We start from the raw sequence: 1153433 nt of genomic DNA on the forward strand, positions 1-1153433 counted from the left end.
GAATGAATTCCCAAATCCGAATCCAGCTGTTTCTGGAGAGGCAACCTCTTTTTATCTGAAGCCAAAAGGTGAAGTCCAGGCAGGATAGACCAAGCAAGACCTGGGGAAACTTTAGTCAAGGAGTGGGGCTAAAAAAGCTTTCATACCCATCTAGCAATTGGCAGATGTGCCGTGCCGCATCCACACCTTTCTTGACACTGACAGTCCATTCCCTTAGCAGAAGGAAGGGCTGAGCAGGAGGATCTAGAAAAACGTTTGGCAGTACAGAAGCAATAGTATTTTGCTGCCAAATAAACGAGAGACACAATATCATATAGTCTAAGGCCACTCACTTACAAACAACAGTTACGACAACAACGTTGCAATCCTACTCTGGGAAAAACAAACTAAACTAATCCCACAAAAATAAAACAACCCGCTGGGAAAGAAACGCCATGAACAACTTGTTGAAGAAAAAACGACTCTTATTCTTGAAAAACGAAAGATCAGGGGAGAGCGCGAACGCAGTCCCCCACTACCACAAATTATGCAGTCGAGTTTCCCGCATTTGGGGAAATCGCAGGGGTCAGCCCATCCGGAGTGCAATGGATAAGCCTCGCCCTGGGGAAACCACCTTCGTGATCATGGAATCACCCCTGCCAGGTAAGTATGCTAACCGCCTCCATGCTCACCCACACCCTCATCACGCACTCATATTATAAACATGACAACTCACACAGCACTTCCACTTCACTTACAGGAAACGTAAACCTCAAAAGTCGCAAAAGTAGCTATAATTCCAAACCAGAACAACACAACTGTCACTCTCAAACTCTGGATGTTTACGTATTCAAAACGGAGAAGGAAGGGGGAAAACTGGCCCATAAGTCTCTTCTTCTGCATACTACCTCCCCCTTCGTGATGTCACCCACCAGCCTTCTGGAGACAGCCGGCTCACTCTGGGTATATGCACAGGGACTCCTACAAGGAAATGACCGGGATTATACCGACAACTTGGCATTTCCTCATCCTACTGCCGTGAGACTGGGTTCCGTTTTTGTTTTTCTCCCCCTCCCCCTCTTTAAACGAAGACCAACAGAATTTATAGAGATATTAAAATGAGTTTTCGGTTTGCCTCGATTCTCCTCCCTCTTTCCACAATTCCGAATCTGTCCCAGATGAAGCCACACCTCGTCCAGTAAGCCTTTTCCAAATTCCTCAGCCTCAGAACCAGGCAATGAACTTCGGGCCTGGCCATCACCTCTTCCCTCCTGGTCGGAATCCCCACCTCAGTGCTCTCCCCTCTCCACCTATCTTCCACCCACCTGGCAAGCCGATTTTCCTGACCGGGTTCCTCTCCTACTCGGTCAACTCCAGCGGCTCTCTTCTGCCGCAGGGATAAAAGAGAAACCCCTCTGGGTTTTTTTTTTTTTTTGGCTAGGCAATGGGGTTAAGTGACTTGCCCAGGGTCACACAGCTAGTAAGTGTTATGTGTCTGAGGCCGGATTTGGACTCAGGTCCTTCTGAATTCAGGGCCGGTGCTCTATCCGCTGCACCACCTAGCTGCCCCGAAACCCCTCTGTTTCACATTGAAAGTCCTTCACAAATGGCCCTAATCTATCTTTCTGGTCAAGCTTTATTGCTCCCGTTTCTGCACTCTACCCTTCTGCCAAACTCTCGTTCTTCCTGTTGCTCAGGCAGGACACTTCATCTCCCCTCTGGACCTTTGCAGGGGCTCCCTCTCTGCCACTCTTAATATCCCCTCCTTGTTTCAAGACTCAGCTCTGGCATTACCTTCTGCAGGAAGCCTTTTCAGGGCCCAACCTCTCTCCCCTCCCTCCCCCTTAAAAATGTGTATTGTGTGTTATCATAAATCTGACAAACATCAGTGAATATGAATGCTTTCACACGCAGACAAGAGATGACAGCAGATTGCCCTATACCCTAAATTGTGCTACATTTCATTCTTTTAACTATGTAACAATTTTGACATGCTCCTTACAAAGCTATCTTGCTCCTCCCTGCTTCTGCTGAACTGCCTTCTGTTTTTGTAGCACTGTTTGTTAAAATGTTTCATTGATTCTCTTTTCTTTCTTTCTGGAATCATTAGCTCTACCTTACCCACTTGCCCCATTTCCTCCAAACCTTCCCTTGATAAGCTTACTTTAAACAAAAGCAGACCCCTTTCTTGCTTCCTTCATCCCACTCATTGGTCATGTGGGAAACCTCTATCATACTGTTCTGCCCCTCTACTAAGAGATGGAAGCCCTCCCTGCTAAGATTATCTTGTTATCTTGTATATATTCTGTACATAAGTACCTTTTGCATACTTTGTCTCATGTACAACACATAGTGGCTTAAGAGATACTTTTTGGTTTATTGACTTATGGTTTGAGAATAACCGGAAAGTAAATGAAACTGATTTTTTTTTATACTACAAGAATAGCTATTCTTTTTTTTTTCTTAATAGTATCTTTTCCCAAGTATATGTAAATATAGTTTTCAACATTCATTTTTGTAAAATTTTAAGTTCCAAATTTTTCTCCCTCCATCTCTTCCCTCCTCCCCAAGAGAGCAAACAATCTGATATAGGTTATTCATGTACAATAATATTAAACATATTTCCACATTAGTCATGTTGTGAAGGAACAATCAGAACAAAAGTGGAAAACCTCAAGAAAGAAAAACCAACTTAAAAAAGTGAACATAGTATGCTTCCATCTGCATTCAGACTCCAGAGTTCTTTCTCTGGATGTGGTTAGCATTTTCCATTGAGTCTTCTGGGAGTGTCTTGGACCATTGTATTGCTGAGAAGAGCCAAGTCTATCATAATTAACCATCAAACAATGTTGCTGTTGCTGTGTATAATGCCCTCCTGGTTTTGCTCACTTCACTCTTTATCAGAAACTTTTTTTTTTTGCACAGGTAAGCAAACACATACACAAACAATGTTGTCATATACCACAGGATCAGACCACAAACTATTCACTTCCAAGGGGGTCTTCCCTCTTGCCCATTCCTTTTTGTGTGATTTTTAGCTACTTGCTCCCAGTGTTTTCAGTAAACATAAGATTTCTGACAGTGCAAAGAATTCTGTTCTTCTAAGTTTTCTGACTCATGAGATCTAACAGAAACAACAGTAACGTGGTCTAAGGTTCATGGTGCCAAGTCACATGGTATCAGGGATCATACATTATTAGGAAGACACTAGTCTCATCTGATTATTGCTGGATCCTTGTAAGTTACTGGGATGATAGGTTATTATATTTAGGAAAGGTGAATATTCCCCAGTAGAAATATTTTCCAGTATACCAGCTGCTCAGAAGAGTAGGAGGACAATTGAAGTAACTGAGCCCCAGAGCCCTAGTTTTTTGATTCCTGAGGACACTGACCATACCCTCCACCTGGTCTAAGAGTAAAAGATAGAATTCCTTCCTATGTTTTCCCTTTTGAGTTTTGCTGGTCACAGCAGCATCTCCAAACACTGCCATCCTTGAAGAACAATGCAGAATAGCAATTTTGGATGAAACCACTTAACTAGAAACCCCAATCAAAAGCACAATGAGAACATTTTTGCTACAAAACCTGCCTTGTCCTTGGAATAGGAACATGGGGAGAGGCTGGGCAGGTATGCAGAATTATTCTTCCTGCTATCCAATGTTGTAATGCTCTATTGGGTTTTCCCTGAATGAATTCCCTGGGAATTCCCTATATTGAACTCTCAAAGGGCAGTTGAAAAGTCATCCTCTGAAGAAGGGATTTTTGTGATCAATACTGACACATCCAGGGAAGAAAGAAAGAGGCCTAGACATAGAATTTACAAATCTTTATTTGTTGTGATGTATAAAAAAAGTTTGAGAGACATAATTTCTGGGTAATTAATCATTTTATTTATTATGTCTAGTGAATAATTAATAAATGGATGGTCACTTGGCCTTCTCTTGTAAACCAAAGACCCTTCTTGAAGGTCTCTTGACATATTGCCTTCATTAAGTTGAATTGTAAAGTGTTTTCACATATATCTGAGCCTCAAAAAGAGCCTAGGGAAATAGTATAAATAGGATGGCAGAGTAAAAGCAGTGCCTTGCCTGAGCTCTCCCCCAAAGCCCTCCAAATACCTATAAAAATGGCTCTAAACAAATTCTAAAGCAGCAGAACTCACAAAAAGACAGAGTGAAACAAATTTACAGCCCAAGACAGCCTGGATGGTGGACCAGAAATGTATATCTCGGGGCAGCTAGGTGGCACATTGGATTGAGCATCGGCCCTGAAGTCAGGAGGACCTGAGTTCAAAGTTGACCTCAGACTAAACACCTGACACTAGCTTTGTGACCCTGGGCAAGTCACTTAACCCCATTACCTAGCAAAAAAAAAAAAGAGTAACTAAAAAAAAGAAATTTATATCTTGCTGGGCAGGGACAGGAGCACAGTTGGAGGTGGGCTTGAAGGCAAGGCAGGCCTCAGCAAACCTGGAGCAGGCTGCAGAGGACTGAATCCCCAGCAGCTGTGGCAGTTTCCACACTTCTCAATTCATGAATGCCAAAGACAACTTAGAAGGTCAGTGGGAAAACTCTGAGTCTGTGGTGAGAGAAAAGTGTGGTCCCAGTCCTGGCAAGCAGCCCCGGGGTGGCTTCCAGGCCAGAGAGGAGGGGTAAATGAGTGGCTTATTAGAGGGGGATTGCAGAGATCTCTGTGCTGGTGCAGGATTCTCTTGCTTTACCTCTGCTTGGATCTGGGTCACAGCTCTGGGTGTTGGTCCTGAGGCGAGAAGGAGCACTAATGTGGTGGAGCTTCCAGTGGTGATAAAGAGCAAATCCTCCTCACAGTTCCAAGGCAGAAAAGAGTACTTATGGTCACTCATAGACCAGAGCATGGGTCAGGAAAGAAATAAACACCTCACCCCTTACCATACCACCTTGGAAGAACTGAAAATTTATGTGTCCCTAGAAATATTTCTGAAAACACTTGCACAAAACCCCTGAAGCTTGGGACAGTACATTTTCCACACTGGAAGCAGACCTTTACCTTAACAAAGAGTTTAAAACTCAAGTAATGGACTGGGATCATGAATAAGCAAAGGTCCAAGCAAAGTCAGACTATAGAAATAGTATAAACATCATTATCAGTTCCATTTTATATATTTGTTAAGGAAACAGGCTTTCAGAGAGGGACTTGCCTAAAGTTCCACCTAGACTTACTCAGAATCATAGAATGTATGAGTTAGAAGAGTTCTCAACAATCAATCAAGTCCATGCGTTGCAGATATGGTCACAGGGACCTAGAAATGTTAAGCTACTTGCCCAACATCATATAGCTGCAGATTTTATGTTCTAATCAGACTGTAGATCCTCCTAGGATTGCTTCTAAATTTGTGGGACTCTGACCTAGGTCTCCAGACACTAAACCTTATGCATTTAGCTAGACATCATGAAACTTTCTGTTATTCATTCATCGGCTTGAGTCCATGATCTACTAGGGAATTAGCCAGGGAGCCACCAGTCAGGGAATTGGGAGAAGCAGGGAGCTGAGGTTGGGAATAAGTTGGCTGTCTCCCTCTGCTCTTTCAGCCAGCCCAATTTATTTATCCATCTATGCTCAGTCCTCACTTCAATCATATGTTATCCACAAAGGTATGTGATTATAAAGTGAGTTATACGTGAAAAATGGCCTTCTTTCTTCAGTTACAACTCATGGGGTGTGTGTGTGTGTGTGTGTGTGTGTGTGTGTGTGTGTGTGTGTGTGTGTGTGTATAGTATGTAGTAGACATAATATACTTACTCTTGATCACCTCCTACCATGGAAATGAAGCCAATTTTCCTGAAAAAAATATTGAAAACATCCTCAGATCTTGATTGGCTTGGAGGACTAAAGGTTCTGGGGGGCTACTGACATTACTCCTTGGTCTCCTGAAAAAACAGCCAAGACAAATTCCAGGCATCCACAATACTTGGCTGAAGGATCATGATGGGTAATCATCATGATGAGTTATGGGCAGGGCTGCTTTGCTTAGCTAAATCAACTCTAGGTATCCTCCATGTATAATATCCTAATTATCAGATAAGAGAAAAGAAAACCTAATATTTCTTTTACATAGAAACTTATTTCCCCAGAAGGAGATGTGCTGTTCCTGGAAGTACCACAAGCTCTTATTCTGTCTCCCTGCTCCAAAAATCCATTCAATATATTGTCCTCAGATAGAGGATGTATCAGATATTAAACTAATAAGAACAGATATTTTTACTATATTCAAATACTGTTTATGGTGGACAAATTTATGAGTTATTTCAATGATATAATGTTTTCCCCCAGGTTTAACAGTCAGATACTCAGTGATAATAAATGTGCAAATATACATTATTAGTGGTACCCATACCCAATAACTGTCACTAAAGAAAATTGTAGTCACATTTAATTAGGGCAGGTGACAGGAAGTGGGAGGGCACAGAGAAGTAGTTGGCATACACACACTTTAGTTCCTGGCTCCTGGTGAAAAGTCCCTGGAGTGAGGGAGGATAGAGTAGGAGATCTTTGTTTGTTACTGGTGTTCTGGTTTGAAATCACCAGTCAGGTCAAAGAGCCTCTTACAAGCCTGGAACTCTTAGACACTCTCCTGGCTTTCACTGGCCCAGGATCGTATTGTGTCTGTAGAATATGACATTAAAAATCAGTAGCCAGTCCAATAACTAGCCAGTTCAAAAGCCTCCCCTTCCGGAAAGGGATGATTAACTAGACTGCTCTAATCTTCCTCAGGACCCATTAAATTAGAGAATTATAAATTCAAGAATTCTCAATTTTCAATTCACCAACAAAGCCAGAGAGTCAGAAAGGCTTTCAAGAAGGCAGGCTGAAGAAAAGGGGCAGCTAGGTGGTACAGTGAATAGAGCTATGGCCTTGGAGTCAGGAGGACCTGAATTCAAATCTGGACAAATACCAGACACATGGTACTCACTAGCTGTGTGACCCTAGGCAAGTCATTTAACCCCGATTGTCTCGGAGAAAAAAAAAAAGACAGGCTGGATGTTGAAGGGATAAGGGGAAATGGAAGGAGATTCAGCTGAAGTGAGCAAAATAAACAAAAAAAAATGAAGAGGCTCAGTGAAGCATTTTTTAAAATAGGAAAAAGAAGAATCAGGAGTCACCAATAAGTAAGACAGTTTGGTTACTATTACATAGACTTTTTTCCCCTTAAAACTACATATTCTAATAAGAAATAAATTCAGTAAAGAGCAATAATACTGAGAACAAAGGCACTCGGAGATTTCAAGTCATGCTTTTTTTTAGTTGATCCAAAATTTTGTCAATTAAGTTTTCAAAAGCTTTAGAACAAACATTACTCATAAATGTCATACATGCTACATAGAATTTTAAAAGAAACCTATATAATAGCAGTTAAGCTATTCCATTATAGCATATTCACATACAATCCTCTTTCTCTTCTTTGTATATTGACATTTTTCAAGTTTATCATGAAAAACAAAATTAAATAAAAAACTCTGAAAGTACAGATTCATTTTTGGAGTCCCAGCCTTCAAGAGTCCACATGACCAATATATCACAATATACATCCAGATCTTGTTAACCTGATCTCAGTGCTTGGATTTTTGCCTTGTTCTGGTGTCTGAGGCAGTGTGTCTGCTTTGTTTTTGTTTTTAGGCAATTGGGGTTAAGTAACTTGCCCAGGGTCACACAGCTAGTAAGTGTCAAGTGTTTGGCCTGAGACCAGATTTGAACTCAGGTCTTCCTGACTTCAGGGCTGGTGCTCTATCCCCTGCGCCACCTAGCTGCTCCAGTGTGTCTGTTTTTGAATAGAACTGTTGCATGGATGACTGTGGCTGTCAGTCTTTGGGATGGAAATCACCAAGTCAAGTCAAAGTGCCTCTTTCAGGCCTGGAATAATCTGGTTAATAGGAACCTCAGGCACTCTAAAGAGCTGCACCCACACCTCCTTGTGCCTATGGCTTATGCCAGTGCTTTAAGTGATGATGACAGTGCCACAGTATAGAAGTGTCTCATTCATATGCCTTATACCTAGAACAATATTTGTCATGTTGAACCTAAGCTTCATACATCTACCTCAGCCACTTCATACTTCCTAGCTGTGTGACCCTGGGCAAGTCATTTGACCCTGATTTCCTCACCAAAAAGAAAAAAAAAGGAAAGAAAGAAAGAAAGAAAAAGAAAAACCATCGAGTCTTGAAGAATGCAGGAAATCCCACTCCAGCAGAGAGTGCCTTTCCTGAAAACAAAAAAGTTAAGTCAAGGAGGCAGCGGTTCTTCCAAGTATTCTTCCTTGACCAAGCTTATTAATCCATTGTTGCCTGTAGTACTGGCGATCCATTAAAGTAACTGCCAAGCTGATCTAGCTCTGGCTCACACTTCACTCTGTTCTTTATTGCTCTCCTAAAAAAGATGAGGTGAGAAGTTTTGCACATCCACATACTTCAGCAATTTCAACCCATGAATTATCGGGCTGATGTCAGAAGCTATAGTCATTGACAATAATTAGGCTTTTCTATCTTACAGGGTAGGTACATTTAAAAGTTTAATTTCTAGGAGTCTGAATACATATCCAAGAACTTCTAAATTTTTTCCCCCCACTTTCTGGCCTGTTTTTCTTTTTCCACAACCTGACTAAAATGGAAGTATGTTTTACATGACTGCACATGTATAACCTTATATCAAATTACTTGCCTTCTCAATAAGAAACAAAGAAGGGCAACTAGGTGGAGTTCAAATCCGGTCCCAGACACTTGACACTTACTAGCTGTGTGACCCTGGGCAAGTCATTTAACCTCAATTGCCTTGCCAAAAAGAAAAAAAAAGGCAAAAAATTCCCCCCAAAAAAATAAGAAGCAAAGGGAAGAAGGGCAAGAATTTGGAACTCAAAACTAAAAAATAAAGTCAAAATTTGTTTTTAAATATACTTGGAAAAATAAAATATTTTTTTAATATAAATTTTATTTTTAGTTTTCAACATTCACTTCCACAAGTTTTTGAGTTCCAAATTTTCACCCCATCTCCCCTCCCCCCCCCCAAGATGTCATGCATTCTGAATATCCCTTCCCCTACTCTGTCCTCTTCTGTCTCTCTCCCCTTCTCTTATCCCCTTCCCCTTCTATTTTCCTGTAGGGCAGGACAGACTTCTGTACCCCATTTCCTATGTTTCTTATTTCCCAGTAGCATGTGAAAACATTTTTTTAAACATATTTTTAAAACTTTAGGTTTCAAATTTTCTTCTTCCTCCCTCCCCACCCACCTTCATTGAAAAGGCAAGCAACTCAATATAGGTTGTACATGTGCAGTTATGCAAAACATGTCCATAGTAGACATGTTGTGATAAACTAACTCTATTTCCCTTAATCCTATCCTGCCCTCCCATTTATTCTATTCTTTCTTTTGACCCTGTCCCTCCTCAGAAGTATTTACTTCTGATTACCCCTTTCCCAATCTGCCCTCCTCTCTATCATCCCCCTGCTCTCTTGTCCCCTTCTCCCCCTATTTTCCTGTAGGGTAAGACAGATTTCCATACCCAATTGAATGTGTATGTTATTCCCTCCTTAAGCCAAATCCTATGAGAATAAGATTCACTCATTCCCTCTCACCTTCCCCAGTTTCCCCTCCACTGTAAGAGACTTTTCTTTTCTGTTTTTTTGTGAGATAATTTACCCCATTCTACTTCTTCCTTTCTTCTCCGAGTATAATCCTCTCTTAACCCTTAATTTTATTCTCCAGATATCACCCCTTCATCTTCAACTCACCCTGTGCCCTCTATCTATCTATCTATATATACATACATATAATTTTTTCCTCCAACTACCCTAATACTGACAAAGGTCTCATGAGTTATAAATATCATCTTTCCATGCAGGAATGTAAACAGTTCAATCTTAATAAGTCTCTTATGATTTCTCTTTCCTGTTTACCTCTTCATGTTCCACTTGAGTCCTGTATTTGAAAGTCAAATTTTCTATTCAGCTCTGGTCTTTTCATCAAGAATGCTTGAAAGTCCTCTATTTCACTGAATGACCATTTTTTCCCCTGAAGGATTATACTCAGTTTTGCTGGGTAGGTGATTCTTGGTTGTAATCCTATCTCCTTTGCCCTCCAGAATATTATATTCCATGCCCTGCTGTCCTTTAATGTAGAAGCTGCTAAATCTTGTGTTTTCCTGATTGTGTTTCCACAGTACTTGAACTGTTTCCTTCTGGCAGCTTGTAATATTTTCTCCTTGACCTGGGAACTCTGGAATTTGGCTACAATATTCCTAGGAGTTTTCCTTTGGGGATCTCTTTCAGGAGGAGATCTGTGGATTCTTTCAATTTCTATTTTGCCCTCTGGTTCTACTATATCAGGGCAGTTTTCCTTGATAATTTCTTGAAAGATGATGTCTAGGCTCTTTTTTTGATCATGGCTTTCAGATAGTCCAATAATTTTTAAATTCTCTCTCCTGGATCTATTTTCCAGGTCAGTTGTTTTTCCAATGAGATATTTCACATTGTTTTCTAATTTTTCATTCTTTTGGATTTGTTTCACAGTGTCTTGATTTCTCATAAAGTCACTAGCTTCCAATTGCTCTATTCTAATTTTTAAGGAAGTATTTTCTTCAGTAAGCTTTTGGACTTCCTTTTCCATTTGGCCAATTTTTCTTTTTAGGGCATTTTTCTCCTCATTGGCTTTTTGGACCTCTTTTGCCATTTGGGTTAGGCTATTTTTTAAGGTGTTATTTTCTTCAGTATTTTTTGGGTCTCCTTTAGCAAGCTGTTGACTTGTTTTTCATGATTTTCTTGCATCACTCTCATTTCTCTTCCCAGTTTTTCCTCTACTTCCCTTACTTGCTTCTCAAAATCCCTTTTGAGCTCTTCCAAGGCCTGGGACTGATTCATATTTTTCTTGGAGGCTTTGGATGTAGGAGCTTTGACTTTGTTGTCTTCTTCTGGTTGTATTTTGATCTTCTTTTTCACCAAAGTAAGATAATATAGTCTGACTCTTTTTGTGCTGCTTGCTCATGATCCTGGCCAATTACTTGAGTTTTAAACTCTTTGTTAAGGTAAGAGTCTGCTTCCAATGTGGAGAGTGTACTGTCCCAAGCTTCAGGGGTTTGTACAGCTGTTTTCAGAGATACTTGTAGGGACCTGTAAATTTTCAGTTCTTCCAAGGTGGTATGATAAGGGGCGAGGTGTTTACTCCTTTCCTGGCCTGTGACCACAAGTATTCCTTTCTGTCCTGTAACTGTGAGGAGGGGTTCCTCTCCACAGCCACTACAAGCTCCACCAGCCAGTGCTCCTCCTCACCCCAGCACGCTGCCCAGAACTGTGACCCAGATCCACACACGGGCAAAGCAAGAGATTCCTGCCTCAGCACTGGCAAAGAGATCCCTGCATCCCTCTCTGATCAGCCACTGGATTCCCCCTCAGTCTGTGGGCCGGAAGCTCGGGAAGCAGCTGCCCCCCCAGGCCAGCTCTTGGGGAATGGAGCTGAAACCCGCCTTCCTCTCTGACCACCGACAGAAACAGACTTTTCCCACTGACCTTCTAAGTTGTCTTTGGCATTGTGGATTGAGGAGTCTGGAAACCTCCACAGCTGCCCGAGATTCAGTCCTCTGAGGCCTGCTCCAGGTTTGCTGGCCTGTGCGCCACGCTGTGCTGCTCCCAGCCCGTCGCGATACACCTTTCTGATCAATCATCCAGGTTGTCTTGGGCTGGAAATTTGTTTCACTCTGTCTTTTTGTGGGTTCTGCTGCTTCAGAATTTGTTTAGAGCCATTTTTTATGAGTATTTGGAGGGGTTTGGGGAGAGCTCAAGCAAGTCACTGCTTTTCACTCTGCCATCTTGCTCCGCCTCCCAACAGAATAAAATATTTTTTGAATCAAAGAAAGTTTAATTTCTAGGGGAAAATACCTTGAGTTAAATCTTTGGGGAAGATTTAGATGGCTCTAGAGCCAAGAGACAGAGCACTCTTGGATATGACACAATTTTTTAAATGAAATCAAATGCTTGATAGAATTGAATGTGCCAACAGATTTTGGCCAGGGAACACCCTGGTTGCTCAGTCAAGTCTGATTCTGCCATCCTCTTTGCAATGATATCACTGGCTGAATTTCCTGTGGGGACTCCCAAAGAGATAGAGGCATTTTGCTCGGTCACACCAGAGACAGATTTGTCCTGGACACAAAATTATGTGGGAATTCCATGCTTGTTTGACTGTCAGTCAAGATGCCCCTGAAGTAAGGTCACTCACTGTTTCAAGCATCCAACAAAAGACTGTAGCCAGTAGTCTGCTTAGGCCATGCAGTCCATCTCTAGTCACACAAGTCCATTGTTGCTATGTGGCAAAATGACCAGGCTGCATGTTATTCACACATGTGCACCATCAGGATTTATCCTAAAGCATCTCTATATCTAGATTGCTTCTTGGTTGTCATCATTTGATCATTGTGGCTGTGACCAACTACATAGCAACCAGGATGCCAAAGCTCCTCCTGAACTTTCCTAATGAAATTATTAAAAATTTCCCAATATCTGGAGCAGCTAGATGGTACAGTGGATAGAGCACCAGGCCTGGAGGCAGGAGGAGCCAAGTTCAAATCTGGCCTAAGATACTTCCTAGCTGCAAGTCACTGAACCCTGATTGCCTCAAAAAAAAAATTAGTTTCAGGATCCAATTGCTATCTCATTACAGTTCTTAAAAACATATGAACCAATTTGTCTAAAATGCTCATAAATGTAGAGTGTTACTCTAAACTCTAGTATTGAGATATCTGGATTTTTGGATGTGACTGAGGAAAAATACTCCTATTGATCTGGATGAATTCTATCCAGTCTCCCAAGGGCGCAACCTTGGAATCACAGTGACTCCTTCCTCTCCTTCACCCCTCAGTGTCAGCTGGCTTACCTCGTCATTTCTTCCTCCACAACATATCTTCACAAACCCTTTCTGTTCAGGTGACCTGAATTCAGCACCTCTTACCTGGACTATTTATTGTAACAATTTACTAACTGGTCCTCCTGCTTCCACTTTCTCCCCTACTGATCCACTCCTCACATAGCTGCCAGTGATTTTCCTAAAAACAAGTTTCACAACATCATTCCCTACCCAAATTCCAATGGGAGCCACTCTATTCTCTAGGATGAACTATCAACTCCCCTGAATCACTTAAAGGCATTGCTCCATCCTACCTTTCGAGTCTCATTACACATTACTCATCTTAATTCTATGATTCAACCAAAGTCGCCTTATTATTTTTTTTTAGAGTTAAGTGACTTGCCCAAGGTCACACAAGGTGTCTGAAACTGGATTTGAATTCAGGTCCTCCTGACTCCAGATCTGGTGCTCTATCCTCTGGCCCTTGTTACTCTTCACACATAATAATCCCTCTCTTGTTTCCATGGCTGGCCCCTGTGTCTTTCCTCCATTCTGCCTCTTAGAATTCCTTGTTTCCTTCGAGAATCAGTTCAAGCACCATCTTCTACATTAAGCCTTTCCTTAAGCAAACTTTTCAAATTACTTTGTTTTCATCTTGTATATTCTTCTTCAGCACCAGTGAATGACCAGATAGAATACCAGTCATGCACAACTTTCCAGGGTTCTGATCCTATCAAATTTCTATAGCAACCAACAATGTGAGATATTTCAAGCATTCAGTGAATGTCTGCAAGGATAGCTACAGGTGATGTTAATGAACGATTACCTGAATGCACAGCTCCTGACTGGGGATGATGCATGTACCTAGAAACAATTTCTCCAAAGGAGATGGAGGAGATGAAGACCTAAGAATATTGAGTGAGATACCTGGAATCAGTAGGAGCCTCAGTATTTGAGTGATTAAAAAAAAAAAGATAAATTTGAACTATGTTTTCTTTAAGGGATGGTTGTACACTCCTTATATGTATTTTTAAAAGATAATTTGACAATGCATTAAGTTAAAAATAAGCTTCTATCCATAATACCTCTTCACAGAATAAGATAAATTCTCCTCTCTTCTAAAAGTTAAAGTGTTTCACAAACCTAACACCTAAAGAGAAAATAAGTCCTATAATAGGCCTTAAGTAATTGATAGATCAATTTGTTGTCATCAAGCAATCTTATTGAAAAATCAGACCTATCCACTGTGCAAGAAAGCCAATAAGTAAGCACTACTCTTTACCACAGCTTCTAAAACAAGAGAGAAAAAAGTAAGCAGAGATCTTTAAAAACCCAAAAGACTAACTGAAAATCCCTAAGAGAAATCAAAAAAGTGAAAGCTAAGACAAGAAAACAAAACAAATTCCTACACATTATAACACTAAACTTGCAAGGAAGGAAAAAACAAACAAACAAAAAAACAAAACAAACTTCTTGTAAGCACCTTGGGGCTTTCTTCCAATTTAGCCTTCTCACCCAAGAAGGATATAGTTGGTACACCTCTCCATTACTCTTCAGTTCCTCCTGCCCTTTACTCCCTGGAAACTTTCCACCAGTCTTGTGGGACAAAGTCACCAAGTAAACAATCACAAAAAACACCCAAGAAGAAGCATCCCTAGGAAATGTCAACACTTTTGTTGAGCATAAAATAACTTTTTGGAGACCCTCTCTCCGACACTCACTGCCTCACAGTTGGGTAACAGATGATGATTTACATAGCCCTACTCCTTCAGCACAAAGCAGATTTGGGGGGGGGGGGGAACTGTGAAGATTCACTTAGAATGTACTCTGTGTAATTGAGACCTAATCGACCCATGGTCCCTCTACATTTTTAGTCTTATGGAAGACAAAAGGTGACTGAGGGAAAGAACTGACACAAGGTATAAATGTGACTACTCCTCAGAGAGAAAGTTGAATCTAACAAGAAAATTGACCATAACTTAATTATTGTTCAATCAGGATTATCCAGTTGATTAAGAAATATTAAGTCTCAAAAGGACAACCTGCTCTATATGAATCTAACCAAAGTAATCTGTCTTGGGCCTCTGAGATATGTGATATCCCCTCCATTACACCCCCCATAAAGTGTCCCTTCTTAGGGAACTCATTTCTTATCTTGTGCTTTAAGGTTTGCAATGAATTGTGTCTCCAAAAAGCCCAGGAAGGTAACTCATACAGGTATTTATTACGTCTGTTTCATAGATGGAGAGACTGATGTCCCATTTCCCCAAATCACAAATCTAGTCAATATTGGACCTGGGACTGGTCTTTATGCTACCTGTAAGGCTCTTTCCACCAAATAGGATAAACATACATAAGCTACCCAAAGCATCTATTTTCCTCCTTTTTTCTACTCAGGCCATTTCTTTTTCTTGAAACTCAAATCCACCTGGATAACCCTCCCTCTACCAAGATTTTTCTGATATCAATAGAAAACAATTTTTCCCTGCTCAGTCCTCCATGAGTATTTTCTTTAGAATTATTCCTTGGAGGGGGCAACTAGGTGGCACAGTGGACAGAACACTGGCCCTGAAGTCAGGATGACCTGAGTTCAAATCCAGCCTCAGACCAAACACTTGACATTTACTAGCTGTGTGACCCTGGGCAAGTCACTTAACCCCAATTGCCTTAAAAAAAATGGAATTATTCCTTCGATTTGTATCCTCATTTATATTCTCTTTATGTATTTAGTGTGTATCACTCCTATGAGATGGAAAAGTTTTTTGAAGAATAGCACCATGTTCCAAATATCTATGTATTTCCCCTATTCCCTACCTGGCACAATACTTTGCATAGAATAAGGGCTTAATAAATACATATTTCCTTCATTAAGTGAATTGTAAAAATCATATAGCTGCAGATTTTATGTTCTAATCAGACTGTAGATCCTCCTAGGATTGCTTCTAAATTTGTGGGACTCTGACCTAGGTCTCCAGACACTAAACCTTATGCATTTAGCTAGACATCATGAAACTTTCTGTTATTCATTCATCGGCTTGAGTCCATGATCTACTAGGGAATTAGCCAGGGAGCCACCAGTCAGGGAATTGGGAGAAGCAGGGAGCTGAGGTTGGGAATAAGTTGGCTGTCTCCCTCTGCTCTTTCAGCCAGCCCAATTTATTTATCCATCTATGCTCAGTCCTCACTTCAATCATATGTTATCCACAAAGGTATGTGATTATAAAGTGAGTTATACGTGAAAAATGGCCTTCTTTCTTCAGTTACAACTCATGGGTGTGTGTGTGTGTGTGTGTGTGTGTGTGTGTGTGTGTGTCTATTTCCAGCCCACCAAGGCAACTACCTTGAAGGAAGGCATGAACCTGAAATCCTGTACATAACCGCAACTGATTTCCTTTTCTTTCTCATGGAGTGTCTGTCTCCTGGGCTGAGGAGGTTGGAAAAGGCTTCATGAAAGTAGGATTGGAGGTGTGTTAACAGGATTTTTACTGAACCAGTCTCTAACCTGAGAATGACAAAAGAGCAGGCCAGAGACAAAGTGCAATAATTAGGTACCCACTTAATCAATTAGTTTCATTATAAGGAACAGGTTTGCAAAATCGTGAATTCTCCTGATCCTAATTCCACCTTGCTGAAGTGAAGGCAGAGATTTTATACATAACTCACAATGGAAAGGGAGGGGGGAAGGTGGATTACAAATAATTGTTCCCTAGGGCCAGAGTGGTTTCCCACAGCCAACCCACAAATGGAAGACAATGCAACAATTCTGGAGTCCATTCCTTGGGGATCGTGACTTGGTGGGTCATAGGCCCAGAGTTCTGTGACAGGAACAGGTTCTACAATCTTTGATTCAATTCACTGAAGTTACACAGGCAGTGATTGTGAGCATTGTCAAAGTTGGATTGATCATTTCAAGTTGCATCGTGAGCTCTGACTCACAAGCTGGAATAGGCAATTGCTGAGAATTCTAAATTATTAGTATTTTTATTACCCATATTATATCGATTAATATGAAAATGATAATTCCCTTCACAGGAATATCAAGGAGGGAAATTAAACCAATAGTCTCCATTCCAAGTCAGAACAAGATCAAGAAGCAAAAAAACATACATAGCAAGGCACCTGGTATGATCCTGTTAGGCTCTGGAAACTCGAGAGCCTCACATGGGTTCTCATTCATTTCCTTGTCCAAGGTTTTGTTTGTTTGTTTTTTGGCCTAGGCAGTGGGGTTAAGTGACATGCCCAGGGTCACAGAGCTAGTGTGTCATGTGTCTGAGGCCAGATTTGAACTCAGGTCCTCCTGAATTCAGGGCTGGTGCTCTAAGCCACCTAGCTGCCCCACCTTGTCCAAGTTTTGCTGAACAGCCATTACATGGTGGTCTCCTCCACAGGCTTGGTAGGTGATGTCAGAAAGGGACAGGGCATATACAGATATAAGATTTCTGGTCCTGTTTCCTAGGACCAGGTACTACATGTAGAAAACACTGATTGTAAAGGGCTTAGCCTGGGTATTATGGACTGAATCACTTGGAAGACTATACGGTTTGTGTGACTGTGTGGAGGAGATGTTACATACTTATTTGGCAGGTGTGGTTCCGTGACCATGAAGATAGGTATGTTCTTAATGGGCTAATTCCTGTGATTTTTCTTAATGTAAAGATATATATATATATATATATATATATATTATATATATATACACACATAGGCACGTCATATATTAGTGAAATACTTGGTTTCAAAGGTAAAGTTTCTAGTGTTTTAGAATTGCTTGATATCTGGAAGATGTCATTTTGTCTTTGATTTGACTACCTGGTGAAATTTGGTACAGATTGGTAAGTAGGAGCATGGTAACCCCTGGGTAAGTTATCTAGTTGACTTTAGTTTTTAGGTAGGCCTTTTTTTTTTATTATAACAAAAATTTAATTTTCTCAACCTACCAACTTGCCACTCTGCCCCACCCAGAAAGCAAAAAGCTGTTTTTAACAAGTATGTTTAATCCAGCAAAACAATTTCTCTTAACTGGCCATGTCCTAAAAAATACATCTCATTTAAAACCATGGGTATTTTACCTCTTTGTCAGAAGGCGGGAAGTTATTGTTAGTCCTCTGGAATCCCGGTTAGTCTCTCTGTTGACCAGATTCTTTTGTGTGTTGGTTTTTGATGGTGAGGCATTGGGGTTAAGTGACTTGCCCAGGGACACACAGCTAATAAGTGTCAAGTGCCTGAGGCTTGACTTGAACCCAAATCCTCCTGACTCCAAGGCTGGAGCTCTAGCCATCTAGTTGCCCCTTGTTGTTATTGATTCATAGGCATAAGAAAGATTAATCAGTGAGTAAATAGTTCTTGCCACTGCTGCTTGTTTTGTAGGGCAGGTAGGTGACAAGAGTGTTGGGCCTTGGCATCAGGAAAGACATCTCTCCCAGTTCAAATCTGGCCTCAGACACTTATTGGTGCATGACACTGGGTGAGTCATTTAACCCTGTTTGCCTCGGTTGCCCAATCTGCATAGTGAATTGGACAAGGAAAAGGCAAACCATTCTAGTATCTTTGCCAAGAAAACCCGAAATGGAGTCACCAGGATTTGTTGAGTAGCAGTGTATGCTTAAGCCCACAAGTTCCTCTTACTGTGGTGACCGTCTGCGTCGTTTTGAACGATAACTGTGTTCTACAAAAAAACTTCAAGTGAACACGGAACACAACTACGTAAGTAAAGCAGGCACAATTTCCACGTCCCCAGTTATTCATAGCCGCACACGTTCGTGCAAGTCTCCGCGAGTAGGCCGACGAACATCGGGGCTCGCTACACGAAACAAAACTCTTCCGCGAAACACCCCCCCAGCCCCCCGAGATCCTATTACTACGTCCGCACACCCTCATACCTACGTCTTGCAGACGGTTACTCCGCAGAGCTCCCGAGGTCTGTTTTTCGTGAACACCATTTTTCTCCCAGTGGGAGGTGCACCGTTCCCGGAAGTACTGCAATACCGGGTCGATGCGTGGAGTGGACGGAGCAAGCTCCTATTCCATCTCCCTGCTCCAGAAATCCATTTAATATATTGTCCTCGGATAGAGGACGTATCAGATATTAAACTGATAAGAACAGATACTACACTTGATCTTAGCCAAAAGGCCGAGAAGCGATAAAAAACCTCCCTCACACTCCCCTACCCCTTCGCAACAACACCATTTTACGCATGCGGCGACTAACGAACACCTTTTCCAAGCCTCGCCTTCCTTCCGCACCTCCCACGCCCCAACCCGAAGCTCAGTCTCCCGCTCTGCCCCTCTATGCAACCAGACGGCCGCCTAAAACACGCCATAGAGCGGATCTTTACCAAATTTTAGCACTTTCTTCGCGCGAGAAGCCCCTTGCCTGGCACCCAGAACACCTTGCCTACTCGGCAACCCTATATTTGCATAGCCCTCCCACTTATGCACAGAGCCGACCAATGGCTGCCCTGCGGGGCTGCGAAGGCGCAGAGAATGCACTCCGAGCCCGGAAATGTCTTGGACGCGCCTAGGACCCCCTTCCCTTCGCTCTCCTCTTCCCCGGGCCTACTGGCTGCGGAGAAACGCGCTTCGTAGGAAGTGGAACCAATCGGGCTGCCTGTCCGTTTTCGTGGGGAACTTCACAGACGCTGTCGGTTACTGGCTGCCGGAGTGCCCCACTGCCTTGTCAGAGCCCTGAGCAATAGAGCAGGGTGGAAAAGAAAGATGGCATTTTTTTTACATGATAATTTTGTTGTATATTTGAAAGGAATAGCAAGTTGTGCATAGTAGATTTTCAGTTTCATATACAATCAATCATCTTTTTTATTGTGCTATTATGGAAATGCTTGTTCAATTTCATAAGTTAAAGATAGATTTTTTTTACAAAGAAGGAAACACTTTAATTGTAATCTTCAAAAAGATATTTTCTTCTTCTTTTATATTTGTGAATCATATCTCCTCAAAACTGAAAGCTTCTTGAGGGCAGGGACTTTCTTTAAAAGTGTTTTTTTCACTAATTTTTTTTAATATAAATTTATTTATTTTTAGTTTTCAACGTTCACTTCCACAAGTTTTTGAGTTCCAAATTTTCACCCCTCCCCCCACCCCAAGATGGCATGCATTCTGAATACCCTTCCCCTAGTCTGCCTCTCTTCTATCTCTCCCCCTCCCTTCTCTTATCCCCTTCCCCTTCTATTTTCCTGTAGGCAGGATAGACTTCTGTACCCCATTTCCTGTATTTCTTATTTCCCAGTGCATGTGAAAACTTTTTTTAAAACATGTGTTTTTAAAACTTTAGTTCAAATTTTCTCCCTTCCTCCCTCCCCACCCACCCTCATTGAAAAGGCAAGCAACTCAATATAGGTTGTACATGTGCAGTTATGCAAAACACCATAGTAGACATGTTGTGAAAAACTAACTCTATTTCCCTTAATCCTATCCTGCCCTCCCATTTATTCTATTCTTTCTTTTGACCCTGTCCCTCCTCAGAAGTATTTGCTTCTGATTACCCCTTTCCCAATCTGCCCTCTCTCTATCATCCCCCTGCTCTCTTGTCCCTTCTCCCCTATTTTCCTGTAGGGTAAGACAGATTTCCATACCCAATTGAATGTGTATGTTATTCTCTCCTTAAGCCAAATCCTATGAGAATAAGATTCCTCATTCCCTCTCACCTTCCCCTGTTTCCCCTCCACTGTAAGAGACTTTTCTTTTCTGTTTTTTTTGTGAGATAATTTACCCCATTCTACCTCTCCCTTTCTTCTCCGAGTATCATCCTCTCTCATCCCTTAATTTTATTCTCCAGATATGACCCCTTAATCTTCAACTCACCCTGTGCCCTCTATCTCTATCTATATATATATACATACATATAATTTTTTCCTTCAACTACCCTAATACTGACAAAGTTCTCATGAGTTAAATATCATCTTTCCATGCAGGAATGTAAACAGTTCAATCTTAATAAGTCTCTTATGATTTCTCTTTCCTGTTTACCTCTTCATGTTCCACTGAGTCCTGTATTTGAAAGTCAAATTTTCTATTAGCTCTGGTCTTTTCATCAGGAATGCTTGAAAGTCCTCTATTTCACTGAATGACCATTTTTTCCCCTGAAGGATTATACTCAGTTTTGCTGGGTAGGTGATTCTTGGTTGTAATCCTATCTCCTTTGCCCTGCATCCTTCCTTTAATGTAGAAGCTGCTAAATCTTGTGTTATCCTGATTGTGTTTCCACAGTACTTGAATTGTTTCCTTCTGGCAGCTTGTAATATTTTCTCCTTGACCTGGGAACTCTGGAATTTGGCTACAATATTCCTAGGAGTTTTCCTTTGGGGATCTCTTTCAGGAGGAGATCTGTGGATTCTTTCAATTTCTATTTTGCCCTCTGGTTCTATATATCAGGGCAGTTTTCCTTGATAATTTCTTGAAAGATGATGTCTAGGCTCTTTTTTTGATCATGGCTTTCAGATAGTCCAATAATTTTTAAATTCTCTCTCCTGGATCTATTTTTCAGGTCAGTTGTTTTTCCAATGAGATATTTCACATTGTTTTCTAATTTTTCATTCTTTTGGATTTGTTTACAATGTCTTGATTTCTTATAAAGTCACTAGCTTCCAATTGCTCTATTCTAATTTTTAAGGAAGTATTTTCTTCAGTAAGCTTTTGGACTTCCTTTTCCATTTGGCCAATTTTTCTTTTTAGGGCATTTTCTCCTCATTGGCTTTTTGGACCTCTTTTGCCATTTGGGTTAGGCTATTTTTTAAGGTGTTATTTTCTTCAGTATTTTTTGGGTCTCCTTTAGCAAGCTGTTGACTTGTTTTTCATGATTTTCTTGCATCACTCTCATTTCTCTTCCCAGTTTTTCCTCTACTTCCCTTACTTGCTTCTCAAAATCCCTTTTGAGCTCTTCCAAGGCCTGGGACTGATTCATATTTTTCTTGGAGGCTTTGGATGTAGGAGCTTTGACTTTGTTGTCTTCTTCTGGTTGTATATTTTGATCTTCTTTTTCACCAAAGTAAGATAATATAGTCTGACTCTTTTTGTGCTGCTTGCTCATGATCCTGGCCAATTACTTGAGTTTTAAACTCTTTGTTAAGGTAAGAGTCTGCTTCCAATGTGGTGATGTACTGTCCCAAGCTTCAGGGGTTTGTACTGTTTTCAGAGATACTTGTAGGGACCTGTAAATTTTCAGTTCTTCCAAGGTGGTATGATAAGGGGCGAGGTGTTTACTCCTTTCCTGGCCTGTGACCACAAGTACTCCTTTCTGTCCTGTAACTGTGAGGAGGGGTTCCTCTCCACACACTACAAGCTCCACCAGCCAGCGCTCCTCCTCACCCCAGCACCGCGCCCAGAACTGTGACCCAGATCCACACGGGCAAAGCAAGAGATTCCTGCCTCAGCACTGGCAAAGAGATCCCTGCAATCCCTCTCTGATCAGCCACTGGATTCCCCCTCAGTCTGTGGGCCGGAAGCTCGGGAAGCAGCTGCCCCCCCAGGGCCACGCTCTTGGGGAATGGAGCTGAGACCCCGCCTTCCTCTCTGACCACCGACAGAAACAGACTTTTCCCACTGACCTTCTAAGTTGTCTTTGGCATTGGTGGATTGAGGAGTCTGGAAACCTCCACAGCTGCCTGTGATTCAGTCCTCTGAGCTCCAGGTTTGCTGTGGCCTACGTGCCCACGCTGCGCTGCGCTGCGCTGCTCCCAGCCTGGTGCCATACACCTTTCTGATCAATCATCCAGGTTGTCTTGGGCTGGAAATTTGTTTCACTCTGTCTTTTTGTGGGTTCTGCTGCTTCAGAATTTGTTTAGAGCCATTTTTTATGAGTATTTGAGGGGTTTGGGGAGAGCTCAAGCAAGTCACTGCTTTTCACTCTGCCATCTTGGCTCCGCCCTCCGAAAGATGGCGTTTTCAACCTCATGGGATGCTCCTGGGCAGGAAGACAGGAGGATGGCATCAAGCTAGTCCATCTCCCTCTTCCCAAAACCCGTTTCACGGCTACTCCTCCCCTACTTGGCCTACCAGAGTTTCAGCTGATAACAACACACATAGACAGAATGGGTTCAGAAATGACTGGACACATCCCAGTCAAGTCTTAACCAAAAGTCTAGGATCAAAACACAAGGAAAATACACCAACTGCACACAGACCATCGATCCACATATCACAACTATCTGGGTAGCAAATCACCAATTCTAAAAAGTAAGTATTTTGGTCAAGTGTCAGCCACTGTGGCCAAATCATCTTTGTATACTAGGAGGACTTTTTGTACAAAATAACTTTGTTATTTTTCCATTCCTTAGTTCTGTCCTCATCGAGGTGCGTCCTGTCAGCCCCAGTGTTAAGTTTGAAAAGCTTCATAGAACATTGCCAGGAACTTGCATTGCTTCATAGAACACTGTATATAAATTAACAAGGAATGTGACTATTTTCATTATGACTGCTTGTTGGTAGGATCAATAAAATTGTGGGCTGTAGTGCATTCCAAGGAGTCTGATCTCTGACGTCCTGTACCCCAGGTTCTGCATTGCACTAGGTTGGGTGTGACTCAGGCCAGGTTGCTGGTAGTTTCTCTTGGATTTAAGGTTAAAAGGGAACACTTGCCGGTCATCCCATAGTTCAGAAAAGCAGATTGACTTAGTGATCCCAGGAGGACAGTTCCATGAGGACACACTTTGAGGACACCCCGAGTTGATTCAGAACAAAGCTCTCCTGACTGAATTGTTCATCGAGATCCTCTGGACAAGCGTTAATGTGCACCTCTTGGCTATTCTGTACTCAGGACGCCCAGAAATTATATCAATAGTCTAACTCTAGCCCTTGGAGAAAATCAAGACAAGAGGATATGTTCAGCATCTTATAAGAAAAACCAGCCTAACTTACATGGGGGCAGAGGGAGGTTGGAAGGACAGTGGTGGCAGGAACAAGGTTAGGAGATTATATCCATCACACACAATTTCATAACATTTGCAAGAACAGGTTTGCTTTTTATGATTTTATAAGTGGAATTCTCAACTATCTTCTGTAAACAGGAACAGATTCCTTGCTAGAGAACACATCCCTGCTTATGTAGCAATATTATTAAATTGAGGCCTATTCTGCTTAATGTTAGAAACCTTGTAAAGAACCTTCTCCCATCCAGTCTATGTCATTCCATATTCCTGTGTAGAATCCCAAAGGAAAGATAAATTCCGAGTAAAAATTTGTCTTCTCTTCACAAAAGCAAACCACTAAAAAAAAAATGTAAAAAACCTTACCAGCTAGATAGCGCAGTGGATAGAGCACCTGCACTGGAGTTAGGAGAACCTGAGTTCAAATCCGGTCTCAGATCAGACACTTGACACTTACTAGCTGTGTGACTCTGGGCAAGTCACTTAACCCCATTGCCTAGCCAAATATAAAATAAATAAACAAATAAACAAACAAATAAATAAGGCCTTATAGAAATAAATCCTTCTAGATAAAAATGAAATTAAGCTCAGACTGAGTGAAGAATCATCTATTATACTTCTCAAGAGAGATGCAGGCACAACGCACTTTAGTAGCATGTGGGCACTGGTTCAGTGGTAGAAATAAATTTATTTATTTTTGTCATTGTAACTTCCTGGTACTTTATTTTTTTTAACTTTTTATTAATTTATTTTGGTTTATCAGTAATCATTTTTGTATGCTTTTGAGTTTAAAATTTTTCTCCCCCTTCCTCCCACCACCTACCCTAAGACGGCTTGCAATCTGATATAGGCTATACATTTACGTTCCTATTAAACATATTTTCACTTTAGTGCTGTTGTAAGTAAAAATTAAAACCGGTAGGAGGAACCATCAGAAAGAGGAAACAAAACTCAACAGAAGAGAAAAAAAAATAGCAATTCAACTTCCTTAGTTCTTTCTTCTTTGTGGATAGCATTTTCCACCAGGCCTTTGGAGATGTCTTAGATCCTTCCATTGCTAAGAGGCTCTAAGTCTATCAATGTTAGTCATCACACAACTTGGCTGTTATTGTGTGCAACATTCTCTTGGTTCTGCTCACTTCACTCAACATCAGACCATACAAGTCTTTCCAGGTTTTTCTGAAGTCAGCCTGTTCATATTTCTAATAGCACAATAGTATTCCATTACATTCATATACCACAACTTGCTCAGCCATTCCCCAATTGATGGGCATCCTCTCAATTTCCAATTCTTTGCCATCACATAAAAGAGCTGCTATGAATATTTTTGTACATGTGGGTCCTTTTCCCATTTGTATTGTGTGGGATGTGACTCAAATTAAGAAACACTTAGAGGTATCTCAAGATAGGAACAGAAAGTTTATTTTCAAATCTCGAGATTCAGGTGTCCCTCCACCAGTATGTTCTGATGAAGGAAGACAAATTACAGAAGCAAAAGCCAGGTTAAATAACCCTAACGGGAAAAGCCCCTTCCCACCAACTGACCATTACTTGGCTCACAATCTAAACTCGAAAGTCTACCCTAGAAACAGAAAACAAAATAAAGAAACAATATACATATCTATATTTAGCCCCTTAGTTTGCTAAAGTAATGCCAAAGAAGCAATTAAAAATGTGCAGTCAAGCTAGACCATGTATTGTTGTGGCAAAGTTACCACCATGAGCAGAATATAGCAACAGGTGTAACAACAAGATGTAGGGGGGGTACTTGAGGCTGGATTCCCGTAAATCAGGTGATTTCTAGTAAATCGCAACTTAGGTCTGTTGGGCTGCTATACCTGTCTTGAGTCTCGATACAATTACTGTTTATTCTTCTGAGAAGTCTTCACAAGACCTCTCATCCCACTCAACAAGAACCATTGACCCCCTGAGGGAGGCTTCACTTGTGAGAGATCATCTCTCACAGTATGATCTCTTTGGGATATAGCCCTTGAAGTGCTATTGCTGGGTCAAAGTAGAAACAACTTTTAAACCATTAGTAAGATCCATACTCCACCCATCAGGGCTACTATTGGTCTGGTTCATCTGAGTTATACCCTTCCTGGACAGCCCATTGCATGTTTGTCCATGTTCTGTTAACTCTGCCCACTTCATGGGTCCCATGTTAAAAAATGTCGGCTATCTCTGCCCTTGGGGTGTGTCAGTTCATACTCAATAAGCTCATTAAGCAAGGGCAGTGGAGAAAAGCCTTTGCCCAGTCTAAGCCCCTTCCTTGAACCCAGCTGGTTGCAACTGGTTTAGCCTCTAGGGCTCTTTCTTAAGAACTAGTTGTTTCTGGAGTACTTTCTGATTGGTTGAGGGACCTTCCACAAGATCTTGGAATTTCTTACCCTGCTGTAGAAGCCTAACCCCCTAAAATCTTACTTACAATTTGATGATTAAAAAGGTTCAAGAGATAGTTTCTGGGTAATTTAATCATTTTATGAATAAGGTCAGGATGTTATTAATAAAAGGATAGTCATTTGGCCATCTCTCTTAGAACAAAGACAATCCAGGCAAAGGTTCACTTCAAAGACTAGGTATTGAAGGAGGGACACAGAGTGACAATGGGTTGAAAATATCTCTATACTCAAAAAACACTGGCAGCCTTGGGCTACCTAGGTAAAAAGATCTGTCTCTTCCTGCCCCCCCCCCCCAGCTTGAGTAGAACATAATGGGCTTCCCCACCTTAGATTAAATTCCTTTTAATTTTGGGTGTGGTCTGACCAAGATTGGGGAGACTTAATTCAATCTCATTATCATAATGTCCTTTAAGAGACTGAACTTTTTAAAATCAGGAATTTGGAAGAAGGGGAGAGCTCTGAATCTCCCCAAAATATAGATTGTTATAATACTTTCTCTCAGCAAAGATACTGGAGTGGTTTGCCATTTCCTTCTCCAGCTCATTTGACAAACAAGGAAACTGAGGCAAACAGGGTTAGGTGATTTGCCCAGGGTTACACAGCTAGCAAGTATCTGGAAAAAGATTTGAACTGAGGTCTTCCTGACTCCAGGCCTGGTACTCTATCCACTTGGCCATCTAGCTGCCCAAGACTACTATATTGGCTACAAAAAAAAAAGGCACAGAAAACCAAAAAAAACCCCAAAAAACCAAACCCAAAAAATTCTCACTGGGATCTGTAAATTATGTCCATGGCCTCTTTCTTTCTACTTTAGAAAGTGATTGCTTGCTACTAAAGTAAGGACATTTTCTGCAGATGAAAATGTGCTCAATTCCACTTTTCCATGACTTTTTATGAACTCTAAAATAACCACAAAAATGCTGGTCCTATTGATGTGGTGCTTGGGTGCTTATGCTTGGGTGCTTATGTTTGGGTGCTTGTACTTGGACCCCAATTTCTCCCTAGCTTCAGAAACACTGTCCCTGACAGTTTCTCCCCAGCCCAAGGACCCTGTGCTTAGCAATTACTCATGAGTGGGCCCCAGCAAGACCCTTATCTCTCTCCCTGGTGCAGTTCCAAACAGCACCTGAAGGATTTATTAGTTTAAACTGGCTTTGCACTGGGTCATAAAGACATTCTTACCCACTACTACACTATCTTACCGCCCTACCTTGTTATCTACATCCTGGGCTCCTCATTAACTGTATTTTAGACTTAAGACATATGTATACTCCCTACATCTATCTTGTCAAACAAGACATTGATTGGTGGCAGACTGGACAACCCTCAGTTACCCTGAACTCTAGTTGACTTAGTGACGTAGCAGGCCTAAAACCACACCTCCATGTGGCCCTCCTTATGGGCTTTTCCTAATGAACTCTGGGTAAACCGCCTGCTATCCACAAAGAAGAAAGAACTAAGGAAGTTGAATTGCTATTTTTTTTTCTCTTCTGTTGAGTTTTGTTTCCTCTTTCTGATGGTTCCTCCTACCGGTTTTAATTTTTACTTACAACAGCACTAAAGTGAAAATATGTTTAATAGGAACGTAAATGTATAGCCTATATCAGATTGCAAGCCGTCTTAGGGTAGGTGGTGGGAGGAAGGGGGAGAAAAATTTTAAACTCAAAAGCATACAAAAATGATTACTGATAAACCAAAATAAATTAATAAAAAGTTAAAAAAATAAAGTACCAGGAAGTTACAATGACAAAAATAAATAAATTTATTTCTACCACTGAACCAGTGCCCACATGCTACTAAAGTGCGTTGTGCCTGCATCTCTCTTGAGAAGTATAATAGATGACTCTTCACTCAGTCTGAGCTTAATTTCATTTTTAACTAGAAGGATTTATTTCTATAAGGCCTTATTTATTTGTTTGTTTATTTGTTTATTTATTTTATATTTGGCTAGGCAATGGGTTAAGTGACTTGCCAGAGTCACACAGCTAGTAAGTGTCAAGTGTCTGATCTGAGACCGGATTTGAACTCAGGTTCTCCTAACTCCAGTGCAGTGCTCTATCCACTGCGCTATCTAGCTGGTAAGGTTTTTTACATTTTTTTTTTTAGTGGTTTGCTTTTGTGAAGAGAAGACAAATTTTTACTCGGAATTTATCTTTCCTTTGGGATTCTACACAGGAATATGGAATGACATAGACTGGATGGGAGAAGGTTCTTTACAAGGTTTCTAACATTAAGCAGAATAGGCCTCAATTTAATAATATTGCTACATAAGCAGGGATGTGTTCTCTAGCAAGGAATCTGTTCCTGTTTACAGAAGATAGTTGAGAATTCCACTTATAAAATCATAAAAAGCAAACCTGTTCTTGCAAATGTTATGAAATTGTGTGTGATGGATATAATCTCCTAACCTTGTTCCTGCCACCACTGTCCTTCCAACCTCCCTCTGCCCCCATGTAAGTTAGGCTGGTTTTTCTTATAAGATGCTGAACATATCCTCTTGTCTTGATTTTCTCCAAGGGCTAGAGTTAGACTATTGATATAATTTCTGGGCGTCCTGAGTACAGAATAGCCAAGAGGTGCACATTAACGCTTGTCCAGAGGATCTCGATGAACAATTCAGTCAGGAGAGCTTTGTTCTGAATCAACTCGGGGTGTCCTCAAAGTGTGTCCTCATGGAACTGTCCTCCTGGGATCACTAAGTCAATCTGCTTTTCTGAACTATGGGATGACCGGCAAGTGTTCCCTTTTAACCTTAAATCCAAGAGAAACTACCAGCAACCTGGCCTGAGTCACACCCAACCTAGTGCAATGCAGAACCTGGGGTACAGGACGTCAGAGATCAGACTCCTTGGAATGCACTACAGCCACAATTTTTGATCCTACCAACAAGCAGTCATAATGAAAATAGTCACATTCCTTGTTAATTTATATACAGTGTTCTATGAAGCAATGCAAGTTCCTGGCAATGTTCTATGAAGCTTTTCAAACTTAACACTGGAGCTGACAGGACGCACCTCGATGAGGACAGAACTAAGGAATGGAAAAATAACAAAGTTATTTTGTACAAAAAGTCCTCCTAGTATACAAAGATGATTTGGCCACAGTGGCTGACACTTGACCAAAATACTTACTTTTTAGAATTGGTGATTTGCTACCCAGATAGTTGTGATATGTGGATCGATGGTCTGTGTGCAGTTGGTGTATTTTCCTTGTGTTTTGATCCTAGACTTTTGGTTAAGACTTGACTGGGATGTGTCCAGTCATTTCTGAACCCATTCTGTCTATGTGTGTTGTTATCAGCTGAAACTCTGGTAGGCCAAGTAGGGGAGGAGTAGCCGTGAAACGGGTTTTGGGAAGAGGGAGATGGACTAGCTTGATGCCATCCTCCTGTCTTCCTGCCCAGGAGCATCCCATGAGGTTGAAAACGCCATCTTTCGGAGGGCGGAGCCAAGATGGCAGAGTGAAAGCAGTGACTTGCTTGAGCTCTCCCCCAAACCCCTCCAAATACTCATAAAAAATGGCTCCAAACAAATTCTGAAGCAGCAGAACCCACAAAAAGACAGAGTGAAACAAATTTCCAGCCCAAGACAACCTGGATGATTGATGAGAAAGGTGTATGGCACCAGGCTGGGAGTGCAGCGCAGCGCAGCGCAGCGTGGGCACGTAGGCCACAGCAAACCTGGAGCTCAGAGGACTGAATCACAGGCAGCTGTGGAGGTTTCCAGTATCCTCAATCCACCAATGCCAAAGACAACTTAGAAGGTCAGTGGGAAAAGTCTGTTTCTGTCGGTGGTCAGAGAGGAAGGCGGGGTCTCAGCTTCATTCCCCAAGGCGTGGCCCTGTGGGGGGCAGCTGGTTCCCGAGCTTCCGGCCCACAGACTGAGGGGGAATCCAGTGGCTGATCAGAGAGGGATTGCAGGGATCTCTGCCAGTGCTGAGGCAGGAATCTCTTGCTTTGCCCATGTGTGGATCTGGGCCACAGTTCTGGGCAGCGGTGCTGGGGTGGGGAGGAGCACTGGCTTGGTGGAGCTTGTAGTGATTGTGGAGAGGAGCCCCTCCTCACAGTTACAGGACAGAAAGGAGTACTTGTGGTCACAGGCCAGGAAAGGAGTAAACACCTCACCCCTTATCATACCACCTTGGAAGAACTGAAAATTTAAGGTCCCTACAAGTATCTCTGAAAACAACTGTACAAACCCCGAAGCTTGGGACAATACACTCTCCACATTGGAAGCAGACTGTTACCTTAACAAGGAGTTTAAAATTCAAGTAATTGGCCAGGATCATGAGCAAGCAGCACAAAAAGAGTCACACTATATTATCTTACTTTGGTGAAAAAGAAGATCAAAGCACACAACCAGAAGAAGACAACAAAGTCAAAGCTCCTACATGCAAAGCCTCCAAGAAAAATATGAATCAGTCGCAGGCCTTGGAAGAGCTCAAAAGGGATTTTGAGAAGCAAGTAAGGGAAGTAGAGGAAAAACTGGGAAGAGAAATGAGAGTGATCCAAGAAAATCATGAAAAACAAGTCAACAGCTTGCTAAAGGAGACCCCAAAAAATACTGAAGAAAATAACACCTTAAAAAATAGCCTAACCCAAATGGCAAAAGAGGTCCAAAAAGCCAATGAGGAGGAAAATGCCCTAAAAAGAAAAATTGGCCAAATGGAAAAGGAAGTCCAAAAGCTTACTGAAGAAAATACTTCCTTAAAAATTAGGATAGAGCAATTGGAAGCTACTGACTTTATGAGAAATCAAGACACTGTGAAACAAATCCAAAAGAATGAAAAATTAGAAAACAATGTGAAATATCTCACTGGAAAAACAACTGACCTGGAAAATAGATCCAGGAGAGAGAATTTAAAACTTATTGGACTATCTGAAAGCCATGATCAAAAAAAGAGCCTAGACATCATCTTTCAAGAAATTTATCAAGGAAAACTGCCCTGATATAGTAGAACCAGAGGGCAAAATGGAAATTGAAAGAATCTACAGATCTCCTCCTGAAAGAGATCCCCCCCCAAAAAAAAAGAAAGAAAGAAAGAAAGAAAGAGATCCCCAAAGGAAAACTCCTAGGAATATTGTAGCCAAATTCCAGAGTTCCCAGGTCAAGGAAAAAATATTACAAGCTGCCAGAAGGAAACAGTTCAAGTACTATGGAAACACAATCAGGATAACACAAGATTTAGCAGCTTCTATATTAAAGGACTGCAGGGCAAAGGAGATAGGATTACAACCAAGAATCACCTACCCAGCAAAACTGAGTATAATCCTTCAGGGGAAAAAATGGTCATTCAGTGAAATAGAGGACTTTCAAGCATTCCTGATGAAAAGACCAGAGCTAAACAGAAAATTTGACTTTCAAATACAGGACTCCAGTGGAACATGAAGAGGTAAACGGGAAAGAGAAATCATAAGAGACTTATTAAGATTGAACTGTTTACATTCCTGCATGGAAAGATGATATTTGTAACTCATGAGAACTTTGTCGGTATTAGGGTAGTTGAAAGGAAAAAATTATATGTATGTGTGTATATATATACACACACATATATATGTAGATAGAGGGCACAGGGTGAGTTGAAGATTAAGGGGTCATATCTGGAGAATAAAATTAAGGGATGAGAGAGGATGATACTTGGAGAAGAAAGGGAGAGTAGAATGGGGTAAATTATCTCACAAAAAAAAACAGAAAAGAAAAGTCTTCACAGTGGAGGGAAACAGGGGAAGGTGAGAGGAATGGGAATCTTATTCTCATAGGATTTGGCTTAAGGAGAGAATAACATACACATTCAATTGGGTATGGAATTCTGTCTTACCCTGCAGGAAAATAGGGGGAGAAAGGGACAAGAGAGCAGGGGTATGATAGAGATGAGGGCAGATTGGAAAAGAGGGTAATCAGAAGCAAATACTTCTGAGGAGGGACAGGGTCAAAAGAAAGAACAGAATAAATGGGAGGGCAGGATAGGATTAAGGGAAATAGAGTTAGTTTATCACAACCTGTCTACTATGGTCTTGTTTTGCATAACTGCACATGTACAACCTATATTGAGTTGCTTTGCCTTTTCAATGAGGGTGGGTGGGGAGGGAGGAAGGGACAAAATCTGGAACTCAGTTTTAAAAACACATGTTTTAAAAAAAATATTTTCACATGCAACTGGGAAATAAGAAATACAGGAAATGGGGTACAGAAGTCTATCCTGCTCTACAGAAAAACAGAAGAGGAAGGGGATAAGAGAAGGGAGGGGGGAGAGATAGAAGAGATGGCAGACTAGAAGGGGTATTCAGAATGCATGCCATCTTGGGGTGGGGGGAGGGGTGACAAATTTGGAACTCAAAAACTTGTGGAAGTGAACGTTGAAAACTAAAAATAAATAAATTTATATTAAAAAAAATTAGTGAAAAAAACACTTTTAAAGAAAGTCCCTGCCCTCAAGAAGCTTTCAGTTTTGAGGAGATATGATTCACAAATATAAAAGAAGAAGAAAATATCTTTTTGAAGATTACAATTAAAGTGTTTCCTTCTTTGTAAAAAAAAAATCTATCTTTAACTTATGAAATTGAACAAGCATTTCCATAATAGCACAATAAAAAAGATGATTGATTGTATATGAAACTGAAAATCTACTATGCACAACTTGCTATTCCTTTCAAATATACAACAAAATTATCATGTAAAAAAAATGCCATCTTTCTTTTCCACCCTGCTCTATTGCTCAGGGCTCTGACAAGGCAGTGGGGCACTCCGGCAGCCAGTAACCGACAGCGTCTGTGAAGTTCCCCACGAAAACGGACAGGCAGCCCGATTGGTTCCACTTCCTACGAAGCGCGTTTCTCCGCAGCCAGTAGGCCCGGGGAAGAGGAGAGCGAAGGGAAGGGGGTCCTAGGCGCGTCCAAGACATTTCCGGGCTCGGAGTGCATTCTCTGCGCCTTCGCAGCCCCGCAGGGCAGCCATTGGTCGGCTCTGTGCATAAGTGGGAGGGCTATGCAAATATAGGGTTGCCGAGTAGGCAAGGTGTTCTGGGTGCCAGGCAAGGGGCTTCTCGCGCGAAGAAAGTGCTAAAATTTGGTAAAGATCCGCTCTATGGCGTGTTTTAGGCGGCCGTCTGGTTGCATAGAGGGGCAGAGCGGGAGACTGAGCTTCGGGTTGGGGCGTGGGAGGTGCGGAAGGAGGGCGAGGCTTGGAAAAGGTGTTCGTTAGTCGCCGCGTGCGTAAAATGGTGTTGTTGCGAAGGGTAGGGGAGTGTGAGGGGTTTTTTATCGCTTCTCGGCCTTTTGGCTAAGATCAAGTGTAGTATCTTTCTTATCAGTTTAATATCTGATACGTCCTCTATCCGAGGACAATATATTAAATGGATTTTTGGAGCAGGGAGATGGAATAGGAGCTTGCTCCGTCCACTCCACGCATCGACCCGGTATTGCAGTACTTCCGGGAACGGTGCACCTCCCACTGGGAGGAAAATGGTGTTCACGAAAAACAGACCTCGGGGGCTCTGCAGAGTAACCGTCTGCAAGACGTAGGTATGAGGGTGTGCGGGCGTAGTAATATCATCTCGGTGGGCTGGGGGGGTGTTTCGCGGAAGAGTTCCGTTTCGTGTAGCGAGCCGCGATATTCGTCGGCTTACTCGCGGAGAGTTGCACGAACGTGTGCGACTATGAATAACTGGGGACATGGAAATTGTGCCTGCTTTACTTACGTAGTTGTGTTCCGTGTTCAGTTGAAGTTTTTTTCTAGAACACAGTTATCGTTCAAAACGACGTCGTCGTTCTACCTGCGACGTAAGATGTGGATGCAGACGGTCACCACAGTAAGAGGAACTTGTGGGCTTAAGCATACACCGCTACTCAACAAATCCTGGTGACTCCATTTCGGGTTTTCTTGGCAAAGATACTAGAATGGTTTGCCTTTTCCTTGTCCAATTCACTATGCAGATTGGGCAACCGAGGCAAACAGGGTTAAATGACTCACCCAGTGTCATGCACCAATAAGTGTCTGAGGCCAGATTTGAACTGGGAGAGATGTCTTTCCTGATGCCAGGCCCAACACTCTTGTCACCTACCTGCCCTACAAAACAAGCAGCAGTGGCAAGAACTATTTACTCACTGATTAATCTTTCTTATGCCTATGAATCAATAACAACAAGGGGCAACTAGATGGCTAGAGCTCCAGCCTTGGAGTCAGGAGGATTTGGTTCAAGCAAGCCTCAGGCACTTGACACTTATTAGCTGTGTGTCCCTGGGCAAGTCACTTAACCCCAATGCCTCACCATCAAAAACCAACACACAAAAGAATCTGGTCAACAGAGAGACTAACCGGGATTCCAGAGGACTAACAATAACTTCCCGCCTTCTGACAAAGAGGTAAAATACCCATGGTTTTAAATGAGATGTATTTTTTAGGACATGGCCAGTTAAGAGAAATTGTTTTGCTGGATTAAACATACTTGTTAAAAACAGCTTTTTGCTTTCTGGGTGGGGCAGAGTGGCAAGTTGGTAGGTTGAGAAAATTAAATTTTTGTTATAATAAAAAAAAAAGGCCTACCTAAAAACTAAAGTCAACTAGATAACTTACCCAGGGGTTACCATGCTCCTACTTACCAATCTGTACCAAATTTCACCAGGTAGTCAAATCAAAGACAAAATGACATCTTCCAGATATCAAGCAATTCTAAAACACACTAGAAACTTTACCTTTGAAACCAAGTATTTCACTAATATATGACGTGCCTATGTGTGTATATATATATATATATATATATATATATATATATATATATATCTTTACATTAAAAAAATCACAGGAATTAGCCCATTAAGAACATACCTATCTTCATGGTCACGGAACCACACCTGCCAAATAAGTATGTAACATCTCCTCCACACAGTCACACAAACCGTATAGTCTTCCAAGTGATTCAGTCCATAATACCCAGGCTAAGCCCTTTACAATCAGTGTTTTCTACATGTAGTACCTGGTCCTAGGAAACAGGACCAGAAATCTTATATCTGTATATGCCCTGTCCCTTTCTGACATCACCTACCAAGCCTGTGGAGGAGACCACCATGTAATGGCTGTTCAGCAAAACTTGGACAAGGTGGGGCAGCTAGGTGGCTTAGAGCACCAGCCCTGAATTCAGGAGGACCTGAGTTCAAATCTGGCCTCAGACACATGACACACTAGCTCTGTGACCCTGGGCATGTCACTTAACCCCACTGCCTAGGCCAAAAAACAAACAAACAAAACCTTGGACAAGGAAATGAATGAGAACCCATGTGAGGCTCTCGAGTTTCCAGAGCCTAACAGGATCATACCAGGTGCCTTGCTATGTATGTTTTTTTGCTTCTTGATCTTGTTCTGACTTGGAATGGAGACTATTGGTTTAATTTCCCTCCTTGATATTCCTGTGAAGGGAATTATCATTTTCATATTAATCGATATAATATGGGTAATAAAAACTAATAATTTAGAATTCTCAGCAATTGCCTATTCCAGCTTGTGAGTCAGAGCTCACGATGCAACTTGAAATGATCAATCCAACTTTGACAATGCTCACAATCACTGCCTGTGTAACTTCAGTGAATTGAATCAAAGATTGTAGAACCTGTTCCTGTCACAGAACTCTGGGCCTATGACCCACCAAGTCACGATCCCCAAGGAATGGACTCCAGAATTGTTGCATTGTCTTCCATTTGTGGGTTGGCTGTGGGAAACCACTCTGGCCCTAGGGAACAATTATTTGTAATCCACCTTCCCCCCTCCCTTTCCATTGTGAGTTATGTATAAAATCTCTGCCTTCACTTCAGCAAGGTGGAATTAGGATCAGGAGAATTCACGATTTTGCAAACCTGTTCCTTATAATGAAACTAATTGATTAAGTGGGTACCTAATTATTGCACTTTGTCTCTGGCCTGCTCTTTTGTCATTCTCAGGTTAGAGACTGGTTCAGTAAAATCCTGTTAACACACCTCCAATCCTACTTTCATGAAGCCTTTTCCAACCTCCTCAGCCCAGGAGACAGACACTCCATGAGAAAGAAAAGGAAATCAGTTGCGGTTATGTACAGGATTTCAGGTTCATGCCTTCCTTCAAGGTAGTTGCCTTGGTGGGCTGGAAATAGACACACACACACACCACACACACAACACACACACACACCCCATGAGTTGTAACTGAAGAAAGAAAGGCCATTTTTCACGTATAACTCACTTTATAATCACATACTTTGTGGATAACATATGATTGAAGTGAGGACTGAGCATAGATGGATAAATAAATTGGGCTGGCTGAAAGAGCAGAGGGAGACAGCCAACTTATTCCCAACCTCAGCTCCCTGCTTCTCCCAATTCCCTGACTGGTGGCTCCCTGGCTAATTCCTAGTAGATCATGGACTCAAGCCGATGAATGTAATAACAGAAAGTTTCATGATGTCTAGCTAATGCATAAGGTTTAGTGTCTGGAGACCTAGGTCAGAGTCCACAAATTTAGAAGCAATCCTAGGAGGATCTACAGTCTGATTAGAACATAAAATCTGCAGCTATATGATTTTTACAATTCACTTAATGAAGGAAATATGTATTTATTAAGCCCTTATTCTATGCAAAGTATTGTGCCAGGTAGGGAATAGGGGAATACATAGATATTTGGAACATGGTGCTATTCTTCAAAAAACTTTTCCATCTCATAGGAGTGATACCACACTAAATACCATAAAGAGAATATAAATGAGGATACAAATCGAAGGAATAATTCCATTTTTTTTAAGGCAATTGGGGTTAAGTGACTTGCCCAGGGCACACAGCTAGTAAATGTCAAGTGTTTGGTCTGAGGCTGGATTTGAACTCAGGTCATCCTGACTTCAGGGCCAGTGTTCTGTCCACTGTGCCACCTAGTTGCCCTCCAAGGAATAATTCTAAAGAAAATACTCATGGAGGACTGAGCAGGCGAAAAATTGTTTTCTATTGATATCAGAAAAATCTTGGTAAGAGGGTTATCCAGGTGGATTTGAGTTTCAAGAAAAGAAATGGCCTGAGTAGAAAAAAGGAGGAAAATAGATGCTTTGGGTAGCTTAATGTTTGTTTATTCCTATTTGGTGGAAAGAGCCTTACAGGTAGCATAAAGACCAGTCCCAGGTCCAATATTGACTAGATTTGTGATTTGGGGAAATGGGACATCAGTCTCTCCATCTATGAAACAGACGTAATAAATACCTGTATGAGTTACCTTCCTGGGCTTTTTGGAGACACAATTCATTGCAAACCTTAAAGCACAAGATAAGAAATGAGTTCCCTAAGAAGGGACACTTTATGGGGGGTGTAATGGAGGGGATATCACATATCTCAGAGGCCCAAGACAGATTACTTTGGTTAGATTCATATAGAGCAGGTTGTCCTTTTGAGACTTAATATTTCTTAATCAACTGGATAATCCTGATTGAACAATAATTAAGTTATGGTCAATTTTCTTGTTAGATTCAACTTTCTCTCTGAGGAGTAGTCACATTTATACCTTGTGTCAGTTCTTTCCCTCAGTCACCTTTTGTCTTCCATAAGACTAAAAATGTAGAGGGACCATGGGTCGATTAGGTCTCAATTACACAGAGTACATTCTAAGTGAATCTTCACAGTTCCCCCCCCCCCAAATCTGCTTTGTGCTGAAGGAGTAGGGCTATGTAAATCATCATCTGTTACCCAACTGTGAGGCAGTGAGTGTCGGAGAGAGGGTCTCCAAAAAGTTATTTTATGCTCAACAAAAGTGTTGACATTTCCTAGGGATGCTTCTTCTTGGGTGTTTTTTGTGATTGTTTACTTGGTGACTTTGTCCCACAAGACTGGTGGAAAGTTTCCAGGGAGTAAAGGGCAGGAGGAACTGAAGAGTAATGGAGAGGTGTACCAACTATATCCTTCTTGGGTGAGAAGGCTAAATTGGAAGAAAGCCCCAAGGTGCTTACAAGAAGTTTGTTTTGTTTTTTTGTTTGTTTGTTTTTTCCTTCCTTGCAAGTTTAGTGTTATAATGTGTAGGAATTTGTTTTGTTTTCTTGTCTTAGCTTTCACTTTTTTGATTTCTCTTAGGGATTTTCAGTTAGTCTTTTGGGTTTTTAAAGATCTCTGCTTACTTTTTTCTCTCTTGTTTTAGAAGCTGTGGTAAAGAGTAGTGCTTACTTATTGGCTTTCTTGCACAGTGGATAGGTCTGATTTTTCAATAAGATTGCTTGATGACAACAAATTGATCTATCAATTACTTAAGGCCTATTATAGGACTTATTTTCTCTTTAGGTGTTAGGTTTGTGAAACACTTTAACTTTTAGAAGAGAGGAGAATTTATCTTATTCTGTGAAGAGGTATTATGGATAGAAGCTTATTTTTAACTTAATGCATTGTCAAATTATCTTTTAAAAATACATATAAGGAGTGTACAACCATCCCTTAAAGAAAACATAGTTCAAATTTATCTTTTTTTTTTTAATCACTCAAATACTGAGGCTCCTACTGATTCCAGGTATCTCACTCAATATTCTTAGGTCTTCATCTCCTCCATCTCCTTTGGAGAAATTGTTTCTAGGTACATGCATCATCCCCAGTCAGGAGCTGTGCATTCAGGTAATCGTTCATTAACATCACCTGTAGCTATCCTTGCAGACATTCACTGAATGCTTGAAATATCTCACATTGTTGGTTGCTATAGAAATTTGATAGGATCAGAACCCTGGAAAGTTGTGCATGACTGGTATTCTATCTGGTCATTCACTGGTGCTGAAGAAGAATATACAAGATGAAAACAAAGTAATTTGAAAAGTTTGCTTAAGGAAAGGCTTAATGTAGAAGATGGTGCTTGAACTGATTCTCGAAGGAAACAAGGAATTCTAAGAGGCAGAATGGAGGAAAGACACAGGGGCCAGCCATGGAAACAAGAGAGGGATTATTATGTGTGAAGAGTAACAAGGGCCAGAGGATAGAGCACCAGATCTGGAGTCAGGAGGACCTGAATTCAAATCCAGTTTCAGACACTTGTGTGACCTTGGGCAAGTCACTTAACTCTAAAAAAAAATAATAAGGCGACTTTGGTTGAATCATAGAATTAAGATGAGTAATGTGTAATGAGACTCGAAAGGTAGGATGGAGCAATGCCTTTAAGTGATTCAGGGGAGTTGATAGTTCATCCTAGAGAATAGAGTGGCTCCCATTGGAATTTGGGTAGGGAATGATGTTGTGAAACTTGTTTTTAGGAAAATCACTGGCAGCTATGTGAGGAGTGGATCAGAGTAGGGGAGAAAGTGGAAGCAGGAGGACCAGTTAGTAAATTGTTACAATAAATAGTCTAGGTAAGAGGTGCTGAATTCAGGTCACCTGAACAGAAAGGGTTTGTGAAGATATGTTGTGGAGGAAGAAATGACGAGGTAAGCCAGCTGACACTGAGGGGTGAAGGAGAGGAAGGAGTCACTGTGATTCCAAGGTTGCGCCCTTGGGAGACTGGATAGAATTCATCCAGATCAATAGGAGTATTTTTCCTCAGTCACATCCAAAAATCCAGATATCTCAATACTAGAGTTTAGAGTAACACTCTACATTTATGAGCATTTTAGACAAATTGGTTCATATGTTTTTAAGAACTGTAATGAGATAGCAATTGGATCCTGAAACTAATTTTTTTTTTGAGGCAATCAGGGTTCAGTGACTTGCAGCTAGGAAGTATCTTAGGCCAGATTTGAACTTGGCTCCTCCTGCCTCCAGGCCTGGTGCTCTATCCACTGTACCATCTAGCTGCTCCAGATATTGGGAAATTTTTAATAATTTCATTAGGAAAGTTCAGGAGGAGCTTTGGCATCCTGGTTGCTATGTAGTTGGTCACAGCCACAATGATCAAATGATGACAACCAAGAAGCAATCTAGATATAGAGATGCTTTAGGATAAATCCTGATGGTGCACATGTGTGAATAACATGCAGCCTGGTCATTTTGCCACATAGCAACAATGGACTTGTGTGACTAGAGATGGACTGCATGGCCTAAGCAGACTACTGGCTACAGTCTTTTGTTGGATGCTTGAAACAGTGAGTGACCTTACTTCAGGGGCATCTTGACTGACAGTCAAACAAGCATGGAATTCCCACATAATTTTGTGTCCAGGACAAATCTGTCTCTGGTGTGACCGAGCAAAATGCCTCTATCTCTTTGGGAGTCCCCACAGGAAATTCAGCCAGTGATATCATTGCAAAGAGGATGGCAGAATCAGACTTGACTGAGCAACCAGGGTGTTCCCTGGCCAAAATCTGTTGGCACATTCAATTCTATCAAGCATTTGATTTCATTTAAAAAATTGTGTCATATCCAAGAGTGCTCTGTCTCTTGGCTCTAGAGCCATCTAAATCTTCCCCAAAGATTTAACTCAAGGTATTTTCCCCTAGAAATTAAACTTTCTTTGATTCAAAAAATATTTTATTCTGTTGGGAGGCGGAGCCAAGATGGCAGAGTGAAAGCAGTGACTTGCTTGAGCTCTCCCCCAAAACCCTCCAAATACTCATAAAAAATGGCTCTAAACAAATTCTGAAGCAGCAGAACCCACAAAAAGTCAGAGTGAAACAAATTTCCAGCCAAAGACAACGTGGATGATTGATCAGAAAGGTGTATCGTGCCGGGCTGGGAGCGCAGCACAGCTCAGCTTGAGGGCGCAGGCCGCAGCAAACCTGGAGCAGGCCTCAGAGGACCGAATCTCGGGCAGCTGTGGTGGTTTCCAGACTCCTCAATCCACCAATGCCAAAGACAACTTAGAAGGTCAGTGGGAAAAGTCTGTTTCTGTCGGTGTCAGAGAGGAAGGCGGGGTCTCAGCTTCATTCCCCAAGAGCGTGGCCCTGGGGGGCAGCTGCTTCCCGAGCTTCCGGCCCACAGACTGAGGGGGAATCCAGTGGCTGATCAGAGAGGGATTGCAGGGATCTCTTTGCCAGTGCTGAGGCAGGAATCTCTTGCTCTGCCCGTGTTGGATCTGGGTCACAGTTCTGGGCAGCGGTGCTGGGTGAGGAGGAGCACTGGCTGGTGGAGCTTGTAGTGGCTGTGAAGAGGAACCCCTCCTCACAGTTACAGGACAGAAAGGAGTACTTGTGGTCACAGGCCAGGAAAGGAGTAAACACCTCGCCCCTTATCATACCACCTTGGAAGAACTGAAAATTTACAGGTCCCTACAAGTATCTCTGAAAACAGCTGTACAAACCCCTGAAGCTTGGGACAGTACACTCTCCACATTGGAAGCAGACTCTTACCTTAACAAAGAGTTTAAAACTCAAGTAATTGGCCGGATCATGAGCAAGCAGCAAAAAGAGTCAGACTATATATCTTACTTTGGTGAAAAAGAAGATCAAAATATACAACCAGAAGAAGACAACAAAGTCAAAGCTCCTACATCCAAAGCCTCCAAGAAAAATATGAATCAGTCCAGGCCTTGGAAGAGCTCAAAAGGGATTTTGAGAAGCAAGTAAGGGAAGTAGAGGAAAAACTGGGAAGAGAAATGAGAGTGATGCAAGAAAATCATGAAAAACAAGTCAACAGCTTGCTAAAGGAGACCCAAAAAATACTGAAGAAAATAACACCTTAAAAAATAGCCTAACCCAAATGGCAAAAGAGGTCCAAAAAGCCAATGAGGAGAAAAATGCCCTAAAAAGAAAAATTGGCCAAATGGAAAAGGAAGTCCAAAAGCTTACTGAAGAAAATACTTCCTTAAAAATTAGAATAGAGCAATTGGAAGCTAGTGACTTTATGAGAAATCAAGACACTGTAAACAAATCCAAAAGAATGAAAAATTAGAAAACAATGTGAAATATCTCATTGGAAAAACAACTGACCTGGAAAATAGATCCAGGAGAGAGAATTTAAAAATTATTGGACTATCTGAAAGCCATGATCAAAAAAAGAGCCTAGACATCATCTTTCAAGAAATTATCAAGGAAAACTGCCCTGATATAGTAGAACCAGAGGGCAAAATAGAAATTGAAAGAATCCACAGATCTCCTCCTGAAAGAGATCCCCAAAGGAAAACTCCTAGGAATATGTATAGCCAAATTCCAGAGTTCCCAGGTCAAGGAGAAAATATTACAAGCTGCCAGAAGGAAACATTCAAGTACTGTGGAAACACAATCAGGATAACACAAGATTTAGCAGCTTCTACATTAAAGGACCGCAGGGCATGGAATATAATATTCTGGAGGGCAAAGGAGATAGGATTACAACCAAGAATCACCTACCCAGCAAAACTGAGTATAATCCTTCAGGGGAAAAATGGTCATTCAGTGAAATAGAGGACTTTCAAGCATTCTTGATGAAAAGACCAGAGCTGAATAGAAAATTTGACTTTCAAATACAGGACTCAGTGGAACATGAAGAGGTAAACAGGAAAGAGAAATCATAAGAGACTTATTAAGATTGAACTGTTTACATTCCTGCATGGAAAGATGATATTTATAACTCATGAGACCTTTGTCAGTATTAGGGTAGTTGGAGGAAAAAAATTATATGTATGTATATGGAGATAGATAGATAGAGGGCACAGGGTGAGTTGAAGATTAAGGGGTCATATCTGGAGAATAAAATTAAGGGATGAGAGAGGATTATACTCAGAGAAGAAGAAAGGGAGAGGTAGAATGGGGTAAATTATCTCACAAAAAAAAACAGAAAAGAAAAGTCTCTTACAGTGGAGGGGAATCGGGGAAGGTGAGAGGGAATGAGTGAATCTTATTCTCATAGGATTTGGCTTAAGGAGGGAATAACATACACATTCAATTGGGTATGGAAATCTGTCTTACCCTACAGGAAAATAGGGGGAGAAGGGGACAAGAGACAGGGGGATGATAGAGAGGAGGGCAGATTGGAAAAGGGGTAATCAGAAGTAAATACTTCTGAGGAGGGACAGGGTCAAAAGAAAGAATAGAATAAATGGGAGGGCAGGATAGGATTGGGAAATAGAGTTAGTTTTTCACAACATGTCTACTATGGAATGTTTTGCATAACTGCACATGTACAACCTATACTGAGTTGCTTAGTTTTTCAATGAAGGTGGGTGGGGAGGGAGGAAGACAGAAAATTTGAAACCTAAAGTTTTAAAAACATATGTTTTAAAAAAAAATGTTTTCACATGCTACTGGGAAATAAGAAACATAGGAAATGGGGTACAGAAGTCTGTCCTGCCCTACAGGAAAATAGAAGGGGAAGGGGATAAGAGAAGGGGAGAGAGACAGAAGAGGACAGAGTAGGGGAAGGGATATTCAGAATGCATGACATCTTGGGGGGAGGGGAGGGTTGAGATGGGGTGAAAATTTGGAACTCAAAAACTTGTGGAAGTGAATGTTGAAAACTAAAAATAAACGAATTTATATTAAAAAAATATTTTATTTTTCCAAGTATATTTAAAAACAAATTTTGACTTTATTTTTTAGTTTTGAGTTCCAAATTCTTGCCCTTCTTCCCTTTGCTTCTTATTTTTTTGGGGGGAATTTTTTGCCTTTTTTTTTCTTTTTGGCAAGGCAATTGAGGTTAAATGACTTGCCCAGGGTCACACAGCTAGTAAGTGTCAAGTGTCTGGGACCGGATTTGAACTCCACCTAGTTGCCCTTCTTTGTTTCTTATTGAGAAGGCAAGTAATTTGATATAAGGTTATACATGTGCAGTCATGTAAAACATACTTCCATTTTAGTCAGGTTGTGGAAAAAGAAAAACAGGCCAGAAAGTGGGGGGAAAAAATTTAGAAGTTCTTGGATATGTATTCAGACTCCTAGAAATTAAACTTTTAAATGTACCTACCCTGTAAGATAGAAAAGCCTAATTATTGTCAATGACTATAGCTTCTGACATCAGCCCGATAATTCATGGGTTGAAATTGCTGAAGTATGTGGATGTGCAAAACTTCTCACCTCATCTTTTTTAGGAGAGCAATAAAGAACAGAGTGAAGTGTGAGCCAGAGCTAGATCAGCTTGGCAGTTACTTTAATGGATCGCCAGTACTACAGGCAACAATGGATTAATAAGCTTGGTCAAGGAAGAATACTTGGAAGAACCGCTGCCTCCTTGACTTAACTTTTTTGTTTTCAGGAAAGGCACTCTCTGCTCGAGTGGGATTTCCTGCATTCTTCAAGAGTCGATGGTTTTTCTTTTTCTTTCTTTCTTTCTTTCCTTTTTTTTTCTTTTTGGTGAGGAAATCAGGGTCAAATGACTTGCCCAGGGTCACACAGCTAGGAAGTATGAAGTGGCTGAGGTAGATGGTTTTTCTTTAACTGGTGTATGAAGCTTAGGTTCAACATGACAAATATTGTTCTAGGTATAAGGCATATGAATGAGACACTTCTATACTGTGGCACTGTCATCATCACTTAAAGCACTGGCATAAGCCATAGGCACAAGGAGGTGTGGGTGCAGCTCTTTAGAGTGCCTGAGGTTCCTATTAACCAGATTATTCCAGGCCTGAAAGAGGCACTTTGACTTGACTTGGTGATTTCCATCCCAAAGACTGACAGCCACAGTCATCCATGCAACAGTTCTATTCAAAAACAGACACACTGGAGCAGCTAGGTGGCGCAGGGGATAGAGCACCAGCCCTGAAGTCAGGAAGACCTGAGTTCAAATCTGGTCTCAGGCCAAACACTTGACACTTACTAGCTGTGTGACCCTGGGCAAGTTACTTAACCCCAATTGCCTAAAAACAAAAACAAAGCAGACACACTGCCTCAGACACCAGAACAAGGCAAAAATCCAAGCACTGAGATCAGGTTAACAAGATCTGGATGTATATTGTGATATATTGGTCATGTGGACTCTTGAAGGCTGGGACTCCAAAAATGAATCTGTACTTTCAGAGTTTTTTATTTAATTTTGTTTTTCATGATAAACTTGAAAAATGTCAATATACAAAGAAGAGAAAGAGGATTGTATGTGAATATGCTATAATGGAATAGCTTAACTGCTATTATATAGGTTTCTTTTAAAATTCTATGTAGCATGTATGACATTTATGAGTAATGTTTGTTCTAAAGCTTTTGAAAACTTAATTGACAAAATTTTGGATCAACTAAAAAAAAGCATGACTTGAAATCTCCGAGTGCCTTTGTTCTCAGTATTATTGCTCTTTACTGAATTTATTTCTTATTAGAATATGTAGTTTTAAGGGGGAAAAAAGTCTATGTAATAGTAACCAAACTGTCTTACTTATTGGTGACTCCTGATTCTTCTTTTTCCTATTTTAAAAAATGCTTCACTGAGCCTCTTCATTTTTTTTTGTTTATTTTGCTCACTTCAGCTGAATCTCCTTCCATTTCCCCTTATCCCTTCAACATCCAGCCTGTCTTTTTTTTTTTCTCCGAGACAATCGGGGTTAAATGACTTGCCTAGGGTCACACAGCTAGTGAGTACCATGTGTCTGGTATTTGTCCAGATTTGAATTCAGGTCCTCCTGACTCCAAGGCCATAGCTCTATTCACTGTACCACCTAGCTGCCCCTTTTCTTCAGCCTGCCTTCTTGAAAGCCTTTCTGACTCTCTGGCTTTGTTGGTGAATTGAAAATTGAGAATTCTTGAATTTATAATTCTCTAATTTAATGGGTCCTGAGGAAGATTAGAGCAGTCTAGTTAATCATCCCTTTCCGGAAGGGGAGGCTTTTGAACTGGCTAGTTATTGGACTGGCTACTGATTTTTAATGTCATATTCTACAGACACAATACGATCCTGGGCCAGTGAAAGCCAGGAGAGTGTCTAAGAGTTCCAGGCTTGTAAGAGGCTCTTTGACCTGACTGGTGATTTCAAACCAGAACACCAGTAACAAACAAAGATCTCCTACTCTATCCTCCCTCACTCCAGGGACTTTTCACCAGGAGCCAGGAACTAAAGTGTGTGTATGCCAACTACTTCTCTGTGCCCTCCCACTTCCTGTCACCTGCCCTAATTAAATGTGACTACAATTTTCTTTAGTGACAGTTATTGGGTATGGGTACCACTAATAATGTATATTTGCACATTTATTATCACTGAGTATCTGACTGTTAAACCTGGGGGAAAACATTTATCATTGAAATAACTCATAAATTTGTCCACCATAAACAGTATTTGAATATAGTAAAAATATCTGTTCTTATTAGTTTAATATCTGATACATCCTCTATCTGAGGACAATATATTGAATGGATTTTTGGAGCAGGGAGACAGAATAAGAGCTTGTGGTACTTCCAGGAACAGCACATCTCCTTCTGGGGAAATAAGTTTCTATGTAAAAGAAATATTAGGTTTTCTTTTCTCTTATCTGATAATTAGGATATTATACATGGAGGATACCTAGAGTTGATTTAGCTAAGCAAAGCAGCCCTGCCCATAACTCATCATGATGATTACCCATCATGATCCTTCAGCCAAGTATTGTGGATGCCTGGAATTTGTCTTGGCTGTTTTTTCAGGAGACCAAGGAGTAATGTCAGTAGCCCCCCAGAACCTTTAGTCCTCCAAGCCAATCAAGATCTGAGGATGTTTTCAATATTTTTTTCAGGAAAATTGGCTTCATTTCCATGGTAGGAGGTGATCAAGAGTAAGTATATTATGTCTACTACATACTATACACACACACACACACACACACACACACACACACACATATATACACACACATAATGTTTCAAATTTATGATTTTTTGTAAATAGAAAGCTCTGCTATCTTCTGTAAATGTAAGCAAATTGATATTCTTTGCTAGAGAACATATACCTAAACATGTAGCAATATTGTCAATTTGAAGCCTTTTCTACTTAATTTTAGAATCCTTGTAATATGCTTTCCCTCATGAAATCTGCCATTCTATATTCCTTTGTCAAATCACAAAAAAAAAAGTGATAAATTCTGAGTAAAACCTTTTTCTTTCCCAAAGATCAACCGGCTCCTCCCTACGCTAGCCAGTAGTGGTATTGCCAGGATGGTGTTAATACCTGGGACTAACAGGAGTGATTGTACCTTCTTTCCTCTCTCCCCTACTTCTCCCTACTACCTGATCTGAGACTACAGGCTTTTAATTGTCCAGGGACCTGGTGACAAATCACCTTTGGTGTTGCGACACCTTCTAAGACTCTTGGGAGTGGCCCCCTAACACCCTTCCCCTCTAATCGTTTTGGGCTGTGGTAACCTTCCCCCATCCCCTTTTCTTTTTCCTTCTATGATCTCAAATAGTTTGTGGAACCCTAACACAGGGACCTGCCCTAAGGAGCAGCCCATCTCTTCTCCAGTCATCCCAAGAACTACGATACTGGTTACAAAGAATACCCTTGTAAATTCCATGTCTATGGGCTGCCTTTTTTCCCTAGGTGTGTTAGTAACTGATCACAAAACCATTTCTTTAGAGGGTGCTAAAGGTAGGAAATTATTTGAAGAGGAAAATCTATTCAATTCTACTTTTCAGTTACTTTTCGTGAACCCCCAAAATAAGTTTACCTTATTCAGGAAAAAATGCATAGGTTATTGCAAAATTGGATAGCAGGAACAGGAGTAATTCTGTGATACCTGCCCGGGCTCTCCCCATTCCCTTCTCAGAAGGATTTGGTAGGTTTTGTAGCAGGAATGCTTCTTTTTGTAGTTTTGTGCAATGTATAAAAAGTCTGAGAGACACAGTTTCTGGGTGATTAATCATTTTATTAATCATGCTAGCAATAATTAATAATATGGGTCACTGACACTCTCCAAAGCCATGGAACTCACTCTATGTTTATATGCCCTTGGAAGAGTGGGTGTTCCTCAGGATGGCAATCAACTCTTGGCTAACAAATGAGAGAATGAATATTATAAGAGAGGTGGCCTTATTCTAATGAGGGTCTGGGGAACATGACACCAATCGCTCAGTCTTGGTAAAAGGGACTTAATTTATACATATGACACCCTCTACAGGAACCTAAACAAAAGGGGGAATCCACTTTCCTCCCAGACCTGTCTGAATAAAATACATCGGGTCAGAATCCATCAATTCACCTGAACTAAAATTTCTTTACATTTCGAACAGATCTGAGTTTTCCCTTCCCTTATTAGCTCTGCATTTCAAAGGCTGCCTGAATAACCTACAGGGGCTGATTTCTGAATGAGAAAGTAGAAAAAGGGGAAATCCTTTGTCCTAATTCAATAATAATTGTTATTAATATACATAATTTCTCTCAGTTGATATTTCTACTTAATTGTTTCTATCCAAACTTGCTGTTCTGCATTGTTCTTTAAGACTGGCAGTACTAGGACATGACTCTCTGACCAGCAAAAATAAAAAGAGAAAACATGAGAGGAAGCCTATTATCTGCTTACAGGCCAGACTGCTTTTATAGTCAATGTCCCTAGGAGCGAAAAGGACAGAAGGCTTTGGGGCTTTAAGGATCCATGTTTTTCTCATTTCTGATCAGTTCTTGGGCTGGAAAGGATTTCTGCTGGTTCGGTATGACCTTTCCTAGGTGGGACTGATCCATTATTTCTGTAACACTTAATGATCAGGGAATAATTTATCAGCTGAGAGTAGTAACCTAATGATGCACAATCCTCTGTTATCATGTTACTTGGCATCAGCAACCTACAACCCTGATGTAGTTTGTTAGATTTCATGCGTCAGGAAATTTAAGAAACAAGAATTCTTTGCTCATAGAGATTCTGTGTTCTGAAGCCACTAGGAGAAAGAAGCTAAAAGCCACAGGGAAAGCAAAGAATAAGAGGGAATTACACTCTTTTGAATTACACTGAATAATTTCTGGTTGGGACATGTAGTACTTGACATTTGTGTGTGTGTGTGTGTGTGTGTGTGTGTGTGTGTTTGTGTTTATGTGTTGGTGTGTTGGTGTTTACTGAGGTAAATCAGTTTCATATACTTTCTAGCTGTCAGTGAACCAATAAGCAGATTCTATTAAGTGACATGTTGTACAAAATGTACCCAAAAAAGCATATACAAAATATTATGAAAATTACTACAAGGTAATTTTGGTAGGGCCTCCCACGTTTTAGCAGAAAGGTACTGAATGAAACAAAGGTTTTCATACATGGGCATTGTGTGTGTGGATTGCTTCTGTTTAATCTTATTTGATATAAGGGAGGGCTTTGGGGTAACCAGTTGAGTACTGTAGTGTTAGTGAAGAAAGGAAAGAGAATTAGTGAAGTACCAAATGCAGGGCAGAAGAGAACAGAAAGAAGACAGGCAGGATGAAAGGAGTATAGCGAATTTGTTGGGTACATTAAAAAAAAAACCAAACCCAAGGTGAACTTCAATAGAGATTGAGGTATTTATAGGCAAGCCTCTTTGCCTTTTCTTCTTTGTATATGGAAATGTCCATGGTCCTTAATATTTGTCATTTATAGGAACATAAAATTACAATAAAAATAATTTTGGGAGAGGGTGTGAAATCTGGAAAGGCTTTATGTATGTAGAAGGTAATACCTGACCCTCCTGATGCTAAGGGTCGGAGGTGAAGAGGGAGTGCATTGCAGGTATGGGAGACAGCCACAGCAAAGGTCCCAGAGAGAGGAACTGGAGCGTGTCCTACGTTAAGGGGAGAAAGGCCCGTTTGGCTGAACCATATAGAGTACAGGAAGAGAAGTAATATTAGTGTAATAAGTCTGGAACCAGATTGTGAAGAGCTTTCAGTAGCACAGAGGAGTTTCTATTTTATCCCAAAGACATAATGGGAACCATTGGAGTTGCCCAAGTTGGTAAATGACGTGGTCAGAAAAATTGTTTGGTAGATGGGTGGATGGATGGAGAGCCGAGACCACCAGAGTCAGGGAGAGGAACCAGGAGGCTATTGCAATGGTCCAGGTGGGAGATAAAACGAAACCAACCCAACAGTAAAACGAATCTGTTGTCGACCCACTAGGATGATAAAATGCCTAATGTTGCACAAAGCAGCTCATTTCCTGGTCCAAGTTCCAAGTTGCTAAGAATGTTGGTTTCTTAAATGACAATCTCTGGGAGGTGTGACATCACAAAAGGGGAGGCAGTATGCAAATGAAGAAACTTGTGTGCTTTTTTCCTATGCTTTTCTGCTTCTTAAATACGTAGGTTTTGATGGTCTGAGAGTACTACGTGTGCTTCTCCGATTTGAAATTATAACATCTTTTGTGACTTTTGAGGCTCTTGTTTGATTTAGGTGAAATTGAAGTGCTGCAAGAGTTGCCATATCTGAAATGTCAGTGTGTGTTGATGGAGTAGATGCGTGGGAGTAACCTAGCATACTTGTATAACTGGGATGACTCTACGATCAGGAAGGTGGTTTCCCCAGGACAAGCTCATCCATTGCACTCTGGATAGGAAACTCAACTGCATAATTCATGGTAATTGGGTGATTGAAGGTTCTTGTGCTTTTTTGATTCCTCCATGGTTTTCATGGTGTACTTTCTTTTTTTTTTAGTCACTTGGCCAGAAGTCAAAAGTGCATGGTTTCTGTGATGAAATTATGCTTTGGAATTCCATTGCAGTTCTTGTTCTCTTAATAATGACATGTTTGCATTATTACAGTGGAGCTTTTTTTTTGTTTTGAATTTGCTAGGTGATGGGGTCAACTTAAGATCACCCAGCTACTAAGTATTATGTGTCTGAGGGTGCATTTGAACTCAGGTCCCCCTGTGTCACACCTCTTTTCACATTTTTTTAATGAGCTTTGGCTCTAAATTAGTGATTTTGCAACACTTATGCCATTTTCAAAAGCAAAAAACAGGGCTTTGTATTATTGGATAATTTTATTTCTTTTCTTTTCCCTTGATATGTTGTTGATTCTGGAGGTTTCTGGCCTATTATTACATAAAGTTAAGGTCAATCAAATAGCACAGTGTAAGACACTGGTACGTGATGAGGTACAAAAAACCCGCAAAATATGGTCTCTGCCATTAAAGAGTGCCAACAAATATATACAAAGCAAGCTAAATGAAGAATATTTGAGAAAAAAATTTACAGGGAAAGCACTGGAATTGAGCGGGGTTGAGTAAGGCTTCCTGTAGAGTGGGATTTCAGCTGAGACTTAGAAGTAACTGAAGTTAGTAGTCAAGGAGAGGAAGGTCATTCTGGGCATGAGGGACCCCTGAGAGAATGCCTGGAGTGGAGATGGATTGTCTTGTTCCCAGGCCAGAAGGCCAGTGTCACTGGATGAAAAAATAAGTATTAGGGAGTCAGGTGTGAAACTGGAATGATGGGAGGCTAGGTTAGGAAGAGTTTTCAGTGGGAAACAGAACATTTTATTTGCTCTAGGAGACAACAGGAAGACACTGAATTTATTGAGTGGGAGAAACATGCTCCACCTGCACTTAAGGATAATCATTTTAGTGGCTGAACGGAAGATGGATTGGCATGGAAAGAGACTTGAGGAAGGCTGACCTAACAGTAGGGTATTGCAATAATCAATGTGTGAGGTGATGAGGGCCCTCATTTAAGTGTGATGTCAGAGGAGAGAAGGGAGCATATTTGAGCGATGTTATCATGGTGAAATCACAATCTCTGGCAACAGCTTGGATATGTGGGGTAAGTGAAGAATCTAGAATGACACCTGGGTTTTGAACTTGAGGGACTGGGAGGATAGTGCTGCTCTCCACAGCAATAGGGAAGGTTGGAGGAGGGAGGATTCAGGGGAAAAGATAATGAGTTTGTTTTGGATATACTAAGTTTAAGATGTTTACTGGACATCCCAATTCAAGATGGAAATGTGATACTGGAAATCGTTAGAGATATTGGGTCAGGAAACGTAGATTTGAGAATCATTAGCATAGAGATGGCAATAAAATCCACTGCAGCTGATGAGACCACCAAGTGAAGTCTAGCCTGGCCCATCTTTGTTGAATCCTGTCTTGGGACTCTGGCTAAAAACAGGAAGTTGCCCTTCAAAAACAACTAAAATTTTGATTTTGGAATTCATTTTGCCCCAGGATTGAATTTATTATAAATTATTATTTTTTTTCAATCCAAGTAAGCCTGGAGATCAAGGAGACTATTTCCTAGGCTCTGGCAAACCCTCCCAATAAAGTGGGTGCAGATGAGGTGAAGGGGAGGCTTGCACCACAAGATGTGTCAGATTTCAGGTTGCCCTGACCATGTTCCCTAGCCAGGCACCTCTCTTCTATGGTGCTCTTATGGGTTTTCACTTGCATCTACTATATTTGCTAAAGAGTGTACCACAAATTTGGGGGAGGGGTATTTCAGTAAAGATGTTTGCTTTGAGGTAATTGTATAAAATGACATTTTGTTGTTGTTGTTGTTCAACAATGACAATTTATTTTCACAATATAATCATTTAAAAAAGGTATCAAATAGCAGTTTTCTGAAATTCTGCACCAGTTATCACAGAAACCACAGACAAGTGAACTGTATATATTTTAGACATAGGATCATTTTCTTCCTGTCATATGTATTTAGATGTTCCCTGCTGGCTTGTCCTGAAGTTCCTAAAGAGTTGTTTTTAAAAGCACCAGTAATTTTTTGAGAGATTTGCTTTGGTTTACCCAACAAAGTACACATTTTTGCTGTGACTATTTCTTTTAAAAATTTTATATACATATACATATATATGCATACACACACATTGAAATATTAAATTTGTTGTGCATTTGTTTGGGTCAAAACCAAATATTTTGAGATCTTAACAATCCAAAGAACAATGCTCAGAGTGACAACTATAGGGCACATACCAGTTGAGCAAGTTATACTGTCAAAAGCAGTTACTGTGCTTTTTATAGGAAATAGTGTTTTATTCAGGTACTGTCCAAGATGTACATTATACCATTGTTTCCATTTCTTTTTCCATTAGCAATGCAACTTTCTTAAAAGGACCATTCTGCTAGGGCAAAATATTATGCTTATGTCAATCAGAAAGTAATATTCTGCAGATATTTATAAATATTCTGTGACATCTTATTACGAATCCCAAAAATTCAAAAAGAACTGAGAAGGCAGGAAGAGTATATACTCTGAAAGCAAAGAGAATTGAAGTTGCAAGGTGTGTGTTTAAAAAAAAGTTTCAGTTACATATTTTGTTTGTACAGAAGTTAGTCTAGTTTTGCAAGGTTAATAGCTGCCATTCTTTCAAACATCTCTTATGAGCTACATGATCTACATTGCCTCCCTGGTTGGCCACTGCCCTCAGGTTCTGATGAAATACCTCAGGATCAGCTTGAAAGATCCAGCCAATTGGCTGTACCAGATCTAAAGCTGTATTATAAATCAGCAATCATCAAAGCTACTTAGTCCTGGCTAAGAAACAGAGTGGTGGATCAGTGAATAGGGTAGGTACACAAGACACAGCAGTCAATGACTACAGTAATCTACTGTTTGATAAACTCATAGACTCTAGCTTCTGGGATAAGAAATCACTATTTGACAAAAACTGCTAGGAAAACTGGAAAACAGTATGACAGAATTAAGGCACACACCAACATCTTAGACTCTATACCACGATAAGGTCAAAATGGGCACATGATTTAGACATAAAGGTTGATACTATAAGCAAATTAGGAGAGCAAGGAATAGTTTACTTGTCAGATCTATGGAGAACAGAAGGATTTGTGACCAAATGAGATAGAGAACATTATGAAATGCAAAATGGATAATTTTTATTACATTAAATTAAAAAGGTTTTGCACAAACAAAGCCAATGCAACCAGTTAGAAGGGAAGCAGAAAGCTGGGAAACAATTTTTACAGCCACTGTCTCTGATAAAGCCGCCATTTCTAAAATACATAGAGAATGGAGGCAAATCTATAAGGATACAGTCATTCCCCAACTGATATGAACAGGCTGTTTTCAGATGAAGAAATTAAAGCTATCTATAGTCATATGAAAAAATGCTCTGAATCACTAATAATTAGAGAAATACAAATTAAAACAACTCTGAGGTACCACATCACACCTATCAGATTGGGTAACATGACAAAACAGGAAAATGATAAATGTTGGAGATGTGGGAAAATTGGAACACTAATGTATTGTTGGTGAAGTTGTGAATTGATCCAACCATTCTGGAGAACAATTTGGAATTATGCTCAAAGGGCAATCAAACTGTGCATACTCTTTGATCCACCAATACCACTTCTAGGTCTGTATCCCAAAAAGATCATATAAATGGGAAAAGACCCACATGTACAAAAATATTCATATCAGCTCTTTTTGTGGCAGCAAAGATTTGGATATTGAGGGGACACTCATCAATTGGGGAATGGCTGAACCAGTTGTGGTATTTGAAATGATGAACAGGCAGACTTCAGAAAAACCTGGAAAGACTTGTACTTGCAACACTGTTTGATGACTTACTTTAACAGATTTAGCTCTTCTCAGCAATGCAATGATCTAAAACAATTACAAAAGACTCAAGATGGAAAATGCTATCCACAACCAGAGAAAGAACTATGGAGTCTGAATGCAGATTGAAGCATACTATTTTCTTTCTCATGGTTTTTCCCTTTTGTTCTGATTCTTCTTTCACAACATGACTATTGTGGGCATATGTTTAATATGATTGTACATGTATAGCCTATATCAGATTGCATGCCATCTTGGGGAGAAAAGAGAGGAGGAGGAAAATTTATAACTCAAAATCTTATAAAAGTGAATGTTGAAAACAAAAAATTGATTAATTAATTAAAAAGAAAGATCCAGCCAAAAAGGGGTTAAGATTATATAATGATAAGTGAATACAAACCATCGATAGCTATTCACAGACATTAAAATCGATGTGAAGGCATCAAATAATTATGCCTGTTAAAACAAAACTATACCTCTAAATTACTTCAATTTTTACCTAGAGCAAAATTGATGTAACCTTTTTTCTTTCATAGATAAGAAAAAGGAAGCAAGAAACCAGAGGCTACCTAAGGAGTTGATGTGGCATTTAGCTGTTTTAGTCTTTGTACCAACAACCCCTACAACCCTGGCACAAAACCACTTCCTGTTGGATGAAACAGTGTTTGTTGTTGTTGTTGTTGTTTTTGGGGAGGTGTGGCACTCAGACCTTTTCATGCATGGCCATAACACAGCATCATTGTTATCAGAGGAGCTGTTAAAGCCTTTACAAATATATTTCATTACAAGACCCTACATCTCTTAGATCTTATATCGATCTACTGCCCCTTCAACATTCTTAATTTTAAAAGTGATGAGCACCTTAGTGACAGTGCTTAAATCAGATTCTAAACTGCCTGACTCTGGGTGTGGCCTAGAGGGACTTTCAGGGCTGCTGGTAATTCAGCTGTCCTCTTCCCTAGTTCCAGGCAGGAGTCTCCTTTTTAGCTTCCTCAAGCCTGGCCAGGCCTGGCCCTCAATCCTATCTTCCTCCTCCCATGAATTTATTCTTCCCATATTCATCCATATCCACCTTCCAGAACTGTATGGGCAACACTGTGTGTTCTGACATCCCCAAGTCAGAAAAGGTTTGAATTATTCTCCACTGTGTGGTGGTCCCTGCTGAGGCTGCCGATGAGGCCTCCAGGGTTGTGTTTCTTCTACCCTTCTTTCGAACTGCCTGGATCACAAGCTTCTACTCTCTCTATCTTTACTTCGCTCTGTTGTGCTAGGTTGTCCATCAGCTGACTCAGTATTAATACTGCCACTCCATGATGACTTCTTTAAAAAATATGGCAATATCTGTGCCTATTTTTGTTGTCCACTCAATCATCTGCCCTCTAGATTCATTAAAGCACTTATGAAATGCTTACCATGATACCTAGAATCCCAGATGAAATTTCCAAATAAAAACGTAAATGACCTCCGTGCCACAAAATCACATGATTTTTCCCAATCAGACCTCTACGTAGTATACATTTGAATTTCCTTATGCATTCTTCATGTTCCATTTTGTATTATAATTATTTCTATACATGTGTGATGGTATCTTATTAGATTTATAAATATCTTTGAAGGCAAAGATAATGTCTTATTTATCTATTGTCTCCCCCACCCACCATATAAACACTTTGTACAGCACTGTGTACTTGGTCCATATTAATAATGTTTGCCGCATCAAATAAAATTACAACATACTGTTAAATACTGAAAATATGCTGATTGGGGCTCTGAAGTCAGGAGGGCCTCAGTTCAAATCCAGCCTCAGATCAAACACTTGACACTTACTAGCTGTGTGACCCTGGGCAAGTCACTTAACCCCAATTACCTTAAAAAAATATGCTGATTGGTTTTCCTACTTTATTTAAGAAAAAAAAATCTGCTACCCAGTATGGCTTCCTGAGGTTGGGGTGGGGAGGGGAGGAAGTGGGGGAGGTTTGAGAAATGAAATGTATATAGAAACAAAAGATTCAGTATCAACATACTTGGTGCTTTGGGGTAATAGAGCTGTCCCTTGGTCTCTAGGAATGCAACAAGGGGAAGGGGGTTGTGATAAAGAGGAGAGCCAGAAAAAGCTAGCTCTCCACTCAGTAGATTTCAAAAGGGCAGTAACTGCTGTTCTCCTTCTCTTCTTCCCCTTCCCTTAACTTTAGGCCTGGAACTCTCTTTGGACCTTTCAGCGGTGGTGATGGGCAAGGGGACTGCACCTTCCCTTCAGCTCACCCCACCACTTACCACTGCCATTATAGTAGTGGCTTCTACATAACTTCCAGTACTGTCCTGCCTAGATGAGCCTGAGCCCTGAATCTATGGCTATCTCTTCTAAGAAAGATCAATTTATAAAATTTTGCCGAGAGAGTGATAGAGCATTATGAGCAATATTACCCCAAAAAACAGAAGTAATATAGGATAAAATAGATTTAAAGAACACATAGCTATTGGAGGCCCAAACAGGACCAAAGTTGAAGGATTCTCTAGAGATGGTGAGGTCTTCCAAATCCTCCTGTCTGGAGATGACATTGTGCTGTTTCCAAGCCCTAGCCAATCACAGAACCTTCTAGACAAGCTTTATTACCTTTCCAAAGAATTTGGTCTAGCAGCCATCCACATACACAAAACCAATTGAATGAAAAATATCTATTGCCAGATGATAGTATATCCTTAGACACCCAGCCTTGTAATAGCTGTCCATCAACGTACAGGGAATCTGTTCCAAAAATATTAACTTAAAACTGCACTAAAGCTTGGGGGAAAAACTTGTATATTTGTATTTATCTTGAACAGACACTGCAAATGAAGAAGGTATTGGGCCTGGACTTAAACAAGAAGAGAGCAGGTCAGATAGTCTTTGGGAATCAAAACGCTCCTTTAATGGGCCCAAACTTCCTCCAGAAAAAAAGATCCATCTTTTTAATAGAGATCTTCTAAGTAAGAAAACTTTCTGTACTTAGGCAGGTTAGGAGATAGCCAATGGCACTCAGAACTTAAGTGTCTTATCCAGGTCACAAGTATCAGAAGCAGAACTTGAACTCATATTTCTTAGGCACAGAAGCCAGCTCACTAAGATGCCTGGGGGTGGTGATAGTAATGGAAAATAGAAAAGAAAGAGAAGAGCATCAATTAAATACAAATACATAGAAGATAGCAAAAGGTACTTCGGAAGGTGGAATAGACAGGCAGGGCAGGGCAGTTTGTTAATTTTGTGTTGAATTTACTACTTACTTAAAAAAAAACAATCTAAACATAAAAGAATTCACAGTTTCGTATACAATCCTCTTTCTGTTCTTTTTTAAACTGAAATGTCCATAGTCAAGTTGATTTTTAAAAACTGAACATTATCTTCCTGCTTTTGACAGAAGTGACAGACTGGAGGTGAAGAATGAGAAATACTTATTTGTTAAACAAGGGAGAGCTTCTCTAGTAAGAGGGAATTAGTGGGTAGTGATAAAGATGCAACAATAACAACAAAAGTATCAGTAAAACATTAAAAAAAATAGAGAACAAAACCAAAAAGTTCAGAAAAGAAACTAAGTAAATACTGCAATTTAATTACTACCGAGTTAAATTCAACATGCATTTTTTTAAAAAAGTCATAAAATCCTTGGGTTTTTTTTGTTTTTCTTTCAAACCAAAGGTTTGTTGGTAATTAAATTCATGGCATAGGCACTGGTGAATATAGAGGTCTGTCTAGGTTTGGACTCATTTTGGGGATAGGGACAGTGAATTCCAGGTTTTCTTGGCTTAGAGGTTGTCCCTCTAGCCATCATACTGTCTCTGACACAGACCACAACTGTTAAGCCCATAATGGAAAAAACAAACCAAAAAACCCAATTGTTTTAAATAGAGCAATTTACAAAGGAGAATGTCTGTGAAAAGCAAAGGGAAATATGTTAAACATCCTACAGATGGTGTGTAAGACAAGCAAAACATCTGAAAAAGATCTTCCTTCTCTACATCTCAAGGATCCAACAGAAAAACAAAAAGCAAAAACAAAAACCCTTCCCCAAAGAAAAGCCTCAGAGCTGTCATCCAGTTATTTCACTAACGTCATCCACACAGCTCTTACTATGTACCAGGCCCGGTGCTATTTGCTTTACAATTACTATCTCATTTGACCAGGGAACACAGGCTTATACCCACTCTGTCCTTCCTCCCCCAGGAAATCAAGGATTTTATCAAATCAATATTTATCCATGCTCCTTTCCTGGCAGCCAAAAATTGGGAAGAAAGGAGGCACCTCCCCGGGGGGGTGGGAAGGAGCCGGAATATCCTGGTGCCACAAGGGACGGCCACGGGGACACTCCCAGCCAATGGCACAGACCTTCGCGAGGTGACGCGGGGCAAGACGAGGACCAGGACAACAATTTTCACCATAAAAACATTACACTGAAAAACCACTTTGAAAAGCCTGGGAATGAAGGAAGATGACACAGGCCTCGTGAGGGGGAAGAAAATTAACGCGCAGAAAGACACGCGACCTCTCAGTCACGGCCAGGGTGGAAACTGTTTTCCTAAAAAGCTGTTTTCCAGGACTATTGTTTTCCTGGATTACGCGGATAATAAATATTGAAGTCTTTCTTTTTCGAGTTTTTAAAAAACTGGATCACTATGGTGAGGGGGGTTTGGGGAGGGATGGTCTAACAAAAATGCTTGTTAACTGACAAGAATAATTTTTTTTTTGGCTAAGCAATGGGGTTAATGACTTGCCCAGGGTCACACATCTAGGAAAAAAAGAATAAAAATTTAAAAATTATTAAAATTTTTTTTTTAATCAGCACAGTGCCTGATACACAGTAGGCGTTTAATAATTGGTTGCGGACTAGACTTTTTAAAAAGAAGGCGCACCCCGCGAGGAGGTCCCGCCACTTCCGCTCCCCACGGGCGGGGGCGTGTCCCTGTTCCCCACGGCCCTGGACCACGTGCTCCCCGGGATGAGGACCCGGACAATACTCAACAAAGTTTAAAAGCCTTATTCCCAGTCAACCTCCTGGAACATCCACGCTGCTGAGACCATCATCACCACGGCAACAGTGAGGCAAGAGACTGCAACCAAGTGTCGCAAATCGGTAAAGCCCGCCCTCGTCGGCAGCAATCGCCGCCCGTCAAAAATACGGTAAATCGCCCGACCACACCCCAACAACACATTCGCCCCAAGAAAGGCAGCCCCGGAGAAGAACAGCGCCCCCCTCCCCGAGCATTTCCGCACTTTCGTCAGGAGTTACCAGACCTTCCGGCCTCCCGGCTCGCTTTGTCTCTTGGGTAGCATCCACATCCACTTCCGTTTCCGCTCCGAGCGCGAATAAGACGGCGCCTCGGCCCTTCGGCCCTTCCTCCCCGCGAGTCTCGTGCCGGCGCGCGCTAAGCTCCGCTCGGCTCCCGGCAGCTTCTTCTCTCAGAACTCTCCTCCGCCTCCTCCGTCTCCTCCCGTGCCCTTCGCGGCTCCGAAAAGCCGAAGAGAAGTCCGGCCCCGCGCGAAGCAGAGTTGGGAAGCCCCCCCGGCGCCGCCGCCGCCGCCGCCGCCGCCATGGTGAACGTGCCCAAGACCCGGCGCACCTACTGCAAGAAGTGCGGCAAGCACCAGCCGCACAAGGTCACGCAGTACAAGAAGGGCAAGGACTCTCTGTACGCGCAGGGCAAGCGGCGCTACGACCGCAAGCAGAGCGGCTACGGCGGCCAGACCAAGCCCATTTTCCGCAAGAAGGCCAAGACCACGAAGAAGATCGTGCTGCGGCTCGAGTGCGTGGAGCCCAACTGCAGGTCCAAGCGGATGCTGGCCATCAAGCGCTGCAAGCACTTCGAGCTGGGAGGAGACAAGAAGAGGAAGGGCCAAGTGATCCAGTTCTGAGCCGCCGCGCCCTGGGCTCGCGGGAGAGAAACGATTAAAACATTGAAGCTCTAGCATTTACGTGCCTCGGTGTCGTGTTTGCCGGGGAGGGGGCGGGCAAGCCTGGGGGAGGCCGGCCCGGAGGGGGGGTGAAGGGGGGGGAGGGGTGAGGATGCCGGGGCGGGGGTGCAGAGTTGGGTGTTCCCTAAGTAGGGTGAGGGGGAGCTGGAGGCAGATCGGGAGGAGACTTGGGTTCTGGGGGGGGGGGGTTGGGTGGAGTTTGGGAAGAAGGATCAGAAGTTGTTTTTGGACATGTGGACATCTATCTGTGACATTCGGTCTCTTGTCTGGAGTTAAAGGAGGACGACCCGGGCTGGATGTATAGATGGGGGGAGCATTGGCATAGAGAAAAACGATTGGAACCAGGGCTGAGGTGGTCACCAGATGTGACCCAGATAGCAGGAGGGAACCTCCGAGGACATACATAGTAAGTAGGTGGGTATGACCCGAGTGAACCCCCAGCAAAGGAGACTGAGAAGTAAGTAGATGTGGCTAAGGGAAAAAAGGGCAGGCGGAAGTGACATGAACTTTATGAGAAAAACATGTTGAATGCATAGTTAAGCATCCTCATTTCCCATTTGTGGATTGGGGAAAAGAGACTAAGGAGGAGCAATTAAAGGATAGAAGAACTAGAAGACAGCAGAATCTTGAAAATAGCGTTTTCCTCAGAAAAATAAATTGTTGGAGTTATTGGTATATACCTTGGTCTCATGTTTGCATTTTTAGGGGAGGAAAAGTCTTTGACCAAACCAAGCCTGTTGTGTTAAATTTTTCCCAAATAGAAAGCTAGGTGTGGCATGAGACTTGCAGTCATAAAGACCTGAGTTCAAATGTGGCTTTAGACATTTAGCTGTATGACTATAGGCAATGCATGTAACTTCTGTCCGAGTTAACGTCCTCATCTGTAAAATGGGCATAAATAATAGTTCCCAGCATTGTTATGAAGATAAAATGAGAGTATTTGTGAAGTGCTTTCACCGACTTGATAGTCAATATTTATTAAGTGCCTGCACAGTGCTGAGCACTGTACTGCACTAAGAATACAAATACCAAAAAAGTGCTTCTTTTAAGGAGCTCACAGGTCAGTGGAGGAGTAGGAGAAGGTGTTATCCAAATGTGGGGAAGTCAGAGATCCCAAAGTTGTCCTGCCAGGTGAGAAATGAAATGTCTGAGCTGATCACTCTCCTTAACGTGGAGGTTTCAAGCACATTGCCTCAACCCTCCAGTCAGAAAGTCATAGGGTAGTAATGAAGTAGAGTAGCAAGCTTGATGAGATTTTTGTTGTTTTTTAGTGGTGTCCAATTCTTTAACCCCATTTGGGTTTTCTTGGCAAAAATACTGGAGTGGTTGCTATTTCCTTCTCCAGTTCATTTTACAGGTGAGAAAACTGAGATGAACCATGTTAAATGACTTGGTCAGGCTCACATAGCTAATAAGTGAGGTCAAATTTGAACTGGGGTCTTCCTGACTAGTGGCCTGGCTTTTCATTGACTGTTCCATCTAGCCCAAGATGAGATCTTACTGGATGATGTTGCCTCAAGAATGAGTCTCCTGAGAGAGCCCTAGTGAAGAAATCAGTCCAGAAAATACAAAAAAAGTAATTGACAACAGATTGGATATGAGTGATAGGGTGTGAGAGTGAGGACATGTGGTAAGCTTGGGCAGTTTTGCCCTCTAATAAGTAGTAAGTATGGAAGGGGAGAAGGTTCAGAAATAACAGTGAGTTATATCTGAAATTTGTGGAGTTTGAGATGTTTGGAACATCCAGTTCAAGAGGTCCTAGGGGCAGCTGGTGGTGGGAGACTAGGTGAGAATCAAATGCATAGAGTTGGTAATTGAGCAGATTAGATTATTTGGTGAGAGGAAAGAAGAGGTCTCAGGACTTAGCCTGGGAGGACAAACTGTGCCTTTGACCTGTGTGTTGATCCAGCAAAGATTACAAAGGCACAATCAGACAGCAGGAGAATCAGGGGAGAACAATGTCATGGAAAACTTACATAGGAGAGTTTCCAGAAATGGGTGACAGTGATAAAGACTGGAGAGAGGTCAAGAAGGCTGAGGATTGAAAAAAAAATTCGGTTTGGCAATTAAGAGATCTTAGGTAACTTTGGAAAGAGCTGTCGTGGCTGAATAATGAGGTCAGAAGCTGGATTGTATAACCTATAATTGTATAACCTATAACAAATTATTTACTGTCTCAGGGAGGGAGAAGGTAAGGTAAGGGAGGGAGAGATAAATTTGGAACTCCAATTTTTAAAAAAACGAATGTTCAAAATTGTTTTGACATGTAACTGGGGAAAAATAAAATATTTTAAAAAGAACACAAAAAGTACTAAAAAGCAAATAACATTAAAGGGATATCAGATCTTAGATCAGTGCAATGCATATTGATTCCAAAGGACCAATAATGAAATAAATGCTTTTCTTCTTGGTCAAGAAATATAGGAATACTGGTATGGAATGATGCATATGCTGTCAGGCATGGTCAAAGTTTGTTTTGCTTAACTGTTCTTTGTTAGAAGTAACAGTTCTTTGTTGGGGGAAGAGGGCTGGTATTTGAAGGAAAAAAATGGAAGATCAGCAGTAGCTTTTTTAATATTTTAAATTTCTCACATGCCAAATTTCCTAGGTCTTTTCTTCCTTATTCTCAATGATACCTGGCAAATCAAATGTTTCATACTACTTCCTTAGATAGCTGGCCTGAAGACAGTCCATTAAGCCAGTGATGAAGTGGTAAACTGTTCTTATGCAAACATGTTTATTACTGGATTAATGAGTCTGCTTAACACAAATTTTACAACTAGGCCTATAACAGTTATTTCAGTATTACTGTAATTTAAATGGAAAGGAATTCCTAAATATTTTCAACCAGGAGTAGAAAGTTGCCTTTTGACAGAAAGCAACCAGAATCACCAAATGAACCAGAAAAGTTATGAAAGCCATTCCAGGGTTACCTTTCTCTGTACTGCCCAGTTCCCACTTCAGTGAGCTGTGTTCCAATCCTACAAGTCTATGCCAGTTCTTGGGTGGATATTCTTGTGGCTGTTTTGTTCTTAAGTGACAAAGTGACAAAAACAGCCATAAGTCCCCAGAGTTAACCAAGTCTTGAGGATAGTCTCAGTACCTTTAAGGAAAACTATACTAGCTTTTATGAGAGCTGGAATTAGGATATTCCTATGCTAGAGATGATGAAAGTGCCACTAGGAGGCAAGTGGAAATACAGAACTAGACTTAATGGAAGAAAGGTGCAAATACAAGCTGTGTAAGTCATCAAGGGAAGTAATCATTGAGGCAGGAAAACAGAGAAATCAGGATTATATACTGAGTAGAAGGAATAGAGAGGTGGGTGAAAAGTATCAGATGCTAGAGGTCAATGGAAGATGTGAACTGGCAAAAGACCAATCACTGATGACTTGAAAAAAATTCATGCTATTCACAGAACTCCCTTCTCTGCCTCTGATTCGAGCACTCAGTTCAGATTTGAAGTTGGGTTGAAATGAAGCACTGAAGTCTTTAACAGTTTGCTTTGCATGTGTACCAAGGATACCGTAGCTCTTAGCTTCTCTGGACATGGCTCCCTTCATCTCTATTGAAAATGCATCTAGTGAGTAAGTCATCAAGGTATGGCAACTCCCATGGTGTTGGGTACCCACCAAATCTAGACTAGGCCCATTCTCCACATGGCTGGAACTTTTTATGCTCTTATTACCAGAGAAGCAGGAGAATTGAGTCCCCTGGAGAGGAGCTCTAACTTTTAGATAAGGCTTCCCAATGTTGCCAGTAGGAGGAAAGCAGTATCAGGGAAACCCTAGTCTTATATAGATCAATGGGGTCTTGGGGGCAGAGTTGTCTTTTTTTTTTCAAAAGGTAAAGCCTCCCTAGGTTATGACGTCTCCATCAGGAAAATGTTGATTTTATCACACCCCAGTGTCTCTGTCATCCCTTTCTCATCAGGGTGATGGGGCATTTAAATGATGTGAATAGGTGACATCAGCAAGGAAGGGCATATATAGAAAAGAGAAGGAAACCAAGCAGAATGCTCGGAGACACTAACATTTTGAGGAGTTGGAAGAGAATGAGGCGCCACAAAGCAGAGGGGGAAGTTTTATTTTTTCTCCTGTTACATGTAAAGACAAATTTTGAACATTCTTTTTTTTTTTTTAATTTTGTGTTCCAAATTTTTCCCTCCCTTACCTCCCCCCTCCCTTGAGGTTATATATAGTTATCCCTTCCACGATTTTCCCCATCTGGGTTTCAATATATGGCAGGTCGGAATAGGAAATTAAATGGGAAATTTGGGGGAGTTTTGTAAAAGCTGCCTACATGGTTTAAGAACTCAGACATGCATAAATATAGTACTGTATAATTTCAACATATTTTATCTTTTAATACCACAATACTTCAGTATTCTTCTCTGGTACAAAGGGAGGGCCAAAAAATTTTATGCAGATATTCCAGATAGAGGGGAATGCCACACTCCTAACCCCCAAGATGTGGAAAGGATAACTGTACATGTTCAGTCATGAAAAGCATGTTACCGTATTTGTCATGTTGTAAAAGAAGACACAGGTCCAATAATCTGCCATTTTAAAAAGGGTGAGAAAGTTTAATCTTGATTATTTTTTAAAGCAACTGGGAAAAAGCAATTGAATACATAATGGTGGAGGAATATATATCCAAACAATGCATCAGATAAAAAAAAAATAGAACATTGACCAAGAAAAAAATGGATATAATTTGATATAAATGAAAGAAACCCTCATTCCAGTGTACATCATTAGGGAAAAACAAATGTCTGAATTATTTTCATGGTACAGTCTAATGTTAAAAAAAAATTAAAAACAAAGATCTGATTAAATGAGTGCATGTTAAGCATGGCTGATTAAGATAAAATCATCTTTCTTGCCATTGTTGAATAACTAAGTGTGCCACAGACCAAAAACCTTAACTCCAACTATTTTCCCACAAGAATGAGAATCTTTTAAATTAAATTTGGAAATTGTTAGCAATCACAAAACAACAAAAAAAGACTCCAATTCTTTGTGGAGGAAAAAAGCATTTCTCCAAATGGAGTTTTAAGCTTTAAAAATTCATTGCAAAACTTTGCTTTTCCTGATAAGAGCTGAAACTTTAAGGTTTACATATTATCTGACTTTGCTAAGTAACACATTTCTAATTTGGTTTCTTACTTAACAATTCAAAAATGAATGGGGTGTGTGTGTGTGTGTGGTGTGTGTGTGTGTGTGTGTGTGTTTTAATCAGGAAGCTTTATTAATGACCTGGGAAGACTGGGCATCCCACATGTGTGACAGCATGTGTGGACAGATGCACACTTTTGTACTCCCTATTCACCATTTGAATTTTCCTCCCGTTTACCCATTGGCTGGTTACTGTAGGTAGAGATTACAGCCTATTCCAAGTGCATCTCCCACTCCCCACAGGAATGGTGTATTTTAATTTCTTTTATGTAACTTTGCTTCTAATTTACATGAGCCAAATCAGAGAAAACCACTTTTGGTCAAGCAAACAAACCCTCCACTCCCCCTTATGTTTACTGCCTCTTCTGAGGCAAAGTCTCCTTTGCTTAAGATGATTAAAAAAAAAAAGAAAAGAAAATTTAAAAGAGTACCACCTAGTAGGTTCTTAAGTTCTAGATAAGGCTTGGCTTCAAAAGGACAAGTAGTTCCTCCCTAGGACTACAGCAGCCTCCCTACTGTACTAAATGAAGCAAGGAAGCCCAAATCCCCCGTACTCTGCAGAATGTGGCCCAGGAAGCCTGAACTGCCTAAGCTACCCTGCCCAAGTGAAGCCTTCAATTACAACAGAAAGCCCAAATTAACTACTAGTCCTGCCAAACTCCCCAGGGGTTCCCACTTCCCAGCATAAATTGGCACCAGTCTTCAAACTTTGATTTGCACACCAGGCCCAGGCTCCCCACTCCAAAACCATGTCCGGATAATCCCCCCCCCCTTTTTTTGCCTTTTGGTGAGGCAATCAGGGTTAAGTGACTTGCCCAGGGACACACAGCTAGTGTCATGAGTCTGAGGCTGGGTTTGAACTGGGGTCCCCGACTCCAAGGCTGGAGCTCTATCCACTGTGCCACCTAGCTGCCCCGATAGGAACCCTTTTAAAAGCCACTAGCCTAAACTCTGGTGCTTTATTCCATCAGGGTTCCCAGTGGACTTGACATATTTCTAGCCTCCCCCCCCAATATATTTTCCCCTCAATAAAGCCGCTTTACTTTCTGCCACTCCATTCTTGTGCTGTATTCTTTCTGGCAGTGATCAGCCGAATTCCTTCAACAGATAAAGAAGGAGACTGGCCTTTGAAGGGTCAGTAACACAATCACTTCAGAGATGAAGAATGCATGATCTAAGAGTTATAATACTCTAGGTACTTTAATCGACTTTCTTTAAGAAAGGCCCTCATTTTTCACTACCCACTTTGTTAAAAGGAAAAGTCTAGAAAGGGTTTTAGGTTGGAGAAATTTTTTAGTTTTGCTGAAAAGGAGGATTTCAACAAGCTACCACATTCTCATCTGTCTCTCTCAGCTTTCCTAATCAGGCCAAGTTTAGAAACAGGTAATAAAATACTCACATCCTTAGAAAGGTGCAGCTAGGTGGTACTGTGAATAAAGTGACTAAAAGAACAGGGTCTGGAGTCAGGCACATTCATTTTCCCAAGTTCAAATCTGGTCTTGCTTAGTAGGTGCGTGACCCTGGGCAAGTCACTTGACCCTGTGTGCCCGTTTCCTCATCTATGAAACTTTTCTGCTCACCCTTCTCCTTTGGCAGTTCAGATCAGCAGGCCATTCAACAGTGTTATGACCTGACTCTCTCCCCCTTTACTAGGGATGAGCATTGCCCTATGTTGGGGACAAGTTTCATTCCATCTTCCTCTAGGAACAATCAATAAACATTTATTAAGCAACTACCATATCTATTCCAGGCACTAAGCACTGGGGATACAAAAAAAAAAGGCAAAGATAGCCTCTGCCCTCAAGCAGGCTCACAGTTTAATGGGGGAGACAACATGCAGGCTAAGATATATATAAAGCAAGCTATATATACAGGATAAACAGAAAATAAGGGCTAACGTTTCTAGAATGCTTACTATGTTCAATGTGCTGTGCCAAGTGCTTTATAATTATCTTATTTAATCCTCACAACCACCTTGGGAAGGAGGTACTATTATCCCTATTTTATAGATGAGGAAACTGAGGCAAACAGAGGGAAGTGATTTGCTCAGAATCACACAGCTAGTGTCTGGGGCCATATCCGAACTCAGGTCTTCCTAATTCCAGGACCAGTCTTCTAGCCACCAGCAAATTCTAATTAAAAAGCAGGCACTAGAATTAAGAAGGGTCTGATTCTATCCTCCCTATGGGGAGGGTTACTTTGGGTCTGCACTGTGACTGCCATCCTGTCCTGGAAGCATTGTGGGTGTTCCTACCCCTAGGCTTCAGTCAGTTCTTCTATGGTAGGGCCCGGTGTTACAGGTCAGTGTCATTTTTCTGGCTGGCCCAGATTAAATGAGGTCAGAAGCTACCAACGATGTCTCAGATACTCCAGAGAATGCTGGTGTATCATACGAGGATTTGGGCTCCTCTTCCTGTTAATGGTCAATCTCTTCAATTCAAGAATTCCCTTTTGTTGCCAGTCAGCCTCCACTGAGGGGCTAGGACCTCTTGATATCTCAAACTCAAAGGCTGCCAGGCTGCCACTAAGACTAAAATCAGGCATACCCACCTATGCACAAAAATCAATACAGAATAAAAAGCCAGAGACTGTTTTAGAAAAGTACCTATATTCTATCTGCCGTGTACCAACAGTAGCTAAGACTGGCAGGTTGGGAGAATCACACTTGAGGCATGAACTCTTGCAGAGATCTGATCCCTCGGTCAAGTTCCAGAGGGAAAGGGCAAGTTACATCCATGGTTTGGGAGTAAGAGTAAAAACTTTTAAAATTAACACTTCATTCCCCACCCGGTCCACATCAATTGGAGTGCACTTGGTTATCAGTTACAGAAAGACTAGGCTCCAGGGAGAATTAAATATAATCTTTCAAGTGCCTCCCCCCCCCCAATGGCACTAAAGAAACAGAAAGTTTAAGTGGCTCAATTCTGGTTGGCCTCTCTCAAGAACCAAATAAAATCAAATTGACCTCCTGTGATTTTTATTTCCTCACTTTTGGGATCCTCCCACAACTCCTCTCAATTGGCTGGCTATGTTCACATAATACTGAAGACTGCTAGTTCAAAAAACCACTCAAACACAATTGTTACCCAATCACTTCTCATTCTTTTGCATTAGTCCTTTTCTACTGACAGAGATTGAGGGGTAATAGTATTCAATCCCAATTCATTCAATTACTCCCTGGGTGCTTTGAAAATAAAATGAGTTCTGTGGAACTTTTAGTACAGATGCTTTTCATTTTTTTGTTACTGCAGTCCAGTGAAACCTGTGGACTCCTCAAAATGTTTTAAATGAATAAAATAAAATACAAAGGATTACAAAGCAACAAATTACATCGAGTTATTTAAATACTAAAATAAAAAGTAATCTGACCCCAGGTTAAGAATTCCTGGTGAGCCTAACAGACATTATATCAATTACCTTTAAGGGACAACTTATAAAAAGCATATGTAGAGGTCTCTGCTGAATGCCACAAGCTAATTTACTCTCTAATCGCCCAGGGGAACCTCAGAGTATGCAACTACCACCTCTAGAGGAATCACCAAAAGCAAACAGCCAAATCTGCAAACATGTTAGCTCTTCCTACTTGGGAAAGGGTTCCTGTTCACTTAGGGATGTCAGAGGTGCAATGGGCTAACCTGATCCTGTGTCCCTGATAAATTCTGCATAAACTATAATGAGCCTCCAGGGTGTGTGTAAGTTAAAGTTCCCAATGCAGATCAGCAGTGGAATATTAAGTGCATGTGCAACCCTGTACTTTCTGCCCGAGTGACTGTGAGACCCAATTAGAATAAATAAAAAAAAAAGCTTTGTACCGTTGACAGCAAATGAGACACAATTTATCTATATCTTCAACATTTTTTTTTCCAGGAAAGCAGCTCATGCCATTTTCTGCCTCCAGGTCCTCTTACCTTTTTCTGATTGCTTCTTGGCCTCTTTGGCTGATCTTTGTTCAAGTCTCTTCTACCGCGCAGGTTAGACCTCTTGCTCTCCTCTCTCATTTGGTGACTTGATCAGCTCCCATGAATACAATCATTATTTCTATGCAGATTACTTTTTCCCTCCCTCCTTTAGATACAATAAGCTCCAATCTCCCACCATGAACTTGCCTTTTGGGTAAGACACTGAATTTCCCACGGATATCTGAAACTCCAATTGTCCAGAAACTGAACACCTTGCCTTTCTTCCCAAGCCCTATCTTGTTCCCTTACATCATGGTGAGGACGCTACCATCCTCCCAGGCACCCATCCCCCTATCTTTTCCCCCCTTACCATTCTCCACGTATCCAATATACTGCAAGGTCCTGTCAATTCCACCTTGGAGACATCTCCCCTCTGCACCTGTCCCCCTTCCCCCTCCAAGCATCCATGAGCTTTCTTGCCTGGGAAAAACCTCCCTACAGTCAGGCTTGGATTACTCAATTTTTTTTCCTCCCCACCATAAATGGGAAATGAGGATGCTTAACTATGCGTTTAACACTCTATTTTTCTCATTAAAGTTCACGCCAGTTCTGCCTGCCGTTTCTTCCCTTAGCCACATCTACTTACTTCTCAGTCTCCTTTGCTGGGGGTTCACCCGGGTCACACCCACCTACTTACTATGCGTGTCCTCGCGAGGAACCCTCCTGCTATCTGGGTCTCATCTAGTGACCTCCTCAGCTCCTGGTTCTAGTTGCTTTCCTCTATTCAGATACTCTCTCTCCCCCCATCTATACATCCAGCCCGGGTCTCCCTCCTTTCTTCTCAAGCTCCACCCGACCCCACACCCCTCATTACTGCAGGAAACCAACCCCCCCCGGTCCCCAGAACCCAAGTCTCCTCCCGATCTGCCTCCAGCTCCCCCTCACCCTACTTAGGGAACACCCAACTCTGCACCCCCGCCCCGGCATCCTCACCCCCTCCCCGCCCCTTCACCCCCCCTCCGGGCCGGCCTCCCCCAGGCTTGCCCGCCCCCTCCCCGGCAAACACGACACCGAGGCACGTAAATGCTAGAGCTTCAATGTTTTAATCGTTTCTCTCCCGCGAGCCCAGGGCGCGGCGGCTCAGAACTGGATCACTTGGCCCTTCCTCTTCTTGTCTCCTCCCAGCTCGAAGTGCTTGCAGCGCTTGATGGCCAGCATCCGCTTGGACCTGCAGTTGGGCTCCACGCACTCGAGCCGCAGCACGATCTTCTTCGTGGTCTTGGCCTTCTTGCGGAAAATGGGCTTGGTCTGGCCGCCGTAGCCGCTCTGCTTGCGGTCGTAGCGCCGCTTGCCCTGCGCGTACAGAGAGTCCTTGCCCTTCTTGTACTGCGTGACCTTGTGCGGTTGGTGCTTGCCGCACTTCTTGCAGTAGGTGCGCCGGGTCTTGGGCACGTTCACCATGGCGGCGGCGGCGGCAGCGGCGCCGGGGGGGCTTCCCAACTCTGCTTCGCGCGGGGCCGGACTTCTCTTCGGCTTTTCGGAGCCGCGAAGGGCACGGGAGGAGACGGAGGAGGCGGAGGAGAGTTCTGAGAGAAGAAGCTGCCGGGAGCCGAGCGGAGCTTAGCGCGCGCCGGCACGAGACTCGCGGGGAGGAAGGGCCGAAGGGCCGAGGCGCCGTCTTATTCGCGCTCGGAGCGGAAACGGAAGTGGATGTGGATGCTACCCAAGAGACAAAGCGAGCCGGGAGGCCGGAAGGTCTGGTAACTCCTGACGAAAGTGCGGAAATGCTCGGGGAGGGGGGCGCTGTTCTTCTCCGGGGCTGCCTTTCTTGGGGCGAATGTGTTGTTGGGGTGTGGTCGGGCGATTTACCGTATTTTTGACGGGCGGCGATTGCTGCCGACGAGGGCGGGCTTTACCGATTTGCGACACTTGGTTGCAGTCTCTTGCCTCACTGTTGCCGTGGTGATGATGGTCTCAGCAGCGTGGATGTTCCAGGAGGTTGACTGGGAATAAGGCTTTTAAACTTTGTTGAGTATTGTCCGGGTCCTCATCCCGGGGAGCACGTGGTCCAGGGCCGTGGGAACAGGGACACGCCCCCGCCCGTGGGGAGCGGAAGTGGCGGGACCTCCTCGCGGGGTGCGCCTTCTTTTTAAAAAGTCTAGTCCGCAACCAATTATTAAACGCCTACTGTGTATCAGGCACTGTGCTGATTAAAAAAAAAATTTTAATAATTTTTAAATTTTTATTCTTTTTTTCCTAGATGTGTGACCCTGGGCAAGTCATTAACCCCATTGCTTAGCCAAAAAAAAAATTATTCTTGTCAGTTAACAAGCATTTTTGTTAGACCATCCCTCCCCAAACCCCCCTCACCATAGTGATCCAGTTTTTTAAAAACTCGAAAAAGAAAGACTTCAATATTTATTATCCGCGTAATCCAGGAAAACAATAGTCCTGGAAAACAGCTTTTTAGGAAAACAGTTTCCACCCTGGCCGTGACTGAGAGGTCGCGTGTCTTTCTGCGCGTTAATTTTCTTCCCCCTCACGAGGCCTGTGTCATCTTCCTTCATTCCCAGGCTTTTCAAAGTGGTTTTTCAGTGTAATGTTTTTATGGTGAAAATTGTTGTCCTGGTCCTCGTCTTGCCCCCGCGTCACCTCGCGAAGGTCTGTGCCCTTGGCTGGGAGTGTCCCCGTGGCCGTCCCTTGTGGCACCAGGATATTCCGGCTCCTTCCCACCCCCCCGGGGAGGTGCCTCCTTTCTTCCCAATTTTTGGCTGCCAGGAAAGGAGCATGGATAAATATTGATTTGATAAAATCCTTGATTTCCTGGGGGAGGAAGGACAGAGTGGGTATAAGCCTGTGTTCCCTGGTCAAATGAGATAGTAATTGTAAAGCAAATAGCACCGGGCCTGGTACATAGTAAGAGCTGTGTGGATGACGTTAGTGAAATAACTGGATGACAGCTCTGAGGCTTTTCTTTGGGGAAGGGTTTTTGTTTTTGCTTTTTGTTTTTCTTGGAGCGTTAAGATTTAGAGAGGGAAGGTTTTGTTCAGATGTTTTGCTTGTCCTAACATTTCCTGTAGCTTTTCATATTCTCCTTCATAAATTCCTTTTTAAAAACAATTGTTTTTCCATTATTGACTTAACAGGCTTAGTAAGTGGTGGCTGGAGGGATTGATGAGGGTGGGGCCCAAGCCAAGATCTTCTGCCCTTTGCCCCAAAGGGAATCTGACTCACAGGCCCCAGACCCTCATCTCCCTTGAAAGCCCTAGCTTACCTTTAGATCTTATTCAGATGCACCTTCACCCCTTGCACTGAATAGAATCTGGCTCCCTCTTGTCTATAGGCCCCAGAAAGGCCTTCCTTTGTCTCCTTTTGAAAGTCCTAGCCCCACCTTGATTTTGTGTAGATGCCTTTCAAACTTCTGCCTTCCTGTTCCTCCATTATCTATTCCCATTGTCTATTCAATCTCTCAGACCTCCCCAATTAGAATTGTTACCTACACCCTTTACCCAACCCTCTTCTCTGGCCACCCAAAGTTACTTTAGTATTTAAGATCCACCTTGGCCCTCATTCAGATGCTGAGAATCTCATGCTCAAAAGGCTGAGAACCTCTCATGCCCGCTGGTCCTTATGGGCGTCACCCGGCCTATATGTTTTACCACCAATAAACTTTTCCTCTGGCTGAAGAAGATTTTAGTTGAATTCTTTCAGGCAGGGCCCAGTACCGCGATCTTGGGGTCCCAGCACCCCAAAACCCCTAGACCTCTTCAGGATGACCTCTAAGCCAAGAAGGCCTGGAGTTCACCATCCCTATCCCCAAAACTACTCCAAACCCAGGGAAACTTTTGTGTTCACCAGTGCCTGTCCCAGGGGTGGACCTTCTACGTCCTTGGGTTCAGCCTTTTGATTGAGTCTAAGTTTTACAAAACAAATACTTTTATGGAGAGGATTTGTTCTATGAAGTTTGGATTCAAAGGGTCTCACATTTGGCCTTGAGGCCACAGATACCCCACCTCAGCCTACCCTATTAAACTTAATGACCAACTAACCTTTGAATATACAAAGAAAAATAAATAAACAAGGATTGTACAATTGATAGTTTTTTTAAAAGTGCATATTAAATTTAACAAAGTATTAATAAAATTGCACTGGTTACTTTAGTCCCCTTCTTAACTTTTTGATTTTGTTCTGCATATTTTTTGATGTTTTACTTCTGCTTTTTTTTGTTATTGTTGCATCTTTACCCACTAATTCCCACTTACTGGAGAAGCTCTCCTTTGTTTAACAAATAAATATTTCTCATTCTTCATATATAATCTATTACTCCTTCTGCCAAGAATTGAGAAAGATAATGCTGTTGGGTTAGGTTTTTTCCTTTTTAACTAACTTGATCAGGAGCATTTCAATTTACAAAGAACAACAAAGATGGCATGTGAAAACTGTGGACTCCTTTAGATTTTAGAAGGGATTTTCAAAAGTACATATTATATTTAATATAATATTAACTGTCATGTTTATTCCCAACTTCCTTCTGTTATCTTTTGAGTGATTTTGTTTCTTTGATGCTCTTTTCTTTCTTTTCTTCTTTTCTATTTTTCATTGCTATCATCATCCCCAGGCTATGTAGTATAGTGTATCCCATTGCTAGCTTCAGAGTCAGGAAGATGAATACAAATGACCTGGGTAAGCCTCTTAAATTGTGAGTGCTGTAGCAAGATGCTGATTTGGATTGGTAGAGTAAGTTTCCTCATTAAGGATATCCCTATTGAAAAGATGGGCCTTTGTTTCTGGAGGAAGTTTGGGGCCATTAAAGGAGTTTTTTCAATTCCCTGATGGCTACCTAACCTGCTCTTCTCCTCTTATTTAGATCCAGGCATTGGTACGTTGATCATTTGCAGTATCTGTCCAAGATAATAAATACATACGCACAGATGTCAGCTGAGCAAAGCCTACCCCTCAAAATGCAGAGGAGTCCAAGCTGAGTTGAAAGTAGAAGCGTTTTGTGAGGAGAATCAGACACTAGTGCTGAGGCCCCAGAACAAGGTACAAAGGAACCCACAGTCTAGGACTGGCAGGAGGCAATTTATGCTTGAAAACCACAAAGGGGAGTTTTGGGGAGGGGTTAGGGTAAAGAATGTAAAGTCTTTCCCAGGAACAGGTGGAACATAGAAGCAGGATGTTTTACAGGAACATTTAACCGAAAGGCTAGTTTAGACTAGTTTGGAGGCATGGGGGGACAGCTCAGCAAGGTCAGTACATTGAACACCAGCAAAGGCATCTGGGAATGAGCAAGACTTTGGCTCACTAAAGGCTCCTAATTGGCTCTTTTCAGCAAACAGGCTTATTCTGTGTCTAGTGTACATGCCAGGTAAGGTAACTCAGAAAACAGACATATTAATCTCAAGGGCACTCCCATAGGTTGTCCCAAAAGTCTAAGTTCAGTTTTAAGCTAATATTTTTGGGACAGAAACCCTGTACTTTGACAGACAACTATTACATGCTGGCTGTCTAATCTAATTTCTAAATTCTGTCGTCTGGAAATAGATGTTTTTTATCCACTTGGTTTTGCATATATGTGAGTTATGTGTTATGTGGGTTAGACCAAACTCTTTGGAAAGGTGATAGATCTTGTCTACGAGGTTCTCTGAAATTCCAGAGGTTGGACTAGTTATTGTCATCTGCAGGCAGGTCTAAAAGTCCTCACCATCTGTAGAGATTCTTTCTTCAGATTTGGTCCTGGTTGGGTCTTTGATAGCTATGTTTTCTTCAAAATTGTTTAATCCTTCACTGCTTCTCTCTGTTTCATGAGGCAATATTTCTTAAAATCCTCCATTACCCTCTCTGCAAAATTTTATAAACTGATCTTGCTGGAAGAGAGCCAAGGCCCAGAGACAGGCTTAGGCCCTCTTCAGCAGCACTGTAGGAGCAGCTTCTTTAAGTTTCCTTAACTGTAGAAGGTGGTGGTAGAGTACAAAGAAGAATTCCACTCCCCGTATACCAGCCACCACTACAGGAAGTCGGGAGGGGGACAGGGGGACTGACTGACTCAGTAAGCCATCCTGTGTAATAATTTTTTTAAAAAATAGATTAGGAAAATCAACCAGCACATCTTCAACTTCTGACAGTATACTGTAATTCTGTTTAATGCAGCAAAAACATTATTAAATATGGACCAAATAGTATGTATAATGGATGGGGTGGACAATAAAAAGATAAGACATTTGTGCCTTCTGAGACCTTTGTAATGTAAATGGAGCTGCCAATACACACGCACATAAATAATTATACAAAATGGAATATGAAGAGTACATAAGAAAATTCAAAAAACTTTTTTGAGTGGTTGGGCCTTTTACCTCTTTATTAAAGATTTTATCTGGAATTCTAGGCATTATGGTAGCTACCAGGTGAAACACTTGATACTTTTAATGACAGGCAGGCAAATGATTGAACAGCCACTGAAAATCAGGTCTTGATATGGCTTTGGTTTTTAAGGAAATCATCATAGAGTAAGGGACGCCTGAGAGAAGGCTTTGCAGTTCTGTTAGGGTCTATACAGATGCAAATGGGAGAACAGTTGAGGTACACTTTCAACTGGGGTGGAAATGGGATGTAGTGGGTAAAGACTTTAATGCTCTTAAAGCAGAAAGCACACTGGATTTGGGTTTAGTTTTGCAAAATTAGACCAACTTCCAGGCAAACAAAATGTAATACAATTATCTGAACTTCCACATCAAGACTTTCTCCATTGAGGTTTCAGTATATCTTGGGTTGGCATAAGAAATTAAATAGGAATTTTGGGGGTATTTTGTGGAAGTCACAAATGACACACAAAGGCCAGCAAACAGAAAAAGTTGAAAAACTCAGAAATGCATAAAATTTATGTATATTATTATATGATATCAACAGATTTTATCTTTCAATGCCATAAAAATTCAGACTTTCTCTAGCACAAATAGAGGGCCAAAAAGTTTTACACAGATTTACCAGATGGGGGGTGGGCACCGAGGCTCTAACCCCTGAGATGTGGAAACAATAACTGTACTACAACTTTTATTTTTTTTAAAAAGAAAACACAGGCACCTTGCAGCTTTAGTTCTGTTTGCACTCAAATTCTCTGTTTTTCATATTTCTTGGTTCCCTTGACTTTTTTGGAATTCGAAACGAGAGGTCATAGAATATTCAGAAATATTGGGGCAGCTAGGTGGTGCAGTGGATAGAGCACTGACCCTGGAGTCAGGAGAACCTGAGTTCAAATTCGGCCTCAGACACATAATACTCACTAGCTGTGTGACCCTGGGCAAGTCACTTAACCCCAATTGCTCTTATTCCAAAAAAAAAAAAAAAGAATATTCAGAAATATCTGCAAAATATTGCTTGCTTGCTTTCTTTATTGGCCAGACCCTTAAGGAATCTGAATTATTAGTGAGCCCTTGGCTAGACTCTTAAAGAATCTGGGCACCTTAATGGAGACAAGATGAATCTTACATACCGAAAGACTGTGGGAGGGATCTGGGAGTGGCCGAATAGTTTGGGTTGACTGGAGGGCTAAGGAGGATCTGGATGGGAGTGGCCAGTAAGCTGAGGTGAACAGAACTCCAGGGACCTGGACCACATGGCCAAGGGAGAATGGAGTCTAGATAGGATTAAAGGTGGGAAGTAGCTGGGGGCAGTCGGGAGGTTACCAAATTGAATTGGGATATTGAGTTTAGCCTCAATGAAATGCTAGTTGAATGGATCACAGCTTCAGGCAAAAGCCAGAGATTTTGGGAAGGTCCAAGGATTTTCTTTTTTGGAGTCCAGATCCCAAAGACATGGTCTTTTCCTTTTAGGGGTTCAGATCCTATCCCCATCATTTCCCCCTCAAACAAATGGGACCCAAATTCTTTTGGGGTAAGGGGCGAATATCTTGCCTTCTGAAACTGCTTCCTGCTGGCAAGGAGTGAAGAGTTGTCCCTGCCTTGAGGGGGTCCCAAAGAGGAGGTTGACTGAAACTGAGCACAGGCTGCATCTGGGGACGATGAGGGGACATTGGCTGGTATCCTCTGTTTGCTACCAACAGTAGGTGAATGGGCTGTTGTCTGTAAGACACAAATCTGACAGAAAAGACTGCAGGGCCCAGATAGAGGGAGAAGTAAAAGTGTAAGAGCCCCATTAAAATAATTTACATTTGACCTGCAGGATTATTTGATCTCTTTACTTTTTAAAAAATTTAAGTAGCTTCTGCAAGTAGAAGTTTTCCACCCCGGGTTCAATAGTTACATAATTGAATTTGCTGAGACTGACTTTCACTTCAATTATCATTGAAATTCTCCTCCCTAAACCAAACTGAAGATGTTTCTGATTTACTTTCAGTTGTTTGGGAGTATTGAATGACTATCAGGTCACAACAGCAAGATCTCACACACTTGCATTGATCTTTTACTGACCACTTGCTCTGATTATAGAAATTTTCTATAAAAGGATAAAGCAGGGATTAGTCTATTTTTTTAGGCAGTTGGGGTTATGTGACTTGTGTAGGGTCACACAGCTAGAAAGTGTCAAGTGTTTGGTCTGAGGCCGGATTTAAACTCAGGTACTCCTGACTTCAGGGCCGGTGCTCTCTCCACTTTGACACCTAGCTCCCCCAAGGATAAAGCAGGGACAACATTTAGGGCTCAAATATGACAGGATAAAGCATCCTTAGCTTTGTTTAGATTCTGATAATTCACAGTTTTCCAACCATGCAATATTAAATCCACCTCATAGCCAGTCTCAGGAATAGCCAAGTGGGTAACATTCCTTTTCAAAGGAATATAATGGGGAAACTGAGCCAGGAGTATTCTGTCTTAGACTGAGGCTAAAATTGTCCTCTCAGCTTTTCCCAGGGGCAGACTTCTCACCTGTATTACATTCTCTCTGAGTATCTTGTGGCATTTCTCTCAGAGATGGTGGATTATTGATTATTGATGGATTATTATGATCCATCAGACAACTCAAAATAAAATAATTTACAGACCCATGAGTTTTTACCTCAAACAGTTAAGTTTCACTAATCACAGGTTAGGAAAGACTTTTCCAGGATTTACATTTCAAATTTAAATTTGTCCTGGTGTAAAAAGCCAGTAGGTAGAGATTATTTCTATATACCTGGAAATTCTCAGCAAGCCATAACCCAAACAAGCTTTTTGGCAAATTTACACATTAGAACAATAACCAACAATAGCCAGATTGTTTTAGCGGTAACAAAACTTTGAAAAGTTGCTTGATATAACTGATACAAAAAGTTCACCAATTTGAAACTTGAAACAAATCCATTACCAATCAGGTGACTTCAATTTTGTTAAATGCATTTCCAAATTACTTTACAGAAATCAACACCTCAACATTAATAGTTAAAACTACAATTTTAGAAGAGCATGCTTACCCAAGTTCAGAGGCTAGCTTCTTTACCTTGACCTACCCCCCACTTCAGTCACTCCCCATGGCTACTGGGGATTGAGGTGGGGGTCGGGGTGGGGGGAGTGAGCAGGATGTGCCGAACCTGGGTGATGCTTCCAAGCAAAGGTTGCCGCAGGGCCCAAGGCCAAGTCCATTGCCAGTAGGGCCCACACTGTAGCTGCTGCCCCCCCCTCCTTTCACCACCAGGGAAAGGGCAAATTCAAAGGGGGGAGGGGAGGGTGAAACTCTCTTTTCTTATGAGAGGGATTAATACCCTCTTGACTGAAGGGAAGGAATTGGGAGAAGGGAGTGACCAAGCTTGTAAGGAGGTGTTTCAAAACTCCTTAATGATCAATCACAAAACCTTCAGCATCTGCTAAGATGTTTTTAGCTGTTCTGACTTTTCCCCGTAACCTCTGTGAAGGAGGATTCAAGGGTGTAGAGGGAAGGGAGTAAGTAAGCATCAGGGAACCAAAGAGCACTGGCCGTTTTCCCAATTCCCTAGCACCGAGAGAATTGACAGAATTGGGCATACTTTCTAGATAGGGTGTCCCTCCTTGTCCTCTATGCTGTGGAAGGTCTACCCAGGTCCATGACCTTGAATCAAACCAATGGACCAACAGCCTGAAAGCGTCAGGGCCGAGTTTGAGACAGCCTCATAATTGTCTGCCCAAAAGACATCTCCAAGCCTTCCTAGGTGCTTGGAGAGTGACCGCAGCTGCAGGGTGAAAAAGAAGGAGGAGCTTACATAACTTCCAGTCTTGGCTGGAAAAGAACTTGGGGTTAGCTTCCCCATGCGGGCCAACAAAATGTTCATGTTTAAGGGTGCTGGGACCCCAAAATAGTAACATGCAGGTCCTACCTGAATGAATTGGACCCAAGCCTTTATTCAGCCAAAAACAACGTTTATTAAAGATCTGCCATATTGGCCAGACTATTAAGAAGGGATTTTGAACATTAGTGAGCTATTGGTCAGATTTTAAGAATCTGAGCCCTTAGCTAGACTTGTAAAGAATCTGAGCCCAAAATATTACTTTCTAATTGGCATAAGCATAAGTCTTTTGCCCTAGTGGAATAGTCCTATTTAAGAAAGATGTTATCCTAATAGAAAAGGAAATGGAAACAAGGGTATGATGTACATCTTGGACAGCATCTGAATAAAACACTATTTCCTATAAAAAGCATAATACCTGCTTTTGACAGTATCACATGCTTAAGTAGTATGTCCCCTGTAATTGTCTCACTAATATAGAATTCTTTGGGAAGTTGATATATCAAAAGATTTGGTTCAATATTTTAAAAAAATAGTTACACAGAAAAAAAAAGTTTATTTTTTGAGTAAACCAAAGCAAGTATCTCAAAAATTACTGGTGTTTTTCAAAATTTTATTTAAATGAGGACTATCTGAATACATGTGACCAAGAGGAAAACTAGCAGAAAACTTGTGATACCTCCCCCTCAAAAAAAATGACCATGTTCTTTTTTTATTTTTAAAATTTGTTTTTAGTTTTCAACATTTATTTCTATAAGATTTTGAGTTCTAAATTTTCTCCCCTTCCCCAAGATGGTGTGCAATATCATATAGGCTATACGTGTACAATCATAGGAAACATAGTTCCATGTTAGTCATATTGTAAACAAAGCCAAAAGGTAAAAACGAGAAAGAACAACCAGAGAGAGAAAATAGTTTTGATCTGCATTCAGACACCGTGGTTCTTCTGAAAAGTCGTTGTTGAATAAAAAGAAAGTGCAGTCACTTGACACAACTAAAATTATTTTTTTAAGTTTAGTTCCTATCTCTATTATTTCGTTATCATGCCTTTAAGCATAATAGCTTCCTTATCTCTTACAACCGTATTTTCTGTCATGAATGCCACTCTTAGATTTGCCAGTCAGATCAAATTCTGCTCCAGCTCATTTTAACGGTGTAAAACACTGTTTCTTGTAACAACCTGTTACATTAGTACCCTCCTGTTTTATGGATTTTTGAAGTTAACAACTATGACTATGTTTCTTTTTTCATAATCATATTCTACTTTTTTCCCCAACTGACTTGAAAAAAAGTTAGGTGGGTGTACGATGAAAACAACACACCCTACTAATACGCCATTAACATACTTTCTTATTTCTGAGATTCAGACGTGTACTGTAAAGTCTCAGAAGCGAGTATCACAAAATCTATAATCTTTCTGCGTTGTTTCTTTCAAAAGCACGCAAATACAATTTTCTGTTTTTTATAACTATGCAATCAGGGGAGAGCGCGAACGCAGTCCCCCACTACCATAAATTATGCAGCCGAGTTTCCCGCACTTGGGGAAATCGCAGGGGTCAGCCCATCCAGAGTGCAATGGATAAGCCTTGCCCTGGGGAAACCACCTTCGTGAGCATGGAATCACCATTGCCAGGTAAGTATGCTATGACGTTTAATATTTGCCTTCTCCCTCAATGTGCTCACATATTATATACACGGTCACGAACACAACCTTTCGATGTCTCACGCAGCAAGCTCCAGGCACGCAAACTACAGAAATCTCAAAGCATTTCAAGCGTTGTAACGTAGCTACGACTCTATGACACTCTAATCTATATCTTCCTGAGGGAGTAACTGATGGGAGAAAACGGCCCCAAATACTTCTCATCTGCATATTGCCTCCCCTTTGTGACGTCATTCACTCAGCCTCCAAGAGACAGCCATCTAATAAACCAACGTTCAAAGCAAATTGTTAACTTAGACAAAGAAACGAGCTGCCTGATGAAACATTAGGCATATCCCTCTGGGGCGAAAACAGATTCATTTTACCGTTGAGTTGGTTTCGTTTTATTTTTTATTTTCATACCGAGCCCGTCCTGATTTACAATTATGCTGGTTCTCTATTCGCCTATCTTTTCTCCACATTGCCGAATCTGTCCCTAGCTCAAGCCATGCATCTTCTATGAAGCCTTTCCCCATAACTTTCCCACCCTCGTACTAAGAAGTCTGAGCCCTGGGAGCCTTCTGGTTCCTCTCCCTGCTTCTAGTTTCTCCCTTCTTCATCCATCCACCCACTTGCCAAACTGTTTTCCTAACCACATCATTTCCCCTACTTGGGCAATTCCAGTAGTTCCCTTATGTCGTTCAGATAAAATAGAAACTCCTTCAATGGCACGGAAAGCTCTTCTCAATCGAACTTATTACACCAATATTACTTTTCTTCTGGCACTCTACATGGTTCAGCCAAACTGGCCTTTCTTCCCTTTCTCACGCAGGGCCTGCTCCAATTCCTCTCTCTGGACCTTTGCAGTGGCTGTCTTCCATACCTGCAATGCACTCCCTCTTCACCTCCCATCCATCGGCATCCCTTGTTTGCTTCAGGACTTAGCTCAGGCATCACTTTTTACAAACATAAAGCTTTTCTAGATTTCACACCTCTTCTCAAAATTATTTTTTATTCTGATTTTATATAAACATAAATTATATAAATATATAATTTTATATAAACTTCAACGAACATGACCATTTCTGTATTCAAAGAAAAAACAACAGAGGCTTGCCTGTGAATCCGTGAGTCTTTATTTCAGTCTGCCTTCCCCCCCCCCCAAATTCATAATAAAATTCAACGTACTCCTTTCGTACTCTTTGTCTGTGCCTTCCAATGGAAGGATACCCTCTTAATTTTCAATTTTTGGCTACCAGGAAAAGAATTATAAATATTTTTGCACATTTCAGTCTTTTTTCTGAGTTCTTTGGCATATTGGGTAAATGGTAGTGTAGTGTGATCTTTCTTTTTGTTTTGTTTTTTGTTTGTTTGTTTGTTTTGGCAATTGGGGTTAAGTGACTTGCCCAGCTAGTAAGTGTCAAGTGTTTGGTCTGAGGCAGGATTAGAAATCAGGTCCTCCTGACCTCAGGGCTGGTGCTCTATCCACTGCGACACCTAGCTGCCCCTTGATCTTTCTTTTTGGAAAAAGTTTTTTGGTTTGTTTTGGAATTTTGAGGGAGGCGATCTTGTTAAGCTTTTTCCATCACAGAATTGCTATACTGTAAAGTCCATATTTCCTGTAGCTATTCACAAATAGCTTCATTTAAATTAATTAAATTTATTTAAATTGCTTTATTTAAAAATGTTTTTCAGTATGGATTTAACACAAGTAATAATTGTCAGAGGCAGTGTGGAAAAATCAAGGAGATTTAGGTATCTACTACACCCAAGATACTCAATCCCACTCCCCCCCCACCCCCCACCCTGTGTCCGGGTCCTGACCTGCTTTGGTAGAGACAGTTACCTCCCAGGGAAGCTCCCAATACAAATAAAATAACAGGTTCAAGTCTCTATCCTCTGAACTTAAACATCAATAAACTTAGTAAACAAAGAAAAATTTAAAAAAAGATCATATATCTCCCTTTATTTTTTAAAGTGTATGTTAAATTTAACAAGGGAGGAACTAAATTGCGCAATATATTTGGACCTTCTTCTGCACTTTTTGTTTTGTATTTTTAATTTTATTAACTTATTTTGCTAGAAGATATGGCTAGGGCCCAGAGGACCAGCCTTAGGCTTTCTTCAGTAACACTCTGGTTGGAAGCCAAGTAGGAATAGCTTCTACAACTGTTGGGGTGGGGTGGTGGAGTAGGGGAGAATTAACTTTCTATCTAGGGAAGACTGAGAGACAGAGTTTCAAGACTAAGGTTAAGGAGAAAGGAAGAAGACAATAAAAACAGAAATTGTCTTTTTTTTTTTTAAGGTTACAGAGTGGGTAGCTCCTCTTGGTTCAGTGACCAATTCTCTGACACAAACCCTTCTCTTTGACCAAGAGATTGCTGTGTCATTTCCTATAGTGCTGTCTGTCAGCACTGAGATTTGTTTTTATATGCATTTTACTTCTAAAATTTTCTAATCCCCCTCTTATACACTGTAAGCCATAATGTGTAACAAAGATTAAAAAAAAAACTGTAGGAAAATCAGCAAACATATCTGCAGCATCTGGCAGTATATTGCAGTTAGTTTTGTTTAATGCAGCAAACATTTCTTTATTTAGCACAGACCAAGTGCTTTACAAAGTATATATGGTGGGTGGAGCAGAGAATAGAAAGCTAACAAGACATGGTCCCTGCCTTTCAAGAACTTTATAATCTAATGGGGTGAGAGGGAGAGGAGAGGTGACACTACACATGTATGTAATATATAACAGAATATGAAGAATGCATTAAAAAAATTCAAAAGTATTACTAGAGGTATGACTAGAGAAATATTTTTCCTTTTCATTTAGGGATTTCATCTAGAATTTTAGGAATTATATTAGGCATTCCATAAATAAAGCCTTATTGAAGTTTATGACAAGAAGGCAAAAGGTTAATCAACTATGGAAAATCAGGCCATGACTGACTTGCTTTAAAATATTTTTAAGGGAATCATGAGGGATGTGGCATTTGAGGTGGAGCCTAGCAACTACTTACGGTTTTGATGGATACAAACAGGAGGATAAAGAGTATATGGGCAAAAGAGCATGAGATGGGAAAATAGACAGTGTGGGTAAATTACGTACTTTAAAAGTAGCATTAAGGTCAGGACCGGGTCTTGCACATAGTAGGTACTTAAATTTTTACTGACTACACCCTCAAAAACATTGTTCAGAAATCTAAATTAGACATGGGCTTTTTTCACCAAAATCATCTCAAAGTTCAGTAACATAAACAGAAGACTTTCATTATTAAACTCTCCTAGGCCACAACAGACAACCTGCTAGAAATTAAGCTTCTTAAAACTCCAGACTTTTATCTGGTTACAGAGTAAACTGAAAGCAAACTCGTAAATCTAACATTATTTCAAGTTTTTCAGGGGAGACTGCAAACACAGTCCCTCATTACCATAAAATATACAGTCAAGTTTCCCACATTCAGGGAAATCGCAGACATCAGCCTATCTTGAGTGCACTGAATAAACCTCACCCTGGGAAAACCACCTTTGTGATTATACAATCACCTCTGCCAAGTAAGTATGCTAGAAGAATCAATATTTGCGTTCTTCCTCAATGTGTTCACACATTATATACACGGATCACGAACACAACCGTTTGATGTCCCATGCAGCAAGCTTCAGGCATGCAAACTACAGAAATCTCAAAGTATTTCAAAAGTTGTAACGTGGCTACAACTCTCTGACACTCTATATCTTCCTGAAGGAGTAACTGATGGGAGAAAACGGCCCTAAATACTTCTCATCTGCATATTGCCTGCCCCTTTTTGACATCACCCAACAAGGCTGCTGGAGACCACCTTCTAACTAGAAGTAAGGGAAAACTTGGTTAAGGAAACGAGCTTGACTGTATGATTATGCATTTTCTGATCTTAATGTGATGAAACCAGAATGTTTTTTCGTTGATTTGATTTTTACTTTTTATTCATTCATTCATTTGCCAAGCTTATCAGAATTTGCAGAGCCAAACGAGCTGTCCAGTTTTCTTGATTTGCCTCCCTTTCCACATTTCTGAATCCATCCCAGATCAAATTTCATTTCTTCCAGGAAGCTTTTTCCTTCCCCACCCTCATCCCATAGCCCCAGAACCTGACAATGAAGTCTGGGACTTGGGCATCACCAGTTGCCTAGACTATTGCAATAGCTTCCTGGCTGCTCTACCTGCCTCTTGTCTTTCTCCTTTCCACCCATCCACCAAACTGATTTTCCTGACTATGGCACTCCTCTACTCGGGCAACTCCAGTGGTTCCCTTTTGCTGTTGAGATAAAACAGAAACTCCTCTGTTGGCATTGAAAGCCCTTCACAAACTGGCACCAATCTACCTTGCAAGCCCTATTATACATTATTCTACTTCCTGTTATCTGAAGTCCAGCCAAATTGACTTCTGTCCTGTTGCTCACCTGGGAACTCCATATCCTCTCACTGTGCTTGACTATCGAGCCTGGAATGCACTCTTTTATCACCTCTCACCCCTCTAATCCTTGGTTTGCTTCGAGATTCATGTGAGATATCATCTTCTTACATAAAGCCTTTTCAGATGCCCACCCCTAATTTGCTCATTCCCCAAAATTATTTTTTCTTTTAATTTTGCATTCTTACAAACCCGACAAACATCAGTGAACATAAACTTTCCATATACAAACAAGAAATGACAGATTGCCTATGAAACCATAAATTGCAGTACACTTTTTTAAAAAGTGTAATAAATTCAACATGCTCCTTCCAGTGCTGTTTAGCTTGTCTGAATTTCGTTCTGTTCTCATCTGCTCTCCTTTGGAAAAAAAAAAGTGTTTCACTAATGCTCTTTGGTTGTTTTTGGTATGACTATCACTAGGCTACCTGGCTCCCAAAAGCTGTCCTTTGTATCAAATAACCTTAAACAAAAGCAGCACCTCATACATTGACCATGCCTGGGCCTCTCTGCTATGAAATGGAAAGTCCTCTCTCCCAAAATAACCTGGTAGTTATTTTTTAAAGTAAATTCTGCATGTGCCTATTTTTGTATTATGTGTCATACACAACACATAATCGCTATAAATGTTTGTTGGTTTGTTGACTACAGTTTGAGTACAGCTAGAAAGTAAATGAAGCCGATTTTTAAACAACATTCTGTATCAGAACTTGGAGGTTTCGGGTCATCATTGCCTTTCCAAGTAGTTGCTTTGGCAGTCTTCACATTTATTTAAAAGATGTTTCCATTGCCATCAGAAGTCAGTGCCATGTAGCAGACCTGAAGCCAGAAGATACCAGGTGCCAGCACTTCCTGGTTGTCTCACCTGGAATAAGGCATCTAGTTTCTCTGGGCCAATTTCCTAGTTTGACAAGAGTTACAAGTTCTGCCTCTGAGGATGAGGTTTTGTTACCCTTAAATTGCCATCTAGCCTTAAGTCACTGAGCTCATGGGGTACTGCTTTTGCTTCTAGTTCATGAGACCTGAGCGAAGATCCATCTCCATCCTTTATCGTCACATTCTCTGAATTAATTTACAATTTAATCATGACATTTATTGTCATCTCCTCACAAGCTCACTCTTGCAATAACCTGGAATGGGGGCTAGGTGGAATAATAAGGCCTTGGTTTTTCCCACATTTCCTTCTTGTGAAATGGCTTATATAAATCAGTGGATCAGTTTCTCCACCTCTACAGTCATTTACTTGTTAATCTTTAATAGATGGAGCAAGGAAGGAGGCAGGAGAATTTCTGGCTTAGGCCTCGTCTTGCCACTGTGATAAGAAGGCTATGATAGGAAAGAAAATGACTCCAACTTCTTGAGGTCACTATGATAAGAAGAGGACATTGGTCCAGTCTCTTTTTTTGAGCTTCTAGATATTGTGTCTCAAAGCTTGAAGGTCACAATGCCTGCAAGATCAAGGCTAATAATAAAGAAGCCACAGCTCCTGTTTTGACCAGATAGCAGATGTTCTTACCCTCCCTCTTCTGCTATGTGCTTCTAGTCATGTATATTCCCTTATCTTCCCCTCCTACTTTCTGTAGAATTCCATTTTTCTATGCTGCTTATGTATTCACATTCTACATAAGTTCCTGAAACTCATGCCCTAGGCTCTCTGACTATTTTTTGTACAGATGAGCCGGCTTGAGTGTAATAAAATTCTGCAGATAACTATCTCTGAATTGTTGATTTGGTGATTGACAGCAGTATTTAATCAATGGACCCTCTGAAAAAAAATTTTTTATTTTTTAAAATTAATTAATTTATTTTTAGTTTACAGCATTCACAATATTTTGAGTTCCAAATTTTCTCCCCATCTCATCCCTCCCCCACACCCCAAAATGGCATGCATTCTGAATACCCCTTCCCTAATCTGCTCTCCCTTCTATCTCTGCCACCCTTCTCTTATCCCCTTTCCCTTCAATTGTCCTGTAGGGCAGGATAGATTTCTATGCCCCATTGCCTGTATATATTATTTCCTAGTTGTATGTGACCCTCTGAAAATTTAAAAAAAAAATTTTTTTCATTTTGATTCTCAGTTGTTTTTTTTAAATTTTATTACAAAAGCTTGTGTCAAGGGCTGACTTTCAACAGATTGCAGCGAGGGAGCTGCTCTGCCACCCATGAAACCCTGACGCAGAAGCAGGTTGTCTACGAATGATTACCCTCTGAAAATTTTTACATCAAAGTAAACAAGCATTTATTAAGTACCTTCTATGTTTCAGGCACATAATGCCACACTTCAGGTAAAACTGGAATGTAGGCTCCCACTATCACAAATTATGCTGCTGAATTTCCAGCATTTGGGGAAATAGAAGGTTTCAGCCCATCCAGAATGCAATGATTAAGCCTCACCCTGGGAAAACCAGCTTTTTGCAAGACACTTTACAAGTATTATATTGTTTAATCCTCACAACGACCCTAGTAGGCATATTATCCCCATTTTACAGTTCAGGAAACTGAGTCAGACAACAGTTAGGTGACTAGCCCAGGGTCATACAGCTAGGAAATGCCTCAGGCCAGATTTGTACTGAGGCCTTCTTGACCCCAGGCCCCATCCTCTATCCACTGTATCACCTAGCTGCTAACCTGAGAGGAGTCCTTATAAGCAAAGCTGAAAACCAGTCAAAACTGGCTGGGATTGTGAACTACCTTCCAAAGTTCAGAGTGTTCAGGGGTTAATAACACCCCAGTTTAAAGCCCACTCAGAAGTGCTGTTGGATGTAGAAGTGGATTGGTATCACTCCTTCAAGTTCCTGACAGTATGGGCTAGTGATTGTAAGTACAAGCCTGTGCTTTGAGTTTGGGGACCTGCTTTACTGTAAACCTCAGCCACTTACCTACTATCTGACTTACAAAATGAAGGGCCTACCAGGGGCGGGAACCTGCTGCCTTGAAGCCACACGTGGCCCTCTAGGTCCTCAGGTATGGATGGCCCTTTGACAGAATCTAAACTTCATAGAATGGATCCCCTTAATAAAAGGATTTGTTCTGTAAAAGTGGGACTGGGGGCGTTTGTTTCTGTTTTATTTTGTTCATTCTCAGTGAAGATGTCCACCAGATCTGGGAGTTTGGGCTGTGGCAATCTTGGAGCTAGGATTCCAGAAGAAATGTTGTTAGCCATCCAAGGCCAGCCAAGAAGCCATGGCTGCCACACCTCGCCAGTGTCTACAATCCACAAATAGTTGATATTCATTGCTACTTCTCTAAGTGAGCCTATTTGTCTTCTTGTCCTGATGGGTGAGTTTGTAATTTCATTTGGTTTACCCTGACAGTGCTAGAGGGACCCTTTAGAGAATTTTGGTGTGCCCTGTGTAGAAAAGGACACTTTTGTCCAGACCCCAATTGAATGGCCTTATACACTGAGAGAATCATTTGAAGAGTTTCTATTGGTGATAGTTTTCTCATCTGAGAAAAAAAAAAGTAACCCTTAATTTTCCCAAATGCCTGTGAGAAGAGCTCCATGTAGTTTGGAAAGCTCAGGGTAGATTAGATTTCCTTCTGAGACAGGAAACCAGTTTTTTGTGTGTGAGTGTGAGGCAATTGGGGTTAAGTAACTTGCCCAGTTGCATAGTGAGTAAGTATCAGGAGTCTGAGGTCGCATTTGAACTCAGGTCCTCCTAACTCTATCCACTGCGCCACCTACCTGCCCCAAAACCAATTTTCTTTGCTGTTCTTTTGCTTGTGGATTGAGAAAAGCCCTCAGGTTAAAACTAAGCAGAGATATCTGCTGATAGTTTTAAAAATGCCATTGGTGGGGCTGCTAGGTGGTGCAGTGGTTGCCTTACCAAAAAAAAAAAATGCCACTGGAGATTCACTAGCACAAATTTATAGTGGACCCAGTTGGCACCGGTTAACGAATTTCTCTAGTTGGAGAACAAAGATATTCCAATTCTTCCATTTGATCAGGGAGGGGGAAGGTGTTGAGTGAAGGTATCAGTACTGGGGTATTGTTCAGTACTGGAAAGGATGGCAGAAAGTAGTAGTGTCATCAGGAGGGAGCCAGGTCTAACTGCTCAAAGTCAGTAATAATTACATATCTACCATTGTATAAATTCCATGAAAATGGACAATTAATGAAAGTGGCAATGGCACATGAAATGTTCCCACTGACTGGGGGTTTGAGTAAGTCCTCAATGAGTATGAGAAGATAGAAGGAGTGAGAATGGAAAAGGTTTAGTATGGGACAGGCATTCCAGAGGCACAGTGGAAGAGGTGGGCAGATGTGAAGTAGTACATTGTGGAGACAGAGCTAAGGGGGATGGCTATGATGGAGTAGACAGATCTGGAAGGGAGGGTTGCTTTTTCTGCCTGGAGTTCACCATCATAGGGATGAAGAGAGTAAGAAGGGGGTAGGAGAATGTTAACCATTGGGAAGCAGAGTCAAAGCAAAGTAATTTTGGAATTACCATAAAATTTAAATGATCCACACTATCCTCCTTCAACAAGCTAGCTTTCTGTTTAAATCTAGTCTTTTCATCAGCAGTGACTCTTGTGGGAAGTTCTTGTATTTCTCCTCATTGCCTGAGGTGGCTGACATTAGACTAGCTACCACACAGTTAACAGTTAGTATTCATTTAATTGAAGACTAGGAGGAATTGGATCATGGTTTCTAGATACGCATGGAGTATTCAGAAAGGCTATCTATCCAGTATGTGTTGTGAAAGTCTGTGTGAAGACAAAAGCTAAAATCACAATATGCATTAAGGCTGTGTCCAAATTAGCTTTTATGCATAGTTCAAGTTGGCAGCCATTGGGGGACGCTAGGTGGCACAGTGGATGGAGCACCGGTCCTGGATTCAGGAGGACCTGAGTTCAAATATGGCCTCAAACACATAACACTTACTAGCTGTATGACACTGGGCAAGTCACTTAACCCCATTACCTAACCGAAACAAAAAAACAAGTTGGCAGCAGTTTATATTACTAGCGCTAGAGAAGCTCCTTTGCCATGTAGAAGAAGCAGATAAATTGTATGCTGTAAGTTTGGGAGGAAAAATTTGCTCCCCAGAAAAGTGACCTCTAAGACCAAGAAAAGAGAACTACAGGGTTGTATAAATAGAGACCTTCAGGCTGGCAAGGACAGGATAAACCTGACAAATCCTACCTTGAAGGAGAGGCTTCTATTGTGTTAGGTATTTCCTGTCCCCCACCTCCCCCCACACCAGGATAAGCCTAACCTTAAAGAAAAACATTATCCCACTGGGATAAACCTTGTATTTGACAACTCCTCAGACTCCAAGGTTAATGCACTGGACCCCAAGGTAAATAACCCAAGGTTTATACATTCTCCCCCAAATTACCTGACATCTTTTCCCTATTACTCAACCTCTCAAATAAGGAAAGTGGTTGAGTCGTTTTTTCCTTATAGGTGCCTTTTGCTCTACAGTGATGTCGCCCTAAGTCTGTGTAAAGCCCTATGTATGTGTATATCTCACTTTGTTTGGGCCATTGCTATCCATTTGATAACTGACCATCAGCTGATGCTAATGAAATTTAAACCTCCAGTCTTGCCTTCTGATTTAGTGGAAAGAACTGCTCTGTGGGAGGATCTTGGGACCTCTGGGTAGAGGAATTCCTCAACAGATACTGATGTATCATTGGTATTTCATTTCTTAACTAAGTTGGCCATGGAACTCTTTTGAACTTGAAGTATACTGACAACCCATAAATACTAGTCCTTAAATTTTGGGTTCAAGTAATATCCCTAAGATGAAAGGGAAATTTTGAAGTAATATATTTTTATACTGAAAAGTTGTTCCGTGTAATATGTTAGACATATGTTTTTTAATGATTAAAGTTACAGAGGGAATATATTAATAGCCTCGCAATTCTTATCACAGAATTCCTAGTCATACTACCCCTGGAGTACCCGGGGAAGGGCTAAGGGTTCTGCAGACTAGTCTGGGAAATTCAGAGTTAAGACATTGTTTCCTGTACAAATGCAAATACCCTGGAAGGAGTAGCATACCAAGTAGTGTTAGCATTATAACCTGTGTGAATTAGTTTATTTTTTAAATTGTTGACTGATATACAAGGTATCTGAAGGAGGGAAAGAAATCATATATGTGGGAAGAAAATCTGGAACCTTGTTAATATTTTAAATAATGACTAAAAGAATACCAATAATCCTAAAGCTGCCTTCTCATCTATATAAAATCTTTATGAGGGTCAGCTATTCTAGCAGGAGGTTGGCCAGTCAGTCAATAAGCGTTTATTATAAGCTTGCTATGTCCAGGCATTGTGCTAAGTACTGGGGATACATAGAGAGGAAAAAAGTTCCTGCTCTCAGTTGATGAAAGGTAATTTCAGAGGGGAAGGCAATAGCAGCTGGGGGAGGGGAGGGAAACTGCCTCTTGCCAAGGGCATCTTTGATTGAGATAGTAGTAGAGAAGAAGGGGCAGCTAGGTGGTACCATAGTGCACGGGGCCCTGGGCCTAGAGGCAGGAAGACCTGAGTTCAAGTTAGAAGTCTGACACTTACTAGCTGTGTTACCCTGGCTAAGTTACTTAACCTCTGTTTGCCTTAATCCACTGTAGAAGGAAGTGGCACACCACTCCAGTATTTTTGTCAAGAAAACCCCATGGGCAGGATGGTCCACGGGATCGCAAAGAATCAGACACGACTGTTCAACAACAAGAGAAGAAGCAGAAAGCATATAAAATCATAGAAAGCAAAAACATGTTTCTAATTAAAAATAAGTCAATGATAATAGGTGTTGCTATTGTCGGCCTATAAAGATGGTTGTGTTGGAAGAAGGAAGAGACTTAGGTGTGATTGGGCTAATGCTTTTCTATTTTATATCTTTCCTTGAAAACAGTCTTGTGCCCTGAGTAGTGTTATAAGCTAACTGAGGCTTTAGGCACAAACCTGTACCAAATCATTGGAGTGTAATGACTCTATGTCAAAAGGTCAGTGATACCACACTGCATGCCCACAACTGTGTAAATTCTGTGACAACTAATGAAAGTGGCAGCAATCTATTAAATGGTCCAGCTGATAGGGGTTTGGGTAAATCCACTGCAGGCAGCTAGGTGGTACAGTGGATAGAGCACAGGGCTTGAAATCAGGAAGACTCATCTTTTAGGGTTCAAATCCAGTCTCAGATACTTACTAGCTGTGTGAACCTGGGCAAGTCAGTTAACCCTGTTGGCCTCAGTTTCCTCATCTGTAAAATGAGTTGGAGAAGGAAATGGCAAACACTTCAGTATCCTTGCTAAGAAAACCCCAAATGGACTTCCATTTCTAGAAGCCAAGATGGCGGAGTAAAAAGTAAGTTGCTTTCACCCTCCCTTATCAACCTCTGAAAGCCCAGAAAATATCGCCCCAGGAAAAAACCCTGGAACAGCTGAACCAGAAGAAAGACAGGGTGCAGCAGTCCAGTAGCCCAGGTAGCTTGAGGGATTAACAGGAAAGGTCTCTCTTGCCCTGGGGGAAGGAGAGCATTACCAAAGGAGGCATCCCAGTAAGCTATCCCAGTAAGCTATCAGAAAGCCCCATCTCAGCACCTTAGCATACCAGGAGGAGATCGTGAAACCCAAGTGGTGGAGCAGGCAAACACCAACACCTGGATCCCCAAGCACCTCAGTGAGGGTTGGGGAACCGGTGGAAACCAGCCCAGAAAACCACCAGGTGCCTCCGCATTCTACAGCAACCAGGTCTCCTAGTGCCTCAGCAAAAATAAGGGAAGCAGCACTACAAAGGGCCCTAGGCAGATAAACACCCCACAACATCCATCTGAAAGGAGCTGAAGAAAGTGAAAGGAAAGGAAAAGCAGGCAACCTAGAGTTGCCCTAGAGTTCCAGCCTTGCTGATTCCAGCTGAACACCAGGTAAGCTGCAGAACCCTACAGCCTCCAACTGCCACCATCAGAGGCCCCAGCACACAAAGCCAGTGACCAGGCCCCAGGCTCCCAGCACAAGAAGCTTGGGTCAGTGCCCTCTGCTCCCTAGCAGGAGAGCTCAATCTCTTTAAAGGCCAGGAAATAAGCAAACACCGTGAGCAAAAAGAAACATACCATAGATTCATATTATGAGAACAGTAAAGGTTAAGGCTGAAATTCTGAAGAGGGCAACGTTGTCAACAAACCCAGACTGGAACCTCAGAAGGGAATATGAACTGGTCTGAAGCCCAGAAAGCTTCTCAGAAGAGCTCAAGAAGGATTTTAAAAGTCCAGTGAGAGAGGCAGAAGAGTCCTTAAAAAATATAATTGGTCAACTGGAAAAAAAGTACACTGAAGAAAAAAGTCCCTAAAAAATACAAAAGAAAACCCCAAATGGAGTCATGAAGAATCAGATATGCTTGAAATGACCAGACAACAATAACAAATCCACTGCCAAAATTACCACAGAGTTTAAGGAAGGCAGCAATAGCACAGACACATAATAGCATGATATCAAATAATAACAGCTGATAGGTGTCTATGTGAATCAGGAGAGTGGGGTATATGGCCAGCCTTAAAGCTCACATGTTATTCATGACAGCAGGGTCCCAAGACTTGTGACTATCAGTCCCTTAACACTATTATGGTGTGGGGTTGGCTTCTGTTGGAAAAGCTGCTATATTAGATGGTCTTGTTCATGAAATTTCATGTATGACTGTGGGCAAGTCACTCAGTTTCTTTGGGTCTCAGTTTCCTCATGTATAAGATGATAGAATTGGAGTAGACAATCTCTATGTTGACCTCCAGCTACACCTTTATGATATTATGTTCACATCAGTGGTGGGGTTTGGGGGGGGAGGGCAATAGATCCATATTTAGATATGAAAAAGAGGAGCAAATTGAAGACTGTTTAGACATCTCTGGGACAGTTTGAGCACAGAGGCATGCCATTCACATTTTGCAAAGCCTCTGTAGTAGTTGTTATGTCAGGAGCTGTAGACCATTGTTCCAAAGAAAACTCAACCTTTGACCCATTCTGATGTTGCTTGTAGGTTAAGCAGATTGAGTTCAGGCCCCTGCATTAGCATTTCTTAAACTGCCCCTTAAGCTGATTATGTTGGGGGAGGGAGAACAAAAGGACATGAGACCTAGCTATGGCATAGCTTTGTAGTTGTGGAGAATCTGGTTACCTAGTTGGCTTTTCCTGGTGTTTGTGTGGTGCAGTGGATAGAGTGCCAGGCCTGGAGTCAGGAACACTTATCTTCCTGAGTTCAAATCTGCCTTCAGATACTTACTAGCTGTGTGATACTGGGCAAGTCATTTAACCCTGTTTGCCTTTGTTTCCTCATCTATAAAATGACCTGGAGAAGGAAATGGCAAAACACTCCAGTTTATTTGCCGAGAAAATCCTAAATGGGGTGACCAAGAATCAGACATGACTGAAAAACGACTAAACAACAATGATGGTGTTGTGGGGGTCAGAGAGAAAACTCTTGAGCATTTAGTTTCTGCAAGCTTCTTGGGGTCCTAGGCACTTACTAGACCAAAAGCCAGCCAGGGATGACCTGGTATCACAAGGTCAGTGACTGCAGTATTCTTTTTTTTTTTTGGCTAGGCAATGGGGTGAAGTGACTTGCACAGGGTCACACAACTAGTAAGTGTTATGTGTCTGAGGCCTGATTTGAACTCAGGTGCTCCTGATTCCGGGGCCCATGCTCTATCCACTGCACCATCTAGCTGCTCTGACTGTGGTATTCTTGTCAAAATTTTCTGAGCTCTTCTATATTTTTTTCAGGTGTGCCTGGGTCAGAAGCTGTGGGACCCTGGCCATCAGGAACCACAGGATCCCAACAATATGGTGTTAATTGAGGGGTGTCATTAAAAAAGTATCCTTCCTGGCACCCCCCCCCATTCCTTCAACTCACCTTGGTGACCTACAGAAGACCTGGTTTTTCTGAAACTATCTACTACAACTTATTCAGCCATTATCCAATTGATGGGCATCCCCTCAATATCTAATTCTTTGCCACCACAAAAAGAGCTGCTATAAATATTTTTGTACTTATAGGTTCTTTTCCTTTTTCTTTGATCTCTTTGGGATACAGACCTAGTAGTGGTGTTGCTGGGTCAAAAGGTGTGCACAGTTTGATTGCCCTTTGGGTATAGTTCCAAATTGTTCTCCAGAATGTCTAGACTCGTTTACAGTTCTACCAGCAGTGCATTGATATACCTGTTTTCCCACATCCCTTCCAACATTTGTTATTTTCCTTTTTTGAAATGGTAGCCAATCTGATAGGCATGAGGTGGTACCTCAGAGTTATTTTAATTTGTATTTCTCTAATCAATAGTGGTTTAGAGCATCTTTTCATATGACTTGATAGCTTTGATTTCTTCTTCAGAAAACTGCCTGTTCATATCCTTTGACCATTTATCAATTGGAGAATGGCTATTTTTTAAAATTATAAATTTGGCTCAGTTCTCTATATATTTGAGACATGAGGCCTTTATTAGAGAGACATGCTACCCCTCTTTTTTCTTTTTCTTCTAATTTTGGCTGCATTGGTTTTGCTTGTGCAAACACTTTAATTTCATGTAATCAAATTTTTTTTCATGTTATCAAAATTATCCATTTTATTACTTCCTATGATCCTCTCTATCTTCTGTTTGGGCAAAAATTCTTCCTTTATTCATAGATCTGATAGGTAAATTTTTTTCATGCTCCCCTAATTTACCTATGATGTCATATTTTATGTCTAAATCATGTACCCATTTTGATCTTACTTGGAATATGGTGTTAGATGTTGTTCTATGCCTAGTTTCTGCCATACTGCTTTCTAGCTTTCCCAGCAATTTTTGTAAAATAATGAGTTCTTTCCCTCAAAGCTTGAATCTTTGGGTTTATCACACACTAGATTACTATGGTCATTTACTATTGTATACTGTATATCTAATGTATTCCACTGATCCACAAACTATTTCTTAGTACCAGATTGTTTTGATGATTACCACTTTGTTAAATAGTTTGAAATCTGATACTGCTAGACTGCCCTTCTTTAAGTTTTTTTTCATTGGTTACCTTGATATTCTTGATCTTTTGTTCTTCCAAATGAATTTTGTTATTATTTTTTTTCTAGCTCTGCACAATAATTCTTTAGTAGTTTGATTGGTAAGGCACTGAATAAACAAATTAATTTAGGTAGAATTCTCATTTTTATTATATTGACTCAGTCTACCCATGAGCAATTAATATTTCTTCAATTGTTTAGATCTGTCTTTATTTGTCTGAAAAGTGTTTTGTAATTGTGTTCATATAGTTCCTGGGTTTATCTTGGCATGTAGACTCCCAAATATTTTATATTGTCTGCAGTTATTTTAAGTGGAATTTCTCTTTCTCTTTCTGCAGCTTTTTGTTGGTAATATATAAAAATATTGAAGATTTATGGGGATTTATTTTGTGTCCTGAAACTGCAAAAATTGCTAATTGTTTCAGCTAATTTTTTAGTATTTCTCTAGGGTTCCTTAAGTATACCATCATATCATCTGCAAAGAGTAATAGTTTTATTTCCTTGTTGCCTATTCTCAGTCCTTCAATTTTTTTCTTTCTTGTTGCTATAGGTAGCATTTCAAGTACCATATTGAATAATAGTGGTGATAATGGGTATCCTTGCTTCACCTCTGATATTATTGGGAAGACTTTAAGTTTATCTCCATTACAGATAATGCTTTCCAATGGTTTTAGATAGATAATTCTTATTTTTAAGAAAGGCTCCATTTATTTCTATGCTTTCTAGTGTTTTTTTGTTTTTAGGTAGGAATAGATATTGTATTTTGTCAAAAGCCTTTTCTGTGTCTGTTGAGATGATCATACAATTTTTCTTATTGATATGATCATTTATGCTGATAGTTTCTTTCCTTTTGATTTGATGATTTTTTTGTATAATAGAGGCCTTATAAAAAAAACCTAGCCTAGTTTGTACTCAAAGATACCTCTCTCTGTGCCTCTCCCTTGCATTGAAAGTAAAAAAAAAATCTGATTAGAAACTGTCTCAGGCATACCAACAAAATCTGTGACTCTATGGTCTAGGTGGGGGAGCATATGATGAATTAGTGTTAAATGGGTGATTCAAACAAGTACATTCAGAGGTTGGAGAAAGGAGAGATCAGTGTCAGCTTGGGTAATCAGGGAGGCTTCCTGGAGATGATGAGACTTGATGTAGATCTTGAGAATGGCAGGGCTGATGTCAAGGCTACTGGGGTGGAGGGGGGGGAGTACAGTTGTCCCTTCCACATCTTGACTTTACCCATTGTGGTTTTAATATATCACAGGTCGGCATAAGAAACTAAATGGGAACTTTTTTGGAATTTTGCAGAAGCCACAGATGACATGCAGAGGCCAGGAAATGACACAGAAAAAGTTTAGAAACTCAGAAATGCATAAAATATGTATTTTATTGTATAATATCAACCCAAATTTTAGAATAAGGTATTGAAAAACCTCATAAAAGAAAAATAAAGTAATTCAGACTTCTTCTCTGGGCCAAAACATTTTTTGCAGATTTTCCATATTGCAGAGGGCACCACACACCTAACCCCTATGATGTGGAAGGGATAACTAATATATTTTAACATGTAAACATATACAAGATACATACAAAATAAATACAAGAAGCCCAGATCAGTGAAGAGCAGGGGAGAGGGCATTCTAAGTGAATAACATTTCAGCGAATATGTTCTCATCATTTTTAGAGGACAACAAATCTATCACTCTGGCAAAAGTAAAAGGCCCTCCTGAGGAAGGGTGTGTGATAAGTCAGTAAGACAGGTTGGGCCAAGACTGTAGAGGGCCTAGACCAGGCTGGGGAACCTTCTGCTTCAAGGCTATATGTGGCCCTCTAGGTCCTCAAGTGCAGCCCTTTGACTGAATCCAAACTTCACAGAACAGATCCCCTTAATAAAAGGATTTGTTCTGTAAAACTTTGACTCAGTCAAAAGGCATCACACAAAGACCTAGAAGGCCACATATGGCCTCGAGGCTTCAGGTTTCATACCTCTGGACTAAAATGTTTAGTCTGTAGGAGTTTTGATTTGTTCTCTTCCTGACCTCTACTAGGGAGTTGAAGGTTTTTGAGTAAGGGAATGATATGATGAAAATGGTATTTTAGGAATATTAACCTGTGAATAATGTGCAGAATGGAGAAGCAAAGGGAAAGGAGGTGGTCATTTCAAACAGCTATCTAGTTTGACATCAAATTCACTGAAACCAGATAGTGGGTGTGTAAAGCACTAATGTACAAAAGCAAACAAACTATTGTCTGACTCTATTTTTTACTTCTCACCTTTTGTTAGTGACAAGTCGACCATACCTTAGTCTTACATTAATCAGTCATGTGATCACAACTAAGGGCCATTAGATGCTGTAAGGTATGGGAGCATATTAAAAACGTCCTTTTTAGTCCAATGGAAAATATTAAGAAATAAATATTTTTTCAGCTCAAAATCTTTTCTGAGCTTGTCTGTTCAGGAAAATACATAGGATGTTGAGAATGAAAAAATGAAGACCTGGTATGAGGATTAGGAAGTGGATGAAGGCTGGATGGAAGCAAACTCAGAAAAAAAAGTACTGTTTATCTAGTATCTAGAGAATTTTGTCTCCTTATTCCCTCAAGGAAATACTGCAGCTGTGTGTACTACATTTTTCCATCTAATTACTTTGTTCCTGGCCCTTTGTTCCTGTCATAACCAAGGCCACCTGTATTTACAAAGTAAGTGTTGACAAATGGGGTGCCAGGACATTTGGGCAAATTGATCTTTTTCATGGGTGGAGATGATGCATCTGAAGTAAGTTAACAAAAGCGGCAGAGCCCATGGCCAGGGTACAGTTTGGCACACTGACAGTTCAGAGAAATAAGCATGGAAGAGTCATACCAATAAGAGGTCAACCTACAGGAAGAGGTATCCAAAAGAAAAGCCAAATGGGGGACTTGCCAGAAAATGAGGGGGTTCAGGAAGCTAAGAAAAAATAAAACAGACATTTATGGCAGATTTACATTAGTTAGCCAGAATTTCTTTTTAAAGGGAAGTGCTGTCAGGTGTTTAGAGACAGCTAGGTGGTGCAGTCAGTGGAAGCTGGGCCTGGAGTCAAGATGAGTTCAAATCCAGCCTCGGACACTTGCTAGTTATGTGACCTTGGGTAAGTTACTTAATCTCTACTTGCCTTAGTTTCTTTAACTGTAAAATGGGGATAATAATAGCACTTATTGCCTAGGGTGGTTTCTGTTGTTGTTGTTTATCCTTCATTGTCAAAGAGGACCATGACATCAGAAGAGGAGTTGGCTCTAGTTTTAACAGGCTATCCACTGGAGAGATTTTCCCAAGATTTCTGCACAAGGACTTGAGCCAAGGGAAGTATTAACACAATTGAAGAGATTGCTCAAAACAATGGAATTAGTTGTTTGAACCTAGGAAGGCATAGAGGGTGGTGCCATTCCACCCCGGGGGTAAGCATTCCCATTATGGACTCCCTCTTCTCTCCCTCTTGGAATCCCTTTTCCCCTCAAGACTCAGCTCAAGTGCCACCTAGACGGTACCTTTCCGGATCCCCCTCAGCTGCTAATGCCCTCTTTTCCCAAACTACCTGCTAGTCATTTTATACACTTTATGTGTATGCCTGTCTCTCTGTGCCTCTGTTTCTGTCTCTGTCTCTCCCCCTCCTTGTTGACATACTTATGTGTATTGGGATATTTTAAATATTTAACAATAATTAATAATATTTAATTGAGATAGTGTTACATCTAATGAGATAATATTTGTAAAGCACTTAGCACTTAGTCCATGCCTGGACCTTAGTAGTAGTCCCTATATGAATGCTTCTTCTCTTCTCTTTTCCTTCTCTCACTCCTTTCCTTCCCCATGTATTTATACTTTCTCCCCATTAAAGTGTCAAATTCCTTAAGGACAGGGATAATTTCGCTTTAGTTTTTTTGTAGTTCATCACTTAAGCACAGTGCCTAGCATATAGTAAGCCCTTATTAAATACCAGTCAAGGTCAAAGGATATGAACAGGCAGTTTTCTGATGAAGAAATCAAATTTATCTATTGGCATATGAAGAAATGCTTTAAATCACTTTTGATTAGAAAAATGCAAATTAAAATAACCCTGAGGTCCCACCTCACATGTATTACATTGGATAATATGACAAAAAAGGGAAAATGATAGATGTTGGAGAAGATGTAAGAAAATTGAGACACTACTGCACTGTTGGTGGAATTATGAACTGATCCAGCCATTCTGGAGAGCAATTTGGAGCTATGTCCAAAGGACAATCAAACTGCATACCCTTTGATCCAGCAATACCACTTCTAGGTCTGTATCCCAAAGGGATCATAAAAAGGGAAAGGACCCACATGTGCAAAAACATTTATAGCATCCCTTTTTGTGGTGGCAAAATATTGGAAATTGAGGGGATGCTCATCAGTTGGGGAATGGCGAAACAAGTTGTGGCATATGAATGTAATGGAATACCATTGTGCAATATGAAATTATGAACAGGCAAATTTCAGAAAAACCTGGAAAGACTTGTATGAATTGATGCAAAATGAAATGAACAGAACCAAGAAAACATTGTACACAGTATTAGCATCATTGTGTGATGATCAACTATGAATGACTTAGCTCTTCTCAGCAACATAATGATCCAAGACAAGTATAAAGGACTCTTGAAGGACTATACTTCCACATATGGTTAAAGAACAGATGGACTCTGAATGCAGATCAAAGCATATTTTTTCACTTATTCTTTTTTGTGTTTTTTTTCCTTTTGATCTGTTTCTTCTTTCACAACTGTGACTAATATGGAAATATGTTTTACATGATAGCACATGTATAACCTATATAAAATTGCCTACCATTTTCAGAAGAGGGGAGGAGAGGGAGAAAAATTTGGAACTCAAAATCTTGAAGAAATGAATGCTAAAAATTGTCTTGATATGTAATTGGGAAAAGTAAAATACTGTTAAAAATAAATGCTTGTCAATTAATTTGATTATCATTGACCTTTACCTCAAGGCAGGAGCCCAAGATAGTATTGTAGTTTAACTGATATCCAGCTTAGAAATAAATGCAGCATTTAATGGAACATAAATACATTTTAAGAAAACTTTAATGGAAATGCATTGTAGAAACTTCTATATTAATTAGCTAAACATTTTTCTGAACTTAGTCAACTCTAACACCTGGTCCATGTTCTATTCATTATGGGCTTAAATCAAGGCCCAAGGGTGACATGTGCCAACCTAATTCACAGTGGCCAGTAAAGGGCAATTAATGTCTTGGCTTGAACTATGATGGCTGGTTTGAGCAATTATTGATGCCCTGGTTATCAGCTCGGGGTAGGAGTAGGAGACTCTTTGAACACAAATGTTTACCAAGAAGTCTAAGCCAGGTGCAAGAAGTGGGAGTCACAGGTATGTTTAAGAAATAGCAGGATAAGGAGCAGCTAGGTGGTGAAGTGGATAGGGCACTGGCCCTGGAGTCAGGAGGACCTGAGTTCTGGCCTCAGACACATAATAAATACTTCCGAGCTGTGTGACTCTGGGCAAGTCACTTAACCCCAATTGCCTCACTAAAAAAAAAAAAAGGAAAAAAAAGCTTAAAAAAAAGTAGCAGGATAAGCTGAAACAACATCAAGTAGGATTAACAAAGACAAAAAAGACCCGAGTTCTGGTTTCTGAGTCAAATGGCCAATAGGAAGCCAGGAAAGAAGTGATATGGGGCTATGAGATTTGGGCTCAGAGATCAGATGGGCACTCCAACTGTCCCCAACTCTGGGCCCAAATAGGGCCAGCATTTTCTGTTGCAATCACTTCACCTTCTCAGAGCTCCAAAGTGGTTGAGGCAATTTTCAAGATTGCTATAGTTACCCAGCTGATATTGCTGGGAGCTCAGTTGTGAATGTGCAATGTGGCTCTTTCATGAAGAAATTTCCCTTGTCATGACAAAATTTCCCCCTAGCCTTAGGCCACAATATTTCTAGACATATAACATATTGATGGGTACTAAAACAAACCACAAAACGGTGAAAAATAACACATTTATCACTTTTAACTAGTTGGGAGTCTCCAGACAAAGAGCTATGAGATTCATGGAATTCCCAGAACATCTGGGAGCCATCAAGCTGTTGTTCACAGAGTGGGCCACTGGTCCCAGGTGATCTGCTTCCTGATGCTAAGAAGAAGGTGAGAAAAACTGACCTGTTACTCAGACTCTTAGGATTAGACACAATCTCTGTTGCTATCAGATGCACTTGGTATCACCAGAGTTCTGATGCTGGGTGAAATTGGCTTATTTTCTGAACAGTAGCTGATTTAAAGATTCGAAAGGAAGGGTTTATACTGACATAATATAATAAGGCTTACCATCTACAACACACAAGGTTAGGGGCCACCAAAACTGACATGAACAGTTAAGCACAAATAGATTTGGCCTTTCTCTCAATTGGTTAGATTCTGTGACCTTAATCAGAAGTCAGCGAGGATTGGGGCAGCTTTCCACCTAAAAAATTTCCTATAAGGGCTTAAAAAGTCCCTCACTTTTATTTAGTTGACCATGAAAGTCTTTTGAAGAGAAGAGGTATTAGTCCCGTGCTAGCTTTCCAAGAGGCATAGGAATATGTGTAAATGGTACCATTAAACTTTTTTTGAATATTTTTTCCAATTACACATAAAAACAATTTTTAACATTCACTTTAAAAAGTTTTGAATCCCAAATTCTCTCCCCCGCCTGACTCCCCTTCCTTTTCATTGAGAACACAAGCAATTTGATATAGATTATACATGTGTCATCATGCAAAACATTTCCATATTAGTCATACTGTAAAAGAAATCATAGACAAAAAAAAACATGAAAAAAGAAAGTGAAAAGTAGTATGCTTCCAATATGTATTCAGACTCTATTAGTTCTTTCTCTGGAGGTGGATAGCATTTTTCATCACAAGTCCTTTGAAATTGTATTGCTGATTGATTACCATATTGTTGAGAATAGGTAAGTCACTCACAGTTGATCATCATACAGTATTGTTACTGTGTATGATGTTCTAGATTCTGATCACTTCACTCTGCATCAGTTCATATAAGTCTTCCTAGGTTTTTCTAAAATCATCCTCCTCGTTATTTCTTATACACAATAGTACTCTATTATAATCATATACCACAACTTGTTCAGCCATTCTCCAATTGATGGACATCACTTCAATGTCCAATTCTTTGCCACCACTAAAAGAGGTGCTATAAATATTTTTGTACAAATAGTTCTTTCTCCTTTTTTAAGATCTCTTTGTGATACAGACCTAGTAGTGGTATTGCTGAGTCAAAGAACATGCACAGTTTTATAGACCTTTGGGCGTAGTTCCAAATTGTTCACCAGAATGGTTAGATAAGTTCACAACTTCACTAACAGTGCATTAGTGCCCCAATTTTCCCACATCCCCTCCAACATGTATCATTTTCCTTTTCTGTCATATTAGTTAATCTGATACATGTGAAGTGGTACCTCAGAGTTATTTTAATCTGCATTTCTCTAATCAATAGTGATTTAGAGCATTTTTTCCATCAGACTTTAGATAGCTTTGATTTCTTTCTGTATCTGAAAACTGCCTGTTCATATCCTTTAACCATTTATCAGATGGGGCATGACTTGTGTTCTTATAAACTTGATTCAATTCTCTATATATTTGAGAAATGAGGCCTTTATCAGAGATACTTGCTATAAATTTATTTCTTAGCTTTCTGCTTTCTTTTTAATCTTGGTTGCATTGGCTTTGTTTCTTCCCTTATTCATAGATCTGACAGGTAAACTATTCCATGCTTCCCTAATTTGCTTATGGTATCACCCTTTATGTTTAAATTATGTACCCATTTTGACCTAATCTTGGCATATGGTGTAAGATGTTGCTCTATACCTAGTTTCTGCCATACTGCTTTCCAGTTTTCCCAGCACTTTTTGTCAGAGTACTTGTCCCAAAATACCATTAAACTTTGAAGAGAAAATATTATACTAATAATGTATTCTGAGATTAAGGCTCAAGTCTTCCAGCTGCAATGCTATTTTTAGTGATGTAATGTTATTTAAATATGTTATTATTTAATAATATTATATTATTCTACACCCAAGCTGTTTCTGGTGTGGAGAAAGAGAGAGAGAGAGACAGACAGACAGAGACAGAGAGAGAGAGAGACAGACAGACAGACAGACAGACAGACAGACAGAGACAGACAGAGACAGAGAGAGATCCAAACTGTTACTGTCTCCCAAGCCCGCCAATATGACTCTTCCCAAAACAATTTGAGGTAATATTTATAGGAATTTTAGACAAGGAAAAGATCATAATATTTTAAAATGCAGTTTTATTTATATTTATATTTAAAATGCAGCTCAGTTCTTTTGTGGACTATTTTCCTTAAAGGACTAAAAAAGTTCCTTTTTGTGACCATCATCTTAACCTTGAATACAAAAGAGAGCAGTGCCCTAAAGTGGATCATGGTGCAAATCACTTCAGATGGTAGTGAAGCAACTATATTTTCTAGACAAAAGTCTGGTTATCATCTTAATCCATTTCTTTAGCTTTTGTTCTAACCACTTTCCTGAAGGGATATTCTGGAAAGGGTTTTGGTCTACAGAAATATTAGTTCTTAAAGAGTCTAGGGAAACCAAAATTTTAAAATATGCTTCCACACAAACATAGTGAAAAATAATTTATTAATATAGCTATGAATAATGTATGTAGGCATGTATCCATTCTCTAGTAAGCAATATAAATTCAATTGCATTCTGGAAAGATGGCACTTGCATTTATATAACTTCTAAGAACCAAATATGTCCTTATATACTACATAAGGGTCATGATGATCTTAAATCAGATACTATGAGATAAATCATAGCAGTTATAGTTTAATAAGCCTTGGAGCGATCTACCCTCATGGCTAAGCTGTCTGCCCAGAGAGGGAAGAGTGTCCAGAGAGGGTAATTGACAGAGTTACAGGAAACAGACAGGTCCAGAAACATAAATATTGAGAAAAAGCCATCAGGTTTGGCAATTAAGGGATTATTGCTAACTTTGAAGAGAGCAGTTTCAGTTTAATGATGAGCCTGGAAACTAGATTGCAAGGGGTTTAGAACTGAGTGAGAGAAGTGGTGTAGGTACCAAGTGTTGAGAAAGTTGGGGATAACTAGGAATTTTGAGGAAAGGATCTAGGAAATGAGAGGAAAACTAAGGCTAGGGCCAATTAAAGCAAAGCTTTGCTGATTTGCCAATCTGCTGAGAATTTTGTGCATACAGTGTGATTCCCAGCATGAGGACCCAAAGTCTAACCAATACAGATAGTGGATAATGCTTAGATGTAGGATGACCCTGGGCTGTGAAGTGTTGCTAGTGATGGGAACAATAATGATTTTCTGTGGAGGAATTCAGAGTGAAGGAAACAGAATTTCTTTTCAAGTAAAAATATGTTTCATGGAACAATGGGGTGAAAAAACAATAGCCACACAAAAGAGATAAGGGAACATTTGGAGATACTTTTGTTTACAAGCTTCAAATGAGATAACCTGGAGAAAAGAGACATCAAAATCCTTTCTAAAAAGCAATTTGAATTATGCAAAATAAGGTGATTAAAATGTACTATTTGACTCAGAATTTCCAGTTAGGCATGAAGAAAGGCTCTATATATAACCCAAATATTTGTTATCACTTTTTGTGATAGTAAAGAAAAGGAAGTCTCTGTCAGTTGGGGAATAGCTAAACAAATTGTGGCATGTGGATCTGATGAAATATTACTGTGCCATAACGAGTGATGATCACAGTGAATGCAAAGACCTGGGAAGCCTTATGTGAACTGACATAAAATGAGTTAAGCAGAACCTGGAAAACAAAATACATGATTGCAGTAATGTAAATGGATAGTTACAGCAGTGGGGAACTTGTGGCTCAAGGCCACATGTGGCCCTGTGGCCTCCAGGCTGCAGGTTTCCCCCCCCCCAGAACAATCAATAAAAAAAATCAATAAATATTAAGTACGTACTGCATGCTAGACATTGTACTAAGTGCTGAATAACAACAAAACAACTGAAACTAAATGCTACAAAATTATAATGACCAAGGTTGCTCTAAAAGAAAAGAGATTGGGATTGATTAGTGTGGAACACTGCATATAATGTTGGGATTTTTTATATGTTGATTAGTTTTTTGGAACTTTTTTCTTTCTTCTTCCTTTAAAAAGTTTTTTTATTATAAGGAATAGCTTTCTAGGAAGAATACAGTAGAAATGTAAATGAAAAGGAACAAAGGACAACAATAAAATGTATATTAAAATTAAAAAAACACTTTCTAGAAATCTCTTAAAACTATATCTTCCAAAAGAGGCCTGGGGGAAAAAATCTGAATTCTTTGTAGGTCATATGAATTGAAATGCTTCTAAATCTAATATATAGCAATGAGGAAACTGGAGAAAATGTTATCCATTTGTACTGGGGAGGCAGCCCCAGAATACCCATGTTCTGAGAAGGGGATCTCTCTGATTTTTCCATGCCATGCAGAAACCAACGCTTTCTTTCCAAAGCCCTCTCCTTAGTTTTAGAGATAATTACATTGATTTCAGCTTGGGTCCTGTAGGGAATGTCTGAGACTGTCTTAGTTCTTTTTCTTTCAGAAAACGTTCCCTCCAATCCTCTTTGAGTCCTTCCTCAGTCATAGTTCTTTCCCTAGCCTTTCTTCTTCTCCTTTGGGTTATATCTAATAACAATGACTGTGACAGTACCTTTTAATTCCAGTGCCTTCCCTCTGTTAATTATTTCCTATTTATCTTGCATATAACTTGTTTTGTAAAAGTTTGCTTGTAGTCTCCACCATTAGAATGGAAAGTCCCTCAGCACAGGGGCCTTCTTTTGCCTCTTTTTGTATCCTCAGAATTCACACCAGTGCTTAGCACATATAGGCACTTAATAAATGTTGATTGATTAAGGACTGTTCCAGGTGGCCTTTTAAAAATTAATCTTTCTGTTGCAACTCACACCTTGCGGTTATTGGTGGTACCTATGTATGAATTTGTACCTGTAGAAGTAAGGCTACGTGATGGATTATCAGCATTATTATTCCAGTTACTACAGTGACTGCTATTTATTGAAAATTCAAGTGCAGCCCCCATTAAGCAGAAGAAATATTTGTATTAAGTGTGGCTTATTGTAATTCTCCTTGCTTGCATGTTGAGTTGATAGTTAATCTTTGAAACATAGTTACTTATGGTCACATAAATCTTCATGTCAAAAGTTCAGTAAGTTTTTCTTTCTTTCCTTCCTTCCTTCCTTGCTTTCTTTCTTTCTTTCTTTCTTTCTTTCTTTCTTTCTTTCTTTCTTTCTTTCTTTCTTCCTTTCTTTCTTTCTTCCTTCCTTCCTTAAAAAGGTTTTGTTCCTCTTTGCTCCCTGACTCTATCTGCCCAACTCTAAGATAACTTCTATCTGTTCCTTGACTCTCCCTCCCCCTCCTTACCCCCATGCTCTTCTAAGATAACAGTAACTTCTGCCAAGGTTATTCTCAGGATATTTGCTAGTACCTAAGCTGAGCAGATTTCATATACACTGTTACTTATTTTTCATTAGAGATCTCCGTATCTGTAATAAAATACTTTAATAAACTGCATTGTGATATATATCTATATATCAGTTGAGGTTTTGCTTTCAGTGTTTACTGGTGTGGAAGTAATGTACCTACAATATACCACTGAGAGAACATTTGGGACAAAATACTGAGAAATGGGCAGTAGTTCCTAACCACCTTTCCAATCCTTATTTTAATCACTAGAACATATGACAATGGGACAGAAACACAAATTCCTTGCTTATTCAAAGCTAGAAGGGACCTTGGAAAGCACGCAGTCCATCCCCCTGTAAAGGAGTTTGGGGCATAGATAGTTTCCCTCCGTATAGAACAACCTGCCCTTTCTTGGTGGTAGATAGCCTTCCAGTAGAGTGGTCTAAAATAGCTAGTCAGCATGCAGTTTCCTCATAAAACACCAGGTGGTGCTCCAAACTCAAGCTACCACCTCAGGTCTCTAAGCAAATAGTTGCCTGCCTGGATTTCTGTGCATCTACCAGGAAGTACTTTCTGATCACCAGGGCCTTCCCAGGCTTCTCTTGGCTTGATGTAGGGTTTAAATGTCAAGAAACTTATCATATAACATTTTATATACTTATAAAAAATTGACTTGGTTATCCCCGTCCCAATAAGATTTGTGTCTTCTTTCTCACTTCACATGACCCGAAGGAATACACACACAATCCGTTAGAGTACTGAATATAATTGTAATTAAACGATACAACATAAAAAAATCCCAGCCACTCTGACTTTCTGGTTTGATTGTGGTTTCATGGCAAGACAGACAATTTTATAGTATAAAGATGCTGATTACACAACAGAAATTAGGTAATGGGGAGGGGTCCCTTCTATGTTCTGTGGTCAAACATCCTGGTCATGCTGCTTTCTGATTGGCTAGCTATTGTGGTCCTATCTTAGGTTAGATGGATGATGTGATTGTGGTTGAGTACATGGACACACCTGTTTAAGTATGTGAATTTGATCTGGGGGCAGTCGCTAGCTAGGGGCAATGGCTATATTGAATCTGGGGGCCTGTGATATGGTTAAAGCCAGATTATGTGGTCAAATCAGGACATGCCTGCTGTTCACTTGGGCCCATAAGGAAGTTAGACAATTGGGGCTGGAGGCAGCTTTATTAGGATTCCATCAGTTGTCTGCTTCCTACTTCCTACTTCTGGGCATTCTCAGTATACCTGAGTGACCTTTTAGGTTAGCACCTTTCTGCATTCCACTACCAAAGTAAAGACAAGAAACAGGAAGAATTGTCCCATTAATATTCTCACCAGCTCCCAGAGTCTTGGCAAGCCAGTCATGGGGAGAGAACCTATCTCAGACTTTTCCCAAGGGCAAGAACTTGTCTTCCTTTTCCCCCACCCCATTTCTGCTCAGCACACAGCTCTGCCTTCTCTGACTGTGCTTGGGCAGATCTTTGTGATGTCTCCAGCATCTAGGAGTCCTTGGCCTTCCCAGCAGCTCAGGTACTGCTGGACGACATACTCAAATATCCCAGTTGGGTGATTGGGCTCACAATTCCTAATTCAGAGGCAAAATGGCCTCACTGGGAATCTGCAAATATCAGGCTCACTAGACCTGGGTACCTCTAGAGTGTATTTGTCATGAAATAGTCCATGCTCTTTGTTTTAAATACAACAAGCACATTTTGCCAATTCAATTTACATGAAGAGTTCCCAGAATTTTGCTTTTAGCTCCCTGTACTTGCTGTCTGTATCTGATAGATACTTAAAAGATCCAGGGGCCAAACTGTTTCAAATATAGTTTAGATGCAGATGCAGAAACTGGAACTCAGCAAAGTAATTTCACAAACTTTCAGAGCTGAAGGGAACTCCAAGGCTTGTTGTTGGGTCATCTAGGTGGGCAGTGGATAGAGTGCTGGGCCTAGAATCAAGAAGACATCTTTGTGAGTCTAAATTTGACCTCAGACCCTGGGCAAGTTACTTCACCTTGTTTGACTCAGTTTCCTCATCTGTAAAATGAGCTGGAGAAGGAAATGGCAAACTAATCCAGTGTCTTTGCCAAGAAAACCTCAAACAGACTCATGAAGAATAGGACAAGGCTAAAAACAGTACAGCTTAATAGATTTTTAGAGCTGAAGTGGACTCCAGGGCTTACCTTGTCCAATTCTTTTTTTTTAGGCAATTGGGGTTAAATGACTTGCCCAGGGTCACACAGCTAGTGACAAGTGTTTGATCTGAGGCCAGATTTGAACTCAGGTCCTCCTAACTTCAGGGCTGGTGCTCTATCCACTGCCACCTAGCTGCCTCTCCAACTCATTCTTGAATAATAATAGCTAGCATTATAAAATCTTCTTTGATCCTACCAACAGCTCTGTGAGATAAGTGCTATTATTATCCCCATTGATCTAAAGAAGTTGAGAGAGGTTAATTGCCCAGGGTCACACAGTTGGTAAGAGTTTGGATTTGAACTCAGGTCTTTTTGATTCTAAATCTAGCATTCCACATAACACCAATTAGCCACCTCTTGAAGCTGCTTGGAGCAATGCTTCCTTATAATATACTGCACAAGTGGTCACCTAACTTCTACTTGGATTACCTTCTATGGAGCCTAAATCTGCCTTTTGTGATTTCCACTTACTGGTCCTAGCTTTCATCTGTGAGGTCAGGTAAAACAATCCTAATCATTTTACCTTCAACTAATTGACTGGTCATTTCCTCTGGACAAGTTCCAAGTTTTCAAAGTCCCACCTAAAATATGGCCCCCAAACTGAACACAATGGTTTTGATATGGTCTGAACAGGACAGAGCATATTGGGACTGTAACCTTTGTTTTGGAAACTGCTTCTACTAATACAAAATAAGATCTAGTTAACTGTTGGCAGTCAGCCAGTCACTAGTGACTCATCCACTAAAACCATGAAAGCTTTTTCACAGAACTGTTTACTAATCAGACCTCCCTCATCCTGTACTTCTGCAGTAGATTTTTTTTTTTAAATTCCAAGGTAGGATTTTACCTTTAACCCCATTAAATTTCATCTTATTAGATTTGGCCCATAATTTTAATGTCAACATTTTTTTGTTTTGTTTTTAAATCCCAGTTCTGTCATCTAACTCATTTTTATCCATCACTTTCAGCTTTGTATCATCAGCAAATTAGATAAGCATTTCATATAAGCCTTTATCTAACTCATTGATTAAAAAAATTAAACAGAACAGGTTTAAGGACAGATCCCTGTGATGCTTCGTTAGAGAACTTCCTCTAAGTCTGGGGTTCTTTCTTAATTGTCTGTGTGGTTGTGTGTTTGTATGAGATGGAGTTTCTGTTCTGACCAGAAACTCTGAGAGTCTTTCCGTCCCTGATTGATTCTTTTGTGGAAGCAAAGTAGGACATGTTTTACATCAGTTCTTACCTAGCCTTTAACAAAGGTGTTGCCTAAGACAAACTGAGACCTGGGAAAGATCTCAGTTTAAAAAGGCCAAGGTCTCCCATTGCATCCTGGGCCATCTCTAGTTGTCCTGACCCATGTCTTGTCACTGGACTCCAATGACTCTGGAAGGGAGAGTGGGGCTGATGACTTTGTACAACTCTGCTTCATTTAAATCCAATTCACTTGCAAGTCAAGATGTCTGATCTACTGATAACATTGGTCCTCTTCAAGAATGAAAAATGAACAACAATCTATGTCTTAGACTCCTTTGGCAGTCTAATCTGTTCCTTCTAAGAATAATTAGTTCAGATGCATGAAATAAAATACATAGGATTATGTAGGAAACAATTATATTGAATTACATTTATCAAAATATTTAAAAATAAATAAATTAACAGACCCCAGGTTAACAACCTTTGCTCTAGGTTGACTTCAGTCCACTAGTTAATACTCTTTGCAACCAGTATTCAATTAGTTATGAATGTGCATTAATGCACAGTCATTTAGACCACAATTCTTTATCTTGCTCAGAATTATAGCATAAGAGACTTTGTCATTTCTCAAATGATCATTAGGCATGTTATGTTAGCATTTCATTGACTTTATAGACTTTTTTCATTGAGTTTATAGACTATTCATACTATCAAAAAAGGAAATGTGGTTTATCTAGTGTGACATGTCCTTTTAAAAATGCATTTTTTCTGATGCCTTTTGTATTTATACCACCGTCATTTCTAGGGGGAAAAACTCAAATAAAATTGAACTTTGTTGTAGTTACCCCTGGATCCCAGTGATCATTTAGGCCAGTATAGGAGGCATGGAGGTGATGGATGTGTTTGGAACTGATGATATCCGAGGTTTGCTGAAAGTAAGAAGAGTAATGAATTGTCTAGTGTCTGTCATGCTCAGTGGGATGGTTGGAGGGGTGGAGAAATGAGCAGCCATGATTGAGGAGGAGTAATAGTATCGTGTCTAGAGTTTACAAAGATACACAAAAAATTTATACAGACACAATTACAAAACACTTTTTACCCAATAAAGGAAGATAAATAAGACAGAGATATTTACTTCTTATATTTCATTGTGTAAAATCTGGAGCCTCAAGGTCAGGGACACCCTCTCCTAGTAAATGTCCCCAAGACCTGTACTCACGTGGACCCCATTTAATGCTGGGTATCCCGACCTTTAAAAGAAGGGAGTCAGGCCTTTTTCATGCTCTTTGGGTCATTATACCCCCACACTGAGGTAAAGCTTAGTTGTGGTATCAGAGTTCCTTCTAGAAAGGTACTCAGTGTCCAAGGTAGATCAGACATAGGGCAGTTATTTATTTCTTCTGCCACAAAAAGGATGCTTAAAACACAAATAACTCATATGTGCATATTGACAAGTACTTAATACATGATATAATAGCCCATCACTCCTATTGTAATCTCCTGGGAATTGTTACTTAAAACAGGAAACACATCGTGGGACTGTTAGGATTTTTGTCTTTGCCTTCGACTCTGTACAGTTTAAGGAACTCACTCAAGTGAGTATCTTCTAGCAAACAAGGGCATGGCTTGAGATTATCTTCCTGTTGGTTGGCATCTTCTCCTGTGAGGTGTTTCAGAGGTCACCCCCTATTGGGTAACCTGCATCTGAATCTAGGAGGAGCTCTTAATTTCTTTTCTTTCTTTCTTTCTTTTTTAGGCAATTGGGTTTAAGTGACTTGCCCAGAGTCACACAGCTAATAAGTGTCAAATGTTTGGTCTGAGGTCGGATTTGAACTCAGGTCCTCTTGACTTGAGGGCCAGTGCTCTATCCACTGTACCACCTAGCTGCCCCCAAGCTCTTAATTTCTTGAACTCAGAAGTTTGCCATCAAGACTAGAAACACTTCTCAAGATTGATATGCAGTCACCTGTGTTCAGATTCTTAGGGAAAGAAACACAAAGCAAAAATGGCCACAACGAGGAAGGGGAAAGAGGATGGAATAAGCATTTATATAGTACCTACTATGTGCCAGGCACTGTGCTGAGTGCTTTACAGACACTAATTTTATGAGAGTTCACAAGAGATTTATGGGCAAATCTCAGGTTCACTGAGAGAAGAACACGCATTTGCAGCTGCCACAGCTGTCAGAGGGGAGGGGAAGGAAAAAAAATCCCCTTCCCTATTTATGAGAAGTCCAGCAGAGAGCTGTCTGAATCCCAAGGCTTACAAGAAAGGGAGAAGAGAACAAAAGTAGAAGTTGCTTTTCCTTTTAAAATCCTTTGATCAGGGGCAGCCAGGTGGTATAGTGATAGAGCTCTGGCCTTGGCGTCAAGAGGACCGGAGTTTAAATCTGGCCTCAGGCACTTGACACTTACTAGCTGTGTGACCTTGGGCGAGTGAGTCACTTAACCCTGAATGTCCAGCAAAAACAAAACAAAAAAATCCTTTGATCAGAAGGCTCTTCCTGATCTGCAACCAGTCCTCTTCAATATGGTCTCCTGTCATAGGGCACGAGGTGACTGACTAGAAACTTCTGGTTTCATATGTCCTTTATCAAGAGTCCAAAGCACGGGCCTTGGCGGCAGTGGTTAGACCACAGGCTCAGTACTTCGTGTGGAGTGTACCAGCTAGAAATCTGGAAATCACTTCAGTGAATGCTCAGCTTTATTTTGCAATTTTTTTCCTTTTTAAAAAAAGTAAATTTATTTTTTAGATCTACATTCTCTATCTCTCAAATCTCTTCCCTTCCCTCCCCGCCCCCAACTTGATAAAGTAAGAAAAATAAAATCCCTGTTACAAACATGTACAGTCAAGCAAAACAAATTCCCACAGTGGCCATGTAAATAAAAAAAAAGTCTCTGTACTCTGAGTCAGTCACCTCTCTATCAGAAGGTGGGTAGCATGTTTCATCTTGAGTCCTCTAGAATTGTGTTTGGTCATTGTATTGTTAGAGGAATGCTCAGCTTTGTTAAGGGGCCTTAGCCTGGTGGCTCCTGGAAAGGGTCAGTATGTGTTTAGGCCTGTCATCTTTGTTAAACAACGGATTATACTTCATTCTAGATTTCAGGGGGATTGGATTTTAAATCACAGATGGATAGCAGGAGATTCTAACCTTCATTTTCTTTTCAGCAAAGATTAGGAAAAGGCAATTCTCTGCTCCTAGAGTTTGTAATTTCTTATTGAAAAGTAATATTCTATTGCATTTATATGTCACAGTTTTTTTTCAACTATTCCCCATTGATGGTACCCACATTTCCCTCTAGTTATTTGCTATCACAGGGACTGTTTCTATGAATATTTTGGTATATATTAGACAATTGTTTCTGTTCTGTGATTTCCTTGGGATATATGCCCAATAGTGAGACCAATGTGTCAAAAGAATATGGACAGTTTGGTCACTTTTCTTGCAAAATTCCAAACTGATAACCATTAATTACTGGAATGATTTACAGCTCTACCAACAATGTACTGGTTATGTTTGTGTTCCCACAGCCCCTCCAACATCCACTGTTTTCATTTTTTGTCATCTCTGCCAATTTGCAAGGTATGAATTAAAACCACAGATATCTTTTAATTTGCATTTTTCTACTATTAGTGATTTTGCAAATGTTTTCAAATGATAATTAATAGTTTGTGATTCTTCTTCCAAAAACAGCTTGTTCCCAATAACTTGGAATGATTTAAGAACTCTGATTAATGCAAGAAATCATGATTCCAATGGAACCATCAGGTGGGACCCACCTTTTAACACAGAGGTAACAAATTCAAGATGCAGAATAAGACATGCTTTTTCAGATACAGCCATTGTGGGAATCTGTTTTGCTTGACTATGCACATTTGTTACGAGGCTTTTGTATGTCTTTTTTCTCACAAATTTATGAGAGATTGTTAGAAGGGAGAAGGGGAACAGGGATAGCATTGCAAAAAGAAAAGAAAAAAAAGAAAAGCATTTGATTGAAACATTAAAAAAATAAACAGAATAGAAAAAAGGAAGGGCCAGAAGGAATCACAGACAAGTAGGACAGTTTTGAAAGTTACATGTTGAATTTATTACATTCTTAAACAGTAAACTGCACATAATAGATATAATTTAATGTAAAAAATAAAACAGATTGTTAAATTAAGACAATTATGAGGTTTTTCCTTGTACCCAACAAATTGACAAAGATGACAAAATATTTGAATCACAAAAGGATCTGGAGGTCATGGTTGATAACCAATCAACCATGAGTCAGGAATGTGGTACCATAGTGCTAAGAACCAGCACTGTACTCCATTATCCTTGGTGAAACTCTGACTAGAGTCTAGCTCTGAGGTCTGCAATTGATCAGACATGTAAGAACTTTGCACAGAGGAAGAATGAAACCAGTATCAGTCTTGGGGAAGAGAAGGCTGAGGAGCAAAATAACAGACTTCAAATATATGTAGGGTACTTCTACAGAAAATCACAAGCAAATTTTCTCTATTTCTATTGAGGTTAGAATAAGAGCAAAAGGAAGTGAGCTTAAATTATATTGTAAGGGATTTAGGTTATCAGTCCATCAAAAGACTTTTATCAAGCATCCACTATGTTCTAGGAACTGTACTAGGTATGACAGATACAAAGGCAGGAATTAAAGATTGCTGACCTAAAGGAGCTTATATTTTACTCTATCAGGAAGACAACATGTAAGAATGTTCAATTATATACAAAATATATTCAAGATATATATTTTTTTAGAAAGACACTAGTACCTGAGGGGATCAGGAAAGGTTTCATGTAGGTGATACTTGAACTGAGTTTTCAAGGAAATAAGAAGAAAGAATGCAGAGGTGGGAGTGCCTTATACACATGGGAGAAAGCAAATGCAAATGTATAGAATGAGAGGAAGGAAACCAGAATTTATCAAATGCCTACGATGTGTCAGGCACTGTGCTAAGGGTTTTACAAATATTATCTAATTTGATCCTTGCAACAACCCTAGGAAGTAGGTGGTGAAAGGGAAGAGTAGTGAGTCAAGTAGATCATTTCCAAGCTGGGGAGACTTCTCCAGTTGAAAGCTTCAGGGCTCTATCCTTGGTTCCATTCTCTTTAACATGTTTAATCCATGACTTGAATAAAGGCATAGAAAGTGTGCTTATTAAGTTTATAGTTGACATAGAAGTGGGAGGCTGAGCTAGCTGAAGCTATGTCAAGTATCATGTGACAGTGATCCCAAAGGGGAGTGATAGACTAGAATAACAGGGTAAATCTAAGAAGGTGAAACTCAATGGACATATATGTAATCTAGGGGAGAATGGAGAAGTACATAGTGGGAGTGGGTAGGTTGCAATGTATTACTTGTCAGATGTACAAAAGTGGCATGGAGGATTTCATTAGATAGCTGTATGATTCAAAATGGTATTAGTGGTGGTGGTGAGTCAGTTATGTAGCAAAACCAAGGGCCAGACAATAGATAATTCACATATTTGATGGATGTCCACACAGTGTCAGGAATTTTGGAGGTAGTCTTGCCTTCATATTGAGAGGATCCTTTCTAGAAGATTTGCAGTGAGACATGGATAGAAAGTTGTATGGATTGAGAAAGCATAAACAGGTTCTAAATTGCTTTTGGGGGAAATATTCACATCAATCCTACATTCAGTTTCTAAAAAGCATTTGCAGAATCTAGAACATGAAGGTGGTGGTAGGGGCTGGAGGATAGACAACAGTGCATGTGAAAAAAGACCCAGAATAAGAGCTCAATATGAATCAACAGAGTGACATGACCAAAAAAAAGGAGCTGATGTGATCATAGGTTCAATTCATAGAAGTCTAACATCCAGAACAAATGAGAAGATAATCTTGCTGTACTCCACCCTGGTCAGATCATATTTCAAGTACTATGTATAGTTCTGGACATTATATTTTGGTAAGGTCATTGCCATGCTCAAGCATATCCAGGGGAGGCCAATGAGGATAGTGAAGGGACTAGATACCATACAAGGCTCAGAAGTTTGATCTGCAGTGAAGAAGACTCAGAGGAGACAGGAACTATTTGAAAGGTTGTCATGCAGAATAAAAAGTAGGACTTATTTATTTGAACTTGAGGGAGAAAACTAGGGGCCGTAAGTGGAAGTTGCAGAGAGGCAGATTTTGACCTGATTCAAGGAACAACTTCCAGCAATTAGAGCCATCTCAAAATGGTTGCCTCAGGAGATAGTTCCTCATCTCCAAACATCTATAAGCAGAAGCTGAATAGCCATTTGTTGGGATTGTTGGTATACTAGATTACCTCTGAAGTTCCTTCCTACTCTGAGACCCTGTGCTTCAATATAAGTGATATATTGGCCTCTGGTCTCTTTATATGCAGGAAGGTTCTCTTGGGCTCTCCTGGGCAGAAATAAGCACTGTGTATGTGCTTCACACATTAAATATACTCACTTTCCCCCTGCTGGTACTCCTCAATTTCTTCCTCTAACTACAGCTATGTTTAGCTGTCCAGGAAAACATTTTGCTCCCCTGTGTTTGACAGTGCAGGCTGACAAAATAGAAGTAGGGGTAGAAGGGAGGGGAAGCCAAAGCCCATTGCAAGAATACTAGCATTCCCTCCCTGTGGAGCTGTCTACAGCATGGAGAGCATAAGACAGAACTCTTCAGCCCTTTTGGAACGTGAGATAATGGTAAATATACCGGGGGGGGGGGATACAGGAGCAGGATGTGGAGGAGAGAGGTCTGTGATGCTACATTGCAGAGCGCTCTTAACACGCTTAGAGATCCTCAAGTGCTGTTTTCCATGGAAACAGAAATGGCTGTTGGCATGTTGTGGCGTGTTATGCCATGTTATACTACACGATGTCGTGTCATAGTATACTATACTGCACTATAACATGCCATATCATGACTACGTGAACGTCGCTAACATGTCATGTTGTTAGCATGTTGTTAACATGTTATCGATGTCATCACATGTTGGCATTTTGTGTGTGTTGCGGCGTGTTATACTATACTACACTACACTATGTCGTGTTATAGCATACCTACAATATAACACACAAGACCACGCCACACCACGCGACCACATGTTCTCAGCATGCCATCACATGTTATTAGCATGTCACACCACGTTCCCTAACGACACCATAGGTGCTTGTCGCATGCCATCATATGCTCTCAGCATGTTGCTAGCATGGTCTTAAACATGTTATCAAATGTTCCTAGCATGTTATCACCATGTTATCACATGTTGTTTGCATGTTGTGTGTTTGGTTGCATCTTATGCCATGTTAAGCTATACTACGCTATCCTAGATCGTGGCAGTGCACTACAGTGCACCATAACATGCAGTACCATGCCACACATGTGATCGCACAACAGTAGCATGTTATCACATGTTCATAACGTATCGTTAGTATGTCATAGCATGTTTGTCGGCGTGTTGTCTTTGCTGTGTGTGCTGCGTGTCATGCTATACTTTAACGTTATCGACACCGCACTGTAACATGCCGCACCACGTCACACTATGCGATCGCGCTATCTTAGCATGTCATTAACATGTTATCACAGTCTATAACATGTTATTAGCACGTCACACCAAGTTTTGTCGGGCGTGTTTGTGTCTTTGCTGCGTGTCACGCCATGCTATATACTACGCTATCCTAGATCCTGTCAGTGCACGGCTATCACATGTGGTCAACACGTCCTTAGCATGTTGTTAGCATGTCATAGCATGTTTGTCGGGCGTGGTGCGTTTTTGCTGCGTGTCACGCCATGCTACGCTATACTATGGTATCCTTGACCCTGTCAGTGCACCACAGCATGCCGCACCACGTCACATCACGTCACGCGATCGCATGTTCTTAGCATGTCATCGCATGTTTGTTGGTGTGTCGTGTCTTTGCTGTGTGTCGCGCCACGCTATGCTATGCTACGGTGTCCTTGACCCTGTCAGAGCACCGCAACACGCCACACCACGCGATCACATGTTCTTAGTGTGTCATCACATATTCTTAGCGTGTTGTATGTGGTTGTGGCGTGTTTTGCCGTTTATGCTATACTGCGCTACACTAGATCGTATCATAGTGTATACATTATATTATATTATATTATATTATATTATATTATATTATATTATATTATATTATATTATAATTCAAATCCAGCTACTTTGGTTCCAAAACTAACAATTTTTCATGCGCTAACCTGATATGTAAATGTTTTGGAAGTAATTCTTCCAAAATGATAAAACTTTCAAGTGTCTCACAGAAAATACTGAGGCAAGGAAAGTGACTGAGCCTGATCAGTCCTGAGAAGAGAAAAGAAGAAATGAAGGGCTAGAAGTTTGTTGTCTACATAAGATCTTGTTACAAAAAACAGCCAAAATACTGTATATTTGCATTTAGCCTTTGGTAGGAATGTAACAAGTAGACTCATGTAGTGAAAACTGTAGGAAAGGCCTGGAGAAAGATGGAAAAGCACAGTATAGATATGAAACCTGATCAAGGACCATTAAGGAAAGAACACACTATGATATTTAAGAAGCAAAAGTTATGTAGAATCTGTTTGATCAGTAGTGACAAGAGACATGAGAAAAGAGGAAATAAGAAAGGATAGAAGTTAGATTTTTATCAGAACACCATCTTACAAATTTAATGTCAACTTTAGGCAAACACTTCCAACTCACACTAGCTAGCAGGACTGGATCTAGCAGGTAAGGTTCACAGAAGGAAATGACTGCTTCTCTCTACAGGGATCTAGTGATAACAGTGAAGCTTGGGGAGTTTCTAATACTGATTCTATGCTCAAATTATATGGAGTTATTTTTCTTCTGTTAGGTGTTGTATCTCTCTTACCAAGCTGTTAATTTTCTTTTTAAAGTGGCTCTCAATTTTTTCCCACTTTTTTCATTTCTTCCTCTACCACTCTATTTGCTTTTTAAAATCATTTTTAGTGGAACACTCATTAGCTGTTGATGGAATTCTGAACTACTCCAACCATTCTGAAAAGCAATTTGGAACTGTTACACACAAAGAGCTATAAAAATGTACACACCTTTGACCCAGCAAAATTACTACTAAGCCTCTATCCAAAAGAGATCAATGAAAAGTGAAAAGGAATTAGTTACACAAAATATTTACAGCAGCTCTTTTTCTGGTGCCAAAGAATTGGACATCTTGGAGATACCCATTAATTGGGGAATGTTTGAACAAGTTGTGATATAAGATTGTTATGGAATACTATTGAATTATAAGAAATTATGAGCAAGATGGTTTTAGAAAACTTGTTTTGCGAAATTGACTGATTCATAATCCCAGCCACAAACAGACCCCTCTAGCTTGGACCAATAACCTTGTAAATGCTTGCACTTTGAAGTCCTAGAGGCAAAAGAATGTGGGATCAGTATATTCAGAAAGTAACAATATAGTTGCAGGGGTGGGGGGCAACTAGCCAATGAGTGCCTTGTCTTTAGAACATGCTTGGATTTGCCCTCTCTCGTGGATTATACAGAGCATTCATCATATTCCTTGTCTGGTTTTAATTCAGTACAAGGAGTGTGAGCTTTCTCCCAGCCTTGAGTGATGGGCTGGTACTGTGTAGTGATAAAGAGTTTTCTATGTGGCTAAATTGCTGGAAGGGGCAGCTAGGTGGCTCAGTGGATAGAGTACCAAGCCTGGAATCAGGGAGGTTCATCTTCTTGAGTTCAAATCCTGCCTCAGACACATAACACTTACTAGCTATGTGACTCTGAGCAACCACTTAACTCTGTTTGCCTCACTTTCCTCATCTGTAAAATGAGAAGGAAAATGGCAAACCACTCCAAATGGGGTCATGAAGAGTCTGAAATGACTAAACAACAAAAGTACTAGAAATATTGACAATGTATGAGAGGCTGAGCTGGTATCATGTGTGTATACAAAAGTGTTGGGGTTTTTTTTTTTTTGGCTAGGCAATGGGCTAGTAAGTGTTATGTGTCTGAGGCAGGATTTGAACTCAAGTCCTCCTTGACTCCAGGGCCACTGGTCTATCCACTATGCCACCTAGCTGCCCCTTATACAAAAATTTTGACCAGATGATCTCTTTTCTTTTCCCAGGTGGCTGTTGAGTGATGAGGACCTTGGTAAGAATCTGGGTAGGGGGACTACCTTATCTTCTCACTTGCCAGTCATATGTCTGTGAAAACATGGTGCTTCTGTTTCTTTTGCCTCTTTTATGTTCTTTTCAGATTGTAGATGAGCAGAGACAGAATTGACCAGGTTATGATCTTTTAGCTTTGAAAGGCATGGAGAGCCATCAGAGGTCCCCTCTTGAAGTTGAATTGATAGCAGAGCACCTTGTAGAAGATTCAGCAGAGTTCACTGGGGATCCCACACAGCAGCAACTGAGTTTATCTTTTTTTTTTTTTTAGCCTCTTATGTTTAGTCTCTCATTTGTGTTTATCTTTTTATGTTTCTCTTCACTCCAGTGTTTTAACTTCAATGTTTCCTCATAGTTCTGGTATTTTCATCAGGAATGCTTGGAATGCAGTGTATTTCATTAAAGATCCATTTTCCCCCTTGTATGATTATACTCAGTTTTGCTGAGTAAGTTATTTTTGGTTGTAAGTCTATATTGAAAATTACATTGTAAGCCTTCTTGAATATCATGTTGCAAGGTCTTTGCTTCTTTAGAGTGATGGCTATTGAATCATATTTGATCCTTAGTGTGGTTCTTTGGTACTTAAATTATTTCTTTCTAGATTCTTGTAGTATTTTTTGTTTGATCTGGAAGCTCTGATTTTGGTTATGATGTTCTTGGTTTTTATTTTGGGATTTCTTTCTGGAAGTAACCTGTAAATTTTTTCTATTTCCACTTTATCTTCTGGTTCTAAGGGATATGAGCAATTTTCTTTTAAGATTTCTTGAAATATGATGTCTAGGATCATTTTTTGGGGGTCATGTCTTTCAGGTGGTCTAATGACTCTTAAATTTTACTTCTCCATCTGTTTTCCAGGTCAGTTGTTTTTGCTGTGAGGTGCCGACATTTTCTTCTTTTTTTTCAGTCTTTTGACTTTGTTTTAATATTTTGTGATGTCTCATGGAGTCATAGAATTCTGTTTGGTCCATTCTAATTTTCAGAGAGTTTGTTGCTCAGGCAAAGTTTTGAACCTCATATGCCACTCTGTTGATTCCCTTTCCAATTCTTTCTCTCATGATTTTCATTTCCTTTCACAGTTTTCCCCTCTAGTTCTCTCTTTAATTATGAAAAGGTTTAACTCTTAGAAGAAAACCCTGGCTTCAGCTCTCCCAGGAATTCTAGTCGAATTTGTGTCTAAGCTGTGTTTTTCTTTGCGGCTGTGCTAGCCATTATTAGCCTTTAGTCATTGAGTGGGTGTTGCCTCAGACAAAATAAGGCGCAGAAAAGACCTTAATTTAGAAAAGGTTAAGGTCTTCCATTGCATCCCGGACTATCACCAGTCATCTTGACTTTGTCTTGCCACTGGACTTCCATGACTCTGGAGAGAATGAGGCTAACAGTTCTGCCTCATTTAAATCCAATTCACGTGCAAGTCAAGATATCACCCCAGTGATGTAATGGATCACCTTTGAGAATGAAGGATAAACAACAACAACAAGATGTTTGTAGTCATTCTTTTCTTTTGGGTTTTAATCTTGAGCATCCCTGTCACAATAATGGAATTTTATTGTAGGTTTCTTTTTTGTTTGCTCATTCTTCCAGCCTACCTTCTTGCTTTCACACTTGATGTTAGGGGTTGGCTTTGTATATATATGTGTGTGTGTGTGTGTTTATATATATATATATATATATAAACACACACACACATATATATGTGTATGTATATACACACACATATATATGTATGTATATACACACACATATGTGTGTATACATATATACATAAATATATGTGTGTATATATATATATTAGGCAATTGGGGTTAAGTGACTTGCCCAGGGTCACACAGCTAGTGTCAAGTTGAACCCAAGTCCCCCTGACTTCAGCGTTGGTGTACCCTCTGCACTGCGCCACCTAGCTGCCCTGGCTTCATATACTTCTAAAGGAAAGGTGTTGCTTCTGTTGCTGCTTTCTTGCAGGGTATTGCATTTTTTTATTTTAGGATCTCAGGGACTGCTTAGGTTGCAGACCTACAAACTATCAATGCTCCTAAAGAGGTCTGACCCAGGGCAGTGTGTGATTGCTGGCCTCCTCATCTGATCTCTGCAAGTTGTTGACCTCAGTTTAGGACTTAGCAATAGTAGACTGCTACTGGATTCATCCCTGATCAGCTGAGGATGGAAAGCTCTGCTGGTCAGAGTAATAGAACTAAAGCCTTTTTTTTTTTTGGTTTGGGATTTTTATCCTAAATATCTCTTTGCAGGCTTCAGACTGGGCCAGAAGCTGCAACTGAGATCCCACTTTATTCCTGGGGTATGAGCCACATTGCTACTTCTTGCTTCTAAACTTGGCTAGGCTCTGTGATGACTCCCTATTCTGCAACACCATCCCTAGGCAAAGGTCCCTTTCTTAGCACACTGTGCATGTGTTACCCAGAAGTGGGCAGTAAGTGAAAGAGTTACCAGTTGGCACCTGCACTCTGCATGTGATGCTTAAATAAGTATAGGTTTGGGACTCCTTCTTATTCTGGTACATAACCTCTCCCTGGGCTAGAGTGCCCTCCATGTCTTGCTCCTTGTCAGTCTATCTCCTTGAGGTTCGTAGACATCCTATATGCCTCACTATGGCAGTCCTTCTGGAAAAATGATTCATTATGAATTTTTCTTGGGTTTCCCCACAAGAATTTAATCTAGCGCATTTCTAGAACTGTTTGGAGGAGAGTTTTTTTTTTGGGTGGGGTGGAATCCATCTAGGCTGTACTTCTTTCTACTCAACCATCTTTGAATGAGCATGTCTAGCTCCCAGGTGCATCTACCCTAAGATAATTATTTCAATTTCTAGAGGAAGGAGACTGTACATAGCCACTCCTTATACTCAGATCCATTCTGCTTCATGCTAGTCATCTTTTCAGAGTCAAGAAATTGCACCAGTATTTGTTATGGGAGTTGTAACACAAGATTCTAATTTAGTAAAGGAAAAATATGGTAAATGCTATGTTCAGTCATGTCTGATTCTTCATGACCCCATTTTAGTTTTCTTGGAAAGATACTAGAGTGGTTTGCCATTTCCTTCTCCAGCTCATTTTACAGATAAGGAAACCGAGGCAAACAGGGCTAAGTAACTTGCCCAGGGTCTCACAGCTAATAAATGTCTGAGGCCAGATTTGAACTCAGGAAGATCAGTCTTCTAGATTCCAAGCCCAGTGCTCTGTCCATTGCACTACTTAGCTACCCCAAATGCCATGAAAGAGATACAGAAACATTGCACTGGGGGTTCAGTTGTAGATTCCCACTGTTGTAGATACATTCCATAGCTCATATCATATTGACTGACAGTAGATCAAAGGTGCTATCCAGTTTTTGGTGGGTGATATCCTTTCTCCTTGCCCTTTAACAAAATTCCCCTCCTGCTAGGCATGAATCCCTTGGAATTCTTTCATTTGGGGAGAGAAGAGTTGACTGGGATGAGGGGGCATGATGATGGCTCAGAAGACAATCCACCCCATGGGTGTGGCTGAAGAAGAGAGGGGCTGACCCATCTGCTAGAGAAGCTGGCCTATACTTCCATGCAGGGTTAGAGGAAAGTGGATCCCAGGGTGTCATGGCAGTGGAATTCTAGAAGTGGCAGCTGGGGATAGGCAAGGGAGTAATTGGACCATGCAATGCTGGCTAAAAAGAGGACTGTGAGGGGAAGGACTGTACAAAGATCACCATAGTCTTAGAGCTGGAAGAGGCCTTAGGCATCTTCTAATCCAACCTCCTCATCTTAAATCAAGAAAACTGAAGCTCAGAAAGGCTAATGGACTTATCCAAGATTACTCAGGTAGTGAGTGGCAGAGCCAGGATTTGAATTCATATTCTTTGACCCCAAACTTGGTGCTCTTTCCACTGTACTACTGCTGCTTCCTACACAGACAGTTGATTCAGAAATGACTCCCACATTTCCCACCTGTTGAAATATAATCTATTTTATTTTTAAAAAAATCACTAAAGGAGCATGACCATCTTAGGGAAGAAGGTGTACTCTTCTCCTCTTCTTTCTCTTCCTCACCTATCCACAGATTGGTTGAATACAACAAGATTTCATAATGTTATGATGACGTTTGGTTAAAATGTATTAATAACGGAATTGATAATTGATTTTGGTGGGGCATCATTATGTATGTTAAACCTATACAGTGTATAGGGAAGATAAAAGATACACAAATAAAAATACTGTAATATATAAAAAAAGATATCCCTAGCACCTATGATAGTGCCTTGCACATAGTAAGCACTTACATAATTAAATAAATAATAGTTTAGCACATATATAGTGCTTTAAGGTTTGCAAGGCATTTTACAAATATTGATGTCATCCTCACAAAAACCTTAGAGGATAGGTGCTATTATCATCTCCATTTTACAGATGAGGAAACTGAGAGACAGAAGTTAAGTTGCTTGCTCAGGGTCATGCAGCAAATGAGTTTCTGAATTAGGATTTGAATTCAGGTCTTCTTAACACTAGGTCCTGCACTCTATCCACTGTGCCACCAGCTGCTTCTTAATATATATTTGTTGAATTGAATCAGTCTGAATACCGTAAGGAATTTGAAAGGAGAAAGGTGACTTTTAGATGAGGGAAAGGCAAGATCAAGGAAAACTTCATAACACATCCACTGGTGGCACCCACTGGAAGTTCATCACTAGGAGTTCCCTATACCATACATATACCATATACCATCCTCACATATATAAACACGTATACATATAGTTATATGCATATGTACCATATTCATATATACATATGAACATATGCATATGTGTGCATGTGTATGTCTCACATCTCTTACCTCTGTCCTCTGTGACTTCCTCTGCATGCTATTGACGTCAATTCCATGAAGATAGAGATCTTTGTATTTAGCTTTATACCCTTCTCAGTTCCTGGCACAATGCCTCCTTACTTGTGATATTAGATCTTCCCTCAAGTTTTATTAAATTGAATTCATATCACAAAAATAACCAAGGCTTACAATATAGAGATTATGGTTCACAAAGCATTTTGCTTTACAAATATCTCATCTGATCTTCACAAACGGTCGCATGAGGTACGTTCTACATGTTTTATTTTCTATATTTTATAAATGAAGAAACTGAGACTTAGATGGTTTAAGTGGCCTGACCTGGGTCCTGAAGAAAGGGAAATATTATCCTTTATGGTGAGCAATAGATTTGGGGTTCAAAGCCTACTTTTTATATTTGTTTGATCATGGGTAAATTACATAAACATTTAGAGCTTCAGTTTCTTCATCTTCCTCACTTATACAATTTAACTTAATTCAGCAAACATTTATTAGGCCTATATATACTTCATTCAAGGTACTAGCTGCTGAGTGGTACCTTCAATGAGCATACATTCTGCTGTTTGGATCTCTAAGGGTCCCTTCCAGTTCTAGATCTCATATGGAGGCTGAGAAAGGGGGAATACCTTTAAGGTATGCAGGGGTGGGTAACCTTTGGCCTCTAGGCCACATGTGGCCCTCTAGGTCCTTGGGTTTGATTGAATCGAAGCTTCATAGAACAGATCCCCTTAATAAAAGGATTTGTTCTGTAAAAGGGTGCAGCCTTTTGACTGGGTCCAAGTTTTACAGAACAAATCCTTTTATTAAGGGGACTTGTTCTGCAAAGTTTGGATTCAGTCAAAGGGCTGCACTCCAGGACTTAGAGGGCCACATGTGACCTTGAGGGTGCAGGTTCCCCACCCCTGGACAGGGGAACTATGCAGGCAAAGGCATGGAGGAAGAAGGTAATATGAGAAAGGGAGATTGAGAGTAGTCCAATGTGAAGTTAAAGAAAATGAATTGACACAAGACTTTAAAAATAGGTTGGAGTCATATTGCAAAAGGCTTTGAATGTCAGTCTAAGAGTTTGTGGTTTTATTCAGTAGGCAATGTGGAGGTCCTGATATTTCTTTGGATTGGCACATGAAGAAAACAGTGCTCTACCCCGTGAGATATTTAATCAAGCTGAGTTTAATTGAATAATTTCTGCTTGTTCTTCCATACCATATGTTTGTTCTCACATCCCCCTCTCACGATTGCTGGATCATAGCAGCAACCTCCCACTGCTGACTCACTGTTTCTAAAAGCTGCAGCTCCATAGTAGGGAAGTATGGAAGTAGCAATATGACCAGGCTTCTTTTGACTGAGCAAACAACCACCTTCCATGTCAAACAAACTTCTTTTCTTCTGCTCGCAATTGTATGCATAGGGATGACTGTCAAATACTTGTATAAGTAAGTCTAGTTCTTTCCCTCATACTAGAAAGTAGTTTTATATCTAGTGAAAAATCCAAGCGGCACCTGTTGCCTATTGGCCAGCCATTGCTTCCCTGGCTTCAGACATCCCACACAGAGTCCTGTGTTAGGGGAGCACAAAAATAGCGAACCTCTCCAGAAGCATCCTCTAAAGCAGTCAATGATTAGTTAGGATATATGGGAACACTGGAAGAGTTAATTTAAAAAATGTTTTTTATTTTATTTGAGAATGCATTTTATTTAGGGATTTGAGCTGAATGAGGTGTCAATTTGGTTTAGCCTGGAGACTGCTGTAAAATTCCAGTTCTGTTAAAAATACATACTTCAATAGGACAGAACATTCAATGTAGGTACTCTTTCTGATTATGTAGATTGTAACCTATCTGTGCTTGTCCAGTCAGTATGATATTTTCTTCTATAAATTCACCACAGTAAATCTACCCAGCATACTAGGGGCCTTGTGTCCTCTTGTATCCTCTTAAAATTGCATGTATACTATGGAGCCTAAGGGCTGCCCATCTGTCATTCCTTGCTCTTGCTTCATGATGGGTATGTGCATATGTATGTATATCTATACACATGCACAAATATATACATATATACACATAACTATTATTACCATAAACATAGATTTAGGGGGAATATTATAGATCATTTATTCCAAACTCAATTTTATAGATAAGGAAACTGAGGCACAGAGAGGTTAAGTGACTTGCTTAAGGTTACACAAATATCAAATGGCAGGCTGAGATTTGAGCCCATATCATCTGAGTTCACAACAAGCGCTATTTTCACTATACCATACTCTGCCTTGCCATATATATGCATGTGCATAAATGTATCTATATATATAAGAGTGAAGTTCAGATTAGCATTTTTTTTGGGGGGGGAGGGAATCTTTTGGTTTGGAATTTACAGGGAAAATTATTATTTGGTCTTCTGTCTTGTGGTTTAATACTATGGGAAATGGCCTTCTTTGACTCAACAATCCCATTATTGGGCATATACTCCAAGGAAATCAAATGCAAAAAGAAAATTCCTACGTACTCTAAAACATTGATAGAAGCACTTTGTGGAGAGTTAAAAATTGGAAAAGAAGTGGATGCCTATCTACTGGGGAATGGCTAAATATGCTGTGGTATATGAAGGCAATGGAACTTTACTGTGGAGTAAGAAATGAGAACTATGAGGAATTCAAGGAAAATTGGCAAGGCTATATGACTGATGCAGAGTAAAATAAGCAGACCTGATGAACAAAGTACACAATAACTACAATAATGCAAATAAAAACCAATGTAAAATGGCAACCAAATTAAAAAGAAATGCAATGACCAGTTCCAATTACAAGGTCAGATTACTACAAAAGCCAAATGTGTCAGAAATGGATGGAGTTGTTACATTGGTTAGTTTTCCACTTTTCATTATTCCTAACAGTTTTTTTGTTGCTACAAAGGAGTATTCTAGGCTATTTAGAGGGGAAAGTATATAGAAAAATAATCTTGATATTTAAAAAAAACCATAAAAATAAAGTGACATATCCTAGGGACTGGGGATGCCCTCTCCCACTAAGGGGTACCTAATTCTGATTTGCAAGTCAAGACATCACCCTCATGATGTCATTGGTCTTCCTCCAGTATGAAGGATGAACAACAAACAACATTTCTGAAATTGTATAGGCTGTACTAAATTCTAGGGGACCTGGCTTATAACGAAAGATGTTAGACTCTTTATCATTTTCTTCAGCTCTTTATACCCACACACTGGAACCCTGAGGAAAATTACTTAAAACTTAGGTTTGGCTAAAGTCTAGGTTCTTCCCAAAAGGTATCAGCAGGTACTCAAAGTAAAATGTGAATCAGGTATAGGGTAGCTATTTATTACCTCCATATGAAAGAAATAATTAAAATACAAAGGATTCATAAGGGTATATTTTTATAAAAAAGTAACACATAATTCCTTTCCAGGAGGTTGTCAACAAGCATGACCTACATTCTAGAGAGTCTCAAAGTCTCACTATGCTTGTCAGCTCATGATGAGGAAACTTTCCTGATCAAATAGTTTGTTCCTTTGAAAGGAATTTCATTTTAGGGATGTGATTTATGTGGGGAAATGATCTCTTAGTAGTTCAGAGGAGAGGTCAGGACTAGAAATAAAGATTTTGGAGTCTTCTGCTTAGAGGTAATAATTACAACTATGTGAGTGGTTATCATCAATCAAAGCAGAGAATGTAGAGTGAGAAGAGGGCTCAAGATAGAGCCTTGGGGGATACCCACACTTAGAGGATGAGAAAACGTCACTGAATCAGTGGAGACTGAGAAGAAATGATCAAATAGGATGGAAGAAGCAAACTAGTAAAGAGAGGGGTCAGGGAAGTAAAATAAAAAGATTGTCTAGAAGAGTATCTGCAAAGAGATTAAAGGTGATAAAGATTAAGAAAAAAAACCAGTCTTCAGCATATAAGAGATCATGGGTGACCTTTAAGAAGAGTTTTAGTGGTACAGTAGGGAGGGAACCCATATTACAAAGAGATTGAGAAGAGAGTGGGTTATGAGGAAGAAAGGCAGTAAATGTAGACTGTTTCACCCTTTGTTCTCAAGACTCTTTATCTTGTCTGCTCTGCTTAATTTATCTCTACCTTTCATTTCCTCTTATCTCATTTTGAGCCGCTTCTTCTTCTTATATTAGTTGAATATACTTATTGACGCCAGAATGTTCAACTGAGTGTAGTAGTTCATAACATGACAGTTTGTGGTATCTTAACTTTTCCCTGTAATGGTGATGGTAATGATGACAATAATGTGAGAATGAAAATGACAGTTAAGAGATAAATGATGATTTATTTGTTCATTCAAGAAACATTTATTAAGCATCTACTATTTACAAGGAATTGGGACATATGCTGGTTGGATTAGGAAAATAAATAGGAGTCCTCTTTAATTCATCCTCCACACAGCTGTCCAACTGATATTCCTAAAACATGGATCTGACAATGTCAGTCTCCTATTAAAATTTTTTCACTGGCTCCCTATTTTCTATACTATAAAACATATACTCCTCAGCCTGGCTTCCACCAACTTTTCCAGCCTTATTTAATATGATTCCCCTTCATGAAGTCTCCATGCCAAAGAAGCTTGCTCGTTATTCTCTACATAGGACATTTCATTTCCTGTTTCCCTAATTCTTCATCTCTGCCTCTTAGAGTCCCTATCTTCTTTCTACGCCCTGTATAAATTCCACAAGGCCTTTCCTAATGTTGACATTATCTTGGATTATTTTGTACAGACTTTATCTGTTGTTTTGAATTACCCTTCCCTCGACCCCAGCCCCTTCTTCTTTCCCTTTTTCCTCAATTGGAGTCCTTGAGCCCAGGATTGTTGTTGTTGTTGTTGTTCTTCTTCTTCTTCTTCTTTTCCTCCTCCTCCTTTTTCCTTCTTCTTCTTTCTCCAGGCCTAGCACATTGCATCAATTGTCCCTGAATAAGTATTTGTTCAATTGAATTGAAAAACAACCCCGGCTCATCAAGGACTTACATTGATTGAGGATAATAATGAAAGTTGTACAGTATAGTAAAAGCCACAGTAGTGATGAGGACAATAGAGATGAATCATGTAATCTCAGTCTTGATAGGGCTGTCAGATTTTATCTAGTGCAAGTGTGACCTGGAAAGAGCACTGGGAAAAGGCACAGAGATGGGATAGAGAAGCAAACAGGTCAGTTTGGTTGAAGTACATGGAGTCCATAGAATAAATAGAGGAATTAATGTGTAAGGTCAGAAATATAAAATGGGACAAAGTTGTAAAGAACTTTAAGTGTCAAATAGAGGTGTCTGTATTTGATTATTGAAGTATTAGGGAGTGGCTAGGGTTTATATACTGATGGAAGACCTGGGTTAAAGTATAGCCTCTGACATATACTGGCTGCATGACCCCTGAGCACTGACTTGGTGCCCCAGGCACCTCTGTGAGACTACAAGTTGTAGAGTTGGTGCCAATTTGTATTGGTATAGGCAGTTTCCTCAGTGGGAATTCCCTATGAAAACAACAAATACTACCAAGGACCATACCTACCCTAGTAGGTAAATATATGAAAGATGTAAGTAAATATTTCTTAAAAGAATTACAAACCATTAACAACATTCTGAAAAATTCGCTGTAAATCACTAATATAAGAGAAATGAGAACCGAAATAACTCTGAGATTTCACCTTACCCTCAACAAAGTGGCAAAGATGTTAATGTTGGAGGGACTGTAGAAAGACATGCACACTAATACATATTTTGTGGAGCTATGAATTGTTTCAGTTATTCTAGAGAGCAATTTGGAATCATGCTAAAAAAAAAGTAACTAAAATAGTCATATACTTTGACTCCCAGATTTCATTGCTGAGCATGTAGTACAAGGAGGCAGATACAAAGAAAGGTCAAACATACACCAAAATATTTATAGCAACATTTTTTTGTGTGTGTGATAGCAAAGAACTGGAAAAAGTGGGTTGTTTTCTGTTGAGAGGACAAAAATATAAACAAATTATGGTACAGAAATGTAGTGGATATAATGTATAGTAAAGAATTGCAAATGTGGTGAATTCAAAGAATCATGGGAAACCATATGAACTGATGTAGAGTGAATCAAGCACAACTGGGAGAAAACAGGACTACAACAATGTAAATGGAAAAAATAATAAAACCATTGAATTCTGCTTTTAAAAAAAGAACACTGAACTCAGAATCAAGAGTCCTTAGTTCTAGTCCTTTCCTCACCCTTTCAGCTGAGGATCTTGCCTCATATATCCCCCCCCAAAATTGAGGGCATTCAATAAGAGGTTCCTCTTGTCCCCTTCTCACCTTATGTTCCTTTTACACAGGAATTCTTAATATTTCTGTGCATTGGTGTCCTTTGGCAGTCTGTTTAAGCCTACTGACTTCTCATAATTATGTTTTAAAATACATAAAACAAGTTAGGACTGCAAAAGAAACCACTTATATTGAAATGGTTATATACATATATGTGTGTGTATATATATACACACACACACACACACACACACACACACACACACACACACACACACACACACACACACACACACACACACACACATATATGCACACACACACAGTTCACAGCGCCCAGGTCAAAAAATACTTGCTCTAACTGGAATCTCTGATGAAGAGGTCTCCAGTCTTCTTTAGCAGATTGCCTTCACTGTTATTCTCTCTGTCTCTCTCTCTCTCTCTCTCTCTCTCTCTCATATCCAGTCTCTCTATATTTATTGGTTACTTTCCTGCTGCTTGCAAATATGCTTATGACTCCCCATTCTCAAAAAAAAAAGCCCAAACCCTCACTGGATTCTACCATCCCTGGTCTCTCTTCCCCTTCTCAGCTAAATTATTTGAACAGTCCATCTACGCTTAGTACTTCCATTTATTCTCTTCTAAGCTCTCTGCAATCTAGCTTCAGACTTCAACATTCAAAAGAAATTGCTCTCTCCAAAACCACCAATGATCTCTTAATTGCCAAATTTAATGGCCTTATCTCAAATCTTCATCCTTAACTTCTCTCCACTATTGGTTGACTTTATTCTGGATACTTTAAACTCTCTGAGTTTTTGTGACTCTGCTCTCTTTCGGGTTTCCTTCCACCTGTGTAAACACTCATCAGTCTCCTTCACTGAATCTTCATTTATTTCATACTAAGTGTGGATCAGCACCCAAGGCTTTATCTAGATCCTCCTCCTCTTCCTCCTCCTTCTCTCTTTCTCCATATCCTCTCACTTGGTGATCTCACCAGCTCCTATGGGTTCAGTTATCATCCCTCTTGCCAATGTTTCCAAGATATATACATCTAGTTCTAATCTCTCTCTCATTCCCCACTTTTGCATTACCAACTGCTTATTGGACATTTTGAACTGGATGTTCCCTCATATATCTAATTAGTTGCCAAATTTTGCAATTTCTTTCTCTGCAGCGTCTCTTAGATGTGTTCACTTACATCTGTTCACAAGGGTCTGGACCCGATGACCTCTAAGGTCTCTTCCAGTCCCTGATTTTATGATAAACCCAGGGGACTATGCAATCCCCATGCTTGAAAGTGACTTTCTGAGACATTTTGGTCATGAAAAAAGCAAAAGGCAAAGGAACAAAGGAGCAACGTGGCTGCATCACCACCTGCCTCTCACTCAGCGGAGAAAGGGCCAACTCTGTAACACGAAGCAGTTTGCGTGAGGCGGGGGAGGGGTGGCAAGAGAGCAGCGTGGGGGGGCGCGGAGAGGGAACGGGAGGGAGGAGAAGGTGGAGGGGGAGGGGAGAAGCAGGAGAGGGCGGGGACGGCGCCGGAACCCAAATCCCAAATCCCAAATCCCGCGGTACCCGCAGCGCCGCCGGGGTCGGGTCCCAAAGAACGCTGCTCCCGGAGCCGAGGCTGCACGGCGCCGTGGGGCCGGCAGGGGGCGCAGTCCGGAGGTCGGCGGGCACCCTCCTCCCTTCCCCCTCCCCCGAGGAGGCGGGGAGCGCGCGCTGAGGAGCCGGAGCGGAGGCAGTACGGGTCGGTCCGGCTGGAGTCCGGGCGAGGGTCGGGGTCATGGGAGGTGAGGGGGGGGCTGGGGCTCGGCGGGCACGGGGGATCCGGACCGTGAGATGGACTAGCCCAGGGGAGAGGGGCGGGGCGGCGCGGCGCGGCGGGGCTTGGGTCTTGGGGCGCCAGCCCCCGGGCTCACCCTCGGCTCCTCGTTCAGTTTTGGGGCGCAGCGCGAGGTGGGGGGGAATGGTTCTGTGGGAAGAGGGGCGGGGGATGGGAGGGGAGAGGGGACCAGGGGGGAGGCACGGAGGGGAGAAAGGGGGGCTTGTGGCGGGGGAGGGAACCCGCTGGCGAGAGGCAAGAAGGAACAGGGCGGGGGGGGGGTGAGCCACCTTCTTCACCCCCTCCCCACTCTCTCTCCCCTCCCCATTCTCTTTCCTTCCTTCCTTCTTCTCTCTCTATTCTCTCTCCCCCCTCTCTCTCTCTCCCATTCCCCATTCTGTCTCTCACTCCCCATTCTATATCTCCCCTTCTCCATTTTCTCTTCCCTTTCTATTCTCTTGCCCCCTCCCCATTCTCTCCCCTTCTTCGTTCTCTCTCCCCTTCCCCATTTTCTCTCCCCCGCTCCATTCTCTCCCCTTCCCCGTTCCCTCTCTTCTTCCCATTTTCTTTCCCTTTCTTCTTCCCATTCTCTTTCCCTCTCTCCATTCTCACTCTCCCATTCTTTCTCCCTCCCCTTCTCTCTTCTCCCCTTCCACATTCTTCCTCTCCCCATTCTCTTCCTCTCCATACTCTGTTCCCCCTTCCTGCTGCAGGTGGTAGAGCAAGCTTGTCCCCCAGATTCTGAGGGGCAGGGACGGTTTCTTGGGGGAGGAGTTAGTCTAAGCCTTACACACCTCTCAGTCTGCTGCCCTCCCTCCCCAAATCTTTGCGTCCTTTCTCTCCCTAAACCCCTGCAGGAACGCCTCTTCCTACCCCCCCTTCTAAAGTCCACTTTTCCTCTTTCCTCTGTACCCCTGCGTCCTTCTCTTCCTTTTCAAAACCACGAACCTTCTCCCCTTTTTTTTTACCTTAAACAAACCTTTGCGCTTTCCCCTTCGCCCCGAAGAGCACCTCAGCTTTTTCCTCTTGCCTTCTGTGTCCTGCCAAACTCTTCCAAGGCTTATACTTGCTCTCTCCTCTCTCAAATTTCATTCATCTTCATCTCCCTGCCCCATCATTATTTCCCAACATAGGTCATGGGCATTATTTTAGGAATTGCTTTTCCCCTCTACATGGAAAATTAAGAACCATTTCTTCTTTAGGTAAGAAGGTGGGAATACCATCTCCACTGTGATGTTTTTCTGTTGGTTGCTGTATGTTTTTTTGGGAGGGGAGATGTGTTTTTTCTTTCTAATTGTAAACCAGTTGGTGAGGTAACATTGACTATGCAGGGGGATAAACTGGTTAATTAGAGTGGAGAACTAATTCATAGAGTGTGGGGTTTCAGTTTTTTTAAATCTTGTGTTTTGGCTTTTGAGTCTAAATACTGTGGTAGTTCTTTTGTCAGTAATTTTCTTTGAACAGGCTTATGTAGTCAAAAAAAACTTGGATTCTCTTATGATATTAATTTCTTAAGTATGCTAAAGCTGTGAGGTGGTCTTATACATATTGATAGCTTTGAGTTATTGATAATGGAGGAGAATTTAGAGCCATTATTTCTCTCCAGTTTTTCATTCACTGTTATTTCCCCAGTATTCTGAAGAGAAAGGTTAATTCTGGCTGCCTTTTTAAGTAAAAGGAATGCATTATTGCAAACATTAAATAAGTAAAATCAAGGGGAAAAATCCAGCAGGAGGGCATGGGATGGGGAGAAGAGAATTTAGGCATATTAAAGCTCCAGAATGAACAAAGGATGGTTATTGGTGTACCGAATTTCAGCAGAATGGAACTTGTTTTATTTTTATAATAATCATGAATGTATAATCAAGGTATAAGTCTATCATTAGAATATTAATGAGATATTAACTGAACCTGTTTTGGCAATAAGTTGTTCTTATTCAGTGATATTGTTATTCAGTCATTTTAGTTGTGTTTGACTCTGACCCCATTTGGGTTTTCTTGGCCAAGAGACTGGAGTGATTTGCCGTTTCCTTCTTCAACTCATCTTACAGATGAGGAAACTGAGGCAAATAGGGTTAAGTGACTTGCCCAGGGTCATACAACTAGTAAATGTCAGAGACCAGAATTGAACTCATAAAGATGAAGTCATGAAGGTTAACTCATGAAGATTCATCTTCTTGACTCCAGGTCTTGTACTTTTATCCACTGAGCTGACCTGTCCCTTATTCAGTGATAATGCCCAATTTTTTAAATTTCTGAGAACGATCATGTTTTCAATTACGAGGAAGATGAAAAGCAAAAGCTGTCCTTAGCAGAGAGCATCTTAATTTCTTAATCAGGACAGCTGTTTAAGAGTACAAATGTCATTTCATAAATATACTTTGTCAGATTTTTTTTGGGGAAGGTTTATGTTCTGGATTAAATTGAACAGTAATGGTTTATCTTGGAAGGAGAATCAGTCAACCAGTCAGTAAATATTTATTAAGTGTCTACTCTGTGCCATGCACTGTGCTAAGCCCTGTGAATAACAAAAAGAGGCAGAAGGCATTTCTAGCCCTCAAGGAGCTCAACAGTGTAATGGGGAGGCAATAGATAGAAGATAGGATTTTTAGTAGGACTTATAGGAAGCCAAGGAAGCTAGTAGACAGTGATGAGGAGAGAGAGCGTTCCAGGCCTTGGTAACAGCCAGAGAAAATGCCTGGAGGTGAGAGATGGAATGTCTTGTTGGCAAAACAGTAAGGATGCGGGTGTCACTGGATTAGAGAAAATGGACTGGAGAGGTAGGAGGGAGCTAGGTTATGAAGGACTTTGAATACTAAACAGAGAATTTTTTATTTGATCTTGGAGGTAATAGAGAGCCAAGGGAGTTTCCTGAGTAGGGAGCAAGGATGACAGTTGGATTTGAGTTTTAGGAAAATCACTTTAGTGGCTGAATGGAGGATGGATTGGAATGGGGAGAGACCTGAGGCAGGCAGATCTATCAGCAAGCTATTGCAGTAATCCAGGTGTGAAGTGGTGAGGGCCTGTGCCGAAGTGGTGAAGTGACTTGGGAGAGAAGGGGGCTTGTTGGAGAGATGTTGCAAAGGTGAAATCAGCAGGTTTTGGCAACAGATTGGATATGGGCTTTGAGAAATAGTGGGGAATAGAGAATGATTCCTAGGTTTTAAGAAACTGAGAGGATGATGTTGCCCTCTACAGTAATAAGGAAAGGGGAGGGGAGAGTTTAGGGGAAGAGAGAATGCACTTCATTTTGGACATATTTACTTTAGGGTGTACAGTGGACATCCAGTTCAAGATGTCGAAAGGCAGTTATGCCCTCTAGGGGCATAATTTAATTCCACAAAGATTTATTAAGCTTTTGTCATGTGCAAGACATTATGCTCTGTACTGGGCATACAAAGTCCTTTTTCTGTTGTTCACATTCCATGAGGGGATGCTACATATACTTTAATTATAGTATAAGGCAAATTGTAGAGAGAAAGAACAGTGCCAATTGTGGTGATCAGGGAAAGCTTTACAAAAGAAGTGGCACCTGAGCTGTGTCTTGAAGGGAGAAAAGGATTATAAGAGGCAGCAATGAGGAAGGAATACATTTTCAAAATAAGGGTCAGTTTATGTGAATACCCAGAGGCTGAAGATGAATTATTGCTCCTACAGGGACATTCTGGGGTCCATGTGTAAGATGCTAGTTGAGCATCTAGTGCTTTCTACTTACAGGATGTTTGGAGATGGAGCCTGTGCCGGAAGTACATAGCAAGATGGGGAAATTTGTGTCTCTAGGTCATTGAGACGGAACAGATTGATAAGTCGCATTTGTACAACTAGAAACAACAACTAGTAGTCCAGTTTGGTTGGAATGTAGAATATGTGAAGGGTAGTGATGAGGCCTTAAATGCCAGGCTAAGTAAAGAGTTTTGTATTTTATCCTACAATCATAACAGCTACCATTTTATATAGTGCATACTGTGTGTCAGACACTGTGCTGATTGTTTTGTAATTATAATTTCATTTGATTCTCACAACAACCCTGGGAGGTGGGGCTATTACTATTCCTATTTTATACATGAGGAAACTGAGACAGAGGTTAAGTGACTTGCCCAGGGTCACACAGCTAAGTGTTTGAGACTGGACTTGAACTTAGGTCTTCCTGACTCCAGGCCCTGTGCTCTATCCACTGTGCCACCTAGCTGCCGCAAGGCAAGCTGTAGCGTGGAAGTGACGCTATCAGACCTGTTTCATAGAAAGATTACTTTGGCAGTTGTGTGGAGGATTAATTGGAGAGGGAAGTGACTAAAAGTAGAGAAAATAACTGGAAGGCTATTAAGTAGCGTAGGCAATTGGTGATGAAGGCCTGGTAGGCTGGTGGTCATAGTAGAAGAGGTAAATTGGAACATGTTCGTAGGCAGTGGGAAAAGAGCCAAGAGAGGATGGGATTGATAGAGGGGATGGCCTTGTCAAGGAGAAGGGCCATCTTTTCATCACAGACTGAAGTAAAGAAGGAAAGAATGGATGATGATGTAGAAGGGTTTTGAGGTGTGATATTGGAGAGAAGAAAGATTTTACTGCACGTGATTATTTTCTCAGTAAAGACTATTTTCTCAGGCAACATTTACTGAGAGAAAGGGTGCTGAGAAGGTATGGAACAGTCATTGAAGAAATGGGATAGAGAGACGAGAGAACAAAAGTTTTGCTATACAACAACAGTGTGGGCCCAATTGAGATTAGATAATCCCAATTAGATAATCTGAAGAAGCAGAGAAGACTGGTGTGGGTGATTCAGGGTGTAGGAATGACAGAATATAAATGGAGGCAGAGCAAGAGGACAAAGGAGTCAAGTGTGGAGAACAGTATATAGTTGGACTAGTCATTTATGGGATCAAGACCGTGAAGAAAGGAAAGAGAAGCCAGAGGATGAAGAATTGATCAGGATGGAGAGACTGGAGGTTAAAGGACAGAAGGAAAGGAGGTTGTAGTGAGGGCAAAGAATAGATTTAGGAGCAAAGCAGAGGGGAAGATGAAAGGATAGGATATTCTTATTATGAAGGTGGAATAATTTAGGGTGATCGTCTGGGGGGTATGGCCATCCCTGTGAGTGGTTGAGGTAGATTGTTTTAGATCAGACCTGACAGTATGTATGTATGTATGTATGTATGTATGTATGTATGTATGTATGTATGTATGAGAAGCTGTTGATAAAATCCATCTCTTGACTGTAGCCATGTTCCTTGGAGAAAGGTGAGGTGGTTGGGAGGCCTACTGACTTCTTTTCCTTCTGTTTGATTAATAAAGGGCTATTCTGCTTCACCTTGAAATTTGGGCTAGGCTTGGATTAAAAAAGTTAGTACTTACTGAGAGTTAAATTTTTTTGTTGTTGTTGCCAAACTAACTTGAGCACCACTCATCTTCAAGCTGGAATTGACTTGTAGCCACTGTGTGTATCAAATTACAAAAGGCTGGTGAAAGTCTGTTTTATAAGACTATTGACTATACTTTGGGAAGAATTATATAATTCAATTCAAGAAACTTGTATTGCGTATTTTGTACAAGTCTTTGTGCTAGGTGCTGGGAAGGCACCTTACATGAAATCACAGGATCACAGATTTAGAGCTGAGACAGACCTTAGATATCATCTAGTCTAGACCTCTCAGATGGAGAGATTTGTATGGGCTATAATAATTCACCTTTGTTCAAAATATTTTACAAATGTATAAAGCACTTTCCTTATGACAATATTGTGAGCTAGCTTTTTAAATAGAAGAAGAAACTAAGTCACATTGCTAGTAAATGTTATAGCCATGAATCAAATCCAGATATTTGGAGTCCAAGATCCATGCTTTTTCATCCTATAATCTACTATACTACATAGTTAGGCTTTGGGATAGGAAGACTTTGAGTAGAAAATGGGTCCTGAAGGGTGGATAAAATTTAAGGGAATAGAGAAGAAAGGTATTCAGGGGTAGGTTAGCAATATGAACATAGAGCACAGAATGGGAATGATTACAGGGAGATGTTTAGTGAAGCAACTTGAATAAAACAGGATAGTTACTAAAGGGTAATGAATGAAATGTGAATCTGGAGTCAGAGGATCCAAGTTTGAATCGCATTGTTGTGACTTTATCTGTATGGCCTTGGACAAGTCTGCTGGATTAAATAACCTCTAAAGTTTTTTCTCACTCTGGATCTATGGTCTTGTGATTTTAGAAATGAGACCAGGTTATGGAGGGATATAAAATCTGAAAAGTCCAGGCTGAGATATTTGAACATTTTGTGATAGGCTATAAGAAGTCATTGTAGGATAGTTTGAGGAGGGTGGTATACCTAAGTGAAAGTTTTTTAAGGATTAGGTAGACCTGTTCTTGTTTGTAGATTGCAAGGTAGGATTTTCCCCCAGTGTATTTTTATTTCATTAAATATTTCTCAATTACATGTAAAATTTTTTTTAACATTCATTTAAAAAATGTTGAGTTCCAAATTCTCTCCCTTCTTCCCTTCCTCTGTCCTTGAGAAGGCAATCAGTTTGAAATAGTCTATACATGTGAAGTAATGCAGAACATATTTTGCCCTGTTGGGAAAAAAAACATATAAAAAAACCCCAAGAAAAATAAAGAAATTTTTAAAAGTATGCTTCAATCTGCATTCAGACTCCTTCAGTTCTTTCTCTGAAGGTGGATAGCATTTTTCATTCTAAGTCCTTTGAAATTAATTGTCTTGCATCATTGTATTTATCAGAATAGCTAAGTCATTCATAGCTGATCATCATACAGTATTGCTGTTACTATGTACAGTGTTCTGGTTCTGCTCACTTAATTTTGCATCAGTTCATAAGAATCTTCCCAGGTTTTTCTGAAACCATCCTGCTTGTCATTTCTTACAGCACAGTAGTTTTCCATCACAATCATATACTACATCTTGTTCAGCCATTCCCCAGTTGATGGGTATCTCCTCAATTTCCGATTCTTTGCTACCAGGAAAAGAGTTGCTATAAATAGTTTTGCCCATGTAGGTCCTTTCCCTTCAGACCTAGTAATGGTTTTGCTGAGTCAAAAGGTACACACAATTTTTGCATTGTTAGGGGAGGATTTTTTGCAAATCTCTTACTTCTACAAAGTGGCTTTTGGGAATGAGGTGAGGTGGCCTCCACAGTCCAGAGGCTCTGTGCGTATGTAGGTGTGTAGATTTAGATATCTATATAAGCATTAAATATCAATAAAAAGTCATTGTAGGTTCTTTAGCAGGGGAACAAAATGATAAAAACAGCATTTTGGGGATGACTTCCTGAGCAGTATGTATTAGAAAGTGTATTGGAAGGCAGAACACCTTAGGCCAAGGGACACTGGAGAGGGAATTGAATAATCCAGGCACAGGTGAAGTAGGGTCCTTGATTTTAGTGGGGTGAAAGAAAGGAGAGAATGAGATGTCTTGAAAGAAATGACAGGACTGTGTTGACAGATTGAAAATTTGGGTGAAGGAGAGGTAAGAATTGAAGATGACACCAAGGTTTCCAGTTTGGGAGCCTGAAAGGACTGTAGTGCTACCAATAGAAATAACTAACTAGTTCCCCTCTTCTAGTCCCTTTAGATTTCATTTGACTTTTACAGAGCCAGGGAATAATCTTGAATGTAGAGAGAGGGGACAGGACAGGTGAACAGTGAATTGGAGTCAGAATTTCATCTCTGTACTTTGGAACAGCAAAGTAGCTCATTTCCTCACCTTCCCCCTGCCAGTTCTTACCTGTCAAAATACACTTCTTAAATTATTTTAGAAAACACGTGATCTGCATGCAAAAGACAACTTTACAGGGAACTGTTTAGGAATATACCTATTAAGCAAAGCAAAGGGATTTAATGGAAACACTTTAACAAAAAAAACTATCCTTATTTTGTAGTTGGAGAATATATGATTTTCCATGGCTTTCTAGCTCTTGCACTCTAAATGTTGGTGACTTTTAGAAATGAATGAGTTGAGCTGAGACAAAAAGGAGAGAAATTGAAGCATAGTAGGGACAGTATAGTATAATGGACAAATAGTTTCCTTGAGTATATGAAATGGTAAATGAAGTCAAGGAGAAGGACATCTACAGAAATTTTATTTTAGGTCTGGGTCTGTGATTTTATTGGTGTTAGGATTCCCAGTGTGAAACTGCCTGTACTCATGCAGATGAGTCAGCTGTCATGTAGTCTTAGAGCGCTGCCTGGAACACTGAAACATACTGGATCTGACGAAAAAATTGAAGTAAGTCAGACTTTATGTATTGGTAGTTACTTTTCAGATATTTACACTTGGGTTTTTTGGTTACAGGGTACACATATAGAGTGAAGTAGAGTGGAAAGAACACCAGCCGCAACATCGTCACTCAGCTAGCTGGATGACTTCAGTTAAAGTCACTTGATGTCTCTTGGCTTCAGTTTCCTTTTCTGTAAAATTATTAGGTTGAAATAGATAATCTCTAAGGTCCCTTTCATTTTAAAAATTGTACTATTCTATGATTTTTAACTTCTTATGTTTCAGTTATTTTGTGGAAGTTGTAACAAAAACCAAACTCTAGTTTTCAAATTGCAACTTTTCTTCTTTTCCTCCACTCAGAAAAACCCTCTTTACCTATTGTGGATATGCAATTAAATCCTTACTTACGCCAGTTTCTTAAATAGTGTGAGAATGTGTATTACTTGGTGTGAAAAATGTGCCTTTGCAGGGCAGCTAGGTGGCGCAGCAGATAGAGCAGTGGCCCTGAATTCAGGAGGACCTGAGTTCAAATGCAGCCTCAGACACGTAACACTTACTAGCTGTGTGACCCTGGGCAAGTCACTTAACCCCAATTGCCTAGCTCTCCCCCCAGAAAAAATGTACCTTTGTTTAGTCCATCATGTTGTGTTTTCTGCATTACCCTCAAAATGCAAATAATCCCCCCCAATACCATGTTTTTGTAGTGGCAGCATAGTTTAATGAAAAGAATGCTGGACTTGGAATCAGGTCAGAACTGAGTTCAGATAACATCTTTATCACTAGTTGTTTATAACCATACTATCCTGCACTTCCCCAGCTCTTACCTGACCTTAGAAGCTAAGCAGAGTTGGGTCTATTTATTATTTGGGTGGCAGACCACTGGGATTACATACCGTTAACTTTTTACTTGTTTGAATTCTGGATCTGCTACTTATTACCTTTGTGACTCCTGGAGAAAATTAACCTCTCTGGGCTACAGTTTCCTCTGAAAAATGAAGGAGTTGGTTCTAAGGTCCCATCCAACTTTTAAGTCGGTGAGCCAGTGAAGCTGTATGACCACAGGCAAGGCTTTTAACCTCTTTGGACCCCAATTATCTTTTTTTTTTCTTTTTGGTGAGGCAGGTGGGGTTAAGTGACTTGCCCAAGGTCATGCAGCTAAGTGTTATGAGTCTGAGACTGGATTTGAACTCAGGTCCTCCTGACTCCAAGGCTGGAGCTCTATCCACTGGGCCACCTAGCTGCCCCTCCCAATTATCTTTTTTAAATGTACATAATGATATGTATATATTGTATACGTGTATGTGTGTGTATATATATATATATTCACCCATGCACACACATATACATACATCTCTTATTGAGTTGTGCGGATCAAATTAGGTAATGTTTATATGGTATTTTGTGAGCTTTAAAGGGCTGTATGATTGTCACCTACTATTATTGTCCCTGTCCATAGGATCTCTCATTCATAATGCTATATGGCACAGTGACTGGAATATAATAAAGGCTTAATTCTCTATTTTTCCTATAGGCTTCTATAACAGCTAGAAAGATTATCTTAGTAACACCAAGCATAAAACTTGATTACTTATTCTTATTATGGACCTAATCAAAACATGGTCAAGTCTAGGGGCACGGCACTGAAAATTGTTCACTTTTGGAAATTTTGGAACGTGTCCCATTAGGGTGCTTGCTATCTGATACTCTACTAGAGGACAAAGGTAAGAAAATCAAGAATAACCACCTCATGCTTCGATGATTCTCTTGCCCCTAATAGAATTCTTTTTCTTTCTCGTCATATCAGTACTTACACTAGTCTATAAGGTTCCCAGATTTAGGTTCTCTGGCCTGGATATTAAAAACATGCAATGGCCCAGCTAGAGAGTTTATCACCTAAGTTATTCACATGTTTTATAGGTGTTGTGGCATTTTTATGATTTACTTATGGAAACTGGAATGTTCTTAGAGCTGGAGTTGCGTGTGTAAGTTATAGGTGTTGCTTTTCTTTGTATCCCTAGTGTTTAGCACAGTGCTTGGCACATAGTAGGTGCTTAATATATGTTTGCTGACTGCTGGCTAGGAAGAACTTCCTACCTCTGTGGGCCAAGGGAGCTGTTGCCATTGCATTTCTTGTTTATCTTTGGACAGTGGCTCCAATGGGGACAGCAGCATAGGCATCCTGGCTTGACCAGTACTCACTCACCATTCATATGTGAAATGCATCCTAATGATAGTTTATTTACATGGCTGTGTCATGATTGTTTGTGGAATATCTGTGGTACTCTGTAGTCATAAATAGAATAATTAGTACCCATGTGTTAAAAATTCTTATTTTTTATGTTGCTTAAATTTCAAATGAATGTAATTGTGCTACTTTTTGAAAATATTTCCATATTTATATAAAAAAGAAAAGACACTTTAACTTTGGTTATTCAAACCATGTATTTTTGGGAGAGGCTGTATTGAATAGAAGTAGAGCACTGTAGTTAGGCAGACCTAGGCTGGAATACTTCTTCAGATGCTTAAATAACTGTGATCTTAAGTGAGTTATTTAATTATTACAAACCTTTTCCTCATTTGTAAAATAGGGTTAATACTAATCTGATTGGTTTGTTGTAAATATCAAAAGCACTTTGCAAATCTTAAAGCACTATATGACTGTGAGTTGTGGGTGTTGTTGGAGCAGGAGGCAACTTGAAGAGGGAAGAAAGATCGAAGTTTTGGGTTTTGTAGATGGCTTAACTTTGAATTGTCTTCTTTGCTTTCTTTGTTTTTCTTTAATTCAATGCCCAATTAAAATAAAGATCTGAAAAGTCAGAATATAGTGCATTGTATTTGAAGGTAGGGCACAAATGGATGATTTTATGGATTTCTTTAAGGATGAAAAATCTGTCTGTTATTTGAGTGAGATGATTTATTATAGGGTATAACTTATTCGGCAGAAAAGGGAACTAAATATTCTCTTTCCTTCTGTTCACTTAATTTCCTGTATTCCCAAGTTAGTACATTTTCTTCTTTTATATGTCATATTCTAGTACCCACTGATTATCTTGAAACAGCTGCATTAATTGATAGATTTTAATGACTGTTTACTATAAGTAATTGTGGTTTATTAGGCTAAGTATAGTACATGATTTTTACATGCTTTTTAGTTTGAGGAACATTGACTATCTGTGCAAACACTAAAAGAAGGGAATTTTACCCATTGGGACTCATTTCCTTTCTCCCTACATCTGATTTGGTTCTATTCCCAGGTAGTACTTAGGCTATAAATAGAGGCTGTCACTCGAATGCCAGCAAGTAGTTGGTGAAGAAAATGAAAACTGTCTTTACGCTTAGGGGTGTATGCCAGATAGTTGGAAGAGATTCTGTAGAGCTATGAGAATGGGGTTTTTAAGCTGGTTTGAATTTTTTTTTTCTGTTAGATTTTTATCATCAACTTTGTCTATAAGTACTAGGTTGTCCATACCTACCAAATCAATGATTGTAGCCATGTTGTTACTGAATGTCACCCTACAGGAAGGGGGTAGGTGGAAGGCTAATTAAAATGAAAATTTAGGGCTTAAGTTCCATTTTTTGGTTTTTGCCTTTTTTAGATAATGTCCTATATGCCTCCTTGTCCTTGCCTCTGATGGGCCTCTTCTCTATCTGGTTGGTTGCTTTCTACATTGCTGGACAACATTATCAGGGGTGTAACCCTGGAAATACTGGCTATAGGGAACCTGATGATAATGTATCATGATAGACTGAGGTCTCTAGCCAGCCTTTAGATTCATGGGTGTTCATTCTTCTGTAAAGGGTCAACTCAGTCCAGGGTGTTATTGTTGGTATCTGCCGCAATCATACCCTGAAGAAAATAGTGTGGATATATTATTTATATTTTTATTTTTCTCTCTCTATATGTATATGTACTTAAAACATTCATTTTAAAATTTTGAGTTCCAAATTCTCTCCCTCCCTGAAGCCCCTCCTTCCATTATACATATGAATTCATGCAAAACATATTAACCATGTTACAAAAAAAAGTAAGAAAAATAAAGTGAAAAAAAAAAAAGCTTTAATCTGTACCCAAAGCTCATTAGTTCTTTCTCTGGATGTAGGTAGCATTTTTCATCATGAGTCCTTTGGGATTGTCTTGGTTCATTGTATTGATCAGAGTAGCTAAATCTTTTGCAATTGATCATTATTACAGTGTTTCTGTTACAATGTTCTCCTGGTTCTGCATGCTTACTTTGCATCAGTTTATATAAATCTGCCCAGATTTTTCTGAAGCTATCGCCTTTGTCATTTCTTACAGCATTGTAGTATTACATCACAATAATATACCACAACTTGTTTAGCCATTCCCCCAATTGATGAGCTTATGTGGATACATTTTCAGCAGATTTTTTTTTTTCCCTTTTCAGCAGATTCTTTAGTCCTGTCTTAACGGCTAGATTTCTGAGTTAGTAACTATGTGGTCAGGGCAGCTAGATGTCGCAGTGGATAGACTCATCTTCCTGAGTTCATATCTGGCCTCAGACATTTACTAGCTGTGTAACCCTGGGCAAGTCACTTAACCCTGTTTGTATCAGTTCCTCATCTGTAAAATGAACTGGAGAAGGAAATGGCAAACTTCTCTAGTATCTTTGCCAAGAAAGCCCCAAATGGGGTCCCAAAGAGTTGGACATGACTGAAAATGATTGAACAACAGCAGAGTGTGTGGTCACAGATACATAAATTGTGTTAGAAGAACACACATGGGGCTTGTCCTCCTAGATTCCCCTGCAACTGAGAGGTATATAAGCAGAGCGTAAGACACAAATGGGATGAAAGGTACTTTTGGATCGAAGACTGCCCCAACCACGCATTATCAATGCAGTAGAGGTCCTGAATTCTGAATCATAATCTTGAAGCTGTTTTTAAAGAACACTGCAACATTCCACGCTCCTTAGAGCCACAGTTATGCTCTGAGGGAAAGGATGTGTGCAAATGATTTCTAAATACTCTGGTTCATTGCAGTCCCTGCTAGGAAAGAAGCACTGGTATAATTTCTGGCAGGGAGGGTGCCCCTGTTCCTTTCCCACCTTCAGGTGGGAAAACAGACTTTCTTTGTGCTAATACTTGTAATGAGTGACGTAAAACAAGGTTTCATTCTTTTGCTTACTGTTTGGAACTGTGGAATAGGATTATACAATCACAGGTTTAGAGCTAGAAGGGGTCCTTTAGAGGTCATCTAGTCTAATCTCATATAATTAAGTGGAAAACCTTGGGTTTGAACTTAGGACCTCTGTTTTCAAATCTAGCACTCATTCAGACATACAGTAAGACTGAGCTTATTGCTTTAAGTTAATAGTTACATCACATTGTTGCTTCAGGTAGGTATTAACTTTCTAGTGGCCTGATATAGTCTGGCATAGCTGTATCCATAAAATAAGGAGCCATGTCATAATGGGATTCTACCATGTTTGTCTTTCAGCATTGTTCACTGAACAATGGAATTCATTCGTTTAAAAAAAATTTTTTTTTAAGGCAGTTGGGGTTAAGTGACTTGCCCAGGGTCACACAGCTAGTAAGTATCATGTGTCTGAGGCCGGATTTGAACTCAGGTCCTCCTGACTTCAGGGATTGGTGCTCTGTAATGGAATTCATTCATTCATAAAATATGTGTTAAGAGCCTCTTGCTGCATGATACTCTGCTAGGTGCTCAAGGAGGTAGAAAGTTTAGGGAGGACTTGGTCCCAGTCCTCATAGAGTATATAGTCTAGTACTTGGGATGAGATGAAAACAGATAATTAAAGTGGCACAGTGGAAGGTTCCCTAGATTTACAGTCAGAAGGCCCTAGTTCAAATCCTCTTCTTTTAACTACCTATGTGATCTTTAGGCAAATTACTTAATTTCTCTAGTTCCTTGTCTTTAAAATGAGGTGGTTGGACTAGGTGGCCACTGAAGTCCCTTTCACCTTCAAGTCTGTGATCCTATTGCTTGAGCACGTTAGATTGTTGAAGAAACAAGAAGTCAGTGAGCTTTGAGAGTGGGAATCTGGGGTGGCTTCTTGGAGGGGGTGATATTTGAGTTGGGTTTTAAAACATGCATAGTAATTAACAGGCAAAGCCAGTGAGGGAGGCCACTCCTAGCATTAGGAATAATATGAAGAAAAGGACAGGGTCTGCTCTAGGAGCATATCTTGAGTTTGTAAAGAATGTGCACTGGATAGAGGGAAAGGGAAGGGAAGGATAGAGTGAAGCCAGATGATGGAAGACTTTGATGACCAGGCAAAGAACGTTTGAACTTTACTTGATGGGCAGCTGAAGACTAGATTGTGAATGGGCTGTTAAACTTTCATTCATATGGAGAGCCCCAGAGAAGGAACTTCTGATAATGCAGATTGGCACCTTTTTTTATTTTTCCAATTTATAGCCTAGGGCAGGGCTTCTTAACCTGGAAATTTATTTGTTTATTTATTTATTTTTGGTGGGGCAGTCGGGGTTAAGTGACTTGCCCAAGGTCACACAGCTAGAAAGTGTTACGTGTCTGAGGCCAGATTTGAACTCAGATTTTCCTAACTCCAAGGTGAGAGCTCTATCCACTGTACCACCTAGCTGCCCCTGTAACCTGGAAATTTAAAAAAAGGATATCTGTATTTAAATATAATTGATTTCCTTTGTAATCTCATGTATTTCATTAATTTTAAAAACACTCTGAAAAGTGGCCAGTAAGCTTCACCCACCAGCCAGAGGGTCAAAAGACACAAAAAAGGTTAAGAATACCTGGCCTGGAGAATTGTGGGGTGGGGGGAAGGGGAGAATTATGTGACTTGTTTATGGTCACAAAGCTAGTATGTATCAAGGGCAGGAATGAACCCAGGTCTTCTGACTCTGGGACCAGCTCTCATCTGTTGGTCCATGCTGCTAGGTTTATAGATAAAGATTATTCTGGTTTTGCCTCTTACTCAATGCTGGACAATCTCAGTGCCTCAGGCAATTTGGTAAGACTGAGGTACAGACAGATTGCAGATCTGTATTAGTAAAGGAGCAGGCAGCTAGGATAGAATGCCAGGCCTGAAGTCAGGAAGACTCATTTTCCTGAGTTCAAATCTGGTTTCAGACACTAGCTGTGTGATCCTGGGTAAGTCACTTATCCTGTTTGCCTCAGTTTCATCATCTGTAAAATGAGCTGGAGAAGGAAATGCCAAGAAATGGGTTCATGAAGAGTTGGATACAACTGAAAAGCAGCTGAACAACAACAAATCAGCAAAGGGAATTTTGACATGGGCAGTTTCTCATACAGATGAAATCAACTTCTGTGCCATGAAAGGGAGGGCATGTTCTCCTTTCCTCCTCCTTCGAGCTCTGACCTCCCCCACGGGGGGAGGGGCAGGGAACTGTAGGAAGGCATAAAGGCAGGGAAACCTGTTGAGGTATTAGTCATTCTGGCATGTAGTTATCCACCAGAATAGAAGGGAGTCAGTCATTAGAAAGGTGGACTCTGAAAGGCTTGACAATTAGTGGGACATATGACAGAAAGGGTGGGGCTCTGTGTGTGTGTGTGTGTGTGTGTGTGTGTGTGTGTGTGTGTGTGAAGTCTTGAGATAGACCAGAGTTTTGAACAGGGAGTTGGGGTCCCATCAGCAGAAACACAGAAGAAGGGAACTGATGGCAAACTGTTTTTAACATTCCAGTTTTTAGGTATTGGTCTTGTTTGAGCTGTGTGTGGATAGCTGGAGCTGAGGTTGAGCTCTGCAGAGGTCATAGAGATTTGGGAATCGTCTTTTTAGAGGTAGATTGTAGTTGAAGCTGTGGGAATCAATGAGATTGCCAAAGGAGAGTGTTGAGAGAGAAAAGTTCAGAAAAGGGCACTTAAGGTTCTGTGTTATTCACATTTTAATGATATTCTGCATTGCCTTCAAATATCATGATGGATTTGCCAATTAGTTCAATTTGGTGGCCACTTTTTAAAAGAACAAGTTTTAATTAAAATTTTGAGCTTCACCATAGTTGTCCTCATTATCCCTTTCAGAGAGCCATCCTATGTAACAAATACAATTTTTAAAGACAAAAGAAAGAAAAAAGGAAAAAAAATCAGCATAACTAGTAGATAACAACAAAAAAGTCTGGAAATATGTACAGTGTGCAGTACTTCTGAACCTCCCACCACTACCTAAAGGATGAGCTGGTAATAGATTCTCATTTCTTTTGAGCCAGCACTGCTGACTTTTTAAAAAAAATCTTTTTAATATAAGTAGTATTTTATTTTTTCCAATTACATGTAAAGATAGTTTTCAACATTCATTTTTCATAAGATTTTGAATTCCAAAAATTCCTCCCTCCTTCCCTCCTCTCCTCTCCTCCCTAAGATGGGAAGCAATCTGATATAGATTATAAAGGGGCAACACTGCGGACTTTTTACAGATACGTTTTATTAAATGTCAGCAGGAATACTTGTTAGTGAAGACCTTGGCCATCAAGCCTCTTGCAGTCTGTTTTGGAAATAATGACATAAAACACATGAAAAGTTAAGTTCTGATGTGTGAGTAAATGACATTTAAAATACTATGTAAGAACTTATATAATTAATTGACAAATAAATGGTCTAGATGAACAAATTTAACTCAGGCTTGTGGGGTAGGGGTAGGACTGGAGAAGGGTGTTGTGGAATTAATGCAGAGTTCACAAATCTCTATATGTGTCAAGCATTGTAATTTTGATCTTTAACTCCAGCAAAATATGCGGTATGATTTAGTATAATAAGTGAGCAAATGTACCTTATGTGGACTGAACAAATAATTCTTCACACAATATACATTGCTGTTTTTCAGATGTGTGTGAGTGCTGTTGTGATTAATAACACATAACTTCATCCACAGTCAACAGGTAGTAATTGTAAAATTGTTATCTTGTGAAAGCCAATACATTTTTTTAACATCTTAAAGAATGTCCTTGTACTAGGAATGATTGTGAGCTACTGGTCTAAACCAGTGGGCCCTAAACTTTCTTGGTTGCACACCTTTCTTAATAAAAAAGATTCTAAGTGCCTCCCCTCCCAACATGTGTATGTATAACTTATTTATAAATTATATGTATATGCTACCATACTAATAATTACATACCTTATAAAACGTATACAAAATAGGAATTAAAAAAGGATGAGCTAGAGATGCAAAAATATTTGATTCTAGAGTCAATATAGAGCCACTGGAGTTTATTGAATAGGGTCCGACTTGTACTGTAGGAAAATCACTGGCACCTGGATGGAAGTTTTGGAGAAAGGAGTTACTTGAGGCAGGGAGACCAATTAGGAGGCTAGTGCAGTAGTCCAGGTGAGATGTGATGAAGTGGTGGCTTTGTGAGTAGAGAAGGAGCAGATACAAGAGAGATTGTGGAGACAGAAACAACAGTATTTGGCAAATGATTAGATAGATAGGGTGAGGGAGAGTGAGAAGTTGAGATAACTGTAAGAAGATATGAGAAGATGAGATAACTCATCAAAGTTATGAGTCTGGGTGACTAGAAGTGTGGTGGCGCTGTAAATAGAAATAGGGAAATTTAGAAGAAGGGCAGGTTTTGGGGGAACAATAATGTAACAAGATCTGTTATGAATATTGCCACCTGTCTGTCGCTGCTCATACCGTGAGACTTACTCTAACCACCCAAAATAAAAATGGTGGAGGCAGAGCTCTTACTCACTGGACACTGCCCCGACCCAGAGCCTGCCTTCTGAGGGGTGCCTGCTGTAGCTACAAAGTGATCTGAGGGCTACGAGATGGGTAGCAATGGTGGGAAAATTTTCTGGTGGCGTCTCTGGAGATGGGCTGTGGTTACTCGGTGGTTAGATTATAACTGCCCTGAGACCAATCCTTGACGCAAAAGGGGGGGAAGTTGGGAATTTGAACAGTAGAGAGAATGGAAGAATATTGGGGGACAAGGGGTAGGTATGGTTGTGTTGGAGATAAATTCTGTAACCTATCTTCCCAACTCTCCTTTGGGGTCAAGCCACACCTTTCCAGGGAGACCCTGGGGTCTACTTTGGAGAGGACTGATTCTAAACAATAGATACTGTGGGGCTTTGAAGTTGAGGCAGTGGACCTTAAGCTAGGCTTTGAAAGAAAGGCAGTATTTCAGTAGGCAGAAAGAAGGGGGAAAACATTCCAGGTAGATAGAATGTTCTGAGCCAGCAGTATGGTAGTGGGAAGGCACGAAGTTTGGAGGAATGAATAGACCAGTTTTGCTAAGATGCAGTTTTTTTGGGGGGAGGGGCAGTTGGGGTTAAATGACTTGCCCGGAGTCACACAGCTAGTAAGCATCAAGTGATCACGTGTTTGAGGGCGGATTTGAACTCAGGTCTTCCTGACTTCAGAGCCAGTGCTCTATCCACTGTGCCACCTAGCTGCCCTAAGGTGCAATTTCTTATGCATGGTCGACAAATAAGAATGAACATTTCATGTTGAATATGTGTAGCAGAGGGCCTCAGTATTGAGTAATGGTGAAGCATGAAATTGGAAAAGTTGGTTGGGGTTATATAGCTTTGAAGGCTAGTCTGATTTTTCTTATCCTGTAGGAAGTAGAGAACCATTGAATATTTTTGAGCTATTGAAGATTATTGAAGATTGAAGAGCTATTTGAGATTTTAAGTAATCTGATCAAAGCAGTGTTTTAAAAGGACCTGTCTATTGAATTAGGGCAGGTAGGTGATCAGTGGATAGAGCGCCAGGCCTGGAGTGAGAAAGACTCATCTTGCTGAGTTCAAATCTGGTCTCAGACACTTTCTAGCTGTGTGACCCTGGGCAAGTCACTTAACCCCTCACCTGTAGTTCCTCATCTGTAAAATGAGATGGAGAAGGAAATGATAAACCGCTCCAGCATTTTTGCCAAGAAAACTCCAAATGGGGTCACGAAGAGTTGGACATGACTGAAAACCGACTGAATGACAATAACAGAAATCACTTGGATGTGCTTTAACATGTTAATTTGTGCTTTGATTGCAAATGCAGAGTGTTGACAGTGATCATCTAAAACCTTCCATATGCTGATGTATGTATGTGCTTATGACTCATGATCAGAATAATGTTCAACAATTGTTAGGTTGGTTTGCCAAGTCTGTGTTTTGCTTTAGTTAGTCTTTCTGGCACTGACAGTGTCTTTCTATAGTGTTTTCCTTAGCAGTACCATATTCAGCTTCTGTATTTTCCTTGACTGAATGTTACTGATAACTACCAAGGCCTCGGAATAATCAACCCTTCTAAAAGAATGGCAGTCAATTGACAGAACTCAGTGCTGTTTTCAGAAAGAGGTTATTATGAACAGAAATCAAACCAGTTCTATATGCGTTGATACTCAACCTTTTAGTAAGTGACAGTGATATATGTTGCTCTGTTTTGTTTCATTGACCACTTTGACATATACTACTTGTGTAGCTTACGCAGATGTGACATTTTGGAAGAAGAGATATTGATATTGATCAATCCAGTAGCACTGAGGAGGCAGCATGGTATATACAGTAGAAAGATCATTGGACTTTGGAAGGGAAGGGAATAGGCATTTATATAGCACCTATTATGTGTCATGCACTGTGCTAAGTGCTTTATAATATTCTCATTTGATCCTTCCAACAACCTTATGAAATAGGTGCTATTATTTATTATATCCCATTTCATGGTTGAGGAAACTGAGGCAGACAGGGATTAATTGATCTGTCCAGGGTCACACAGTTAGTAAGCATTATAGGTTGGATTTGAACTTAGTTTTTCCCAACTGCAGGCCCAGTGCTCTGTCCTCTGTGCCGTCTAGCTATCTCTTGTACATTCCATTAACTAATGTAAAAGTTTTCTAAAGTCATGGAATTTGTTTCTTGAAGCGTGATCATTGACATGCTGTACCTTATTGACAGTATGCTACTGCATCATTCAGTTATTGAAGAGTGTAACAATGAGTTTTAAAATGGCACAACACAGGTACAGTGATGGCAGCAGTTTTGATATAATCCCATAGGTACCTTGTATGTCTCTTATTCTACATATTTTGACACCAAAAGAACAATCAATGGAATCAATAGTGTATTTTCACATATGTAAGTGCATTTATATACAATAATATAGTAATATAATACCATTTCAGTGGAAATGCTGATTTTATAGAATGAAAATAATATAGTAACATCATTTATCTGATGACAAGTGGCTGCAAATATATCTCATGTCCAACTGGCTGTTACGTCTGTCAAGACCTGCAAGAGGATTCCATTATTTAAAAAGTTATTTTAAGAAGCAAGTTTCCATCCTGTGCCAGGAAATTTCTGTTTTAAACATTTTCACCAATTTAATGCTATCTTATTTTCCTTTAAATTTAAGGCATTTAAAATAATAGATTTAAAAAAATAAAATAAAATGATAGATTTTACTGATGTATGCCAGATAATCAGCTTTATTTAAAAAAAAACTTGTTTAAAAAGTACATTCAATATAATAAATGACACACACTTTTGTATCATTTTTGCTCTGTATTTTAAAAACAGCTTAAGTTATTTTTGACAGCCTGAAATAGTAAAACTAATTTCAAATGCTTTCATGTAAGGTATTTGAAGAGAGAACTTTGTGAATGGGACAGGCAGGCAGTTTGGACCGACATCCTCAAAAACTAACTGGATGCACCATATACAAGTGATGAACAGCTTGATGAACCAGTAATTAAAGTCTGTTTACCCTGAAAAAGCAAGTCACCTGCCATTATAAGTGGTATGTGTGGTTCAAGGGTGGGCCAGTGTGGCTAGAAGGAGGCCTGGGACCAATTCCTTGAGTGAGCTGTACCACCCATGTTCCTTAGCTGTCATCATTTTAGTTTTCATCTACACTATTCTGATTCCTGTTGCAGCAATTTGCAACAATTATTTCTTTGTTGCTAATTAATTCTTGAATGATTTTTGGTTTAAGAGTAATGACAAGTAGATCCTTTGGTAGAATTAGAACTATTGTCAAATGAGAGAATGGATGATAGCATCATGTGGAGCCTCAGAGATCATCTAGTCCAGGGCTTCTTAATGTGGGGTCCATGAATAGATTGTACTGGGTGGGGTGAAGGGTATCTGTGAATTTGGATGGGAAAATAATTTCATCTTTATTTTAACCAACATCTAACTGATATTCAGTATTTCCTTCAATTATGAATTTAAAAAATATTCTGAGAGGGAATCTGTAGGTTTCAATAGACCACTGAAATTTCTATGACACAAAAAAGGTCAAGAACCCTTTGTTTCATCTAATCCCTGTATTTTGCAGATCAGGAACAGAGAAGTTAAATGACTTTTAGAAATAACCTTTGCTCCCTTTCCCTCCAACAGAACTCATCTTTATGTCTTTGGATTTGGAGTCCCATGCTCTTCTAATATACCATACTTTACAGAGAAAATAGTTTAATATTTTGGAGATCTAAAAACTTTATATCCTATAGCTTTCCATAATATAAAATGTGAAACTAAAATGTCATTACTCAGAATTTAGTTTGGTTATCTTTAGCCAGGCATCTTTGATGTTGCAGTTAAACTCTTCATTGAGTTGATTTTAAAAATCAAGAGCACTCTTCAGAATGTATTCATATGTGCACCTTTGTAGAACACGTTCATAGTCAGTAGACTGAAATATACTGCTGTTACTTGTTACTGCTTAATTATGTGTGATTACAGTAGCATTGCTTATTTTACCTGTAATTAAGATTGTTTGTGGTCTGATGGACTTGAAAATGCTTGTTCCTTGCACTAGATTGCTATCATAGGGAACTTTTTTTTTAGGCAGTTTTATGCATTGTAAAGCACTGTAAAATTATGGAATATTTAAAACATAATCAAGAATGAAGTTCAAAAAGATCAGAAGAAAACAAGTCAGACATAATTCTCGTAGAATAGTCAGGACAGCTAAAGCCTAGTATGGCCTGAGGCTTGTAATAAATGTTAGTGATAATAAAAAGGCCCATTTTAGTTACGTTGGAGGCAAGAGAAGGAACAAGAAAGGGATGGAACTCCTCTTGGTCTGTATAGGACAACCACCAAAAAGATGGAAATACTCAATACCCATTTTACATCTTTTTTTCTACCAAGGAGAATAACCCTCAGATTGGTTATTATAGAGGGAAAAAGTGACTCACTGGTTATTTTGGAAGCCCAAATAAGTGAAAAATACCAAAGGAGCACCTTTCTGCTCTTAAATTTGGCATTTGGCTCAGTCAAATGATATCTCTTAAGTTTTGATGAAAATTTATGAATAAGATGACCACAATACTTTAAGTGATCATTAAGAAATGATAAGAGGAAAAAAATTAAGAAAAGATACATACTATAAAAGTGGAGATATCTCTTTTTTTTTTTTTAAAGGGGAAGAAAATGGATTCTTCAAACTATAGGCCAGTAAACTTAATATAAATTCTTGGGAAAATACCAGAAGAGATTATTAAAGATGTGCTTTATGAACGCATTGGAAGGGAAATGGTCATCACTGTTATCCAGCTTCATCGTCCTAAAAGCTGATAGTGCTTTAAGAGTTTCAAAGAGATTTGCATGTATTATCTAATTTGATCTTCACAACAACTCAGGGAGGTAGATGAATTTATCCATATTTTACAGATCAGAAACTTGAGGTTCAAAGAGATTAAGATTTACCCAGGTCATACAAGGTAGTAAGTGTTTGAAGTGGAATTTGAACCAAGGTCTTTCTGACTCCAAGTAATGTGCTTGAGGATGGGGTCAGAATATTGAGAGGTTTGAAAGCTTAGAAGAGAAATTTATCTTTGATCGGATAGATATTAGGAAGCCATTGAACACTCGAGCAGAAAAATAATGATGAAAGTGGTGTTTTAGTAAGATTAGTTAGGAAGTAATGTGCAGCATGGATTGGAGACGATTATTACGTATAGTAGAAATTTTTTTTTAGTTTGGATTATCTCTATCTGTTAGACTTTCCTTTTGGTTTGTTTACCTTTGAAAACAATTGAACATAGAAAAAGAAGAAAGAAAAGAAAAAAAGCAAAAAAAAAGCATGTATTTTCTTATAACAGTTTACTCACAAGCCTTTGATCTGTCAAACTCTGCTAAATTTAGTTATTTATAGATACTTTAGGACTACAGTTAGCAAAATCCTTTCATTTTGTTGCATGTCACCGTGCTATAATTGCAGAGTATTCTGCCATGCATCGTTTGAAACAAAAATCAGCAAATATTGGTTTGCAGTTTCATTGGAAATGTTAATGAATACTGTGAATTGGTGCAAGCTGTTGGCTGAGGTTTTCAGGAAGCCAGTGGAGTCTGTTGGGGCTTCATTACTCAGAATTGAGATTGGTTGCCACTAGCCCAAACATCTTTGATGTTGCAGTTAAACACCCTTCATTAAGTTGATATGAAAAAAGCATGGGGACTTGTTAAATATGTATTTATATGTCCTTATAGCCTTAAACTATCATTAAAAATTGTAGTAGTGTATTATAAGGATCAAAAATGTATTTTCATTTAATACTATCTTTTATTTACCTATAGTGGTTTAAACTGCAAGAGTGAAAGATAGGTAGATACATATTTCCAGCAATTTTCTAAATGCTTGCAGACTTCAGTTCGCCTTTTTTTTTTTTGCTTCTTGGTGAGGCAGTCGGGGTTCAGTGACTTGCGCAGAGTCACACAGCTAGTAAGTGTCAAGTGTCTGAGGCTGGATTTGAATTCAGGTCCTCCTGACTCCAAGACTGGAGCTCTATCCACTGTACCACCCAACTACCCCTAAATTCACTTATTTTTGAAAGGGATGCTTTATTGTATTGTCTTGGCCATTTCTAGGGGTGGGTGGGTGGTGGAGAGCTGTCTCTTGGTATTGCTAGATAGTTAGACTTTTTGCCCCCTGCTGTATACCATTATTGGAGGATTCCAGTAAACTTTCATACGTAGAACTCTGAGAGCTGCTGTCAATTTGATGACAATGCTATGGATGATTCACATTTCTTTTGCACTTTAAGGCTTATAAAGGGCTTTCTGCATAATGAACCTGTGATATAGGTTGTGATTTATTTAAACCTTTAAAGGCTAAGATCATGTGTACATATAGTGATATAGACACAGTGTTATTGGGAACAAAACTGCCATAGTTAATGTTTCACAGATAGCTGCTGAAACAATGGAAACATTAAAAAAAGGAAACTGATAGTATATTTTAAATCATAGAGCCCTACCTAATAACTCTGCCAGTCCATATTTGTCTGATTTTCAAAAAGAATGAATAGAAAATTTCAAAAATTATAGAAATGTTGATTTTCAATATATTTTTTACCAGATTTTATTAAAAGAGTATGGTAGGATTATAAATGCAATATTGGTTGGACAAGTTGTAAGTCTAAAATATTAAATAAATCTGGCAGAAGTAGTAGTCCTATTGCAGAGACGAAGTAGGACTAATCACCCTTTGTGCATTTAGAGAGATAACTCTTGAAGGCCAGCCAGCATGTCAGATATCAATAGCAATTTTATATGAATATTTCTAAAAAGTATTTGGACCCAAAAGCCACCTTCACATTTTTATGCAAACTGATACCAAATTATGCTGATACAGGAAATTCATTTCTGGATCTAGTCTCTCCCACTGAAATAGGGTACCGTCTGAAACATTGCAACAACATAGCCCCTGGACTGGATGGCATTAGATACTGGATTTTGAAGAAGATTGACCTAGAGGGGCATATTTTAACAACTTTTTTTTTTAACATGTCACATAAATTTAATTATGCCCTGAAGGAGTGGCAGCTGTCTACCACCATTTTAATTCTTAAGGAAGGCAATACAAACCTGCCCTCCGTATCCCTAGGCAGTGCCTTGGGTAGGATTTATGCCTCTGTCTTGTCAAAAAGACTTCATGATTGGAGTACAGGGAATGTACATATTAGCCAGAAGGGCTTCATGCCTACTGATGACTTCAGTGAACATAATTTCTTGCTGTAGTCTGTCTTGGATGATGCCAGACACAAAAAGAAAATGTGTAGGGTAGCCTGGCTTGATCTGACCAATGCATTTGGCTCAGTGTCATACAGTACAGTCTGGCTAGCACCCAGATAAACTGGTTTTCGTGAAGTGGCTATTAGCATTATACGAAGACTCTATCAGGATAGTAAGACTTCTATCCCCTCTAGGGTGACCTTACATCAAGCATTTCTATCCGGGCAGGAGTAAGGCAGAGTTGTCCTCTTAACCCCATAGTTTTTAACCTAACCCTGAAACTAGTAATCACGCTCTGAGAAAGACAGGACTAGTCTTTACATTGTATGGCAGGAAAGTTAATGGCCTTGCCGGCATAGACAATTTAGCTATAGTGGTTGACACCCTGGACTCTCTTAGTAAAGTGTTGAATAACGTGAGTGAAGTTGCCAGATTGGCAGGATTACATTTTAATGGGGCAACATGTGCATCCTTACTAATTGATGGTTGAAAAAAATGTTCTCCCACCTAATTTCGAATTCAAGGTCAGGGTATCTCAGTAATGTCCAAGGAGAATAATTACCTTTACCTTGGAATCCCTGTGGGGTTCTACACCGCAAGTTATGATAAGCATGTGATAATATGACCACAAATTTGGATCTGATATATAAATAGGTTGAAATTGACACCTTGGCAGAAAGTAGATGCAGTTAGTACTTTTATTCTGTTCTGTATTTTGTTCCATCATAAGAATGGCGTGATTCCCAAGAGTACTTTCAGCCCTTTGGATGAAACAATTAAAAAAAAAGCCAAGAGATGGCAATACCTCTCCCAAAGAGCCAGTATTGCAGTCCTATATTTCTCCTATAAAATGGGTGGATGGGGGAATGAATCTATTGCCTCTAGTCAGAGCAGTAGACATTGGACAAAGAGGTTATGGGGTGAGACTACCGGCTTCAGTTGATCTGGGTTGGCTTTCCCACCATTTCCTTAGTGACATGGTGAGGATAGAATCAAGCCTAACCCTTATCCAGAAGACTTTGCCACCTGAGTGGCTCCCTAGAAGGAGAATTTTCAGTAGAGTGCAGCAGCATCAAACATTTGGTCCTGACTTCTGGTGTCTCCTGGAAATTGTCCACAAAAATTTCATCTGAATGGAGGATAAATAAGTGTCCTGTCCCATGACTAAATTATAGACCTTTGATTCCAGGAGTGAAGAGTTTAAAACAGATGGATGCTTAGACGTTTTTATAAACAACATCTAATTTGCAAACCAAATCAGGGTAAAGTGTATTCAGTTACCTCTGTCACTCTGGCCTCTAGGTTTTTTTTATGGGAGAAAGATCCCGTACCTGGTGTGTAGATTGGCATTTTATCCACAGAGCCAAACTAGACTGCTGGGCAGGAGGTTGGTCTCTCTCTGGTGATAAGCACTATTGTCTGTGTTGGTGGAGGGCATTAAATGAAACACATTCACAAACCTCTGCACTCTGGTCCTCATACCCAAAAGCATGGCTTGTTAAATAAAACTAATTAATTACTGGAGAGCTGGAAACCACTGAAGGGAGGATAAATTTGAAGGACTTGGAGAGGCACTACCACTGTCAGTTTCTAGCTCAGGAAGGCTACAGAGTGCATTGCAATAACCTGATAGTTGGCACTTTGGGATCCAGCAGTGACACAGTGTTGTCTAAATTAAAAATCAGTCCATGTTTGCAGACTTAATAAGGAAACTGATGGTGTAGTACTCCGTTAGATGGAGTAGATACACATAGAGAGAACACATCACTGGGGTGAGACAGTATACAGAATGAATTTTTGAGAATATTTCTTTTTTATCTTAGCAAGGTCAGAAAATGTCCTTTTTAGGATCCAAAGAGAAAGCAACTACATTTTTATTCCACATAGAATGTTATTATAGAATATTTCATCTTTATATATATATATGGTTATTATCTTTATGTAAACATATATTTTTGTATACACACATACATATGTGTATATATACATGTATTTAAAACTTATGTTTACATGTTCTTCTGCTAGGTACTTAGGTGTTAAAAATTCTGAAAAGAATCTTATAACAAAAATCCCTGTAAGCCTGTGCACTTTAAACTTTATTTAAATAAAAGTAAAATATCTGTATTTTACTGAGGAGGGCATTGTGCCTTAGAGAAGTAAAATGACTTGTCCAAAGGCATAGATTGATCAGTTGGGATTTGAGCTCTGGTCTTCTGGTTCTAAGTTCTGGGCTCCTTCCATTATTGTCACTAAAACTGAGGTGGACTGGAGGCATGTTTCAAGACACTAGCATTCCTCGTCCTCTTTAGAACTTTAGGCCATTTAGGTTCTTACAGTGTTTAATTTCTGTTGACTGAGCAGTCACCCTCCTCTGCCCACATGCCATACCATCTACTTCCCGTTATACTTATTGGAATCTATTTTAATATGCCTGTTTCCTCCTGAAATTTTAAACATCTTCAGGTCATCTTTAGCTCATAGACTCATTCTATCTTGAGTTATTCTTATTCTGAGTCATTCTACTCTGTCCTTAGATCACCTGTTTTATTATTAGCAAATCTCCCAATGCCCTTGAACTTTTCTTTTAATATTCCTTCCACCTTTTTTCTTTAACTAAAATTTGGCTTTCACTTCAGAATGGCACAGATGTCTCTTCATTAGAAGGTACTTCTATTCTCATCTTTTTACAGAGTCTGGAGGAGAAAGTGATATAATTCTTGTTCCCTATTGCTGTTTCTGAGCTAGATGGCACAAGGGATAGAGAGCCTCTTCCTGAGTTCAAATGTGGCTTCAGACACTAGCTGTGTCACTCTGGGCAAGTCACTTCACCCAGTTTGCCTCAGTTTCTCATCTGAAAAATGAGCTGGAGAAGGAAATGGCAAACCACTCCAGTATCGTTGCCAAGAAAATTCCAAATGGGGTCATGAAGAATATTAGACTAAAATAACAGACTACAACAACAACATTGCTACTTCTGAACCATTCTTTGATGATAACCCCCCCAGTAATCAGTTAGTTAATAAGTAGTGGTGCTGGGGATACAAAGACAAAAGGGAAACAATCCATGCTTTCAAGGACCTGGCATTCTTTTGAACCCACCTCACATCATTCTTGTTGTGGTCAGGCAACAAGCATTTATTAAGCCTCTACTGTTTGCCAGACATTACAGTGATAAGTGCTTTAGATACAATCACAATAAACAAAGCAACCCCTGCTGTCAAGGAGTTTACATCTTAACAGGGACAGGGCACCTCTAGGCAACTCTCCAGATTTCATTAATGTTAGAGTCAGGTTCCTGGTTTTCTTCACTTAATTTTCTGCCGTCATCGTCAGAGATTTCAGGATTCCTATTGATAGCCTTAATAACAATACATTGACCTTAGGATCTCAAAATCACAGAATTTGAGAGTTGGAAGGAACCTCAGCAACCATCTACCCCAACTCCTCCATGAAAGGAGTCTTCCAGCCTCTGCTCGAAGAACTTCAGGGAGATGGAAACCACCATCTCTTGAAGAAAACCATTCCATTTTTGGATAGCTCTAATTATAGGGAAGTTTTTCCTGACATTAACCCTAAATTCTCCTCTTTGCATCTTCTACCCATTGCTCCCTCTTCCAAAATGACACATATTTGAAAATAGCTGTCATGTGTTTCTTACCTTCACTCCTCCTGCTTTGGAGCACCTGTTTTATTATTAGCAAATTAGTCCTCCCCCCACCTCGTGTTCTTTTTTCCAAGCTAATCATGCACAATTACTTCAACCAATCCTCATATAATACGAACTCAAGGCTTAGAACTGAATATAATATTTTAGATGGCATCTTATGTCATTTTATTGTTATTTCTGTACAGATGATTTCCGAATCTGTAACTGTAACCCTGACCTCTCTATGAAACTCTGACTTGCATTTCCAGTTGCTGATAGGATAAATTAGTCCGGGTAGAACTGTTTCAGGAGTCAGGGAAGACATTAGGCAAAGGAAGGGTCTTTGGGGTAGCTTTAATAAGCCACATGATTCAGGGCCACATGGCTTTCAGAGAGGAGGGGATCCTGGTATGCTAGGTGGCTGTTGGAGAAGCTAACTTAACCACAGAGCACAAAATTATCCATAACAATTGGCTAGCAAATTTCCTTCAGTTAAAGTAACTAGGACGGAGAATATGGTAGGAGAGAATTTCCAGCTACTTGAGTCATTGAGAGCTTTAGAGGAGGGTTCTGTATTTATGTAGAAGGCTTATAGTCATATAAATCCAGGAGGCATGGGGCAGGGACAGTATTTTAACAGATCCCATAGCCAATGAAACTAAAGGGCAAGGAAGTGGCTGCAGGCTTGAAACACAGGTGAGGGTGCTGTAAGGCCCATAAAAAGAAATGATTGTGCCACAGAGCAGGGGCCCCGCCATACACCTTGAGGAAGTAGATTCCAGCAGCACTAGTTAAACTACCTTGTCTAAATGCCTACACTGCCCTAGAGCTTGATCTAGCATCTATCCCAGATGAATTTTTGGATGAAACATCAAAGAAAGAAGTTAGACAAGAAAGAGGTGACTAAGAAAATTGGAGGTCCCTATATATTTGCAGTTAGGACTAGATTTAACTTATGATCTTTATATTTACTTCCTCTTTTGTTAACCATTTTCTTTTTCCTGGTAGTACTTACTTGTACAACTGTTAGAATAGTAAAGTTTCCTTGTCATTTTTAGGCAGCAGAGTAGGAGAGAAAAAAATTTCCATTTTTCCTTGAAGGCTAGGAATGAATGATAGTCAATCAGTAAACATGTATTAAGTGCTTACTGTGTGCGAGGCACTGTGAGGAGAAATGAAGGCCATCAGGAGAGTTGATGACAGTAAGAAACCAGGAAGTAATTGAGTAAGCCTAGCCCTGGCAGATCAGCTGTGGTGTCATATATTCTGAAACCAGAGTCTGTCTAGACATGTAATTTTTACAGCTTTGAAAAGGTAAATGTGCCAAGTCTTTGGATTTGGAATTGAAAATTAGCTGTAGAGAGTACTTTTAAAAACATTTCTGTATTTTTACTTTTTCTCGTTTATTTCATAATAGATTGTTAGTTCCCTGTTAGCTAGGTGATGTCTGAAATGTTTTGTCCTTTAATTGTTGGGTTCATTATTGCTGTGGCTCTGAAGTTCAGTGCAGATGAACTGAATTAAGAAAGCAATACTATCAGGTCTTCAGGTTCTTAATTTGTGTGCATTTATGTGGAACTTTGATTTCATTGGTAAAAGGAACCCAGTTGAGAAGACTCCAGTGCAGATCAACACTTTTGCAGTTTATAATCTTGGAGAGTTGCTTGGGGCGCTGAAAGGTTCGGTGACTTGCCCAGGGTCACATGCCACTGTATGTCAGAGGTGGGATTTGAGCATATGTCATTCTGACTAAAGAATAGAAGAGCTTTCTATCCACTATACTTCTTTGTGTTTTTCAAAATAATGCAAAATAATAAAAATAAAATTTCAAAACCATTGACCGCATGAATTCAGCTTAGACATGATAGGTGTTTATTATTTTTAAATGCAAACTATATATTACCATATTTTCGAGCATTTTAATCAAATTATTTAAAATGGCTTACTAGGAGCACCACATTCATTAATAGACTTCTTTTTCATTGTTGAATAAAACACTGAGTGGAATATTATAAAGATCATGATTTCAGTCACCCACATTTACAATCTTAGTGTGATCCTTGACCCCTCACTCTCACCTTATATGACCAGTCAGTTTCCAAATCTTGCCATTTCTACCTTCACAATATCTCTCTCATGTATCCCTTCTTTCTTCTCACAGAGCCACCATCTTAGCTCGGGCCCTCATCACCTCTCATCTGGACTCCCACAATGGCCACCTAATTTGTCTCCCTTCTTCAAGTCTCTGCACTTCAATCTGTCTTCCACACATCTGCAAAAATGATTTTCCTAAAGGTCAGGTCTGTCACTCTCCTAATAAATAAACTCCAGTGGCTCTCAGTCACTTTTAGGGTCAAATATAAACTCTTCTCTTTAGTATTTAAAGCTCTTTACAACCTGGTCCCACCTGACCTTTCCTGATTTATTTCACATTACTTCTTTTTAGACATGATAGTTTAGCCATACTGTTCTCACTGTCCCTCATATGAGATGCTACATCTATTGTCTTCATGCCTGGGCATTGACTATTCCATACCGTACTTGAAAGATATATCTCTCCTCACTTTCACATTTTAGAATCCCTAATTTCCTTCAAGGCTCAGCTTGAGAGCTTCTTCAAGAGGCCTTTTCATGTTTCCCTCTTCCTTAAATTATCTTGTATCTGCTTTGGATGCACATGTTTATGGCCTTGATAGAATGTAAACTCTTGAGGGCAGGGACTATTTCAGTTTTGTCTTTATATTTCTATTGCATGATGTATTGCCTGGTCCATAGTAGATTTGTAACAAGCACTTTTTTGATTCATTGATTGATATCTGGGGATTCTTAGTGACTTACCTTGAAGATAAATGAATAAATGCATATTCTTGTTCCAAAACCAGTAGTGGTTAGATTACTAATAAAGAATTTTGATTTCTTTTTTTTAAAAAAAATTGTGTATTATGGGTATTTGTGTATTTCTTGTTTTAATGAGGGGCTAGAAAACTTGTTCACAGATCATAGGGCATACTTATAGAATGGGTTTGACTTGCTTTTTGGAAGGAGCAGCTGACTCTGGGGGATATGAAACTAGGGACTTCTTTTTAGGGAATAATGGCAAAAATGGAAACATAGGAACTGATTTATAGAAGTAGTTTTTATGCGTTGTAAAACAATGTTTTACTCTACCTGGAGTGCTGAGATTCCAAATTATTTACAGCTGATCAGTAGGACTGGTCGTACTGTTAAATTCCAAAGAAAGCTTGAATAATTGACACAGAACCCAGCAATTTAAGTATGCTGAGAGACTGGTGGTAATTGTTTCCTTATGGTAGAGGGAGGGAGAACATTCCAGGACAAAAACTGTGGAAAGAAATAGTGAAAGAGGCTGAATCAGCCCCCTGCATTGCTGCTGTAGAGGAAACTAGTAATTGTAGTGCTAGTTTAATATACTGAAGTGACTTAGGTATACTGTCACAACCTGAAAGGCAGCCAGAGGAGTGAAGGGGAATGCCAGCTATTCAGTATGTGGAAATGGAACAACTCATTCAGTTGCAACAGCTTGGATAGAATTGACCAACATTATTTAGAGAAAGGCTAGAGCTAGCGCTAGAGTTATAGGCCCTCCTGACATTCCACATAGTAAAATGGGAATAGCACATGTCTCTGAGAGTGTTTTTTTAAAGATAATAATACAAATTTGAGAAATTATAAACCAAAATTCATCTTTTTCCAACTGTTTCTTTTCTAGTTCAGTTGATTGGACTAGTCATAAAACTTTGTAATCACCTTTGACTCCTCCCTCCCACTAAATACAATAATTTGTTTTGCACTATAGATTCTACAGCACTAATAACCTGTATTTTTATAGCACTATAAATTCTTTTCCTTATGACCCTTTGAAATAGGTTGACTCAGAGTAGGTAAGTGAATTGGCCAGGGCCATAGGTACAGTGTCTGTTTGTTTTGTTTTTAGGCAGTTGGGGTTAAGTGACTTGCCCAGGGTCATACAGCTAGTTAAGTGTCAAGTGTTTGGCCTAAAGCCAGATTTGAACTCAGGTCCTCCTGACTTAAGGGCTGGTGCTCTATCCACTTCACCACCTAGCTGCCTCTCCATATGTACAGTGTCATAGAGGGTGGTTGAATCCAGATCTTTTGATTCTAAGCCCAGTACTCTTTCATCTGTGCCACCCTGTCTGAGATGTGTCTGACATCCTTTTTTTTTTTTTTGGTGAGACATTTGGGGTTAAGTGACTTGCCAGGGTCACACAGCTAGTAAATGTTATGTGTCTAAGGTCGGATTTGAATTCAGGTCCTCCTGACTCCAGGGTTGGTACTCTATCTACTGAGCCCCCTAGCTGCCCCTCTGACATCCTTTTTACTGTTCCCACAACCACCACCCTAATTCAGATAAACACCTTTCTTCTGTATTGTTGTAATTGCCACCTCTTTCTCAATCTGGCCTAGATTAGTCTACTGCCAGATTAATTTTCCTATCAATCCCATTAACATCCCATCAATCTTGGTATTTCCTGATAAGAATTAGTGGTTCTTCATTGTCCAGATTGGATTGTCCACTACAAAAAGACCATATTATCTGCTTGGCATTCTTTGATTTTCCCCAGATACCATGTCAGTAAGCATTTCTTAAATTCTTACAATATATAACATAGTAATATATAATATATATAGTAATAGATGTTATATGTACATATATATACACACATGTATATATCACCATGTGTGACAAACACACACAGAAATAAAAACATGAATACCTGATATTTTTTCAAGTCAACTTTACTAAGCTATTACTATGGCATTGTGCTAACAAAGAAAGGTAAAAACGATCACTGCCTTCAAGGAACTCACATTCTAATTAGGGAGATAACTTGCAAACAGCTATGTACACATAGGATATTCAGAGGGAAAGTGTTAATAGTGGAGTTTAGTGGGACCAGGAAAAGACTCTTGTAGAAGGTGGGATTTGAGCCAAGTCTCGAAGAAAGCTAAAGCAGCAAGGTAGAGATGAGAAAGAACATTTTGGTTTACCGTGAAGAGGTATAGCATAGGGAGATAGCGCAACCCCTGTGAGGAGTAGCAAGAAGACCAGCATCTGAACTGGAGAGTAAATGGAGGGAAGTAAAATGTAAGAAGCTAGCTGGCTCACTGGATAGTGTTGGGCCTGGAGCCTGGAAGACCTGAGTTCAAATCTGGCCTCAAACACGTACTATCTGTGTGACTGTGGGCAAGTTACTTAATCCTGTTTGCCTCAGTTTCCTTATCTGTAAAATGAGTTGGAAAAGGAAATGACAAACTGCTGTAGTACCTGTGCCAGGAAAACCCCAAATGGGGTCATGAAGAATTGGACACGACTGAACATATCATTTACTGTATTTTTCCTTTACTATAGTTATTTAGCATCTTCTATTGCAGTTCCCATAATAAATACCTGTGCTCTCTCTTGGACTTTGAAAAGATGGACTAGCGTAAAGCAGAATGGACCAGACTCTAAGGAGGGCCCACACACAGTCTCCTTCTTTTTTATTTTGGTCACGGTGGTGTAACTATAAAATGAGACCAGCTTTCTTATGTGGGTCTGGAAAATGGCCTGTGAAGGTAATTTCAAAATAGAAATTCCAAAAATGTTTTGAAAATGGAAGCATCATTGGAATAAGTTTTTAGTCTTGGAAGGTAAGTTTTTGAAGGAGGAAACATATGGCCGTCTAAGTTCTGGTATGTTTATTTAAAAGAGCAATCTCATTCCTTTATAACCATATTCCATTCAGGATCACTTTTAAGGTAGAGGTAATGACATGGCTCATCTGGTTCATTTCTTTAAGAAAATGATAAATTAAGGTTGAGGTTCTGAATATTTTAGTTGAACTTGGGATCTTGAACTTAAGCTCTGGATTTATATGGACTGTTTTCAATCTTGGTACCTCACATAAATTGCTTTCTTTAATTAACATCCCCATCCAAGTTTTCCCTGAGAACATCAGAATTTGGTCCATTTTGACTTTATCTGTCAACTTGCCTGGGAACATTAGAGTATATGGCTTGTGTCTAAATCTCTAAGAAAAAGTAAAAATGCCCTCATGTAAGCCCTCTCATGTAAGAGAATACAGGAGAGGCTTTACTTTTATCTGACAGAAAGCTCAAAGCACAAGGAGCTTGTACCCAAGGTTGTAAGCATCAAGACAGCTCTCCTTCCTTCTTTAGTGAAGCCCCCTCTCTCCCCTCCTCCCAGAAATATAGTCATCCAGATTTAAAATATTTTTTTAAGATTGAAGCTGCCTCCAAAGGGGAAAGAACTGGGGTCATAAAGAATCAAATACCTTCTCACTGTACACCAGTACAGGTCCAGCCAGCTATACTCCTTAACGTTATGACTGTTTTTCATGATGCTTCTGACTCCTTTTTGGTACTTTGTAGGACTTCTTTTATCTCCTGAAGCCTTGGTCCAGGAACTTGTCTCTTGGGGAGTTCTGCCTCCAGGGAATCTGTTTGTAGTCCTTCTATTCTCTCCATATATTCTCCTTTTAAGCCCAAATCTAAGGGCATAGCACAGCTTTACACAACTCTTGATTTTAGTCATCCATTCTTCTACCAGTGAATCACCTAGCATTGGAGGCAAGGATTCATGTTCCATCTAGTTACCAAAATGTGGTGTCAGTGAGACATTTATATCCTATGTAGTCAGAGGACATCAAACACTTTCACCCTTGTCTTGGTCACACTTAGACACTAGGAAAGTAGCCTTGTAGTTAACTTGGATAATTATGTTAAGAACTCTTTCTAAACAGAGGTGGGATTAGTTTTCTGTAATTGCTAATTTACTAAGTTTTCTGTAATGTTTAACCCTATTTGACTCATTAAAACAATCCCTAAGAAATAAAATGAGTTGAAATCACTTTTAATTAGTTTGTTGCCCAGTTTTATATGAAAATAAAATAAAAAGGGATAAATAAAAATAAACTAAAGGAATTTAAGGTATCCTAGACTCAGTTTTATATTTTATTCAACTTTAAATCAATTTTATATGCTTATTAAAGTTACATAAAACTGAGAGGAATTATTGAGCTGTTGGATGACAACTGAAACCAAGAAGGTAAAATCACATAGGGTGAAATGTAAAATCTATTGTTTAGATTAAAAAATCAACTGCATGGGTATGAATTGGCATAGTTCAATAGTTCACATAAAAAAGATCCAGATTTTCGACTTAAAATTTAATATGTATCACATTGCACAAAGAAGTGACAAAAGTCTTTAGTGAAAAAGAAGTATACTCTGCAGTGCTGGATAAACTATATCTGAACTATTCTATTAAGTTCTGAGTGCTACAGAAAAAATGACCTGTGGTTTAAAAGAAAATACCAGAGGCAAAGGACCCAGGTTTCAGTCTCAGCTCTGCCACTTACTGCCCGTAGGAGCTTGAATAAATCACTTAACCTCTTTAGGCCTCTATTTTCTCATTTGTCAGAGGAAGATTTGGACTAGGTGATCGCTAATTTCTCTTCCAGCTCTAAATTTATGATCCTATTACCCTAATTTTGATCTTATGTAAAATACATTTTTGCACATTGAATTATAAATTAGCACCTCATAGGTCCACCTTCTGTCATCCGGAATGTGGCTTCTAAGCCAGGAAGTGCCCCCCCCCAAAGGCTCCTTGGTAGTAAACATAGATGTTAGAGAATTCATTCTCGAAAGATCTTGCACTTTACTCAAAGGAAGATCCCTCATGGCCTCATTTGTTTTTACTGTTGATACAGAGTTATAACTAACTAGCTTCGCTGTCTAATTTTTCAGAGCTTATAAAGCAAAATAGTGAGTTGAAGAGAGGAGAGCTCACTGCCAGCAAGTAAGAGTAACCTCTTCTGGGGAGGGGCTATTTTCTTTGTCTTTATGCCCTCCAGCATCTGGCACAATACTTTTCACTTGCAGGTACTTAATAAATATTTGTTAAATTGAATTGAATTGAACAAGTACCAGTGATCCCTGAGAGACTTAGTAATGAGGGATGATTCAGAAACATTTTAAAAAGCAGACAAATGAACTGGAAAAGAAGCCTCCTTAAACATCTCATTTCCCATCTGAACGCTGTCATTTTGGACTTCTGGCTGCCCTAATTTTGGATTTCTTTGATTCCTCCACCACAGCCGTGATCTGGGAACTTTTCCCCACGTCTCCCCTCCCCTGCCTCTCTTCCCCATTCAGATTTCTTGGGTGTGTTATCTTCTTCCATTAGTTTATAAACTCCATCAGGCCCAGGACTATCTTTTTCTGAATTTTTATCCTGAGTACATAGCACATTACTTGGCATATAGTAAATTTAATAAATATTTATTGACTGACTGACTGACTGACTGGCTTTTTGTGACTGTTTAGTGTAGAACAGGCAGCCTTACACACTTAAGGTACCCCTTGATGATTTCACTGTATAATGTCAGTATAGAATCTTGGAAGGAACCTTAAAAATATTAAGTTCATTCTGCTCATATTATGGATGAAGAAGAGGAAACTGAGGCTAAGTGAGATTAAGTGATTTAATAAATCACACAGCTGGCTACAAGCAGAATACTTCATCATAATAGGCCTATTTCATCAAAGAAAGGTTAAATTGTGCCAATTCAGCATTTATTAGGTATTTGCTGCTGATAGTCTCTGGGGACACAAAATGTGAAAAAAACATACGCTTTGCCCTTTAAGGAGCTTATAGAAGTTTAGAATTTATTAGTATGTTTATGGAGGCAGGAAAATGTAGAAAAAGTTAAGATTTCTATAAGAAGAGTTAAAGATTAAAAAAAAAATTGAAGGCTAAAAAAGGAAAGTTTCATCATCTGGAAGAAAATTGCTTGTGTAGAGTGCTTTATTCCCCTATGATGCCAGATAAATGTAGGATTACTGCATTTTTATGTATTTTCAAAGTTTTTTCTGAATAGAGCAAATAAAAACAATAAAAGATTTTTTTTGTGGTCAGGGATTAGCTCTTGTCTGCCAGGGCAAAGAGTAATTGAATTTTTTTCAGTCCAGCAGTTGACATGCTTAGTTTTCCAACCTTTCAACATGTGTTTATTGCCTTTTTTATTCCAGGGCATAGTTCCAGTTTAAGGTGAAACCATGAAGAGAAAGTAGAACAAAAAATAATGCTTTTCCGAAATCGTTTTTTGTTGCTGCTGGTCTTGGCTGCTTTACTAGCCTTTTTGAGCATCAGTCTACAATTCTGTAAGTATGTCATTCTGCCTGCTCCACCCCCACCCCCCATTTTATTTTGCCTCTTTATGGCAGAGTATCCTAGTATAGAAGAAATGATTAAGGTATTCATTGTTTATTCCTTTAGTGAATAGTGAGGTGTGGGAAATCTGAGCTCTTTGTTGTATTTATAATGTAACAATGGAAAGTAAGTGAAAGTGTATTTTCTAGTTTGTTTCATTTGTATTTGCATATTGTTCATCCTTCCCTGCTCCCTCCTCATTCTTTTTGGCTAATTGTGACTTCTTTACTCTTCGTTCACCGGCCTGTTAGGAATTTTCTCTGATTGACCCTCATCCCTTTTCCATTTTATCTGTTTCTGCATCTGTGACTCTCTTTTGATTGCTGATAAAACATTATACACTTAGTCATGAATCTTACTGTTATTTGTCCCTCAATAATTCAAACTTGGAATTGCACATATAGATGAGGAACTTTTAAATGAGAGGCATTATCCTTATAATCAGTCTAAAGAAGGATTCATTGGAGTGAAATTACCGCAGCATTATGGGAAAGAGCACAGTGGGATTGTGAAGGGTGGGGCATAGTCTGGGAATATGGTGTAGTTTGGGAGAAGTCACAGTTTAGAATGAAATGACTTAGGTGAGCAAGTTTTTAGCAAGTTTCTTTGTTTAACCTCCAGGCTTATAATAGATGCTTAAGATGTTATTGTTGAATTATTGTTGAATAATTATTGAAATTATTATTTTATCTTTTATTTATTTATTTTTTGGTTAGGCAGTGGGGTTAAGTGACTTTCCCAGGGTCACATAGCCAGGAAGTGTTATGAAGCTGGATTTGAACGCAGGTCCTCCTGAATCCAGAGCCGGTGCTCTATCCTCCTAGCTGGCACCTATTTTATCTTTTTAAAATAAGGAAAAGTAATGGATCTGTGGTTGGTTAATGAATTTAAAAGTGTAATACTTTAAAATGTTTGGGATGACTCAGTAGTTTGTTTATAACTTTTCATTCAGAAATTTTCCAGTCTTTGCTTGGAGAAGTGAACTCTTATTTAGAGTCAACTCCAGTTTTTATTTTGAAAAGTTGACAGGTACTAAAGGGTAGAAGCTAGAATAAGGGTTCATTCTATCTGCTTCATTTCTGTTTCATGAGTTGGTTTCCACGTCATTGAATTGGCTTTGCTTGGTTTGCTTATATAACTCCACTGAAAGTACCTTCTGTTTTAGGACAGTCAATTTTAAGGCATACTTTTATAGGCACATTTTGCAGGGTGAATTATCCTGTGTACAAGGACTTTATTTCTTGGATATACTGGTGATACAGAAGCATCAGAAATTAAGACATGGATATTTTTACTTCATTTCTGCTCCTAGGTAAACTTTCATGGAAACTATTGTTTTTGCATTTCTTCCATTATGTTGGAAATTAGGTTTATCTATTTAGGTAATATTGAGGGCTATGGTATAAGAAACTAAATGGTGAAAGTTCAATTAAGTATGTTCTTTATATGACCTAAATTCTTTAGGCTTGCTACTTCTTAAATGAATTTCACATCACTACTTTCTTTGACTAATTTGTATATAGTGAATTAACAACATAAATTTTTTAAGTTGTATAATCAAATATAACATCATAGGATAATGTCTTATGAAGTAGTATGTTACGATGTTATATTTGTTTGTTCTTGTGTTTTGAAACGATGTTATTTACTATGTTAGTGGTTCTCTTTTTCTGATGTTTTAAACAGAAGTAAGTCACGATGCTGTTTAAAATAAAAAAAGTTTTCTTTTCAGTAGTATTTTTCTTTTAATAAAGACATTGTTGAAATCCATTAGTGAACAAACATTTTAATCATGTATAATATATTTGGTGTGTAGAGGTACAAAGAGTTATAAGATATACTCCATTTTTTGCAAGGTAAACTTTAAAAACTTCCTCTATGATACTGTGGAAATTAGACTTATTTACATACAAACTACTAAGTATTATGGTGTGAGAAAGTAGATGTTGAAAGTTTGATTAAGTGGGTTTTCTGTACGAACTGGTCTGTAAGTGTGTTATTTAAAATAAATGGATTTTGCCCCATTTTTGGACTAATTTTCTGAATATGGAAGTAACAAAAATATTTTTATAGCTTTAAATGATTTTATATTTTAATGTTTTGAATTATGAAATTGCTGGTATTTCTGCTTTTGGTTTTCATTATTTAATACCACTTAATATCTGAAGTCTTCCCTGAGCCCTTTGGGATCAGTGTCTTTCCTAAGATGTCATAAAGGACTTTTTTTTAAAAACCTTTTTTATACAGTTATCATCCAGTTTTGCATATTATAGTTGTCTGTTTTTATAGGTTAGCTCCTTCCTAGACTGTATGCTATATGAGAGCTGGGATGTTATAAAAGCTTTTAATTTTCTCCAGTGCCTAACATACTACTGCTAAATAAGTTCTTAATAGAAGTGTTGAATTCAAAAATTTCTGATTTTAGAGTGAAAAATTAAGGATATATAAAAAAGTATATGCCTTTTGTTATTAGGAGAACATTTCATACTTAATTGGCTATTGCTTGAAAATGTAATTGCTTAAATTGAATTGAGCATTTGAAAATAAAGTTGTGCATGTGGCAAAGACCTTGGAGACTTAATGGATTCATCATGAATCATTGCTTTATTTTTGTTTCTGCTTTTCACTTGTAGGTGATTACCAGTTTCATGACTTAATCTTTTATTTTTGTGTTTAGTCTTATTGTGTTTCAAACATAGATAAGGAAGACAGTCAGTTTTCTTAGCATTAATCATATGTGAGTATGTGGATTACTGTTTAAATAAACCTAGATTGAACATCAATAACCTTAAGTGCCTATTGTGTGCAAGGCACTGTTATAATCAAGTTTATTTTAACTTTTACCTAAAAGAAAGTTAAATAGGTTTATTGAGGGCTATAGGATCCTCTTAAGAAAATTCCTGACCTCAGTTGCATAGACTTTTTGTTTCAGTAAATATCTTTCATGCTTGGTTCTGACTTGTGGTTACATTTTTAATTTTCATCCAGTACAGTAGCCTAATTTTTTTTTTATTAAGACTTGTAGAGTGATGCCATATATAGTTAATATTTTCTAATTATTTTGAAAGAATTGGCCTTCACAGAGTCTGTTCTATGTAAGACACCTTAGTACAAATAGGAATAAGACTCAAAAATGGTTTTAAAACCACTGTCACCAGTAGGAATTTTTATTATAGCATTGTATAAAATCTGTTTTGTAACTAATGATCTCTTAGTAGCCAAATCCAAGGGTCCTTTCTCAATCCTCGTTCTGCTTGACCTCTCTGCAGCCTTTGATACTGTTGATTATTTTTTCCTCCTTGATATTCTCTTCTCTCTAGATTTTTGGGATACCACTCTCTCTTGGTTTGCTTCCTACCTGTATGATACCTCCTTCTCTGTCTCCTTTGCTGAATTCTCTTTCTGATTATGCCTTCTAACCATAGGTGTCCTATGGCTTTTAATTTATTATTATCATTATTTTAGCAATTTTTTTTTGATGAGGCAGTTAGGGTTAAGTGACTTGCTCAAGGTCACACAGCTAGTAAGTGTTATGTGTCTGAGGCAAGATTTGAACTCAGGTCCTCCTGACTCCAGGGCTGGTGCTCTATCTACTTCGACACCTAGCTGCCCCTTATTATCATTATTTTAAAATTTTTATTTTTTATTCTGAATTTAACAGACACCAAAAAAAGAGGACATTAAAAGAATAGAAAAAGAGGATTATACGTGAAACCATGAATCTCTCTCTCTTATGTAAAGCTTTCTTAAAAAAACACTATCAGGGAGGTAGACACATGCCTATTATAATCCCTGCCATAGAGTGGGGCTGAAGCTGTGGATTGCTTGAGCTTAGAAATTCTGAATTTACTTGAGTGTCCTACCGTCCAGGGTTGTGATGAGTAAATGAGATAACATTTGTAAAGTGCTATTATATAAATGCTAGCTGTTATTATTATTATTATTATTATTATTATTATTATTATTATTGTTAGCAATTTAGCAGTGGATCTAGAGCATACTTTTTTTAGGGCAGCCCTGAGAGAAATCCCCTTCTGACAAATAGTGTTGTTAGTTGCCTTTATTGATACCTTAGTTACTTTGGATTATCTTCAGTATTCTTTTGATTTGGGGCTTCTTTGATGCTTAAGTGGATCAATTGATCCACCACTTTTACTCCCAGACCGTTTCACTTCCTCGTGTTCTCATCTTGTGTTACTCTTCTGTCTCTTTCTGTAAATCCCCTAGAAATGATCCCTTCAGCATGCTAGAAGCCTCAGTCGTATTGACTTTGGACATTTCCTTTAATTTTAATATTGAGGAAGATACTGAAACAAATGATCCTGTTATCTTTTAGTTCAGACTTACAGACTGAAGCATAATCCAGTACCTATTTATTTTGTTGGACATGAGTAGTGAAGAATTGGTCTTTAAAAAAAAAAAAAATTCATCTTGAATGGAAAATATCACCTAGAAGAGTACAAGGTACCTGAAAGCAAATACAGTGATTCGTTAAAGAGCAAATTGTGTTGAACAATCTAATATCCTTCTGTGATAAAGTAATAGGAAGTACTGATATGAAGAAGCTGTAGATAGTCTATTTTGTTTAAATCTATCTGGATTAAAGTGAGGCTTTATTTTTATGCTCCATATTATGTTCTTATTAGCAGATAAGTAAATTGTGATATAGTTCTGTGGTTTTTAAACACTCTGCACTTGTATTCTGTGGAGTAGAATTAATAATCTTGAGAATCTAGCCTAAAAGTTAAAAAATGATGGCTAGAGGAGATCATGTTCACATCCTGTTGTTAAACCCACCCTATTTCAGCAATGTCTAGGTGGTTAATTTTTGCAGCTCAGAATCAGTAGTACTCTCAGATATATTAGTTCTGTGACCAGTATTGTTTAATAATAAATGGTTAAAAACAAAACAGCAACCTAAAAAAACAGACCAAACCAAAAGCTCCCCAAACCTCCCAAACCTTTGCTATCAGCATATCAATGAAATGTAAACTTCCTTTGAAAAAATTTTGAAAAAAGATTTCCAATGAAAAAATTGACACTGAAGTGGCTTCATTGAATTAAAGGCACCGTAATTCAGAAAACAATTAAAATATGAAATTCAGAATTACATTGTACAATTATACTTCATGTAATGACTTAATTACATTGAAAACTTTTTTTTAGTCCACCTAACGCCAGTAACACCAGTCAAAAATGGAATGAATGGTAAAAATCGCAAGAGAATAATGCCTGATCCATTGACTGAACCTCCTGTGGTGGATCCTATTCATGAAGCTCGTATTTACTGCAATATCCCAAGCATTACTGAACATAGTGCAGAAGGTAGGTTTTGCACTATCGTGTAACAAATTCAGTAGCTTTAACAAAGTACTTTTTTTCTTAGAGCTATTTTGAAGAGTCACAAGGTTAAAATTCTTGGATTTTCGAGGGTCAGGGAGGAATGATAGTAGGAATAAGTACTCAGCCTTCCAGTTTGTTTATCTACAGTTCAAAATCTTTTTAAAAATAGGAATATGCCCCAATCCTTTTCATGAAAATCAGTGGTTTATGTTGATAGGTGGAGTTTTGCTTTGTAGATACCTTTGAAGGAACACTTTTTTGTATTGAAGTATTTCTGTAAAAGCTAGTATATCTTAACACTGTTCCCAAAACTAATGTTTAAATTATATATTTCTTATATGTAGGTCACGCACCTTATTATTTCAAGCTAGTATCGGTTCATGTGTTAATTCGTCATGGAGATAGATACCCACTTTATGCCATTCCTAAAACAAAGAGACCAGAAATTGACTGTACCTTGGTTGCCCACAGGTAAGCTACATTTTAAAAAATCTTTTCCATAATTATAATCATTTTTGAAAGTAACATGTTTCATTTGTTTTATATCACCACCTGTTGCTGTACTTTGTTTATACTTTTTAAATTTTTCGGAACTATAGAGGTAACATATTCTTCAGGATCCTTTTTTAAAAAAACATGAATGATAATTTTGGTTTGTTTTTAAAAAATAAAATTAGATTATAAGTTCCTTGAGGGCAGAGCTTCATCTTATTTTTTGTATCTTTTGGATGGCAACATGGTACAGTGGAAAGACATATTGATTATGGAGTCTGGAGGCCTGTGTTCAAATTTCGCCTCTGAAGTTTACTACCTATGTAACTTTGGCAATCATTTTGTCTCCCTGGGCCTCAGTTTTATCATCTGTAAAATGAGGTTCTAGCTCTAGGTCCATGATCTTGTGATGCCCAACTAACATGATATCTTACATTTTCAGTAAATATTTGAATGAATAAATGGAGAAATAAATGGAGAAAATATTAAGAATAGAAAGTGGAAAATACAAATATGGAAATTTTAGGATCTTAAAATTATAATGATAGTTAACTACAAGAAAAAGTATAAGCTGCCAAGAATGTATTTAGAGATGTATAGTTTCCACAATATGTAGTGTGGTCATGTGGCTAGGGCTGGTCATGGTGAAGTGAAGACTTTGGTACAAGTTCTGCTTCTGACACATACTAAGCAGTCTGACTGTGACTAATCACTTAACTCCTCAGAGCCCCCCAACACTATAAATTGCAGAGCAAGTATCATTGGTGGAGATAATTTCCTTACCAAAAGTTGCCTTAAACTAATGAGACAATAGATCTGATTTTAAAAAGTCCTAACAGTGGTATTTTTTTAACTTTCATTTATATGGTAGAAATATACTTAGAAATTACCTAATCAAAACAACAGGAGAAAGGATTGTACTTCATCTGGGTCCATATAGGGTAACAGAGTTGAGCTGCTATCAGATTTAGTTCCTTTGGTCATCCACACCTGTTTGTGCAATCTTTGGCCCAAATTAGAATTTTTACCTCTCTCTAATGATGTGACTTGAAATTTCATATAATCACCAACTTGTGTTGATCTCTAATCTGTCTGTACAGTTAGGACTGGCTGTTTCAAATCAATTCATTTTCCACATCCAAAATACTGTGGTATAGGACTTTGGCTTTTTGTTATAGTGAGATTTTTCTCCTTCCACTTATCGTGTCCCTATAGGACAATATTATATTAACTGTTAAAATATCTGAACAAGATTATCAGTTCCTTAATGGTTGGGACCTTTACTCATATGTTTATTTTGTATCCCACAAAGTGCTCAACACTAGGCTAGATATTTAGTAGATACTTATTGAATTGAACCAGATTACCTCTTGAGACTTGAATAGAAGGATATTAATTGATTTTAAGTCTTTATAGAAAAATGTTTTTTAAATTAATAGAATGCTGTTTTTCCAGTTAGATACTTTTTACTCTTGAATAATCATTCCATAAATTTACATGCATCAGCGTTGTTACTTAATTTAAATTCCAGTGTAAACTATTTGAATTTATTTTCTGATAAGAAGGCTACTATTTTTTCCTTAGTATTCTAGTGAAGAACTCATTAATTATACAGTTTATGCTGCAGTATTGTTGACTTTCTAATGGGTATGCAAAATGGCTTTGAGGTCTTATATTGAGCTTTATGCATTAACATTTGTGATATAAATAGATACTCAGAGTGAACTAAGAAAATGAGGCCAATTCTTTGAAGTCTGTAAGAATTTAACATTTTTATTACTTTCAGTATTCAACATGCATAAAGATTTCTGATGAGGCCAGGGTCAGGTATATTTTTTGAAGAATTTATTTCATGGATTTGATTAATAAACACCAAAACTCATAATAATTTTAATGTTTAAACAAAAAGTGTTATGCCTGACGTTTAGTTTTATTAACTATTGTCCAAGAAAAGGACAATTATACAGTTAAATTAGGGTAAAATGAATTTTTATTTGTCCCTGTCTCTATCAGATCCACTAACATCATTATAACATTAAAATTTGTATGAGAAAGAAGCATCTTCTGATAAATAAATACTTGATTAATTGCTTCCTCCACTGAAGTTCTAATTTGATATCTTATCAAAGGGTAGATGTGACCTTGACTTCTTGTAGGTTATGGTAGCAGCAGCTCTGGTAGGTTCAATACCAAGCTGAAAAGTCTTTAATTATGGGTCTGGTGAAAGACTGTATGTCTTTGGTGGTTTTTTTTTTGTCTTTGGTTTGGGGACTAACTCAGTTAAATTCAGAGAGGTTTATCACCAGGTTACCCACAGGTTGATGGGTTGTTGTTTTTTTTTTTCTGTCTCAGCAACTCTTAAAGATCATGTAGAGGAGTCAGGATCTGTGTAAGTGAAAGAAGTACCCACACTAGTGAGATCATAGATCTTTGAAATATTGAAGTAATAATTCCATAAGTGAAAATTTCTGAATATGGATTTCTTTTATGTGGAGATAATATTTAAGATCCACAAACCACCTCTTACAGAAAAAAAACCTAATAGGTAATTAAATTATTTTTAACATGAAAAAGTATTTATGAATAATTATACAGTGAAAACCTGGAGATTTTAGGAAACTATTTCCTGTAACTGTCTTTAGTCATGTAACTTAAATTTAATTTCCAGGTTATGTCCACAAAGCTTTTGCTTAGATTCTTAATCAGAATCCAAAGATACTGAGAGAAGCATTTTATATGTCTTGAGGGGTAACCTATAGTTTATGAAGATAAGTATTAAAAGCTTTGTTTTCATTTTATGAAAATGTTCTAAGATTGCAAACATTTATATGTATTTTTAGGAAAATTTGTATTTTCTGCTCTAGTGAAAAACATAATGTACCCTGTAGTATTTAGGATAACATCATCATTTATATTAGAGTCTTCCAGGTTTAGCTCATTATAATTTTAAGATGTGCCTTTACAAAGTGAAATTTTGAGGTTTGTGTTTTTTTTGTCAGGTTACTGAAATCATAGTATATTTAGAACCATGATTGCATCCATTTGAGATGTCACCGTTGATGGAGCTCAGGTGGTGAGAGTTTGCTGTAGAGCAGTTTGATCTTGGCTTTTTTCTTTGCTGTTTCTTGTTTTTAATCTAGCAGTTAACTTCCCTCTTTCTGTAACTAAGTAAACATCAGTATTTTAGTAGTTAGTTGGAGAGTGTGCATAAATTCTTATTTCATTAATCAGGGGAAATTACTTATTACTAGATATTTTACTTTTAAACCTAATTTTATATTAATATACTGCAAAGATTAACATTTAAAGTTTTACACTGGTTCTTTTTCTTGGCCAGCCAGTGGTTTGACTCAAGGTGCGTTTAAATGTGATATAAACATGCTGAAATGCTTTAGCTTTAGTCATGGAAGTGAAATGCTTGTCTTATGCTTCTATTCACTACAAGGTTAATTCTGTAAAAATACTGCTTTCATTATCCATACACCTGCTGAAAAACCTCCAGTGACTCAGTCTAAGCTCTCTGACATGGCATTCATTGCCCCCTACAATTTGTCCACAGTGTTTTAACTTTATTTTCCTCTGCTCCCCAGTTAAATCCTGTACTGTCTCCTGAATATGACTAGCAGATTCCTACCTTTCAGGCTTTGCTTGTGGCATTCCTGTTGTCTAGAATAACTTCCCCATACTTCCCATCTATCTAAATCCTATTCATCTTGCACCGCATTGCTCAAATCTCATTCATCCATGAAGCTTTTCCAGACCACTTCAGCTTGAAGTCCTTTCTTATTCTTTTGAAATCCTATAGCAGTTTTTGTCTGTATAACTCAATTGATGCAAGGAAACAAATGATCTTGTGCGTATATATTTTACTTTCCTAACTCGATTGTAAATTTCTTTTATAGCCCTACATGATAGGCATTTAGTTGTTTGTTGTTTGTTTCATATCAAGCTGAGTTAAATATTATCATTCTATAAAGTAACTGTAAAGTTGAATTTTCAACTTTACATAAGGGCAAGACACATGAAACAATTAGAAAGTAAGTGTGTATAATAAAGCGCTAAATTATACAGTAAAACAAATATGTGTAATAGAAGTTAAAGGAAAAGATGAGTGTAGTCTGAACTTTCCAAGAAAAGCTTTAAATTAGAAGGTGAAGGACTCAAGCTGGGACTCGAAGAATGACAGTCATTTTTTTGATCAGTGTAAATGGTCAAATAATAATTAAATTTTAATATTAAAAATCTGGTGATCAGTACATCAGTTCATGATCTTATATGACAGCATGTCACACTCAAGTTTCTTCTCTGAGAAATGGTTAGGATTATAACCCTTTATCCTTGGAGCCAGTTTTACCTCTTATTCTTTAAATATGGTCGATGGGTGAGAGGGAATAGTCAGCATTAAAGCCTCAGGAGCCTACTAGACCCAAAAAGCATTTGCTTATTGGCTAGCTAGCTAGCCCCACAGAAGTTGAATTAGAAAACCCTGGGTGGATCTAGGGAGGAGGCCTGGAATCTACAAGAGGAGATAACTCAGGAGCATACAGATAATTGGGAGCTGCCTGCCCTTGAATGCATTTGAAGATCTGAAGCTCATTGTCTTAAGTGTGGATTAAAAATGTTTATGAAGAGAGACCATAGGTATGAAAAAGCATCTAGCTTTGAACAGTATGATTTCTTACAATAAACCATTCAATTTTTATCAGTTTATGGTTTTGCTTTTATATTATCATATAAAGCAATTGTTGGACTAGAATGTATTTTGGTTTGTCCTTTTTAGGAAACCAAACCATCCTAAACTTGAAGCTTTCATCAATCACATGTCAAAAGCATCTGAAGTCTTAATGGAAGGCACTCTCAGTACCCTGCCTCTTTATCCTAGTCATTCACTGTGTGAAATGGGAGAACTCACACAGACAGGCAAGTTTTCTCTTTGTTCTTTTGAATTTCCGAAGAACAGATTTTCCCTTAGAGGTTGTTTTCTATGGTTGGAAATACTTCCTGGTTATGTCTTTACATGATTATTTTAAAAGTTATTTTATTTTGAAATCCATTGCCTTGCATGTAACTTCAATCTTCAAAAAGTTTATTTGGGGCCATTATGACCAAATGAGATAATATATGTAAAACACTTTGAAAATCATAAAACTTCATATAAATGTTAGTTATTACTATGAGTTATCAACAGCTTTTGCTGCATCAGTTCTAGTGGTAACTTCCTGGCATTCACTGGGAAGAAATTTGACTTGAAAAGATTGACCCTATCCTCTACCACATCACTAGGACAAGTGAGGCAATACTTAATCTTACTTCAGTACTTCAAGGATCTGTTGTAGTTGTTGTGGGTACTCTCCCCATGTATTAGTAGATAGTCTTCTAGAGTTAACTGTTTCCATGCAAATGATGAGCCTCTCCAAATTTATCTAGACTGGTCCTCAAACAACAGATACACAGTCACTAAATTCTTAAACTAAACTTTTCCAGCTTGGTGTGGGACCTGTCATATTTGGTGGGGTTTTTTGGGCATAACTTTTGAGAACCCAGTGTCACTTCTTTAACAGAATACTTTAGAGTAGCAGTTAGTCTCTAAACAAAAGAATTGTCATATTACATTCAAACCAGTAGCCCATCCAACTTGTCCTTGGTTGGCTTCTGAGAAGTATCATCAAAGTTGATGATCTAAGAGAGCACAATTTTCTTCTTGAACCCAGTCTCAGTTTCAGATGTTCCCTGTACATTTATTTCCAAGTCCCCTTAATTAATTGTGGATCAAAGAATTTATCAAAAACTTATTTATATAAACTTTGATCTCATTTATATTTTAAATCTGCCATACTTCTTGAGGTTCAATTCAATAACATTTATTAAGTGTCTTTTATGTACAATACACTACATTAGTCTCTGGGGGATAATAAGACAGAATAGAAAACAGGTCCTCTCCTCCATTTGATGTTCCACTCTGCTGCAGATAACAGGTTCCTTAAGTTTATGTTTCACTGTAAAACAGGACTTTCTTTTTTGATCAAAAAAATACTGTTGAGCTCTTTCAAGCATCAAGGAGAGACTCACCTGTTCTAATATTTTAAGATTTGATTACATTTGATTCAGCAAACATTTGTTAAGTGCCTATTGTATGTGGAACACTATGCAATTCACTTGGAAAGAGATGAAATTTAGATAAGACAGGATTCCTTCTCTCATATGGAGCTTAGTCTAGTTGGAGCTATTGCATATACAAAAATAACTAAATCATAAGAAGTTCTAAGGAAGATACAACCTGTGATAAATAAGTCATTTTTGATGTATTTATGCCCTTCTTGAGTTCATGAACTTTAATCATATCCCCTCCTTGTAGAGTGAAGAGTTATGAATTTTTTTTAGTTTATCTTCTAAGAGTTCTCCCACATAGTTTAGTAATTTGCTTTCTCTTCTCTGGCTTTATTACATCTCTTTTTGAGATTTGTATTCTGCATAAAGGTTTTATGCAGAGGTGACAAGTGTTTTCCCCTTTGTTTTTCCCCCATTCTAAGGATGCCTAGCATTTGTTTGTCTTTTTTTGGCTGTAGTCACCAGCACATTTTATACTTCTTCTTTAGTATATCAGTAGTATATACCCTTGACCTCTTCTTTTGATTGTACCTGATAGGTTAGAGCCACTGATTATATAGTTTGGATTATCTTTTCTTAAATATATTACTTTGTACATGCCTACATTAAAATTCATCTCTTGGTTTTCTGCCTAGCCATGCAGCTTTATGAAATCTGTGTGCAGTTTTTCATCATCAGTTCCACATTTCACTACTTGGAATTGCTTAGTGGGTTCTACCAATTTTGAAATTTTACTGTACCCTACCTTTTGAATACTAAGATGAAAAGGTCTTTAAAAGTTTAAATTGTTTCTCTTGAGACAGTAGTTCCCACCAGCTCAGGAATGGAAAGGTCAAATGAGACCAAAAAAGGGAGATTAATGAATGAGAGAATAGTAGCAGATGGGTAGATTTTTAAAATTTATTTACATTGGATTAAAAGACTATATTGAGCAAATTGAAATTCCAATCTCCCCTACAAATTGAAGAATACTTGCTGATAGAGAAGAAAAAAATCATCCCTCTGGACTTTCCAGTTATAGACTTGGTAGCCAGTTGCCTATATATGGTAGCTGATTTTCATCTTCTTGGGTGATTCCCAGAGTAATATAGAAGACAGCCAGGGACTGTTCCCCAGGGAATTTGGGGGAATTGAATAGAAGTTATGCTGTCTAGGAAAAGCAGGTGTGGAACAAGCATTATCACATCACTCCCATAAGTGGAGGACAGAGTTCTCTCTGCCATCTCTGACATATAAATTTGCATGCAATTTTCCTTCATGAATTGATGATGGTTGTACAGCTTGTAGAGCTGAGTTGGGTTCAGATATTTATATTTTACATTCATTTTAAAAATCATAGAATTTAAGATTAATTAAACTTTTATGTACTTGTCCCTCATAGTATTCTCTTTTTTTTATGTTCTCTCTTTTGTATAGTTTCCTTCAACTCTTATATTCAGGAAAACTTTTGTTGTCATTTTTCTTAGGTGTTGTTCAGCATTTGAAGAATGGACAGCTATTACGAGACATTTATTTAAAGAAACACAAACTCCTTCCAAAAGATTGGACTACAAAGCATCTTTACTTAGAAACAACTGGAAAAAGTCGAACTCTGCAGAGTGGACTGGCCTTGCTCTATAGTCTTCTCCCAGATTTTGATTGGAAGAAAATTAACTTTAGGCACCAGTGGAGCACTATCTTCTGCTCTGGAAGTTGTGATTGCCCAATGAGAAATCAGTATCTAGAAAAGGAACAACGTCGTCAGTACCTCTTGCGTGTTAAAAACAGTCAGTTAGAGAACACTTATGTGGAAATGGCAAAAATAGTGGGGATTCCCACGAGGCAGCTAAGAGCTGCTAACCCCATAGATTCTCTGTTATGCCACTTTTGCCACAATGTCAGTTTCCCCTGTACCAAAAATGGCTGTATTGACTTAGAGCATTTTAAAGTTATCAAGACACATCAGATAGAGGATGAGAGAGAGAGACGTGAAAGGAAACTTTATTTCAAGTATGCACTACTGGCCTCTCATCCTGTACTTAACCAGACAGTCAACCGGATGCTGCGTATTGCAGAAGGCAAGAAGGAAGAGATTTTTGTTCTTTATTCTGCTCATGATGTCACTTTGTCACCAGTTCTTAGTGCCTTGGGTATTACTGAAGCCAGGTTTCCAAGATTTGCGGCCAGATTGGTCTTTGAACTGTGGCAAGATGGAGAAAGACCTACTGATCATTTTATCCGTATTCTTTATAATGGAGTTGATGTCACATTCCACACCTCTTTTTGCCAGGAACACCACAAGCATTCCAGCAAGCCAATGTGCCCTCTTGAAGATTTTGTTCACTTTGTCAAAAGGGACATGTTTTCAGTCTTAAATAGTAGTAGTTATTATGATGCATGTCACAGAAAAACATTTTAAAAGAAAATCATTCTGTATTTTATGAAATTTGTGCTGGTATAGAAGATGACCAGTTTGGGTTCTTTCTGATTCAAAAGGTATGACAGTATTGCTTTAAAAATACTTAGAAATCTCAGTTTGGGACCATATAGGTAGATTGACTTGAATAGCAAATAATTTGCCATGATTTGGTTCAAAATCTAGTTCATTAATTTGGTACATTTGTACTTCGTTGAGAAACAGATACTGTGCTGTAAGTTGATGTTGCTTGGAATAAGTGATTTTCCTTGTTATGCCAGAGTAGATAAGTCTAGGTTGCCAATTCAGAATTTTATTCTCTTGACTGCCATGGTACTATAATATGTAACCAACAAACCTCATCCATAATATTTCTTAATCTTGTGCGGATACAAGCACTCCTTAAATGGAAGTATTCCTAAATTGGATATCCAACAGCTCTCCACTGTGATTGTACTTGCAGAAGTAACTTGAATACCAAGAACTTTATGTTGGTTCTTCCAGTTCTTTTACTAGCAAGATACATCTTGGCATAACTATCTGATTACAACACAATATGAGGAAAATGATTGTTAAATCAGGATGAACCTAATAGTGAAATTATTAAGGTACTTTATGTTCAGGATGATAAAAAATACTGTGGTATAAGATCATTGTGTTTTAAATATTTGTCTGCTGTAGCTGGATATGCTGAAACTTTGATATGCAATTTAGTATTTTTATAGTCTAGAAAAATATTTTCTGAGACTTCTGTTAGAAATGATGTAGTACTAATCTCAATTTTCTGTATTTTCTTGATAGTGAGAGATTTATGAAAAGCCAATTTCGGATATCTTCAATGAACATGTTACCAAAAAATAGCATTAATGGGTAATTGTCTTTGAGCAACTGTGGAACTGAATACATTTTTAAACCACTTTTGTCAGTTAGAAATAGTAAAGTCTGATTTGATTTTTAAGAGATATTTAGGGTAAAACTTCATTACCAGAATATTAAATCAATCTTTATAGTGATAGATTTTTTTATACTTTTAGAAAAGATTCTAATTTAATCTCTGATATTTTAATTAATGGTGCTAGTTAAATCAGAGGAAATGTAATCTATGAGTGAGATTCTCTAATATTATTGGCATTCCAGACTCTTCTTTTTATTTTTTGCTCAGTGCTGCATTTGAATACACTTGTTTCTGTCAATAAAATTTTGAGAAATATTTGTATATTCTGTGGTTCACATTATGTATGCTGAGTGAATTAGATGTTTTTAAGATTTATCTTGAATGCTTCTTCTGTTCTTGCATAAAAGCTTAAGTGTTAACACTTGCTGGCATTTTAATGCTGATTAGATTCTTTACAACCACTCAAGATATATCTGAATAAGAACTTCTAAATGTGGCACAACTATTTAAGAATAAAGATGTAATCCAAAAGACTTTTTAAAAAAATCGAATTACAACTATATAGGATAGACAAGATACTTTGGATAATAACCAGCATCTAAGTATGGCAATGGATGTTGCCTCCCCAGACTTCGTATATAAATAAAATTAAAAGACGGTGGCATTAACACATTAGTTCTAAAGTCCAGTGATTGGTTTGAAGCCATGGTATAGTAGAGAGAACACTAGACAGATGTTGGAGTATCAGTTCTGCCTCTTAGCAGCAAAGTTACTCTAGGCATGTCACTTTGCCACAACTCTCCCCCTGCCCCAACTGGAAGAGGACAATACTGGATTAGATGATTCCCCAAAGCTGGTCTCTCTCAGCTTTATGATTTCATGAAGTTTAAATTTGTGGCAGATTTTTTACAAAAAAGTTTTATTAATGATACGTTCACGTTGGAAGTTTAAGAGAACACCAGATATATCTGTGGAATAGTGTGGGATTATTAAGATGTATTTGAGGACTTTGAATTTGACAGAACAAACATATTGTTAACCAAAAACACTATCATAAATCCATGACACATCGTGTTGCAACTAGATTTATTACAAGAGAAATGAACACGCATATGCAACCTAAGCAAGTGCATCGAGTTCACACTTCACACAGAAGTTTGTGTATTTATGACAGTACAACAAAGGAAGGAGGAGAAAACAAACATTTCCTAAAAACTTCCTCCTAAAGGGAAGTATCATGGGAGGGGGAAAGGTGCAGTAAAGGTGGGAAAAGGATGAAACCTCATTCCTTAATGATACATACATGTATACACACATATATATGTGTATGTATTTGTGTGTATGTATGTATATATGTACATACATAATCAGTTTCCTAGTTCAGTTGAACAATTACTGTTTTTCAACTTGAGATTTTATAAATACTTTTGTTTTGATGACTATTTTTTTCCCTAAATCCTTTTTAAATGAAAGAAATGAACATAATAACATACTTAAAGTTATATTGATGAGTCTATAAGTCATGGTTCTCAAACATTTTGGTCTTAGGACTCCTTTACATTTAAAAATTATTGAGGATTCTCCATAGAGTATTTGTTACGTGGGTTTTATCAATCAATATTTATCACGTTAGAAATTAAAACATCTTAGTAGTATTATGAAAATAATTTTGACCTCATGGACTCCCTGACAGGGACTCAGGGACTCCTGGACTACCCTTTGAGAACCACTGGTCTGCAGCACTGTAGTAGAGTTGGCCTGGCTGGCAAGGTTTAGGAAATAGTGTAATTATACAGCAGTGTGCATTGGCTAAGCAATTTATGAGTATAAAGTAGAAAACTTGACATTAAATTTTTGATTTTCATGTTGACTGGTGGCAAGTCAAGTTTTGTTTGGTTTGGTTTTTTTCTTTTTGGAGGTGATTTGGGGTTAAGTGACTTGTTTGGGGTCACACAGCTAGTATGTGTCTGAGGTCATATTTGAATTCAGGTCCTCCCAACTGCAGGGCCAGAGCTCTATCCACTGCACCACCTAACAAGGCATTTTCACCCATATCCCTACTAGGTCATTTAATTTAAAAGTTTGGATTATGCTTTATTAATGTCCATCCAAAAGACTTAACAACAAAAACCAAAAGCGCAAGTCTAAATAAAGAGTGATGTGGATGAAGTCTGGTTAACTAGAATGGTTCTGAAATAACTTGAATGCTTCTGTGAACCTGAACCATTTGATTTCCCTGAGGAATCAACAGTCAGACTTTCCTAGGCCCTGTTGTTCATACATTTCCAATCAGTTCACAGTTTAAATCAGTAAACATTCAGTAAGCGCAGTTGGGCTGATTACTGTACTAGATGCTGGTAGAAATCCTTTTGGGCATTCTACTTTTGGACAACTCTAATTGTTAGGAAGTTTTTCCTTGCATGAAGCCCAAGTTTGTCTTTTTGCAACTTCTACCATTACCTTTAGTTTTGTCCCTTTGGAACTAAATAGAACAAATGAGAACATCTTTCATGTGATAGACCTTCAGATACTTGATGGCAGTCGTGTCCCATCCTACTCCCCTTCCCCCGCAATCTTTTCTCAACTACATGTACCTTATTCAACTGGACCTACTATAGTACGAACTCGAGGACTTTCACCTACCTTTGTCTAGACAATAACTGATTAATCAATGTCCTTCTTAAAATGTGATGTGCAGAACTAAACATAGGTTTTTTTGGGCAGGGGTGGGGTGGGGGAAGCAATTGAGGTTAGGTGACTTGCCCAGGGACACACAGCTAGTATGCGTCTGAGGCTGAATTTGAACTTGGATCCTCCTGACTCTAGGGCTAATGTTCTAGCTAGCTCTTTGTACATAGTATTTCAGAAGTTGTCTGATCAGAGCAGAGAACAGTGGGATTTATGACTCTGTTCCTTGATAAAATGCCTCTCAGTATTGTCTAAGATTGGTAGCTAAGTGATGCCATAGTACACAGAGTACTGTGCCTGGAGTCAGGAAGACCTGAATTCCAATTTGGCTTCAGACACTAACTCTGTGACCCTGAGAAAGTTACTAAACCCCTCTCCATCTCAGTTTCCTCAAATGTAAAATGGGGATCATAATAGCACCCACCTTGCAGGGTTGTTGTGAGGATAACAACAATAATATTAACTAGCATATAGTGCTTTTATGTGTCAGGCACTATGCTAAGCACTTTACAGTGATCAGCGGATTTGATCTTCACACCACCTGGGAGGCACGTGCTGTCATAATTTCCATTTTACAAATGAGGAAACTGAGGCAGACAGGTTAAGTGGCTTGTACAGAGTCACACAGCTTAGTATCTGAGGGTAGATTCGAACTCTAGTCTTCTTAACACCAGACTCGGCACTGTCCACTGCACCAGGATAAATGGGAAAATATTTATAAAATGCTTAGCACAGTGCCTGGCACTTAGTAAGCACCATAATAAACATTTATTTCCAATTCTCCTTCTATATTAGCTTTCTCAGATCTCATATCACTCACATTGTCAAGCTTGCTGTACACTAGAAGAGTTTTCAGATGAGCCGCCCTCTAGCCATGCCTCCCTCATATGTGCGAATGTGATTTTTTGAATCTAAGTGTAAAACTCTATATTTATAACTATTAAATTTGGCTTGATTTTGTTATAGTACTCTAGCCTACAAAGAGCTTTTCAAACTCAGATTGCCATTCAGTCTGTTAACAATCCCTCTTAGCTCTGTGTAATTTATAAATTGGACAAGCATGCCTCCAGACCTTATCTAAGTCATTGATTAAAAGAAAAATTAAACAGAACAGCATCAAGTAGAGATTGCTGGGGCACTCTACTGCAGTTTCCAATATGACATCAAACCATGCACAGTTATCCTTTTGTTCCAATTCTTCACCCAGTTCTGAATCAGCACAGTTGTACCATTGTACGAATATTAAACTCTGGTCAGCAAATCCAAAGACAGCTCCATAGTTGAACTCAATTCACATTTATATAGTGCTTCCTAAGAACAACCTAATGAGTCAAGTAGTTCAAAGATCATACATATCCATTTTACAGATGTGGAAAACAGTTCATATGAGTTAAATGACAAGCCCTGTGGTGACCCAGTAAGTTTCAGAGCAGGATTTCATTCAGGCCTCCTGATAACCAAGTCCAGTACTTTTTCGGTTGTACCATGTTGCCTTTCAAAGCTCAACTTGAAAGAGAATCACACCACTGACCAACCACTCCAACGGTTTCTGAAACTGAACAAAATTTACTTATGAACAGAAAGAAATGCTTTCAAATTGTCTTCCCTTAGTCAGGAAAACTCCTATGTACACGGGAGGTGAGGACCTTAATTCAAATATATATTAAATGCCTAGTCTGAGCTAGGTTATGAGCAGATAGAGACGAAGGGGAGCTCCAGCAAGATGGGTGAGTGAATGGTCATGCCAAAGCCCAGCTCCCGTTAATCACCTTAAGATAGGTGCCAAATAAAGTAAATCCAAAGGGGTAAAAGGAAAGTTTTCACATGGAAAAATCTGCAGGGGAAAAAAAAAACCCATGGCAAATGAGTATACAAAAAAGGCCCAGTAATACAATAGATAGTATGGGGTAAAAGGTGAAATCTCCAGAAAAGGGGAATGATGTTATGATAACTACAAGTTGATTTCCTAACACAGATTGGGTCGACTACAAGCAACCTTAGAGCCATTGGAGAGCTTAATAGAAGTTGTTAAATGTAGACATAAGGTCAAATTAGAGCTCTTAATGAAGATTTTTTTAAAAATTGCTGGTTTAGAATGAAAAGGAATGACTGAAGTCTCCCACCTATCGGCAGAGGTGGTGGGCTATATAGATAGATATGGAATAAGTCATACATTTTTGGACATGACCAGTGTATTGATTTGTTTTTATTAGTTAAAAGGGAGAGTTCTATTGGCAGGGAGTTATTGGAGAAAGACACTGGTATTACAAAAAACAACGCACTTAAAAAGGAAGAAAAGGTGAACTGCAAAAATGAAATTATGTAACAATAAACAATACAATTAGGTCAACAGCCAGCAAAATAGAAGGAATGCTTGAGATCTCTAGGAGCAAGGGTAAGTCACCTTGAAGACAGAGTATGGTAAAATAACCTAAGAATTATCTTAAGATGTAACAAAAGTCTAAATACCATACTCCAGGAAATTGTAACAAAAAATTTCCCCAGAAATATTGGAAGTGGAGAACAAAGCACATAGAATCCATGGGGTGTTGGCAGAAGAACCCCAAATTCAGATCATTCAGAAATACAGCCATCAAGTTCCAGAGCTTTTAACATTAAACAAAGCATCTTGTAAACAGCTTAGGGGGAAACTTTACATTTCAAAGAGAGATATTCTGAATCTCCTGGCTACTCATCACCAGGAGAAATGAAAGCAAAAGCTGAAGTGTGACATCTTATTAAAGCAAAGGAAATCAATTTCTAGCCCCTAGATTACGTTCTGTAAAACCCACCAATGAAAAAAGGATTTTATGTTCAGTATAAGGAAAGAATTTGTATCATTCTTACAGAAAAAAAGATGATGTTGTATATCAGCAACTTGGTATGTAAATTCAAAGAAAAGAAACAAGATGGTAAATAAGTCCATATATCATGACAGTACTGAGCAAAAATAAAGTAAAATCAATGTTTACATGCAGCAAGGAGCCTACAAGGCTAGTAGTGCCTTTTAGAAATCTCCCATGGTCTGAGGGTCATCAAGAGAACAAAGAAAAAGCATTTACTGCAAAGACACTTAGTCAAAATAGTTTTGGGTTTTTTTAGAGAAGGAGCTGGGAAGGGGAATATGTTAATAGGATAATGGACTCGGAGTGGGAGGGAACATTGAGGGTAGTTTGGTCCAGCTCCTTTATTTTATGGATGGGGGTGACTGAGGCCCAGGGTGAGTAGGGGACTGATGAATGGTAGAGCCTGGATTCAGGTATGGGTCTTTTAGATCTAGTGTTCACTTTATTACATGCTGCCTCCTTCATGAATTAATATTCCTGATAATGGAGTGTCATGGGTGAAAGTATTACAAACAGAGTAGGTTGGGGTGGGTTAGGAAGGATCCTAAAATATGTGGCAGGGCTGAGTGCAGGAGGGGTCAAGGCTTGACTGAGAACTCTCAACTTAGGTGAGGATCATTGAGAACAAAAAACATGAATGGAAAAAAGCCCGTGAAGGGAAGTCAGAGATAGGCATCTCCTAGAGGAGGCAAGGAGGGGAAAAAAAAGGACTGAATTATAATTCTGGGAATGGGTCACCATAGTTAAGTATCATTTAAGCAAAGATGTGGGACAGTGGGGTAGCAGGGACCCAGAAGCATGCTAAACCAAGGTAAACGTGAAAAAGAGTAAGTACAAGCAAGGAATCTGCTTGGCCTGGGTGGGAGTGGGGGTGGGGGAAATGGAAGGAGGAGCATCTGTTTGAGAAGATTGAGATCAGATTGTTTAAAGCAAAACAAACCATAGGGTCCTAGTGCTGGTTTAAGAAAAAAAAATTATGCTATAAAATTTGATAAAGAGAAATGATAATTTTGAATGTTAGTGGACACTATAAAATAGAAGAAAGGGAATAAATGGATTAGGAAACAGAACCCAACAATTTGCTGCCTGCAGTAAATTTCTAAAACATAATGATGTTAGAGTTAGAATTAGGAATTAAAATGAAATTTGTTATTATACTTCAGGTCTGGTAAAAAAAGCATGATATGGAATAATGACTTCAGATAAGGCAAAAATAAAGATAAATACTGTCAAAAGATATGCAAAGGGAAACTATGTTATGCTGAAGGATTTCATTGATAATGAACTAATACCAATATTAAATATTGTTGTTGATCAGTTGTTTTGGTTGTATCTGACTTTTTGTGATCCCATTTGGAGTTTTCTCGCCATTGCCTTCAACTCATTTTACAGATGAGGAAACTGAGACAAATGGGGTTAACTTGCCCAGGGTCACAGAGCTAATAAGTGTCTGAGGCATGCACTGAATTGAATAGGCTAAACACCTAAATATTTAAAGGAAAAGCTGAATGAAATAATAATAGCTGACTTGTAGGTAGCACTTAAAAGTTTATAAAGTACTTTACATGTATTATTTCATTTAATCCTCATGACAATCTTGTGAGCTAGGTGCTATTATTATCTTATAACCCCGTGTTAGGGGCAGCTAGGTGGCACAGTGGATGGAGTGCTTGCTGACCCGGAGTCAAGGAAGATTTGTCTTCATGAGTTCAAATGTGGCCTTAGACACTTACTTACTAGCTGCATGACCTGGGCAAGTCACTTAACTCTGTTTGCCTCACTTTCCTCATCTGTAAAATGAGCTGGAGAAGGAAATGGCAAACCGCTGTAGTATCTTTTCCAAGAAAACCCCAAATGGGGTCATGAAGAGTTGGACATGACTGAAACAACTGAATAACAACAACCCTATGTTACAGATGAGGAAACCGACCCAGTGCAGCAGTCCAGAGTCACACAATTATCAAGTGTCAGGTGTGATTCACACCCAGGTCTTCATGATTCCAAAACCAATTTTCTGTTCACTATATCACACGTACTACCATTAGGAAAAAAAAATTTTTTTTGGCTAGGCAATGGGGTTAAGTAACTTGCCTAGGGTCACACAGCTTGTAAGTGTTATGTGTCTGAGGCCGCATTTGAACTCAGGTCCTCCTGAATCCAGGGCTGGTGCTTTATCCACTGAGCCACCTAGCTGTCCCAGGAAAAAAAATCTTGATAGTAAACCTAATTGTTGGTTAACTATTTCTCTTCCAGAACTAGATAGATTTAATAGTATTAAATAAGAAAGAAATCACAGACTGGAACAGAATATTAGAAAAACTACATTTCATAAGCCCTCTGGCAATTATCATACATATTATTAAAGAGTATCTATTTTTTAGTATCACATAGTACCTTTGTAAAAATTCATTTACTAGGTTATAAAGAACTCATATACATAGCAGAAACAATAAACATGTTTTACCAACCATACTGAAATCACATTGATTTGGAAGTTGACTCCAATGATGCAAATCACAACTCATCCATGTTTACCCATTCTTGTCCATGTCCTGCTATAAGGCCATGGGGTCTACCCAATATGTGGAGGCCTTCACTTTCTCCTAAAGCAGGGCGCTCTGTCTACCTATCAACTCTGATCCTTGCCACAAGACCAGCCCATCTTCCATTCCTATAATAACATTCCTTGATGATCCATCTTTCATTCTTATTTTTCACTGGAAGTTCCTCATTGGTTATATGTTGCAGTGTGTTCACCCTCTATCACGTACCTTTCCATTGTCCTCTGTGTGATATTAATTTTTAATTCTTAGGAGACTATTGTATTGTATGTTTTGTTGCCATATAATAACACTGGTTGAACATTGATATTAAAAAAGGCAGCTTTTATTTTCACGTGAAGCTTAGGGTTACTAAAGAAGACCTGCAGTTTCCAGATGTGTATGTGTGTGTGTGTGTGTGTGTGTGTGTGTGTGTGTGTGTGTATGTAATACAGAGACATGCAGTTTGTCTGGATTTCAGAGTATGAGAAGGGTGGTAGTGTCCAATGAGACTAGAAAGATAGTTTGGGGTTAGGATATAAAGGGCTTTAAAAGCTAAACAGAGGGGTTTACATTTTATTCTAGAGGAAACAGGAAACCAGTGGAGTTCATTGAGTGAAAGAGTGACATGGTCAGAGCTGTGCTTAAGGAAAATCACATTGGCAGTACTGCGAAGGATGGATGGAAATAGGGCAACACCAAGACAGGGAGAACAATTGGGAGGCCATTAACAATAATATAGACGAGGTGATGAGGGCTTAAACTAGGACATTAACTGTGTGAGTTGAGAGAAAAAGCAATATTTGGCAACTGATTGGATATGTAGGGGCGAGGGAGAGTGAAGAGTTGAAGATAATGTCAAGGGAGACTAGAATAATTTGTTGTTCAGTTGTGTCCAGAGATACTACAGTGGTTTGCTATGTCCTTCTCCAGCTCAATTTACAGATGGAAAAACTGAGTCAAACGAGGTTAAGTGATTTGCCCAGAGTCACACAGCTAGTCTGAGGTCAGATTTGAACTCAGGGGGATGAGTCTTCCTTATTCCAGGTCTGGTACTCTATCCACTGAGCCACTCAGCAGAAATAGGGAAGTTTGGAAAAAGGGTGGAGTTGGGGGAAGGTGAATATTGAGTTCTGTTTTGGACATGTTGAGTTTGAGACATCCAGGACACTCAGTTGGAAATTTCTAGTAGGCAATTAATTGATGGTACAAGACTTCATGAAGCTTAGGAGGGACATTGGGTCTGGATGTGTTATAGATCTGGGAGGCATTGGTATGATGATAATTAGACCCATGGAAGCTGATGAGGTCACCAAAGGTGAAAGTGGAGAGATAAAGAATAGGAGAGGCCTAGAACAGAGCTTTGGAGAATCTCACCAGTAAGGGATGATCTGGATGGTGAATTAGCAAAGGAGACTGAGGAGGAGACAGTATGAGGAGAAGCAGAAGAGAGTATGTCATGAAAGCTCCTAGAAGAGTGAATGTTGAGGAGAAGGTTATTTCTGTTGTTATGTCTTGCAAGGAATCTTGCAGGATTTTAATGTCTCTTCAGAGAGTACCTGTATCTACTTTGCGTTTGATATAATGTCCTTCTTCTGGTTTTGTTTATAGCAAGAATGTTGAGATTGATGTGATTTTGCTCTTCCAGCAGTATTTGCATTCATTGGTCACTGGAGAAGGATCTCATGTTTAGAATACCAATAGTTAAATGAAAGTTTATACAGTATAAGAATTTTGTGACTCTTAGCAACTTCTGTCTCATTTCCTGCCATTCTGACACTGCTGTTGTAGAAGTAAAAGGGACCATGCAGGACTGAAGGCCATTTTTCTTTATTTTATGACTTGCCACAGAAATTAAAAGAAAAAATAACCAAGTGTCTACCCTACTAGTGATGTGCTTCTAGGTTGATACTCAGGAAACAGACTTGGTCAGTCACCAGAACCCTATTAAGGTTACATACTGTAATACAATAAAAATCATAATAGGTAAAGGAAATAAAATGGAATAAATAATAAATAAATAAAATGGAATACATAAATAACTTAAATGGAAACTAAACAATGTCTTAAATGATGAACAGAACAAAAAGAAACAAAATATTTTTATTAAGTGGAAAAACAACAGATGATATAAACTTTATGGGATGAAGTGAAAGCAGACTTCAGAAAAAAATTGTACATCAATAAATTAACAAAAGAAAAATAGGATGTATGAATTGAGTCTGAAATAAATCATAAGGAAAAAATTGAGAAATTCCATTTAAAATAACTACAAAATGCGCAGTATATATGGGCCAAGGAACAAATTCTCCTGGAATTTGGAGATATAAATCTGAATGCCATTCATTCTTTAATTTTTTTAGAAATATACCAAAAAAAAATCCCCACTTCCACCCCAGAAAAGATGCTATTCTCTCATTTACCCATCTTTTTCTTTTTCTTCTAAACCTGATGTAAAGGACATTATTGGCAACTTATTAAACTTCACCAAGGTGTCCAGGTAAGCCGTGTCTGTGAAGTTTTCTGTATTTGCAAGTTGCGTGTGCATGTAGCTATCCATTGATATGTGGTAACTTTTGTACTCCATTCTCCACTTCACCTTCACCATTCCTAGATTCCCTGTTCAGGAATGGTTTGGGGTTGAGGAGAATGTGCACTGTGTACATGCAATTACAGAGCAATGTAAACAGAAGTAATAGAAGAATTAAACAATTGTAGAGAGATTCAGTGTCTATAGTTGGGCTGTACTATTACAATAAAATAGGGAGGCTAGGGACAATATGGATAGAACATAAGTTCAAATCCAGCCTCACTTTCATGCTATGTGACCCTGGGCAGGTCACTTAACCCTGTTTGCCTCAATTTCCTCATCTGTAAAATAAGCTGGAGAAGGAAATGACAAACCACTCCAGTATCTTTGTCAAGAAATCCCCACATGGACAAAGAGTCAGACGTGACTGAAGCAACTGAACAGCAACAATAAATTATGATAAAAATGAAGATACTATCTAAATTAATCTATGGATTTTTTGCCATACCAAAAGGTCATATAAATTAAGGAAGAATGAATGGCTGTCTGCTTATGTCATGGAAAGTCACAAATCAATTTGTGATGCAGCAACCAATATTGGAAGCCTTTAGTACGATGCCTCTCCCCCACCCACCCTTGACACACCTCTTCAGTGTTCAAATACATGGTGCCTATGTATGCTTTCTCATTTCCCTTTGGTTAGATTTTCTTTTTTTCTTTCTTTTTTTTTTCTGGCTAGGCAATGGGGTTAAATGACTTGCCCAGGGTCACACAGCTAATGTGTGTTATGTGTCTGAGTCCAGATTTGAACTCAGGTCCCCCTGACTCCAGGGCCGGTGCTCTATCGGCTTTGCAACCTAGCTGCCCCTTGGCTAGATTTTCTTATTTCAGCCTACCCATAAGAAAGCTTTCCTCTCCTCTGAGTGTTTTTTTCCCCCTTTAGTTGACTCGTCCTTACAGAAGAAGTTTAAACTTAAGTCATCTAGTTCCTCTGATACAGCTGGCAGAGATTCTTTCCTATATCTTTATACTGACTGTAGTGATGTTGTGAAATGCAGATGTGCCAAGTACATGAAAGAAGGATGGTGACATTAAGATCAGAGGATCTGTCTGCCTTCCAGATTTTAAATGGATGACTTTTCAGGGATTACAAATTGCCTGCCTACCTAATGAAAAAGTAAAACTCTACTCTAAAATCAATTCATACACAAATTCACAGGTGGCTTGTGTTTTTTATCTTCCTTCCTTCTTCCTCCCTCCCTCCCTTCCTTCCTTCCTTCCTTCCTTCCTTCCTTCCTTCCTTCCTTCCTTCCTTCCTTCCTTCCTTCCTTCCTTCCTTCCTTCCTTCCTTCCTTCCTTCCTTCCTTCCTTCCTCCCAATAGGCAGGCTGTAATGGTGGATTTCATATATGGAGGGGAGTGGGTTCTGAAATGTTTCTTGGGTAGTTGGTCAACTAAAGAGGGCCTTGGACTTGGGGTCAGAAGATCAGAGTTTAAATTTTGCTTCCAACCTAGGAACTAAAATAATATAATTATAAAACACTTTTTATACAAATAAAGTCAGATTTAAATAATTGGAGAAATATTAATTGTTCGTGGGTAGGCAGAGCCAATGTAATAAAAGTGACAATTCTATCTAAACTAATCTGCTTATTCAATGCCATCCCAATTAAACTACTAAAATTTATTTTATTCAGCTAGAAAAAAAATTTCATTTGGAGGAGCAAAAGGGCAAGAATATCAAAGGAATTAATGAAAAAATGTAAAGGAAGAAGGCTTAGCAATATCAGATTTTAAACTGTATTAGAAGGCAGTAATTATTAAAACTATCTGGTACTGACTGAGAAATAGAAATATGGATCAGTGGAACAGAGTAGATGTACAGTACACAGCAGTACATGATTATAGTAACCTTGTTTTCGACAAATGTAAAGATTTAGGCTTTTGTATAAGAATACAATATTTGGTAAAAATTATTAGGGAAACTGGAAAGCAGTCTGGCAGAAACTGGGTATATAGATCAATGTCCTATACCACTTAATAAGATAAGGCCAAAATGGTTACATGACCTAGATATAAAGGGAGATATCCTAAGAAAACTAGACGAACATGAAACACATTACCTATCAGACTTATGCATAGGAGAAGAATTTATGAATAAACAAGAGAGAGTATTGTGAGATGTAAAATGAATAATTTTGATTACATTAAATTAAAAAGGTATTGTACAAATAAAACTAATGTAGTCAAGATTAGAAGGAAAGCAGAAAATTTGGGGAAAAGTTTGTAGACAGTTTTCCAGATAAAGGTCTCAGATCTCAAGAATATAGAGAATTTTGTCGAATTTATAAGAATATTAATCATTCCCTGGTTGATAAATGGTCAAAGGACAGGGACAGGCAGTTTTTTGATGAAGAAATAAAAAACATAAATATTCATATAAAATGCTCTAAATTGTTATTGATTAGAGAAATGCAAATTAAAACAGCTTTGAGATATCATTTCATACCTATCAAACTGCCTAAAATGATAGAAGGGGAAAATGACAGATGTTGGAGGAGATGTGGAAAAGTTTGGACATTGATATACTCTTGGTAGAACTGTGAAATGATCTAATCATTTTGGAGAACAATCTAGAATTATGCCCAAAGAGTTATAAAACTGCGTAGACCCTTTGATCCAGCAATACCACTATCAGATCTGTTTCCCAAGGTGACTAGGGGAAAAAGAAAAGAATCCGTGTGTTCTAAAATATTTATAGCAGCTCTCATTGTGGTAGCAAAGAACTGGAAATTGAAGGGATGCTTATCAACTGGGGAATGGCTAAACAAATTGTGGTATGTGATTGTGATGGAAGAAATGATGCACTGTAAGAAATGATGAGCTTATTGATTTTAGAAAAACATGAAATAATGAAAAGTGACATGAGCAGAACCAAGAGAATGTTTATTTGGTAACAGCAATATTGTTCAGAGAATAATTGTGAACAACCAAATTGTTCTGAGTACTATATGTACTCAAATCAACTATAAGGGACCTACCTATGAAGGAAGATGTTATACACCTCCAGAGAGACAACTGATAAATAGAAGTATACATAGTATGTTTTTACATATATTTACAAATCAGCATCATACAGTGGCCTTTTCTAGTATGGGGTGGGGAGGGAGGGAAGGACAGTTTGGAATTTAAAATGTAACAAAAAAGGGAAAAAAAAATTGCCTCCACAGTTTATTGTGTGATCTTGAGCAAATCCCCTTATTTCTGATCCTAGTTTGCCTCACTTTTAAAAGGGGATCACATTAGCACTGCCTACTTTACAGCATTACTGTGGAAAACAATTTAAATAATGTATATGAAAACACTTTGAAAACTCTATCGTGCTATATACAAGTTATTGGTAGTATCATTAGCTCTGCACCGGGGCACCTATCCTCAGGGACTGGGGGAGAGAAAGGGTCTGAGGGTTCTAGGTTGAGGAGTCAGCTGTTACTATTCTCCAAGGGTTTCATTCTATCTATAATAAGGACTTTTTGGGGATCTTCTATGCTAGTCTAAAACCAGAGTGCCCTCCTAACCTCATTATACCTTTTTGCAAAAGAAAGTACCACCACATTATTTAGCTGGGGAGTCGTATCACCTGTCCTCAAAGTGCTAGCTCCTAGTCTACCGAGGGGACGTATGGCTCCTGGTCTAGGCATATTTTGGCAATGTTGTTTTAGGACCTGATCCCTACCCTTGGAAACCCCCCAAACTAAAGAGGGCTGCTGGAAACCAGACATTTTAAAAGTGTTGCTGTGGCCAAGGCTGTGACCTAGGTGCTATAGGGGTTTCAAAGAATTGCGGGATAGGTCAGGGAGTTTAGAGTCTAACGGGAAAGAAAGCAAATATACTTAAAAGTAATATATTAGTATGTAATACTATGTTATTACAATATTTTGAATGTAAAGTAGCATGTAAATATGTTAAATGAGTCATAAAAATATAAAATGTCATAAAAATGTCTTTGCTTTACAGAGAAGCGTGAACATGGGGCTAAGAAAGTTTATATTATTTTCTCCTCACTTTCCAAACCTGCTTTCTCAACAAATCCTTGGCCTCAACTCATTGAAAAACTATGTTAGCTCCATGCAAAAGGTGCCAAATCTCATATTTTCTATTTGTTTATTTACTTTTTTGTGAGGCAATTGGGTTTAAGTGACTCTCCCAGGGTCACACAGCCAGTAAGTGTCAAGTGTTTGATCTGAGGCTGGATTTGAACTCAGGTCCTCCTGACTCCAGGGCCTGTGCTCTATTCACTGCTCCACCTAGTTGCCCCAAAAGGTGCCAAATCTCAAGGAAAATTCAATTATGGATCCTTCCTTCCCACCTCTTCATCCTCATTCCAGTATAATCCAATCCAATCCAATCCAATAAATATTTTTTAAGCCCCTACAACAACAAGGTGCCAGGCACTGTGCTAAGCACTAGGAATACTATTGATAAAAAGAAAGACAGTCCCTGCCCTCAAGGAGTTTACAATCTAATGGGAGGAGACAACAGACAAAAAAAATAGGAAGTGGGGGGAGCAATACCAAGGGGTACTGAGCACAGGGACATCTTGTTCTGTGGAGTTTCAACCAGGAAGATGCATAGTAGAATGAGTCAGAGCCATTTCAGTCCTTTATAAAAGAAGGCATTGGGAGGAGTTTGGTACCCCATCCCTTATCCCTCCAATAAGAGGGGAGAGGCCACTGACAGAGGTGGATGGGGTCAGTCAGCGGAGTTAGTAGGAAAGGGGGGAGTTTAGAAGTGACACGCTTAACACGAGAGGGGCATCTTGTTCCCTAGCGTTGAAGCCAGGCAGAGCAGCAGATGCTTATTAAGTACTATGTACAAAACATGTTGCTAGGCACCAGAGATTACAAAAATAAAAATCATCTTCGCCCTCAAGGTGCTTACATTCCTTTAGGGGCATACAACATGTACACAGATAAGTATAGTAAGAGATAATATGAGGAACCAGAGAGCACTGAGATTGGTAGGCATAGTGAATCAGGGAAGGTTTTATAGAGGAGGTGGCAACCGAGGTGAATCTTGGAGAAAGATATTTCTGACAGATGGATATGAGAAGGCAACCCAGTCTTGAGGGACGCTCTGTGGGAATACAGGAAGACAGGAGATGGAATATTGAGTTCCAGGAACAGCTACCCGTTCAATTTGGCTGGGAAACAATGCATGAAAGGGAGAAAAGGCTGGAAAGGCAGATCGTAGAGGACTTTAAAAGCCAAATTAAGCAATCTGTGTTTTACCTTGAAGGAAACAGAGAGCCACTGAGCGGGGAGTGACTGATAGGACTATTTCTTTTTTTTTTTTAATGTTTAAGAAATGTTTTTATTGACAGCAGTTGTTTTTATCCAGAGAGCCTTCCCTTGAAACAAAGAATTAAAAAAAAAGGGGAAAAAAAGCAATTCTGTGAAACTAATGAACACATATACTGTCTGACAAAAGATGCAATATTCTGTGCCCTTAGTTCCCTTCCTCTACAAAGAAAAGATAGATGTTGATTTAAAAAATTGCTCTCTGAGACCAAGGTTGGTCATTATAACGTTACAATGCTAATTTCTTTTTCTCTTTTTGTTATTGTTCTTTCCACTAATATTGGTGAAGTCACTGTGTATTTTTGTTTTCCTGGCTCTGATTTCTTCATTGCCTTAGTTCCTCTAAACTCTTCCCATTCTGCTCTGATTTCATCATGTATTACATTCATGGATTGTCAATTTGTCTAGCTATTCCTTAATTGATGAGCATTTACTTTGTTTCCAGTTCTTTGCTATCACAAAGAATTTTGTTATGAATATTTTGGTTCATATTGTACTGTTATTTTGGTATTTGACCTTTTGGGGACATATGCCTACTGGTGGGATATCAGAGTAAAAAAGGTATTGATATTTCACGGTCACTTTTTTAGCACAATTTCAAATTACTGCCAGAATGACTGAAACAATCCATAGCTCAGTCAACAGCGTTTTAATGTGCCTGTCTTTCTGATGTCCCTGTTTCCATTTGTACTACTTCCATTTTTTGTCTTCTTTGTTAATTTGTTGGAAGAGGTAAAACCTCAGTTATTTTGATGTACATTTCTTTTATTATGATGTAATGCAACCTTTAATATGTTGTTAATTGTTTACAATTCTTCTAAGAATTATTTGTTCATATCCATTGACCACTTATGTAGTGGGGATGGATACATGCCTGTTTAATAGGAAGATTATTGGTGGAGGGAAGGTGCAGCTAGGTGGAGGATACATTGGAGAAAGACAAGAATAGAAGCAAGGAAACCATTTAGGAAGTTATTACAGTAGTTGATGTAAAGGGTGTGAGGGCTGCACCAGTGTAATGGCATTGTGAACTGAGAGAGGAAAACAGATGTGAGAGATGTTGTGGAGGAGGTAGAATCAGTGGGCTTTATCCAGTGATTGTATATGGTGGAATGACGGTGGAATAAAAATTCCAGGGTGGAGTTAATTATGACATCGAGATTAGGAACCTGAATGCCTGGGAGGCTGTTAGTCCCTCAACAGAAATAGCGAAGTTTGAAGGAGGTAAGATGATGAGAGAATCTCTGGAGACCAGTTGAATTAAAAAAAGGATTTCTTGAGTACCGATTCTGTACCCAGTCTTATTCCCATAGCCCATTCTCAGTTAATGTTACCCATCTGATTATCTTGTCACAGAAAGAACTGTATTATTGTTGTTCGGTTCTTTCCAGTCATGTCTGACTCTTTGTGACCCCATTTAGAGTTTTTTTTTGGGCAAAGATACTGGAGTGGTTTGCCATTTCCTTCTCTAGCTCATTTCACACATGAGGTAACTGAGGCAAATAGGGTTAAGTAAGTTGCCCAGGGTCCTACTGCTAGTGTCTGAGGCCAGGTTTGAACTCAGGTCCTCCTGACTCCAGACCTGGAACTGTATCTACTGCATCACCTGCCCCTGGAGAACCATACCATACTTTTACTAGGTACCATGCCATATACAACTAGTAGGGGAAATCATATTCATACATACCAGCATGGTAACATGCTGAACATTTAGGGCATAGGTGATATGACTTTGGCATCTTTAAGTGACTTGGACTGATGGCCATATATTTACCATTGCTAGGTCTTGGTGCATTTTTTCTGTTTTATAAACTCTTTTCTGGGATTTCCCCTTCCTTTTTCCTTCTCTAGTTTCCTGTTTTCAAGTTCATTGAGTTCAAACAGATTGTCCCAAAGTCTTATTACTATGTTACTATTATATCACTTAGTGTGCTCTATACTATTTCACATGGTGATCTGATTGACTTCCATGAATTTAATTAGCAACTCTATGATGATGATTCTCAAATCTACCTATCCTGTCTTAAGCTTTCTGCTGACCTCCAATCTCATATCTCCAACTGTCTTTCAGACCTCTCAAACTGGATGTCCAGTTGACATCTGAAACTCAATATGTCCAAAACTAAACCCATTGTCTTTCCCCCTAAACCTTCTTCTCCTTCTAACTTCCCTATTAATGTTTTTTTTTTTGGCTTTTTGGCGAGGCAGTCGGGGTTAAATGACTTGCCCAGGGTCACACAGCTAGTAAGTGTCAGTTGTCTGAGGCTGGATTTGAACTCAGGTCCTTCTGAGTCCAAGGCCAGAACTCTATCCACTGTGTCACCTAGCTGCCTTTCTTCCCTATTAATGTTAAGGGCAACGCCATCCTCTCAGTTCTTCAGGCTCACAAACTAGGTGTCATCTTCAACTCCTCACTATCTCTCACCTCCCATATCTATTCTGTTACCAAGGCCTGTCAACTTCACTTTTGCAACATTGCTCAAACAATCCCCCTTCTCTTCTCTGACACTGCCACCACCTGCTGCTGCAGGCCCTTCTCATCTCATGCGTGGACTATTGCAATAGCTCGCTAGTGGGTCTGCCTGCCTCAAATCTCTCTTCCCCAGCTCCCCCCAGTGCATTCTTCATTCAGTTGTCAAAGTGATTTTCCTAAAGCTCAAGTCTGGCCATGTAATTCTATTCATTAAACTCCAGTGGCTCTCTGTCACTTCCAGGATCAAATACAAACCCCTCTGTTTGGCATTCAAAGCCTTTCATAAAATAGCCCTCTCCTACCTTTCCAGTCTTCTTATACTTTACTCCTCAACACATACTCTTTGATGCAGTGATGCTGGCCTCCCGGCTGTTCTGTGAACAAGACGTTCCAGCTCTTGGTTTTGTGCGTTTTTTTCTGGCTGTCACCCATGCCTAGAATTCATTCCATCCTCATTTGTACCTACGGGCTTCCTTTCAGCACCAGCTAAAATCCTATTTTCTACAGGAAACCTTTCCTAACTCTTCTTAATTTTGAGTGCCTTTCTTCTTTTAATTATTTGCTATACATCCTGTATATAAGCTTGTTTGTACATATTTCTTTGTTTTTTTTTGTTCCCCCCGTTAAAATTGTGAGCTCTTGAGGGCAGGGATTGCCTTGTACCTCTCTCTCTCTCTCTCTTTCTTTTTTTGGTGAGGCAATTGGGGTTAAGTGACTTGCCCAGAATCACACAGCTAGTAAGTGTTATGTGTCTTAGGATGGATTTGAACTCAGATCCTCCTGACTCCAGTGCCAATGCTCTATCTACTGCGCCACCTAGCTGCCCCCTTACTTCTTTTTTTTTTTTAAACTCCACTGCTTAGCATAGTGCCTGGCACATGGTAGATGTTTAATAAAAATTTTAACCTTTAATAGCTTAAATAATAGCTTTAATAGCTTAAAACTGCACTAAGACTTTTGTTATTATTTGCTATTTTGTTTGTTATTTTAAAGTTATCTGCCAGTATGTTGAGCTCTGGAATGATAAAGTGCCTTATAAACCCAACAAGCAAATGTTGCTTTATTGCAAATAATCATTTCTTTGAAGATGATAATTATATTTGGTTATAGGATATGTTATCAATAATAGTGATTTTTTTCCTATTAGGCCTACTATTGACAGGAGAGAAAAACAATCAGTCACTAGAATTAAGATTTAGGATCTTGCTTCTGCTTATACTTCTTTTATTAAGACTAATGGCTTGAGTAAAAGGTTCTGCTTTCCTGAGTGGCTTTCACAGACTGGTTTCTTTCTAGTAAATGGAATAGGAGAATGCAGCCATTTTCATTTACTGAATTTGGGGTTGATACGCGTTGGAGCCAGGAAGACCTGAGTTCAAGACCATCCTCTGACACATTATTAACTTTGTGACCCTGGGCAAGTCATGGTGTTCTAGGAAACCCTCTAAGACTACAAATTGCAGAGAAGGTTCTGTCCTACATTGATAGGAGGTTTTTTTTTTACTAGAAGTTCCTTATACCAATAAAATTAGAGATATAGTCCTTATTCCTTATTCTTTATCAATAGCGATTAGGCACACATATTATAGATACAGGAAGTGAATTTAAGAGAAGAAGAGTAACAGCTGGTTGTTGGGTACTTATGCTTTGTTGCTGTTTCATTTCAGTTGTGTCTGACTCTTTGTGATCCCATTTGGTGTTTTCTTGGCAGATACTGAAGTGGTTTGCCATTTCCTTCTCTAGCTCATTTTATAAGTTGAGGAAAGTGAGGCAAATAGGGTTAAATGACTTGTCCAGGGTCACATAGCTAGTAAATATCTGAGACCAGATTTGAACTCATGAAGAGGAGTCTTCTTGACTCCAGGCTCGGCACTGTATCCACTCTACCGCCTAGCTGCTCTAGTCATGTATAGAACCCATAAAATCATAAAGGGACTTCAGAGATTATTCATCTAGCCTAATCCCCTCTAAAAATACAAATATGGAAACAGACCTAGAGACAGAACATGACCTAGCAGAAAGTGTGCTGGGACTAGAGTCAAAGGATATGGGTTATAATCCTGCTTCTGCCACTTTTGTGACGTGTGTGATTTAGGGCATCAGTTAATCTCTCTGGGTCTCGGTTTCCATATTTGTAAAATGAGATAGTTGGACTAAATGACCTCTGAGGTTCCTTCCAGTTTTAAATGGATGATATAATTGATTTGCCCAAAGCCACATCATGGCAAGCTGCAGAGCTGTTGATTCCATCTGATATTGTCAGACTAATCTAGTCACCTTATTTTCCCACTACATTATGTTACACTGTCTTCTGTGTGTGAAGGTTTATAATGTAACTGATTTATTTTGCATTTATACCAGTCACTGACTTCTAAAATTCTTTGAAGCAGCATATCAGTTGGAATATGAGCTTTGTCTGTCTTTCATGGGTAGCTTCTTTCTTTTCTTCTATCAGTGTCTGGATTGTAATTGAAGCCAGTTTTTTCGTTTCTTTTTTTCTGGCAGCAGAAAATACTTCAATCTCTGCCACTAGGTGGAACCACAAATCTCTCTATATTTTCCCTGGGCCCTCAGAAACATTGTGGAGGTAAAGAGATGGAGCCCCCGGGCCAATCATTTCTCTATCTTGAATCTAACTTTCTGGTGACTGCCCTCTCCCCCCAACCCAGCTAGTCCTTCTGTTCTTTTTTCCTTTTTCCTATTAAAATCCGCTCCCAGGGAAGGAGCTGAAAAGCCTGCTGTTCAACTGGCAGACAAAGTTTGATGGCTTACCTCTCTACATGGGGGAATTTGCATTTGAACCGATGACAAAGCCTGAAGTCACAGAAGCTAATGTTGGAAATTCAGCTGTCAACAGGTCAGGTGGAAAGAGAAGTATTTGGATGGACAGGGCATTACACTACAAAGGACAACTACTTGTTCCATCCATGTGTGAAGCTATTTCTGAATCTAAGTAATAAGACTAGAGGTAGAATTCCAGAGAGATCTGTGCATCCCTGGCAAGGATGCATTTGTCACAGTTGGTTTGAAATTCCCAAAGAATGGAGCTAACTTGAGAGGGATTCCCCACTCTGCTTTTGGTGCAATATGGGACAAGTCACATCCCCTCTCTGGGCTTTAATTTCTTCATCTGTTGAGTGAGGGGTTTTGACCAGATGATGTCTAAGGTTTCCTACTCTAAGTCTATAGTCTAATGAAGACTTTTGAAAAAAAAATTGGGGGAAAATCCCCTCATTTTCAATATCTTTCCCCACTATTTCCTGAAAAAAATTGAGAAAAAACGGATTTTTTTCCTCCCTATTTTTCTAACTGAGGGATACAGATCATGGACTATTCATAGAGTTAGAGCTGAGACTTTAGAGGTCATATGGTCTAACATCCTCATTTTACAAAGGAGAAAACTCAGGCACAGAGAAAGAGAAGATGCACTGTTTAATTGTGATGACTGAAAAATATAAGTAAACACACAGGAAAAGATATAGAAAAACACACAAAATAGCATCTTGCTATCTGAAGAAAAATTTAAATTATTTGTCAGGAGACTATGTCTTTTTCCATGAATTAAAAACATTAGAACTATTTCTTATATTCTTTTTAATTTAATTAAATTTAGTAAGCATTTATTAAGTGTCAGGCAATGTGCTGTGTGCTGGGGGTACCAGGACAAAAACAAAACACTCTCTACCTCCAAAGACCTTATGTTCTAGGGGGTGTATGTGTGTGGAGGGGGCGGGGGAAGGGGAGATAAGGATACAACATTTTGTTGCTGTTGAGTTGTTTCAGTTATGTCCAACTCTTTGTGACCCCTTTGGTGTTTTCTTGACAAAGATACTGGAGTGGTTTGCCATTTCCTTCTCTAGTTCATTTATAGATGAGGAAAGTGAGGCAAACAGGGTTAAATGACTTGCCCAGGGTCACACAGCTAGTAAGTGTCTGAGGCCCTATTTGAACTCAGGTCTTCCTAACTCCAGGCCTGGCACTCTATCCACTGTGCCACCTAACTGTTCTTTTGAAGATACAACATGCATCTGAATAAATAGATAAATATGAAATAGATCCAAAATAATTTTGGAAGAGGGAATTAATATTTGGGGGGACCAGGAAAGGTTTCATGTAGGAGGTGAATTTTGAAAGGAGCTAAGGAATCCAAGAGTCAGAAGGAGGAAAGAGAGCATTCCAAGCATGGGGGACAGCCTGGACATAGGCATGGAGATAGGACCTTCTATCCTTATTGGTTAAAATTGGGGAAATTGTAAGTATAGAAATGGAAGCACGATTAGCACAGTATGCTCAATGGGCAGTAAGGATATTTCTGCTCAGAGTGAAAGGCTTGTATTAGAGCACAAAAGGAAACAAAACTAAAAAGGTGGGGTTAGTCGAGTTTAGGGAGGATCTTAAAAGCCAGGCAGAGAAATTTTATGCAGTAGAAAATAGGCAACCATTAGAAAGGCTTCTGAGTGGGACATTTCCTTTTTTTTTTTTTTTTTTTGGTGAGGCAATTGTGGTTGTGACTTGCCCAGGGTCACAGAGCTAGTGTCAAGTGACAGAGACTAGATTTGAACTCAGGTCTTCCTGACTGCAAGGCTGGAGCTCTATCTATTGTGCCACCTAGCTGCCCCTTGATTTCCTAATTTTTAAAATCCCTAGATAGAGATGTGATTCCCTAAAGAAAAGTTGGGCAAATGTTACTAAAGGGATGAAGAAAGAGAAATTTCCAGTTTTTGAGAGAGAAAACAAGTTTTTCCCCATGTATTATATATATATATGCATATGTGTGTGTGTGTAGTGTTTAAAGGAAGATGGTTAAGAGTGGGATGGGATCCTTCAATTTCAACTTTGGATTCTCTCCATTCCTTTGAACATAGAGCCCACAAGATAGTCTCCAATATCCGATGTGACCCTTTTCCTGAATTTTTCCTACTTCTTTAAAGGCCCAAATTTCTTGTAGTAAACTCCAGAAACCTCACAGTTTTTTCTGTTCTTTTTTATTTGATGTCCAAATGTATTCTAAAAAGGAAGGTTGTCTTCTCGAAACTGCCAAGCTAGTGAGAGTGTGAATCTGTCCAACTACGGGCCAGCCAGAAGGCTGAACTCAGTTGTTGTTTTGGCCAATAAACAGTTATCAGCTGAAGGGTTGGCTGAATTAATCAGCTGTTTTTTCCTAATTCCTTTGTTTGTGGGTGTTGCTAGCCTTAAGGAAAGTGAATACAGACTTTCTGACTTCAGAAACCTACATCTTTCTTGGCTCACAGTAAGACGTCGCAGTGACAAAAGACATTTCCTCTGACCAGTCTTTCCTGTGTGACAATTTCATTTATCATGAAAACATCTTTGAGTGAATTGTGAGAGCTACGGGTAAACATTCTCATGCAGTATAGTGCAGAGGAGAAACAATGGAATTGAAAGTGGAGAAGTGAGTTCATAGAATCATAGATTAAGAGCTGGAAGGAACCTTTGGGGTCATCTAATTCAACCATATCATTTTACAGATAAGGCATTGAAGCACAGAGTAGTTAAATGACTTTCCCAGGGTCACTCAGTTAGTAAATGCCTGAGTCAAGATTGGAAACTAGCTCTTTTTGATTGAGTCCAGTGCCCTATCCAGTGTCCAGTGGAGTCAGACTCAGAAATGGATCCTTGCAGGTGGCATATTGATTAGAAAGCCACAAATCAACATTACCTATGTTGTATCATATTTTTATTTATTTTGTTAAACTTTTCCCAATTGCATTTTAATTTGGTTCAGCCTTCATCTGGGACTTTTGCAGGCTGCATGCCATCAGAGTTTGATCCCTCCGAATACCACGCTGCCTAGTTCTGTTATTACCTTGGTGTATGACATGGAGTGAGTAATGCTTTAATAAAAAAAATTATAGAAGTACCAACTTTTCCTTATTTTGAGCCAAATTGTCTTTTTTAAAAAATAACTGTCAAGTTACAGAACAAATTGAATCTCTCTTTTACATGCAACTTTTATTGCAAGTCAATATACATAATGGCCAGAATTCTTAGTGTAGTATTAAGCTATCAAAGCTACAGATTTTGAAGTATTTAAAAATTTTTTTTAAAATTTATTTTGATTTATCAACAATCACTTCCATAAGCTTTTGAGTTTAAAATTTTTCTCCCTCTCCCTCCCCCTCCCCAAGACAGAGTGCAATCTGATATAGGCTATACATATACATTCCTATTAAACGTATTTTCACATTAGTGATGTTGTAAGGAAGAATTAGAACCAATAGGAGGAACCACCAGAAAGAGGAAACAAAACAAAACAGAAGAAAAAAAATAACAAATAGGATGCTTCGATCTGCATTCAAACTCCATAGTTTTTTCTTTGGATGTGGGTAGTGTTTTCCATCATGAGACCTTTGATGTCTTAGATCCTTGCACTGCTGAGAAGGGCTAAGTCTATCAATGTTAGTCATCCCACAACATGGCTGTTACTGTATACCAGATTTTGAAGTATTAAAATATATAGGTTTGTATATATGTTTCTATACACATACACAAATATTTGTATAGAACTCTGATTTCATAGTAATGAAGAAATTCCCTCTACAAGTACAGGCTAATTGCTTTGTAACTTATCATTTTATAGGGTTGCCTGGGACTTTAAGATGTTAAGTAACTTGCCAAGGGTCACACAGACATTATGTGACAGAGACAGGATTTTAAAAAAAAAATTTTAGTATGTATATGTGTGTATGTATGTATGTATGTATGTATATATTTCCATACTTCAGATGTGGAATTCTGACGGCTATCAGAACTGGCCATCCCCTCCATCTAGTGCTCAATTGAGGCCTCACACTTGGGTTACTTATTCTCTCCTTGCTGGCTTTGATTCCTGGCTTTTCTGGAGCCTCCAATACATTTTGTACATGGATGCCAGACTATTCATACTTATAAATTGCTTTTATGATCTTATTAATCTACACAAATTTCTTCAATGGCTCCCTATTTCAATTCCAAACTTTCTAGCTTGATTTTGAAGGCACTTGATAATTTGGCCCCATTCTAAATGTTGAAAAGTTTTATTTTTACGGTGTTTCAACATAAACACTACACACCAATCTGATTGGTCTCTATAGTGATATGAACAGCCATCTCTGAGTTTTGATCCCCCTTCCTACAATGTCTATATCCCTCTCCTTACCTATGCAAATCCTACTTTAACCACCAGGTGGCATGGCTAGCCACTAACCTGATCCTATTCAACAAGAAGGATTAGATGATGGGGAAATCCTGTGCTCACTCTTGTGGGTATGCTTTCAGCTCACTTTGAAAAGTGCTGGGAAAATACCAAACTTCAAGACTCAGCTCAAATCCCACCTTTGACAAGGGGGCTCTTTTTGATCCCCATACCCTCTCTCCCTGCTACTGCTAGTGACTTTGCTCTGTAAATTTGGAAGATTACCTTCCATGTACGGCTAGGTGGTACAGTGGATGAGTGCTGGGTCTGGAGTCAGGAAAACTCATCTTCTGAGTTCAAATGTGGCCTCAAACACTTACTAGCTGTGTGACCCTGGGCAAGTCACTGAACTCTGCCTCAGTTTCCTCATTTGTAAAATGATCTGGAGAAGGAAATAGAAAACCACTCCAAATGGGATCACAAAGGGTCAGATATGACTAACAAAAAAAGACTGAGCAATTACACACTGTATGCGTCTTGTATATATAATTGTTTTTGCATGTTGTCTCTCACATTAGAATGTAAGCTTCTTGAGGGCAGGGATTTTTTTTTTTGGTGTTTGTTTTTTTTTGGGCACAGTGCCTGACACATAGAAAGTGCTTAATAAGTGTTAGTAGACTAGTATCCCCTGTTGCTAGAGCCTCCCCACCCCCAATCCCAATGACTTTGTATTTATTTTGTATATGCTTAAGTAGGTACATGTCTCCTCCAATTGAATATTAGCTTCTTGAGGGCTGGGGCTGCTTTATTTTTGTCTTTCTATACCCAATGGCTGGCAAATAGCAGGAAATTAATAAAAGCTTGTTGAATGATTGACTGAGTCTTCTATCTTAGTTTTGGTTTTCCCTAGGTGTGGGGATGTGGTCAGTGTGAATTTATTCAGAGTCAACTCCAAACCCCTGTCTTACCGGAATTGCTTCCACCTCCCTAACTATACATATCTCATAGTTTGCATAATGGAATACTTATCATAGAGCATGTTTAACTATATAGAGCATTTTGTTATTGGTGTAGGAATAACAAAAACAATAAATGATAACTACCACAGAAACTACCATATGACTCTCTTTCCTCAGCTTCTCTTAGTCTTAGGCAACCTTCAAAGGGTATATAGTCCACTCTGAACCCAGAAGTTCTAGGAACCCCATTCTGGTGTGTGCTGTTGTCAGCTTAAACTGTCTGGAGAGAACAAGCAGATCATTAAATCTTCATTGTGAGCATTTATACCTCAGAGGTCAGCAAATGCTATAAATCAGAGCTTGATTTGTTGTACAGACTTAAAGCGATGGAGAAAATGCTAATAATGAAGATTAAACTTAATAGTTTGAACTGGCATGAGCCCCCACCCCCAGCCTGTGAGCCGGTTGTTAAATATTTACCAGAGTACAATTGTAATCAGGCAAAGGAATGTCGACAATCCAAAATAGTTCCCAAATAATTGTCTACTCATACTATCTACTAGGGCTAGTCATTGTGGTTTGTCCTTCGTTCTTGAAGAGGACCATGACATCAGGAAGATGATACCATGACTTGCAAGTGAATTGGATTTAAGTGAGGTACGGCTGTGCAAAGTCACCAGCCTCACTTTCTCCTCCACAGCCATCTGGGTCCAGTGGCAAGATACAGATCAGGACAACTGGAGATGGTCCAGGATGCACTGGGGGACCTTGTCCTTTTTTCAAGGCTAGTCATTAGGTCAAGAGTCAAGAACTTTGGACCCAGGACTTGATTCCCTCCTCCTCAAAGCATGGGACATAGGCTTAGGATCTCGTACAGACTGACATACCTTTTCTGTTCAGGATCCTGTTGCTGTTGGGGACTTCCTTGGCTGGCTCATCACTTTTGGAACAGAATGAATGAAGCAGTGGCAGGCTCTTGCAAGGGCCAGGTTACTTTCTCCATTCTGCCCTGGCTTTTCTTGCTTTGTTCTCTCATTTCTAGTGGCCAGGAGGGATGTCACATCTCTTCCCACTTTCTTCATGTCCAAGGACCTTCCAGGGCATCTCTATCTGCTGCTTCTACCATCATTTATGCTTTCCATTCCTCTCTCATTCCCTCACCAGGCAGCTGAAGACTTGCTGCTGCTCTGTGAAGGGTGATAGAAGTCAGACAGAATGAGAACTACATGACCTATCCTGTGAAGTCCCACTTATGCCCTTCCTGTTTTCATTAAGCCTTTCTTCCAGCCCTTCCTGATTTCTACTTTCTCTGAATTCCTATAGAATTTACTATCTTTGTGCTTAAATTTTGTCACTTATATATTACTTTATCATAAGTCTTGTTTCTCCAGTTAGACTATGAGCACCTAATAAGCTGAGATTGTGTTTTGTTCTTTTTAAAATACTTCAGCAATTTTTTTTTTCAGGGCTGGGAACCTATTATGTACTCAATAAATACTTGTTGAACTGAATTTGAATGGCTGATTTTATTTTCATCCAGATGTTGAGGGTTAGGGTAGATGCAGCCTTGGAGTGTGATACTCACAGAAATGGCCACTTTCAAACCTTCCATAATATGAGGATGTGTTTACACAATTGGGGTTCTATTGTTTCTTCTCCACTCAGACAAGGACATGGACTACCTATACTCAAAATCTGCCAGAAGGAGGTGCTACCTGTCTCAATACATATTCATTGGCTCTCTGCTTGCATAGCCAGCATGGAAAGAGAAAGTCCTTTTTAATAGTAGATTACATTAGTATTTCTGGAAACTCATTAAGCATTTACAGTTTCCTGGAACAGTGTAGGATATTTTCCCTTTGGGTCCTACCACTAGTAGATAGAAGTCTACTTCCTGTGTTTATACATGCAACAATAAATTTTTGATGAATTATACTGGAAATTCTTTGTTTAGCTTATAGCTGGTAAGTAGGAACCTTGTTTTGTTTATTTATTTATTTTTAAAGCAAAACCCAAGTAGGTATTTCCCAGGCTATATTTAACAACTCCCAGAGGGCAAACAATTCCAGAGCTGTGTGAGAGAGAATGCTTCCTTTGGAAAACCCTATGGTTAATGAGGCCTTCCAGGAAGACCACAGCTGTGGCCACAAGATGTGGAAACAGCTGGTTAATTCAGCCAGTTGAAGAAAATAATTAAGTCAAGTCAGGCAAAAACTTAATCCAACTAAGTGGGTGGGTAGCATCAAAGTAGCAGGGGTAGCATCAAAGCAGCATGGTACCATAAGGGGAATAAAACCACCGGACTTGGAATGAAAAGTTATGGATTTTAGTTCTGGCTATACTGACACTTACTTTGTGATCCTCATCCATAATTAGCTTCTCCGGGCCTTGGCTTACTCATCTGTAATATAAGGGTAATACTTGTCATATCTAACCTAACTGTTTAAGCAGGAGTTTAATGCATGCAGTATTTTGGAAAGGTTAATTTGGTAATGTTCAGGACTGATTTGGCAGTCAAGGGAGCTAATGTAATCTTAGTCTGTATTAAAAGAGGTCCAGGATCCAGGAATATGGAGGCAAGAGTTTCTCTGTTCTCTGTGCTGGTCAGATCACGTGTAGAATATTGTGTTGTTGTGGGTACAATAGATTAATAATCCAGAGAGCATCTTCTGCAGGATAGTGGCAAATGGTATGGTGATAGATGTTATGCTCATGATAATGGGACTAGGTGATAGGAAAGGGGATGTTTTGGCTAGACAAGACTGGTGGAACATGATGCTTGTTTTCGATCACTTGAAGGACTTGCATGTGGGTACAAAAGATTAAAATATAATAGGTTCATAGATTTAGAGCTGAAAAGAACTTGGGAGACCATCAAGTCCATCATTTTAATTTTTACAGTTGAGGAAACTAAGGCACAAAGTGATTTGCCCAAAGTCACATAGATAGTGTCTGAGGCAGGATTTGAACTCAGTTCTTCCTGTCTCTAGGTCTAGTGTCCTAGTAAAAAGGATATCCACAGAAAGCAGATCAAGAGCAAAGGGTGAGAGTTGCAAAGATTAAATCTAGGTTTGTGCTTTGTTTGGCCTCATAGCTCAGGTTACAGAAAAGAAAGACCCAGATTTGAGGATTTACAGAAAATTGGTACTCAGGCAGCTAGTGCAAGCTTGATCTTTCTTACTATGCAGTGAATCAAGCAGGTGAAAATGAAGTGCACACGCGCGTGCGCACACACACACACACACACACACACACACACACACACCATATGGGGACACAGATGGAGATTTGGCTGTGCGGGGTCAGGTTCACTAACATGAGGAAAATGAGTATGGTGGCAAAACCTGAGTGGGGTCTTTTTAAGGGAGAGTCATACTTTAAGGGTAGGCTTTTTTGGGATAGACAATCAGGACCAGATGTGGGAAGAGGCATTCTTAATTGGACCCAGACGTGGTAGGGAAATTCTCAAAGGTTGCTCAAGTGGAGCAGTTTCCTAATTGGGACTAGAAATTGGATGAGGATTTGAGTTGGTAATTGGGGCTTCCAGAACTGGGTGTCAATGTACAGCTGCTGCAGTTGGTTGGGAACCTTGGCCAGTCAGGAGTGGAGGTTATTCACAGGATCAAAATGAGTCAGGGCAGTGGAAAACTACAGGCTGTGTCTTATTGCTTACATGTTTATGGTCATTAGGACTAGTTAGCTTAAGTGACTCCATATTGGAGTTCTATCACTTCTGACTGCAACATCAAACAACATATTTAAAAAATCACATTTATTACAACTAGTTGTAAGGAAACTCTTCCCAACAATTAGAGCTATCCAAAAATGGAATGGGCTGCTTTGGGGAGGTGGGTGGGTTCTTCCTCACTGGAAGTCAGCAAGCAAAGGTTGCTTGACCACTTGACAGGTGAGTTGTCAGAGGGGATTTTTTTCTTTTTCTTTTTTTTCCTTTTGTGTTGAGCAATGGGGGTTAAGTGACTTGCCCAGGGTCACACAGCTAGTAAGTATTATGTTGTCTGAGGCTGGATTTGAACTCAGGTCTTCCTGAATCTAGGGCCGGTGCTCTATCCACTGCACCACCTAGCTGCCCTTGGGGATTCTTTTTCAAGTATGGGTTAGAATAGATAGCTATTGAGGTCCCTTCAAATTTGTGATTAATTGGAGGGAGGAGAGACTATGTATTCAGGGATGTCTAAATATTGCTAAGTGCCAATATTTAGGCATGAGATTACAAGATTATGGCCATATAATAGAGTTATAGAGTGTTAGAGTTTGAAAAAACCTTTGAGATCATCTAGTCCAACTCCCTTATTTTACAAATGAGGAAACTGAGGCCCAGAGTGGGTTGAGGTTTGAATGGAGAGGAGAAACAAACACATGCCAATTTCTCTCTTTTCTCTCTATACTTTCTCTTTCTTGGTGACCTCATTAGCCATAGATTTAATTATCATCTTTATGCCAATGACTTCAAAATCTATAAAACCAGCCCTATTCTCTCCCTTGAACTTCAGTCCTGTGTCACCAATTGCCTATTTCAAACTGGGTGTCCTGAAGTCATCTTGAATTCAACATCTACAAAACAGAGCTCATTGTCTTTCCCCCTCAATCCCGCCCCTCTTCCAAATTTCCCTATTTCTGTCAAGAGCATCACCATTCTTCTAGCCTCTCACATTTGTAAACTAGTTATTATCCTCAGATCTTCTCTTTATTTCATCCTGCACATCCAATTAATTGCCAACCTTGCCATTTTTGCCTTCACATTTGTTACATCTGACCTCTTCTCTTTACTCTCACATCTGCCACCGTACCTTTCCATTTCAATCCTAAAGAGATTCAGTGAATTTCTTTAAGTACAGATTTGACCATGTCACTGCTCTACTCAATAAACTCCAGTGGCTCCCTGTTGCCTCTAGAATAAAATATAATCTCCTTTGCTTAGCTTTTAAAGTGATTCACAACTTGGCTTCCACCTATCTTCCCAGATCACTGGAAAGATCACTGGGAATCACTGCTATTTCCATGTTCTGTGATCCAGGTAAACTAGCTTTTTCTTTGTTCCTTACACACAACCCCTGAACCCATGCCTTTTCACTAATTATTCCCCATACCTGGAATGCTCTCCCTCCTCATATCTGCCTCATAGAATTGACCTCCTCCTTCAGGACACACTCAAGCACCACATTCTTTGTTAACCCTATCCTCATCCCCTCAGTTGCTAGTGCCATCTTTCTCAAACTACCTTTTATATATTTGTACTTTTTTGTATTTATTTTCTTATATTTATTCTTTCTATGCTTATATAACCCAGAGGTCAAGCCTGGATCATTTGCATAAGACTCTTTCCATTGTTCAAGAGGATGATGACTCAATGCTACATACCTGTGTGAGAGGCAGAGTTGGCCTTAGGGCTTGTGAGAGAAGACATCTTTTCTTGCTTCAGTTCTGAGAGGAAACACATGTGGTTTCAGATCCTCTGGAGAAACCCAGAGAGAGAGAAAAGGATCTGGGAAACAGAAGACAGGTGGAGGAACCAGTGACTCCACATGTTCCTGATTTCCAGCTTGCTTCCCTAGAAACTTTGGGAAATTCAACTCTCTCTGTCTCTCTCTGTCTCTTTCTCTCTCTCTCTTGCTGAGATATCTCACTCCCATTGGGATTCACTCTGAGTATTTTCTGGTATATTCTAATCTATATAACTTCTTTGAGTTCTGTTTGTTATTGCTTGGATAAATGGATTTATTCACTATTCACTATTTTTGATGGTCTTATGTGTAACTAACATTTGGTGGAAAGGAACCAGGCCTTTGGCTATAAACTTGGGATAATCTTTCCCCTTTAAGAGTTAACAACCAGGGGCAGCTAGGTGGCACAGTGGTTACAGTGCTGGACCTGAGTTCAAATCTGGCCTCAGACCAAACATTTGACACTTACTAGATGTGTGACCCTGGGCAAGTCACTTAACCCCAGTTGCCTAAAAGCAAAAAAAAAAAAAGAGTTAGCAACCAGATAAACAGCTTGAACCTAAAAATCACTTTTCCTAAACTAATAATATCTAGGGTGGGACGGATAGGTATAATTCTAGTCTGGTACCCCTCCCTCTGAGGAGAGTGGAATGGCCAGCCTTGTGGGGACAATTTCCTGTCAGGAACCAAAGTCATCCTTGGAGAGGGGTGGGTGAGATTGCTAGGATATCTATTCATGCTTCCCCTTAAACCATATTTAGACAATTCATGTGGGTTTATATAAAACCTACATAAAAAAAAAACCTAGATGAGAGCACACACCTTACACTCATGCAGCATGTTTGGATATACTATATAGGTACTTATTGCCTCTCCTATTAGAATGTACGCCCTTTGAGACGAGTCATTTCATTCATTGTATTTGCATCCCTAGTGATGGGCGTATAGTAGGTGCTTAATAAATATTTGTTGTTTGATTGTAAAAAATTCATGTTTATAGAGTACAGAGTGCTTTTCTTGTAACAGTCCTGTAGAGTAGGGGTGAGATAAAGTATTATTATTATTTTACAGATGAGAAGCCTGAAAACTCCAAGAGGTTAAGTGACTTTCCCAGGGTCATATAGCTAGTAAGTGTCAGAGCTAGCTTCTGCATATGGGTCTTCTGACTCTCCAAAATAGTACTTGATTCTCTGCACCACCCTACCTTGAACTCAGTGAGCCTATGAGTTTACCAGAGCACTGGAGCATTTCTCCCTCGGAGATCAACTACTCACTGGCCAAATGCTTCTTCCTCACACCAGGTTGTGTTGACTCAGTGACCTAAGCTCTGGGCTGGGGTGATGGGAAGCTGTTGCTATGGGTTACCTCTATCAGCTGCTGCAGATGAGGTTTATAATCCTACTATTCAACTGGCTCTCTTTGTTAACGCAGCATGATCACTTCATCCCTGCCTAGCTGACTGGTGAGCATTGATTCCCAAATTGCTCAAGGAAAGAGAACCATCCGCAGAAGCCCAGTGGTTTGGAAGGGATTAAGATTGGAGCCTGTTGTTTACTTTCCTGCTAGGGTGAGCAGATCAAATTCCAGTCCCTGAGACTAGTATCCTGGACCTTTTGCTGAGGCACTCAGAAATGCCACGGTGAGTAATCTTCTCCTGTTTCTTTCTTAGCCCGCCAGTCAGATCAACAGGGTCTTAGGCAGTGTTTGGCATTCCCAAAGGAAGATGGAGTCAGTCAGTGAAGAATGGTTTATTAAGCATTAGCTCTGTGCCAGTCACTTTGCTAAGTGCTGGAGATATAAAGAAAGGCCAAAAACCAGTGCCTGTTTTCAAGAAGTTCACAGTCCAATGGGAGAGAGAAAACACACATTAAACAACTGTGTTTAAGCAAGATATAGTCAGATTAAATTGGAGAGAATTTTTGAGGGAAGGCACTAGAATGAAGGGAAATTGGGAAAGGCTTCTCATAGAGGGTAGGATTTTAGCTAGACCTTGAAGGATGCCAGAGAAGTCAGGAGACAGATAATATGGAGGTGACTTGGGGTATCTTACTATGAACAGGTACCTTGTATGAGAGAGGGATTTCAGACTGCACTCAAATGATGATTGATCAGAATTTATGACTCCTGGGACAGGGTTTTGAAATTTAAATAAAGTTGGAAAGGATGTTAAAGATTATTTGGTCTAGGGGTTCTTAACTCTGTGTGTGTGTGTGTGTGTGTGTGTGTGTGTGTGTGTGTGAGTGTGTCTGGTGAAGTCTATCAGCCGCTTCTCAGAATAAAGTTTTTAAATGCATAAAATAAAACACATTAGATTACAAAGGAAACCAATTGTATTGAAATAAAGATGCAATTTTTTTCCATTCAAGTTCATGGACCTCTTGAAATCTAATCACAGACTCCAGATTAAGGACCCTCCCCCCCCAATTTAATCCAATTCCTTCATTTAACTAATAAAGAACTGGAGGTCCAGAGAAAGGAAATAACTTTAATGAGTGGATGCAGGAAGTTAAGGAGTAGAACCAGGATTCCAATATAAGTCCCCTGCTTCCACTCCTTCAGCTTTTCCCATAGCACTCTGTCTTACCCAGGAGACAAACTCTGGCATAAATTTTGTATTCAGTGACTCTGTTCTATTTCCATATCAAAGAGAAGCTGACAGACTCTATATTTTAGATGTGCCACTGCAGGGGGGGAAAGTCAGAGCTCCCATTCCCCGAAGTGAGAGCTCAGCCCTAAATAGAGTAACCACTCAAGGGGACTTCCCAGAGTTTCTAACTTCGAGTCAGTAGGGGAGTGAGTTTGCAGAATGTTTCTTTTAAACCACGTTTCTTTTAAAGAAGCAAAACGGAGCCTAGGAAGACACTACAGGACAGGTAGGGATTGTTCTTGCTGGGGTTTGAGAGCTACTTGGAAGTTTGAGGTTTCTGAAGCTTTAGCTCCTCTCTCTGGGATACAGTAACACAACTAGGGAGGCACAGTGCCATCATGGATAGAGTATTGGCCTTGGAATCAGGAAGACCTTCTTGCAGCTCCTGCATCAGCCAGAGTTATGGGATGCTTGGCAACTTAATCTTGCTGCACTCAAGTTTTCTCATCTATAAAATGAGGATAATAATAGGGGATAATGAATAAATAATAATAAATACAAATAATAAATGAGGATATAATGGGAATAATAATCAAAGGATTGTTGGGAGGATCAATTAAGATACTGAACATAAAAGGCTTTGCAAACCTTAACAGACAACATAAATGTGAGTTGCTTTTGTATAGGTCCTCTTTCTACCTCTCCTACACACACACACACACACACACACACACACACACACACACACACACACCACACACACGCACACACGCACACACGCACACACACATGCCCCTACACCCCCCCCCTGTCTCTCTATTAGTACCTAGCTCATAGGATTATTGTTAAGGCTCAAATGAGAATATTGAACACTTGGTAAACTTTTAAGCAGTTGTGTAAACAGTTATTTTTGTTGATGTATCTGTACACTCAAACAATCAGAATTCTCGCTTCTGGGTTACTCCAGAATAATTAATTTAGTAATATAACTATGGTTATGGTGTCATATGGCTATGAAGCTCTTCCATAGACATCACCTTGGATCTCTGAGTGGCACAAGAATTATTTTTAGCATTTTGCAGAAGAGGAAACTGAAGTTTAGAGAGTTTAGTAACGTTCCTGGAGACAGAATTTGAACTAAGGTTTTCTTGTTCTGAGTCCAGTGTACTTTCCACCATACTATATGCCAGTAACTTGAAATATTTAGAAGATGATGTTGTCTGCCTCCCAGGATTTAGGCTGGGTCTACACATGCACAACCAATGTGGTCATTTTGGCTGAGTCAGTGTCTACTTGGGCAACAGAGATATGTGAAATGATTGGATGAATCCAAGACCAGGTTTAACTCATATTGTAGTTGATCAGAACAGTGCGCTTGTGTGTGTGTGTGTATGTGTATGTATAAAGTCATATGGTTTATGGCCATATGGAAGCCAAAGATTTGTGTGATTTGAAAGCAAATGGGTGATTTTAGCCCTCAAAATTTAATGTGAATAAGAAATCAACTTAGGAACTTAGAGTTATGCTAATTAAATAATAAACTAGTTGATAGAGTTTCAGGCAGAAGTATCATTAGCGTCTCTGACTTAGTTAAATCACTTTACCTCTCTGGTCTTCAGTTTTGTTATCTGTAAAATGACAGCATTAGACTACTCACCTCTAAGGCTCTTTCTAGGCTTAATACTATGATCTTATGGTAGACCTTCCAAAGAGGATAGGTTGTGGGTATGACTATGAAGAAAGGCAGAAGATATACCAATATTTGTATAAAGTAATACCATCATCTTAAACTGGGGGTGGTTAGGCTGGAGAAGAGAAGATTTAGAGGGGACATCACAGTGATCTGTAATTATTTGAAAATTATCATATGGAAGAGGGATTAGAAATGTTTGCTTCTTCCTGTAGGGCTGAACTATGGGCAATGGATCAAAGTACTCAATATGAGGAAAGACTTCTCTGTTCTGATTGTCCAAAAGTGGTATGGGCTGATTTGGTCAGTATTATATTCCCATCACTGGAAATCTTCTTCTTATTTATTTATTCATTCATTCATTCATTCATTCATTTATTTGTTTGCTCGTTCATTCATTTGTCTGCTTATTCATTTATTCATTTATTTATCTATTTATTTATTTATTCATTCATTCATTTATTTATTTTTGTGAGGCAATCAGGGTTAAGTGACTTGGCCAGGGTCTCACAGTTAGTGATTATCATGTGTCTGAGGCCGTATTTGAGCTCAGGCAGGGCTGGCGCTCTATCCACTGCACCACCTAGCTGCCCCTGGAAATCTTCTCATGAAGACTAGATGACCACTTGTCTGAGACATTGTAGACGATATTGCTGTTATTGTATGGATTTGGATGAATGACCTCTGAGCTCCCATCTAATTCTGTGATTCTGTGAAATGATTATAAATGTGGGCTTTACAGTATCAAAAGCTCAGCTTTATATAACCCTCTAAAGTTTGCAAAGCTCATTCTATATATTCTTTCCTTTAAGCCTTGCAAACCAGCATCAGGTTCTTGGAGGCTTTTGTGTTATTCTGCGCTATTATTATCTTTGCTGTCACATCTATCTATTTATCTATCTATCTATGCTATATATATTATAGATAAGGAAACTGAGATTCAGAGTTTAAGTGACTTTCTCATAGTCATAGTCATAATCATAGATGGGATTTGAACCTTAGTTGTCCTGGCTACAAGAACAGCACTCTAACCACTGTACCACATTGCTTTTTTTTTTGGCCCATAAAGAAGATAGAGCCATAGTTTCTGATAACTTTGGAAAACAAAGCGGTACTTTGTTATGTTGGGAAATGAGGTGAGGAAGAGCAATGCTTGGTTTAAAAGCTGTTCCTGGTCTTTGTTCTAGGAGGATGTTCACCACTGTCAGGGAGTGTGCACAGCTCTATTTCAGTGTCCAAATTCATCTTGCGTTTCCTTTGGGATTATTAATATTTAACAGTTTCTTAGAAAGCATGCCATCTCTCTTTAAGCTCCAGACCAGGCCTGGAGGGAGGTAAAATATTAGTAGTCAGTTCTACTGGAGGTGATGGGCTGCCATCAAAAAGGGAATGCCACGGGAAATGTTCAGGGCTTTTTCCTTTTCCACTTATTGTATTTGATTTCTCTGTGTTTCTCTGCATTTAAACTATCTTAAAGTTTCATTCAAACTATTTTCTCTGGGTTGTATCATCCTTGCTTATCCTCCCCTTCTCGACTTTCCTTTGTAGTGGGGGAAAAATGCAAAGTATTATGTGTGATCTGTCACTGAAAGGTGGGAACCTAGTGTGGAAGGCAAAAACTTCAGGGAGGGCCCAGATTCGCGGCACTAGATGAAACTCAAGCATCTTCAAGGTAAAAACATGGACCAGACAAGCCTGGAGTCTCTAGCACTTAGAATTACCAGTGCAAGTTCTAGCACTTGATTGGATTCAATTCAACAAATATATATTGAAGGGGTTCTAGTGAGGTTCTAATGTTGAGAGGCTAGAGAAGGAAAAGGCCTAGTTTCTGCCCATAGAGTACTTAACCATCTGATTAGAGAGATTTTACGAACAGGAAAGAGGGTCAGCTTGGTAGAATGGGAAGAACTCTAGGTTTAGAAATACTGGGTCATAGATCTGGAAGGGATAAAAGAAGCCATTTCCTTATTTTACAGATGAGGAAAATGAGACAGAGAGCTTAAGCAATTTGCCCAAAGTCACAATGAGTATTTGAGGCTAGATTTGAACTTAGGTCATTTTGCCTCCAAGTCCACTGTCCTTTCCACTATACTGTCTTGCCTCTCAAATCAAGAGGCCTAGGTTCAGATCTCAGCTTTACCACTTACTGATGGCAAATCCTGGTTTACCTATGAAATAGGTAATATCTTGACTAACTACCTCATGGGCAGCCAAGTGGCACAATGGATAGAATGCTGGGCTTGGAGTCAGGAAAACCTAAGTTCAAATCCAGCCCCAGACACTTACTAGCTGTGTGACTTTGGGCAAGTCACTTCAGCCTGTTTGCCTCAGTTTCTTCATCTGTAAAAGGAGCTGGAGAAGGAAATGGCAAACCACTCCAGTATCTTTGACAAGAAAACTCCAAACGGGGTCACCAAGAGTCGGACACTACTGAAATGACTGAACAACAACGAACAATCTCACAGGGTAAAGTAATATAGAAAAGTGAGCAACTATCCTTGTGGAATACAGAATGGAAAGGGGAAGGGAATAAGGGTTTATATAGTGATTGCTATATAAATATGGTAGAGGCAGCTAGGTGAGAGACAGCACTCACTAGCTGTGTGACCCTGGGCAAATGACTTAATTTCTGTTTGTCTTAATTCATTGGAGAAGAAAATGGTAAACCACCCTAGTATCTTTCCAAGAAAACCCTATGGACAATATTGGCATGCTATGGTCTATGGAGGCACAAAGAATAGGACGTGACTGAACACCAACAATATATACATGCCAGGCACTATGTTGAGCAATTTACTAACATTATCTCATTTGATTCTTACAACAATTTTATGAAGTAGGTGCTATTATTCCCACTTTCGCAGTTGAGAAAACTGAGGCAAACATATTAAGTGACTTTCCCAGAGTCACACAACTTGTAAATGCCTGAGGCCAGCTTTGAATTCAAATCTTCCTGACTCCAAGTCCAACATTCAATCCACTGCACCACCTAGCTACCCAGAAAAATATAAGACATTGGATGAAAATCAAAAGTCCATTGCCTAGCACAGAGTAGGTGCTTAATAGAATCCTTGTTGATTGATAGATTGATGGCCTCCATTGCCCACAGAAGAAAGTTATATTCCTAATCACAGCTTCCAAAGAAGCTGCCAAGATTCTTGCCTTCTAGGTTTTTGTGGTCTATTAGGTGAGAGAAGACATACACAAATCACTATTACACAAAGCAGGGTATTAGTACACTAAGAGATGCATATGGTCCTAGGGGAGCCCAGAAAGGGAGAAGTAACCCTTTCTTGCTTAGGGATCAAGGAGGACTTTACTAGGGAGGTGGATTTTCACCTGGGCTTTGCTAGATGGCTAGGCTTTAGACAGAAGGAGCTTATGGGAGGAAGGCACTTAGGGTTACAAGCATGGTTCTGAGTAAGCACATGAATGAAAAATTGTTTTTGTCCAAATAGGAAAGGGTGTAGTAGGTGATGAAAGCTGGAAAAGTAAGTGGCAGGACTGATAAGTCAGTAAGAAACTGGCTTTGGAATTTTTTTTCTGGAGTCAAGTGCAGATAAAACATAGTCTTGAACTGTTCTCCAATTGCTTGTTACATGATTGTATTTTGTTTTCCCAACAACCCTGGAGGCTTCTCCAGGGCACAGATCCTGCCTTCTCCTTATTTTAACTCCTCCACAGTTCTTAGGTCAAGGTTAGGGTCTCAGTAGACTGACCTAAAAATGGCCACTCTACTATGCAAAGATTGTTATTCCCCAGAAGGGTTTAAAAAAATTTTTTTGGACACATGAATTCAATGAGGATGAAGAAATTTCATTAGGAGAGAAAGAATTGTTCAGGAAGAACTTTAATTTGTTTAACTGTTCTCTCAGATTGATTAGCTGATAGCCCTTTGAAAATTTTCAAGCAGAAAATCAGAGGCGGCTTTCTGATCAGACTACATGAAATATTTTTCAACTCTGAGATGGTAATTTTGTGATGATCAACACATATTTACATGCATGGTGCTTTAAAATTTACAAAGTTATCCTTTGTTCTAGGTCAGTCTCACCTTATGACATTTCAGAATCGAAGACTGTTTCTGCCTCTTCCAAATGAGCTGATTTGAGATTCATGTTCAAGAAAGTAGGAAGCCTGATGCTGTGTTCTTTTCTCCTTTGTGGATGTATGGATCTTAGCCCCAGGAACATGGCTGAAGGGACAGTGCCAAGCCACTTGGGAGGAAAGGCCACCACATTCCAGGTGGAAATTGTTAAACTAGCACCTGCTTTTTATCAGCTTCCGGGTAACTACTCTGTGGAGCTTGAGGAGGCCTTTTGGGCTCTCTTGCCCTCACTCCGCTGGTTCTTCATTCCTTTGACTCTCCTCACCACTGCCACTCTGGCCTTGAATCCCCTTCTCTTGGCCACCATCCTGCGGAAGAAGAAATTCCGGAGTGAACCCCGTTACTTGCTCTTTGCTAATGTCATGTTCTCAGATCTGGCCTATCTTCTGTTTCACGTGTTGGTTTCAACAAGTAACCTCACTGGCTGGACCCTTGGGCGAATTTTCTGTGGCATCCTCACCGACGCTGTATTTATCTCCTATGCAAGCACCATCTTGTCATTCACTGTCATGGTGGCAGACACCTACCTTGCTGTTATGCTTCCCCTTCGTTATCTTTCCCTCATGTCCAGTGCCACTGCCAGGAAAGTAGTGGCCATCATTTGGGTGATGGCCTCCTTTTTCCCCACCTCCCTGGTTTGGTTCAGCAAACGGCAGGATTCTAGTTTGACAGATGAGCCCTCACTGTGTATCTTGCAGTTGAATCTGAGTTCAAACTCACACAGCAATCACTTGATCACCGTTGTCCACATCTTCATCTTCTGTGCTCTCTTTGTCTGTGCAGCTCTAATCTCCTACTGCTACGTGAAGATCTATTACACGGCCAAGACTTCAGGCCTTTGTATAAATCGTTATTCGAGGGCCAAGGGAACATTGCTGATTCAGACGATGTTAATTGTACTGTATATCAGTCCAGTGGTGGTTTTTGCTGTGGACATTATGCTGTCTAAGAATCATCCTATTGGATACAACTCCCGATTATGGTTGATGGCCATTAACAGTGAAATACTGATGCTGCTTCCTAGAGCCCTGTTGCCTTACTTATATGGACTGAGATATCGGCAGCTTCTCCAGACTCTCAAAGGCTTAGTCTTTAGAAGAAGGACCAGTGATATTCAAACAATTTCCCTTAGTTAGTGGAGCTCAAGTTTAAAGAAAGGAGACTAATCGATCACATGAAATGGGTTCAAGGATTAACTTTTCCAGACATCCAAATTATTTTGTTCTGTTACAGTGAAACGTTTTCTAGAAAAGTAAAGTCAATGAGCATTTATAAAGTGCCTACTATGTGTCAAGTACTGTAGTCTATGCTGCTAACTGCATCTCTAGTCTCTGGAGACCAAATATGAAGAAGAGCTGATTCCCAAAAAGCCCTTGATTGTGAATGAACAGTAAAAGAGGGAAGGATAAAGCACCACCGTCATCCTCTTACTTTAATTCCTAGACCTTGTGGGCTTCTATTTCCATTTGGTGACTTTTCCGACTTTGGTGAATAAGATGTGGGAGGCGGGGAGGAATCAGGGAGTATAATTTTTGACTTGATGACAGGACCAAAGGCTTATAAATAGCTCAGCTACTGCTTTGCTTAGCTCTTATCTCTCTGTCCTTAACTTTATTACAAATGACCCATAAACTGGGATTTTCTGTTAAATGTTTAGGCACCAGAAAAAGCATTTGTCAGACAGTTTTATTTGTTACCTGGTCATAAAGTGTAATTATTCTGGGGCATCCACCAGCCCATGGAAATATCTTTGTATTAAATGTTTTCTTTTCTATAATGGTGTTGACTTTATGGATGTTTTAGTTGTCTCATGTCTGAATTCAAGAGTGAGTTGATCATATAGCTAATGCCTCCACTGTCTATCCTTCTGTTATAAAAGAAGGCAGAAACACAATGTCACAGTTAGGAAAACTTGTCAAGCACTCAAATGAGTGGAATTAAAGGGAATTTTATGTCTGCCTCTTGGTGAGCTAAAATGCTTGTCTTTATAATTTCCCATGCCTCTGTCGTCTTTGTTGAAACTGTAAGATCCTAAGGGCCAGAGGTTACGTCCTTTTGCTTGATGGTTCAATCCTACTTCTCTCTGTCTTCTCTCTCCCACGGTCCAGCCAGACCACTGCCTCTAAATATGCCTAGTTCATTCCTGTCTTAAGGGCTTTGTTCATCCAGATGACCCTGCTTAGAATGCCCCTTTACACTTGCTCCATCTGTCCAAATTCTACCCACCCATGAGTGTCAGCTCATGTTGTACCTCCTTCATGAAGCCTTCCCAGACTACTTTGTACTGAACTGTTATAATGCTTCTAGTCCACACTACTTATCTAGTCCTATATTTTCTCATATTATTATTTTTTATATCTGATCAATCAGATTGTGAGTGCCTCCAGAGAATATGCCATGCTTTTTCCTATTTTTGTACCCATTGCCTAGCCCTCTTTCCTACCCCTTCCTTCCCCACTCTGCCAACACAAACACATCTTATAAGCTTAGCACAGGTCTAAGCACATAGTTCTGCTCAGTAAACACTTGAGTTGAACTGAATTGAATTACTTTATCATCTGTACACAAACCACTGGAAACACAGTGAAGGACTCATTTTTTAAAAAACATTTTATTGGTATTTTTTTCTTCTTTGTTTACATCATTGTCACCCCTCTCCCCAAACCCCCCCTTGTTAAAAAATAAGTGTAGTCAAGCAAAGCAAACCAACATATAGATCATTTCTGAAGACATATACGCCTTATTTCACATTTCTGTATCAATTCATTCAAGTCTTCACAAGTTTCTCTGAATTTTCTGTAATTGTCATTTTAAAAAGCAACATAAAATTCCCCTAAATTCAGGTACCTCACAAGTGGGTATTCCTCAATTGTTGGGCACCCACTTTATTTCAAGTTCTTTGCCATTGTAAAAAAGTGTTGCTATAAATATTTTTTGTCTACACTATCATCTCCTTTCTATGTCCAACCATGCACTGGTGTAAATTGTGTTTCCAGTCACATCTCCAGGTTTCAATTACACACATATACCTGTAGGCATATTTGAACAGAAGTACAAGTCCACAGGTAGGCACAGAGAGAGACATACACATTTATAGAAACCCAGACCCAGAGGGATAATACAACATTTTTCCTCCTTCCTCTCCTTTAGAAGTCATTTAATCCAACTCTTAATTTTACAGACAAGGAATAAGAAGACTGGTGATAAATCATTAGTGTAAGCTGGTAGATGTTTAACAATTGGCTCTACAAAAATGTATGCAGGACACATTTTTAAAGTTTAATCTGCTTTTTAACATTTTTCTATTACTTTAAGTCTACACAATCAACAAAACAATAAACCAAGCCCTAATTTGTAATGTTTGTAATTTCTGGGTTTTAAATGCTCACACTAAAAAATTTAACAATTAGCTCTCATGAGCTTGAGCTGGTTCCATCATGTCCCTAAAACATATGTGGCACAAAAATTTGAAGGGATTGTAATTTTGTGTGAATTGCTTCCATCAATATAGATCACAATCTATCTCTGATTTAGTAGGCAAGTCCTAGAGAGTTGCTTGAGATGTAGAGAAATTAAGTGACTTGCCGAGGTCATACACTGAAGGAGTATCAGAGGCTTTTGAATCTAAGACTCTTTGACTCTAAGTCCAGAGGATTTGCACTTAGCATGTTTCAGGTGCTGTGCTAAGCACTTTACAATTATCTCATTTGATCTTCACAACAGCTCTGAGAGTTGCTTTTATCACCCTCATTTTACAGAAGAGGAAACTGAGGCAAACAGAGGTTAAGTGACTTCTTCAAGTTCACACAGCTAGTAAATGTTTGAGTCAGGATTTGAACTTGGGTATTCCTGAAGCTCTATCCACTGCCCACCTTCCTGCCCTACAGATATGTTATGTGTATGCATGGCACTTCTGACTCCAGAAAAGAACAATGTTTCAGAGCTGGCATAAACCTTAGAAGCCATCTTGTCCAGCTCCTTTGTTTTCCAGATAAAGAAACTGAGGCCCAAAGTGACTTGTCTAAAGATCACATAGTAAGTGGCAGAATTAGGATTTGAAGCCAAATTTTCTGGCCCCAGATCCAGTGCCTTTGCTATTATACCACTAATAACTCTACTGATAATGGCTCTGTCCCTCCTGTTGTCATTGTCATTGTGGCCCATTTTCGTAGTGCCCAAGTCTTTTTCTCTTATAGCTGCATCGATATGACCCTGCATTCTGTATGTTTCCTATATCTAACACCAAAGCTAATGACCTCTGCAGCACCATACACATAAGAAATTGAGCTCCTTGTATTTGTTGACTCCTTATGTTTTGCCTTTCTTTGTATTCCTAGAACTTAACACAGTGCCTGACACTTAAATGCTTGTTGAGTGGCTGACTGAGATAGAAATATTTAATAGCACCAATATACGGCATCACACACACACACACACAACACACACACACACACAGATGTCACTATGTCTGATACTGAAGAATAATATTTTAAAATTAGGAAGGACTTTAAAGATCATTTAACTCGGCCTCTTCATTTTACAGGGCCAGACAGGTTAGGTGACTTACCCAAGGTTACATAGCTCTTTAGTGGCAGACCCAGGATTACAACCCAGGCCTTCTGATTCTCAGTTCGATATTCTTTCTTCAATAAGTAGTCAATATAGGCATCTGGTTTGAGCCTAAAGACTGATATGGCATTGCAACTCACACTGAGGGGAGGTGAGCAAAGGACACAAGAGGTCCTTATGTGTATGGGGGAGAGTTGGTGCAAGTTCTCTTATGATAACATAGCTGGTGGCCTCAAATTAGGATGCTTCCTGCCACACAGGAGTCTCAGGGTCTTGGTAATCTCTCTGTAGCGCAGCCCATAGAGGTAAGGAGACAGAGCTTTGGGGAGGACCACCAGGATGTTACAAATCATCAGTGACAACCATAATCCAGTCTCTAGACTTATGCGGTGATTACTGTAAAGCAGTGTTTCAACCACATGTGCCAAAAGTGGGCAAAAGTTTAAGAACAGTACTGTGTGGTGCATCAGGAATGTGATGCTGGCCCGGGAGGTGATGCCCTTCCAGATGCCCAACTGGCGGGTTTTCACATAGAGGCTGAAGTAGCAAAAAGTAATTAGGAAGAAGCAGAGGAAGAGGGAGATAAGTGAAAGCACATAGCAGAGTTTGACAGCATTATCTCCAAGCAGGGCCATTACCAGAATGACTGGGAGGGAACACATTTCCACCGGGCAAAGTGTTGGCTCCTGTGTTGCCCACAGGATTAAGAAGAGTATGGCAGGGAGGAGGCCAGCAAAAACCCAGATGGACAAGATAAGTTTCTTGGTTCGGAGCAAGGTCACAATGGAGGCATAGCGCAGTGGCCACAGGATGGCTATGTATGTGTCTAGCACCATGGCCACAGCGGTGAGGAGGCTGCCACAGTAGGACTGTGAGATCAGGAAAAGGAGGAGGACACAGGCATTCTTGGGGAGTTGGAGGTTAGACACATTCAAGATGGTTAAGAGTGTGTAGAAGAATAGGTAGAGTAGGTTGTAAAGCATGGTGCTGCCCAAGATGAGGTATCGTGGCTCCTGGCGGGCACGGGAGCTGGAGAAGATAGCAAACAAGATGAAGGGGATGACTGCAGCAGCCACCAGCAGACAGATGAGAGGGGGGATGAAGAAGAACTTCATCCCCGCAAACTGGAAGAAGGGAGCCTGGTCCCGTAGCCTGGGCAAAGAGCTTATATTCAAGGGCAGGGTGTCGTTGGTGTCTGGCTCCCTGATGAAGACCACAGTTGTGCTCAGCAGGAAGACGGAGAAGCAGACTGTGATGTTCATCTCTCGGATTGTCCTGGAGTAGCTGGGGAGAAGAAACCAACACCTTGGTTGGGCATTGCTAAGAAGGCTTACATATTTTGGGCTGTCAGTGCTGGGTCATGAGGGACTACTACATGGGACAGACCAGAAGAGGCCAGGACTAAGAGTTCAGGTCATTGGAGGATCCTGCTGATAGCATATGCATAGCAGACACAGGGTTCAAGGTCAAGCAGTCAGTCAGAAAAAGGATATGTAATAATAATAATAATAATAATAATAATAATAATAAACTGATATTTATTTGACATTTTAAAGTTTGCAAAGCACTTTACGTGCATGATCTCATTTAAACCTCACTACATTCCTGTAAAGTGAGTTGTTACAGATTTTTCAAATGAGGAAACTGAGCTCAGAGAGATTAAGTGATTTGTCAGTGGTCACAAAGCCAGCAAATATTAGAGGCAGGATTTGAACTCAGAGTCTTCCAGACTCCAAGTCCATCATTCTACTTTCCCAAACTGATGACCTTGAGTTCATTAGGCAAGGCTACTCATGCAGGCTGGGCATTGCTTAGCGACCAGACAGGGGAGGCAGGGAGTAAAGTCAGAGCAGGCAGGCTGTGGTTGGTATCAGAAGAGCTATAACAAGCAACAGGGACCCCACAGGAAGCAAGGTCTTGCTCTTGCGAGCTGGTACATCCTAGCAATCCAGCTGGTTTAGGACTGTGATCTGGGGATTGGGGCTGACTGTCTAGATTTTATGCTCCTTGAAGAATATGGATAGCTAAGGATGGACAAACATGCAATGAGAGAACTTGCAAGAAGTAAGGCTTACCTTTCAGGTCCTTGGGTGGTTGCAGCAATTGCTTAAGGCAGAGATGGGCCTATGCTGACTTGACATGGCAGTGTTGGATCAGAGGAAATAGTCTGACCCCTTGATCATACTGGTGTCCGTGGTAGAAAGTTCAAGAGTGATCAAATATTAAAGTGTATTTAGCAGGTCCAAGAGATTCTTTCCCCAGCAGAAGACAAGATTCTTTCCTCCTAAGAAATAACCTGGAACAGAAATCACCAATCCTCCCTGAGTGTGTTTAGATAACTGGTGTCCTCAGATTACTCTGTTCAGTGAGTATATCCAGTTATTCATTCCTGACAATAAATCCCAGGGCCTGCACCCATTGCCCAAACACAACAAGGCAGCAGATGGAATACTGACTTGATTAAACAGAGGGAGATAAAAAAGAATGTTCTGGCCAAGTAAAGCCATAAATGGGATCAACTGACCAGTTAGAAATTCTATGCTGGTGCCAAATTTATTGATCAGACAAAATAAATTAAAGGAATATTATAAAAAAAAATCCTTCTGTAAATAGTGTACCATAAGGCAGTGTAATGTAGTAGATAGAAAGATGGCCTTCTAGTTTGAATGACATAGGTTCAGATCCTGCATCTGATACATCCTGATTATGTGATCATGGGTAAGTTATTTAACATTTCAGTCTGAGGCAATTTTCTAAGACCATAAGTTACATAGAAGTTAACTACCTGCATCTGCAAAGAGAGTTGTCACACCAGAAGTTTCCCACACCAATAAAATAATAGGCCTGGATGAAGTCTCTCCATGGCCTCCCTCCATTTCCCCTAGTGTACCAATCTGTGGTTAATGAAAATGGTAATAATGACTCGTGTTGATTTTTCTTAAAATGTTTTATTGACATATTTTGTTTTTACATCACCTTCATTTCTGATTATACTCCTCTCTGAATCCTCTTATCCAATGAGTCATCCCTTGTAAGAAAGAGGATAAAATAAATCAGTTCATCAAAATCAACCAACACATTGACTAAGTCTAGCAGTATATGCAATGTTCCACACCCAGAGTCCCCAGTCTACACAAAGAAAGAGGGAGGCGAACTCTCTTCCCTGGGATGGGGGGGGATGTCGGAGACGAGGTGTCAGTGCTTTATATTTTTCAAAGCATTTTCATATTTGTTATATTATTTGATCTTCTTAATCCTTTGAGGTAGGCAGGGCAGGTATTATTATATCTATTAGGGAGAGGATTCTGAGGTCAAGGGACTTGCCCAATGACAGAGTGAAGATTAGAACCTAGATCTACTGATTCTCAGTTCAGAACTTTTGTGGAGGAAGTCCTAAAAATTACATATCTGTGTGTGCAACCTGAGATCATAAGGGAGATGGAGACTTTTTTGCAGCCATCTACTCATCCTGTTCTCAAAGAGCTCTTCCTTGCTCAGCCAATGCTGAATTCTGCGGGAGGGTCATGTGGACTGGGCTCACTGTGAATGTAGTTATTTAATGTGCACTGGACCCTTGTTGCTTGATGGTAATCCTTTCATTCTTCCCTGATTAATTTTCCATCACACTTTGTACACTGTTGATTATAAAGTTCTCTTTCCTCAAAACTTCCAAAACCTACAAATAAACTCAGATCTTAATAATTGAAATAATATTTATTGTTCATGGATAGGTAAAGCCAATATAATTTTTAAAAACACAATTTTAGCTAACTAATCTATTTATTCAATGTCATCCCAATTAAAGTACTAAAAATTATTTTGCTGAGTCAGGAAAAATAATAACAGAGTTCATTTGGAAGAGCAAAATGTCAGGAACTTCAAAGAAACCAGGGAGAAAGAAGTAAGGAAAGTATATTCAGCAGTATCAGACCTTAAACTATATCATAAGGGAGAGCATTGCTGAAGTATAACAAGGATAATTTTGATAATTTTAAATTAAAATCTTCCTGTATAGATAAAACCTACGTAGCCAAGAAGAGAAGGAATGCAGAAAATTGGAGGAAAAAAACTTTCATAGACAATCTCTCAGATAGGTTGTGATTAGGTTGGAATGTTGCTGTGGCATAGGAAATGATGAGCTGGTTGATTTAGAAAAACATGGAAAGACTCGGACCTATAAGGGAAGATGCCATATGCCTTTGGAGAAACAGATGACAGGTAGAAATAAGTATAATATGGTCTTACGTATATGTGTATGTTTATAAATATCTATGTATATATATCCACATTTAATTGTAGCCTTCTTTAGGATGAGGGGAAGGGAGGGAGGGGAAAAAATAAGGTAAAAAGTACACAGTAAAGAACAAAAGAAAACCAACAAGGAAGCAAAGAAAAGCTGGGCAACTCTGAAGACAGTGTGTAGCATTTATTATATAGATTTTCTTGAAATGGAAATTTATTGTTTTATATTGAATCCTCTCTGCTGTGTAGATGGCAATGTTTTTTCTTTTCTTATTTTGTATTTAAGTTTAAAGTAAAAAAACCCAACACATTTGTTAAATAAGAAAAGAGAGAAAAGGAAAAAAACCCTTCCAAACCACTTCTTCCCTACTCCTTCTTAGCAGAGGTTCTTGTCTCCTACTTTACTGAGAAAACAGAGGCTATTTTTGAGAACTCTCATTTCCCACCCCAAAATCTCTTTTCATATTTACCCCTTTTCTCCTCCTTTGTTTCTGTATTCTGATGGGAGTAGACTTCTCCCTGCCAAGGTTAAATCCTCCACTGTGCTCTTGCTCCCATCTACTCTCTCTCCTCTACATTTGCCCCCTTTATCATTCTCTCTTTCTGTCACCTTCAATCCCTTCTTATTCACCTGTTCCTTCTCTGCCACCTGAAAACATGCTCAGGTCACCCCCATGCTTTAAAAACCCTCATCTGACTCTGACATTTACTTAAGTGTTTATCCTACATCTCCTCCTTTTCATAGCGAAACTCTTAGAAAGAGCCATTTACATTTATTCATTTTTTTTAACCCTTCACTCACTACTCAATTCTTCATAACCTGGCTTTCAATCCCAATATTGACTGAAACTGCTCTGTTCAAGTTACCAATGATCTCTGAATTGCTAAGTCTAATACCCTTTTCTCAGTTCTTGACCTCTCCAGAGCTTTTGATGCTGTGAATAGGCCCCTTCACCTGGCCCCTCTCTTTTCTTTCAGATTCTACAACGCCGCTCCTCCTTTCCTGACTTTTTCCCCCCTTCAATCTCATTTGCTAGATCATCATCACCCTCCCACTCATTCAGTGTGGCATGGGCATCCCCCAAAGCTCTGACCTATGCTCTCTTCTTTCTTTACATTCTCCTTATTTTTGATTTTATCAGCACTCCTAAGTTTAATTACCTCTATGAGGCTAACTTCTAAGTATATCCAGCCATAATCTCTCTCCTGACTTTTAGTTCCATTTTACTAACTGCCTACTAGATATCTCCACCTAGACATCCTTTATGCATTTCAAACTCAACATGTCCAAAATGGAATTTCCAAATAGGAATTTCTCTTAAATTCATTCCTTCTGCAAACTTCCTTGTTTCCGTGTAGGGCACCACCACTACCTTTCCAGTCACTTGTGTTCACAACCTTGCAGTCATCCTAGGTTCTTCCCTTTCTCTCACCCCGTATTCAGTCAATAGGTCAACAAACATTTGTTTGTCTGACCTTTCCAGCATCTCTCCAGTTCATTCTTTTCTCTCTCCTCATAATAGTTTCTGTGTTAGTTCATGCTCTCATTTTCTCTTGCTTGAAATATTGTAATAGCCTCCTCATTGGTCCCTTTGCTTTCAACTTCTCCCCTGTCTAACCTACTCTTTACACAGCTGCCAAACTGATATTCCTAAAACAAATATATTACCATGTAACTCTTCTCCTCTCCACTAAAAAATCCTCAATAACTTCTATTGCCTCTAGGATAAAATATAAGATCTTTAGCTTGGCATTTAAAGCCCTTTACAATCTGCCTCACTTTTCTTTTCCATTTCATTCCATATTATTCCCTTTCTGTTTTTTGGCTACATTTGTTTTATTTGTACAAAAACTTTTTAATGTAATCTAAGTTATCCATTTTACACCTCAAACTGCTCTCTATTTCTTGTTTAGTCATAAATTAGTTGGCTATCCATAAGAATGATAGGTAATATGTTCTATGTTCTTCATATTTTCTTGTAATCTTTCTTTATATCTAGGTCATGTATCTATTTTGATCTTATCTTGGTAAATGGTTTAAAATATTGGTCTATGCCCAGTTTCTGCCAGGCTGCTATCCTGTTTTCCCAAAGATTTTTTTTTAACCAAATAATGAATTCTCAGGGTGGGGGCAGAGGGGAAGGGGTGGAGAGGGAAGAAATAAAAAGAAAAGCAAAGAAACTTTATTGTATATCTAAAAGGAATAGCATGAGTTATACATAACAGATTTATGATATCATGTGCAATCATCTTTTTTTTATGCTACTGTCGTATGGAAATGCTTTTTTAATGTCATAAATTAAAAATAAAATAAATAAAATTTAAAAAAATTGTTCTCCTTCCCTCACTCTGTTACACTGAAATTGGCTTATTGGTTGTTCAAGTTCATGTCACTCTATCACCTACCTCTGTATTTTTGCCAAATCTGGTTTGGACTCTCTCTCCTTATCTTCTCATAGAATACCTAGCTTCCTTCAAAACTCAGTTGAAGTGCTTGCTACCTACTACCATGCTGTTATCACTTACTCCTTCTTGAAGATGTTTTGTATTATTTGGATTTACTTATGTACCTGATTTTTCCCTCTAGTACACGTGCTTATTGACAATCACAAAAAGACTCAGCAGGAGTTTCAGACCATGTTGTGGGCATGTGGCTTGCTTTTTGGAATTGGGAAGAAGTTATTATGGGAGAAATATCTCCTCTCTGAGTTCATGTGGCAGGTAACTGCTTCCAAATATGTATTCACCACAATGCAGAAATTATGGAGAAAAATCTGGGTTTTATTATTATGCTGAAGTATAGGTTCACGTCTCAGAAAATATCTGAACCCTATTAGGATCCTAATAAGATTTCTTATAAGCAAATTACATCAGAGTGACAGAGAAATAATTCATTTACATATTGCAATCTTGTATATTTCTTTTAGGCCATAAAAATTAAAGAGAAGAAAGATCCACAATTCCATACTTCCTTCAATTGTTATAAAAGTTGAACAAACTTAGTTAAGCAGAGTCATAATCTTATACATTCCCTAAAGGAAACAACTTTTGGCAAACAAACTGTAGGTAAACTAAGTCAGGTTACAAATTAAACTACATTTAGAAGATTTACAGATCGGCTGATTGAGGAGGAGGATTTACATGTCACCAAGAAGTCAGGGACATTTGAGATTTTTTCTCTGGCTTCTTATCAAAGGAATGTTTAAGGTTCTAAGTGAATTTTCACATCCCATGGGACAGCTTTTGGTCAGGCAAAGTTAATATTAGGTCAGACTTTTAGTTAACCAAAATTTGAAGGAGGAATGGCCCTGAGTTCCAAATAATAAAAGGAAATAAAAAATTCCCATAACAAGGTGAAAGGAATTTACTCCATCTGCCTCTTGTAGGAGTAAGGAGTCCAGATGTATGTGGCTATGTGATTAGGGAAGATCTTGGCTGTTACCTGAAGGTCTATTTTGAATGTCAGCCTGGTCTGATATAGGCTTGTCTAATAAAAGAGCTGAAAATATATTAATTAGACCTCTACTTGGAGGACATTCCACACCAGGAGTTCCTTATACTATGTATCCACATCAAAAAACCCCCAAACCAATCCCATATCCCCACCTTTAATCTAAGCTTTTGAGGGATTTTGGAGTCAAAAAGGCTCTGTGTTACAATTCCATTAACTTTAATTGTATGTGAAGACACATTGCTCACTCACATGTAGCTTGAAGTTCATCAGAGCCCTTAGGAAGTCAGTTTCTGGCCAGAAAGGTGAGCCAAGGACCCATGGACAATGTATCTCCTGGGTCACCCAGGTAGTGGTTTATTGTAATAATAATAGTTAGCATTTACATAGATTTTTTGGGTTTGCAAAGATTTTTATAAATATTAACTCATTTTATTCTCACAACAACCCAGGGGAAAAGTGCTATTATTATTCCCCATTTTTATTGTTGAAAAAAAAGAGTCAAATAGGAAACAAGTGACTTGCAGGATCACATAGCTAGTAAGTGTCTGAGACTAGTTTTGTATTGAGGAGCTCCTGACTCCCAGTCTAGTGCTCTAACCACTGTACTACTTAGCTGCCTTACCGTAAAGCTTGCATTTATTCATGGCATAATAGAAAGACAAAAACCAAGGCTTCTCTGTTTTCTCTAGGATGAACAATGAAAGGAAAAGCTAATAAGCTGGTTATTCAAGGACTGTTACAAAGACTCTTGTGCAGACTTAACTCAACTGCGAGACTTTGGGCTCCTAACTTAACCTTCCTAGATCTCAGTGAGTACTCACTGTACAGTCAAAGTGAAGCCCATGTGTGCCTTCTCTTCTGATACATTTCTTATACATGTCCTTTCATAAATCCTCCTAAAAGGATCTATAACAGACTAAAGATCTTTCTCTGGGTCTTTTAATATTTCATCAATACTAGTGCAACACAGGCTAGCTTTGCCCCCACCTAACCCAACTTAAGCAGGTTAACCTAACCTAACCTATGTACATAATCATAACATACTACATGATCATACATAACCTAACCCCTTCTCCCACCCCCCCATTCTCCAGTACACTTCAGGAGGATTTAGGGGGGCACTTAGGCTCTCTGTCAATGGCTTCGGCCCTGTTTGATGGTATTCCTTCAATCATAGTGGGTAGCCCCCTGCACCACAGTTCCTTTAGCCATCTCCAGTTGTCCTGATCTATATCTGGTCACTGGATCCAGATGGAGAGGAGGAGAAAGTGAGGCTGGTGACCCTTCACAGCCCTCCAATTCACTTGCATGTCATGACATCACCTCCCTGATGCATTGGTCTTCCTTGAGAACGAAGGATAAAAAACAACAGTCAGATTAGCTTTTACACAGAAATATTTGCTTCAGAAGGTATAATTACAAATATACAAACTTACTCCCCTAACAAATGAGAAGTATAATCCCTTCCATCCCCATGTCTCTCTTTGCACCACAGGTCTCTGGGGAGGGGAATAGGATTAGGTTCATAGTTTAGCTGGTTCCCATAGAGCACAGTCCCAGTTCCAATTCTAAATCACCCTCCCCCACCCCTCCCCGAGCTCCCAGCCCAGGCTTGAGTTCCTGGTCCTGCTTCTCAGGGCTTTTCTGCTGGTCAGGCTGCCTGCAACATCCTGTCTGGAGTCCTGGCTCCAAGGTCACCATGGCTCAAACTCCGGGGTCCCATGGGGATTATTTCAGGTACCTAGAAATCCCCAGGCCCATTTCTTGGAGCAAGGGGGTTAAAAAGGGATGGTAGGGGAAGTCCCTAGGGAACTGCAGCATGCTATGGTGGTTCGGTTCGTGGTGCCCACACTGTGGGTAAATGTACCTCAGTGCCGAAAAAATGATGGAAAGATGGTACCTGTATCCAGAGAAAGAATTGAGAAATAGAAGTATGTCTACAATAAATTTACATATATATGTATATATACCTATTTGTGTCTAATGGTAGACATCTGTAGGGTGGGATTGGGGGAGGGTAGAAAAAAAGAAGAAAAAAGAAAGTCACATGATAGATAGTTTTGTCGTATATTTGAAAGGAATTGCAAGTTATGCTTAGTAGATTTGTGGTTTGTCCTTTGTTCTTGAAGAGGACCATAACATCAGGAAGTTGATGTCATGATTTGCAAGTCAATTGGATTTAACTGAGGGAGGGCTGTGTAAGGTCACCAGCCTCACTTTCTCTGCTGGAACCACCTAGGTCCAGTAGCTGGATATAGATCCAGATGACTGGAGGTGGCCCAGCAGTAGATTTGCAGTTTTATGTACAATCATCTTTTTATTGTACTATGTTATGGAAATGCTTATTTTATTCCATAAATATATATTAATGTAAAAAGATAAAAGGAAAAAAAAGTGGTAGAAAAAAAGAGCTACTGGCTCAGTCTGCCAGTTTTATAGATGCAGGCAGCCAGTCAAAGGAGGCTACCTCTGCCCATGTGGACTGAAGAAGCCTTCATGTTAGGCAATTAGAACATGCTCTGGGGAACCTTCATGTTAGCCAAACTGGGCTAACTCAGAGAAGCCTGGGTTATATTGATGCCACATCTGGGCTATTATACCTTATTATCTCTATATGACTGGCTCATTTCCTTTCTTACTCATATGTCACGTCTTATACCCAAGTCATCGCTGATAATATTCTGCAACCTACTTATAGCCACCATGTATTTCTCCATTGTCACTTGGGTCATGTGAAATTTTGATTCTTCCAAGACAATGAATTTCCATGATTCATAGCCAGATATTTGCTAGGGGAATACTAGCATTAAAAGAAGGACTTTGGTAACAGCAGCATCTAGGGATCACTAATTTCCCAAATCTGATTTAATATGCTCACCTCCTGTTATTCAATTCTATGTGTTGTTTTCTGAGAGAACATATCCAAATGAAACTAATGAAACAAAAAATATCTCAGTAAATCACAACTGTTTTTGTGGTTCTTAGCTCCGGATTGCTTTCTTAGAGTGCATGGTTGACTCTCCTTCATAGCCCCATGGGTTTCTCATTTTTTTAAAAATTTAAAATTTTTTTGTTCATTCACAAGATTACCATAGATTTTAATCTAGAAGGGACCTTAGAAATAATCTAGTCTAACCCCTTAATTTTACAGATGAGGAAACTGAGGCAGACAAGAGGTTAAGTGATTTGCCTAGGGTCACATAGCAGGTGTGTCTAAGAATAGATTTGAATCCAAGTCTTCCTGAGCCCAGATTCAGTCCTCTACCTAGTTGCTTTTATACCTAGAATCATAATAGCTCATATTCTTACAATGCCTTAAGGTTCACAAAGAAATGACAATAAATCTAGGTGGCATGAATATTATTATTCTCATTTTTTAGTGGGAGAAATTGAGATACAGAGAAGCAAAATGACTTTCCATGATCACAAAATTATTAAATGCTTGAGCCAGGAGTAAATCCATGTCTCTTGATCCTATACTGTATAACTACATCACATACTATACCACGTGGCCTCTCAGTCAGAGATATAAGTAGTAATTTTGGCTTCTGGAGCAACCTTCACAAAATGCCTCTGAGGCAAGTAGCAGGAAACCTGCCCTTAAATCCTCTTTGTAATTCATCATTTGAAGATACCGAAAGAAGTAATGAAGACAAATTCAATTGAGCAGGAGGGGGGAAATTAATTGCTGTAGATGTTTATTTTACAATAAATGAGTTGTGTTAAATTTTTGTGCTCTCTGAATCAGTGCCTGGGAAAACCTCACGTTGCCTTGGCCTAGTTATGGCTCTTGCTTTGAATAGTTCTTTAAATTAATTAATCAATCAATCAATCAATTAATTAATTAATTAATGCACATTTACTGAGTGTCTACTGTGTACCCAGCCAGTCTTATGCTACTGGATACAGAACCCTGACCTCAAAGAGTTTAGAGTTTGGTTGAGGTGACAAATCTAATCAATGTGAACAGAAGGAAAATTAAGTCCCTAAAATATAAAGTACTGACTACAAACCATAATAGGAATTTTGAGACGGACTTGTTCATCATGGGACTGAGTAATCAGGGAAGTCTTTTTTGGAAGACAGAGGATTTGAATTGGACCTTGAACGATCAATAAAATTTAATTCAGAGGAGGGTGAGAGGACAGGTGGGCATTGCAGATAGGGGAAATGGTATGACCACTGTAATAGACTTAACTTCTTTGGTTGTGGGAGTGAAAGGAACACAGCTGCAGGGTCTGACAGACCAGGAAGAATCTGTGGGAAGATTCAGATTAGCTGAGTTCTTAGGCAAACATTTCTACCCCTCACCCCTGGAAAAGACAGCAAATGCTGACTCACAGCTCTTTATATGGTAACTAAATGTTTTTTAGTCAGAAAATCGTGCATTGTTGGTTGGGTGGGAGAGAGTCAGTGTAATATTACATATTCAAAGACTGCTACAGCACTGTCAACTTTTAAAAACCCAACCTCACTGTATTATTCATCTTTCCAAAATTAAAAATAGTTAGAAAGAAGTTCAGTTTGTTTAGGACCTCGGGAGGGGTAGCTCGGGGTTGTCGGCTATTACAAGGTCACATTTCAAGCTTTAACTTCTTTTCCATTAGGTGATATCATGAGGGACTAGTAAGTGTTATTTATGTGAGTTCCAAGAGAGAAAGGTCAGGACTCCATTTAATGAAGACTGAAGATGAAGATGAAGTCCTAACAGTTTTTTGTTGTTGTTTATTTGTTTGTTTTTGGTTAGGCAATGGGGTTAAGTGACTTGCCCAGGGTCACACAGCTAGTAAATGTTATGTGTCTAAGGCCAGATTTGAACTCAGGTTCTACTGACTTCAGGACCTGTGTTCTATCCACTGCGACACCTACCTGCCCCTCTTAATAGTTTTTTACAATTCCCTTCCCCCTAGCTGAAAATGTTGCAAGGTGTCTGACCAAGTCTTTTTTCCTGTCACCTTTTTAGTACTTCCAGTAATACTTAATTGTCAATACCTCTTACTTTGTTACTTATTCAGATACCATCCTATTGCATGAGAACTTTTAAGGTGGCATTTGGCTCTATCAAATCTAGTGCTTTTTAAAATGGCCAACAAATAATAAAGTCAGTACGATTTTTTTGTTCCAGTTCACTGCATGACTATAATGATGTGTTCTCTTGGCTAACAGTGCTTTCAAAGGCCTGTCCATGACCTTTTCAAACCTCTATCAAGGGTGTTCTGGATGTGTGTATAGATTGTTTTCATAGATTTTTTTAGAGATAGGAAAGTAGTCATATGGGTTAGCAATTAGTCCATCTGATGCAATAAAACTCAACAAGCAAATATTAAATGCCTAGTGTGTCACAGGCTAGATGTTGGGGATAAAAAGATGAAAAATGACACAATCTCTATCTGTCTTCGAGGAGTCTGTGGTCTAATGGGAGAGGGGGTAGAATGAGGGGATATGACATTCACAAATAGGCATTATATAAGGTAGAATGTGATAGGGTAAAGGAAAGCCAGTGATGATACTATGAAAAATTTGATGAGGGAGAGACCACTTTCACCCGGGGCATGTGATAAGAAAATCTTCATGGATAAGGTGGCCTTTGGTTGAATCTTGAAGGAATGGAAGGACTGCAGAATTCTATGGAGGGATATCTTTAGCAAAGGCACAGAGATGGGAAATGGCAGGACAAGAATAGAGGATAGGAAGGGGCAGCTAGGTGGTGCAGTGGATAGAGTACCAGCCCTCAAGTCAGGAGGACCTGAGTTTAAATCTATCCTCAGACACATAATACTAGCTGTATGACTCTGGGCAAGTCACTTAACCCCATTGCCTAGTCTCCCCCTGCCAAAAAAAAAACAGAGGATGGAAGTTAACCTAGTTTTTGGGAACATAAAATATATGAAGGTGAGAAACATCAGATAAACCTGGACAGGTATATTAAGGTCATATTTTAAAGGATCTTGAATGCCAGTGTCAGTAATTTAAATTGAATTATTTATGTGGCCAGTGGGGAGCCACTGAAGGTTTTTTCAGTAGAAGAGTGATGTGATAATAGCAATGCATTAGGCAAATACATTAATGTGAAAAACTGATTGGAGAAGGCTTAGACTGGAGGCAAGAAGGCCAGTTAGGAGGCTCTTATAGTATTCTAGGAGAGAAGAGATAAGCATCTGAACCAGAGGAATTGCTTAGACACATGGAGAGGACAGCCCGGATTCAAGAGATATTGTAGAGGTAGAAACGTAGGTTTTGGCATCTGCTTGGATGAATGGGATGAGAGGCAGAAAAGAGTTTCAAAGATGACTTCCAGGAACTGGAAGGAGGTACCATTCACAAAGATAGAGAAATTAAATTCAATTGATATCTGTTGTTCAGTTGTTTTTCAATCATCCAATTCTTGGTGACTCCATTGGGGTTTTCTTGGCAAAGATACTGGAATGGTTTTCCATTTCCTTCTCTAGCTCCTTTTACAGATGAGAAAACTGAAGCAAATAGAGTTGTGACTTACCTAGGGTCACACAGGCAGTAAATGTCAGAGGCCAGATTTAAACTCAGGGAGATGAGTCTTCCTGACCCTAAGCCCAGCACTCTATCTGCTGCACTATCTACCTGCCCTGGTTTAAAGAAAGAAAAAGTATGTAGCATAGTGCCTGACACATTTGTTGTTCTTCAGTCCTGTCTGACTCTTTGTAACCCTGTGGGGTTTTCTTCACAAGGATATTGAAGTGGTTTGTCACTTCCTTCTCTGGTAGATTAAGGCAAATAGAGGTTAAGTGACTTGCCCAGGGCCTCAGAGCTAGTGAGTGTCTGAGTCCAAATTTGAACTCAGGTCTTCCTGACTCCAGGGCCGGTGCTCTATCCACTTCGACACCTAGCTGCCTCAATTTCCTTTCCCCAACTAAATTTTAAATTCTTTAGGTACTCAAAAAAAGCTATTTATTGATTGAGGAATGGCCCTGCTTAATTTCTCTCATCCCCCAACCCCGTCGGTGTCTAGCACTGTGATGCACATAGTAGATGCTCAATAAATTCTTGATACATTGAATTATTTACTAAGCACCGATGTGTATTATAGTCAGCTACTGACCCTCTAGAAGGACATACCTCTTAATCTAACAATAGGGTGTATTGGTTTGCATGGAACCATCCACATTGTCAGGAGTTCGGAAAGTGGTGGAACTAGGAAGTAGAAAGTGAATGCAAGAGCAACTGTAAACAGTGTGGGGAGCTCCTTCTCCTTAGAGAGGTGGTGATAGGGAGAGCACCTGACTGTGTTGACCCTTCAATAGTATTTAAGGATCCTTGTGACTAGGAAGGATGCTAGTGCCAGGGAACTCCAGTTGATATAAACATTGGCCATTAGTAGAGAGTATTTGGTTGGAATTAATGGAATACATGTAAGAGAAGGACAGATAAAGACTGGGAGACAAAGTGCAGTGATGCAGGGGAATTTTCCCTTTGTGTTGCCACTCTGATGTCAGTCTACCGAGCTGCTCAAAGGTGTTTTTGTTGGTCTGGGTTATACCTTGTATTGCTGCTAAGCTCACACAGTGAGCGAGCATGCTAGGATAGGAAGCAAGCAATGATTCCATTGTAAAATCTGATCCAGGTTATTTATCTGAAATGTACCAGCTGAACTTGCTTTGGGTTTGCATCCCTTGCACAGGGTGCCCTGAATACTGGGTATTCATACTTTCTTCCTTTCCCTTGTGATCCAAATCGTGATTTACAAAGCAGCCTGAGGATAGAAGTGAAGTTTTTAAAATAAAAAGCTTCCTCATTGCAATATTAACACACCTTGATGTAAATCAAACATAGGTCTTAAGAGAGGAGTAAGGGTAGACAAGATAGGCATCTGTCTAGGATACAACATGGGTGAGAGCAGGGAGGGAGGTACAAGAGCGCTTTTTATAAATAGTGCCAGGGAATTATCCTCTAAATGGTATGTATCTATTTTTTGATAAGTCTAGTTGCATATGATGCAGCACAGTCTCAAAGTTACCATTATATAGGAATGCACAGAGATTCAATTTAGAACCTTGCCTAGGGCACAAAATGCTTTCTTCTGGGCTCTGCCAGGATCTTGATCTCATCAGCACTGAGCTAGCTAACCCCATCAAACTCACACTGCGACATTGTTTGTATACATTAGCTATTGGAGATCAGGAGGCTGATACAAAATATTTTAGTGGACTAGCTTTATGCAGCATGAAGGATCATTGACCAAGAGGTCAGGGGATAAGAACTATAATACTAAAGTCCTAGAGTTCTTTACGTATGTGACTTTAGGCAAGTTTTGAAATTACTGTGAATTTTAATTTCCTCCTCTGTCAAGTGGGGATAGTGATACGTGCCCTGCTTCCTTCACAGGTTGTTGTGGAGATCAAATGAATTAATGGATAAGGAAACACGATTGAAAAAAAGTGAAAAGATATGTTAATTGCCAATTAAAATAGTCATTAAATTCTTTTACTTGGTGTTTTAGAGCCAATGGTAGGAAAAGGTTAGTAGTTCAGCCTTTTTTGAGTGTAAGAATTAGAATCTTGGAGGATGTTCCAACATTTCATTGTTGTTAGAATCTTTAGCTTGGCCATTTGAACTTTCCCTTTTATATAAGAGATCTGCAATCCCCTGCCACTGCAAAGCAAAGAAGAGACTCAATTTCTCCCTTCTCAGATTCTCCTCCTTTACTGAACTCATACCTATTAGAGCGGGGAATGAGTTGGTCTTTCCAATCTACAGACTTGCTGGGCCACAAACCTAAGCATAGGGAGAGACATTCTCACCTTTCTTCCATTACCACTTTGATAGAGTCATGTAAGGATCACTAAGGACATCTCTCTACAGCTTTCCCAAAACCCATTCCCTTTGCTGCCACAGAACAGTGCTTGCTGCTCTGCGGATTAGTCCCAGGCTGTGATTCTACTTAAACTTTCTTCTAGAACAGTGACTTCTGGCCTTTTCTCACTGTGACACCAAATGGGAACCCATGAGATTTTCAAATCTTATGTTCTGAAAAGACTTGAAAATGGTATCTAAACTGATGAAATTCACAAATAACAGTGACAATCATGATAAAGAAATAGCTTTAAATAGCCCTTTGACCTTTGGGCTTCTCCCCAAAACCCACTTCATTCAGTAATTGTCCTGGATTCTCAGAAAGGCAGGCAAGAAGTAAAGATGGTGGTGACATCTACTTCTGAAAAGCTGGTTTATCTCTTAGGCGCTGTTGGTAGGAGAGACTCTGCCATTGTTGTTACTGTGGGAGCCCCATAGCTCTAAAAAGAGCTTCTCAACCATCCCTTTGTTTAACTGGAAGGTTGGGGAGCCGGACAATTTTTTTTTGGGTCTTCTTCACAATCCTGTAGAGATTTGTCATCTTAGGCCAACAGAATTCTAGCTTTCTAACTTGATTTTTCTTGTAGTTTACTGTCTCAGGACCGAATCCCTCATATATAAATGTGTGCGTGTGTGTGTGTGAGTATGTATGTATATATATATGTATGTGTATATATGTATATGAATGTGTATGTAGATATATATATGTGTATATGTATATATATGTGTGTGTGTGTATGTGTATATATATATAAAATCCCAAAAGTCTTCTTGCAATGTTAAGTTTTAGTAGCACATCTTTCTGGTGTCTCAGACATAATACCTTTCTTGTGTCTCAGGGATAAATTTTTTTAAAAATTAGTTTCATTGTTGCCTTTAATTTTTATATCACTCATTTCTCTTAATTTCTTCCTGTTTCCCATCCATATGGGACCCTTCCTGGTTGCAGTATGGAAGAAAGTCGATTTAGACCAACACCACATACCTCATACCAAGATAAGCTCCAAAATATATGTTACCTAGATGTAAAAAGTAATATTATAAATAAATTACAGAAACATGGAAAAAATTACCTATCAAATCTGTGAAGAGAAGAAAAGATCATGACCAAATAAGGGATAGAGAAGATCACAGAAAATAGAATGGATAATTATGATTATATAAAATTTAAAAGGTTTTGCCTAAATAAATCCAATAAAGCTAAGATTAAAAGAGAAATAATTAACTGGAAAAAATCTTTGTGGCAAGCTTTCTGATAAAAGTCTTATTTTCAATATGTATAAGATATTGTATAATATATTATTGTATATTATTTATAAAAATAAGAGTCATACTCTAAGGACATTAACAGGCAGTTCTCAAAGGAAGAAACCCAGGCTACCTAAAGCCATATTAAAAAATGCTCCAAATCACTAATAATTAGAGAAATGTAAATTAAAACCATTCTGGGGTTCCATCTTATACCCATGAGGGAATTTGTTTTGCTTGACTATGTATATTCATACGGCAGCTAGTGGCACAGTAGATAGAGCACTGGCCCTGGATTCAGGAGGACCTGAGTTCAAATCCGGCCTCAGACACATAACACTTAGTAGCTGTGTGACCCTGGGCAAGTCACTTAACCCCATTGCCTAGCCTACCCCACCCCCCAAAAAAAGTATATATGTTCATTACAAGAAGCCAGTTTTGTTATTGGAATGTTTTTCTTTCTTTCTTTTAATGGGATGATGGGTGCTAGGGAGAGAAAATAGATTTCTGTTAATTTAAAAAAAACTTTTAAAAAAGTACGGCACAGTGGATGGAGAGCAAAGCCAACCAACTCAGCAACCAAATCTGACAGTGAATGCTATATTCTTAATCCATAGTCTCTAATCTCTACTGATAGGAGGAAGGTCTGTTTTCTTATCAATTCTCCAAGACTGAAATTGTTCATTATGATTTATCATACTTCAATTGCTTTTTAGAGTTGTTGTAATTTAAATTATTGAGATCATTGTGTATATTATTATTTCAGAGATGATTTTGTGCTGTGGTGGCTACCTACTTCGCAGGATTATTATGAAGAAGGAGATATGTAAACCAGTAAAGCTGTGAACTATCATTATTATCATGATTTGTAATATCCTGGGGCCTGTTTATCTTCCTTATGGCCAAGGCTGCTGAGAGTCCATGGAGGGGTTATTGAAAGCCAACATCATAGATCTATTGAGAACTTTGATGATGGTATAGTTTTATGAGCATTATCTTGGATGTCCTGTTGGCTTTAAAACTGATTTTCCTTTCCACCTGCCTCTCCTTCTGACCACCATGACATATTTATTTATCTCTAAATCTATGATGAATGGTATGGGTAAATAAAACAAAGTTAGGGATAAATTGACAGAGAAAGCTGATTAAGGCAGTGACTACATTGACCAAACATCCAGGTAAAAATAACTTACTTTCAGGCCACCATCTACTTGATTTGTATGATAGGATCATAAGATCATAGAGTTAGAGATGGAAGTGATCTTTGAGGTAATTTTATAGATGAGGAAATGATATACAAAGGGGTTAAGTGATTTACCCAAGGTCACACAGCTAGGAAGTAACGGACCATGGAGCTCAAGTCCGGTGTTTTTTTTTTACCCCCATGCCTTGCTGCCTCTGGATGTTTGAAAACAATCAGATTTTCTCCTAAACTCTGAGAGAAAAAAACACTGGACTTAGTTGGGGGGGGGGTTCAAGGCCTGGTTCTATTATAATCTACATGACCCTAAGGAAATCTCCACTTCTCTGAATCTCAGGGTCCTCATATGTCAAATAGAGAACTAGACCTCTCTACTTGGCAGAGTTGTTGTGAGGGTCAGATAGGGTAACCTAAAGCACTTGGTCAAGTATTATATAAGTATAACCTATTGTTAGTAATAAGTATTTTAGTGTTTTTCTGGATATTTGTTGTTTCATACACCCACAGGTCCAACTTTATACATAGGCAGAGGAGGCAGTTACTTGCATGTGATAGAAATGGTGTCACCAATTCTCTGATGGAGTTGTAAAGTCATAGAATGAAAGAGCTAGAAAGTACTTTTTTTGGGGGGAGCGGGGAAGCAGAGTTAGGACTGGGAACTCAGGTTACTCATTTCCTATATTAGCACTTTTTCCATTGTGCAAACAATGCATTCCTCCTCCTTCTGTGCCCCTCTTGAACATAAATACCACAAAAGTCCCTTGATGCAGAATGATCTCGGAGATGGTAAATTGCATTTCCATATGGCCTGACCATGACCTCACCTCCTCCTGTTCCAGCAGATGCTAGGCCCTAGCACATATGGCAAGGGGAATCTGTATTCTAAGTGGAGAAGCTCAGCTTCATAATAACAGTGAAGAAAGCCTTTCTCCTTTGGGAATCTGTTTTAAGTGCATATACTGCAATGAATATTTGCAATGCCACTTTATCCCTTTTGTTCCCATCCCTCCTTGGTTACATTTATTTAGCTCTTTACATACATTATCTCATTTGATCCTCACCCCTAATGTGTGAAGTAGTATCAGTGTTCCTCACCATTTTTCAGGTGAAGAAACTGAGGCCCAGGAAGGTTATGTGTCTTATCTATCTATGGTCATGTAACAACTCTAACTCCAATCTAGATCTATTGACTTTAGGTCCAGAGATCTTTCAACTACTATGAAAAGAAAGCCAAATTTAGATTAAAAATGCGCTGACATTTAAGGTTAGTGGTACAAGGCACTAGAATTTTCACCAAAGATAAGAAATAAATCATTCATAGGGTCAAGTAGGCCACATTAGTGGATTGTGATGTTACAAGGAGTCCAAGAAATGAGACAGGGCTAGCCTGGGGGTCCTTCTTAAATGGAGGTTCTCTGAGGAGCCATCCAATCAGAAGGAGAGGCCTGGGGTGAAGAACATTTGCAATGTATGGATTCCAACAAGGCTTCAGGATGAAGTGCTGGGCCATGGTGGAGGAAGTCAGGAATGTAAGAATGAAATGTTCCCAGTGTCTGTCACCTGCCAGTGTCTGCCAAACACAATACATATAGACACCAATGAAGTGTCACACACACCTATTTTTACTTGTTATGGTGACAACTTGCAATGGTGTCATTTCTGATACTTTGTTTTTCAGATTTAGGCCTTGTCTAGATCATAAGATCATTGGACTTAAAGCTAGAAAGCACATTCCAGATCATCTAGTCCAAACTCTTCATTTCATAGATGAAGTCATAGGCCCAGAGACCTGAAGTAATTATCCCAAGGTAGAAAGTAGAACAACCTGGATTTGAACTCAGTTGCATTCTATTTTCTATTTTACCACCTATCTAGCCTTTCTGACATTGGCCAGTCATTAGGTCTTCATCATATTCCCCCCACTCTCTCATTCAACTCTGGACTCTGTCCCCCAGTAGCTGCACTCCAGATCACTACTTCTACAGTTTAGCATCTCCTCTTTCTCTAGCCTTTGCTTCTATCCAAACTCCCAGGCCTAATCTTTCCTGCCCCTCCAATAATGGCTGTTCATCTTTTTGCTGCAGTCCTGGTCTTCTTGCTTCATGGGATAGCTCTGGACTCTGCCCACTGTGGGTCATGTTTGCAGCTCAGGCTGAACATGGCTTCCTTTGTTGCTGTTCAGTTGCCTCAGTTGTGTCTGATTCTTTGTGACCCCATTTGGGGTTTTCTTGGTAGAGATACTGGAGTGGTTTGCCATTTCCTTCTCTAGCTCATTTTACAGATGAGAAAACTGAGGCAAAAATAGTTAAATGACTTGCTCGGGTCACACAGCTAATAAGAGTCTGAAGCCAGATTTGAACTTGAGAAGATGAATTTTCCTGACTTCAGTACCAGTTCTCTACCCACTGCACCATCTTGCTTCCCTAAACATGACGTCTGTTAAATGTCAAATGACAAACCTTTTACATTGTATTACAAATGACTCCAGACTGTGGAGGAGGAGAAGGGCATTTCCTTTTAGTGCCCAGCTCTCCTACTTCCCTACAGCGCTCACCTTGACAAGCAGAATATGTTCTATCACTCTGTGATTCCTTTCACAATATGTGGGACAATTAAAAAAGAAGCCACTTGTCAACTGGTTGTCCTGTTTATATAATTACAGATAATTGATTCAACTTGTTTCTTCCCTCCTCCCCAACACTGCCAAAACTGACTGAATTTTAAATTGAAGTGACTGAATTGAGTGGAATGTTTTGACGTTGTTTAGACACACCCTTAAGGATGCCCCTGAGGAAGTGAAAGATTTATAAAATGAAGGAATAAAGACATAAACACCTGATCCCCCAACCTTCTTCTTCCTGATCCAAAGCCTTCTCTCCTATTTTTGACCTGTAACTATTTTCTTTCCTGCTCCAATGTCCAATTATGGATATCAAGTTATTTTTATTATCCATATATTAAACTTCTATTGTACAAGTATTTCTATATATAAGAATATAAGAAAAACGATGACTAAAATATGATTATAAACAATTGCATGTTTTTCTAAACTTATTATTTTCTGATTGTTAATCCCCAAAACAAAAGGTATGTGACTTTAATGTGATAATAACCAAATTGTTTTGTAAGATTCCTTTAGAAATGCTTTTTTGTGTGTATTTAATGTAGCTTTGTTGCTATTAATATTTTCTGAAATTACTTGGCTGTGGTCAGACTACTTTTTGTTCCTTTTGTTCTATATCCCTTCTGTTATATATTCACTATTCGTTATGTTGCAGTAACATTTTATTACATTCATATAACAAAATTTATTTACCCATTCCCCAAACATTGAGTACATCTTTTATTTTTGGGTTTCTTTTTGTTCTTGCTATTACAAATATTGTCTCTAGGATTTTTTGGGGTATTTTTTCCCCATCAATTGACTTTCTAGGGGGTAGAGTCTCAGTACTGGGACCAGTGGGTAACACATTTTGTAACTCATTGTAAAATTCCACATTGCTTTCCAAAAGGTTGAACCAATTCACAACTCTAGCAAGAACAGCAGTTTTAACACTGTTGTGCTTGCATTGAATTTTTTCATCTTTTATTGTCTTTGACAATTTGAGGGTAGAATCTCTAAGATCTTATAGTTTGCGTTTCTCTGTTATTAGAGATTTTGTTGACAATACAGGCTTCTTTCCAGAACTACCTTTCATATCCTTTGACTGCTAGCCTATTGGAGAATGGTCCTTGAACTTGTGTCAGCTCCTTATGGACATTGGATGTCAACTTCTGTCAGAAATCTGTCTTCTAGTTCTGATGGGTATATTCTCTTGGTTTTCAGAAGGTAAGTGAAATATGTGACACGGCAACTGGTTCATTCAGTCCTCAGTAAACTTGTCCCAACTGCCCCCTCACTTCTGCCCCACTGATTAACCCTTCCTGTCAAGGACAAAATGGAGGTGGTGGTTTATATGTCCTGTCCCTGAAGATGCAGCTCAGCCCTTCTGCTGCCGCTACTGTCCTTCAGCATCTGTTATTGCAGCTGGTTTTGATGTAATATTCATGATCTTCCCTAGATCCGTTTCTGTTTCTGTTTCTCTCCTCTGGGTCTGTTTCAGCTTAAGTCTCCTTTTCCCTTTCAGTATTTAATCCAAGGGCTCTTCTCTAATCCTTCTGCCACCTTCCTTTTTTGAAGTCCTCAACTCAATTAGAAGAAGGCTTACCCTCACACAAACCCCTGCCAGTTGTCTAGAAATTGTCGTTTCTGCTTCACTGTTTGTTTTCCTTTTGACTCTAATTAGTCCCTGCAGGTTGACCTTCTATTTGATGAGTTATATATAGACTGTAGATAACATCTGTCACCATTGCAATGTCATTGAACCCCTTACCTACTTTTTTTTAAATTTCATTCTAAGCATAGTAACCATCAACAAAAACAAACATTACTTCTTATAAACAAATACTTGGCTGGATCTGTGATTTATCTTTCTGGGTACATTCTCTAAGCATGTGTCTCACATTCCAACCATGTCCTCTTATCTTGTGCCATTCTTGTCCATCTCCTCCCATAAATCCTCCATAGGAGTTCTTTCCAGTGTGTTGGAGGCTCTTCTCTAGTTCTTTTGACGTGGTATAGATGCAAATAGAGCGTGAGGGCTGTCTGCTGGTTATCTCCCTCTAGGCATATGACTATAGTGATCTCCATTTTTTCCAGTTATTTATCCCAGTAAGCAGAGGATCTAAACCTCTAGTCCATGAACTAGTATTTAAAAAGATTTTGAGAAGTATTTCAATATAACTGGTTTCCCTTTTAATTTAGTGTATTTTGTTTTATGTCAAAGATGATAAAAGATGAAAAAATTCAATGCAGGCACAGAGCAGTGTTAAAACAGGTGTTCTTGCTAGAGCTGTGAATTGGTTCAACCTTTTGGAAAGCAATGTGGAATTTTACAATGAATGAGAAATAATCCCTAGGCTTTACCAGAGTACCAACGAGGGTCCATGACATACAAAAAGGTTAAGAATTCCTCATCTAATGCAGTCCTTTCTGCTGCCTCTCTTCCACAATCCTTGGCTGGCAATGCTTTGCAGACTATTCATTTATAGTAAGAATAAGAACCATTCTCCAATTATTTGAATGAATAATGCCTGGATACAGAGTTTGAGCATGAAATGTCCCCAAAGTCTTAGTATAGTTTTAAGCTTTAATGACTTCAGAAATATAAGCTTACAAAAGCAATATTTGAAAGGTTGTTCAAATGAACATTTAAAAATATTGGTATGTGTCATTAAAATTCAATGTATTTGCTGGCTTGTGCTACAAATTGCTCTGCTTGATTTTTGAGCTTTGTAAAAACTTTCAGAAAGGACTGAATTTGTAATCATAGCCTTAAGATCATCCAAATAATGAGGTTTTGAGGCATATGAGACAGTTTTGACTTGTTGTGAGTCAGTTTTCAGTTGTATCTGACTCTTTGTCACCCCATTTAGGGTTTTCTTGGCAAAGATGCTAAGATGGTTTGCAATTTCCTTTTTCCATCTGATTTTAAAGATGAGGAAACTGAGGTAACAGGGTTAAGTGACTTGCCCAGGGTCACACAGATAATAGGTGTCTGAGGCCATATTTGAACTTGGGAAGATGAGTCTTCCAGATTCTAGGCCTGGCACTCTACTGCATCACCTACTGGTGATGCCACATGAAAAAAATCTAATGGAGATAGACTGGTTGACCAAACAAGATGACCTCCTGTACTGATCTCCTGGTTTGAAGAAGTATCGTATAGAAACTATCACACTAACAATGCAGAATAACAAGGTCCCCCACCTTGTTAAAATTCAAAAAAAGAATTTATTATTTAAAATTTACAAAGCTAAATAAGGATAAAGGAAATTTAAATACTAAAAATTTCAAGTCATGTTTTTTTGTAAGTTTATAACATATCTATTTCAGAAGTTAGGAAAGCTTAAGACCACACTAAGAGTTTTGGGATATTCTATATAAGATCCATTGAGTGTGAATTTTCAAGTAACTCAGAGGTGGGAAGACTGGACACCTATTGGTGGGCTCTGGCTCCTGAAGGAGCTGTAAGTGTATGGTGAGTGTTTATGTTCTCTATTGAAATAGTATGGTATATTTTCTTTAGGGCAACTAAGTGGTATAGTGGATAGAGGGCTAGGCCTGCAGTCAAGAAGACCTGGGTTCAAATCTGGCCTCAGACACTTACTAGCTGTGTGATCCTGGGCAAGTCACTTAACCTTGTTTGCCTCAGTTTCCTCATCTGTAAAATGAGCTGGAGAAGGAAATGGCAAACCACTCCAGTCTCTTTGCCAAGAAAACTCAAATAGGGTCACCAAGAGTTGAACATGACTGAATAACAACAACAACAACAACAACAACAACAAATGTTTTACAGAGGCACATTGGCTATGAGGGGGCAGATCTGGAAGGTTTGTTTTAGGGAGAAACACATGGGAATTCTCGGTTCTTGAACCTTTGGACAAATACCTTGGTGAAGTGGCACTGTTGCAGTTCCTTAAAAAAAAAAAGTGTCGGGGCTGTTGATGTCAAAGTAAACTTCCTGCTTCATAAAGAACAGGAAGTTTGCTTATATAAGTAAAAAAGTCCAGGAACAAAGTATGTGAAAGAAAGAGGAAACACTAAGGAACAGTCTGAGTCTTTCATGTGCAAGGCCATCTTTCTTGTCACAAAACCCTAAAGAAAGTGACATTTTAAAAGTAAACTGACCTCCAGCCTGGGCAGAACCTTTGGTGAACGATGAGCTGGGCTGGGGTGGAGGGTAATAGGATGAGAAGGAAGGGAACAAAGATAAACACACACACAGGTTGACAACCACACAAATATGCTCCCGTAATACCAGAAATGCCTCGCCGTGTCATCAGTAAGAGCACAGTTTGTCTTCTGGATATAATCGAACAAGAACATAAAAGTTACTGAGCCAGTTAATTTGCTTTCAACTTTTGCTGCTGCTTAGTTTAGTTCATTTTTGTTCAAATACAGTAATAACTTAGCCATCTGGCAACCTCACCTGTCCTTTTTGTTAGTGAACAAAGGCCTCTGTGCAGCCAAAAACAACGCCAGAAAGTCCATGCACATAAACTTGTGTACTTTACTCAGGCCGTCATTTAGAACCTATTTACTTTTAGTTTGCACACAATTCTTACAAGCCCCTCACCCCCTTTTAAAGTTTATAACAAATTAGAAGAGAGTGTGGAGTTTGCTAGAGGTGACCACACTTATTTCAGGGAACTGGAATAATTTATATTCTGATAGTAAAGAAGGAGGCAGAAAGCAAACATAACTCATAAAGCGGAACAGTATATGGCCATTTATTATGGAGTCAAACATTTCAACATACATTTATGGTTTCTATTCATTCTATGACAGTACAATATAATAATTCATGTTCATAATCATCTCATGTCAGCTAGGAAAGCTTAGATTATATTCAGCATGCTGTATTTAAGAAAGCAGGGAAGTATGTGAGCATTTAAAAAAAATTTCATCCATAATATCTAAAATTTAAAAGTTTTAGAGGGCTAACCTCTCAGCTTTCAAGGAAATTACTATCTAGAATAATTAATTAATAGGAAACTGTGATATGATGGGAAAAAAAACCCATGAGATTTTGAGTCAGAATACCTGGGTTTGGTTCACAGCCTTTCTAGGTCTCAGTTTTCTCAGCCATAAAATTAAAGATGTTGAGTAAAAGTATCTCTAATGTCCCTTCTGGCTTTCAATCTCATGATCAGCCTTTCCCAACTTAGCCAGGTTGGTCCTTAGAAAAAGACAGAGGTCAGCCCATAGCTTGTCCTTTATTCTAAAGCTTCCTAGTTTGGTAAGGTCTTCTAGACCTTGGGCAGCTAGGTGGCACCATATGGCATAGAGCAGTGGGCCTGGAGTCAGGGAGTTTTGTGGTTGTTCAGTTATTTTTTTAGTTGTGTCCAACTCTTTGTGACCCTTTTTGGGAGTTGACTTGGCAGAGATAGTGAGTGATTTGCCATTTCCTTCTCTAGCTCATTTTACAGATGAGAAAACCAAGGTTTTTTAACTAGGGTTAAGTGACTTGCCCAGGGTCACACAGTTAGTGTCTGAGTCTTCCTGACTCTAGACCCAGCCCTCTCTCCACCGTGCCACCTCGATGCCCTTAATTGAGATAGAGAACCTGAAAGTGTGTTAAAAGAAAGTATAAGGAGCTATACAAAGGTAAATACTTCAGTCACTCAAATATTGGGTACTTGAGTGTTGGAGCTTCCTCTGTCCATGATAATTACAGCCCACTAGAGCTTAGTAGATGGTTTTTTGAGTTGCTGTAACCCAAAGTGTTCATTCTTTTGTAGCTCACTAACCTTCTCGCTCCAGACCAAGGTAGTCTGGTACTTGATTGCCGGACACATAACCTGCCACCAGGCCCCTTCTTAAAGCCTTTCCAACTGGATGGGACATTCCAAGGCTGGCATTCCACTGACATGACCTTCAAGAACCCAAGGGCATGCCCCCACCATGACTGGAGTAGGACCTTAGCAGAAGTAAGATACAGGCATGCATCTATGATTTTGTCAGTGCGAGAACTCCTTTTAGCTATGCAATCGGTTGATAGCCTAGTACATACATCCTAGGGAGTTGCTTGAGGTATAAAGAGATTAAGTAACTTGCCTAAGGTCTTGTACCTGGGACATGACAGGGCTTCCAGACGCCAAACCTCTGTAATGTAATCCACTATATCCTGCTGCCTCTATGGAGGTAAAGTAAATAAATATGATAAAACACTTAGATCCAATAAATCTGGGCGAAATCCCACAAGCTCTTTATTAAAGAAATTTAGAGAGTAATTGGGACAGATAGGTGGCTCAGTGAATAGAGTGCTGGACCTGGAGTCAGGAACACTCATCTTCCTGAATTCAAATCTGGCCTCAGACAGTTACTAGCTGTGTGACCCTGGACAAGTCACTTAACACTGTTGCCTTAGTTTTCTCATCTGTAAAATGAGCTGGAGAAGGAAATGGCAAACCACTCCAATATCTTTGCTAAGAAAACCCAAATGGGCTCATGAAAAGTTGGACATGATTGAAAAATGACTAATCATAAGAGGGTAATAGAATCTTTGGCTTGAAACTCTATATTCTGAGGATCTTGATTTCAGTCGCAGCTCTGCCACACGTTACCTGTTTGACTTTTGGCAAGACACTTTTCCTCTATGGCAGGCCACAAATATTAATTAAGCACTTACTGTGTGTCAGACACTGTGCTAAGTGCTAGGGACACAAAAACAAGCAAAAAGAAAGATAGTCCCTTCCCTAAAGGAGTTTACATTTTAGTGGGGGAAAACAATACAAAAAAAGGAGCTGAAGGAGAGGGAAGAGGGAGGGATGTTTCAGGGTGAAAAGGCAGCTGAAGCATGGTGGAAAAGCCTGGAGAGTCAGAAATAAGGACACTGGGACTCCTATCTGTTAAATTAAAGGGTTAGACTAGACGATTACCTTCAAGTCCTATCTGATTGTAACATTCTTTAATTCTATGCATCATCCCATAATTTATTTATACAGAGATAAACAGGATGGGGTAGTCTGGGTTCTAACCATGGTAACAGTGCTCTGATCACTTGCTGGGAGAGTCAGGATTATATGACTGGTGCCGCCTGGGCTCCCTTTTGGAACCCGGCCCCCCCCCCATCACCCCCTTGTCCATTCACAGCTGCTGTGTAATCTCTGAGTTTTCCACTCTGGCAGCTTCCTATCCCCTGGGGCACTACCTTTCCAAATCCAGATTTTAATTAATTGGAGTTGGAGGCGATGACAGTTTCCATGACTCTAATTTCCCACCGTGGATTAGCAGTAATAACTTCTCCCCCTTCTCCTTGCCTCCCACACCTTTCTTGTGGCTCTGATAGCTTCTTCCCTCCTGCTAAGACCATTTGTTTTAATTATCACCATCCTGATTGCCGCCATTAACATATGATGGTGACTAGGATGCTGCTGCTGCTGTTAACTGTCACTGACACTAGGAGCTTTTGCTAAGCCTTCTAGATGAAATTGCCCTTTCAGTGACCTGCTCTGTGTCTCACCTTCTCATTTTTCTCCATGACTCCCAACCAGGGCTTTTCTTCACACCAGCTTTCTTATGTGACCACATGCTATGTCTGACTATAGACATGCATCACTGTATTTAAATTTTACGTCAATATCTTCAAGTTCCCCTTCCTCCATGAAGCCTTACTTGGCAACTCCTATTCTTTTTCTTAGCATTTACTGTTGGAATGAGGCATTCTGATACTTTGTGTTGTTCATTAACTGTTTCAGGTGTGTCCCTGTTTTGTTTTCCTACTGACATTTTAAGCCATCTGAGGACAAGGCTTCATGTCATCCTGGAGAACCTATCATTGAATAAATAAATGCTCAGTAAATATTTGTTGAAAATTGACTTGAATTTGATCTCCACATTTGCCAGTATTATCTGGCAGTCAAATCTGCAGAAAGCATAGTCAGAGGATGCTTTTTGGGTCTGCTAAATCACATACCCTCTGAGAAAGCTCAGAGAGGTGATTTGGAGCAAAGGGCAGATGCTTCTGCTCTGAACATTGCTGATGCTTACTAGGCAATTGTTTTTAGATTCAGGGCACACTGACTCTTTCAGGTAATACCATGAACATCCCCTTCTGTTAGGCTCAGAGAAACCTTGTTGGACTGCTCTGAAATTGGATGAAATTTAATTCAACAAGTGCCTGTTATGTGTAAGGGACAGAGTTAGACTCTGGGATTGGAAAAGCAAAATGGAAAACAATTCATGTTCTCATTTTTTTTCTAATAGTACTTTTGAAAGTATAAGTGTGTCTGCTTTAAATAAAATCATTTTGTTTTTCTCTTGCTGCGTTGGCTGGTCTCATAAAATGCTGATGGATGAAGCCATTTCTTTACACTTGGTTATAGAGAGGTGAGAAGAATACTGAATTTAGAGCCAAAGCACCTGAATTTGAATTCTGGCTGTGCTTAAATACTAACTGTATGAAATTGGGCAAATCATTTAGCTTCCTCAAATGTATTTAACCATTAGGGTTATTGACTGCCACTCTTCACAGAGAGATCTATACAATACAAGGGCTTTGCAAATAATATCTCATTTTATCCTCACAACAATCCTGAGAGGGAGATATCATTATTGTCCCCATTTTGCAGTTGAGGAAACTGAGGCAGATAGAAGTTAAATAACTTGCTTAGGGTCCCACAGCTAGGAAGTGTCTGAGCCTAAATTTGAACCTAAGTTTGACTCCAAGCCCAGTGCTCTATTTACTGTACCGCCTAGCTGCCTCTAGGCCCACAAGCTGCTGCATAGACTGAATAAACAAGTAAATAGTAGATGCAATCAGTAAAACAATGCATGATAAGACATCTATTCTGTGGCTATACACCCACAAGTCTTGAGAAACTACAGGAATTCTAGAAAATGCATCACTTTCTGCCCTCTTTCTGCCCCACCAAAAGCCACTGGACAAATGATTATGGGTAATACAGCACAGTTCTTACTCAGTGTCTGACTCACAGATTAAGTAGGAGGGAGCCTCAGATGGAGACTCAGGAATTCTGGACCTTAGATCTGCACATGGAATATAGAGTTGGGAGAAGACAGAAACTCCCATGGCTGGGGCTATTCTTAGCTGTCTTGCCATAGGTACGAATTTCCAATGCTTGCCGTCTCAGCTAGTTCATCTTTGAAGAGCAAGGGGAGATAAGGGGATCTAATGTCTGGCCCTGCCAAGGAAGCCTATACCAGCCAAGATTTCTCATGTCCCTCATTTGCCTTCACACCATACACAGTAGCCTTCTGCCACAGTGGCATCTCATCCCTTCCTGTAACGACTTCTCTCACTCCTCAGTCCGAAAGCAAATAGTGAGTGAGTGGGGAGGAGGAAGGTAGAGGAATGTCTACTAAATAAAAGGCGTAAGTAAAAATAGGGATTTCTAAGTTATCTTCTAACTTGTAATCTTCAGTTCTTAATTTTGGTGTTGGTAGCAGCATATAAAGACCTGATGATGTTTGCTGAGTCCCTATACATAGCAATAATAGTAGTTTTTTTTTCTGATAAAGAGATCATGGATAGCATGAGGGAACTATGTGGTATGTTTAGAGGGAGAGGTGGAGACATGAAATGGGGCAGAGAAGGGAAACTACAAGTAAAGAGCCATACACACAAACACACACATACACACAAATATATATGTGTACACACATACACACACAAATGCACTCACATACACAACCTACACACAAATACACGCATACACACCTCCCTTAGCAGAAGAGAATCAGGTATCTAAAAGATTGAACTTATTTTGTCAATTTCATATTTCAATACTCAAAGTCTACCTGTATTTCCCTCAAGACATTTTGTACACATCTCCTGACTGACTATGGAGGATTTGCCATAATAATGGCAGGCAACATTGAGATATGGAGTTAAGAATCTGGTGTTGGGCTTTGGAGTAGTCATCTTGTAGGTTTGACTGAGAAATGGAGTGGACCTTGTGATACAGGACAAACAGTGCTGCAGTGAAGTGGAATGTAATTAGAGAATTTCATTATTCTTAATTGACCTTAAATATGATATTTACTTTTTAAGATAGAGCCATTAAAAAGAGCCATTTCCTCATGAAGTAGATCAGCAGAGAATCACAGAAGAAAAGCCATCCTGTATTGTATCCTTTCATTACATAATGCTTCTAGCTCCTAACTACTTTTTATTATGGTGCTTTAGGCAGCATTGTCACTAACTTTCAAAGGGCACTTCATTTCTCTCAACAATTTCCTTCCTCCTGAAGTGAGGTTAGTAAGTATGATTGCTGATTTTTTAGAAATGGAAGCAATGAATCACACAATCATAGAATCTGAGAGTCTGAAAGAACTTTCAGAGGTCATTTAGTTCAGCCACTCTTGATGCAGGTATCTCTTCTACAAGTTACAGAGAGAGTAAGCAACCTGCCCAGCTCCTCACTGTGAAGAGGGGAAGGTATAACTACAGCAGGGTAATTAAGGCTCTGTCCTGGAATGTGAAAAACTCAGGGGTGGAGGGATCAGGGAGTGCACATTTTGTTTTGAGGATATGTTAAAGCCAGCAGCTTCAACTTGTACATGTTACTTGAACCTAGAACATGCCTGGTTTCCAAACCCAAGGTGGAGAATACACTGCCAGATGAACACCACTTAGACTGGGTTGAGCCTGGGCCAACCCTTCTTTTAGATCAAGCATTCTTAACCAGGGATCTGTGAATTAAAAAAAATAATTTGCTGACAGTATTTCAATATAATTGGTTTCCTTTGTAATCTTAGTTATTTCATTTTTATGAATTTAAAGGCATTATTCCAAGAAGGGGTCCATTATACTTCACCAGACTATCAGAGGCATTCGTGATACAAAAAAGGTTAAGAATACCTGTTCTCGATCCTTTGTTTAGAGTCTCAATTTAGCCACAAACCTCTCTCAATGACTCTTCAGCTCTAATAGAAGTCAGGGCTTGTGTTGCATGAGCTCTTGGCACCAACCATCACATCCTCAGAAGCATCCTGGGGCTAAGATGACCATGTGGAGCAGTTATGACTGCTTAGGGTCACCTTAAGACAGCTAACTTCTCCCTCTACATATCCTTAAATAAAATCTGTACAAGTCTATGGGTTAATGATAAGATTAGTTTAGACTAAGACAAACTTCCTCCTCTTAGCAGTTTTTTGGTACACCATTTCCACATTTTATGGTCAATTTCTGGATCATTGTATATAGCACAAACTCTGCCCGCTCTCCCCTCCCTTTTCTCATTTAGTTCATTATTGCTAGAATTCTGTCACTTCATTCCTGAGGTTTCTTTTCAGCCACTGCCATTCCCTATTCCTGATCTGATTGGGAATTGGAGGCCATTCTCTATGTTACGGAGGGGGCCAAACCCTCTGAAGTCTGAATTACTCCCTCTTTTAGCAAAATTGCACCCAGGGTTGATGATAATGCCCTACCTCTTCAACTAAATTTGCCGTGGGTGTAAGAATTCCTGTTATGCCTTCCCTCTGCTAATTATTTCTTACTTATACTACACATAGCTTGCTTTGTATATATTTGTTTGTATGCTGTCTCCCCCATTAGATTGTAAGCTCCTTAAGGGCAGGGTCTGTCTTTTGCCTCTTTTTGTAGCCCCAGAGCTTAGCACAGTGCTGGTATATAGTATGCAGTTAATACATATTTATTGATTAATTGATAGATTGGTAGGGGGCAAGTCAAGTCAGGGCTGATGACTCTAAGCCCTTGCTAGAGGAAGGCATAGTCACTGTTAGAAAGGCATTACACTTCTACACATAGAATCATAAACTCAGTGTTAGAAGGAACCTCAAAAGTGATCTAGTCCAACTTTTGCCTGAAGCATGAATTCTTTTAGAAATCTCTTATTACAAATTTCACAAATGATATCTACCTGGCCGATTATAGTCTGCTCATTTTTGGCCATGTGACCACAGGCAAACTGATTCACTTTTCTGAACCTCTGTTTCTTATCTGTAAAATTAGGAACCTAGGCTGGATAATCTTGCAAGGTCAAATCACTTTGAGCTCCAAATTTGTGATCCTGTGAACCAAAACTGAAATCCCAGAATTGGTTTTTTTAATTCATATTTATGCAGACTCCACCCTATCCAAGAAAGGAGATGAGAGAAATGCACATTTTGGAGAACCCCGACTAGCTAGCCACAGCCACTGCTATATAACTACTAGTTAACATAGAAAAAATTACAATGCTTATCTTGAAAAACAAACTACGCAGTAAGCAACCCTAAACACAACTATGAGAGAAAGTATGACCTGAACATTTTGTCCACAACTGTAGATGGGTGGTTGGAGGTGGAGGAATTGGGGGAAGGAAGAAGGAATGTATTTAGTCTGATTTTTATTTTCTCTAGGACAATGCAAAGGAGTATCAGGGTTGTGTTCTAGGCTGACAGCTGTCTTAAGATGACAGCATCGAGTGTTTCCTGAAATATCATCTATTTAGGCCTCTCTCCTTCCTCCCCCACCAGGTGGTTTCTTCTCAGGGGGTTCAGCCAGAACTCCATATTCCTTCCCTTCTAATTTATCGAATTCCCCCACTCCAGCTAACTCAGTGCTTTCATACAAGACCCAGAGGGCTTAATGAAATCTCAGCCAAATGGGACAGACCTCATTTCTGGCATCATTTTACTTCATCAAATGACTTTAAAACACTTTTCCCACTTGGTCTAAAGTCTTCTGATTTGATTGACTGAGACATATTCTCATTTAGTTAAGGTATGAGGCTAAAAAGGGGTGGAATAGTTTCAACTCCATCATTTTAAGTATGCACATTATTAAGTGGCAGGCTAGAAAATCTCTCTGGTTTTCTCAGCCTAGACTTTTCTGGGATGGTCTGCCTCTGCTTTGGTTATGCTCACTCCTCCTGCCTAGCATTCTTTTTTTTTTTCTTTTTCATAGAAACTTCTTTTCTTGGACCCTTCCACAACCCTCCTTAAAAATTAGTGCTTCTTTGCCTGTGACATCAGAGGTGCCCAAAGGGGACTTTGCCTCCCTACTAAAAGCCCCTTGGCCTTGTTCAAGTTACTGAGCTATCCTATGGTGTAAGAAAGGACATAGGCATTTCCTGACCATAGCAGGAAGATTTTTCCTGAAAGACCATCTTTCCAGTCTTTCTATTGCCATAGTATGAAGACTGTCTCACCTGCTGAGACTTAATGAAGGACCTCTGACGTCCTTTCTAGATCTAGACCTGTGATCCTTCCCCTCCTTCCCCAACAAACATATCTTCTAAGACTTCAATCTATCTTTGTATAGTATAATGTTCTGGTCCAACTTGTCAGTATTCTTTCTATGATGTGGCACTGAGAACTGACCATAGTATTGCAGATGTGTTCTGACTTGGACAGAATGGGGAAGGACAGAAAGACAAGCACTTCCCTCCTTGGAGAGATTTCAGTTTTTCAATGCATGAAATGTCACTGGTGTCAGCATTCCTTCTAATGATGCAAATTACAACCCATCCCAGCCTTCCCTTCCTGTGAGATTTCTATCCATGTCTTTACCTTAAATTTTTAGAAAGAAAGAAAAGGGAAGGAAACAAGCATTTTTGAAACACCTACTGTATTCCAGGCACTGTGCTAAGTTCTTTACAAATATGATCTCATTTGATCCTCATGACAACACTGGGAAGTAGGTACTATTATTATTCCCATTTTATGGTTGAAGAAACTGACAAAGCTTATAAGTGACTTGCGTAGGATCACATAGCTAGTAAGCTGAGTCCAGATTTGAATTAAGATCTTCCTGACTCCAGCCCCAGCATGTTATCCACTATACCACCTATAGGCATCTGTTAAAAGATACCTACAGAAAATGGGAGCAAGGGCAGATAATAGAAGATGAATATGGCAGCATAGTCTTCTAAGACTAGTGTCAGGAATGCTGAAGCTCAGAGTGAGCTGAGGATAAAACAAGAGTTTGTTGTTGTTGTTTGTTCATTTTTGGTTTTGCTCTGTTGGATAAAAGGGTATAATCAAAAAAGGGATAAGTCCTCTCTGCTCTAAGTGCTAGGATGATGATAACTGACTATAGAGAGGTCAGAGCTAAGAGAATGACCATTGGGCTGGAGAGGACAGAACAAAAAAAAATGACCAATAGAGAATATAGAAATATGTTATGGAGAAAACAAGAAGGAGCCTGACTGCTCAGGATAAGTTTAAATAAATTCTTAAACTATGAACTACATTCCTTGTTGATCAAAGAAGTGGGACATATATGACATGTGAGCCTCTGTTGGTGATCTTTGAAAGATCACAGAGAATGGGGTGGGTGCCATAGAATCAGAGAAAGATATCTGTCCCCATTTTTTTTTTTTGAGATGAAAAAGAATGGAATATGCAAACCATAGGCCACAGGGCTTGATTTGAATTTTTTTATTTGAATTTTTGGAAAGATTCTGGGCTGAGTTATTAAAGAGATGGTTAGAGAACATTGAGAAACAGGGCTTCTGAAGGGCCAGGCTTGGTTTCATGGCACACTACCCTCATTTCTTTTCTTTTCTTTTTTTGGCTAGGCAATCAGGGTTAAGTGACTTGCCTAGGGTCACACAATCATTTCTTTTTTTGGCAGGTAGATTAAGGCAATGCTGTAAATACAGTTTTTCTAGATTTTTTGCAAATCATTTGACAAAATCTCGGGCTATTTTTGTGGAAAAGAGGGAAAGGTATGGACTAGATCAGAGGTATAAAATGGCTGCATGTGGCCCTCAAGCCTCCAGAGTGCATCCCAAACCAGATTAAAATGTAATTGGGAAATGTTTACTAAAATAAATCAAAATATAACAAAAGACAATATTAACATGTGGTTTTCTAAGTCAATATGCACCTTCAGGGATACTTATGTATGGTTGAGAGGATCTCAGTTTCTATCTGGGTTTGACACCTCTGGCTTACAATTAGGTGGATTCAAAATTGGTTGAATGGACATATCCAAAGAATTGTCTTTAATGGTTTGATGTCAGCTTGGGATGCCTCAGGGATCTGTTCTTGACCCTGGGCTACTTGCCATTTTTTCAGTGATGTATAGAGTCATAGATGTATGCTCATTACATTTACAGATGACAGAAAACTGGGAGGCATATCTAACACAGAAGATGGCAGTCAGGATTCAAAAAGATCTTTATAGGCTAGAACATTGGGCCTAATTAAATAAGATGAAACCGAATAGGGATAAATGTGAAATTCTTACACTTAGATCTTAACAAGTCAATTTCACAAGCATGAGAAGGGTGATGTGTGGTTAGATGGTAGTTTACCTGAAAGAAACTCTGGGGGTTTGAGTCCCCAGCAAAAGAACAATGTGATGTAACAGCCAAGAAAGCAAATGTGGTCTTAGATGGTGTTAGAGGGGGATAGGTTCCAGGAATAAGGAATAAGGAATCCCCTTGTATTCTTCGCTAGTCAGACCCCATTTGGAGTATTAGGTTTGTTCTAGATACCACATTTTAGGAATGCTGTCTTCAGTTCTGGGTATTTTTTTTTTTTTAGAAAGGACATTGGTAAGATGGAAGGCATCAACAAGAAGGCAACCAGGATTGTGAATGGCCTTAAATTTATGCCCAGTGAAGATTTGTTGAAGGAACTAGAGATGATCTAGTCTGGAAAAGAGAACATTTAGGGGGTACAAGTAGAAGAGGAATTAGACATTTCCTGTGCAGTCCCTGAACAGTTTTCTATAGATTCACTTTTCCTTCTATCATTCTTTAATATTTTGTGAGATGATACTGCTCATAATCTATTCTTCTATTTAAATATCCTAAGATCTTGTTAAACTATTTTGCCTATTACATCTTTTAAGTACCAACTGTTTCCTAATATGTTCTCCATCTTGTACTTGTACAGTTGATTTTTTGAACTCATCTTGAACTTTACATTTATCCTTTTAAACCTCATTTATCCTTATTAACTTCACTCTCTTTCTTAGTGATCTCACCAGTTCCAAAGGGTCCAATTATTATTGCTTTGTAGATAATCCCCAAATTTGTACATCCAGCTCTAATCCCTCTCTTAAGCTTCAGGGCTCTATTACCAACTACCTCTGTGTATGGACATCTTAAAGGTGTGATTCTGCATATCCAAAAAGGAACTAATTTCCTGCAAAACCTGTCAGTCTTCCAAACTTCCCTCTTTCCGTTGAGGGTACCATCAATCTTTTAGCCACTCAGATTCACAACTTTGGAGTTATCCTTGATTTTTTCTTCTCCTTGAACAATCACATTCAGTCAAGTGCCAAGTCTCATCAACTCAACCATCACCACATCTCTCACATTTAGATCCCTTTTTTCCCTTAGATAAGCTCTATCCAAGTTTGGATCCTCATCACGTCTCACCTAGACTATTGTAATAATCTCTTATTTTGTCTTTCTGCTTCTAGTATCTCTTCTCTCCAGTTCATTCTTCACACAGTAATTAAATTAAAATTAAATTCTAAAATATAGATCTAACTGTGTCACTCTCCAGCTCAAACATTTTTAATGGCACTCTATTGCTTCTGAGATAATATACAAAATCCTCGGCTTGTCATTAAATCCTCCACAAGCTGGCTCTTACCTATCTTTCCCATCCTATTTTGTATTACTCCCTTCACACCTTCATGTCCAGTATTCCATTTCCCATACCTGGGCCTTTGTCCAGGTTTTCCCCTGGGTCTTGAATGCATTTCTGCCTCATATTCACTTCTTAGAATCTGAGCTTCCATCAAAGCATAGCTCAGGCTCTGCCTCTAACACAAGGCCTTTTTTGATCCTTCCCAGTTGTCAGTGCCCTCTTTTTCCTGAAATTACCTTGTATTTATTCTGTGTTTACTTTTCTATATAAATGTTGTATCCTCCAGCAGAATGTGAGCTTTGAGGGCAGGGCCTACTTTGTTTTTAGTTTTTAGCCCCAGCGCCTAGCACTGTGCTTAGCATACAGTATGTTCTTAAGAATGTTCTTAAAAGAACTTTTGGACTCTGTCATACAGTGATAATACAGCTTTGCATCATATGAAATTGTGAAATGCAAGCCATGTATATCCTTATCCAAGATATTGATGAAAGGCCTTCAGGAGAATTAGGCCAATATTGCATTGTAACCTCTCCTCCACAATTCCTTTGATTGCCAACCACCATTCCTGGGTCCAGTCATTCTTTTAGTTCTGCATCCACTTAACTGTATTCTCATTCAGTCCATGTGTCTATCTTGCCCAGAAGGACAGGAGGAGAGATTTTTTTCTATGTGTTTTATTAAACTACACACATTATCATCTATAGCATTCCCTTGTCCTGTAAGTATAGTACACTATAGTATAGTATTCCTTGTCAAAAAGGAAATTAAAGGCTTAGTGTAGTGCCTGGCACATAATAGGTGCTTCATAAATATTGATTGATTGATTGATTGATCTTTGACCATATGGGGAGGTGTGACAATAGGTTGAGGGGATTAGGAGAGATCTTTACCTAGAAGGGCCTCTCCTAAAGAAATGTTCTTCTCTTCTAAAGCAGGTTACCTGGCTGGGGTAGAAGTTAATCAACACATTTTTGTGTGAGTATTGTGTATCCAGTCTTGTATTAGGCCACATGAATGACATACAAAAGTATACAATAAAGAACAATATAGACAGATAAGTATTGAGTGCTCAGCTCAGTAGAGGGGTACAGATTTTAAGTATAGTGAGAGTTAAGAAAAGGGAATAATCTGGTCTGCAATAGACTGTGTGCCTGGTGCCAGGTTTTGAAAGATAGGTAGGGTTTGGCTAAGTGGTTGTTAAACTGATTTGCTGTTGAATTGAGGGAGGACATCCTAAAGGGGTGGGCAGAGTCATGATGAGCATGGACCGACTTTGAGCTTTGATCTAAGTCATCCACATTAGGACACACTCCCTCCCTAGGCGGTTGTGCCTCCTTCCTACATGACTGCCCTCCTGTACCACTACTTTGCACAATGGCCTCTGGGCTGCCATCTTCAATGTCCCATAGCCAGGGTGACCTTTTCTTAGGGCCTACCTCCTAGACCCAACTCTTTAGTGGCATGAACAAGATTCTCTGGACGAGTTTACCTCTTCCTCCAGCGCAATTGTCCACATGGTTGGTCAGTCCTTATGTGCCACCATCATCCTCCTACTCAAACCAAGCTGGCAACTTCCAGATAAAATAATTCCAAGTTATAACTCTGGTTGGGAGTAGGGGAGAGGGAGAAGGGAAGCTCCCAGAGATATGTTAAGAAGCATGACTGTAAAATAAAGCAACATTCCTGAATGTAACCGTATTCTTATTGTGGAACTGGACTCTGCGTTTTATAGTCACAGCTTATACAGTGACTCTTGCTGCTCTCTACCTGCTTTTATAAGTTTGTGGTCTTTCTGTGGTACCCAATATAAGACTCTGGTGAACATATGGAAAGCTTGGTGTTTCCAAATCTCTTCCTGAGTTTATGCATCAATCTCCAAATAGCAATTGTTTGAAGTTTTGATGAGGTTTCATAAAATGTTAAGCTAAAACACCTTATTGAATATTGAGGGCCATCTAGTGGGAAGTGCCATCATGGTTCACAGCCTGAAGCTTCATAACCCACCGTAAGGCAGCTAAGTGGAATAGTGGATAGAACTCTGAGCTTGAAGTCAGGAGGACCATGAGTTCGAATCCAGCCTCAGGCACAGACTAGCTATGTGATCTTGGTCAAGTTACTTTACCTCTCTCTGCCTCTGTCTCCTCATTTATAAAATGGGGCTAATAATACCACCTACCTCCCAGAACTGTGAGGATCAAATGCAATAAGATTTTTAAAGCACTTAGCACGGTGCTTGGCACATAGTAAGTGCTATAAAAATGCTAATTATTATAATTGTTACTGTTATTATTATTATTATCACTATGGGATATGGGATATCTCCTCTAGCTCACTATTTTGAGATTTTGTATGTACTCTTCTGAAAGATGATTAGGTGGTGTTCTTTAGGTAGAAGTTCAGTGTTTGATACGTATTTTCCTCCTCTCTACCTCTCTCTCCTCCATCCCAGAGGCCCAGCATGGAGCTGAGATATTCTAATGAAATTTGCTTCACTTCCATAAAACGACTGTTTAGCAGTGATCCATGGAAATGAACAGTGTCATTTCCTCAGCTGAATGACTTCTTAGGGGTGGATCAGCTCATAATAAGGTATGTCTCCAATCTGTGCTTCCACTTATAAGACAGTCCCAGGGGAGGAAGGTCTGGTTTTGTGGTAGCCAGCTTTGACTAAAAGTCAAAGCTTGAGTGACTTAGTGGGGGAGAACACAGGGCTGGCAATTCAGGACAGTTGGGTTCTAGTCCTGACCACCACTAATTTATGTGTTACCTTTACAAACTAATTTCATCTCATTCATTCAATAACTTTTTTTTCATTTGTTGAGTGCCTGTGAAAGTATTGCCCTGAATATGAAGCTGTATGATCCAGGATCCCTGTTCTCAAGGAGCTTAGAATCCAGGAGAGGAGAGGAGACATGTTGGTATCAGATGCAGGAACAAACTTCATGCTCATGAGATTCCATACCTAGTCATGGGGGAAGAAAAAGCATAACTAGTGGGGAGACACTGTCACCTGGGAACCCAGGCACCCCAAAATGGGCTAATGCCTGAAAATTCCCCAGTGTGGCTCTCATTGTGACCTGCATACATGTGCATCTAAAATAGACAATGACTGATTGAATGAGCCAAACGTCCCTGAGCTTCACTGCCTCAACTGTCCATTGGGAATAATACCTCTGTCCTGGGGTGATTGCATTGATGAAATGAAATGAGAGGATATGTGTGAAAATTCTCAGAGAGGTTAGAATAAAATGCAGGGGATTATGACCAGAAACTCTCCTGTTCATAACCAGGGAGTGTGTCTATGAGAAAGCTTAGGAGGCTGTTTGTTGGCAAGGCAAGGGAGGAGGGAGGAGGACATTCATGTAATCCATAATGGAAAGAATACTAAATAAGGATTTGGGAAGTCTGAGTTCTAGTGCATTCTGCCGTGAATTAACTGTGTGACTATGAGCAAAGCACTTACCCTACTTGAGTCTTCACTTCCTTTCTGTAAGATTGTAACATTATGTTGCCTGCTCTCTGTATAACAAGGATCATGAATATGACTATATAGTTTTAACAGATGAATTTAGGCTACAGAATGAAGAAGTAGTGGGTAGAGTAATACATTTGGAAGGAAGGCTTGGGTTCAAATTCTATCCTTGGCATTTACTATTTGTGTGACCATGACCTGTTTCTTCATCTATAAAACGGCCTGTAAGGTCCCTTCTAGCTCTAAATCTGTGACCCTATGATCCATGAGTCTGCCTATAAAGGTAATGGGGCTAGGCAAATCAATCCTAAAGTAGTTTATAGTGCAATGTTTTTGAATTTCAAGCTCAAGTTTCATTTATTCATGTTGAAAGACTGGTAGATGCTAGGCTTTGACCAAGTTGGTTAAAGACAGAAAAAAACTTCTAAGCATGCATACTAGCATTTTTGGGGTTTAGCAAAGAACTGAAAACAAAGCCCATTGATTGGGAGTAGCTAGACAAATGGGTGTATATACAATGGGATATTTCTGTACCATAAAATGAATTTGAAGAATTCAGAAGAAGCATTGGAAAACACAATGATGTCATTTTGGTCTTCTTCAAGCATGAAGGACAACAACCAATTTCCAACTAAAATTTTATCTTTTACAGGAAGACTTTCCCCACCCCTCTTAATTCTATTTCCTCCCCTCTCTTAATTATTTCCTATTTATCTTATATATAGCTTGTTTTTATATGCATTTGTTTGCTTGTTGTTTCTCCCATTAGATTAGGAGCTCCTTGAAGACAGGGACTGTCTTTTGGCTCTTTTTGTTTTTGCCTGGCACTTAATAGGCACTTAATAAGTGTTTACTGATTGCTTGCTATTAGAATGATTGACACAGCAGGAAACCAGTTACACTGAGGTGCAATCTCAGTACCTTTGCTGGTACTTCAAGTCCTGTGCAGCTCTCCAAAGGGAAGATAGGACTTACCAGGGAAATGATTACTTGGTACCCTCTGAAAAAAAGAGAATTTTCCTTGTGCTCAAACAACTAAAGTTAGAGCCTGCTTGCTCTTTTTTTTGGGGGGAAGGGGAATGGGAGAGTCACTTTAATTATAACTTGTACAATATGTAATGGCTTGTTAGTCTGTGTGCTTACATAAATTTGGTTTTCGGGATAGCAAAGTAAGTCAGCTAGAGACATTACAAGGGTTTTCCTGATATGATACAATTATGATTCTCTCCATTCTCTCCATCCAAGGAAACTGAATCTGAGAGACTTACGTGACTTGTCCTGAGTGACATAGCTATTAAACATTAGAGTCCTAATTTGAACCCAGGTCTTCTTACTCCAAGAACTTTTAAAAAATAGATATTTATCTAAATCTTTCTGAAACCTGAACATCCTTCAGTTTCAGAAATTCATTCTCCACTGTGTGAGGACATCCTGCTTTTGGTTCTTAAATTATTCCCTTCAAGCTCAAATGAAGAATCTGAGACAAAAAAAAACCCATGAAATGATATATACAACTTTAGGCAAGTAGGTGGTACAAGGGACAGGTCCCCCACTCCTGGAGAGTGATGGGCCTGGAGTCAGGAAGACCTGAATTCAAATTCAGCCTCAAACATTTACCATTGTATGATGCTAGGCAAGTCATTTAACCTCTGTCTGCCTTAGTTTCCTCAACTGTAAAATGGAGATCATAATAGCAGAGTTATTGTGAGGATCAAATGAGGTATCTATTAAACACTTAGCACTTAGTAGCCTAGCACTTAGTAGGTACTTGATAAATGCTTGTTTGCTTCCTTCCTTCATTTCCTGATCCACTCAGTTGATCATGGAGCAATTCATATTCCTCTCCCCTTCTGGATATAATCTGTTTAAAGATATGAAATGAGGTCACAAAGTCCACTAAAATTCATCAAATCGAGCTTTTTTTCAAGTAAATAATCATTTATCTTTTTCCCCCCTAAAGATAGTAGATCTAATATTTTAGGACTCAGAGACAGAAGGGGCTTTGGAGATTATCTAGTCCAACATTTTCAATTTACAGATGGGGAAACTGAGACCCTGAGAGAGGAAGTAACTTGCTGCATGACACATGGTTGAGTAAGTAGCACAATTTAGATTTGACTCTAAATACTTTATCTAGTGTTTTTGTACTATACCATGTTCCCTTTTCATTTACCCAGGGTTCTTGAGCAAACGCCCCCTATCCTTCCCCCCTTCCCCATTTTTTTATGCCTAGGACTTGATGAGCATTACTGGGTTTTATTTCCATTTACACTTTAGTATTCAGTAAAATTCATCTTGGCCTCTGTCTTCCCAGAATAAAGAGGCCTAATTTCAGTGGGTTAAACTAGGGAGGCATTTAACCTCAGTATCAGGGGTCAAATAATCACAAATATGCTCTCATTTTCTTTTCATGGAGGGTACGATCCATGTATTGTGATCTGTGGGAGTTAAAAATGAAGGTGCCTCATTTAATGAGGCTTAGGTCATGGGTGTACCAAAAGAGAGGTGGAGATAAATTTCAGCTTGCCTCCCTCCCTGGAGGTCTGCTCAGGAGCCTGCTAATGACCTCCTATCGTTGGATCATAATTCCACCTTGGGGAGCCCTCATTTATAACATCCCCAGGAATGCTGATGAAGCAGGAACTAGGGCAAAGGGAGAGATTGTGCAACAGCAAATATATGCTGGGTAAGTGAAGTGTGTCTGGGCCTTTGGTTTCTTTTTCTGTGAAATTAAGAGAGCAACACAGATGTTGGGAGTAGCTCTGGGATTTGGTTAAGAAAGAGCATGATTTTTTAAACCCTGAAATACTTTACAATCCTTGGAGGAAGACTGATTAAATTGGAATAGGAAAAGTAACTTGAGATAGAGACCTGCAAAGCAGTTAAAAGCTAGACATAGGATACTCGGTAAGGGGAGAGGATGAGCTGGGAAAAGCAAGGATAAGAGCCCTGAGGTGAAGAGTTACTGAACCAAAAGCAAAATTCAGAGTGTTACCAGAGGCAGTATGGTGTAGGAGAAAGAGCTCTTGGATCTAGGTTTAAATCCTAGCTTTAAATTCCATGATTATAAAATCAGAATAAAATATCAATCATGGAAAGGCCTCACAGTTAATGACAAATACATGAATCAAAATTCATTATTGTCTATTGTTACCTAACCAAGGAAATAGGGCAATAGAGGAAAACTTTTTTTTAACATATAGAATTTATTATGTACTTTAAAAAACTTTTTGATTAATATTTTATTCCCCCCAATTACATGTAAAAACAATTTTTAACATTCATTAAAAAAATTTGAGTTCCAAATTCTTTCCTTCCCTTCCTTCATTCTCTCTCCTCCCCCCTCATAGAGAAGGCAAGCAATTTGATATAGGTTATACATGTGCAGTCATGCAAAACATATTTCCATATCAGTCATGTTGTTAAAGAAAACACAGACCAAAAAAAAAAAACCCACAAAAAAACTCAACAACAAGAAAAACCAAGAAAGTAAAAAAAAAAGGTATGCTTTGATCTGCATTCAGATTCCGTCAGTTCTTTCTCTAGGAGGCTCCATGTTGCCTTGAGGCTTGATGCAATCAGTACAATGTCATCTGCAAACAGGAGCATCTGGAAGACCTAACCATCCACAAGAAATCCTTCCTCCAGCATGGATTCTGCACTGGAGCACCTCCATCATAATGGTGAATACCTTTGGTAAGCATACATCTTCTTGTTTTGTGCCTCACCTCATGTTTATTATCAGAGGGTCATTGAATAGAGGTTTTGTTTGTTTTAACTTCCAAGGAATCTCGAATGATCTTTATATATGGCTGTACAAGGAGAGTCTAAGAGGTAGGAAAGAACCTCCAGGGCAGTGTTTAGTTCTTCTCAATTAAATATGTGGTTTTTCTTGGTGAGGCAATCGAGATTAAATGACTTGCCCAAGGTCACACAGCTAGTAAGTGTTACGTGTCTGAGGCTGGATTTGAACTCAAGTCCTCCTGACTCCAGGGCTGGTGCTCTACCCACTGTGCCACCTAGCTGCCCCAAATGTATTTCTTTTAAAACTTAAATGTGGTATCTTGTTTTGTACATCTTTCAATTAATTGTCAGTTGGTAAAGATGTGGTCCATTATTAAATGTCACATGTAAAAGCCTGCTTATTCCCTAATATATCATTGAGAATGCCCTTGATTTGTGTATAATGTCACAGTTTTCAATATTAATAAGATCTGAGATTTTTTTTCCAGCCCTTTGTAATCTTCCCCTCCTTATATATACTCTCAATTCTCTTACAACTTTATCTCCTCCAGCATGGATCTCCTCCATATATACTTGGAATAATCTAGCTGATTTTTCTGTCTTTGTTCTCTTTAGTGCCATTTCTACCTCCTCTACAAGAACCTCAGAGACAACAATATCAGAACCACAAAGTGTAGTGGTTCTACTATCTTTGATGGGGAAAACAATTGAAATAATTTTTGGAAGTTTTTTTCTTTTTTTGCAGTCCTCCTTCCATTTTCATCTTTGAATGTCCTTGGTATGCCTTTGCTTAGTTGGATATCTTGTGAATCTTTCTTTTTTTTTTTTTTTTAAGGCAATTGGGGTTAAGTGACTTGCCCAGGTCACACAGCTGGTAAGCGTCTGAGACCAGGTTTGAATTCAGGTCCTCCTGACTCCAGGGCTGGTTCTCTATCCACTGCGCCACCTAGCTGCCCCTGAATCTTTCTTTAAACCTGTTTTGCCCTTCTCTCCTTGTCTCTGCTTTAAAATGATACTGCTCATAATTATTTATTATTCTTCTTTGTAAGATTTTACATATGAATTTATTTTTTTTAACTCAGTGTTGCCTTTGGCAGCCCATCTCTCCATTTGCCAGGTAAGTCATATCATAAGATCACTTTGTTAGTTGACTAAGTTGCTTTCTAGATTCTTGTGGTCTCCTTATTTTGAAAATTAATTTGTATTTGCTGAAGTTCTAGTTGAAATGATAATAATTGCTTTTAATGTCATTTGATTATATATTTCCCATCTTTTAAATTTTCAACAACTTTCATTTCAACAATAATTTTCATTGTTCACCATATGTTTTTCATTATTATTTCTTCTTTTTGTGGCAAATCATGATCTTAGTTCAGATTGCACACAGACAGCTAACTCAGGGATGACTCCAACACTTGCATGTTAAAATGTAATTAATTTATCTTTTTGTGTGTGCGTGCATGATTTTATTCAGTGCTTGCCATGTCTAGTAACTACCAATTTTTTTTTTTTTATCAAAGAAAGTGGTCATGTTAAGAGGCATGAGGCTTCAGTATAATCTTTGGTCACTCTCATTTCTTTCTCCTGAACCATACTTTCTCACAACATTTATGTCTGTCTATTACGCATATATGTACGTTTATATACATTCTCTCTGTCTCTCTCTGTCTCTCTCTCCCCATATACATATTTCCTCATCCTCACTCCCCCCCCCCGTACTGAGGTTATGAAGCATCAGAATTGTGTTGATTTTATTTGGAAGATCGTATCTTATAGATGTGTCATAGTAACAAACAAGTGGGGGTAAGGGTAGGTAGAAGAGGTGGTGATGAGGTAGATAGGGAGAAAATATGTCCTGAGCAGTGTACTTTCTTGGGAAGGTGGCTGTTGCTAGCTTGGGGGAAATAACAACTGCTATATTCTTCATTGAATTTCTCTACAACTTCTCAGCAACTGATGCTAGTGTACAAGCTGCGATCATTTTCATGATAATATTTTTCCAAATACTTTTCATTAGTACTGTCTGGTGTGTGGTAGGTATTTAATAAATGCTTGTTGGAGTAAGAGTGAAAGACATTAAAGCCAACTTTCCAATTTCGCTGAGGTAGGCATGAATCAGCCAGCTACTCTTTCCTCATAAGTCTGGCATTTATATCTAATAATTAGGCTGCTCTAGATCAAGCTTCACTGAAAGATCCTGGTGGAGAGCACATTTGTCTGGACATTAGGAGGACTGATGTCTGGTCTCAGCTCTGGCGCTGACTTTATATACACAAGCATGATCAAGTCACTTCCCCTCCCTCAGCTGCAGTTTCCTCATCTATAAAATTGTGTGAGTATGAATTAGATGATTTCTGAGGTCCCTTTCAGTTTTAACCTTTTATTAAATTCTTGCTGCAAGAGTAGTAGTGTGGTCTAGTGAACACAACAAGAAAACTTTTGTCATCTCAACCTAGAATTCATAGTTCAATATAATTGGGCCACACCCTGCCTCTCCAACTACTTTTTGGTCATGTAATCTGTCAAACCAAACAGCTCCCAAGTTCTCCATACTAGGACTACTCCAACCCACATACATCAAATCACTATGTACCCTGAATGCCTCTTGCCTGGTTATTCCAATCACTTCCTTGGACACTTATATCTTACTCAACTATATGATCCTTCCCCAGCTACATTTTAAGGTACTGTACGGCAGAGCTCATTTGTTACTTTTCTTCTGTCTCCTCCCAGTTTGCCTGATAAAAGGCTGGGCACTTGGTAGGTGCTCAGTTAAGACTTTTGCTGGAGGAATATCCTTATTTGTATTAAAAAAGCATGCCTCAGGACAAGAAAAGGAAACAGAGAAAAATCCTTGCTTTTCTTAGAAAAACAGTTCGTTTTCTCAAAGAGTGAGGTCTTCAATTATCCTACTCCTCTAGCCTAGGAAGGGAATAAATAGTAAGTTTTGTCACTGTTCAAACAACTTTAAGAGCCTTTTAAGAGTCTGCTGATTGAGTTCCTGAGATTGAATCAGGGGCATACACACACACACACATGTATATATATATATATATATACACACACACACACACATATACACACACATACACACACATGCACACATATATGCATATATGTATATATGTATATGTATGTATGTGTGTATATATGTATATATGTGTGTATATATGTATGTATGAATATGTGTGTGTGTATATATGTATGTATGTATATGTGTGTACACACACACACACACACACATATATTTTGTAATAACATGGTGCTCACATACAGGCAACCTATTCTGACCATTCAGTCTCCTTAGAAGAGTTGTGCACATATCTGACTGGAAGCAGTAGTCTTGATCCCCTCTCAAGAGATTCTTGGAAGTCAAACAGAGTGGAGAGATCATTCATGGTTCCCACAGTAAGTTCCCTCTTCAAACTGAAGCTTTAGGTGTGAGGATGGAGATCGACAAGGTGGTGGAAGAAGGAGGAGGAGAGAGAGCAAAAGAAGAGGGGGAGGAAGGGAGACAGGAGGAGAGCAGCTGTAGTTGACACAGCTCTATTTGAGTCTAAAAATCACCACAAGAACCTGGGACCAAAGAGACCCCAAACCATAGCAGTACTGCCTAAAGAAAGATGGATAAATAGAGCACTCATTTTATTTCCCCGAATGACCACCAAACGGTGGGTTGGATATCTTTGATTTGCTGTGAAGGAATTCCACTGAATGGTCATTTATCTCTGGCAAAAGACCACATCACTTTGTTATTGTTAAGTGCAGAATTATTTACTTCTTCCACGGAAAGACAGCATTCCGCCTTTTCTCCCTCATCCTCCCCCCTCCCCAATACCCACCTCCATCTCTACCATACTCCTCCATCTGATTGGATGTAAAGGCTCCTCTGACAGCGAAACCAGCCAGAAGAGCCCCTGTGCTTAACCCTTCCCTGCCTGCCACAAGAGACTGCTGCAGGTCCCAGCCCTCATCCACCACTCGATGTCTGTAGTCTACTGAAGCAGTGTCCGCCCCAGTTTAGCTGGATGTCAGAGGCAGGAGCTCCCGCCAGGGAAAAGAACTTAAAAGGCTTAAAGCTGGCTCTTGGAAGGGAAAAGTGGGCCAGGCAGGGAGGGCACTGGACAGGTTTTCCTGTTCATGGAGCTCTTTTTCAGCAATAAGTCTTTCTTTCCTCCACATCCCCTCGTTGGCTGCAGAGCTGCCTGGAATTCTGGGGGCTGCGGGGATGGCGAATCATTCAGGCAAGGACCTGGGGCTAGGAGCTGGCCGTTGTGCTGAACTGAAGGGCTCGCTAGGGGAAACGTCGTTGTCTGCGTCCTTTTGCCAGGCGGCCTGCCAGCCATTGCCCGGGCTACCCCAGAGCTGTAAGTAACCAGCTTCTCTATTTCTTTACTCCCCCACGCCCGGCGAGGCGCTGACACTAGCAGGCGTGCTGGAGGAGGCAATTATACCTGCCGAACAGCTGGACGGGTTTTGTTTAAGAATCAGCCCACAGCTAGGGAGAAGAAGCATTTAAATCCCCAGTGCTGTGCCTTCTGGCACTCTCCATTCCTTTTGGAATGACTTGTTTCATACCCTCATCCCCACTACCCTCCACCCACTTCCCACATCCCCGGCCCAATTTCTCAAACCTTTTTGTGTTACATGCATGTGTTACAGACTTGGAGAATGGTTAGCATTATTTCTTTGGTATGTCCAGTGTGGCCACAATAGTTTGTCAGTGGGGCCAGTAACCTAATGTGTGTGTGTGTGTGTGTGTGTGTGTGTGTGTGTATGTGTATGAAAATCATCAGAAACAGCTGTTTGGGAAATTGAATAAGGTAACCTTGGCCAGGCTGCTGTTTCCTAGTCCTCTAAACTCTCCTCATATCCTACAGGTTAGTAATTCAGGAAATACATTCTGTGAGGGAAGTCAGACATAGAGGATTCCTTTTAAAACAGATCCACACTCCTCAAATGAGTCCTTTGTCTCCATTCTGCTCATCTTGCTTTAAGAAATGGAACTGTGTCTCATTCTGCAGGCAGGGCTGGCCATCCTCCCAAGATTTGGGGGTGAGAGAAGGAGATTGATGGTTTAGAGGCTTTCTTGACATGCTGATATTTCTGTCCCTCCTCAAAACTGACCTTAGCTCCACCTGGTGTGTTTTGAAAGCCTATGAACAAGCTGGGGAGAATTGAAAGCTTTTGTCCTTAGTGTAGCCCCACTTTTGAAGGCAATGGGCTGTGTTTTCTGCTGACAAGTAGTCTCAAGTAATTCTTTCATTTTCTTCAGTTTTTTTCCTCATTTAATGTCATTCATAACTACCTGACATAAAGCATGAGCTAAAAAGATAAAACCTTCCTTGTTCAATGTGTCTGTGTCTGAAATAATTTCTGTTGAATTACCAATAGAAAAACTTGGTTATCTTGTGGTTTTACTTTAGAAAGGTATTCCTTAAAAGAGGGTTTTTTTTGTTTGTTTTTCATACCACTTGATTTGGGCCCACGTGAAACCAAAGCATTCAGTTAGTTGATCTGGTTATGATGTGATAGTGGTGGTGGAGAGGAACAACAAAAACTCTTTAAATGGTGGAAGTGAAGTTAAGTAGACAAAAAACCCCACTTAAAACAACTTGCCAGAATAATAGAATCTATACATTTATTAAGCAACCAGAAAATTTTGTGTGCAAAGCACTGGTCAGAGATGGGGTGGGATACAAAGACATAAATAACACATTTCCTATTCTTACAGAGTTTATAGTGTAGCTACATAAAACACATCACAGTGTTTTAATGTCATAAAGACATAATTAGGATGAGATAAATCTAAATTGTGTCCCTGGTTTCTACAAGTTTCACAATCCCAAATTTCGAGCAGGAATCTCAGGATCACTGACATCTGGCAAGCCCATCCTGAAATAATGATACTTCAGCTCAACTCATGAAGGATTTAAAGAGCTTCCATTGAGTGCTCAGCCCTGGGCTAGGCACTAGGAGGGATTCAGAAGATAGCTTCTGCCCTGAAGAAATTTATAATCTTGTCAGGGAAACAAGGCTTACATACATGGAATGGTTAACTAAATCAAACCAAACAAAACAAGGCAGTGTATGATAAATGTCAACATGTGCGGCACAGACAATAAGTGCTAAAGGAATTCGGAGAAGGAAGAAATAGATATATGGTTTATAGCTGAGGAGATCAGCTTCCCTATTTCATGCAGGGTTGTTTCTTGGATGTCTTTGTCCATGAGGGACATAGAGACTAATATCAGTAACTAAAAGATATGGGGATTTTTGGTGCCTCTGCTTAAAGACAGAAACAATGTGATGGTCATAGGAGAGATGATGGCATAGAACATGGATAAATTCTGCATTTTCCCTTGAGATTTCATCATGTATTGTGAAGTCTTCGTCATCTGGTATAGCCAGGCCGTAGGAGTTTCTGGGTAATCAAAGAGTTTGATTAATAGATTTACCACATATATCCTAAATGGATCTAATTTTCAAATAATTATAATATATTAAAGTCTATTAAATTCAAACTCAGCCAAACATAATCTAATCTTTAATTAAGACCTCTGAAAGTAGTTCAGGGCTTCAGGGTCAGCATCTTGAACATCAGTTATCATTCTGCTAGAGGTATGGGGGGAAAGTGCCTGATTAATTAGGAATTCCAGTTAACCAGTCATTAGAATGCCAGACAACCAAGAGTTTAACTTAATTTCCAATTACATCATAGAATAATATTGTTTTTGAGCTTGAAGGCACCCTGGATATCATAGAATGATAGGTTTTGGAGTATAAAGGACTTTGTGGCTATGTACTCAATTGTATAGACAATGAGACTAAAACCCAGAAGTGAAATGCCTCATGGAAGATCTGAAAGCAAGAGTTGGCACTAGAATTTAAGTTTCATAACTCTCAGGTGAGTTGCTCTAGATACTTCTGTTTACAGATGATATTGTGTTGATTACATCAAACCCCAAGATGCTAAAGAGCCTCCTGGAAGAGATCTGCAATCGCTCAAAGGAATTTGGCCTCTTTGTCCAATAGGACAGACCAACTAGATGAATACTATCTACTGCCCAGATTTGAACATGCATTTGAATGGACACCCTTTGGAGCTTGTCCAACATCCTACAGACCCCTGGTACTGTCATCTGACCTTCTGATGTAACTTAAAGATCCCTGGGCCTTATTGTCTGCCCTATAGCTTCACTTTTTAAAAAATGTGTTGTCTTTCCCAATTATAGTGTGTGAACTTCCTTAAGATCCAGGACTATACTGATGTCTCTATTCAGATCCCCAGTTCTTAGAATTCCCTAATGTTTGGCACATAAGTTTTTAATAAATGCTTTTTCACTCATTCATTGTGTGTATTTGGGACAGACAGTACAGTACAACACAGTATAATGTGTTTGGGCAAGACTTGAAAAGGAGAAGTATTGCTTTTGGGAAGTTGCAAAGCATTTTTACTGACTCCAAGTTTTTCATTACAACAAAGGGCCTTCTCTTCAATACAAACATTTTGCTAATGTTGTTGTATATCAGTGAGACCTGGAATAGACCTTTGAAGAACTGAAGATGAGCATCACACAGACGGAAACAGGAAGGAGAAGAATGGGTTTGAGCTGGCTGCAATATGTTACTAAAGATCTAAGAATAAGAACAAAGGACGTCATCAAGGAATTGTATGATAGAAAAAGAAGATGGATTGGTTATGTGGTGTGAGTGAGGGTTGACAAATATATAGCCAGAGTGCTTCACTGGTACCTTTGTGATGTCAGGAGAAAGTAAGAAAGGCCTTTAACATATCGGGTGAATCACCATGAGTTGTTCACTTGGGAGGACACTTATGAAAATCACACAGGATGGGAGGGCATGGATGAGTTGCTATCTGCATCATTGGGGGGAACTCCAAATTGATGAGATCACAAATTCATTTGAATATTTTGGTAACTTTCAGGCTGGTGCTTTTTTTTTTACATCATATTTCTAACAGTCTAATCCATTTACCACAAAAAAGAAATGAATCCTCCTGACATCCATGTGAGGTAGACAGTGAATAATCATAAGTAGCACTCTCCTCTTTTTACATATGTATAAACTGAGGCCAAATAAATTGTTCATAGTGACAGAATGTTCATTGGGAGAGGCCTGCCTTAGTACCAAGCTCTCCTGCCCCCCAATGCTCACTTTCTCATGTTTGGAAGAGGAGGTCAGGGAGAAGTGAATAAGTTTACTCGATAGCGATAGTGAGGAGACAGCTCTTGCTGTGCCCAAAGAACAACCCAGGGTTTAAAACTCAGGCAGGTTTTAGAAGACCTCCTCCTACAGTAGTTAGATTTCTCAGCTCAGAGGCACAATGTTGCTTTCCTATAACACTCTAGATTTTATGTTCCATTGATAGGAGACTAACAACAATAATAAAAGAATAAAAAATGTCTGACATTTGTATAGTGCTTTAAGGTTTGCAAAACATTTATATACATTATCTCATTTGATATTCAGGCAACTCTGTAAGGTAGGTGCATGTATTATTATTTCAATATCTCCATTGTATAGATGAGGAAATTTAAGTACAGAAAAATAGGAAAGGAAGAGAAAAGAAATAAACATTTATGTAGCACCTACTATGTGCCAGACAGATGCTATATAAATACCAGACTAGGTGCTAAGTGCTTCGCAAATATTAGCTTATTTGATTCTCACAATCCTGTGAGGTAGGTGCTATTTTTGTTATCATTTTATAGTTGAGGAAACTGAGGCAGACAAAGGTTAAGTGACTTGTCGGGGATCACATAACTAGAAAGTGTCTGAGGCTGGATTTAAATTCAGGTCTTCTGATACCAGGCCCAGTGATTTATCTGCTGTGCCTCCTGGCTACTTCACATGGAGAATCTTGCCCTAAGTTAGGGGAAATTCTAACCTAGGTCTTTCCAACTACAAATTCAGGATTCTTTTTCTACTCTCTGGATAAATGTTATTTTTGTAAAGAGAAACTGAAGGCTCTAGTCATCTACTACACCTTGTTAGAGAATTTAAAATCTCTGGCTATATTACCTCTGTCTGTCATCTCTGACATTAATGACTATTCTCTGGGCCAGTAGCACAAACATGCCCTCAGTTCAGTTGAATGGGGAATTGCAAAGACTGTAGGATACCTCAAGACCAATGCTAACAAGGCAAGAGCAGAGCTGGGCAGGCCAAGGAAGAGCTCATCTGAGGTGTGGCCACCAGCAGGAGGGACTGTCATCTGTTAGCTTTTTTTTTTAAGGGGAGGAGGGGCTCCAGATTAATGATTTCACTAGCTTAGGGAACTCGATTAGGAAATTCCTTCTACCAATGTAGATTGGCAACTATTTCAAAATTTACAGCCTAAGAAAACCTGAGGCACTGGGAGATTAAGTGACTTGCCTGTGGTGGCAAAGCTAGTATGTGTCAGAGGCAGGATTTGAACTGAAGTCTTTCTTGCTCATCAATTGCCTTACCATCCACACCATAAACTGTTCTTGGTAGCTTCCATTTTTAGGTAATTATCCTTGTGAAGTGCAGTTATTTCTATGCTAATTAAGTAATATAAACTCTGTAGGTACCTTCTAATTTTTGGCACAATGAGACATAGGCCTGATCATCTTGCTCTGTTTTCATCTTATTCCTCCATAGTTCTACTCATGATGCAATGAAGCAACTGGTAATTTCCTTTTCTGAGCAGCTAATATTAGGGTTCTGGGAGATCTTCCTTGATCCTCAATGTATGAACTAAAGTGTCAATACAGTCCTCAGTAAGGAAAAGAAGGAGGGAGGTGATTACTTGTGATATTACAGGAAGGAGGGCAGGTTGGCATTGTTGGACAGAAAAGAAATTTGTAAAAGCGTTTCAAACCATTCCGCAGGGTTTAGGTAGCAGATGGAATCTTTTTACTCAGATTTGGTGTTTCTCCCCTGTTTTTTTTTCTTTTCTTTTCTTTTTTTTTGGTTGTGTTTTCCTGTCTCTCAGTTCTCCAAGCCAAGATTTCCAGGTGTTCTACTATTTGTGAGGTGGGGGAAGGAAAGGCATATGCTCCTGCCAGTACTCAAGGAAGAGGCTATGCCAGAGTGCTCCATGTGGCCCCTTGTATTCCTTATACCTCCAAGCCCAATGATTGTAATTTAAATGCTGCTGACTTTCCCCTGGGAGCTGACTGAATTCAGACTTGGTATTTGAAAAATTCCAGAGAATATGGTACCTATGATGAGCTGATGTGAATGGAAGATAATTTCACATGTGCCTGGGAGAAATCTGAGTGGATGATTCTTGGAGAACTTCCAGATTGGCAGGTGACACCTGCCTGAGAATAGGGTTTGCCCTTGCCCAAACACCTACCAAGTTCCTGTCTCACAGTATGGGGTTGTGGGGAAGAGGGAATGGGAATGATTGGAAATTCCTTCTGAGGATAGCTTCATAATCATTTCCCAAAGGGCTGCCATATAACTAGGCAGATAAGGCAGTCACACAATATAAGGGATGTTGCCAAAAGACCTCCTTGCTCCCAACTCTCCTGATAGCCTGGCTCAGTGTCAGGAATTCCTCCCTTGTCCCTTTGGTTTCAGGCACAACTTACTGCCAGATTCCTCTCTCTCTCTCTCTCTCTTTCTCGCTCAACAAGGTCTGTACGTATGAGGCATTCCCAGTGAGGAAACTCCCTCTATCAATACAGATTAGCATTTTGCCTACAATTTAGAGTCTTATAGATTTGCCTGGGTCACTGAGTAGTTGAACGACTTGCCTATGGCCACACACATTCCTTTTTTTCCAGGTGAGTATATACAATATATATATATATATATATATATAACTCTATTTTTTTTTGGCTAGGCAATGGGGTTAAATGACTTGCCCAGGGTCACATAGCTAGTAAGTGTCAAGGGTCTGAGGCTGGATTTGAACTCAGGTCCTCCTGACTCTGGGGCCAGTGCTCTATCCGTTGTGCCACCTAGATGCCCCCAAAATATAACTCTTAAAAAACTAACAGCACACTAATGCACTGTTGGTGGAGTTGTGAATTCATCCAACCATTCTGGAGAGAAATTTGGAACTATGCCCAAAGGGCTATAAAACTGTGCATACCCTTTGATCCAGCAATACCACTGCTAGGTCTGCATCCCAAAGAGATAAAAAAGGAGAAAGGACTTATATGTACAAAAATATTTATAGCAGCTCTTTTTGTGGTGGCTAAGAATTTGAAATCGATTGGGGAATGGCTGAACAAGCTGTGGTATATGACTGTGATGGAATATTATTGTGCTATAAGAAATGACAAGCAGGATTATTTCAGAAAAACATAGAAAGACTTACATGAAGTGAAGCAAGCAGAACCAGAAGAACACTGTACACAGTAACGGATATATTACAAGATGATCAACTGTGAATGACATAGCTATTCTCGGCAATATAATGATCCATGACAATTCCAAAGGACTCATGCTGAAACATACTATCCACCTCCAGAGAAAGAACTGATATTGTCTGAATACAGACTGAAGCATATTATTTTTTCTTTCCTTCCTTCCTTCCTTCCTTCCTTCCTTCCTTCCTTCCTTCCTTCCTTCCTTCCTTCCTCTTTCTTTCTTTCTTTCTTTCTTCTTTCTTTCTTTCTTTCTTTCTTTCTTTCTTTCTTTCTTTCTCTCTCTCTCTCTCTCTCTCTCTCTCTCTCTCTCTCTCTTTCTTTCATCTTTTGTTTCAGTCTTGTACAAAATGACTAATATGGAAATGTTTTACATGATTGCACATGAATAATCCATATTGGACTGCTTATGTCTCAGAGATGGGGGAAGGGAGGGAGGGAGGGAAGGATAGAATTTGGAACTCAAAACTTTTTTAAAAAGTTAAAAATAGTTTTAACATGTAATTGGGGGAAAATTAATATTATCAAACAAAAACCTACCAACATTTTGCCATACATCAGAAACTGGCACACTTAGCAAGGCCCTGAGGGGTTGGGACACAGTTAATAGACAAAGAATTGAGGAATTTGAGAATTAGAAGGTACCTCAGACGCTATCTAGTCCAACTCATACATGAAATGAATCCCTGCTGTAACACACCCCACAAGTGATCATCCAGCTTATGTCTGAAGACCTCAAAGGAAGGGGAAGCTACTTGGATGCTTTCCAAGCGTCCAACTCTACTTCTGGACAGCTCTAATTGTTAATAAGTTTTTCCTGATATCAAGACTAAATTCTCCTTTTTGTGACTTCTACCTATCACTCCTGATTTTTCCTTCTGGGACAAAACAGAACAAATCTAGTCTCTCCTCTATATGACAGCCCTTTTACCACTTGGGTATTCTCCAAGCTAAATATAGCCAGTTCCTTCAACCTATCCTCATATCAATAAACTCAAGGCCTTTCATGATCCTGGTTGCTCACTATTGACATTTTCCATCTTATCAATGTCCTTCTTAAATCATGATGCTGAACTGAACTGAACACTGGATGAACTCTGGATGATGTTTACCAAATTGTTGTTGTTGTTTGTCCTTTGTTTTCAAAGAGGACCAATGACATCACAAGATGATGCCTTGCCTTGTGTATGAATTGGATTTAAGTGAGCCAGACTTGCACAAAGTTGTTAGCCTTACTGTCTCTTCCAGAGTCATTGAAGTCTGTGGCAAGACAAAAATTAAGATGACTAGTGTTGGCCTGAGATAGTGGATGACTTGGTGTCTTTGATGTCTGACCAAGCTCTGAGCACTTCACAGTACCTTCTTCAACTGCCTTCATGGCTGTTGGAACAAATTGTTCTCTGCACCACCTGGGAGGATGTCCACACATGCTTGGGGTAGACATCTTCCTAACTCACTGATGGGTTTAAGGCCTGTCAGTTACTCTCAATCTGGTTTGGCCTGTATGCCAAGCTGGTTTCACCAGGGTGTGGCCGCTGTGCATGCTACAGTTTCTTGAGCCACAGGTGTGAGTTGGATGACCAGTTGGGCACCAAAGATGGATGAGCAGTCCTGAAAAGGGCTTGGCAAGCTCTCACACCAGAAGTGCTAGTTTTCCCTTAACACTTCATATACCCCAAGTAGAAAATGGTGGGGTGACTGCCTCCTGTTCCTGTTGGCTATGGCCCTTTTAATGTAGCTAAAGCTCACCTTAGCCTATGGTCACACAACTAGTCAATGCTAAGAGGTTAGATCCTCTCAGCTGGCTTTTCTGCTAGAAAGCATTGGATAAATTAACTCATACTGAGGTATTAATGACTAACAAAAAAAGTCACACTCACCACATCCTGGGGGATATTTATCTTTAGACGTACATCACTGTCAGCCCTAAGGAAAGCTCTTTAATCATGGGATTTTAGGTATCAACTTCAGACTGGTAGCTATTTTGGGCCAGGAGAATGTTTGTGGTGCTCTTTAAATACCACATAGGCAGCATCCTACTTATGACCATGGCTGGCTGTGACAGAGGATGATGCAATCAGTCCAACTTTATTGGTCTAAATCTTAAGGCCAACTCCCTGTCTAATGATACTGCACCTGATGATTTCCCGTCTGAGAAGCAGGTCCTTTGCTGGATCCCTTCCCAACTTTCACTGAAATCTAAGAGGCAGGAAACCATATCTGACTTTTCCTTAATAGAAATCAATTCTGGAGGGAAAGCAATTCTTTCTGATAAGCAGGCATGTTGATTAACATTAACAATTCATTGTTCTTGGCACCTGCCAGTGGTTATTACCGCTGCTAAACCTTTATTTGTGCTCTTTTGCCTGTCAGTGATGGCTTTGAATTCTTTTGGACTATTCAAATCCTATACATCCTTAAAGACCCAGCTCTTGGTCCTCTTTGAGAAAGAAGGATGAAGAACAAAAACAAGGCCAGCCTCCTGCATAAAGCCTTCCCTGACTACTCTAACTGCCTCTAACTTATCCACTCTTTGACCTTCAACAGCACTTATTGCCTGTTCCATACTACTTATCATTCATGGTTTGTTGTCAAGTTATTTCCAAAGCGTTAGTCTTTTCTTTCTAACTAGACTGAGGCCATGAAGGCAGGGACCATTTGAAAAATAGAGTATATTTTTTGATAAGCAAAAATATAGTTTCTCTTCCTCTTCCTCTTCCTGAGTTGGAAAAATGAAAATAAAACAAAGCCCTCATAACAGACATACATAGTTAAGCAAAACAAATTCCCACATTGGCCACATCAAAAAATGTCTTTTTCAACATGTACCTTGAATCCATAATCTCTCTGTCAGGAGGTGGGTATCTTGCTTCATCATGAGTCTCCTCTGGAATTGTGGTTAGTTATTGCATTGCCTAGAGTTCTTAAGTCTTTCACAGGTGTTTGTCTTTACAATGTTGTTATTGTATACGTTGTTCTAGTTCTATTCTTTTCACACATAATAAGTTCATACCAGTCTTTACAGGTCTCTCCAAAACCATACCTTTCATGACTTTTATAGCACTATAGAATTACTTTATTTTCATATGCCGTAATTTGTCCAGCAGTTCCTCAATTGTTAGGTACCCATTTGGTTTCTAGTACTTTGCTATCACAAAAAGGACTGCTATCAATATTTTTGTATGGCTGCTTCTTTTTCTTTGATTGCATTGGAGGTATAGTCTTAGATGTAGTGTTGCTGTGTCAAATGGTATACACAGTCTAACAAGTTTTGGGGGCATAGTTTCAAATTGTTTTTTTCTGGAATGGCTGGATCAGTGCACAGCTCCACAAACAATGCTTCAATGTGCCTGTTCTCTCACAAGCACTGCAACAGTTGTCATTTTTCTTATTTGTCAACTTTGCCAATCTGATCAAGTGGAGCCTCTGAATTACTTTAATTATTACTGATTTGGAGCATTTTTCCATACGCCTCTCAATAGCTTGAATTTTTTCTAGAGAACTTATCTGTTTATATTCTTTAATCATTTACCAGCTGGGGAGAGAGCAAGGACTTTTTCTTATTCTTCTCTTGTATATGTATATGTATAGCATAGCCTTGCCCAATGCTGGGCACACAGTTGGCACTTGTGACTGGAACATATTGGTTGCTGAATGCATAGATTGATTGTTTAGAAAATGGGACAATGCCTTTCCTTTTACAGCAGGGATTTCCCTCTCATTAAATACCACAGTACTCATCTAAAGAAGATCTCAATGTTTAATAAGGAAGGAAGGACTATCCTGTCTTTTCTCTAGGTGACTCCCTTGTTCCACTCCCTGATGGTAAATATTGCCCAAGTACACCCAGATAATATTAAGAAACTCTCCCTTCTATGGGTACATGGTAAGGACATCCCAGGGAGCCCCAGCCTTTTGCAAATTGGGATAATGGATGTCTGCAGAATTTGCTTTTGTGGCCTGGAATTCAGTGTGGCAAGATTGAAATGGCAAAAATAAAGAGTTTTCATGTCATACTCCTCTACATCCTTAACTAGCTTAGGCAAGTTACTTTACCTTTAAGAGCTCTCTGATCATTAGAAATTTCTTTTATTGAGGTGAAACACACCTCTCTTTAATTTCTAGTTGATGCATTGGTCATATGCTTTGCACTTTGAAGCCACATGGAGTAAGTCTAATGCCTTATTCATACAACAGTTCTTTAAATATTGAAAGACAGCTATCATATTTCCTGTGGGTCCTTCTTCATGCTAGATATTTGCACCAAATAGCACCAAAATTTGCCACTTTTATAAGTATCTCACTAACCCTATTATACCATTAGCCCCCTAATTATCTGTTCTAATGTAATTTTGTCAGTCCCCATTCTTCTTGAACTTTAACCAGCATCTGATACTATTGACCACAGCTTCCTTCATGGTAATCTCTCCATTTTTGGTTTAGAGTCATAGATGCTTATAGTTAGAAGGGAGCTCAGTAGTCTTGTTATCCTATTATTATTATTAATAATAATAATTATTAATACATTATTAATAAAATACCTCTATAAAATCCTTGACCGATAGCTAAGTGGCCTCTGTTTCAACACTTACATTGATGAAGAGCTATCTCAAAAGGCAACTCATTCCATTTTTGAGCAGCTATAATTGTTAGAAAGTTCTTTTACTGAACTCAAATCTATTTCCCCATTGTTTCTGTCCATTGGGCCTAATTCTTTTCTTTGTAGCCACACAGTATAAATTTAATCTCTTTCCCATGTGATGAGTCTTTATATTAGAAGAAAGCTATCATGCTTCCTCTAAAGTTTTCTCTTATCCATGCTAAATATCCCTAGTTCCTTCAATTGTCCTTCTGTGACAGTTGCTAGACCCATTGCCATCTTGATCAGCCTGCTCTTTGAGTGATCTATTTAGTAAAAGTCCTTAAAATATGGCAACCAGAACTGAATATTAGCAATATTCCAGAGGTTGTCTTACCTGGACAGTGGGATTATCAGCATCTTTACTCTGTACTTCTTTTAGTGAAGCCTGAAATTGTATCCTTTCTCCCTTTTTAAAAGCAAATTTCTCACACTATTATGGCTAACTAAATTTCTCAGTATTTTTGCACAAAATACTGTCAAGTTAGGCACTTCTCATTCCAACCCACTGACCTATGCAATTAGTGATACACTCTGATCATGCCACTTCTCTACTATATAACTGTCAGTAACTTCCCATTGCCTATGACATAAAATATAAATTCTTGATCCTGGCATTCAAGACCCTCTACAATATGGTTTTCACCTTCCTTATACTTTACCCATTCCCCATGTCCTAGCCAAATCAATGTACTTTTTCCATTTGGCCAATTGTGTTTTTTTCTTGTTTTCTACAGCTATTTTTTGTCTTTCCTTTTCCAAGCTATTGACTCTCTCTTGCATACCTCTTATTTCTTTTCCCAATTTTTCTTCTACCTCTCTTATTTGACTTTTAAAATCCTTCTTGAGCTCTTCCAAGAGCTTTTTGGGCTTCAGACCAGTTCACATTACCTTTTGAGGTTTTGGTTATGGGTATATTGACAATGTTGTCCTCTTCTGAATTTCTACCTTGATCTTCCCTCTCCCCATAATAACAATCTATGGTCATTGCTCATGGTGTTTGCTTATTTCCTGACCTTTAAAAAAAACTGAGCTCTCCTGCTGGGGAGCAGGAGCCACTGACCCAAGCTTCTTGTGCTGGGAGCCTGGTCACTGGCTTTGTGTGTTGGAGCCTCAGGTACTGGCAGTTGGAGGCTGTAGGGTTCTGGCAGCTTACCTGGTGTTGGGCTGGAATTAGCAACATTGGAGCTCTAGGGGTAGGTGTGGGAAGTCTGGCCCCTGGAGGATGCCTGCTAACGCAGGCCTTGTGCTCCTTTCTTTGGCTCCTGCTCACCCAGGCCTTGCATAGGCATATTTTACTGCTGCAGGATGTCTCTCAGCCTGGAGCTTTACCTCTTGGAGTTGTGCTTCCCAGAGTTTTGATGAGGCATTGAGAGACTTAGCTGTTGGAAAACATCATGGAATGTGGTGGTTTTCTGAGCTGTTTTCCACTGGTTTACCTGCCCATACTGAGGCACTTGGGGATCCTGGTATTAGTGCTTGCCTTCCACTACCCTGGGGTTTGGGAATCTCCCTCCGGTATGCTGAGGTGGGGCTTTCCACTAGCTTGCTGGGATGCCTCACATTCTATATTGCTCCCCCTCCTACAGAGCGAGAGGGGCCTTTCCCATTAATCCCCCACGCTTACTGGGCTGCACCCCATCTTTCTACTGGTTCAGCTGTTCCAGGGTTTTTCCTGGGATGATATCTTCTGAGCTTTCAGAGGCCAATAAGGGAGGGTATGAGCAACTTACTTCTTATTCTACCATCTTAGCCCCCAGAAGTGGAATTGTCCACCAAATTCAATTATTATCTATTTTCTGTTCTCCTGCCTTCTACCTTTGTGCATGTTGTCCACCATGCTTCCTTCCTCCTTCCCCACCATCTCCTGTTTAGGTCACTTCTTTCCTTCTTCAAGATCTAACTCGGTGTCACCTCCTCTGTGATGCCTTCACTGATACCCCCCACCATCAGCCAAGGTATAACTGATTTCTTCAGATTCAATTTTCTCATTAGAAGACACTGTGCAAATAGATACATTGTGTATATAGAAGGCATATTGTTCTACCATTAGATTATAAAATCTTTGAGGTTGGTGCTGTGCCATATTCATCTTTCTTTCTTCAAACCTTATTATAGTTTTTCACACATAGCCAGTTCAATAAATGTTTTAATGAATGCTCTTTCTGTCTACAAATAGCTTGTATTTCATTATGTGTGCATTTGTACCTCTCCAGTAAAACCCCTGAAGGGACTCATTTTTGTCTCTTTATCCCTTGTGCCTAGAACAAAGTTTTATGCATAGTAGGTGCTCAATAAAAGTTTGTCAAATTGAAGTGATTGCATGAGTGAATTTTTTTCTCAATCTAGATATGGGATATTAGATTTATGCCAGTTGTACATCTTCTTGTCAATATTTGTATATTATTCCCCCATGTTGATATATTTTGAATCTTTATTCATCACCCATCATCTAACATATTAGCCATTCACCCCAGCTTTGTGTCATTTGTGAATTTTATATTCATTCTTTAATGCAGATCATTGATACATATGCTGTATAGTATAGATCCAAGGAGATATTAAGAAAATTCCTATTAACTTCAATTCTTCTGGCCTAGACAAATCACAATACAAGCTGCTGAAAAAAATCCCAAACAAACTTGTAGGTATGATTATAGAGCTACTCTCAGTAATTCTGAAGTACTGGAGAATGAGATAGGACACTAGAAATTATCAAATGTCCTGATTTTCAATTAGGGAAAAAAGATAGATAATAGACACAAGAAATTGGTAGTTTTCATATTGGTCCCTTGAAAAATTCCAGTCAAATAGGTGACCTGTGAGAACTCATAAGAAAGTGTTGGTCCTTAGAAACATGCATGAGTTCACTAAGAGCAAGTCATTTCAAACAATTTTTTTTTTTGGGGTATCACAGAGTTGTTATACTGGTAGATCAGTATAATGCTATTGCCATGGCATATTTTAATTTGAAAAGACATTTGTCAGTCTTTCATGATGCCCCTGTGGACTTTTGTATTATCTCAAAAATATATTATTTCATCAGTGTGGTTACTCTCTTCATCAATGTTAGACTGCAACACCTTAGCACATAGTTTAATAAGTAGCTATGGCAAGAAACCACATCATTTGGTGGCCAGCAAACTTTTATGCAGAAAGCACTCAAAATTTATATCTCTAGTACTGTACTCTTATCCTGTTAAGGACCAGGGAAAATTCTCAACTCTCTACATCCTTCTGCCATGGGGAAACTAGAGCCTTGGGAATGTATCTCATTAACCTGGTGAACATTCAGCTACTTAATCCTCTAGCTTTTGATATTCCATTAGAATTTCAGACAACTCACCCAATACCCCCAAACCTATCATGCAGAGTTGAAAAATCTAGTCCAATAAGTATTTATGAAATACCTACCAAGCATAAGGTACAGTGACGGATAAGCACAAGCAACACGAAGACAGCTTTAAGGAACCCATCTCTATTTGTCTGGAGTATGTCCTGTTGTCCTCCAATTTGGAGTTGGAGAAGGTCTTCCTTCAAACCAATCCTTCTATTTATAGGGTAGAATTGTGGTTGACAGTTTTTCAAGGGATAGCACTTGACAGCAGAACTCTAGAGGTGCCACTTGAACATCTGGGCACCCGTTGTGTTGATTTGGGGTCTGTTCCTGCCTCATACTCGATCAGTCTTGGAATTCTTGATACTGACTCTGGCATCTTCCCACAATCACTCTGTCAGCCCTGCAACCTGTCTTCCTCAGTTTCCATTGCACTTGAATCGTTGGTATGAAACTTTACTCAATTCATCACTGCTATCCTCTTCCTAGTTTCTCCTTTAGCCTTCTGTGTCTGACTCCTTGATACAGAAATCACTTTGGCACTTGGCTACAACCACCAGCATCCTCTGTGGGTTAAATATACTAGTTACTTGCCGCCCTTAGAAATAGAAGTACTCATGTTTTTCCCAGACTTTTGGCAAAACCCACTTCTCTTAGTCCATGTGGTTTAGCTACACTACCTTCTCAATGGTACAAACACTGTTTCTATCCCCTATATCTGTCAAAATTCTACATATTTTTCAAGGCCTATGTCAAATCTCACCTTCTTCATGGAGTCCTCCCTCACCAAATCAACTCCCTTAGCTCCTAATGCACTTGGGGTCTGAACTACACCATTTAGCTTTTTATTAAATGCTGTCTCGTGCTGTTCCATGGGCTATTTCATTTCTATCCAATTAAGCTGCTTGAGAATAGGATCTTTGTGGTAGTACTTAGCAGGGTGGTATTTAATAGGTACTTAATGAATAATTCTTGGATTGAATTAAAATGATTTGATTTAAATTGAGAAGGAAACAAAATAGTGTTTTAAGAATCAGTAGACCTGAATTCTAATGTGTGTGGCTCAATCAACATGTCTGGGCCTCACTTTCCTCATTTGTGATATTAAGGGTTTTGGCTTAGATGATCTTCAAGATCCCTTAGAGCTCTAAAATTCTATAAGTTTGTGACTGTGATGTTTTGTTTTGAAACAACTATCAGACTTATCTTACTCTCTCTTGTAATTTCTTTCCACAGAAGCAGTTGTAAAGGGGAAGCATGGAACTCAGAAGGGGAAAGACCTTCATCAAATCCAGTTTACAGATTTCCAATGAGAAACCAATAGTGGCAGAGGCTGCCTTCCAGAGTAAGGAAGCTGGGGCATTCAGGTCAAGGATAGCAGCAACTGATGGAGGGCCCTTGGAAGAGGAGAGTCAGAAAGCAGGTTTGGCCTCCCATAAACACTACAGGTTCTCTAACAAGGTGACCCATTTGATACCTGATGAAGACATTGGGGCTTCTTGTGGGTCTTCCTACAAACTGGTGCGGAAGAGCAAGACTCATGACTGTGTGATGGGAGCAGACAAGCCTGTAGGGAGGCTGGTCAATAGTATTAGCTTTTCTGGTCTGGGAAGTCATCCAGGAGCCCATGGTAGGAAAGCACCAGCAGGCAGCCCTAGCCCATCCAGTTGCAGCGGTCAGCAAATGATTGATTACCGTCACTTTGTACCCCAAATGCCCTTTGTGCCAGCTGTGGCCAAGAGCATCCCCAGGAAGAGGATTTCTCTGAAGAGATCCAAGAAGGGGTTCCGGGATATATTCCACATTAGGAAGAACAAGTCAGAGAGTCTGGCTATGCTGATGGGGAAAGGCAAAAACTTGCCATCTCCAGGAGGTGAGGGGGAAATACCTGGACGGCTAGGCAAGGCCTTCTTCAAACCTGGGGAGACATTGGCTGCTGATAGTTTGGCTCAGGACTTGTCTGACAGTGAGATTCAGTCAGATTCCTCCTATGACTACTGTGGGGCCTTGTGTGAAGATGTGGCTTCCCTTAAAAGCTTTGACTCTCTTACTGGCTGTGGGGAGATTTTTGCTGATGAGGTATCAGCCTCACTGGAGCTGGAGGGCAGCCAGGAGATTTTGACCCGGAGGCCAAGAGCCAGAGAGAACACATCTGCCATGGGCTCTTTCCAGGGTGGGGTAGAACAGCTGGCCTCACCAGCTCAGAATGAGGCTACTGACTTTGCCAAGTTCTGGGACAACATCAATTGGTCAGTGAGGCGACACCAAAGTGCATTGTTTGATCGAAAGCTAGAGGGCTCCAAGGGTAGTGATGCTGGGAGGCCCAAATATGAGCCGGCCATGCTGCCTGATCTTCCACTGTCTCCTGGTGGTGACCCTGACAGCTCCAAAGACAGCTCCATAGACACCGGGACTCCAAAGAGTGAGCATCAGGAATCCACCTCCACCAGTGATGAAGGCTATTATGATTCCTTTTCCCCAGGCCTTGAGGATGATGGAAAGGAGGCCCAAAGTCCAGGAGCACCCAGTGGCCGGTTCCCTCGGGATAGCTATAGTGGTGATGCCCTTTATGAGCTCTTCTATGACCCCAGTGAGGCCAAGATCAGCCCCATCCTGGACGATGAGCTGTGTGTGTCAGAGAGCCTTTCTGAGCAGGCGGTCGAAATTCCCCTGTCCATTTACAGTTTCCACGTAGGGGCTGAGGAGAACCTGGCTCCTCAGCCAGCCCTGGACATCATCAGCCAAAGCTTCCTGCACAGCACTTGGAAAGGAAAGGAGTGCCTCTTGAAGCTGTGTGACACAGAGCTCTCCCTCACTATGGGCATCATTAACTGGCTCCGCAGGAACCCAGAGCTCGTTTCTCCCTCAGATCGGGTCCAGACCTTGCCGTCACCAATAAAGGCAAGTGGGGACCTTCCTGCCTGTTTGGGCCTCCCATTGGGCCAAGAGGCAGAAGGAGCAACTCTTCCTATGGGATCGCGGAATGAGGGCTCAAGTGAGAGGGAAACTGACAACCCAGAACCACTGTCTCTCTCAGAGCAAGTGACTGACAAGAGACGTTTTAACCATGGGACAGTGGAAAAACATAGAGAAGTACCTCAAAGGGAAGATTTTTCCCCCGGCACCCCCGATGAGGGGTATAGATGTGCCTCAGATGTGTATAGGTCCTGGTTGGCTACTATGCCTCATCCATCAGCTGGTGGATGGCAGATGTACTTGCCTGAGAAGGATCTGGGTTCCAGTGAGAGCAGGACTCTAGGTGAAGCCCCTCTGGCCACTGGAGGTCCATCAAAAGAGCTTCTGCATCACCCCTCACAGGTATCCACAGAAAAAGGAAAAGGTCGATCTTCATCAGAAGCTTCCTCTCAGCCAGTAGAGGCAGAAGAAGTCACTCTGGCAGATACCTTGGATGAACACAAAGCCCAGAGTTCCTCTTCTTACCCCAGTGCCCACGAAAAGCCAAGTCCATCCTTGAGCCTAAAATGCTTCCGAAGCCAGGCCAGCCCTGGCCTTAAGAGGGGTGAACCTGACATAATGCCAGTCCTGGAAAGCTGCATGACACAGGTGGCATCTCTGAAGATAAGCTATGAAAACAAACCCCTGGCTGAGTGGTGCCTCAGGAAGGAAGAAGGTAGCACTCTGTGTAAGAGACAGAAGGTAGGGAGCCACTGTGTCTTGCTACAGAATGAATGCAATTGTATCCCTGCCAGCTCTGGATATCCCCTTCTCTCTCCAACTGGGAAGCTTCAAGAAGTGCCCATGAGCCCAAACCAGGGACTAAGTCCCTGGCAGAATCAGAAAAGCCAAGCAAGTTTTTTAAACCACATGAGGCAAGTCTCATCAAATAAGATCAACTTTGAATATGCTCAGCTGAATGGTCAAGCGCTTTCCTACATCCAGGACCTTCACCTCCAGTTCAGTCCTGGAGACCCCTCTGTGGCCACACAGGAGGACCACCAAAAATTGATACCTCTCTTTGCCCCTAGTGACTCAGTAAGGCCGGGAGCCTTACCTCAGGCCTCATGTGCAGGTAGCAGCTCCCCGCAAAGCTTGTGCCCCTGTTCAGACAAAAATATTTCTGGTCCTACCTCTGGGAGCCCTCTGGAATGTCATCACAACCTTCTGGCCCACGTGGGGCCTCTCCCCTGTCATGCTGAGGTGATGGCTGCAAGCTCTTCCATGGCTGAGACCAACCTATAAGAGCCTCTCTAATGAAAGGAGGTGAGTTTTGGTAACTAAGTTAAGCAAGCAACCTTTTGTGCCTTGTCTTTGAAGGCAGGGCTAGGCAGAAGATGTGGCTGTTATTGCCTTGGGATGAGTGCAACAGTTGGGGAGTTTGCTGGGAATTTTTAAATGCATGTACTTTCTCACATGAAGGCATTTTACAATGAGTTGAGAAGGAAACAAGTATTTTAAAAAGTACTTAGTATATGCTAGGCATAGTGTTTGCAAATATTATCTTCTTTGATCCTCACAACAACCTGTGAGATAGGTGCTGTTATCACCCCCACTTTACAGATGAGGAAACTGAGGCAAATAGAGGTTAGACAATTTACCCATTTGAGGGTGGGGAATATATTGAGTCATTATATGTGGTATGAGCCTTTGGTGGTAATTTTTGGGCGCTAGCTGTCATGTCTATCTTTTCTCAGTTGCTATCTTGCATCCCTGTGCAGTCGCCAGCAATCATGCAGTGGCCCCCCCAAAACCAGACCCTACGTAATTGCCTCAGCTCACCATATATTAGTATTGTACATGTCTCTCCCTGACTGGCAGTATTCAGGGCAGCATGTGAGCATTGGGTGAGAGGGGTGGCATAAAAAGGACATGAGCAGAGCACAGAAAAGAGAGCCTGGGACTATTTAGAGACAAATTTCATCAACTTTCCAAAGTCCTGGCCCTGCTTCAACATGTGAATTTGCAGAACAAATTCAGTTCAGATGATGTCATTGTAGACTACTGTTTGAAGGAAGCCAAATATAGAAACAAAGAAATGAGGGGGTAGTGATTATTTGCATTTTAGCAGTTGGCTTCATTATGTCAAAGCAGGACTCCTTTAAACAGAACCCTCTTTAAAACATTTTAAAACTTGCCTTTGAAGCAATATTCAGCTGACATGAAATTAGAATGCAGGTCAGCCCCACTCTGGGCAATAGGCACACATGTTTTGCCTAAAGCGAGATTTGACTGCATCCACTTAGGCTCCTCTGCAGTTGTCTGGAGCTGCCACCCTCAGTCTACCAGCCCCAGCAGAGTGATGTGCTGTAAGAGGACATTGTTTGCCCTCAGACACTTCCTACTGATTGGCCTCAACTCACAGCTAACTCCCTGAATCCTGCAGGGTCCTTGGCATGATGGGGAACAGCTGCTTGAATGCTGGTGGCAGGTCAGAGGGCATCCAAGTGAATCCATCTGAGGCCTGGGGGAAAGAGATGGAAACAGGGAGGGGCAGTGTGTACCCAGGACAACAGCTAAGGGAAATGGAGAACCAGCCAGTATGTGAGTCAAGAAGAGTTCTGTAGCCAGTGGCTCCTTTATCCTTACTCTGCATTGGTAGGAATGCTATTTAAATAGCTCCTAGACATCAGGGACCTATTCCAGGTAAGAAGATCTGGTATTAGTGCAGTTAGGTTAAAGGGCCCTAATGTAAATGTTTGCACTTAAGATCATTAGATCATAGGGTTTAGCTTGAAGGGCTCATTAAGATCATCCAATCCAATCTTCACGTTTTATAGATAAGAAAATTAAGAGAGGAAAAGTGACTTGCAAGAGCTGGGATTCAACCCAAGACACGGTGTCATAGTACATAGCACACAGCTAATTAGTTGTTAGATAAATATATATTGAAGAGAATTGAATCTGAGAGTCTCTTAAGACTCTCACATTGGTCAATGATGTACCAGAGAGGTTGGCTGTAGTCTAACTAAATGGTAATGGCTCTGCCAGGTGGAATCTCTGTGTCTACAGGTTCTGAGCTACATTCTATACTTCATTGTGTCTCAATGTCAAGATTCTTTGGTTTTACAATGAAAAGTATGGTCAGCAGCAGATCTGGCCCTGTACATAGAAAGGAGAAGTGGTTGCCCACCTGGTGTGATTTGAGGGACACCCAAAGGCCTCCCAATGTCACGCAGGGTCAGCTGTTAGCAAAACTGTCATATGATAGAACCATAGACATAGAAGGGAAGAGGGCTTGACTTCGACTCTGAATCCTGACTCTGACACTTGCTCGATGTGTCAACAAATCAAGTCAACAAAAATCGATCCCTGTCCTTGTCTCCCCCCCCACTTTCCTTGCTGTATTTTAGCTACTTCCTTTTCCTGAACTTGGGAATTGTTGTTTGGTTGCTGCAGTCCCATCCGACTCTTTGTGACCCTATTTGGGGTTTTCTTGGCAAAGATACTGGAGTGGTTTGTCATTTTCTTCTCCAGCTCATTTTACAGATGAGGAAACTGAGGCAAACAGGGTTAAGGGAGTTGGCCAGGGTCACAGAACTTAAGTGTCTGAGGTCATATTTGAACTTAGGTCTTCTTGTGTTCTATCCATTCACCATCTACCTGCCCTGAACTTGGGAGGAGTAACAGTAAATCTCTAGGATCTTAGTGTGAATGAGTTGATGGGGCTGATTTCCTAAGTATATGGAGGAGGCCAGGGAGGCTTTGCCTGAGGCCACTTAGCTCTTCTATACTCCAGCCACCAGTACTCAAGCACATGCCCTGGGTCCTGCAGGATTCACTGCACCAGTAGCACATGACCTTGGTCCAGAAGACTTGGAATTTGAGGTTAACAATACAGAGTCAGCTCAAAAAGTTAGCAGAGCTTGTTTCATTTTTTACTTCCTATGCCCAGTGTCTAGAAGTATGCCTTGCACACAAGGAAGCACTTGTTTGTTAAATTCAATTGAATCTAGTTCCTTCTTCCTGCCTATTGCTTTAAACTAGTCCTATAGCCTCTGTTGAGACCCTTCCAGCAACAGTGCTCACTGCTTCATGAAGAAGCCCCTTCTATTTTTGGACAGTTTTACTTGTTCTACAGTTTATTCCCATTGATCTGAAATCTGCCTCCCTTGAACTTCTACTCTTTGGACTTGGTTATGCCCTCTGGAGCCATATAACACATTTTACCATATAATCATCACACCCAAAATTGGGTTATAACCTTTCATCACGTAATCATTGTGTGGTCTAATTTTTTTCATCATCCACTTAAAAGGTAAACAGAGCAGCAATGTATTCATCAGTGGCATATGGATATGCATTTATCTCTTGCACACTGTGAGCTGAGAGCCTAGATTTCTCAATGCACATGCATTGTCAGTGTATTTCCAAAAGCCAACTTGCATGGTTTATTTAGAGCGCTGGAACGCCAGTGGTATTGTCACTCAACCCAATGAAGAGCTGTAGATGAAAGAGAGCAGGGTTATCTTTATAACAGGCGATGTAGTTAGGTACAGGAAGGAACTATTCAAAATTCTCTCCAACTAACCCATCACTGGGCCATTAGAAATTCATTACTTTGGACCAAGAACTGGTCATTTAGGTTGTGATATAATGGAAAGAGTGTTAGACTTTGAATCAGGAAACCTATCTGCTAATACCAGTTTTTCAGTAAACTAGTATGAGGCACTAAGTCTTTTAATCTCTCTTGGCCTAAGTCTTGACTGTGAAATGAGATTGTTGGATCACATGATCTTTCAGGTTTCTGCTAGCTTTGCTGCTCTATCTAGGATTTTTTTTAAAAGAGGTAGTATATTAAGTTCCTAACAGCTTGTTGTTGTTTGTCCTTCATTCTCTAAGAGGACCAATGACATCAGGAGGGTGATGTCTTGACTTGTAAGTGAATTGGATTTTAAGTGAGGCAGGGCTGTGCAAAGTCATTGACCTCACTCTCTCCTCCGAGATCATCTCAGTCTAGTGGCAAGACATGGTCAGGATGACTGGAGATGACCCCAGATGCAGTGGGAGACTTTGGCTTTTTTAAGCTAAGGTCTTTCCCAGGTTTCAGCTTATCTGAGACAACACCCATTCAGTAATTTAAGGCTAGGTAAGAAATGAGGCAAAAGATGACTTAGTTTGTCTACTCAAAGAAAAAAAATCTAGCTGGGAGAGGAAGACCCTCAGGGTTTCTGGCCAGAACAGAAACAATTGCTATTTACAATCACTCTCAGCCATCAAAACCCAATGACCTAGGGAGGCTTGAGCTGGGACATATTATTGATCAATCAGTGAGAGCCCCAGTGATTTGGGTTCAAGGCATGGTTAAGTAGCTCCATTTGAATCCTAATGGGCTTTATCAAAACCTCTGTTTCAAAAGCTCTATTTCAAAAAACCATAAATGAAATCACATGGGACAAAAGAATTAATTGTCCCAGTTTAAAAAAATGATAGAATAAATAGGGAAGAAAAAATCTAGCTCCCAAACCCCAAAATATCTTGTGAGGTTTCTGTGATCAAAATTTATATTCCTTTGGGCAGAGCACTCACATGTAAGGGTTCAAATGTGGCCTCAAACATTTACTAGCTGTGTGACCCTGGGCAAGTCACTTCACCCTGTTTGCCTCAGTTCCTCATCTATTTGCCCCAATAAAATGAGCTGGAGAAGGAAATAGCAAACTACTTCAGTATTTCTACCAAGAAAACCCCAAATGGGGTTGCAAAGAGTTGGCACAAGTAAACAACAAGTCCCTAACAACACAGTGTAAATGAATATATGAGTGGCTCCTTAGCTGATGGGAAGGATGGAGTGAGGCAATAGGAAGGCTCTGCAGCCATCGGCAGGAAAGCCACCGGGCAGCAGAAGGCAAGGAAGACCTGAAAGGGGGCTGAAAAATTAGAAGTTGGAAACACCGAAGCTAAAAGTGTCCATTTTACACTTTGCACCAGGGCTGGCCCTGATTTCATCCTTTGAGTTTAAGAAGCCACGGGTAGATTTCCTGTGAAGAACAGCTTTATGTGGGAAAGAGGGGGCTTGGAAGGGACAGATTGTACTGCCTCTGCTCATAGAGGCTAATGTCAGACAGCATCCTCCCAGATGCAAGATCTGGATGCTAAATTAAACAATTTTCTTCTTCATTTAACACAGTTCCTGAGGACTCAGGATGATGTTTCCCTATTTCTGCTTCTCCTTGCCCATACAAATCACCGTCAATGAAGGAAAGATACAGAAAGAGATGCCCCCTTTCTGACAAGGGTCCCTACAATGAATGGTCTTTCTGTAGAGATCAGCAATTGCATTCTCTCTAAGGAGGCCATATGAATGGGGACAAAAAGTTTTGCCCCTTAGAGTGAGACTATTCTGTATTTCCAGTTTCTGTGACTACATGGGCCAGAAACTTGGGGATATGCAGGGTAGAAAAACCTCAGCAGCCCCAACTAAATAAAGTTTTGCCCCAATAAAACTGTTAATTCCAATCACTGTCCATTATTTGTAACAAGAGCTACTGTTTACATAGCACTTCAAGGTTTGCAAAATGCTTTACATATATTTTCTCATTTGATTCCAATAACAACCCTCTGAAGTAGGTGCTATTATTATCCCCATTTTAGATAGATGAGGAAACTGAGGCTCATCAAGGTTTAAGTGGCTTATCCATAGACACAGAGCTGGTAGGTGCTTTAGGCAGGTTTCAAATCCAGATCTTCCTGACTTCAAGTCTAGCACTCTATCCACCATGCCAGGTTGTCACTCACTGGGGGACCACACTGTTTTACTAGGACAAATGACGTTTACAGATAAATTCCAAACCTCTTTAGACACTAAAGTAAATACTAATTTAATTCATCAAGGATTTGTTGATTTTTACAATAAATTTTTAGGGTTTAGGATTAGGCTAGATCCTATGGGAGCTTCAAGGATTGTAGAACTATACATCCCAAGGAACTTAAGTAATGATTTTGACCTTTTTACTTATAGATCAGGAAAGTGAGAATGATGAAATGACTTACCCATGGTCACATAGTAAGTCAACAGTGGAGATAAAAATCCTTTGATTTCTGGTCCAGCATTTTTTTCCCACCAAACCATCCTGCCTCTTTAAGAAAGAGGGAGGTCATGGTCCCTGACCTTGAGAAATTTACAGTCTACGTGAGGAGACAAGATTCACATTATGTTCCTGCCAAACTGGACTACACATTGTAGTGACCCTGTCCTGTCCAAAAATATCTTCTCCGTGTAATTCCAACATCAGAATTAATTAATTCCTAATTAAATTAATTCCCAAGAGATAAGGAACGTTCTTTTGGCATTCTCTTTTTCAAGGAGACTTCTTCCTCTCCAATTAAGGGTATTATATTAAGTCCCCAATACTTCAGAATGATTCCTGATTTCTTTGTATGCAAATATACGTGGGTAGGAGATGGGAGGAGAACTAGCTCCCTGTGGCCAAGAATGAGCTGTCCCTATACTTCCACTGCGCCTTCTATTCAAATCTTTCTCTTTCTTTCAGACTCAATTCATGTGCCACCTCTTCAATAAAGTGTTCCTTGAATGCCCCAATAAGAAGTAATCTCTCCCTCCTTAAAGCTCTTATAATCTTCTTATTGGTCCAATGCACTTAACTGTACTCTAACTTGTATTATAATTATCTGTGTACATTTCTCTTCAATCTCCTACCTTAGGCTCCTTGAAAACAGGACTCTTCTTTTTCATCTTTGTATCTCCAGTATATACCACCACTTTGCAGCCAGTCAGTAAGCGTTTATTAAACACTTATTATGCTCCAAATACATGAAATATTAAGTTAAGAATAATAATCTCTTCAATTCAACAAATGTTTGTTAAGTTCCTAATATGTGCAAATCCAGCCTCAGACAATTGTGTGACCCTGGGCAAGTCATTTAACTTTTGCTTCCGTTTCTTCATCTATAAAATGGAGCTAATAATAGATCCTACTTTTCAGGCTTGTTGTGAGGATCAAATGAGGTAATATTTGTAAAGAGCTTAGCACAGTGCCTGGAACATAGTAGGTGTTATATAAATGTTAGCTATTATTTTTATCGTGTTTGAGGACCTATGCTAGGGATACATAGACATAACAAAACAGTCCCTTCCCTCAAGGAACTTAAATCATATTGATTAGATAACCATTTATAGGTGCCTAACTAAATACAAAGTACAGTAATACAAAATAACTTCAAGAGGGAGAGAGTGATAAGAAGGTAGGAGAGCAAGGAAGGCTTTATTTTGGAGATGGCCCTTGAGATGTGCTCTGAAGGAAGCTGAGAATGCTTTGAGGCGGAGGTGAGAAGGGGATGCATCCCATACTTGGGGGACTACTTGTGCAAAGGAATGGGGGTAAAAGAGGCAATGTCATGTGCCATGAATGGCTAGAGGGCCAATGTCACTGAATCAGAGAGTGAACGAAGGGTAGTAATATGAATTAAGACATGAGAGGTAGGAAGGAGTCAGATTATAGAGGTCTTTTAATGCCAGACTGAGGATTTTGTATTTTTTCTTAAAGGATTTTGTATTTTATCTTACAGGCAAAAGAACCTTTGATGATTTTTGTAAGTTGGTGACATGATTGGTGTTTCAGGAATAACAATTTGTCAACTCTGTGTGTGTGAGAGGTGAATTGGGGGAGAGAAGAGATGGGGAGCAGGGGACCAATTAGGAAGCTATTCCAATTAGGAAGTCTAGGTGAAAGATAATGAGTTTGAATTAGGGTTGAGACTATACAAGTGGAGAAAAGGGGAATGGATGCAAGAGATGTTATGGATGTAGTATTCTTGGAGTTGGCATGTGGGTCAAGGGAGAAGAGGGAGTTAAGGATGACTCTGAGCTTGTATGTCTGGATGACTAGGCAGATGGTACTATTAGTGCAAATTGGGAAGTTTTGTGGGGGTTGGGTAACGTAAGTTCCATTTTAGACATGTTGAAGGTGAGATGGTAATGGAACACCTTGGAGGAGATGTCCAGTAGGTAGATGGTAATATGGAACTAGAATTCATAAGGCAGTTGGTAACCTGGAAATAGAGTTCAGAAGAGAGATTAGAGCTGAATATATTTGATTTTGGAGTCATCTACATAGAGTTGATAATTTGCCTTTGGGAGCTGATCATCAAGGGAGAGAATATATATAGAGAAGAATAAAAAGAGTATAGGGCAGAACCTTTGGGGATTCCCACACTAAGTGGGAGAAAGGTAATGATTCAGGGGAGGAACTAAAAAGAATGGTTAGACAAACCTGTAAGAGGAGAACCAAGAGAAAGTAGTGTCACAAAACTAAGGGGGAGAAAGCATCCCAAGGGAAACGGGCACCTAACAGTGTCAAATGCTTCTGAAAGGTCAAGAAAGGTAAAGACTGAGAAATCACCATTTGATTTGGAAGCTGAGATCAGTGGTAACCTTGGAGAGAATAGTTTTGATCAAATGGTGCCATTGAAAACTGGATTGCAAGGAATTGAGAAGTGAGTGAGAAGTAAGGCAAGGAGGTAAGGAGTGTATACCACACTTTCTAGGAATTTGGTTGTTCAAGGAGAAAGAAAAAGGCTTAATGTTTATATAGTACTTTATGGCCACAAAGTTCATTATACACATGACTGCATTTAATTCTCACGAAAACATTTTGAGGTAGGTAGAAAAAACAACATTATTTACGTATGAGGAAATAAACTGAGTGGGGAAGTAACTGGCCTGAGTTAAGTAGCAAGGCTGGATTAAAAAAAAAATCCAAGTTCTGTTCTTTTTCTCTGACATGAGAAAACAACATAATATATCGTAAAACCATAGGACCTGAGAGTTGGAGATCATCTAGTAAATTTCCTCTTCTAAGATGTGCTTAGTATGTAGCCATCCATGCCCTGCTTGAGCATTTGTAGCTACTAGCAGCTGTTTATCTCTTGAGGCAACCCACTGTATTTTGGACAGTTCTTGTAAGACTATTTCCTCTTAGAGTAAACAGAAATCTGTTTTCCTGTAAGTTTTATCCATTTGTTCTAGTTCTGCTTTCTAAAGTCACACAGGTTAAGTTTAATTGCTTGACTACATTGCTTGCTTTGAAATATTTTAACACAGCTGTCATATCTCCCAGGAACTCTTTTAGGCTAACTATTGCCTATTCCTTCAATATATCTTTGTATGACACAATTTCTAAACCTTTCACTAACCTTGATTTCTCTCATGTGGATATCTTTCAGTTCAATAACTTCTCTTTTAAAAGTGGTACCCATAACTGATCATCTGGATCTAGAAAATTAGGGATTACATGGGGATGGGATTGTGGGGGGTAGTGACATGCCAAGTGAAGGGAACAGGAGTTGCAAAGGCATGGAGGTAGAAATGAGCATGCTTTGTATTGAGGATAGTGAAGAAAGATGGGTTGAGCTGGAGTAGAGAGTACTTGTCATAGGGTTGTGGCAGATATGTTGAATAGTTAGAGTGGAGTAAGATTGTAGGTGGCCTTCAGTCCAGGATGAGGAATTTGAAATTAACCTATTAGGAAATAGGAAGACTTTGTAGGTTTTTGAAAAATGGAGGAATCAAATACTACCAATGTATAGCAGGATTGATTGGGGTTGACAGAGTGGCGGTAAAGGAACTGACTAATCACATCATATGCATTCCCAAAATATCTGGAAAAAGGATTTAATTAGTTATCCAGATGTGTTGACTACACGAAACCAAAATGTTTATATATCTCCTCCCTCACCATATTTTTGGTGAGCTATATGAGTCTAACAATGTACATTTCTGTAACTCTAATGTTTGCAAAGTACTTTGCTTACATTACACCAATTGCTCATCACAACCCTGTGAAGTAGGTACTGCTAGTATTATTATTCCCATTTTACAGAGAAGAAGATGGGGACCTAGGGAAGTAACTTATCCACTATCACACAGCTAGTAAATGGCAGAGCTAATATTCAGACCCAGATATTCTGACTCCAAGTCTAGTGTTCTTTCCACTATGTCAGACTGTCTGCAGGATTTAGGTTTTATCTCAGGACCTCAATAATTTAGAATTGTATGTGAATGATCTTCTGACCACTAGGACATTTCACATGGGAGCAAACAAGCTATTCCATTTGGGAGATGGAGAGGCTTCCTATCTTCCTGAATCACCCATCTGTGATTCCTTGGCCTCAGTTCCAGAGGATATAGAGGTCTCTGACTTCCATTCCAATCAAATTGGATTTGGCTCCTGAAGGCCTAAGCAAAATGTTGTTATAGCAACCAACTCCCTGAAACCTTGTTTATAGTTAATGCTTGTTTGAGCACAGCAAAAATAGGCCTAGGAGGAAACATGATATTTAGGGCTAGGAGTTTCTGGCTTGTAATTTTTTACATTCAATTCACAAAATTTTGTTTGTTTACTTTTGATCTGACTGGAGCAGATCTCTGCACTTTTTGTTTGATAATATGGATGTTTTATCAAAAGATATTTTATTATAAAAAGTCAACATTATAGCACCTCGCTCCTTTTTAGCCATCTACAAAGAAATGGGGGGAAAAAAAACCTCATTAGATGGGATGGACTTGCTCTGTCTCCTACAAAATGTAGGCCTTGGAGGTGCTACTCAAAAGCGCAAAGCATTGCTTTGGACAGAAAGCAGGACTCCTCTCTGAGGACTTCCAAATACTTGGCAGACTTATTTATTCATCCAATGCATTTTCCCAGCTTCTCTTGAAAGTCAAAAAGGGCATGAATTATATTTCACAGCCTGGGAGAAAGGCATGGAGCCAGGGATAAGTAAAAATGATCTCTCCAGGGTTCCATGGAGAATTAAATTCAACAGTGGTTTGATAATTTAATTCAATTCAATTTGCTGAATTAAATCATTTATTAAGTGCCTAGCACTGTACTCCAAGCACTGTTATGAACAGTGTGGGGAGAAAGGATTGCTTCCCTCATGAAGCCTATAGTCCAGTTATGGGAATATGATACATATACTTTATATATTTCAATTCTGCAAGTTTCTGTGATTCACTCAGCACGTATTGCAACCCCACTGCATCTTACTAGACCGTCTTTAAGACTTTCATACACAAATGACTACAATACAAAATAATATACAATAAGCACATAAGAAAAGTACAGATAAAGTGCATGTGAGGTGGGTTATTTGTTGGAGAATGGGGAAAGATTCATGGAGTAGGTGGCATTTTAGTTAGGCTTTAAAAAGTGGGCTGTCATTCTACAAGATTGCATGCCATAGAGAGTAGAGATAGTAAGGAAGAGCAGCTTTCTAAGCACAAGCAACAGTGTGAATAAAGGTAGGGAGAGCAAAAAAGTGGAGGATTAAACCTGGAGTGAGAATATAGGAAGAGTAGAATGGGCTAATGAAAAGCGCTCATTCTTGAGCGTTTATCTCAAATCTAGCTCGTAATTATTTCTCCTTCCTCTGAACAACCATATATAATATTTCCTGTCTGTATCATTCAATTTGTCATTGATAAGATTGAAATATCTATTGAGAGATACCTCTTAACATTTCACTTTATCTCTCATGTTGATACAATAATTCATGTCTCCCTGTTTCTCAAACTTGAGACCTGGCCTTTTCTTTTTGAGTATTCCCCAGCCTATGTAAAATTTATGTAAAATAATAAACAATAGACATTCAATTGATAACTACAGAACACATGATTGAATCTACCGATTATAATCCTGAATTGGTCCTATGGTCCGTTTAACCCTGGAACCCAAAAAAACCTTCTTGTTACTGGTTCTGAATTTTCCATTTTTTGAATTCAAGAAGGGCCTCAGTTTTAATCAACAAAACAATCTTCTATCCCCTTTATGATCTCTCTCTCTCTCTCTCTCTCTCTCTCTCTCTCTCTCTCTCTCTCTCTCTGTCTCTCTCTGTCTCTCTCTCTGTCTCTCTCTCTGTCTCTCTCTCTCTCTCTCTCTCTGTCTCTGTCTTCTCTCTCTCTCTTCTCTCTCTGTTTTTCTCTCTCTCTGTCTGAGGGCCATCTCCAGTTATCCTGATTCATATCTGGCCACTGAACTCAGATGTCTCTGGAGGAGAAAGTGAGGTGGTGACTTTGCACAGCCCTCCCTCACTTAAATCCAATTCACTTGCATGTCATAGCATCACCTCCCTGATGTCATGGTCCTCTTCGAGAATGAAGGACAAACAATTATCTATCTATGTATCTATCTGTGTATCTATCTGTCTATCTATCATCTATTTATCTATCTATCTATCTATCTATCTATCTATCTATCTATCTATCTATCTGTCATCTATCTATCATGCTTAAAGAACTGGATAAATATCAGTTATTATTTCAGTTACCACCTGAGTCAGTCTCAGTCATTGTCTTCTCACACTTAACTTTCCCTCTCCCAAGATCCCTAACATAAGTCTCTTATCCCTTTGGTTATTTGGTGAAGTAACATGAAAGAGAGGAAAGACTTGGTTTGGCATCAGGAGTGACCCAGATTTGAATACTAGCTTTCATCCTTATTCGTTGTTAGTCCTGGGGATGTCACTCTTCAAGTTTCCTAGTCTATGCAATGAAAATAAAATAATACTTGAAATACTAACTTTACAGGGTTGTTGTGAGGAAAATGCTTTGTAAACTTTAAAGCATTGCATAACTATGACTGGTGATGCTGATGCTGATGTTTCGAGAGTTAGAAAGGTATAGTGAATAGAGAGTCCCTTGGAATCAGGAAGCCCAAAGACCAAATTTTCTCTCTGACTCATACTGGTGGTGGTTGCTCTGGACAAGTAGCTTAAGCTCTAGGTGACCTGGCCAACTCTTTAAGACAAGAAGTGGAAAAACAGGTGCCAATCTGTATTGGTGGAGGGAGTGTCCTCCCTGGAAGTTTTCTTTAACCTAATGAAATCTCCAAATCTGTGGCATGTTGTAAGTAATACCTACCCTTGAAACTTTACACTGCTTTGAAAATAACTTGACTCACCTAAGTGCAATTGTAAAGGCTGTTTATCTACATGGGGTCCTCCCCAAGGGCAAAGCATTCTGAAGAACAGTCCCCTCCCCTCACCTGCTCGACCTCCCTGATGCAACTTTCTTACTGTTCACTCTTTTTTCTTCTCTCTAGCTTCCTCCTACCACCCTCCAGTTTAATCCCCGTATTTCAGCTCCAGCTCCTGAGCCCCTCTCCTGAAGATTCTGTGCCAACTAAGGATATGTAAACCCAAATCCTCATTCCTTTGGTGCCTACAATGCCTTTGTTTCTTAGCAATAGTGATAATTCTTAATTATTATCCCTTCCTAAGGTTCATTTCCCCTTCTCTGTAACTTTACCTTCACCAGGCTAGCCCCAGATAAATCACTCCCTAGTATGTTGCCACATTCTCTACCAAGCAAAGGCTAGGGAGGAAATAGGAGCATGACCCTTACAATGTACTTTCAGCCTCCAGGTATGTGAGCAGACTTTACATTCTTGGACTTGAGTCATTTCTTATCCTAGTCCTTTAATGACATTAATACCATTACTAACATTGACATTACTAATAATACTAATACTAATCACTTGTATGTATATAGCACTTACTATATGAAGGGCACTATGTTAGGTACTTTACAATTATGATTTCATTTGATTTAAATAACAACCCTGGGAAGAAGGTGCAATTATTACCCTCATTTTATAGATAAGGAAACTGAGGCAAATAGAGGTTAAATGACTTGCAGAGGGTGGATTTGAACTCAGGTCTCTTCCTGACTCCAGGCGGCATTCTCTATCCACTATACCACATTGGTCCCTTACTACTTGGCCACTGTAATACACCACGTTCCTGTGTCTCTTGGTGTGTAATACTCACTGTCCAAGGATCAAACCTAAACATCTCCTTCCAGGTGCACTCCTGAACAAACGTAGTTTAAAATTATCTTTTAACATTTAAATTTGTTATTTATTTTAAACATCCTTTTCTTTTTAAATTTTGATTCTTTTCTTTCCTCTCACCCCCCACCCACTGAGAAGAAAGCAATATATCAATTATTCATGTGAAATCATGTAAAACATATTTCCATATTAGTCATATCTTTTAAAAAGCAAGAAAAATAAATAAAGGGGCAGCTAGGTGGCGCAGTGGATAGAGCACTGGCCCTGGGGTCAGGAGTACCTGAGTTCAAATCTGGCCTCAGACCAAACACTTGACACTTACTAGATGTGTGACCCTGGGCAAGTCACTTAACCCCAACTGCCTAAAAAAAAAAAGAAAAAGAAAAATAAAGTCAGAAAATTATAATTCAATTTGCACTTAGCTTATCATTCTCTCTCTCTTTGGAGGTGGATAGCATTTTAAAATTATGAATCCTTTGGAATTGTCTTGGATCATTGTATTGATCAGAGTAGACAAGCATAGTTGATCATCATTACAACAACGCTGTTATTGTGTACAATGATCTCCTGGTTCTTCCCACTTCACTTTGTATCAGTTCATATAGGTTGTGCCATGTTTTTCTGAAGCTACCCCCTTGTCATTTCTTATAGCACAATAGTACTGTATCACAAATCATATACCACAGCTTGTTCAGTTATTCCTCAATTGATGAGTAGCCTCTCAATTTTTAGCTCTTTGCTACCACAAAAAGAGCTGGTATAAATATTTTTGCATGTATAGATCCTTTTCCTTTTTCTCTGTTTCTTTGGGATACAGACCTAGTAGGGGTATTGCTGGATCAAAGGGTATACGCAATTTTATAGACCTTTGAACATAGTTCCAAATTGTTCTCCACAATAGTTGGACCAGTTCACTCCTCCACCAGCAGTAGTTCATTAGTATACCTATTTTTCCCTCATCCCTTCCAGCATTTGTTATTTCTGATACATGTGAGGTGTCACCTCAGAGTTTTTTTAATTTATATTTCTCTAATTAATAGTGATTTAGAGCATTTTTTGTATGACAATAGATAACTTTGAATTCTTCTTTTGAAAACTGCCTGTTTACATCCTCTGACCATTTAACAGTTAGGGATGGCTCTTGTTTTATTAATTTGACTCAGTTCTTCACAGAGCATATATTTGAAAAATTAGGCCTTTATCAGAGAAATTTGCTATTAAATTTTTTGATAATACTTTATTGTCTATGCAGTTTCCCTGATTGTTTTTTTTAAATTGTTTTGTCTGAGATCGTGGCTGCTACCCCTGCCTTTTTTATGTCAGCTGAAACATATTATAATCTATTCCAGTCCTTTATTTTAACTCTGTATGGCTTTCTGCTTCAAGGATGTCACTTATAAACAACATATTGTTGGATTTTGATTTCTAATTCATTGAGCTAACTGCTTCTATCATATGAGTGAGCTCATCCCATTCACATTCACAATTATAATGATTAATTGTGTATTTCCCTTTATCCCGTTTTCTTCTGTTTTTCTTTCACTCTTTCTTTTTTTTATCTCTGTTACTCCTCAAAAGTCTATTTTGCTTCTAATCACTGCTTCCCTTAATCTACCCTCGTTTTTAATATTCATTTCTCCCCCCCTTCTCTTATGCCTTTTCCTTCCTATTTCCCTGTTGGATAAGTTACATTTCTATTCTCAACTGAGCAAATACATATACACACACATACACACACACACACACACACACACACACTATATATATATATATATATATATATATATAATAATATATACACACACACACACACATATATATATATATATGTATATATGTATATATATTCTTCCCTCTTTGTTTCTTTTTTTCTTTCTTTTTTTAGGCAATTGGGGTTAAGTGACTTGCCCAGGGTAACACAGCTAGTGAGTGTCAAGTGTTTGGTCTGAGACCAGATTTGAACTCAGGTCCTTCTGACTTCAGGGCCAGCACTCTATCCACTGGGCCACCTAGCTGCCCCCTATTTTTCCCTCTTTGAACAAATTGCAATGAGAATGAGGTTCAAGGATTGCCCTCCTCATCTTCCCTTACATTGTAAAGACTATTCCTTGCATGCCTCTTTTATGTGAGAAAATTTTCTCCATTCTACCTCTTCCTTCCTCTTTCTCTCAGTGCATCCCTCCTTCCCAGTCTTCCCAGTTCCTTCTCTCTCTCTCTCTCTCTCTCTCTCTCTCTCTCTCTCTCTCTCTCTCTCTCTCTCTCTCTTCCTCCCTCCATCTATCTCCCTCTATTTCTTTTATTGTGGTATGGATGGTTTTGTCCCAAATGAGGGAATTTAGAACTCAGTGAGCTGGTTGGGTTGTAGGTCCCTCAACTGATTCTACCTAGCCAACCACTGCCTTACCTGTAGGAAAGCCTGCCTTGGACGGAAGTAGGATCCAGTTGCTGTCTGAATCAGCTTACTCGAAGAGAAATCTGGCTATTAATGGGAGAACATTGTGATTCGGGCTTCAGAAAACCACGGAGCTTAAGAATATATCCCTCCCTCAGCCCCAATACTTCAAAGACCAGGCAATCATCTGGCTTGCTCTGTAAAATTTTATTTGTCTTTAATTATTCATGAAAACCCTTGGAAAAAAGAATTGAGAAGTTATTTGACAATATACTAAGATTATGGCAGGCCCAGCAGCAGAGGTCTTTGGCATAATAGTTCAGGTATATGCAGGAGCATGGATCTCAGTCTTGGCTTCCTTTGGCAAACCTTTTGAAGGCCAGCAGCAGGGATGGGCCTGGCTATTTTGTTTCTGTTAGGATGCAGTGCCACATATCCTTCCTGATAGACATGTGGTAGCCAATTATTGATTGTCTGAGGCACTGATTTACATTGTCTGTATGTCTGAGGGAGCAGGCTGGCATGCACATAAAGGGGGATCAAGATGCATTTTAGTATCACCCAGGCATTCCCTATTGGGTGACAGGAATCAGGAGATTTATTTGAAGTGTCATTATGCCCTTCGGGTACAAAATATTGATGCTGCAAGAGCTGGAATGAAGCTGTTGGGAGAGGTGGAAGAAAGGAGATTGGAAAATCTCTCTTGGAAATATCTTTATGGCCCAGTGGCCTAGAGACAGCTTTGCCTGATGCTTTAATTACAGGGACCAAGATATCATTCCATGCTTTCATTTATTTTTACTCCAGATAATTCCACATGATAAACCTATTGCCTTGATGACAGGATACTAATTATGGCTGCTGTCATTTACCAAATCATTGCAGGTTACTTATCTCATAAAATATCATATAACAATAATCCACAGAACATATTTATAAAATCCAAGAAACAGCAACGCAGCATTAATATTACATGCATTTTCTGTTATCTGGATTTTTAGCATTTTAATCCATTGTTAGAGTGAACACAACACAGAAAAATACCTGCAATATAACCCTAACATAAGATTAGAATCTCCTGATTAGACAGAGACACACCTCACAGAAGTAACTAGCCATTTTGATTGATTTTATCAGGGTGATTCCCAAGTCAGTATTAAAACAGGAGTAAAATGGAAGACTTCACACTTATAATTGTTCCTGAAATAGAATATGTGGCTATCATTTCATCATATTACATTCTTTTCTCCAAGTAAGATAAAGGATAAAAAAACCCATCTCCCCATTCATTTAACACTCTTGGTCTTCATTCTCTGCGTTAAATAATTTCCATTGTAAAGACTTTTGCCTCTGCTTGAAATGCTTGGATAGTTGGAAAAAGAGAATTTACATAGGTTTTCACTTCTCTGCTCTGCCTGTATGCACAGATATAATTCACCTGTTAATTCCAAACTTTCTTCTTTTCTTGGGGCAAAACAGACCTGACTTTTGACTATCTCCTATTTTCTGACTTTAGAAGAAATTGTTGTTGTTGTTGTTTTTTAACCCTATAATCTTTGCAGTTTGTACCACATAGTTCATATCTTAATAGTTCTCTAATTGATGTACATGTCAGCTCTGTCTCTCCAACTAGACTATGAACTTCTTGTAGGGGTGGGGTCCCTACCTGCTATATTGTCTGTCTCATAGCACCTTTCTGGGCACACAGTATTTAGAATGTCAGTTCCAATATAGTACCAATAGGAACAATGTTCTTCTAACAGAATGTAAGCTTCTTAAGGGCAGGGTTTTTTTTTTCTGTCTTTATAACCACAAGGCACAATGATTACTGTCTTCTACTGCTTATTGCTTTGTGAAAGTATCTTGGGCCCTATATCTGTTGAACGTGATAATTTTAAGATAGTAAGAAAACAGCTGACATTTCAAAAATGTCTTATAGTTTATGCAATGCTTTATATAATACTATTTTATTTGATCCTCCCAACAGCTCTGTGATATATGTAGAACAGTGTTTATTTTACAGAAGAGGAAACTGATGCTCAGATTGGTCAACATCAGCCCTCAGTTAAATAAATAGAATAGAAGAAGCGTGATCCCTTGATTGTCATGGGTGACTTTGGAAGTCTGGCGAAGCCTACCGGTTGCTTCACAGAAGAATGTTTTTACATGCATAAATTGGAATACATAGGATTACAAAGAAAACCAAAGATTTGTTAGTGAAAATAAAGATGCAGTTTTTTTCCCATCCAAGTTCATAGACCCTCTGAAATCTATTTATGTGTTCTTCAGGGGTTGGGGTCCTGTGGATCCCAGCTTCAGAACCTTTGGGGTAGGGAAATAAGCTTTGGACTTCTAATCAGGAGACCTGGTCCTAATCTTGTCCCTGCCACACCCTATTGATGTGATGTTGAGTATGTCTTTTAATCTCTCTGACTTTCAGTTTTCTTATGAAAGACTTGGACTGGCTGGTCTCTAAAGTCCCTTTCATCATTAAATTTCTATGGGCATTTTAGGGCATCTGGCTCTAATACAGGATGAAAATTTAATGATATGTAATTGATCTATGGACTTAGCAAAAATACAAACAGCTTGGAACAGATGTTTTTGTCATCTGCTTGGGTCAATGAAAGCTTTTTTTTTTTTTTTACCATCTTGCCCCTACCAATTTATCTCTTGCCTGTTGTGAGTAAAGATGATAATCCCACTTAGAGTGTGGTCTCAGGAGAGTAAATAACCATTTTAGGATATATATTGAGCTGTGGCTGCAACAGTAGCAGGCTTGCTGAAAGCTTATTGTCAGTCTGGAATTTTAGATGATTTTGCTATTTAAACAAAAAAAACCTGAAAGAATGGGAACTGAAAGGTGAACAGATTATTACTTGCACTTACATACATTATCCAAATTTTATACCTAAAAATAGCCCTGTGAGATAAATGTGGCATGGATTATCATTCCCATTTTATAGATGAGGCATTATTGGTTACAGGGGTAATAAAGTGTTAGAGGCAGAAGTTGAATAAAATTCTTTGACTTCTAAACCCAGTGTTCTTTCTGCATTGCCATATTCTGATGGAAACTGTACCTACTGCTAAGGAATAGGAAGGCCTTTGTCAGCATCAATAGATTATTTGGCTATCTACTTGGTGTGGGTTTTAGAGTAGGAAGATTCCCCATTCTGCCATGCATCTTCCTATCCTTCCTTTTAGGATGTCTGCATTGCCAGCATTATCAGATTTTTAACCTTTAGGCTAAGCTTTGCTTTCTCCTGATTCCTCTTTTATTTTTATTTTTTTTAAAATCTCATACTGGTGCCTCTTGTTTTCATAAAGCAGTTATTTCTGCATGTGTCACGCCACTCCATGAATTTTCCCATGTGCCAAAGGAAAACCAAAAGACACACAACAACCTTATTTGATAGGGTGGGCACCATTCTGCATCCAGAGCCTCAGATTGAGCCAAGAAAAGAAAGGTCAGACTCCTCTTCCCCTTAGAAAGGCAACATGCCAACTCCAAGTGAATTAAGTACCTTCTCCCTGAGAGACCGAGGTGAGAGAGTATGGGGGCCAGGATACCTGAAGGGAGTGTGTTGTGTGTGTGTGTGTGTGTGTGTGTGTGTGTGTGTGTGTGTGTGTGAAACTAGAAAGAATGAATTAGGGTTGGACTGAAAAGGAGGGGAAATGCACTGAAAAAGGAGGTGGGGAACACACCTTTCATATTGGAGACTGACTCTGCTAGTGGTTAAGTAGCTGCTGCAAAGGAGTCAGTGCTGGGATGCAGAAGGAAGTCCCAAGAACTCATGAAGCACAAAGTTGCCCGAGCCTCCTAAGTAACCTTCAACCTAGCCTAGGCCACATCTCTTTTTGTTGATCTCACCCCCAGCCTTGGACCTGGCCCTTTGTATAGCAGATTAAGGAACACATGGGTGCTGTTTGATCTGTAATTCAGCAGCTGAGAGATAAAGGGATGGAAAAATCCAAGGGATTAGCTTGGACTGATGATGAGTACCCCTTGTGGTATGCATCCAGCTGTAGCTCTTCAGGAGGGAACCTTTGCCTTCTAACACACTTATCTGTAATTCACCGTCTAGCTATTCCTAAAGAGATCCCACAGATTCAAGCCAGGGCTAAATACAGGATTGTTGAGATGAAAGAAAAGTCATCTCAAGATCATTTGCCCACTCAGCAGTATCTAACAATTATAAAGGAAGGCCAGGAGGCTCTTAGCAAGTCTAGGAATGGACCTGGGGAATGGACTAAAGATCATGAACAAAAGACACAGATATATATATATATATACATACACACACACACACATATATATGTATATGTATATACATATATACATACACACACACATATATATATACATACATATATATATATTATATGTATATATATACACACACATATATATGAACCCTGCTTTAAGCAGACTACACTGGTATGAACAGAGATGAAACTAGGGCTTTTTTTATACCTGGGATAAAAATTGTTTAGAAAGTTGAGGGGGGAGAAACTTTAGGGGACGTTCAACATGGTGATGAAACCATGATTATACCAAGCTGGGAGGTGGTTGGGGCATGGTGACAGAAGACTTCAAGGTGGAGTTTGGGAAAAGTGATTTGCCACAGGAAGGAGTGTCCATGCCACTCCCACCTCCCAGTACCCCCCTCCTCCTAGGGGAAAATCTCTGTTCAATCCTTGCTACTTCTGGCTCTGGGTAAGAATAAGTACCAAAATAAATAGGTAGAGTCCGGTTTCCAAGAAGGCCTGCCATTTTGACTAAGTAATGTATTAGATAGAATCAAAGTGTGTTAAGAGCTGGATGAGGTCATAGGATCATAGGTGTAGACCTGAAAGGGACCTCAGAGGTCATCTAGTCTAACCTCTTTATGTTTCTTATGAGGCAATTAAGGACCAGAGAGGTGGTGACCTCTTTCAAGGTCATGCAGTTGGCTAGTGAAAAAACTGGAACTAGAACCTTGATCTTATCATTCCAGTGGGAAGAATATGTAAGGGAGTTAGAATTTCCCCTACTTTGGACTCTTACCCTACAATGTGAGCAGGGTTTAAGGGGTGTTGAGGAAGCAAAAAGGATGATATCATTTTATTGCACTTCAGGACAGGCCCCTACACCTAGCTTGTGCATTACAGCACCTTCTTTATTCCATGTGTTTCTACTTCGTGTACTCTTGATTATAGTTGGATGTATTGATTATCCCTTTGGCTTAATGCAGGCTGTAAACATATTCAGACAGATCATTAATGACTTTTTAAAGGAACCTGGGGTGACCATAATCTTTGAGCATTACGTTTAAAAGGATAGCCAAGGCTTCTTCAAACCAACTCTTGACTTTTCCTTCCATAATATCTCCTGAATCTATAATTTTCTCTCTGTTTATATAACCCCTACCATAGCTCAGGACTTCATCACCTTTTACTTGACTATTGCAAAAGGCTCCTCATTCATCTCCCTGCCTCTAGCTTCTTTCCTCTCTGTCTTCCATGCAGCAGTCATCTCCTTCCTCCATCCTTAGCACTGGCTGTTCCCTATGTCTGGAATGCTTTCCCTCTTCATCTGATCCTTTTGGAATCCCTAATTTTCTTTAAGGCTAAACTCAGCCCACAAAGATTTTTACAATTTCCCCAGTTCTTTTTTTTTAGCAATATACCTCCTAAACTGAAATTACTTTGTGTTTACTTATCTGTTTATGTATTTTATTCCCCCCTCCCATTAGAATGTAACTTCATTGAAGTTAGAGACTGTTTCATTTTTATTTCTGTGTCCCTCCTATATATATAAAACACATTGCTGTGCACTTACTAGGTGCTTAATAAATGCTCTTTGAATTGAATTGAATTGAATTGAATTGAATCCTTTAGTCCTCCAGGTCAGTCTGCCTGAAATGACCTCTACTGTACTTGACATTACTCTGTTTTCTGGAGAGATAAAAATGATGATGGAAACATATGGTTATGGTGGGGACATCAGGACATCCTGTACCTGATGAAACCTAGTCTAGCCTAGGGAAGGATTTTATAGTTTATATAGTGCTGATAGATGTTTCAGAGAAGGTACTGAAGCCTCAATTTGTTTGCTTTGAATCTGAATGATGTTTTTCTTAAGGAAAAAAAAAATCTCTGGGTTGTTTATAGAAGGAGGTTTCCCCACTGTGGCTGTGTTCTGACAGGGGGATTTTGTACAGTGGAACAAGAGGGACTTGAAGGTATCTTCTTAAAAAGCTGCTTGTCCCATGTGGTAATGCATTGCTCTTCCAGAATGGCTTTCATCTGGAGATCTCTAAGTGCCTTGCAAACATTATTTAAGGCAGTTAGACAACACCCTTTTCTAGGAGATAAGTATCAATATGCCCTGCGGTACCTAAACAGCTGTCAGATGGTAACTCAACTTGTCAGGCAACTGCCTGGGAAAAAAAAGGAAGAAATCTTAAGGAAATTGGTGAAGTTTCTGAACAGCAATGAGGAACAGACCGCTTTCAGCCTTAATAGAGCAATGGGCTTTTTGGACTAATGCCAAAGGCAAATGGACACCAAGGCAGTTGCATCAGGGCTCCTACTTTTTCAGAGGCACTAAACTTCAATTTTGCATTAAAAATAAAGTTAAGCTGTAAACAATTTATTGCTGTGCTTCATTATGAAGAATTATGAAACTGTGCTTCATTATGAATAATATAACTGTTCTATAAGAATGAAAACTGCTTGTTTATTTGGTATTTTAATAAAAGGAGTCCTTTGTGATTGAATTGTCCTAGGGCCCTATCTGTCTTTAATCCACTCCTGATGAATGTCAGTCCATTTCCTCTGTTGATATCACACAGAATGATCTCCGTCTGGGAGAAGGAGTCTAGTCGTAGAATCATATGATGACAGAATTTTAGATCGATACCTTCAGAATCTCAGGAAATAGGAAAGCTCATTTATAACCAATGGTATCTACAAGAAGGCCAACTATACTTTTTGTGCAGCTGTTTGCTTTGCTTCCTCCACCCCACCCCCCTTAACAAATCAATTAAATGTTTTTTTTTAAATTTCCTGTTTTAAGATTTCAAGACAATCCCTACTCAGCCTCCACTCTCCTCTATCAATTAATGGATCAATAAATATCATTAAGGTTTTCTATAGGCTAGGCACTGTACTAAAGTGTAGACTAATCCTATTTCTCACCGTCCCCCAACAATCGTATGAAACATGGGCAGCTAGGTAGCACCCTCAATAGAGTGCTGGCCCTGGAGTCAGGAAGACCTATGTTCAAATCTGGCTTCAGACACTTGCTAGTTGTGTGACCATAGACAAGTGACTTAACTTCTGTTTGCCTCAGTTTCCTCAACTGCAAAATGGGGATTACAATAGCACCTATCTCCCAGGGCTATGGTGAGGATCAAATGTGATAATATTTGTAAAGTGCTAAGCCCAATGCCCAGCGCACAGTAGACACTTAAAATCCTTATTCCTTCCTCCATCCATTTCATTCAGGGCAGAGACTGTCTCTTCATTGTTACTGCGCATACCATACTCATCTCTGCCTGTGTCAAAGCTTTGTTCGTGCTATTCTCCCTACCAGGAATGCCTTCCCTTTCTTTCCTGTCTCTATATTCTGGCTCAGATCTGGGCTTCTGTCACCCATACTGATCCCTCTGTCCTCTGAATTTCTGTATACATTATAGCTAGCACCTCATTAATCAAGGACTCAGTCATATTCTATCCTGCATCATTCTTTGATTAGTTCATGGGTGGTATCCTGGAATCCCCAACTTGCCTGTAAACTTGGGATCAGTGACTGATTTCTCCTCTTCTCTCTTCCTCAATGTCTGCCACAGGGTTGGGCACACAGCAGATGATCACATAATGAACATTAGAGTAGGGAATCAGGAGACACTGGTTCCAATCTCAGCTCAGCTGCTAATTTCCTGTGACTTTTGGCAAATCATTTAATAGAAGGAGGCATTATTTTCCTCATAGTTGAACTGGCTGGCCTTTAATCCCCTTCTAACTCCAATGGCCTGGGTGGATCTAATCTGGCCTTCTTGTTGGAATTCAGTAAATGCAAATTGAATGAATCTGAGATAAAAGCAACATGGAGAGTAAAGAACATTTCTCTACAAATCAGCTTTTCTCTGACCCAAGAAATAAATGAAGGTGAGAATTCTTTTTGGCTTATAAGTCAAAGCTTCTTACTTTATTAATGTTTACAATTACAAAGAAATACTATTTAACAATCCCTGAGGATATAAAAAGCCACTATATATATTTAAGATAACCATCTACTGCAAATTATACTTGTTTGTGTAGTGGTAAGTATCTATACCTGTCACACAGGAAACTGGGGTTTGATTCCCTCATGGGGAGAAACAATAAACTGGGGCAGCTAGGTGACACAATGGATAGAGTCCTGGGCCTAGAGTCAGGAAGACTCATTTTCGTGAGTTCGAATCAGGCCTCAGACATTTACTACCTGTGTGTCCCAGAGCAAGTCACTTAACCCTGTTTGCCTTGATTTCCTCATCTGTAAAATGAGCTGGAGAAGGAAATGGCAAACCACTCCAGTATCTTTGCCATGAAAAACCCAACACGGGGTCATGAAGAGTCAGACACAATTTAAATGACTGAACAACAACAGCAAAACTGCAAATTAACATTATTCTCTTAAATGCTTCTTTATAAGGATGGCATGCAATTAGAAGTGAAGAAATTAATATGTAGTCTATAGTCCATGGCTCCAATGATAGCTAACATTTATATAGTAATTACCATGTGCCAGACACTGATAAGTGCTTAACAATTATTATCTCATTTGGTCCTTCCAACAACTCTGGAAGTAGGTACTATTATCATCCCCATTTTACAATGAGGAAATTGAGGCAAACAGAGGTTAAGTGACTTGCCCAAAGTCACATAGCTAGTAAGAGATCATATTTGAACTCAGGTCTTCCTGACTTTCAGGCCCAGCTCCCTATTTACTGTGCCACCTAGCTGCCCAAACTCTGCATTTTTGTAATTGATCCTACCTTGGTGGCTATCTCCCAAATACTACTTTTTCTTCTGCTTGTTATGCCCAGAGGTTATTCTAGGAAAATCTCCAAATACAGCTTATGTCTAATTCTTCACATATGTGGGTTAGAGGGTTCCCCAGATTCCCCCACAGCATTCAAAGTAGCAATGAATTCCTTAGGTATAGGAGAGTTTTTACTCCATTCCAAAGAAAACACAGGCATACTTTGGAGATATTGTGGTTTGGTTCTAGATCAATGCAATCAAGTAAATGTTACCAAAAAGGCACGTCACATGAATGTTTTGGTTTCCTGGTGCATATAAAATTATGTTTATACTGTGCTGTAGTATGTTGAGTGTTCAATACTATTATGTCTAAAAAATTATACATACGTTAATTAAAAGTACTTTATTGCTAAGAGATGCTAACTATTATGTGAACCTTTGGTAAGGGATTTTTTGCTGGTGGAGGGTCTTGCCTCAACGCTGACTGATCAGGGTGGTAGTTGCTGAAGGTTGGGGTGATTGTAGCAATTTCTTAAAATAAGGCAATCAAGTTTGCCACATGGATTGACTCTTCCTTTTGCTTGAACACTTAGAAGCCATTATAGAGTTACTCACTGGCCTAATTTCAGTATTATTGTATCTCAGGGAACAGGGAGGCCTGAGGAAAGGGGGAAAGACCCAGTTGGTGGAGAAGTCAGAACATACACATTTATCAATTAAGTTCACCATGTTATATGGACATAGCTCATGGTGCCTCAAAATAATTATAATAGTAACATCAAAGACCACTGATTACAGATCACTATTACAGATATAATAAAAATTAAAAAGTTTGAAATGTTGTGAGAGTTACCAAAGTGTGACACAAAGATATGTTGTGAACACGCTTTTGGAAAAATGGTAGCAATTGGCTAGGTCAACGCAGGGTTGCCACAAACCTTCAATTTGTAAAAAATACAATATCTGTGAAGTGTAATAAAACAAAGCACAATAAAACAAGGTAGGCCTGTACAGAAAAAAAGGAGAGAGGCTTACAGAAGCCCATAAATGAAATATAGAAAGCAAATAATAAACTCAAAATAACTCTTCTCTCTTGGTAGTATTAGGGGCATGGAACAGTGTCCTACTTTTCATGGAATCCTAAAGTCATCCAGATTGAGTACTACTCCATGGTTTAGCTTTCCTTTAGATTGAAAATGAATTTGGAATTTCCTGAAAGACATTCCAGTTAGTACTTCTTTTACCCTTCAGAACTACACAGAGTTATTAAGCTTCATGCCTGAGAGTTTAGATTTCTTGGGTAGGGAAGGACACTTGGGGCTGCTAGTCAAGTATTCCTCTTCCCACTGGACCAATGCCATAGGTAACTCGCTATAGTGGCAGAGTGCAAAGCCTAGGTGTCTTGTTCCTCCATATTGTGGTTTTAATCTTTTTCTGTTTCTTTTCCTAGCTTGGAGAGAAGTAGGAGATGTGTGATCCTCTTTTCTAAACAAGATATATGCTATTCAGGAAATTCCTCTTTTCAGGATAAGAAGCTAAATCCAAAAACTCTTGAACTTGGGTGTAATTATGAGGCAACTGGATCTTTCTCTGCCTAGAAGAATGGATTATGGAATCATACCACCTCGGAAATTCCCATTCTTTAGCTAGAAGGCTGGATTCCAGAACTACGTAACTTTGGGACTTCTAGAGAGGCATCTCTCATTAACTCTTGTAATTTATCCATGGGTCTTTTCCCTTGACAGTGGTTATGTGGTCTTGACTTGCAAGGAAATTGGATTTGAGTGAGGTGGAGGTGTGCAAAGTCATCTATCTCACTCTCTCTTCTCCAGAATCATCGGTCTAGTGGCAAGACATAGGTCAGGATGACTGGAGATGGACCTGGATGCATGGGAATCAGTGCCACTTAACTTAAGGGTCTCCATATTGGAGTCCTATCATTATAAATATAATATCATACAATATCTAAAGCATCAAACAATAATTATTACATCAAAAATATAAAGTTTACAATTATCTCACTGGCCCTTGATCATGCACAGGGAAATATAAGACACGGTCCCTGTCATCAAGGACCTGCAGTGTTGGTGGGGGACACTAATGACAGGGTGGTGGATGGAAGGAGCACAATATTAGAATTAGGTGACCCTCGTGTCTGCTATTTACCAGCTATGGGACTGTGCCTCAATTTTCCCAAGAGTAAAATGAAGGAGTTGGATTGAATGATCTCTAATGCCCTCTTCATCTGTAAAAGTCCTGGAATCTTTTTTTGTAACAGTTCATATTTCTAAACTGCATTTGTTGTTATTGTTTAGTCATTTCAGTCATGTCGTACTCTTCATGACCCCATTTGGGGTTTTCTTGGCAGAGATACTGAAATAGTTTGCCATTTCCTTCTCCAGCCCATTTTACAGATGAGGAAACTGAGGCAAACAGGGTGAAGTGACTTGCCCAGGGTCACACAGTTGGTAAATGTCTGAGGCCAGATTTGAACCCTGAAAGATGAGTCTTTCTATCTCTGTTTTGTTTTTTTTGTTTGTTTTTGGGCAATTGGGGTTAAGTGACTTGCCTAGGGTCACACAGCTAGTAAGTATCAAGTGTTTGGTCTGGGGCTGGATTTGAACTCAGGTCCTCCTGACTTCAGGGCCGGTGCTCTATCCGTTGCGCCACCTAGCTGCCCCAAGATGAGTCTTTCTGACTTCAGGCCTGGCATTCTATCTGCTGTGCCACCTAGCTGCCCTCTTAAAAGTCCTGTGATCTTAAGGGAGACATAAATGAAAGGCTAATTGATAATGCAAAGCAGTGTAATGAAATTATCGTACAGATTAGGTGCTTGATAATCAAATGAATATGTGATGTCACTGATGTTGCTGTTTCCTCCAGTCTTGCAGGGATTAGTATATCCATACCTGCCCCATCCCTTATAGTCCAACTCTCACAGCCATACATTGTTCCTGTAAAAATCATAGCTTTGACTATATAGACCTTTGTCAGCAAGGTGATATCTCTGCTTTTTAGTATGGCAGATTTGCCATAACTTTCCTTCCAAGGAGTGAGCATCTTTTAATTTCATGGCTACAGTCACAATCTACAGTGATCTTTGAGTCCAAGCATATAAAATCTGTGGGAGTTTTTTGGGGGGTGAGCTAGGCAACGGGGTTAAATGACTTGCCCAGGGTCACACAGCTAGTAAGTGTCAAGTGTCTGAGGCTGGATTTGAACTCAGGTCCTCCTGACTCCAAGGCCAGTGCTCTATCCACTGTGCCACCTAGCTGTCCCCGAGAATATAACATCTGACACTGCTTCCATTTCTTCTCCCTCTATTTGCCAGGAAGTGATGGGACCAGTTGCCAAGATTTTAGTTTTTTTATGTTAAGGTTTAAGCCAGCTTTTACAGTCTCCTCTTTCATTCACATCCAGAGACTTCTTACTTCTTCACTTTCTGCCATCAATGTGGTATTGTCTGCATATCTGAGACTGTTGATATTCCTCCTGGTTTAATTCTAGCTTTTGTCAGCCAGCCTGGCATTTTGCATGATGCACTCTGCATATAAGTTAAATAAAGTGACAGTCTACAGCCTTGTCATACTCCTTTTCCAATCTTAAGGCTTTCAGTTGTTCCATGTTTGGTTCTAACTGTTGTTTCCTAGCCCAATACAGGTTCTTCAGGAGACAAATAAAATGATCTGGTACTCCCACCTCTTTGGGGACTTGTCACATTTTGTTGTTTTTCACACAGTCAAAGGCTTTAGTGTAGTCAAGGAAGCAGAAATAGATGTTTTTCTAGAACTCCTTTGCTTTCTCCATAATCTAGCAAATGTTGGCAATTTGCTCTCTAGTTCTTATGCTTCTTTGAAAACCAGCCTGGTGTTCTGGTAATTCTCGATTCACATATTGCTGAAGCCTATCTTGCAGAATCTTAAACATTACTTTGCTGGTGTGTGAAATGAGCACGCCTGTTTGGTAATTTAAACATTCTTTAGCATTGCCCTTCTTTAGAATTGGGATGTACAATGATTTTTCAAACCCAGTGGCCACTGTTGAGTTTTCCAAATTTGCTGGCATATTGAATGAAGCACTTCAACAGCAATGATCTTTTAGGATTTTAAATAGCTCAGTAGGAATTCCATCACTTCCACTAGCCTTATTGTTAGCAATGCTTCCTAAGGCCTGCTTGACTTCATTCTCCAGGATATCTGGCTCTAAATCAGTAACCACAACACTGTGGTTACTGGTGATGTTAAGATCTTTCTTGTGTAGTTTTTCTGTGTATTCTTGCCACTTCTTATTGCTTTCTACTTCTGCTAAGTCTCTACCACTTTTGTCTTTTATCATGCCCATTTTTTTGCATGAAATATTCCCTTAATACCTCTAACTTTGTTGAAGAAATCTCTAGTCTTTCCCATCCTATTGTTTTCTTCGATTTCTTTCTTTCTTTCTTTCTTTCTTTTTTTAATATAAATAAATTTATTTATTTTTAGTTTTCAACATTTACTTCCACAAGATACTGAATTCCATATTTTCACCCCATCTTGCCCCTGCCCCACCCCAAGATGGCATGCATTCTGAACACCCCTTCCCCTAGTCTGCCCTCCCTTCTTTCTCTCCCCCACCTTCTCTTATCCCCTTCCCCTTCTATTTTCCTGTAGGGCAGGATAGATTTCTGTACCTCATTTCCTGTATTTCTTATTTCCCAGTTGCATGTGGAAACATTTTTTTTAAACATGTGTTTTTAAAACTTTGGGTTCCAAATTTTCTCCCTTCCTTCCACCCCACCTACCCTCATTGAAAAGGCAAGCAAGTCAATACAGGCCATAGATGTGCAGTTATGCAAAACACTTCCATAGTAGACATGTTATGAAAAACTAACTCTATTTCCCTTAATCCTATCCTGCCTCCCCCATTTATTCTATTCTTTCTTTTGACCCTGTCCCTCCTCAGAAGCACTTCCTTCTGATTACCCTTTTTTCCAATCTGCCCTTCTCTCTATCATCCCCCTGCTCTCTTGTCCCCTTCCTCCCCTATTTTCCTGTAGGATAAGATAGATTTCTATACTCAGTTGAGTGTGTATGTTATTCCCTCAAGCCAAATCCTATGAGAATAAGATTACCTCATTTCCTCTCACCTTCCCCTGTTTCTCTCCACTGTAAGAACATTTTCTTGTCTGTTTTGTGCAAGATAATGTACCCCATTCTACCTCTCCCTTTCTCCTTCTAGTATAATTCTCTCAAACCCCTTAATTTTACTCTCCAGATATCACCCCTTCATCTTCAACTCACCCTGTGCCCTTTGTCTGTCTGTCTATCTATCTATCTATCTATCTATCTATCTATCTATCTATCTATCTATCTATCTATCCATACATATAATTTTTCCCCTCCCACTACCCTAATACTGACAAAGGTCTCATGAGTTATAAATATCATCTTTCCATGCAGGAATGTAAACAGTTCAATCTTAATAAGTCTCTTATGATTTCTCTTTCCTGTTTACCTCTTCATGTTCCACTTGAGTCTTATGTTTGAAAGTCAAATTTTGTATTCAGCTCTGGTCTTTTCATCAAGAATGCTTGAAAGTCCTCTATTTCACTGAATGACCATTTTTTCCCCTGAAGGATTATACTCAGTTTTGCTGGGTAGGTGATTCTTGGTTGTAATCCTATCTCCTTTGCCCTCTGGAATATTATATTCCATGCCCTGTGGTCCTTTAATGTAGAAGCTGCTAAATCTTGTGTTATCCTGATTGTGTTTCCATCATACTTGAATTGTTTCTTTCTGGCTGCTTGTAATATTTTCTCCTTGACCTGGGAACTCTGGAATTTGGCTATACTATTCCTAGGAGTTTTCCTTTGGGGATCTCTTTCAGGAGGAGATCTGTGGATTCTTTCAATTTCTATTTTGCCCTCTGGTTCTACTATATCAGGGCAGTTTTCCTTGATAATTTCTTGAAAGATGATGTCTAGGCTCTTTTTTTTGATCATGGCTTTCAGATAGTCCAATAATTTTTAAATTCTCTCTCCTGGATCTATTTTCCAGGTCAGTTGTTTTTCCAATGAGATATTTCACATTGTTTTCTAATTTTTCATTCTTTTGGATTTGTTTTACAGTGTCTTGATTTCTCATAAAGTCACTAGCTTCCAATTGCTCTATTCTAATTTTTAAGGAAGTATTTTCTTCAGTAAGCTTTTGGACTTCCTTTTCCATTTGGCCAATTTTTCTTTTTAGGGCATTCTTCTCCTCATTGGCTTTTTGGACCTCTTTTGCCATTTGGGTTAGGCTATTTTTTAAGGTGTTATTTCCTTCAGTATTTTTTTGGGTCTCCTTTAGCAAGCTGTTGACTTGTTTTTCATTATTTTCTTGCATCATTTTCATTTCTCTTCCCAGTTTTTCCTCTGCTTCTCTTACTTGCTTCTCAAAATCCCTTTTGAGCTCTTTCAAGGCCTGGGATGGATTCATATTTTTCTTGGAGGCTTTGGATGTGGGAGCTTTGACTTTGTTGTCTTCTTCTGGTTGTATGTTTTGAGCTTTTTTGTCACCAAAGTAACATAATGTAGTCTGACTCTTTTTGTGAGGTTTGCTCATGATCCCAGCCAACTGCTTGAGTTTTAAAGTCTTTGTTAAGGTAAAAGTCTGCTTCCAATGTGGAGAATATACTGTCTCAAGCTTCTGGGGTTTGTATAGCTGTTTTCCGAGATACTTGTAGGGCCCTGTAAATTTTCAGTTCTTCCAAGGTGGTATGATAAGGGTCAAAGTGTTTACTCTTTTCCTCGCCTGAGCTCTGGTCTTTGAGTGTCCAGCCACAAGCAGTCTTTCCTGTCTTGGAACCTTGAGGAGGGTTTCCTCTCTACCGCCACTACAAGCTCCACCTCACCAGCGCTCCTTCTCACCTTTAGGACTGCCACCCAGAACTGTGACCCAGATCCAAGCACGGGCAAAGCAAGAGACTCCTGCCTCAGCACCAGCAAAGAGATCCCTGCAGTCCCCCTCTGATCAGCCACTTGATTCCCCCTCAGTCTGTGGGCCAGAAGCTCAGGACACAGCCACCACCCTGGCACCTGCGCTCTGGAACTGGCTCTGACCTCGCTCTTCTCTCACCGCAAAAACAGACTTTTACCACTGACCTTCTAAGTTGTCTTTGGCATTTGTGGATTGAGGAGTCTGGAAGCTGCCACAGCTGCCCTTGATTCAGTCCTCTGAGGCCTGCTCTATATTCGCTGCAGCTTGCACGCCCACGATATGCCTTTCCGATCAACCATGCAGGCTGTCTTGGGCTGGAAATTTGTTTTACTCTGTCTTTTTGTGGGTTCTGCTGCTTTAGAATTTGTTTAGAACCATTTTTTAATGGGTATTTGGAGGGGTTTGGGGGAGAGCTCAAGCAAGTCACTGCTTTCATACCACCATCTTGTTTTCTTCTTTTCTTTGCATTGTTAATTTAAGAAAACCTTATCTCTCCTTGCTATTCTCTAGAATTATGCATTCAGTTGGGTATATCTTTCCCTTTCTCCTTTCCCTTTCCTTTTCTTCTTTCATTTCCTTATTTGTAAAACCTCATCAGATAGCCATTTTGCTTTCTTGTTCTTTTTCTTTGGAATGTTTTTTTTTTGTTGCTGCCTCCTCTACACTATTGTGAACCTCTATCCTTAGTTCTTCAGGTGTTCTGTCTACCAAATTTAATCCCTTAAATTATTAATCACTTCCACTTCATGGTGGATAGATAGCAAGTGTAATTGGAGTTCCAAGGTAGGAAAGATCACTGAGGGCTGGAGTAGTTAGGGAAGGTGTCCTGGAAGAAATGATATCTGAGACAAACCTTAAAGCATTAGTAGAAGCTGAATGGAGTGGGAAGGGGAAAAGCTTTTAAGTGGGGAGAGCAATAGTATGAGAAAATGCACAGAGAATGTGCAAGTATGGTTATGGGACACTAAGGAGTCTATCCTAGTTCAAAGTAGAAGATCTGAATAAGAATATGAGTGAGGACAGAATCTGTTTGATCTCTGGTTAGGTTGAGTTGGTTGTATCTGGCCTGATAAAAGGTGATGAGTGATAGGAATGAATGAAATGAATGAAAATGCATTATTGTTTTATTAAACATTTGCTTTGGGCTAGGTATTGTGCTGAGCAACTGGGGATATAAATATAAAAACAAGACAATTTTTGCCCTTAAGGACCTTATGTTCTAATAGGGGAAGAAGTATGTAGTGGAATGGCGGCCAAAGGAAGTTTTTTTGAGAAGTTACAGGGATGGAGAAATGGAGGGAGAGTCATGGATGGAGATACATGGAGAGGGAAATCAATTGACTATCCTTTCTAGAACTGGTAATACTGATTTGATTGCTGTTCTTAGAAGTAAAGATGGAAAGCAAGGGACAGGGCACATACATGGTTATCTGACAAGTAGATGGGTGAAGAGTAGCCATCTGGCTCTGGGTTGAATTAGATATGGTGAACTCTCACCTATCAGAAGCCTAGGACCCCTTGACAGGGGCTGGAGGACTAGGTGGGAAGTCACTTTTGAGGGCATTTTTAAGTGCTAGGATCTGGTGAGTTTTATCTTTCCAAGTTAATCCTCTAATTAACTACTGGAAAGTCAGTTTCCAACCCTATCTACTCTTTAGGATTGTTACTTTTTAGGAAAGTCACTCTTTAGGATTATCTAAGAAAATAATAAAGTATTAGGCAGCTAGATGGCACAGTGGATAGAATGCTGGGCCTGGAGTCAGGTAGACCTGAGTTCAAATCTGGCCTCAGACACTTGACCCTGGGCAAGTCACTTAACCTCTGTTTGCCTCAATTTCCTCATCTGTGAAATGAGGATAATAATAGCACCTATCTCCCAGGATTGCTGTGAGGATCAGATGAAATAATTATAAAGCACTTTTTTTCCCAACTCATTTTTCAACTCATCCCTGAGGCTGTTCAGTAAAGGCATTTACTTTAGCTTGTAACATAGGGTAAAATACCAGGCTTATGTTTCCTCTCATTTCTGATAGTGTCTAAATTCTCAATGCCTCCTTCTAGGCCTTGAGATCATAACCCTATTCCCCTTTCTCTATGCCTATTTCCCTCTTCAATGTTAAGGCATTGATAGCAACACACACACTCAGGCTGGGTTATGAAGGCAATACTGTCTCAAATGAGAGGATGAATCAGGGCTCAATTGTCCTAACAATTTGTAGTACTTTTATTGTTTAGTCATTGTTTGGTCGTGTCTGACTCTTCATGACCCCTTTTTGGGCTTTTCTTGGCAAAGACACTGGAGCGGTTTGTCATTTCCTTCTTCAGCTCATTTTACAGACGAGGAAACTGAGGCAAACAGGGTTAAATGACTTACCCAAGGTCACCCAGCTAGGAAGTGTCTGAGGCTAGATATGAACTCAGAAAGATGAGTCTTCCTGACTTCAGGCCCAGTGATCTATGCACTGTGCCCCCTGGTTGCTACTTAGAATTTCTTTTCTAGTCCAACATCTCCCACCTTATTTTACAGCTAAGGAAACTAAGGCAAAAAGAAGTTATATGACCTTGAATCACACAGGTAATTAAGTAGTAGTCCAAGATTGAAACCCAGGTGCTTCCTCTTACTCCAAATACAAGTGGTTTTGTTGTTGTTGTTTGGTTCCCACCCACTACATCACGTGAGGGCAGAGATGATCATAGGTTTAGAACTGAAGAAATCTTAGAGCAGTCATCTAGTACAACTCTCTCATTTTACACAGGAGGAAACTGAGGCTCAGAGAAGTGTTCAGTGCTTTGCCTGAGGTCACACAGGTAATACATGACAGAGTTGGGATTTGAAAGCAGGTCCTTTCATTCCAAATCCAACACTCTTTCCACTGTCCATGAAGCTCAAGGTACAATTTTCATTCAAACATCTTTTAGATGTTTCTTCTCTGGCTCTAAAATTTTTCTACTATAAAATGAGGCTAGACAAGATGATCAAAGGACTTTCCCAGCTCTACAGTCTATGGGTTAGGGCTCAGTAGGGGGTTCTGGGTCCTTGGTTGATTAGATAGAAATGACTCCTCAAAGTTCTTGGTCTTGGTATTCATTTTCTTGTATGTTTCCTTAGGTCTAGAAATTTTGATTTTTGACTGGTCCTTGAAATACAGTACCTAGCAGTGTGCTGAGCATGTAATCCCTGATCAACAAATGTTAGCTGATGGATTATTGGACCATATCTTGGAGGGAAATGACCCAGCCTATTAGACCCTAAGTGGGATGGGTTTCAGAGAGCCAAGGTAGTTTGCTGGAGTTGACTCCTGAGACTGTTGGCAAGAATGTTCAGAGGGATTACTGGGGAAACAGAATACCTTTTTACAGAGTAAGACTGAATGGTTAAATTGATTTGGTCAGAAATAGAGGAGAAATCCAATATGAAAAGATGAAGCCAGTCATTTTGTGCTCCAGACAACTGAAGTTTTCATGGGGTCATTTAGGAAAGCACATTACTGAAAGGAATTTTTCTGTCTTTCAATCGGAATGTGTTCACAGTTTGCTAAGGCCAAAAATGTCAACATCTAATGGCCAAACTGCAGAAGAGTCTCTCCATTTTTACTAGAGCTCTTCTCAAGCAATGTACAGGTCCTGTTGCCAGGACCTTACTCAAATTCTTTCCAGCTTGGCAGACTCAGCCAGAACTTGTATGTTGCTATTTGAGGGGATCAGATGAAGTTGATGATTTCAGCTCTGCCTGGAGGGAATGATAGCGGAAAGTGCTGAGGAAGGTCTAGTCATAGAATTATATGTATTGAGGATAGGCAAAGACCTTCGGGATGGTTAAGTTTACCTTTTTCATTTTACGGATGAGGAAGCTAAGGTCTAGAGAGGGATTGTGACTTGCAGGAGGTCATAGGTAGTAAGTAGCAGAGTTGTGATTTGAACCTAAATCCTCTGACTTGATATCTATTGCTTTTGCCTCCAAGCAAATTATTAGAGGCTCCAAGGGCTGGTTCAGATTTTTGATAGTAATCACATATCCCAGCCCTCACAAAACTCCCATTTCCTACAGGCTTCAAGGTTTACCAAGCACTTTTTTAAACTATGTCCCTCAGACAGGTAGTACAAGTGTTATTTGCAGACAAAGACACTGATTTTCAGAGAGATAGTAAGGGGTAACACTGCTTGAAATGAGGGATGATGATTATAATTAAGGTCTTGTAAAGATGGTATTACAAGTTTTATTATTAATATATTTAATAATTTAATAAGTTTAATACTTAATATATTATAGTACTATAATTTATTATGGATAAGGAAACTGATATCCAGAGAGTTTAAGTGGTCCACCTAGGTTCACAGTCTCTAAGCCAGAATTGGAACCTAGATCTCCTATTTCCAAGGCCAGCACTCTTTCCATGATATATTGTTTCCTTTCATTATATCATGAGAGTGTTGGAACAGTACACTTACACAATTCTATTTTATGCTAGCTCTACACTATCCCAGGACTTCCTGATAGGAAATGAAAAATTCAGTCTGTGCTCTGCCAACCTCTCTATATATGAGAAAGTTCACAAAATAGACTACATTCTCTTAGTTTAATACTGAGGTTGGGTTTTGTCTGGGTACAGCTTCAACTTTCTACTCTGTTAAAATAAAAGAAAAATGAAAAAATCCAGTGTTTATTCTATCAACAACTTAGAGAAGAGTGTTCTACTGGTACAAGATAGGATAAATGAATCTAGAAACGTACAAAGATTAACAAAAAACTTAAAGTAAAGACATAAAAAAATGGTTAAATTCAGTCTAAACTCTTTTTTGTTTTAAATCCCAAATGTATTTTGGTTTGGAGCGCTTGCTCCAAATACCCCAGGCAAATAGACACACTTCATAGATTTTACTCCAGAGACTTTGGTACTCCTAGTCTGACAGAGATTCTGGAGTTCATAACACTTTTTGACTAATTCTTAATTGTTAGCAAATTGCCGAAACAGAAAGGAAGCTCATAGGTGTGGGAGTTGGCGATTTACACCTCTCTGACTGAAAGATTTTGCTGTTAGTTGAGGGAGTTCTAGCAAGTATATGTGGAAGGTTCAGAGGCATGGCTTATTGCCTTTGATACCTTCCCAGCAATCTTTCTGCAGATACTTCCTACCCTTTAGTTTATTTCTTTCAAGGCACCTCACACAACTGCCCTGTAGACTCCTCTCTTCTTTACCAGGTCATTTCCATTCTTCAATAGCCTATTTTCCAAAATTAACTTCATCTTTTCACCATCAAAAACAAAACAACCAATCCTATACAAATAGCAACTGGAAACAAATAAAAAACCAACTCTAATCCTCCCATATCTTCAGTTTGGCTATCTCAGATAGGTATCCAAGGAAGACAGTAATTTTAATCATTCAACAAGCATTTATTAAGTACTTACTATGTGCTAGGTGCTAGGGAATAGGAAAACATGAAATAGCCTCTGCCCTCAAGGAACTGACATTCTATAGGGAAGAGAAGATGTACAAAATAAATACAAGGAAATGTTTGTCAGGGAGACACCAGCAGCTGAGGGAGGGATGAGGAAAGGCCTCATGGAGGAGGTGGTGTTTGAACTGAGTTGTGAAGGAGCATTCACACTAAGTTGTAAAAGTGATCAAAGTTCAATCCTCTCAGTGGAATCTGGATTTTAAAATAGGAGCTTGTTAGCACAAGAAATTTCTAGCTGGTTGAATTTCAGGCACTGTCGAAGTGGACTGAAGAATTTTAGTCAAAGTAGGATGTATAAATTGCCTTGAATATATTTAACTCAGAACAACTGAACCTTCTAAAGGACAGGGCCCTGACTGTGGGAGCAGGTGGTTGCTTGCATAATGATTAAGAGCCCTCTCTACCACTAGATCTTTCTCTGTCTCTCTCTGTGTCTCTGTCTCTGTCTCTCTCTGTTTCTGTCTCTCTGTCTCTCTTCTCTCTCTGTTTATATATATATACACACACACATACACATATATATACACACATACATATATATATATACACATAGACACATATCTATATATATCTATATATATCTACATATATATATTCAAGGTAGGATATACATACATACATAGGATCAGTTACGTAGTGCAGTGGACAGAGTGCTGGAATTGGAGTCAGGAAGACCAGAGTTCAAATCTGGCCTCAGACACTTAGTACATGTTTGACCTTGGGCAAATCACTTAACCTCTGTTTGCCTCAGTTTCCTCACCTATAAAATGTGGATAATGATAGCACCTGCCTCCAAGAGTTGTTGTGAGGATCAAATGAAATAATAATTGTATAGCACTTAGTATGTGCCTGACACATAGTAAGTGAGATATATATATATATATATATATATACACATATATATATATAATATACACATATAAAATTACTATTATTAATAGATATAAACATGTACTTATATGTGTATTTATGTATATTTGCATATATATGTACACACACATACATGCAGAGTACCCAGAAGTGCTAGTGAAGATTTAAGCTTTAGTAGATTAAAACTGCTCTAAGACTTTTGGAACATGTGTGAGTATATATGTACATATACACACATACACAGTGTTCCCAGTAAACATATATACAGATATAGGAACACTGTGTGTGAATTTATTTATATTTAGTCATGGAGAGGGCTACCAAACCCCTTAAATTACTGTGCAAGTGACCACCTGATCTGGAGTCAGCCCTTGTCATTTTGAGAGTTCAGTTTCTAGGAGGTATAAGAAGCCATTATTCATGATCATAGTGGCCCTGTTTCGTTTTATTTCTCAAACGATATAGTTGGAGAAGAGGTTTCTAAGGTCCTTTCTGGGAGCAGCTAGGTGGCCTAGTGGATAGAGTGCTGGGCCTGGAGTCAGAAAGTCCTGAGTTCAAATCTGGACTCAGACACTTACTAGCTATATGATCTTAGGTAAATCATTTAACCCTGTTTGCCTCAGTTTTCTCATCTGTAAAATGAGTTGGAGAAGGAAATGGCAAACCACTCCAGTATCTTTGCCAAGAAAACCCCAAATGAGGTCACAAAGAGTTGGACACGACTGACATGATTGAACAACAATAACCAAGTTCCTTCCAGCCTTAAGTTCTACTACCACAATCCTAAAGGTGAAGATCAGAAGATTTGAGAATTTAAAGGAAAATTAGAGATCATCTAGTCTAATCCTCTTGTTTTATAGAGGAAGAAACTGAGTCTGAGAGAAGGGAAATGACCTGCAGAAGATCACACAAGAAGTACCCTGCAGAACTGGATTTGAAGGCAGGTCCTCCGACTCTAGATCCTGTGTTCTTTATACTATCCGCAGTGATCTCCTCAATAAGAAATCACATTTCCATCCTGCTTTCAGATTTACAAAATACTTTTCTTACAACAGAGGCAGCTAGGTGGTACAATGAATAGAGTGCTGGGCCTGGAGTCAGAAAGACCTGAGTTCAAATCTGGCCTCAGATACTTAATAGCTGTGTGATCCTGGGTAAGTCACTTGATGCTGTTTGCCTCAGTTTTCTCATCTGTAAAATGAGCTGGAGAAGGAAATGGCAAACCACTTCAGTATCTTTGTCAAGAAAACCCCAAATGCAGTCAAGAAGAGTTGGACATGACTGAGATGCCTGAATAACAATGATATTTCTCACAACGATCCTTTTATTTCCATTTTATAGATAAGGAAGCAAAGGTTGAGTGGTTAATTGAATTATACAAGGTCATATAGGTAGTAAGGGTTGGTTTAGTTCTTTTCACTCCAAGTCCAGCAATATTTCAAGTACTCCATTATGTCTTTAAGAGGTAGCTAAATAACCATTGGCTTATAAGGACAGACAAAAAACACACTAAGTATAAGAAAATGGAGCAGCTTAGATGAAAATTGATTGCCTACCATGAGTGAGATTGTGTGTCTGTGAAACTAATAAACAGTATCAATAGAGACACACACACATTGAGAAAGCCAATGCTCTTCAAATACAAATTCTCCTGTGTCTCTTGTCTCCTTTCCCCATACTGCCTCTACCCATCTTCTGCCGAGAGATCAGAGGCTCACTGCTAGCCTAGTTAATACGACAACTATTTGTCTATTTCTTGTTTGTCCAGGATGCAACATCCCCGGACATTGAACAAAATGGAATGAAAATGACAGTAGCTATGAATACAGCTAATAGCTTGTTGTTGTTTTCCACAAAGGCAAGTAAGTGGTCCATCACATTGGAGAGGCAGTGTCTTGAAAGAGTAACATTAATTGACCCCAATGTAAGGGAATTGTTTTGCTATAGCTTAACTAACAGGAAGGTGACAAGAATGATGAAGCCACGTGTAAGCAAAACATGGAAACAGTGTGGTATAGTGGAAAGAGGTGGGTTTTGAGTTAGAGAACCAGGTCTCAAATCTAGGCTTTGCTGATCACGAGCTGTATGACTATGGGGAAGCCTAAGCTTCATTTTCCTCATCTGTAAAATTTAAAGACTGGACTACTTGACTCCTAATGTCCACTCCAATTCTAAATCCCATGAAAGATATACATTTTACATATGTATATATATATATATACACATACATACACTTACATATATATGTATATGTATTTGTGTATGGTGGATACAGTGCTGCTGGGCCTGGAGTCAGGTAGACCTGAGTTCAAATAAGGCCTCAGACACATAATAGCTTTGTGACCTTGAGCAAATCACTTAACCTCTGTTTTCTCAATTTAGAATGAGGACAGAATAAAGTCATCTTTCTTTTATCCAGCCATTCTGGAGAACATGAGGACTCCTGAGTAGGAACAGGTCCCTTTAAAACTTAATTGAGTTGTAAGAATAGACTTTCCGTTGGTCAGCTGGGATGACACAGGTGTCAGCTCTCACAGTAACCTAGTTTGTTGACATTCTATAAACTTGGGCTTTATTAAACTTCCTTCTAGGTTACTGATTAATCTTGGCACCAGTCATTAGTTCAGCTGTGAGTACAGTGGGAGGACTCCCAATATAGTTTTCTAAAGGATCATCCAGGGGCTAAAACCAGGATTTGAAGAAGGGCCAAACTTTCAGGGATGGTTTGAAAGCCTTTCAAAAGGTCTTATTCTGCTAGAGCCACCCATAGTTAATTCTAAAATCCTTCTAGGATATATGTATGTGTATATGTAGAGAGGAGAAAAAACAAACAAGATTTTAGAGGTTAGGGCAATACCTATTCATCCCCCACTAGATTTACTTAACAATAATCAAGATAATGAACTTACATACCAATATTTTTATTCATTACAAAAACAATTTTTAAAAAATTACCTGTGCAAAAGAGCTATAAAACTGTGTGTACCTTTTGACCCAGCAATACCACTTCTAGGTCTGTAACCCAAAGAGATCATACAAATGGGAAAAGGACCCACATGCACAAAAATATCTATAGTAGCTCTTTGTGTGGTGGCAAAGAATTAGAAATTGAGGGGATGCCCATCAGTTGGAGAATGGCCAAACAAGTTGTGGCATATGAATGTAACGGAATACTATTGTGCCATAAGAAATGATGAGCAGGCAGACTTCAGAAAAACCTGGAAAGACTTGTATGGACTGATGCTGAGTGAATTAAGCAGAACCAGGAAGAACATTGTACACAGTAACAGCCACGTTGTGTGATGACTGACTTTGATAGACTATCTCTTCTTAGCAATGCAAGCATCTAAGACAACTCCAAAAGATTCATAATGGAAAATGATATCCACATCCTGAAAAAGAATGATGGAGTCTAAACGCAGATCAAAGCATGTTATTTGCACTCTCTCTGTCTCTGTCTCTCTCTGTCCCTGTCTCCCTCATTTCTTCTTTCTTATGGTTTCTCCTATTGGTTCTAATTCTCCTTTACAACATGACTAATGTGAAAATAGATTTAATACAAATGTATATGTTGAGCCTATATCAATCTATATGCCATCTTGGGGTGGGAGGAGGGGAGAGAAGGGGAGAAAATTTGGAATTCAAAATCTTATGGAAGTAAATGTTGAGTACTAAAAATAAATAAACAAATGTATTAAAAATCACCCGTGCAAGAGTCTGCAGAATATTGAATGTTAAAAGAATGATAGAGTGCTGGCCTCAGAGTTGAGAAGATTTAGGTTCAAATCCTGTCTATGACATATACAGCCTAGATGACCTTGGGTAAATCTCTTACCTTCTCAGTGCCCCTGGCAACTAACTTGCTCAGACTACAAGTGGCACAGAAGATGTTTAGGAACATGGGTAGAGGAGGTTCTGCACTGGATCTCCCTATACTAATCAGGTCAGATAAAAAAGAAATAGAAGAGCAACTTGTGGCAGGATTGTTTTCATCTACACTCCATAGAAAAAGATGAACAGAATGAGATCGATAAAATCAAAAGAATGATAGTCATTTCTCACATTCGGGTGTCTGTTGATTTTTGACAAAGCCATTTTATTTCTATTATCTTCCCTGATCTTTAGGACAGCCATTCAAGGTAGGAAAGGCAAGGATGATTATTTCCATTTTACTGATTTGGAAACTGAGGCTCAGAAAGTATAGAATGTTAAAACTGGAAGCTACCACAGAGATCATTTAGTCTAACCCCCTCATTTTGCAGAGATGATTAAATGACTTATCCAAGATCTCTAAGATAGTAAGTGGTGGGGACAAGATTCAGAAGCAGAGCTTCTGACTCAGTCTAATGAAGCCCTCATCAGACTGGATGCAGGGTGGCTTTGTGGCCACAAAGCTGTGCAATATGACTCATATAGCTGCTGAGGTTAGCTCTAAGATTCTGTGATACTATGATTCTGAAGTAGATCAATTCCTCCATGTTGCTGAATTCTCTCTTTTATCGTTAGCTTCCTCCATGGTTTAAAAGGAATTGGATAAGAATGTGCATATTATCTGGCAAATATTTTGTATATTTAGACCTGTTTACAAGAAACAAATTATTGTATGGGGTGTGATTGACCTTTTTGTAGTTTCTATTCTAATGTTGAGGTTACTAGCTAAGAAGCAGTATTTTTCCTGATAATTGCTGTTTTTCTATACTTATGTGCATATCTTTCAATCAGTTTATATTCAAGACTTATTTTTTGGTTTAATTGTGTTAATCTCATCCTTCTTGCCTCAACCATGTCCTCTTCTACATGGTTCCCTGACCCCAATTAATGTTGTTTGATGAAAATAGGAACTCTATTATTGGAAATACATAACTTTTTCAGAGATCAGGAGGTATTTATGTAGCAGCTATTTTTGCTGCAAAAAAAATCATTGGAAAATATAATTTGTAAGAAAGTTTTATTTTTATCTTAGCTTCACATAAAGCAAATGTGTTATATTATATAGAGCAAGAAATTCCTGAAAATCAAATCTTTGTTAAACCTCTTGAACATTAAAAATGCATATTGATCACCTTTCCTTCTGCTTAAATTTCAGGAGCAGCATCAAGGAACTGGCATGGAAATCATCCTGACTCCTCATCTGGGGCCCCACCCAAGGTTGTCATGCCTACACTAGAGTGCATCCAGAGTAGAATACAGTGAATCTTTTAGTAGCCACAAAGAAGCAGAACAGCCTTCTGCCAATTCAAATTCTGTTGCTACCCTGGGTGAAACGAGTCTAGGGCCATCAGATCAGGTCTTCTCAAAACCTGTGCATCCATGAGGCTAGATTGGCTCATGGCCAAGTTTGGAGATTGACTTTGGCATCCGTGGAGGTTTTGTAATCAGTTGTCCTGTTTGAGAATTATCTGTCCTCCAACTGTTTAGTTACATTGCAGACTCACAGTCATACAAAAATGTCATTTTTGTTGAAAATTGTAAATATGGGGCAGGCAAGCACTGATGCTTTTAATGTCAGTCAACCTATTTTTTTTCCACCGGATTCTGTATACCTTGTATATTTCCACCGGAAGTTCACGTGTGACTCGTCTGAGACTGATATGATGAACAGCATTTTGATAACAGCTCTTTTATGGTTTGATTTTATAATAGAGACAGTATTTGTATGTTGACTTACCTCCTTGTCCCTGCCCCCAAACCCTCTGTTCTTCAGAAATGTGTAGTGGAAATGTAAAAACAAAACCAAACAGTTTTTACCAGCATCTCGGGGAGAAGATCATCTAACTTGTTTTCATTTACATGATAAAAAACACATAACAAAGGAAAAAAATCTAAAGGAATGTTCAGATTTCTTATTGTATACAGATTTGTTTGCTTCAGATATTGCCTGGAATATTCACATTACAAGCCAAGACAAATCTGTGGCAGCTTAGTTGTTTGGGCCAGAAGATCACTGCCCAGTGACCACCTGTTGCTAACTGAGGGCAGCTGACCTAAATTGTACGTATAGTGCCTAGGAGGAAATAGTCTCTGAAATGCAAGTCTTGCATACCCAAACCTATGACAGTGACAATTCATTAGTTATTTAGAATTCCTTGTTGTAAAAGAATTTCATCTGGGATCATAGCCAAGGCTTGGAATATTGCCAGTCAGTACAATTCCTGAGTACCTATAATAAATATTGGGGTGGTGGAGTCAAGAGAAGTTGTTGTCTGACCTATTGCTGGGGCATATCTTCTCCTATTTCTCCTCTTCCTTCTCTTTCTCTCCTCCCCACTCAAGAAAATGTTAACTGTTTGAAACTGATCTCGACCATGTAGATATCTGAGTAAAGCAACTGATACCAAGAAATCAGTTAGCCAGTCAACAAGCATTTATTAAGCACTTACTATGTGCTAGGTGTTATGATTAGCTCAGGGGATACAAAGAAAGGCAGAAACAGTGAATGAATTTGTTGAACTCTTGTCAAGGTCTGCATGCTCCCAAAATGTAAGCTATAGTTTATAAACTTAAATGAATCTCCGGTTAGTAGCATTGAGTGAGGGGAGATTTCTTTTTGGTCCAGCAAGCATAAGGAGGAGAAACGTCTTGGTATTCTTGCTCAACCTCCTTGTTCTTCAAATAAGTCTTTTACAAAATGAGCGAGTTGGACTAGAAGATATCCAAGGTCTCTTTTATCTTTAAGTCCAATTATCCTATGATCCTTTGTAAGTAACTACAGGAAGGATAGAATTGCAATAAAGATTAAGTGGTTGCTGGAGGAGAGAGTATGAGTTAGCTGGAAAAATATTCCAATGAAGCAATAGCAAGAATCCAGGAAAAGGGAAGAGGATTTGTACTGAGAGTGACTTTTGGTCTCTGGGTGCCCCTATAGGCCCAGGATGGTTGTCAGAATTCAATTTGGAAAACACTGAACAGAGTGATCTTTTCAGATAGTAATCCTATCCAAGTGAAGAATCATTCCATCACTCTCCTGGTAAATAGGCTTCAGCATAAAGGGACTCCAGAGAGTCAGTTTGGCCAAAGTTTGAAATGAAAATGGTTCTGGAGTGGCTTTAGCCAGATGAATGGTATCATGGCCTCACATCATGACTTGAACAACCTTTTTTTTTTTTTTTTTATTTTTTACTGTGGTTTAGTCTTCGAAGATGCTTTTTAAGCTCAAGGGCAGTTTTTAAATGTGTATAATCTTTGCATGTTTGAACCTGGAACTACTCCATTCAGCAGGGTCTATTACATGGATCTTTGATTTACCATAGTAAATCCAACAAGCTTTGGCCATCCTGGCAGCATTGCTGGGTAGGGTAGGGGGTTAGATTAGAAGCAGATGAAATAGCCTGAAAAGCCAAATGAATTTCTTTCATGAGCTCTATGTCTTCTGAGGCACACGATCTGATTTTTCCCTTAGCATCCTAGATGATAATTATGTAAAGCAGGTTAAGGAAGCTGGGTCTGTCTTTTGACTGCTCACCAAAACATGACCTCTTTTTTGACTTGACTCACTGACTTGGATGATTCTGCTTGTCGTGCTCTAAACTCAGATTGGGACACATTTAAAATTGGCTTGATGGCATAAAAAAAATCTTGCTTTAGAGAGAGTACAGGCCATTGGAAATACTCAGGCCAGGGAAGGTCTTTTGTTGGCCTCAATATGTTGGACCCCTGGGAATTCTTCAGTCCCAATGCATTAACATTGCTTAAGAAACATACATGGGAGGAATATAAATGAGAAGTGTGTACATACAGTTTCTTTGTGTCCCCCTTGAAGAATTCAGTGTTTATACTGGTTTTTATTAAGCCCCAACAGTGCACACCTATTTGCATGTATAGAAGTAAAAACATTGTAAGTACAGCTCATAAAATCACCCCTTGTGTGAGGTAAACACTGCCAGAACCTTTAGCTGTCTCCAGCTTGGTTCCTGACTAAAGGTAGGAACTGCACGTCTTCTGATTCTGTCTCCAGTCTTGTATTCACTCCCAGACACTAATGCATGTTCTAGGAATGCTGGGTAAGTGTGGTATGATGACTGAGGGTCATTTTTGTAATAGATTTTCATTAACAAGATAACAGTATCAAATACCCTTGGGGAATGGACATGTTTTGCTTTTGCTTGCAAGTGGTTTTCAAAGTTGTGTGATGAAAAATAAAAGTGATTTGTAGCTGCCAAGGTTCTAGGGCAAACGGAGAATCAAGCACTCTTTTATTGGTTGAAAAGGCAGTGCAGTGTAGTGGACAGAGAACATTGCATCTGGAGTCAGAGAACCCAGGATTGAGTTCTGTTTTCCACCTTCTAGCTCTGTGACTGTGGGCAAGATGCAAGCTTGACTTCTGACCTCAGTTTCCTCCACTGTAAACCATGGATAATAATCATTTACATTTTGTATATCCCAGTATTATTGTGAACAGCACACTATATAAAAGTGAGCTGTTATTATTTAACCTCTTGGCTCTGATCACCAGATTGTGTGGAGTTATTTTCAATGACAGTAGTGTTGGGAAGAGAACTAATATCTGATTTGTGGATTAGCAATGATATGGCAGGGCCTTTTCTGAGCATAATTGGTATATTTCAAAAATAAGGTGTTTTGAAAGATAAAAGGGGATTCAAGAGGAGGAAGGTCAGATGAGTTAGAGTCTGACTTAGGGTGATGCTGTCTTCTCAACTCCACCCAATAAAACTCACATTCTCTCAGAGGTAGATGTGGGATTAAATTAATCAGCATTAAAGTAGAAGAAATGACCTCTAGACTTAAGCCTCCCTTTTATGATGTCCCCAAAACATGAATTTGAGTTTGCACCCCCAAATGATTAGCCACCTGGTAGAATGTGTTTGGCAAGATGGTGGCAGTGGCGGTGGTTGTGCGGATTCTGATATTCCTTGTTTAGCCTCCCTGCACCATAACTGAGCCCAGGAGGAAAGCAAATACGTTGAATCAGCATTATTTTACACATACACCTCTTGGACCCTTGCAGCCACCATTTTTTCAAGAGATTTCAGGAAGGAAAGAGGCTCAGTAAAAATGAAATATCCCATTGCTGGGAAAGGTGAGTTTTTCTGGCCATAGTTAGTATATATCAGGGGGTGTGTTGCCCCATCTAATACATTTATCATATATTATATTTATCTATCTATGTATGTATTTTCTTATCCTATTGGACTGTCCATGGGGAGAGTGTATTTTAATCTAAACTTAACTTTGTTTCCCTCATCCCCAGAATCTAATGCAGTCTTATGTACACATAGGTGCTTAATAAGTGTTTGTTGAATTGAGTTGATTTCATCTCTATGATATCCAAAGCTGGGTAATAATGATTCAAGTCATAAGAGTTTCCTCTGAATTATACTCTTGCTTGGGAGAGTGAAAGGACTTAAAAATGAAAATGAAAGGTTAATTAATAATGATGATGACCACAAAGGTGACAATAGCCCCCTTTTTAATAGGCATTTTAGGGTTTACAATGCCCTTTTCCTTACACCAGCCTGTGAGGCAGGGTGTAATTCTGTAGCAGTTAATAAAACTCAAGTTACCTTTTCTTCAGGTATAGTTCATTTATTCCTTCATTCAACATATATTCAACAAAAGATGTCCAAGAATCTATTCTTGGTGTTAGAGGAGAGGATGCAAAGATATATAAGAACCCATTCCAGTTCCCCAAGGAATTTATAGCCTAGTAGTTTTTCAGGTGAGGCTTTTGACTCCAGAAGGATGGGGCAGTGTGGTATAGTACAAATAACATGTGACTCAAAGTAATACTACTTTGGGTCCTAGTTCAGCTACTTATTAGCTAAGGGACCTTGGATAAATCTTTGCACAGAATCACTGAAGTGGAAAGTACCTCATTTTACAAATACAAGTTATTATTATTTACCCCTTGGGCTTTAATTACTGGATGGTCTGGAAGGCAGTTTTGTGTGTGTGTGTGTGTGTGTGTGTGTAGGCAATGGGGGTTAAGTGATTTGCCTGGGGTCACACAGCTAGCTAGTAAGTGTCTGAGACCAGATTTGAACTCAGGTCCTCCTGACTTCAGGGCTGGTGCTGTATCCACTGCACTACCTAGCTGCCCCAAGGCTTTCTTTTTTTTTTTTTCAATGACAATGTTGGTGATAGGATGATTATATGCTACATAGATTAACTATGTAATGTCTGGGCTTTTTCTGAGCACAGTTGGTATATTTCAAGGGAAAAGTGTTTTGTAGAAGGAGAAAGTGGAGGATGTAAAGGGAGGAGGGTCAAGGGTCACAAAAGGAACTATTATGTAGTCCAACCTGTACCTGAGAAATATTTCTCTCTACTATATATGTGACAAATGGTCATAGATGCTTTGCTTAAAAGCATTGTGTGAAAGACAAGTACCTTCTAAGATCTTCCACATTTGGACAGCTCTGATTATTAGAATTTTTCCCCCTTTCACCTCTCTGGGCCTCAGTTTCCTTATCTGCAAAGTAAGAGGATTGGCCTATATAGTCTAAGTCCTCTCCAACCCTAATCATATATGATTCTGTAACATGACTGACATTACTCATTGTATTGATGTTGTAATTAAAAGCAATATTGTGTCCATTGAAAGTCCTAAAACATCATGTTGTATAAACACTCCATAAAGCATTTGAATCAACCAGCAATAAAGAAAACCAGTTTCATTAAATATTGTTTTTGGAGGAAAAAAATAAATGCAGCCTTATGTTGATGCCTTTGGTGAATTCTTGCCTTTATGATTGGTCATGATATCCATGTTTATTCTAAGTGTGGGGATAGGTATTACAGAGTGGAGATGTTTACCTTTGCACAAACCCTTCTGGAAGAAAATGTTCTTCTTTCCAATAATGCAGTCACCTCTGAGGGGAAACCTGTCAATTTAACAGTTACACATGATGGAGCCTTTCAAGACAGGAACCATGGAGTAATGGACAGAGGATCAGTGTTGGAATCAGGAGGACCTGGGTTTAAGACTTTCATCTGATACATGCTAGCTGTGTTATCATGGATACATCACTTAACCTCCATGCCACAGACAACTGTGACTCCAAGTTAGAGATGAATTGAGGATCTGCATTGGCAAAGGGGGTCTTAACACTGGGAGCTCTTATACAATGAAATCACAGCTGTCTTCTCTCATTGCTTGCATGTCTCCCCTACCCCCATTCCCTACCACCAACCCTGCCAAGATGCAGTAGTTTCAAGGGCTATAAAAACACAGTGGTTCATAAAGTATTGGCAGAACACTAATTTTCTTTAGTCTCTGCTGTAGTGGCAAGCATACTGGCCATGGATTCAAGAAGAGAGAGATTAAAATCCTGCCTCCAGCACTAATTATCTAGTCAGTAATCCACTTAAAAACTGAGCCTCAATTTCCTCATCTGTGAAAATGAAGTTAATGTTCCTGCAGTACTTACTTCATAGGGTTGTTGTGAGACAAATGAGTTAACATACGTTAAACAGTTTGCAAAGTGCTGTATGTTAGTTGTGATCATCATTTAGAAGTATTGTTATAAATGGGTAGAGATTTAGGCTACCGGCCACTAGGTAGTATCAGAAATGCCAAGGAAGCTTAGCACAATGCGCAGCACATAGTAGGTGTTTAATAGGTGTTTATTGATTAATCGATAGAAGACAGCTAGCCTGAATAATCGGGTCAGAATGTGAATTGTTAGATTAGGTTGTACACAGTGATCAGGCTAACTACATTGGCATATAGCAGGTGCTCAGTAAATACTGGGCAAATGATTGATAACATTCAGACCCTGAAATAGAATTAATTTTTCAGGAGCTACTGATCCATAGAATTTCAGAGATCATCTAGTCCAACTTCCTTATTTGCAGATGAAGAAACTGAGAGCCAGGGAATCCAAGGCAATACAACTAGTAAGTATCAGAGCCGGGATTTGAATCTGAGTTCTGGCTGCTGGTTTAGAATTCTTTTTACTATACTAACATGCCTCTTAAAAATCTCTCTTAAAAAAAAGGAAGACCTGCTTGGTATACACTCATGATAGATTCACATGCTTAATTTAGGATGGACCAATGTTCTATCTATTAATCTCTCTAGTAGGTGGGGCGGGAATAGCTGAACATAGTGCAATCTCTGTATAAGCCACAAGGAGGAGCTCTGAGCTTGAGCTGCCCTAGTTCATAGCCTCATAGATTTTAAAGCAGCAGGGGATTTTAGAGTCATGAAGTCCAAGCATCTCATTTTGCCAGTAAGGAAACAGGCCCAGAGAGGTTAAGTGATTTACTCAGGGTCACACAGCTACTATGTGTCTAAGGTGGGATTTAAACTTTGGTCTTCCTGAATCCAAATGCAACACTCCACATACCACGCCATGCTATTTCTTTTGTTCTTTCTCACATATGGGAAAACAGCACCTTGTCTGAAAGCAGATCTCAAAGCTCTTTGCACATGCACAGACTCCTTGCCTTCTTGGGTTCCCGTGGTTCCCAGTAACCCCAATTTATAATAGTCTAGTGGGTGAATATAAAAATTATAATTTATTTGATTCATATGCCCTCATTACCCCTAATACTCTAATCTTCTTCTTAATAAAATGTGACCTGAAAAGACTACTCATTTCCATTATAGATTAGAGCATATTTATTTAATTGAATTAAAAATAAAAGGTACAAAATTAAAATTGCTAAGTGGCTGAGACCGCTGAGCACACTGAGAAAAGCTGAAAAACTCAATTCATCTTGCCCAGACTTTAGCAGCTATAGTTACACCCTAATGATCTTGCTAGAGGATCAAGTACTTTAAACCCAAGGTTAAGGCTTCTAGGGGAAAAAGAAGGGATCATCTCGTCACTATCTACTCTTTAGGTTGACATGCCAGGTAGAAGTTCTTCACTTCCAATGATTCATTAAGTCCTAGAACATGGGGACATTACCAATTGTTAATGAATCCTGGAAGTCTCCACATCTGAACCAATAGGAAAGAAAAGAGTTACCTCTGGGTTTAGCTCTCTCCCATCTCCCTATAACCCCATCTGGGCCATCTGGGATCTCCCTCTCATATTGAATCAGAGTTTGTGGATTTCCCTGTAGGTAATGAAACACAGCGGCTCCTGTATCTGAATTCTTGCCTTCTGAACTATTTTCTAGCTTGGAGAGTCCCTTTATAACTAGTGAATAGTCAATTCTCCTCAAGTCTGCTTGGCTTACTGTCCATCAGTCCTTTTTCTCCAGCTTACAGAGGAATCCAACTGATGCAGCTATGGTTGTGATGAATTGTCTTTGTAGAACTCCCATTATTCTCTGCAGTATTTTGTAAACAGGCAAGTTGCTCAGTTTCTCAGCTTCTTCACATGCATTTTCCATTGGTCTCCTACCTAACGGTGTTCCTTGAACACCAGTGTGTGCCCACAGGACTCATTACCTTGCTAAAGTTCTTGACGCTGAACTGGAGCATTGTACCATTCTTTGTTTTTGTAGGACTCTTTTGCTGAGACAGTAGGTTTCTTTCAGCTGATGTCTCTGCTTAGAAATGTAAAAATGCACCTGATGTGAATCTCTACTTCCTCTTCACCTTCTGATACTCCAAAGTACAAGTCATTCATTAGTGTGACTCTTACCCAAATTTCAGCAAGTATTCTGGAAAGCTTGTGGTATCATTTCTGGTAGAAATGCTACATTTTGACTCCACTATCAACTGACTCTGCTGAGGCTCAGGCCTTGGGATTCCCAGCATGGATTACAACATGTGATTAAAGCTTTCTGGCTGTGAGCGGGTTACCTCACAATCACTAAGATGTAATTCTAGATTTCTTAATGACTTCCAAAGCCAATACCTCCCTGAACATTTTACTACCTGGATCAGAATGGATGTTGGCAGAGAATTCATGTATAGAAAACATTTTTCCTTAATACTTTAGCAATAGGGAAAAAAGTTTGTTTTTTTTTTAAATTATAGATTGGGTTTGTCTGTCCATAAAGGGTAAAATGGTCAGTTAACATTAAGATATGGCTTATGTCTTTTCTTTATAGACAAAAAGTCAATGTACACAGTCTCTAAAGGATTACTGGTTGTTATTCTCAAATAAGCACCATGAATTGGTAATATTTTCCTTTGAATACAATGACTACTGGTTGAGAATTCTTACTGATATTTATTGCTATCCTGAGCAGATAAAATTGGCTTCTTACCAGTTCTATGACACTCTAGAAAAGCCAAAGCCATAATGTCATGCCTTCTAGGTCACAGAAAGAAACATCTTGGGTAACATCAATTGCTTCTTGGTACGGTGTGTTAAATCAGTTACAGTTCAGTTCAGCATACCACTGCATAGCTCCAAATTCTGCCATTGTTTCAACAGTAGAGTACTCTCTAGGAAATGAAAATTGAATCCTATAGGTTTATTTCCTTTCTTCTTGGTCTGTGTTATTTTTAAAAGTCTGTTAGCGCCAATTGGCTTTTGTCCCTAGTCATCCAAAGACAACTGAGGCAGAGGATTTGTTTAGTGACCAAAATTCACAAACCCTAAAAGCATACCCTCTGATGGAAGTTCTAAACTTGCAGAGGCATTTCTATTCTACAAAGGTCCAACTACTTGGAGGTCACAAGCAGCTTTTATCCCTTCTAAGAATATCACCATAATGTGAGCATCACATAGCTTACTGGACAAATAATCAACATTCATGTTAGTATATTACCTGCCCCGGTATGTACTCCCTTTCAGTGGGGGTCTCCTCCCTCCTTTATATTGAATGTGTCTCTCTGAACCCGATCTCCCTGGATTGGCTTATTCACCTCAAACAATTCTCACTCTATGAGGTGTAGGTTTCTACCAAGCAATTACCAATTTCAAACTCTGTCAGGTTCCTAGAGACAACCCCATGATATGGGGAATATACTCATACTACTTGCCATTGTGGTTCTAGGCTCCTACTGGTTTGTTTCCCACCTACACAAAACCAGTCATTCACAATGATGACGCCTTTGAGTCTTAAATATAAAACATTTATTTGACAATATGGCCAAAGCAAAAATAATCAATATCTTACTTGTTACTCAACATAAGACAAATGTGGTCATAATCAATACAACACAGTTCACACATAAATCTGGCTCACCCTCTCCCATCAATGCATATAACACCAGAGGAGAGTGGAACACACATACATAAACCTGGAAGGAAGACTTATGAGTGAGGACAATTTATGTTCTTAGGGCAACTCATAATTCTTGACTGCAGGCTTTGAGGTCCTTGGTCCTTCCATGAGCAATCTGTACCATATTTGCTAACTGCTCCTCTTTTGCTTCCCACTATTCTCTTTCTGGCCAAATCCACTCCTCTTTGACTCTCATTCTGATGAAGCAGCGACAAGCTCTTTTGATCATCCTTAAAGGACCACTGAAATTGTGATATGCTATTGTAATGATAAGCCAGATGACTACAAAACTCTTCAGATTATGTCAGCAATGCTATCCAGCTCTTCATCAACAGGATACTGGTTGTCTAGTCAGCTCCAACCTGTACTTACAGTAAGGCATCTAAAAAGCTTGTCTTTCCTCTCTTCTTCTCCCTCTCAAACCAGATTTCTCAAACAGAAATCAATCAGGCATTTCTGAGAGATTTCACTTTTCCCAAACTGTAGATATGGATAAAGGAGAGTAGCTGAGTTTGAGGAAAAATTCAGCTCTTTCAATTAGAAGGCCCTCAAGTCCTGCTTGAGTCAAGTCACTTCTTAAGTGAGTATGCTCTTGCTCTTGCTCTGGGTGGGTTCAATACCCTGTTAAGTTGGTGCTGAATGAATCACCTTTCTCTTATGAAATAAAGATAACAAAATCTACCTTTATGTAATTATGAAACTAACAGTCCTTGTTTATTCACCTCACAGACTCCAAAGAGTTATTTGATGTATCACCTTGTGAGTTTTAATCTCCAAATCTCTAAAAATAGATGAGAGATCATAATACTGTATATACTTAGTCATTTCTCTATTCTCTAAGTTCCCTACTCAGTCCTCCTATGTGAGCTTTAAACTAAAAATGATGAGAGTAGAAAACTGTACATCTTCAAATTTATATATTATGCAGAGTAGCTACAAAGAAGGAAGAAGAATAACAGATGAATGCTCTGAAATTCACAGGAGACAAAATCCAAGAAAACTATTTCTTTTCACTTGAATTTTATCAATTTTTCATAATCAAAAGTTCTTTTTCTGCCTCTTTTTTTGTAATCAAATTGCTCAAATACAAAAGGGACAAGACTCTGAATGTTTTTTGGCCAACTCAGAGTTGGCTTGTGCGGCACCATCTTTGGCAGACAGCATTCAAATTGGCACTAGATAAAGCATAGATGAGTCAGTTATCTATATACACTGTAGATATAGTTCCGTAAATATGGTCCTTGAACTTCTCAGTGATAGCCAGCTTCAAAGCCAATAATTACAAATGGTGTAGGGTAATTAGCCTCACTGTCAGTAGATTTTTTTTTTACTGGAAAATAAGTTGGTTTCTGATGACCATGGCCCTCTTTGTATAGGACTTTCTCAAAGCCTTCTAGGCTAGCCTTAGTATGTAGGAGAAAAGGTTTGTTTGGTTCTGCATACGGCAATATTGGGGTGTATGTGAGGAAGCTGACCAAGTCCTTGAAAACTTGTTCACATTCCTCACTCCAGGGAGGTCAAACTGATGTGACTTGCCCTTAGGGTAATAATTTTAAAGATATGAGAGTCACCAAAGTCAAACTTCTCTGGATCTACTCCTGTACTGGAGGAATCAGAGCTCTTATGACATTTTCAGATATTATCTGTTTATATCATCATGCAGCTTCTATATAGATATTCAGGTATTCATTCTCAGCTTTTTAATTGTAGTATTCTACCAATAGCTTGAATAGGCTAGAGTTAATCATAGTCAACGTTAATGTACCAGAAAAATTCTCTGGATCTAAGCATAATAGAACCATGGTAAAGTCTATCTTTTCCTCTCCTTTCCCCTTCTTTCTTTTTTTTTTTAAAAAAAATTTCCCCCCTTCTTTCTGATACCAATGACTTTCTGAAGCAAACTTTAAGCTTACTCTGATGTAATCCATGTTCTTATCACTCAGGCCACAGGGGTTTCTTCCTTCCATAGGCTATAAAAGTACTTTTCTTTAGTATTTTTCAGAAGCACTAGAATATAATGGTCACTTGGGTTGCATTATCCAGTACAGCAAGGCACTTTACATCTTTTTTCTTCATAGTCACCTCATCTTCACAAGGTACTTGGAGTTCCAGGGGAATGGACCCATAAAATGGGTGATAAGATTAGGCTTAATGTTTTGGGTGTTCAGGGTAACTTCCATTCTTGGCTCTATTCTCATTTCATGAAGCTCACTATTTGAAATTTACCTCCTGACTCAACAGTTCCTCATTCTTCTCTCAAGTGTATTCATCATAGGATTATAGCATCATCACTCAAGTGTCTGTCCAGACACCAACTGAGGCAGAAGAAAATTTTGATTCTTTGTTTGTTCATACCTAGTGGCATTCTTACTTCAAGGTGCTGTGATCACTAAGCTGTTTTCCCTTTGCTTCTCCAATTGGAACCTTTTTGTCCTCTGTTCTCAGCAAGCTTTCTACAAGTTCCTGCCTTCAAGCTGGCAGCCAGCGGTGCTCTCCCATTTATTGCATTCTTTTAATTTTTTTAAAAATATATTTTTATTGATATATTTTGTTTTTGCATTTCCTGTTGTATCCTTTCTCTTTCCCTTTCCATAGTTATATTTTATAACAAATAATTTTTTTAAAAGAAAAAAAGAAGGAAAAAAATTCAGGAAAACCAATCAATACATGAAAAAAATTTGACTATATACAAAATGTTCCACATCTGTAAAAACACCTCCCCCTACCCTGACCTCTGCAGAGGAGTAAAGAAATGTGTACTTTCAAAGCTCTTCTTTGGGGCCAAGCTTATTCTTTGTAATTTTGCAACGTATTTCGCAAGATAATTTTTATTATCTCATGGTTGTTCTTTATACTTTTATAGACATTGTGCAGATATTTTTTCCTTGGCTTTGCTTACTTTTTAATTATCAGTTCATGTTAGTCCCCTGTGTATTCATTATATCTGTCATTTCTTACAGCCCGGTAACATTCCATTTTATTCACATATCACAATTTGTTTAACCATTCTCACATTGGAGAACATATGGTTTGTTTTCAGTTCCTCATTATATTGGTGGTTTCTTGTATTTCAACTGTGGCCTATTCAGGAGATGTTTGGAGTATTTGTCTTTGTATCCTGAGCAAGCAGTATAGTGCATTGCAAATGGTAGACAATAAAGAAATACAAATACTTGTTGATTGAGATCAATCTGGAGTTGAATTTAGATTTTCTTGTGCTAGGTTTTCTTTGCAAACCCAGCCAATTCCTCATATAGTTGTACTCTAATAACTCATTATATTTCACACACTTATTTTTTCCCTCTCTAATAATTAGTTGTTCTTTCACCTTGCAATGATGGTGTAGACCTTTGCCCACTTGCTGTCTAACATTGTCAGCTTCCTCTATCAGCCTTCGTAGGACTCTGTAGAATCCTATATATTCAGAGGGATTCTTGCCTTTGTGCTGAATGGCAATTGTACGAAACTTGCGTATACTTCATGTGCATCATGGCCACAGTCACATTGCCTTTCTCTAGCCTTTCAAAGTGTTGATATTATGTGATTTCAAAATTTGCATCCTTTACACTCCACGCAGATGTTAAAGATTCGCTTTAATAGCAATAGCTAACATGTGTATGGTGGTTTATGGTTAGAAAGTGCTTTAAATATTATTTAATCCTCATAACAATTCTGGGAGGTAGGCACTATTTTTTATCCCTCTACAGATGGGGGAACTGAGCCATAGAGCAATTAAGCAATTAATTAAGCAATTAACAACTTGCCCATAGTTACACCTGGTTAAGTGTCTGAGGCTGGATTTGAACTTAGGACTTCTTGTCTTTAAGATCAACGCTGTATCTGCTGCTCTATCTGCCCCATCTAGCCACCTCGTGTAATTCTGGAATTTTACAATGTAAGTCTGTAGTCATTTGGTTGCATTGCTGATTCAAGTATCCACTGGTTCTTCCCCAAGGGAATGAGTCCTTTCCAGAAAAAAATTCCTCACTTGGGCCTATGATTGCCCTGTAGTATAGAATATCTGGAACCAACATAATCTGTTGGTATAAGTATCCTTTTCAAGCTTAGTTAGGCATTTCAGTGTGCTCACTGGTAATTCTCAGCTCATTATAGTTTGAAATTGTCTAAGGAAATCTTCCTCTTTAAAGGAAGGCTTAATGACCAGTTTCCAAATACATTCTCCTGCTTTTACCATATCAGTAAGTTTTGAATACTCACATTTTTCTGGCAATTTAAAGAAAACAGACTAAATCTTTTCTGCCTTCCTTATATTGTTAGTGCTTGCTTATATTCCTATATCTTTTCCTTTCAATTTTTTTACAATGTTCTTATTTCTACATTTAAGATCTATTCTTATAATTTAAAGTCCTCTATGTGTTTCTATGCACATCATTGCGCACCATAATATCTCTATTCAAATTTGAGCTAAATTCTGTTCAGCAAAGCATGTATGGAAATAGTATAGAGCATCTTGCAATAATGATATATTAAAACATAAACCAACAGTTAGCAAGGATAAGATAGACAATGGCAATGATCTCAACTCCATATTCAATTAAAACCCAGCATAATCAATGGCACATAATTTCAAGCAGTATTGATTAGTAAGAGTCAATACCACATTAGGCCAAACAACATTGGCACTCACAGTATACAATGCATTTGGAATCCTATGGGACAAACTGGGTTGTTCAGAAGAAAAAGAGTATCCCCATGGGAAAAACAAATGTCAGATCCTAAGCTAGAAAGAAAATGGTTCCAGTGGGGAAAAGAGAGAAAAAAGGAAAGATGTATAAAAAACTTTTAAAGGAAAATTTAAAAAACCAACAAAGTTATAATGGTGACAATCCTAGCAGAAAAACATACATTAAATTTTAAACTGGCAAGAAAGTAATTCTAGTGAAGAAAGAATGTGAAAAACTGAAAATGAAATAAAATAATTTTCAAAAAATTCAGGTAAAAGGAAATATTCTCAAGCTTAAAACTCACAAATCTTCTAAATAAAAAAAAATATTCTCTAGGACCTGCTACATGAAACACTCACATGATACTCTGTGTTTTACTTTGACAGTGGCAGGAGTGGGATTTCATCTATTTATATCATTAAATGTGCAACTGAAATAGATGATCATCTTTCTTATATTTCCAGTGCTTAACACAATGTTTAGCACATGGTAGGCACTTAATAACTATTATTGACTGACTTAGAAAGGGGAATGGTGATCACTATAACCTAGTCATGCCAAACTTTTCCTTTGTTGACACACTTACTATGAATAAAACAATCAACAAGTATTTATTAAGTGCTTACAATATGCCAGGAATTGCGTTAGATGCTGAAGATAAAAGAACAAAGGATGAAAAATAGTCTTATTCTCAATGGGGTAGACTTCTACTGGGGGGAGGCAACCAGTACTCATAAAGATGTATACTGCAACAATATAAAGTTAATAAATACAAACATATACAAAGTAATTAAATATAAGGCAGTTTGGGAGGGAGATCCGGAAAGGCTTCATGAAGAAGTAACCTTGTCTTAAAGGAAGAAAAGGAGATAGTATTTTGTCAGCAGAATATTTGACAGAGTGTTTCATGCTATCATCGTTGAGAAGATGGAGAGACGTAGGCTGTGCTGGTAGACTAGGGACGTTGGGATGCTGTAGGGCTGGCAGCCGTAAGGTAGCTCAGGGGATGCTGTGCCCAAGAAAAGGGAGTCTTCATTTCAATATTTTTGCCAGCATAGCAAAGCATTGAAACAAGAAGCAGCACTAGCATTTCTGACTAGACTATTAGGAGATCCCAGCAACTGGGGTGGAAACTGGTGGCCTATGTAAGCCAGCCTCAAAGTGGGTATGAGGCAATGTGGTGGTGAGATAGAGTTCAGATGAAAGTCAGTGGAGATACCAGTGAATGTTGTAAGGTGGTTGGTTACTCAAGGTAACTGGTCCTTGTTTTCTCTTTGTGATATCTTTGTGGCACAAGGGAGTTGTCATGGGAATCTCTATCCATCTGTATTTGTAGGTCTTGCTGCTCCAGTGTCCCAGCGCAATGTGTACTAGAATAGGAGAAATCGGCAACAATGAAAAAGGGTGCTCCAATCTTGCCCAGTGTGGTCTACTTGAATTATACTGCTGAGTATATTTCTGGTTTCTATCCCTAAGGAAGGATGCCAGCTGCAGCGGCACCACTGTCTCCATTTAACAGTCTCTGTTTTGATACTGTTAGATGAACTCAGGACCAGCTAATTGATCAGATCTAAAGAATAGCGGTTAATGAATCAATGTCAGCCTGGAAGGGGGCCTCTGCTGAAGTGTCATAGAGATCTGTCCCTGGCTCACTTTTATTCAATGTTCTTACTAATGACTTCGATAGAGGCATAGACGGTATGCTTATCAGATTCTTACAGGGCACATAGCTGGGAGTAGTAGCTAATACCTTGGATAACATAATCATGATTCAAAATTGATCCTGACAAGCTGGAGTGATAGGCTGAATCTACTTAGATGAATTAAGTAGGGACAAATACAAAGTCCTTCACTTACAGAAGGGGGAAAGGCACTTGCTATGTGTCAGGCACCATGCTAAGTACTTAAAAATATTGTAGGGGCAGCTAGGTGGCACAGTGGATAAAGTACCAGCCCTGAAGTCAGAAGGACCTGAGTTCAAATCTGGCCTCAGACCAAACACTTGACACTTACTAGCTGTGTGACCCTGGGCAAGTCACAACCTCAATTGCAAAAAAAACAAAAAAAAATTGTATGTGTTATTTGATCCTTACAATCACCTTGGGAAAGCAAAGTGCTGTTATTGTTCCCATTTTACAGTTGAGGAAACTGAGGCAAATAGAGGTTAAATGACTTGCTTAGGGTCACAGACTCACAAGTGTTTGAACTTATTTAAAAAGTTAAAAAAGTTCCTTTGTGCAAGGAAAAGATAGAAGAGATATGGTTAGACAATTGTGAAAAAAGCATGAGTTTTAGTAGACTGCAAGCTATAAGGAAGGATGGCCAAAAGCTCTGCGATATTCAGCATAGTTTTCAGAAAAGTGAGGTGATACTATTTGACCCTGGTCTGATTTGAAGTACTGTATTCAGTTTTTGGGATCTACATTTTAGCAAGGAAATTGGTCGATTAAAACATGTTGTAGGTAACAGGGAGGTGATCAGGTTGGTGAGAAGGTTCAAAAACATGTCTTACAAGGATGATTTGAAGGAACCATGGATATTTAATCTGACAAGAATAGATTTGGAGGAAGTGGAGTGACATGATTAAAGACTGCCAGTTACATGATTAGAGACTGTCAGTTACGTGAGATGCTCTCAAGGGGAAGAAACATTGGCTTGTTCTGCTTGGGTGCAGAAGAGCAATGGGTGCAATTTTGATTTGACATAAGGAAAAACTTCCTGATGATTAGAGTTATAAAAAGGTGGAGCAGGATGCCTTAGGACAGAGCAAGTTATCCCTTTATTGCAAGCCCTTACACTAAGGCAGAAAGAAACAAGCATTTATTAAGTACTTACTGCATGCCAGAGATTGTGCTAAGCACTTTATAAATATTATCTCATTTGATCCTCAAAACAACCCTGTGAAGTAGGTGCTATTATTGTCCCCATTTTACAATTGGGGAAACTGAGGCAGACAATTTTTTTTTTTCTTTTTGGTGAGGTCATTGGGGTTAAGTGACTTGCCCAGGGTCACACAGCTAATAAATGTCAAGTGTCTGAGGCCGGATTTGAACTCAGGTACTCCTGACTCCAAGGCCAGAGCTCTAACCACTGTGCACCCTACCTGCCCCAGACAGTTTTTTTTTAAAGTAATTTGTCCAGGGTCATACAGCTAGTAAGTGTCTGAAGCTAGATTAGCACCTAGATTGTCCTGACTACAGGCCCAACACTGAGTCACCTACCTGCTGAGATTAGATAGCTACTTTTCTTTTTTCTTTTTTCTTTTTTTTTTTTGGTGAGGCAATCAGGGTTAAGTGACTTGGCCAGGATCACACAGCTAGTAAGTGTCACAGGTCTGAGGCCAGATTTGAACTCAGGTCCTCCTGACTCCAAAGCTGGAGCTCTATACACTTCGCCACCTAGCTCCCCCTGATAACCACTTTTCATAGAGATTTTAGAGGAAATTCCTCTTTAAGTGTGACATGGTTGGGTTGGACTGGATTGTCTTATCCAGCTCTGAGAGCCTATGATTCTAGAGCTATAATTTTATAATTTCTTCCCCAGCACAGAGCAAATTGCTGACAATACTTATTTGTGAAATTGTCAAATGCCACTGAGATTGTAAAAATCCTCCTCTATCTCTTTCTCTTTCACCTAATCAGAAAAAGATATTTTTTTACTTCATTTTTTTCTAGTTTCCATTCTAAACTTCTCTAATCTTAGCTTTTTCCACGGGAGTTAGTTGCTGGCTTAATCTGTATACAATAGATCACTCTTCTACAACAGCCTGTTGCTAGTAGCGATGGCCTGAGAAAATGTTCTTGTTTTGAAAACCTGCCTCAGCCAGTTCTTTCAAAAATACTTTCTTAAAGTGTCGACAACCCATTTTAATTGAATATAACTTTTAAGCAGATTTTGAACAGCAAATAAAACAAGATTCCCATACACTCGGCTTTAGTTTCTATTTTTTCCCATTTTCACAACATCGTTAGGTAACATTTTTCTGGGAGAAGGGAGCATGCAAGCCAGGTCTATGTCTGCTGGAATGGAGGTAGGGAAAGAAAGAGAAGGAGAGAGACAGAGAAAGACAGAGAGACAGATAGAGACAGAGAGGGAGAGACACACAGAGACAGAGAGACAGAGAGAGACAGAGAGACAGAGAGATGGAGAGAAACACAGAGACACAGAGAGAGACAGAGACAGAGAAGAGAGAGACAGAGAGAAAACAAGGATGAGAGGGAATAGATTGATAATTGAAGATGACTACCTAACCCATTTGTCCACTTGTATGTATCAGGTTTGTTGCCCCTCAGAAATCTGTCTGGAACTCCTAAATTTGCCTTATTTTTAACACTTGCCAGGACCAGTCAGTCCTCCATACTCACCCAGTGCAAATGAAAAAAAAAAACTCCTAATAAACATTTGAATATAAAGTATGTTATTACAAAGCATGTGTAGAACAGAATAGGATTTGTTCCTTGGTTCAGGTTGCAAGGAAAGAAGGATGCTTCCTTCTTTTTATCCCAGAGATTTAGTAATTATCCTCAAAGAAACAGAACTTACTAATACTAGAAAAAAGGTCCCAACAGCATGAGTGGCATGGGAAACCTTAGTGATGTCAAATTCTGTCTCATGGTCTGGTTTCTCTAGAATCTCAGTTTGTCCTCTTCCTGTTCTGATATCTGCATGTCTGCTGTGCCCCATCTCTGCTGCTGAACCCCCACCATCTGTCCTCTTTAGCACCAGCAGATTGTGGTAGCTTTCAGGCTCTGCTTGACTCAAGTGTTCTTTGCCACTTGGCCGGCAGTCTGCTTGCCTTGTCTGTCCTGTTCCAAGTTCCTTATCAGGGTACCCTGACTCCTTGAAAGCCTCTGTCATCTTTGAGCATAGTTTTCTCTTTCTCAGAAGTCCTTCAACCTCAGGCTTATGACATTATCTAACAACACATGCTGAAATGTGTTGATGAAATGAAATACTCTCTCAGTTAAAAAATTTGTAGTGCCTGCTAATTACACAGAATATAGGTATTAATATACATATATTAATATGTATGAAGTTGCCATATATCATGTCATATATAAATTATATGTATATGTATATATATGATTTATAGGTAACTATAACGTTGATCAGGTTACATATATAGTCACATGCACATAAATCACATACACATACTGTATGGTAGAACTATTGCACAAGTAGGATTACATGTCAATTATAATTGGCATACACCCTTATCTATCTGCTATCCTTCCTTGAAGGTAGTATGCCCATCAACAGACCATCAGGTTTAGAAGAGTGGCATTCTCATCCTTTACAATTGGTTTATTGGCATGTCAGCCTTCTCATTGGCCAATGTACCAGTTGTAAAAGCATGATTTTAGCGACCAGCTGTCACTTTTATAGTCTTACACTCCTGTTCCTCTGTTTGTGAGCCATTATCCTTTGTCCTACTAGACTGTAGTCTCAGTTATGGGCCCATGATTTTCCCAGAATGAAAGGTTCTGTCTCCAGTCCCTCAGGAGTCAGCCCTTACAGGTATTGCCTTAGAAGGCCCATACCTTGAATGCTAGGCGGGAAGAAATAGCCTTGGTATTTAGCTCCTCCCCTCTTCCTAGGCAGAGGTCCCCTGTAGGTTGGGTCAGGATTGGCAGCTCTCTTCAACACCTCCCAAATGTCAATATATATATAAGATCAACTCAGTTAGGCAGCACAATGGATAGAGTGCCAGCCTGGAGTCAGGAAGACTCGTCTTCTTGAGTTCGAATCTGGCCTCAGACACTTACTAGCTGTGTGATACTGGGCAAATTACTTAACCCTGTTTGCCTTATCTGTAAAATAAGTTAGAGAAGGAAATGACAAACTACTCCAGTATCTTTGCCAAGAAAACCCCAACTGGGGTCATGAAGAGTCAGACACAACTGAAACAACTGAACAACATGAGGTCAACCATAAAGTGTCGTTCGTACTATCCCCATATGCAAATACTACAAAAACTTATTCCAGGGAACCTCTTGCTCAGATCCCAGTGTTCTCAACAGGTTCAGGCAGATGTGATTAAAATGTTCTGGGCACAGGTCTCCTTGAGGATGGCATGATATAATCTTAGACAACTTGGTTACTACTGAGTCAAGAACCTCCTTAAGTAAATTTCTCTCAAAATCTTGACCCTGATCAGGATGGATCCTGGCAGAGAAGCCACAAGGTGGAAAATCCTCCTTCCACAACACTTTAGCTACTGTGGAAGTCTGGTTCCTGGTTGGGTAGACCTATGGGCATCACCACTAGGAAGTTGCTCCTATTCTTCTTACCCATTTTATGCAAGGCCCAGAGGCTTGCTCCTGCTCACGGTCTCCAGGTTAGTAGTTCACGCCACTTTTGTTTGAACACAGCCAGCACAGGTCTTAAACTTCTCGTACATATCCCTTGCCATCCTGGGCCAGCAGAACGTTTTCTGCACTAGATTTATTTCTCTTGGCTCAGATGTTCAAAATCATCATGAATGAATGAACTAATGAATGAAAAACTTATTAAGTGCTTGTTGTGTTCCAAGCACTGTATTAAGTACTGGAGAAATAAATGTAAAAGTAAAGACAACCTCTGCTCTCAAAGGGCTTGTATTCTAATAGAAGAGACGACAAACAAAGGATAGTAGTGGCTGGTGGGGGGGCACTTTGGTCCTGAAAGATATAGGGATTGAAATTGAGGTAATAAGGAGAGTAAACTGACATAAACCATCCAGGAACAGTGTGGTAGAGCTGATTTTATTTTGGTTCCAGAAAGCTTGGAGATTTTTTAGGTTTAAACATACCAAGAACACCGTGCCCACCTTCTTGTGGATGCCTATGACTTCCCTGGAAAAATGAAAACACAGTATTATATAACCTAGATATGGGTTGTCCTTCTTTCTTGTTCCACGTGGGGTATTATACTGAGGGTGTTCTGCCCAGAGGAAGGTAAATTTTGATGGCTGAAACCCACCTAGTTATCTGGGGGTTTACTGGCTAGATTTCTTACTTAAAGACCTTGCCTTAAACCCAATTCACTCTGGCTCTCATTGATTGACCAACAATAGGTCCCTGCCCAAGCACTACTTAATGATTATTTTTTTTGGCCCGGATGGCTCAGAGTGAACGCAAATAGTAATTGTTTCTCTTTTGGCAAGCAACCCTGAGGGTCTTCCCCTCCCAGTTTGATTTTTTTTTTTGGATTAAAAGGGCCATCCCTTGACTGACTTCTTAAACAGGTCTAATCATTGAATAGTCCTTGCCTCAGTCAAAGTGAGAACTTTTAGCTTATAAAGGCCAAGATTTCCAAATGCATCCTGGGCCATCTCCAGTCATCCTGATCTATATCTGGCCACTGTACCCAGATGGCTCTGGAGGAGAGAGTGAGGCTGGTGACTTTGCACAGCCCACCCTCACTTAAATCTAGCTTGATTGCAAATCATGGAGTCATCTTCATGATATCACGGTCCTTTTCAGGAAGGAAGGACAAACCACACAACATAGGTCAAATGTTTGCATAGGCTATAAGGCCTCATATTCCTCATAAAATGTCTGTGATATAATTGGTACTTGGGATACATTGTCCATCAAAATAGGACACAAATTCATTTTTGATCCTTGCTGTCAAAGTTTGACAGAGTTCTAAGTCTAAGTGGAAAGGGCCTGGGAAAGCTCAATGGGACAGAGCCTAATTCTTTAGGGATCTGTGGCAGCCACTATCCCTGATCCTGTCTCTGGTCCCTTATGCCAATCCAGTAAATTGCAACTTCTAGCAAACCACTTGTTGAATTCACATAGTCCACATGTATCTATCTCATTAATTGTAGTAGCAAAATACTGCTTGATTTCTTTGGATGCCATTCCTGAAGAGGAAAACCTTGACCTTTCCTGCTAAACCTTTTTGTCCCTCTGGGAGGGCAGGAACTTGGAATAATGGCCGGGTTTCTAGTAGGTTTGGTTCTTATCTCCTTTAGTGTGGACAGTCTGCTCTGAGTTGGCCTCTTTTTTGGTCTCAGTTCCTGAGTCAGCCTTCTTTAGGCAATGCAGAGCCTGTTTTTTGTTACCATCCAAGTTCTCTTCTTTCCCATACGTTTTGACTCTACTCGCCTGATCAATTAGATCACTCCTGAGTAACTATGGGCACTTCTCGGGACTTGTACAGCTTGTGGATACAATAATAGCAATTGCTCAATTATAGACAGCTGAGAAATTTAGCACAGTTCCTGTACTTCCTGGTCACAGCGCCTTTGAGTTTTGCCTTTGGTAATAGTCTCTCCAATCTTAGTACAAAGCTGGAGTGCTTCTCTCCCTCCTTTTGGGAGGTAGCTGAAAATTTCAGATAGATATTCTCTATATTTTTGGTGCCACTAAATGGGTCCACAAGCATTTGACATCTGTGACCTCAGGGCATTGTATCTTCCAAGTACATATGGTATGGGAAGGTATAGGACTTTCCTCTCCATCCATAGGAGCACCCTTAATATTCATTGACCACAGAAGCAGAAAGGCAGATGGTTGGATTGGCAATGCTCATGTTCTCTCTTAGGGTCGAGATTAAGTTACTCAGAGTATAATCTCTGTATATGCCACGAGGTGGCGCTCCAAGGCAGGCTACCATCCCAAGCTTTTTGGCCAGTGAGAACTTGATAACCACTTGAGTACCTTTAGAATTTGTGCACAGGGACTTTTTAGTACCTTGTCTACGTTCTATCTTGTTTCATGTAGTTTATGGTGGAAAACAAAAAGATTATCAGAATTTATTTGCCTCATACCCTCTTTCTCATATAGGTTTTTATCTCCTAGCCAACTTCATGTGACCCAAAAGCAGTACATGCTCACACCATAGTTTACTTTCAACTGTATTTGCTCAAAGGAATAAAAAAAATATACATCACTGAAATTCCTGACCTAGTCATTCCCAGAAAGGTCGGAAATTTCAGCTTTTCAATGGCTACAGCCATTCCTTGTTAAGCTTTGAAATCTGAATTCCACTTCTGCCAAGGGAACTGATGCATTCAGAGGCCACTAAAAGAAGGAGGATACTGAGCTTTCCCCAATATAAAAAGTCACAAAGATAGGAAAGGAAACCATTTCACCAAGTGGAGGCCCCACTCCAGTTCCAGTTGGAATGGAATTCAATTTCTAACCTACCAACAGGTGAAACCTGGAGTCTGATGATCAACAGAAAGTATTACTGATATATCAGCCTATGTTATCGATGTACTCTGGTATCTAAGATCAATCACACCATGTTGCAATCTCACTGTCCAAAACATTTCTCACTCTGTAAGATTTTCTATTAAACCTTCAAGGCTTGAATCAACTCCCTGACTAGGCTCTCTACTATAGATCTTTCCAACCCCCACTTCTATTCTTTTGGCACATAAAAGACAGAAATCAAAGGGAAAGCACTGAGCACTTTGGTACCCAGGTGTTACATTCCTCTAGACAGTGAACAGTTTTATAGTCCCTGCAAAATTATATTGTATTTGAACATTTGCAGACACACATTATGAAAAGTATCAGAATTTAATGCACTGAAGGCAATTATCTCAACATCAAAGGCAATTAATTATCCCATGGTATCATTTATGTCATCTAAATTAACATTATATGCATAATAAAACACAAGGCAAAGCGTTATTTGACAGACCAGCTTTAATGACTGAACACCTAAATAGCAGACAGACTATATCATATGGACATATAGCAATTGTACCTGTATGCCATTAGAACATAAGCAAATATAAAATGGCAAAAAACCTAGAAAACATACAATCAGAGTTGACATATGTATCAACATATACCAATAGATAAAATTGCATTTAAAGCGTATGTTTCAGGCACATTCATTAGTGTTGTATGGCAACATGTAAAGTCACTTCCATCAATCCTACAGTGAAACGAGGCCCATTGGATGGGGCACTGGACTCAGAGTCAGGAAGGCCTCTCACACTTAATAGTCATTTAATGTCTCTATTCTTCACTTTCCTCGTTTGCAAAATGAGGGTGTTGAACGCAGTGGCCTCTAAGACCCCTTTGAGCGCCAAGTCTTACGCTATTCTATGCTACATTGTTCACTGGCCAGGTAATTCTTGCTCTTCCGTGGCCTGCTGACCATTCTGCACCCATACATGAGCTAGTTGATGGTCTAGGTCCAGGGGTGGGGAACCTGCAGCCTCAAGGTCACATGTGGCCTTGTTGATCCTTGAGTGTGGCCTTTTGATTGAGTCCAAGTTTTACAGAACAAATCCTTTCATTGAGGGGATTTGTTCTGTGAAGTTTGGGTTCAGTCAAAGGGCCACACTTGTGGACCTACTGGCCACATGTGGCCTTGAGGCCACAGGTTTCCCACCCCTGGTAGGATGATTTTCAGCTTCTCCACACCTACAGACCTAGATTCCACCTGCATGAGTTGGTGGATGGCTCAGAGAGGCTATGATCATAGTCAGACATTTCAGATTGTCCCAATTCCCCAAGGTCTCCACAGCAGAAGCATTAAGGAAGGAAAAGAGCTATCCCTTGGTTCAGCCTTTTTGTCCCTTTCACATCTGGACTGAGGTCTACCTCAGGCTGAAGCAGAGTCAGTGGGCCACACTATCTTCTTCATCTGAATCATTGCCTAGTGAGCTTCTGTCTTGTTCATATGATTTCTCTACATGTTAGTGAGTGGTCTGTTTAGTTGATTATTTGGTTCTCCCTTCCTTTTGCCCCTTCTGTTTGTCATGGAGTTCAAATAATTCCTCTATAGGTAATAGGTGGTTGAAATTAATTATCTTTGTAGGCTCTTCTATTTTCTCCCTCCAAACAGTAATCTCTGGGAATGCTTTCTTCACTATTTGCAGTGGAGAAGACCACTATGTAGTGGCTTTCCATACATCCCCTCTGTTATGTATCCCTGGAGCACCAACCTTTCCCAAGACTATCATCTTACAATGACAATTAATTCAAGCATCATACCACCAAAGTAATAGTGAACAGGTAATCATGAAACTCACCTAATGTCATCATTTCTGGTAATATTATATACATGCACCAGCCATACAACAAGTTGACTCCATTGAGATTTCTGTTCAGATCTTAGAATTACGAGCTCACTCAGTAACGTGTGATTAAAATGTTCCAGCTGTGGGTCATCTTGGGGATACTAAGGTATAGTTTCAGATTGCTTGTTTCTTTCCAAAGCTAATGCTTCCTTATTTCTCACCTGGCTGCACTCCTTCTGAATTTCTTAAATTTCTCCACCATGTCCCCATTCTAGGAATCTTTTTCCCCCTTCCCCTCCTGGTTTTCAGCTTCTTTTTTTTGCATGTTGTCTTCCTGTGTTAGATTCTAAGACCTTTGAAGACCGTCTTTTTTTATTTTTATTTTATCCCCTATGCTTAGCGTAGTGACCAGCATACAGTGGGTATTTGATAAATATTTATTGACTATTGACTGACTCCTTCCCTGAATAGCATGTTTTTAAAGTCTTGACTGAGATACTAGATCTTTGTACACAATAATATTTCTCCCCCAATACTTGAGCCTCTTTGGAAACTTTCTATATCTTAGTTGGGTGTGCTTGGCATTCCTGGTGAAATGGTCCTGTGACCACCAGGATAAGGCTTATATATTTTTTATCTTCTTCCAGAGATGCAAAGTCAATGTGCACAAGCTTCAAAAACTTGGTGCTTATACTCCCCAAATATTCAAAATACTACCACAAATTGGTAGTATTTCCCTCTGGATACACTGACCACAGGTGTCACACTTCTTAGTGATGTCTATTGCCATCTTGGGCAACTAATTAGTTTCTTACCAGTTCAAAGGTTCTCCCTTGACCCCAAAGCCCAAAGTCATCATGTAATGCCTCCATGTTTACGGAATAAAATGTCCTTCCTAGTGCCATGTGGGGAATCAGTTACAGCCTGAGTCCAGCACTTTGGTGCAGCTGGTATATAAAGAGAAAGGACTTTCTCAAGTCTGCCTAGTGCCTGAGGATGGGGAACCCAAGGCCTCGAGGCCACATGTGGCCCTCTAGGTCCTCAAGTGTGGCCTGATTCAGTCAAAGGGCCACACTTGAGGACCTAGAGGGCCATATGTGGCCTCGAGGCCTTGGGTTCCCCACCCCTGCAGGCCAATACTGATGTATGTGTGAGGCTGACGACTGTTTGAATTTCTCGTTCCAGTGATCTCCTAATAGTTTCAGAGGGTTTGGACCACGTCGACTTTCTTGGTCTTGTGCTCCTTTGAAAAGATCTTAGGCCTCCATGGGTTTTTGGATGTGGCCAGTTGAGGAGCACTTCTATCTTTTCTGGGTTAGTTCTCTTTGCTGATCCATGTATTGTGGAAATCATCATGTAGGGGGAAAAATTCAGGCCCTTTCACAACCAGGTGTTACAGATGTTAAAGGCAGATCCTTTAGTTTCTCTAGTAACCAATTACATTTCTCTGCATTGATTCCTTACTGATTCTGCATCATATCAGCAGTAGTTTCTAGCCAGGTATCAAAGTCTTCCTCTCTAGTTAAATGTTCACAGCACATTTAGGCTGTGATATTAGTGCTGGCAGCCTAATACAGCCCTGCTAGGGGTGGTTAACTAGAGGGAAAAATAATGAAAGAGTTCAGATGAGTGTTTCCAAACACTTTCCTTTCCAGCCAGTTCTGTGTTCCTAATAAGGGTTATGCCCCTTGAAAGCCCTTGCCATCCCTGCTTTTCTTCTTTCTAGCATCCTCTCCACCTCCAAACAATATTATAGGAAATAAAGTCCTTTCCTATAGGAGCATGTCTACCATCACAACAGAATCGATGAAGGGATCCTCTGTGTTTTTATCTCCTTGTTCCCAAGAACAATATTACTTTATTGGGAAGCACTGTCCAGTGAAGTATTAGTCACCAGATCAGACCAGAGTCGAATCTCAGGAATTTGCAGTATCAACTAAGAGGTTAACTCAGGAGAGGTTTAGGAGCTGGAGCCCAGGCCCAAACCATGGACTTGGCGTCAGGAACAACAAATTGAACAGGTGGTGCAATCAAGCACAGATACCAGACAACAAAGGATCCGCTCCTAGGTCAAATAGAATTAAGTACCTATGTATCAGGTGCAGACATTAAATGTTATGGGTGTCCAGAAAGAGGAGATCAGCAGGACTGGAATTATTAGAAAGGAATTTGTATAAGAAATGAATATGAACTGAGATTAGAGAGGATTAGGAAGGGGATTCCAGGCAGCAGAAAACAGCCTTAACACATGCATGGAAATAGCAATGTTCATGATGCATTCCTCAGATAAGAAAGAGACTGACACAGCTGGACTAGAAGATTCACAGAGTGAGGTGGACAGGTAAACTATAACTATAGTAGGCACTTATTTTACATTTGTTGAATTATGGAAAGTCATCAGTGCCAGGCTAAAGGATTTTGACTTTATCCTGAAGGCCCTGGGAAGCCATTATAAGTTTACTAAGCAGACCACTGATGAGGTCAGGCCTGTGCATTAAGAAGACCCGGAATCAATGTGAAGGAAACTTGTGAGACTGGAGGCAAGGAAACTAATTAGAAGGTTATTATCATAATCTCAGAGAAGGACCTAAGGGCCTGAATCTCTGTCATCAATTAGGCCATCTAGATTTAAATTACTTAATTGGTTAACTAGAGATTCAGTGAATATTTGGTTTCTATATGCAAGGCCCTAGACTAGGCCAGAGGATAACAAGACAAAAAGGAAGAAATCCCTGCCCCCAAGAATCTTATTATCTACTGGAGTAGCTCTTAATTTATTCCCATTCTTTACTGAAGATGTATTTATTGAGCAGGTGCTTTAATAAATATCCTCTTACTAGATTGGACCTGTATGTGCTCTAGACTTCCAGCCCAGTGAAAGGCATATCACTGGTTAATTCATTGATGAGGATACCCAGGAATCAGTTGAGTTTAAGAAGGGGCTATCTCTTGCTAGGGTACAGAAGAGCTGACAAGATTTCTAAGTATAAACTGATTTCCCCTTTAAGGAAGCCTTAAATTGAGGAGTTTGGATGAATAGTGAATACAATTATCTCCTATTAGAATAGAGATAATTTTGCTCAAGTGCACTCCTCAAGTTAACAACTGCCTAAAAGGTTCAGTGACATTGATTTGTGCGTTCTAAGTCTTTAACATTTTCATTCTGTTGGTCATATTATATTTTGTATATAGGGGGTAATGCATTATGCATTTTATTTACTGTTTTCAATGACAAATATCCAGCATAACCAAAGTTGCATATTAAAGTTAGTTAAATCCTGTTCCGTGTTGCTTGTTTTTAATGTTTTCTTCATATATTTATTTTCCTTTTTTTAAACTTACATGTTCTTTACTTAGACCATTATAACACACCATTTTTAGAATTTTGAAATTAGATAAAAGAACATATTAAATGGCAAGTGTACGAAATTTCTCTTCATAAACAATATCAGAACAAAAAGTCTTGAATTACAAAATGTTAAAAAATATGTAGGTACAGTTGAACTTAACATTTCAGTAAAGCATAAAATTACAGATATTGTTTAGAGAAAAATAATTATGTCATTTACCTACGTGAGCTGTTTCTATGAATGTTTTTTTATTCTGTACTGAGGACATTTTGTACAAAATATGAAGTTTACATTTCTATTACTTATTACCATAAACAAAGTACAATGTATGTACTGTGTGTTCATTGTCATGCTACTGGGTCATGATAGCTTCCCTTGGAAATGGACTGGAACTTTTTGCCTTCCAGAATTGCATCCTTATGATCTTTGAACAGTCAATTACAAGCATTTATTAAGGTCTAAGGTGTGCCAGCCACCGGCCTAAGCACTGGGGACACAAAGATAGGTAAAAGATAATCCTTACTGTCACGGAGCTTACAATCTAATGAGGGAGGTAACATGCAAACAACTCTGTAAAACACCATGTATACAAGATAAATTGGTGATAATCGATAGAAGGAAGGCACCAGCATTAGCATGTATTGGAAAAAGCTTCTTGCAAAAGATGAGATTTTAGCTAAGACTTAAAGGAAGCCAGGGAAACCAAGAGGCAGAGATGAGGAGGGAGAGAGCTCCAGACATGGGGGTATAGCAAGAGGAATTGTCCAGAGTTGAGAGATGGCATGTCTAGTGTGAGAAACAGCAAGGAAGTCAATGTCATTGTACTGCAGAGTATATGGAAGGCTATCATCGATGTTGTGGGATGCCTTTAATGAGGATGAAATCAGCATCAAGGTCAGCTACTGCATTGATGATAAAGTATTTAACCTGAAAAGTTGCAATGAAGAATAAAGAGGAGGGAGAGTTGGTATGTGACCTTTTGTTTGCAGATGATTGTGCACTCAATGCAGCCTCTGAGGCTGAGATGCAATAGAGTATGGATTGATTCTCTATCAATTGTGCTAATTTTGACCTGGCAACACCAAGAAAACAGAGGTTCTCCACCAGCCAGCACTGCACCATCCATTCATGGAACCATCGGTTACAATAAATGGAGAAATTCTGAATGCTGTGGATAAGTCCACTAACCTTGGCAGTATATTTTCCAGGGATGCACACATAGATGATGAAGTTGATATATGCATTGCCAGAGCTAACATAGTGTTTGAGAGGCTCCGAAGGAAAGTATGGAAGAGAAGAGGTGCTTACCAAACTGACGGTCTGCAGAGCCAATGTGCTGGCCTCATTGTTGTATGCCTGTGAAACCTCCGCAGTATTCCAGTTCCATGCCAGTAAACTGAATGGCTTCCATCTGAATTGTCTTAGGAAGATTCTGAAGATCACCCGGCAGGATTAAAATATCAGACACTGAGGCCCTTTCTTGAGCTGAACTGTCAGGTATTCACCCTCTGCTGCAACTCTGATGGGCTGGTGGGGTAGCCAGAATGCCAAACTTACATTTGCCTGAAAGGTGATTTTATGCACAAGGCAAGCACTCACATGGTGATTAGAGGAAGCAATATAAGGACACTGTCAAGGTCTCTCTGAAGAATTTTGGTATTGACTGTGAGATATAGGAGACACTGGCACAGAATCACCCAGCATGACACTCCCACATCAAAGAAGGCACTGTGCTTTATGAGCAAAGCAGAATTGCAGTAGCTCGAAAGAAACATCAGATGTACAGATTTAGAGACATCTCCACTCCAAACGTTCCTATGCACTATCTGTGCCCAACCTGTGGTAGAACTTTCTGAGCTCGTATTAGTCTGATCAGCTACAGTCAGACACACTTTATTTTGACCGTAACATAATGATGCCATTTCGGTCTTCTTCAAGCATGAAGGACAACAACCATGTAAAAGGGTATAAGAATTAAGAAGAACAGAAAGGTTCAGGAACAAGCCAATTATGAAAGGCTCTAAAAGCCAAACAGAGCATTCTGTATTTGACCCTGGATGCAAAAGAGAGTTACTGAAGTTGATTGAATAGGGGAGTGGAAGATGTGATATGGTCAAACTGGGGCTTTAGGAAGATTGATTTAACAGTTGAATGGAGGATAGATTGGAGAGGGAGGAGATTGAGGCAAGTTGACCAACCAGCAGGCTACTGTAAAAATCCAGGTGTGAGGTGATGAGGATCTGCATTGTGGTGGTGGTAGTATCAGATGAGAGAAGGGGACATTTTCAAGAGCTGTTCTGAAGGTATCAATGATATATCTTGGCAAGTGATTGAAAACAGGGGATGAGAGTGGGGAGTTGAGGATGACATCTAGGTTGAATGATGGATTTGGACCCAGGTCCTCAGATTCCAAATATTATACTCTTTCTCCTGTTCCTAGACTAGTGATTTCAGAATTTTCAGGAAGCTTTCTAATTCCCTCAAATGACTTCCTCTCCTGTTCTACAGGTTCTTGCTCCACATTCCTTTAGGAGGTTAATCATTACACAAAGAGAAGACTTCTAGGAGCCAGCTGAATTTATATTCAGTAATTTCAGTAAATTACAATTAGTAATTTACATTGATATAGGGTATAAATAACTGACATCTGATCTCCTTGAAGATGAGGTATGTTAGGATTAAAAGGCAGGGGAGCAAGCAGGAGAGTATAAACTGGCTGAGGGGAATGTCCTTAGAAAGGTTGGAGGACGATACAGAAGTGAGTGCTTGTGGCGAGTTGTCACCAGGACAAATTTCTCTGGTTTCACGGTTTTATAAAGGGCCTGCTTAGGCTAGCCGTTTGGTTTGGCCATTTGGATTGAATAAGCCAATTCCAATTAATTAGATTGATTGATTTCTTGTCTGACTTGACCAAATTGGGTGAATTGCTTGCAGATGTTGTTGTAGCGACCCATCAAAGAAGGTTCCCATTTGTCTGGAAAGAAGTCTGAGCCTATAAAGAACAGCTGTGGACCAGGAGGAGGGTACAGATGTAGCTTCTTTTCATAGGAATGAAAGGACTCTAATAATAATACTAATTCACATTTCTATGGTACTTTAATATTTACAAGAAGTGCTTTCCTGGAAATGACTCTGTGAAGTAGATGTTGCAAGTATTATTGTCCCCATTTTCCAGAGGAAGAAATAGAGGTTCAGTAACTTGTCCAAGGTCATACAGGTGGTAAACGGTGGAGCTGGGATTTGAACTCAGGTCTTATCTGACTCCAATTTTAGCACTCTTTTCAGTGAATCACAGTGTCTACAAGAGACAGGCTTATATAGGCCATTAGAAAGTATCATTTGCTCTAAAATTGATTGAGTTTGCCTTGTTCTATCTAGCCCATTCCCCAATTTGGAATTTTGGTTCTTCTCCTCTATTAGTAACATGATGAGTAACCACGAGCAAGTCAACCTCTTTGAGTCTCAGTTCTTAGCTATGAATTGAAAAGGATAGATTAGGTAATTTATAAGGGCACTTTCTAGCTCTAATGATTTGTGAATATATATGAACTTCAAATTACATCTATCCTTCAATGCCTAGCACAAGCTTGCTTCTTCCATGAAACATTCCTCAACTATTCCTGCCATTCAGTATTTTAATTTTTTTGTTATTCTGAACTTGACAACATTAACAAATATGAACATTTTCTTCTACAAAGAACAGAAAAAGAGGATTCTATATGAAACTGAATTTCTATTATATACTAACTTGAATTACAAAGGTTAGTTCTAAAGCTGTTCTACTTGTCTGTCTATCCCTCTGGATTTCCATTTGTTCTCTTCTGTGCATTTAAAAATATTTCATTAGCACTGTGTTTTCCCATCACTATCATTATTCTTCCTCAACAACTCCTTCCTCCTGGAAAAGAAAATTCCCTTATAACAAAAAAGCAAACTAAATCTACATTTGACCATGTCTGAAAAGGTATGTCTCATTTTGCACCTTGGATCACCACCTCTCAGTCAAGAGGCAGGAAGTCTGCTTCATCACTGGTTGTTTGGAGTTATGGTTGGTCATTGCATTGTCTAGAATTCTGAAATCTTTCAAAGCTGTTTTTCTTTACAATGTTATAGATCATTGTATAAAGTATTCTCGTCGTTCTGCTCACTTTACTCAGTAGCAATTCAAAACAAGTCTTTCCAGATTTCTCTGAATTCATCCTTTTCATTATCTGACTCAACCAGTCTACACTAATTTCTAACTTTTCTGAACTCCTGAAGCAATGTCATGTTTATTCATTTGGCTCAGATGCCCTGTCAGCTTTTCTACTTTATCCTTTCCTTCTCATCTCCCTAACTAGACTATAAACTCTATGAGGCCAAATCCTGTGTCTTTAATGCTTTGCAGCCCCCTGTGAGCGCACCAAGTGCAAAGTTATGCACTTGGTGTTCCATAAACATTTTAGTGATTGAAATAAATCATACCACTAGAAACCAAAGACAATGAAGTACCTCCTTACTATACTCATAGAACTAGAACAGGAGATTCTGGCTCATTAACTTCCTCCTCTTTCAGGAAAATGACAAATGTTGGTAGAGGGTATGGGAAAACAGGCCTATAATGTACTGTTATGGAGATATAACACATAATGTACTGTTGGTGGAGATATGAATTGACCCAGCCATTCTGCAAAGCAATTTGGATCTAAAAGCCAATGAATTGTATGTACCTTTTGAACCAGCAGTACTGTTATCAGAGAAAGATGGAAAGGACTTATATGTACAAAAATATTTATATCAACTGTTATCATAATAGCCCAAAATTAGACACTAGGAGTTGTCCACCTTTTTGGAGAATGACTAAATTATGGTATATAAATGTAATGGAATATTGTTATACCATTGGAAATGATGAAATGTATGGTTTCCGAGGAAACTGAGAAGACTTCAGTGAACTTATGCAGAGCAAAATGAGCAGAACTAGAACAATTAATACAATGACAACATTATAAGAAAAACAATTTTGAAAGATTCAAGAACTGGGATCAATGTCATGTCAAACCAGGAATTTAGAAGAATGAAGATAAAATATGCTATCTACCTATTGCCTGAGAAGGAATGGTCCTAAAATGCAGAATGAGGCACACATTTTGGACATGGCCAATGGAGCATTTGCTTTGCTGAACAATGCATGTTTGCTAAAAGGATTTTCTTTTATTTTCTTTTCTTTTAGTGGTTCACTGAGGAAGGGAAATAGGAGAGAAAATAAGTGCCTGTTAAAAAGCCAAACAAACACTTTCCTCCTCTTTCCAGGTGACTGAAGTGCTGACTGCAAAATTTTCTGCTTCAAATGAAAGCCCGTCATCTGCACACCTGGTGGAAGAGTATATAACAGGAGGATGAATCAGCACTTCAAAAGGGTGGTGAGGATGGAAAGTCAGGACAAGGATGATGAGTGACTCCCAACAAATGGATGTGCATATTTTGTCCACACATTACACCCAGCTCCTCTTCCCTAGACAAAAAGGCAGGGCTGGTCCTCTGTGTTGTCAGAGAAGGCCACAGCCTACATGGTTTAATTGGAGGTATGCTATGTCTACCTGCTTGACAATATTTCCTCAGCTGATTAGTCCTGGCACCGTCTTCCCTTATTATCCAGGCTGTGATTGCAACCATTGGAGTCTCTTCTTTGTGGCAAGAAGGATACTATAAAAATACATAGATGTCAGCAAAGGAGGCTTATCCCTTTTCTCTGACACATTAGAGTGGATTAGTCTCCTAGATTAGCTAGCTATCACTTCGGAAAGAGAAGTGGATCCTAAATGGTGGCAACATGGAACACAAGAAAGGTCAGTTTTGATAGGATTTAGGGGAGGGAAGGAGAAAGTCAAGAGATCAGGAAAGATCCAAAGTATGTGATGCTGCTAGAGGAGAGCAGATTTGGGGAAAGTGCCACAGTAGAAGGAGGAGGAGAGGAAGAATGGGTATGCCACTGACAGCACGCGATGATTGGAAGGCAGAAGGGAACAAAACACATGAGACAAATTTAGTCTAGTTCAAAATTTCATCTGGGAGAAGTCCTGGTGAAGCACACATATTTCTGTGAATGGGAACACTCTGACTATGTATGAACCATGAAACTAGGATTTCTTTCATAATGCCAGATGGGTCTGTCAAATTGTTTAACCCTGTATGTGTATTTTTGGCCACAGCACATCTGCATCTGGCCCACCCTTCCCAGCAGTCTTTGGAGTGAATGGTGCCCAGGGCTGCCTATGTGATATGAGTTTAGGGGCACTGGGAAAGCTCCTCTACCCAAGAATATCATTGTAGCACTGACTACTAGATAGAAATACTTCTATTTACTTTTTCACACTGCCTGAAACTCCCCAGTAGGTCTCTTGGCTTAACCACTGTTGTCTTTTAAAGTGCTATTATCCCAGTCGGAGTTAGGGCTAGAAGTCTTTCACATCTTGTTGTTTTTGAGTTGTTGAATTGTTTCAGTCATGTCTTTGTGACCTCATTTGGGATTTTCTGCGCAAAGATACTGGAGTGATTTGTCATTTCCTTCTCCATCTCATTTTATAGATGAAGAAACTGAGGCAAACAGAGTGAAGTGACTTGCCCAAGGTCACATAGCCAGTAAATGTCTGTGGTCAGATTTGAACTCAGGAAGATGAGCCTTCCTGACTCCAGGTCTGGCATTATATCTATTGTGCCTCCTCACTGCCCCTTTCATATCTTAGGGTTTGCCTATAAAAAGCAGAGAGCAACATAGCTAGAATGCACTTTAAAGATCATCTAAAACATCCTCATGCTAAAGATAGGAAAACTGAGGCTCAGAGAGGGGAATTGACTTGCCCAAAGTCACACAGGTAATAAGATAATAGGATTTGAAACCAGGTCTTCTGACTTCAATTTTAGTGTTTTTTCCATTGCGAATTTCCATTCTTCATTTCAGTGTTAGATCTCTCTGGAAGCAGGTTTCTTGAGAAGGGTAGAAAAGTACAGAGGTAATTTTGGCGACTAAACCACAATAGAACTGAGTGGGGAAGCCCAGTGCAGGGCTCTGGGTAACCAGAGAATGTTATGGGACACTGGGTATGCTTTGGGTGTGTGCAGAAGGAAGAAAGAGGCCATCAGGAAGTAGGGGTGATGTGCAGAGTGGGAGGGGTGTAAGTTGTAAGATCATAACTTTAGATCTGGAAGGAACTTGTAGAGGCCACCTTGCCCTATCCCATTGTTTTACAAATGAAGCAAGTGAGGCAACTCAGAAAATCCAAGTAATTTACTTGTCCAAGGTCACCCAGCTGAAATGAAGAGCTGGAATTTCTCCTAAATTAAGCATTCTTCTTCTTCTTTTTAAAATATCACATGGCTTATCTAAGACAAGTTTCACCAGCTTCATGATTTTGTGGAAATGCTCCAGATTCTGGGCTCATCCCATGTCCATAAGTGAAAGACCATGGCTATGCAGGCCTTGGGAGTTTTTGAAATTCTGCCCTTGGCCAACTTGCGCATGAGGGTCTCTAAGGGAGCATAGCACTTGGAGCTTGGAGGAAGAAGACACATGGTTGCAACATTTCACAGACTTCCATTGCAGGCTGACTTCAGCGACCCTCTGGGGAGTGTTTTGGTTTGGCAGGCGTTTCTGAGTCAGTCTCCATAACTGTGTTCATTCCTCATCCCCCTCAACTGTAGGCCTGTCAGTCTTAAAACACTTCCAGAACTTGATTTGTAACAAGTGACATCATTACAAATGTAATGAGAAAATGGGGCCCAAGAGAGGAAGGAAATTGGACAAACACCTTCACCCCTATCCTGATTTCCTGTGCTCAAGGTTTTTGGTCCCACTTATATCTCACTGTCAAAACTTTTCCTGAAGTTTATGTTGATTTTAAACCAGCCAAAAGCATCATTTGATCCAGAGTGAAGTCTCAAGTTGAAATGAATAAGAATGTGCCTCTTTTCACTTTGCAAAGTGATTTACAATCCATTATCTCATTTTATCCTTGTGATGTTAGGAAGTGTAGTAATTATTATCACTATTTAACTGATGAGGAACTTGACAGACACCCAGAGAGGCTGAAACAGCTTGTCTAAGGCCATATGGTTGTTACTGGTTGAACTGAAACTGGAACCTACATCTCTTACTCTGTCCCAGGCTCTGTACTGCATTTACTGACTCGTATGGTAATTAATATCCTAGGTTTCAGTAGCCTTTTGTGGGTTTGACAGGAGCAGAAGGCTAATAACGACAATTTCAAACTAATACTTCTATACAGGGCCATTCCTAAAGCTTATTAATATTCATATTAACATCCTTAATCTTTCTTGTGTCATGGAGCCATTGGACCATCTGGTGGACCTCTTCTCAGAATAATGTTTTTAGATGCATAAAATAAAATACATAGGATTTCAAGGGAAACCAATTGTATTGAAGAACATTTATTAAAATATTTTTTAAAAGTGAGTGGAAGGGTCTCCCGTTAGGAATGCCTACCTAATGGAAGTATTGGTGTCTTAAAAATGTGAAATGTCATAAACAAGAAAGCTTAACAGAAGCTGGTGTGGCTACTTTTGCAGGCTTGTCTCATACTGACCCTTATTATATGTGTTATGATGCTACTAAACTCATTTATTCTTTTCCCCCTGATTAGGCCCTGCACATTTCCACTTCTTTTTTCCCACTAGGCAATACAATTTTCTCATCTTCAAGTATTTGGGTATAGTCCCAGCTTACTGTCAAACTGCAATGACTGTCCAAGATATATATATGAACAAACTGAATGGACTGCACATCCAACTGCATCTCATGATCTGGCCAATGTGCTTTTTTTTTTATCGTTGCCTCAAATGTTTTTCCTCCCTTTCTTCTGCTGAATTTTACCCCATACTTTAAATACTTCAAGGGATTCACAGTCTTCCTGATCTCTACCCTCTAAGTATTCATCCTTTAAGTAAAATCTACTATCTGTCCATGCCTTCTCATTTGGTTCTGCTTTCATCCACGTCCTTCCATAAATCTCTCAATAAAGCATCTGTTCTGGCTAGGTCTGATTCAAACCACTCCCTTGGTAGTTGAGGTTTGATATTTGTACTAAATGAGCCCTAGCAGGTCATTCAATATTTAACAAAATGATGTTTTCTTAATCATAGCAGGAGAAGGAGATTCACCAAGGATTTGCATCGTTGTTTTGTATTGATTCAGAGGAACAAAGGTCTCCCTGCCTCCAAGTTGCCTATTCTGGCCTCTTAGCCAAAGCTGAGAGAAAGCCTGAAGTTATCTTATAATTGTTTTGTACTTAGGTGATCAGGAAGTGATGTCAATAGCCTGGGGGTTTAGTCCCCTGTGCCAATCAAATAACAAGGATAGTTTAAATACTTTTTAAAGAAAATGAACAAGTAGCCCAACTTGCATGGGAAGAGGTTGGGGTGGGGGGAGTGTATTGCTTTCACCACAATATCTAATCAATGCACTGTAGTCCTTCCCTTGCAGGTTTTGAAATAGATATGCGCGTGCACACATACACACACACACACCCCTTTTATCTTTCATTCTCACTACATCTCCTTTTATGGTCAGACATTTCCTTGATGATGATGATGATATTTTTTATGCCTCTTCTTACACACAGGTCATTATTAGTGCATCATTGCTGCAGACTTTATCTACCTATGTTATATCTCTTGATTTCACTTTTGAAAGTCCCCTGCAATATTGATTCCTTGGAGATTGTGGCTTGTTTGGCTCATTCCCTGCCACATAGCATCACTGTGAGAACATGGTGGTAAAAAGATGCATTTTTTTTTCTATCAGAGAGAAGCTTGAGAGCACTGAAAATATTGTGTATTTCCCCTAAAGCAACCCAGCCTTCTTTCCTTCTAAGTATTTACTTACAAAACAAGCTCATTGCTTATTTGCAATGCCCGTCCAAGATACGTGTGCTGATGGACAAATTCATGTGAATTGCCTGGCCAAACACATGTTATACAATATGCTTGTTTCGTTTATTAGTTTTTCCCATGACGATAGTTCAGCTGATGTCTACCATGGCTGCATAATTCCTGAAAGGCCAGTGCCCAATGATTACGGAGTGGATTCTGAACAAGAACTGTTAATGTGGGGGGTGCCCCCTACATTGTGAGGAGGGATTTTTCACAATGCTATGAATTCTATGGGGGAGTGTAAAGTACTGTACTGGGGGAAATATGGAGAAAGGAGGATACTGCAGCTGACTTGCTTGAGGAGGCCCTGCAGGATTCTGGGGCTTGATGTAATCATCACAATGTCATCTGAAACTGAAGTACCAGGAAGTGTCTCAGTGAAGCATCTCAGTATTTATAAGAACTCCTTCTTCCACTTGGACTCTTTCCAGGAATCCTCCATGATTGTGGGAAAGGCCTTTGGTGAGCACACATCTCTATGTTTTATTCCTTGCTCTATCTTGGTAACCAGAGGTAACTTGAATAAAATTATCCTTGTGGTTGTAGCCATTGAAGAATCATGCATCATCTTAACTCATGCGCAAGTGACACTTTATTGCAGAGTAGCATATAAGTCTGCATTTTCTCCTACTGAATCAAGTGCTTTAGGAGGCAATCGATGAGTAATAAATGCAATGTGGTTTCTATATTTTTCAGTATAGCGGCTTCTCTATATTTTCAGTCAATTGTGTGACTGTGAAGATGTGATCAACTGTAGAAAATTTTCTTTCAAAGCCTGGCTATATGAGGGAGAGGACTTTTATCTTTATGTGTGTGTGTGTGTGTGTGTGTGTGTGTGTGTGTGTGTGTGTGTGTGTGAAATTTAGTGATAGGATTTAAAAAAAAAGAATAGAAAAAAAGTGAGTCATTGAAGCATAAAAATGCAGAGAAGGGCCAGGCATGTGTGCACGCTTGTCATCCCTGCTACTGGGGACGCTGAAGCTAGTGGGTCCCTTGAGGTCAGGAGGACTGAGCTGCAGGAGGTCTAAAGTTTATAGGGTGTTCATACTAACTTGGCAACCAATATGGTGAGCTCTTGGTAGTGACAGTGGCAGGACCATTAGGATGTCTAAGAAGGGACAAACAAGTCAGAAATGGGGTAGGTCAAAGTTTTTATGCTGATTAGCAGTGGAGTTGTGCTATGAGTGGACACTGTATTTCCAGCCTGGGTGAGTTAGGGAGTCCCAGTCTCAAAAAAAATGAATAGAAAAAAAGAAGGAAGTTCAGAAGAAAATGCAGATAAGATAGCTTTAAAAATAACATGTTAAATTTATTATATACTTCAAAAAGCAAACTATACATAATAGAAATGCATATTTTCAAATATAATCCTTTTTTCCTTCTAAATATAATCCTTTGTATATGGAAATGTTATTTTTTATTTTGGTATTCATTAAATTCAGAATAAGAAAATAAAATTAGAAACAAAAGACTTTCTGTTCCCCTCTCATATTTTCATCAAGGATGACTTTATGCATATGTAAACCATTTTAATAAAAACTTTATAGAAATTAAAAAGTAGGCATGTGGGTTAGTAGATGTTAATATCTTCTCTGTCGCCTCATATTCTCTTCATTAAGTTCTCTGGTTTTTAGGATCCACTAGAGGAGATTGACAAAATTTTCCCTTTCCTTTTAAGCTATTAGCTCAGACCACAATCTGTGCATGCCTTCTCATCCTGTGCTACTTTTATTCATGTCCTTTCTTAAATGCCCTATAGAGCATCCATTCTGTGCTAGACCTGACTCAAGACTATCCCCTGGTAATTTAGGTAGGATATGCATTTCCTGGTGTATTTTCTATTCAGACCAGCTTCTTTATACTAACTTTTGCTTATGTGGATGTTTATAGTAATCTGTTATAATTCGTTTTACTAGTGTACCCAGTGCAAGTACTATAGCTAATGTGTGAAGTATGGCTTTGCATCTCTAAAATACTGGTACCTCACTCATAAAAGCTCAATTATTTTTCTTTTTCTACCTCCCTCTTCCAGAGAGCCATCCCATACAAAAAAGAATATTTTTTAAAGAAAAAGAGAGAGATGAGAAATACTCCACCCACCTAGCAAAACTGATTGATCCATTGTAAAATTCTGAAAATAAATGCAATGCTTCATTCACCAAGCAGAAGTAGAACTTGCCACAGCTTGTCTTCCACTGGCGTGGGTTTTGAGAAGCCGTGCTGTGCCAATGCATTGAAGGAGAGGTTTCTGGATTCCTTTAAAGCTCAAATTCTACTTGTTCCCTGCAGCTCTTCCTTGCCTTCCCTCCTACAGTCATGATCTCCCTTACAGAGGAGAAGACCCCTATGCAGAACTTTGCATCTTTCTGTCGTGTGTCATTGTGTATTACCTCGACAGGTGATGTTAAAGACAAAATTCAAGACATATATGACTGTAAACAGAGGCGAGTAAATCATGAATCAAGAACATGTGTGGGGATAACAGATGAGCAGTCCAGGTGTTGTATGGGTAGAACGTGAGAAGACTCAGAGAGAGAGACTCCTATTGCATTGGTTAGGTCTTGAGTAGAAAAAAAAATAAAGAAAATTCACACAAAATTGAAAAGATATGTAGGAGGTGAGATCTGCACCTGTGGTGGAGGGAGTGTCCACACCCATGAGATTACGGCTCCTTTGAAATACCAAATACAAATAATCTGAGTATTATATCTGGGTATGTAAAGCAGGTGGGTGGCACCATAGTGCACAGAGCACTGGGCCCAGAGTTGAGAAGACCCGAGTTTAAATATGGTCTTACACACTTACTACCTGCAAGACCCTGGGCAAATCACTTCATTTCTGTCTACTTCACTTTCCTTATCTGTAAAATGGGGATAACAAGAGCACTGGGAGGATAAAATGGAATATTTACGAAGTGCTTTACAAAATTTAAAGCACCGTGTAAATGCTACTTGTTATTATTACCATTAATATTATAACCCCCACTAGATTGTAAGTAAGCTCTATGAAGTCAAGGACCAATTTTTAGTATTCATTAAATTCAGAATACAAAATAAAATTAGAAATAAAAGTTTTTCTGTTCCCTTCACATATTTTCATCAAACTTTTTATTACATCACATTCTAGAACAGCATCTTGTCCAAAGTAGGTGCTTAATAAATGCTAATTGAATTGAATGACCTAAAAGGATGAGGAGAGAAGAAGTAACAGATGAAGACAATAGAAGGAAAACGCACTTTGCGGGAGAAACAAATGTTTCACTTCATTCCTTTGAATTTAGTAAGTTTTTTAAAGCGGCATTTGATTCATTCATTCAAACCTTATGAAGTAATTTCATAGCAAAGTTAGCTTCTGAGATGGAGAAGGCACATGTCATTCATGACCTCCAAACTGCTTATACTTCTTGGAAATGTGTAGAGGGTTCATTTTTCTGGAAGGTTAAAAGGTAACCATCAGTGGTGAGAAAAAGAACCTCTTAGGGTTTTCCTCAAGCACAGGTGCCAGATTCATTGAAACCTTGTTTCTCTCCAAGAATCAGTAACAGATCATAAATAGAGGCAAGAAATAGAAAATAATAACTATAAGGAGGCTGGGAATGAAGGGATCTGCTAAGGGGTTTACATAGCCATAGAAACTAACTCTGTCCTTTGCCAAAAATGGAGAAGAACCTTTTGTAGATCTGAGTATTTTTCTAACTTTATTCCGCCTCAAAATTCCTTCCCATTTTTTGTTACATTGTTGAACTTATTGATTCCTTCTGATGTTTCTAGATATCAGTTAAAGGCTGGAAAGGGAACCTTGGTTAGAGGCATTTCAGTCTTGTAGAGGGAACCAGTTCCATCTATCTCTCTTAGGGAAATTTTTTGCTTTGTTTTAAACAGGAGATAGATTTCTTGCAAATTAAAACAATCCTGAGCTACTATTTCACACCTATCAGATTGACTAATATGATAGAAAAGGAAAATGCTAAATGTTGGAGGGGATGTGGGAAAATTGGGACACTAATACACTGATGGTGGAATTGTGAATTGATCCAACCACTCTGGAGAGCAATTTGGAGTTATGCTCAAAGGGCTGTAAAACTGTGCATACCCTTTGAACCAGCAATACCACTACTAGGTCTGTATCCCAAAGGGACCATAAAGAAGGGAAAAGAACCTACATGAACAAAACTATTTATAGTAGCTCTTTCTGTGGTGGCAAAGAATTGGAAATTGAGGGGATGCCCATCAATTGGGGAATGGCTGAACAAGTTGTGGTATATGAACCTAATGGAATACTATTATACTATAAGAAATGATGAGCAGGCAGACTTCAGAAAAACCTGGAAAGACTTGTATGGACTGATGCTAAGTGAAGTGAGCAGAACCAGGAGAACATTGTACACAGTAACAGCCATGTTGTGTGATGACTACCTTTGATAGACTTAGCCCTTCTCAGCAATGCAAGGATCTAAGACATCTCCAAAAGTCTCATGATGGAAAAGGCTATCCACATTGAGAGAAAGAACCACGGAGTTAGCAGATCGAAGCATGCTATTTGCTATTTTTTTCTCTTCTGTCTTGTTTTGTTTCTTCTTTCTGGTGGTTCCTCCTATTGGTTCTAATTCTTCCTTACAACATGACTAATGTGAAAATATGTTTAATAGGAATGTATATGTAGAGCCTATATCAGATTGCAAGTCGCCTTGGGGAGGGAGGGGGGAGAAAAATTTAAAACTCAAAAGTGTATGGAAGTGGTTGTTGAAAACTAAAAATAAATTTTTTAAAAAATTAAAAAAATTGGAAATTGAGGGGATGCCCATCAATTGGGGAATGGTTGAACAAGTTGTGGCATATGAATGTAATGGAATACTATTCTGCTATAACAAATGATGAGCAGGTGGAGTTCAGAAAAACCTGGAAAGACTTACATGAATTGATGCAAAGTGAAATGAGCAGAACCAGGAGAACATTGTATATAGTATCAACAACATTGTGTGATAATCAACTATGATAGACTAAGCTCTTCTCAGCAATACAGTGACCTAAGACAATTCCAAAGGACTTATGATGGAAAATGTCATCCATCTCCAGAGAAAGAACTGATAGAGTCTGAATGCAGATCAAAACATACTACTTTCACTTTCTTTATTTTTTTCCCTTTTGTTCTGTTTTGTCTTTCACAGAATGACAAATATAGAAATATGTTTTACCTGATTGCACACATAACCTATATCAAATTGCTTAACCATTTTAGGGAAGGAGGGAGAAAAATTTGGAACTAAAATTTAAAAAAAATGAATGTTAAAGTGTATTTGCATGTAAATGGATAAAAATGCTATTAAAAATAAAGAGGATATTTTCTGGCCTATTTTTGCAGATGATGGTGGTTTGGAAAGTTATGATCAGTTTTGACTGAAATATCCAAGTCCACTATTCATGTGGTTTAGACACAGAGTAGGTGCTTATTAATACACATGGATTTTTTTGAGCTTCAGTTTCCTCATCTATGGAATAGACATAATAATAGTGCATGCACTGTCCTCTTCATAGAGTTACTTTGAAGGCCTTCTAAGATAATGTATGTGAAAGTGGTTCATCAGTTGTAAAATGGCATATATATATATATATATTTTTTTTCCTTAGGCAATTGGGGATTAAATGACTTGCCCAGGGTCATGCAGCTAGTAAGTGTTAAGTGTCTGAGGCTCAATTTGAACTCAGGTCCTCCTGACTCCAAGACCAGAGCTCAATGCACTGAGCCACCAAAATGGCATATTATTGACTTGATAAGCTGCTCTGGTTCCCAATCCTTCCCTCCCGCTTCCCCAACTATCAACAAACCTCCCCAAGTCTTGCCTTTGGGATGGTAAGGAGGGGCTGGGCAGTGACAAATCTGGTGTTTTCAGACATTTCTATGAAATAAATGCTTCCATTCATTTTAACTAATTTTCACCACTGAGGCTAGTCAGTCTCTCCATTACTGTCCCAACAAATACAGAACTGCACAATAGTCAAAGTTGTTTCTGAATTGGGAGAGGGGGAAGGTGGTATTTGCCGAAACTTTATGGCACTGTCTGTTTAATAAGGTTTTGTGGAACTACCTCAAATCCAACTAGAAATTATTATATTTTCTATCATTTTGATAGATTTTACATTTTCTTTTCTTCTTTTCTTTTTCTTCCTTCCCTCCTTTCTTCCTTCCTTCCTTCCTTCCTTCCTTCCTTCCTTCCTTCCTTCCTTCCTTCCTTCCTTCCTTCCTTCCTCTCCTCTCTCTCTCTCTCTCTCTCTCTCTCTCTCTCTCTCTCTCTCTCTCTCTCTCTCTCTCTCTTTCTTCCAGTATAGAAACACTTTATGTTAGGCATTATAAATTGGTCAAAGAGCAAGCAATTTATTTGGTCCAGTGTTAGTTTGCTCATATATAAATTGAGGGGACTGGACTAGGTGGTCTCTAAGATATCTTCTAGCTCTCATATTCTAAGATTACATGATTCTGTGATCTCTCTCTAAAATCTCTCCTCTCTGCTTTGTATGTTGGAATAGTTCTACACTGAGCTGAACAGGACCACCCATGAAAACATTGTGAAATAGGAGAAATATCTTTATAGATAAACTACATTCCTTTCACAATTCATGCTTGAAGAAGTCATCTCTGAGGGAAAAAGTACAGAGATGGCAGTCAGAAGACCTGGATTCTAGTCTTGGTCTTACCACTAATTCACTGTGTGACCTCAGGCAAGTTGTTCATTCTCTCTGGGCCTCCGCTTCATCAACTTTAAAAGAAGAGAGTTAAGAAGTAGTCAAAGAATATGAATAGGCAGTTCTCAAAGTAAGATATCCAAGACAGCAATAGTCAAGTGAAAGAAATGCTCCAATTCACTAATAATTAAAGAAATGCAAATTAAAACAGCTCTGAGGTATCACCTGATACCCGTCAGATTTGCAAAGTCAACCAAAAGGAAAATGATAAGTGTTGGAGGGATTGTGGGAAAACAGCTATATTAACACACTATTGGTGGAGCTACAAATTGGCCCAGCCATTTTGGAAAGCAATTTGAAACTATTCCCCCAAATTTATCAAACTGTGCATAGTCTTTGACCCAGTGATATCACTACAAGGTCTCTACTCCTTACTTACCAAAGAAAGAAAAAAGGATTGATATCATAGCAGCTCTTTCTTGTTTTGTCATAGAACTAGGAATTAAGAGGGTACCCATCAACTGGGGAAGACTGCAAATCATGGTATATGAATGTGATGGAACACTCCTATGCTTTAAGAAATGATGAGGGGATGGTTTGAAAGAAACCTGGAAAGGCTTGTGTGATCTGATGTAGACTAAAGTGAACAGAATCAAGAGAACAATTTGTACAATTACAACAACATTTAAAAGACAATTTTGAAGGATTTCAGAACTCTGATTAATTCAACAATCAACCAAAATTCCAGAAGACTGATGATGAAACATATGAAAAATGCTACCAAACCCCTAAGAGAAACATGATGACTCATGGTACAGATTGAGACAAATATTTTTGGATATGGCCAATGCGTGAATTTGTTTTACTTGATCATATATGTACACACACACACCACACACACACACACACACACACACACATATATTTTATTTTATTTTATTTTTGGCTAGGCAATGGGGTTAAGTGACTTGGCCAGGGTCACACAACTAGTAAGTGTTATGTGTCTGAGACCAGATTTGAACTCAGGTCCTCCTGAATCCAGGGCCAGTGCTCTATCCACTGCGCCACCTAGCTGCCCCTATATATATATATCTCTTAACGTACGTTTTATCTTTATTTTCTTTTTTCCCCCTTTCCAATGGCGAGGGAGATGGAAGGAGTAGGAGGGAGAGAAAAGAGATTTTTGTTAACTGAAAAAAATAATTTAAAAAATAGAGATGAGTTTGGAGTGAAAAAAAGGGAGGGATTAAATTAACGAGTTCTAAGGTCCCTTTCAGTTCTGATATTCTATGGTTCTCTATATGTTTCCAGGTTGCCTTCAGCACCTTTTAGTTACACAGTTCAATTTTATCATCTCATGTAACCCTTTGCTCCCCTCTCCATTTGTTTCCTGCCCCACTCTCCATCTCTCCCCATAGGTCTTATCTTTCCTATTCCTTACTCTTTATGCTTATCCTTTTGTGAATGATTTTTAAATGATAAAATTGATAGGGTTGCTCATTAAATTGTATAAAGGATGTTATCAGAGCTGTACATTCTTATGTTGGGAACTAAAAGATTGGACACACAGTGACAGCAATGGATAACTGATACTTATAAGCTCATATTCTTGGCTTGTATTCATCCGTACAATGCCAAGAGATCTAGAGGAAAGGCCCTATCATGTGATAGGGAGGGCCCCCTGTGTCAGATTTATAAGAGGACATGGGTAAGAGTCCTACAGGATGGGCAATCATAGATAGATTGTGATCTATATTTGATAGAGGAAATACTACATTAATGAGATCATAGATTCCTCTAATTATCAAAACTTCTTTCAACAACAAAAATAAGCAAATATAATTAAGACTAAAGCTATACATAAATTTATGGACTCCAAAATAATTACACTTTGTCTGCAGGCTTTACATTTAATTGTGTCAAGTGTCAGGAATCACACAGTTTCCTTCTTCTATATTTCCCATAGCATTATAATGCAATTATTATGTACATAGAATCATTGATTAGTTAAGGGACCTTTCCCATCAAACTGTGTAGTGGATATGAAATAACTAACATCCTCCAATTTGGGTCTGTTTTCAAATGACATTTTAGGACAGAGCCAAGATGGTGCAATAAGTCAGGAACTTATCTGAACTCTCCCAAATTCATTTCCAAACTATAAAATTATGCCTCAAAATGAGTTCAAATGACATTGTACTATGCCAAGTGTGTCTTTCCTGGTCTCTAGTAACTCCTGGAAGAGGAGAAATGAAATTTCATTATGATAGGAGGAGACATGTTATTGCATCCTGTCCTAGTCTCCAGCCTTTGGAGTAAAGGGAGAATTCTCTCAGACTAGGTCTCCTGTCTCCTAGTGGGAGAGGAGAAATACCATTCCATCAAGCGTCCGAGTCCTCCCTTCCTGGGAGGAGGAGAAATACCATCTCCACATGTTTCTAGCATGGTCTTTCTCTCTATCTTTGGGGAAGAGGAGTAACATCATTCGCTCAGCTCTAAGCACCTGTTCCCTCACCTGAACTGTGTAGGGCCCTGAGTGGATTGTGTCTTGAGGCTAAAACCCCATGGACAAAGAAAATCTATCTAAAATTATTCCACAACAATTGGTAAACTACCCTCTAGTCATACTCTCCTCATTCCAGTGATTTTGCACTGGCAGGTGGTCTTCTTTCAAATGCTTTCCCCCCATTACCCACTTCCTTATTCACTCCCACTCCCACCTCAATGTCCCACTCTAAAGCTACCTACCCTTCCTACTCTCTGGAATACTCACTTAATAGGCAACACATTTTATTTTTAAATGGAAGTCTTTTCCTTTCCCACCCTTTCCATTTTCTGCTTCTCACTGAGGCCTGGCTCCATCCTAACCACACAGTCTCCCTGGCCTCCTTTTCCAGGCTTTGCTGTACTTTAACTCATTCCTCCCACTTACTTCTTGAGGTGGCAGAGTTGGAATCCTTACTCCCTGTTGCTACTTCCAGGTTCTCCTTCTACCACCATCACTCAGTAACCTCTCTTCCTTTCAGATTTACTCAATCTGTATCTATCACTCACTCAAAATTCTTATAACCAACTGTCTACTGTCTCCAGGACACTCCTATTCTTTCCTTAATGTGTTTAGTGCTTGGTTCATAGTCCTCCTGTCATGTTAGGGGACTTCAACATAGATATTGATGCTCCCTCAAACATCCTAACATCATAGTTCCTTAATTTCCTGTGACCTACTCCTCCACTCCACCTCAGCCACAAAACTGATCAAAATCTTCATCTTGCCAACACCCACAAATGCGCCACTTCCATATTCTTGAACCCTGAAATTCTTTTATCTAATCACAATCTATTGCCATTCTACTTCTCCCTCCTCTGGGATCCTTCTGATCCCATGTCCCACACTGTGACCTCCAATCACTCAACTTCCGACTTCTTTCCCAGACTATCTCACTCCTGCAATAGCTACATTCTTTTCCCTTCCCCATCTTGATCCTTTGGAGAACCAGTTGATTTCTATGCTGTCTTCTTCTCTGGATTCCTTTGCTCCCTCATAACATTTCTGAACGAGCCTTTCCAAAGCCTTAGTCTTGCATCACTCCCACCATCCACTGCCTTTGCTCCTCCACACATACTGGTAAACAAGGCTGGAGAAAATCACAAAACTATGTTGACTACAAATTTATGTTAGGTAACATAAACTGGTCTCACTACTGCAATGGCAGTCCTTTTATATCTCTCTAGTTAACTGGAGGGAATGGGAAAGTTTTATATAAGAGTTGACACTTGAACTGGGCCTTGCTTTAAGGGATCCAGGAATACCAACTTGAAGAAGTGAGGCAGTAGAGCGATACAAAAGCTTGTAGGTGGGAGATGCTACATCCTATAAGGAAACATGTTATTTAAGATGTCTCCCCCCCAAAAAAAACATTTGAATTATTTAAATTACCTAAAGGAATCAAAATCCTTCAGACCTAGAAAATGACTCTATTGGTGAATTCTAGGCTCCATGACAAGCAATGGGAGAGACGTTTCAGAATACAAGCTCTTTTCTGGGCCCATAATAGCAGTCAGATGGGATATAAATGAATAGGGAACAGCAACTAGGTTAGTTTAGGTGGAATGTAGTATATAAGAGAGGGTGTAATATGAAGTAAATCTAGAAAGTTAGGCTGGAACCAGATTCTGAAGAGCTACAAATGCCCAACTGAAGAATTTGTATTTTATCCTAGGGGCAGCAGGGACTCATAAAAGCTTCTTGAACAGTGGAGTGACATGGTCAGACTTGTGCATTAGGAGCAGCAGTTTGGAATCCCCATGAAGGATGGACTGGGGAGAGGAGAGATTGGATGCTGAAAACCGCCAGTTGAGTGGCTTTGTAATAGACTAGTTGAGAAGTGATAAAGGACCTGAGAATGAGGGCATTATTAGTGAGGGGAGAGAAGGATTCTACCACAGATGGTAGAATCAAAAACACTTGGCTGAATGTGGGCAATGATGGAGAAGAAAAAGTTGAGAATGACTGGTGCCAGGGACACAATACATCTACAACAGAGAAAGGGGAAAATCCCCTGGAGATGGAGAGTGAGGAAGAGGGAATGGTTGAGGGTGACTAGCGCTGAGAACATCACTTATATTTACAAAGGAGGAAGGGAAAAAGGAGCCCTTTTTTGGAAGCCAAGAGAGCATAGATCCGGAGCTAATTTCCCTGTGGAATGCCAAAGTTTGAGGGGTAGCATTGTGAAGCCCAAACCTCTCACCAAATGCAAACACACCCTTGCCCAGGACATGCTGTTATGATTGCAGTGAGTCCTGAATTACTGGTGTTTTGGTGCCAGAGAAAAAGCAAAGCCCTGGAACTGGACTCGTGTTGATTCATATGGTAGGAGGCCCTGGGCCAAGCAAGTGGGGGCCTGGAGAGCTCCTCCAGTGTTAGCACAGAGTGTCCTGGCATGAGGGTGTTGATTTCCTATGTGTATTAGAAATGATTTCTAACGGCAATGTTATGTCTCACACGCATCCAAGGGGTCACCCACAGACTCGCACAGAGGCTTTCTATTCCTTTTATACTTTAACTCTTTTTGCAGTGTCCCAATTCCCCTCAGCAGCTGCTAGTCCCTGCCTTCTGCCTGATGCCAAGGCCTGTCTGCATGAAAACATGAGAAAAATATCACAGGGATGGTCCCTAGATCTATCCAGTCCAGAATTCTGTCTCTGCTATGGGCACATAAAAACCAGTTAGCTTGACACATGGGCCAGCACAGACAGCTATTTTGTGTGTGTGCTCTCAACATTCCTGAGAAGAGCCTATATTCTCAAAGATCCCCCCATTATCTTCCATGGGAAAGAAAATTTGCCATTAGGAAGTCATGTTGGAGGTCTCTAGGACTTAAAAGCCCTGAGTCTCCTTCAAAATACAAATATTTTTCATAAACTGATGCAAAGTGAAATGAGCAGAACCAGAGACCATTGAACACAGTAACAGCAACGTTGTATGATGATCTACTGTGAATGACTTATCTATTTTCAGCAATACAAAAGATCCAAGACAATTCTGAGGGACTTATCGTGAAAGGTGCTGTCCACCTCCAGGAAAAGAACTGGGGGAGCCTGAATACAGATCAAAGATACTTTTTCTTTACTTTCTTTATTTGGGTTTTTTTTGTCTATGTTTTCTTTCATAGAATGACTTACATGGAAATGTGTTTTACATGACTATACATGTATAACCTATGCCAAACTGCTTGCCTTCACAATGAGGGAGAGGAGGGAGGAAACGAGAGAATTTGGAACTCAAAATTTGAAAAAAAAAAAGAATGCTGAAATTGTTTTTACATGTAATTAGGGGAAAATAAAATATTAAATTAAAAATTAAAACAAAAATAAAATGGAACTATCCCTGGCATGGTGATAGTCTCAAGGTCTGAAATCATGTTCCCTGAATTGGACATCTTCTCTTCCATCTCTGTGCTTCTGTTTCCTAGAATTTTTTTCCTCACACCTGTGCCTTTGGTATTCCTAACGCCTTTGAAGACTCAGTTCAAGTGCTACTTCCTATATGGGGCCTTTCCTGATCCCCTAATTGTCAGTGTTCTCTCTGTTTCCCCAAATCACTTTGTATTTATTTGCTTTGTATGTACTTCGTTTCTATCTGTCTATCTATCTATCTATCTATCTATCTATCTATCTATCTATCTATCTATCTATCTATCTATCTATGTTAATGTCCCCTTCTTCCCCTTCCACCTCTCCTACCCTCAGCCCCAGCAGCATGTAAGCTCATTAGGGTCAAGAAATATTTCATTTTTATCATTGTGTCCTCAATGACAAGTACAGAGAGCTCCTGGCACATAATTCCTACTTGAATTGTTGAGGTGAATTGAACGTCATGTCTACTGGACAGTCAGATAACACCAAGGCCCCAAAGGAAAGGGACATAGGAGAGATGTCTAAGAGAGGTAGAGGCAAGAGTGGAGAGAGATTACTAAAAAAGGAGGGGGCCAGATAAGTTTCTATCAGTTTGCTGGGAGAAGGAAGGTTGGAGGGAGATGATATGCCAACCTGAGTTAGACTTTTATTTTCTTGTAGTTTTATGTAGACTAATTTTGACTTTGATTCAATTCAACCAGGCTTCAATTAAGATTTTAAGTACTTGAGATATCAAGACAAAAATGAAATTGTCCCTATCCTTCAGTAGCTCACATTCCACTAATGTCTTCTACTGATCAATTAGGTGGTGTAGTGGATAGAGGGCTGGGCCTATAGTCAGAATGACCTGAGTTCAAATCTAGCCTCAGATACTTACTGGCTGTGTGACCCTGAACAACTCATTGAACTTTGTTTATCTTAGTGTCCTCATCTGTAAAATGAACTGGAGAAGGAAATGGCAAACCACTCCAATATCTTTGCCAAGAAAACCCCAAATGGGGTCATGAAGTGTCAGACATGACTGAAAAAGGACTCAACAATAACAATGAGATATCCTCCACTAAAATACTACTCTGATGCCTCATCATGGTATGAAAGTAACCCTGGATTCTCAAATACTGTGCCAATAGACAAAAAGCTCTAGTTGGAATCAATGTGGTATAGTAGAAACAGCACTGACTCTAGAGTCAAGGGACCTGGGTTCAAATTCTACCTTGGGTACTTTCTAGCTGTATGACCCTGGGTTAGTCACTTAAGCTATCTCAGCCTTAGTTTCTTCAACTGTAAAATAGGGATAGTGATAGCACCTACCTCCTAGGGTTGTGGTGAGCATCAAATGAGGAAATATATGTGAAGTGCTTCCCAAACTTTAAAGTACCATCAAATGTTAGCTGTTATTTTACTATTACTACCTTGTTACTTTAGCCTTACCAGGCATTGATTTTCCCATCTGGAAAATAAGGGATCTAACTAGATAACCTTTAAGGGCCTTTTAGCTCTACATTTTTATAGTTAGGCAACACAGTGCAGAAAGCCTGGGCTTAGTTTCAGGAAGACCTGAGTTCCAATCCTGCCTCAAATACTTCCTAGCTATGTGACCTTGGGCAAGTCAGTTAACCCTGTTTGCCTCAGTTTCCTTAACTATAAAGTGATAATAATACCTACCTCTTATCATTGTTGTGAGGATTAAAAATAAGATATTTGTAAAGTACTTAGCAAAGTGCCTGGCATAGAGTAGGCCCTTAATAAATGCTTATTTCATTCCTTTTCCTTCTTTCTATTAGAATAACTTTAAGTACAGGCTAGCAACTTATCCGAGATATAGCCTATGTAAAATTTGAGACCCTCATTGCCAGAAATCTTGCCAACGATGCATGAATTTTATTTTGGAAATCAATAATTTATCTTCAAACTATTGAAGTCATAAATGGGGCTTCTGTCTCTTGAATAGCATCTGATAGGGTAGCCAGGTAGCATAATGGCTAGAATCTTGTACCTGGGATCAGGAAGACCCTAGTTCAAATCCTGCTTCAGAGATTTATTATCTGTATGACTATGGGCAAACCATTTAATCTCTACGAGCCCCTGTTTCATCATCTATAAAATGTAGGGGCTGGACTTGGTGGCTTCTAAAGCCTAGGTCTAAATTTATGATCATATGATCCTTCTTTGACTATAGGTTTTGGCAGAATTATTTGATTATAATGGTGTATCCTATCTGGATGGCTTATTTTTTTTTTCTCATGGACTAATTGAAGAGAGACAACATGGAATAATTGAAAGAGCTCTAAACCAAGAATCAGGACACTAGGTTCTTCCACTGATTGGCTGTGTAACTTTGGGTGATGCATTTCACTTCTCTAGGGTTCAATTTCCATACTATTAGTAATAATAGTAGACATTTATATAGGGTTGTGAAGTGCTTTACATATATTAAATCATTTGATTCTTATAACAATCCTATGAGGTAGGCATCATTATTTCCATTTTTTTACAGATGAGACAGAGAAGTTAAATGATTTGCCCAGAGTCAACATAGCTAGTAATTGTCTCAGGATTTGAACTCAGGTCTTTCTGATTCCAAGTGCTGAGTTCTGACATGATGTCTAAGATCTCTTTCAAGTCTAAAGTAGAACTATGGTATGAGAGAATGAGATTGTCCTTCTAGTTCCCAAAGCTAACGCTTCCTCATGTGCCTTGGATCTCACCCATTTATATGTCTTTGGTGCAATCCGGTTCCCTTATTGTTTCAGACATCTTCAATCTATTCCTTTCTGCAGACTGCCTCAGCCCACATACATGCTTAGCTTTCCCTCATCCAAGAAAACAAACCCTTCTCTTGATCCTACTACCCTCATAAAACTATTTTCTTATTTCTCTTTATCTTCACTGTCAAACTTCTAGAAAGTAGTCTACTCTTGTCTATTTGTCACCTCACTCATCCAATACCTTATAATCTGGATTCCATCCCCATTGTTCTCCTGAAACTTCTCTTTCCAATTACCTTCTTATTGCCAAACCAAATGACTTGTTTTTCAGTCCATATCCTTGATTTTCCTAAATTTGACACTGTTAACTCCTTTCCTCTAGGTCAAACATTCTCCTCCATGGTTTTCTATTATACTCCATTCTTATGGTTCTTTGCCTATCTTAACCCTGTCTTTGGCCCTGTTCTTTTCTAGATATACCTTCCCTTGGTAATCTTACCCATTCCCATACACAATCACTTGCAAAGTCTTATTAATTCTACCTCTACAATTTATTTTACTCTGTCTTCTTCTTTTCACTCACATAGCCATAACAGTAGTTCAAGCCTTCATTACTTCTTGCCTCAACTGTTATAATAGGTTTCTAATTAACCACCCTTGTTTCAGGTATTTCTGTTTTCCAATCTATTCCACATGGCTTTCAAAATAGTCTTTCTAAATTCAAGTCTGACCACATCATCCCCTTGCTCAAAAATCTTCAAAGGCTCCCTATTGCCTCTAGAATAAAATATAAACTCCTTAGTGTGACATTTATAGTCATTCACAACCTGACTCCAGCCTACCTCTTCAGATTTATTTCCAATTATTTCTCATCATACGTTCTGTGTTCTAGTCAAACTGGTCTTCTTGCTTGCTCTTCCTTGAACTAGGCATTCCATTTCTCACCTCTTTGTCTTTGCATGGACTGTCTCCCAAGGCTGAACACACTCCATCCTCACCTCTGTGTCTTAGAATTCTTAGATATCTTCAAGGCTCAGCTCAGGTGCTACCTCCTGGGAGAAACCTTACCTGATATCCCTAGTTTTCAGTGCTTCTTTCAAACTGAAATTGTTTTCTATTTAGTTACCTGTATTGTGATGTATTCTCCCAGTTTAATACAAGCTTCTGATGGATCCATAGGATTATAGATGTATAGATGGAAGGGACCTCAGATAACATCTAGTCCAAATCAGTTGAGGAAATGGAAACTTAAGAAGCTTAATTGACTTGACCAAGGTTACATAGGTAGTAAGCATCAGAAGTAAGATTTGAATTCAGGTTCTCTGATGTCAGAACCAGTATTATTTTCATTATGTGACATTGATAGCAGGGACACGTCTTTTTTGTATCTCTAGCATGTAGTATACTGCCTTGCACATAGTAGGTGTTTGATAAATGTTCTTTCGGTTAAATTGAATTTAATCACCCCAAATCTACACCTGCAGCCTGATCCTTTCTCCAGAGCTCTAGTCCTATATTTGCAGCTTGAATTACTCACATCTAAATTTGAAGTCTTCAAATCCTGCCTTTCCTCCTAATCTCTATTTCTGTTAGGTTTTTAGACATTGAGCTAGGAAACTGAATGATCTTTGAGTCTTCTTTTTCCCCATAGGCCTTTCAATTCTATCTCCATAGTGTCTCTTGCTTGAATTTTATTTATTCTCCTTCCATCCTACTCATTCTAACTCTGGCCTCTTTTTATAACATCCTCCTTTCTGGGCTTCCTGATTCCAGTTGTTCAAGTCTCATCGTGTCACCCCCCTCCTCAAGAACCTCCTTGTTGCCTTTCTAATAAAATACAAACTTCTTATCTTTAGACCTTCAAAGCCTGGTTCCGTCCTGCCTTTGCAACTTTATATCATGCTACTCCCCCTTGTGTATTCCATGTTACAGTCAAATTGTCACATTCCTTTCTCACTGCACCCTTACTTCTTTCTAATTTTTGTCAATAGAAATTCTTTCCTTCATTCAAAGCCCAAATCAGATCCCTCCTCCTCCATGAAGCCTGTCTTGGTTCTCTCAGCTCAAAGTGCTCTGTTCTTTCTCAAAATGTTCATAGCACTATACCTGTGTCCTAGGTTCATGGAGCTAATCTCAAGGGTTGGAGACGTGATCAAGCTTTCTTGTCCATTCTTGAACTTTTCACAGTAAATGCTCTCTAAGCACTTTGTGGGCCACATTATTACAAATTGAAAGCAAAATCCAACGTGCAATTCAAATATATTACAGAGAGGGACATTGAAAAATTTGCATCATGGTCAGATAGAACTTGGGTGAAAAGAGAATGTGGAAGCCCCAGACTGCCAAGGCCCCTTCAGATACTTTCATTTGAAGGTTATACTTTTCTAGGCTTATAGTGTTTATGTTCTTCTGTTAATCTTTTGGATGTTAATATAAGTATCAGGATCCATGCAACAGTTACAACATGACACTTCAGTGGTAACTGAAGTGACCCAAAGTTAGATTTCTCTTCCTTCTACTTCTGACATCACTCCCTATTGGTAGCCTCCTGCTTATTCAAGTGTTCTTAAAGATTTAAGAGTATTAATTGTCCTTGTCCATGTCCAGTCTTTTCCACAATCATGTTTGGTCTTTGAGGCAACTCAGCCTCGGCACCTATGCAAGACCCTCTGTGGCCTTAGATGTAGACACCTATCATCTAATGGAAATCTGTTTGGTTCTCCTAGTTAAATTAAAGACAATATACAGTCAGTGACATTAAGAGTTCAGTTCTCTCAGGACTGCTAGTTTGCTCAGTTTGGGTATTGATGTGGTAAGGGTGATCAGAGGCACTCCCTAATTTTCTGGGGTGGGGAACCATCCATGGAGCTGTACATGCGAAAGGTCCCTTTTCTGTGGAATGTGTGTTCTGGTACTTTGCTAAAGGACATAAACCCTGCTAAGGTGACAGATCAACTCCTTATTTGTAAATCCTATCATCAGGAACTTGTGTTAAAGATGATTGGTGACTGAACTAGGAAGAATTGTCCACATTCGGAGATGATGATGAGACACCTGCTATGCCTCTTTTGGGATGCCTCCAATACTTTCACTACATTGGGCATCAGGGAAGTGTAATCCTGAAGCGGGGCATGGGAGGGCTGATCCTAGAGACAGTGGGTCAGGTTTCCCCCCCCCCTCAGTTTTTCTGGTTCATTCTGCCTCTGCTCCAGAGTAACCTTGGGGGAAATCTCTAAAACAAAGCTTCGATGTGGCTCTTGTCTAGTGTCCCTTCTAAAAGCGTCCCATCTAGAAAAGGTACTTAACATGAAATAAGTATCATAACATAGAATCCTAAGTTTATTTTAGAGCTGGAAGGAACCTTAAAAGTCATTTAGTCAAACTGGGAACTGAAGGCTGGAGAAGTAAAGGGACTTGTCCAAGGTCACACAGGTAGTAAATAGCAAAGCCAGGATTTGAACCCAGGTCTTTTAGTTCCAAATCCAGAGCTTTTCCCACTGAACCACACTGGCTCTTAGCATTGTTATTTCTTTTGTACAACACAAAAAATATGTGACAAAATAGGTGACACAAAGACTCAGTGGTGCACATTAACAAACTGAACCCATAAAACAATAACCCATCACACTCATTGTACTTTCTTAGAGAGTCAAGATAGCTTTGGGGGACTTCTAGACTAGCTGAGACTAGCTGTTTTGTATTCAGGACCTGCACTCTTTGAGCAAATCACAAGATCCAGATCTCCTGGGCCAGGAAGAAACCTTTCATCCTCCAGGTTTCAGCATGATTCTTTTAGTGGTCACTTTTTCTCCCTAAGTATGTTGGGAAAAATCACCTCCCACTGGGCAACTGGCACTCAGTTCAGAAACTCTTGAACTTTCAAACCTATCGGGTTACCACCAGGGCTAAAAGCATTGATTTCTCAGAATTTTGGGTTGCTGGCATGTGCTCAGGGAAGAAAACAGAAAGCAGAAGTCATATAGGGACTTAAGCTCACCTACACAAACACATTTTCTTTTTTTTTCTTTTACAAATACATTTTCTTGCTGCCTCACCCTCACAGATATAATTGGTATTGGAAGTCCAAGGGAGAGAAATTGTGGTTCTCCTAATCACCCCACTCTCCACCACATTAATATATATCCTGAGAATGACCTTGACCAAAGATATTATTATTTTGGGGGGCAAGGGAATGGTGGCCTCTCTATCCTTTTTAGGATTTGTTTTGAGGCCATAAGGCATGCAGGTGAACCCCCAACTATGTCAGAACTATCTACCACTAGGTCATATAATAATGAAGAATGTTAGTGCTTCCTGGGGAGCACAGACTTTTGTGGCCTTTATGGCCATTAGGTATTCCATGATGACCAGAGTTCTTGAGATGGCTCCTGAAGAAGAGAGCCATCTTTTACTGGACACTGTTTAAAAAAAAAAGTAGGCATTTTAGATTATTAACGGGCTGTTGTTTGGTTCCTTGTTTTTCACAGCTTGCTTGTAGGGGACAAAAATGCATTAGCAGCAGCACTGGGGGTGTCATTTGCATAATCTGAGGAAGGCCTCCCAGAGTCTAACACGATAGAATCTCTCCACTTAGCCCTCCCCTTCCCTTACTGCTACTGTAGACTGCTGACTCTGCTTGAAAGAAATCATACTGTCACAAATTGGGAATTGCTGGCAGTCAAGGTGGTGTTGGAAACTTGGCACCATCTCCTGGAAAGGGCAAAGTACTCCACCATCATTTTGATGCATCATAGGAACTTTGCTTATTTTAAGGAGGACTGTGTACTCTCAGGTCAGCACACATATTGGGTCTTCTTTTTCTTTTTCTTCTTCTTCTTCATTAACAACTTTTAGTTTTACTCTTTCCCATTCCTTCCATGAATTGGAAAAAAAGGAACAAAACCCTTGTAACAAATATGCATAGCCAAGCAAAACACATTCTTGCTTTGGCCATATCCAAAAAATATACTTCTCGTTCCGCATCTTGAATACAACATTTCTCTGTCAGGAGGTGGGTAACATGCTTCATCATTGTTACTCTGGAATTATGATTGGACATTGCATTGATTAGAGTTCTTAAACCTTTCAAAGTTGCTTGTCTTTGTAATGTTGTTATTGCATAAATTATCCTCCTGGTTCTGTTTACCTCAGTTTGTGTCAGTTCATACAGGTCTTCTCAGGTTTCTCTAAAACTGTCATTTTGATGGACACAGCTTTAGTTTGCATTTTTTTTTACCACCACAAAAAGGAGCTGTTATAAATATTTCTGTATACATGGGTTCTTTTCCTCATTCTTTAATCTTTTGGGGGAATAAGCCTAGTAATGGTATCACTGGGTCAATTGTATACACAATTTAGTGCCTTTTAGAACATAATTCCGAACTGATTTCTAGAATGGCTGTACCAATTCAATAGTGCATTAATGTTAGACCCTCCTCTTTTCATAGTTCAAACCAAAAGCAGTTTACAGACCGCCCCCTCCCCTACCTCCACGAATAAACTTTGAAAGTTGCTCTCTCCAATAGCCTTAAGATGGAAGAGTCAAAGGACACTGATGATGGGAGTCTACTCTTCTCATTGACTGCATTTACAATACTGAGACAAGCTGGCCATCTTAAATCTTTTCAGTGTCATGGTGCCATCCCACCTCAGGAAGTATGTTCTTCAGAAGTGCTATGATGTTTTCTCCAGTTGACACTGATCCTAACTTTGAGACCTCTTCCTGATTTTTCTGTTACTATTGAGGGTAACACCATCTTCCCAGTTACCCAGGCTATCACCCCCAATACCTCAGTCTCTTAACCCCCATATCCAATATGTTGCCAAGTATTGTCAGTCCTACCTTCACAGCTTGATATGCCCCCTTCTCTCCTCTAACACTGCCTCATGTCTGGCCTATTGCAGTAGCCTTTCGGTTGATCTCCATGCCCCAAATGTCCTCCTGAGCCAGTCCACTCTGAACTCAGCTGCCAAAGTGATCTTCCTAAAGCATTTCAGATCTGCCCATGCATCTCTCCACTTCTAACTTCCTCCCCTCCCTCCCACATTCAATAAACTCCAGTAGTTCCTTATTACTTCTAGGATCAAATATAATATCATCTGTTTGGCTTTTAAAGCCCTGTATAACTTGAATCCTTTCTGTCTTACATCTCACTTATCTTCTTTCTTCCAACTTCCTGTGTCCTCTTATATCTTGCTGCTTTCAAATTCTCTGTGATACAGTGACACTAACCTCCTCGCTGTTCCTTGCATAAGATTCTCCTCCCAACTCCAGGCATTTTTATTGGGGGCTCCTCATGCCTGAGAAGCTGTTCCCTTCCTTCCACCCCCTCATCTCTGCTTCCTGGCTTCCTACAAGTCTCAGATAAGATCTCACCTTCCAAGAGAAGCATTTCTTGATTTCTCTTAATGCTAACAGCTTCCCTATGTTGATTATCTCCAATTTATCCTGTCTAAAACTAGTTTGTACATAATATTTGCTTCTTATCTTCCCCTGCTTATCCTGGGAACTTGTCGAGAGCAGGGACTGTCATTTACCTTTCTTTGTATCCACAGGGAATTGTACATAGTTGCTGTTTGTCCTATTTTCAAAGAGGATCAATGACATCACAGGTGATAAATCCTGACTTGTGAGTGAATTGGATTTAAGTTAGGCAGAGTTGCAAAAAGTCATCAGCCTCACTCTCTCTTCCAGAGCCACTGACATCCAGTGGCAGGACAAAAGTCATGATAACTGGCAATGGCCTGAGATACAGTGGATGACCTTGGCATCTTTGATGCCTGACTAAGCACTCCATAGTTCTTGCTTCAGCTGCCTTTGTGGTTTTTGGAACAAATTGTTCTCAGCCCATTCCACTGAGAGAAGTCATCGTGTGCTTGGGGCAGACATCAACTTCACTTACCGATGAGTTACCCTCAACCTGGTTTGACCTGGCTGCTAAGTCAGCTTTAATAGGGTATGGCCATGGTGCATGTTACCACTTCTTGAAAACAAGGATGAGAGTTAGATGACAGGTGGACAGCAAATGTAAATGAGCAAGTCTTCTCACTAGAGGTGGTATTCCTCCTGAATACCCCATACACACTAATGTGTGTAACCACTTAATAAATACTTGTTAACTTGACTTTGGCAGCAGGGTCCTGATCCTCCAGTAATAGTGGTGGTCTGTACAGGTTGACAATGTGAAATGACCCTTTCCTCTTTCCCTGAGTATGTGAATTTCGTGTGTCCAGTTCGACATGGAGAATTTTGGTTATACATTGACTCAGAACAGTGTTGTCTTTCCATCCATGTCCCTTGGAGAGTGTGGACCCTCTTTAGGGTCCTGCTGGTTTATAGATTCTTTGGTGGGGAGAGGATTGAAGGTCTTCCAGGGAAGGTAAGACCTTTTCTCCATAGACCTGCATAGACACATAGCATTTTATTTTGCACTGCTCTAGTGTATTTTTTATGTTATGGTGGTCCCAAAGAGGAATGAGCTGTCTCAGGAAGTAGTGGTTCCCTTTTACTTGAGGTCTTCAAGCAGAGTCTGGATCATTATTTGTCAGATATGTTATAGAGAGGATTCTTTTTCAGGTATAGGTTGAACTAAATGGCCACTGAGATACCTTCCAGCTCTGAGAGTTTACGATTCTGTGAGATTTGTGTATGTAACACAATGCCCTGCAGGAAGGTAGGAGCTAAGTTACATCTAAGTTTTGGATTTCCCACAAAGCCTAGTAGAGGACTCATACTAAGCATCAGGTACTGTGCTAAGTGCTGCAGATACAAAGATAAAAATGAGTGAAAAAATGAATGTGTCACAGTCCAGTAAAAATGGTGTCACCAAATACTAAAACTCAGAATGAGCTGAGACTGATGAAGAAAGTTAAGGTCAACAGAAGAAAGTTTTTCTTTCTTTTTTTCCCCTTTTTTAGTTGAATGATCTTTGCACTGGAAATGATGGAACAAAAATAATTAACAGGAGGTTGAGACCCAAGATATATGAAGAGATATTAAGAGAGTACATAAGCTGCCTAGATTAATCCAAGTCACCTGGACCAGAGGAACTACATCCTTGGATTTGGAAAGAACTGGAAGATATGATTGCTTGAGACACTGTCAATGATAATCGAAAAACCATGGAAAATGGGAAAAGTGCAGAATTGAAGAAGGGCAAACTCTTTCTTTCTTTCTTTCTTTTTTCTTTTTTTTTTTTAAGGTGAGAGGAGTATTTAGACCAATGAACTTGACTTCCTTTCCTGGGAAAATTCTAGGAAGGATCATTACATCGATGGTTGGTGGACATTTAGAAAGGAAAATATTGATTACAAAGTGAAAATATCATGGCTTCATCCAAAGCAAGTCCTGCCAGACTAATCTCATTTCCTTTTTTTGACAATTTACTAAACTGGATGATGGGAATTTGTGTAGGTAGCCAGCAAACTGAAGCAACCCCATTTTGTCTGTAGTTCTCAGCTTGTTTGTATTGCAGCTCCCGCCCTATTTGAGACCTTCCCTTCTGCTGAAACAGCAATTATCTGGAACAGTCTTATCTGTTAGGGCAGGATTATGAGAAATAGCTAACCCAAACAAGAGCCTTTCCTGCTACACATGCTCAATCTTATCCCCAAGCCCCCAGTAACCAACCCTGTCTAATTCAAAGGTGCTCTGTTCCCAATTAACCTACTGTTTAATTGAAACCTACATAAGCCCTGCCCCTTGTCCCTTTGGGGAGTTTCCACCTGCCCAGGGGAGGCCCTCTTTCTGGCAAACTCAATAAACCCTCATTGGTTCCTAAATTTCTGGTTCTGGTTCTGGTTTGTTCTGGCTCCAATAATTTCACCCACAGTAGTCTACCTAGATTTTAGCAAAGCTTTTGATAAAGTATCTCATACCATTTTTTAGAGAAGATGGAGAGTATTGATTAGACTGTAATACAATCTGATGGATTTAGAACTAGTTGGATAATTAAACTCAGAGAAGAGTCATTTATGATTCCATGTCAATTTGGCAGGAAGTCTCCAATGGAGTGCCTCAGTGATCTGTGCTTGGTCCTGTGCTGGTTAACATTTTTATTAATGACTTGGATAAAGGCATCCATGGTAGGCTGATCAAATTTGCAGATGACACAAAGCTAGGAAGGACAGCTAACCTAGGGAATGATAGATTAGGATAGGAAAGGATCTAAATAAATTAGAGTACTGGGACAAATCTAATGAAATTAATTTGCAATAGGATTAATATAAAATCTTGGACTTGAGTCCAACGGGAAGGAATGAATAGTCCTAATTTGTTCTTAAAAGGACTTAGAGATTTTAGTGGACTATAAAGTCAATATGAATCAGCAATGTATTGTAGCAGCCAAAAGAAAAGTTAATTTGATCTTGGGTTATGTTAAGAGGGGCATAACTTTTAGGAACAGGGAAGCAATAGTCCTACTGCTGCTTGCCCTGACCTGATGTCATTTGGAGTATTGCATTCAGTTCTGGGGATCATGGTTGAAGGACCATTGATAAACTGGAGAATGTCCACAAAAGAGCAACCAGGATGATGAAAGGCCTGTGGTCCCAGACATAGGGTGATCAGCTGAAGGAACGGGGAATGTTTAGCCTGGATAAAAGAGGACTGGGTGGTGGAGATAGGACAGTTATGTCTTCAGTTGAGTGTCTGAAAGGCTGTCATGTGGAAGAAATATTATATTTTTCTGTTTGATCCCAAAGGGCTGAACCATGAGCAATAGGGGGAAATTGGAAAAAAGCAAAATTTCCAGAAAAACTTTCTACTAATTAGAGCTGTTGAAAAGTGGAATGGGTCGCTTCAAAAGACAATAAATTCCTTCTCACCAGACTTCTTCGAGGAGAGGTTGAATGATCATTTGTCAGGTATGTTATAGTGGGGAATTCCTTTTGAATATAGATTGAACTAGATGGCTGCCTACGTATCTCAAATTCTGTGATTCTGGGAAATAGTTCTTGCCCCCTTAGGAGCTTAATAAATATTTATAGACTGGGACTGCACTGAGACAGAGATTTGTGACCACCTTTACTTGAGAATAGGAGAATTAGTCAGCCATGACACATTTCAGGTCTAAAGGACATCACCAAAGGAAAAAAAAGTGTGTTTTCATGCCTAATTAGTGCCAATGTCTTCCCAATGGCTCCTGTGTACCCAAACCCTATGCCTACGGCCTTTGAGACAGCCTTTTTGGTATTGGTAGTTGGTACTTATGGACAAATTACTTCATCTCTGAGACATATTTTCCTCATCTGCAAAATACAGAATATAATATTTGCACTACCTACCTCAAAGGGTTGTTGTAAAGAAAATATTATTTTAAACCTTAAAGCACTACATAAATGCAAGTTACATTATTATTCTTTAGTTTTGACCTAGGATGAGAATTAAAACTATAAACTTTTCAAGCTCTGTCAAATCCTACAGAGAAAAGCAAATAAAAATGCATGCAGGCTGAGTGAGTGAGGCCCAGCTAAATGTGTGATGCTAATAGTAAATCAAGGTCTAGGGCCAGGGGAAAATGACAATCTCCACTCCCCCCACCCCACATTGGTTAATTCAACCAAAAGAAGGGCCTCTGCTTATCCCCTGTATTGAAAGATTTCAAATCATGGCATAAAAGGTCCCTACTGATGGCTTCCTGGTGTGGAGGGCAAGGAGCCAAATATTCAGTTTCATTTCCAGACACATCTGTTATTGCCTGACTTCCTGACCTTTATCTCTGGCCCAGGTGTGGGACCTCAGTCTGCTTACACCTGCCCTTTGGACTGAATCCCGTTGTTTCATTTTGCTTCAGTCCCATTGGAGGCCGGGAAGAGTTACAGGATTAAAGCAATTCTCTGCAAAGAAGTATCCTGTTTGGCTCTGTTGTGAGGCCTGGGCTCTTGATTTAGGCCTCATGCAGTACAGCTGTCCATAAACAGAATGCTTAGGAAGAGGACAGTGTGGCTGAACTGAATTCTTTCTTTAATCAGTTGAGGGCTAATCAGAGATCCTTTTTGCTTCAGCTTTAACTTGTAGCAAACCCTCTGTTATTTTATTTATTTTTTTAATGATGGCTGAATATTTGCTATACTCAGGCTATACTGAGGTTGTGTGTACTTCATCAGTCCAACCCAATGACTGCAATAGACCTATCTTTGTAAATTGAGAGTTTCTCACACCCCCGAGGTCATTTGTAGATGAAGATAGAGAAGATGGGAGAGACATGACTAGACTGGGCTCAGAAATAATGGTGTTTTGTTGAATAAATCATTCGTTCATTTCCCCTTATTTGCTTCTTTCTCCTAAAAGAAGAGCACAGGAAATTAAAAACAAAAACAACAGCATTGTTGATACCTGGAACACACTCCCTCGTTATCTCAGCCAATGGAAATCCTCTTCTTCCTTGAAGGTCCTATTCAAATGCTACCTCCTTCACAAAGCCTTTCCTGATCTGACCAGTTGAAAGCCATCTCCTACTTTTCTACATTTCCTAGACCATTTTTTTTTCTGGACCTCCCTTTTTTTGCCCACACCATTGTCTGTGCCATTGATTTGTATCACTACAGAGGGTGTGGTTGTGGCACTTTCTTCCTTTTGGGGACAGGAGAGGCTCCTGGGAATTCCCAAATCAATTCATAAACAAGCATTTATTAAGCTTTCATTGTAGCAAAGGCATTATGCTAGGCCATTGGGATGCAAAGGCCAAGAACAAAACAGAATAAAACAGGATTGTGAGACACCAGGCAGCAACAAGAGCTATGTGTGGGAACACAATTCTCAGAGATGTATTTTTCCCTTTCATTTGCTCCTGAGAAATACTTTCTGTCTTCCATGTGGGACACAAGGATCAGAGAGCCGCTAAAGTTGGTCAGACTTCCTGTCCACTATTGGGACTAACTGTAGCTGACTTTGAGAATTAGACTCTTGGGTTGCCATGTGAGACAGAGGGAATGGGAGCCACTACAGTCAGGCTAAGACTTCTGGATAGCACCAGCTGCAGAGGCCTGAGCCTCTATCTGTCAAAGAGCCAATACTAGCACTGGAGGGGACCCAGATCCAGGAGCAGAAGCAGGAACTGGAAGGGAAAGAGGATCTGAATGCCAGAGAATGTCAGCTGTCTCAAGTCCAAGTGTATTGGTGAGCCAGGGGTGGAGAGACCTAGCTCCCTCCTTGTGCTTTCTCTGTCTTCCTTTTTTTCTATTGGGGTTCTGGACACACATATACACACACTCTCCTCACCTCTCACCCACACTCCATCCTCAGTTGCCTCTCCACACCTACAGGTTGGAGGATGGTTTGGAAATCCCCTGACTTTACCCAATGAATGAGAAGGACTTTGGGGAGACATTTGGAATGGATAGCTACGTGGAAGAGCACTTAACATTTCCCCTTTCATCTTCTCAATGTTCAATAAGCTATGTATCCACAATATATTGATTGCCTGTGCCCTGTGGGGTGGAGATCTTTTGTCAGAAAGAAGAGATTTCAGTTGTGGGGTAAGGATGGTGTCATGGATTTCTCAATTCAAAATTTTTTGAGTGATTTTTCATATCATTCTCTACCTAAAATTCAAAAACCAATCATCATGGATTTTAAACTGCTCAGAGTCACCATTCATAGGCATGTAGTATGGAAAGCTACTTCATACATGAACATGAGAGATTTGGACAAGGTCACTAGTCTGGTGGCTTGAGCAGAGCTGTTTGCCTGATGGATACCTCTGATGTTAATGCTAATATAGCGACACACTGCCTTTTTATACTTATAGAAGGCGGCACACCAGCCAATGGGGGTCATTACTGCAGTGTTTCAAATTTCACATAGTACAATGAAAAAAGTATCTCACATACAACTACAGGTGTCATTATATAGGAAATGGGAAGCATCTTGAGGACAGTAATTATAGTTTTGTTTTTTACCTTTTTATCCCTGGCGCAAATGAGATGCTTAATAAATGTTTACAGAATTGAATAGTCATTTAAATAAGGATTCTGATAAACAGTCTTTTAATTAATGGAAACTTTACTATTTCTTGTTCCTAATCCTGCTCTGTTGATTCAAGTATGATTCATCCTTGGCTTGCTGATTCAAAGGACAAAAGTAGGAAAAGCAACCAGATTGGACAATATGTACATAAAGGAGAACTGTGCTGGAAACAAAGGACTGATTCATGAAGCATCTGAAGGAGAGGAAGGTACCAAAAATATGAGGAAAAAAAATCTCTTACTGACCTACATGCATAGAATCCAAGTTGAAGAGGGATTCCCTGTGGTTGGAGAGACTTCATGCTCCTGTTTGAAGATGACATTATACTGTTACATTAATTTATGGAACATAAAGAGAAGAGCTTGTCCTGAACATCCACACAAGAATGAATTAAATAGATGAAAAATATTCTTACTCCAATTCTGGCATACAATTAAACAGACAGCTATGGAACTCCCCATCATCACGTATATCTGAAACAGACAGTACAAATGGATGAGTTGGGACCAGAATTAAGCAGGAGAAACTAAGAGGGGATGAATTGCTTTAAGGAAATTTGCAAAACTCCTTTAATGATCCCAAATGTCTCACTGTATAAAACAAAACAAAACATTAAAAAAAAATCAATGTTCTATTGATTTTATTGTATGACTGTAAAGCATGGAACATAACAGACTCCAAGAAGTGAACATGAATGATACAGAGAGGATAATGAAGAGGCCTATGGTGGGACTGGTTAGTCTGTGATATACAATGAATGAAGAGCATACAAGAAGAATAGGAGTAAAAGATGTCAGACAAACACATGATAGAAAAAGAAGATAGTTTGTTCACAGGGTAAGAGCAAAGGAGGACAGAACTGGGCACTTCAAGTTCTCCATTCATATCCTCCCAATGTCAGAAGAAACTGAGGGAAGGCTCTGGCCCATATTTTGTGGATCGTCTTTGGTAAACTTTGAAATAATATGGACTAGTATCACATAGGTTGGGCAGACATAAATGATGTGCAATCTGCACTGGAGGAAACATACAAATTGGAGAGATCACAGATACCTTTGAGTATTTGAATGATGATTCCTATTCCTGATTCAGAAACTGCCTCCTCCCTCTTACCCCTTAACTTAGCCTCCACATCTCCAGTCCAATGGTCAGTTCTAGCTCATACAGTAAACCTCATACTTCTGATCTTTCCTTGTCCATGAAGACCTTCTTTCTATACCTGCCCTTTCCTTGCTCCCCAGTCTAGTAACTCCATCCTGTTCTCAGCTCCAGATCATGGTAGGCTCTGTCCCCAACCACACCAGGACAAGATCAGGAGGGAAAGCATAGGAAGATATTTGAACATGTGAAACAATTAGAGAATAATCTATAATAGAGGTGCAAGTGGTGGGGTTGGGGATGGGGGAGATACAGTGGAAAGAGGACTGGATTTAAAGTCAAATACTTGTTCAAACCCTGCCTCTGCTACTTAAGACCTGTGTGACCTTGGGCAAGTTGCTTAATCTGGATTCAGTTTCCTCATCTGGAAAATGAGCAGTCAATAAATATTTATCAAGTTCTTTATTATGTGCCAGGTACTATGCTAAGCACTGGGAATAGAAATATAAGCAAAAAGAGAGGCCCCATTCTTAAGGAGCTTAGATTCTTTTTTTTTTTGTAATTTTTAAAAAATTTTAAGCTTAAATACAAAATAAGAAAAGAAAAAAGAAACAAACTTAAATACTGAAACTTAAATACAAAATAGGAAAAGAAAAAAAGGCATTGCCATGTGCACAGTAGAATGTAAGAGAGGATTCAAAATATAAAGTAATAAATTTCCATTTGAACAAAGCCTATATAATAAATAATACACATTGTGTTCAGTGATGTCCATCTTTTCTTTACTTCCTTGTAGGTTTCATTTTGTTCTCTGCTGTGCACTTTTTACTTCATTCTTTTTTTCCTTCTTTCCCCTCCAAAGAGGCTACAATTGTGTGGAGATATGTGTGTGTGTGTGTGTGTGTGTGTGTGTGTGTGTGTGTGTGTGTGTGTGTATATATATATGCATGTATGTGTATATATCTATATACACCTTCACATATATACACACACATGAAACACATAGAGATACATTTAGACATACATACATATACACACATATCTATAATCATACACACATACATACATTCATTCATATTCATCTATGTAAGACTGTGCTATACTTGTTTGTGCTCTTTTTCTCCGAAGGTGGATAACATCATCCTTCATAAGTCCAAGTCTTCCGATATTTTTCTAAATCCACCAACTCATCATTTCCTACGCCATAATAATATTTCAATCTTATGCTGTCTAGTTATTTTAAATAGTCTAAAACAATATTGATTAATATGGCTGACATATAGTGTAGCTTCCCTATTTTTCTCTTTTGAGTAAATCTATTTTAGCTTTAACTTTGTCTGAGATCATGATTACTACCTGTTTTTTTCCTAATAAATTCTACTTCTGATCTTTGTTTTATGTTTGCGTGTATCTCTTATTTCCTATTCCTCCTGACTCCTCTACTTCATTTCTACCTGCTACCTTGCCTTTCTATTATTTAACCTATCCCTCCCCGCTTATCCTCTCCCCTCCCACCCTTTCCCCTTGGCCTCTTATTTCTATCTGAATTTAGAAGACTTTTATAGGCTTCCAAATATATCTTTATCCTATTCCCATTCATCTAGACACCCTTCTATACCTCCCCTTACCCTATTCCCTCACCTCTTATTTCTTTATAAATTTAGAAGACTTTTATTCCCTTCTAAATGTATATATTGTTCTCCCTTTAACCCAGATCTGATGTGAGCAGGGTTCCCCCTAAAAACTCCTCTGCTCTCCCTATCCCTTAGCCTTTTATTTCTTTCTGAATTTAGAAGACTTTTATATCCTTCTCGACACACACACACACACACACACACACACACACACACACACGTATATATTGTTCCCTGTTTAACCCATTGCTGATGAGAGTAGGGTGCCAGAACTACCAGCCCTTCTCCCCCATCTAATTTCTCTGTGTCAGTTCTTCCTCTCATAACTCATTTGTATGAGATAATTATTCTTTTTCCCTTTTCCTAGATGGTATTACTTTTTGGAATCACATCGTATTCATCTCTACCTCAATCTTCTTTTTTTGAACTACCTAATTACTAATTATAATCTTAGACATATAGTTTACATTTCCTCATATAAAAAGTGCTCTGTCCTTATTCAGTCCCTTGTAATTAGTTTTTGATGTTTACCTTATATTTCTCTTGGATCTTGTATGTCAAATTTTCTATTAAGTTCGGGTCTTTTTGCAATAAAATCCTGAAAGTCTGGCAATTCATTGAATTTCCATTTTTTTTTCCCATTCAGGATTATGCTTGACTTTGCTGGGTATAACATTTTTGACCACAAACCCAGCTATTTTGCTGTTCGATATATTGTGTTCAAGACCTGAGGTCTTATAGCTGCTGCTAGGTCTTGTATGATTCTAATTGTGGCTCCACCATATTTGAGTTGTTTTTTCTTATTTCTCATAATATTTTCTCCTTGAGCTGGGGGTTTCAGAATTTAGCTGCTATATTCCTGTAGCTTTTCCTTATAGGATCTCTTTCAGGTGGTGATTGGTATATTTTTTCTATTTCTCCTTCTCCCTCTTGTTCTAAACTTCGGGACAATTTAATTATTTCTGTATTATTGTATCAAGATTCTTTTTTTTATTGCAGCTTTCAGGTAGTCTGATAATTCTTTTTTTCTTTTCTTGATCCATTCTCCAGATCAGTTGTTTTTGTTATAGGATGTTTCATATTCTCTTCTATTTTCTCATTCTTTATATTTGGTTTTGTTATTTCTTAGTCTTTTATATTTATATTTGGTTTTATTATTTCTTGGCTTTCCCTTGCCCAATTTTCAAGGAGTCATTTTCTTCTTTAAGATTCTGTATCATCTTTTCCAGTTGGTTAACTTTCTTTTCATAATTTTCTTGTTTTTCATGGATTGCTATTATTTTTAAAATTTTTTCCCTCAATTTCTCTCATTTGATTTTTAAAGTCTTTTTTAAGTTATCCTGTGGATTCTTTTTAGGAAAGTGACCATTTGACATTACTCTTTGGGGTGGGACAGGCTTTTTTTTGCCTTAGTATCCTCCTCTGAGGACAAATCCCTGGCTTCTCTATTCCCATAGTAACTTTCTGTGGTTGGGTTCTTTTTCCTTTGTCTGCTCATTTTAAAAAAATAGCAAATTGTTGTAATTACCCCTAGTCCTGGGATATGGGGTTGTGCCTCTGGCCTCAGGTCCTCCTTCAGTTCTCTCCTCAGGCCTGACAATGAAACCAAGAATTCCACCCTTCTCTAAGTGTCCATGGCCAACAACATCTGTGCCCTACTGCTTCTGTACTCACCAGGTGTGTACTGTTTCCTTCTCACCCAGAGCCATGTATGTGTAGCACAGCTATGCCAGGCATCCATTATCAGCAGAAGTTTCCTCAATCTTTCCCTGCTCAGACTCCAGACTCCCCGCATTGTACAGAAGGTGAAAATTCCTTTGGCTGGGGCTGAGCCTACCTCCCAACCCAGCTATCCCCAGGGCTCACCTCCTGCTGTTTCAGCAGAACTAGCCTGGAGGTGTTTGTACTTCATAGGGACCAAACCTCAGTCCTGGGATTTTCCTTCTGGTTGTCCCCCGAAGGACTACTGTTCTGCCCCAACTCTGTTTATTTTTACCCTCTCTATGTTAATTTTGTCTTGTTTGTGGGATAAATCTGGAGAGCTTGAAATATGCTGACCTACTCCACCATCTTCCCAGAATCCTCTCAGGGAGCTTACATTCTAATAGAGAAGACAATACATAAAAAGAAGCTAAAAAATGGGAAAGGGAGAGGAGGAAAGAAGTCAGCACAGGGGCGTGATGGAAAAGTCTAGAGGAGTGAAGCCTGGTGCAAAATGAAGAGACAGCTGGCTAGGGCTTCTCACTAAAATGGAGACTGAGAGGAGCTCTCTAGTCTTTAATCAGAGCAAGGGGCCCCAGGGGCCGGGGGTACTTGACTAACGTGGGTTTCAGGACTGACGTGATCTTCCAGGATGAAGAGGTTTCTGGGGCATAATATAGAAGTCTTGAGAAATGCAGCATGGAAGATCTGCAAAGCCATAGAACATGTGTTTCTGATCATCTTTCCTAGGGATTCTGTGGTCCCATACATGCAACACAAGGAAACTAGTGAAGCTGCCCAGGAGACCTACAACACTAGGCTTCAAGCCATATCTGGTTCTGCTAGGGAGTTAATAATTATTAGTGTTACTAATAGCACTAATAATTAATCACAATGAATAATTATCAATGTTATTAATAACACAGGTATTATTAAGATTGCAGCATAAGTCATCAAAGGTTAGCCCATTTGAAGATTATATCAATACTACTGGTCTTCTGCATTTGCCTAGTCTCAGTACTCTATCTACTTTAACTCACCGGTGGGCAGAAGTGCCCAGTTTTCATTTCGGGAATATCACTCCAGCTGTGTTCCATTGACCTTGAATCCATTACCTACACAAGGGAAGAGGACAAAGACAATTAAGAAGACTCAGGATTGAGAATCTGACTAATCAGGTACAGTCTGAAAGATCAGAGGTTGGGTTCCAGGAGAAATAGGTATAGAAGGATCCCATCAATTAAATAAGCAAGAGATAGATGGAATCCAGAGTAGACAACTGAAGCAGAAATAATAGGGCCAGAGAGATAGAGGTCTAGCCTGGCTGGAGTTAAATGTGGGAAGATGGAAATGAGGGCACTGTCAAACAATTCCCCCCTCCCTCCAGAGTGAACTCTGTTTCTAGGACAGAGGTGGGTTGCTTTCTGCCCTATTTCATACAGTTTGCTGGGTGTGAGGGAAAGAAGAGAGGGGCTAAGTTTATATAGGTGTTAAAGGAAATCAGAGGCCTACAGGTGAATTCTGTCACTGATTGAAATTCTTGGATGATCTCACTACCAGTTTTTAACAAGTGGCCAAACTTGTGGGAGATGGATGCAATTTTCTTTCTGAAGGGGCAAGGATGAGTCATCATTAGTTAGAACTGTTCCAGACTCGTGCCTCCTAGAGAAGCAGCAGCCAAAGAGGGAATTTGGGAGAGCAGGGCAGCCCTTGTGCATTCAAAACCAGCTCCTGCAACACGTAGGCACCAACTCTTTCCATTTGTGAGCAGGAGAGCCAGAATGATAGGTGCATAATTCTCCTCTTCTAGGGGATAGGATGGTGTTGTAGAAAGAGCCCTGGATATGAAATAAGATCCATGATTAGCCATGATACTAGCCATGATACACGGACTTCTGGGAGGAAAGAGCCTCATAAACTGAAAAGCACCAGAAAAATATGAGTTTTTCTTGATCCTGGGCAGCCTAGGGTAGAGGATAAAATGCAAAACTAAGAGTCAGAACAGACCTGGGTTCAAATCTGGATTCTGAAACCGAGTGTCAGCTGAATGATTTGTGGGCAAGCAATTTAGCCATTTAATTTCTATGTGTTTCAGGAAACCCTATAGAACTTATAAGTCACAGAGTATTTAATCTACTCTAGTAAAGAAAATTCTTATACCAGGAGTTACTCACATTGCCAAAAACACAGATCCTTCCCATATTGGTGTGTTGTTACTAGGAAAGTTGGAAAAGTATAACTAGTGGTCCAGAAGGGAGGAAGCATTTATTAAGCACCTACTATGTGTCAGGCACCATACCAAGCATTTTACAAATATCTTATTTGAACTCTATAACAACCCTGGGAAGTAGGTGCTATTATCATCACTATTTTATAGTCGAGGAAACTGAGATAGACAATGACTTGCTCAGGGTCATACAGCTTATAAATGTGAGGCTAGATTTAAACTTAGGTATTCGTGACTCCAGGTTCTATCCACTGTACCACCTAGATGCTCCCTCTTGCTCCAAGCCTTTCTCTATCATCCCTGCCTTACTTTTGTTAGTTGCATTTCAGTGGAGTGTTAAAAATTATTGAAGAGATTAGGTTGCCATTTGCTCTGCTATTTAGGAGTTGCAATTAGTAATTAGGATTATTACTATTAGCTAGGAGACATTATCAAGGGCCAATCTTACATATGTCTTGTCAAAAGATTATATGCCTAGATAGAATGCACTGATTGGGCACAACAAACACGATGAAGTCCCTGGCTAATTCAGTCGAAGATTCAGACAATTACTAGATTGTCTGGTATCATGTGACATTATTTGATATTAACAATAACTCAAAAACAGTGAGTTATTATTAACATTGTCATTTCATTGATGTTCAGTTGTTTTCAGTCATGCCTGACTCTTTGTGACCCCATTTGGGGTTTTCTTGGCAAAGCTAATGGAGTGGTTTGCCATTTTCTTCTCCAGTTCATTTTACAGATGAGGAAACTGAGGCAAATAGGGTTAAGTGACTTGCCTAGGGTCACAGATAGTGTTTCAGGTCAGATTTGAACTCAAGATGAGTATTCCCTATTCCGGGCCTGGAATTCTACTGTGCCAAGTAGATGCTACCTTCAATATTGTTACTGAGCATTACTGAAAGTGATCCTTTTTAGTTTTAAAAGTCTGTAATATGAACTTTCCCATCCTTGCTCAAACCCTGTCTCTTTTCATGAAGCCTTTCAAGACCTCCCAGGCACATGGTAGTTTCTGTGACTTTGAACTCTAGTTCTTAGTGTTTGTATCGCTAAGCTGGCACTTACCATATAATGCCTTATCTTATTCATTATCTTTTCTTCTGTGAATTCCTTCTTTTTTCTGCTAGACTCCCAGTTAGTTGAGGGCAGGGATCATGTATATAGACCATGTTCTATAATTTGCTTTCCTCACAGGGTGAAAAGCATTGCTTTATAGATAGTTGCTGCCCCACAGACTCAGAATCACTGGTTCCCTGCTTTACGGGGGACTGGGAAGAGAGTTGGGAGGAAGCTGTTCCTTTTGAAGACCCTTTTCTATATCCCTTTTTGCTAACTGCAGTTCCTCAGAACAAGCCCCAGTTCTGCTCAGCAACAGTGATCTAAGAAAGATTTTTGTACATTCCCCAGCTCACAGGCTTCACAGTCCTTCCTTGTTTGGGAGGCTAATTAATTACTAGTTAATTAGCTTTCTCCCTTACCCTTAAGCAGGTAAGTTTGGTGTTACCATCATCGGACAAATGAGGAAATTGGGACCCAGAGAAGTAAGATGACATTCCTTAGGTCCCCACAAATATCAATGACACATTGGGTACGCGTTCAAGGCACTGAAAAATTTAGTCATTAGTCAAGAACTTGGTCAATCATTCAGAAGTTTAGAGTAGTCTACACATGGTCTTAGCTTATTCACTGACCCTTCAGGATGAGTCTACTGCACTGACTGGTCAAACTCATTGCCAGGACTGTTAGTGCTCACTATTAGGCAGAAATACATTTTACTGGGTTGCGAATTCCATCTAAACGCCAAGGGCTTAAGGGGGTGCCTTACATGGGTGTGAATCTCTCACACAGTCCTGGAAACCGTTCAGTTACAGAGCAGATGCAAGCCATTAATGGCTAAGGAAGCATCTCTTCCAGCTTCTTTGCATGTCGGGGATAAGAGCTGTCTTGAAACATAAACAAGAAATGTTTCTGAACCTGGAGCTGGAAACCACATCCACAGGGCTCCAACGTGCCTCAGTTTGGGCCAGCGGATGGGTCCGCTCCCCATTCCAGAATGCCTTGGCCTCCTTCCACCCCCGAGGCCTCATTTATTCTTTTAAAAAATGATTTAGCCTTCGCAAGCTCAGCATCTGCAGCCTCCTGAACAATGAAGGATTGTAAAGTGTGAGCTGGGGAATGAGCGAAAATCCTCGCTTGGGTTATAGTTGCTCAGCGGAACTGGGGGTTTGTTCTGAGGAAGTGCAATTGGCAAAAGGGGGACAGAAAGGAGTCTTCAAAAATAAACACTTCCTCCCAATTACCCCCCCCCCCAAAGTAGGGGACCAGTGATGCTGAGGCTAGCTCTTTAAATAAATGGACTCCTTCTCCACTCTCTTGGCAACAGCAGGGGTGTTTGTACTCTGGGACGGAGCTCTCTAACCAGCTATATTTATCTTGTAGCTGCATACACACACACACGTACACACACACACACGTACACACACACACACACACACACACACACACACACACACACACGCACATATTCGCGAGCGGTTTGTCAATGAGAGTGGGGCAGTTGGCCAGAAGCCCGTGACTGCAGAAACTTTGTTCCGTCCTCTCTTGACTTTCAGCTCCGAGTGCAGATAACAGGGTCTTGCTGCAGAAGAGCAAGACGCTGGCCCCCTGAGGGCTCCAGGAGGTATTTGCTTCACTCCAGGGGAAAGACAGGGGCTGGGTACCAGGTGCGGGAGCAGATCCCTGGGTGGAATGGAGTTCCCCAGGGGCCCCAGGCTTGCCATGGAAGAAGGTCTCAGGAGATTAGAAGAGGAGGAAGAGGGTGATAATAGCAGCAATGTGGTACCGCAGGAGCTGGATTGGCTGCAATTGTACCTCAGCCCGTTACCTGATGGCTACATGAAGGCAAAATTCACCCTGTCAGCCTACCTGGCATGCTGGCTCATTCTGAAGCTGTGCAAGGTAAGTGATGAATTTCTCTTTGGTGGTCTGTGGCTCTGTAGCAGAGAGAGGCACAGATGTAGATGGGGTGAGAGTGGGGGCAATTCAGAAGGCTCATGGGATCATGGATTTAGAACCAAAGATAGCTTAGCTATCATCTAGTACAACTTCCTCATTTTAGAGATGAGGGAGCTGAGGCCCAAAGGCATGAAGTGACCTGTCCAAAGTCACCAGGTAATTAAGTGGAAGAGCTAGCTTTTGAACTCAGGTGCTTTCTCAAATCTAGTACTCTTTTCACTATACTGGGCTGTTTCTTAAGGCTGGCTTGTGGTGCAATACTGAAATTAGTTTTTGGAACCCTAACAACCCATTTGTTCTGTTCCATTCCTCTAATCTCCCCTTCCCCCTCCCCCCACCCTTTCCCACCTGCCTATCCGTCTTATAAAGCCCTTTTAATCTCTTTCCTCAAGCCAGGAGTCCTTAACCTTTTTTGTCTTGAACTTCTTTGACAATCTGTCAAAGCCTTCAGAACACTTTTCAGAATAATGTTTTTAACTTAATAAATTAAAATATGTAGGATTCCAAAGGAAATCAATTGTCTTGAAATGCAGTTTTCAAAATATTTTTTAAAAGCAAGTTCACGGACCTTAGGTTAAGAACCCTTCCCTATACAAACTTACTCTTAGAAAAATATTTGCTCGCAATCATTTACACCTCAGTATAAAGGTAAGTTGCTGGATTCCTTCTTTTGGGGGCACAAGTTTTATTTCTAGTTATATTATGAAAAGTTTCATTTGATCTCAAAGGAATTTCAGAAATTAGCAGTAAGGTGAAAGAGACTTTAGGGGACAATAACTTTCTTGGTGACACCAGAATCATATCCTGAAGACTACCAATGATTATATCAGTACAGAAGGAACCAGGAGAGGAAATTGCAAAAAAGCAGATTTAGGCTTGATATAAGAAAGAAAAGCCCTTTCCCGACATTTAGAGATATCCCAAAGTGGAATGGTCTGCTACACCAGTGATAGCAGGTTCTCCTTCACAGGTCTTTAAGAATCCCTGGTCAGGTAGGGGTTGATATAGAGGGCTTCTATGTCCCTTCCAGCTCTAAGATCTAAGAGATTAGACTTGTCTTAAATTCTTCAGGGCCACTAGGAAGAGAACTTTAGAGACAGTGCAGTCTAGAACTGAATTCAGAAAAGGATTCCTGGTGATTGCTGAGTCATAAAATCCTACATTTAGGGAAGGAATAAAGGGAACAGGCATTTATTTAGCACCAATTATGTGCTAGGTCTAGGCACTGTGCTAAGCACTTTACAAATAGCATCTCATTTGATCCCCACAACATTTTATATTTTGGAAACTGAGACAAACAGAGGTTAAATGACTTGCCCAGGGTCCCACAGCTAGTAATTGTCTGAAACTGGATTTGAACTCGTATCTTCCTGACTCCAGGTCCAGTGCTCTATCCGGTGCAGGAGAAGTGTCAAACTCCTGCCTAGCAAAACTGAATGAGGCCCAAGACAGATTAAAATGTAATTGGGGAAATGTTGAATAACATAAATAAAAAACAGTACAATATAGTTAATGTTGATGTGTGATTTTCTAAGTCGGTACGACACCTTGCAGAGATCCATTTGTAATTGAGTTTTACGTCACTACACCACTATCTGCTCTAAATTTAGAGCTTGGAAGGAACTTTAGAGATTATCTAGTCAAAGCTCTTATTTTACAGTTAAGGAGACTGAGGCACAGAGAGGTTAAGCAACTTGCCAAGATTATACAGATTGCCCAGAATCCTGAGTAGACACAGGATTCTAATCCACATTCTCTAACTCCAGAATGCAGCCCTCTTTACACTGTGTCATACTGTTTCTCAGGGTACCTGGTACCATCTCTGTGTGATTTCAGATGTCCTAACTTGCCAGGAAATAACTCTGTCACATAGAGGAGCAACTAGAGTGGGTCTAACATATCCATTAGGTACATTTCTGCCATAGTAAGGTAGCAGAGCTCGAAATGGAGGTAGTTAGCTGGTGCAGTAAATAGAACACTGGGCCGGAGTCAGCAAGACCTGAGTTTAAATCCAGCTTCAGACATTTACTAGCTGTGTGACTCTGGGTAAGTCACTTCACCTCAGTCTGCCTCATTTTCCTGAACCATAAAATAGGGATTATAACAATACCTATCTTACAGGTATTGAACACCAAATGAAATACTATTTGTAAAAGTGCTTAGCACAGTGCCTGGCACACATTCAGCACCATATAAATGCTTTTCCCCTTCCCGCAAATGCATACAAAGACTCTCCCTACTGCAAAGAGAACTCCATGTGTCTGTATCTGCAGCCCTTTCCTAAAGGATTCAAAGAAACTTGGGTGAAACCCTGATTTGACCTGACAATGTAGCCAAAAGAGTTCACAATGAGTATCTGTATTCCCCAGGCCATCAAGTTTTCCAATTCCAACTGCTTTGTCCTTTTATTGGTATTGTGGTTGGCAGCTCTTAAGAGGACTCGAAAGTACATACCCTGAGGAAATTAAAAGTCTCATCTAGGAGGCAGCATAGGGTGGTGGGAAGCTATAAGAGAAGTACCAGGGAACTTGAGTTTCAGTCCTGGCTTTGCACCAAAAAGGTGTGCAATGTTGGGCAAATCAGTTAACTTTTCTAAGCTTCAGTCTCCTCACTGGCAAAACAGGGATTACAATCCCTGCTGGGTCTCATTCACCTGGTTTTTTTAGTTGTAGAAAGTGCTTTATGAACTCTGCATCCTATCCATACATGATGGAGGTGACAACACTATTCCTCCTAGTTGTGGCCATTTGTAAATTTCTAGGATATGTTTAAAAAAGTAAAAGGATGGGACTCAGTAGGCATGAGAGTCAAGTAGCAGAAAGAATGTTCAATTTGGAGCCAGAAGACCTTGTTTCAACTCCAGTCCTGGTTCAAATCCAAGTCCTATCACCTGCATAACCTTTAACCTCTTTGGTTTCAGTTTCTTCATCTGTAAAATGCAGGAGTGAGAATAGATAAACTTGGGGCAGCTAGGTGGCACAGTGGATAGAGTACTGGCCTTGGATTCAGGAGGACCTGAGTTCAGATCCCACCTCAGACCAAACACTTGACACTTACTAGCTGTGTGACCCTGGGCAAGTCACTTAACCCCATTGCCTAGCCAAAAAAAAAAAGAATAGACAAATTTTAGCTATAAATCCATGGCCTTGTGGTATTTTGATCCAACCCAATGTCTTGCAGAAGAATGTAATCCACTTGAGGGGAGAGACTGTTTTGTTTTAGTCTTTGTATATTTAAGGCCCACCATGATACCTGGACCATAGGAGGTATTTAGTGAATAGAATTTATCAGAAATGAACTAAACCCAAAGGTCAATGTGATTATTGTAATCATTAGGGTTGAGTTTAGTAGGGAAATGTTGTGGAGAGTTATCTCTATTTTTCAATCAAGGTACAGAATAATAACTATTTCTGTAATTCCATTAATTCAAGAGTCTTGACACCTATGTCATCTCTGTAGGTGGGGGAGGAATGAATACTACTAGCTCCAGAAAATATTGTGAAGTAGGTAAAGTTCATCTTCCTTCTTTCTCCCTCCTCTTCTTTGCTTCCTCTCTTCCTTCTTTTAAGAAATATTTACTAAGTAGTTACTATGTGCAAGATACCGTGCCATTTAACCCAATGATACCTAGTAGAGCTAGACTTATTTCCTAAAGAGATCAAAGAAAGAGGAAAAAGACTCATACATACAAAAATATTTATAGCAGCTCTTTGGGTGACACAGAACTAGAAACTAAGGGTACCCATCAATTGGGGAATGGCTAAATAAATTATAGTAAAGTAGTGTGATGGGATACTATTGAATCTTAGACTATGATGAAGGAGATGGTTTCAGAGAAACCTGGGAAGTTTTTATGATCTGATACAAAGTGAAGTGAGCAGAACCAGGAGGATAACTTATACCAGCTGTTCTCGAAGTTTTTGGTCTTGGGACCCCTTTACACTCCTAAAATTTATTGAAGATCCCAAAGAGCTTTAGCTTACTTGGGATATAGACCCACATATATTACGTATGTGTGTGTGTGTGTGTGTGTGTGTGTGTGTGTATACATGTATATATGTGTATATGTAAATATACACACACACACACATATATATATATATATATATATACACACATATATATTCCAAGTAAGCAAAAGTGCTCTCTCTCTCTCCCTATACATACACAGTGCACTTATTATTAGTAATATATATATTATTAATAACATAGTAATTAGTAGTATATATAGTATAATATAGTAATTTATAGTAATATAATAATATATAGTAATTAGTAATATAGTATTATTAGTAATTAAAATGTCTTAATATTATTATGAAAAAGTTTTGACCTCAAAGACTCCATGAAAGGAGATGTCAGGGACCTCCAGGGGTCCTAAGACCACACTTTGATAACCAATAATTTATACAGTAACAATGCTATAAAGATGAACAGTTTTGAAAGACTTAAGAACTATGATCAATGAAATGACCAAACTTGATTGCAGAAGACCAATGATAAAGAATGCTACATACTTCTTTCAAAGAGGGATGATAGATTCAAGATGCATAATGTGATGTGTATTTTTGGATATGACCAATATGAGAATTTATTTTGCTTGATTATGCATATTTATTATAAAGCCTTTTTTCTTGGGGGGGGGAGTGGGGGAGATGGGAAGAGAAAAGAAAATGCTTGTTAATTGAAAAATGGTAATTTAGAAAAAGATATCGTATGAAATACTGATACCATGCCAAGCACTGCCCTCATGCGACTTACCCAATAAGGCATAAACTCAGATAATCATATTACAAAGTAATACGTGATGAGTTTATTAGGGAAGTTTTCCTTCTCCCTAATGTTCCTCCTTTCTGCTCATCTCTCAGATAACAGTTGAGGCATTTTAGCAGTGACCTTCAACAGCTTGACTTGGAGGTATCCTAGATGCATAGAATGCTAGAAGTGTAAAGAATGCTTGGATGTCAACTACTCCAAGCCCTTCATTTGACAGATGAGGTGTCACTAGCGGGAATGTCAGATGAGTACTAGGCTGATACAGGTTCAGCAGTATTTTTGCATAGAGGAGGCAAAGTTTTTATCTCCCCTCCTCCAGAATTTAGAGCTGGAAAGGGACCTTGGAAATCACCTGGTCCAACCTACTCATTTTAAAAAAAAGTACTCATATCTTCTTTTTGGCTATATTACGTTTATTTCCAAATATATCCTTCTCTCCTGCCTTACCAAGTAAACAATCCCCTCTGTAAACTAAGGGTTAGAAAAGGGTTGATTGAATCAAACAATCAATCATCACCCCACTCTACTTAAAGTAGCTAAGAAGTACTCTAATCCTTATACCTTAACCAGATGAGACCACCTCTATTGAATCAATCAATTAAAAGCATTGAACTTAAGTTTGAATAACCTAGTCAATAAATTTGGAAGTACTGAAGACCACTGGATGGAGAGAAGTGAGGCTGTACAGGAAGTGTTTTGGTATTGGTTCAGAAGATCATCATTCCCTGTGGGTCTTTTATAAAATATCATGTCAGTTTGGAATCTAGGCATTCAAATACCTGGCAGCTTAGAGGAGAGAGAAGTTCTTGTTAAAGTACTGAGAGGATATTGTTGGGGAGCTGGAGGCAGGATGAGGAGAGAAGTGCCTCAATCTCAGTCTTTGGTTCAATTTGACCTTGTGAACTTTGGAGAGTTGGAGGATTTGGACTCTCTGTCAGTATTCTAGCAGCATCCCAGCAAGAGCAATGACTGGCAACAGTGTCTACAAAAGGAGCCAAAGACAAACTAGATTCATTGAGAAAAGGCATCTTCAGGACTCTCTAAGAAGCCTAGCAGAATACTCCATCTTACTTAAATGGAACTTCATGAAGACTCTATAGGAGGAGAAAAGGACTTCCATGAGCTATATGTGACCGTCTTTGATACATGTGCTCTCTAAGCTTGAGCCCACTTTCCCTAGGACTCTGCACATACTTGTGGGACAGTGTCCCACTGGTTTCATGGGGATATTTTCTACCAATTGTTCTTACTATAATACTTCAGGAAATAATGGTTTTTAAAAGTTAATTATGTCTGACTGGATAATTGATATCAACTAATAATCAGTGGGAAGAGCGCATTGGTGGAGGCTCACAGGCTATAGTACTAGAAAACAAACAAACAAACAAAACACTGACAAGCCTTTCAACAGCATCCCAGAAACCTGAAGCACAAAGTAGCAGCTACTTTCTTAGGATACAAGGTGAGTTGAGGTTGGGAGAGTAGCACTGGAGTATATTTACACAAATATTGAAAAAGAACAAGGGGAAAACCAGTTCAGCAAAACTGACAATACTTCAATTGGGTCTGATAGTCTGTGCAATCCAACCTTCTCATTTGTTAAATTGGTAAACTGAGGTCAAGAGTGAGAAAGTGACTTATCCAAAGTCACAGAGGTAATAAGTGGAAAAATCAGGATTTGAACCCAGCTCTCTTTACTTTTTATTGAGTGTTCTTTCTGCCATGTATTAAATGATGATCCATTAATGGTAGTTTGCTCCACCCATGGAAAACATGAGCAAAAGGCTACAATGATCTGGGTAAAGAAAGGTATAATCCGAGGGGAGTAGAAATGGCTGCTAGGAAAATCTCCTGACACTAAAAAAGGAGAAGGAAAGAAGAGAGCTCCATGGTCTTTATTGAGTGAGGCAAGGAATTGACACTAAAAACACAGGCAAAGTAGTTATATACTTTTCTATACCTGCATAAAGGGAAATGTCTTTCCTTTTGAAGGCCAGGGAACAATGATGGAAAACTTTGGAAAGATCTTGTAAGAGAGCTCAAAAATCCAGTGAGGAAGGTATTATTACTATTTTGCTGATGAGGAAACTGAGTCTCAGAGAAGTTAAGTGACTCTCTCAGTTATACAAGGGTCAGAGTCAGTTCTCTAATCTAGGCCTTTGGATTCCAAGATGAGAGCTCTTTGGATTGAACCATCCTGAATTAGGATGCTGACCATCAGCTCTGACAGCCAGTGAGTATGTCCAGAGAATAGTTTCCTCTTCTTCTCTACTTCAATACAAAAAGAAGGTCCCAGGCAGGATCCAAACAGCCCTTGACTTTTGGGAGAAGTGTCTATTGCAGCTGGTGGCTCAAGAAATGTCTACCACTAGCCCAGTGTTGGTGGATAGTAAATACAATGATATCGTCCTTAAGATTTTGCTGTAAACTCTTAGGGGACTCTGTAGAATAAACCTCAAATTCCTCTGCTTGGCATTCAGGTTCCTTCCCCAGACTGGTTCAATCTTACCCATCCAATCTTATCCCCTCTACAAAAATCCTTCTTTCCAGTTAAGCCATTCTAACTGTCCTCTCCATATACCATGTTAATTCCTGCCTCTATCCTTAATCCTACTTTCTCCATAAAGCATAATATGACAACATCAGTCAACACTGGTCCCTGCTTTTAACCTTTTGTAGCATTTGTTATCTCTACCACACATTTAGCATTTGGAGTAGCAGGTTATCACTGAATGACTTTACTTTTGTTTTGTGACTTAGTCTTACTTTCTAATTTACATTTAGATTTAGATTATAAGCTTTTTGAGGGCAGGGACCATAGTTTATTCTTCTTTTATCCCCAAAAGCTCCTTGAATACACACTAGATGTTCAATGAGTACTTGCTGATTTGAGGAGAGGTGAAGCAGATGCTTCTGTCAATTTGTCTTTCAGTCAACAATTGCATTTGTTGAGTGCTCACTGTTGTGACTGCCCAGAACTAACACCATGCATCAGTCGTATTGTCTGGAAAATGGGAATATTTTTAGCTAACTCTTGCTCCATGCAATAGCACCAACTTGTTCTAGTAAAGCCTTCTTAGAAATCAAGGTGTGTGTACAATTATCCCTTGTCTGCCAATCTGACTGAAGCTGGCACTGAGCCGTGTAGGGTGGTACCCTCTATTGGCATTAAGCTGCCTTTATCAATTTGATTCCAAGGAAGCCAACCCACCCACTTGGTGCAACTGCATTCCAAAATGGCAACTCCTCCTTTTTCAAGAAAAGGCCAAGCCTTTGTCTAGTATGAAAAAGCTATGCATGACTGGCACTGAGGGATCCTGACTTTCCAAGATGCTGCCACCACACAATAAATGCAGCTCTTTTCCATAAAGGCAGGGCTGGCCATGCTGTGCAGTCACTCCATTGTGTGAAAAACCTTAGGGGTTTTGGAGGCACAGCAACTCATGTTGATTCAGAGTAAAGACGTCTCGGTCGAATCCTCCACGGAAAAAGGAAAAGAGCAGAACTGAATAGGTCATCAGAGAATTCCACATGCCATGAACCCAACCCCCCCCCAAAAAAAATTTAGATTTTGTTTTAATTTATTATACTTATTCCCCCAGAAATCTCACCTGGAATTTCCTCTCTTTTACTCTACCTAGTTAAATCCTGTGTAACCTTCAAGTCCCAACTCAAGTGCCATCTCTTCCATGTTAAATTTAGAAAATACAGGCAGCCAATAGGAGTCATTTCAGACCCCAGACCTAAAATGATAATGTGAACTGCCTAAGTATGTGCTGGACCTTCGAGGCTCACATCAGTAATCCCAGGTACTAGGGAGGCGGTCTCTGGTGGATCTCTTGAGACTGAGAGTTCGGAATTTCAATGGGCTATGCAAATCAGATGTCCAAACTAAGTTCAAACTAATTGAGCCCCAGGGAGCAGGGAGTCACCAGATGAGCTGGCCCAGATCAGAAGCAGAGTAGGTCCAACCTCCTATGCCAATCAATTGTGAGGGTAACTCCTGTACTTTCAACTTTGGTGAGACAGGGAGACCTAGCCTTTAAAAACAAAACAAAAATAAGGTGGCCAAAAAGCTCAACTACTCCCTTCTCTCCTAAAATTTCTGTTCTAGTTTGACCGACAATGTAAATATACATGAAACAATAAGAGAATGATGAGGTAATGTACAATTAAGGACTAATTCATTTGATCCAGACACTGAAAAAGGACAGAAATTGGTGTGCACTAGAAATTAGTGTGTACTAGAAATTAGCAGACCTCAGGGGAAGTTTCATGAACTGGGCATTGAAGGAAGAATGATATTTATTTTCTAAAAGATAATAGCACATTTGTGTTCCACCTTAAGATTTACAAAGCACTTTCTTCACAGCAATCCTATAAGGCAGGTAGCATAGCTATTAGATATATGTGTGTATATGTATTTACACACACATTATATATATACACATATATACACATACACAATATATATGTACACACATACATACATATATTACATATATATATTTAATGAATGAAAAAGTTTTTTATTAAGTACTGACCATTTGCCAAGAACTGTGCCAAACACAGTATAAAAATACAAAAATCAAAACAGTCCTTCTAGGAGTTCATCTCTTTAAAATAATGTGTGTGTGTGTATGTAAAACATATCTATGAGTATGTGTATATATATGTTTATATGTATGTATTCTCATATACATACATATGCATACATACATCTATATATGAGAGAGTAACCCTTTCTATAAGATTTCAAGTGTCTTAATCTCTTTGTTTTTTTCAAAATCAAGCATTTTTCCCCCCTTCCTCCTGCATCTCTCCCATTGGGGAAAAAAGAAATATAAAGTCCTTATAATAAAGAAGCATAGTCAAGAAAAATACATTTCCATATTGGTCACATCCAAAAATGTATGTTCCATTCTGCGTTTTAATCTATCACCTCTCTGTAATGAGGTGGATAGCAATCTTCATCATTGCTCCTTTGGAATCATGGCTGAGCATTGCATTGTTTAGAATTCTTAAGTCTTCCAGAGTTGTTAAAATATTGATGATATAACAAAAATTGTTTTCTTGGTTCTGCTCACTTTGTACTGTAACCATTCATATGCTTTCTAAGTTTCTCTGAAACTGTCTCTTCATTTCTTATAACCTAGTAGTATCTACTACCTTCATATATCACAATTTGTTCACCCATCCCCCGATTGATGGACAACCCTTTGGTTTCTAGTTTTTTGCTACTACAAAAAAGCTGCTGGAAATATCTATGTACATATGGGTCTTTTTCTGTTTTCTTTTATGTCTTTGGGCTCACTACTGGTATCAGTGGGTAAACATAGGTTAGTAACATTTTGGACATCTTTTCAAATTGTTTCCAGAATGGTTGGACTAATTCACAATTCTACCAGTGCTGTATCAATGTGCCGGTTTTCTTGTGGAACCACCAGCAGTTGTAATTTTCCTTTTTTGTCAATGTTACCAAACCGATGCGTGTAGAGTGGAAGAAAAATGAGATTATGTTCAGTGAAAGATAGAACATTTTAGACAGGAAGAACAAAAAGTTAGACACAAACAAGGTGGGTTCAGGAGACTCAAGCTTGACCATATCAGTTCCCTGCTGAAAAATAAAAAAACAACTCCAGTGATCTCCTGTAACAAGCTTTTCATGACCTCTGCTCACTCACCCCGAAATTGTTAACATTTACTCCCTCATTCTCAAATTACCATGTGTATATTTCTCCATTTTCACATTTATCCCTCACTGATAGAACGTAAACTCATTGAAAGCAGGTATTACTTTTCATTTTGTATTGGCATCCTGATCATCTGCCCCTGTGCCTATAAATTGTAGACTCTTAAATACTTCTTGGATTAGATTAGGTTGGACTGGATTGGGACAGTGAGGAGACTAGCCTGCCTGGCTTTCTCTTGTGTGGGCCACTAAGCTTGTGGATGGCAACTTGGTCTTTTCAGTTACGTAGAGGAGGTTTCAATGAGACAGACGGCATGGACATAGAAAGGTCTGTACAAGAGGCATATTAAAAGAAGAAACATTTCCCTGGTAGTGAGACAAATCTATTTATATGGGTAGCAAATGAGAACTGAATCCCAAGAATTACTAACTTGAGATGGAGAATGGGAAAAGGAGAAATTTGCTTGTCACATTTTTAGTTTCTTTGGTAAAAATTATTCTCTTGGTTTATTAAGCTTCTGCTAGGTGCTAGGCACTGTGCTAAGCACTTTGTGAATGTCTTATTTGATTCTCACAAAAATCCTGAGATGTACGTACTGTTATTATTCCCATTTAATAACTGAGGAAACTGAGGCAGACAGAAGTGAATTGACTTGCCTGGGGTCACACAGCTAGTAAATATCTTAGGTCAGATTTTAACTTAGGTCTTCCTGACTTCAGGCTCAGTGCTATATCCATGGCTCCATCTATCTGCCCCATCTTTATATCAAACTTTTGACTATCTCCAGGCAATTTTTGCATACTTCTCCAGGTTCTGTCTTCTAGGACCAACCAGTATAAGTCTAATACTTATTCCACATAACATTTTGAATACTTGAAGCCAGTCATCACCTACCCTCTATGCCTTCTCTTCCTTAGGCTAAGTGGTCTAATTTTCTTACTCTTCACCATTATCCTCACTGACCTCTGGACATTCTCAAGACTAATGTACTTCCTAAAATGTGACATGGAACTGAGCGAACACTTCCATATGTGGTCTGATTAGGAAAATGCACAATGAGACTATCATTTCTTTTGTTCCCAATATCTCTCCTAAATCAGCCCAAGATGACAGAAGCTTTTTTGGTAGCCATGTTGTATTGTTAACACATGTGGAACTTGTAGTCCAGCCATACCCCCAAGTCTTTTTCAGATCAACTGCTGGAGGCCACTCCTTCTTCATCTTGTACTTGTGAAGTTGATTTTTTAAAAACTCAGTTATGGTACTTTACATTTACCCTAATTTTATTTCCTCATATTTCATTCAGATCAACATTCTAACCTGTCAAGTTCTTTTGAGATCCTGACTCTGTCATTTAGACGATGAGCTGTCCCTCCCAGCTCTGTGTCATCTGTAGCTTTGAAAAGCACACCATCTGTGGCTTCATCCAATGCTTTGCATATTCTAATAGCAGCTCATGTTTCTGTAGTCCTTTACAATTTATGAAGCATTTTCCTTATAGCAACCCTGTAAAGTAGACAGTACTAGAAATATTATCCTCATTTTATTGATGAGGAAGCTGGTCACTTAGTGTCATTGCTGGGATAGTAATTCAGATTTTGCCATTCCAGTATAGTATTCTTTCCACTACTCTGTGATTCTTAATAAATAATGAATTGACCCAAATAGGATGAAAATCACTCATGTTCAGAAATAACACCCTGGGCCCTACAGTATCCTTATTCAGCAAAGTTCTGGTCCCTAGATTATGATCATGCCAAGACAGTACCTTAGAGATTTTAGGAAGATTTTTAGCAGCAAAATGTAAATGGATATTAGGCAAATATTCACTTGAGCATTCTAATTCTTAGAGGTTTATTCTAATAGAAAATAGAATATTTAGCCTTGAAAAGAGATCTTTCGAGGAGGAGGGTAAAGGGTGTGAGGAAAAAGGAAGAAGATAAAGCATGGTAGCTCCCCTCAAATATTTGAAGAGCCACCACACAGGAGAAGAATCAGACTCATTCTGAGTGGTGCCAGAAAGTAGAACTAGCTCAATGTTACAGGAAGCCAGATTTTAGCTAAAAACACGTTTCTGAAAACTGAAGTTATCTGAACATGGAATGGCCTGCTTCTTTAGGCAGGGCACTCCCTATCATTGATGGGATGACCATCTGTCAGCATGTTGTAAAGAGGATTCTTGGATTGGGTGGGACTTTGGACTCCATGACCTCAAAGGTCTGGGATGGTAAGGTTTAATGAACCTGAGGGCCCATCCATGCCTCCTCCTTCTTTTTGCTTCAGTTTCTCCATCTATCAAAATATGACTAATATAAGTTTCCTTCTCAGCAAACTAGGATTTTGTGATGATGTGGAGCATACCAATATACTGCTTCAATATGTATTTCAAGTTGCTCGTTGATTGAAGAACGGCCATACAAGATATCACTAAAACTGACTTATTCTCTAAGTTACTTGTTCAAAGTTTCCCTAAAATGGAGTTCTATCATCTCTATTTATTTATCTTTGTCTGTCTGTCTATCTCGCTCTATAGATAGGTATACAGGTACAGATATTGATAATTATATTTTGATATAATTGATTTCCTGTGTAATCTTACGTATGTTATTTTTATACATTTAAAAGCATTCTGAGAGGGGTGTCCATTGGCTTCCCCAAGCTTCCAGAGGGGCTCTTTACATGCTTAAATCTCCTGAGTTAAAAGGAAGTTAAGAGGTTGAGCCATCACCCTTAGTGAGGGGAGGAGGGAGTGGGAATGTGATCCAAAAAAGCATGCCATCCCACTGTGTGGTAGAACTTCTGGAAGCCTATCATTTGTAGAGAGCATGACCAGGAGGGAATAATGTGAAGCAGAGCAGATTACAGACTTAGCTCACCAGGGAAGTTAGTTCCTGGAGGGAAGCTTTCTGGTTTTAGGATTAGACTGAGATCTCTCAGTTGCTAAAACCCAAGATAAGTGAGGAGATGATAAGAGATTCCCCTGCCTGGGCCTGGCCAGGTCATCCAGATTGGGTACTGAAAAAACCTTGCTGATAGGATTATGGAATCATATTTCTTCTGTATGTCCTTACTTACATCCTAATAGATTGAAACCTCCTCAAAGTCAGGGACTATTCCATTTATGTCTTTGTATCTCTAAACCCTAGCACAGAATCTGGCATATAGTAGGCATTTAATAAATGCTTTTCAATTTATTGCTATTTGAAAAATCATGGAAAACAGGAAAGATGCTAGAGCAGTGGTCTCAAATTTAAATAGAAACTGGGCCACCAAATCATAGTAAGGAACCTTGCTGGCTATATATTGACTTAGAAAATCACATATTATCATCATCTATGTTGTATTGTATTTTTATTTGTTTTGTTAAATATTTCCCAATTGCACATTTTAATCTGACTCAGGTAGCACTAGAAGGGTGTGTTGGAATCAGTCTTCAGGAATTGTTTGACTCCTCTATGCTAGGGAAGAAAATGTTCCATTTATTTAAAAAAATAAAGAGGAAGAAGGTAGGTTGTTGTTGTTTTTTTTAACCTTAGGCCAGTGAATTTAAGTTTGATTTTGGGTAAATGTCTACAACATATTATGAAAGGGAAGCAGTGACCATCATGAGTCAACTTGGGTTCATCAAGAATAAGTCATGATAGACTCGCCCCATTTCTTTAATTTCACAGGGATATTAGTTAGTTTGAGGCAGTTAGTTGACTCAGTGGATAGAGTGCTGGACCTGGAGTCAGGAAAACTGGAGTTCAAATCTGGCCTCAGATCATCTGTGTGACCCTGAGCAAGTCACTTAACCTCTGTTTGCCTTAATTCACTGAAGAAGGAAATGGCAAACCACTCTAGTATTTTTACCAAGAAAACCCCAAAAGGGTTCATGAAGAGTTGAACACAACTGAACAATGGCAAATTAGTGATTAATAGATTGATGCAAGCCTTGAGAGAAGTCTATAGCTGTGTGACACTGGGCAAATCACTTAACCTTTGCTTGGTAGTGCCAGAGTACTGGGCCTGGAAAAGCTGCCTCATAAATTTGTAGAAGAAATAGACCTAGAAGATATGCTTAGATATAGAATGGACTAGATGGCCTTTTCAGTCTGAGATTCTGTGAGTCTATGACTGTGGATCAGGCCATTTATCATTACTAAATTTGGGGTTTTTAGGATTAATGACTGGATACAATTATGAAACAGCTCCAGAAATATTCTATAAATGCTTAAGAACAAGAGAACAGTACTGTACAATGTGTTTATAGAATGGAATTTTAAAAGGTTGGTCATCTTTTATTTGGACAAGCTACATTAACATCAGAACCTTCTGCCTTATTAGGTAGTGAGTCCCCTGTCACTGAGAGTATTCACAGAGGAGCTAGATGACCACTTGCAGGGCATGATATACTGGCAATTCCTACCTTAGAGAGAAGGTTGGACTAGATGACTTCTGCAGACCATTCCAGCCTGAAGTTCTAGGAGTTTCTCCTTTCTTTCACCTGTTCTAGTACAGTTTTCACCACACAATCTAACTCTTCCTTTTGTGCTGAATAGAGTTGTTCTGTTTCATGAGGATGGGTGTCTGTTCTGAACCCCTCAAAGCAGAGAGATCAAACATAGCAATACTCTGAGTACTCCCCCAACCAGATAAAAATGTAATTGGGAAATATTTAACAAAATAACTAAAAATACAGTAAAACATAGACAATGGTAATTTGTGGTTTTCTAAGTCAATATGCAGCCTACAGGGCCCCATTTCTATTTGAGTATGACACAACCACCATAAAGCATACAGTGCAGGGCTCTACACACAGGTGGCACTCACTAAATACTTGTTCAATATTTGCTATTTGCGTTTTGGAAAAAAATGTCATTTCCAAACAGACTTTTGGATTGTGTTCTCTCACCGTGACTTTCCCTAATGCTTCTTTCTTTTTTGGGCCAAGAGGTCTTTTAGTTTAAACAAAAATAATTTCACACTTCAGCTACTGGAGAGTTTAAGCTAATATTGACAGAGTAGTTTTCACCTCAGGCTGCCCCTCTGTAATTATATAGGTCTGCCTCAGGCCAGATCACATCTCACACTGTAGAACCCAAGTGAAGTTGTTGTAAAAAATGTTGAAGCCATTTTCTTTGGCTCTCCTGAGAGTCTGTGCATTCCAGCTGCTCTCAATCTAAAAAGACAAATAAATTCTTGGTGTTTGCACACATTTTTTTGTGAGTGTATTTGGCTGCCCAGACTGACAGGCAGTTCCTATACTGTTAGAAAGAGAAGCAACATTTGCCTTTTTATTATTACATATTTTGTTTAAGACTTGGGTTGCTATCTTGTAGTTCTGGAAAGTTTAAAGGAAGGAAAGAATAAATCACAGAACTTGTCTATAATTCAAAGTCAGAAAATGTAGGTTCAAGTTCTAGCTCTTATACTTCCTAACTGTGTAGGCAAAACCCTTAAGCTCTCCGGGCCTCAGTTTCTTTGTAAGATGAGGATGAATGACACTCCCTACCTCACAGAGTTGTTGTGAAGATAACATTTTATAAACTTTAAAAGTGCTATTTAGTATTGGTGGAGATATGAGTTGGTCCAACTATTCTGGAATGTAATTTGGAATTATGCTGAGAGGTTTCTAATGTCCATATCCTTTGACTGGGAGATCCTATTTCGAGGAATACGCACTAGGGAGGTCAGCGATACATAGATAGAGCGAGTTGAGCATTTACTAAGTGCTCTTTATATACCAACCAGGCAGAGTTCTAAGAAAGGTCTCACATGCACCAAAATATTTATAACAGTACTTTGTTGTATTCGAGAACTGGAAACAAAGAAGATACCCACCTACTGGGGAACAGCCAGATAAATTGTGGTACATTAATGTAATTGAATATTACTGAGGTATAGCAAATGATGAATAGGATGAAAACAGAGAAACATGGGGAGATGGATCAGGTGATACAAAGTAAAATAAATAGAACCAGGAAAACAATATATACAATTATCACAACAATATTAATGGCAAACACGACAACAAAATAATCAAAACGGAATGCTAAAAAATTGTAATGACCAAGTTTGGCCCCAAAGAGATATAAGAACATACTTCTCTTCCTTCTTTGCAGAAGTAGGGGAACTATGAGTGCCAGACTTGGTTGACATGTTGGTTAGTTTCGCTGAACTATTTTCCTTCTCTTTTTTATTTTTTGTCATGATGGAATGTTGTCTGAGAGGAGGAGGAAAAAAGAATATATTGGGAAATAGAGGTGATATAAAGCCAAAAGATATCAATAAAAATTTAAAATAAGTACAAAATTAAATATACATACATGAAAATGTACTATTTAGAAATAATGATTATCAAAAAATAAACAACAATGGCCAGAATTACTGGACTGGACGTCTGAAAATCGGGGTCTCAATAGCCACTCTAAAACTAACTTGCTAGATGACCTAGGCATGTTAGTTTAATTCTCTAATTTTCCCGTTTACAAAATGGAAAACATAATGCCCGTTGTCTGCCTTGTCAATTCTTATAACTCACGGTCTTAAAGATTTTCGTGAGACTTAGGTAAAGGTCAAGAAACTCATCCATATTCAATCAGTAAATAAGCATTTATTAAGAGCTACTAGGTGGCACAATGGATAGAATGCTTGGCCTGGAGTCATGAAGACTTATCTTCCCGAGTTCAAATGTGGTCTCAGACACTTACTAGCTGTGTGACCTTGGGCAAGTCACTTAACCCCATTTGCCTCAGTTTTCTCATCGGTAAAATGAGCTGGAGAAGAAATACGAAACCACTCCAGAATCTTTGCCAAGAAAATCCCAAATGGGATCACAGAGTCAGATATAAATGAAATGATTGAACAACAACAAATGTGCAAACCACTGGGCAAGCCTTTAAATATACAAATATGAAAAAGCAAGATAGCCCATGCCTTCAAGGATCTTACATTCTGCTGGGGTAAGGGTAAATGAAACATGTTCACAGCTAAGTAGATACAAAAAATATACAAAATAAACACAAAATGATGGAGATGCTAACAACTGGGGGAGCCAGTAAAGGTCTCCTGAAAAAGATGGCACTTGAGATAAGCCATAAAGGAAACTAGATGTTCCAAGAGGAGGAGATGAGAAAGGAGATATTTCCAGGCGTGGGAACAGCCTGTATAAAGTCACCAAGAGAGGAGAGGGATTGTTTTATATAGAGAACATGGTATCAAGACTTAAGATATACAGGGAACAGCAGAGAAGCCAGTTTAGATGGAATGTACAATGTATGAGAGTAGGCGTATGTAATTAGCCTGGATATTGTAGAGTCACATTGTGAAAGGCTTTAACTGCTACAATACAATACAATACAATATACATTTATGAAGTGCCAACTATGTACCAGGCACAGAGCTAAGCACTGGGGATAAAAGAAAAAGAACAGACTCTTCCCTCAAGAAGCTTTCAATCTAATGGGGGAAGATAACATATAAAAGGAAGCAGAAAGGGAGAGAGGAAAGAAGGCATAATGATGGTGGACTCCAATCTAAGGAGTACAGCAGGTGGGAAATGAAGAATTGTATGGGCTTCTGAAGCCTCTTAAAATGGTGGCTTAGGGAGTTTTTTGCTCCAATCTCAGTCCTCTAATCAGAAGTTTAAGGCAACTAGGGTACTGAAGAGGTATGAGTACAAAGCAAATGTAACCTCTGCGTTGCTCTTTTCCTGTTGATGAGCTTTTCCTACAAGAGCATGATGATGGTAGAGTTTGTATATTATCCTATAAGCAACAGAGACCTCTGGAAGCTCCATGAGCAGGGAAATGACATGGCTTGATCTGTGATTTTAAAACAGTAATTTTAAAATTTATCTTTGTGGAGGATGGATTGGAGAGGGGAGAGCCTGGAAGCAAGGAGAACAATTAGGACGCTATTGCAATAATTCAGGTGAGTTGCCATGTTAGATGAGAGAAGGATATAGATTGAAGAACCTTGGAAAAAGAATCAACAAAACTTAGAAATTGATTGGTAATGGGGGAAGCACAGTGCCTGGCATATAGTAGGTACTTAATAAATATTTGTGCATCGATTGATTGAGGAAAGAATCAAGGATGGCTCCCAGGTTATGAATCTAAGTCACTAGAAGAGTGGTAACCTATAGAGAAAAATAACAAAAAAGGATGTGTGTGTGATTATGAGTTTTGGATACACACAGTAAGTGTCAGAGACTGGTCTTGAGCCCAAATCTTCCTGACTCCTGGCCTAGTACTCATTCACTAAACCACTGGCAGCCTACCTTGAAGAATGTCTCATAAGATAATATATCTGGGGACACTCTGTTTTTAGCTTTTACAAAGAGCTATTTATTGTGAAGATAGAGCAAAGACAGAAGTACAAACGTTCCACCTCAGTCACTGGGAAATGTGGGCTCAGTCTTACCATTAGTAGTAGATAGATAATTAAATATAGATAGATAGATAGATAGATAGATTAGATTAGATAGATGAATAGATAGATGGATAACTAGATGATAGATAGAACATTTATGCAGGGCATGTGCTAAGTATTGGGGATATAAATACAAGAAAACAAGATGGTCCCATCTGTCAAAGGGTAGGAGAGGTAGATGGTACAGTAGATAGAGTGCTCCTGGAGTCAGGAAGACTCATCTTCCTGAGTTAAAATCTGGCCTCAGATACTTACCACTTATGTGATTGTGGGCAAATAATTTAACCCTGTTTGCCTCAGTTTCTTCATTTGTAAAATGATCTGGAGAAGGAAATAGCAAACCTCTCCAATATCTTTGCCAAGAAAACCCCAAATTGGGTCATGAAGAGCTAGATGCAACTGAAAACCGAGCAACCACTGTCAACGAGATTACATTCTAGCGGAGGAAGACAAATCCTACAGTGAGGCTAGGAGCAGTCCAAAGAGTGATTGAGTTGAGCTAGAAGTAAATAAGCAGCATGACTGGGGCTGCTCAAAAAATGACCAGCAGGGGCTCATCAATCAATGAGCAAGCCTCAGGGCAGAATACTCTTTAGATGGGTGAGGTAGTTGATGGGGAGCTTAGAGTCTGAAGAGTGAATTGAGCTGCAAATGACCTTGGTTGCCATAGGTTCACATCTAATTGCAGGATAACCCTTGGATGAAGGACCGCTGGACTAGGTTCCAAAGGTCATTCATTTAGGTCTCAGTTCTGGACTGGCTGACTGTCACACTTGCATACATTCTATTCCTTGACCTCCTGATGGCTTGCTCTCCGGATCTTTCAGGACTCACAAAGTCATAGCCATTTCCAGGCTCCTTTCCCTAGAAGCAAGAAAGAATGGATACAACACAGACAGAACAAGTAGCAGTGTCATGAGTTCTTAGCACAGGTTCTGAATGAGAGGAGTACAAGGACCCTCTTTGGGAGCTCTTTAAAAGTGTTATACAATGCAAAATATTATTTACTAAGGATTTTAATGGTAGGGTAAATTCTAAGGATGTTGAGTTCTTAGTTGTACTCACTTCCTTTTCTCACTTTTATGTATGTGTACTTTATCTCCCTTTATACTAACCTAAATTATGCAAGATCCTCCCTCCCCTTTCAAATCCACAGCTGTCTCCCCTTCATCCTCAGCCCAACCAAACAGCCAGAAATATCTTGATCCCTGAGTCAGCGCAGTGAGGTGTCTAGAACACATAGTTGGCCAGTTTGTGGTGGAGCTGCTGGAGCAGTAGAGAGTAGTTGATGAAAGGGGTACTTGGTTTGGCAGCCTCTTTCTGGGATTTTAGCTTAGAGCAATTGCTCAACTCACTCCCTGTACATACCTGGCTCAGAGATGGTTGTCTGCTTTAAACTAGGCGTGATCTAAAGGCCAAAATGAGGAGCTACTTCATGCTATCCCATGTGGTGAAGCCTGGGGTCTTGGGAATAAGCCTGAATGAATTCTCCTCACCCTACTCCCAGGGAAAGCATTTTCTAGACCAGAAAGAAGAATCACAGGGGACATTTTGGGTAATACTAGAGTTTGAATAGGCTCATTCTTATGTTTTCTGATGGATTAATCAGGGGGTCCTTTACCTGGAGTCCATCAATTTAAAAAAATGTTTTTTTGATAACTGTATTTCAATGTAATTGAATTTTCTGTAGTCCTATGTATTTTATTTTATGTGTTTAAACATGTATAAATTGTATTTATACACATTATATACACATGTAATTATATTTATATACATATATATGTATTTAAAATATGTGTAATGTATAAAAACATAATTCTGTGAAGGGATCCATAGGCTTTATTAGACTGCTGAAAGGATCAATTACACACAAAAAAGATTAAGAACCCCTTCAATTAGATGTTCTGCTGATACAGGTTATGGCAGATTATTTTTGGCTACTGAATGCCAACAGGTTTGTTGGGAATACACAGAGTTCTGTCCATGCTACATTTCCACTCTTCCCAATCTTCCCAGCTACTAGTTGATGGACCACAGGTACATGTGTACATATGAAGTATACACAAAGCATAGAAAATTAACAGAAAATAATAACATTAAAATGATGATATCATTTAGATAGCGCCTTAAGGTTTGCAAAGTTTACAAATGTTATTTCATTTTATCCTCACAATGACTCTTCATTATGAAGTTATATATACTTTATATGTGTTCATGTTGTCTCTTCCACAGAATGGATGCTCCTTCAGGAAAGAAATTGTTTCATTTCTGTCTTTGTCTACCCAATACCCAGTACAGTGCCAGCACCCACTTCTTGTTGTTTAGTCAATTCAGTCATGCCCAACTCTGTGATCCCATTTGGGGTTTCTTGGCAAAGCACTGGAGTGGTTTTCCACTGACACTCTATAACCTTCACCACTTGGCTGCCTGTAGCACTTATTAAATGCTTGTTGAATTGAATTGAATTCTCCAAACTCTCTGACAAAGGTATACATCTAGCTTTTCTTAGACTTTTCTAGGAGTCCTGTTTCCTACACTGGGCACTGACTTACGATATCTCTTTTTGGATTGCAGAGAATAATTCAGGTCATTAAAGTGAATATTTGATGGAGAACCTACAGTGCTAAGGTCTCACATGAGCTGTTAAAGTTGCAAGGTCAGAACCTGAAAACAGAAGGTCTGTTTTGGGTCCAGATTTTGGGTGCAGAGCTCTTTCTAATGCCCTGAATTTGTTCCCATACTGTGGTTGGTGCTATGCTAGGTTTTATGGTGGAAACTAAGAGGAGGAGGGAAAGAAACAAGCATTTATTGAGCTCCTACTATGTGCTCAGCATTACGTCAAGCACATTAACCTTGGGAGGTAGTAGAAGGAGCTATTATTCTCATTTTACAGTGGAAGAAACTGAGGCAGACAGGGCTTAAGTGGCCTGCCCAGGGACACACAGCTAGTAAGTGTCTAAGGCCACGTTTAAACCCAGGTCTTCCTAACTCCAGTTCTTTGTGTCATCTAGGTCTTGGCTCTTAGGGAACTCCCAAAACGTGAAACAGATGATTATTAAATACTGGATTGTACTGGAATATCTTGGCAAGTCTCACTGACCTGATTCTTCTCCAAGTCATCCCACTCTCTGCTAGAAAGATTTGTTAAGCTCAGAATCTTGGATTCAAATGCTATACATTTATAGTTGAGATGGGGTCATTTGGGGGTGCTTATATACTAGACTTTAGTGTCTTTTGAGTAAAAGTAAAGTTTGGAGGGAGAGAGAGGGAGTGATAGTGGGGCTGGGGAGTTGGAAAGGGCAACTTGGTGTACTAAGTTGTCTTGGAATTTTTAGCTTGGCTTCCTATCAGCCCTCAGCTGTTCTGTTGGGTGTGTGGAATTTTGGGAAAAGAAAGCCAACTATTTTAGTAATTCACCTCCTTTATGGTTCAGTTTACAGTAAATCTGTTAACTACCTTTGAAAAGTTTGTAGGAAGACATGGTGGGGGGAAACAGGGTTGGAGATTGGGGTAGCACCAGATAACCTTCTCTGTTAGAGACCTATTTTGCAATGAATAAACAGTAAAGGGGCCTTGTTTGACATTTCTGCCAAGGGAAGGGAGTGGTAATGGTGTGGGGATGAGGAGACTAAACTGAAACTTATCACACTGAATTTGTTGCTACAATCTTTTTTTGAGAATCTTGCTCCCAAGTCACATCTCTAAGAAAATCGTGAGCAGTAATGTGAATGTTGTTGTCACTATGTCCTGTTCCTATGACCCCCTAGGTTCTTTTCTGCCCTGGTCTACTCGCACATGCATGGTCATGACATCACCTTTCTGATGTCATGATTCTCTTTGAGAATGAAGGATAAACAACACCAACATAATGTATTTTCTGGATTGTAGGAAATGCCATTTTAAACTTCACCTTAATTTTCATCTGTCTACCTATTTAATTTGTGAAAAGCTACTTAGACATTTGATTTAGCCATTCTAGGTATTAGCCCTCTCACCTCCCACAATAAGACCATTTCTGTTCTTCCCCCAACACCATTCAATCTCAGTTTCTGGTCCTTTCTCCCTCTAAAATTAATCTTGAATTAATTTTGTGTTTACTTAACTGTGTAACTGTTGGACACTCACCCCTACCACCAGTAGATTGTCCTTGAGGGCAGGAACTATTGCTGCCTGGTACATAATTTGTCATTAACAACTATTTCTTGAGTTGAATTAAATTGAACTGAATTTCCACCAGCAAAGGAAATAGTAGCCAACCTACTCCCTGAGGAGTGTTGTGGAAATACCAATGTATCTTACCTTAAGCAAACCTGAAATAAGAACAAATAAATGCACACAATTAATAATTGAATGGTAATTACTTGTTTTATAAAGGGATTAATCAGAAGATTCTTTTAAGTGGTGTAGTTGTTAGTGGAATGGGCCTGGAATAGGGAAGACCAATTTCAAACCCGTCCTGAGAAACTTACATAACTGTGTGACCCTAGGCAACTCACTTAACTCTGTTTGTCTCAGTTTCCTCAACTGTAAATTGGGGATAATAAGTCTGACACACAGTAGGTACTTAATAAAAGCTTAGTTCCTTCTTGGAACATTTAAAACAGGGTTCAACTTATTCATTTAAATTTTTTTCACAGAGCCTTTCTAGAGCACATCTATTGTATAAAATAAGATATACCTATAATGGCAAATCTACCAGGGCTCTTTTTGTAGTCTTCTATTGACAATTCTCATCCATTTCATACCAGGAGGGTTTGTCATGACCTTGTAGATAGGAAAAAATTACTTCCTTGTTTTTACTCATCTGTAACTGAAATCAAACATTTCCTTTGATCGTTTAAAACCATTATTCTGAGAAGAGTTCATAGGTTTCACCAGACTGCCAAAGAGATCCATGGCATAAAAACGATTAAGAACTTGTAATCTAGTCCAACCTTGTCATTTATAAAAGATGAGACGGAGGCCCAAAAATGTCTCAGAAGTAACTAGCTATAGCAAACATTAGAGTCAGAAGTCAATCCCAGATTCAGTGATAACAGGTTATTTAAACTCCCCGGTCCTTAGCTTCCTCATCTATGAAAATGGATAGAAGGAGGCACCTTCTAGCCCAAAGTCAGCAAGCTTTCCACTGCACTGTGCTGGTTGTGAAATGCTTTAGGTTATCTTAATTATCTTTCTTCCTAACTTTCCGTATTTTTTCTGTCTTTTCTTATTTTCTCTCTGCAGAAAGCCTATGAACAAAGACCTCATTCATCCAAACAGGTAAGATTTTTTTTTTCCATCATCACATCGCCAGGATTTCTACAGTTGGGTGGTTGAAAATTCAGGAATAGTCACTCCTTGTAACTGGTCAACAGGGGAGAATTAAAGGGCAAAGTGTTGGGTAGAGACCACAGACACCATAGATGTTCAGAAAAGGAAGCCATTACTGTGCACTGGGGTGGTTAGGGAAGCCTTCACTCATGGGGTGAAGCTTGAGCTGGATCTCCTGGAGCTATTGACCCATTGGGTCCTTGCCTTTCTCATCCTTGAGAGGAGACATAGAAAATTTTCTTTTGCCTTCTCCCATCTCACCTCCCGACCTGTTGAGTTTCTGTGATACTTAGAACTCAATGCAAGAGCAGGGAGGCTGCTCTAAGCTCACCAGGGCCATGCTTCTGGTAAAGGGACCCATTTTCAGGAGCTCAAAAAAGTGCTTGGGCAGGGTACTCACCAGGTAGTCCATTCAAAGTTTCCTGTCTGTGTAACTACTATGGGGGCTTAGTTGACAACTAATTTCACTGCAGAGTGCCAATTGGATGTATTTTAGCTGGTTAAGGGCAGAAGAGAGGCAAAATAGAAGAGTGGAAAGTGCCCTGGATTTAGACAAGAAGTTGTGGTGGTTCAGTTGCGTCTGACTCTTTGTGACCCCATGTGGGGTTTTCTTGGCAGAGATACTGAAGTGGTTTGCCATTTCCTTCACTAGCTCATTTGACAGATGAGGAACAGAGGCAAACAGGATTAGGTGACTTGCCCAGAATTACACAGCTAGTAAGTGTCTAAGGTTAATTTGAACTCAAGAAGATGAGTATTCCTGATTTCCAGCCTTTTAGGTAGGAAGATGTAGATTCAAATCTTGCCTCAGATACTTACTAGCTATGTGATCCTGGGCAAGTGACTTAGCCTCTCCACAAAGTATGGGGGATGGATCCGATGGCCTCTTAGATCCCTATCACATATAAATCTATGATTCAATTAGCATTGAAGAGATTATTTGCTGGGGCCCTTTCAGCAGCCCCTTCCTTACTTGTCCTTTCAGGAAAGGGAAGGAGGAATCAGTAAGGACCTGACATTTTGCCTACTGGTGGGCGGTTAGGTGGCATAGTGGACATAATGCTTGGCCTGGAGTAAGGAAGACTCCTCTTCCTGAGTTCAAATCTGGCCTCAGACACTTACTAGCTATGTGATCCTGGGCAAGTCACTTAACCTTGTTTGCCTCAGTTTCCACATTCATAAAATGAGCTGGAGAAGGAAATGGCAAACCACTCCAGTATCTTTGCTAAGAAAACCCCAAATGGGGTCGTGAAGAGTCGGACATGACTGAAAAAATTAATCGTACAGTGATGGGCCTCCACTAGTTCCAATCCAGTTGCATTGGTGTTCACTTGGGCATTCATAGGCCTGCTTGTTCTTTTGACAATGATAATAATAGTTCACAATCATCTAGAGCTTTAACTCTAAGATTTGCAAAGTCCTTTCTTTTCCACAGCTTTGTGAGGTAGACAGTGCAAGTCCATTTTACATTTAGGAAAACTGAACTCTCTTACCTGAGGGAAGTCAAGTGAGTTGTCCAAGATTATATAATTAGAGAGGCATTGTGGCATGGTGAAAAGAGCATTGGCTCTGGTGTCAAAGGACCTGGGTTCAAATCCTTTTTTTTTTTGACGTTTACAACCTTGTATAAGTCAAAGTTGTGGATAAAGCCTCACTTTCTTCATCTCTGAAAGGAGGGGGTTGGAGTCAATGGCCTAGGGTTCTTTTCAGCTCTAAAGCTATGATCCTGATTCTTTGGGTCCCTCCTATTATCCTTATCTCATATCTCTGAAATCATAAGTAATCCCGGAGCCCCCAGGGCTCCCCAAGTAACTTTCCTGGGTCTAGGGACAAACCCAAGAGACGTTCCAGTTAGGATTCAGCCCTCACTCTACCTGTCTTCCCCTCACCCCTTTATCAAAGATCTGTGAGAGAGATTGGTTCCAGTCTTCTTTTGGGGATATTCTCATAGGGAGGAAGATGGGCTGAGAGTCAGAAGACATGGGCCTCTAATCCTAGCTCTGCTTCTAACTGACCTTGGGAAGGTCTCTGGCAAATGAGAGAACTGACAGCCCCTTTCTACTAGATACTATCTTCTTATTGGTCTTCAGGAACACCACACTGTTCTAGGTTATCTCATAGCTCCTTCTCTGTCTCCTTTGCTAACCAATGATACTCCTCTAGACACGTTAGCTCCAGGGTCCTCAGTTTCCTTATCTGTCAAATGACATATTCCAGGAATGTCATAAGGTTTAAATGAGATAATTAATTGAAAACTTTTTTACTTTCTAAAATATTTAAAATTTTGAATAAATGTAATGGGCTATTATCATTCAGTTTTTGTGTGCCCCAAAAGATTGGAGTTGGGGGTGGGGTGGGGTGAAGAAGGATTTTGGAACTGATCTGTTTATCAACTGAATGTTCAGTAAGGAGGGGAGAAGGGGAGAAGGAAGGGAAAAGGAGGGAATGACCAAGAAGCCCCTGGGATACATTACTGACAGAGTGGACACCTTAACAGGAGTGGGGAACCTGCGTTCTTGAAGTCACATGTGGCCCTCTAGGTCCTCAAGTGTGGCCCTTTGACTTCAGAAGTTTGGATTCAGTCAAAGGGCTTCACTTGAGGACTTAGAGGGCCATATGTGGCCTCGAGGCCACAGGTTCCCCACCTCTGCTAGCATATAAAAGCCTGCAGCATTATGTCACAGCAAAGGGAACAGAGAAATCACTCACTTCTACATAGGACTCTAAGGTTTACAAAGCAGTTTTTTCACAGAACCCTTGTTGGGGGTAGATAGAGCTACTCATCATTTCCATTTTACAGCTAAGTAAACAATCTCTACCCACTCAAACTCTTACAGAAAAAAAATGGCAGATTCAGAGCAATAGAGAATGGTTCGGTTCAAGTTCAGTTTGAAGAACATTTTAATATTCCTGGTTTTTTTCTGACTCAACAGATTTTTAAAAAAATACACAGATATGACTCTTGCTTGAAGGAGTTTACTAGGTGTTTTTTTTTTCAAATTAATTTTGGTTTAGTTCACATTTGTATTTTAAAAATTAGGTTCATTTCAGGTTTCAGTAGATTTACTGTGGTTCATTATGGTTTGGGCTTCCTGATCTGGTTTGGTTTAAGTGACCCTGTTTATTGTCATGGCTCATTACACAGCAACCAAATGGCCTCTTCCCCCTGGAAAAGCTAGTCTTTTGAGAGCCAGTCAGTTGAGACTGATGGCTCTTGGAGAGTCAGAGACTATGTTCTCCTTCTTTTGTTTTCCCTACAGTGCCTAGTCTGAGCCTGGGTACACAGTGGGCATTCAGTAATAACTTGGTAAGTGAATAGACAAATGAGTAGATGGATGGATTGATGGAGCTATGCTGGCTGAATGCAGAGCTGGGACACCTAGGTTGCAGTACATGATCATGATGGAGGCTTGATTTTTGTATGCTCCACTTTAGCCTGTATTTGAGACTATTACTGTTAGTTGGACATCATTATTGTTGGGTGCTTCATCCAGGGCTCAATGGTAAAGCTATAAATTTAAGAATCATAAGACAACAGATTATCCTCCATATGACACAAATAGCTAAGTGGTATAGTGGTTAGAGCACAGGACCTGGAGTTAGGAGGATTTGAACTCAAATACTGCCTTAGACATTAACTAGTTGAGTGACCCGTCCACCTCAGTTTCCTCTTCTGTAAAATGGAGGCAATAATAGAAAAACCTACCCTTTAATGTTTATTGTGAGGATCTAATATTTGTAAAGCATGTTGCAAATCTTAAAGTGTTATAAAATGCTATCTATCATTGTTAAAGACTGCTAAAAACATTTTCATTTGCTAAAACCCTTCTGCAGAGAAGGATTTTAATAGGTCTGGTTCCTATTTAAAAAGGTTCACCAAGTGTTTTAAGAAATCAGCTTCAGTTCATGTTTCAGCAATGCAATATTTGGGTTCTGGTCAGCGGGATTCAGCAATTTTAAGTTCAACTCAGGTATTACCTCCTGATAAAGTCTGCCCTCATTTCCTCAGCTAAAGAGTGGTTTCTTCCTCCTTAGACTTTTACTGTATTTTTGTCTAGAACTCTCTTTTACCCATGCTATACTGGAAGGAACACTGGGCTTGGAGTTAAGAGACCTAAGTTAGGACTCACTTTCTTACACTTAAAAGTTATTTGACCATGGACTAATTATATGATCTCTGAGCTATAGTTTCCTCAGGTATGAAAGAAAGGGATAATGATAGTTTCCTTCCCTTTTATCTAAGGTTGTTACGAAGGAAGCATTTTATAAACCCCTAAATTCCATACAAATCTAGAGAGGTGACATACTGTATAAAATGCTGGATTTAGATTTAGGATAGACCTGAGTTCAAATCCTGCTTCAGATACTTACTAGTGAGTGACCCTCAGCAAGTCACTCAATCACTGTCTACCTCAGTTTTCCTCATCTGTCAAGGGGAATAATAGTAGCATCACCCTCTCAGGGTTCTTGTGAGGACCAAATGAGATAATATGAGTAAAATGCTTTGTAAATATTAAGGCGCTATATGTGTCAGCTATTATTAAGTATCAGTTGTTCTATCTTGTATCATTTTTATTTGTATATATGTTCTATTCCCTACTACCCTCCTGAGATTATAAGGTCTTTGAGGGTAGGGAATAGGTAGTGCTTTGCACATAGATGATCAATAAATGTTTCTTGTTGCTTTTTAAAAGGCTACTCATTTTTGAAATCGAGATGGAAAAAAATATTTGTGTTTAATTCCATTCAGCAAGATTTACTGACACAGTGAATGAACACTAAAATGAGGGGAATAGACTGTATGTGTTGTTGTAATTCGGAGAAAGGAAGAAACTATGAGTTTCATGGGCTAGAGAAGTCAGATTAAACTTCATGAGGAATGAGGAACTTGATCTGGACCCTGGGCTGGACTCTAAGTTTTGGGTAGGACTTGGATAGATAGATGGTGAAGAGAAAGGAGGATATTGCAGGAAGGGGACCCAGCATGAGCAAAGATGTCACCACCCTGGCTGAGGTGGCAGTGATGCTGAGCCAGCACATGCAAGGGATCACAATGAAACACTCACAGATGACTTGGACTGTGCCAACATTATGATTGTACTGGGTAGTTGTGTTTTGGGGGATTTGAGGAGGAGGAATTGAGGACCATACAGCCAGGAGTAGTCATACACTCATCATTATCGTAGGGTTTTGTAATAGTTTCAGGTACTCTCAGAAGTTGACTCTGACATTGGGGAGCCTCCAGAATTCAGGATAGGCGTGCATTTCATCATTAAAATGTCCAGGTGACTTATCTTATATGACTTTGTCACTTTTCCCAGAATGCCAACGCCTAGGAAAGGGCCAGGGGAGTTTTGAGTGTATAGCTAGCATGTACGTAGCACCTACTATGTGCCAGATATTGTGCTATGTGCTTTTATAAGTATCTCCTTTGTTCCTCATAACAACCCCAGGAGGTAGGTGCTATTATTATCACCATTTTTTATTTGAGAAAATGGGGGCAAAAGAGGTTAAGTGACTTGCCCAAGGTCACATAGCTAGTAAGTATCTGAGGCCAGATTTAAACTCGGACTTCTTTGACTCCAGGCCCAGTGCTCTAACCACTGTGCAACTTAGCCATATGTGTGTTTTCTCTACCTCTGGGTATTGTGTGTGCTGTTACCTCTCCATGGGCTAGGCATGTTAGTCTTCTAGCATTAGGTGATTCTGTGATTTTTAAGGACTTTCTGAGACAGCCCAGGCTACATCCTGGTTTTGGTTCTGCCTTTAGACTGTTCCCCATCAACCTTAAGGGTGGAGTGGAAAGCTCAGAGGCATAGAGACAGAAATGAGTATGGTATGTGCATGGTGGGGAACACAGGGGACTGGCCTGGTTGGAACAGAAAGTAAATATTGAAGAGCAGTATTTGCCTTTTTTAGCTGGTGAGAATAAGAGTTCCTAACCTGAGACCTACTGACCAGCAGTCATCCAAGAATAAATTTCAGGGTATCTGTGAACATTGACAGGAAAAAAAATCTATCTATCTATCTATCTATCTATCTATCTATCTATCTATCTATCTATATCTACTTATCTATCTTTTCACTAATCTCTAAGTAAAAATTAGCATTCCCTTCAATTATGATTGAAAAATATACAAACATTATTCTGAGAAAAGTTCCATAGGCTTCCCTGGAGTGCCAAAGGGGTCCACAACACACAAAAGTTAAGGAACCCTGAGCTAGAGATTAAGTTCTGAAACCCAACTCAAAATGACCATCGGCTTCTTTAGGTCTTCTTTGAAAATCCAAGAAAATTTAAAGAATGAAACCTCTCTAGCCTAATCCTTAATTCCCCAAAAACTAATTGCTGCCTCCATCTCTTCCAGCGTGTGACAAAGACTCTGTCTGCTAACTGGATATTAGTGTCTTAGCTCACAGGTGCTTGGCTCTCTCTGTGCCTATGTTCTGAACATAGTAGGTGCTTTATCAATGCTTATTGAACTGAACTGATGAATGGAATCTTTTAAATGGGTGCTATTGTTCGAGATAAACTGGATATTGGGGGGAGGGCTTCCCTGCCACCCACTTCCTCAATTCCCTTTTAGAATCTGCCTTTCTTCCACAGGAGCCTCCTCTGTCTTTGGGAGAGGCAGCTGGCAGGAGTGCTGACCTCCCAAGAATATAAACTCAGAGCCAGCTAATCAATATTCCATTGCGGGGGCAGCTCCCAATGTGGTCAGTAATTACCACAGGGATCTGCCTTCTCCCTTAGGAACTGCACCTCCTTTTTCTTTTTCCCTATGTGAGAGAACAAAACATACATACATATAGAACAGTAGAACAACTTTCAAGCTGTTGAAATATTTAGCTTTTCATGTTTCTCACGGAAGACCAAGTCCATTTACCTTTGCCCTGCACCCCCCTTCCCCTAATCTAAAATGGATAAACATAAACATTCACAGACACAGAGATAGACACTATGATTCAATTACATTTAAAGCCCTTTGAGTTTTCTGTTTAAATGCTATGCCCCTCCTTCCTCCCCTCACCTCCCCACACATACACAACCAAGCAATGTCCCTTAATTCTGAACAGCATCCTCATTGTGTGCTCTGGCTGTTGGGAGAAGTCCTGGCTTTTCTCCCCAGGACTACAGAAGGCTGGCTGGCTAGATTGCTTCAGGATCGCTCCGTACATCATGAGGGAATTCAGCTGAGGTCCTTGTTCTCTTAGGGTGTGCTCTGGGTTCCCAGAGGTTCACTCTAGAGACAGAACAGAAGGGGATGCTGGAGGAAATTACAGGTATTGGTGCTTGCTGCAGAATCTACAACTGAAATACACTCCCCAGCAATCCTGGAAATAGGAAAATCGGCTCAAAGAGGCTATTATAATCTCTCTAGGAAGCCACAGTCCCATGGATAGGCTGAATCACCATCTCCCCAGTTGCTGTGCAAGACATAATTAGGTTTCAGCTCAAAGCTATTCATGGGTATAAGCTAAGTTAAAAAAAAAAAGTCCTGATCATAAGCTAGAAATCATTTTGTTCTGGTTGTTTACCCAGAGTTTGGGTTATGACCCTGTAGTGTGATTTCTTCATTCCCAGACAGAATGCAGTCTAGTGGCCAGGTCTACCAATGGTAATGACAATACTAACTGATTTTCCTATATAGCATTTTAAAGTCTGCAGAGAACTTTACATACATGATTTCTTTTTGAGCTTTTCAACAACCCTGTGAGGTGGGTACTTTAGGTATTTATTAATGTGCGATTTCATCTGAAATTCCTGCTGTGTAAACTCCTTGCACTGAAGTAAATTAGTGTCTCACTTGTAATTTATAGGTTCCAGGGGCTGCCTGGGATGTATAGAGGTGGAGCGACTTGCTCATTGTTACTCCATCAATACGTGTCAAGAGTGGGACTTGAGTTTTTCCTGACTCTAAGGATGGCCCTTTATCTACTATACCAGTTTGCCTCTCAATAATAATCACGGTATAATAAAAATTATGGGACATCTTGATAACACAAAACATAGAGTGCCGGGCCTGGAATCAAGAGGACTTGAGTGCAAATCTACCCTCAGACATGTACTAACCATGTAACCCTGGGCAAGTCACTTAAGGCTGCTTTGCTTCAGTTTCCTCATCTGTAAAATAAGCTGGAGAAGGCAATAGCAAATGACTCCAGGATCTTTGCCAAGAAAACCTAGGGGCAGCTAGATGGTTCAATGGATAGAGCACTCACCCTGGAGTCAGGAGGATCTGAGTTCAAATCCAGCCAGAGATACTTACTAGTCACTTAACCCTGATTGCCTCAAAGAATTGTGGTTATATTTTATACTTTCAAAATCTTGGGGTTATCATTAACTCTTTTATCCATCTCATGTCTCATAACCAAGCAGAACACTATAGACCTCTGAAGAACTGAAGCCAAGGATCACCCAAATAGCAATGGAGAGGTACATGGTTGTTGTAATCAGACTGCAATGTGTTATAAATGAGGAATTATGTAGGAGAAACAGTGCAAAGGATATTATTAAAGAAATTTATGATTGAAAAAAGAGGTGGGTTGTGTATATGAAGACAGCAAGGGATAGCTGATGGACCAGCCAGTATGCTCCATTGATATACAAGTTGGGCAAGCATGGATAGGTCGAAATTTGTATCACTAGAGAGAATACCCACATCAATGCCCTTGGAATATTGAAGTATGGATAATAATTCTGCAGAATGAGAATTTCACATTGGGGGAAACTCACATAAATTAAACCAAAGATCCATCAAAGTATCTACTTACTTCTTTCTACTCAAATTCTTTTCTTTTCTTTTCTTTTTTAAATTAATTTATTTTGATTTATCAACAGTCACTTCCACATGCTTTTGAGTTTAAAATTTTTCTCCCACTTCCTCCCTACCACCCTCCCCAAGATGGCACACAGTCTGATATGGGCTATACATATACATTCCTGTTAAGCATATTTTCACATTAGTGATGTTGTAAGTTAGAATTAAAACCAATAGGAGGAACCATCAGAAAGAGGAAGTAAAACTTAACAGAAGAAAAAAAATAGCAAATAATATGCTTCGATCTACATTCAAACTCCATAGTTCTTTCTTCTTTGTGGATAGCATTTTCCATCACGAGGTCTTTGGAGAAGTCTTAGATCCTTGTATTGCCGGGAAGGGTTAAGTTTATCAATATTAGTCATCGCACAATGTGGGTGTTATTGTGTATGACGTTCTCTTGGTTCTGCACACTTCACTCAGTGTTAGATCATATACATCTTTCCAGGTTTTTCTGAAGTCAGCCCGTTCATCATTTCTTATAATGCAAGTATTCCATTACATTCATATACCACAACTTGCTCAGCCCTTCCCCAACTGATGGGCATCCTCTCAATTTCCAATTCTTTGCCACCACAAAAAAAAAAGCTGCTATAAATATTTTAGTACATGTGGGTCCTTTTCTACTCAAATTGTAAATGGAACTGAACTCACTGATGCAGATATGAAGCCTGCATCTTCCATAAACCAGGACATGTCCTCCCAGAAATTCACCACAGGAGGTGCAAACAACATGAGGCTTACACACACATATGTGAAGTTAGATAACAATGTAAGACAGTAAGTGAACATTAAAATGAGAAGTATAGCTGTATGTGTTGTAGAAATTCAAAGAAGGGAAGAGACTATGAATTCTACGGATTGAAATAGGATAGGAGCTGGGTAGAGGAGAGAGAGGATATACCGTACAGGACAAAATCCGATTTTATAGTTTTTAGATCTGTTTTCTTCTCTGGTACATTAATACATAGTGAGGCCGTTGGTTCCTGGAGACTTCTCTGTGCCCTATATAGTCTTTCTTATCCAGGACTGAAAGATTCACTATGCAGCATACACTCACTGAAATCTTGCTCACACATTCACTTTCTACATGTCCTATATGGTCATCCCATGCATTATTTCTCTATCCACTTATAGCTTTCAGGCTGGTCTCTAAGCATCCACTTAACCAAACACCAGGAGCAAAACCATGTCCTGACACTCTTCAACAGGCTAGGAGAATGGCAGGCATCTGTGCCCTCTTGAAGCCTCCAAGGCAAATGCTACTCCTTTCCATGTCATCCCTGAGCAGGGCTCCTGATATATTTGCATTTGTGGAATCATAGATTTCGAGATGGATGAGACTTTTGAGGTCATCTAGTCCAGTCTCCTTATTTTAGTTGAAGAAACCAAGTACTAAGGAACTGCCTAAGGCCATACATTTAGTGAGCGGCAGAGATAACTCTTGAGCCCAAGTCTTCTGACTCCAAATCCAGCACTTTTCCCATTGCACCAAAATGCCCCATTCCACCAAAATGCCCCATTCCCAGGTATTTGTCTATTCTTAGCCTGCTCTTTTCCGATTCTCTACATCCTCCCAGGGCTGGGAGCCCCCACTGAGTGGTCCCCACATTTGTCTTTCCATGTCACTTTTCCCTAGGTCCTCAGGGAAGTGAGGCTTCCCCACTTCTGCTTACCGGAAGCTGGTCATATCTTAGGTAAGTAGGAAGAAATGTCTCTACAAAAGGAAGAGGGAAGTTATGAGGTTAGGCAGTAGAAGCATTCTCCTAGCAGTCTGTGAACACACCCATCAGGAGACCAGGCTCTAATTAAAGAGGAGTCGCAGGATTTGTATTTTTCTGGGAGACAGCAAAGCACCATTGTGTACACTCTGTGGTTGTTGGAATGTGTGTTGTATTTGGTTTCTGGTGTAAGGCTTCTATGTGTGTTTGTATGCTTTCCTTGTATGTCTGTCTGAATTATGCTGTGCTTCATGTATCTTTGTTTATACATGTGTATGAGCTTGGCTCCTGAGTGTGTAAAAAGTTCATAATTTCTCTATGTTTGTATATATTTGTGTGGATGTTATATGTGTATATGGCTGGCTTGTGTGTGTGTGTGTGTGTGTGTGTTGAGTTCTCCTGAGTGTGTAAGGTGTCTTGCCTACTGATGTATAATGTCTGCGTATGTGTGCTGAGCTTTTCCACTCAACTGAGTTTTAAAGCAAAGCAGGTCTTTTAAACCATATTTGTTGGTTTTCTCAATGATTTTGCCTGGGACACAGGTGCTCCCTCACGCCAAATCAGGCAGAATGTCTCAGAGGCCTCCTAGTGCTTTAATACAACCAAACTGTTAAATTATCCCACTCTGACAACATACTACCTATGTAATCCTGGTCAAATAACCCATGCTTCAGTTTCCTCATCTGCAAAATGAGGAATTGATTTAGATACTATCTTAGGTCTGTTCTAGGATTTATGAACCTATGATCCCATGACCACAAAGCCTCTCCTCACTCCCCTTCCATACGCAACCCCATACTCCCAGGTTGGTCACAGTGATTGGACAAAATGGGATGGATTTGGTTATGTTGGCTTTGGGGAGATATGCCCTTAAGCTCTGTCTTCAATTCAGTGTGTATGTGTGTGTGTGTGTGTGTGTGTGTGTGTGTGTGTGTGAGAGAGAGAGAAAGAGAGAGAGACAGAGAGAGACAGAGAGACAGAGAGAGACAGAGACAGAGACACTGCGGAGGAGTCTTTTTCTTTTTCTTGGCTACAGCATATGTAGAGAAGAACCACCTAGACTTTTTTATTTCTGTTTAGTCTTCTGAGTTGGCTTCCATGGAAGTCTGCTTATATGACAATTTATGAACTACAACAGAGAAGAATGTTCTGCACTCAATAAGCTCTTAATAAATGTTCATTCAATGCAATGGGATGACATAGAATCCCGCCTCTGATGCTTACTTCTTGGTGAGCTTGGGCCAGTCACTTAACTAACCTCCCTGGGTCTCAGTTTCCTCATCTGTAAAATGAGCAGGTTAGATTAGATGATCTCTGAGATTCGTTTCCACCCCATGGAACTGAAGTAAACAGAAGAGTGAGAAAGGCTCCTCCATACCCTAGGACTGGTTGGAAAAAGTTGCCTATTCCATGTACACTCACTGACCTGAAGGATTCCATGGATGATAATGGGGAGAAAAGCAACAGCCCTTACATCGGGATTCTTTGTTTTTGTTTTATTTTATTTTATTTTAAAATTCTTTCACCTCACTTCTGGGCCAATCTCATTTATTACTTATTTTTAAAGTCTTTATGGAGACAGCACTGCAGAGGAGAAAAAACAAATAATAGCGGGTCCTATATCCTTTGCTACTTTGAATTTCGCCTCTGCCTACAACCTGTAAGTTGGTTCTCAGCTGTTTTATCTGTCATCAGATGGTTTCTTCAAATAAAACTTTGTTGTTGTTTCAGTTGTGTCTGACACTTTCTGACTCCGTGTGGGGTTTTCTTGGAGAGATATTGGAGTGGTCTGCCATTTCCTTCTCCAGCTCATTTGGCAGATGAGGAAACTAAGGCAAAAAGGGTCAAATGACTTGCTCAGGGTCAGTATATACTAAGTGTCAAGTGGTTGGTACAAACAGTAAATATTTAGGAATTCAGAGGAAGAAGTATTCATGGTATATTGAGGTGATTGGACAGTTTTTTGTGGCCTCTTAGGCTTGAGCTAGTTTTTTGTCTGGTGATCACTTACATAGACACACTTGAGAAAATAGAGAAGAGCTCAGAAGGTGTTGTCAAGATTGGAACTGTGAATTAGAGTCATTTTCACCCAACTATGTGTGTTGATTGATTAATTCTCTGCCTAGGACTTCAAGCTCCTTGAAGCACAGACCAATTGGTAAGACTTCTCCAGGGAAACATACAACACAGGATAAAACAGACACAGACATACAGGAAAAGCCACTTAGGAAACTATTTCCCATAGCTGCATCTCTCTATTCTACTAAGAAAAGGTCTCATCAGATTTCTTACTTTTCCTCCTCCTCCCCTGCTCTGCCACTGAAATATAATTGCAGCCTAAATGTCGCCCCAAAGACCCAGGTTCTCTCTACATATGTATGTTCCCTCTGGGTAGCTTTGGTGGAAGCTGTGTGAGAGCCCAGCACCACACTCCTGCCCCTCTGATTATGATAACCATCAAACGTTAATGATTTGGATCTGAAGGAGAGAGAGAGTATTCTAGGCAGAAAATATAGCATGAGCAAAGATTCAGAGACAGAAATGACCACTGTGTTTTCAAAAGATAGGGTTTGACCTCTTTGGTTAGGGTAACTACTAGGCCAATTTGTCCGTGACAGAGTGGAACACTAGGGGGGTAATAAGAGATATAACACTGGAAAATCAGGTAGGGTCACATTGGAGGGGCCTTCAAAGCCAGTCTAGTGGATATTCTGCAGAAAATAGAAAATAATTGGAATTTGGTAGGGCAGTAGGAACAGCAAGCTGAAAGTAACATTATAGGAAGATGGATCTGGCAGTATTCTATGGAATGGATTGGAGGTGAAGGGGAAGGGGGAAGAGAGACTGGAACTAGAAGAACCCTTAGGAGACTACAGTGGAAATCCCAGTATAGTAATAAGAGCCTAGAATAGGGGAGGGGTGAATTACAGAGGAGCTGAGGAAGAGAATTGATATGATTAATAACTAATCTGTTTCAGAAGCTGAAGGATTGAGACGACTCCATTTATAAGATAAATGGATGTTAGATATTATACACCATATGTGCCTCATTTCACAGATTGAAAAAAAAAATCCAAGAGTTTATGTGACTTGCTGAGGGTTTCAACGGGAATAAGTTGCAGAGCCAAGACTCAAAATCCATCAGCCTTTCCACGATCCATTGCTCTTTCTTCACATGTTGCTTCTGTTGCTTTCACAGAGAAATGGTGCTCCTGGATTTGGGGTTAAAAGTCAAGCAGAATTATAAAGCCTGTTGATTCTCTGAAACCCAAAGCAAATTAGACCTCCTCGTACGCCAAGAATATTAGAAAGACACCTGCAGAACAGTGTGCTCACACTCTCTTTGCTGAACTTTGGTTTCTATTGAGCAGGATACAAGGATGATGAAGGAAAGATAGCCTGTTTATCTTGGCACGTGGAGAAAAAACAATATGGAAAGCAGTTTTGGACAGGAATAAGCTCTTTTTTCATTTTTCATTTTTCATAGTCCTTTTATATCCCATGTTGTTGTTTGGTTGTTTCAGAGGTGTCTGACTCATTGTGACCCCATTTGGAGTTTTCTTGGCAAAGATAGTAGAGTAGTTTGTTATTTGCTTCCCCATTTACCCCCCAGTATCTTATATATTTACACAGATATACATATACATACACCTACCCACCAAGGGTGTTAGGCTGCTTGATGCAATGGTAAAATAGGCTATTTTTACAGTCAGAGGACCCACATTTAAATCATGGCTTTTCCATTTTCTAATTGTATGAACTCGGGCACATCATTTTCCCTTGTTTAGGCCTCATTTTTATCATCTGTAAAAAGAAAAGATTGGACTAGATGATCTCCAGCTATATATCTGTATTCCTAAACAGGGCAGGCATTATTGTCTCTGTTTGGCAGATGAGGAAGTTGACTTCCAGAGACACAAAAGTGACTTGATTGGGACCACACAGCAAGTAAGACAAAGAGGGGTGATGCTGGAAACCAAGTTTCCTGGCAGAGGCCAGGTGGACACTTGCCTGAGGACATTCAGCCAGTAACTGTAGGAACTGGGAATGAGGATAACATGTACTTTTCTAGTTCTGAGGCTGCAATATTAGGAAAGAAATGAGACCAGGAGAATAATTTTCTCCAAAAAAAAATGTAACCATGACCTCTCAAGCTTCTTCAGAAATTTCAGTTGTCCTTTCTAGCCTCATCTAGTGAGGAAAAAGAAGCCTGGTAGAGTGGGCAGAGAGGAGAGAGTGGCACATGTGGTGACACCACATGTAAGAGATGGCTTTAACATGCTTCAGGATTCCCAGTTATTGAAAGCAGCTTCTACCTGAAGGTCAGCTGTTGCCTTTGCATTTCTGCCTGGAACTACTAGTAGCCACAAGTATTGAAGGCAAATAGATTGTGTGGAGTCTAGGGCAGCTAGATAGCACAGTGGATAGAGTTTTAGGCACGAAGTCAAGAAGACTCATCTTCCTGAGTTTAAGTCTGGCCTCAGACACTTATTAGCTGTGTGACCCTGGGCAAGTCTCTTAACCCTGTTTGTTTTAGTTTCCTCACCTGTAAAATGAACTGGAGAAGGAAATGGCAAACCACTCCAGTATCTTTGCCAAGAAAACCCCCCCAATGGGGTCATGAAGAGTTGGACATGACTGAAAAATAACAAAAGATCGTGTTCTTGAAGTAGTCCTGATTTCTGTAGTCTGAAGAGAGTTTGAGTGTATAAATACAGTAAGAGAGAAGCAAAGGGAAGTTTGTAGATATAGCTGGGCAACAGAAATTTAACATTTAGGATTCCGAGGTATATTAGAAGCTACATGATGCAGAGGATAGAATGTTGGATTTAAAGCCAAGAAGACCTAAGTTTGAATCTTGTTTCAGACATTTAATGGCTAGGTGAAAAAACTTTAATTTCTACCTCAGTTTCCTCATTTGAAATATGGGAATAATAATAATAGCACCTGTTTTTCAGGGTTATTGTGAGAATCAAATGTCATAATTTATGGAAAGCTCTTTAAAAATCTTAAAGTTCTATATAAATTCTAGTTATGATGATGATGATAATGATTATGTATGTGTCCCTAGTGGACAGTGTTTATGTGCTTTCCTAGTTGGTCTACCTTTGGGAACAGCCTTAGGAAATTATAGTCTGTTTCCCTAAAATGCCTCACATATATTTCTAGGTATGCTGTCCAACAGCCAGGCACCAACAAATCTACTTCTTAATAGAATGAGGGTGGAAACCTAATTGGAGGGGGTCATGAAAAGACTTAGAGCTGAAGAAACGGAGGCCTCAGAAATAGACAGCTCAGACGATGGGCTGGTTTTAGTTTGTGAGAGACTAGGTGATGACTGGATAGGAGGGAAGGGTTGAGAGGTAGACCCATAGCTAGAGTTGGCAAAACGTTGAGATTGGCAGTTTTCTTTGGTGCCCCGTGTCTTTTTCAGTGGCCCATCTTGGTCCTTTGGTCACCCAGTGCTCCCACCATGGATAATAAAACTAAATTTCCTTCCTCTTGTTTCCCCCGAGAGATAATTTGATAAATTGTGCTTTTTACCTTAATAAAGTGTTAATAATGTTTGTAGATGATAATAGTTTTGTCCATTACCCTTCTCAAATCACATATTCGCATTTCAATAGGGGCCTTCTGTATCTTAGCTCAAAGGAGTAATGTGGGAATTTCTTAGCACTATGACAGGCCATTGGGGGAGATATTTGTGGCTAAGGAGACCCTTGTGGCAACCCTCAAATTACAGTGATATAGGTTAAGGCCAGGTCTACTTGCTGATGTGGACTGTCAGAGAATGCTGATAGCTAAAGATGATATTATCATAGATTTAGATCTGGGAGAAATCTTCAAGGTCATTTAGTCCAATCCCCTTCATTTTACAAAGGAGTAAACCAAGGCAAGGCAAGGAGGCCAGGGGGGTGTTTTGCCCAAGGTCACGAAAGTTAAAAGTAGTAGAGAGGATTAGGAAACAGGTCCTCTGACTCTAGCACTTTTTCCACTGTACCAGGCGAGAAGAGAGGAATGTATGATGTAAAAGGACCCTGGACTAAAAAAAAAAGTCCTGGAAGGGAGGTAGGGATGGGGGTGGGAAACCTAACCAAATCCCCACCTCCTACTCCTGTTGTTAATGCTATCCTGCCGGGAAACTACTTTGTATATATGTTATATGTATATATGTTTTCTGAGTATAAGTTGTTTCCTTTCAAAGCAATTTAAACTCATTGGAGCCAAGGAGCAATATTTTTGCTTGCTTCTTTTTTATCATTGTATTCTCAACACCTAACACTATCTGGCATATAGTGGTAACTTAATAAATGCTTGTTGAAAGATTGAATAAGTGAATGAAGGCTAGGTATTAAAGAAATTACACTTTAACAAGGATGACAAAATGTAAGTAAATGAAATGATTAGAAAATAAGACACAAGTATATTTAAGGTGCTGGGGGCTTGTGAGATAGGTGTAGAGAGAATGGTTGTGGTTTACGTTGCGTTGGAGAAGCACATATTCCACTCAATAAAATGACACTTCTATCAGTTGAATTGCCTTGTAGAAAATTGCAGCTTGGGTCTTTGACTTCTGATGATGAGGAAATAATTTCCCTGGCTGGTTTATATAATTAGCCACCAGACTGCTGGAAGGAAGGGTGGCACTGCTGAAAAAAAATTGCTGAATTTGAAGTTGGAGGACCTAGGTTCAAATGCCAGTTTTGCCCCTTACTTCTGCATAAGCTGGGGGAAGTCACTTCACCCTTACAGGTCTCATCTATAAAATGAGGGGGTTGGACTAGGTAATCTGTAATTTCCCTTCAATTCAATTGGACAAGCATGTATTGTTTTTCTTCCAGAACAATGTCAGGATCCAGAGATACAAAGACAAAACCATAACAGTCTGCTCTCTAGGAGCTAACATTCAATTGAGAAGGGGGTGGGGGAGAGCATTGAGGGACAAAATAAGATACAAGGATAGTAGCTTTGGAGCTACAAGAGATTTTAGAGGTCTAAAGCTACGATTTTATTTATAATAGCTAACATGTATATATTGCTTTAAGTTTTGCAAAGTACTTTACATAAATTATCCCATTTATTATTTAGATTTTGAATGTATTTTTATTTTGTTAATTATTTGTTAATAACATTTTGACATGATTGTATTTTATTATTGTTATTATTATTATCTAGCTGTAGGCAGCTAGGTGGCTAAGTGGATAGAGCTACAGGCCTGGAATTAGGAAGACGTGAGTTCAGGTCTTCTGCTACTTTAGAGCATTAGACACTTACTAGCTATGTGAACCTGGAAAAAAAAATCACTTAACCTCTGGCTGCCTCAGTTTCCCCATCTGTAAAATACGGATAATAATATCACCTACCTGGCAGGGTTGTGGTGAGGACTAAATGAATTAATAACTGTAAAGCACTTAGCAGGTGTTTGGCATATAGTAAGTGCTATATAAATGTTATTATTATCGTTATTATTATTATTATTATTATTATTATTATTATTATTATTATTATTATATCCTAAAATTTGCTAGGGGGTGCAGTGAATACAGCACTGGGCCTGGAGCCAGGACCACCTGAATTCAAATGTGGCCTTAGACATTTACTCCTGTGTGACCCTAGGCAAGTTGTTTAACCTGTCTGCTCCAGCTTCCTTGGCTGTGAAATGAAGATAATAGCAGCTACCTCTCAGGGTTGTTGTAAAGATCAAACAAGATAATATTTGTAGAGAGTTTAGCATGGAGCCTGACACAGAGTAGGTGCTTAATAATTGTTTCCTTCCTTCCTTCCTTCCTTCCTTCCTTCCTTCCTTCCTTCCTTCCTTCCTTCCTTCCTTCCTTCCTTCCTTCTTCTTCCTTCCTTCCTTCCTTCCTTCCTTCCTTCCTTCCTTCCTTCCTTCCTTCCTTCCTTCCTTCCTTCCTTCCTTCCTTCCTTCCTTCCTTCCTTCCTTCCTTCCTTTCCCTTACAACAACCTTGGGAGGTAGGTGCTATTAGTATTATCATTTTACAGATGGAGAGCTGAGGCAGATTGAAACTAAATGACTTTCCCAGGGTCATACAGATGTCTAAGGTGAGATTTGGATTCAGGTCTTCCTGATTCTATGTCCATCACTCTATCCACTGTGCCACTAAGTCTTTATTGAGCACCTGCTATGTGTCTAGACAGAAAAAGCATAAGTCAAGTTTCCTTCCCTCAAGGTGATTATGTTCTTTTTAAAGAGCATGAGACTATAAAAATCCTTTGCTCCATCCTGCTGCTCATTGTTCCCAGCTCAACCCTATAAACCCTCCAATTCAGGGTCCTATTTTGTCCTTTCCTATGCCCAAATTCTCCACCAGGTTTATCAAGGACTCTGCTCTAAGAAGGATTTGGAGGACACAACTGACTCCCACTTACCAGCCAGTAACTCATGGAATCTTTAAGCAGGACACTTGACTAGCCAAACCAGAATCATAGAGTCTCAGGGCTAGAAGAGATTTCAGATCCATCTTATCCAATCCGTACTTGAACAGGAATCCTTTCCCCAACATCTCCAATAAGTGGCCACCTACACTCCACTTGGAACCCTCAAATGAACAGGAATCTGTTATCTCCAGAAGCAGCACATTCAACTTTTGGACACTTGTAATTCTTGTGAAGTTTTTCCTCATATTGAGCCAAAATTGCCCTCCTGAAACTCCTTCCCCTTTCTCCTAGATCTGCCCCTTGAAACCAAACAGAACAAGATTACTCCTTCCACATGAGAGAAAGATCTCCAGTCTCTTCATTTAGTCCTTATATGGCATGCCTTTACTCACCAAATGGGCCTTCCTTATCTTAATGCTTTCCAGATTACGTCCTAAAATATGGTCCCCAGAACTGAAGGTAATATATACACTCTTAGATGTGGTCTGATCAAGCTGAACCTCTGTCAATGTAGCCTAAGATTGCATTAGCTTTTTTTGACTATCCTGTCACACAGTTGATGCATATCTAGCTTGCAGTTTACTAAAACCCACATGCAAACTGTTGGCTAGCCATACCTCCCCCATTCTCTACTTGTAAAGTTGATGTTCTGAACCTAAATGTAGGATTTTACATTTATCTCTATTAAATTTCATTTGATTATATTTGACACATTATTCTAGCCTGTCAAGGTCTTACCAATTGCCATCCAACATGTCAATTGGCTCTTTCAACACTGTGTTATCTGGAGATTTGAGAAGTTTGCCATCTATACCCTCATTTATGCCATTGATTAGAAATGTTGAGCAGCACAGGGTCAAGGACTGATTCCTGAGATACTCCATTAAATACCTCTTGCCGAGCTCACATGGAGCCATTACACAACTTTTGGGACCTGCCCATTCAACCAGTTCTGAATCCAACCAGCTGCTGGATTCTAATTCTGACTAATAACAATAACTAATTCTAGTCCATATTTCTCCATGTTATGCACAGGGATAGCATGATACATCTTGCCAAATACTTTGCGGAATTCTAAGTATGGCATCCTCCTGATCTACCAGTTTAGTAACCCTGTAATTCAAAGGTCCAGTCCTATTCTCTTTTTTTGAGTATTGGGGTAACCCTTGTTTCTCTCCTTTCTTACTCCTGTCTCCCCTATGATTTTCCAAAGATCACTGATAGTGATTTAGCAATACAATCCACCAGTTCTTTCAGTATCTTGGGACTTAGTTTATTTAGGTCTGCTGACAACTTGTTGAAGGCAGGGAGGTGTACTCTAAATACATTTTTTCATTTATTTATTTGTTTGTTCATTCATTCATTCATTCATTCATTCATTCATTCATTCATTTATCTTAGTCTTTAATTCCCTGTTAGCCACTTTTTTCCCTATTCTCCCCACTCTGACTATTAATTAACCAGAGGAAAAAAAAGAAGTAAAATAAGTAGTCGGTAGTTCTGCTTTCTTCTTGATGCCTGTGATCATAGTTTCATCCACCTCAAGTTGCAGTCCTATCCCTTCTTTGATCATCCTCCTAGCTCCAACATAAGTCCCTTTTGTTATCCTCAGCATTTGTCACCAGCCTCAGCCTATTCTGAGCTTTGTTGCTGACACCATGGTTCTTTTTTTTTAAAATAAGCTTTTATCTATGTCTTCTGTTTCTTACATCATCATAGTTATCCCAAGTAATCCTCCTCATTCCCCTCCCAGAAAGCCATTCTATATCATAAATAGTATTTTTGGAGAGGGGAAAAAATCAGCACAACTGATTGATATATTGGAAAAGTCCAAAAATAGATGCAATGTGTAATACCTGTGGACTTCCCACCTCCACAAAGGGGTGAGTTGGTGGGGTGTCCTCTCATATTTCTTCACTCCAGTTCTTTATTATTTTGTTACATTCACTTTCGAGTTTTTTGGTATTTGGTCGTTCTTTCCATTTATATTGTTGTAGTTGTGTATACCGTTTTCTTGGCTCTGCTTACTTCACTCTGCATCAGTTCATGTTGACCTTGCCCTGATTCTCTTTATTCCTTATACACATCATTTCTCATGGCACAGTAATATTCCATTACATTCATTTATCACAATTTGCTTAGACACTATCTAAACAATGGGCATCCACTTTGTTTCCAATTCTTTACTATTACAAAAAGGACTACTATAAATATTGTGGTATATATGAGGACTTTCTTCTTATCACTAGCTTCCTTGAGGTATAAGCCCAGTAATGGAGTCTATGGTTCTAAGGGTATGGACATTTTAGTCACTTCATTTGCATAATTCCAAATTGCTTTCCAAAATGGTTTTATCATTTCACAGCTCCACTGACACCATGGTTCTTACAGAACCACGTCATTCATTTCTATATATCCTCCATTACTTACCCTTGCTTCTATGTATATGTATGTTTAAAATCCAAGCTGGTCACTGACTTCCCTATGCATTCACATCATTCTGACAGACAGATACTTTCTCTCCAGAGGGGAGAGAAAGACATTTAGTGAGAACCTATGAGTTTATAGACTTTCAGAAAAATTTCAAATTTAGTCTGAACAGTCAAATCCATCAAAAATATAAATTGAACATGAAATTTGTGACAGTAATTCTAAAGATAGAGATCTTTCAAATGAACCTGTAACTTGATACATTCGGCATGATCCTTCTAATGATATAGATTACAACCCACCTATGCCTTCCCATCCATTATAACTCTTATCCAGGGCCTCTCATAAGTTCACCATTGAGCATCAGTTAGTCAGTCAAATAGCACATCTACTACGTGCCAGGAACCCAATGTATTAGAGCCCTTCCTTGATTTATTCAGAAATTGTGAGGCTAAAAGAGGAACTCAGGCTGCCCATGTGTCATCCCTTGCCCTCAATTTGTGATAGCCCACCTTCATTTTCTATCATACAGGTCCCTGATGACACACTTTACTCTAATTCTTCTCTCAGGTTCCTAATTTATTATATTATTTGTTGTATATGCCTTGTTCATTCTCACAATTCACTTCTCCATTGAGTTTCAGCTAAAGCCCCACCTTCTACAAGAAACTTTTCCCAGTCCTTAATCTTTGTGCTTCCACTTTGACAACACACACACACACACACACACACACACACACATACATATCTATATTTACTTTATGTATCCCTAGCACTAGCACTTGCACATAGTAGGTGCTTAATATATGCTATTTGATCAATTAATTCCTTCATTCATTTCCAATTCTTTGTAGAACATTGTACTTCATATTTGATAACCATATAACTTAAGGGAGCTCACAAAAGACAAAATAAACAATTTTGATAATATAAAATTGAAAATATTTTTGTACAACCAAAATCAATGTAACTAGAATGAGAGAAATTGCCAAATGGAAAAATCTTTGCATTAAATATCTCTGATAAAAGTCTAACATCCAAGATATACAAGGACTTGAGACAAATAAGGCCAAGAACCATTTCTCAGTAATTCAGTAGTCTAAGGATATGGACAAATAGTTTTTCAAAGAAAAGAAATGAAAACTGTCAGCAGCCATATTCTTAAAATGCTCCAAATCACTTAAAATAGATAAATATAAATTAAAGTAATTTGGAGGTTTTGCTTCATACCTTTCAAAACTATCAAAAGATAGAAATGGTTTTGGAAGAAATGATAGTGAGGAATTCAAAGACATGGAAAGATTTTTATAAACTTATACAAGGCAAAGAAAGCAAAACCAGGAAATGGATATACACAATGATTGCACAAATGCAAATGAAAACAATACTAAAAGGTAGCTGACCATAGATTAAACACAAAGACTAATCTTGGTCCTGGAGGACATATTCTGAAACATCCTTCTCTCCTCTCAGCAGAGAAAAGTATGAATGTACAATGTGCATGTGCTGTCTGATAACAATCATTTTGTCAGTTAGTTTTTGCTTAATTGTTTTTCTTTGTTGAAAGGGAGGGGTATATTGGGCAATGACTAGTTTTCAAAAAAGCCATCAATGCTACTTAAACAAAACAAAACAAAACACCACACCAAATAACCCTAAGTAAACACACAAGAGTAACACCCAACTTAGCTATACCCAGTCTTGGGTAATATATATTCAAACTGTAGCCCATACCCCTACTTGGTATGTTACCTTATTACAGGAATACTAGACACAGAAATTAATGCACGTGTGTATATGTATATATGTATGTATAAATATACATACATACTTAATGAAAACATGAAACAACATCCTTGAAATCTATAACCAAGAAGGTATTAATGTCTTATACCTGAAGGGGGTACTAATCTAATTCTTTAATCTTTCCCCAGTATAGTAGGACACAGTTACTTTACACTCATAAATTAAAGGGTAGATACTTAAGAACACACTGTTTCTGTTTCTTGAAGTCTTTCCTTAGGGTAGGCTTAAAAATAACTGAAAGCTTTTTTTCTTCTTCTTTATCTCTGTATTCATCACCAGCATATTTCAGAAAGAGGATGCTGGATTCAGAATACCATGACCATTGCTGCCCTTCCTGCATGGTCTCTCTTCTTCTGACTACTGTTTTACCATCTCCTTACTCCCGAATATACAACCCCTCTGATTTTCTTTAAAAGGCCAGCCTTTTAAAATATCCCACCCTTCACCCAATCAGATTTCTCAGTGCATGACATCACCATTCTGGGGGCCCATGCAAACCTTCTGGGAAATGTAGTCCAGGTGATTTCCTCCAATGAATGAGGTTCTCTCATCCCCAAGCATTGTGGGAAATCGAATCCATGAATCAGTCCCGAAAACGAACTAAAACTGTATAACTTCTCTTGGACTCTTGGTTAATCTTGGTTAATCCACCTTGACACGAGGCAATTTAGGCTTCCCAGCTCCACACTAAGAGCAAGGGATGGTGGTGGTGGTGGAGAGACTGAGAGGGAGAGACAGGGGGAGATGGAGACACAGACACAGACACATACAGAAATAGAGACAGAGACAGAGAGAGACAGAGACACAGAGATAGAGACACAGAGATAGACAGAGAATTGAAAGAATGCTCTATAAGGTATTGTTTCCTGTTCTTCCACTTGCAATAGAAGGATCTGAGGATGAGCACAGAAATCTTTTGTGTCCTCATGTCCTTCCTACTTCAGTCACACCATGTGTAATTACTTTCTTCCTTTCTAGAGTTTCAGCAGCCAACTCCTCAGCAACAATTGAGGTTCACAAATGCCGTTCCTTTCTGTGAGACAAGTCAATTTTGAATTTAAAAACTCCAAACCTGTTAATTATAGAAAGCCAAGTTTTCAAACAGTCATGTGACTTGTTTCTGCTCCTTCTTTTCCAGAGACTGTTACTCTAGCTGGAGCTGAGCAAGGGTGGAACAAATTGTTATTATCAACTCCCATTCTCATTCTGAGTAGCTAGGAAAAAAATGAAAGAAAAGAGAAATAAATAACTCATTCACACTGAGTTTATAAATTAGATAAACAAGAATCCATCCAAAGAAGAGTGACTAGGATAGTGATCTCAAAATTCACAACTACACTACAGGAAAAAAAATGGTTAAAAGAGCAGGGAATATTTAGCCTAGAGAGGGAGAAAGGCAATGAAGGAAGAAAGGAGGAAAATAAAAGAAGGGCTTTCTTATGATAGTGGGATGAGACTTGTTCTGAATCTCCACAGAGGGCAGAAGAAACAGTGGTTAGAGGTTTTAGAGACACAAATCTAGACTTTCTATAAGGAAAAAAACTTCTTAAAATTTGGCCTGTTATAAAGTAAAATCGCCTGCCTTTGTGAGTTTCCCATCCTTAGAGTTCTTCAAGTGGTGGCTGGAAGACCATTTGTCAGAGATGTTGTAGAGAGGGTGAAGTAATGGCAAGGCTTTGAGAGGACCATTGAAGGAGAACATTCAAAACTCTGAGAGGTTTTCCATGCATCTTGTGGTAAGCTGGGTCCATGAGAGAAGCATCTAAAGACACTTTCCATTTCTTAAAAATTAACCAAAATGTAGAATTTTGAAAGGAAGCCAAAGGACGTCTGCCAAGTGCCAATGCTGTGCCCCAACGTGTCAGCTCACATTCAAGCTGATGATTAAAGTTGTTGATGCCAGACCTTTCTGGCACCGCCAAGTGATGTAGGCCTGCCAGATACAACACCCAGACTCTACTGGAGTCAGGGAGAAGAGAAAAGCTCATTGGATTGGCTTCGAAAGAGCTGGCACCTTAGGACAGAGTGCAAAATCCTAGGGTTCCCATGGGGAAAGAAGGATGGGCTTTGAGCCTTGCAGGTTTCTGCTGTCTGAGAGCAATGCCTAGCAATCACAGCTGAAGACTCAGCTCCTTTGCACTGCTCAAAGCCTACCATATAGTGATTTCTGAATTCCTTTAGCACTTATGTGTGTTACCTGTATGAACACAAATATGCACACACTCTCATTGACAGACAGACATATGCCCAGATGATTATCCTTATGTAGAGGCCAAGAACTGACCACCTACAATGATCTTTAATTTCAAGGCCTTTAGTCAGTCTTCTCTATCCACGGATTACCCCCTCCCCCCCGGCCTGCCACAGGGCTTGAAATTTATTATTCACTCCTTTGAATTAAGGTATGAAAAGGTCACTGCTAATATTCTTAGTTGCTTCCAGGGTTCCCCTTTTGTCACCTTGGAGCATCTAGCCAAGGACACTCCCTTAGATGTTTGCCTTCCAAATATACATTAGTTCTTGACATAGAATCTCAAGACTAGGGATTATGTTCTCTCTTCACAACTGGCCTATTTGTTTCTCCCCAAGCTCTGCACTCCATTTCTTGCCTTCTGTCTTTTTGCATAAATGGTCCCCCACACTTACAATGCACTCCCTCTTTATCTCCCTGTCTTAGAATCCCTAGCCTTCTTCAAGATTCAAGCCTACCCTGAAGAAATTTGTACCATGTCCTATGGGGGAAAGAAATCTTCCCTAATCCTTTAGTTGCCAGTACTCTTTTCTTCTTCCTTAAATTATCCTGTATAAATTTATCAGAGCACATATTGCACTGCCTCCCCCACATCCCTCCCAGTAGAATGTAAACTTTAAAGGAAGGGTCTGGTTTTTGTTTTTGCTTGCTTGTTTTCTTTCTATCACTATCACTTAACACAGTGTTTTGCATTGGAGTAGGTGCTTAGCAAATGCTTGTTGGATTATATTGGATCAGTTTGGATAGAGAAGGTACCAGTAAGCACTAATGTAATGGTAACTATTATCACTGAAAAATTATCTAATAGAAACTTGGTAGAGGCTTAGGAAGGTTGGTCATATAGCTAGTAAGTGTCAGAGGTGGGATGCCAGCTTGATGCCAGCTTCGACATCCTATCTCCTATATCACACTGCTTCTTAATAAAAAAAAGTAATAATCCCTTGTATTTGTATAGCAGTTTTCCTATCTAAAGACCTCTCACACTCATTAGATTCTCATGACAAGGCAAATATTATTATTATTCCCATTGCAAAGATAGAATGAAGTGACTTACCTGTCTTCTCCAACTTCATACCACTTCTCATAGAGAATCAATCAATAGGGAGCTAGGAGCAGAATCCAAGCATCCCATTGATATCTAGGGCCTCTACCTTTGTCCACCATATCACTGCATACCACACCACAACACACCACACCACACCACAGTACAGTGTAACGTGACAGTTTTGTTCCATGAGGCTCTGGTAATTTGTACAGGAGTTGTACTGAAGGCTACTTTATACCATCTGTGAAGAAAGAATTTACTTAGTAAATTAAGAGTTTAAACAAAATGGAGAAAGATTGTCCTCCTTAGAGATCCGACTATTTTCAAGAACTTCAGAAAGACTTATTCACTTGCAAGCAGTTTAATAGCTAACTATAAGCCATTCACTAATACAGGTCTACTTGACAGTCCTTTTATTGTGCATTGAGTTGTGTTAAAGTGTCTACTTGAAAATAACATTGCATTTCTTTTTTTATGAGTTTTTAATTCTGATTGCTCCATAATCCAAACTAGGCCAACTCCCTCTCCACTCCCTAGTCTTGCAGAATCAGTGAGGTTTGCCCAAAGCACCCACTGTTCTAAGGACCCAGGCCAGAAGGTAGCAGGCAGTTTTGGCAGGTATGAGCAAGTTATAACTCGTGCCAGGAAGCACCGGGAGATCAGACACTCATACCAGTGATTAGATTATTGCTCAGAAGGCTCTCTTGGGAGTTTTACAGCAAATACGAATCTGAGAGTTTTCACTGTCTACCACTGCAAGTTCAAATTCCTTTACCTGCCACTCAAAGCTCTTTATGATCTTGACCAAATCTATTTTTCCAACTTTATCTTCTGCTTTATCCAACATATACTTTTTATTTTAGTCAGATTGTTTATTTATTTTATTCACTGTCTTTTAAACATATCAGCCCAATTCCTACCTCTCCTTCTTTGTTCATATCTCATGTCATCTACTCTTCACCAACTCCCATCCCCTCTCACATCTGTAATTCAAGGAATGTAACCTGGGGTTCAAGCCTGGCTGTTGGCATAAGACTTTCCTTATTGGTAGCAAGAATGCTTACTCATTGCTTTTCTACTGTGTGAGAAGGAAGAGTTGGAGATGCTTAGGATAGGAAATTTGTTCTCTTAACTTCTTGCTGGACATCTGGAGGCAGAGGAATGGTTGAAATGATCTTTCCAGTCCAATGGTCCAATGATTCTATTCACTTCTAGTGCAATGGCCTAGTCACTTCATTTAACCTGATAGAAACATAGCCCTTTGACTGTTGGGCCTAATTTCCTTTCGGTGAGAAAAGCTAACTTAAACAAAATGAGTATGTGCATGTGAGTGTGTGTATATGTGTGTGTGTGTGTGTGTGTGTGTGTGTGTGTACTCACACCTATGAAAGATCTGGGCCAGGGGTGGGGAACCTGAGACCTCGAGGTCACATGTGGCCTTCTAGGCCCTTGGGTGAGGCCTTTTGACTGAGTCCAAGTTTTACAGAGTTTTAATCCCTCTTTAAAAAGGGATTTGTTTTGTAAAACTTGGGCTCAGTCAAAAGACCACACCGAGGGCCTAGAAGGCCACATATGGCCTCCTAGGCCTCAGGTTCCCCACCCCTGAGGCTTTTCACTTGATTTCTTTCCCTGTAAATAAGATGTGTGTGTATCTTTTAAATAGTTAGAGATGGAGAGTGAGTATTCCTGCTGAAATCTGAATAATGCAGCTGGTGACATCAGCTTCCCTTTCAGGTAACATCTCTAAGAACTGCCTCATTCATCTTGGTGCCTACCCAGGGCCTATAGTCAGAATGGAAAGGGAAGGAAAGGGAAAAGGAACCGTTAGAGATTTACCACAGCCTTGATCTAAGTGAATGAAAAGTCTTTGACAAAACCTGCATCCCAGGAAGCCAATGTAAGGGTTCAAGGAACTCAGGACCCTGCCGTGGGCTTCAGGAAAGGTGCCAAACAGTATCTCATCCTTTGGAAACAAAGCCCTCTGGTGTTCAGGGAGTTGAATAAAACACATTTATTGCCTAGATTGTAGTTTTCTGTGGGTGTTGAGAGTGGGAATGAGGTTAGGCTGGGGAGTGGAATAGGATTAAGCATTTTTTTATCCTTCTCTTTTTTTCCTCTCTTTTTTTCTCCTCTCCTCTCCTCCCCTCTCTTCCCCCTCTTCCTCCTTTCCTTCCTTGTCCTCCATTCAGCTTCCTTCTCCTTCCCTTCCCCTTCCTTTTCTCTTTCCCTTCCTCCCTCCTTCCTTCCTTTTTTTCTCTCTCCTTTTCTCTCTCCCTCTCTCTCTCCTGTTATATGTATCAAGTTTCCTCAGTCTTGTCACTATGAGAATCCAAAGTCATCCCCTTCCAGTCTCAGTGTCTGTTGCCCATCAATAATGAATCCAGTGGTCGATGTCCACTGCACAAATACCCTGATCAGACCAGAGCTCTATTTGTCATTGAAACGAGGCAGTGGCCAGGAATGATTCTCTGATGGCTAGTATTGCCTAGGTAACAGAAGGCTTTCAGAAGCTCTGTTCATGGTCCTCCCTTCTGTGTCCCCTAGCCTTGAAACTTGGCACCAGCAGTCAGTACTCTGGCTGAGTTTCTATGAAATCTTTGCCTAAGCATGTTACCCTGCTCAGCTCACAGTCTGCAGCAGCCTGGGGAAGGAGGAGGGAAGGTGTTTGAGGGGTGTGTGTGTGTGGGGGGTGGCAGAAAGCTCTAAGAAGACTTTGTTTTTGGTTTTTTGGTCTAGGCAATTGGGTTAAGTGACTTGCCCAGGGTCACACAGCTAGTGAGTGTTTTGTGTCTGAGGCCGGATTCAAACTCAGGTCCTCCTGACTCCAGGGCTGGTGCTCTATCCACTGCACCACCTATCTGCCCTCCCCCCGCTTATTTTGTTTGTTTGCTTGCTTTTGTTATTTAAGAAGATTTTGGCAAAGCTTCAGTGAGCAAAGATTTTGCTAGGGATGAAGACTTAGGTGTCAGTAGAAATGAATTCTAGTCCCAAGTCTACTACTTGTTGAGACCTTGGGAAAATCACTTTTTATAGTTACTTGGGAAAAAACTTCTTTGCAACCAGTATCACTGACAAAGTAATTGTATCTAAGACTTATAGGAATTAATATGACTACATAAAAGCAAGAGTCATTTTCCAATAGATACCAACAAACACTTCTCTAAATAAGAATGGCAAGTTCTCAATAACAATATAAAAGTTATTTAGATCACTGAAAATAAATGAAAATTAAAACAACTCTTAGGTTTCACCTAACACTTATCAGACTGGCATAGTGATAAAAGAAGAAAATTTTAAATACTGGGGGACCTGGGGGAAGATAGGTATACTCAGGCACTCTTGGTGGAGCTATGAATTGGTCTAACCATTTGGGAAAATAAGTTGGAACCATATCCTCAAAGTCACTAAACTGAATGTACTCTTTGAGCCAGTAATACCACTATAAGGCATATTCCTCAAGGAGAACAAAAATAGAGGGAAAGATCCCATACACATAGGAATATAGAAACAAAGTATCTATAGTTGAGAGTAATGACAGCAAATAGTGGAATGTGATTATTATAGAATATTATTAAACCATAAGTAATTACAAATATAAATAATTCAGAGAAACTTAAGAATATTTTAATGAATTGGTGCAGAATGCAGAAATCAGAACCAAAACAACTAATGCAACAATCACAATAACGCAAGGGAAAACGTTAGAAGACCAGAACTCTCATCAATGCAGTGACCAATCATGACTTCAGATAACTGATATTAAAAAGTGCCTCCCATCTTTTGAAAGAGAGGGGTGAACGAGAGGTGAGGAATGGAGCATACATTTTCAGACATGGCTACTGTGTTGACTTACTTTGCTCAAATGTTAGAATGGAGGGTTATTCTAGGGGGTGGGATGAGGTGGGAAAGTAGCAGTGACTTAAAAAAGATTAAAAACATCATTAAAAACTTTTTAAAAAGTTATCTGGGAGCACTAAGAGGTTGATTGACTTGTCACACAGCCAGCATGTCTAGCAATGGGACTTGAATGTATGTTTTCCTGATTCACAGACCAGCTCTCTATCCACTGTGAAAAATCATTCTTCTTGATAAGAAGAAAAGTAATTTTAGTTTTTTTGAGTTACAATTTCCTCATCTATAAAATGAGGAGATTAAGTTGAATGACTTTAAGGTCTCTTCTAGTTCAATAACTCACCAACTAAGTTGGGAGGATTGTAATCATTGGCATTTATGTAGCCTTTAGAGTTCATTGTCTCATTTCTATGTCACAGCAACACTGTGAAGAGGTTCTACAAGAATTATTCTGGATGAGGTGTTTTATAGGTTAGGAAACTGAAACTCAGAAAGGACCTTGGTCCCACAGCTAGCAGGTATCAGAGGAAGGAATCAAACCAAGGTCTTCCTGACTCATGAGTCCAGTATTTTGTTCACTATACCATATGGCAATTTGCTTGAGAAATGAACTACACCTCTTCTAGGGCAAGGAGATGTAGGGGAAGAACATTAAATTGGGAATTAGAAATTCTAATATGATAGTTGTTTGTAGGAAATTGGGGCTTTGAGGGGTTATGCAACTTGACCATGGCCCTACAGCTTGTAAGTACGTGAGGTAAAATTTTGACTCGGGTCTCCTGACTTCTGATTCCCTGTACTATGACTCTCCTAAACTTCTTGCCTGCTTGCCTGGCTTTAACCTGCCTACTCATACCTTGTCCTCTCTAGCCCACTCTAGCACTTACCATTTGGAGTACTCACTCCTGTGCATAGAAAAAGTGTCTTGTTCATGAAAAGGACACAAATTGTTTCTGTGTATCCCATCATTATCTTGGCACTTGAAGGATTTATCTGGAGTGGTTTCCCCACATTTACCTAAATTGAGCCAATTTCATGGGGCGGGGTAACTTATTAAGAAGACAAATTAATGAAGACAATTTTTCAGAGGAAGAGAGGAATTTTCTGAAGAAATGGTGTTTCCTACACACCTTAGGAGACTGGGGGTCTAACTTGGAATGGTTAATGACAGAGTGAACTTGAGAATTAAGAACCAATATATAGCCAAGCTTGGAATCTTTCTCTAAAATACAAATAAACCAGGGCATTTTCTAACACCCAGGGAGTGCTAAGTGTGATTGTGAATCTCATAAAAACCAGACTTCGGGATATGAATTCACATTTTCCTTGTTGTGTTCCCTTTTCTGAAGCTTCCACTTATACCTGGAGCTTAGCTCCCAGGCAAAAATTAAGCAGCCTCTGTGCAGTGTGTGAGTGCATGTTGAAATTTGCCAGTGTGTTTGACTTCAGAAATGTTCCACATTCAGTTAGGGTTCAGAGTGAGGATAGAATTGAATTATTTCATGTGGGCCCTTCTCCATTCCCTTTGCCATCCTCCCCTTATTTTCAAAAGAAAAAAGGAGGCCCTAAGAGAACAGATGGAGCTCCATGGAGCCTTTGGCATAGCAAAACAGGGAATTCAACAAATAGACCTGAGGTCAACCTAAAAGAAGACTAAGAAATGAAAGGCTGCCACTGAAAAGTGGAGCCAGGTTGGCAGCCTCTCTGCAGAGAACTGGAGCACAGCAGGGAGAGAAAGACTAGCTCACTGAGTAGACAAAACCCAAAAAGCTGGAGAGAAAGAGAAGGTCCAGTTAACTCAGAGGAGAATGTCCCACAGGAATGAGCTCATAGGGAAGTCCTTTGGCTCAGCAAGTCATCAAAGGCTCTTACTTCATACTTTACTGGGAAAAGCCTTTTCATGCAAATAGAGGCTATTCACAGCTCCTTCTTCTCTGTTCTTTAACTCAAAACCCTGTGACATCATCCCCCCTTCTCTCCTTTATTTGCTTTCATGGAGAGTTGGCCATTCTCCTCACCTAGGTCATCCTGGCTGCTTGATCCCATACCCTGCAGTAGGTTGCCCCCATATTCATCCCCCTCCTCGCCCCACACTTACCTCTAATCTTCCATTCTAGATGTGTTCAGCACATTTCATTAGGCTGTGTACCCTGGGAGTTTTATTTATTTTTAATACTTAATAATTTAAAAAAAACATGTCTATCAAATCAACAAAAGAAATTAAGCTGTATTAGACAATATCTTGAAGTTAACAACTAAACTTTCAAAATACAAGTGAAAACCAAGATGGAAAATACCAAATTTCTGCTATGGTGATGAGGTATTTGCAAAGATAAAATTCAGTTTTCATGATTCCTGTCTTTAATTGGACAATGACCTAAAGTGATAAAAGGAGATTAAATATCTTCATCTTTCTGTCCTAGAAAAAGATATTTCACCTAAGAAGTATAGTTATATGACACAGTCAGGAAGACCTGAGTTCAAATCTGCCCTCAGATATTAGCTATGTTGACTCTGCCACTTAAACTCTGTCTACCTACATTTCTTCATCTATAAAATGGGAATCATAATATCACCTACCTCCCAGGGTTGTTGTGAGTATCAAAAGAGATAGTAATGGTAAAGTGCTTAGCATTGCTTGGCACAAAATACCCAGCTAATAATAAGCATGATTAGCTGACAAAGCCAATTTTCAGTATAAAAAATCGTGACTGAGTTAAGGCACTATTGGAACAATGCATTTCTTTGTTTATTTTTAACATGTCCTAGTTTCTTTCTTCCTTCTTTTTCTTTCTTCCTTTCTTTTTTCTTTTTCTTTATTTTTGTGAGGCAGAGTTAAGTGACTTGCCCAGGGTCACACAGCTAGTAAGTGTCAAGTGTCTAAGGCTGGATTTGAGCTCAGGTCCTCCTGAGTCCAGGGCCATAACATGAACTAGTTTCAAAAAGGCTCTTTCTCATGATCAGATTGTAATGGATAAGACTGCAAAGAACTGATTTGTAAAAGGCCTGGAACCTTCTAGCCCATCAAGCCATTCTCTGCTAGTATTTGCAGCCCTACCTTCACAAACAGATCCAGTCTAACCCTGAAGCAATCTAAATTCAGTTTCCAACTTATTCAAGGACACTTTGAGTTTGTTGGCAATGATTCTCATCTTGTTCCTGCCGTTGTTGCCTGAACTCAGCAGTTTTCTCACTGCAGTTGCAGTTTTATAAATCTTCTGTCTAAATAGCTGGTCAATACTGGTAGGTCACTGAATCTGGGACTGGGTAAAATGAAGTTGTTTTCTCTTGCTGGGCCTCAAACATGTCATCAGTATAAGTGGGCATTTTATTCCCTTCTTAACTGGAGAAATCCTTACATCATTCTCCAAATAGTCTTTGAAAATAGATTAAAAATATTCTGGGCCACTTCTTGTCACAGCCAAAGAATCACACAAGCTTTTCATCTCTGTCATTGCAGTAAGTTGGTACACAGTGGGCATGTAATAATTAATAACTGATTGATTGATACTGGAGATTGAAGGGCCTTACTTTTAGCATCATTTAAAGTATTGGGTGCATCATATTAAGTGTAAAAATGAACTTGACTGAATTCAGTTCATAGGTAAGGCCCCTGGTTTGTATTTTCTATCGTTATGATGAGTTCTGTTGGTAATCTCTTATAAAGGCTCCAAAATGATGGAGTCATTTTATTCATAGCTGGTACTACTTCTGCACTACATACTCAGTTTCTGTTTGGTGGTGACTTTAAAATTGTAAAGACTTCTCCATTTACTACATGTTACATAAAGCTCCCCTCCACGAAGGCAAAAAAGTCTGAATAACACCAAAAAATTAAAGGCAGTTCTGTTTTTTTTTTTACATGAAATAGATGCATGTACTATGACAGGGTTCACAGAATGCACGTGACAATGCAAATAGAACATTTCATTGTTAGTTTCCTCATTTAATTTGAACTCCTTCAGGGCTTATACAGTAGGCATGCCATCAAAACCAACAGACATTGGCGATGACCAGTCAATTTAAAGAATGCCAAGGACATCATTTACTGGCCAAAAAGCAGACTGAGCTTCTGTTGTTAGTCTTTGAATAGGCCCAAAATGTTCAATTGGACTATGTTTTTCATTGTCAAAGCACCACAACGGACAATTGTTAATGGTGCCCACAGTCAGTAATGTTGTTGGCGGTTATTAGACTATGTTTCTATTTAGTGAAGACGTAATCTTTTGTGGCCCAACTTTGCACAAGACCATGATGAAATCATTTTGGATACTACTAGACAGCTAAATGTAGTAGAAAAGAGTGCTGGGCTTGGAAGGATTTCAGAAACTAACTATGTGGTTCTGGACACGTCACTTAACCTCAGTCTGCCTCTATTTCCTCAACTGTAAAGTAGAAATAATAAAAAACACCTATTTTCCGGGGTTGTTGTGAGAATAAAATGAGTTAACATTTGTAGAGTTCTCTACACGGCTTTTCTTATTATTCAGATAAAGTAGCATTATGAGAGGATAGTTAAACATACTTTATCCTTATAGCAGGGATTTTTAACCTTGGGTCTATGAATATATTAAATTTTTTTGATAGCTGAATTTCAGTATGATTGATTTCTTTTATAATCCTATATATTTTATTTCATTCATTTAAAAACATTGTTGTGGGAAGGTTTCCATAGGCTTCACCAGACTGCCCTCCAAAAGGATCCTTTGCTCAAAAAGGGTTAAGAAGCTTGGCATTACAGAATCATGTTTTTGGAGCACATCAATAAAATGAACAAACCTTTCTCCAAGCTGTGAGATTTTTCATAGTGAACCCTGAATGATCTCTCACTTTTTGCCAAACGCAGAACAATCAATCACTTCATTACGCTTGGGTTATGACACTGTTCTTATTTAGACAATAAGCCTGCATGCTTTCATCAAACAATACATGAGTGGGTTTTCCTTTATTAAAAACTGGCAATCAATAAACATTTATTAAACACCATTATTTGGTAGGCATTGTGCTTAGTGATGAGCATAAAAATATAAAAAAAACTAAATGAGCTGATATTCTAAGAGGGGAGATAACAAGCACATATAACAAGTAAGTATATATAGAATAAATGTAAAGGAAATAAATAAAAATAAGTCCAAATAAATACAATGTAGTTAGAGAGGGAAGGCACTAGTAGTTGGACAAATCAGAAAAAGCTTCATGTAGAGGCTAATACTTGAGCAGATTGGTGAAGGAAAAGGAAGATTCTGTGAAGGCAGAGGAGAAGAAGCACTGCATTCCAGTCATGGGGGACAGTCAGTGCAAAGGCATAACCATAATAATAAGAGTTAATATTTATATAGCACCTTATAGTCTAAAAAGTATCATGAATTTGTTATCTCATTTGATCCTCACAACAGTCCTGAGAGGTAGGTGCTATATTATCCTCATTTTATAGATGAGGAAACAGATAACGAGAGAGCTTAAGTGATTTGCTCAGGGTCACACAGACAGCACATTTTTGAGATGGGATTTGAACTCAGGTCTATCCTAATTCATAACCATTTTACCATTTGGCTGGCTCCAAGATACGACACAGAGATGGGAGAGACAATATCATGTGAGAGGGGCAGAGAGAAGGGCCATTTAGCTCATTGTAAAGTTTAGGAAAACATTGTAAAGTTGGACAATGTAATGCCCAATGAGACTAGAAAGGTAGGGAGGAAGCCACATTATGGAGGTCTTCAAAAGCTAAACAAAAGAGTTTATACAAGATGTGCCTCATTCATGAACCTGTATTCCTGGAGAGAATGCCTGTGTGCCTTGTTGAGTTAATCAATTGATCAAGAAGCCCATACTGATGTAGTCATAGTCATGGAGTGATCCTTGGTTCTTTGGTCTCTTTTCCCACTCACACTGACTCAGTTACCAAACTTTGTTGTTTCTAACTATCATATATCACTCATCTCTCCCTTTTTTCCACTCAAATGGCTACCACTCTAGTTCATTACTTCATCACCTCTTCTCTGGACTGGTGTATTAGCTTGATAATTGATCTCCCTGCTTCCAGTTTCTCCCTACTCCAACTCACTCTTCATACAGCTGCCAAAATAATTTTCCTAAGGTTTAGGTTTGACCATGTCACTCCCCTGCTAAAAAAAAGAAATCTTCTTTGGCTACCTATTGCTTCAGTGAGAAAGTGCTAACTCATCAGTCTGGCATGTAGAGCTCTCTGCAATGTGGCTCTCACCAACATTAACAGACTTTTCTTGGCAGGGGTTAGGTAGATAGGAGGAGGTTGGGAACATGCGATCTTATCAATGTATAGAACTCCCAGTGTGGAAATTCCCTCCACCAAGGCAGAACAGCAATTTTTCTGAAATTCATAGATTTGTCTGGACCCTTAGAAGGTGTGGCTTACCCATTCTCACAAACTGTCAATCGCAAACCCAGAAATTCTTGATTTTAAGAATGATTCTCTAAACACTGAGCCTCATTGCCTCTCTTTTTCCAGGATTATTTCACATTATTCATTATTGTTCCATTTCCTGACTTTTTACATTTGCTCAAGCTATCTCCTTTGCCTAAAGTGGACTTCCTTCTCATCTTTGCCTCTCCGAACCCTTATCTTCCTTTAAAGCTCAGTTCAAATTCTCTGTTCCTTGATCACTCCAATTGTTAATGCTCTTTCCTTTCTCAAATGACCTTCTTTCTAATTATTCATGTACTTTCTATGTCTTCCTCCACTCTTCCCCCTAGGAATGTAAATTCCTTAAGGTCAATGATTGTTTTGATTTTTGCCTTTGTATCTGTAGCACCTAGCCCACTGCCTTGCCACACTAAAACAAATGTTTCTTGAATTGAGAATCTCAATGCTGGAGGGTCCAACAGGAGCAGGCACCATGTTGAGCCCTTTTCCTCAGTATTCCTTCTAGTGCTCCCTTTTCTCCTTTTCCTTTTCTCCTCCCAGCTAGATGATGACCTTGAATCCCCAAACCCCTGGGAGAGATCCTAACTCCCATTCTCCTCTGACCTCAATCCCACTCCCCACACCCAACAATTTTAGAGCAAGCTCTTCCAGCCCTAACTCCTTCTAGGAGATAGCCTCTGTTCTTAAGAAACTCATAGTCAAATGGAGATTTAAGAATTCTATTTTATGACTAACATGAGAATGTTTTGCACGATTGCACATGTATAACCTATATTAGATTGGTTACTATCTTAGGCAGGAGAGAAGAGAGGGAGAGAGGAATAGAATTTGGAACTCAAATTTTTTAAAAATGAATATTAAAAATCATTTTTACATGTAATTGGGGGAAAACAAATGATTATTTAAAAATATTAATATACATATTTTTAAAAAGCCAAACAAGGAAGCAGGTAATAATATGAAATGAGTAGAATAGACAATAGGTGTTATAGGAAGTCAGAGGAGTAGGAGATCACTACAGGCTAAAGAAATCAGGGAAGATTTCATAGAGGAAATAAAATTTGAAGGATGAATAGGATATAGATAGATTAAGAGAAAGAAAATTATTGGGACAGGGGTGGGTTGGAGTGGGAAGCAGTACTGGAAACATAGGCTAAGTCCCTTCCAAAGAGCAAAGTAGTAAAGACAAAATACAAAGGGAGAGTGAGGAAAAAGTTGAATTGGAAGGTACATGTAGGGTAAGAAGAGGAGATAAGATTGGATAAGTAGATTGGGGTCAGTTTGTTGAGAATCTGTTGGACTCCTGCTCTGGGCTCAGGCATGCTTCCCTAACTTGCCTCTGTGATTTCCCCAAATTCCTTTAGTGTACTCTCATCATACCCTACTTACTGGCTCCCTACTTCATCAGCCTAAGAGTATATTAGTGTTATTTGGCTACAGACACACTTCACATTCTTATTCCTACATTTTCTCCTAACTTTCAGTCTAGCATCTCCAACTGCCTAGTGGACATCTGGCACTGGATGTCCTATAGATATCTCAAACTGAAGGTGTTCAGAACTGAAATCATTATCTTCCCACCACCCCAATCCCCAAACTTTTCCCTCTTCTCTCACTTTCTTATTACTCTCAAGGGCATCCTCCAAGTCACACAGATTCAGAACCTAGGAGTCTTCTTGACTCCTCACTCATTCTTACTCCCATATCTAATCACTCGCCAAGTCTTGTCAGTTTGTAGCATGTCTCCTATCCACCCCCTTCTCTCTGACACTGTAACCACCATGGGACAGGCCCTTATCATTTGGATTATTACAACAGCTGGCTGGTTGGTTTTGCTTCAAGTCTTTCCCCACTCCAGTCCATCTTTCATTCTGCTGTCAAATTGAATTGATGATGTCATCCCCTAATTCAATAAACTCCAGTGGTTCTCTACTGCCTTCAAGATCAAATATAAATTCCTCTGTTTGACTTTTAAACTCCTTTTGTAACCTGGCCCTTTCCCACCTTTCCAGTTTTCTTTACCTTGCTCCACCTGCCCCCTCAACCACCCATGTACTCTGAAATCTAGTGGCCTCCTTGCAGCTGTTCCTTGAACAAGACACTCCATCTCTACTCTAAGCTTTTTCCCTGGCTGTCCTCCATGTCCAAAATATTCTCCTTCCTCATCTCTGTCCCTTGGTCCCTGGCTTCTAGCAAGTCTCAGCTAACAGTTGTACCTTCTGTCAAAAGCCTTTGCTTCTTAATCCTAGAGCCTTCTGTCTGAGACTGCTGTCAATTTATCTTTTTTATATCTTGTTTGTACACTGATTTGTATGTTGTTCCCTCCGCCCACCCACATTAGACTGTGAACTCCTTGAGAGCAGGTATTCTTTTTTGCCTTTGTTGTTTCCCTAGCACTTAATAAATTGCTGGTTGACTGACTTTTTGATCCTGGGAACAACAGGGAACCACTGGAGTTTATAGGGATGGCATAGTGAGACCCATGCTTTAGGAAGAGCACTGACAGCTGAACAGAGGAGAGGCTAGAACAGGGAGAGAGGTTTGAGGTATGGTGACCAACCAGCAAGCTATGGTGGTGGTCCAGGCAGGAGGTGATGAAGATCGGCACCAAGGTGGTGACAGTGTCAGAGAAGAAAGAAGGAGGCATGTGGGAGAGATGTTGGGAAGGTAGACACAACAGTTTTTAGCCACTGATTGGATATGGGGTGTCGGGGGGGGAATAGAGTAGGGAGTCAAGGATGACACCTAGGTTGTGAGCCTGGGAATCAGGAGTCATGGTTTATCTTTTGGGTTCTGACATTTACCAACTGTGTACCCTCAGGCTGGTCACCCTCTTTCTCTCAGCCTCAGCTTCTTCACTTTTAAAATGAAGAGCTACACTAGATGGACCTTAACATCCCTACCAGCTCTAACATCTTAGTAGTCTAAGATGTGGGAGTGAAGAGAGTGAGGCATGGTCTGAAGACTGTGGCATTATACATGGGAAGCCTTCCTGTGGGCAGTGTGAGTATCAGAGGGAATAGGCAGGAAAGAGAGACGTACTCAAGAGATACCACCCCAATTTCCCAGTAATGCCTCTAACTGCTTTTGCTATTGACTGAGCCGCTGGGGTGACTCTGAGCCCAGGGGAGCTGAGCACACAGAATCTGCAGGTGCACAGTTCTCTCCCTCCCCTTGTCTTGCCAAAACCAGCAGCAAGCCAGATATGTGCCAGATTGCCAAAAGTGTATTGTTTGGCAATCATGTGTGGAGAGGAATGGAGGAGGTGGAGAAATTAATGGACAACACAGGAGAGGACACATGCTAAATTTAATTTTTTCAATGAACAAAAATTCAATTTCTCTCCCTCTCATCTCCCCCTGCTCCACCATTGGGGGAATATTTCGGGACAAATCTGCATAGTCAAATAAAACAGGAGAAAATGTGTTTCAGGACAACTCTGGGATGGGGGCACACAGATATACTGGAAAATGGGCATGCCCCTCCACCACAACCATGACTAAAAAAAAGCAAATAAAAAAAACCCCACCCAACACAGGAAAATACAAACTTGCTAAAACAGATTAACTAGGTGCTGATTATACTCATCGTAAATGTATTCTTCACTTTACCAAAAAAGATCCCTTTCAGGGTTTCTTCAAATGGTGAGCTCTTGTATTAAATGTTGGCCTTTAGCTTATTCTAAAAAGGTGATGAGAAGGCAGATTAAACCTTAGAAAATAAAGGGCAAGAAACTCATTGAGAAGCCACCTGGGGGGGAAAAGAATCTCAAAACAAGAGTTAATGGTGAACTGAAAATCATTTGATAAGGATTGTTGCCCATTTTTTTTAGGCAATTGGGGTTAAGTGACTTGCCCAGAGTCACACAGCTGGTAAGTGTCAAGTATTTGGTCTGAAGCTGGATTTGAACTCAGGTCCTCCTGACTTCAGGGCCGGTGGTCTCTCCACTGAATCACCTAGCTGCCTATATATATATATCTATATCTGAACTCAGGTCCTCCTGACGGGCTGGTGCTCTCTCCATTGCGGCCACCTAGCTGCCTCGCCCATCTTTTCAAGAGCATAGAGATTGCATAAGTGGGGGTATATCTGAGTACGTATTAAATGTGAAGCTTGACAACATGAGTGAGTCTGTAATAAGAAAAATATGAGGAGGCCCATACAATAGGAGATAATTGCTCCATACATAATAGAGCCACAGAAGAGGTGTCTGCTGTTAGCACATGCCTGAGATAGCATATGGAAGAGGCATCAGATTTGCTCTGCTTGACCTCAGAGGGGGCTGAAATAAGAGCAACAGGTGTGAATTTCAGAGTAGATTTTGTCTCAACTTAAAGAGAAACTCTCTGACAGTTAAGAAGTGCAGATAAAGAACTGCCTCCCTAAGCAGTGAGTTTTTGGTTTAATTGGGTTTCTTCAAAAGAAGCTGGGTGACCATTTGCTTGTTGGGGAAATTGTAGGCTGGCAGCCTGGATGAAGGTCCATGTGTCTCCAGAAAGCCTGCCAATATACTTTACTCCAGCTTTCCTCAACAAAGATGGCTCATCTGTAAAACAGAATGGTCTCATCTATCTATCCTACCTACATTTTTCCTTCTGTTCTCCCTGGCATGGAAGGTCCTTCTCAAACCAGTCCCATTTTACCTCTTCGACTTTTTCACTCAGTATTTCTATAACTTCCATTCCCCATTCTGGTCCAACCAGATCTCTCTCTCTCTCTCTCTCTCTCTCTCTCTCTCTCTCTCTCTCTCTCTCTCTCTCTCTCTCTCTCTCTCTCTCTCTCTCTCTCTCTCATTTACCATGTACATTTCTATCCAGATTTCTACCCTTGCTCAGATCATAACCTTGAGAGCCTTCCTGACCTCTCTCCACTTCTCCAAATCCTATCTGTCATTCTGGAACCATTCTGGAACCATTCAAGTCCCACCCCTCCCAAGATGCCTTACTTTACTTGTCTGTAGCAAGGCAACCACAGGATCATAGCATTTAGGAGCATAGATAGATTTAGAGGCTGTTTAGTCCCATTTCCTCATTTTACAAATGAGAGGGGTTCAGAAAGGTTGAGCAATTTGTTCAGGGTCACACAGGTAGTTTATGGTGGGAATGAGATTCAAACTCAAATCCTGTGTCTACAAATTCAGCCCTCTCCACATTTTACCAGAACTAAAAGACATCACTCAGTTTCTGTGAGTCTAGTATTTTTAATCTGAAGTACTATAGTACATATATCATATTATATATATATATATATATATACACATCTATAGCTTATATATAGTACCATATATAAAGTACTATATAAATGTCAACTACTATTATTGACTTGCCTAAAGCTATGTTGCAAGCCACAGAAATGTGATTTTAACCTAGATATCCTGATTACCAATAAAGTGGTCTTTCCACTACCAGGGGTGGGATTCCCCACCCCTGCACTAGGCTCTATTTATAACCTTTATGATGTTCATAGCCCTCACTAACTAGACTATGCATTTTGACATCGGATTATGTTCTGTTTTGCATTATTTTCTGACTTTTTGTGTGTCCTAATCTTATTTCCTTAACTAGCTTCAAAGCTTCTTGAAGATAGGGATGGTAGTTTTTTATTTTAGGAAGCAATGTTGCATAGTGGAAAGAACACTAGTCTTGGAATTAGATCTGAGTTTAAGACCTACCTCTCACACTTAATAGCTGTTTGACTGTGGGAAAGATACTTCTGAGTCTCAGTTTTCACCTCAGTAAAATGGGGATAATAATATACGCTCTATTTATCTCATAAGGTTGTTGTGAAGAAATTGCTTTATAAACTTTAAAGCCCCATATAAATGTTTATAATTATTATCATTAATGGAAAGGAATGGCTGGTGCCCCTAAACCTCAGAGCCTTGCCTCTGAATGTACCTTCTCTCTTTAGCCTTCCCCCAGAAGGCAGTTGATAAGAAGTCAACGTCATTGTTTTTCTAGTTCTTGCACGATCTATGAGAGTTAATTTGATATTAATGACCTTGACTGAGGCAGGGGACTTTCTAGTGATCAATGCCAATCTTCTGCAACCTTAACTTAGTCTTTGCAAACTGATTTGTCAAAATGTGGAGTCAGAATAATGAGGAATACTAATTTAATCTTCCTTTAATTAACTAAAATTATTAAGTAATTACAAAGATCCATTTTTATATAGGAGGAAAATGAATGTAGTATGAGAGTCTCCAGACAACTCTTGGCTTCTCCTCTTGACTCGGGCCCTAACTAGCTGTGAAACCTAGGACAAGCTGCTTTACCACCTTGATGGGCTTCAGTTTTCTCATCTGTATAATAGGGATAATAATAGCTGCCCTATACACCTCAGGGAGATGATGAGAACCTTTAAGAGATGGAACATAAGATCACGGATTTAGAAGCAGAATTAGCCTTAGATATTATTTAATCCAAATCACTCATTTTTTTAGATGAGAAAATTGATGTCTAGGAAGGTAAATTACTACTAAATTATTACCCAGCAGCATAAAGAGCCAGGCCTTGAACCTGAGTTCTGTGACTTCAAAGTCAATGTGTTGTTCACTTTACCATTTTTTGTGTGATTGTACTATACGATCTGGTAGACTATCAGACTGCCAGCTCAGTATGTGTGAAGCTATTGTGATTTTTTATGCCCCTTGGCTATAGAGGGCAGATTTAGCATCAATGAGTATAAAAGTTGCAAGAGAGGTAGATTTTGGCTCAATATAGTGAACTTCCCAACAATTGGAACTTTCTGAAAGTATGACAGGCTGCCTTAAGTGGTAGTGGGCTCCCAGTCCCTGGAAGTCTTCAAGCAAGGGTATACAGACGCCATCTCAAACTGGCTGCCAGAGACCCAATTGTTAAATTTTTCAGTGTGAACATTTACATTTTAGAAATAAGCAATTGCTACAAATCAGGGATTGGTTTACTGTTTTTCTAATTGTCTGGACTTAAGAAAGTTGATGGAGAAAATGTTAATAATGAAGATTAAACTTAAAGGTGTGTCCTGCTACCCTCCCCCTCCTTTTTTTTGGAGAACTGATTGTTAAACATTAACCAGCACATCTGTGAGCCTTCAGTCAGAGACTGGTTTACAACTTTCAGGAATGTTATAGACAGGATCTTAGTCAGGCTTAAACTACATGATGTCTAAGCTGCCTTCCACCTCAGCTCGTGAATTTATGAAAGGTCTTTGAAAAGTACTGTATTAGAATAAACATATACAAAACGTATAAAGGCAGTGGGAGTAGCAGATAGGATGCTCAGCTTGGAGCCACAGAGACCTAGAGTTGCATTAGATAAGACACTTAAGTTCTGTGTAAGGGGCAGCTAGGTGGTGCAGAGGATAGAGTACCGGCCCTGAAATCAAGAGTACCTGAGTTCAAATCCTGCCTCAGACCAAAGACTTGACACTTACTAGCCGTGTGACCCTGGGCAAGTCACTTAACCCCAATTGCCTCAAAAAAAAAAGTTCTGTGTACCTGGGGTACTCTACCATCTGAGAAGACCAAGAAAGTAGTTACATAGTTTCTTGTCCTGAGGCAGCCAGGTGGTAGAATGGTTAGAGCACTGTAGTAGTGTCAAACTCAAATAGAAGTGGGGACCATGAAACTGCACATAAGGACCCCTGTGGGCTGTGTATTGACTTAGAAAACCACATATTAATATTATCCATGTTTAATTGTATTTTTATTTATTTTGTTAAATATTTCCCAATTACATTTTAATCTGATTCAGGCCACACCTCGAAGTTTTCCAGGCCATATGTGGCTGTCTGTTGGTCAGGCTTGTTTGACATCTTTGGGTCCCTGGACCAGGACTGAGGAAGACCTGAGTTAAAATTCATTCTCATATACTTAATAGCTGTGTGGTTCTGGCCATATAAAATGGAGATATTAATAGAACCCACCTCCCAGGGTTGTGAAGATCAGATGAGATAGTTGTAAACCACTTTGCAAACTTTATAGCTCTATATAAATTCTGTCTATGATGATGATGATGATGATGATGATAATGAAAGTATAGATTCTTCATATTTCTTCCTTATATAAACATCAAAAGTCAAGACATTAAATACAGATATTATCTCTAACTTTAAAGTTTTAAAAAGGTGTCAAGTTACAGATGTTATCTCTAACTCTCAAGTTTTAAAAGTAACAGAACTGGAAAGCCTTAAAACTCTTTAAGATCTTCAAATGGAGATTATTTTGTTTGCTTTCCAAATAAACTTCTATAAGAAAAGTCAGGCGTTTTGCTTACCCAAGGGAGAGGCAACTTTATCTTCATGCTTCCAGAAATCTAGGAAAAATAAGTTTGGGTTTTTATTATTCTTGTCTAGAACCATGCAGAAAATGACTAAGTTTTGGGGAAATCTCTGAGTCTCTGGGCCTCAGTTTCCTTATCTGTAAAATGCAGACAGGATTGTAGTGGAGAATCTGTTTTGTGAACCTTAAAGTGTTCTATCAGGTGAACTGCTGTTTTTTAAACAGTTTCCCATTGTACTCAGAGTAGCATGCAACTGGCCCAGTTTTAAAGTGTTGACAGTTTTACCAGGTTTCACTCACCAACCTTGATTCTCCCATGATCTCTGTGTCCTGTTTATTTGTCAGCCTAGCCCAAAGGTAGAGAACACAAAATCCTTTTACAGCCCTCCTTCAGACTATCTGGGAATCTTGCAAATTGCCTAACCAGAACAATGCCCTATCTAATTCAATTCAACTTAATTAAATTCACCAAAGATTTAGTAAGGGCTCAGAGAGAGGCAGCTTGGTGTGATGGAAAAGGTACTTGGAACTTAGGTTCGAATTGGGTTCGAATTCCAGCTCTGTCACCAGAAGCAGATGCTAAACTATTCAGCCTCAGTTTCCACATCTGCAAAATGAACTTAGAAGATAGAGGGAAGGGGCAGCTAGATGGCACAGTGGATAGAGCACTGGCCCTAGGGTCAGGAGGACATGAGTTCAAATGTGAAGTCACTTAACCCTGATTGCTTCACCGATAAAAAGAAAGAAAAAAAATGATAGCAAATTTATAGGGGTGGCTAGGTGGTGCAATGGATAGAGCTCCAGCCTTGGAGTCAGGAGGACCCAAATTCAAATGTGACCTCAGACACTTGACATTTACTAGCTATGTGACCACAAGCAAGTCACTTAACCCTGATTGCCTCACCAAAAAGAAAAAAAAGGGTGGAGGGAAGAGGTTGGATTGAATAGTTTCAAAGGAAATTCCCTTCACCCTCTAAATTTATGATCCTATATTCAAGGCCTTTTGCTAAGAGCAAATATGCCTAGAAGGTAATTTCCCTAAGTATTCCCACAGAAGAGTTGCCCAAAGTCCCCTCCTTTCCCCCCATATTTGGGATTAACTTTACATGGGGCAGACTCAGTAACTGCAGGTACTGGAGTGGCTACACAGTCTTTGGAAGGGGTCTCCTTGACTTCAGATACAACCACCTGGCTTCACTGAAAGGTATCTCCTCTCCACAGTAAGAGATTCATCCCTGTAGGTTACAGCTGCCTCTGGTTTTGTTTTTTTTTTTTTAATGCAAAGGCCCATGGGGAAGGAGAACACATTTCAGTAAAAACACCTTTGGGTAACAGAATGTATCCTGTCCCTTTCCTTTCGTGTATGTAGGTCCCAGATCAGACTATGAGAGTCCTGAAACCCTAGAAGTGAGGAGGCACTGGAGGAGGAGTAAATAAAGGGTGCAGAGAAGGGGAGGCTGACAGTACCAATGACAGACCACCAAGTCACAGTTTTGCTATGGGCCAGATTTGGGCACATGATAAAATACCAGGGTTGGAAGAAACCACGGGAGATCACATTATCCAAGCCCCTGTTGCCAGGAGGTGAATGGTGGTCTGTATCTTCCCATGACAGAGCATGTCCTCAAAATCCGAGCGCGGTTTTAAGCTGTTAAACTTTTAAGCTGTTAAATCTTGATTCTGCACTAAGACTTTTGGGACACCCTGTAGAATAGTTATCGTTTATAGTCATATATGCTTTACAGCTTTACGAAGTGCTTTCGTCGAAACGACCCTGTAAGATAGCATAAAAGAGGCAATATGATATAGAGTGTGTCAGGCAGAACTTAAACTAGGAAGACATGGGTTTGAATTCTGCTGAAGACACTTAGTAATTGTAACACTTTGCAAGTCACTGAACATCTCAGCGTAAGTTTCTTCCTCTCTGAAATAAGGCTAAGTTTAACACCCAGCTTACCTGGGTGTTAAGAGGCACAAAGAGGCATAAATAATGTGTAAAGGGCTCTGTCACCCTTCATGTCTGTATAAATGTCAGCTATTATAATATAAGTATCATCAGCATTTTACGATGTTAACACTGATCAAGATGAAGTGATTTGCCCACAGTCATATAACTAGTGAAGGCAAAACTTGGACTCTGCTCCCACTCCATCATCCTGCCTCCCATAGGACAGCTTTTCTTGTATTTCCAAGGGAGGATGCCTTGAAGAAGGGCCCCACACCTTGGCCTTTCAGAGTGATTAATTGACCCTTGGAAGTTGGATGGAGGTGTCTAATAGTCTGTGAAGTCCAGAAGAAGAGATCCTAGCCACTAGTCCTATATATTTGGCTGTGCATTCATTGCTAGTAGTCATGGAAACTCATCTACAATGAGCACAATGTAGCAGAAAACACTTAAGGGGCAGCTAGGTGGCACAGTTGATAGAGCACCAGCCCTGAAGTCAGAAGGACCTGAGTTCAAATCTGGCCTCAGACCAAATGCTTGAACTTATTAGCTGTGTGACCCTGGGCAAGTCACTTAACCCCAATTGCCTAAAAAAAAAAAACACCAGAAAACACTTAACCAGGAGTCAACAGATTTTGGTTATGGTCTTGACTATGTCTGTGACTGCATCATTTTCAGCATGTTTCTTGATCTTTCTGAGCCTTATCTTTAAAATGAGAATAATTCCTGTTGTGTTTATATCCTAGGGTTGGTTGGTTGTTCATTTTAGGGTAAGGGGAGGGGCAGACCTGTGTTTTCAACAGGATAGAGAATTCCTCTACCAATGTAGATGAGCTAGGCAAGGCAACAAGAATTTTTAAGCACTTACAATATTCCCGGTTAAGTGCTGGAGATACAAATACAAGCAAAAAGAAGGACAATTCCTACCTTTGAGGACCTTGCATTCTAATGGGGGAAGACAATACACAAGAGAAAGCTTAAAAGGCGGGGGTGAGGGACAAGGTACCTATGCAGGGGCATCCTGTCAGTGTCTGAAAAATCATAAACAGAGTCTGGGAATAAATGGGGACCAGCTAAGATGCCTCTCCAAAAATGGAGACACTGGGATGAACTTACCAATGGGAGAAGGGGGCCAGCATAGCAGAGGGGAGTTCCAGGGTAAAGAAGCTCTGGGGGAGGGGGGACAGAGGGGGAAACTTGTGGCCTTGAGGCCACATGTAGCCCTCTAGGTCCTCAAGAGTGGCCGTTTGACTGAATCCAAACTTCACAGAATAAATCTCCTTAATAAAAGGATTTGTTTTATAAAACTTGGACTTAGTCAAAAGGCTATACCCAAGGACCTAAAAGGCCTCATGTGGCCTTCAGGCCACCAGTTCTCCACCTCTGGCTCTAGATTCTAAAGTGAATTATCCCATGAGGCACACTAATAGTTTGATATTCCTGAAAATGGTGAATGGGTTATGTATGGACCAACTACGAAGGGGTTTAGAGATATGTGCATGTGTCCATCTGTCTTCCAGCCCATGTAGATCATGAATGGCAAAAAAGAAACTAAAAGGAAAACCAATTTCAACTGCAAATGACAAATGCAAAAAAGGATTACATTTAATTAGCACCAAGCAAGAAGTTTGAAGCAGGGATTTACAAGTATTTATTTTTGGGGAGCTCTGGCTTGCTGCTTCATGTCTGCTTTCCAGCCTATAACAATTAATGATAGTTAATATGTGATTTGTTAGTTCTGGAGAAATCTCAATACAATGTACAATTACCACTGACAGTCTAATACTTATGTTGAGAATCCAAGGGAGCTGATGGAGTTGGGGCCACAGCTGGAGAATTAGGCTCCATCTTTCTGCACTTACTGTTATAATTATAGCAACCTAAGAAGCACTATCATGCTATTTACATATGAAAAGCTGATATGAAAGAAATAAGATTTAAATATTTTCCTTTTTCTATGTATCTTTTTCTGCCTACCCCTCCCCTTCTTCCTTTAAAATATGGAGAGCAAATATTCCCCCTGGTATCCAGGGTGGCACTACCTTTGAAGAATTTGCTGAAAACACAAATTAAATCACAGTTTAAGATTCAGAGATACAAGGGACCTTAGAGATGGTCTAATCTAACTCCCCTTTTTTTCCCACAGATGAGGAAGCTGAGGCCCAGAAAAGTTGAGATTTGCCCAATAATACACAGGGAGTAAGTGGCAGAGTCAGGATTTGAACCCAGGTCCTCTGACTCTAAATCTAGCCCTCTCCATTGTTCACCTCGCTCGTAAATGCGGATATTAGAAAATAAATTGCTGATAACACTTCCATTGGACAGATGGATGTGAAACTCTAGATGCTGCATATACTGTGATATCCAGCACATAGAAGAACTCAGAAAGTTCTTGTTGAAGAAATTTCAGATGTGAGTATGGTGTGATGATAAGGTAATGAGAATGAATTTATTAAACACACTGGCACCTATCCATTGAAATTAGTATGGAGACTTTACAAATAATCTCTTGGAGAGCAAAATTGGGTGATATAGTAGTGTAGAATGTTGGACTTAGAGTCAGGAAGACCTGAGTTCAAATCTTGCCTGAGACGCTGGCTATACAACTTTGAGCAAGTAACCTCTATATACTTCAGTATACTCATCTGTAAAATGGGGATAATATTAGCATCTACCTCACCGGTTTGTTGTGAAGATCGAATGAGAAAATATTTGTAAAGCACTTAGACCAACACATTGTTATTCAATTATGTCTGACTCTTCATCATCCAACGTACCATAATGTTACAGCATTTTCTTGGCAAAGACACTGGAATGGTTTGTCATTTCCTTCTCCAGTGGATTAAGGCAAACAGGAGCTAAGTGACTTGCCCAGGGTCACACAATTAATAAGTGTCTGAGGCCAGATTTGAACTCAGGCCTTCCTGACTCCAGGTCCAGTGCGGTCTACTGAGCCACCTAGCTGCCTCCTGACTGGCACACAGTAGGCACTTAATAAATGCTAGTTCCTATTTATTTCCCCATTTCCCTACTTAATTTCTATGTGATTTTGGTCATCTCTTTGGACCTCAGTTTCCTCATTTGTGAAGTTAAGGAGTTGGGCTAGATGATCTCTGTAGTCCCCTTCCAGTTCTAGATTCTATTATCATATGATTGCCTTGAACAGCCAAAAAACTGCTTCTGAAGGTGCTTCCAAAAGAAGAGTCTCTCAAATAGTCTTTCCTTGATAGCCACGCCAAATTAGTTACCTGTTGATTCTCTCTCCACAAGACTTCTTTCATCTACCCTGCCCTTTCCACTCATACAGCTGCAGTTCAGCCCAGACCTTCAACATCGTTTACCTAGACTGTTGTAAAAGCCTTCTAGCTGGGTATCCAGAGGAATACTCTATCAGTTTTTCATACCATCCATAAGATCATATAGGCCAGGCTTTAAATAATCAAATAGAAAAAGCAAGGGACTTTCACCCATAAACAGTCCTCTGAATGTAGAGTATTACCCTAGGTGATAGCCCCTTCTCTCCAAAAAAAGGAAAATATTCAGGACCGAGCAATCTTCCTCTTCAGCGAGCCCACCTCTAAAGGAGCTATAATAATCATCCATGCTTATTATAAACTCCCCTGGCACTGAAATCCCTCTCCAAGGGGAATTGCATTCAGGATTGACAGAGGGTTGGTCTCCTTCCCTTGGCTTTCCTAGTCCTCACATCTTATAGGATCAGTAAAAGACGAGGGCCTGGTTTGTTACTCTATATCTGTATGTACTCTATACCACGTATTGACTCAGAAAACCACATGTTAACATTATTCATGTTTCATCATATTATTTATTTTGTTCAATATTTCCCAGTTGCATTTGAATCGTTTGGGCAGCCCTAGAGAGTGGTGTGGGCCATGTGTGGGCTGGCGATATTTTGATGCCATTGCTCTGCATCATGGTTTTGCTTTTACTGCTCCTCAGTTGTATCATCAGCTTGAATGTGGCCCAGAAATTCCTCTACTTGTTCAAATAACTTGGTATGGTCTGGGATTTTCTCTGTTGAATTCAAAAGGCTTGGTCCAGACTCTCTTCTGTTGCTCTGCCATTGTCTCTCCAATGCTACCAGATTACATTCTTACTGTTCCCATTTTTGCCCAGTAAATCCTCTCTATCCTACAGCTGCCATTTCTGGGGCCATGTAGTTCCCTAGGGTGGTGCTCTCCAAAACTTTTGCTCATATACCCCTTTCAGTTATATTAAAAAATTAGTGTGTATCCCATGATATGTGTGTTTGCTTCTTTATAAATTATATCCATATAGTATCATACCAATTATACATGTTACAGAAATTATACAAAAATATGAAAACTAAAAAAGGATGCAACAAAGATGAAATATTTAGTCTTAGAGTCAATATGGAGACTCTGGAGTAGGAGAGTGGAATGACCAGGCATCTTTTGGCAGCTTTGCAGAAGAAAAACTGGATAGGGGAGAGATGAGAAGTGGGGATGCCAATTTGGAGGCTATTGTAGGAGTCCAGAGGAGAGTTACTAAGGGTCTAAATTAGGATTAGAGAAAAAGAGACAGATACGAGGGGGGTTGTGGAGATAGAAATGAAAAGATTTGGCAACCAATTGAATAGGTGGAGAGAAAAAGAGTGAAGAGTTAAGGACAACACTGAGATTTTGAACCTGTGTGACTAGAAGAGTGGTAGTATCCTCCACTGTAATAAGAAAGTTCAGAAGAGAGGAAGATTTTAGGGGAAATATAATGTAATGAGATTTAAGATGCACATTACAATTCATTTGTTGCCTTGGACTGCTGAAGCCACAAGGTGATTTGGGAGCAGGGTACAGGGATCCTGAGAGAGGAAGGAATAGGAGATTTTGCCTGCATAGCTATCGAAGGTGCTTAGATATAATCATCCTGAAAGGTCAAAGCCCTGCTCCCTGAGACACCAGTAGTAGTAAGGGTTATGGTAGTGGTGATGGGGGGGGGTTGTTGAACCATATTGAATGAAGAGGGTGCTGTAGTTGGGTGGAAGATAAGTCTGTGATTGGCTGTTGCTAGGAGGGTTGGATGTGGCCCATTTTCCCTCCCTCCCTTCTACAACTGGATGATCCCACACCTTTTGGGGTCATGCCACGAGCCCCCTTGGAGTCATGCCATAGCCCTCTGAGGATGCATGGCCCTCACTATGGCCAGTGTCCTAGAGAACAGGGGTCACTATAGCACCTAGTTCCCTGATGAAGCTGTGCAACTGCGTAGACTTCCCTTTAAATTCTGTGTTTGAATTCTGAGGTCTGGCTTTTTGTTGCCTGTCTGTCTCTGCTCTCCCTATCAAAGACTAGAGTGAAGGCGGTTCCCTGGTGTTTAATATAATATCAAGAGAATTAGAGGAAAGCCATTGGGTAGACCACTTGGAAGGGCTTTATGGGAGGACATGGACATGGTAAGTGCATGGATAAGAAGGTATGGTTGGATTTCATTTTACATAGATTGAGGGAGTGCCCATATCAGTGAGATCACAGATCCACCCAAGTACTGATTCATCAAAGTATAACATACTAGGCTTTGCCCTCCTCACCATGCTGCCTATACAGTGGGGCTTTAAATAGGTCCTTTATAAATAAGCCATCAAGTACAGATGCAATCTGATGTTGCCACCCTCAGTCCTCTGTCACATGCATCTGCAGAGGCAGCCTCTGATTACTCCCCAGTCACCTACGAAATTGTTCAGAGTCCTTGATTTGGCATTCAAGGCCCTCACAGCTTGGCTCAAACCTATCTTTCCACAATACTCTTTCTGAAATAGTTTACACTTGTTAAGTTGGACTGCTCATGGTTTCCTGGATATGTCCAAGATCCAGGAAAACCCCACAAAGAAAGGAAATGGTGGAGAAGATTAAACTTATACACATACACATGCTCTTCTACTTTGGAAAGACCCTTCCTCTCTACTACCCAAACCTCCTCGCTGCCAAATCCCTTCCCCACATGTCTTTCATTCTACAACCAGAGATAAAGCTAAAAATGCTCAAACACAATTCACAGTTTTGCTTGTAACTATATTCCATCACCAATACCGACCAAACCCACGCATGGCCTCACATTGCCTCAACTCCTGGCCCAGGTTGAGCCGGTGGCTGAGCCTAGATCTTAGCTATTATTTTAATAGATTCCAGCTGTCCAGCTAGCCAAAAGGCAGTGAGGCCCTGGAATGCAGAGTAATTACACTATAAGAAAGTCCGGAAAAAATTTTCCCAATCCTTGTGCCTCGGCCGAGACCCACCCAGTGGCCCCACAGGCCAGGTCTGCATGAGAATTCCCGCAAATAGTAAAGTAACAGCCATCCTTCACACTTGCATTCCACTTCATATTTTCCAAAGTACTTTCACAGCTACTAGTTCATCTATTTCTCACAACACCCCAGTGAGACAGGCAGGGGAGAGATTATTGTCCCCATTTTCATAGACAAAGAAACTGAAGCCAGGAGAGGTTAAGTGTTTGGGCCAAGGTCACTTGGCTAGTTAGTGATAGAGCCAGAATCAGAGCCTAGAACTCCTTATTCCCATGGAACAGCTCTTTCCATTTTTTAAATAGATACTTTTTTTTTTGTTAGCACTTAATAGCAACTCACATGTCTATGTCCAAACAAATCCAACAAGCATGTGAATGTTGATGATTCTCAAATCTGCCTATCTGGCTCCAGCCTCTCTGCTGACCTCCAATATCACATTTCCAACTGCCTTTCAGACATCTCAAACTGTATGTCCAGTAGACATCTTTTAGTCAATGTGCCCAAAATGTAATTCATTATCTTTCCCCCAAGCCCTCCCAACCTCCTACCTTCCCCTATTACTGTGGAGGGCAACACCATCTTCCCAAACCCTCAGGCTCAGACCTAGGAGTTATCCTTGACTGCTCACTCTCTCTCCCCCACTATTGTCAAGGCTTTTTCATTTCGTCTTTGGAATATCTCTTGGGTATACTTCCTTCTTTCTGACCTACCATCATTCCGGTTCAGGTTCCTATCATCTCATGCTTGGATTATTGCTATAGCCTGCTGGTGGGTCTACTTGCCTCAAGTCTCTCCCCAGTTTATCCTCTATTCAGTCACCAAAGTGGTTTTCCTAAAATGGGGTCTGACCATCTCACCCCTCTAGTCAATAGACTCCATTGGCTCGCTATCATCTATAGGATTAAATACAAAATCCTCTGTTTGGTATTCAAAACCCTTCATAACCCAGCCCCCTTCTACATTTCCAGTGTTCTTATACCTTATTCACTGATATGTACTCTGATCCAGTGACACGGGTCTCATGGCTGTTCTATGAACTAGACACTCCATCTCTTGGCTCCAAGCATTATTTCTGGCTGCCCCCCATGTCCAGAATTCTCTCCCTCCTCTGTTCTAACTACCGACTTCCTTGGCTTCCTTTAAGTCCCAACTAAAATCGTATCTTTTGCTGGAAGCCTTTCCCAATTCCTCTTAATTCTAGTGCCTTCCCTCTATTAATTATTTCTTATGTATATTTCCTGTGTGTGTATATATGTATGTATATATATATGTATGTATATGTATGTATGTGTATCTCCATAAATATTTCATATATACATATATGTATATATTCCTATAAATATTTCCTGTACATATATTCCTATTTATTCTGTATATAGCTTACTTGTACGTATTTGTTTGCTTGTTGTCTTCTCCATTAGATTGCAAACTCCTTGAGGGCAGGGACTATCTTTTGCCTCTTTTTGTATTCCCAGCGCTTAGCACAGTGCCTGATATATAGTAGGTGCTTAATAAATGTTTATTGAGTGACTAACAATATCTTTCATTCTTTGTAGTTTATTTTCCTCTTGATAATCCCATGAGGCAATGTGCTACAGTGGAAAATCCAAAATAATTTAGATTTGGTGTCAGAAGGCCTGAGTTTAATCCTGTCTTTTCTACTTCATATCTGGGTAATCTCAGATAAGTCACTTTACCTTCCTTCTAAGTGAAAGGGTTGGATTGGAGGATTGATCTCTGATGTTCCTTCCATCACTACTAAATCCTTTGATCTCTGGGAGAAAAAGAGTGATTATCATAACAAAAATCTTGCATCTCAACTCTATAAGAACAAAGCCATTTTTATTTCACTGAGAATGATTGGGGTCAGGAGTAGAACTATGAGGACTCCTCAAATTCTCTTTGCTCAGTATAGTTCTTTAAGGCTAGCCCTGTTCGTAGACTTGAGAGGAATTAGCTATATTGAGCACTAGCTATGCTAGATTTCCAGGGAGCCTAGAATGTAGTTGTAGAGACAAGTCAATTCATAAGCATTTATTAAAGGGCCTACTATGTGTGAGGCACTATACTAGGTGCTGGGGATTAGCCCTTAATAGCAACTCACATGTCTGTGTACAATCAAATCTGACAAGCATCTCTTATGTTGATGATTCTCAAATCTGCCCATCTTGCCCCAGCTTCTCTGTTGACCTCCAGTCTCACATTTCCAACTGCCCTTCAGACATCTCAATCAATCAGCAGGCATTGTCTGCTATATTACTAGCACTAGTAGTTTTTCAATCATTTCTCAATTGTGTCTGACTCTTTGTGACTCCATTTGGAATTTTCTTGGCAAAGATGCTGAATGGTTTGCCATTTCCTTCTCCAGCTTATAATACCTGAGGCAAACAGGGTTAAGTGACTTGCCCAGGGTCACGCAGCTAGAAAGTGTCTGAGGCCAGTGTTGAACTCAGGAAGATGAGTCTTCCTGCCTGCAGACCTGATGCCCTATCCACTACACCACCTAGATGCCCCTACTAGGCTCTAGGCCAAAGATAAAATGAAGAAATATTTGTAAAGTGCTTAGCACAGTTTATGGCACATAGTAGGTATTTAATAAATGTTTATTCCCTTCCCTTTGTTAAAACAGAAGAGAATCAAGTGCTAGATTGTGTGGGACTGATGAGTATCACAAGATTTCCATAAAAGAGAGAGATCCCCCTTTTTTTGAAGAATGCAGTGGGGGAGTCCTTCAAAGCTTACTGGAAGAAGATTAGTAGGATTTATATTGCTTCTCACCTTTTCCCTCTAGCCAGTCTTTTATGTACCTTGGCGCTGTTCCACCCCCCCACCTGCTGTTCTGGAATCTCCCTGCCACCATCAGTGCTACTCTGTCAGGAATCTGAGAATATACAAACATGGGAATCTCCCTTAGTTCAGACCTCTAAAATTCTTCTAGCCCAGGTTCCTGGTACATTTTGGACAGACTGTCTGACCTTGGGTAAGTCACTTTCTTTCTCTAGGTCCTCCTTTACTCGTGTGTCAAATCAGACTGTTTGTCTAGATAGCTCCTTCCTGTTCTAAGTCTTATGATGCATCATCCTATGATTTTAATTTATGGTCTCCCAAGTTGAGCCACCATGGGTTGGGTGAGATGGAGGAGCCTCAGGTTCACATCAAATTTATAGTTATCCCTTCCACATCATGGGGATTTGAGGTGCAGTGCCCCCACAATCTAGAAAATCTGTGTAAAATATTTTGGCCTTCCTGTCATGCCAGAGAAGAAGTCTAAATTATTATGGTATTAAAAGATAAAGTATGTTGATATTAATACTATACACACACACACACACACACACACACACACACAATATATATATATATATATATATATATATATGTTTTATGCATTTCTGAGTTTCTAAACTTGTTATGTGTTGTCTGCTGGCCTTCACATGTCATCTGCGGTTTTTACAAAACTCCCCCCAAATTCCTGTTTAATTTCTTATGCCGACCCATGATATATCAAAACCATGATAGGGAAAATTGTAATGTGGAAAGGATGACTGTATATTAGGACAAGCCTTTCCCTGACCCATCCCTTGGATGAGACAATTCCTGAAATTAGGTACAGTCTTCTCTTTCCCTTGTATTCTTCCAGCAGACCTAACATAGTGTAGGGCTTGGCACATATGAGGTTCCCAGTAAACACTTTTTGACTTACTGGCTTTCCAGCTTTTCTTCCATGGCTCCCCATACTTGTAATCTATCTGTTGCCCTACTGGAGTTACTCCTAGATGCCAGAGGTTACAAAGTGGCCACGATGGTCTAGAGTCAACACCAATTATGTCAAACTCAAATAGAAATGGAGGTCACTAAATCATAATGAAGATCCTTACTAGCTGCATATTGAGTTAGAAAACTATATATTAACATTATCTATGTTCTATTATATTTTTATTTATTTTGTTAAATATTTACTAGTTACATTTGGGAGTATTATGGGTAGTGTGTTTGACACTCCTGGTCTAGACAATTATATATTTTTGTTTTGGTTTGGTTTTTTGTTTGTTTGTTTTGGATAGGCAATGGGGTTAAGTGACTTGCCCAGGGCCACACAGCTAGTAAGTATTATGTGTCTGAGGCCAGATTTAAACTCAAGTCCTCCTAAATCCAGGGCCAGTGCTCTATCCATTATGCTAACTAGCTGCCCCAACAATTATATTTTTAAGGTACATACAGTGGTCCATACGGTCAAAGCTATGGTTTTTCCAGCAGCAATGACTGTAAGAGTTGGACTATAAGTAAAGCTAAGGACCACAGAATCAATGCTTTCAAATTGTGGTGCTGGAGAAGACTTTTGAGATGCTCTTGGACAGCAAGGAAATCAAATCACTCAATACTTAAATTAATTCAGGCAATTTACTGGAAGGTCAAATACTGAAGCTGAAGCTTAAATCTTTTGGTCACACAATGAGAAGACAGAACTCATTGGAAAAGACCCTGATGTTGGGAAAGATTAAAGGTAAAAGGAGAGGGGGATGGCAGAGGGTGAGATGGATAGATAGTGTCTTGGGAACAATGAATATGAACTTGGACAGACTTCTAGAGATAGCAGAGGATAGAAGAGCCTGGTGTACATCCACGGGGTCATGAAGAGCTGGACGTGACTGAACAACAATAACACTGGTATCTCCGCAGTTATAAAGAAGGAGGAGATAATACCTATAGACCCCATTTTTCCCTCCCTAGGACAGTATTATTAAGGAAAGGATTATTGAAAGAAAGGAAAAAATGTTTAATGATCAAATGTATGCTGTGCATATGCAAAGTTGATCCTTTAGACACACAGTCTTGTATGATCATCATCATCATCAAAAGCGGCAGCTGTTTTGCAAATGAGAAAATTGAGATTACAGTACTTAGGTGACTTGAACATGATCTTATAGGTACTGTGTGGGAAAAAAGAATTTGAACCCAGGTTTTCTGACTCATATATAATGACAATGACAACTAACATTTATATACTGCTTTAAGATTTGCAAAACACTTTACATATATTTCCTTTGATCCACACAACAACCCTTGTAGCTAACTGCTATTATTTTCTCCATTTTAGATGGGGGAAAATGAGACTGACCAAAGTTAAGTGACTTGCCCAGAGTCGCACAGCTATAAAGTATCTGAGGCAGGATTTGAACTCAGTCTGCCTGACTCCAAGTCCAACAGTTTCTCTGGGGTGCTGGATTACCAGTTAAAGTGGACATTTAAATAGGTCAAACCCATGAGGAATAACTGTGGTTTGGTGCCTGTTCCATGAAAGAACTGGGCAGAGAGGTGATTGCTGGCCAAGGATCCACTCAGAACTCTGTTCCAAGGAAAACGAATCCTTTCTCAAAGTTGGAAAGGAGCTAGGTTATTCATTCTCCAGCCTTTGATCCAGGAAGAGCTTGGCAGCCAGCTAAAGTCAATAGCACTAGGTCCACCAATATAGACAAGTGGGAGGCAGAAAGTGTGTACATTTCTCACACGATCTATGGGCTTGCAACCTGAAGCTCAGTGGCCTGAGCTACATGCCAGAAATCCAGTCCAAGTCTAGCAGTTGAGCATCTCAAGAGGTTAGCTCCCAGGGGGTTCCTGAAGAAAACCCAAGAAGCATACGTAGTGAGCCCTGAGCTGGTGTTCAAAAGACCAGACTTGGCTGTGAACAGCTCACTTTGTGACCTTGGGCCTGACTTCTCTGAGGTTCACTAGCATCTGTCAGATAGGAAAAAGACTAACTGCTCTCCCTACGTTATTTCAAAGATTAAATGAGACAATAGATGTGAAAGTGCTTTAGAAAATTAAAAAGTCCAAAAGAAGGATCAGTTGCAAACCAGTGGTTCTCAAACTTTTTGGTCTTCGGGACCCTTTTTCACCCTTAAAAAATATTGAGTATCCGTGAAAGCTTTTGTTTGTGTGGATTATATTTATAGATATTTATCCTATTAGAAATTAAAGCATGTTGGTATTATTATGAAAAAAGCTTTGACCTCAAGGATTCTCTTGAAAGGGTCTTGGGATCCCTAGGGATCCTTAGACCACACTTTGAGAATTACTGGTCCAAACTTTAACTTAGCTGTTTGATTGTTTTTCCTTGGGTGTGCTTGTGTGGGTGGGGGTCTCTCTTTTCCTCTCCAACTAATCATTTACCCCCTTCCTCACTTCCATCTCTCTTTGAAAAAGGAGATGCAGATCCCTGTGCCCTGACAGAAGGAGGGACAGGAAAGCCTGGTCCCTGAAGCTGAAGGAACTTTCTACTACTAGTTGTTATGGCTGAGCTGATAGAGTTCACAATGCACTTCAACAGTACTGACCACTGTGGATGGATATCTTTTAGACAAGTATTTTTTTAAAAATTAGTCATTATCTCTAAGACAGCATTGAGAAATTGTTCTGATGTATTTTGTCCATTAGTATGAAGAAACACATATAGCTCTATTGTTTATCACATGACTTATTAAAAAATCATTTGCACAGTGACCAGTGACCTAACATTAGCAGACATTTATATAGCACTTCAAGGTCTGCAAAGTGCTGCATCTCATTTGATGCTCACATTAACACTTTGAGGGAAGAGCCATCTTTTGAAGAAACTGACACGGGTTAAATCACTTGTCCATGGTGCTGCAGCTAGCAAGTGTCTGATGTAGGATTTGAAGTAAAGCCTTCCTAGCTCCACATCCAACATTCTAACCTCAAGACCACCTAGTAGCTACAGTGGATGGAGGGCTGAATATGGAATCAAGAAGACCTTAATTTAAATCCCATTACTAATACTAGTAGTGCTGTTATTATTCAATTGTTTCAGTCCTAACTCTTCATTGACCCCATTTGGAATTTTTTTTGGCAAAGACACTAGAGTGGTTTGCCATTTCCTTCTCCAGCTCATTTTACAGTTGAGGAAGCTGAGACAACCAGGGATCAGTGACTTGCCCAGGGGTCACACAGCTAGTAAGTGAATGAGGTTGGATTTGAACTCAGATCTTCCTGACTCCAGCCCTGTGTTCTATCCACTGTGCTACTTAGCTGCTCTGTTACTAGTCATATGTCCACAGGCAAATCACTTCATCTCTCTGTGCCTCAGTTTCCTCATCCATAAAATGGGGATAATGATACCTCTAGTAAATACCTCACAGAGTTGGCTGCAATGAGATAATGCATACCAAGTGCTTTGTAAACTTTAAAGCAATATATGAACATCAGCTATCATCATTACATATTCATTGCCCTAGTAACCCTTAAGACCTAAGTATTATATAAAGTAGTAGTATTACTGTTGCTCTTTTAAAATATCTTTATTCCTTGGACACTATTTGGGCCATCTCAATGTCCTTGTTTCTTGCCCCAGTGGAAAGTTATCTGGGCTTCCCTACACATGCCACTTGGAAGGACTTCAGTGCTCTGCTTAAAGATTTAAGCTGGTGGCTGTCTCCCCTGGGCCCAGTGGCTTGGGTCAGGAGATACTCATGTTGGTTGCTCAGCTGCCAGGACTGTCTCTGCGGTCTGGGTTGTTTACAGGTGAAAGCACAAAGTGAACGGATTTCAGGCTGAAGGAAGCATGTGCCTGGGTCCCCAAGGGAACGCGGCATAGCACTGCTTCTGGGGTCATTCAGCCAAACCAGAGTCACCCTTTTGGTCTCAAGTTCCTTTGTGGTTGGGTTTTTGGTTATGTGTTTTGTGTGTGTGTGTTTTTGTTTTTTTTTTCAGTTCAAAATAAGGCTGGATTATGACTCAGCCCAGATTTAAAACCACTGGAATGCGATCAGAGTAAGGAGGTTACTTATTTAAAGAATAGAAGGAATCTGGCAGATATGGGAAGAAGTTGGCAGGGTTAGGAGGGTGAGCATAGCTCCTGGTGCCTCAGAAAGAATCAGGGATTGGGGGCCAAAAAGAGCTCTGTTCAAATTTCTGTTCAGACTCATTCCTTATGTGACCTCCGGTATGTCACTTAACCTCTGGAGTACTCAGTTTTCTGTAAATGATCTTTATAATCCCTTCCAGTTCTAAACTGACGCTCTTATGAACCTGCCTCAGGGAGTGGGCCTCATTCTGACCTTCCTGGTCCTAATACATATGGCATATCTGGAGAGCAGGGAGGAAGAAAGGCCAGTGTTCCAGTCTGTACGTTGCTTCCTCTGACACTAAACCCTCTTCCCCTTCAGGATTTAGGAGCTCTTCTTTGGGGTCTTGACCTTTGGAACATAGGTCTGATCACTTTAACTTGTCCTAGCACACCCAGGAGTGTGCTGGTAAAATGTTTTAACAATTGGCTCTCTGGGGGGAGGGGGAGAAACATATGCAGGACACACTTTTAAGTTTAATCTACATTAACATTTTCTCCACTACTTTCTTAAGCCTAGGCAATCAACAAAACAATAAATCAAGCTGTGATTTGTACTGTTTGCTGATTTCCAAGGCATAAATGCTTACTGAAGATTTAACAATCTGTTCTCTGTAGCCTAAATGGGCTGTCACACCCCTGCCTGTATTTCCCACACCCTTCCTTTAGAGTGACAACCTAAATAGAAACTTACCCTCAGGCTAGTAAGGAGTGTGCAAGTCAAGTCAACAAGGATTTCAGAGGTCCTACTATGTGCCAGGCACTGTGCTAAGTGATGGAGATATGAAGAAAGGGGGAAGAAAACCAACAGTGCCTGCTCTCAAGGAGTTATAGTCTAATTGGGGAAGCAGTATGCAAACAATTAGGTACAGACCAGATATAGACAGGATATATTGAAGACAATCTTTGAGGAAAGGCATTAGCATTAAGGGGCATCCAGAAAGACTTCTTGCAGAAGGTGGGATTTTAGTTGTGACTTGAAGGAAGTCAGGAGGCAGAAATGAGGAGGGAAAGCATTCTAAATATGGGGGACAATCAGTGAAAGTGGATGGAACCTGGAGATGGACTCTCCTGTTCAAAGAACAGCAAGAAAACCAGTGTTGCTGGATCGCAGAGTACCCAGAGAAGCATAAATTGTAAGAAAAGTGGAGAGGTAGACCTGGGCTAGGTAATGAAGGGCTTTAAAAGCCAAATAGGGGATTTTTTTTATTTGAGTCTAGAAGTAATAGGGAGCACTTGAAGTTTATTAAATAAGAGATTGATAAGTTAAGGACCTGCATTTTAGGAAGATCAATTTCAGTTGTGTGAAGGATGTGGGGAGAGACCTCAGATGAGGAGACCAACCAGAAGGCAGTGGCAACAGTCCAGGTAAGAGATGAGGGCCTGCACCAGCATAGCCAGTCATATGAAAGGAGCAAAGGGAGCATATGAGAGAGATGTTATAAAGGTAAAATCAGCAAGACTTTGCAACTGATGGATTAGATACGGGGAATGAGAGTGAGAAGGAGGAAACAGAAACTCTCTTGCTTTAAGAGCAAGGAATGAAGATATAAATGCTGTACAATCAGTAATTACATAAAGAAGACAGAGAGCCCATTCTTTCCCTGATCATGAGACATATCTTCAACCCTTGTCCACATCCTCCCTGAGCATCCCCTTAAGGGGCTCAAGATCTACTCAACATCTCCCATTTCTACAACTCATATTCACTTCTCCCTCCTCCCAACTCCTTTTTCAATTGCTGTCTGGACCACATGATCTGAGCATGATGAGTTCATGTGCTTTTCTTCTGTCTTCTGATCACAATTTAGTGACTTATCACAACTACAGATTATCCAATACTTGGTAACTGCAGTGCTTCAGCAACCTATGATTAAATCTGTCTGGGGACTCTGTCCATTGTCTCCCCATCATGATGACAAAGATCCTCAAGGGTCCCCATGGACTCCAAATTCATCATCTTGGAGTCAGTCTTGACAATGAGCTTCTCCAAACAGCCAGGCTGGCTCTTGGATGACATGCAGTCCATCACTGGGCCTGGACTTGAAGCCTTTCCAGCTTAGCAGGTAGGGCCTGATGGAGCTTGTGTTTTGCAGCCTCAAAGCCTTTGAGAATCCAGTGGCAGCCCTATACTATCAGAAGGCAGCTGAGTCAAGCTTTAATGGAAGTTTTATGATAATTATAATTTGAGTGGATGTTTTATTATATTGCTAATATGTGCCGTGAGGAAGAATGGAGAGAGGGAGGGGGGGAGAGAGAGGGAGAGAGAGAGAAATGAGCTGGAAGTTTGGAAGACCCAGGTTCAGGTCCCTGCTTCAACACATAATCACTTTTTGACCCTGGAAAGTCACTTTAGCCTCTCAGGGCCCCAGGCAACTTTCTAAAACTACAAATTGCAGGGGAGAGGACAGACATGCCTTGGTAAAGGGAATTTGCTCATCTAAAGTCTTATTCCTAAGAAATCACAGGCCCAATTCAAGGAAAGAACACATACACAGACACACACAGTGTCCCAAAAGCCTTAGTGCAGTTTCAAGTTACAACTGAACTATGATTTTTAGGATACTCTGTTTATGTATTTGTATAGACATACATGTGTGTATTGTGTGTATATATGCACATATACATAGATTTGTACTACATGCATGTATATGCATGCATGTATGACTGCATGGCATATAGAGAAGCCACACTATGTACATCAGGAAGGCTTGGGTCCAGTTCTTGCCTTTGCCACATACTACATGAATTCCACATCACTTAACCTCTCAGTGCCCCAGGAAACTTTCCAACAAAGTTAGTTAGTTGCTAATTGACCTATTGGAGTTTCTTTCTTGGGAGCTTTTCAAGATAATGTAATCATAGGTATGGACAAAACTCACTAGTGTATGGTATATTATAATGTCTTGTTAACAAATCAATTCATGCATTTTATTTGTCTCCGCACTTAGACAACATGCCCCTGAAGGGCGGTTAATTAAGATGCTAACTGGGGTATAGCGGAAAGAGCACTGACTTTGGAGTCTGAAGCCCAAGGTTGGAGTCCTGTCTCTATAACTTACTATGGGCAAGTTCACTTAACCTCATTGAACTTCTATAACCCTCTCTTTGAGATAGCTTGTTGTGGGTATCAAATGAGATAATGAATGTAAACTATAAGACTATTTGGATATCAGCTATCAGGTGGTGTTTTGGATAGAGTGTGAGCCTGGAGTCAGGAAGACCTGAGTCCAAATCCTATGAGAGACACTAGCTTTGTGGCCCTGGATAAGTCATTTAACATCTATGCCTCAATTTCTTCAACTGTAAAATGGGAATAATAATAATAATAGCATCTAATAGGGTTAGTATGAGGATCAAATTAATTAATATAGACAAAGTACTTTGCAAACCTTAAAGTTCTATATAAATGTTTGATATATATAAATCTATTATTACTATTTTTGTTTTTTCGGTTAGGCAATGGGGTTGAGTGATTTGCCCAGGGTAAGTGTTATGTGTCTGAGGAAGGATTTGAACTCAGGTCATCCTGAATCCAGGGCCAGAGCTCTTCCCACTGTGCCACCTAGCTGCCCCAGCTATTATTATTATTAATGATCCTCTGGTATCTTTTAGCGTATCAGGATTGGGTGCATAGAAGATACTCAATAAATACTTGATTTCAGGACTGATATAAGAGAGTAGGGGATAAAAAGATAAAGAGTGGAATAGAAGAAATAGAGGAGTAGAAAAGAAGAAAGAAAGAAACTAATAAAAAGGGCAGGGGAAGATGTTGGGGCAAAGAAAGAAACTTAGGTTGGACCAATCCTTACTTATTGGCTCCGTAACAAACACTTTCTTTTTTCATTACCTGCCTCAAAGGGTTGTTGTGAGAAAAGCACAGACTTGTTGAGGAAAAAATCCTGAATTTTGAGCAGTAAGTCCTTATTTAGATGGATCTGTAATGTTATCCTCGTGGACAGTCCCTTCATTGACGTGGATTATAATGCTCATTGACTATAAAATTTTTAGCTGGTGTTCCTTTTTTAAAATAGATTTTATTGACATTTTTGTTTTTACGTCACTTACATTTTTTTTCTGATCCCTCCCTCAAACCATCCCCTTAAAACAAAGACCTTTTTTAAGGATAAATGAAAAAGGGAAAGAATTTTAAAATCAGCAAAACAGATCAATACATTAAAACCTGTTGAACCAAAGACATAATTTTGTAATAATATGCGTTTTGAAATCTATATTTCAGTTATTGTAAGGGACTAGTAGTTAGTGGCCTTGGAGGTAAGCTTTAGGGGAACCTTTCAAAAGATAACTCTGCCTATACCTAGGGTTGGCCCTCTTTCCATTGTTTTCCCTTGTGTTTTTAAGACCTTGTGGATTTTTCCTCCCAAGAGCTTTCCCCAAATGGCATGTTTTCTCCCTTGCTTTGCCTGACCACACCCTCTGCAGAACCTGCTGGTGGACCACTTCTTTAAGGCCTGTAAGATTAGAAGCATTCCCCACCCCCTCACCACAGTGGCTGAGGTCCCCTGGAGCTGGCAGTTAGCTCTGGGTCAGAGGATGGAAGGAAGCTGTTGAGATTAAATATGCCCTGGCCTTCTTCCAGCCCATCAGGATCCGCTCTGCTATTTAGCACCCAGCCTGGCACTTGGTATTTCCAATGAACTTTTTTCCAGGACAGGGATCTCACTTTACAACATAGCATTCACTTTCCTAAAAAGCTACACAGGAAGCTAGTGTGTTGGACAGCCTGGTCTAGTCAAAAGAGCATTACCTCACTTGTCCAAATCCTCACTTCTCCAAATGAAAACAATATCTCCCTCTTCAATTTTAATAGAGTATTTTTGCTGGATCCATTTCTCCCCATCACATTTTAACTTGTATCATAATCAGTTATGTACATGTTGTATCTTTACCATTAAAGTATAAATTCCTTGTGAGAAGGTCCCATATCAATGTTCATATTTACATACTCAGTGTTTAGCACAGTAGGCTATCTCACACATAGTAGGTACATAATAAATACCTGTTTAATTGGATTCAATTGAATGACTAAAATTTATAGTTTGGTTTGATGGACTATTCATAGATATAGACATATAGAGATAATACACATACACATAATGCATGTTTTCAGCCTTCAAGAAAATAAATCTGTTTTTGTAATTCTTAAAAAAAAAAAGAACATTAGACTTTATGACCTAAATTTGAGTACTGACTCTGGCCCTGCCACCTACTAGCTATGAGACCACAGGCAAATGACTTCATCTCTTCCAAACCTCAGTCTACTCATCTGTAAGGGAGGGTGAGGAAAGGAGAGGAGTTCCTACCTATCTTACCAGGGTAATTCTGAGAAAAGTGTTTTGTATTTCATTATTATCGCAGACTTGTAAATGTACAGTATTATTTCTTGAAATAGTACAGTACCATGAAACAGACTGGACAGTGCAGTCAGGAGACCTGAGTTCATGGTGTTCAGAGCTAGAAAAGGTTATAGGGTTGTAGGATCACAGATCTGGAGCTAAAATGGACCTTAGAGGCAGTGAGGTACCATAAAAAGAGTACTGGCTTTTCAGTCAAAGGAACAGATTCAATAGCTACCTCTGATGTTCATTATTTTGGTGACCTTGGGCTAATTACTTAACTTCTTAGTGACCCAGGAAACTCAAGTCTTTCCTCACTCTGGTCTTTTCTCTACTTAATTGTCAAATTAATTTTCCTAATGTGCAAATCTGACCATGTCACTCCCTAAACCCTTATTCAATAAACTTCAGTGGCTCCCTATCACCTCTAGGTGATACAATACAAATACAATTGAATACAAAATCTGTTTGGCATTCAAAGCCTTCACAATGTGGCCCCTCCCTATCTTTCCAGTCTACTTACACCTTACTCCTCCACCCCACTCTGTGATCCAGTGACACTGGCCTCCTTGCTCTTCCTTGAACGAGACATTCCATCTCTCCACTCTCACAAGATGCTCCATTTCCAGATTCCAGGTGTTTTTACTGGCTATCTCCCATGCCTGGAATACTTCCTCTCTTCATCTCTGCCTCCTTTCTTCCTTGGCTTCTGTCGAGCCTAAAGTAAAATCTATCTTCTATAAGAAGCTTTCCTGATTTCCCTTTAATGGGATGTCTTCCCTCTATTGATTCTCTCCAGTTTATAGGGGTTATAGCTCATTCGTACATAGTTGTTTGCATGTTTTCTCCACTATTAGACTTTGGGCTCCTTAAGAGCAGAGACCACCTTTTGCCTTTCTTTGAATCCCCAGAGTTTAGCACAGTTGTTCACAAATTGGTGCTTAATAAATGCTTATCGTCTGACTGTAAATTTCAAATGAGTTGCCATTCTACATAAATGGCCAGGTCCCCACACCTGGAATCTCCTGCACACAGTTTCCCTCTTCACTTTCACAGATCAGAACTACTTACAATTTATAGTCTTAGAAATTTGCCTGAGTCTCTAACGGGTTATGTGACTTTCCTGGGGTCACACAGATAGTTTGTGTCAGATGTAAGACTTGAACCCAGATCTTCCTTATTATAACTAAGGCCTTATATCCACTATGGCACCATGGAAGAGCCAAGAGAATGACTGGATAGAAGAGCAGCATGTTATAGTAGAAGGAACCCTAGACTGGGACCAGTAGACATATCTTTGTTAGATTGTGGCTCTGACATCGACTGTCTGTGTGACTGTGGACAGGTGACTTCACTCCTCTGAGCTTCAAGCTTCCTTTCAGGTAGAATGGGCCTAATAATATTTGTATTGTTGGGAGGAAAGCACTTTGTAAACCTTAAAATGCTCTTGAAATGTAAGCTATTGTTATTATTCCAACTCTTCTGCTTGGAATGTGCTCCATCCTCACTTTTGTCATATTCCTTGTTCCCTTCAAGACTCAGACCAAGCACTACTTTCTATATAAGGTCTTTCCTGGTCCCTCATGGCTGCTAATGTCCTCCTTCCCCAAACTACCTAGTATTTATGTTGTAGATATTCTGTTTATGCATATATATATGTTCATATCATCTCCCTCCATACAATGCATAGAAACTTTTTGAAGGCAAAAACTATTTCAGTTTTTGCCTTTATAACCCCAACACTTACCACAGTGCCTGGACATAGTAGACACTTAATAAATATTTGTCATCTAATTGATAGAAGAGAATATTTATATTGATGAAATCCTGGATCCATTTGAATATTAAGTATATGATGTATAAAGATAGCACCCTCTCCAGGGGCTACTCTCCAACTTGTCTCATATAGGGTACAAGTTGACTCTCCAAGGTCAGTGGAGTTCATATCCTAAAACTCTTGCTCATAAACACCAGCTGGTAATCTTACCTTTAATATTAGATATAATTAAATCAAAGCAAAGGCAGCTAAGTGGTATGGTGGATAGAGAGCACTAGACTTTGAGTCAGGAAAATTTGAGTTTAAATCTAGCCTCGGACACCTACTGGCTGTATGACCCTGGATAAGTCACTTAACCTCTGTTTCAGTTTTCCCATCTATAAAATATAGGTAATTATAGCACCCACCCCTCAGGGTTCTTTTGAAGACAAAATGAGATATTTGTAAAGTGCTTTGCAAACCTTAAAGTGCTACACAAATGCTAGCTATTATTAAGTTGGCATGGAGAAAGAACTGATAAATAGAAGTATGTATGGAATGATTTTACATATATATATATACACACACACACACACACACACGTTTTGTGTGTGTGTGTGTGTGTGTGTGTGTGTGTGTGTCTAATGGTAGCCATCTCTATGGCAGGGGGAGGGAGAGAAGAAAAAAAAGAAATTTACATGGTAACTTTATTATATATTTAAAAGGAATAGCAAGTTGTACATAATAGATTTGCAGCTTCATGTGTGATTGTTTTTTTTATTATACTTTGTTATGAAAATGCTTGCTTAATTCCATAAATTGGAAACAAAATAAATAAAATATTTTTTAAAAGATGGCATAGTGAGAGCAGCAGCTACAAATCAACACCCCTACTCCCTACACACCTGGATATTCTCTCCATAAACACACATAATGTCAATAGGAAGAATATGTACAAATTCAGAGAACCCTGTTAGTGAGATACACATATATGTGGCTAAGTGAACTCACACTTTGGGTACTGCAAGGTCCTGGTATCTTTTTTCTCTTCTTGTGGTGTCCTCATGCTGTTTCCCTCTGGGTGAAATGTCTTTGCAAGGTAAATAGCTCTGCTGCCTGGTGCCCTTCTCCTAGCTACAATTGGGTATGGTTCAGAGCAGTTTGGTGTAGTGAAGATGGTTATTTGCTTTAGTGTGTGTTTCAGTAGATACCATGGCAAATGTGATGAGGAGAAGAAAGGAATGGATTCCCCCACCTATTGCCTTCTGGTAGAGAAAGCCAGGGACAGACCATACTCCTCAAGCTTCTTCCCTCCAGCGTCTCAGAGCTGGCAAGCTTAGCTTCTGAGTGATCATCGTGGGCATGATGTCAAGCTCCCCTTGCCAGCTCTATCAGGAATTTTTTTCTCATGGCCTCCTATAGGTATATCAGGGTTTAGGCAGGTATTCCTTTCTTTCTTTTTTCTTTTCTTTTTTGCTCTCAGTTTAACATGTGAACACCTCATTACTTCTGTTATCCTGCTCTATAATTCTATCTATCTATGCCCCTTACCTTCTGTGATTAATTAACTGGTGAGGGAAGAAGAGAAGAGGAGAGAAGAGAAGAACTAATTTTCTTCCTCCACTTATTAATAATACATAAAATCACCTACGTGGGTAAATGCACAATTGTATATATACATAGTGGAATTGTAGGACTGTTGTAACACCATATTTAAGGTATCCTAGAAATATGCTTGTAGATGTGGGTGTTGGGTATATTTCTGTAACTCTGGGGGAGGTACTTTTGCTCGTAGTGAGGTCTCAATTAGATTCGCTTTGAATAGATAAGTTACTGAGACTGACACAGGGACACATCCCCACCCCTCTCACACCCCTTACTGCTAAATAGGTTTCAGGACACCAGCTGATTCTCTCCCTGAGGCCTGGCATAGACAGTAAATACAGAGCAACTTCCACCTCCCACACACCTCTTCCCTAATTTGCATTTCCTCAATGGTGCTGAATTCCCTTGCAAAGAACTGGCTGAAGCTTTTAATAAACATGAGAAGGCAGGGCTCGGGTGAGGGGTGGGGAGCAGGATGGTGAGGGAGGGAGACTGGGAATTCTGTACCCACTGCAAACCCACACAAGAGACTCTCACCCATTGACTAGGAGCTCAGAGCTGGCAAAAATTCAGAAGCCGAGTTTGTAGGAGAACATGTGCTTTCCCTGGGAGATTCTCCAGCCACCAGACACTTCGGAAGGGCTCACAAGCAGCCGTCCTTGCGTGAGTTCCTTGGGCATGGCATCATTCCGGGCATGCCTACTCAGACAGCTCTGGGGCCAGTAAACTGTGAACAAACCTGTTTGCTTTGCCTGTGTATAGTACAGTGCAGCTCCGGCAGATAAGCCCTAATTGTTATGCAACTCCTTAGCATAAGCTCCTGGCATGGCTCTTATGCTTCTCTTGGACTAAGACCATCCAAAATAACAACAAGAAAGCATGTAACGAAAGGCCTGGCAGAAAAGGACGAAATCACCCTGGCCTTGAAAGATCTAGGGATCGGACAGCTCCTGACTTGAAGCCTCCAAAATGCTTAGTGTGATGTATTTTCTCCGGAGCTTCTTTAAGGTAAGCCAAGGAACTTTTCCTGGGCTGCTTTGGGTTTCCTTGACTGGGTAAAAAAGGGAGGGGAAGTGAAATCTCAGAAGAGGAATGTGGGAAGTGGCTCATGGGGACCAGTGCCTGCTGCCCTTCTCCTGGCTGCAATTGGGTATGGTTCAGAGCAGTTTGGTGTAGTGAAGGTGGTTTTTTGCTTTAGTGTGTGTTTCAGTAGGCAAAAAAAGGGGGGGGTGAGGAAGGGGATAGGGTGGGTTAGGACTACAGCCCCAATAAAATACATTTGTTGGGTGAGTCGCTGATGTCAAACATGTTGGGATAATAAGAATAGCTGACATTTCTATAGATTTTTAAATTTTACAAAGAATTTTCCTTCTATAGGGGTAGGTGTTAGACCTGCAAGTTTTATTATACAGGTGGGAAAAGTGACATTACCCATCCATGATCCCACAGCCAGTCTGTGTAAGAATCAGAATTGTAAATGAGGCATGTGGACTGAGCCAAGGTCAGGTGTTCCTCTCACTACACCATATTGCCTTCTTGTCCAGTTGTTCTCTGGGTACCTCCAGAATGCCAAGTGCTTTCTCAGAATAGGTGGTTTCTAAGGAAGCAATCAGTGTTCAGATGATCAGTCACCTTTGGTGTTTTCACTTTGGGTATGCCCTGTTTGCCACGCACATGGGTGGAAGCATAGTACAAGATAGAGAGATATTTGGGTTTCCACTAGGGGGTAGTCAGATACTTTCTACGTTAAAACTGAAAGGAACTACAATTTTAGACTTGGCCACAAAGGATGAATTATGCCTACCTAGTGATTTGAATTTTCTGGGAGCTAATTTCAAATCCCAATTCCACCCCTTATTATCTGTGTGACTTTGGGCAAAAATCATAACCTCTCTGGGGCTCAATTTTGATGGCCTCAGGTCCCTCTAAGCTTGAAATCTGTGAGCTGAGGTCGCCCATGGCTCACTTTCTGGTTTTGTCTTTTTTTTGTACTCCCTTTGCTTGGCACAATGCCTGGCACACAGTAAGGACTTAATAAATGCTTGTTAATGGATTATTTGATGGATTTCTACTATGCCCTAGAGGCTCTAACACCTATGAGAAGCTCCATTTCATTGTAGAATGATTAGAGAGGGTTTTTGCTAGATTGCCTGGTCTTACAGAATATTCAATGCCACCAATGAGAGCTGAATTAAATGCTTTTTGGTTCCTAGGTGAGGGAACATTACAACAAAAGGTGGTTCTATTACCATGTGCAAAATGAGAGTGATTGTAAGAATCTTCACTGGGAAAAAGAAAGCCAGCCTCCTGGATTGGTTTGTCCTAATCAGTTGGTCTAACCTGCAATGTGTGATAGAGAAGCCAATGGTCACCCCAGAGCCAGATGTCCATGAAACTGGTTGGCATTTGGAAAACTACTCTTTTTTTCCTGTTTCTACCTCTCCCATCACTGTCCTATCTCCTCCCTTGTCCTTCTTTTCAGCTACTCCTACCCCAACAATGTGTGGCAATGACTACTGACTCATTTTTTTTTTAATTTTAAAAAGTCATAAAAGGAAACTCTCTTGATATTCAGCCACTGTGACTGACTAGGGCTCAGGGGTACAGAGACTGTGAATATGTGAGGAGGATGTGAAAACATCCATTACAGAAAGCCAGGCTAGAATTTCAAACTCATAGATCTGCCAGGGTAAGATGAAGTTCAAAGCTTTCAGGATACGAAAATCCCACACTTGTCCTCTGATCCAACTGTAAGGTCAGTACTATGAGGAGAATGTCCATGAGACAGTTCATCCATGATGTTGTTCTTATTGTCCAGTTGTTTGAGTCATGTCCAACTCTTCATGACCCTATTTGGGGTTTGCTTGGCAAAGACCCTGGAGTGGTTTGCCATTCCCTTCTCCAGGTCATTTTATAGGTGAGGAAACTGAGGCAAACAGGGTTAAGTGACTTATCTAGAGTCACATAGCTAGTAAGCATCTGAGGTTAGATTTGGACTCAGGAAGATAAATCTTTATGACTTCAAGCCAGGCACTCTATCCACTGTGCCACCTAGCTGCCCCATCCATGATGAGCCTTCAACAAAATCATGAAGTACATATATTTGTCATAGCAATATCTCCTCTTCCTGCTCCCTCTATGTTTTTCAGACACTGAGTCCTCTTGTCAAAGAGGCTCTACTGTTAAGATAATGTCTACTGAGCTGTTAGTAATTGCATGTGTTACCTTTCTTGGAATATTTGCAATGAAAAAGATTAGGGAAGGAAGATGCAAAGGATTGCATTTCTAAGGTGAAGAATTTCTAATGGAAGCTCACTTACATAAGCTGAGGGGAGATATTTCAGGAAAGGGAGCCTTCCCAGTGCTCCTTAAGTCACACTATATAGACTGTACCTTATTGTATCTGTGAATCCATCCTAGCGTCCTTTTAAATAGTGAGGGCAAGCCTTCAAGTCCATTTAATGTTACCAATGATCTCTTACCAGAAAGCAGAGAAAAGAACTTTGGGTTTATTTTAAGTAGTAAGTAGTCTTAGCAGAAGGCAGCACTGGAAACAGCAATGGTAAGAGAGATACTGTTAAATTCCACCTTTCTTGAAGAAGCCTTTTCCCTGAGAGAGAAGGTGAATATAGTAACTTAGGAGAAACTTTCCAATAGAGGTAATCCTCACTTATTTGAGTAGCACATATCTGGGATTAAGGACACAGAAAGAGATTTCTGAGAAGTGGACTGAGTCCTTTTTTTACAAAGTAATACCATTAGTATTCTCTTAGTAACATTTTGATACGATCCATTATATTCTCTCCCATCACATCTAATACCATTCATATTTCTTAAGTACATCTTGTCTTGTGCTAGCTGCTGTGATATGAAGTAAGACACTAAGCTTACCCTCATCAGATCATAGAACATTAGGGATGGGAGGGCTTATAGATATCATCTAGTCCAAAACTATCTCCCATTTCATAGATGAGGAAATAGAAGCCTAAATAAGTGAAGTGATAAGCATAATTACACTAACTTTATAAGGCAGGGCTGTAGTGAATAGTGGGACAAAAAGTGAAAGGAAAGACCAGAGAAAGGAAAGATAACTTTGGGTTAGATTAGGCAAGAAGAGTTTCATAAAGGAGATGTGGCATGAAATGGATTTTGTATTCAGTACCAGATATCTGGATAAAAAGCAAGAAAAGTAGTAAATCATCCAACTATTTCCAGATATCACAATGTTTTGGAACTGTATAGAGGTATTCCTTTGGCTTTCTGAGTCAACATGGAAATAAGACATCATTAAGTAACAAACTCAGGACCAAATCTCTTTCTCTGGGGGTTTATAAAAAAGTTGGGAATGGGTAGTACATGAATGGTAGTACAGTGCTGGTACCACTCAATTTGCCTCTTCACATATTTCCTTATAAATATATTTATAACATATAATATATATTTTCTTATAGGGACAAGAACTGGGCCTGTGAGTTCATGGGTACAGGTATAGGTCAATATTGGAAAAAGAAGCTCTCTCTACCAATGCAGATCAGTACCTTCTGTGCAATTTATAATCTAATAGTTTAGAGAGTTGCCTAGGGCATTGAAAGGTTAATTATTTTCCTAGGGTCACACAGCCACTTTGCCTTAGAGGTGGAACTAGAATGTATATCTTCCGGACTTTGAGAAATATTCTCTATTCATTACAACAAATCCACCAATACCCCCCCCATTTCTTTCTTTCTTTCACTTTCTTCCCCTCCTTTTATATACATATGTGTGATTGTACACACATAACTCTGAGCTGGCTGTTTAGAAATTATACATACACCTGTCTTTTCAATTAAATTCTTTAAAGTTCCTTGAAGGTAAGGATTGGTGTTTTTTCCTATATGCCACTGAACCTGGTCACCCAAGTAGGCATTCATTAAATACAAATAAGAAGAGCAAAGAAACCTGCATAGCCAGCTGTGAGTTACTTGGGGGCGGGTTGTCCCTTTTGTTATCTCTATAGGTCCCATGTTCTGCACCTTCTTTCTACTTCCTGTGATTTAGGTACTTTGCTATTCCAGAGAAAACAGCAAAGGGAATAGGAAGGAAATGCATTTCAAAGCCACCCATTCCTCTGTTTGATGATCTACTTAGAAAAGTAGATTGTAACTTGTCTGGGACATATAGTAAGAGAAGGAGTATGTAAGGTAAGGTACTATGATCATCCAGATGTTTCCAAATATCTGAATGTCATATTATTATAATAGTATTTGGAGTGAGAAGAAATGAGTGTTGCAACTAGGGTAGTAGCAGTAGAGATGGAGAGGAGAGACAAGATTTGAAGGATTTCAGGAGCAGATATAATAGATCTTGGCAACTGACTGGATTTATAAGTTAGGGGACAGGGGCAAGTCAAAGATGACTTCAAACGACTGCATTATTGAAAAGATTATGGTGCCATTCATAGAAATAGGTAAGGCAGGAAAAGATTTAGTTGGGAAGATGTTGAGTATTAGACATGTTAAGTTTGAGGGGCTGATGGTACATCTTGGTAAAGATATGGAGTAGTTAGTTGGAATTGTGTGGAGTTCAGAGAGAGGTTAGGGGTTGAGACACAGATTTGGGAGTTATCTACATAGAGGTGATAATTGAAGCTACAAGAGTAAAGAAGGTTCCCAAGGGAGAAATGTTGGAAAGACCACAGAAGTGAGCTTAGGACAGAATCATGGCAAACTCTTACTTTTTTTTTTAGGCAATTGAGGTTAAGTGACTTGTCCAGGGTCACACAGCTAGTAAGTGTCAAGTGTTTGGTCTGAGGCTGTATTTGAACTCAGGTCCTCCTAACTTCAGGGCCAATGCTCTATCCACTGCACCACCTAGCTATCCCCAAACTCTTACTTTCAAGGTGGATAAGGAGCTAGGAAAAGATACCGAGAAAACATAGCTAGACATAGGAGAACCATGAAAGTTCAGTGCCTCAGATGTTAGAGGAGAAGAGGATATCAAATAGGAAGGGTGATGACCCACAGGGTCAAATGCTACAGAGAAATCAAAAAAGAGTAGAAAAAAGACTGTAGGATTTGGCAACGAGGAAGTCTGTAGTGACTTTGGAGAGAATGGTTTTAATAGATTAGTGGAGATGAGAGACAAGATCACAAAGAACTGAGTAGTGAGTAGGTGGTGAGGAAATGAGAGCATTAAGTATAGTCTATTTCTTCTTGGGAGCAGTTAAGTGGCACAGCGGATATAGTGTTGAGCCTAGAGTCAGGAAGACCTGAGTTCAAGTCCGACCTCAGACATTTACTAGCTGTGTGACCTGGGCAAGTCACCTAACCCTATTTGCCTCAGTTTCTCATCTGCAAAATGAGCTGGAGAAGGAAATGGTGAATCACTCCAGTATCTTTGCCAAGAATACCTCAAAAGGGGTCATGAAAAGTCAGACATGACTGAAGAAATGATTAAATAAAAATTGTTTCTTGGAGTCTGGTGAGGAGAGAGATGGAATTTTAGCTTGAAGGGGTGGTAGAGGCATGGACAAGTTTTTTTTTTCTCTTTTCTCTTTTTTTTCTCTTCAGAGTAAGGGAGATTTGAACGTGTTTGTAGGATGTGGAGATGTGGAGAAAGAGTCATTGGAGGAGGAGGGATGTTGAAGATTCATGAAAGGAAGTAATTGATGGGAAAAGTTCATGGAGAAAAATATGATGGGATGGGTTCATGAGTACAGACTTCCTTCAGCTGGGGGGTGTCACCTCTTTTATTGAGTTTGGAGAAAAAGAGGTGATAGATAAGGCTGTAAAGAGATGTTCAACAATAGAACGAGATTGCCTTGTTAAGCTCCTCATGCTCTCTCTGTAAATACAGCTCATGACCTTCTCTGAAATTTATAATTTTAGAGAGTTGCCTAGAATACTGAGAGATCAAATGACTTGTGCAAAGTCATATAACCAGTACATATCAGAAGTGGGATTTGAACTCAGGTCTTCCTGACTTCTAGGCTAGCTCTCTATCCACAAGAAAAACTTTCAATATTATTGTTTTTAAGGCTCTTCTATCACTTCTACCCAATGAGTGTTCATAACGCTTAATATAATTCTCTTTGAAGGAAATCTCTTTCATGACCAGTTCCCCAGGAACCACTGGAATTGGGAGTAAAAAAGGTTAATCCAACAGAAAGTAACATCATCATAATAAGTTCTTTACATTGGAGCCTATGAACTAATCTGTGAAGCAGGTAAGTGGCATAGTGGAAAGAGGACAGGACCTGTAGTCAGGATGACTGAGGTTGAAATCCTAGGTTAGTCGTTTAGCCTGATTCTCAATTTACTTATCTGTAAAATGGGAGAAATAACTGCACCTATCTCACAGAATGGTTCTCACAGAACTGAAAGAGTATATGTCTATTTTTATGGGATTGAAGCTCAGAGAAGCTGCAGCCTATACGTGGTCACACAGCTAGCAAATAGCAAGGGCAAGATTTAAATCCAGGTCTTCCGACTCCAAGGCCAACATATGATTCAATATATCACATTGACCCTCATTTTTTATTAACAAAATAATCTGTGTGTCTGGTACTTATTTCTGTGGCTAATTTGTTATTGGTTTCTCTCTATTAACAAACCAGAAATTCAGCCACATCTATATAGCCTTAGAGAATAATCTCTGTTTTTCCTATGCCTTATAGAGTTAACAGTAATTCTCACCTTTCTCTGATGGTGTTTTCCAAATGCTTAATCCAAGGGGCAATGAAATACTTAGAATTAAGGAGTCGTAAGATGCTCCTCTATTATCTTTAATTCTGAGCTTTGGTGATAATCCCTATAGTGATTTAAGTTTGTCAAAGCACTTTCAAGTCTCTTTTCCCATTGAATCCTCACAACAACCTTTTGAGGTAAGTAGGATAGGATTATCCCCATTTTACAACTGGGGAAACTAAATCTCAGAGAGATGAGATGACTTGCCCAAGTTAGTGATAGGAGTAGAAACAAAATTCGGGTATTCTAACTCCTCTTCTTGTGTTTTTTATTTTTCCACACCACCTTTCCATATGGGAAAATAATCTAGCTTTGCCCCAGATAGCTAAGTTATTTCTTTGAGATTTCCAGGCTCCAATTTTCCAGTAAGATACACAGCTCTTAAACATTTAATACAACTGAATGTACTCAGCATGAATTTTCCCAGATACTGGGAACAATTAGCATGGTGATAGCTTTAGTTCCAGAAGTAACAGATCAACTGGGTAACTGTAGTGACAGAGTGCATTGTACCCAAGGCTCCCCAATTAGTCTGGGAGCAAAGGAACCTGTGAATTAAATATAGAACTGGCAACTCAATGTGCAAAGTTACAGCTGTCTTCCAGCTGTCATGGACCAATGTGGAGCATACAATATGATAGGGAATACCTGAGCTGCCAGACATGCCCTACCATGCCAACCATTCTTCACCATCTTTGCTTAGGTTCAGTTTTATTGCACCAATACTCTCAAATACTCAAAGGCAGCCATGATCTTATTAATGTGGGTATCCCCCTGCAATGGTGCAGAACCCAACTCATTCATGCCTGCTTATTATGTATGACTCTTGTTCATATCCTCTCTTGAGTTTCCTAAAGTGTGTCCACCTAATCAGGAATTGGAGGACCAACCTTCCAGGATTTCCCTGGACATTTCAAAGAATAAACAGGCTAGCTGCTGGATATCTCCCACTCTTGTTGCATGACCAGCCCATCTCTATGTTTTGCTTATATAGTCCTTTAATGACATCTCTTACTCTAGCTCTTCTTTGTAATTCTCCATTTGTAATTTATCTGCTCCCATTCACTTCTCTGTCTCTTTCTATTGCCCTCTGGGTAAAACCCATTTCCAGTTCTTCAGAGACTGTACTGTTCCATTGCTCACTGCCATATGACAATGCCTATAGAATACTGGTTTTAAAAAGTTGGATCTTGGTTTCAGAGAAAAGTTTAGGGATATTAACATTTACAGGTTTTTTGTCCTTTTTAGTATGAACACAGTTAACTTATGGACAGCCCTTTTCAACAGGATGGTAGTGCATCCCCATAATGAAAACTGTGTTTACAGGTAGGATAGGGATCCTCTTTTTTTGACAACTGATTTTTCTCTCAGTTATGCATTATTTACTCACTTAACACCAGCCCTGGGAAAAACTGTGAAGTTGATTCAAATTAGTTTTCAGTGCTCTTCTAGCTCCCTTTTCTGCTCAACTTCCTTCCCTTCCCACCAACCCTGACTTGTCTTCTTCTCTATGGGCAATGGATTCTTTTTAGTCCATAGCAGTAAGTATATAAAGGTTCTGTAATCCAACCCTTGATCCTTCATTTTGCAGGTGAGGAAACTGAGGCCAGTAGAAGTCAAATGACTTGCCCAAGATAATATAGCTAGTTAGTAGGAAATATGGGACTGAAACTCGTACTTCCTGATTCCTAACCCAGTGTTCTTTTCACTATACTACAAATAGGTATCCACCCCATTCCCAAAACTCTCTTGTGAAGGAATCCAGTCTTCACACTTAAATGTGAATGACTGAAAAAAGCTCTGAAAGTCTCCTGGACACTTGGAGAAGGAAGGTCTGAACCTAAAGGAATGAATTTGATGATGTTCCTACCAGGTGGTTTTACCTACCATCACCACCAAGGAAGATGAAATCTCATTGCTAGTTTCACCAAAGACTTGATTCTCCTATCATTAATAGGAATCTGGTCTAATCTTCATCTACCCTTTTACTCCCTAATGCCCAAGACTTAGAAATATAACTGTACCTTTGGAAAAATCAATTGGGAATGGGAAGTGTGGCAAAGAAGACAGTCCCTTCATCAGTACCTTAGGGCTTGAAGGGAATGGGCTATCACCCAGAGAGTTTTGGCTCTTGCTCCGGTGGGGATTAAAAAGGAAGATGAACCCTTGGAAATAAGATTCTGGCGACAGTGCCTATGCACAGCTGTCCATGTGCTACTGAAGGACCACCAAGCAAAATACTAGGATGACAGTTACCACAAGGAGGAAGAATGTTCTGCTACTCAAAGTAACATAACTCCTCAGATGTCAATACCCCTATGCAAACCTCGATTCAGGCCAAATTTCTTGGAGTTCGGCCCAAACCCTTGACTTTGGCCGATGGACCACTGCTAAAGGATCCTCTTCCTACTTCCTGGAATCCTCTTACCATTTCCTGGAATTGTCTCCCAAGACTCCTTTCTAAATGTCTAAGATCCCCAGGAGTCTTGTTGTGACGGTCATAGCCCTGTATCCACCCTCTTCGCTATAGCCATAGTCCAGAGAAGTAACACGCAATTATCTGTGTAGGTGCTACAGCTCCTATCTCCTCAACAACCTCGGCTACTGAAGACCCAGAAAATAAAGTTCTCACCACCAATGTCCTTGGCACAGTCAAATGGTCCATCATTAGAGACAGATATGGTTTTATTAATGGAAATGATGTTAAAGAGTATGCATTACCATTGTTTTTTCTTACTGAAGTCTAAGGATCCTTGGGCCCTTCCATGTGACTTGCAGTTGACAGCTCCTCTGTGTATTGCCTCTCCATTAGAATCCCATCCCCTTGAGAAGAGGGACGATTTTACTTTTCTATTAGTACCTACAGAGCTTGGTTCAGTGCCTGGCCTATAATAAGCATTTCATTCATTCATGTTTGGTACAAGAGTTGATGGACTTATAAACATAAAGCTAGGAGGGACCGTAGAGCTGACTTAACCTAAATCTATCACATAACAGATAAGGAAACAGAGTGACCTGTCTAAGGTCACGGAGGCAGTTAAGTGTCAGAACTGGGCTTCAAATCTGCATCTTCTGACTCCAGACTGAGTCATCCAGATGGCAAAGGAAAGGAGTCCCTACCCTCATCTTCTGGGCTCCTGGGTTGGAACATAGAGTGTATGTGTAAAGAGTAGCATAGTACAAAGAAGAGGGAGTTTTGGCTCTGGTGTCATTGGTCTGGGGTTCAAATTCTGACTCTGTTGCTGACTACTGTTGTGCTCCTGGGTAAGTCTTAACCTCCCTCAGCCTCATTTTGCTTATCTACAAAATAAGGAGGTTGGGCGAGATGTTCACTGAGGCCCTTTCTGACTCTAGGTCTGGGATTGTTGGGCATAAATGATGGTTTGGTTCAGTAATATTGAAAAAGAAAATTGTACTGGACTTGGAATCAGAAAGACCTAGTTTCAACTTTAGCCTCTGACCCTGACTAGCTCTTTGACCATGGGCAAATCACTTAAACTCTGAGCCTTACTTTCCTCCTCTGATAATAACATCTGTAGTACCCACCTCCCAAAGTTGATAATTTATATAAAGTATTGTGTGTCTGTTATTATTATAATAGTTCAGCTACATTATGGGTTAAACAGGCTTTCAGAGTTTTAGTAAGTTAAATCCTTGGCAATTGAGACTTTTACACAGGTTTCTGAAATGTGGGATGAGGGTCCTAGCTGCACTTCCAATCTTTCAACAGCATGGAAGCCACCTAGTGATCAAGAATAATAAGTTAAAATAAGAAGGTACCAGGTCGAGGATTCTCCTACTTACTTTCCTTCTCTCCCTCACCTCCCAGCTCCTTCTTGGGCAGGCCTTCTCCCAAAGCTATCCCTGACCCTCCATACCCTCAGTGACCTTTCCAGCAGCAGCCTCATGGTGTCCCAAGTTCTCCTCTGTAAGCAACCCTTACCTGATTGAGCTACATTGGGAGTGGTTGTCCTAGGGAAGGTTTTTTATTTTAACAATTTATATAAAATCTTTTTATTCCTTGCCCCGGATACTAAAGTTGTTACTTATAGATCTGCTTAGAGGCCAACATCAATGGTCAATAGCGCTAAAAGTAAGGTAAAAGACCACTGAAATGGGGTCTTTTAAACCTAGAGGTACTGACCAGGCAACAGAAGCCATCAGAGAGCTGGTGGAGAAAAAGGCTGACCAGGAGATTTCTTTGACTCCAGAATAGGGTTTCTTGACCTTTTTTTGTGTCATGGCTGAAGAAAGACTCTTTTTCAGAATAATGTTTTAAGTAGTTAGAGGAAATGCTTATTTTCAGTTAGAAGGTATGAAAACACAAATTTAAATTTATTTTTTTCCTATCCAAGGTCACAGATACCCTAAAATCTATCCATGGAGAGTCCATGGATCCCAGGTTAAGAGCCCTCTGCTCTAAACTCTGTCCATGCCTTCTAGACAAGGGGTGGGGAACCTGTGGCCCCGAGGCCACATGTGGGCCTCTAGGTCCTCAAGTGTGGCCCTTTGACTGAATCCAAATTTCACAGAACAAATCCAAGGTTCCCCACCCCTGCAATATTTTGGATGCTACCTTGGTCTTTCAAATTGAGAACTATGCCTCTTCATCCTGGCCCTGCTACTTCATTTCACAGTGACCACTTAAGCCAGCTATTTGACTGACTTGTGTCTAAGAGCTTAACCTCTCATTGCCTGGATACTTCCCTTGGAGATTGTAACCCTTAGCTGGTCAGCTAGTCCAGATGCATAAATGGCCTACAAACCTAACCACTTATTTATAATAATGTTTTAACAGAAAAATATGTTCTAAGCTAGAAACAATCCAGTATACAACTAACCATAATCTAGTTTAGATTATAATCCAGAAAGACCATGATCTATTTTAGGTTATGATCAAGAAAGATCATAATCTGTTTAAAACCAGGGGCTGCCCATCCCTCTAATTGGGCACTTAATTGTAGAGACTGCTTTATTCTATTGTCTTGTATTGATAACTTTTGTGAGGAAGCTTGGCATAGTGGAAAGAATTTTAGAACTGAAGTCAAAAGACCTGTGTTCAAGTCTTGACATAGAGACTTACTTCCTATGTGGCCTCAGGAAGTCACTGAGCCTCAGTTTTTTTTCCCCTCTCATTTATTACATGGGGTAATAATACTTGTACTTGCTACTTCATAAAGTTATTATGAGGATGACATAAACAATGCATGTGAAGGTGGTTTTTTTTAAACCATAAAATGCTACTTAAATGTCAGTTATGGACTTTGGTGTCTAGTATAGATTATGTGACGTTGGGCAAATCTCTTCCCCTGAACCTTAGCTTCCTCAACTGTGAAACGATGGAGGTAGCCTCTTCCCATTATAAACCTCTGTGAGTCTACATGTTCATAGCAGGTGTCCTGAACTAGTAGATAAACTAGAGAGGGGCCATGCCTTTCTTGTATCCTTATTTGCTTACACCTTAGTAGGACTAGTTTACTGATACATGGGAACAAATTCCTATGGGCATGGGATACAGTAGAGGAGCCTGGGAGAGCTGAGGTTTCAAAGGGGCAGCAGGGGTGCCAATGAAGAAGCAGCCTGGCTAGGTATTTACCACTCTAATGAGAGCCAGCCCGGAAAAGGGACAGTAGCAGTCTTGGGATATCCTTTTGGTGAAAGCCTCTGCTGCTTAGATAGCCCTAGGGAAAATGTTAGTCTCAGCTGGTCCACTTCCATTTGGAAACACTTTCTGCTGAAAGGCCTAAGGTATTTTGGCTGTGAAAAAGGACTGCAAAACCAACAGCACTTAAACAAAACAGCTTTACAGTAAATCTAACTTCAAGCATGTCCTGGAAAACTACATCAAAATCAAATTCTATAATGGAATCTTATGAAAAATATTTTGGAAAAGGAAAGATTTGCCAGAAATCTTGAGCAATATAAATAGGACTGTGTATATTGGACTGGCTTAAAGTGAGGTACACCTGTGACTTTGGGGCTTTGTCTTTCAGGCTATAGACTGGAGAAGATACTTTGAAGTTCCTTCTCCTAATAAGAGGGTACCATTTGGATGGGTCCTAAAGAGTATTGGCGCTGGTATCTACTACCTAGGGGATCTCATGGGCAAGTCACTTAGAGGATTATAAATTTCAAGGTGTTGAAGAACCTTAAAGAGCATCTAGTTCCAACCTCTCACCCTTTTTATTGATAAGGAAACTGAAGCCTAAAGAAGTGACTTGTCTAAGGTCATCCAGACATTGGAGCTAGGATTTGAACCCAAGTCTGCTGACTCCAAAACCATTGAGTTTCCTCACTGTCACATGATGCCTCTCAAGTTCATGCATTCCGAATCTCAGTTTCCTCATTTGTAAAGTGAGGATTATTTGCAAGATCTACCTAACAGGGTTATGAAGAAAACGCTATGAAAACCTTCAAGTATTGTTAAATGTGACCTTATTATTACCATTTTCCTCATGCAGTGACTTCCAAACTTGGAGGAAAAATGACTTCTTTGGGGTTTTCTGGTCTATAGCTTTGCACTTTCAAATGCCCCATTTACCTTTCAAACTAGAACCAGGAATGAAATGAATTCAGAACCCTCTAAAAGAACAAAGCCTGTCTGCACAGTGTAAACAAATCTGGCAGTCCCTGACAGCCCAGAGGAATCTGGGACTGGGCCACGTACCTTTGATATCTACCCTGTTAATTTGGAAGGAGCTTGAGTTCTTCAGCCTCAGGCTCTCAGCCATTTGCCTGAGAGATAGAGATCTCAGGAAACAAATACATCTCAGATTTTTTAGGAGGGGAGGAGCTAGGGAGTGAAGGAGAGAGTGCTTTTTGTTGGCTTTTCTAGTTCAGGGAGGGAGGTCCTTATAATTCATGAGCCACTGGTCAGCTCTCCTCATTCCACTGTCCTTCCTTGACCTTTACAAAAACCTGCTCTCAAACTTCACGTTGCCCAGCGATCAGTATCCAGGAAGTCCCCAATCCTTCCCAGGAACTCAAGCCTCCAAAATTAGATTCCAGGAAGTGGAACCCCCTCTTCATTCTAAATGAATTACAGGTTGTGAGAGAATGTGTGTTGTTGTAAACTCATGTAGAGGACAGGTTGTGTCTTCCTTGAACTTCTCTTGAAACCCCCACAACAACTAGTAAAGATCTGGGTGCATAATTTGGTCTCCTTGTCTCCTTTCTCTCTACTTCAGTCTATCCTCCACATAACTGCTGAAGTGATTTTCCTTAAACACAGGCCCTGTCAGTCTCCTCCTCAACAAACTTCAGTGGCTCCCTATTGCATTGAGGCTAAAATATAAACTACCTTTTAAAGCCCTTTCCAACCTGATCTCTACGTATCTTTCTAGGCTTATGGTACTTGTTCTCCTGTCTGCAAATCTAGCCAAATCGACCTTTTTTTCTATTCTTCACACATACCACTCCATCTCTTTGTCACTCTGCTTCTTCACTGACCATCAAAAAAGGCTGTAATGTACTCTCTCCTTACCCTTGCCCCTTAGAGTCTCTCTCTTCCTTCAATTGCATCTCAAGTACTACCTTCTACAGGAAACCTTACCTGATCGCTCCTGCAAGTATGAATGCCCTCCCTCTCAAACTACCTTGTGTTTAACTACTTTGTATTTATTTGAATGTGTCCCTAATGAGAAAGCAGTGTCTTGAGAATAAGAATGGTTCCATTCATCAAATGTATATCCTGTCTGGTTCAGTGCTTGGTTCATAATAGGCATTTAATAATTGAATGCTGATAGATAGGTTGCCACCCAAATAATATTTATTACGTTGAAAATACTTCTTGAAATTACAGTGTGGCAGAAGGAATCCTTACCTGGGAATCTGGAGACCTGGGTTCTAATCTCAGCTTTGCCACTTACCAGCTATGGAACCTTAGGGAAACTGCGAGCTAGGTATCCTTTTCCCCATACCAGCTACACTCTCTGATTCTCATCTGATGCCTAGATAAATTGAGACTGCTTTGAAATTATAGATCTATTTATAGTCATATATGAACTTGAAGCTTAGGGATCATCCAGCTCAACCTCTCTTATTTTACAGATGAGGAAACTGAGGCCAAGAGAGGGGAAGTGATTTATCCAGGATCAAACAGGTGGTTAATAGCAAAACCTGGATTCACATTCAGGTCTTCTTTCCTTGTCTCCTATTATTCACTTCTTCAGTCCTTCCTTCCTTCCTTTCTTCCTTCCTTCCTTCCTTCCTTCCTTCCTTCCTTCCTTCCTTCCTTCCTTCCTTCTTTCCTTTCTTCCTCCCCTCATTCACTCATTTGTTTAACACTTACCAAGTGCTTAATATATAGAAAAGGGCAGCTAAATGTCTCAGCAGATAGATCACTGGGCCTGGAATCAGGACGACCTGAGCTCAAATCTGGCTTCAGATACTCATTGGCTGTGTGACCCTGGGCAAGTCACTTAATCTCTGTTTGCCTTAATCCACTGGGGAAGGAAATGACAAATCACTCAAGTATCTTTGCCAAAAAAACCTCTTGGACAGTATGGTGTACAGGGTCACAAAGAGTTGAACATGACTGAACAACAACATAATAAATAGAAAGCACTGAGGTAGATGAATTTTCCTAGAGTTCTCAGAGGTTCAGAAAAGCATTGATTCTGAAAAAAACATATTTTAAAGAAAGAAACCCTGTCCTCAAGGTGCTAATAATGATAGATTTGAGCTAGAAAAAATTCAGGCTACAGAAAACAATACAATACTATATAAAATTAAATGTTAAATTTTGCATTAGGTTATAAAAGTTGAGAGGAAAGGAAGCTTATTAGGGACTGAAATCATTAGGCAATGTTTTATCCAAAAGGATGAAGGACAGAAGGCATAATAACAATAGAATCACAAACTCATAGAATTTTGGAACTGGATGAGGCTTTAGGAATCATCTATTCCAAACCATTTCTCCATGAGGCCTTCCAGAAATTAGATACTCCCAGGTCAGCTCTACAACTAAAAGTAGGCTCTCTGACCTCAGATTTCCCAAGCCACTTTGACTGCTCCTATATAAACAATCCTTTTTCCAACTTACAGTTATTCTGAACATTACACATAAGTAAGTACCTCATGGCAAAGAACTATGCAATTTTTAATCTTTGTATCACTAATGTTTTGCTTATAGTAGGCATGGAACTAGTGTTTATGGAATTGAATTGAAACTTACCAGCCTATGACTTGAAAATTACAGTCTTCACCCCTTTAAAATAATACGACTTTTATCTGTCTCTAATCCTGGAGTGCTTCTCCCACCCTCTGTATTCCTCAAAGCTCATTGCTGGTGGCTTAGCCAGGTTCAGGCCACAGGTTCTTTCCATACCCCTGGGTTGGATTTCCTCTGGGCCTTGTAACTTGAACTTACTGAGGACAACTGTCTAACCATCTTCTCATCCGGATATTTAATTCTTGGCTATCCATTGTTATAGTCCTTCCAGCTGGAAGGTCATTCTTTTTGGTATAGAAAACAAAAGCATATTTGGAGTTAATGAAAACAGACAAACCCCATTCCATTAAAAAAAAAAAGACCCACAACAATCCAAATGAAGTCACAAAAAAACTAGTCAGTAAAATAACATTTGATGAAGTTGGTTTGGAATATTGACCCCAAACTCTCTTTTTGCATAAAAGAAAATTAGATGGAAGAGTATGGAGAAAGGCATTTAAAACAGATGTAAAGAGCCACTTTAGTTCCGGGGGGGAGGGGGAAACATTTAAAACTCAAGCCAAAAACGCTTGTCTGATGGAAAAGCTAGGACCTACACACAGTGAGGCAACCACCACCTTTCCCAACCCTTAAGTGTTTCTTACAACTTCCTTTGATGCTGGTGGAAGATTATCTGAGGGCATTTGGCGTCCTAGATAAATGCTTGGCTCCCTTCTGACTTGGTGCCATTAACCCTCTTAAATGCCCTGAACATAATTCCACAATCTGCCCACTCACTATTTCTCACCCTAAAAATAGGCCCCATTCTGTTCTTCTCTACCCCACTCCCTCCCCTTTTGGCGGCAAACTCTGCATGGAGAAAACTGTCTCTGAGTTGACAGCTCAACAATACAGTGAATTAGCTGTATTCCAGAGGCCTATCCCTGCTCTTCTCTCTGAGGCCACAGACAGAAATAGTAACAAAGCCTGCCAAGTGTGAGCTCCATCTCCCACAGCTCTGTCTCCGGAAGCTGGGATAGGGGTTGTGGCAGTATTGTACCACAGGGTCTAATTATTCATCAAACCCATTCTGTGAATGGTTCAGATAGTGCAGCCTGCTTAATAGCTCTGGGCTAGTCCACTCTGACCCAGGGAGGGATAAAACCAGTCTGAGGCAAGGGAATGTTTTCTGGGAACTCATTACTCAACTATTCTCTACCTTGTCATCAAATCTCATCTGGTTTACCAAGAGGCCACCCCAAGCCAAGTTGTGAGGTATGTCAGGTTGGGCCTCTGTCTTCCTGTTTCACCATTTTATCATACTCTCTCTTCTTTGAATGTACCTTCCTTCTCTGTAGCTCAGATGCCTCAATATCCTCTCACTGTTCAAGGATGATCACCTAAATCTATCTTCCCTGTACCTTATGCTTCAGTGCCTTATGCTTCAGACTTTTTCTATGCATATAAAGCCCTTGCAGGTAAGAGTGCCCGCCCTATAGTCAGAACGACCCAAATTCAAATCCTGACTCAGACATATACTAGTTGTATGACTCTGGGCAAGTCATTTAACCTTTGTTTTCCTCAGTTTCCTCATCTGTAAAAAGGGATAGATTGTTGTGAGGATCAAACCAGATAAAATTATAAAAACGTTAGCTGTCATGATGATTATTACCTGGTCCGTGCTCCAGTAGAGAGTGAACAGCAGCTTTTAAGCATCAGAAACTGATAATTTAATTTATAAGTCAATTATAATGATATTAATTTTAAAAAATGTTTTACCCATACTTCTAATCTTTATATCATAATCATTTCCCACTCCTATCTCCCACACTGAACCCTCACTCGTAACAAAGAAAAATAATTGAGCAAAAACATCTGATGAGGAAACCTCATATGACAATGTATACAATATTCTGTCCTAGTAGTCTCCTACCTCTCTGTTGTAAGGCAGAACTTCTGTTTTGCTTTGATATATCTTTGAACTTTCTCTCACTCCCCACCCCCATTACTCAGTTCAACAGCTTTTTGGGACTCTTTTCATTTATATTGTTTTAGTCAATATGAATATCATTTTCTTGGTTTTGCTTATTTCACTCAGAATCTTAGATTTCTCTGAATTATTCATGTTCGTTATTTTTATGTATTTATCATTTTACAATCAATATTATACTACATTAATACACCATAATTTTTTCAGCCACTCTCCAATGTATAGGATGTATTCCCACCCTGTTTCCAGTTCTTTACCACAACCATGAATACTATGATGATATTCTTGTCCATATGGGACCTGTATTTCTCCTTTTAACTTCCTTGGGATATATGCCTAACTGTGAGACTGCTGAGTCAACTTCTCGTATAATGCTAAATTGATATACAAAAACGTTAGAATCACATCAGCTCTGTCAACAGTGATAATGAGTTTTCAGTGCCTTTGACAGCCCCTCCCATACATTTTGCCTCTTTGCCAAGGGCCTTTGTAATGTGCAATAAGACAAGAATTTCAGGCCTCCTCCCCAAAAGTCTCCATCAACCTTCTGATGTGAAGATTATCCTGGCTTCTCTAAGGTTGTGTCAAGGAAGTGGTAGCACAGGAACATCCTCCCAAGCTGGAAAAGGCTTCAGATTTAGACCAAGTGAGTCTGTTGGCAGAGGACTGACGTAGCTGAAGGGGAGGCACTAGATTGTATGCATAGATTAAGGAATTTGTCTTGCATCTCTTGATAACCATCTGTTAGGTGGCTGAGGGATTGTAATAGTTTTGTTTCTGTGGAGTGAATATATATATATATATATACTGATGAATAGAATCATAAGATCCTGGAACTAGAGCTGGCAGAGATCTTAGAGAATGCTTAGTCCAATGTCTTCATTTTACAGGTGAGGAAACTGAGACCCAGAGAAGCTCAGCCACTTCCTTAAGGTCCCTTGGGCAATTAAGTGACAGAGTTAGGATTTGAACTCAGGTCTCGGTACCACGTTCCATGAAGTATATTACATTAAGAACAAATCTGTCTGTGGCGGAGAGTTTTATGGGGGTGGTGTCAAAAGTGGCTTTTGGGTGGTCCTCTATAAGTGTGAGATTTGAGATTTCAAGGAACAGAGACATGGCAACAATCAACTGAAGCTAAATTGGTCTAACTTCGGGATTTATTGGATTATATACAAGCCATTAGCATGTACTCATATGGGGAGGGTAGAAGACATGTGCACCAGCCAGTGGGTCCCCTATCTCTGACCCACTGAAATGAAGCTACACATATAACTGCTCCTAGAAGACGATCTTTTCAGACTTGGGCCATGCAGGTTTTACCCTGCGTTAAATAAAGACAGCTGGACCCTCTTACAAATGTGCCATCTGAAATAAGGCAGATGAGGCTAAACACAAGGTTGGTAGAATTCCTTTGGAGTCAGGGACTAGTCTCATGGAGATTCATCATGTTTCTACGTGCATGTCTCCCCCTCTTCCTCTCTATGAAAGCTCCTGATCCAATTGGCCTCCTTTAGCTGATACAAGCTTGTCCCATAGCTTACATTTACATTACAAAGGCCATTCAAATGCATTATCTCTTTTGGTCCTCGATACTAAGCCCTCTGAGGTAGGTAATAGTAACAACTACCCTCAGAACTTTGGACATTTCCCTTAGCAATCACAAAGTCCTTGGGGTTCTTATTTCATTTGATCCTGACTGGGGAGGTGGGTCGTGGAAATTACAGCGAGTTTTTAGACAGGCCAAATAACTGCCTCAGGGTCAGGTAACTAGCCTCAAACTTAGATTTTCTGACTCCTAGTCCAGTACTCATCCTACCATTCCCGCCTTCTCATATGGTTAGTCACTAGTCCATCTCAGTGTAAGGCTGGCTCTGGGAGCCTCCTAAGTTGTTGTTTTGTATCGAGTTTCTTCCTGGTTCGGTTTCAGTTTCTCTTCTCTCTCTGTAATCTCGGGGTTTGATGAAAAGCTGGGTGTGGATTCATTAGGGAAAATACTGGTTTAGACAAAGAGTGGCCCACAGGTAAGGCTCTGCTAAGTACAGAACCAGGGGAAGGAGACATGTAAAAAAGTTCATACCCTGGTACCCGAAAGAACCTGGGGGGTCACCATCTGTCCTTCATTAATATTTATTTCTATTATTAGGAATTGTCACCAACTCTGATTCTAGCATGTTGTCATTCAGCATCTCTTCTATGGCTTAGTGCTTTGGGCTCTGCATTTAGAGTCAGAGGGCTTGGGTTCAAAATTTCCAATTCTGCTACTCACTACCAAGGTGGCCTTAAACAAGTAATTCTTTGGGCCTCAGTTTTCTCATTTATAAAACAGTAGTGGTAGTATTATTGTGTGGGTAATTTTCCACCAACCTAAATCCTATGATGCTATAAAATTACTCAGTATGGCAGTGACTGGGTCATATGGGAGTATCCTAAAGCCTTGCCTGATTCTTTCCCAGGTATCAATACTCTCTCCCTCACAAAATTATTTTGTCTATGCTTCTACATGTATAAGTTGTATTCTCCCCTGCCCCCCTCCAATAGAATGTAAGCTTCTCAAGCGCAGGTAGTGATTTTTCTTGTCATTTATACTTACCACCTAGCAAAGAAACTTCCACATAGTAGGCTCTTTAAAACATGTTTGAATTGGCAGAACTTTTTCTTATAATAAACTGGGCATTGAAAAGAAGTTCTCCTACTCTTCTTGACAAGGCAGGAATTGTGTTTCTATCGATGGTAAGGGATTGCACTCAATAGTCCACAGGTCCACACTATCTTCTGTTGTTCATGTGTGAAGCAGATAGCCAGAACTAATCTAGGTACCTAAGGGTCACTCTGTGGCTAGGGTTGGAAATTGAAGTCTGTAGCTAGGGTTAGCTATGGGTAATTAATGACCCGTGTTCAGTGATAGAGATCATAGGATCATACAGCTGCAGTTGGAAGAGACTTCAGTGGCTATCTTATCCAACCCCTCATTTGACAGATTTTATAATCATGGTGTCCCTTCCAGCTCTAGAGGTCTTATGATATCATAAGAACTAAGAAAAACTAGCTTTTCAGAGGACTAGAAAGAAGTAATCAGTGAGTCAGTTTCGTCCAAGGATCCTTTAATAAGTTGTATTGTTGTTTTAGAATTGTTTTCAGTTGTGTCCAACTCTTTGTGATCCCATTTTGGGTTTCCTTGGCAAAGATACTGAAGCGGTTTGCCATTTCCTTCTCCAGCTCATTTTACAGATGAGAAAAGTGAGACAAATAGGGTTAAGTGACTTGCCCAGGGTCATTCATACAGCTAGTTAAGAGACTGAGGCCAGATTTGAATTCAGGAAAAGGAGTCTTTCTAACTCCAGGCTGGGCACTCTATCCACTATGTCACCTAGATGTATTAGGTATTGTTGTCTTAAAAATCATCAACTCACAAAGACAAAGAAAAACTTAGAACATAGACTCGCTATATTAAAAAATCAGTGAGCCATGAATAAAACTTTCCGCCACCTTATGTAGATAGATACATAGGCAGGATAGGTACAATGGAATTTTATGCAAGGCAGAAGGGGAAGGTAATGAGTTACACATATAAAAATAGATAACAAAAGGGGAAGATATATATTAGGCAAACAGTAAGCCAGTCAGTAAACACCAGGGATATAGTTGTAATTTGCATATTAACCATTAACACCGGAGCTAAAGTTGATGTCTCAACTTCATTTTGCAGATCCTAGCTCATTTCATGACTTGCTCAACTTAAGAAAGTGATAGTAAGAAAGTTAAACCAGAAATATTCTTTTCACAAGCCAATAAGCATTTAAATCTTACTATGTGTCAGGCACTATGCTAAGCTCTGGGGATACAAAGACAGGTAAAAGACAGTCCCTGTTGTCAAGGAGCTCAGAGTCTAATGGGGAGGCAACATGCAGGCAAGTATGTAGACATAAACTACATTTCAAATAGAATATATTGGAAATAGTCAATAGAAGGAATACATCAGCATTAAAAGGATTAAGAAAGTCTTCCTTTAAAAAAAAGAAAGAAAAAAAGGCTTCCTTTAGAAGGTAGGATTTTAGTTGGGACTTAAAGGAAGCCAGGGAAGCCAGCTGGCAGAGATGAGGAGGGGAAGCATTCCAGGCATGGGGTAACAGCTAGAAAAAATGTCTGGATTCTGGAAATGGAATGTATTGCTTGAGGAACAGAAAGAAGGCCAGTGTCGCTAGATGGCAGAGGACATGGGGAGGGATTATGGAGAGTAAAGTTGTTGTTGTTTGTCCTTCATTCTCCAAGAGGACCATGACATCGGAAAGGTGATGTCATGACTTACAAGTGAATAAGGTGTAAGAAAACTGGAAAGTTAGGAGGGAGACAGATTGAGAAGGTCTTTGAATGCCAAACAGAGGAGATAGGGAACCACTGGAATGGGGAGCTGGGTGGCATGGTCAGATCTGTGCTTCAGGAAGATTAATTTGACAGCTGAGTGACTGTTGGAATGGAGTAGAGAGAGTTTTGAGGCGAAGAGACCGATTAGAGAAGTAGGAAGAGAACCAGGATGGTGTAGCTTTGGGAAGCCCAAAGAAGAGTTTTAAGGAGAAGGATAGTGAACTGTGTGGAAAGCTACAGGGTAAGGACTGTAAAAGGGCCATTGGCTCACTCAGAAGGTGCTTTACCCAAGTGGATGACCAGAGTCACAGAACAAATCCCCTTAATTAAATGATTTGTTCTGTAAAACTTGAACTCAGTCAAAAGCTGCACCCGAGGACCTAGAAGGCCACGTGTGGCATCAAGGCCACAGGTTCCCCATCCCTGGTAGAGAATAGGCCTCAAGCCAGGAGTCAGAATCACTTGATACAAGTCCTGCCACATACACTGTGTAGCCCTGAATAAATCACAGCTTTTCAGTGCCCCCAGGCAACCAAGACTACAAATTGAAGTTTGTTCAATCAAAGAGGTAGAGAGAGTTTCTTCATCAGGTGCTCCCAATAGGAATGAAATCACAGGACAAGACAGCCTCCTTTTCTGGTTTGGGCTCATCTCATTGTCCATCTGTATTGTCTTTCTTAGACAGAGATAATGTTGGACAAGCTCTGTATAGTGTCTATTCAGATGGATGGTGAAATATGAGTGACAGATATTTTTCATCCATTTGGTCTTTCCTGTACGGATGGACAGGACAGATTCCTCTGAGTGGTTGCAGATCTCTTCCAGTAGGCTCTGCAGAGTCTTGGGGATTGTGATCTGCAAACAGGAACATCTGGAAGACCTCACTAACCACAGGAAATCTCTCCTCAATCTGAATTCTTCTCAGGATCTTCTCCATTACAGTGGGGAATACTTTTGGGGAGCATTCTACTTTATGCCTTTCCTGATGGTTATTATCAGAAGGTCATTGAACCGGGTTATTTTTGTTGTTCCAAGGAATCTTGAATGATCTGGATATGTGGATGGGAGACACTTGTAAAAGATCTTATATCACTGCAATTTGTTTCATTAAGTCAATCTGCTATAGAATCTGAAATTGTTATGACTTTAAGGCACTGTATTCTAGACTTCTCTTTTAAATTGGAAGGCATAGCATATTAGGCAACTGTCCATTAATACCTTGGTGTGAAATAATTTGTTGTGTCTGGGTATAATTTTGCAGGCAAGCTACTGAGAATAGGGGATGGACACTGCTGGGCTCTGATTAGCCACAAAACTGGGTGCCTTGGAGACACTGGCAACCAAAAGGTGGAATCAGGATAGAAAAGGAGAGGTGAGAATGCAAGGAAGTCAGACTTCATTGGTATTACCAATTTTCCTGTTCCATTTAGGAATATGGTGACTGGAAACAGTTGGAGTAGAAACTATGACTGAAAGAGGGAAAAAGAGACCCTACAATCTCTTAACAGAGGTGAGGAAAGCCAAGGATAAGTGAAGTGCCCTATTAAGAGAGCATTGGAATTTTTCAAATGTGTTAAAAGGGCCAGAAAGCAAAGGGATAAAGCAAGGAGCTGCAAAATTACTTACTGAGAACAGGTCTTCAAATATTTTTACCAGGAAGTGGGCATGGCCAAGGACTCATGGCAGAATTCTTACTAACTGCTGAGGGCAGGATTGGTCCCAGGACAAACTGGGAAGTAAGTGATGTATGTCTTTAATGCCCTCTCCATTTACATACTCCTATCTCTTTCTGGCTTTCTGCCCACTGGTAGAGGAAGCCTTGCACCTTGATCCTCCCACTCTCAAAAAAATCTCCTATATTCTGTATCTATTGATCTCTGATAAAGCTATCATAGTACTGAGCAAACAGTTGGAGCTTGATTTTATTGGTTCTAAAACCCACTATCAGAGATTCATTCCTTTGATTTAAACCTTGTCAATTGACTTTTCCCACTTCCTACTCCTCTTTTAAAATGTAGATACTACCCAAGGGGTGGGTCATACATTAAGTCTCTAACACCCATGATGTGAATATGTTGGTCTGATCTGCTTTATTCCTGACTGAAGGGACAAGTCAACCCTGGATACTGGGAATTGGAGAAGCTGAAAGTTGGGGAGGAGGAGAGATGTGTGTAGAAAGGGGGAAGTTGAGGGGTGCTAAGAACTAACCACCTTGAAGTTTTCCTAAAGACTGACTGTGATGTTCATAGAATCTCAGACTTGGAAGGGACCTTTGCAATCTGGCCTGAATTTTGTCTACAATATTCCTGTAAGTCATCTTCCAGCCTCCACTTGAATACCTCTAGTGATGAGAACTTATTGCCTCCTAAGGCATCCCATTCTACTTCAGGACAGCTCTAGTCTCTTTGACTAAGTGACCTTTTGCTGCAACCCATTATTCAAGACTTGTCTCTTTCATGCTTCTCTATACTACTCCTTTCCCCACCCCTCATTAAAAACTTCTCTACTCTGTTGCCTTCTCAGAGGTCAGTCTGGTTAACCTATCTGTGTTATTGGAAGAAGGCTATCTCTGGAGCAGCTAAGTGATATATTACATAGAATGTTGAGCCTAGAGTAAGGAAAACCTGAGTTCGAATGTGACCTCAGACACTCATTAGCTGTGGGATCCTGCCAAGTCAGGTAACCTGCGTTTGCCTCAGTTTCCTCAGATGTAAAATGGAGATAATAGTAGCACTTATCTTTGCAGAATTGTTTGAGGATCAAATGGTTTAATTTTTTTAAACCTGTTTTCACATTAGTCATGTTGTAAAGAAGAATTAGAACCAATGGGAAAACCCACGAGAGAAGAAACAGAAAAAAAAAGAGAGAAAGCAAATAATAAGCTTTGATCTGCAGACTCTGTAGTTCTTTTTCTGGATGTGGACAGCATTTTCTATCAAGAAGCTTTTGGAATTGTCTTAGATCCTTGCATTGCTAAGAAGAGATAAGTCTATCAAAGTTAGTCATCACACAATGTGGCTGTTACTGTGTACAATGTTATCCTGGTTCTGTTCACTTTACTCAACATCAGTTCATGTATGTCTTTCCAGGTTTTTCTGAAGTCCACCTGCTCATCATTTCTTATAGCACTTATAGTATTCTTATAGTATTCCATTATTTTCATATACTCATATACCACAACTTGTTCAGCCATTCCCCAAGTGATGGTCATCCCCTCAATTTCCAATTCTTTGCCACCACAAAAAGAGCTGCTATAAATATTTTTGTACTTGTGAGTCCTTTTTGCATTCGTGTGATCTCTTTAGGATATAGACCTAGAAGTGGTATTGCTAAGTCAAAGGGTATGCACAGTTTTATAGCCCTTTGGGCATAGTTCCAAATTGCTCTCCAAAATGGTTGGATCATTTCACAACTCCATCAACAATGCATTAGTGTTCCAATTTTCCCACATCTTTTCTGGCATTTATCATTTTCCTGTTTTGTCTGTTAGCCAATCTGATAGGTGTGATGTGGTGCCTAAGAGCTGTTTTGATTTGCATTTCTCTAATCAATAGTGATTTAGAGCATTTTTTCATATGACTATAGATGGCTTTAATTTCTTCCTCTGAAAACTGCCTGTTAATATCCTTTGACCATTTATCAATTGGGGAATAACTTACATTCTTATAGATTTGACTCAGTTCTCTTTGTATTTTAGAAATGGCGCCTTTATCAGAGACATTGGCTGTAAAAAATTATTTCCCAGTTTTCTGTTTCCCTTCTAATCTGGTGGCATTGGCTTTGTTTGTACAAATCCTTTTTAATTTATTGTGATCAAAATTATCCATTTTGCATTTAGTAATGTTCTCTATCTCATTTGGTCATAAATTCTTCTGTTCTCCATAGATCTGACAGGTAAACTATTCCTTGCTCTCCTAATTTGCTTATAGTATCACCCTTTATGTCCAAATCATGTACCCACTTTGACCTTATCTTGGTATAGGATGTAAGATTTTGGTGCATGCCTTGTTTCTGCCATATTATTTTCCAGTTTTCCCAGCAGTTTTTGTCAATTAGTGAATTCTTATCCCAGAAGCTAGAGTCTTTGGGTTTATCAAACAGTAGTTTACTATAGTCATTGGCTACTATGTCTTGTGTACTTAACCTATTCCACTGATCCACCACTCTATTTATTAGTCAGTACCAAGTAGTTTTGATGATTGCTGTTTTATAATACAATTTAAGACCTGGTATGGCTAGGCCATCTTCCCTTACATTTCTTTTCATTAATTCCCTTGATATTCTGGGCCTTTTGTTCTTCTGAATGTTTCTTGTTATTTTTTTTTCTAGCTCCAAAATGGGCTAATTTTTGTAAAAAGAGTTTACCATAGCACCTGGCAAATAGTAGGCATTATATAAAACCTCCTTCCCTCTGCATTTTCAATAGAAGCCTTCTGGAGACAATGCCCCTGCTTTTTTTTTTTGTCTTACTCATTAGTGACTGATAGTAAAAAATGTCAGGCCAGGTAAGAGGGAGAGAAGATCAGTACAGTATGTCACTGGAAAAGAAATTTTGGGGATAAGATGAGCTTTATGTTACCCTTCATATGGGCCCCTAACCATGCTGTGGCATTTCAGGGCATTGCCAAGGGTCACCTGGACTCCAGCAGTACATCATTTCCCCACACATGCCAAATCACTTAGGAAATAGCAAAGGTAGCATTAAGCAGCAGCCTATGAATTTAGGAGTATTTATTGTTGCTTGGCTATTTGCAGAGTAGCATACACTTGGCATACTGGGACCATAGCCAAGGATCTTCTTGTGTGAAAGCAGTAGAGGGGAAGGGCAGAAAAAGAATGCATTTAGTACTTTTGAGTGGGCAGTCAAAGCCAACTGAGCCAGTGCAAGATAACAGATTGAAACCATTGCTCTTGACACCTGCGGAAAAGGAAAGGAGTAATTTCCTTTTATAATAAATATCTTCTATAAATACATTCTATGTATCTTAAAATATTTCTGGGGCACCCATGGTTCAGAATTCTGCATCCAGCCTGCACACATATCACATCACATGGGCAGTCACCTACATTGACTATGTGTGGGTTTAACCCTGATTGTAATGCCAATACCTTAGCCACTAGGCTGGGAGTGGAAGGCTGCAGCTATGTTCACTCTATCAAGCCATAGAATTATAAAGTCATAGAAATGTTAGAACAAGAAGGTTGACGGCTAGAAGGTTAGAGCTAGAAGACCAGACAGAGGTTGTCTGGTCTAAACCTCCTCAAAACAATTTAATTTATCAAACACTTATTAAATACCTACTGTATGCAGAGTACCATGTGCCACAATGAGAGAGTTATAAAATTTAGACATTTCCCTGGCCTCATGGAATTTATAATCCTTTGGGAGAAAAGACATATTGAGAGATAACTAAATACACAGTTGTCTGTGATAAGTATATTAGAGAGGTGCAAAATAGTGTTATGTGAGGAACCATGGAGATCAGGCACGGCTTCCTGGAGAAGGGAGCATTTGAAATGGAGTCTTAAAGGATGGGTAGTAATTTAAGCACCTAGGCAGCTCAGTGGATAGAGTGGGCCTGGAGTCAGGAAGTCCTGAATTCAAATCCGGTCTCAGAACTCTTTAAGATTCCATTTCAAATGTTCCCTTCTCCAGGGCATACTCCCTAAGTATCTATAAAAAAAAAAATCAAAGAAACAAGGAAAGAATAACAGATTAGTTCTGGCCCAGTTTTTAGATAAGACATATGGGTTGATTGAGATTTGCATCAGTCTTTGGATCTGACTGGGTTTCTGGTCGGCATAACCCAGGTCCTTAGTTAAGGGTCTGTAAGCAGCAGGGAGAGGTGGTCCAGCTTCAAACAATGCAATAACGTTTTCTCACAAGACAGAAATTGGACTAGATCCATAATTGAACAGAAAGGGAACTGGGCTAGATCCAGAATTGAGTCACAAGATGGAGTCAGTATGATTCACTGAATTCCACTGCCATTTGCTGTTCTAATCCCCTCAGTTCCCTCAGTTCTAAGCTTAAGGAAAAGTATCAGCAAAAGCATAAAAGGGGGTAAGTGTCTGATTTTATGGATAGTAATAGTGAGCATTTATGTAGTTCATTAAGGTGTACAATGCACTTTACACATAAGTTATCCCATTTGATCCTCACAACAACCCTATAAGATAGGTATTATTATTGTACCCATTTTACAGATGAGAAACTGAGGCTGAGAGAGGATAAATGTCTTGCCCAGTCATAGCTAGTAAATGTTTAGTCAGAATTTGAATTCAGGTCTTCCTGACTTCACCTTGGGCACTCTATTTACTATGTCACCTCTAAGTCACCTTCTAGATACCCAGCCTAAGGGTGTGTGTGTGTGTGTGTGTGTGTTTGATTGCTCTCAAATAAAATGAGCCAGAGAAGGAAATGGCAAAACGACTCCAGTATCTTTACCAAGAAACTCCAATCAAGGCCTGAAGGAAACAAAATATTTACAGGCCATTGAGGAGGTAGAGACTCTAAGATGGCAATTAATGGAATTCTTTTCATCTTAGCCTAATGCTGAATGTTTCAGAACTTTGGGAGTAATCATAGTGCAGGGAAAACAGGGCTGGATTTAGAGTCCCAGGCCCTGGGTTCTAATCTCACCTGTGTCACATACAGTACCATCTACATGATCTTACATGGATAAGTCATTTTATCTTTCTAGGACTCAGTTTTCTTGTCTGTAAAATGAGGAGGTTAGACTAGGTGTCCTCTAAGGTCCCTTTTAGCCCTAAATCTAGGATCCTGTGATCGTTCTTTGAATAAGTCCTATCCCTCCCAGACTACATGTGGAAAGGTTTAGTTATTGATATACAGGTGGGCCTTAAGGGTCCAGAATATTTCAAAGGCTTGACTCTTATTCCAATTCATCATAATTATTCAATAAGCATTTGTTAAGTGGCAGGTAGGTGGTGCAGTGGATTGAGCACTGGGCCTGGAGTCAGGAAGACCTGAATTCAAATCCTGCCTCAGACACTTATTAGTTGTGTGAGCCTAGGCAAGTTACTTATCTTCTACTTGCCTCAATTTCCTCATCAGAAAATGGGGGTAATATTAGCATCTATCTCCCAGGATCGTTATGAGGATCAAAGGAGATAATAATTGTAAAAGTACCTGGCACATAGTAAGTGTTACATAAATGTTGATCATTACTATATTGAGGCAATCAGGGTTAATTGACTACCCGGGGCCATACAACTAGAAAGTATCTGAGGCCAGATTTGAACTCAAGTCCTCCTGAGTCCAGGGCTGGTACTCTATCTACTGTGCCACCTAGCTGCCTCAATGTTAGTTATTAATATAAGTGACTGCAATGTGCCAAGGACTATGCTAGATGCTGGGTATACATAGCCAAAAATGAACAAGGCTCAAAGGTAGCAGGATAATTTCTCCCAGAAGTAATGTAGTAAGCAGGATCCACAAGCATACCTCTAAAAGCTTTTAGGGAACCAGTGAATATCTAAACCATTGTGATCATGTTTACAAAGCTGTATATAAGAATTGAACCATTATGGGGGAGACAGAGAAAGCTAACATGATATCCACCTACAACTCAGTAGGGTAATGGAGGAGATCTGGAATCTAGGCTTATGAACAAGACCCACCTTTCCTAGCAGCTTGGGAAATCAGCTGGGTCAAAACATGAATTTCTCCTTTGGCCTTAAGCTTTATAAGGGAGTCCCTTTGTAAGGTGGGTCAGATACAAAGCTGCTACTCATGTCTGGAGCAGCCCCAAGAGGCTCCATATTCCATTGACAGAATCTTTGACCTTCAAAGCACTAGGTGATGATTTAGAAGACCCAGGTTTGAACACTAGCTAGCTGTATGATATTTAACAAAAAGTCACTTCAGTTTTCCATATCTCAGTTTCTCCATCTGAAAAACATGGATGGTAATATCTATTCCTGGGCAGCTAAGTGGTACAGAGGATGGAGTTTAGGAAGACCTGAGTTCAAATCTGGCCTCAGACATTTACTAGCTGTGTGACCCTGGACAAGTCACTTAACTCTGTTTGCTCCGAGTTACTCATCTGTAAAATGAGCTGGAGAAGGAAATGGCAAACCACTCCAGTATTTTTGCCAAGAAACCCCGGAATGAGGTCATGAAGTGACAGACACAACTGAACAACAACAACAACAACAACAATCTGTTCCACTCACCTCATCTGATTGTTACGAAAGTGAAATGAGATAATGGATATAAAGAGCTTTGAAGAGTGTAAGATACAAATGAACAAAAATGGTGATTTTTAAAAGCCATGCCTTTACTAATTATAAGCCCATTTGCCATTGGAACAGAGGGTACTCATTTATTATCTGAAATTTACAATTTTGCAATCACTAAACTCTCCCGGTAGGTATGAAAACTGTCCTTCCCCTCATAGACTCATAAGATTTAGAGTTAGAGTTGGAGATTGTCTAGCCCAGCCCTTTTATTTGACAGAGTGAGTTAGAGCAGTGAAGTGATCCTGTGGAAAGAACACTGACCCAGCTGTCAGGAAACCTGGGTTCCAATCTTACCTCAGTCACTCACTGTGTGACCATAGTCAGTTTACTTCTCTGTGCTGTCAATTGAGTCATCTATAAAATAGAAATGAAAACTTGGAGACACAGGACCCAACAATTTATTCTTGGCCCTGTTATCTTCGGGATGTTGGCCAAGCATCTGAGCCTCAGTTTCCTTTTCTGTGAAGTGAGGGGGGTGTTGGACTAGGTGACCTCTAAGGTCTTTTCTGGCTCCAAATCTGCAATCCCCCTGATTTCACTGTCTGTTCTCTATATGCAAAAAGATGTTTCTGCTCTAGGAGTTGTGTTTTGGCTAATTGGAAGGAATTGAATTCAGTCATCTATACTCTTGCGCTCTTCTTGTGGGAGGCCTGAACCAGGTTCTTAAGGGTCCATTTGGGGCCAGGGCTGGAGTATGAAGTCTATAGCTGAGGTTAACTCTCTGTAAGTCTATGTGTTCAGTAACACAAATCATAGAATCTTAGATTTACAGTGGGAAGGGGTCTCAGAAATCATCTAAGCCAACCCCCTAATTTTACAGATGAGGAAACTGAGGCCCAGGGAAATTAAACTACTTGCCCAGAGTCATATAGGGAGTATCTGAGGAAATGGAGCTTAGTTGGTAGAAAGCTGGGCTTGGAGTCAAGAAGAACTGAGTTCAAATCATACCTCAGACATTTACTATCCTTAGACAAGTTTTTGAGGTGTCAGGGCTGCTCATCTACCTTTGGTGTCCACCTCTCACCCAACTCTTACCTATGGCTCCAGCCATTGGTGAGTTAGGGGAATATCTACCCCATGTGAAGAACGGGCAGATGAGAACATTTTTTCCAATGACCATGAAGGTGGCTGAAGCAGGCAGGTGCCATGGAGTGACTTACAGATTGATCAAGCATCCACTGCATCCCAGGCCATCGCCAGTCATCCTGACTTTTATACCTCCACTGGGCTTTGATGACTCTGGAAGAGAGAGAGTGAGGCTGATGACTTCCTGCAATTCTGCCTCACTTAAAGCCAGTCTATGCGCAAGTCAAGGCATGGGTGACCATGATGTTATTGGTCCTCTTTGAAAACAAGATATGAACAGCAATAATCTTGGACAAGTCATTTAACATCCCAGCCTCAGTTTCTGTAGCTGTAAAATGAGATGGGGTAGAGGTTGGTGGTTTCTAAGGTCCCCTTTTAGCCTTGAATCTATGATTCAATTTAAATCTGGAATAAATCCTGCCTCTGACACGTACTAGTTGTGTGGCCTTGGAAAGTCCTTTGAATAATACCCGCCACTGCTGCTGCTGTTACTACGACTACTGTCATTGTGGTTCAGTCTGATTTTTTGTGATCTCGTGTGGGATTTTCTTGGCAAAGATACTGGAGTGGTTTGCCATTTCCTTCTCCAACTCATTTTACAGATGAGAAAACTGAGGCTAACAGGGTTAAGTGACTTGCCCAAGGTTACACAGCTAGGAAGTGTCTGAGGCTGGATTTGAACTTAGGTCTTCCTGCCTCTAGACTTAGTACTCTATCCACTGCTTCAGTATTACTACTACTAGCTAGCTAATATTTATAGAGAGATTTAAGGTCTACAAAGCACTTATAGTTGTTGTCTCACTTGGTCTTCACAGGAACCTCACAGGTGCTTTTACTATCCTCATTTTAAAGATGAAGAAATTGAGTCTGAGCGAGGTTAAGTGACCTGCCCAAGGTCACACAGCTAAGGGTCTGAGGCAAGATTTAAACTGAGGTCTTCCTGACTCCAGGTCCAGAAACTATCTACCGTGCCACCTAGTTGCCAATGTTAACATTTACATAGTGCTTTTAATGTCACAAAGCACTTTATACAGACTATCACATTTTTGCTTCACAACAACTCTGTGAAGCAGGTTTTGAACCCAGGTCTTCTTGTTTCTGTTTCCCTGATTCCCAGTCCAGCTTTCTGTTCAATTTATCACCTGACTGCTTGCAGGGATTGCTTGTCCTTTTCCCCTCCCCCTTGGCCAGGCAAGTTTCTAAGACTCTAAGTAAAGCGTAACTAATGAACTTCATTTGTGGGGAGTGAGAGAGAAGATGCACTGAAATCAGAGATCTGACCCTACCACTTCCCCAACAAAAAGTAAGATTCCATTTACACTACCCACTTCACAGAGCTGTTGCGAGAGAAGTGTTTTGTAAACCTTGAAGACTATATAAATGTGAATTGTTATTACAGACAGGAGCTAAATTAGCACACACCCCCATTCCCCTGGACCCTCTCCAGAATCTTTGATCCTCAGGCATAAACTATGACCTAAGAGGAGATGATGGATGTACTTACTGCGGTGGCAGAGCCAATGACATTGTATCTGCAGCTGATAACAGGCTGTGAGTCTGAGGTTGGTGCCAAGATGCAGTGTGTTTGTTTATTTATTTATTTATTTTTGTGGTTGGCATAAAGCAAAGAAAACAAAGTAGGGAGCAGAAAGAAGCGATTTGAACTGGGCCACTGCTTTTCCTGGCTCTCAGGCAGCATGCTACTGGCCCAGTTTCCAAAATCAGGGCCAGTTTGTTTTAGCAGCTTTGATGCTTTTACTCTTTGGAAAGCTCAGCCCTTTCAAAAAGCACCAAGCTGACTGAAATGCTTCTCATTGAGATTCATCGTGCTCAGATAACACATTTAAAAATAAGAAGGGAGAGGCGATGGAATGCTTTGTCTAGGCCAGAAATACAGAGCAGTTTCTCCTCTCTCTCTCTCTCTCTCTCTCTCTCTCTCTCTCTCTCTCTCCCCCTCTCCCCCTCTCCCTTTTCTTTTTATTTCAATCAATCTGTAGTTTTCTTTCTCTTTCTCTGGGAAAATACATCTCCTTCCATTTAAAATATGGACACATACCCACTGTCATGCCAGTAAGAGGTGAATGTGTAGCCAGAACCTGGAGACAGCAGCACCTTAGCTTTGTCTCTGGGGCTCTGTGACACACAAGCATCTGGAGGCTTGGACTGCTTTGTGAGTCTTCACAAAGGAGGTAAAGCTGAAGTCAGAGGGGTTAGATGGCAGGATGCTTGTGGTTTACATCCACTCTTGTAATCAGATCACATAACTCGGACTCAATGTTAATGGAACCTCTGCTTTTCCTCTGGCCTCTAGTCTCATGGAGCACAAGATTGGGAATTTGGAGACCTAAGTTTGATTTCCTGGTTATGACAATCCATTGTGTGATCTGGCCTGTGTCACGGAGCTTCTCTGTTTGTTTCCCCACACATCACCATGGGACTCATCCCATCCTGACAGTCATCACCACTATCATCTTTATCACCATCACTGTCATCAGTATTGCCGTGGCTATTATCATTACCTAAATACCAGCACCATATCATTATCACCATTACCACTATTACATATTAAACACCCTTTGCATGGCAAGGAAGCATTCTATTAGTCCCTGGGAAAGCTACTGTTAGCAACAAAGAGTCAAGAAGAGCACCAAGTGGGTAGAGGACCAGGAAGAGCCTAGGTACCTGGCAATACCACCCTTTAAAGGACGTTAATTAGATTCAGCCTACTTGTTACTGTTTTTATTTTCGTTCAGTCATTTTTCAGTCACGTCTGACTCTTCATGAGCCTACTTGGGGTTTTCTTGCTAAAGATACTCGAGTAGTTTGCCATTTCCTTCTCCAGCTCATTTTACAGATGAGAAAACTGAGGCAAACAGGGTTAAGTGATTTGTCCAGGATCACACAGCTAGTAAGTATCTGAGGCCAGATTCAAACTCAGGAATATGAGTCTTCCTTACTTCAGGCCTGGTTCTATCCACTGTGCCACCTAGCTGCCATCACCCTAGTTAACGACAGGCTTTTGGGGATTGATAAGCTATTGGTATTACAGAAAATGAATGGAAAAAAAGGGAGGGGGAAGCATTTTTAAGCACTTACTATGTGCCAAGCACTCTCCTTGGTACTGAGAATATGAATACAAAAGTGAAGACAATGACGGCTTTTTAAGGAACTTTTACTCTAATACGAAGAAACAACCCATCTAAGGAATGGTGACCAGGGAAGGGTCTTTTGTTTTGGGCTATTGCCAGGATGGCAGTAATAATGACAGTATTGATTGAATTTGGATTCAGAACTAGAAAGTAGAGTGGAGGTGGAGAGAATGGGGTTATACTTCCTCTCATAAATGCTACCTATGTGATCCTGGGGGGAGCTATGTGGCACAGTGGATAGAATGCCAGACCTGGAGTCAGGAAGACCTGGGTTCAAATCCAGCCTCAGATACTTCCTGGCTTTGTGACCCTGGGCAAGTCACTTTACCCTGTTTGCCTCAGTTTCCTCATCTGTAAAATGAGCTGGAGGAGGAAATGGCAAACCACTCCAGTATCTTTGCCAAGAAAACCCCAAATGGGTTATGAAGAGTCAGACATGACTGAAAAATAGCTAAACAACAAAACATGATTCTGAGCAAGTCACATAACTTGGCTGTGCCTGAATTTCTCTTCTGTAAAATAAAGGTGTTGGATTCAGAGGTTCCCAAACTATTTGACCTACCTCCCCCCTTTAAAAAAAATTACTCAGTGCTCCACTGGGGTTAGGTTAGCACTTATTTTTATTCAGTGCCCCCCAACTGCACTGAAGACTACTACTGACTCCCGGGTTGGTCCAACGCCCCCCGGGGGATGGTATCGCCCACCTTAAGAACTTATGGATGATCTCCAAGGTCCCCTTCCAACTTTAAATGGTCTGAAATTGTGACTGGTCAGTGTCATTCTGCAGCTTCAGACTGTGTTACAGTGTGGCTGGGAGAGATTTGGAAGGGATCTCTAATTTGAGTGAATCAGTATAGTGAGGATAGTTTTCAGAGGTTGTGGGCTCCTTCTTTCTCCACAGGTTTTCCATGACTCTTTCTGGTGTCCTTAGCCTCAGGAAGATGCCCAGGAGGCATACTTTTAGTGGGTACACTCCCAGGTATGTAGGGTAGCTAGGTGGCAAAGTGAATAGAGCATGATGCTAGGAATCAGGAAGACTCACTTTCATGAATTCAAATCCACCCTCAGACACTTACTAGCTATGTGGTCCTGGGCAACTCACTTAATCCTGTTTGCCTCAGTTGCTCTTCTGTAAAATGGAAATGACAAACCACTCCAGTATCTTTGCAAAGAAAACCTCAACTGGGGTAATGAAGAGTCAGACATGACTGAAAAAATGACTGAACATCGCAGAGGTATGATCTTAAACATACCACTTGTTTACACTGATTGGGGCCATGGAAGCAAGAAATACAGAGCATACACCAGGGGGAGATCAGTCAGGGACACAACCAGCACTCACTCACAAGCCCAATTATCTGCTGTTTTTCTGAAACCTTCTGTTGATATTTTCTCATTTCTCTACTTCAGACTGTAAGTATATTTTTGAAGGAAGGATATTAGATTTTTGAAAGAGAGATATTTCTTTGCCCAGGGAAATTAAAGAATCATGCTTACCTCTTACTAAGAGCTTCCATGTTTATTTAATAACCAATCAGTGACAGTAAAGAGAAGCACGTCAGCAGTGACCCTACATGTAGGCAGTGTATGAGTACTTTCTACTTGGCATAATTAATGGACAGTCCTCTGCCCTAAATATTCATCTCTGGAAAAAATCCACCATTAGAGATTCTTCTAAGGTGTTGTCCCTTAAACAAGGCAGATATCCTAGATTGAGAATACATAAATCTATAATCAGTTATCTAGAACAGGCATGTGGGAGACAATAGTACTAGGCCAGGGGTTATACTTCTGGGCAGCCAAAGGCTCAGTGGGGGCCAAGGGAAAAAAAGAGTCAAATGCAGATCAAAACTATAAAAGGGCATTAAATACAAATGTCACTAACTTCCTAGTTTGCTTAAGCAGAATTGTGACCAGGGATTCAAGTCAATTACCCAGGAAAAATTCACTTGGGGGGTTCTGGGAGTGGAGAACCCAAAACCCAATCTGTCGAGGTACAGTTGTGTCAAAAGAGGGGTAGTCTGTCCTTGCGGGTTCTGGGGGTCAGGGGGAGGTGGGGAAGACTACTTGAGAGGTTGCACTAGAGCTGCTGAGAATCGTGAGCAGTTTTACCATGTCACTGGGAGGTGAGTGAAAGGGAGGTATGGGGACCACTGTTGCCTCCATGAGAAAATGTTTCCTCCCACTCCCTCTGGAAAGCACAATCCTCAGATGCCAGCTCTCTGGGGCACAGGCCCAGTCCCTTGGCACTATTCGTGTGCTGTATGGAAGACTCGGCTCTAGCCAGGCCTTTGTGGAATACTCACTAGAATTCTTTCAGGCACTTTCTCTGCCTTGCTTTCTCTTTGTCTTGTTTTGGGGAAACAATGGTCATAGCCCACGCACTTTTTGGATGCCCAGGGCATGGAAACAGAAAGGTACTTAGAGAGAAAAGAGCAAAAGCCATGGGAACCAGGATCAGAAATGTCAGAAGTCGCCATGATTGTTTTGGATTCAAAGCAATCTTTATTCTTCCTCTCCTCTCCCAGAGGACCAGGCCACCAAAGCAGCCTCAGGAAGCTTAAGCTTGGTGTGTCCTAGAGGAGAAGCTCTCTCCTTAGCCTTCCTTGCCCTGCCTAACATAGAAAATGAACCAGTTAGGATATAAAGTTGGCAGAGCAATGGGAACGGCGATCTTTCCAACCATCTCCCAAATTGTGAAGTTGGCAAGGTTTGTTTTCTGCGGCCTTTTGTTCTTTCTGCCTTCAGGGACCAGGGCCCTTGTGCTATCTTTCCAAGTCTGCTTCTGTGGGGGAGTCTCCTGCCCCAGACTTTCCCTTCCTGAGCAATAATCTCTGTCCAAAACCTTTTCCTTCCTGCCCCCATCAAGACAAATCTGTCCTTTGTTCTAAAACTTTTGTTTTCTGTTCCTAACTAGAGGTAATTCTATTTGGCCTGGGAAATTAATGGGTGATAAAGTTTCTTATGTGATCCTTTTTATCGGTATACAGCAGATCTATAATATGGCTGACTGTGGCCCCATTCTTTCAGGGCCAGGCCTGTTACATTTGACTCCTCTCCACCCAACTCTTCACAGGCTCCTCCAGTACCCTGAAGGGGTTGGGGAGTCTCTTTCACCTACTATCAGCTTGGCTCCTATCACCTGTGTTCCCAGTACTTTTAAGGGCCCAATGGCTAATGCTCTAGTTTCAGTTAGTTAGGTGGTACAAATGGGTAGAATGCTGGGCTTGGAATCAGAAAGACTCGAGTTCAAATCTAGCCACAGACACACTTGCTAGCTATGTGACCCTGGGCAAGTCACTTAACCTCTGTTTACTTCAGTTTCTCACTAAAAAAAAATGGGGATAATAATAGCATCTACAGCCCAGGGTTATTGTGAGGATCAAAGGACCAAATCATTGTAAAGTTCTTAATGTAGTGCCTGGCGCATAGTAAATGCTATATAAATGTTAGCTATTATTATTATTGTCAGATTCATTTTACAAAGGGTATTTACTTTAAACATATAGTAAGAGCAAGCATATAGCTATTTCTCTCAATACTTCAGGGGCATAATACCCCCTATGCTCCTAAGTATGCTGTGGGGAGTGGCGAACAGGAATTAGGCTCACAGCTTGGCTCAATTCCTACATAGCATTAGTTCCACTAAATTCATGTTCAAAGTTGGCATCAGTGACAGCTTCTAGTAGGCCAGAGTTATGGGACCCTGTCTTTTCAAAGCCTCAGCTGCTCGGCTGGTGCATCCAAACTGAGTACCTGGACCCCCAGATCCCTGTGGCTTTATCCAGGGCCAGATTGGAGACTTTATTTCCTTCACCTAGAATGGAAAAAAATAAACAAAAAGGCCAAAAAACCCCAAGCCCATTTGTGAGGGCCACATGGCCTGGAGGGGGGAAGGAGACCCTAAAGCTCTCCTCTTTTACTTCATGGTTTGAATGGACTCATCTGCACCCTTTGACTTGATTACAAGAAAAGTCACAGCAAGTGCTGAGTCAGGCTGTTTTTAAAAAGACAGCACCAGTTTCAGCTATGTGACCAATGGAAAAATAGTCCTCCCAATTAACAGAATGACCATGTATGGTCCAATTAGCACCAGAGTCTCTCCCAAGCAGGTCTGTAGAGCATCTCAGAGAATGACACCCTATTAGTAAACTGATGGTGTCCGTGCATGCACCTGACCCCCATATCCATGTTAACAGAGGCTTTTTTAGTGCCTTAGCCTGATCCCTTGAAGTCTGGCTTTGTCTCTGACTCTTCTTTAGAAACTTCTTTTTCTAATGTTGTCAATGATCTCTTAAATGCTAAATTTCAAGGACTTTCCTCAGTCTTCATCCTTCATGACTTCTCTGCAGCTTTTGGGAAAAGCAACCATCCCTTCCTCATGCTTTGGCACTGAATAAGTGTCAAGCTTTGTATGGTTACCCATCCCTCAGTTCTACTTGTCTTTCCTGGGTGGTATCACTTTTGATCTAGGGTGTGTGTGTGTGTGTGTGTGTGTGTGTGTGTGTGTGTGTGTGTGTGTGTGAGAGAGAGAGAGAGAGAGAGAGAGAGAGAGAGAGAGAGAGAGAGAGAGAGAGAGAGAGAATTGGTGGATCTACTCAATCAGAATTTTGATTCTATCTCCCACTCATTGGTTGACCTCACCTCCTTTTGAAGGTACAGAATTTCATGGAACACTGGTCAGTCACATGACCTTGGTATAATGGAGTTGGTTCCCCATGGAAGCAGATACTGGAAAGCTGCCTTACATTTTTACTCTTGACTTTATTATTCTTATCAAGTAAATTAACAGTATTTCATAACAAATTGATAATTCATAATAATAAACAATGAAATCTACTACCAATTTCCTAAACCCTAGAAGTCTTTTAATATAGGAATGATCCAGATCTAGGAATTCTAAGATATGAACAGCTTGAGACTTCTCTTGAGCAAACAAGGCAAGGTAATAACACATTTCTCCTGTAATGTAGAGAGATAGGTGGTACAGTGGATAGAGTGCTGAACCTAGAGTCAGGAACACCTGAGTTCAAATCTGGCCTTGGACACCTTTTGTCTTGTGACTCTGGGCAAGTCACTTAACCTCTGTCTCAGTTTCTACATCAGTAAAATGGGGATAATAATACTACCTATTTCCCAGGGTTGTTATGAGGATCAAAGGAAATATGATTGTAAAGTGCTTAGCATGGTACCTGGTACATAGTAAGTACTAAATAAATATTAATAATATTATACTACTTGAGTCTTCTCAAAGCAAGGTAATAACACATTTCTTCTGTAATATAGAGAGCTAGGTGGTGCAATAGATAGAATGCTACATACACTTGGAGTCAGGAAGACCTGAATTAAAATCCAACCTCAATTTATTAGCTGTGTGACCTTGGGCAAGTCACTAAATCTCTGTTTGCCTCAGTTTCCTTAACTATAAAATGAGGATAATAATAGCACCCATCTTCCAGGGTTATTGTCAGGATCAAATGAGAAGTATTTGTAAAGTTCCTTACAAACTTTAAAGTGCTATATAATACTAGCTATGAGTGCTTGCTTTTACGTTCCCCTCAGACTTTCCTTAGAGACTGGCCATCTGTTGTAGATGCAGGAACTCTGGAATCAGGGTCTCAGCTCTCTCATGGCATGAGAGCATGGAGTATAGGTCCCTATTTAAAATAGAACTTGGATGAATTAGACTGAATTAGTCCCTGAAGTACTTCCCCAACTCAGAGGTCAGGTTGCTTACCTTTGACCTCACCTGACTAAAGTGACACTGTCATAGAACACAGTGAGTGGATTAGACAGACAAACCTAACAAGGAACGTTGTACTTCCTGTATCTCTTTCATTGTGACCATGACCATTGCTATATGCTGTCACTGTATACCATATTTCACTGCATAATCATTGCAGATTTTATGCCAATTTTTTTTCCAAAAAAGTGGGTGCAACCACCATATGAAGCTTTAAAAAAAATGTGCTGTTATTACTCAAAAATCATTTATTACTAAACTATATGTGGTACAAGATTAAATGTATGGAATACTTGTGAATATATGTTAGAATTCAGAAGGTGTAAGTCTTACCATATCATGTGACTTACTCATGGAAGCTTCACCTGCCTGGTTCCCCTTGCACCTACTATGACTCTTCATTGGGTTGAGTGATAATACTGTTAATACCGCAGCACTCTGAACTAACCTTGCAATTTAACTTTTGGAAATATACTGAAATGCATGAGCGCTGAGAATTCTAGGCTCAGGGCTAGCAATGTACAAGAGATAAACGTGTATCCATATGACACTGGTGAATACATTGCTGCTCTGTTTACCTTTTAAGTGGGGAGATGAACAGAATTATACCGTGCAATGATTACATGACAAAAGGCTATAAATCAATTTTTGGACTGGAAAAAAAAATAAAAACCACACAGGGTGCAATGATTATGTAGTGGTGATGATTATGCTGTGAAATATGGTAATCTCTTCCTAGCCCAAGTGCCCCAGTGGTGTTGTACAGTGGAAAGAACACTAGTTCTGGAGTAGGAGATGTCGATAAAAATCCTGCCTCTGATACAGAGTGCCTGTGTGACCTTGGACCAGTGCCTTAACCTCCTTAGGCCTCAGTTTCCTTATCTGTAAAATGAGGGGATTAGACTAGATGGTCTCTAATGTCCCTTTGAGCACTCTAGATTTCTGGTCATAGAACTCTCTTCCACATTAATTTTTAGTTCCCCGAGGGCAGAGGCTGTCATTTTTCATCTTTGTATTCTTAGCACCTAGCTTAGAACCTTGTATACAGGAAGAAGCAAATAAGATAATGTATATAAAGTGTTTTGTAAACTACACACACACATACACACACACACACACACACACACACACATATATACATACATATACACACACATATGATATAAACATATGTGAGCTCTTCATCATCATCATCCCTTATTACATATGATTATTGGCAAAAGCATTATGCTTTATGCTAATGTGAGGTGTTACTTTGTATGTGAGAATAATAGGCAACAGATTAACCTCAGTTTTCAGTTGGCACCTCCTGGCCCCTTGCAGAAAGATGGGGGGTGTGGTGGGGTTCTATTTATTGATAATGTCAGCCAAAGTGCAGGTTACAAAGGTATATTTTGTCCAAGTTCCTATCTAGGCTCCTGCATGCATAGACTTGTTTCAAGAAAAGTCAACAGCTTGTTTTATCTTTCCAACTATCACACCCAGGGCTGCATTCCTCACTTCCATATTCTGCATTCCAGGGGAATTAGAACAAAGTGCCCCAACCTTTCCAGGGGAGTGTCATCAGTTTCTGTTTGGTCATGGAGGAAGGCTCAGGGCATCTGCTCAGTAGGCCAGGACTTGCTCCCCTTCCCCCCTGCAGGTCTTCTCAGCAAAGGTTTGTTTGGTGTGGCAGTCAGATAATAAATTGTAAGGTGGCCAGCTGCCAAGAGCTACAGCTGACACCTACTGACCCTGAAGGATAGAAGTGTACTGGCCTGGGAGTCAGGTTCCCGGTCTTCTAGCATTAGCTCTGCCTACCAGTCAGGCACTAAGCATTTATTAGGTACCTACTATTTTCCAGGCACTATAAATTGCTTTGTAACCTTAGGTAAGTCACTTTTCTCTCTGAACCTCAGTTCCCTTATCTGTAAAATGAAGGATAATAGTATTTGAGAGTTGCTGTAAGGATCAAAATGGCATAAAATATTCCCTGCTTTGAGGATCCTAGAATCATCGAACTAGAGAGCTAGAAAGGACTTCAGAGACTACCTGGCCTAATTCCCTCATTCTACAGATGAGGAAACCAAGGTGTGGAGAGGTTAAATGATACTCTCCAAGGTTACACAGAGAGAAACACCATATATAAAGTATAAATCACCATATATAAAGTATATAAATGTAAGGTGTCATTACAGTCCATGGCCAGGTGGCTTTTGGTACCAGTCCTGCTAGTTACTGAATCTATTATAAATAAAGTTATGTAATCAGGTCTGTGCAGTTGTGCTTTCACTCTTTTAATTATTTCCTATTTATGCTTTTTATAGCTTGCTTCATATATATATATATATACATATATATATATGTGTGTGTGTGTGTGTATATGTATATATATATATATATATATATGTTTGCTTATTGTCTCCTCCATTAGATTGCAAGCTCCATGAGGGCAGAGAATGTCTTTTGCCTCTTTTTGTATCCCTGACACTTAGAACAATGCCTGGCACAGGCTTCTAATAAATATTTATTGAATGAATGAATGGAAGAACCATTGAGCTAGGGAAGGAAAACATACATATATTAAAAGATGCCTTCTAAGAAGCAGTGGTGGAATAATGGAAAGTGCTAAACTTGGAAGACATGGATTCAAATCCAGCCTCAGACACTTACTGGCAATTTGACCCCAGGCAAGTCTCTTCATGTCTCTGACCATGGTTTCCTTATCCGTAAAATGAGAGGGTTGGATTCTATTACCTTTAAGGTCACTCACAACTCTAAATCAATGACTCATGATCTTATCCAGTCAGTTAACAACTATTTATTAATGATTTCCTAAGTGCCAGGCTCTGTTCTAAGAGTTGTAGATGTAAATCTAGATAACAAAGCACACAACATAGGTTCCAAATGAGGAGTATGGGCAATAGTTGGTCTAGAGGAGTCTAGAGGAACAAGAGATTAGTGTGGGCTGACACAGTCATTTATTAAATGCCTGCTGTGTGCCAAGCACTGTGTTTAGTGCTAGGGATACATAGAAAGCAAAAGACTGTCTCTGCTTTCAGGGACTGCTTTCAGTCCACAATATAATGGGGGAAGACAACACATACACATATACACACACACACACACACACACACTCACACACACACACACACACACACACACAAGCTACATATAAGATAAATTGGAGATAATCAACAGGGAATGCAGTAATCTTCCAGAGGTGAGGCTTGCGTTGGATGCTGAAAGATGGAGAAGATTTAGGTAGGAGGAGAGTAGTGGGAAGGTATTCCTGGCTGGGATATCCAGGCTCATGACTGGAACAAGGAAAGAGCACACCCCTGCTGTTATTAAAGACTGTTCTCTGGCAGAGAAGTTGTATGAAAAAAAAACTGTTCTTTTGCTGAAGCCTCCCTTTGTAGTGTGTTATTCCTTACTTGCTCCATGTTATCTTCAGCTTTGGACCATCCCTACTCCTGTCTTGCCCTTGGATTTGATGATCCAAGAACTCTGGCTTTATATGGCATGACATATTGTATACTCAATCCAATGACTTGCATTGTACCTTCTTTCCCTAAGAGGGTTCTCTCTCCTTGGGCTCTGTAAGTTATACTTAATTACCCTAGGTGTGGTCCCTAATTCCTTCTAGGAAATAAAGATCCAAGGCCAGGTGGAGTGAAGTTTCTTTCTTCTTCCCTATAGCGATGCTTTCTCTACTCCCCTGTGATTACATCTGCTCTTCCCATTCATGCCTACCTAGGCCTGTCCTCCCTAGAAAGCTCCCCAGCTCCAGGCTCTAAATTCTAATCTAGACCTTTTGCTACTCTTTCCATCCTATAAGGTCTTAACTGTTCATATCTCTTTTTTCTCTGTGTTCTGATCTCTGCCTTCCATTTTTAAACTCAGTTTCATATTTACTAATTCAACTTGAAGAAATCTTAGTGTATTTCCCCTCCCTTTGGTATGTGCATTGTAATGAGGGACAATGTCTTAACTCAAAGTAATAAATCTCTAATGGTAGAATTTTAGGTACATTGGCAGACTGCTATCAAGCACCTTATGACCTCTGACCATTGGGTTCCCTCTCTCTACCACTGGCACAAATATGACTGAGAAAATAGGGATGGTCTCAGAAGCCAGCCTCTGCTGGCCTTGTGACATATTATTACCGACAAGTCCTACTGGCATATATCATGTCTTTAGACTCTTAGCAGTTTGCACTATAGCACCCTGCATATGCCTCTCCCCAGGGATACACAGAGAATCAGGAAAATCAACCACAGATGTACAGTTAAAGCCACCTAGATTAGCAGATTTACTCCTTATAACCCTGTAAGATAAATACAATAGAGTTGTTGTTGGGTTTTTGTTTTTTGTTTTTTTGTTTTTGTCTAACCTGTGATTTCATTGATGTAAGAAACCCCAAGTGTGGAACTTTCCTCTGCTGATGAAAATAAACTATTCATTCATAATTTATATACTTACAGAATCCTCTATGGTGCTGAGAAGTTAAAAGACCTGCCCATGATCACACAGCCAATGTGTCCAACTCAGAACTTGAACCCAGGACTCTTTGACTCCAAGGCTGGCATATGGTCATACCAAAGCCATATGGAAATAATACTAACAGACATTATAAACTCATTTTACAGATGATAAACTGAGTCTCAGAGAAGTTAAGCGATTTGCTCATGAGTATAGAATCTCTAAGTGTCAGAAGCAGAATTCTAACCTAGGTGCCTCCTAATCCAAGTCCTATACCCTTTCTACTATACTACCCTGCCCCTTCCTTCTCTGAAATCCAGATTGTGGTAACAACCAGAATGGGAGACATTTGGGGGATAGGTAGAAATTTTGGTAACTCTCACATTACACCAAATAGACATAAGGCACATATAAGGCCTATAGTTTTCCTATGTAGATATTCAGAACTCTGTTGCCTAGCCATAGCTTAGTTGTGATCACTATCAACACAAATATTGCTGTGGGCATCATTGTAATGGAATGTTGTGGAGGAAAGAATTTCCCTCCAGAAAATATGTTTGATCTTTCATCTACCAGCCTTTACCACTGGGAGTTCAGTGGGATTTCCCTTTAACTGCCTACAGCCAGGAAGATGTTAGGGATGTTAATCTCTGTTGCTTATCCTCTTAGAGGATTAGACATGTGAAAGCCAAACTAATTCTCAAAGGGTTCCAGAAACATTGGTTTGAGAAAACCAACAAACTTCTTGTAGGTAGACACTAAAACATAAACTTCTTGTAGGTAGACACCAAGACACCAAAATCTATTTTCTTGTGTATTACTTTCCTCCCCCAGTATCTAGCCTAGGGATCTAAAATGCATGTTAGAAGGAAGTAAGAACAGTGACATAAGAACTGGGATTAAGCAATCAACCCCTTCCCATACACACTGGTACCTTTCCTCCCTCTCCCACCATACTTTTCAAGCTTCCTTTTCTTCCCCACCCCCGCCAATTAGATTGTAAGTTCCTTGAACACTTAGTAGGAGCCTGGCAGTAGCAGGTAATTAATGACTATTAAGTGACTTAAGAAGCACCTGAGATTGGATTTGAACTCAGGTCCTCCTGACTCCAGAGCTGGTTCTCTAGCCACTGAGCCACCTAGCTGCCTCACACCTTCTATATTCTACAAGGTAGAGCATAGTAGACACTCTTCTCAATCCTGAGGATACAGTAACAAATATAAAAATCCTTGGTTTCAAACAGACAATACGTACAAGTTATACACATATAAAGAGATACAAAATACATACAGTACAAAGAAAATACAACGTAGTTTTGGCAAGGAAGGCCTGAGAATCTAGGGAGATCAGGGAAGGTGACATTGACCTGAGCTTTGAAGGAAACTAGTCATTCTGAAAAGTAGAGCTGAGAAAGGAATGCATTCCAGGTGTGGCAGCCTGAGCAAAGACACAGAGATGGGAGAGGAGTGTCATGTGTGAAGAACTGAGAAAGAAGTCCAGTTTGGTTACACCGTAGAGTATGTGAAGTATGCATATAATAAGATTGGAAAGGCAGGTTAGAAGATCTAGATACTAATCCTGATGGTCACTAACAGGTTGGCTTACTTTGGGCAAATCTCTTGGCTTTTCTAGGTTTGGAGGATTTAGGGTTTGGACCTGGAATGGGCTTTAGAGGTTATTGAGTCGTGCTCTTTCTCTAGGGTCTCTTCTAGCTCTGAACCCTATAGAAGCTGAAAAAAAATGCAAGTGCTAATGGTTATTATCATTGGAAATCGCATGCTACCTAGGATGCTTATTTAATGTGATGGTTTTAGCAATTAAGAAGCAAGGGCAAGATCCATTCAGGGCCATCTGTTTATAGAACTCACCCTTGCTTGAGGGAGATGAGGTAGTTAAACATCTTATTTCTGTTTTGCCAGTAGGTTAATCAGTGAAGGTGCAACAAATTCATTATTGCCTACAGTTTACCCTCCCTCAAAGGCTCCTTGTGTGGCCCAGACAAGTAACAGTTGCTCAGGGGAAGATGAGGGAATAATCACCAAATGGTTCTGTGATTATTGTCTCAGAGCCAGGCACCCCTTGGTCCAGAGTGAATAAGGTGACCCTGGGGAATAGACTCTCCTGGAGAATTCTTGGAGAAGAGAACACCCCAGCTGTGACTTACTAAGAAGGCTTTTGCCCTTTGTGTGAACCATGTACTTATTAGACTATCCATGTATCCTGGTGAACCTTTATTCCAGTAGAATAACTAACTGCTGCCACTCAGACTGTGACTTAGCCAGGTCTTAGCTCAGACAGAACTATCTACCAGCCTAGCAGCAGGAAGAGTTTTCCTGAGGTTTATATTACTTGCACATGTCCTCTGGAAGTGGGAAGGGAAAGGGGAACTGTAACTCCTGATCTCCTGACCTTACCAATCTATTACCCCCAACTCCTCCCCCTCCCCAGTGCATCCTTATGTCAAAGTGAACAGGACACGGGACTGAGAACAGGAAGAAGGTGCTGGGGGCCATCTTTAGCCTAGAGAAAAAAAGACATGAGGGTCAGGTGAAGAGGATGGAAGTCACTATCTATAAATACTGGAGATAGTGGAGGAGGGCTTAGTCTTTTTGGTTGTCACCAGAGGGGAAGACTAGGGCCACTGGCTTGTACTTATAATGAGAAAGAATTCATCTTAATGTAAGGGGGGAAATCTCCCTAATAATGAGAACTGTCCCTACAAAGAATGGGCTGCCTTGGCAGCTAGGGACTTTGCCGTCACCAGAGATTGTCAAGCAGAGATAGATAGCTGGCTGTCGGGAATATCAAAGATTGGTTTCATGATTTTGGTAGGACTAGAAAACCTTTGAGTTCCAAATATAGGTCTATGAACCTCATTTTACAGATGAAAAATGAGGATAAAAGAAATAGAGGGAAATAGAGAAACACAAATTGATACCAAGTCTGATTCTCTAATTCTAGAGAGGCTGGAATGAGCATGGAATGGGTGAGATAATAAATGGAGTCCTATATTCTAGTCTGGAGGTTGTATGAATAGATTGGTAATTTTAAAGCTCTGAGGTACTTCTGGTGGAGGTGAGCCTTGATAGCTATCTCCATGGGCCCCCAGCAGCTGCATGTTGATGTATTTCTCCCTGGGGAGGTCCACATTAGCCTGCAGTCCTCTCTTTGAGGTTGATGCCCTGTTCTACCTCTTGCCACGCTAGATCCCAGAGCAGGAAAACATCCTACTGCAGGACCTGGTGAGCTAATTTTGTTCCTGCTGAGAACCATGGAGCCCCCCCTTAAATATTTAGCTTCTGTCCTTACCATTTGCTACAACAGACACTGAATTTTTCCCTCCTTGGCAAATGAGACCAGGCAAAGCCAAGAGAAATTGTTAAAGGAGTTTCTCATTCAGGGCTGGCCTGATGCATAGATGAAACAACTGATCATATATAGTTAGAGTGATTTCAGAAGTATTAGGAAGGCCTTCCTGCTTCATCCCCAAAACCTCTCACACTAGTTCCACCAATGCCTGAAAGTCATTTAAACAGGAAACAGAATAATAAGTCACATAGAGTCTTATGGTTTACAAGGCACTTTCTTCATAATAAACTTATGGAATATGAGGCAAGCATTGCAAGTATCACTGTCTCCATTTAATTTTACTTTCTTTTTATTTTAAGTTCCAAATTCTCTTCTTCTCTCTATCCCTCCCCTGCTCATTAAGAAGACAAGAAATATCATACTCATTAAACATATGAAGTCATACAAAACACATTTCTGCTTTACCCATATTTTGGGGGGGAAAGCAAGAAAAGTGAAAGGATAGAAAATATGCTTCAATCTGCACCCTGAATCTGTCAGTTTTTTTAGCATTTTATGTCATGAGTCCTTTGGAGTTGTCATGGATCATTGCATTGATAAGAGTTACCAAATCTTTCAAAACTGATCATCTTTATAAAACTGCTGTTAGTATATAGATTGTTCTCCTGGCTTCTCTCACTTCACTTTGTAGCAGTTCATAGAAGTCTTCTGAGGTTTTTCTGAAACCATCCCCTTCATCATTTCTTATAGCACAATAATGTTTTATCATATTCATATGCCATAACTTGTTCAGTCACTCCCCGATTGATGGTCATCCCCTTAGTTTCCAATTCTTTGCCACCACAAAAAAGCTGTTCTAAATACATATATGTGTGTGTGTGTGTGTGTGTGTATTTTATATATATATATATATATATATATATATATATATGTATGTATATATACACATGCATGCATACATACATATATATATATACACATACATACATACATACATACATACATACATATATATATGTCCCTTTTTTTCTTTGACCTTCTTGGGATAAAGACCTAGTATTGCTGGGTCAAAGAGTATGCACAGCTTTATGGCCCTTTGTGTGTTTCTCCAAAATAGTCCACAACTCCACCAATAGTGCATTAATGTGCCTATTTTCACATATCCCTTCCAGAATTTGTCATTTTCCTTTTCTGTCATCTTAGCCAATCTGATGGGTATGAGGTGGTACCTCAGAGTTGTTTTAATTTGCACTTCTCTAATTTATTAACCTTTTAGCACATTGTTATATGACTATTGATAGCTTTGATTTCTTCCTTTGAAAACTGCCTGTTCATAGCCTTTGTCACTGTCTCCATTTTATAGATGAAAGAACTGAGGTTTAGTGATTTGTCCACTGTATGACTTAGTCAGCTTGGATCTTTCAACTTCAAGTCTGATGTTCTTTATATTATAACACACTACCTCTAATTTTATATTCATTTGTAGGTCTGAGCATGCAAATACATCTGAGAGAGAAATAGCTCTGATTTGCTTTCAAGAACTATAGCCACGAATCAATAGTATGATGAAGAAACCAAAAAAATGAACGTGCTTTTAGGCTGCACTAGAAACACGGCCTCCAGAATAATGGAAGTGACCATCTCTCAGTTCTCCTTACTGATTCCACCACATCTGGAGTGTTGTGTTTGGCTCCAAGAGCTGCATTTAAGAAAGAATATTGAAAAAGTAGATGTCCATAATGACACCCAGAGGAAGGCAACCAGGACGGTAGATTATAGAACCATGGAATTCAAACTAGAAGAAACCTTAGAGGTCATCTTGGCTATACTCTCATTTTACAGATAGGGAAACTGAAGACTTAGAAACCTTGAAATACAGGGACCAGCTGGATATATCCCTTCTTTTCTCCTTACTCAGCAAACTGTACTTTGTAAGCGAGTATAAAAGAAAGAGAAAGAAAGCAGCTTAATGAAATCAACCACACAGCAACCAAGTCTGATGGTATATGTTATGTTCCACACCCATAGTCCCCTACCTCTGCAAAGAAGGGAGGGAGAGCTGCAGAAAATCATTTTTTCTATGTGGCATATAATCAGAAGGAAAGCCCTATAATTCTATACTCCAGTCCAGGTATTATTAGCCTAGGGTCCATAAACCGATTTCTGTGAACTTGAATGGGAAATTTTTTTTGATAGTTTGTCAGTATAGTTGCTTTCCTTTGTAATCCTACATATTTTATTTTATGTAGTTAAAAATGTTATTCTGAGAGGGGGTCAATAGACTTTGCCAGACTATTAAAGGGGTTCAGGATACAGAAATGGTTAAGAACCCCTGCTGTAGTCCAAAATCCTAACCAGATCAGTAGTTTTTCTTGCAGAGTCATGGTGTGGGAGTAGAGAGACCACTGGCTTTGAAAGAGGGAAAACCTGGGTTCAAGTCTCATGCCTGACTACCTGTTGATTCAGCTATAACATTTTTATGCCTCTGCATTCTCATCTGAAAGTAGAGATAGCAATATTTATGGTACCACTTCAAAGGGTGACTGTGAGGAAAACATTTTGGAAGATTTAAGGCTTCCAAAGTGGAAGAACCATTTGGAACCATGCCCAAAGGGCCATAAAACTGTGCATACCCTCTGACCCAGCTATACTAGGTCTTTATCCCAAAGAGGTCAAAGAAAAAAAGGGACCCATATATAAAAAAAAATATTTAGAGCAGCTCTTTTTGTGGTGGCAAAGAATTTGGAAATGTAAATGTGGGTTGTTGATAATTATTACAATATCCCTGAGAAAAACAACTGCTACTTGAATACTTTCTGTGATAAAGCATGCACTATCTCATAATGCAGACAATGTAGGGCATCCATGGTTGTTATAAATTGGTTCTTCCTTATATTAAATTTATATTAGAATAGCACACTGGATAGAGGACTGGCCTTGGATTCAAGAAGACCTAGGTTCAAGTCCTCTCTTTGACGTATGTTAGCTGGGTAACCATAGACAGTGCCCAAGCAACTTTCTAAGAGTAGAAGTTGGGGGGCAGCTAAGTGGCATAGTAAATAGAGTACTAGCCCTGCAGTCAGGAGGACCTGAGTTCAAATCCAGCCTCAGACACTTACTAGGCAAATCACTTAATCTAAATTGCCTCAAAACAAACAAACAAACAAAAAATACACACCAAAAAACTAAGAGTAGACTAACTTTACAAAGAAGTGATAATCTACCTTGGTTGGATAGAGTTTCCAAATCAAGAGCTAAATGAATAAATGAAAGAATAAATAAATAAGCAAATAAACAGATAAATGGATAGATAAATAAGTAAAGTGAGTAAATATGCAAGTAAACAAATGAATGAATAGATGCAGAAAGAACTTAGAAATCTTGCCTGTAACTATAAACAAAGAATTCAACCTTTACAATATTAGGGCAAAGAGAACCACAATTCATTAATTTGCTAAATGTTCTCTTCTGCTCATGCTAGAACTTTAACTATGCATGACATTTGAGTAAAGACACATAATGATAATTCATCCCACATGTAGAGAACTCTATAATTTTTTAAGTGTTCTTCAGAGTTTCCTCATCTTTAAATGAGGCATCTAATGTGCCTTCCAGTCTAAGGCTCTGACTTCTTTTTGCTAAGGGTCATGAATTAATGAAAACGTATTTGTATCTACACTAAGCAGTTTAAATTTAACTCATTTTACATTTCCCAGATGGGATCTAGACCAGTCAATAGCTTCCTGTGCAGATAGATACCTGTAGGCAGAGAATGTTACTTAATATGAAGTGAATTCATATTTCTGAATTTGCTAATTGTTCATCTGTTACACACATTATCCTTTTCAGCCTGAATTTCATATATGTATATATATATACACACACATACATACATATATATATATATATATATATATATATATATACACATATACATGTACATATGTATATACACATCCAGTTGAATGAATAGAAAAGTATTTATTAAGGACTTACCATGCTTATACTATGCTAAGTCCCTGGAATACAAATACAAAAGCAAATGATAATAAATAAGCATTTATATAGCTTTAAGCCTTGGTAAATACTTTAAGATTTGCAGAATACTTTATAGATATTATCTCGTTTGGTCCTGACAACAACCTTGGGAGGTAGGTGCTATTATTATTCTTGTATTATAGATGAGGAAACTGAGGCAGACAAAGGTTGTGACTTGCCCAGCATCATTAAGTTTTTAAGTATTTGAGTCTGTTTTTGAATTCATATCTTCCTGACTCAAGGGCCAGTGATCTCGTCACTAAGGAGAGTCCTTGCTTTTAGGGAGCTCACATTCTAATGAGGAAAAGATGAGCACTATAGCTCTCTTAGTGTAAAAGCAGATGGCAACCCCCTAAGCCTTAGTAAAAGGTTTTCCTAAGTTTCTGTGACTCAAATTTCACCATCTGGTAGCATAGCCCAGAAGCTGTGTTTACTGGCGTTGCTTTCAAGAGCCTAAACTCCACACCAAAAAAGTAACTGGGGAGGACCTTGGTCAAGGGATGAATACATGTCTCCACTTAAATTGGGGGATGCAATAATTCTTTCTTCTGATCTCTTGTACCCTGTCATGGGCTGCAGATTTCTGGCTGCCTATGGGATCTTGGCAAGCAATAAGCAGGGCTTTGTCCGACAATACTGCTGTCCCTGGACTCTGCTGTTAGTCATTCCACTCTGAGGCTCCATGGCAGGCACTGGGCTGTGAGCTTAGGGAATGAGAGTCCCTTTTTTGAGAGAAGAGAAGCCAAGACCACACAAGCAGAAAATATGATCAAACTCGCCTATGAGGAACAAAAAACTTAACAAGTGTAAATATGAAATCCTACATTTAGTTTTTTTTTTTAAAAAATAACCACACAAGTACACTATTGGAGAAACTTGGCTTGACAGGAGCTGATAGGAAAAAATATTTGTGGGTTTTAATGGACTACCAGGTCAACATGAGTCAACAGCATGACTTCCTTAAGGAAGGAAAAGAGAGAGAGAAGAGAGGGAGGGAAGGAGGAATGGAAGGAAGGAAGGAAGGAAGGAAGGAAGGAAGGAAGGAAGGAAGGAAGGAAGGAAGGAAGGAAGGAAGGAAAGGAAGGAAGGACTCACTCTTAGATAGCATTGATAAAGTCATAGTGTCCATGTAAAGGAAGGTAATTGTACTGCACCATCCTGCACCACACAGGTCAGATCTGATTGTATTAATTCTTTTTACCACAAAGGAATGTTTATTGAAGTATGCCCAGCTGAGGGTAAATAGAATATTAAGAAGTCTGAAAACCACATCATCAGAGGATTGGCTGATGAAACTGGAAGTGTTTAACCTAGAGAAAAGAAAACTGGCAGGGGTGAAGGGATGGTGCCAGGAGAGACATGATTGATGTTTTCACATATTTGAGAGGCTGTTGTGTGGAAGGAGTAAACTTATTCTGTGTTGTACTAGAAGGACAGAATTAAAACCAAAGAGTAGAAGCTACAACCAGATTTTTAGTTCAGTAGAAAGAACTTGCCAACAATTAGACTTGTCCGTTAATGGAATGGGTTACTTCAATCAATCAACAAGTATTTATCAAGCACCTAACAATGTACGAGAGACTGAGGATTCAAAAACAAAAACAAAAATCAAAATAGTTCCTGCCCTCAAGGATGTTGATTTATAATACTTTAATCATCATTCAGATAACAACAACAATAACAACAATAGCTAACAATGCACTTTAAGGTTTGCAAAGGACCTTTTACATGTTACCTCATTTGATCCTCATAGCAATCTTGTGAAGCAGGTGCTATTATTATTACCATTTTACAAATGAAGCAACTCCATGCCTCAACCCAAGGACTTGTGTAAAGAGGTGAGAAGTATCATGGATTTGTGTCAGTCAGGAAACCTGGGTGCTAGTCCTTACCCTGCCACTAACTCACCATGTGACCATGGCAAGTCTTCTCACCACTCAGGGCCTCAGTGGTTTTTTTTTTTCTGGAGAGGAGGTACTAGATGATTTCTGAGATTCTGTAAGGCATTATTACTCTTTAGCTATCTGAACTGATTTTAATCATTTCCAGCTCAATATCAGGCTGACAGAGAAGACTTGTATGGGTAGGGTGCCTTATTGGGGCCCCTCACATTGTACCTGGTAAGCAATTTGCTTCGTGTCAAATGAATGGTACCATCTAGTAGCCCTGGGGGCCTAGAGCTTAGTTGTCGGCACAGTTCTGTACTGTCCAGGATGAATAGTATGGAAATGTTGGGTTGCCTCTGTAGTTCTCTGTGACTGGAACTAATCAACGAGAATTTGGAACTGGTACAGCAGGGACACAATTTGCTGTCAGTCTCATTCTGGCATCAGCCAAAAGGCCATTATAAACTTCTCATTGCTGCTTTTTCTAAACAGACACAGTGTTTCATTACAGCAGGAACATCCCCTTGGCCATTCAAAAACAATAGTCATCCTTTCCCCATAATTCCCATACAAGGGACTTTAAAAAAAGAATTATATGTTGTTTAGATATGAGGCCAGTGGGACTGCAGATTCACATAGCTCTTCATTTTCCTCTCTCTGTTTCTTGTCCACGCCAGGGAAAAAGCGGAAATCTGGTTTTAAAGGTGGAGGGGAATTGAAGCACTGGACTTAGATAAATGGGGCTCCATGTAGCTTGTCTTGGATATGAATTCACATTCCTCTTAGTACATCTGCATGTTTTCTGTGCATCCAAAAACTGTTGTGGGTACTCTGAGGGGACACGAGAAGGAGAGCAACTTGCATTTATCTAGATAGGGTGCTATGGGGATAGAGCACTTGGTCTGGAGTCAGGAAGGTCTGAGTTCAAATGTGGTCTCAGATCCTAGTTGTGTGACCCTGGGCAAATCACTTAACCCTGTTTGCCTCAATTTCCTCATGTGTAAAATGAGCTGGAGAAGGAAATGACAAATCACTCCAGTATCTTTGCTAAGAAAACCCTAAATGGGGTCATGAGTGTCAGACACAACTGAACAGCAACACAAAAATGGTATTTGTTGGGGAGGTCACTTCTGAGCCACGGATGATACTTCTTTTAGTATGTTAGACATACCTCCTTTCTTTCTTACCTCCACATCTCTGCTCATACTCTCCCTATTCCCTAACTTGTCTCATACTCTGTCCCTCTGTGCCTCTCCCAATCCTCTAGTAATATTCTTATCACAGGAATGGGTTTATTTGTGGAAAGGGATACATCATCATACAACATTACAGTGAACATTTTTGTTGTTGTTGTCGAGTAGTGTCCAACTCTTTGTGACTCCATGGACCATAAGACACCAATGCTGTCCATGGGGTTTTCTTGGCAAAAATACTGTAATGGTTTGCCATTTCCTTCTCCAGTGGATTAGGGCAAATAGAGGTTAAGGAACTTGCCCAGGGCCACACAGCTAATAAGTGTCTGAGGCTAGATTTGAACTCAGATCTTTCAGACTCCAGGCCCAGCACTCTATACACTGTGCTGCCTCCTAGGCACATAAAGGTTAAATGACTTGTCCAGGGTTATGTAACTAGCGTCTGAGGTCAGATTTGAACTCAGTTCTTTGGAAATCCACTGAGCCATCGAACTACCTCATAGAAAACATTTATTAAGGGCTTATGGCTGGGTAGATTGTGTCAATGCTAGGTGCCGAAGTAAATATAACAATAATAACATATAGCATTTATATAGCACTTTAAGATTTGCAAAGTACTTTACATGTATTATCTCATTTAATGTAATGCTCCCTAGGGAGACAAGAGTTGAGTTGGAAATTTAGGAGGAGACCTTGGAGAAGGTGGTGTCTTCAGAGTAGAAGGAGAAGAGCACATCCTATGAAAGGGGTAGCTGTTAAAAGCTACAGCAAACGTCAAGGGGGACGAAGACAGAAAAACAACTTTAGATTTGGCAATTAAGAGGTCACTGATGACTTTACAGAGAACAGAATCGGTAAAAGGGTGGGGATAGAAACGTGATTACAAGAGACTGAAGAGAGAGTGACAGAGTGGAAGCATAAGGTGTAGAAAACTTTTTCAGGAAATTTTTGTGGGAAGATGTGGGATGGTAGCTGGTCATAGATTTAGAGCTGGAAGGGACCTCAGAGATTTTGAAGTTTAACTCTCATTTTGCAGATGGGAAACTGAGGCCCACCAGGAATAAGTGACTTGTCTAGGGTCACACAGCTAGAGTCCAAGGCAGACTAAAAGTCCAGTGCTCTAGTCACTATACCCCATTGAGAAGTCAAAGGAAGTCTTTTTCAGGACTGGGAAGAACCGAGTAAGTTTGTAGGCAGTTAGGAAGGAGCTAATTGTTACCAAAAAAAAGATCAAGGTTGTGTGTGAGAGAGAGGTTACTTAATGGAACAAAGTCCTGTAGAAGGCAGAGGGCAATTGGATCAAGGATACTGAGAAAGGGTAAGTAGTAGGTTTGTCCCATAGCCTTAGTTAGTAATAGCACTACCTCATATTCTCTGACCGGAGGAAAAGAGGAGAGGCTACTAAAAGGCTTAAAGCATGAAGAAAGAAAGTTGAAGGTGTTCAGATTGGATGGCCTCAATCTGCTCAGGGAAGTAGGAGATTGCCAATAAAAAGTAGAATTAGCATCTTTAAATTTTCTATCCCAGGAATCCATGATTTTGGGAAATTATCTCTTTACCTCCATTTTCAACTATGGTCAGGCCTGGCTATCTCTGTGCATTATTCTCATTAATCGTTGATGTGTCAAACTAGCTTTGCGGCCTTGACTAAGTCTCTTCCCCTGAGCTGTCCCCCACTGCCTTTGCTGTGGAATGAGGGGCTTGGACGAGATGACCTTCAGGGTCCTTTTCAACTTGAACATTCTGTGATTGTATGATATATTAGGCGTTTCTTATGTGCCCAGTGCTGTGGGGGATGCAAGACTGAAAAAGAAGACACAGTCCCTGACCTTGAGGAACTTGCAATATTGTTCCGGAAATAAGACTAACAAATATGCGACAGAAAATGATACAAGGGATCATAAAAGTGCTAAACTGTGTCCTGATGATTATAAGGAGAAGAGCAGTGCATTGTCAGCTGGAGTGGTCGGGAAAGGAAGGGCTTCATGGAAGGGGAAGCACTGGAGCTGGGCCCTGAAGAGTGGGTAAGAATTGGACACGTGGGGAGGAGAGAGGAGGCCATTCCATCTGAGGAGGAGCATGAATGAATGCTTGGGGGGGGGAGGGAATGAAAGATAGTGCCTTTGATGAAGATCAAGGACCCCAGTGTACTAGGGAATAGAGGGGGATAAGGTTGAATAAGGGTGTGCATCCAGGTTCTAAAGGTGGATATAAAGCTTCCTATTGGGTCAGCTAAATTGCTGGGAAATTCTTAGGGAAATTCTTTGGTAGAGATTGAGTTTTCAGCTCTCTTCCCCTGCTTCCCCAAGCTCAATCCATTCTGCCAGGTTAGAGGGTAAAAAGAGAGAATGTAATTGCTTAATGGGATTTAGAGCTGGAAGGGACCTTAGAGATCATCTGTATCAAGTTGGTAATTTTACAAATAAGGAAACTGAGAGCTTGGGAGGGTAAGTGATTTGCACCAGGTCTTGTATGTGGCAGAATCAGGATCCAAACCCAGGTTTTATGGCCTCTTTTCTCTAACTGAATGACTGATACTCCTAAGGATTTCCAAAGTTATATTCAACCTCAAGAGAAACATCATAGTACAATGAAAAGGAGGCAGAGAAACCTGAGTTTCAGTTATTCCCTCTAACCCTTCCTACCTGTGTGACTGAAACTCCCTGGACCTCAGTTTCCTCAGTTGCAAAATCAGCGGGTTGCACTGGATGGCCTCAAGAAATATGATCCTTTGACCTAGAGATAGAAGGGGTTTTTCTGTTAGTTGTCTCAGACTCAGAACCCATAATTACAAAGCAGCCAGGTGAGATAGAGGTTCTTCTTTATCTTGACCTGTTACTAAGTCTGAGACTCAGGTATGAAAGAATGCTGGAAGACAAGATGGCAAATTTGACTCTTTGCTCCTGCTTGGACTCTGGCTTTTTGTGTCAGATATCTGTGGAGAAACAGGAGGGATACTGGGCATGAAGACTCGGGGTTGTATTATATACAACCAGCGAATTTAGAGCTAAAAAGGACATCCTAGCCCACCGCCCTCATTTTGTAGCTGTGGAGATCTGGCCAGGCCATTTGCTAGCCCTGTGACCCTGGGCAAGTCAGTTTATATCACTTGTTTTCTTCATCAGTAAAATGGGAGTAATAATATTTGACTGCCTACCCTCACAAGGTTATTCTGAGAAAAGTGCTTTGTTACCTGGAAGCAAGTGCTCTGAAAATGGGAGCTGTTATTGGGAACTGCCATCATATGTGGCCATAGGAAGGTCTCTTGGCCTCTTGGGGCCTTGGGTTTTTTCATCTGAAAGACTGATAATAAAACCTGCCCTACTTTCTTCACAGGAGTATGAAGGGGCTCAAAGGAGGTAATGGATATGAAAGTGCTTTATAAAATATAAAACATGCTATAAAGTTAAAGTACTAATGATAATAATAATAGTAACTGTCATCATCATTCATCATGATGATTATAGTTCTACCTCCTGTGTCAAGGCATAGACTCTTTATCCCATGAATAAACTTGCTTCTCAGAAAGACTGTCCAGAAGCCAGGCCACTCCAGGGGTGTGTATGCTCCAGAATTCTGCTCACTGTGGCACTTAGGTATTAATTTTGTGATAAATCAAATGGCATATACTCTATAGTACAGGCTCAGGGTCTCTAGTGGGAAGTAGCAGCCCAGGATGTAACTTACCAATCTTGTCCTGAGCACAAGAATGCTATGTTCCAACTCTGGTAACTAAAGGGGTCAGTTAAGACCCCTTTAGTCAGAGTCCTGGCAAGGTAGATAGATAGATAGATAGATAGATAGATAGATAGATAGATAGATAGATAGATAGATAGTAGATAATATATAGACCAACAGAAAGATATTCAGACTGAAAGTGTTTATTAAGGGCTTATTACGGGTACTATGGTAAATGCTAGGAATACAAACAAAAGTAAGCCAGATAGTCCCTGCTCTCATGGAGATTACGTTCAAAGGTAAGTTTTCAGAGCTCCAGACTCAAGATCTTCTGACTGAGGCAACCCCCTTACCTCAAGCAAGAAGCTTACATATATTTTCTTCCTTCTGGGGCAAGAACAAGTCCCAGGGCATAGTTTGCCCAGGGGATGAATTTATGAGTATATCAATTAGTTGACAAGTATTTATAAAATGCCCTCAGTGGGGCAGGGAGATTGTGCAGGACACGAAGTTTACAAAGATAAAAATGAAATAGTTTCTGCATTCAAGGAGCTTATATTCTATTGTGGGAGAGATACTTACACATCTTAGTACATGGACACATAGAAGCACATATATTTATAATATGTTAATACAAAGTAATTTCATAGGAGTAGAAACTAGCTGCTTAAGGTAATTAAGAAGACTTCTTAGAGGGAGTGGTACTTGAGCTGGAAGAAAACTAGAGATTCTAAGATATGGTGGTGAAGGAGGAACACATTCCAGGCATGGAAGACTGACTATATAAAGGTATGGAGGCAGGAGATGTGATATCATGTTGTAGACACAACAGCAAAGTTTGGCTAGATTGTAGAGCAAGTCTGCAGCAGCTTGGACAAATGGTCAGCAGGCTAAATTGAATACACGAGGCAGGTGAATATGAGAGAGTATCCTGAATGACATCTCTATCTCCAGTCTGCCTCAGCTTCTGCACAAGGCTGACTTCCCTGGAGTTCAAGTGTTTGGTTCATGTATTCAATCCCACCCTCCACCACCCCTGCCTCACTCACACCATGCATCATGTTAAGGGCTTCCTAAATGTCAAGGAAGAACATGACATAACTCACAGATTCAACTTGTGTGTAGCCATGAAGACTTACTTAGCTGTCTCTTGGACCTCTTGGTTTGCCTTGAGCAACAGAAATATCATTAAGTATTCTTGGATCATCTTGGATCATATGATTTAGATCTGGAAGGAACCATAAGGGTTACTGCCTTCATTTTGCAGAGAGGTAAGGTCATGCCAAGGTCACATAGATAGTGAATAGCACAGTTAGAATTAGAACTCAGGTCCTCTGACAACAATCCAGTCCCTATTCTGCTATAGACAGCCAGAGGAAAGACAACTTTGGGTCTGACTAGGTTCAGGGGCAGCTCTGTTACCAACATAAAGACTCTTGGGGCAAAGTGTTCCTTCCCAGAAATCCAGGTTCCCAGTGGCTGATCCTGTCCCATAAATACACATGAAAGGCTTTTGCTCAAGTTTCACAGACTGACTCTTCAGCCTTTGTCAGCTCTCCGAACAAGGGAAAACTTTATTTCCTTTCCTCAGTCCCCCGCCTTGCCTTTCATGTGGTTTGAGACATCTGGTGGCTCAGGGCCAGCTAGAGAGAGCCAGCCAATAGTTCCCTCCTCCTTCTCTTTCAAGATCCTTGTTCTCATTGCCCAGGGGATTCCCCCAATCCCCAAATCCTGCCTATTTGGGAATCTACCTTCTCCTGCTTAAGAGGTAAGGTGAAAGGGTACCAGGTATTAACTCCTTGCCTGTCACACTGAAGAATGTCTACATGGCTAATAGAAACATGGTATGGTTTGGACTAAAATGCACAGAGATCTTATTTGAGAGACTCCTAGAAAAAGCTAACGATCCATCCCCGAGGTCTGCGGCAGCTTTCAGTCCTAAGACACTGAGAACTTAGAGATGATGTGGCACCCTAGTTCTGGTGGCCACTCAAGAGCTTTGTGACCTTGAGCAAAGCACTATGCCTCATAGTACCTTCATGTTTCTAAATTTGTAAAATGGGGAAAATAAAGCCAAAGTCAAAGGAGATCACATAGGCAAGCGTGTTTTGAAATTTGTTGTTCACTTGTTTCATTCATGGCAAGTCTTCATGATCCCTTTTTGGTTTTTCTTGGCAAAGATACTGGGATAGTTTGTCATTTCCTTCTCCAGCTCATTTTACAGATGAGGAAACTGGGGCAAACAGGGTTTGCCACACAGGCAGTAAAGGACAGAAGTAAGATTTGAACCTACGTCCTCTGTCTCCAAATCTAGTAAGGGAATTAGATTAAGTGACTAATCCAGGATCACATAGCTAGTAAATGTCTGAGGCAAGATTTGAACTCATGTCTTCCTGATTCCAGGCAGATGTTTTATCTGCTGCACTACCTAACTGCTCCATACTTACTATGTTCTAAAAGGTAGAGCATAATAGGCACTATTTTCACTTCTGAGGATATAGTCACAAAAATGAAACAGGGATAGAGCATGTCTAGCACCCTGATGTTATTACTTCTGTGCGGAAATAGTTACCTAGCTAGTAAGTGTGTGAGGCCAGTTTTGAACTCAGGAAGATGAGTCTTCCTGACTCCAGGACCAGCGCTCTATTGACTATGCTACCCACCTATCCATTTTGAAAATAGAAAGTGAGAAACAATAAGTCATAGAATGTTAGAATTAGAAGAATGCCAGGTGCAGAACTCTGTAAATGTCACTTGGTGGAACTAACTCCAGAAGGGGTAGGATAATTTTCCTTTGAGTTTCTTAAGGTAGCCTAAGCCTTGGTGCTTCCAGTCTTTCGAGGGATTCATGGGTGGCAGATTTAGCCCTAAAAGACTGCTTTGGGAGAGACTTCAGCAGGGTTTCAATGTGTTTGCCAACTAGGGAGAACTCAAATGCTTTGCATTTGGTCAGATGTCGTAGTGGTTAGAATTAATGATAGAAGAGAGGAATGCTGGGCATAGTATGATGGGGACCTTGAGATTCGGGAGAACACATCTCAAAGGGTTCAGAGAAAGAAGACCTTAGTCTTAAACACTATCTGAGATGGGGGGATGACCCCAGATCAAATGGGCAGCTTCTGAGAACACAATTCTTTCTGAAGACACAAACAAAACACTGACAAAGAGGAAAAGAGGAAATCATCTCAAGAGATTAATGTGATTGGACAGGGAACTCATTCATCAACTTGGCTTTGAAAAAGTTAGTTAAGGGGCAGCTAGGTGGCACAGTGGATACAGCACCGGCCCTGAAGTCAGGAGGACCAGATATGTGACACTTACTAGCTATGTGACTCTGGGCAAGTCACTTAAGCCCACTTGCTTCACCAAAACAAAAAAAAGAAAGAAAGAAAGAAAGAAAGAAAGAAAGGAAGGAAGGAAGGAAGGAAGGAAGGAAGGAAGGAAGGAAGGAAGGAAGGAAGGAGGAAGGAAGAAAGAAAAAGGAAAAAGGCCGCTATTAGATAGAGTGGAGAACTTATGCTAGGAAGACCTGAGTTCAAAACCTGCCACAGATACTTACTAGCTATAATAACCCTGTTCAAGTTACTTAACCTCTTAGTTTCTTCATACATAAAGTGGGGATAACAATAATACTTTGTAGGACTGTTGTGAGATCAAATGAGATGACATGCAAAGTGTTTTGCAAACTTGAAAGCTGTAAGTAAGTGCTGGCTATCATTATCATTATTATTTTTACGTGTATAGAAGTTGGAAACAAGGAAGATAACAGATGAACACCCAGGTGTGTCATGGACCTGTAAGACTAGTGTCAAAAGTGCTAAAGCTCAGAATAAGTGGAGACTGTTAAGAACTACTAAGGACAACAAAAAGGGGGTGTTATCTTGTGGGGAAAAGAAAGATTAAAGAAGAGATAGGACATATTTAGATTGGATGTGGAGATGATGATAATGGACGACGGAGAGAAAAAGCACTCAATTCATATTCTTCTTCTTTCAATCAAAAAGAATCATTTTTGGCCTGGAAATGACTGATTAAAAGTGATTAATAGGAAGTTGATGGGGCAGCTAGGTGGCGCAGTGAATAGAGCACTGGCCCTGAAGTCAGGAGGACCTGAGTTCAAATCCAGCCTCAGACCAAACACTTGACACCTACTAGCTGTGTGACCCTGGGCAAGTCACTTAACCCCAATTGCCTAAAAAAAATAGGAAGTTGATACCCAAGATAAATAGGAAGATGCTAAAAGGAAACCTAGCTGTCATTATGAGTTGGTCACCAGATAGATATGAATTATGTCCTTGAGTAGTTAAAGAACCAGCATATGTGATTGCTAAGCCACTGTCACTGACTTTTAAAAGATCATAGATAATGAAAGAGGTCCCTCAGGATACAAGAAAGTCAAATATCTCAATTTTCCAAAAATCATGGAAAAGTAGGGTTGGTAAACTAATAACTACATTCTAGAATGTATTTAAGAGGCAGTTAGTGGAAAGTTTGAAAAGGAAGTGACAATCACAAAGGACAAACATGTTTTTTTCAATTTTTCAATAAAAGGTCACGTACTTAGAAGTGATAAAGAATGAAGAAAAAAACAAATATATATATACACAATTATGACAATATAAATGGAAAAAACAAAAGATAAAAAAAGAAAATGAATGACACAATCATAATGACCAGGTTTGGCCCTGGAGAAGAGTTAAGAAAATATACTTCCCTTCTTTATTTATAGAGGTGGGAGATTATGGGTATGGAGTATTGCATATACTGTCAGATATCCCTGATATCCTATGTTTTTGTCAATGCGGACTAATTAGGTGGATTCAATGCTAGTTGAATGCTGGACCCAAAGAGCAACCAGTCATTAATGATTCAATGCCCACATGAAAATAAGTCTCTAGAAGAGTGCTCCCATGGATCTTTTTTTATCTATCATTTTGGTCCTATGCTTGTCAATATTTGTCTCAATGACTTGGATAAAGATATAGATGCTATAATTCTTAAATTCAAAGATGGCATAGAGCTGGTGGGGATGGCTAATATAGATGGCAAAATAAAGATCCCAAAAGATCTTGAATATTGGGCTATACCTAATAAGATTAAATTGAATGAGAATAAATGTAAAGTCCTATACTTGGGTTAAAACATTTTTTTTTACAAATGCAAGATGGGAGTACATAAATGATTACAGAGGAACTTGTCAGGAAAGATATGAGAGTTTTAATGAACTGTAAGCTCAATACACATTAACGTTATACTTTGGTAACCCCAAAAGCTAATGTGAGCTTAATCTGCATTAAGAAAGATATGATGTCCACAATAAGGTATGCAATAGCACCTTTGTACTCAGTCCTGGTCAGGCAACATCTGGAATACTGTGTTCTGTTCTGGGTACCACATTTTAGGAAGAATGTTGACAAGCTGAAGAACATATAGAAGGTGGTCAGGGTTACAAAAGATCTTTTTTTTTTCCATGGCATATGAGAATAAGTAGATGGAAACAGCTATGTTAAGACTGGAGAAGAGAAGGCCTGGGGATTGTGGGGTGGAGATATATGACAGCTCTGTTCAGGTATTTGAAGGGCTGGCATGGGAAAGATAGACTAGATTTATTCTGCTTAGCCCTATAGGGCAGAAGTAGGCTGGAAATAGAAGAAAAACAGACTGAGGCTTGACATAAAGAAAAGCTTCCCAATATGGATTTGGCTGTCTCTTGATGTAGTGGGTTCTCCTTTATTGGAGGTCTTTGGGCAGAAACTGTATGATGACCACACTGAGATATTACAGAGGAGATTTTTGGTCAGGTGTGAGTTAGACTAAGTTGCTTCTAACTCTTGAGATCCTGTGACTCAGTGATTTGTTTCATACTGTGTTTTGTGTTTGTTGTTTTGGGACATTTACTTACATGAGTCCAGCACTTAGCACTGTACCTGGCACATAGGAGGCACTGAATAAAATGTTTATTGATTGATTGGAGGTGGGTACTGGGTCAAACTGTCAGAATTCTAGACCTTTTGATGACTTCTAATGATGTGTACTTTTGTTTGTTTGTTCAACTGTTTTAAAGACTGGCTGTCCCTATATTGCCCAGGCAGGAAGTGTAAGGGCTATTCAAAGGTTGGTTCAGTTCTTATCAGCTGAAATGAGGAGCTGACCTGCTCCATTTCAGACTAGGTCTGGCCACTCCTTAGGAAACCTAGTGCTACCTCTAGGGGCTCACAGTATTAATGTCCAACTTAGCATGGGCACCAAATTGGCTTCACTCAGTGCAAGACTTAGATTAGAACTCCTGAGCTCAAGAGATCTTCCAGCTTCAGCCTCCCCAGGAGCAGGTATTACAAGTGTGTGCCACCACACCCCACGATGACAAGTACTTTTTCAAGTATTTTATAATTTTTAAATATACCCTATTGTTAGTTACCCCCTTTGTCAGTCAAAGAAATTAGGCTTTCTTCTTCCCATGTCTGGTTGCTGGTTCTTAAAGTAATAAGCAGAAACTCTCTGGGTGTGTGCATACATTCAGGACAGGACACTTTGTTCCTCAATCAGTTCAGGCCCATCTCAAAGTCACCAAGCCAATCCAAAGGAAATATACTCTCCTGTAGTGTCCTTCCCTCCCAAAGATGGCCTTTTCATGGAAAGCATTCCTCCCTAAGAGTCCCCCAACCGGAGAATTCTGTCCTCTCAGGCTTAGCTCTCTGCTCTCTCCTCCCCTCCCCTCCCTCCAAAGCCTTGTCTTTAAGGCTGAATCAAACTCATTGTTGTACCTCCCTTTTCTCCCCTCTCTCCCCCATGCCTGCCCTTCACAATCATAAATCTTAATGCCAGGGAAGTTCTTTTGTCCGACTTCCAGCTCTGTTCTTAATGAGGCCTCTAATCGAGGGAGTCAGAAAGGACGCTGTATTCTTGCCAGCCCTGGGAGAGAGACAGAGAGGGAGAGGGAAGAATTTCTCTGTTGTTTTGGGAGTGGGGGTGGCAAGGGAAAAAGGATGAAGGTGGGGATGGGAGGGGGGGTTGGGATGGGGGAAGGAACAAGGTTGGAAAAGAGGGGATTGTGTCCTTTTTGAGAGCTTATGAAACTAAAGAGAATCAAGAACAGAGCCAGGGCACCGCACATTCTGAGGCTGGCGAAATTTGTCTTTGTTGGCCCAACACTTCCTATTTTAGTACCTCTTTCCTACCCCCTGGCACCTTTCTCTCCAAAATGTTCTTTGACAAAGGTGTTTCCCCTCTCAAAAGTATTTGCATATGCTTAGAGGTGGGAGGGGGGTGGGGGGGTGTTATATTAGAAAGCAGTGGATCTGGCATCAGAAAATCTGGGTTCATTTCCTCAACCTGTGTGACTTTGGATAAGTCATGGCACTTCAAGCTTCAGTTTTCTCATCTATATAATAGGAACAATATGTTGCAGCTGGAATTGTGGTACAGTGGGAAAAGCGTAGGATTTGGGGTTAGGTGAACTAGGTTTATATCCTGGCTCTGCCACTTATTACCTAGATGACTTTGGCAAATCAATTTATTTCTTTAGGCCTCAGTTTCCTCATCTATAAAATGAAGGAATTGGAGCAGATGACCTCTGAGTTCCTTACCAGCTCTAAATTATAAAATGTTGATGCTGGAAACTATCTAGTATCCAATCCTTTCATTTTGGAGATCTTCAGACCTTTCACTTCCTTTCCAAAACCTAGGGAGAGAAAATGATTTGCCCATGACTACAAAAGGAATCAGTAAGAGCATCCCAAGTATAACCCTAGTCTCCTGACTTCTTGCTCAGTAATGTTTCTCCCCTGTTCAATAGATGGCTCTGAGAGAACATCTCTGGGAAGCCAAGGGTCAGAATGGGGCCCTCTGTGGCTGAGGGAGGGAACAAGGTAGAAGAAGAGTTACTGAGGGGGTGGGATGGGAGCAGCAAATGCCAAATCCTCCTTTACAATTTTGCCACCTGTTGCACAACACTTCTACTCTTTGTGATTTGTCTCTTATATTTTGAAACTTTGGGGGGTGTGAGATCCATGTGTGCAAAGCTTCCCCTAATACAGATTATGACCTCCTCCTTCCCCCTTCCCATCCTCAGCTTATTACTGAGTCTTCATTAGTTTCCATGGTCAAAAAAATTCAAACACTGGTAATGAGCCTCTCCTCTCTTAGCTAGGATAATCCCAGGCTAGACACTTTCTGGATTGGTAGGTGTCAGAACTGGGCTCTGATGACACAGCTTTTAAGAACTGGGAAAACCCATCATAGTCTTCACATTATGAAGCAATGGGGTAGGGCTTTAGAGGTGGGATCATACTGTTTTTATTATCCTCTCTTATTCAGGGGTTCTTAACTTGGGGTCTGTGAACTTGTCTTAAAAATATTCTGTTAATTATTTTAATATAATTGATTTCCCTTGTAATCCTGTGAATTTTATTTAATGCATGCAAAAACATGATTCTGAGAAGGCTTCACCAGACTGCCAAAAGGGTCCCTGATATAAAAAAGGGTAAGAACTTTTGCTCAAAATTTTCTTTTTTGTACGTCTTAAATCTTTATCTAGACTATAAGTCCCTGGAGCATAGGGATATGTTTTCTCCTTTATCATTCACAGCCCAGCCCAGTCCAAGACAGAGCACAGAGTAGATGTTTAGTAAAAACTTATTGATGTGACTATATTGATTTTTCAGTAACTCAGCTGCCCATCCTCTGACTCTGTCCTGATTCAGTTACTATGTTCTCTACTCCCCTCTAGAGCCCAGTTATAGTTTATCTTGACCTTGTTTCTCAGAAAACAGACTCAAGGGTTCAGCATGTCTTTGAGGTGGAGAGAGTATCTATCAATATCTTTCATCCTGGACTGGTGAGTGGGAGGTTCACTACCTAGGTCATTTACTCCCTACCCACCCCACCCCACCCCTATTCCTCTTATCTCTGAGCTGCATTCCAAAGGTGGTCAGAAAACTGCCCTCCAGAAAACTTCCCTGAGGTTTTTAAGCTCAAAGCTTTCCAGTCCTCTAAGGAATTTTCATCTCCACTACTCACTAGTATGGACTCTGAATTCTCTGCCCGTCCAGGGCACTTTATAGACCTGTCATATTTTCTCCAACAAGGTTTCTGCCAACCAGGAGCATCCTCCTTCCTCTCTACCTATCCAAATTCTAATCATCCTTCCAATCCCAGCTGGATACTCATCTCCTTCATGAAAATCCTTTCAGCTAAATTCCAGCTTACAAAGGGGCTTCCTCTTAATGTCGACTTTCCTTACCATTTCTGCATATTCTGCTCCACATCTTCTCATACGTGTCTATATGTATCGCATAAGGCAAGGATCTTGGACCCCTTGGGCAGAACAATGAAGGTTATGGACCCCTTCTCAGAATAATGTTTGTAAATACATAAACTAAAATATATAGGAATACAAAGGAAAGCAATTATCTTGAAATGTAGTTATCAAAATATTTTAAAAACAAACTCATCATTCCCAAGTGGAGAACTCCTGGTATAAAAATTGTCCTCATGTTCTGTTCATGTAAGCCTGCTCTTGCTAACTTGACTAAACGTTCTCTAAAGGAGAGACTGTGTTTCCTCTTTTTATGGTCTCTCATACTGCCAGGTACAGTTTGTAGCTCCCATTAGACTGTGAGCTCCTTGAGAGCAGGGACTGTTTTTTGACATTCTTTATGTCACTAGTGTCTAGCACAAGCACTTAATAAATATTTATTTTAATTTAAGAAGACCTTTGTTTTCATCACAGTATGCATTTCCTCCATTGATGCAGGCCAACTACCCTTCTCCCGAACCTTAGAATGTCTTTCAAATAAGACATTAGAGTAGGAAGGGATCTTGGAGGTCATCTAATCCAAGCACTTGATTTTTTAGATGACAAAATTAAGGCCCAGAGAAGTAATGCCAAATTACTTCTTACCCAAATTAAGGAAATAGTAAATGATAGAGTTGGGATTTGAACTTGAGTCTTCTGACTCCAAATCCAGATTCTTTCCACTGCACTAGGATAGGATTTCATGAATTGCTGTGACCCTCTCAAATTCCATCACCCAGTGATTAACCTTCTGCTGATGAGAGGACTTAACTAGACTGGTTTCCAGACAACAGATGGGCATTAGGTCTGTGAACCCTATTCTATGCCTTTCTTGCTATGTAGTAGCTGCCTGATTTTGTGCTCTCTGAGCATAGCCTCTGAGAACTTAGCCAGGCTACCCCTTCACACTAGGAAGGAAACAAAGAAGCATTCATTAAGTGCTTACCAGGTGCCAGGCACTGTGCTAAATAATGTAGCACAAATATTACCTCATTTGCACAAATATTATCCCCATTTTACAGTTGAGGAAACGGAGGCAAACAAAAGTAAGTGATTTGTTCAGGATCACACAGCTAGTCAAGTGTCTGAGGAAATATTTGAGCTCAGGTCTTCCTGACTTCGGTCCAGCATTTTATTTACTATTTCACCTAATTGACTCCATTGGAGATGGATGTTAGTGGAGGCTGAGTGTACAGAGTAGATCTTTAATCACACAAATGCTTGTTGAATGAATAAATGAATGTTTGTAAGTTAAGCTATTTTGTGTTTTCTGGATGAGACTTCTGGGAGGTTCCATCACATTTTACAATTAATTATCTGGCTTCTAATATGTACATTCCCCCTGCCTTGCAGATACACCTCATTGCCTGCTCATATCTTAATTTAATGTCTTCACATCACCGTCTGTAAACTCTATATATTTTGTAGTAGAGAAGAGCTCTGGACTATCAGATAGGAAATTCAGACTCTGCCACTAACACCTATGGACTTGATTAACTTTTGGGCCCAGTTTTCTTATTTGTCAAATAGGGATAATAATTTCTGTCTGACCTATCTTAAAAGGCTGTTATGAAAAACAAATGAGATAATAGATGAGAAAGTGTTTTGAAAAGAAAAAAAATAATTTGCAGATGTGTGCTTATAGCAGTGGGTCAGTCTTGGAACTTAAGCAAGCAGCAAGCTCAGGAGAGACATGAGCCAGATGGATTACATTATGAGTAGGCTGCATAGAGATGATATTAAATCCATGGGAGCTGGAGGTCACCAAGATTAAAGAGAGATAATAGGAGAGGACCCACTGCACAGACTTGGGATACAGCAACAGTTGAGGACAGGCTATAGATAGTGACCCAGCAAAGGTGACGAGGAAGGAGCAGTAAGATAGGTGGAAGGAAAACAAAGAGAGACCAGCGTCACAAAAACTCAGAGAGCAGCGATTATTCAGGAGAAGGTCATCAACAGTGTCAAATGCTACGGAGAGGTCAAGAAGGATGAAGACTATCAGATTTGGTGAATAAGAAGAGATCAATGATAACTTTGGAGAAAACAGTGATGAAGTTGGAAGGCAGATTTTAAAAGATCTACAGAGAGACTGCATGTCATAGTAGCCTGACCTCAGATTCAGAAAGACTTGAGATAAGTCTTTCCTCTGACTCATTCTAACAATATGACCATGGCCAAAAATATTTTTATTGAAATCCTAGGGTTTTACATCACCTGGATTTCCCTCCACTCCCAGAAAATCATCCTTTATAACCAAGATTTTTTTCTTAAGAAAAAAGGAATAAAAGGAAAAAGAAATCTAGCAAAACCAATCAAACCATTGGAAAAATGTTGATATTACATGCAGTATTCCATGTCCTTGGACTTCTGCAAAGTAACAGGGGAAAATCTCTTCTCATGCTTTTTGTTGGTGCCAAACTTGTTCTTTGAAATTTCCCACCATTCAGTTTTGATCGTCTCATGGTTGTTCTTTTCATTTGCATTATCGTAGTCAGCGCATATATTGTTTTATCACCTCTGTTTATTTCATTAGTTCATGTAAATCTTTCTATGCTTCTCTATATTAACCAGGTCCAGCATTTCTCACAGCGTAATAAAATTCCATTCCATTCCATTCATGTACCACAAATTGTTTAATCATTCCCCAATCAAGGGGTATATATTTTGCTTCTAGTTCTTTGCTAATGCAAAAACGCGGCCATAAATATTTTGGTGTGTATGAAGTCTTTTTGTCAATGACCTCATATGTTTAGCAGTGGGAACTCTGGGTCAAAAAGGCTAGACACTTTATTCACTTTATTTGCATAATTCGTCATTGCTTTCCAGAATGGTTGTACCAATCCAAAGCTCCACCAACAATGCATTCGTGTGTCTATCTTCTACAACCACTCTGACAGTGATTATTCCCATATTCTATCATCTTTGCCCATTTATCCTGGGAACATTGGAGGAATGAGTCCAAGGAAGCAAGCCTAGAGCTGGAGAGAACCCTTAACCCATCCCTCTGACTCAGGAAAGGGCCCCACCTAAAACCACAAATGGAAATTCAAGTTTAAAAGCCCACCCAAGACTCACTCATTAATTTATCACTTACTGACATTCTGTGCCATCCTCTTGAATTTCTACTGCTGCTCTTTCTAGTAGTTTGAAGTTTCTAGCAATCAAGAATAAGAAGTATTAGGAAACTGGGAAATGAAGCATTCTTTCCTGGTCTAAAAGAGTCACAATGAGTGGGGTTCACATAACAATTCCAATAATTTCTAAGATCAGTTTCATTCCCATCCTGATGGGATGCCAAACATCAGTGAAAAGAGAGGAACAAAATGCTAATTACTCATATGTATGTATTGATTTACAACTTGCAAAAAACCACTTTCCTCAAAAGGCTATGAGACATAGTACAATGTCTGGTACATAGAAGGCATCTAATAAATGCTTGCTTATTGGTTGTTGGAGGTGGCCACCATTAACAGATGAGGAAGCTGAGGCCCATAGAGGTGAGGGCCCTAAAGCAACTAAATAGCAAATCTGGAAGTAGGAATACAACTCTCCTGACTCCAAGTCTAGTTTTCTAGTACATGAAATTGCCAGGTTATATATTCTACATGGTCACTTTCATAGAGAAGGCAAGGCTGAGTTGTGGCCAGAACCAGTTCTCAGTAAAATATGGACATAGCTAAGGTTTGTCTGTCTTCCCTTTAATGGTCTTCCCCCTTTTAATTTCCCTCACATTGTCCCCTGGCTGCCTGTGTCCCCTCCTGCGTTGCTCTACCCAAGCCTTCTCTGTCAGGACAGGAGAGGGAAGAGAAGAGCTCTGACATGATGGATTTTACTCTGTGGTATAGTTTTGGGCTGATCCTTAGCTCCAAACATAGCTAAAAGGATGTCCACATGCTTACCTTGCTGCTTGAAATACGTAGTAGACCACAGGCTTATAGATTTGGAGCTAGGAGAGATGTCTTCCAGATTAGTTAGCACAATGTCTTCATTTTACAGATGAGGAAACTGAGACCTAGAGAAGGAAAGTGATTTGACCAAGGTTACAGAAGTAGTAAATAGCAGGAGCAGGATTTGATTGTGTGATTTTGGTTTCCTTTGTTAGAGCACAAGCTCCTTGAGGGCAGGCACTGTTTTAACTTTATCTTCAAATTCCCAATGCTAGCATAGTACTGAGAGTATAATAAATGCTTGTTGATTGATTGATATCCCCATTAGAATGTAAGCTCTCCAAGGGCAGGGGCTATCTTTCTTTTTGCTGCTATTTGTATCCCCAGATTAGCACAGTGTGTAGTAAGCACATAATAAGTGTTTGCTGATTTGACTGGACTTTATTAATGGATTGAACTTAGATACTTTGAGTTCAAATCCAAAGTTCTTTCCAGTACCTCGAGGAAGGCTTTTCTTGACAGAGAGTATTGTTAAACACTTCAACAGGTATATCAAAGAAGCCTGAATAAACAAATCCACTTTCTGGACATCTTCAAAATAAAATAGATGCTCCTTTGATCAGGGAAGTTTGAATGTTTTTGTACAGAGGCAGAGGTATAGGCTTAATGATCATTCAAGCCTCTTGATTCCAAGAAAAACATTTTTAATTCCTGGGTATTTATTTCCATTCTCTAATGAACAGCAAGGTGCCTCTCCCTTCGGGTGTTTGGCAGCTCACCCAGGTTATACTGTCCTGGAGTTAAGCCTAGATTTCCTGAAAAATCACCCCTTTTCCTCCTAAAATGCCTAATTAAGCAAGCCACACCTCTGCAAAAACAATATTATGTATTCAAGGTCTCCCTCTGCTGGCCACGGACTGGTTATAGCTTCAAGATTTTTTTTGTGTGTCTCACTGTTAGGGACCCTGTTTTGGGGTTTTATTGGCAAAGACATTGGAGTGGCTTGTCATTTCCTTCTCCAGCTCATTTTACAGGTGAGGAAACTGAGGTATACAGGTACATAAGTGGCTTGCCCAGGGTGACACAATTAGTGAGTGCCTGAGGCCAGATTTGAACTCACGAAGATGAGTCTTCCTGACTCCAGGCCTGGCACTCTCTCCACTGTGCCACTTAGCTGCCCCTTCAAGAATTAGATGAGCATATTTTGAAATCATTTGAATCATAGCCAGAGCTAGAAAGGTCCTCAGAGATTTTTTGATCCAAGGCTTCTTAACCTGTTTCAAGTCATGGACCTCTTTGTCATTGGTAAAGTTTAAGGACGACTTCTCTGAAAAATGTTTTTAAATGTATAAATAAAATCCACAGGATTTCTAGGAAGCAAAAAGTTAGTGAAGCCTGCTAACAAGACAGCTGGGGGGGTAGTAGGTAGAGCACCAGCCTTAGAATCAGGAAGTTCAGATTTTGAATCCTACCTTAAATGCTTCTTTGCTATGAAGCCCTCAGCAAGTCACTTTTTCAGCCTCAATTTCCTCATCTGCAAAATGGGGCTAATGATAGCACCCACCTAACAACGCTGGTGTGCTGATGAAATGAAAAAAAAAAAAAGACAGGCAAGAGTTAGCTATTTTTATTCTGTAATTATGTGATCTAAGTACACAGACTCCCTAAAATCTATCCATGGGACCCCTTCTAGTGTTTGTGGATGCAGGGTAAAAACCTCTGATCTAATGCAGTGGCCTCATTTTACAGATGGTGAAATTGAATCCAAGGGAAGTAGCTTTTTTCTATACTATTGCACAAGCAGGAAATCGAGTCTCCTACTTCCCAGGCCAGCACTCTTTCCAAATGGAAACAGGGAAGATCTCGTAGATTGATGGGCTTCAGGACTTGGTGAACCCAAGTCATCACATCACATCCTAGCAAACAGGAAGCTTATGAGGGGTTCTGTGAGGTTTCTGTCTTTAGTTTGTAAATTGTCAATTTATCATGTTCCCGTGAACATCTGGTTCAACCATATGACTCATTGCCAGATTTTTTTTCTTTTGCAAGTTTAGGCTTCAGAAAGCTTGACAGGGTTGAGGGGCCAGGGTGGGTAGTTAGAGGTTAGAGACTTAGCCTTGGAATCAGGAAGACCTGGGCTTAAGTACCTTTTTTTTTTTTTGGTGAAGCAATCCAGATTAAGTGACTTGCCCAAGGTCACACAACTAGTAAGTGTCTGAGGCCAGACTTGAACTCATAAAGACGAGTCTTCCTGACTCCAGGCCTGGCACTCTATCTGCTGTGCTACTTCTTAGCTGCCCCTTCAAGAATTAGATGAGCATATTTTGAGTTCATCTGAATCATAGCCACGATGAACACTCAGCCAAATGTCTATGGCCAAATTTGAACTCAGGTCCTTCTGACTCCAGGGCTGGTACTCTATCCACTGAGCCACCTAGTTGCCCTCTAAGTACTGTTAATATGTGCTAGCTGTATGACCCTGGGGAGGTCACTTATCTTCTCAGTGTCCCAGGAAACCATGTAAAACTCTAAGTTGTAGTACAGTAGAAAGTATATTGATTTATAGTCAGAAGAATTAGATTTTAATCCCACTTCTGATACTTACTACCTGTGACCTTGTGCATGTCACTTAAAGGTCCTGGTCCTTATTTTCCTTATTTGTCAAATGAGGGTGTTGAGCTAAATGGCCTCAGATTTTCCTTTCCAGCTCTATTTCTGAGCCTTAGTTACACAGAATTTGGCAATCTCCACTGGTGATAGGAGTTTCCATACCAAGAAGTCTCTACTTCACTACACTGATGAAATCACAGGTCTAAACAAAAACAAACTGGAGATAAACTTCTAATAGAGAGAAAACTGCATCAAAACCTTAACCCAAACACTAAGGGATTTAACTAGGTCAAGATAATAAGCTAATATGGATTTATTGGGTGTCTGCTGACCATATGCTGTAGTTCAGGCCAAAGAGGCCAATAGTCACCCTGGTCCAAGATAATCTCTAGACAATGACACAAGTCCCTATTACCTCACTTTGTATAGTGATTGGGCTCCAAAAAAGCTATGTGGAAACTGAGTTCTTGTCAATTGAGTCATTACAGAGTACTGGACCAGAAGTCATGGGATCTAAGCCTCTGTCTTGCCTCCATAGCTAACAAATATTATGACCATGAGAAGCAACATGACAGTGGGAAAGAACACTGGATTTGGAGTCAATCAACCTTGCTTCAAATTCCGCTCTGCCCCTTACTACCTGTGTGACCTTGGGTAAATTGTTTTACCTCTCTAGATCTGTTTCCTCTTCTCTAAAATAGGAATAGTGAACCCTACCCTACCTACCTCACTGGGATGTGTGCTGTAGTGCAATCATGTCAAACTCAAGTAGAAAAGGGGGCCACTCAATTGTCCATACGGATCCCTGCAGTCTGCATATTGACTTTAAAAACCTTGTATTAAAATTATCCATATTTTGTTTTTATTTCTTTTTAAAATATTTCCCAATTACATTCTAATCTGGTTCAGGTCCCATTTGGGCCTTCAGGCCACATGTTTGACACCTCCGGATATAGTGGACAGAATGCTGGGTTTGGAATTAGGAAGACCTAGGTTTGAATTCTGCCTCTGTCATTTAACTTCTCTGTTGTGCCTCAGTTTCCTTATCAGTAAAATAGGGGTATTAATACTTGTAGTGCCTACCTCATAGAGTTGTTGGAAGCTCAAATGAGATAATACATGTAGAAAGTCAATTAGTATCTAATGAGATAATGGATATGAAAGTACTTTGGAAAGCATAAGGTAATACTCAAATAATATTATTTACTTATTATTGTTGTGCAGAATATGCAGTTGACTAGTTAAAGACCACCTCCATAAATAATGGAAGAGGCTTTTTTGAGTTACATAGAAAATACTTTTGTAAATCAAATAATCACCTGTTGATTTTCTTTTCTGGACAGCAAATTTTCACATATTTGGTTTGTTTAATGTGAGACCTATATGCAATCATATTCCTCTTTTATTTTATTCTACCTAGTATTGGCAAACCAATGTGAATGGTTCAGCAAAAGGCATTTAAGATCTATGAACCTAACACTGTTTATCATCAAAGAGAAGGAACTTTAGGGGTCAGCTAGTGAAATCCTTTCTATATTTGGTCGATGTCCAAAGAGAGAAATAATTTCTTTTACAAATTCTTAACCCCTTCTACCAACCTGTTCCCCCATAAACCTTTATTTAAGGGGTTTAATTTTGTCCAATGAGAAAGATAGTAAACATGTTGAAGGTGATAGGAGGGAAATCTCATCCATGCCACCATGATGTCTGAAAACTTCATAAAAGTCAAAAGAAATTTGAGATGATCAGCTATGGACCCCTCCCCTCTCTTCGTCCCACCATAGACAACAGCCTTCAGTCCCCCTCTCCTACCCCTTGCACACTCCTACACATAGGTTCTAAGCCCTATGGAACCCTTGCCTCACACACTCCCCAACCCACCATTCAGTATACTGTTCCTCCTCCTCTGGGCCCTCCAGCTCTGCCTTCCTTGTCAAAACCTGTTTTTCCCTAGCACTTTTTAAGGGCCTTGACAAACTAATTCACACTACGGTGTAAATGATGACTAAAAGCTTAGTGTTTGACCCTCCCAGGGCATGATGCTTTAACCTAGAGAAATGAATGTAATTTTGAATACCCAGGCAGGTTGGTGAAGGAATTTTGTTTTTTTCCAATACTGTTTGACTATTCCTTTCATGTTTAAGGCTAGCCCATTCTATAGGTATAAGGGAGCAAAGTAAAAATTTAATTCAGAAACACTTTATGAACTTCCCTTCTCTGGGACTTAGTTTCTTCATCTGTACATTGAAATGGTTGGACTAGACAACCCTTCAGGGTCTTCTGAGCTCTGGTAGTCCATGGCTAGACTGTTCCATCTTACTGTGTTCCAGTTTTACATTCTGTACCACAAGATGGCAGTCCAAGCAGGCTCTATTCACCAGGGAACTTTCTGAGGCCCTGAAAAAATGAAAAGTAGTGAAAATGAGGAGGAAATAGGTTGATTTTGTGAGCTGAACACTGGACTGGAAATTATATTCATAGCATGCTAGATCTGGAAATATATCCTAGGAATGCTCCAGCATGTAAAAGATACTAGTGGTGATCAGGAGACCCAGGTTCTAGTCTAAGCTTTGCCACCAACTTGCTTCTGTGACTTAGCCAATCACATCAATTTCTTCATCTGCAAAATAAAATTAGACTAGATGATATCTTTAAAGTCACTTCTAGCTCTGATGGGTTTTTTTAGTTTTTTAATTTATTTTGATTTATCAACAATCACTTCCATATGCTTTTCAGTTTAAAATTTTTCTCCCCTTCTCTCCCCAAGACTGCACTCAATCTGATATTGGCTTTACATATACATTCTTATTAAACATATTGTCACATTAGTCATGTTGTAAGGAAGAATTAGAACCAATAGGAGGAACCACATGAAAGAGGAAGCAAAACAAAACAGAAGGAAAAATTGGTAAATAGTGTGCTTCGATCTTCATTCAAACTCCATAGTTCTTCCTTTGGATGTGGATAGCAGTTTCCATCATGTAGCTCTAATGTTTGAAAGTTCTATGAAACAGAGGCCCATGGAGGATATGTCTTTGCATTTGTTGCTCCTCATTCATGGCATGGACTCCCCTCCTACCTCTCCATCCCTGGAAATCCTTTCTTTCTCAGACAAGGTGCCAACTTCTCCCTGAAGTCTTCCCTGAACCTCAAATTAGAAGTGACCTTTTATTGCTCACTTCTCCCAGAACTTTTCTATTTGTACCCTGTCTATTATACTATAACTTATTATTATTGTTATTTGTATCTGTCTTTTCCACCATTCTGAGTTATAAATTCCTTGAGGAAAGAAACTGCCTTATTTAGTTTTGGGGTGCCCTCAATACCTGATACAATGTCTTGTTAAATGAATGTTTGTTAAATGGAAGAGAATTGGGTATAATAGAAAGAGCCTTGGGCTCAATAGAGCCAGAGAACCTGGGTTCGAATCCCTGCCACATCCTGCGTGACTTTTGGAAGCTCACCTTCACCTTTCTGGGCTTTCATGTTCTCATCTATGAGAACTATCACAGATAGTTGCTGACCTAGAATTAGAACTCAGGCCTTCTATGAAGCTGGTGCTGTTTCTATCACAAGAATTCTGTCACCAGTTATATTCCAGTAGAAGGACCAGAGGGAAGGAATGTGGCATTTCATATTCAGATTCAATTGTTTTACTAACATGTGTATTAGGTTTTTTTATTTTAACAGAAGAGGCATTTAGGAATTAAAAAACAAAACAGTGTTTGGGAACAATGAGTCACAACTCTTTGGGTGTTCAGGGCCAGAGCATGATTATGAGAAAGCTGCTGGTCCCAGGGATGATGAACCTGCAGGCCTCAACTTGTCCCCATCTGAATGACATTAGTGGGAGAGAAGTTCTTAAGGAGTAGTAGTAGCAGGGTGGGGTGAAGTATTGTGCAGAGCAGTCTTTCCTGAGGTGAGTGGGTTCTGGATCTGGGAACCCAGCCCACAGTGGGTTTCCCAAATAGAGTCTTAGCTCTGGAATAGGCAGAAAGCACTATAAGATCATAGATAGACTTGTAGATTTAGAGGTAGCCAGCACCTTAGGGGTCATTTTGTCTAACTCTCTCATTTTACAAGTGAGGAAACTGAGGCCCAGAGATGTTGTAGCTTGCTCAATGTGAGACAGTGGCAGAGCTGGAATTCAAACCAAGGTTCTCTGACTCCAAATCCAGTGTTTCCCCCTTCACTCCCCCATGCTCTAGCTGTACCATACTGCCTCTCTATAATGAAAATATAGAGAATGTCATCAGTTTCCCTTCTTCAGAGTGCTGGCCTTCTCTTCTCAGGCCAGCCCATTCCATTTACTCACAAATTCATTTTTTTCACTCGATAAGCCTATAATGAACAGTCTATATGTGCCCAGTCTTATGCAAAGTGTAGTGGAAGAAAAAACAAAGTCTGCCAGGCTTGGGGAGCTTGTGGACAAGTAGAGAGACTTGGGATCCAGAGGAGGAAGATGACTTGCTCAAGGTCACACAGCTAGTCTGTCTTAAGAACATCTTAATTCCCTTGACCTTAATTCTCTTCTTCTGTAATGATAATCTCAGAGGTCCTTTCCAACTTTAAATCCTGTGATCATGTAGTTATTATTATCGGCTTCACTTCTCCAAGCCTCAATTATGGGAAGAATGAGATTTGTTCTAGTCAGCATACTACCTGTATCTGGGTCTTGTGTTCCGTTCTAGATGTCATTGACAAATGGCAATAGAAGATGCTAAAGATGGTGAAGGGCCTCCGCATTATCCCGTATGAGGATTGGTTGGAGAGAAGACAAGAACATAGATTCAGAGCTGGAAGGGACCTCCAGTGGTCATTTAGTCTAACTCCATTATAAGAAGTCTAAGTAGGGTTAAATGGCTTGCCCAATGCCACATAGGTGAGTGTTAGAGGCTGGATTTTAAACCCAGGTTCCTTTCAGGCAGGAAAGGAGAGGCAGAGTTAGGCCTGATATGAAATGAAAAGATAGAACAATATGATGTCTAAGGTCCTTTCCAGGTGAAATCCTTGGATTCAGTGATTACAGGTAAAGGAGAGCTTCCTAACAATTGTTGTTATTTATTCATTTTTCAGTTGTGTTTGACTCTTCGTGACCCCTTTTGGGATTTTCTTGGCAAAGATACTGTAGTGGTTTGTCATTTCCTTCTCTAGCTCATTTTACAGATGAGGAAACTGAGGTAAACAGGGTGAAGTGACACAGTAAGTATCTGAGTTCTTCCTGACTCCAAGTCAGGCATTCTATCCACTGCACCACTTATCTGCCCTTCTAACAATTAGGGCTGTCCAAAAATAGATTTTTTTTTGAAGGTAGTGAATTCCCCATCATTAGAGGTCTTCAAGGAAAAGCTGGATGACCACTGGTTTTTGGCATGATGTAGAGGGAGCTCCTGGTTAGGCAGAGAGGTTAGATAACATAACCTCTGAGTTTGGAGAGTTCCTTATTCTGTAATTCAAATAAAAAGTACAGCTACAGATAGGAAGGAATAACTCAACAAATCTGGGAACAACAAAGATACTGTGTGTGTGTGTGTGTGTGTGTGTGAGTGTGTGTGTATGTGTATGAGTGTGTGTGTATGTGTGTGAGTGTATATGTGTGTGCATGTGTGTGCATGTGTGTGACTGTGTATGTGTGTGTATATGTGTGTGCATGTGTGTGACTGTGTATATGTGTGTATACATGTGTGTGTATGTGTGTGAGTGTGTGTGTGTTTGGTGGGGGGGGAGTAGGGGCGTAATTTCATCAGTGCTGGGTCTGTGGCAGCTGCGGAGTGAGGAGGATAACAAAGAAAATAGGAATCATTACATAACACTTTAAGGTTTGCAAGGCATTTTAATCTCATTTGATACTCACAACAACCTTGTGGGGTAGGTGCTATCATTATCTCCACTTTACAGATGAAGAAACTGAGGCTGAGAGACGTTAAGTGACTTGTCCAGGGTCTCACACAACTAAGACGTCTGGGATTCCATTCATTACTATTCAACTATTAATCAATCCATAGCCTGGGATAGGATTTGATTCCAGGTCTTTCTGAATTCATTGGCTCATGTACAGGCCCTGGCTGAAAGTAGAGTCACCCTCCTAAGCTGTGGTGATGAGCATCCTCTTCTCTTTTGATGGGGAAGGAAGGAGAAAAAAAAAGTCTAGCCCTACATTAAATCCCTAAGCCTCTTATATTGTTTCTACTGTAACTGGGGAATAGCATAGGCAAAGGCATAGAAGCAGGAAATCTCAAAGAGTATTCTGAGAATGATGAAACCAACTTGGCTGGAGCAGAGCTGAGTGTTGGGGAGGAGTTGGAGATAGTAACTCAGATTTACATAGGACTTTACAAAGGTTTACAAAGTGTTTTCCTTGCAACAACCCAGTGAGGTAAGTAAGGTTGTTGAAAGAGGGTATATTCCTATGTCCATAGCCACACCTAACTGTGTTAAGATTTTTGTCTTTGCTGCTAAACTAGGTGCAGGGCTTTACTTACCCTGGTTTGATGGAGTAGAGGATCCAAGTTGGAGAGAGAAAGTTGGTTTAAGTGATGGCCAGGACCTCTGATTTTATTGGTCTGAAAATTCCTTCCTCCAATTAGATCAAGACCAATCAGTTTCCCAGAAATGAGGCCACCTGACCTCATAGACAGAGTTTTGGACTTGAAGTCAGGAATACCTGGCTTCAAGTCTTGTCATTGATACATAAGAGCTCTATGACTGTGGGTTTTAATGATAAGGGTCAGAATTTTGCCCGCAATGTTGTGTTGTTAAGAGACTGAGAATGTTCATAAAAGCCCTTGCTTTTGGAGTGAGAGGTGAAAGGTGAATCCATGGACAAAGCAACAGGTTGGAAAGACAGATTTCAGGGTCAGCTCTGAAAAAAATTGGAAAGTTTGTTATCTATCTCCCTTTTCAAGGCCCTTTCTTCCTCTTCCTCCCTCTCTTCTTCTTTCTCCTCTTCTCCTTCTTCCTTTTTCCATTAATGTGTTTTTCTGACGTCTCCTTTCTCCATCTCCCATATCTTACAAACCCTGTAATCTCATGTTGTTCTGGGTCCTTTTTGTCAAGGAGAAAATACCTTAGATCCATAATTAATCAACAACTCATTCAATCAACAAGCTCATATTAAATGCCTTCTAAATGCCAGACAGTGTTGAGAGAAGTGGATTTGGAGTCAGAAAATCTGGGTTCGAGTCCTGACAAGGTAGTTGTGCAGTCTTGGTCACACCACTTAACTTCCCAGTTCCCCAGCTTCCACTGGGTCTTTCCTAGACTATACTTTGCTGAGTCTCTCATCTTCATTGGTAGAGAAAATTCATCATTAGGAGGTTCCCCACACACTTGTAATGAAGTACTAAGTCCAGTCCCACCTCACTTAAAAATTGTGCCAGGCATTATGCTAGGTGTTGCGGGTAGAAATACCAAAATAAAATAGTCCCTGCCCTCAAAGGGTTTACATTCTATAAGGGGAAAGAACATGTTCATATATAAGTATATACAAAAGAAATAAGTACAAGGTAATTTTGTTGGGTGCCAGAGCTAGGAACTGGGAATATCAGGAAAGGCGTCAGGATCAGGAGATGAGTTTTGAAGGCAACTAGATAGCCTAAGAGGCAGAATTGGGGAGGGGAGGGGTGCGCATCCTAAGCATGGCGGACAGTCTGTGCAAAGTCACAGAGATGGCAGACGACATGTGAGGAACATCCAGAAGACATGTCTGTCTGCACCAAAATATTCCTCGCTGACAATTTATTTACACTGAGGTTATTAGGGATTCTTCCGAAGGGATTTGCTATTTTAGAAGAGAAGCCTAGAGAAGGAATTGTCTTTATCCAAAGGAGTGACTTTGTAATGAAGATATTTCAGATGCTGTAGAAATATGGAGGGGGAGGTGCTGCAGATCACATATAGCAGGCAGCCTTGCAATGGTATATGAAAAGTGGATACTACAGCTCTGCTTTTGTTGTGTTGATTTTTTTTGGCTTAAATCATAGATCACAAAAAAGTTAAAGCTGAAAAAAAAGGTAGAGTTTGAGAAGAGGAGTAATTTATAATAAGCTTGGGAAAGTATGTTAAAGGCAAGTGGTAAAGGACTATAAAATCCGAACAAAGGAGTCTGTATTTGACCTTAGTCAAAATAGGGAGCTATTGGGATTTATTGAGCAGGAGAGTGACATGACCAGACCTTTGCTTTAGGAAACTTTTCAACTTTTTGACTGAAGTATTGATTGAAGAAGTGAGAGACTCGAGTTAGGGAAACCAATTAAGAGGCTATTAAAGATGCTGAGAGACTCAACTAGGATGGCAGTCATAGAATGTTAGTGGCACAATGGCCAGTGAAGGTCATGTAGTATAATCCTCTTATTTTATTTAGAGAAAAGGAAACAGAGATAAGTAACACAATGTTACCCATTTAGGAGGAGAGTAGACCTCCTAAGCAGCCTCTCCTCTCTTGGTGGGGGAGGAAGGAGGAAGAAAATCTAGCCCTAAATTGAATCCCTAAGCCTCTTGTATTGTTTCTACTGTGGGGAATAGCATAGGCAAAGACACAGAACCAGGAAATCTCAAGGACCAACTTGGCTGGAGCAGAGCTAAGTGCTGGGGAGGAGTTGGAGATAGTAACTCACATTTATTTAGAGCTGAGGCCCTAGTATTCCTGGCTGATAATTTATTTACACTGAGGTTATTAGGGATTATTCCAAAGGGATTTTCTATTTTGGAAGAGGAGCCTGGAGAGGGAATTGTCTTTACCCAAAGGAATGAATTTGTAATGAACATATCTCATGGATGGGGGGGCGGGCTTCAGATTACATGTAGTAGGCAGCCTTGCAATGGCATAAAAGGGGTGGGTACTATAGCTATGCTTTTGTTGTGTTGATTTTTTGGCTTGAATCATAGATCATAAAAAAGTTAAAGCCAAAAGAAAAATAAAAGAAATTTTACAGCAAAGGAAACTGAGGCCTAGAAAACTAAGGCGATTTGCCCATGTTTAGTGGCAGAGCCAGAACTAAGACCTAGAGATCTTTCCTCCTAGCCTAGTCCTCTTTTCACTAATGTGTGATCATTCTCAGGGATTTCTTACTCTCCCTTCTCCCCCACGTTTTCTTCCCCTACACCTTCACTATCAAGTTTCTTCTTGCCTTTGAGTTGAATGCTTCCTTTCAGAGAGGGTCTGCTATAATGGGGCAAGAGCCACTCCTGTCAATCCTGGAAACATGCTTCAGCTGAGAAGCTGGCTCAGATTTTATATTGTTACTGTCTTCATAAAGGGTCCTCAGCCCAGAAGAGGTTCATGGGAATCAAAAAGGAGGAGCCTACATTTCTTTCTGCGTGTGCCTTAAGAGTTCAGGAACAAATGTCTTTCTGTTTTTCTGCTGGTAGTGAAGTTGGGCATACTGAATCGGGTGTTGACTCAGTGGCTGAATGTGGCTTAGTGTGTGGGGGGCTCAGAATGCTCTTTTAATGAGCTCATTATTCTGCTTGATGTAGTTGGGATTATTGGCTAATATGGTAATGTACTTTTGATTAACATCTGAGCATCTAGTAAATAAACTGGGCTTTCTTTCAGGCGACTTGACTGATGGATTAATTTCTAACATGCCTCATTGTTTGGTAAATATTCTCTGTTATTCCTGAGCCTTTTCCAGATTTTCTTCCTGAATGTTGACATTGTGGTTCAGCCCTGGGAGAAGAGAAAAACAAGCCCTGGGTTTTATGGTCAATCAGTTCTGGCTTTAAGCTGGCAGCAATGATGGTCTCTATAAGGGGGAGGAAAGGAGTTGGAATATGATGCAGGTGGATTTGTGATCCCTTTGTGATTCATTTTCCTAAAACAACAGTTTATCATGTCACTGCCTTGCTAAGGAATCCACAATGGTTTTGTGTTGCTAATAGGATCAAAATCAAACTCCCCAGCACATCAATCCAAAGGTTACCCCCAGTAGGCTTTGGACTTTCACTCAATGGCTCAAGGAGATAGCTAGAGGATTGAACTGCGGATTGGAGGGTTAATGGTGAACATAGGCTTCTGGGTCCCAGAACTTCTTAGCACTTACTTCATGGTATCCAGAGCCATGAATGCTCTCATATGAGAATAGCATTCCTCTACTCCTTACATCCAGAAGAATACTTTAACCTTTCTGGGCCTCAATTTCAATCTCTAATCACAGAGTTGTTGAGAGGAACAAATGAGATAATATATTTGAAAGTAAGCACTTGAAATGTTGTAAGTGCTGTCCAAATGTAGAGTGAGGGCATTATGATGATGATGATGATGATTATTATTATTATCGCCAATACTAATACTAATATTTCATTATCTTGTTATCACCTCTGTCCAACATCTGCCCATTCCTATATGGCTTTCCTTCTTCCTTTCCTCTTTCCTTCCTCCCTTACAGGGAGGAGTTAGGTCATCAGTGGTCTCAGTCCTTTATCCTCCACTCACCAATACTCTAAACTTCTGCTGTCCTGACATTGTTTTCCTCCTTTTATTCCTGGAATGGACTTTGATTGGCATTCGTATTCATCCCTTTCCTTCTGAAGAGACCATGGAGGAGGAAGACAGGAGAGCTGGCTTCAAATGGCTATCTCTGAGCTCCTGATGGTTTTCTCACACAGGGGCAAAAGAACCCACAGACTATCAGATCATATACAAGGCCCATATAAAGTCTAGGACCGGAATTATAGTTCATTCTAAGTAGTCAGGCTCCTGAGATTTAGATGCTATTTAAAGTGATAGAATGTTGCTAAAGGTTAAAGTCAAAAAGCTTGGCAACAAGGCCTATTCCTGCCTGAACCCACACTTGGCGAATAGAGAATGAGACCTGCTATATAGATTCTTTTTTGTTTGTTTGTTTGTTTTTGGTAGGCAGTGGGGTTAAGTGACTTACCCAGGGTCACATGGCTAGGAAGTTTCAAATGTCTGAGGCCAGACTCCAGGATCAGTGCTCTATCCACTGCACCACCTAGCTGCCCCTGTATGTAGATTCTTTAAGAAAGGAATCTATGGACATTTTGTAACTCCTGGAAATCTGAAAGCATGGACAAACCCTGTGAAAAAAATTTTTTTGGTGAGGCGATTGGGGTTAAGTGATTCGCCCAGGGTCACACAGCTAGTGAGTATTATGTGTCTGAGGTCACATTTGAGCTCAGGTCCTCCTGACTCCAGGGCCAGTGTTCTATCCACTGTGCCACCTAGCTGCCCCCAACTTGTGCAAAATTTTGAAGTGATGGAAAGTGAGTTTCAGGATGCCAATCTTTGTATTTCTGTACCTGAAAGACAAATTTTTATACAGTTTCCCTCTGATTCTGTGTCTGCTCATCAGCTCTCCTGACCTTCCCCCTAATACACACACACACACACACACACACACACACACACACACACACACACACACTACCCCAGGTGTTCTTCTGTTTCTGTCTCAAGATAACTAGGAATGTAAGAAGTGTCATTCAGATAATTCACATCTTCCAGGTCTCTCTCAATCCCAGTGGCTAGAAAATGGATAGTGTTTTATGATATATGCTCGATATGATATATGATATAGGACTCAGAGATATAAGACCCTTCCACTCCTGGCTACACAAACTTTTGCCTTAACCTGGAACCTTTTCTCCTTCTTATTTGTCTGGTGGGTGTGTGCATGGGTAGAGATATGTAAAGTCCTGTCAATCTCTAACATGCAATGATTCTCTGTTTCTATGTATCTGTAACTATACATGGAGTTATCGATACATATGTAAGGAAGAAGACTCTATGTGTGTAATGAGGCTCCATGTGTGGCTAGGATGTTGTCTTTGAGTTGGCTTGAAGGAATGCAAAATAGACATCTCTAGCCTCTTCTACCCCAACCCTTCTCCAAGAGAGACTTTTATTCCTACCAAGAGGAGAAGTAGGAAGTTGGGCTGGAGGTTACCACTCTGCCCTCCTCATAGAGAAGGTACCAGGCTAGAAGTAGATCTATCTGCTCCCTTAAGTATTTTTTGTCTCGGAGATAAGATTGGGTTCCATTTAACTTCTGATTACTTTGTCGTTTGGGGAGAAGAGGGAATCCCAAGATCTATATCCAAGGCTTGACCCCTTCCCCAATACCAATTCCATGCTGAACACACATAGCAAAGAGCAAAAAAGCCCATTTAGCTAAACTATATCAAAAGAGAAATCAGAGAAGGTATACATAGGAGAATATGTACCAAACAACAGAGAGTGAAGGAGCTCTCCCATTGGAAGTGAGATAATTATTCAGCTCAACCAAGAAAAGGTGTCCTAGATCTCACCTATGGGAAACTCTCTGAAGTCTCTAGAATAGCAATCTAGGAACAGTGACATGATGGAGACTGACAGCTCTTTTAATGTCATCCCAGAGTTTTTTTCTTCAGAAGCAACCTGAAGTGGGGTTGGCCTCTTCCATCTTCTCTCTCAAAGTTGGAAGCAAACTTGATACTTGAAGAACACTTGAAGCTTGGCCAGTCCCAAAGTAGAGACTAGCCCTGAAGAGTCCTGAAGGGGGACCCCTACCTGAAGAATCCCAAAAGGGGGACTCCAAGAGGACCCTCATTTGGAGGGTCCCAAAATGGACTGAGCAAAGGCTGGAGTTCTTTCTCTTCTCACCAACTCTGCCCTGCCCCTCATACAAGGCTAGATATTCATCTCCACCAATAAGGAAAGTGTCCATTGCCAATGGACCTTGAGACAGGGGTTACGTATAGATAAAACTACTATATACGTGGGGAAATTTTTTTCTACCAAATGTTTATCTTTTCTAGAGTTGTCAATGTCACTCACAAGATAAGACACCTAGCTCTAAAGTCTTTGGAAATGCATAAGCAGATATGGAGAGCTAGCACAGCATAGTGGAAAGAGCATTGGATTTGGAGTAAGATCTTGATTCAAATTGCATCTCTGCTACTTATTGTGTGATCTTGGGCAACTCAAACGACCTCGCTGGGTCTTAGTTTCCACATCTTTAAAATGAAAGATCTGTCCAAGGTCTCTTTGAACTTTAAATACTATGATTCCACATGCAACCCATTTCCACAATCCTGTGATTAAAATATACAACAGATTAGCAAGGTGTGCCCCCAGCTAGTCCTGCCTCATCCTTTCCTATTTTCAGTGGTTCCATTCCCCTACTAATCTACCCCCTGTCCTCATCCTCTCTTCCTTTTACTTATTAGTGCCTTCTCTCAGGAAACATTCTGATGTTAGCTATGTACCATGATAATATACCAATATGCTTCTTCTTCCATGGGGGATTTTCTTTCTAAGCCTTTTCTCTAATAGTGGAGTAGAAAACTTTTTCCCTGTAAAATGAATTTGGGGCATCAGAAAACAGGCAGGGAAGGTACAGAACAGTAGGTAGAGGTTAGAGAGCCTTCTCCTAGCTCCTTTATCTGGAACAGTCGAATCTAAGCTCTTCCTATAAACCCTGAGAAGAAATGTGTATGGGCCTTCTAAAATATGAAATTCCAGGAATTGAAGAGAGAAGATATTCATTTAGATTCAGAAAATATTTGAATGGATATACCCAACAAGATAAGCACTCCTACATTCTCCTACCAAGCTGGCTGAGCCTTCTTTGGCCCCAAAATGTTGACATCATGGTATGTTTTAGACATCACTTCTGGTTCCTATAGCAACAAGAGGCCATCAAGCGTTGAAGTGAGAGGGCCCAGAATGAATCAGTGAAATGGAAAATGAGACTCTTGAAGGAGAAGTCTGTGCCAACTTTGGTGCTGGCAAAAAAGCTTCTGAGAAGGGAAAGCACCTATGGGGTCTGAATGGCCTGTTAAGTGGATACAATAGGCTTTCAACATTTTTTCTAAAAGAAATGTATTGGATTAATTCACAAGTTATTTCCTATTCATTATGTGAACAGTCCTTTGCTAAACTAAGGAGGGCACAATTTAGTTCCTGACCTCAAGGGCTTCAAGCTAGTTGGGGAAACAGGACTAGCACATAAAATATCTGTACAACAGAAAAAAAAAAGTGGGATCTAACTAAAGCACAGTTATCCCTTCTACATCTTGACTTTCCCCACTGAGGTTTTGATATATCATGGGTCAGCATAAGAAGTTAAACAGGAATTTTTGAGGAGTTTTGCAGAAGCCACAGATGACACAGGAAGGCCAGCAGACAACACAGAAAAAGTTTAGAAACTCATAAATCCTATGCATATGTGCACACATAGTATAATATCAATGCAAATTTTAAAATAAGGTACTGTAAACACTCATAAAAGCAAAAAAAAAAATTAGACTTCTTTTCCGAAGGGAGAGCCAAAAAAATTTTATGCGGATTTTCCAGATTATGGGGGTGCCACGCTCCTAACCCCTGTGATGTAGAAGAGATATCTGTACCAGATTCTGTGTTGTGGAAGGGTAGGATTTCATGGAGGAGTAAGAGATTCCTACCGGCTGATGTGGTCAGGAAAGACTTCTAGAGGAGGTAGTGTTTGAGCTACGGTGAATAGAATCTGGATAAGTATTAGGAAGTGGGCGAGCATTTCAGCTGAGGACATTGTGAGCAAAGCAGGGAGGTGGCTATGAATCTAGCACATGAAAGGCCTGGGGTGAAGAAGGAAAACCATGAAGAGGCTCACTGGGTTAATTTATGTTCTGGGAGAGCAGTGGGAGATAGGATTGAATAGGTAGGGTGGGGACATATTATAGAGGACCTTGAAGGCATGGAATAGAGTTATTATTTTGTATTTTTGTTAATTGATTTGGACTGGAATAATTAGTTACGTCTATAGCAAGGGACAAACTCTTCTAGTCTTGGATAGATAAAAATGTTCCAGAAGTTTAGCAGGGAAATGCATTTTGAGCAAACAGCAGGCAATGAAAATTGATTCTGAAATTGTGAAGGCACATGAGCAGACATGATAAACTTTTTTGGTTGCTTTCAAAGTGGGACCATGATTCCAGAACTACTGCTCTGAAATGTTTCCTCAGAAGGGCTAAATTCCTTTATTCTGTTACCTATTGAGGGGCTGATGTACTTGCCAACCAGTAAGGTCTTTCAGCAAAGGACAGAACAGTGATAGGTGTTTTAATGGGGATTTTGATTTCCTTGTGCTTCTCTCCCTATAGCTGTAACTTTTCTTATGTTGCTTTCTTTTTTCTGTTTTAAGTTCCTGACCTGATTCTTAGGTTATCTTAAGCTTCTCATCTGAAAAATGATTGTTATCCTTTACTGATTAGTAGCCTCTGTAAATCCTTGAGAAGTTTTCACAAGAACGGACCTGAGTATTTGGAATGTGACAATAATAATAATAATAATTATGATAGCTAAAATTTATATAACACTTAAAGGTTTGAAAACCATTTTACAGGTATCTTATTATATTCTCAAAACAATATTATTATCCTCATTTTACTGACAAGGAAAGTAAGTCAGACAGAGGTTAAGTGACTTGCCCAAGATTACTAACTAGCAAATATCTGAGGCAGGATTTGAACTCAGGTTTTCCTAACTCCATGTCTAGCACTCTATTTACTGTACCACCTAGCTGCCTCATAAAGTAATGAGATCAGTTCCAGAATCTATGCAGCCAGATGAGTGCTATTATCTTCAAAATAGTTACCTAGGGAGCAAATAATCTTGGTCCCACAATGTTTTTTTGCTGAAAACATATTTGGAGCCTGTCTTTTGGAATTAATTTCAGTCACCCAAAAAACAAAGGAAGTCTTCATAACTTTATATCCATATTTCTTTTTTTGGCCCAAAACAGAACTACCCCAAACTTAGTCAACCACATTGTTCACTAGACTTGGCTCCAAAGAGCTTTGGTCCATCTCTTAAAAAGTCCACCCTTGAGGCAGGAAGATTTGCTATTTCAATAAATCTATCTGGTTTTCTGAGCCTAGACTTTCTTTCAACAGGCTGTTTTTGTTCAGGACATACCTGCTTTTCCTGCCTAGTTTCCTTTAGCCCTTCCTTTTCTGGAATCTTCTATGCCTCCAATCTTCCATGCTCCATGAAATTTCACTAAATTTTAAAGCTTTCTCATGAGATCCTTCTGTATTGGTAAATGTTTAGCATCCAGCTCTTAAACATAAGTGCACATGCTTTTAAGTTTAATTTGCATTATTAATATTTTCTATATCACTTTCTTAAATTTAGACAATCAATAAAGCAATAAATCAAGTGCCAATTTGTAGATTTAGCAATTTCTAAGGAGTAAATGCTCACAATGAAAATTTAACCATCAACTCTTAAGATCTGGTTCAAGCTTTCTCCAGCATACCACTGACTTTACCCTTCCCCTATGGTGTTTCTATGTTGACAGACTCCTGATCATTTTATGCCTTCTGAAATTTTTTTTAAATGGAATCTTTCTTTCTAGGACTTCCTGCCAGGTTTTATTGTTAATGAACAGGAATGCTGATGATTTCTTCGGATTTATTTATCCTATACCTTTGCTGAATTGATCATTTCAATTAATTTTTAGTGGACTTTCTAGGGTTTTCTAAGTAAATCATCATCTGATCTGCAAAAAGTTATAGTTTTATATCCTCTTTGCCCATGATTATATACCCAATTTCACTCTCTTGTCCTATTGCTATAGATAAGGAATTTCTAACACTGTTAAAAAGAGGTAGTGATAAAGGGCAATTTTACTTAACCTCTGATCTCATTGGAAAGGCCTCTTAATTTTTTAAAATTATATTTGTTTTTCTTGGTTTGGGGTAGATGTTATTTATTATATTAAGGAATAGTCCATTTATTGCTCTGCTTTCCAGTGTTTTTTTTTAAACAGAAACTTGTTAGATTTGGTTAAAATCCTTTTTGGCATTTATTGCTATAATCATGTGGTTTTAATTATTTGTATTTCCACATGACTTACATTTATAGTCTTACTTATGTGGAACCAATCCTACATTCCTAAGATAAATCCAGCCTAGTCATAGTATATATTTTTTCTAATATGTTATTGTGGTCTGGTTTTTATATTGTATTTCAATTTTTCATTTAAATATTCATTTGGGATATTGATCTAGGGTTTCTTTTTTTATATCAGCTTTTCTCTCCTTTCTACTAAGACCACATTTGTACCTTAGAGAGAGATTGGAAGGGTCCTTTCTTTTTCCATCATTGTAAATGCAAACATTGTGTAATATTGGAATTAATTATTCTTTGAATGTTTAATAGAATCTATTTAGTCTTAGAAGATTCTCTCCCAACACTCCCCCTCCACCACTTTGGGAGTTTATTTATAACTTGTTCAATTGTTTTTTTTTCTCCCTCTTGATATTAAATTATTTAAATTGTCTATTTCTCTTTTTGTTAATCTGGATATTTTATCTTTTTGTAGGTATTCATCCATTTCCTCTGTTACCAGTTTTATTAGCATACAGAGTATCCGCAAAGTCTTTGTACAGTCTGAAGTTTTAATAGCTTAAAACTGCTACTAAGACAGTGTATAATTGGGTAAAATTGTTTCTGGTAATTTCCTGTATTTGCTTTTCAGTTTTTGTGAATCTCCCCTTTTCTTTTTTGATAGGAACAATTTGGCTTTTGTCATTCTTTTTAAAAAATATAATTCACTGTTTATCTTATTAAATCCCACTCCATTCCAATTCCTAATGTTGCTTATTGATTCAACATTGGTTTTGTGTGTGTGTGTTCTGTTTTGTTCATCTCTTCTTTAATTTCCAGAATTTCTACTTTGTCGCACATATGGAGGATATTGACTTACTGCTGTTGAAGTGTTTTTAGCTGCTTGCCCAATTCACTGATTAGGCATAAATTTGGCATTGATTAGGCAGCTAGGTGGTACAGTGGATAGAGTGCTGGGCTTGAAGTTAGAAAGACCTTAGTTTAAATATGGCCACACTTACTAGCTACATGACCCTGGGTGAGTCACTTAACCTCAGTTTCCTCATCTGTGAAAAGTGCAAATAATAATAGCACCTACCTCCCAAGTTTGTTGTGAAAATCAAATAAGATGATATTTGAAAAGCCCTTGGAACGTAGTGAGCGTTACATAAATGTCAGCTAATATTAGCTATTTTTTATTTGTTCTGTCTTTTGTTGATAGAATCATTTAGAGATAAAACTTTTCTCCTCAGAACTGCTTTAGCTGTATCTCATAAATTTCAGTATGTAGTCTCATTACTGCTACTTTCTTTAATGAAATTTTCTATTGTGTCTATACTTTGTTCTTTGAAACACTAGTTCTTCAGCATTATGTTATTCAAGTCCACATTTTATTTTTGATACTTTTTATTTTTACATTTCATTCATTTCTAAATGCATACTTCTTCCTTTTCCTCCCCTATGCATTGAGCTATCCTGTGTAACAAAGATTAGTGGAAAGGTCACAAAGCATCTGAAGTCACAGGGCCTGGGTTCAAATTCTGCCTTGGGCACTTGCTGACTGTGTGACCTTTGGCAAATCTCTCAACTTCTCTGGACCTCAGTTTCTCATCTGTAAAACATGGGCATTGGAACAATTGGCCTCTGAGGACCCATCTAGCTCTAGTTTCAAGATCCTATGATTAAAAATGAGAAAGAAAAAATGAAGTTTAGCAAAATTAACTAACATTGACTGTCTGACCATACACGCAACAGTTCACATCCATAGTTACACCCCATTCCCACCTCTGTCTCACACATAACCACCTCTGCAATGAAGGGATAGAGGGACATTTTCTCAACTTTTCTTCAGAGTCAGTCTCGGGCATTATGTTTAGCAGCCTTCAGTTTTGTTGTTTCTGTTTACACTGTTGTAGTAATTGTTCCATTATTTTACTTTATATCAGTCCATATGAATCTTTACATGCTTCTTGGAATTCTTTATGTGCATTATTTTTTACTGTTTAATAATATTCCATCACATTCATGTATCACAATTTGTTTAGCCATTCCAAAATTGACCGACCACATCATCTTAAAGTTGAAGAAATGAAAGCTTAGAGAAGTAAGGACTTTGCCCAAGGTCACACAGGTAGTATTTGTCAGAACTGGGATTCCAACCCATCATCTGATTCCAAATCCAGGACTCATTTGATTACCTCCTTTCAGTTTGTTACTTAATAGATGAGGGTAGCCAGATGTTTCATGATCTTCCCATAATCTTTTCAACATTTACCAGCACATGTCTGGGAATGGGCATCTAGTTAATACTAAGTCAACTAAATGGAACTGAGTTGAAAGTCCTCTCTGCTCAGATTCCTCAAGGAAAGCAATTCAAGTCAAATCAACAAGCATTTTTTAAGCACTATGTGTCAGGCACTGTGCTAAGCTCTAGAGATACCAAAAAAAAAAAGGTTAAAAAAAGAAAGTCTTAGCTAGTGGTGCAGTGGATAGAGCATCCAGCCCTGGAGTCAGAAGGACCTGAGTTCAAATCTGCCTCAGACACTTGACACTTACTAGCTGTGTGACCCTGGGCAAATCACTTAACCCCATTGCCAACCCCCCTCCCCAAAAAGTCTCTACTTTCAAGATGCTCCTGGTTCTCTCCTCTGTTCTCTCCATTATTATATAGTCTGGTCCATTGTGTATGTCTGTACAGAGTGGGTCCTAAGCTGGGTGTGGTAGTTAAAGAAAACAGGTGCCTCTTTTTGGATACAGCAGGTTTTACAGCTGCACCTGGTGATTCAGATCACCGGGAATGGGAGCAGGGAGGCACACGTTAGCAATGAAATCACCCTGGAGGCGATCTTCCAATTTCACAGAGCCTTCCCACCAGCTCAGGCACAGGCACATTTCCCTGGCTCTCTGATGGAAGAGGAGCTCCATCCGAGGCAGCCTCTGCAGCTGGATGCAGCAGGTGAGGCGGGCAGTGCTTAGAAGGGGGCTGTGTGTCATGGGCACCACACCAACAGGCTCATGTGTGCACCGTGTGAGTGAGCTGCCGAATTGGATTGGGAAGGGATGACTTTGGAAGATACTCATAAGATCTTTTGGCTAGACAAACCCTGCTTGCTTACAAAGACTACAATTCTCAGTGCTTTGCCTTGAGAGTTGAGAGTATGTTTTCATGGGAAACTACTAACAAATGGGTTAGCCGTCTCTCCTTCCCTCAGTGAGTTGAGTTACTGTCCTACTGAGAGGTACAGAGATGGTCAGAGGTGACCTTAGCGAATCCCTTCTACTCTAAGGAGTCAGTGAATTGATAGGGTCTCTGAATTATGAACCAACCCTTTAGGTTAAAGACTGAGAGGACAAGCGCCAACTTGTTGTGGATGGGATTACTTTCTCTACTAAGTATCTTGTCGTAAGCCAATTTCCATGCTCTTTGAAGACACAGAAATTTAATTTCTGCCTTTCTGCATGACAATGGTTATCCGGACCAGAAACTTATATAAGTCTGTGTTTGTGTATATGCCTACTGTGTATATAAAGAGGAGAAGAAAGTGCCGTTAAGATAAAATTGTTTCCTTTCGGTCATTATGCAAATGGACATAATTTTACACATCCAGACAGGTATTTGTAAGAAAGGTGGACTTTTCTGTGACCATCAGTCTAGGATTCTAAAGTCACAGAGCACAATAGGTTGCTTAGCAAGTTTTAATTCAAAAATCATTTTTCATTTTGTCTTTATGATCCAAACACTGTTGGGGACTTGTTGAATGGATTTTTTGAGCAGCTACAGTGGATGTGTTACTGGTCTAGGTGCTGTGGAGGATGTCATGAAAGACAGGATCCATGCCCTCGAGGAATTTACTATCAAGTTGAAAAGATAAAATACAAATACCTGAAAAGATAATGGATCAGAGAAAGAAGTAAGAGAGCACTTCAGGAAAGATTTCATGGTGGAGGTGGGCCTGGATTAAAATCAGTCAAATATTGTTGTTTGTTCATGTCTGTTATGTCCAACTCTTCATGACCCCATTTGGGGTTTTCTTGGCAAAGATACTGGAGTGGTTTGCCATTTCTTTCTCCAGCTCAATTCAAGGAGGAAACTGAGGCAACCAGGGGAAGTGACTTGCCCAGGGTCACACAGCTAGTTAGTGTCTGAGACCAGATTTGAACAGGAAGAAGAGTATTCCTGACTTTAGGCTGTACCACCTAGCTACCCCTCAACAAACATATTAATGTTGACTATCTTTTGGGCATTGGACTAGATGCTAGAGATATAAAATAAAATAATGGAACATTCTCTACCCTTACGGAGCTTACACTCTACTAGAAGTGAACACGTACATGGATAAGTCAATACAAAATATACATAAAGTAAATATACTGTAGGGGCAGCTAAGTGGCAAAGTGGGTAGAGTACGTAGCCTAGAGTCAGGAAGACTCACTTCACCAGTTCAAATCTACTGTATGTCCCTGGGCAAGTCACTTAACTCTGCTTGTCTCATCTGTAAAATGAGCTAGAGAAGAAAATGGCAAACTGCTCTGGTATCTTTGCCAAGAAAACCCCAAATGAAGTTACAAAGAGGCAGACACAACTGAACAATAAAAACATAATGTAATTTGAGTGGAAGAGGATCAGGAAAGGCTTCCCATAGGAAGTAGAATTTCAGTGAGTTTTGAATGAAGCTGAGGATTCTAAAAGGTGGAAATAAGGAAAGAATGCATTCCAGGTAAGGAGATGTTGCTTATACAGAGGCATGGAAAAAGGAGGTGGATTATTATAAATTGTTCTTTTTTTTTTTTTGTCTAGGCAATGGGGTTAAGTGACTTGCGCAGGATGTCACACAGCTAGTAAGTGTTAGGTGTCTGAGGCCTAATTACATTTGAACTCAGGTCCTCCTGACTTCAGGGCCAGAGCTCTATCCACTGCACCATCTAGCTGCCCCTGAGGTGGATTATTATAAACAAGGAACATTGAATAGGCTAGTTTAGCTGAAACAAAATGCTCGTGAAGGATAGCAATGGGTAATAAATCTAGAAAGGTAGGCTTGACGGAGGAACTAAGGGTGAGTAGGATTCAATCAGGCCCAGAGGAAGAAGAGATCAGGCATTCCAGAAAAGAGCAACAGAATGAGCAAATTTAATTTCTAGTCAAACTCACTTCCGTTGGAATCAGCAGCTGACACATAACTCGGTTTCCTAATTACATTGTGGGCATGCTGAATCTGTTTCTGCTCATGCTAAATTTCATGTTCATGGAGTTGAAATGCATTTTGCATGGTGGTGATCCTGCAGCAGGCTATGCCACAGAGCCTGATGGAATGTGCTGGCTAGCCAAGACCTTCTTGTACCCTTGCATGGTGGGTTCTCCCAGTTTTTCACTGAGGCCCTTAAACTTGCTATTCCTATAAATGACTTGTTGCTCTCAAAGAACTTTCAAATACTAACAAGGATTGAAAACTTGATTCTGCGCAGAAGAGCAATGCTGACTACTGCTGACAGTTCAGTCCCACACTTGTCCATCTTGGAGTACTGGGGACTTTTTTTTTTAACCAATTAAGTCATAGGTATCTTTTACCTTCAAGTCAGTTAGTCTTTCACTAAGCATTTAAGTGCCTATTTATTATGTGTCGGGCACTGTGCTGAGTGATGGGAATACAGAGAAAGGCAAAAGAGTTCCTGTACTCAAGGAGCACCCAGTGTAATGGGAGATATAATACACCAACAAACACAGGCTGCAGGATAAATGGGAAATAATTAACAGAGGCAAGTCTTCTTTTGCCTAAGTAAATAACCACACTACCCATAATGAGCACAGACTCTCAGCTTTCTGGTCAGAAGAGCAGGAGCGCCAAGACTCCAGAAGAGTTCTATCATTTGGGGGTCATGGAGGACCACTTTTACCCAAGTAAGGCTGTATATTTACCAGCACAGAATGAGCTGCAAAAGAGAATAATTTTGCCACAAGGATCCAAAAGCTGGATGGATGGGTCAAAAGGGGGTTAGTTGTGTGTAGTCTTTCAGGTCCAGGGGATCAAAGTAACCTTTGCAATAATTCTACAATGCATGAGCTGCTAGGAGAGTGATACAAGCCCAGGCAGAGAGCCATGGAGAGGCAGACTGACATGAATATGTAAATCTCTTCTTAGGCAAAAGCACATTCTCTTCCATTTATACAACAATTTATATTTTTCAAAGCTCTTTCATATGATCCTTACAACAATGCTGTGAGGCAGGTAGGGCAGCTATTCATAGAAGCCTTTTAGAAAGGTTGTGAGAAGCTTTGTTTGACCACAATAGCCCACAGATATCCTAGGTTCAGAGAAGATTAAGCTGGAAGGGACTTTAGGTGTTACCTTGTCCAGCTGGCTCCTTTAATAGATGAAGAAGCTAAGGTTTAGAGAGGGTAAATAACCTGTCTATGGTCAGATGGCTAATGAACTGGTGGATTATAGGACCACCATTTTTTTTTAAGCTAGAATGGGCCTCCGAGGTCCTCAAGTCCAAACACTTCATTTTACAGATGTGGAAACTGAGGTTTAGAGAAGGGAAAGGAATTGTCCAAGGCCATAAGGGTAATAAATGGCAAAGCTGAGACTAACCTAGTCCTCTGACTGCAAACTCAGTGTTCTTCCAGAAGCCTTGACAGGGGAGAAAACTGAGGCACAGAGGGAACTAAAGAAATCTGCGCAAGGTCACATAGCCAGTCAGTGGCAAGACGGGGAGTAGAATACAGTTAAATCATGGTTTCTGCTTTAGTGTTCTTTCCACTATACCACTGGTTCACTGAAAAAGAAGCCCTAACCAGAGGATCTTTCTTCAGTCATCAAATTTGAGGCAAGGAGAGCATCCAGAAGTGGTGACATGGATGAGTGTAGCAGGAAGAGAGTCATGGCCCTAAGCGGAGGTCTGGTGAAATGAGTGCAGAAAACATGCTCTGACTTGGATGAGACTTCAGGGGTTGCTCTGGGCCTTAGAAGAAGCAGACTCATTAGGAAAGGGTGGGGCCTAGGGAAGAGCAGAGTTCCCACTGGCTGTGGGAATGATCTGGGTGAAGCCAAAGCGAAGATTCCTGGAAAAGGATTGTGTGACTGAAACCAGAGCACATACTTTCTAATCTGTTTTCTGGGTCTTGAGCTGGGGCTAGCTCTATGGATAACAACCAATTAATCAACAAACATTTATTAAATGCCTACTACGTGTCAGGCAGTTACTGGGTGGCACAGTGAATAGAGGCCTGGGCCAGGATTCACGAAGATCTTCTTGAGTTCAAATCTGGCTTCAGATACTTACCAGCTAAGTGACTCTGAACCTGTTTGCCTCAGTTTCCTCATCTGTAAAATGAGCTGGAGAAGGAAATGGCCAGCCACTCTGGTATCTTTGCTAAGAAAACCCCAAATGGGGTTATGAAGGGTCGGACATGACAAAACGAATGAATGGCAATAAGGAGATTCTACGAAGTGGAGGTGAGGGGGAGGGGGTTTAAAGGAATAGCGGTGAGCCGGTACAAAGGCATAGAGACAGAAGTGCTGTGTAAGGAAAAGAGAGAAGGCTGCTTTGTCTGGACCATAGAGTAGAGGGAAGCTGGAAATACAATTGGATCCAAATTGTGGATGACTTTTTTGTTTAGCTAGCCATTAAAAAAAATTCTGAACATACAAACACCAAATGAAATGGGCATTTCCATATCTGATAAAAAGGATTGTATGTGAAACTGCAGGTCTTTATTACGTATAGCTTACTTTTTAAGTATATAATAAGTTCAATTTGCAGCTTTCAAAACTAACCTGCTTGTTTGATTCTTTCTGGCCTTCTGTTTCCTTCTCTGCACTTGTTCAAAAAAGATGTCTCTATGACTCTTCTTTCCTTCCTTCCTTCCATTTTCCTCCATCCATATCTCCTTCTGCCCTCTAACCCCGCCCTCCATTGTGTGTGTGTGTGTGTGTGTGTGTGTGTGTGTGTGTGTGAACTAAACAAAGCCCCTTTGTCAATTATGTATAATCAAGTAAAACAAATTTCCACGTTGGCTGTGCCCAAAAATAAATGTTTCATTCTGTATCTTGAGTCCATCAGTTCTCTCGGAGAAGTAGATAATATGCTTCATCATCAGCCCTCTAGAATCATAGTTGGTCATTGCCTCGATCAAAGTTTTCAAGTCTTCCCAAGTTCTTTTTTTTCATAATATTGTTGTTATTGTATATATTGCTTTCCTGGTGCTGCAAGCATGTTACTTTCTATCCTTTGGGTAAAATTCTTAATTTTAAGTGATGTGTGGCATGGTACAGGGTCGTGTTGCAATATTCTCACTCCATTTAGGAATTCCTATAATTCTGGAATAATTCTGCATCTCAGTATAGCGATTTACTTGTCAGAGTTCATCATTCTTTCAATGAGCTCAAGACTTCAAGGTCCCATAGAGTTTTTTTTTGTGAGTGGATGTTTTACAATGTGATAAAGATGCTCGGGCCTTATAGGCACCCTGACAATAGCTTTGCTCTAGCTGTAAATGAAAAAAAAGAGTCTCATCATTTAAATATACCTTTTTCCTTTCTTTAACTGCAGTGTTCGTATGGTCTTGCCAACATCATGGGTATTTTCTTCATAGTAATGGTCAATAGCACTGCCTATGGTCTTTTCAAATGGTTATATTTCTGAGGTGTTTACAACAGCATCCAACCAAGACACACTGTGGCAAAAGCAATTTATGCCTGTATCTCTTGGTTTGGGAAAAGGATTAAGCATGAAATCCGAACAGGAGCAGCTTTGCTTGAGAGGAAAAAAGAACTTTATTCGGTACAAAAAGCATTCACTTTCAAGAAATACCATAAAATCAATATTACATGGAACATATTTTCTCTATCTGGGATATAATTTTTAACAGGGCAAGAACTGAGCATAGCCTAAGTGATTTCATTCACTCAGTAAATTTTTATTAAGTTAGCTTTGTGTTCAACCTTCTACTAGAGACTAGGATCATAGAATTTAAATCCGTAAGATTAGCTAACTCTCTTCATTTTAAGGATGAGAAAATTAAGGTTCAGACAAGTTGAGGTACCTGAACAAGGCCACGTAAAATAGCTAATATTCATATGGTACTTTAAAGTTTGCAAAGCATTTATATATGTATGTATATATGTATACATACATGCACATATATGTGTGTCCATACACACAGAATCTCACTTGATGATGAAGTTGATGCTATTATTATGCCCATTTTCCAGATGAGGAAACTAAGAGAGAGGTTAAGTGACTTGCCCAGGGTCATTTCATCTGAGGCAAAATTCAAACTCAGGTCTCCCTGACTCCAAGACCCTCACTATGCTCAGTGGCATAGAGCCCAGATTCAACTTAGGTCTTCTGACTTTAAATCGCATGTTCTTTTTACTACACTATGTATGATGCAAAAAATAAAACTATCCCTGCCTTCAAATACTTTATATTCTAGTTGGGGATACAGAAGAGAGACATACATGAATACAGAAATTTGTAGTGATATTTTAGTATCATAGACTTAGAGTATAAGGAGACCTTGGAAGTCATCTTCTTGAACAGGTGAAGAACCTGGAGCCTAGAACAGTTAAGTGATTGAGCTTCATCATATTGGATGTTTTTGAAAGATTTGTTCATCCTAGCCCATGTTAGCTTTCTAATATGACCATGTTAATGCTGAGGTCAGTATTTCTGGAACGCTGTCTCTTATAAAGCAGTGTGGACAGGCCACACCAATTCAGATCCATTACAAATGTAGCTCACACACACGGCAACCCACCATGGCTATCTAGGCACAAAATAGTTCAAAGTCCTCTGTTCCACAAGGCCCAAACTGAGCAATAGAATGCTTTTGCTCATTCACTTGGTACTTTGATTTCCTCCTTTTAACATTCTCTTTGATCTTAAGCAAAGAGCTCACCTGGGGAGATTTTTAACAGTGTCTCGATTATCTAAAGATCAAGGAAAGAGTTATTCCTAATTTGAGAAACACAGGCCTAACCAAGCCAGAGTGAAAAGTACTTATAGGAGCCAGTAGGCAAATCACAAATAATAATAGTTAACATTAAGATGAGACTTTTAAAGTTTGCAAAGTTCTTTATATCCTGATCCTCACAACAACCCTGTCAAGTAGTTGCAATTATTATCATCATTTTATGGATGAAGAATCTGAGGCTAAGACCCTTGCTCAGGGTCACATAGATACAGTGTCTGAGGCAGAATTCCAACTCAGATCCCCAACTCTTAAGTCCGGAGCTCTATCCACTATTTTAGTAGGCTGAGGAGGGAGTGATTTTTTTAAAAATAGGAGTAAGGAAAAAAGAAATTATATTTCTTGATGACTAAAAATTAGGAGCCTAAACTTGATTTTTTGAATTAGATTTTATTTTTTTCCAGTGAACAAAAATCTATTTTCTCTCTCTTTTACTTCCTTTCCACATTGGAAAGGAAAAACAAAATAAAATAAAACAAAACCCTTACAGCAAATATGCGTAGTCAAGCAAAACAAATTCTTGCATTGGCCATTTCCAAGAAGTATGTTTTAATCTATGCCCCCTTGATGACTCAATTTTTAAAACTTTAACATTTTTTATGGAAATTTTTCTACGATGTTACACAGTTCCCTGCCTTAGTAAGCTGAGCACAGCTTAATGTTTCCCTGATAACTTAGGGCCATCATTATGGACATCTTTAACTGTATAGTTCCATAATATAGTAGCATTGTCCAGTATCATTGAATTCTGCCCTTGAAGTGAGTACTTTCACATAACCATTCTGTATGAGGTAGTGTTTCTTCTTGTTCTTTGACCCTTTGTTATTCATTCATTTTCAATCATGTCCTACTCTTCGTGACCCCATTTGGAGTTTTCTAGGCAAAAATACTGGAGTGGTTTGCCATTTCCTTCTCCAGTTCATTTTACAGATGAGGAAACTGAGGCAAACAGGGTTCAGTGACTTGCCCAGGGTCACACAGCTAAGAAGTGTCTGAGGCCAGATTTTAATTCAGGTCTTCCTGATTCCAGGCCAAACACTGTATCCACTGTGCCACCTGACTGTAGCCATTTCTATTTTCTGCTAACACTGCTTGCAAGTATCACTGGTTGATTGTGTTGCTGCCTCCACATTCCTGAATGAGGCCAAACCAGATCAAATATAATTGGGAAATATTTAATAAAATAAATATACAACCTTCCCTGACCTTCCCCCAATAAAACATAGATAACAGTACATTTTAAAACAAAGTCAATTTGCAACCTGCAGGATCCTGATGTACAGTTTAGTGGCCCCTGTTTCTATGTGAGGTTGATACCATGGCTGTCTCCATTTCACTGGAATCAAATCTCCGTGGCACTTTTTGGACCTCTCCATACCAATCTGCCTGACCTCTTGCCATCATCTTCATCCCTCCTGCCAGGACCATGGACTGTAAGCCCTGGGACTCTGGGTTTTGATAGATGAGCTTCTGTCTTATCTGGCCCAGAAGCAGGATTCTAAGTCTCTTTCCAGACATCTCTATACCACTCCATTACACATATGATTCCTGCTCCCTCTGCTTTTCTGCCTTCTCTTTATGTGTTTTATTTCCCCTTTAAAACATAAGCTCATTGAGGGCAGGGGCTGTTTTTCTTGTTTATCTTTGTATATACAGTGCCTGGCATATAGGGAATGCTCAATAATACTCTCTCTCTCTCTCTCTCTCTCTCTCTCTCTCTCTCTCTCTCTCTCTCTCTCTCTCTCTCTCTCTCCCCCTCCAGTGAATGGATAAAAGTGCTGGATAGAGCACTTAACTTATGTCTGCCTCAGTTTCCTCATTTGTAAAATAGGGGAAATAATAGCATCTACCTCATAGGGTCGTCATGAGAATCAAATGAGGTATTGTATTTGCAAAGTATTTAGCACAGTGCCTGGCACATAGGAGATGCTCAGTAAATGCTCATTCCCACTCCCCTCTCTATAACCTACCACTACTTGTGCTGTCTGCTGGTGTCTTTCCAAAGGGTTTCTTTTCTTATAGCTTTCCTTTTTCTATGACTTTTCTTCTGTATTTTTCATCTGCTTTTCCTGTACTCAGCATTTGTGGTGATAGGGTTTGGCACTTTTAGCCTCTGATAACCAATAAGAGCCTGTCTTCATCCTATGAAAAGACTAAGTTCATTGCGTCCTCATTTACTTTTTCTGTCTGCCTCGAATTGGATTAGGTTTATCTTGGTGCCCCTATGATCCTGTTCCCCTTCAGGCATGGGACAAACCAGACACTAGCCCAGGTCTGTAGGTGGGGTCCTCCATGTTACTGTGGTAGAGGTCTTTCAGAGCTGATGGTGCTGTGCCGGCTAGGGGTAGGAGAGTTGCAGCTCACAAGGGGCCAGAACCAAGAAGTGAGTAGGCAGAGATGGTATGTCAGTTACCCAAGTAGCAAGGTGAAAACAAAGCAAGTGGAGGACCAAGACAGAAACTCTATCTGGAGACTGGAAAAGTGGGTCAGTAACTGTGCATCACTAAGATTTGAAGGGTAGAGAAGAAAATGCAATCCCATGTTAAGCTTGAGTTAAAAGAAACTAGTTTTCCCAACAAGTCTTAAGTTTGAGCAAATAGAAGTCACACACTGTTTGTCACTTAACAAGTTCAATGTATCTGCATTCTTTCCAGGCCTGGGATGCTAACCCTAGCCCCCTTGTTCTTCTTTAATGAGCTTCAGCTGGAGACAGCTTCCCACTACCTCGAAAAGGCAGGGAAATGAATGAATAAATGAATAAAAAACATTTATTTAATGATTATTGTGTGTCAAGTACTGTGCTAAGGGAACATATGAGTTTCTTACTGCTGTTTATGTCCTTACTCGGCCAGGGTTTCTGTGTAGCTCTCTACTGCAAAGGCATGGAACTACTATTGATAGTGAGACATCCAGGGGTGGTAAATTGGAGATCATTGCATGGTCTGAATCCAGTCCCTAGACAGTAATATAAAGAATTGCTGCTCCCATCCTACAGATGAACTTTAAACATTCTGGGTCACCTTTATCTTTCTGTCATCAATAATCAAGGCTGGTTTTATATAGTGGATGATTTTAGTGTGTCTGAGGCATCCTAGGAAATCATCTCCCTCCTTGTCATAAAAATATCCAAGTTCTGGAAATTTGAACTTTAGAGACTCTTTTCATTGGTTTGAATTTTATTATTACTTCCAAGATGCTCTGTTAAAACACAAATTCACCTGGGAAGAAGAAACCCCTTGGTATGAAAATCGTTCTGTCCCTTTTGCTATCTGACTGGGCTTGGGGAAAAGCGGAGTCATGAGACACTTCAAGATGTGGGGAAGGGGAAGGAGAAGAGAGAAAGAATTAGAATATGGATAGGGGAATAACAAGGTACAGTAAGGAAGTCGGGAGCTATCTGAGACAAATTTTGCTGGTGTCTTAAATTTGCCAAGAAATGGTCTTGAGAATTGAATCTAAAGAATCATATTCAGAGCCTGACTCCTGAGCAAGTTCCTTTGGACTTTATGAACCTCAGTCTCTTCATCTATAAAATAATGGGGTTGGACAAGATGGATTATTAGGTCCCTTCCAGCTAGCATGACAGTGAAAGCAAAAGCATTCAATAGTCATGGAGTGTGGTAAGAAATAGAGGAGCCAGTCACACTAATGAAGTCACTTGCCATTGTGGAAAGTTTGAGGAAGAATCATCATTTGGGAGAAGGCATTCCTCTCCTCCAATTCCTTTGCAGAAGATGTGGAACACTGTATATTGCATCAGACATTTTTGATGGGATGGTTAGTTTTGCTGAACTTAAAAGAAATTAATTTTTCTCTTTTTATTTTTCATTATAAGAAGTGATTCTCTGGGAGGGAGAAGGAAAGGAAAATGTTGTGAAGTGCAGAGAATGTCAAAACAAAAGATATCAATAAAAATTTATTTTATAAAAATCATCATTCAAAGTCCAGCTTAAGTCCACTCCTCCTCTAGGAAGCCTACAGTGATTTCTCTCTACTTTTTGAACTCCTGTAAGAACTCACTGCCTGTATTGTTCTCAAATTATTGTTGAATATTTCACTTGTGCTGGCCTTGTCTCCTAAAATTATAATTATTAAGTTTTATTAATACTTTTTGTTTTTACATCATGATCATACCTTCTTCCACCCCATCCACCCACTCTCTCTTGTAACAAAGAAAAACAATTTAACAAAACTAACAGACTCAGGCACCAGCTATAACAGCATATATAAAATTCCACACCCATAGTCCTTTACTTCTCCCATGAAAGGCTGTCTCCTCAAATTAGATTGAAACTTACTGAAGGGCAGAGAACTAGTCTTTTCTTTTGTACCTCAAACACAGGTCTGGGCATCTAGTAGCTGCTCAGTAAATACTTGTTCAATCAATGAATGAATTCCTAGAACTGAAAAAACTGTTGCATTAACAGAAGAGAGAGCAGGCCCAAGCAAGTCCAGAGGGTTTTCAAGTTGTGGCCCAGAACTGATTCAAGGGAAGGAAAATGAGGTGGAAGGGATTTAGAGTCTCTCACTTAAGGGTGGGGAAACTGCAGCCTGGAGGCCACCTGTGGCCCTCTAGGTCCTCAAGTGAGGCCCTTTGACTGAGTCCAAGTTTTACAGGAACCCTGAATTTACAGGAACCTAGATCTCCAGGCTGCAGATTCCACACCCCAGCTGGAGGATCTCCCAAGCATTAGATATGCCCCACTCCCTGCACTTCCCACTGTCTCCCTGACTTCTGCTGAGACATTCCACACTTGCCTGAGGGCTGTGTGGGGCTTTGGGTTTCCTTAAAATGGAATAAGCCCCTGTCAAAGGCTGAGTTGGTTTTTCCAACAGTTTCTCCATTGGTGGGGTCTGTGTAACTCTAAAGTCCATGGGGAAATTATTCAGTGTCTCCAGCCTCAGGGATTTCCCATTCAGCTAATCTTTTTGTTTATTTGTTTGTTTTTTGTTTTTTGATTTTTTGGTGAGGCAATTGGGGTTAAGTGACATGCTCAGGGTCACACAGCTAGTAAGTGTTATGTGTCTGAGGCTACATTTGAATTCAGATCCTCCTGAATCCAGGGCCAGTGCTCTATCCACTGCCACCTAGCTCCCCCATCAGCTAATCTTAACAATGCTAATCCCGGGCACTCATATAGCACTTTTACTTTTATTCTGTTTTGTTTTGTTTTGTTCCCGCCCCCACTTCTCAGCCCCACAGATCTTTTACCTTTGTGCTCTCATTTATCTCTCAATACCCTTATAAAGTAGGCAGGGCAGCAGAGGAAAACTGAATTTCAGTTTAGTGGCAGAATCAGGACAAGACTCTAGGGTTCCTTATTCTTGTACTCAAATTATATTCCCCTGGTCTTTACCAGAAGAATAAGAGAGCTCAGAATTTGTAGGATCATAGGAATTGGAGCTGGTGGGAACATGGAGACTTTTTAGTCTCTCTCTCTCTCTCTCTCTCTCTCTCTCTCTCTCTCTCTCTCTCTCTCTCTCTCTCTCTCATTTTATAAAGGAAAAAACCAAAGCCACTCAAGTTTCAGAGAAGGTGAAGGTACCAGTCCAAAATCCACAGTTATTACGGAGTAGGGCCAGCTCCACAGTTCTTTGCCCATAATCAGATTATTTCTGGAGAATTATGAAAATGGGGGAAGGAACAGATTATGAACCCTTAAGAGAGGATTTTACATTTAATCTTGTAAGAGATAGGTGCCACTGGATTTTTTATTTTTATTTTTATTTTATTATTTTTAGGCAAATGGGGTTAAGTAACTTTCCCAGGATCACACAGCTAGTAGTGTCAAGTGTTTGGTTTAAGGCCAGATTTGAACTCAGGTCCTCCTGACTTCAGGGCCTGTGCTCTATCCACTGTGCCACCTAGCTGTCCCTGGATTTTTTTCAAGTGTATGTGCAGTTGTGTGTGACATGGTCTGACCCGCACTTAGAGAGGATGAAGGGGAATAGGGTGAAATTTAAGGCAAGGAGACCAATCAGCAGGTTATTGCAGTAGCTCAGGTATGAGGTGATGAGAGCCTGCACCAGAGTGGTGGAAGTATCAGAGGAGAAAAGGGGTCAGGTGAGAAAGATGTTACAATGGTAAAAATCAACAGGCATTGGCAACAGATTGGATATGGACAATGAGAAAGAGTAAGCAGTGAAGGATTACATCTTTATTGCAAATCTGGTAGACTAAGAGGATGGTGCCCACAACAGTAATAGGGAAGTTTGGAAAGAGGGAGGTTTTGAAAGGAAATATAATGAGTTCAGTTTTGGACATGTTGAGTTTAAGATGTCTACAGGACATCGAATTCTATATGTCTAATAAGCACTTGAAGATGCAAGCCTGGAGGTCAGCTGAGATGTTAGGGCTGAATAAATAGATCTGAGAATCATCAGCATAGAGATGATAATTGAATCCAAGAGAGCTGTTGAGTTCACCGAAGGAAGTAGTACAAAGGGAGAAGAAGAGAAGGCCCAGACATCCCTTTGGGGAGACCCACAGTTAGCAGGCATAACCTAGATGAAGATCCAGGGAAGGACACTGAGAAGAAGCAGTCAGATAGGTAGGATGAGAACCAAGAGGAAGAAGTGTCTTGCAAACCTAGGGAGAAGAGATTATCAAGAAGGGGGTGATTGAAAGTCAAAGCTGAGGAGGGATTGGGAAGAATGAGGAGTGAGCAAAGGCCATTAGATTTGGCAATTCAGAAACAATGGTAACTTTTGAGGGAGCAGATTTGGTTGAATAATTAGAGAGAAGCCAGACTATAGAGAATTAAAAAGAGAGAGAGAGAGAGAGAGAGAGAGAGAGAGAGAGAGAGAGAAATGGAGGCAGCTATTGTCGTGGCCTTCTCAAGGAAACACAAAATTCGGGAGAGATATGGGATGACAGCAGAATGGATGGATCAAGTGAGGGATTATGAGAATAGGGGAGACATGGGCATATCTGTAGGCAGTAGAGAATAGATAGACGTACTGGAAAAATGTAGTGCAGAAGAATCATTAACCTTTTTCCACTTGGCCTCAGAGAGAAGAACTGGAAACAATGTGCAGAGGCTAGGGACTGGAGCGCCCCTCCCAAGGTGTGTTCTTGACTCAGTGTCATCTGCAGTGTCTACAGACCTCCTTGTCCGTCTCCCTATGCCAAGCTGAGCCGTACAAATGACTCACTGTGACTTTTTTTGGATTTCTAGGGTAAGCTAGGTAGTGTAGTCGACAGAGTGCTGGGCCTGGAGTCAGGAAGACCTGAGTTCAAATCCAGCCTCTAACTTTTACTAGCTGTGTGGTCCTGGGCAAGTCACTTAATCTCTGTTTGCCTCGGTTTTCTCATTTGTAAAATGAGGATAATAATAGCAATTATCTCCCAAGGTTGTTGTGAGGATCAAAAGAGATAATAATTGTAGAACACTTATGTGCCTGGCACATAGTAAATGCTCTATAAATGCTCACTAGCTATTATTTTCCTATCAAGATTCAGTCTGATCCATTTTCTAGATTCATTTGGAGGATTTGTGGACCTGAGCCCACTACGCTGCTTCTGTTCACCCATACCTCCATCTAGTCTGTTCTCCACTGATAAGGGAGGAGGCCCTGCTACCTTGAACTTTGTCTAAGATGATAGGATTTCAGAATTCAGTTCCAGGATTCACCGAACTTTTACCCTATTATCGTAGAAAAGTGACTTCAACAGAAATACTAAAATTGCCACTGTCCTCCCATGCTTGAGCTTCGTCAATAATTGAATGAATAGGTATTTAATGAGCACCCACTGAGTACCCAACCCTGAATTAGATGCTCTGGGGAAAGAAGTAAAAATTAAAGGGTGTCCTTATTCATTAGGACACACTCGTGCTCATTCCTGCCTCTTAATTCTTTGTAATGCTTTGCACTTGTATCGAGAGTGCTTTACAATTTACAGAGATCCTTCCTGCATCAATCATCTCAGTTAATCCTTAACACAATCCTGTGAGGTAGGAAGGGCAGCTATAAATATCTCTCACTGACAGTTGAGGAAACTAAGGATCAGAAGGGCTAAGTGACTTGTCTAAAATCACCCAACCAATAAGTCAGATTGCTCAGACAATCCTCTCCAAAAAGTTCTTTTTAAAAAACATTTTTTTTATTTTACATTTTTTCTTTTTCGATTTTGAGTTCCAAATTCTCTCCCTCCCTCCCACCCGTCCCCCACCCACTGAGAAGGCAAGCAATATGATATCAACTATACATGTGAAATCAAGCAAAATGTATTTCCATGCTAGTCATGTTTCCCAAAAAACCAAGAAACATTAAGAAAGTGAGAAAATTGGACTTCCATTTGTACTCTGACAGAGTTCTTCAGTTCTCTTTCTGGAGTCCACAAGTTCTTTCAATACCACAGGATGTTGTTATTCTAGGCCTGGGAACTTAGATCTTCTTTTGCTGTTTCCTCACTTACCTGGGCTTTCATTCCCTGTTACCTGTTTTTTTTTTAAATATTTGGCTTTCTTTGACAGAGAAAGCAGACACAAGATGAGAAGCCCTTCTTAAAGGTTCTAATCCCTATCGATTTCTCCCTTCTCTAATTATTTTCATCTTTGTCCATGCCATCAAATAGGTATGTCATTAAATATATATGTGTGTGTAAATATGTATATATAGATGTGTGTATATATGCACACATACACATGTATATACATATACACACATATATATGTACATGTTATCTCCTCTGATAAAAGTTAAGTTCCTTGAGCACATAAATTGCTTAATTTTTGTCTTTTTATATCCAGTGTTTAACTCAGTGCCTGACACACACAGTAAATACTTAAAAATATTTGTTACTATTGTTACTATCCTCTTCCTTATACAGTCAAATATATCAGTAAGTGATATGTATACTTTACTAATTGGTTCACATTAGTATGTTCTATCTTCTTTCCACAACTGCTCCAGCCCACAGTGGTCTGCTCCTCCTCTGAACTCTCCATCACTTAGCCTATGCTACCTGGTATCAGTTGTCTTTTCATGAATGTCCTGTCCCCTCAATGCTGAACCACTCTACTGTCTCCAGTGGAATTTAAAGTCCTTTTTTCACAAAGACACAAAGGAACATTCCCTGCCTCTTAAGGAGCTCAAGACCAATACGGGAACCCTATGAGTGTGGATTTAAATATGAAATGGATTGCCTTATTGAGTAATGCTTCACCTGACCATAGTTTCCTGGGAGCTCACTCTTAGGCCATTCAAATACTAGCTTATTTTGAATGTCTTTTAACTTAGACTATTTAAAAGCAGGATTAGTGTCATCATTTTAACCACAAACTCCAAGGAAAGCAAACTCCAAGGAAACACTCTTGGTTCTCATCCTACCTATCTGATTGCTTCTTCTCAGTGTCCTTCCCTGGATCTTCATCTAGGTTATGCCTGCTAACTGTGGGTCTCCCCAAAGGGATGTCTGGGCCTTCTCTTCTTCTCCCTTTGTACTACTTCCTTTGGTGAACTCAACAGCTCTCTTGGATTCAATTATCATCTCTATGCTGATGATTATAAATACCAGCCACTCCCCTTCTATCATACCACTCTGAATTCATTACTATTGTCATATGACCCAACCAGGACATGGCAGCCATTGGTAACTGGGAAGCTAACATCAGCTTTCTAAGAAATTACCAGCAAGTTGCTTGGATAAATTGATGGCTTGAATTATCCCCTCCTATCCTATGGAAGACCATAAAGTGAAATCTTAATCATCAACGACATCAGCATTTCCTGTTTCTTATTCACTGGCTCACCACAGCCAGTGATTGATTAGCTACTCAGTAATGCCTCCAGAATGGCTTGCAAAACTAAGGCCTGAGTTCCTGTTGTATAGGCTGGGATTAGGCACAGGAACATGGCAAGGAAAAATAGGGAGATCCATTCTGTGGCTTCATAGAATCCCAAAATGTGGATGTGCTGGTAGAATATCTCTATCTGGATATTTCCACAGGCACGCTGAAGCTCAACACATCCAACCTCAAACCTTGTCCTTTCCTTTCCAAACATGTTCTTCCTCCTAATTGCTCAATTTCTGCTAATGCCATCACCTTTTCTCTCAGTCCACCCTGGCTTGAAATAGCATCATCTGTGATTTTTCTCCCTTATACCCCACATCGAGTCTGTCACCAAGTCCTGCAGACAGCTTTCATCAACATGGCTCCCATTTGTCCTTTTCTTGCCATTACCACTACTGGTGCTGAGGTCCTCTTTTGGACTGTTGTAGTAGTCACCTTCTTCTTTTTTTTTTTCCTTTTCCTTTTTTCCTTTTTTTAATTTCAGCAATTGGGGTTAAGTGACTTGCCCAGGGTCAGACGGCTAGTAAGTGTCAAATATTTGGTCTGAGGTCAGATTTGAACTCAGGTCCTCCTGACTTCAGGGCTGTGCTCTATCCACTGTGCCACCTAGCTGCCCCAAGTAGTCAGTCATCTTCTACCTGGTTTCCTTGCCTCTAGTTCCATCTGCTTTCCAATCTATACTACAGATCGCTGTCCAGATCTCTTACATACTAGCTGTTTGAGCCCAGGTTAGTCACTGTAGCCTCTCTAAACCTCTGCTTTCTCATCTATAAAATGGAGATATTAATATACGTATTGCCTATGTCACCATCAGCCAATGTCAGTCAATAAACATTTATTAAGCACCTACTATGTGCTGGGCACTGTGTTAAGTGCTAAGGATACAAAGGAAGGTGAAAGACAGTCCCTGTACTCCAGGAGCTCACAGTCTAATGCAGGAGACAACACACCAAAACTAAGTACAAAAAAGTTATATACTGGGTAAATAGGAAATCATCAACAGAGGGAAGGCACTAGAATTAAGAGGGGTCTGGAAAGGCTTCCTGTAGAAGATGGGATTTTAGGTGAGACTGGAAGGAAGCTAGGAGATGGAGATAAGGAAGGAGAGCATTCTACAGTGGGGGACAAGCAGTGAAAATGCCCGAGTCTGAAGATGGATGTCTTGTTCAAGAAGAGTACAGTGGCAGGAGTGGAGGAGGGTGGGTAAGATGCAAGAAGACTGGAAAGATAGGAGGAGCTAGGTTATAAAGAACCAAAATGAAGAGAAAAGTGCCTTGTAAGCACAGTGCCTAGCACGTAGTTGTCTTGGGGGGGAGGGGGGAGGAGTGTATGGGGGGTAGATTTGTCATTCAATCAGTCAATAAATATTTATTAAGCACTTACTAGTGCCTGTCACTGTGCTAAATTGGGAAATTTACATGAGAAACTTCTTTTGTCAATGAAGATTGACATCTTCTCTGCAATCTACAGTGTCAGATCACTGCCTGGGGGCACCTCTAGATTAAGTGACTTGCCCAGGGTCACATAACTAGCAGAAGTCAAAGGCGGGACTTAGATCTTTCTGACTGAGAGACTATCTCTCTATCCATTATGCCACACTAGCCTCAAGAAATGTTTGTTGAATTGAATTGTAAATTCTTAAAAAGAATCCAATTAGTTATTATTATTGATCATAGTTCACAGTTGTGATCATGTCACCTGAAACAAGTTCCTCTCAAACCAACTCCTAACCCTGGAATGTTCTCCCCTTATAATGATGACTCATACTTGAGTAGTACCTTAAGTTTTACAAAGCACATCCTTTACAACAACCTTATAGTAGGTAGTCAAGTAATCTCCTTTTCCTCTTTAGAAATACCTCCTCCCTCTCAAGCTGCTCAGCATCCCCTTATCCTTTCCCCCTTTCCTCCTATTATCCACACTCAGCAAAGCCTTGATATCAGTCATAGATACCTTAGCATGAAACTAGCTATGGTCCCTCTCCCAGAAGTATTTACACTTTAAGCCTTTTTAAAAAGTTCAAATTGGGCCATGAAAGGCTCCGACCTCCTTCAAAGAGGCTCCAAGCAGGGTAGTGTGTGTATTGGAGGAAGAGGAAGAAGTCTTCCTGATTGGCCTGAGATTGAACCCAGTAGATAATTGTTTCCTCGGACTTGATGTAAAGCCAGCCAGCTCTGGGTAGGGCACAGAGAATCAGCTCTAAATCATGAGGCCTACAGTAAGGAAGAACAAAAATCCACAGGCATGCAGTTCTGTCTATCTGTTTGGAGAAGTTAGAGCCTTGTTCCATTTTTCCAGCTCCACTCTGCTCAGTTCCATTAGAATAAGCATTGTTAATCTTTTTTTTTTTAATTTGTGCAATGGATTCTTTGACAGCCTAGTGAAGCCTGTGAACCGCTTCTTGGACTAATTGTTTATTAATTTAATAACTGAAGAAAATGCTAAATTTCAGTTAGAAGTTAAAGAAAATAAAGACTTAATTTCCCCAGCCAAATTCACAGGCCCCCTGAAATTTATCCATGGACCCCTTAGGTAAAGAGCCCCTGAGTAAGAGAAGTGGCCAAGGGCAGGGCAGCAGGGTTCTCTTTCATTACAATGCAGCAAACCAGTATCAAGAAAGGTGAGGGTTCCCAGCAGGTTCAGCTTCAGTTTTGACTTAGGGAGTTTGGTGGCTCATTGCTCAGTCAGTTCAGATGACAAAGTGCAGCCTAGTACAAGAGCCCCCAAAAGCAACAAGCATTTGGTAACTCAGAGCAAATGCTCCCTCCAGGGTAGGAGATAATCATCTCCTCCCTTCCTTCCCACTGTTGGCCTATCTTTCAGGCAGTTCTCCTGCTAATCTGAGTGTTTGTATTTTAGTAAACATTCATCTATTTTATTTAAGTGGCTGATTTTGTTGGCATTTTGTTGGGCAAAATACTTCTGCATTCCTTTATGAGATCCTCCCTACAATCCTAGATGGCAGCTCTGAGAGAAATGAGATTTGTTATTGAATAATACATTTCCTGTAGGCAGAGAATAAATCCTGATACAGAGGAAAGAGCTAGATTTAGAGTCCCTGTGAGCACACCTGGGTTCAGACTCTGACTACCCCTTAATACCTGTGTGACCTTGGACAGCTTATTCAGCTCCTATTTCCCCATCTGAAAAAAAAAATGAGTGGGTTGGACTAGAAGACCTATAAAGTCCTGGCTATTATCTAAATCTATGATTTATGGCTTTTCTTTTCTTTCTTTCTTTTTTTTTTCTTTCTCAAATGAGTGGGTTGGACTAGATGACCTACAAAGCACTTGCTATATCTGAATCTATGGTTTTATGACTTCCTTCTGTCCTTCTTTCCTTTCTAGTCCTTCCTTCCTTTCTTCATTCTTCCTTGTGTTCTTTCTTCCTTCCTCCCTCCTTCCTCCTCTTCCTCCTCCTCTCCTCTTCTTCTTCATCTTCCTCCTCTCCTTCCTTCTTTTCTCTCTGTCTCTCTCACTCTCTCTCTCTTTTCCCCCTCACCCCCCACCCCTTGTCCATAACACAACTCCTTGACCAAATAAGGTTTTATTTTCCTTTAGTTGTCCTTTTCTAGGCCATCCTGGCAGCCCATAGAACAGGTAATCAGAATCTAATTGTTAAGGAGAAGAAAAATGCAAGCAAATCGCTCTCAACCCTGTGATCCATATAACCATATGGATCAAGCAGCAATAATATTCAAGACCCTGTCTTAGCAAAACTGAATTTGCCAAAATTAAACTTCAGGCCCCAACTTCCACTTAAGACCTTTCTCTTCCTGTCTTGCCACCAAGTCACTTACACTGTTCCCTGGCTTCCCTATGCCCCTTTCTAAGTCTACTCTCCTCCCTATATTCTGGACCTGTATTAGCCACCTTCTCACCCATTAAAACCTATTCTTTGCCAAGTCTCCAATCATCATGCCCCATTAAAGGTAATTTAACTGCGATGAGCAAAAGGTGACTTGCAGGTTACACTGTTCCCCTGGAATTCCTAGATATCTCTCCTATCAAAGCCCAGCACCTGGGCTCACTGTTTGTCCAATCCAATCTAACAAGCATTTAGTAAATACCTGCTATGTGCAAGGCACTATGGGAGGCACTAGAGATATAAAGATATGATGAAAAGTAGTTTCTGTTCGCAAGGCACTTATAATCTTCTTATCAGAAAATGGTTTTTATTTCATTTTCACTCTACCCATGAGTAGTTTATAGTCCCTGAGAAAGGAATAAAATCCATCATTCCCCCCTACAAAAAAAATTTTTTTAAATTTCCCTAGTGTTCGGGAGAAGTCTGAAAATTCACTGTGTCAGTCAGTGTGAGTATAGAATGTTGGAGGAATATAGAATTGACAAAAGCAATCCTATGCAAATAGAATGCCAATAGCATGAAGACCTCATGGGTCTTCATCAGGGATAGAACCCTTGGTTAGAGGGACCCTGGAGCTAAGGCAGAGCAGTCAACAGTAGCAGTAGTTGGAAAAAGAAGGACCTAACATAATAAGATCATAGATTTGAGCTATAAGGAACTTCAGTGATTGTTTAATATTTTTTCTTTTTTTTTTTGGTCACTTCAATATAAAATATGAAAAAACAAATAAACATCATATGCACAGCACAATATAGGAGAGGATTCAAAATATATAGCAATAATTTTTCATTTCAAGAAAGCCTATATGTTAAATACTATGCAGAATGTTGAAAGCTGTCCATCTTTTCTTCGCTTACTTGTAGGTTTTCTTTTGTTCTCTGCTGTACACTTTTCATTTTGTTCTTTTTTCCCCTCTCCCTCCCCACTACCTACCACCCCAAGGCTACGATTGAGCATTGGATATAGTTATATATAGGTATTGATATATAAATACACTTATACATGCATACACATATGAACATATACTTTCCCTAAGAGATTCTACTCCTAATCTTTGTTTTTATGTTTGTCCGTATCTCTTTTTTCTCCTGTCTCCCCTACTTTACTTCTCTATCTGCTACCTTACCCTCCTATTCTTTAGTCTACAATCCCTCCCTTATCCTCCCATTCCCCTAAATCTAAACCCCCTTCTATATCTCCCTTTTAACCTATTCCTACACCCTCCCCTCTAAAGATCCCTCCTTTATTCTCTCCCTGATTCCTATCCTCTTAGAGTTCTACTTCTTTCTAAATTTAGAAGACTTTTATACTCTTCTAAATGCAAATGTATTTTCCCCTCTTAAACCCATTCCAGGTAAGAGTAGGTTTCCAGAACTAACAGCCCCCCTCCTCCATCTAATTCCTCTGTATTGTATAGTCTATATAGTCCAGGAGTCTTAACCTATTTTGTACCATAGACTCCTTAGGAAGTGTGGTAAAGCCTTTCTCAGAGTGTTTTTAAGTGCCTAGAATAAAATACATTTGACTACAAGAGAAACCATTTATATTGAAATAGAGTTATTATATATATATATATATGAAATATATATATATATACATACACACATACATACATATATATACATATATGCATATACACATATTTAAAGTTCATGATCTCCTAACTTAAATATCCTTGGTCTACTTCTACATAAGAAGAAACTGAGGCCCAGAGAGGTGGCCCAAAGTCATAAAGTAACAGAGTCAAGGTAGGAACCAGTTCCTCTGACTACAGTCAGTGTCCTTTCTACTGCTCCTTGATGTAGTTTGATGGATTGGTAAGGTTGGGACAGTCTGAGCATTTATTTCTTTACCCTGCCTATAATCCTTGCCCCAGGCTGAGGTGTTGTTAAAGGCCAAAGTTGCTGTAATCTTCCAACATCTGTTTCTTCCAAGATTAGCCACCCACTTCTGGGTTGACCTTTATCTTCCCTAGAATGTTTTCTAGGGCCCACTCTTCAGCAGGTGGAGAAAGGACGGTGCCAAGAGCACTGTCACTGCCCTGTGGGTGGGCAAAAACAGAGATCTGCCTGTTCTCAGCACCTGGGAGCCATATTGAGTAATAGGGAACAAAGCCTAGATCTGTTCCTTGGGAGCAAGGACTTAGACAGGGAGGGAGTTCAGGACAGATGAGCTTAAACTGACACACCCAATCCCCAAATGAGGACGTTAAGGTTAGCAAAAGGGCCAAGCTGGGTCACCCGAATATGAAACACAGCTAGAACTGGGGCCTACATCTCAGAGTAAACACTGATGGAAATGGGAAATCCAGAGTCTTAAAGAAAAAGTCCAGAGAATTAGACCACAGGAGTAACTTTGGGCCCTGCCTACTACCCCAAAGTCCTCACCCTTATCGTCTCAATAGCTATTAGTCCTCAGACTATTTGCATAATTACCATCATCATTATTAAGTTATTAAAACTTAGTCTTCCATCTAGATTAACCTGAATGTGTAACTGGAAATTATTAGAAAGGTGTGTGAAGGCCTCTTCTGCTCAAATAGTCCCCTGGTTTTATGTCACGGAGCTTTAGAGAACACCTAGTCCAGGCCACTCCAATTATAGAGGAAGATTGAGCCTAGGAAAGGTTAAGTGGAAGCTGAACCAGTAACAGAGAATGAGAAAGAGCAGTTAGATTGGTAGGAGGAAAACCAGGAGGGAACAGTGTCCAGTAAACTGAGAGAGAAGAGAATATTGAGAAGTGTATGGTCAAACAATATTAAAAGCTGAAAAAAGGTCAAAAGGGATTTTATTATCACACACACACACACACACACACACACACACATACATATCAGGCTAGGTGGTACAGCGGATACAGTGCTGGGCCTGGGGTCAGGAAGATTTATCTCCCCGAATTCAAATCTGACCTAGACATTGCCTAGCTGCGTGTATCTAGGTAAGTCACTGAACCCTGTTTACCTCAGTTTCCTCATCTGTAAAATGGACTGGATGGGTAAGCTAGGTGGTACAGTGGATAAAGCTCTGGCCTTGGAGTCAGGAGGACCTGAGTTCAAATCCGGCCTCAGACACTTGACACTTAACTAGCTGTGTGACCCTGGGCAAGTCACTTAACCCCAAGTGCCTCACAAGTAGAAGAAGAAGAAGAAGAAGAAATAATGGGCTGGAGAAGGACATGGCAAACCACTCCAGCATCTCTGTCAAGAAAACCCCAAACTGGGTCACAGAGAGTCAGACACTACAGAAAGTGACTCAACAGCATCACATACACAGGGTGTACACATACATATAGATATACAGGTATGTATATATGTGTGTGTGTATATATATGTATACATACATATGCATACATATATATGATGAAAAAACTAGAAGGAATAATATATTAAAACAATATATTTTATGTATCTTATTACATATATTTAAATACAAATAAATATAACTACATATTTCCATAAAGCATAAAAACTACATATATATGTCAACATATATGTATATATGTCTTTGCAAGCAGAGACTTTCATTTTTGTTTTTGAATAATCATCCCCTAGTCTGTATAGTACTTGGCACATAATTGGCAATTAATAAATGCATATTGATTGACTGGTATAGAACAATAGTTCAAAGGGCTAGCAGGGATAGGTAAAAGTTTGGGGTTTTTTAAAGTTGGGAATATCTGAACCTTGAAAGCAGAAGGAAAAAAGCTTATCAGTAGGGAGAGGTTGAGTATAATAAAGAGGATAGTTAACGGGAAAACTTTCTAAAGCAACATGAAGGGATTGTTCAAGGGCCCAAGTAGAGATGTTATCCTATAGAAGAAGACAGACTCCCTCTTCATGGAATTTGAGTTCCTGGGTGGGTTGGGCCCATGTTTTTTCTACCTTTCTATCCCCACAGCTTAACCTGTAGTTTAAGCCCTTTATAAACGCTTATTAATTGACTGGAACAAAAGATGAGGGAATGGACATCTACACAGAAAGGTTTTTAAGGTGTGGCATAGGAAAGATGAAGTTACTTATGAAAGACAGTCTTGATTTCCTTGGTTAATCAGGAGATGAAGTTATCTGTTGAGAGAGAGAGCAGAGTTTTTGGAGTGGGGATTGGGGTGAAGGTTTAAAACAGCCTCTGCGAGAAGGGAGCTGGCCAGAGAAGAAGAAAAGCAACAATAAAGGTCCTGTTGGGCTCAGATGACATGAGTCTGTGGTGGGCTCAGTTAGCACAGTTTCATAACTTCTCTCAGTAGCTTTCAATAGCCTGGATATAGATGGTAGATGATTGGGGTGACTCAGGATTGAATAATATTTCTAATGACTGGCAGAAGAGCAAAAGAGCAAGGGATTCAAATGGGGAGGACAGTGCATAGTTGAATAGGTTAACTAATGGGTAAAGATTGTAAAGGAAAGGGGAAAAAGCAAGTTCAGATAAAGGGTGATAAGCTAGGAAGGGAGGGAGAGAGGAACTATTGAAGGAAACTAACTACTCTGACAGAGATGGGGAGGGTATATGTTCCTTCCAGGTGTTAAGGACAGCCAGGGCAAAGTCATGGAGGTGGGAGATGGGATTGTCATGTATGAGAAGCATTAAGGAAACTGCTTTGGCCAGATTAAAGTATGTGTATGTATATGTATATGTGTGTGTGTGTGTGTGTATATATATATATATATATATATATATATATATATATATATATATATATATGTGGGGGCTAGTATGTAATAAGAATGGAAAGGTAGCTTGAGACCAGATTTTGAAGAGCTTTAAATGCTACAGGACTTATAACTGATCCTAGACGTGATAGGGAATCAATGGATTTTATTGAGGATGGAAGTGACAGGGTCATACTTGTGTTTCAGGAAGGTCACTTTGACATCTAAGATCCCTGTGGATTGGGGAGATCAGGCAAGAAGTAGAGGTTGAATTGAGAATAAAAAACAATTTCAGGAGGAATGAGGCAGCAGGAAAAGTGAAGAAACAGGAAATTGTTATCAGAGGGAAATTTCTGAGTTCAAGATCAGGAAAGTGGAATAGTTGTGTGTGTGTGTGCTTGTGTGAGATGTTGAGATCTAAACTATGACCAACCTGTGCATAGCTAAGTGGAGATGGGACTTGAACGATGATGATCAGGTCAAGTACCTCTTTCTACATGAGGCCTGGTCCTGCCGCCCTCAGCTCCTCAGCTGGTACTGCCTTCCTCCACAATTTACCTTCTATCTATTTTGTTTATGCATACACACACATACACATATACATGTATATGTACACATGCACGCATGTATGTATGCATGTGTGTATGTGTTTGTGTGTTTGTGTATGTGCTAGGTGGCAGTGGACAGAGTGCTGCGCCTGGAGTCAGAAGATCTAAGTTCAAATCCAGCCTTAGATACTTACTAGCTGTCTTACCCTGAGCAAGTCATTTAACCTGTTTTCCTCAGTTCCCTCACCTATAAAGTAGAGATAATAATGGTACCTACCTCCTAGGGTTGTTGTTGTAAGGATCAAATGAGATAATGATGTAAAGTACTTAGCACAGTGCCTCTCGAGTAATAATCTCAATAAATGTTATCTGCTGTGATGATAATGATGGTGTTGGTAACCTTGAAAGCTCTTTAAGGGCAGGGATTCCGTTTTGTCTTCGTATCTCTTGTGCCCGGTACAGTGCCTGCCTTGATTGATTTTGACCTTCCCTGGTACTTGCTCTTTATGCAGATGCCGCTTACTTGGCCCTTACCCTGTCCTGTCCCATATGATGACGATGATCAGATGGTTGCTGTCTATGTGAATGTTTTATAACTTCAGAAAGTTATGAGGTTCTTGAGGGCAGGAAACTTTGCCCCTTTTTGTGTCTCATTCCCACCTGCTGCCATAGTCATCGCTGCTTCTTCATCTTTACTCATGTTCTTACCTCTCTAAATCTGTCATCTTTCAGGACCCAACTCAAGATCCGCCTTCTCCCTAAAGCCTTCCTTGACTACTCTAATCTACCCTCAACACTCCCTTCTATGAACAGCTGCCTCATGTATTGTTAGAACAACATAATTAGCATCTAATAATACATTACCCTGTGTTGTTGGCTTACTTAGAATCATAAAAACTATTTTAGGTATTTATGTCTTATATTCCCATCAAGATAGTAAGCTCCTGGGATATAGCTTAGGGGTGTGCAGAAACTGGTCATTAAATTTTCAGTGTGAGCATTTACACCTCAATAATCAGCAAATATCATAAATCAGGGCTTGTTTTATTGCTTTCTTGATTGTTTAGACTTAAGATAGTAATGCAGAAAATATTAATGGTAGCTCAAACTTAGGTGAATTGTTTGTTAAATATTTACCAGCACACCCCTGCATAGAGGAATGGTATTTTCTGCGTTGATATATAATTAATTTAATCTAGCACAGGATGATTTTCTAATCAAACACCACTGAGGCACTGAACTGAGTCTAAAGAGTTGTCGTTGAGTCATTTCAGTCATGCCCAACTCTTCGGGACCCATGGGGTTTTCTTGGCAAAGATGCTGAAGTGGTTTGCCATTTCCTTCTCTAGCTCATTTTACAATTGAAGAAACTGAGGCAAACAGGGTTAAGTGACTTGCCCAGGGTCTCACAGCTAGTAAGGACATTCGTCTTGGAGTCAGGTAGATCTGAGTTCAAAGCCTACCTTAGATACTCGCTAGCTGTATGACTTTGGACAATTCACTTAACCTCTCTGTGTTTCAATTTCCTTATTTGGAGAAAAAGAAAGGAAGGAAACAAGCATTTACTACATGTCAGACACTGTGCTAAACTCTGGGGATGCAAGTATAAGCAAAAAGTAAGACGGTGCCTGCCTTCCAGGGGCTTACGTTTGAGTACAAAATTAAGGAGTTGGACTCCATGGTTTCTAAGATCCTCTCCAGCTTGAAATCTATTATTGTATTATCCAGTAAAGTGGTGTCAGTTCCTGAGGGGTCTGAAAGGAGCCTAGAAGTTCTAAACAAAAACAGCCCCAACATTCTGGGTGAGGGAGCTATGGAATGCTGGTATCAAGTGGCCAACCGGCCCCCTTGGGAAGGACTCCCCAAAAGGACCTTCTTTTCAGAGGGTAGTGAAGTCCTCTTTGACTGAACAAAAGCTAGTCTAGACTATCTAGAGCACAGGGGTGGTCTGGGTAGGAGTTTATGGTGAAGAACTATCTTACCCCTGAAGGGGGAACCACTCAAAATAGTTGTCATGAGTAGAAGTCATTATATTTGTAAGAAATCATATATGTTTCAGTTCAGTTTAGGGGTCAGGGGACCATAGATTAGATATGGGTGGTTATCTAGTTCAACCCTCTCATTTTGCATATGGAAAAACTGAAGCTCAGAAGCATTATGTGATCCTAAAGTCAATCAATCAACAAGCATTTATTAAGCACTTAGTATGTGCTAGGTGGGGGGCACCTAGGTACCACAATGGATAGAGTGCTGGGTCTGGAGTCAGGATGACATCTTTCTGAGTTCAAATCTGGCCTCAGGCACTTACTAGCTATGTGGCCCTGGGCAAATAAACCCTTAAGCCTCTTTGCCTCCATTTCTTCAACCATAAAATGAGCTGGAGAAAGAAATGGCAAACCACTCCAGTATCTTTGTCAAGAAAACCCAAATGGGACCACGAAGAGTTGAACATGACCAGATGACTGAACAATGCATACTAGGTACCGTGCTAAGGGCTGGAGATATACCGAAAGGTAAAATCCTGGTTCCAACCCTAAAGCAGCTGAAACTCTAATGGTGGAGGACAACATGTAAACAGCAATGTTCATATGAGATGTAGAAAGCATAAATGGGAGAGAATCTCACAGGGAAGGTACTACCAGTGCGGGGAGGAGGGGAGGACTTCTTGCAGGGAAAAGACCTCTTACAGAAGGTGGAATTTGAGCTGAATCTTAAAGGAAGTCAGGGAAGCCAGAAGAAGGAGGAGGTGAGGAGGGAGAGCATTCGAGGCATGGGGTCAGGCAGCCAGTGAAAAAAAATTGGCTTCAGAAAATGGAACATCATGTGAATAGAAGGCCAGTGTAGATTGAACAAGGCCAGATTGTAGACTGCATGAAGGGAAGTAGGGTGTAAGAAAACTGGAAAAATAGGAATGGGCCAGGTTGTGAAAGGCTTTAAAAGCCAAACAGAGGATTTTATATTTTATCCTGGAGGTAATAGGGAGCCAGTGGTGTTTATTGAGAAGGGGAGTGACATGGTCAGACCTGCACTTTAAGAAGATCACTTTGGCAACTTAGTGGAGAATAGACTGGAGAGGGGAGATAGTTGAGGCAGGGATACCAACCAGAAGGATGTGTCAAAGTGGCAGAGCTGGGATTAGAATCCAAGATCCATCTGACTCCAAGTTCTAGGTTCTCACAATCTTGTCATTTCTTCAGTTCTTTGTCGATGACGTAAAAGGTGTATGGTGGTTTCATATAATCAGTTCTTAGGTGAAATTGTTCTTCCTTGCTAGTGCAGGGATTTGTGGGGTCCTAGATCACATTCCTAGAGCTCAAAGAGACCTCAGAGTCCATCTAATTCAACCACATCATTCTACAAATTAGCAAACGAAGACCTAAGAAGGTTAATTGACTTGCCTTAGGTTGAACAGGTAGTAAGTGTCTGTAGAATTTGAACCCAGGTCCTCTGACTGCAGAAACAATATTCTTTCCATTAAAGCACACTGCCTTTATAAACATCAGTTTATAAATGTTTGTGTATGTGTGAACAGATTGATCTGTACAACATAAATGACTGAAATGTCAGGCTTTTGTCGAATGGGTTATAGGCCTGATTTTAACCCAATACCTTTTTGGCCCCTGGAACAATTAGACTGTTCCTATGGCTGAAACATCAGTGGCATTCTACCCCTCTCCTGACAGTCCATCTCCAGTTCCATGATAGCAGAAAGTCTTGTTGACATAATGATACTAATAACCCCTTGTAACTGTGTAGGCCTTTCTGTTTTTGAAGGACATTCATATGCATTATCTCATGAATCTTCCCACAGCTCTGTTAGATTATTCCGCAGCCTGAATTTCTTTAAGTCCCAGTTAAAATCTCACCATCTAGGAGCCTTTTCCAATCCTTTTTCATGCTAGTGTATTCTGTGTTGGTTACTTCCAATTTACATAGCTTGTTTGTACATGGTTGTTTGTGTCATCTCCCTGATTAGAATGTGAGCTTCTGAAGGGCAGAGACTGTCTTTCAATTTTCTTTTTGTCCTCAGTGCTTAGCACAATGCCTGGCACATAGTAGGTACTTAATAAATGTTTTTTGATTGATTTGTATCTTCAGTGCACAACAAAATACCTAGCCCATAGTAGGTACTTAATAAGTGCTTTTTGACTAACTTGAAAATATATTTTGTAGGTGAGGCTCAGACAAGCTAAATTATTGTATGTTCAAAATCACATAGCAAGTGGCCATGGGCCAACACCAGTGCTCCTTTGTCTACACTGGCTTTTTTGGGAAAGAAATAGTAGGCTGGCCAAGTCCCAGGTCAATGACTACATTGTTCAGTCACAAGAACAGTGAGATTCTGAGAAGGGAGTAGAATGTAGTGGAAAAGGCACTGAATGGAGAGTTTAAGAACAGGGGTTTGAATCCTTGCCAGTCAACTTACTATGTGCTGAGCACATAGTAAGCATTCAGTAAATGCTTGTTGACTAACACTGTGCTAAGCTCTATGGATGCAAGAAGAAAAAGGCAAAAGTGCTTTCTCTGTTCTTAAGGTGTTCCCATTCTCAGTTCTGACAGCTACTAGCTGTGTGACTTGGCAACTCATTTCATCATCCGTAAAGTGGGAGCAATGCCCCTGCCCTGTCTACCTCACTAAGGTTGCTGAAATGAGAGAAAAGTCCTTGGTGAATGGTAAGGCTCTGAGACCTCCTCAGCTAGCATTTAAGGCCCTGACCTGTCTTTCTTAGTTTGCACTTCCTAAACTCCACTTTCCAGCCAAACCATAGATATGTGCTAGCCCAGACTGGTTTGTTTCCTGATCTCATCCTGCCCTCTCTGCCTCCATGGGTTTTCACAGGTCACTGCTCATGCTTGTTATGCCCTTGTTCCTACGTCTCCCCCTGTTGAAATCCTCCTCTTCTTCTTTTAAGGCCCAGGTTCTCCATGAAGCCTTCCCTGATTTACCCCCTCCAGCTGAAAGCACTCTGCTCCATGTCACATCTTCCCAGAGTAGTCTGGGCACCTCCTTTGCCTTCATCACATTGTTTTGTATCCTCCTTATTTGCGTATATCTTGTGTTCCTGCCAGTCGCTTCTTCAGGATAGACAGACACTGAGTCATTTTTCATCTTCCTATGTTTAGTTTTAACCGAGTGCCCTGCCCAGAGCTGATTCTTTGTAAATGTTTATTAAATTGAATGATGATGACCATTGTCATGATGAATTAGAATCTCTGGTTTCCTGGCCCTCTGGAGTTCACTATAGGAACACTCTGTTCTCGGGGAGCTCTGCCTTCGCTGCCTTTTGGACCAGTCCAGCATCTAAGCTGCGAGTGGAACCTGTGGGAGACTGTGGAGATGTTCTGGAAAAACAAAAGAAAACAAAAAACAACCCTTGGGACTAGAAGCAGGCTCCAGAAGGAAGCCTGCCCCTTCTCAAGCAGCACCCAAGCCAGCAGGCATGGGAAGCAGCAGCCGCTGCCAGCTCTGTGCACTTCACTGTGATCCATCAGTCTCTCTGGTCAGGCCTTGCTTAGTCAGGGTTATTTCTATTTCCCGTGGGTGGAGAGTGACACCCATGACTTCTAATTAGTGTGGGAAATGGCTTGTATGTGTGTGTGTGTGTGTGTGTATCTGTGTCTTTCCAAGATAGGGCTACATATGTATTGCTTATGGCTGGCTGGACAGGTAACCAACCATATGTGACAGAAGAGCTAGGCACAATAGAAATACAAGATTAAAAATAAATGAAGGCAAATGGGACTCAGCTGATTGGAACTCATCTGCCTCATTTCTGCAGGTAGGAGCACTTTTTCTTCTGGAGGAAGAGAGTTGAAGGGGGTATGTGTGAGCTGGTATATAAATTCTATCTTTGAGAGGAGAGGATCTTAATTGTAATAATTAAAAAATCTAGAGTTCTGACCATCTGTAAGATGGAGGGGTTGGAAGAATGTGTATTGGAAGTCCCCTTTGAGCTCTGAATCTATTGGCTGTATCAGTCCTCTTAAGTACAGTCTTTACCATTTACATGGCACCTACATAAATAAGCACTTACTAAGTAACTACTGTGTTCTTGATACTGTTAGCTTTTAGGTATAGAAATATAGTATCCCCTTCAGGGATCTTACATTTTACTCGTTTAAAATAGTGGAAAATAGAGCAAGTTTACTGATAAGTACAGAATGTAGACAAAATAAATACATTTTAATTGACTGAAGGAAATCAGGAAAAGCCTACCAGGCAGCAGCATTGCAACCTTGAAGGGAGCTAAGGATTCCAAGTGGTGAGGAAGGAGAACAAGGGGTCAGGGCAGGGGCAGACTGGACAAAAGCATGACATTAAAAGATGAAATGTTGTTTCAGAACAGCAAAAAAGACAGTTTGGTTGGAGTACATATAAAGTTTAGGATGAAAAGTGATGCATTATCAGTCTAGAAAAATAGGTGAGAGCAGGGATTCTTAACCTGGGCTCCACAGACCACCAAGGGGTCCATGGGTAGATCTCAGGAGTCAGTGAACTTCAATGGGAAAAAAATACATCTTACTTATAATGCTTCATTAGTTTCCTTTGTAATTCTATATATTTTGTTTTATGCATCTAAAATCATTAGTGTGAAAAAGGGTCCATAGCCTTCACCAGATTTCCAAAGGATCTGTAACACAAAAGAGATTAAGAACCCGATTGTGAAGTGATTTAAATGTCAAGCAGAGGTGTTTGAATTTTATTCTAAAGGCAATGGGGAGCCATGGAAGCTTCTTAAGCAAGGGAATGACATGGTCAGATCTCTGCTTTAGGATTATCAATTTGACAGCTATGTGGAGGGTAGGTTAGAGGCTATTTTAGGGTAGAGGAAATAGTTAAGAGGCTATTTTAATAGTGTAGTTGAGAGATGATGAGGGTCTAGTGTAGCTTTAGTGTGAGTGGAGAGAAATGGGTAGATGTGAGAAATGTTAAGGAAGTGGAATTGACAAGTTTTAGCAAGTGATTGGATATGGGGCATGGGAGTATGAGTTGATGATGCCAAGGTTCCAAATTTTGATGACCAGATGAATGGTGGTATCCTATATAGGAATATCTATTGTTAGGGTTTGGGTTTTGGGGATTAAAACTGTTTTTCATGAAGTATAAATTGTTTCCTATTATAATTTCCTATTATAGGAGATCATAGTATTTGTACTTGGATGGAGCCTTAGATGTCTAGTTCAATCCCCATTTTACAGATCAGGTAACTCAGACAAAGATTAGGCAGGCAGAGTTGGGGTTGGAACCCAGAACCTCTTACTCCAATGTTCTTTCCACCGTAACATGTCTTTTAAAAAAAATTATTATATTTTCCCCCAATTACATGTAAAAACAATTTTTAACATTCCTTTTTTAAAAAAAATTTTGAGTTTCAAAATTCTATCCCTCTCTCCCTCCCTCCTTTCCCCCCTCCCTGAGACAGTAAGCAATATGATATAGGTTATACATGTGCAATTATGTAAAACATTTCCATATTAGTCATTTTATAGAAGAAAACTTGAAAGAAATAAAGAAGAAAAGAAGGAAAGAAAAAAAGAAAGTAAAAAATAGTATCTGTCTGTATTCAGATGCCATCAGTTCTTTCTCTGCAGATGGATTGCGTTTTTTATCATGAGTTTTTTGAGATTGTCTTGGATCATAGTATTGCTGAGAAGAGGTAAGTCATTCACAGCTGATCATTGTACAGCGTTGCTGTTACTGTGTACAATGTTCTCCTGATTCTGCTCACTTCACTCTGTATCAGTTCATATAAGTCTTTCCAGGTTTTTCAGAAATTATCCTGCTTGTTTCTTATAGTATAATATTATTCCATTACAATCATATGCCATAACTTGTTCAGCCATTCTTCAATTGATAGGCACCCCCTCAATTTCCAATTCTTAGTCACCAGAAAAAGAGCTGCTATAGATATTTTTATTTAAATAGGTTCTTCCTCACCTCCCCCCTTTTAAAAAAAAAATCTCTTTGGGATACAGACCAATACAGTGGTATTGCTGGATCAAAATGTATGCACAGTTTTGTAGCCCTTTGGGCATAGTTCCAAATTGTTCTCCAGAATGGTTGGATCAGTTCACAACTCTACCAACAGTGCATTAGTGTTCCAATTTTCCCAAATCCTCTCCAACATTAATCATTTTCCTTTTCTGTCATATTGGCCAATATGATAGGTGTGAGGTAGTACCTCAGAGTTGTTTGAATCTGCATTTCTCCAACCAATACAGCATTTTTTCATATGACTATAGGTAGCTTTGATTTCTTTGCATGAAAACTGTCTGTTCACATCCTTTGATTTCTTTTTCTGAAAACTCCGTTTATGTCCTTTTGCCATTTATCACTGACGGATGACTTGTATTCTTATAAATTTGGCAGTTCTCTATATATCTGAGAAATGAGACCTTTTTCAGAGATACTTGCTGTAAATAATTTTCCCCAGTGTTTTGCTTCCCTTCTAGTTTTGGTTACATTGATTTTGTTTGTGAAAAAATTTTTAAATTTTATATTATAAAAAGTATACATTTCACATTTTGTAATTCTCTCTATGTCTTGTTTGATCTTAAAATTTTCCCTTATCCATAGACATGTCTTATCTCCTCAACTAATAGCTTCCTTGACCTTAAGTTATATAAATTGAATAAATATAAGCTTATCATATTTCATTGTCTTCCCAGAATTGCTAGCCCAGGGCTAGAAGCATATTAGGAACTTAGTAAATCCTGGTTGATTGACTGAATGAGTCAGTACCAAGTGAAAATTCACAGAATATTTGAGTTGGAAGGAACCTCAAAGATTATCTGATCCAACCTTACCCAAAGTTTGAATCCCATCCACAACCTCTCTAATAAGTGAGCCCAACCAGACTTAGCCCTGGTTATGCTGGTGGAAGCCCTGGAATGATCATAGATTCATAATATTTAAAACCAGGAGTGACCCTAGAGGTTATCTGGTACAATGTCTTTATTTTATAGATGAGGAAATTAGGAGCCAGAGAGATAACGTAACCTGCCTATATTCACATAAGAACTAAATAGCAGTACCATAGTTTGAACCCAGATCCTTTGATTCTAAATTAATTACACATTCCGTGGTACCATGTTACTTTTGTCCTATTCACTCTTTTTGTTATTTCTATGTTACTGCTGGCCTTGACCCCAGCCCTAGCTTTAGGGTGCCCTAATATGACTTAGGGGAAAGTCAGCTGTACAGCCAGCCCTGCATGGGGACCCAGAGACATTGGGGTAGAAGACTCTTTTTTCAATATCAACTCACTACCTGGTCATTAAAGAAATCCCCGAGAAGCCCAGATAACTGATAAGGTCTCTTTTAGCCATAATTCTACAAAACGCTGGTGCTTTCAGAGACCCTCCTCAATTAAAGGTTATCTCTACTTTTTCCAGTTTTTCTGATTGGTCTAGTTGTCTAAGAAGAGAAGGAGAGAGGAAGAGACAGGGGAGGGAGGGAAAGAGGGGGAGAGAGAGGGTGGGAAGGGAGAGGGTGGGGAGGAGGGAGAGAGAGAGGGTGGGAAGGGAAGGGGAGAGAGAGGGTGGGAAGGGAGAGAGAGAGAGAGGGAGGGGGGAGAGAAAGAGAGAGAGAGGGGAAGGGAGGGAGGGAGGGAGGGAGACAGAGAGGGAGGGAGACAGAGAGAGAGAGAGAGAGAGAGAGAGAGAGAGAGAGAGAGAGAGAGAGAGAGAGAGAGAGAACGAGAACGAGAACGAATTATCCCCTCTCAACCTACACCCAACCCAAACAAATAGGAATATAAAAGCAGCTAGATGGCATAGCAGATAGAGCACTGGGCTCTGCTTAGGAAGTTAGGAATTAGGAAGAACTGAGTTCAAATTTGGTCCCAGACATTTAATGACTGTGTGACCTTGGGCAAGTTATTTAACCTCTGGCTGCCTTAGTTTTCTCAACTGTAGCATCTCCCCGGGTTGTTGTGAGGATCAAATAAGATAATAAATTTGAAGCACTTAGTACATTGCCTGGCACGTAGTCAGCACTTAACAAATGCTTGCTTCTTTCCTTTATCAGTGACATGGAGGCATTTGGATTCCTTTTAAAAATTAGTTTTTATAGATATCTTTTATTTTCATGTCACCTTCATTTCCCAATATATCTCCCTTCTCACACTCAGTAAGCCTTATCACAAAGATATAAAAGAAAGGAGAAAAGAGCAATTCAGTAGAACTCACCAACAAATCAACTGGGCCTGAAAGTATATGCAATGTTCCACACACACCTTCCCCTGCCTCTGCAAAGAAGGGAGGGATGTGATTTTTTTGTGTTGGATTTTAAGTCACTGCTGGCAACAGAAAAGAAACTAGCCAATAATAAGAACTTATTGATCACCAGGGGCTCTGCCTTTTTCTCTCTGGTGGTGCCTATGTGGGATTTAGAAATAAATAAACGGAATCTTTGCTCTCAAAGAATGTATACTCTACCTGGGGAGAGAAGGTTAACATCTGTTACAGGAAATTATAGGAAAAGTAAGTGCTTAACTACAGGGACAGGCCTAAGTGCTGGGGCAGTTCAGAGGAGGGAAGGATGAGAGTGAACCTGAGTAGTCAGAGAAAGTGGCATGTAAGAGGTAGGCCTTGACCTTGAACTTGGGAGATGAAGAGGATTTTCTGTGCATAGAAAAGGAAACAATTACAAGAGTGTGAAGGTGGGGAAAGAGTAGAGAGTAATAGTGTAAGTAAAACTGCTAAATTAGAATTGAACATGGCACAAGATGGGGAAATAATGACGGTGGGGTGGGCAATGAACAGGCCATCCTGACCCGAATAAAGGAATGGATGTGGGAAAGTTGGAGAACAGTGGGTACTACTGTTGGATAGGATGGGTAGAGCCAGGTTATGTGGGCCTTGAATGCCAAACCGTGGAGTTTGAACACAGTTGTCAAGTTGTAAGTCCTCATCATACAGTCCAATGCAGTAGGCAATGGGGAGACTTTGTAGGTTTCTGAGCCTGAGAATGACCACATAAAATCCCTGTGTCATGCTATCCTTTGAAATAAGACCAAAGAAAATCACCTTAAACTGAGGTCCTCTTCCATTGTGGTGTTGTTGTTGTTGTTGTTTATTTTCCTCGTGAGTAGCCTGGGTTTCTTTTCCTGGCCTGGGCTTATACAATATTCTTGCCTTTGGAAATCCTATCTCAGGGTGCAGGACTCTGATGCAAATCTTTCAGTGGAGATGTGTCTATACCATCTAATAAGAGCCCCTTCCTCCATAGGAAGGTCTGCTAGGAACTACTCAGTGTGAGTTAATGGAAAAAGGTACTTGATTTGTACTCAGAGGACCTGAGATCAAGTCCTTTCTCTGCCATTTGTGTGACTTCAGGCAAGTCGCTCAACCTCTCTGTGCCTCATTTTCTCCGTATGTAAAATCAGGATATTAATACTTGTAAAGTTGACCTCATAGGATGGTTATAAGGATGAAACAATATTCTGTATATAAAGTACCCTGTTAAAGCAAGTTAATATTGCTAACAACATGAATATAGTGTGCTTTATTTTCCATTTAACTAGTTTTTTATAGAGAACCTACTTTGTGCATGGCCCTGCCTTAGGAAGAGGGGGATCACAAAGAGAGATGAGAAAGTCATTGCACTTTTAGTCTACAGACGTGACTTCTACATGTGAAAAAGTAAGAAAAATGAAACAAAGTGGGAACCCATCAATCCAGGAACATATGAACCAATCATGGTACATCTATATAATGAAATACTATAAGAAATAATCAAACTGAGGAAGTAGTAGAAACACAGGAATACTTATATGACTAATTGATTTAGAATGAAATAAGTTAAACTGGAGAATAATAGTAGATGATAACTCTAAAAATGTGAACAAAACAACATCAAAAGGCAGCCCAAGTTCTGGTGAATTCTGATGACCAGTCTTGGTTCAGGAGCATGGATGATGCAATACTGCTCTCCTCTCTATAGAGGTGGGGGACTGAGGGTGTAGAATGCTATATATGTTGTCAAAGCTACTCATCTGTTTTTCTCTGCTATAAGGTGAAGTTCAGTTTTGGGATGATAGATATGTTGGGAAATGACTTGAAAAAAATGAAAGGGATCAATGAAATTTTTTAAAAACCCCAATTTTGCAAGACAGGAATGTATATGCCAAGTGCGTAGTGTTCAGAAATGGGGTGGGGGGAGACTTAGGGAGATAAGCTACTGAAGAAATATGTTTTTCAAAGCACTTTGATTTCCTGTCTTATTTGTACTTACACCATCCCTCTGAAAAAAGTAGGCAGGAGAGGTATCATCATTTCTATTCTACAGATGAAAAAATTGAAGCCTAGACAAATAATTTTCAAAGGCTATAGAGCCACTGAGCTGAAGAGTAGAGCTTGGAATTCAGGTCTCCTAACTCCTTGCTCCTCATTCTTTATATCTCTTTGAGCAGCTAGGGGTCCATTTGCTTTTTACTTCTTAATTTCCTTTTTATTATTATGAATTGACAAACACCAATGAATTTTGATGTCCCTCTACAAAGAACAGGAAAAGAGAACTCTATATAAAGCTGTTTACCTCCTCTAAGTTCAGCTTGTTGTTACTGTCTTATATGGTTCAAATTAAATCAGCCCTTCTAACACTTGCCCTACTTGTCTGTGTCCTAAAGGTCCAGTTGGAAGAGATGTCCTCTGGGTTCACAAGTTTTAAAAGTGTCAGATGCCCTAACCCTTTTTTTTCATCAGAGAATAAAATTTTTTTCCTAACCTGATTGGAACCTATCAGCCTTGAGTCCAGAGATGACAGCACACAGAAAGAGGAAGTCATCCATTGTCCATTGTTATTGTCTAGGAGCACTTTCAGGAGAGGATGGTTCCCCAAGCACCCTGCCCCAGGGCCTAGAGAACTATAACCTTTGGCTGTAAATAACATCATTCTCAGAAGTCCTGCTCTCCTCACCCCCTCCCTCAAAACAAAACAAAAACAAAAAAACAAACAAAAACCAAATAGTCCTACTACTCAGCAAGTCACTCAGCCCTGAAGGACTGATTACTGATGAACTTCAAAGTCCCTTCTGACTCTCAGATCCCTGTGATTAGGCCCAAGAAACAATCTGCGACATAGAAGATTTGTCATAAACCATTAATTTCAGGGGAAGGCATGGAGGTGAGAAGGGGATTCTCAGAGGCAGGGCTTCTAATACTTGTGAGGCACCTCCAAGTTCCTTTAAGGCAGAATCTGTGTCTTATCCATGTTTGCTATCCCCAGCAGTACCTATTACAGAGCTGAATACAGAGAAGGTACTCAGAGAATATTTGTTGAATTAATTCTGCTGTTGGGTTTGTCTCCAGCTGTGATGGGCAAATCAGTTAGCCTGGAGCATTCATATTACTTGGGGACAATGGTGTGGGTTAGTGGATTGCTCTGAAATAATCTAAAGATTAATGCTGAATCTATTCATGATCCAAGTACCACTTCCTTATAATGACACAATTTTGGTGTTCAGCCAAACCAATTCCCCCAAAATATGCCCTCTCCATTTTTCAGCCCTTGGGCACTTCAAGGGAAATGAAACTTGTGATTTTGGTCCACAGATGCTGTTGACTCCATCAGTATTGTCCAGTGAGGGAACAGTCTGTCATCCAGGCTGCTGAACCCAGCCTTGAGGTTTCTTATCGGAGATCTTCATTGCTTTGACCTAGTTTCTAGTTGTTAGCCAAAATTTGAGAATTTGAGCAAGGAGAAGTTGGAATCTCATCAAACTCCTGCGAGTGAGAATACTCTTCTCAACTGAGATCATACTGTAGGATCAGAGATTTAGAGCTAGAAGAGACCTCTGAAGTCATCTAATCTCATTCCCTCATTTTACATGAGAGGAAACTGAGGCACAAATGGAATTAAGTGAATTGCCCAAGGTTACATATATAATAAGTGGCAGAAGCAGGATCTGACTCCAGGCCCTCTGACTACAAAACCATGCAGACCGATGGATGGAGCAATACCTCTACCTATATGACCTAGTCCTGAGTACCAGAATGATTTAGAATTTGAGATTTAATCATTCTTTTGGCCTGAATAGCATGAATGCATGGAACTTGTTGCAGACCTCATAGATCTTCTGGTCTAGGTCTGCTATTTGACCTTAGGTAATAATGTAGCTAAAATATGTACAGAATACCTTATACACACAGTCAGGAGATGGTCTAGACACAATTTTAGTAAAGTAACTCAGGATGATTATACCTTTTGGTCAGATAAGGGAGAGATAAGCATTCCAAGAAGCATGTTCATGACTTAGAATGGTCATGAAATGAGTCAGAGGGAGAACTGGGGCTGACCTCCACTATAACACTTACTATGTGCCTTGTACTGTGCTAAGCACTTTACAATTATTTTATTTGATCTTAACAACAGTCCTGGGAGGTAGGTATTATTATTATCCCCATTTTACAGATAAGGAAAATGAGACAAACAGAGATAAAATTACTTGCCCAGGGTCATACACCTAGTAAGTATCTGAGGTGGGATTTGAACTCAGGTCTTCCTGTATCCAGGCTGAATGCTCTATCTAGTGTACTACCCAGCTGCCCCCATAATAATTACTATAGTGGTCTCAATAAAAGCTGTACCTTCCTTCCAAGTTGGCTTATATAAGATCTGAGTGTGATCTATAATTGGTGGTTTGTTATGGTACATACATCTTTAAAAAAAAATACATACCTATATAGAAAGGAAGCATGGTATAGTGGGTAGAGAGCTGCTAACCTCTGATGTCCTTCCAGTGCAAAACTAAAAAGTAATTTATACTGAAGTGGTAATGGCTCATAGGGAAAGTATCATAGCCTAAAACAAGAGAAAAACATTGATAAGGGCATCCTTCCTGGCACCCCCAAACTTGTAAAACTGTATGAAAGTTGAATGAAATGCTATTCCTCATGTCATCCTTCCAATGATATTGTTTCTATTCGAGTTTCACACCACTATGTTAAGATACAGTATGTACAAATTTGGTAATGGCTCTGTAAAAGCAATGGTTAGCGTGAAAGGGTGGTATGAGGATATTCAGTTGGGCAAATCACTGCTCCCAGTGCTTTGATTGTGAGGTAGTAATCCATGGTTGTAAGACAGTCTGCAAATCTAATTGGAACCATTGAGTTATGTCTAGCTTTACTGTAACAATGACAGTAAGTGTGGGGGTAATGCAGAGCCTTCAACCCAGAACTGAAGATGTGGTTTCCAGTCCTGGATGTATCACTTAACTGACCTTCAGTTTCCTCATCCCTAAAGTAGGGAGAATGCTATCCAACTTACTCACCTCCCAGGGCCACTGGGGCCCTGGTTGTGAAAGGCTTTAAAGGCTAAACAGTTCTATTTTATTCTAAAGGCAATAGGGAGGCACTGGAATCAAATGAGTAGGGGTGTAACATTGTCAGATCTGCACTAAAGTAAAATTAGTTTAGCAGCAGCATGTGGGATGGACTAGACTAGTGGGAGACTTGAAGCAAGGAGAACAAATAGGAGACTGGTAAAAATAATCTAGATAAGAGATGATTAATACTTGACCTAAGATGGTAGCTGTGTGAGTAGAGAGAAGAGGTATACGAACAGTGTTATGGAGGTAGAAAGAATATGATCTGGCCATCGATTGGATATATGAAATGGAGGAAAATGAGAAGTCAAGGATAATGTAGAGATTATAACCCAGAGAGAGTAGACAGATGATGGTGCCATCAACAGAAATAGGGAAATTTGGAGGAATGGAGTATTCAGGGGAAAAGATAACGAGTTCAATTTGAATATCGTGAGTTTAAGATATCTCTGGGACATCCAATTTGAAATGTCCAACAGGTTGTTGTTGATATAAGACTGAAGTTCAGGGGAGAGACTGGGAATAAATAGATCTGTAACTCATTAGAAGATAGAGTATCATTAGACCCAATGGAACTGATGAAGTTATCAAGAAAAGGCATGTAGAGAGAAAAGAAAAGATGGCCTAGAACAAAATTTTGGAGAATATCCAACCTAAAAAAATGCTGAAGAAAATAACAACTTAAAAATAGCCTAAGCCAAATGGCAAAAGAGGTCCAAAAAGAAAATGAGAAGAATGCCTTCAAAAGCAGAATTGGCCAAATGAAAAAGGAAGTCCAAAAGCTCATTGAAGAAAATACTTCCTTAAAAATTAGAATGGAGCAAATGGAAGCTAATGACTTCATGAGAAATCAAGACATTATAAAACAAAACCAAAAGAATGAAAAAAATAGAAGACAATGTGAAATATCTCATTGGAAAAAGAACTGGCCTAGAAAATAGATCCAGGAGAGATAATTTCAAAATTATTGGACTACCTGAAAGCCATGATCAAAAAAGAGCCTATACATCATCTTTCAAGAAATTATCAAGGAAAATTGCCCTGATATTCTAGAACCAGAGGGTAAAATAGAAATGGGAAGAATCCACTGATCACCTCCTGAAAGAGATCCCCAAAGGAAAACTCCTAGGAATATTATATAGCCAAATTCCAGAGTTTCCAGGTCAAGGAGAAAATATTGCAAGCAGCCAGAAAGAAACAATTCAAGTACTGTGGAAACACAATCAGGATAACACAAGATTTAGCAGCTTCTACATTAAGAGACTGGAGGACTTTAAATATGATATTCTGGAGGGCAAAGGAGATAGAATTACAACCAAGAATCACCTACCCAGCAAAACTGAGTATAATCCTTCAGGGAGAAAAATAGATATTCAGTGAAATAGAGGACTTTCAAGCATTCTTGATGAAAAGACCAGAGCTGAATAGAAAATTCAACTTTCAAATACAAAACTCAAAAGAAGCATGAAAAGGTAAATAGGAAAGAGAAATCTTAAGGGACTTATTAAAGTTGAACTGTTTACATTCCTACATGGAAAGATGATATTTGTAACTCATGAGACCTCTGTCAGTATTAGGGTAGTTGTAAGAAAAAATATATGTGGATAGATAGGTAGGTAGATAGATAGATAGATAGATAGATAGATAGATAGATAGATAGATAGATGGATGGATGGATGGATAGAGGGCACAAGGTGAGTTGAAGATGAAGAGGTGATATCTAAAAAATAAAATTAAGGAGTGAGAAAGGATTATACTGGGAGAAGGAGAAAGGGAAAGGTAGAATGGGGTAAATTATCTCACATAAAACAGACAAGAAAAAGCTTTTACAGTGGAGGGGAAGTGGGGGAAGGTGAGAGGGAATGAGTGAATCATATTTTCATCAGATTTGGCTTAAGGAGGGAATAACATACACACTCAACTGGGTATGGAAATCTATCTTACCCTACTGGAAAATAGGGAGGGAAGGGGATAAGAGAGATGGGGATGATAGAACACAGGGCAGATTGGGGGAGGGGGTAATCAGAAACAAACACTTCTGAAGAGGGAATAGAATAAACAGGGGATGGGATAGGATGAAGGGAAAAATAGTCGGTTTTTCACAACATGACTACTATGGAAGTGTTTTGCATGACTACATTTGTATAACCTGTATCGAGTTGCTTGCCATCTCAATAAGGATGGTGGGGAGGGAGGAAAGGAGAGAATTTAGAACCCAAAGCTTTAAAAACAAATGTTAAAAATTGTTTTTCCATGCAACTGGGAAATAAGATATACAGGCAATAAGGTATAGAAATTTATCCTGCCCTACAGGAAAATAGAAGGAGAAGGGGATCAGAGAAGGGGAGGGGTGATAGGAGGGAGGGCAGACTAGGGGAAGGGGTATTCAAAATGCATGCTGTTGTGGGGTGGGGGAGAAGAGAGATGGGGAGAAAATTTGGAACTCAAAATCTTGTGGAAGTGGATGTTGAAAACTAAAAATTAATTAATTAATTAATAATAAAAGAATATCCATAGTTAGGGGACATAATATAGAGTCAGGAAAGGAGAGAGAGAAGGAGTTATTAGGCCAGTCAGAGGAAAATCAAGAGATTGGTGCCATAAAAATCCAGAGAGGAAGGAGTATAAAGGAGAAGGTGGTCAATTTTGTCAATTACAGAAGAGATAAAGTTGGATGAGGACTCAGGAAAGACCATCAGATTTGGCAACTAAGAGAATGTTGGTGACTTTGGAGAGAGCAGTTTCAGTTAAGTAATAAGGTTAGAAGCTGGATTGCAAAGGCTGAAGAGTGAGAATGAGAGAAGAGCGAAGTGGAGGCAATGAGTATAGACAGCTTTTTTAAGGAATTTATCTGAGAAAAGTGAGAAAGATACAGGGCAATACTGTGATAGGATCGATAGGAGGGTCTGATGAAGGGATGTTTTAGGATGGAAGGACTCGGACATGTTTGAAAGCAGTAACAAAGTAACCAGGAGAAAGAGAAAGGTTAAAGTTTTGAGAGAGGAGAATAATAGAAGATATGATTAGAAAGATATGGATGTGGGGGAGAATGAACTAGAAAAATCTTGAGAATAAGCTTGTGGCTTGAGATGGTGAAAGGTATCCACGTGTGAGAGTGAATAGGGTCACAATAACTCAATGGGGATTTTTTTCTTTAGTCCATGGGAAATGTTTGACTGATAGAGGATCCTAGGAAACAGCAGAATCAGGAAGTGTATTTTCTGCTCTTCTTATAGCATGACATTATTTGCTCAGAATGGCAAAGGTATTTTGTGAGGATAAGCACCAAATATTTGTATACAGAGAAGAAAAAACAATCACAAAGCATCTTCTCTCCTATCATCCATAATCACCCTCCTTTCAAAGTGTACAGGTATAATAGCTCTGGAGGGGGATTCTTTTTGCAAAATCTTGTTCATGGCCCTGTGGCTTAAACTTAAAACTTAAACATATCATATACAATATACTGATAACTACACATTCAATTCAGTTTTTTAAAATTAATTTTCCCACCACCTACCCTCAATGAGTAATTTTTTAGAGCCCTAAAAATAAAGTAATCAACACATAGCTGCATTAGTGCAACAAAACAAATTCCCACAGTGGTCATGTTCTAGAATATTTTTCATTCTGCATGTTGAGTTCATCACCTCCCTATGAGGTAGCAAATGTTCTGTTTCATTGTCATTCTTTTGAACTAGTAGTTTATCATTGCATTGGTCAGAGTTCTAAAGTATTACAAAGTTTTACACTCCATAATATCATTGTATAAGTTATTCTCTTAGTTTTGATCACTTTGCTCTGCATCAGTTCATATAGATCTTCCCAGTTTCCCTGAAACTGTCCATTTAACCATTTCTTATGGTGCAATAATATTCCATTACACTTATATACCACAATTTATTTAACCATTCCCCAAAAGGAGGAAACCCCACTAGTTTCCAATTTTTGGCTACTACAAAGAGAATTGCTATAAACATTTGTATCCATATAAACCTTTTCCCATACGTGATTTCTTGTGGGACATGGGCCTAGTAGTAGTAGTGTAGTGTGGTTTAAGGATATGTGTAGTTTGGCAATTTGAGGGGCATAGTTCCAAATTGCTTTCCAGAATGACTAGACCAAATCACTGCTCCATCGACAATGTACATGTTTTCCAGCATCCTTTCTAACACTGTCATTTTCCTCTATTGTTAATCTTTGCCATCTGATAGGTATAAGGCAGAACTCTAGAACTGCTTTGGTTTGCCTTTCTCTAATTATTTGTGATTTAGAGCATTTTTTCATATGGTTGTTGATAGCTTGTATTTTTTCCCTTTAAAAACTGTCTATTCATATCCTTTGACTATTTGTCTTTTGGGGAATGGCTTAATCTCACACATTTTAATCAGTTCCTTCTATGTCTTGCCTATGAAACCTTTATAAAAAAAAACTTGATGCAAAATTTTTTTCCCAGTTACCTGCTTTCCTTCTGATTTTTACTACATTAGATTTGTTTGTGCAAAAATTTTTAAAATTTTATACATTTTATCTTGTGTGATCCTATTACTTGTTTAGTTATCAGCTCTTTCCTGTCCATGGATCTGGAAAGTCATTTCTTCTTTGCTCCTCTAATTTGTTTGTATTACCTTTTATATCAATATATATTTATATATAAACATATATATGCATATATATGTGTGTATGTATATATACGTGTGTATGTATATATGTACATACATACATCTTTTGGAGCTTATCTTGGTACATGGCCCAAAATGTTGGTCTAAACTTAATTTCTGTCACACTGGTATCTACTTTTTTGACAACATTTATTAAGTACCTTCTGTATTTTTTTTAACCTGGGTTTAAATACTTTTTAAAAATTACATTAAATTAAATTTTTTTTAATGTTAGTTTCAGTTCTAAACTCTCCCTCTTTCTCCTGCCTGTCTTTTACCTATTGAGAAGACAAGAAATAGGGTACTTATTAATTGTTTGTATGAAGTCATGCAAAATATATTTCCACATTAGCCATGATACAATAGGAAAAAACAACAAGAAGGAAAATAAAGAAAGCATAAAAAATATGCTTCAATCTGCACTCAAGAATCCATCAGTTCTCTTTCTGGAGGTGGATAGCATTTTTTATCATGATTCCTTTGGAATTGTTATGGATCACTGTATTGATCAGAGTAGCTAATTCTTTCACAGTTGATTGTTATCACAATATTGCTGTTACTTTGCACAATGTTCTAATTCTGCTCATTTCACTTTGCATCTGTTTATAAAATCTTCCCAGATTTTTCTGAAACCATTCGCTTTGTTATTTCTTACAGCATGATAGTATTCCATCATGAACATATACCACAGCTTGTTCAGTTGTTCCCCAAATGATGGGCATCCCTTCAGTTTCCCAATTCTTAAGGGTCTTCTAGTTTGAGGCAATGTGCTAGGGAAAACAAATGCAAAAATTAAACTTTCTTCACACTATAAGGAGGCTCTGCCACTTACTATCTGTGTAAGCTTGGCCAAGTCATTTAACTTCTTTGAGGTTCATTTTCTTCATGTAAAATTAGGGAGATTAAATTAGATGCCTTCTAGGGTCCATTTCAGATTTAAAATGATGATCCTATGTATCAAATGGCAAATTCAAATGCTCAGAGAATCACAAAATCATAGACTTTTATAACTGAAGATTTACTGCTTTCCATTATGCAGTAGAAGTAGCTTTCTCAGGTTACACCAGAAATTAATAGTAGCTTTGGAAATGATCCCAGTGGCTCTCTGTTTAACATGTTCCAAATTTTCTGTTTTCTCTCTCCTTTCTTCTTCCTCTGTAACTATGTGCTCTCTGTGGGTGGGCGGAGTAGTTTCACTAGTAGGTTCCACCAGATTTAGGGGGTAGATAGGCACTTCTCCAATGCTCCTGGGGATGTTACTGTGAGGAACTTGGGTGGGTCATATCCTCTCAAGCCAAGTGCCTGCCCATGCCAAGGGGCACAGAGCCAAAGAAGTCAAACTTTCAAGTGACTACCTAATTCTCCATTATCTGGGCTGCTATTCAGAATTGCCAGTGGCTGGGGCCTGAGCTACTTTGGCAACAAATCAGCCCTTCTCTTCATCAGCTTCTGGATGCCTGTAAGGAATTCACAAAGTTAATAAATCAGATTAACATGCAATTCGATACCTATCCTTCAGGACCCACCTCCTCAATGAAGCTTTCTCTATATGTCCCATTTTCTCTTTTCTCAGAGAGACAGCATTTTGTACTGAATTTTGTGTTAAAGAACCTAGTTTAATTCTATTTTTGCCATTTGCTATTTCTGTGACCTTAGGCAAGTGATTTCATTGCTCAGGACTCAGTTTCTTTCTTTCTTTCTTTCTTTCTTTCTTTCTTTCTTTCTTTCTTTCTTTCTTTCTTTCTTTCTTTCTTTCGGTGAGGCAGTGGGGTTAAGTGACTTGCTCAGGGTCACACAGCTAGTAAGTGTCAAGTGTCTGAGGCTGGATTTGAACTCAGGTCGTCCTGACTCTAAGGCCAAGAGCTCTATCCACCACACCACCTAGATGCCCCTTACAACTCAGTTTCTTATCTGCAAAATAGAGAGAATACTAGATAACCTCTGAGATTCTTTCTAGATTTGGATCACATATCTTATCTCTCATTCTAATTTGAGGTCTGCTGTACACATTATAAAGGGCCCTGTAACATTTTTTTCCCAGAGGTTGGATATGAACTCTGGTTTTCTTTTTTCATTTTTTTTCTTTTTTTTATACTGTTTTTTAATTGACTCACAGACCTACTTTTTCTAATTAGACTGAAAAGCCATTAAGGGCCTAAACCATGTGTCTTTTCCTTTTAGATAAGATCATAAATCTTAAAACTGGAAAAGGTATTTTTCCCCTTTTTTAAAGAATATTTTATTTTTCCCTCAGCTACATGTCAAGACAACATTAGCAGTCATTTTTACAAGATTTTGAGTTCCAAATTTTTCTCCCTCCCCTCCTCTGAAAATGGTAGGCAATTTGATATGGGTTATACATGTGCTATTATGTAAAACATATTTCCATATTAGTCACAGTTGTGAAAAAAGAAACAGATCAAAAAGGGGGAAAAAAAACCACGAAAAAGAATAGAGTAGGTAAAAAAATGCCTTAATCTGCATTTAGAGTCCACCAGTTCTTTATCTGAATGTGGATAGTATTTTCCTTTGTGAGTCCTTTCTACCTGTCTTAGATCATTGTGTTACTGAGAAGCGCTGAGTCATTTATCACACAAAGTTGCTGATACTGTCTACAATGTTTTCCTGGTTCTGCTCATTTCACTTTGCATCAGTTCATACAAGTGTTTCCAGACTTTTCTGAAATCTGCCTGTTTATCATTTCTTATTGCATAATAATATTCCATTACATTCATATACCATAGCTTGTTTAACTATCCCCCAATTGATGGCATCCCTTCAATTTCCAATATTTTGCCACCACAATAAGGGCTGCTATAAATATTTTTGTGCATGTAGGTCTTTTCCCCATTTTTTATGACCTCTTTGGGATACAGACAAAGAATACACAGAGTTTGGTTGCGCTTTAAGCATAGTTACAAATTGCTCTCCAGAATGGTTGATTTAGTTCACAACTCTGCCACCAGTGAGTGCATTAGCGTCCCAATTTTCCCACATCTTCTCCAACATTTGTCATTTTCTTTTTTGTCATATTAGCCAATCTGATAGGTACGAGGTGGCACCTCAGAGTTGTTTTAATTTACATTTCTCTAATCAAAAGTGATTTAGAGCACTTCTTCATATGCCTATAGATAGCTTTGATTTCTTCATCTCAACTGGGGAATGGCTTGTATTCTTATACATTTGACTCCGTTCTCTATATGTTTGAGAAATGAGACCTTTATCAGGTCTTTATCAGACCTTACACTTGCTGTAAAGATTATTTCCCAGCTTTCTGCTTTCCTTCTAATCTTGGTTACATTGGTTTTGTTTGTGCAAAAGCTTTTTAATGTAATATGATCAAAATTATCTATTTTACATTTTGTAATGCTCTCTATCTCTTGTTTGGTCATGAATTCTTCCCTTCTCCATATATCTGACAGGTAGGCCATTTCTTACTCTTACAATTTGCTTATGGTATCATCCTTTATGTCTAAATCACATCCCATTTTGACTTTATCTTAGTATATAATGTGAGAGGTTGGTCTATACCTGTTTGTGCCCTATTGTTTTCCAATTTTTCCAGCAGTTTTTCTCAAATAGTGAGTTCATATCCCAAAAGCTGAGGTCTTTGGTTTTATCAAATCCTGGGTTACTGTGGTCATTTACTGTTGTGTCTTGTGTACCTAATCTATTACACTGATCTTTAGTTACTACCTATACACTATTTCTTAGTACCAGATAGTTTGATGATTACTGCGTTATAATATAGTTTGATATCTGATATTGCTAGGCTACCTTCCTTTGTATTTTTTTTCCATTAATTCCCTTGATATTCTTGACCTTTTGTTCTTCCAGATGAATTTTGTTGTTATTTTTTCTAGCTCTATAAAATAATTTTTTGGTAGTTTGGTTGTTATGGCACTGAATAAGTAAATTAACTTAGGTAGCCCTAATACATGGTCACTTTTTGTGTAGGTACCATATGCTGCTAAGAAAAATATATATCCCTTTCTGTTCCCATTTAGTTTTCTCCAAAAGTCTGTTATATTAACTTCTCTAATATTCTATTCACCTCCTTAGTTTCTTTTTTTTTATTTTTTGGTTTGGTTTATCAAGATCTGAGAGGGGACAGTTGAGGTCCCCCACTAGTATAGTTTTGATATCTTTTTCTTTCTGTAACTCACTTAATTTCTCCTTTAAGAATTTGGATGCTATACCACTTGGCACATATATGTTTAGCATTGATATTACTTCATTGTCTATGGTACCTTTTAGCAAGATGTAGTTTCCTTCCTTATCTCTTTTAATTAGGTTTATTCTTGCTTTTGCTCTGAGATCAGAATTGCTATCCCTGCTTCTTTTTTTTTTAACTTCAGCTAAAGCATCATAGATTCTGCTCCAGCCTCTTACCTTTATTCTGTGCATGTCTCTCTGATTCAAGTGTGTTTCTTGTAAATAACATTCTAAGATTCTGGTTTTTGATCGATTCTGCTATCCATTTCCTTTTTATAAGAGTTCATCCCATTCATATTCACAATTCAGTTTACTAACTGTGTATTCCCCTGCATCATATTTTTCCTCCTGTTTGTTCTCTCTCTCTCCTTTCACCCTTTCCCTCCTCAAGAGTGTTTTGCTTCTGTCTGCCACCTCTCCCGGTCTGCCCTCTCTTCTGTCAGTCCCCCCCCCCTTTACTTAATCTCCTCCCCTCCTGCTTTCTTGTTGGGTAAGATAGATTTCTATATTCAACTGATTGTATTTGTTATTTCTTCTTTGAGCCAATACTGATAAGAGTAAGGTTCAAGAGATGCCCATCTTTCCCTCCATTGTAATAGGTTTTTCAAACTTCTTCATGTGAAATAATTTACCCCATACTACCTCTCCCTTCCTGATACTAGAGTGGCAAAGGTAAAGTCTGCAGCTCATTTTCTTCTCCAGCTCATTTTACAGATGAGGAAACTGAGGCAAACAGGGTTAAGGGACTTGCCCAGGTCACATAGCAATAAGTATCTGAGGCCAGATTGAACTCATGAAGATGAGTCTTCCTAATTCCAGAATATACTAAATTCAATCTTGAAACTTTAGCACAAAAATATTAACTATAGGTCATGAAATACTGGGGCAGTTTTAGGATTTAGAAGTATGTTTTTTTTTCACCTACATTGGTTATTTCTTAATCCCCCTAGTACATCTGTGAGGGTTAGATGGGTGCTGAATAGCATCATTCTTCTATTTTACAAACACAGAAACCAGGGGCTCTGAGTGGAGAGGTGGTTTGCTATGATAAATCAGAGGTCTCGAGGTTCTGATCCAAAGATCATGTAAAAACCCCCTCTTCCTCACCTTATTTGAATATTTCTACATATGTCATTTATCTTAAAAGTAGGCAGTAGTTTAGTTTTGTCTTTGTATCTCTGGAACATATCATAGTACCGGACATATAACAGGCACTGAATACATGTTTGTTGAATGGATGGATAAATATACAAATGGGGTCCTTGGATTTTGGGGGGGGGTTTTGGTGAGGCAGTCAAGGTTGAATGACTTGCCCAGGGTTACACAGCTAGTAAGTGTCAAGTGTTTGAGGCTGGATTTGAACTCAGGTCCTCCTGACTCCAAGACCAGTGCTCTATCCACTGTGCTACCTAGCTGCCTCAGGGTCCTTGTTTTAAGAAAATCATTATATAAAAATTCAGACTTACAGAACTTAGAGAGGTCACAGTAATTAATTTCCTCTATAAAAGGTTTCACTTTAAGGTTCCTTTAAAGAAGGAGCTCCTCTAGGGTATTTAAGACTTGATTGTATTTCATTCGTTTACTGCTTGATAAAGGTGGTGGAGGAAAGAAAACCAGACAATTATTTAGTCAACAAACATTTATTAAGCACCTACTACATGCCAGGCACATTGCCTAGCACCTGGAATACAGATACAAATAAGCACCTACTATGTGCCAAGTACATTGCCTAGCACTTGGAATACAGATGCAAATAAAAACAGATAGTCCTTGCTTTCAAGGAGCTTAAAATCTATTGGGAGAAGACGGCACAAAAGGAGACTGAGAAAGGGTAGAGGGGAAGTGGGGGGCAACTTGGAAACATTATGATGGAGACTTCCAAAGAAATTCAAAATCAGTGTAGCGATGAAGAAATGGGGACAAAAACTGCTGAATTCCCTTTTTTAAACAGAGGCCCCATCGCCCATGGTCCTGCTCTTCCAGTCAAAGGGTCCAATCAGAAGAGCAGAGAGTACAGATGAAATGTGAACATCAGGCAGATTTCACCTTATAGCATGAGAGATAGAGACAGGACCTGTGATTTTATTAATATGAGGAAATGTCAGATGAGGAAACTCCCCCTATCAATGTAAGTCAGCACCTTCTTTGCAATTTAATAGTTTTAAAGGGTTACCTAGCACCCTGAAAGATTAAGTAACGTGCCCAGAGCTATGTGGCCAGTATGTGCCAGGGGTAGAACCCACCAGAGATCAGTCAGAAAAAAATCTAACTTGTGCAACATATCTCTGAAGGCATAATATAAAGCAGTGGGAGGAGGGGCTGATTTATAGAGGTCAGTTTATATCACATGTAGCTTTTTCAAGAGTATGGCTATTATATTATATGAGATTTGCCTGTAACATTTACATGATCAGGACAAATGGCTCTTAAGAAGACACTAAAGAAGCATTCCTTCTTTTTTTGACCAAAAAAATAAAGTGGCAATAACTTGGTAGAGTGACCACAGGAGGAAGTGCTTAGGGCCCAGCCAGTCAGGCGAGAAGGGAGATATTTAGTGATGATAGCAGAATCTTCTGAGGGCTCAGCTACTCATCAATTTTCTCAGCTCCATGGTAACTGCCTGCTTGTCACCTGCATACTGATGATGTGTTCTATAGCACATGTGGAAGCTGCACATGGAAAAAAACTGCAAAACAGTCAGCCTTGGCCTTGTCTCTTCATCTCCTTATGGCTCAGACTTCTTAAGACAGAAGGCCAGGTTGGTGTCCCTCAGGGCAGCACAGTACATGATTCAATTCAAAACAAATATTTGCGTCATTTGCTCTGTGTCCACCTCTGTCCTGGGCACCAAATGCAAAAAGAGAGAAAGAAGATCTTTTGAGAAGCTTATAATCCAGTTAGAAGAGGAGATAAAACAGAAATTCCCAAGCAGGTGCTGGAGAGCATTTGCCAGGGAATTTATAGCAGGATTCCTACCCTGAACCATAGGTTGGATTAGATAACCTCTTCAGTGCCTCAAAATTCAAAATTTTATATAAACCAAATAGGAACAACAAGGCCTAGCCTGTATCATGCAGGGGTGGGCTGAGAAATGTTTAAAAACTGACTCTTGGGTGGGGGGGAAGTATATGCAAGACACAGTTTTAAGTCTAATGTACATTTTTAACATTTTCATCACTTTATTCAGTCTTGTTGTTCAGTCATTTTTGTTATATCTGATTCTTCATGACCCCATATGAGGTTTTCTTGGCAAAGATACTAGACTGGTTTGCCATTTTCTTCTCCAGCCCATTTTACAGATGAGGAAACTGAGGCAAGCAGGATTAAGGGAGTTGCCCGGGGTCTCACAGCTAATAAATATCTGAGGTCAGATTTGAACTCATGAAGATGAGTCTTCCTGCTTCCAAGCTCAGTGCTCTATCCACTGCATCACCTAGCTGCCTTCTTCAGTCTATACAATCAATAAAACAGTAAATCAAGTCCTAATCTGTAGCATTTGCTGATCTTGAGACACAAGTGCTCACAATGACAATTTAACCATTGCCTCTTTCCAACATACCTTTGGTATTGTGTTAAATTCAGACTAGAAGAGGTATGAGAAGAAATAAAGAAAAGGGAAGGGGTCAATATGTGATAGCATAGTCAGGGAAAGTGTCATGGAAAAATGGAACTAGAACTGGGCCTTAGAGATATTCTGTTATCTAGTCAGAGTGGAGCAGGGAAGATATTGTGGATAAAGAAAAAAGCATGAGCAACTGTTGGAGGTGGGAATTGATGAAATAAGGTATAGTTTAAAATTAAAAAAAGAAGAAAAGATGATTGTACTGGTATGGAGGGCGCATGCAAAACATTTAAACTCAGAGTCTCAGACTCAGATGACATCTTAGAAACCATGTAGCTCAATTGCATCTGAATAAGAATCCCCTCTAAAATACCCCCAACAAATGGTCATCATATGCTTTGCTTGAAAAACTCTAGCAAGGAGGAGCCAACTATCGCCATTCCACTTTTGGACAATTCTAATTGGTAGGAAGTTTTTCCTTTCGTTAAGCTTAAATCTGCCTCTATGCAGATTCCAACCTACTGTGTCTAATTTTAACCTCTAGTGCCAAGAGGCCAAGTCTATCCTCTGATGCTTAAATAGCTCTTCATATGCTTGAAGGCAGCTATCATGTCTCCTCTAAGTCTTCTCCAAGCTAAAGATCCCCAGTTTCTTCAACCAGTCCTAGTACATTATGATCTCCAGTTCTTTCACCATCTGAGCCACCCTCCTCTGGCCACTCTGCAGCTTATCAATGTACTTTCTGGGATATGGAATCAATGGCAAAGGATCAATCAGCAAGTATTCATTAAGTAACTCCATGTGCCAGGCACCATACTAGTCACTGGAGATACAAGTACAAGGAATGAAATAATTCCTGTTCTTAAGGAGCTAACATTCTAACCAGATTCCAATTAATTCTAATCATTCTAATCAGACCTCATTTACTCTCTTCCCTCTCCTCCTACCCACTTTGGTGGTCTTGGTTACTCCATCTGAAGAATGTAATCATTATCTTTAGAATTATAGAATACGAAGTGCTTTCCTCACAAAGTCTTAGGAGGTAGATAGTTCAAGAGGTCTTATCTCCATTTTACAGACAAAGAAGCTGAAGGATGGAGATGAAGTGACTTGCCTGTAGGCATACAATAAATTTCTGAGCTAAGCTAGAACTCAGGTTTTTTGAGGATATTCCTAATATGGTACAAGAGAGGGAAGTAAAGTTATCCCAACTGGTTATTTTGGCAATTTGTGTAGCAAAACCAGCCAGATGGGGTAATACACATTTGAATCTTTCACTAATGACAGGTGGGATTCTTGTATATTTTGAAGATTGTAAACTTTGTCCTATGGGACTTCCTGGAGCCAAGTTTCTCACTTGCAACATTTTGGTCCCATTGAATCCTGTGCATTCCTTGTGGAAATTCTGAGGATAAGAACTATGCAGGGCCACTGGGCCCCCAAATATAGGTATCCCCACCCTGACTCCTCACCTGCTGCTCTCCCAATAGCCCACAGCCACATTCCTACTGTTATTAGCAATGAAGGGCCAAGTGATGTTTTCTTTAGGTGCCAGGCCTATTTCAGAGCATTTTTATACATTCTTGTTTTCATCCTCACCATCTAATTACTCCTTAAATAACTTTGTTTTGGGGAGGGGACAGATGTTATTGTCCCATTTTATAGACAACAAGTGCAGTCATAGAAAGGCTAAGAAACTCAGCCAGAGTCATATATCGAGTCAGTGTCAAACAACCATCTCCTCACTCCCTGGCCAACTCTTGTTCTACTGTGATGTTTCTCTTTCACTTCCTGGGAGTGAGAACTGAAGCTTTCACTGTAAGAGGAAGAGCTCTTGGCTGTAGGTTAAGGAATCCTGGGTTCTAGTCAAACTCCGCTGCTTACTAGCCCTGCAACAGAAAAGTTCCGGAACTTCTCTGAGCCTCAGTTTCCTCCACTGTAAAATGGGGGAAATACTAGCACTACCTTAAGGAATTGTCATGAAGGTCAAGTAAGATAATGTATATAAAGCACTTTGTAAACCTAGAGCATGTGAGCTGCTATGAACTGAATCCTTTTGACTCCTTTGTGAATCACTATGGCCTGTACCCAACAATGATGGATGGCCTGCTGGTTTGTATTGCTCTCTGCTTGTCCCACGTGTGTACATACTTTGTCTTCCCAACTAGATTGTGAGCACCTTGAGGGCTGGAATCCTGTTCTCTCTTGTATCTTCCATAGGGCTCAGCAGAGAGTTGGTCAATGCAAGTTGGCACTCAATACAACTTGCTGAATTGAATTTAATTCCTCCTGGTAGAGCTCCTGAATCTTCTTCTGCAAACTTTAATTATACTTTGTTTGGTCCTGATCTTGTTCTGGGACTATTAGGAAAAGTACGGCTTCTAGAAGACCTGCTAAAATGTTTGTGGCGCAGTGGACAGAGCACTGGCCCTGAAGTCAGGAGGACCTGAGTTCAGATCCAACCTCAGACCAAACACTTGACACGTATTAGCTGTGTGACCCTGGACAAGTCATTTAACCCTAATTGCCTAAAAAGAAAAAGTTTGTGTACTTGGCTTATCTCTCTTTACTATAAACTCCATGAAGGCAGGATCTGTGGTCCTAGTCATCCCTGTATCTGCCGCTCTAACCAATCAGTTACTATTTGCTGAATAGATGAATGAATGAATGAATGAATGGATGGATGGATGGATCTGGAAGGCTCACAGATTGAATTGTAGATTCTCTACAAGAATAGGTACAATTTGGATCATCTGAGAAGAGACTGTTATGGAAAGCACATAGACCATGGTTAGATCTCTGAATGCCAAGGGAAAGCCTATTCCTTCTAGCTAAACATGTGATTCTGTTGGTCTGATTTCATTCTAGGCCGGTGGCTCCACTTAGATGGTCCCAAGGGGTTTGCACTAAAAAGTCTTTAATGGCACCTTAAGCAGTAAATAATTGCCCACTACGTTAAAAAAATTTCTATTTTATTATTATTATATAGTGTAAATTTTAATTTGGAGTATTTTTGAGTGAAAGTTATTATAATTATTATAAGCACTAAATTGAATAATCCAAAAGACAATCATGAGATCATGTTAAATTATTGGGGGGATTGAACACATTTTTTCTTGTTAAAAGGGGTTCATGGAATAAAAAATATTGGGAGTCACTGCTCCGGCGCAAGAAGCAGTAGTATTTAGAGCCAGAGTTCCTATGCAGGGCTGCTAGCTTCTGGTTTGTGGAAGACGGCCAGTGATAGTCTTGTAAACCTTACCTGTTCCCCTTCCATTCCCTCACCTGAGCATTGGCTTCAGCATCATGAGATGTGCCCACCACTTCTCCCAGGAGAGCCATGACAGCATGAACTCTTAAAATTTTTTTTTAAACTAATTTAATAAATATTTATTGATCACTTTTTTTATGCAATGCATGTACCTACAATTTTTTCTGGGTTTTACAAGGCACTTGTGGCAAGTGGCAAGCCATTAACTCTCTCTCTCTCTCTCTCTCTCTCTCTCTCTCTCTCTCTCTCTCTCTCTCTCTCTCTCTCTCTCTTTCTGTCTCTCAATGTTACCATCATTGGGTTATAGATTTAGAGCTATAAAAGGACCTTAGTAATCTCATCCATTGATGTCTTCTTTAAAATATCACAATTGTTTCCCGATATTCCCCAAACTAGTGATCCTTCCCTTGTAATAAAGAAAAACAATTACATCTAGGTCCAGATGAGTACAAATAATGAATCCCCTGAACTGATCACATGTTTCCATGGGGCTGAAATCAATTATCCTATTTTACATAATTATGACTTCCAATAGTGTGAATTTGAATACATGCAATCACTTCAGGAGATTCATTAATTTGCACTAGTTGGGGCCTGGCTATATGCAAAGATGAACTAAAAGGCAACAAAACCTGATGGCATATGCAACATTTTGTACCAATGGTCCCCCACTTCTCTACAGAAAAGAGAGCTAGATCTTCAGTGCCCTCCTTTGCAGAGGAGATATTCTGAACATTCCCACAAAATACACAGTTATAGTCATATTCAAAATAAGGTTCCAAATCTGACCGCAAATAGCAGATTTGATGCTGTTGGTAAAAGGTATCACAGTAGTCAAGTTGTAACTCAGCCTTCATCCCTTGCCGCTACCACAAATAATTGCTTTGTTGTGTTAAATCAAAATCTGCAGAGCTCAAACTCCTGGCCATTGATACTGAAGCTCTAGTTTTAAATAATAGCAACAAAGGTAATCATAGAAGTTGCTTCCTTCAAAAATCTGACCGCAAATAGCAAAAAACCTCAAAACTATACTTCTATTTATCTTTATATGCACATAGAGATAAATAGATGCTGAACCAAGATACACAAAGTGGCCCCCTGGGTACTGCTCACACACATGCTCTGGTCCCATAGGCCAGATGGGTGCTATGGTTTTCCAAAAAGGGACAGTTTACCACTTGGATTCTCTCCTCAGGGTTATGGGTAAAGGGAAGGTTTTTTTTTTTTTTCAAACATGGCCATTACTTGTTTACTTCTCAGAAAAGGGGTCTTGGGGATGAAGAGCATAGCCAAAGAATTTCTACATCCTGGTGAATAACAATTTTCCCCTCCTCCCAAGTATGTTCCCTGCGAGGGCTAAACCTTGGATCCCTACTCTCCAGTGGAATGGTCACTCATATAAAGTCAGGGAATATGCACATTTGTGGGAACAGGGGAAAAATGGGGGAACCAAGAGGACTGTACAACAGAGGGGTTCATTTTCCTTTAAATAATTTTTCCCCTTTTTTCCTTCTGCTTTTAGTGTATCCATACTATGTACATTTTGTGCTTTCTAACTAATCCCCTCCCCCATCCTATATGGTAGCTTGCACTTGGGATTGGGATGAGGAAGAAGAAACATGGGTGCCATAGATAAAACAAGGGTGGTGGGAGACAGCCAGTCTACATGACATCTCCTTAGTAGCCAATAAGGGTTGCATTGATTTGCTGTAGCCTTTATGTCCACCAGGAAGAAAAAAAACTCAGGGCCCTCCCAGAGTCCCCAGACCCAGAACAACACAGACATGCTCGGCTTCTTCCCCAATTCTGCCACATTCAAAAGGAATCATCTTCTGTTTCCTACAACCCAAATTGGTAATTGTAAATAATCTGAGTTCAGCTGCCTTTTAAAGTTCTTTTCACTTACATTCTTGTGGTCATTGTGCTAGGTACTGCTGAAGACAAAGGGTTAAAGGGAAGAAGGAAACAAGCATTTGTTAAGCCCCTAGTATGCCAGGCTGTATGCTAAGATTTGCAAATATTTCATTTGATCCTCACAAAAACCCTAGGGGACAGATTATTATCCCCATTTTGCTGTTGAGGAAACTGAGGTTAGGTGATTTGCCCAGGGTCACACAGCTTGTGTCTGATGCTGCATTTGAACTCAGGTCTTCCTGACTCTTGACCTAGCTCTCTATCTGCTGTACTACCTAGTTACCTCACAAAAGAGAAAACACAACCTCTATCTATCCTCAAGCAGTTCTGAAAGGGGTCTTACAGTGTACTCTTGTTTCTGCTTTACTTTTCCTGGTCATAATACTCTTCCCATTTTTTCCTAAATTCCTCATTTCTTGTTTCACAATAATATTCCATTACATTCATATGCCACAATTTGTTTAAACTACAACTATAAAACTGCATGAAAGACGACCCACTGCAGTTTTGCTAGATTTTCTGATCCCTCCTCAGGCTGGTGTTCTTCTAAGATCTTTGTCAGAGTAGTCATAGGGCAAGTGAGGCTGTTCTACTTCCTCATGCTCCACCATCTTGGCTGGTTCCCATCTCAGAAAATGTGCTCAGCACTACATATGTCTTATACGCAAGCTTGACCTCTAGTTATCGACCAAATAGGATAGTATTACACAAAATTCATAGCTGTTTATATGATTGAAAAACCAAACTTGTCCATTAAAGGAAGAAAAATAAGCAAATTATTATAGTGTACTGTTTAGTTTTCTGTTCCAAAACTCTTTTGTTAAAAATAAAGACATCTGCCTTTACTAAGGTATTTATGATATGGAAATAGGCTTGCATTTCAAGAAATGCATGTATTTATTTCACATTAGGGAGTCAGACTCAATAAACCTCTTTTCCTGTGCTTAGGGTGCTTACTTAGCACCAAAGATACCCTTGGGTACAACATTGTTTTCTACAAAATTAGCCAAAATTCAGTCTTTAGCCTCTAAATGTGCTGCATAAATACTCACACCTATTCTGAATGCTTTTTATGAGTGGTTTTAACTTGAGGTTTTTTTTTCTCCCCTGTCTATTTGTGTCCAGTTTTACTACTCATTTACTGTGCATTCATTAATTAACCTCTCTGTTTCTTCATCAATAAAATGTAGTTATTAATAGCTGTATCTTGCTTCACAGGAGTACAAGAGGTTGATGAGACGTTTCTGAGTCTCCCTGACCTTCTCATAAAGGAAGGGACTGCATAAGTGTGTCGTGATCTACCTGAGCATCTGCTTATTTCTGAATCCTTTTCTTTTGTCCTCAGACGCCAGAACCAGCAGAACCCTACACAGGTGATGTTGAATTGGAAGACAACCAGCTCCTCTCTGCTACAGTGGATGTAGACAAGCAAAGGCTGAGCCAGGAAACTGATGAGGATTATTTTGAGACCCAGTCTCATCAGAGTGAGTGTCCATCAGATGTAAAAACTGAGCCATTTGAGAGCGCTTCTGATACCGACTCACTGCCCAGTGACATCACAGCAGAAACCTACTCCAGTCCATATCTCCTGGCTTGTGAGAAAGAAGCAGTATGCGATGTGTCTTCAGATGTTGGGGCAGCCAATTCCCCTCAGGAATTTCATCTGGCTGATGCTCAGGGGCTTGGGTCAGAGCAACAGGTGAAATTGCCTCCTGACTTAAAGGGATCTACATGCAGAGGTGAAATTATATTCTCTGCAGGAACTGAGAAAGGACAGACAGAAGAGACAGAATGGTCCAGCCAGAGCAGGACCCCGAGTTGCCTTTTGAATCTCTGCTTGTGACCATCCCTGTACAAACTGACATTGGATCAGAAAGCAGCAAAGAGGATGGTAGCTTCCCACCAGCCAAAGAGGTCCCCGTGAAAGGTCCTACAGGGATCTCAGACAGTCCTCTTGAGGAACGCAAACCAGAAAGCTTCCTGAGTGCTCCAGCATCCCATCTGTTTCCTTTCTGGTCCTGCAAATGGGGCCGGAGTTTGTCAGATAGCTCCCTCGAGAATAACAGACTTGACCCCAAAAGAAACAAAGAAGATTTGGCACCCCATCTTTGGCGTGGGTCAGTGCCCCACATAGGTTGTCCCGAGAGGAAATTCTATAAGAGTGAAACCTCTTTATTTTCAAGAACAAGGAAGAAAATTCCAGAGACAAGAGGAGAAACAGACTTGCCCTTATACCCACCCTGCCTAAGACTGCCGCATTGGGCCTCCATCAGAACCCCTAACTTTCAACGGACTAAGCTATGGCACAGCGTTCCAGAAAATATTGGTTCTCAAAGCAGGGGACCTTCAGAATGCTGCCGTCAGTGTCCAAGTGCACTTAGGAGGACCAGATCTGTAGCAAGTTTTCCTACAGGATGTCCTGAGGGCCCCAGGAGAAAAGAGTGTGGCAAGTTTGGGAGCCATTCTAAGGGAGCAAAAAAAGTGGAGCAAGCTCTAAGAATACTACACATTTGCCCAGACCCTGTGCCCAGCCAGCTCCCACATCCACCCACTGCGGGTGATACTGACCCACAGGATCATCCAGAACTGCATGCTTTTAATTTAGAAAAGGCCTGCCTGGGGAAGACCTCAAGCTGAAAGGCTGGTCGGGGCATGATTCAGAGCAGTGCCAGAATTCTACACATCCCACGTCAGAGTCATTGAGCATCAGTGCTGAGAAACTGCCTGGGCTCACTGATTGCAGGTCTAAACACGACAGAGAAACCCATGAGTTGCTTCGTGGCATTGATGCTACCTCCAAAGCTACCAGTGTGGGTGATAAACAAAAGCATCCCATAGATATTTCTGTCAAGACAGGAAATCAAACCAGTAATTATACAGCAAGGGATGTTCCAAGTGAGAAAATAAGTCTCTCCACTAACCTCAAACAAATTGAGCTTCAATCCTTGAGTCAGTGGAACAACAGTGTGGCCCAGGCAGGGAATAGAGACCCGATGGGTTGTTCTGGACTGAATCTGAGTTCAGATGATCCAGAGACCACACTAAAATCAAGTGAAAGAGATATTGCAAAGGAAGCAGAGACGGTTATGGTACCAGATCCCAGCTGTAGAAACAGGGCATCAGGAGATTATTCTGATGTGACTGGAACCACTTTGCCAGAAGCCAGCACTGAGGATGAAACATATGCTGCTGGATCAGCTGATAGGGCCACACCCCCTCCAGCTTTCCAGCAGCCTGAGAAGACAGGGAAAAACCCCAAGGGCAAATCAGGGCTCATCATTATAGCTGTGGAGCAGAAGGGTTTGCAGAATACCAGGCGGAAACCAAATCCTACAAATTCTGTTTCAGAAATTTGGCCTAGTAAGACCCTTGGAAGCTTCCAGGATGAAAACTCAGGATCATCCAGTGATGCCAGCTCAGCTCTCTGTGGGCTTAGTGGGGTTGAGGAAGTAGAAACTGATGGCACCGAATGCGGGTTCCATGAATCAACTATCTCGGAAACCAAAAATGAGTCTCTGGTTGTGCCCAGAGAGAACACAGACTTGGGGCAACAGGTAGCTGAGGAAACAGCTTTGGAAATAACTCAGGGGCCTGATGCTGCCCCAGAAGAGGAGCCCCTGGGTGATGCTAACTTGCTTTTGGAAGGACCACAAGGAAATGACTCCAGCATCCTAGGGAGTGAGTCCTTCCACTCAGGGAGTATGAAGGGGGATATAGATGATGGACTGGATGACCACTCAGAAAGGGAGTTGCTAGTTGATAGCCAGAACTCAGGGGCCAGACTTGATACAAAGCAAGTAGATGTGGCTCCAGAGAAAGAGAACAAACATGACATCTGTATGACTCATTTGATTCTAGAGGAAACAGATGCCACTCAAACATCTGGTTGTCTGAATCTCACTGATGCAGCTTTGGGAGACACCACTAATGCAGAAGAGACCCCCAAAGGGGGAGGAATTGAAAGGGAGAACAAAGACCTGAGGCCACTGAGCTCTGGTGATTATTTTCCTGATACGGAAACCAACCTGAGGTCTGTCTTAGAAGGAGAAGCTGATGAGCATAGCCATAGCCTTACAGTGCCCAAGGCCTCTCCTAGTCAAGAAAAAAATTTAGATCCAACTGCCCCTGTACTACTTGACATTAGTTTTGGCAACATCAACTATGAAGACCTGGAGGCACCCTCCCTTCATCATTTGGGAAGTAATGTCAGCCACTATAAGACTGCACCGAAAGGGAGCAAGACTGGCCTAGCTGGAAGGCCCTCCAAGTTCCTTGTTTTTCCCAAGATGGCCTCCTTCAAGAAAAATAAAACCTCAGGGGTTGAAAACATTTTAGGTAGCAGCACCCGCATCAGCAAGATGAAGGTAGAGGACCCAGATGTAAGCAAAGATGACGGGGTGCAGCAGAGCCCTCAGGCACTGAACACTGACTTGTCCAGTATCATCACCCCAAGCAAGGAGAACTGCACCTTGGAATGTTCAGATGATGAAGAACTCAATGACAAACGCCCATTTAACAGGATTAGTTTTAGGAGGGCTTCTGGGGCTGGCAGGATTCCTTTGGAAGACTTAGACATGAGTATTCCCCATCCAAAATGTGATAAGGAAGGGGGAAGAGAAAAAGGAGGCAGGTTAAGCTTACCAGAAAATAATGATATGGAGATACCAGAAGATTTCGCTACCAGACGGCTGTCCTCCGAAAGTAATGAATCTAAGCGATTCAAAAGCACAGAAAAGAAAATCAGGACTAGGTTGGCTTTTGCTCATAAATCCTTTTCTAACTTCTTTGAGCCCAAAGGTCTAGAGAAGGAGAATGCTGACCAGAGTTCTAGATGTTCCCTTAAGATGGAAAAGGAAAAGACCAAACTCCGCCAAAGCTCCTGGAAAACACTACTGAAAGGCAAAGAAAGTGATGGAATGAGAAGGCCAGCCTTAGCAAGCCTGGCTCAGTCTCGGGAAATCCTACAATCCCCCAGTTGTCCTCTACAAGGGGTCAATGCTGAGGGTGGGAAACTAACCAATGACAAAGAGGGGCAGTCCAAGGAGCAAACGTTTCTAAGTGCTCCCTGTGTCCCTCTGCAAGTCCCCTGCTTCCCCATGCCAGCCAGGGATTTGGCATCACCAGATCAAAGGAGAAAAAGTGAACCAGTCATCAAATGCATGACTGCCCGAGAAAGTGGAGAATCCCTGCAAACAATGGGGAGTAGTTTGGCTGTCTTTCCTGAAGAAGCCTGGCTGAAATCACCCAGCAGTCCCTCGGTCCATCAGATCACATCCCTTAGCTACCCCCTGCTCCCCTGTGTATGACAGCAAGGACATGCCCTGCAAGCCTATGAGTCCCAAACCCCAGAGCCCCAGGCCCAATGCTCAGCACAGAAGCTTCCAATACTCTGGAAGGGTCAATGCCATCTCCATGATTTCTCTGGGGAACTGCTATAATACAGATGGCAGTTCTGAGGCACCTGAGAGGCCAAAGACCCTCAAACCCCGAGCCACTTTCCTACTTTCCTTGCATGACTTGGACCAAGAATGCCAAAAGGAAGAGAATGGGTCAAGCCCCCTGTCTCAGGGCAGCCTGACTGCAGCATCTTCTGCTCAGGAGGTCCTGGAAAATAAGGTGAGTTCTGTGCAAAATCACACTGGCTAGGTGTGCATCTTTTTTTTTGTTTAGGCAATTGAGGTTAAGTGACTTGCCCAGGGTCACACAGCTAGTACGTGTCAAGTGTTTGGTCTGAGGCCAGATTTGAACTCAGGTCCTCCTGACTTCAGGGCGGGTGCTCTATCTACTGCACCACCTAGCTGCCCCAGGATGTACATTGTTGAGAGTGAGATCTGATTTTTATGAATGAATGACAATTCAAATCTAGACCCAAAGAACATCAAAGATTTCACATAGAGGCAGCCTCATGGACCACCCAACCATGAATTAGGTCGAGTTGCATCTAATCAAATTAGATTTTGAGCAGAGTGGAGTGGAAAGAACATTGGATTTTGAAGCTGAAGATTTGAGATAGAGCCTTGACTCCTTTTCTTGCTAGCTGTGCGACTGTGGGAAGGCCATGTTGTCTATCTGAACCCAGCTCTCCCATCAGAAAAATAGAATAATACTTACATTACCCACCTCATGGGGCTGTTGTGAGGAAAGCGGCTTGTAAAAAGTAGCATATAAATGTGAGCTATTATTATAATTTATTAAGCACTTATCTAAGACCTAACCCTGTGCTAGGTGTGGTAGACGGGTACAGAAGAGTAAATCATTGTCTTTCCCTCCAGGAACTTATAATCTACTTGAGACAAGAATAGCACACATAAAACAATTATGGCCAGTGAACATGACAGATTTCTGGCAAAATTCTATAACATATGATTAAAGAGATTGTGTGTGTATGTCTGTGTGTCTGTCTGTATGTGTGTGTGTGTGTGTGTGTGTGTGTGTGTGTGTGTGTGTGCGCACCCACACTTATGAGAGCTGTGGTCATAAAGAGCCTGGCAGCATGGTTTTACCATTATAGTCTAGCCTCCTTAAGGGCAGGGACTATTTTATATCTGCTTTTGTATCCCTAGGACAGTGACTTACACATAACAGGTACCTAATTAATGCCTATGGAATTTAAAGAACAGGTTATGCCAGACTTACCTTAATTCCTTTTTCAGCCAGAGTAACTAGATTGGTGGGCAACTAGGTGGTGCAATGGATAGAGAACTGGACCTGAAGTCAGGAAGACTCCTTTCCATGAGTTCAAATCTGGCCTCAGACACTTGCTAGCTGTGTGACCCTGGGCAAGTCACTTACCCCTGTTTGCCTCAGTTTCTTCATCTGTCAAATGAACTGGAGAAGGAAATGGCTAACTATTCCAGTATATTTGCCAAGAAAATCCCAAATGGGGCTATGGAGAATAGGACATAACTGAAAAACAACTGAAAACCAGATAGGAAAATTAGGGAAATCATATAAAAAATGATAATAGCACTTTAAGGCTTATAATATATATTTTCTTATTTGATAATCACAATGATCCTGGGATGTAGGTGAAAGACACTGGGGCCAGGAGAAGTTAAATCAATTACCCAGGGTCACATAGCTAGTAAACATCTGAGGCAGAATTTGAACTCAAATTTTTTTGACTCTCAAGTACATTTCCAAGTACCGCCTAGCTGCCTCCTACTATATAGAGTATAAATACCATATACTTTGATTTCAGAAAAGCATTTCAGAATCCCTCATACTATCCTTGAGGACAAGATGTAAAGATACAGGCTATATTAGAGTGCAGTTGGGTGATTCTAGAGCTGATTGGACAACTATATCTGAGGAATAACCATTAAAGGCTTGATGTTAATTTAGGGGGAGCTCTTTTGGTAGAATATACCACCTGTTCTTATTCAATGTTTTTATAAATGATTTGAATGGAGGCAAAGATGACATGCTTGTTAGATTTGCATAATGTTTTACTTCAATCTAAGAGGCATAGCTAACATGTGAAATGAAAAAAGTACAGATTCAAAAAGATATCAACAAGCTAGGACAATGGGGCCAAAGCTGATAAGGTGATATGTAAAAGGGGTAAATGTTAGGATCTAGACTTGGGTTCAAAAAATCAAGTATGGAACGGAAGAAAGATGCTTAAACAATGCTTCCTATGAAAAACATGTGGGGATATTAATGAACTGTATGAATCAAATTACAAATGGAAGTTTAAAAAAGCTAAAGCTTTCCTAGACTGTATTAAGAAAGGAATAGTATAAACAATAAGGAATACAGTGGTCCTACCATACTTTGCCTTAGTCAAACCATATCTGGAATAATCTGGGTTTTGGCACCATATTTTGAGGAATACGTAGAGTCCAGAAAAAGACAACTCAAGATAATGCTGTGAAAATAGGTTGGAGGAAGTAACTCATATAAGATTTAAGGGTGACATGTTTACTATCCCTAAGTATATAAAAGAATGTCATATGAAGGAGGGATTAGACGTGTTCTGTTTGACCCCAGTGGTCAGAATTAAAATCAGAGTGTGGAAGTTGCAGAGAAACAGTTTTAGGCTTGATATAAGGAAAGACTTTTAATGATCAGAGCTGTTCAAAAGTTTAATAGTTAGGGTTGGGGAGGAGATTGCTTTGGGAAATAGTGGCTTCCCATTCAGGGAAAGTCTTTAAGCAAAGGATATAGGACTACATGTTGGTGATGCTGTAGAAGAGATGCTTGTTCAGGTATGGGTTGTGTTAGATGACTTCCGAGGTTCCTTCCAAATATGATTCTGTGGGCTGTGTAATGATAGTATCAATCAACAAACATTCGTTAAGTACTTGCTAGAGGAAGAAGGAAGGGAACAAGCATTTATATAGTGCCTACTATGTGCCAGGCATTGTTCTAAGTGCTTTTTACAAATATTATCTCAACATCCCTACTAGATAAACACAATTATTATCCTCATTTTACAGTAAAGGAAATTAAAGCAAATGGAGGTAAAATGACTTGCCCAGGGTCAAACAGCTAGTAAGTATCTGAGGTCAGATTTGACTCTAGACCCAGCACTCTATCCATTGTGCCACCAGTTGCTTTTTACTACATACCAGCCACTGTGCTAAACACTGAGATAAAAAGAAAAAGAAAAAGCAGCCCATACTCCAAAGGAGCATGCATTCTAATGGTGTAGACAAATATTAATTGGAACTTACAAAGTAAATAGAGAGTGCAGAGAAGGTAATCTTAGAGAGGATGACATTAGGGGGGATCAAGAAAGGCCTCCTTGAGGAGAATTAAATATATACTATAAGATAGTATATTATTTTATATGCTGAGTGAATGATGCAGACTATTAAATGCCATGGGAATTCAAAGAAGTGAAAATTGTTCATAGTTACAGATCCAGAGCTTGAATGGTTTTCAGCGGTCATCTAGTTCTACACATTCATTTTATAGTTGAAGAAATGGGGGTCCAGAGAAATTCTGTCTTGCCTAAATTCGTACAGGTACTGAGTAGCCAGGGCTTTTGGGAGGAGGTAGAGTTTGAGGTAGCCCTTAAAGGATGGGTAGAATTTGGGAGAGCAGCTAGAATGGCCCTCTAGAGAAAATAAAACAGCACAAGAAAAGGCACAGAAGTGCCAATAAGCATACTGATCTGAGAGGATGAGAGAGACTCATTTGGTTACAGTTGAGGATTATTGTCGGAGATGAATAGGAGGTGGTGTTGGATAAGAGAATGGGGACTGACTGCAGTGGACAAAGCTGGCCCTCATCACAATAGTTAATATAGGGACATTGGATAAGGCTCAACCCCAACCTTCAAACTTGATTCCCTTCCATCTCAGTGTTGCCACATTCCCTCCTTCCCAGGGATTCAATTCTCTTCTGCCCTAGCATCTACTTTCAGGAAGGAGTCTAATAAACTGGAGCTGGACTGCTCAGATAGAAAAGAAATGGACAGCCCAATTACTACACTTGAGCCATGGAATGTTAAAAAAAAAAAGTAATAGACCTTGAGAAAGCTTTCTAGGTTGGTTTGCTCCTCTATGGAGGATTTATGGGAAAAATCCCAGAATTAGAAAGGACCTCATAAGCCTAGTAGTCTAACCCATACCTGTACACCTACCTTAAGAATACTCATTTAGACCCCCTACATTTTCATTAGAACACCTCCAGTGAAGGGGAACCTGTTATACCCTGAGGCAGTACATTTTCCTTTTGGACAATTCTAATGGTTAGGAAGATTTTCCTTAACTAAGCCTGAATTTGTAACTTCTGCCCATTTCCTAGTTCCATCCTGTGAGGCCTCTGGGATCAAGCATTACAAGTCTAAGCATTCTTTCACATAACAGACTTCAGATCTTTGAAATCAGACATCATGTCCCCACCCAACTTTTCTTTTTCTCTGGGATAAACATCCCTTAGCACCTTCTACCAATATTTAATGAACTCAAGGTCCTTCACCGTGCTGGTTACCTTCTCTGAGAGTTCTCTAACCTGTCTTTCCCAAAATATGGCACCCCAAACTAGATACAGTCCTCCAAATGGGATCTGACCAGGTCAGAATACATTAACACCTCCCTTGTCATGGATCTTGTACTTCTCTAAATGTAGCCTGATTATTTTCTTTTATCTGATTATTTTCTTTGGCTTCTGTATCACATTGTTGGCTCATTGAGCTTATGGATATTAATACTTTTTTTCAGATGAAGTGATGTCTAATTATGTTCTGCCCTGACCTCCATATTTATAAAGATGATTTTTTGAACCTGTAGAAAACCTAACATTTATTCTCATTAAATTTTATCTCATTAGATTCATCTCAATGTTCTATCCTGCCAAGATCTTTTTGGATATTGGCTCTGCCATTCAACATGTTAGTTATCTGTGCCAGCTGTGTATTATATGCAAATCTATCAAGTCATCTGTGCCTTAATCCAAGTTATTGATAAAAGTGATAAACAAAATAGGTCACACTCAGATTCCAGGGGCATTCCACTAGTTTTCCTTCCAAGTTGACATCAAACCACTGAAGGCTGCTTTTTGATCTAACAATTTGATTACCTCTGAATCTATTTAATTGTATTATCACCTCCACCTTTTACATTAGAAATTCAAAATATTTTATCAAATGCTTTGCTATCATCTAGGTAAACTGTATGTGCAGAATTCTCTTGATTTTGTTTAAGTAACTATCATGAAAAGAAAGATAGTCTAGTGTAACTTCATCTTGTTGAAGCTATACTGGCTATCTTGATCACTGCTTCTTTTTCTAGATGTTCACTAACTGTCCTCCTTTTAAAATTTTCATATTACTCTTTTTTTTTTTAAAAACAACACAATCATTTCCTGATATACTCTTTCCTTGCTAGAAACCTCCCTTGCAACATAGGACAACAGTTGAGCAAAGTCAACTGACATTGTGACCACGCCTGACATTATAGTAAACATTTCATACCCATAGTATTCTACTTCCCTATGGAAAAGATGTATATGTTTCATCATCTTATGATCAAGATGGGTTATTGCATTTAATATAAGTTCAGATATCTTTAGTTTTGCTCACATTTACATCATTTATGTTATTATAATAATTGTGCATATTATCCCCTGCTTCTGCTTTCCCTCTTCATCAGTTTATACAATCATGCCATATTTCTCTGAATTCTTCATATTTGTAATTTCTTGAGGTATAAAAACAATTCATTATATTTATATCCTGCAATTTATTTATCCATTCTCCAATTTATGAGCAGCCACCTTACTTACGGGTTGTTATTGATGATGATTTACTACCATAAAAAGTGCCACTATGAATATTTTGATAAATATAGAAACTTTTTAAATCTTTGACTACCTTAGGGCCAAAAGTACCCAAGAAAGGGATTGATGGGTCAAAGTTTATTAACAGCCTTTTGGTGTATTTACCAAGTTAATTATCCTTTTAATTCTAGGGAAAAATGCATTTCAGAATTTTGCCAGAAATTGAAGTCAAGCTCACTGGCCTATAGTCTGCAGATTCTATTTCCTTTCCACTTTTGACATTGGGTACAACACTTGGAGAAGTACAATACTTGAATACTTCTTCCATTATCCATAATCTTCCAAAGGTCATGGGCAATGGCTCAACCATCACTTCTGTCTCTTCTTTTAGTGCCCTAGATCCCTGTGGGCCTGATGACTTGAACCTGTCAGAGGCAGCATGCGTTCTCTTACAATCTCCCTATTTATCTTGGGTTTCAAATTCCTGTTAACCATTTTGTTGTGTTCTCCTTGGCAGAAAAGAGAAGAAAATAAATTAAGTGATTCTGCCTTCTGTCCATTGTTTGTTATCGTTATCCCAAGCAACCGGGGCAATGGAAGTATTCCTTCTTCTTCCTTCTCTCTTCCCCAGTCTAGCTTAAAACCTTCTCTTTTTTGTCATTGATTTTCCTTACCATCTTCAGTTCATTCTGAACTTCAATACTGCTAACATTCTATCTCTCTCTTTTTTTTAGGCAATTGGGGTTAAGTGACTTGCTCAGGGTCATACAACTAGTAAGTGTCAAGTGTTTGGTCTGAGGCTGGATTTGAACTCAGGGTCCCCCTGACTCCAGGGCCAGTATTCTATCCACTGTGCCACCTAGCTCCCCCTAACATTCTATCTTACAGGACCATGTCATACTTTTCAGTTCATTCACAGTTAGCTACCATTGTTTCCATCTTCTGTACATTTTTTTTAAAAAAAAGTTTTCTTGAGTATGTATGTGTTATGTTACATAATACATATATTATGTCATACTTTAATGAATATATATTATCATTAATGAATATATGATAATGAATTCCTTGTGTATCCAAGTTGGTCTATTGAGACAACTATCCCTTTTTCTCCCTCATTTAGAATGATTTCTCTTTGTATTTTTAGAGTTTCAAATCACTGAGCTTCCCAAGATACTGAGGGACTGATGTCCTCTACAGAATTTTAGTTCATGGGAACTAAATCACGGGAACCTATCCTTTCTCTGAACCCATGATTTCTCCACCAAATCTCTGCATATCAGGCTACTCCTGGCTTTCTTCTCCTTCTCTATCACAAATTACAAGATGGAGTGGGTTTTTTTCCCTGTTAATGCTCCCATCATTTTTAGCTCAGCAACTAAGTACTTTCTTAATGTTAAGAATCAAATGCAGGGGTAGCTAGGTGGCACAGTGAATAGAGCTCTGGCCTTGGAGTCAGGAGGACCTGAGTTCAAATCCAACCTCAGACATATAACACTTATTAGCTGTGTGACCCTGGGCAAGTCACTTAATCCCTATCACCTCATCAAAAAGCAAAAAAAAAAAAAAAAAGAATCAGATCCAGATTAAAAGTGCCTTTTGAAGGATGAAATTATCATTAGAAGGGTCAAAAAAGAACTAATTTACTTCTCTGCTTTTGGCAGATAGTGAGCTTCAGTAAATATACAGATAATGAAAGTCTCCAGCACTGCTCTATCACACACAGGCTTGTGATTTGTTTCCCAAGTGGTAGAATTGTTTTTAGAAAATGATTTTTTGAAAATAATGCTTAATTAGAAATTTAACTTTGGATGTCAATATGTCCACTTAAACTTGTTTAGCAACTATTAATATTTAAATTAGATAATTTCAATGCATCATAACATTTTTTCAGTCATAAAGCCCAAGTCCTCTTTAAGACTCTGCTTTTTCATTCATTTTCATTCTCCTTTTCGCTTATCTAGTTGTAGTTAGTATATATTCCATTCTTCTCTTTCTGCCTTTTTTTTGCCTTGAATGATTTCTTTGTATTCCTCATATGTTGGTCTTATTAAATAATTACACAAAATAACATACAATTTATTTAACTGTTTACACACTGTCTTTACCTTTTCATTCATCTTCATTTTCCTTTTATCTAGCTGTAGTTAGTACTCTTTTTTTTTGTTCTATTGCATTATTTCATAATAGTCTTTTCAGATTTCCTTGTATTCCTTATACATTGCTCTTAAAGTAAAATTGCACCGAAATAACATGATTTATTTAAATATTCATATATTTTTAGATATTTAGGGTACTTCTATTTTTTTTTGCAGTTATAGCTAATACTACCACAATCATCCTCTATAAACATTAGGATCAATCTATTTGTTGTCACAGAAGGAACATTGGATTTGGAGTAAGGTAGACCTAGATTCAAATCCTGACTCAGCCATTTCTACCTATATGATGTTGGGCAAATCACTTAAACTTTGGGCCTCCTTTTCCTCATCAATAAATGTATTGGACTAGAAGTCCTCTAAATTACCTTTTGATTCTAAATTCATGATATTTGAATAGATTATTTTTTTTTACTGTTTTTGAGAACACTTACAGGGTACATTCCTCACAATGGAATCCCTGAGGCAAAGGGTATGATTATTTTTGTAACTTTTACTGCATACTGTCAAATTGCTTTTCAAAAAGATTCTGTAGGTTTGCAACGTCCAGCAGCAAACAATAGGGCTTTCAGTACCTTAACTCAAAAGGATGAAAATTACTGGAACTTTAGGCCCTGTAGCAAGCTACTGGGGAAGATTTAGGGGCACCCCTCATGTCATACCCTGGCTTTGGGCATTTACCCCAACTGTGCACAGGGCCAACACAATAAAAATAGAGGAGTCATGTATTTTTCCAGGGAAATCTAGAAGTTTCCACACACACAGATGAAGGAATTTAGCAAACATATAACTATGTAAAGGAGAGGAGAGAAAAATAAACAAACAAAAATTAACTTGATCAAACAAAAAACCTTTACAGGGGAATAGAAAGGTAATTTGGAGAGTGTGTGAATGCTCCCTCTTGTGGCTGCTCTAAAGAATGCTGTCTGGGAAGGGCTGCCGAGGCCTTTCTGTGGCCCAGGAATGAGCATTCTGTCTATGTGAGGTCCCCGCCCCCCCCCCCCCCCCCCCCCCCCCGTCTGTGCTGTTACACTCTGAAACAGAAGTGAAGTAAATTAGGCTAAATTAAACTGAAGCGAGGTGAGGTGAATTTGCTAAAAATTTATTAGCATATGTTAGGATTCATTGCTAGAACTGGAAGAATTAGATGATACAATCAATACAGAAAGCAGTTTTTTTGAGGACTTTTTTTTTAAACCAGACTTGTGATTTCATTGATATAGAGTGAAGAAGTTTCATTTACCAATGTTCCTATACACATTCAAGAACTTATAATCTTAGAAAGTTGCCTGGGACATTGAAAGGTTAAATGATTTGCCCAGGGTCACTTGGGCATTATGTGTCAGGGGTAGTACTTGAATTTAAGCCTGCCTGACTCACCTCTAGTCAGCTGCCTCTATACTGAAAGCAATCAGCCCTTTATTTATTTAACGGAAAGCCCCAAAGGGAAGACCATGTGGCTTATCTGGAGACACCTAAGGAAGCAGGACACAGGGACAAGAAAGAAAGGGTAAGGGCAGTCCAATAAGCCCCTCACTGTGGAATGACACCTCCAAATCATGGCAGTCCACCAACCCCCTCACACTGCAACTGGGCCTATAGCTCCAAAGCAAGACTAAGAAGATGTAAGAGAGAAATAGTACCAGTGGCATCACCAGGGAACCTCAGATATTATGGTCTTTAGGCATGGCAGGCTGAGGAAGTAAATAAATAATGGTCTAGAACTCCTGGGTCCATGCTTCAGAGCAGCTCTGGTAGCTCAGTGAGTCAGGGCAGCTCCTGAATCATAGCTACTGTGGTATGTTCTAATTAGGTAAGTGCTCCCATTCAAGTGGGTCTGAGTGGTTTTCCACCCCTGAAATTATAGCCAGGGAGCTGTCAATCAGCTAGCAATTTGGTACTTTCTAACTCAGAGTGTTCCAAGTACAAAAGCTGACAGGTAGAGAAAGGGCCAAAACAGAAGGGTGAGGTTGCCAGATAGGAAGGAGGGGCTGAGCAATTTTATGTATTTATCTAGCTATCTATTTAGCTTTTAAATTATCTTTTGCTTTACCTCACCTTCATTTCTGACTAAATCCCTTTTGTCTTCTCTGCCCATTGTACCATCTCTTACAATAATTTAAAAAAAAAGGAGAAAGGTGAGAGGGAAATAGTTCGTTCAACAAAGCTGCCAGCTGAATCTGAAAATATAGGTGGTCTTTCCTACCTGTAGCCCCTCAACTCTCCAATGAAGGGACAAAGGTGTATTTTCTCATTTCTTCTCCAGGGACAAGCTTCATGACAGGAACAGAGAGTCTGTTGGACAAGGCCATAACAGGCAGAGGCTTTTTCAGACTATGACAGTATGTAGCCATTGATACGTTTTAATGAGACAAAGACATTTTCATTAAGATTTTCACCACATCACAGCCCAGGTTTTTGGTTTTTTGCTTTGCTTTGTTCTTATATCGCTTTTATTTTATTTTTACTGTGGGAGAATAGCACGTGTTTGTGAGACAGAGAGCAGAGGACATTTGTAGGTGTTTGAAAGATAGATTTTACATTGGGGAGTTCCTTTAGGGTTTTAAGTCTGGAGTTAAGGCACTTTTGATTCTAGAGGAAGAAGAACCTTCTTTCGGGATTGGAGGTCCACTATATATGGGTGGGAGTGAAAGCCTGATCCTCTCCATAATGTGAACATGGGCAAGTCACTTAAACTTTATTTTGTTTTTTTGTTTTATAGTTGTCAAACATTCTAGGAATGATGAAACTACCTAGATATGTAAAAATGTTTTATTGTTAACATTCACCTAAAATTTTCTGAATTTCTAATTCTCTCCCTTTCTCCTACTCTGCCACTACCCATATGATCTTAATTATACATGTGAAGTCATGCAAAACACATTTCCATATTATCCATGTCGCAAAAAAATAGCAAGAACATTTAAGTGAAAAAAGAGTGCTTCAGTCTACACTCAGAGTTTATCAGTTCTCTCTCTGGATGTAAATAGATTTTTTTTCTCTCTGTGAGTCCCCTGGAATTGTCTTGGATCATTGCATATTGATTAGAGTAGCTAAGTCTTTCACAGTTGAGCATTGTTACAATATTGCTGTTACTGTGTACAATGTTCTCCTGGTTCTGCTCACTTTACTTTGCATCAGTTTATATACATCTTCCCAGGTTTTTCTGAAACCATGATGTTAAGATTCTTATTCCTTTTTGAATACCCATTATTGTTTTGCTCCTTTTCTCATTATTGCAGCTTTCAGTAATGTTAAAATAATTTTTGTAGTAATAATGGCAATTGTGTGAAGACCTGCTTCTACTTAGACATGTTTCCTAATATTTTCCTTCCTTCCTTCTTCCCCTTCTCCCTTTACCCTTCTTTCCTTTTCCCTTCCTCTCTCCTTTCCTCCCTCTCTCCTTTCCCTCCCTCCTTCTCTCCCTCCCTCTTTCCCTTCTTCCTTTCTTTTCTCCCTTCCTTCTTCTCCTCCCTCCTTCCTTCCCTTCTTTCCTTTACCTCCCTTTCCTTCCTTCCCCTTCTCTTCTTTATCCTTCCACTTCCCTTCCCTTTCCTTTTCTCCTTCCCCTTTCTCTTCTCTTCCCTTCCTCCTTCTTTCTCTCCCTCCCTTCTTTTCTAATGGGGGAAGGGGAGAAAACATAAGCTGTGGAGTGAAAAGGGAAACATGTGAGCAAATATAGTTTTATTTAAATTGTAAATTGAATCTATTTAAATTTTTTTTAAAAAAAAAAAAGATAATTTGATTATCTCATAAAGATACAACTAGGGATTTTCTTAGCCTGACCCTTGACAGAAGTAAAATCTGTTATCGCAAACATCATTGCAACAAAAATCTCCAACAGGAGCAATTGCTCATTAATTGGAACAATATCTGATAACAAAACTCTACTTCAACTGCAACAGGATTTGACCTACCCCTATTTTTATTGACTAATGTAATAGTTTCCACCAAAATAGACAGGAATTTCTCCTATACTGCATAGTGTTCAACATTCCATTTCCTGAGGTAGGGATATAATTGATTTTTTAGGCTCTAATTTCGCAACTAGGATAGGAAATTTGCACTGAAAATAAATTCTACAAGGAGAAAGAACTAGCATCCCACTCTTGTGCCAAATAGAGTTTTCCTGTGCTAAAGCAGTTAGTCTGATTTCTCTGAATGCTCAATATTTTTGCAGATAGGATCTAGGCTGGAAATGAATACAGGCCAATCTGGGTGCACCACCTTCCCCATCTTTTCCTGCTTTGCACCCAGAGCCCCCGAACGTGTGAAATCCATTAGAATAACCCATATAAGTCTCTCATCTTTCTACTTATTGACCTCAGGAATCAGACTTTTTTTTCTAAGACAATCAGAGAGGTAATGTAGTAATAACCCTCAAGATCCCAGTGAGAAAAGAGATGGTTAGATCTTCCCCAAAATCTCAGTAGAGAAAAAGAAGTCATGCTATTTTCTTTTAAGCCTGAATTTTTGCCATTGAAATGCTTAAATTGTGGAAAAAGCATCCGGTGACTGCCAAGCATGTTACTAGTGACAGTAGTGACTAATGAAACCACCAGAACCCAGAACTGCTTAATAAAACTGTTATAAGATAGTAAGTTTTGTTATTTTAAAGTAGAAATAGAAAATTTCTTTCTATCAATACTTTATAAGATCTATGATTTCCTGAGCATTCCTATCACCAAGGTAGGTAAAGACCTGTACATAATTTAATAGACAGTTTTTCTTAGTTGTTTTCCTCGCTTCTCCCCTAATCATCCCTTGTTGGGCCAACTCTGTTGTAATGAATCTCTTCATATTAAGCTGGACAAACTAGCAATCCATTGTCAACCTTTACATGAACCTTTCCCAGCTTGGTAGGTCCAGCCAGAGCTTGTATCTGCTGTTATAGCCTTTGAGAAGCTCATGTCATCTCTGCGCTACAAGACATTGCAGTAGGATGTTAGTGGAAGAGTAAGTCCCTTGATAGTAGTCTGATAAAAGAATAAGAGATAGAGTTTGTATTCCTTGCCATAGTTCTCTGAGTAAGCATAGCAGCCACCTCAATCAACATTTAATATCTACTATGTTGTTGAGTATAGGTGGTGTTTGCTTATTAGAGCAAATAAACCAATCAGTTAATAAGCATTTATTAAGCCACAACTATGTGTCAGGCACTATACTAGATATTGGAAATACAATGACAAAAAAAATGAAATAATCCCTACTCTCTAGACTATTGAGAGAGACACTGTGTAGATACATCTATACACATATGTGTGTATATGTATACATATGTATGTATATATGCGTATGTATGGATATACTATATATACATATACATATGTGTATATGTACACACATATATATAGATATATGTACACACACACACACACACACACACACATATATATATATAATGTAAGGTAAACACAAAGTATTCCAGGGATGGAATACACTAGTAGTTAGGGGGATCAGGAAAAGTCTCATGTAGTAGAGTTGAGGATGGTACCAAGGTTAAAAATTTGAGACATTGGAAGAATTGTAGTGCCTTTGGCAGAAATAGAAAATATTAGAAAAGGAATAGATTTGAGGGTAAAATAATGAGTTCTGTTTTGGACAAATTGAGTTTGGGATGTCACCAGTACATCCAGATGGTAATGTCCACCTGGTGATGTAGGACTGAAGTTTAGAAAAGAGATTGAGACTACATATACAGATCAGAGAATCATCTATAAGAGAAGAGGACCCAGGGCAGAGCCCTGAGGAACATCCACAGTTAGGGAACATGAGATGGATAATGAGTCAGTAAAGGAGAAGCAGAAAGAATAGTTAGACAGGTAGGAGGAGAATTGGTAGAAAAGTGTCATGAAAATCCAGAGAGGAGAGGGTATTCATGAAGAGAGGGTGGTCAACACTGTTAAATATAAAAGATAAATCAAGAAGGATGAAGAATGAGAAAAGTGTCACATACAGCAATTGTTGGTTACTTTGGAAAGAGGAATTTCAGGTGAGTGACAAGTTTGGAAAGCAGAGCACATGAGGAAAAAGCACAAATGTGGTAATAAGGATGGTATATTTGTAGGATAGTAGTTTGACTTGAACAAGGAATTAGTGGAAGATAAAGGAAGATAGGTAAGTTGGGGACAGTTATGAAGGGTTTTAAATGCCAGGGTGAAGGGAAGTAAATGGAACTTACAGACTGAATTAGATGATCTCTGAGGTGCCTTCTAACTCATAATCTTGGACTCTAGGACTTAATGATAGGAATAGGTGGCTATTATAGGGTCTTAAACAGTAGATGAAAGTGGTGTCTTGCTTCACTGGTACCATAATGTGTTATACTGACACTGGGCAAGCCATTTGTTCTTCCTGGACCTCACTCCTTCTCCAGGTATGAAGTTGGAATAATAGAGTGAAACTTGGTTATAGTCTCTTTCCTGTTATATTTTTCTTCCAATTAAGCAATTATCCTTTCATCTACCAAGTGAAGGCCTATAAAAAGTAATTTACCATATAGCAATTAACCAAACATCTTCTCTACCTGTAATTGAAAAAGAGCAGTCTTCTGGAAACAGTTAAAAGAATAGTTTCATCCTTTCTCCTAGATAATCTGCATAAAATGCTTTGAGATCCCTTGGATGCCATAGTACAAGTACCACTTGTTGTCTAAAGTGGGTTTCTGAGTATGAAATTGTGGGTTGGGAGGGGAGGAGAGGGCACAGCAAATCTTTTAAGAAAATTGGCTTCTGTAAACTGCCAAGAGGATGATTCTCAAATGTACACAAAGGTTATTTTAACACATGCCCAAAGATCCTCTCAATTTAGGCAGTTCTTTTTTTTTTTAATCAATGTTAAGATGTTTGGTGTCTTGTAGATCAAAAGTCTAGATGTTTAATGGAAATTTGAAATGAATTGGCTTGATAATTTGCCATTCAATAGCTCCGTGGTAATTTCTACTACAGAAGGAAAGAATGAGTAACAAAAATATCAATTATACATGTATTTGTAACCTTATTCCCAAAGCTAAATTTCCAAGTAAGAGCTTTTATGTGGATTACAGGCCAGTAATAAATTAAAATGTATTTGCATAACATATCTGTTAATAAATAGAATTTGGGTAAGTCATTTTGCCTTTCTGGATCTTTGTTTCATTGTAGATAAAAAAATCAGACTAGGGGATTTCTTAGATCCTTTTTAGTTCTAACATTCTATGATTCTAAGAATTCATCATTTCTGTGATTGTATAATTTTAAATTTTGCATTTTATATTTATAGCAAGGAGTCTGGCTCAGCAGTATCTTTCATGCAGTAATGCTTCTGATCAAGGCAAATCTTACTTAAATAATTAGCTTTGGGAATAAAATTGATTTGTCTGCCTCAGCCTAAGAATGTCAGCATTTTCAAATGTACTAGGTGTCTTAACCAAAACACAAGACTGTTGTCTGAATGGGAAAGGGTAAGGGCAAGTAAAACTTGCCCCAAATTTATGTGTCCTCTCTTGATGCTTACAAAACAGGACCCTACCTTCCAAAACAACACGCTGTCTGAAGGAAGACCAGGTGAGAAGCTGGTTTGCCACTATGGTAAGAGGGTGCCTCCCACAGGGTCCACCCAAAGACCATTCTCCACCATTGAGAACATCACCTGGACTTTCCCCTTCCTCCTCTCTGCGGACAGAAACCCCTCGGAGACATCCCACAAGACTACAACGATGTCTAGGAACCACTATGCCAGCTTTGATGACTTGTGGCTGGAGAAGCAGCGGAAAAGGAAATTAAAAAAACAGGCCCATTTGGAGAGGGGGGTGCATGCTGGGACGCTGCCAAAGGACCTGGTCAAAGTAAGACACCCTCCAGCCATCTTTCTTTGTATCTGGCCCTGTGCTTACTCTTCCTCTCCAGCTGTGCCTGTCATTTTCTGCTGTCATCTTCCAGTCTCTCTTAAGCTGTATCTTGTCTCCTCCTGGCTCCTGGCTCCTGGCTGTCTGGAGTAGTGGCAAAGGACTATGTGGTAATCTCACCGTAGGAGAACAGGTGTGTGTTTTGTGGTAGTTGTTTCCTGGTGGCTTTTTGTGGTTGGTGTTTCATGCTGTCCTTCCCCTATCGTGTGTCAAATTTCTCCTTGTGAATGTCTGATCATTGAGTATCCATTATATCCCCAGCCTTCTGTTAGATGCTATAGGAAATAGAGACATGGTCCCAATAATTAACAAGCTTATAGTCTAATTGTGGTGTCAAGAGAATACATGGATAATGAAAATTAATATGAGCATTAAATAACAGCAGAAGACCACAAACAGGTATTCCTAGGGAGTATATAAGTGCCCAATGTGTTGGAATGGGAAGAACAGCATTAAATAGTGGATACATTGTTGGACTTGGATTTCAACCCCACCTTAAACACTTATTAGCTGTATGTTCTTGGGCCTGTCACATATCTGAGTTTCAGTTTTCATCTACAAAAGAGAGCAGGACACTCAGTGATCTCTAAGGGCTCTTCTAGCTCTAAATATTTGATCCCATGAATTGGAGTATTTGAATCCCAGCTCTGCTATTTACCAAGTTTGTGACTTCAGGCAAATTGCTTAACCTTTGTGAATCTCAGTTTCCTCTTTTGTAAAATAAGAGCAGTAGACTCAATGACCTTCTACCTTTAAACTGATGATCCTATGATTTTAAATGTTTGAATCCTATCTCTCCCAAGTACTACCTTGTGATCTTGGGTAAGTTGCTTAACCTCTTTGGGTCTCAGGGACTTCATCTGGAAAATGAAAGGTTGAGCTAGTGTATCACTGAGATGTCTTCCAGCTCTAAATTTGTAATCCTATGAATGGGACAGACACTAAGTGCTATGATTTTGTTGGAGAGGAAATCAGTATAGGCTGGAATGATCAGGATAGCCTTCCTGGAGGATATAGATGCCCTTGAGTTCTGAAGAGTGGGTTGGCTTTGGATAGAGAGACAGGAGATGAGGAACACCTTTTGGGAAGCTGGGAGATATGTTGCGTTGTTGTGGACATATGTATATGTTGTGGACAAAGGGAGGGAGAGAGTGTGGAGGTAAGTAGGAACAAAAATGTGTTTTGAGCCATAACGAGTAATGTCTCGAGGAGAGGGTTTTGTGGGGAGTAATGGGAGAGGAAACTGGAAAGGCAAGTTGAAGCCAGATTGTGGGATTGTGGGGAAACTTGAATGTTGGTCTAAGGAAGGGGTGAAGCACAGACGCATATTTGTAGGTACACTTTCTAGTGGTGGCCATTCCAGGGAAGTGAATGCAATGATAATAATTCACATTCATTTGGTAATTTAAGGACTACAAAACATTCCTCACAACAACTTCTGATATGGGTAGAAAAAGCATTTTTATTTCATATTTATGATTCTTTAACGTCGGATAATGTAGGACATTCCTCAGATAGCAATAACACCGGCTGACACTCATATGCGGCACTGCTGTAATTTATAGTCTTACATAGTTACCTAAGACACCAAGAGATTAGAATCTAATCTAATCCCCTTAATAAAAGGATTTGTGCTATAAAACTTGGGCTCAGTCATAAGGCTGTTCCCTAGGACCTAGAAGGACACATGTGGTCTTGAGGCCACAGGCTCTCCACCCCTGGGTTAGATGATTGGCTCACATAGTCAGTATGAGTCAGAGGCAAGACTTGAACCTAGATCTTCTCGCTAAGGATGGCCCTCTATTTACTATACTATCTTGCTTCTAGTGAGTTTTTATTATATACCTTTTGTAATTAAAAAACCTGGTGCTCAGAAAGGCTTAGTGATTTACCCATGGTCACTATGCTAGAAATCACCACAAAGGGCATTTGAACTGGGGCCTTCTGACTGTCAGCTCCAAATCACTTTCCATTAAGAAGAAATATTTTGACTTTTTCTGCTCCTTCAAGGAAAGCACGTAACACAAAAAATAAAGGTGGTGATTTGGAACCCATGCTAATCCCTTTGTATGGGTCTCAGGTTCACTTGTGTGCTGTAGAATCAGACTCAGAGTCAATATTTGGAAAGTCTAAATACCCCCTGGAAACATAAGGTGATGAAGTTTGGGGAACTGGCTTTTACCAAGGCCATGAAATTTGCAGAAAATATATAGTCAGACTCAGTCTGTGGCTCAAATGTTGTTATCTTTCCAATAAACGTTTGCTCCTGTATCTTGTGGTCTAGTCACTGCTTTTGTTACCTCCTGTACTGAGATTGAGTTTCTGGAAACACTAAGGTTGTGCTTTTGAAGGTTACCATGGTGATAGGATGCTGCCCAGGTGTTTCAAACGGTGCTAAATATGACCTACTTTGAAAGGCTTCAAATCAGGATAAGAAAAAAAAAGTCTATCACTTGTGTCATTTTTCAAAACTTAACAGTAGTACTTCAAAGAGCTGTGATTTCATTGGTGCAGGTATTCAGTCCATCAACACAGATTACAACCCCTCAGTGTCATAGGAGATGTTCTTTAAGGATTGTCCAGGCCCCCAGATTCATCATCCAGTAGCCAATCAAGTGATGAGCTTCTCGGTGCTCAGCTTGTATGGTCCTAGGATGACAAATGTATAGTCTGTTGCTGGACAAATACTTGAGGCTTTCCCACAGTAATAGCACCAGCCAGAGCTTGTACTCTGGTGGCATGACTTCCCAGAGTCACCTCCATGTCATAACGGGGAATCCAAAGAAAGTTTCGGTAGAGATGTATTTTGTCTTGTTTTTAAATTTAAAATCTTAAAAGAAAATTTTAAGAGAGAAATCCTGCAGGCTGTCAGTGTGCCACGGAGGAACTAATTATTTGACAGTTATTATATACTACTTGTTATAGGCCTAAGATTCCATAGATGGTGTCTACACAGGGATGGGCCACACTGCTTTCTGTGGCTAGAGACAGTCATTAGCAACATGATGGGCCCCTTGAAATTCTGCTTTAATACTCTCCTAGCCCATTCCTGAGCCTTCTTCTATCTCTCTAGTACTTGTTCCTTTGAACCGTGCCATTCCCAAGATGTTTATGCCTCCCGCTGTCAGCCATGACAATCTTAATAATAGCTAATAATATAGTAATATCTAACATGTATATGGGGCAGCTAGGTGGCTCAGTATATAGAGTGTCAGGCCTTCTGGATGAGTCTTCCTGAGTTCAAATCTGACCTCAGATACTCATTAGCTGTGTCACCCTGGGCAAATCACTTAACACTCTTTGCCTCAGTTTCCTCATCTATAAAATGAGCTGGAGAAGGAAATGGCAAACCACTCCAGTATCATTGTTAAGAAAACCCCAAATGGGGTCATGAAGAGTCAGGCACAACTGAAAAATGACTGAATGATAACGAAAATAACACTTTGAGGTTTACAAAACACTTTATGCATATTATCTCCTTTTATTTCTCACAACAATCCTGGGAGATAGGTGCTATTATTAAACTCATTTTACAGAGGAAACTAGAGTCAGAGAAGTCAAATGACTTGCCCAGGGTCATACAACCAGCAAGTATCTGAGGCAGGACTCAAGCTCAGATCGTCCTGACTCTAAGACCAGCTCTCTATGTGCTATATCACCTAGTGTCACTGTGACTCTGAAGTCCTCAAGCCCTGCCCTCGCCGAGTAATCCATACTTGAAAACACAAATCCTTTTTTTTTTTTTGTATCATAAACCCCTTTGACAGTCTGGTCAAGCCTATGGATCCTTCTCAGTGTGTGTGTGTGTGTGTGTGTGTGTGTGTGTGTGTGTGTAATAATAGAAGGAAATATTACATTTCCGCTATAAGTTAGTGAGGTTAGTGAAAATAAAGATGTAAACATTTTCCTATCCAAGTTCACAGGCCCCCAAAAATATGTCCGTAAACCCCTACAAGGAATCTGTGGATCCAAAGTTAATCTTAGGTTAAGAACCCCTCCTTTAAAATGATCTCTCACAGTTCTCAACCCACCCACCTTAAAACTCCCTTTCCTTGTGTGACCATATATCAAAAGCAAAGCAATCTAGTCAAACTAAATTATTTTCCAGTGGTCAGCCCATTCTGCCCTATGAAAAGTCAATTCCAGTAGAATTGATGAAGTAAATATTTTAAGCAACTATTATGCTGAAGGATGACTTTGGCTAGGCTTGGAGGAAAACAGTCTGGTTAAACCAATTTACCTAAAGTTTGAATGGATAACTAGTAATACCACTACACATAGACACATACACATAAATATCCACTTATATATACATATACATGTACTCATACATACACATATGTGTGCATATACACACAGACATACCCTCACAACAGGAGCTTTCTTATGATTGTTTTTGAAAAGAATGCTGATGGGGCATTCAGGAATGAGTGGCAGCTGCCTAATAATCTAGTTGAATACATATCTAGCAGTGGAATTTAAGGACAGATTTTTGAGGTGGCCGATGGTACATAGAACTGAAGAAACAAACATTAGAAAAGTTTTTTAATTTAATTTATTGGTGTAATTGACTCTATTATTTGAATTTATGATATATTTATTTTATTTATTGATGTAATTCAATAAATATAACTATTTCTTTTAAAATGATTAAAGGGGAAACATGAATATAGGAAGGAGGCAGAAGGAAGACAAATAAGGAAAAAAGAGATCATCATTCATCTTATGTGAGGCAGTATAGGGCCCTGGATTTTGAGCCAGAAGAGCTAGGTTCCTATCCCAACTATGCTGTCAATCAACCCCTCTGAGGTTCATTTTCTTTATCTGTAAATGAGGGGATTAGATGAGGTTATGTCTAAGTCTCTTGGAGCTTCAGATCCAAGATCCTATGATCCCTGCCTCCTCTGGTGAAGGAGGTCCAAAGCTTCTCAACTTTCAGTTTTAAAGGGAAAGGAAAGCCAAGTCATGATTCAATAGAGGACAACACAACAAAGAAGTTAAACAAAACCACAGTCATTTAGTAAGGCCCGATTCTCTAGGAGCAGGGCAGTGACTGGCATTACCCTTCTAACTCTGAGGATGGATCCTTCATGCCGGGTGTTGGGCATACATGAGCTGCATAGTTTTTAAAAGAGGGGTATGATCCCCTTTTGTAAACTCAAAAAATGTAACTGCTTTGGTAAGGTGGTAGATGAAACCTATCTGGATGTCAGCAAGGCATTTGACAAACCTCCTCATGGTATGACTCTTCTGAGAAAAGATGGAAAGAGGTAGGCTGGATGCTAATACAGTTAAGTGGATCCTGAACTGGTTGCATGACTAGGCCCAAAGAATACTATTAAATGGACCAATGTCAGCCTCTAGTAATTACAGGAAGAAGTCCTTGGCCTTGTCCTGTTCAATATTTTCATCAATGATTTGAATAAAACCACAGAAGGCATATTTAGCAGATTTATGGATAATGTATAACCAAGAGGGATAGCTAGTATGTTGAACAAGAGAATCCAAATTTAAGAGGATCCCAGCAAGCTAGAATCATGGTCCAATACTTATATATATATATACATGTATATATATATACATGTATATATATATACATATATATATACATATATATACATATATATATACATATATATATACATATATATATACACACACACACACATACATACATATATATATACACACACATCTATACATATGTATATATATATATATATATATATACATACATATATATTTTTTAATGAACTTACATATTTTAACAGATGGTGCAGTAGATAGTACACTGGACTGGAGGCAGGAAGACCTGAGTTCAAATCTGGCCTTAGACACTTTATTTGCCATGTGACCTTGGGCAAGTTACTTCATCTCTGCTTGCCTCAGTTTCCTTATCTGTAAGATAGGGAAGACAATAGCACCTGCCTCCCAGGTGTTTTGATGAGAAAATGAGATAATACTTTCAAAGTGCTTTGCACTTTAAAGTGCTATGTAAATGATGACTATTATTATTATTATAATATTTATATTCAAAAATTCAGTTGAATGGGGATAGGAGGAGTCTAAAACACCCATCTTTTTTTTTCTTCCATGAGAAGCTTAACAGCAGTTTATGTTAAAAATAACTAGGGTGTTTTAGTTGACCACAAGTTCAATATAAATCAAACATCAGACATGGTAACTAATAATAACTTACATTTACATACCATGTGACAACTTAAAAAATGCTCTGCTCTTCTTTAAATAATTTTGTCAGGTAGTTAGTACAAGCAATATTTTTATCAGTCTACAGAAGAGGAAACTGAGTTAAATGGTTCACCCACGGGTCACATAGCCAGTAAGTGGTACAGCAGGTACTCACACCCAGGTCTTTTGACTCTAAGTCCAGCAGACCACGCTGCTTTCCATGTAACCTTAGGCTGCGTGAAGATAAGATAGTGTCCAGTTCAAGGAAAGTACTAATCCCACAAACTTTGCACTGGTCACAATATAGCATGTATTGAGATGGACACTAGAATATCTAAAGAAAGGAATGACCAGGTCAGTCAGAGGATTGTAAACAGATCCTGTGATGAATAGTTGGAGAATGAGGAAGAGGATCTTTAGAACATGATAGATGTCTTCAAATATCTGGAAGACCATCATATGGAAGTGGGATTACACTTGTCCTGTGTCACTCCAGAAAGGCAGAACTAGGACCAAGTAATGAAAGCTATAGGGAGGCAGTTATCAGATAAATATAAGGATCAACTATCATTAGAGCTGCTTAACTAAAAAGAGTGAGCCCCGGATCACTGAAAATATTCCAGAGGAGGCTGAATGACTGACCATCTGTCAAGCACGGTATGGTGGGGGAGGAAGAGAAGTGGGAGGGGGGGTGGATTTCTGCATTACGTGGACAGTCGGATTTCTGAGGGTCCTTCTAACTCTAAGATTCTATGATTCTAAAAGTCTATGCAAGTTAGGAAAGAAAATTAGTCTGAGAGTTGGTAGCACCAAGTTCTAATCCTTGCATTGTCCCTAACTAACTGTGTTAACACTAGGCAAGCCGCTCTTAGCCTTTCTGCATGTAGTTTCTTAATTTGTCAAATATCCTAATTTATTTCATTAAATTTTGATTGGGAATCAAATGAAAAAGTGGACCCGGAAGCCCTCAAAAATTAGAAGTGCTATGCAAAGATAAAGAATTATGATTTTTTTCATTCCCTCTCTCTGAAATGAAGAACAAAAGAAAACCTACCCATGTCTAGGGATAAATGGAACAATCAGCAAGCTTTAATTCCTCCTACTTTTGAGATCAATATAATTGTTAGAAAATGAATACTTCAAGAAATGGTTTCTATTGAAATGGAAATTATCAATTGTGTTCTTCATTAAGGCCTGAAAAATGTGATCAGCATCCCACAATTTTATCTGGAGATTTGAGAGGGGGCAGGGGCCCTTACAGAGTCATTGCCATCAGGTTTCCATTTTAAAATTACCCTGGTAGAAATCACTTCATTTCGAACTTCAAATCGATATGGAAATGTAGCTGATCAGCTCTTGATTACCCCCCTGTCTCCAATCCTATATGTTGATCATTCAATCTCATGTATAATCCAGAAGTCATTTTGGCAGAATTTGTTTGTTCATATAATCAATCAGCTAGTATTTTATGGATACAAATTGTGTTCCTAGTCCTATGCAATCACAGGATAATAATGATAAAAATAACATTTATTTATGTCATTTTAAGCTTTGCAAAGCACTTTACATATTTTATCTCATTTTTATCCTCACAACAACCTTGCACAGTAGGTGCTATTATTATCTTCATTATACATAGAGGAAACTGAAGCTAAGAAAGGTTAAGTGACTTGTTTAGGGTCTCACAGCTAATAAGTGTCTAAGTCAGGATTTGAACTCAGGTCTTCCTGATTCCAAGTCCGGTGTACTAAACCACCTAGCTGTCTCATAGAATGTCTGAGCCAGAACAGACCTTAATGGTCATCTAGTAGAATCTCTTCAGTTTTACAGATGAAGAACTCTTTGAGACATTAAATAACTTGGACAGGGTCACAGAAGTAGCAAGTAGCAGAACGCAGACCCAAATCCAAATTGAGTCCATATCTATTCTTCTCTACTCTATACCATGCTGATTGAGAATTAGGTATGTATGGGGATAAAGAAAGGCAAATTAGAAATATGTCTGAGAAGGGGGGGAAAGGAAAAAAATAGTTTTGGAACCCACAAGTAAAGACCAATGCACCATAAATCCAAGAGGATTCCCAAAGCCTCAGTCAGATGACAACAGAGGTCTTAAGGAAGGAAAACGTGGCAACCACTGATGAATATTCCCAGGTGCCTGAAAATCATCTGGATGGCAGACCACCTTTGGCCCATGGAATAGAAATCCCCAATAAGGGATTTGAGGAAAAGGGAAGACAAGGTCATTTTCTTAGCATCAAAGTGTCTAGTTGGGGAGACAAGAAGCAATTAGAACAATTAGAGAACAAGAAGTATATAATATAATAAAGTGCCAAGAGGCCTGGTACAAACAGCAAGAAAAAAGGAGACTATTTAATATGGTGTTAATTAGGCAGCATAGGTAAGAAATGCAAAATAAGTTGGAGGACTTCAGAACCAGAGTGAACTAGAGTCATTAGTGAAATTTTCATGGAACTTGACTTGGGTCTCATAGGATTTGGAAAGGCAAAAAGAATGAGAAAGGACATTTTAAGCAGGGGGGATCAACTGAAAATTTGGACAGGAATGATTTTATTTCTTTTCCATAGTCAACATTCAGATATGGGGATAGTTCTATATCGATAGCCCTTAGAGTCTCCTACCTTCAAGAATGGAAACCTTCTTGTGTAGATGGGCAATCCATTGGCAGCCATTTTTGATATGTGTCAATAAGGTTTGTGAAGATATATATGATCTATATGTTGTATTAAATTAGAAATAAGCTGCATAATGGGAAACACAGTGTTTTTCGAGGCACCTCAGAGAGTGCCTTCCAGGTGTGCTTTTAGATTATTATCGTGATTTAAGTATCACCATTTGTATTCAAAACTAGGAGATATTTTATTTAAGTTAAGGATTTAGGCTTAGAATGTTCCAGGCATCTTTCCAGAGTATCACTGGGTTTACTGGTTTCCCATTACTTTTAATTGAGTATAAAGATGGTATAACTATAAAGTAATTAGATAACTTATTTTGTGGCTTATAGATAATTAGTCTCATGACTTTGTAGTCAGGCTAGTTTGTTTAAAAAAAAAGAGCATTTTCTTAAATCCAAATTCTACTCATTCTTCAAAGTCAAGCTCAGCAAATTACCTTCCCATCAGATCATAGGACTTTTAGGTGAAATAGACTACTGAGGTCATCTAGACCCATCTCTGCATTTTAGAGTAAACTGAGGACCAAAGGGGCCAAAGACACATCTGAGGTCTCACAGATAGTAAGTTTAAGGGCCGAGATTTGGATCTAGGTCTTCTGGTCCCAAATCTAGTTCTCTGTTCTTCTGCTATAACATGGTTTTAACCTCCCTTAGTTAACTTTCCAGGACCAGTACAGCCTGCCTTCTCTGAACTCCATTTGTCTATAGGCTACTGTCTATAGTAATGCTTGTCATACCCTGCTTTGGATTGGTAATTATATTTTCCTGTATGTATATCTTATTTCCCCAACTGGATGAAAGAGCTGTCACTAAATCTTCCCCTGGTCTTATACCTCCTGTAGCACTTAGCAAAGAGCCAGGCATGGGGTAGGCACTCAAACCTTGTTTGAAGTTGATTAAAGGAAGGCCTGACCTTCCAGGTTCTCAGAAGCTTTAGCAAACTGGAGGAGGGCTGCTGTCTGGATACATATGCAAGGTGAGACATATATTCCTATAGTTATATTTGTGTGCTGAGCCTTTAGCAGTGAAGGCAGTGCTCAGCTTTTCAATATGAATAAAGGCAGGAAAGTACCCTGCTCTCATGGAAAGTATACTTACCCAGGAGCTGGGAAACCTGAGGTTAGACCTCGGTCCTATCATAACAGCAATAACATTTACATGACACTTTAAGGTTTGCAAAGTGCCGTATTATACACCACCACATTTTTATCCTTGCAACCACCTTATGAGATAGGTGCTATTGTTATCCCCATTTTACAAATGTGGAAACTGAGGCACAGAATGATTAAATGACTTGCCCACTGTCTGAGATCAGATTAAAACTTAGCCCCCCTCCATGCCAAATTTAGCTTGCTTATCCATTGTACCACCCAGTTGCCTCATTAACTTGCTGTGTAACCTTAAGGAAGTTATTTCCTATCTCTGGCCTCAGTTTTCTCATCTGCAAAAAGAAGCCATTGGACTATGCTCCCTTTCAACTCTAAAATCCTATGATTCTGTGATTTGATGACCTCAAAGGCTCCTTCCAGCCCTAAAATTCCATGATTTTAGAGTTGAGCAATTTAGCCCTGAAGGAAAAGAACCTAAAATCACAACTTATGATAAATTCCCTACTTGTGAGGAATAGTATATCCTGTCTTTGTCACAGTCCTATCCATTTCTTTCCATCCTTTTTTCCTTTTGTCTCTTCTGAACTCCTTTGTCCTAACAGAGCCATTTAAAGCTTTACTTTCTTTCTTTCTTTCTTTCTTTTTTTTTAATACTTTTCTTTTCCATGATGGTACCTCAGCCCTGGTGGTGGTGAAAAGAGGGAGAAATAATTTTGTCTCCTTTCAGAAGTAGGGGACTCTGCCAATGGGACCAGCAGGACTAGACTAAGAAAAAATTGTGAAGGTGCCAGTTGTTGGGGTTTTTTTTGTTTGTTTGTTTGTTTGTTTTGGGGGGGGGAAGTGGTGGGACCTACCCTTGTGTCCTCAGCTCCTCATTCCCAACCAGGCATCCCAGGTCCTCATGTTGTCTGAATTACATTGGTCACGGAGGAACTGACTTAAAATGGGATCCCTCTAAGTTGTATATGCATTAAAAACAACAAAATAAAATAAAGGAGAGCCTGGTAAGAACAATGCTTAACTCTAAGAAAACACCACTAAAATATGAGGCACCATGACAGCCAGTTGGGTAATGATTTTGTTTTGTTTGTTTTGGCAGAGAGTCCTTTCCCACATCCTTCACATCCTACCACATCAATAGCCATTCTACCCGGGGTGGACAAGATTTGAGTGGAGAAGGGAGAGGGCAAAATAGAAATTGGAGAAAAGAAAGTAAATCTTAGTCCACTTTCAACTCTTCCCCTCTCCTCTCTGTCTTCAGGCTCGCATGAAGATGTCCCTTACTTCCCCTGTGCCTTTAGACATTCTTGCTCTGAAGATACAGCCATTCTCCCAGAGCGCACCAACCCGTTTGGATCACAAGTGCTGGAGAGAGCACATCTCATTCTCTGGTAAGTACACAATTTCCTTTTCATTTTGAAGACACTTACTTCCTTTTAGCAGAGAAAGCTGAAACGAGTCTACTTTTTTGTTGGGGCCTGCAGACTGTTTATTTGGTTTGTTTGACAGAAGGATGTGATGGCGATCCATTCCTACTCCTGGCAGAAAGGGACTTAGTGGTTATCAAGAAAAAGGATTAATATCAAATTCCATTATAACAAATGCTATCACAGAAGAAATCTCTGTATAACCAAGTAGATCTTTCAGACAGGATTGCAAATGCAAATTTTATTTTAAGCTCTATTTAATAACTGACATTTCTGGCTCAGCCAAATACCATAGTGAGGTCTTCAGAGTGTGTTATAATTGGGATTCAAGTGGTATTTTAAAAAGGCTATTTCATAGACATTCTTCTTTTATATTTTATGTCCTGAGGGATGAAATTGTGAGTTCTTCCATTTGCAAAGCACTGGCTTCTTAGTTATGTATGGCCATCGCAGGTTTGGACTTGGTTTTTGCTTGGTCTAGTTCAGTCAGAAGGATTTAAATTTCAGCTCAGAGAGATAAAGAACTAAGAATATTCAGCAAAGATTGTAAGATAAGGATGGCAAACTGGACCTTCTAAGTTGGAAACAGTTTTCTACCAGAAGGCATAAAATGTGTGCCCACCTAGGTGCAAAATTTCATTAGGAAAGTAAGAAAAGGAGCATTTTGTGCATCCTTTCCATGGAGGCAAATAGCCAGGAAATCTACAAAATACTTGGCAGCCAGGGTCAGTCCACAAATTATTTGGGAGCCTGGGTCTTGGCCTCCCCCGGTAGAGAGAATTGATTGGAGGCAGCTGAAGCCGTTGGGAGGAAGAAGTTATCTTAGATTGACCAAAAGAGAGAGATGAAGTCAAAGCTCATAGAAACCATGTTCAGGTTCTTCTCTTTTGGAGCCAGCCTCTGCAAAAGCCTGGCTTTGGTGTGAGGATGGGATGGTACTGGAAGAAGAGTGAGGGCTGCTTCCACACCATGCATGTCGGTGTGCCTTTCTCTCCCTACAACTGCCATTCCCATTTGGCCTTCTAAGACTGAAAAGCATCCCCTTTTCCCTCTCACACACCATTCACTCCCATGCCCAGCCTATGAAAGACCAGGGGCTACTTGCCCCTTGAGTGGTGTGAGATGGATGATCTTCCCACCTCTGCCCTTAAGACCAACAGTTGGGGAGAGGGGAGGTCACATTGCTCAAATTTACAAACTTGACCTCTGGATCCATCTCAGCATTCTTTCCTTGCCCAGGACAATAGGAATGAAATGCCACAGCCAGGCAATAACAAAAGCCCCCTTCCTTAGAGAACAGAGACCTCCTCTCAGGCTAAATCCCATGTCCCTCTTCTCCCTTCCCCCATTCAACATGTGACATGCATTTGTCCCATGAGTCTTTGCTTATCAGGGCACTGCCTTCAAGAGAGAGAGTTGATAGCTGTGTTTATTCACTGAGTCATAATAGTCAAAAGAATCAGTCCTTCCTTAAAGCAGGGTCTCTCAAATATTAAACTCTACAGATGGTGTCTATAAGTCCACCTCTTTTTCTTCTCCCTTATCTTGCCATCTTCCTCCCTCCCAGCTGTCATTTCCCAAGGCCAACCCTCAGCAAAAGGATGACACTGGCCAAGTCTGTCCTTGTGAAGGACACACCTTGAGAATTGGAGCATCTTTTCTAAATGACCAATGTGAGCCCTTTTGAATATTATTTACCATGAATACAGTTCAGGAACATGTGGTGCTCATATTCATATATTTGTCTACTCTTACAGGTTTGTAACCTTAATCTCAAATTTGGAGACTGTCAACATTTTTTCCCCAGCAGTAAAGGAGCCACATTTTTATGCTGCATTGGCCAGTTGGTTCTATTCTGTTTTCCCAAATGTAGCTGGGCTCTTAAACTAATACTCGGGAATAATCAATAAAGGATTTTTGACAACTTGTTACTTGTCCAGAGTCACACAACTAGTGTATGAAGCTACATTTGAATTCAGGTCTTCCTGACTCTAACTCTATCACTCTTTCCACTGTACTACCTATCTGTATCTACATATACATACATATACATACACATATAATATACGTATGTGTATATGAGACATTACTTATATATACATCTATGTTATTTACATACATGTAAGGAATTAAATATAAATAAATAGAAGGCATTAGATACAGGGTAGTTGGGAGGAGGACATTAGTAGTTAGAGAGATCAGGAAAGATGTAGAGCTCTACATCTACTTCATGGAGAATGTGACGTTAGAGTCATATCTTAAAATGATGGCCAATGTATTCTGTTAAAGAAGGCAAAGAAAGTATATTTTGGAAAGCTTTCCATTCAAAATAATACAAATAAATAAGTGTTTTGGTGCACGAAATAGTAAACTTCAGTCCTCTTGAAATGTCACATTCATATGCATTCCTTCTTCAGTGATGTTGGATACAGTAGGTATTGACAAATGCTACATTTAACATGGTGCTAAAATAAATATAGATAGCATCATACATTTCTCAGGGTGATAATTCACCATAGTGTCAGGTAGTGGATAGAGGGCTGGCCTTAGATTCAGAAAGACCTGGATTCAAATCCTGTTTCTGACACATACTAGTTGTGTGAACATGGCTAAGCCATATAACTTCTCAAGACCCTAGGTGAGTCTTGGACTACAAGATACTGGCCATATTGCAAATCTGCATTTTTGGAGGGAGTTTCCTCAACAGAAGGAAGGAAGGAAAGAAAGAAGGAAAGGAGTGAGGAAAGAAGGAAGCAAAAAATGAGAAAATAAAAGAATGTTAGAGTTGAAAGTAACCTTAGAAATCATTTCATCTAATCCTCTCATTTTGTAGGTGAGAAATTGAGGCCCAGAATTGTTTAAGCAGAAAGGTCTTAACGAAAGTCACGTAAGCAGAACTCATAATTATGTATCTCAAAAGTATCTAGAATTGTAAAGTGGTTGCAGATCAGTTACTGAGAAAATATTATCCTTTCCTCTTGGAAGAGAATGAAGGAAGAGATTTGGGGGCTCTGTTCCATCTAATCCTGATTGAAGCTCTGGTACTAGGGAAATGTACCTGTTGGAGGAGCTCTGAAGCCCCAAGTTGGGCTACCATGTTACAAATGGAAACGGTATCTCAGAACCAGAGATGGCTAGAAAGTCCCAGTTTTAGTTTAGTGTAGAAATACAGCACTCAGGCCTACCTCACTGAAAACAGCCTTAAGAGAGCTCAGCTCCTGATACTTCAGGTGTATATGTCTGAGAAACTAAAGGTAAGCTATTTGCTTTACCAAAAATTCATAAGATTTCTTTAAGCAGAGAGCTATCTCACAGCATATTTGTAATAGGATTTGGTTTATAGAAATTTATTTTACATGCAACTATTTGGGAATCACATAAAATGAAGCAACACAAAATAAGCCTGCCATCTCTTCTATAGGTCAGTTTAAAAAACATTTAAAGACAAGTATTATGCTCCTCTTTAGTCTTTTCTCCATGCATTTGACACTGGTATCACCCTCTTGTCCTGAATACTCTGTCCCTCTGAGTTTTTGTGACATAACTATCTTCTGGTTTTCTTCCTGTCTGTCCACTGCTACATTTCTTTTGCTTGCTGATCATATGTGTCACAAAGCCTAACTATAAGTGCTCCCCAAGGATCTGTCCTGGGCCCCCTTTTCTTCTCTCTCAACACTCCCTCTCTTGGTGACCTCCTCAATTCCCATGGTTTTGATTGCCATTTCTATGCTGATGATCCACAGATTTATGTACCCAGCCCCCATCTCTCTACTGAGTGTCAATCCTACATCAATAATTGTTGGTTGGATGTCCTAAAGACATCTTAAACTGAATGTGTTCAAAATTGAACTCATTAACTTTCTTCCCACACCCTTCCCTTTTCCAAACTTCCTTATTTTTGTTGAAGGCCCCATCATATTTCCAGTATCATTGCTCATAATCATTTTTTCCTTTTCATTCTTATCCTTCCTATACAATCAGGGGCCCATACCAGCCTTTTCTCCTCTACCTCTGACCTCTGACTCTTCTTTTGCTCATGGGGCTACCACATTAGTTCAGGTCCTCATCTCTTCTTGCTCAGATTATTGCAACTAATTCCTCATTAGTCTTCCTGTCTTAAGTTTCTCCCCATTCCAGTCCATTCTATTCATTGCTACTGCTGCCAAAGTGATTTTCCTTAATTGCAAATTTAACCTTCCCACTCCCCTACTCAGTCAACTTCAGTGGTTCCCTATGGCTGCTAGGATCAGATATAGACTCCTCTGTTTAACTTTTAAAGCCTTTCACAATGTGGCCTCAACATATTTTCCAGCTTTCTTGGATATCATTCCCCCTTCTGACTCTCTGATTTGACCAAACTGGCCTCCCTTCTGTTACACACACACACACACACACACACACACACACACACACACACACACACTGCTAGATTGTTCCTCATACCTGAACTGTACCACCTCCACCTGTGCCCCATAAAATCCTTCATTGCCTTCAAGCCATAGTTCAAGCTCTACCTTCTATAGGAAACTTTCAATTGCCCCTCTTAATTACCTGCTATTTAACTTCTTTGTATTAATTTGTATTCTCTTTATATTTATTCTATATATACTTCTACTTCTTCTATATATTCTATATATACTTCTACTATATATAAATCTACTTCTTGTCTTCCCCTGATCATGAAACTCTTTTGAAGCAACGATAGTCTCATTCTTTGTATGCACAGAGCCTTGAATAGTGCCAGGAATATAGTAGGTGCTTAATAAACCAAACCCTCTGTGTGTGTGTGTGTGTGTGTGTGTGTGTGTGTGTGTATACATTTTGTGTATAAAAATTATGTATTATTTTATATATATACCAAAAAAGCCTTAAAGTACCAGAAGTTCCACCGTTAGGATTTCTCCTTTGGATTAAGGCAAATAAGCTAAAAGAAGACAGACTATTAGAAAGGGGTAAGCTTTTAGCTTCCGTTAGTCCACAAGCATATATTAAGAGCTTATTATATGCTAGACGCTGTGCTAAGCTCTTGGCATACCAAAAAAGGCAAAAAGATAATCCTTCTTCCCAAGAAGCTCACATTCTATTGGGAACGTAACATACAAAAGAAGGGTACATATAAGTGATGTACAGTTTAAATTGAAGGTAGTTGAATACATTAATATAGATCAGCTTATTAAGAAAGTTGAGGAATCGATTTTGATAGGAGGTGGAGGTCACAAAGGTCTAGAGTATGGGAACAGACCAGGATGACAGAACTAAGCAAAAAATGCTGGTACCAGCTGTGAGAGTGGCACAACACAGAGGGCGCTGGATTTCTGTGTATTTACAAATGGGGTGAAGGGTAGAGCTAGAGAACAGAGCAGATGGTTAGTAGGTCACCAAAAGAGAAGGTGAGAGGTGGGGCAAGCCTGTTGACTTCACAATTAAGACACTCTCCTTTAATTAATGTGTCCTAAGGTTTGAGGCCAGCCTGAGAAAGGAATTATATATTTGTACTAATTTGCACTGATTTCTTTGTTTTTTATTTTTTTCTTAAGCCACCTCAATGTATGCTAGGAACTCAGGGGTAGGTGGGAGAGAACTGATCCTCATAGCTGGTATCCTTAAATAGATTTGGGAAACATCAACATAGAGATGACAATTTAAATCCATGGGAGCTGATGAGATCACCAAGTGAAACCTGGCTCCGGTTAAAGTCTTATGAGCACCCATGGTTAGCGGACAGGATCTGGATGAAGACCCACAAAGGCTAAGCAGGAGACGGCAGTGTCATGAAAACCTAGAGGGAAGAAAGTATCAAGGACACGAGGTTGATCAACAGTGTCAAAGGCTACTGAGAGCTCAAGCAGGGTGAGGATGCCTGTCTTTGGAAATCTTAGGGTCCAGGTGGGGAGACAAAACTAGCACCCATGGAAACAGCTAACAGTATAATATCATCCAGGACAAGACTGGTTCACACTCTTTTAAGTGCTATAGGAGTTTAGAGTAATTCTGCTTTTTTAAGAATCTCTCCAATCTTTAGGGATGACCCTGCCTGGCTCCTGTCTGGACTAGCTTGGGGAGGTGTGGTCAGATGTCAGACATTCTCCAGATAGTCCTCCATGTAACCTCCCTATAACTGGGCAGTTGACCTGGGTGGAGTCACAAACTCCAGAAAAGTGATGAACCAAGATCTTCAGAGGCAGGATGTCATCTATATTATGATTTAATTTTCTGCCTGAAGGGAGCTTTCTGGGTTTTATCTGGGCCATCTTTCTCCAGGCCTAAACCCAAATCATTCCAAACAAGGAATTGTCTACCCCTATTTATTGCTCAAGATCTCCAAAGGAGGTAACTTCACAACTTCCCTTGTTACCACATCAGAATTTCTTTTTGCCCTTACAGGCAAGGAAGGCCTTTCTAGGGTCTAATCTAAGTCCTAGCAGCTATAGTTCAAATTCATTCCCTTTTGTCCTGTTCTTAATGGAAACAGGAAATAACTGCTCAGAGTCCATTAACACCCAAACATAAATATCTCTTGGGTAGAAAGGAGCTGTGGAAATTGAAGGTGTTAATCACATACATAGTTATACATATATATGTATATATATAACATATATATATATATATATATATATATATATATATATATATATATGGGAAAGGTAGTTGGTGACACTTAATGTGTCTAGCTTCTCTTTAGAAGATGAGAGGGAAGTATATTAATTAAGAGTCAGCACAGCATAGTGGACAGATATAAGAGACACGGCATTATGAGACCTGGTACGGTTCTGCCTCTGACAAATACTAGTTATGTGACCATGACCACATCACCAATATCAGTTCCTGAGGAGTTTCTCACTTGCATGGCAGAGGGAGTTTCCATATTGGGAATTGCACCATACCAATGAAATCCTAGGTCCAGAGCAAATAGATGCATGTATACATAATTTATTTAACTCCTTAATTTGGAAATTGTAAATAATTTAAATAGGGCTGGGCTAGTTTTCCTTTGCACTAGAGATGAAGAATGGGTTTATGAGTAATAGTAGTCAGCAGCAAGGGGTGTTCAAGTTATTTAATATAAGCTGTTTTCAGTGTGTTGGCAACATCAGCTTGTAGACAATGTACTAATTAACAATAAGTATTCTGTTTATTAAAGCAGGTCTAGCGTGAGTGATTCTTGGAACTATTCAATAAAGTTAATCACAGTTACTGTGCATACTTCAAAGTGAATTAAATAAAAATGCTACAATTTGGAATTCTCAAACTTAGCCTGACTTCTCCCCCTCTTCCCAGAATCATCCCTTTGTAGCAAATCTGAATTAAGATTGGGTAAGTCTATCTGGGAGCTTACTCAGATGTTCATATTGCCTATAGTATTATTAGTGCTATAACTATTACACACTACTTATTTTTTTGACACTCACCAGAAATGTGAACTAATCAAAGTGAGGTCTCTAGAAGCAGTGTGCTGTTACACAGTGGTATAAAACTTAAATAGAAACTAGGCCAATAAATCTTTCATCAAATTTCTGTGGGTACATATTGACTTAGAAAACCACATATTAACATCATCTATGTTCTATTGTATTTTAATTTTTTTGTTAAATATTTCTCAATTACTTTTTTTTTTTGGTGACGCAATTGGGGTTAAGTGACTTGCCTACAGTTACACAGTTAGGAAATATTATGTGTCTGAGAACAAATTTGAACTCAGGTTCTCCTGACTCCAGGCCGGTGCTGTATCCACTGGGCCACCTACCTGCCCCTCTCAATTACATTTTAATCTGGTTAGGACTCACTCAAGAATGGCCCAATGATGGTGTATGTATTTAACACCTCTGGCATATCAGATCAGGTGCTAGGCTTGAGTTAGGAAGAACTGGGTCCCAATCCTGCCTTAACAGTTAGTAACAGTCTGAACCTTAGAGTTAACTCCCTTAATCTCCCTAAGTCTCAGTTTCCTCATCTATAAAGTGAGGATGATAATAAAAGCACTTTACAGTCTTGTAAGGCTCAAATCAGAGGATTTACGTAAAGGGCTTTGCAAGCCTTAAATTGCTACATGAATGCCAACTTTTATTAATATCGTTAAGACTGAACTGGCACACAGTGCCATGGAAGAATTTTGGAAGTGGAAGAATTTTGGAAAATGGAAGAATTTTGAATCCTGTGCACATCTTGGCTCTTCCTGGCCCATGCCATTCCATTTCCAATTGCTTTAATTACCCATGGGAAGAGCCTAAAGAAGACTTGGAGTAATGAGTGAGTGGAACAAGAAAGGGATGAGTAGAAAAGGAAACCTGATTTGCCAGCAACTAGCTCTTTTTTAAACACTTCACTACAGAAACTTGTCTGACACTCATAGCATGCCATCAGTGGCAGAACTGAGACTCCAACACCGTTTAGCATAATGGAAAGGACAGTGGACTGGGGAAAAGGAGGTATAGGTTCTGTTTTTGGTTCTGCCACTAAGCTTTGTCACTTGGAGAAAGTCAATTAACCTCTCTGGGCCTACTACTTCCACTACTTCACATGTCCTTTAACAGTATCCAGGTCACTTCATTCTATTCCGAAGGCTTTAACCAAGGCCCTACTGCCTCCCTCCTTTTTTTTTTAATTACTTTGACATTTTTTATTTTACTATTTTTATTCCTTTCATTCTACAAATATTTGAGCGCCTCCTTAAGGTCAGGAGTGCAGTGGAGAAACAAAAATGTCCAAGACTTGGCCCCTGCCCTTGAGAAGCTTCCTAGTCTAGTTGGGGAGATAAGACAGAAGGAGTATAAATACCTACAAGACAAGGCTGTATATGCTAATTGCTAGTTGCCTAGTAGCATTCTCAGTCTTTGCTGTGTTCCTTAGTCCTTGTCAGTGGGTTGTACCAAGAATGTTCTTTGGTCATTTGGTATGTTTATGTATTCTGTCTCTCCAAACAGGGCCTTCCTTCCTCTCTAGGGAGGCAGGGGGCATCTGTATTTCTCACTACCCCCACCCTCCTCCTATACAGCCTTATCTAGGGCTTTGCAAATACTTCGCCCTAAAGGGAATGCTGTTGCTTGCTTGACTGACTGTCTGGAACGATGAAACTCTCAATACCCTGTAGGTCAGTGTTGCCAGATTTGGATTTTAAATCACTGCCTGGCGTGGGCGCCGGGTGTAGCCTGGTGTAGGACTGCAGCGACATTGCTTTCAGGATTGATACGTCTGACTAATGCGCACGGGCTCTCTTCCGCAGTAGATCCCTGAGTGCTAGAGACTTCTTGCAAATGACAGCCCCGACGTAGGGTACCCCTCCGGCCACAGTGACCCCGGAGGTCTTGGGGTTAGCGTCTGCGCGCAGATAGAGCATGGCTATGGGCGGAGATTGGGGCAAGCACCTGGTTTATCGCTAGGGCTGCTGCTGGACACAACCTTTTGCATTTTCTTCTCAGGGTTCCGCTGGCAGCGAAGCCCTTTTTGCAGCCCCCCTCGATCGCCCCCTCAGCTTAATCCTTTTCTCTTTAAGTGACTTCTGGAAGTTACTAGAAAATCGAACCTCTGCCTGCTAGCTTCGAGTCAGGGCAGCTTTTCTCGGGGTCCCCGGCCTCGGGGTTTTTGGAAGGGATGTCCGAAGCTCCGCAGTTACAGGTTAGACTTGGGCGGGGGAATCCTTAGTGCAGTCGGTCTGCATTTTGCCGACGCCATCATCATCACTATTGTCGATATCATCCTTAATATTATTTTGCAAACGCCATGCACTATGGAAATTAACCACCTCCCCTGACACTTCCAATCCTGGCTCTTCTGCCTGGGTGGCTTTGCACTTGCCTTGCAGGAAACGAGGCTTAGGGGCGGGAGAAGGGGGCACCCAAGCTGCTGAGCAGCGTCCAGATCCCAAAACCCTGTCAGTTCTGCTGACCTCCACCTCTGCTGTCTGCCCTCTCCAAGGACTCCAGGGGCGGTTTCCCCCGTCCTAGGCACTTTGGCAAAGACAGCAAAGGAATACCTCCCCTCCCCCCCAGCTCCCGTCCTCCCCTTCCTCCCCATACCCCCGCGACAGGTTTGGGCACCTCGCCCAGCCGCTGGAGCGGGAATGCAGACCTGAGACGTGCCTCGGTTTCCACCGGTGAGAGCCAACTTTGCTTCCCTTCTGGACCCTCCCCCGCGCTCCCTCCGTAGCCCCGAGCTGCTGTTGTTGCTTCTGCTGCTGCAGCCGAAGCCGAAGGAGGGTTAGGCGCTCAGATCCCGGCCAAGGGAACCTCCTTAGCGGAGCCCCATGATGTCAGCTTGCATCGTGCAGCCGACGGGCGGTGGTGGGGACAGGGACCGGGCTCCGCAGTCCGCGCGGCTTTCCGACGGCAGCGCCGGCCCGGGTTCCGGCGCCTCCTCCTCGTGCAGCCCCGGCTCCTGTCCCGCGACACTGCTACCGCTACCGCCACCACCTCCGCCTCCGCCGCCGCAGAGCCTGTGGCTCGAGTTCCGACCCGCCTGCATGAGGACCCAGCAATGCCCCAGCGAGTCCAGCGGGCAGACCAGCGGCGAGATCTGCACTAGCAGCAGCAGCGGCGGCAGCAGCGCCGGGCTCTCCCCGGGCTCCGATTCCGACAGCAGCGGGGTGGTGTGCGGCGGCCGGGGCGGGGGCGGCGGGGGGATGCGAGGAGTCCTGTCCCGGTACTGGAGCCTGGAGAGTCTGCACTCAGCCACTGGTAAGCTCCATCCCTGCTCTCTCTGGTTCTCCCTTCTCCTTCCCCTACCTCCTCTCCGCTTTCCCATCCTTTCTTCCTTCCCTCATCTTCATTCCCTTCCTCTTTTCGTTTCTCCTTCCCATTCTTTCTTATTCCTTTGCCCTTCTCCCTACTTCCATCCCTCCTTTCCCTTCTTCATCCCCTCTTTTCCATTTTCCTTATTTCCCTTCCCTTTCCTTCTCCCCGCCCCTTTCTTTTTCACTCTCCTTTCCTTTCCTTCTATTTATTTCATTGACCTTCGTGGTTCCGGTCAGCCAGATTAGGTTGGGAGAGCTGGTGAAACAATTTGGGAAAATGAGGAAGCATGTGTATGTTTTTAAGGCGAGATTAGAATTTGGTCAGTTGCATCCTTTATCAGAGTACAGATTGGAAGTGTGGTTGAATGGATTTTGAACCAATGAGCAAAGGAATGGGTTTTCCAAACTCTTGATATGGGTATAAATGTACATGCATACCAGCTACCTAGCCGCTGGGATTCCCTTAGCTGCACGGATGCAACTCTGCTGTTGGGGTATAGCACTCTGTCATAAAGAGAAGCTGGCCAGTTGGTAGATTATCCTTATTTAATGCCTGAGTATGAAACACATTTTATCCTGTCCTAAGAAAAGACAGCTTTCTAGCCTTAGACACACTATCCCAGACAGTGGTTTTCATTCACATTCACGTTCCAGAGGCCAGATTTTAGCTCCTGGCTCTGGTACATGTATACTAGAACCAGAAACTAGAACTGTGTTGCCCCGGGCTGGTACCTACCTGTACACACCATATTCTTTGCCTGTAGAAGAGGGCTTTCTTGTTTGGATTCTAGAATTCTTGGGAAGTGAGAGTAAGAAGAAATCTTGACAAGGGCTGTTAAAGGAGATGATCCTGATAGTGGCTTTTTATATAGTCAATTTCCCCATGGAGTTAAGTGCTAAGCTGGTGTCTTTATATTTAATTTTCTGCAATCAGTCAATCAACAAGTGTGAATAAGGTACTATTATACTAGGAAGAGCATTGGATAGGAGTCAGACCAGATGGAGATCTCAGCTCAGTAGATGTACAAACTTTGGAAAAATCATATAAATATCATCATAATAATTGCTCAGATGTATATATGCTTTAGAGCTTGCAAAATACTTTCTTTACAGCAACCCTATGATATAAGTAGTGTAAAATAGCTTAATCTCCATTTCATAGATAGAATTTCTTGTAGATAGGAAACTCAGTCTTAGAGAGGTTGAGGGAGGTACCCAGGACACTTGAGCCTGAGATTTTTTACTCTATGGCCAGTGTGTTTGCTACTATACCGCACAACCCAGAGTTTAACCTTCTCCAGGCTTCAGTTTCCTCACTTGTAAAATGAGGAGACTGTATTTAGGTGAATTCTAAGGTCCTGAATCTGTGACAGACTGTTAGCACTGTAGCATTCAGATACAAGTATGACTCAAACAAGGTCTATTAATATCTCCAACTTAATATCTCCAAATAAGCATTTATATAGTACCTACTATGTGCTAATCGAGTTACAAATATTATCTCATTAGATCCTCACAACAACCCTGGTAAGTGGTTGCTGTTAATTATCTGTATAATAGATTTTGCAGTTGAGAAAGCTGAGGCAGACAGGTTATGTGACTTGTCCAGGGTCAAACAGCTAGTATATATCTGAGGCTGGATCTGAACTCAGGTCTTCCTGATTCCAGGCCTAGTGCTCTATCTACTGCCACTTAACTGCTACAGAATTTTAAGATCCTAAAAGGATCCTAAAAGTCCATCTAGTCATCCTTGCCCCTTGTACAACTTTGCTGACAAGTGGCTATCTCCTAAGGTAGCCCATTCCACTTCTGGAGAGCTCCCCATGGTAGGAAACTTTTCCTCATTAATACCAGTAACTATAGATTACATTTACATAGTACATTGCATCATACATAATCTCACCTAATCCTCATAATAAAATTAGGAGGCAGGTATTACAAGCATTATCATTTTTATTTTATAGATGAGAAAATCTGAGGCCCAGAGAGGCTGACTTGTTGCTCATGGTCACATAGTAGCTATTCAGTATGAGATGTGGGAAGCTTCTCTGTAGCTTCAATTCGTTGTTCCTAGTTCTTCCCTCTGGGGCCAAACAGAACAACTCTGATCCCTCTTCAAGATGGCAGCCCTTCAAATACCGTTCTAAACAATCCTTCCTGCCCTCTTTGGTCTTTTCTTTTCTGGTAAAGAGTTGGGATGAGAAAGTACATTTGAAAAGTTATCTAACAGCAGAAGAAATTAATAACAATAGTAATCCACACTGATAAGTTTTTTATGGTCTTCAAATAAATTCCATCCCTTCCTCTGTGTTGGAGAGGATGGAATAAGTGGATCCAACCTCCTTTTTTTTTTTTATATGATCAGAGATTTAGAGCTGGAGGGGGTTTTAGAGGCCATTGAGACGAACTCTTTTATTTTACAGGTGGGGAAACTGAGGTAGAGAGAGGTTATCATTAGTAAGTGTCTGAGGCAGGATTTTAGCCAGGCCGAGTTCAGTGGCCTATTCAGTTGCCACGCTGCCTGAACTTATTCATAAACTGTCCTTTATGGTTATTCAGTCGTAAGTCATTTTCATATCAGTCTGTCAGAGTTTATAGAGCATCTCTGGCCTTTCTACACAGACAAGAAAACTAGGGCCCAGAATGGCCAGCTAAACGGACCCAGGTCACATAGCAGCAGATCTGGGCCTCAATTTCTTCCCTTAAAGCTTTTGGGTCCTTCACTGTGGGCCCAAGGATCTTTGTGCCTTGAGATAGGGGACAAACCAGATGTGGGAGAACTGGACTCACTCTCTGGGCTCCAGAGAAATCCCAGGCTCTGTCTACAGAAAAGTGTAGGAGTTCAGAGGGTGGGGGTGAGGGTGAGCACAGGGTCAGGGTCTTGGCTTGACACAGCTATTTCCTTGGAGAGTTCTCTTGATGGAGTGTTTACTGGAGGATGAGGACTTCAAGGTCATCTGTAGAATAAAGGGTTCAGATTGGGAAGAGACCATAGTGATTATCACAGAGAAGCAATACAGGCCTAGAAGAACAAAGTTATGCCCACTTTCACAGAAAGAGTGAGAAGTGGAACAGAGATTGGAACACAGGTCCTCCATTTCTAAAACCACAACATTCCCACTGCCCCGTATGGGGAGGGCGAAGGGTGTGGCCAGCCCAGTGAGGACACCTTAATAGGGGTCAGGGGGAGGAAGCAAGATTTCATGAAAAGAGAATTGGTCTGAAAGTCAAGACACCAGGACTGTCTGTTTATACCACTAACTAGCAGTTTGACCTCAGTCAAGCCACTTCACCTCATTTGTCTCGTTTTAATGTAAAGAGATTGGAATAGATGATTTAAGGCCAGAGGTTCTTAACCTTTTTGTGTGTTCATGAACCCCTTTGGCAAGCTAGTGAAGCCTATAGACCCTTTTTGAGAATAATGGCTTTAAAAGCATAAAATAAAATACAGAAAGATTACAAGGGAAACCAATTTTCCTGAAATCATTACTTTAAAAAGATGTTTATTTAAGTTCACATACACCAACAAGGTTAAGAAACTCTGAGATAGTTTTTTTTTCCAATTTTTTTTTCAGAATCCATAATAATATCTAGGTCAGTCTTTAAACCCAGGGATAGAGCAGGGGAGTATGTGTGAAACATTATTAAAACAGGACAAGGCTAGCCTATATGGCAGCTTTGGTAAATCGATACTTGACAGTGTTTTGATGATTCTGGTGGTTGATGTAGTTGGTTGTTATTTTTAAGCTGCTGGATTGTTTTGAAGTCTCCAAAGGGAAACAAAAAAGGGCTCATGCCTGCAGGCTGAGACTATTTCTTTTGCCTCTGTGGCTTACTGTCAGGGCAGGAGCCTGTTGGTCTCCCAGAGGAAGCCAAGGAAACCCAGCAGAGGGCTGCTTGAACTCTCCTTGGCTCTGAGATACTCCTTGCATTTTTAATGTCAAGTCTCAGCATTTTCCATTGAAATGTCACCCCGCCTCCTTTGGTGGAAGAGACCTACCTTAGTGGTTGAATCACAAAACAAAGTGCTCACTGGATTTCTACTGCCCTTTTTCCTACCTGATCTTCATGCACTTTATATCAATATCCCTCCCGCTGTTGCACATTTTCTTATCCTTAAACCCTCAGTTCTGCCTGGTCCCTTGGCTTTCTCACCTGCTTTTAAGTTCTGGGTGTGTTTACAACATTATTAACAGATCAGTTCTTTGGAATTCAGTCATTCTGGGTTTGTGCCTATATTTCATCAGTTTCCTTTTCAGAGAGGGCTCATAGATGCCCTATGTTTGGCATCAAGGAGGCATTTTCCCCTTCTTCCCCAGGAGCTCCCTTTTTATGTTTGCCCCTTTGTATCAGAGAGAATCACTATAAGTGGGATCAGAACCAACTCATAAACAGAAAGAGAGCAACATGGGTTCTCTCCCAAGTATCTAACAATCTGCTATTACCTGCGCAAAAATCTAGGTGCAAGCAATCTGTGCTCTAAAAACTGTCATATGAATATCACTGTACTATAGTAGTCAGCAACTCTTCTCTCTTTGGGAATACTATCACCAGCAAATGAAAAATTCTCATTGTAGGTACACTGTGGTAGAATGGAAAGAACAGTAGACTTGGAACTAATAGGGTTCTAATCTCAGTTCTGTACTCTAAGTTCAGCTGGTATTTCGCCCATTTCACAAATGAGGAAATAAAGACAGAGTCTGAGTCAGAGTTGGGCTTGGATTCTAAATAACCTGAGTCCAAAGGCAATGCTTGTTGTAAATACAAAGGGCCTCTTAGTGGTAGTCATGCCTTTCATTTTGGGATACTCTAAATCAGAAGTGTCAAAAACATCTTCCTGCAACACTACTATGGTGCAGTCTGAACCAGATTAAAATGTAATTGGGAAATAATTAACAAAATAAATAAAAATGCAATAGAACATAGTTATTGTGTGGTTTTCTGAGTCAACACATAGCCTGCAGGGATCCTTATGTACAGATTTAGTAGCACCTGTTTCTATTTGAGTTTGACACCACTGCTCTAGATTTTTTCTGGAGACCCAAGTCTTGGCTCCAAAATTCAGTGAACAGGATCTTTGCTGTCACAGGCTGGGGTATGTATTGTGTTGTTTGTCCTTCCTTTTTGAAGAGGACCAGTGACATCATGGGTGATATCTTGACTGGATTTAAGTGATCAACCTCATTCTCTCTTTCTGAGTCATTGAAATCATGTGACAAGACAAAAATCAAACTTTTCATGAGCCTTCTGGATTCTACTTACTAAGGCTAGCCTTTTGCTTGGAATCCATTGTCAGAAGAGTAAGCTGAGGGGAGGTCTAGAAGCCTCTACTCAAGATAGCTGGGTATATACTATGTGTCTACCCCTGTGAAGGAAAGACTTCCTGGTTCTGATTCCCTCAGGGAGATTCTATTAGTCTCTTAACCTTGTCCTTCTTCAGTTTCTTCTTTGAACTAAGAGATTTCATTTTGGCTTCTTACTTCTCTTAGAGGTTGATGTGAAGGAAATAAGCAATGAGAGAGTCTCCCTCCCTCAGGGAGCTTACAAAGCATGTGAAACATTTGAGACATTGTATTATTTCTAGATTGTATGATTCAGACTATAATTCTTGTGTATTTGAGAAAGATTTCATGAGGGTATCTGGCCTTGGTGTCATTGGCCTCTGGTGAACACAGAACTCTAGGGCCCTAGATCCTGACCTGTGGAGAGAATCATTCCATAATACAAAGAAACCCTTAGTTTATTGCTAGAGTTATTTCTGCCCTTGGCAGAGGACTTGCAGGTGGATTGTTCCATAAGAAGATCACTTAGAGGACAGTGAAGAATTCTGGTCGCTATGTAGTTTTTTTTATTAAGTTGTTGATTGACCTGTTCAATCAAGCTTCAATTAAATTCCCATCTTATGAGCCTAAGGACTCTCAACTGAACACTAGAACAACCAATGAATCTGCTGGTCCTGAGAAGTGGGTGCTGTCTGTTCACAAGCAGCAATGAAGGGAGGGAGGGGCATTTTCTTAACTATTTTGTGAGGTCAAGCTAAGTCATAATTGTACAGCTCAACCCATAACTTTAGCCAGGTTAATTTCCTAACTGTCCCTTCTACACTGCATACTCATTTCCCAATTACATGCTTTTCCTTATTCTATTTCTTCTGCTAGAAATGCCCTCTTTATTCCTCTACCTATCCAATCAATCTTATCTTTTAAGATCTAATTGAAGTTCCATGGTCTCTGAAGCCTTCTGTGATCATTCTAGCCTGCCTGATCTTTCTTTGATTTCCTACAGCTATTAATCAATCCCATACTTCATTGGTTTCTTTTTTTTTTTTTGGTGTTTTTAAAAAAATTTTTATTTTTAAAATTTTTTTTTCCATATGCTTTTGAGTTGAAAATTTTTCTCCCTTTTCTCCCCCCCACCCTCCCCAAGACGGCACACAATCTGACATAGTTCATTGGTTTCTTATTCCCCAATTATTTTCTCTTGCTTAACCACGTGCAAAGCACTGTACTAAACACCGGAGATACTAAAAAAAAAAAGTAAAACAGTTCTTGCTCTCAAGAAGCTTACATCTTATTGGAGGAGACAGCATATGTGGAAGGTTTCATGTGGAAAGGTCCCATAGTTCTTAAAATGCAGTGGCAAAGTAGATAGCTATGCTTTTTCTTTAAAATTGTATACATTTTTGATGTTGAACCATTTGACAGTGGCAAGGATTTAGTGATAAAAACTTTTCTTCTTGGAGGTCAATAGATATGGCTGTTGTACCTGAAGGATTAGTTAATTGGTATGTTGTGTCTCTGCTAGGTTTACTTCCAAGGATGATAGCTACAGATAGGACCTAAAAGAGTAGGATTTAGATCAATATGCAAAGAGCAGTGGGCATTCCTTGTGGAAACAGAAGCATTAACAAAGGTTTGGTGGTTGGGACGAATACCACATATGTGAAGGGTAATGAAGAGGTTGACCTGTTTGGAATGAAGAATGCACATAGGACTGAGGACCTCTGAGTATAGATTGAAACATATTTTTTCACTTTCTTTTTCTTTTTTTTTTTTTTTGCAACATAGCTAATATGGAAATCTTTTGCATGACTTCATGTGTATAATTGATATCATATTGCTGGCCTCCTCGATGAGTGGGGGAAGGACAGAAGCAAGAGAATTAGGAACTCAAAATTTTATTAAAATTAATGTTAAAATATAGTTAATTTTTAAAAAATACTTCATATAAAGTGGCAATGGGAGGTAAAGTTGTATTAACATTGAATATCCAGTTGGGATAAATTGAAATCCAGGCAGGGGATTTTGGACATAATCTGATAGTCAATAGAAAACCATTATAGATTTTTAAGAAGGGGAGTGACAACATATGGTTTCCTACCAAATTACTGATATCATCATCATAGATTATGTGGTAACTGGATCATCTTGAACATAATCAGAAGCTTTGCCAAGGGGAATATTGAAGTTTTAATGATGGGTTTCCACTCCTTACTTTTGTGACTCAGGAAGACTGAATGAGAAGTATAATGAATAGGACTAGTACATGGCTTCCTGGTTCTGATTCCCTCAGGGAGATTCTCTTAACCTTGTCCTTCCTTTGTTTCCTCTTTGAACTAAGAGATTTCACTTTGGCTTCTTACTTCTCTTAGAGCTTGATGAAATTAATTACAAGTTTGTAAACTTCCCTGAAATCCTTGGAGAAAACATTCCAATGACTAGAAAGCATTCTCTTTCTTCCCTTCCTAGTTCTCTTTACCCGCCTCTGCTGACAGCACTACAACACCACCACAGTATTATTTATTACTCATAAGCACTTCTGCTCATGGCAATGTGTGTATGAACAGCCTTTAGTGAAGATGAGGGATTTTCCTTCCTGCAGCCATAACAAATACTGGTTATGGAAACAACTTGTAGAACATGAAAGCAAAAGGAGATAGCAGACAAAACCTATTTATGCACAGGAAAATGGAGAAATATCCAAGGAGCAGACCATCTGTTAGCCAGTATAAGTCACAAAGTGCTCCAAGGGTCTAAGTAGCCTGCTCTGAATAGAACTCTTTTTACCAGTAAGTCTTCTCCCCTACACCCTTCCAATAGCTCTACACCACCATCTTGATTCAGTCAAAGAGCAGCACTTGAGGATCTAGAGGGCCACATGTGGCCTCAAGGCTGAAGGTTCCCTATCCCTGCACACCTTTGACCTAGGTCTGCTTGGGAGTTACAGCCTCCACCATTGGCCTGAGTTGTGGTTGTGGTACAAGAAGTGGTTCTGTTTGAATACCATATGTTCTAATTGAAAGGGCCTTGGATTGAGAGATGGACAACACAGTCTCAGACTCTCGTCAGTGATCTAGGGAATTAAGTGTCTAGACAAGTCATCTGGAACACATAGGAACCACATTGCTGTTTCCTCCCGCCACCAACTGATTACCAGGAGCTGTACATGGGTTCACAAAGATTGTTTTGATTTTTATGGATTTTGGTAGAATTTTGTTGTCCTCATTCTATTTGTTATCAGTCCCTAAAGCTGGATGTTATCATATACTAAATATTTTTCAATATATTAAAATATATAATATATGCTAATAGATAATATTAGTATAATAAGCAATATGCTGTGTTTCAAAATTAGTATGTTATTCTCTCTGTGATACAGAACACAGTCCCTACACACACTATCATAATGTTTTATGAGTTAATGGTATCAAAAAATGGCATCAGCTGGTAGCCAGCCTTCCAATGATAACACTCTTTGAAATTATCCAGGCTTGTCTTCTGATGACAGACATGCTGTCCATCAATAGGTCCATACCTGGAGTTTTTCCAGCTTGGCAGAACCTGTCTGAGCTTGCCCTCTTCTGGCATGGCCTTCGAGAACCCAGTGTCTCCTCCATGTCATGATAAGTCATGATAATGCTATATAGGAGGATTTTAGTAGAAGATAATTATATAATATATTATATCATATGCTAATGATATATGTCATTATATGATCTACAGTATTCTTACACAATATAATATGCATACACATGAACAATAAGGATCCTAGTGATTTTTTATTTAGGGATCTAGGTGACACAGCAGATTGGGCACCAAGCCTAGAGTTAGGAAGACTTGAATTCAAAACAACCTCAGACATGACCATAAGCAAGTAACTTTCTATCTGCCTCAGTTTCCTCAACTATAAACTGGTGATGCACCTATCTTTCAGGGTTGTTGTAAGGATCAAATGAGATAATATTTGTAGAAAGTACTTAGCACAGTGCCTGACACATAGAAGGTAATATATAAATGTTAGCTATTATTATTACATCTCAAAATTAATAGATCATGTTGGAGTATCTGTTAAATATTTGATAATTAACCTACCTAATGTAACCTTGGTTGAGTTTCTCTAGGTTTTACTAGAAACCCAGGTTATGCTAGGAATACACAGGACCTATATAAATACAACTGTAAAAATTTATAACCCAAATAAAGGAGAATCCAATAACTTGAAGGACATTTAATCTCTATAGATGAGTCAGATTAATACAGCAAAAATGACAGCATTCTCCAATTTAACATACACATTGGGCATAATACCAATTAAAATACCAAGGGGATTCTTTATAGAACTAGATAAAATCATAATGAAATTTATATGGAAAAATAGGCAATGATATAAAAAGTCACACTGAAAAGTGATGGTGGCCTTCTATTTCCAGATTTTAAGACATTAGAAGCGGCTATCATCAGGATATCTGGTACTGGGAATAAAAGAGAGAAATAGATCAGTGGAAGAAGAGCTATGCCAGATGTCCAACCAAATGTATAGAAGAGATTAGTATTAGGTTGAATCTACAGAAAGTTTTTTTTAAAAGGATTTATTATTTAATAAATATACTTGATAAAATTGGTTGCTCCCCCTCCCCCACCATCTTACACAGAATGAATTCCAACTGACTTAAAACAAAACAGAGCAAAAAACCTACAAAAGATGGAAAAGATGGTACAAATATTTCTATCAGTTGTGGAGGGTATGTTTGTCTTGCTTTCTTGATGGTGGGGAGAGATGAGAGGAAGAGAAGGTGGATCTTTGTTTGAAAAAATCTTTAGGAGAAAAAATAATTGTGAAGGGAAGATTTTTCAGTTTTGGATTCAACAAATAGAAGGCATTATTACAGATAAGACAGATGTACTTGACTAGGAAGTTTTTAAAAATTCTGTACCATGAAATTAAAAGAAAAATAGTAGACTGGTCAATTATGATGGATAAAAACTTGACTTTTAAAATATAGAAGGAAGGACCTGTTAAAAGGCACAGTGGTGATAACAGTTCCACAAAAGATAATCAAATCACATGAAGAGAGCTTTAAAATAGGAAATACAGATTGTTAATAACAACTTGGGAAAATGTTCAGTATGACTAATAATTAGAGCTACAAAGTAAAACAATTTTGGGGTGCCCTTTCACACCTGGGAAATCAGAAAGAATTATTAAAAGCAATGAAAATAAGTGCTGGAGGAGTAGTGAAGGAACAGATAAGGACACTCATTCACTGATGATGGAATTGTAATCTTGTACAATCTTTTTGAAGAGCAATCTGGCAAATCTTAGGAAACTACTGATTATGCTTACTTGCTGATTATGAGATGAGCTCTCCTTTGTTGCTTCTCCTGAACATTCTCATTTCCTGTGAAAAGACTACTGGGGACTCAGAACTGTGCTGTTGAACTATCTCATATCTGATAGCTTTGGTCCTTACCATCCCCCAATTTTGCAATTGCTTCACAAGAATAAGCACTAGGACTCAAAAGAGAGGGGTGGGCTGGGGAGAAACTTGTCTTTTTGCCTGACCTAGGACTAACAGTCCTTACATTCAGAATTCACCAAACTCAATTCAACAAATATTTATTAAATATTTTGAAATTATTAAATGTTGCCTTGGATCTTAGATCCAGAGCTGGAAGTGACCTCAGAGGTCCAACCCCTTTTTTCTACACAGGTGGAAAGGACATGGGAAACTAAGGGATTTGCCCAGAGTCACACAGGAAATATCAGAGATGGGATTTGAATCCAAACCATTGGGTTGACTTCGGGACCACTGCTCTTCCTCACTGATCATCCAGAGAGATAATAAATGATTACAAATAGCTGTGTGAATGCTCTGTCTTCTGGAACCTCTGTCTGATTTCCCCACTTCTTCTCTGTCCTAATACAGAGAGATGAAGTAACTTGTACAAGGTGATACAGATAGTAAGTCTGGGTCTGGACTATAACTCCTCGGACTCAAAACCCAGTACACTTCCCACTAAGCCATGCTGTCAGTCCACCCTTTGACTCAGTTCCTACTCTGACCATCCTTGGCACACGTGGTTTGTTGCACCCTTGCAGCCTGATCTTACTCCTCTAATTTCAAAGGAGAATGGGGAAAATGAAATATGGAAGCAGCACCCACGGGCCTCGATGTAACCTGGAAATGGGTGTTCTCCCATTCCACCAGGAAGAGATTTAGCAGTAGGTTAGAAAGACAATACAAAGCCCTTCTATTGGAATTCTCTCACTAGGGTGCCCTCAGGTGATTTGCTCCACTCCCGTGCTGTTATGTGGGCCCTGTTCCCATGGAATTATGCAATCACCATTAGCAACAAGAATAATGCAGTTGGACCCTTCTCTTGTATAATAACTTTAAAGCTTCATGCAAATAAAATTTGGGAAGGAGGAAGGGAATCAGCATGATCAAAAAGGTACCAGAAGAGCAAGGCACGGGAGGCCTAAGACCTCCTCTAGCCACTAACTATGTGCACCTGCTCTCCAGGGAGTATTACATCGACTCAGGGGTTTAGCTCTTTCAGTATTAGTGTGGAAAATGAATCATGAGGCACTGAGTTTCTCATCACTGGAAATGTTCAGGCAGAGGTTGAATGAACATTTAGCTCTCTGGTCCTCAGTTTCCTCTTTGATAAACTGGGGGTACAGATCAAATTGCTTTGAATAATATATAGTACTGTACAAGTGTAAGGCAATCCATTATTAAATAAAATAATGCAGTATAGGAAATCACTAAAATAGCTCTGTCTGGAGTGAATTATTTTGCAAAGCAAGGAAACCATTTGTCATAGGAAAACTAACTTTTTAATGGCCTAAATGTCCCTATCAGCATTTCACATTTATCTTTTAAAGCCAATTTTCTAAGGAATGTTTGATTTTAACTAAGTCTTATCTTGATACACTTTAGTACCAGACTTGGCCTCTTCCTCTTTTCTGTGTTATTGAATGAAGTCTTCTCCTTTTTCTAAGCCCCAGCCTAAATCCTATCTCCTCTGGGAAATCTCCCCTCTCTACCCTAGCTCAGAACACTAAAAACATTTTATTATCAGCCATATTCATTTAGCATAGAATCACAGTCTCCTATTTAAAAAAGAACTCAGAAGCCATCTAGACCTATCATACATTATTAGTAATGATCTGACCATTTATCACTGATAAATGCTCATCTAACCATCACCTAAAAACTCCCAGGAAGGGGTAAATGACCACTTTTAGAGATAGCTCACTCCATTTTTAGTATAGCTTTAATTTTTTTTTCTCATTTAGGATCATAGGATAAGAACTGAAAGGACCTTAGAGATCATGTGGTCCAACATCCTCATTTCATATCAAGTTTCAAACTGCTTCTCTGGCTTTCCACATTGTTCACTTTCATTAACTAAAGCTAAGCCAAACACTTCTAATCTTTCTTTCATCTATAGGCCTTTTGAGTACTCCTTTAAGGTTGATATTATGTCCCCCACTGCCTTCTGATACTAATATAGATGGTCTCTAATTCCTCACCATCATGGTGTTCTTCTTCTGAATACTAAGTCATACATATTCCAAAAAATATGGAATCCAAAACTGAATACAGTACTCTAAATATGGTCTGATCAGGACAGAGTACAGCAGAACTGTTTCTTCTCTTATTTGAGACACTGTAGTTTTCTTCGTGCAATCTAAGACCGTATTAGCTTTGTGGGGGTTTTTTTTGGGGGTGATGGCTGGGCTGCCATGTCATATTGTTGAAAATATTGAATTTGTAGCCCATTAAACTCCCACATCTTCACAGGAACTGTTATATAGCCACATGTGCCCCGTTCTGAACTTATGAAGTTGATTTTTTGAGGCAGGTGCAGAATTTTACATTTGTCCATACTAAATTTGATCTTATTCAGTTTGGCTCATTGCTTTGCTTTGTCAGATCTTTTTGGATTTGGACTCTGTCATCCAGTGAGTTGACTAGATCTATCCTAGCTTACACTATCTGCAGATTTTATTAGTATATTTTCAATGGCTTCACCCAGATCATTGATAGGAATATTGCATTGCACAGAGCCAAGGATACATTCCCAGGAAATCCTACCAGAAGCCTCTGTCTAAGGGCCCATTAGAGATGATTTTTTTTGTGTCCTGTTGTTTAATTAGCTCTGAACTTACCTGCCTGCGCTATCTAGACCACTACTGTCCAACTTGTCTGCAAGAATATCATTAGAAACTCTTGAATGCTTTTTTGAAATCCGATTATTTTATTTCTTTTTGTTTGTTTGTTTGTTTTTTGTTTTTGGCAAGGCAGTGGGGTTTAGTGACTTGCCCAGGGTCACACAGCTAGTAAGTGTTATGTGTCTGAGGCCAAATTTGAACTCAGGTCCTCCAGAATCCAGGGCTGGTGCTCTATTCACTGTGCCACCTAGCCGCCCCCCCCCATTATTTTATTTCTAAAGCACACTTAAAGCCTTCCCTGACCATCCTGAATCTATTTATTTTGCTTACAGGATATGAGGTTAATCTATCATGATTTGTTCCTCATGGAGCCTTGTTCTAGTCATCACTGCTTCTCTTTCTAAATGCTTGAACACAATTCCTTTGATAATATGTTCTCAAGTTTTGTCAGGAAGCTCATTGACTTGGGATTTGCAGACCTCACCCACTTCCCTATTTTGAAAACTGGGGCAACATTTGACTGTCTTCAATCTTTTGGCACTTTTTCTATTTTCCATAATCTTTCGGAAGCCATCAGCAATGTCTCAGCAATAACATCTGCTGGTTTTTTCAGCATACTAGAGTGTCATTCATCTTGGCTCATTAACTCATTAAGAATCGATAGATTCTCTCTTAGCATATTCTCTTTTTTCTTCAGTTTCCACTCCCTAACAATAATTTTCTTTCCCCTTCTGAGTCCAAAGATTATTCTCCTTGGAAGAGAAAAGAGAAGTAAAAGAAGCATTAGATAGTACATCCTTGTCATTCTAGTCCATTTTCATCATCCCATCCACACTGAGTGCTCCACTCCTCTCCATTCTTTTGTTCTTGAAACAGATTAAATAAATATGTTGTTGTGTCATCCTTAACATTCATCCCATTCAGCTTCAGCACATTCTGGGCTTTAATACTTCTAACGGTATTATTGTGGGGATCATGGTACTGATTTGTATTCATCCTCAGTTTCCTACCCTTGCTTTCATCTTCTGCACAGGGTATTGCAAAAGTCTTAGTTTTAAGTTTTAAGCTATCAAAGATTAAAACTGCACTAAGGCTTAGGGGACACCATATATTTGCCTTTTAAAAACTTGAATCTGTTCCTTGTGCATCTCCATTGCTTTCTTTAGACAGCTTTCTCCTTCTTTCCCTTTGGAGTTATATCTGTTTGTGACTACAGAATTTCATTCTTGAGAGCTTTCCATCCCTCCTGGGCTGATTTGTATCATAGAATATAGGCATTTGCATCCTACCTATCCTTTATATTTACCCTTTGACATGTGATCTTGCAAAATATCGAGCCTATTTCTGACTATGCCCAGCTTTCCATTCTCTCTTTCTCTCTTGAATTCTATGATAGAGTGGTCACTTACCTCCAAAACTCCCATCAGTCAATCAGCAAGCGTTTTTACTTATGTAGCTGCTTCTTCTTATTGGTCAAAATTGGACCTGGGAGTCCTTGACTCTTCTTCACCATTTGAAGGATAAAATGATCATTAGTAGATACATGCTTCTTCACATTGTTCTGTGTTTCAGTCATGTTAGAATTGTGTCCCTAACCAGACTCTATATTCCTTGAGGTCAAGGACCATGTTGCTTTGTCTTAGATCCCTCACATTGCTTAGCACAGTACCTGGCATATAGCATCACAGAATATGTGCTTGAGAATTAATTGATAGGCCTAAAAAGGGTTGAGAATTGATAGAAACAATAAGAAGTTTTTATCGTGAGTGAATTCTATGAGTAGGAAAGGGAAGGAAATGCAGCGAGAGTATGTCACTGTATGGGCAGCAATTCCCCAGGGCCATTGGAGATAATACATGAGAAGCGACAAGCCGTCCAATTCTAGGCTGTGACCCATAGTTCTTTACTGGACTTTGCACAGAAAATAGAAAAAGAAAACAACTTCTCAGGAACAAATCACTCTGTCCCTGGTTTGCTAAACAGTGTAGGGAACAATAAATCATTGCCACTAACTAATAAAGGAATAATCACATCAGCTTTTTCTTGGCTTTCTTAATCTCTATTGTGTGTCTCAAACTGGGCAGTATCAGCCCTGAAATCTAAAAGTCTCAGGATTTTTAAATATATCTATAAGGTTCAAGCAGATCTTAGGACTCTTCCAGCCTTGTGATATACCAGAGAATAATGGAATAGCCTACAAATCCAATCCAACCTCAATTAAATGTAGGGTTCAAGGGACAGTAACTCTGCTGAATTTAATTTTCTGGATAACTGGGGAAGTCATGCAGAAAACCCTTTTATCATTGAGAATTGACCTAAAATGCCTCAGGCACAATTGACTTTTTCTTTGGGCCTTGAGTTTGAAGAGCCTTGGACCATATTTCTGTTTAGGACTGGGTGGGGGGGGGGTGGAGAGAGACAGACAGACAGACAGAGAGACAGAGACAGAGAGATAGAGAGGGAAGGTATACTATACTTCTTGCCACTGTGAGGCATAGTCGATAGTGTGCTGATAGAATCAGGAAATCATGGGTTCAAATCCTGCCTCCGATGCTTATTTGCTGGGACCCTAGGCAAGTCACTTAACCTTTCTGAGCTTTGGCTTCCTCATCTACAAAATTGTATGGTTTCTATTTTAATGGTGATGTCTATAATCCCATAAAGCACCTACCTCCCAGGTTGTGAGAATAAAAAGAGATAATGTATGTAAAACGCTTTGCAAAGTTTAAAGTGCCATGTTATTGCATATCATGATCCTGAGCTCATCCAGATGCCCCTGGAAGGATTTTTCATGAATCCGGAGTAGCAACCAGTCTTAGAATTTTTCTTTTTTTTTTTTTTTCCCTTCATAGAGATGGAAGGCTACAAAGATAGTGTTAATTTCAGTAATGATTGGCTGAATTCTGGTTAATCAAGTATTTTCTGTATCTATGTTGTCTAAAATTGTATGTTTTTCATGACTTATCAAGGAGGCAGGTATATCACTGACACCTTGAAATAATCTAGAATAGACATTTTCTTGTTGTTCAAAAGGAGCAAAGCAATTTCCAAAAATGGTGCAGAACAGGGACAAAGCTACCTGATGTCTCTGTTAAAACATTGAACAGATTAGTAAGTCATTTGACTTCTGGTGATCTTTATCCTTGAGGACCTGCACTTCTGCCAGAGCTCTGTGTCCATTGGTGTTTCTGGTAGTGTGAACTGCCCCTCTTCCCTCTTGAAAATAAAGCATTTAAATCAATGACTCCCTTCAATATTTGTTCTCCATTCTGTCACCACCACCGTCATCATCATAAAAGCTAACATTTTATATTGTTAAACACTTTACAAATAGTATCTCATTTGAGCCTCACAACAACCATGAGGGATGTTACTATTATTATCCCCATTTTATAGTTGGGGAAACTGAGTTAAATAACTTGCCCAAGATCACATAGCCAGCCACTCACTGGCTAGATTTGAACATAGATCCTCCTGACTCCAGATGCAGTGCTGTCTCCATTGCACCACTTAGCTGCCACTCCTTCCTTCTGGTCACAGAACTATCCTCATGACTCACCAAGGCTAATTAATGTATCTCCATGTGCTTTTTTTTTTTTGGACCAGGCAATCCGGGTTAAGTGACTTGCCCAGGGTCACACAGTTAATAAGTGCCAAAGGTTCTCTGAGGCAGGATTTGAACTCAAGTCCTCCTGACTTCAGAGCCAGTGCTCTATCCACTGTGCCATTTAGCTGCCCCTCCATGAGCTCTTGATTCCATTCTCTCCTGCCTCCTCTAGAACCTCTCCTCAGGCACCATCCCCTCCCCCACAGGAATTTTCACTTTCTCATACTTACTCCTTTTCATCCCACAAACATATTTAAGTCTCACCAATTTTTTAAGCCTTTTTGTGACCTTTCAATCCCATTGAGCCACCCTCCAGTCTTTTCCTCCACTGCTAAACTTCTTGAAATAGTTGCTTTCACCCAATACTTCCATTTCTGGTTGTTCACTACCCACTCTTTCCTCAGATACTTGAAATCAGACTTCTCCCCTCCTCACTCTACTGTAATTACTATTTCAAAGGTCACTAATGATGAATCACCAAATTCAATAGCCTTTTTTTACACTTAACTCTCTTTGACCTCTAAAGTTTTGTATTGCTGGCCACCCCTCCTGCAGATTCTTTCTCCTCCCTTGGCTTCAGAGAGACCACCCTCTTTTGCCTCTCATGCCTCTCTAGTCATTCCTTATTTCTCCTCTGCTGTTTTCTTACCTTCTTCCCTAAATGAATGTTCTCCAAGGGCTTCCCTGAGACTTCTCTTCTCTTTTCACATTGTGTGAAATCTCGCTGCAATCTCATTTGTCCTACGGTTTCATCAACTACCTATAATGTAGACGATTCCTAAAACTGTATTTCTAGTCTTGCTCACTCTACCTGGATGCCCCACCATAAACTGGGTATGTTTCAAACTGATAAATTCATTACCTGTCCTCTGAAATAGGCTTTTCCTTTTGGACTTTGCAGTATCTATCTTTAACATCATGTTCACTGGGTTCCCATATACATAACTTTAGAACTGTCTTTGACACTTACCTCTTTACTTATCTCTCACATCCAGTCATTGCTACAACATCTCTCTCTATCCTTTCCTCTTCATTCCTACAGGCGTCACCCAATAGGATTTCATTAATATTTACCTGTTGTAATCGATTCCTAATTGATCCTAAAAGGATGACTGTAATATATTCTAACGTATCTTCCCACCACCTTGTGTGATCATTTTTATGCCACTAATACCATAATAATATTTCTGGTCATGTTACTCTCCTCCTCAAAAATCTCCATTGGCTCCCTACTGCCTCCTGAGTAAAGTGCTGTCTCATCCACTTGAGGACCTTCAAAGGACCTCTACCACATGGCCCAATGCTTTCTTTCCAGAATTATCTTATATTATTGCTTTCGATGTGGTATATATTGTAGCCAAACCATATAAATCTTGGCCTTTTGCACATGTACTGTACTTTTTTACCTCTTGGTCTTTGCTTGTTTCTCTGAGGCACCCCCCCCCATATCTAGATGTCTTCCCACCAGACTGTCTCTTCTAGGAAGCCTTTCTTGTTCCCAGTGGGTAGCAATATAGACTTCACATAGCACAGTATTTTTCAATTCATTAATTCATTTATCACATAATACAGTGTATTATACCTGTTTGACATCCTTTCCCCCCTGCAAGACTGTAAGCTCTTTGCTCTTAATAAACTTTTAAGTCTCCCTTCAGGGCCTAGTGCAGTGCTATTTACCTAGTAAAGACTTAAATGTTTGCTATGTATATTATTCCTTCATTGGTAAATGTCTGTGATGAAGAAGACCTTTAGTTTTAGGATAAATGGGTTCTATTTGTTTTTATACAGTGAAAGAGGAGAAATAGAGAAAGATAGAGACAGACAGACATTGTAGCTTAGTAGGTAGAGATCTGGCCTTGGAGTCAGGAAGACCGGGTTCAAGGACCACAGGCCTCTGGTACATGTTGATTGTGTGATTCAGCTCTCTCAGACTCTATGTTGCAAAGTTGTTGCAGATCTGCTTTGGTAGAAGGAATTCTGCCTGGGCCTGGAGTCAGGAAGATCAGAGTTCAAATCCATCCTCAGATACTTTCTAGCTGTGTGACCCTGTTGCAAATCACTTAACTGTTTGTCTCAGTTTCCTAAACTATAAAATGGGGATAATACATAGCACCTAACTCCCAGGGTTGTTGTGAGGATCAAATGAGATGATAATCATGAAAGCTCTTAGCACACAGTGCCTGGCACATGGTAAGCACTGTATAAATGTTAGCTACTGTCATTATTATCAGTAGTGATAGTAGTAATAGTAGTATCTGGGTGCCCAAGAGAAACCAGAGCAGAGGCTTGTCAGTTATGCAGATTTTAATAACTTCAAATCAATAAGACTTTTGTAACACATATATTTTCTAAGATACCTTATCTAAGTCATCAAAAACTGCGACTGTCCCAGTCGGATCCTGGATCCTGGTTGCCTTAACTCAGACCACAATAAGAACCATCCCAAACCAAACCTGGGAACAGAAGAGATCTCACTGCCCTTTATACAAATCTGCAAGCTGTCTTAGCAAGCACACAACTTAGAGTTTAGGAGGTGCTTCTGGAGGATCTGTCTTCTTTAGCCCAAGACTTATTCCATCTCCACATGCATCATTCTGTTCTGTCTTCTTGCTGTGAAGTCACACATCTATATTTGGAACCTCTGAAGCTGTTACCATAGCAATAAGGGTATTGACGGAGTGACTTTGTTCTGTGGAGGGGGATCAGAGAGTGATGTTAGAAAGATGGGATAGGAAGGAAGTAGGAGGAAAGTAGATGGGGAATATGAGTGAGGAAGGCCTGCTAGCAGTGGTCAAGAGGTTCACATGTTCTCCTCTAGACTGTCTAGTTGAGTTTTGAGTGAATAGAAAAAAACCATGAAATTTTAAAAAACAAACTATTTATCAAACCTCCTTTAGTAAATAGTATGCAGGTCCTAAGGTGCCTGAGATGGGGCAGTTTTGAAACTCTCAGAGATGCCACTCTTCCCATGGGCCAGCCAAAATTCTCACATTCCTAATAACAGCATCCATCTCCAATCACTTCTTGAGAGTGTTTTATATCTTTCAGAATATTTTCAAATACATCATCTCATTTATTCCTGAAGCTTTTTCCTGTGATAGTAGGGTAAGATGGCTATTATAATTCTGTTTTGCAAAAGAGTAAACAGAATGTCTGAGAGGTTTAGTGACTTGCCCAAGATGGCACAATTCGTGGTTAGAACAAAACTGCAAGCCAGGACTTTGTAAGAATCATATTATCATACAATGTTAAAACTGAGATTGACCTTAGGGACCACCTAGGTTACTAGGTGTGTCTATATATTGTTATTCATTTTGTAGATAAGTCTAAAGAAAGGAATGACTTGTCCATGGTTACATGGTTAATTAGTCTTCTGACTTCTAGACTAGTGCTTTCTCCATGAAATCATGTCACCTTGATAACTACTTTGTTCATAGGTAAATCAGTGCTCTTTTGTTGTGTCTACAAACAACCGCTTGTAAAGATCTCTCACACACACACACACACACACACACACACACACATACATACATACATGCCTGCTGAATTGAATAAACTAGTAGTTTTAATTCCATATAGGTACCCCATTTCAAGATTAAAGTTTGTAGATTTTTGATGCTATGAGACCTATGCAAAGTCACAAGATAAAATTTAATTTGTATCTCTACAAAGTCTTATGAAGGAACACCCCTGGCTGTCTCTCAGGATAATTCAGGATCCATAGCTAATATACATTATTGATGGAAGATAGCAGAAAATAACAGTTCCCATTTGTAGAGTTTGTGAGGGTTACCAAGTGCTTTTCTCAGAGAAGGTATTTTCCAAAAGCTCCCTGAGGGCAGGGACTGTTTCGTTTCTTGTCTTGGCATCCCCAGGACATACTGAAGTGCCTGAAACAGCAGAACTACTTATTAAGTGCTTATTGATTGACTCCAGAGTCAGAGGACCTGGAGGAATGCATAAATATTGGTTAGCTGTAGTTGGAAACAAAAATCCCCACTCTTGGCATAGGGCCATCACATTCTTATACTTTGAGGAACCATCACTTGGTTAGTAAGGGTAGCCCTTCCATTAATGCAATCTGCAATCCTTTTATCCCTTAGTAGATGGCCATCAAGAAATATGATGGCCGGGGCAGCTAGGTGGTGCAGTGGATAGAGCACCGGCCCTGAAGTCAAGAGGTCCTGAGTTTAAATCCAGCCTCAGACCAAACACTTAAAACTTACTAGCTTACCCTGGGCAAGTCACTTAACCCCAACTGCCAAAAAAAAAAAAGAAAAGAAAAAAAAAAGAAATATGATGGCCAAAAAATCCTTAAGCCAAACTGATGGTGAATCTCTCTAAACTTAGGTTGATCTTTAAACAATGTAGAGTTCCTTATTGAGCCCAATACTCAACGCCCTTCCGATATGTAGGACCTGCCAGCAATTATGCTCTCTTGGCATAGAAAACACAGAATCACCTCCATGACGCTAGAAGACCTTTCATGGAGGATGTGTCAGGTACACAATAGGTTAAATAGTCTTTAGACTTGCCTAGAAACTGACCCCCATCTGCAAGGATGGGATTAAAGCTCCAAACAAGTAAAAAAAATGTGCATGCAAATTTTTGAGATACAACCAATTTGTAAATTGGGAAATGTCTTTAGTTGCCAGGTAACAGGAAATAGCTTCTGGTAGGCTAGAGCTTCAAACACAAAGGTCTTGTCATCTATGCTAATGTCCAAATACTGTGGCCAAGCTGGCACAGTTAGTTTTTCAGGTACATGGTTATGTAGGAAATGTCTTGTTCACTTACCATAGAATGCAGAACTGCCTCCTGATAGATGGTGTGCCTGTGCTTCTACATTCTTGAGAGGGTAGTCAGCTGAGACCAATGTGGTAACTTGTACCTCTCCACAACTGGCGAAGCTATGGCATGATGGAAAGGGCACTGGACCTGAAGACCTGGATTCTAATCACCATTCTTCCGTTCACCAGAAGCTAAGCCATGTCCCTTCCTTTGGCCTTAGTTTCTTTATCTGTGAAATGATGGGGTCTGGCTGGATCATCTCTAAAGTCCCTTCCAACTCTAAGCTTCTATGACTGTAAATTAATCTGAACTGTCAAAGTTGGAAAAAACTTCTAGATAGAATGTGCTACTTGACTTTTTACATAGGGAATGAACAGAGTCAAAGTCTCCAGAAGAGCTCTTAGGAGCTCCTTCTGGAAAGCTAAAATACTGACTCAGGAGAGGAAAGATTAACATGTTAGAGAGCACAGGGTAGAGAGTTTTCAAGAAAATATAGCTCAGTCATTGGAGCCAGTGTTTTCTGTTCTACGTTAAACATGGAAACTCAGGCTATTTTTCCAAATCAGCCTCATTCACTGGAAACCACCTCTGAATCGTCCTCAGACTTCTTCCCAAGATAAACATGTACCTTGGGAACAAAGAAAAGAAACTCCAGACAGTATCAGTCTTGTCTGCATCCTGAGTTTGGGCCCTTTACCCTGTGGGGGGCTCCTTCTGGACTGACGGCATTGGCCTGGTCAGTTTCCCTTTAGCTTCCTGTACATATTGTTTGAGGGTGGCCCAGAGGCCTTGTGCAGGCTGCTGTGTATCTGGGGAACAAAGAACTAAAAGGCAGGTGCTCTCTTCCAATGATCTGAACTTCAGATGAAACAGCTGCCACAGCAAACCTAGGGAGGAGAATCTAGGGAGGAAAACCTGCCTGTGCCTAACACTAGGCATGAATAGTCCCTGAGCTACTAGCCAGATGCCCCAGAATGTTAGAAACCTGAGAAGATTCCCAATTTGTGAACCTGTATAGAGAAAATACATTTTCACTGAAAACCTATTTTAGGATAAATTTGCATCATAGTCTTTTTCATTGAATACTATTAATTATTTCTCTGAGTGGAGCCCATGTGAAGTTTTAGAGATAAAAGTGACCTTAGAGATCATCTAATCCAAATGTTCCACAACACATGAAGAAATTGCAGGGTATGGGGTATAAGTTGCTAGCCCAAGGTCATATGTGACACCTAAGCTAAGATGTGACACCTAGGATTTGAGCCCATATCAACTGATTATCATTACTCTTGGATAGGTGGCCACCCAGAGCTGGGGCTCCATATTTATACTCATTTTAGCCAACGAATAGGATGTGACTTTCTCTGACCTTGTTAATTCTTGAAGAGGAAGAGTAAAGTGACCCTATTTCTGAGAATGGGGGGGAGGGAATTTATTCTTTTTTTTTTTCCAGGGGAAACCACAAGCCAGTGAGTTGGGTTTTTTTTTGTTTGTTTTTTATTTTTTACAAAAAGAGGCTTTGCCATTTCCCTATGAATGATCAAAGAAACACTGGCATTAGCTCTTGATCTACCACCACCTTGTATAACCCTGGACAAGTCACGTATAACCTCTCTGGATATCAGTTTCCTCATCTGTCTAATGGGGATATCTGCCCATCCCTATCACATGAGATGGTTGAAGATCAAGTGAGCTAATGGATGTGAAAGTGCTTTGTAAAGTATAAAATGCTATATAAGTGTAAGGTATGATTGGCTATAACTGACGATAAAGCAGAACCTCATTATTCTGACACTTATTATTAAACAGTGTTCTGAGAAGTGGAGACAGCTCAAAAAAAAATAAAATAAAATAAAAAGAAGACAGCCCTTGCCTTTAAAGGATTTAACCTTATAGTAATACCATATTATATTTGGTCAACTAATTCTCTTTCCTGGATACAGCATGCTATATACAGCCTATCTTCTTTACAGTATACACAGAAAGTATTATACTAAGGGTATTACCCCAGATCCCTGTAACCAGTAGGATTCTACATATTGTTTGTCTCTAAGGAATTACCTTTAGCTTTTTTTAAAGCTAATCAAGGTAGGAAAAGCATGTAGATATTGGGGGATGGGGAGACTATTCTGTAGGGAAGAAACAAACAAGGCAAGGGGTGATATCATAACTAAGTCCGTAGATGTGGATTTGAGCCAATGGCAGAGGCAACACAAGCAGCCAGGATCTTTTTGCCCAGACTGGTACTTTGTCCAAGAAATTATATTTGTTTAATCACAAACAGGTGGCTTTCATTATATACTACATGCCTGTTCAGTATCCTCCACCTGTGGCTTTCACAGACTCATGGCACTGCAGAGCTGGAAAGTTCTTTGGGGGTCATTCCCACATTTAATAAGTGGGGAAACTCAGATGCAGAGACATTAAGTATCTTGCCCACAGACACAAAAGTTAGGGGACCAAGATGTTATTAGAACCTGGATCTCCTCATTACCTCGTTTCTCTTTCCATTACCTCACATTGCTTTATTCTTCCATGTGGAAGGAGAGCCATCCAGCTATAAAACTGTGTTTAAATTAGGTCCTCTAATCAATCGACAATCAATTTTTGAGCACCAGATATGTGCATCTAAGGCCATAAGCAGAACAGCGTACCACAAATTATTATGACAAGTTCATTATGCTTTGAGTTGCATGTTAACTTCTATGGGAAATTGAGGCCACTCTCAATTATTATTGTAGAAGGCATTAAGAGAGGAAGCATAGCATAATGGATAGAGAGCCAGTCCCAAATCCAGGAAGAGCCAAGTCCAAGTCCTATCTTTGACACATACTGGCTGTGTAACCACTGGCAAGACATTTAACCTCTCAGTGCTCCAGGCCAGAGTTGTCAAACATGCAGTCTGCAGGCCTCATGAGGCCCCCAGCACTCTCGAGTGAGCCTGAACCATATTAAAATGTTACCTGGGAAATATTTGACAAAACAAATAAAAATACGAGAAAACAAAGATGACATATGGTTTTCTAAGTCAATGTGGGGCCCACAGAGATCCTTACGTAAGGTCTGGTGGCTCCCATTTTGATTTGAGTCTGATGCTGCTTCTTTAAGCCACTCTCTAGGACCATAAGATGCAGAGAAAGGGCTGACCTGCTGAAGAGGGAATTTTCTCACCAGGGAGTTCCCTATACCAGTGAAAGCACAGGTCAATTCCTTCTCCTAGTCCATAATAAGATTTGTGATCTTTGCCAGAAGTTGTCAACTGTTCTCTGGCTTCCTGTAACCCAGACAGACAGATGGTTTCTGTAGATAAGAGCTGAAAATAGGGTGAAAGTCTGACATGTAAATGGATAATACAGAATGCCATTGTGAGTATTTGATATTGGCAACTGGGCAAAAGCAAAAGTTTTTTTAAAAATTCTCTCACTGGATGATTAAAGAAAACTATGTTTGGCAGGCTACCTTGTAGTATGCTTATTAGTGTACACATACATGTATATTAGTTGTGTTTTTCTTTTTTTATCTGCTTGATCAGTATACCTGCTTTTCCTCCCTTTGATATCATTTCTCAGTTTCTCCTCCCTTCCTCCAGTCTCTGATCATGAGGTAGTGGTAGTCCTTCTCCTTCCCAAGGCTAGCATACACCCCTCTGGTTTCTTCTCCAGTGAATTTTCCCCTCAACATTTTGCCCTTTCTAATCTTCAATTCTTTTCCATCTACTGATTCTTTCCCTACTGCCTTCCAAAATTACAAGTCTCTTCCATCCTTAAAAAAACCTTCACTAGTCATTTTCATCTTCTCAAGCTGTTATTCTTTCTCTCTCCTCCCTTTCTCAGCCAAACTCCTTTAAAAAGTTGTCTACACCTATTGCCTCTGTTTCCCCTCCTCTCATTTCTCAGCTGTTTGCAGTTCAGCTTCCAACCTCAGCACTCCACTACAGTTACTCTCTTCAAAGTTACCAATGATTGGGGCAGCTAGGTGGAGCAGTGGATAGAGTACCGGCCCTAGATTCAGGAGGACCTGAGTTCGAATGTGGCCTCAGAGACATAACACTTACTAGCTGTGTGACCCTGGGCAAGTCACTTAACCCCATTGCCTAACCAAAAAAAAAAAGTTACCAATGATCTCTTCATTGGCAAGTCTGATGGTCTTTTCTCAGCCCTCATGCTTCTTGACCTCTCTGCTTCATTTGACACTGTTGACCACCCCCTCTTCTTGGATGTTCTCACCTCTCTGGAATTTTGTGACACTGATCTTGCCTTATTCTCTTACCTGTCTACTCCAGAGACTTCCTTGGGTGGCTCATTGTCCATATCATGCCCCCAAATGTGGATGTTTCCTAGGCCTACTTCTCTATTCTCTCTACATGACATATTTGGTTCCCATGGATTTAATTGTCTTATCTATTCAGGTTATTCACACATCTACATATCTAGCTATAGCCTCTCCCCTGAGCTTCATCCTTGCCGTACCAACTGCCTATTGGATATTTTCAGATTGGCTATCCCAGAGACATCTCAAGCTCAAAATGCCTGCAACGGAATTTATTATCTTTCCCTCCAAACCTCTCTTCCAGTTGTCCCTGTTGCTGTTAAAATGCACTACCTTGTACTTTTAGCCCATTCATCATTCTCACCCCAATATCGTATCAGTTGCCAGGTGTTGTTATTTCTACCCCCACAACATCTGTCACATCTTGGCCCTTCTCTCAACTCTCATACAGCCACCACTTTGGTCCAGGCCCATATCACCTCTCACCTTGACTGTTGTGACAGTCTCCTAAATGTCCTCCCTGTCACATCTTTCCCCATTCCAAACCATCCTTCAAATCCCTGCCAAAGAAATTCTCTTTAAGAATAGATCTGGCTACATCACTCCTACATCAACTCCATCAACTCTAGTTCCTGTTGCCTCTAGGATAAAATAGATGAACTCCCTTGTATAGATTTTAAAGCACTTCACAACTTCTGCCAAACCTATTTTTCAAGCTATTGTGGACTACGTGACATAGCCAGACTGGCATTCTCTCTGTTCCTCACATATGGTGCTCTATCTCTTATGTCCATGCCTTGGTACTGGCTGTGTCATGCCTGTGATTCATTCCCTCCTCACTTCTGCCACTTAGGATCCCCTTCTTTCTTCAAGACACAACACCACCTTCTACATCAAAACTTTTCTGATCCCTGCAACTGTCCTCCCTCCCAAACTACCTTGAATTTGTACTTATTCTCTCTATAAATGTTTTGTAAACACACATACACATGTATCTCTGGTTGAACATAAGCATCTTGAGAGCAGAAATTATTTCGTTCTTTGTATTTATATCCCTAGCATTTAGCACAGTTCCTGGAACATAGCAGGTGCTTAATAAATGCTTTTAAAATTTATTTGCCCCAGATTATAAACTTCTGAAGGCAAGAAAGATTATATTGTTCATCTTTATAGTCTTTCCACCTGTAATGCCATCTGTTCATTCATTCATTCCAAAAGCATTTATTAAGGACCCACATGTTAGGCATGTAATGTTTAAATAACACATAGTCCATGCCTTCATGGAGTTCACAATATAATAGGATGATAAGAAACTAACATAATAAATAATTTTACATTTTAAGAACAATCAAAGGGTATAATGTATATGCTTTACATGTACATATAATAAAAATACATATATTTATATATGCTTTATATATATGCTATATATATATATATCTGTATATGTAGCAAAGTGCTATGTGACATCTCAGGGAGAAGGAAGTTACTGACAAGCCCAGAGTTAGGGGAAAGGTATCAAGGAAAAGTTTCATGGAGGAGCTAACATTTGGAGTTGGGCTACAATGGATAGATTGGAATCAAGTAAGCAGTGAGATGGTGGGAAGAAATTCCAGGCATATAAAGCAATGCAAGCTAAGGTATAGAGATGGAAGAGCATAGGGAATGTTCAGTAGGCAAAGAATAGTGTATAGGAAGGGAGGTAGTATGAGATAAAGGCTGAAAGGGAGCACTAAGGATTTTTAGCTGAGGAGTAACATTACTAGATCTATACTTAAGAAAGATTATTCTGGAAGTAATATAAAAAGATTGATTGGAGGGAGTAGATAGTGGATTTGGGAAGATCTGTTAAGAAGTTCTAGTAGTAGTATAGACAGGATGTAATGATAATGTATCTATGTTAGATTGGTGGCAGTGAGAACAGAGAGGAGAGGACAGTTGTTAGCAGTGTTGCAGAGGGGTTAACAGGACTTAGTAACTGATTGGGTAGGAGAAGGAAAAATAAAGATAATTCCAACCTTATAAACTTGGAAGACTAGGTGATGGATAGTGGTAGTACTAATAATAGCTGGCCTTTGGGGCCACTTTGGGGCAATCAGGAAGACTCATCTTCATGAGTTCAAATCCAACCTCAGATACTTACTAGCTGTGTAACCTTGAGCAAGTCACTTAACCCTGTTTGCTTCAGTTTCCTCATTTATAAAATGAGCTAGAAAAGGAAATGGCAAACCAGTCCAGTAGCTTTGCCAAGAAAACCCCCAAATGGGATCTTGAAGAGTCACTCACAATTGAACAACTACAATAAAACATAGCATTTTAAGGTTTGCAAAGCAATTTACAAATGTTATCTCATTTTATTCTTGCAATAGCCCTGGGAAGTAAGTACTATTATCACCCCCATTTTACAAATGAGGAAACTGAGGCAGACAGAGGTTTAGTGACTTTTCCAGGTTCACATGGAAAGTATCTGAGGCTAGATTTGAACTTAGGTCTTCCTGACTCTAGGCCTAGAGCTTCATCCACTGTACCACCGAGTTGCAACAATAGATGTTATAGTGGTAGACAGAGGATAGAAATAATAAACTCAAAAGGAAGAACAGATACCAGGGGAGAGATTAATTAAGTTTTGAATATTTTAATGAGGGACTGATGGGTGGAGATATCCTTAAGCAGTTAAAAGATTAGGTCTGGAGCTCAGAAAAGGAACCAGGATCAGAGATAAAGACTTTAATTAAAGTCAGGAACATAGAAGACAGAGTATCAGAGAGAAAACAGAAGTGAGCTCGGGACAGATCCTTGAGGAATACCCACACCAAAGTTTTGAGAAGCAGATGAAGAGCCAACAATTGAGACAGAGAAAGCACCAAGAAGTAGGCGAATTCCTGAGTTTACTGGCATTGAAGCTGAAGGAAGAGAGGGGATCCATTAGGAGGTAATGATCAAATATCAACAACTACACATAGGTTATGGAGCATGAAGACTGAAAAGGGGCTTTGGAACTGGTTAGTAATGGGTCATTGGTGACCTCAGAGAGAATATCTTCAGCAGAGTAACAGGGGCAGAAGCCTGATCATAAGGGGTTGAGGAATGAATAATTAGAAATGGAGGCATTAGGTAGAAACAACATTGGAACTTAAAAAATGTTTGTTGAATTGAATTGACATTTAGATGCAGAATTGACTTTGAGCATGTTGTGGAATTGAGCCTACCAATAATCTAGAACAGAGGTGTCAGAACACATGGCCCACCACAACACTCCCAAGTGACCTGAATCAGATTAAAATGCAATTGGGAAATATTTAACAAAATAAGTGTAAATACAGTAGAATATAGACAATATTAATATGTGATTTTCTAAGTCAATGTGCAGTCTCAGGCATTCTCATGTATATTTTGATGGCCCCCCATTTTTATTTGAATTTGACACCACTGGTTTAGAGCCTAGCTACAAAGATAAGAGTTCCTACTAATACAGGGGATCCCAAAAGTCTTAGTGCAGTTAAAATTTAAGCTCTGATAACTTAAAACATCATTAAAACTTTGGGGACACCTTGTATAGGGTCATGTAATAACAACAAGTACTCACTTTTATATAGCTCTTCAAGGTTTATAAAGTTCTTTCATCATAACAAACCTGCAAGGTAGGTAGTACAACATTAGTATGTCCATTTTAAAATGAGGAAACCAAGGCTCGGAGAGGTAAGGTGACCTTTCAATAACTGCACAGTTTGTATCAGAGAGAATTTGAACCCAGTCTCCTGGCTTTAATTGAAGTGCTTTTTACCACTATAGAGTTGGTTGGGGGGTGGGGGGTGGGGATGGAGGAAAGTAGGGTGTTGCACGAAGCAAGGCCGCCCAAACAAGAAAGTGGTTGCTCAGCATTGCAAACCGTCAATATTTTATGACAACAGGAGTGTTCAAAGGAGAAGGACCAATTCAGGTAAATAAGAAACATCTTCCAGACCAGTTACATCCGCTGAAATTCCCCACCATGTTAAATAAGAGCCCTGGAGCAATCAGCTTCTCTACTGTTGGGTCTGAAATGATTTAGTTGTTGACTCCCAGAATTCCCCTGTTCCTCTGTGATTCCCAAAATAAGCAGTGGGTTTCCTTCCAAGTTTGTCCTACCTTTTCTAGGGAATGATTGCCTTCCTTAGAGTTTACCCTTCTCTTTCCCCTCGTACCCTGTTGTGGGATTCACTTGGTCTGTCCTCTTAGCATCATGCCTGGTAAGCCCTTAATATTTGTCAGCTGATTAACTTGCATCACTTCTGCCCTATTGGAGTTTGCTCGACTTGAGAAATTGGTATTTATATTTTATTCAGGTTTTTTAATTTAAGTATTTCAAGCCACCTGGTAATGCGGAAAAAACAGCTGTTCCCATCTTACCCATTTTTTTCAAAGCCCAGCTGACATTCCTCATCTTCCGCAAAACTTTCCCTGCTAACTCTAGTCTATACTGATCTCTCTCCTTCAGCCCATCCATATTGGGGCGGGGGAAGAGAGGGAAGGGAGCAAGCATTTATTAAGTGCATTATCCATTCCACATGTCAGGGGTTAGGAATGAGGCACCCCCTCAATCTGGAAAATCTGCATGAAAATTTTGGCCCTCCCTTTGTATTAGAGAAGTCTGAATTTTTTGTTTTTCTTTAATGGGGTGTTTACAGTATCCTAATGTGAAATTTGGGTTAAGTATTTGATCATAGGCTATGTGTAGGTCAATGTTAAGTAGAAACGCTCTTTCTGTGTCATCTCCTGGCTTTTGTGGGTTGTCTGTGGTTTCCACAAAATTCCCATTGAATTTCTTATACCAATCTGTGATATATCTAAACCATGATGGAGAAAGATGCAATGAGAGAGGGATAATTGTACCTACTATGTGTGCTGAGTGCTTTACAGATATTAACTCATTTCATCCCTACAAGAACCCTGGAAGGTATTATTATCCCTATTTTGCAGTTGAGGAAATGGGCAAATAGAGGTTAAGTGACTTGCCAAGTTCACATAGCTAGTTAATGCTTGAGGCCAGATTCCAGGCTCAGAGTTCTATCCACTGTACCACCTAGCTGCCTGTATCATCCATTCCTACAATTCAGCTCTCGTTTGCAGTTAATGTATCATGTAATATTATTTACTATCTACCTTACACGTAGTTGTTCTGTGTGTGCTGATACTGAATTCCTGACTGTCAGATCCCTTTTATTAAACTATTAAAGTTCCATGAGGAGCAGGGACAGTGTCTTATTTAAACTTTTGCAGACAACTTTATCTCTTCTTCATCAGGGTTTCATAAGCTCTGACCAACTCAATAACGTCCCCAGTTGTTGGGATACTCTCGTCTCTCCCGTAGCAGTGCTTAGCATTGGGCCGGGGGCAAAGTAGCCGCTGCAGAGGGAATGGAGGAAAGGAAGTGGAGGTGCTAATAACAGCTACCTTTTGAAGGAGAAAGAATGGTATTTTCTTACTTTTCAGTGCTCCCCTTCTCAACATGAGCCTGGCTATCAGACTATCTCTCTCTTTCTGCCAATGAAGAAGGCATATGTGTGTGTGTGTGTGTGTGTGTATGTATATATACATACATATGTATATTTATATATATACAGAGAGAGAGAGCTAGGTAGATATAGACACACATACCTCCATCTGCCTTTCTGTCTGTCTACCTATCTCCCTTTCTCTGTCTGTCTGTCTCTCTCTGTCTCTGTCTCTGTCTGTCTCTCTCTCTATATATATGTGTGTGTGTGTACACACACACACACACACACACATACACACACACACACACACACCCCAATGATTTCTGGTATTCCCAACATCGGATTTCTTGGCACTGTCATCAAGTCAGTCATCTGCATTATAAATCCCTCTCTTCCTTTGCCACTCCACATCCTAGCTGACAGACAGGGATAGCCAGGCTTCAGTCAGTGCTCACAGGAACACCATGTTTTGCACTTGTATGCCCAGGCTGGCTCCAGCAAATCAGGAGTGCCAGCTGCTCTAAGAGATTCAAATAGAGAAATATCCCATAATCTCCGCCACCGTCCTAGCTAGTTCTGTCCACATCTCTTTATGCAACATCATTCTGGAGGTTCTCCCTTACTCTAACTTCTTTTCCTTTAAAGCCATTCACCTGTCAAACATGTATTCCTTCTCCATGCCTAGTGTACTGTATTGATGATAGGGAAGATGCAAAGATCTGATCTGGTTTCTGCCCTCTAGGAGCTTACAGAGTAATGAGGGAGAAATTTTTGGTCATCCTTTATTTTATTTTATTTTGGCCAGGCAGTGGGGTTAAGTGACTTGCCCAGGATCACACAGGTAGTAAGTGTCAAGTGTCTGAGGCCGGATTTGAACTCAGGTCCTCTCGAATCCAGGGCCGGTGCTCTATCCACTGCGCCACCTACCTGCCCCTTGGCCATCCTTTAAATCACACCCAGTGTTAGGTCAGGTCGACCTGTCAGAAGGCCAGAAATAGAAAGCTATTGGACCTCTTTGTAGCAAATAGCTGTCATCCTGGAAAGGAAATCAGATCAAAAGGCCACATGTAGATTTTGTGAGTGCAAAATGACCTAACCACAAAAGAAAGGTAGGTCATTTGAAGTGATTTGAAATTCTGATAGTCAAGAACACTTCATTAGAACTCTTTAAGTGAGGCAGGCAGTGAAATGCAGAGAGTGCTGGCCTTAGAGTCAGGAAGACTTGAGTTCAAATGCAGCTTTGGACACTTATTAGTTGTGTGACCCTGGGCAAGTCACTAAACTGTCTACCTCAGTTTCCTCATCTGTGAAATAGGGATAATAATACCACCAAACTTCTATGCTTGTTGTGAGGAGAAAATGGCATATTTTAAGGCACATAGTAAGCACTTTTAAAATGTTTCTTTCCTTTCTTCAAATGCCATTTTTGCTGCTGAGTTCACCTGTGTGACTGTGGACAAGTAACCTATTGTCTCTGGGCCGCATCTCTTAATTGAAGTAGTTGGACTAGATTAGAGTTATCTGCCATCAGCGCAAACCAGGTTAAAGTGTAATTGGGAAATATTTAACAAAATAAATAAAAATACAACAAAACATAGCTAACATATTTTAAAGCTAAGTCACCTTATGACCCAGCAGGGATCTTCATTATGGGTTAATGGCCTCCATTTCTTTTCTGAGTTTGATGGCACTGGACCAGTTGATATCTAGGAATTTCCCTATTTCTGTTTCTGTAATGCTTCTCACAGTTGACCCTTTCTTTTCATTCCCATTGCCACTGCCCTATCTCAGACCCCAATTAATACCTGTGTTATCTTAGGAGAATCACTTAACCCCTCTGAGCCTCAGTTTCCTCATCTTTGTGGGACTAATCTCTCATACCTTAGTAAGCAAGAAATAGAAAAGAATCATGGACTCAGTGATCCCTGAGGTTCCTTTTAGCTTTAAACATGTGATCCCATCACCCATACTGTGACGATTACCTCCTAACCCTTCTCTGCCTTTATGGTGTCTTCTTCCTCTCTGTCTCCCCCACCAACCCCTCAACATTGCTGCCACTTTAACATTAATCCGCAAAGATTAGCTCGTAGCTCCTCTGCTCAAGATCCTGCAATGGTTTTTCACTGAGGGCTGAATAAAGTCCAGACCCCTTTAGCCTGGTTTTCAAGACATTTTAATGTAAAACTCCAACCAGCCCTTCCAGGCCTGCCCAACTTCAACCTCTCTAGATTCCAGCCATAGTAGACTTCTTGTTATTTTAAGACAGCTTAGTTGGTAAAATGGACAGAGTGCTGCACCTCTATCCAGCCTGAGGAAGGTCTGAATTCAAATGTGACCCACGACAAAATAGGTATGTTATCCCTGGGCAAATTACTTAATTGCTGTGTGCCTCAGTTTTCTCAGCTGTAAAATGAGGATGATAACAACAGCATCCACATTCTACAGTTGTAGTGAGGATAAAATGAGATAAAGTTGTAAAGTGTTCTGCAAACCTTAAAATACTGTATGTTATCAATTATCATGCCTCACATATGCTGTGAACTTTCCTGCCTCCTTGACTTTTCTTACACTTTTCCCTCCATCTGTAGTGCCTTCCCTGGAGCTTCCCATCTCCAATTGTGACTAGTGCCCCATCATTTACCTATTTTGTAGATGTTTAATTTGGATTATTATATACTGGGTTTCTTCTGGTGAAGCTCACTTATTCTGGGGAGTAATTAGGCTGTAGTGATTTCTCTAAGGCTCCCAGGACTTGCTATGTACATCCTTAGTATTTGTCACTGCTGCCTGCTAATTAATTATCTGTGGTTAGTATCATTCAGGCTAGCAACTGGTTGGGAACTCATTGTCTGCGATTCAGTGATCACTTGGCACTTCGTGTCTTTTTGGAAAGTTCATTTTAGACATGTTCCTTAGTTCCTTACTAGCTGGGCAAGTCTGCCTCAATTTCCTTAATTGTAAAATGGAGATAATATCACCTACCTCTCAGGTTTTTGTGAGGATGAAATCAGATAATTTTTGTAAAGCACTTAGCACAGAGCGTGGCATGTAGTAGTAGGCCCTTAATGAATAGTTCTTCCTTTCCCTTCCCCTTAATGTTGTGGTCGGGATTTTGGTAACAGGACAGTTATAGTGCCATAGGATTTCGGAGCTGGAAGAATCCTTAGAGATAGCCTATCTAGTCCAGTCCTCCCAAGTGAAGGTGAAGATGAGGCAAAGTGACTTGCCCAAAAGGCAGCTAGGTGACGTAGTGGATAGAGTGCTGGGCCTGGAGACGGGAAGACTCTTCTTCCCGAGTTCAAATCTGGCCTCAGACACTTACTAGTTATGTGACCCTGGGCAAGTCACTTAACCCAGTTTGCCTTAATTTCCTCATCTGTAAAATGAGCTAGAGAAGGAAATGGCAAACAATTCAAGTATCTCTGCCAAGGAAAACACAGCTGGGGTCACAAAGAGTCAAACATAACTGAAAACAACTGAACAACAAAGTCACATCTCTAACTTTCACAGTTCAGTTCTTTTGGCACTTTTCTTCCCTGAAAGAGGAACCTGTCATTCTCATTCTCCTCAGTCAACAAATGTGTTTTCTGTAATTAATTTCATATGTGCATTTGAGATGGGAGCAAGGACCATGGGAAGGCTGATGGCTGCTAATAGATGTTTTTGGTCTAGATTAGCTGGGTTTTCTTTGTGCCAGAGCCTGGGATAGCCATATCTGCTGTGGAATTTCTGTTTAGAATGGGGAGCTGAGAGAGTGGAGGCTGACAATGGGGAGTGGAGTGAGCCGAGGGAGTATCGTTGTTGAGAAGCACAATTAAAGCTGGAGGTGTCTAGGAACATTTGGTTGCTAAGGAGTTAGAACAGTTGTGTATCTTTCTGGGAATCCACTGGGTGACTCACTTTGGGAACAGAGCCATCCAATGGAGCTGTGAAGCAGTCAGGTGAATGTTTTCTAAGGAAGAAGAGAAAAAGGAATTTTTAAGTTAAAGCTTCTTGCAATGAGACTGCTTTTTTCCCCGTCTTAGTCCCTACTGTTTATAGGATAAGTGTTGTTCATTCATGTCCAACTCTTCATGACTCTGTGGACCATAGTACACCAGTGCTGTCCATAGGGTTTTCTTGGCAAAGATATTTGAGCAGTTTGCCATTTCCTTCTCCAGTGGATTAAGACAAATAGGGTTAAGTGACTTGCTCAAGGTCACATAGCTAAGTAAGTGTCTGAGGCTGGATTTGAACTCAAGTCTTCCTAACTCTAGGCCCATCACTCTATCCACTGAACTTTCTAGCTACCTCCTAAGGATGAGTATAAATTCCTTAAGCCCTCCTTCAGTACCCTCCACAATCTGACCTCCAGACTACCCTTCCAACATTTACCTTCCTCTCTACTACTACACTTCTACTATATATTAGCCCAACTGTTCTCGCTTTACCATTCTAGGTTCCAAGACTTTGCTTTTGCTATTTCCTCTACCTGAAATGTCCTCCCTCTTCCTCTTTACTTATGTAAGTTAAATGTGTCCTTCCAAATATGAATGGAAGGCTTGAATTTGATGATTTTTGAGGTCCTTTCCATGACTGAAACCTCTGATCCAGCTGAAAACCTTCTGTCTTCATGGAATCTGCTCCAGGTTCTCCAGCCCACACTAAATATTTTTCCTTAGATTTGGAGTCAAAAAACCTGGGTTTAAATATCCATCAGGACACCATCTGTATGACCTTTGACAAGTCACTTCCCTTCTCTATAATTCAATTTCTTCATCTATGAAATGAGGGAATCAGGATGATTCCTTCTAAATCCTTTGATCACGTGATGCTTCTCTGAATTCTTTTTGCATCTACTATCAGAACTGGTTACTTGGCAAGTAGTCACATACTGTCTTGTGTTGTTCTTCAACTTTTCATGTGCTTTTGCAGTGAGTTGGTTTCCTAATGAATTAGTAAACAAAAAGCATTTGTTAAGTACAGTAGATTGACACACCCCTTCCAGAAACTAGGGTTCCAGAACTGGGGTAGGGGTGGGAGGAGGAGGAATTAGGGAGTGAAGTGATGAAACATGGTTGGAGTTTGCCTGAAATTGTAGACCAGGTGAGACAGTCAACATTTAGGATTGTAGGACCTGTTTATGAGATCATAAGCTTACTAAGGAAGTACATTCTTCCTTTATTTCTCTGGTATTATTCCAGAGCCCTTAGCAAATCATTTGTTGATTGTGATTGAATGATTAATTGAATGAAATAATCTGGTAAAGAGGACTAGATGTTTCCTAGTAGGGAAGCTCAGGGGTGAGTAGCCTCTATGGTAAATGGTGTTGAAGGGAAATTGTAATAAAAAATTTGGAATCTCAGGTCCTTCTGGCTGAAGGGAAAAAATGAGTCTAAAGTGCAGACAATTTAAATTGGACACTATCTGAATGGATACCAAATCGTATACTAAGTCATACCGACTTTGAGGTCAGTTTCATTTGTTCTAAACTCTGATTCAGGCCACCAATTCACCTAGCTGAATAATTTGTGACAGCAGCTGTTGGAGAGATGCTAAAATGCAGACATTGTAGGGAGATTGTTTGTGACAATTTAGCCTGGATGTCAGAAGGGAGACAGAAATGTCTTTGTGACAGCACATCTCTCTTGGGTTGTTTGCCTCTGGAGAAAAGTTTGGGTCAGCCTTTTGTGACAGTCAGAAATCTAGAAAACTCTGAGAAGTCCAACCAGATATATCACAATTTTGATTAATCAGAATGCCCCCAAAGTGGGCAGTTTTTGTCGGAACTGACTTTTCTGCTAATGGAGGTTTAGCTGCAAACTCTTTGTTTCAAATCTTGTTGAATTCTATCTCAGATGTTTGAGTCTTTTTTTTTTCTTGCCTTAGGAATAAATGCATTTTTTCAGGGATATTTTCCTGTAGTTGAATCAAATTAATGAGCATTTATTGAACACCTACTAAGTTCCCATTACTGATTTTGGCATTGTGGGTGTATATTCTCATTGTACAAGTTAATAATGACAACTTACTATCTGCATGGCCTGGGACAAATCACTTGACCTTTCTGTGTCTGCATTATTGTCTCTCTGACAGAAGGAGAAACCAAAGCCAGGATAGGGCTTTATCTGTCTAAATGCTATTGCCTCTTTTGGCTCACGACCATGTTGTCTGTACTCAAGACAGATAGGAAACAAACCCTGATCTTTGGCTGGGGATGGGGGTTGGAGGAGGCTAGGGCAGACAGAAGAGTGATAGAGGTGTTAGATGACACTGACCAGTTGTATGGTACAAAGGAAACCTGAGTTCAGGCTTGGTCCCAGGCAAAATGGTGGATTAGGGGAAATTTATATTCCACATTTCCTTGCATATTCTCCCAGTATCCACCCCTTGCAAAGTTTTATCCTCATGGCATCCTCTTTCCCCTCCTCCCCAGCTACTCTGACCTATCTGTTATACATGTTCTCCTTGCACTGAAGTCACCTCAATTCTGTACCTAAGGTGTCAACTAGGTAATCTGAGAAGGTAGTCTTAAGAGTATTAGCTCCTTGAAGGGAGAGACTGTTTCATTTGCATCATGCTTATACCTGAAGCTCCTAGCACAGTGTGTGCCTGACACATAGTAGGTGATTAATAAGTGCATATTGATCGATTGATTACTTAGGAGCTAAAGAGAAAGAACAGTGTCAGTTCTAGGAAATAAGACCTTGACCATTTCACCTAGCCCATTATGGTACAGTTTCAGACACTATAGCTAATCCCTGGGGGGATGTGTGAGACAGCAGGACCTTCTTGGCACTTTTCAAATGACGACACATAGGAAACCATTTTTTATGCTTCCACTTACGGCCTGCCTGCCAAGAGAGCTAAATCCCTTTAAACAATTCTCTGCCACAGAGAGGCCTAGCCTCGCTCTATCTCATCATGGGCTGAATCACAGTCATGTTCCTGTACTCAAGTTCATTTCTGAGGATAATTTATGCTTCTGAGATTAGCTGGGCCCCCTCTGCTAAGTGGAATTTTCTTCCATTAACAAAGCCAGAACCTGAGGAGCTCCAACCAATCATCATTTATGGTTGGATGAGGTTCAAGGAGTGCTTTTTTTCATTCTTGATGAAGGGGCTAATTGCCTTACTTCCTCTTCTTCTATGCCTGGACGGTCTGCAGCAGCCCGGCACAGAATCCAGATATGACAGAGAGAGATAGGAAGGCAGCATAATGAGGCAGCCAGTCCTGATGGAACATTGGTGCTAGGGCAGAGAACAGCTGTGGAGCTTTAGGCAGAGGGAGCTCAGGGAGGCCTGCATGAGCAGGGTCTTCTTGGCTGAATGGGAAGAAGGGAATGATCTTTCAGCTGTATCATTGGTGAAAAAATGTTGCCAGTGAGTTAGTCAGTCAACAAGCATTTAGAGTCCCTGCTTTCAAGGAGCTCATGGTCTAATAGGGGAGATGACCTGCAAACAATAATATATAAGCAAGCTATATAAAAAATTAAAAAGTTACTCTTTCCCTGCATAATTTGCAAACATCCCCTCCCCCAACTTCTACTATTGGGAATATAATAGCTTAAAAAATTGTTACCAGTGCCTTTGCTATACTTTCCTTATTTCCCCATTTTCCTCTGGTACTTTTGGAATAACCAGTTATCTCACTAGCATCACTGACTGCTCAGTGAGTTAGAAAATAATGGGGACAACTTTAAACTGCTCTCAGTGTAACCATTAAGGAAAAATACAAAAGACTTTAATACTTTCTGGGATGAAACTACATAAGTATATCTCTTGCTAGCTGGAAAGAAAGCTGAATAATAGTTATAAGAACCACCTGCCTATTATACTTACTTTCTGAAATTAAAATGTTTGATTTTTTTTTTTACTAAGGGTAGATTCCTCCCCACCACACACACACATATCTTTATTAGTTTCACATTCAAACTTGAAAAGAATGCAGTTATGATTTCTGAAAAGATTGCAAATTCAAATAGCATTGACTTTACAGAACAAAAATGAATGACATTCTTTGAACATACCCCCATAATGTTGGAATTTTATTAGGAAAAAAATCAGAGGATAGGGAGAATGTCAACAAAGGCATCCTCCCCCAGGGAGTAACTTAAGGTTTGAGCCAAGCCATTAGCATCGCCCATTGTCCTCTGGGCACTCAGGGTGAATTGCCAAGCAATATGATATAACTGCCATGTCTAGTGCTTAGCCATCACTGGCTGAGGAGCAAGGTTATCAGAAATGGGGGTGCTGATTTGCATCTGAGAGCCATATTCATTTCCAAGTCTTTAAAAAGGAGATCCTTTCTCCAGCTCAACCTTCATTTTACTTCACTGTCTTCTTTTTACTGTGGGGCTTCATGGGGTAGAGGGTTGATTTCTTTCTAACTCCTTTGCTACTCCTCTTCTGTATTGCCCTTAATGCCAGTACAGGTCTAGGCACATAGTAGGTGTTAAAGAAATGTAAGAAGGCAGTGTAATTGCATAGTGTATAATGATTCAGGGAATGGCTGAAGTCACTGGCCATGCCATTTCCCTACAAGTTGGTGCAGGTGAGCCTCACCTTAGGCAGTCTACTGTAGTGATCACGGCTGAATCTTCTTCTACTGATTGCTCAAATCCGCGGAGTCATCCTTGACTTACATCCTTGATTCCTTCCTCTTCTTGCTCCTCTCCACCCTTAATATCCAAGTCACCATGTTTTGTTTAGTGATGCCTCTTGAATGTACCGACTGCTGGATAAAAATGTTACTTTCTGGTATTCTCAGCTAGAGATTCTAGCTCTTCTCATTTTATGGATGGCAGTGTTCGTCTTGTTAGTCTAGGGGTACATTCTGTTAGCGTTTATCCAGTTAGACTCTTGGCTCAGCCCTCACCCCCTCAGGAGTGTTCACTCTCTTCCTGTATTACCTAGCTTAAATGGAATTCAATCATATGAATATAGCATATGCAGCTGACGATGCAAGCATTACTTAACTATATGGTATTCTTTTACTCATATCAAAAGAATCAAAAGAAATTAATCCTACTATAGTGAAATAAGTAGCTCCAGAGCTATGGGTCCTTAGCTCCTCACACTCCCAGGAGATTCCAAACCAGCCTAAAGCAAGGGGTTCTTACCCATTTTTATATCATTGACCCCTCTGGCACTCTAGTAAAGCCTGTGAACCGCTTTTCAGAGTAATGTTTTTCAATGCATAAAATAAAATGCACAGAATTATAAAGGGACCCAATTATATTGAAAATGTCTAAGTATTTTTTAAAAAGTTCTTGGACCCCAGGTTGAGAACTGATGATAAAGGTATGTCCCAAACCCATTAGTACAGGAACATAGTTAGGGTGCATAGACTCGAATCTCCCCATCAGCTCTGTCCACTGGGAGCTAGCAGCCATCCCCTACCAGTTTTTCCACTCACTGCCTCCCATAGGATCAATATCCAGTGTTAAACTCAGAACCTGAGTCACTAACACTGATGCATTTTTTTTCTTTATCTCTTTGTCTGGGACTTCTAACTCATTACTGGCTTCCTGGCACTCATTAATTTAACTGCATAGGATCCAAATCGCTGCTCATAGCTTGGTTCATTGCTAGTGAAGTAGACTCAAGGGTAGGCACAGGCATGAGTGAAGACCTTTCCTGTGCTTTCCTTCCGTCATCTCATCTATGAACTGCCAATCTTCCCATGTCCTAGGTTACTTCCACCTCTTCAGCTGGAAGTAATAATCTTGGCTTTATGAATAAAGATGACTGGAGATGCTGGGATAACAGGTCTTTGCTTTCTTCTCCTCTGCCCCCCAGTAGCACGCAGAGCATGCCCTTGCATCACTGCAGCAGTCTCTTAATTGTCTCCCTGCTTCCAGTCTCTCACCTTTTCAGTCCATTCTAGGTGTGGCCAATGCACTAATCTTGGTGTATTGGTTACTCTGAGTAACCACTCTGATTAAGTTATCCTTCCACATAAAACTTTAAGTGACTATTCATTTAGATACTCTAGACTCCTGGAATTCAAAGCGACTTTATCTGGGCCCCACTAATTTCTTTACCTTACTTCCCTGTACTGTCTCCTCTCCCCTCCCCTCTATTGCAGCTAAATTGGGTTACTCATTATCCCAGAACAGTGATACAGATTCCTACCTTCATGCCTTTGTTCACTACCTTCTAACTTCCTGAAATGCCCTTCCCTTCTTCCTCTACTTGTTTAAGGCTTGTTGTTGTTGTTTGTCCTTCATTCTAGAAGAGGATTTATGACGTCAGGAATGTGATGTCATCACTTGCAAAAGAATTGAATTTAAGTGAGGCAGGGCTGTGCAAAGTCACCAGCCTCACTTTCTCCTCTGGAGTCATCTGGGTCCAGTGACAGTATATGTATCAGGACAACAGGAGATGCCTTAGGTGCTGTTTAAGGCCTACCTTTTCATCAAGGGTTAGCCTGAGTTCCAATTCCCATGAGGCCTTCTAACTCTGAGACATCTCTCCTTTTACCTCCTAGAGGATTCTTGTCTGTACCACTTCTATGCACATAGATATAATTAACAATACAGGGCAGCACATTTTAAGTGTCAAATAAGTGCTACAGAAACGAATTAACATGTATACATACATATATATATATATACATATATATATATATATATACATGTATACATACATATATATATATATATATATATATACATATATATATATATATTTTCTCCACTAATGTGGAGGATGCCTCTCATGCAATGAAAGACCATTTCAGACAACAAAAGCTTTTGTAGGTCTTATCAAGATGGAAAGGTTTCAGGCATAAGATAGCCATGGACTTATTGTTTGGCATCTGACGATCAGCCTAGTAAAACACAGATAGGTTTACCCCCCCTCTCCCCCAAGATTGGACACCAGTTTATAATTTTGGAGCCCACAGCACCTCACAAAGATAATCTACTAAAGTGTGGAAAGGCAATTACCTGCATCAGCAAAGGGAATATCCATAGGAGTGACATGATTTTATATATGTGTGTGTGTGTATATGTGTGTATATGTATGTGTATTGTATATATATACATACATATATGTAAATATGTGTTCATGTATATATGTAAAATATATTGTACATCTATACATACACACATCTCACTTCTAAAGATCTCAACTGTCACTGCTATGGATATATAAATATATGTAACATTCATATTTATATATACATATATGCTATTATTTTATCAATTTATCATATATACAATAATACATATATATAGCCCCCAAAGTTCATAAATATATAAGGTGTTTCAGAAGTCCTAGTACAGTTTTATAGCTTAAACATTAATCTTTAATAGTTTAAAACTACAGTAAGACTTTTGGGACACCTGGATGTCTTCTATCTCTTGGACTCAACTATAAATTTCTTGAGATCCAGATGTTGACTTGTATTTCTTTTTCTCCCTAGTGCCCTCTACATAGCAAGTACACAATACCTATTTGTTGATGACACCAAGGATGTTTTGGGGCCTAAGGGAGTTTCATTCTCAAGCTCAGTGATCAGCATCTAGGCCTGTGGGTAAAAATCCAGTGAGAGAGCTGAAGGTTCTATAAGCTCAGAACACCTCCTGGCATTTTGTTGCCAAAACTAAATCCCTGTTAACTTAATCATTTTTTCTTCTCTTTCTCCTTAAAGTGGAGTTATGGAGAAGAGGGTAAAGGTTGGGGCTGGGAAAGGATGTTCTGGTGTGTTGGGTTGCATTGAAATAGAGTTAATTCAGTTGGTTCAAGTATTTTAGATGTCCTGCTGAGTTTAAAGGCAAAATATTCATTATATGGAAGATTTGTCTTAGTCTTGCTAAAATTCTTTGTGAATTTTGAAATAGTGGTAGAGGATTCACTCCAATCCACCTGTCTTTTCCGTCTCTGCTGTGTGAAAGGCATTGTGCTGAGCACGGGGGGAATACATAGCAAAATAGGAAGATTCCTCATTTCAGGGAGCACACACACATTCTTCTGGATGGTGGAGGGGAGGATGGGAGAATGAGCAATGGCAGGGCTATGACATATACTCAGATAAGCATAATATAAGGTAGAAAGATCTAAATATAGTACTCTAGGAAAAAAAACAAGAAAGGAGAGAATGCTTTTAACTGATGGTGTTGGAGTGAAAGATCAGGGAAGACTTCATGGAGGAGGTGACATCTGAGCAGAGCCTTGAAAGAGGAGGATTCTAAAGGGCAGAGATGAGGCAGGAGGGGAAAAAAAGAGAAAGAGGGGAAAACCCTTAGATACGGGCAATGCTGAATATTGTTCAAAAACAGATACCAAGCACCAGAGAAAAGGCACTGGACTTACAAATGATGAACAGAACACATCTTATCAAGTACACAGGAGAGATTCTAAGAAATGTGGATATTCCAAGAGCAGCTTATACACAGCAGTTACTGAGCTCCCTGCCAGAAGCTGGCTCCAAGAGGGAAGACCCTCATCTTTTCCTTGCACCATCTCTTCACCCCACTACCCTTCCCCCACCCAGTGCCTGATTTCTTAGACACAAGCCAGACCCAGAATCACCACACCCCCTTGCTTTCCTCCCAGATAACTCAAAATGTCAAAGTAGGCCTTATCAGCAGCTCCCAAGAAATCAGCAAGAGCAGACTGTCAAAGGGGGAGACATAAAATATATTCTCAGTAACAGAAAGGAGTAGGAAGTGCATGGCCAGATGTTAGAGTTATAGTCTTTGGAGAAAATAGTCAAAACAACCTCTTCTACTCTTATAGATATTTAGGAACTAGAGGGGACCTTAGAATTCCACTAGTCTAACCCGTCCTTTGATGGATGATGAAACTGTTATATGGTAGTTAAATGGTTTGCTCAAGATACACAGTGGGAGAACAAAGTTAGAACCTGAGTCTTCTAACTCTAAGCTTAGGGTTCTTTCCATAGAAGTGAGAAATAGAGAGGGACAGAAGAAAGCAGTTGAGAATTCAAGTTTCACTTAGGATCATAGATTTTTAGCTAGGAAGGACCTTAAAAGGCATCTAAGTCCATCTATTTCATTTTACAAATAAGGAAATTAAAGTTGGGCAGAGCTGGAGTTCAAACCCAGGTCCTTTGACTCTGCATCCAGTACTCTTTCCACCATACCATTCTTCCATGGGAATGACTCCAAATGACAGCCCCATTGTCTGGATAGCATGGTAAATCTCGAACTTAGGTTCAAAGCTGACATAACTAGTTATGATTTCTCTGACCCTCAGTTTCCTCATCTGTAAGGTGAGGATAATAATGCCTTTTGTGCCTACCTCATAGGGTTGTTTTGAGGCACAAATGTAGTAACGCATATGAAGCTCTTTGCAAGACTTAAAGTGCTATATAAATGTCATAGCTATTATTCTGACAGTTGTGAAAAATGACCCCAAGTATTAAGGAGGAGCCCATGAAAGGAGAGGCAGGCTTTTTTCCTCGGAAAGTCTAGTTAATTTGCAGTTGATTCAAGGCTGAGGAGAAAAGGAGAACATATCTCAAAAGTTTTCTTGGGACACTTAATGAAAATGTATGACTTGAGAGACATTTTCTTGAAATCTGCATTGCTTCAACAATGTTAGTCCTTCATAGTAACAAAAGGGGCCACTCAGTTCATTAGATTGCATCTTTCAGCCACCCTCACTGGAAGAGACCAGAGTCCTTTTGGACTCATTGGAAATGGGCTGTGAAATTGTTCCCTGGGTAGTTGTCTGTCTCACATACTTACTCACATCCATGAATGAGTCATGAAGGCATCTAAACCATGACTCCTTCAGGGACCAGAGAAGATAAATAGCAAAAGAAAAAGGAAGGAAAGGAAGAGCTTCCTAATAGCAATGAACTCTCTGAGGGCCACGTGTTGTTAGGAGATTGGATTCTTTTGAATTAGAAGTTATGAGACCTGATTTCTAGTACCAGCTTCATCACAAACTCCCCATGTGACCTTGTTGTTTCTTGTGTCTGGACTTCATTATAATTAATAATAACGAACATAACATTTACTGTGTGCCTGGCACTGTGCTAGGCACTTTACAATTATGTCATTTGGTCCCTCCCAACAACTGTGGAAGTTACACGCTATTATTATCCCCATTTTACAGATGCGGAAACTGAGGTTAAGTGACTTGCCCAGGGTCACACAGCTAATAATTGTCTGAGGCTGGATTTGAACTCAGTTCTTCCTAACTACAGGCCAAGCACTGTATCCATTGAGCCACCCAGCTGCTTCTACAAAATGGGACAAATGATTCCTCCCAACCTTCTTTAAATGGTTATTGTGAGGATCGAATGAGATAATGAATATGGTTTCCTTTAAAAATAAAGTATGTTACAAATCTCTTCTAGCTAAGAACAAGGTTCATGGTCTTTTAGGTTGATGCCTACACACTCCATAGACACTCAACCTAAATCCATGTGGTAGTTTTGTGAATGAGTGAGAGACCAGCACATCACCAAACATCTACTGCAATGGTGCCCCTGCCAGAACCAGCATCTTTTCTGAAGTCTCTGGACACAGCTGAGCAGAGCTTGCTCTCAGCAAAATCATAAAGCACAAGCTTCAGTGACATGGTATTTTCTTTATACATTCCTTATTCCTTGTCATCTACCTGGTCCAAGTGCTTACTACTCCTGCAGCATCCCCCAGTACTCAAGGGGCCTTGCTATGGCCCTAATTAGTTTTGACTTTCCTAAACAGAACCCAGATTGTTCTCTCTAGATATTTTCCTCCCTCTTTCCCAGTAAAACTTATTTGCACTTGGTCTCATCTCTTCGGGTCAGCTCCCTAAAGACCAATGTGATAAATAGAATTGTACAAAAGTGTTAATGTCTTAATTGCTTACTGTTCCCATTTCATAATTTTGCATACAGACTCAAACAGAAAACTCTGACATTTTTGTTTTTAAATAGAAATTTAGGATGACTTTATTTTATGTAATCTGAGGGTATATGCAAATTAACAGGATTCCTGGAGATGTAGCATTTAGTTCCAAGAAATATTCTAAAGAGTCTTAAACGTAGAGTTATGAAAGACCTGGGTTCAGATCTCACCCCTGACACCTGCCAGCCTTATGGCCATGGGCAAATCATTTAAACTACTTAAGCCTTATTTTCCTCATCTGTAAAATGTTGTACCTTTAATACCAGTCTCAGTGTTTTTGTGAAGATCAAATGAAATAACGTATGTAAAGTGATTGTAAAACCTTAAAGGACTGTATAAACATTAGCTGCTGTTATTATTTATTAATGATGTAATTTCCAACACTGTAGAATCTGGGTTGGGAAATATTTTAGGATAGGCCAGCCTTCCCCTGTCTACCACATCATAATATGTAGTTTTTCTATGATAACTCCAGCCCTGTCTTTGCCATCACTCTAGGTTTCTAGGGCTAGTTATCTTTGAGGATCAGGTTAGGACTCTGTGGATGTAGGGGCCCAAATAAAGGTTGGAATGATCTCAAAATTCCAGAGAAGTTCAAGGACAAGGTAGTTTGGGGGTCATCTTCAAAGTCTCAAGAATATTTTTAGTTCTGGGATTCCCAGGAATTCTCTCTCAGAGAACTAAGACACATCTGCAGGAGCCTCACGATTTAGAGTGGACCTTTGTGGAGCATATGAAACCAATTGCTTTTTCAAGTTTTCAGAAATTCTGAGTCTCTGGAGTCAAGTAGGATGGCCCACCATGAACCGAAGAGCCCTTCTAATCCCTAATCTCTACTAGACTCTGCCAGGCAACTGATATTTTCCAACCTATAACTTTTAGCTAGTGGGAGAGGGGAATGGTTTTTGGCAGGTGGGGGTTAGTTTATAACTCAAAATACCAAATCCAGATTTCCATAAAGGATAAACTGGATGGGATTAATGACTTTATAGAAGGATCCATATCTATAAAATGATGAGTTTGTGCTCAATGGCATCTGAAGTTTCTTCCAGCTTTAAATCTTTGATCAAACAAACAAATTTACAAGACTTCTGATATTCAGCTTGTATCTTATCACCTTAGGAATGTGCCAAAAGGAACTTACGTGAGGTTGAAGAAGAGAAACTCAAAGTGAAAGGCTGTTGACAAGGCTGTAATATCCTAACTGCTATTTGAAAATACCAAACTCCTTAGTCTTTGTGGTTGGGTCAAATCTTGGGCATCTTTTCTTTTGTGGCTTAAGCTTAGAAGTGTTGCTGAAAGTCCCCCTTAATTTTTCTTTTCAGTGCTGTTAAAACCCAAGAAACATGGGCTTCTCTGTTGAGAATGGTGGAATTGAGATCACATTGAAATAACATATCACTAAGGACCTGAACTGGGTCTGTCATTGAAAGATAAATCAATGTTGACATTGCATGGATGTCCTGTCACACCCAGAGATCATTTTTCTCTTTCTGTGTGGGATAAATAAACACACCCAAATGAGGATGCTGTATCTGCATTGCCTTTTACTTGAAACTTCAAAATAGAATTTCAATAGGTAGTGTTGGATTTGCCATATGGCTGCAAGCACGATTTGCCTGCTCCCTCAGGCCCATAGCAGTTAAACTGGCCCCTAGAAATTATCCAGAAGGGCAATGTCATATGTAGAGAAAGGAAGACTGTAGTGGGCACAGAAGGCTCCAAATGGGTTCAGGTCCCAGCTCTTCCACTTATGTGACCTTGGGCAAGTCACTTCATTTTTCTAGGCCTCAGGTTCCCCATCTACAAAACAAGAGAGTTGGACTAAATAATCTCTAAGGCTTCTCCCAGATCTAAATGTTTTTGATTCACTATAATTCTGTCCTGATTGATAATCTCTCACAACGTGATTAACTATTTTCATTCCACCTAAAAGCAAACAAAGGATAGAAAGGTTGGATGATGTGGTCCAGTTCATGCAACAAGTCTTCACTTTTTTGCACTATGAACTAGGCCAAGCTAATGAGTGATGTGATAAAAGTGAATGTATGGATTTCAGAGCGTGTTCTTTGGGGCAATATGTAAGTATCTCTCTTCCACCAAAAAGAGCCCATGTTTCTTACCTTGTTTAGTTTAAGCCAACAAGTATTTATGGAGTAGCTACTATTAGCAGAATCCCAACCCTCGACTTGGATTCAGCCCCTAACACTGATCCAGGAGAGAAATCCAGAAAAGGAACAGTTTTGTGAGGAAGAAGAAATACAGATATATAGCTTATTAAACCCACTAGTTTCATAGGCAACATTGTGAGCCTTTGATCAAGCCAGATGAGGTAACACTCCCTTCCAATGCAAAGACCAAGGGATTTGGGGGATATGGGCTAGGAATCTTTAGCTTCACAAGAATTTTGCTTGCCATAGAAGGACCAATTTAACAACCAGGGTTGTGGGGGTGGGGAAAGATAGAACCAACTCAGTAATGCTGGAAATCTGAGGATTAAAGCCTTCATCTTGTGCTCACTTCTCTGTGGAGCTATCCAGGGTACTTATCTCTCCCCCTAAAAAACTTTCCAACCTTGAAGAGCCCTCTTTATCTGACCACCTGACTAAATCTGCTTGAATCTTGCCTCTTGACTTTGATTAGCCTTGATTAATGACCACTTGCTCCCAAGTTGTGCCTTGTCTTATGTCATTGCCTCCCATGTCAACAATTGCCCCAAATCATGGGTTCTTAGCCTTGTGTTGTGGACCTTCTGGCAATCTGGTGAAATCTATATACCTCTTCTCAGAGTAATGTTTAGAAATTCAAAAAATATAATGCATAAAATCACAAAAGAAACAAAATACATTTATAAACATCTATTTTTAAAAACCAAGTTTATAGACACTAGATTAAGAACCACTGCAAATCATGTCTTACCTGAATTGGGCTGTACTCTGTGCTTGCTGCTTACTCCCACTATGAGTCAGTTACCTAAGCTTTATAATGGGAAAGGGAAGAGGAGGACAGACTTAGATGATTTCTAAGGCCTCTTCTAGCTCTGAAATTTTACAGTTCTTTAATTAGAGTTAGACATGTTGTATGTGATGTCATCTTCCATCAGCCCATGATGGTAGCCCCAGCACATGGAAGTTATCAGAGGAAAAATAAGTAATGCTTAAGCTTAAGGTAGAACACTGCCTTCTCTAGACTTCTCTTTTAAAATGTAAGCCCTGGAAGTGGTCACATACTTAGTCCCATCCCTAATATCACACTATGAAGTTTTATCCGATTTAGGGAGCAGGACCATATGTTGAAATAAGAGCACTGGATTCTGGAGGGGCTGGAGAGAACATTAAAAAAGGTGGAGTAGAGTATGGGGGAGGCCAGGGTGGTATGAGGGTACAGGAATGACTGGTCTGTTTCTGGGTATGACATCATAGAAGGCAACTACCATACTCTCCCTTAGGTTCCCCGTCTTAGACTGGGTAGTCCATGGGCTTGAACCTTCAAAGCACTTCTCATGATTTTCCACAGCAAAGGAAATGTTCAACTGCTTCACCTACCTGGCAGGCCCTGGTGGATATTTGCAGTTGCTAAATCTGCTGGATCTTGTTGAAACTCACACTGTACTTCAGACCCTCAGGTGCTAATGAGCTCAGACAGGCCTGAGAAAGCAAGAACTGTTTTTCTCAGCTACCTCCCATATGTCAGAAGTTCTAAATTGGGAATGAGGTGATCGAGGGAGGGTAGAGGAGGTGACACCCTATGTTTAAATCTCTAGCCATGCCAACAAAAGGTAGGGAGTCAGATATTACAAGGGAACTCATTTATCCTTTTAACCTCTCACTGCTCAAAAGCAGAGATCTGAATATAGCACATTGGCAGGGCAAGTTCTTAGGGAGAAATTCAGCATTAACCTCAGTAAACAACAAATATGTATTAAGTACCTGCTCAGTGCCCAGCTTTAAGCTATGCAGGACATGATAATGATAACTGACAGTTATATGTGTGCAAACTTTAAGGTTTTTAAAGTACTTGACAGATATTTTTCTTCATTTGAGCCTTACAACAAAGAATGTAAAGGAGTGCTATGTTATTGTGATCATCTCCATTTACAAAATGGGGAAAAATGAACTCAGAAGTTGAGTGAATCTCCCAAAGTCACACATTGTCTGACACAGGATTAAAATCCCCTTCTTCCTAACTCCAAGCCCAGCACTTCAGCCACTCTATATATACTCCATGCTATCTCATGAGAGAAAATATAGCCCCTGCTATCAAGGAGTCTATCATCTATCTGGGGAGCTAAGGCTAACTCACACACAGAAGGAACAGTGACTAGCACAAGACAGTGTATTACGTAGATCTCAATTATTCAGTCTGGCTATAAATGCATAGATTTTTTGAGGAAAAGGATCTGAAGACTGAAGTAGTCTCAGAATATTTGATGAAGAAGGTGGACTTCAACTTGCACAAAACACTGTCCAAGAGCCTTGTCTAGCTCCATGATCTTAAAAGTGGTTGGTATTCCAGCATGCTAGTGTGATAGGAGGCAGTTCTCAATTGAGCAAAAATATGGAAAAGTTCTAGGCCTCCAAACCCTTGATGAATAGCCGTCTAGCTCTGTGGTTAATGAGCAAATGACAAACTGCTTCTGTCCAGTAAATGGAGGATGGGGGAAGGGGGTGGGGATAGACAAACAAATGAAAAGTGCTGTAGCTAATCTATAAACCAAATAATCTGCTCTGAGTTGGATGATGGTCTACTTTATTTACCAAAATCTTAGGCCTACAGATATAGAAGTTTCAGAGATTTCCTTCCTTATTTCCTCCCATAGTTCCCTGGCTACACTGCTTATACTCAGCCTCTTTTGAAACCATTTTGCCTAGTTTGAAAAGTGTGCCCCTTCTTGTGCCAGCAAATGCGTTATCTGATTGCTTAATCTGAATGGAAATAAGCCTGGTCATGGAGTTGGCTTGGGAAATAGTTCCAAAAAATAATAGGTCCTAAAGTTACGATTTCTCTAATACCATAAATGATGTGCTCTGAAGTTAAATAATAAACATAACATATAAATATATCTTTTTCTGCTACAAAGAAATTACAGACATTTCTTCACTATTGAAGGGCTACTATGCTTAGGGGACTCAGAGATACAAAGAGTTACAGTGTGCAGCCATCACCTTCAAGGGATTTACAATCTAGCTGGGGAAACAGGCCACACATATAAAATATGACTAATAATATATAAGTACCAAATTAGAGCCAGCCTAATGTAGTGGAATTAGCTGTAGACTTAGGGTCAGAAGACTGACTCTGTCACTCAATTGTTTAATTTTGGATGAGTAGCTTCACTTCTCAGGGCCTTCATTCCTTCTGCTATAGAATAAGGAGGTATGGCTAGATGGTGTCTACAGTCTCTTCCTACTTTAATTTTCTGTAATTATGTGAACGATAAAGACAAAATATGCTACAGGAATAGAGAGGAAGAAGGGATTCCCCAAGAATTTGGGAGGTTGGGGAAGGCTTCATGAAAGAGGTGAGCCTTAAAGTAATCTTTGAGGGATAAATAAGATTTAAACCAGTGTATATGAGGAGGGAGGAGAACATTCTAGTTAGCAGAAGTGGTCTGACGAAGGCATAAAAATAGGTTTACTCATGGTGTCTAAGAGTAGAGGTGGACAAAATGAACAAATGATTTGGACTAGAGCAGGTAGTAGACATAAAGAAACTAGGAAATATATATATGGAAAAAAAATACTTTGGAGTCAGATTCTGCTGGGCCTTGAGTGCCTGATTGAGAAGTTAATACTTTATCCTATATGCCATTGAAGGATTTTGAGTGGGGTATGATATCATCTTAAGCCATATTTTAGGAAGATTCTTTTATAGGTTCCATGAAAGATGGATTAGAGATGGAAAGACTGGAGGCAGGAAGTCCATTGTGCCAATAGGCAATGTGTGTGGTAGGTGTGAAACATTTAATTTTCACAATATCCTATGAGATAGCTAGAGCTGTTATTATTTTCTCAATTTGGAAATTGAAACACAAGGAGGTTAAGTGATTTCCTAAGGTCACACAGCTTGTCAGGACTAAAATTAAGCCCTTTTGATTCCCAGTCCAGTCCATTTTCCAAAACTATGTCTTATGTCAATGCTAAGACAAATTGTGGACTTCTTTCTCCCTGGAATTTTTTTTTTTATGGATAGACACAATGTCTGGCTCTCTCAGAATGACCATGGGATGAAAATTATATCCTGATGAGATTGAGTCCTGCCCTGTGATTCTAAGATTTGGTATCTTGTCAATAATAAGAACTTCTCATGTTGTGGTGTGTGTCACTTTCTATCATAATGCCTATCCAGTGTTATCACTCATCAGAGCATCCATTTTTTGTTGTATGTTAAATGCCTATTCATCTGGTATGGTCAGGGAATGTTTTTTAATCCATTATTTTGGCTAGTTGAGAAATATCACAGATCCTACACATTGATTTCTAATCCTCAAAAATTAGAATCCATTAAAATAAAATTATCACTGAGGCTATAGGCAATACAGTTGACACAGTTAGTTTCTCTAATGTTTGAGCAACCAAGTCAGGATCTTTTATTGCCTCAGCAGCCTTATTAGTTATACATGGATTGAAATTCAGGTCTGCTAGTTCATTGTAATTAATTTCACAGTGGCAGAGGATCAACTGGCCCAGCCTGTATTGGAGCAGTAAACTTCTCCACAGAATCCCAGATAAATGGCCCCAGTAGCCACTCAATAATTGTTCATGGAACTAAATTGAAATGAAATCATTATGGATGTCATTAAATCTTCTTCGATTGCTAGAAAATGCAATTTCTAGAACTGGAAGAGTAAAGATCATCTAATCCAATCCCCTCATTTTATAGATGAGGAAACAGTAGCATAGTGGAGAGTCAAAGTATAGTTGCTTGACCAGAATTACATGGCTAATTAGAATAAAGCTAGAAGTAAAATTCGGTTCTTCCAGATCCCAGTCCAATGTTCTTTATACTACAAATTCTCATTATATGAAAATGTGGAAGAGTCTATTATCAGGGATTTTTGTTGACAGCTTACACTGGATATGGATGTTACAATGATGTTTGGAAAATATATTCCCCTAAGTACGTCAGTTAACCCTCCTTCTAGTCCTACCATGCACTCTTCATGTGATTAACAAGCCATGCTGGCCTTCACAGGATAGAGTGAAGCTTCATTCCCACCCTAGCTGAATGATCACAATTTCCAAATGAGCAGGGTCTGAATTAATGAAATTTGACCGAGTTGGGCTCTTTCCCTCTGTAAGGCTCACAGCATTGCAAAGAAAGGTCAATTGTCACAAACTAGATTTGTCCTTTCACAAAGACTTCTGTGTGTTGTGTCATCAGTGTCTCCTTCCTGCCAACCTACTCAAAGGCTTTCACTATTAATTATGCAGCAAGCTCGTTAGCAGCTTGTTAATTAAAATGAATGACTGAGAGACTGAGATGGCAGAAGTATTACACCTCAGTGAGCCAGAGATCCCAAGGAAACTGTCCCAAGGAATCCTCCTGGGTCATTGCCTTTCCCAGGGAAGTGGCTGAGAGACTAAAGTTATCAGCTTTGTTTAGTTACTGGATTGAGAAGCTGCCCTCTGGGACTTGAACTGCCCCTGTGGGTTTAGAATCTCCCTCCCATCTTGCCAAGAAGCAGGAGCCAAGATCATCTAGTGTGTCAGGAACTCCAGGAAAAGGTCACACACCTCCCCCCAGACATTGCCCCCATGGATACTGTAAGGTTAACATTCTCCAGTGGGGAATGTGAAGGAAACAATTCAAACCCAAACAAAAGAGAAATAAAAAGTCTGTGAGAAGAGAGAGGAGGAAGGGAGAAATGAGAATATGGGTGTGTGTTTAGCTTAGTTTTTTCAAACCTTCTAGGGGTTAGGGGAGAAGGAAGAGATATCTTAGATTATTTAATAGGCTTAAAACTATCAACTAAAATAATAACCTTAGAAAAGAAAATTCTAGGGTGGGGGTTGGGGTTGGGGACAGGGAAGGGGAAGAAATCCTTAGTCTCTAGGGCAGGGATAGCCCCTGACAAAATTATGGAGGAGGTCAAGTTGGTCTTCAGCGGCCCTAATTCTCCCTTCATATATTCTTTTCCCTTTTCATCCTCTTCTCTCTACTCTTCCCCTCCACTAGGGAGCCAGTAATCCAGTGTGACCATAGCCACTGGAATTTTCTGATAAACTCTTTTATACTTCTAGAGTATTAGAGATTTAGAATATAATCATCTCCAAGGTATTTGCATTTTAAATCAAGAAACCACAGAAAGCAATACTTAACCAAAAAGAATGTCTTAAATTTGGAATATGAGGTGCTTTGAATTGTAGGTGAAGGGGGCAGATTTGGAGGGCAGAGTCCTTCATATCAATGCCCTTCAAATCATACTCAGTGCTTACTCTATGTATAGGTAAGGATGGCCCTAGAAATCACTACTAGACTTGGAATCAGATGACTTGGGCTTGAGTCCCAGTGCTACCATTTAATAGCTGTGTGATTTTGGCACCTCATTTCCCATTTCCTAGCCTTAGTTTCCTCATTTATAAAATGAAGGGCTGAACTAGATTATCTTGAAGGTTCCATATTCTTCAGCTTCAATATTCTGTGACTGATGCATGTGACTACATGTAATGTCAGTTGCCAGAAGTAATATTTGTTTATACCCTACCCCCTTCACTCATGGATGGGTCTTCAGGAATCTTTTCCATGCAAAGAATTAATTTTAAACATATAGAGACTTCTGTTTATCCTCCTTTTAAAAGGAAAAAAAATCTATCTTGTTCTCATAAGGCATCATATTTTGATGATTTTATTTTCATCTCTTGTTTTGGGGGCCTTGCTTTGTTTTCCAAGCTAGCTACACAGGCACTATATTTTATTTTCCTAATGATTTAGACAACTATATATAATTTCTTGGTTCCTGTATTGGTCCCTTGAGTCAGGTCCATGCATCTATGCAGCTTTGAATTGGATTTCATTCCTGACATTATTTCAGCCTGAGATTTTCAGTGGAGTCCTGTGAATTCCTTAGAGGCCCTAAGAATCTACTATAACTGAGGATTGCAAAGGTCATTGGAAGCATCTTTTTCCTTCCTTGCTTCACACTCATTTATACAACAATAGCCCCAGGAGACTCTGTAGGAGTCCTCTGAATGATCGTCATCCCAAGAGAGGCAGCCCATTGGGAGCTCGAGGCTGAGTGATAGCCTTCCTGCAGAGGAGCAAACAGTTAAAAGCTCCCTTGTGGATCAGTGCCAGAGAATTAGAGACTCAATTGGCCTTATGCATAGACAGAATAGGTATTTGCACACACAGTGTGACTTGTCACAGGTCAAACTCAAGTCAAAATATTTTCCCCATAGACCTGAAATGGTGCCTGAAATTCCAAATTCATTCCCTTGGTTCCTAAAAGCTTTTGGGTTAAGAGTCTCTTGTTAAAATAATAATTTTTTGTCTAGTCATTTTTAGTCATGTCCAACTCTTCATGGCCCCACTGGGGGGTTTTCTTGGCAGATACTGGAATGGTTTGCTATTTCCTTCTCCAGCTCATTTTACAGATGAGGAAACTGAGGTAAACAGGGTTAAGTGACTTGCCCAAAGTCATGTAATTAATATATCTCAGAGCCAGAATCTGATTTTTAAAATTATTTTTAATTAAAAAAAGCATTTACTTTATCTTTCATTAATGAATAAAAAAATATTAAATACATAAACTAGGACAAAAATGAAAATAAGAAAAACAATAAAAAGCTTCAGGACTTTTAGTCCAGGGTTCCCTCCACCAGATGATAGCTGCCCTTTTCTTTCCTTTGGGTTCATGCTTATTTCCTTAATAAGGAATGTAGATTACAGTACTGTATGTACATAAGACCTTCAATTTGTTATTTACAACTAGCAAATGGCATAATGGCAAAGCCAATAAAGGGCCAACCTGAATGCAGGAACACATAGGTTTAAGTCAAGGGTGTGCTTAGGTTCTTCAAAAATAGGTTAACAATAGGTTCTTCAAAAAAAAGTGTACATACAACACTTAGAAGTTAAATCTGCATTATTAACATTTCCTTCATGACTTTCTTAAGTCTAGATAATCATCAGAATAATAAATCAAGTCCTGATCTGTAGCACAGGCTTGTCTTTTGGGAGCGGTACAGCTGGCTCATGCACACCCCTAGTTTAAGTCTTTTGTGACGTGGGTGTGTCCCAGCTGACTCTAAGACTGTAACTTAGAAGGTGACTTGTAGAGCTTTGTCGAGTCTCCCACACCTATGACATTCATTGTAGACTCATCGATTTAGGGCTGGAGAGGATCTTAATAGTCCATTCCTTTCTTTTAGCAGGTGAGGAAATTGAGGCCCAAGGAAGTTAAGTGATTTGTCATACATTAGGACAGTGGGAGCCAGGGTGCAATGAATTTAGAGGGAATGGTAACTGGTATCTAGGACAACTGATTGATATGCCCTTTGCAGGAATAGTAGTGGTGATATAATTACTTTTCTCAGAATTAGAGTTGAAAATAGGGAGTTTGAAGGTGAGGAGATGCTCACTAATCAGGAGCTTAGAGTCCCAGGAGTGGGAGCTTGAATTCTGGTTCATAGATAAAGTTGGAGCTCTGGTGACATGTCATTTAGATTACTGAGGAGCAACCTGGTGGGCCTGGGTCTAGTTATGTATGTTCTTTTGATTTTTCTTTCTTCCAACTGAATCATATTATATGTCGTCCCATAATTCTTTGGACACTATTTGCCATTTCTTATGGCATAGTATCATTCCTTTCCATCCATATACCAGAATAGTTCTGCCTTTTCCCAATCACTGACAATGAGAATGAAGACTTCAGAATAATGGAGAGGCAAGAACACTGGGCTAAGACTGGAGACCTAAGTTCTAATCTCATTTTTGGCACTAACTTGTTACTTGTTAGTGACTTGTGACTTTTAGAGAAATCACTTAATCTATCAGAGCCCATTTCATCTACTGTAAAATGAGGGATTTGGACCAAATGATCTCCAAGTTTCTGGGTCTGAAGCTGTCTTGATGCAGGAAGAGGGGAAGACAAGGAAGTGGGTGAGGAAGAGTGATCCAAGATCTTCCTCAGACTCAATGGGCTTGGAAGTGACGTTCAAATACTTGTGGTTTGAAAGTTATAGAGACTGTCACTGATAAGCATGTGAGTGTGCTCCTGAAAAGTTTGGTGCAAGTTGCTTTTGAGAGTCAAACCTTTGAATAGTTGAGGAAAGTTTATTTAGCCTGTATCCTGGATCCTCAAATATTCAGGTCCAAATTGTGAGGATTTTCAATGTTAATTTATGTTTATGACTTGCTTTTTGCTTCTGTCAAATTAGAAAACTGGAAACTTTGAGTTAACTCAGGTCTGGATATTTAGTTGTTCACCAAACTAACAGACACAAGCAAGTATAACATTTGAAACATTTAATCAAGTCAGAAACAAATAGCAAAATAAGAGAAGACATTCATTATACTCCCCCAGAATAGTTTGCATCTTGAACCCCTTCAAACTCCTAACAAATAGGAAAAAACAGTCTCTTTCAGCAGTATCTTAGTGTGGACAGACTTTGTATTCCTACTTGAATACTGTTTCTGCCAGTATCTGCGGTTCATCATCCTAGCTCTCTGTTCACTACCATCTCCAGGTATTTCCCAGATTGTCTCACGTCAAGCACTACTTATCAGTTGCCTTGTTGCTACTTACTGGCTTCCTCACATTCTACTTGTTTCTTTTTCCATACCATAACACATTCAGTTAAGCCCTCCATTGCTGATCTATTTTCCTAGTAGACTCCTAACCTAATTAACAATTGCATGCAGACATATGACCTCATAGGAAGTGGAGTACATGCTCTCTGGCAGTGAATGCTTATACTTTGAACCTTGGCATCCTGGGAAATGTAGTATGTTCCCATCTTGGTCATGTATGCATAGTAACACTTGCTATTTCTTTGTTAAACTTTCGTATAAAAAGAATACTTTTCTCTTAACCTCTTATCTTTTGGCATGAGATTTCCATGGCATTTCATATAGCCAGGAAGATTCCTTGGATTTTCCAAGGAATCATTCCTTCTCCCTAGTAAAGGCCTGAATCAAGCATTCTGAGAAGGAGGTGGTGCAATTGGGCATACACATACCTCATTATTATCTATGGATACTTAAAGTACCTGTGAATGAAAAAAAAAAGACAGAAATTTCCCAGAGACAGTTCTATAACAAGACAACAATATTTATTCTTAGTCTTATCATTATATATTCACTGCAATTAACTTATTTGCATGACAAGCACAGGAAACACAGAAAATAGAAGCAGAGCGTTCTTAAAGTGACTTGCAATAATGAACTTTAAAAAATAAAATTTTCTACAATACCAGGCACATTCAGGACACCGAACAAATTGAAATACTCACCTGCCAAACTCCCAGCTGTAGAAGCCTGTAGCAGAAAGGGGCATACTAGCAAAGCCTTCCAAGGCATAAAAGATCTAGCAGCTCATTTTATTTGGATAGATATTTATATATTTTAAAGCAAAAGAGATCATGTAAATGAAAGCACTTGGATGAAAATAAAGCACTAATGTACTATTAATAATAATAAGTAGCATTTCTATAGCACTAATAATACTATTAATTATAACAGGTAGCGTTTATATAGTGCCTACTATGTGCCAGGTACTGTTCTAAGCAGTTTATAATTATTACCTCATTTGAACTTTACAACAACCCCGGGAGATAGATGTTATTATTACCCCCATTTTTTTCAGTTGAGAAAACTGAGGCAAACAGAGACTAAGAGACTTGTCTAGGGTCAAAGAGCTAATAAGTATATGAAATGGGATTTGAACTCAGGTCTTCCTGGCACCAAGCTCAGAACTCTATCCACTGCACCACCTACCTGCCTAAATAAAAGTTTGGTATTATTGTATATCACCTTATTTGAAAGTATTTTTATTTGCATCTTACAGGTAGGGTAACTGAGGCCAAGAGAAATTAAGTTATTTGCCTGAGGTTATATAGCCAGTTAGCAGCTAATCCAGAATGAGTATTTAAGTTTCCTGAATCTTATACCAGAGTTCTTTCCATCATACCTGACTGAATCTACATGCTATCACCAGTATCCAGAGTTATTTCTTATCTCCTCTTTCCCTCCATCTCCCCCTCTTCCCCAGGGAGATGAACCTTTGCTACTCTGCTCCTTTCCCCTAACCCCCTGTGCCCAATCAGAGTGGTCAAATTCAATCCACCCCCAGTCCTCAAGTGTCTATTTTTAAGCTTCACAAATGTTTGAGCCTTGCTTGGGTATTTTATGGGAAATATTTTGACAAGAGAAGAAAGATAGCCTTGAGCACATTTGTTCTCTGCTTCTCTTGAAATGTTTTTTATTTGAAGAGATGCTGTCAAGATTGATGGGGGGGGGAATGGAAAGAAACAAAATGGAATTTCCGGATTGTCTGCACATTCCTGATGATATTCAAAGGCTTTCTTCTCCCCAAACACCATAAAGTATCTGTGTTCACCTCTGAATGAGTATTTCTAGAAACCACTTCACAATGAGTATGTAGATGCAGCACCCACCAGTGTTAGCATCTTGGTCTAAGAGGGGCCCAGGAGAAAAGAAAAAAGAAAATTGATTTCACTGACATGTCTTCTAGGGATTACTAGACAGAATGACTGGGGGTTATTAATATCAGTATTTGCAGAACAACTGCAAACTGCCCAACCCTGCACTATATGTTAGAGGAAGGGATGTCGGAAAAGAAACCATCTCTGCCCTTAAGGAACTGACAGTTTGGTCAGGAAAGCAACAATCAGAGAACAAGATAACATTTAAGTAACTACCAAACTTTGTGATACTATTAAGTGCCATAGAAGTTTGTAGGAGCAAGAGACCACTGTGTACTTGATGACTCACAGAAGGCCTCATGGAGAACCTGAGGTTTCAACTGTGTCTTGAAGGATGGACAGAATTTGAAAAGGCAGAGGGCATGAAGAGAGAACTAGCATAAATGTGGCTGAGGTTGAAAACAAGTAGCAGATGAAACCCACCAGCAGGGATTTTTTCTTTGGAGGCAGTGACATCCACAAAAAGTATGTGTAAATGCAAGATTGTAGCTGAAATCATTTTTTTCCAGTTCTTTACACAAACACCTTCAGCTCCCCCTGGATAATTGTGTTTTCATTATATATAGTTTAGGATTGTATCTTTTTTACAAGATCAGTTCAACCAATGATTTTTTAGCACTTACTCTATACAAGGCACTGTGTAGAAATTATAAAGAAAAAATGAAACAGTATCTACCTCAAAGATTTTACTTACATTTCTACTGGTGGGTGAATAAAACTTAAACACAGAAAAGTATGATGCAAAGTAAAGAGTTGAGTGGACAAGAGCTTTATCAAACTGGTCAAGGAATACTTGAGAAAGGAGATGTCAGAAGTCAGACTTCATGGAATAGTTGGCATCTGAGATAATTCTTGTAGTGAAATGAGAAATCTGAAAAAAGGAGATGAGGACAGGGTACATTCCAGCTGTGGGAGGATTCTGCAAATGCATGAAGACAGAAGTTGGTATATAGAATCTGGGGAATGGCTAGTAGTTCAATTTGTCTAGAAAATAAAGTATTCGGAAAGGAGAGTGTATAAAGGAGGATAGGCTGACCCAGGACCAGATTTTGGAGGATCTTAAATATCATACTAAAGATGTTGTCTTTGATACTAGAAGCAATAGAGAGTTGCTGAAGGTTGTTGAGGAAAAGAATAATCAGACTGGTACTTTAAGATTATTTTAGTGACATATGCATTGGCTGCCCAGCAGGAAGACCACAGAGATTTCACCCAAGTGGTGAAGCTTTGGACAGCGTTGTATCAGATATCTTTCCAGAGGCTCCTTCACCAAATTCACAGTAGAAGTCCACTTAAGTCAGCACAAACATACATTCTTAAATTCCTGAAACCTTGGGCTAGTTTAGCAAAATCAAGGCCTATATAAGAGTCCATCTCTTTTGAGAAGCCTTCTCTGATTTCCTCAACTCTTAATTACCTTCTGATTGGGCTATATCACACATCCTTGGTCTGAGTCTACACAACTCATTTTGCTCTATTGTTGTTTGACTGTGGCAGTGAGCACTAGTCTCTCCTCTCCTACTAACTAGGTAATATACCTCAGGAAAATCATTTTGTCACTCTAGGGTCTTAGTTTTCTCATCTGTAAAATGAAAAAGTTATACTCAGTGGTCTGGTGGAGCCCTGGGAGAGCTCAGGAGAGCTGATTGTTAAATTTTCAGGATGAGCACTTCTAGCTCTGAAATCAGCCAATGCCTAAATGAGGGCTTAATTGGTTGTTTTGTTGATTGTGTAGGTTTATGGTAAGGAAGAGGGCCACCAAGCATTCCACAAAAAAATTTTATTAAACTCCTATTACACATGAAAGCAGAGAACTTCAGAACCCCAGTGCTCTCCCATAGTGTCTTTCACAGTCTGTGATCAGGGAGGCAACCCACCCTCCCCTACCCAATATCCCAACAAGTGGCATCTGCTAAAGACCTCCATTGAGAGGGGAGCCCATGGCCTCATGGGGTATCCCATTCTGCTTTTAGATATCTCTAATTGCTAGATAGTTTTTCCTCACATCAAATTAAAATCTTCCTCTCTGCAACTTACCTCTGCTGCTCTCATTTCAGCTCTCTGAGACCAAGCAAAATGTCCTTAATCCCTCTTTCACATGACATGTCTTCAAATTCTAGAAGACAGTGATGATGTTTCACTCCAACTCCCCACCAAGTCCTCTCTTTTTTCAGACCAGTGCTGATATTCATATGGCCTGATATCTAATTCTCTCACCTTCCTGGTCACCCTCCTTGGGACATACTCAAGTTTGTTCATGTCCTCCCTTAAATATGGTTCCCTAAACTGAAGAGTACTCCAAATATGATTTAAGCAAGCCGGAGCCCAGGTGGAGTAACATGCTTTGTTTCAGATATCATGCCTCTCTTCATGCACCTTAAAATAGCATGCACTTCCTTGATTATCGTATTATATTGTTGGCTCATATTGGTCTTGCGGTCTGCTAGAACCCCAAGGTCTTTTTCACACAGACATTTGCCTAGCCACATCTCCCCCATCCTATTTGTGTATTGTTGGTTTTAGTGTTAGCTTTATTTCCCTACCTAGACCATGAACCCCTTTTGGACAGACACTATGTCTTACAAATTTTTAGTCTCTTCCACAGTCCTTCTTTCAAGTCTGAGAACAGTGAGTTTTAAGCAAATATTAGTGAGTTGATTGGTTACGCATGATGGAAGAAAACAGGCATGCATGATCTCACTGGTTCTAATCAGATGCCCTGAATCAATTTGAAGAGATGCTGAATGAATTGAAACTCAGGCAATGCTTGACGTGGCCAGATTGATAACCGGGGTGAGAAGACCAGTGCTATGAACTGAATAGGCACTAACAACATTTGCAATCCTGTCCCAATGGAAAAAAAAAACAACAACCCAGCAGAGTTTAGTACTTAGCTAGCAAGACTAATCAGTTAAAATGGGAAACTATGGGATAACTCCTGGGGTGAACTCCTCCGTGTCCTTCCCACACACTCACCTGCCTCCCTATTTTCCTGCCTCCTGGAATCTCTGTCTTCATGCTGCAGTGTCTCATGTCCCCCTTCCCCACTCATCCGAGGGTATCTTTCTTTCTGCTTGCCCTGACACGATTTTAGCTCTGCCATCTGCATATGAAGGTGAGATGCCCATGATTTTAGGGCTAGGGAATATATAAGGTATGTCAGAGGAGGTGTAGAGAAGAATAGAGAAGGGTACAAGGGTAACTCAGGGAAGCAGAGAAGGGAAAACCAGACCCTACCACTGGGAGGTATCTCTACATGATCCTTAATGCCAGTGTTTTCCACCCTCGGGGTAGGTGCATTGGCTGACTGTTTGCTTCCGATGAAAGCCTGTGGTATAAATGGTAATGCTACAGCAGCTGGGGTACTTAATTCTATCTTGTCCTAATCAGCTGGAATTTACTAATTAGCAGCCAATCTGGGTTGTACGGCAATAGGGTAAAGAGTGGGATGGGGCTTTGGAGAGCAATCCAGCTTTCCTCCCAGTGCTCACGGGGTCTGGGAGAAAGAAATGATCTGAGTGAGCAAATTCGGCTTTCCACATTCCCCTGAGCCTCACCTACTTTTTCCAGTCTGGTGCCTTGCATCAGCAACCTAAACTCCCTGCCATCCTTCTCTTAACCCTACCCTTTCCAGTTCAGGGGAACTGAGAAAAGGAGTAAGGCTGTTAGCTTGAGGAGAGGAACCTCTTAGCCTTACTAGTCATTTGGCAGTAATGACATAAGCCGAGATTCTCGACTTCTAAGATCTCTATCCATTAGGGTTCCTGAAGTCCTCTGAGTTAAGTCCTCTGAGACAAAGGAACCTGCATATCTGACACACACTGCTCATCTCCCATCAGAGCTGGAAGAAATAAACAAAGGAGTAAGACAGGCCTCAACCATATAGCAATATAATATTTGTAGTATACTTAACATGCCTTATCTGTTTGGGGAGATCCCAGCTCTGGTCAGCCCTGAGGTAGGATCATAGGATTTAGAGCTGGAAGGGACTATAGAAACCATGTAATCTGCCCACTTCATTTTACAGATAAGGAAACTGAAACCCCAGAGAGCTAGGATGATTTTCCTGAGGCCACAAAGCTAGTTATCGAGAGAGGTGAGGTTAGAACCCACTGCCTCTGTCAAGCAATGAGACAACAATATGGATTGTGTATAGAGAGAGCTTTGCTGTGTGGAACAAACAGGTCAGAGAAAAAGGAGATTTATTAAGGGCTAGGTTAGTCAGAGCTGGTTTCCTGAAAGAAGTAGGATTTATAGCATGCCTTGAAGGATTGGTAGAATTGGGATATTGTTCTAGGAATGTCCTTTAGGCTGGGCCCAGGTGAACATCTTTGCCTCAGGTATACTCGTTTAGGGGCTCAGGGGTGCAAGGCACAGGAGAATTGTAATAAACTGGTCTTTGTGCAGCCTGGAAAACAAATACTGGGCTGATGAGAAAGAATGTGAAAATAATCCCATGATCCTGACCCAGAACAAACAATAATATTTTCCAGTTCAAAGATACTAAGAATCTATTAATAGCTTTGTAATTCCAGAGGCTGAGGGATTTGTTTTCATCGGGTTCCATTTTGAAAGGGAGCATCAAAGTTCTAGCAGGAAGGACCTGCAGACGCCACACCAGCCACACACACACTAATAATAGTGCCGGCAGCACGCAGGGTGCCCAGGGACAGCTTTCAACACAGACATCACAGCCTGCCTTGCTCCCAGAGGCCTGAAATCTAGTAATGGCAGCTGCTCCATTCCCTAGGAAAGATGATGAAAGAAAAAGAAGACAGAACAAAATAACAATTACAGTTTGCTTCAGCAAAACAATGTTATATTTTTTAAAGGAAAAATGAGGCTATGATTTCGTCAATCAATCAATAGATTGTCCCTGAGAGCCTGTTCTCTGCCCAGTCTGGTGCTGTGTGGGAAGTAAGGAGGCATACTTTATGCCGTTGAAGAACTTATAGTCTGGTTAAGGAAATAAGACATACATATAGAGAGAGCTATAACTAGACATTTTTCTACCTCGAGCAAAAACAGTTGGGAGTGAGGGGGAGAATGACATTGGTTCAGTCCTTGGAAGAGATGGAGCAGTCCAATTCTCACCCTCAAGGGGTTGGTGGGGAGGGAAATTTACTTCTGAAGAGAGGGTCTCCACAATGGTAGTACTCTATGGGTGGCAGCTGCCCACAGTCACCATATGTAAGAAGCATGCCTCCCCCACCCCCGTCACCACCCTGAGACAAAGCCCTATTTGTTTGTTCCATGCCACTTAACAGTTCTGTACATATGAAACAATTAGACAACAGTATAAGTCAATGCACAATTAAGTACCAAACAGTGTGGTGCGGGCTAAGTACTATAGGAGCTCAGAGAGGGAGAAATCAGTGTGGGATGTGATAGTGAGGGAAGGCTTTCTGGGGTAAGAGGCAAATTTGAGCTGGACCTTTAAAATTCATCTAGGATTTAGACAAACTCACCTCTAGGTGAGAAGAATGGCCTAAGCAAAGACGTGGAGATGAGAGTGGAACTGAACATAGTCCTTTTAGGTTAATCAGTTGTGATGGGCTTACAAAATCCTTAAGTCCAACTTCTTCATTTTACAGATAAAGAAACAGAAGTGCTGAACAGTTAAGGGTCTTACCTGAGGTTACCAAGATTTGAATCTGTGCCCCATGACTCCAGACCCTATACTCTTTTACTACTAGATAGCCTCTTGTGGGAAGAACTTTGTATTGAGAATAAAGAGACTTGCCTTCTAGCGTAAGTTGGACCACTAGAGGTGAAGTGAGAGGTTGGTTGTTTAGTCATTTCCAGTTGTATCTGACTCTTTGTGACCCCTTTTGGGCTTTTCTATCAAAAATAGTGCTGTTATTTGCTATTTCCTTCTCTAGCTCATTTTACAGATGAGGAAACTGAGGCAAACAGGGTGAAGTGACTTGCCCAGGGTCACACAGCTAGTAAGTATCTGAGGCTAGATTTGATGTCAGGTCTTCCTGACTCCAGGCCCAGCACTTTGTCCACTGCTATATAGGCTCTTGTGGGAAGAACTTTGGGATTTGGAATCAAGAGACTTGCCTTTTAATATAACTTGGACCACTGACTAGTTGTGCGGCTTTAAACAAACAAATCATTGAACTTCTCTGGAACTTACCTTCCTCATCTGCAAAATGGGAAGGGCGGGTTATTATATATTACTTTCCCTGCTAATGTCACAAAAACACTGTGGAAAAAATATAGGTATACCTAAAATACCCAATGAAACAGGAGATGATATGTTGCTATTCTTTCATATGGCTGACAAAACAAATAGGAATAATGATCTGGAAGCATTAGTGTGCTTACCAAATAAGCAGCACCTTGGTGGCCCCATGCTGAAGGCACCTGAAGGCATTATAGTAGGTCAGGGCTGGTAGTGGTCGGGATGTAAAATTGCCATCTATATTTCCTCTTATCAAGGATTTGTAACCTTGGATTCATCCCCACTCCCAATTTATTATTTTTAAAAACACTTTTATTTTTAAATTTTGAGTTCCAAAATATCTCACTCCCTCCCATTCCCTCACTCACTCACTAAGAAGGCAAGCAATATATCAATTATATATGTGAAATTATGCAAAACATTTCCATATTAACTATATTGCAAAAAATAAAAATAAAAAAGTGTGAGAAAATAACACTTCCATTTGAGCTCAGAGTTCATCAGTTCTCTCTCTGGAGGTGGATAGCATTTTTTTCATCATGAGTCCTTTGGAATTGCCTTGGATCATTGTACTGATTAGAGTAACCAAGTCTTCACAGTTGATCATCATTACAACATTGCTGTTACTATACACAATGATCTCCCAGTTCTCCTCACTTCAGTTTGCATCAGTTCATAGAGGTCTTACCAAGTTTTTCTAAAACCACCCCGATTTTCACAACAGTATTTACTCCATCACAATCATATGCCACAACTTGTTCAGCCATTCCCCAGTTGATGGGCATCCCCACAAGTTCCATTTCTTTGCCACCACAAAGAGAGATGATAAAAATATTTGTATACATATAGGTCCTTTTCCTTTTTCCTTGGTATCTTTAGGATATGGACTGAGTACTGAAATTGTGGGTCAAAAGGTATGCAGTTTTATAGCCCTTTGGGCGTAGTTCCAAATTGTTTTCCAGAATAGTTGGACCTGTTCACTATTTCATCAACAATTCATTAGTGTACCTATTTTCCCTCATCCCCTCCAGAATCTGTCATTTCAGATAGGAATGAGGTGGTACCTCAGAGCTGATTTAATTTTCATTTCTGTAATCAACAGTGATTTTAGAGCAATTTTTCACATGACTATAGATAACTTTGATTTCTCCTTCTGGAAACTGCTTATTCATATCCTGTGACCATATATTAATTAGGGACTGTCTCTTGTTTTTATAAATTTAACTCAATTATCTATATATTTGAGAAATGAGGCCTTTATCAAAGACTTACTGTAAATTTTTTTTATACTATTTCATTGTCTATGGTACTTTTTAGCAAAATGTAGCTTCCCTGATTATCTCTTTTAAATTAGGTCTGTTTTTGCTTTTGCCCTGTCTGAGATCACAATTGCTTCTCCTGCCTTTTTTACTCAGCTGAATTATATGAGACTCTGCTGAAGACCTTTATTTTAATTCTGTGTGTGTCTTTTTGTTTCAAGTGTGTCTCTTTTAAAGAATATACTGTTGGATTCTGGTTTCTAATCCATTCTGCTATCCACTTCTGTGTTTTGGATGAGCTCATCCCATTCACATTCACAGTTATGATTATTGTGTATTTTCCTCCATCCTATTTTCCTCTATTTCTTCTCTCTTTTTATTCTGTCCCTCTGCAGAAATCTATAACCACTGTGTCCCTTAATCTGCCCTCCCTTTTACCATTCCCTTTCTTTCCCTTATCCCCCTCCTATATTTCCCTATTGGGTAAAGATGAATTTCTATATACAACTGAGTGTGTGTGTGTATGTATGCATGTATGTGTGTGTGTGTGTGTGTATACATATACATATATATATGTATGTATGTATATATGTATATATGTATGTATGTGTGTGTGTATATATGTGTGTGTGTGTGTATATGTATATATGTTCTTCCGTCTTTAAACCAATTCTGATGAGATCGAGATTCAAGCATTGCCCATCACCACCTCTTATTTTTCACTCTACTATAAAAGTTTTCCTTGCATGCCTCTTTTATGTGAGAAAAATTCCCCCATTCTACCTTCACTTCTCTTTTCTCCTACTGCATCTCTCTCACCATTATTTTTGGCAGTTATTCTAACATAATTAACTCATGTACATGTCCTCTTTCTGTATGCACTCTTTTTAAATGTCCTGATAATAATGAAGTTCTTAGGAGTCATATGAATCATCTTCCCATATAGGAATGTAAACAATTTGACCTTATTGAGTCCCTTATGTTTTTCATGTTTACCTTTATATACTTCTCTTGAGATTTGTATCTGAATGCCAGTTTTCTATTCAGTGCTGGTCTTTTCATCAGGGATGATTGAAAGTTCTCTATTTCATTAAATATCAATTTTCCCCCCAAAGCATTATACTCAATTTTGCTTGGTAGGTTATAATATCTTGATTGTTATCCTAGTCCCTTTGCCTTTTGGAATATATTCCAAGCCTTCTGCTCTTTTAAAATGAAAGCCACTATATCTTATGTGATCTTGACTGTGGCTCCACAATATTTGAATTGTTTCTATCTGGCTAGTTGCAATTTTCTCCTTGATCTAGAAGTTCTGTAATTTGGTGATAATATTCCTGGGAGTTTTCATTTTGGGGTCTCTTTCAGGAGGTGATCAGTGGATTCTTTCAATTTCAATTTTACCCTCTGGATCTAAGATATCAGGGCGGTTTTCTTGTATAATTTATTGAAATATGATGTTTAGGTTCTCTCTCTTTTTTTTTTTTTGATCAAGGCTTTTTGTTAGTCCAATAATTTTTAAATTATCTCTCGTTGATCTATTTTCTTGATCAGTTGTTTTTTCAAAGAGATATTTCACATTTTCTTCTATTTTGTTATTCTTTTGACTTTGTTTTATTGTTTCTTGATGTGCCACGAAGCTTCCAGTTGCCAATTTTAATTTTTAAGGAATGATTTTCTTTAGTAAGCTTTTGTACTTTTCCCCCATTTTGTTGATTTTGCTTTTTAAGGAATTAATTTTCCTCAGTGAATTTTTGTGCCTCTTTTACCATTAAACCAATTCTGTTTCTTAAGGTATTTTTTTCAGTATTTTTTGTTTCTTTTACCAAACTATTAATTCTCTTTTCATAATTTTCTTGTATCCCTATCATTTCTTTTCCTGATTTTTCCTACACCACTCATCTTTTTTTAAACTCCTCCAGGAATTCCTGTTGGACTTCAATCCAATTAACATTTTTCTTTGAAGCTTTGGTTGCAGCTATTTTCATGTTATTGTCTTCTTCTGAGCTTGTGTCTTGGTCTTCCCTGCCACTATAGTAGTTTTTTATGGTCAAGTTCTTTTTTTGTTGTTTGCTCATTTTTCCAACTTACTTTCCGACTTTGAACTTTATGTTAAAGCTGGGCTCTGTTCACCTGGGGATGGGGAGGCACTGTCCCAAGCTTCAGGCTTTTTCATGCTGCTGTTTTCAGAGCTGGTTCTGGAGATTGCAAGTTTTTACTGATTCCAAAGTGGTGTGATCTGGGGAGAGGTGTGGTCCCTGTTCTTCTGGTCTGTGCTCTGGTCTTTACCCAGGAAGGATCCCTGCTTCCTTGCAGCTGCAAGCCCTAGCATTCCTCTTGGCCTCTGAAACTGTGTCCAAGGTCCCTGCTCCCTTGTGATGAACTATAAATGCTCCTCTCTGCCCAGGAACTGTAAGCCAGAACTACATATGGGCAATGGAGCTGTCAATCAGTGTCAGCTATACTCAGTGCCAGCAACAAGTCCCCTATAATCTCTTTCTGACCAGTTGTCTGACCCCCTTACTGTCTCTGGGTCAAGAGCTCCCAAAGCTGCTGCTGCTGCTGCCGTGTGTGTGTGTGTGTGTGCGTGCGCACGCTCACTCACGCTCACACATTCTGACAGGCCTCCACCTGAGTGTCATAGAGCTCTCCTGCTGACCATCTAAGTTTTGTTGGCCTGCATCTGGGTTGCTGCCTCTAATATACCATCTTGGTCCCACTTCCACCTTGGGTTCATATAAAAAAATTTGATAACTATATTTCAATATTATTGATTTCCTTTGCAATTCTATGTATTTTGTTCATTTGAAAAACATTATTCTGAAAAGGGGTCCACAGGCTTCATGAGACTGCCAAAGGCATCCCTGACACAAAAAAGGTTAATAGCCTCTAGATAATTTTTCTCCTTTTTAAATTAAATTTTTATTTTTTCAGTTATCAAGAATTTATTTTTTTTCCTCTCTCCCATGTCCTTCTAAAAAAAAAAGGTAAAGAAAAACAAAACCCCAGTAACAAAGCATAGTCAAGCAAAATGCATTCCCTTATTAACCCTATCCAATCTCATTCTGCCTATTAGTCCGTCACCACTCTGTCAGGAAGTGAGCAGCACTCTTCACCATCAGTCTTCTGGAATGGAGGTTGATCTCTCCATTGATCTCTCCATTGATCAGAGTCCTAAGTCTTTCAAAATTGTTCATTTTTACACTGTTGTTGATATTATAATACAAATTGTTCTTCTGGTTCTGCCCAGTTCACTCTGATTCACTCCATATAAATCTTTCCAGGCTTCTCTGAAACTACCATGAACTACATATTAGGATAGGTAGGGTCTCCACCTTAGGGTTCATCATAAAGGGCCCAGAAAAGACTTACACGAACTGATGCTGAATAAAGTGAGCAGCACCAGGAGAGCCTTATATACGGTAGCAGCAATATTGTGCAATGATCAACTATGATTGACTTAGCTCTTCTCAGGAATATGATGATCTAAGACGGTTCCAAAAAACTCATGATGGAAAATGCTGTCCACATCCAGAGAAAGAACTGATGAAGTCTGAATGCAGATTGAAGCACACTATTTTCATTTTGGTTTTTTTCATGGTTTTTCCCTTTTGTTCTGTTTCTTCTTTCACAACATAACTAATGTGGAGAGATGTTTTATATAATTGCACGTGTATAACCTATATCAGATTGCTTGCTGCCTTGGAGGGAGGGAGGGGAGGGAGAAAAATTTGGAACTCAAAATCTTACAAAAATGAATTTTGAAAATCGTCTTTACATGTATTTTAAAAAACACTATTTAAAAGGGGGGAATGGGTAGAGCTCAAATCTTTTGCTTAGAAATTTGTCTCAGTGATGACCAATCCTTGTAAAAACTCTTTCGTTTAACCTAGAATACCTTTGGTACAGTTTTCTCCTTCATTTTCCTCACTTGGCTTAGGCATCTTATTGCATAGTGAAAAGAGCCCAAGATTTGGAGTCAGAGGACCAGGTGTGGAATCTGAACCACAGCTCATCTACTCACTTCCTGTGTGCCTCTAGGCTGGCCACTTCCTTTCTCTTTGACTCAGTTTCTTCATCTGTAAAATGAAGGTGTTGGACTAAAGATGATCTCTAAGCCCCCTTGCAGCTTTAAATAGTGTCATCCTAAGATTTCTCAATATCATCCTACTATTTACTTCTACTCAAACTTCCCTGTTTGGCTATGCTCATGTCTCTCCTTATTCTGACACCTCAATTTCCTCTGCCTTTTCTGCCATCCGCCAGACTGCCCAGTAATGACAACAGATAGTAAATTTGGTTCTGCTGTGTTTTCCACATTAACCTCAGCTGTCAGTACCATTTACCCAGCTGGGCTGCATTAGTAGATCCCTCCAGGCAAGCTTGGCTGCCCCTCTGCCAGTCTCTGTGGGAGTTGCTGGCCAGCTTAACCCCTCACCTGCTGCTACCTTTTGGTTGGGCCCTGACAGCTTTCTCCCTACTCCTGGGTAATTTTTCTTTGTCTGATAGTATGATAGGTAACTCTGGATTTTTTGGATTCACCTGATGCCTAGCAAATTTTGTTTTAGCTCTTTATTATTATCACGTATACATCTTTTTTGTGTGTTTGTTTTTTGGTGTGTTTTCTTTTAAGCAGTAGATTGGGGTTTTGTTATCTTATCCAGTCTGCTGTTCTTTTTGTTTGTTTTACTGGATTGTTTAATCCATTCACATTTAAAGTTAATTTTCCTCTGTTATCTCTCATATTGATTTTTTATTAATTAGGATTTCCCCCTCTTCATCTGTAAAGACAGTACTTTGTTTCTTTAGTTAATTTGTTTAACCTTCTTTAGGCAACCTTAATCTCACTGGCTCTTTTCCTCTTCCCAGCAACACCTCCTCCCCTCTATTTTGTTATCACTTTCCCTAGTTTTGGAGTTTTGCTTAAGTTATTATTTTTTTTCTTCTTTTTATCTACCCATTTAATTCTTCTCCCTTTTTTCCCCTTTCAGTTAAATAGCCAAATGAAATCCCCTTTTCCTCTCCTTCCCGCCCTCGCCCCCCCGCCTTTTTTTTTAGCTTTTTGTTTCATCTTCTGTGCTTGCTTCTAGAAAAAGGTTTTCTTTCCCTTATCCCCTTCATTATTTCTCTTTGCTTTCTGTCTAGTCTGGACTTTTATTCTTTGATTCATGGCCCTATATTTTCTTTCTTTGGTGTCTGTATGCCTCATGGAATTAAAGCTTCAAAAGTACCTATTTTGCGTTTTCTCTTCTAAATAGTTTCTGTGTTATTGCTTTGTAGATCTTTCCCCTTCCCCTCGTTTTCTGTTGTGTCACATTTCACGACATTTCAGGCCTGTTACTCCATCATCACTCCTTTTTGATTTCTGCTTTCACAGACCTCAGTCTCCAAGCCAAATGCTTTCTATGGGGAAAAGACCTAGCCCAGCTGAATGCTGGGCTCCTTCCCTCAGGTTTGGTGGAGTGCCACAGAGCTACACATATGTATCTTCTCTCAGTTCCCTCTGTTTCTCCGTCTCTGGTTGAGCTCTGTTGCAGAACAAAGCACTGCCATGCTGCTATCCCAACTCAAACAAGCTCCTGTCTTTTGGTTTTCCTCCACTGGGAAGAAGGGAAGGAGGAGGTAAGAGTGTGTTCTGTTGCAAGCCCAGGGTCAACATGTACAGTTCCAGGAGCATAGTGGGATAGGAGTGGAAGGGTGCTGAGTGAGCACATTAGGGGTGAGGGATTAGCCTTCTCTGCTGTTAGTTCACTGAATTGTTACCTTGTTAGAGTTCTTGATGTCTTAGACCCAGGAGACAACTTAAATTACTTTATCTCTTGCACGTAATTCCTATTTTTGAGAGGTTTGACAGGTTGCAAGGATCAGAGATAATGCAAAGCTATCTTAGCCTTCTTCTATATTGGGCAATTCATGTTTCATAGGCCTTAGACTTTGCCCCAGGTGACTTTTGGGGGGACAGAAACTGGCCCCAGCTGGATGTCAGTTCCCTTTCCTTCAGGCCTGGCAGAGCCCCCTAGACATGCAGGTACCCTGGCCCCCATTTTCTCTGATCCTCAGTTCTCTGGCTGAACTCTCCTGCAACGTAGTATACTGCCACACTAACGTTCCAGGCAGAGCAAGCTTCTGGCTTTCAGCTTTCCACGGTCAGGAAGGGAACAGAGTTTAAATTCCTTTTACAAGCTAGTAGGTTGATTTGTGTAGCCCTGCCAGATCACAGTTGATTGATGTACTAAGGGAGCAGGTTAGGGATAAGGAATTCATCTCTAATTAATTGTTTATTCATCAGGTTGTTGCTTCATTCAGGTTCTTGGTATCTTAGATCCAAAAAACTGCTGAAATTGCTTTATCTCTTACACATAATTCCCATTTTCGAGAGATTTAAGAGGTAATGTGGATCAGAGAAAATGCCTAGTCTTCTATCTTGTTTGTCATTTGACTTAGATATAAATTATTCTTTGTCTAAAATTCTGCCTCTTAGAATCCCTGATTTCCTTCAAAACTTAGTTCAAATGGCACCTTCTGCAGGAGGCCTTTCCTGGTCTCCTCCTGGTCTCTGCAATACTAGAGACTTCTTTGGTAATTCTTCAAGAGATGTTTACTGAGTTTTCTCAGACCACCTAAAGGCCCCATCAAACACTGCATTGACATACAACTCCCACTTCACACAAACCCTCTAAACCTGTATTAGATCAGTCAGCTGGATTGAATGATCACTAAGGCTTCTTCCAGCTCTAATATTTTATGGCTCTCTGGCTTGGCTTATTGAGGTTTCACTACTCACAACATTCTGGCCTGCAGGATGGAAGCAGCAAAGATTATAGGGAATGAACAAGAGTCCAGATCCGGGGCTGCCACTCCTGCTAGCTGCCTCTTTTCTCTTGTACTTTTGGAGAAAACTCACCCCCACAACACACACACAAACACACCCCCCCTTGCCCCTTTACTGCATTTGAAGAAGAACTTATAATGATTTCAATGCCATCCACTGTACTTTTGATGCAAAGGAACCTTTCCTATTTTTATTTGTTTTTCTGGGATGCCCAGGACTTGAGCTAAGTTACTTTCTGGAAAACTGTTAGAGTCTATGATCTCAGAAGTATCAGTGAACTAGAGGACAAGATGGGCTTCTGACTAAAATAAGATATATTTTGAAAATAATGAATATCCTTCACATGTACATAGTACTTTAATACTTTCCCAAGCATCTTTGTTTACTTTGTTTTATTGGTATTATTTTCTTTTGTTTCATGAGTTGCTATTACTAAAAGATTTACCATCCAGTAGTGTTCCTAGTACTCACCACTCCTCTATATGTGTTATTTCTCCATGTTAGAATGTAAGCTCCTTGAAGGCAGGGACTGTCCCAATTTTGTATTTGTACCCCTGGTGCCTAGGAGAACAATGTCTCACACATAGTAGGTGGTTAATAATATTTTTCATTCATTGTTGAACTTTCCTGCCAGTAGGTAGGCTGGGCAATGTAAAATAATTCAAATAAATCTTATTTAATACTCATAACTGGTATCTAGGGAGATCGCTGAGGCAAAACTTATTACTTCTCTTTTGCATATGGGGAGACAACTGAGCTCCAGAGAGGCTAATTAAGCTTATGGATACATAGCTAGTCAATAGAGCCATGACTAGAACCTAGGCCTTTCTTCCTCCTAGTCCATGTCCCTCCTTCACCCCAAAATTCAGTCACCACTGTGGGCATTTTTGAACACAAGGCACTTAGTTTTCAGCATAAATTCAAGGGCTGTATAGACCTTACACTGATCCTGAGAAATGTGCCTAGAGGAATCTAAAGGTTTCTCCTTCCAGATCTAGCATTCAGTGGTCCTTATCCATCTGGCTGGACAGTTGCCCTGTTTGTGAGACAGCCATGAGAGGGCTCTAGGGGCTTTACAGGCCATAGCTTCCATGATGCTTTCTTGAAATTACCCAGAAACAAAGCCAAATAAAGCAGCAATATTTTGTATGATATAACATCAAAGTATTTTCCTATCCTAAAAAAAGAGGTCAGTCATATTTTTAATACTATAAAAGACATTCAAAGAGCCACTTATGTCTAGCTCTGTGTATCTGTCACATGTTTTGTGGATTATCTTGAACTAGGTTTTAAACTCCATTCCACATCTGTTTACAACTGCAGGTTTTCCTGGCCAGTAACATGTGGTGCTTTCCAGCTCTGGCTCCTTTTAGCAGTGAGGTGGGCTTTTTGCCTTCAGCTTTAAATCCACCTCAGAACTATTTATATCTCAGCTACTGGTGCAATAAATACAGCGCTATGCCTGCAGTCAGGAAGACCTGAGTTCAATCCAGCCTCAGATGCTTCCTAGCTGTGTGACCCAGGGCAAGTCACTTAGCCTTTGTGTGATTCAGTTTCTTCAGCAATATAATGGGGATAATAATAGCACCTATCTCCCAGGGTTGTTACAAGAATCAAATGATATGATATTTGTAAAACATAAAACACTTCACCCTGTTTGCCTCAGTTTCCTCATCAGCAGAATAAGCTGGAAATGACAAACCATCCTTGTATCCTTGCCAAGAAAACCCCAAATGGGGTCACCAAGCATCAGACACAACTGAAATGACCCAACAATAATAACAGCCTTTTCTGATTCTCCCAGATGCTAGTGCCCCCATCCCCTTTACTTTGTATTTATTTTGTATATTCTTATTTAGGCTTTTGATGACCCCTCAGATAGAATATAAGCTCCTTGACAGCAGGGACTGGTCATTTCTGTCTTTGTATAGTGCTTGGCACAAAATAGGTACTTGATAAATACTTGTTGATTGATTGGACAGTTATAGTTTAATTAGAGACAGATGACTAATACATATGGAAAATAGTTAATAATACATGGCGTGGTGTAAAGAGTACTAGTTTTGGTGTCGGAAGAGCCAGGTTCAAATCCTGCCTCTGATGATTACTACCTATGTGACTTTAGCAAGTCTATTAACTCACCCTGGCCTCAAGTTTCTCATTTCTAAAGTGAAGGGATTGGTTTCAATGACCTCTGAGGTTTCTTCCAGCTTTGAATCTATAACCCTATGGCAAGGCAATAGTCTAAGAGCCAAATGAGTGATGAGATAGGAGGAGATCAGAGGAGGAAGAAAGATGGCATGGTGGGGTGGCAAGAGCCCCAAACCAGCAATCAGGAGAATTTGCATTCCAGTTCAGACTCTGGCATCAGCGGGTTGTGTGTCTTGTGGAAGTGATTTTTTTCTCTTTTGGCACCATTTTTTGGCATCATCTGAACAATGAAAGGATTGGACCAGAAGGTGTCTAAGGTCCTTTCCAGTTCTATAAAATTATATGGCCCCATCAATACTGTGTTCAGAGAATGAGGTATGAATAGAGCTGGGCCTTTGACCTAGAGATCACCAGTATTTTGGATGGGCAAATATGTGGAAAGAAAAGAGTTTCAGGTGGAAGGAATATCATGAGCACTGAATTTGGAGCCAGAAGACCTAGACTTGAATCCTGGATGTCACTTAACTGACTATGTGACACTGCAAAAGTTACTTGATCTCTTTGGATTAGTTTCCTTACCAGTAAAATGAAGGGGTTGGACTAGATATATCTCAGGCCCCCTCCACCTCTAAATCTGTGATCCTGTGAGGACAGGAAAAATAATGGCTGATATTTATATCAGCTTTTACTGTCTCCTAAGATTGTACATACACTTATGTATTTATGTAACTTCAGTGGCTCCCTATGCCCTCTAGGAAAATATATATAAATTCCTTTGACATTTCAAGATCTTTATAACCCAACCTCTTCCTATTTTCCCACTCTCCTTTTTTTCTTTTTTCTTTTTTTTGGCTAGGAAATGGGGTTAAGTGACTTGCCCAGGGTCACAGAGCTAGAAAGTGTTATGTGTCTGAGGTCAGATTTGAACTCAGGTCCTCCTGAATCCAAGGCTGGTGCTCTATCCACTGGGCCACCTAGCTGCCCCTTCTCACTCTTCTTACATATTACTCCTCTCCATTAACCTTCTCTATTATTCCCCTCTATGGTCCTGCCATAGTGGCCTGCACACAGAACATTCTATCTCCCATCTTTGCATTTTTGCTCTGGTTGTCATCTATTCTTGGAATCCTCTCCTTCCTCACCTCCACTTCTTAGAATCTCTGGCTTCCTTGAAGGCTTATCTGCTGCAAGAGACCTTCAAGAGCCCTGTACACCATCTTCTACTCCAACCCCACAAACTGCTAGTGTCTTCCCCTTTAATGTTATCTTGTATCTACTTTGTAGGTATTAAATGTGTGTATGCATATATACACATATGTGTGTGCATATACTGTATGTGCATGTAAATATATATATACACGTATATATCTATGTATACAATGTTGTTTTCTTATATTAAGATCCTTGAGGACAGGGATTATTTTCACTTTTTCTTTTATTCTCAGATCTTTATACCATGTTTAGAACAGGAAGTGCTTAATACATCCTTATTGATTGATAATCTCATTTAATTCTCATAACAGTTCTATGAAGAAATTAATTACAGGTAATACACCCATGTTACAGAAAGAGGAAACTGAAATAGTGAGATTAGTAATTTATCTGGGAGTCACACAGCATTTTTAGTAGACGCATTGAGAATATATGGTTTAAACCAGCTTGGCCAGAGTGAAGAGCCCTTATTAGGAAGTAGTGGAGGATACATGCTAGGAAATTTATGTTGCTATCAGAATGTGGAAGGTCTTGAATGCCAGGTAAAGGAGTCTGGACTTTGGGGATGGGAAGGTCCAATGATAGCTCCCACTTTCAGCACACAGATTTGGCAAGGAAGTGATTGTTCTGGGAGGAAGTAAGAATAGTATAGTAGAGATCTTTCTCTGGGTGGTTACTGCCTACTTTTTGAAACTTACTGTTTTGAGTCAATTAATGGCATGATCAGGAAGATGGAAGTCAGAATCCCCAAGTTAGAGATACTTATCCCTCCTTCATTCTACCCTCAATCTTACACATAACCAATTGGAAGGAAGGAAGAAAGGAAGGAAGCATTTATTAAGCATCTACTGAGGCAAACAGGGTGAAGTGACTTGCCCAGAGTCATAGTTAGTAAATGTCTGAGGCCAGATTCAAACTCATGAAGATGAGTCTTCCTGATTCCTAGCCAGTGCTCTATCCACTGTGACACTTGGACACCAAGGTAAAAGCTGCATATGGAAAGTAATGCGTGAACAAAATTCTGGAGGAAACAAAGGGATGCTTCCTTCAAAGCAAACAAGGCAAATAAAGGTGAAATGAGATGAGGAGGTGAAAGACATAAGGAGAAGCCAGTGCAAAGGCAGAGACATGGATGCTGGAGTATTGGGTGTGAGGAGCAGCAAAAGGACCAGTTTGGCTGGTCCTAGAAATGTGGGAAAGAGAACAATATAGAATAAGGTTGGAAAGGCAGGTTGGGACCAGGTTGTGAAAGGTTTTAAAAACCTAACAGAGGAGGGTTTTTTTTTGCTTTCTAGAGGCAATAGGTAAACATTTATTGTAGGCTATGAAGTACCGAGCTACAGTGGTGGCAGTGTGAGATGGACAGAAAATTACAAATGTGAGAGATATCATGGAGGTGGAAATGACAAGATTTGGCAACTGATTTGGATGTGTGACATGTAAGAGAGTAAGAAAACTAGGATGATTCCAGGATTGCAGACCTAAGTGACTGGAAGGTCAGTGTTGCCCTGAGCAGAAATAGGGTAATTCAGAAGGGAGGGTTTTGGCAGGAAAATAATGAGTTCAGTCTTGAGCATGTTGAGTTTGAGAATCCTATAGCTCCAGGGATGGGGAACCTGTAGCCTCAAGGTCACACACATGTGGCCCTCTAGGTCCTCAAATGCAGCCCTTTGACTGAATCCAAACTTTACAGAAAAAAAATGCCCTTAATAAAAGGATTTGTTCTGTAAAACTTGGACTCAGTCAAAAGACCACACCCAAGGACCGAGAAGGTCACATGTGGCCTTGAGGCCACATGAACTTGAAAAGGAGACTGAAAAAGAATCATCAGACCAGTAGAAGGGGAACCAAGAAAATGCAGTGTCAGGACACACCAGATAGGAGTGGTTATCTAGGAGAAGGTGGTCAGCAGTGCCAGATACCACAGAGAGGTTTGAGAAAGATGAAGACTGAGAAAGGGTCATCGCATATGGCAATTAAGAGACCACTGGTAACTTTGGAGAGAGCAGTTTCAGTTAGGCTATGAAGCTGAAAACCACGTTGTAAAGGAGTGAAAGGTGAATGAGAAGAGAGGAGGTAGAGGCAATGGGTATAGACAGCTATTTCTGAATTTGTGAAAGGTTGGAGAAATATTGGACAATAACTACAGGAGATGGTGAATCTAATGAAGGTTTTTTTCAGGATGGGAGAGGTTGGGGGAAGTTTGTAGGTAATAGGACAGATATTAGAGAATGAGGAGAAATTGAAGATTGGAGAAGAGAGATGATAGGGGGGAATCTTTTAACAAAGGCATGAGGGGATAGGGTCAAGGGTACATGGAGAAAGATTAGACTTGCTGAGAAACCTTCACCAGAGACTGTAGTAAAGTTGAAGAAAATATGGAATGATGTTAGTGGGTTTTGAGATATAGAGGAGAGAAGAAGTTCATGGCAAACAACATCTATTTTCTGAGTGAAAACACAAGACAAGCACCATTTAGGGGAAGGAGGAGGTGATGATGTGGGAGGCTTGAAGAAGGAAGAGAAATTTTATAATATCCTCTGTAGGGGGGAGGGTAGAGAAACAGTTAGGGAGGTGTAAAAGGATTGTCTTGCCAAGGTGAGGGCCCAGTTGAAATGATATACCATAAATTTTAATGGGCACAGTTGACTCAGTTGCATGATTTTTTCTAGTTCTATTCAACAGAATGTGAGTAGGAGGAGAGGAGGTGGATTATGGAAGTAATCCAGACTTGGGGCTTGGTAAAGCATGAGCATAGTAGGAGAGTGGACAAGGAATTCAAGAGCAGGTGACAGTACAGAGTTGAACTGGCTAACTATGGGATTGAGATTGAAAAGGGGGGGAAATGAGGTTAGAGCAAGGGTGAAATTGTTGAGGAGTACTGATAGATGGAGAGATTGAAGGATCCAGTGTGGACAAAGAACAGATTTAGGTGGAATAAGGCATAAAGAGAGAAAGGGTGATAGGAAGTTTGATAAAGGTTTTTAAATACTGAAGTATTTTAAATATTGAAGTATCTGAGTTTTTAAATATTGAAGCAGATCAATTACCTTGTGAGTGATTTCAAGATGAAGGGCATCATCCCGATGTGTGAGCAAGGGTGCCATCCCTGTGTGTGGCTAAAACGTAATGGAGTATTAGGTCATGGTTGCTGAACTGCTCCTCAAGGGCAAGATCTGTGTCTTATATTTCTTCATAATCCCTTCAGGTTCCTTGCATAGTGAGAGGTATAAAGAAATTCCTCCAAAAATACTTGTTTGTACAATGTAGGAGAACTCTCTGGAGGAGAGCTTCCATAGCCTCTTCTACAAGGGCAATGGATTCTGTAGTTACAACTTTAAGTGGGACTGAAATCTTGAGAAGTTATGGTTTGACTGTGATCTTTGAAGAGTCTGTGAGTACACAGAGAATTTAACTGTCATTCATGACAATTACCATTTATGGCTGGTGAGAGACTGAGTGAGATACAGAGCAAAAGGACTAAGAAGTTATTTCTTGAGAGACTGAGTTAGCTGTCAAGGAAAAAGCACCCAAAGAGGCATTTCTGGAGAGAACCTAGTTAAATTCTTTTGAAGTAACATTATGAAGAGAATTTGTGAGACTGTTATCCTGGGAGAGCTGAATGGTGGGACTGTGTTTTCTTAATTAAAAAGCCATCAGTAACCTTGATGGTAAAAGGAAAACTCTGACTCTGATCTCTTTCACAGTTGATATATTGTAAATAATATTTATGTCTTTGTTTTACTATTACTTTTTAAATAAATTATGTAACCAGTCACTTCAGTGTTTATTTAAGTCTAAGAGATTCATGGTTTTGATATATGCCACGAGATGTGCAAAAATTTGTGGAGAAAGAGGTTTCTCCAGTTTATTTAATAAATAGTTTTTCATAAACTGGTATGGAGGCTCAGAGTTAATTGGTTAATAAAAGAGATGTTGCCACTTTTATAACTTAGGAGAAAACTGTTGCCCTTAATTGCCTGAAAACTCAGGATGAGAAGGAATAATCAGTCAAGAAGTGGCTAAAGGGTAGGCCTTTATTGTGGTTGTCAACTGGTCACTGCAAACCCTACTTGAACCTACATAGGTTACATGTCAGGGGAAGGGGGAAGGAGGGCAGGTCATCCCTTAAACCCTGCTCCACTTGACTGCTTCACTACCAGAATGTCAGAGGCAGTGGCCATATTATTATGGTAGAGAGCTATGGTTGCACTGCATGCTTTACTGGAACACTGATTCTCTTTTTCTCGTACCTTGAAAAGACAGAGAATTTCAGCTCCCAGGTTAAGGTCAGCAAACAATTTTCATAACATTTTATTCATTTCAAAGTAATTTCACATCCATTCACATCCATATGAGTCTCATAAAAGCTACCCAGTCTGGCAGAACAAAGATGGTTTCCACTTGACAGAGAAAAATATGAGACCCCTCAAGCTCAAGTCACTTGAAATTAATTCAGTTCAGTTCAACAAACATGTATATATCATCTGTTATGTGCCAAGCATATATGCTAGGCACTGGAGATATGAAAACAGAGGAAGGAAATCTCTGTCCTTAAAGAGCTGGGAGGAAACTATGTAGACTCAAATAAGTAGAATTTATATATGCACATATATAAACACACGTAAGTACACGTGCAGTGCATACACATATGCATCTATAAACATACACACATACACATACACACAATGCACACATATACATACATAAGCATACATAGACACATAATATACACATGTGCATGCACATATATAAGCATATATGATTACATATGTATGTACATATATGCATACATATACACATATATACACGTACATATACATACATATACGCACACATATTTAGAGGGGTTGATAGGGAATAATGCAAAATCAATTTGTAAAGATAGGTTAAAGCCAGATTTTGAAGGGCTTTAACTGCCGAATAAAAAGTTTTATTCTAGAGGAAATGGGGGGCCACTGAAGCTTCTTGAGCCTGGAGGTGAAATGGTCAGACCTGTGCCCATTATGGCACAGCTGGTTAGATGCAGAGTCAGGACTAGAATTCAGATTTCCTGATTAATAGTCCGTTGCTTTGGGGGCAGCTAGGTGGCACATTGGATAGAGCACTGGCCCTGAAGTCAGGAGGACCTGAGTTCAAATCCGGCCTCAGACACTTGACACTTCCTAGCTGTGTGACCCTGGGCAAGTCACTTAACCCCATTGCCTAGCCAAAAAAAAACCAATAGTCCATTGCTTTTGCCCCTACCTAAGTTGTAGGAACACATCATCTCAGAGTTAGATGGACCCTTAGAGGCCACCTAATCAAAGCTATACCTGAACAAGTATCCCCTTACAGCATCCTGGATTAGTGGTCATCTAGCCTCCATTAAAAGACTTCCAATAATAGGAAACTTGCTACCACCTGAGGCAGCCCTTTCCACTTTTGTATGGCTCCAATTGTGGTTTAGTCCAGGGGATTGCTATGGAGAAGACAGAGTATGCAAGAAATTACAAAGCACCTCTTTAGTCCATGTGATTAAAGATAGACAAGACAAGGTACAAAGGAAATGGTCCTTCTAGCCCAAAAGCATGCCATACATTTGAATGGAATGTCAGATTCACAAGAGAGAGACTCAGGACATCCCCATGAATAGAAAAATCTGAGAATACTGAGCTCTTCCATACAGTCAACTTCAAGCATGAATGACAAAGGTGAGAAGTTCAAACTTCTGGGCTATGGAGGCCTCTGAGATTCCTAAATTGAAACCAGGAAAGTCTCTTAAGGCACAGATTCAATTGGCCTGGATGCCTTCACACCACTTCCTCCTACTGGTGAGCTGTTTAACGGAGATTTTGAGCAGCTGCAGCTCCATGGATCCTTCCATATCTCTCATCCCTCCAAAAAAGCAACTCTCAGTTGGGAGTATAGAGAGAAAATCACCTTGTTCTTCCTAGTTCAGATATTAGGAACTCAGTGTCTCAGAGATGCTCCTCCAGGAGAGGAGGTACACAGGGTAAGGAGAAGAATGAAAGCCTGGGAACAAGGGGGAGGGTACCTCAGGCCTTGAGGCTGCTGAGGAAGCCTTTCTGCAAGAACGCTGGAAACTGGAAATCTGAGTCTATCCAGTTCTTTTTTTTTTTTTTGAGAAATTGCTAAAGGCTATAATAAATATAGGGGGTACCAAAAGTCTTCATGCACTTTTAAACTATTAAAGCTTAAAACTGCACTAAGACTTGGGATACCCTGTGTAATAGCTGCTCACATTATAGGATACTTTATCATTATCAAAAAGGATGGTCTCAAAGTGATTTAATGTTTATGAGATGCTTTCCCCAAATAACCCAGTGAAGTCAGTAATATAAGTATTATTATCCCCATTTTACAAATAAGGAAATTGAGGCTTCAAGAGGTTCAGTAACCTGTGCAAAGTGACATCTGGGAGAATTAGCAACTCTAACTAAGGGCTCCTGTTTTCCCGCTGCACCATGCATGCTGCCTCTAATTTGAGGCTGACCTCACGCATTGCACAGGTTAATAGGGAAAAAAAGCTTTCCTGGCCTGGCTTTGACAAGAACCATTGCTCACAGAACTGCATTATAACCTCTCATGTGGCTGCAATTCAGAAATTCAGGCACAATTTTAAAAAAATATATCGCAGCAGTTGTAGGTTGAATAAACTGTCAGCACATCTCACTTTGTGGTAAATAGTTTTGTTAAAATAGAGGAGCTCTCCTCCCCTCCCCCTTTGAGAGATGAGACCTAAGAATTATAGGGTGTAACTGATAGGGTGGTTCCATGATCTGTAACCACAGATTGTGCTTATTAAGGAGCTCAGGGAACAATGCACTGTGTGGGGGGTTGTTTACATACCATCCTCCGATGGATTGGAAATTCATTCACCCTTCAGAAGAAGAAACTACAGAAGTTGGACCAGGAATTAAGAAATCTGCATTGCTAGTTACTCATTTGCTTTATGCGACCTTTGACACTTCAGTATCCTGGGTCTGAGTTTCTTCATTTGCAAAATGAGGTGAATGTCATTTACAGAGGGTTGTTGTGAGATCAAATGAGATAATGAATGTTAAGCTCTTTGTAAGTTATAAAGTGCTATAGAAATGTCAGCCACCATGAGTATTAGGCAAGTTAGTTGACAAAAAAAAGATTTAAGGCAGTGTGGTATAGTGGAAGATGTATTGATTTGGAATCAAAGGTCTTGGGTTCAAATCCCAGCCTGCTACTTGCTACCAAGCCTCCATTTCATTCATCATATGTGCTAAATGACCTCTTAGAATGCTTCCAGCTCTAAAATAGAACCTGATCTACAATGTATAAAGCACTAGGCTAAACATAGCAGGGGATATGGAGAGGCATGAAACAACCTCTGTCCTGGAAGAGCTTGTGATTAAGAGGAAAAGATATGATTTTAAAAAAGCATTTATGATGTGTCTTACTTGCCAAACACTGGGCAAAGCATCAGGGATACAAACACAAAAGTACAGACAGGCTCAGCCCACAGTTACATTCTAATGAGAGGGGAACAACACTTTTTAAGGAATAGTGGCCAGGGAGAGTTACTTTGATCTGGAAAGTCCCAGGGATGGTGATTGGGGTGATAGTTGAGTAGATTGGCACAACCCATCTAGGAGCAGTAACAGAGTTCATTTGATCACAGAGTAGTTCATTTGATCACAGAGTTACAGAACTAGAAAGGAGGTGTAGAAGGGTGCTCCAGTGCCTGTAAGACAATTAGTGGTGAAAGAAATGGCTAGAGGTGGAGAGTGAAGTGAAGTGAATAGTTCTTTGAACAGGGCTCTAGGGTAGAAGTTCCTTCAGGGCAGTAAGGGAAGTGGTAAGGCTGTGGGAGAGACAGCAGGATGGTGGGGAGTGAAGACATGAATCATAAACATCATTGCACATTCACATGAGCATATTAAAACTTAGGAATAGTTCAATAATGATTTATAAAAAGTTGGAAGAGCTATCAACAGATTTTGTTGTTGTTCAGTCATGTCCAACTCTTCATGACCCCATTTGGGATTTTCTTGGCAAAGATACTGGAATTGGCTTGCCATTTCCTTCTGCAGCTCATTTTACAGGTGAGGAAACTGAGGCAACAGGGTTAAATGACTTGCATAGGGTCACGCATTAATTTCCAAATAATTTCCAAAATTTCCAAATTTCAGACAATAATTGCTATAGCAGTGACTTAACTTCTCTATGCCTTGGAGTTCTAATATGTCAAATAGGGATACTAGTATACACCCCAGCTGCTCATGTGATAATTTTCTGCACTGGGGTCACAATATCGCAGATGTAGACCTGGAAAGAATATTAGAGACCATCTAGTCCAACCCCCTCATTTTGTGGGTGAGGACAAAGAGGTTCAATGAATTGCCCATGGTCACATCATTAGTTAAGTGGCATACTGTGATTTGAATCTACATCCTTGATTTTAAATCCAATGTGAAACTCACCAGAGATACTAGATATGAAAGTTCCTCAAGAATTGGAAAAGCTGTCCAAATGTAAGGGGTGAAGAGATTATAGCAGTCTATAATTGTGAACAATTATGAAGTGAACCAAAGGATATGATTGTCAGAATGACTCATTTCAAACATTGGGGCAGGAGTATTGCAGAAGGGGCTCAATCAGGAATTTTTAATTATAGTGAAAGTAATAGCTGTATTGTCAAATTGGATGCCATGCCTGAATTATAGACCTGTAGGATGCTTGAGTTGGAAGGAATGTGAGAAAACATCTAGTCTAATCCTCTTATTTGACAGATGAGGAAGCTAAGGACTTTTGATTGGCTACCAGGTTCATGCAAATTTGCCACTATCCCTAGATAAAAATACTCTCTACACTAGTCTCCAAGCAACCAGAAACCAAGTCTTTTGACTTTTGAAAAGGTCTTGGTGTTCTATTTAAATTAGTACAATTTTCCTAGCAAGTACGGTGAGATCCGAGTTGTCCAGCACCCTTATTAATCCATTTCCCCCCTACAATTGACTTGTAGGAAACAGCATCAAAAGAGAAGAGTTTCAAAAATAGGCAGTTTCCCAGGGATCATAGGATTTCGCAGTCGTAGGCAACCTCAGAATTCATGGACTCTCTCATTTTATTAATGAATAAACTGAGGCCTGCAGGCCAGAACTATTCTGCCCACTATCGCATTGGTGATAAGTAACAAAACCAGGATTAAAGCCCATTTATTTTTGACTTTGAATTCAATGTCTTTTTACCTCTATATCCTGTGCTCAAAAGTTGGATATTCAACCCTATTCCCCACACCCTCTCCACCTCCACCCACAGCCCTGGACAGTGAGCATTGATACTCTGAAGAGTACCCCTGAGGCCCTACAGGATCCCTTGTCAGCATAGGAAGAAAGCTTCTATCACTGGCACCAAATTGGACTGATTAACGTGGGCAAGGGAATGCAGACATTTTGGAAAAGGTTTTCGGCGATAAAGGTTGAGATAAAGGTTGAAATAAAGGGCGCTTCAGAGTAACAGTTAGAGAAGTCATTTCCCTGTAAAACTTCAAGAAAAAAATTGAACCTTCTTTTCCTACCAATTTCTGGGCTGGGGGTTTGCTCATTTCCACTGTAAATAAATGCTTCACATTTGATAGGACCTTAAAGGTTCATAAAGTGCTTTTCTCCCAACAGCCTCATGAAGTGGGTCGTGAAAGTGCTATTATACTAATTTGACAGATAAGCTAAGGCCAAGAGAAAGTGACTTGTCCAGGATCACACAGCTAGTAATTGGCAAAGCCAGGATTTGAATTCAGGTTTCCTGAGGTCAAGGTGAATGCTTCTCAGTGGTACCTGGCCTAAAAGTATAACGTATACCCTCCCCACCTCCCCTTTCTCCATCCTCTTTCTTTTTTGCTTCTGGTTAGTGTGTTCCTCATCAGGATCTGTGATTTCTTTTAAAAACTTTGACAGAAATGTCCTTTCAATCAGTCAACATTTACTAGATGCCTACTATGTGTCGGGCATTATGCTAAGCAGTAGACCCTTCACTTTTAGACCATTTTCACTACACTCACTAATCAGACCTTTATTGGAAGCTTCTGTCCACAGGCAGAATCTATAGAAATCAGGCACTGCCTGTGACACTTTGTAAAATAATTCATGTGAACTCTGCAGACAGCTGGGACAGAGACTAGAGCTGACAGGTTCAGCCTGGGTTCTTGGGCCAGATCCCCTGTACACTTGGCACATGTGCAGATAAGATATCTCACCAAGAAGTTTTTTGGTTATGCTGTGCTGTCATGTTTAATGATCTCTCCAGAACAAAATACTACAGTAGGAATACACTTGGCTATTTATAAAATACTGATGTCTATCAGTATAATTGCCTCTAGGTGGCACAGTGGATAGAGCGTTGGACCTGGAGTCAGGGAGACCTGATTTCAAATGTGACCTTAGATATTTACGAGCTCTATGATCCTAGGGAAGTAACTTAATCTCAGTTTCCTCTTCTGTAAAATAGGGATAAGAACAGCAGCTAAGTCTCAGAGTTGTTGTAAGGATAAAATGAGGTAATATCGGTAAAGTGTTTTGCAAGCCTTAAAGTGCTATGTAGGGGCAGCTAGGTGGCACAGTGGATAGATCACTGGGCCTGGAGTCAGGAGGGCCTGAGTTAAAATCTGATCTCAGACATTTACTAGCTGTGTGACCCTGAGCAAGTCACTTAACCCCAATTGCCTCCAAAAAAAACCCAAGTGCTATATAAATACTAGTGGTGATGATGATGATGATGATGATGATGATGATGATTGCATCTTGGGACCTCTTATTCAGTTCAATCTCCTATACTGAACTGTCTTCATATAATCCAAAACTCCAGTGCTCCAGAGATTTTACCAATTTGAGTCATCTCTCCATTGAGATCAATTGCAAACCTTCCATGCCTACCTATCTTGCGTAACCCATTCTTCTGTCACTGGGGGATTACCCAAGGTACTAGGGCCACCAAGTTGCTAGGGGCCTCCCCTGCATTCTTTTGAAATTTTGAAGATTCCAGGGGAACACACAGAATTACTGCACATTTGTCTACATTGATTTTCTTTCATATTTTGGAGGCAATTCGATTGCTCAGTAAGTAGAAGCCTGGGACTTGGAGTCTTCCTGACTCCAAGTATCCAAATTCTGCCTGAGACGCTTACTACCCGTGTGATCTTGGGCAGATCATTTAACTTCTGTCTGCCTAAGTTTTCTCATCTGTGGAATGTGAATAATAATAATAATAACCTCTACCTGCCAGCATTGTTGTGAGGATAAAACAAGACATTTGAAGGCATTTTGCAAACTTTAAAGTGCCATATGAATGCTATTATTGTGGTCATTGTTATTGTAAGGATAAGATAAGATAATGTACATAAAATGCCTTGCAAACTTTAAAGCACTATATAAATGTTAGGTATTATATTCACTGTCTGACTGGTCCATCTTTTTTCAATGATACATTTCTTTGATGACAGCTTTTACTAGACTTTTACATTATTCCTTGCTTAAAATGTATTATGTCCCACAGTGCACCTCTCCATTGCCCTTTGGCTGAGCAACCTCATTCTCTATATTTTACATAAAATGTGTATTAAATTTTTTAAAATTTATTAACTTTATGCAATTTAGTTATATGACCCCTGATGAGTCACTGGTGTTTTCAGGGCTTCAATTTCTTCTTCTAACGCAAGGCTGATAATGTCATCCCTGCCTACCTTACAGAGCTGTTCTGAAGATCAGATGAGATAAAAGATATAAAATTGCTTTGAAAAGATAAAAATGGCCCACAAATAAGATGAATTATGAGAATACCTCAGTACTTTGGGAATCCTTCTACTGATGCATGCTGTATAACCCCTTGATGCCTGTCTATAGCAACTTAGTAAGACTGCCAACTAAGGCATTGAGGCAGGTGTAGATGTCCTGTAAAAGTATCTGTCAGCAGGGCCATATTGACAGCACCGGCAGCTTGTCAGGACAGGGGGAGAGTTTGTGCTCTAATAGTATTGTTTTTATTGTTGTTCGTCCTTCATTCTCAAAGAAGACCAATGACATCAGGAGGGTGATGTCCTGACTTGCATGTGAATTGGATTTAAGTGAGGCAGAGCTGTGCAAAGTCATCAGTCTCACTCTCTCCTCCAGAATCAATGGAGTCCAGTGGCAAGACATAGGTCAAGATGACTGGAGATGGACCCAGTGCAGTGGGAGACCATGGCCTTTTTAAACTAAGGTCTTTCCCAGGTTTCAGTTTGTCTGAGGCAATACCCATTCAATAATTAAAAGATAGGTAAGGATTGAGGCAAAAGATGGACTAATTTGCCTTCTTAAAAAAAATCAACCTGGGAGGTAAAGACCCTCACAGTTTATGGCCAGAACAGAAACAATTTCTAATTACACTCATTCTGAACCATCAAAATCCAAACAATGAGCCAAGTGGGGCTTGGGTTGGGACCTATTATTGGCCAATCAGTGAAAGCCAGAATGATTTGTGTTTAAAGGCATAGTCAAGTAGCTTATACAACCCTTGAGAATGCAGATTCAAACCATGTAAGTCAGTCAGTAAGCATTTATTAAGTGTCTACTATGTGCTAAGCACTTAGGATTTTAAAAAAAAAGGCAAAAATAGCTCCTGTTCTCAAAGTGCTCATAGTCTAATGATGGTAGAAGCAAAAAAACAACTAATTCAGGATAAATTGCAGATAATCAACAGAGGGAAGGCACCAGCTTTAAGTGGAATGAGTAGAAGTGTCTTGTAGATGGTAGGGTTTTAGTTGGGATTTGAAGGAATCCAGGAGGTAGAGATAAGGAGGGAGAACATCAGGCCAAAACTTTAATGTATATTGTTACTATTAACAAGTTCATCAATAATTCAACAGCAACTGTGTTAAGAAAAAGAGTTTGGATTTTCCTTCTTGGCATTCAGGGATCTATTCATTTTGATTGTTTACCTTGCCATTAGGGAACATGGGCAGGAACTAAGGTAGGTTAGAAGCCATGGGAGTTTTCTTAGCTTAACCCCTGAATAAGTCCTTCTCCTCTTCTATACCTCTGATCACTGATCCATCAACCTATCCTTCATTTTAATCTACAAGCATTTATTAAACATGTCTTATATACAAGATACTATGTTCTGTATATACAAAGATGAAAAATAATGTAATCACTGCTCTCAAGAAACTTGTAATAGGGGAAAGAACTAAGATCTATACACAAATAGGTGTCATAGGAAGTAGAATGTAATAAGACTAAAGGTGAGATCCAGACAAAGTGCTGTTAGAAATTTGAGAAGGAGAGATCAGTTTTGGATGGGGCAATCATGGCAAACTTTATGAAGGAGGTGGCAACTAAGGCTAACCTTGATAGAACAGAAAGATTTCAAGTGTTTGAGATGTGGAAGAGTGTCTTTCATTCATGGAAGATGGCCTACATGAATATATAAAGAGGAAGGGCAGCAAAATCTGGAAATAGTAGCCCACTTTGGCTGCAATACAGAGCACATAACAGAGGGAAAGAGTTATATAAAAGTGGAAAGGTGAGTTGGACCTGAATTGTGGAAGGATCTAAATACTTGTTTATATTTTATCCAGTGGGCAGTAGGGAGTCACTGAAAATTTTTGAGCAGAAGAGTGACGTGGTTGGACCTGTTCATTAGATGAATTATTTGGTATCTTGATGAAGGCTGGAAAGAAGAGAGGAAAAACAAGAATTAGCAAAACCAGTCAGCAACTATTACATAAACCAAGCAAGAGATAATGTAGTTCTCAATTAGTGGTGATATCATTGCAAGTGGATGGAAGAGGATGCTTTTGAGAAATATTGGAAAGGGACTGTCAACAGGACTTGGCAACTTAGCAGCTGTGAGGGTTGAGGTAGAGAGAAGAGTCAAAGGAAATGAGGTTTCTTTTTTTGAAAATTAAAAGGATTTTATTGTAAATGTGTCAAGGTAGCAATGCATTATAGGCTGATCACTGAAGATTAGCAATGGCTTCAGGGTGGGGACAGCTTTTATAGGTAACTTTAAGATAATTCAGATGGGTCCACCTCAGCTGAAGAGGTTGGGCCTTTGCATCTCAGTTCCTCTCGAAGAACATGACAATTTGCAAGTAGGCGTACATGACAAAGAACAGGCAATACAAAAAGCTGCAGACTTAGTGTCTCCTTCCCTACTAGAGCCTCCCCCAATACTGGCTGATAAGCAGGGCTGGGAACAATGGGATACTGAGTCACCGTAATAGAAATGAGGTTTCAAAATTCGATTTCAAAACTTGAAACCTCAAGTTAACCTTCAAGACTAGTACTCAGCAGTTTAAGTACCAAAGTCAGTGATACAGATGGTAACTATTCAAGGTGTACAAGAAAATAAACATAATTACCTCTCACAGGACCGAGGAGGTTTATTAAACATATCCTGTGTTCAAGGCACTGTGTTAGACACTTTGGATATTGGAATGTCTGCTTTCCACTCAAGGCCTGAAGCTTCTGACTCAGATGAATTACAAATTTTCCACCTGGAGAAGTCTTTTTGTCCTTTGCTGTCTCTTGCCCCTATACTGGGATATACATCCTATACATCTCTCTTCCACAGGAACCTCAAACCTTGGGCTTCAGCTCCATTACTTTGCTCTCTGAGACAGACAGGCCAGGCCAAGCACAGTTGTCACCACATTGCCTTTGTCCTGGTTACACAGTCTGCTTCTGGTGCCACTAATCAAGTAGGACCCTCCTGCTGCTATCATTTGGGCCTCCCCATGTTCTCCTGAATTAATAAAGCAGCAGTATTTCTAGCACTTAGAAAATTCAATCTCCTCTCAATGGGACAAGTGCCCAAGTTTGACTTACTGTCCAGAGCTCCCACTATTTTCTATCTGACACCAGCAGGGCAATCACTGGGCAAAGTTGTGGCCAGCATAGTTCCTGCTTTGGTCCTCTTCAGTTCTTCAGCACTCCTTCCACTGGTATCTAGCACTGTCATGCTTCATTGGGCCACAGAGAATAGGATATATTTACCGATTTACCCTTAAGTATTAGAGACTTTAATCTATTCCCCTTCCTCGGGTCATTTGTATATTTTAAAAGTAGCATGAAAATGGCGTTGCTTACTCACTAATGCAGGAGTTCCAGATGCCGGTGTTGTGGGAGCTGTTTTGGGGAAGAAAGAATTCTTCATGTTATACCATGGAGGTGGCCACCTTCTCCATCTATATTTAAGGTCAGCATTGAGCACAGTGGTTTTTTGTTGTTGTTTTTTCTGGAGAGAATCCCAGGCACCTCTTATGTTACTGCAGATTAAACAATCATAATGGACAGGGCTAAGGAGGAATGTGTGTGTTACTATGTCTAATTCTTATCCAGGAAGGTTTGAGAAACAGTAGACCTGTCTCTCCTTCATCCATCTCGGCAGAGTACTCAAGGTAAAACAGAGAAATGTAATTCAATACCGATACATTATTGTATTTCCCATAGAGAGTCACTCCTAAGTTCAATAAAAGGAAATGGAAGCAAGAATGAAAAATCCATTCAAATGCACGACAGCCTTCCCCAGTGCTGTAGTCATTAAACCCTGCCTAGTGTGAATACAGGACTTTTTCAGAAGGATTTTACATGTAAGCTTCCTTTCACTCAGTCTCTCCTCCAAATCTGTGTAAAGGGTTAGGGTGCGAAACATGATGTTAACTATGATTTGTGGTTAATATAGAAGGCCCTTGAAGGCAGGGATAATGTCTTATACTTCTCCATAATTAATTTCATTTTATTTTAATAAATGTCCAGTGAATTAAATTTTTGACAAATGAGAGAAATCGAGGCCCTAGCTGGCCACCTGACATGCAGAAAGTCCTGTCCCTGCATCCTAACAGCTCCCTACACAGGGAAGAAGAGGAGAGAGAGTGATAGGTTTTTTTAAATAACTGAGAGTCACAGCTAGACTCACCTCAGAAGAACTAACAGTTATGGTACCTTTTTTGTACAGTTGCCTAATTCACATAGAGTGAGGATAGGAGATCAAAGGGTCATAAATTAAGAGCTAGAAGGATCTCATTTTGCAGAGGAAAAATATACTGTTTTGTGCTAGTAGAGGTATTTTGAAATTAGCCAATTAATTTATGACTGTTCTCCTTAGCCCTAGGAATCTCAGGAATACCACTTTTTTTCCTTAATAATAATAAATACAAAAGGTGACATTTATGTTGTGCCTTAAGGTTTGCAAAACACTTTCTACATTTTCTAATTTGATCCTTATGAGATGTTTGTGGTAAGTGCTACAGTCATTATTGCCCACATTTTACAAATGGGGAAAATGAGGCTTCCAAATGTTAAATGACTCACCCATAGTTACATCACAGAGGTAAGATTTGAACACAGGTTCCTCTAGAGGCCAAGTCTAACAGTGGCCACCTACCACACAGTTTTTCAACCTAAATGATTTAGGTTAATAGATTAGTGCAAGAGGGGACCTTAGAGATTGTCTATTCTAACCCCTTGCCCTTTTTTTAAACACATGAGGAAACTGAGCACAGGTAGTAAATGAGAGTACCAGAATTAGGTCATCTACCTCCAAGCCCAGCACCTTCCAATGTGTCCCAGCGGGTATACATATGTTGTTATGCTATTATACAACCTTTGGCTCGTTAGCCCAATAGTGAGTTGTTGTTTAGTCATTTTTCAGTCGTGTCTGACTCTCCATGACCTCATTTGGGGTTTTCTTGGCAAAGATTCTGGAGTGGTTTGCCATTTCCTTCTCCAGCTCATTTTACAGAAGAGGAAATTGAGGCAAACAGGGTTCGGTGACTTGCTGTCACTTAGCTAGTAAGTGTCTGAGGCCAGATTTGAACTTAGGAAGAGGAGTCTTCCTGACTCCAAGCCCAGCACTCTATCCACTGTGCCACCTAGCTGCCCCACATGTGAGAGCATCATGCTGAATGAAAGAAAGGTCATAAGTGGAAATTCCATGTGGACTATTTAACCTCATCATTTTCCAGGGCCATAAATTAGATCCTAACCCCAACCATAGACTGTGCAACTTCAGAGGTCATATTTATGTACCACTTATGATATACAGAGTGCTTTACTAACACTTTGTGACATAGATCACATTAGTATCTTTATCAGCATTTTACACATGAGAGAACTGATGCTGAGTGACTAAATTTCTTGTCGGTGCTGTCCAATGCGTGAGCCCTATGCCTAACCACAGGCTGACCCTTAATCCTAGCTGTAGGTCGACAACTAACTCCAGTCATAGACTATTGTCCTTGGTCAGAGACTGACCCTTCACCCCATCCTTGTCATAGACTGACCTCAAAAACCAAAGAATATTTTTTCACCCCAGCCATAGACTGACTCCCTAATCTCAACCAGAAATAGACTTCTGATCTCAGCTGATTTCCTAGCTCCAAATACAAACTAATCTCAAACACCAAAGATAGACTGATCTCTAAATATGGCCACAGAAAGGATAGAGGAAGAAGGTAGATTATTGAAACTACAGGCCTTTGATCCTGAGTTATATTGATAGCAAAATTCTGTTACATTATTTGATTTGATGTCTAACCCCTAAACTTAAATATAGACCATCTCATAACTATATATATATATATATACACATATATATATATTTGTGTCTAGCTATACATATGTATTTCTATATATACATATATGTGTGTATATGTATATATGTATGTGTGTATATATGTGTGTTTGTGTGTGTATAATAGCAATCCTGACCACAGACTAATCTCTAGACCCTACATTCTAGTAGAAACTGACCTAATATTGGTCATAGTCTAATGTCAATCAGAGACTGACTCCATTCCCAGACAGATTAATCTTAAATCCCATGGCTGAACCATAGCCCTTGCCACAGACTTACTCCTAATCCAAACCAAACAATGACCTTGGACTACAGTCAGAGACTAACCTAGAACCCTAGCCACAGACTTGACCTCCTTTCCCCAGCAAGAAACTCATCTCTAACTCTGGATACAGCATGAACTCATAGTTCCTAACACTAGTCCTGGCCACAGATGGACCCTCTACCTTAACTTGCTACTGACCCTCAGTCCTGACCACAGATTGACTCTTAAGCCTGGATGTAAATTCATACTTTGCCCTAACTAGAGCTTTTATAGATATGTGTGCTCCTGGTACCAAAGAAGAGGCTCCAGCATGTGGATGTCTCATCAAGGCCCATCCCCACTGCTGAATACATACCTCAGAGCCCACATTGTACTGATGGCGGAGCATTAACATCATCACATATAACAGATGGCATGTTATTTAATGTTGCAGGATTGTTCATTAAAGGAGGACTGAGGTGCTGTGTAGATGACAGCATGATGGCTTGCACAACAGCAAGTGTTCAGTAAGGGTTCATAGATTTAGTGTTTTTATTTGATGATTGCTATTAAATGTACATGGGAAACATCCCATCAGCTCTGAAGATAATTTCAGAGTTCACTTGGATCTTCGGTACTTTTAGTACTGATTGATCATGAAAGCCTTGTCTGAGAGGCCCACATACATACAGGTCCTTGTCTCATCTTGGCTTTTCATGGAGCAGTAGAATAGAAAGAATGCTAGATTTATAATTTGTATCTCACTTCTGCTACTTACTACCTAGGTGATCCTGGATAAGTCACTTAGCCTTGTGAAGTCTCAGTTTCCTTATTTGTAAAAGGAAGGGGTAGGCTAGGAAGATATGAATATCCCTTCTGGCTCCAGAAATGATACTGTGTACTGACTAATGCCTGTGCCACTGTTTCCCATTTGTAAAGTAGTAGGAGCTGCTTTCTAGCTGTGTGGCCTTGAGTAAATTACTCATTACTCCATTCTGAGTTTCCTTATCCATAAAAATGAGAGGATGGAATGATTGCTAATGTTCTTTCTAGCTCTGGAATCTGTGTGTGGAAGGAGCTGGGTTTTTGTCAGATCCCGTCAAGGAGGGAAGCAGCAGAGTTTGCCTATGCCTAAGGCCACATTGATGTTATGTTGGTGTTAATGTCAGTCCTGCCAATTACTATCTGTGTGACCACCATGAGCAAGTCCCATAACCTTGCTGGGTTTCTGTTCCTTCATCTGTAAAAAGAGGGGCATGGATTAAATGACCTCCAGGGTCCTTTCCAGCTCTAAATTTATGATCCTATGTAGTTTGTACTGTGATTTGTTGTTGTTTAATCAATTAATCATGTCACTCTATGTGACTCCATTTGGGTTTTCTTGGCCGAGATACTATGGTGGTTTTCCATGAGGAAACTGAGGCAAACAAGATTAAGTGACTTGCCCGAGGTCACACAGCTAGTGAGCATTTGAGGCCCATTTTACAGAGGAGAAAACTGAGGGAGATAGAGGTTAGGAGACTTGCCCAGCATCATAAAATGCCTTGAATTTAGGTCTTCCTGATTGCAAATTCTGTGCTGTAAGTTTTGTAGAGACTCTGAGGAGGGAGAGATCAACATGGTCTGGGAGGTATCAGGGAATGAGGTAGGAACTGAGCTATATCTTGTAGGATAGGAATGGTAGAAATCAATAGAGGGAATGACAAAATGCATTTTAGACTGGAATAATGATTTGAATGGCACAGAGGGGGAGAAATGGCAAGGGGGGAAGGGGGGGTAGGTAATATACAAGGCTCATGATTGGGGATCAATGAGACCATTCTGACTAAAGCAAAAGGTTCATCAGTAGAAATTAAGGCTAAAAAGGTAGTTTGGGGCCAGATTCTGAATGTTCTTTGGGGAGACAGAACTGATTTTTCCATGCCTTTATGATGCAAAAAGACACATACTCCCTGTGAGATTCTTATGCCCATTGATACAGTTATCCTCTCCTCCCCCCTCCCCTTTACCACACTCCCCTGCCATTTCTCCCTTGGTCCAGGCGCACAAAAGCATAATGGCCTGGCAGAAACAGGGAGGCCTTACAGGGTGGGTGGTGTTCTTGTTGCTGGGAGCAGGGGTAGTTTGAGGATGCTGCAGAATTTTGCTTGGGATCCTGGAATTTTAACTTCTGACATTATTTTTGCCAGCCTGGTCTGTGACTCACAGGTCAGAGATCAGGTGCCTCTATTCATTCAATTTCAGAAGCAAATGCAGAACTCATAGTTCTTGTGAGAAGTGCTGAGTCTCCTAATGAGGGAGGAAAGAGTGGGAACCCAGCCAGGCCGGAGAGAAAAGCACAGTGTGTCACTTACTGTTAAGTGTGGATTTTCTACTTGTGAACAGAGGGGAGGGCTGGCCTTAAGCCAGAGAAGGGTAGGCAGTCCCCTACATGGCGTGATTTGAGGGACACCAATGAAAGACCTGTCTTTCCCCAAGCCTCTTAAGACCCATATGCCAAAAATTCTGTTATTAGAAACATATTTCCTTGGTAGAAGGCACTGGGGCCAGAAGTGGGGAGGAATCTAGGACTCCTGTTAAAAATGCAAATTCCCATTGGGAGTGATAATATATTAAATAATTTTCAGCCATGAATACTCTTGTTAGAATTAATTTGTTAGATCACCTAAGAGGACCCTGATTAGAAGCATCCTAGCCAGTGGATAGAGGGTCCTCTAGTCAAGAAGACCTGATTTCAAGTCCTTTCTGTGACACGTTAGCTATATGACCATGGAGAGCTCACTCCAGACAATTCTGTTCCCAGTTCAGAATCCACTGATATGGATAAAAACTCACAGGTCCTTACACTTAAAAAACAAACAAACCAACAAAACAACAACAACAAAACCACAGTCAGCCAGTATTTATTTATTAAGCACCTATCACGTATCAGGCACTATGCTAAGCCCTGGAGATACAAAAAAAGGCAAAAGATAGTCCCTGCTGGTGAAGCAGCTTACAGTCTAAAGGGGAAGACAATGTGCAAGACCAAATATATACAAACTATATACAGGATAAACTATATATAGGATATGTATACAGGATGAACAGGAAATAATTAACAGAATGAAAGCACTAGACTTTTTTTTTTAGTCAAATTGGGGTTAAGTGACTTTCCCAGGGTCACATAGCTAGTAAGGGTCAAGTGTTTGGTCTGAGGTCAGATTTGAATTCAGGTCCTCCTGACTTCAGGTCCAGTGCTCTATCCACTGCACCACCTAGCTGCCCTCAAAATATAGCAGAGGCTTGCTTTTTTTTTTTTCTGGTGAAGCAATCGAAGTTAAGTGACTTGACCAGGCACACAGCTAGTGAGTGCTATGTGTCTGAGGCCACATTTGAACTCAGGTCCTCCTGACTGCAAGGCTGGAGCTCTATCCACTGCGCCATCTAGCTGCCCCTGGAGGCACTAGACTTAAGAGGGATTGGGAAAGACTTCCTGTAGAAGGTGGAACAGAAACAAAAAACCAAACCCAGCTCTCAACAAGACTCTGAACAGATGAAATTATAGATGGGCAGATTTTGATGGAAAATAATGTGGAAAGAAGGGTCCAGTGTGTGGGCTGCTGCATAGGGAGGCTAAGTCTTGATGGGATCTTATTGACAAAGGATGATAATTTCAAACTTTATTTCACATGCTAAGACCAGGTGAGTATGAACATATAGATTTCCAGGAGATTTTAGGTAGACCAGACCTCACTGGACAGCAGTAAGAGGTTTGCTAATTTATAAATCAATGCTTCTGAGACCCTGGTTTTTCTCCTAGGCAATTCCTTGTTTCAAATAAGTTTTCTGGAAAACCTTTTCTGTTTGATGGGTACATATTGGAAAGCCTGATTTTCTTGGCTCTTGAGATGTGTATGCAGAAGATAAAAGATAATCCACTGAGAGTATGTTTGGAATACAAACCAGCTGCATTTCCCTTGGCCAGATTTACTCTGTTTTATATCTAATAAAAGAGCTCCTTCTGGAAGAAAAAACCCAAATGAGTCTAGCAGGTTTGAACCCTTAATGACAGGGCTTCTGGGGAGAAGCACTTCCCAAAGAGCCTTTAAAAGGTTGCATTAGAGCAGAAGAAAGTGGCCAGACCAAAATCACACGTGGATCAGATTAATTTAAAAAGACAGGGGCAGAGTAAGGTCAGAGGATAGACAGTGCTGTGAGAGAAAATGGAGAATCTTCCAGAGGCTGGAAGGCAGAAGACAGAATTTTCCAAGAGCTTAAAGATTGTATGTTATAGACAAGAAAGTTTGCCTGGGGCCTTCACACCTCAGAGATCCAGGCAAGCAGAATCTGGTCCTTGGGGCTGGAGTTAACAGAAAGAGGCCCTCAGCCTCAGCTAGTTTCTACATTAGATGGGAATCAACATAATAACTAGCAGTTTCATAGATTTAGAGATGGAAGGGACCTTTGGGGTCATCTAGTCCATCCCCCCCTCACTTTAGAGATAAGGAAATTGAGGCCCAGAGGGTTGAAGTGTGTTGCCCAGAGTTACAAGGCTAATAAACTACAGAGCCAGGCTTTAATAATAATAGCTAATAGTTATATAGCAATTTAAGGTTTGCAACAGAGGGAAAGCACACACTCTTTCTCTATGTGTGTGTGTATATGTATGTGTCTATCTATATACATATATATTATATGTATATTTATATATATTTGGTTCCCCACAATAACTTTGGAAGGAAGATGCTATCATTATTATTATTACTGAAGTTTGAGAGAGGTTAAGTAATTTGCTCAAGGTCAAACATCTAATAAGTGACTAAGGAAGTATTCAAGCTCAGATTTTCCTGTTCTCAGGTCTAGCACTTTATCTACTATACCACCTACCTGCCTCTGAAACAGGTCTTCTGGTCCAAATCCAGAGGTCTTTCCACCATGCTCTTCAGTCCCATATATAGAGTATGCCAGAAGTCTAAGTGTAGGTTGCACTAAGACTTTTGGGACACTATATATGTATATGTGTATATATGTAGGTATGTATGTATATATACATATATTTATGTGTGTGTGTATATATATACATGTACACACACACACATATTTAAGGTATACATACTTTACATACTCCAGGCTCCTATTGGAGCCTCATAATAATCCTGGGAGGTTAAGTACTACAAATAGCATTATCTCCATTTAACAGATGAGGAAACTGAGGTTCAGAAAGGTATATGACTTGTCCAGAGTTACACAGGTAGGAAGCATCAGAGGCAAGATTTAAACTTTGATCTTCCTGACTCCAAGCCCACCATCACACTAGGCTGATTTTGTTCACTGATTTCTTAGTAATAATCATGATTCCCAATTTATTTGCATTGTGCCTTGTATTTTGAGAAACACTTTCATATCCATTACTTGATCACCATATGTTTCTTATTAAAAGAGGTTTACACATTGTACATATTTATATTTCTTTACACATTGGTTAGCAAAATAAGACACTCCCTAATCAACTTGATTTCATGTAAACATTATTAGCTCATTTTTTTCCCCTTTACTCTTCTCGAGTCTTCCCATCCCCTTTTTCTATAGTGGGCCTTAACACTTCTAGCTAATTATTTTCCTGACTCTTTTATAGCTTTTCATGCTTCAACACCCTGCTGTTCTTGGCGCATAGGAAATGCTTAATAAATGATTGTTTCCTTCTTCCTTCCTTTCCCCTCCCCTTCCATGCCTTCCTTCCCCTTCTCTTCTTTTCCTTTCCCTTCCTTTTCCACAGGAACCAATAAACTCTTTGTCACTATAACATGTCCATTCTTTTTTTTCTCCATAACTTTTTGCCAAATAACTCTAATAAAATGCTTCCATGAGAGCACTTTCAAGATTTCTTTGTCTCCTCACCACATCCTTCACAGAGGCAGATGTTGTTTCTCTTACTTAGGAAGTTTTCCATGATGTCCCTGTGAGATAGGCAGAGAAGATATTCTCTCTCTTTGCCAAATGAGGAAACCAAGGCATAAAGCAACATATCTAGCCTAAAAGAGCACACTGTTTGTCATTGGCCGGTACTTTTTTTTCCCAGTACGGCAGACCATATGCCTTGACTCTATATGAACTGGAGTCCTAGCTCTTGGACAACAGCCAGGTCCCTAACTATTCAATGAATCCCAGATTAATGAGACCCAGGGTCAAGAATAACCCTTGGGTTCCCTGTTGAGGAATCCAACAGACAAAAAGCAAAGTGGGGACCAGCTCTATCTTAGAAAAATATCACAATTAATAGTTGGGCCTGGAAAAATCCATCACCCTATCAACAAGGATGAACTGAGCAGGGACTTTGTATGCCCAGACTTTTGCTAGGTGCTGTGGAAGGTAAGAGAGGGGGGAAAGAAGACCCCTTCCCTAAAGGAGCCCACAGATCACAACCAATCCTCACCTTCTGTCCTTGTGGAACTCTTCCCTGTGTCCTCCAGTAATTCTTCCAGAGAGGATTGACACTGAAGAGCTTCTTGTAGGTTTTATGGTTGAGTTTTTTTTAAATGTGTTTGTTTTTATATTCTATAGGTACCAGAAGATAACTTGAACCATTCTCCTCCATTGTATAGGGTCTTCCAACAGTCTTTTTGTACTTCTAAGCCATCAAAGATTGAAGTTATCTAAAGACTTTTGGACCCTCTGCCTAAGGCAACAGTATTGTACCAGGGTCAGCCAAAAAAAAAATGTAAAAAACCATTCTTAGCTCACAATCCAGACAAAATCAGGCTTAGACCATGGTTTGCTGATCCCTGGTATGGTGGATAGAATGTTACATTGGGAGTCAGAAAGTCCTGGATTTAAATCCCTAATTTGATACTTTCAAGCTAACTCTGTCAACATGGGCAAGTTGTGTAACATTTTCCTGCCTCCATTTTTCTATGTGTAAAACAGAGATTCTTTGTGTAGTGGCAGGTAGGGGGTGCAGTGGATAGAGGGTGGGCTTGGAATCAGGAAGACTCATTTTCCTGAGTTCAGATCTGGCCTCAGACAATTACTAGCTGTGTGATCTTGGGCAAGTCACTTAACCATATTTGCCTCAGTTTCAAAGGAGGAAATGGCAAACCACACTAATGCCAAGAAAACCCCAACTGGGGTCATGAAGCGTCAGATACGACTAAAATGACTAAACAACAACAAAAACTTTGTGTAGTGATTACCACATGGTTATTGTTTGTAAGGGTCAAATGAGATAATGTATGTAAAGTGCTTTGTAAACTTTAAAGAGCTGGATAAATGACAGTTGCTATTATTTCAGTATGACTAGGCCGCCTCCTGTTGTGAACGTCTATTTCTTGGATGATATCTTTTAGGCCATCTCTTTCCCTCAAGTCATCATTAATAATATGTTGTGGGGGTAGCTAGGTGGTACAGTGGGTAGAGCACCAGCCCTGGAGTCAGGAGGACCTGAGTTCAAAATCTGGCCTCAGACACTTACTAGCTGTGTGACCCTGGGCAAGTCACGTAATCCTCATTGCCTTCACACACACACACACAGTGTTGTGGCCCATGTGAGGCTTTCTTAGTGGCCATGTGGGTTACCTGCAGTTTTGATTTGTTCCAGATTGTGATGCTGCAGGAATCACAGCCATATAGCATCTCACAGGCAGTATACATCTCTATGCCTAATGAATGGTACATATAGTGAATTCCAAGGAGTCATCAAGGAGCGGAACACTCAAAGCTTCAGAAAGCAGGTGGGCCTGGCGAGGACCATGAATGCTTTGGAAGAATTAGAAAGAAAAAGAATGATGAAGATGGCATTCCAAAAAGGGGATAAACACAAAAATATGTAGGCAGGAATAAACATGGCATGTGAAGAAACTTGAAATTGTGGTAATGAGTGATTCCCAGGGCCAGCACTTTGGCTTTGTGAAGACAAATGATCTTCGGCATAGACTTAGCCACGGATGATTAGCCCGGGTCTATTGTGTCACTGTGATGACAGTTAGTCACTGTAGCATACATCTGCTGAGGTCAGCTGTTTCCCAACATAGTTTGCTTCAATTTCCTGGAGCAGAAGACCAAAGATCTCATGTAATTCAGAGGCCTAATGTCTAGGTCCTATGGTAATGAGGAGCGTTGAAGAATAAACATACCCTTCCCTTTCCTCAAGCATTAATGCTGTTTCAGTAAGTATACAGAACTGGACAAATTCCTTAATTCTGTGGCTAATGCCAGCTCAAAAAATGAAATCCAGGTTTGGCTTGGGGTATGTGGGGAGATGAGTCAGGATGGTTTTTAATGGTATTTATTATATAATGAGCAAAGCTTCGGGGGGGGGGATGTGTGTGTGTGTGTGTGTGTGTGTGTGTGTGTGTGTGTGTGTACTACAATTTAGATCTGGAGCTGGAAAGACCCCTGGAGATAAAATGGCCTGACACCCTTTTTTATAGAAGAGAAAACTGGCATGGAGAGAGATTAAATGACTTGCAAGGTTGCAGAGCTATAAGTGAAAGCTGTAATTCAACCAGGGCACAGACCCCAAACCCAATATTCTTTCCACATCAGAGTAGATGGGAGACATGGTTAATATGAACTACAGAAGTTGAGAATACTGACAACGGGTGGGGCTAACTGAGCAAGGTCTATTGACTTGGCCCTGGAAGACCTAATGCTTTTGAAAAAGTTTTCTACCTGCTTATACATGTGTTCCTTTTAGCACTTTGATCTGGAGCACTCAAGGCTTCGTCTGATGGTTAATGCTATGGGTAGCCATGCTGTTTGTTCATTGTTTATAGATTTTCCGAGGCTCTTATACCCTTTGGCAGAGAAATAAATAGACAGAATATGAAAGCTAAGCTCGTGTCCAAAGCAACAGGAATCTCAGTGATGCCAAAGGTGGACTTGGAAATGAGCACACCCTAAATTCTACTTTACCTCTCTGGGGTCTCTGTTTCCTCAACTGTAAAAGCTATAAAAGCTGTAAAAGATCATTTGGACCAAATAATCTCTAAGGCCTTTTTACTCGAACACCCTTTGAGTCAATAACACCATTCAAAATGTCATCTGTGCCTCGGTAAAGCATTAATCCTTGCCCTACCCAGTGTACCTGATCTGTAAATGGAGAGTCTACTACTGACCTGTTGTTGTCATTGTTGTTATTCAGAAGTTTCAGTCATGTCGGATTCTTTTGACCCCATTTGGGATTTTCTTGGCAAAGATATTGGAGTAGTTCGCCATTTTCATTTCTGCAGCTCATTTTTACAGATGAGGAAACTGAGGTAAACAGAGTTAAGTGACTTGCCCAGAATCACACGGCTAGGAAGTATCTGAGGCCACCAGATTTGAACTCATGAAGATGAGTTTTGCTGACTCCAAGCCCAGTGCTGTATCCAATGCCGCACCTAGCTGCCCACTACTGACCTACCTGGGGAATAGGAGGAGAGGGGAGAAGGGGGAGAAGTTGCTGTGCTTCAAAGAAATGTACAGAAAGTATTCAAATACAAAAGGAATTAGTATATAGTAAAAGTCATGCCAGTCTGCCTTTCTTTCAAATCTAAAAATCCCCTTTGCATGCAAAAGTGCTGCTGCTGACTCACTGTCAGTGGGACAGGCAATTTGAGTTGTTTCTCCTTCATTTGGGAAAACTTTCTCCTGAGTCATGCAACCACACTTTTGTATGTTCTTTTTGTGAAAAACCAGTTGCACATATTTACAAGAATTGCTGTGTAGGGAAAGGGATTAGTCTGTGCCTTGAGGGATTTTTGTGTGTAAGAAGCCAAAAGGCCCATATGAGGATACACTTGTGATTTTGGCCTCAGTTAGCACTTTGCTCTTACCATTCAAGTGAACTGGCCACAGGCTTGAGATCAGAAATCCCTGGAAACCTCAGTCATCTTCAGGTCATCAGGTTCCCAGGTGAGGTTTGTCTCAGAGGTCACCTAATCTAGCCGCCATGTCACTACAGACAGAAGGGGTCTTGGAATCCCATGAATCCCTACCCACTGACCCTCACATAAACTGTAGAATAGAAAACTTAGGGAAGTGGGGTGGCTATTTTCAAGTATTTAATGAGGAAGAGGGATTAGACCTGTTCTGGTGTTGGTCCATGAGAACATAGTGTACCCATAAAATCTCTACTGTATCCCATAGTGATGCAATGATTCTCAGCTTAGAAAGAGCTGGAGAGGAAAGAGCAAAATGTTGCATAGGTCTGACCCCATCACTTCCCTCTTCAAGAAGCTTCAGTGGCTCCCTGTTAGTCCAGGATAAAATATAAATTCCCGTTTGACACTTAAAGCCCTTTAAAATCTGGCTCCAGCCTGCCTTCATAGACTGGTTTCTAGTTACTCCCTTTCATGGACTATATGTGCTATTCATACTGGCCTAGTTATTATTTACCATATTTAATATTAAAATTAATTTGATATAATAAACAAAATTAATTTAATATTAATGTTTAATGTTTATTATTATGTAGTATTCTATCTCCTATCTCCAGGCCTCTGCACAAAGGAATCCCCCAAAGCAAAAAATCCCCTGTGCCTGAAATGCTCTTTCTCCTAATCTCAGCCTTTTGGACTCCTTAGCTGTCTTGCAGATTCAGCTTACATACAACATGGAGACCCTTCTTGGCCTCCCCAAATTGATAGTATTCCTCCTCCACAAAATTATCTTGTATATATTTCACATTTATTTATTTACCTACATAATTTCCCCTAATGGGGTGTACTGTTGCATTTTTGTCATTTTATCCCCAACACAGTACTATTTTTAATGAATTGAATTGAACAGAATTTGATAGATTTTGGCAAGGTAGTTGGCAGAGTTCCCACTGATATCACCATGGATGAGATGGAGAGATGTAATTTGGATAAATGTATATGGAGGCAGCTAGGTGGTCAATGGATGGAGCACTGGGTCTATAGTCAGAAAGACCTGAGTTCAAATCCAGCCTTAGACACTCACTAGTTGTGTAACCCTGGATGAAATCGCTTAACCTCTGTTGGCCTTAATCCACTGAAGAAGGAAATGGCAAGCCACTTTAGTATCTTTGCCAAGAAAACCCCATATGGGGTCATGAAGTCAGACACAATTGAACAGCAACAGCAGTTATATAGATACATAACTTAATGAATGATCAACTCATAGGATCATATATTTAGAGCTAGAGGGAGCTTAGAATAATATATGGTATTTTTATAGTGCTTTAAGTTTTACTAAGTGCTTTACAAATATCTTATTTTATCCTTACAACAATCCTGGGAGGTAGGTGTTATTATCCCCATTTTAGAGTAAGGAAACTGAAGCAGAAAGCAGTTGTGATTTTCTGTGGTCACACAATTAATAAGAGACTGAGGCCAGATTTAAATTTGGGTTTTCCAGACTTTTGAGCCAGTACTCAATCTACTATGCCACCTAACTGCCCTTTAGAAGTCATTTATCCCAACTCCCTCATTTTAATATGAGGAAACTGAGTCCCAGAGAGGTCAAGTTACTTGCCCAAGGTCATACAGGTACTAAATAGCAGATCCAGGAATTGACTTCACATCCCCTGACTCCAAATCTAAAGTTGTTTCCACTGTACCACACTGCCTCTTTGACTCAAAGTAATCACTAATGGACCAGTGTCAAAGGTCTTGTCCTTTGATTGGTCTTATGCTCTTCAACATTTTTATCAATGACTTACATGAAGACGTAAATGACTTGATTATCTCTGAGAGAGACAGACACAGAGATAGAGACAGAGAGAAGAGAGTATATTTAAGAGGCAGACAGACAACAAAAATTCCTGCTTAGACATCTTAGACTGTAGCTGTATGGAAGTACAGTTAACCTTGAATCAGTAAGAATTCAAGTCAAGACATTACCTAGGCCAGTAATAGCTAACTCAGTAGCTTCCTTTGTTAGCTTCCCAATACATGGAAAACATCTTTTCTGCACAGATTTCAGCTCTTAATTATTGTGATGATACTTAGAGATAGGAAGGGTTCCAAGGAAGCAGTTTGGAATCAGGAGATTTGGGTCTTTTCCTGGATTTGCCACTAAACCAGCTCTGTGACCTTGAGGAGATCATGTAAGTCCTGTAAGCTGTCTTTCAAATGGAGAAAATAATGCCTATCTCAAATAAGACAATAAATGTAAAAGCATTTTGAACATTAAAAGGGTTATATAACCCTAGGTTTATATTACTTCATGTTTGTCATTTGTCATAGCTGTGCAACTTATTATGAGCCAATTCCTACCCTAAGGATAGTGAAGCACATTTTATAACCCCTTTATAGCTTCCAAAGCAGTTTTATATCCATTCTTTCATTTGATCCCAGCACATGCCCGGGAGGAAATTAAGACAGGTATTATGGTCCTTACTTGATAAATGAGGAAGTTGGGTCACCCCAAAAACTTAATGTCTAGCCAAGCTTAGGTCAAACAGTAACTTGGAGCCAGGATGTAAAGAAAACTGGTCTAGGAGTCAAAAGACCTGTGTTCTAGTCCCAGCTTTGATATTAATGGGTCATGTGACCTTGGACAAGTCATATCACTTTCATGGGCTTTGTTTTTCCAGTCTGTAAAATGAGAGGAATGGACTAGATGATCCTAAAGGCCTTCTCAGCTCTAAAATTCTTCAATTCTAAGATCTTTTTATCCCCATAGTTTTTCCATGCTAATCCATATTACATATTCCCTGGAGAGTGTTTTTATTGAAATGGAATCAGAAAGCATTTATCAGGTGCTTATTATGTGCTAAGCTCTCTTCTGAGTGCTAGGGATACCAGGAGAAAATGGAGATAGTCAGTGCCCTTAAGGAGCTGGCATTCTAAACAGGCAAGATAACACCTAAAGGAAGATTCAGTTTCATGGCAGATGGCAAAGGCTAGGTGGTTCTTAGGTTCCTGGAAGCAAAATAGTACGGGCTGGTATCCTCTGACTGAGAAGATAATGAATCCAAGAGTCCAAGTGGGAAACTGAGATACCTCCAGCTCAAGTGAGATAATAGATGTAAAGCACTTTGCAAACTTTGACATGTTATATAAATGCCAGTTATTATTAGTAGTAGTAGTATTAATATTAGTATTATCCTAGAGTCACCAGATCTCCAGGTTGTTGATTACTTTATTCCTTAATTCTTCTACTGCCTTTCTGCTGACCTCAAGCAGTAGTTATAGGGCAATACAGGGGTATGCTGGGAAATGTCTAACAATTGAGTTGTGGAGAGGGAGTGGAAGAAGGCAGGGAGAAAATGTATGCATCACACTTTAGTTTAATAGCATTACTAACATTTTCTCTATCACTTTCTTAAGTCTAGGTCAGGCAATCAACAAAACAATAAGTCAAGCCCTGATCTGTAGGAGTAGCAGATTTCTGAGGTATGAATGTTAACTTGAATGAACAATGAATGAAAATTTAACAGTGGGTTCTGAATGACTCCAGAACACTCCTTCCTCTAGCAGGCAGTGTGACATAGTGAGAAGAGCAGTAAACTTTGAGTCAGGTGAGATCTCTGTCCTTATTACTTACTAATTGTGGGACTTTGGGCAACTCAGCAACCTCTCTGAGCCTCAGTTTTCTCATCTGTGAAGTAGAATAATAATACCTATGGTACCTACCTCACAGGATTGTTGTAAGGATAATATGAGACCATGTAGATAAGTATTACAATACTATATAAGTGCCATCTGTTCACTAGATATGAGATGTTAAGGAGATAGAAAAATCAAATATAATAGCAAAGTTTTGAATATGGGAGCAGATGGTGATCCCACCAACAGAAATAATGAAATCAGAAGGAGGAATAAATTTGGGATGAAATCAGTCAACCAATTAGTAAACATTTATTAAGGGCATACTATATGCCAGGCACTGTGCTAAGCTCTGAGGATACAAAAAGAAGGAAAAGATAGTCCCTGCCTTCAAGGAGCTTACAATCTAATGGAGGGGACAATATGCAAACAAATATATGCAAAGCAATCTATATATAGGATAAAATAAGAGATGGTTAACAGAGAAGGCACTGGAATTAAGAGGTATTTTAAAAAGCTTCTTGTTGAAGATGGAATTTTAGTTTGTAATTATAGAAAGCCAGGGAAGTCAGTAGTTAGAGCAGAGGAGGGAGAGCATTTCAGGTATGGGGGAATAGCCAGAGAAAATACCTGAAACCAAGGGATGGAGTGGCTTGTTTGTGGAACAGTCAAGAGGCCAGTGTCACTGAATTGAAGATACCTTCAGGGAGTATCATGTAAGAAGACTGGAAAGGTAAGAGGGAGCTCCCTTATGAAGAGCTTTGAATGCCAAACATTTTGGATTTACTTCTGGAGGCAATAGGAAGCCACTGGAATTTATTGAGTGGAGAGGTTGGTGGAGCATGACATGATCATATCTGTCCTTTAGGAAAATCACTTTGGTGACTGAATGGAGGATGGATTGGAGAAGGGAGACACTGGAGGCAGGCAGACTGACTCACTGGCTGTTGCAGTAATTGAGGCATCAGATGATGAGGGTCTTCACTAGAGTAGTGGCAACTTCAGAAGAGAGAAAAAAAGTATTCAAATAATTTATTTATTTTTAGTTTTCAACATTCACTTCCATAAGATTTTGAGTTTTACATTTTCTCCACTTCCCTCTCCTCCTCCTTCCTCAAGATGGTGTACAATCTGACATAGGCTCTACATATACATTCATATTAAGCATATTTTCACATTAGTCATCATGTATAGAAGAATTAGAACTTATAGGAGGAACAAGAAAAAAGAAATAAAACAAAACAACAAAAGAAAAGGAGATCAAATAGTATGCTTCCATCTGTATTGATACTCCATGGTTCTTTTTCTGGATGTGGATAGCATTTTCCATCATAAATCTTTTGGAGATGTCTTAGATCCTTGCATTGCTGAGAAGAGCTAAGTCTATCAAAGTCAGTCATCACACAATGTGGCTGTTACTGTGTACAATGTTCTCTTGATTCTGCTTACTTCACTGCATCAGCTCGTGTAAGTCTTTCCAGGTTTTTCTGAAGACTGCCTGCTCATCATTTCTTATAGCATGATAGTATTCCATTATATTTATATGCCACAACATTTTAGCCATTCCCAGTTGATGGTCATCCCCTCGATTTCCAATTCTTTGCCACCACAAAAAGAGCTACTATAAATATTTTTGTACATGTGGGTCCTTTTCCCATTTTTATGATCTCTTTGGGATACAGAACTAGAAGTGCTAGGTCAAAGAGTATGCACAATTTTATAGCCCTTTGAACATAGTTCCAAATTGCTCTCCAGAATGTCTGGATCAGTTCACAACTCCACCAACAATGCATTAGTGTTCCAGTTTTCCCACATCTTCTCCAACATTTATCATTTTCCTGAAGAAAGTAGATTCAAGAGATGGTGCAAAGGTGAAATCAGCAGGCCTTGGCAACAGCTTAGATATGGGGGTGAGAGATAGTGATATCAGAGAAATATCCAAGATGACTCCTAGGTTGTAAGCCTGAGGGACTGGAAGAATGGTGTTGCCATATATAGTAATAAGGGAAGTTGGGAGAGATGGGGAGGGTGTGAAGGAAAGATAATAAGTTCTGTTTTGGACATATTGAGTTTAAGATGTCTTCTGGGTATCCAGTTCAAGATGTCTGAAAGGTAGTTAGAGAGGCAAAATTGGAGGTCACAGATTGTTTGGGGCAGGATAGGTAGAATTGATATTCATCAACATGGAGATGATAATTAAATCCATGGGAGCTGATGAAATCACCAAGTGAAGTAATATAAAGGGAGAAGAGAAGAGAGGCCAGGACAGAACTCTCAGGGTGAAAGATTATAAGCTCAATCTGAAACATGTTGCATTTATAGTGCAGGAAAAGATATCCAGGTGGCAATCACAAATGCAGAGAGAGCTGAGATCTCAGGGTCCATCTAAACCAATCCATTCATTTTATATAAGTATAAACTGAGGTCCAGAGAGGTTAAGGTTAAGTTAGTGACTTGCCCAATGTCATGTAGGTTAATGTGTCAGAAGTAGAATTTGAACCCAGGGTCATAGGAATGACCCTAGAGTCAGTGTTTTTTTCACTAAACCACACTGCTCCCATTATTTGAGACTGCACAGGTAGTAAGTGACAGAGTTAGGATCCAAACCCAGGTCCTCCATTCTCAAACTCTGTACTCTTTGTAGTTTACCATATTGGCTAATCCTTGAGCTGTTGTCGGAAGCACAGAGATTTATTTAAAGCAACAGAAAAAAATAAAGCCAGAGACCTCTCTTTTTATACTACAAATGTTCTTTTTTTTCCCTTCTATATAAGTCTGGCCTTAAAGATCTCCAGGGAAGATTCTAAAAGCTCTGGGTTAGTATGCAGATTTTATGGGAATCTGTGTTCTATGGGTAGTTAGAAATGTAGATTTGGAGCTCAGTAAAGAAGAGGTCAGGTCTCAAGATAGAGATTTGAGAGTTAGGTGCATACAGGCGATAGGCAAACCTACTGGAGTGAGAAATTGCCAAGGGAGACAGTGTAGTAAGAGGGGAGAACAAGGCCAAGAAAACATCTCTGGATTAATTATTAGCTTCATAAAGACTCAGGTCCCGATTATAGATATGCTGTGGATTTTGTTCTTAATTGAATAGAAAAAAAACCCCAACACATCTGGAGTATTATGTTTCATTCTGGGAGCCACATTTTAGGAAGGTCATTGGTAAGCTAGGAGAGTGTTCAGAGGAAGCCCACCAGGATGATGGAGGACCCCAAGTTCATGCCTTGCAAAGATTTGTTAGTGGCACTGAGAGTGTTTAGCCTTGCTAAGAGAAGTCCCAGGAGGACCTGATAGCTGCCTTCATCGTATAGAAGAGAGATCAGAGTATTCTATTTTTGGCCCCAGAGGGCAGAATTAGAAGCCGCTGGGCAGATGTTACAAAGAGGTAGATTCAGGCTCGATGTAAGGAAGACTTTCTTAACAATGAATACTCTCCAGAAATGGAATGGGCCATCTTCAGAGATGGTGCTTCTCGCACCTCCCCCACCTTCCAGCCCTTCTCACTGGAGATCTGCAGGCAGAGGCTGGCTGGCCGCTTTTGGGTGTGTCATAGTGGGGATGTCTTTCAGAGAATCACTGTGATTTCTTACAACTCAAACCTATGATCCTATGTGAATATAATATTTGGTGAATTTGTAGTTTGATCAAAGTCTGGAGAAAGGCAGGGGCTAGCTGGTACTAAAGAGTGCAATACCCAAGAGTTTGGTCTTTTTCCCAAAAAATAATAAAAGCACTGAAGCCCTCATACTCTATTCTCTCATCTCACCTTCTTAGAATATTTGCTTCCCAGTTATCATTTAAAATTTTTTTTCTGTGAGGGTGCTATACAGAATTCTGTGTCAAGGGATAGGAGGCATTTATTAGATATATCCTTTAGATGACCATCAGAGGAATGGCTTCTTCAAAGCTCTGTCCCTCTCCCCATAAAACTCTTTCCCTCTAACATTACCTGAACTAACAGGATGCTGGAGCAATAGGAAGAATGATGGAGAAGTTGGACAAAGCTTTAAAGTTCAAGAACTTATTTTTAGCACCCTGACTTTCCTCTTTCTACCCCATTCTTCAACTTCCTGGCCCTCTAGGTGCCTAGTTTTTTCATACTATTCCCCACTGTCACCCCATCTTCATCCACAGTGGTCAACTCTTTAAAATTACCCCTTCAATCTTCTTTCCACCCAAACTTCCATCTGCACTAATCTTAGCTAAATGACAGGGGGAAAGTGATCTGACAAACTAATTTACAGTAATGTATGAGTTACCGTAATTAATAAGCTTTATCCATTATACTTCTAGAAAAGGGTTATTAGCTACTCTCCCTCAAAGAAAAACAACCTTTATCTCTTACTATGAAATTTCAGATAATGTGACAAAGTTAAATAAAGAATTTCAGGTGACAGTGAGAGAGATCTTCTCCCTCCTTTTTTCTTTACCTTGTATTACTTCCTATGAGAAACTTGGAGCTTTTGCTGACATTGTAAAATAACTGTTTGCATGCTGTGTAGAACATAATTTCTGTGCATGAGATTTTCCCATTGACCACCATGTGGCAAGCCACCTACATGGTGGACAAGTTCTGGAGAATAATATAAATGCAATAATGGGATTTGCAGGGTAGCAGCTACCCAGGGATCAGAAGAGATCAGGAAGCAAATGAATGAAGAACATAATTCATTCCATAGTCTTGCCAAGTCTTGTCATAGTACTGTCAGAAGCCATTCCCTGGGAAGGAGAAATGATTGGTGCTGCCAAGGAAAATACACAAATTTAAGTGACTCTTTTTTGGTCCACAGTTTGATTGCCTTTTTGTAATGGGCTCATCATATAGGTGCCAGAATCTCCCAACATTTGACATAGACATAAACTAAAGGAGAGGGAATGGCTTTAGAAAGGATGGTTCAGCAAGACTGGACCTACCACATTTAACTCATCCCCTGCCAGTTCCTTCTTGGTGTTGCACATGCCACATTTTAGGACTAACAGCAACTTGGGCTGTAGAACATGACTTACAAAGGGATCCAAAAGAACTTATCCTTGCTGGCATGCATCTAAAAAGTCCTTAGGCTAAATCAAGGGCTGAATCTACTTAATGCAAAGTTTGATTAGAATAAATGTAAAGTCCTGTGCTTGGGTTCAAAAAATCAATTACATAAATACAGGACAAGGAAGGCATTCCTAGATACCAGTTTATGAGGAAAAGATCTAGGGGTTTTAGTGGACCAAACGACATATAAGAAGCTTCTCACAAAGGAAATTGTTCTCAGAGACCTCAGGACATAACAACTCACAGCTTTATTGACTGCTAAGGAGATCCCACGTGATTCTTCTTTTTGCTCTCCTCAAACTCCATTGCTCTAAATTTTCAATATCATGAATATCGTTGTTATCTTTAATGATTACATTACCTATCCCTTTTAAATAATCTGACTTCTCATCAGCCGAGCATGACTGGAAATGTCAGAGTAATTTCTTGGAACAGTAGGCTGCATCTGCCCAGTCTTCCTATGACTCCAGGCACGGCACTCTATACATGGCGCCACCTAGCTGAGAGATGACATAATAACATGTAATTACTATTAATAACTCATATAGTGCCATAAGATTTGAAAAGGGCTTTACACATGTAACCACATTTAGTCTTCATAACAACCCTTAAAGTAGAGAAGCTATAATCATCCTCATTTTACAAATGAAGAAATGGGGATTGAGAGAATTTAAGTTAATTTGCCTAGGATCACACACAGCTAATAAACATCAGAGTCAGGATTTGAACTCAGGTGATCATGACTGCAAGTCCAGCACTCTACTGACTACAGTAACTAACTGCCTATATGTGATCATTTCCATGATGGAGCAGAGTCTAGTTGAGGAGAGAAGATAAACACAAAAAAGCTAAATAACATCATAAGGCAATTTATGATAAGTGCTCAAGTGAATGCTACAGATAATAATTGCTGTGTTAAAAGGAGTTTGGGGTGGAGAGGAGCAGAAAGGATGGAGGGGAAGAGAGAGAGAGAGAGAGAGAGAGAGAGAGAGAGAGAGAGAGAGAGAGAGAGAGAGAGAGAGAGAGAGAGAGAGAGAGAGAGAGAGAGAGAGAGAGAGAGAGAGAGAGAGAGAGGGAGGGAGAGAGAGAGAGAGGGAGAGAGAGAGAGAGAGAGAGAGAGGGAGAGAGAGAGAGAGAGAGAGATTACTTGTGGGCTGGTGGTCAGGGAAGACTTCATGGAAGAGATAAGACTTGAGTTGGACCTTGAAAGTAATAGAGAAATTATGGCATGAGTAATAGCATGAGAGCACTAATGGGGGAGTGTGAGAAATAAGGTGGGATGAGCAGTTTGGAGCCAGATTGGTTGACAGGATGAGAAGGTTCAACTTCAATCTAAAAGTAAATAAGGCAGCTTTCGGAAAGTAGAGTTTTAGGAAGATTAATCTGATGGCAGCATGCAAAATAATTTAAGTAGAAACTAAGTCAGAAGACCAGTTAAAAAGCTATAACAGGAAAAGAGACCTTTCCACTTATCAGATACTGGTTCGATTTTGTCCTGACCTTGACAGTGTGTTCGGGAAAGGAATGAGGTCACAGAAAATGAACTAAAATTATCTTCAGAAATTCTTGGGGCAGCTAGCTGGCGCAGTGGATAGAGTACCGGCCCTGGATTCAGGAGGACCTGAGTTCAAATCCAGTCTCAGACACATAACACTTACTAGCTGTGTGACCCCAGGCAAGTCACTTAACCCCCATTGCCCAACCAGAAAGAAAGAAAGAAAGAAAGAAAGAAAGAAAGAAAGAAAGAAAGAAAGAAAGAAAGAAATTCTTCCATGCAGTGTTGAAACAATGCAATGTCAGGCACTGGGGATACAAAGACAAAAATAAAACGGCCCCTGCCCTCAAGGAGCTTATATTCTATCAGAGGACATAATGTATGTGTATAAATATACAGAATACATACAAATAAATACAAGGTGAGCTGGAAAAGGAAATGGCAAACTACTCTAGTATCTTTGCCAAGAAAATCCCACATGGGGTCATGAAGAATCAGACACAACTGATATGATTGAACAACAACTACTTTAGGGGAAAGCCTCCAGCAACTAGGGAAATCAGAAAGGGTCTCCTAAAAGAGGGAACATTTGAACTGAGCTTTGGAAGAAACCAGAGAATCTAGTGAGTGGATTGACAGTTTAGTCAAGCTGTGGAGATAGCTTTTTCAAGATGTCTTATTAAGAAAGGAAGGAAAGACATAATATAGAATATATAAAGATTTAATATTATTAATAGCAGGAATGCTAAGATGAAGGGAGGTTTTCTTAATGATGAGAAAAAACTAGTTATGTTTGTAGGTAGCAGGGAATGTACCGGTAATCAGGGAGAAACTGAAGATTAGAGAGAAAAGGGAGACAATAAGGGGGGCGATCTGCTAGAGAAGACAGGAGAGGAAGGGATCTAGGGCACGTGAGGAAGAGGTTGGCCTTGATGAAGAAAAAGGCCATCTCTTAGAAACACCATTTAAAATAGGTACATATATCTTCCCATTAGTTCTAATTGTTCTTTACATCATGACTAATGGGAAAATATGCTTAAAATGAATGTTTAAGTGGAGCCTATATCAGATTGTACACCATCTTTGGGGGGGAGGGAGGAGGGGAGAAAATTTAAAACTCAAAATCTTATGGAAGTGAATGTTGAAAACTAAAAATAAATTAATTAATTATTAAAAAAACAAAACAAAATAGGTACATATAAAAAGTAATATTAAAAGTTGTCTCTCATTTTGCCTCCCCCCCAAATACATGCTATATCCTGAACAATTGTCTTATTTTCCTATTCGTCATTTGTCCTTGAGCCTAGTCTGGTCAACATTTGTATCAAAAATTCAAATAAAAGCCCAGGTGACAGGCTTATCAAAACTTGCAGTTGAAGCAAGATAAAGAGGGATAACTAACCCATCAGATGACAGAATCACTATCCAAAAAGACCTTGGCAGCGTAGGATGCAGAACCAAATCCATCTAATAAGAACTGTTCTAGGAATCAATGCAAAATCCTGTGCTCGGGTTTTAAAAATCAGTAACATAAATACAAGATGAGGGAAGCATGCCTAGATAGTAATTCATGTTAAAAAAAAAAAAAGACCCAAGGGGTTTACTATATTTTCACTGTGGGCTTGACAGTGAGTGTGACATGGCAGCCCAAGACAGCTATTGTGATTGTAGACTGCACAAAAAGAGGCCTAGTGTCCAGAATGAAATGAAGAAGGTGATAGTCTTGCTGTACCCTGCTCTGGTCAGGTAGTGTCATTGTGTCCAGTTCTGGGGACCACATTTCAGGAAGTACATGGAGAAAGCAGAGTGTGCCAAAGCGTAGGCACCAGGGTAGGGAGAGGATGACAGTCCATAGGATATGAGGATTAGTTTTTTAGGCTGCAGGAAATAAGACTTTGCAGCAACGTGATAACTGTTTTCAAATGTTTGGAGATCTATATACAAAGAACTATATTCTTCTTGGTTCCAAAGGGCCAAACTAAGTATAAGGGTTAGCTGCAGAGAGGCATATTTTTGTTCCATTTAAAGAACATTTCCTAATGTTTAGTGTTGTCCAAGAAGGCAGTGGGCTATCTGAAGAGGTGGTGAGTCCCCTGGATCAGTGGAGATCTTCAAGATGTCAGGAACATCCTGTTCATGTACAGGTTGGATTAGATAATTTCTGGGAAAGATTGTTCTTTAGTCCTGCTCTGGGTCCATGGCTTATTAACTCTTTGCACCCAGACAGCTATACACCCTCCCTAACTCCAGGCAGACTTTTCAAAGCTGTTCCTGAGGCAATAGTGAGTTCTAGAGTTTCTCTGTCTTTTCTCCTCCCCCAGGAAAGCAAATGCTTTATGACTAAGAAGATGAACCACCAGCCCAGCCTGACACAGTTATAAATTTGCCCTGAGGATTATTTTGGTGACATAAATCCCCATTCCCAGCTCAAATTCATGGCAGTTGAGTGCCACATTTTGACACGTGTGTGGGAGGCCTACTTCAATAAATTCACAGCATCCCCCATACCTGGCATGTAGGAAGAGAAGATTTATGGCCGTGTTTGCTGGAATTCATCCAGTTAGCCAAATAGCCCAGAAGGGAATCTGCCACAAATAAATTATATGGAGTATACTGTGTTTGTATATGAGTGTGTGCTTGTGTATTTTTGTGCTTGTGTGTACATGATGAATATTATTCCTTGCTGCTCTGTGTCTCACCAAGGGCATCCTTTTTGATCTGGGTCCGAGAAGGGAAGAGTTGCCCAGCTGTGTGGCCTCTTGATTTAATGGTGTTCGCCGCAATTGTTTGCTTTGCAGTAAGAAAAAGAAGGAGAGATTACCAGCTTTCTCTTAACAGTCCTCTCCAGGGTCTCATGGCTTTGCCAAGCCAAATGCCAGAAAGAATTCAACAATAGGATCATCAAAGGTGTCTCCTGGTTGGAGCCAGGTTATGGAGGGCCATAAATGCCAAGTGAAATCATTTGGATTTTACCCTATAAATAAGAATTCTAGACTGGGAATCATCAGTCCTGGGTTCAGATCTCATCTTTGCCATTTCTTGCCTGTTGGACCTCATCTGTAAGGTAAAGGGGTGGGACTGAAGGACCCCGAATCTACCCCCAGGCTCTAAATCTGCTCTTAGAAGCCATTACATTTCTAATTTCAAGTGTCTGTCCTACAATACTCCCTGTGCACCTGAAGCAGAATAAAATGCAACTGAGAAATGCATAGCAAAATAAATGAAATGCAACAGAACATAGATAATGTTAATATGTGACTTTCTGAACCAATATGGGGCCCACAGGGATGCTTAGGTAAGATTTAGTGGCCCCTGTTTCTATTTGAATTTGACACCATGAAAAGTACCTCACCCTGACCTACTGATTCATGGCAAATGAATCCCTGGAGGCCATTAGTTCCCAAAGAACTCCACACATTTTCCCCCAAGCAAAGTAAATCTAGTCAAAAATCACTGAAGAAATCTAAGTAGCAGTTGGCTGGTCAGTTAGGTGAGGAATTAGCATGTGTTAGATATTAAGATATGAGAGGCAGCATGAGATAATCCTGGACGTGGTCAAGAAGAATGTGCCTCAGAAATGTCACAGCTGTGTGACCTGAGAAAGTGATAAGATCGTAGGATCCTGGCTGGAGAGCCAGGAGAGAACCTCAGAAGCTACCTAGTCTAACCCATTCTTTTTACAAATGAGAAAACTGAGACAGAGAGAGGTCTCATGGCTTTCCCATGGTTCACAGAAGCAGTAAACATCAGTGACAGAATTTGAAGCCAGACCATCTGACAATTTCTTCTGATAGTTTCTTCCTCTGAAAATTATATAAAAATAAGGGTACCTATTATAAGACTTTGGGGAGAATCATCAATGAGATAGTGTACGTGATTGTTCTAAAAGTGCCAGCTATAGGTACTGAAAATGGTTGGCGTGTAACAGCTGCGGGCTCTGACCTTGTACTGAATCCAAGTGGAAGAGAAAATTTCCCCAGAAATCTATTACCCTTCAGGCTGTTATTTTAAATCTTGCCCTCTTCTAATTTACCTTTTCACCCCAGGGGCCTCTAATTCCCACCTCGGCTCAACACTGAAGCAGACCCACAGCCATCCTGGGGAATAGTGAGCCCTGAATAACCGAGCGTTTGTACAGACAAGTCCTGACCATTAGGGGCCCAGCCTGTCACTGTTCCTCACATTAAGTTCCTGGGGATCCCTACAAAAGCTGGGCAGGGGGACTGAGGGGTCTGTACTCTGGGACTGTGCCGGTTTGCACTGAATTCTGGGAGCCATCTCATCAAACAACCAGAGCACATAAGGCATCCATTTAAACTTGATACCTATTCCAATCAGTAGGGGTTTCAAATAAACCTGTCAAATTGACAGGAACAGTCCATACTTCCACCTGCCTGATTAGAAACTATTGAATTGTGAGCCCCAGGGAAGTGTGGGGGATGGTGGGCGGGTTGACAGATCAGCCTCTACATGCTTGCCTGCTTTGCAGGAATATAATTTATCACGGCAGCAGCCTCTTCAGGCTATGGAACTTCAGTGCAGTTAGATACAATGTGATCCAGAGGAAAGAATTGTGGCCTGAGCTTTAAGTCCTAGCTCTGTCATTAGCAAGCTGTGTGACCTTGGAAAGGATAGTTAACTTCTCTGGGTCTCATTTCTCTCACTTATAAACTATACAAATAATAATAATAACAACAACAATAGCTAGCATTTATATTGTGCCAGGCACTATGCTAAGTGCTTTATGAATATCATTTCATTTGATCCTCATAACAATCCTGGGAGGTAGGTGCTGCTATTATTGTGCTCATTTAACAGTTGAGGAAACTGAGGCAAATAGAAGTTAAGTGCCCAAGGTCACATAGCTAGTAAGTGTCTGAGGTCAGATTTGAACTTAGCTCTTCCTGACTCCAAGTACAGTGCTTTGTCCACTGAGCCATCTAGCTGCCCAAAATGATCCTTGTTCCACTGTGAGGTCATTGCAAGAATAAAATGAGATTGTTGATTAAAAAAAAAACATTTTGAAAGTTAAACCTATTTCATCTCTCCAGTATTCCTGGGCATAAGATCATAGCTGGAAGAGATCTCAGAGGCCCCCTCCTCCAACCTCCTCATTTTACAAATAAGAAAGTGATTTCCCTAAGGTCACTCAGGTAGCAGACATCAGAGGCGGTATCCAAGCCCAGTCCTCTGAGGCCACAGCCAGCGCACCTTCCTTGTTACCATGATGCTCTACTGCCTTTGCCAACATATGTCTGTACGCCTGAAACACTATCATCACAGGGTCAAATATGTCTCTGTCTCCTGGAGACTGTTCTCACCTGTGGCTTGTCCATTTCTAGCTGCCATATCCTTGGAATTCTCCTCACGTTTAGGCTCTGGCCCCGTTGAACTACCCACCATCCGATCCAATTCTTGAAGCGGCCCTTAATGTCAGGGTTTGCAGGCAGCTGCTATAGGCTGAGCAGATTGCTGTGTTGTGCTCTAACATCTCTAGACATAGGACTTTAGAAATATGGTAGTCAGATATCTTTAGGCTGGCAACCATATTTATGTAAAATTATGAGAAGACAGTATGGTAAAAACTACGTGCAAAATGCTACTTTGGGAAGTGCCTCCTTAGCACATCATCTCTTTGATTTCTTAGGATACAGCCCAGACTGAGATTCTTCTTGGTTAAAAGGAATGGTGAAATGAGCAGGAAATTGCATTCTAAATAATTTTACCATATGTTGTAGTGGAAAGAACACTAGATTTAGATTCAAAAGACTTGTGTTCAAATCCTAACTCTGACATTGATTAGCTGTGGAGCCATAGGCAAGTCTTTTACTAACTCTCTCAGTTTCCCATCTGAAAATTGGAATGATACTTGTAGTATCTATTTCATGGGGTTATTTTGAGAAAAGTATTTAATAGAACTCAAGGCATATTATATAAATGTGATTCTTATCTGAATTCATAAGACTGCCTCCTTTCTAATCTACTCTGAGCAGTCAGTGATGTGTGAATTCATAAGCTCTCTGAATTTAGGTGAGTCATAGACCTTCCCAAGAACTTAAAACGGTGAAGGACACACTTTACGTACATCAGAGAATTGGCCGTCTGTGTAAGTGAAACGTCTGAGCTATAGGATATTTTTTAAAGAAATGGAGCTTTATTTGTTTCAAGTTTATACAGCAATAGATTAACTGTCAACAAAAATTTGGGTCTTTTAATGACAAACTTCAACTCATCCTTTGCTATAATTACCTTTTCTAAGTTCTAAATGAGTGTGGTCTCAGTGAGGGAGGCTTTATTTTTATTTTGTATTAAAATATATTTATTTTATTATGGCTCATAAAATGGGGGTCTCAGGAATTTATGGTACCAATTTTCTATATTGTTTGTATTGTCTAATGTGCTGTTATCAGTGTAGAACTGGAGCTTGGAAGAGAGTTTAAGGATGGAGTCACCTGCAGAGAGATTATAATTTAAAAATGAGAGTTGATGAGGTCACTGAGAAAATGTATAAAAGGGAGAAAAGAGTCCAGGACAGAGCCTTGGAGGTGCCCACAGTTAAGATATAGAAGAGACTGAGGAGGGATACATTCATTGATTGTTAGTTGTATGGGCCCTTAGAGTTACTGTAGCCCAACCTCCCCTGCCCCATTTTGAAGATGAGGAAACAGGACCAGAGAGGTTGTGAGTTGCCCAAAATCACAGCGAGTAATAATTCATTGTAAAGCTACTACTGAGTCATTTAACCTCTCTAATTTTTCTCATCTGTTAAAATGTATCTTTCTCAGCACAGGACACAGAGTAAGAAAACCTCAATAAAGACTTGCTCAAATGCAGGGATCTAAGATAACTCCAAAAGACCCATGATGGAAAATGCTATCCACATTCAGAAAAAGAACCATGGAGTCTGAATGCAAATGGAAGCATACTATTTGCTTTCCTTTTCTTTTGTTGTTTTGTTTTATTTCTTCTTTCTCATGGTTCTCCCATTAGTTCTAACTCTTCTATACATCATGACTAATATGAAAATACGCTTAATATGAATGTGTAAGTAGAGCCTATATCAGATTACATACCATTTTGAGGGGGGGGAGGAAAAGGGGGAGAAAATTTAAAACTCAAAATCTCCTGGAAGTGAATGTTGAAAACTAAAAATAAATAAATTTTAAAAAAATAATAATGAAAAAAATAAAGTCCTAAAAAAAAAAACTTGCTCAGTGAATGAATGAATGAAACAGACTAAGTACTAGTGCAAACAAGTGTTTGGATCCCAAGGAAAGCAGAGCAGACCTAAGGGAAATCAGGCAGCATTGCTAATGAAGCCAGACAGTCAGAAATGTGCAGTTGTGCCCTGAGTTTTTCCCCTTGGTTTGCTTATCACAGGGATGTATATTGTGGAGAGAACTCATAAGTGTTTCTGCTACAGGCAGACAGATGTTTATATTCTTCTGACTTCATGAGATGAGCTTTGAGAAATGAGATAAAGGAAAGGGAGACATGAGGCAGGGAATGGTAGAGGGACCATGAGCCAATGTACACTTTATGAACTAGATAAAATTTTTGTGGCCTGTCTGGTTTGGGAAAATACTTCCAAGGTGCCTTCTGTTGGTTTTTAACATGAAAAGATATCCTGGAAGGAGCATTTATAATGAAAACATTGGTCTCCTTTCCCCCTTTCCTCTTTCTTGTGCTTGCCTTCAACCCTGTCCCTCTTTGGTCAAATATAATTCTGTCTTGTTTCAGTGATTCCTGATGGAGCCCTGGATAAGTCAGCCCTTGGAGATGAGCTGGGGAGTGAGGAGGACCTGTATGAGGACTTCCGAAGCTCCACCCACCATTACGGCCACCCAGGAGGAGGAGGGGAGCAGCTGGCCATCAATGAGGTAGGGCAGTACTGCTCCCTAGGGAAAGGCAGAAAGGGAAGTTTTTCCCAGTGATCACTCAGCTGTTAATCAACAAGGGTATGTTGGTCTCCTACACCAGGCCTAGGTAAAAGCAGACAGCCACAGTTTCTAATGCTTTGTATTTTGCTTCATTCCTCCAGTATTATCCAATAAATATCTTTTATCTTTCACCACCTTTATGCACCTGCTAATGTCCAAATAGAGAACAGCAATGCATAAACAGTCAGGATCGAGCCTTACTGTGAGTCACATCAAGACAGTCTCTAGGAACTAACTCAGTGTATGGAAAAAGTGGAAATCCCTCCCATTAGCTAGTTAGTTCCTTGAGAACCAAGTCTGTGCCTTACTTCATCCCTATTTCCATAGCGTCTGGCATAATTCCTTACACTGTTTTTGCTTAAAGGCATAATCGGTTATGTGGAAATTTTTCTTGCACAGAACTCACCCTTTGAGGATGTTAGGTCAGTGAGACACTGTTGCATTATTTTTTTGTTGTTGTTGTGATCTAGGGTCATTGCAAAAGTCTTCCCAGGTCATCTATGATTTCATTCCGGATGAGAATTCCTGACAAAGGAGCCCCTTCTACTAATTCAGATTGGCAACTGTACTGCAACTTTTAGTCTTCCAGTGCTGCCTAGGGCACTAAGATGTTGGGTAGCTGGCCCACAGTCACAAATACAGTACAGTAATATAATACAATAAACATTTATTAAGTGCATTCTGTATTTCAGGTACTGTGCTAAGCACTAGGGATACAAATAAGAAAAACAAATATGGTCCATGCCCTCAAGGAGCTTACAGTCTAATGAGGGAAAGCAACATACCGAAAGAATCTGAAAAAGGGATAAGGCAAAGGCACCTAGCATGAGGATATGATGGTGGTGGAATCTAAACCAAACAGTTCAGCTGGTGGGAAATGAACAGTTGACTGGGCTTCTGAGCCCTCTTTAAAGGACATTTGGGTGGGGGGAGAGTTTTTTACTCAGCCTTCAAATCAGAGGCAACTGAGAGTACTGATGTGGTGTAAGTAGACAAGCTGAAGGAATCTCTCTGGTTTACTGGTGATGAATTGGGGCGGGGAAGGAAGGAGGTATAATGATGGTAGAGTCAAAACCAAGGAGTACAGATGACAGGAAATAAATATCCAACATATATTGAAGGCTGGACTTTACCCCAGCACTTCCTGGCTTCTATCCATTACCCTGGCTGCCTCTTACCTTTTTTACAGTGTTTAAAAAAAATATATTAACTTGAAGATATTGTCCCTTCCCTCAAAGAGCTTATAGTCTATTTTGGGAATCAAATGTCACATATGTGAAGGAATTCTTGATCAACAGGAGAATATAATAAAGTGCTAAATTATGTACTTCGTATTAAAGAGTATTATAAGAGTTAGAAGTTAGTCTTTAATATATTATTATATATTATAATGTATTATATTATGTTATATTAATTTTATATATTATAATATATGTTAATTATATTAACTGTTATAGTAGTAGAAATTCTACTTTCAGTGAATCATTTTAAAGTATGTTAGAAGAGTAAAAGGCTAGTCTTTAATATAGAAGCTATTATAAGTCTATTTTATAATAGTAGAAAGTCCTTTTTGCTGTGGTATAGATTTCTATTTCCCTGGTTAGCCACCAGACCCTCATAGCATCTGTTCATATAGAGAAATAGTGAAGGAGGGAATGGAGGCAATTCATTTTCATGGTGAGATAAAGAGCTTAGGATACTGCTTGTGGGTTGGCATGCTGTCTCCCCTTAAGCTGATATTTGCCCAGCATCCTCACCTAAATGGAAGGACTAAGCAGGAAATATCATCTCTGGAAAGCTATCTCCTGTGCCTTGTTCTCATTTCTGTACTTATGCTTGTGTCTGTGGAGAATAAAAAGAATGTGAAGACATTGACTTTTTTGTTGCTGACCTCATTGCAGTAGTCACAGAAGAGAATGACTGCAATTTTCTGGTAACAAACACATAGTGCTTTTTTTTTTCTCATGGATAGGTGAGATTCTTAAGTTTCTGGCTCTTTTCAAACTAAAATCTTCCTTTGCTTGATTATGCTGAAGGATTTTTCCACTGGGAAAGGGTTGATTTCTGAGTGGTTAAGCCTTCAGTATTTATTGAGATTGATTAACTACTGGACAGCTCAAGAAACAGTAACTGGTGCACCAGTCATCAAACAGTGAGACAGAGTAATTGACACTGAGAGGTTGGAGTGAATGGGCAGGTGTGACCCTTTGGAAGGGACTACAGATCACAGTAAAAAAATAATAATGCACTAGAGCCTCATTGACTCAGCATCTTCAGAGAATGAGCTTTTTTTCGTACAGAAGAAAATTTTCCAGGTAACTGATTATGCCTTTAAGCACCAATTATTTTAAACTTAACAATTTGGAAAGAAATCTTTCTAAAAACTTTCCCTGCTTTTTAAAAATAAACCATACTAAACAGAATTTTGCCTTTTCTTGATGACTCAAGGTCTTCATTATGAACATCACTTCCTGTAACACAGCAATGTCCACAGAGGCTTTTGATACATGTAGACATCTGTATTCAACAGAATTGTATTAAGTACTAGGTGCAAGGTACTGTGACTAGGCTCTGAGTGTTCAGAAGTAAAACCAATACAATCCCTACCCCCAACAAAGTTCCCCAGACTTCTATGGTTTTTAACTTCTGCAGTGACCTAAAAGTTTTAGTGCAATCTTAGGACACCTTGTATATTTTTTCATTTTTTCTTTCTCTTCCCTCATACTTTTTGCTGTTGTCTGTGTGCCTGCCTCCAGCGGTCCTCCCTCCTACTAAGAGAGAGAGAGAGAACGAAGAGAGAGAGAGAGAGAGAGAGAGAGAGAGAGAGAGAGAGAGAGAGAGAGAAGGGAAAGAGAGAGAGGTGGGTAGGAGGAAGGATTGATATATAGATAGATAAGGATTGCTAGAGAGACATCAAGAGAGATATTAAATATATATGTATATACATATTGATCTGCATATTGATACAGATATATCTATATTTATACATCTAGATACATTTACATATAACTACATCTATCCATACCTATAAATATATTTAGGTATCTATAGATACAGCTATATATGTATGTGTAGTTATACCTATATCTAGCTTTATCTATACAGAGAGATCTATAAGTATATATACATATACATCATATATGCGTTGAATATAATATATTTAATGCCTCTATATGCATATAGAGAAATCAACATGTAGCTATAGATATAGTATGTGCATACATATACATACACACACATCCTTGCTTCTAATCTGGTAGTGGGAAACCAGATAACCAAGGCTATTTGACTTGTGTATACAACTGGTCTTGTGCAAGTGTGTGGATTTTGTGATACCGATTTTTGGTTGCCCTGCAGTCTTTCTGTTGAGATAGTTAAGATAGCCAGCTAAATGATTTCCAAAGAAGGCAGAATAACAGAACTGGACTTGAAGACAAAGGACACACCTACTGGGATCCTTCAAACCCTGGCTCTGGCACACTTACTGTGGTACTTTTGTGATGTTGGACAGCTCACTTAAACTCCTTGGGCTTCAGTTTTCTTATCTGTAAAATTTGGGAATTAGACTAGATGATCTCTAAAGTCACTTCTAGGTCCTAATTCCTATCGTCACATCAGAAAGGTGTCAAGATTACACCTGTCGTGCTTTGTACTTTTGGAGCCATTATCACATTATAACTCTCACCTGTCCTTGAGGAAGGTGGAATGGATGTGGAAGGAGAAGGAATTTATATACCTCCTACTATATGCCACTGTGCTTTTTACAAGGTAGATGCTATTATCATCCCCATTTTACAGTTAAGGAACTGAGGCAGACAAAGGTTAAATCCTTACTTAGGGTCAAACAACTAGTAAGTGTATGCGGCTGTATTTGAACTCAGGTCGTCATGACTCCTGGTGTTATCCATAACACCACCTACCTGCCCATCTTATAGATGAAGAAACTGAGACTAATAAGTGGCTCACCCAAAATCATCCAGCAAACTGAGCTTAGAACTCCCTTGGTTCCTAGTCCCATTTTCTGTTCTAACACAGTACCTCACAAAACTCCTGAAACAAATTTACTTTTTCCAAGGTGTCTATATAGAAAACCTTAGAGGTACAAATAAACTTTACCTTTAAGCACATTCATCAGAATTTTGAAACAAAAGATGGCTCACGCATTTAGGTTTTGACACCCAAAACTCCTTGAGCCTTAATGACTAAGGCCCCTAGAAAGACCCTTGAAAATTAGTGAATTCCCAGCCATGTGCTTAATAAAGAATTCTTTGATTGTACTTTTATGTCAGGCTGTAAAAATAATGAGTGGAGGGGGAATCAGAAGGCCTTTTGAGTTCTCTTTCAGATTGAAATCTAGGAACCTACAATCTTTTGGTCTCATTGAAGACACCAACATTTGAGAAACTATGCCAAGAAACTCATCTTGGTGAAGTTACCAATGACCAGGACATACCCTCATGCTGCCCACTGGTGGTATTACAAGACAAGCATTCAGAGTTAACAGCCAGAACTTTTGCGAAGAAAACTGAGCTCACATTGATCAGCAGGTTGGGAATCAAGTCTTCAAATCTTTCCTCCCACCTTTTCCTCCATTGATGGCTTTTTGTATGACTTTTTGAAAAGAAAAAAACCACAAACGCTGATTAGCTTTTGGATCCACAGGGAATTTATTTCCTAGGAACATTTCCTTTTTTCCTGGGTTCCCAGGCAGTCTGTATTGTTTCTTGCATATTGATCCACACAGATTTGCTGCTGTCTGTTCTATACCTAGCATTATGTTGGTTTCTATGGGGGATACAAAAGCAGACTACAGCAGAGAACAATCTTTTAGAGTTGTGGTTTGATATTGTTCTGAACACTTACATTCAATCATATTTATAAAAAGATGGAAATGGGCTGAGCTGCTTTACTCTTTTGAGTATTGACCACACTACCTATGGAACCCTGAGCAAATCACTCAAACTCAATCAGATCCTTAGTGTCCTTATCTAAAAAATGTAGATAATTTATAGCACAGGATTGTTGTGAGGATCAAATGACATGATATAAGTAAAATGCTTTGCAAAACTTAACGTCTTAAACAAAAAATGAGATGTTATTGATTGTCTCTAAAAGGAGACCCTGACAGGAATTCTTTATCAAAAGGAAATGCAGCATTAAGGCCTTTTGAAGAAGCAATAAGGTGTATTGGAAAGAACAATGTATTCAGAGGACCTGTCTTCAAATCTTTGTTCTGATCATCTACTACTAGTGTGACCTTGGGCAACACTGGCCACTTCATGTGTCTGAGCCTCAGTTTCCTCATCTGTAAATGTTCTCAATGGTCCTATCCCACTCTAAATCTGTCACCTTGTGATCCCTGATTCTGATACTTGCCTTCACTCTGCTCATGTGTGGTTGATTCTTGGTTGGCGAATAGAGGAGTCATGGAGAGTTTGGTTTTAGTTGTATCCCCATCACCAACTTTCTCCATAACTTGAGGGACCTCATCACTGACCCTGATGTTACTGATGCTGCCTCTGTGACATCAATTCAATTTAATTCAACAAGCATTTAATAAATGCCTACTATGTGACATACACCTGAAATCCACCTTTTGGAATCCCTCATTTCCTTCAAAATTCAATTCAAATGACACCTCCCTTGGACGTGGGGGACAGCCAGTGAAAATGCTTGGAGTTGGGAGATAGTGTGAGAAACAACGGGGAGGCCAGTGAAACTGGATTGTAGGGCATATGATGAAGAGAAATAGTAAGAAGACTGGAAAGGTAGAAAAGAGTTGGGTTATGAAGGACATTAGAAACCAAATAGAGCTCTTTATATTTGATTGTGGAAGTGGTAGGGAGCCACTGCAGGAGTCTGACATAGACCTACACATTGGGAGAAGGGAGAGACTTGAGGCAGGGAAGCCAGCCTGAAGGCTGTTGCAAGAATCCAGTGGTGAAGGGATGAGAACCTGCACCATACTGGTGACATCAATTTAAAGGAGAGAGAAGGGGAGATATACTAGAGATGCTACAAAAATAGAATCAACAAGATGGCAACAGATTGGATATGGGAGGTGAACGAGAGGGAGGAGTCGAGAATGATACTGAGGCTTTGAGCTTGGGTAATTGGGAGGATGATGACACTTCTGATAATAGGAAAGTCTGGAAGGGTGATGGGGTTTGAGGAAAAGATAATGAGTTGTTCTGGACATGTTAAGTTCAAGATGTTCAAAGGACATCTAGTTCAAGGACATCAATGTCCAATAGGCAGCTGAGTGGAGGTCAGGAGAGAAGTTAGGGCTGGGTAAATAAATCTGAGAGTCATCTGCATAGATGATAATTATTTCTTTGGGAGCTGATGAAATCACCAAGCAAAATAGTATAGAGCATTTGTACTGCCAAAGATTTAACATTCCCCAAATACATCTTTTGTTGCTGATGGTATTCAGTAGTTTCAGTTGTGTCCAACTCTTCGTGACCCCATTTGGGGTTTTCTTGGCAAAGATACTGGAGTAGTTGGTTATGTCCTTCTCCAGGTCATTTTACAGATGAGGAAACTGAGGCAAACAAGATTAAGTGACCTGCCCAGGATCACACAACTAGTAAGTGTCTGAGGCCAGATTTAAATTTACAAAGATGAGTCTTTCTGACTCCAGGCCCAGCACTCTATCCGCTCCAACACCTAGCTGCCCCATATACATCCCCAATTATATGCTTTGGCTTAAATCATTTTGCTAACCTGAAATGTCCTTTCCCATCCTCTCTGTCTGCATAAATCCTTCAAGCTCTGGCTCAGATTTCTTCATTCTCTCTATAAAGACCTTCCCTATCTCAGCTTGAAGGACTCTCTCTCCTCTGAATTCTTATTCTATATCATTTATTTGGCACTTAATGATACATCACTATGTGGCATCACTCTATTGACCTCTTGAGCTGTCATTTAAATATTTTAATATTTATCTTGTTTGTTTCTATCTTGTCTCCTCGACTAGATTGTGAGATCTTTGAGGACAAGGATCATGTTTTACTCACAGACTTATAGAATTTAAGATTGGAAGGAAAATTAGAAGTTATCTAGGCCTAACCTTCACTTTACAGATGAAAATTCTGAGGCAGTTAGTTGGAAATGACTTGTTCAGGGTTGGATAATGGCAGAGCTGGGACCAGCACCCAGATCTCCCGAGTCATGGCCCAGCACTCTTTTCACTGTATCTTGGTACTGATTTGTCATGTGACTTTAGGACAAGCATTCAACAACTCTGTCTCAATTTTCTTATCTGTCAAACTCTTCTTTGTATCCCACTACAACATCATGCATAGTGCCTTGTGCTGTTGTTGTTTGTCCTTCGTTTTTAAAGAGAACCAATGACATCAGGAAGGTGATATCTTGACTTTCAAGTGAATTGGATTTAAGTGAGGCAGGGCTGTGCAAAGTCACCAGCCTCACTTTCTCCTCCAGAGCCATCTGGATCTAGCAAGACATAGATCAGGACAACTGGGATGGCCCTGGATACAGTGGGAGACCTTGGCCTTTTTAAGCTAAGGTTTTTTCCCAGGTTTCAGTCTGAGGCAACACCCAATTCGGTGATTAGGCTAAGTAAGAAATGAGGCAAAAGATAGCCTCTTTTACCTACTGGGGTCAGAGGAGGGGATCAGTCCAGCAGGGGAATATCCTCAGGGTTTCTGACCAGAACAGAAACAAATGCTATTTATACTCATTCTAAGCCTTCAAAACCCAAACAATGATCAACAGAGACTTAGGCTGGGACTTATTAGTGGCCAATCTGTGAGAATTATAATTGGTGACTGGTCAACAGTTTAAAAAAATTTTGAAACCAGAAATCAAAGTCATGACCTTGACTTCAGTAACACTGAACTCATTAGGCAAAAACTGTATCCCTGCCATGTGACCTATTCACACCATCTCCTCCAATGCAATTTCTGTCTCTTATTTTTCTCATAAATCCTCTACAGAGGAGCCATTGAAAACATGGGAGGCTTTCCTCTGATTCTTTTAGTGTTGCATAGAAATGAGCTCAGCACTTGGGCAGTCCATCTGTTCTGCCTCATTCTCTCTATGTAACCTGCCCACCTCCTTTTCCAATTATATATGTCTATGCTCATTCATCCTGGCTCTCTGTTATTTCTTATTAAAAGCTTCTAAGGCCCCAAAACTTCAGAATCACAGAACAAGAGCATCTTAGAGTTGGAACTTTTGAAGTCATCCAGTCAAAGTCCTAACTGAAGAAGAATTGCCCCTTTTTCACCTTCGGGGGGTCATCCAGAATTTACTTGAGGCTTCAAAAGAGAGACAGTCCATTCCATTGGGGTTGACTCAAATTGTTAGGGACTTTTTCTTACATCGAAGCTAATTTTGCCCACCCGTTGCTCCCAGTTCTTCCCTCCAGGGCCAACCAGAACAACTCAGATTTGTTGTCCCATTAACAATCCTCTGAATACCTGAAGAAAACAATCATACCACCACATCCTTCCCTCAAAACTTCTCCTCTGACAAGTAGCGAGTAACATTCCTTCAACCAGTTCTCATATCACTAAATGAAGGCTTCCACCATTCATCTTATCAGTGTCCTTCCTTAAAATATGGTAGACAGCTATATGGCACAGTGAATATAGAGCTAGGCCTGGTGTTGGGAAAATCTGAGTTGAAATCTGGCTTCAGACACTTACTAGCTATGTGACCCTAAGCAAGTCATTTAACCTATGCCTCTGTTTACCTCTATTTCTTCATGTGTAAAATTAGTATAATAACAGTGCCTACCTCCCGGGGTTGTTGTGAGCATCAAATGCAATAATGATTGTAAAGTACTTAGCACAGTGCCTGGCATATAATAAGAGCTATATAAATGTTATTACTGGGGTAGCTACATAATGCAGTGAATAGAGTGTCAGGCCTGGGGTCAGTAAATCTCATCTTCCTGAGTTCAAACCTGGCCTTAGACTCTTACTAGCTGTGTGACCCTGGGCAAGTCACTTAACCCTGTTTGCCTCAATTTCCTCATCTGCAAAAATGAGCTGGAGAAGGAAATGGCAAACCACTCCAATATCTTTGTCAAGAGAACCTCAAATGGGGTCACAGAGAGTCAGACATGGCTAAAATACAACTGAACAACAACAACAACAAAAAAAGGAACTGAACATAGTTTTTTAGATGAGGTCTGGGGAGGGCATTATATAGGGCACCTCCCTAGTCCTAGACACTATGCCCATCTTAGTGCAGGTGAAAAGCCATCATTTCCTGTTACCTCCTCTCAGATTCTCATCTTCATCCTGTCCAGCCCTTACCCTTCTCAGGTTCAATCCCCTTTACTACCCTTTTCCATGGTGCCCTTTGGAACTCCCAGTCTATTATAAACAAGCTTCCTGATATCTTTGGTTTTATTCTCAGTTGTTCTTTGTGTCCTTTAGCACTAATTAAAATTTAATCTGTTTTTAATCATATTACTCCATTGCTGATGACTGTTGCAAGGGTAAAGCTGAAACTGCTCTTCCCTCCTAAACCCTGGGGAAAAACTAGCAAACACAGAAAGTATACTGGATACTTGCATGTGAGAAGTGCCCGTACCTCAAAAGCCAGAGCCCTTTTCTTTTTTTTTTAATTGATGCATTTTGGTTTTACATCCCATTCATTTCTGCATATATCCCTCCACCATTCCTTTTCCCAGCAAACCAAGCTTTAAAAAGAAATGGTAGGGGATGGGGATGGGGGGAGAGAAGTCCAGCAAAACCAAATGGCACATGAGTGACATCTGACAGAATGTAACTAGTCCATGCTCATCATTCCTCCCCCACATCAATGAAAGTATGGACTGCATTTTGCTCAAGTCTTCTCCTAAGCCCTTTTCATTTCAAAAGATCCTAGTTAATTGGGGTCCATTACAGAAAAGAACACTTCCAAGACTCTATTTTTATGAGTAATTCATTCTGTTTCTGGAGGACTAGCAGCTGTGAGAGGAAAATTGTGATCAACACTTCCTCTTATAGTTGTTTAGAGGTAATATGGTACAACGGAAAGAGCCAGACAACTGGCTTTGGAATCAGAGAACATGGGTTCAAATCCTGCCTTGGACACTACCTGTGTGACCTTGGACAAGTAATTTGACTTTCCTGGGCCTCATTTTCCTCATATGTTAAATGAAGGGATTGACCTCTGAGGGTCCTTTCAACCCTATATCCATGATTCTATGATATTTAGGACTGGTTGATCAAGTGCTTATAAACTATTAGCTAAAGACTCCTCCAGATCCATGAGCATCTGTCCATTCACTATGACTGCAAGTGAATCCATAAGGAGAGTCCTCCACAGAGCTTACATTTTAGAATCATAGACTTAGGTCTTCGACGAGACACTACAAGTCCATTAGTCCCCAAGGAGTCAAACTAAGCTTGGAAGAGATTAAAATGTAATTGGCAGATATTTAATAAAATAAACAAAAATATAACACAAACAAGATGATGTTGATTTATGATTTTCTAAGTCATTATGAGCCTGCAGGAATTGTTTCTATTTCAGTTCTATACCCCTGGTCTACTCCATCCCCCTCACTTAAAGACAAGAAAAAAAGAAGGTCTTAGTAATAGCTTTAACATGAATCCTCACTAACTATATGACTTTGGGCAAGTCACTTGACTTCCCTGGGCCTGTTTCATTAACTTCCAAATGGGAATGAGGATGGGGATACAATGTGTCTAAGACACCTTAGAACCAATAGTCTATGACTTATTAAGCCAGCTATAAATATCACCATATGGCGTTGGTACTCTGCATTACTGCTCCTTTTATGAGAAAAGCTTTCTAGTATATTTACCAACATTTTGATTCTGAACATTAACAAGGAAATGATGGCAGATTTAATAATTACAGGTAAAAATGACCAATGGCATAGTCATCCACCTAAACAGTTTGATCTGTAAGAGGGTGCATTTGGGGTATGCTAATAGGAACTTTTGGTCAAAAGATCTCCCCAACAAACTTATGAGGGTACACCAATTCAATTCAGTAAATATGTTTGAAGTGTTCAAGATGAATAAGTCCCTGACTTTGAGTTGCAGAAATTAAATAAATATATTTATAATTTTTATTTTTATATTTCTGTAAATAGTACAAATGCTTTAAGAGACTTAAGACGGTAGGGGTCACTTTGGCTGATAGAATTAGAGAGAATTTCCTGAAGAAGATGAGCTGGAACTGAAGGCCTAGTCTTCCTTTTGCTAGTCCATCTCCTCTGGAATCTATCCTCCACAGGGCTGGCTGAGTAATCTCCCTAACTCTTTGTTCTGATCGTTCACTCTTCTACTCAGAAACTTTAAATGGCTTCCCACTGCCTACTAAATAAAATATAAATTTTTCTACTATTTGGTTCACACTTACCTGACCAGCCTCATCTTATACTATTCTCTTTCACATATCCTACATTCTAGTCAAACTATCCATTTTCATCTTTCTGTATTCTCTCTTCCTATGCTCACATCATTTCCCCTGACTGGAATGGATTCTCCTTTTGCAGCTCATTTCCTCCTGTTGAAAGTCCTTAAAGACCTAAAAAATACCAACCCCTCCATGAAGCCTTCCCTGACCCACCCAGTCCCACCCTGGTGGACAAAAAGTGATATCCTAAAATGTCTCATAACAGTTTTCTTGAATTTCTTCTTTAAACTTATCTCCTCCTGTCTTTCACCATAGTTATTTGTGTACATGCCTTGCCTCCCCATCCCACTCAATGGACATGCACAAATCCATTAGATTGTTAGTTCCTTTTGAATAGGGCTAGATCTTATCTATATTCATACTCCCAGTGATTAGCATTTCATAAAGGCTTCTTAAATTTAGTCTAAACCTCAGAACTATTAAAAATTCAAATACACATAAGCAGAATAACAATATTTATGAATATATTATGTATGTTCATTTTTAATGTGTATATTAATTTTAATGAGTAACAAAAACATTCTATCTGCTTGTTTCCTTCTATGCTCTTTTTCTTATGTATATTTTTAATGTTGCTATTTTTTTTACATAATTGTAAAGTGTGGTTATATTATTGTCCCAATTTGGATTTTTTTCTGCCTCTGCATTCTTCATATGTCTTCCCACATTTCTGTGTATTCTTTAGAGTTGTCATTCCTATGGCACAATAGTGTGTAGTAGTGAATACTGCTAGATTTGGACCAAGAGACCTATGTCCAAATCAATCATTCAATCATCAAGCATTGAAATACTTCTAAACATCTAGAAAAGGAAGGGGTGATATCCACTCATAGCTGTTAAGTAACAAGATTCCTGCCTTTGACACTAACCATGTTTCTAAGGGCAAGTCACTCAACCTTGCCAAGCCTCAGTCTCTTCATCTGTAAAATGAAGTTAACAATACATGTAGTGTCTAAGTACTGAGGTTGTTGTGAGGTCCAAAGGAGACAATATTTGTCAGGTGCTTTGTAAACCTTGAGAAACACACACACACACATACACGCATATACACATGCACACACACACATTCTATTTCATTCATATAAGTTTATTAATTTATTTCCCAATCATTGGATATATGGATTATTTCCAATTTTTCTACAATTATGAATAATGTTGTTATGAATATTTCTATTGAAATAAGTATTATCTTCCTGTCAGTAACAACTTTAGAGTGTAGGCCTAGTAATAAGAGCATTAATACTTCAAAGGGTGAGAATATTTTTGTTGTTTTTATTGCATAATTCTATATTCCTTTCCTAAAAGATTGCACAAATCCAGACCTTTACGGATATATAATAGTCTTCCTGTTTCTCCACAGAATTGTTTTAAATTGCATTTATTTATTGTTGTTTGTCCTTTGTTCTCAAAGAGGACCATGATATCAGGGAAGTGATGCCAGACATTTATTTGAGAGCTTTATTAGAGTGTTCAAATAGCTTTTCCATTAGTTATTGATAATGTGTTTGTCCATTTGAGATGTGCCTGGTCATTTCATTTAGCCACTTATCAGTTGGGGAATAGGTCTTTTCCATATGACATCATGCCAATTTCTTATAGATTTTGTAGAAAAGGTTTTTGTAAGAAATATTTATCACAAAGATTTTTTTCCTAGTCTATTTCTTTACTTTTTCTTCTGGATGCAGAAGGTTCTATACTGTTGTTTTAACAAAGGAATTCTAGGAGCTATCATGGGCATACCTTTGGATTAAGTGACAGGAACAACTCAGAAGCACATCTCAGAAAGCAGTAGTTGGATATCTGAGGCTTGCTGTTTTGGTTAATAGGGTATACTTTCCCCCAGAACTGAAAATACTAAAAGAAGGGGAATTGTCTTTTATGATGCAAAACTTTTTTGTGTGTGCAAGAACTATTTTATATGACCAAATCAATTTATTCTCCTATAATTTTTCTCCTATAATTTCTAATCTTTATTGAATTGATTGGAACTTTTCTTCCCTCCACAATTGTAATAGGCATATCATATTATTTCTTTTAATCTTAATGATTTTTTTTATAACATATTGTAGATTCACTTGGAATTTATTGTTATTGTGAGGATGGTGGTGGTGAACAGTTTAGCTGGAATGGAATCTGTTGGGGTTTTTTTTTTATGATGCAGCTAGGTAGTGTGGTGGATAAAGCATAGGACTAGAAATCCAGATAGATCTGAATTCAAATCCTACCCAAGACATTTAATAGCTGGGAAGGTCAACTTAACCTCTGTCTGTTTCAGTTTCCTCATCTGTAAAGTGGGGATATAATGGTGTCTACATCCCAAGTTGTGGTGAGGATAAAATTAGATAGTATTTGTAAGGTATATTGCAAATGTTAAGCACATTATATAAATTCTAACTAACGTTATTTTTGCCACACTGTTATCTAAAGTTTTAATTGGATAATGAATTATCCAATGTTTGGTTATCTCAGACTAATCACACACTAGAATCTTATTGTATCCTTTGAGTTCTCGTTCTTAATTATCTATCATGTTTCATTGATCTTTTCTGTTTTTTTCTATAATACCAGATATTTATATATTGTTAATAATTACTGTTTTATAGCATACCCTGAGATCTTGCAGCCAAGTCAGAGTTCCTTCTTTTATTCTTCTTCATTGTTCCCTTTTATATTCTTGACGATCTAGTTAGAAACACGTAAGACCTAACAGACTCACATGGAACAATGACTGCTATTATAAGCATGATATAGTGGAACTGGATTTGGAGTCAAGGGACCTGGGTGTGACTCCTGGCTCTGAAGCTTACTAGCTATAAATGTAACCATCATTTAACTTTTCTGAGCCTCAGGTTCCTTACCTGTAAAACTAGGGTAATAGAACTTATACTAAGATTGTTGTAAAAAAAATACTTCATAAACCTTAAAGTGCCACATACACATATACATGCATACAGTAGAGCCTTTTACTCTCTGAATGGCAATTGTGGAAATTCTGAGAAATAGGACTCAAAACCGACTGCTAACATTTTGGGTTTCTTGTTCTAATAAATCTCTGCTCCTGGAAAGAATTCTTGGGAGGGAATTATGGAAAATTAGTGGGACAGAGTGAGAACCATACCAAGGGTGGGGAAGGGGTAACCCACCTCTAGAATATATTTTCCCCACTCCAATATCTATCAAGTACAGGCACCATTTTGCATCTGAGAGAATGTCGCTCCTAATTCCAACTCTTAACACTAAGTGGCATTTGTAAGTCACTCTGTCCATGCTCTAGCAAAAGCCTATTTTTCAACCAACAAAGTTTCTCAAGATAGCCTTGTGGATAAGATGTGCTGTGGGCAAGATAGTATAATTAGGCAGGTTTAGAACTGATGAATTATCAGTATTGGAAGAATATTAATTAATGAATTGATGTAAAGCTTGGGAAAGTCCCTAGTGGAATACTCTAGATGTCCTTAGTCCAGTGTTACAAAGCATTCCTCTCATAAACTCAGGGTGTACTCTCCTACAAAACACATGGTGTCAGTGAGAAGAGTAGGCATAGAATAGACCAGCGGAGAGGAAGATAAGGAACACATATGGCCAAGGCTTCTCATATTTCTGGCACTGCAAAGCCCCAATATCCTTTCTTTTCTCCTAGTATCTTCATGCTGTTCTCCCCGAGCAGGGCAGCTGGGCTTCCTTGGTCTATTACTCTCCACAGTTCAATTCCTGACTGCCAGGGCTAATTCTTCCTTAAATCCATAGCTGGCTTTCTTCTCTGCTGCCAGGGGTGATACTCCCAGACTGTCTCCAGTCTCTAGCCTCTTTTTCTGCCCCTTACTGAAGCAGAAAATCTCTATTAGGTAAGTACTAAGTTTAATCCTGCTTTCACACTGCTTAAAACATTAGAAAAATGCTATCATCTCTCATTCTCTGATTCTTAAAGCATTAGAATAATGCTATCATCTCTCATTCTCTGATTCATTTTCAGGCTAAACATTCTCAATTTCTTCAGCCAGTCCTTCATATAGTTTGTTTTTGAGGTCCTTCACCCTCCTCATCACCCTACTCTTGACAGGCTCCAGATTGTGAATACCCCATCAAAAATTTGGTACAGTGAACTAGATGTGGCAATCCATTTATGCTCTAAGGCAGAGGAATGATCACCAGTCTTGCTGTGGATACCATATTTGAATTAAAGTAGCCTAAGATTTCATTAGCAACTGGCTTATATTGAATTTGCAATCAGTTAAAACCCCTTGGTCCTTTTTTCACATGTACAGCTGTTTAACCACATCCTGTAATTGTATAATAATTTGTTTTTTCAGTCAACTGAATACTTTTCACATTGAACTCTATTAATTGTAATCTTGTTAGTTTCAATCCAGTATTCTAGCCTCTTAAATTTTTTTTGGATCCTACAACTTCTGATATTGGCAATTCCACCAAACGTTGTGTCCTCTGCAGATTGAATAAAGATTTCATGTATGCCATTGATAAAAATGTTGACCAACACATGACTAAGACCAAATCCCTGGGGTGCTCCACTGGAGACCTCCCTAAGTTTCACATCCATTCATTAATCAATATTCTTCCAATATTAATAATTAACCAGTTCCAAACCTGCCTAACTGTACTATCTAGCCCACAAGAATATCTCGAGAGGCTTTATCAGACCTGGTTAAAAAATAGGCCTACTGTGTCTACAACTTTTCTTTGACTTACCAGTCTAGTAAATCTGTCAAAAAAGGAATGAGGGACAGCTAGGTGGCACAGTGAATAGAGCTCCAGCCTTGGAGTTAGGAAAACCTGGGTTCAAATCCGGCCTCAGACACTTAACTCTTACTAGCTGTGTGACCTTGGGAAAGTCACTTAACCCCATTGCCTCACCCCTCCCCCTCAAAAAAAAGAAAAGAAAAAGGAAATGAGTTTAATCTTTCATGACTTTTTCTTAACAAACAGGCTGACTCACAGACTTGTCCTTGAGCACCATTTCATTTTACAAACCATTTCTGTTATAGTTTATTTTAGAATTTTGACAGGAATTTATATCAAACTCACTATTCTATAGTTTGAACTATCTGTCTCCTCTACTCCTTGAAAATCAGGGCGGAATTTCTGTGCCTCCAGTCCAGTGGCACCTGTCCCATTCACAGTTCCTTGAAGATCACTGTCAGCAATTTGGCAATCACATCTACAATTCTTTTCAGTAGTTCATCTACTTCAGTAGTTCAGGCAAGGTGAATTGGGCTCATTAACAACAGATGAGTGATTGTTCCCACCATTTGATGCCTCATTTATTTTAGGTGCCAATTTTCTTTTAAAGGATTTTTGTTCTGTCTTTCTCTTCAGATCATTCAATTGGTAGAGGAAAGAGAAGCCAAATGGGAATTGAGTAGCTCCATCTATTTTCCATCCTCTATTATCCTGTCTACCCCTTGAATCAGTGCTTCTTCTTACTCTTTACATAACTTTTTTAAGGCTATTTTTAGCATTTTTTAAAAGCCACAGTTGAAACTATTTTAGAAGTAAAGATTTTAATTAGATTATTGGTCAGATCAAGTGTATGCCAAGGAAATCTATGTCACAGGGTAGCGCAATCTTGAGAGTATTGCATAATTGCTTTTTAAGGTAATATGGAAGAGGACAGTGAAAGAAGAAGGGGAAACTCATTAATGGTATTATTGATCCCAAAAAAAGTCATTTGAGAGAATATCAGTATCTACCAATCCATATATCTTTCTTGTCTTAATCAAATCATTATAAGACTGATGTGTGCATGTATCCTTGGTGAAAATATGAGGTGGAAAGATGCAGAGAATTCCCCAGTACTGACCATATCTTTGTAGTCACACAATTGACTAAAAGGTATGGTAAATACAAAATCCCTCTATATTTATTGTTTGTTGATTTTTTAAAAACCATTTGACTGGGAAGAGCAGATTTAAAGTATCTTCTTTTATGCATAGGTTAAGATCACATGAAATCCCTTGATAAATACAACCATGTAGGTATTGCTATTCAGCAACTTTCTGATTATTAATAAGGTATAAAACAAGGAATTACATGCTTGCCAAAGCTAATCACCATCATCATGGAGTATATCCTACATAAAATCCAAATGGAAAGCGTTTAGTATAGATGATGAGGTCCTACAGATGTTCTTGTTTTGCAGGTGACATTCACAGGGTCTTCTCATTGAGATCCATGATTATTCAAAAGAGATTGATTGCCCTAACAATCCTGATAGAAAAAACTAAATGGATGAAAAAAATACCCATTAGCCACACTGTAATGCATATGAATTATGAAACCTGAGTTAGTATACCAGTATACATATTTAGGACAACTGTTATAGATATACAATGACTTGGGTTCACAGTTTTATAGGATTACAAATATTGGAATATCAAAATCTCCAAAGAAGCAAGTTTGCAAGTGATCCAAATGGTAATGTAGATGTACATACTAGGCATGAATTTGAGCCATATATCTTTTTCTAAGTAGACATATTTTAGAAAATTTGGAAGTTACAGAATTAGTAGAGTATATCATTAATTCACTTTGTGGAATCTGAATGAGACCTTGAAGCTAGCAAATTATCCCACTTTTGACAAATATCTATTTAGCATCTACTGTGTTCAGTGGAGACCCCGTCTTCCTAGAGGCTACAGTCTATCAGGGAAATCAGATACAAAACCAGATACAAATCCATGATATTCAGTATTACATAAGTGTATTTTTTAAAAGTTCTTTATGAGTGGTAGGTCCCTACCAGCTGGGGTTAAGTGAGGTCTGAAGATCACAGAAAGCTTCATGGACATAGTATCATCTGAGCTGAGGATAATTTCATTTTCTATTACTTCTCTTCATGTCCTCTCTATTCCAGAAAAAAAAAACTGGTCTACTCTGTTCCCCAAATCTTACATGCCTCCCCCCTCTCTCTGTCTTTGTACAAGCTGTCCGCCAGATCTGGAATGTACTCCCTCTTCAGTTCTCCGCTTTGCTCAGCGGGAGAGAATCCCAAAGAAGACAAGGAGAGTTGTGTAGAGACTCAAGGTCATATTATATGATGATACGTTGGGGGAACTAGGATTGTTTAGCTTGGAGAAAAGAAGACTTAGGGAGACTGTGGTAGTTGTCTTCAATAAGTTAATGGGCTGTGCAAGAGATTAGACTTGTCCTGCTGGGCTTCAGAAGGCAGAACCAGGAACAGTGCATGGAAGTAGCAGTTGTCTTTCTGTAAGGGAAAACTTCTTAATAAATAAAGCTGGTCAGGGTAGCTAGGTGGCACAGTGGATAGAGCACCAGCCCTGGAGTCAGGAGGACCTGAGTTCAAATGTGACCTCAGAGACTTGACACTTAACTGGCTCTGTGACCTTGGGCAAGTCACTTAAGCCCAGTTGCCTCCCCAGAAAGCAAAAAAAAAAAAGTTTAGAATAAAACTGGTCAAGAGTGGAGTGGAACGCCTTAGGGAGATCATGTTTTCTTTCCCTGGAGATCTTTAAGCAAAGGCTGACTGGTCTCTTTTTAGGAATGATGTAGAAGGGATTCTTGTTCAGATATTGTTAGAATAGATAGCCTCTAATGTCCCTTCCAAATCTGAGATTCTGTGATTCTGAGTTAGGTTTTAAAAGATGGATGGGAACTCAACAGACTCGAAGGGGGATGACATGCAGTGTTAGATAATAGCTAAGCACAGCTAAGTGGCTCAGTGGTTGAGAGCCATGCCTGCAGTCAGGAAGACTCATCTTTCTGAGTTCAGATCTGGCCTCAGACACTTACTAGCTGTGTGACCAGGGGCAAGTCACTTAACCCCGTGAGCCTCAATTTCCTCCTCCGTAAAATGAGCTGGAGAAAGAAATGGCAAATCTTTGCCAAGAAAATTCCAGGTGGGGTCACGACTGAAACAAATGAATAACAACAAAAAGCTAGTGAAGTGTGATAGTGTGGGCAGAGCATGTGAATCATGGTATGGAAGATCCCGGATTCTTGAAAGTGCTGTAGTGGAAAAGTAAAGTGGCAGATAGTGATAAAAATCCCAGCAGGCATAATGCCCACTGGTGTACTACAGCGTGGAGCATGCCACAGAGAGATGCTCCGTCTTAACCACTTTCTCACCAAAAGTTTTAAATTTGTTTTCATTGTTACAGAGGGGTCAAAGGGTGACCTTGATGCTTTAAATAAGAGGGGTGTAGAGCAGTGCTGGATTTGGACTCAGTGAATCTGGATTTAATACTTGGTTTTGTAACCTACGTGCTGTGTGACCTTGTGCAAGTCATTTCATCTTGCTGATCTTCAGTTTCATTTTCTCTGAAGAGGGAATATTAATATTTGTACTACCTAACTTGTGAAGAAAATATTCTTAAACCTTAGGGTACTTTGTAAGTGGTATTATTCTCACTTTATTGGAAACTTAGCTCTGATTTTCATAGAAAATTGGGAAATAAAATTTACTGTACAGAAATTCACTTTGTAGCCACATTTCTAGAAACGTGACTTTTCCTTAAAATGAAGGTATGAGTAACTTTCTCCCTAGGCCATGGGCAGTGATATAAGAACTTTAGCTTGAAAGGAGTTTGGTTTGGTTTTTCTCAGATCTGATCAATAAAGCCTGGCATTACCCTGGCCCTTCTTTCTTTTTATAAATCTCATTCATCTTTAAATCTTAGCTCAAGTGTGAGGCCTCCTGTTCTTTTTTTGCCTTAACCACCTTAACTCCTTTGGCTGAGACTGATCCCCACCCAAATTACTGGTTATACCACTGCCACTGTCCCTAGGTTCCCAAACTCTAATTCATGCTTTTTCTTTCTCTTATTGACTCCTAGACCCTTTCTTACATAAAGACTCCAAGACCCTATTCACAAGAGAATAGAACATGTAAATTCACAAATAATATCCAGAAACACAGATTATATGTAGATACAAGGGTAATCAAAAGCATACATAAAGAATTCTAGCCAGCCCAAACTTGGCTAAGTTTTCCCTGGGCCTAGTTTGCCCAGGCCAAGCCTGCTGATTCTTTGAAGCCCACTTTCTTTTTTTTCCAACTACATGTAAAAACAATTTTTAACATTTGTTTTTAAAACTTTGAAACAAGTATGTTGAATTTATTGTCTAATTTTAAAAAATAAGTTGTACTTAATAGTGATTCAGTTTCATACACAACTCCCTTTTTCTATTCTTTATATATGGAAACATTTGTGTTTGTGTAGTATTTGTCAAGTTTACAATAATAAAAAGTAGAAAAAATTTAAAAGATGGGTTACCTGTGGACAGCAAAGTCTTCCAGATGTTCCTCTTTTCAGGGGACTTTTTGTCCTGTGTTTGCATTGAACTCCAAAATACTGCAGAACTTTCTGGAAGAAGTCTATAACTCCTCAAACATTTGACCTGACCATTCACACAGCAAAGACCAAATGGATGACAAGTGTCTATTGACTACATGACATGCATTTGGATAGACAGCCTATAAAATCTGCCCATCAGTATGAATATCTGGGACAGACAATGTAAATGGACAATGAGTTGAGTCCAGAATTAAACAGAAGAGCTTCTACCAGAAAGAAAAGCCTATCTTTTTACTAAAATAAATCCAATCAGTCGTGTTGTATGCCTGAAAGACACATGAAACACAATAGTGTCCGACAAATTGCAAAAGAATAATGCACAAAGGACTGGAGAGATACGTGGTAGATATGAGCGTGCTACAACATAAAACCATTAAGAACTTCAAAGAAAAATTGCAGTAGAGAACATTATCAAGGCTAGTCAAGGGATGAGATAGCCTGAATATTCCACAGGCATCTTCTTCATGATCTCAGGAGAAAATGAGAAAGATCTGCAGCACATTGGGTGGGAAAGATTTATGGGGAGACATGGACATCAGTCTCACAAGGTTTGTAATCTGCTTCATTGGAGGGAACATTTAAATGAATGTCATCACAGATCCATTTGTGTATCTTGTATTATGAGTATTACTGTGACACTGGGGCATCATCATAGATAGCGCAGTCAATCTGAAAACAATAAAATCTGGGTTCAAATCCCACTTCTGATGCTGACTCATTTTATAACCATGGGCAAATCACCCTCTCTAAAACTCAGTAAGTGCCCTAACTTTTAATTACTCATATTATGAGATCATAGATCTTTGATGCATTAACTCTGTTTAAACTCTGTGTGAGAGCATAGATGATTTTATCTAAACTTTTATCTTCTTTCGTACTTAGGAAGGAAATGAGCATTTATCAAGCACTTACTATACGCCGGAATCTTAGTAAATGCTTACAAATATTCTTTTATTTGATCCTCACAACAACCTTTGGGAGGCAGGTGCTATTATTATCCCCATTTTACAGTTGAGGAAACTGAAGCAGACAGAGGTTAAGGCACTAGCCCAGGGTCATACAGCTAGTATGTGAGGTTAAATTCGAATTCAGGTCTTCCTTACTCTAAGCACAGCACTTTATCCACTACACCATCTACTGCTTCTGTGCTTACTTAGCACCATGTTTTGCATGTAGTAGTTATTACATATACATATTTGCTGAATTGAATGGGGGCAAATCTTTTTGCCTGGTGATACCTCTAGTACCTGAAATCTACTGGGACCTGACAAGGTAACTTATTTACTACCTGATAATCTGAAAGAATTCATTGGCTCAATCCATAGGCCATTCTCTCCTTGTTTCTGCTGGTAAAATCAGGCCTTATATTCCATGCACACTCTAGTGACTTTGTTTCTGTTTTACCTTTCACACTATAAGGAAACCCCATTTTGGAGCATCAGAAGGAGGACCCAAAATCCTTGTATACTATTCTCACACCTGCTTAGTCACTGAATAACTTCAAAGTCATCCTTTTTCCTGGGCCTTGGGTCCTCTCTTTATAAAATAGGGTATATCTATGGTAGAGTGAAAAGAGTGCTGAAATGGGGGTCAGGAGAGCTCTAGGACTAATTAACTCTGCCCTGAACTCATTAGACAAGTCACTTCAACCTCTGTGGTCTATTTCCTTATACATCTTATAGAAATGAAGGGCGTGGATTAAAGAGAGGCAGTTTGGTGTGGTAGATAGAGTCCTGCAATTGGAATCAGGAAGACCTGAGTATGAATCCTATGTCTGATACTGCCCTTTTCAATGCTAAAATCCCATGATTCTGTGACTTGCTCCACTTCCCACTACCACCCCCAGGATCCTGTGAGAATCGTCTATTTTCAAAATGCTTTGAGATACCACAGAAGCTGAAGAAATTGGGACATCCAAACAAGGCTTCCAAAACTATGCATGCCTTCTTTCAATCTCCAGATCCAAAAACTGGGGACCCCAAATAAAAAGTTTACTCCAGTCCAAATCAGTCCATGTTCCTTCTATTTTAGGTGGCTAAGGAGACAATTATAAAAATCCTATACAAGGGACTCACGAAAGAAAATGCTATCCACATCCAAATAAAGAACTGATAGACTCTGAATGCAGATCAAAGCATAATTTTTTCACTTACTTAGTTCCTTTTTGTGGGGTTTTTTTCCTTTTGATCTGTTTTTTTTTTCACAACTATGACTAATGTGGAAATATGTTTTAAGTGATAGCACGTGCATAACCTATATCAAATTGCCTGCCATTTTTGGAAGACAGGAGGGAAGGGAGGGAGAGAGATAAATCTGGAACTCAAAATCTTGTAAAAATGAATGCTAAAAATTATTTTGACATTTAATTGGGAAAAATAAAATACTATTAAAAAAGTAAAAAAAGATCCTAGTTGGTATAGAACTTGGTTCCTGAGCCTGCCCTGGAACAAACCTAGGAAGCTTTATATTTGCTCTGGAACTGAGCGAAAGAAAGTTCTGGCTCAGTAATGATACCTGTGTCCTCTTCCCAACATTAACCATGATCCTGGGCTGTGCTGTCATGACTAGGGGAGCCAGCCTAGCATTTCTGGGAGTAGGTAAAATTTTCAAATAGGGCCTGCATTTGACAGTATTGTAGTCACTAAGGTCTATCTGAATTGTCCCTAGTCTCCTCCTACCTATCCCCATCTGTTTCCTTTTCCCTCTTTTTCTGAGTCTTCTCTCCCCTGGGACCCAGGGCTCTCATATTGCCCTGAACCGCTCCTTTCGGAAAGGAAAGCTCTTTGGAAAGTTCACTAGGCTTGGTGTCAGAAGTCCTGGCCTTAAGGCCTACCTGGACCCCTTCAAATGCTATACCAGACCAGTGATTTCATAGACAACTCTTAATAAGGAAACTCCCTCCACCAGTGCATATTGGCACTTGTTCTATAAGCTATATTCTTAGTGACTTACCCAGGATCACAAAGTCAGGATGTGTCAGAGGTAGGATTTAAACTCAGGCCTTCCTGGTTTATAGCTGGCTGTGTCTTCTATGCCACAGCTGCTCTCAGCTCTGCCACTTACTAAACTTTGTGAACTTGAGCAAGCCTCAGGGCCTCAGGTTTCCTCATTCACTAATTAGCTCTAATTAGAGGTAATAACCCCTCACACAGGGTTGATGTCAGGCTCAAACGACACTGAAAATTAAATTCAAGTTTACTACCATTATAGATTAATTTATATTGAGGTGCCAGGGATCAACATGATTCCCTTACTAGGATTATTGGTACTTTAAAAGACGATCTCAGAAAGGGCAGTGCTTACCCCTGTGATTGCAGGAAGATGTAATGGTGACAGGTCAACAAGAAAGACACTTGAGGGGCTGGAACAGACCTTTTTTTGTTACTGTTCAGTAGAATTTCAGTTGAATTCAGTCCTACTTTTTATGACGCTATTTGGGGTTTTCTTGGCAAAGATACTAGAGTAGTTTTCCATTTCCTTCTCCAGTTCATTCTACAGATGAGTAAACTGAGACAAACAGGGTTACGTAACTTGCCCACAGTCACTTAGCCAGTAAGTGTCTGAGGTCACATTTGAACTCAGGTCTTCCTGATTGCAGGTCCAGGTGTTCTATCCACTGTGCCACCTAGCTGCCCTAGGACAGACCTCCCTACTCCTTAGGACATATAAATGCCCTTAGACATACGTGTATCTCTGCTTCCAAACAGAATCTCAGAGTGTTAGACCCGGAAGGAGATTTAGATATCAGTTAGTACAAGCCCCTAATTTAGACACAGAGAGAAGTGCCCAAGGCCCCACCACTAGTCAGCTGCAGATCTCCCACTCCAACACAGGTCTGCTGACTCCCAGCCCAACGTTCCTCACACCATCTCAGCCCACGCTTCTCAACAGTGTCTCTACCCTGTCAGAATAAGCTTTGCCAGCCTGCCTCACTGACACCTACCTTCCTAAAAGATGAAATGCTCAGGATGAATAGGAAGAAAGATATTCCAGGTACTGTCCTTCCCCTCCCACTCCCCACCTCCTCCAACAATCTGAACAACGTGTCTATCCATCCATCTAGATGGAGTATGACTATGCTGCATCTTCCCAAACGCCCCTATTAACCTAAGCACAATGACCTGCCTTCTCCATTCATCTGAAGTAAAGGGAGGGGAGTAGAGATTGAAAGTGAGAAACTAATCTATTCCTGAACCTCCTTGAAGACCCTCTTTCCCCTTCCTCCTTCCCCCCCTTCCCCCTCTCCAAACCTCCTACCCCCTCACCCCTGTGCTTTCTCCGTTGCTAGGGCCCCCGCATGTAACCTGGATACCAGGCTCAGCAAATAGCTAGCCGGCTCTTTGGGAATCCAGCATCACAGCCCAGAGCGCCCCCGCTCCAGCGCATTCTCCCTGCCACCCACTATGGCAGGGCAGCGGCCCCATCCAGCTCTGCTTGGAGGGACCTGGGAGCAGCCCCACTAAAGGAAGGTAGGGGGCTTAGAGAACTTAGGGGAGTCTGGTGGAGCCGCATCTGGGACACGTGCGTGCTCCTCTTGGCTGGCTGCGGAAAATGGCTTTGCAGAGAAGACTCAGGTCTCTGCTCCTGACAGCTGCAGAATAGATCTGTTGTCTGGGGCTCCTTCTCCTCGTTCTTCAGCCCCCTCCCTCTCCCCTTTCCCCTCCAGCCAGTCCCTCTCTCTGAACTCTTCTCTCTGCGAGCAGCCAAGGATCTGGAACCTGAAGCCACCCACTCATCTTCCCCCTCCCCCCTCCCCCCTCCCCATCCCAGCCAAGGCCAGCCATGGCGAAGGGCCCAGACTGCAGCCGGCCTCAGTGGAGCATCCTACACACCTTCCTTCGTTGCAACATGAACCCTGAGACTCAGCGTGTGGTGGTCTTTGTCATCCTGCTCTTCCTCATCATCATTAATGTCGTGCTGATGTTCCTGCTAGCTTTCCGCTGAGCACTGAGAGGGGCCACAAAGCAGCCTCCGTAGGAGAGGCGGCCAGCGGTGCCAGGGCTGGTGGCTGGTGCTGGTGGCTGGGGGTGAGCAGCACACAGGGCTTCTGGACCAGCAGGTCAGCTTATCGTTGTCTGATTCTGGTTGCCTGTCTTTCCTGTGTCCCCCACCCTCCCCCCTTCCTCTCAACCTCCCCATCCTCCCATCCCACCACACCAGTGATCAAGGGGTGGGCAGACTGGTCTAATTCTGCTCCGGGCTCTTGGACACTGCTAGTGCCTTCTTCCTGGAAAGGGGCCCAGCCAGCCCTCTGAACTGAACAAAGACTAAAGCCAGCTGTGGAAATTCCCCTTGCCCCCCCCCCCAAGGTTAATCTTCCTGCTGCATTAGCCTCCCAGACTTGTACCCAAAGGGTCTACCTCCACTTTTAGGACCCTTTGAGTGACCCTCTTTGTGTGTGTGCATGTGACTGTGTGACAGTGTGTATGCAGTTGGGTATGTGAGTGAGCATGTGTGTCTGTGTGTAGGACTGGTTTTAGGTGCAGCTGTACGTGACCCTAGAGCTGTGTTGTGAGACTGTGTATAATCATGTGGCCCCCGAGAAAGATCTTTTGCAGATCTCTTAATATTGTTCTGTCTGTGCCTGTGTCTGTGTACACCGGCATCTGTAAATTTGTGTCTGTGTGCATGTATGTGTGTATGTGTGTGTGTATGTGTGACGGTGTTTTTGTGTGAGGGGAGGATGGGGGATTGAGTGGATGTAACTATGTGATTTCTGTGAGTGTGAGAGTGTGACTGTGCCTGTGGGTACCATGTAGGTGGGGGGGGCACATTAACTGCAGCTGCTTTACTTCCAAGCTACACCTGCCTTTTGATGAACTATCAATTACTGCTGTTAACCAAGAGCTTCTGCTGATGGGATCTCAAGCCACACTCTGCCCTCCACCAGCATCTTCCCTAGGCCAGGGCATTAGAAATCATGATGAGGGCAGCATGATGTCCAGTTAACTGGAATTGGCCACAGGGGTTGGGAGCCGCTGTGCTCACTCAGCTGAGCCTGGGGTGCCTTCACTGCGCTAACTTCACTCTTGCCTCTGTGGGCATTGTGGGGATGGGGGTGGGGAGAAGCATGGTGTGACACAGTGACAAAGAGCTGACAGGAAGCCAAGACCTCATCGTAGGGACCCCTTTGCAATGGGCCCAGTGTCAAGAGTCATGCCAATTGTGTATAGGCTGAGAACTGGATTTAAAAGGCCAGATTGGAGCCTGATAAAATGACTGAGGGACCCTTTAGGGCCCTTCCCACAGGACTTCCATGAGAAGGGCTCTGTCTCCTCTTGACATTGGCACATGTTAGCTTCACATCCCCACCAAAAAAGCCTATTGTCAAGTTCAAGGACAGAAATACCTGGATACTATGACTTTCCTGCCATCATACAGTTCCTGCCCTGAACAGCTCAATATACTACCCAGTTCCATAGGGCTGAGATCTTCTCCAAGGCTGATGACAGCAGCCTCCTGAGCCGAACAGTGCCCATCCCCAGACACCATCCCAGGGGTCATCGTTGGCATGTCTCTGTTATGTCATGGGCATGGAGTGTGTCACTAAGAGGCTGTGGACTCACTTTGTGTCTCTGTGATGTCAAGGATATGGAGCATGTCTTGGATGTTTTTGGACGTGGAATGTGTCTCCATGACATCGTGGGTGTGGAGCGTGACTTCGTGGACGGGAAGCGTGTCCCCTGTGACGTGGGGCCTATAGGATGTATCTCTGATGTCATGGACATAGAGTGTGACTCTATGATGTCACAGATGGAGAAGTTCTTTTTCATTCAATAGATGTTAAAAGCACATATGATGATGTTTGGTTTGTTTTTTTTTAAAACGCTGTGCCCCACTCAAACTGTGGGAGTTTCCAAGTGGAATGAAGTCTTGGGGAAGGGAGTGGTAAAAGAAGATGGAGGTTCAGGGTGGAGGTTGGGAGAAAGCCACATGTTTTGTGTTTTAGTTGTGCCATTTTCTAGGCGTAACGTATGAAAAATAGCATAATAAGTTATTCTTTTAATTTATATGGCATTTTGTACTGCTCAGACATCTGTACTTTAACATCTGCTAACACATCTGGTCTCTCATGAGGAAGGTAGAACAAGAATTAACTTCCCCATTTGATAGATGGACAAATTGAGGCCTAAAAAAAAAATTCAAGGGATTTTCTCAAGGTCACACAGTGATTAAAAACAGGACTAGAACCTGTTTTTACTAGTCCCTAGTTTTTCCCACCATTACCACTCACTGTTACATGGAGTGAGCCCTGGACTTAGGGGTGGGAGGATATAAGACCAGGTCTATGGAACATCAAGTAGAAGGGATGTCTCTCTGCCTCACAGAAAGGGAAGCTTCCCTCTAAAGTCCCCTCCCAAGAGGCAAGCCTAATACCTCTGGTCTGGCATTCTGCTCATTTGAGGCCTGCAAGATAGCTAGTTCTGTTCTTAGAAGAATCTCACAGACACTCACAAACATACATGATACCTTCAGGCATTAGTCTAGATGAGGTTAAAATCCCCATCCCAATCCTTCCTTTATCTCTGGTCTGTGGCTGTGGTACACACAGGAAGGGAATTGCTTTTTCATTCTTATCGTTACTGATTTCTTTTCATGGGAAAAACTGACAACACCTTGTCTTTCTGATTTGCCGCCAAGGGTTAACTCACTTATTTCTGATAGCCAGAAGTGGGGCTAGGGTCTCCCAGTGGTGAAAACAGGAGGTCAAGGGGATTGGTCCCTGAAAGATGTCCTCCCGCTCACCCTTCCTACAGTGGGTCCCAGGAGACCTAACCCTGAACTGCTGGTAAGAAATGATCTCAAGACTTGGCTCTGGCACTTGGGAATGAATCATTTAGGCTCCTAGGTACGACAGCTGGTCCCAAAGTAGGCAGGGACGCTCCTAAGACGCACTGGGGAGTGGTTAAGGCTCTTATATATCCTCTGAGGATACATAAGAAACTGGTGGCACTGTTCTATAGGATATCTTCCCAATCCTGTGTTCAAGTATAAAGAAAAGTCTGTTACCCTACTCTGTCTCTCACCCCAGGGCTTGTCATTCCTTTACAGAACAGTTGAAACTTGAAGCTCCTTAACCTTATATCTCAACCATTCAGGCACAAGCTGTCTGCCCTCTCCAAGGTAACAATTAGATAATCTGGTAGACCAATCTGTGGTAATGGAAGTGGGCACAGGGCAAGTAGTTAATTATCCTCACCCTCACTGACTCATTCATGACCTTCATGGTAGGGATTTCAACCTGTGATAAGCCATTTGGGGCCCATTAGAGCCATAGGCATAAAAGATATAGTATGATCTGAGGATCTGGCTCCCAGCAGATTTTTATTTTTGATGGAGTAAAAAGAGCACTTGTCTTGGAGTCAGGAGAAATATGGCTTCAAATCTCACCCCACTTCCAACACTTACCTTTTTGAAGCTCCCTTTCCTTATCTGTTATTTCACAAGCTTGTTGTGAGGATCAAATGGGAAAATGTAATAAAACACTTTGCAGGCCTCAAAGCACTCCCTTTACAAAATGTCAGTTATTGTTATGATTCCCAAAATGCCTTCCTTACTGATGTCTAAAATTCCACCATTAGCACTAATTTCTTTGGATTAAGCACTGTCCTTTCTGCACTCCTGTTTTAGAATGACTAGCCAGTGGTGGGGAACCTTTGGCCTCAAGACCACATGTGGCCCTCTAGGTCCTCAAGGATGGCCCTTTGACTTCACCATGAAGTTTGGATTTGGTCAAAGGGCCACACTTGAGGACCTAGAGGGCCACATGTGGCCTGTAGGCCGCAGGTTCCCCACCCCTAGGACTAGGCTCTTGGGACTAGGAGTGTGTTAATATGTCAGTGTGAATGTGTTTCTCTTGCTGCCAAGAGTAAAGCTAAGAAACATTGGATCAGTGGGTTCCCAAGAAACACAAAAGAAAGGAAGGAAGATAGCACAGAAATTTCATTTCATTTCATTTCATTAATTTCAGATTTTTTCAAGGGCAAATCCTTCTTGCCTCATCCCTCAAATTCCCTCATAATCATAACTCATGTTGTTTAAGTAGTACTATAAGACTAACAAAGTGCTTTCTTCACAATAATCCTGCCCAGGGAGGCACAGTGAGGATATCCCCATTTTACAGATGAGAAAGCTAAAGCTCACAGAGATTAAGCCAAGTGTTGAGGGTCACATGACTAGTAAGGGAAAGAGCCAGTCAAGACTGAAAGCAACAGCCCCGTATATTTGGTTTGTTTAGAGGAAGGTCACAGAGGAAAGGCCACTTGGCCATGTGGCTTAGGTGGAGATACCAAAGGGACAAACAATAGAAGGATTTTAAGTGCTGCCTACTCATCACCACCACATACTTCACACTTGATCCAGGACTGACATCTCTATACTAGAGCAGTCCAACGTCTTCTTCCCACTGGGGCTGGAATGGACACCTCCAGAGTGGCATTTGAAAGGGATTAGGAAGAGAGAAAACCAGGGAGCCTCAGAGTGATGGTCTTCAGACCATGATGGGAAGGTGCTGACAGGGCATGGAGATGGGGTCCACATTTGTCAGTCAAGCAAGAAACTACTCCCAAGGCTTGGATAAAGGTTATGCCACTCTCATACAGGAATTCCTAGGTCTGTGCTTCATGACCGCTCAGCTGTCTAATGTCTCAGCTCAAGCAGGTCAGGAAGGAAGAGGAGAGGATCATGGGAGCACCAAGTATCAGAGCAATTCAGGTGTTTTATAGAGAAGAGAGACCCCACTCAGGTCTGATTGTTTCCCACTCATGAAGTCACAGATAAGGAGCCACCAATAAGCTAGAAAACTGGACATTGCTAGCCTGGAAGCTTCCAGACATAGAATCTAGAGAGAGAAAGTTCCAAAAATTGGGGAGGGCAGGAGGAAGACCATAGCAAGGAAATAGCTTGCTTGACAGGAAAAAAGAGAGGTTTTTCCGGGCTATAACAATATGATGAAAGCCAATGAATAATACAGACAATGAGGGTTATAAAGAATCCAGGGAACAGAGAAGACTGTTCTCTGGATTGTCAGAGGAAAGCTTTGTGGAGAAAATGGTTCTTAATTAAATTGTAATTTAATGCATGGGTAAGACTTGAATAGCCAGAGAAGAATGAGGACATACCAGAAGGAGGAAACAACATAAGAAGAGGTAAAAATTCAGTTAACATGTTTTGGGGTTTTAAATAAGTAGACAAATATGGCTGGAGTTGTTCTTTGGCTCAATCTGCTTACCTGGTGTTTGGTGCCTTAGAGTTGTTCCCTTTTCTCCACCCCAACCACTCACCCCATGTTCCCCAGATGTCCTACTGTTGTAGAGTGGGGAAATACCCCAGGATAGAAGGGCATAACAATGTTTGTCAAGTTCATAATAATAAAAAGAAAACTTAAAAAAAAATTTGGCTCTTTCCTAGTACCTAATGCTACACTATATATAGCAGGTGCCCAATAAATGTTTGCTGTATTAAATTCAATGTGAATAAAGTCTTCTATCCTGACAGCTTACACACACACACACACACACACACACACACACACACACATACACACAGAGCACAATACTTGCTGTTGACAATCCAATCACTCTTTATGAGATTCTTATCTCTAATAGACCCTGCACCCCAGATCTACCCAGAGAAGGCCATACCACTACCATGTACCTTTTCTCCAAGAATATTCTTGATCCCTCTAGTTTTCTAAACCTGGATATGGACAAGTCCCTGAATTCCAGTAGTTCACTTGGGACAAGTTTGGGATTTGCAAAAAGAGCTTTACAAAGTAACCAAGGGATAATTAAAATAAAAGAAAATCCAAAAATATAGAATTGATAAATTGATAATATAGCAAAATTTGTCCAATGAAACTTATAGATTGGTTGGCACCATTTTAAAAGGTACATTAGCCTTGCTTTCTGAGTGAACTCTTGTTTGATTATGGTCTTTGCCTTTCTCACCCACACATTTCTCCCAGAAGATTTAGACCATCCTACATTTACATTATAGTCTCATTTAGTCTATTTCCCCAAAGGCCCTTATGCTTTCTAGCCCTGGTCTCATACCTGATTTATTTCTCTCTGCCCAGGCTGGTTTGCATGAAGTATATTCACTGGCAAATTATTGTCTAGTTCTACCCTTATACAAATCTTAGCTCTTTTTGTTAATATCTAAGGCATAATCTTGCTAATATGAGTAGTATTTGGCTACCACCATTATATCTGGTCGACTTTGGGCATATCTGCTCCCTGCCATTGCCCCCAAAACAAACTCATTTTCTCTCCTTGTTCTAACCTCCTCCTTGAAATCAGAGTTAGTTTATGTTTGCAGTCGGTGGGACATCTCTACGCACATTTCTATAGTAGAAATGAGAGAGAAGGAGAGCCCTGAGCCCAGTGAATGACTTAAGTTACCTGTTCCACCTCCTTTCCAGGTTCTTTTTCCTACCTTAGGTATCTTATTCTCTCCCCTACCCCTACTCCAGGCACTTTCTGTAATACAGTTTTACAGGGTAATATTCATTAATTTAAACATTTCCACTCATATAAGGAAAAGGTCATTTTTGTTGCAGATTTCCCACTCCAGGGGTCCCTTCTCTAGACCTTTTCCTCTCCTAAAGACTGGCCTTCTCAAAATAAAAATAAAAAGACTGTCCTTCTCTGCTGCCAGGTTCCTTAGGGTCCTACTCTCGGCTTTCTGAAATTATAACCTGTTCAACCTGATCAGTGAATCCATGGTAAAAATTTAACTACATAAAAAACTAAAACTACATAGCTATAGCCCTCCCTCTCTTCTCAGATGCCCTCTAAAGGTATTATTCCCTTCCCCCTATTCTGGTCTAACCCATAGGAGTGAAATTCCAATGATTTCCTGCAATTTCATACCAAGAGAAAGGAGCATTTTCACCTTAAGTGGGTGAGGAAATATTTGGGGTACAGTCAAAAAGTCAAGACAGAAAGCATTTCTTAACACGTACTATGTGCCAGACACTGTGCTAATAAGAGCTGGGGTACAAAAATGGGCACACATATACGCAGTCCCAGCTGTCAAAGGGTTTGTGGTCTAATTGGAGAGACAACATGCAAACAACAATATACAAAGATATGTACAGAATAAACTGGAGGTAATCCACAAAGGGAAGGCACTAGTAATGAGGTGGAATGGGAAAGGCTTCTTGTAGAAGATGGGATTTTTCCAGGGAAATCAGGAGAAAGAGATGAGGAAAGGGAGAATTCTAGGTCTGAGGGCCAGCCAGTGGAAAAGCACAGATTAAGCAGTAGGATCTTGTGCAAGGAACAGCAAGGAGACCATTGTCATTGGATTGAAGACTAAGTGGAGGAGAGTAAGGTGTAAGAAGATTGGAAAGGTCAGAAGAAACTAGATTATAAAGGGCTTTAAAATCCAAACAGATGACTTTTTATATTTGATCCTGGAGGTAACAGGGAGCCACTGCAGTTGTTGGTTCAACCTGTACTTTTGGAAGATCACTTTGATAGCTGAGTAGAAGATGGATTGGAGTGCAGGAGACTTAAGGAACTGCCTAAGTATGGGGAGGATAGATTTTGTTCCTAGGAAATAATCAAGAGTGGTATAGCAAAAGCATCAACCTGCCACATTCCTCTTAGAATATGATACTCAAAATCCTCAGTAAGAAAAGCATGCCAAGAAATCTCCAGCTATAAAATGGTCATCCGGTGTGGTTATGCAGCAGACAAGCTGTCAAGGAGCAGGCATCTAAAATTGCAAGAGTAATGGACTTCTGTGGTCTCTCTTAATTGAAAGCTTAATTGGAGCCTGGCTCGGAGCCATGAAGCCAAGGATGGAAGACCTGCGCTTGTCCTTCTGATCAGGGCTAGGGTTCCCATCATGGCGCACAAGCCTCAATGACCAGGGGATTCCCATGCTCTATGCTTTCCCTGCCCTACCTGTTCCTTTGAAGTATCCTTGTTTGTGAGTTATCTTTCCCCTGAGAATACAAAGTTTGAGCTTTTTTTTTTTTCAGGATTGCTTATGAGTGGCTTTCCAACATTTTCACTTTGGCAAAGTGGAATATGCCCATATCCAAGGCTAATATTTTGGCTTCTTACATCGGCAAAGGCAGCAGAAAAGGAATACTTATTATTGTTGCTTTCTTCACTGGCAAACCACATGATGATTATAGTTATAATTACAATGACACAATTACTTTCCTTTCTATTGATCTAGAAATCCTAACTCTGCAAGGTAGGTGGGCAAGGTATTATTGTGCCCATTTGAAAGATAAGAAACCTGAGGCCAAGAGATTAAATCCCTTTACCAGTGTTACATAGCAATGACAGAAGTAAAACTAGAACCCAGGTGTCTGGACTTCTAGCCTGGTGCCCTTTTCATTATTATGCCGTTCCCTTTCTCCCTCTATATTGTTTGCTTTGCCAAAGCCTGAAGCATGGGGGTCTAGGCAATGGGTAACATGTAATGCTTCCCATTCTTATGAAATGGCAACGAGTATTCCTGCCTTCATTCATGCTAGAAAATTGGAACATCTCTTTCTACAAATACTCAGCCCATTTCCCTTGTTTCATGGGCCCCTATGCCTCAGACTCAAAACCAGACCGATTTTCTAAAAATCACTGCATTGTAGAAATTCTTATATCCAGTAACGTTTTTGCAAGTAGTCCAGTTCATTTTACCAGTGTAGCTATCCCCTTGAGATACGTTCAGAAAGAAGTAGGTGCTTATAAATTGTAGGTGTTTAATAAATGTTCACTGATTGATAAGAAGACCACTGGAAAGCTGGACAGAGTCAAAGACTCTGGAAGACAGTAAAACAGCATGGGAAAGGCACTGGATTTGGCTTCAGGAGACCTATACTGGAATCTCTGTTTGGGTATCACATGGCACATAGATATTGGGACCCAGCTCCTGATTCCAGATCCCAAAGCAGATAAAAATTAGCAAGAATATGATAGTTCCCTTTTAATACTTGAAGGGCTATCCCATGTAGGAAATATTAGTCTTGTTCTTTCTTGCCCCAAAGGGCAAAACCAGAAGCAGTGGGCAGATAACTCTGATAGGCACATTTAAGCACAACATAAAGCATAACTTTCTAATAATTAGAGCTATCCAAACATGGAATGGGCCCCTGAAAAGCATTCCTCCCCCTTGATACAAATCTCCAATTAAAATGTACATGACCACTTGTCAGGTGTATAATAGAGAGGATTCATGTTCAGGTATGGGGTTCAACTCGGTGGCCTCTGAGGCGCCTTCAAATCTGAGATTTTATGATTCTATAAGTTATTGTTGTTCGTCCTTCATTCTCAAAGAGGACCATGACATTAGGAAGATGATGCCATGACTTGCGAGTGATGTAAACATCTGTTTAATCCGCAACCCAAACTTTCAAAAATTTTTATTTTAAAGAGATTTTTTTTAATGCAATGCTATGTAGTGTTGTTGAAAGATCAAAGGATTCAGAACCAGGCAAACCCGACATGTTAATTGAGTGACTTTGAATAATATACATTCCCTCTCTGGGCCTCAGGCCCTTCATCTTTAAAATGAAAAGGTCTGATTAGATCATGTGTATCTAATGTCCCTTCCCTAACACTTTCTCAATTCAAGAAGCATTTATTAAGCACCTACTGTGTGCCAGGCTAAATAAACACTGGAGACACAAAGAAAGGCAAAAAATAGTCCCTGCTCTTAGGTGCTCACAGATTATGGAGGAGACAACAAGAAGACCACTATGTACAAACATGATAGCTAGATATAGACAGACATACATATATAGATATATACATATATAGAATAAACTAAAGATAATCTCAGAGGGAAATCGTTAAGATTAAAGACTGGGAAAGGCTTCTTACAGTAGGTATGACTTTAGCTGGGACTAGAAGGAAGCCAAGGAAGTCAGAAAGAGGAGATGGGGAAAGACAGAGTTCCAAGCAGCTGGTGACACAATAGATAGAGTGCTAGGCCTGGAAGACCTGAGTTCAAATCTGGCCTCAGACACTTACTAACTCTGTGACCCTAGGCAAGTTATTTCACCTCTATTTGCCTCGGTTTCCTCAGCTGTAAAATGAGGATAATAATAGCACCTAACTCACAGGGTTGTTGTGAGGATCAAATGAGATAATATTTGTAAAAAAGTGTTAGCACAGTCCCTGGCACATAGTAGGCACTATATAAATTTTATTCCCTTCTGTTTCCCCCAGGTGTAGGGGAGAGCCAGTGAAAACTTCCTGAGTCAGGAGATGGAGTGTTCTGTGCAAGGAAGGTCAAGGAGGCCAGTGTCTGCTAAATTCTAGAATAATGCTCTCAAACTTTGTTTATCCACCTTTCTTGAGGAATGAGTTCTTGTGAGGAAATTAATTTTCTCAGTGACTAATGAGTAACCCTATTTCTTTCTCAGCCCTTATTAGAAAACCTTTCCGAAAATGTCTGATTCACTTTCTTGTTTCATATGTCTAATCTAGTCACAGTAACTTCCCCTTTGCTGACTGAAGATCTTGTAGGAGCTCAGGATCATCAGTGATCCCTCTCTAGAGCTATGGATGGAAAAGATGGAGATTCATTGAATGTATATCAAACACAGTCCAGAACACTTTTTTTGGTAGTACCACAAGTAGTCCCCATAACCTGAGTCTCATTTGCAGCCTCACTTCTCAGCTTCCTAGTTTCCCCTTCAGGTTCAAGCTGCCCCTACTTTTCCTTGTTTACATAGGTCCCTAAAAGCCATATCCCCTTTCCAGAATCAATTAAAGAGTACTCATCAAGTGCCTACTATGTATCAGGCACTCTATTCATTGCTGGGACTAAAAAGACAAAAATAAAAGTCTCTGTTCTCATAACAACATATCATAATCGTGGGTACTTTATGGGGTATGAAAACACTGGAAAAAAAAGGAGGGAGAAAGGACCTAAGATCATAAAGTAAGATCTCAAAAGGAGCCCAGAGGGCATCTGTTCTAACCCCCTCATTTTACAGGTGAGGAAACTAAAGCCTACAGAGGCTCCCATGATCACGTAGCTCAAACCCTGCAGAGCCAAGCTATGAACCCTGGTCATAGCTATAACCCCAGATGCAGTACCTGTCCTCCAATACCACCAATGAGAAAGTTATCAGGCCACTGGTTGGAAAGGTTCCTTTCATTATTCCTGGCCAACTACAGGATATTTTTTATTTACTTTCTTTAGCTCCTGATATTAAATTCCTATTCACAGTCTGGACCTTGATAATTAAGGCAGTTTTAGTTCCATGGCAAGTATGGCTTACAGGGAAGAACACTGGAATCCCAATCAAAAGACCAAGAGTTGAGGCTTCTGTTCTACCATACCTGTGTGACCTTGGGGCAGTGACTTCACTCCTTTGGTTTTCAGTTTCTTCATCTATAAAATGAAGGGGTTTGATCAGATTATCTCTAAGGGCCCTTCTGGCACTAACTTATGAGCCTATGAGTTGTTTGGCCATAGCCTCCCTTCATAGCTTCTGGAGTCCAACACCCCAGCCCAAAATATGGGGGAAGGAGGAAGAAGGGAAGGGAAGGGAAGAAACATTTATTAAACATCTACTTCTTGCCAGGCACTGTGCCTAGTGCTTTGCAAATCTTATTTCGTTTGATCCTCACAACAACCCTGGAAGGTGGGTGCTATTATTATCCCCATTTTACAGTTGATAAATTTGAAGCAGGCAGAAGAGAAGTGACTTGACTAGGGTCACACAGCTGGTAAGTTTCCGAGGCCACATTTGAACTCTGGTCTTCCTGATTCCACACCGCACCACCTTCCTGCCATATGGCAGGTAAAAGTCTAGATCTGGGCCAGTCTTTCTGCTGTCCATCAGCTTAACCTTCTTGAGTCACTTGTTCTTCAGTCCTCTGGCCAAAGTCAGACCTATCTGCTTCCTGCATTCCACCCTAGAGGTCTACATGCTCTAGCCCTACCTGAAGCTGCCTCTTCTCAGCAGAAGACTCTGCAGGCCAGCTCTTTCTACTGGTTCAGCCCACATCATACACAAATCACCTCTTCCATCCATACGACATGGGCCCTGGGCCAACAGGCCTCTTGGGTATGTCCTTCCATATGGCTACTCCATCGCTACTCCCACCAAACCAGCTTGCTTTCTGTTGCTGAACTTGTGCTTCTGTTTGGCCTCACCTATCACTCCCCCAACCCATAACCATTGGCTGACCTAAGTTGATAAATACATCAAGGGCCAATACAGGCTGATTACCTTTCCTTTGTCTTAGTTAGGGATTCAGTCACTTCCCCATATTAGGGTCCTGACTCATTGGTACAACTAATTCCCTGTCCTGAAAACTGTGTTATGATGATCAAAATAAAATTGGAAGGATGGACAGAATTGTCAATGTTTTGTCAGAGCCCACATCTCCCTACAGATAGGCAGTTCTACTTAACCAGTTTTTTAAAATCATTTTAAATTTACTAGCTGTCAACAAAAACAAACATATAAAACAAGAAGTAAACTCTTACTTAAAGCCTTTAGCATTTCAGTTAATAGAGCCAAACATATCAATAATCCAGAAAAAAAGCATTTTCTGTATATCTTTCCAAGTACATTTGAAGTTCTATATACCTTTTACTTTATTTTCTTTGTCTATTCTAGTTCTGCTAACCTTGCATTACATCTCACCAAAAAGATCTTTATGTATTTCCTTGTGTTTCATACTTAAGTTTTGAAAAGCACCATGATAGTCCATTATATTAATATACCATAATTTATCTATTCATTGTTCAGTCATTAAACAGATGAATTGTTGCCAATTTTTTGCTATTATCACTAGAGTAGCTATGAATATGCTTATACAAATAGGTCTTTTTTTTCTGTTGTGATATTTTTTGGGATAGAGTCCTGGAAATGAGATCTCTGGGCTACAAAGTATGATTAATTTTCTGATTTTTTCATCGACTTTCATTACATATCTCCATATTGCTCTCCAAAATGTTTGCAGCAGTCTGCAGGAGAGCCTGTTTCAAGACAGTCCTGCCAACATTGAATTTCATTCTTTTTTTTTCCCTATTTTTTGCCACTTTAGAAGCCTGTCAGAATTTTAAAGAAATCCGTTGTCTCAGCTTGTTTTCTTTGAATCTGCTTCATCCTCCTAAAAATCAAACCTAAGGGCAAAAATTGCCATTAAAAGCTCTAGAGAGTTGAATTCTAGCTAACTAGGGCTATACTGCCAATTATGCTCATAGTAATGACCCTGAGGCACCACAGGATCCTGAAGTGGCTTCTCAATCATAAAGGAAGATTTAGTTATGCTCATTCCAGCTTTATTGCTGAATATATTTTATTGTACATGAGTCTTCGAAAATGGGTAATCCTCGTCTGCCCATTTCCATCCTCACATCTCTGTTCATATCATTATCCCTAGCGAGATTTTCATCTTTCACATTCCACTTCCTCCATTTGGCTTTTCCTTACTTCTCCCAAACCACAGTATTCCTCCTCCTCTGAATTGCCGTAGCACTTACTGTTAGCACCATTCATTTGACACTTAACATATACTAATTTATATGTTATTTATCAAATTATATATGCCATATTGTGCATATAGATATTTATATAGGAGTTGTGTGTATGTATATGTATGTGTGTATATGTATTGTGTGTATGTGTGTGTGTTATGACACACACACACATACATACATACATACGCACATATCTCCTACCTTAGGTTTTAGACTGTAAATTCCTTAAGGGCTAAAATCTCAGAACACTTTGTACCTTTTCCAATTCCTGGCACAAGGCTCTATATAATAACTACTCAATAAATATTTCTTAGTGAACAGGGCAGAGAGGATTCTTGCAGGTTTAAATCTATTTATAGTAGTAGAAAAAACCAAAAAGTTTACCAAACCCAAACCAAAAAATTAAAAATCAGCAGATAATTTTTTAAGGTCAAACTTGTTTCTTTTCCTGTGAAGACGTAGTTAAAGTATCTAATCCAGTTTACCCATCAGCTCCTTGCCCTCATCCATGACACTCAGACAACTGTGAAACATCCAAAGGATTCCTCGGATTTGGGAAAGCTAGAGCTCAAGATAAACTCCAAGGAGCCAACCAGTTCTCCCCACCCTTATCCCTCCTTCCCCAAATCAGAATTGGGTCTACAGTTCTGATAAAGATACTTAATAACAGATTGTCAATATTCAGCTGAAATACGTTCCTCGTCACTCATCAAAAAAGTGGTTTATCCCTTCCTTTAAAACCTTGCAGGACTTTATATGTGCCTTTTGTTTCAAGTATATAAACAATTATTAAGCATCTACTATATGCCAGTTTGGGGCAGCTAGGTGGTACAGTGGATACAGTACCAGGCTTAGAGTCAGGAAGACCTCGGTTCAAATGTAGCCTCAAGTTACTAGCTGTGTGACCTCAGGCAAATCACTTAATCTCTTTTTGCCTCAGTTTCCTGACCTGTAAAATGAGCTGGAGAAGGAAATGGCAAACCACTGCAATATCTTTACCAAGAGAACCCCAAAATGGGGTCATGAAGAGTCGAACACGACTGAAATGACTGAATAATAACAACAACAAAATCTCATTTGATCTTTACAAAAACCCTATTCCCTGTTTTAGAGATGAGAAATGTAGGTGAGAATACAGGTATAGGAGCAGCTAGGTGGCACAGTGGATAGAACACCAGTCCTGGATTCGGGAGGACCTGAGTTCAAACACTGCTAGCTGTGTGACCCTGGGCAAGTCACTTGACCCCATTTCTTAGCCAAAAAAAAAAAAAGAATTGAAGACTATACGTATACATATATACTTATATATGTGTGTGCATGCATATGTGTGTTTGTATATATAATATATATGTATATACATACACACATATGGGAGGAGGGGGCGGTGTTTCAGAGATACTAAGTGATTTGCCTAAGGTCACAGCTAATAAGTTGAAAATCCAGTTATGATGAGAAATCTCATTGGATCTTCACAAAACCATTCCCCATTTTATACATGAGGAATATAAAAATATGTAATAATAATAATAACAGTTAACATTTATATAGTGCCTACTATGTGCCATGCACTGTGCTAAGCACTTTCCAATTATCTCATTTGGTCCTCACAACAACCCTGGGAGGTAGGCACTATTATTATCCCCATTTTACAGATGAGAAAACTAAGGCAAACAGAGGTTAAGTGACTTGGTCAGGGTCATATAGCTAGTATGTGTCTGAGGCCAGATTTGAACTCAGATCTTCCTGACTCCAGGCTTGGTGCTTTATCTACTGCACTACTTAGCTGTCCTGAACATATATGTGTATGTTATTTATAGATATGTATATGTATACATATGTGTATATACACATGTATGTATATTCGGAGATGTTAGGTGATTCACATGGCTAATAAGTTGCAAATCCAAGAATCCTGCCTACTTCTGACTCCAACTTTAGCTCTCGTCTCACTTTCTATACACATCACTTCTCTAAAAGAAGATAGAACCATTATTTAGCCCATACTTCTTGGGTTATTGCCTGCTGTGAGGTAAAAGGAAAGGCAGTAAGGTATAGTAGAAAATATTTTAGACTAGGAGGAAATAAAGAGCAGGGCTTGAAATCCACTGCTAATACCTATTGACCGTATGACCATAAACAAGCCATGGGATCCTCGGAAGTCATTCATCCCAACCCTGTTGTTTTATAGCTGAGGAAACTGAGGCCTTGAAGGGCTAAATGACATATCAAGGCCCACACTGTTAGTGGACAGCACTGACAATGAATGCTCTGTCTCATATCATCTCTGTCTTTTTTGTACAAGCTGCCTGCCATGCCCCGAATGCACTCCTCCCTCATTTCATCCTCTTAGTATCTTAGTATTCCTGGTTTCTTTCAAAGCTCAGCTCAGGCATTGTCTTCTATGTGAAGCTTTTTCTGACCCTACCACCACCTAGTTGCTAGGACTTCCCCCAAAAAAGTCATCTCATATTTATTTTGCATGTGTCTTGTACAAACTTATATCTGTACATGTTGTCTCCTGCTAAATAGAATGTAAGCTGCTTGAGGACAGAAATGGTTTCAATTTTGTCTTTGAATCCCTAGAACCTCGCACTGTATCTTACATACAATGTTGCTTAATAAATGTATGTTGAATGACTAAGATTCAAACCCTTGTCCTCTGCCTCCAAATCAAGTGGTTTTTACAGTATTCTGCATTCCCTTATCTGAGTTTCCATTTACTCGTCAATAAGGGGATACTAAATCTGCAATATTCACCTCATATGTTGTGAGGCTCAAGTGAGACTATATATCATTATATATGCATATATATAATTATATGTTATATAATACAATCATATACATTTATATACATATATTATATATTAAAATATGTTATGTTCATACTATATATACATATAATACATATATACATGCAATTATTATATATGTGTGTGTGTGTGTTTAGGTATAGTGCTTTGCAAACCTATAAATGTCTACCATTATTATTGTTAGTTCTCCCTGGGACTGGATAACCAGCAGTCTGTGAAGGGAGGAGGGAGGGAGGTGCTGAATATTGTAGCAAGGAGTTTATTCAGATGGGATTCAGGGAGAAGAGGCCTGAGCAGTTATAAGAAAGAGAGATGAGTCATACCCCCTTGGCTACTGTTCTGGGCAGAAGCCAAGTCTGATAGAAGAAAATTGAGAAGAGAAGGTGGGCAGGCAATGAAAGAAAAGCAGAGACAGAGTGACTGATGGAGGGCGAAAAGAGAGAAAATTAAAATGATAAGCTGGAGAGATGGACAAAGAAAGCAGAGAGAAAAGGAGAGAGAGAGAGAGAGAGAGGAGCAAGTACGGGCTGGAGAGTAAGAGAATGAAGCTAGAAAGGCATCCTGATTGTGCCTCAGACCCAGGAGATGTTCACACTTGGTGGTGTTACCCTGTGGAAGCCTCCTCAGGAGACTGAAGTAATAAAAAGCCATTGGATTTTGTTGCTGCTGCAAATTCAGTGTAAATGGCACGATCGCTCCCTCTCTTCCCCAGGAACTGTGCTGAACATCTGGGCAGCACAGCCAAGGGCTCCTATTCCTTCCATTAGCGCACGGGGTAGTGGGGAGGGAGGAAGAGACAGACTGCCCAGGGATCAAGTGAGATAATGATAGAGCACTTTGCAAACCTGAGAGGGCTATCTATATAAAGACTAACTATTAAGAGATATGGTTATTGCCAGCAGCCAGCTTTTCAGAAATGACGTCCTCCTTTGAAAACTGCGTAGAGGAAGCAGGCAGGACAGCCATCAAAGCCCATCGACGCAGCTTAGGCTAGTGGCATGGTACCAAGACTATTGAATTAAGCACTGGGGAGCTTGCATTTTAGCCCTGCCTTCTACCGCTAACTTACTATCCTCAGACGTGGCCATTCACTTAGTTTCTTTAGGCCTCGGGTTTCTCATCTGTCAAGTGGGTATAATGATAGCTGCCCACTGTATCTCATAGTATCATGAAACCCCACAGTTGAAAGGTTCATAGGTTGATAGACTTAAAGCTCAAAAGCTCCTTGAAGGTCATCTAGGTTTGCAGATTAAAAAGTGAGGCCCAAAGTGACCTGCTTAAAGTTCCACAGGGATTTGAACTAGAATCCAGCACTCCTTACACTGGAACAGGCTGCCTCCTCAAAGAAACTAAAGAGTCAGCTCCTCTAACCAATCTCCAATCATGAATTTTCTCATCATTACTCATAAATCCCTCCCAGCCTCTGCTTAAAGACCTTAAGTGGCAGAAAACAGGCCTAGCATTTGTATACCACTTTAGCATTTGCAAAATGCTTTCTGAATATTTTCTATTTAATCCACATAACAACCCTGGGAGGTAGATCTTATTATTATCCCCATTTTATAGATGTGGAAACTGAGGCAGCAGAGGTTGTGATTTGACCAGGGTCACACAGCTTGTAATCAATCAAGAAACACTTATTAATAACCTAGGACATGCCAGGGACTGTGCTAGGTGCTGGGGATACATAAAAGAGGCAAAAGACAGCCCCCGCCCTTCAGGAGCTCACAATCTAATAGGGGAAGCAATGGATGGACAAACATATGAAAACAAGCCATATATAGAATAAATAGGAAAAGAGAAGTTAGGCATTAAAATTAAGAGGTAGAAGGGATTTTAATTGGGAGTTGAAGGAAGACAGGGAAGCAGAGATGAGGAAAGAGAGCATTCCAGGCATGGGGGACAGCCAAAGAAAAATGCCAAGATGGAGTGTCTTCTTTGTGGAACAGCCGGGCCAGGGTCACTGGATCAGAGTATATAGTAGGGGATAAGGTATAAGAAGACTGGAAAGGTAGAAGGGGGCTAGGTTATGAAGGACCCTGAAATGCCAGAGGATTTTGTCTTTGATCCTAGAAGCAATAGAACCACTAGAGTTTATTGAATAGGGGATATTATGGTTGGACCAGAGCCTTAGGAAAATCATTTTGGTGTCTAAATGAAAGAAACGTTCAGGTAGGGAGAGAGGGGACATTGGCAGGCCCAGGGCAAGCTATTACAAAAGTCAAGTAGTGAAGTGATCTTATATGGGGTTTTCTTGTCAAGGATACTGGAGTGGTTTGCCATTTCCTTCTCCAGTTCATTTTACAGAGGAGGAAACTGAGGTAAACAGTGTTAAGTGGCTTGCTCAGGTCACATTAGCTAGTAAACGTCTGAGGGCAGATTTGAACTCAGGAAGATGAGTCTTCCTGACTCCAAGCCCAGCACTCTATCCATTGTGCCACTTAACTGCCCCCACAGATGAAGATATTGAGACCTAAAGAGGTAAAATCACTTGTCCAAGATCACACAGCTAGTTAGTGGTAAAACCTAAGTCCCAGTGCCTTCCCACTATGCCATCAACACTATCCATTCATTTATCCCACAGTCACATACCTTGTGCATAACACTGAGGTAGGTACAACAATAATTAAAACACAGTCTCTACTCTCATAGAGCTTATAGTCTAGTAGGGATGAGACATACACAAGTAGACAACATTATACTATGAATATAAAATATGATGTCATGAATATATAATAGCTATAGTATATAGGATTAGAGACTGGACCTTTGATTTCTTTGGTATAGGGAACTCCCAGGTGAGGAAATTCCCTCTATCAATGCAGACTGGCACCTTCTCTGAATTTATAGTCTTAGAAAGTTGCCAGAACACTGAGGTTAAATGACTTTCCCAGGGTCACGGAGCTAGGATGTGTCAGGAGCAGGACTTAGACCCAGGTCCTTGCCTTTGAGGCCATTTCTCTGTCCACTATGCAGATTGTCAGTGCAAAATAGAATATAAAAAGAGCATGCAAATTAGATAGAAAGTGCTCTGCTGGAACAGAAAGCAATTATTTCTGATTTGTAAATCAATAAAAGCTTCCTGGAGGGGGTGGCATTTGACCTGGTTCTTGAAATTGGATAAGATTTTAAAAGATATACAGAGTTGAGGAAGGCTTATGAGGCATAAAGAATGATATGAGTTAAAGCATGGAGGCAAGAAAGCATAGAACCAATACAAGGGCCCTTGAGTAGTCTGCTTTAGCTAGAATACAAAATATGTCCTGCAGAATACAGTTGTGAAGTAGGGAAGTAGCCATTTGTAGAGGTCCTTGAAATGCCAGACTAGGCATTTCAACTTTATTTAGTAGGAAGTAGGGAGCCATTGAAGGGCCTTGAGCAGGGGGGTAGCATGATCACAGCTGTACATAAAGAATTGCCATTGCTATGGTAGTCGTGTGAGGGATAGATTATTAGATGAATGGAACTGGAGTAGCAAGGGGAGACTGTTTCAGTATAGCCCAAGCGACTGGTGGTGAAGGTCTGCACTAGGGAAGCTGAAGTGGGAATAACACAAAGGAGACACAAACAAGAGGCTTGGGGAAGTAGAGTTAACATGAACTGATTGAATTTGGGAGGTAAGTGAGACTGGTTGATTGGCTGTGGTCCTTTGTTTTCGAAGAGGACCAAAATGACATCACTGTGTTGGTTTCAAGGTACAGTGTGTCTGACTGGTAAGGGAGAAGAATGGAAGATAAATATGGAGGTTTCTAGCCTAGGAGCCTGGAAAAATGGTGGTCGTTTCTTTATTTATAGCCATCATGAAATCAGTAGGATAAGTTAGTTTTGGGGAAAAGATAGTATGTTCTATTTGGATACATTGATTTTGAGATGCCACATGGTTATCTTGATGGAATTATCTAGGAAACAATTGGAGATATGGATCTGAAACCCTGGGAGAGTTTGAGGCTAGAAATAAAGATTTTGGAGGCTTCTGCATAGAGATAATACTTGAAGCCTTGAAAATGGATGAAATTGCCAAGAAGTAGTGTGGAGAGAATAAAGGACCAAGAACAGATAACCATCATTGTAACTTTCCTCATCCCCATCAATATTTTCTTTTCAAAAATGTTTTAAATTAAAAAGCATTTATTTTAACTCCCTTAACTGAGCAAAAAAAGAAAAAGATAAAACCCTCATAACAAATCTGCATAGTCAAGCAAAGCAAATTCCCATACTGGCCACATCCAAAAGGGCACATCTCATTCTCCATCTTGAGCCCATCACCTCTCTGTCCAGAGGTTGCCAACCTGCTTCATCTTAGGTCCTGACATTTGAATTTTCAAAGACACTAAGGACAGCATTTGGAAAATTTTGACCTTGGTGGGACTACAGGGTCTGAACTCCTCAAGTTCTTCCTGGCTAATTCATTTCCTACTCCTCCACCATCTCCACCTCCCACCCCCATGCTTCACTCAGTTTTTCTTATATGTGAAAAGAGTGAATGTTATTAGCCCTGCCCCTGAATCTCCATAGCAACTCCAGAACCAGAGGTTGGAATACATAGGGCATCTTGCCTGTGGAAGATTCGTTAACTTCACTGGGTGATAATATTAAATATTAAACCATTGATGGAAATAAGAATTCATGACAATTGGGTGAAGTGATTAGACCTCTTTAATCTGGAGAGAGGGAGGCAGGAAGAGATTATAACTGAAATGTGTACAATTATGGAGACAGGAATATAGCTTTCAATTAAATTGAAAAAAACACCGTCTACTATTTTCAGGGTAGCATGCTAAGTAGGTCCTTGGAGATTCAAAGACAAGAATAAATTGTCTCTTTTCTGGAGTAATTTACGTTCTTCTGGAATGTTCTCTAGATCCTCTAATACCATCCCCTTGGGGCTTGAAAGAGGTATATTTAAGACAAATAAGAGGTAGGCAGGCCTACTTACCCAGAGGGGAATAAACTATAGAACTCTTTATTCCAAAGAATAGTGAAGCTGTTTTGAAATACCTGTTGAAATACCTTTCATTCTTAAAGACCTCCTCTTACCACCTCCTACATGAAGCCTTCCCAGATTCCCTTAACTAAAAGCAATCTTTCCTACCTCTTTGCCACAGTTGTACTTTGCTTGTACCTCTCACAGCATTTATTACATTCTTCCTTGTATTCTAGCTTTTTATGTATAGAAGTGGCTTTCTTAGAACCTTGACATTGGAAAGCACTTCAGAGGTCATCCAATTCAACCAATGACCCAAGTGGTCTACAGGTGTCTCACTGTCTTCTCTCCCTTTAGAGATTTGATAATTCTGTGAGAGCAGCAGCTATGCCTTATTCAGCCTGTATAACCCTAGTATCTTAAACATCCCATAAGTATTTGTTGGATTTAACTGGGATAAATTAAATTTATGTCTATGAGATCTGTAAAGTATTAAAATCAATAAAAATTGAAAAATATTTGTCCTTAGCCTATGAGGAGACGTCATAATAAGTTTCATCAGTAGTACTTTTCCGTTCACTTTCCTCACAAAAATTCTGTGAGTTATTGTTACGTTCCCATTTTACAGATGAAGACAGTGAAGCACAGAGGGTGACACAAGATTTAGAGCTGTTAAGGGAGCTGAAAGGTAATGTCCAACCCCCACATTTTACAGATGAGGAAACTGAGGCCCAGAGAGGGTATGAGCCCCTATGAGGAAGTCATGGTGGCTTTTTCCCTTGCAAATTTATGGAATAAAAGAGACAATTCCATGCCAACCAGGGCCAGCAAGGAAACAAGCAACTGAGGGAAATTTTTCCTTATGTTCAACTTCAATCTTACCTGCTATAATTAAAATCTGTTTAACCTTATGCAAATATCAGAGAGAGATAAAAAGGGATTGGGGAGGATTCAGCTTTCCAGATATATTTAACAATTCCACAGCAAAAAAAAAGTATGGAGGGTATGTTGGAGTAGAGGATAGGGAGGTATGGAAAAGGAAAAAAGGGAGCAGATAGGAACTAGAGGCAGATATAGGGACTTCTCTGCCCTGCTTTGCTCCCAGTAACCAAACAGTATGGTCAAACAGCTAATCAATGGCAGAACTGGGATCAAAACCTCAGTCTCCTGCCTCCAATTCCATGTCTCTTTCCACTACACTGTGCTGTTCTCTCAGGGTGGACAATAATGCCTCTTCTCAAAGCACATCAGTGTGTCCCCATCAGAGACAAAATCCATGGCTGGAAGGACTATGGGACTGGCTTCTAAATGCCATTTACTCAAGAATGAATGGATGAAGGAGGTATTTCTTTTTTAAAAAAAAATATTTATTTGTTTTTAGTTTTTAACAATCACTTCCATGTGCTTTTGAGTTTTAAATTTTCTCCCCTTCCCTCCCAGCTTCCTTCCCCAAGATGGCATACACTCCGATATAGACTCCACATATACATTCCTGTTAAACATATTTTCGCATTAATCGTGTTGTGAAGAACAATTAGAACCAATAGGAGGAACCACAAGAAAGAAGAAACAAAAGAGAAGGAAAAAAAAGAGTAAAAAGTATGCTTCGATCTACATTCAGACTCCATAGTTCTTTCTCTGCATGTGGATAGCATTTTCCATCATGAGACTTTTGGAGATGTCTTAGATCCTTGCATTGCTGAGAAGAGCTAAATCTATCAAAGTTAGTCATCACATAATGTGGCTGTTACTGTGTACAATGTTCTCCTGGTTTTGCTCACTTTACTCAGCATCAGACCATACAAGTCTTTCCAACTTTTTCTGAAGTCTGCTTGCTCCTCATTTCTTATAGCACAATAATATTCCATTACATATAATACAACTTGTTCAGCATTCCTCAATTTATGGGAACCCCCCCCCAATTTCCAATTCTTTGCCACCACAGAAAGAGTTGCTGTAAATATTTTTGTACATGTGGTCCTTTTCCCATTTTTTATGATCTCTTTGAGATACAGACCTAGAAGTGCTATTGCTGGGTCAAAGGGTATGCACATCTTTATAGCCCTTTGGGCATAGTTCCAAATTGCTCTCCAAAGTGGATCAGTTCACAACTCCGCCAACAATTCATCAGTGTTGAAGGAAGTATTTCTTAACCACATACTATGTGCAAAGCATAAGCCCTGCTTCCAAGGACCTCACATCCTAATGGAGAAGACAACCCATATGGAAGTTTTCAGCTACAAGTCAGATGGAAAGGTCCCATGGTCCTTAGGGTACAGTGGCAAAACAGATGGTTATGTGTTTTCTTTAATGTTATTTCAACTGGTAACATAATATCAGTTTTTGATGTTGAGCCATTTGACAATGCCAAGGACTTCAGTGACAAGAACTTTCTTTTCTGGGTCTTTACTACATGGAACCTACAGAACTATTTGTCAGGCTGCATTTTCACAGGGGCTGCTTCTCATGATGCTGGCTGTGGACACTGGGCTAGAAGTATTGCTATTACAAGACTCTTGAGTTCAGGGTCCTGCTCTGTCTCCAGCAGGGACCAAGAAGAGATAGTGGTCAGGATTGTAGTGATGGTTTGACTTGCCTGGCACATGTTGCCACCTGTCTGTCCCTCAGGGGACATCTGGACTGCCTGCCCTGTGGATGCACTTTGTTGGTAGTTGGTGGTAGATGACTGCAGTCCTTCTCCACAGGAGCTGCTTTCCCAGATGGTGAATGTAAGGGCTAGACTAGATGCAAGACTGGTGGCTTAGGGGACATTGCTCTTCCCAAGGCTCTCGGGCTCAGGTTCCTAAACTTTCTTCACCAACATCTAAGGAGAGATGGTGGTCATGGGGGTGGTTTGAATTGCTTGGCACATTGCTGCTTCCTGTCTGTCCCTCAGAGTGCCACACTACTTCAACTGGGCTGGCCCACCTGCCTGTGAGTGACAACTGATTGGCAGTTGGCAGGTAGGTATCACTGGTCGCTTCTGTATAGGCATTGCTTCCCCAGATGATGGCTGTGAGGGTTAAGCTAAAGCAGAACTAATGGACAGGAGAAGGAGGAGCATGCTGCCATTCTGAAGACTCTTGTACACATATCCTTATAGTCCCATGTTTGGAGAGAAAAAATATTATTACTTTTTAAATCTAGAGTGACCTTCTAAGCTCAATTCTCCCAAATTAGAAAGTATGACGCTTTTAAAAGACTGTCCAAAACTTGTCAAGCAGCATTTAATAATAATAGCTAACATTTAGTGTTTTCAGGTTTGCAAATCACTTTACGAATATCTTATTTGTATCCTTTTAAAACCTTGGGAAGTAGGTGCCATTATTATCCTCATTTTACAGATAATGAAACTGAGTCAGGCAGTGGTTAAGTGACTTGTGCAGGGTTACAAAATTAATAAATGCCTGAGATGAGATTTGAATTCAGATCTTCCTGACTCAAAGCCCAGCATCTACCCAATGCTCCACTTAGCTGCCTTCGAGTTACGGAACTGACCACTCGAATGCCTTAGGAAAAGCTCATCAGGTTCCTTCCCTGTCTTTTCCCTTCTTCCCTAGAGGGGCCTGCAGGGAAGCAAGAGCTAGGTCAGGACAATGTGCCTCCATGAGACCTTTGCTACAGAAAAAAGAGCCCCGGCTCACAGAACAGAGCTTCTTGTACTTTCTGCCATCTGGTCCCCTCTGAAAGCACATGGGAAACAGATAATATAAAATTTAGGCAATGTTGATCACTGGTTTGTATTGTTTGATTATAGCTAAGTGAGGAGAGGTCTTGTACTTTGGGTAGAGAGTGGAGATAGGTGAGCCTATTCTCTGCCCTTGCAGATGACATCGTTTCTATGCCTTGCTGCAACTCATCCTTTCATTCCACGTGTATCCATGTGACAATGAGTCAGACAACATCCACACCGAACCTCAACACACAGTGTGTATGTTTCCACCTAGAGGTATGCTGGTAAATGTATCATGACCAGCTCTTGGAGGCTAGGGAGAAGGGGTAGGAATGTGCCCATGACACAATTTTAAGTTTAATCTGAATTAACTTTTTTTTTTTAGTGAGGCAATTGGGGTTAAGTGACTTGCCCAAAGTCACACAGCTAGGAAGTATTATGTGTCTGAGGTCACATTTGAATTCAGGTCCTCCCGACTCCAGGGCCAGTGCTCTATCCACTATGCCACCTAGCTGCCCCTGAACTATTAACTTTTAATCTATCACTTTCTCAACTCTACACAGTCACCAAAACAATGATTCAAGCTATGATTTGTAGGGTTTGCTGACTTCTGAGGTATAAATACTCACATTGAAAATGTAATGATTGCCTATAGCTTTTAAGAGCTAACTCCAGCCAGTCTCTGTAGCCCTGCCTCTCTTCATTCTCTTCCTCCTCCCTGGGATACTCTCTCTTTGCTCTTCTCTGTCTCCTCTCAGCTTCTACCTGACTCTCAGGCCCCTGCTCAAGTTTCCTTTCCAAGAAGACATCCTGGACCCTTCTAGCCCACACAACTCTCTCCCTCCTTTGGCCTTAATTGTTTCAACAATTCTCTTTGATACATAATCATATACAGCATCATGCTGTTATTAAACTTTTATGGCACTACACTTGTTTTCTCAATGAGATTATATATTCCCTTAAAGGCAGGGATTCTGTGTCAACTGTCTCTTTGTCTTTCCCATAATGTTATCTTACCCTTGGTTGGGCCTTTTGGATACTCCTCTGCTTACCTTTCCTAGTTCCTAACTCATATCCTAAATATTCATGACTGTTGGGAAAGATTAGTATTTCATTAGAGTATTCTGTCACCTAAGTAATTATTAACCACCTAGTATATACCAGGCACTGTGCTAAAGTTGGCCCCTAGGGTAAAAATACAAAGAATAAAATAAATTCTTCTCTCGAGGAGTTTACATTCCAATGGGAGACCACAAGTGTATAAAAATATAAAGAATAAATACAGCATGGTTAGGAATGGAGGGTGTTAGTTCAAAGAGTCAAGAAAGGCTTCAAGGAGAAAGTAGTGCTTAATCTGCATCTTGAAAGAAGAGAAGAATTTTAGAGGCAGGGGGAAGAGAATGTATTTTCTACACATTGAGGAAGGCCAGTGTATATTTGCCATGTATGAGGAACAAAGAAAAGGCCAGTTTGCCTGAATGGCAAATGGGAAATAATGGAGGCTGGAAAGATAGGTTGAGACCAGGTTGTGAAGAGCTTTAAACTGAGGAGTTCATATTTTATCTTGGAGGTATTAGGGAGTTTTATTGTAGTTTGTTGAATAGGGGAATGAGGTGGTTCAATCTGAGCTCAAGGAAAATAACTTTGACATCTGTGGGGAGGATGCAATGGAGTAGGAAAAGGCTTGAGGCCGGGAGACCAATTGGAAGGCCACTGCAGAAATATGGACAAGAAGTGATGAGGGCCTGGGCTAAAGTGGTGGCTATGTGAATAAAGAGAAGGAATCCAGGGGGCAGCTAGGTGGCACCAGCCCTGGAGTCTGAAGGACCTGAGTTCAAATCCAGCCTCAAACACATAACACTTACTAGCTATGTGACTCTGGGCAAGTCACTTAACCCCAATTTTTGAGAGAGAGAGAGAGAGACAGAGAGAGACAGAGAGAGAGAGAGAGAGAGAGAGAATATTGGCAATTGATTGGTTATGTGGGTTAAGGAACAGTGAGGAGTGGAGAATAATGCTGAAGCTACAAATCTGGGAGACAAGAGAATTGTGGTGCCATGTATGAAACAGGGAAATTTGGAAAAGGAGTAGGTTTGGAGGCAAATATGAATTGTGTTTTGGATGCGTTAAGTTTGAGATGCCTCTGGAATATCCTAATTTGAAGTGTCTAATAGACAGTTGGTAATACTAAACTAAAGTTTGGGAGATAATGGGGCTGGGTTTATAGACTGATGAGTCATCTGAATAGAGATAACAAAACCCATGGAAGCTGGTGAATTCATCGATGAAAGAGAATAGAGAGAAGAAAAGAGTGCACAGGACAGAGCTTTGGGGAACACCTACAGGTAGGGAATGTGATACATAGGATGATCCCACAAAGGAGACTGAGAAGGTGTAGTTGCATGGTAGAATAACGAGGAGAGAGTAGTATCTTGAGATAGCTAGGTAGGTAGGTAGAGCATTTATTAGATACTGTACTAAGCCATAGGAATACAAATACAAGCCAAAAAGAATCTAATGAGGAGAGATAACACATAAAAAGGGGCTGAAAAGCGGGGTATGTGATAGAGATATCCAAGCACAGTCAACAGTGGAGCCAGGAGAAAAGCGACTGTGGCTGGCCTGGGTTCTTCCTTAAATGGTGGTTCTGGTCAGGAATTCACCAGTTGGAGGAAGGAGATGCAGGGGTGAAGAAATCTCCAGAATGAAAAGGTTGATGAGATAGAGTTGGAAATGTACTAGAAAGAGAGAATAACCAGGAGGAAAGGGTGTTCAGCAGCTTCAGATACAGTTGATAGGTAGAGAAGAATGAGAACAGACTGTCAGATTTGGCAATTAAGAGATGATTGGTAATTTTGATGATAGTAATTTTGATTGAGTGATGAGGTAGGTAAAAAAAGATAAAAGATGGTTTCAAAAAGAGATTATGTCTGGAGACTTGGTTCAGAGCCAAACTCAATCTTAAGCCCTTTAGAAAGCTGAAGAAATTCATATCCTATCACTGGCTTTTGATTTCCCAAATGCATAATGACTACTTTAATAACTTTACAACACTTAATCATTCTCCCTTTCATCTAGCCAGTCTGTGGTCTCTTCTTAGGTGAATAAATACTGTATTTTTCATTTCTTTTCCTCAGTTCTCAAAGTGGTCTTTCCCCTTGACTAAAACAACTCCCCAAATGCCAACAACTGACAATTGGAAAAGTCAAGTTGCAAGTATTTACTGATGGCCTACTATGTTATATTGATTCTCTCTCTGTCTCTCTCTATTTCTCTGTATATATTTATATATACATATAGATAGATATGTATGTATATGTCTATATAAATAATTTCACTGGATCTTCACAACAGCCCTGTGAGGAAAGTAAGGAAAGTACAAATATGCCAATTTTCCTAGAAGGGACACTGAGGTCAAGCTCAGGATCTTTAAGCAACCTGCCAAAGGCCAAACAGGTAATAATAGGTGACAAAGTCTAGACTCAAATGCAGGCCTTCCAACTTGAAGTCCAATGTTTCACACTATATTAAATGGATATATTCTTCTATTTGACTCTACTAAAATTTTCACCATTTTATGCTTAGGAAATCAATTGTTTTTATCAATTAGTCAATCAACAGTTATTTATTAATCACTTACTAGGTTCCAGGGACTGTACTAAGCAAAAAGTTTCAGTAAAATTAGGTTGTAAACTGAGTTCCCCTTGGCTATTAGAGACAAAGAAGAAAATAAGGTCCCTGCTCTTGAGGGGTGAATTCCTCCCACCTGTGACTCATACCTGTATCTCCCCCATCAACACCAGCTCCTCCACTTATAAATCGTGTGATATCCTGTTTCCTTTCTATCTGCATATAAGAGACTTCCTGAAAAAGGTTTTAGTGCTATTGTGCTTATATATTTTCCATGGTGTGTCTCCTGGCCTGCACATACATCGACAGCCAATGTTATTAAATGTTTTATGTAAGTGGTAGGAATAATGGTGATGCTACAATCCCCATCCAGATAACCAAGCATTCTCTAAATTCCAAGTGACAGGGGGTTGCTACAAGACTCCTACCTACCATATTGAAATTTTGCATCTCTTATTCCCTGGTTTGGCTTAAATCATAATAGTGTCTAATGTTTTGTTTTTGTTTTGTTTTTTATCACACTAAAGCTTTCATAAGCATAATGTCATTTGATCTTCATGGCACCCCTGTGTGGTAGAGGGTATAGATATGAATATGCCTGTTTTATTTCTAGTTGGCCAATTGTATTTTTTAAGGACTTGTTTTCTACAGTTAGTTCTTGTCCTTCCTTTTCCACGCTGTTGTCTCTCTCTTACATACCACTCATTTCTTTTCCCATTTTTTTCTTCTACCTCTCTCATTTGACTTTTAAAATCCTTTTTGAGCTCTTCTAAGAAGGCTTTTTAGGCTTCAGACCAGTTCATATTCCCTTTTGAGGTTCCAGATGTGGGTTTATTGACAATGTTGTACTTTTCAGAATTTCTGCCTTGATCTTCACTGTTCCCTAACATGAATCTATAGTATGTTTATTTTTGCTCATGGTGTTTGCTTATTTCCTGGCTTTTAAAGAGATTGAGCTCTCCTGCTCGGGAGCAGAGGGCACTGACCCAAACTTCTTCTGTTGGGAGCCTAGGGCCTGGTCACTGTCTTTGTGTGCTGGGTCCTCAGGTGCTGGTAGTTGGAGGCTGTAGGGTTCTGGCAGCTTACCTGGCTTCAGGCTAGAATCAGCAAAGCTGGAACTCTAGGGGTAGGATTGGATAGTGTGTCCCCAGGAGATTTCCTGCTCATCTGGGCCTTTCTTTCCTTTCACTTTCTTCAGCTCCTTTCAGATGGATGTTGCAGGATGTTTATTCACCTGGCTGTTTTCCTTAGTTTTGCTGAGGCACTGGGAGACCCAGTTGCTGTAGAATGCTGGGGCACCTGGTGACTTTCCAAGCTTGTTTCCAAGGGTGGTTCCTCACCCCCATCCCCACCCCCCCGCCCCTCACTGAGGCATGCAGGGGTCCAGGTGTTGGTGTTTGCCTGCTCTACCACCTGGATTTCAGGATCTCCTCCTGGTATGCTAAGGTGAGGTTTTCTGCTGGCTTGCTGGGTTGCCTCCCATTCTTTACTGCTCCCCTTCCCCCCAGGGGCAAGAGGGGCCTTTCCTGTTAATCCCTCAACCTACCTGGGCTACTAGGCTGCTGCACCCCACCTTTCTTCTGGTTCAGCTGTTCCAGGGTTTTTCCTGGGGCAGTGTTTTCTGGGCTTTCAGAGGTTACTAAGGGAGGGTAAGAGCAACTTCTTACTCTGCCATCTTGGCTCCGGGAAGCAGGACTCCAATATGCCTGTTTTAAATGAAGGGCTTAAAACCTAGAAAGGTCAGATCTTCCAGATTGCCCTGCAAGATAGTGGGGAGGTTTACCTGGATGTAGCAAAGAGCATATCAGTCAGCCAGTTAGTTATTCAACAACTGAGCATTTACAATAGGTTTGACACCATGCCAGGCACTTCAGCGAATACAAAAGGAAAAGGCACAGTTTCTGCCCTCAGGGAGCGTATAGTCTACTTAGTGAAAGGCCTAACATGCAAGAAACCAAGAAAAATGCAAATATAAAAGTCAAGTGCTCAAAATTAGGCACTAAAAGCGATCAAAGAAGAGGGAATCAAAAGGATAGTTGAGGAAGGCTTTATGAAGGAAGCAAGACTTGGCTTAGATCTTAGCTTCTGTTAGGAAAAGGACCATGCTACCCCTGTAGCTTGCTATAGGGTTAGAGGTGAGTTTATTTTTATTTTATTCAGTTCCTGACTTCAAGACTAGATCTCTGTCTACTATGTCAAGTGGATAACCTGCTACCTGTGTGACCATAAGTTAGTTATTTAACCTTTCTGGGCCTTTTTCACATATGTAAAATGTGGGATTGGGACTAGATTGGGGATTCTTAATCTGTAATCTGTGAACTTGTTAGAGATAGATAGATAGATAGATAGATAGATAGATAGATAGATATAGATAGATAGATAGATTTGTAGACAGACTGTATTTCAATATAATTGATTCCCTCTTTAATCCTATGTATTTTATTCATTTAAAAAATAATTCTGAGAATAGATAGGCTTCACAGACTATCAAGAGGGCCCATGATATTTAAAAAAAAAAAAGCTCAAGAACCCCTGGCGAAGATCCCTTTCAGCTCTGAAATCTAGTGTTCTAAAAATAAAGTCTTTTTATTGTAGTTCAAAACCAAATATGGACAAAAGTGGACCTGAACCTGCTCATGACTAAGCAAGGATTCTTATGCCAAGTTGGCATGCTTTTTTGGGTTCTTTAGCTGCTCCAACTCAACGGCAAGGCTAATGGGCAGTTAAATGCTTGCCCAGAACCTGCCATTCAATCAACAAGGTCCTTTAAAGTACTGACTGATTGTGAAATGCTATAAAAAATGCAAGAGATAGGGGAGCTGGGATTCCTGCCTTCAAGTAGGATTATTAACTACACTTGGGTAGTCAATAAGAAAAGATGCAACAGACATGAAATAGAACAACAGAGGACAAAGTTAGTTATAAGACAAATGAGCAGTAAAGTACATACTATGCACAATTATTGTAGCGCTCTAGTGGTCAGGCAAGGCTTCATAGTGGAGATGGATCTTGGCTGGGTCTTGAAGGATGCCTAGAAATTGATTAGATAGAAGGGATTGGGAAGGGAATTTCAAGCAAGAGAAATGGCACATGTAAATAGAGGGATGGACATGTTGTACAAAGGCCAGTGAGAAGACCAGTCTGATGAAATAGAAGCTCCCAATATGGAAAGTGCTATCAGAATATTAAGTCAGTCAGGAAACATTTATTAAGCTCCTATTACATGCTAGGCACTGAGTTGAGCCCTAGGGATACAAAGATACAGTCCCTATCCTCACATACACAGAAGGTGTGCCCAGGAGTATTGGATGGGGTCAATGTGAAGAATAGTTTAGCAAGAATCCTTTTTTCCTGGGGAGTCTTGGTGGTGGTGACATCATCATCATCATTGTCATTATCATCATCATCATCATAGCTAGCATTTATGTTGCATTTACGCTATGCCAGGCATTGTGCTGAGTTCTTTAAAATTACTATCTCATTTGATCCTCACAACAACGCTGGGAGATAGGTGCTGTTATTATTTACATTTTACAGGTGAGGAAACTAAGGCAAACGGAAGCTAAGGGACTTGCCTAGCTAATAAGCTAGTAGACAGCTAGTGAGTGTCTGAGGCTATATTTGAATTCAGATTTTCCTGACTTCAAGACCAGTGTTTTCCATTCTCGGGGGCAATTTTGTACTGTCAGTTGCTTTGCAAGGGTTAGCTTTCTGTTGGTCAGCTAACTTGTAAGTCCTTTGATAAATGAAAGCAGTCATTTCCTCATCTTCCTCAGACGTAGGAATCTGGTAGTATGTACTACATGAGAAAAGAAGAAAATGAGGGTCTTGTAGAGCTGAGGCTAGGTGGCCTTCCACTGGCCAGAGATTCTGTTAAGGAGCAAACAGCTGTGACTATGCTATCTTCCGTGGAAAGTGTCTAGTAGTGGTTCCTACAGGTAATGAAGTAGGCTGGGGGAAACAGCAGCAAACTGACACTACTGAAAATAGAGCTTCATGCCACTATCTTTAACATGCTTGCTATAATAACAATGTCTACATTGAAAATAGTAGTTCTGCATGCTACCATCTTTGATACATTTGCTATAATAATAACAATGTCCACATTGAAAATAGTATTGCATATATCGAAGCATACTATTTTTCACTTTCTGTATTTTTTTAGTGTTTTTCTTTCCTTTGATTTGGTATCCTCATTCACTACATGACTAATAGGGTGATATGTTTTGCATGATTGACCATGTATAACCTATATCAAGTTGGTTACTGTCTCAGGGAGGGGAGAAGTGAGGGAGGGAGAAGGAAAATTTAGAACTCAACAACATTTTTAAATGAACGTAAAAATTGTCTTTACATGTAACTGGGGAAAATAAAATATTATTAAAAAAAAGAAAATGGTACGGCATGCCACCACCTTTGATACACTTTGCCATGGAGAATCATGTTCACTATGGCTGTGCTCTGTATTTCTATCTTCTGAGTATATTTATACCTTTGCTCTGCTCAAAGAATTGACTTTTGCTTTTCTGAAGGTAGCTTTTGTTGACCCCACCTGCTTCCTTGGAGAAATATGAAAAGAGTTTCAATTCAGCTAACCTTTGTTGGGTACCCACTGTGTGTTCAGTCTTGTGTCCCTCTCTCAAAAATAACTGTGCCTGATGTGGTGGTCCACCCCTATAATCCCTACTAAGAGTGGAGGCTGAAACCAATGGATTACTCGAGCTGGAGGGTTCTGAGGTCTAGTAGGAATGAAACTGACCAGTTGTCTGCCTTGAACCTAGTGACAATATGGTGAGCCACTGAGAGTGGAGGGAGCACCAGCTTGCCTAAGGAGGAGCCCAAGTCCGAAATGGAATGGGCCAAAGCTTCTATGCTGATCAGCAGTGAGATTGTGCCCATGAGTGACTGCTGGGTGTCCAGTTTGGATGAGATACTGAGAACTGGTCTCAAAAAAAAAAAAGTGAAATAGTCTGTGATATCTAGAAGAACATTTTTGTTCTGCTGACATTACTTGGCATTGCTTAAGCTATGTAAATCGTACCCATTTTTCAAGTCTTACCTTATTATGAAGCTGTCCTTAATTTTCCCAACCATCACTGCCTCCTTTCTCTGAAATGAAGTCAAAAGCCCCGGGTTCAGATCCTAGCTTCCCTATTAACTAGTTGGATGATGTTGGGCAAGTTACTTAATCAGCCTCAGTTTCCTCACCAGTAAAAAGAGGTAGTTGGAATTCAGGGGTGAGGAACCTGCAGCCTCAAGGCCACATGAGCCTTGGGGCCGCCCGTTACCCACCCCTGGACTAGATGTTTTCTCAGGTTTCTTCCGTCTCCAAACTTGTGATTCTATGATAATCCTACAGCTCTTAGAATCTGAATCAAAATTTAGGACTTCACGATTTTCTTATTGTTTCATGTCCCTACATTATGTCTGTCTAACTGGATCATACATCCCGCAAGGACAAGCATCATGTTTTGTATGTCTTTGTACCCCTACGTTGCCCCTAGTAGTGTCTTACACACAGTAGGTACATAATTTCTTGGTTGTTGTTCAGTCTTTACTCATCATTGTCTCATTGGGTCTGTCCACAGCTTATCAGTGATGGCAGTGTGGTCTATGCTGAGGCACTCTGGGACCATGTCACCATGGATGACCAAGAACTGGGATTCAAAGCTGGAGATGTCATTGAAGTGATGGATGCAACCAATAAAGAGTGGTGGTGGGGGCGGATCCTGGATGGTGAGGGCTGGTTTCCTGCCAGCTTTGTCCGGGTAAGACTTAAACATTTATGTTCACTTGTGGTCACTAGCATCTATCTCTGCCCTGTGCTCTGCCAGTATAAATAAGTCAGGGGGGTGATTCCTTCGGGATATGTTCAGTTTTCAATACACAGGAGATGTTCTTCCTTTAGTAGTTCTGGCCTGAAGTAGGACACACGAAGATTTCTCCTTTTTTATGTTCTTAAATGTTACCACCTGGATTTGTCTTATCCAGGCTAATCTGCAACAAAGTTATAGAAAGTAGATGAAGTTTGCCTCCTGTGCCCCTCATCTCCCTGTTCAATGCTATTCTTTTCTGGTGCCCTCGTGTTGCCCACTATGCTCCCCAACTACCCAGGACTGCCTTTTCTAGTCAGTATTCAAATATCCAGAATTGTCAGTCGGTCACCAAGAAATCATTAAGTGCTTACTGTGTGCTAGTTACTGTGCTAAGTGCTGAATATACAAGAATGAATTGCACTTTAGCTCCTTCTTCCCTAGCCCAAATCACAATGCTCATTGTCTCAGGGCTTTGATCTCTGCTATCAGGGTGGAAAACCGGATCATAAACTAATACACATCAAGAGGTTTATGGCTGATAATGGGTAATATATCACCTTTCTGAGGTGGTTGCATTTAAAATAAGGAGCTTGGTTCCACCTCATACCCCTCAGATCAGCAAAGCTGACAAAAAAAGGAAAAATGACAAATGCTAGAAGGGCTGTGGGAAAAACAGGTGCATTAATGCCCTGTTGGCAGAGCTGTGAATTGGTCTAGCCATTCTGGAAAGCAACTTGGGACTATGCCCAAAAAGCTATTAAAATGGACATACCCTTTGACCCAGCAATATAGCACATCGAGATCTGTACCCCCAAAGAGATCAAAGAAAGAGAGAAAACAACTGTATGTACAAAAATATTTATAGCAGCTCTTTTTGTGATGGCAAAAAAAATTGGAAAGTAGGGAGGAACCCATCAATTAGATAATGTCTGAACAAGTTATGTTATATGAATGTAATGAAATTCTGTTGTGCTGTGAGACATGATAGAGGGAATGGTTTCAGAGAAATCTGGAAAGACTTCTATGAATTGAGGCAGAGTGAATGCACAAAACCAGGAGAACAATTTTCACAGCAACAACGGTGTAAAAACAAACGACTTTTAAAAGAATTAGGAACATTGATCAATGACCAGCTAATGGACAGCCATGATTCCAGAGAACATTCTATCCACCTCATGATGGTGGTGATGGACTCAGAGTGCAGATTGAGGTGTACATTTTTGGATGTTGTCAACGTGAGATTTTGTTTTACTTGACTATACATGTTTGTAACAGATGTTTGGGGGTTTTCCCCTTGTTTTCTTAATGAGGGACATGTCAGGGGAAGGGGGAGATGGAAGAAAGAGAAGGTAGATTTTTATTTTAAAAATAAAATGAAGACCTTGATAACCCAAGGAAATGAGCCCCTAATAAGCATGACTGCAGTTGTTTAGTCATCATTTTAAAGGCCAGACAAGAGAGATATTTGAGGACAAGTTGTTCCCAATGAATGAGATCGACTCTTTTTCCTCTTTCCCTTCCCTTGGACACAGTACCCTGGAATCTATAATCCTCATTCAAATGGAGATAGATTATTTTCTTTGCCACTGAGCCATGTATAAGTTAAGGTCAAAGAGCCCATATATGTCTGTCCCCACCCAATCTCCATCATCCTTTTCTTCCTGAGACTAAGCAATCTTTCCTCTCCACTTCCTAGTGTATCTTGACTGTTGAACCGTTGACAATTGGTACGATTCAGAATCCTGCTGAATCATTTGCCTTCCAACATGGCTGCACCCCCATTTTAAGTAAACACAATCTATGTGAAGGAAAATGATGTTCAGACATTCTCTCCGATGTACCCTTTAGGCACCTAGCACCGTCATGTTTGGACACAGACATCCATTGTTCCCCATTGTTGCTCTTCACTCAGATCCATCTCCCTTCTCAGTGTCTTTACACTGGCTTTCCTAGGGTAATGTTCCATAAATGCCAAGTCTCTTCCATTAATTTATCTTCCTTGTGTCTCACTTAGCTAGGGTGATAAATTTGTTTTGCCATTCTCTAATACATTTTTTTGTTGTAATGTTGCATATTACAGTTATCTGTGTGTTACTAAGAAGAAGGAAGGAAGGAAAGAAGGAAGGAAGGAAAGAAGGAAGGAAGGAAGGAAGGAAGGAAGGAAGGAAGGAAGGAAGGAAGGAAGGAAGGAAGGAAGGAAGGAGAGAGAAAAAAAAGAAAGGGAAGGCAACTCCATAGGAAAGGAGGAAAGAAAGAAGGAAGATTTTAATAGAAATTTCCTGGGCCCAAAGTAAAAACTATCTTGTCTCTAGGCTTGCTGTGTTGAGCAGATTTGGCCACTTACACACACACGCACATGCACACACACATACACACACCTCTTGTGATTCTGTGCCAAACTTGAAACTAACTCTATTAAACATGAGTGATGGATACTTTCCCTGTAGGTGTGGAGAGCATCCTCAACCAATGCATCTTCTTTGCAGTTTTCAGTCTTGGAGAACTGCCTAGAGCACTAAGAGATTCGGTGACTTACCCAGGGTCACTGAGATGTCAGAAGTGGTACTTAAACTCAGGTGTTCCAAGCACTGAGGACAACTCTGTGTCTGACTAAGCTTAATACGGAAAATGCCTGAGACCATCATTTTATGGAAACCATCCTTTACGGAGGATCATTTACTTCTTAGGCACATGTGTCTTAAGAGCCAATACTAAGCAGAACTGTGAAATCAGCAAAGTTTGACTTCGTCATCCTCTCACACCCACTCCATCTCCTCTCTGGGTGTCTTTTCCCTTCATTTCAGCAGCAAACTCATGTTTCTCCCTGGACATTCCTGTTGCTATGAATGGACACAATTGAGTGTTAGGTACTAAATGTATTACCTACCCCCAAAGTATTTGCATTTCAAAAGAGGAGTCTGGAAAGGTTGATTCTCAATCCAAAGAAATGAAGCTATAATGATTTTTAAAAAAATTTTCAAGTCCTGTGACTGGCCAGTGGGGTCCACGTGTTTGGAAGAGAGGCAGGGGGAATCTTCAATCCATCAATTGGGTAATGTCTGAACAAGTTATGTTATATAAGTCACATAATGAAATCCAAGAATGTGTACCCAGAGGTACATATAGTTGCATGCCCGGTGACTTTCCTTAAAATGCCAGGCATTGAAATTCAGCTAAGAAACAGCTTTATTGGCACCAGAATAGCCTGTAATGTTTTCTTCCGGTTTCACAGAATAACATTGTGTGAGCTGGGAATGTAGTGCCATTGTCTCTACTTGGCTGCCACCTGCTGGTCATTTATGAGAAAACATCTGGGTTTTATAGACTAATTTATCCCAAATTTCGGTAACTATCTGACTAAAACCTGTAGCCTCCCTCTCAACCTAACTCCATGGCCAATTTTTTCCCACTGAATCTTTACACACCCTCTGATCTTCAGAGCTCCCCACCACCCTTTATCCCTAGTACCCAACCCCCTCCCTCCCTCCTTTCCTGTTCATATATTTATCTTATAATCCTTGGTCTTTTTTCTCCTATCCCTAGGATTTCTGATTCTAGATCAGTGATTTACAAATCTAAGGGGTATCTGTCAGGGTTGTTCATTAAAAGACTTGTGAAATTCTCTCCTTAAAGATGTCAAAGTAATAATAGATGCATAACTTTAGCACTTTAATTAAAAAATTAAATTAAAATAAGCATCAAGCATATATAACCCTTTCAGGAAAAGGAGTATGAAGGTTGGTGAAATCAAACCAATAACAATGGGACATTCTGCCTCCAAAATGTTTAGTTTTCATTATACTAGTTCTTTACATTTTCCTTCCTCCACTTCCCAACCCCCAATACACAACCCAGGTCCAAGCAGACCTGATCATCTCAGAACCCACAGGGCCTGAACTTTAGATCTAACTATACTGCGGTAAGTTAATTCTCTCAAAAAAGACTCTCTGGGAGACCCTCTACCCCCAAATCCTCCCCATCATCATTTTGATGGCTGATGAACTCCTTTGACCAATCCATAGCCAGAAACCAGGCCGAAAATGCAAATTTCCCCCGGAAAAGAAACATAGAAACTTATGGAGACGGGATTTGGAGTTAGAGGACCTATGTGACCCTGCTCAAGTTACTTCTCTCTAGGCCTCATTTTCCTCAACAATGAGATAAAAGTGTTGGACTAAATGACTTCTAAGATTCCTTCCCTCTCAATCTATCATCCTGTGACTTTAATTCATACTAATACATATCAGATGTCGGATCCTTCCTGAACTGTGGGGTTTTTAATATAAGGGAGGAGGGAAAGGAAAGCAGGAAGAAAGAGTACTAGTGTACATAATGGAGAAAGGAAAGCAGACCAGCAGAAAGGGGAGGGAAAGGCTATAGCAAAGGAGATAGCAGTTTCATAATTTTGCTGAGTTCTGACCCTGCCAAAAGCCTCAGGTCAGACCACTCTAACCTATAGGATCAGAGTATGTCTGGATCAGTGTATGTCTTACTATTTGACTCTCCATAGTACTTATCTACTGCAGTTTAAATAACCTTAAACTCTGTTATAACCTTATGTCATAGCCTCTCTAGAACTGGTACGTCTTCCTGCCTGTAAACTCCAGGAGGGCAAGGACTGCATCCTTAGAGCTTAGCACAGTGCCTGGAACATAGTGAGCTCTTAATAAATGTTTTTGATTTATTTATTGATTGATTACCCTAACCATAATCTTGAATGAGACCAGAGTCAGGGAAATATGAGAATGACAGCCAGGTCTGGCCCTATGCATGGACAGAATAGGTGGCTGCCTACATGGTATGATAGAAGGGAGTCTTTTGAAAGACCCTTAACCCCAAAATATTTTCCCCACAGACCTGCTGCAATATCTGAAATTCTACTGTTAGCCTTTTGCTATATTACCATAGAGGGGTGATCCATTAGTGAACATTAGAATAGATGGGTGTACACACTAATAATTGTTATCAACTAACAGACAGCAGAACCCTATAAGAAGAGGACAGATGAGTTGGGAAAGGGGTGGAGGGTGGGAGTAAATTCCATTCAACTCATTTAGCAAACAAGTTACTAAAGATAAGGTCATAGTCACATTTGGGGCTAGAGAGGCATTGTTAAAAGTCCTTCTCCCTGTCTCCCCACCAAGTATGAGGGAATGAGTGAATGCCAAACATCCATCTATGGATTAAGAATAATATTCACTGCTTTTACAGAAATGTTGGCTTCTGAAGCAGCAGTTTTTTAATTAAAAAATTTTTAGCTTTATGGATAACTTTTATTTTAGCGTCATGGTCATTTCTCAATATGCCACCCTTCCCCCTATCCCTGATAAACATTCTGACCATATTCCATGCCCATATTTCCCCTGCCTCTCTTCTAAAAGTGTTTCTTTTGTTCTCTGCCTTTCAGATAGTCATTATGTCATCCGAATACAACTGTTCTTTAGCATAGGTTTTATTTACATTAGTGCACTAACTGTATATCTAGTTCTCGTGGTTTTCTTAGTTTCTCCTTACATCACTTCAGAGAAGTCCTCCCAGGTTTCTCTGAATTAGTGCATATTTATGGTGTACTTGTGAGTGGGCATGTGCATATGTGTATATAGGAAGGGGTATGGATGGCTGGAGAAAGTTGTCTTCTCCCTACTCCACTGTGCCCCATTTTGTACATGATAGTCCAAGTCAGAAACATACCCAGGGTTGTGCTGGTAAATGTTTAACAGCTGGTTCTCCCCACCCTCAAAAAAAACCAAAACCTGTATACAAGATACACTTTTAATTTCAATCTGCATTATTAACATTTTCCCATCACTTTTTAAAGTATAGACAATCAACAAAACAATAAAGCAAGCCTTGATTTGTAGACTTTACCCATTTCTGAGGCATAAATGCCATCACTGAAAATTTAGCATTTGGCTTTCCTAAGCTGGTTCAATCTGGCTCCAGCATACCCCTGGATATTCCCCAGCATGTGGGAACCCTTGTCCTGACAGCTCTGTGAATTTCAATGTAGCTTCGGGTCAACCAGGATGAGCCCATGGAAGACTACCCTGCCAAGGCCGAGGACGGCAAAGAGGCAGACACTGGCAGTGTCTCCCGGCGCCAAGGCACAGCACAGACCAGCAAGGATCAGATGAGGACCAATGTGATAAATGAGATCATCAGCACTGAGAAGGACTACATCAAACACCTGAAGGACATCTGTGAGGTGAATGGATGGAGAGGTGCACTAGGGGCCAAGGCAGCAGGGCTCGCTAAAAGCTATTAGGAATGTGAGAACAAGCCCTTACACTCGTGTATATTACCTTATATTTTTCAAAGCTCAAGCAGTCTGGGTTCTCACCCTTGCTCTGCTATTAACCATCAGTTTGACTTGACCTTCTGTTTCCTTACCTGTAAAATACAGAGGCAGAGCTAGTTGATTTCAAAAGCTCCTTTTCAAAAAACTCCATATTCATGATCTCATTTTATCCAGCCCTGTGAAATATATTGACTAGACATTATTGTCCCATTTGAAAGATGAGGAAACTGAGTATCTGAGAGATGAACCTGTCCAAGGTCACAAGGCAAGCTAGAGGCGGAGCCAGAACTCAGAATCCTGATCTCAGGATTCACAGTACTGGGCTCTTTCCACAGTATTCCTTTGTAACTTGGAGTTCAAAGTACAGTTACCCAAGCAAACATTCCAGCCAGGGCCCTCTAACCCTTTGTTCTTAGATACTGAGCTAGAAGACAGACCTCCGAGGCCACCTAGTCCATTTTTCCTCATCATTTTTCAGATGAGAAAAGTGCAAAGCAGATTGGCCTGTGATTTGCCCAAGGTTGTATAAGTAGTTAATGGGATTTGAACCCAGGTCCTGTGACTCCAGGACTCTGAGATGAAAGGAACCTCTGTCATTGAAGCTTGCATGGTCTGTGTCCTAAAATGATCTTTAGTGATTCTTGATTTTTTTTTCATTCCAGTCTTAATCTCTCTCACGCTCTTCGTGACATTAATTGGACCATCAGAGAAAAAAGTTGAACTCTACTTGTCTTTAGGAAGGCTTTCTTTGGGGGACTTATCTCAGTTCCTTGATTTACTATATGGCCTTGGGCGAGTCACTTAACTTTTCTATCCCCACTTTCCTCATTTGTAAAATGAAGGGTTAAACTCAGTGTAGGATTATACTCCGTTACTTAAAGAATCAAATATCTAGGGTTAGAAAGGCCCTCACAAACCATCTAGTCCCATCCCCTCATTTAACAGATAAGGAGACTGAGGCCCAAGGAAGTTAAATGATTTATCCAAAGTCACACAAGCTCTAAGTAGCAGAGGTGAGATCTAAGGACCTTTCTAGCTCTAAAGCTCTACAATCCTATGCTTTTCCCTCACCTGGGCAGACAAATCCAAAGTCTAAATTTACAGGCCCTCATCCTTACTACAGGATCTAAGCTCCCTCCCCTTCTGCTATGTTTCATTCATATAGCAAACATTTATTAAGCCCCTACTATGTACCGTGAGAGATATGAGAAAAGGAGGAAGCATATCACTGTCCTCCAGCCATTTGCAGATTAGATGGGGAAACAAGATGTCCAAATGTGAAAAGTTACTTAATAATACTTGAGCTGTCACACAGCACTCTACACATGTCAAAATGAAAAAGGAGTGGTAGGGACAATAAGTCTGCTAAGAGTTCAAAAGAAGGAAGAAATCTTTAGAAGCTGAGGTGGTCAGGGAACGCTTCTGAGGGGAGGGGAGCAGAGCTCTGTCCCAGCGTCTGCCCTGGCTCCCAGGCCCCTCTTGTTCCTCACCTGTCTGTCTTGCCCACAGGGCTACATCAAACAGTGCCGCAAGCGGGCAGACATGTTTACAGAAGAGCAGCTGAAGACAATCTTCGGGAACATCGAGGAGATTTACAAGTGCCAGAAGAAGTTTGTGAAGGCTCTGGAGAAGAAGTTCAACAAGGACCATCCCCACCTGAGTGAGCTGGGTTCCTGCTTTTTAGAATATGTAAGTGTTTGTTCAGAAAGAAATCTTTTCTCTTCTGAAACCAGGCTAACTGGTCTTGTGCTCAGAGGGGTGAGAAAAGATGTGGGATCTGGCAAATTAAGAGAACTCTACAAGCTTTGGAGAGAGTGGTTTCAGCTGAATGACTGTAATGGAACCAGGCACACAGATTTGTGATCTCACCCCGCTCCATTCAGTGGCGTGTGAGTAAGAGCAAAGTGGGGAAAGTGGGGAAGGTGATCCAGGGTTAGTTTCCCTACTCCCCAGTTTGTAGACAAAATGTTTCCCAAAGACTCTGATCTCTGCAGTGGCAATAACACAGAATTGTGTCAGGAAGACAAATGTCAAAAATTATAATAATTAATAATCATATTTTACTTCTCTGTAGTACTTCTAACTTTTTTAAAGTGCTGGCATATTTGTTAACTTTTGATCCAAAAAGTGCACAATGTAATGCTTATTAATGAAAAGCTTACCGATTCTAGAAATATGGCTACGCCAATAGCACAAAATTCTGACCTGGTTCCTTGTGGAGAATACTGCATGGCACATCCTCCTTAGAGTGCCACAGAAAATCAAGAGCCTTGGTGGTCCCCAATACCAATCCTATAATGAGGCATCTTCCTACCAACCACACACTTAGTAATCATAGTTGCATTTATGTAACATTTTAAGTGTTGGAAAGCACTTTACAAATATTTCATTCTATCCTCTCAACAATCCTTGGAAGAAGTATATGCTGTTATATCCCCACTTTACAGATGAGGAAACTGAAGGTGAATGAGGTTGGATGAGTTGGCCCGTAAGTGTCTAAGGTGGGAGTTGAACTCAGGTCTTCCTGACTCCAGGTCCAAGTGTACCCTTACCTGCCTTGGCTCTGCATCTGCCTGCTCTGTCACACAAGTGGGGGACAATTATAATGCACAATATGCTTCTTTTTTTCCTCCCTTGCAGCAAAATGATTTCCAGATCTACTCGGAATACTGCAACAACCATCCCAATGCCTGTGTGGAGCTTTCTAAGCTGGCCAAAGTCAACAAGTATGTGTACTTCTTTGAAGCCTGCCGGCTGCTCCAGAAGATGATTGACATCTCCCTGGATGGTTTCTTGCTGACCCCAGTGCAGAAGATCTGCAAATATCCCCTGCAGCTGGCTGAGCTGCTCAAGTACACCAATCCCCAGCATAGGTAAGCTGACCTTGGGTCCACCCTATTGTATTTGGTGTTGCTTTAATTCCATGGTTCCCCTGTCAGTCAATTCCTGCAATAGAGGCATGTTGCCAACCTTTATCCCACCCCCAAAGCCATGAGAGCCAAGGGAAGCTGGATTTCAAATGAGCATCACTGGAGGACACCAGTGATATGGACCATTTACCTGATGGCCTATAGAGATACTAGCAGATTTAGAGAGGAATGGGGAGATCGCAGCAGAAACCTGAGCTCTGAGAAACTCTCTGCCTGGGGCACCATTTCCCATCCAGAAGCAGCCAGTGGCACAAAGGACAGAGCACTGAACCATAGTCAGGAAGATCTGAGTTCATAGCAAGCCTTAGACACTTACTAGCTGTATGATCTTACACAAACCACTTAACCTCAGTCTGCCTCAACTTCCTCAGTTATAAAATGGAGTTAATAATAACACCTATCTCCCAGGGTTATTGTGAGAATCAAATGAGATAATATTTATGAAGTGCTTTGTAGACCTTAAAGCATTATATAAATACTAGCTGTCATCATCATTATTATTACTTAAAGGCAGCCTCAGTTGAATTGTCTTGCCAATTTTTGACTCGTGGTAAAGGGAAGACATGGTGGTACCCATAAGGTAAAGTGGAAAGACCATATTGGAGTTGTTGCCAAGTCAGCCAGCCTTTTCTGAGTGCTGACTGTCTCTCACCCTCTACCTGTCAAACTTGGAGCAAGGAGTGAGTTCCTAGAGACTTTCTATAGTGATCTTCAGCAGAGTAGATTAGTTAACAGGGGCAGGAAGGAATCCAAGTAAAGGTAAGATAACTGGGCTGGTAATGGGTGAACAGAGCTTTAGCAGAATAGGGACAGCTCTGTGGTATGGGTAATCTGAACTTCATGGTTATATCACAGACCAAAAAAGATTGAGCAGCCCTGGCTCAGTGACCTGACTTTGTGGTGTCATACAGTTCCTGCCAGGAGAGGGTCACCCTGACCTTTGGGAAGCCAAGAGTATCCGCAAGAGGAATTTATAATAGGTAGGCCATGTAGAGGAGTCATTAGGAGCCACAGTGATACCACTCAAACACTGGGGCCCAATGAGGATTTACCTTCTCCCTAGGCTCATGTACACTATTAAATTCTGCTGCCCTGTGTTCCAGCCATATAGCCTAGGCCAAGGGTGAGGAACCTGCAGCCTCGAGGCCACATGTGGCCCTCTAGGTCCTCAAATGTGGCCCTTTGACTGAATCCAATCTTCATACAACAGGCTTCCTTCCATAGTCACATCTCTGTATTCCCTTACCTGATTGGCAGGGATTTTGCTGACAATATTCACCAAGAATTATCAAACTCTTGCTTTAGTTCTTTTATGTCAGTCCAGTTTGGCATTTGTTCAGCTCCCAGTTATCCAAATTATGGGTTATCCAGGTGAAAAAGTTGATCCTCCTTCCTTCTTTGAGGTGACCCCCAGAAAGGAAATATTAATATTACTTGGTAACTTCTCTGCTGAACTGTGTGGTATAAAGGTATCAATTTTAACTATTATCCAGAAAGAGGGTTGGGATTATCTGTGGATTCTGCTGAACTGTGCCTGTCTTATTCCCATTTAGCACGGATAACTGAATCAGTTCTGAAATCACTAAGAATTCCATGAAAGTGAAGTAAAGGTATGAAGGAGGAAGTGAGCATGACGTATTGAGGGAATACGGATAAGAGTAACCCACCTGGAATAGAGTATACATGTTTCAGAGTGGTGGGGCACTGAGGTTAGAAAGGTTGGGGAGGACTAGATTATGGAAGAACTTGAATCCTTACTGAAAAGTTGAGTTTGTATATAGTGTATGACAGAGAGCTCCTGCAGGGTTTTGATTAGGGAACGGATAGATAATGAGAAAGGGCTTGAGGTTTAGTGAAACTTCGCCCAAAGCAGAAAAAATCCTTTTGTTTCAATGGGCTCTGAATTTTCCTGAATTGATTTGGCCGATGTTTCCAGCCAATAAAATCTCTCTTGCTAAAGATCCCAGGAGAGCTTCAAGTTGGAACAGTGAGTAAACTATAAAATATCAGAAAACAGTGTAGTAGAACTCTAAAGGAAGGAAGGAAGGAAGCAAGCATTTATTAAGCACCTACTATATGTCAGGCTCTGTGCTCAGCATTTTATAAATATTTATCTTATTTGACCCTCATAACAATCCTAGGAGGTAGGTGGTATTATTACCCCCATTTTGCAGATGAGGAAACTGAGGAAGATAGGGGTTTATGAGACTTGCCCAGGGTCATACAGCTAGGTAGTGTCTGAAGCTGAATTTGAGCTCAGGTTCTCCTGACTGCAGGCCCCTAGTCTGTCCACTGTACCACCTAACTGCACTACACTTGAAATCAGGAAATCTGGGTTTGAAACCTACCTCTGATACTTACAAACTGGCTGTGGGCAAGTCACTTACCTTCTCAGAGACAGTTTCCCTATCTGTAAAAAGAGTGATAATATGAGGGCAGCTATGTGGCCCAGTGGATAGAGCTCCAGCCTTGGAGTCAAGAGGACCTGAGTTCAAATCCAGCCTGAGATACTTGACACTTAATAGCTGTGTGACCCTGGGGAAGTCATTCAATCCCAATTGCCTCACCAAAAAGCAAAATAATAATAATAATAATAATAATAATAAGTGTGCTGTCTATCTCAGAAAGACAGTATAGCATAGTGGGTAGAGCTAGTCTCAAAGCCAGGAAGACCTAGGTTCAAGTTTTACCTCTGAGACACACTGGCTTGTTGAACTTGGACAAGTCATTTATTCTTCAGAGCTCTGGACAACTCTCAAAGACTGTAAACTGCTGAGAAGGTGCCAAACTGCATTGGTGGAGAGAGTTTCCTCAAATGAGAGTCCCCTGTGGCAATGAAATCATAGGCCTAGTCCCTGTCCCTATCTATCTTGCAAATTTGTTCCAAAGAAATCATTTTGCGAACTTTAAAGTCCTACACAAATATGAGTTATTATCATTGAGGCATTTGGGGAAAAATAATGTTTCACAGATTTTAATTCACGATCCTATGATCATTTATATCGCTGGCATGTAATGCATTGCTAATGACACGTATTTTACTTTAGGGATTTCAAAGATGTAGAAGCTGCCTTAAATGCTATGAAGAACGTAGCCCGACTCATCAATGAGCGGAAGAGGAGACTTGAAAATATAGATAAAATTGCTCAATGGCAGAGTTCAATAGAGGACTGGGAGGTAAAATGAACAACTCACCCCTCCAAGTGAATGCTTCTTTTATGAGGAACCTCAGATACTCAGCCTAGCTAAAACCTCACTGGAGGAGGAACCAGATTATCACAAAACCTATGTTAGAAATTGTCATCACCCACCCACATGAAACTTAATCTACTGGAAGAGACAAGACTTACAGGCACATCCCCTAACACACCTCAAATATATGATGGTTTAATAAGGAACTCAATCAGATGTCAATGGTAGAGGGAAGATTCAAATCAGCAAACATTTATTGAACATTTTTTCTGTGCCTTGTTCTAGGTACTCTAGCAAGGCTGGGCCTTATGTTTCTATTTAAATTTCTGTTTTGTTATGGGAGAAATATTTCCCCTCTGAGTTCATGTGGTAGGTAATTGCTGCTAAACATATATTTGCCACAGCACAGAAATTATAGAGGGAAAAATCTAGGTTTTATTATTATGTTCAAGCATGGGTTCAGGCCTCAGAGAAAACCTGAACAACCATGAGGATTCTGACAAGGCTTCTTATAGGCAAAAATGTATCATAGTGACAGAGAAATCATTCTTTTACATATTGCAATCTTGGACATTCCTCTTAGGCAATAAAAGCTAAAGAGATAGTAGATCCACAATCCCATACTTCAATGTCATAAAAGTTGACCATAGTTAAACATTGAGTCGTAATTTCACACTTCCCCTAAGGAAACAAACCTTGTCAAACAAACTTTATGGGTAAACTAAGTCAAGTAGAGATTAAACTACTTCTAGAGGATTCACAAATAGGATAACTGGAAAGGATTTACATGTCACCAAGGAGCCAAGAGAGAGTTGAGATTACTCCTCTGGCTTCTTATCTAAAGAATGTTTAAGGCTCTAAGTAAATTTTCATGTCCTATGGAACAGGTTTTAGTCAGGTGAGGTTATTATTAAGACAGACTCTTAGTTAACTAAAATCTGCAAGTGGAATGACCCTGAGGCCTGAATAACAAAAGGAAATAAAAAATTCCCATAATAGTTTCCAAAGCCAACTGCTTTTTAAAATAAGCCTTCCAGCCTTTATTAAGTCCATTAGCATACTAAACTTAGCTTCCTGGTATGAAATGTAAATGTATTTTCCAAAGGCAATTTCACTTTCACATGCTAACAGGGCTTAAAAAAAAAAAAGGCAGAGTCCTTAAACAAATAAATGATTATGCTTGAGAACAGGAAGTTAAGCAGGAACAGTTTTTCTAATTGTTCTTTTCCCATAGCAGACATTACCTGGTTGATAAATATAATCCATGACCTTCAGTCACTGCATTTGTGCCTCTTAATGGGAAGGTGATGACAAGAAATGCTCTAAGATCACGAAGGCTCTTAATTCTCTTTTTTTTCTGCTTGTCCATTTCTCCATCTCCTATTTATCCTGTGCTTTGAGCAGCACCCAGTCCTAAACTAATTATTGACATTCCACTGACCTTGCTTTTCTTCACTCAGCTGTGAACATTCCTAAAGCTAAAGGCATTGATGCTTGTTATTCAGAAATGCATTTCTGTGTCTTCGAGCAGGGCTAGTCCTCGGTACAATCTACTGTCATGAAGCTGACAAAGTTTTCCTTCCCACCACTCCACTTGCCCTTTGGGGACCTCTCCCACCTGACACTGCTCCTTCCCTCCTGTACCCTCATGTCTCCCTTTGGCTATTTAGAGGCCCTTCCTACAATCCCCAAAATGACTCTTCCTCCTCAGCAGGGACCAAGACTTCCAAATTATCTCATCTGACCCCCCGAACCATGTTTTCATTCTTATAGGACCCTAATACCACCTAGCCAAAGGGTCAGGGAGAAGATGGAAAGGGAGAGAATTAATTCCCTAGTAAACTAATTCACCAGAAGTGTGGATGACTTTTAACAGCTTGATATACTACCTACCCCCACCTCCCCTTTCTGGGGATATTTGCATTTTGGAAGAGCAATCCAGAGAAGGTAATGTTTAATAATAATTTTCTTAAATGACGCTTTAATGGTCTCATTTCTGGTACCATGACAGGATAGATATTGACCAGAGGAAGGGATTACCCAAAACCCATCATCGCATCAGAAGAGCTTCTTGATCGATCTGTGCAGGCTGATCTTATATAGAAGACATATACACGTTTTAATTCTACCCTCAAAAGTTTTTGTGTACTTGAGATGTCCCTCCATTCATTTCTAAGGCTTCATGTTCAAGCAAAAGTTCATCTTTTGCCAAACAGCTTATTTTTTGCCTTTACCCAGTCCCTATGTTGAGGTTTAGGGGTGCTGGGTCCCAGAAATAGTGACACAGGTCCTGTCTCAAAAGAATTTGACACAAGTCTTCTTTCAGCCAAAGACAAGATTTATGAGAACAAAGATCAAAGTGGGAATGATTTGAAGAATCTGCATTACAGGCCAGACTCTTAAGAAATCTGAGCAATTTAATGAAGGGCAAGATGGACCTTATATATAGAAAGACTATGGGAAGGATCTAGGAGTGGCCAGTAGGCTGGGGTGACTGGGAGGTAATAGAGAAGGACCTGGAAGACCTGGGTGCCCCAGATGAACTTGAAGGGGTCAATTAAAGGTGGGAAGTGGCCAGGGCCTAAACCTTAATACCTACATTAGAAAATGTTACCTTTCATATGAAACAAGGAAAGAATGGCATTTGGCAAAATATAATCATATTCTGATTTATGTGGTTTAGATTGTAAGGGATATAGGAGTTAAAAACCATGGGAAGGATTTGTGGTTCAGAAGTTTCTTGGAGGAGGTGAGGAGGGAACCTTGGTGATTCTGGGTTCCCATTTCATTGAACCATTGTTTGGGTCTTCATTGGGGGTAGGGAGGAGTCTGCCTCACAGATCCCTTTTTCACCCGGACCAGGGTGAAGACGTCCTTGCCAGAAGCTCTGAACTTATCCACTCCGGTGAATTAACCAGAATCTCTCAACCCCAAGCCAAGAGCCAACAGCGAATGTTTTTCCTCTTCGACCACCAGCTCATTTACTGTAAAAAGGTAATTGGGGTTGTAGGTCTATACCAGGTAAGTGATTTAGACCTCAGAAATAGTCAGCTATTAAACTCTTGCACTTGGCCTCCTGGCTCCTCCCTTTTCAGTGGGAGGGCCTACTGGCTTTCTCATGGACTAAGTAGATGACAAGCTAATTAGTCAAAGAATGTGTTCCTACCCCTATTCTAGACAGCAGGAGAGGTTGCAAAGGAGGAGTAACATGGCTCTTAATCTCAAGGTGCTCACAATTTATTTGAGACGAGACACAGGATTATAGGAAAATAAATTTAGAACTGGAAGGGACCTTAGATGTCACAAGTCCAACCCATTCAGTTTTACAGTTGAGGTATTGAGACCCAGAAAGATTAAATGGTTTCTCATGATCATGCAGGTAGGACATGGAAGAGCTCAGATTCAAACCCAGTTCTTCTGACTCCCAACCCAGCATTTTCCACCGTCTGTCAATGTCAAACAGTTAAATAATGGTACAAGGTAGTAAATTCTAGGGGTCTGATAAGTGGCATAGACAGTAAGCACCATAGAAGTTCAGAAGGGGAGACCAGTGTGAGCTGGAGTAATGAGAGAAGGTTTCATGAATAAGGTAGAACTTGAGCTAGGCCTTAAAGGATGTACCAGAGTGAGACCTGGGAAAGACCTTAGCTTAAAAAAAAACATCTGCCACTGCATCTGGGGCCATCTCTAGTTGTCCTGGTCTGTATCTTGCCACTGGGCCCAGATGGCTCTGGAGGAGAGAGGAAGGCTGGTGACTTTTCACAGCCCTCCCTCACTGAAATCCAGTCTGTTTGAAAGTCATGGCATCACCTTCCTGATGCCATGGTCCTCTTCAAGAGTGAAGGATAAACAACAACAACAAACATAGGATGTGTAGCATTTTAATAGGTAGAAATGAATGAGTGAGGAATGTATTTCAGGCAGGATAAAGGGTCTAAGCCAATGGTGTCAAACTCAAACAGAAAGGCATCCCTGCAAGCCACTTATTGACTTAGAAAACCACAAATTAACATGATCTGTGTTGTATTTGCATTTTGATTTATTTTGTTAAACATTTCCCAATTACATTTTAATTCTGGATCAGTCTGCAGTGGGGAGTTTTGCCCATGCAGCTGAGTTTCACACCCCTACTCTAAGCAAAAGACCAGAGGCTGGAATGCATAAAGTGAGGCCAGCTGGCTAGGATAACAATCTCCTAAAGGGAAATTAGAGATAAGGTTGGAAAAGCCAGTCAATTATTAATTTAGATAATTATCTTAGTCACCCTTCAGATGAAGATCTGGCAGACTGAAGGTGACTGGTGTTTTTCACTGGATGGTCCTAAATATGCACAGAAATACCAAGAAACCAATAGAAAACGGTCTTGCTTTATGCAAATCTGGTAGATGGGAATCAAATATTAACTTATAAACCACACAATAGGGAGAAGCCACACTGATGGGCACATCTAGACCACTTATACCCAAACATCTATGGATATGTATATGAAGTGTATTTATATCACATAAGAACTTTTTTCTATTATGAAGGACTAAATCAATTAATTACAGGCATCTTTTAAATACAGCTTAGTGGACTTAAGTGTTTGCTTATAGATCATTAGCTCCTCATTATAAAGACTGGTTGACAGGAAAGAGAACTTAATTCAAAAGTGAGAAGAGCCTCTGCCCCTTAAAAGTGAATCTGGAAGCTTCTCAGAAATGAGAGAGTAAATACAGCATTTATTCTAAGAAGATATGTGGCATAGAATGAGCACAGGGCTTGGGAGTCAACAGTGACCTAGATTTTATTCCTGCCTCTGGCATTTATTAGCTATGGGTTCGTGACTGTGGGCCTTAACTTACCTCTCTAAGCTCATCTGCAACATGGGAACAATTATGGGTGCAGTATACCTACCTTGCCAGATTTTTGTGGAAATAAAATCTGATAATGTTTGTAAGGTTTGAGTTTTTTTTTTTAAATTTAGAACATGATACAAATGTCAGCTATCATCATTACTGCTTTAAAGGTAACATTATAGAACATATCTTTTGCATGAAGCAGGGCTCACCCAAAATCAGATGCTGAGTTTCTCCCTGAAATTTCTCTTGAGCTATAATATCTCTCCTGGGCTGAGTCTCTCTCCTCCTGTGCATAATATAAGGAAAGCCTTCCACTAACTCAGATTCTTAACTCTCTGCTACTCGATGAGAAGATATTTCAGATTCTGAACGTGATCAATCAACCAGCAAGGATTTATTAATTATTATTTGCCTAACATCATGCTAGGGTTTGTGGAATAAAATATGGTGTGTCCTCAAAAGTTTTAGGGTAGTTTTAAGCTTTAGTAAGTAGCCTAAAATTGAACTATCACTTTTGGGAAACGGTATAAGGATAAGTTAAGACACAAACTAACAAAATAAGTAGTATTCTGTGTAATAGAATTATTTTATTGCTATCATAAAAGGCTTCTCTGATCAGGTCCTCCTCTGATGCCTTATTGCTTACTGTGGCATGGAGGTGACCCCGGATTTTTGAAGGTATTACCAATAGCACTCAAGTTCCTATGGGACATAAAATCTTAAATTTAGAACCAGAAGGGACCTTAGAGTGGTACAGTGGAAAGAGCAATGGCTCTGGAGTCAAAGGATGCTGGGTTTCAAATCCCATCTCTGTCAAATCATCTAACGTCCCTGAACCTCAGTTTTCTCATCTGTAAAATGAGGTCATTGGACTAAGGTCCCTTCTAGCTCTAGACTTATGAGATGATAAATAAAAGTGAGAGGGCTTCAGTGAACATAAAGTGTTGTAAATATTTAAGGTGACTTCTGTTTTTCATAGGACAGGCATTGGCTTAGCTGTTTGGTTTGGGGGTATAAATATTGGAGACAGAACACAAACCATGACTTTCACCCAGCCAGTGAAAAGCATCTGCTTGTGGGAATCTGTTACATGCAGAGCCCAGAGGCAGCATGGGATAGTAGGAAAAAAACCCAAGACTTGGAATCAGGAGACCTGGGTTCAAGTCAAGACCTGACACTTATGATCTATATAATCTTAGCCTCGGTTTCCTCATCTCAGATTCCCCCCTCAAAATGGGGGAAATAATGCTTATATCCTACCTCACCAGGCCCCGTTAGGATACATGGAAAAAATAGCTCCTACCTTTGTTTTCTGCCAATGTAAACCAGAAGATCATAGAGTCATAGATTGAAATGTAGAATGAATCTTGGAGGCATCTAGTCCATTGTACAGTTGAGGAAAATGAGGCCCAGAGAAGATTTGCCTGGGGAAAGAGGATATGAACCCAGGCCCTCTGACTTCAAATCTGGAACTCTTTCCACTGCACCCCAATGATTTCCTTAGGAATGACACATGGAATGACACAAGAATATGAAGCAAACCTATTCTTCCACATAAAATGACCTTGTATCAAGGATAGGCACCAACGGGAGGTCAGTCTGGGGTGGCTCCTCAAAGTTAGTTGGTCTGAGTCGAGCCATGAAGAATGTGCCCTCAATGCCCCCACTGTGTATGTCTTCCAGGACCTTCTCCGGAGGGACATCTTGTACTACAAGGGCCGAATCAACATGGATGACATGGAGATCGTGGATTTGGAAGATGGGAAGGACAAGGACTTTAACATCAGTGTCAAAAATGCCTTCAAGCTTCATTGCAGCTCCACTGATGAAAGCCATCTCTTCTGTGCTAAGAAACCTGAGCAGAAATTGCGATGGCTCAAGGCCTTTGAGAATGAGAGGAAACAAGTCCAGCTGGACCAGGAGACAGGTATGACCCAGCTCCTGCCCCTATCTCCCTGCACCAGCCCAGCCCCTGACATGCACACATCTACTTCTTGGTCAACACACTTCTATTAAGCACCCACCCTGTGCTAAAGTACAACCTAACCTCACTCTCCTATTCAAATCTTCAAGAGCTTCCTCTTGCTTTTGGGATAAAATATGAGCTCCTCTGTTTGGCATTTAAGGAAGGAAATGAGCCAGACACTGTTTGGCCTGGAGAGTACAAAACAAAAATGAAATAGGGAGTTCCTGCCCTCAAGGAGCTTACATTCAAATAGAGACAGAAACATGGACACATATTGGCTTAGGTCATTTTAGGGGGAGGCACCAGGAGCTGGAAGGTGAAGGACAAACAAGAGAGACTCATGCACTTGTCATAGAGTCATAGACTGAAATGTAGAATGAATCTTGGAGGCATCTAGTCCATTTTACAGTTGAGGAAAATGAGGCCCAGAGAAGGTTTGCCAGGGGAAGAGGATATGAACCCAGGCCCTCTGACTGTGGTTATTGAGATAGATTGTGGCATAGGAGATGGCTATTGAGGTAGATTACGTGGCATAGCATATAAGTACTTGAGGAACTTAGAGGGAAAAAAAGGTCAGTTTGGGCTGATGGTAAGAGGAGAGTCCTCCTGTGGGAGAAGAAACCAGCCAAGCTAGGGAAGGGAATAAGAGAATTTAGACCTACATACATCCATCAAAAAGAGATGGTTCTCTAGAGGTAGAGGACCATCAAGGGATCAAGTTTTCACCTAATTTTTTTTTACTCCAAGTACAAAAGAAGTTGAGGGTGCTAAAGTATAATCAGTAATATCTTTCCACATCATTCTACTGTAGTGTATTTTTAAAGTGATTCAGTTCACAAATATCTGGGTTAAAGGCAGCTTTTTAGAAGAATCACATTGACCATGTAAAACAAGAGACACTTCTTCCCTCTATCATCCATCTTTTTGGTTTTCTGAACCTCAATCTTCTCATCTGTAAAATCGCCAAAATCATAATCACATGACCTACCTCAAGGATGAAAGTGCTTTTCACACCTTAAAGCACAATAGAAACATGTAAGGTATAAGGAGAAGAAAAAGGAGGTAGAAGCTACATGAAGGTAGAAGGAAAAAAAAGAATTGAGATTTTGCTTAGAAATAAGGAGAAATATGGGGGTCATGGAAAATTATTTAAGGCATGCTGGAGTTGGTCCAAAGTTATAATGACCTGGTCCTCTGCATGCCTCTTGACTGCTTTAGCTATATGGGAGATGAAGTCTCCCATAGATATCCTCTGACCTCATCTCTGTTCTCCCACAGGCTTCTCCATCACAGAGGTACAGAAGAAACAGGCCATGCTAAATGCAAACAAACAACAGTCCAGTGGGAAACCCAAAGGTGAGTGAAGAGCCAGCAGAACTGCCCTGTGTTCTAAGCCGTCGAACTTGCCCCTCCTCCCGCCCCACAGCCCTAGCCCATCAACCATGTATCTCCCTGTCTCCCCAAGACAAAGTCACTAAAACTTGCCACATCCTTTCTCATTGACCTTTTTACATTATATTATCGCAGGAGTCATAGAAGTCAGTTTTGCTAAACTTTTAATATTATAGGTCAGCCTCATTTCAAGCAAACCCAATATATTTTTAACCCCCCCCTCAACAAGTAAGCTTGGATGTGGAAAGGATGACAAAAATATATACATGACACATGTGTGTATTACATATACAAAATATTATATAAAATATAAAACACCCTATTATGTTTAATATATTTAATATATAATAATTATATAATATACACGGGGGGGTGTATGTATATGTGTGGGTAGGTGGGTGTATGTGTGTATACTAAAGGATTCAGAGGAGGGTTCCTTTGGCAAATTCCCCTGCTGTATCCTGTTATATTCATAGAATCCTCGAGATCAGATTTTGAGCCAGAAGGACCTTAGAGATGATCCAGCCTAAAACTCTCATTTTGTCAATGAGAAGTGATTCTAGAAAAGGGAAGTGATTTGCCCATGGTCTCACAGGTAGTAAGTAGCAGAGCTAAGATCTGAACCCAGAACCTCTGACTCTAGATGAGGGCTCTTTCCTCTCAGACCACATAGACTCTTCTTTCCATCAGAAAGGTCCCTCCAACTCTAGGTGGGGGTTTGCATATCTCTGTGACCTTGGGCAAATCACTTCCCTTCTCAGCTTTCTCATCTGTAAAATGAAGGCGTTGGGTCAATCAGTATCATATAACAAAGTCCCTGCCAGCTAAAAAACATTCTATGACTTTTTGAGGGGTTTTTTTCTTCTTCCTTTTGACAGCCGTGAATCGGCCTTACTATGACTTCCTGATGCGCCAGAAGCATCCCACATTGCCCGCCAACCTCCCGCAGCAGCAAGTCTTCATGCTGGCTGAACCCAAGCGGAAGCCATCAAACTTCTGGCAGAATATCAGCAGGCTGACCCCCTTTCGCAAGTGAACAGCTGGAGGGGGTGGCCCCTGTGCCCGTGCCTCAACATCTCCCCTCTCCTCCCCCCTTCCAATAAAGCACTTTAAGGATCGGCTCAAATGGACTCATCACCGGCTCCTCCAGCCCTCTCTGCTTCCTCCATTCCCAAGACTCACTCCCCCTCACATCCCCAGCCCTACATCCTTCCTCTCCCTATTTATTTTGCAAACTGAATTCTCAAGTGGGGGAGGCAGCAATTTGGTGTCACTGGGGTTGGTGCCTTTTTTGTTGTTTTACTTCCTCAACATGAAGGGCAAGCTGGGGAGATTATCCTAAACCAGACCATGGACCACCCAAGGAGCCTCTTGCATCGACTGGCCTTCGTGTTGGATCTTTCTTGGCCACCCTACCAGCAACACCCCTTTGCCCCCCCCCCCAAGCTGGGGGCACGGGGCTGCTCTCATTCTCTCCCCACAACCGTTTGCCCACCAGAAGGACTCCAACTTTTAACTGGTTTGGCCACCATCTTGACCTTCCTCACTGTCCCTGAGGAACCCCTCTGGAACAACATCTGGCACTGACTGAGCATGCTCAGAACTATGGGTTTTCACTGACTTGACTTCTATCCTGTGTTTCAGGTTTTTGTTGTTTCATTCAAGGGTCAATCCCAGGCTCCTTCCTCTTTGGAAATTCTCCTGTGGCCTCGAAGTGGTTTCTTAGCAGGTGTAACCAATCATTTGGCCTTCTTTTCTGTCTGCCTAGATAAGGCTTGTATATGTCTCACTGACCCTTGTTACCTTCTTTCTGGCTTTCCCCGGCTATGGGGTGAGCCTCTCCCCAGTCCATGTTGAATGGTACCATTCAGCTGCCGCATGGAGTAAAGTTCAACAAACCTAGTTTCTGATGTGTTTTTCCCCTCCTTTGAGTTAGGTAAAGTAGGAAACAGGAATACTGTGCCTAAGCAAGTCTTGTATCAGAGCTGTTCTTGACTTTCTATCCCATAACCTTCATGACATTGCTCCTGCCAATTCATTCCTCAACTCTGCTCCAGTCCTGGCCAATGAAAATGCCCTCTTCATTTGTAATGTGTTTATTTATGGTCAAAAGAAAACAAAAACAAATACAGTTAGCTGTGTATTTTGTAAAGGTTTGTAACCTGTCTTGTCAGCTGTTGGTGACTCTCATGCCTGTTTCCGTTATTTTTTGTTGTTGATGTTGTTGGTTTTTCGAGGGTGGGGGGAGGGATTGGGTTGATTTTCTAACAAAGGAGGAAAAGAATTGATTTAATCCTTGGTTAGTTACAGAAAAAGATTTGCCTTACCATAGTGAGAGCTAGAAGCCATAATGACTGAATTCTGTAGCGCCCAAGGCATTTGGGGAGGTGGGAGTCAAACACAGTCCTAGAAGAGATGACTTTTGGAGGCTGATACGGGCTTCCACCCGGTGGGAAGCAGAGGGGGTTTGAGATGCTGGTGGTGACAGCTGGTCATTGAGCTTGGATTTGGATGTCCAAGTATACCATGAATTCAGTATAGCATGTAAAAAAAAAAGTCATTCTTGCACTATGCCTTTCTCCGAACCAGAGGCGACATTTAATTTCATAAAGAAACTTCTGAAAAGTGACATGCCAGTCATCGTGTTTCTGTCTTTCCTGTTGGTGTTTGTGTTTTCTCCGATGCTTGGCCTTCCTCCCTTCTCGTGAATATCCCTTTCTCCCTATGACCCTTGAATGGTCACATGCCAATGTCTATTGAGACACCATTCTGGTAAATAATCTGTCCTCAAGCCAATCCATCAAATGTTCATTGAGTCCCTACTGCATGTCCATTCCTGTGCTACGCAATTTGAGGAAGACAAGCTGCAAGCCATGGCTCTATACCCCGAAGGAGATAAGATTGACACACATGAAGCAGTTAAATAAAATAGAAAGAAGCATTTGATTAAGTGCAAAAAAGTGTCACAGAGAGATAATCCTTTTAAAATCTCAGAAGAGGGACAGATGGCTACTGGCTGGAGAGGTGTGGGGGAAGCTTCATGGATGAGGTGGGAACTGAGGCAAGTCTTAAAAGGTGTGTCAGATTTGGAAAGAGAAGATTATTCCAAGCAGCCATGCAGAGGGAGAGAGGAAATCCCATGAGCAAAGGCCCAGAGACAGGAATTAGCCTGGTATGTTCAACCAGCTGAGCCTGCCTGAAACAGAGAATCCATGTAGGCAAGTAGTGGGAGGTAATTTGAATCAATTGCACAAATTAGTTGAGGCCATATTTCAGAGGACCTTGAATGCCAACCTAAAAAACAAAAAAACATGGAGCAGTAAGTAGCCGTAACAGGTTTTGGAGCAGGGGTGACATCAGGAAAGCAGTGCATTAGGAGGATTAATCTTGGAGTCTTAGCCTTGGAAAGGACTTCAAGGTCTAACTTATACTTAATTGGGAATCCCTACATCCCTCAGAAGGAATCCAGCCTCTGCTTAAAGACTTCCACCGATAGGTGTTCACCACCCTGTGAGGCAGCACATTTTACTTTGGGACCACTGTAATACTTCGCAAGCTTTTCCTCAAATTGAGCCATAATTTACATCCCTCTAACTTTCACGCATGATGGTATGTTTCCCATCAACATATTTCCCCCCAGCAACAACTAATAATTCTTTGCTAAGAAGCCCTCTATTAGGGTCTCGTTAAAGTAACTAAAACTTTTTTTTAATCACATGAATAAAATATTTTAAACACATTTGAACAAAGCAGAAATGTTTTCAAACATGAGATTTTGAAGGGTTTTTTTTTTCTTTCTATGTATGAGTATACCATACAGCATCACATACAGCTCCTGAAGAGGAACAGGTATGCAGGATGGGGAGAGGGGGCTATGGAGAGATCATACAGGAGGCTTTTGCATTAACTCAGGCATAAGTGATAAGGGCCTGGACTAGGATCTGGTGGCAGGCACAGAGAGAAATAATGACTTGCATTTTAACACAGCACCTTAAGGTTTGCAAAGTGATTTATACAAATATCTCATTTTATCTTCACCACCACCCTGCAAGGTAGCTGCTGTTATTATCCACGTTTTACAGATAAGGAAACTGAGGTAGACAAAATTTAAGCGATTTCCCCAGGGTCAAATAAAGTGATTCAGGTCAGATTAGTGTCCAGATCTTCCTGACTCCAGATCCAGCACTCTACTCACGATGCCATCTAGTAAATGATTTATGGTTCATCAGTCTATAGAGTCCTAAGGATCTGTCTTGGTCCTTGACTAATCCATAGGAATGAATGATTTCCTTGGTGCCAATCTTGAAATAGTCAATTCCATTTCAGAAAATCAGCACCAGAAGACATCACCTTGAATTAGCTCCACTATTTCACTTAAAGAACACTATTTACGGGCAGTTAGGTGGTGCAGTGGATAGAGCACTGGCCCTAAAGTCAGGAGGACCTGAGTTCAAATGTGACCTCAAATCCAAACACTTGACACTTACTAGCTGTGTGACCCTGGGCAAGTCACTTAACCCCAATTGTCAAAAACAAACAAACAAAAACAAACCAACTATTTATTTACTACCAACTATGTTCTTGGGCCTATAATGTGAAGAGTTGAAAAAAGCCTAAATTTCCTTGACTTCAACAAGTTTATAGTCTAGTTAGAGGGAGTGAAAAGTAACACAGAAAAAAGGCTAAGTGATAGGATTATAAGTGCACCACTTCTCCGCTGAATTCAGACAAGGAGGGGGGGAATAAAGTGGATTGCATAGTCAAGGAAGGCTTCCTGGCGGAGATAGGACTTGGCTTGGGCCCTGAAGGATAGGTAGGATTTGAATAGATAAAAAAGATGAATTATGGTGTGGAGAGTACTGCAGGTAAGGAAACATCAGGAACCAAAGTAGGGGAGGTAGAAATGAGCATGGTTTTTCACAGGGACAAGTGAGATTTTCTTTATTTTTTTTAATAATAATTTGTTTTTCTCTCCAATTACATGTTAAAACAATTTTTAGCATTTTTTAAAAGTTCTGAGTTCCAAATCCTATCCCTCTCTTCTTTTCTCTACTCCCCCTTCCCTGAGACAGTAAGCAATCTGATATAGGTTATACATGTTCAATCATGTAAAAAACAACAAATGAGGTTTCCTTGAATGGAAAGTTGAGAAATAAAACTGGAGAGGAAGGGGCCAGATGTGGAGAAGCACAAGCTGAATGCCAGGCTAGAAGTTTGCCCTGTAGACAGGGAGGAGCTATTGGTTTTGAAACATCTAAATTGGGCTGCAGTTGGTTTACCACAGCCCTAGCACGTACTAATGTCAGGCCTAGATCCCTGCTGGGATAGGATAGAAATAATAGCTTACATTTATAATAAAACACTTTTTACAAAGCACTTTCACCATAACACTATGGAGTAGTCAGCAGATGTACTATTATCCCTATTTAACAACTGGGAAAACTGGGGTACAGAGGTTAAGTGCCTTGCCAATGATCACAGAGCTAATAACTATTAAAACAGGAATGTAAATCCTGGTCTTCTGACTTCAAGTTCAGTGTTCTTTTTATTCCACAAGCTGCCTCCCAGGAATGAATTAGAATTATAGCACCAGATCCAGAGTTTTGAGACCCGCCCACTGACAGGTGAACGACAACTACCGGAGGCAGCTAGCACAAAGAAAGCCCAGAGGTTCATAATCCAAGCAATTAGCCCACAACCCCAGCCCCATTCTGTCTCTGTGACTCTTGTTACCACTTTTCCCTTTCAAAGTTGCCCTTAACTTGATTTCCTCTGTATGCAAATGTTGGGGGTGGAGATGGGGTGGGGAAGAACTAAGGTACAAATGTATGATTTTTTTCATTACCCATTTCCCCATCTTATATATGGCCAGCCTGTCTCCCAGCACACACTGATCAGGAATGAGTGTGTGTCTGAGTAATAAAGTGATGCGAGTTCCTAGTATAAATATCAACAAAAACCATTCCAGAGCCCTCTGGGACTCCTGTAAAGACAGAAAGTCAATACTTACTAGCTACATGTAAATTTTTGAGAGTAAAGATTGTATATTTTGTATTTGTAACCCGGTGCCTGGAACAGAGCATGGTGCACAGTAGGTGCTCTTTAAATGCTTGTTCATATATGATTAGGTGTGTACCTACATGCACATATAGCTTTTGAGATAGCATATCATTTCAGAAACATGGCACAGTGTATAGCAGACTGGCTTCACAGTCAAGAAGACCTGGGTTCAAGTCCTGCTTCTGACATACTTGGTTGTGTGATCAAGTCACTTAACCTCTTCTGTACCAAGCAACTATGACTACAGGTTGTACAACAGTTGCTTATATATATTGGTAGGGTGAGTTTCCTCACCAGAATTCCCTACACCAGTAAAATCACAGGTCTATACCAAAAAACAAAGTGTGTGGTGCACCAGACACCCTGCTTTCAGATGCCAGTCAGGCCAAGGACATCCAAGGTACAGACCTCTAAACCCCAGCCAGACCTCTACAGAAGCTTGAAGTCTGTCTGGTGATTCTTTACTTAATCTTCCTTCTTTTCCTCCTTCCTTCCCCCTAGGATCATGGGTTCTCAACCTTTTCTATGTCATGGGCCCCTTGGGCAGTCTAGTGAAGCCTATGGACTTCTCAGAATAATGTTTTTAAATGTATAAATACATAGAATTATAAGGGAAGCTAATGGTGTTGAAATTCAGTTATCAAAAGTTTGGGCTTTTTTTTTAGTTCAGGACCCCAGGTTAATTCAATTCAAATCAAATCAGTTAAGTTCTAACACTGGAGATACAAGGATAAAAATAAAACAATTCCTGCCCTCAAGGAACTTACTTGCCCTCTACTTGGAGAAAAGGATCATACCATATGCCATACATACAGATAAGCAAAATACAAAGTAAGGAGTCAAGAGTATCAGATAAAAATCAGAGAAATCAGACAAAGTCTTCTAGGAATATTTGGGGGAGAAGGAGCACTTTCAGCTGGAGAACTCACTGAAGGCTTCACAGAGGACATATGCTGGGTTCCAATCTTTCAACAAATCCTTGACACAGAGTTGACTGGTAACTATAGAGTTAAGCGTTCACACTTGGGGAAGCTGTGATCCCTTGCAAATAGGCAGCACTCCTGATGATGCTCTTAACGACAGCCATCAAGACCCAAAGGGACTGGGCTATTTGTTCTACCTACCAAAAAGGCAGACCTGTCCCTCACCAGCGTATGAGTTCAATTTAAGGTTGTTCAAACCATTTCACAGGACCTTTCCTCTACAATCCACATGCTACTATGCGTGCCTATTCTACTACATTTGTCTGTGTGTCTGTATGTATGTGTCTGCTGTGTTTACAATCACCTGATTGACCAAAAGGTACAGAGAATATGTACAAGATCCCACTGTGTTTATAAAACCAGTATTTAAGTCCCTTAAAAAAGCAAATACCTCTTAAAGACTCTCTTCCAATCAGATGTCTCCATTGTATTTACCAAAATCATCCAAGATAGCTTGAAAGATAAAACAATAGGGATGTCTTTGATTTCCCTCATTACTAATGTCAAGTAGGCATACAACAAGGAGAGATAGGATTACCAAAGGCGTCCAGCACTTTCATGGAGGAGGTCTAGTGCAGAGTCCAAGTCAGAAAGGGGCTCCCTGTGGATGTTGAGGTCCTCCAGGTATTATTTGTGGATGACCTTGTACTGATTGTGTGGAGCCCAGGAACACTGAAGGAACTTCTCAATGACATCCAAGATTATTCAAAAGAATTTAGCCCAACTATCCATACAAGAAAGACCAAGTGGATAAAAAATACTTACTGGCAAAAGTATGAATAGTTGGATAGATAACCTAGTTGGGGTTAGTTGGGATCCCACAGACCACTGGATAGGTATAATCTGTGGCTAGGCAACTGAGATAAGCTTAGTGAGTCAAACTGGAATCTAACTTGCAAGATTGGTTTATCAACACCATGCTCTAGCCCAGCAATTGAAAAACTACTGCCTGAGGGCCAAATCCAGTCCATAGCCTGTTTTCATATGACCCAGGAGCATCAATCAAGTTTACTTTAAAATGTTAAGAACCGACAGCAGTCGAAATTTAGCCACTGGGCTGTAAAATGCTGACCCCTGTAGTCTAGCCCAATAAATATATCTGGGATAGATACTACACAGGTACAATGAGCTTGGCTAAGTACTAAACAAGAGGAGAGGGACAGGCTGGATAGATTTGGGGAAATTACAAAGTTCATTTAATGATCATAAACTTCTCTCGGAAGCAAAGGCCTATCATTTTAACATCAATTCTTCTGATGATGTTGTATGACTACAATGGAAATACCATACTTAGCTGTCTAAAGAATTTAAACTGAGCATCACTCAAAGGGTAAGGGAGAAATATATGGTGAACATCAGCAGGCTATCACACATTATAAATGAAAAATTATGCAATAGAAGTAGTATAAAGGATATCATCAAAGAAATGCATGCTGGGGAAAAAATGACGGACTCGTCACATAGTAAAAGCAAAGGACAATCAATGGAAAACCCATGTGCTCCTGTGGTAAGATAATGCAAGGAAGTCCCCAACCACATTGGACAGGCCCCTGTGATTAATTTTTGGGGGAGTATGGCTGAATCATTCATATAAAATAAGTGATAAGAATAGGTTACAATCTTCATATGGAGAAATGCCCTCATCATTGGGATTACTGATCCCAGTTAGCGTATACTAGAACATTACTAGGGAGGATCATATTGGTGGGCCCTTTGAGTACTGCCCTTCCATCTACCAAGATAGCACTTCTGTCATTTGAGTTATTTCTCCAAGCCCACCAGTTGGACACATCATAGTAGGGTTTGTTGAGACAAGGGGTACCATATATGGCTGTGCAACTGAGCTAGGCTCAGTGTGTTAAACTGGAATCTAACAGGCAACCTTGGTTTTATCGGCAACATGCTCTAAACCAGTCTTGATACAAGACACAACGTGCATGAAATTACACATAAAAGATATATGGGAAATAATCTCTCAGAAAAAGAGGTGTTACTGGGAAGCTGCAGTACCTTGGAAAAAACACTGGCTTTAGAGTCTAAAGAACTGGATTTAAATTCTGCCTCTAACACAGAGTACCTGTGTGACCTTGAGCAAATCACTTAACCTCCCTAGACCTCAGTTTCTTTATCTGTAAGATTAGGTGACTGGACCAGACAGCCCATGAGGGCCCTTTCAGCCCTAGATTTATAATCCTATGGCAGCCTGCTAAAAGGTATGCCTGCAAACAATCAGAATACTACTTTTAACTACAGGTAAACGTAAGCTATTATCTCCCACACAATACTGCTGACAAGAAAGCAGGAGTCTCAGGACCTACTAACCTTCTATGGAGTGTGAGGGCCAAGACTTTCCTCCTTCTAAGAAGCTGGGTGTGAGCTGGCCAAAGCAGCCCACTGTCAGGCAGAAACGAGCTGAGGAAGGTCATAAAGTGAAGTGACTTTCTCACCTCTATAATTTTCTTAGGACCCCACAGGTAAGAAAGACAGGCCTGCAGATTTATGGGCATTAAGTCATTATCCTTTCCCAAAAATCTTTCACTCACCAATTGTTGCCTAGAACTCTCAACCAAGTCCTTCATTCTAGTCACAAACAAGGCTTAAAATGAAAATTCACTGGCCCAGGGGCTTTCAGATTCCTTCACACTAAGGTGTAAATGACAAATAATAGTATGATTATTCTAGGGTGGAGAAGTGGAAGGAAGAGAAGATACTGAGTGCCTGAAATTTGGAGGAAGGCCAACAAAAGGGGAAAATGTATTCACTGAAACTTCAATGACTTCATAATTTGGCAGGTCAGTGGAGCTCAATCAACCATAATCCACAAGGAAAGAATGGCCGCAAGGTGAGCCAAACTTCAGGAGGATGACAATGCTAGTCAGGAGAAAGTTTAAGATTAGGTCAAGATCAGTTAGCATTAACAGAAAGTCATTAGTCATTGGTATATTGCAGAATATCCCGGGGGTTGGGGAGTGGGGCAGAAGAGAGATGATGAAAAAGGATGGCACAAGGAAAAAGAGAGAAAGAGGGGGCAGATAGGTGGTGCAGTGGATAGAGCTCAGGCCTTGGAGCCAGAAGGACCTGAGTTCAGATCTGGTCTCAGACACTTGACACTAGCTGTGTGACCCTAGGCAAGTCACATAACCCCGACTACCTCACCAAAAAGAAAAAAAAGAGAGAAATGCTACCAAGTTCCTGCAGCAGACTCCAAGTTGAGAACACACACACACACACACTCTCTCTCTCTCTCTCTCTCTCTCTCTCTCTCTCTCTCTCTCTCTCTCTCTCTCTCTCTCTCTCTCCCTCTCCCTCTCCCCCAAGCCACAAAAATCATCATAAAGCAGAAAATCAACAAATGACAGGCAGATACTGCATTTGGGTCCTTGCCTCCAGTACTTCAGAGTATAAGATAGATGCCGTTGGCACAGTGGATAGAACACTGAGCCAGGAGTCAGCAAGAGTTCAATCTGGCCTCAGACACTTCCTTAGCTGAATGACCTTCCTTCCTCAATGAATTCAGTACATGACTCAAAACTTTGCTAGGGGATTTCAGTATACATAATGATTCTTCAACACCCTAACCAACTCAGTTCCTCAATCTGTTCACTTCCCATGAGCTATCCCTCCATCCCAACTAAAACCACACAAAATGTCAGACCCTTAATTTTGTTGTAACCCACAAATATACCATCTCCAAGTTCAAGAACTCTAAAATCCCTTTACCTAAGCATAACCTATTGGCTGTTCACTTCTCCCTTTGCCTTCCCTTACCAAACCCTCCTTTTTACCCACACCATGATCTCCAATCCCTTGTCCCTTCAATTCTATTTCCCCCATCACTTTCCCCTTTGATGAACCAATTCAACTCAACACTGTTCTCTTCTCTTGAATCCCTAGCCCCCTGATCATTTTCCCAATTACAACTTGACAAGCCTCAACCTTGGATCACTCCCACAATTTTGCCACACACACTGCTGAGCAAAGACAGAGAACATCACACAACCTTTCTGACCGAGTCCAACTACAGATGTGTTACACAATCTCAACTGGGCCCCCATTGCTGCTGGGCAATCCTAACTATGCCTCCCCTATCAACTCAAGATCCCCCTCTCCATAGCAGCTTTTCCAAATCTTTTCATTCCTTCTCAAAACTCTCATGGCTCCCCTTCCCCCTACTCTCTTAGCTGACAATAGTTTACCAAAAAAAATTGAGACCATCTGCCATGAGCTCCCTCTTCTCCCTTCTTCCTCATATCCTATCACTCGGATGGCTTCTACTACTCTCTCCTCTTCCACCCATCTCACATGAAGTGGCCTTACTCCACACCAAGGCTAACCCCTCTACCTATTCAAGCAACCTCATTCCAATCCAACTCCTCTAACAGAATACCACTTCTATCATCCCCATGCTATCACTTTCAATCTGTCTACTGGCTCATTTCTTACTGCCCACAAACATGCTCATGTTTTCCTCATCCCCAACCCCACTAAATTCTCACCTGATCCATCACTGCTATTGTCCCTTATCTCTTCTAAGCTTTATAGCTAACCTCTGGGAAATTACCATCTACAATAAGTGCCTCAACTCCCCTCAACCCTCTTCTTAACCCCTTACAATCTGGTCTCTGACTTTATAATTTCCCCCAAAACACTCTCTCCAATTACCAACGACCTCTTAGTTGCCTTTGCAGCCTTTGACACTATTAATCACCCTCTCCTCCTTAATACTCTATTCTCTCTCTTTTCAGGACATCACTCTCTCCTTGTTCTCCTCCTACTTAAGTGACTACCCCTTCTCAGTCTCCTTTGCTCATCCAGATCACATCCTCTACCGGTAGGCATTCTTCAGAGTTTTGTCCTGGGCCTGTTTCTCTTCTCCCTCCACCCTACTTCACTTAGTGATCTCATCAGCTCTCATAGATCTATTTAACATCCCTAAGCTGATGATTCTCCAATCTACTTATCCTGCCCCAGCCTTTCTGCTGACCTCCAATCTCACATCTCCAACTGCCTTTTTGGCCATCTCAAACAGGATATCCAGCAGATATCTTAAACTCAGTATGTCCACCAAGTTTCTAATATGGGCCTAAGTTTCCTCCTCAGTTTCACCTGCTGCATCTATTTCACGGTGGCCGTGAAAGTGCTACAACATAGTTTAAAAGTACCATGTAAATTTTCATCAGTCAACAAGTATTTGAGCAGACCTATCCATCACCAACTAGTGTAAGAATTGGTGCAAGCCAACAGGCATTTTAGAGCACTTAAAATGTTATCAGCATGGAGCTCTATGAAAATAAAGTATAAAACTTTTCTTGCCTTCTAGCATTAACAAAGGATCTGCGTTGTCTTTTCTTTGTCTCCTCCCTTTACTTCATGACAATAGCTCTGTGATCTTTGGTTAAGTTTATCCTCTCTGGACTGCTTCCTCTGTCAAATGGGGATAACACTCGAACTTCCTACTTCACTGGCTTCTTGTGAGGAAAAGTTTAAGAATTACAAAGCAATAATAAATCTTGTTAACATTAGCATTAATTCTATTTACCAGTTCTACTGCATCCAAACCCTTCCTAACCTTCCATTCCTGCTACTTATTAGACTTAGGGCAGGGCCAGAAGGGTGGAAATGTCACTGCTGTGTTTAGAGGCCTAGATCACAAAGATCACTCAAGGATTACCAAAGCTGACAAAGAAAATGAGAACCACATTCTGTGCCTTAGGGTATTTAGCAATTTTTGAGAGATGAGACGTTTCCCAATTGTCAGTGCTAAGGTGAGGAAAAGCTATGCACTCCATTTGAAGATAACCAACCGTACAACCAAAAGGGATTGAAATTATTGACTCGTTTAACAGCATGTGTTTGAGGTAGACAATAAAAGAAATGCAGCATTCTAGATCTAGCTGGATTCAAATTCTGCCTTATTTTGGAGATGGAAAACACTGAAACTCCAACTACTGAACTGAGCTACCGCTGGCCTGTGAGCTCATGGAGGACAAGGACCTTGTTTCCTTAAGCATATGACAGGGATAATAATAGCCCCCATTTCCCAGGGTTGTGATGATCAAATGAGGTATTTATATAGTGATTAAGGCAGGGCCTGGCACACAGTAGGCACTTAATATATACTTGTTTCTTTCTTTATCCTGACTTGTAGTGGCAGTGTTCTCTCCCCTAACACCACATATAACATGTGATTTCAGGTCATTGTGTAATCATGGAAAATTTGCAGAAAGGCGATGCCAGGAAGTCACAGAAATTACCATCTCAATTGCTCTTTAAAGGAAAAAGCAGCATCTCAAAGGGAAACATGTTAGGGGAGATGAGGGAAGATCCCTAGAGTTACCAGTGTTCTTGGGGGTTATAGCTTGTTTTCATACAACTTATCCCTGACCTCAGAGACCAAGTGTGTGTGTGTGTGTGTGTGTGTGAGAATATTCTGGTATCTTAGTGAAAAATTCATTAAGTTGATCTGTGACATTTGGAACAAATTGCTAATTTTACATCTGTTATTAATTTTAGAATAGAAGCTAGCATTTCTTAGTTCTTCTGCCATTCTCAGAAGACTTTGGAAAAACCAGAAAAACCAGAATAAGCAACACAAGTCAATCTTTATTGAAAACTGAAGTATTAATACATAACAATTCTTGTTACAATAAACGTGCTTTTTTAAGAATTTTAAATCTGAGCTCATCTACTCATCGGATTGCATAAAAAATAAAAAAGTATGAATTTACACATAATTGAACTGGCTCAGGATGGATTTTCCACATCTTTGTGTTGACACCGTAAGTTCAATGCAGAAGTGAGTGATGTTTTTTAACATTTTGGAAGACAACACTGACCTAACTTAAAAAAAAGTACCAACATAACTGTCTGAAAAACAGTATTTTTTTTTAAAAAAATCATAAAAAAGAAACCTGTGTCTACTCAGTAACAAAATATGGAGAAGTATTATTGGGTCCTTTTCATTTGTACTTCTGTTGCATGCAATCACTTGTTTTGGACATAGGGCAGCCAGTAAGAGTACTACAATAAAAAGAACACTAACAAACCCATTCTATTTAAAAATAAGTCTGTACAGCAACCAGCTAAAATAAACCCTTAAGACAGCCTACTGCTGGGACCCAAACCAGACCCTACCAACCTGTCAGTCAGAATTACTCTTCAGTTCCAGGAAGCTGGGAAAGGCTGATCATATGTGATCATGACCAATGGGCACTAGGCTTCTGGTAGTGGTCAGTGTTCACAAATCTTGCATTTGACAGTTTGCGTTTTCTCTTGAAGCTAATCCGGTTTCCTCCCTACCATGTATAGCAAACAATGGTTTCCTTTATCAGTACTGTCCCCCTGCCTTGTCTCATCTTCAAATGGTGCATAAACTTGATAGAAAAGTCCCAATTAATCTGGAAAAGATCTCTGAACCAAGCTGGGACTGCATGAATGACACAGGATGTCACTTGGGGCTTTCCTTTCCTTCAGGGATTCTAAATAACCACCTACTCGACTTCGGTGTGTTATCTAAAATATATCAACTACTTTCCCTAGAAAATGTAGGTCCAATAAAGTACAAATGCCACTTAAAAATAATTTTGAGAGGTGCCTGAAGAGATCGTAGTAAAATGAAAGCCTTAAACAAGAACTTTTTCCTCCCCTCACCTAAACTAAGTTCACTTTGCAAGGAGAACTACCCCCCTCCTTTGAAGGAAGCAAGAGAAAAATTAGACAAGTAATTTGTCCCAATCTAACTCCTAATTTATATAGCCATATTAAATCACAATTGACTAGGATCTTACTGCTGTCCCTCTGCTAAATGAAGCACAGTTATTTTGAGGTGTTTCTCTAAAAGCCTCAGACTAACATTCTTTACACAGTCAAGCCAAAGAGAATTCAACATGATGATGATATGTTCTCCAGTCAAAACAGCATAGAACACATATGTCTTCCTGCAACAAATTAACAGATCTAAGGGCAAGGAAATCAAGCCAAATTTTCCAGAATACTGTTTTTTGTAATGCTCATTTCTTTAAAAGGCAGGCAGACACAATTGGATCTGATTTCTCATGCAGGTTTTAAATTTCTGATGTGTTCCATGCCTTTTCCCACCCAATCATATGCTAAAATAAATAACAGGAGCACAGGATATGCACAGGAGCAAAGCTACTAGATAAAATCAATTAAATTACTTCTAGTTTTAGGCAAGAATGCATTTCCTCTCACTACTGGTAAAGTATCAACAGATACATAGCATATCAATTCAAGTATCATTAGGTCTAGGCCAGATGACACCAGAAAGCCTGGGCATGATAAACTGGGTTGAAGGGTGGCACCAGGTAAAAATGACAGGTAGGGTAAGAAAGGAAATTTTCTAATGGCATAGCCCAAAGGATTGCTGGTTCTTTACCACTGAATCAATATTTTGTTTGCATAGCATACAAGGAAAAAGTTCCAATGAATAGCAATTTTGTAAAACTAATAACTTTACTAACATATTTTTCAAGTTTATAAAAAGACTGATTTTTAAATTTTCTAAACTGCTTGGTTAGTAATGAACTATGCCAATCAATGACTGATGAATTTCTAAGAACAATAATTCGCCTTGTTTCCCAAAGAATAGCCTGCATATGTCACTAGGTTTAATAAACTGAACACCTACCACAGATCCTAAACAAGATTTTTATTGCAATAAAAACAGTAGAATCTACAGATCTGATATACTAGCTCTCTCGGGTCTTAGGTTAAAAGTTATGTCACAAGAAAACTCACTCCTATAAAAGCTGCCAAATGTTGATAGGAACCAGTACATTTCTCCATTGCTGCTGTCCTGCTTCCATTTCCTAAGAAATCCCAATACAGCTAAATGCTTTCGTTTGTAGGAGTCCTGAATCAGGAACGTAATATAAAAAGAAGAGAAGGTTTCAGGAGGTTCTTTATTGCTATTATTTGTCTCCTAAAAATACAACTTTATAGTGTATAATTTTGACCCTAGTTATATCTCTTTATTTTTAATTTAACAAAATGTCATTAAGATAAGATTTATTTATCCCCTACCACCATGTTTTGTTACTATTCTAATTATTCACATGACCAGGCACGTGTTCTTAGTTAACAGAAGTAATCTCTCTCTTTCTCTCTCATTATACTGAATCACTTACAATAGATGGTATCCTGATAGCTGCAAAAAAATGAAAATTTCTCTTTGTGGATGAATCCCATAATGCAAATTAGTAAAAGTATTCAATGAACAAGACTACTTAAATTTTTAAAAAGAGGAGAAGGAGAAGGAGGAGGTACAGAAAAAAAACTATCACTGGGTGAAAAAAATTACATTTAAGAACCTGATGTTAATGAAAAATGTAATATACAGAAGAGAATCTCTATCTCTCAAAAATGCCATCTATGATAGCATTTCCGACAATCCTTCCTCATATGGTTCCAATGCTTCATGCTCATCATTCCTGTGGAACAAGAAATTATGCAGCAAGGCTTCAGAGCCATTTTGTAGAGTTTCTTAAATCTGAATGATTCCACACCTTATTTTTCTAAAATTGAGAACACACTTTAAGATGGTGAATCTCTTCTTCTAAACTAGATATTGATAAACTAAAAAATTGTTCTATCAGCTCATTCACTTTAGTCCTTGGAGCAGAGCATTCTACCAGTCACTGTCTGCAAACCCGTTCACTACACAAATGGAATTATGAAAAACAGATCGGAACAAACACTACAGATTCAAATTTTTTCTCTGGGGGTAAAGTTCTGCTCCATACATATATATGGTAGTCTCTAAGTTGCATTAAGTGCTCAAGAAACATTTTAAAGTATTTATAAGTAAATACTATAATTACGTCAAGAGGCATTAGGAATAAAGGGTCTTCTGTTTACAGTGATCCATGCAAAAATATTCCTAAACTTTATAAACTAAATTGTTGAAGTTAAAAAAAAATGAAGAGTGCTTACTGTAAAAAATAAAGTTACTAAAGGCTCTCATCTCAATGGCTGTTCAGGAGCATATACATACCACTCCCTCAGAGAAGAATGCTGAATAGGAGGCAGAGGGTACTAGCTCGAAGGAGCTGCCAAATCCACAAAAGGAGCAGAATATCCCACCTCAGCCACCAAAAAACAGGTGCTATCCAAATTCACTTGTGGGGTATAACAAAACTGCAAACACTATAGCCTGACAGACCTCCCTGTAAACCCTTAAAAGGGAAGGGAACAAAATTTTGTAACCATTAGCTAAAGTCAGAAGTATTTAAAAGCTCTAAAACTTATCAGATTCACACATAGCAAGTCAGTCAAGCTCTGGGAAGAAAAAGACAACCCTTGTGATTTCTTTTGCACAATATTCAGCTTTCTAAGTTAAATTCCTTTCAGCAATAGTTCTGGCATGCAAATTGATTCTAATGCTAATCCTTCATCCCTAACAGCATTTACTTTGAGTTGAATTATTACGCTGCAAGAAAGAAGGAAAGGACAGTGGAAGAGACTCAACAACAAAACACTAATCTGCAGCTGGACTCATGGTCATACTTCCCAAATGACATCTGAGGTAAAATAAAATCTGAGTTTGCATCAAAAAATACTGTGACTCACAAGCAGCCCATACTATGGTCAGAAATCAATCGGCAAATTGAAAGAAAAACTCCCTAGTTTTTGAATGTTCATACATTCTGACAGCCCTGCTACAAATGTATGCATAATCCACTATAACAAACATCAGATTAAGGACATTAAAAAAAAATAAAACAAAACAAAAACAAAAACAAAAAAACTCAACCTGGTTTTGTTCCCCTTTAATTCCCTAAGCACACAAACTTTGTTCATAACATATAGCTGAATTCTTGCCTGTTTGTGAAAAAACCTCACAGTGCCCTACACGTTTTGTTCTATTTTTCTAAAGTAAGTTAGGTCAAACTGTACATATGTTTTTCAGCTGCATAGAACATTCTCTAGGAAACAAATGAAATAAACTGGAATCTGATACCTCCCAATAGTGTGGCAGTCTCACTTTTAAGCCTATCCTCCATCATGTGGAAATATGATGATTACGTACTACATGTGAGCGTTCAATAATATGTAGAAAATACTACTTCTCCAGAATTTTGTAATGAAGATTTGCATTCAAAATTTAGGCAGCCAAAAAGAGCTGCTTTGTTCACACATTATCCCGTCTTACTGGCCACACAATCTAGCATTTCATTCTGATCTTTAAGAATGTCTATGTAACACTGACTCTACATAATGCAACTGAAATGGGATGCTTGGAAAACTGATTTTGTGCAGGAATTTTGACCCTGCCAGATCTCTCCTTCAGTCACTTTCACTTGTATTAACTGAATTCAATTGGAAAAGAAATATAATTGCCTAAAATAAAAAAAAATCCATGTCCTTAACTGTCAACTTATCAACCCCCCAAAAGTTGAAGCACTTACTAATGGGTATTAGGATGTTTTATAAAGAAATTCACTTTCACGACTCTACCTTTTTAAGACTTTGCATATGTTACAACAGTGCATTGATAACAAGTTGTAAAATACTTTTCAGTTCCTTTGGATTTTGCATATGATGGTTTTGCATCAGTCACTGCAGGTAGATTGAGCAAGCTTGTTTGTTTGTGTGTGTGTGTGTGTGTGTGTGTGTGTGTGTGTGTGTGTGTGTGTTTTAAACATGCATTCAACTAAATATGGATCAGAATAAATTTATACTCCCTTTTTATCATTATAGTTAGCTAAAAAATTGCAAGACAGTCCACAAAACAGGATTTGCTTTAAGACTAACTACTGGAGTTCCAAGATGTAAGATATGCAGCACTGGAAATCTTCAGCGATCTGAATTTAGTAGTGTTTAGCAAAGTGTTGAAAGCATTCAGAAGAAAGAAAGTCCTGGTTGGAGGCATGAGGGGCTTCAGCACCAACTGTTAAACCTCAATTACTTGATTGCATATCTCCCATCTTCAAACCTACAGTTAAATGAAGATACAAAAACCAGTCATCGTAGATAACCACAGACAGTCAAGCAGTGTTCAACTGCTAAATTCTAACATACACTTTAAGACATTTAACATTCTTACAAGTCACAACTTTTACAGATACATACACACAGACACATATGCACAGCCCCTCTGAATTCGCCAGAAGGAAAGGTTATTTTATTAAGTTCATTTATTAAATTCATTCATAATAATGGCAGTTAAAGAATTATATAAACACTTAGGACAAACTAAAAAAGTTACACTGTATTTATAACAATACAGAACTACACATAAGTAAATATGGTATCACTTTTCACACTACTCCAAATGTAAACATAATAAATTTTCATTGTACCTATTTAACTGGTGACTTACATTTGCCAGGATGATCACCACTGTGGGGGCACGTAGCTATAGGTTGGTGTTCCTGGGGCCCGATATGTGGGCATAGTAACTGGATGAGGGGCTACTGGAGTAGGGGAATGAGTAGTCAACAAAGTACCTAAGAGAAAAGAGCATGATTATTTTCCTTGCAAGTGATAATGGAAATGCTTTCCAAACTAACTAAGGATCATTCATAATACAACTTGCAATAATAAGTAATTCGTGGCATGGTACATCCATGTTTGTTTGGTATTTTTAAAGGGAAGGAGAAGAATGGATATAGGAGTGGGAATAATCTCCCCAAGATATTCTGAGTTTGTCAGAATGTTTACTGAACTCCAAACAAATTTGAATTTACACAAAACCTGTATCCAGACTGGCATAAATATGTATGTGTGTATACACACATACAACGTGTGTATGTGTGTGTATTTTTGAGTGTGTATATTAATAAAAATTGAAGGTTTAGTCTACAGATACAGAAATTCAAGGTGAATTTATTTACATTTATGGCATGACAGCTCATAATAATATACAGAACTCCAGTATCTGTCCCACAAATATCTTTTAAAGGAAACATTTTAAAATTATATATAATAATCATGCTTTTCAGACTATTACATCTTTGCTTTTCTGTATATCATGTGAAATCCTTTTAAACCGTTAAAAGATTTTTATTATAATCTTCTTTGAAAGATTTTCCTGCCGTCTCTATTTTCTTTGCCTTATGGGAAAACAATGTACTACATCAATTCACATAGCCTAGTCCTTCAAAGAATTCTTAAATTCTAGTCCTTCTAGTGTCAATTCTTGTTAAGTTTTAAAGGGGGAAAAAAGCTCTTCTTCCCAGTAAGTATGCTCAAGCAATTTAGACTACATCAGATTAAGGAAGACCCAGGCTTGCTTGTCTTACTTGCTATACTGCTAGGCCATTTTAACATTCTAAGGTGATAGTCAAGATTGACTCCTTCTTAATTTTCTACATTTACAATCTGTGAAGAACAACGATATATATAATTTTTCTCCATATTTATTTCTCTCCATAAATAGGTTTGTGTTGAAAGGGGATATGAAATATAAATTTCATATTTAAAAGTTGTTATTTAATCCCATGCCTTTCTTAATTAGGATTAGTCAACTTAATTATAGGAGTTTTGAAGTAAAGTTGACCTAGAATGCCACTGACTAATATCTTGTGGTTCATTTCTTCAAGCACAAAATCTTAATGGGGCTTAGACTTTTCTTCATTATTTTTAGATATTTCATTATTTCAATTTCTTTAATTACTATGATCATGAACTATGAATAGTATGATCATGAACTAAGTGTTAAAGTCTTCTCCATGCTCGTTTTATTATCTATTTTGTAAATACAAACTGATTTAATACATGGAAAGAGACTATTTAAATCAAAATTGTTTGACAGTTCTGACTTGGAGCACAGTCTACATTGCGGATTTTTGTAAAACTTGAGTCTTCTGTCCACCCGTGATTCCATTTAGTTATTTAAAGATATCTTTCTTTCCCAGCAACTCAGAGTTTTAGTCATGGAAATAGGAACATTATTATGCGTGTATATATAATTACATTATTACACAGTATGTGGAAAATAAGAACAGTGACCATTTACTTATCATTATATTTTTCTTTCCTGGGCTACTTTGTATAAGTTTTATTTTAGATTCCTCATCAGCAGAGCAAATAGTTTACACATAATAATAACATCAGAGGAAAAGCAATTAGATATATACAATATAGATTTCGTCATTTGGAATTTGTATTTTATTTGACTTTGTCATCTGGGAAGGCCAGCAGAGTGGTACAAAAAAAGCTGTCTACTTAAACCACCACCTGGTAGAAGAAAATGCTATTGAGATGAAAAAAAAAACTTCTAAAAAAGACTGTGATGTTGTATAGATTTGCAGGGCATGTGCCTGTAGACTTGCTTCTTGTGAAAATAACACATGTATATAACTTGTGTATAAATTTATCATATTTGATGTATTGGAAGGGAATAAGAAAGATCACCTTAGAATGTTAAAGTGGTCTAGCAATATAGTAAGACAAGCAAACCTGGGTCTTCCTTACTGAATATGATTCAGTCTAAATTGCTTGAGCATACTTACTGAGAATAAGAGCTTTTCCCTTTAAAACTTAACAAAGACTGACACTAGAAGAACAGGAATTTAAGAATTCTTTGAATGACCAGGCTATGTAATTGTTTTTGATTTTTTTTTTTAGTGAGGCAATTGGGGTTAAGTGACTTGCCCCAAGTCACACATCTAATAAGTGTTATATGTCTGAGGCCAAATTTGAATTCAGGTCCTCCAGACTCCAGAGACAGTATTCTATCCACTGCGCCACCTAGCTGCCCCCCAGGCTATGTAACTGATGTAGTACATTTTCCCCAAGGAGGCAAAGAGAAAATGGAGACAGGATGAAAATGTGCTTGGTCCTTTTAAAAGGATTTCACATGATACACAGAGAAGCAAATATGTAATGGTCTAAAAAGCACGATTATCATATACAATTTAAAAAAAAATATATATATATATATATATACACATATACATATATATACATATATATACATATATACATATATATATACATATATATATACACACACACACATATATATTATAATGCTATATTATGTGTTGATTATTAATAATATTATGTTATATTACTGTGTTATGGTGTTATATTATGTAACAATATATTATGTAGTAACATATTATATATAAGATATATAATTCAAAAAATATTTGCAGGAGAGAGATACTAGAGTTCTACATATTATCACAAACCATACGTCATATTACTTCTGTAATTAAGACTGCAATTTTTTTAAGCAATACCAATTTTTAAGAGAAAAGATTTTTGGGGCAGCTAGGTGGTGCAGTAAATAGAGCTCCAGCCTTGGAATCAGAAGGACCTGAGTTCAAATTCACCTCAGACACGTGACACTTTCTAGCTATATGACCCTAGACAAGTCAATTAACCCCAACTGCCCCACCAAAAAAAAAAAGAGAGAAAAGGATTTTGTAAGAATTATCAACATCTTCCCTAAATTTAATAGAAATTTCATTCAGAAAGAAAAAAAATCATCATACAATCTTAATGCTGCAAGCACAGTAGTTAACTCATAAATCTTCTTGGAGGGGGGGAGCCAAAGCTGTCACTTAATTTCGGGTTTTCACAAATATCTCCACTTGCTTGGCTTTGCATAACATGATCAAATCCCAGCTCATACTATTCACTACCCCAAGAGACCTTAAACAAGTCAGCTGACCTATCCTGGCCTCAATTTTCTCATCTTTAAAATGAAAATTTGAACCAGATGACCTCTTAGATGCCTTCTAGTTCTAAATCTGTGGTCATGGTCTTTTTAGGATTCAGTTTCTTGATCTGTAAACTGAATATAAAATCAGCACATCCTATTTCACAGGATTATTATAAAGATTAAATACATATAAAATATTACATGCCAGCTACCATCATCATCGTCTGGCTTATAGCTGGAAGAAAGCTTACAGGGGAAGAAATTGAAGCTCAGAAATGTCACAGTGCCCAAGGTCACACAACCAATACTAGTAGAGCCATAAAATTCATCAATATTACTTCAGTCTAACAAAATATCATTCCAACAACACATATATAACCTAAGTTAAACAATGCTAGTCATCAAACCACCTGAGAAAATCCTATGATTTGGGGTTTTTTGGTCCTAGAGTTCTCTGCTTCCTACCACCTACGTTTTTCTTTCAACTAAAAACAACAACAACAATAAAATAGATGCCATTCAAGAAAACTACTCTGGAATCAGTCTATTCAATATTAAATAATAGGAGATGATGGCCAGTTTAACTGTTATTTCTCCTCCTAAGAGGGCAAAAAAGACCCACAAGGTATTTTCATGGGAAAGGACATGAATCTATTAAGAAAAACAAAACAAAGAACTATATGAACCAGAGTTTAGATTACTTAAATCTTACTTTTGTTATTGCTGGTCAGTCATTTTTTAGTCATGCCTGACTCTTCATGACTGCATTTGGGATTTTCTTGGCAAAGATACTGGAGTGGTTTACCATTTCCTTGTCCAGCTCATTTTTCAGATAAGGAAACTGAGGCAAACAGGGTTAAGTGATTTTGCCCATCTGAGTCCAGATTTGAATTGAGGAAGATGAGTTTTCCTTACTCCAGGCCTGGCACTATATCTTACTATTGCTCTATAACATCCTGTGATATGATATGCTGTAAGAACAACAAACTAGTTAAAAAGATTTACCTGCTGACATTGCCATAGTAGTTCCAGCAACCATTCCCATAGTCACACCATTTCCTCTTGGGGGAGGAATGGGAGCAGGGTACATAGTCGCTGGCATGCCATTTGGTTGCACAACTGTGGTGTGATGAATTACGTGAGGTGGTGCTGCATACAAAGGCTGGGTGTAGTAAGTGCCTTGCTGTTGGAGAAAAGATAACAACTGCAATTCAGTTTCTCACAAAATTTCTTTTTATGTTTACATACACATGTGTGCACACACATACACACTTTATCTGTATCTCTCTGGCTACAATAAAAGGCTCACATTCATTTTTCTCAACTTTAGCCAACATCTTTCATCAACAATTTCCCAACCAGCAGATTTTTAAAAATTGGCATCTGAAAAGCAATGTTTGTTAACATAACATTTGGGTTTACTGAAGCCATAACAAATTGCTGGTGCATATGCTTTACCTGTGCATATGGATTCTGCTGTGGATAGGCACTTCGAACTGGGTACACTGCAGTCTGATAAGGGTTGGGTGATGATGAATAAGGTGGCACTGCCCCACTGGTGGGTGAACAGGACACTTTATATGGTGTACCGGGTGTATAACCTGAAACACAAAAGTAGGATTATCTCAAAAAGAAGACCCAAAATCATTTAAATTGGACATACTCCTTTTACAGAAAAGAAAATAAGAGAGATTAAGAGACTTGTCCCACCATATACCTACCTAGTAAGTGGCTGGCCCATCCCAATCAGGATTGCTTCCATTAGTGTCACAAAGGGAAATTTTTAGTGGGACAGCATATTTGCCCTTCACAATGGGTCCTTGAAAATATAAGGTATGTGGCCAAACCTCTTGTTTCTTACCAATCCGTTATAGGTTATTTCTTGTCCATGAGTACTAATAATCAATAAGTGACTCACATAAAATATACCACTAGGAACATGAAAAGTAATTCTTGCTGACAATCTCATCTAATTATTGAAATTCTTACAAATGGCTAAAAGCAAATGGAGTGTACTTTCTTCAAATTGATTTCTCTCTCAAATGTGTTTCCTTAGATATAAGAAAAGGGTCATAGCCTTCTAAAATACAACTAGTGGGTGAGATCGGTTTGATAAGGAAAAGGGAAAAATGAAGAAGAAAAAGATGTTATTGTCTTGTGTCTGTCTATAAGCTAAGAAAGTCTTACAGAAAGTTAGGCTTGAATTGTAAATATTTCAGAAACAAGGAAAATATGGGCAAGAAACTAAAACTTTTTATGAAAAAGCAGTTTAAGGTAGCTGCTACCATGGAACAATGACAAGAGTGACTAAGTATTCCACAGCCAGGATTCTTAACCTGGGGTCAATAAACTTTCAAAAAGTATACTCCAATATAATTTATTTCCTTTGTAATCCTATGTACTTTTTTAGAGATTTAAAAACATTATTCTGAGAAAGGGTCCACAGAGGCTTCACCAGATTGCCAAAGAAGGTATATAACACATAAAAATGTTAATAGCGCCTGTGCTAGTTAATCATATTGATGTTAGTTTAACCAAAGTATTACCCACAGTAAATATAACAAAATCATGTACAAAAAAATTCTTCCCTTGCATTCATTCCATTTTGATAGAGAAATCTAGTGGAAGGATTGGTTTGTATATATTTGCCTCTAGAAAAAAACAGTCATAGGGTCATACAAACTTTTTAATAGTTTCCCTGGCTTTCAAAATATTCATAATACACAAAGCTTTTCCCTTTCCTTGTAGAAAATAAAAATTAAGTAAAAATGTATGTGACTTACTACCTCAGACAACGTACACATCATTCTGTGCTAGCGTCTAGACCCCCATCTCTCTGTCATGAGGAAGGTTAAGTTTTACCATATGTATTCTAAATCCATTAGTTCTTCAGTTACTCAGAGATCTGCTTTCTTTCAGCAATCTTTGTACTTACAAGGCTATAGTTATTTACATTATTCTTTTGAGTCTGCTTATTTCATTCTATATCAGTTCATATAAATCTTCCTATTTCTCTGAATTCTTCATATTCATAATTCCTTACTATATAGTAATATTCCATCACATTCACACACAACAGGTTTTTTTTAAAGCTATTTCTAAATGATGGGTACACTTTGTTTTCAGTCCTTCATTGCCACCAAGTATAGCCATGAACATTCTGGAATATGATGGATCTGTATTTTTGAGTTCTATGGAATATATACGTAATAATGGGACCAACAGGTGAAAAACGGTTAAAAGAACATAAACAATTTCGTCATTTTTCTTGTATAACCCCAAAAAGCTGGACCAATTCACATCTCCGATGACTGTATATCATTAGGTCTGTCTTCCACAGACACTCCCACAGTGATGGGTCTCATTTTTATGTCCTTCTTGCCAATTTGCAGGGGGCAAAGTTAAACCTCACTTCATCTTTATTTATATTTCTCCATTAATGACTTGGATGATGTTTTCAAAATGTATTTGTAGTTTACAGTACTTCTGAAAACTGTTTATATCCTTTGTTAACAGGCAATCAACACCTTTAACAACCTATCTACTATTAGGGAATGTTTCTTGGATCATTTGAGGCAGCCAGATTTAGCAGGGATAGGAGTCAGGAAGATGTGAGTTTGAATCTTGTTTCAGACACTATACAACCCTTTCAGTTTCCTCATTTATAAAATAAGATGATAAAGCACCTACTACCTCACAGGACTTGTGAGGATCAGATGAGATAAGAGGTATAAAGCACTTCGTAAATCTTAAGTACTATAAACATTATTATATATGTCAATTGCCTATATATTCTATATACCTGACTTTTATCAATGAGTTTTGATGCAAATATTTTTCTACCTGAGTTTTTCTTTTTGTTCTATTTTTATTGATTTTGTTAATGAAAAAGGTTTAAAATTCTGTCATCAAAACTTTGTCATATATGTTCTCCTCTGTCTCTTGTTTGGTTAAGGATTCTCCCCCTAAAAACAGTTTTAAAAGGTATTTCTGTTCTTCTCTTTTTTTTTTTTAAATTCAGGCAATGTGTGTATATACATACAAATAAGCTTTTTGTGGAATGTGTGAAATATATTGGTCTAAATCTAATTTCTACCAAACTGATTTCAAACCTTCCCAGTTCTTGAATCTACGAAAACACTGGGTTACTGCTTTCTTTTTAAAATGCTTTTTGTTTGGTTTTACTTTTTGTGTTGAATTCCATGGAAAACAGAGAGGGGCTAAGTGACTAATTTTTGACTGGCAGCACCAGTAAAGGATGATACCAGTATCAAACACAACAGGATTGGTACAGAGTAAACCCCTAATGACTTTTTTTTGTTGTTTTTTTTTTGTTTTTAGGCAATGGGGTTATGTGACTTGCCCAGGGTCACACAGCTCTGATGACTTCTCATTGCGCAAGTTGTTAAAGGTTTAGCTAAAAGGAAATTCTCCTTTTTAACCAGAGATATCTAGGGTTTGAGTAGTAGAATTTATTTCAGTACTTACATAACTATACAGAAAGAATTTGGCCAGATAGATATCGGACTTTCGAGTATTGTACACTGTGAACGTTGAAAGCTAGACCAGAAACACTGGAGCCTAGGCAAATAGATTATTAATTCCATTGGGCAGCCCTTTCAAATTGAGACTGCCCCAATTCACCATGTCCATTAGAGGCATCAGTACAGAATTCTACACCAGCTCCATATAATCCAGATACAGCAAGTACCATGGCAGCTTTAAGATTTATTTTTACAGGAAACAATCAGAGGAGTACATGTCCCCTTTAAACCAGGAGATGCTGTGTTATGACAACAAGCCACTCTATCCTTTCCAAGGGACCCAGCTACCATCATTAATAGAATTAAGACCATTGCAAAAGCCAATAACCCTACTTGGGAATGATATGGATGAGCTACTAGATGTTTTTCTCACAAAGGATTAGAAAGCAAAAGTCCTGTCCTGTGCTATAAAGTTAGAGAATAAACATAAGAGGACTGCATAGTCCAGGACAGCACCAAATTAGAATTTTAGTAATAAGGGGGACTGGGAAACAGATGCAAAAACAAGCCTCTATGAAGCTCTAGAACAATATTGCTCAACAACCAATAGACTGGAAAGAGTTCCATGAAACTACTCAAAATTCAGATAATAGATGATGATTTTTATATCTCTGTGTGTGCTGCTCTCTAGAAATCTGTTCAGTTAGATCCAGAAAATGAGTGTGATCCAAAAGCTATTGCTTCAGCTTATGCTAATCAATCAGTAGCAGACATTCAATTACTTTCATAAATTCTGCCCCAGCTGGAGTGAAAAGACTAGTTGAAGAAGTCAGGGGAATTGTCAACGGAGGGCCATAAGAGAAGAAAAATAAGACTGAGGAGGTGAATATTCTGGTGGCAGCCTAGAAAGAGGCTATCAGGGAGAGGAAAAGAGGCCAGAAGGGAATATTTTATTCCTCCCCTCCTCCAAAAAGAGGAAAAAGCCAAATAGTGCTTTTACTGTAGACAATGAGGGGCATTTTAAGAGGGACTGCAGGAAACGCAACAAGGTGAGGAAGTCTCCAAAAGGGGACCCTGTCCTCCAAGCTACCTGAAGGGGACCCAACATGATGAGTAACACCTCTCCCCCACTCAAAATTGCAGGAACATCAGTCAGTATCCAGCGAGGAATAATGGGGATGAATATTTGCAATGATAAGAGGAAGAAGGTCAGAACTTACGGGGTGCTTCTTATAAATGTGAAAGGGAAGATGAATGCAGTATGGTTAAATGTAGCCTTTGATAGAGATAACTGTAAATGGCATTTTTTTTGGTGCTTAGTGGATACTGAACAACTTTCTCATTGCTTTCAGTAGTAGACTGGGGAGAAAGTGAGATGAGCCCTGTAAGGACATCTCACCCCCCCTTTAAAGTTTCCACTGAACTTTTCTGACTGCTTTCTTTCTTTTTTTGATTATGCCTAATTGTCCTGTTTCATTGTGTGGGAAGGGACTTATTATGTAAACTTGAGGACATCATTCACTGTGATCCAGGAGGGCCTAGATCAGAACACAAAGTAATTGACTGGCTCACTGGGTGACTTTTAAAGAACCAGAAAGGTTTATGGGACCCCTGGTATCTGAACTGACTCCCTTGTCACAAAACTTCCCTGCCAGTTTATGGGGCTGGAACCCCACCAACCTGAGGTTCATGAAGTCAGCCAACCCAGTGCAGATCCAGACTAAGAAGGGAACACCCCCCTTGTGTTCAACAGTTATATCAACTTGGGAGACTGTTGAACCGATTCAAACTTTTCATTTTTTACATCCACCTGGGAGTGAGAGTACTGTGCCAGTGACCTTGCAATACCCCTGTTCTGCCAGTGAGAAAAAATAAGGAGGATAATGATGGCCTGCCTGTGTACTGCTTGTCCAGGGCGTTAACGGTTATCAATGATTTTGTTCCAAGATCCCCTGTGGTCCTGAATCCCTGTTTCTATTATCGCGACATGAAAATATATTGTTATTGACTTGTGTGTGGTTTTTTTTTTCCCGCAACATCCCAGTACACCCAGACTCACAGTACCTTTTCACTTTTACTTGGAAGGACCAGCACTGTACTTGGACTAGGCTGCCCCAGGGTTATTGTGAATCTTCCACTCTGTCCACACACGCCCTTGTCAAAGATCTACAAGACGTGCACCCACTCCAAGGATCTGCCTTAATTCAATATGTGAATGACTTATTGCATGCATCCCTTCACAAGAAGCCTATGAGGAAGACATGGTTTTCCTCCTACACTGCCTTTATAAAAAGGGCCACTGAGTCCACTTTTTAAAGCTGCAGTTTGCCTTCTAGGTCCTCAAGTGAGGCCCTCTGACTGAATCCTAACTTCACAGAAGAAACAAAGTGGTTACATATTAAGCCCCTTATCTGAGTCTAATCTATCCATTCAGTATTTTAAATCAGCTACTCTGGTAACTGAAGCCAGAGAGCCCATACCCCAACCTCATGGACATTCCCTTGGCAGAACCCAACCTCAGTGTTCATGGATGGCTCCTCCTTTTGTAAAAGTGAAGCACAAGTGATTAGGGGAGCAGTTTTGTCCCCAACAGCTACTGACTGGGCGGCTGTCCAGCAGACTGGGGGCACAAGGGGCCAAGTTAAGAGCACTGACCAGAGTGTGCCAGTTGGCCAAGGGGACTTCCAAGTGAGTATTTACACTGATTCCAAACACGCTTTCAGGGTCTGTCATGCTCCTGGGGCCTGGTGGAAACAGCACAGCTTCATCACTGCAAACAGTAAGCTCATGCCTCACTTACTGACCAAGTTCTTCAAGTTGTTTTGCTCCTCAAGGCTATCTGTGTGATTCGCTGTCCAGAACATACCTGAGGACAAACCTTTTTACAAGACGAACACTATTTTGCAGATGAGACAGCAAAAAGGGCTGCCAGTTAGGGTCCCTGAGAACCACAAGACACTACTTACTCACCCACTGATTATTCTTCCTCACAGGTGCCAAAACTGAGGTCTCAGTGACCAGACACCAAGTCATTCTCCAGGACGGTCTGTGAGGAAGTACCACGTGGGCTCCCCTTTGCACCCAAAAGACTACTATGTCTCTTGTGCCAGCAACATCATGCCCAAGGACATATGGGAACCCAGGGCCCAGTACTACAAGTGTGCCCCCAGTGTTTAAGGACAGACCCACTGTGTGGTCTCTCGCTGTCTTTCTTGTCAACAATTCAATTCTTCCTGGAGGAAAATTGTGACAAGTGGGGAGAAAACAGGCAATCCTACTATTTGAACACCTGCAGATTGACTTTAATGAATTAAAAAGTCTATGGGCTACAGATATGTTTTGGTATGTACACCAACTGAGTCTCTAGACTGTTTTTTCCAGTGACACAGGCCACAAGAAACATAGCAGCAAGATGTCTGATAAGGGACATAATACCAAGGTTTGGCCTGCCCTGTACTTGTGATTATGACCAAGTACCAGGATTTACCACAGAACTAACTAAACTTTTCAAGTGTTTTGGGATAAATCTGAACTTACATACTCCTTTATTACCCATAATCATCAGGAGAATAGAATGGCTAAATAAAGAAGTTTTAAGCACTGGTCTTGGAGTCAGGAGGACCTGAGTTCAAATCCAGCCTCAGACACACAACACTCACTTAGCTGTGTGACTCTGCGCAAGTCACTTAACTCCAAATGCCTCACAGGAAAAAAAAAAAGAAGACAATGACATTTTTAAAAACTCTTTGTAAAACACAGTTAAAATGGCCTCAAGTACTTCCTCAAGTGTAGTCCCAGCTTAGAGAAGGTAAGAGGTAGAATTGTAAATTGTCACACTTTGAAATTCACCAAAATACTATTCAGGGGCTAGACCTTAAGAACCAGGGTCAGGCCACAGGAGATGAAAGCCTAGTAAGACATGTGGCCTTTCCTTCTAGTTCTCTTTCCCAGGTCTGAAAGGAGTCAGCCTTGACACAAACTTTGCCTCTGGAAGAGTTGGTACATTCATTTGGGCCACAGGACTATATGTGAATCCTCAATTTCAAGAAGACATCTAGTCCAGTCCTCCTGGAACGGTCCTTTCTAGATTCTGCTGACCAGTCAGTCACGAAGACTGCCAAATGGGAGGACCAGAATACATTACTCCCATGTGATGCCTGCTGTAACTGACCTCAGCTTAGGAAAGGAAGCAATCCCTGAACAATTTAAGCTAAGTAAGGAGCCTAACACGAATCAGTGGTCTTTGGTCTCTGCTTTATTTGACCCAGATAACTAGGACCTAATCCCTCACATGCTCTCTATCATGCATTTGTTATTTACACTTCACACCCAGCTATGCACCTTTGGTGTTTCATCCTCAGGACTGTGTGCAGTTTGTGCCTACAGTGCCTCCTTTGGTACAAGAACTGATTCAGAAGCCAATTCCCAAATTACAAGTAGTAGCTATTAGGATGATGCAGTTAAAGATAGAAGGGTAATATAAATCCAACTGTGGTGCTACCCCATAAATATGATTGGCACCGAATGCGGGAATTATTGAATTATTGTGTAGAATTTAGCCACTACTGCCAGGTTAATTTGAGTGAACACATGATTTCCCATCCCTCCTTAATTCACTCAGAAATCTGCATCTACCTGGATTGTAAACTTTGCTGTGATACACTAGGCCCATCAACTTTTTGAAAGTAAACCAACCAGGATTGTCTTCTCTTGTTAAGAAAATTCATCTCTAAAAGCAATGTGTGGCTTGAGCTCCAGGCCTAGCCCAAACAACACATATACATTGTATATTACGATAAACTTTTTTTTTTACCTCAATTTCCCAAGTTTCACTGATTCATTAGAGTGAAGCACCCTAACCTAGATTTTTTCTTCCAACAATTACTTTCTGGCTATACCCAAGGCAAGGGGATATTGGCAAAATGAAGTCTATTCCCATTAACTTTTCCTTGAGAGTCCAGATCAGTCTTCTCTTGGACACTCAACCCAAATCTACTTTTCTGGCCCAAGAGGAATTCCTCTGTATTATCCCATCACCAAATGATTTACTAATGAGGGAATGGTATTTCTTTGGCCTTGAAATTTAATTTAGTTTCTTCCTCTTCCTGATTTTGCAGATTTTTACAATTTTGCTCCTTGTGTCACTGGTGCTCCCTTTCCTTTCTCAATGCCTTTAAGATTACTTGAGTTGTAAGACAATTAAAAACAAAAAAAAAGGCTCCTCAGCCCACAATGAAGGCTTTGTTTAGCCATAACCATACAAAGATACATATTTCATTTCATAATCACTCACTGGTACCTAAAGGTGTTTAACTTTCTTGTGTTTGGTCAGTCTGTATAATGAATATTCTGTTCATCCCTAGGTGTCTCTGAATGAACGATTCATCAAACATTCATTCTTACTTTTTTTCATAATGCATAATTATTTTCTTAGAGGATTAGCCTCAGCTTTGCAGGATATAGCTGGTTGGTTTTTTTTGGGGGGGGATAACCCATTCTTTGCTTTTCAGAATATTCCAATTTTTCCTTTGAGTATAAATGAGGAAAAATCAAGTGCTATTTTGAGTGTGAAAGGCTTTCACAACTAGTGTTATGTGAGACAGCTTTTTTGATAAACCATTTGTGAAGTATGAACAGGATACATCTGGGTAAAATAAACTTAAAGCTTCTTTCCATTGTTGTTCTAGGGTTTATCTAGATCTATACTTTGCTATCTGCTTTCAATATTTCTGCTCAATATTTCCCTGATTAAGACCAACAATGTAAGACCCCAAAATGATGCCTAATATTGAAATGACCCTTAGGATATCATACCCTGGTAGGCCAGAGTTTTTGTGAAAGGAAGACTGGGAGTAAGGATGGTGGAGGGGGGGGAGGGGGAGGACTGGAGCCAGGTTAGTAAACTAGTTCGGTTAATTTTTTGTCTAAGAATTACCTTGTAATAGATTCTTCCAAGTCTCCTCTTGATGTCATTGTTGTTATTGCTGAAGTCTGATGCACTTTTTGTGTTTATTGGGTGTGGTAAGGAGCAAGTTGTACTCTGGGATAGCTCTCACTCCCACATCTTACTGAGATTTCTCTCCTTTCCACTTTAAATATACTCTCATTTATGTTCATGAGAACTGAATTATAAATATGCAAGTGATCCTACTGCCTTTTTAGGAATATCAAATCTGTAATTCTCAATATCCTACAATTATTTACCAAGGCAACAACACTAGTTTCATTAACTAAGACAGGAACACAAATTTGCTTTGATACTAAGCATGTATTTAGGATGTCATAAACTTCATATTCTTTTAATTTATAAGTTCTCTTAAACTGCTACACTTTTAAATCCATTTGCTAGAATCTGCATCTATTTTTCTTAAGGAAGAAGAGGATGAGAAATGGAAGAATCATAGATTTAGAGCACTTCTCTGGCAAGAAAAAGTAAGTTTAAATCCCTATCACTCATGATTGGTCATTATCAAACTTCAAAGTCTTTCAATGTTTTTATTTACTTTATTGTGGTCTTTTTTTATAAATTTGACTCTGGGTTCTGCTTACTTCACTCTGCATCAGTTCAGAGAAGTCTATTCTGAATTCTCCATACTCATCATTTCTTGTTGTCATTCAGTTGTTTAAGTCATGTCTGACTCTTTGCAACCCCTATCTGGGGTTTTCTTGACAAAGATAATGGAGTGGTTTGCCATTTCCTTCTCCAGCTCATTTTATAGATGAGGAAACTGAAACAATGGCAGCTAACATCTGAGGCTGGATGGTCTTCCTGACTCTAGGCCTGGTCCTCTATCCACCGTGACTACCCGTCCCTACGAATCATTTCTTACAGTGCAATAATTAGTGTTACATAACAAAATTTGTTGTCGTTCTTCAAGTGATGGACAACTACCATCCTCCCATTTTTAAAAAATACTACAACAAGAATTTCTCTAAATACCTTTTGCAAATATTAGACCTTTCCCTCTGTCTTCAACCAATTTGGAGTCCATCCCCGGTAGTTTATCTGGTAGTAGTATCCTGATAGTAGTATTCCTCGTATTTCTGATCACAAAGCACGTGCAAATTAGTGGCTTTCCTAGTATAATTCCACTATGAATACCAGAATAGTTGGGTAAAGTCAGAGCTCCATCAACAGCGTATTAATATGCCTATATTCTCATAGTTTATTTTATTATCTTGATAATTTCCTATTTACCTTTCCCGGTATCCCCAGCACTTTAGCACCATGCCTGGCAAACAAAAACGAAAAATGCTTTTTGACTGAGTATTCACATAGCACGACACAGACAAAGTACTAAATTTGCCATCAGGAAGAACTGGATCTTAAACTAGCCTCTGTCATCCTGGGCAAGTCACTGACCTTTTTTGAGTTTCAGTTTGCTCATCAATAAAATGTTGATAATAGCTCCTGACTCCTGGGCTTTTTGAGAGTATTTAAAGACACAGTGCATATAAAGCACTCTGGAAATGCTAAAGTTCTATAAATGCCAGCTATCAATACTGTTTAACTCAATCCTAGACTAGTTATAATGCAAACTAAAATCAAAAGAATTCTAATGAAATAGTTCAGATGTTGCATGAAAAGCTTACTTACTAATTTTTAAAACTGTCTTCCATAAAAGAAACAAAAAATCTGTGACACCACAATCGAAGACAATGAACACTTCCTCTATAATACTGTACTTATTTGTAAGTTCATTTCTTCTTTATGCTACCGAAAATTATCATAAGGTACAAGTAGTTGCTACTGAGAATCTTCAAACAACAGTTACACCAACTTGAACTTGTTGACATTGTTTTCCAAGTGTTTTGCCAGTTGTTTTACATATATGTACATTATGTATAAATTGTTATATTACATAGACATAATATGCATTATATTATATATAGTATGTGTGTACATATATACACACACATATATAGGTATGCACATGCTTTCTCTCTTAATTGAATTTTTTTTTTGAGCAGTATAAGGCAATGTGCACAGCAGAAGCATAACACCAGTTGCTAATGCTTTTTACGATATTTACAAAACACTTAAAACTGAAGAAACATCTACTCTCTCAACACGATCAAGAAAACATTATGCTTTTAAAATATATCCAAACACCAGTTCTAATTATTTTATGACACTTCTTACTCAAAAATAAATACTTGGTAAGTATTGTTTTAAGAATGAGATGGGAGAAAACTTTCTTATAGCATTTAGCATGTTAATTATAATAAACAATGTCTGAATGAACAAAGGAACTATTTGTTGGTCTACACTATCAGATTACCTACCCCCAAAAATTAAAAAATTAAAATAAAAACAAAATAGACTACCTACTACCACCCTTGATAACCAAATTTACAACACAAGACTGAGTTTTGTGGCATTAGAATTCTATTTGAAATACTGATGGCATAAGCCAATAAGATACAAATAAAAGACTATCCTGGCTAGGCCTTTAAGGGGTACAGTAGAACAAATATTTGCCAACATATCTGTGGAAATCAGCAAACTTCCTACAGCAAACTAGTGCTCCAGATGTGGTACCAGGAAGTACTGGTACTACCACATGGCATCACTCTGTGGTATCACCATTCCCTGATCCTTATGAGCAGTATTCCCAAGTAAGTGAACTTTCTCTGTGAACCACTCCTCCAATCTATCCTCTTTACCACTAGAGATGCTTCTAGAATCCATTCATAACAAATACATGGTATACAACAAAATAGTGATGACAATAGCTAGCATTTATATTGTGCTTTAAGGTTTGCACTGAAATGATTATCTCATTTGATCCTTACAACCCTGTTAAGTATGTGCTATTATGATACCCATTTTACAGATGAGGAAATTGAGGCTAAGAGAGATTAAGTGACTAGCCCAGGGTCGTTATAGCTAATATATGTATCTAAAGTGAGATCTGAATTCAGGTCTTGCTAACTCCAAGTCTAGAGCTCTTACCCACTGAACCGCAAAACTGACAGGGCCACCACTGAAAGTCTAAGACTTCAAACTTTTAAAAATGATTACTCTTTTTACATCTATGAATTTATCTTTAAAACATTCCTGAATGAGGCCACAATACTTGTTTTTTAAACCACAAATATATAAATGTTATTCTACTGTTGTAAACATAAACTGAAAGCTATTAAGTGTGAAACACTCTAGAAATGACATGAAAGAAATTAATCAGAGAGGTAACTTACAGATCCCACTGTGAAAAATGGAAACGGGGCAGCTAGGTGGCACAGTGGATAGAGCTCCAGCCTTGGTGTCAGGAGGACCCGAGTTCAAATCTGGCCTCAGACACATGACACTAGCTTTGTGACCCTGGGCAAGTCACTTGACCCAAATTGCCTTACCAAAAAAAAAAAATAGACGCTATATGTATAAATTTAAAACTATAATGCTATTATCACATGTGCTACATTACAAAGCTATATAGTGAAAGCATAATGAAGAAAAAGAAGGAATATTGGAAACATATATATAATACCCAAATTACATATAGAGATGAGGTTAAGAAAATCTGTTAAAATACTGTACATGCATATCTTGAAATATGCTACTTTTTCTTAGCATTCTAGCATAATTCTGGACTCAGTGTAGTATTCCACTGGATCTATCTTCATCAATACAGGTATGCCTTCCAGTGGTACATATTATAACCCATTAAAATATGAAGAGGAAATAACTTTCTTGGAAGAGAGCCTTTGAAGGAAGCTCTCTATTCTCTATTGAAGCAAATATTTTCTTATAACCAACAACAGTTGGATCTTATACAGAGTGTCTCAAAGGTCTTAGGGAAATTTAAAGCTATTAGAGCAAAATGTCACTAAGACTTTTGGGGCACCCTCTATTTCTATAACCTTTCATCAACTGTATGAAGGTGTGATTTGCTGTTAAAAAAAAAATCACTTGTGAAAAACTGCTTGAGCTCATGAATTTATGAAGATACACTCAAAATGTGCAGATTATTCTCATAAAGATATTTTTAGAGATAAGAAAGCAAACATATGTGCAATAATTACTATTTCCCTTCTATCTGCAGTTGGTATTTTTGGAACGAATACTGTCTCCGACTTTTTCCCAGGGGATATATTATCTTCCTCTCTTTCAGATATCTTGAAAAATCAATCTCTAAATGTTTTAAAACCATGTTACTTCTAGCGCGGGTTTTTTTTTTCCTTTTCTGTGTTAACTGTTGTGGCCAGATCCTTTGCCAGTCATCATTTCTGATTTTATGTATTTTTTTTTCTTTTTAGGCAATTGTGGTTAAGGACTTGCCTAGGGTCACACAGCTACTAAGTGCCAAGTGTTTGGCCTGAGGCCAGATCTGAACTCAGGTCCTCCTGACTTCAGGGCCACCTCCTGTCATCATTTCTTAAGTGACATTTCTAGTTCTTCATATAGCACACCAAGAACAGAGTTGTAGACAATCTAAATGCTGTGGTTCCACTACCATCAGTGACGAAAAGCAATTACTACTATAGAAAGGCTGGTGATCTGTTGGCTGTTTTCTTAAATCTCTTATACTCTTTCCCAGTTTAATAAATAAATACTCGTGAAAGAACATGATTTATTTGTGCTCTATGTGGATACCACAATGATAGAATGGAGAGCATCCAGAAGAAGGTATGAGTTTATGCCATAAGAAAATCAATTTAAGGAACTGGGAGTTTTCACCCTGGAAAAGAAATAGCATGGGGGAAATAATAGCTGTCTTCAAATATCTGAAGTGCTTTCAAGCAGAAGAGGGACTTTGTTTTGTTCTGCTTGGCTTTAAAGGGAAAAACTTGAAGCTACTGGTAGAAGGTGCAAAGAAGTCATTAGGTTTGATGTAAGGAAAATTTCCCCAAAATTAAAGCTATGTAAAAAAGTAGAATAGACTGCCTCAGAGGTAATGGGTTCCCCCTCACTAACAGTCTTCAAGCAAGGGCTAGATAACCACTCGAAAGAGATTCTTGTTCACATACAAGTTGTACTTTGGGGTCCCTCAACACTAAAAGTTTGTGATTCTGTATCATAAACAATGCAGCAAAATGGTTCTCCACTGCTCTTCATTGTCTTATGAATTGATATTGCTCCTAATAATTCATCAATCTTCCTCTGTAACATTTTGCAAACGAGTTTATGTCCTAAACTGGCATTGTTCCTGGCTGCTCTGCTTCTCCATTTGGCAATCTTGTTGCAGTGTTTGCTTACATGAGCTAAATTTTTGTAGAAAACATGAAAGGAAATATTAATAACTGGTGTCACCGTCATTTCCTTTCTCCTTGTCTCGCTTTTTGAAGTCAATAGCTTATCTGAACAGGTCAAGTTGAGGCTGCTGTAATTAAGGTGTTTTTCTTCCCTCATTTTATCCTTGCCTCTTCTATTTTGGTGGTGTTTTTTTACCTCTGTATTAAATAACTGATGATCCAACTACATGCAGACAGCTAATTTAGAAAATATTCCTCCATCAATAACCAATGGTTACTATTACAGAAAAATGAAAATGACTACATGTTATTTGCTGCTAGTCACCTTCAGTACCTTCTCTGTTCTTAAGCAAAGTATTTATGATATACAAGCATAAAGCTCATGAGAATTCTACAAGATTTTGTTCTGAGATTAATCACAAATCATTTTCCAACACATTCCTTACTTCAATCTTTGTAATAAAGCCACCAGATATCAATGTATATATGCTGTTTTAGTTTGGAGAATCTCTTCCAGTTCTTGAAAGAATTTCTCTACCTCTTCAAGCTCTCCAACAAATGGTACACATATTATGTCAGGGTAGTCATTTTGCCTTACGCTTATCATGCACTGCAAGATGATCAAATATCCCAAGAAATTATATTTTTTGTGGTCTCTGGATACAATTAACTCCTCTATTTCCCTACCCAAGGAGAATCTGTGAGGCTTCCTTCCATTTAACTACAATTTCTGTTTTCATTTACATGGAAAATGTCACTACTAATACAGTACAGTTTTTATAACAGTATCTCCCTTTATTCATTGGACAAGGATATCACACTGATAATATGAATATTTTGTGTGTGTGTGTGTGTGTGTGTGTGTATGTGTATGTGTATGTATCCTGTATAAAAACTAGGGACAGCTAGGTGGCACAGTAGATAGAGCACCAGCCCTGGAGTCAGGAGGACCTGAGTTCAAATCCGGCCTCACTAAATTAAAAACAAAAACAAAAAAACTGTGACTCATGCCACTTTCTACCTTAGCATATTCCATAAATTAAAAAAAAACCTAGAATCTATTTTTTTCAAGATATACAATGCAGATTAACAAAGAAAGGATAGACCAACATCTACCACTTGATTCAAGAAGACTAAAATAAAACATAACTGATCTATCATACAACCACACAAAGTTTACCAAATTTTTCCCTCTTCCTGTAACTAGATTTTCCCTAAATTCCTTCAAATTTACCTACCCAGTAATTATTAATACCCTACTGCCAAAACAAATGTGCTAAAAATTTACTAATAAGAAAAATCTGTATCTTTTAACATCAATTTTTAAATGAACTTTCTAAAGAAAGTAACAAGTAATGAAAAACAGGAAAGTAGAATTCTAATATACAATTTAGCAGCACCTTTGCTAGTGTTAATGTTTTATATAATCAATGTTTTATACTGAAAGTGACTCTAACAAAAAAATTATATTTAAGTAAATAAACATTCCTGAAAATATGATGACTTTGATTCAGGAGAAATGTATTTCCCAAATAGATTTAAATTTAAATCTCTTCGAGGTAACCTAGCTAATTAAAGTAAAGATAAGACTACTGTTCTTCTAGACAGTCAACATTATAAGGGAAGGGACGTGTCAAATTTAGCTTATATCCAGCAAATTCCTTGTATATAAAAGGTAATAGATACTTAAACAGAAATTATGTTATTAAGAGTACTAACATCTAAAGGTTGGTTTAACAGCTTAAAAAGTTTACGTGTTATGGAAAAATTAATGTTAACATATTTAGTTCACAAGTTTTTTTTGGCTTGTTTCATTTCGTTTTTTGTGAGGCAAAGGAGGGTTAAGTGACTTTCCCATGGTCACACAGCTAGTTAAGTGTCACGTGTTGAAGACACATTTGAACTCAGGTCCTCCTGACTCCAAGGCCAGGACCTCTATCCACTGTTCCACCTAGCTGCCCCCTTAGTTGACAAGTTTTTTTAAAAAAAAACAATTCTGAGAAAGAGTTTGTCCTCAAATGTAAATTTTCCTCAAAGCAAAAACCATCACATTCACTCCAACCCATAACAAAACACTTTGATAATAAAACTAATAAACCATTTTTCTACATCAGCCACCACATATAGTACATTCAACCACTCACCTGAAGACTAACTTTGCTTTTGTCACGTAGTTTTAAAACCTAACCTGCTTCATGGAAGGCAAATATGAATCCCCTTATACAACTCCTTTCCCTTCCCACCAGGAGCATACCTTTTAACATTTAAGTGTTAGAATTTAATATTTGCTCAAGTAATCTCCTTTAATCTTTAGTTCCACATTGCTCCACAAAAATCAGTTATCTCTCACTAATGATCCACAGGAATCCTGAAAGTATTAAAAAAAAAATCTAAGAACTTAAGAGTTCACAGAAATAAATATTAATTCCCTACAAACTACTGCACCTAAAAATCAACACTTTTATTTCATCTATATACTTCCATACTTAAAGAATATCATCTCATCATTACTCCCTCCAATGATATAAATCACAAACCATATATAATTTAGCAGATGGTTTTTGAGCAATGAACATTTCCAAGTTTAGCTTATTTGGTCAGTGGACAACAGATATACAATCCAACCAATCAATCAACAAGTATTATGAAACATAATATATTCTACAGAAATACAGGTCCTATAAGAGCCAAATTAAATTCCAAGGGCTTTTAATTAATATTCTCATTGTTTTTCCTTATTCTTTTCTTCCAGAGCAGAATGAATAATTCACAAGTACTGAATTTAACTAACAATTATTAAGCACTTTTACTAAGTATAAGAAGAGAGGCAGTATAGTGTAGCAGATAGAGAATTGCTCTCAAGAGTCAGAAAAACCTGGTTTCAGCACTGATCTTTGATCCCTAATGGCTATGTGACCTTGGTTAAATATCTTAACCTTTCAGTGTACTTACATAATTCTCTAAACTGCAGGACAATTGTCAATCAACTTTGGTTGAGGGAGGAATTCACTTGGTGTTCCCAAAACCAATGATATCACAAGTTCAGATTTTTTTTTTTTTAGGCAATTGGGGTTAAGTGACTTGCCCAGGGTCACACAGCTAGTAAGTGCCAAGTGCTTGGTTTGAGGATAGATTTGAACTCAGGTCCTCCTGACTTCAGGGCCAGTGCTCTATTCACTGTACCACCTAGCTGCCCCTAGATTTCTTTTTAAAAGCAGAATACACTGTATCGCTCACTGGGGCTACAAAGATGAGCAAGACACAACTCTAGCCAGTATCTACTCATGAATAATTGGAATACAAAACAGAATAGGATATGTGCAGTAAGGAGGTCTTAAGTGCTATGGAAAATTCAAAGAAAGATAATTTCTTGAGGGAATAATCCACACAAGAAAATTATCAACAACATAAATTAAAAATGATAATAAATAATAAAATAAAAAATAATCATCACAATGGCTAGGCTTGGATTTTACTTTATGGAAACTACCAATAGCCACTTCTAAATTCTGGTATCACTCCTTCCACGGGTCAACAAGCCTGGTTCAACTGCCTTTATTCCTTGTCCCAGACAACTAGATTACCCAGTGGGCATCATATGTACTACATAAAATTTTTGAAAGAATTCTGAAGTTAAAATTCTATTTATTCCATTCCCTCTACATGCACGCGCACACACACACACACACACACGCACATATACATTTATACATAAAGGTATGTGTGTATTATCTATTAGAAACTCAGTTTCCATATTTCACTCATGCTAGAAGTACAGTAGTCACTCACAGGCCCAACTCCACTCATGATCAGGAGAGAAGCTTTGATCTGCTCCATTTCCAACCCAGGCCAGATTGTTCCTCTATAGGCAGATTTGCAGGGAAACTTTAGCCCTAATGAAGGTCAGAACTTCTGAGCTCAAGCAATCTACCACCTAAGCCTCTCTGTAGGGACTACAAGCCTATACCACTACATATGGCATCAAATACATTTTAAAAAATAAAACAAATTAGAAAATTAGGGAGGAAATCTTTGTAACAAGCTTCTCTGGTTAAGGTCTCATTTCTAAGATACATAGGAAACCAATTCAAATCTCTAAGAATGAGCCATTCCAGAATATTAATAGGCAGTTCTCAGAGGAAGATCCATTCACTGGTCATATAAATTTTTTTAAATCATTAATGGTTGTAGAAATTAAAACAAATTAAAATAACTCTAAGTACCAAAGGTACTACTTTTCTCATCAGATTGGCAAAGTTGACAAAAGTTGGAAGGCCTATGGTTAAACAGGTACATTAATGCACTGTTGGTCAAACTGTGAATTGGTCTAGACGTTCTGGAAAGCAATTTGGAACTATGCCCAAAAAGGTATTAAACCATGCATACCCTTTGACTCAACAATACAATTACTAGATCTGTACCATGAAGAGATCAAAGAAAGAGGAAAAAAGATCTATGTGTACAAAAATATTTATAGCAGTACTTTTTGTGGCAGCCAAGAATTGGAACTGAGAGAGTGTGCATCAATTAAGGAATGGATGAAAAAATTATGGTATATGAATGTGATAGAATATTTTCATACTGTAAGAAATGATGAAGCAGATGGTTTCGGGAAAACCTGTTTAAGTAAGAAGAACCAGAAGAACAATTTATAACAGCAACATTGTGGAGAGAGAAAACTATAAAAGTCTTAGGAAGTCTGATCAACACAATGATATACCACAATTCCAAAGGATTCATAAAACATGCAATTTACCTCTAGATACAGATCTGACAGACTCGGACTACAAACTGAAGCATATTTTATTTTCTTTTGAGAAGGGGAAGGGGGAAACAGAGGTAATGCAGGAATCTGTTTTACTTAACTATACATACTTGTTAACAGGTTTTTGTAAAAAAAAACCATATATATATATATATATATAGGGGCAGCTAGATGGCACAGTGGATAGAGCACCGGCCCTGAAGTCAGGAGTACCTGAGTTCAAATCCAGGCTCAGACCGAACACTTGACACTGTCTTCACAGCTGTGTGACCCTGGGCAAGTCACTTAACCCCAACTGCCTTAAAAAAAAAAAAGCCAGGTTTTTGTTTTTCTTGCTTTCCTGGTGGGTGGGAGAAAAGGAAAGAAATATGGTACTGAAAACAAAATAAAACTGAATTTAAAATGTTTTTGCTTGAGACAGTTGCATTTTCTAGACATACTAACATGTCATGGGCAAATAATCCTATGACCTCTTTTATTTACAAAGTTAATCCTCATATCTTTTTCTTGTCTTCCTAAAATTGCTACAATTTCTACTACTATATAAAAGTGGAAAGAATGGGGATCCTTCTAAGTGAAAATTCTTCTTTTGACCAATAAATACCTATTATATTGCTTATTTTTATTTTTTGTATTATAATGAGGAAAACTCTCTCTGTAACTATTTAAAAAAACTTTTTTTTTAAAATAACAAACGGCACTATGGAATTAAGCCAGGTTCCTAGGGCTCTAAGTGAAGTCATGTCAGGCTGTTATATCAAAAAAAAAAAAAAAGCTAACTAGTTAAGAACTGTTTGGGAAGCCTGTGGACCATCCGGGCTGACTGCTATATAGAATTTTTTTGGAGTAGGCTTCTTAACCTGGAATCCATGAATGTGTTTTCTAAAAAAATAATTTGATAACTATTCTTCAACATAGTTGTTTCCTTTGTAGTTCTATATATTTTATGCATTTAAAACATTATTCCGTGAAGAGGCAGATGGTTGAGGGAAACATGTCACAACAGAAGGAAAGAATCTTGTTTTACAAAGGCTTTTTTTGTTATCCAAACTTTACTATTGTTATTTCTGTAAGTACTCTTTTCCCTTGAAAATAAATGTCTTTAGAAAAAAGCACACGTAATCTAAGGCTTGTGACAAGGAATGCACCCAGATTCAGTGAGGTCAAACACTTTTTGAGATGTTCATGGCCACAATAATGGTGACCAAATAATGAGCTTTAACTGATTTACATTCTTTGAGGAAAACATAGGCCAAATGAACATGGTCCTCTAGAGTCAGTTCAAAAAAGAAACTGATTCCCAAGAATTAGGGTTGAAAAAGCATGGTGAACCAGGGTGGTGCCGCTTTACAGCATAGATGGCATATAAATTAAAAATCTGTACTGCATGAAGCTAAGAGATTTGTACCTAATACAATGCAAGACAAATTTAGCATGTAAAAATGATCCTGACAGCCTAGAATGGTAGAGTGATTCTACTAAGTAAAATCTGATATAAAGCCCTAAATTTTGGTTTTAAAACTGCAGAAACTGAATAATGACAGAATGAAAAGACAATACTAGAAAGCATACCAAATGAAAATGATACAGAAGTTTTAACAGGCTACATGCTCAAAATCGGTCAGGAAGATGATGGTGGTGGCTAAAAAAACAGGCAATGTGCTCTTAAACTACATTAAGAAGAGGACTGATAGCCTTGTTGTATCTGCCACTAATTAAACCACACATGGAATATTTATTGTGCCTAATGCTGGGCATTACATTCTCAAAGCTGAAACATGACCAGAAGAGGACAATCAGAACAGGGAAGAACTCAAAACCATGCCGTATTAAAGAACAATCGCAAGAACTAGGGATATTTAGCCTGGAAAAAAATTTTTTGAGGAAAGGTAGAGCAACTTTAAACATGTGAAGGGTTGCCGTGTACAATAATTAAAATTCTGTGGTCTCCTATAATGTAGAATTGGGAGCAATGGGAAGATAAAATAAATCCTCTATTCATCTGTTATCTATCAAGATAAGACTGTATGTAACAAACTAAGCCAGTAAATGTTGACAGAGATAGATGACAGCTATTCATATCTATTTAACTATATATATCTATATCTATCTATCTATATATCATGTATAAGTACACACACACATACACACGTGTATAGGTATATCTAGACATAGACCCCTGTGTCTAGATATATATCTACACATATATGTATCAAGATATTAACTATATGCATAGATATAGACATAGATGTATGTCTAGAGATCTCTATCTAGATATCTACATAGATATAGATGATAGTTCATTCCTATCTTGATTCCTGAATTACATTTAGTATATGTTTTCAGGATTACATACTAAGGCTTTCAAAAACAAAAAGTCTAAGAGGCTGCTTGTATCTCTTCCACCTGGAACATGAATTGGGAAGATCCTATGCCTTCAGGGCCACTGTGTGACAGAGCAGCTAGTTGTTTACTGTTCACCATGGGACTGAAGCTCTGTTCTATCCCCTTTTAGCTGGATCTCCCCTTCACCTCCTCTGTCAAGAGTGTATGCTACTTGCAGGCCAACTGCTGATATGTTATCTTTTTCCCTCTGATTTTCTTCCTCTTTTCCCACATTCCTATCACTTCTGATACCCTGGACAGGGCCTTAGAACACAACAATCCTTGCCCTCAGAGTGTTCACAATTTAGTTTCAGAAACAATACAAACAAACTAAGGCTGAAAAGGTAGATGAGAATCAGGTAACATAAGGGGATGTGAATGCAAGGCCTGAGTATCTTAGCCACAGTAATTTGGTGACAGTATTGAAGATGCACTGGTGGAGAAATACCCAGAGGCAAGGAGCCCAACTAGGAAGCTACTATACTGGTCCAGATGATAGACAAAAAAGTCTGAGTTATGCGGTAGTGGTAAAAATAGGAAGGGGGAGATGTGATAGTATAAAGGAAGACCCAACAGAACATCAGGATGGACTATAAAGAGGCAAAGGAGAAGGTTTCTCTTGTCTTTCCTCTCATTGGGAGGAAGGTAATCTCTTCTATCCCAATAATCAAGGAAGTAGCTGGGATCAAAATAAATCAACTAACAAGCATGTGTAAAAGCATCTATTAAGTACTGTGCTAAGTGCTGTAGACATAGAGACAAAAGTACAACAATCCTCAAGAAGCTTTCCTTATAGGGGAAATATTCCCAAACAGGTGGCAAATGACACACCTGAATTGTTTGTTTGTTTTATAAGCTGGATAGATGAAATCCATTTTAGTTAAACAGGGACAAAATTCGTACACCATTCAGGAATGCCTGTGTGATTAAAATGCTACACCCAGAAAGTACAAAAGATGCAAAAGTCTTCAGTTACAACACAAATTTCTAAAATCTGAAACATATTTCCAAAACAGAGAAGATACGAAAAAAAAATTTTATTCAAAACCAATTTCTTTTAACAATAGAGACAGGATACTCCAACACAAATGTTAAAGAGCAAAGGTTTACACATGTAAATGTGACTCTTTCTATTTAGGTTTAATGTTAGAGCAGCTGGGCCTGGAGTCAGGAAAACCAGAGTTCAAATCTGGCCAGGGGTATTTATTAGCTATGTGATCCTGGACAAGTTATTTACCCACTGTCTGCCTCAAATTTCCTCAAATGTAAAATGAGGATAGTGACTGCACTTACTTCTCAGGATTGTTAAGAAAATGAGGTACCTGGAAAAGCATTTTGCAAACCTAAAAAATCTCTCTCTCTCTGTATGCTAACTAATGTTCTTCCTAGTTACTAGACTGAAGCTTGATATCAAGCCAACATTAGGAACACCTGAACCCTAATTTTATATTAACTCCCTCAAAATTTCCCACTCTCTCAATTGTTTCTCTTATATTATGACACACATTATCTAAAATTGTTAACAACAATTCATCTATATGCATACCTGTTTGGAAGGTAGGATTTGCTCCAGGGTACATATTAGGGGAATAGGCAGGAGCAGCCGCTGCATAGCCCATTGGGAAGCCAGCTGAAGGGAAAAAAAAATTTCCAAGGTTATTCTCTGAAACAGTAATACTGTTTACAACCTGGATTGCCACAAGTACTTAAAAGAATATTAAAATTCATATCCAAAATGCCTGATTCACTTGTAAAGTCAGCACAACAGAATATGCTAGGAGATAATGTTTCCTGTTGCCTTTTTTCAAAATTGTAATGGGCCATGTTCAGAGTGATGTCCGTTAAGCCTATGATTAAATACATGTAACTTTTTAAGAAATGAGAGGTGGCATGGTATAGAGGGCAAAGAACTGGCTTTGGGGATAGAAGACCTACATTCAGGTCCTGCCTCTATCATCTATTAACCATGTGACTTGATGCAATTTATGTGTCCAGACAAAATTCTTCTTGAAGACTTTAAGCTACAAAGAAGGGACCACAGGTCCAGTTGACTGCTGAAGACTGTGGCATGACACTAAAGGCATCTTTTAAGTCAACAAAAAAGGTTATGACAAATTGCTAGGGTTTCATGGTTCAGCAAGTTCCAAATCCACCTAACCGTAATATCATCCAGACACATTTAACCAATTTAGCAACAAAACTGTGAAAGACATTATCAAATAAGTTGATGAAATGGTTTCTGTATATAGCATCTTAGTACACCAATCAAAAAATGAAAATAGGATTAGCTTTTAGATGACTTGAACTTTTCATTCAGATAAGCCCACATTATTTTCTACAATACTCACAAGCTACGCATTTTAGTAATACATTCTGGATTTTTACTGGAGATCAACAACAAATTTAAGGGTCTGAGTTTCTACAATTCACCCTCTTTCCTTTTTTATAACTGGAATTAACATTTGTCAATCTCTAGCCTTCAGGCAATGTTCCCCTTCTTCACAGTTTCTCAAATATGTTTTACAGCAGCCCTAAAATCACTATTCTTTGTTCCTTTTAGTTGAAAGATAACTAGACTTTGGAGACCTGAACTGTTGTTTGAGTTTATTCTACTATTGCCAATTAGATCATTTTTCTTGATGATAAAAATTAAATTCAAGCTAGTCAACATTTATTAATAACAGGATTTATTAAATCCTTTTTATGTAAGACACCATGTGAAGCAATGAATAGCTATAAATACAAACAAGATACAGTCCTTGATCTAAAGATTTTAATAGTATAGTAAGAAGAAATAAAACATGAATAATTATGAGAGAATATTTCCATATTAGAAGATGATAAAGTGCCCCCAGCAGGAACAATGCTGGCTCTGCCATTTACTACCTGCGTCACCTTGGTAAAGTCACTCTCCCTCTCTGGTCCTCAGCTTCTTCATCTGTAAAATGTGGGAGTTGGACAAGCTTTTTTGAAATCAATGATCCCATAAGAACATTCAAGGTATAGAGTGAGATCAAATGCTCAAAGGCAGGAAAGGGAATTTCAAATTCAGAAGTCCAATTTGGAAGGACTGCAGAACACACGAAAAAAACAGTGTGAGACTGGTAGAAAGGTGAAATCAAAACAAGTTTGCAGAGGTCCTTGAATGACCCCAAAAAGGAAGTTAGCCAGTGAAATCAATTAGAAAGCTACTGTAATAAGATAAAATAGAGTAATTACAATAATTATCCATACCGTATTAACACAGTGCTTAAAGTTACTTTTCTTAAAACTGAACTATTCTGTGAGGTAGTACAAATATATTATCCCTGATTTTCAGATGGAGAAAATTAGACTCAAAGAAATTATGACTTCATGATGATGTAGCCAGTAAAATTTCAGTTGGTGACAGAACATGAACTCAGTCTTCTGATTCTAAAAACCCAGTGCATGTCTGATTTCTGGTAAAGGGAGTAGAAATGTAGGAAGATGTGGATTTGGGAAATATCTCAGAGGCAGGATCAACAGATGTGGCAACAAACTGGGCAGCTAGGTAGCACAGGGATAGAGCAGTAGATACAGCACTGGGCCCATTCAAGAACATGTGAGTTCAAATCAAGCTTCAGACAATTACTAACTGTGCAACTTTGGGGGCAAATTACTTAACCTCTGTCTTCTCAGATTCTTCATCTGTAAAATGGGGATCATAATAGCCTCTGCCTCCCAGGGTTGCGGCAAGGATCAAATTTGATGATAATTGTAAGCACTTAGCACAGTGCCTGGCTTTACAAAGTAGGTGTTATATAAATCCTGGCATTTGGGGGCGGAGCCAAGATGGCGGAGTGAAAGTGGTGACTTGCTTAAGCTCTCCCCCAAACCCCTCCAAATACTCATAAAAAATGGCTCTAAACAAATTCTGAAACAGCAGAACCCACAAAAAGGCAGAGTGAAACAAATTTCCAGCCCAAGACAACCTGTATGATTGATCAGAAAGGTATAACGCGACGGGCTGGGAGCGCAGGCCGCAGCAAACCTGGAGCAGGCCTCAGAGGACCGAATCTCGGGCAGCTGTGGAGGTTTCCAGACTCCTCAACCCACTAATGCCAAAGACAACTTAGAAGGTCAGTGGGAAAAGTCTGTTTCTGCTGGTGGTCAGAGAGGTAGGCGGGGTCTCAGATCCATTCCCCAAGAGCCGGGAAGCGGGGGGGGGGGGGGGGGGGGCAGCTGGTTCCCGAGCTTCCGGCCCACAGACTGAGGGGGAATCCAGTGGCTGATCAGAGAGGGATAGCAGGGATCTCTCTGCCAGTGCTGAGGCAGGAATCTGTTGCTTTGCCGTGTTTGGATCTGGGTCACAGTTCTGGGCTGCGGTGCTGGTGTGAGGAGGAATGCTGGCCTGGTGGAGCTTGTAGTGGCTCTGGAGAGGAACCCCTCCTCACAGTTACAGGACAGAAAGGAATACTTGTGGTCACAGGCCAGGAAAAGAGTAAACACCTCGCCCCTTATCATACCACCTTGCAAGAACTAAAATTTAAGGTCCCTACAACTATCTCTGAAAACAACCGTACAAACCCCTGAAGCTTGGGACAGTACATTCTCCACATTGGAAGCAGATTCTTACCTTAACAAAGAGTTTAAAACTCAAGTAATTGGCCGGGATCATGAGCAAGCAGCGCAAAAAGAGTCAGACATAATCTTACTTTGGTGAAAAAGAAGATCAAAATATACAACCAGAAGCAGACAACAAAGTCAAAGCTCCTACATCCAAAGCCTCCAAGAAAAATATGAATCAGTCCCAGGCCTTGGAAGAGCTCAAAAGGGATTTTGAGAAGCAAGTAAGGAGAAGTAGAGGAAAAACTGGGAAGAGAAATGAGAGTGATGCAAGAAAATCATGAAAAACAAGTCAACAGCTTGCTAAAGGAGACCCAAAAAAATACTGAAGAAAACAACACCTTAAAAAATAGCCTAACCCAAATGGCAAAAGAGGTCCAAAAAGCCAATGAGGAAAAATGCCCTAAAAAGAAAAATTGGCCAAATGGAAAAGGAAGTCCAAAAGAATCCAAAAGACTACTGAAGAAAATACTTCCTTAAAAATTAGAATAGAGCAATTGGAAGCTAGTGACTTTATGAGAAATCAAGACACTGTAAAACAAATCCAAAAGAATGAAAAATTAGAAAACAATGTGAAATATCTCATTGGAAAAACAACTGACCTGGAAAATAGATCCAGGAGAGAGAATTTAAAAATTATTGGACTATCTGAAAGCCATGATCAAAAAAAGAGCCTAGACATCATCTTTCAAGAAATTATCAAGGAAAACTGCCCTGATATAGTAGAACCAGAGGGCAAAATAGAAATTGAAAGAATCCACAGATCTCCTCCTGAAAGAGATCCCCAAAGGAAAACTCCTAGGAATAAATAGCCAAATTCCAGAGTTCCCAGGTCAAGGAGAAAATATTACAAGCTGCCAGAAGGAAACAATTAAGTACTGTGGAAACACAATCAGGATAACACAAGATTTAGCAGCTTCTACATTAAAGGACTGCAGGGCATGGAATATAATATTCCAGAGGGCAAAGGAGATAGGATTACAACCAAGAATCACCTACCCAGCAAAACTGAGTATAATCCTTCAGGGGAAAAAATGGTCATTCAGTGAAATAGAGGACTTTCAAGCATTCCTGATGAAAAGACCAGAGCTGAATAGAAAATTTGACTTTCAAATACAGGACTCAAGTGGAACATGAAGAGGTAAACAGGAAAGAGAAATCATAAGAGACTTATTAAGATTGAACTGTTTACATTCCTGCATGGAAAGATGATATTTATAACTCATGAGACCTTTGTCAGTATTAGGGTAGTTGGAGGAAAAAAATTATATATGTAGATAAGATAGATAGATAGATAGATAGATAGATAGATAGATAGATAGATAGATAGATAGATAGATGGCACAGGGTGAGTTGAAGATTAAGGGGTCATATCTGGAGAATAAAATTAAGGGATGAGGGAGGATTATACTAGGAAAAGAAAGGGAGAGGTAGAATGGGCTAAATCATCTCACAAAGAAAAGAACAGAAAAGAAAAGTCTCTTACAGTGGAGGGGAAGCAAGGGAAGGTGAGAGGGAATGAGTAATCTTATTCTCATAGGATTTGGCTTAAGGAGGGAATAACATACACATTCAATTGGGTATGGAAGTTGTCTTACCCTACAAGAAAATAGGGGGAGAAGGGGACAAGAGAGCAGGGGGATGATAGAGAGGAGGGCAGATTGGAAAAGGGTGTAATCAGAAGTAAATACTTCTGAGGAGGAACAGGGTCAAAAGAAAGAATAGAATAAATGGGAGGGCAGAATAGGATTAAGGGAAATAGAGTTAGTTTTTCACAACATGTCTACTATGGAAGTGTTTTGCATAACTGCACATGTACAGCCTATATTGAGTTGCTTGCCTTTTCAATGAGGGTGGGTGGGGAGGGAGGAAGAGAGAAAATTTGAAACCTAAAGTTTTAAAAACATATGTTTAAAAAAAAGTTTTCACATGCTACTGGGAAATAAGAAATACAGGAAATGGGGTACAGAAGTCTATCCTGCCCTACAGGAAAATAGAAGGGGAAGGGGATAAGAGAAGGGGGAGAGAAAGAAAAGAGGACAGACTAGGGGAAGGGATATTCAGAATGCATGCCATCTTGGGGTGGGGGGAGGGTGAGACAGGGGGAAAATTTGAAACTCAAAAACTTGTAGAAATGAATGTTGAAAACTACAAATAAATAAATTTATATTTTCAAACAAACAAATAAATAAATAAAGCCTGGCATTTATTTATATCATCACCATCATTCAACTGGATATGAGCTGAAAAATGGGAAGCTTGGATAACAAGGAGAATGGTGGAACTATTAACAGATGACAAAAATAAAATGGCTAAATAGTTCTGCCTTCTTTTATTCGTATTATGTCATCTGCCCCAACCAATAAGCCTATCACCTCTTTGTTTTCTTCTTGGCCCAAATATATTATGCAAAAGTCTCCCCCCCTTTTTTGAGGTCACCAGCAGTTTTTAGTCACTTCCATTCATTTAGGGTTTTAGCCTCCCTGAATCTGTTCTTTCTTGCTCATACCACTGTTCTGTACTTGTGCTTTTCATGTGCCCCATGTATAATTTTCATGTAGCCCCTGGTTTCTTAAAATGGCTCTCCCTTTAGTCTCTTGTCAAGATTTTATATAGTTGTAAAGATGAAATTTTATTTTTTAGACTCTCATCCTTTAAGTTATATTTCCTTTTAAAATCTCTAGCTGTAAGATCATATATATTTTTTCTCCCTACTTGTTGGAATCTGTTTCAGTAAAGTCTAGATACATATCCAAGTAAGTCTAACATTCCCTTCCTTGGCTATTATAAACTCTAAAGTAAGTCACTTTCCCCCCAAGGCACCTGTCAGTACTGCATCACTAACCCAATTCTTCTTGATCTCAATTAAATGTAAAATAACAGTTCCTTTCTTTGTCTTCTCTACCTTCTTGGAGATGGAAGATGCAATCACACAAGTTAATAATTTATCAGATGCTTTGCTTTTAGAAGAGTAAGATTTACAACAGGTCTACAGAGGAGTGAAGTCTTCCATTATTAAAATCTTGCCCCTGGTGCCAGTTTGATAATTTGAATTAAGCATCAATCACATTCTTTTGTGGTTAGGCAATTTATAATATAAACTTATACAATAACATTACTTCTGTTTATTTTATCCTCACTCAAATGCTTTCCAAAATCTCTGCACTTTTAGAATCATTTCATATAGGGGAAGCAGGGTGTTAACAGTGACAGGAAGAGCAAAAGGATTTGAGCTAAATTTCAACTCAGCTATTTACTAGATATATGATCTTTAGCAAATCACTTAAACTATCTTCATCTCAGTTTTCTCATCTGTAAAGTACGGATGATAATATTTATAAAAATCTACCTAATGAGGTTATTGTGAGGATGAAATGATACATAGACCACTTCCTAAATCATAAAGCATTCTATGAATTATCATCATCATCATCATCATCATCATTCAGTGCTTTTCCTCCTTCCCCTTCACAGAATTACAGCATTTCAGAGTTTAAAGGCACCTCAGGGCCATCTCATCCAACTCACACTTGAACAAGAACTGTCTCTACTGGTCATTCAGTCTTTACCTGGAACAGCAATTCAGGGAGAATCTACTACTGACCAACAAAGTCCATTCCACTTTGAGATAGCTATAACTATGTTTTCCCTCATAAAACAGTCTGAATTTGCCTCTTAGTCATACCCACCCATTGTTCCTCATTTTGCCCTACAGAACACCAATCCATCTTCTGCCAGTCCTTCAAATATTTATGTCCCCCTTCCTTAAGGCCTCTCTTCTAAAAACTAACAGTCCCTAATTTTAATCTTCATGTAGCATGAACTTGAGGCCTTTCAAGTTTACCAGTGTTTTTCCTAAAATGTGGTACTCACAACCAATCAAGTATTTATTAAATGCTTATATACATGCCAGACACAATTCTAAGTGTTGGAGACATAAAAAAAAAGTACAAACAATTCTTGCATGCAAGGGGTTTACAATCTATTAAGAAAAGGGCAGGGAGGAGGGGAGGGGGAGAACAAGAAGGTAGATGTGAGATAACCCTAAAAGGGAAGGCACTAGCACTAGCAACTCAGGGAACCAGGAAACTCCCACAGAAGATTTCTGATGGAAGCTTGGTATTCTCTATTACTGTTAAGCACAGTACTCATCAACAGTAATAGACAGCTTTGGAAGAGAGGTGGGCTTGGGGGGAATGCAGTGAGTTTTGTTTTGGGAATGCTGAGTTTGAGATGCCAAGGGGGCATATGGTTCAAAATGTCCACTACATAGCTGTTGATGTGGGAATGGAACCCAGGAGAGAGTCTCAGACTGGACATATGGATGTGAGGATCACCTAGATAGAAAATAACTGAACCCACGGGTGCCGATAAGATCAACAATTAAGAGAGTAAAGAAAGAAAAGACAAAAGATCTCCCGCCAAAGCCTTAGGGGACAACCACAGTTAGCACAGATGAAGATCCATCCAGCAAAGAAGACTGTGAAGAAGCAGTCAGATAGGCACAAAAACCAAGAGAATGTGGTGTACTAAAAACTCAAAAGAGAAAATATCTAGGAGGGGAAAACAGTCAACAGTGGCAAGTGCAACATTCCAGGAGTGGTCTCATCAGGGCAGATTACATTGGAATTATCATCTCCTTATAGCTCTCTTAATGCAGCCTAAGATTACATTCACTTTCTTGGCTGCAGTATTAGAATGCTGATTCATATTAAGCTAGGATAGTCTTTAGGCAAACTGTTATCTAGTCATGCCAACCCCATCTTATACTTGTGAGACTGATTTTTTTAAACCCAAATGTGTCTTTATCACTATTAAAACTTCATTTTATTAATTTTGCCCAACGTTCCAGCCTGCCAAGATCTTTCTGAATACTGGCTTTCATCTAGGGTGTTAGCTATTACCTCCTAGTTTTGTGTCATTTGCAAATGTGATAATCATATTATCCACAACTATATCCAAGTCAATGATAAAAACATTAAACAGGAAAAAACCAAGTATAGATCCTTGGGGCATTCTATTTAATATCTCCTTCCACGCTAACAATGAATCATTAATGGCTACTCTTTGTGGCCAGCCATTCAACCAGTTCTGAATCCATCTAATTGAGATATAGCAGAAACCCCTACTTATGGAGCCAGATCTGGTTCCAAGTACCAGCTGTGCTACTTTTTACACATTCTGCCTTAGATAAGTCCCTACACCTCTCTGCACATACCTCTGTTTCCTCATCTGCATCAGAAGCAGAGGAATGAGATGACCTTTGTAGTCCCTCAAACTCTAGATCTATGATCCTTTACTATCATCTATACCACTTCTATACATCTTCTCTATAAGAACAGCCTGAGATACTGTGAAATGTTTCATTAAAAATCTAGGTACACCATATCTATTCCTCAGACCTACAAATTTAGTAACTATGTCAAAAGAATAAAAAAATAAGGTTAACTTGGCACAACTTGTTCTTGAAGAAAGTATGCTGTTACATCTGTTTCTTTTAAACAAGGTATACCATTCCAATGCCAAAACCAATCATGAGGCCCATACCACCAAGTCTTAATAAGTTTAGATTTTATTTACCCCTCTGTATTAAGTTCAAGTTCATTTTGCTGTTATTAGCCGTATTTTGCATACTTGTATATATACCTATCTGAGAGTATAAAAGTACCATTCCAGAGTTATTTTTACTTAAGAATCATTAGGTACCACACCTCAACAACAGGTTTGTTTTGTTTTGGGCAATGGGGTTAAGTGACTTGCCCAGGGTCACACAGCTAGTAAGTGTTGTGTGTCTGAGGCCAAAATTGAACTCAGGTCCTCCTGAATCCAGGGCCAGTGCTCTATCCACTGCACCACCTAGCTGCCCCAACAATACAGTTTTTATGTTGCAAGATGTTCTCCATAGTATTTGATTTTATAAATATCTAAATGCTTTTCTCTCTCCTTCTCTAAATGCATTATAAAGTTGTCTTGAGTCAATATATCTCTGGCCAAATTCTATCTCTTCCCAAAATCCAACTGCACTGACATAGGTTTTGATCCAGGAATTCAACTTATAGTCTATGATACCATCTACATAATCAACAATTCATCTCCTAAAATTTCCTTCCCAAAGTCTTGATCACCAAGTTGAAAAGAGGAAATTATCCATACACATGAAGCCTGCATATTTTTCAGTTTCTCACTTACAAGTTCCAAGTTACTAGAGATGCACTCCAAAGCTCTACAATCATTCTTCTCTACATCATCAGAATTCATCAACTACCAGTTTGATAAGTTTTAACAGGGTTTCCATCACATCTTAGATATACTTTTCAGGAAGAGAGTGAATCTCCAAATTTTCTAAGTCAAATCTATAAACTATCATCTTCATACCTCTCAAAAAGGGGCCATGAACTATCATGATATATCTTTTCTCCATTTAGAGGAGAAAGATGATTCTTCCCACCTGCCAGTGCCTAAGAATCTTACTCAAGGACCCATACTCTTGTGACAGCACTTTCTCTGATTGTCCAGACTCACATTCAACAAAAAGAGCTTCACAGCTGTTGTCTAGCTCCTCTACAGAGGACACATAAATAGCAATGTGGAGGAGTCACACAAAGGATGAGGGAAGATAGATAAAGGTTAGAAACATATGCAAATACTTTAAGGCCCAACAGTATATGAGATGATATACTGTTACATCTGTTTCTTTTAAACAAGGTATACCATTCCAATGCCAAAACCAATCATGAGGCCCATACCACCAAGTCTTAATAAGTTTAGATTTTATTTACCCCTCTGTATTAAGTTCAAGTTCATTTTGCTGTTATTAGCCGTATTTTGCATACTTGTATATATACCTGAGAGTATAAAAGTACCATTCCAGAGTTATTTTTACTTAAGAATCATTAGGTAAGATTAAAGTACACATCTAAAATAAACAAATGATAATAACTTCCCAAAGAGGATTTGGGTATGGATGTAGTTTTATGTGCAAGAAAAATAATAAGGCCAAAGATCGTCAAGAAAATTTCTGGACTGTGTCAAGGGCAATTTTCTAAGTAATAAAGTACAAGATCATTTATGGCAAAAATGCTTCTTAATTTGGTCCTTACTAGTTATCAATAAACAACTGATGATCTAAAAGCTGTTGATCTATCTAAAGACAGATAAACATTAGTGAAAAGAACCACAACAGGATACCAATGATGGTCATATTTCCAAAGAAATTGAGCAATCAGTGAAACTGAGATTAAATCAACTTTAAAAAAGCAGAATTTAACAAACAGTGCACTAATAAAAAGGACCTGATGGAAAGAAAGTATAAGAAACAAGAAAAAATTTTTAAACTTAGATGGTTTTCACAAAATCACTTTTATAAGCATAGAAACAAACTCCAGTCCTTCTTAAAAACAGACGGAATAAAAAGAAAGTAAACTGGTTAAAGCAAAGCTTACAAAGAACTTAAAGGCAAACAGGAAAGCCATCAAATGTGGAAAATGGGCCAGATTACTGTGTATAAAGAATTAGTACAATAAAGTAGGGAGAAGATTGGGGAAAAAAAAAAAGCTAACGCAATAAATGAGAAACTATTTAAAAGCTCCCCACCCAAACCCTTCAATCTTAAAACAAAAGAAAGACTGAAGGAAAAAGGGCTGTTCTTTAAGTAGAGAAAATTGTTATCTAACCAATAAAGTTATTTGCTTCATTTATACCTCTTAACATTTCTAAGATTTGAGTTAATGTTGAGAAAATTTCAAATCCAGAGAATTTGTCCCTTTTTCTCTCCCTTGTAAATTATAATGAAAAAGACCAAGTTTGTAACACAGGCTTCACACTGCTAATCTACTTCACCTTCTAAAATCATCAATGAATCACATTTTCAAAATTTAATAATAAATACTACTTTGCAATGACTTACCTGGATAACCAATTCCTTTGGCATTTGCATAGGGAACCCCTGAAGATCCAGGGCTATAAACAGGATTCATGATTTCAAGAACTGAAAAGAAAATAAATTTTAGGTAAGCATTGGTTTCTCAGATTCTTCCACAGGCAAATTTCTGTAGAGTTCTCTAGGTAGTCTATAATAATTTAAAAATGGGCTATACTATGAAGGTCTTCAGTCACAATAGTGAACAAAGAAAATGGCCAGTTGTTCTGTTTACTAATTTAGGAAATAGACTGTAGCTTTGGTTTAGGAGAGACTTTTCTCATTTCCTAGGCTACAGAGAATAACCTGCCTGTCAAAACGGTACTTAATTAAGATGATTAAATAATAACGGCAACAAGAACTTGAAAGTAACACATTACCAATAACTCCACAGACAATTAGTAAAAACCATGGCCTAATCCACTCAGTATTTTGCTTCAGGGACATTCAGTGGAGGGCACAGTTATTCTATCTGAAGTCAATCTTCAAAGTTAATGATTATAGCTAACAATTACATAGCATTTTAAGGGTTTGCAAAGCAGTTTACGTGCAGTAACTCATTTAACCCTCAGAACCCACACTGTGAGAAAAGATATTACAGGTATTATGACCATTTTATAGATAAAACTAAAGCTCAAAGGAGTTGAATGATTGCCCATGGTCGCCCAGCTGTGAAGATGCATGACGGGGACCAGGTCTCTCCTGAGTGCAAAGTTCTTTCCAATACATTATCAGTACATGTCAACTACATTATGCAATATTCTATGAACTGGGTACATCTAACCAGCAGTAATAATAATCTTAATGATGATATTCAGGCTCTGTCTAGCCCCAAATTCTTTCCTGAATGCCAGTCCCATATTTTCCAATACACCTTAGATATTTTCAGCCAAATATCCGCCAAGTACCTCCAACATATCATAAAACTAAATTTCTCCTAATAGCTCTGTGGAAGGCCATCTGATGGATTTGACAAAATTTTAAAAACTGTTAAATGATAGGGATGTGGAGAATGACCTATTATGTTACACAATGACCACAATAATATAATGTGGGGAAAATGAAAGATTTCAGAATTCTATCAGTGCAATAATCAATAGCGACTGATATTTAATTATGCCTTGCACCTCTTCCATGGGTAACACATTTTCAGATGCCACTAATATGTCAAAAAAAAAATTTTTTTTGCTTAATTGTTCTTTGTTACAAGAGATGGACGGACGGAGGGAAGGAGGGAGAGAGGAAGGAAGGAAGGGAAAGAATGATGTGCCAGGCCTCGTGCTTAGCTTTTTACAAATATTATCTCATTTGATCTGTACAACATGCCTGGGAGGTAAATGCTATTATTATTCTTCCCATTTTACAGTTGAGGAAACTGAGACAGACAGAGGTTAAATAGCATTCCCAGAGCCATAGCTATTGTGTCTGAAGCCTATTTTGAATTCAGGTCTTCCTGACTGCAGGCCCAAGCCTCTATCCACTGTACCACCTAGTTGCATGAGGAAGCATGGGAAGTGATTGTGAAGTTTGAAAAAGACATCAATAAAACTTTTTTTTTTAGAAGAGAAGACTGCTTTGACAGTAACAATGAAGTCATACCAAGGAAAGCCTAGTTCAATAATTCAGCTATGACCAAGGCCTAAAGTAGGAAGAACAACAATTTAAAAAATAAAAAAGGTTGATTTGTTTAATCCATTTTCTTCCCTTATAGGCCATCCAAGAGGTTTCCCAACTCCTTAATTCACACAATTCTTTGGCCCTTCAAAGGTCTATTTACAATTTGTATGCACTGTCCGTAAGCTATTATTTTTTGTTGTTGTTCAGCTGTTTCAGTCATGTCCAACTCTTTATGACCCCATTTGGAGTTTTTCTTGGCAAAGATAATGGAGCGGTTTACCATTTCCTTCTCCAGCTCATTTTACAGATGAGGAACTGAAGCAAACAGGGTTGAACGACTTGCCCACAGCCACACAGCTAGTAAATTTATAAGGCCAGATTTTAACTCAGGAAAATCAGTCTTCTTGAATCCACGCTTGGCATTCTATCCACTGAAACATCTAGCTGCCCAAAAACTATTTATATCTTCTAATTATTTCTTGTACTTCTTGTCCATTCTCCAGATAGAAAAAAACTTCTTGACGGCAAACTATTTTTATCCTATTTCTAGTAAATAAAACTGGATAGAGTAAAATGATGCAAGTTTTTAAAGAGGCTTTTGAAAGTCAGGCAGAAGAATTTATGTAGTGTAGAGATCAGGGTCACTGAAGGCTTTTGAGAAGAATGTTAGAAAGACAGATTATTTTCAGCAGTCTGTTTCCAGATAATTGGAGAGAGATGACCCTAAAATCAAGGAAGCTAAGATGATATAGGAGTATCATTATAAAGTATATTATAAAGGATTCAGCTAATAAAAAACTTACCGAGAGTAACTTAGGAGAGAAATGGAAAAAAAAAAATCAGACTCAAAGACAAGACCTGAAAATTAGGAAGAGATCACATTTGGAAAATTTTAAGGTGGAAACTTCTTAAAAGGGTTTTTATTGTACTCAGACATGTTAAATATAGCCTCAAATGAATGGCTAAGTAAAATATAATGAGTAATAGAGCTGTATAATTGCCCCCAACCAAGCAAATTAGTATTACATGCCCAGGGCTTTAAAGAAATGAGGCAGAAAGCCAGTAAGAATTTCCATTAGGTGATCTCCTAACCTCTTCAGCCCTTCCCTTCATACGGAGTAAATCTCTTTAAAGTACATCTTTATTTTATTTTCAGATCCTTCCCATTTACTTTCTAATACTTTTTCATGGAAATATGTGTTTAAAAGTAAACTCTAGAGACTGGACCACAAATACGCATTTATTTTACAATCTCTCAGTAATACAAGGAAAATAATAGGAAGGAGAAGGCAGTACCATTAGTTAGCATAGAAATGCTTTTCCCTCCCTAAAAAGCGAAAAATTTGAACACTTGGAGGGGTATGACCCCACTGTCAATCCTGTTATACTAAGTATTAAAATAAGAAGTACCATACTTTTCTCTCTCATCATAGAACAGAGATGAATAAAATAATTGCAGTTTTTGTTTGTTTTCAGTCCTCAAAATAGCTAAGCTCTGAAAATCGACTAAAAACTCAAACCTAGCACACTTCTGCACATCTCATGAAAAAGTACATCGTTAATAGTTATGATTCCAACAGTTGAGTTGAGTCCAAATGGTTAACCAAAATGTACAATTAACCTGTGCCAATAAAATAACTATAAATTTCTAAATCTAACCAGTACTGAAGGGACTTAGACTCAAAACTGAATTCTATTGTATGTGTATGTACAAGTGTGTATGAGCAAGCGTGTGTGCATGTTAACAGAATTATTGAATACTTTCTTCATTTTTGTTGTTCAGTCGTTTCAGTTGTGTCTTGACTCTTCCTGACCCCATTTTGGGCTTTTCTTGGCATCAATACTAAAATGGTTTGCCATTGCCTTCCCCAGCTCATTTTATAGATGAGGAACTGAGGCAAACAGGGTTAAGTGACTTGCCCAGAGTCAAACAGCTAGGAAGTGTCTCAGGCCAGATTTGAACTCAGGAAGATGAGTCTTCCTGACTTCGGGCCAGGTGCTCTTATCTACCATGCCACCCAGCTGCCTTACTTTCTTCTCCATACCCATCTTCAATTCTTTGTGGACATTAGGCTCCAGTCATTACATGCAAATGATATAGGGCTAAGTTAAGAGGTTATGCCTGGTTCTTTGGGAACTGATTATTCAAAACTCAATATAGGCCTTAGCTGTATAAATTTGAAAGCCAGGGTTCTTACAAAGGACTAGGCCCTAAAATGAACAAAGTTTTTCCAATACCCTATAGCAGTGGCATCAAATTCACTAAGCTATACAGAAGGATTCCTGTGGGCTACTTAGTTTTAAAATGTTTTATGTTTTATTTTTATTTATTTTGTTAAATCTTTCCCAATTTCATTTTAATCTGGTTTGGGCTACACTTAGGAGTGCTGGAGGTTGAGTTTTTCCACACCTCTGCCCTATAGAATCTGGGAGTTAATTAAAGTACCATGTTGAGATGGGAAATAACATCTTTCCACTCAAAAGCTCAAACCCCCAGATATCATCCTCTTTATGGCTTTCCAGTAGTCTATCTTTCTAACTCCTTTCCTGTAGCCTTGAAACTGTCAAGAGTTTCTAGCATTTTTTTTAACCTAGACCTGTTATTTACCCTATGCAGGGAAATCCTGATGGAGAAACTTCCTCCCTTCCATCAATGCAGCTTGGCAACTCATCTGTAATTTAGTCACCTGGAACTTAAGAGATTAAGAACTTGACCATGGGCACACAGCTAGTATACATCAGAAGCAGCACTTGAACCCAGTCTTCCTGACTCTGCATCATAACTTTTTAAAGGCTTTTAGTTCACAAATAATTAAGTCATAACAGTTATACTAGTATTCTGGCATATGTTTTATATTTGAGAAATTCTGCATTTTTAAAAAAATGTGCTCATCTATTAAAAAGGAGACAATGGTTAAAAAAAAACCCTTCAACTAAAAATGCAAGCTGCCATGACTAAAAATATTATTTTAAACATATAATTATCCCATCAGTACTAATCAGATGCAAAGGCCAGCTACTTGCTTACATTTTGAATTACTTGCTTAATCACATAGTACTGCATAAATTTTTGTTAACTTTAAGAATTTGTGATCACCTTTATAGAATGGCTCTATTAAAAAAAACAATTATGTTCAAAAAGGTTCAAATTGCTGGTATTTCTCAAATCTGAAGTTTTTGCTTTGAACCTTAAGATACCCCAACTGGAAGCGATGGTCTATCAGAAACAGTATCAACCACGTTATCAAGAGTCAAAATGAATTTCACTTTAATCATATATCTGAGAAAACCTAATAATTTGACATTCTTTGGCAAGTCTGACTAAGTAAGCTACTATGTTCCTGCCAGGTACATAAAGGCATAAATGCATAAGATCCTCCAAAAGCTCTACATTCATTCACAAGGATTGTTACCTATCAAGAGAGTAAGTAGATACAGTTAATCAAAAGATATAGATTAAGGCTGAAGCACCAACATAGGAAATCAGAGTGTAAGAATATTATAGAATCAGACTACCTTAGACATTAAATGATTGGATCTCTATTTTATGGATGATAAAACCATGTATATCAAAAAAAGTTAAGTGAGTTACTCAGGATCACACAATTTGCTAATGGAAGAAATGAGACTAAAATGTCTCACTGATTTAGATTATAGGACAGGATGGAACCTCATAAGTCATCTAGTTCAACACCTGTATTTTATAGATGAGAAAACTAGGATTCAAAGAGTTTGAATGACTTGACTACCTGAGGTAAGCACATAGGATAAACTTCATAAGTAAGATTTGAACTCACGACCTGACTCCAGATCCAGGGCTTTTCCCATTCTTGATGTGGTTACTATCCTACAGCTGATCATATCAAGAAAAGTTTTCTTTTACAAGAGTGAAGAATGATGAGATTTCAAACTATGTAATATCAAGATAGCAAGTGACTGTAATGAAATGCATCTTAAGCTACATCACATTTACTACATGGATGGAAACATGAGTAAGTAAAACTTTCTGAAAATCTGATTCAAACCAAAATATTAAAGTGAAGTAAAATTAAAGTAATAATAGAACAAAAATGGCAAATATCCTTATATAGCTATTAGGGCTTATGAAGGAGTCAAATTAATGGTTTTGTGCATATTACTTCAACAGTATCTCGATACAAACATTGCAAAACAGTCACTTGTATATAAGGCAACATGGTGTAATGGACAAAGAGTTGGAGTCATAGTCAGGAAGACCTTAGTCAAATTCTGCCTCTAACATACTCTATGAACCCTGTATAGGTCACTTAACATCTCAGTGCCCTCAGCAACTCAGTTCAACAGTATCTAAAAATACAAACACAGCCAACAAATCACATATAAGGCAGCATGGTATAATGAAGAAAGAGCTGGAGTCAGTCAGGATGACCTGAGGTAGAGTCCTGCCCTGATATACTCTATATGACCCCATGATAGTCACTTAACCTTTCAGTGCCCTCAAAAACTCTTAACATTGTAACTTGCAGAAGTACCTGGAAACTGGATTGGTAGAGGGAATCTCTTTTATGTACCAATGAAATCAAAGACCTGATGGAAAAACAACAACAAATACCTCTCTGGGAAAACCACCTCCTAAAAAGCATAGGAGTTTTTTGTTTGTTTAGTTGAATTTCCACATATATAAGCTCCAAAGTAGCTACTCTATGAAAAATACATAAAGGGCTCAAGACATTTCCTTGAGGAGAAAAGTTCCCTGTTTAGCCACTACTGACTAGATGTGTGATCACCATGCTTTTCTCATATATAAAATAAGGGGATTCAAATAGATAATCTCTAAATGAGGGATTCTTATCCCTTTTGACGGGCCAAGTGAAACTTACAGACCTCTTCCTAGAGTAATGATTTTAAAAGTATAAAATAAAATACCTTAGATGACAAAGGAAATCATTTATATTGAAATGCAGTTATCAATTTTTAAAAAAAACAAGTTCAGAGCTCCTCCTTATTCAACCAATCTTTAACGTTATATGTATTTGATACATGTTATGTGTGTGATATGTGTCATAAACAAAAAATTATATTCCCCCAATAATCTTCTTTTTGCTATAAGAAATCTGTTTATTATTGCTAAACAAAATAGTGTTGACCTAAACTTAAATCCTGGATGAGAAGTTAAAAGGAATCTGGCTTGGAAAATGGAGTATCTTAAACAGGATCAAGTTGAGGGCTGTTTCAGAAAATGAGAAACACTTAAAAGACCATTATTTTCAAAGAATTTTGTGTTCATTGCTTTTCACATCATTCTTCCTTAATTTTCATATGAGCTTTCCTTTATGCTGAACGTGAAGGCAACTCATAAAAATGCATCTATGCCTGACCTTAAGCATCTGTAGGTTTGCTGTAGGTTATTAGCCTGGGGAAACATCTTAAAGTTAGTATATAAAAATTAACCTAGCCTGTGCTCCAAATTTTCTCTTCTGAACCAAAACAAATATCTCCTTTATCTATTACCTTTTCAAAGCCAGAGGTACAAATGCCTTTTGCAGTTACTACTCTGAAAAGGCGAACATTTGTTTTCTAAGCAGGGAAACTGACTTTATCAAAATATTTCATTACAAAGGTTATATTCAAAAGGACTCAAAAATCAAGAAAAATACTGCCCACAACTATTCATTTTCCAAAATACTAAAAAAAATTGCGGCTTTGTATTATGTGATCTAAGAATTTTTTTAAAAAAACTCTTAAAATGCCTATCATATTGAATTTTGCACTGCACTTACACATAAACCATCCTTGTCATGAGCATCTCTGGAGCACAGTATTTGCAACCATTCCCTCATCTATTTTTCAACTTCCCACAGTGCCTAGAGTTCTTCTGTGCCAGAAAAAATTAGCCATCCCAAACTTACTACCAACTTACTTATAAACAGATCTAATTTTCCAGATGAATGCTGTTCCTAATCAATAGGGAACTTTTAAATTTCCCCTCCCCACTAAAATTTATGTCCTTTTCCGTTGAAAACATTCTCCTCTAAAATACTTGTTGCCTACCTGCCTCCTTCCTACCTACCGAGTCTGCCTTTAACAGCCCACACATACATAATCTCTGCAACTATCTGATCTTCCCCACACAAATTTAAGAACAGAACGTGAAATAAATTCAACACATACTCTCTTAATAATAATACATTCCTTAGATGTATAATCAAAACAAGACCTTTGAAATGTAAATTTTTTTTCTACCAGAAATGATTTGCTCTGAAATATTTTCCCAAATCGCTCGGATGCCTAAATGTCCCCTAAGGGGAAGAATTCCCACTGATGAGCATAAAAAGTCGTTAAACTAAAGGTAAAGCTTTAGTTCCAAGTCTTTATTTAATAACATTTATCAGAGAAAAGTGAAACCCTGAAAGGCCTTGTCCTTCCCCGGGGCGACCCGTACTCTGGGACAAGTAAACAGGCACTGGAACAACCTTTGAAGCTGGGTCTCCCCTTTTGGTTGTTCCCAGAGCTTTCCCACCTTGGGGGGTGGGGGGGACAAGAAACACAAAGTCCCAAACTTCGGGCCCGCACGGTGCAGGGGAAGTTCACCTGGTTTCTCCTGCCAGTCTCCCCTCCTCCCGGCCCCAAGCAAAGAATCCAGGTGCATCTCCCAATACATCCAAAGGTTTGCAGCCCAGCATCTCTACCATGGGGTCTCAGTTGCCATTAAGATCGTGGCAGGAAGAGGCAAAGCACGGCGGTGTTTGGCTGGGGGTGGTGGGGGGGGAGATAAGCTAGGTGCGCCCATTCCCTTCCCGAACTAATCCCCTAGACGTGTTCAACACAACAAAGAGAAAATTTAAATCGCACTACCTGCATTGCATCAGCCAAAATCTCATTCGGGGCTTGAAGGAAGGGGGAGAAGAGTCGTGGAAGAAATCGAATCGAATCGAATCCATCCCCTGCACACCGCTGCTTCCTCCCTCCCCTACCTCCAACCCTCCTCCCCTGCAGATTCCGGAGAGAACGCACCCCCTGTCAGAACACATTGGTACCCCCGCACACATGCACCCATATCCACTGCTTTCAGAGGGTGGAGACGTCTCTGACACTCAACACCTGCTCTCCTAAAGACTGGTCTTCCACCGTCTACCCCACCCCCCAAAAAAATTCCTCCCCCAAAGCCCCCCCTTGCACACCTCAGCACCGCTCCCCTCCCGACAGCGGATGGGCTTTCAGCCTCTCCCCCCCCCACCCCGACTGTGAAGGCACCGACAGAAACAGGGCCTTCGCCTCCTCCCCCGACAGCGATGGGGACGAGGCCTTCACTCACCCCGACCAGCCCTCTCTGGAGACACGGACGGAAAGGTGGCCGGCCCGAACCTAAAAGAATAAAGGCCGCAGGGGAGGAGCCGCGCCGCGGTTCAGGACGCCGCCCCCCTCCGGGTGTCCCGGGCCCTCCCGGCGCCAGGCCGCAAGCGGCATCCCTGGCCGGCCCCGTTATCCCGCGGGCGGCATCCCCGGCCGGCCCCTCCCCCGAGCTCCCTCACTCACCGAGCCGCGACGACGGTGGCGGGCGGGCTTGCTTGCTCGGGCGGCGGCTGCAGGGGCTCTCCCTGCCTCGGTCCCCCGGCAGCAGCCTCGGCGGCGGCGCGGGCTCGGGCGGCGGCGGCGGCGGCGGCGGCGGGGGTTCGGCCTCGGTTTTCGGACGGCGCTGAACGCTGAGGGCGGGGAGGCCCCGGAGAAGAGATGCGGCCGCCGCCGCCGCCGCCGGCGATGTTCCGGGCTCGGGGTGCTGATGCTGGGTTCCCGGGGCTCGTCGTCGTCGTCGCGGCCGGCGCCTTCCCAGAAGCTGCTGGGGCTGCCCGGGCTGCGCGGCGATCCCTCCTTCCCGCTGTCCCTCTGTCTGTCTGCCTCTCCCCCTCGCTCAATCGCTCCCCTCCCGAATCTGCGCAGCAACCGGACACCGTCCCAACCTCACTTCCGCCTGAGGTGGGAGGGGGAGAGAGGGAGAGAAAAGGGGCGGGGCGGAGGGAGAAGAGAGTGACTCTGCTCGCGCCAGACACCGCCCCCTCCCCAGGCACGTGACCGAGGGCGCCCTACCTCCTGGGGCCCCGGCCGAACTTCCCTGGCAGCTCTTAGCCCGAGCTCCCCCGCTGTGACCTGGAGAGGGAGACCGTTGGCACTGCAGTGTTTCTCTCTGCCTGTTGTCAGTGTGTGTGTGTGTGTGTGTGTGTGTGTGTGTGTGTGTGTGTGTGTGTGTGTGTGTGTGTGTGTGTGTGTGTGTGTGTGTGTGTGTGTGTGTGTGTGTGTGTGTGTGTGTGTGTGTGTGTGATCCACAGCCACTTAGAAAGTGCTGGGCTTTAGATGGGGAGTAGGCGGAGTGCAATGAAGTAGAACGCTATTCCAGTTCTCTTTTTCGGGGCTTTGATTTTGTTCCCCTCTCTCTGGGCAGAACAAATTGTCTTCACAGATCCAATTGTCCCTGCCATCTTATTTATCCCTTCTCTCCTCCACTTGCCCCATCCTTTCCCATGTCCTTCTTTTCCTCTGTGTAGGCCCCTTTTACCATTCCATTTACTATTCCATTTACCATACCATTACCTCTTGCTCTCCGTTTCTCTCTCCTCCTCCTTCCTGGTATAGTACTTCTCGGTATTCTACCCCCTACCTATCCGTTCCCTCTTAACAGATCTTCCGTACACTAATCAAGAAGCATTTCTTAAGTACTCTGTGCCAGGCCACTGGGTTCCAGGTGGAATTGGGTCCCACCTCTTACACTTTCGAGATTTATGGCAAATCATCTGACTCTTTTGAGCCTCAGTTTCCTCCTCTGTAAAATGGGGGTGATATTACCTGTAGTTCCTATCTCACAGGCTTGTGAGGCTCGAATTAACACGATTGCAAAAGGGTTTGCACACATTTAATCTATATAAACGTCAAGGCATGTGTTTATTTTCTTTTTAAGATTTGTTTTTATTAAATGCTTTATTACACCAATACAACTAAGTAATCTTGCTTAATCACTTTCACATTTTAAAATAATTGATTGATTTCAAATAAAAATATTTCAAGTTTTCCAGTCATTCCCTCTAAGTCCCAGTCAAGATTCTTTTCTCATTCACTTTTCCTCTTATATGGTGGTACAGTAGATAGTGTGTACATCATTCTTTTGGATCTGGTTTTTCCGCTATATATTAGTTCACATGTTTCTTTGTATTCCTCATACATGCCTGTTTTAATTGCATTATAATATACCATCACAGTAATGTAGTATAATTTATTTTAAAATTACCCTATTATTGTGCATTTTAGTCCTTTGCAATTGCATATCATATTGTTGAAAAAAATTAGATCATAAGACTTTTTTTGTTTTTTTATAACACTTTCAGGATATATTCCTCAAAATGGAATTATTGGGTTAAAGGTTATTTTTTTTTTAAATTTATGCTGCCTCCTATTCTCTTCCTCTGCAGCAAAATTCCAAGTTTGCAATTCTGTCTACTAAGCTTCAATCTTTTTTGCCAGATCTTTATTCATATTATGTGCACTAACTGTGGGTATACTCTAAAGCCCTGTCCTGAGCCTTCTCTTTTCCCTCTTCATTTTTTCACTCCATAATCTCATCAGCTCCTATGAGTTCAATTGCCGTCTCTATCTAGATGATTCCCAGATCCATATATCCAGCCAGTCTGTCTCCTGAACTCCAGGACTGATTACCATGCGCCTAGAGAACATTTCAAATTGGATGATACAAAAACATCTCAAAATCAACATATCCAAAATAGAACTTACATATTCCCAGTAAAACCCACCTCCTTTTTCCTAACCTTCTTATTACCATCATTCCAGTTGCCCAAATTCACAACCTCAGCAAAATCCGTGACTCTATACTCTTGCTCTTGGTTTAGAGTCAGAGGACCTTGGTTCAAATATTGGCTTGGCCACTAACCAGTGGTATGTTGCTCCTTGCAGTTGTATGTTGCTCCTTGCATATAGCACATCATTTACCTTCTCTGGGCTTTTGTACTGACTGTCCTGAATGCCTGGAATGCACCTTTCCTACACTCCTTAGGATGTATGGCCTCTTTAAGATTCAGCTCAGATACTGATTCCTGCAAGAGAAGATCTTGTCTGGTCTCAATAACACCTCCCATCTTATTCTGTATCTTACTCTGCTCCATCTACTCTGTATAAAACTTGTATGTACCAATTTACATACATGCTGTTTCTTCTATTAGAAAGTAAGCTCTTCAAGAAATAGTTTACCTATCAGATTTATGGAAAACAGAAGAATTCATGACCAAACAAGAGATAGAACATTATGAAAAGCAGAATGGATAACTTTGATTACATTAAATTGAAAAGTTTTTTCACAAAGCCAATGTAACTAAGATTAGAAGGAAGGTAGAAAATTGGGGAAGAATTTTTACAACCAGTCTCTCTGATAAAGGCCTCATTTCTAAAATATATAGAGAATTAAGTAAAATTTATAAGAATACAAGTCATTCCCCAATTGATAAATGGTCAAAGGATATGAACAGGCAGTTCTCAGATGAAGAAATTAAAGCCATCTATAGTCATATGAAAAAATGCTCTAAATCACCATTAATTAGAGAAATGCAAATCAAAACAACTCTGAGGTACCACATCACACTTATCGGATTGGCCATGATGACAAAACAAGAAAATGATAAATGTTGGAGAAGATGCATGAAAATTGGAACACTAATGCATTGTTGCTGGAATTGTGAAATGATCCAACCATTTTGGAGGGCAATTTGGAACTATGCCCAAAGGGCTATCAAAATGTGCATACCCTTTGACCCAGCAATAGCACTTCTAGGGCTATATCCCAAAGAGATCATACAAATGGGAAAAGGACCCACATGTACAAAAATATTTCTAGCAGCTCTTTTTGGGGTGGCAAAGAATTGGAAGTTGAGAGTATGCCCGTCCATTGGGGAATGGCTGAACAAGTTGTGGTACATGAATGTAATGGAATACTATTGTGCTATAAGAAATGATGAGCAGGCAGACTTCAGAAAAACCTGGCAAGACTTGTGTGGTCTGATGCTGAGTGAAGTGAGCAGAACCAAGAGAACACTGTACCCAACAACAGCCATGTTGTACGATGACTAATACTGATAAACTTCACCCTTCCCAGCAATACAAGGATCTAAGACATCTCCAGAGGCCTCCTGATGGAAAATGCTATCCACATCCACGGAAAGAACTATGGAGTTTGAATGCAGATTGAAGCATACTATTTGCTACGTTTTTTTCTTCTGTTGAGTTTTGTTTCCTCTTTCTGGTGGTTCCTCTTATTGGTTCTAATTCTTATTTACAACATCACTAATGTGAAAATATGTTTAATAGGAATGTATGTGTATGTATAGCCTATATCAGATTGTGTGCAGCCTTGGGAAGGGTGGTGGGGAGGAAGGGAAAGAAAAATTTTAATTCAAAAGCATATGGAAGTGATTGTTGATAAATCAAAATAAATTAATTAAAAAAAAGAGGGAAAAAAGAAAAGAAAGTAAGCTCTTGGCAGACAGGGATTGTTTTAAATTCAATTTTATTTTTCTTTTCATTTCCAAATTCTCTCTCTTTCCTTCCTCCACCCAATGAAATGACAAGAAAAACAGAGCCCGTTACAAATATGTATAGTCATGCAAAATAAATTCCCACATTAACATGTTCAAAAATGTTTTTTAAAGGAAGGAAGAAAGAAAAGAAAATATCCTTCAATTTTGAGTCCATCAGTTCTCAATCTGGAGGTTGATGGCATGTTTCATCACAAGTTCTTTGAAATTGTAGTTGGTCTTTGTGATGATCAGAATTCCTAAGTTTTTCAGGGTTTTTTGTCTTTACAATATTGTTATAATATAAATGTCATTCTGCTTAATTCATTTTGTATCAGTTCATACAAGTCTTATGTTTTTCTAAAACCATCCCCTCGATCATTTCTTTCAACACAACCGTGTTACATCACATTCATATACCATATCTTGTTCAAACGTTCCCTAATGGATGGGCTCCCTTGAGTTTCCAGCTACCACAAAAAAAGCATATGGGTCCTTTTTCTCATTCTTTAATCTCTTTAAAGTGTAGACCTATTAACAGTATCATTAGGAGGACAAATTGGAGCTAATTAAAATTTACCATAAATAGTGGTAATGATGTAACAGCTCATAAAATCTTACTGAGAAACCCAGTCTATACTATTCTCTTCTTTCTCTGAATTGTTACAATTACTTTGAAAACCAGATAGATGGTTCACCTTGCAATCATGTATTTATGTAGTGATTCCCAAATCTTTATCACTATCCCCAACCTCTCCAGTTTGGAACTTTTATTTCCATCTGCATACTAGAAATTACTAAGGTGTCTTGTTTGCAATTTATATTCAATATGTCTAAAACCAAATTGGTCATTCCTTCCCCCCCGTACCTCTGAAGTCCCAATTTTTCATATTCTGGTACTACCATTTCCCAGCTACCTAAGTTTGAACTTTGGGGTCATATTTGATTGTTCCCTCTCCATCACTCACCTCCATCCTCACATCCTGTCTGCACTACCTCAAGAACTGCTCTTTTGTCCACACCCTCCTTTCCAAACCCCCACTGCCAACACTCTAGTCCAGGCCTTCAAAACTGTCCTCCCATATGATTGAAACAGCATCTGGAACTATCCTATTGCTTCCAGTTTCTCCCTTCTACTTCACATAGCTTCCAAAGTAATCTTCCTAATGCATACATCTTATCATGTTACTTACTCAAAAACCTTCAGGAGTTCCTATATCCTGCAAATAAAATACATATTCCTTACCCTGGCAATGAAAAGCCCCCCACAATATAACATTAATCTTTCTTTTCAGCCTTGTTTCACATTGCACCTCTTCACAAACTTAGTGCTCCAGCCAAGTTAGTTTACTATCTCTCACACACTGTCTAACATACTCTCCTGCCTTCTTCTGCCTCAAGGCCTTTACAGAAACCTAAATCTGGAACAGATTGCAATTCATATCCTTTTCCTCCTTTAGGGCTCAGTTCAAGTGTCACTGAAGGAAATAAGCATTTATTAATTCCTCACTCTTCTCTGCATTCCACCATAATCTAACTTGTATCAGAGTAATTTTGTATATGTCTGTATATGTCTCATACCCTCTACTGGATTTTAAACTGTTTGGGGGATGCTTTGCATTTTTGTGTCCTCAAAATAGCATAGTACCTAAAGATAGTACTACCTTATAAATTTTTTTTTATTTGTTGAATGGTTTCCCATTACCTATAGAATAAATTCTAAATTCTTCAGTCTATTGTAAGTACTGTGACCTTCTATAACAACAATAATTATTATAGGGCCCCACCAATCTTTCCAGCCTTACTCCTCAGTTCTCCTCTACGTATATTTTGTATTACAACCAAACAGGGATTCATTCATTGTTCCCGAAAACACATTCCAAGAATTCATGCTTTGGCACTTTTGCTTATATGATTCTTTCTCTCTGGAATGCCCTCCCACACCATCTTTGCTTGTTGAAATTCTACCCATTTTCAGATTCTACCTCCTCTGTGATCTTTCTTCTCCCTACCCTTAACCAGATATTAATTCTTTTCTGAAATCTCTGTAAGGCTTTTCTTATAGCTCTCATAGCATGTAACATAGTTTGCTTTGCCTTATGGCTATTTGTGCACCTTCCCCACTGCCCATTAGATTTTAAGAAACTTAGGGCAAGAAACTGCTTTTCCTTTTTATTCCTAGAATGCTTAGCACAATGCCTCATACATCATAGGTACTATATAAGAATATACGTGTGTGGGCACGTACGTATACACACACATGTGTGTGTGTGTGTGTATATCTATATCTATGTATATATCATCACTTTTGTTGTTCAGTCATGTCCAACTATTTGTGACCACATTTAGGGTTTTCTTTTCTTTCTTTCTTTCTTTCTTTCTTTCTTTCTTTCTTTCTTTCTTTCTTTCTTTCTTTCTTTCTTTCTTTTTTTTTTTTTTTGCTAGGCAATGGGGTTAAGTGACTTGCCCGGGGTCACACAGCTACAAAGTGTCTGAGGCTGGATTTGAACTCATGAACCTTTCAAGTCCAGTGTTCTATCTACTGTACCACCTAGCTGTTGCTAAATATGAAAGGTGATCACCCTTTAGAAGTTTACTAGTTTCCTCTAATGACTTAGAAAATTTGAAAGCTGCCACCAGGTGAACAGTGGTCCTTCTTAGGGCAACATAGAAGCAACCATCAGATTATCTGTGGTTAGCATGGATAATTGATAGGAACAAGTCATTAATGCACACTATCCAGCCAATTATGCCTCTTATAGAAGTTTTAATATTAAAATAGTAGTAAGCTTTTGTCTCCAAAAGATAAAGCAGTACAATCTATAGCAAGATTTAAAAACGATATGCCTTCCTAAGTAAAATGTGATAGCTAATTTGCTGACTTTACTTATTAACTAGTTTACTTAGTCTTGTGTTGCATTCTTAAGTCCAAATCACTTGGAAGTGGTCTTCCAAGCTTAGCTTAAGCATTTGGCAGCAGGATTTATGAGCATGGCACATCTCTATTTTTTTTCCCCTTAATAACTCCAGGTGAGTTTCTCAAAGTAGCTACTAGTTCCTCATCAGAGGAGGATGTCACAGGTATATTTCACCTCTGCTGGGGAGCCCTGATATACAACTTTACCTAGAGCTCTTCTTTCTCTTCTTTTGGTGCACAGGAAAGAAGAACCTCTTTAGCAGCTTTTTGGCTCTTTCTCATTCTGCTTGCTTTTCTTTTGGTTAATTGAAGGAAGCCTGAAAGAGAATATGGTAGTCACATACCTAGCTTCCCTGTGGCTCTCTCCCTTACTCGCAATCAGATTTGACTTTTTTCTTGGTTACCCTTGACAACCACACTGTGGCTTAGTCATTCCTCTTCCCTGTTTTTTTCCCCCTAACAAATGGATAATTTACATAGGAAGAAATTTTTTGAGCTAAACTCTACATTTTATAATGTGACTTTCTGCCTTTCAGAAGGCATTTTAAAAAAGGAGAAAAAAAAACTAGCAGCATTGGGGATCAGAGAGTGAAACTTGGGTTCTTAAACAGGTCTTGCTCCCCTTTCCTCTTCTGAAACTCTTGAATAGAGCAGAATGGTTTTTAAATATAGTTGCACCACGGTATAGGAATATGACATTTTAATTAACTTAATAAAGATTTAAGGAAAAATTTCTTCAGGGTTCCCATAAAATTGTTTCAATCCTTTGCATTTTAAATTATACCTTACAAATTATTTACTCCCCTTAAACAATAAGGCTGATCACATATTTTGATTGTATCCAAAAGATCAATATTACATGTAAAAAGTTGTTTCTGATTGATTTTTGTGTATTATATGGATATGCATGCACTTTCAAAACATGCATGTTATGTATGTCCTGCATGTCATTAGGCATGTTGTGATGCTCTGTAGAGTGCCATGCCTATTGCATGTTCTGTCAATGTGCATTAATTTTATTTTAGTTTCAATGGTGTCAAAAATCGATTACCTGGGATGCCAGGAAAATCACCCTCATTTCAAAGCACTGATGTTTGTATATATACTGTGTAATTACAGATTTTAAACTTGATACAACTGATCTTTGCAAGGTACTATAAAGAGTTTCTGCCCAGGGAAGGACTGTAACCCAACCCCTAAACCCAAGTGCATGGGACTATCTTCTCATTGGTGGAAGTCAATGTCTTATGCCTGCATGAGGGGCAAAGCAAAGGAGGAAAGAGAAGTGTCTTTGGCTCTTCATTCTCTTCAGGGGCTTTTGGCATCCAGCTTCAAGAGAGAATATACATGATGCCAACATCATTTTGCTGATGAAATTTGTGAAGAGAAGAAAAAACTCTGGGAAGAAGCTAACATGAGAGGAGCTGGCAGTCTCCATCGCGTCCTTATTCTCAGCTTGCTACACTAGTGACTCTGGGGAATTTCCCCTTTGGGTGAGATCTGGGATTCTATCTCTTTTAGTTAAGCTGAGATACCTTGCTCCCAATGGGAGAGCTCCTTCATTCTGTATTGTCTGATATGTAGTATCATAGGTATACTTTCTCTAACTTCTGTTTTACTATCAATTTGGATAAATGGGTTTCTTTGAAGAGAGAGGGAAGAGAGGAGAGAAAGAGAGACGGAAACAGAGAGGAGAAAGAGAGAGTGAAGGAGGGAGAGAGAGAGGGAAGCAAAGAAGTAGGGAGGGAGGGAGAAAGGGAGAGGGGAAAAGGAGAAAGAGAAGTCTTGCCAGGAAAACTTTGTAGTCAGATAATATCTCTATGTATCAAAATGGGACTGAAGGATAAGAATGGGCTGAGTAGATCACACTTTTCCTCCTAGCCATTCTACAGGAATGTTACCACATAAGCAAAATCGATGGTTCCCTTGGTGGTATTGTTTGAAATACTGCAAGGCCTAAAAGTATCTTTTTAGTTGGCAAAAGTGCCTAAAATCCCTATTATTAGCATTACACCTTTAGCTTAAGGAATTATTTCCTGAAGGCCTTGCTAAAATGTACATGTTGGGGCAGCTAGGTGGCGCAGTGGATAGAGCTCTGGCCTTGGAGTCAGGAGAACCTGAATTCAAATCCTGACTCAGACACTTGACACTTACTAGCTGTGTGATCCTGGGTAAGTCACTTAACCCCAATTGCCTCACCAAAAAGCAAAACCAAAAAAACAAACAAAAAAAATGTCCATGTTACAGAGGAAAATATTAGTTATAGTAGCATCCCACATCAGTACTCCAAGATTCTTTATACAGCCATTTTTCTCTCCATTGACAATTTCATCCACTCCTAAGACTTCAAATATTACAGAAAAGACTCCCAAATTTATGCATCCACCTCATTTTGTAGAGTTCCAGTCTCACATTCCCAAACTGAAGCTGGATATTCTTTAGCTATCCAGACACTTGACACCTCAAATTCTATAGTCCAAACTAAAATAAGGACTATGTAAATGGGTGGGGGAAGGGTAAGAGATTGGACAGGTTTTGATTCATTGCTAAGAAGAAAGAGTTGATAATTTCACTTAACTTCAGTGCGAGATAGTGGAAAGAGTCCCTTGATCTGAAGTTAGAGGTCCAACATTCAAGTCCCAGTCTTTCCACTTTGTGATCTTGGGCAAGTTACTTCACTGCAGTTTTTAAATATGTGTTTATGTATGAATAATAAATATATAAGTATGTATGAAATATACATATGCACATATTTAAAATTAGGAGATCACACCCAGTTGACCTCTCAGGCCTCTTCTAACACTAAATCTATGATCCTTTGAAACAGGTGACAGACAGTACAAAGTGATGCAATGCAGTTGGTGTTAAAGAAAGATGGAGACCAGTTAACGGAGTTTCATGAGGTATCTATAGTTTGTCAAGGTCACCACTTATTCTTAGCTTTGTATGTTCAAACTGAAGTTCAAGGATGATCCCTGGGTGGAGGATTAATTCATACTAACCAAACTTATAGGAAATTGATTTATAAACCAAGAAAACCAATTTATTGAAACAGAGAGAGTATTCTGACAGAGGCCTAACTTAAGCAGGGTGATTCAAAGGCGGAGGATAAAATTCAGTAAGGTATTCCTGGAACACAAGTTGCAATCAAAACAATGTTACTAATAAGAGACTATAAGAATACATTTTCAAAGTTTAAAAGGACATTTATTCAGATAAATGTTGCTCCATTCTGCCTCCACAGTCAGGACTACAATAAGGTATTCCCTCCCATCAATTGGGGAATGGCTGAACAAGTTGTGGTATATGAATGTAATGGAATACTATTGTACTATCAGAAATGATGAGTAGGCAGATTTCAGAAAAACCTGGAAAGACTTACACGAACTGATGCTGGAGTGAAGTGAGCAGAACTAGAACATTGTACATAGTAACAACATTGTGCAATGATCAACTGTGATAGACTTAGCTCTTCTCAGCAATGCAATAATCCAAGACAATTCCATGACGGAAAATACTATCCATATCCAGAGAAAGAACTATGGAGTCAGAATGCAGATCAAAGCATACTATTTTCGCTTTTTGTTTTTTGGTTTTTTGGTCTTTTCATGGTTTTCCCTTTTGTTCTGTTTCATCTTTCACAACATTTCTACTTTCACAACAATGTGGAAGTATGTTTAACGTGATTATACATGTATAATCTATGTCAGATTGCTTGGCATTTTGGGTAGGGGAGGAGGGAGAAAAATTCAGAATTCAAAATCTTATAAAGAGTGAATACTGAAAAAAAATAAAATGAAATAAGATTGAATACTGAAAACTATCTTTACATGGTATTGGAAAAAAATAAAATACTATTTTTTATAAAAAGGCATTCCCTAAAGGGCAATAAGAACTCTTCTGACCCTAATTCCCCCTATACTGAGACTTTTATGTTTCAGGTAGCAAGGAGGCCAAACACCTTCTCTGTCCAAGTAAAGAACCCACTCAGCTTACATGCTACCCAGCTGTGTAGGACATTGAACAGGATTGCCAGTGAGGAAGAAGAAGGGAAAACAAGGATGGGGACTCATGGCAAGGAGGAGGAGAAGGAAGAAGAGGAAAATGAGGTTCTGAAAGTAGTTACCCTTTGAGTTTAAGTGCTCTCCAAATCTCACGGGTAGGTGGAGTTAGAGGTATGGCTGGTCTTCCTCATTGCCAGGCCCTATGCCCCACTGATTGTTTGCATCCCAAGAGAGGCCACCAAAGGGAACAAACTCAGTAGAAGTTATGGCAACAGTGGCAGAGCGAAACAGGCATTGCTCCTACCCTAGAAGGATAGCTCTTCTCAGTGATTAAAATACTTGTCCTCAACCTACTCATCTCCCATGAACTATTCCTGCATTCAAACTCAGCCAAGCACAAAAATGGTCATACTCTTGATCTTACCATCACCTATAAATGTACCAGAAATCCCCTTTTCCAACCATAATCTATTGGTTTTTCATCTCTCCCTCTGCTTTCCCTTAAAAACCCCACATCATGACCTCTAATCCCTTGACCCCTCAGTTCTCTCCCAGGCCATCCCCGCCTGCACTAACCACTTTCTCCTCTTTCCCCCATATTAACCCCTTGGTGGACCAGTTCAACTCTATATTGTCCATTTCTCTTGATTCCCCAGCCTCTTAATCATTTTACCAATTATGCCCAGCCAATCCCAGCAATCATTCCCACTGTTTTTCACCTTCACTTCTATTCATGTACTGCTGAACAAAAGAAAATTATACAACCATTCTGACCACTACACATCTATATTACACAGTCTTTACTGGGCCCTTACTGCTGCTAGCCAATCCTACTATATCTCCCTTACCAACTCACTATCCCACTCTCTAAAGTGTCTCTCTTCCAAACCTTTAAAGCCCCCCACAAATCTATAGCTTCCCTTCCCCCAACTCTCTCAGCTGAGAACTTTACTCATATTTTTACAGAAAAATTGAGGGCATTCACTGTGAGCTCCCTCTTCTTCCCTCTCCTCATCTCCTATCAGTGCTTTTTTGTCACTTTCTCCTCCTTCACCCCTTTCTCAAGTTATAAAGTAGCCTTACTCCATACCAAGGCTCACCCCTTTTCCTGTTCAAGTGATTCCATTCCATCCAGTCCTCTCCTACAGATTGCTCCCTCCATCATCTCTACTCTATCATTTATTTTCAGTCTCTTCCTATCTACTGGCTTATTCCCTACTGCCTACAAATATATGCATGTCTCCTCTATCCTGAAAAAACCCCACCACTTGTTCCTTCCATCCCCACTTCTGTCCTTTGTAGCTAAACTCCTCAAAAAGCCTTTCTACAATAGGTGACTCCATTTTCTCTTCTCGAATTCTCTTCTTAACCCATTACAATCTGGCTTCTAACTATAATAATCCACTAAAACTATTTTCTCTCAAGTAGCTAATGATCTCATAGTTGCCAAAACCAATGGCCTTTTCTCAATCCTCATCCTCCTTTACCTTTCTGCAGCCTTTGACACTGCTGATCACTCCCCCTTGATACACCCTTCTCTCTAGGTTTTCAGGGCCCCATTCTCTCCTGGTTTTCCTCCTACCTATCTGACCATTAGTTCTCTGTTTCATTTGTTGAATCTTCTTCCAGATCATGCTCTCTAACTGTAGGTATACCAAAGGGCTCTATCCTGGGCCCTCTTCTTTTTTCTCCTCTATACTCTTTCAGTTGGTAATCCTATCAGCTCCCATGTATTTACTTACTCTCTCTATGCTGATGATTCTCAAATCTACCTAACCTGCCCCAGTCTCTCTGCTGATCTCCAATCTCTCATCTCCAATTGTCTTTCAGACATCTTGAAACTGATGTCCAAAAGACATCTTAAACTCAGTATATCCAAAAAAGAACTCATTATCTTCCTCTCTAGACTCTCCCCACTCCTCCTCCTTATCACTTTAGAAGGTAACACTATCCTCTCAATCCATCAGGCTCACAACCTAGGAGTCATCCTGTATTCCTCATTTTCTCTTGTCCCCCATATCCAATCTGTTGCAAAGGCCTATTGATTTTACTTTTGCAATATCTCTCAGATTTTTCCCCTTCTCTCCTCTGATGCTGCCTCCACTCTAGGGCAGGTCCTCATCATCTCATCCCTGGACTATTGCAATTAGCATGCTAGTGGGTCAGTCTGCCTGAAGTGTCTCTCTACTCCAATCCACCCTCCATTCAGCCACTAAAGATTTCCTAAAGCAGTAAACCAATCATGTCACACACTTCCCCTCTCAATAAACTCCAGTGACTTGCTATTGACTTCAAGATTGAATACAAAATGCTCTGTTTAGACTTCAAAGCCCTTTGTGACCTAAATTCCACCTACCTTTCCAGTCTTCCCCAACCTGTACTCTTCAGCCCAGTGACACTGCCCTCCTGGCTGTTCCATGAGTAAGACATTTCATCTCTTAGCTCCAAGAACATTTTCTTACCTCTGCTCTGACACTCACCTCCCTGACTTCTTCCTTCAAGTCCCAACTACAATCCTACCTTCTATAGGAAGCCTTCCCCCAAACCTCTTAATTCCAGCACTTTGTCTCTAATTATTTCCTATTTATCTTGTATATAGTTTGCTTTGTATATATTTGCATGTTGTCTCTCTCATTAGATTGTGAGTTCCTTGAGGGCAGGGACTTTCTTTTTTTATTTATAGCTCTTAGCACCATGCCTGGCATGTAGTAGGCACTTAATAAATGTTTATTGGTTGGTTGATTGCTAGTAAGAGCATCCTTTTCCCAGTACCAAAGTACCTGAGAAATAAATGAGTAATAATCACATTAATATAGCACTTTTAGGTTTTTAAAGCAATTGCCTTACAACAACTCTGTGAATTAGATGGCATAAGAACTATCTTTATTTTGTAGAACAGGAAATTCAGACTAAAAGGTGGAGGGATTTAGTTAGCCTGTCCCAGTATAGGTCAGAGCCAAAATTTGATCTCAGCCCTTCCAACACCTGGTCCCAATGTTCCTTCCTCTACACCAATGGTGTCAATCTCAAATAGAAATAGAGTTTTGAAGGCCATATAGTGGCTTATAAAGCACAGATTATCATTACTTATGCTGCATTGCATTTTTATTTTGTTAAACATTTCCCAATTATATTTTAATCTGGTTCAGCCAGCACTTGGGAGTTTTGCTGTACTTGGGCCCTCAAGTTTGACACCTCTGCCCTACATCATGTTACATCTGACCCTACAAATCAGCTAAGCTTTGACTTAGAATGTTTGATGAACCTGCATTCAGAACAAATAGAATTATATGGTCTCATAGAATATTTTATTCTGATTATGGGGAATCCCAGGAAGATTATCTTTGTCACACTATCAGGTAAATCTTTCTAGTCTTCTAATCTTCTTGCCTGCCAGATGTAACCCCTCCCCCCACCCAGATTGCTCTCTGGAACACTAATAAATTATTTCTCCTTGCCTCTGTTTTTGCTAACTTCCCTGCAGATACCAATCTTTTGCTATAGCATTGCCTCAGTTGTGAGAATTATCTTATATTAGTTACATTTTTGTTTCACTGATGAAATTTTGGGGAAATACTGGTCCTTTAATGGTCATTGGAAAGCACTTTAGTCTCATCAATTGTGCTTACAAACTATTGCATATGTAGGTTACTTTTGCTGATGGCTAACATTTCGCAATGATTATCATTAGAGTAAATTCTAGAAGATATTCCCCTCACCTTGTCCAGAAATTCTCAGGTTATATCTTGGTTGGGGCTTGCATTCTCCTTCATACTGATTATGCAAGACAGCCTTTGAAAAAGACAAATGAATCCTACAGACAGACATTAGAATTTTAGGAGTTTAAGGGATGGTGAGATGCAGATTGATTTAAAGAAGTTTTGATGGGGACAAACTCTCCATTTGAGAATTTGAGAGCATCTAGTGCCACCTCCTTCACGAGGCCCTTCCTCATCTCTCTGGTTATTAGTGTTTCCCCCACCCCTGAAACCCAAATTATTTTGTACTTACTTTGTATATATTTTGTATTCACTTGTCAGCATATATTATTCCCCCCCCCGATTAAAATGTAAATTTTGTGAAGTCAGGGATTCTTGTTTTTGTCTTTGTACCTCTAAGTGCCCAGTACAGGGTCTGATGTATAAAAACATTTAATAAATGCTTGTTGAATTGAGTTGAATTGAACCTAGTGCTTCAAGGCGGAAGAAGTGGGAGTGTGGATGAAAAGAGACGAGGAAGAGCCTGAGAGAAAAATGGAACCAATTTTAAAGATAATTCAAACCAAAAGCACCACTTTCTCTTGAGTGCCCTGTGGGTAGTCTATAACAAATACTTAGGCCACCTTTTAGCTTGTGGTGAGGAGCAAGTAATTACCAAAGCATTTTGCTGATGCAGGAAGGCATTTTAATTTCAGGGCAAAAGCAGGCAAGTCAGGTAAAAGCTATGTGTTTTACCTCAATTAATCCTCCTGTGGAGACCCAACCATGCAATTGAGAGCTGAGTGCAGGTCCAGAAAAAAAGACACTGCTTAACTATAAAATAATCCTTTGGGTAGTGTAGTCTTGCTGCAACTTAAGTGCTTTCTATAGCTTGTTTATATTTTGTGGAGACAAAAATATGGAGAAGCCATTTGCCACCTCCAGTTTCTCAGCTGGAGATGAGTCAAAAAATAAAAGACTGAACCATTTGGGAAGTTTAGGTGAAAGATCACAGATTCTCTAAATCTATCCAATTTTGTATTGTTCCCTCAGAGGAACTGGACTGTATCTCCACTTGGATTTCTCCAAGTTGTGATTTGAATAGGAGTGGGTTTTTTTTTATTATTTCCTACATAAAATGATAAAAAAGTTGATTGAAAAAGATTTCTGAAATCCCTGAGAATATTGTAATTTAAGAGTTCCCAAATCAACCAAGTTTGTTCAGAGGTAGCAGATCTCATCACATACCTTTCTCAAAGGAGGATTTCTAGCCATAGGAACGGAGCTATAGTGACTACTTACCTGTTATATTTCCAATTTCATTAAAGATGCCCATGAATTACAGATACTTTCCCTCCTTCTCCCATCACCAAATTCATGCTTAGAGACCACTGATGTCAAAGTTTCAGACAAATTAAAAGTTGTTCTATGGAAAAAGGCTAGGACATCCTTCCTACATTCTTCACTTTTATGCTGCCTAATTGCCTGGATATCTTAAATTAGCAATAATTTACTCGGTAATAATCTATAATGGTTTCTTCCATTGTAGTCCTACTCTTCTAATTTATTATGGGTAGTGATCCTGGATTTTCTTTCATTTTTTATTTTATTCTATTTTTAAATTAAATATTATTTTATTTTCAGTTGTAAATTCTCTTTCACTTCCCCCTTCTCCTCATGGGGAAAGTAAGAAAAACAAAACCCATTGCAAACACGTATAGTCAAGTGAAATCAAATTCCTGCCGATTAGCCACCTCCAAAAAAAACATGCTTCAGTCTTTACTCTGAGTTTGTCACCTTTCTATCTGAAAATGGGCAGTACATTTCATCATGAATCCTCTGGAACTGTGGTTGGTGACCCTGAGTTTTCAAAAGCTATGCTCGAGTATTGTCGAGCCATCATTCAAGGTCCAGCCCAGTTATGTGCAGAGAACCTCAATACCAGAAAGCTGCCCACACATTGATCAACTTTTTGACCATGGAATATCTTAAAGACCATTTAGCAAGCATGGGAGAATTACAGTCTGTTCTAGTCAGTGAAGGGAGTAGCCACACTAATGAAACCATGAATCCTTGAACTGTATCAAAGTGTAATGTGTTTTAAGTTTAGTTAATGTGGTGTAGTTCACTGAGTACTGGCCTCAGAGAGTCAGAAGACCTGGATTCTAATACCAGTTCTGCCAACTAACAAGTCATTTGACCTTGGACTAATCATTTATTCATTCTATTCTCCAAATATTTACTGAACACTTACTGTGAGCAATGCACTGCGTACTAAGTGCGTAGGGAGATACAGATGTCTTTGCCCTTTAATGGACATTTCAGTGATGCTTTAGTTTGCCCACAGCTCCAAAATGGTCAGAACTGCTGTTCACTGGAGAAAGCTCTGAGATGCAAGGATACCCTATCTCTTGGTATAGGATTGCATTAGGTGGGTATTGACTTGAAAAAAAGGCAAGGTAACCACACAGATTAGCTAGCAGAGACACAGACGTGGAAGAGGACAGTAGCTAAGAATAGGGAGAGTAGATAGATATAAGCTGTCAGCAGAGTGCTGAGAGTTGCAGGGAAAAGAAGAGAAGGGTGTCTAGTATGGCCAGGATATAGTGTGATTATTTCAGAGGTATGTGAGAATCTTTAGCGACCATCAGTGTGCCATGAGGTATCAGTGCTCTGTAGCTGGCTCTTTAGGAATTGGAGCAAAAGAAATTCAAGAGGCAGATCCTATGCTTCAGCACTGGTTTTAGTAGTCTGAAACTGTGTCTTTCTCCCACTGCAGTGGAGCAACAGAATGCTTATTACCTGATTAAATTCTTTGTCACTTGTCTGTTTTTTAAATTTATGTTTTGTACATGTACATGTACTGGAATAGAGCCTTTGCCTTCATAGCCTGATGCTTCTGTTCATGTTTCAGTGCATTCACCAAGTTCTTCCTCTTTCCTTCCATCTCAATCAGCAGTAATACAGATGTCCTGCTGTCTGCTGAAGGCATTTTAACTGTCCTGATTTTTAATTAGGATACATTCCATGCCTAAACTGACTAGCAGTTCTTAGGATAATAGCTACTGGAAACTACCCTGTTACTGGAAGAGGTTGAGGTGTGATATGTAAGTAGCAGGGATAGTTTACCAATTAATGTACTACTTTTTGACCAATCTACCAACAAATTCTTATTAAAATGTAAGCTTCTCTGTGAATTTATACAATCATTCTGGGAAACAATTTGGAATTAAGTAAACCAATTGGCTAAAACATCCATATCATTTCACCTAGAGATTCAACTGCAAGGCATATACCCCAAAGTAGTCATGTATAGAAAAGAAAGGCTTCATATACAAATATTTATATTTGTATTTTATATTATATAATATTTTATTTTTATATTTATACTATATTTTATTTATATTTTCTGGCTCCACAAATATTTATAGTAGCACTTTTTTGTGGTAGCAAAGAACTAGAAGCAAAGTAGATGTCAGCCAATTGGAGAATGGCTAAACAAATTGTGGTAGATAAAGATAATGGAATATTACTGTGCCATAAGAGGCAGACATGACGAATACAGAGAAGTATGGAAAGACTTATGTGAACTGATACTATATAAGAAGAGCCAAGAAAACCATATACACAATGACTTATAACAATGTAAATGGCAAAAACAACAACCACAAAACAATTGAAAGTGAATGTTACAAAATTTCAAAGAATAAACTTGGCTGAGAAGAAGGGACATGGGAAGACACCTCACCCACTCCTTTGAAGGGGTGTGTGTGTGTGTGTGTGTGTGTGTGTGTGTGTGTGTGTGTGGTGGGTTGGTGCAGTGTTCCAGGGTGTGGAACATTGCATTTATCATCACATTTTTCAGATGTTTTGATCGATTTTGCTGATTTTTTTCTGTTTCCTTTTCTTTTTTTTTTAATTCTTTATTATATGGACTGTCTCTCTGGGAAGGGGGAGGGATACAGGAAAATTTGAAAGAAAAAAATCAATAAAATATATCATCAAGGACAGAGACTGTTTCACTTATATATTTATATTGCCACTACTAGCACAGTGTTTGGCATGCAGCAAGCACTTGCTCAATGCTTTTAATTTATTCATTCCTTTATTTACTCATTCATTTTGAGTTCTTCTTAAGTCTTAACTATGTATTAGGTACTATGAGGATATGAAAAAAAGATTGCTTTCAAGAAGCTTGGAATATGGTTCCATACCTAAATCCTACAGACGCAAACAATACAATGTGCATAATCAAATGCGATGTGGAGGATGGGCAGCTTGTGACATAGTGGATACAGCACCTGGCCTGGCGTCAGGAAAACTCATCTTCATGAGTTCAAAGTGGGCCTCAGATACTAGCTGTGTGACCGTGGGCAAGTCACTTAATTCTGTATCACTTTTCTCATCTGTAAAATGAGTTGGAGAAGGAAATGGCAAACCACTCCAGTATGTTAGCCGAAACCCCAAATGGGGTCAGGAAGAGTCAGACACGACATGAACGAAGAAGAAGAAGAAGAAGAAGAAGAAGAAGAAGAAGAAGAAGAACAACAACAACAACAACAACAACAACAACAACAACAACAACAACAACAACAACAACAACAACAACAACAACAGCAGCAGCAGCAGCAGCAGCAACTGGAGTGATGTCACCTCTAAATACAGTAGGAGTTTAAAGACAGGACAATACAACATTGTAATTAGGGTTAAAGAGGCAGCATAGTATAGCGGACACATTGTCATCTTTGAAGTCACGAAGAAGTGAGCTCTGAGCTGAGGTTCTGATAGTCTGGTGGAAGAAGGACTGATGGAACAAAAAGTGTTCTGAATTCTTCTCCTGGCTGTTTAGTAGACTGGCTATGTGACTTTGAACAAGTCACTACCTCTTTCAGCCTCAGCTTCCCTGTAGGAAAATGATACCTGCTCTGTACTACCTACTTCATGGGTGGTAGTTAGACAGAGAAACTTAGAACAGGCCCCCAGAGGTCCTCACATGATTTTGGGGTGACTTACTATTTTCCAGATTCACTGCAGGTAAGTTGGCTCAGCAGGCTGCTTCTAAGATAAACTTGAACTTCTTATTCATACAATTAACCCCTAATACCCTCATTGCTTCCCTGAGGTCTTCATGGCACAAGCTCTGTAAGATTGCCACTACTTAATTGCTTTTCTCTTCAGGGCTGTCATTGCTATTCTTTTCAAAATTTCATTGATATCTTTTGTTTTTATATTGCCTATATTTCCCCTTATGTTCCTCCTCATTCCTTACCCAAAGCTATCCCATATAACAGATTTTTCAAAAAAAGAGGAAGAGAAAAAAAATCAGCAAAACCTATTAACACATAAGGAAAATAAGGCGAAAGATAGGAAAAGGTTTCTTCTCATCTTTGCAGACATGCTTTTTCTTTATAACTTTGCTACACTTCCAGCCTGGGTGAAATGGGAAATCCATTTTTAAAAAAATTAAAATAAATAATATTTTTTAAAAACTAAATTAAAATAATAATATCTAAATATTTTGGTGTATATGGAACCTTTTTTTTTTTAATGACTTCCTTGGAGTATAAGCCCTGTAGTGGAACCTTTGAGTCAAACAGTAAGGAACATTTTAGCTACTTTACTTGCAAAATTTCAAATTGCTTTGCTAATTCAACACTCCATCAACAATGCATTAGTGTGTAAACATTTTCCACAATCCTTGTTGACTATTCCCGTATGTTGTCATTTTTGCCATTTTGCTGGGAATAAGGTGAAAGCTTAGGACGGTTTTGATTTGTATTTCTCTTATTATTGGTGATTTGAGGTATTCTTTCGTATGGTTGTTATGTCCACAATTCTTCTTTTGGGAACTGTTTGTTCATATCCTTTGACACTTTTTATTTTTTGACACTTTTTAACCTGATTTCATCCACATAAATTTTTTGTGTGGGCAGCATGAGTTGAAAAAGATAAAAATTATACAATATGACCTGAACTGAGACAAATATGCCCTAGGGTCAGTTTTGAGTATATCTCTGAATAGTCCTAGGACAAAAGTTAGAAAGAAAGACCTTAAGCTTTTAGGTCATTTGATCATTATCTCGACTCTCAAGACACAGGCTGCATTTCTGGCTATGACATTCTCAGTAGTCTCAATTAGTCTCACTGAGCATCACATAAAGATCCATTTCTGCAGATGTTACTTAAAGATTTAGTCTATACAACTCTGAAGAACTTACAATGAAAAATACTATCCATCCCCAGAGAAAGAACTGATGATGTCTGAGTATGGATTGAAACATACTTTTTGATTTACTTTATTTTTCTTGAGTTTTTTTTCTTTTCTATTTTTCTTTCACAACATAACTATTACGGATATGTTTTGCCTGACTACACATGTATAATCTGCATCGAATTACTTGCCTTGGAGGAGGAGTGGGGAAGGAGGAAGGGAAAGAATTTGGAACTCAAAGTTTTAAAAATGAATGTTAAAAATTGTTTTTAAATGTAACTAGGGGAAAATAAAATAATAAAAGCTTAAAAATTAAAAAAATGTTAAAATGCTACAGTTAATACCTTAAAAAAAGATTTAGTCTACAAAAAGAGAGCTTTTTACATGTAGCATCAAATGAATGCCATTGAGGAAGACAGATCCCAAGTCTATGTGTATCTTCAAGTTGAGAAGTCATATGCTATCCTCAGAATTTCCAGGGAAAAGCTGGAGGCCAAAAAGTTTTAATTTTTCCAAACTCTAAGAATAATTTCTGCTATCACAAAGCATTATACCAAGGCAGTATGGAATAGTGGAAGGAACACTGGATTTGGGTTCCCAACTTTTCCAGTTATTTCCTGTATGACCTTGGAAAGTCAATTTCTTCATCTATAAAATGAGTAGTTTGAATTAGGTGACTATTAAGGTCATTTCCAGCCTTAAATATGTGACACTATGCTTGCCTAATTTATGACATTATTTCTATCTAATGTGTGAGATTTCCTGTCCCAAAGTACATTCTAGGTCATAGCTGTTTTCAGTAACAATGAACAAAGTCAGCTATATCTAGGGGAACTGTGCAGCTGATGTACCTGAAGGAGGTATGGAGGGATGAGTTAGAGAGGGCTTCAGCTGACTAAGCAGGAAATTCAAATCCATGTAGAGTGATGCAAATCAGTGAGCAATTGGGAAATCAACTCCTGACCTTGTTCATTCTGAATGACTGTTTTTAATTCAACCAAGACCATTCATGACCACATTTAATGGTGATTTAGCTGGTGGGGAACGAGTGGCAGTTATTTAACCTGAGATAGTTACAGAATTGTAGAACCTCAGAGCTCATTTCTTCCAAGAGGATTATTCTGTACAACAAGGGTTCTTAACCTGGGGCTTGTGGACAGATTTCAGGAGCTCTGTGCATAGGAATGGGGGGGAAAATCATTATTTTCACTAACCTCTAACTGAAATTCAGTATTTCCTTCAGCTATGAATGTAAACAACAAACCATTACTATAAGAAGGAGTCCGTAGGCTTTCTTAGACTGTCAAAAGGTCTAGGACATGAAAAAGATTAAGAAACCTAATGCAAAAGCATATTAAAAAATCTTTTTGTGTACGACAACTCTCTAAACTAGAAATGTCTTGAAAATAGATTAATATTAAATAAAACTTTCTGGCAGACTGATGCCTAAATGTAGTTCGTATTAATGCTTTTCCTTTGACATTGAGAATATTGGTTATCTTGTCTCACTTTAAGGCATCTCATTCCATTTTAGGACAACTTTAATTGTCAGAAAGTTTTTCCTTACATCTCCTTTTCTTCACCTTCCACCCATCCCTCCTAGTTGTTCTCTATAGTGCCAAGCAGTACAAATCTAGGGCCAAGTAAAACTGAACATAGCACTACATAGTATGTCTAACTAGTATGGACATAGTATGTCTAACTAGGGACTATATAACAATGGCACAATAACCTCCCTGTTCTCCTTTAAAAATACTTGAAGATAGCTGTTGTGTTTTCCCTAAATCTTTCCTCTCCAGGCTAAGCATTGTGATTCCTTTAACTGATCCTTTTAAGATATAATTTATAATCACTACCTCATATTTAGCCACTTTACTCTGGGTGCATTCTAGCTCGGGAATGACCTTTTCTAAAATGTGATATCTATAACTAAATTTAATATTCCAGATGTGGTCTAACCAGGATGTATAATGGCAGAACTATGTAAACCTCCACCCTCTTATCATGGACACTAAGCTTCTATTCAAGCATCCCAAGAGCATATTAGATTTGGGGGCTATTGCATTACCTGGCTGACTCATATTGTGTTTGTAATGGAATAAAATTATTGGGTCTTTTACATATTTACTGTTATGTAGCTATGTCTTCTCTATCTTATAGCTGTGAAATGGATTCTTTGAACTCAAGTGTAGGATTTTACAAGTAACAAGCTGGTCCCTCAGCAACTTCAAGCTTACAGTAATACAGCCAAAAGTATGAGTAGTCTTCATAAATTCCATAGAGATTATTTGCAAATACTTTTTATAAAATGACTGGAATACAATTGTCCCTTGGATTGTATTGTTCAGCACAGCTTAGCATAGAGGTCCATGTTCCATCTTAATTCTCAAAGTCACTGATGCACAAGGTCCTACGAGTCCAGGTGGAAAGAACCAAGGAGAGGTTGGTGATGGGGGCATGGCTTAGGTTAGTCAGTTACAAGCATTTATTAAGCACTAGCACATATGTGCTAGGCACTATGATAAGCACTGAGAACTACAAAGCAAGGCAAAAAATAAATAAATACAAATCCATAGCCCCTATCCTTAAGGAATTCACATTCCAATGGGGGAGACTACATATGAAAAATATCTCATTTCACAAGGTATATACAGTGGTAGTGGAAGGTTAGTGAGATAAATAAATGCTTGTTAATTGAAACAAATTAACTAAAACAAAAAAAATCTTAGGGGCAAGGCACTCCTAGTTACAGGGAGGGAGTTAGGAAGGAAAGAAGACAAGGAAAGAGAAAAGGCTCTTTACAATCAATCAATCAAAAAATAAACATTTATTAAGCACTTGCTATGTGCCAGGCACTATGCTAAGCTCTGGGGATACAAAAAGAGTTGTAAAAGACAGTCTTGGCTCTCAAAGAACTTACAATCCAATAGTATTTGAGTTGAGTCTTGAAGAAAGCTAGGAAAGCCAGTGGGTGCAGATGAAGAGGAAGAGAGTTCCAGGCATTGGAGACTGACCTGAAAAGGTATGGAGAAGGGAGATGAAGCATTCTGTATGAGGCCAGGGCAAGGCCAGTGGCACTGATCATAGAATATTAGTGGGGAATAAAATGTAAGAATCCTGAAAAGGTAGGAAGGGGTTAGGTTGTGAAGAGTTTTAAATGCTAAACAGAGCATATTTATATTTGCTCCTGGAGGTAATAGAAAACCATTGGAATTTACCAAATGGGGGGTGGAGTGGGGAGGTGGGAGGAGGTGATATGGTGAGTCAAGGTTGTTGAGTCATTTCATGTCAGATTCTTCATGACCTCATTTGCAGTTTTCTTGGCAAAGAGACTGGAGTGGCTTGCCATTTCCTTCTCCAGTTCATTTTACAGATGAGAAAAGTGACACAAACAAGGTTAAGCGACTTACCTAGGGTCACACAGGCAGTAAGTTTCTGAGGCCAGATTTCAACTCAGGAAGATGTCTTCCTGTCTTCAGTCTTGAAACTCTATCCACTGCTCCATCTAGCTGCCCTTTTGACCCTATTACTGTTTCTTAGTGGAATTTGGCTTTTGATAAATTAATGCTTCACTCTCCGCTCATAAGGATTTAGCCTGTGTTTTGCAGGCTACTCTACATTTTTTTTATCTTTTTTTTTTACTGTAACAAATGTTTTCATTTCACTTTTATTTGCATTCCAATGTCATATTTACTCCCATGCTGTAAGCTTTTGATTCCTCAGTTTCTTCTGGGATGTCTTTTTCTTTTTATCAACCTCTTCTTCAGGTTTAGGAACAATTTGTTCCTTTTCAGTAAGTATCATCTCAGTATGGCAAGGAGAACTCACGTATGGGTTGATTGGACCATGAACCCTATAAGTATGCTGTTGAATTTTGGGAGCCTTGTTATGCTCAATGACAAGAGAATCCACATCCAAACCCTTCAGCTCTGCGTCACTCTCTGCATTTTTAAGCACATGCAGCAAGAATTCTGCACTCTTTTTGAGCTAACGACACTGCTTAGCCTGGGCACACCTGCCGACTTCACCATTATAGGCTGGAAGGGAACACATTGTTTCTTCAATGTGTCATCTTTCAAATACTTGGTAGCTTTTTGGATATGCATGCCCTTGATAGCTTGGGCTGTTTCATCAGTGTTCTTGAAATGGACCGGGAGATTTGAACCCCTTGACTTGCATGATTTTGTGGGGTTCTCTGGATCAAGGGAGTACCTCACCATTTTAAATGATTACCTGAGATGGGTCAAGGGAAGAGGCTACTCCACATTTGTGACAAATTAGAGTTATTCTTTGGCTGCCCTTTGCTAGTGGGTTTTTTTTGTTTTGTTTTTGTTTTCATAAGAAGCAGTTCTCTTGTGTCTTCTACCAGCAGATTTGCTTGCAGTTCCTGAAGTAGAGCTTGATTGGCCCATAGTAGCTTCTTATTTTGTAGATCACTTTTACTTCTCCTTCACTTCTCTCTTTAACTGAACTCTTCATTTCAGGTCTCTCCAGACGCTTGACTAGCTTTACCAACCAAAGAAATTCTCCTGTCTGATAAAACATTGATAGGTAGCCCTGTGCATCTGGGTGCTTCACTAAATCAGTCTGATGCCATCTATCTTCTTATTACCATTCCTCCTTTGACCACTAAGCTCTGCAGAAGCCTTTCCATAGATAAAATAAAGCCTGAATGCTTTTCATCATCATGTTGAAAGGTATTAAGGAAACTAAACAAAACATGTAACATTCTGTTCTACTAAATTATTTATCTAGTCTCTTTAAGCATTCCAACCCTCAGAATGTGCCATGGGAAATACACATTTTCTGGGCACATATGAGATCAAATGATGATCCCCTAAGGCTTTCCATTAACATATTTAATTATCTATATAAAAGCCCTGACACTCCTATAGCATTTTAGGGGCATATCCCATTCAGGACTCAAATGATTCCTCCCCAGAAGGGTGAAGATACTGTCTAGCGAAGGTGCTTCACCTGGGAGATTGAATTTCTCCTATTTACACTGTCTGGCTAACAGTTTGCCCTCCATCCCCAGCTTCCATTACTCTCACAAATATTGATTTTTCCCTTAGCAGGTGTCTTGCCTTATCTTTAGCTAATCTTTCTTTCCCTCTCAAGGAAGGTTTTTAAGCTTTCCTTCCAGGGCCTCCTTTCAGTTGCTAAATCCCTAGAAGGGGGTCTAGTAATTAATTTCCAGGCAGCTTTTTTGAATCTTATCATATCATAGTGAATACTGGAGAGTACTTATATATGGATGAATTGGTAGAGGGTAGTTTTTGTTCTGGCTGTATTGATGAGCATCCTAACCAGTACCTGGCATTTCCCCAACATGGCCACTATTCTAATAGAATATAAACTCCTTTAGAAAAGAGACTGACTTCTTTTTAATAAAAATAGCTTGTGGAATTTATGTAGTGCTGTAAAGCTTGCAAAGCACTTTATAAATATCATCTCATTTTAACCTCATAACAACCTTGGAAGGTAGATGCTATTACTATTTCCATTTTACAGAGGAAGAAACTGAGACTGAGAAGTTAAGTGACTTTTCCAGGGTAACATGACTAGTAAATATCCAGGATGGGATTTGAACTCAGGTCTTCCTGACTCTCTAGTTTCCTTAGAGCTTAACACAACGCCTGGCATGTAGTAAGTACTTACTATGCTCTATCTCTATGAACATTTGTTGGTGGGATTCCAGGCCCACTAGTACACCTGACTTTTTTTTACATTTTATTAATTTATTTTTATCAACAATCACTTCCATATACTTTTGAGTTGAAAATATTTCTCCCCTTTCCTCCCTCCCCCCCACCCTCCCCAAGACAGCGTGCAATCTGATATAGGCTTTACATTTACATTCCCATTAAACATATTTTCACATTAGTGAAGTTGTAAGTAAAAATTAAAACCAATGGGAGGAACCATCAGAAAGATGAAACAAAACTCAACAGAAGGTAAAAATAAGTGATAGCAATTCAACTTCCATAGTTTTCTTTGGATGTGGACAAGCATTTTCCATCCCAAGGCCTCTGGAAATGTCTTAGATCCTGGTAATGCTGAGAAGGGTTCAGTTTAACAATATTAGTCATCGCATAATGTGGCTGTTATTGTGTACAAAATCCTCTTGGTTCTGCTCACTTCACTCAGCATCAGACCATATAAGTCTTTCCAGGCTTTTCTGAAGTCAGCCTGTTCATCATTTCTTATAGCACAATAGTATTCCATTATTTTGCTCAGCCATTCCCCAGTTGATGGGCATCCTCTCAGTTTCCAATGCTTTGCCACCACAAAAAGAGCTGCTATGAATATTTTTGTACTTGTGGGTCCTTTCCCCATTTGTTTGATCTCTTTGGGATATAGCCCTAGAAGTGCTACTGCTGGATCAAAGGGTATGCACATTTTTATATAGCCCTTTGGGCATAGTTCCAAATTGTTCTCCAAAATGGTTGGATCATTTCACAACTCCACCAACAATGTATTAGTGTTCCAATTTTCCCACATCTTCTCCAACATTTATCATTTTCCTGTTTTGTCATGTTGGCCAATCTGAGAGGTGTGATGTGGTACCTCAGAGTTGTTTTGATTTGTATTTCGCTAATCGATAATGATTTAGAGCATTTTTTCATATGACTATAGATGGCTTTAATTTCTTCATCTGATAACTGTCTGTTCATATCCTTTGACCATTTAGCAGTTGGGGAATGGCTTGTGTTCTTATAAATTTGTCTTAATTCTCTCTATATTTTAGAAATTAGGCCTTTATCAGAGAGACTGGTTGTAAAAATTCTTTCCCAATTTTCTACCTTCCACATCTGACTTTCCAGTGATTGCCTAGGCAATGATTGCAATCAAAATGTACTCAACAGCACAACAAATGTCAACTCTTAACCACATGTCCTATACAAATTCAACGCAGTTAATGATTTAAAACTTTGCCATACCACATGAGATCACTCTAGAGTTTACAATCCCTATGATAAGAAGTGTTCAGGAGATTTTCAGTAAGAAGTAACAATGCAATTTTAAAAAAAACATACTTTCAGCTAATAATCTGTCAATTATAGCCTAGGGAAAGATGATGATGAGAAAAAAAAATTCTCCAGTGGGTCCTTCATTCACAAGCTTGCAAAATTCCAAAAAATGTCAAAAAAGAAAACAAACAAACATATTCCAACATGTCAGGTTCTTCCCAAATGCTATTTAATCACACAGTTCCCTACATTTTTCCACTGTTATTTCTGAGTTCTTTGTAGGACTCTTTTCCCCCCAGTCTTTGGCTTCACTTCCATCCAAAGGTGTACTGATAAATGGTGAATATTTAACAACTGGCTCTCCCCTCCCCCAAAAGTACCCATGACACACTTATAAAGTTAATCTGCATTATTGATATTTTTTTCCATTACTTCCTGGAGTCTAGACAATCGACAACACAATAAATCAAGCACTGGTTTGTAATTTGCCCATTTTCAAGATGTAAATACACGGAAAATTTAACAATCAGCTATCATGAGCTAGTCAAGGCTGGTACATGCCTGTGCTAGTCCCACTGGGAAGCTCCTTCTGCCTAGATCCAGCATGTTGCTCACACATCAACCAGACTGGGGGCAGTTAGGTGGCACAGTAGATAGAGCTCTGGTCTTGCAGTCAGGAGGACTTGAGTTCAAATCTGGCCTCAGACACTTGAAGCTTACTAGCTGTACGACCCTGGGCAAGGTGCTTAACTGATTGCCTCACCAAGGAAAAAAAGCCAAAACAAAACGAACAAATCAACCAGCCCACATCGACAATGAAGAAATAAAAGCAGCTTGTATACTATAGCAACTGTTACGAGGTCAAAGAATTATGTTAATAAGAACAGCCTTAATAACAAAAACTGGATCAAATGTCAATCCCTACCCGTCTACCCTGAACTAAGTCTCACTTTCTATTCTCTCCTCTGTCTGGGCTCCAGAGTTTCAGTAGAAGCCAGGAAGTTCATTTGCTTCATATTACCTCTTGTCTACACATATTGCAGGGGCAGGGATTATCAATTTATCAACAAGCACTATTAAACACCTGTTATGGACTAGGCACTGTGCTGGACATTGGGTATATAAATGCAAAAATGAAAAGATCTTTGACTTCCAGGAGCTTCTATTTTACTGGACAGAAACTTGTACACAAATAAAATGCAGGCTGTCCCAAAAGTCTTAGTGCAATTCTAAGCTAGTAAAGCTTATGTAAAATAAATACAAGGTAATTTCAGAGTGAGGGAGGAATTAAGAGAAGACCAGGAAAGGACACATGTAGGAGCTGATAAGAGCTAAACTTTGAAAGAAGCTAGGAACTTTGAGAGGCAAAAGTGATGTGAGAATACATTCCAGGCATGGAGGGTTTTGCCTATACAAAGGCAAATGGAGATAAGAACTACAATGTCACATCTGAGGAACAGCAAGAAGCCAGTTTGACAGGACCGGAATGTAAATGAAATGGAATAATGTGTAATAATCTTGGAAAGGTAAATTGGAGCCAGGCTGTAAATGGTTTAAAAGGCCAAATAGAAGAATTTGCGTGTGATCTAGAAGTAACAGAAAGCCGCTGGAGTTTTTTGAGCAGAGGAGGGATAATTGTATTTGTATGTGGGGGGATGTAGAGATAGCAACTGGATTTGACAACTAATTGGCTATGGAGCTGAGGGAGATTGAAGACTCCAAGATGACTATGAGATTACAAACCTGGGTAACTAGAAATGTGGTTTTGCCTTTGACAAAAAACAGAAGTTGGGAAGATAGGTAGTCTTGGGCGGAAAGGTAACGAGTTCTGTTTTGGATATGTTGTATTTGAGATGTTTATTGAATATCTAGTAAGAAAGACTCAATGGACAGTTAGTGATGAGGGACCGGAGCTCAGGAGAGAGAACAGGACTACATATACAGATCTGAGAGTCATTTATGTAGAGACCAGTCATTTATCCCAGTTAACTTGCTAACATATCAGCTTGAAATTCCCTTTTGTTCTCAATGGACAGAATAATGTGAGTTTCTCACCCCACCAGTCAAGTGCCCCAAGATGCTTTTTATTGCACCAGGCTCATGCCTCCTGATTAAGAATCTGCTCAAGTCACCCAGTAGGTCTGGCTCACATCTGCTTTCATCTGCAGATTAGTGTAGTGGGCAGCTCTCCAGCATGTTGCTCCATATTTAGCAACACTGGACATCTCTTTTTATTGCATTCATGTCTCTTTTTGTCTTTTTTTAAACTTCCTGGTGTCTATTTAAATACACACACACACACACACACACACACACACACACACACACACACACACACGAAAAAACCAGACAGATACTTTTTATACTTCCAACAAGGTTTCTTCCCAGTGGGAGAGGGAGGTGTATTTCTGGTCCCAAAGCATCATGGGATGTATAATTCAGATTCAAGTCACAAGAAGTGCATTAGACATCTTAAAGGGTTTGGGGAATATGGCAGGTTTACAAAAAGGCCCCTTAATACATTTATTACTATTACATGTTATCATGTTAGATTGTATTGCTTTAGTCCAATAAAATATTTTTTGGATCCTGCTTTAGTCATTGTGTATTAGCTATCATTCTCCTGTTCTCCATTATTTTTCACAAGTTACCAAAGTAATTCAGCACACACATATGAAAGGTTGTTTTTTTTTCTTTAGTCATTCATTTGCTGGTGTATTTTGAAATTCTATTGCGCTGACTTCCATTCCTCACATCTTAGCACTTAATGGTACATTGTCTAATTTTGTTCTTTAATTGCTTCTAAAGGTCTGCAGACATGTTTTCTCTTACTTTTTCACCCACAGTACCCAATATGGAACTGGGCATATTTTTTTTACTCTATGTAGACTGAATGGTTAGTTAAGTGATAGGAAATACAATACTGCCCTGGAAGGTAAGTCCATGCAGTCCCCAACTTAGTAAAAGTTATGTTCTAAAAGCTGATTTGTAAGTCAGTTGTTTGGAACTTGAAACTTATGTCCTCAGAAAAACATTAGAGAGACCTAGATGACTGCCTTGTTTTCCTGAATGTAAATTTCAGTGAATGTGGGGGTGAGGTTGGGAGGGAGAGAAAGACAAACAAAATTTTCCTGAGTTAGTTAGCCAAGAGGTAAAAGAGCCTTCCTTAAGATCATACCATCATAGATTCTTGGTTCACCCTATTTATTAGCTCTCACTTTCTCCTCAATTTATCTTGTGTTTATTTATCTTTATACCTATTATATCCTGCCTCTTACCAACTATTTTCTTCCAAGTGCATATAATCTTTGAGGGCAAGAATTGTTTCATTTTTATATATGCAGAGCCCAATACAGTGCCTTGTACATAGTAGGTATTAAAGAGAAGTCTGTTGATTTGAAGAAATTAGAAAGAAGAAAGGAGTGAAAGAGGCCATGTGTAAGTTGGAGTAAGAGATTCACTGAAATTGAAATAAAATGAATTGTCAGCAGTTAAAGATAGGAAAGGTGAAGAGGGGAATCCCCAAAACATAAATGGATTAAGACAGAGAACACTGGTTGGATTAGACCATATGTAAATTGGTACTACAAACTTGGGATAGCTTAGTTTCTAGACTGTTAAGGAGATGGGAGGAAGATGCTACAAAATAGCATGAATTTAATTAGCAAATGCATGCAAGCTAGTCTCCTCCTGGGGCTCTGTGTCCAAAGATGTACAAAAATCACTAAAGGCTCTGCTTACATATGGAGCAACTCACCCCATATTTCAAGTCCATAAATCATTGAACAACTATTTATCAAGTGTCTGCTATATGTCCAGCCCCTGTATTGGTAGCAGGCTTGTAGGGGACATAAACCTCCATCTCCCAACACTTCTGTGACTTGCAAAATGAGTCATTGGCCACATCCTGTTTCTCTTTCTCATTCTAAATTAACATCCAAAGGGGAACACCCATTATTTATCCCAGGACAGGGCTAGCTTTCTTTAGAGCAGAAGGTAGAACACCAACTACATATATGCCTGTTGTGATTTCAGGGCACTGGGAAGGACAAATTTCCTCTAAAGCCTCCTCAGACCTCTAGATCCTGCATGAAATTCCAGTGTCAGAGCTCTATCCCTTTAGCTTAAGACTTTGATCCCTGTTAAGCTGTTGATCCCTGTGGGAGGGAGTCATGCTTCAAGTTGTTTTTAGTCATGCCAGCTCAGTGTGAAGGAAAGATATGTCTGCAGGTTTGGATGGGGAAGTGAGTCTGGGGGCACTAGATCTCAAAAGTGGGCATAAAGAGAAAAGAGGTTGCTAAGGGAAGAATGGGGAAGTTAGAAATACCAAAACATGCTTTTCAACTTAGTTTTGTTGAGGATTGGCACTACAGGAGATGAAGATCTGAGACAGCTTCAAATTCTAGCCTAGAGAAAACCTTTTATGCTACTGTGAGAAGACTGCTTTCGTGGGTGTGCTGAAACCTATGTATGCAGCCACAGGGATATTATATCACTCCTAAAAGATATTCCTGACTTGATGGCCACCCTGCGTGAGGATTACATGGTTGAAATGTTTGAACTGTGTCAGCTACCAAAAAGATTATCCACATCATTGGGATAAAATGACAATCCAGAAATTATTCAAAACTCCCATCAACCATTAAATTCTTAGTAAGCACTTATGCTGTACACAGCTCTGTTCAGGGCAATATAAGGCATTTGTCCTCTAGAAGTTTACAGTCTAGTTGGGGATGTAAGACTGAAACACATGAATTGATGAGGAATAAGACCATATAAATGGGGCAAGCATTTCATTCATAGGATTTAGAAGTCATTTAATCAGTCCTCCTGGTTTGCCCAATGAAGCTAAAGTAATTTGCCTAAGGTCCCATAGCTGCCAAAGAACATAGCTGGAATTAAAACATATCCTTCCAGATCTGAAAGCCACTACTCTTTTCACTGCTCTGTAGCGTTACTAGAATTCAGAGAAGGGAGAGATTAGCATTGAATGAGGTTGTCTGGAAAAGTTTCCTGAAGGAAAGGAAACTTGAACTGTCCCCTGGAAGAATTGTTATGATGTAGATTGCCTGAGATGAAGAAAAATATTGAAGTTCAAGGGAACAACAGGAATGAAGGAATGAAGGCTGGAATAAACATGTCAATTGTATAGAGCCTCTATAAGTCCTGGCATCCTTATCCCAACTCTCACTCTCACAGAAGAGTTTCAGGTTCCTGAACAAGACTATGTCTCTCCTTAAGGGGTTCTAGAGGTACCCTTTAGCAAGTCCAAGTAGTGGTGCTGCTAGTTCTCTAATGCCTCAACTCAAGCCTCCACTGGTATACTTCACCACCCCTCCCTCAAAATATAAATTTTCCCTTGAGAATCATTATAGTCAACCTTAAATAGTTTTTTTTTAAAAGGGTATTTACTGAGGTAGTAGAGGAAGAAGAATTTGGTAGAAAACATCCACTCCAAAAGTCTATGACATAGCTGGCCACAAGTACATAACAGAGTCCAGGGGAAAATGGGCTCAAACTTAGCACATAAGGCAGAGGACATTGGTAGCCCCTTTCTCCTATTCGTAGGCTATTCAAGAAGTTCTCCTTAGTCATGGTTTAGTTTCTTTGCTGGCCTCCTTATGGAGCCATGCATATGCATCCCATTTGACCTTGCTTCTCAATATAAACACTGTTATCAGTTGATCTAGAGAAGCCATAGGGACACTAATGGGAAGATGGGATGTCTAACATCTTCCTTATACTTTGAAGCTTATGACATGCTCTTCTATCCAAAGGGGGTGGGAGGGGAGGAAGAGCTCCAAGGCCAACACTGAGCCCTCTTGTTCCTCCCTCCCCACTCCAGACAGTTCTGTCTCAGGAGTTTTACTAGGAACACCATGCTCTCTCCAATTTCTGGAATGATTCTGGTTCTAACTAGCTTGACAATTTATGACAAAACCCTGGGGTGTGGCCAAGTTTCCTCAGTCTAGCCAAAAATGATTCTTGTGCAATGTCACTCCAGTTTTAGGATTTGTTTGTACTTTGTCAAAATCATATGACGGATTGATTGGACATCTTATCATTTACCTTAAGTGGGGTAGGGTATCAATTGATTTACTCAATCAACCCAAACTTATATGTATAAGGTAGTGAGGACACTGTTTAGGTTGGATTGGAGGGTGTTTGTTGGGGAGAAGTAGTATCCAATTCAATCTACTCTTCAAAGAATTTACATTTTACTGGGGCAGGAGGAGCCAGCATATAAAAAGATAAATATATACATACATCATAATTTGAGGAGGGAAAGATTGTTAATGAGGAGGGATTATTAAAGGCTTCTCATAGGAGGTAGTAAATTAGTTGATCCTTGAAGAAAATTCAGGATTCTAAGAGACTAAGGTAAGGAGATAGCCTTTTCTAGGCATGGGGGACAACTTGAACAAAGGCACAGAGTCAGGAGATAGAATGATCAGTGTGGCAAACAAGTGTGCCATTTTGTCTGGAATGAGAAGTATGTGAAGGTGAGTATCAGGGATTGGGAGAAAGCTGCCTCTTCTCTCCTCTGTATTGAGATGATCAAGGGGAAGAATTGGAGTCAGCTCTGGGTAAAATCATAAAGAGATGAAATTTGTCTTCAAGGCCTCTTGACTTCTAAGAGTGTCATTACATAGAACCCAGTGCTCTGTCTAGAGCTACCTCCACCTGCCTTATCACCATGTTAGTCCCCATGATCTTACCCTCTTAATGAGGCACTTCATGATTTCCATATAATCTCTCACTCCATCAAAACTTACCCATCCTATGTTTAACTCAGGCTCCCTTCTTAATTCTTGCTATGTGCTAGTGAATACTAAAGGCCTACTTTCTTATTTCTCCCAAGGGAATATTTGCATTATACCGTGGCCTACATAGGGGAGTTTCTTAGACCAAGGGAACATCTCAATGGTTGGACTATCAGGCACCAAAACAATAGATAAAGTTCAGGGGAGGGCTTCCTCTTCTCCTCTTTATGCTGTCTTGAAAATAGTATTTATTTAGCAAATATTTGTTGAATGAATGAAAAGGATATTTGGGGAGCAGAGGAAATTTGTGGCATCACTCAGATCACACTTAGTAGGTAGAAGCCTGTTTTAACTAAACATAATGTAGGCCTTGGGGATGAAGTTAAACTCTGACAGGGAGTGCTCTCTTGGTACTTTATTAAGAAGTTAATTTTCTTTTTGACTCAGTGACTTAGCTACACATCATTACCTTTGCCCATCTGCTGCCCTTCAAGCAATACTCCTGTAAAGAAAGACAAGGACAGCAGATAGCACAATAGTCAACTAACTGCTGTAGAGTTGACCCATTTATTTTTTGTTTCAAAATACTTCTGAACCCTGTAATGGGCAATTAAACACACCAGTGGAGACTTGAATTGAAGGCATTAATTGGACCCAGAACAGCTATTATGGAAAGAAAAGACTTTATGTAAACCACCTTGGAACTTTCTCAGTAACCTTCAATCATTCTCTCCCTCATTGTCATGAGCAAATACACTGACTGGAGTTGTAACCTTTACATTTGGAAAGTGAAAGGAGGAAGTAGCTCTATAAACCATATACATGCCATTTTCATCACTGCAAAGTCATAGGAAAGAATCACTTGAGTTTAGAAAGCTTCTGGGCTGATCAGTCTGCCAAGAGATGGTATCTGTGATGCCAGTTGACTAACAGGCTAGCCAATATCCTGATGCCATTTCAGTATTACTCCTCAAGAGAAACCATCTACATCTAAAATTAGAATGAGCAATCCTGGGAGATAAGCAGAATGTGTCATAACTGGAATGAAATTCTTTGTTCCTTGTAAATGAAATTTCAGGCAAGGATGAACACATTGCAAAAGTATTTTGAGGGAGATTGAGGCCAAACCTGACCACATGGTGTGATATGAGGGATGCCACAAGGCCTTGGGAACAAATGGCCTTTCCCTGACTGTTAGTGGAGATTTATGTGGTTATGACTGTTTGTGTTATTGTGAATTAGAAAAGGCTTTGGGTGAACATTTCCCTATTGTGGAGAGGCTAACCACAACTCAGTCTAAACCTGGTGAAGTGGATGAAACCAGAAACACAGCAGAGACAAGTGTGGAATGTTAATTGGGCCCAGCTGGCATGGTCCAGCCAAGTCTTTCAAAAAAGGGACAGTCTAGGAGAGTTGCCAACTTTGAATCAAAGGAATTAAAACTGAGGTTGAGGAGAGGACAAGGTGAAGATTTTCAGTCTTTTCTGGAGGTAGCATGAGGTTGTATTTGGGACACCTCCCCTTACATATAGGTCCTCCAGAAGGTTTAAGGTACTCTAGGTATTCATCAAAGTCAGAATACAACTCACAAACCTCCACTTTTATTTATTTATTTATTTATTTATTTATTTTTGTCAATCAGTGGACACAATTAGTTCAAAGTAAAGTTGTTTAAAAAGATGGAAGAAAATCAACAATAAGTTACTTTTCTTAGAGGAAAGAAAGAGTTGACTATATAGGGATTGTGTTTTGGGGCACAGATGCAAAGAATATTCACAGAGAGGACAAATGATTGGAGGAACACACTGGCAGGGAACATTTGTAGTCAAGGCACACACATGGAGAGGCAACAACATCATCTCACTATTCTCTGAGCTGCCTGTGTCTTTCTTGGCAATTCATTACTGACTGTGTCCTGTGTTTTCATTGAACACGTATTTGCTGAACTCTGCTACCATCTTCAGGATTTCATCTCTTTAGGTTTCTGCCCCGAGTCCAGTGTCCTTTCTACTATTTCACTTATTGGAGGCAGTTTGGTGGCACAGCAGATAGAGTGCTAGGCTTGGCTTCAGGAAGACCTGAGTTCAAATCCATCTTCAGACACTTATAGGGCAAGTAACTTAATAGCTGTTTGCCTCAGTTTCCTCATCTATAAAATAGAAAACAATAAAAGCACTTACCTTCCAGAGTATTGTGAAGATAAAAATGAGATAATATTTGTCAAATGCTTTGCATACCTTAAAGTGCTACATAAATGCTAGGTATAATTCTCATTATTATAGATTCTTTGAACTAGAATGGACTTTAGAGGTCCTCTAATCCAACCTCCTTATTTTACAGATGAGAAAATTGAGACCCAGAGATAGAAAGTACCTTACTCAGTGTTATATAGATAAATGGCCAAGTTAGTCTTGAACCTAAGTTTCCTGATTTTTAACCCAGTATTACTTTTGCCACATAATACTGCTTCCCCCTGAAATGAACATGACTTATAGTATGCAAAGAATGAGATTGATAGCGAGGAAAACTAGATACTGTCAATGTTAACTGTATTATCAAATGAGCTAATAGTTGTATAGTGATTAGCACAATGTCTTAACACAGTAGCACTTAATAAATGTTTCCTCCCTTTTCTCACCTTGTTCTCCTTCTATTATAATGCCAACTCACATAAGTGATGCCAACAGGCTAACTGCAACCTAGAAGGTGTAGAAGAGTATCCTCCTTTGAGGGATTACACATTTCAGAAATCAGATTTTCTTAGGGTAAAAAAATTTCTGATTTCATATCACCTAAGAAGCATTATGGAATAATGGATAGAAGATTGGACTTGAAATTATGAAAGACTTGGGTTCAAATCCTTTATTTAATATTTATTAATTGTGCAACTATGGGCAAGTCACTTAACTGTCTAAGAGGCTTAGTTTTCTCATACATAAAATAGGAATCATAATGCCTATATCAACCTCATAGAGTTGATATAAGATAATGTATGTAAAATACCTTGTATAGCAAAAAACTGGAAACAAGTGGGTGCCCATCCACTGCATAATGGCTGAACAAATTGTGGTAAATGAATTTAAAAGAATATTGTTGTTCCGTAAGCAGTGATAATTATGAGGAATTCCAATAAAGATGGGAAGATTGCTGTAGAAAAAAGGAAGCAGAGCCAATAGAACTATAAAGAAACCACTGTAATAATGGAAATGAAAATAATGAAAGGCAGTAGCATTCAGATTAATCTCAATGAGTTATCTTGGTTTCAGAGAAGAGACAATGAAATAGATTTTCCTCCTCCCCATAGGGAGGTCAAAAGACTATGAAATCAGAATGGCAAATGAGGCTACTTTATCAGTTGCCTTGGTTTTGCTTAACAGATTTTCTCTGTTACAAAGGAAGGATTCACTGTCAGGGAACAGGGGTGAGTAGAATCAGGAAATGACCGTAATGTTAAAAATAAAAGGATCAACAAAGGGTAGTGAGCAGAACCAGAACACTGTATATAACAACAGCAATATTATATGATGCTCAATTGTGAAAGACTTAGCTACTCTGATAAATACAATAATTTCAGACAATTCCAAAGGACCTAAGATGAAAAATGCTGTCCACCTCCAGAGAGAGAACTGATGGACCCTGAGTGCAGACTGAAGCATACTTTTTTAATTTCCTTTATGTTTTTTGCTTTTTATTGCCTTTTTTTTTAGCAATATGGCTAATATAGAAATATGTTTTTTACATGACTTTACATGTATAACTGATATCATATTGCTTGCTTTCCCTCAATGGATAGAGTAGGGATGGGAGAGAGAGAGAGAATTTGGAACTCAGAACTTTAAAAAAATGAATGTCAAAAATAATTTTTTGGAAAGCATCAGTAAAACAAAAAAATAGTTTGTAGGCAGATAAGGTACATAAACCTGAAAGTTCTACACAAATGATTACTATTATTACCTCTTCAGGGCGAAGAAATGTTTCTTTTAAAAATTCTACCTTTACTATTCACATTTTATTCATCTACCTATATGTAAATGTACATATAGATGTGTGTATATAAATGTATGTATAAATGTATACACACATTACTATCAGCCTAGCTCCCAAAACAGTAAGCATATTATTTCATCTTATTTTATCAAAGATGGGAGAAAGAATATCTCATATTCATGTCATATTTCATCCTAAAGAAATTGTTTTGTTTTATTTATTTATCCTTGGACTCCAAAAGGAATTATTTTATTTTATTTATTTAAAGAGGAGGCTCTTCTTCCCAGGGCAAAGCCCTCTACATACAAAGTGATATCCCATGCAATCTTGTCTTCTCCTGAAGATTGCCCCCTCTATCATTCCTTTTCTCTTACTAATCTTCAGTCTCACCCTTTCTACTGATTGCTTCCCTGCTGTGTACAAACATCCCCATGTTACCCTTATCCTCAAAAAAATACCCTTACTTGCTCAGTCTATCTCTGCTAGTTATCATCCCATATCTCTCCTTTCTTTTGTGGCTAAACTATTGAAGAAGACTATCTGCAATGAGGGCTTTCATTTCCTTGCTTCTAACTCCCTTCTTAACTGTCTGCAGTCTGGCGTCTACCTAATCATTCAACTGAAAACACTCTCTCCAAAATTATCAGTGATCTCTTAATTGCTAAATCCAATGGCCTTTTCTCAGTCCTCATCCTTCTTGACCTCTTAGCAGTCTTTTGTGATATCGACGACATCTTCTCCTCAATACTCTCATTTTTCTAGGTTTTTGTGACACTGCTCTCTCCTTCTCCGTTCTGTCTGACCATTCCTTTTCTGTATCCTTCACTGAAACGTCATTCAAGCCACACCTGATAACTGTGGGGTCACTCTCAATGCTCTGGATCCTTTTCTCTTCTTCTTCTATACTATTTCCTTTATTGATCTCATCAGCTCCCACGGATTCAATTAATACCTCTATGCAGATAACTCTTAGATATACTTATCCAGCCCTAATCTCACTCCTAACCTCCAGATTCAAATCTCCAACTGCCTTTTGGATATCTTGAACTGGATTTTAGTTCAGTAGTATCTTAAATTCAATATGTCTGAAACTGGACTCATTATCTTTCCCTTCAAACCCACCTATCTTCCTAAATTCTCTATTACTCTTTAAGATACCATGATCTTCAAAGTCACCCAGAATCTTACCTAGATATCATCCCCATCTCCAAAGTCTCTCTTACAAACCACTCCCTCATATCCATCTGTTGCCATGTCCTATCGATTTTACCTTTGATATCTCTCATATACATCTCCCTCTCTCTTCCAACACTGCCACCACCCTAGGACAGGTGTTCATCACTTCATGCCTGGACTATTGAAATAGATTTCTGGTTGGTCTCCTTACCTCAAGTCTCTCTCCACTCCAGTCCATCATCCATTCAACTGTTAAACTGATCTTCCTAAAGCACAGGTCACCCCTCTATTCAATAAACTCCAGTGGTTCCCTCTTATCTCCAGGGTCAACCATAAATCCTCTGTTTGGCTTTTAAAGCCCTTCATGACCACTCTTCTTACACCTTACTCCCCTCTGTGTATTCTACTATCCAATGACATCTTTACTGTTCCTCACAAATGGCACTCCATCTCCTAACTGTGTGAATTTTAACTGGTGAGTATCTCCCATGCCTGGAACTCAATGTGTCTTGTTTGTACATGGTTATTTGGATGTGGTTTCCCCCATTAGACTGTGAGCTCCTTAAGAGTAAGGACTATTTTTTGCCTTTCTTTGTATTATCATTCTACCCGGCATAGAGTTGGCACTTAATAAATGCTTGTTGCTTTGATTTGACTATTTGTTCTTGGCCTCCAAAATGTGCTAAGATAACAAAGAATCATAGAATTCAGAGCTAGAAGGGTCTCTGTGGCCATCTTGTTACAGAGTGTTCTTAGTTCCTCCTATTGTCAGGGATTATATTATGGTGGACATGTTGATGATACTCATCAACACACCAACCAGAGGAAAGTAATATTACAAAATGTCTTCAATGTTATAATTTTCTAAAGTTAAATTTTACTTTAATTTTCAGATCCTTATTCTCTTTTTCCCACCTCTTTGTCCCACTACTTACTATGGATTTTGTTTGGTTGGAACACAATGTGTCTAAAAAGACAAAATATGAAATAAAGCTAGAAAAGTAGATTGGAGCTATAGAGGGCCTTTAATGACAGTGTGAACAATGTGTATTTTATCCAGTAAGCAATGCAGCCACCAATCAACAAGAATTTTATTATGTGCCTACTACATAAGGGACATAGCATTTGGTGATAGGACTACAAAGACCATAAATAAAACAATTCCTATTCAAGAGGAGCTTGCATTCTAATAGGGAAGGCAAATACATACATATATTTATATAAAGGATACAGAGGCAACAAATAAAGAATAGTTAAATGCAAGGTAGTTTGAGAAAGGGGCCATTAGCAATTGTGGGGATCAGTAATGGTTTCCTATAGAACATAGTGCATAAGCTGTGTCTTGAAAAAAGAGATGGTTGGGGGGCAGCTAGGTGGTACAATGGATAGAGCCTTGGAGTCAGGAGGACCTGAGTTCATATCTGGCCTCAGACACTTGACATTTACTAGCTGTGACCCTGGGCAAGTCACTTAACCCTGATTGCCTCACCAAAAGAATTAAAAAAAGAAAAAGAAAAAGAAAAAGAAAAAAGAGATGATTCAATGAGGCAAAAATTAGGAGAAAGTACATTCCACACATGGAGAATAACTAGTGAAAAGACACAGAAATGAGAAAGGGAGTACTGTGCTTAAGGAATAGAGAGAAGACCGCTTTGGTTGGACTGAAGAGAGTGGGAAAGAAAATGAGAAAAAAGAGAAGATAGGCTAGGGTCAAGTTGTGTCGGGCTCTAAAAGCTGAACAGAGAAGTCCACATTTGATCCTAGAGGCAATAGGGATCTACTGAAGTTTATTGAGTAGGGGAATGACGTGGTCAGAACTTCATTGAAGGAAAATCACTTAAGCAATTATATGGATAATGAATAGGCATGGAGTGAGACTTGAAACAGGAAGAACAATAAGGGAGCCATTGCAATTGTCCAGGTGACAAATGATTGCTGCCTCAGCTAAGGGTGGAGTTCCAGGAACAGAGAGAAGGAATTGGACTGAGAAACTTGAAGACAGAAATGGCAAGGTCCGGTGACTGATCGGATATATAAGGTAAAGGCAAGGGAAAAGTTAAAGATAAATTCTAGACTGCAAACCTGGAAGACTGAAAGGATAGTGTCACCTTTGACAGAAAAAAAATATTTGGAAAGGGGTGGGAGGTGGGGGAACTGAATGTAGTAACTCCAGCTGTTCTTACTTTATAGCATTACTCCAAGTATAGAAAATAGAATAATGGATGTGACAGTGATTTGAATTGTATAAATTAATCTTATTATTACAGAAATTAAGTAAGGTAATACAGTTTTGGACATGGCTAATGTGGTAATTTGCTTTGTTTGACTATGAATATTTGTTGCCAAGATTTTGTTTTTCTCTTTTTTTCTCAATTAGGGGTGAGAGGGAAAGAAAATAAATACTTGTTAATTGAAAAAAAGTAAACTTAAGTTAAAATGAAATTAAGTGTGATTGAACTTCCTTTAACTTTTACTTACCTCAGAGTAATGAATGAACCAAGTTAGTTCTTTTATACTGTGTAAGCCTTTTAAAAAATGACTTCTCGGGAACCTGACCCTGGTTAGACCACCACAGGAGAAGGTCCATCCATTAATTATATCCTCCTCCTGACCAATTCTTTCTCTCTTCCTACGTTATCTTTCCTTTCTACTCTCTCCCTCTTACCCCCACCATAGCCTGGACATGCATTCAATTTTTACTTTGAAGGCCTACTATGGAAAGCTCCATGCTCTGGAAACAAAATTATCAAAGGCAAACGTCAGGCACCAGCATCTACTGAAATAGAAATATTTTCCTTTTTTCTGTCTTGCCAAAGACAGCTGGACTGAAATCATCACCTTTATAGGCAACTTGGGCTAATGGGAGACAGTCTAAATGCTCGAAAATTGTGTTAGCAATTCTACATAGGAAGCTCTCTTTCCTCTACTGCTTGAAAAGCCGTATGTTTGGTGTATCTTTGTTCATAGCACTCTGCCAGAATGGTGGAAGACTTTTCCTCAATGATTAGTGTCAGAGTACTGAGTGGTCAGGAAACAGAAAGCATTTTGATTCTGGGAGAAATAAAGCTGTCATGGGTGAAGAAAAGATGAGGCATATACTTGTTTCTATGGAATGGAAAGGACTGAGTTATTGCCTTGCATGTAAGTAGGAATTATTATTAGTGACAGTAAAGTCATATTATAGTAATTAGCTAAGTACCTTTTTTCCCCAAGGACCTCTATTAATCAACAAGCATTTATTAAGCGCCAACTATGTGCCAGGCACTATGCTTGGCTCTAGGTATACAAATACAAAGAATGAAAACAATTCCTACTTTTAAGAAGCTTATCAGGGGGATGATAAGATTTTATATATGTAAGTATTTGCAGAATAAATACAAAATAAAGTCAAGATAGCTATATAATTGGTACTTAAGAGCTTTGCAGACATTTTCTTATTAATTAATAATCAATAATAATTTATTAAGTTCCCCTTCTGACTCAGGCACTGTGCTAGGTATCTGGGGATATAACCATAAAAATGAAAAATTCCTGTCCACAGGGAGTTTACATGTTATTGGGGAGACAACACATACAGATATAAACCAACTATGTAAAAAGTAAATATAAGAATTTTTCTTAATTTTGGGAAGGCACTGCACTAAACATTTAGCAAATGTTATTTCAAACAGATTAAATGACTTGACCAGGCCCACACAGCTAGTGAGTAATTGAAGCTAGATTTTAACTCAAGTCTTTCTGACTCCAGACCCAGCACTGTCCCACTTGAGCTGCCTTGAGAGAGTGCATTCCAAGAAAAGACACAGAGATGGTATGTGATATGTTATATGGATCGAATAAAAAGAAGGCCTGTTTGTCTGGACCATAAAGCATAAGAAGAGCAGTAATGTGTACAATGTAAGCCAAAAAGCACTCCATAGATAGAAGCTATTACTTACAATGATGATTATATCCTGTCTTTTTAGCCAATTAATTGTAAGTCCTAGATATCAGGGATAAAATCTTTGCATCCTCCATATTACCTACCTAATAGAATGCCTAGGCACTCTATACATATTAGCTATGAGTTCCCTCAACTTTCCTTGATCACTCCTCAAAACTTATAATCATATCTTTCTCTATTCTCTCCTTTAATTGTAGAAGAAAAAGTATCCTTTTCTCCTCATTAAGGCTAATTCTTTCACAAGCCACCCTGATTTCAGTTCCTCCCATTTCCCAATTAGAATGTAAGCCCCTCAAGAGCTGTGACTATTTTTGCCTTTCTTTGTATCCCCAGAATTTAGTATGTAAGACCAGTACTTAATATATGTTTGTTGACTGACTGACTAACTTCCTCTAGGACCACAGTGTAGTAATCATAGCCTTGGAGGACTTCAGAAGTCATTTAGTCTAACCTGCACATGAATGGAAATTCACCCTACAACTTCCCCCCTATAACGATCATCAAGCTTCTGAATAAAGACTTTCAGAGTTCAAAAAAACAAAACAAAACAACAAAAAAGAAAGACTTCCAGAGTTGAGAGATCCATTATTTCCTGAGGTCTCCCTTGCTATGAATCTTGAATCTCTTTCTTTCCACTGCTTCATTCCCATCTACCTACAAAGACTCCTCATCAGTAAAACAAGGGAGTTTTAATTAGATAATTTCTAACATTCCTTTTAGCTCCAAATCCTAGATGGCTGGTGATGCAGTAGATGCAATGCTGGGCCTGAAGTCAGGAATTTCTAGGTTCAAATCAGGCCTCAGATACTTACTAGCTAAGTAGCCCTGAGCAAGCCACTTACCCCTGTTTGCCTCAGCTTTCTCGCCTATAAAATGGATATAATAATAGCCTCTACCTCCCAGGGTTGTGAGATAACATTTGTAAAAATGCTTTACAAATTTTAAATACTAGCTATTACTATTATTCAGTCATATGAACCTATATATTCAGATCTCTCCCAACTTAGAGATGACTTCCCTTGACTATACTACCCCTTTCAGTTATTATCCCATCTCGCTCCCTACTGTCAACACCAAACCTTTCCAAATGTTTTTAATTATAAATTTAATCATCAATAAACCCCAATACTCTAATACACAAAGAGGAACAACAAAAAAAGATAGTATTCAAAGCCATAAATATTATTTATAGTTTGGTTTCTTAATATGTGTATTAACTTGTATATGTAAAATAAATAGCAGTAGGGAACAAGTAGACTTTTACAAGTGGTATTTAATAATGGATCAGATCTTTACCATTTCACTATTTGCTGAAAAATATAAAGAACACAAATACTTGTCTTTTGTCAACTACAAAAAACCCCATTTAATTTGGTAGAATAAAACATGGTCTTATAGACTCTTTGACAACAAGGTATATCTCTATTCTTATATCAAAATTATTCAATATTCCTTGGAAGATATAATAGAAATAACCATGTTTAGTGACTCTCAGATCATAAACATCAGGTGAGACATAAACAGGGAGATGTATGCATATGAAAGGTATTTACCACTGAGATCCATCGTGGAGTCCAGGAGTAAGAGGGTTTCCCTCTATATAGTGAAATCTTCCAGTTGCTCCTATTTGTGAACAACATTGAGCTGACTGCATCAAGCTCCAGAACATTAGAAAGCCTCCCAGAAAGAGATCTGTAGTCATTCAAAGGAATTTGGTCTGTCCATCTGCATGGAAAGACCAAGTGGATGAAGAATACCTAGTGCTCAGATTTCAACGTGCATTTGGAGAGATACCCTATAGAATCCGACTGTCAATATGTAGAACTGGGATAGACAGATGGACAACGAGTTGGATCTAGAGTTGAACAGGAGAAGAGTGGACTGGATTGCCTTTGGGAACTTGCTAAATGTCTCTATTGACTGTAAGCTTCCCATGAAAGCTAAGGCCCATCTTTTTAATACTAATATTTCATCTATATTGCTATCTGTCAGGGAAACATGGAATACAGCTGCTTCTGAAGAATTAAAAATGAGTACCATAGAGCAAGGCAATAAAGACACTCATAGTATGTGGTGAGTAGTCTGTAACATATAACCAATAAGGCAATTCTAATGAAAAACAGATGTAAAAGATATCACCAATAAATTGCAAGATAAGAAGAGATAATGGGCTGGGCACAGGGTAAGAATGAGGGATGACAGATGGACACTGGAAGTATTCTATTGTTGATCTTCCTCCTTCATACTAGAAAAGGACCAATGACATGATATTGGGGTCAAGGTACAGTGTGTTCAACTGCGTCTGATCAGTCCAATACAAGCTCAGAAGGCTGTACCACAGTTCAGGCACAAATAGTCCATTTCAACATTTGGGATGGAGATGTCTCCAGATTTTCACATCTCTCATTTCCTTTGGACTACTATGATTCTGCTTTGCCATCACAATATAAAGAGAAAGGAACGACTCTGTGGGGTGAACTTTTGAGAGGACACGAGGAAGAGGTACATAAAATGGGCAAGCTTGGATTGTTTTTTTCACGGGCATTGTTGAAGAAAACTCCCAAATTAGTGTGATATATTAACTTCATAATGTATCACACATAATAAAGTAGTAACAAAAGCATCCAGTTTATTCCCATATCTCCTTCCGAACTTCTTTCTTTGTTCTGTCATTTTTAGGCTGTGGGTTGCCATTATTAGGAACAATAATTTTGGTAGCAGGTGATATGGAAATGAAGTGGCTGCTCCTGCCATGTATCACCCCACATCAGAGGCCTCTTTTACTGCACAACCTGCTCATTTTTTCATTACCATAGGTCTTTCTATCTCCCACTCAGAACAACAAAGTGGGACATATCTAAGAGACACTATTCCAGAGTCATCTTGACATCAGATTTCTAATTAGAACCGTGTGGACAACTAGAGTTAATCTATAAGCTTCTCTATACTTTGTACTTCTCTTGTCCCATGGCTAGCACATTCTTACCTGCTGCTGTCCTAATCTCTGTGATCCAGTTGCTATCTGCCCGGGCAAAAAAATCCTTTACCCTGCTACCTATTCCTGTCTAATTCAGCCTTCTCCACTTTTCCATTCATTTCCTCCTCTTTCCTCCCCTTAAACTGCACCTCCTGGAACTCCTGTTTTGTCAGTAAGACTATTGATCCTAGATCTCTGACTCTCATGCTTTTTCCATCTTCTGATGCTATGGAAACCTGGATTTCTCCATAAATTACCTCATCCTGGCCACCCTCCCCATTATAGCCTTCCTACCAGGAAGAGGAATCAGCATAATTTTTGTTCTCCAATGCCATGTCTAGACTCTCTTTGCCTTCATCACTCAGTTCTCCTTTGAAATTCATTCTGTCCAGCTCTACCACCCCATTTAGATCCTTGTTGCCATCATCTGAAAGATAATAGCATAGTGGATAATGTTCTGGATTTGAAGTCATAAAGAACTGGCTTCAAATCCCACCATTGACATTTACTAGCTGTATGACCATAGGCAAGTCATTAATTTCTTTGAGCCTCAATTTTCTTACCTGTAAAATGGGGATAACGATAATAGAGCTACCATCATAGGGTTGTTTGGTTCCAATGGGATAATATACATAAAGTAGTTTGCATATTTTAAAAAGTCCTAGGCAAGTATCAGTTATTTTTACTGACCTCTAGATTGCTTTCCCTCCTTTCTCAAGGCTCTTAGCACCTGGCTCATGGTCTTCCTCAGCACCCCAATTCCTTCCCTCATCATAAAATCATAAAAATGATCTTAATATCCATATTGTGTCGCTTGCAACAATGGTGTCAAACTCAAATAGAAACAGGAGCCATTGAATTGTACATAAGAATCTTGGTGGGCCACATATTCACACAGAAAAGCACACATTTTTATATTTCTTTCTTTATGAATATACAACACCTTAAAATCAGATAGTAATTACATTTTCATCTGGTTTGGGACTCACTCAGGAGTGTTAGGGACCATATGCAGCCTACAGCCATGTGTTTGACATAAGTGCTTTAGAATACTTAGCTTAGCTTCCCAGTTCATTGTTGTCTTTAAACCCCATGATCTCCACATCCATTCTGTCTCAGCTGCTCACAGAAGTAATCACACCATAGCCTTCACCATCATCCAAAACAGCACTTCCAAAATCTTCAAGTGTAAAATTCACCTCTGGTCACAGTCTCATGTCTTGCCTCATTACTCCTAAGTCTATTCTTTGTCCTCATCACAACCTTGTAACCCCACATCCCTCCTGGTTCTTCAAGTCCAACACTTCTATTCTGGGTTCACTTTTCTCCCTTTATTCTTGAACCTTTGGCTAATTAGTTCAAGATGGTACTATCCTCCATTCTTGAATCCCTTGCTTTTTTCTGCCTTTATTCCTAAGATTGCTGAATGCTTCTAAAGGAAAGTATATAACTGTGACGACTCAATTGACCACAAATTCTTTTTTTTAAAATCTAACTTCAATTAGGTTCTCACTGCTGCACAGAAATCCTCATTTGTTCCCTCACACTTCCTACAGGAGGTTTTTCACATCTCACTCCTCAAGTCTCAATTACCACCTCTAGTCTAATTCTCAGCCGTTGGTCTTGCCTTAGCTTCCTTATGTTACCTGTTCCATACCTTAAAACATATCTACATTAAAATCTAAACAATTTTAGAACAATATAAAAAAAGATAATGGAATGTTTTGTCTATCACAATTGAGAAGAGGTGGAAAATGCTTAGACATTCAAAAAAACAGAAGAAATACTAGAAGAAAACATTTTATTACATAAAAAAATGCTTTGCCTCCCCCCCCAATTGCATTCAGAATAAAATGAAAACTAAATAAGAAAAAAATTTGCCACATTTTTTTAAAAAGCCTAACTTCGGGGCAGTGGCACAGTGGATAGAGCACTGGCTCTGGAGTCAGGAGGACCTGAGTTCAAATGTGGCCTCAGACATTTGATACTTATTAATTGTGTGACCCTGGGCAAGTCACTTAACCCTGACTGCCTCACACCCCCTCCCCCCCCAAAAAAAGACTAACTTCAGAAATCTAAAGGAATTGATTTAAATGTGCAAGAGTAAGAACCATTCCCCAATAATCAATAGTCCAATAGTCAAAAGATATGAATAGACAGTTTACAAAAGAAGAAACACAAATTATTAATCACCACAAGAAAAATGTTAAAAATCTAAAATAATCAGATGCAGCTAGGTGGTGTAGTACATAGAGCTCCGGCCTTGGAATCAGGGGGGACCTAAGTTCAAATGTGGCCTTGGACACTTGAAACCTATCAGCTTTGTGACCCTGAGCAAGTCACTTAACTCTGATTGCCTCACCAAAAAAGCAAACAAAAAAAGAATCCTCTTTGGGGCAGCTAGGTGGCACAGTGGATAGAGCACTAGCCCTGGAGTCAGGAGGAGTTTTGAATCTGGCCTCAGACTAGACATTTGCACTTACTATCTGTGTGACCCTGGGCAAGTCATTTAACCCCAATTGCCTTTAAAAAAAAAATCTAAAATAATCAATGAAATGCAAATTAAAACAACTCATATTTCAATCTTTCATCTATTAAGTTCCCCAGAGTACCTAAAAACATTAAAATAAAACCTGGCAAGTCTATGAGGGAAAAGGGAGCTACAGGAATATCTGAGAAGGGAAAGGATAGTAACATTTGGGGAAATCAGGAAAGACTAGACAGACAAAATATCACCTAACTTAAGCCTTGATGGAAGATACAGAATTTGAGAAGTAAAGATCAGGAAGAAGTGTGTTTCAGGCAAGGGAGATAGATTGTGCAAATACATGGAAGTAGGAGATGGTATAAGGACAAGTGATAGCTAGCATTTACACAGCTCTTTAAGGCCTGCAAAGTGCTTTAAATATGTAAATTCATTTTAGGGAATGGCTGCTACTTCATTTTGGTTGGAACCTAGAGCACAGACATGTAGAGGAGTGATGTGAAATAAACTGGGAAAAAATTAGGCTGTAGCCAGATTGTGAAGGTTTAAATCCAAGGCTAAGGAGTTTGTATTTAATCCTAAAGGTGACAGGAGCAGAAGAGTAACATTCTTAAGACACTGTGTTTTCAGAAGATGATTTTGGCAACAAATGAAGGATGGATTAGAGAGGAGAAAAATTGGAAGCAGGGAGATCAATTAGAAGGCTATTATAATAGTATAGGCAAAAGGTGATGGGAGCCTGAACTTTCTCCCGAGTTCTGATTCTTTGTCTCCAAATACCTATTGGACATGTTACCTGGATATTCTACTGGTATCTCCAACTCAATTTGTCCAAAACAGAATTTATCCTTCTCCCAGCTAATTTGATCCTCTACTACAAACTTCATGATTTCTGTTGCTGGCACTGCCATTTTCCTGATAACCCGGATTTGAAACTCTAGAGTCATGTTTGAATCTTCTTTTTCTCTTAGTCCCTATATTCAGTCTCTTGCCAAGTCTGACACTACTCATCTCCAGAACATATTTTATTTTTGTGCTTTTTTCCCACTCACTCAGCTACCATCCTACTATTCTAGTGAAACTAATCTCTTTCAAAGATCATCTCTTAATTACCAAATACAACGGTGCTTTTTCAGTCCTTACCCTCCTTGACCTTTCTGCATCACTTGACACTGTTGAACAGTCCTTCCTACTGAAATCTCTCTCATTTCTTGGCTCTAGGAAACAAATTCTCCTGGTTCTCTGTTTACTTCCCTAATGGTTTCTTCTCCGTCTTATTACTAGCTCCTCATCATGCTGTGTGCCTGGTAAGATGGGTGTTCCTCAAATCAAGGTTCTGATCTTGGCCCTAGTTTATCATGCCACCTCATGCTGTCCCTTGTCAATTTCATTCACAACCATTTTTTTCAACTACCACATATATGCAGATCACTCCCAACACTCCATCTCCAGGTCTTATCCTTCTTCCTCCATTCCAGAGATCATTTCCAACTGTGTACATTACATTGCCAACTAGAAGTCCTATGCACTTCTCAAACTCAACACATCTAAAACCAACCTCATTATCTTTTCCCCTAAACCTATTCTTCCTCCTGACTTTACTATTTCCATCAATAGTACCATCTTGAGATTGTCTTTAACTCTCTCCTCACCTCTCATACCTCTTCAGAATCTCTCATCTCTTACCTTTCCTCACTGTTCTTACTGACAACTAACCTAGTGGCCATCCTCATTACCCCAAATCTGAATTCATACATCTATAATGCAAAGGTGGGTAGCAGAGGAGAGAGGAGCAAGTTGTCACAAATACCAATAGCTTTGATAGATAAAAATACATTATGACAAAATAACCTTCCTTTTTCTTAGATCTGATCAGATTCACAGTCTTCAGTGACTAAAGCTCAATTTCCTAGCATTCAAGACCTTTCTTAATCTAGTACCACTCTAATCTTCCAATTTATTCCATGTTGTGATTCACTATCACTCTGAGCATGCATTTTGCTTTCCCACCTCCACGCCTATGTACATCTTGTTCTATATGCTTAGAATATCTCTCCTTTCTCTTATTGCTTGTTGAACTCCTAATCATACTTTAAATTCTACATCCTCCATCAAGCTGTCCTTGATCCAGGGTCTGACAACCTTTCCCTTCAGACCTCATGTAGCACTTTGTTTTGTACTTCTCTATGTACTTCATGTGGAATGCAATGTATCATAGTTACCTGTGTATATGTTACATGCCGCCACTAGATTGCAAAAGCCGGGACTCTATGGGAGTCCCATTTAAGTTTACCTCTTTCTGCGTCTAGCACAGTGCTTTACTACCAATAGGTACTTAATAAATGTTATTGAACATTTCAATTAAATCAAATTCAATTAAATTCATGAATGAATGAGAATGAATGCATGAAGGAATGAATGATATCTCTAGATGGATGGCAGGGGGCAGCTAGGTGGCACAGCAGATAGAGCACCAGCCCTGAAGTCAGGAGGACCTGAATTCAAATCCGACCTCAGACCAAACTCTTGACATGTACTAGCTGTGTGACCTTGGGCAAGTCACTTAACCCCAATTGCCTAAAAAAGAAAAAGAAAGATGTATGGCAGACATTATGCTGAAGGAAAGTCTTTGCTGATAGTTTTTGCTCTATTTTTTTAAATCAAATGCTTTTTTAAAAAAATATATATATTTTATTTTTAGGCAGTTGGGGTTAAGTGACTTGCCCAGGGACACACAGCTAGTAAGTGTCAAGTGTCTGGTCTGAGTCTGAGACCGGATTTGAACCTGAGTCCTCCTGACTTCAGGGCTGGTGCTCTATCCACTGCTGCCACCTAGCTGCCCCAAATACTTTTTTTGGCAATCAATAAATAAACACAATGGCTATTATAGTCTCTCAATTATAGTCTGTTGTAATCTCTCAATCAGAAAGGTATGCCTATTCTCTTCTCCTTTTTTTTTTTTTGGCTAAGCAATGGGGTTAAGTGACTTGCCCGGAGTTACACAGCTAGTGTCAAGTGTCTGAGGCTGGATTTGAACTCAGGTCCTCCTAACTCCAGGGTCAGTACTCTATCCGATGTACCACCTAGCTGCCCCTCTTCTCATTTTTTGAGCAAGGATAACCTTCGTTTGTCCATGAGCCAGGCTCTTAAAATTTTCTAAAGAATAATAATCTGTTTTACACACTCAATATAGAGTGACAATTTTCTCACATCCCTTCTGTGATTTCTGGAAGAGAATAGAATGTATCAGCCATTTCTAAATAGCTATTCTTATTGGCCAGTCAGGCTGCTGACTTCTTATTGCCAGGTTGTTAGACAACTGAAAAGCCCTTCTGTCCGGAGGCATTTCAAGTGGATTCAAAGAGTTCTTTAAAGGACTCCAATTAGCAGTTCTGGGTTATCATCAGCTAGTAACACATTTCACTAGTGGGCTCTCGGCCATATCTGTCACTGGCAGAGACACTTGAAAGTCTTCAGTGAGCAAGCAGCTATTCTGGTTATTGTAATGAATAAGGGCCACTTTTTCTGGTTGACAAAAGAATCAGCAGCTCTAGACTTCCTCTCCATCAACAGGGGGGTGTTGGAGGGGCGGAGGGAGCATACAGCAAGATTTTCAATGATGTCTTTTAAAAACAGACATACATAATACCTGTTAAGGTGTGTCAACAAGCAGCATGTTAAAAGGATCAAATTCTTTCCCAGTTGTACTAGCAGGTTTGCTTTCTCTAACTTTTCCACAAATAGAAACTACTTCAAAGTTGTCATAACTAATGAGCACAAACTGATCTGCTAATATATAGACAGACAGATAGACAGATAGATACAGATAAAGCTATAGATAATTAAAGCCATCAGCAGACAATCCTACTAACATACGGTTGGTGGAAATGTAAATTGGTCCAACCATTCTGGAAAGCAATTAAAAATTATTCTATGAAGGTGACTAAAATATCCATATCCTTTCATCCAGACAGCCCACAACTAAGCATTTACCCCAAGGAGTTCAAAGATAAAAGACTCCATATACACCAAAATATCCATAGCAGAACATTTTGTAGTATCAAGGCATTGGAAACAAAGTAGATGTCTATTAATTAGAGATAACTAAACAAATTATGATAATGAATGTAATGGACTATTATTCACCTCAGAAAAAGACGAATAAGAAGAATTCAAAGAAGTAAAGATTTATATAAACTGATTCAGAATAAAGTAGGAAGTACCAGGAAAACAATTCCACAAAGACTTTAGTAATGTAAATGGAATGAACAAAAAAAACCCCTTAAAATGAATATCACATAATTATAATGAACAAGCTTGGCTCCAAAGAATAGATGAGAAAATGCTCCTCCTTCCTTCCTTCCTTTCCAGAGGTAGAGGATCACAGGTGAGGGACATTGAATATATCGACAAACTTGGCTAGTTTTGCTTTACTGTTTTTCTGTCTTTTTTTATTCTTTGTTATAAGGGATGGCTCAATGGATAGGGGAGAGTGGAGAGAGATGTTGGAAAATTAAAGTGATTTTTTTAAAAGAAAAGCTATCAATAAAAATTAAAACAATAAAAAACCCCAGAAATTTCCCTCCTACCACTTTTTTTATAAGCATGACCCAATAGTCCGTCAGAGCTGGAACCTAGTCTAATATACTCTTTAAAGGTAGGGAAAATGAGACCCAGAGACAGTACTTGATATGTCCAAGGTTAGACAGGTTTTTACTTGTTAAGTTGTATCTATAATCTGATTTTCCTAATTCTCAGGCTAGGGTACTTTTTACTACCTCCAAGTTGCCTTTCTTTCAATAATGAGTGGTAGAGTATACAAAGGTCAAAACATAAACTAGACAGACAATAAATGACATGTTTAACTTCTAAAGCATTGCTTTTAAATAAATTCTACAATAGAAAAAATGTTTTATCTTCATATAATGGGATTGATATAGAGAATGAAAAGTCTATTCACAAAAATTAGTCCAGAGTCCTGTAGCTGACACAAATGATCTCTAAGGGCTCTTTCAGCTCTAGAATTCTATGAATCTATAGCTAAAAGTGTCCTTTGTTCACCACTTCTATAATTATATGATTCAACATTCAATTTAAATTAGGAAAAAGCTACTATTTTTCTCCTACTTTATCCTAATAAATCCATGAAGATATTTTCATGACAAGTTGAAGCACTGGCCTGGTTCTTCTTGGGGTAACTTTTAATTTCCACTTATGATTGGGCTACAACCAGTGGTCTGTTGGTGAAATGTTTAACAACCAGGTCTCCAAAAATGCATGATACGCTTTAAAATTTAATTTACTTTATTAACATTTTCCCCTAACATTTTCTTAAATCTAGTCAATTGAGAAAAGAATAAATCAAGCTATTTTATGTAGTATTTGCCAATTTCTACCAAATTCTGAAAATTTAATAATCAGCTCTCTCTGTACCCTATAGGAGCTACCTCTAGCACACACCTGGAACACCCAACCTTCCTAGTCTTTCTCATCCTCTGTAAAAATGAGTAATTAGATTAGAGAGGTAATGTAGTGGCATAGTAGAAGAGTGGCTTAAGAATCAGCAAGAGGTTTCAATCCTGCCTCCAGCACTTCCTGGTTGTGTGACCATTAGCTGGTCACAACTTCTTTGATCCTCTGCTTCCTTATCTATAAAATGGGGATAACAATGCCTCTCGTGCTTACCTCAAATGAGATTATGTATTTAAATTGCTTTGCAAATATATTTATTTAAAATATTATCTATTGTTTTTAGATAATCTATTAGGTCTCTCTCAGTTTATTGCAGCATTATTTTTTATCTTTTTTCTATCCTAACCTCAAATCGATCAGAGTTAAATTGCTAAGACTGTTTGAACTACTCTCTATGATGGGTTATCTCTATATTTTATTTAGCCCAGAGCACACTTCTCAGAGGTGTCTGTAGCAGAAGTTGATATTTTATTAAAGGGTCCCTCTAGGGACCAGGAACAGTTAGTGCGGCATTCAACGGTGCACAATTTCTAAATTTAGACACTGAAATAATGTGACTCAACATATACCACTACAAGCATGTTAATAGAGACTGTAATTACAGAAAAAAAGTTGGAAATCCTTGTGAAGTTACTTCATAGACATTTCTCTGAAATGTTTTAGTACACCTACAAACAATGAAAGCAAACTTGTTGACGTTAGCATGGGGCTGTAGCAGAAACCCTGGACTTGGAATCAGGAAACCTGGATTTGATAGCCAGTTCAATCACAAATGAGCTGTGTGACCTGAATCATTCACTTCATCTATCTAGGCCTTGGTTTTTAAACCCTGTAAAATAATAAGGCTGAACTAGATTGTGCCTATGATCCTGTCCTACTCTAACATTTTAAGAAGCTTTCCATAGTTTGTGGGAAGCATCAAAAGTTTTACCATACAATTTTGTTACTATGAGAGTGTTACAAATAATTAAGGGATCAGAGATGAAAAAAAAATGTCATTTCATATAATCTCACAGATGAAGAGACCTCAGAAGCCATTAAGTTTAACTCGTATCTGAACAAGAAAAGAAATAATACCATAGCACCTCCAACATCCAACTACTGCTTGAAGGAAAAACTCCAATGAAGGAGACACTCATGTCAGTATAGCCCATTCCAAGGTTAGGCAGCTCTAATGCTAGGAAAGTTTTCCTTACATTGAGCCAGATTTTCCTTTGTTTTATTCTCAGCAATTCTTTGTGTTTTTTTTTTCTATCTTAAAAGGGAAGGGGAATTCCCATTCATTTGATCAGCCAATGATGCTCATATGAAGCTTAGATAAATCTCTGTGCCAAAAGCATAATGGGGGCATAGAGTCTAAATTGGAAGAGTCTCAAATCATCTAGTCCCACCCTTACCTAAACTGAGAATCCTTTCTTTGTGATATCCTCAACAAGTTGTTATCTGAAATTTTATAGATTTCCAGGGATGGGAAATGCAGTAATTCCTGCTGTATCTTGCTGTAAACAAACAGTGGTTAATTGAGAAATAAGCTTAACAAATTTTGAGTACTTACTTCATATTTTAACCAAAGCTTACCTAGTACTTACCTCAATACTTCAGAGATTTATGATTTATCCATGTAGGTACTTCTTCCACTGGCATAGCTTATAGCCTTTTTTGTACCTTAGTAGGACACATTGATCCTCTAAGGCAATCGGCTCCAATAGTCTGAATACTGGTAAATAACTCATCTATTTCATCTACATAATGCTTTTCAAAAATGCTTTCACAAATACTGCACTATATTTCATGGAATCACAGAATTAGAGTGGGAAGGAATGACCTTGGGCATTTAGTTCAAACCATATACAAAGGAAATTCACACTATAACATATCCAACAAGGGTAATTAGGTTTTCCTTGAAGACTTTCAAGGAGGGGGAACAGCTCAAATTATTAGGTAGGTTTTTTCTGACACAACTATGAATTTACCTTTTGTCAATTTCTCCCCATTGCTCCAGGGTCTGCCCCCTGAGGTCTTTGATATACATAATCTCATTTGATCCTCAAAATACTACCGTGAGGTATGGAGGGCAGGTCTTATCTCTCTATTTATCCAGAGGAGGAAAGTGAGGCTCAGAGAGATAAATGACTTGTAGAATGTAACAACTAGTTATTGGCAGACCCTGGCCTAGAATTAAGGTCTTCTGATACCTAGTTCAGTGCTCTGTCCAAGATCAATAACAAACAGCGCAAAATAGATGGGAGAAGTAATATGCTTGCATGATATTTGTGCTCCATCTTTATTCCAAGCCTAGAACATAGAAAGTTGGGGAGACTGCCCTAAACCTGTTTTTTGTGGGATCTATATTCTAGTCAGATGGAAGAAGGGATTGTGCAGAGGTCACATCTGAGTGAATAGGAAGTAAAGAAGGTTGTACCTGTTAGTGCTTAAAAAAAAAGCTTTAAGCAGTCATATCCGTACAATTAACATAATCAAGTAAAACTCCCTAGTAAAACCTACTGCCTAGGAAGCTGAACATTGCTTTTTTATGATATTTCCTTTTCTTTTCCTTTTCCCATTAGCTTCTGTTATTCATTTTCACAGGATTCAGGATCTTTAGGCATTAATAAGCATTGATTAAGGACACTTGTGTTTAAGCAGTCCTACACAAAAGTTTATGAGGGGTTAGGACAATTTTCCCTTTGAGATGCACCAGTATATCTTACAGAAGTGCATATCATTTAGATTTATAGGATTTTTGAGTCTTAAGAGTTGGAACTTCAAAGCATATCTATTCCACTTCCTGCCTGCTCCATAACATTCCCAACCTGTAGCCATCTGACTTCTGCTTAAATAATCGTAATGAGCTTTATCACTCAACTTCTACTCTTTTTTTTTTTTGTGAGGCAATTGGGGTTAAGTGACTTGCCCAGAGTGACAGTTAGTAAGTGTTTTTTGTCTGAGGCCACATTTGAACTCAGGTCCTCCTGACTCCAGGGCCAGTGCTCTATCCACTGTGTCACCTAGGTGTCTGCAACTTTTACTCTTCAGAGTTTTATGATTCTGGGTTCTCAAAGACCATCCCGGCAGAGCACAAACTTTAGCTAGTCCTACCAAGCTAGAAAGACTTTGACTAGATTAACATGGTGGCTTGAGTGTTGGACTTAGAGTCAGCAAGACCAGAGTTCAAAACTTGCCTCAGATGCTATCTATGCAACCCTAGGCAAATCACTTAAACTCTCTCTTTAATTTCTCCATCTGTAAAATTCAGGAATTGGATTAGATGGCCTCTGGACCTCTAGATGGACCTTAAAGTTCCTTCTACCTCTAAGTTTATGGCTGTCATGATACTTGGTAAGGGTCTGGCAATCAGTTGTCAAAGGAACTGCCAAGTTAAGTTCAGAGAAGTTCATCAGTAGAAGACTATTCATCCACGATCATATCATTTTTTTTTGTCCACAAAAACTTGTAAATTTACTGTCTTCTGAGGTTTAAAGAAGTTTTTATCTGCATGATATAGGGAATTTTCATACAAGAGAATTCACAGATCTTTTGAAGTAAGTAATGATCATATAAGATAATATGTGAAAAAACTTTGCCAACCTTACAAAGCCTATAAAATCTAATGCTATTATTATCATCCACTCTGGGAATACCTGGTACAGGAACTTCCCCCATCAGTAGTCAGATGGAACCATCTATGAATTAGTAAATGAATCTTAGATAATTGCCTAAGGCACATAGACATTAATGATTTGCCCAGGGTCACACAGTAATTGTCAGAGGCAAGGTCTGAACCTAGGTCTTCCTCACTCCAACCTGATCAGTCAAAGCATTCCCTCAGGTAGCCTCCTAAGTAATGATAACTCACATTTACTTAGTGCTTTATGGAGAGCTTATTATAATCCAAATTCAGAGAGTTCAAATTGTTGGGAAGTGTTTTATTAGGTTTAGCCAAAATGTGCCTAACTTTTATCCACTGACCTTTGTTCTATGTTACTTTTCTTCAACTATAGAATGAAGGCATTGAACTAAGTGACCTCTGAGGTCCTTTTAAATGCACAAGGCCTGTGACATTGTGATCATATGATCCTGTGCTGTTTGGAGTGAAACAGAAAAAATCATAAAGTCACAAAATTTTACAGTTGGAAGGGACCTCAAAGGCCTGGACCAGCCCATATCTGAAAAGGAATCCTCACTATGACATATTCAATAAGCAGTCGTCCATTCTCTATTTGGAGACTTTCAATGAGGGAATAGTCTTCTGCTTCATGAATCAGTCCATTTCACTTTTGAATAAGTCACTATTCTTCCAAGACCTACAAATATTTAAAGACAGTTACCATTCACATCTGGCCTCAGACACTTAGTAGCTGTATGACTGGGGGCAAGTCACTTAACCTCTAGTTTCCTCGATCCACAGGAGAAGGAAATGGCAAACCACTCCAGTATCCTTACCAAGAAAACCCCATGAACAGTATTGGTGTGCTGTGGTCCATGGAGGTCATGAAGAGTTGGATACAACTGAACGACTGAACAACCACAACAACTATCATTCCCTTCCCCTAAGATGGGTCCTCTAAAGACCTAACATTTCAAATTCTACATATTATATTGCTTCCAGTTTCATTGTCACCCTAATCATCTTCTGGGTATGCTTCAGCTTGTTATTGTCCTTTTAAAAGAATGTAAAACATAAAGTTTGACAGAATCTGTCAAGCGTAGTTTGGCCATTATGGAATGCAAGGAAATGATCATTGCCCTTGTCTTGATACTATATTTCTATTAATTTAGCCCAAGATCAAATTAGTTTTTTTAATCAACCACATTTCCCTGGTGATTCATGTTGAGTTGGTAGTCAGCTAAAACCTGAGTGCTACCTATCTTCAAAGCTCAAGTGAAAAGCTCAAAGAAAGCTACTTCCTGATCCACCCAGTTGGAAGTGATTTCTTCTTCAGATCTCACAGAACATTGAACCTCTAGGGGTTCTGCAGTTCTAAAAGGATAGCAGATTTAGAGCTTGAAGGGGCCTTCGAAGTCACCTAGTCAAATCCTCTCATTTTGTAGAGGAGGACACTGAGGTGCAGAGAGGTTTAATGACTTACCCAGCTTCACACAACTAATGCCAAAGGCAATATTTGAGTTCAAGTGCTATTGTTTCAGCTGAGAAATAACTTTTTCTATCTCGATTTTTTTTCCTGTAGTATATTATCTGTTCCTTTCACAGTCAGATTAGGTGCTAATAATATGATAAACATATCTTTATCGAAGTTACTTATTGAAATGTTAAACAGATCAGGGTGGAACAATAAGTCCTGCTGAGTGTTTCTATATTGACATCAATTCATTAATTAGCAAAATTTGTTAGATATGAGTACTTGACGTTTTCAGTATTTCCTCCGATTTACCAGTATGATAGCTCTGTACATTTTTTAAAAAGGAAGTATGACAGAAATGGGCAAAAAACCTGGGTGTGTGAGTTTGGAGAAAACATCTCCCCAGAAATAGTAGCCTTCAGAGGTCAAAAAAATATAGCCTGAAGAGCTATATAAGACAAGAAGTTCAAGTCTGCTTTCAGTTCTGATCCTATCCCAAAGGGAGGCCTCTACTAGCTTAGACCTCCATTCTACCTAAACAGTCTGATGGTCATTTAAGACTAACTGATACCCCTACCCAGAACAGACTTCATCTTGGGCAACACCACAGTTACCCCAAAATTAAGACATTCTACCTCCTCCACAATAATGTGACATCTTATCTCTATTATTCAACCTCCCAACTAAGGAAAGTGGTTGAGCAGCCATGCCTGTTAGGCTCCTTTTGCCACCTGCCCTAAAGCCATCGTGCCAACTGCCCATCACCTGATGCTGCTTAGACTTTTTATCATTTAGTCTGGCCTCTTGATTTATTGACCTTCAATTAAACAGACCTTAGTCAGAAGAAGTACTCTCTAGGAGGATCTTGGGATCTCTGGGTTGAGAAATTTCTCAAAAGAAGTAAGGTTAGTTAGGCATGATTTGAACTTTGTGAACTGATGCTGGCTTCTATTGATCAAATATTCCTTTTTCTAAATATTCATAAAATATCCATTTATTTAATAATCAATTCTAGGCTTTGACAACGGACTAATGTTAAGATTTAATTGAATTCAGTTAAGATTTATTAAGCTTGAACTATGTGCCAGGCACATATGTACTAAATGCTGGTGACATAAAAAGGGGCAAAAGACAGTTTCTACCTTCAAGGAGCTTATACTCCAAAGGGAAAGAAAACATGCAAACAAATATATACAAAGCAAACTGAGAAGATTAAGATTGATTCTGTATCATTTTCTTATTGATCTTAATAATTTTTAAATTTTATTTTTAATTTATGGAATAAAACAAGCATTTCCATAACAGTACAATAAAAAAAGATGAAATGTAAGTCTACTATATCTATTAAATATATATGTAAATTTTGATTTTCAAGATTTCCAATTTGGTGCTTAATTGGGGATTTTTAATTTGTTCTTTTCAAAATTTTTTAGTTACATGCCCAATTCATTGATCTGCTTTTGCTGTTTTATTAATGTACCCAATTAAAGATATAAAATTTTCCCTAAGTACTGCTTTGGCTGCATCCCATAAATTTTGGTTATGTCATCTCATTGTTGTCATTTTCTTTAATGAAATAATTGTTTCTATTATCTGTTCTTTGACCCACTTGATTTTTAGGATTAGATTATTTAATTTCCAATTAATTTTTAATCTCTTTCCATTATCCATTATTGAATATAATTTTTATTGCATTATGATCTGAAAAGGATGTGTTAACTATTTCTCTTTTTCTGCATTTGGTTGTAAGGTTTTTAATGTCCTAATACATGGTCAATTTTTGCATAGGTGCCATGTACTCCTAAGAAAAAAGGTATATTCTTTTCTATTCCCATTCATTTTTCTCTTTCCTTCCTTCTCTCTTTCTCTCTTTCTTTCTTTCTTTTCTTTCGCAATTAGGATTAAGTGACTTGCCCAGCTTAATAAGTGTCAAGTGTTTGGTCTGAGGCTGGATCTGAACTCAGGTCCTCCTGATTTCAGGGTCGGTGCTCTATCCACTGCACCAGCTAGCTGCCCCTCCCATTCATTTTTCTCCAGAGATCTATCAAATCTAACTTTTCCAGAATTTTGTTCACCTCTTTAACTTCTTTCTTGTTTATTTTTTGGTTAGATTTATCGAGTTCTGAGAGGGGAAAGTTGAGGTCTGCCAGTAGTATAGTTTATAGTATATTATCTATTTCTTCCTATAACTCATTCAACTTCTCCTTCAAAAACTTAGATGCTATACTATTTAGTGCATATATGTTTAGTATTGATATGACTTCATTGTCTGTGGTACCTTTCAGCAAGACATGTGTGTGTATGTATGTGTGTGTGTGTGTATGTATACTTTTATACATATAAGTCTTTTTCCTTTTTTTCTACTCTCTTTAAGGTATAGACCTAGTAGTGGTGCTGTTAGGCCAAAGGGTATGTTCAATTTAATAACTGTTTTGTCATAGTTCCAAATTGATTTCTGGAATGATTTTTTAAAGAGGCCATTCTTTATGTCATTTCTTATTAATCCTTAATCATTGAATGGGCAGTGCCTCAGTCAATCTGAGACCTGTTAAGGACCTTAGCTTGAAAAGGGCAAGGTACCCCACTGCATCTTGGGCCACCTCCAGTTATCCTGATCCATATCTGGCCACTAGATCCACATGGCTATGGAAGAGAAAGTGAGGCTGGTGACTTTACATAGCCCTCTGTCACTTAAATCCCATTCACTTGCATGTCACGGCATCACCTCCCTGATACCCTGGTTCCCTTCAAGAATGAAAGACAAACAACAGCACTAAGACAGTCTGAAGATAAGAGGATGTCACTCATGCCCTCTACCACTCTGTACTCCATTAGCTCAAGTGATGATAAAATTCTGAAGGTATCTTCTTCCCATTTAGGAATGTAAACAGTTTAATTTTGGCTAGTCCCATATAATTTCTTAACTCATGTTTATCCTTTTAAGTTTCTCTTGAGTCTTGTGTTTGAATGTCAAATTTCCTATTCAGCTCTGGTGACAAGGATTGATTGAAAATCCTCAATATTGTTAAATATTCATTTTCCCCTCTGAAGGATTATGTTTGGTTTTGCTGGGTAGGTTATTCTTGGTTGTAATCTTAGCTCCTTTGCCTTCCAGAGTATCATATTCAATGCCCTTCACTCCTTTTTGTGGTGGTTGCTAAATCCTGTGTGATCCTGACTGGTATTGGAGCTTTTTCTTTCTGGTTCCTTTCAGTATTTTCTCTTTGATCTAGAAGTTTTGGATTTTGGTTATAATGTTCCTGGGAGTTTTCATTTTTGGATTTCTTTCAGGAGGTACCTGGGGGATACTTTCGATTTCTACTTTGCTGTCTGGTTCTAAGCTATCTGGGCAATTTTTCTTTATAATTTCTTGAAATATGGTGTCTAGATTCTTTTTTTATTCGTGGTTTTCAGGTAGTTCAATTATTCTTAAATTATCTCTCGATTTATTTTCTAGGTCAGTTGTTTTTCCTTTGAAATATTTCACAGAAATTTTTTTTTCAGTGTTTTGACTTTGTTCATTGTTTGTTGATATAGCATGGAATCATAACCTTCCACTTGGCCAACACTAATTTTTAAGGAGTTGTTTTCTTCAGTGAGGTTTTATACCTCTTTTACTATTTGGCCAATTCTGATTTTTATGGAGTTTTTTCCTTCAGTATTTCTTTTACCACATTGTTAATTCTCTCCCTACAGTTTTCTTGCATAACTCTCATTTCTTTTCCCAATTTATCCTCTATTGCTCTTATTTGATTTAAAAAAATTTTTTTTTGCTCATTAAAAAAATTCTTTAACTCTTTCAGTAATTCATGCTGGCATTTTGTCCAATCTGCATTTTTCTTTAAGGCTTTGCTTATAGACATTTTATTGAAGAATATAGAATATATATAGAAGTCATTGTCTTCTATGTTTTTGTCTTGAACTTCCCTATCACCTTATAGTTTTTTATGGTCAGGTTCTTTTTGTTTGTTTGTTTGCTCATGTTTCTAGTTTGCTTCTTACTTGGGACTTTATGGTAGTGTTGCATTCTACTCACCTCTAGGGGAATGAAATGTTTGGCTTAAGCTTCTGTCTTTTATGTCTTATATCCTTCTATGCTTTCACAGCTCAGTCTAGGGGCCTGTAAATTTTTTGGTGTTTCCAAAGTGGTATAATCCAGAAAGATGTCTGCTCAGTGCCCTCTTGAACACAGATTTCTGATCTAGTTTGGGTCACTTGGCTTGTGTGTAGTTGAGTTTCTGTAGGCTGCTGTTGGACTCAGGTTGAAAGCAACTGAACTGCTGGCTCCACCTTGGTTTATTCTCCTGCCTAAGTTTATTGCACTACAGGCCTATGGGCAGAGCTAAAGGTTAGAAATGAATGTTTTCTTCCCTTCTTAAGCTCACAATCTCACAACTATAGTTCAGGAACTTGTTCCTTGCTCCATACAGGTAGGGTTTCCACTTCCTCACAACTAAGACCACTCCTTTTATGATTCAGAACTGGGTAATGGGTAACAAAGCTGCCAGATGGCACCTGTTCCTTCTCCCAGTCCTAGTACAGGGTTCCCTTGTCATTTCGTTCTGCCTAGGTGTTCAATCCTGGTAGCTTTCATTCTGCCATCTTGACTTTGCTTCCCTTTTAAAAATATCTGGTCAAGATTTGGTTCTCTCCAGTTTCCTTTCCAGTTCTCCATAGTTCTTTACATATTACCAGTAATGGTTCATGGATCATATGTATGAATTCTTTCAGTATCCATTGGTGTACAGCAATTACTCTAAGCCAGGGAACTTGAATTATTTAGATCACTTAGGTATTCTTTTAGTATCTCTTTACCTATCTTGAACTTCAATTAAACTTAACTACATTTATTCTACCCTTTCTGCTCTAATGGTTTTTCTTCTTGACAGAGAAGAGAGAAAGAAATAGAGTTCGCCACTTCTGTTTTCTTTCTCATTTCTGTTAGCATTACACCATTGGAACTATTTTGTCCCCCTCCATTTTCATTTTTGCTCTAAGTGTAGTTTTAAGAGTCCCTCAGCATTTTTTTTACAAGTCTTACTTTACTAAGATTTAGCCTTTCTGATGCTATTCTAATAAGTGTTCCTTAGATCGTTGTACATGTCCATTCAATCTGAAGACTATTCTGTTCACTAGAGAGTTTCTGTGTAGCCACACTATTCCCTTTAACTTCAGGTCAACAAATTCTATTCAATAAAATTCACTATTATATGCAAACCACTGTACTAGGTACAGAAGCAGAAGCAACATTTAAGATAATTATCCCTGCCCTCAAAAAGTTTTTAATTTAATACAGGGGTTCTTAATCTTTTTTGTGTGTCATGGATGCCTTTGGCATGGTGAAATGAATGGAATCCTTCTCAGAATAATGTTTTTAAAAGCATAAAATAAAATACATATTACAAAGGAAAGAGATTATATTATAATAGTTATCAATACACTAAAAATAAGTTCATAGTCCCCAGGATAAGAACCCCTGATCTAGTAGGTGAAATCATGTATGCATAAATAACTACTAAAGTGTATGATAGGTACTTTTCACACAACCCTCTTGGAACAGGAGAAGAAGCCAGTGTGGTTTATGTGGGAGAAAGATGTTTATAAAACCTTGTGTAGAGTCTGAAGCTATCCAGAGATCAATACAACCAAATCCATAGTGTAATCTCATGTTGGCCCAGTCTGAACTCTGGTTTCTTTCATTATACCTTGTCTATTTGTTATTTTTTACTTCACACAACTCAGCTGCAACTTTAGAACTTCTACTAGATTCTACTAGATGCCAGTTTTTTCCTTATGACTCTGTGATATGATGTACCAGATGGTACTTTTCTGCAAATCCCAGAAATAGGAAGATATATGTTTAGAGAATAAGATAATAATGACTTTGGGACATACTGAGTTTGAGCTTATGGGTCATCCAAATAGTGTTATCTAATAAACCACTAGAAATATAGATAAAGAGCTCAGAAGCCAGATGTAGGCTAGAGATGTTGCTTTAGAGTTATCTGTTCAGAAATGATAGTTGCTTTGAACTGAGAGAATTTGGAGGGCACAGAAAGCAGTACTAGCTGATAAATCTAGTTGCTAGGCTTGGGACTTGCTGAGGCAACAAATGATAAAGCTGTATCTTGTTATCTGGTCAACAAGAAACGTGTTCAATTCCTATACTTCACACATACTAATACTCAAAGGGTGGCAAGAAGTACTTTGTTGCCTGATAGAGGAAATAGAGGCATTGAAATGAGATGGCAGTTTGCCTTACCTTCCACCCTCTATCTCTAGTCACTGGAACAAGGAGTTATGACTCTGAATGAGAATCCCTAATTTTGCGGATTAGGTAAGGTGTGATGATTCTTACTGATCCTACCACTGGGGAGGCTGAGGCTGGTGAATCTCTTGAGCTCAGGACTTCTAAGTATGGGCTAAAGCTGATTGTGTATCCATATTGGCACCAATATAATAAGATCCCAGGTCCTCAGGGCATCAGGCTACGTAAGGAAGGGGTGAAGTGGCCTGGGTTGAAAAGAGAGGAAGGCAAAGTTTCCATGTAGATCAGTAGCCCATGAACAGCTACTACAGATCCAGCCAGAGTGAGATAAGAGACCCAGTCTCAAAATAATTTTTTTTTTCACAGATAAGGAACTAGAAGATCAGAAAAGTTTAAGTGATTTACCCAAGTCTTGTTATTAACAGTGTAATACCTGATTCCCAATCCAGTTTTCTCTTATAATACCCCGCTCTTCCTTAGACTAAGGTGAAATAGAAGAAATGTAGGAAGTCCTTACACAACAACAAAAACTTCCTTTAACAAATCCTGTAGAGCTTGGAATTCCACCACTATCAAGTAACCCTTTGGGGTTAAGCATTGCCTTCTTGGAGGTCCTTTTAAATGTGAATTGCTTTGGGAGGAACCACACCGGTGTCACCAACTCCCTGAGGTGTGAAGAAATTTATCAGATTATCTTTTTCCTGGTGAGTACTCTCTTGGAAAGACCATAAGGCAACCAAGGTAGTGGGAGGTAGTGATAAATTGAGAGGTGTGAATGAGAACTCACTCTAGCTATCCAATTCTACTCATACTTTTAGGCCCAGGTCAGGCCCCAGTTTTCCTTGAAAATTCCATTATGCACTGTTGTCTTCCCTTTCTGTCTATCTGTAGGACTATCTATACCATGTATTTTACCACTTGTTCATATTATATTTCATTTATCTTTGATAGTTTTTGTTTTTGTTTGGGTTTTTTTGCTCTCTAATTATTTCATGAGGTTATGTGTGGTCTCTCAAGCTAGATGATAAATTTTTCCTCAGCAAAACCTTCTCATGTTCTTCTGCATCCTCTCCCATATACTCTAGTTTTGGGTTCTTCTCATACTAGGTGATGGATAGATACTGGCTAAAACGAATGCGAGATTTTTTTTGTCCATAGTGAGGATGGATTTTTATTTTTCTTCCTTTGTTCTCAACTTTTTTGCTATTACAAAAAGCACTGCTAGGAATAGCTTGGGATAAATAGGTCTTTTCTTCCTGTCAATGACCTTAATAAACCTTATTGTTATCCTTGTTTCTGCCTGTGACTTTTGGCAAGTCACTTGAGTTCTGTCTCCTTCAGATTCTTCATCTGTAAAATGGAGATAATAAATATCACTTGTCTCTGAGGGTTGCTGTGAGAATCAAATGAGATAATATTTCTGAAGTGCTTTGCAAACCTTAAAGTCTTATAGAAATGCTAGAGAGGAGAAAAATAATTATAATCGTTGTGACCTACAGCTCAGGAGTTCCCCCTCTGACTGGGGACTCTGACTCTGGGCTATTATGGACCAGGTTCTTTGCTGGTGGGGAATATTTTTCTCTTTTTGGCGGGTGAAATATTTTGTGATACCCTGCTACCTACAAACATACCCAAGTCTCCCCATCCTTAAAAAACTTCACTTGGTCCTGTCATCCTTGCAAGCTATTGTCTAAAACTTTTCTCCCTTTACCAGCTAAACTCTTTGAAAATAATAATAATAGTAGTAACAACAACAACTAACATTTATATAAGGCTTACTATGTGCCAGGCATTGTGCTAAGTGCTTTACCATTATTATCTCATTTAATCATCACCACAACCCTAAGAGGTAGGTGCTATTATTACTACCTACACTTCTTTACCTCTCACTCTCTCTCTTTTTTTTTTCTTGTAACATTTACTTTATTTTAATCTGGACTTTAGGCTTCTATGCAGAACTTTTTAAAAAAATTTTATTTATTTTTAATTTATAGAATAAAACAAGCATTTCTATAACATAGTATAATTAAAAAAAGATAATTGCACACAAAACTGCAAATCTATTAGGTACAACTTGCTATCCCTTTTAAATATATAATAAAGTTATCATGTAAATTTCTTTTTTCCCTCCCCCCCACTAGAGATGGCTACCATCAGACACAAATATGTATATATGTGTAAAATCATTCTATACTTATTTCTATTTATCAGTTCTTCTTCTGGTTGCAAATAGCTTCCTCCTTCACGTGTCCTTTGTAGTTAATTTGAGTATTTATAATAGCCAAAATGACTTATTCACTCAAAGTTTTTCTTAAAAAATATTATTGTTACGCTCTTCTAAACCCTCTATGATATCATAACTGCATTCATCACTCAACTAAAACTTGCCAAAGTTACTAATACTCTTTTAAGCACAAAATCTGATGTTCTTTCCTTAAGAATGAGGATCCTTCTTCACCCTTCTATAGTATTTAATGTTGTTGAACCCCTTCTCTTCCTGGATACTCTGGATTTTCATGTCACCACTTTCTATTGATTCTCTTCCTACCTGTCTAACCATTCTTTACTGATATACTTTGCTAATTCAACATATATGTTGCAGTAATTTTGGTTAAATACCAAGGCTTAGTCATATACCCTCCTCATTTTTCTTTTTATACTTTCACTAGGTAACTTCTTTTGTTCCTGTGGTTTTAATTTTCATCTTCATACTGATGACTTCAGATCTACATATCCAATCTTAGTTTCTCTCCCAGGTTCTAGTCCCTTACTGTCACCATTATGAAGTGGATACTACTACTACTACTGGGCAGGTAGGTGGCGCAGTGGACAGAGTGCCTGCCCTGGAGTTAGGAATTCCTGAGTTCAGATTTGGCTTCAGACACTTACTAGTTGACTAGTTGCATGACCCTGGGCAGGTCACTTAACTCTATTTGCCTCAGTTCCTCATCTGTAAAACAAGCTAGAGAAGGAAATGGCAAACCACTTTAATATCTTTGCCAAGAAAACCCAAATGGGATCACAGAGAGTTAGATACAACTGAAATGACTCAACTACTATTATTATTACTACTACTGCTACTGCTGCTGCTGCTACTACTGCTACTACGACTACTACGACTACTATGACTACTACTACTACTACTACTATGTCTTTTGTGAAATATGTCCAAGATAGAATTCATTATGTTTCCCTCTAAAACCTTCCCGTCATCTGAACTTCCCCATTACATTAAGGACACCACTATCTTTATCAACCAGGTTCTCAATGTTGGTATCATCTTCAACTTTTTACTTTCCTTTGGCTCATATAACCAATCAACTACCAAATCTTGCCATTTTTACCTTAGCATATTATGGAAGCATTAAAAAAACCTCTTTTTAAATTTCTTTAAAAATATAAAGAAATAGTGTTTCTTCAGCCTACAACTTTTTCTAGGCTTTTCCTTTTAAGGAAAGTGGGAAGAACAAAAGGTAGGGCCTTCCTCTGAAAGGGGATAAAGGTTATAACTAAACTTACTTCTTGCCAAATGGGATGATATTCTTACCACCCACCTGGAATGATTGGTATCAGGACCCGCTTAAGGACATTGTCTTATCTTTTGAAATTCAAAGTTAAGATATTGATCACAGGAAAATACTCTTAAAGAGAAGTGATCTGGGAAAAGGCTGAGTGGTTACTATTCTGGAATGTTAAAATCAAATGGTTTTTTGTTTGTTTTTTAGTACGTTATGATCTCTTCTTTCTTCAATATTCCTATAAATTTTACTTGAAATCCCCTTGGGGAAGAAAGTCATGTTGGAAAGGATTTGGACATTTGGACATCTCTCTCCAAACTAGGCAGCAGCTAGGTGGCACAGCGGATAATCTGGCCTCAGACAGTTACTAGCTATGTGACCCTAGGCAAGTCATTTAACCCTATTTGCCTCAGTTCCTCATCTGTAAAAAATGAGCTGGAAAAGGAAATGACAAATCATTTCAGTATCTTTGCCAAGAAAACCTATAATGTGTTCATGAAGAGTCAGACATTACTGAACAACAACTCCAAACTAGAAGTAGCTTGGGGATGAGGGTGGGGGTGGGAGAGAGAGAGAGAGAGAGAGAGAGAGAGAGAGAGAGAGAGAGAGAGAGAGAGAGAGAGAGAGAGAGAGAGAGAGAGAGATTGATTAAAGAAATTTTAAAAAAAAGTTTCTGACAGACCTGAGCCTAAATAGTAGAACATATTATAAGTATTATTGTTTTTTCTTCAATAATAATTTCTTGTATATGTTTTCTTCTTTTCAAATATAGACATCACCTTAGTTTGGGTTCTGGATAAATGTTAGGATATCTCTAACTGGGGGTGCATTTTACAAAGTAATTGTTCACATACAGATATTATATGTAATATATATATAAACATATGTATATGTGTGTATATGTATACACACACATATACATATATAGTTATACTGTTATAAACAAACTCCCAAAAAATTAAACTAGCTTCCAGCTTTCAGCCCTCCTTCCATCCCTCCTCCAGGGGAGAAGAGGAGAGGAGAGGAGAGGGGAGGAGAGGAGAGGAGAAAGCTAAGTTGATGGGGGCCAGGATTTCTCTTTCCCTGTTTCCAGAGAGTGACAGAGAAGAGACAGATGGAGGGGAAAAGAATGGATAGCCCTAGTGGGAAGACCCCACAGTGAACACGCCTCAATAGGTGGAGGTAGAGAGCTCTTGGCTTCAACCTTTGTTACTGGGGAGAGGGTTGAGGAGTACCCTGACAGCAGTTCTCTACAGTGACACCTATGAGTTACATGTGAATGATGTGAATAGTTTGCTCCACCCTCAGTTAGAGATTTCCTAACATTTGTCTTTCTACCCCACTGCCATCCCATTAGAATCTAAGCTTTTTGAAGGCTGAAGTATTATTCCTTGTGTCTAACATAGCTTCTGGCTGCAGTAGATTGCTGGAGTTATTGGCAAATCAATTCCTCTATGTTACAGTGAAGAGTGAAAGCAAAGTAACATTTGGAGATACAATTACAACTCTTACCCCCAATTTTTAGACTTTTCTGGACTCTGTTCACAACTAAGCTTTTTATTTTATTTTATGTTAAATTTATGGAATAAAACAAGCTAACCTGGCATAGGCTGTACAGCTATTCTCCCTACCCTCATTTGCACTGGCCAATTGGGTCCCCAGAGGAAGGCTACATACTCTCACATGAGTGCTGGTAGAGTCCAAAGGGAAAATGTGCTCAAGCTTAGAAAATGTGTGGTGAAAGGGTAACTCATACCTCTTGGTTGTTGGAAGTGGTTTTCTCCCCCTTTGTAGGTACTCATAAAGTTCCCTTAGACATATGATTTTTTTGTTTGTTGTTTGTTTTTATGGGCTTCTTGCAAGTCTCAAAGTTGAATTTCTTCAGTTTGTCTAGCATGTCCTTATGACATAATCAGGAGCAGCTCCCCAAATGCTGTTAAGATGCAAGGTTATTCTTTGTTCAAGGTGAGAGAGGAGACTGAATCTTAAGCCTTAAGGCCCAGGCTCTTCTTCCCCCCAAGAGATTCCTTTTCTAGATGTTGGCTGGAACAGCTTTTACCATTAAGCTGCCAGATGCTGGGATGCCAAAATTCAAATTAGCTTGCTGGTTTTATACAAAATTTACAGGATGTGACCAACTTCACACAACGAATTTAAATAGAATCTCTGTGTAGTTGAAATGTCTTTGATTGGTAAATTTAAAGGAAATAGCTAGGTTCATATCTCTTACCTCATAAAGTTTCTTATTAGTTCCTTCGCTCAAGGTGGAGCTGATTGATTGAATGAATTAATCCACCTTCCTTTAAAACTCATTCCACTGTTTGCTTCTAAAGACATTTATGTAAAAAGTAGCGTGGATAAGTAGGCTGTCTTAAAGTTACCAGCTAGAAAATTAAGAATTATTAACTGTTACCTCTTCCAGTTTATTATGTGAGAGACAGAGACGGGGAAAAAACATGGGGGAAAATATGTCTCATTTGAAACTTTTACTGTATTATACTGTACTGGGTTTTTGTATCTGAGTGGCTTACTGTGCTTTTTAAAGCAACACATTTAACTTTAAAGATCTGAGAGGAATATATATTTATATATGCATACATGTAATGCATATATATATATGTGTGTGTATGTGTTTTTCTTTACCACATAGTAATTTATGTGGGTCTTAGGAAGAGGTGAGAGGAAAGTAGTGTTTGGGAAATAGTAATTAAGGTAGTTCAGCTATAGTGTTGGGTACCTAAAGGGGAAGAATATTAGACAAGTTTGCTTTTTTCTATCTTTGGGACCTTTTTTAACCTTGAGACTCCTGGCTTACTGACAGTTCTTCTTAAGAATCTCATCTTTGCTCTCCAGATTGCTCCTATCCCTTCCCTCTGTGGCTGAAACTTAAGAAATCATGGACAGATTTCAATGGCCTAATTCTCTTTGGGTTTTCAAAATATTAAGACTAACTTTCAAAGCCTTAGGCAACCTAACAGTAGAAAAGATGACAATTTCTACTTTTTACAATTCTCTCCAGCTGCATTCTGGAGTTTCTTTTGGATTGATTTGTCCATATAGTTCTGCCATGTGAAGCAAGAGTGGCAATGTTCTAAATTTATTCTCCAGGGAAGTCAACGAAGTTCATGCTTGTCAGGTTCGATTCAGTTATTTCTTCAGACAAGACCTCAGATACCAGTCTTATTCAGGGAAATAAAATCAGTATTATAAAAGTTTTAGAGAGATTCTAAGGTCCAGGTCTAAGGAAAATAAAACTTCTTTGCATAAAATGTTTTCACATTAATTCAACAAGCATTTATTAAGATCCTGCAATATGAAAGGCACTGTACTAGGACTAGGACCTGGGGAGACAAAAACCTGAAATAAACACTCTGCTCTCAAGGATCATATAATAATTCTCAGTTAAGAGCATAAGATCTAAGTCTTCATTCTGCAACCCCCTCTTCCTCACCTCTTCTCCCCTTCCCTCACCCCAACAGAAAGGAATTAGTAGTCAAGTTGAAGAAGACTAACTTTAAAGGACACAGGAAAACATAGCAAAAGGCAAGCTCGAACATCTGGAGCAGTCCTGCGCTAGGTGTTGTGGAGACTAAAGAAGAAATGTAAATCACAGGCCACAAGATAAAGGGGCTTATAGTCTAGTTGAAGAGGTAATACTAATGTACATAAAATCAAATAACAATGTAAGTATGACCCATATTTCAGTTGGTACTGGTCCTCACATAATGGACCTGCATACAATTTTTCTTGCAATGGGGGTGGTGTCTAACAAAATCTCTTGGCTTATCTCCTAATTGAGGAAAAACCCTGGGAAGATTAATATGTATCCCTTTTTGTTTCCACAAAAATGACCCTTGACTCCTCAATAAATGCTTTTAAAAGTAATCAAATATAGGACTTTTAAATTTTAGGCAAAAAATATGCAGAATGGGCTCATACTTCAACCCCTCAGAACTTAGGAAAACTCTTTCCCCTGTTACTGATAGGTGTTATGAAAGCCTCCCTTCTTGTGGGTCTCACCTTCTCTCAGAATCCATACTATCCACACAACTCAGTCCCATGATACATTTGGCTTGTTCTTTGATGTCTGTGGTTCCCTGCTATGCTGATCTTTTCTACCTTTTGAGGTAATGTAAAAGGAGCAGCAGATGGCCTTTTTCTAGGTAAAAATGAGGCTGGGAATCTCTGTTTCATCAGCCTCTTTTATTGCCATTCATGTTCCGAAGTCCTTACCTTTTTATTCTTCTTATGTCCCATCTCTGCTGTCTTGGACCATATGGTCCAACTTTGAGGCTTATTTTTTTCTTTCCATGTTTCCATGCCTGGCCTTCATTTCATTTAAAAGTGAATCCTAATAATCAGCTCAGGTGTATTAACTACCATTCTTGGGGTGTTGTCTTTTGATTAAGTATACCTCAAGGGTTTAGAGGAGAGGGTTTTTTTTCCCTCGGTTATGGGGGTTAAGTGACTTGCCCAGGATCACACAGCTAGTAAGTGTTATGTGTCTGAGGTCACATTTGAACTCAAGGTCCTCTTGAATCCAGGACTGGTACTGTATCCACCGCACCACCTAGCTGCCTGTTGGAGGAGAGATTTTGAATGATGGCATTAGAGGTAGAGTCTCCAATGGTAGGGGGCATCAAGGAATACTCCAACTCTAATACCAAGAGTCAGGACCCAAGTTTCAGTAAGTGCAAGAAGATGAAAAAGAGTAATACATGACAAAGGTTTGAGGTGAAATCAAGTTTGTTACCTATGAAACAGGCATTCCAACAGAGCACAATGGAACAGGTGGGTAGATCTTCAGTGGGACATTCTAAGAGTTGAGAATAAGGCAGTACATGATGGGGGACAGGGAATAGGGCTTATACAGTGATAGCCAGGGGTTCATATTCTCTGAGATGGGAAGGGTATGAGGGGGATAGGAGTATGCTACTCATTGAAAACTGGTTTAGGCAGGTTATTATTCCCAGAGGTCCAGGGAGCTGATATGGAGGTAGGAGAGTCCAGAGGATAAGCCAGTAGGAGATGGGTAGGTGGATATTGGGAGATGAAAGAGATATTTTCAAGAGTATTAATAAAATAGTTTAAGTTGTTAAAAATTATTCACTCCTTGTTTAGGAGTTTAAATAAATTTTTCTTGATGAATGCATGCCTACCGAAGATAAATGATAGGTGAAATGTCACATGTATAATACGGAGAAGAAAGTGGTGAAATGGTTCAGAGAAGGGAGAGAACTGAGGTTAAGTCACTGAATATTTGAGGGAGACAAGATTGACAGAAATGAATTGCCAAGTAAGCATTGACTATGTACTAGACGCCCAGCACTGTTGTAGAGGATATAAGGGGATATAAGAGTGTCTGGCATAGATTCTGCCCTCAATTTTACCATTTAGTTAGGAGATACTATAAAATCATGAAAAAAGGAAGTAACAAATAGTACATAGGTCATAGCACTTTACAATTTACAAATCAAATAATAATGATAATAGCTCACATTTATAGTGTAGTTTCCAATTCGCTTTCCCCCTAACAAACAGTCTCCTTACATGCAAAATGTGAAAGTTGAACTAGGTGGCCTCTAAGATCCCTTTCAAGTTCTAGCTTTATATGCTACAATGCTACAAGTATTAATTACAGTGTGGTCCAGTGGATAGAGCACAAGTATCTCAGCGTGGTCTAGTGGATAGAGTAGTGGACTCTATCAGGAAGGTATTCCATCAGGAGTAACTTGCTTCAGTTTCTGCTTCAGAAACTTAACTTGCTGTGTGACCCTGGGCATATCACTTAATTCTTCTGAGCCTCAGTTTCCCCAAATTTAAGGTGGGGATGAGAATATTATCTCATAGGGTGCTTATAAGGATAAAATGAGATAAATTGCACACAGTGCTTTGCAAACCCTAACGTGCTATTTAAAAGCCAGTTATCATCATCATCATCATCATCATTATCATCATCATCATCATCATCATCTCTTTCTGGCTGAGAAGCAAACTGAGTACATGGAAGAGCTGAAACGCCTGGCTCTGATTTCAAGTCTAATGTTCTTTATACTACATGACTCTATCTACCTTTCAGTATAATGCTAAATCTGTGCTGCATCAAACATTATTATTAAATTGTTCCTGCCTTCAAAGAACCTACAGTCCAGTGAGAGAGGAAAGACTAAGTTTAACAATTAGAGAGCACACTATTGTATAAATAAATATTAAGTGGTCTGTTTCAGAAACCATAAAGTTCTAGAATGGGGAGATAGATGTGTACTATAGTAATCTAGGAAGATACACTCATCAATTTGCAGATGACTTAAAGCTGGGAGCAATAGCTAGTACACTGGATGACAGAATCTGGATCTTGGCAGATTAATGCTTTGAGCCTAAGATGAAACTGAGTGGGGATAAATGTAAAGTTTTAAACTTGGGTTCAAAAAATAAACCTGACATATATAGTCTAGAGAAAGAATGGTTAGGTACTAGTTTATCAGAAAGAGCTCTTGAGATCTTAGCAGATTGCAAACTCTCAATATGAATTGTGATATGACAGCCAATTCCCCCCACCCCCAAACAAACAAGCAAAAACCAAAACCTAATGAGATTGTGTGATACATTAAAAAAAAGGCACAAGTTACAGGAATAAGATGATAATCTTCCTTTTCTCTATCTGTTTCAGACCAATCATGCAATCTTAGATGGAGTGTTTTGGGCTCCACAGTTTAAGAACACTGAACTAGAGAGCATCCAGATGAAGGTAAGCAGGATGGTAAAAGACCTTGAATCCATGTAACATGAAGAAAAGGTGGAAGAGCTGGGAATATTTAGTCTGGAGATCAGAAGACTTTGGGAACTACAAGTACATGAAATGCTTTGTGTCACCCTAGAGGTTGATGTCAGGAGCAATGGAATAGAAAAGACGACAATTTAGGATTACTATCAGGAAAAAAAAATCTTCCTAATAATTAAATTTGTCTAAAAGAGGAATGGGCCCTTGAGAAGTACTAGGTTCTCCCTCCATAGAGATTTTTAAGCACTGGCGGGATGGACACTTAGAAAAGGGATCCCTTTCTGGCACAGGTTGAACTAGATGGTGTGGGGTTGTATGCTTTTAGAGGTGGATATCCCTTCCTACTCAAATATTCTATGAATCTGATGTAGGAATTGATCTTTTAGGTTGTGAGAGATGAACTCTCAGAAGTGGGGTTTCCTCAAAGGTCAGTAATTCTTGTTAATAGTTCTTGATTATTGCTTTCAAAATCCTCCCCTGCTCAGACCCTGTTTTTAAGCACATAACAGAAAGAATAAGCCCTGCCCCCAACCTGAACTGCTTGCCCTTAGCTTACCGCCTTTTCTTGTCTCTGGGATAAGGGGGAAGGGGGTTAGGGAGGGGAAACTGCAGTAAATTTCGGTTTCCTAGGAATTACCTAACTCTTGGGAATTTGGCCCTAAACCTCCTCCTGATCACCACACCACTGCTACCTCAGCATTAGGTTTACTAAATAAGGACATGTATGTTTGGATTGGCTACACCCTGTTTCCTTGTTCTTTGTCTTCAAATTTTCATGCCTAGAATGAAGCCCACCTCCCAGCTAATGGGATAGGAAGATTTTAAGCCCGCCTCCCCAGCCAATGGGAGTAAGGGATAGTGGTGGGTGGAGGTTTTTTGTTTTAGGGTATACAATTTCATTTTGCCTTTTGTGCCTTGCTTCTCTCCTCCTGGAAGTGTACCTGGGGAGCAGACTCCCCTTCTCGTGAGATTGTAATTAAAAGTAACCTTTGCTTCCACCTTGAGAAGTCTCTGAGTTTGATTTAGAGTCGCTGTCCTACACATAGTGGATTGGGCACTGGTCTTGGATTCAGGAAGACAAAATTCAAATTCAACTCAGGCATTTTACTAGCTATGTGACCCTGGACAAGTCCTCAGTTTACTCAACTATAAAACAGGAATAATAATAGTACCTACCTTCTGGGGTTGTTGTGAGGATTAAATGAGATAATACTTGTAAAGTGTCTAGCACAGTGCCTGAACATAGTTGGTACTGAATAAATGTTTATTTTTCCCTCCCTCTTTCCCTCCCTCCTTTCCTCCCTTCCTTTCTTTCTTACTTCTCTAATGTCATATAGTTGAGGTCTTATCTAAGTGCTTTGATATCTTAAACCTTGGGGTTCCAGTTTTCCCTTTTACTGGATAGTGTTCTTTATTTGCCCCCTCAAGACACGGACCCAACCACCTGCTTCCCTGCTTATCTCAAAGATAATTTTTGATGATTCATTCAGTGGTAAAACCAGTAAAGCATTTCAAACTTCTGGGAGCTGCAATAGCCTTGGGCAGTCTGAATGGATAAATATCATGTGGGTACAGGACACATTCCTGAAGGTATCATTTGCTGATCTTCCAAGTTCAATTTATTCAAGAACCTACCCTTTGGGCTTTTGGAAGACAACTGGGGGAGGCCCTTTTTGTTTAAAGTTAATCCTGTAATTAGCTTTTCAATCTTTTCTCCAAAAAGTTGTCAATAAATAAGTACTCTTTCGATTAGTCCAGGCTGGGTCTTAAGGAAAGGAGACATTCTGTTTTTTTATAGATTTTTCATCTTCTCTTGCTCTGATTCTTTCTGTTGGGCCAATATTGAACTGTAGAATTCACTGCTTTTTGCAAGTAAGGCCAGTCCTCAGCAAAACTGTGAAATTGCTAGTTATTTTGTATGCCTAGTCTTCATTTTCTGTGCTTTCCCTCAGGGTTTCCCTTATACCCTCTGTTCCTCATATTCTGTTACATAAAGGTACAAATCCAAGGTGTCAGATTCAAGGCCTCACCTACTGCCTGAACCAGATTAAAATGAAATTGGAAAATGCTTAACAAAATCAATAAAAATACAAATAAATATTTAATTTGTGGTTTTCTAGGTCAATATGCAGCAAACTCCCTTCGCCTACTCCAATCTCTATTATTCCTTGTCTAATCTCTTAGGGTGAGTGTCCCAGTTCAGGCCCCCTTAATACAGGCATCCTTAATACATGGTCCTTTTAGCTCCTTTTCCCTTCTGCAGAAGCAACATTTATTCCAACCTCCATCACCGTTGAGGGCTGCCTGCCATTACCCTCTGTAAAGTCAGCAATTATTTAGCTCTCTATCACCACACAACTGAGTTGTGAGGCAAAGAGAAAAGCCCTGTAACACTGCTTTTCACAATCTCAGTCACAGCCACAGCCTCTCCCTGGGATTGTGGAGGCAAGAACGATATTATATTGAAGTAATTACATGTTGCCTGAGACTAGAGATCTCCAGCACCACAGGACCAATCTGGATGATGTTATCAGTTACTTACTAGTACACAGCACAGCTGAGATTCAAACCCAGCCTCTCTGAAACCAAACACAGCCTTCTTTTCACTGCAGTAAATGTTTATTATATTGAAATCAGTTCAGGAATCTATTGCCTTGGTCTCTAGGGAGAGTGGATTCAAACTTAAATTTTTGTTGTGTATAGCCAATGGATGACTAGTCACTATCTTGGGGTAGTGTACGGGGTCTTGGCTGCTGGGATGATTCACTGCTGGGTCAAGCAGGGCTGACTCCTCACTGGAGTTTGTGGCTACTGGCAGATTCTGCCATAAACTTGTTTCTGTACCTCTGATGGCTCTTCTAAACTTTTGACGCTCAAGTTGCCTTGTTTCTTCCCTCTCCAATATTTACTCATTGAAAGAGACAAAGGGACAAAGAAACAGCAATATAATGTGCTTGTGGTAACATGACGGCTATAGTGGGGTTACTTCCACAGTGACTGCCTCTTTATCCACTTGGAAGCTCACAGGAATTCTTGCCTTCCTCCACACAAGTGAAGAGAGCTCCATTTCAGCTGTCTGAGCCTTTTGTATGCCAATTAAGCCAATAAATGAGAGGGGAATTTACAATCTCTCAAGTCAATCCATTCTACTTTTTGGACAGCAATAACTCTAGAGGTTTAGGGGTGCTGGGACCCCAAAACCAGAATCCGTGGGTCCTGCCTGAATGAATTTGACCCAAGCTTTCTTTCAGCCAAAGACACATTGGGAGTCAATGTCATTCCTATTTGTCATGCTCCTGATAGAAGAGCAATTTACTCTTGCATATGTCTTTTCTACCCTAGTCTGTATAACCTTCTGGAACTCTGTTTTCACTGCCTGCTTAGATAAATGTCTGCTAGCTATTTGTGATTATCCTTTGTATAACAAGAATTTGTTGTGAGGGAAGTAACCTGGTGGAGAGTAAGCTAATTATTACCCTTGGTTTTGGAGTAGAATGACATCCCCAATCTGCCTCCCCCTCCCCCAATGACTAGGGAAAAGATTTTATTCTGAATTCTAAATTTGGGGAGGGAAGGAGTGATCTCCCAGGAATATGAATCCTCCTACTGTACTTTAAGGTACAAATCACAGTTTCTATTGGAGATTTGGTATGGGGCTTTCTAGATTCCAAATCTTTTAAAACATGTCCCTGTACCCCAATTTAAACCCTGTGACATGATCCAATCTATATTTCACTTACATTTTGGGGAACATATTTTTATTACCCATTGCTCCCAGTTCTGCTCTTTGGAGTCAAGTACAAGTCCAATCTCTTTTTGATTTGATAACCCTTGGAATATTTCAAAACAGCTATAACGTCCTCTTTTTGTCTTCCTTTTTGCAAGATAAACACCCCAGTTTCTATAACTAGGACTTGTGTGGATGAAAAAGGCTTTAATATCCTGCTAGCCCTCTTCTAGAGGATCTCTAATTTTTCAGGGTCCTTTGTTTTCACTTGTATCCCATTGGAGAAGAGAGAGGGGCGGGGAGGACAGGAGAGAAGAGGAGAGAGAGAGAGAGAGAGAGAGAGAGAGAGAGAGAGAGAGAGAGAGAGAGAGAGAGAGAGAGAGAGAGAGAGAGAGAGAGAGAGAGAGAGAGAGAGAGAAACACAGTGAGATTTTCATCTACCTGCCCCCCCTACTAGGTACAACCCTGGAAGTCATTGGTGGAAGGTTTGTAGGCTATGGAGGTCAGGCAAGATGGCAAGAGTCCTGAATATTTCAGAGGAAGAAAAAGATCAGCTTGGGATAACTAAATGTAGCTCAGAAATTCTGACATAATCCTATTGTTTATTTAGGATATCAGAGAACTAACAGAAAAAGGAGAACAAAGTCACTATGCCAGCAGGGGCCATCCAGGTTGTAGGTAAGATAAAAAAAACAACAAAACATTGAATATTAGAGGTAGAAAGAACATTAAAGATTTTCCATTCCAATCCTATTGTCATATGGAGAAATTAAGACTCAGAAAGCATAAGTGATTTGCTCAGTCATATAGCAAGGAAATATAAGCTCCTCGAAGGCAAGGACTATTTCTTCCCTTTTTTCCTTCCTTCCTTCCTTCCTTCCTTCCTTCCTTCCTTCCTTCCTTCCTTCCTTCTTCCTTCCTTCCTTCCTTCCTTCCTTCCTTCCTTCCTTCCTTCCCTCACTTCCCCCCTACTCCCTTCCCTTGTACATCTCAATCAGTTAAATTTTTGCTGAATTTTAAGTGGTGGAACTGGGACTTAGGTTAAAGATATCTGACTAAATCTAGTGCATGGTAATTAAGAAGGTCAAAGTTAACAAGGAAGCAATGTTACAACAAACCTATATTTAAAGAAACCACTTTAAGAGAAAATAAAAGGTTCAGGAACACAACCGAAAGGAAAGGAAAGGAAAAGAAAGGGGAGAAGAAGAAAGGAAAAAAGAAGGGAGAAGAAAGGAGCAATAATAGTATAGATTGGAAAATTGCTAGAAAGCTGTATTGCAGGGGATAAGAAGAGTGATAAAGAATGTCACGGGGCACTGAGCATGAGGATATGAAATAATCATATTGGCTGGTGAGTCATTGTTGAAGGCAAAGTCTGCCCTAACAGATGGCAGAGAATAACACACTTCTATTCCAGGCTTTTGTGTCTGTAAACTAGGGGAGGAAAAACGATCATTTTAACACTCAGGACATAGTCTCATCATGAGTCCAGAGGAATCAATTAAGCTCTTACTGCTCCAAGCAACTCTAACACTGGGCTTTTCTTAACCTGGGGTCTTTAACTTAAAAAAAAAAGTTTCAATAACTATTTCAATCTAATTGGTTTCCTTCATAATTTTATGTACTTCATTGTATGCCTTTAAAGACATAATTCTGAGAAAAGGTCCCTAGGCTTCACCAGGCTGCCAAAGATATAAAAAGGTTAAGAACTCATGATCTAAGACTAAGTTACAGGGGAGTTGCCCATCACATTGGGAGTTTCCTTCTCTAATGAAACCTTAGGTACAAGCCAACAACAGTAACAACCATAAAAAACACACCAGGCGAGCTAAAATAAATCACTTTATTGAAATAAGCTAAGAAGCCAAATCTATGGAATAGAAGATGGTTCTAAAATAATGATGTTTGTAGTGAGTATTCAACTTTGTAAATTGTTTTCATATCCATTATCTGATTTGATTTGGTGAGACAGGAAGGCCTGGCATTGTTACATATCTCGTTTTACAATACGGAAATGGAAATTCAGGAAAGTCAAGTGACTTGCTCTCTGCACTCTGCCCCCCCCCCCCCATTAGTCATTCTGCTGGGACCATTAAATGGACCTCCAGATTCCTGGAGAAAAAGTCTCTTTCCACTGTAAACTAAATTGTAATCCCTTGACAGCTGAAATCAGTCTTAACACATTTGCTAAACTGCATACAGTCTAACACAGAGCATTGAACACAAAAAGCACTTATGTCTATGCCTCTAGAAAGACATGAAAATTAATGGCAGGGACTATATTTAAGTTTTATATTTTCCCTAATGCCTAAAATAAGTTGTTAGGTATACAGTAGTTGCTTACTAAATATCTATTAAGTTGAAGGGGCAACAAGGTACAGTGGAAAGAAAGCTAGTTTCAGTGTCTGGTCCCACCTTCACTTTCTGGCTGTGTGATTCAGGGCAAGTCACCTTTCAGTGACTAGGTTACCTCTCTAAGATGACAGTTTTTAGAGAAAGTGTTCCCTGGCATTGGCAAAGGGAGTTTCCTAATCAGGCAGTTCCCCTTATCAAAGAAACCATAACCCCAGTCCCTATTCCCTAGTTCTAAAATGTTGGAGTCAGGAAGATTTCAGTTCAAACTCTGCCTTAGTCACTTACTAGCTGTATGACCCTAGGCAAATCACTTAACATGAGACAGCTTCAATTTCCTCATCTGTAAAATGAGGATAATAAGAGCACCTAGGTCCCAAAGTGGTGAGGATCAAATGAGATAATAATTGTAAAGGCTTTTCAGACCTTAGAGTGCTGTATAAATGCTAGTTCTTATTTTTATTATTTTTCTCAACTATAAAATGTGGATAATGATAGCCTTTACCTTCCAGGGTTAATGTAAGGATCAAGTGAAATATTTACAAATCACTTTGCAAGCTTGAAAGCACTGTATAAATGCTTAGTTGTTATTATTATTATTATTATGCTCAACTGTAAAATGGGGATAATAATAGCCTTTACCTTCCAGGGTTAATGTAAGGATCAAGTGAGATATTTACAAATCACTTTGCAAGCTTTAAAGCACTGTATAAATGCTAGTTATTATTATTATTATCCTCAACTGTAAAATGGGGATAATATAATAGACCCTACCTTCCAAGGTTGTTTTGAGGATCAAATGAGATATTTGTATTCTTTCTATTTTTTTTTAGTGAGGCAATTCGGGTTAAGTGACTTGCCCAGGATCACACAGCTAGTGTTATGTGTCTGAGGCCGCATTTGAACTCAGGCCCCTCCTGACTCCAGGGCCGGTGCGCTATCCACTGAGCTACCTAGATGCCCCCAAAATTAGCTATTTGTAAAGCACTTAGCACAGTGCCTGGACCACAGTAAGTGCTTAATAAATACTGATTATCATCATCATTGTTATTATTTTCCTAAACTATAAATTGGGGATAGTAACAGCTCCTACATCCCAGGGTCACTGTGAAGATCAAATGAAATTTGAATAATCATCCTCATCCTCATCTTCCTCCTCCTTCCTCAACAGCAAAATGGGAATAATAATAGTCCCTACCTTCCAGGGTTGTTGGAGGATCAAATGAGGTATCTGTAAAGCGCTTGGCAAAGTGCCTGGCCTATAGTAAGTACTTAATAAATACTATTATTATTATTATTATTATTATTGAAGCATCTGTGGGGGGCAGTTTCCGTCCAAACTACAACTCCCAGAAATCTTGGCGGCGCATGCGTGGCTTGCCCAGCCCTGGGGCAGGACTGACGTAGCTTGGTGGCCGAATCTGACCTGCTGAATCTGCCCAGTGGCCGGTAGGGAAGAGCCGGAGTAGGTGCGTCCGTCGTTCCGTCCATCTGACCAGGCTCTCACATTGAGAGTTTCGTGTCCTGCTGAGTTCCCCCGAAGGTGAGCCGGTGGAGGGGTGTGTGTGTGCGTATGTGTGTGTGAGGAGTGCGGGGTCCGGCAGCGAGGTCCTTCACCTTCAGGGACCTCTCGTCTTTACTTCAGGCTCCGCACCCCCCTCTCCCCCAACCCACGTATTCCACGACCGACCCCCGATCCCAACTCCAAGCCCACCCGCCTTTTCTGTCTACACTCTTCTCTTTAGTCCAGCAGGTGCCGGACTCACTCACTCTTGCCCTACGCCCCACCGGCCTCTCCCTTTTCCGCCCCCCTCTTCTCTAACTCTTCCACCTCTTCTCTACTCCCCCCAACTCAACGGTCCCCTCACCCCAACCGTCCCCCCCATCCTCAGAGTTCCCGGTTCTCCCGCTGCGCCCCTTCCGCTTGCCCCCCGCTGTTTCCTGCCGCAGCCCCAGACCCCCCCCACCCCGCTGCGGCCCCACCCTCCTCTGCCTTCCCCCAAACCTGCTACTGTCTGCCCTCCCCCGTCCCCCGCCCATCTCTGGATCTTCTTACCACCCCGATCTTGTGGATACTTTCCATCTCCCTCTCCAGCCCCATCTGCCCATTTCCCCAGCCCCATAAGTCTTCTCCTTAGCCACCTCTGACCCACACCGTCGATGTTAGCCTGATTTTAATTATTTTTCTTAATCACCGAAAATGTCTTTCGCAGTCAACTAAAATACGTACTCTTTTCCTCCTCCCTCCCCCACTGAGAAAGGAAGAAAGAAAAATCTCCAGCTGACACATAGGGTCCGGCCAAACAGATTTGCATTGACCGTGTCCAGAAAGATGTCTCAATCTGCGCCGAGTCCGCTTCCCCTCTCAGACCGTCACTTTGGCTGTAACCTCCTGAAATTCCCCAGCTTTTAACCACCCACCCACCCACTTTACCAGCCCTCAGTCTCGATGTTTTGGGCCCCCTGAAGCCTTTGTCTTCCCTTGAGCCCCAGCCACAACTTTCCCTTCTTTCTGTATCAGTCCCACTCCCAAAATGGGAGGGGTTTCATTTTATTTAAAGCCGGTTTCGCCGGCCCCGCTCCCGGCTTCTGTTCAGCGTAGGCTATGGGAAGGAGTGGGATCCGGGATTGGGGATTTCTGTCGGTGTCACCTGACCGGGTTTGTTGTCAGCCAGGAAAGCCGAGGGTGGAGTGAACCAGGTCACCGGGAGCGGGGCCCAGCCTCCTGTTTTGTAATCTCCCTCTGGGAGGGAGACGTCCTGGGCCACTGGAAAGTGGCCTCGCCGAGCCCAGAGGAGGAGAACGAGTTCTCAGTACCGTTTGTCTCCCCCTGCAGGTTACACTCGGGCAGCAAGTCTGAGTGACAGGAGGATGCTTCCCCTTAGAACTACCTGCCTGCCTTATGTAATCGGGAGAATAATTAGTGCCTGGAGGAATATATTGGGGCGTGATAAATTAATCAGCTGTTTATAAGGGTTACACGAGGAGGTGGGGTGGAGGAGTATTGGCTGAAATTACACTTGTTACTGGAATTGGAGAAAAGAGGAGGGTTTGGTTTGAACATTCTTTAACCAGGAAAACAGTAAAGAGAAATTTGAATCTTATAGAAAGTGACATTTTTCAACAAGGATGTAAAAAGCTTTGTCACTGTTGGCAAGAAAAAAAATTGTCTTTAACTGATGGGCTTTACATGTAACAAATGGAACACTACTTTCACAAAATAGGAAATGTTCTTTCTAGGTCAGTAGATGGTTGAGTGTTCAGAAGCAGCAGGCCACCCTAATTTTCCCTCAGATCTGAAATTGAAGGTTGCCTCAATTCTGAAAAGTCAGAACTAATTTTCTTGTCTTTTTTAGATTATTTTTTTACTTAGGCGTTTTATTAGTTATGTCATTGAATTGAATAACTAAGGTGTTGTATTTTTTCTAAGCACTATTAATATTATTGAATACTTTTTTTAACAGTTAGTATTTGTCATCTTTTATCTTTGAAAATACCTTTTAATTTTCTGACTGCTTTAGAAATTAGGTGTGATGGAAGTAATACATTTTCCTACAGGACCAGTCCAAGATTTAAAAAAAGAAGCAATAATAACTGTTCAAGCCTTTGTTACCATTTACCCAACATGTTTAAACTTTTTAGGTACCTTTTTAAATTAATATTTCACTTTACTGAGAGTCTTTGGGGGGGGAGGAATGACCTAAATTCATTTGGGGACACTGGTAAAATTGTAAAAGTGGTTCTGAAATGATTAGTTTTTGCAGTAGCCTTTTAGAAGAATGGGAAAGTGGAAGGAAGTTGTTACTTTTTCAAAGCTTTCTAGTTCTGAAATATAATTTCCTTATTTGGAAAAAAAAAGTAAAAATTTTGTTGATTTAAAAAAAAATGGAATAATAAAATCTGATCAACTTAGATTGCCCAAAACATACTGTGTTAAAATATTGATCTGAGGAATGTCAGTTTGCAAACTGTATTGTTCCACTGAACTGACTCTTAGAAGACATGGAATTTTAGAGGCAGAAGGACCCTTAAAAATGAAATAGTTCAATCTCCTCATTTGGCAGATAGTTACCTTCCTTCCTTATCACCCCCAAAATTTGTGAAAGATAATGAAAAATTTAGAAAAATCACCTTTTCATAGAGTATGCTCTTGTTTTTTGGGATCGTAGATCTAGGAGCATTTTCAGAAGCTCTTTGACCCAACCCATTTATTCCATGGATGAAAAGACCTAGTTTCAGTGAGGTCAAGGGATTGTTTACTATAAATATTTTCTTATACTTTCTGTTTTTCTGGATAAGAGAATAGAATGCATTAAGATTAGTAAGAAACATTAGTTAACGTTTTTATATTTCTCTCCCAAAGGTGGTGCTTCCCTTACCACCTTTTCTTGTACTGGTCACAGTTGCTCTTATACCCCTTACTTTTTTTTCTTTCTTTCTTTTTGGTTAGGCAGTGGGGTTAAGTGACTTGCCCAGGGTCACACAGCTAGTAAATGTTATGTGTCTGAGGCCTGATTTAAACTCAGGTCCTCCTGAATCCAGGGCGGGTGCTCTATCCACTGAGCCACCTCGCTGCCGCTATTCCCTACTTTTGATGGAGGTGAGGGAGTCCACTCCTACCCCCATTCTTTCCCAGACCCTCATTGGCTATACTCTCTTTCCTTCCCTATTTTAACTCCCTTGGGGGAAATCATCTCAACTCTCTACTGCACCCCGCCTTAGATCTCTTTGCTTCCTTGTCCTATTGCTCCAACCCTAGAGCTTGTTTGCTTCTATTTATGTATTGTTAATAGAGTTGGAAGTAATCAGGAAACTGGTGATTGGTCAGACTACAAATTTATGGTATCTAATTTCGACTTGGCCTGCATAGCAGCTAGGCAAATATTCGATTCCTCCCTAATTTATTTACTGTCCTACTTTTTATAGCTGCTGTTTCAATCCTTCCTGCTTCTCAAGCCTAACTCTCTCCCACCTTCTCTATGAAGGACCTCACCTTGTTCTTCACAGAAAAGATTGAAACCATTTGATAAAAACTTCCTGCCTGACCTTCGTCTCATGTCACTCAGATGTCTTCATCTGCTATCTTCCTCTTTCACTGTTGTCTTGATGAAGAGATAGCGTTTGCAAAGGCAAAGTCCTCTATATTCCCTCTTGGATCAGATCATCTCCCATCTTCTCCAGCAGATTACTTCTACTGTAATCCCTACTCTCCTTCAATCTTTAGAGATCTTCAGTCTCTTCCTATCTACTGCCTCCCTCTCTTCTGTTTACAAACAACTGAGTCTCTCTTCCCCTACTTCCCCTAATCTTTACAAAACACTCAGTTAGCTATAGTCCTATATCTCTCTCTTCCTCTTTAGGGCTAAAATCTTTCAGAAAGCCATCTATAGTAGTTAAGTCAAATCAACAAGCATTTATTAACTATCTTTTATGTGCCAGACATTGACATAAGTGCTGGAGGTACAAAGAAAGACAAAAAGCCTCTTCTCTGAAGGAGCTCACAGTTTTGTGGAGGAGATAACATGCTAACGACTATGTATAAATGAGCTATATTTATGTCTATATCTTATATGCACATATATGAGACATGCCTGTATATTACATATGGTGTATTGGAGATAATCTCAGAGGAAAGGCACTAACATTAAAGAGGACTAGGAAAGACTTTTTTGCAGAAAGGGGACTTCAGTTGAGCCAGTAGGTAAGTGAAAATGAAGAGTCAAGATGGAGTTTCATGTGGGAGGAACAGCAAGGAGTTCTGCAACATTTGGTTACGGTACATAGAGGAGAGTAAGATAATAGAAAGACTGGAAAGGTGAGAAGGGGTCAGGTTATGAAGGCCTTTAAAAGTCAGAAGGCGATACTAGGGGGCCCCTGGACTTTACTGAATTGGGGGGAGTAACATGGTCAGACCTTTGATTTAGGAAGATCAAGAAGAAGAGGGTGGTCAACACTGTTAAAGGGTGCAGAGTTCAAGGTGTAACTTTAGAGAGTACAAATTTAGCTGAATGCTGAAGTCAGTCATATCCAATTCTTTGTGACCCCACTTGGGGTTTTCTCCACAAAAATGCTGGAGTATGTTGCCATTTCCTTCTTCTTCAGCTCATTTTACAGGTGAGGAAACTGAAGCAAACAGTATTAAGGGACTTGCCCAGGGTCAACCAGCTAATAAATGTCAGAGGCCAGATTTGAACTCAGGAAGATGAGTCTTCTTCCTGACTCCAGGACTAGTGCTGTATCCACTGCACCACCTAGCTGTCCTAGAAGCCAGACTGCAGAGAGTTTAACAAGATAGTGAGAAAAAACAAAGTGGAGGTGATGCGGTTTAGAGGTTCAGTGGTCCTGGGACTCCAAAATCACAACACATGGGTCCTGCCGGAAAGAATTTGACCCAACCCTTCTTCTAGCCAAAGACAAAGTTTATTAGAACATCCATCATATTGGGAAGACTCTTAACAAGTCTGAACATTAGTAAGCTATTGGCTAGATTATAAGAATCCCAGCATTTCTTTTTTTTAAGGCCAGGGTCACACAGTAGTAAGTGTCAAGTGTTTGGTCTGAGGCTGGATTTGAACTCAGGTCCCCCTGACTTCAGGGCCAGTGCTGTATCCACTGGGCCACCTAGCTGTCCCCAAGAATCCCAGCATTTTAATGGAGACAAGGTGCACCTTATATACAGAAAGCCTGTGGGAGGGATCTAGGAGTGGCCAAGTAGTTTGGGGTGATGGGAGGAGAGACCTAAGGAGATCTGGATGGGAGGGGAAATGGCCAGGGGCCTTAGGGAGGTAAGACAAAGGGGGGAAGATTGGGTATGGCCAAAATGAAAGGCCAGTTGATGGGATTATAGCCTCCTGCAAAAGCCAGAGATTTGGCCTTGTGGTGGGTAAGTCCAGGGTTTTTCCTTTCTGGGGCCCAGATCCCAACCCCATCAGAGGCACCTGTTGTAGTTGGCATTTTCAAGGAGTTTAGATAGGAAAGGGAGAAGAGATATAGGACAATGTCTCCCCTATCCTCAAAAAACACTTGATCCATTCATCTTGTAGGTGCGTCCACTTCTAAACATGGCTTCTAACCTCAGCATTCAATTGAAGCTTTCCTTGCCAAAGTTTCCTTGCCACTTTCTAAGTACTGATCCTCCTTGACTTCTTTATTCTCTCCTTTCTAGTTTTTCCATGACTTGTTCACCTATCTGTTTGACTGCTTTCTCATTCTCCTTTTTACTTGTTCTTCATCTAGGATATGTCCTTTCATCATGTGTGTTCCCCAGAGCTCTGACCTTGGCTCCTTCCCTTTTTAAAAAAAATTAATTAATTTTTAGTTTTCAACATTTACTTCCACAAGATTTTGAGTTCCAATTTTTCTCCCCATCTCTCCCCTTCCCCTACTCCAAGGCAGTATGCATTATGCATACCCCTTCCCCCAATCTGCCCTCCCTTCTATCACCTCCCACCCCTTCTCTTATCCACTTTCCCTTCTATTTTCCTGTAGGACAGGATAGATTTCTATACCCCATTGTCTGTATTTCTTATTTCCCAGTTGCATGTAAAAACAATTTTTAACATTTGTTTTTAAGACTTTGAGTTCTAAATTCCCTCCCTTCCCACCCTCTCTCACTGAGAAGGCAAGCAATTCGATATAGGTTATATGTGTGTAGTCAAGCAATTCGATATAGGTTATATGTGTGTAGTCATGCAAAACACTTCCATGTTAATCATGTTGTGAAAGACTAACTCTGTTTCCCTCCATCCTATCCCTAGGACACCCTACCCCCCCTTTATTCTATTCTCTCCTTTGACCCTGTCCCTCCTCAAAAGCGTTTGCTTCTGATTGCCCTCTCTTTTCCTCTCTTATTTTCCTGTATGGTAAGATAGATTTCCATAGCCAATTGGGTGTGTATATTACTCCCTCCTTAGGCTTGGCTCCCTTTTTGCTATTTCACTTGGTGATGTTATTACCTGCTTTGGGTTCAGTTTCCATCTCTATGCAGATAATTCCCAGATCAATATTTACAGCCCTAACATCTCTGATGAATTATAGTCACATCTCCATTGTCCTCTTGGACATCTTGAACTAAATGTTTTGTAAACATATTAAACTCGACATGTTCAAAACAAAACTTTTCACCTAAACCCTCCTCCTCTTCCAAACTGCCCTATTACTTTTATGGGCACCCTTATCCTCCTAGTTATTCCAGGCTCCTAACCTTGCTGTTGTCCTCAGCCTCACTTCCACTCATCTTCACATCTAATACATTGCCAAACAAATCTACCTGCACAGCATTTCTTGTGTGTGTCCCATTCTCTTCACTCAGACAGCCACAACTCTAGTTCAGTGCTTCTTCATCTCTTGTCAAGACTACTGTATTTCTTCTCATCTCAGTCTATCTTCCACTCCTCTTCCAACGTAGTTTTATTTATTTTTTTAAAATTTTCATTTATTTTTCAATTAAGCGTTTTTTTTCACTTTTTCACTACCCCATTTGAAAAGGAAAAAAATCTTATAAAGTTCATGTAAAATATATGCGTAGTCAAACAAACAAACAAAAATCCCCCGAATTGGCCATGTCAAAAAGTGTGTCTTATTCTGCAACAATACATCACCCCCCTGTCAGGAGGTGGGTAGCATATTTCCTCAGACATTCTTTGAAATTGAGGTTGATCCTTTCCTGGATCAATTTATAAGAGGCTTTCAGAAGTCTTTGTCTTTGAAATGTTTTTGTTATTGTATAATTGTTCTCCTGCTCACTTTTACTTTGCCTTAGTTCATAGAAATCTTCCCTGGTTTCTCTGAAACCTTCCTTTTGCATCATTACTTAAGGCACGATAGTATTCTGTGAAGGCTCAGCTCAACTCCCACCTTCTGCTGGAGGCATTTGCTGGTCTCCCCAGCTTTCTAATGCCTTCAGCTTTCAGATTATTTACCCCTTTGTCTTCTGGGTACTTAGTTATTTATATGTTGTCTCTTCCATTATAATGTATGTTCAGAGAGCATGGCCTTTCATTTGCCTTTCTTTTTATTCTCTTTGCTTTTCACTGTGCCTGGTGAATGAATAGTAAGCACTTAATAAGTGCTTGTTAATTGACTGAATCCTCTTATTCTGGTCATTGTGACCTTGTCATTTAACCTCTGTACCTGCTGTTCTCTGTAACAAAGGTATTGCTTTTTCTTTCTTATCTTACCTTTTCCTAAGCTTATGTAAATAATCGTATCAAAATTTTTACAAGACATAGGAAAAGGCTAAACTCTTCTGGTAGGTATTCAAAACTTTCATAGTCTGACCCCCTTTATCTGTCTACACTCTAGGCCATTCTCCTGCCCAATTTCAAGTCTTTGCTCCCCCCCCCCCAGTATCTCTCTCTTTCTTTTACCTTTAATTAAAAAAAGAAAAACCCAACTACTTTATTTTTAATGACCTTGACAGACATCAACATGTGAGCATTTTCACATGTGAAGAGCAGAAAATAAGATTTTATATGAAACCTTGAATCTTTGTTATGGAATATTGTTTGAGTATAAATTTTAACAAGATCAACACTGCCCTGTTTGTGTCCGTCTCAACATTTCTGCTCGCTTATGTGTATTTTTAAAATGTTTCAGCTGCGTTCTTAACTTTCTTTTATCACTATCATTACTCTCTTTTCCCCTTCCCTCACCAATTAAAAACTCTCCCTTGTGATAAATAAATATTATCAAAACAAAATCATGCATTAGTCACATATGATAATGCATGTCTCAATCTGTACTTACAGTCTGTACTTTGCAAAGTAGTGGAAAGCATGCTTCATCATCAGTCTTTTGGTGTCAAGACTGTTTATTGAATTGAACAGAGTTCCTAAGTTTTTCAGAGTTGTTTTTCTTTACGATAATGTAGTCATTGAGTACATTGTTTTCCTGATTCTTCTTATTTCACTCTGTATCTGTAAGTCTTCCCAGGTCCCTTTGAATCCATCCCTTTCTTAATTTCTTAGGGAGCAATAATATTCCATTACATTCATGTGTCACAATTTATTTAGCCATCCTTCAATTGTTGGGCACTCACTTTGTTTCCAGTTCTTTGCTACCACCAAGAGTGTTGCTTTAATAATTTTTGTATTATTTTTGTAACATGTGATCATTTTCTTCCTGTCTTTTTTTTCCCTCTGGGACAAAGGATGTAGGTATAGTCTTGTGACTTTTTGGATATAATTCCAAATTACTTTTCATAATAGACTACTTCACAGCTCTACAGACAATGCATTAGTTTGTCAGGCCTCCCACTACCCTTCTAACAGTTGTCATTTTTGTCAGTCTTAGTATGAGAGAACCTCAAAGTGTATAAACTCTGCATTTCTTTTATAATTTTATAAGTCAAACATATCATCTGAAAAAGTGGTACTTCTGTTTCCTCTTTGCTATGCTTACTTCCTCAATTTCTTTCCTGCCTTCCTGCTAGTTGCTGGCATTTCTAGAACCATGTCATATAATAGTTATGACAGTATACATCCTTGCTTTACTCCTTGATCTTGTTGGTAAGATGTAGCATTTCTCAATTACTGATGATGCTAGCTCATGGTTTTTCATAGATACTACCTACCATATTAAGAAAAGGCCCATTTATTCCTATACTTTTTAATATTTTAACACAAATGTGTGCTGTACTTTCTTAGGAGCTTTTTTTCTGCAGCAATTGATATTATGAGATTTTTATATTTTTGTTATTTATGTGGTTAGTTATTTTTATAGGCTTGCTAATATTGAAATAGCCCTATATTCCTGGTATAAATTAAACCTTGTCATATTGCCATTCAATCTATTTTGTGAATCGCTGTAACCTCTTCACTAATTCATTATTTTTGCATCAATATTCATTGGAGATATTGGCCTATAGTTTTCTTTCTTTATTTTCTTCCTGGTTTATGTTTCTGTACCATATTTGTCTTAAAGAAAGAATTTGATAGGATGCTTTCTTTCACTATTTTTGTGAAACTGATAGCTTAAATGAAATTGATGAATAGTTACAAAATATAAAAACCTAGATGAATCGAAAAAGAAATAGAATGCAAATAGTCTAATATAGTCTAATATCAGAAAAAAAATTGAACAAGCTCTAAAGGACCTCCCAAAGAATAACCTATTATCAGAAAAAAAAAAGAAATTGTATAAGCTACAAAGGAATTTCCCAGTGAATAAAACCTCTGCGATTCTTCTCCATGTTATCTTATAAGTTCCTCAGGAGCCTTCCTCTAGGTCAGACTTTTTTTATCTGAAGTCAGTGAACTTGCTTTTGAAAAATAGTTTTATAACTGTATTTCAATATAATTGCTTTCCTAAATTTTGTGCATTTAAAAAGTATTATTCTGAGAAGGGGTCCATAGTTTTTACCTGATGACCAAAAGTGGGTCCTTGAGACAGAAGAGGTTAAGAACCCCTGATCTAGGCCTTACATTTTCTTAGTACCAGTTAAGCACTTGAGCTGTCTTTCTGGCCATCTCTGTTGCTGTACAAGGATCACTGGACCTTTCCATCTGGCTTGTAATTGAAATCTATTATGTGTTGTCCTCACCTTATTAGAATTTGAGCTTCTTGAGTGCAGAGAATCTCATACTTCTCCATTGCACAGTGTTGGGGACATAGTAAGCTATTAGAAAAGTATTTTTTAAAAAAAGTATTTTCATTCATTTATTTATTTGGTCAGTCATTAGAAGTATGCTGCAGTGTCATAATTATAATAGTTAATATTTATAGCACTCTGTAAGGTTTGCAACAGTGACCATAAGAAATAAATGTTGTTATTTACATTTTACAGTTGAGGAACCAGAGACCCAGAGATTTTAGATAATTTGCCTGTGGTCACACAACTAATAAGTGTCAAAAAATGGAAGGATTTGAACATAGACCTCCTGACTGCTAAGTCCAGCACTCTGTTACTCTGTCTTCTGTGACATGCTTATCCCATTGCCCTTATTTCACTCTGAATCACCCACAACTTTGATTTTTCAGGGATTGTAGAGTACAAAAGAGGTGTCAAACTCAGAATCAGATTAAAATGTAATAGGGAAATATTTAACAAGATACATAAAAATACAACGTAAATAATATTTATTTGTGGGTTTTTTTTGGCAGTATGCTTGCAGGAATCAAGTTTTTATTTGTTTTTGCCACCTCTGGTTTACAACATTGTGAGCCATAGAACACCATTAAGAGAATACTGCTGTTAAAAGACAGGTTTTGTGTCAAGGAACAGTTGGGGATTTTTAAAACATACTGTGCAATTTCCCAAATGTGACCCAGCCTTCTGTTACCTTCTTCTTTAGTTCTAGGCCCAGCTTGTTGGCCGCCTGAAGTACTTGTCCTAGGGAAGACAGATGTATTTGATGTACTGGCCAGCCAGTTGCACACTAGATTCTGGACATTAGGTATTTTTCATCTATTTGTTTTGTTTTATTTTTGTATGAATTGTGAGAATTTTTTTCACTGATAATGAGTCTTTGAGGAAGCCCTGCAGTTTTCTGACATTTGATACAGTTGCCAGAGTATTATCTGTAAACAGGAGCATCTGGAGGGCCACCTCCTGGAATTCCTTTTCGTCTATCACACTGTGCCTGTCATCTATGTAGTGAATACTTTTGGTGAACATCACTTTGGTGATGTGTCTTGCCAAAAGCCAAAGGTCTGTAATAATATATATGAAATAAATCTGCAAGTGTGCCCCAGTGTGTGTATATTAATGCTTCTGTAGCTGGCCGTTCAGTTTCTTAGAACATGATGCAAATGATGCCAAAGCTTTGCATTGTTTGATGATTATTGACAATCTTGGTGGGTTGGCCGTGGAAGAAATAGTTAAGAGATTAATGTTATGATTATGGAAATGACAGAGGGTTATGGATGGCAGTATCTTCACATGTGAGTCAATATTTTATAACATGTAACTCCAAGGACCATTAATTGCTGTTCTAGTCATACTTAGATCAAATGAGATAACGTGTATAAAACTCTGGCAAATCTCAAAGTGCTATGTAAACAGTTATCATCATTATTGTTATTGTTACTATCATTATTATTCTATTCTCAAGGAGAAGAAAGAATAATTTTCATGTACTTCCTACATTTCCTTCCCCCCTGTGGGATCCCTCTTGGTCAAGTGGTCTTTTTGTATCTCAGGATGATAAAAATTATTCTTAACTTTCTCTGGAAGTTGTAGCCTGCCACTCATTAGCTTGTCATTCTGTAGGTAACTATGATTCCTTTCCCTTTCCTGTAGCTTTTTTTGTGCCCTGATGCTTGTCTAAAGGAATATAATAATAATTGTTCAATAAAATGTCAGTTGGTAATGTGGTGTAACTACTGAGAGCAGCAGGGGAGTCAGCTGTTAAAAATAATGACCTAGTTGAACATGCTGCTGTCTGTTTTAGTTGGTGAAAAAGGCAGGATATATTCCCGTAATCTAACTTTGTCAAAAAAAAAAAAGCTGGGTTCTCTCTTCTCTACCCACTCCACCCTTCTGGCTCAGTCTGCCTTCTGTAGAAGGCACAGTGGAGGGATTTGGTAGTTTGAAATGGCCTAGTTACAGATGAACTTGCCTGATAACTCCTATTCTCTTTCCATGTATTTGCTGGTTAACCAACCTCTGTCCCTTCTAATGTTTGGCTTTCTGGAGAAGATTCGTTTTTGACTTTCAAGTTTATTAAATAGTTATAATCAATGACACTTGAATGACTTGGATTTTTGCTTCTACTTCTTACTGACAAAAGAATAGTATTTAGAACTGAAGTGTAGTGGGAAATTTAGGGGGAAACCAGATATTTTGAATATGGCATTATTAACTTTGGATCTCTGCTTTATAGGCAATGTGTGTAGGCCATTTGGGCTTGATTTTTTCAAAATTGCTTGGTATTTAGTGTAGGTTGAGTATTTTGAGTAGCTGGGAGTGTATTTTGAACTTTTGTTTTTCTCTTAAAGATTATATGGGGTGTTCAATGGTTTTTCAGTCATGTCTGACTCTTCATGACTGCATTTGGAGTTTTCTTGGCAGAAATACTGAAGTAATTAGTTTGCTATTTCTTTCTCCAGCTCATTTTACAGATGAGGAAACTGAGGCAAACAGGGTTAAGTGACTTGCCCAGGGTCACACACTAGTAAGGCCACATTTGAATTCAGGAAGATGAGTCTTCCTGACTCCAAACCCTACATACCTCTAGTAAAAGCTCCTCTCTAATACTGAGCTATGAGGTTTTCTCAGCAGTTGTAGGCTTTATTAGCATTTCACAGAGACTATTATATACACAAAGTCCAATCCCATGCCTCATGCAGATGGTGAGGTGATTCTGGGTTTTTAAAGCCTATTTCATTAGAGTGTAAGCTCTGGCAGATTTCTGCCATGGCTGGAAAGGCCTCAAAGGAAGTTCTGGCAGACCGTCTGCTCTGCAGTGGCCAGTTCAGCTAAGAATAGACAGGCTTATCACCGGTAGGCTAGCCATTTGGTCCTGGAGTTTTTGGACAAGTTAACCCACGAAACAAAGAAAAATATAAAATGACTCTCAGTCCTTTGTGGTCCTCTTCAGCCCTTACAGTGTGATGGTGGAATAGTAGAAAAAGGGCAGAAAGTAACAAGAATCACACAGTCTCCACATATTAACAAGGTTGGTACTCCAAATGGAAGGAACTAAATCATATCAATCTTTATAGTCTATTAAAAAAAACCACAACAGCCCAGAAGAGAAAAAGAAATTTTAGCTAAATGGAAGAATAGCTGTTAGTCCTTCATTTGAGAGACAAATACAAGACCTGAAAGAGTAGGTTTTATTGTGTCCAAAGGCCACCAGAAACATAATATGATGGTGTACTTAGTCATCTTATATTTTCATTGCTCTTGATGAGTATTTTCAAAAAGTCCACCATGAACATTGTAGCTTATGTATTAGCGTCAGTAGTAGATTATGAGGTAGAGAAAGTCTATGAAGAACTTGATGAGACCATCAACATTCAATGAACACATCTTCATACTTGGGGATGTCAGTGCAAAGGTGTTGGGGGGGAATATTCGGTAAAGCTGTTGGAAATATGGCTGAGCAGAGAGGGGTCTAAGGTTTATATATTACATGGAAACTTTAACCTTACATATAATGAATATTGTATTTGAGAAAAAAATTGGAGGTATTAGACATGGTAAATACCAAATAATGTTCCAAAAAATGAAATTTATTGTTTGTTATCTTTTAATAGACAGAAAGTAATTTGATAGATTCATTTCTTGAATCAGCTATCAGAATATACAGTTATACTAACAACTTGTTAGAACAAAGATAAAAATTAATACAAAAGAAGAATAAAAGTAAGAAATAATTGTATATAACCAAAATCTTACCTATTTTAACAAAGTTTTGATGCTAAACAATAAAAACAGTGGAAAGGGCATTAAAGAAGCAAATTTAGGCTGGATGTAGGAAAAACTTTCAAATGATTAGAGTATCTAGAAATGGAATGAGTTCCCCTTCATTGGAATTCTTCAAATGCCAGGCAAAGAATGGATGATTGCTTGTCTAGTATAAAATAGAGGAGATGTAGATCCTCCGAGATGCCTTGCAACTTTAAGATAATATGATTCTGTGACTCTTATCCCAGTCTTTTTTTTTTTTTTTGCGAGGCAATCGGGTTAAATGACTTGCCCAGGGTCACACAGCTAGAAAGTGTCCCTGTGTCTGAGGCCAGATTTAAACTCAAGTCCTCCTGACTTCAAGGCTGGTGCTGTATCTGCTGTGCCACCTAGTTGCTCCCATCCTAGTCTTTTGGTCCAAGTTCAGTGCTCTTTTCAGTATGCCTCTGAAATATATGGAGGCTTGTCCATTAAAAGATTCTTTTTTTTTCCTTTTTGGTAAGGCAGTCGGTGTTAAGTGACTTGCCCAGGGTCAGACAGCTAGAGAATATCATGTGTCTGAGGCTGGATTTGAACTCAGGTCCTCCTGACTCCAGGGCTGGAGCTCTATCTTCCGAGTCATCTAGCTGCCCCATTGCAAGATTGTTTTAGTTGGGTAGAAACAATAGTGCTAATTAAATCTTCAAATTTGTATGGAGCATTTTTTTACTCCTGCACTTAGCATCATCATGTTGCATTATAGCTCTTTCTCTTTTTCTTTGCAGTATATGTGAAGTAAATGCATATCTCACAGTTTTTAAGCCTACTTAATTCATGATGGAATTGTCAGAAGTCAGTAATTTGTTCATAATATTGCAGGCTAAGATGATGGCTCACACTGTTTCATGTGCTACTGATTCTGATCAGGTAGAGTAATTTATAGGATTACGTGGAATAAAATACATTAACTCCATATGCAAACTGTCATGTGCTCTTTTTTGGGTAGTTTGGTTTGCTCAGCTTTGGATGTTTTAGGTCTTGGGTAGGGTTGGGGTGTGGGGGAGATTCTAATTTTTAGGTCATATTGTACTCCTTAAGTTCATAGTAACTTGGCTCTGTATCTCAGAACTAACTTGCTTCCACTGGTTCTTTTAACGTGCTTTATACACACTGGAAGATGGTAGTGAGATATGCAAGTGAGAGAGAGGTGTATGCAGGGAAGGAAATATAATAAAAAAAACTTACTGTGATTTCTTTGGTTTTTTGTAGTTATACTTGGCCTGAATTTTCTTGGTCACACCAATTTTTCTCTAATTGTCAAATATCAAAAAATTGGGGTATAGGTAGATTGGAAATCATTTGGCTTAGGTTCAGATTTCTTATACTCTATTTCTTGTGTGACCTTGGGCAAATCACCTCCAAGAGTCTCATTTTTCCTCATGTGTAAAATGAAGTCTTTTCTTATTTTCCAACTCAAAATGCTACAAGCTACATACACCTTTTAATCTTCAGCTTGTGCAGGAATGAGCACTTAGGTCGCTATTAACTTTTCAGTTTGATCCAAAGTACTTATATAGGCAGTCCTCATTGCTCCTTGTCTAGTTTGTTCTTGGCCTTTTGAGCCTAAAAATGAATGTATACCAGAAGGGTCTCAGTGTGTTATGGATGTCCTTATTTTCCAGTAAAAGTTTCCCCTCTGTGTTCCACAGCAGCACACCGGCAAAAAATATACAGTAATTATTAAGATACTTATAAAGAAGATGATGAGGAAAAAAATAAAAATAGCTTAAGATTTTGGTTTGCACCAAATCCTGAGTTATCTACAAAGCTGAGAGTAGGACCCCGGACCAGAAGTCTAGTTAGACTTAATAAGGAGGATAAATTGCAGGATCCCATATAAACAAAGAACCTAGGCTAGATTAGCTATTGTAGTGAGAGATATGTTAATACTGTGAACCTCAGTGGAAGGCTGACAATTCAGTATTGAAGAGTTCTGTGCTGCTAGGAAGGAACATGCAGGAAGTAGAGAGAGGCCGTTAAAGCAGAGTGGTGCCCACTTTACCTAGCTCCAAGGGCAGAACAATAGTAGGAGAAACCAGTAGTGGAAACAGATTCCAAATAAGCAGGTTGGGCTCATATGGGGACTGATAGGAAATAAATTTCGGACAGAAGAGTGGGTGCTAGTGTCCAGTTGTTCTGCACAGTCAACCAGGTTCATATAAGCAGTACCAGAGGTTATGATACTTGCCAAGAACAGAAGGGTAGTAACCCTGCCCGTTTTGTATGTTGTTGAGTATGAGCAAATAAGAGCTGATAGATTATGGAGGAAACATGTTTCCTTTAGTTCTTCAGTGGTGATGAGTAAGATTACCTAATACTTCATTTATGAGATTAATAATAGCTTCTATTAATATTGTACTTTACATGCATGATTATGCTTCATTCTCATGACAATCCTGTGAGGAAGATGCTGTTATTCCCATTTCACATATTGGGAAACCAAGGGTCAGAAAAATTCTGTGACTTGTTTCAGGTCCCATAATTAGCTAGTTAAGTGTTGGAGGTGAGATGTGAACACCCAGATTCCAAATCCGATGCTATTGTTATGTGCTTGTGTCTCTCAGGCTGGAAGTAAATAATCTCAGCATTTTTGATCAAAGAACCATGTCATTTCTGAAATAGGTGATATAGCTTAAAAAAAGTTAAATAAGCATTATATTGTAATGTCTGGGAGTTGTAAGGTAATTTGTGCTCAGGTTTGTTTAGAACTTTATTAGAATACTGTATTCACTTTTGGGTTTCATATTGAAGCATTTCATGGGAAACTTGGAGAAGATCCAAGAGAAGAGGATAAAAAAATGATTAAGTATCTAGAATATGGCCTCTTAAGAATACAGAGTAAAGAAGGGAAGGGCTGAGTGGGGATTCAGCTATGCAGAAGGGATAATGTATTGGGGAAGGTAAAAAACATTTTTTTTTGCACTGAGAAGAAAAGGATAAGTTTAAATTGCAATAAAGGGAAAAAATCCTTCCTAATTTAAGATCTCCAAGACACTAGAATATACTTTGAAGAAATATAGTTTGGGGGGCAGCTAGATGGGGCAGTGGATAGAGCACGGCCCTGGATTCAGGAGGACCTGAGTTCAAATTCGACCTCAGACACATAACGCATACTAGCTGTGTGACCCTGGGCAAGTCACTTAACCCCATTGCCTAGCCAAAAGAAAAAAAAAAGAAACATAGTTTGAAGAAGTATTTTGGAACATATTTTCCTAAAAATATGTAAGGAAAGGGAAGAGTGTTTAAGAATTGGTTTACTCACAATCCTGCCTAGGAATAATGGGTGGACTAAATGATCCCTCAGTCCCTTTTAATTCTTTTGAGCTGAAAGTTCCTTTTCTCCTGTGCAAGTGTGTAAAACTGATGCTCATTCAAGGAAAGTAGGTGTTTAATAGTACATGCTCATTTTCTTTTAAGGAATCCTGGTATGTGATAATCTAGATTAATAGAAGATATATAAATTTCTATTCTCTAAGAGGTAGTGTGGTCTAGTGGACAGAAACCTGAAAGTCAGACCGTCTGGCTTCTTGGTCTCACTAACTAGCCATATGATCTTGGACAAGTCTTATATAAATGAAAGGATGGAATTATACAAACTGTTCATGCCTCAGTTTCCCCTTTGTGAAATCAGAGAGTTAAACTCCTTGATTTCTGAAGGCCTTCCTTAGTTATATTATTTTGTGATTCTCCTTGCACTCATTTTCTGAAGCCTTACCTCTTCTTTCTTATTCAGCTCTGATATATAGTAGATTTTTGGTTCTTAACCATTTTTTGTGTCCTTGGCAGTCTGGAGAAGCCTATAGACCCCTTACTGTAACATTTTAAAAAAACATTTGGAGGAAATGGTAAATTTCAGTTAGAGGTTAATTAAAATAAAGATGGAATTTTTTTTTTGGCCATCCAAGTTTACAGACAACCTTAGACTTTAGAAATCTATCCTTAGATCCCTTGGGAATCCAGGTTAAATACTCCTGCATTAGACCTTTCTTACATTAATACCCATTGATGAAGGATATCAGATGTGATTTAGATTCCACTCTGAATCTAATAAATCAGCAGGTATGGCCTAACTAGTCTAAAGTGGATTAACTTCAATGACAACCAGAAGAAGCACTACATCTGCCATAATAACTAGGCCAGTGGTGGTTAAACTTAAGTTCTGTAAAACCCTGGAGTTCCATGTTCCACTCCCCCATCCCCTCTAAAAAAAAAAAAAGATTTATGATAGAATAAGCAAACACAGCAAAACTGTCTGCCTTCATTGTATGTTTTCAGCCAGTGCAAAGAACTGCCAGAAATTGGTTAAAACTAATAAATTAGTTGCTTGTCAGTCTGCCTTGGCAGGTTTTTGTAAAATAATTTATGACTGTACAAAGGTTTATTTATTTATTTTTAATGCTAACATCCATTATGATAAGTAATATTAAGATATCTGAAGAGACAAGAAAGCAAAAGTGTTGATAATCAAGACTTTGATGAAACATCTGCAAATCTAATTAGAGTGTTAAAGCCCAACAGAAAAAAAATTTCAAATATAGATAGCATTATGTGTTGTTTTACTTCTAGTGATCTTGGTGCAGCATATGTCTTCTGTTAGCATATTTTTAAAAGTAGTTCTTTGGTTCTGATCAAAGTATAAATGCATTTATAATATGTATAAGACAGCAGATTTAAAAACAAAAGTCTTAATTTTAAAACTGAAAGCCCTTTCAAATCTACTGAAATCTAGGCATGTCATAATATGCCTAGTTAAGATGAAATGGCATTACCTTTATCATTTGGTTGGGTGAAAATCTGGTACAGTGTAGATCATAGCCCCAAGGTGCCAGGTTCAGTGTGGTTTGTTGACTACTTCAGTGACAGCATAATTTTTATTTCTTCCAGTGTTTACCATACTTCATTATCCCTTTTATCTATTTTGTTTCTCTTGAATAACATATCTTCCCAGGGTCATATTCCAGTTTTGATCCTCATCCCATCTGATCAAATCAGTCATTCCTGTACTTTGGGCATTTTTGTATAGATTTCAGAGGGCATGGGTTTTATTGCTGTCTCCTATTTTGGATTTTGTCTTCTATGGATGAGAGAGAGAGAGAGAGAGAGAGAGAGAGAGAGAGAGAGAGAGAGAGATTATGTGTGAGAGATATTATGTGTGCACCGATATCCTTATCTAAAAGCACTGTATCTCTGTGTTATCTGGTCTGGTGGATACGAGTTTTGGCAGTTTTCATTCCTTCTCTTCCCTTTCAGCTTAAAGCCCTTTTAATTAAATTTGCAAGACTGGGCAGCTGTATTCTTACCATTTCTTTCTGGGCGCTGGACAGGAACTTATCAGTACTTTATTTTAAGCTTTAATCCAGAAAGCCAATCTCATTTTCATTTACCAGCTTCTTCAGCAGCTAGCTGTTCACTTTTTAATTCTACCTTGCCTTCTCTTGGCAACAGTGATGAGAGTGCCATCTGTGCTTCTTAAGTCTTCAGTTTTTTTTTTTCCACAAGCCTTCATAAGCTTTCAGTGCTTTCTAGAGATCTTCTTATAATTTGTATGCATGTGGATCACCAGAACTTGGTAGTAGTTATCTAGTTATCATATTCGGGAGATGTAACTTGAAAAGGTGGCAGAACCCTCTATTTATTATCAGTTTACTAATAGCTATCTCAGTATCCTTTAACATTAACTATACCATCACTCAGAACTTTTTTTTTCTTTTGATTCTTTCTAGTTGACCTGCTATCACCTTGGCATCCACATCTTTATTGGACAGTAAGTAGTTGCTTCCTTTTCAGAGTGGCCAATTCCTTCTTTTTCTTTTTTGGGCAAGAACTGTTACTTACCTTTCTTTTGTTTCTTAAAAGGACACTTCCTTCTTCTGGGTAATTTGGGATTGTAGAGAGGCATTCTTTGAGCTCCCTTTTACCTTCTTTTCTAGGAGGGAGATTAGTCTATACTTTTGTTGTAAATAACATTGATTTGGTTAAGATGGAAAGGCAAACATTCTGCTCTTTGTAGGTCACTGCAAGTATTTCCTTATTGTTCATGGCTTCCAGAAGTACTATCCTGTCTTTTATTGTTCTTGCTAATGATTTCTCTGGCCAATTCTCAATAGAACTTTCACCTGATTAGTACCATCTTGCCTTATTAGCATTTTGACAGCCAGACCTAATTTCCTTTCCCATACCTTACCAACTTCATTTTTATTCTTTACCCTCTGGATCCTTCTCTTTCTCCTGGGGTCATTTTTTTTCTTCCTCTGCTGAAGTTTTTCTCTTCCCCAAATTCCTCTCCGGAAGTTAAATCTCTAGCCATCTCCACAATTAAAAAAACCTTCCAAACATTGTTTTTCACAATTGTTTTCTTATCCAGGGGCCACTGGCCATCTGGAGCTAAGAGGTTTGGGAAGCAGATTTAGTAAAGTTGAGAGATATACCTAACAACAGCCTTGTTGAAATGAATCTGTTGAAAAGAAATCTAGAATTTAATGTCCAAGACAGATAAGAGTAGGCTGGCCGATTATCAAGTTGCAAACTCATACCTGGGTCAGTAAGAAAAAAAACAACAGGTAATTAAGAAGGGAAAGGCTTTTTTTTTTTTTGCGGGGGGGGGTGGCAGCGGCAGTATATGGAACCAGGATTAACTAATAAGACCTCATTAACATATACTTCATTAATTTTATTTCTCACTAACCTTAGGCTTTAATGTTCTTTATGTATTTGTGTTCTACCCTTTACAGGTTGAAGATCATTCTCCTTACTGAAGAAGATAGCTATAAAATACGAGTTAGAGAGTTCTATTATTTTATGTTTTTCTGTTACCATTATGTGATGCTTATTTGCTTTACAAAATAAATACACAATCCAGGGTTTTTAACTAATTTGTGTTTCTGTGTAACCAGTTTCACTTGAGATTATTGCTTTACTTTTACCATAATAAACTCAAAGTTTTCAAGATAATATGCACGTTTCAAGGCAGTTTTTAAATTGTATACTATAACTACTACTTTGTAGAGAAAATTGGTCATAAACCAAAGGAGAAAAGGAAGTCATTTCCAAAAATGAGATTTTTAGCATGGAAGAGGCCTTCTAGCTCAGGGGAAGATAGACATATTTTCATATGCAATTTGTGGTATGTAGATTTTTACATTTATTTTTTAGTGCAATGCTTAGGATTTTAGAGCTGATTTGGGGGATATGAAATTGGGAAAATACAGTGGATAGCAGAGTGTTGTTATTAAATACAGTGTTGAAAATCTGCTGAAACAATTTTCCTTTGGACTCTGAGGCAGAAAAGTATTTCTATTCTGAATGTAGAAGTTACGCCTTCTGGTCCTGAGGGAGCCTATTTTAAGGACATCTTCCAGTGGTATTTGGTATTCAGTAAGCCAGTGTTGAGCTTGAGTCAGCCCCTCATTATTCTTGAGCTTCTTCTGCACCATGCTATTAAGTTTGTTCTAGCCTCAAGCAAAAGAAGTCATTTTTCATAATACCACATTTGATCATACTGCACTTTGGAGCCTGAATTGCGGTAAGACACATTGCTCTACTGACATTAGTTTATTTTTTATGCTTTCTTTTTAGTTTTATGAGTTACAGCTATTACAATAGTTGCTGGTCAAGTAATAACATTTAAAAGAAAGAGATATAGTAGTGTTACCACTGTGACACAGAAAACAGAAATTGTTTAAGTTAACAAGATCATAATCCCAAACAGAACAGGAGAAAAGAATCTTTGGAAAATGAGCTGGCAAAATGCTTATTTGTAGGTTCTATAAAATTTGGTGTAAAAGGAATCTATCCATCCTTCTGTTTTCTTTATTTTCTATCTCATGATCTTATTTCCACCGATAGGAGGGTAAAGAGGAATGAATTGGAAGTAACATTTTAATAGGGCTAAAGGGGAACTTGAGAAAATTAGTCTGTTCCCTGTTTTTCAGGTTGGACTATAACGACTACCTGAGACATGTGAAAAGAAATATTTATATTTATAAATTGACCTTTGGAGTTTACTATGAATAGGGTATTGATTTTGTAACTCTCCTGGAAAAATTCTAAATTATCTGTCATTTTATTGTGTGATATAATGTAGATCTAGCATAGATACTGCTGATATTACCCAATTTTAGTGGTACCTAATAAATGTTTTCTAATCTCTATGTCTATGAAACTTCAATTGTAGGAAAACCAACCGATGGTTAAACAGACAGTCCACCTGTTAAAATGTACATCATCAACAAAACTGTTGGTTAAAGTTAATTTAAAAACCTTTAGTGGCTAAGCCACAAGGCACAGAGAGTATAACTTTAATTTTCCCAACGCCACATTGAATTTGCATTTCTGTCAGTTTGAAAACATTTGACTATTTGCATGGTACTGATATAGAATGAAGCTGGCATCTTTCCAGTCAGTTGTTAAAATACTACCACCAGGAATGAAGTGGCAGTTTTTGTTCTGAAGTGATTGTTTTTGTCAGCTAGAGCCCAAGCAGTTATAAGATAGGACTTTAATTGGGTGCTGTTAAGTGTATATATATTTGGGAGTCATGTATCTGGATCCTGGAAAAATAGGAATCTTTCAGAAAACGGGTGTTATCTAATGTATGAACAGCTGGGTTGGGGATTCAGGCACCAGACTTCCTTTCTGGATCCACCCTTACCTTTATGCTTGAATTACTAAGCAGACCCTTTAAGCCGTGTGCTTCAGTACCCTCGAAAAATGGGTTGCTTGCTACTTTTGTGTCATAGTTGTGTGGGACAAGTGAAAATTTCTCATATGAAATGGAAGCTATGCCCCCAGAATTTAGTTAAGGCTTTAGCATTAGCCGGGCCTAAGTTTCGTTTTCCTGTAAATCATATAATAGGGTCATACACCAGCTGCCCACTCCCTCCCTTGTTTTGTAACCATCACCCCCAGCCTTATCCTTATCAAATAAGGCAATCTCCTAGCCTCCAAGCTTGGTTTGGGTAAAATGTGTCTCTTGGGTTCTAAATATAGATTGTAAGGTCTCTTGCCTCAGCCAATGAGGATAAAGAGATTGAGGTAAACAAGTGGGGAGGGAAGTTTCTTGGAGTGGTTTGTCTAAGGGTATATAACTGGTTGCTTGCTGTTGTATCTTGCCTCCCTGCTCCAGTCTGCCCTGGGTAGGTGATGCCCAATTCTCTTGCGAGACTTGCTAAATAAAACTTCTGTTTTTACCTAGAGAAACCTCTGAATTTTATTTCGGGTAGGTGGTCTCAATCCCACTCATAGTGGTGAGGATAAGTTAGATTAGTAACTGAGCTAGATAGATTAGTTGCATTTTAAGAGAAAAAACACATTAAAGAAAGGAAGAAGACTACTTTAATCAGTTGTTGGTTCAGGAATCCTTTGCTCAAGCTTTCCACCACCTGTTGCTTGGTAAAGTCTAAGAATTAGTGACTAATGATGATAGAAATATAGTAGAACCTCATGTTCTGTTGGTTACCTCATCAGCCCTCATGGGTTTAATTGCTACTTTTACATAGATGACTCCCAGTATTATATAGCTAGCTCTGGTGTCTCTCCTGGGTTCCATTGTAGTTAGATTTGATCACTAGTAAGTACAATTATTAGGTTATGACCTAATTTCAATTAGCACTTGAAAGGAGGGAACACAATGTGCAGCATGTAGGAGGTATTTAATAAATACATGCTTTTTAAATTAAATTGAAAATGTTTTTTTTTCAATCTAACCCTTTTAGTTTGTGATTTTGGTTTAAAACCAAAGGTATGTTTAGTCATTATTTCTAATCCTTCTATTTTTTCTCTCTAAGGTGAAGGGATGGCATTTGTCAAGAGTGGTTGGCTGCTTCGACAAAGTGAGTGATGGGTTTAATCTATTTTTATACTTTCTTAATAAATTCTAGAATAGATCTGTTATGAAACAGACTTTTAAAAGTAAACATGGAATTTTATAAACAGGTTCTTAATTTCCCTTTAGGAAGAATTTTCATAGCTCCCAGAGCTCATGTTATAATGGCTGGCGGTAGGGGTGGGGGCCAACAACAACCCAGCGTTGAATTTGGAGTAAATATATCTGGGTTGAATTTTAGTTCCAACATCTTTTGATTATGGGCAGGTCATATAAGTTTGAGTGATGTTTATTCTCTCTCGTCAGAAAGCTAGTTCATAGCTTGTGTAAAGAACTGGCCCAGTTTGGATGTGGGCATTGCTTAAACTATTTGTGGAGATGAAAACAATCTGATTCTGAACTGCCCAAGTATCTGACATTGTGACAAAGGCTTAATCTGTAAACTCTGTCAAGGGCAGGGACCAGATCTTATCTAAAACCTGGTATCTTCCCTGGAGCTTTAGCAGAGTGCTTTGCACATAGTAGGCACTTATGTTTGTTGAATTAAGTAATGATTTCAGTGAGTTTATCTAAAACTAAACCTCTGTTCTTTTCTAAATCATAGCCCCCAGAGAATCTTAATTGAACAAATCTGATTTCTCACTTAAATGGGATTGAAAGACAGTATTAGTTTTATCTTTCATGTTTTGGCTACTTATTTCTTAGCCAGGAGTCCTAAGTAAAATGCCCTCCCTACCCGTAAACTGCCTAGCCACATTTCTAGGGTTAAGAGGTTGGAGATTGCCTTGTTATTTGTGAGTCTATTCATTTGCTGTGAGCTGTTCTGCTTTGTTTAGAGTTCATCATCTTCGGCAACATCATGATATAATGGGGCTGGGGTGGGGCAGTGAAGGAGGGAGAGCTTTCAGCTTTCCTTTTGTATGTTGTTTTCCTCTATTAGATTTTGAGCTCCTTGAAGGTACAGACTGTCTTTTTAAGAATTAGTATCCCCAGTGTTTTAGCACAGTGCCTAACACACAGAACGTACTTAAGAAATATTTATTACATCCACCCATGAGACTACATGTAATAACCAATGCTGTTATTCAGAGATATAAATTTACCTTTTAAAACATGTCAACTTCTGAATTCAGCCAAAGTATTAACTCAGAAGAGACTGGATTAGCATAGGTTACTTGAAAATGGCACTAGACCAGATAATGCTTGTTTAAGATCTTTTCCAGCTCTGTGATGCTTTGAACAAAGTATAGGATACAACTCTTAGGATAGCTGCATTCTTTTTTTAAAATTTAAATTAATTAACTTTTAGTTTTCAACATTCACTTTTTCTTGTCCACAAAAGATCTTTTATAAATTAATTTATTTTATCAAGTCACTTCCATAAGCTTTTGAGTTTAAAATTTTTTTCACCCTCCTTCTCCACCTTCCTCAAGATGGTGTGCAATCTGGTATAGGCTCTATATATACATTCCTATTAAACATATTTTCACATTAGTGATGTTGTAAGGAAGAATTAGAACCAATAGGAGGAACCACAAGAAAGAGAAAAGAAAACAAAACAGAAGAAAAAAATAGCAAATAGTACGCTTCGATCTGCATTCAAACTCCATAGTTCATTCTTTGGATGTGGACAGCATTTTCCATCATGAGATTTTTGGAGGTGTCTTAGATCCTTGCATTGCTGAGAAGGGCTAAGTCTGTCAGCATTAGTCATCACGTAACATTCTCTTGGTTCTGCTCACTTCACTCAGCATCAGACCATACAAGTCTTTCCAGGGTTTTCTGAAATCCGCTTGCTCATCATTTCTTATAGCACAGTAGTATTCCATTACATTCATATGCCACAACTTGTTCAGCCATTCCCCAACAACATTCACTTTTTAATAAGATTTTGAGTTCTAAATTCTTCCCCCTCCTTCTCCTCTCTCTTTCTGATATCTGCATTCTTATTACTCTAGGAAACAGCAATTCCCTTATGAATATTTTCCACTACTTTGTTTTGTGGTGAAAAGAACACCTTACTTTTCTCCCCCCTTTTTAATATCTGACTTTCTAACATCATTCTCTTTTCTGTAAAATGAGAGGGTTAGATTAGTTGAACTCTAAGATTCCTTCAAACACTAAATCACATAATCAGACAATCCCATGCTTCTTTCCTTTAAGCCTGAGGCCAAGGCCTGTTATATATCGTAATAGTTAGGAATAATAGACAATTTATGTAGGGTATTTAGGTTTTCTGAGGATTCTCCTCTGAGCACCCTTGTGACAGAGGCAAGAGAAGTCATTGCAGACTTCACACAAATGAGGACACAGCACATTTGAAGTTACCTGCTCACAGTCACAGAGCTCACCAGCTACAACTTGAATCCAGGTCTTCTGGTTCCAGGTTGAATGCTGCTCCCCATGTTCAAGATGTATCTATCAGGCAGTCAGCAAGTATGTGAAAAAGTTTTGAAAAAGAGGGGAGGGGAAGTGCTGTTTTTGGGACATATAAGAGATCTCTTTAGTACTAAGAAACCTAAAGTTTAATCTTTTAAGGGAGCTATGCCAGCATATTCCATGGTTGTTGAGTATAGGGAAATGAATGGGAGAGAGGTTTCTTTAGCTCAAATCAACATTTAATATTCTTTGCTTTTTGATTCTGTAGTGATTGAACCATGCTTTGGTGTATTATGTGTAAGATAGCTTAGTGGACATTGTCATAACTGGAAAGTTTTATTTTACTGTACCCTATTTTATTTTATTTTTTGATTGCCTACTGAAAGTTCCTTAGTAGTCTTACCTAAAGAGCCAAATGGGATATTTCTTTTGTTTATATTACAGTATTGTTAAATTAGAGAACAAGCTGGTGTGTTATTTTGATTCAAAGCAACATCTTCCTGTTTTATCCAGGCACAATTTTGAAGCGGTGGAAAAAAAACTGGTTTGATCTGTGGTCAGATGGCCACCTAATCTATTATGATGACCAGACTAGGCAGAATGTAGAAGATAAGATTCACATGCTGGTGGACTGCATCAACATCCGAATGGGAAATGAATGTCGAGGTAATAGAATTTTGCTGCTAAAGTCCTTTTCTTCCATTTCCTTTGCTTAATTAGTCTAGGAGACATTTCTGTATTTACTTTTAACATTTTGTACTTCATTTAATGGATTGAAATAAAACTCATGTAAGTCCTATTAGACGTCCTGATATTTAATCTTGGGATTGCATGTGATGGGAGCTTATCAATGGGCAGTGTATGGTACAAGTTGCATTTCTGCCAGATACATTTATATGTTTGAATCTGTGAAAGGTCCCTACTCCCCAAACCTTATAATAATGAAAAGGTATACGTCAGTTAGTATGTAATGTATTCAAAGTTTAGTTTTATGTTTTACCCAGTTTGTAATAGTTAACCATTATGAGATATAAAAATAATACCTACTTGTTTTAACTTCTTCCTAAGGTAGTTTAAAATAAATTATTTTGGAATTTTAAAACTTTATATTTCACCCTTACATTTCTTGTTAATAGCTAATGAGCCATTATGAATAATGATAATGTTTATCATTTATATAGTGCTTTAAGCTTTACAAAGTGCTGTATGTAGTTTCTCTTATGGAAAAAGGGTCTATAACATCTGGCCCTGTCTTACAAAATACGAGCTGAGGAAATTAAGTATTTGGAACCCTTATGGAAAAATTATTACAAACCCCAAAAAGGCAGAAGGCAGCTTCTGTGACTGCTTAACCTGTCTGAAGGCCACACATGGCCTTCTGGATCCTTGGGTGCAGCCTTTTGACTGAGTCCCAACTTTTACAGAACAAATCGTTTTATTAAGGAGATTTGTTCTGTGAAGTTTGGATTCAGTCAGAGGGCCTCACTTGAGAACCTAGAGGGCCACAGGTTTCCCACCTCAGGCCTAGTACATAACAAGGTACTTATTAGTTCACATTAAAACATGGTGACTGAGGTGTGACCTTCAGGGAAGTAGGTAGTACAAGAGATATTAGCCTTATTTCACAGATGAGAAGCTGAAGCTGAGCAAGGAGAAATGATCTGTTCATGGTCACACAGCTCTGTGTGTTAGAGGTAGGCCTTGAACCTGGGTTTCCTGACACCCAAATCAGTGTTCTTTATACTACACTATACAAGAGTTTAGATAGAGTCATAGAATTTCAGACCTTGAAGATAATTTATTTGGCTAGTTGCGTTCTTCTACCCCACACCCTAGATTGAAGTTCCAGTATTAGTATTTATGTCAGTTTGCCATTCTGTCCTGTACCACCCATATTTGGGTTGTAGGTGTTTGAACCCACAGAAAAATCCTGCTAAAATCTGATTTGCTTGTATTTTATGATAAACAAGAATGTTTGTAGGATCAGATATCTTCAATTGGAAGGAACCTCAGACCTATCCCTTGTCCAGGGATGGGGAACCTGCTGCCCTTAATAAAAGGATCTGTTTTGTAAAACTTAGACTCAGTTAAAAAGCTGCACCTAAGGATGAAGAAGGCTATAGGTTCCCAACCTCTGAATCCTAGTCCAGTTCTCTTATTTGAGAGATAATGGAGTAGGCGCAGGGAACTTAAGCGCCCTAAGTCATGTAGGTATTGTCAGAGATGGAATTTGAATGCAGGTTTTATTTCTGCTGTATTTTATGAAGTCTGGATTCTCATTCCCATTAAAGCAGTTTATCCCTTTTTCATACTTGCTGCTAAATAAAACTCATTTAGCTCATTTTCTATAATATATTACATTGAATTTGGATACGGGCAGCCATTGTGTGTTCTACATATCCCCTTGTATGGAAATAGCATTCTTTAGAAAAAGTATTTAAATCACCAATTTTATTTCCCTGGAGGAAGGTGAATGAAAATAAAATTGTAATTTTTGTGTGTTTGATTATGGAAAGAGAAAAGACTTGTTCACTTTACCTATATTTTAGTGCTTAACTACATTTTTAACCACTGGTTGCTTTCAGTGTAAACACAGTGTCATTTTTCTCATTAGCGTACAGTTGATGGCAACTTTGTCATTGAGGTTTTTTTTCTTTTTTTTCTTTTTTTTGCATGGGCCATTATCTCTATTGATTTATGTACTGGGTGAGCAGTTGCCTCTTGGTGGTGCCCTTGTTGAAGGAGTCTCCTTATTTGCTTATGTAGACTGAAAAAGGAACTTTTCTTTGATCTCATTTTTGCCTTAAATCTTTTAGAAAACACACCACTTGTTTTATTCAGGCTTGTTCTCTGATTTGAGAGGATGTGTTTAATATGTGACTTGGTGTTTTGTAACACATATTTTTTTGTATTACTTAAAATACTCTCACTCTTCTAAACCCCTTCTAATTTTTCCCCATAGATTTTCATCCTCCTGAGGGCAAGCCAAAAGACCGCCTACTTCAGATTGTTTGCCGAGATGGGAAAACTATCAATCTTTGTGCAGAAAGTGAAGATGATTGCTTGTAAGTGTTGTTCTCTTTTGTATGTCTGATTTGAAAGAATATTTTCTGACATGATTTCCAATTAAACTTTTATGTTGTTGAGGGGGTGGAGTTGGGAAAAGTGGGAGGAGAGTTTCCCTTCAGGCTGTAAAATAAATGACTCTAGGAGGATGGATGAGGGAAACTTTAATAGGTCTTTTCCATCTCTAATTACTGTGATTCTGTTTTCTGATTCTCCTGGGCTTTCTTGGTAGTGTTGCTTTGTAATGAGAATGACTTCACTTAACTGTACAGTTGCATGCTTTTTTTTTCAGTTTGGTGAACATCTTATCTTGAATCCAAATTGGTTAGCTGGCAGAATTAAATGTGTTCTTAAATTCCGAGAATTTTTTTTGTTATTTGCATATTTCTCTTTTTAAAGGGAAAAAAAACAGTGGAAACCCTGTGATCTTTTTGAAAAGAAAAGAGTATTATCATTTATATTATGTAGTCCTTTTCTTCTCATCTTCCTTTCTCTGATTGAGGGCAGTACTATTCTTCCAGTTACTGCGATTTGCAACCTTGAGAGTCATCCTTGATTTTTCATTTTCTTTCATCCTCATATTCAGTCACTTATTAAGTCTTTTCAGTTCTGTTTTCACAACATCTCTCATATGTGTTTACCTCTTCCCTCACACATAGCTATAGCCCTACTTCATACCTTCATCACTGGCCAAATGCTGAAGCCTTCTAAGTGAACTGTTTTAAACGCCTCAGGTCTTTCCCAGCTCTAATCCATCCTTCTCCAATGAAGTGCTATTACTGAAGCATAGCTCTGACTGGGTCTCAAAATCCCCAGTGCTATCCTTTTTTTTTTTTAAATAAAGTAGAAATTCTTCTGGTTCATCATATCTTAAATTTAATTATTTGACTATGTTATTTTCCCTAATTGAATGCAAGTTCCTTGAAGACAGAAACTGTTTCAATTTTGTCTGTATAGCTCCACTTCCTGGTACGCAGTAGGTGCTTAGTAAATGCTTGTTGCTTTATTGTTCCTTTGGTCATTTCCCTGTTCATTTTGACCATTTGAAGATGGGCTGGGGGACTAAAAAGAGGAAAAGCTTAAATGTGTGTATTTTATTTATATATTTATGTAATTATAGGAGTATTGAAATTGAGTAAGATGAAGTTGAGGGATAATAGGTAGATTTCATCTATTCCATTGTTAAGAGTTTGGTTATGGCTACAGTAGAATTGAATGTATTTATGCCATTCAGCATCTGAGATTGTAAAGTTATTTATATTGTTTCTGAAATTATATTCTTGCCCTTGGTATGGCAATTTCACAAGATCTCATATATCATTTTATGTCAGAGTATCCTTATTGCACATCCTTTCACTCTCAACACACAAAAGCTCTGCAGTGCTTATTGACTTTTCTTTAAGTGTCTTTTGAATTTCAATTATTTCAGGTCTTTAGTTATCATAGTGTAAACATGGAATTTCTGAGGGCACATTCTGATCTATGTGTTGCTTTGAGAAACTGATGGAAAAACTGCCTGGCTGTCAGGCTTTAGAGGTGATTTATACAGTTCAGTGTCATGATGCTGGAATATGTACTAAAACAGCACGGTTGAATAGAATGATTATGTCTAGTTTAAAAATGTGCCTTCCTTCTAAAAATGGCACTTGACGCATGGTCAGCAGAGCCTGTGCTTTGCACCGCCTATTTGCAATATGTCTGGTGAAAATAAGGAGTATCTATGATATGTAAAGTGAACTGACTGGTAGAGAGTTTGAGCGCACATTCAGAGACTCACAATATCCTGGAGGTATGAGGGAACTTTGAGACCATCCAGTCTAACTCGTACCTGAAGAGGAATTCTCTCTCTATATCTTACCTGACAAGTGGTCATCCAATTCCGCTATTGCTTATAGGCCTTCAGGGATGGGGGTAATTACCACCCAGAGGAGTCCGTTCCATTTTGAATATTTCTAAAGATTTTCCTTATGTCAAGCTTAAATTTGCATCCCACTCGTGCCATATCCTGTACATTAAATTTTACTTTTTTAATCAGCAAAAATCTATCTTCTCATCTTCCACTCCTCTACTTCCACCTTCTCAAATTGAGAAAGAAAGAAAAAACTCCTGTTACAAATATGGATAGTCAAAACAAAAGAAGTTTCCACTTTGGCCATATGCAAATATATGTTTATCAGTCTATCAATAATTCTTCACTCCTAAGCCTTGCTTTTCTGCGAGGAAGTGTTAGTAGGTTTCAGAATTATTCTGTTAGACTCATGATTGATTATTATGCAGAACAGAGTTCCTAAGTCTTTGACAGTTCTTTATCTTTCAAAATTGTTGTCATTGTATAAATTGTTCTTCTGGTTCTATTTATTTTGGTCTGTATCAGTTCATATAAGTCTTTCCGGGTTTCTCTGAAACCATCTGCTTCATCATTTTTTGTTGTCTCAGATTCCCATTCTTTGCTACTTTAAAAAGAGCTATAAATATTTTAGTACGTCGTTAGAGTTTATTTTCCTACAACTAATCTCTCCCTTATTCTATCTTCCTAATAATTCTCCCTTCTCCCCTTTCCCTCCTATTTCTCTGTTGAGTGGCTTTCTAGTATGAAGTACTGCCAACTATGTAGTTAAATCTGTAAAGTGACACCTATAAGAGGTTTTAATTGTTATGCGGCCCTTTGAATAATATAAGAAGGATGACTTACCCTTAAGTAAAACTACCTTTTTCCCTCCCAGGGCCTGGAAATTTGCACTCCAGGATGCCAGGACTAATACAGTAAGTTTTCAGATTTGGTATATACGTCAACCTTTTTAGGGTCAGACAAACACTGTCATTATTTATACAAGGCCGATTACATGGCCTTACTGGACTGAGGTGGGGAAGTTGGGACAAGGGAAATGGAAATGGTAGTATGGGGTACTTACATTGTATCTCTCATATTACCTCACTTGGTTGCATGGATAGGCAGATGGAAACACTGGAAGTAGATTACGTTGCGGGGAGACCCTTGGTGCTGCTAACTAAACTGGCTAAGCAGGCAGCTTGGTCCAGCTTACCACCCTCTGATAGGCATGCTCTTGGTTATAAGATATTATAAGGTGTAGTAAGTAGCCCATTGGATTACACTGTGTTTTGGTTTGAAATACAAAAAGTGCCAGTAAGGCAACATATATTCAGGTTTCCATGTGTACATCTTGAAATTCTGAAATGGATTAGGTATTCTTTGACTTTGAAGTATATAATTGATAAGATGTTTCCAATTTTATAGAGGTCAGTATTAGTATAGCAAAATCCCTCCTTTGTATTTATCTTTAACAAATGGTATCATTATTCTTGAGTGTCACTGCCTAAAAATTAAGTCATTTAGCGTGTTAAGCTTTTGGTTTGTCAGGTAAAACAAAATATGAGATTCTGTCTGTGAAAGGAAAAGAAAAGACAGATTAAATACACACATGGCAATGAACATTGTGAAAACTGAAGTAAAGAAAATTAAAAAAAATTTTTATCTGACTTTTGTAAGCTTGCAAGCAGTATAGCTCATGCCTTTTTGATGTTAAACCCAATTTTGGATTGGATTAGTGTTGTTTTTTTTTTTTTAGTGAGGCAATCAGGGTTAAGTGACTTGCCCAAGGTCACACAGCTAGTGCGAGTCTGAGGCCGGATTTGAACTCAGGTCCTCCTGACTTCAGGGCCGGTGCTCTATCCACTAGCTGCCCCCAGCATTGTTTTTTTTTCTATACTGAGTGCCAGGAGTCTACTGTGGTTCATCTTTATGTAGTTTGTATTTGTGTGTGTATGTATATATGTATGTACACATACATATATACATGTGTACATGCACACACATGCATATATGGATGCACACACATACATACATGTGTACACGCACATATACATATGTATATATGTATGTACACATACATATATACATGTGTACATGCACATATACACATGCATATATATAATTAAGAAAGGGAGAAGTGCGTGTATTTTTTTTTTAGGCTAGGGAGCAGTTAAACACAGTTATACTTAAAGAAATATGTTGCTACAACAAACTACAGTGTCTGTATCCCTTTAAAGTTTCAGGAATAGAGTGCTAAGGAGTGTTAAGCTTTTCTCTTTCAGATTCCAGCTTTTTTCACTGGCAAATGACTTCTTACGTTTGTTTTAACAGCAAAAAATGTATTAGTATGACTTCATAAAAGGCTTTAAATAGCTTTACAAACTTTTCATTTTTTGGTAGTTTTTTTTGAAGGTGTTTGGCCTTAGTCTTTATTCACATGAACATTATGCTATTGTAAATGATAACCGTAAAGACTTACAGACATTACTAGTCAGTGTCTTTCATACCACAGGTTTGATACTTTTTGTTTTTCCCTTCTGCATATTTCATTGAGCATGTTTACATTTCCCATTTATGAGTGAGCTTGTGATTTTCATTTTATATGTCTATGATTATAAAGTATGTGTGCAGTATACTTTGGACCAGTTTTTCTTACTCTCGAAATGATCTTTTTTCTTCCTTTCTTTCCTCTTATGTAGGCTTATGTTGGCTCAGAAGTCATGTATGATGAGACTGCTGTTGCTTCATCTCCTCCTCCTTACACAGCTTATGCCACACCATCTCCTGAGGTATGGAAGGAAGTATGAGGGAATAAGTAGAATCCTAATGGTGAAGGATTTTAGTGTCTTGTTTCAGTCCTTTTTTCACCTTGAATGCACCATCAGAGAACTTGGGATTACATTCCAAGACTTTCCCACTTGAATAACTGAATCATTCATATTCAGTGAACATAAAAGCGCCTGCTTTGTGCACTGGAAGGCTGCCTAGCTGGTTGCTTTTTTTTTTCTTTCCTTTTGACCACACTTACTCTTGAAACTGTTTATTGAAGTATGGAGTTGTTACAATATTTGTCAATAGAAGGATCACTCAGGTGGATAAAATCATGGATTTTCTAAAGTTTTGCGTGGTATTCTGTGAAGGGCAATGTAACACACTGACTGCCATCATAAAGCTGATAGTATAGTTTAATCCAGTAAGCATTTATTTTTGCCGACTAAGTGCCAGGCACTGTGCTAAATAAATACAAAAATATATACAAAATAAAAAAAATAATTTGAGGGAGCACTAATAACCAGAGGAATCATGAATGGATTTGGGAGAAGCTAGCACTTGAGCTGAGCCTTGAAGATAGCCAAGGATTCCAAGAGGTGTAGATTAGCAGAAAGGACATAACAGGTTTGTAGGACAGTCTGTCTAAAGACAGTGGAGATGGAAAATTACATATGGCCAATATCAAGTTGGCTAGATGGGCTAGAACATAGAGTGCATGAAGGGGGATGTATGAAATCAATCTTGTGTACAAATTGGAATTTAAAAAAAATAAAAAAAAATTTTTAGGCAGTTGGGGTTAAGTAACTTGCCTGGGGTCACACAGCTAGTAAGTATCAAGTGTTTGGTCTGAGGCTGGATTTGAACTCAGGTCCTCCTGACTTCAGAGTCAGTGCTCGATCCACTGCACCACCTAGCTGCTCCACAAATTGGAGTTTTTAAGGAGACATTTTAAAAGGTCTGGGCACCTTATAAATTCAAGTAACTTCAGTATCGTCTATGTCTGCGTATAAATATATATTGAGTTATAAGTCAGTGTGGTGTGTAGATAGGCTTAAAAATGATTTTAACCTATAGTTCTTACATATGTCACAGCTCGTGTACTGCTGTTTTCAGCAGCTACAGCCTTTTTAGGCAGGAGGCCAGTCTGCTGCTTTGTCAATTTAGACATAGATAGTTATTGTCCTCTTGGCATTGCTGTTGGTTCATGAGAAACTGATTTAGTAACAGTTAAGCAAAGATAATATACTGAGAATAATAGTTGCTAATATAGTGCATTGTAGTTTGCAAAGCACTTATGTCACACTAACCTTGTGAGGTAAATGTTGCAAATGATAGTAACTCAGTTTTATAGATGAAGAAATGGAGACTTAGAGAGGTGGTAACTTGGACATGTGGTTATTCAGCTAGGTTTATGGCTAGGCCTCAAGTCTAGGTGCTCAATTGCTGATAAATCTAACGTAGTTCTTGGGGCATAATAGGTGCTTAATAAATGTTTATTGGCTGATTTAAGAATTAGAAGTGACTTAAGAAATCATCCATTCCAAACCACTCCCTTTATAGATGAAGAAACTAAGGCCAGGATATATATAACAAATGAGTTGTTCAAGGTCATGTAGCTAGTTAGTAGGGCCAGCACTAGAACCTGAGTTCTGTATACCAGTTCCAATGTTCTTTCCTTTATATGATGCTGCCTTTCAAATTTTAGGGTAAAAAATTTAGTTTGGAATTATGTTTTTAATCTTTGATTTATGCATGGCAAAATACCATGAGTGATTTTGTAAGAAAAAGAGTTTCTTTGTGATACATATACTCACCATTCAACTTAACCATTTTGTTTAGTTTTTTAATAAAGTTTTTTCTTTAGTAAGGATAATGCCTATATGCCATTTCATTTGTTTACATTTATATTAACTGTTAAAATTTTGGTAAGTACAACCTAGGAGAGGAAATTTTAATACGTTTTCTTGAGTTTCAGAAAACATATTATAAATTTTAACATATGCCTAATGTTCCATTGAAACAGGTATTTAGCTACAGTCAATATAATGGTGCATACCCTCCAGGGACTCAAGTTATTTATGCTGCTAACGGGCAGGCTTACGCGATACCATACCAGTATCCATATCCAGGTAACTAATGGCAATGTTATTGTTTCTTTAATTAGTGTGTATATTACTCTTTGTTTATTTTTCCTAATTTTGGAATATTTTTTTGTTTTTTGTTTTTTATCCAAAGTATGATCTTCAAATCAAACATCTACATAAGTGCTTCATGTTTTCTAATTGTTTTGAAATGGTAGAATAGATGTAAAGATTATAAAACAAAAAGTCTCCTCTAAGTCTATATAATTTGGGTCGCAAGGGGAGAAATCATAATTAATGAAGTACATTAATATTTAAGATGTAAAATAAATTAAAAGATCTATATTAAAGGAAAGGAAATCTTTAAAATAGGTTGTTTTTATTTTTTCCCTAATTATCTTTTGAATTCCTTTTTTGTTGTCCCTCTGAACATTTTTTGTTGGCCACCGTAATAGAGATCTTCAAAGGACTTAAATTAATCTTTGATTTTGATATAGCATTCTCTTTCACCCCACCCCCTGTAAAATGAAAAACGAATGCTAGATCTCCAGTAAGTTGCAGCAGGTCACAGGTCCAGGATAAGTGTTGGAACTAAAAGAGTTGGTAAGTAAGGTTGCATCCAGAATAGAAGTTTGGCATGGGGGTGAGTTGGATTTGGGGTAAGTACTGGAAGCCGGTGTTGAAGGTAGAGTCAGAGGTCTTGAAATAAGAGAGGAGTCTAGAATAGGGTTGTGGCTGAGTGTCAAATATCAGAACTAGGTAGGAAGGCTGATCAGATCATGTATGGATAGCAAGGGTTCAGGTGAAGCATTGGGCAAGACATAAGGCAGACAAAAACCTGAGAACACAAATTTTGGAGAACATGGAAGGCATGATCCAAAGTTCTAGGTCGTGGCGGCTAGGTGGTGCAGTGGAGAGAGCACTGGCCCTGGATTCAGGAGGACCTGAGTTCAAATCCTGCCTCAGACAACTCTTACTAGCTGTGTGACCCTGGACAAGTCACTTAACTCCATTGCCTAACCCAAAAAAAGTTCATGTCATAGGTAGGGAACAAGATAACTGAAAGAGCTAAAGGTTTTTAGATGAACAAGGAAACATGCATTCTCTTTATTGGGGGGCCTTTTTAAAAAAATGATTCTCATTAGGGTACTATCCAGTTCCAAAATGTTCCTATTGTAAGGGTAAGTGTAGGTAAATGGAATTACTTGGCCAGCTTGAAGTGAGGGAACAGGGAAGGAATTAGCTACTGGCTCAGTAGGTCCTAATGCAAAGGCAGCTCATGATGTAGGGCTATCTCCAAGCCAGAGTGTTACTACATTATTAGCAAACTGTCCTTTTGTTCAGAATATACCATTTATCTTGCAAATGAGATTGAATGTATGCCTGCTGTCTACAGATTCACCATTTGTTTTCATCTTTCCTGTGGCAGTAGGAGCATTTTCTCTAATTAATTCATTTCCATTATACAGTTCTTTATTAAATTCCTACTGTGTGCGTATAGCTAGGAACTATGGGGAATATAAAAGTGTAATACATAGTGCCTTTAAGTAAGTTTATAACCTAATTGAGGAGACAACTTGAAAATCATCTAGTCTAGCTTCTTCAGAACTTTTGTATATGAGAGAAACTGAGAGCTGCTTTAATTCAACAAAGATGTTTAAGTTCCTGTTATGTGCCAGACATTGTACTAGGCATGGGGTGAAGACAAAAATGAAATTATTTCTGCCCTCAAGGGGCTTACTTTCTATTGGAATACACAGTACTCAGATAAATACAAGCTTATTTGAGGAGGAAGAGAACAGCAACAAATTGGAGGATCAGGGAAGACTTTGCATAGGAGTTAGCATCATAATTGACCCTTGAAGGGAAACTTAAGAATTCTTTTTAAAGAAAAAAAATTGTTAACTTTTGCATTGTATCATTTTCATTCCCAAAGATTTATCTTCTCTCCTTCCTCCTCAGAGAACTACCAGCCCTTGTAATACAAAATTAAAAAGAGAGAAAGAGGAGACAGTTGAGCAAAACTCACCAAATAGCTCAGTTAAGTTTAACAGTATATATAATATCTCCCTTCCCCTTTAATCCCCGCAAACCCCTTTGTCAGAAACTAAGAATTCTAAAAGGTGGAACTGAGGATCTAGTGCGTAGCATGCATGAAGGCAGCCTGTGGGAAGACATGGTGGTGGGAGATGGAATATTGAAATCAGGCAGTACCTAGTAGGTCATTTTGCTGGAATGTTAAATGCATCTAGGAGAATAATGTGAAATAAGTGAATAAAAGTAGGTTGGGGCCCAATTTTAGAAGGCCTTAAATGCAAGGTTGGAGTTGAGATTGTTTTGGCAGCCATGTGAAGAATGGATTGAAGAAGGGAAAGCCTGGAAGCAGGAAGACCATGTAAGAAATTATTACAATAGAGGGGCAGAGCCAAGATGGTGGTGGAATAAAAGCAGGGACTCGCTTGAGCTCTCCACCAAACCTCTCCAAGTACCTGTAAAAATGGCTCTACACAAATTCTAGAGCAGCAAAACCCACAAAAGACAGAGTGAAACAAATTTCCAGCCCAAGACAAACCTGGAAAGTCTACAAGAAAGGTCTGTTGCACCAGTCTGAGAGAGGAGTGCAGTCCAGTGCAAAACGTGCTAGCCCAGAGCAGGCCTCAGGGGACTGAATCACTGGCAGCAGTGGCAGTTTCCAGACTTTTCAACCCAGAAATGCCAAAGACAACTTAGAAGGTCAGTAGGAAAGGTCTGTTGGACCTGGGTGAGAGAGGAGTGTGGTCCAGCCTCAGCCGTGGAGTGGTGGTGGAGGTGGCAGCGGTGGCTGTCTCCAGAGCTCTTGGCCCACAGACGGTGGGGGGATAGAGCAGCTAATCAGAGGGAAATTGCAGGGATCTCTTTGCTGGTGCTGGAGGTGGGATTTGGGTTGGATTGTAGTCCTGGGTGGTAGTCCTAGGGCTAGGAGGAACATTGCGTGACAGAGCTTGTGGCAGTGGTAGAGAGTTTCAAGGCAGAAGAGAGTGCTTGTGGTCACTCATAGACCAGAGCCCAGGCCAGGAGAGGAGAAAACACTTCTCCTTTGATCACACCACCTTGGAACAACTGAAAATTTACAGGTCCCTGGAAGTATCTCTGAAAACAGTTGCACAAAACTCCTGAACCTCTATGCTGGAAGTAGAATCCTACCTTAACAAAGAGTTTAAAAGTCAAGTAATTGGTGGGGAAAATGAGCAAGCAGCAGAACATTACTCGGATTATAGAATCTTACTTTGACAAAGAAGATCAAAACATACAACTAAAAGTCCATCCAAAGCCTCCAAAAAAAATAAGAATTGATCTCAGGCCATGGAAGAGCTCAAAAAGGATTTTGAAGAGCAAGTAAGAGTAGAGGAAAAATTGGGAAGACAAATGGGAATGATGTAACAAAATCATGAAAAACAAATGAACAGCTTGCTAAAGCAAACCCCCCAAAATGCTGAAGAAAATACCACCTTAAAAAATAGACTAACCCAAACGGCAAAAGAGGTCCAAAAAGCCAGTGAAAAGAGTGCCTTAAAAAGCAGAATTGGCCAAATGGAAAAAGTGGTCTAAAAGAAAATAATTCCTTAAAAATTAGAATGGAGGAAATGGGAGTTAATGATTTTATGAGAAATCAAGAAACAATAAAACAAAACCAAAAGAATAAAAAAAGAAGACAGTGTGAAATATTTACTGGAAAAACAACTGACCTGGAAAATAGATCCAGGAGATGTAATTTAAAAATTATTGGACTACCTGATCAAAAAAAAGAGCCTAGACATCATCTTTCAAGAAGTTGTCAAGGAATAGTAGCTCAATATTTGACAAAAACTGCTGGGGAAACTGGAAAATAGTATGGCAGAAACTAGGCATAGAACAACATCTTACACCATATACCAAAATAAAATTGAAATGGGTATGTGATTTAGTTATAAAGGCTTATACTATAAGCAAACTGAGAGGACAAAGAATAGTTTACCTGTCAGTTGGGGAATGGCTGAACAAGTTGTGGCAAATGGATGTAATGGAATACTATTGTGCCATAAGAAATGATGAGCCAGTGGATTTCAGAAAAACCTGGAAAGACTTGTATGGACCGATGCTGAGTGAAATGGGCAGACCTAGGAGAACATTGTACACAGTAAGAGCCACAATGTGTGATGACTAACTTTGACAGACTCACCTCCTCTCAGCAAACGCAAGGATGTAAGACAACTCCAGAGGACTCGTGATGGAAAATTCTGTCCACATCCAGAAAAAGAACTGTGGAATCTGAAGGCAGATGAAAGTATGTGATCTCTCTCTCTGTCTCTCTCTTTGTTTCTTCTTTCTCATGGTTTCTCACAGTGCTTCTAATTCTTCTTTACAAAATAGGTTCAATATGAATGTATATGTAGAGCCTATCTCAGATTGCGTGCCGTCTTGGAGTGGGGGGGAGGGGAGAGATGGGGAGAAAATTTGGAATTCAAAATCTCATGGAAGTGAATGTTGAAGTGAATATTGAAAACTAAATTTTTTTTAAAAAGAAATTAGGAAAGAAAGCTGCTCTGGTATTCTAGAACTAGAGGGTAAAATAGAAATTGAAAGAATCCATCAATCACCACCTGAAAGAGATCCCAAAAGAAAAACTCCTGGGAAATATAGCCGAATTCCAGAGTTCCCAGGTCAAGGAGAAAATATTGCAAGCAGTCAGAAAGAAACAATATGAGTATGGTGGACACAGTTAGGATAACACAAGATTTACTAGCTTCTGCATTAAGGAAATATGATAATCCAGAGGTCAAAGCAGCTAGGATTAAAAGTAAGAATCGCTTACCCAGCAAAACTGAGTATAATTCTTCAGTGGAAAAATATGGACATTCAGTGAAATAGAGGACTTTCAAGCATTCCTGATGAAAAGATCAGATCTAAATAGAAAATTTGGCTTTCAAATACAAGACTAAAGAGAAGCGTGAAAAGTAAAGAGGAAAGAGAAATCATAAGAGATGTATTAAAGTTGAACTATTTACATTCCTACATGGAAAGGTGATATTTGTAATTCATAAGACCTTTCTTGTTATTAGTGTAGTTGGAGGGAATATATATAGACTGAGGGCACAAGATGAGTTGAATATGAAGGGATGATATCTGAAAAGTAATATATTAAGGGATAAGAGAGAGGAATGTACTGGGAGGAGAAAGGGAGAGGTAGAATTGGGTAAGTTATCTCATATAAAAGAGGCAAGAAAAAGCTTTTACAGTGGAGGGGAAAAGGGAGGAGGTGAGAGGGAATGAGGAATCTTTTTGTTTTGTTTTGTTTTTTTGGTTAGGCAATGGGGTTAAGTGACTTGCCCAGGGTCACACAGCTAGTAAGTGTTATGTGTCTGAGACCGGATTTCAACTCAGGTCCTCCTGACTTCAGGGCTGGTGCTCTATCCACTATGCCACCTAGCTGGGAAGGAATAACATATACATTCAGTTGGGTATGGAAATCTATCTTACCCTGCAGGAAAGTAAGGGGAAACAGAGTACGAGAGGGGGTATGAAAGAAGGGAGGGCAGAGTTGGGGAGGGGGTAATCAGAAGAAAACACTTTTGAGGAAGGACATGGTTAAAGCAGAGAACAGAATAAACTGTTGAGGTGGGATAGGATAGAGGTAAATATGGTTAGTCTTTCACAACATGACTTATGGAAGTGTTTTGCATTACTACACACGTATAACCCTATATCGAATTGCTTGCCTTCTCATTGAGGGTGAGTGGGGAGGGAGGGAGGAAGGGGAGAAAATTTGGAACTCAAAGTTTTAAAAATGAATATTCAAAATAATTTTTACATGCATCTGGGAAATAAGATACAGGCAGTGGGGTATGGAAATCTGTCTTGCCCTGCAGAAAAATAGAAGGGGAAGGGAATAAGGGGGGAGGTGATAGAAGGGAGGGCGGATTGGGGGAAGGGGTATTCAGAATGCACTGCCATCTTGGGGTGGGAGGAGGGGAAAGATGGGGAAAAAATTTGGACCTCAAAATCTTGTGGAAGTGAGTGTTGACGACTAAAAATAAATTAATAATAAAATTTAAGAAAGAAAAAGATTATTATAGTAGTCTAGAGTAGGGGTTGACAAACTAAAGGGCTTGACAAACTAAAGGGCTGGAGAGTAGTATTTTAGGCTTTGGGCTGAAAGGCAAAATCGAAGCTGTTATGTTGATATTGATATAACAAGAGAGAAGACATTTCTGGAAATATTTTACTGATGAATTTAAAAATATAATAGAAATAATTAAATACAATTTTTTTGTAGTATAGGTCTACCCATTAGAAGAATGGAATTCTTTTGGGGATGGGGATGGAAATAACTGCTGAATTTGCTTCAAAATGAGTGTTCTTTATTGAAATTGATTGCAGATGTTCTTGTTAATGCAGATCAGTAATGAGATTTTGTGTATTTCATTTTTGAAAATATCTTTTTACACAAGTAATACTGCCAAATACTGATATTAGGCCATGAGCATGTAATTTTAATTGAATATATTCATCACTTGGAAGGCACTTATAGAAGTGCATTTGCACAGTGAGATGAATTTTGAAATATGAAAGTTTCTTTTGCACTTGCATCAAGGTCCAAAAAATGTTTCTGGAACTGTAGTTTGAGTTTAGAAAATATGTCTATCTGTTACAAATTTGTGTGGTAATGGAGATCTCACTTCTTGTTTTAACTTTTGATAGCTCAGGAAATATATAAAGCATCTTGATATTACTTGTGATTCAAACAATGTTGGTTGTTATGGATTTGACTTTACCATAGCATAAATCTTGCACATAAGTGCTGTTTTGCCTTGTAATTTTATGTTGAATTCATTAAGAAACATGAACAAATCTTTAATAGAAGCTAATTTTCAAAGCCATTCAGAGTCTGAGAATAATGCCCTGAACCCCTAGAATAAAAAAAAAAATAAAAACAACCAAAGACCATTTTTCTCTTATTTTCTCATTTTAACGCAACAGATATGCACTGATTAAAAAAAAAAGTTTCACTACAGCAATATACATGGCACCCAAAATGCTGGCAAGTTACAATTGTGTCACTGTGATTTGTAGTGCACTGAACAGCAGTATTAAGCTATGATAGTGTCACATATGGTCTCTGTCACAGCTAGTCAACTCTGCAGCTATGGGAAAGCGTATATAAACAATACATAAATCTGAGCATGGCTGTGTTTCAATACAACTTTATTCATGGACATTGAAATTTTAATTGTATGGGGCAGCTAGGTGGCGAAGTAGATAGAGCACTGGCCTTGGAGTCAGGAGGTCCTGAGTTCAAATCCGATCTCAGACCAGACATTTGACACTTACTAGCTGTGTGACCCTGGGCAAGTCACTTAACCCCAATTGCCTTGCCAAAAAGAGAAAAAAAAGAAATTTTAATTGTATAACTCATCTTCACATGTCACAGAATATTATTTTAATTTTTTTTTAATCTTTTAAAAATATAAAGACCACTCAGCCTGCAGGCCATACAAAGATAGGTGGTAGTCCAGATTTGGCCCTTGGGCTGTAGTTTGCCAATTCCTGATCTAGAATATAGAGGTAAAAGATATTGTGGAAATAGAATTAATGAGACTTGGCAACTGATTGGATATAGAGATAAGCGAGTGGGAAGAGTCAAGGATAACTGAAGTTATGAACTTAGTCCAGTGTTTTCAAGTCACTTTCAAGTCAGCCAAGGTCCTGTAAGACAGTATTAGACCTGGCACCAGAATCCATGTCACTTAATTCCCAATACCCTACCTCCATTATACTAGACCTGGCACCAGAATCCATGTCACTTAATTCCCAATACCCTACCTCCATTACACTCAACATTGTATATAAATACAAGCATTTAGTAGCAGCATAAGGTAGTTATACGAAAGATCTTAGAAGGTAGTATATGAGCAAGTGCTAAATGTATAATACTAACAAGTGCAGCAAGATTTCAGAAGAAGAGATTGCTACTGGCTGAAATGGTCAAGGAAGACTTCATAAAGATGGTGGCTTGTGAGCTGAACAATCAATAAGATTTGGGTAGGTAGCAGTGGGAAAGGCAGTCCCTCCAGGCTTGAGCAAAAATATGGAGGTGAGAATGTTAATAACATTTTGTAGGGGTGGTGAGTAGACTCATTAGTCTGAGTTTAGAAAGAGAATTCAAGGCCAGAGCATGGATAGCCATGGTTTTTTTTTATCTTTTAGTTATGAGAAGCCATTGAAGGTTTTTGAAAAATGAAGATTAATCAGTGGTGTGTAGAATGAATTAGATAGGAGAGAGACTGTAGGCAAAGATCTGTTCATGATGATGATTTTTCATTCCTGCTACCATCCTTTTACCTTTTGTTTCAATAATAATTTAATAGTATGAAGAGTGATAGTATAGATTGTATATTTGGTTGTTTAAAAGATTTTTAGGAAAAATATGTACTTTTTGCTCTAAGATGCATAGTAAATGAATTCTATGTAGTTAAAAACAAAAGCAAGTTATAGGAAGAGATTTAGTTTTAATTTAAAATCTAATTTGCATGATTGAAAGTGTCTGTTTTAAAGTTCATAACTGCTCTGTTAAAGAATGATTCTTAGGTAATAATGGTTGAAAGTTTAATGAGTTTGCCCTCCTCTCTCCTTCTGTTATACTGCCAGTGAGCTAATTAACTTTCTAACCACTCTTTCATCTTTGGAATTTCTGTGGAATCCCTGGATTCTCTGCCACTCTGCTCATTTCTCATTTATTACTCTATTTGTTATCCTGATGGATCTGTACTTAGCCAACTGTGGTAGAAAATAGAGGCTCAAGTGTTGCAGATACATTAAGGCACGTTAGAGAAAATGGAGGAATACAGTGGAAGGAACACTGGATTTGGGAATCAAGTTCTGGATTCTAATCTAATTACTGCCAGTGTGATCTTGGGCAACTCAGCCTTTTGGTTAATTGAGTAATAATTAGTAATTACTCAGTTTGCAGTAAAAATGAGGGGGTAGACTAGATGATCTTTGAGTTTCTTCCAGTTCTGAATCTCAGAGCCTTTGCAATTTATTATTTTTGATTGGGTGGTTGGTAATAGTAAAGATTTTATTTGTCTTGAGTTGATGAATTTGGCTTTCAATTAGCATGAATTTGAAAGTGGAGGAGGTCAAGTATTGGAACTAAAAATGTTATCAGGCCTTTTCTAAATTCAGTTTTGTTTTATTTTCAGTTCTGAATTCTGCTCCTCCCTCCTTTCTCTACTTGAACAGTTGAGAAGGCAAGAAAAACAAAACCCATTACAAATAGGTATAATCAAGGAAAAAAAATTCCTGCATTTGCCATGTTCCCCCTCCCTTCCAAAAGAAAAGAAAAAAATATGCTCCGATGTGCCCTCTGATGAGTCAGTCTGTCAGCTCTCTGTCTGGAGGTGGATAGAATATTTCATCATGAGTCCTGTGGAATTGTGATTTGCCATTGTGTTGATCAGAGTTCTTAATTTTTTCACAGTTGATTATCTTTATAGTATTGCTGTTACTGTATTTTTTTTTTCCTGGATCTGCTCACTTCACTTTGCATCAGTTTATATAAGTTTTCCTAGCATTTTTTTGAAACCATGAATCAGGCCTTTTGCAGATAGTAGTAGAGAGGTTGTGGAACACCAAAGAAGAGCCATCAGCACTTTAATCCATACTGGAAAGTTACAGCTTTCCTTGTATAGTTTAGATTATAAGAATATAGGCCATAGGTTAGACATACTAATGGAAAATAACTGTTGTATCTGTTTGAAGGGAAGTCAGCTTTATTTTGTTGGTTTAAAAGGAAATGTGATGTCCTGGTATGTCATAAGGAAAAAAATATTTTGGTAAGGATTAGATATAAAATGTCCTTATCCTCTCTTGTTTTGTGATCTTTTTCTTTAACAGTTAGGTTTTGCTGATTCTTTTTGTTATTTTACATTAGTCATTTCTGTATCTCCTCCCCCAAAACGTGTACACATTGAACTTGTTACCTTCAACAAAGGAAAATAGTTAAGCCAAACTAACCAGCATAGCAGCTGTGTTTGACAGTGTATGTGACGTTCTGTTGTGCATCTTTTCTAGGACCTTATGGACAGCAGCCTGCCAACCATGTCATCATCAGGGACGTTACCGGGACAATGATGGAGACCTGGCTCTGGGCATGCTGGCTGGAGCAGCCACTGGCATGGCTTTGGGATCTTTGTTCTGGGTCTTCTAGTTTCTCTACATCTTTGTATTTGTAGCTTCCAAAACCTTTATTTATTTTCTGTGTGCGATAATATATTTGCAAGGTATTCCTGTTTCACTGTAAAGATTTTTAATGACAGTTACAATAGTACTTTTAAAATAGTGACATCTTAATTATAATTAGTCAGTATAAATTTCACAAGGCAGGATTGTAAGTGTGCAGTTCAGTTGAAATATGAATTAAAAGGATACTTGATCATTTCAAACTCTTTTATGGAACTTAGTTGTATAAGAAGGACTTATATGAGCTCATTCATTTTGAAGAACATTATCACTGCAGTGTTAAATGCAGAGCATAAGAGATAGTTTTTTCATCCATATTAGAATGACCCCTGAATAGGTGATTATTTCTGGCAGGGAAAAACTCAATTAATCCAACTGTTAACTTTTAACTTAAGAATTAACCATGGAGTAGTCTGGGTGTTGCTGTTGGCGTGGCAGGATGGTAAACTATGCATGATAAAGCAATATAGACTTTTTGCACTACACACTCCAAAGAATAGTCCCCAAGGTAGTGGTGACACTCCATATACCTCTGTAGTTGGCTCTGTCATTATCCAGTGGTGCTCTCCTGGCGGGCATGTTTTCTCTGTTGTGAATGGATTTATTGAATCCTAGATATTGGAACTAGTAAGTTTCTTGTAAAGAGCTACCAGTCAGGACAGATTCTTGTCAATGGGCTGGAAATCTGCAGTTCTTTGACATAGTTCTCAACCATGGAGAGTTTTAAAAGCAGTTCAGAAGCTGAGGTGAATGGGTTTTTTTTTTTTGAAAGGTGGTACTACCCATGCATTTAAAAGGTGACAGACATGGCTTTTACTTTCTTAACTTTTATTTAATGTGGTGAAAACATATTCAAAGTTCAGATCTCCATTGAGTGCACTTTTATATTGTGTATCTGAGCCATCCCCTCTCTTTTCACCTTGTTTTGAAAAAAGTATACGTTACCAGTATACTAGTAGTGCTTTTGGTTTTATCTGGTTGGCCAGCTACAGAATATTGTTCTAGGGGTGGAACAGACTGAAGGCATTTGGAGTCAGTCAAAGGAAGGAAGAAGAATTAAAATCAAACTCAGGGTTATTAGCATAAATGTTGAGTTCTTGATCATTTTGCAGAGTTGAGATAAGGTGGAAGGATGAGGGAGGCTAATGGGAAGAATTAATGACAGAAAATGATTATAGAAATTAGTAAAGCGGTTTGCTTGAATGCGTGCAACTAAATCTGTATCTTGTTATAGATCTAATTAGATCAGTAAACATATAGCTGATTTAGTCTTATTTCATGTGACTTTCAGCTAAAACTTTTATTTTTGCCAACAACTTTTAACATACTTTGACAAGGTGTGTACTCTTCAATCCCATTTTAATTTTTGTGATACAACTCTTACGAGAGTTTGTCTCATCCTCATGGATAATATAATCTTTTTTCATGGACCATTTGATAAAATCTGCTTTCCTTTACTTGAAAATCCACAATGTTTTATTCTCCAAATCTACGCTTATTTGAAGATGAGAAAGCAATAGGAGGGAAACAAGGGCTCAGGGAAAGAATGTACATCATTGTGAACAGTCATTCCAGAATTTTTAATGGTAGGATTGCCGCATGTGTAGATTGCATGTTTTTTTGTTTCTTATATTGTCTGTAGTTCAGGTATTTTTGCTGCTTCCTAAACTTTTAATTGAAATTTACTTAAAATCTACTAAACTGTATTTAAGATGTCAGGGAAATAGGATGAGAGCCATGTTTGTAATGTTAAAGTAACTCAAGATTGTCTTAGGTAGCACTTTGCAAATGATGCTGTTATCTTTCTCTGAAAGATGTAAGAAGTTGATGATTGCACTGTCATGACTAACTAGAGTTATGTTAGAGGAATGTAAAGTAATTTAACATATATATAATAATCGGTGGAAGGATAGCTACTCTATTTGACCAAGTAGACTGGCACATTTGTTCTCATTAATTACCATTCAGAGTTTACAATTTGTGGATAAGCTTCTTTGGAACCCAGTTAATGAAATTATATAAAAGAATAAAAGAACCGAAATCTAAAAGGTAAACCTAAGACACATCAGGCAGCTAACACCGTACAGCGATTTGATCATTCCTTAATTCGTTAAAGAAATATTTATGGAATGCCTGCCATGCATAAGACAAATCTGTAGTTAGTCCTATATTATTTCCTAATTTATATGACTTTTCCTTATTTTCTGTGATGTATGATTTATTTTAAACTAGTTTTAGAGTTTGAGATTTTCCCTTGTCATGGTATAGTGATGATAATTCCCATAAAGTCCATTCTTTGTCATGAATTTTGTTTTGTGTTTTGGGTGACAGATTATATATCATTTTTTCCTCCTAATTAACTAGTTCTATGTCTTATGAAATTTAACACTCCATGTCAAATTGAAAGCCAAACCAACTCTATAATGAACCCTTGGATTCTTGGCAGTTCCTGTAGGCCTTTTTTTTTTTTAAACTGAAGATATCTGCTTCAGCTGACAGGAAATGTACATGAGTGCCATCTCACTTAATATTTGATAGTTGGGGGAAAAAGTCATATAAGATTTGATTGTGTAATCGATTGATGCTTTAAAATCATTGCTGTTAAGACTTTGAATTGTATGTAATAAGAATGTTAAAATTATAACAATTTAGACAATGTAGTTTATGTGAATCCTCTAAAGTACTGTGAATTAAAGGGATGTATTTGCAATAAAGCAGCTTTGAATGTTGCAGTGGATTGGTTGTTAATATGAAACTCAGTGAAAGCACTGTGTCACTGCCTCGTTGTCTGCATCGTAGGACTAAAATATCTGTAAATACACACTGTACTCTTATCCCATTATCCAGGGTATTTTATAACTCAGAGGACCAAAGGATATGTAATTTCAGCATGTAATTTCCCTGACTCCCTTTGGGCTTGGAATGGCAACTCTATGATAGAGCATGAAGGCATTATTATGTTTTAGCCTGAGGGACTTTGGCCTTTAGAAGAGCCAGGTCTTTGGGTGAGCTTCTCTAAAGCTGTGCCTTTCATCGAGTTCGTCAGAAACTTCACAAGCATGTTTTTCCTTATCTTTGTGTAACTACTTGCATTCATGGTCACCAAATTTTAGAGGGATTGTTTAAGAATGTAGCCTGCCACCATCAGTTTACACGCAGGAATGCACAGGCCCAGAAAGGTAAAGAAAGTGACTTGTCCAAGATAATAATTAGCTGGTGGCTGAACAGGGATAAGAGCCCAAATTTCCTAATTCCCAGGTCAGTGCATTTTTCTGTCTGCCAAGTGTAGCTAAGTTGCTCATGTTTGAGTTGCTAGTGACTTTACCTTAATATGAAACAAATGCAGTACATTTGGACAGTTTCTAAAATCTCATTCTCATATCTCTAATACTGTTGATACCAGCTTCTTGATAGTGCTTTTGATCAATTACCTTTCTATATGGTGCTTTGCATAAATCATCCTAACTAAAGAAATTACCAAACTAAGAGGTTCTTTGGGTTTGTACATCTGGGAACGTTTATTACCTTTTACATTCCTTCCCTTCCCTTTGCATTTTTCTTTTTATTAGAACTAGTCCTGCCTGGAAAAGAAGCTGACCACTTGTTATTACACATGTTATTCTTTATGTTGGCTCTAATGTTTTGTTTCCTTGCTTTGTGTCAGGATTATGAGTCAGGAAGGGTAGAGTTGAACTGAGTAAGTTAAAGGGAAAGTATGTTTTTGGCCTCAATGCAGATTTTCCCTCAGAACTCAGGGAGAATGGTCTAGATAGTAAAAATATGTCTTCCCCAACCCAACTATCTGTCTCCTCAGAGAGAGTACAGTGTAGGTTTAAGGCAACTGAGTTCATAAAAGGACAAAATGCTAGTTTTTGAGATAAGATGCAAGTGATGCAAATTTCCTATCTTCATTATTCTGGATATCTCTCCTATCACAGCTTTTGCAAACACTTTTAGAAAGCAGTGAAATCTCTTTGCCCGAGATTCTTTCCTGTGATTGCCATCTTGCCTCCACCGTATTGTTTCTGTTGTGCCCATGAAACTTGTTTTTCTTCTATGCAGAATATGCATTTATGTAGAAAATAGTGAAAGTGTTAATAAAATGAGTGTTGAACTGCAAACTTGTGTATTGTGATTAGTTTACTTATCTGAATTCTTTATCTATGCCTGTGTGTTCATTCTTCTTGTTAAAATTAACATGAAAACAGGTATATAAAGAATGAGTCATTAACCTGGAGGAGAATAGAGCTCAGATCTAGAGCTCTCATATCTATCTGTTCCCTGATTTCGCCTTACTGTTTCTTGGTATCAGTCATCATCGCCTTATGACTGGTATTCATTCCCTCCACATCTTTGCCTGTTGAAATGCCCTGTGTTTCCTCTTGGCTACATCACAAGTTACTGTATTATGCCAATTTTTGTACGTGCTGATCTTATAAAGGGCTTTGTCAGTTTTTAGTTTTTTATTTATGATGACGTCTTGCACAGTTATTTGGAATTGACTGCTCAGAAAGACAGTTTTTAAAAAGTGATCATCACCTTCCATAAACATAATTAATGAATGATAAACAATGAGCGAAACCCACCTATAGACTCATTCTAAGCTAGCTGACCCAACAGGTTGTGCAAAAATTGCTAAGGCCTGATTTATGTTGACATTTACATTAAAAAATAAATTGGAATTTTAATTGGTTCCATACATTATATGAGCTGTTTAAAACTCTTAGTTCACTTACATTTGCATAGCACTTATTCATTAATAAAGTAAGGGGGCTGCAAATTACATGTAAATTGCTGGTTTATATGCACAATGTAAATATTGTGTCATAGAAGTTTTAAAAGTTATTCATTTATCACTGGGCAGTTGACTGGAGTGTAATGGAAGGGCACTGGACAAGAAATTTAAAAAGAGGGTCCTCACCCTCATTTACTTATGTGTTAGTGGGCAAGTCATTTCCCCTTTCTGAACCTCAGTTTCTTCATCTGTAAAAGGAGGTGGCTGGACTAGATGATTTCTAAGGCCCTTACCAGCTTTTTCCAATCTTAACTTTTTTATGTCGATGAATTTAGACTTAGAGAAAGGTGTTAAGCTGTGCTTGGAACAATTCCTTCCTTCAAAGCTCAGAGGTATAGTCCTATTGGGGAAGTTTAAATTTCCTTTTTTTTTGCATTCAGGACACTCCACAATCTTACAACCCATTAACTTTCCAGCCTTATAATTAACTAGTCTATACTCCTTATGTTCCAGTCAAACTGGAACCATTGTAGACCATGAGAATGCTGTAGACATAATTTACCTTGGTTTCAGCAAATCTTTTGACAAAATCTATCATATATTTGAGGATGAGATGGAGCTATGTGAACTCAAAGGCAGGAGGAGAGGTGGGAAGTGGAGGTGAGGCAAGGAGATTCTCTCTCACCAGTCATTGTTTAGTCTGCTATACTACAGTCAAATAGAAAGGATATGGCTTTGCTCAGCTCCAAGGTTAGCTGCGACATGACTTTGAACAGTAGCAGTCAGTCTTTGTAGAGAGGAGAGGAATGCCAGTGCTCAACAGTGCCAAAATGGAGGACAACCTCTGAGATCTCTTCCAACTCTGAAATTCAGTTATTCTGTAATCTTTGGAGAGTGCCCATGCTCCAAAGTTACTTCTAACATCGAACCTTTTTCAATACCCAAATTTCAGCCATCTACAGAGGAGAAATCTTTTTAAAGTTTTAGGGGCTACAGGTGATCTGATAATGATGGTGAATGTCTCAGTGAAATAATGTCCGTGAAAGTCACCTTGGAAAGCATGAAGCAATAGGTATTGAACAAATGCTGCAAATGGACAATGAAGTTGGCTCAGAGTGGCTCAGTAGAAGAGTAGACCAGGGTTCATTTGGGAAACCTCCCAGCACTTTCAATAATCCCTATTTGCTCCCAGCCACAAAAGCCATTTTATTTTCTTAACATTTAATTTTTATCAATTCATTTTCTTTTTACATCCTATTCATTTCCAAATATATCTCTCCACCTTTCTCTCTTCCGTCTTATTAAACCATCCCTTTTAGCAAAGATTTGTGAAAGATAGAGGGGGAAAAATGTTTTGGTAAGCTATGTAACACCTTTGTTTAATTTAATAGTTCCCATAGTTCCTCACCACTGAAATGAAGAGAAGAAGATGCTTTTTCTCAGTTGTCTTCCTGGGGCCCAGGTTGGTCAATTAATAAATTGGTCAGACATTATTTGCCAGGCACTGTATTAAGCACTGGGGAGTACAAAAAAAGGGCAAAAGACAGTCATTGCCTTCAAGGAGCTTACAGTCTAAAAGGAGAGACAACATGCAAACAAATATATGCAAAGCAAGCTATATACAAGATAAACAGGAAATAAGTCACTAAAATCAAGATAGATTGGGGGCTTCCTGTAGAAGGTGAAATTTTAGTTGGTACCAGTTCATAAAGTGTGTTCAATAAAGAGTGTTCAATTTTGTCTGTTATTTTAGGTTATGTTATTGTAGTTGTGCATATTCTGCTCCTGATTTTGCTTGCTTTAGTCTGCATCAGTGCATGTAAGTCTTTCTGTACTTTTCTGAAGTCTTCACGTTTGTCTTTTCTTATAGCATAATTCTATTCTATTGCATCCATGTGCCTCTACTTTATTAGTTGTTCCCCAAATGATGGTGGGGGGGGGAAGAATGACTTTTGTTTCCAGTTTTTTGATACCACAAAAAGTGCTGCTGTGAATATTTTGTTGTCTAAGAAACCTTTAAAAGTGTATCTCTTTAATGCTTTATTTTCTTAGTGATTCTGTGTGGTTATGAATGAGATGAAGTAAAATGACAAATAACCTAAAGAACAATGGAAAGAGGAATGGTAGACATAAGGAGGTGATTCTAGGATGCCAACAATTTGGTGAGAAGTAACATAAAGGACAGTATCATAGCTGTCTATGAAAAATAGGTGGCTTGGCCTTCTAGTAAGAATGGGAGGTGACAGCCTGATAGTTACCATGTCTCCAACTATTAAAAGAGCAAGAAGAAGGCTTCTGGTACATTGAGTAGAGCTTTATGGAGGATTTATGGCAAAAGATGGGCATAGAAATGAGAAGGCATGAAGAGGTTGTGAATCATATCAGTGGAGGTAATACCGAAGGGACCTCAGAACACCAAAATGTTGTCTGAGGCATGACTCAAGGCAACTATGATATAGTTCCAAGGGATACATAATCAACTGATTAGGTGAGAAGATGGGCTGTATCCTACACTTCCTTAGATAGCCAGTTGTGGGTCTTTCTCCCCATATAACTAAACCCACCCTTCACACATTACAGACTGACATTCCCCTACTCCTTGCCTTCATTGTGCAATTCCCAACCTCCCCCCTTCTGCACTGATAGTAGACCCTAAAGGTAGTTATAACTTAATTGCTACTGGGCCCCAACAAAAGTACAGTGCCGGGGCTATTGGAAAAATTCCTTTTCCTTTACACCTAGGGTACCTATATCTTGTCTGGCATAGTATCTTGAAGCTACAACTAGAACCCCTTGAAGGATGGGTTCTATGCTCGGAGGTGATTCAAGCCAGTATGAGCTAGATGTTAGTAAGAGCTCTCCTTCCTCCCTCTTTTTGTTTTGAGTGGGACAGAGGGTTTCCCATAATAGTACATGTATATAATTAATTAATAATTAAATATACACATATTGATAAATTCTCAAAAAGTATTTACTGATAGAGGTGAAGGACCAAAGCAGTTTCGAAACCATTGCTTTAGAGAACATCTATTCCTATTTCCTCAGAAGAAATTGAAGCCCAAAGAGGAATAGTGACTCCAGGTCACACAACTAGTAAATAACAAACTTATCAAAATATACATTTCCTGTTCTACCCTCATTCACCCCTATATAAGTCAGTATAGACTCCATAGGTGATCTTGGATTCAGGTTTGAAGATAAAACTTTCTTTTCCTTGGGAAAAAATCTCATAGTGGATAGCTTCGGTGGAGTTAAGTTTTTAAAAGCAAATCGTTGTTTAAAAAATTAGTAATTGTTCTATTCAGTGATAGTGCCTAATGGGTTGTGTTATTTTCAGCCACAAGTTCGATGGGTAACAAGTTAGCTATTTATTTACCACAATGGTTATTACTCTGACCCTTCCTCTCCTCTCTCACAAGCCCAATAACTAAATGCTGTTAAAGATTAGTATTTGTATTTTAATTTCTTTCTTGGAGAGAGAAGTCTTAAAAAACAAAGGATTACATCTGTGACAGAATTTCAGCTGTAATGACAGAAGGACTGGGAAGATATTTAGGGGCTGAGTAAATGGTGTTTCCTGCCACTTCTCAAATTATAACATGTATGTATAGAATGTGACTATGTGCTAAATGGGCCTTTCTGGGATGTACCAGAACAACTGTAAAAATAAAGAATTATAAATATTTCCAAACTTCAAAATGAAGAATTGCCATCATTTAGCTCTAGTCAGAGTTTGAAAGGTACTTTTACCTCTTGTGGGAGAAACCGCAACAAAAGGTAAACTATTTTTGCCATTGAAGAATAATGATTGTGATGACACTGAAAAAAATGAAGCCCACTGTCCATAACTCCCCAGTGAATTAATTTAAAAAGGCACTTGGAAGGAAAGAGGGAAGTGGGTGAGTTGTTTCATTAAATTATCTGGAGCCTTTGAAGGACTTTAAAAATTATGAGAAACCTTTGTAAAAGAGGAAGTAGGAAATGTACAAAGTTTTTCCTCAATGGAACATGCTCCTCAATTTCCTCAATGGAACAACAATGAGTGGGAAAGGCACAAACGGATTTTGCTTTTGCTGCCAATAGAGAACTCTGGAGACAATAAGAATGAGGAGTTTTCTAAGCTGTGGGTTAAAAACATTAGCTCCCCAAAGAGAGGATGTGGGCAATGTGGCTGCACAGCAAGTTCCTGTTAAAAAGAGCTGGGGATTTTAGAGGACTGTTAGACCAGTGAGTCAACAGTGGCAACCAGTAAGGCTCATGTGATCTCAGGCTACATTAAGAGGCATGGCATCCTGAGGAAGGCAAGCAAGAGTCTTAATGTGTTTTGTCCTGATCAGGCCAAATCTGGGGTGCTGGCTTCAGTTCTAAGCACCATGTTTTAGCAAGGGCATTGACAAATTGACATGCATCTAGAGGAGGGGGACCAAGATAGAGGAATTAAAATCTTGCTATGCTAGGGTCCTGTGAAGGAGCTGGTGACATTTTAGCCTATAGAAGAGAAGACTCATGGAATATGATATTTGAAAGGATGTTAAAGAAAACAGTAGACTTACTGTACTTGGGCCAAGAGGGTAGAACCACGAACAGTGAAGTAGATTTTTAGCTCGATGTAAAGAAAAAAGAAATCCTGGCAATTAGAGCGATCTAAAAGTAGCATGAGTTGTTTTGGTAAGTAATGAATTCCTCAAGACTGAAAGTCGTCATGTGGAATCCGAGTAAATGGAGAGGATTTCTGTTTGGAACAAGTAGGAGTAAATGACCTCTGAAGTCTTTTCCAGCTCTAAAATTCAGTTATTCTTATAATTTTAAACAAATACCCGGCATGATTCTATGATTCCCTGTCCAATCAGGTACCATCAGACTTAAAAAGGCTGACAGCCTGTGTGGCATGATTTGAAAATGTTCAGAAGGTTTCCTTGTCACAGAGAATTAACCTGCTCCACCTAGGTGCTACAGTGTCTGAAATTCTACCATTAAAAATTCATCACTTTGAGTTATGAACAGCTTTCCCCAAGTTCCTCTTTGAAAATGCAAATGCCGTAGGAATGTGAGGGGGTAATACATTGAGGCATTATTAATTATTTACAGAGTACTGTGAATTAGTTACTTAATTATTATTATTATTATTTTTTTACTGACAGGTAAGAGCTGTGTTGTGTAGGAATGGGGATTTTAATTGGGGGTAGGGCAATAAAAGAGTCTTGAGAAATGCCGGGGTAATTTTGGTGCATGGCTGGAGTGATCCTGAATTTAGGATTTTCTGACACAATACTCCTCACAAAAGAAAGTGTTCTTTAAGATTGGATTTCGTAGTGGGGAATTCTGAGGGAGCAGCAAGAGGATGTTGACGCCTCCTTCTCCCCTTCCCCACCCTCATCCCATGCCCTAGATGCCCATCATTCCAACCCAGGGACTTATCACTGACATGATAATTCCAAAGGTAAAGCTGGAACTTTCTTGTAGCTCACATTCTTAGGGCCTTCATGGAATCATAGAATCATAGACTTTTAGAGCTGGAAATGACCTCACTGGTCATCAAGGTCAACCTATACTTAAAAAGAATACCTGTATACTTGACAAGTGGTCAGCCAGCCTCTGCTCAAATACCTCCAATGAGGGTGACCTACTACCTTCCAGGGCAGCTCTAACTGTTAGAAAGTTTGTTTTGCTTTGTCTTCCTGATAAACGATTCAAAATGACAATTAGTTCTATTAGACAGTAAGGTCTTTGACAATAAGGAGCAGGCCTTATTCTTCTTTGTATTCCTCTTAGCACCTAGTAAAGGGAATGAACATGAAGTAGACACTTGCAGTTTGGTGAATGAATAACTAATCAGTCTGATGGGAAATCTGGTGTTTAAGAAGTGCCCTGGCCCCTGAATCAGGAGATGGCCTGAATTTGACTCCTGCCTTCAACATAGAATCATGGACAAGTGATTTAATCTCACAGTGTAGTTTCTTGGTTTATGAAGTGGGCATAATAATACTAGTAGGACCTACTGTTTTTAGGCTTAAATGAGATAACATAAGTAAAGTGGTTTGTCAACCTTAAAAGTGCTATCTATATAAAGGTCAATTACAAACTATAATTGGAGAGATTTATGGGGCAACTCTCAAGTAGCAAGAATGCTTTTTAACAGTGATGTCTGGGTAGCATCCTCTCTGCCTGTTAGTTGAGAGGGTCAGACATGTAGAACTGGAAGAGAATTGAGAAATCATCTAGTCCAGCTCCTTCATTTTACAGATGAGGAAACTGAGGCCCAGGGAGGTGAAATTGTCTTGCTGAAGATCACACTGATAATAAATGGTAAAACCTGGATTAAAACCTAGGTCCTTTGCCTACAAAGACAATGTTCTTTCCATTCTAATGGAGGGAATTTCAACAAGGTTCTGGCATAGGATTTTTTTTTTTTGGGGGGGAGGTGGGCAAATCTTTCAGTGTCTCTCACATCACAGAGAAGCTAGTGGTGCACCCACAACAGGGGCGACCATCAAGCCCCCTTGGGATAGAAGATGGGGAAGAACCTGGATGGTACCAGGGAAAGGACGAAGGGAAAACATTCCAATTCTGGAATACAACAAACTGTGAGAAATTTTCTGAGATGGTAGATATTTCTCTGCATTGCAATTGAACAGCACTAGCCTAAGCAGAATGGACAACCACTAAGTAAGTGGCTATTTGTATGGTATGATTTGAAAGAATAGTGGAAACTTCTTCTAAATCCAGAATATACTCTTGTCCTGTCTTTCACTGATGCTTAAAATTTCGCCATTCATTCTTTGTGGTTAAAGTATTACTCCCTGTTAAAATGCAAATGCCTGTGGAATAGGGTCGCTCACTAAGCTGTTTGTCTCATAAGTGAATCAGAATAATGTTTTCTAGATCCTCTAGGGAAGTTTAACTATGTCATTTGACAGAAGAAGAAACTGAAGCCCAGGGAACGGGAAGTGACTTGTCCAAGGTCACGTAGATTGTTAGCAAACTAAAATGTATTGATATTTTACAAATGGGAATGTGGAGAACAGCTGTTGAAAGCAACAGATTCAGAAAAGGCGTGAGCCCTCCAGGGCTGTTAAGGGAATGTGGCAAGGAAAGGATCGAGAAAACAAACAAGGAAGTCCAACCTTTGCTTATTTCATAATTTTGCTCAATTTTGCCATATGCACAAAGGACCTTAACTACAACTCCCTTATTTTACATGAGGAACAGGGAGGTCACACAGATGGTACGCTTGTGACTCCTGGTTGCTCTTCCTTGCTCTGGAATACGAGGAACAATGCATTCAGTAACGTGCCTGGACACAGTTAAGGTCCTGTCTGCAATGTCTATGATCTGGCCCTGCTTTTACTTTTACATGGTTGGGGGTAAAGGGAGTGGTGGTGAACCAACAGCAGCAGCACGTTGTTCTCAATTCTCCCAGATGGGTTGGCTTTCTTTGCTTGGGCACAAACTCAGTCTTCCCAGGAGGAGTTGGCTCGATCCCACATTTAGACACTAGGGGGCAGGCCAGCATAAGAAATCCATACCACGTCCAGCTCTGCTCTCCAAAGGACTGCTGCCTGGTTTTGACCCTTTAATATCTAAAGCAGTGGAAGGAGGGAAATTTTGCTGGGAAGAATGGACCTAATACTTATTGTTTCCCACTTCCCCTTGGATTAGTAAGAATTCCAGAGGATCATTTCCTCTGAAAGCTTTTCTTCTGGAGTAGACATTCAGAAGCACTGGATACTTGGTCATGAGTGATAACTGCTGGCATTTATATTGCACTTTAAGGTTTGCAAAGTTTATTTTTTAATGCTTAATAAATGCTTATTGATTAATTCTAGTTATTATGTAACTAGAAAAATGGTGGCATCTCTCTCAGTGGGTATGACAGTGCAGGTGGCAAATATAGTGATATCCGTTACATAAACATTCTGTGATGTCAGCTAAGCTGATTGACAAGAAATACATGTGGACTTGTAAAACCAGAGGCACTAGTGATGAAGTGAACAGAGAAGAGCCGACCTCTCAAGGCATCTAAAACATTTTACTAACAGCTTATTATCATCTCGCTTTTTGTGCTTGGTAGGTCTCTGAGCAGGCTGAAAACCTCTGCTCCAAATTGAGTATCAATATTTTCAAGTGCTATATATATAACAACAACCACCTAGTGAAGAAAGGCGGATTGAGGGGGCAGCTAGGTATCGCAGCAGATAGAGTTCCAGCCTTGGAATCAGGAAGACCTGAGTTCAAATCTGACCTCAGACACATGATACTTACTAGCTGCGTGACCCTGGGCAAGTCACTTAATCCCGATTGCCTCACCACAGAGACAAAAAAAAAAAAGAAAAGAAAGAAAGGCAGTTGGAACATGATTAGATGTGGGACAGAATAGCTGAATTTGCACATACATTTTCTCACCTGAACCTCATTATAACCCTGTGTAATAGGAGATACTATACTAATTACTATTTTTGAGAGGAGAAAATGAAGGCCAAAAAAAGCCAAGCAAGCTGTCCTGGTTCATGTACCCACTAAGTGTCTCAGGTGAAGGGTAGGGGAACAAGCATTTATTAAGTTTCTACTTTATGCCAGGTGGCCGGTTATGTGATGCAGTGGTTAGAGCGCCAGGCTTGAAGTTTGAAGACTTATCTTCCTGGGTTTGAATCTGGCCTTAGATATTTACTAGCTGTATGACCCTGGGTAAGTCACTTAACCCTGTTTGCCTCAGTTTCCTTTTCTATAAAATGAGCTGGAGAAGGAAATGGCAAACCGTTCCAGTCTTTTTGCTAAGAAAACCCAAAATTGGGATAACAAAGAGTTGGACATGACTGAAACAACTGAACGACAAGAGCCCTATATACCAGGTCCTCTGCTAAGTGTTTTATGGATATTATCTTGTTTGATCTTCACAATAACCCTAAAAGGCAGGTGCTATTATCATCCCCATTTTACAGATGAGGAAACTGAAATTAAGTGACATGCCTAGGGTCACACAGCTAGTATATGTTTGAGGCCAGATTTGAACTCAGGATTTCCTGACTCCAGGCCCAGGGCTGTATCCACTAATCCTCCTAGCGGTCTTGAGATCTTGGAGTAGGACTTTAGTAGATTTCTTTAACACTTATATAGTCTTTCATATGTGTGGCATCATGATACAGTGTATAGAGTGCTAGATTCAGAAGTAGGTATATTTGAGTCAAGATCCTCCTATCAGCCAATAAGGAATTGGAATAGGCAGGGACGAGAAAGAAGGGAAAACTAGCACGTATAGTGTGAAACACGGCCTTGGAATGGTCTGGGTCAGTTAGCATTTTAACATTTACTTCTACTCAGCTTTGTGTTGGCCTGGCAGAGAATATGAGATACGGAGAGGACGCCATCCTTGCCCTGAAGGAGTTCACAGTGTAATGCAATATACATGAAATAATTAGAGAACAATTAAAGCTGAAGGTGCACAGTTCAGACTATTAGAGCTTTAGTCATTCAGAGGGAAAAAAGAGGTCTTTGGTGGGGTAGGTGGGATGGGAGTGAGGAGGAAAGGCTCCCTGGGGAAGGCTTTGGATGATTTCCCCGTATGCCATCCACCCTGGACATCTTGCCAACTGCTCTGCCCTCTTCCCCACACCTGGAACAATACCTTCAGGACTTCAGGACCCCTTGCCTGAAGAAATTAATCTACTCGACATTGAAACTCTGCTCTGAGGCTGACCTGCCTAGATTGGTGAATGAGTGAGTGCAAACCCAAGTAATTCACCATGCTAACTGACCTCTAGGTCTTTCCAAAGGCCATGTTTCACACCATACATGCTGGTTGTCCCTTCTTTCTAGTCCTTCCCTATTCCAGTTCCCCAAACATATTTTTTACTTCTTGGTCTGGAAATAGTAATAGAATGAACACTTCCATTGCTTCTGAAAAGGAGTGACGGGGCAGCTAGGTGGTGCAGTGGATAGAGCACCCGGCCGTGAAGTCAGGAGGACCTGAGTTCAAATCTGGCCTCATATTAAACACTTGACACTTACTAGCTGTATGACCCTGGGCAAGTCACTTAAGCCCAATTGCATAAAAAAAAAGATAAAGGAGGTGACAATCAATTGCCCTATGGACCATTCCTGCGACTCCCCAGACTAAAAACTTCTTTCAGACTTCCCTTCTGACGTGTGTTGTTTCCCATTACTAGAATATAAGTGCCTTGGGGGCAGGAATTGTTACACATGTGCATTTGTCCAGCACCTAGCACAGAGCTTGGCATGTAGCAGATGCTTGATTACTACTTTTTTATTCACTCATTAAGGAGGAGGAAGGGGAAGAACAGGAGCCATAGGAGCTCAGAAAAGGGAACATCTGCGTGTAGCCTGGCCTAACTCAAAGGTTCTTGTGCATGTGTCTATATGGGAAAGCTGACTCCTTTTTTGGTCTCCTCAATCATACTATGGGAGCTTTTGTTTAGGCTTGCCTATTCTTTTTTTGGATTTATTGAAGATAATTTTTGTTGGCTCAGCAACCTCTCGTGCTTTCTTAACCTGTCAAGGCTCTCTCAACCCTGCAGTCTTTGGGGTTAGCCAAAGCTAGAGGCTACCCAAAGAACACCACCATGCAGGACCACTCTTAAGAAGGAGGGAGAGCAGGTTTGGGTCTTGGGGAAATAATGCCACACACATAGTACTTTAAGATTTGCTCTATCCACTGTGCCACCTAGCTGCCCCTAGGCTTGCCTATCCTTAATCCTTGAGGCAGCTAGGTGGCTCAGTGGATAGAGCTGGACCTGGTGTCAGGAAGACCTTCATTCAAATCCAGCCTTGATACTTACTAGCTATGTGACCCTGGGCAAGTCACTTAACCTCTATTTGCCTTAATCCACTGGAGAAGGAAATGGAAAATCACTTCAGTATCTTTGCCAAGAAAACCCCATGGACAGTATGGTCCATGGGGTCATGAAGAGTCGGATAAGACTGAATGACTGAAGTACTTCAACATTCTTAATCCTTGGGTTTTGGTTTCATGTGTACTCCATTGGACAAAAATTTGACTTTGTTTTAGCATGGTAGAAGAAGCAACAAATTGAGAATAAGAAAATCTGGGTTCTACTCCCAGGGTTGCTATAAACTCTCTGTGTAACTGCAGGAAGTCACAGGCAAGGCTTCATGGACAAGGTGTTATTTGGATTGGTCTTGAAAAGTTGCATAGGGATTCCATAATTGAAGCTGGTAAAATACAACATTGTAGGCACAGGAACAGTATGTGCAAGAATGGAGAGGTGGGAAAGGGCAAAATGAGATCAGGGGTTACAGATTGTTCCATTTAGCTGGAGCATAGAATATTCAGAAGAGATTATTAATACGAGCTATTTTTGTCTGAGACAACAGCTTGGGCAGAAGGGGCTGAGAAATGACTGAGAAACCCCACATATCCTCCCATACCTTTACTCTGACCAGCCAAGTCCTCCCTGGTCATCTCAATGAGAAGTATCTTGGCAAAGTCGACAGAACATTGGGTGTAGAATTAGGAAAATCTGGGTTTGAATTCTGCCTCAGATGCTTACTGGCTGTGTGACCCCAGAGCTCTGGGCAAGGTTCTGAGACTCGGTTTTCTCATCTGTAAAATATGATAGCGCTCGTCCCATAGGGTTATTGTGAGAATCAAGTGAGATAGCATATGTAGAAATTGCTTTGCAAATCTTTAAGTACTGTATAAGTGTGTGGCATTATTTCCCCAAGACCCAAACCTGCTCTCCCTCCTTCTTGAGAGGGGTCCTGCATGGTAGTATTCTTTGTGTAGCCTCTAGTTTTGTCTAACCCCGAAGACTGTAGGGTTGGGAGAGCCTTGGCAGGTTAAGAAAGCAGGAGAGGTTGCTGAGCCAACAAAAGCTATCTTCAATAAATCAATAGCTGCCTTCCCAGTCACTTGAAATCCAGTTGTTCCAGATGTCACCACCTTGACTAGCTCTGAGCTGGGATCGATATGCTGTGGAAGCAGTGCAAGTATTCAAATGAGCTGTCCCTGAGAACTAATTGTGGCAAGAGCTGGACTGTTGCATTTGGCCGGTTCCTTTAGGTTTTCCTATCTAAGACTGTTTCCAGGGTTGGTCCTCAGCCAAATTCAGAAACTCTGTCAAGTTTGCCTTCTTTTTTTCCTCCATCCTCCCTTTTTGTTTACTTTCGGGTAATGGACTCAATGTTCTTAAGCTGCTTTAATGATCCAACCAAGTCCCTCCTGTCATGGAAGGAGTTTCTGAGAAATCATTCTGATTGAGGTGTTAGGGCCTTTATGGATTTATTTCTTCCAAAGGGATTTGTATTTTTTTAAAAAGGAGCCTGTACTAAGGGTATTCTTGCCCCAAAGGAATGAATCTCTAATGATGGAATTTTAGGTATCAGTGGGGTAGATATTTTCAGAGGGGAGAGTCTCTTTTGGCCTTCCCTCCAATGCTATACTAGTCTGCCTCTACTTAGTTGTAAGGCTCATCTTGCTTGTGCCTATATGGATATACATAGGAGAGGGAAAGGGAGAGGAAGAAGGGCAGGTTGAGTTGATCATGAGCAGCATGTTTATTTGCTTTGATTCCCGTTGTTAAACTGTCACCGGGTCCTATTATTCAAGTTGTCATGAAATAGGACTGACAGTTGGGGTAAGTCTTTTGTGATTCCTATAAGGAAAACCAAGAATTTTCACAACCAGGAGAAGAGCGCACACTTGCACCTCAGAAGATGGGCTGAGGAAATGAAAGCCTCATAGCCAGATGTCTCTTTCAGTAGCCAGTTCCCACTAACACCATTGTCTGGAATCTTCCATGGCCCTGATCAGAATGGGTAGAGGCAAAATAGGTGGAGGTTAGCACCCTGGAAATGAGGGAGAGAGGGGAGAAACTAAAAGGAATTGCATTGGTATTTCTGTGAAGCATGTTTCAATAGTAGAGGGCCATATTTTCTGAGACTTTCATTTTTTCAGGTGATGAAACTGAAGCCCGGGGGTTGGGAGTCACGTAGTCAAGGTCATACACATAGTAAATTACAAAATTAGGGCAGGAAGCCAGGCAGGTCTGTAATAAGGTATGGTGATTGGTGCTTTGCCCAGAGAACATTAATTTAGGGAGTTCTGACCGTACTTCTATTCCTTTAGCAGTACAGACACAATTGATCTTAGCACCTAGTGAAAAAGAACAATTAGTTAAAAATAATACAAATAATAATTTATTAAAATAGGAAGTTACCATACGGTCTGCTTCCTTTCCTCTGACCTTTCCAGGAGAATTTTCCCCTTGCTGCAGACTTCTGAACAATGGCCTCATAGTACACTGAAATCACTGCTCATGGAAATCAATATTACATGGTCTTTACCACAGGAAGGGAAAGGATTCTCTTCTGAGGCAAACAGAGCAATTGATATTTTATCCTAGTTGCTATAGGAAAGTTCAGTAGAGGGAAGGGTTGTTGGGGGTAGGAAATAATGAGTTCTGTTTTGGATAGTCTGAGTTTAAGATGTTTTCTGGACATCCAGTTTGATATATGCAATAGGCAGCTGGTGATGGGGGCCCAGAGCTCAGGAGAAGGATTTTGGCCATGCATATACATTTGTGAGTCTACTTCATAGAAATGATAATCAAACTTTTGGGAGCTGATGAGGTCACCAAGAGAGACACTATAGAGAACAGAAGAAAGTCTAGGAAAGAGCCTTAGATTAGATTCATAGTTAGGGAGCATGATAAAGATGATGAACCGAAAAAGGGGGCTAAAGAATGGTCCGAAAGCTGGGAGGAAAGCCAGGAGAGAATAGTTTAGTGAAAAGCCAGGAAAGAAAGAATATCCAGGGGGAGAGGATGGTCAACGGTGACAAATGCAGCAGAGAGGTCAGGAAGGAGGAAGACTCAGAAAAGACCTTTAGATTTGGCAATTAGATCATTGGTAACTTTGGAGAGAGCAGTTTCAGTTGAATGGTAAGGTTGGAAGCTACATTGCAAAGAGTAAAGGAATGAGTCAGGGAGAGAGAAACTATAAGCAACAAGGGTAGACAGCTTTTTCTAGAAGATTGGCTAGGATATGGAGGAGAGAGGGGATGGTAAGGTTTAGTGAAAGTTTCTTTTCTTTTCTTTTCTTTTTTTTTTTTTAAGGAATGGGAAGATCTGGGCATATTAGAAGGTCCAGAAGACAGTGGGTAGGGAGAGATCAAAGAGCAACTAGAGAGTATGCATTATTGAGGGGCCAATCTGCTGGAGAAAATCCATTATAATTGGCCCATCTATCCTGAGGGACAGTAGTTCTATCCCTTTTAAATCCTCCTATTTCCCCCACTATTGGTCAAAAATTTCTTTGTTGTTCTTGGATTTCTTTAAATTAAAAAAAAATTAAATTAAAAATTTTAAATATTTTAATTTTTTCTGCTAGCCTTTGTACATTCTGAGTATTTGATACTATTCTTACAATACTATGCCACAATTTAGTATTCATTTAATGTTCTTTGTTTCCACTTTCTGTACAAGTCTTATGAAAACCTACACTAGTTAATGCATCTTCTGTGTGTTCACAACATTGTCTTTTTCTATAACTCCTTTTTCTCCCCATTGGAATCATTTCTCTTGATGCCTTCAGAATTTCTTCCTTGAGAGCTTTCCATCTTTCTTAGGCTGATTTCTTCTATAGAATTCTGAGATTCTATTTAATTTTACTGTGAATTGAGTGAAATACATTCTCTCAAAATTTAGGTTGTAGGTCTGTCTTTCTCTACTTTATTGCAGATTCTAAGGTGGAATACTCACTTTTCTTCAAAGTTCCATCATTTTCACTCCAGTATCTTCCTTTTGGTAAGGCACACCTCCAGAATAGCAGTTCTTTTCCTTGGTTCTTGTATTTTTTGAAGGCTGAAATTACTATTAAGCCAAGACTAGAAAGACTCTCAAAATGGTGATTTGTGTCCATAGTACCCCTAAATCTTCTCTCCTGGTGAATAATTCCTCCATTTTGCAACCTGCCTTTACAAGGGGGATAGACTTTTTTTTTCCTTCACATTTTAAAAGTGCTAAACAAAACATACCAGATTGTAAACAAGATTGATACAGGTTTCATTACAGTGACATGTCTGAAATCCCAAAGTCAATAGTGTAATGCAAACTTTGTAAAAACAGTATAAGCCACAATGATGACATTGGTCCTGTGCATTGCTATCCAAAAGCTCGATTTATAGCTGTGACAAATGGACCTGCTTAGCCCATGCAGGAAAAATCCATAGGTAGTAAGTACTTAAATTACAGTCAAAAGCCATAGCCTGCTTGAGATTCCACTAGAAATATATGTATAAAGGCTCTTAGATGTTCCATTTTCATATCCTATTTTGGGTAGAAGTCATTATCTTGAGTTATTTCAGAGATGCCAGAAATAAACACAGTTATTCTCTTTTCTCCCAAGGGGAATGTCCAAGGCCCATTCATAGACCCATCAGAATGATTGGAAATGTGTTTTGAGAAAGTCATTCTTTGTTAGCATCTCAGAATTATAATATTTTATATTGAAGGTAAACCTTTCTCCAAGGAATTCAAAGCTCTTAGTAGACAATGCCTAGTCCTCTTCTACAGTGGAAGAAGACAGTCTACACTTGTCTGATGATATAGTATTGCTATATAGTCCCTATTTCAGAGACAGGGTTTAAGAAATTTATTTAAGGCCACATGCAATATAGCAAGGAAATCATAATTCATTCCCATCTCCAGTTGCTTTGAGCTTGTCATTTTCTTTGTATCTGATCTTCCTTTGATTTTGTGTTTTGATTTGTCCCTGTGGGAAGATTAGGAGGTTTTATCCTCTTCTACTACTTTCTTTCCTCTATACCAAATGTGATCAAATTACCTTTATTCTTGTCATGAGAGAGAGAGAGAGAGACATAAAGAGAGAGAGAGAGAGAGAGAGAGAGAGAGAGAGAGAGAGAGAGAGAGAGACAGACAGACAGACAGACAGACAGAGGAAGGGGGAGAAGTAGAGATGATGCAGGTAGCCTGGGGGTGGGGGGCTTATCTTCAGGTTCCATCTTGGGAGCACCTGACAGGTGAAGACAACTAATTGGTAACCTCCAAGCTATTGGAGGTCAGAGGGAGACTTATCAGGATTTTTCTGTTGTGTTGAGTATTCAAAACATAATGAATATTTATAGGATTTTGTTTAGAAATTATTTCAAGGAATATATTTTCATCAATTGTTTTATAAATACCTATCTGTAGATATCTATATATATCTATATGTATATATATATATATACACACACACACATACATATACATAGTTTATCAGTCTGAATAATTTTCTTGCTAAGTGCGTCTCATTCGACAATTTATTAAGTGCTAGAGCGGCAAGCTAGGCCTACATGCCAGTTAAGCTCAAGGTCATACAGTTTATTAGGAAAGTATAGGTTAGAAACCATATCTCATAAGGGCAGCTGGTGGCATAGTGGATAAAGAACTGGGCCTGGAATCAGGAATACCTGAGTTCAAATCCATACTCAGATACTTACTAACTGTGTGAACCTGGGCAAGTCACTTAACCTCTTTGGCTCAGTTTCCTCAATCACAAAATGGTGATAATAGCACTTACCTTGTAGAGTTATCCTGAGGATCAAATGAGATAGTATTTATAAAGTGCTTAGCACAGTGCCTGGCACATAGTAAATACTATATAAATGTTAGCTGTTATTATTAAAGCACTTAACAAAATGTTTGGTAGCTAGCAGATGCTATGTAAATAATTATTCCCCCTCTCGACTCCTAGTGCTTTTTCCTCTGTACTACATTGTTTCACTAAGATATGAATATAAATACACAGAAGTAGTATGGTTTAGTAGAAAGGGCTCTGGGCTCAGAATACAGTTTTCCTGAGATTTATTTTCATCATTTGTAAAATGGGTATAATGATACCTCTACTACTTATCTCAGTGGGCTTCTGTGAGAAAAGTGCTTGGTATATCTTAAGGTGCTTATAGGAATGTGAAATGATTTAGACTTTCTGGGATTGAGTGTCCTAGTCAGTCAAATGGGGACTGTAGCCCCTACCCAGTTCCTTAATAGAGGTGTTGTTAGAATCAAGTGATATAATGGATAGGGGATACATATCCATATAGATGTATAAATTGAGAGAAATGATTATTTCTCTCTTATATTAATAACTAATTATTAATTGAGAATAAGATTTTTTCTTTCTGTTTCTTCATTCAGAAATAAACCCCTGTAGGTTATATAGCCAATCTTTGATCTTGCCCCCAAATTTCCCCCACCTAGACCATTTTATCTAGGTGGAATTATTACCATACATTTTTACAAATTTTTACAAAGAGAATCTAATCTAGGTGAATTCTGGCCCATTGTGTTCTACTCAGACAGGCTTGGGTGGTGGGAAAGATCCCTTTTGTCTTGTTGTGTGGTTTGTCCTTCCTTCTTGAAGAGGATCATGACATCAGGGAGATGATAACATGACTTGCAATTAACTTTGATTTGAGTGAGGGAGGGCTGTGCAAAGTCACCAGCCTCACTTTCTCGTCTAGAGCCATTTGGGTCCAGTGGCCAGATGTCGATCAGGATGACTGGAAATGATCCAGGATGTAGTGGGAGAACTTGGCCCTTTTAAACTAAGGACCCAGATGGCTCTAGAGGAGAAAGTGAGGCTAGTGACTTCACACAGCCCTCCCTCATACAAATCAAAATCAATTGCAAGTCATGTCATCATCTCCTTGATATCATGGGCCTCTTTGAGAAAGAAGAACAAATCATAACCTGTGAGTAGTCCAAGCTGCTTGAATTTCCAGTTCCAGTTGGGCAACTCAGCTCTTCCTCTCCTCTCCTTTCTTCTTCTCTCATCTCGTCTCCTGTAAAATTCTTGGAATTTACTGGTTAGATTTCTTTCTCAAAGACCAAGCCTTAAACTCAATTCATTTTGGATCTCATGGATTGGACAACAACAAGTCCCTGCCCCAGCATCACTTAATGGTTATTTTTTGGGCCCTCCTGTAACTGTTTCCCTTTTATCTAGATTACTGGAGGCTGGGGGTGGTCTGGGAGTTAAGAGTCATATCCTCCAGCCTCTCATTAGAAGAGGTCCACCTCTCATTACAGTGTTCATTCTCATTAATTGTTAACCAGTCAGAGTTGATTGCCACCTGTTGGGGGCACCCACTCTTCCAAGGGCATCTAAGTGTCGAGAAGCCTCCATGATTGTTTTTTGGTTTATGAGAGAAAGCCAAATGATCATCCCTTTATTAATTATTCACTAGATACAATTAATAAAATGATTAATTACTCAGAAATTATGTCTCTCACATTTCTCATTCATCACATAATCATAATAACTTGCCTGACAGAAGCTAAATATATTCAGGCTACACATTTCCATACAAAACCAAGAAATCCTCAGTGCAAACTGTTATCCCAATTCCTAATTTATTTCAAGCCTCTCATTTCCCACTGCATTTAGCTCCTCCCCTGGCCCTCGCCAATTTGGTGCTAATTTTTTCATGATTATATTGCTTAAATCATATCTTTAAAAAGACATTGTGAACTTATTATTATTATATTTTTTAGGCATTTAGGGATAAATGATGAACTTATTATTATGAGAGAGAGAGAAGTGTAGTACCAATCCTCCCATGGTATGGCTAAGATACATTCAGTAATTATTCTTAAAGGGAGAAATAAACTTCCTTTTATCTTTTTCCTATCAGCCTTGGGTTCATGTAGACTGGATACAATCTTGCGAAACTTGCTAAAATCTGCATAACTCATGCCCCAACCCGCAGTTTTACTTGAGAATCTCAGAATTTAGCTCATTTTGCTTCCTGCCGTGTGTTCCCTCTGGGGAATATGGCTGGAGTCATGGCCTCCATGCACAAAAATGGGAAAGGATCCTCAGTGCTAATGTAAGCAGTCAGCCAACAAGACATCAACTACAGAATACGTTTGTAGATCAGATAAAATAAAGTGCAAAGGACTCATTCTGGAGATCCCAAACATTCAAGACAACCTCCTATTCCTCTTTGGCAGGCCTTTTCCTTCCCCAGGTCCCTATACAGTTCTCTAGACTTGTAGACCCACACTGAGATTCAGGATCCCTCAGAGAATTGGCTCACTTCTTCCAGACCTTCACAGTCCACATGACTCATAGTACCAGTGAACAGCAACCCTGTTATCAGGTTTGCTCCCCATCATTGTGGCTGTGTGCCTTGTTTCTGCCTTCTTCACTGCTCAGTCTGGTCTTTAGTTTTGTCCAGGAATTTCGCCATTTGGGTCTTAGCCCTCATACTGTCTCCATCTATTGTCATCTTTAGAACAACACAATTTCTTGGCAGCCTCTCAGATATGCAGGGGTGTATTGGTAAGGGTGTGTATGTCTATGTAGGGGTATGCTGGTAAATGTTTAACAGTTTGTTCTCTGTTGGGGGAAAGCATGCTTGACACACTTTTAAGTTTAATATGCATTATTAACATTTTCTCCATCACTTCCTGAAGTATATCAAAACATTAAATCAAGTCTCAATTTGTTGCATTTGCCCTTTTCTGAAGTGTAAATGCTCATACTGAAAAATTAAAATAATTAGTTCTTGTGAGCCAAACAAGCTGATTCAAGCATACCCCTGGGTCTATATTGGTGTACAAGCCCCTCTCCTTTCTGTACTTCTCTCTAGCCTCTGGAATCCCTTTTAAAGGACAAATTCAATGATATATGAATTTAGGATTCTAGATTTATAGCTAAGAGACTCCCTAGAGGCTATCTGATCTACCCTTATTTTGTAGTTTGATAAACCTAGGCCTGACAAGATTAAGAGACTTGCCAGAGGTTATACATGTAGTAAATGGCAAAACTGGGATCTTTTTACTGTACCATGATCATCATCAAGGTCCTATTGTTGGGGCAACAAGTACCTAGGATGGGGGGAATTTATACCCTGTGAAAATTTTGGTCTCATCTGGGGAATTCATTTTCACCTTGTTCAGGAGGCAATTTAGGATGGAGGGAGTTTCCCTGGTCCTTACCTGGGTACAGCCACTTCAGAAGCATTGAGTTTGCTTGTGGAAGGCTGTACCCTTTACTTGACAATGGGATCAGAATGATCTTACCTCTGGTTTTTGATTTTGTGTTAGTCCAGTTAGTGTTTCCCAGTCCAGAAGGGCAGGATATCTACTGATATGATGATTTAATGGAAACGGAAACGGAAACTTTGGCATCAAATCCATGATTACTGAGATCAAGGTACTCTTGTCTTCACACATAGTACATTACACTCCCATTATGTACATTCCAGGTGAACTTTTTTCTTAAGGGTTATCATTCAAAAGCGTTATATCTGAAAGGAAATTTAAGGATTGGTCAAGAAATTAGAAGAAGCAACTTCAATAAGATGAACCCAAGGTATAAGTACACTATTGCTTGATGAAAATACTTAGAAGGAAATTTAAGGACCAGAGATAGCCACTGTCAAATTACATAGATTTCGAGTAAATGAGATGTAGGCCATTTTGAGCTAGCAAAACATCTGAATTGTAGTGTATATATCTGGAATAAATATATCTTTATTTAAGCATTTATTAAGCACCTACTACATATAATTGCTAGTATGGATGTAGTGCCTTAAGTTTTCCAGATGTTTTATATACTCTGTTTCATTTGTTCTTTCATAACAAGGAAGGGGACAAGCATTTATTAAGCACCTATTATGTGCTAGGTACTGTGTTAAGCACTTTACAAATATCTCATTTGATTCTTATAACAACCCTATGAAGTTGGTGCTTTTATTATTATTATTATTATTATTTTTTAGGCAATTGGGGTTAAGTGACTTGCCCAGGGTCACACAGCTAGTAAGTGTCAAGTGTTTGGTCTGAGGTCAGATTTGAACTCAGGTCCTTCTGACTTCAGGGCCGGTGCTCTATCCACTGTGCCACCCAGCTGCCCCAGTTGATGCTATTATTATCACCATTTTACAGGAAGTTGAGTAACTCGCCTGGGGTCCCCTAGCTAATAAGTGTCTGGGGCTAGATTTGAACTCAGGTCTTCCTGACTCCAGGCCTAGTGCTCTATCCTCTGCACCACCTCAGTGCCTCACAACATCTTTATAAGTTCCATGATATTATTATGTCCATTTTACAGATGAATAAATGAAGGCTCATAGAAGTTAAGGGAGCTACGTAGGGTAATAGCACACTACTAGAAATTGTCTGAGGTAGAATTTGAATACAGATCTTTCTTACTTCAACAGCATTATTTGTTTAGCCTGTGAATCCTTGCCATGTAGAAGTCTTTATTTCATGACTAGAGCTGAAAAAAAAAGTGTTCATTAGCAAACTAGCCTACATAGAGAGAACTGGCTTATGAATTTGTAAGGAGGGACTTTGAAACTTCTGAAAACATTTATTTTTTGAAGTAGGTTAAGGTCCCTCCTGTGGTTTTTATGTTTACTTTGCTTAGGAACTCCTTTACTTCTAGATAAAGTAGATAGACAGGTAGACATGATAGACAGATAGATGAAAGATAGATAGATAGATGAAAGATAGATTGGTAGATGAAAGATACATAGATGAAAGATAGATAGATGAAAGATAGCTAGATTGGTAGATGAAAGATAGATAGATGGAAGATAGGTAGGTAGATGAAAGATACATAGATGAAAGAAATAGGTAGATGAAAGACAGATGAAAGATAGCTAAATTGGTAGATGAAAGATAGATAGGTAGATGAAAAATTAGGTGAAAGATAGGTAGATGAATGATAGATAGATGAAAGAGATAGATGAAAGATAGATAGATGGGTAGATGAAGGATAGATAGATAAAACATTTAAAGTTTTACTATTTGCCAGGCACTGTGATAAGCATTGAAGAAAAAGATACAAGTAAACAAGATAATTCCTACCCTGGGCAATGTTTACATTTTAATGGGGAAGAAAAGCTTAAAGTGGAGCTTGGGTGGGTTTGAGGAGGATAAAGAGGGAAAAGACCTGAGCTTGCTTGGGAGCAAGGAGTTAATGAGGTGGGGAAGAATGATTTAAAGTCTTTCAAAGTTGGTTGTCTTTATGATGTTATATACATTGTCTTCCTACTTCTAGTCACTTCACTCTGCATCAGTCCTCCAAATCTTCCCAAGTTTCTCTGAAACTGTCTCTTGTAATTTCCTATACCGTAATTCTTCCAACCATTCCTCAGTTGATGGGCATCCCTTTACTGTTGTTCAATTGTTTCAGTAGTGTCTGACTCTTTATGACCTCATTTGGGATTTTCTTGGCAAAGATACTTGAGTAGTTTGCTGTTCCCTTCTCCAGCTCATTTTACAGATGAGGAACTGAGGTAAACAGGGTTTACTTGCCCAGGGTCATATGTCTGGTAAAATGATTCCTGATTCCAGGCCTGGCACTCTATCCACTGTGCCACCTAGCTGTCCCTGTAGTTTTTTGGCACTACAAAAAGAGCTGCTACAAATATTTTTGTACTTATAGTTCCCTGTCATCTTTCATTGCTCTCTTTGGGGAATAGACTTAGCAGTGATGTTACTGGGTTTAAGTTGCATCTTGAAAGAAGGGAAAGATTCTATGAGGTGGAGGTGAGGAGAGGGTGCATTCTGAGCATGGGGAATGGTCAATGCAAACATATGGAGGCAAGAGATGAAGTGATGTGAAAAAACCATATGATTTGGTGCTCAAATATCTATATTCTTGTATTATTCTTAGATTTCATATGTTAGTCTTGCCTTTACAAACTAGATTAAGAACTCCTTGAGGAAAGGGATCCTATCTTAAACTTTGTCAGCATGTCCCAGAGGACTCCAGTGAAACCAGCCTCCAGCATTGAGTTATGCTATACTCTTAGTAGGTATTGAACAGATGCAGACTAATGTAGTATCCCCCCCCCCTTTTTTCCTTTTGATCCCCCCTAATAAGTAACAGTAGAACTTTGGCTATAGGAAGGTGTAGTGAGAGAAAAAGTTTGTTGTACAACATGGCGTGATACAATAGCAACAGAGGAGTGCTGCACTCAAGGTCTGAGGGGGTCATCAGTGCAGCATGGTGGGGGCAAGCTTCTCTTTGCTAGAGCTGGCCTTTAGGGTCACACATTCTGCCTACTCCATAAGAAATGAGCTAGCAGTAGCAAGAAGAGGTCAGAGTCTCAGGACACCCAGGACCAAGAAAAGAATTAGATTAACTTTGTCTTGATCCTGTCCATGTTCCTGTGATAAAAGAACTGAGACCCCAATTCCATTGAATCTCCAATTCCTGCTCTGTGTATCCATAGCATGAAAAGAATGAGCTGAATTCCCAAGTAGTCATTTGATGACTGGTCTTACTGGAGTCAGACAATGAGTGGGAACTATATTTTGCATTGCTTGCATACTTTTGTCTATTTGTAAAGAGTGAGTCTGTGGGAAACTAAATAAACTTAAAATAAGCATTTCCTAGAATTCTGGCTTCTAAGCATCTAAGCAATCTTACAATTTAGGATTGCTGGTATCTGGGAGAGGCTGTAAGGTACAGCTGAACAATAGATCGTTTATTATTATTATATGCTATTTGTTTGCTTATTAATTCTATATTAACAATAAATACAACTGTGCATATTATAGCTGTTTGCTTCTGTGGGAAGCTGATTTCAATATGCCGATGTTGCATAACTTGGACTCAGGAAACACAGCAAGTTTATAGAGGAATTAGGGTTTGCCAGAGCTGGGGCTTGAGAGCTGATTTCTGATTGGGTAGAACCATGATAATCACAATTCCTCCTGATAATAAACCAATATTACCTGACAGAGAGAGGTAGATTTGAACAATAGAAGATTTTATTCAATTAAAAACAGTTCAAAACAAAACAATACTATTTTGTATGCCTGTAAATGTAGCCTAAATCCAAGTCTTGTATCATTAATTATAAGTTCAATGAATCAAAATATAAGTGTAACTTGATAACCAACTAAAGAACCATTGAAAAGCACAGATTGTCCAGAACGTAGGTTGCCAAAGTGTGACATACCCACTGGATACCCCATATGGAACTATAGGGGGGGCAGTAGTAGGTTCGGGTGCAATTATGGGGCATTGAATAAAAATAAGGTGGCAGTGGAAGCATAAGGAAAGAAGGAAAGAAAAGAAAATTTTGAAAAATGGTTCATACATGTTTCATCTGTTGTGTAACAGAGTTAAAGTTGTAGTGATTACATTATTTTCCAAATAAACACACAAAATGCAAGTTATAACCAATCAGTAGTCAAGTACACCAACAGGTCTTAACAAGCAAATGTTAGCGGTGAACATGTTGTGCATTATTGGGAAGTCCAGCATGCATCGGCAGGAGTATGTGTGTGTAATGACTTGTTTACAATATGATACTATATGGTTACATGTTGCAATATTGTGTTATCAAAATTTCAATGCAGGAAAAACCCAATAAATTTACAATAAATTATTAAATTTAAGATGCACTATTTAAATAAACATTTTTGAATGATGCAAATTAAAGAAAAAACATTAAAAAGTTAAAGAAAGTAGATTTCCAGGCAGACACTGAGTAATTTTCTTTTTGAAAAGGGGGCAGTAGGCCAAATAAGTTTGGGAACCTCTAGTCTAGAATATAGTGAGGGATAGTCCCACTGTATTCTGCTCTGGTCAGGCCACATTGGTAATACTGCATTTAGTTCTGGGCACCCCATTTTAAGACAGACATCAATGTAGTGAGAGGTGATTAGGATTCTACACTATACAACATACCATACAAGAACCTATTAGGAACTGAGGATATTTAACTTGTAGAAGAAAAGATTTAAAGGGGATGTGATAGTTGCTTTTAGCACTTGAAAGGCTCTCATGTAGAAGGAGTAATTATGCGTGACCCTGGAGAGCAGAATTAGGAGCAACGGGTAAAATTAGGGTGAAAGCAGATCAAGGCACAATAAGAAATTCCTTGCAATTAGAGCTGTCAAAAAATGTTGGCCTTAAAGGACAGTGAATTTACCACCCTAGAGGTGCTTAAGCAAATGGTTGAATGTTCACTTGTTGGAGATATTGTGGAGGGGATTTCTGCATCATCTAGGGGATTATACTAGATAGCCTCAAAGATCTCTTCCAATTCTGAGGTTCTATGACTTTACTAGAAAAAGCAAAGCTGACTTTTCTATATTATAATATTCTATATTTCATCAGGGAAGCCAGTTCCCTTTTAGGGAATGAATTCAGGTCTTCTGAGACCTCCTTTGTGAACACATGGCAGACCAGTGTGGCTCCACTGTGACTTTCATGATGTGTGGGCTAAGAGAGATTTTAGTAATTGGAGACAGTTGACTGTCATGATTTCAGAGGTTCTACAAAGCCTCCTCAACTCCAAAATAACCATCTCATTGTCTTGCTGATGCCATAAATTCTATCTTTAGAACTTTATTCCTTTAACTTCAGACATTCTCCCCCTTTATAAAAGTAAATTCCATTGGGAAGGATAAGATATCACTTTGATAGCTGAATAGAGGATGGACTGGAATAGGGAAAGACTTATGGTGGGGTGAGGTAGGGAAGCCAACCAGAAGGGTATATTACAAAAGTCCAGATGTATTGAGACTTGCCCCTGTTGATAGGCCTTAGCTTTTTTGTGATCAGTGGAATAAATATTGTTGGCTGAATATGAGTGACAGGTGTGTTCATCAGTGAGGTAAGAACCAGGGGGGCTTCAACCATCGTTAACCTTTTCTTTTTCCCTTAAAAACCGATTAGCATGCATATTGGAGTTTATTCCAGGAATGTTTTCATCCAGAACAGCTGGATGAATTGCTCATTCTCTCCATTTCCAGATAAAGTGGTTTCTAGGATTTTTTGACTCTGGGGACTCCAACTTGAGATACATTTCGAGATCCTGTAGATAGGCTGCAACTTAGAGATTATAGGAGTCAATCTGGCTAACGTATTGCCTTCATTTTCTTCTTTTCTTTTCTTCATTCGCACCAATTTTCATTTTACATTCCTGCCAAATGCTGCTTGGTCTGTCTGGGGCTTTTGAAGTGAGTTAGTGTACAGCATAGCTTCTTGATTTGCATGTGAGTCGCTGCCCTCTATTAGAGAACGCTCCAGATGCATGACTTTGATAGTGGATTCATTAAGAAGAGGAAAAGGAGCACCCCAGTCACCTGCTCTTTTCGCAGTTTGGGCTTCATTAGCAGGGAAGACACTTATATGATCAAATAGGTAGAGGAAGAAATTCTCTGAGCTCCCTGGCTTATTGAAAGAATACTGCAGAATAAAAGAATTTCAAATTTCTCAGAGACATCAGAAATCATCTAGTTCTATTCATCTTTGAATAGAAATCCCCTCCATTAGACCCCTGGTAAGTGGTCACTTAGTTTTCATTTCAAGACCTCCAATGCCTGGGAACCCACTAACTTCCAAGATGACTTTTTTTTTTTTGGAAACTTTTCCATAGTAAGTGATTAATAAGTGCTTAATGGCTGCCTGCTTCTTGCCTAAGGGATCACTGTAATTATTATTTTCCTTTCTCTCTTCAAATGACCTTGCATTTATTTATTTGTTGCAATCCCCTCAGTAGAATGTAAGTTCCTTTAGGGTAGACTGCATTAAAATAAAAGAAAAAAACCCCATAGCTTACTTTGTACCTCCAATGCCTTGTACAGTGCCTTACATTACAAACAGTAGGAATCTAATAAATGCTTGTTGAATTGAATTCCACTTTTACATAGCTCTAATTAATTTCGATTAGTTAACAAATATTTAGTTTCAAAAGCTTTATTGATGTAGAGTCAATATGGTAGAGTAGTAGGAAGAAGTACAGTGAGCTCTCTCCATCAAAAAAAAAAAAACCCAAGACAATCCCAAACTAACAACTAACTCCTTTAAATAGATCTATGAAACACATCAGACCAAATCTTGATTGAGGGAAAAAAAAAACATAGTGAGCCACATTTCCAGCCCAGGTCAGCATAAGGAGAAAGATAAGAGAGGTCCGTGGACATTGAGGAAATGGCCTGGTCAGGAGTGCATAATGCTAAGCTTTGTTTAACACAAGGAAAGGCTTGTGCACTAGGGTGAGAAAAGGTTCCATACTGGGGGTACTACAACTGAATGCAGGGTGCAGAAACAGAGTACCAACTGGCAGCTTTATTACCTACTACCCAGTTCCTGTACTTGGATCCAGGGCAGACTGAGGAGGGGATCTGAATCCAGAGGTAGTGTTCCAGGATAGGGCCCTGTACTGTAGACTGAAAGAGGAAGTTCAGAAGTAAACAGCAGCAGTGTGGAAGACCTCAGAAGCAGAGCAGAGTCTCAGTTCCAAATTCTAACCCAGATTGAAACCTGCAGAAGAATAACTAGGGTGGAAATTCCAGATCAAAGGGAAGTCTGTAGTTTTGTCACTTTGAACCAGTAGTGCTCTCCAGCTAACTAATAGTGGCTGAGTCTTGCAAACCCAGGTCACGTACTTGAAGAGCTCAGATTGGGGGTAGGGCAGTGATTAGACTTTACCTTGGATCAGATAACTTTATTAATACTGAAAGCTTACCGGTTACCAGCTTCAGCTGTCCCTGAGAACCTGGAATTACACAACGTTCAATACCAAATGAAAATAGTAACAGACCAACCCAGAAAACAAGTGAGGAAGTAGGCTGGAAGAATGGGCAAACACAAAAAGATCCCCACCATAAACAACTATTATGTTTATAGGTATGCTCAAGACACAAATCCAGAAAAAGAGAATGACTTCAAAACACCTACAAGCCAATCCTCAAAGAAAAACTTTGACACAAATTAACTAGAATTCCTAAAAGAAATGAAGCAAGAGTTAAAAAAAATTTTAAAATGTTTTTATAAATGAAATGAGAGTGCTAGAGGAAAAAAATGTTTACAAAGAAATGGGACCGATGGAAGAAAGAAAAGTAAAGGGAATTAATAGCTTGGCACAAGATGTGCAAAACCTTGCTGAAGCAATGAACTCCCTGAAAATTCAAATGGACCAAATGGAGGCCAACAAATCCATGAAGCAGCAAGAGCTATTAAAACAAAGTCAAGAGACTGAAGAAAGGAGGAAAATATAAGGTATTTCATAGCAAAAACATATCAAGGAGAAAAAATTTAAGAATCGTTGGACAATGTAAATGCTATGATCAAAAGAGCCTAGATGTTCTGTTTCAAGAAATCTTAAAAGATAACTGCTCCGATCTCTGGCAAAATAGAAATAGAAAGAATCTGTCTGTCACCTCTTAAAATAAATCTCCAAATGAAAATTCTTAGAAACATGATAACAAAAATCCAGAGCTTCCAGGTCAAAGAAAAAATATTTCAAGTAGCCAGAAAGAAAGGCTTCAAGTACTGAGGAGCTGCAGTCAGGATTACACGTGATTTAGCAGCCATCAGCAGAATTTGAAATATAATATTCCAAAAAACAAAGGATGTAGACAAGAATAACTGGTCAGGAAAACTGAGTATAATTCTATAGTGCAAAAACGGACACAATAAAATAGGGGACATCCAAGCATTCTAGAAGAAGGCAGAGATGTGCAGTAGCTTTAAAATTCAAACACAGGGGTTAAGACAAACATAAAAAGGTAAATGTGAACGATTAATTGTAAAGGACTAAACAAGGATAAACTACTTCCATTCTAATATATAGAGAAGATGCACGTGTCGCCTCTGAACCTTAGCATCATCAAAAGTCATAGAGGGAGTCTAATTATACAGAATGACTGGAAGTGATTCTATTATGTTTTGATGATCTTTAGAATGGAAAGAGAGGGGAAAAAGAATACACTTTGGGGAAGGGAAAGAAATTAGGGAACTATCTCATATTATCACCATGCACAAATAGACATCTATACAAAGAGTCAAAGAGAAGTTGACACTTGAAACTTATTCTCATTTGAACTGATCAAAGAAAGGAAAAGTATATACATACAGTCATGTACAGAAATATATTTCAACCAACAGAGAAATAGGAGGGAAAGGAAAGAAGGGAGAAAAGGGGAATCAGAGAGCCGGTACACGAAGGGAGGGAATAATCCCAAGCAAAACAAACTCTAAGCGTGTACAAAAATATTTATAGCTCTTTTTTGGGGTGGCAAAATATGGGAATCCAAAGGAGTGCCCATCAATTGGGGAATGACTGAACAAGTTATGGTATATAAATGCGATGGAATATGGTTGTGCTATAAGAAATGATGAAAGGAATAGTTTCAGAGAAAACCAGGAAGACTTGTTTGCATAGATGTGGAGTGAAGTGAACACTGTTAGGTTGAAATGAACCTCACAACAGAAGTAGGAGAACAGCTTATACAATGACAACAATATGGGCAAGATGAACAATTTTGAAAGACTTAGAAACTATGATCAGCATAATGACTCACCACGATTCCTCAAGACTAATGATAAAGCATGCTACCCATCTAACAGAGAGGTAAAAGACTCAGGGTTGGAATGAGACACACATGCACATCTATAACTATGTGTACACACAAATATATGTATATATAATGTATGCATATGTACATGCATGCATGCATACATACATATGTATATACATATACACACACACATATATATATATACACACACACACATATAGATATACACACACACACATACATACATACATATATATATATATATATATATATATGTCTTTACTTTGGATGTGGCCAATGAAGAAATCTGTCTCATTTGACTTTATACACACACACACACACACACACACACACACACACACACACACACTTATTTGTAAAGGCATTTTGTTTTTCTTTTGTTTTCAATTGAGGGTGGGTAGGAGGGAGAGGCAATTTTTTTCTGATTAAAAAATAATTTTAAAAGTTTGGTTAATAACTTTTTTATACTAGAATCATTTCCCAATAAAACCTCATTGAAATAGAATCTTTCTTTGTTATAAAAGAAAAATAGCTAAGCAAAACTAGTCTGACAATATAGAATAATATTCTATATCCATAGTCCTCTAATTCTCTACTGAGAGAAGAAAAGCGTGTAATATCTTCTACTTTCTGAACACCATCTGAATTCTCCGACTTTTAGTTCAACAAAACTTTAAGCACCAACTATGTGCACAGTAAGGAATATTACATAATTTAAGGAAGATTTTTCTTTACCTTGAGGTGAAATTTGCCTCTCTGCATCTTCCACCCATGGGTTTGAGTTATGTATGCTCTCCAGAATCAAATTGGATAAGTCTAACCTTTTTCCCTATGATAATCCTTCCAATACTTGATAACAGTTGTTATGTCATCTTCATCAGGCTAAATAGTCCTGGTTTCTTCAGTGATTCTTCTCAAGGCTTAGTCTGCAGTCCCCTCCGCATCCTAATCACACTCTTCTGGACATGCTCCAGTGCCTTGCCCATACTAGGTGCTTAATAAATGCCTGTTATATTGGCTAATTGGTTGTTTTGACTCTGACCATTCATAGCTATTCAAAGCTAAGATTAAAAATGGAAAAATTCAGTCAAATACTTAGATAGCCTTATTTGCAGGGTCACAAATATCTAGATATCTTGAGGAATCTGTGTAATCAACTCATCTTTTTTTTATAGTTTCCTTGTAGCTGTGTGGTGTCAGAAAGATAAAACTCATATGCTATTTAACATTTAGTTTTGGTGCACAGAGGGCCAGTTTGGCAGTCAGGCTCACATTGAAGTTGGCTTCTCATGTGGAGGGTACCCCCTGGAATTTCGCTGGAGGTTTCATTTGTGGCTTCATCATGGGGGTTGCTGTACAGAGACATGATAAAAAATGATGTTCAAAGCAATTTTTCCAAGAATTAGCAAATAGGGGAAGACATCCAGGAAATCAAGGGAAAAGCAAATGGATTCATGTGACTATCTGGAATTTACAAAAGTTTCTCATAGTACAAAAGTCCTTGTTTAATATGAAAGTTAAAATGTATTTTTTATTTTTTTATTTTCATCTAAAAACATCGGCAAACGGGAAGAAAATGCTTAGGTTGACAGTGACGGAGGGAAAGAAAATAGAAAGGCAACAAGCAATCCATCAGCTGGGCCAGTTTCATTATTCACTGCTCATTCATTTTCAGCTAAAGTTTAAATGTCTCAAGAATTTTCTTGGGGATTTATTTCCTTAAAATAAGTTTTTATTTATTAAGGAAAGGAACAACCTATTTGATATTAATTCTTCATCATTTAGGTTTTGTAAGGAAAAGAAATGGGAGGTTAAAACTAAATGATCTCTAAAGTGCCTTCCAGTTCAAAGCATCTGTGTTTGTGCATGGCCAGTGTCCTCTTGTAGGTATTTATTTGAAGGGACAAAGAGGAATTATGGCAAAGGATGCCTTTTAAAAAATACTCATTCCAGATCACATGTTTGGTCTGGTTGTTTATTATTTTCTCACCCTTGTACTGGAGGCTTTCACATAGTGAGAAGGACCTAGGTACGCAATGAAAGAGTTCCCATCCCTCCAGTCATTGTCTCCACCCAGAAAATCTTGATGACACCTACATCAAGTTGTGTTGTTTCCAACTCTCCTTGTAAGCTCACATGGTGGACAAAATTTGGAGAAGAAAAAGGCTTGTTTACAGGGTGAAGAGAATAAATGTATTTCATAACAAAATAAGAACGTGGAAAATAAGAGCAACCCTTCCTCAGAGACTTGTATACACTGTCATTTACAGTTATGCATTGCATGCATTGTATTAACAGGCATTCATGTCGAGGACTGCAGGAGAGACTGCTTACTAAGGAACTACACAAGGCAATACTAAACCGTAGAGGGTAGGGTATCAAACCTCTACAGTTCCCACCAGGTGGTGATGTTGTGACTTCCCTTTCATCTCCTTTTGGCCCAGTTCCTTTGAGTATCCTGCTCAGTATGCCCCCCAACCCCAGGCACTCCTAGCCCTTTGCCAGGACAAAAAACAAACAAACAACCCCCCCCCAAAAAAAAACCCAACTTTTTTTTTTGGTCATGGAATCACCCTATTACTACTGAAGGAATATTCCAGAGTTTCTATATATTGGCAAGAGGCAAAGTTTTACCTGTGTTACAGTGCAAACATGGTAACACCTCTCTCAAATATTGCCATTGAGCTATGATTCCTAACAACCTCTGGCCTCACACAAATTTACTCTGGAGTCAGGAACACATCCCACCCCTCTTATCTCCATCACTAATTCCAGATTAAGACAAAATCTGATATCCTTCCCTTTCCCCCCTAATTCCTAGCATCTGGGAAATGTTCCTCACAACTGAATAAGTTCATCCCTCTTTTCTAGACACTTGACAAAGAACTCTGATTTCATTCTAATTTCCTTTTTATGAGAAAATGGAATAAGGATTTCTTCTGGCCATCACTATGATAAGGTGGTGATCTTGACTACGAGGGAAGAAAGCCAAGAACTTGTGGATTGTTATCGTACAACAGAAAGTAGAAGGAAGAGAAAGAAAAAAAAAGGGCCTAGCCATATCTTTTACAATGTGTCTCACTTGTCAGTTGACTAGTTAAAAAAAAGAAAAAGAAAAATGATGGTAGCTAATAAAATTACTGTAAACTTTTGGTTATAGCTGAACTTTTGATAACTTGATATATCTATGCACTGGTACATCTGAATATTTATATCATAGTGATTATTGGTGTGCGTGATGATCACTCTCAAATGATAAAGTTTGATTTCAAAGACTTTTATAAGGTGGCTACCATCTACTAGGCAATGGGCTATAGGTACTAGGAGTCACCTGAAATACCGTGTGAATTCTCAGAGAAAAAGAAAAAAGATTCAATTATGTTAGAGTGAGTGTTTTATCGTATTCTAATCCTTAGAAAATTGGCTATACAATTGGGTTGTGAAACTATTAATCAGAATATCTGACTAACCTCAGCACTATATTTTGGTAAAATATCATCTATTTTTACCCAAGATTGCCTAGGGCTGTATGTGTATGAATATATGTATGTGTGTGTATGAGTGAAAGAGACAGACTGAAACAGACACACACATACGTTGAGAGAGAGAGGTAGAGTGACAGAGAGAGACAGAGAGAGGAACAGAGAAAGGGAGAAAGGGAGAAAATGTGTACATGAGAAAAGGAGAGAGAAAAAGCATACAGGATATATACCAACACATAGCATATGTGTTTCCATGATGTGCATTGAGTTCACTTGTCCATTCATTCACTCACTCATTTGTTTGATTAAGTATTAGTGAATCCATAGCATTGTAGAAGATTAAAAAAAAGGAAAGTCTGGTCCCTGACCCTGAGAAGCTAGTTTGGGAACAAGACAAGACAAAATGCATGAAAAGTAAAAGAATTACAAAAACGAAAACGACAACAATGGCAACAACACAAATGATGTCACAGGGCATATATATTTATGTATTATAGGTGTCAAAGGAGGAGAAGAGACAATAGGCATTTGTGGGAGAGAGAGATCAGTGTAGGCTAGAAGAGTGAGGGTGGCTTTCACAGAAGAGGTGGAACTTGGTCTGGGCCTTAAAAGGAGGGGTAAGATTTTGATTAAATCTAAATCAGTAAGTATTTATTAAGCACTTGTTATGTGCTGGGTGATGGAGATATTTAGACAAAAGCAAAACGATTCCTGACCTCAAGAAGATGATATTCTATAGGGTAGTTACAATATATGCACAGATAAGGGTACCA

General features: G+C 39.5%; 9 protein-coding genes, 2 long non-coding RNA genes, 5 other non-coding genes and 3 pseudogenes across 20 annotated transcripts; 9 read left to right on the forward strand and 10 right to left on the reverse strand.

Moving 5' to 3' along the window:
• Window positions 1–486: 486 nt before the first annotated feature.
• On the reverse strand, window positions 487–650 carry LOC144454630 (U1 spliceosomal RNA). Its single transcript, XR_013483141.1, has one exon. It is a non-coding gene; the product is annotated as a U1 spliceosomal RNA (small nuclear RNA).
• Window positions 651–5752: 5102 nt separating this feature from the next.
• On the reverse strand, window positions 5753–19014 carry LOC110194678 (uncharacterized). The gene is made up of 2 exons (XR_013482997.1): window positions 18724–19014; window positions 5753–5796 (listed from the first exon to the last, which is right to left on the reverse strand). It is a non-coding gene; the product is annotated as an uncharacterized LOC110194678 (long non-coding RNA).
• On the reverse strand, window positions 6072–6236 carry LOC144454722 (U2 spliceosomal RNA; annotated as a pseudogene).
• Window positions 18792–18982, reverse strand: LOC144454708 (U2 spliceosomal RNA). Its single transcript, XR_013483215.1, has one exon. It is a non-coding gene; the product is annotated as a U2 spliceosomal RNA (small nuclear RNA).
• Window positions 19015–33376: 14362 nt separating the features above from the next.
• Window positions 33377–33566, forward strand: LOC144454710 (U2 spliceosomal RNA). The gene has a single exon (XR_013483217.1). It is a non-coding gene; the product is annotated as a U2 spliceosomal RNA (small nuclear RNA).
• Window positions 33396–56102, forward strand: LOC110194682 (uncharacterized). The gene is made up of 3 exons (XR_002320771.2): window positions 33396–33638; window positions 46624–46662; window positions 54895–56102. It is a non-coding gene; the product is annotated as an uncharacterized LOC110194682 (long non-coding RNA).
• LOC144454721 (U2 spliceosomal RNA) lies at window positions 46184–46348 on the forward strand (annotated as a pseudogene).
• Window positions 56103–59422: 3320 nt separating the features above from the next.
• Window positions 59423–60298, forward strand: LOC110194680 (large ribosomal subunit protein eL42). The gene has a single exon (XM_020967167.2). The coding sequence runs from the start codon at window positions 59922–59924 to the stop codon at window positions 60240–60242; it is 321 nt and encodes a 106-aa protein (XP_020822826.1). The 5' UTR covers window positions 59423–59921; the 3' UTR covers window positions 60243–60298.
• A 10164-nt stretch (window positions 60299–70462) lies between these two features.
• LOC110194702 (large ribosomal subunit protein eL42) lies at window positions 70463–70931 on the reverse strand. Its single transcript, XM_020967194.2, has one exon. It carries the CDS (start codon window positions 70837–70839, stop codon window positions 70519–70521), a length of 321 nt encoding a protein of 106 aa, XP_020822853.1. The 5' UTR covers window positions 70840–70931; the 3' UTR covers window positions 70463–70518.
• A 10113-nt stretch (window positions 70932–81044) lies between these two features.
• Window positions 81045–81208, reverse strand: LOC144454674 (U1 spliceosomal RNA). The gene has a single exon (XR_013483184.1). It is a non-coding gene; the product is annotated as a U1 spliceosomal RNA (small nuclear RNA).
• A 3397-nt stretch (window positions 81209–84605) lies between these two features.
• LOC144454703 (U1 spliceosomal RNA) lies at window positions 84606–84769 on the reverse strand. The gene has a single exon (XR_013483211.1). It is a non-coding gene; the product is annotated as a U1 spliceosomal RNA (small nuclear RNA).
• Window positions 84770–134331: 49562 nt separating this feature from the next.
• PXYLP1 (2-phosphoxylose phosphatase 1) lies at window positions 134332–188182 on the forward strand. Of its 4 annotated transcripts, none has more exons than XM_020967181.2 (6): window positions 134335–134544; window positions 172454–172585; window positions 177801–177959; window positions 178322–178448; window positions 183250–183389; window positions 186044–188182. In XM_020967181.2, the coding sequence occupies exons 2-6, from the start codon at window positions 172507–172509 to the stop codon at window positions 186973–186975; spliced, it is 1437 nt and encodes a 478-aa protein (XP_020822840.1). In that variant the 5' UTR covers window positions 134335–134544; window positions 172454–172506; the 3' UTR covers window positions 186976–188182. The 4 variants fall into 4 exon arrangements, with proteins under 4 accessions (XP_020822843.1, XP_020822840.1, XP_020822841.1 ...); XM_020967182.2 differs by having other exon boundaries at window positions 134335–134501; XM_020967183.2 differs by lacking the exon at window positions 134335–134544 and adding an exon at window positions 135259–135778.
• Window positions 188183–198348: 10166 nt separating this feature from the next.
• Window positions 198349–198607, reverse strand: LOC110194692 (small nuclear ribonucleoprotein F pseudogene; annotated as a pseudogene).
• A 29578-nt stretch (window positions 198608–228185) lies between these two features.
• GPR148 (G protein-coupled receptor 148) lies at window positions 228186–229971 on the forward strand. The gene has a single exon (XM_020967171.2). It carries the CDS (start codon window positions 228253–228255, stop codon window positions 229378–229380), a length of 1128 nt encoding a protein of 375 aa, XP_020822830.1. The 5' UTR covers window positions 228186–228252; the 3' UTR covers window positions 229381–229971.
• Window positions 229972–233022: 3051 nt separating this feature from the next.
• Window positions 233023–234075, reverse strand: LOC110194693 (putative G-protein coupled receptor 148). Its single transcript, XM_020967186.1, has one exon. The coding sequence runs from the start codon at window positions 234073–234075 to the stop codon at window positions 233023–233025; it is 1053 nt and encodes a 350-aa protein (XP_020822845.1).
• A 64638-nt stretch (window positions 234076–298713) lies between these two features.
• AMER3 (APC membrane recruitment protein 3) lies at window positions 298714–350607 on the forward strand. Its single transcript, XM_020967199.2, has 2 exons — window positions 298714–301692; window positions 345013–350607. Exon 1 carries the CDS (start codon window positions 298729–298731, stop codon window positions 301669–301671), a length of 2943 nt encoding a protein of 980 aa, XP_020822858.1. The 5' UTR covers window positions 298714–298728; the 3' UTR covers window positions 301672–301692; window positions 345013–350607.
• A 70703-nt stretch (window positions 350608–421310) lies between these two features.
• On the forward strand, window positions 421311–920623 carry ARHGEF4 (Rho guanine nucleotide exchange factor 4). The gene is given in 18 exon segments (XM_020967146.2): window positions 421311–421848; window positions 446016–446051; window positions 671680–672133; window positions 672136–672942; window positions 672945–675619; window positions 675621–675950; window positions 691221–691544; window positions 702859–702988; window positions 837093–837232; window positions 897148–897327; window positions 903386–903580; window positions 905183–905362; window positions 906314–906546; window positions 909651–909780; window positions 912658–912789; window positions 916320–916563; window positions 917881–917958; window positions 918873–920623. Coding segments are annotated over 18 exon segments (6636 nt in total). The 5' UTR covers window positions 421311–421638; the 3' UTR covers window positions 919031–920623.
• A 10997-nt stretch (window positions 920624–931620) lies between these two features.
• Window positions 931621–985222, reverse strand: FAM168B (family with sequence similarity 168 member B). 2 transcript variants are annotated; one of them, XM_020967153.2, is made up of 7 exons: window positions 985139–985222; window positions 975995–976075; window positions 965048–965131; window positions 942130–942272; window positions 941677–941854; window positions 937378–937504; window positions 931621–936990 (listed from the first exon to the last, which is right to left on the reverse strand). In XM_020967153.2, the coding sequence occupies exons 2-6, from the start codon at window positions 976062–976064 to the stop codon at window positions 937392–937394; spliced, it is 588 nt and encodes a 195-aa protein (XP_020822812.1). In that variant the 5' UTR covers window positions 976065–976075; window positions 985139–985222; the 3' UTR covers window positions 931621–936990; window positions 937378–937391. The 2 variants fall into 2 exon arrangements, with proteins under 2 accessions (XP_020822812.1, XP_078002910.1); XM_078146784.1 differs by lacking the exon at window positions 965048–965131.
• Window positions 985223–1068886: 83664 nt separating this feature from the next.
• PLEKHB2 (pleckstrin homology domain containing B2) lies at window positions 1068887–1117833 on the forward strand. The gene is given in 9 exon segments (XM_020967155.2): window positions 1068887–1069047; window positions 1092681–1092725; window positions 1095611–1095763; window positions 1098060–1098162; window positions 1100887–1100926; window positions 1102694–1102783; window positions 1104790–1104895; window positions 1114937–1114975; window positions 1114978–1117833. Coding segments are annotated over 8 exon segments (663 nt in total). The 5' UTR covers window positions 1068887–1069047; window positions 1092681–1092688; the 3' UTR covers window positions 1115073–1117833.
• The last annotated feature ends 35600 nt before the right edge of the window (window positions 1117834–1153433 follow it).

Source organism: Phascolarctos cinereus, unplaced genomic scaffold (genome assembly GCF_003287225.1).
Source record: "Phascolarctos cinereus isolate Bilbo 61053 unplaced genomic scaffold, phaCin_HiC Scaffold_726;HRSCAF=1367, whole genome shotgun sequence".
NCBI lineage: Eukaryota > Metazoa > Chordata > Mammalia > Diprotodontia > Phascolarctidae > Phascolarctos > Phascolarctos cinereus.

Excerpts from the sequence above, each read along its gene's own strand:
- LOC110194680 (XM_020967167.2), top strand. The coding sequence starts at position 59,922 with ATGGTGAACGTGCCCAAGACCCGGCGCACCTACTGCAAGAAGTGCGGC.
- LOC110194702 (XM_020967194.2), bottom strand. The coding sequence starts at position 70,839 with ATGGTGAACGTGCCCAAGACCCGGCGCACCTACTGCAAGAAGTGCGGC.
- PXYLP1 (XM_020967181.2), top strand. The coding sequence starts at position 172,507 with ATGCTTTTCCGAAATCGTTTTTTGTTGCTGCTGGTCTTGGCTGCTTTA. Across the intron at positions 177,960-178,321 it reads TACTGAACATAGTGCAGAAG|GTCACGCACCTTATTATTTC; the intron begins GTAGGTTTTGCA and ends TCTTATATGTAG. Across the intron at positions 178,449-183,249 it reads TGTACCTTGGTTGCCCACAG|GAAACCAAACCATCCTAAAC; the intron begins GTAAGCTACATT and ends TGTCCTTTTTAG.
- GPR148 (XM_020967171.2), top strand. The coding sequence starts at position 228,253 with ATGTTCAAGAAAGTAGGAAGCCTGATGCTGTGTTCTTTTCTCCTTTGT.
- LOC110194693 (XM_020967186.1), bottom strand. The coding sequence starts at position 234,075 with ATGAACATCACAGTCTGCTTCTCCGTCTTCCTGCTGAGCACAACTGTG.
- AMER3 (XM_020967199.2), top strand. The coding sequence starts at position 298,729 with ATGGAACTCAGAAGGGGAAAGACCTTCATCAAATCCAGTTTACAGATT.
- FAM168B (XM_020967153.2), bottom strand. The coding sequence starts at position 976,064 with ATGAATCCTGTTTATAGCCCTGGATCTTCAGGGGTTCCCTATGCAAAT. Across the intron at positions 942,273-965,047 it reads AAATCCTACCTTCCAAACAG|GTTATACACCCGGTACACCA; the intron begins GTATGCATATAG and ends TTTGTGTTTCAG. Across the intron at positions 941,855-942,129 it reads AGCAGAATCCATATGCACAG|CAAGGCACTTACTACACCCA; the intron begins GTAAAGCATATG and ends TTTCTCCAACAG.